Source organism: Schistocerca americana, chromosome 1, assembly GCF_021461395.2.
Source record: "Schistocerca americana isolate TAMUIC-IGC-003095 chromosome 1, iqSchAmer2.1, whole genome shotgun sequence".
Classification (NCBI taxonomy): Eukaryota; Metazoa; Arthropoda; class Insecta; order Orthoptera; family Acrididae; genus Schistocerca; species Schistocerca americana.
The window spans coordinates 638,355,197-639,229,300 of record NC_060119.1 but is presented as its reverse complement, the minus strand read 5'-3'; the positions used below and the strand labels follow the sequence as shown (position 1 = coordinate 639,229,300).

Genomic DNA, 874,104 nt, shown 5'->3' with positions numbered 1-874,104 from the left:
TCCACTATATTTTCAGGTACTTTTAGAAGGAACTCATTAAATTTAATGGCCAATTATTTGAATTTAGTATTATTTGTCTAAGAGCTATTGAAATCAAAGATGTGAATATCACTTGCCTTTCTGAGTTTTTTCATCTCATGCCTAACAATTCTCCAAATTTCCATTGTCTTGGTATTGAGATTTTGAATTTTGGTGGTTACTTCATGATTTCCCCCCTTTTGAGGATATGGTGAAGAATTTTGGGGTAATATTTTGATCCAAGTTGTTGTTCACTGTCTTCCAGGGTTCCACTAGAACTGTCGATGTCTTGTCCAGAATGTAAACTGGATCCACAGTGTTGTAAGAATATGAATAAAAATTTCTTGGTTAGCATGCTGCTTTAAATTTGGATTGTATCCAAGCTTTCAGAGATTGTCTCTATCAGTGTTGTCAGAGGCTAAGTCTTTCTGTCATGAAACTGGTAAGGCTCCCAATTTTATGCCCAGAGGATGGCATCTGACAGACTGGATTATGCCCCTGAGACAGTGCACGCTCAAGTTGCACCTTCTACATCCATAGTTTATGTTTGCACTTGCTGTCCAGTGCACTTGCAGTGTAACCACTTACATCAGGTGGCAAAACTAGGAGAAATCTTCGTTTGTGCACTTTCTTTATTGATTGGATACTTCCATGCATTGCTAAATGCACAACCATTGTCTCTATTGGTGCTTTTATCACACAGTCTAATTTCCACTGCTTTCCTAATCATAGAGACCCAATAGTATGAATGCAAGTTAGAATTTTCATATGTTTAACACGTTGTGCTCAGCCAACACTGACTTTTCAAATTCTCAGTATTTAAGGTGATGCTGAATTTCAAAACAGCACTGGCAATAGGCCATACAGACCGCTCTATGTAACTGCTGCCACACCCTTACTTTTTTCCTTTTTTTGTGTCATCAGTCTTCTGACTAGTTTGATGCAGCCCACCATGAATTCCTCTCCTGTGCCAATTTCTTCATGCCAGAGTAGCACTTCCAACCTACATCCTCAATCATTTGCTGCCTGTATTCCAATCTCTGTCATTGTCTACAGTTTTTGCCCTCTACAGCTCCCTCTAGTATGATGGAAGTCATTCCCTGATGTCTTAATAGATGTCCTATCATCTGGTTCCTTCTCCTTGTCAGTGTTTTCCACATATTCCTTTCCTCTCTGATTCGCACAGAACCTCTTCATTTCTTACCTTATCAGTCCACATTATTCAATTAATACATTATTGATTTACTAACCACAATATCAACTAAATTCATCTATGCTGATGACATCGCACTGGTAGCACAGAGCAGTAATTTTGAAGATGGTGAACGAATTCTTACAGAGGATCTGGAGAAGATGTCAACTTTCTTTAAAACCTGTAGATTGATCCCAAGCACATCAAAAACTGAAGTCTCTTGTTTCCATCTAGCGAATCGTGCTGCGAACTACAAACCAAGAGTTCTGCTCAATGGACAAACATTGAGGTACAATCCTTTCCCAAAATATCGCAGAATCACTCTAGATAGAACCCTGAGCTACAAAGAGCACATCACCAAGCTTTCTCATAAAGTTGCTGCAAGGAACAACATACTACATAAGCTCAGTGGTACCACCTGGGGAACCCCTGCTGACTGTCTGCATTTAACTGGCATCAGTCCTGTGTACTCTGCTGCCGAGTACTGTGCACCTGTCTGGTTGGAAAGTGTACATGTGAAGAAGGTAGACACAAAACTTAACAACATAATGCGCTGCCTCACTGGTTCCATCAAATCAACCCCATGCCACTGGTTACGTGTACGGAGTCACATCCCTCTACCTCACTTAAGGCAGAAACGAGCTCTACTGAGGGAGGCCAAGAAAATCTCTGCATCACCCTCTCTACCACTGCACCAGGAATCCTGCCATCTGCCACAGCAACAATTGCAGTCAAGAAGACCAGCAAGTGTTACTGCAGGACAACTCTTTGCGGATGGTTTTAATCTAAATGAAAGCTGGAAGCATGAATGGTCAACAAAAACATTGGTAACAAGAGCCCATCACCTTGATCCCACAAAGAAACCAAAAGGATTTGACCTACCAAGGAACCTTTTGTGCGGCCTCAACAGGTTAAGGACTGGACATGGTTGTTGTAGGTACATCAGGTACAATGGGGCTGGATCAGTTCACCAATGTGTGAATGTAATCAAGAAGAGCAGACAATTGAACATTTAGTCCAACGCTGTCCATTTCATTCATACCCTGGAATTCCCGATGACTTGTTCACTCTCACACCCAGCTTCATTAACTGGTTGAAAAACAGGGACTTTAAGGTTTAATCTTGTCTAATATCATATGTATATTGTATAAAATCATTTGACTTATATCAACTGTATATTGTAGAAAATCACTATACGATTAAATAAATAAATAAATAAACCTTATTTTCAACATTTGCCTGTAGACCACATCTCAAATGCTTCAATTCTCTTCTGTTCCAGTTTTCCCACAGTCCACTTTTCAGTAACATGCAATGCTGTGCTCCAGATGTACATTCTCAGAAATTTATTCCTCATATTAAGGCCTATGTTTGATACTAGTAGGCTTCTCTTGGCCAGGAATGTTCTTTTTCTGCAAGTGCTAGTCTTCTTTTGATGTCCTCCTTGCTCCGTCCATCATTGGTTATTTTGATGTCTAGGTGGCAGAACTCCTTAACTACATCTACTTTGTCACCATCAATCCTGATATTAAGTTTCTTGTTGTTCTCATTTCTGCTACTTCTCATTGCTTTCATCTTTCTTATAATTTATTCTCCATCCATGTTCTGTATCATTAGTTCATTCATTCCATTCAGCATATCACGTAATTCTTCTTCACTTTCACTCAAGATAGCAATGGCATCAGCAAATCGTATCACTGATATCATCCCCCCCCCCCCCTTTTTTTAAGTGTCTGAAGGTTGTTTTGACTGTCCTGTATGCTGAGTCAGTCTTTCTGACAATCATTTCTTTTTCAATTTCTTCACATTTTTCATGCAGCCATTTTGTTTTAGCTTCCCTGCAGTTCCTGTTTATTTCATTCCTTAGTGACTTGTATTTCTGTATTCCTGAATATATTTGTACTTGCTTTTTTCATCTATCAACTGAGGTATTTCTTCTGTTATCCATGGTTTCTTCGCAGTTACCTTCTTTGTACCCATGTTTTTCTTTCCAACTTCTCTCCTTTTTGGAGATGTCCATTCCTCTGCAACTGTACTGCCTACTGAGCTATTCCTTATTGCTGTTTCTGTAGTCTTAGAGAACTTCAAGTGTGTCTCATCATCCATTAGTACTTCTGTATCCCACTTCTTTGTGTATTGATTCCTCCTGACTAACCTCTTGATCTACAGCCTACTCTTCATCACTACTATGTTGTGATCTGAGTATGTATCTGCTCCTGGGTATGACTTATAATCAACTATCTGATTTCAGAATTTGTGTCTGACAGTGATGTAATCTAACTGAAATCTTCCTGTATCACCTGGTCTTTTCCAAGTATACCTCCTCCTCTTGTGACGCTTGAACAGAGTATTTGCTATTACTAGCTGAAACTTGTTACAGAACTCAATTAGTCTTTCTCCTTTCTCATTCTTTGTCCCAAGCTCATAGTCTCTTGTAACCTTTCCTTCTACTCCTTTCCCTACAACTGCATTTGTGTCCCCCATGACTATTAAATTTTCGTCTCCCTTTATGTACTGTATAACCGTTTCAATTTCCTCAGATACTTCCTCTATCTCTTCATCTTCAGCTTGCAATGTTGGCACATATACCTGAACTACTGTTCACACTCTTTGCCCTACCTATCTATTCATAACAAATCCTGCTCCCATTATACCAGTTTCTGTTGCTGTCAATACTACCTTATACTCATCTGATCAGAAATTCTTGTCTGCTTTCCATTTCACTTCACTGATCCGTACAATATCTAAATTGAGCCTTTACATTTCCCTTTTCAGATTTTCTAGCTTCCCTACCACATTCAAGCTTCTGACATTCCACACCCCAACTCATAGCATGTTATCCTTTCATTGATTATTCAATCTTTTTCTCATGGTCACCTCCCCCCCCCCCCCCCCCCCAAATGTTCCCTCATGGGAATCCAAATGGGGGACTATTCTGGAATCTTTTGCCAATGGAGAGATCATGGTGACACTTTTTCAATTACAGGCCACATGTGCTGTAGATACACTTAGTGTGTCTCTAAAAGAGTGGTTTCCATTGCCTTCTGCATGCTCATGCTGTTGATCATTGCTGATTCATCTTTAGTGGCAGTCTCCCACCCGAAAGGAAAAGAGAATACCCTGAAGGTCTGTCTGCTCCTCTGCCATCTTTGACAAGCCCATTTGCAGAATGATAGTGACTTCTTATGCCAAACGTTTTTGGCCACCAATGCTGACTATTAATGAAAATGTAAGTGGTGGTAGATTTCGAGCCAAGGAGTGAAGGCATTTTGATAACTAATAAAAAACATTACCCCTAGACCATGGGTAAGAATATTACAAGCTCATATCTCAGACTGAGGTTATCTTTGATACGTCGCAATATTTCTTTAACTTTCCTGAGTGGTTAGAAGAGTGCTCCGATTCCTTGCCTGTTTAGCACTCATCCTATCTTACTACTTGTTGCACCTCAGAATGGAAACTACACTGTGTTTTAGTCCTTCTAACTTGCTGGGACAGAATAACTTTTTCATTTCCTCAACAGCATTGATCAAATATCATGGACAGATTAGCTAGATTAATCGGAACTCAGGTGATCCTTTTCTGAAATAAACCTGACCCTGTGTATGAGGGTGTTCAGCGTAACTCTCTTCTGAGCTAGAGGATGAAAGATAAACCTGTTCTGTTGAGATATAGGTGCAGTTTTCAACAAGGATGACTGAGTCATCCATCTGCTTTCCATTCAACCTACACTTCTAAGAGAGCAACTTGTTATCTTTCTCCAGCTCTATTGTAAATCTCATGTCTCAAAGTATACTGCTCATATGGCCAATGAACTGCTGAAGCATCTCACTGCCACAGGGTCAGATTAAAAGTGTATCAACAATATATCTGATGAAGCAGGATGGACAGGGGGAGGGAGTGGGCGGGTGGGTGAGAGCACACACAATGTTCTACCACCATTCATCAAAATTCTCCATGACAAAATTAGCTACAGCTAGTAACAGTGGCAAACCCATGGCTATTTGATCAGTAATTTCATAATAATTTCCACCATATTTTTTGTGGAAATTGGACTATATGGCAACTTCCTTAGAGACAACAGCTATGCACTTGTCAATGCACAGTTGCATACACTTGATGCTGAATGAGCACAGAGGATGACTCCTCATAGTTTACTGGCTGATGCAAGTGGTGGCACTGCAAGCGCTGTGGGCAGTGAGCACAGATGTAAACTATAGAGGTGCCACCATCTCTATAATGTAACGTAAACAATCAGATGCCATACTCACGGTCTAAAAGTGAGAACCTTCCCAGTCTCATGACAGTCAGGCTTAGTCAATGATGGCAATGAGAGAGGTGATAATTAAAAGCTACAGATTTTATTCAAATTTGGTGCTGCAAGTTAACCAAGAACTTTTTATCCAAGGACTTCATTGCAAAAATCTTCTTAACCAAGGTCCGAATATGTTCATTAAATAATTAAATTTCTCATTTACTGTGCCATTTGATCTCACGATGCACTCACCAAATTCCTTCTGAATAGTGTCACTGTGTCAGAAATTATAATTTTTGAAATGGTCCTTTTTTTCTTTTTAGCTAAATTTATGTGGCTGCACTGCCAGCTGGCATGATGTGGTCATATATACACAGGTATGTATGTATACTCTATACCTCGAAAAAGGAATTGCCTGAAAGCTGGCAAAGTTCACAGTTTTCTGTCAGCTTAGAAGGTGAAGGGTAGCTGTACAGAGGTGTGTGTGTGTGTGTGTGTGTGTGTGTGTGTGTGTGTGTGCATATGCACCCTAGAGCTTGAAAAAGAATTTGTCAGAAAGTTCACAGTCTTGTCTCTTTGCCTCTTAATGACTCAGTGCCTCTAATATTCAGTACTTTGTTACTTTTACTTCTTAACTCACCTAATTTTCACAGTACTTTCCATACCTCCATCCTCCCTTTTCTTTTTATAAATATACATTCTCATTTATCTAGATTCTCCCTGACCCTGCTATTTTTCTTGTGATCAATTTCTTCCTCACTCATTGTAATGATCAATATTTTCTACAAATGGAAATGTTGGCAAGAAAAGAACACTCAACAGTGTGGCACACTTATCATTAACTAGGGTATTACACATTTATTTGAGCTAAGAAACAAATACTTTGGTTACCAGTCACAATATGCAATATTTGACATAAATAGAATATACATGAATATTTCTTGGTCATTTGCTAAGGATACTATACAGAAAAGGATGACAAAAATTACATCATTTACAATTTGTACAAAAAAATGCCATTAGTAAAAACCATTAACAAAATAAAAAGTATCATACCAATAATTAATTTCAGTTGTGGGCAAGAACAATGAGAAAGATGAGTCATATAGTCATCCACTCATCAAACTGTATTGAAGCAAAGAAATCAATTTTCGTCTGCCATAAAAATGCTGTATCTTGATGCAAAGCCACATTTGTTTTGACCACTGCAACAAGTTTTGTATGTTGACAACCACTTTGCATTATTCCTTACAGAATTATATGCTTGACCGCATGTAACCTTTTTTTTCACTTATGGACTGGTAAATTAGATTAGAGGTACAGAATGTATCTATTAAATCTACTTTTGCTTAAATAATACAGGAGATTCATAATCAACTTTTCACACTTTACAGCAACACATGTAGAAGTGCTTTAAGCAAATTTATCAGTGTGTAAATAAGGTACAAAAATGATGACACACAGGATGAGGACATGATAATGGAGATGAAGACGACAATAATAATAACAATAATAATAATAACAATAATAATAGTAATGACATATTAACTACATCAGGTACTTCATTGGCATACAAACACAAATGTATGCATAAACATAATTATCATACCAGTACATTTTCAGCACATTGCAACTCAGTAATGGTGCATTAGTGACAAAAAGTAAACAACATCAAAATCACATCCATACGAAACTTTACACTAACCAGTTACATATCATACAAACAAGCATAAATGTATCTTTTTCAATTTTATCTTAGCTGCGCAGCAGACCATGAGAAATAGTAATAGATACAGATTTAAGTTACTTCGTCTAAATGCTAAATATAGTAATAGCCACTGAAAGCTGATGAAAAAATTAGCTACCAACAATATTTTCTCATTAGAGAGAATCAGACCAGTCCCCTTAATACAAATCATTGACATGAATCACTGAAAGTACTGAATGATGCAATTAATGCAAATCTGTACTGCAGTACTGACTGTTAAAAAAGAACAGTGAATGCATGAAGTGACACTTCACTGTAAATTAAAAGCTAGAACTGAATAACAAAGATGCAATAATAATGCAGAGTGTGTATAAAGTTAAAGACTACAATGAAATAGTAATTCATTGTGCCTTAGACTTCCATTTACACTTAAAGTGCAAAATAAAGTAAGCTTTGAAGCATTGATAATTACCAGCTTTAAAATAGTATATTAATGTGAACACTCAAATGATGAGACTGAATACAAATAAGGATAACACAAATTTCAGTCACTGAAATATATCTCACAAACATTTCAAATGCATCATAATTTACTCCATTCTCACCAAGTGTTGGGAAAGGGGAGGAGGAACAATTACTAACAAAATCACAAGAAACAAGAACAACAAATAAGACTAATAGAGAAATAATTTTGCTATTAAAATGCCTACATTTTCAGAACAAGAACCAAAAAAGAGAAAAATGGACTTTCGTCTAAAATTACAACATTTCATCTTCCTAGGGAAAAAAAAAAAAAAAATACAAAATATGCAAGAAAGGAAAAGTTCGTACTCACTGGAAATATTTGAGATCATGTTAGAGTCAACAAATAACTCTCTAATAGATATGAAACTTATGGGCAATAAAACTTAACATGCCTCAAATGTACATATCAAGATATAGCAAATATGAATAAGTCACTGTCTATAAAATATGAATAGGAAAGCCACTGTCCATAAAGAACTAATGCACACAAAATTCACATTTGAGTTCTAGAAACCATGCTTTGTTTCTTCCTGGCTTTCTATTATGCTTGGGAGGGTTGGAATCTGTGAACCTTGAAGTTTAAAATGTGCTGTTTAGCACTGTTTTGTGTGTTGGGCTAACTGTGTTTTTCGGTGTGCTGATTTGTGTTGCTTTCTGCATATTGTAACTTATAACTGATAATCTCAAACTTGACTAAATTATTTCAGTATTATGAAAAGGACAGTTGCTACTCACCACATAGCAGAGATGTTGAGTCACAGATAGGCATAACAAAAAGACTGAAAACAAATAAACTTTTGGCCAAAAACTCCTTAATCATAATTAGACAAAACACACACACACACACACACACACACACACACACACACAATGCAGATGCAACTCACATACAAGTGACCAAAATCACTTGCTGCTAAGGCCATGTGTGTGTGAGTTGTGTTTGTGTGAATGTATGTGTGTATGTTGTCTAGTTCTGATGAAGGGCTTTTTGACTGAAAGATTACTTGTTTGACAGTCCTTTTGTTGTGTCTATCTGCGAGTCAGCATCTCCACTATATGGTGGGTAGCGGCTATCTTTTTCATAGTAATGTCATTATTTCATCTGGATTTTCCATTGTTTTACTAAATTATTTATATTAAATGAAAAACCTACAGTACAGAGCCAAGTTCACTCATGTTTCCTAGATGTTTCCACCACAGATTTATATCTGACTATTATTTATAAAAAGAGAAAAAAAACATTAGGATTCCATCATGATGGACACAAAAATCACATTTAATCTATCACTAATGCATATATTTAGAGTCTTTACCTGAACTGTTTGCCTCTTAGGAGTAACAAAAATAACCATGATCCTGTCTCAAAACATATTAGATGACAACAGAAGCTTTTTAGTACAGTCTTTTCATTTATAAGGCACGGAATTTATATTTCACAAGCTTGTCCTGAAAGGGAGATGGAATATATTTGCTGGTAGCTTATAGAGTGATTTTGACCTGTTCTAAAGTATTCATCCAGGTAACGGCACCCAGATGTTACAAAATTTCAATAAGCTGAGCTGATGGTTGAGTCATTCATTCATCAGCCTGCTGTTATATCACAAAATCTGGATGAAATTATCCAGCAGAATACATGACAGTATGTCAAAAACAACATATGGCAGGAAAACTAAACTGAGATTTCTGCGTATAGATCTCAACAATACTTCCAAAAATTTTCACTTATTTTGTTTCCTGGTAATATATTTTCTCAGATATTAAACTGTAAGCTCTTGACAGACTTCAAATACTTAGGAAGGTGTAAATGAGGCTTCCCTTTGGGCATTGAAAAGCTGACAGCAGTTACGTTGGGGAGCAAAACTATTGGTCTACTTATCCCCGAGTCAGATAACTGCAGTTGGATTTACTTTAATTATTTCAACAGCATGAACAGAAAAAGTAGATTTTATCAGTTGGAATAGACCAGTAGTCTAAGATTTATATTAATGCAGTAAGTTTGGCTGATGCTGTTGAAGCTTTTAATTGATTTGTGTGACATCCCTTCATGACAGTTAAATATCTGGGTACAAATTCTGAACGGGTACACAGAGTTAATTTGTCACACACAATTTACATAATATTTTATTTAATGCAACATTGACAGTAATAGAAAATATCTTAAAACCCTCACTCTCATTGCACATACAGAAGCCAAGCTTGTTAACACCGATACACAGGTTCTTCGCTCCAACTGTGTACCTTCTTAGTAGAATGCTTTAGATGCTCATTTCTAGCACACTTTGTTTGCAGCACATATATATTTATCACTTAGCTTTAAATGGATAGTCCTTTGAACTATTCTTACAAAATCTTGTATGAGTTTCTGAGTAATCTGACAACATTATGAGTTATTGACACCTGTGGAGTAAATAATTCCTCCTAAATTAAAGGGTCTGATGGTTCATTTTGATATGAGATCTGGATCTCCAAAGCTCATACTAGTCAACCCTTATCAGTGAAAACTACATAACCCACCATTGCAATTAAATAACCAGCATTAAATACTCTTAGAGACACTTCTGTGGAATTTGAGATTTATGTGATTACATTCAATTGTGATGAAACATGCTGTTTTGTTGTTGAAAGAGAGAATAAATTTTTCTATGTACCATAAAATGAAATACAAACATATATCATCTCAATACATGAGATGTAATTCCTAAAAAAATACATAAAACAAGGAAACATGGTTTCTCCAAAAAAAAAAAAACAAAAAAAAAACTGAGAAACCACTTTACAAAACAATATCAGTGGATAGCAACATGGTCAATTATTTCCAGTATATAAAAATGTTTTTTAATATTTGGAGATTCAGTTAAGTGGAGAATGCAATTTTATCATATTGTCCATGAAGGACATGCACTCTAATATTTGTTGGATGTTCAAGAACAGAAAATTTAATATGGCATTTCATCTGACACAAATTTATGCAGACAACATGTCAAAAGGAATAAAGATGACTTTGCAGCAAGTATCTACATCTGATGTCCTGAATTTGTAATATGTAAACTAATATAAAAAGAACATAATGTATGATAATAGTTTGCAGTTATATAATGCAACTTGTTTGTTTTAAGTCCCTTTGCACTTGACATTTATGACCCTCTGCCACTACTGTGTTATTTTAAATAAACATCTCAAGTCACATATTACAAACATATTAAAATATTTGAAACATGTGAAACATAATTCCTGTCAACACACAAAAAAAAACAATAAGTGTTTTACCTTTAAACCTGTAAAACAACTCTGTTATTCCTTTCTTATGGCTAATAAAGTTTGTTAAAGCATTTATATTACATACATTTGGTGAAACTGAAAGTTCACTGTAATAAGATGCAAACATTTCGAATGAGGAATTGTGGCGAGACTTTATAAAAGAAGGGAAATGTCACAGATAGTCTACTGCTCAGACAGTGGGACATACATTATCCACTGTGTGCACATGTAAGCTGTTTTACAACACAATCACTTGAATATAAAAAAAAGCATGTAGCACTACAAAAGATGTTGGCCTCAAAATTTTTATTATGAACTAATGTAAATGAAAACCACCTAGTGTTAGAATTAAAAAACACACATTCCTGAGCTATGTGACTCTTGAAAAGAATCAGTATATATAATCAGTAATATGTCTCAATTGTGTGGACAAAGAGAGATGAGAGACATTAAGTACAGTATTACTACAGAACTATAACTTAACCTTCTTTTATTCTTCTGATCAAGAATCTTGTCATGGATATTGGATAAAGAAGTGATCTTCATAAACATGTGACAAATAAATGTAAGGAATGTTTATAATTTGTCATGCTTCGATACATGCATGTATTTTAACCAAAAATTCAGTAGAAAATCATGGTGTGTGTTCATTTTTTGAAACCTTTTTTTCTCCAAAAGACTTTTGAAATCTTTTACATCAGTATCAGATAATCCTTACTACATAAGAGGTAAAGAGAATGAGAAGGGCAGAGGTTTTGGATTCTGTCCTCTAATTATAGACTCCGCAAGGGTTCATAAACTTAAAACTGTGAAGTGATCTAGAAACTTTTGTTGATGAATGGGAACATAAGTATATAAATAAGACTAGAGGAATAATTTGGTTACAATGGTTGGAATGAAACTGGCACTTTCTTACTTGCTCATATGCATAGGGTTTTGAACCATTTTCTCCACTGAATGTCTAAAAATAAAAAATGGTGTACTCAAAAGAATCGCCAGTTAAATTCATTAGTTGTAACAAAGAGTAATTATAAATATTTTGAAAGATCTCATTACAGCTTTCGTCTCTGATCTGCTGAGCAGCATATTTATTTAAGAGATATTGACTCTTTTTAAATTGTTTATTAAATCAACAGTTCACTAGAGTGCTTAGCACTTTTTCACTTTCTGACTGCAGGAAAAGAAATGTATAGCTACAATCAGCCAGAAAAACAAATTCCATATAGTGAAATGGAACCACATAATAATTAACATCTATTAGAGAGGTATTTCACACAGCTGATGGCTAGTTAAAATTTTCCTGCAGCTTTCTAATGCTTATATAGTGTGGCGTCATGACCATCACCATAAAACACTACTGCAGATGCAGATTTTGTATACACAGTACGCAACCAGACCACAATTTACTACTGTGGTTAACTTCACTGGTTACTGTAGGCAATAGTGCCAAATACTATAGCTACAGGAACACAATTTCTGTGGCACAGTTGGCTGGCTGTCCAGTGAGTGTATGCTGTCAAAGAATGGAGTCCACCTGCTTAATTCCACCAGGTGGGTCATGGCCACAGTATTCATCTTCAAAGTCCTCATCATCTTGATGTGCTGTGATATATTTAGAGCTCAAAAGAGGTTCACGTACACAACCATTACTTAGTTCTGAGTTGCTCTGCAACAATGAAGCTGTTAAGGAACATTTGCGAAACCTTTCTGGAAGATGCATTTCTAGTTGACCTGTATCTTCCATCTGTACTGAGGCTAATGGCATATCAAGGCATGGCGATAAGAGCCGTGGATTGTTGGCAAGAAATTCCACAATCTCAGATGCATTTGGCCTTCGCTTATAATCTTTATTCCAGCAGGATCGAATAAGAGCTTCCCTGTAAACAAATTACATAGTTCAAGAGTAATACAACTGATATTCCACAGAATGAAGGTTTGTAAATTATGACACTAAGAACACCAAATTAATAATAAGTACAGGAAGTTGTTAACTATTTGTTAATGATCTATTGCTAGGAATATCTGCCTTTATGTGAAAGCAATTTTCACATTTATTATACAAAGAAATTTGGCCACATCTTTCCTCATTCCTATTCCCCTGCATCACTGTCTGGAGCACGACAACATACTGAACACTGTTTTCATAGAATAATTTCAGTTGCGAAATCATTATACACTCTTTTGTTTCCAGTATATTAAAGGATTGGTGCTAAAATAAAATGTTTCGTACATTGTTCTTTCAGCATGTCTACAGAATTAGTTTGTTTTCAACAAAGTTGAAATTTTTACAATTATCAGTCATCTCTGAAATGTACAGTAGGCTGTCATCTTAACCAGAGTAGTGTCTAAGAACAGAACAAATGGCATATTTTTGTATACAGATATTCTGTAGAATGCACTTGACGTGATACCACATTGTACAGAGTTAAAAAATGTCAAATCATACAGAATAGGTTCCCAGAAATGAATGGCTTGAAGAGTTCCAATGCGACAGAACTCAGGACATTGTCCTTGAAGGTAAGTGTTAATCAGAGACAAGGGTATCATCAGAAGTGCCCCAGGGAAGTTTGATAGCACTGCTATTATTCTCCATATGCCTAAATGATGTGACAGATAAGGTATGCACCAATCTGTGACAGTTTATTGAAGATGTTGTAATACAGGGGAATGTACTGCCATTGAGTGACTGGAGAAGGATACAGGATGACTTAGACTGAATTTCTATTGGCGTAATGAATTGTGGCTTGCTCTAAATGCAGAAAAATGTCAGTTACTGCAGATGAATAGGAAAAAAATGCTGTAGTGTTTGAAATAGTATTAGTGGTGTGCTGCTTGACACAGTCACATCAGTTAAATGTCTAGGATTCATTGCAAAGTGATATGAAATGGAACGGATATGTAAGGACAGTATTAAGGAAGTCAAAAGACCAACTTTGGTTTATTGGGAGATTTTTAGGAAAGTATAGCTCATCTACAATAGAGGTGACATATAGAACACTTGTGTGGCCCATTCTTAAGTACTGCTGAAGTATATGTGATCTCCACCAGATTTAATTAAATGAAGATACTGAAGTTATTCAAGAGTGTGCAGCTAAATTTGTTACCTGTAGGCTATCATATGGCGATCAACAAATTAAAAGAAGTGTAATGGAATATAGTCAAATTAAATCAGATGATACTGAGGGAAACAAGACAGGAAATGAGTTTTGTTACTTGGGGAGCTAAATAACTGATATTGTCTGATGTAAACAGGATACAAAAGACAGACTTGTAATAGCAAGAAAAGCTTTCTGAAGGAGATAAATTTGTTAATAGTGAATATAAATTTAAGTCTAAGGAAGTCTTGTTGAAAGTATTAGTTCAGATAATAGTCTTCTACATTTGTGAAATGTGGGTTATAAATGGTACAGACAAGAAGAGAGTAGAGTATCTGAAATGTGATGATTCAGAAGAATGCTGAAGATTAGATAGGTAAATTGATGAAAGAATGTGGAGGCACTGAATAAAATGGCAAAAAAAGAAATTGATGGCACAAGTTAACTAAACAATTGGGCTGTGGACAGGATAAATCCTGGGGAACCAAGGAATGATTAATTATATCCTGTAACACACTGTTGCCTTTCTGTAAACTATATGTTCTCAAATACATACATTGTAAGTAATAGGTATGTTTTATAAAGTGATTGTATTAGTATATTTGGTGAGTGGGAATAGTTCCTTAATAATTTCAAGTATTATTTTGTACGAAATTTGTTTCATTTCCTCTACCCACAACATTAATGTAAGTGTCCAGCTTGCTGCTGCCCCCCCCCCCCCCCCCTTACCAGGCTAAGATATCAGATATACGTTCTCAGTAATAGGTGAACCCCCCCCCCCAAATCACCAAATCACCAGGCTAAGATATCAGATATACGTTCTCAGTAATAGGTGAAAACTGGATTTTACATTGGAAATTATTCTTGCTTTTGGTCTTGTAATTAATACTAGAACCAGTAAATAATTTATGTGCAAATGTTTATTACAGTCATAATTATTTCATCAAATTAACCTCTATGCGCATAATAGCAATTTTGGAAACTGCAAGGTACTAACAGTGACTACATAATAATGTTGAATGGATGAATTTGAAATTTTAGTGATTGAAATGCATCCAGCATAAACACTAAATGCTTTTTTCTCTCAAATAACTATGATATATCTTCTTCCTTCCTGCCTAGAGTTTTAATAATGCAATTAAAAATCTATATGTATGGACACACACATACACGCACACACGTGTGCACACACACACACACACACACACACACACACACACACACACACACAAAATGAAATAATTATGGAGTTAAAAATCTAGTAAGATAAATAATAAAACAAGAAATTAAAATTATCTACTTACAGCTGAGGTTTTACACCAGTTGGGATCTGAATAGTGTTTCCAGCTTTCACATGCTCTAACACTTGATTATTGCTCAGTCCTTGGAAGGGAAAACTTCCAAATGTAATGATCTCATACAGTAGCACTCCATAGGACCACACATCAGAGCTTGGTGTAAAAATACCCAGTTCCAAACTCTCCGGTGCCATCCATCGGACAGGAAGCATTCCTTCATAATACAGTACAAAATGAAAAACAATAGTTTATAAAAAAGCATCTACTGTATTAAAAAATAAACCCACATTAAAAATTAATCTATTTTTTCTATTCTGCTTTTAGGTTTTAATTCACTGTTTTAAAGATTTCCTACTTCACCATTGTTGCTGTTTGTCTCAGTGCAAACAGCTATGTTGCAATGTAAAAGGTAACAATGAATAGCTTCATATTTACATCTTTCTTGTCATATTATTTAATTGTGAGAACTTTTTGAACTCTTTGTCCCTCCTGCCCTACTGCAACCCCCATTCTCCTTTCTACCTCATCTTTGATTTTATTCCTGTGATCTAAAAAAAAAGATAAATCACTACTAACTTTTCAGAAACATATTGATGCATAAATGATCTAGCTTTTACTTATTTTTAACACAGAACTGGTAACACTCATCTGTTATCTTACACATCTGTATGGTGCACGTCTAGTCTCATAATATGGCATGTCTCTCCCATAAGTTGCTCACTTGCAGCAAGTTACTAAAGAATTATAAATATACACTTTTACCTATACAGGGGGGAAGGAAGGAAGGAAGGAAGGTAGGAAGGAATGTTACGACTGACATCGAGGCCACACACTAACTCAGTCATGACCTGAAGTGATTTAAGGGAAACACAAAAAATGTAAAGCTAAATGGGTCAATGGTGTTTTAAAGCCACTCAACTGTGCCATCTGTGTGTGTGGCCAGTGTACATGGTTCAACTATGCTGTGTCAGTCATAGGAACAGTTTTGCAATGAATTAGTAGATACAGGTAAACAGAGAGATTTAATCTTCCAAGATCTCCAAAAGAACTGATTATGTTATACTGAATGGTAAATGTTTAAGAAAAATGAAAGTAACATTAAGTGTGGCATATGGAAGCATATGTTCTCAGTGTATATGAGGAATGCATCAGATAAGGTCACCAGCACTTTCACAACAGCAGCTATATTTTTACAAATTTACTGGATTACAATTAGATGGGATATGTCTGAATAGCATTAATCAGCATAGTGATATTTTGTTAGGAATAATACAAACAGATTAAGTTTCTATGATGCCTGTTGTCTCATGTTAATATATATCTTGATTTGCTCCACATCCCTACCAATTAACACAAGGCCTTTTAGTCCATTGCATTTTTTTCCTTATTTCAATAGTTAACTGTAAATGCCTTGCTTTTAGTCAAGAAACAAAATTTGTAAATCATAAACTGTTTTAGCTTGACTACAGTCTTGGTCTGAAGAAAACGTGTTTGTTTACAGGGGTAACATCTTATTTTTGTTCAAGTCAATCTAGTCTTTCAAGTGAGTTTAATGACATCAAAGATTTTCACTTCAAAAGTGGAATGATAAAATGTGTGCCAAACAAAGATTTTCAGTATCCATAAATTTGGTGCAAGAAATTTTCATGTATGTCCAAAGGAACAGCTTCAATTAAAATGTCTACCCTGTACGGGAATACACATAATGGATGTACAAGCACAGGATGTTGGCACATGGTTCACGACATATGGAAGTTTGGGTCTGGCCATGATTCATGCTCGGGTACGCAAATGGTAAGGCGACCGCTCGCGATAAGCGGGAAATCCGAGTTCAAGTCCGGGGAAGGCGCAAATTATCATTGTCGTAATTCCATTATACACCTTGTGGTAGTTCATATTCGCAACTGCGAATATATTTCATGTAATAGTGTTCTAAGATGGAGAAGGAAGGCAGAAAATGTCTCCCATTACATGGCACAATTTTCAAAGAACCTATGAGAAGCCTGATACATAGTCACGGTCGAGAAATTGCACGCTTTGGAAATTATTTTTTGTGTGGAGAAATTGCTGGATGCTGTTGATGGAAGTAAAGTAGGACCAACTGAAAGCAAAAATGCACAGAACTTGTGGGATTATCTTGATGCAAAATCAATGCTTCTTATTTCGACTGGTATGAAATTTGACCAGTTGCAAACTGTTCAGTCGTGTGCTACAGCAAATGGTATGTGGAATCATCTTAAGATATTTCATGGACAGCAATCTGCAACGAATAAAGTAACATTGAAACAACAGTTCTATAATAATAAAACATTGCACTATTATGCTATTGTGCAACATATTAGTAAGGCCAAAGCATTAGAATTGTCTCTTGCAGGTGCTGGTGAGCCAGTGGGAGATGCAACAGGACTGTCCAAGTTTTAGATAGAATTCTGGCAAAATGTAGTTTTTTTGTTACAGTCTGGGTCTCCTGTGATGAAAGCAGGCAGATTTTCCACAATTTAACAGCAAAGTTACTAAAAGAAGAACAATGTTTGTCACAGCCAAGAAATGGCAACTGTATTCACTGCTATTAAATTAATCACAAAAAAGAGGAAAGTCAGAGTTTGCAAAAGAATTTAACAAAAGTTCTGTGAACAATAAATTGTATTGAGCACCAGTATTGTCACAAGAAAGGTCATTATAAGGCTGAGTACAGCAAAAGACTGTTTAAATTTTCTAGAGAAAGTCAAGAAACTAAATATCAAGCTCTGAGTGCAGATATTAGAAGCATTTTGCCTACTAATTTTATGTCGGACTTGCTGACAGTACTGCATGACTTCAAACAAAGGATGGTTTTCAATATTTAAATGTCTATAGAAGTTCAAAGTTTGTATTGCCTTCTTCTGTATGGATTTTCCTATGAATTTGGATTCACATGAACATGTTACTGCCTGAGTTAATTATGGGCAAGAACATGTTTACGAAAGACTTCACTGCGGACTATAATGAACTGTAACATTCAATAGACAAGAAATACGGCAGCAAATCACTCACCAAATAAATGTTTGTCAATAACAACCAGTGCACAGATACACCACTGAGAACCACTTCCCCACTTTGGGATACAGAAGCCACTGATATACATGTATACTTCTGGTCACTACACATCACAGGACACACCAATAAGCATGACTACTGGAATATTGTCACTGGATACTCAAAATTCAGAAAAAGGTTGCTGGGACTGATTGTTACATGTTGGTAGGGTATGAGTACAACAAGAACCACACAAGATAAAGTGTTGTTCTTGACAACAGAGCACCATTATTGGCAACTAGCTTTAAATGTGCAGAAAAGTAAAATTATGCACATCAAAAAATGAAAAAACTTAGTATCCTATGACTCTAAAATCAATGAGTCAATGTTGGCCAACTAATACAAATACCTGGGTGTAACACTTTGTAGGGATATGAAATGGAATGATCACATAGGCTCAGTTGTGGGTAAATTAGGTGGAAGACTTTGATTTATTGGTAGAACACTGGGGAAATGAAATTAGTCTACAATGGAGATTGCTTACAAACCACCCACATGACCATTCTATAATATTGTTCAAGTGTTTGGGACCCATACTAAATAGGACTAATAGGGGATATTGAATGTACACCGAGAAGGGCAGCATGAATGGTCACAGGTTTGCTTGATCTGTGGGACAGTGTCACAGAGATACTTGAAAAACTGAACTGGAAGACTCTTGAAGACAGATGTAAACTACCCCCAGAAAGTCTATTAACAAAGTTTCAAGAACTGGCTTTAAATGATGAGTCTAGGAACACACTTTAATCCCCTATGTATCACTCACATTGAGATCATGAGGATCAGATTAGAATAATTACTGCACACACATAGGCATTCAGACAATCATTCTTCCTGTGCTCCATACATGAACTGAAGAGAAAGAAACACTAATAACTGGTACGATGGGATATACCCTCTGCTAGGTGGTATGCAAAGTATAGATGTAGATGTATATTCAAGATTGCAGTGGAATCCTGTGGAAGACATTTGAATGGGGTGCTTTCTTGTATTCAGGAAGCTTATTTACTTTATGTCCAAATTTTTGGTTGCTATTCAACAAGGGGAAAGTGAAAAGTTATCAACCAGGCAATAGAAGAATGATTTCTCTCTCTCTCTCTCTCTCTCTCTTTAGGATCCTCTGTTCTATTTACGCACCGCTTCCTACTCCTTCGACCATCATTGTGTTCTATATGTAACTTTCCCTGCATGCATCAGTGATGCCCCATTCTTATAGCATTCCCTTCCCTTCCCTGGCTCCGACACTCCTCCCCCCCCCCCCCCTCCCCTCCAACCATCACCTCTCCTTATTCTTCTCATCTGCTCCATCCAATACTACTCCCATCCCCACTCCCAAAAACAAGACAATTAAAGTAGGCATGGCCTTCACCTCAACAGGAAAGGGAAGGGTAAACTGGCTGGGAAAATAGCAGGAAAGTTAAAGGGGGAGGCACTGTCATGAGTGATAAAATACCAGTGGTTATAGGGTTCATAAAAGACCCTTTTTTAGGGTAGGGAGGACAGAAAGAAACCAGGTTTTAAGAGGGGTTAGGATTGAGACAAACCTTCAGTTTGAGAAAGAACCCAAAAAAACATAATTCAATTCAGCATAAACAGCTATTAGTTAAGAATTTTCGACAATCAGTAGAAATTTCAACTCTACCCAATTTTAACTCAGTCAGTGTGAAATGTCAGCTATCTGTATTGCATCAGAATATAAGAGGTTTGAGAAATAAAGTTAAAGAATTAATTATCTGCATAGATGAATCAGAGTCCTCAAACCCAGCTGACATAATCTGCCTCTCTGTACATCATGTGACCACTGGTATTGAACTTTTAACTGTTACTGGTTGTAGGTTAGAATCTTACTTTCGTAGAGCAGAAATGGAGAAAGGAGAGTTCACAATAAAGGATGGCAGCCAAAAACAGTTGCAGGAACTTTGGCTGCCAAAGTTCCTGCAACTGTTTTTGGCTGCCATCCTTTATTGTGAAGAATTTTAACAGTTGCTGCTGCAGCCATGTTTAAAATCTTGAAAGGAGAGTTGCCACTTTCATCAGGAACTCTCATAAATTTAAGAATATAGACATTCATAAATTTTGCCTAGATCATTATACGGAAGCATGTGCAACAGAAGTAGAATTTTACAAAAAATCCTTCATAATATTAAGTGTATATCGAGCACCTGCAGGTAATTTTAATCTATTCACAAACCACCTTGAAGCTGTACTGGCCCATTTAACAACCAAAAACAAAGAAATAGTGGATGCTGGTGACTTCAATGTAGAGTTCCTTAAAGATTCTCCCAATAAGCACTTATTTGAGTTAGTAACACTATCATTCAACTTAATTCCAACTGTAAAGTTCCCCACTAGGGTAACCAATTGCTCACAAACAGCCATAGATAATATCTTTATAGAAAGGTCCAATGAACAAAATTATATTACAAAACCCATAGTTAATGGCCTCTTAGACCATGACATGCAGTTACTTCTGTGAAATGTTAATACTGAACAGGATATAAAATCTGTTAAATCTGAGCTCAAGAGGGTAATGAATAAGCCAAAAATTGATTATTTTAGGAGACTCCTCAGAGACATTCACTGGAGTTATGTTTACAGTGCTCATGGCATGAATGAAAAATATAACACTTTTGATAATAAAGTGCTTACCTTATTTGAACACTGTTTTCCCTCAAAACTGACCAATGTTAGAAAAGTCTACAAAATAGCCATAGATTATACAAGGAATAGAGGTAGCTTGTAAAACAAAAAGAAAACTGTATCTGCCAGTCCACAACAGTTCTGATGTTAATGCTATAGCACATTAGAAGAAATACTGCAAAATATTAAAGACTGTAATACGGACATCAAAGCAAATATATTACAAAGAAAAGATAGTCATATCAGATAACAAAATAAAGACAATATGGGATATAGTGAAGGAATAGACCGGTAGAACCAGATATGAAGAGGGACAAATAGCATTAAGAGTAAATGATACATTGGTGGCAGATATGTATAGTGTTGCAGAAATTTTTAACAAACATTTTATAACTGTTACTGAAAAGATGGAGTTGTCAGGTTCTGTAGATGCTGCTATGGAATACCTCAGACCAGACATTTCAAGTAACTTGCATAATATGAATTTGACCCTCACTACCCCAGCAGAAGTAATGTCCATCATAAAATCTTTAAAATCAAAAACATCTAGTGGGTATGATGAAATATCAACAATGTTAATTAAAGAATGTGATTCTGAGTTAAGTAACATATTATTCTGTCTGTGTAACCATTTGTTTATCAGTGGAATATTTCTTGAATGGTTGAAATATGCTGAAGTTAATCCACTGTTTAAGAAGGGAGATAAAGAAATAGCATCAAATTTCTGTCCATTTTCACTTTTACCAGAATTCTCAAAATTTTTTGAAAAGGTAATGTACAATCCTGCTTTATAATCATCTTATCACAAATAACATACTGTCATAGTCGCAGTTCGGATTTCTTAAGGGTTCTGATATTGAGAAGGCTATCTACACTTACAGTGAAAATGTACTTAATTCATTAGACAAAAAATTGCAGGCAACTGGTATATTTTGTGATCTGTCAAACGCATCTGACTGTGTAAATCACAATATCCTCTTAAGTAAATTAGAATATTATGGTGTAACAGGAAATGCTGCAAAATGGCTCAAATCTTATATCTCTGGCAAGAAACAAAGTGTGTTATTAGGTAAGAGACATGTATTAAGCTATTAGGTATCATCCAACTGAGAACTAATTACATGTGGGGTCCCACAAGGATCCATCTTAGGGCCCTTACTTTTTCTTGTGTATATCAATGACCTTTCATCAGTAAAATTACCAGATGCCAAGTTTGTTTTGTTTGCTGATGATATAAACATTGCAATAAATACCAAATCAAATGTAGTCTTAGAAAGAACAACTAATAAAATATTTGTGGACATAAATCACTGGTTCCTAGCCAATTCTTTGTCACTAAACTTTGAAAAAACACACTACATGCAGTTCAGAACTTGTAAAGGGTGTCCCATGTGTATATGCCTAACATGCGATGACAAGCAGATAGAAGAAGTGGACAGTGTTAAATTCTTGGGATTACAGCTTGATAATAAATTCAACTGGGAGGAGCACATGACAGAACTGCTGAAGTGTCTTAACAAATCTCTATTTGCAATGCAAATTGTGTCAGACATGGGGGATATAAAAATGAAAAAGCTGGCATACTATGCTTACTTTCATTCCATAATGTCATCTGGGATTATTTTTTGGTGTAATTCATCAAGCCAGTCTAAAGTTTTCCGGGCACAAAAATGTGCAATAAGAGTTAATATATGTGGTGTGAACTCAAGAACATCCTGCAGAAGCCTGTTTAGGGAACTAGGGATACATACTACTGCTTCCCAATATATTTAGTCCTTAATTAAATTTGTCATTAAAAATATATCACTTTTTCAAACCAACAGCTCAATTCAATTCATGGAATCAATACTAGAAATAAGACCAATCGTCACAAGGATTTAAAGTACTTACTCCTGTACAAAAAGGTTTGCGTTATTCAAGAACACACATTTTCAATAACTTGCCAGCAGCCATAAAAAGCTTAACAAACAATGAAATTCAATTTAAGAGAAGTCTAAAGGATTTATTGGTGGCCAACTCCTCCTACTCCATTGATGAATTTCTCAGTAGAACTAGCTGATTTGTGTGTATGTGTGTGTGTGTGTGTGTGTGTGTGTGTGTGTGTGTGTGTGAGTGAGTGAGGGTGAGTACAATCTAACTTCTGCATAATTTCAGTGCAGCAATGTGTACCTTGTAAATAAGTATTGTAGTAGTTCTATTACATGTTTATTACCTTATAAATAATTTTTTTTTTTTAATTCAGTGCATTACTGGGATCTTAGTAAATGAGTGTTTGTAACATGATTCTTTCGCATAGTGTTCATTAAAAAGAAAAAAATGACGATCATTCCACTTGGGACCTGTGGAAGGTACATTAGCTTATTTGTTTCTGTTGTAAATATTTATCATGTATTATCGTTTTTCTGACATGTTCTACATCCTGGAGGAACTCCTCAATACAGATCAATTGGAATGAATGTAAATCTAATCTAATCTAATCTAAGCTGTGTATGTGTGTGTGTGTGTGTGTGTGTGTGTGTGTGTGTGTGTGTAGGGGGAGGGCGGGGGGCAAGTGCACAAGCACACATGCATGCATTTATTTGCTAGAATTTTGCTGGACATAGTTTGAAAGATAGTTGAAGTTAATTGCCTTTCTATTGATCGACACTTTACAGTGGATGGTTATCTTTATACTTTCTATAGCTTGTATCTCACCCACGAATTTCCAATACTGTACATATAATTTTGAGTATAATTTTATATGATCTGGAAACTCTTAGCACTGAGACAGACATTCAAAGTTGAATCAAAAACAAAAATAGAGCTCCAGAATCAATTTTTACTCTGAAGCAGAGTGTGATGATGATGATGTTTGGTTTGTGGGGCGCTCAACTGAGTGGTCATCAGTGCCCATACAAAGTCCCAATTTTTACACTGTCCAATTTTTTACACAATCCAATCCAGCCTCTATCATGAATGATGATAATGATGAAATGATGAGGACAACACAAACACCCAGTTTTCAGGCAGAGAAAATCCCCAACCCGGCTGGGAATTGAACCCAAGATCCCATGATCCAGAGGCAGCAACGCTAGCCACTAGACCATGAGCTGTGGACTTAGCAGAGTGTGTGCTGGTCTGAATCCTAAAACTGTGGGTCAGTTTGGGACTCAAACTTGGAACCTTTGTCTTTTGCAGCCAAATTCTCTATTGAGTGAGCCACTTCATCTCCTCTCTCCCCAACTCCACAGTAATTCTCCTGCATACCTTGCATGACTAGCACTCCAGGAAGAATGGATACTGCGTAAACATGTTTTAGACAAATTGTTTCCAGATTAGATTTTTACTCTGCAGTGGACTGTATATAGATTTGAAACTTCTTGGCAAATTAAAACTGTGTGCCAGACTGGGACTCAACTTTATAAAGTTGGAGATGAGGTGCTGGTGGAAATAAAGCTGTGAGGACTGGTTGTGAGCCACGCTTTGATAGTTCTGTCAGTACAGCAACTGCCTACAGAAGGCGCAGCCCCCTGGTTTCAGTCCTGGTCTGGCACACACAGTTTTAATCTATCAGGAAGTTTCAAATGCAGAGTTTTCTTAACAGTAGTCCCATGTGCCTATCAACAATTAGCATGAAAGAAGAAGACAGTTTTTCTATTTTGAAATTTTGTGTGCTAAAAAATAAGATGATGATGCTGATGTACAAATGTTTTTATTGTGAAGGACTTGTTACTTAGATTATGAACATAAAGGGTAGTGCACGGGAATATAAACTCAAGTTTCTTTGATAGCTGAGAGATGCAGCAAGGAATAGAAGGAAGGAAGATTAGTGTTTGACATCCCATGGACAGTGAAGCAATTAGAGATGGCTCACATGCTAGGAGTGGGAAAAGAAATTAAAACCATAGCGACGAAAATTTGTGACAGGCCATTAACACAAAAGCATTACTTAATTGTTCAAATCTTATCAGGCCTTTCTAAATGAAACTAATTCTCAGTCTTTCATAGATGATAATGGGTTGCATGCATGTTCCAACTTTTCCAGAACTCAAATTTGCTATCAAAAGCTTCAAAATATATTTTTGAAAAAACTCTCAAGAGCATGGTGAAGCAATTGACAAAAAGTCCTTTAAAAACAGAATGTATTAAATGTAGTTCCAGAATTGAAATAGTAATAAAATGTATAAATAATAATAGAAATAATAATAATGTATGATGTTGATGATGATGATGATGATAAAGTAATCTACTTAAAATTCTTTATACAGGACTTGAGCACTCTCTCCTATGCAAGGTATACGTGATTTAGTAAAAGAACTGCTTGTTTTTGCTCTGCTCTCAATTGTAAATTTCTTCCATTTATAGGCATGTGACAAAAACAGATAAATCTTAATTTCTTCAGAAGTAAACTGTATGAGAAACAGAAAGCAATATTATGTATAGCTAAAAAACAGACAACACTACAATTTTCCAATTCTCAAAACAATCTCTAAAACAAATTTCAGGTTCCTGGAAGCTGAACATTTCTTATCATCCAAGAAAAGTAGATAACACTAAATTCTCATTTTATAAGTGTGAATATATCACACAGTCTTACCTTTTCTGTTGAATTTATAGTAATCATTTTCAAACATTGGCCTTGTCATTCCAAAGTCTCCAAGTTTCACCACACGAGCAGCATTGACAAGACAGTTCCGTGATGCGACATCACTAGTACAAACAAACAAATGCATTTGTTAAGCAACCATTCCAATATTTTAAAAATTACATGAAAGTTGAATACATAGTTGTTGGTTGTACACACCGATGAACGAATTTCAAATCAGCAAGGTAGCTGAGTGCTCTTGCTACATCCAGAGCCATTGAAGTCAACTTTTTGCTTGATACTTCATCTGATTCTTCAGTAAGTCTGTCATTTACTAAATGTCGCCGAGCCAGAAGAAATGTTTTCAGATCACCTGTAATGGAAATATATGTTGATAAACCTGTAATCATCTGCTTCTTGGAAATGCACAAAAGACTCAAGTGCACTCAGTATGTAGAGTAAGCATGAGCTACATCAGGGTTGCCACAAGTTACCACAAGTGAAATTCCTTGATATTTCCCCAATTTCCAGACAAGTTTTAGCATTTTTCTCTGAAAAATTTTGAGATCTCAAGGGTAAGTAAAGACATTAGTTGACAAGAAAATGTATGAACTTCTGTATTTCTAACAATGTGAGTAAAAATCTTAAGTTCTATCATCAACCTCTATTGTAATGAACTGTTTTTAGGTGGAGGAAGCAAGCCAAATTGTATGTATGTTTCATTAAAACCACTGATGTCATTTTATTTCAATAAAACGAAACATATTTGATGACAAAAATACACATTTCCTTGGAGTCACACATCAAATTTAAAATGCCTTTGCTGATTTCAGAAATATCCCCACAAAAAAGTAGGCCTCTTGAAAGAAGTGTCTAAGGTGCGGAAGAGTTGTGTAAACCAACACAGTAGGTGATCACCAATAAAATGTTGGTTTTTACTATATTTGTTATTGTCGGTTATTACTCACTGTGTTGTGTCTATTCTTTTACAGGTATTGTGTGATCTTTCTTTCAAGAAGTACAGGCTGCCAGCAACTGCCCCAATTTTCTTCTGTTTATCATCCATGCTTTCTAAAACTATTTTAAAAGTGTCAAAAATGTACTAGAATAAATGAAATTCTATAAATTTCTGCTCTGTAAAATGTACTTGTGGTGAGACAGTCGCAATTCCTGTAATCCATCACTGGTGGCCTCTGACCTAGTTAGGAGCACCACATTCCACAGATAAATCTCAAAAATCCACTGCATTACACCACACACAAACAGACTCAGCCTGTGGGCATACTGGTAAGGCTACATCTGGTGGGCAGGGCCTGCACATTAGTGGGAAATGATGGGCTTCAGATTGGCAGGCCTGATGCGTTAAGAGATACTGAAAGAAATTTCCTGCAGTTTTGGACCATCATGGAAGTCCACTTTCATCAATACCCACGGAGGCAGGTATCAACTCAATGTGAAGATGATTGCTGAGCTGCAGATGGGCGACAGGCAAAGTATTGCAAAGAAATGTATGATATACAATAAGGGGTGCCTTGTCCGGTAATAGGTAAGGCCCCAAAAGCACTCCTCTCACAATTCCAGCCCACAGATTTATGCCAAAGTGTGCCTGAAAGCAATGTTTACGGGTAACAAGTGGGTTGTGTTCCGACCAATAATGGCTGTCGTGAAGGTTGAAAACAACGAGTGAAGCTAGACTCTTCAGCCCATATCATGTTATTTATAAAATATTTGTTATCTTTCACTTGGTGAAAAAGCCATTCAAAAAACAGTTTTCATTGAATGTGGTCTTCTGGCAACTGGTGTTGATTTACCGTGTAGCGATATGGATGCAGTTCTTCAACACGAAATACTTAAACAACCAGTTTGAGATATTTGAAACTGCCGTGCAATATCAGGGGTACTTTGCTGTGGCGATTGGTGAGCATTTTAAGAATTGTGTCCTCAGTGGAGTACGTCTAGTCATTGGACATCCTCTGTCCATTAGTCATGGACGAAAGTTACCGGTTTTCCGAAGGCCTTGCTCCAGGTGACGAAAAAATTTCTTATCAGGATGGTGCCTTTGAGGGTACCATGCAGCAAATGCATGAGCATCAGCAGCAGTGGTGTCGGCTTAGTTACTGCATGCACCCAGCACCAAAAGCATATCGATATATTCATCATTTGTGTACTCCATTGGGAAGCCGCCTTCCATGAACGTGATGGGACCACTCATGGATTTGCACTGCATTTTATTGACACATGCATGCAGTTTAATGGACCCCACTGTTATGTGATAGGCTATTGTCATGTGATAAAATGCTGATGGCTGGTAAAGTAGTGTGGGGTATACGTGTTCCTCGATACATTCTGATGCTCTGCACGATGTGACAGTGTTGAAAGCTCCTCGTTTCCATACATATGTTTTCAAAATGTTCCCAATCAGTTCTGCTATAAAACTTTTCTCTTGAATCTGGATGGATCGCACACTGATTTACAAGTTTCTACATGCTATATATTACATTTGAACAAAGCAAATACCTAATTATTGATGAACTGATATTAAAATGTGTACAGCCACCTACATCTTGATCTAAAACGAAATAAATTTTTAGATACATGATATCTAATGTGTGGGAATCAAGGTCTGCAGTAAAAGACATTGCGCACACTTTTCTCTTCTTCAAAATAGTCTGTAGAATGTCCTGTACACTTCATTTAGAGACGTAATTCCATTGGGATTGGTGACACATCAACTCTGACACTACGACTCCACATCCACTACTTAACACTAACTACTTGCAACTAACTGAGGGAATGCACATTGTTGCTTGCAGTAGTTAGTTCAAGGTGTCGCAGTAGTTACTGCACTGTCATGACTTGTACGCCAAGAATAAAATTGGTCTCGGAACTTTTCGGTCGGACGGAGTAAGGATTACACATTGAGGTGACAAAAGTCATAGGATAGCTTACACAAGGTATGAAAGGGCAGTACATTGGTGGAGCTGTCATTTGTACTCAGGTGATTCATATGAAGGTGTCCGACATGATTATGGCCCCACAACGGGAACTGGCAGACTTTGAATGCAGGGTGGTAGTTGGAGCTAGACACATGGGACATTCCATTTTGGAAATCGTTAGGTAATTCGACCTTCCTAGATACACAGTGTCAAGAGTCAGTCGAGAATACCAAATTTCAGGCATTACCTCTCACCGCATAGGAAAGGCAGTCACACGGCCATGCTTTTATCAGAAAATGAGAGCACACACACATTCACACAATCACTCAGGCACATCTCATGCTCACATCACCTCCGTCTCCAGCCACTTCGTCAACCGTCTCTGAGAATCAGATCCAAACAAACCACTCCTCATGCCTCCCTGTCTCTTGCCAGCAGCTGCTAGACTAGGGACAAGAAGTGGTGGCAGCATTGGCTGCAAACTGAAGGGAGTGGTAGAAAGGGGAGAAGCAGTAAGAGTGAGGGAGTAGGGAAGCACCACATGTACTCAGCTGCACCCATCCAGTGATGATGCATGACATCTCAATAAACAAACCACTTCATCTACTGAGACAAAAACAAGACTTTTCTGGGTTTTTTCCAATTTCTATTAACATTGCCAGATTTCCATGGCACATTTGAAATTCCCTAATATTCCCTGATTCCCAGAACTTGTGGCAATCCTGTACATGCAGGAAACAACTAGTAACATGCTAGTTCATCTAGAATACAGATTTATTTCCTTCATGCTACACAACAAATTATGAATTTACATGTGTTTGCAAAAGGTAAATACAATTAGTAATCCATTCCAATACAGTCACAGCAAATATCTGACAATATAATGACAGGTTGACACTAATAAATAAGTAGATAAGATAAACTGAGATTGGGAGTTGGCAATGAAGAATATCTGATGCTGTGAATTATAACCACTGTAAAAATGTGTTAGATGTGATTTTTTTAAATGCACAATTTTAAATACATTTGTTAACAAGATAATTCTGACAGTCACTTGACACCATTGTTCTGAATACAGAAGCCCAAATAATTATAATTATCTTAATTTACTGTTTATGAAGATTTTAAAATACCAAAATTAGAAAATAAAGGGAACAAATGTGCAAGCAGACAAGGAAACCATTTCCACCATTTAGCATATTGCTGGATATTAATAAACTGTGAAGGGCAAGAGAGAGGAAAGATAGATGAATACTGTAGACTAGAATTGGAAGAAGCCAGTGTACTATTTTCTTCACCATTTGCCTATCTTTATCTTAAATGTTCATTGACCCTCATGATATATTTCAAACTGGATTTTAACTTGGGATTTAATGGATCCCTGAGACTGGAAACAAGTAGTCTGGTACTTGAATCTGATCTGCTTTAAACCACTGATACCTATGATTATTTTCTGTAACTTGTCTCTCTTTTATATGTATTTTCTTTGTCTTCCTATTACTCATTTCTCTTTCACTATAGAATAAGGAACATACTAAAAAGTTCTGTAAAGCAGAAATTAAAACCTTATCTTTTCATATGACAGAACTACTCTACTTCTTCACGCTTCAGCTGCTAGTTTTACTAATTCCCCTATAATGAGACTCTTAATTTTTTACATATATGTTTCACACCCAATGAAGGTTCCTTACACTCAAATGACAATCGTTTTTGTTAACTTAGGACCTTTCCCCCCACCCCCTTTTTTTCTCCCCCCCCCCCCCCCCGCCACTCACACACCAACACACACACACACACACACACACACACACACACACACACACACACACAGACTCACTTTTTGTATATATTTTACACCTGAAAGGCTCTCTCACAATGTTGTGTCAAGAAGGAAGTGAACCAAGAAAAAAACATTGCTGAAATAAATACAAAGAATTGCTGTAGAAAATTCTGAAATTTGTTCCAATGTGACGCAGTTGAGGTGATGACGTTTCAATTTTTTATAATTTATTTTATTATCTAGAACTACAACCTTAAGTTTGTAATATATTATGCTAATATATATCTCACCATACAGCATAAACTCCATCACAGTGTAGACAGGTTCATTTTTTGTACAGACACCCAACAGTTTTACGATGTTTTTGTGTTCAAAGCGTTTCATGACTTCAGCTTCACTTAAGAAATCCAGTTTTTCTTCTGTTGAAGAACCAACCTTCAATGTTTTGACAGCAACTGCAACCTAGGATGTCACACATACTTTTAATAGCACTGTCACAATCACTTTGAAAGAATTTGTAGCTGTAAACATACATCCAGAATACTATCCAACTTATGTAAACATGACACAACCTCTTGAAATACTAAAATGTGAACAAAATTGCATCAAACTCAAATGTTCCATGCTACATTTACATGCATCTACAGCTGCATGCATATTCTGCAAACTAGTGTGAAATGTGTGGCATAGGGTGCTTAACACTGAATTATTGAGTGCTTAATGAACAAGCTTACTACAGTCTAGATCAGACATACCCATCCTTTCTCAGCAAAGTGGGCTTCTCCTCCATACACAGTGCCAAATGCTCCTTCTCCAAGCTTTCGGTTGATGACTACTCTATCACGTGGAATCTCCCATTTGTCAAGAGTTCCCAGATTTGATGCTGATAGCAAATCAATGCCAAGATGCTCCATGTATCTTTTGGTCAGCTGAACTTTCTTCTCATACCTGTTTACATAAATATAATATTCATAAAAAAAGGTCCAAACATATTGAACTTTGATTGGATAAATCACTGTCATTAGACCATCGATCTAAGAAACTTAAAATTCAGTGGCAGGACAAGTAAAACTCTCTCTCTCTCTCCCTCTCTCTCTCTCTCTCACACACACACACACGCACACACACACACACACACACATACACACACACACACACAAAATACCCAGTGTCATTGGAAAACATTGGTTTGCTTCCTATTACAAACAAAATTATCTTTAAAGCATAATTTTACATTCCCTTAATATAGAGTTATCCCAAATTAGACTAGTAATGTCCATTCTGTCAATACATATTAATAGCAACTTCAAAAAATGATGTATAAGCAGTACACCAACAGCAACTTAGCAGTGTTGCTGCAATTCACCGCTGACTTCTTGTATTCTTCAACAGGGTATTCTCACTGAGTCAAAAACTGCCTTGAAATTGCAGTAAAAGGCTACACAAGAACCTCATTCATCCAGACTACGTGGGACCAAATGTAATCTGGATAACTGAAAGTCTGGATAATCAAAAAATATTTGATCGCAAACAAGACTAATTTATGTTTCAATGCTGTCAGATTTTCTGATTTTCATACCAACATGAGAGGGATTTTTGTGTCTTCCAAATGCACTTATACATGCCATAATTATATATTGATCTTTACACCTCCTATAACCCTTTCAAGTCATGTCATTTGGAAATCAGTGTCTTAGTGAGCATTATCTGATAAAAAATTCCAGGTTCATCTTCACTATAAATCTGGCGAGGATTTAAGTTTCTGAAGGAAATACTTCTTCAAATTCTTCATGGAAGTTTCCTACAGCCACTGCAACCCCCAAAAAACTTAAGTCACTGAAAGCTTACATGTGACATGAGGAGCTTTCCATCTTTCCAACCAACCTGGGCTGGCTGTGAAATTTAGATCATCAATGGATGGCTTCCTGCTTAAGTTTCTTGCCTTTTCCTGCACGACTGGACCAGGTATTGGAACAATGTGATCTCTTTTCTCACTGACCAATGCTCAGTGAGTAATGCTTCATACAGTATTTGATTTCTGGCTTTCTGTGCTGTATTGTTGTTCTGCAGACTGTCTTCACCCATCATTTTGAAGCCGAATCCTCAATTTCTTTTCAGTTTTTTCTCCAGTCTGACAGGTGATGTCCCTACACCATTGTCTGTAGCTATGTTTCCCAGCAGTTCTCCTCTGTCTATTCTGTTTAGTGCTTCCAACTTTTTGTGCACTGAAATGACCACTTTCTTTTGCTTTGAAGTCATTTCACTCACACACACACTGAAAACATGAAATGAAAGAACAATACCAGCACAGCTGCTGAACTCTGTAAAGAACAGAATCACACTGACCATAGCCACAGTAGCTGGAAGCATGGGACAAGTGATCTCCCTGCTATCTGCATTCCAAACCTAACAACTGTAAATACACTGCTCCGTACCAACTACACACCACACATTGTTGTGTTATAAAAGGAAACAACAAACAAATCAGGACAAACTGGAAATCTGGATAATATGAGGTTCTCACATATTACATGCATTTCTGGCATTGCCTGATGAGAATCATGTAGACAGTATTTTACAAAGTTGATTATTATGACTGTCCTTTGTTTATATTTTACTGTAACTTGGTACCTGTTAAGAGTAAAGTTCAGCAGGTTTACACAGGGTGTTACAAAAAGGTACGGCCACACTTTCAGGAAACATTCCTCCCACACAAAGAAAGAAAATATGTTATGTGGACATGTGTCTGGAAATGCTAACTTTCCATGTCAGAGCTCATTTTATTACTTCTCTTCAAATCACATTAATCATGGAATGGAAACACACAGCAACAGAACATACCAGCGTGACTTCAAACACTTTGTTACAGGAAATGTTCAAAGTGTCAATGTCCTCTGTTAGCGAGGATACATGCATCGACCCTCCATTGCATGGAATCCCTAATGCGCTGATGCAGCCCTGGAGAATGTCGTATTGTATCACAGCCATCCACAATACGAGCACAAAGAGCCTCTACATTTGGTACCGGGGTTGCATAGACAAGAGCTTTCAAACGCCCCCATAAATTTAAGTCAAGAGGGTTGAGGTCAGGAGAGCGTGGAGGCCATGGAATTGGTCTGCCTCTACCAATCCATCGGTCACCAAATCTGTTGTTGAGAAGCGTACGAACACTTCGACTGAAATGTGCAGGAGCTCCATCGTGCATGAACCACATGTTGTGTCGTACTTGTAAAGGCACATGTTCTAGCAGCACAGGTAGTGTATCCCGTATGAAATCATGATAACGTGCTCCATTGAGCGTAGGTGGAAGAACATGGGGCCCAATCAAGACATCAACAACAATGCCTGCCCAAACATTCACAGAAAATCTGTGTTGATGATGTGATTGCACAATTGGGTGCGGATTCTCATCGGCCCACACATGTTGATTGTGAAAATTTACAATTTGATCACGTTGGAATGAAGCCTTATCCGTAAAGAGAACATTTGAACATTTGCACTGAAATGAGGATTGACACATTGTTGGATGAACCATTCGCAGAAGTGTACCCGTGGAGGCCAATCAGCTGCTGATAGTGCCTGCACATGCTGTACATGGTACGGAAAGAACTGGTTCTCCCGTAGCACTCTCCACACAGTGACATGGTCAACGTTACCTTGTACAGCAGCAACTTCTCTGACGCTGACATTAGGGTTATCGTCAACTGCATGAAGAATTGCCTCGTCCATTGCAGGTGTCCTCAGCGTTCTAGGTCTTCCCCAGTCATGAGTCATAGGCTGGAATCTTCCGTGCTCCCTAAGACGCCGATCAATTGCTTTGAATGTATTCCTGTTGGGACACCTTCGTTCTGGAAATCTGTCTCGATACAAATGTACCGCGCCACAGCTATTGCCCCATGCTAATCCATACATCAAATGGGTGTCTGCCAACTCCGCATTTGTAAACATTGCACTGACTGCAAAAACACGTTCATGATGAACACTAACCTGTTGATGCTACGTACTAATGTGCTTGATGCTAGTACTGTAGAGCAATGAGTCGCATGTCAACACAAGCACCGAAGCCAACATTACCTTCAATTGGGCCAACTGGCGGTGAATCGAGGAAGTACAGTACATACTGATGAAACTAAAATGAGCTCTAACATGGAAATTAAGCGTTTCCGGACACATGTCCGCATAACATCTTTTCTTTATTTGTGTGTGAGGAATGTTTCCTGAAAGTTTGGCCGTACCTTTTGTAAAACCCTGTATATGTATAAAAATCATGATAGGGTAATCTTATTAACTCACCTTCTCTTTACAAAAATAAAGGCAATTATCAGCAATATCCCAAGAATGCTGAAGCCTATGACATTTGCCACTACAACAGCTATCTCACAAGTAACTCCAAGACCATCTGCAAGACCTTGAACATAACAGACTGATGGTGGTTCTGTACCATCACTGGGCAGCTTTCCATCAGATGAAAGCCACACTACTGCAGATTCATTGAAATGTAAACTGTCATGCAAAAAGAAAAATGGAGTGAATGAGTAAAACAGCTTTCACGTCATTATGCAAATAGCACTATATTAGATCATGCACGGTAAACAGCAGTTTTAACATAATACCATAACGAGAAACTTACATGTAAAAAGAAACTGTTAAGCAACTAAAACAACATGAAGATATGGTGGGAGAGCAGCGATATGATTGTATTTAAATAAAGGACTACAGTTACTGAGAATGGAGAAATGTTGGATAGAAAGAGCTTCAACAACAATATGAAAAGACTAGATTGCTGCTCATCACATAGAGTATGCACTGAGTTGCAGACAGGTGTAATGAAAAACACTGTTAAATATTTAAGCTTTTGGACAAAAAATTCCTTCCAAAATAGAAAAAACACACACATTCACACAAAAACTACTCTGACACACATGGGCACTGAGTCCAGGTGCTAAGGCCTGACTGCAGACTGTGACTGTCTGACCTTCTGGGGGTGGGAAGTGGTAGTAAGGAGGAGGCGAGGAGGCACAGGATGGGAAGGTGGAAGGATAGTGGGGCAGGAGTGGGAGAAGATGTTGTGCTGCCTTTGGGAGCATGCTGGGACATGGTGGGGACAGAACAGGGTTGCTAGGTGCAGAGTTGAAAATCTATGCTGAAGGACGGTGGGAGGGGTGGGGAAGAGAAGAGGAGAGAAAGGGAAAAGATTGGTAGGTGTACTGGTGGGATAGAAGGTGTGTGAACATGGAAAGGGATAGGTAGGGAGAAGACAGGGGGGTAGCAAAGGTTCACCCCAGTGTCTTTCCCCAAACCTACCCTACTAGTCAGTGCCACGTGCTTTCTTCCACCACCCATCCCAGCAGATCCCTGCTCAGATCACATGAACTCACAGTCTGTAGTCAAGCTCCAGCAACCAGACACGGTGGCCATTTGTGAGCGAATTGACCTTGTGTGGATATGTGTGTGTGTTTTCTGTTTCAGAAGATGGACTTCTACGTCCAAACACTTAAAGGTTTAGCAATGTTTTTCATTGTGCCAGTCTGCAACTCAGTGCCTCCAATATGTTGTGAGTAATTACCTGCCATTTTCATATTATTGTTATTGTATCTGGGCGTTTCCACTGTTTGACAGGAAGTGTTTCCATTTTCTGTGAAGTGAATAATAATCAATGTGCACACAGAATAGGGAAAAATGACAAACACTTTCAGTTTCATAGTTTTAAAGTAATGTGAAAGAAAAGAACTGCATGCACAATGCTCTTGTTCAAAAGTTTATTGTTGCAGAATAATGCAGTCACGGAGAAAAGATGAGACAGAAGAGTGGGGAAAGAAACACTGCATAAAAGAGTGAAGACAAAAGGATAGCAAATGGTAAATTTTGGACAAGGAGATGTATTGTTTCTTCTTATGGAAAGGAAAGAAACTGGTGACATTTAGAATGTTATTAATATTGATGATGTTCAAAAGTATGCAGTAAGAAGCTGAAAAACATATTCAACAAGGAAAGAGAAGGTAGCTTCAAATCCGCAGCAATGTAAACTTAGGTCAATAAGAAATAGAGAGCTGACCAACAAGGAACTATCTTATGTATAGCAATAATAACAATAGAGGAGGGGAGGGGGTATTTTGTCATTCTTGTATTTTCTGAGAAAGCATTGCTCAAAATATCACAACAGTTGTACAGTAAGTTTATTTACATCATGGAAGGTTAGGGGCCTGCAGATAGTGCAAGCTAGGTGATGCAGAGAATGCACAAAGAAGATTATCTACTTCTTAATGTGCAGAGATCAATAATGATTGATGGTTATTTCAATTCCCATAAAAATTAAATACTTCAGGTTTGTGTTCAAACTCTGCATTGTGATTTGCAACTTACTAATTTGTAAATTTGTTGGTAAAGTGTAATGCAAGAGTTCCCATGCTGGTAAGTTGCTCATAGCTGTTCAAGAAACTTTTAATAGGCTGAATGATTCCCAGACAGGAAAACCATCAACTGAATGGGAGTAAGTGTTTCAAATATTTCTATGTATATAACAGATAATTTTAAATAAAATATAGTGATGTATGGAATTTTTAAGGGGGGCAAGACATGGCTAGTGTTAAATTAAAACAACAGAAGTAATGGACATAAAAAATGTCAGCCAAATGACTACCCTCACAAAAGTGAAAGTATAGCCATGAACACAGGAAAACAACCCAGCAAACACTGTCACTGTATGGAAAGCACAGGAGAACATGAATATTAATTTCAAATATAAATCTGTTTCAAATAGCACAAAAATTAATAATGAACTGTACACAGTTAGTCACTCAGTTGCTTGGACAGCAGCAGTTTCTGTCCTGCCCTTCAACAGAAACATCCGATGAAGTACAACAATTAAAAAACATTGATCACAGCAACAAAACAAAGAAAGTAATACAAAGACTGAATAAACAAGTGAACTATGTATAATGAAGGTAGTGATGCGCCAGTGAAAGACAGTATTAAAGCTGAGAGTGTTACAAGAGAGAGGGTTATGGAAAGAATTCTAGTCAATTGTTACAAAAATGTCTATAATTCAGCATTGTTTTGTGGTATGAGCATGATATGAGGCAGAACAAGTGTTTTGTTTGTAGAGTACGGTCTCTAACATATTACATCTGCATCTATGTGATTACTCTGCAATTCACACTTAAGTGATTGGTACAGGGTTCTTCGAAACACTTTCAGACTATTTCTTCACTGTTCCACTCTGTAACAGTGTGTGGGGAAAATGAGCACTTAAATCTTTCTGTACAAGCTCTGATTTTGCTTATTTTATTATGATCATCATTTCTCCCTGTGTAGGATGGTGACAATATAACAATTTCATATTTAGAGAAGAAATTTGATGATTTAAATTTTGTGAAAACATTTCACCACAGCAAAAAATGCCTTTGTTGTAATGACTACCATCCCAACTTGCTTATAATTTCCATGGCACTCCCTCCCCTATTTCATGATGATAAAAATGAACTGCCCTTCACTGAACCTTTTTGATGTCCTCCTTCAATCATATTCGGTAACAATCTCATACAGCATAGCAGTACTCTAGCAGAGGATGATCAGGTGTAGTGTAGGCAGTCTTTGTAGTAGTTCTGTTGCCTCTTCTAAGTTTTACACCATTGAAAAGCAGTCTTTGGTTTGCCTTCCTCACAACATTATCTATATGATCATTCCAGCTTAACTTGTCTGTAATTATAGTTCATATGTATTTAGTCAAATTGGCAGCCTTTAAATTTGTATGATTTATTGTGTAATTGAAATTTAATGGATTTCCTTTTGTATTTGTGTGGATGACCTCTCAGTATTCCTTATTGAAAGATAGTTGGCACTTTTCATGCCATTCAGATATTTTGTGTGTCATTTTGATGTTCATTTTGATCTTCTGATGACTTTACTGCAAACAATAAAAGAGGGTTGCTCAGATTGACTCTAAATCTTTTATGTAGATTAGGAACAGCAGAGAGCCAATAACACTTCCTTGGAGAGCACCAAATATCATTTCCATTTTATTCAGTGATCTGCCATTGATTATTACACAATGAAACTGTTCTGAGAGGAAATCATGGATCCAGTTGCACAACTGAAGTGATATTGAATAGGCATACAGTTTGATTGGAAGTCTCTTGTGAGGAATGGTACCAAAAGCATATGCACACATGGCTGCCAACTCCAGCACCTTGAGCCGGAGTACATCACATGAGATGCAAGCAGCAGTCTGGAGAGGGTGAGAGGGGGGAGGGAGAGGGGGGAGGGAAAGATGGAGGGATAGTAGTGTACTGGTGAGGAGAGAGATAAACGCTGTCTGGTGAAGTGTGCAGGGACTATACTCCAGCAGGCACAGTGTCAGGATGCTGTGTGGCAGGGAGGTGGGGAAAAAGGAACAAAAAAGGAGAGGCACAGGAAAGACAGGTGGATGTGTTGGCAGAGAGCTGCAAATAAACAGTGTGCAAGATGAGAATAGGGAGGAGATGATAGGACATTGGGGGTGGAAATTGTTGGGTGGAGGGTGTGGGAACAGTATTTTACCATAGGTTGAGGCCCTGATAATTATGGGATTGGAGAATGTGTTGCAAAGATAACTCCCACCTGTGCAGTTCAGATAAGTTGGTGGTGAAGGGAAGGATCCAGATTGCTAGGATAGTGAGGCAGCCACTGAAATCAAGTACAATCAATGTTCAGCTGCATGTTGTGCCAAGGGCAGTCTACTTTGCTCTTGGCCACAGTTTGGCAGTGGCCATTCATCCTCGTGGGCAGCTGGTTGGTAGTCGTACCAAAATAAAATCCTGTGCAATGATTGCAGCAGAGCTGTTAACGAACATGGCTACTTTCACAGGTGGCTACCGTCACTTCCATCTCCCCCTCCCCTTCCCCTTCTGTACTCTCTCCAGATCGCTGCATGCATCCCATGTGATGTTGCATTCTGGCCTGAGATGCTGGAGCTGCATGTGCTTGCTTGCTTGTGTGTGTGTGTGTGTGTGTGTGTGTGTGTGTGTGTTTACTGACAAAGGATGTGGCCGAAAGCTGCGTATGAATGACTTTTAATCATGCCTTTCTGCAATCTGACATGTCTTTTTTCTTATAAGTCTCTGTTATGTGTATCTGTTGAGATCATTAAACTTGTGGACAAATGCTGTGAATTATTCACCAAGCCAATACATCTAATAGTAACAAAGGTGTTGCCACCAACTGTATTTACTCTATCCTTTCTAAACACTGTTAGGTCCTTTGTAAAAATTGTGGCTGAACTTATCTATGGCTTTAGCCAGCTTTCAGTACCTATATAAAGCTTCAACACTTTCTGTTAGCACTTGGAGCTCAGGTTCTTCTGAACAGTTTACAACTACAAAACTGATTGCTGCTATGTCTACCCTCTTCCTGGGTTCAACCAGCACCTTTCAAAACTGAAACCCTGTCTGCACCCTCTACCCTAAAAAACCACCCAGTTCATTCCACATGGCCCCTGCTACCATTTAGCCATCCCCTGCATGTAGTGGACACCTGACCTATGAACTGGAACCCAAAAGCCAGCCATTGTATGCCGCAAGTCGAGAAAACTGCAACCTACACAGTGGCAAAACCATCTGAGCTGCTGATTCAGACCCTCCACTTGGCTCTGTACCAAAGGTCCACAGTTGGTCCTGTCAGTGGTGCTACAGATGGTGAGCCCTGCCTTCATCCTGCAAGCAGGACTGGCAATCTGTACCGCTTCAGCTAGCCACTGGAAACCAGAGTCAATCTCTCCTGATCCAAAGCGACACACATTGTTAGTACTAACATGAACCACCTGCAACTGGCTGCACCCTGTGCTCTTCATGGCATCTGGAAGCATTTGGTCCACATCTGGAATGACTGCTCCCAGTATTCACACAGACTCCTTGGCAGCCATATTCCCAAGGCACATCATTATGAGTCTGACATTGGAGCTCCCAATTACCAGTAAACCTGCCCTGTGTGAATGTCCAGATCTTGCAGGCCAAGAGGCTTCCTCTGGAATATGGTGAGCGACTGCATCTGGCTCAGGGTCTTTGTCAGCAATGGATAGCACCTGAAATCTCTTCATCACATGAACTGTGGAGGCCCTTTGATCAGCCCCTGGAAAGTCTTTCCCGCCTGTCACACTTTTAAACAAACTCCCCCTTGACCACAGGTGATAGTCATCCTCAATGCTAGCAGTACCTTGGGTGGTCACAGCAGTGGACGGATCAGCGGACGTGACAGACATGCTGGATGTACCTTGCATCTCCACGTCCCCCCCCCCCTCCAGCTAAGACCACTGACAACAGATTCAAGCTATGTGACCAAAGCCAGTACCACCTGGAGCTGCACGCAAAGGGTCACCAACTCAGCTCGTATCTGAACATAGCAATCACAGTCCCTATCCATACTGAAGTCTGATGATCTATAGAATAAACTGTGATTAAAATGCAGAACTCACAAATGAAATTTTGTGCTCTGAAGTGCTGCTACGTAGAGGGAAGTTACCAATCAACTAACAGTTGTAACTGACTGCTCACATGAAAACAAACATCTGATGCAAAACAAATGGCAGAAATATACACTACATAGTAATTAAAAGTGAAATTGTACCTACTATAACACAAGTACACAAGAAATGTATGCTTTTAGAGTGAAAGGGACACAGTAAATAATACTATATGTCATTTCTTGTTATTAGAAGCTCGTTACAGCGCACAAGCAGAATGCTATGATCTGAAACGCTGCTGCTTGGACGGAAGCTGCTGGCATATTATCTATGAATAAAATCACATTCAACATCCACAGACATTCTTCCTTTCCAAGACATTCTTCCTTAGTTATCTCTATCACAAATACCAGACTTTCTCTATAGTCTTAGTATCTCCCTTTGTTTTAGTTACTTTTATGTAATCTATCTCACTGCCTCGGCCAATCTCTATATCATTTTCACTATCTCATCCTTCCTGTTCCCCTGCTCACTTGCCCCAATAATAACCTATTTCCACAGTATGCATTTGTTCCTTTTCTTTCTTCTGAACTTCAGAGGTATAGGAGATGCCCTTATTCTGCTCATCTTTATGTACATTGGCTCGTGTTAAAGTGTAACAAACGACAAAAACTAAAGTATGAATTAAAATTTTGTCCTTCACTGGCTAGACCTTTCAAATCTGAAAATTATGACTATTACCATCTATTTGTGATTCAAATACTTAAAAATCCAGAATGGCACAAAAATCAGTTACTTTTCATTCTCAGTTTATTGTAATCACATAAAATTACTTACGTTCCACCACGTGGCTTATTGTCTTCTGAGATATTAGGTTTAAATGAGCCAACAATGTATGTTGAATAATTACGCCACTGGACAATATTAACAGTTGTTATTCGAGAAGGTCTTCCCCTAAAGTTTATATGTCCTGATACACCATTAAAATCAGTCTCCCCAATGAGGTCTACAAAACGTCTGCAAAGAAACAGATTTTGTTATGTACCTGACAGGAAACACATAAAGAACATCAACAAAATATGTAACCAAAATCACAGATTACCTTGTGGTACTATCATTATGAATGTTAGAAAAATGTGACTGGTTCTCTTTCCACAGTTTGTCTAATGCAAGAGCATAGGTCCACACTGCATCATAGGCATAGCCGCCATAGTTTGACATCCTCTCTCCATTAGTTGTATTGCATGCATTTTTATACTGTTCCATCCACTGCCCAACTGTTTTATTTTCTTGCATGATACTGTCGTTAGGTGCAAAGTATGCATGACTAAGAGCTAAATGACCATTGATAGCCTAAACATGACAGATAACAATAAGATTAATCAAAGAGAACTGATGTATTGACTTGATTCATGTGTCAAAAATCTAATATATCATTAGCAGCTGTAACATAATATTTGAAACTTGGGACAAAATAAAAGTTTAATTCGCACTTTAACTCTTGTCCTTAGTTCTCATTGTCTGACATTTTATCAATAGGCTAATAAAAGAATGCATGTGGAAAGTAAACAATGAAATGATTGAAAACAGGCACTCACTGTATGATTGAAAAGTGGGTAGGCTTACAACCAAGAAACTGGGTATTGAAGCTCATCTTTCAGATTTGTGATTTTCATTACAAGCAGGTACTGTCAGACATAGTTGTCCATGCACATGCACCCCCCCCCCCCCCCCCACCCCACCCCACCCCTCCACCTTTCTCTCTCTCTCTCTCTCTCTCTCTCTCTCTCTCTCTCACACACACACACACACACACACACACACAAGGAGAGAGAGGGGTAAGGGAGGGGGAGGGGGAGGGGGAGAGAAAAAAACCTACCGAGTAAATGTGACAAACTTAATTCAAGTGAAGTGCAGAGAAAAAAGGAAAGGACTGAGGCTGAGGTTGATGCAGGCCAGGGGATGGTGAAAATTGAAGCAAAGACATCAGGACTGAAGGTGTTGGACTGACATTCACCACCCATGCAGTTCAGAGAAGCTTGAATCAAAAAGGATAGGATTTGGAAGACATGGATTGTCAAGCGACCAATGAATCAATCATATTGTACAAAGCACTATGTTCTGCAACTGGGTGGTCTAAATTTACCTTGGTGAAAATTTTGCAGTGGTTTTGTATGGGTTAACACCTACATGATGGTCAAGCCATTTAAAAACCCACACAATGTTGCAGTAAAGTTGATACATGACTAACTGTAGCATATGATAAAAGGGTACTGAAAGCCCTGGTAAATAATACATTTATCTAGTCTACTCAGAGGCAGTACTGGTAACAAAGACAACTCATGCCAGTCACACCATGAACAAAGAGAATCTCCCCCCCCCCCTCTCTCTCTCTCTCTCTCTCTCTCTCTCTCTGTGTGTGTGTGTGGGTGGGTGTGTTCGTAAGAAGAAAATAAGTTCTAAATCAGAAAAAATTTAACTACTTGTTTATGCTTCATATACACTGGTCAGTGGTTGTCTTTAACCATTACACTGACTGAGTTAATATCAATTTTGTTGTTTCAGTGATGCAGTTTCTCCACATGCTTTAAGTTCAAATAACAGAAAACTAAACACAATCTACATGTCACAAAGTTCACCAGTGACAAATCTGCAAACATAGTGCTACCTGATATCCCTAAAAATTTTGAGGTACTCACTATTTTACTGCAAGGCCAAAGCTGAAAAAAATTTAAGTATAATCAAATTCTGTGGTGGATCAAATAACTTCATGGTTTATGAGAGATCTACAAAGACAAATGAACATTTCACTTCTAATACTTGTCATGGACTGTGCGGCTGGTCCCGGCGGAGGTTCGAGTCCTCCCTAGGGCATGGGTGTGTGTGCTTGTCCTTAGAATAATTTAGGTTAAGTAGTGTGTAAGCTTAGAAACTGATGACCTTAGCAGCTAAGTCCCATAAGATTTCACACAAATTTGACATTTCTAATACTTGCTCTCAGTTCCTTGCCACATGGATCATATGCCTGTGCAAGATCCCATCACAAGACCTGTCCTAAGGAGCCACCCAGCACATACTTTGTCAGTCTCTTCAGAGACTACACTTTCAGAGACAGTACTAGTTTGTGAAAGCAACTGTCTCATTTACTAACACTGCTATAACTTTTCTACAGCCTTTTATGTTGTGATAGCCACCAACTGCCTGTCCAAATGCATGGCTACTGACAAACTGTGGACAAGAACAGAGTTTGCCACTCAGAGTCAGAATACACTGTTGAGCACTATATTCTCACCTTCAATGGCTGCTGCACAATCCATGTATCGAGATCCCCCCCCCCCCCCTCCCCCTATGCTATCTTCCTCGAACTAAGTAGATGGAAATAATCTTTGCAAAAATACTCTGATCACATGGTCCTCCTGGCTTCAACATCCACTAGTTTCTGTGCCACATAACCCCCCCCCCCCTCCCCACCAAGCCCATGTCCCTCACATCACTTATTCTTAACATGGTCACCTCTACCTCTGTTTCTATCCCTCCCTCCCAGTCTGCTCCTCAAATTCGTTGTATGATACACACAGTTCCCCTGCCTTCATCAGAGTGAGCTCACTAGTGCTACATTTCTACCCCATCACTTGATATCTCTCTTTCCATCCATCAGTTACCCTTCCTCCACTCCTCCCTCCTCATTTCTACTTCCTTCCTCCTCTTATTCACTGCACCTGATGCACTACAGTATAATTTAATATATGTTAAACAATATAATAAATTTCAATAAGATGTAACATCCTACTTACCTGAACCATTTGTTCTTTAGTGCAAGTCAGATTCTCTTTTGGGTGTCTCTCTGTATCATACCAGTCAGGATCTAGCCACAGAGGAAGAAACCAAACATATCCCTGCTTTGCTGTCATTTCTTGCCGGTAAGCTTCACACATAAGAGATCTTGCAGCATGGTCATATACGTCTCCAATTATGATGCGAACATTCTTACTTTTAAATTCCAGCAAGTACTGAAAAATAAAATTCATATTTTAACATGGTAAGCATTTGTTGGAACTATCTCATTGACTTTATTACACATACATATAATAAAAATGTAAGATATTTTTCAATATTGCTGTAAACTTAAAAGTTAGTTCATGTGTATGCCTTGAGCAAAATAAAATAAATAAATATTGGGTTGGTGTATAAGTTTGGCATGTTCTTCCACAAATACAATAAAGTGTTTCTCCATAAGTTTAATAAACACAACAGATACACGTAACAGAGACTTCAATCATCTATAACATTTTCCCATTCACTATGTACAACACTCTACCAATGCTGGGATAACTTTTTGATTCCATGACTGTAGAAATCATGTGGTTTTGAGGCAAAGAGTATGTCAAGCCATGTTTGGAGTGCATTTTTGTCCAGGAAGGAAATTCCTTGAGGGTTGTTCGATAGAGAGTGGAAAAGATGAAAATCAGAGAGCACAAATCAAGTGAATAAGATGGGCAAGGAATGACTTCCCGACCCAATTCCTGTATAGTGTTTTTTGTCAGTGTAGCAGAATGCAGATGGACATATCATGGATTACCATTACTTGATGCAGTCTTCCCAGTCATTTTTATTGGATTGCATCTGTAAGATGTGTCATTTGTTGACAATCAATGTCAGCAGTGATGGTTACACCTCGGGAAAGCAATTTGTTGTAACACACCACACCATCGCTGTTCCGCCAGGTACACAACATTATCTTTTGTGGACATGCACAGGTCTCTGTACGGGAAGTTACTGCTTTGTTTGGGCTCAAACATTCCTTTCCTTTCCTTATGTTAGCATAAAGAGATCATTTCTCATCACCATTACTGATACAGGACAGGAATGGTTGTTGCTGTTCACAACCCAATTGACAATGAGCAAGCAGAGATGCACATATGGCCATCCACTGATCTTTGTGATTTTGCCTTAGAGCATGCAGTACCCACACACCCAGTTTTTAAATGCAAATGTCGCACTACGGCAGAAAGATCACAGTTCATCAGATTTGCCAGTTCTTAAGTACACCAATGTGGATCACTACGGATCAATGCATTTCAACGATCTTCATCAAACCCACAAGGTCTCCCTGAATGTGGAGTCACTGTCAGAACAGTCCTCCTTAAAATGAGATAACCATTTTCTTGCCGTTCTGTGTCCAATGGCATTACCTCATACAAGCCGCAAATGTTTCTGGCTGCCTCTGCTGCTGTCACCCCTCCACTACACTCTAACACAAGAATATGTCAGAAACGTTCTGATTTCTCCACTTGGCACTCTATTCCCTAACATCCACAGTTGCATTCACTATCTCCAAATGACAAAAGGACAATATATAAACTCAAAGAGCAACAGCTATCTACAGATGAAAATTACAGTCGATAAATTAACCCACAGCAATTGGAATACCAACATGAAAAACAAAAATGCTATGAAATTAAGCACCAACATAATTAAAAATAAATAAATAAATAATTCTTTTCATTATGTGCCCACCTGTCTTTAATTTCATAGCAATGGCTGCCTCAATGATGATCAAATATTGACAGATATTAACTGCAATTGTAGCACAACAGTTAAAAAAAAAGCCATTAGATGAATTATTGTTAGTAGTAAACCCCTGGTGGAACACTTCATAGTTTTGTACATCTTTAATTTTTCCTCTTTTATATTTTTTAGTCAAGGTGAAGAAATATATCTACCTATTCCAATAAAAAGTTTTAAATATAGTGTAAAATAAAATCCAAGGAAAAATAATGACCATGGAAAAGCAGAACTGTATAGAGTCCTGGTCGAAAGAGTTGAGAAAATAATTACTTTATTACTGAACAGGAAAACTGAAAAAGACATTTTATCTGAACAGACAATGGAATGCACAACCTGCACCAAATAGAGAAATTTGTAAAATTTGAACTCTATTTACTGCATTGATTCTGGAGGTACTGTTTAGGTGATAACTAACAATTATTGTTAGGAGCTTTACAAGACTATGAATAAATGCATTATTGTAAAATACATCGTATTTTTGATACTTCCTGGCACATTAAAATGGTGCTTTGGACTAGTGCTTATCTAGCTTACTAGCCTTGTTGTAATAGTCCTGGGCTATTTCTCTCTTTTCCATACTGAATTGGTCAGCAACAGTCTCTGTATATATGAATTGTCTGATGCCACTTTTGGTCATTTTGCGTGATATGTGGTTTTTGCTGGGGAACTTGGTTTATCATTGTATGTATCTGTTTATTTTTTATTTTATTTTTTTTATTTATTCATCAGTGGAACAATAAATATTGTATGGATGTCGTCATGAGCACACATTTACATTTACAATGAAACAGGTTTCTCATATTTTGTGTAGTTTTTATAACTAGTCATACACACATTTATAATTATATAATATTTATTGGTGATAATGTCATATGTTGCTAATAATCTACATCTATGTTAAATATTCTTTTACAGTATAACCACTTTTACTTACTAAAAAGGTTTTAAGCTTTTGTCTGAAAGTGAGGGGCTCATTTATTTCTTTAATTTCTTGTGGTAATTTGTTATACAGTTTTATCCCATTATAAAATATACTTTTTTGCGTCTTTGCCTTGTTCTTTCTATCTAGATGGAGGTGGTGACAAGCTCTTGTTTCATGGTCATGTATTAGGCTGTTTGTGTTGTACATGTTGAGATTTTTCTTAATGAACATTATGTTCTGGAAGATATACTCACAAGAAACAGTTAGAATTCCTAGCTTTCTAAATGATTCTAGACAGTGGACCCTGTTGTCGCTGTTTGTTATTATCCTTATGGCTCTTTTTTGTACTTTGAACACAGTTTGTATGTTACTGCCACTTGTACCCCAAAACATGATCCCATAGCTGAGGACTGAGTGTAGATATCCGTAATATGTTATTTTAAGACAGGTATTATTGCATACCGGTGCAAGGATTCTAAGAGCATAGCATGTTGTGGATAATTTCTTTGCCAAAATGTTGATGTGGTTTGTCCATTTCAGTCGGCTGTCTACATTCATCCCTAAGAATTTGGTACTTGTTACACATTCTAATTCATTATTATTAACTTTTATTCTAGTGGCATTGTGTTTCTTGTTCAATTGGAAGTTAATATAGTTAGTTTTCTTTACATTTAGGGTTACTTTATTTTTTAATGACCAGTTGTGGACGTCATTGCTCTTTCTGTCAGTTGTGTTGGATTTTCACCTGTTATTACTATGTTGCTGTCATCAGCAAAAAGTATTTTTTCTCCATGTCTGATACTTTGTGGGAAGTCGTTAATATATATAAGAAACAATATTGGGCCTAATACACTTCCCTGTGGGACGCCTATATTCACATTTTCTGGGTCAGACAGGTGTTTTATAAGGGAATTGTTTGAAACTTGTGATATCTCAACTCGTTGAACTCTGTTTTCCAAGTATGATTTGAACCACTTCTTTGTCACACCTCTTATTCCTATTTGCCCTAATTTATGAAGTAAGATTTTGTGGTCAACTGTATCAAAGGCCTTGGACAAGTCTAAAAAGATACCACTTACATTTTCACCAATGTCCAGTGCTTCTAAAATTACTTTAGTGAACTGTGCCAAAGCAGACTGCGTGCCTTTTCCGGGCCTAAAACCAAATTGGTCATTGGAAAGAAGATTATATTTATTCAGGTAATTTAGCAGTCTCTTTTTGACTAGTATTTCTATTATTTTAGAAATGATAGACAGTATAGAGATCGGCCTGTAGTTCTCTACATTTTCCACATCTCCGTTTTTAAGGATAGGTATGACTTTTGCTTGTTTTAGGCACTCCGGAAAGTATCCAGATTCGAAAGATTCATTAATTATGTCTGTTAATGGGCCCTTTATGGAGTCTATACAATGTTTAATTATGCAGACTGGGATTTCATCAAGTCCTACTGAAGTTTTATTTTTTAGTTGGTGTACTACTAGTGCCACTTCCCTTTCTGTAGTTGGCAAGAACACCATTGAGTTTGTTGGCTGGTTCTGAGTAGGTAAATCATATGTATCTGGAAATTTCTGCTGTAATTTTTTGCAATACTACTGAAATATGAGTTTACAAAATCAGCTAATTTTTTAGGGTTACCTACTGGTACATCTTTGTTTTTAATATGTGAATTGAGGTCCTTTTTAGCAGAGTTAGATGTTTCCTGTTTGACAATGTTCCAGGCTGCTTTGCTCTTGTTTTCAGCTTCAAGTAATATTTTGTTGTTTGAAAGTTTTTTTGTGGCTAGCAACACCTTTCTGTATATTTTCCTGTACTTTTTGTAGAATTGCAGAACTTCTGGGTTAGATTGATTATTTATTATGGAGTTGAGATATCTAAGAGTTTCTGAGGATTTTTTGATACCTGTAGTCACCCATTGATTTCTCTTTGTAGTTTTAATTTGATAAAGAGTTTTGGGAAACATCTCTTCAAATCTGAGTTTAAAAATTGACATGAACTTGATAAATTTCTGATTTGCATTGGTTTCTGCATAGACTTCCCTCCAATCTTCATATTCTAGCGGGGATTTAAACTGATACAGGGCTGATTTGGAAAACATTCTTTTGTATGTACAAAGCTTAGGAGGAGTTTCTACATGAATGTTAGTTTTTAAGACCTAGCAGAGGTGGTCTGATAGGCCCAGGTTTTGGACAACAATATGACATTTTTTACTATCAATATCTGTAGCTACATTATCTATAGATGAGGAGGATTCTTTCGTTATTTTAGTTGGACAATTAACAAGGGAGGATATTCCATAACAGCTTAGAATATTCACATATATGTTGCTAGCCTTATCAGGCTTCATCATATTAATGTTTAAGTCACCACAGATAATTACATTTGCTTTTGGTCCAGAAACCTTGTCTAAGCTTTGATTCAGTTTTGAGAAGAATATATCAATGTCTCCACTGGGAGAGCGGTACACACAAAATATGACTAATTTTTTTGCTATGCCAGGTCCTATTATTTCAACAGCGGAAAGTTCGAAATGTTTGTCCTCACCTAGATCTAAAAGATCATATCTAACTTTAAATGACATACCTTTTTTTACATAGATACATGAACCTCCACCATTCATTGAGATTCTGCTATAGTAACATGCAAGGTCAAATGAGGCTAATGCAATGTGTTCAATTTCCTTCCCTTTGCACCAGTGATACACAAAATTTGGCTACCAAAATTTTCCAATTCTACTTCTAGCTGTTGTGTTTTGTTCTTTATGGCTTGAATGTTTTGGTGAAACACTGTTAGGCATTTGTTTTCACTTATCTTGGTGGCGCCTTTCCCTTTAGACCTGATGCTAAAAAATCCTTTAGATGAGCTGGTGGCATGGTTATTCTTCTGTTAATGACAGTGGAGGTGAGTCTGTTGCCAGTTAGACTTGGAAGTTGGTGTATCTGAAGGTATCTACCTTATGTTAGTCTTGTAACTGAGGCCAGGTACCAAAAATCCTTTTTGTAGATTCCTCTGCTTGCAAGCATTTATCTCTTTCCCTGTTATGTGCTGTTGTTCACTGCTTTGCCCCAGCAAAAATCCTGGCTTCTCAAGGGTGCCTGCCTTCTTCTGGTGTGATGACTGCTCCTATTACCACTGCTGCTGCTGTGTGCTGTTGCAGTGAATCCCAGTGATTCTGGTTGCTTGGTTATTGATGTTGGAACTACTGCTTCTGATGTTGCTGTGACTGCTAATGATTCAGGTTGGTTGGTTTTTGATGCTGTAACTATTGCTTCTGTTGTTAGTTCTGCTGCTGCTAATGTTGGTTCAGTAGAAGGTTCCTTTGTTGCTACTGTTTTTTGGATGGTCCATTTGCGTGCTGCTCCTGTTTTTGCTGGTGTTTCTGCTATTGGACATTTATACCATCCCAGTTCAGTGGCTGTCACTTTGTAATTGCATTTAATTGCTTCCCTTATTAAGTTTCCTAACCCGGCCTTTCCATTTCTGTTACGGTGAAGCCCATGTTTCATAAAACATTCTCTGTCAAGTGTGCTTGAGTCAATTAATTTCACATTGCTGAATAGCCTACAACTACTTTTAAGTTTCGCATTAATTCTGTGAATTTCCTTATTCGCACATGACCATTCAGGTAAATCATGCCTGTGGGTAAAGTTCACCAGTAAAATGTTTGTACAGGGTGTTTCAAAAATGACCGGTATATTTGAAACGGCAATAAAAACTAAACGAGCAGCGATAGAAATACACCGTTTGTTGCAATATGCTTGGGACAACAGTACATTTTCAGGCAGACAAACTTTCGAAATTACAGTAGTTACAATTTTCAACAACAGATGGCGCTGCGGTCTGGGAAACTCTATAGTACGATATTTTCCACATATCCACCATGCGTAGCAATAATATGGCGTAGTCTCTGAATGAAATTACCCGAAACCTTTGACAACGTGTCTGGCGGAATGGCTTCACATGCAGATGAGATGTACTGCTTCAGCTGTTCAATTGTTTCTGGATTCTGGCGGTACACCTGGTCTTTCAAGTGTCCCCACAGAAAGAAGTCACAGGGGTTCATGTCTGGTGAATACGGAGGCCAATCCACGCTGCCTCCTGTATGTTTCGGATAGCCCAAAGCAATCACACGATCATCGAAATATTCATTCAGGAAATTAAAGACGTCGGCCGTGCGATGTGGCCGGGCACCATCTTGCATAAACCACGAGGTGTTCGCAGTGTCATCTAAGGCCGTTTGTACCGCCACAAATTCACGAACAATGTCCAGATAGCGTGATGCAGTAATCGTTTCGGATCTGAAAAATGGGCCAATGATTCCTTTGGAAGAAATGGCGGCCCATACCAGTACTTTTTGAGGATGCAGGGACGATGGGACTGCAACATGGGGCTTTTCAGTAACCCATATGCGCCAGTTCTGTTTATTGACGAAGCCGTCCAGGTAAAAATAAGCTTCGTCAGTAAACCAAATGCTGCCCACATGCATATCGCCGTCATCAATCCTGTGCACTATATCGTTAGCGAATGTCTCTCGTGCAGCAATGGTAGCGGCGCTGAGGGGTTGCCGCATTTGAATTTTGTATGGATAGAGGTGTAAACTCTGGCGCATGAGACAATACGTGGACGTTGGTGTCATTTGGACCGCAGCTGCAACACGGCGAACGGAAACCTGAGGCCGCTGTTGGATCACCTGCTGCACTAGTTGCACGTTGCCCTCTGTGGTTGCCGTACGCGGTCGCCCAACCTTTCCAGCACGTTCATCCGTCACGTTCCCAGTTCGTTGAAATTTTTCAAACAGATCCTTTATTGTATCGCTTTTCGGTCCTTTGGTTACATTAAACCTCCGTTGAAAACTTCGTCTTGTTGCAACAACACTGTGTTCTAGGCGGTGGAATTCCAACACCAGAAAAATCCTCTGTTCTAAGGAATAAACCATGTTGTCTACAGCACACTTGCACGTTGTGAACAGCACACGCTTACAGCAGAAAGACAATGTACAGAATGGCGCACCCACAGACTGTGTTGTCTTCTATATCTTTCACATCACTTGCAGCGCCATCTGTTGTTGAAAATTGTAACTACTGTAATTTCAAAAGTTTGTCCGCCTGAAAATGTACTGTTGTCCCAAGCATATTGCAACAAACGGTGTATTTCTATCGCTGCTCGTTTAGTTTTTATTGCCGTTTCAAATATACCAGTCATTTTTGAAACACCCTGTATTTGCCAGTACTAGCAAAAGACTCAAGAGCTGTTTATGCATTTTCATAGCATTGTTTTCGTAAATGTCTTTAGCTCCTACACAGATTACAACACTGTCCTGCTTGCCATAGTTATATTTTACGATGTTTTTCGTCACTTCTTTGAAACCAGCACCTCGTTTAACCATGCCTGTGACTGTCGTTGATTTACTATTTACTTGCAGTTCTTGAGAAATTCCTTTGGCGTGACTGTCTCCAAAGACGTCGACTTTTGATTCTTTCTTCTTTGTCACACACATCAGTTTTTGTTTATTTGTATTTTCACTTTGTTGCAAAATGCCGTATTTGTTTTTATCGCAAAATGTGACAGATTTTACGGAGTTTGTTATTCTTTTAGTGGACATGGGATTACCTTTTAGCGACACTTTTATCCACTCGGACGTTGTTTCACTATCTTGCATCACCTCACTAGCATTTTGCATATCCTTATTGCAGGCATCACTCTTTGCCTTTAAATATGTCTGCTTGTGTCTGTATATGTGTGGATGGATATGTGTGTGTGTGTGCGAGTGTATACCTGTCATTTTTCCCCATAAGGTAAGTCTTTCCGCTCCCGGGATTGGAACCCACATCCTTTCATCTTTCCCTCTCCTTCCCTCTTTCCTGACGAAGCAACCATTGGTTGCAAAAGCTTGAAATTTTGTGTGTGTGTTTGTGTGGTTTTTTTTTTTTTTATTGTGCCTATCTACCAGCACTTTCTCGTTTGGTAAGTCATGGAATCTTTGTTTTTTTAATATAAATATCCAAATACGTATCTTTGGTATAAATTGTCTTTGGACATGGACATGCTTCATTATGGCATGTAATTAAACTTGATTATAAGTTGTAATAGAAGTTGGACAAATTTTAAACAGACTAGTCAAAATTATAACTGCTGGAAGTTTTTGAGAATGAGGAGTGATATTTTGTGAAAATTTTGGTTGTGAAACAATTGTTAATTTTACAAGTGTTTAAATGAAGGTTAACATAATAAACTGTCAAGTTATCAAAGAGAAAACAGTGTTTCAGTCATAAAAAATAAAAAAACTCAAGCCTGAGTAATTGAATCAAATGTTTCATTCTACCACCCCTACCATCACATATCTATATTATTGATAAAAAAAGTAGTTTTCACTTCAAGTGCAACACAGACTTTATTTCCAAGCTTATGGTAGCTGGTGAAGTTACATGGTACAACATACAGCCTGCTGACATTTTCCTACTTTCTAGACTTCAAAGCTCCCATAGATACCTTGCAGGACTTTCACTCCTGAAAGAAAGGATAAATTCTGGCCAAGAATGGCAAAGGTTCTAGATCACACCACAGTCTGGCACATGGTTTTAATCTATCAGGAATTCCTCTACACTACACATATTGCTGAAGAGTGAAAGCTTCATTCTGCCTATCTGCTTCTTGATTTAAAGTATTTTAAAACAAAAATCTCATGATTAAAGGTATTCAAGTTTAAATTCGAAGGCAATTCTGCAAGCTGCACAATGAAATCTCATGAAAGGTAAACAGATATTTGTCACCTAAAAGACACAGGTATGGCCTAAGTGAATATGTATTTTTACATTCACACTTGTCAATGCACTGAAGATGAAGATAAAACAAAGCATACCTGTAACAGCTTCAACAGCACCTGACTGCAAAAATATTACTTACTTTTGCCATTGCATCCTTGTTTCTATCACGAGGGAACTTTCTGTTTGTTACAAACTGAATGTCATTAGATTGTAACAAATCCTGTAAGTGGGATATATATTCAGTGTACTTTTGGCCATCCTCAGTCAATGCAGCAACTCTTGTCCAATTCAGTCTCTTAAATAAGCTCAGATATACATCACTGTAAAATAAATGATAATAATAATAATAATAATAATAATAATAATAATAATAATACATCAACACAAATTACATCAATGTAATAATCTATCTGGAATATAATATGTGTGCATGATGACAAGTATATTTTCAACAAATAGAAAGGATGCTGTGCAACAAACAGACCTGTAGAAATTATGCAATGTACTTAACTTTCACACAAAGTGACCTAAAAAGATCTTTCCAAACCCCTCTCAACATGTTCCTCCCTTTTTCCACTTCACACCTGTTACATTTGACTGAAACAAAAACCTGCCTAGGCAACTGCTTACGCCTTTATTCAAAGCCAACAGTAATTTCGTACATGTTTGTGTGTGGGGTGGGGACAGGGAAAGGAAGGAGGTCACAAGGATAAGGGGGAGGGGGTTGCTTGCATGTATGTTCCTAAGCTATAATAATAGACTTCATCTATAAGCTAAGCAATTTAATGTCCTTGTTCTTTTTTGTGCCTCTCTGCTACTCAGTACCTCTTCTGTTTTTGGTAATAGCACTCTGCCATCTCATATATACCTTATTTTATCTGCTAGCTCACATGGCTTTAAAGACAATCAAACATTCAAATCACAAGTGCAGGTATCTGCCCTGGTAATAGCAGACTTTCAATCTTCAACAGATCTAAGTTAACAGAAAAATGTACTATTATCTAGGAAACTTATTTTGAAATATTTTCTTGCATTACCAAATGATTATCCCCCCAAATGACCAATGATAGTTTGAAGATCTTGGAGCTACTTTACACCCTAAATTTTGAAATAAACACATTGGGCACTTGGTAAACATTCCTTCATTATTGTCACATTCTATAAGTTGTCAGTATTTCTGTGTTAAATTCAGTAATATCTGTCCATAATATTGGTATGTCACATCCTGTAATACTGTAATTCTAGTCACTGTCTGTGTTTGCAACACACAAATACATGCCAGGACGAGTGCCTGCCTGCCACTTCGCCCAGGAACAAGGCAGTGGACCAGTGTGATCACAGCCATAAAATCCCTAAAGGCTTCTGGCATTATTAAATATAAAATGCTATGTGCAACTCAAGTACCAACTTTTACTTTTTATCCTGTGCTATATGTTCTCACTGTCATCTTTACAGTACTAATTAGAATCTTAAAATAATAATATTTTCTCATGTGGACTGCCCACTTCTTGTGTCCCCCCCCAAATACAAATCACCTAACTGCACATTCAACTCAAATGTAATGTATTCAAAATATAAGCAATTAGGTATTAATGGGACGTCTGTATTTAACAAATCTAGTGGCTCTGCAGCTGTGTACTGTACTTTCAACCTCAACCAGGACCACAGCAACATGAGATATTACTAATAGTAACATACAGTATATCTTCAGTAATAATTTCTTAGTAATAAAACAACATAGCGATTTGCCAGTCATTGCTGTAAACAGTAAGTTATTAGTAATAAGAGATAAAGATAAAATGTTAGTTATAACAGAAGATATTAAATTCCCAGTAGTAACTAATTATTGTAAACTCACAGTGGTTGCAGATAATAGTGGCTTCTCAGCACTACAAGATGGTTGTAATTTCTTAGTAGTAACTGAATATAGCAAATTCTCAGTAGTAAAAGGTAATGGTAAACTCCAGTATAACAGAATCTGCTAAATGTTCCTCAGTAGTAACAAATGACAGTAAGTTCTCAGAAGGAACAAATGGTAACAACATGTTGTGGTATATGAATCTATTAACTGACCAGTGTTAATAGAATAAAGTGGCTTATAATCTATAAAACTGTCATTGTAATCAGTTTCACCACTACCAGAGTGTACCATAACTGCTTGCAGTTCCATCTGTTATGGTTCCTTTCATTTCTAATTCCTGTCACAGTTTCTACATTCTTATCTGTAGCACATTCTAAAGTACTTCCAATATCTAGTATTTGGTTTTTATTTACTGGAACACCCTGTACTGAACAAATAGTTGGTTGGTTGGTTTGGGGAAGAGACCAAACAGCGAGGTCATCAGTCTCATCGGATTAGGGAAGGACGGGGAAGGAAGTCAGCCGTGCCCTTTCAGAAGAACCATCCCGGCATTTGCCTGGAGCGATTTAGGGAAATCACGGAAAACCTAAATCAGGATGGCCAGACGCGGGATTGAACCGTCGTCCTCCCGAATGCGAGTCCAGCGTGCTAACCACTGCGCCACCTCGCTCGGTCACTGAACAAATAGTATCAGAAAGTTCAACATTGTTGTCAGTCTTTTCTTCCACTAAATCAAAACTATCATTGAACTGCTAAAACAAAACAAAAAATAGTTTTTCTGCTGTTTCTATTCTGCTATTGAAGTGAGAACCTACCTCAACTATTGTTTTATCCATGTGAGAAAATCTGTTATCTATTTTGAAAAATTTTTCGTCTACCTGAGCAACTTTGTAGTTCATTTCTGCTTTTATGTCTGTTAGCTAATTTAAAATTTCCTCTCTTAATTCTGTTGATTACTGTGTAGTCATCTGTCCAATAGTTCCTACAGCAATATTCCCATCTTTAAGAGACATTGTACTAATCTACTAATTAATATTAATGTAAAGAATCACAACTGATGTTGTAAAATGTTACTAATAATAGATTATTAAGTTTTTGTTTGCTTGTTTCTTTCATTTATGAATTAAATTCAATCAATTAGTTTTCTTTCTAAGTTTGAGCAGTGTTTGACAAACTGACTTTGTAACTGGATATTCAGATAACCACTTCAATCTATCAACTGACAAAATCAATTGCGATTAAGAAATCACTTCACAGTGCATCATATTTTCAAGTACTTCTACATCTATAAATACACTCCTCAAACCACCTTGCTGCGTGTGGTAGAGGGTAATTTGTATAATATTGTCACTTCCCCTCTTTCCTGTTTCAGTTGTGAATAATTCACAGAAAGAACAATTGGCAGTAAGCCTCTGCGTGGGCTCAAATCTCTCACATTTATGGTATGTATCCCACACCGATGAGCAATGCTAAGTAGCTGAAACCACCAAGTTTTAACACAGTGTACGCAGTTGGGATATCTTATACAAAGAGCTGACTGCATCTACTCATCTGTCAATGTCTTTCACCCCAATGCTGCTTCTCTTCTGCATTGCCAGTTCACCTCTGGCTGCTGTTGCTGTTTGCTGACTGGTCGCCGGCTTGTTGTTCATTATGTGCTTGCTACATGAAGACTGCTCTCTACACCAACTCACCGCTCCATGCAGAAGTTGCTGACAGTAAAATGCTGGATGTCAACTGGCATTAATTTAGTAAAGCAAGTCTACTGCATACTCTGCTGCTGCCTTCTACAAATAATCTTGTCACAGATTTAGTTTGTGTTCCAAGAAATTGTAGTGCAAGATAATTTTCAGTATTTGAAAGAAATAAACTGCATTGTCTGTACAATACTTTTTATTGAAAGTCATGAACAGTTTTGTGTCATTAGAAGATGCATCCTCAGATGATAAAGATTCTTTTTACTAGGTCATTGTCAAAAGGTAACTGCCTTGCCTGCTGCCGTTCAACCACCTTCCTGCTTGTGTCGCAGTTCTGCTACCCCCTTCATTTTAAATAAGGACTGCTGCTTTTAGTGTGCTATTTGTTTAAAACATGCTGTGAATGCTGGGGAGTGGCTCCAAGGCAGTTATCTTTTGGTGATGATCCAGTAAAAAGAATCTTTATCACCTGAGGATGTATCTTTTAGTGCCACGGAACTTGTCTTCTAGTGCCATGGAACTGGTTGTGGCTTTGAATAAAAAATATTCTACAGCCAATGCAGATTATTTCTTTCAATATGTGGAAGTTTGTCTGTGGTTGCCTTCAATTTAAAATTACATACTTCAGTATTTGCTTTTCACATGCAATTTTCGATTAAATGTTCCATGAAGTTGTAATGCTTAAGAATCTTCAGTATTTGCTTTTGATGTGTAATTTTTTATTAAATTCTTGTTAAAAATGCATTAAAACTGCTTCATTGTATTTAAAATCTTCTTTATGGCTGCTATTTTATGCCTAAAGTTGTTTGATAATGTGCGATGGTGAATTTGTCTTCTTGTTGATCTACTTGACAACAGCTTATTGATTAATTTTATCAACATAATTTTGCTTCTGTTTCTTCTCTGCAGATATTAATAAGCATATAAAATCATTTTAAATTCAAATACACCAAACTTAATAACTTACTGATGCAATAAGCAAACATTTATAGCACTTTCAACTATTGTTCGCTCTTCTGTGGTGTAAATTTTATATATATGTAAACCACACCATATAATCACAGTTTTTCAGTATTAATGTCAGTCTTTTTAATTCACTTCAGGTATGATATAAAGTCTAGCCTTTTATTGAGTTTTTCACTTGAAGTTATCACAAAGTACTTAGTTGGTTTTATTTCATGCATTGCCTATCCAAGTTCACTGTACTGAATTGCTCACATACAAAATAACATTGTTTGCTCTCCTTCCACAAGTAATAAAATAATCTTCAATCTTTATAAACCAATTTGTGATGAAATTGCTCTTCAGTAAGTCTCACAGCAGAACTGGAGTAACTTCTTCCTCCTTAGTCTTCAAATCTAACTACTTCACCGTAGATTTGTATTTCTCTCCTTGGCCACCACATGACAGGATATGTACTGATCAAAAATGAAGTAAAAATCTTCTTAGTAAGTTTTGTCTTGTATTTTAAATTTCAAGTCAAACTTATTTCTTTCCAGATTTGCATCTTACTCCAGGATCACCACTTGGGAGGATATATGACAATGAAAACTCAGTAAACACTTCACACAAAAATGTAGTAAATTCTTGTTGCAAAATTGATTTTAATTAGTGTTCTTGATGGCAAAATCATAAGAAATAATCTTGAAGTATATTTAGTTTATAATATTATTTGTTTAACTCTTCTTCTAAAGTTTTGAGATTATCTTCAAATTGTTTGAACATTTTTTACATGATAATGTTCAATACGTTGTCTGTGTGGAAGCAGCCTTAATGCTAAACTAAAGTAAAATTTTTCTATTATTTGCAAGAATATACTCTCCACTGATAATTTACAGCATCTCTTATTATGAGGAACCCGTTATAAAGTCTATGAGGAGTTGGAAGTGCCATGTCATACTTACTGTGATGTAAAGGCATCTTCTGGCAACATCCAACTGCCTCATGCTTCCCAAGGGGTACCTCAAATGTATAGTAACACAACCCAAACAAATACTTGTATCAACACATAATACTAAATGAATAAAAATAGAAAACGCAAGGGGGCACTGTACAATTGCATAAATTTCAACACAAACAGCAAAGTACTCATTTACATACTATGAAATCCAGATAACTTCATGTGTCTACCTCTTGAAGGAAAAATCCTGAATTTAGCTAAGCAAAAATTCTGGACCCTCACAAGTCACATTGGGAATGGTGGTCAACTAGACTATTATTTTTGATATGTAAGACTTAAGTCTAGTGAGATTTCTGCAGAATGGATCCAAAAGTGAAGAAGATTCAGTTAAATCTCAAAGAACATGAAAGGCTTGCCCGGTATAATACAAGAAAAGATATTTGGGGCACTATCACACACAGTTATGAGTAAATTCTACATAGAAGCATGTAGCACTCCCGTTTGCTCTGGAGATAGCATGATACATCATGTCATGGACTCCTCAAGACAATGATAGTACTGGAGGTGCATCCACATCTGTGACTGCTCAATTGCCATCCACAGATCATGGGTACTGGTCAGAGCTGTGTCCAAGGCATGCCTATTTTGCTTGATGGTATTCAAAATGTGCTCATTAGTGTACAACTTTCATGTTTATGAAGTGTTCCTCAGACCATCTTGTCAGAAATCTGTGGTGATGGGGTGATGCAGTGTCACATGTCACAGGTCACATGTGAGATGCTCTAAAATGAATAAACAGATTTACATGTTAGGTCCCTAGGTCTCTACTGACAGTGGGTGATAGACCTATCTGAGGCCCAGTTTCATTCTGTATAACATTACCCACGGTAGGGTGCTGTTGACAAGCACATAAACAAGACTAAATTTGTGGCTGAACTTTGAGCCTAATCACATTATACGCTGATCTGTTCCATTCATTGTGTGACAGGAGTGTTTTGTCTCCACAGCAGTAGCTGAATCTAATTCATTTACTAACAATAGTATGTAGGCTGTCTGAAATCCTAAATTTACAAAGATGATATAACATCCTAAACTGAGTACCAATAGCCAGAAATGGATATTTACTTTTTCACTGACATAAACAAGTTATACATTATAGCAACAACTTAAGCTCACTGCAACTTTACAGAGTTGCAATTGACAGTCTCAGTGCATACTAATGTACCTTCACTCATGACATATGCGATTTCGGAGAGCACATGCTCATACAACTCACAGGCCCACTTATAGGGGCCAGCTGGGTCAGCCCCCTGGTGTGCTCTGGTGAGCTGCCAAAGAAATAACATTATTTAAGAAATTGCAAATGTGTGTTCGGTCTATTCATTACATTGTATTACTGTTGTCCACTCTATGTGTTCAGTGCTATGCATGCACAACCCGTATCTTATGTGTTTCTCTATAAAGTACTACGTTCGGCACATTGTGTTTGTTCTTGCTATAACAAACTTGGTGATGAGTGAGAAATATGTTTTCTCCACATGGTCAGTGGCAGTGCTAAGTCACCTGATAAACATCTCAATGGAAGAAACACTCTATCTCATTCCCAACAGCAAGCTTTTGTGGAACAACAGCAGTCTCTCTCCACAGTTTGCAATCAAGTGGTGTCTGTGTGTTCACGGCAGGTTACGCACCCATCAGTGTGCCATCGCCCTTCCTGGCTTATGATGAACCAGCTGAAGGTTGGGACTCCTATGAATCACAGGTTTTTCATGTTGGTGATGCAAACCTGTGCAGGGCTTTCTTTCTTTCCTGGCTTCCACCATGCATGTATCAGTTATTGTGCCAACTTGTACCTTTGCAAGAATTGGCCAGCTTATCATTTGATGAACTGTGCAAGCTTCTCTCAACCTATTATTGTGACAGAATGCATGTGACTGTGACGTGTGTAGAATTTTACCATTGTCAGAAATTCCCAAACCAATCTTACAACGCCTGGACTGCAGAATTACATGGGTTGAGCCATAATTGTGAGTTTTTCACCAGTAACCATCACAAATCCTATGCTCAACACATGGTACGTGATGTTGTTATTCATGTGGCCCTGGATAACAAAGTCCATGAAAAAACACTTCAGTGTGAGAATGTGACCCTTACAGATGTGATAATATCACACAGTCCTTTGAAGTGTCACAGACTGCAGGTGAACAGATTGCTGCATGGTGGGGAGATATCAGAAGTTGCTCACCACTGTTAGGCAGCATGAGGGGGAAGCTGTTGCAGCAGTACAGCCTTCAACTCAGCATCACATGGGGCAGTGTCAGTTATGGTCACAGAAGCAATAGGCCATGTCGCAGCAACAGCCACATGCCCCCCTTATGTCTTACTCATACTCTTTCACCCAACATGATCATGGTGCATGCCATAAGCATTGGGTGGTTTGTGTTGAAAGAAAGGCCACAGTACATCAGTGTGGAACTGTCCTCTTCAAACCTGATGGGCACAGTGGTACCAATGGACATAAACTGTATCTCTACAATGGCTTTTTCCCTGAACAAATTATTTATTGACTTGCATGTTTCAAATAAACCGCTAAAAAAACAAGTGGACACAGGAACTGAAGTGACTTTAATAAACGCACAAATGTATGTAGGCTTGGGCTTCCCTCACCTAACACAGGTTTCATGGAAGTTGGTTAGCTACAATAAACAGCAGAATCCAACACTAGGTCAGTTCTCCACTCCCATCCCTAACAAATCTGTTGTTTGCCCTCCCACTTTCCTTGTGTGGATCATTCCCATATGACAGACCTGTTCAGGTTAGATGCATTTAACATTTTTGGTTTCTCCATTCCCGACGAGATAAATTCCTGTTTGGGTTAGATGCATTTAATGCTTTCGGTTTCTCTATTGCCAATAAGATGAATTTAGAGTCAGATTAAGTTCCATGTGAGCAACTGTAGTCCCTCTGCTCTGAGTTTTCACCTCTGTTTTGCCCTGCACTTGGTTAAGCTAGGGTTTCAGGCCCACATTACCATGAAAGAGTCCACCCACCTTCATTTCTTTTGGGTGCAACAGGTGCCTGTCACGTTGTGCTACTCTGTCAAAGCTGAATTACACCATTTGATGTCATGTGATGTCATTTGGCCTATTTCTTCCAGTGAATGGATTCTTACACCAAAGACCACTTTAGCAATCTCTGATCGTAATTTTATGTTTTGCAGTCGGCGGGTCTCAAGTGCAATCTTGCCTAATCTCAATTTTTTCAGTCGTCATTTGAGTATCTACATTTTCAGGTTCCTCACGCAGAGGTCAAGCTGTTGCATCATCATGTTGATGCAATTGTGGCTTTGCTGTAGCTGACCTCCATTAAGGAACTGCAAGCATTTCTAAGTAAAGTTGCATATTACCCAAGTTTTTGCTGAATGCATCCATTGTTTCTCAGCCATTGCATGGGCTTTTGTGTAAAACTGTGCAACTATTCTGGTCCTCAGCATTTGCTTTGCTTAAATCTAAGCTTCAATCTGTACTATGTCTGGCCCACTTTCCAGCTGGGTCAGCATCTTGTGTTGGCTACAGATGCCTCCCAGCATAGTCTTGGTGTGATTTTGGTGCACAAATACATGTACAGGTCTGAAGAATCCATTGCTTATGCTTGTAAGACTTTTACTCCCACGCCATAGCAGTATCCTCAGATTAAAAAGGAGTCTTTAGTGATTGGATTAGCTGTTAATAAATTTCATGTCTTCTTGTATAGTTCTAAATTCCTTTTAATCATGGACCACAAGCCATTGGTTGTTCTTTTTAACCCTTTGGCTTCCATGCCAAACAAGGCACTGCACTATTTGCTGTGGTGGGCTCTCTTCCTCTCCCGTTATCATTATCAGATCCATTACCAGTCGACAGTGCAACACACCAATGGCAATGACATATCTCACCTTCTGATCAGACCAGACAAGGTGTTCAATCAGAATGAGTCGCTTTGTTTCTATTTAGATACTGAGAACGAGAATACAGTCAATGGTTTTCCCATCACTAGTGGCACACTAGCATCGGCCATCACCATAGATACTGTACTTAGTCAGATCTGCTCTTTTGTGCAGTACAGTTGGCTGGAAAAACCTCCTGACCATGGCTCGGATTCCTTGTGTAATTACTTCTTCCTACAGCATCACCTTTCTGTATTTGATGGACTTCTCCTGTCAGCTACAGAAGACACTCCTCCCCAGCTTTTATTCCTGCTTCCTTACATCATAATGTACAGCAGCTTCTGCATGGCAATCATTGGAGGACCTCTCGCACCAAAGCTTTGGCCTGCCAGCATATGTAATGGCCGAGCATAGATGGGGATATTATGCAGCTTATCACCACTTGCATTTAATGTGTTCAGCAACAGGCACTCTGCAGGCACCTTTTCCCCTGGCTGATGATGTGGAACCTGGGTCAGTATCTACTTGTCGATTTTGCTGGAACTTGCTAAACCAGTATTGGCTCATTGTAGTGGCATGTTGTCCATCTGTGTCTGTGGCGGCCATTGTCTCAGCTCTGTCTAACATTTTTGCAACTACGGGACTTCCGTATACTGTGGTTACCGATAACAGCACCCACTTTATTTCTGGAAAAATTTGCATCTTTTTGTCAGGCTAGTGGTATTTGCCACCTCACTGCTCCCTCATTTCACCCTCAATCTAATCATGAGGCTAAATTCATGGTTCAGACATTTAAAACTCAGATGCAGAAGTATATATGTGCAGGTCCCCTAAAGCTGCTTTAGACCATTTTTTGAGTTCCTACTGTTTCATTCAAGTGGAGACAAGAGCCAGCTGGGAACTGCTATGTGGATGCCAACTATGAACTCTCCTTCACCTGCTGCATCTGACACCATACCAGCTGATGTTGCCAGCTCTATGATGGTTCTGGCTGGGTGTGTCTGTCAGGGCTTGTGACTTCAGCTGCCAAATGAACTGCCATTACTGAGCATCACCAGGGCTGGCACCTGTGTATCATCTGCACTCCTGACAGGCAGACATCCCTTCACTTCAACCAGCTGTGGCTGTGCATGGTGAGGTGTGTTCTCAAGGGCCCACTGCCTCCCCTGTCCCCACCACAGCTGATGCCTATTCTTGTGTCACAGATGGTCCAGTGGGTTGCTGCCTGTGAGATTGCTGTCTGAGGTTCCTGCCTTCACCTCCCACTCCTCAACTGCTGCTGTTGCCAGTGCAGCCCCCACTGCACCTGATGCTGCAGGTGCCGTGATCTCTGTTGCTGGATGCTGTGTGCCATTGTCTCCAACGCCCCTGCTGATGCTTCCAGCACTGACCGCTGACCTCGACAAGGACCTTACTATGGAGATGCTATCCCAGCCCTGCTCTACAGCCTTTCAAGAGAGGAGGAACAGCACACCAATCTGGTCTCTCATCACTTCTGCCCCTACTCACTGGTGCCTGCCCGCTACGTGCCGCAGAAGCCGCTGTCATTGGGTGATGACACAGATGTCAGCCCTGCTATTGGTATTTGCTGTGGCTCGTAATCTCAGTGACTTCTGAAACCAATGCTTTTTTTGGTAGAGTCTGCACAGAATACTGTGGCCAGTAGATGCACAGTTAGCAGGGCAGGGGAGAGCAATAGGGGTGGGGGATGTGGCAGATGCTGTAGGGGAAAAGCCGAGTGCTGGAGGGGAAGTGCCATTCTAAACTGAAGCCTACACTAACATTTTATTGTAAATATTTCACGAAGCCCCCTCACACCCACACTTGCATGGTGACCATTCAAAAAATCTGTCACCTCTGCTTTAGTTAGTCAACCATTTGTAACTTTCAGAGAAGCATCATGAGTTGTGAATTATGAGTAAAACCTACACATTTCTCTTGCTGTCATGTTAAAATTTGCTTCTTTTGCCAAAACACAGTGGAGTTCACAAAGTGTCACCTCACTAGCAGGTTGGCAGAAGCACTTGTGAGAGTAATCTGAAACAGTGGTTTATTTAAGTTTATTATGTGAGGACCTGAGGAAAAGTAAGGTCAGTCGCTTATGAAAAACCACATCCTTAGCACAGAATTAACATGTCATGTCTTCACTTATGTTGTTCCATACCCCACAGCATTTCTCATTTCACCAGCTATCGATGGCCTTAAAAATTACATTCTTTCATTGAAAAAGTCTGTAGTTAGTGGAATAACATGGTAGTTGCTGAAGTTTTCCATAATAGCCACATGGAAAAATACTCTCCTCTTTGTATGCTATCATTTTCCTAAATCTCGTTTTGATATCTCCAGCTGTTTATGAAATATGAGGAACAAACATTTTGGATATTTCACTCTGGCTTTATCACTGGTACGGCAAATCGCAAATGAGTGCGTTAAATCAAACTGATTTTCTCAATATTGATGACAGAGAGAGACCTCCACTCAAGTCTAAAGAAAAATTTGATATATCAGCTAAATTTCATATGCAGAAACATATTATGTAATATGCATCAAATCCAAAATCATGGTGCCCCTCATTTTGAACTTTTTCAAATTTTGCGTAGTGTGTTACTTCCATGTAAACATCACAATAACTATCACCATTAATGAAATGTTGGGTTCATCATCATGAACCTGACAAATAAAGCTATAAGTACTGAATTCCCCCTCCCCTCCCCCCCCCCCCCCCCCCCCCCCCCCCACTGTCCGACGAAAGGTAGCAAAATACTACTGTTGCTCCCCCCCTCTGAACAAACAGACGAACTCACTTAATGGTTTGGACAAAAACTGGTCACTGTGCATTGGCCACCATATCCTGCATAGACTCTATCAGTACTTTTTTGTTCAGTGCTTTTTTCTATAACATGCATTTTTCTGTGCCTCATGTGTTTGTGCATGTATGTATGTGGTTTCCCCATCCCTTAGAAGGATGAGCGATGTACCTTCACTCATGATGCATGTGATTTCAGAGAGCGCATGTCCATACAGTTCACAGGTTTTCTTATAGAGGCCTGGGTCAGCCCTCTGGCAGGCCCCAGTGAATTGCTAAAGAAACAGCATTATTTAAGCAATTGAAAATGATTGTTTGGCCTGTTGTTTATGCTGTATTACTGTTTCCAGTCAATTTGTTCAGTGCTATGTGTAACCTGTATTTTACATATTGCTCTACAAAATACTATGCTCCATAAATCGTGTTTGTTCTTGCTATAACACATGTGTTATAACACAATCAATTGATGGAAATGACTCTGGGTTCATAATCATTTGGAATCATTGGCAGTTTTATAAGATGGATGTTGCTCAATTAGTACTCTCCACACTGAATTTTCCAAAGTGTGCAAGTAATGAGCCAGCAGATTGGTGCTTAATGATGAATCATCTTAGGCACAATCTGCCACCATCTCCTCAAATTCTACTGTGTGTGCAGTTCTTTGATGATAACTTCTCTGTAGACAGAAGGCCCTGACTTCTCACATGTTTCTATCCATATCATTAGATTTCTTCCAGTTTCTTAGAATGGTGAATATATTGCAATTTTTCCCTATACATTTGTTTGGCATTACAGGTGCTACAACTTGCTGCACCATACATTAAATGAAAATCAGCTAATTTTTGTTTGAGTAAAGCTCCATCATCCACAACCAATCATGAACTGTGAACAATGATAAAGTCAATCCTAGATATATTACAGAGGGTTATGAATTGTATTTCAAGGTATTGCTGCCAATGTTGGTGCAGCAAGAGACACTCATACATATAAGTAAAAGCCAGTTATGGGGATGTTCTACAAAAACATCCAGCATTATATCCAAGTAGGTTATGAGAGTGAATGATTTTATCATGAACTATTTTCTATGTCAAGCAATGGAAAATCCAGGATGGAATGTAACAATATTATGAGCAGGAAAGGTGCTACTCACCATATAGCAGAGATGGTGAGTCACAGATAGGCACAACAAAAAGATTCTCACAATTATAGCTTTTGGTCATTAACGCCTACATCAACAATACATACACATATGCACATGCACACACACTCATACAAATACAGCTCGCTCCACAACTGCAGTCTCAGGCCAAAACTGCAGTTGTGCATGTGAGTTGCATTTGCATGAGTGTGTGTGCGTGTGCATATGTGTGTCTATTGTTAACATAGGTCTCAATGGCCAAAAGCTATAATTGTGAGAGTCTCTTTGTTGTGACTGTCTGTGCCTCAGCATCTCTACTGTATGGTGAATAACAACTTTTTCTTCTCATAATATTGTTACTGTTTTCCATGTGATATTCCAGTATTTTACAGTGAGACAAACAGTGTGAAGAGTTTAGTTTAAATGGTGTTATTGATGTACAGGGTCAGAACACTTTTCACTTTCCATTGTTGCAAAGGCATTACAGATCAATAACAATCTAAAATAAAATAAACAATAAATAAATCATAAACATATTTTTTTCCTAAGGTTAAATTCCAGAAGTAGCAAAATAAGACTTGCTATGACAATGATGAGTAATTTTACTACTGGATTTATCAGTCTGAATAATTTTTTGCAGCCACATATGAACAAAAATTGGAAACGGTGAGTGATTCCATAGCTTACAAAAATTATAAAAGAATTCCATTATCTAAAAGTGAACATTAGACTCAGCAACTTCAAATTTAAAAAGAGAGAGAGAGAGAGAGAGAAGGTTACACTAAATGTGTAACTAATTGCTTACGTATACTGCTGATTGTCACCAATTGTTCTGAAGAAATATGGATATTTAGTTCTGTCTGAAAAGCTGGAGCCTTCTGCGCTGTAGCTTATTACAACTGTTTTATAATATTTTGTGACTCCTGCCAGTGGTTCAACAGTATCAGAACATGCTGGGCCTGTAGGTAAGAGAGAAGAGAACATCACTGTTTGATCAACAAATATGTGTTTGAACAACAAATATGCTGGAAGAAACTGAAGAATCATGTTAACAAACTGCTTTTCCTCAATACATAATTTTCTTTTAAATATTACTGGAAAACCTGGTTATCTATGATTGTAAAGATGTTCCTTGTCACCAAAGGTTTATGGGTTTGATTCCCACAGTGGGCATGGTGGATTTTAAACCATATGACTTTCATCAGTGTCGTGTCATGTATTGTCTTCTGCTGGTGTCTATGGGGTATTGTGAATGCCTTATGTTCCACTGTGATAAATACCAGTCACTGTGTTTGGTCTAATGTGCTCTACAAAACAACTGTAGTTAAGCACCTCACAGGGGACAGTAATATGCTCTAAACATCCTATGTTTTTGAGAAGATTGTAACTTACATGGATGAGGTACAACTAAGCTACAACAGTAATCATGAATAACAGGAGTGATAATTAACATACAAAACCAGAAACTTTACATCCTATCCACAAGAATACATGGTGGCCAAAGTTGACATGCAGAAGATAAATTAAGTGTCAAAATTTTGTATTCAGAATTCCAATTCTTCCCTCACCTCCTCTGGAGTTTTATTACAGAAGATTATGTAAAATTTCTCAAAGAGGAGGATGATTGACTTGGTAGTCCTACCTAAATAGATAATACCAAAAACAAATAATTAGAAATCAGGCCAAATAATGAAAAAAATAATAAGTTATGTTTATAGTCCAGGCAGTTAGTGCACAAAAAAAAGACCATATCATGAAAATATTGACAACTGCCTGGACAATTAATCAAAATAAACCATCTCAGCTCATTAACATGCTTGTAACACTTCTAATCAAAAGCAAGACATTGACTTCTTCAGCCCTTTTGAAAGGGAGAGGACACCAAGTATCAGATATGAGGAGGATTGAAATATAAATGGTAATTTCGACAGTGTACTGCACGAGCAGTTCGAAGCTGATGGTGGAGTTAGGGGGTGGGGGATTAAAGACTGGTGCATTAGGGATGGGGAATCCTTATGGTTTGCTGCTGCACTCTGTTCTGACCTCAGTACAGCCATGATTGAACAAGAGAGTCTTTCGACTGTTGCACAATATGTTACAATGAAGCTTTTAATCCATGAAGGGGTGTCCCAGAACTAAGTGTTTACTTGAGCTGAAAATTTAGGGCAGCCAAGAAAGTGTAGAAAATGGTCATGCTCGACTCCCAAGGTCAAGTCTCACAAATGACAACATCTGTGTTGTTCAGGAGCTTATTGAAGGTGATTGCCTGTGCAATGTTGAAGAAATCACAGCAGAAGTGGGCATCAGCATTGGGAGTGCTAATTACATTATCAAATGACAGCTTGGATTTAGAAAAATTAGTGTTTGATTGGTTCCAAAGTTCTTAATGAAACAGCAGAAATAGGTCAGCAAGGATAACTCTGAGAGACTTAGGGATCGATTTGAGCAAGAAGGGGTGGAGTTTTTGAAGCACATCATGATCTGATGAGACAAGTGCCTTCATTATACTTCAGAATCCAAAATGGTGAGTAAGGAGTGGCAAAGAAAGGAGTAAGCCTGCCTTTTGAAAGCCAAAACCCGCCTCTCAGCTGGAAGAGTTCCTGTGACTGTCTCTTTTGACTATAGAGAAGTGTTACTCATTGACTTTCTTCACAATCAACATATGGTGGAGGCAGCTTACTACTGACACTCATTAACATAGGAAAAGCTGCCCACCAAAACAAAAGATGAGGAATGCATTTCAGAGATGTCATACTTCTCTATGACAACACTAAACCCCACACCATGTTTTCACAAGGGACAAATTGGAGGACATTTTTGAGTCATTTACAGTTTATTTTGATAGTTTTAGCACTGTAATGACACACATTATTAATATGTGTAACTACTTATTTATTTGGGCAGATTACAGCTTAAAAATTTCAAATTCTTTCAACAATCTACATTTACCAAATAACCCTTATCTTTTCTTGAATATGCTGAAAATTATGTTCAAGGAAATTGTAAAACTAATAAATTTTAATATATCCACAGTAAAAGCACCAAGACAGGCAGCTCAACAAAAAGGTCACTTAAAGACTTTTAATTGAAATGTGTAGCAGAAAAGCTAACTTTTTTAAAGCATCTCCAATCAAGAACTATAATTTTGAAATGTTCTCAGTTACTCAGCCAAGTGGCATTGTTCAGATGGCATCATACTTGAGGAAGCTGACTTGCCATCTTCTGGTAGTACTGATGACTTATCTTTTCCTCTGGGTTCAGCCTTATATATCCCCTTTCCCTCCTGCTGTCGAGCTAGAGCCAGCAGTACCAGGGTGTGGGCCCAATGGTGTGGTGGCACACAAGTTGCGGTTCTCAGTCTTCGTGCCACCACTGTTGACAGGGAGGTGTGATCTCAGTTCTTCAGTTGGCATAGTGTGACTGGATCTTCCCTCAGCCTGTAGCAGTACTTTCAATCTCCTCAAGGCTGTGTCCTATTCCTTGTTTAGTTGGAGACCACCGTCCGTTCATCATGTAGTTACCTCTACAGATTCCCTTGAAACAGAGTCCCAGAATGTGTTGGCCTATTTTAAGAACTTGGTGACATCACAATTCATGCTATATTCTTTGGAGATACAGTTCTCTATGACAGCTGGCTTCGTTGGTTGCTCCTTAACCATATGAAGCATGTACTCCACACACCTTTCCTGCACCACATGGATAACATAACCTAAATACACTTTGTGCTAAGGAAAAAGAGCTCTACATAATTCAGAGAACCAGAAGCAACCAAGATTTGAAACTCCTGTCATCATTAGTATTGTAGAATCTTCCATTCTGTCATGTACTGTGCTCAAAAAATGAAACACTCCAAGAATAGTGCAAAAACTATTTGGAACACTGTTAAACAAGACACAAACAAAATTAGTGATCAAAATGAAATAATGTCTCGTGAAAACAGCTCTAGCAGAAATGGCAACCTTTCAAACTATTGGCCACAAAATCAGTTATTTCCTCACAGTGACTGCAAACACCGCAGCCCAGTAATGAACAACCAAATAAAGATGTGTTAATTTATTTGTGCAGACACTGTATGCCCCAGTGATAGACATCAGTTTCAAAAACACAGCCCCTAAGGAGATTACAGAATTAATCATGTCACTAAAAAATATTAATTATGCTGCCTATGGTAGTCCTCCTCTTCTTTTAAAAATCATTTGAGAAAGTGGCTGGTAATAGAATACTCACCCATTTAACTGAGCAGAACTTGTTAACTGACTCTCAATTTGGCTTTATTGAAGGATTCTCTACACAGAATGAGACAAAAGATCTCATAAATGAAGTGCGCCTCTAGTGACCTCATTGTCGATGCGATGTTAAACCCTAGCCATGTCTCCTTCCTTCACAAATGAAGTGCTAAAGTGCGCGTCATTTATGTTGGCGGCCGAGTTTAGGTTCGTTCTGCGCATCTGATGTCACAAAACACAGTCAGCCAATGAACAGAGAACGACGTTGCCAGATCTCGACTGCAGTGCAGAGCATGGATGAGTGTCTTCAGATTTAGAAACATTCAGTCATAAATAAAGTAATAGAACAAAAGTAATGTCTTGATAGCAGACATTCTTTTATAGAAAGTTTGGAAAAAGCATTCTTTATACCAATTGATTCATATTCTATTAATTAATTAAACCAAACAAGCAATGAGACTCCTAATTCAGGCGATAGCAAGGAAAGGTGTTTGTATCACTCTCACAAACCGCTTTTTCGCAATAAAGAACAGTGGTAATTGTTTATTTCCTATTGTACTTCAACGAAGCGTGAGTAATTCATAGTCATACCAACAGTGTTTGTCAGTATTTTGCGTGACGTTATGTAGTGAGACGAGGTGCGTTAGCGTAACGGTTAAGGTGTTAGGCTGCTACGCGAAAGGTTATGAGTTCAAACCTGGTGCGGTGCTTAAAATTTTCATTATTTAAAAACAATATCGAAGTGCCTTACTTCACGAATTATATTTGTTTGAATGCAATTTTTTGAAATTTCTAGTGCTTTGTCTCTTTATTAACACTTTCGCTGCTGCAGACACGTGCTCGCCGCATTCTGCGCTGTGCGCGATTTTGTCATCACTGCACTGCTTGCCTGTGCAGACACATGGTGTTCCCACTGCTTTGACACACTTATCATTCGATTTCACAAAAACTATTTGGCCCAAAAATTTGATTTTTACACGTCTTCTTGACTGATACCTTCCCCCTCATAAATGACTTAATTTTGTTTCGATGTTCAACGCGGTTATTATGCAGCATTAAATATAGGAAACCATTGCATGAAATTTTGAAGAGTTTGCAGAGGTAAAAGTCCATAGAGTATACTTTCCGTATGGTCGATTTTAGTTGCCACAATGTTGAGAATGAAATGTGGACAAGATACCTAAATTTATATAAAATTTATTGTATAACAATATCTCATTTAATTTAAGTACGACATAGGTGTTGTATGAAATATTGAGAAATATTCCGTCTTTCGCGACTGTAATAAAAGTATTATTTACACCGGACGCGTTTGGCTTTATTTTAAAGCACTTCAATCAAGGAAAGGTATGGCACATACACAATGGTACTCATGTTCTCTTTCTTGTTTTTGTTCCACAGTCGCAGTTTTACCAATGGTACTGAAATATATTCCTCTTCTGCAACTGTAATAAGGGGCTTGTTTAGACCAGACGCGTTTCTCTCTTTTGAAGCATCTTCAGTGGACAGTATTTTGTCTCCTCCATTGCCAAGTCACCTTTCGTAGTTTTGTGCTGCAATAACACAATATTCAACGTTTGTGTTGGCAGATCAGTGTTTTAGCAAATAAATGATGTTTGTGTGTGCCACACACAAAAATTATATTTGACATAGCTCAGAGCACTTCACTGATAGACGGTATATTCAAGTCCTAATGTTTTTGTAAGTCCACAGTTTTGTTTAATGTATTTTGTCTACTTCCTTTTGATTGATTGAAGTGCTTTAAAATAAAGCCAAACGTGCTCAGTGTAAATAAAACTTTTGTTACAGTCGCGAAAGATGGAATATTTCTCAATATTACATATGACACCTATGTGGTACCTAAATGAGCTATTGTTATACAGTAAATTTTATATGAAATTTAGGTATCTTGTCCGCATTTCATTCTCAACATTGTGGCAACTAAAATCGACCATACGGAAAGTATACTCTATGGACTTTTACCTCTGCAAACTCTTCAAAGTTTCATGCAATGGTTTACTATATTTAATGCTGCATAATAACTGCATTGAACATCGAAACAAAATTAAGTCATTTATGGGGGGAAGGTATCAGTCAAGAAGATGTGTAAAAATCTAATTTTTGGGCCAAATAGTTTTTGTGGAATCGATTGATAAGAGTGTCAAAGCAGTGGGAACACGATGTGTCTGCACAGGCGAGCAGTGCAGTGACAAAATCGCACACAGCGTGGAATGCAGGGAGCACGTCTTTGTAGCAGCGAAAGGGTTAATGCGGCCGTGATGGCTTTACTTCATGAACTGCGCGCTCCCCCTAAATGTAAGCTTGCGAACTATGCTATACTACGGCGCTGCTTCTATTGGTGCGTGCATCATCTGCAACTGGCAACGCAGCAAAGCAACGTGTCTGGGCGGGCATGCGCGAGCCACCAAGATAAAAGAATTGAACTACAGCAGATCAAAACATGAAAAGTTATGCTGTTGTATATCCTGTGATTTTGCCAAAGGCTCTGATTGTGTGGATCACAAAATTCTATTTAGCAAACTAAAGTGTTATGGCAATAATGGCATCCTTCTTGCATGGATGGAATCTTACTTCTCTCCTTTTCCACTCTCCCCCATCTCCTCCACTACATCTCCCATAACTTCCCGACACTGCAACTGGCTGCCCTGTCCTGCCACCATCTAGAACCTGCATGCTACACACAGCAGCAATGACTTCAATCCCCCCACCCATACACTGCTATCCCTCCCCCTTCCCCACTGCACTATGGATTGCTGCTTCTGTTCGATACGGCACAGTTGAATTCTGGCCAAAGCCACAATATAGTGGCCATTTAAGGAATTTAAGGAGATGGGACCTGGATAAACTGACTAAACCAGAGGTTGTATAGAGTTTCAGGGAGAGCATAAGGGAACAATTGACAGGAATATGGGAAAGAAATACAGTAGAAGAAGAATGGGTAGCTTTGAGGGATGAAATAGTGAAGGCAGCAAAGGATCAAATAGGTAAAAAGATGAGGGCTAGTAGAAATCCATGGGTAACAGAAGAAATATTGAATTTAATTGATGAAAGGAGAAAATATAAAAATGCAGTAAGTGAAGCAGGAAAAGGGAATACACACGTCTCAAAAATGAGATCGACAGGAGGTGCAAAATGGCTAAGCAGGGATGGTTAGAGGACAAATGTAAGGATGTAGAGGCTTATTTCACTAAGGGTAAGATAGATACTGCCTACAGGAAAATTAAAGAGACTTTTGGAGAAATGAGAACCACTTGTATGAATATCAAGAGCTCAGATGGAAACCCAGTTCTAAGCAAAGAAGGGAAAGCAGGAAGGTGGAAGGAGTATATAGAGCGTCTATACAGGGGCAATGTTCTTGAGGACAATATTATGGAAATGGAAGAGGATGTAGATGAAGATGAAATGGGAGATATGATACTGTGTGAAGAGTTTGACAGAGCACTGAAAGAACAAAGTTGAAACAAGGCCCCGGGAGTAGACAACATTCCATTAGAACTACTGGCAGCCTTGGGAGAGCCAGTCCTGACAAAACTCTACCATCTGGTGAGCAAGATGCATGAGACAGGCGAAATACCCTCAGACTGCAAGAAGAATATAATAATTCCAATCCCAAAGAAAGCAGGTGTTGACAGATGTGAAAATTACCGAACTATCAGTTTAATAAGTCACAGCTGCAAAGTACTAACGCAAATTCCTTACAGACAAATGAAAAAACTGGTAGAAGCTGACCTCGGGGCAAATCAGCTTGGATTCCGTAGAAATACTGGAACACGTGAGGCAATACTGACCCTATGACTTATCTTAGAAGATAGATTAAGGAAAGGCAAACCTACGTTTCTAGCATTTGTAGACTTAGAGAAAGCTTTTGACAATGTTGACTGGAATACTCTCTTTCAAATTCTGAAGGTGTCAGGGGTAAAATACAGGGACCAAAAGGCTATTTACAGTTTGGTCAGAAACCAGATGGCAGTTATAAGTGTCAAGGGACATGAAAGGGAAGCAGTGGTTGGGAAGGGAGTGAGGCAGGGTTGTAGCCTGCCACCGATGTTATTCCATCTGTATATTGAGCAAGCAGTAAAGGAAACAAAAGAAAAATTCAGAGTAGGTATTAAAATCCATGGAGAAGAAATAAAGACTTTGAGGTTTGCTGACGACATTGTAATTCTGTCAGAGACTTTGCTGTCTCTTGGAAGAGCAGTTGAACGGAATAGACAGTGTCTTGAAAGGAGGATATAAGATGAACATCAACAAAAGCAAAATGAGGATAATGGAATGTAGTCGAATTAAGTTGGGTGATGTTGAGGGAATTGGAGTAGGAAATGAGACGCTTAAAGTAGCAAAGTAGTTTTGCTATTTGGGGAGCAAAATAACTGATGATGGTCGAAATTGAGAGGATATAAAATGTAGACTGGCATATCTGAAATGCCTTGGTTTAAAAATAATATTACTAATGATACAAAAAAATGGACACTCCAAGCAGCAAGCAGGAACACACACACACACACACACACACACACACACACACACACACAGACAGACAAGCACAAGCACACCTCACGCACACATGACCATCAACTCCAGCATCTTGGGCCAGAACACAATATCACATGGGATGCAAGCAGCAATCTAGATGGGGTGGGGGTGGGGAAGGGGAAGGAGAAGGGATAGTAGTGTATGAGTGGGGAGAGACATGAATACTGTCTGGTGCAATGTGCAGAGAATAGACTGCCAACAGGTGCAGCATCAGAAGGTTGTGGGGGAGGGAGGTGGAGAAAAAAGAAACAAAAAAGGAGAGGAGTGGGGAAAGACAGGCAGATGCATTGGCAGAGGGCTGCACTTGAACAGGGTGGGAGAATGGGGAGGAGATGATGGGACATAGGGGGTGGAAACTGTTGGGTGGCGGGTGTGGGGAAGTCTGTTGCTATAGGTTGAGGCCCAGATAATTATAGGAGTGTAGAATGTGTTGTAGGGGTAACTATAACTCCCATCTGTGCTGTGCAGAAACGCTAGTGGTGGAAGGGAGGATACAGATGGCTCAGGTAGCGTAGTAGCCATTGAAATCAAGTGTGTTATGTTCAGCTGCAAGTTGCAACACAAGGTGGTCTACTTTGCTCTTGGCCACAGTTTAGCGGTGGCTATTCATCCTGCTATACAGCTGGTTGGTAGTCATACCAATATAAAAACCTGTGCAGTGATTCCAGCAGAGCTGGTAAATTACATGGCTGCTTTTGCAAGTGGCCCGGCCCCTAATGGGGTAGGATAAACCTATGACAGGACTGGAATAGAAAGTACAGGGTGGGTGGATTGGGCAGGTTTTGCACCTGCTTCTTCCTCAGGGGTTGAAATAAGGAGTGGCATGGGGATGGACTAGCACATTGTGGAGGATGGGTGGATGATGGAATGCCACTTTAGGAGCGGCGGGAAGTATCTCGGGTAGGATTGTCCTCATTTCAAGGCATGATGATAGGCAATCAAAGCCTTGGCAAATGATGTGGTTCTGCTGTTCCAGTGATGAAGGTGACACTCCTTTGTGGCTCGTTTTTAGGGGTGGTGGGAGGACTGGGATTGTTAGGGGAAACGGTACAAGAGATCTGTTTGCAGACTAGGTCTGGGAGATAGTGCCTGTCTGTGAAGTAGAGATGGGCAAACTGAAACATGTAACTGTTTCGAAACAAATGAAACAATACAATGTAATGTTTCGATATGCTGTTTCGAAACAGTGAAACAGTTTGTGTTTTGTAATCTAATAAACCTAGACATTTTATCATCTTGAATGTCTACTGTATAGGTATGTCCATATAAACACAAATGAGGCGCGAGAGCACTAATCATATCGCAGAAAGTATGAAACTATCACTTAAGCATCTTGGCAGTTTCGTATTTCATGCAACAAATGCGCTGCTTTCGTGTCGTGTGACTTTCATACTTTTCAATTGGCTGAGGACAGCCATAGCTGAAGACAGAAGAACCACCACGAACGGAACTGGAGGTGGGAGCGAACTGCAGAAACAACGGATATGGTACTGGGATTCCCACATTCCGCTAGTATGGGAATATACCCATCCTGCTAATTCCCATGCACACAAAGGGAATCATTGTGGATAATAGGCACAGTGACTATAGACTCACAAATAATGCCAAATAATTCGAATAAATAACAAAATATAACAGAAAAATTTTTGTCTTTCAAGGTGTTTCGAACCGTTATTATAAATTCGCCATGCTTCCCAGCCCTTCCTGTTCACCATTACAGTATCAGTGATATGTCAAACAGATTGCTTGCAATTATACCTACATTAAATTTATGTATATGTATAATAACTGTCACTCTACGCCTTTTTTTTATTCAAAATGTTCTAGGCTTACTTGCGTTTCTTAATATGATTACTGTACTTGAACAGAGAAACGTATGTTATAAAAAAAAGTGTAATTTAACTGAATGATTTTCACATATTTATTATTTTGAATGTGAATAGTATGCGTTGTTTTATTGTTTGGTTAATGTTTATAAAGCAAATATTACGCCATTTCGGAATAGGACAGTCATCTAGAAACGAAGCTTTATTTTCGGATATCTAAAGCTTCATGCTATCGCTTGTCAAAACGATTTCGACGCTCTTGAAAGTGTTTCACAAAGTGGTATGTTGTGTTTCAGTACCTGTGCCGAGCCCAAATCTCATCCGACACAGCGGAATGAAACATTACTGTTTTGATACAATCAGTCCGTTCCAAGCACAGGTGGACTGAAACAGCCTTATTTTGAAACAACGATACAGTTTCTGTGTCTGGTTCAAGATTGAATCTGGTCTGGATATCCGAGACAGGGGCGGAATGAAACACCACTGTTTCGAAACAGTGAACCACAGCCATTCCGAAACACTGAAACAGTTCCACGTATCGATACACTGTATCGAAACATAGAAACAGTGGCCAAGTCTACTGTGAAGGCTTTGATGAGACCTTCAGCATAGCTGAGCAAGGGAGTTTTTGTCACTGCAGATACACAGTCCCTGGGTAGCCATGCTATGTGGGAGGGACTTTTTGGTGTGAAAGGGATGACAGCTGTCAAAATGCTGGTACTGTTGATGTTTGGTGGGTTTAATTTGGATAGAGGTGTATATGGGGCCATCAGAAAGGAGGGAGTCAAAATCTAGGAAAGTAGCACACTGAGTTGAGGAAGACCACATGAAGTGGATGGGAGAGAAGCTGTTTGGGATGTGAAGGAATGAAGATAAGGTGTCTTGTCCCTGGATCCAGATCATGAAGATATCGTCAATGAACCTGAACCAGCTAGGGGTCCATAAAAAAAGTTGCCATAGGAGCATGCCATGTGGGGGCCGTTGATTTATTTGTGTACCTACCCTCCGAATGAGAAATAGTTGAGGGTTAGGATAAAGTTAGTAAGATGTCTGAGGAATAAAGTAGTGGGCTTGGAGTCTGAAGGATGTTGGGAAAAGTAGTGTTCAATAGTGGCAGCACCACGGGCATGTGGGAAGTTGGTGAATAGTGAGACGGCATCAACAATGATGAGTAGGGATCCAGGATGTACAGGGGTGGGTATGTTGGAGAGTCGGAGAAGGAAAGGGTTGGGGTCTTTGATGTGGGAGGCTAGATTACAGGCAATTGATTGGCGGTGTTGGTCTATGAGTACCGAAATTCTTTCAGTGGGGGCACAATAACCAGCCACAATGGAATGTCCAGTATTTTTTGGTTTATGGATTTTGGGGAGCATGTAGAAGGTGGGTGTGCAGGGAGGGTGTGACGAGGGAAATGGATTCGGGGGAGATGTTCTAGGAAGGGCCTAAGGCTTTAAGTAGGGATTGGAGTTTGTGTTGGACTTCTAGGATGGGATCACTGTGGGAAAGTTTATAGGTGGAGGAGTCAGACAGTTGGCAGAGGCCTTCTGCAGGGTAGTCACTGCAATTCATAACAACAGTGGTGGAACATTTGTGTGCACGTAGGATGATTAGATCAGGATTTGTTTTGAGGTTGTCTATGGCTGTTCTTTTTTCTACTGAAAGGTTGGTGTTCTGAAGAAGGGATCTGGGGAAGAAGGGTGAGACTAAGTTGGAGGCAAAGAATTCCTGGAAGGTGACTAGCAGATGGTTAGGTGGGAGGTGATGGGGATCACAGTTGAATCATGGTGCAAACTAGAAGAGGCAGGGTTCAATGTTGGAATTAGGGTGGTTTTGGTGGGAGGGACTGGTGGCAAAGAAGTGGTTCCATTCAGGTATCAGGAGAAGGAGAGTAGGTCTTTAACAAATTCAATATGGTTAAATTTGGCTGTAGGGTTAAAGGTGAGGCCTTTGGATACAACTGCAACTTCTGTGGAGCTGAGGGTTTTGGTGGAAAGGTTAAAAACAATATTATGGAAATGTTTTGGCTCTGGATTTGGTGGAGGGTTGATAGGGAGTTTTAGGGGATGAGGCAAGTTGAGAAGATCAGCTAAACAGGGTTTAGCTGCTATCAGGGGTGGATGAGAAGGAACACTGTGGGTATGATAGGGATTGGATGGTGGTGCCCCACGGTGGCAGTAGGATGCCAGCAAGTTTATGGAGGTGGTGTCTGGAATGCTCCTCAAGGTGCTGGAGAGCAAGGGATTCAATTCAGAGAGTGTGCTGTATGGAGTAGGGATTGCAGAGTAATAATATCTTGCCCCAAAAACCAGCCACAAAGGAGTGTCCCCTTCGTCACCCAGTACCACACCAGACTGGAACAGCTGAACCACATCCTTTGCCAGGGGTTTGGTTACCTATCATTGTGCCCTGAAATGAGGGACATCCTATCCAAGATACTTCCCAATATTTCCCACCCCTGCTAAAGCGGTGCTTCATTGCCCACCCAGCCCCTAAAACTTTCTAGTCTATACCCATGCCACTCCAAATCCCAACCCCTTGACACAAGGATCATATCCCTATGGATGACCCAGGTGCAAAATCTGCCCATTGCATTCCCCCTGAACTTCCTATTCCAGTCCTGTCACATGTTTATCCTACCCCATCATGGGCTGGGCCACCTGTGAAAGCAGCCAGGTCATTTACCAGCTCTGCTGGAATCACTGCACAGTTTTTTATATTGGTATGACTACCAACCAGCTGTCCACCAGAATGAACGGCCACTGCCAAACTGTGGCCAAGAGCAAAGCAGATCACACTGTTACACAACATGCAGCTGAGCATAGCACACTTGATTTCAATGGCTCCTTTTCTACCTGAGCCGTAGGGAGCCTTCCCTCCACCACCAGCTTTTCTGAACTGCGCAAATGGGAGTTACCCTTACATCACATTCTCCACTCCCGTAATTATCCAAATCTCAACCTACAGTAATATAATGTCCCGAAACCTCCAACTAACTATTTCCATCCCCTCTGTCCTACTCTCTCCTCCCCTTCTCCTTCCTTGTTCACTTGCAGCCCTCTGCCAATGAATCTGCCAGTCATTCCCCACTCCTCTCCTCTTTTGTTCCTTTTTTCCCTAACTCCCTGCCTCACAACCTCCCGACACTGCGCCTGATGGCAGTCTAATCCCTGCACACTCCACCAGACAGCATTCGTCTCTTCTCTTGCCACCCACACACTACTATCACTCCCTTTCCCTACACCCTCTAGATTGCTGCTTGCGTGCCACATGATGTTACCATTCCGGACCAAGATGCTGGTAGTTGGGGTCGTGTGTGCATGAGGTGTGCTTGCTTTGTGTGTGTGTGTGTGTGTGTGTGTGTGTGTGTGAATTCTGTGCATGTGTGTCTCTTTACTGATGAAGGCTGTTGCCGAAAGCTATAAGTGAGTGTCTTTTAAGCTTGCCTATCTGCAATGTGTCGTGTCTTGTTATAAGCTTACCTGCGGAAAATGAGAGTAATTAGGATGTAGAGAACTTACCTAGAATTCCTGCAAGTGTATTGTAGCTTCCATACAAAATATAATCTATGAATATTTTCATCACCTTGTCAGCAGCACACTGACCATCATTAAGAAGAGGTTGTAACACATAGTCCCTTAGCACACTTTCATTGCGATTTATGGCAACAAATGCCAGCTGTACAGCTGTAACACAAAAATATTATTACTAAATTATATTATAATTTCATTGCAATGAACTTTGCATTATTTATTTCTGTTTATAAATTTCTTGTTTAGTATTGGCAAGAAACAGTGTAAAAATTACTAAACTCAGAAATTGTGTTTTCTATCTGTAGCTTTCACGACATATATATGTTCACTGAAGGAAGACAACTAAACAGATAGCCAATACTGGCTTTAAATTTGTTGTTCCATTACATTTGGGGCATGCATCCACATAAATCCTACTTCTTATTGCAATATTTCATGTGTTTATCATTCAGCCCTCTTTGGTGTGACCTCAATGAGTGGCACTACAGCACACTCTCTGTCCTTTTAACCTGGCAGACTGCACCACTACACATGCTGCCATGGATACACAGACACCAAAGACATTGATTGGTAGCAAAGAAGTACATGTATGCATGAATTACAGCTTGGGCTATGCAGTTGATCCATTCTGCGAAGTTGACATATCACTGTGAGCTGCATAGTGATGACATCTTTGCAAGTTTATTAAAGAAAGCACTGGGTTCCATGGCTTATCCAAATTAAATTCATCACCAAATAAATTTACATTGCTTCTTTCACCACCACGTCCAGAAAAGATGAAGCTGACATTATATTTTTGACATTTTGGTAGAATATTGAGTGACCAGCATCAATACAGTCCACTGCCACAGCCAATTTATTGGGCTGTAAGAGCTGGATGTACCTATCTTTCAAGGACTGTATGAGTAATTTTTCTGCTTATGAAAGGCCACACTCACAGGGGATCTTGTAATCTCGAGGCTTCCAAAAATGGAAGCATCCCTCCTTTTCAATTTCCACTGTGAACTGGATTTGTCCATGAATGGAATTCATCATATTTTAAACATCCTTGTAATTCATGTTCACCATAGGGTCACACTAAAAATGTGTCATCAACATCTCCAACTTCACAGAGCACACATCACTACTGACAAGAGCAGTCTACACTAAAAGAGAGTTTTTGAACCCATTGAGTATTGTCCACAGCAGATAAGTAAGTGTGTATCTGTAGGTGCATGTGCAATGGCATGGTCTGCAAGATTATAAGGACAGAGCAAATGCTGTAGCATCAATCATTCAGGTCACTCAGAAGATGGCTGAATAGTATATGGCCAAAAATTGCAAGAAGAAGGGGAATTTATGCAGCTGTGTTCCCTGGAAATTAATACATCAGTCATTGCACCACAAAAACATAAAGAATCACACTTTAAATTTGTTGTCTGAACATACCTCTGACAATTCCTTTGGCAGAACTAGATGATGATGAAGATATAGGAAATATTCCTCCAATATGAAGCACATTCTTATCTTCCAACCTAGGTATCCATGATTCCCAAACCTCTTCATTCTGATGCATCCAGGCACAAGCAATACTGCTTATATTATGTTTGTTGCTAGTTTTTTTGTAAATTTTAAGAAGATTCTGGTAATCCTCTCTTGAAAATGTCATCTTGAGTAGTGCCTTTGAAGATTACAATTTTTATTATTTAATAAATAAAACAAAGAGTACAGTACAACTGAGAAGATATGTTACTCTGCTTTAAAACTTGTTTACTGTATAGGCAGGCTATTAAGGGAGTCCTCAAGTGCATTTTTCACTAAACAACATGGCTCCCCAAAAGCCAATCATAACACTTTTAAATCAATCTGATAATAAAATCTCATTTTGAATAAACTTTTTCTGGATTCTGAATTACACCTATCATCAAATTTAATTGGCATATCAGCCTCTATTTCAAGGGCCACCTTGACAATGTCCTTTTCAACAGACACCAAAATGTAATGCAGATTTAACTCATGTGGAGACTGGTTTTGAAAGACTCTGTTCACAAGTTTTATTACCTCACTAAACATTTAAAGAGTACTCAAGCTTGATGAAGTGTTTATTTACACTGGAAGCAGTGCTATCAAAACAAAAGATCTAACAGTAGCCTTACACACAATTTTATTTATAAATGTATTTTGTTTGTACTTCAAAAGACTATCTGAGGCACATTTCTCAAAAAATAAAACTGAAGAGGTAGCGTGAGAAAAAATACAGAGAGAAGTTATTGAAGAGGAACAGTGACTACCATAGGATGTTGATGCTGCTAACAGTAACAGAAGGAGCTATAGGCAGAAACACTGAAAAACAAGTACGAGAAATGAAAGGAAAGGAAGAAAGGGGATTGGAAAAGAGACCACAGGCCTACAGAAAAATGCAAATAATTTCAAAAAAGATGCCTCAGAATAAGTCTTTCACTGTGGAGGAGAAATCATGCTAATTTTGAAACTTTCTGGCCAATTAAAGCTATGTGCACCCACAGAAGAAAGATACTGCAGAGAAATTGCTTTGCCAGTCTTACAGTTGTGTTCAGAATGAATCTTTCACTCTGCAACAGTGTGTGCTAATCCAGAATTGTGTTAAGGAGAGTTTCTATGAAATTTGGAAAGTAGGAGAGAGGTAATGGCAGAATTGAAACTGTGAGAGCAGGTTGTGAACCATGCATGGGTAGCTCAGTACATAGACAACTGCCTCTGGAAACCAAGCTTGTAGGTTCAACTGCTGGCTCAGGCCACAATTCGAACCCATCAGGAAGTTTCAAGGAGCTCTGAAGTAAAATTGTAGGCATGGAAAGGAAAAATTATAATAATCTAAAGCGGAGACAAGAAAGAGTTAAAAAATAGAATGAAACATTAACAGAGTAGTAATACAAAAGGATTGTTTTCACAAAGTATTATTTGTTTTAATGTTAGTGATAAGCATTTTGGCATTTATAAGAATTCCTATTCATAGACTGAATATAATTTTCTTCACAAATTGTAGAGAAGTATTTTACATTTTGGCTGCTTGTTTGCTAGGAGCTATGTTAACAGGTGAGACTTTACTTTAAATTAGAAATTAGACGATAATCAAAATGAAAAAGGATTTGTCATCGGGATTAAATTAGAAATTCTATGTGCGGCTTCCACAGGAGGAACACTGAGTTTTAACTATATGTGGTCTCTAAGAGGTGTTTCATCCATTGGAAGCATAGGGTTTTGATGTTTGAAATTAAGTCCTAAACAGCATGAGGTTTACATTATGTGAAGTCTATAAGTGGAACTACATCATAAGAAACTGAAGCAACTAAAGAAATTGAGTGTGATTCAGTTGCCTGAGACTGCAGTCATGTATACGAGTTGCATTTGCGTCAGTGTGTGTACGTGTGCCTGTTATTGACAAAGGCCTTAATGGCCAAAAGCTATAATTGTAAGAATCTTTTTGTTGTGGCTATCTCTGACTCAGCGTCTCTGCTATATGGTGAGTAGCAACTTCCCTTCTCTAATACTGTTACATCCATCCTGGATTTTCCATTGTTTGAAACTAAAGAATATATTTTAGTGATTACTGGAATAGGATCCCTCTTGTTTTCTCAGCACAGTATGTCAAATGTTTACTGATGTCATGTAGATTACTGGACACCTTTCTCCAAAAAGTATTGTGTTGCTATAGCACACAATGATTACAGAAACTAAGGAAATGGAGAGGTTGAAACACAATGTCAATAAATTACCTTGAATACCACCAGTATGTCACTGAACTGAACTACCTCTCAAGCAGCTAGATTACCTCCAGCGATGCCACCTGTGTTAACTCCATGAAGTATTGCAGGGAGTATGGGTATACCAGTTACAACATGGATGAGCAGTAGGGCACCATCAGCTAATCTCTTCCCGATTAAATGCTGGTGATGAAAATTTCCTTCACCACCAGTGTCCAAGGCAGCAGCTCTGGGCTGAGAGCCATTGCTATTTATAGAACTGATTATGTGTACCTCAGATAGTTGGAATTATTATTATTTCATTTCCCACGTTTTTAAAGTGTGACTACTTTTCCAAAATTCTGAATAAAATGAGGTGCTACCCAAAAATTCCCAGAAAACAGTGATAACTAAAATAACACTTTATCTTTATCTTATTCATCACCATCACCTTCAGAATAGTCACTTTGAGACTGTATATAATGACCAAAAGTTCCCTAGAATGCATTTTCCATTAGATACTTTAGTACCATTAGCCATTCTGCTTGAATTTCCTCAACTGTCTGAAATAATCTGCCTTTTAACTTGAGTTTCATTCCGGGGAATAAAGAAAAAGTTCACTCTGCACCAGGTTGAGAGAATAAGGTGAATGATGGACAATTGTCAGTTTGTTTTTCACCAGAAATTCCAGGATGATCAATGCAATGAGTCATAGCACACTGTCATGATGTAGAAACCAATCATCCATGTGGCAGTTTTTTGCTCATTTTCCTCTTGTGCTCTCCATCAACCACCTCAGGACATCAAAGCAGAACAGCACACTGAGGGACTGAAGAGGAGAGACAAACTCTTTATGGAAAATTGCTTCCATTTTGCAGAAACAGATGAACACAGATTTTACATTACTCTTCAATTACCATAATTTCTCAAAATGGGGTGATGGTGGACTGTTTCTTTGTGACAACTACTACTTCATTTCAGGATTATGCCCCAAAATCCAGCATTCATCACCAGTAACAGCATTCAAAGGAAAGTCTGGTTCACTCTTAAGCCTCTCTTGAAGTTCTCTCGTGCATGCACACTGATGAGAATTTTAAGGACAGACTGCAGCAAACTGTTGCATGTGCAGTTTGTCAGACAAAACTCTTTGACACAATCCATTAGACAGCTCATGATATTGTGTATCTCCTGGGTGGATGGCCTACAATCCTACAATGCCATATTCCAAATGACAATTCCAGCCATATTCCAAATGATGGCTGATGGCCATCCTGAATGAGGATCATTGTTCAAACTATGTTCTGCCATCTTGAAAATGCCATCTGTCAGTTTGACTGTGAGCTAAGGCATTTTCCTGAAATACTTGCTTCAACATGTTAAGCATTCCTGGAACTATTTTCCCAAGTCTCAAACAAATGTATACACTCACATGTTGCCCCTGGACACCTGCCATCATCAATTTCGCATGACACACAACATGCAACAATGAGAAATGTACAAAAAAAAAAAAAAAAAAAAACCATGGCCACCTAACATAAAGGCACTTGAGGCACCAACTCACAAAGGGTATATGAAGCACCACCTGGTGGAAATTCATCATATTAGGTAGATTTCATGAACTACATGTATATTCCAGGAGCTTATGAGTAACACCTTTTAGTTTGGTAGCAAACAATAGTTGAAAAAAGATTTATATAAATGAACAAGAATTGTAAATTCAAAATTTTAAATCCTGAAATGTGCTGCATTAAAATGCATATAAATTCTTAAAGTTTATCATCAATATTTGACAGGACATCTAGTCAATGGAAAACTTAATTTGAGTGTGCAGCATTATAAATTTTGAGTTAGCTTGGATTATTTTTTTAGATTTTCATACATACTTCAAAAGAAATTCTATCTTTTACCTGATAAGCAGGTGTTGCTCCATCTTTAATTTTTGACCAAGCAAATTTAGTGAGCCTGTGTAACTCATATTTGCAGCCAATTTCAGTATGGGATGAGAATGGATTGCATTCAGGAAATGTTACAAGTGTGAAATCATCATCATCAGCTGCAGTAATCAAACTCGGTGTCCAAGATAGAATAATAAGAGATTTTTTCACACCGCTTTTAACATAACTGTTTGTTAAAGTTTCAGTTACATTTTTCAAATTTGGGCCTAACCACGCTACTTTCACATATAAACGAAGTTCTCTTATATGATCCACCACAAATGCTGTTTGACCTGAAATACAATGAGAACCATGTGATACATATTTTCCACTGTACATACATTACATACATTAAGTACTCTAGTTTTTCCTTCTTGATTTACCTGGATATCCAGCCAACAAAAGAGCACAGTTTGCTGTGTTATTCTTTGTAGAGTCAGAACACCAATCAGGTGAATATATGCCATTCTCACAAAAGTCAGTTCGGCAGTAATAACTGTTAACAGTATCAACCCAACATTAGAAAGTCACTCAAGTATACATTTATCATTTTATTCCAGCATAAAGAAATAAACTAAAACAACTGTGATAACAAACCTGTGAATACTTGATCTTAATTGCCTTTCTGCTAATTAAAAATCATATTATTATTCATTATTAATGTCTTATGAAAACAATCAGAAGAACAAATATTAAAATTTCTAATAGGCCTATTAACAAAAAGAGCTTACTGATTGCAACCTGTTTTTCCAGTATTTTCATATTAAGCAGAAGAATGCTAACACTCATACAGTTCCAAACACACTTCAATTATTCTTTAGTTTCTATGGACTTTTAAACAGCATCATTTAACTGACTAACATACTTGAGAAATCTCTCACAACAGGAAACATTCTTTCACAATCTCCTGAAATGCTCAAATTCTAATCAGCACCATTTTCACTGCAACAAGTACTCTAATCCTTTCACATCTCCTAACACATAAAAACATCATTTGAAGACTGTCATTGAAGAACCAAGAAAATTGAATCCAATGTGAAAATTCATGGCTGAAAAATATACTCCACCTCAGGAACGAAATTTTTAGGCCTGTAGATCCATGATAACTTAAAATAGCAAACACACATCAGCAAAACTTACAGTAAGCTGAAGAAAGCATGCTATGCCTCACATGTTCTTGTGTACTTCACCAACCCAGAGCTGTTCACACAATACACTATACAACATTTCATATTGTAATGCAGTAAGGTATAATATTCTGGGGAAACTCTCCAAATGGGTCACACATTTTCCTCATTTGGAAAAGAGCCGTAAGGGTAATGCACAAAGCAAAGCCTACATACAACTGCAGACACCCTCTTTATTTTTACCTCTGGGAAGAATTTACATATTGGAAATACGTAAGTTGGTTAAAAGTAACATTGCTAAATTCAGCAAAAGTGTTAATTTCTGTATTCATAGTACAATATATAAAATGAAACTCCTTGTTCAAACAAATCATATCTTTCTGCCTTTAATAGTTTATTCATTTATGGAATATTTACATACTGGAAATACATAAGAGTGTTAAAAGTAATATTACTAAATTCAGCAAAACTCTGTATTCATAGTACAATGAATAAATGAAACTCCATGTTCAAAGGAAGTGTACATCTCTGCCTTTAAAAATGCACAGTTAATCAAGGTACTGAACTTTACAACTATCTGAGAAAAAAATAAAAATACATGAATTTTTCACTAGGAATGTGACAGTTTTCTTGATTGAACATTGTTTGTGTACTGTACCTAAATTTATGGTCCATATCTGTACAAATATATATGAAGCTGACAGCAGGAATTACTTTTTGTAAAATATTCATACCAATACCAATTTTGTGTGTGTGTGTGTGTGTGTGTGTGTATGTGTGTGTGTGTGTGTGTGTGTGTGTGTGAGAGAGAGAGAGAGAGAGAGAGAGAGAGAGAGAGAGAGAGAGAGGACATCATTGGCCCATAGTGTAAAGTTGGGCAATCTCTTGTTTACTGTTGAACTGTTTGGCTGACTTGTGAAATGTGTGACTTATAATAAAGCATTACTCAGTTAAAGTGGTGTTCGGATGTTATTTCACTATGAAGGCCACCCACACCCACACCAGTGACCACATGTTACACGTTTTTGGGTAATGCTGCATAAAAGTAACAGAGGACAATGTGGCCAATGACAATGACTGCTATGACACAGCAACAGACTTCATCCACCACATCATCACCCGTGTCCATTTCTCCTGCTCTGATTTGCCACTATGGAGCTTTGAATCATGTGAAATTTGAAAACTATGAACTGTTTGCTTCATTGCCGGCACAACTCATTCAACAAACAGTGTAGACACTGAACTTTACTGAACTATTTTCTACACCCAGGGACATTTCCCATGATATTTTACACATCAAGTTGCTTCACTGAGTGGCTTTTCAGTGCATTAACATTTTGTAATGTCGGGTGACCTGTTTGTTACATTTTCTCAGCCTAACCCATGACCCAGGCCACCAGCTTCCCACCACAGTACCATATTGCTGACATACACACATAACCTTGTCCAATTCAATGACAATCCATACATGTTCAATCCAGTGCAACAACAGTAGTGCACAAACAGTGGACTTTTACCAATGAACAATGTGATTTTCACTGTTTCTGCTCCATCTGGTGCTCCTACATTGAGTGTTTTTAGTGCACTTGAACCTGTAAACAATCCACAGTGCACTAAGTTGTGCATTCTGAAATTTTTGATATCCACAGACATTTCTGGCATGTCGGTTGTGTCTGCTACCATGCCTGCCATGCCAGTTTACATGCATGTACCTCAAGGACAGTATACAGTCAAGTGCCCAGGTACGGCACCGGCTTCTACAGTCTTAATACCTTCATCAGTGTTTGCTCCATCTGTTCTGCCATCTTTCATCACATTGCTTACATCTATACATGGATTAGACATCTGATCTCATACTTGCGGCACCAACAAGAGACTGCTACAGATATCCAAAATTTTCAATTCTTGAGTGACTGTCAAGATTCCCCACAAGAGGCAATTCATCACATAGTGCATGAAGTATTGCTTGGCCAGCTCACAGCATCTCAAATTTGGCAAAAAATTTGAGCATTAATACACACTTAATTTCCATCAGATGAAATGCTGTGGTCACTCTGGATTTTAACTAAAATACTAAAAGACCTCTGACTAAACTCTCTTTCCCATTCTATCAATCCACTAGAAAAACATTTAAGGCTGGCAGACAACACCTAAAAATTAATAAGACATGACCAGCTCATCTCTGTGCCAAGTTCATCGACACCACCGATGGTTGGCAAGCCTGTAAACACTTCATCATGCACATGCCCACAGGAAATCACACCAGTCGACAACCTCAATGATGGTGTTACCTGGTGGAGGCAGTAGCAAGCCTGCTGGCCCCACCACTCCTGCCTTACCCAGCCTCCAATACAGCCTCAATTGGTCCACCACTGCAATGACAGATGTCTCCTCTGGTTCACAGCCACACCCGTGTATCTTGTGTGTTGGTACCACATCAGCTATGGGGACGTGGCTCAGAAGTGGTACTCACCCTGCTCACAGGAACCAAACTTACACTGCAGGATGAATTAGGTGCATCATCTCATGGGTATTCTACAGAGTGCCTACATCAGGACCAGCCATCACATAACAAACAGCCACCTCCGAACAGAATTTACGTTCACGATCTCATTCAGCGACATGCTCTTCCCAGTCGACACTGGTGCAGATACTAGTGTTATACCCCTGGCATCATCTACTACACCACCGACATCTTCCACCATGACTCTGCAAAGTGGCTAAAAACTCATCAGTCACAGCATATGGCTCTACTAATCTCAAACTTAAATTCCACCACCATTTTGTTTTGACTGGAACTTAACGTGGCTGATATGGATGAACCTGTGTTAGGCATAGACTTTCCAAGACACTATGACTCTCTTCAGACCTTTTGATGGCCATGCTGTTACAACATTCCTCCAGCTAATGCATCAAAGGTTCTTTCATCGCAATGCCTATGCATTTGAGAGTGACAACTGCTGCTTCTCTGCCACAGTTAGCTGAACTCATATGTCTCACTTCTGACTTGGTAAATTCATTGTGCAAACTGCTCAAGCAACAACACATTGCAGCTCTGTATGCAGCAAATGTGACACTGCATCACTCATCAATAACACATCAGTGGATTTGGTACATGCATAGACAAACATCATTGCACTCACATCGAGGACACTCATTATTACAGCATATGCTGTGCAGCAAATCCCACAACTACAGTCACGGCTGTCGCTGAGAAGGTTCATGTTGAACTGGCTTCTTGCTCACATGGAGAGAAAAATTCTTCTTCCACAACAGAGAACTTCAACACACATCTACTGCAGAGGCAGACAACACCCCCTTTGCAACAGTCAGGCCAATGAGCTACGTAACTAATGCTACTGCTCTCGATGAGTCTGTACAAGCCTCTGCCACCACACCCACTGCCAATGGGGACCACACTCCCCTTGCTGAGTCACTGTGGCATATGGCAGCAGATAGAGCCTCTGCACCCACAGCTGATGCTGACCATGCACGTGCTGCACTCAACAGGAGGCAGTCTTCACAGCCTTCATGCTTCTTGTAGACATCACAAGTAGTGATTGTGGAAGATCAGAGCTCCAGATTGACAAAGCTATTCCAACAAGCACACTTTACATGGTTGTTTCCTACTGAAGACATTGCTATCCTGCTGTAATCAACAAGTTGAGTTCCAGTAATCAATCTAGATGCTCAGTTGAACTATGGAGGTTCTGTTGACTCCAAAAGCTACTCAGGCTTGCAAAAGAAATCTACATGCCCATGTTGAAATAAGCATTGCAAGTGGTCAGGGAGAATTTAGGGTCACTAACTGTCATAAGTGACAACAATTCATTTCTAAAGCTATGTAAGTACAGCAAAACCAATGCATGATGGACTACTTAGTGCCACGGATAGAGAACCATTTGTCACTTTCACTACAAACAGTGAAGAGAAGGAGGCTGCTATCAAATGGTACATAGAATCTGGCCTGACCAAGGAACCACATTGGCAATTATTAACCATTCTGTGTCCATTGTCAGATGCCTTCAAAAGAGGAGTGGAGAAGCAAAAGAACAAATGGTCCATGGTAAAATACCATACCAACACAAACTAACCAGTGCTATTATAAATGTCATCAGCTGAACAACAGAGGAAGTGGGGATTGCAATGTGACAGCATTGAAATTTCAGAATCCTTAGTCGTCTCCTATAGTCCCTGTGAAGAAGAATAGCATTTCTTCATTGACTGCTTGAAAGGAGCAATGTATTTCTTAACCATGGATATGCAAACAAGCTACTGGAAAATTAAATTTGATGAGGGTAACAAGGAAAAGACAATCTTTATAACTCCTGATGGTATCTAAGAGTTCAAAATTACACTGTTTGAACTGTCTAATGCTCCAGCCCCCTTCAAACATATGATGTACAAACTGTTGTGACACCTTAAGTGGATGACATGTCTTGGCTATTTGGATGAGATTGGTGTTTCTTTGTTGATACCTGAAGAATATCTAGGCCATCTGACAACTGTGTTGATGTGTGTTCTGCCTGCATATCTCCACCTGAAACTAAAAATGTGCCTCACATAGAAGATAAGAGCAGTCACAGATTTTTCCAACTCCTTGGTACATTCATGATGTGAGAGGTTTTCTTGGAATGTGTCCATACTACCAGAGATTCATAAAGGACTTCTGTAGAGGCACATTCCTTGCAAGAACCACTAGAGACAAGCACCAATTTTTCCTGGTATGAGATAGAGGAAAGACCTTCCCCTGTCCTTTAGGAGGCACTAATATCTAAATTTTGAGCACTGTATGATGAGGAAGCCAAACAGAACCTCACACTGATGTTAGCAGTTATGGGATAGGTAAGTTCTAGTACAAGTTCAGGAAAGTGATAGCATATGCTTGCAGAGCACTCTTCAAAGTTGAGATGACAAATTTACTGCTTGAGAAAGAGTGTCTAGTTGTTTGGGTCATCAACAAGTTCTGGTCATATTTATTTGGCAAAACATTCTCTAGGATGATTGATGAGCCTGAAGGAATCATCAGATCGATTGGCAAGGTAGGGACTGAGTCTTCAGAAGTATGACATCACAGCGGTAAACAAAAATGGACACAAAGATAAGAAAGCTGACTGGTTTTCAAGGAATCCTTTGGAGAACACAGCACTGTGGATGAAATCTCAGCCCTCACTGAATTAAATAACATTGCTGCTGAACAGAAGGAAGATCCAGCATTCGTGAAAACAATAAAAACTTTTAAGGATAAGGAACTGACAAATGGAGACGCTGTATAAGAAGGACTATGATCTGATTGGGTGGAAATAGTTGCTCATCATTCCTTCTCATTATGACCAGCTAGCCTGAAGTTTCCTGGGCTGGAAATGGTTCTCATCATTCGATCTCACCAACAGCCAATTATCCTGAAATTTTTTCAAGGCACTCCAATATCCGGTCACCTAGGATTCCCACAGACTCTAGACAGAATCAGACAAATGGTTCACTGGACAAGTCCTTAGTGAAGCATTAGATACTAAGTGAGTTGCAGTAAGGAAAGCCAGCAATAGAAGCATGTGCCACAGTTACTTCTGGGACATTTGGTACTAATTCTGCCTGCTGACACACCATTACACCCAACTTGAATCTATCTCTTAGAGAGGTTCACAAAATGAAAAAATGGGAATAGATGGATAATACTGTAAACTACTGCCTTATCCATCATGCTGACACAAAATCTATGCCAACTGCCAAAGCTTCATAAATTGTAAGATTCCTCATAGAAGACATAATTTGAAACACAGAGCACCCTGTGTGATGATTTCTTACCCCTAAATAAATAAATGTTTAATAAATATCAACAGCTATCTGAGACTTCGTCATTTGAACAAGCTTTGAGTAATAATCTGGCCATTGTTTTGGAGCAGTGTTTCTCATTACCTTTTGTACATAATTCCCTTTGAGATGAAAGTAGAAGGGGTAGTCAAATGAAAACAAGACAGACAGAGAAAGGTAGGTAAACTGTTTATTATTTAAACAGTAATTGTCATAACTATTAATACATTCATCCTACTGTAAGGTAAGACGCTCAGTGCTTTCATGGTAAAATGTTTGCTGTAGCCTACAGAATCATGATTGTACCCAGGTGAGCACTACTTCATTGAAAGCATATCAACAGCCACAAATGTTTTCTTCAGTGCATCAAAAATATGTAAATCACAGTGGGAGAGATTGAGACTGCATGAGGGATATGTAAGCACCAAAACAAACTTGGCAATATGTGAGCCCACAAACCAGAAACGTTTTTCCGTGAAGGCATTGATCATCTTGTCTCATAGTGGGATAAATGTGTTAATAGTTATGGAAATTTCCTTTGAAATAATAAACAGTTCACTTACAGAATACAGTAGCATGGAGAGCTGCATCAAACTAGTCTTCAGACTGAAGATCACAACAACAGCATACAGAAATAGATTATTTTATCTCCATATCTACAATAATGCTATTCATTTCACATCCCTGAGGCTCTGCTTGGTTGATTTGGGAGGGGCCAAACAGCAAGGTCATCGATCCCATTGGATTGGGGAAGAATTGGGAAGGAAATCAACTGTTTTCTTTCAAAGGAACCATCCCAGCATTTGCCTGAAGTGTCAGGATGTCCACATGCGGGTTTGAACCACTGTCCTCCCGAATGCAAGTTGAATGTGCTAACCACTGTGTCACCTTGCTTGGTCCTGAGCCTCTCTCATTATGAGTAGCTTTACAGAAAAGGATGTGTGAACAAGTCAACAGATTAATAGGTGTGGTTAATATTATGGAAATCTTAAAATTATTTTCATTTAAAAAAGAGCTGTAAACAATATTTACTATTTATGTTATGCACAGAAAGAAAACCTACTGATCTTAAACTTATAGTAAAAGGAAAGTAATAATAACAGAATTGCATTTTCAGTGATGTTTCATTATAGTACAGATAACAATTTACAGCAATGCAAAATGTCAAAGATAAATTCACATGCTGAAACTATGTGAAACAGAAGGATAATACCAATCCACCAACTGCAATGACAGAGGCAATCACATTAAAGCTGACACACACACACACACACACACACACACACACACCATACCTCTCTCTCTCTCTTTATATGTGTGTGTGTGTGTGTGTGTGTGTGTGTGTGTGTGTGTGTGTGTGTGTATGTGTGTGTGTGTGTGTGTGTGGGTGGGTGTGAAGATGCTAAAGATGAAAAGAGTGTAATGGATAAACAGTATCGACAAATGTAAAATAAAGCCCAGGAAAATATAACAAATCATTTTAATAACAGACAGAAAACAACGGAATGTGTGAAAGAGAAAACAATCAGGAACAAGTAGGGGGAAATGAGTGTAACAAAACTGAGAAGAGCATTTGGAAAGTAAACATACAAGTTGAGTCAATGTGGAGGACAATGAAGGCCAAGTGGTGAACTGAAAGGCCTAGAGCCTTCATTTATATCTATGTGTACTCCAAAGTGGTTGATCTTGTCTCTGCAGCTAATGACTAGACAATTTTTAATTATTTGATATCACATTAGTACAGTCTTATGGCATACACATTAAATTATGTGAAAAGTATTTATATCTATATGATGTGAAAAGCCTCTACATGGAAGAATAGGAGTGATTAATTTTATTATACCTGTTTGCTGATTTATCCTTCATATGCTTTCGGATAAAATCCATATCTTTATCACCTTTAACATCAAATATGCTAACTTCTTTAGGATTTGTGAAGAATTTCCAGTGGTCCATACCAGGTGTCATATATGAGAGCTTCGATGGAATAAACCAACCAAATCTAAAATAATTAGAAGGTAAAAAACAGGTGAGACATTTTATTGTATTTATTTTGGATATTGCAACCAAGTAAATTTAAGAATATGGGAGATACTTCCTAAATTAGTAACAAATGTGCTTATTTATTCTTACTGTATTTTGCACAGTATTAAAAACTCTACAAAATTATAGTATGATATATATTTACAGAAATACAGGTCCCATAAACTTATGAAAAAACAGAAACAAGAAATCAAAATTTGCAGTGAGTTAACTCATATGTTTAAATATTCCATCTCATAATTTAATAAAATCCATGTGTATTAATCAGATACTAGACAGATAGCCTAGCTACTATCTGCCAGCCGCAGCAGGTATAACAGAGGCAAGATAAAATTGCCGGTTCATTGGTGAAAGACTATGGACTAAGTCAAAAAAGTTGTTATATTTCAACATAGTTGACCTAGGTGATTCACATGGTATTTTTCCATTTACTATTTTATTCTTTGCAAGGTATGCAATAAGAAGAATTTCCCCTTGTGCATCCCAGAAAACAAAAGCCTTTCTTTTTGGCACACGAAACTGAGATGTAGATGTAGACTTTTCCTTTATCTAGTTTTCACATTTGCGTTTGGTCAGTGGAGAGAAAAAAAAAAAAAAAGACTGTAGCATTAATCTTGCAAAAAGTTTTCTCATTGTTAATTCTTCATGTTGAAATGTACCATAGTCTTTCAACTGATATTCCTATTATATCACCTTCTTGATATTTTCATTTCTGGTTGTAGGTTTGGGAAGTTCTTCAAATGGCTGCCCACCAAGAGAAGCACACCCTCTTTTGAATTCAGATGCACATTTCTTAAATGTTGAAAATGTATGAACAGACTCCCTACAAACCTTTGCTTACTGTAGATGAATCCTTACTGGTGATAAACTGCCCAAAACAACAAAATTTATAACTGTACCATATCCCACTTAATTCATCTACATCTACACTCTGCAACCAGTGTGAAGTGTATGGTTGCCAATTACTAGGGTCTTTTCATTTCATCAACAAGTGAAACATGGAAGAATGATTGCTTAAATGCCTCTGTGTCTGCTGTAAGTAGTCTTGCCTTTGTTCCCTACTGTAATGATACTTGGGGGAGGGAGGGGGGGCGACAATCATTGATTATTCCTAGATTTCTCACTTAACGCTGGTTCTTGAAACTTCATAAGTAGGCTTTTGAAGGATAGGTGGCATCTATCTTGAAGCGTTTGCCAGTTTAAGTTTTACAACATCTTCACAATGCCCTTCCATGTGTCAAATAAACCTAACAATTTCTGCTGTCCTTATTTGTAAATGTTCAATATCCCCATTAGTCCTATTTGGTATGAGCAATATTTTGCATGGGTGGTTTTCAGACAATCTTCTCTGAAAACAGACTAAATTTTCCTAGTATCCTATTAATGAACCAATGTCTACCACATACTTTTCCTGCGACTATGTGATTCATTTGAATGAAACAGACAACATGATCACTTTAAAATGTTGCCTAAACATAACTTTCCACAGATCAAGTTGATACTTGACTAATATTATTGTTCAATATGCACCCACCAACATAACAGAAACCACATTTCTTTGAGATCAGTGGTGCCTCTATCCTATGCCAACAATTTTTCCCCTTCTCCTGTAAGAAGCAATATTTCTTATTTGCAAACAAGACAAAAGAGCATAAAGAAATAGAACTATTATGACACTGACTGGAAACATACCTCTGGTCATGGGAGAGACGGCAGTAGGATGAGCTGGAAATCTTCAACAAAGGAACAGATTGGATACAGAAGCATAGGTGAGAAAAAGACAGAATATTAAAGAAGATAGCAGTACTTAGGAAGAAGCCAAAAGAAAGGAAAGTTAAATCCATTAAAATAAAAAAGAGGGGGAAAATCAAACAAATTTATTAGTCCGAAGGAGGGAAACACAATCACCAATCACAGAACAGACATGGGGAGGAAACGAAAATGCAAATAAGACAGACAGCTACATGAGGATTTTGTAATTTCAGTTCAGATGTGTCACAGAAGCCAAGAACCAGCTGTAGTGTACAACATGGTTTTCTCACAGCTGGTGCTTCCTTTGATAAAATAGCATGGCAGCCGGTAATGTAACAGGAAAATTATTGCTGCAAGGGTAGTCTGAGAGATGTGAACCATAGAGTGAGCAGGTGTGCTGCACAGGGACTTATTGTCTGAAAGTAATTTTATTAAAAATGAGAGGCTAACACTGGTCTTGGTAGTTTCTGGAGAATACTATGGTGTGCTGTATTTCAATGCCTATGTAAAAAAAATCTTATGGAGACATCATATGAAATATTCCAAATCATGCTAGTATCATTTTATGAAAGACATGGTCCTTTATTGTATTGTAATAGTCATCAGCTGGCTAAGTTGGCAAAGGCCCACTGTGAATCAGATGGGTTTCCAATAGAAAGAAGTAAATGAATTTGAGAGGTTGTTGTGTATTTATACTGCATCAGTGTTTGAACAGAAACATCTCCATGAGTGTAAGGTTGTGGATAAAGGAGTATTTCACATGCATATGATGGTAAATGTGAATAAAAAAATAATACTGATTGTTTGTGGAATGAACATGTTATCAAATATGGAGCTTGCTATCAGCAAGATGGATACCAACATTAGGGAAGTGGCAATGAGGCTCTGGGTAAAACCTGCTGACTATAACATTTAAAAATAAATTCAGATATCCTACAAAAATCCACAGTTCAGCTTCATCATGGGTCCAGATGGTGAAAATGGACTTACATGAGGAACTGATTATCACTCAGCTTCTTGATACACCAAAATGATTTATGGGAAGATATAAGTAAGTACTTATTTTTTATTTATTTGTCCTTTCAGATTCTGTCTTAAAGTAATTTAGGGAAACTATGTAGAGCCTTAAATTGGATGTCTGGATGGGAGCTTGAGCCCCATTACTTCCAAGTGCTGTTTTCAGTTTCTCATGTCTCCAACTATGACTTGTCCATATATCTTCCAAGAGGAAATATTTACTAATATAGAAAAATGGTTAAACTGAGAAGGAAGTGTGAGGAGGCCCTTCAATGAGGCGAACGCTCGCTCGCATGCAGGCGACCAATCAAAAGGAACACCCTTGCGCAGAAGACAGTACAGGGGGCGGCCTATGGTGGAAGCCCTGGGAATGAACCGGTGGTAATAGGCGATCTTGCCTAAAAAATCTTGTAACTCTTTCAGTGAAGTGGGCCGCAGAAGATCGATGATACCTTGGACGAAACTTCCTAGCGGCTGGACGCCATGCTGAGAATGGTGTAGCCCAAATACTCAATGGACGTTTGGAAGAAGTTTGACTTACGCAGGTTGCAACAGAGGCCCACAGACCTGAATTTGAGAAAGAGGGTTCGAAGGTTGTGCAAGTGTTCCTTTGTGCTGTAGCCTGTGACAATTATGTTGTCCAGGTAATTAATACAATGTGGGATTGTTGACGTGATGTGCTCAAGATAACGCTGAAATATCGCTGGGGCACTGGATATTCTGAAGGCCAACCACTGGTACTGGTAAAGGCCAAACAGGGTGTTGATGACTGCCAGCCGTTTGGAGTCCTCATCAAGTGGTATCTGATGATAACCCTCCGAAAGATCGATTTTTGAAAAATATTGACCGCCCGCCACGTCGGAGAACAATTCATCAGGGCAAGGCAAGGGATAGGTGTCCACCACCAATTGGGAATTAATGGTGGCCTTGAAATCGCCACAAAGACGTAATTTTCCCGAAGGTTTCCTGACAATAACGAGGGGTGAAGCCCACTCACTAGAAGAAATGGGAAGAACGACCCCGAGGGCTGTCAGCTGGTCTAGCTCTGCTTTTACCTGAGGGCAGAGAGCCAAGGGGATCTGCCTCGTGCGTAGAAAACACGGGCGAGCCAATGCCTTCAACGTCAAGTGAGCTTCAAAGTCTGAAACATGCCCCAGGCCCTCCTCAAAGGTTTCCTAAAGTCAGAGATCAAAGATTCCAATGATTGATAGGGAACGTATTTGGAGACCAACTGTATGGTGTCTGCGATAGAAAAACCGAAAGCTTGAAAGGCATCCAACCCAAAAAGGTTAGCGTAGCACGCATCACTGACAACAAGAGTAAGAGGCCGAGTGAGTGATTTTTAAGTAACGTCGGTAGTGAATTGACCCAGTAGGGGAATGAACTGGTTACCATTACCACATAGACGCCGGTAAACTGGTGCCAACAGGGGCGACCCAAGGTCGGAGTAAGTTTGTGCATTCAACAGGGAAACTGCTGCGCCCGTATCTACTTGCAGTTGTAATCAGCGTGACCGAACCGACACCTCGATAAAGAGTTTGTGTGTCAATGTGTCGGGAGCCTGGCCCAATGAAACTTCCTGAATGTCAATGTCCATGTCCTCTGTACCTGCTTCCTTCGATTCTTTCGAGGCTGAGCGGAAAACTTAAGCAACATGTCCTTTTTTGTTACATTTGTGACAAATGGCCCAACACTGGAGGCACTCTGACCGATCATGATGTACATAGCATGACGCACAGGACAGTAACAAGGGCTGGTGGCCGGAACTCTGTTTATGTGCCGTGCGTGAGCGGCCGTAACGGCTGGATTGTACCGCTCACACGTCATCCACCCCGGACGCAATGGACGCGGCCGCACCGCCCTGAACCGCCACGACGTCGCACCACGCTTCCAACTGTTGACCTGCGGCATGAGAAACTTCATACGATTGAGCAATGGACAGGTCTTTCAACTGCAGGGCCTGTTGCCGGACCTCCCTATCAGGGGCTGAACGAACAATGACGTCGCGCACCATAATGTGGGCATACGACTCTCATGACTGCTCCATGAGAAAATGACACTTTCGACTAAGACTGTGCAGGGTAGCGGTCCACGCCCAGTAAGACTGATGGGGCTGTTTCTTGCATTGATAGACCTCAACCCTAGCCGCCACAAAATGCGTGCGGCAGCGATAATGTGAAGACAGCAATGAACACAATGCGTCAAAAGACAAGGACAAGGGTTCCTGCAACGGCACTAGCTGCCGCAAATCTTGATACAGCGAGGGAGATATCCAAGACAAGAAAAGTGCACAACACACCTCCACATTGGCAACATGAAATGCCAGGAAATGCTGCCGAAGGCAATGTTCATAGGTGTCCCAATCCTCCACCGTCGCGTCATATGGGGGAAAAGGAGGAGGGAACGGCACTGGAGCAGACTGTGTGGGGAGCAATGCCGAAAGCACTTTTTTCATGGTTGCCATGAGCTCCGTCTGCTTCTCAATCAAAATCCACACTAAATCCTCCATGCCATGGATAAGCTGTGAAACCGGAACAACGACGCAACATGCGAAAGAACGACCCCACTGGTCGTCAACTGTGTAGTAACATGATTCACGCTTCCGTCGCACTTCACCTAGTGTAGACCGGAAACTGTCTGCTAGACCTGCCCGATGCAAACTGACTGGGCAAGGCCCGTGCTGCCTGAGTTGTTGTTCCGCCGGCAGAGGGTGTGGCCGAATTCTCGCATGCCCTCTGGTGGACGGGACTTTACTTGCGGCAATTACTGTCCATGACACGCCGTGCCGACGTGCGCCTCCTATGATCTTTCTGGAGGCAAACAAAGATGATGTGACTTACCAAATGAAAATGTCTGCTAGTGTCTGTGTATGCGCAGATGGATATGTGTGTGTGTGCGAGTGTATACCTGTCCTTTTTTCCCCTTAAGGTAAGTCTTTCCACTCCCAGGATTGGAATGACTCCTTACCCTCTCCCTTAAAACCCATATCGTTTCGTCTTTCCCTCTCCTTCCCTCTTTCCTGATGAAGCAACCGTTGATTGTGAAAGCTTGAATTTTGTGTGTATGTTTGAGTGTCTATCAACCTGCCAGCCCTTTCGTTTGGTAAGTCACATCATCTTTGTTTTTAGATATATTTTTCCCACGTGGAATGTTTCTCTCTATTTTTTTTTTCTTCTGAGAGCTTCTAATTTCAAAAGTTATTTGTAGTCAAAATTCTTATCTTCTAGAATGTTCCATTTCTGAAAAGTGTTTATTTTCAGAATTCAGTTTTCTAGCCCCCAATTTTTCTTATTACAAATATGCCCACTTGCGCTAGCAAAAGATGTTATTCTGACATGGAAAATTTAGTATTTTAGGCAATTTTGTCAGGAACTAGGAAGCCCCATGGAAGTATACATATTAATCACAAAATAAAACCTATAAATTTGTCAATTTTTCCAGTGCTCAATTCTTAAGTAAACATATTTGCTCTTTTGTTCATTATAATTTCATGTTCACTAATTTTGTTACCTTCCCTGTTATAAACTAAAACATAATAACTAATTTTAACTATTATTCATATGCACTTCTATATATAGTCATACAAGTAACATGGCAGTGCTTCAAATAGTTCATGACTTGCATTTATTTTGTCAGCATCTCTGTCCTGAACTTCTATGTGTAACAGTTAGGCAGTCAACACCCGGTAACCAATTTGTTAACATCTATGTACACGTATCTTTGTGAAAATCCTTTGACTGAGTCTGCATGAGCCAGTCAGTTCAATAACATCATGGAGTTACTTGCATCAGTTGGAGAGCATATTTTATGAATATCATTTAAACCAGTGGAAGAATTTGCAGGAGAGATGCTCTGTAGCTCGGTACAGGCTTTTGTTGAAGTTTCGAGAACATACCTTCACCGAGGAATCAAGCAGTATATTGCTCCCTCTTATGTACATCTCGTGAAGAGACCATGAGGATAAAATCAGAGAGATTAGAGCCCACACAGTGGCATACCAACAATCTTTCTTTCCACAACAACTCTGTGTCATTATGGATCAGTTAACTGACTAGTCTTACAATGGTGAACATTTCAATCTCAAATATTTTCTTAACATTATTCAGTCTATCGATAATGAAAATTGAACAACATTCATGTGAGTGAACATGTAAATGAATCTAGCTTCACACCGTGTTTCCATCAGGACTGTATACAGAAAGTGTACCTAAAATATGTTGCCACTGTCACATACCTTGTAGCTCAGTGTACATGCTGAACTGTATGAATGCAGGGTGATTTTTTCCACCATGTACAAACTCTAGAGATTGACTGATGAGAGGATGTTGAACAAAAAAGGTCTGGTTAACTTACATCCAGAAATTCCATGCTAAGAGACCATTTACTCAATCATACTTTGCAACAGAGACTGCTGTCTAATAAGACCACGCAGTACAGTATACAAGGCTTCCTGCTGGAGGGTGGTACTGTCCCTCATGTGCTCTAGCACCCTCTCTGCCATAGTCATTGGTAATGTTGTGTCTGATTCACTTCTCTTGCTCACTCACCACATAGTGGTTGTGATACAGCATTGCACACAATGTTTCTGTATTCAAATCGAGAGCTTGTTGACGATGTGTTTACTTGTGGGAAGGCAAATGGCAATGGGTGGTGGGCAACAAGGTTGTATCAGGAGACCTATCCCCACTGACAACAACCACAGCATTCAGTTTTTGCAACAGTATTACACCGTTTGTCTGAGACAGGGTCATTTCAGGAAGCAGGAAATCATGAAGGACATATTTGAGATGTTTGGACACCAGTTTTGGAGGAAAATGTGATTACACAGTGGAAGGTGACTGCTGTGTCAGTACCAGGCAGTTGACCTGTCAGTACAGGGTAAGCCAGACAACCGTGTGGCACATTCTCCACAACAATGTAAGTGTACAGGGTGTTCAGGGCTTACTAGTAACAGACTTTCCACATCTGGAGCAGTTTTGTCAGTGGTTTCTTCACCAGGCAGCCATGATTCTGGGAGTTGTGTCATCTATCCCATTCACAGATGAGGCCACCTATACATGAAGTGGTATATTCAACTTTTATAACAGTCACCAGTGGAATAGTTTGCAGAACCCCCATGGTATTGAAAGTGAATATTCAGCCTCAGTATTGGAATGTGTGGGCCAGGATAATTAGGGACCATATTTTGGGACCAGCCTTCCTTGCATGATGCCTAACAGGCTGGAACTATCAGCATTTCTTGTGGGTGACATTGCCTCCCCTGCTGGAAGAAGTGCCATTGATGATTTGAAGGGTTATGTGGCCGCTACATGATGGTGCTCCAGCCCACTTCACCATTAACATCTGGATGCATCTAAATTGTGTCTTCCCTGTTCGATGGATCAGATGATGGGGTCCAGTTGCATGGCCTGCTCATTCATCAGATCTCAACCAGTGCAATTTCTGGTTATGGGGCCATCTGAAAAGTATTGTGTATGCAGAGCTCATTCCAGACACTGGAGGGGCGTATTCATGCTGCCTTTGACACTGTTTGGATGCAGCCCAGCAAATGCGAATGTGTGAGACAGAACATGCTACAGCATGTACATGCATGCATTGAGGCACATGGAAACCATTTTCAACACATACCGTTACTGTGGCTGCCTAATACATTGTGTTTTAGACTGCAGTCTCTGTAACAATGTATGACTGAATAAATGGTCTCTAGCATGGAAACCATGCATTTCCATACATAGGTTCATTAGACCTTTTTTGTTCCATACCCTCTCATTGATATATTGCCAGAGTTTGTACATGTTGAAAAAATAACCTGTGTAATGTTTCAACTATATAAAAGCTGATCATCATGTCAATGTGTGTGTCAATAAATTTGTAAAGGTATCATACTCATCACTAATCCAAATTACAGCAAAATATCAGACACAAGAAGAGCAGCTACCAAGGTCCAGCAAACACAGGTTAGCCATATTACAAACTCACCTTCCAGGAGGCGCAATCAGACCACAGTCTTTCACTCCATAATATTCAGAATAATTGGCAGCATTGTATTGGGCTGGTAGCCACACTTCAACATTTATCATGGATGGTGGCAGTTGTCTGCAAGCAAATAAATGCATAATGTTGAAATAGACAATACATTAGCCATCCGCATAAAATTTGAGTCACACTGCTCATATGAACAGAAGAAAGATACAAACAATACTAGGGAAACGGCAGTTGAAACCAAATTCTTTGCCCTGTCGAAAAGTGAAATATCTGAAATGATTCACCAATCATTTATTTATTTATTTGCATGGAGCCATCACAATGATGACATCTGCAAACATAAGAAATAACAGTATGACAACAATTACACTTACAAAACATGTTACATACTACAAATGTTGCAGCTTGCATCTACTTCATGCATTTGTTGCTTTATAACTGATACACTAATGGTTCATATCACAAGCAATGTCTTAAAATTCACTGAATTGGTAGTTTAATTTTAAGTTAAAATCACTCCCCTTACATATTCTTAGCACTCCCCTTACATGGTCTTAGAGAGTTTGGTAACTTGTTCAACCAAAGAAAAGAATTGGTGTATGGGCTTTGAACTGTCATTTTTAATTTTGTTCTTTTGCCAGAAATATTATATTTTGTCCTAGTGTTGTGATCATGTACATCACTGTATATCACTGCACTTGCTAACTTCTCTTGGTATCAATCATAAATGTATAGCAAGAGAATTTATAGTTTAGATGAGTTCCTAATGAAAATTTGTGACAGATATGTAATGCAGTTATATGGAAAGCAACAGCTTGCCAAAAATTATGTGTACTATTATTAGTACAATTATAAAGTATTTGTACAAATATATGGGACTATTTCTAATTCTGAACAATATGGCAACCAGAACATTAAAATTTCTGACCGACGGAAGCTTCTTCAGCTTTAGCTATATCCAAAATCTGTAAAATGGATAAGTGTACACTGCAGTTCACTTTTATGCATTTACACTTTTATTAAGAGAAATGTACAGGGTGACACAGAAAAATAGGAACATTTCTACAATCCAATAAAACTAGAAGTGATGAAGGAAAGAAATTGCATCCATAGTAATTGAAACTTTACAATTTTGCCATTTACGAAACATTGATGGCATTTTTCATTTTTAAAAAATTACATCCTTTAGATGGCGTCCTCCTGTATGAATACATTCATAAAACCTGCTGTTGAGATCCCGCACTGATTGCTGTAGCATGTCAGCTGGTATACTGTGAATTGCATCCCAAATTCTCTGTTTTAACTCATCCAGGGTTCTCGGTCACGTTATGTAGACTTTGCTCTTGAGGTAGCCCCGCAAGAAAAATTCACAAATGGATAAATCTGGTGATCTAAGGGGCCAGGGAATGTTACCGAATTGTGAGATCACACAGTCGCCAAACAATTCTTGCACATATGCCATTGATTGCCATGCAGCGTGTGATGTCACTCAGTCCTGTTGAAGCCAGGCTTCTTGAACGTTTGGAAAGTTGTTCAATGCAGGTATAATGAAAGTTTGTAACATCTCCATGTAACAATTGGCAATGACAGTTACTGTGTTTCATTGTTCATTTGCAAAAAAATACGGTCCGATAATCCGATGTGATGAGTCACTTTACTAGCATGTAAAGTGTGCTCATGAATGTCATTAGGATTTGTGTTTGCCCAGTAACGGTGAGATGAAAATGTGCCTAATCTGACATCCACAACTTGTTTAGATATTCATTGTCATTGTTTATTTTTGTTATCATTTGTTGACAGAATCCTAATCGTAACCAGTAATTGTTGTCCTTCAATTGTTGCACCCTCTGTAGTTCGGACGATTAAATTTTAAATCAAGATGAAGAATTCTGCAAACACTCTCTCAGGACATTCCAACCACTGCTGCTTGCTTACAAATTGAACAACGTGGGTTCCGTATGACAGACTCACGTACAATATCAATGTTTGCTGGAGAACACACACTTCTTGGTCGTCCTGTTTGTTTCTTCTTGAGGGCAGATCCAGTCTCTTAAAAGTTATTAATCCAACATTTTATTGCGTGTTTCAATGGAATGGCATCATGCCATTCTAAATTGTTGGAATCCCTCTGCACCGCTACCAAACTATCATTGTTTTTGTAAAAGAATTTTATGGCTAACACATTCTGTTGTCCATTCCACTGATCCATGATTACTGAAATGGTGGACTGTTACTCACTAACTGTCATGAACCCACAGTGCTGCCACCTGCCCATGGCTGCCACTACTCATATCAAACATTCGTGTTATTCTGCGTCACCCTGTACTTCTGTCACATCCGCAGACATTCAACAGCCAATCCACATTATTTTCTATTTGTACCAGAGTGAAAAATCATTTAAGTAGCAGTGATTAACTTATCTGGAGTCACTACAAGGGAACATAAATTCATTTTAAAAGATCTTAATATGTCTGAGTAAATCACATTGTACTATAGATAACATTAGTAGGTTCCTCAGCAACGTATCAAGTATACAATTTCGACAGCCACCATTCTGTAGCTGTCGCATCTGTAGTGATGAGCAGTTCCTCTTCAAATATGCCAAAGGTCTCACTGAGTCCTTCACAGAGTGAAATTATGCCTTCCAACCTTGTCCAGAAGCAGATCTCCCATGCCTTCCCTTACCAGTCAAGTAACATCCTTCACATACTCATAGTCCAGCCACAAAAGAGCACTCCTCTTGTGACTCAGTACTAGCCAGGAGTGGAGCAACTGAATCACATTCTCCACCAGGCTTCTGACTATTTCCCATCCTGCCCTAAAATAAGAAATGTCCTCCCCACCACTCCCACAGTGGTATTCTGCCACCCATCCAACCTATGCAATATCCTTGTCCAGCTCTATTCCACCCCTAATCCCAACTCCTTGACTTCCGTATGACATCCCTGCAATAGATCCAGTTGCAAGACCTGCCACATACATCCTCTCACTACCATAAACTCCTGTCCTGATACAGGTACCCCTTTCCCATCCAAGATAGGAGCAGCTGTGAAAGCAACCAATTATTACAGACACACAAGCATTCTGCGTGGGTGAGACCACCAAATAATTCAGTCCACATGAATTTCCATTGCCAATCTGTGCCCAAGAGATAGTTGCTGATGCATCTAGCAGCCCTACCCTCTCTCCAACACATCCCTGCACCCTGCCACAGGTGACATTGGCATCTTACTCCACCCCTATCTTGCAATCCTATCCCCTCCACATGCCTCCTCCTTACTCTCATCACTGACCCCAGCAGATTGCTGTTCACTTCAGATGCAATCAGCCCTTAGTGTCTGAAGACAGTAGTCATGTGTCTGTGAGTTGTTGAATGAATGTGTGATAGTTCTACTTCTGAGGAAGGGCTTTGTCTGAAAGTTCAAATATTTCCAGTTTTCTTTTTCAATGTGCCTTTCTGTGAATCAGTGCCTTGAGTAGCATACTATCCTTCCTACGTTGTTATTCCATCCTGGGTTTTCCCTGTTTCATACAAGAGAAAAGAAATGTTCATTTTAGAGGTGACATAGCAATCTATCCTTCCTACTTTGTTATTCCATCCTGGGTTTTCCACTGTTTAATACAAGAGAAAAGAAATGTTCAGTTTAGAGGTGACATAACACGCTGAGAACATTGTGTAAAAAGTGGACATCCAAACCAAGTAAAAGGTGGAAGACTACAGTAAAGAGTAACTAGATGTAGTATATAGAATAAATACCTAAATGTATATGAAAACATGATTTCTATCTTTCAGATTAAAGAACACCATACTCCTTGCTTCAGTCAATAAAAGCACATGGCAGAAATCTTAATATTAAATTCCTGTGAGAGCATACAGGGTGTTTCAAAAATGACCGGTATATTTGAAATGGCAATAAAAACTAAACGAGCAGTGATAGAAATACACCGTTTGTTGCAATATGCTTGGGACAACAGTACATTTTCAGGCAGACAAACTTTCGAAATTACAGTAGTTACAATTTTCAACAACAGATGGCGCTGCGGTCTGGGAAACTCTATAGTATGATATTTTCCACATATCCACCATGCGTAGCAATAATATGGCGTAGTCTCTGAATGAAATTACCCGAAACCTTTGACAACGTGTCTGGCGGAATGGCTTCACATGCAGATGAGATGTACTGCTTCAGCTGTTCAATTGTTTCTGGATTCTGGTGGTATACCTGGTCTTTCAAGTGTCCCCACAGAAAGAAGTCACAGGGGTTCATGTCTGGTGAATACGGAGGCCAATCCACGCCGCCTCCTGTATGTTTCGGATAGCCCAAAGCAATCACACGATCATCGAAATATTCATTCAGGAAATTAAAGACGTCGGCCGTGCGATGTGGCCGGGCACCATCTTGCATAAACCACGAGGTGTTCGCAGTGTTGTCTAAGGCCGTTTGTACCGCCACAAATTCACGAAGAATGTCCAGATAGCGTGATGCAGTAATTGTTTCGGATCAGAAAAATGGGCCAATGATTCCTTTGGAAGAAATGGCAGCCCAGACCAGTACTTTTTGAGGATGCAGGAACGATGGGACTGCAACATGGGGCTTTTCGGTTCCCCATATGCGCCAGTTCTGATTATTGACGAAGCCGTCCAGGTAAAAATAAGCTTCGTCAGTAAACCAAATGCTGCCCACATGCATATCGCCGTCATCAATCCTGTGCACTATATCGTTAGCGAATGTCTCTCGTGCAGCAAATGGTAGCAGCGCCGAGGGGTTGCCGCGTTTGAATTTTGTATGGATAGAGGTGTAAACTCTGGCGCATGAGACGATACGTGGACGTTGGCGTCATTTGGACCACAGCTGCAACACGGCGAACGGAAACCCAAGGCCGCTGTTGGATCACCTGCTGCACTAGCTGCGCGTTGCCCTCTGTGGTTGCCGTACGCGGTCGCCCTACCTTTCCACCACGTTCATCCGTCACGTTCCCAGTCCGTTGAAATTTTTCAAACAGATCCTTTATTGTATCGCTTTTTGGTCCTTTGGTTACATTAAACCTCCGTTGAAAACTTGTCTTGTTGCAACAACACTGTGTTCTAGGCGGTGGAATTCCAACACCAGAAAAATCCTCTGTTCTAAGGAATAAACCGTGTTGTCTACAGCACACTTGCACGTTGTGAACAGCACACGCTTACAGCAGAAAGACGACGTACAGAATGGCGCACCCACAGACTGCGTTGTCTTCTATATCTTTCACATCACTTGCAGCACCATCTGTTGTTGAAAATTGTAACTACTGTAATTTCGAAAGTTTGTCCGCCTGAAAATGTACTGTTGTCCCAAGCATATTGCAACAAACGGTGTATTTCTATCGCTGCTCGTTTAGATTTTATTGCCGTTTCAAATATACCAGTCATTTTTGAAACACCCTGTATTTTTAGTTGATCAAATACTGAAGATAGTAGCATATGGCTGATTTTATAATTTGCCACAAAATAATTTCATAATTGGTATGAATTATTGCTGCATATCTAATTAAGATTTCAGATCACACTGAAGAACAATAAGTTAAATGTTATAGTTTTAGTCTTCAGTGCTCTGTGCTGTATTTTTTAAATCACTTAGTTTACAAGTTTGTGGTAGTTTACAAGATTTTTTTTATAATTTTAGTAATGCAGTAAAAGTAATTTTATCAACTTACTGAGCGGGACTGCTGCCATTCAGAGGTACAGAAAGGTGTCCTAATATCTCAGTTTCATTGCTATATTCTTTCGCTTTTACTACAGACACATAAGCATATCCAAGTACTTCTTCTAAGAATATTTTGAAGATATGACTGGCCAGTTGGTGTGTTATCCTGTCTGAAGCTTCTAAATGTATGTCTGATGTTCGTCCTTGATAATACATGAAACGTTTCGGGCTCACTTCTGAGAAAAGACATCAAATAAAAGTTAAAACAACATTAAAAGGCACATAAATGGGGTACATACAGTAAAATAGTGAGTTATAGTAAATGGACATCATAAGAGAATAAATAGAAGAATTATAAACTTTTGAAACTGGAGACACCCCTTTCCACAAGAATATGGACAAGGAAAATATACAAAAGTATAACATATGATAAGAGTAAAGAATAAGTTACACAGAGTAGAACCACAGTACGAGAATCAAATGACAAATAAATATGAAGCTGGTTAAGCAAACCACATAAATCTATTTTAGCATGAGCTACTGTGGCAGCTTTGATTAAATAAATACATAAGTGTAACCTTTCAAACAATAAATTTCAAAAGATAGGTGTGTAAGAAAAGTGATCACAGTCTTTAAAATATTTTCTGTATTTTAACATTAAAGATACAAACTGGAGCAACAGATTTGTTCAGATATGAGCCAAAAACTCACAAGCATACAGTTAGGGTTGAGAATTGCCAAAGTATCACTGTTGCTTGAATTTAGTTCATTGCAGCACTCCTGAGAGAACACATTGCAAAGACAGAGAAATATCTTTATCCAGAATGTAGACAGTCATGATAAACTGTGTTCATATAATTCACATTATACAGTTAAACAGCTACATCTAGCCAAACAGCATTCAGAAAAGCCATAGCATGATGAGACCTGTATATGTGAACAATATATTGTCTTGGGGGGCGAGGGGGGGTGGAGGGGGGGGGGGGGTGGAGATGAGTGATCTGAAATATTTCCAAGCCTACATAAAGTAAGATAGCAGAATCATACACTGATGAGCAAAAATATTAAGACCATCCTCTTAATAGCCTGTTGGTTCACTACTGGAACACAATAGAGCAGTGATTCTGCATGGCATGGATCTGACAATTCCTTGGGATGTCTCCAGAGGTTTGTGGCACCAGACATCATCACATAATTCCCGTTTGTTATGGACCAGTAGTTTGTGAAAATGGAGCTGGCCCCCAATTGAGTCCCAGATGTGTTCCATGTTCCATCGAATTCCAATCAGACAAATCTGGTGGCTAAAACATCAATGTGAGTTCACTGTATGCCCCTCAAATCAATGTAGCAATATGCTGGTCTGGTGACATGGACAGTTTTCCTACTGGAACATGCCATTGCCAGCATGAAGAGATGCAAATGGCCCACAATAATGTTCACATAGTCCACAGCTGTTGTGTTTGATTACTACCACAGGGCCTACAGAAGTGCAGATGAATGTGCCTCACTGCAAAACACTGCCCCTGCCAGCCTATTCCATGGTGTGGTGCATATTGCACCTGGACTTTGACATATACAGGTATGAGCATTAACCTGATGTAACAAGAAATCAGATTCATCTGACCAAGAAACAGGTTTCCATTGATCCAATCTCAATGATTCCATGCCCATTGTAATCCTAGCAGGCAATGTTGTTGGGAACCTGTAGGGGTTATCTGATACAGAGCCCCAAGGTCAGCAATTTATATGAAATGGTATGTTTTGAAACATTGGTGCCTGCACTAGCATTTCACTCATGTCATCATAATTGCCACAGATCACCACTTATTCTGCTTTACAGACCAGTGAAGCCTTTGATGAGGTGTGCCCATCCAAAACTGTATCGCTAACTTGTGGTTTCACTGTGCCTCAAACCCCTTTCTGTATATGCTCATGAAAGTAACCTGTGAATGGCAGGCCAGCTTCTCTGTTTCCAAGATCCTTGTTTCACATGTACTGGGCCATAACAATCTGTCCTTTGTCAAAGTCACTAAGTCTGTGGATTTCATCTTTGGCCCACATTGTTGTTACAATTATTCCTTATTCATCTCTGCTCCACTTATATACTTTCCTCACCATATCATGTGTGCACAATGCCAGCAGGCAGCATTCACTCGTGCAGTAGGCCATGGACATAAAGGTACAGCTCATTAGTGTAACACACACTTGTGTTCTAAACATTTGTTCTTTCTAATCAGCACCAGCTGCTAAACACACAGCCTAGTTCCTAACTTTCTGTAAATTATATCTTAACTCTAACTGTCCTAGGAATGGAATCTCTGACTCTTACAGAATGCATCTTAAACCACTTTGTTTTTAAGATAGTAAGAAAATTCCAATGTGGTCAAAGGCATTCTTGCAAAACAAAACCAAACAGCAGGAGAGAAAAATATTCATTCATTCAATTCTCATCTTTCACAGATCACATCACGAAAGGGAATCTTCATTGCGTGGAATCAGTAAAAGTATAAACTATTATAAAAGTAAGCAGTTCTTAGAAACTACATTAGTAATTAGCTATTATTAAACTTCTACAAATGGTCTCTAATGTAGTAAGATTATGAGACCACTGGATAAAATACACTAGCCACTTTGGAGCACTGTTCAGTGTAGAACTGAGGCCAGATGGTTGTGTGGCCCCCTGCCACTAACAGAAGTTATAGCAATGAAGTGGTGTGTATGTGCCACTCATTTGTATGGAATCAGCTCAACAAGACAGAATGGTGTGGTCATGTGAGAAAATAGCTGAAAGGAGATACCATGTTTGGATGTGCCCATTAACAACTGCCTGAATTGTTGGTGTATCAACATGGATTACCCAAAGTGTCTACAAGGAATGGTGTAGCACCTGGCCTAGCAACACAGTGTAAGAACAATGGTGATGGAAAGGTCCTAACTTAAAGGGACTGGAGACACAAGTCACACCTTGTCAATGACAGTCAGCTTCAAAACCTGACAGGAGTACCTGCTGAAAGTGAATAGAGATCCATATCATCCAGTTTCCAAGCTAATATTGTGAAGGGAACTGTATGCAATGTATATTTGGAGTCAGGTACCTTGCATAAAACCATTTCTCACAGCAGCTAATAAAACTGCACATCTTTTATGGGTCCAACAACAAGAAAACTGGGCAATATTTGACTGTAAGCATGTAGAACAGTCTGATGAGTCACAATTTTGCCTCTTTTCAATGTGAGTGCACTGACAGCCCAATGAGGGTGTATTTCAGGCCAGAGTTGATTCCCTAATGTTTTGGGGTTGAGTACACTGTGGACATTCCCCTCTTCCAAGGTGATAACAGCTGTGCTCCCAGAGCTGCAAGCATATGTTCCTGGTTGGATGAAAACTCGGGCATCCTTCCTCACCATGACTGGCCAACTAAATCATGCAATTTTAATCGTACAGAACGTGTCTGGGGTTATTTGGAACAATGGGTGTAATCAACATCGCTTGCAATCTGGCACCACTACAGGACTTAAGCATTGATGCATGGTTTCTGCTAGATACGGCATAGCTAAAGGCACTTGCAGACCCTCTTCCTCACTCAATTAAGAGGGACTGGCCCATGAATACCAGGAGAAACCTTGAAAAACTTGTCAGTTTTCTAAACAGTGTAACTCAAAGAATAAGATTTGTAAGCCCACATAATGCTTACTATCTTTTAAGAACATTTTTATGTATGAACCACAGCTTCAGCTCTCATACTTTCTTTGAATTGTATTTTTTCTTGCAAGTGAAATAAACCATGCTAATTACTTATGTACATCATCGGTGTACATTACTCAAAACGCAAACAAAGTACAAGGTTTAATTTTTTCTGTAAGTTCTTTGCACTATTATCTTTAAAGCAGACTACTGAAAACATGGTGCTGTCATAAAATTATTGTACAAAAAATATTTAAGTATCATTATCAAAATGTTTCCAAATGAATTCAGGATATTTCTTCAAAAAAGCATTTTATTTTCAAAGTTAAGCTACAAGAGCACTCTACTTTTTAGTTAAGCATGTTTTAAGATAGTATACAAAATTTCAGCTCTCAGTCTTTAACAGTTTTTAGCCAAAGTGTACCAGAAAATGAAATAATTTAACTTTCAGGAAATTCAAGTTAAAGTTAAAACTTGCTTTTGCTATTAAACTTGCATGGCACTAGTGAATCCCACATCCATATTCATCTTGTTTCCTGTGTTGGTCTTCCTCCCTTCTCCTTTTCACTTCTTCTCATTCTTGCTTCTTTGGTGGCTTCCAATAATGATTTTTCTGCTTTGAAGAGTCTCATTTGGTCAATGACTATTAGAGCTCTATGCATATTTAGAGCACCAGGCACTCCCATCAGTTCCATTACATTAAGCTTTGACACTGTGCCATCATTGATGTCTGGCACACCTATTTTCAAAGTATTTAATCCTACTAGAACAGTTTTTGGTATCCGTTCCCATATACAATTGTTGAAACTTTCATTTGGATTATCATTTAAACATTTCTCTAATAACCTCGTGTCGCTATGATCCATATGTATAGGTTTTATAACTTCCATTATAGCAAATGGAAAGGAATGTTTGTGGTTGTAGGTCTCATCTTGAGTAACAGCCCTCTGGTAGCCACACCATGAATCACTGCCAGGTGGGCAGATGCATTACATGGGTTGTCATCTGTGAAGGATTTATGAAAGCAGGTAGCCCAAATTGCCTTTTTAATTTGCTCAAGTTGATTTTTATTTTGTCTTATGGTTTTTTCATAATCATACTGCAACCTGTCTATTTCTTTGTAAGCCGACTATGTCCACTAATGCACTTTCTATCAGCTAATTTCTTTCCCTTCAAATTCCTCAATATTGTACCTAACATTTTCTGGAGATGTCCAACACATTCCATTTTGTCAATCTTTGTGTCATTCACAAACCTTTTGGTATCCTTTTGAGTCTCCATCTCCTAGGTAAGATGTATACATCATACCATATTTCTCCATTGACCTGTGAAGTATCTTTGCAACACCTTCAGATTCCATATCCCTCCGCTATAACCACTAAAATTAATCAAACATTTATGATTTTCAGTTCCACTAGTACAGCCATGACAGTACTTGGTACTACATTCCACATCAATGACTTTACCATTGTCCAAGGAGGTAGCTGCCACTACACCATTTAGTGAACTACGGCCTCTTCACTGCCAGGATTCATCCACGGCTTCAGACATACATGTATTGCTGTCATTCATATCTACACTTTCGTGAACAGCATTTTTCATATATCATCTGCTACATCTTCTAAAGTCTGTAGAATAATTTTATTGTACCTGTGAAATCTTGTAGGGGGAGGTAAGTCCATAAGGGCACAGAAAATTTGTGCACTGCTGTACACCTCATAGCATAAGCAAGTTTAATATTTGTGTTATACACACTGTTTACTTGTGTCACAAGTACAACCATAATCAGTTAAATCACAAAAATTACAAACAATTCTTAATTTTGTTGCACAACCTCTCCCTAACTACCTTCACACCACTATTGCCACAGTCCTTATTATTTATAGGTCAGATAGAGCAGACAGTTCAACAATAACACAATATGAATCAATAGTTAACATCTCTATATTATCAGCATTAATACTGTCAAGCCAACTGTCCAAATATTTCAGTTTTAGCTTCGATTCACTTGGAGTAGATTGCAGCTTGTTCAAGTGCTGAATCATATTGTATTTCAGTATTAGCAGAGTTAATCCATTTGGTGAACCAATTTCCATAAAATTTATTTCTTAATTCTTCTGATTGTTTTCAAGTGGAATAAGAAACTAACACACACAATTAGAAACTCACGTACACAATTACTTCACTGTAAACAGAATATTTGCACCAAAACAACAGCAAACAATGACTCAACACTCTGTATAAACAAAAGATAAACAACTGTAAAGCTTTCATGGGTTATCTAACTTAAGATGACTAAAAAGTCATTAAACAAATGAGAACAAATCTTTATTTTTAACAGAGCTGACTGTGTGCCATGGGGATGTCATGGTGTGTGCAGACACTTTTAAATTCCTCTAATTTTGGTACTTTCTGTGTTCCATTTTCCTGGAAGTAAAATTTTTCCTGTTCCAAAAACTATGGAGAATTTCTTAAGACAAAAATTAAACAATCGCTTTTTTGTCAGTTATTCACGTGCAAGCCCCTTAAGGCGGTTATCAAGGCTAACAGCCACATTTCATGATATTAGCAAGGTATGTCCATGAAGAGAGGGCAGGTGTCTAATTTTTTGTTCGATGCACTTACTGTTAGGTTCAGAAAAATACTGACATAAAGCTATAGCTCCTAGTTTGCAAAATCTTGAGCATGAAAGGTATTGAGATGCTTGAGACGTAGCTGTTATGAATCAATGTATTACTTTAAAAAATTAATAGTGGCCATATTAAATGATGATTGTGTGCAAGCAGGCTGATAGTTCTAAGTAGCGATACTTAGCGTACCGGTATATATTTGGTTCATGGAAGTAAATAGATAACACCTGCCGAACATTAAGGAAGTGTTCCAATTTTTGATGTTACTAGTTTACATTTAGCTGACATAGGCACAGATAATATTAAGTAGAATAATGATTATTTATTGTAAATACTGTGTACAGATTACATTTCTGTGAGTTAACTGTTGTTAATGTATACCTTGACTTGTTGCACATCTCCAAAGGTTAACCTCCTCAATGTGATCTACAGAATATGATGAATGAAAGTACATGGGTCTAGTTGCAGTTTTCAATAATTTAAGAAAACTCCGCCGACTTGTTTTGTGTAGTTTCTAACTGCCTGTAATCAGTCTTAGTCATAGCTTGGACAACTTCCTGTCAGTACCAAATGGTTTGAGTTTGAGGAATTACTGCTTGAATACCATTTCACTTTGCACATATTTGCAACATTAGGAAACTGAAGATCATGAGACCTGCCCTCTTGCATTCAGAATGCAGTTTTTCACCATTTTCTGAGCTCCTTATTTAGTTGATAGTAACACCCACCATCAGTGAATGGAAGGCAGTGAGTAAACTTCCATGTTCTGACAAATCATCATCCTCTCTGACTCACGTCCAAATCTTCTTTTTCTGGAATCTCCTTGGTACCCACATATTTCGTCTTCACTGATCGTGCTTGTTTAGTGAGGCCTTGAAAAATACTTTGTAAGAAAAGGGTTACAGCAAAATAACTTGAGAGCTGTTTAGGTCAGTTTTATCTACCATCTTATGGAATGGGTGTAAGGTAGCAGAAAGACATACAGCTCCAGGTAGGCTATCAATACATCTAATGCAGGTAGTGCTGATATGGTTTCCAGTGATTAATTTGTGTTCTATAACCTCCTAAATAGTTAGCATATGATGGATGATAATAATTTCATTCATAGAATGGATGGAAAAGATTGCAGAAGCTTTTTGAAAATACAATAAAAAATAAGAACAAATATTGGTATGGTCAAGTGAACAGCTGTATGAAAATCTTGAGAGTTTGCAATATTCTCCAACAAATCACTTTTGAGATCTTACTCTAGTATGCAGGACAATCACTCACCTTCAAAGTCCTGCCAGTAACATTTATATCAACCAAACAACAGAAATCCAGGATGGAATAATGACATTTTATGAAAAGGACAGTTGCTACTCACCACATAGTGGAGATGCTGAGTCACAGGGCACAACAGAAAGACTGTCATCAAGTAAGCTTTCAGCCAGAAAGGCCTTCATCAGAACTATACAACACACACATACACACACACACACATATACACACACAAATGTAACTCATACACATATGGCCACAGTCTCTGGTGCGGTGAGTATCAATTGTCCTTTTCATAATATGTCATTACTCCATCCTGAATTTTCACTGTTTGATTTTGTCTAACGGCTTTCCTCCCATTCTGCAACCCTGTGCTGTTTTTCTCCTTTGTTACCATTTTCTGAGACATTACTATACTCAGTGCCTGTCCTTATTCCTCTTCTTTCCTGTGTTTCACTTGTCACATTCCAAAGATGCACTGCACACTCTACTTATGAGCTATGTTGCATCAACTGCTTCGACCATGCACAACAGACAGCTGCAAGCTTCTTCCATGTGCTGCTGCCTACAGTCTGGCTGAACAGATGGAGACTGTGGTTATGTGTGTGTGTGTGTGTGTGTGTGTGTGTGTGTGTGTGTGTGTGTGTGTGTGTGTGTATTTGTTTGTTTGTTGTCAACTTCTGATGGAGGCCTTTTGGCTGAAAGCTTACTTGCTAACAGTCCTTTTGTTGTGCCTATCCGCAACTCAGCGTCTCCAGCATGTTATTTATATCAGTCATACACTTATGAGTTATCTCAAGAATGTAGGTTTTACAAGATGAAAGATCTAACATACTCCAACATATTTCAGCACTTCTGTACTTTCTGAACCAACATTTACAACAATTATACACTCTTGAGTTGCCTGAATGTACTGTGTTAGAAATATATCTCTGCACAGTTTGTTTGGTTTCTGAAATTTAATTTATTTTTGCCATAATTCATATTTTACAACAAGTGCACCTGATTGTTGAGACATGCAAAAATGATTCAATTATCAAAGAGACATATAGGGCCTATTGTAGTCAATGTGCAAAAAGGTCAAATGCCACTACACATGCAGTCTATTTCTGCCTTTATCCAAATTTATTGGTATTAATCCAGAAAGTTGGATACTTTCTGACCACTCATTAAGGTTTCAGTGCAGTAAGTAAAAAGACATTCAAATCTAATTTTAGCAACAGCATTAATTACCAACAAAATCAAAAATACCGAGGGACACTGTAGTAAATCATTTACTTACCTTTTCTGTTTGTTAGACACCAGTTGGCTTCCATGTATGGAAGCATAACAAGCAGCAAAGACAGCCTTAACAACATCATTTTGTTTGAAAAATCTGAAAAAGGAAAGCAGAAAGATTTTTTAAAAAATCTGGAAGAGCTTTATATCATGAATACTGCCATGTGGTATGATGACAATGTGTTTTTGCAGTATGGCTAAATGGAAATGAAATATAATGAACATGGGAATATAGGAATATATAAATTAGATAAAATGGTAAAGTAGTAAGCTAGTGCCTTAGATAAAGTCCCACTTGGAAAAAATTAAGAATTTACTGAAATGACAAGTGATGGAACAGAGGGAAAACTGGAGGCAGGGGAGCTGGTGGACAAGGAGAAAGAGAAGAGGAGTGGGAGATGAACATAGGATGAATATTACATCTATAAACATATAAAAATGAAAAAGCAGGTACAATCCAAATAATAGCAATGTAATACCATGTACAATAAATGTAGCGAAAGCTGTAGAAATTTTAAGAGGTTTTTTGGAAATCAGAAGAACATTTGCTACTAAAACAGCAAAACTAAACCATCATCTGAACTATGATAGTTTTTATAATCTTAGCATGCAACCCCCATACACATGCCCATACCAACAGCTACAGTTACACAGACTATTCATGAGCAGTTTCCTCAGCTCAAGGATAGGCGTTGTGTGTGTGTGGGGGGGGTGGGGGCTACTGGAAAAGGAGGAGTCAACCAGTATTAAGAGACAATAAAGAGGGAGGCAGGTGGTTCTCAGCAGCAGTGGCAAAGTCAGCATGGTAAGGAGGGAATAGGAGGTTTAGACCAGGGGAAGTGCACAACTGTAGTAAGCCAGAAGAGGGGGAGTGGGAAATTCAAATGCCATAGGTACTGACACACCTACTGAACTCACTGATGTGGTGGTCCACAGCAAGTAATCAAGTTTTCAGTAAGCTACTGTTTCATGGTGGCCAATCATGTGGACAACCAACTGGTTACTTGTTATTGCCACACAGAATGCTTCACAGTAACTGCAGAACTGCTGGTAAATAACATGGCTGTCTTTACACAGTAGCTTACATTTGACTGGAAAGGAAATCTAATGGCCATATTTCAAACAGTGATAAATGTATACTGACGTCTAAGGGCAAAGCATGACTGTTAATGAACAATGGTGAAATTTTAGGTTCGCCTTGAAGGAATAGTGAATTTCACTCACTGACAATGCATTCATCTCTTGCTCATCATATGCACACATCACTGTTCCCAATAACCTTAAGTACCAGATTGTTCACTGTAAGAGGGTGCACCAGGAACAGCACAAGAGTCTCAGTTAGCTCAAACTTAAATATTTTTGAAGTGAAATTGTGTCACTGCTTTGACCCAGACCAATGCTTCCTGGTATTGAAACACTCAAAAACCAACACTGATCAACCTCTGAATCATTGTTGATGAAATGTCAACTCACTGCATACATACAATAATACTTGTTCCATAGCTCATGAATACGACATTTCATAATGATGTGGAACGTGCTACTTTAATGTTTGTTTTCTTTACACAAAATAATTAATTATTTCATTTATTTATTTATATTTTTTTCTGCAGTTGCCATTCAGAAATTCTTTTAATTTGCTTTTAGATGTTGGTTGGCTATCTGTAAGACTTTTAATGCTATCTGGCAAATTACCAAAGATTTTTGTGGCAGCATAATTCACCTCTTTCTGTGCCAAAGTAAGATTTAATCCAGAATAGTGAAGATCATTCTTTCTTCTAGTGTTGTAGCTATGCACTTCACTTTTCAAACTGGTATGAGTTATTAATAAAAAAAATTTTAAATGAATATATGTATTGTAAAGGTACTTTGGATATCCAGAGTTCCTTAAATAAATGTTTGCAAGGTGGTATTGGGAGGGCTCCAGCTATTATTCTCATTACTCACTATTGTGCAATGAATACTTTCTCTCTTAATGATGAAGTGCCCCAAAATATAATGCCATATGAAAGCAGTGAATGAAAATAGGCATAGGTGGCTCATTTACTGATGTTTATCACCAAAATTTTCAATAATCCTCATAGCGTAAGTAGCTGAACCTAACCGTTTCAGCAGATCATCTATGTGTTTCTTCCAATTCAATTTCTCATCAGTGCACACACCCATAAATTTTGAATATTCTGCCTTAGCAAAAGATTTCTGTCCATGGTTTATATTTAAAAATGGTGTTATGCCATTTATTGGACAGAATTGGATAGACTGTGTTTTCTCAAAACTCCATACATTACTCTAGGAGTTATTAAATTAATTAAATATGTAATGTAATTATGATGTTATATTTATGATGTTGGGCATTTGAGTTCTTTCCCCCCTAGTGTCAGACTGTATATTTGTTCTTGATACCAATGTAAAAATATAATCAAAGAATAAATAACTGAAATAACAAAATACAAATAATGCAATGGAGCTATTAACTATTGGCTCAAGTAGCAGCTGGCCTTTCTCCATGGATAGAATTCATCACCTAGCCAAACAATCTGACACATACCTCAAAAGCTCAAGTTATTTTTTTTCTATGTAGGCTAGACATTGCAGTATATACTGCCTTGTTTATCTATTCATCAGTTTTTAATTCTTCTTAGGACTTCCTAATTTGCTTCATCTGAAGATATTCTGTATAAATAAAGATTGCAGATTATCTGAAACTCTGGTCATCCCATTCAAGATCTGTTCTCAATACACTATACAAAATTTAGTGCTAGGATTGGTGCTAAGACATTCAAAAATCCCCCATACCTGCCCTATGGGCAAGGATGAGTAGGTAGTAGTCCAACATGCTTCCCTTCAAGCATAGATTTTACAAACTGATATTTTTTTTAAATGTACAGAAAAGAGAAATGATCAAATATTTGATGTGACATTTGATGGGGGTGATGTGAGTGCTCTAGGTAGTTAGGGATAAGATTGATGCAGATGCTTTCCGCAGGAGGTCATGTATGTGAATGGAAAGTATCGAATGTGTAGGATTTGGTGTTAGATTGTGGGAGGGTTTGAAAAGTTTTTAGATCAATAATGCAGCTGTAATTACTAAATAAAATATGGGATATGTGGCCATGTCAAAGAGTGGACTGAGAACTCCCTGATGAACAGAAAGCAACAGGTTTTTCCGGATGTAGAAACACTCCTAGATACAAAGGAAATTTTGGATGTACCCCATAAAAGTGTGATAGTCATAAATGCTCAAATCTGTTAATGATTTAGTTGTTAGTTTCTATGTAAGACTCATATACATTATTGTCTATGAAGGAGGAGACCATGACAAAATATTAGCCAATTATTGAAACTGACCACTACATCACACACCAAAAGAATTTTGTCGAAACTGTCTTTGGCAGGGAAAACTTGCACACATATTTGTCAGAAGAAGCTATTAATCTGGTTTTCCTATTTAAACATTCAATGGACATGTAATTGGACTACTGAACTGGGCTCAACTGAAGGAGGAAACATATTGCTTGCGTATGGTAGCGTGAGTATTTTACAGTTTTTTCGATATCCACTCCACCCTCCTGCAAGACTTTACCAAGAGGTGAAAGACCTGTCAGTGGATGTAAGATTGTAGGTATCAACAGCATGCTATAAAAGATCAACTTTCTGCACAAAATATTTGTTAGATGAAAAACAGAATATGTGCAAGAGCAACTCTCACATACATGAAAGACTTCAGGGATTTAACTGTGCCAGAAAGAGTTTATCACAACAAATCTACAAAGCAGAACTGTCCTATGCATCTAGTTACTGACTCGTTAACATCATAGTGCTAACAGCATCATAGCGCTAACAATGACAAGCAGCATCAGCTGAGATTACCATTGTGACATTGTCACTAATAGTTAACAGTGGCCCTAAATCTATTTCATTTACAGTGTTTGATCTCCATAATTAATTTCTTTTGTTAATGTACATTCTTGGATCTGAATTATAAAATGAAATTACAAACAAGTGGACAACTGAACCACAAATGTGCAACCACAGTATTGACATATTCCAAATAAAACAGGTTCAAAATTTAAACTTGCATAAAACAACAGCCCTACTTGGAAGATATCAATGCTGTAGGGCACAGCTGCTGTGGAGTTAACTACATATTTGTGATTACCACATGTTATTACAAAGATCTGAGCATGTTCATCACTGAATGAAACAACTTAGGACTTTTCACAAAAAATGTAATCAAAGATTGTGAATAAAATAGTTTGAACAAGACTTTTGCTAAAAATTATAATAAGATTTAGGTAGCTTCTAAAATACTTGAAATTTAGGAGGCATTGCATCACATTATAACATTAAATCATTAGAATTTCAAAGGTGTGTAGAGGGAGGATGCACTGAACGTTGCCAATTTAAAGGCTATGTTGAACGCATATAGAATGAAAAGTTATGAAGGAACAATGATCATTCTGTATCATTGTCTTCTGCCAGCATTTAACATTGCATTGAAAGATAACTACACATAACAGATGCAAAGTTTGAGTTACAAGATGGAATCAAAGCCCCCAACTGTTGACCTTTGTGAATGCTGTCCGTCATTGAAGTTGTAGTCATTGCAAGAAGTAATTCCGTTACATATAAAAAGCTGGGTGTTACAGTTTTTAGGGATAAAAACAAACAATGGAAAATCCTTGATGGAATGTAACAATATTATGAGAAGGAAAGTTGCCACTCACCATACAGCAGAGATGCTGAGTCGCAGCTGGGCATAGCAAAAAAAAAATTTCACATTTAAAGCTTTCGCCCAATGACCTTTTTCAACAATAGACACACATATGCGTGCACACACACACACACACACACACACACACACACACACATATTCACTCACGAAAATGCAACTCACACACACGACTGCTGTCTCAAGCAACTGTGTGGTTTCAGTTGCCTGAGATTGCAGTCGTGTGTGTGAGTTGCATTTTCGTGAGTGAATGTGTGTGTGTGTGTGTGTGTGTGTGTGTGTGTGTGTGTGTGTGTGTGAGCGCATCTGTTGTTGACAAAGGCCATTGGCTGAAAGCTTGAAGTGCGAAAATCTTTTTGTTGTGCCTATCTGCGACTCAGCATCTCCACTATATGCTGAGTGGCAACTTTCCTTCTCATAATATAGTTTTTAAGAATATGATCATATAAGCTCAGTTCATTGTCAGGATACTCTGAAAATGTAGAGTACAAAGTGGTGCTAGCAAAATACTTGTGCAACTTGTCGCAGAAAAATGGATCAATGATTGGGACCCATATACTGGTGTTAACTTGGATATGACGGCTGGGGTGCCATATCTGCTGAAGAGTAATTTGGTGACAAACAAAAACAAATGAGGAAGGGCGAAAGGCAAGGGAAAGAGGAAAGGTGAGGTTTCAAGATGGGAGAGGGGTAAAAAAAAAGAAGAAGAAGAAGAAGAAGAAGATCAAGAACAAGAAGGGAATCAATTGGAGGGCACTAAACTGGGAAGGGAGCAGAGATTTATGGAAAGGAATCTTGAAGATGTTCTGAGGGTACTGTGTAAAACAACAGTTTCATGACGCCTACCTCGTTTTCAGCTACTGTATAGGACTATTCTCGTCATTCCTAGTGGCTAACACAACTAAAGTGTACACAATATATTTTCCATTTGTTAGTTTTTGTGTTACATGTCCACATTGATGCAGTGAAACAATGGAAAACGGAACGCATTATTATTGCAAGTAGTGACAGTGTGGACTGCGTGATTTTCCATGTTTTGAACTGTTTCACATAAAAAATGATAACTGAAGTGGGTACCTTTTACTTCATTATAAAATAATGTAGACCTCAATAAATGAATAAAAGTCCAAGCAGTGACAAATATTAAACAAGATATGGTGAAGTCGAAGTTACCGACATTACACCCCTGCAAGATTATTATGCCACTGGACCCAAGTCATGTAGACATAACAGGGGATATTCGATGTACACAGTCCGCAGCTCGTGGTCGTGCGGTAGCGTTCTTGCTTCCCACGCCCGGGTTCCCGGGTTCGATTCCCGGCGGGGTCAGGGATTTTCTCTGCCTCGTGATGACTGGGTGTTGTGTGATGTCCTTAGGTTAGTTAGGTTTAAGTAGTTCTAAGTTCTAGGGGACTGATGACCATAGATGTTAAGTCCATAGTGCTCAGAGCCATTTGAACCATTTGGATGTACACACCACGTGATCAAAAGTATGTGGGCACCTATTAGTGGACATTAAGACGTGGTGCTACCTCCCTTCACCTCTATGACAGCCTGAAGTCTGCTAGGGACATTTTGCATGAGGTGCCTCAACACTGTGGAGGAATAGCAGCCCACGGTTCCTCAAGAGACAAAACTAGGGAAGGTATTGGCACTGCAGTCTGGAGCAAAGTTAACGTTGCAGCTCATCCCAAATGTGTTCCATTGGGTTCTGATCGGGCCTCTGGCCAGGCCAGTTCATTTCAGTAATGTTGTTGTCCACAAACCATTGCCTCACAGACGCTGCTTTATGATACGGTGCATTGTCATGCTGATACAAACAGTCGTCCTCTCCAAACTGTTTCTCTACTGTTCGTGGTACACAATACTGTTAAATGTGGTCACATCCTATATTTGGGATTGAATTATTTCAGTCCAAATACAGCTGGCATCGGTACCTCCTTGAAATACTGTTCATATCCTTTAGCATTTACTTTTCTTAAGCACAAGGAAGAGACTACACCCTGTGACAAACAGCCCTTCACCGAACCAACTTCTCCTACATACTTCACTTGATGGCAGGTAACTTTCTGCAGGCATTTGCCAAACCCAAAACCTTCCATCAGAGTGCCTCAGACTACAGCGTGATTCAGCACTACAAATCAGTTGTTTTCAATCATTCACTTTCTAGTGGCATCGCTCCTTAAAACATCTCGAGTGTTGCTCATCACTGCCCAATGTCGGCCAGTTACCATTTGCTAATGTGCTACAGCATACTTGAGCCGTCGCACTAAAATTATGCCATTTCTCTTCGTATGCAAGCCATAAATCACACTAAAATTACACCTTTCTATGCCGTAATAACTAGAAACCAGTATCGAGTGCTGAAATGATGGTCAGCCCCACTACGATCAAATGAGAGAGGTGCTGCAGCTGTCTATTTTCGACTCCACATCTCTGATGTGACATCATCGCTACCGGCACAGGGCACCGTTGTTCACAGTACCAGTTCATCATTTTTTCTTACGAATTGCATGTGTGCAAGCTTAGAGTACATGGGGTTTATTAGGAGTGGCTGAAGTAAAGGTTCTGTGAGCAAACAGATGCCGGCATTGAAGCTCAGCGGTTCGGTCAGAGGGTTAGCGGCCCTTTGTTATACGAAGGTGGTTTGAAAAGTTCTCGGAATCACCACGAGAGGTCAGCGCTAGCGCAACGAGTTGTTCATGTGATATTCATTGGACTGTTGCCTGTAAACACGTGCCACTTCCCTGCTCCTGGAAGAGACTGTGGGGGTGATTTGGCTCTGTTATTGTTCCCGCGTAGTGATTTGCGAATATGGAAAAAAATCGATATTCGCGCAGTGATTAAGAAGTTCGTAAAGAAAGGTATGAAAGCAAAGCACATTCATGCCGATTTCCAGAATACACTGGGGGATTGTGCTCCTTCATATTCAGCTGTTGTCAAGTGGACAAATGAATTTAAATTTGGTCGGTAGAGCTCTGTGCAGTGGTCAGCCAGAAATAATTGCAAAAGTGCCCAAAATGGTCATGGTGGATCACAGATTCAAAGTGTGTTAAATTGCTCATGGTTGCCAGACGTCATCTGAAAGGGTATATCATATTTTAACTGAAGAATTGGAAATGAGAAAATTATCTGCAAGATGGGTGCCGCAGCTCTTGACGCTGGGTCAAACACGCATGAGAATGGACATACAGGAACAATGTTTGGCCTGTTTTAGTAGAAACGAATAAGATTTGTTGTGCCAGTTTGTGACCAAAGATGAAACTTGGGTGCACTATTCCCCAGGGACAAAAAAACTGTCAAAACAGTGGAAACATGCTGATTCTCCGCCATTAAAGAAAGCAAAGACAATTCCTTTGGTGGGAAAGGCCATGGCATCAATGTTCTGGGATGCGAAGGGAATTCTGTTTGTAGATTACCTTCCCACTGGGCAAACAATTTCTGGACAATACTATGCCAACCTCCTGGACAAATTGCAGCAAAAGATACACGGAAAAAGGCCAGGATTAGCAAGTAAGAAAGTCATCTTCCATCAAGACAATGCGCAACCGCACACATGTGCCGTCGCCTTGGCAAAATTACACGAACTAAGGTATGAACTGTTGCCACACCGCCGGCCGCGGTGGTCTAGCGGTTCTAGCCGCTCAGTCCAGAACCGCGCGGCTGCTACAGTTGCAGGTTCGAATCCTGCCTCGGGCATGGATGTGTGTGATGTCCTTAGGTTAGTTAGGTTTAAGTAGTTCTAAGTTCTAGGGGACTGATGACCACACATGTCAAGTCCCATAGTGCTCAGAGCCATTTGAACCTTTTTTTTTTTTTTTTGCCACACCCACCTTATTCACCTGATATGGCACTGTCAGACCTCCATCTGCAAATTTTTCTTGGTGGCCGAAGATTCACTTCAAAAGGAAAATTGATAGCCGGAGTTTACAACTATTTTGCAGGCCTGGAGGAAACTCATTTTCAAGGTGGGATCAAGGCACTGGAACATCGTTGGACCAAGTGCATTAATCTACAAGGAGACAACATTGAAAAATAAAAAAAGTTTCATGATGTAAGTACTTTTTTCTATTTCTTTCCAACAACTTTTCAAACTACCCTCGTAAGCATACTGTGTGAATGGATCAACAACGAACATCGCAGGTGTCAGGGGACATCTGCACTGAACAAATGCAACAAACAATAAGAAACGAAATGACATAAAAAAGTAGTTGGCCAAGGTGACTTGTAATGCGTTGAACCAAGCTTGAGCCCTACTGTTACCAATATTTTTTTCATCATTTTATTTTATTACTCACGATGTTAAACAATTATAAAATTGAAATATATCTAAACAGTTCAATATTTATGTGCATAAAAGTAATATATTCAGTTTCGTTACGATTATTACCCTTGTAAGTAAAAAAGCTATAGATGGTCGTAAAAAAGAGAAAGTATATGAGCAGATTTAGAATGAAAGCTTTTATCCCATAGCGATGAATGTATTAAAAGAAGGTGGTATTTTCTACTTTTACCGTATCAATTTTATTTATTCCTGTCTACCTTCAGCCTTCTAGGGCTATCTTGTACTTCTCCTGTAGCATTTGTAAATCAAAACGGATAGAAAACACAAATTTAAAGGCGCTGACAGAGCTTGAAGGCTTAGTTGTGTTCTAAACTTTGCAGTTGAGTGGTCGACTGTCTTGTTCTGCATCAGTTAAACTGCTGACTCTGTCGTAGGGGACACCGGAACACACTGGCACAGCACCACGATTTCCAGTTGCTTCTATTTCGTTAAACTGGCGTTAGACAATACCGTCGTCTTTCCACAAACGCATTTAGATCTGTGGTCGTCAAACTTGCATGCTCAAGGGCCAATATTGACATTTTGGGGCGGCACCTTGGGCTGCGTATGTATCAATCTTATTATTAACTGGTAACCTGCATAAACTACACTCCTGGAAATGGAAAAAAGAACACATTGACACCGGTGTGTCAGACCCACCATACTTGCTCCCGACACTGCGAGAGGGCTGTACAAGCAATGATCACACGCACGGCACAGCGGACACACCAGGAACTGCGGTGTTGGCCGTCGAATGGCGCTAGCTGCGCAGCATTTGTGCACCGTCGCCGTCAGTGTCAGCCAATTTGCCGTGGCATACGGAGCTCCATCGCAGTCTTTAACACTGGTAGCATGCCGCGACAGCGTGGACGTGAACCGTATGTGCAGTTGACGGACTTTGAGCGAGGGCGTATAGTGGGCATGCGGGAGGCCGGGTGGACGTACCGCCGAATTGCTCAACACGTGGGGCGTGAGGTCTCCACAGTACATCGATGTTGTCGCCAGTGGTCGGCGGAAGGTGCACGTGCCCGTCGACCTGGGACCGGACCGCAGCGACGCACGGATGCACGCCAAGATCGTAGGATCCTACGCAGTGCCGTAGGGGACCGCACCGCCACTTCCCAGCAAATTAGGGACACTGTTGCTCCTGGGGTATCGGCGAGGACCATTCGCAACCGTCTCCATGAAGCTGGGCTACGGTCCCGCACACCGTTAGGCCGTCTTCCGCTCACGCCCCAACATCGTGCAGCCCGCCTCCAGTGGTGTCGCGACAGGCGTGAATGGAGGGACGAATGGAGACGTGTCGTCTTCAGCGATGAGAGTCGCTTCTGCCTTGGTGCCAATGATGGTCGTATGCGTGTTTGGCGCCGTGCAGGTGAGCGCCACAATCAGGACTGCATACGACCGAGGCACACAGGGCCAACACCCGGCATCATGGTGTGGGGAGCGATCTCCTACACTGGCCGTACACCACTGGTGATCGTCGAGGGGACACTGAATAGTGCACGGTACATCCAAACCGTCATCGAACCCATCGTTCTACCATTCCTAGACCGGCATGGGAACTTGCTGTTCCAACAGGACAGTGCACGTCCGCATGTATCCCGTGCCACCCAACGTGCTCTAGAAGATGTAAGTCAACTACCCTGGCCAGCAAGATCTCCAGATCTGTCCCCCATTGAGCATGTTTGGGACTGGATGAAGCGGCGTCTCACGCGGTCTGCACGTCCAGCACGAACGCTGGTCCAACTGAGGCGCCAGGTGGAAATGGCATGGCAAGCCGTTCCACAGGACTACATCCAGCATCTCTACGATCGTCTCCATGGGAGAATAGCAGCCTGCATTGCTGCGAAAGGTGGATATACACTGTACTAGTGCCGACATTGTGCATGCTCTGTTGCCTGTGTCTATGTGCCTGTGGTTCTGTCAGTGTGATCATGTGATGTATGTGACCCCAGGAATGTGTCAATAAAGTTTCCCCTTCCTGGGACAATGAATTCACGGTGTTCTTATTTCAATTTCCAGGAGTGTAGTATCTTATGAGCCACCAAAAGACTAGCTGTAGTAACGGTGCAGTAAGTTGGCCTGAGGCCCCCAAGCAGTGATCATCAGAATTTGGCAGCATTCGAACACTTCGTGTCGACTGCTCTGTTGCAGATTCGTGCCGCCCTCACCAACCCCAAAGTTGTGGCACTGTATTTGTCTGACGAAGTGTTGTTCTGTTGCCTGTATGAGCGGATGAATAACTTATTAGTAACAATACTTGTAATTATCTTTAAATGCATTGTGCAGTTTGACGAGTCCCGCCCGTTCATGTGTTTTCAGCACTGGCAGACAAACAATGCAATATCCTACCTCTCACATGCTGCAGTGGCGTCGCTACTTGCCCCTAAGTAAGCAAAATCAAGCACATATTAAAATACACGGTCTAGTCACATTACTGTGACCATCGCCTGCGTTCGATGTAAAACCGCAATAACCACTCACAGACGGCAGGTAGCAGCACAAGCGGTGGAGGGTACGTAAAGTACGCCGCTCTGATTGGGGGTTTAGTTTATTCCTCGCAATGTTAAACAATTATAAAATTCAAATATATTTAAACAGTTCAATATTTATGTACATAAAAATAATATATTCAATTTAGTTACGATTACTACCCTTGTAAGTAAAAAAGCTATAGTTGGTCGTAAAAAAGAAGCAAGTATATGAGCAGATTCAGAATGAAAGTGTTTTTTCCCATACTGGGGAGCACAGTAATGAATGTATTAAAAGAAGGTGGCATTTTCTTCTTTTACCGTATTAATTTCATTTGTTCCCGTCTACCTTCAGCCTTCTAGGGCAATCTCGCGTGATCTTGTGCTTCTGCTATAGGAAACTGTATCTTGCACACACAAATGTCAGCTAATTTAAATTTGTACTTTCTATTTTTTTTTTCTCCAAAAGTTTATGAATGTCATGCTGTCAAACCGACAGGACAGTATTTGTAGATCAAACTGAATAGAAAACACACACGATCACATATATTTACTAAATGTTTTAATGCAATTTTTCTTCTACGCTTTGCGTTGTACGGCATTATAGCAGCCTAAATGTAATTTCATATCCGTTGCTACAGATATATACCGCATTTGAGATGAATATACAGGGTGGTCCACTGATCGTGACCGGGCCAAATATCTCACGAAATAAGCGTCAAACGAAAAAACTACAAAGAACGAAACTTGTCTAGCTTGAAGGGGGAAACCAGTTGTCGCTATGGTTGGCGCGCTAGATGGCGCTGCCATAGGTTAAACGGATATCAACTGCGTTTTTTTTAAATAGGAACCCCCATTTTTTATTACATATTCGTGTAGTAAGTGAAGAAATATGAATGTTTTAGTTGGACCACTTTTTCCACTTTGTGATAGATGACGCTGTAATAGTCACAAACGTATGGCTCACAATTTTAGACGAACAGTTGGTAACAGGTAGGTTTTTTAAATTGAAATACAGAACGTAGGTACGTTTGAACATTTTATTTCGGTTGTTCCAATGTGATACATGTACCTTTGTGAACTAATTATTTCTGAGAACGCATTCTGTTACAGCGTGATTACCTGTAAATACCACATTAATGCAATAATTGCTGAAAATTATGTCCGTCAACCTCAGTGCATTTGGCAATACGTGTAACGACATTCTTCTCAACAGCGAGTAGTTCGCCTTCCGTAATGTTCGCACATGCATTGACAATGCGCTGACGTATATTGTCAGGCGTTGTAGGTGGATCACGATAGCAAATATCCTTCAACTTTCCCCACAGAAAGAAATCCGGGCACGTCAGATCTGGTGAACGTGCGGGCCATGGTATGGTGCTTCGACGACCAATCCACCTGTCATGAAATATGCTATTTAATACCGCTTCAACCGCATGCGAGCTATGTGCTGGACGTCCATCATGTTGGAAGTACATCGCCATTCTGTCATGCAGTGAAACATCTTGCAGTAACATCGGTAGAACATTACGTAGGAAATCAGCACACATAGCACCATTTAGATTGCCATCGATAAAATGGGGGCCAATTATCCTTCCTGCCATAATGCCGCACCATACATTATCCCGCCAAGGTCGCTGATGTTCCACTTGTCGCAGCCATCGTGGATTTTCCGTTGCCCAATAGTGCATATTATGCTGGTTTACCTTTCCTTAATCTATTTTCTAAGGTAAGTCGTAGGGTCAGTATTGCCTCATGTGTTCCAACATTTCTACGGGATCCAAACAGATCTTCCCCGAGGTCGGCTTCTATCAGTTTTTCCATTCGTCTGTAAAGAATTCGCGTTAGTATTTTGCATCTGTGACTTATTAAACTGATAGTTCGGTAATTTTGACATCTGTCAACACCTGCTTTCTTTGGGATTGGAATTATTATATTGTTCTTTAAACCCTGGTTGATTTCGTCATTCTGAAAGGCACAATAGATCAACACAAGTACGCATCTACCCTTGGGGACCATGTCCACCCCAACATGCTATTCGTTTTTCCTCGGCACGACAGCATTTACGTACAGTACGTTGCAAATAGCTCGCAGTGTTCGTGCGTGATTCGAAGAGCGCCAGGATTAGCTCACCTTACTCCCCTGGCCACCAGAGTCCCCGGATTAAAACGTAAACGACAATATGTGGAACCACCTCGATCGGGTTGTTAGCGCTTTGAATCCTCAACCGAGAAACCACGGCGCTGGAGTCGGCATGGCTCCACATCTCTGTCGGTATCTTTCAGAACCTGACTTACTCTCCTACGGCTCGTCTCGCATCGCAAAAGGTGGTGACTATTCAGACTTCGAACAGGTGGTTACATTAATGTGACCCAACTTGGTATTACTGTCTCTTTTGTTTGTTACGGAACAGGAAGCTGCACTCCTAACAAGTTCTTAACGTTAGTTGGCGTTTTGCGATTCGACTGTTACATACTGTGTGCATATTATTATAACCTACGGCTGATAACCACGAGCCACACGAATACTTGATTCGGGCGCATGCGCTAATTTAAATTGTCGAGCGAAGATGGGCACGTATTTTATGTTTTCTTGTCAGTGAATGTAAATTTTGCTTGCTCGAGATATTTTGTTGTGTACTCCAAGGCAATGCTCTTACCAAAGAAGGATCTACAGCGACTAAAGTCCATATATTAGGGATTATTTTGACACTGTATACGCAATAAGTGTTTAAAATGGTTCAAATGGCTCTGAGCACTATGGGACTCAACTGCTGTGGTCATAAGTCCCCTAGAACTTAGAACTACTTAAACCTAACTAACCTAAGGACATCACACAACACCCAGCCATCACGAGGCAGAGAAAATCCCTGACCCCGCCGGGAATCGAACCCGGGAACCCGGGCGTGGGAAGCGAGAACGATACCGCACGACCACGAGATGCGGGCGTTTTGTAACTATATAATCTTATTAACTGTAACAGGCACAACGTAGTCAAAGTCTAGATCATGCGCAACGTTATTTTTTAATTGCGTACTGCATTGATTTTGAACCGGTAACATCAATGCGGAGTTTTCTTTTTTTCTTCCCAAACCCAAGAACTGTGTTCAAGTATTCAATTAAAACGAGCGTAATACAAATTGTGAAATTATTACTTATGGGAAACTGAATGACATATATTTTCAAGTTTCAAATCTACATGTACCTTAGATTATAGCTTTTACTCAACGACATTCTGCCGTTTCAAGTTTAGGATAGTTCGAAATTATAAAAAGAAAACTGAGAAAGGGATTGTTTTTGAAGCAACTATGAGATTAGCAGCGACAGGACGCGAATAACAAGACACCGTGGACAGAAAAGAAAACACTTGAAGAGAAAAATGGATGCTCTGCTTCAAAACCTTTTGTCTGCAGAATGGCGGTGGTCAAACTAAATGACATGATAAAACTCCTCAAATAAGCGCAGGAAGAAAGTAGGCTTACTAAGAAGACTCTTCAAGATGAGGATGAGGATGCCCTGTGTCTTACGTTTCTTAAACCATTTCCTCACAGCAATCCAGGTAATGAATGGATTCATTGCACAAGTTGTAAGCGATGGGCACATCTCTTACCTGTTAAAAATTATGTGAACTGACTTTTTTATGGTTGTCTGAACTGTGACGGTCCTATCAGGCATTCAGACGATGACTGATAAAAATTTTGGACATACTTGTCTGTCAAACACTTATTATAACATTGATAACACAGTTTATTATTGTAGTTTCTATGATAAAGCTGCAGGAATTTGTTTTAAAATAAACTTGTGAGTATTAAAGTCGATATATTTTCAGTTAAATAATCTATATCGTAAGTAAATTAAATGATAAAATCATATGGGTCAGCTTTCACCAGCTGCCCCATGGGTAGGGCAGGTTGGCCCAGGTGATATTACTGCCCTAAATATTTTTTATAAATAGGCAAACAGTGGTAAACCTTTATTACTTAGTTGGAAATGTGCTGAAACAATATAGCAACGTTTCTACATAAAGAGATCAATGGAGATTACAAGCTAGGAAAAAAAAGACAAAGAAAAAAACATTTGGCCAACGTGATCCAGTGTCCCCAACATTCAGATACGTGGGAAAACGGGGACTAGTTTTCATTCACTCCTATTTAAGCCTATACCGGACCATGTAGTTCGTAATTCTACCAAGCTTTTCTCTTAGCCCAATACTCTCTCATCCTGGAGCTATGGGGGATTTTCTGTTCCTTAACCCATTTCCCTCCAATTCCCAGACCCACGGTTACTACTGTTAGTGACCGGAAAGAACCAAAAACTCTGGTAAGCATTCTGTACTGACCTCCATCGTGTACTTCGTTAAGGTCAATTTAAAGCTGCTCAAGGTGTTTGCAAGTTACGTAGTCTTATCCACTTGACCATGGTCACTTTCCTCAAGACACAGAGCTGGAGAACCTTGCCGTAAGTCTCCAGTTGTCCAGAATGACCACAACTGTAGAAGATTAACCTCCTGTTCCTCACAGCTGTTCTAATGCTCTCTTATAAATGTTGATAGAATCCATGTTGTGTTTGACACCTCCTTTGATGGGGCCAATGATTTTTGCTCAGAATCTCTCTATCCTTTAGTTCTAGCTTCCTCAGTTCTTCTGGAGTTTTAAGTTGAGCGAAAGGGAATTATACCTGTAAACGTTCATAAAGAGATGTTAGGCTCACTCAAGTTCGGTGCACCTATAATTCGTGGTCATATCTTCCTAGATTTCCGTATTCATCGATTCTCCAAGGAAAGTGAAACAGCTTATTTTCCATATTATTGTGTTAGCTAATGGATTTGTCTGGACCAACTCTGTGATTAACGCTGTCTCGTTGTGGTGATCTCTTCAGTCTGCTTTAATTCTTATATTGTTATGAGAGGAGAAGTGGCAAATAATGTCTTCTACGATCGACGCTAAGAGTGTGAGGTCATCTGCGAAGACTAGATAACTGACTAGTAATTTGTTCTTTTAATGACCAATTATCGACAGACCGGGGTGGCCGAGCGGTTCTAGGCGCTACAGTCAGGAACTGCGCGACCGCTACGGTCGCAGGTTCGAAATCTGCCTCGGGCCTGGATGTGTGTGATGTCCTTAGGTTAGTTAGGTTTAAGTAGTTCTAAGTTCTAGGGGAGAGATGACCTCAGAATTTAAGTCCCATGGTGCACAGAGCCATTTAAGCCATTTGACCAATTGTCAGTCCAGAGTCATCTGTGTCTTCGTCCGTTCACGATTAGCTTTCTCCCCCCAGACAGTCGCAGGGAATTGGGAATAGGCTGTCTCCTCATCTAACACCAGTTCTGACACCATGTTCTCTGACAGTTCTCCTCTGCATTCACTTTGGACGTCAGATGGGTAAGCAGCGCTTTCAAAGATACAAGGCTTGTCCAGGCCCAGTTTGGTTGGTGTCTGGGAAAGACAGTATCTCTTCTGCACATGATCTTACTTCCTAAATCCGACTTGGCACTTTTATATGCCGGATTCTAGTTGACACCCTATTCTCGTGACTGACGCCTTGTAGAGGACGTTGTAGGTCACAGAAAAGAATGACCATTTTATAGTACGCTGTGTCCCGCTTTATGTAAGAAATCTTTGTCTTGATAGTTGGTGTTTGTTCCCTATAAACACGGAAGAGGGTTTCCAGTACGTACACTAACATTGTGAGCTACAGGATGGTCATCCATGAAAGCAATGCTGGGCTAGAACGAATGAAAGTACAGTAAAGAAAACAACACTTTCGTTAGTGGCACTTTAGAAAACTAAAATTTGCAGTCCGAATTTGTAATTTATTTTTCAAAACCAGTTTTAACTTGATATGTTAAGAACAGCCACTACGTACGGCCCTAATAATAGTTTGCAATTACCCGAAGACTAAGTCAATATATCTTAATTTTTAAATTAATCAGGAAACCTTAAAACATTACCAGCAGACGAACTTCCACACGTGAAATATTCATACTGAATGTGTCTCATTAACTTCAATCGGAGAACTGTAAGAGTCTAATTAAGAGCGATGTTTTTTGCTGTGAAATCTTTACGTGTGACTCACAGCAGCTATACCGTTCATGCTTATGAAACCGAATTTCAAGGTCATCTGAAGTGAAAGATCACCCACTAACATTATGTTTCATTTGGCTAACCTGTCATCTATAAACTATAAAAAATGTTTGAAAACACCTACCGTTAATGAGCGTCATCTGCAACTATTGTCCTTGACTCCTCCGTACCTGTAAACAAAAAAATAATGAGAGAACTCTGAAATAAAATGACACTTCAGGAGTTTGCTTAGGTTCCTCTGATTTCTCGTGTGAGACTTAAGTACAATTAGAATAGAATTCTTATTCTTAAATATTGTTTTATTCAGAGAAAAGAACCGTTGACGGCAGGGCGCTTGGAATATTGGTAAACGTGTTAATTTGGTTTAACTAGTTATGAGACTTATTGCACAGCAAGGGGCCGGCAAGTATGCTAATTACGTAAGGCATCCTCCACGACACCCATTTATTTACAGATTACGCCTGAGTTATCTTGCTTTGTTTTCTTTTTGTTTAACTGCCCGATGTCAGACGCACAGGCCATACGCCAGAGAGGTTATCTGCGGTTAACTGTAATTATTCAAAAGATAAAAGTTGTTGTGAACGAGAGTGATTCTCATACTCTGGTAGGTTAGAGGAACCAGAGTGTGGCAAAGCGCACGCGATCCCTGTGCTGCGTTCTGCACTGACAGCAACGTTCTTTACTCGGAACTCCAGACCGATAAAAACGCATCTGGAAGCCGACGCGATGGTACAGTGATGGGCCACCACAGTCAAGCGCCCGAATTGCGGCCAACAACACGGCAACATCAAAGAAGAGGTATCAAGACTTTTTTTTTAATTATAGGGTCGGATTTTGATGCCGTTATGATTCAGTGGAAGCAAAAGTATCCTCACGACGTTCCTCTGAATGCAAAGCACTTCGCTGTGCACCATGCTACTGGGGGTGGTACGATCTTTGTGCGTATGGGGGACTCTGTAATACTAATTTCAATACAGACAAAATGTGAGTTTACATTTGACAGGTTCAATAGGCATGTGCTAGACTAGAGGCACTGACAGTTTTATTTGGTTGGTGCAGAAGTTCGTAGCGTTTTTCCGTACCTTTAATAAACACATCAGATAAACATAACAGAGACTTGAGTCATCAATAATACAACCTCCTCCATTATTTACAACAGTCTGCCAACGCTGGGGCAACTATTCGATTCCGCGACTGCAGAAATCACATGGTTTTGAGACGAAGAACTCGTCGAGGCATGTTTGAGCGCATTTTCACCCGGAAAGGATATTCTATGAAGGTTATTCCATAGAAAATCTGAGGGCGCAAGATGAGGTGAATAAGGTGGGCGAGGAATGACTTCCCCGCTGTAGCTGAGCAGTTCGAGGCGTTTCAGTCTGGAACCGCGGTGCTGCTACACTCGCAGGTTCGAATCCTGCCTCGGGCATGGATGTGTGTGATGTCCTTAAGGTAGTTAGGTTTAAGTAGTACTAAGTTCTAGGGGCCTGATGACCTCAGATGTTAAGTCCCATAGTACTTAAAGCCATATGAACCATTTGAATGACGTCCCAACCCAACTTCTATGTCGTGCTTTTTGTCAGTCTAGCAGAATGCCGGCGGGCATTATCGTGAAGTAGTATCTTTCCACACAGTCTTCCTGGTCGTTATTCTCGCACTGCATCTGCAAGACATCTCAGTTGTTGACAATAAATGTCAGCAGCGATAGTTACACCTCGAGAAAGCAGTTCATAGCACATTACACTGTCGCTTTTCTACCACATGCATAAGATTATCTTTTGTGGACCTGCGCAGGTCTTTGTACGGACAGTTGCTACTTTGTTTGGGCTCAACCATTCTTTTCTTTTCCTTATGTTACCAAAAAAACACCCTTTCTCGTCACCAGTAACGATAAAGGATACGAATGGTCGGTGCTGTTAACGAACCACTAATGAGGAGCAAGTAGAGATGCAGATACAAGTATGGCCACTCACTGATTTTTGTGATTTTGCCTCAGAGCACGCGGTACTACACACCCAACCTTTGAAACTTCGCCACTGCATGCGAATGTCGCAATGATCACAATTCCGCCACCTTTGCCAGTTCTCGACTACACTGACCTCATTCACTGTGAATTAATGCGTTTAAATTACCCTTATCAAGCCCCGAAGGTCTTCCTGAACGTGGAGAGTCGCTGATGGAAAAACAATCCTCCTTAAAACGAGACAATTATTTTCTTGCCGTGCTCTGTCCAATGGCATTACCCCATACACGGCGCAAATGTTTTTGGCAGTCTCCACTGCTGTCACAGCTCTACTGAACTCAAACAGAAGAATGTATCAGATATGTTCTGATTTCTCCACTTGGCACTCCATTTTTTACCATCCACAGTTCCACTCACTATCTTCAAATGACAAAATAACAATATATAAACTCAAAAAGAAATAGTGAATTACAAAAAAAAGTGACAACTGATAAATAAACCACCAGCAATCGGAATACCAACATGCAGAACAAAAACGCTACGAACTTATGCACCAACAAATAATAACGGGTAATATAGTTTTTTCCTCCAGAATTGTAGAGAAGGACATCATTGTTTTTCTCAAATTGTGATGGAGTATTTATGACGAATTTCTTTTGAGAATATATGTATTGTGACGGTGCAGTTACAATGCCTGATTTCTTGAAGGAAGGACTATTTGAGTTTAAAGATCTAGGTCATTAGAGCTCGGATTGTTTCAAGGATGTGAATGGAAATCGGCCATGCCCTTTGAAAGGAGCCATCCTGGCATTTGTCTGGAGCGATTTAGGGAAATCACGGAAAATTTAAGTCTGGATGGCCACACGCGGATTTGAACCGTCGTCGTCCCGAATGTGACTTCAGTGTACTAACCACTACACCACTTCAAATGGTTAAAATGGCTCTGAGCACTATGGGACTTAACAGCTGTCCCCTAGAACTTAGAACTACTTAAACCTAACTAACCTAAGGACACCACACGCATCCATGCCCGAGGCAGGATTCGAACCTGCGACCGTAGCAGTCGCGCGGTTCCGGACTGAGCGCCTAAAACCGCTCGGTCACCACGGCCGGCTAGATCACTTCGCTCGGTAAATCCTTGAATAGGTACCTACATGACGGCAGTGGGTGAACATCACATATTATTCTTACTTCTCGTTTCTGTGCAATCAGTACTTAGTTCTAAGTGGTGAGTTAGTTCAGAAAATTTTTCTCCAAGAGATTGGCACGAAAGAAGTCGTGGCGGGCCGCATATAATCACACAGATGACTGGCAACAATGAAAATGTATAAATAAACAAAAATGTGTGGTGAGCATTGACTTACAGGAATCTCCTACTATGCAACACACCACAGAAGAGGGCAGGGAGCAGCGTTGTGGGCGAGTCTTGTGGGGCTGGTCCCCAAGGGAGCGACGATAAGGCTATTTGTGAGCGGTCACCCCTGCTATCTATAGCATACACGTGTGCCGGAGGGTGGTTGCCCAAGCCAGGCACACCACAGCCTACCCGCCACGCCCCTCTGCCTATCACACGCACGAACTGGAACCAGGCGGACTCACGAACACCCCCCTCCACCACCCTTCTCGGTTTCACTGGAATAGATACACTAATAGCCGCTGGATGCAATCTTCCTATCCCTCAAGGTCATAAATACAGCAAACTGCTAACAGAACGACGAGCACAGTGGTGGAGACTTTGGTATACCCGAAACGTGACCATAGCTTGTACGCAGTTCATTCTCCTCGAGTGGACAAATGTGTTAGAACAGCCAAAAAATTTCAAATAAAACATGTTTTGTAAAAAGGCTTCCAAAAGAGAAGTTTTATTGTCCACATCGCAGTTGATTGTTGTTGTTGTTGTTGTGGTCTTCAGTCCTGAGACTGGTTTGATGCAGCTCTCCACGCTACTCTATCCTGTGCAAGCCTCTTCATCTCCCAGTACCTACTGCAGCATACATCCTTCTGAATCTGTTTAGTGTATTCATCCCTTGGTCTCCCTCTACGATTTGTACCCTCCACGCTGCCCTCCAATACTAAATTGGTGATCCCTTGATGCCTCAGAACATGTCCTACCAACCGATCCCTTCTTCTGGTCAAGTTGTGCCACAAACTTCTCTTCTCCCCAATCCTATTCAGTACTTCCTCATTAGTAATGTGATCTACCCATCTAATCTTCAGCATTCTTCTGCAGCACCACATTTCGAAAGCTTCTATTCTCTTCTTGTCTAAACTATTTATCTATTCTCTTCTTGTCAAAACTATTTATCGTCCATGTTTCACTTCCATACATGGCTACACTCCACACAAATACTTTCAGAAATGACTTCCTGACACTTAAATCTATATTCGATGTTAACAAATTTCTCTTCTTCAGAAACGCTTTCCTTGCCATTGCCAGTCTACATTTTATATCTTCTCTACTTCGACCATCATCAGTTATTTTGCTCCCCAAATAGCAAAACTTCTTTACTACTTTAAGTGTGTCATTTCCTAATCTAATTCCCTCAGGATCACCCGACTTAATTCGACTACATTCCATTATCCTCGTTCTGCTTTTGTTGATGTTCATCTTACATCCTCCTTTCAAGACGCTATCCATTCCATTCAACTGCTCTTCCAAGTCCTTTGCTGTCTCTGACAGAATTACAATGTCACTGGTGAACCTCAAAGTTTCTATTTCTTCTCCATGGATTTTAATACCTACTCCGAAATTTTCTTTTGTTTCCTTTACTGCTTGCTCAATATACAGATTGAATAACATCGGGGAGAGGCTACACCCTGTCTTACTCCCTTCCCAACAACTGCTTCCCTTTCATGTCCCTCGACTCATATAACTGCCATCTGGTTTCTGTACAAATTGTAAATACCTTTCGCTCCCTGTATTTTACCCCTGCCACCTTTAGTATTTGAAAGAGAGTATTCCAGTCAACATTGTCAAAAGCTTTCTCTAATTCTGCAAATGCCAGAAACGTAGGTATTTTAAATCCTTAGAAAATATAAATTACATTTTGTAAGTAATAAAAAATTAGCTGCTCGCGCATCTTCTGCGCTTTCATGTAAGCAGAGAAATTGTTTCTGATGCAAAGACAGTCTACTTGCACAAACGTAAAAAATATATATAATTATTGTCGTCATTTTATCACAATAGCACGTTCTTCAAAAATGGTTCAAATGGCTCTGAGCACTACGGGACTTAACTTCGGAGGTCATCAGTCCCCTAGAACTTAGAACCATTTAAACCTAACTAACCTAAAGACAACACACACATCCATGCCCGAGGCAGTATTCGAACCTGCGACTGTAGCGGTCGCGCGGTTCCAGACTGTAGCGCCTAGAGCCGCTCGGCCACTCCGGCCGGCAACTGCACGGTCTTCATCATGATCAAAGGCAAGTATTTGCTGTTATTATTGATGAGCGTGATAGTTGTTTAGCAATAACACAAACATTTTTATATAAGCTCGGCGAGGTACTGAAGCGATGTCTAATATGTTACTTACGCGTTTTTTTTTAAATTACATTTTTTGAGGAAATTGTGTTTTCTAGCGCTGTATGATAAATCCTTTTTTTTTTTTTTTAATTTTCACTACAACAACCCTCTGTTACATGTTGAAAATCAGCAACTTTCGAACAACATGTGCATCCCAAATCTCCAATTATTTGCTGGATGTATTCCAATCCCTGTCTTCCACTACCCTTAACCGTCTAGTATTATGTGTTATTCCTAATGTATTACATTTTGCGATACTGTTCCTGCTTCTTGTCAGTGTTTTCCACATGTTCCTTTCTTCGCTGATTCTCCGATAGACCTCCCCATTCTTTATCTTTTTGTTTCACCTAATTTTCAACATCCTTCTATAGCACCACAGCTCAGACGTTTTGGTTCTGTTCCGTACAGGTTTCCTCACAGTCCATAATCTGCTACCATGCAATGCTGTGCTCCAAAAGTACAATCTCAGAAATTTCTGCTTCAGATTAAGCCAGATGTTTGATACTAACTGACTTCCCCTGGCCAGGAATGCAGCCTTCGTCTTTGCTGACCTGCTTTTTATGTCCTCCTTCCATCGTCCGTCATGTGTTGTAACGGTTCCAACATTGCAGAATTACTTAACTTCTCCTACGTCGTGGTCTCCAACTTCGATATTAAGTTTATTGCTAATCTCATTGCTGACACTCCTCATTGCTTTCATATTCTGTACTCATTACACCGAACATTGCAATCAACATGTCCTGCTATTCTTCTTCACTTTCACTGAGGACAGCAATGCCATTAGCGAATTTTCTCACTGATAACCTTTCACCCTGAATTTAATTCCACTTCTGAACCTTTTATTTTAGTCACTGTTTATTCGATGTATGGTTTGAACAGTAGGGGCGAAGAAGGCAGAAATACTACACCCCTAAGTACTTCGTTCTTGGGATTCCATTCTTATTTTTCCCTCTTGCTTCTTGTACATATCGTATATTACCCGTCTTTCCTTTACTCCTATTTTTCTCATAATTTCGGAATCTTGTACTAATTTACATTGTTGCACATTTTTTGTGGGCCAACAAATCCTATGAACTTTTCTTGATTTTTCTCAGGTCTTTCTTCCATTATCAATCGCATCGTCAGAATTGTCTCTCTGTTGCCCTCACCTTTCCGATAGCCAAAATGATCGTCATATAACAGATCCTCAGTTTTCTTTTAGATTCTTCTGTATATTATTTTTGTTTTAATTCGGAAATAAATTATATTTTCGCCATAGCATAACTGTATCAGAGATTAGCTCGCCGTTTTATACGGATGTTTCTGGCAGATGAAGCACATTATGAAAAAAAGTACCACCAATGAGCGCTATAGACTGAGAACTTTTTTGATAGCCATAGCAATTTAGAAAATTTTCAAGGATTCTACAGAAACATTTCCAAATTAAATTAAACTTTTCTATTAAGTATTAACGTTATTAATACTGATTCGAGCATGTTTGCCTAACAATAATCATGCAAGTTTTGAGCAAATATCTAAATACAGAGGGGTCCAGAAAAATATAGACACTAGGATAGTTAACATCTTCCAAATAAAATGACATATCGTTGCGATTTTGCGCGGTAGCGTAGTCCACTGTTCCCTCAACAGATCTTGGCGCGTTTTCCAGCAAATGACAGTGCAGCAATGAATGAAGCAAGATCATCGTCTGAACAACGTAAAGTACTGGAAGCACGAAAACATGATGGAGGTACAACAGCAGTGATGTAATGTGTACGAAACTCGGCTACCAAGTCATATAGCAATTTATCGTATTCGGGATGATTATCTGGTCGGACGAGGCGCAGTTCAAACTGAACGGTACTGTATACCACCACAACTGCGTGTACTGTGCTCCTGAAAATCCTTACGTTCATGTGGACAAATATGTTAATCTGCCGGGCCTTAATGTGTAGTATGGCCTATCATCGTGCGGTTTGATTGGCCCATTCTTCTTTGAAGGTACCGTAACTGGTGAGGTGTGTCTTCATCTGCTTCAAACATCGATTTTACCTGCCATCCGAGAGGTGTGGCGCTCCGCCTAACTACCACAGAGATATCAGAGCCTACTTGGATGAAAATCTGCCTGAACGAATAATAGGTCGAAGAGGAGCTGTTGACCACCCACCACGATCTCCAGTTCTTACATGTCTTGACTTCTACCTTTGGGGGACACTGAAAAATGAAGTTTATCGACGGAAACCAGCTACAGCGAACAAGCTACGAGACACCATCCGAATGTCCTGTGCGGCTGTAACACTGGCAACACTGGCAGCCGTGGTGCGGTCAACAGTTCAGCAGTATCGACATTGTTTGTCTGCTAATGAGAGTCACTTTGAACACATAAAATAACCTTGCCCCCGTGCAAGAATTTATGCTCGAAAACTATCACAGGTATTATCTATTCATCTGATAAATTAGTCTCCCGCTGTCACAAAATATGGAAACAATGTTTGAACACTCCCCATAGTGTGTCGACAGGTTCTTCAAAGTCAGTAACTGTTCACCATTTTCTTCTCGTTAAAAAAAGGGACCTTGTATTCTCAGTAAACACGCGACTTAAGATTTATAATTACGATACATGGTGCCCTTCTCCTCGTGTATCCTGTCTCAGACGTGTCTCGCAGCTTATTCAGTTGCCACTCAACAGTCACGGTTATCCTGTCGCATCTTGCCCAACTCGATTCAAGACAAGCAACAGTGTACTCGCATCCACACTTTGCAGGTTAAAGTATCTACGCTGTCCGTAACCTTTCGTTTTGTCTTCCTTCTTTTGTGACTATCAGATTGTATGTAGCATCAGACATTTCTATAAGTAGCTCCTGCTTCCATTGGGCGCATAAGTGGAAAGTTTAAACAACATATTACGTTTTGAAGAAAACTGTATCATTTCTCGACGAGCTGGCTACTTGTGGAAGTTCTCTGACGCTAGAGTTTTTCCGGCCGTTTCGGGTGTCCTTTTCCCACCTGTCAACCGCAGCCTGTCTTACCTTAGTGGTGTTTCTGCTTATTTCGCTTTAATGCACAGAATTCGGATGGCAGTCTCAGCTTGGCGTAGATTGCTCTAGAGTTGATACAAATAGCAGCGCCTTCTATGCTAATCTCGGCCTTTGTGGTGGTTTCTACACTTGTAGGTCAGTCGGGTCGGATGATTGCTCCTTTTCAGGGAAAAGTCGCAATGAGAGGAGTTATTGCGGCAGTCGGGAGGGAGGCAGTACGCCAGGTGACCTCGTCTCCTGTCGCGAAAACTGACAATGGCCTAGAAAACGTTGTGCTGACCACATGTCCCTTCATATCCGCATTCAGTGACGCATATCGGCTGAGGATGACACGGCAGTCGGTTGGTTCCGTTGGGTCTTTCGAGAGCTGTTCGGACGGAGATGGTTTCTTTTTACGGGAATCAATGAGGAGACGTGCTTAAGCATGCCTTTTACATGAACGGTCACCGTGTGGAACACTTGTGTGTTTATCCTCAGGTGCACATTTGCAGTTTGTACCCTCGGAGACCCTGTTACGAGTTGTTCATGTAATCAGTCGTAAAGCGCGGTATCGGGGAAACGATTGGTTTCCGCACCTAGGTTTATTAGGTTTATGTGCTTGTTTCATATTCTTCACTCACCCTTACGTTTGTACCCATGATAAACGCTCTGAATGAGAGGAACAAAGAATAATACGAGCAGCATGTTTGAAACATTAACAGACATAAACGATTCTGGTAAAACACAGATTGTTATTCTCTGGAGCCGGGTAGCAAGCATCTCGGACACGCGAAGCTGCTCGGCTATTAGCACGCTACTGAAGGAAGCATCTGTGGAAAGTTATTGAAGAAAGACGAAAACGCGACAAGGCGGGAATGTGGGGGACGTTTCTCGCCGTACATACCGATACCCAAAGTGAAGCGAAATTCGCGCACTCGGGCTTCGCAGCGCATCTCCTCACGTGCTAGTGATGAAAAAATGTCTCTCCCACAATTTCGTCCGGTGAATATGTAAGGTGTCAGGCAAATCCAACACCTTCCATGAAAACCCTGACATGATAAGCAAATCCAGTAGTATGTCACATAGCTCCGAATAAATCGTGACAATTAACCAAAGTAATACGAGTAACGAGTGAGCAAATGGAATACCACAGACTAGCACAAGAATGCCTAAATGCATGTCATACCTTACCACCATGAGACAGACGCAGTTCCGAGGGGAGAAATGAGAACAAAAGCCGAGAGCAGAACCGTGTTAAGCTGGAAGGCCCTATGATAAGGGACGGACACCCACGTCGCCAGCTAACCGCTAGGACCACCCCCAGGCCATGTTAAAAGCTAGAGCCCTCCAGAAGATCAGTATAGATCTTACGATAACACAAAAAGGGCTACCCCAGCCGCAAGTTTGAGCGTGAGACTTTTTCGCGTCACTGTTACGTCAGGACCACCCCCCAGCCCATGTTAAAAGATAGAGCCCTCCAGAAGAACAGTATAGATCTTACGATAACACTAAAAGGACCACACCAGCTGCAAGTTTTAGCGTGAGACTTTTTCGCGTCTCTGTTACGTTGCAAACTTTAAAAACATTGCCCCACCACGAAAAGTATAACGATTTCCATTGGATAGACAGAATTTTTGTAGGCGGAGCTCAAGGTTGACATTGAGACCGGGATTGGTCAGATGAAAACACAGCCAGATAGTTTTTTTTAAACCAACTTCGGTAAACTGCAGTAAGGAGAAGTTAGGAGAGAGTTGCTTCCGAGATGGCTAGGTGAGCGGAGCTGTGCTGCCCGCCGCCCCCTGACGAACACCGACAAGGTAATGAACGCACGCGATGCCACATAACAGCGCATAAAGCTTCACTCAGAACTGCAGAAGTCTCATCTGTTACACCCCCTTTTTGCGTAATACTAGTGTCGATCGTCAATTAAAGCTCATGGTGTTCACATTTGCCACTTGAAGTAAAAATCTGAAACGCGATGATTTTTCTGTTATATAGTTATTGAGAAGCCACATCAGCCACTGTAATTTACGAAAAGTTAGATAAGTAATTAAAGATAATTAAGGGTCACTGTAGACCATTTTGATAGTTTTCTCTCTTGTGAAACTTAATTTAAACCTAGATTATAGATGTGATATGGCATAGGTCATCCTTCGATCCATTGTAGAACTTGAAAACCCACTCAGGAATATTCGTTCACATTTTTGTTGAACGCAGTTGGTTTTTATCATCCTGTATTAAAACATTTCCTTTTATCAATAGTGCAATTTATAAACAATGTTTTGTGAGTAGAATAAAATTTCCAATGGTAAACTTAACTGCTTTTTCGACGTTATTTTACCAGCTAACTAAAAATAGGAAAGCCTTGAACCCCTTCCACTAAATTTAATTAGTATTAAGATTCTTTTACAGGGAGTGCAGTGGAGCTGACGCTGAAATCATTAAGTATTTGGTTATATCATCGCTAGTCTCACTGAACTCTTCTGAACTCTACATGTCATGTGTGGCCTGGCGTCTCCTGGCCAGCAACAGGTCCCAGGTTCAAACTAGTCAATTCCCTAAAAAACGCGCTCAGAGTGTCGTTGCGCGGAAGTGGTAGGGAGACACGATATAGAACAAACAGACACCACGCAGAATGTTAGAGGTACATCCGGCAGAAAATAGACGTTAAGGAGTGGCTATCTGGTAACACTGTAACTACATGTAAGGTAACTACTTCTGTCAGCAGACAGTCCTTGTGCTGTACAGTTGGTGCAGTGGATAGAGTTTTGGGTTAGCATGCAGCAAGTCGATGGTTCGATCGTGGGTTGACGCCTATGTTTTTTATTTGGTAAATGTAGTGCAGGGTATCTGGCATCTTAATCGTCAATAGAGATTGCAGCGGCTCCTCTAGAAAACACTTGCACTTACATTCTACAATCGTACAAATGGAAGATTGGTCAGCTTTGAAAGAAGCCCTTTTCATGTCATGGAATTTCACAATTACCTCAATCCACGAGATGCGAAACCTGTTTTCTTTGTATCCTCCCTCAATGGTCCCAGAGGTTAGTAGCAACTGTTATTCTTGCCTCGTTTAGGTCCACGCATTTCGTTAGGGCCTTACGTTACCCATAGGGCTATCAATGTGCTTTGCGAATAATGTTCAAACTCGGTTACTATTTTTATGTGTTAGCACCATGGTTCCATGCCTTTGAACACTCAGTCTGGTAAACGCAAGCTGTTTGGTACGTATTTCAATGCTTTATTATTATTACTATTATTATTATTATTATTACTATTATTATTAGTCTATCGATGGGATTGCGGAAATCGTTAGGGACACTGTGTAATTCGAAAGAGAACATTTCATAATTAGCGATGTCGGTATGAATCATGCAGAACTATATCTGCCAGAAGGGTAATGAGCATTGCATGGAACAGGTGCATCTTTAGCATCTCGAAATTGATATTGTTTTTGTACTTATTCTGTCCTATGAGAGGTCATTTGCTTCAACTGTCTATTTCTTATTTGTCTAACCACGTATTTGTTACGTTCAGAGTTACAAAATGTTGTAAATTTAGGATACATGTGACCTAAGAAACAGCGTATATTACAGTATCAAATGTCAGAATGAAATTAGCAAATAAAATCAAATGCGCCCCAACCCAAGATCGAACCCACGACCTCCTGCATGCTAACTCAAAACTCTATCGACTGTAGCAGCTGTGCAGAACAACTAACATGTGCTGACAAAGATAGTTACCATACATGTCGTTACAGTATTGCCAGATTTCCACTCTTTAACGCCCATTTTCTGCTGGATGCAGTTGCCGGACGAAATTTTGCGACAGACATTTTTGTACCGCTGGCATGTGAGCAGTCGCGCTGCGAAGCCCGAGTGCGCGAATTTCACTTCACCCTGTATACCCATGCTATGAAGCCGAACACTTGATCCGAGGCATAATGCTACCCACCATCAAACAGCAGCCGTCCACTCTAAATACTGTAGACCATAGTCAAAACTTCTCCGCCCATTTACTGCCGTTAAAGTGGGTACAGGTACTATCCTAATAGAGGCTTCCACACGCAGGAAGGTAAGCTATTCGTGTTTATTGGGGGGCGAGCTATGTGACTGCAGCAAGTCGATTGCCCTTCTAGCCCGAGAATTGTTGGTGTTTAAATCTGACATCAGTTACACACGGAGTTCTGGTTGCTCGCAGTAACGTCATTAGTGCACTCGCGAAAGAGACTAGATCATTTCTCTTTCTTGTAACCGAATTGCATGCTGTCATTTCACTTGTAGCATCCACAGCGGGGTGGACAAAAGTACGAAAATACTACAAACACAAAACATTACTGAGCCTAAAACGGTGCAGAAACGCGTTGCCATTCAAAGCAGCTTCCTGTCGTTCTGGAATGGATATATAATTGTCCTGTAAGGTTTTCAAGGGGTGTTATACAATTCCTTCTGCAAAACAGTAGCAAGTTCAGATAACGAGAATGGAGGTGGACAGAGGTCACCCACCCTCTCTCAAAGACTCAATAATAATGAGATCTGGTTGTGGTGTCACCGGCAGACACCACACTTGCTAGGTGGTAGCTTTAAATCGGCCGCGGTCCATTAGTACATGTCGGACCCGCGTGTCCCACTGTGTGATCGGAGACCGAGCGCCACCACAAGGCAGGTCTCGAGATACGGACTAGCACTCGCCCTAGTTGTACGGACGACGTAGCTAGCGACTACACTGACGAAGCCTCGCTCCTTTGCCGAGCAGATAGTTAGAATAGCCTTCAGCTCAGTCAATGGCTACGACCTAGCAAGGCGCCATTAGTAACATCGCATGTATCTAAAGAGTCTCACTTGTATCGCCACAATCTCCAGATGTACCAAAAGGATGGATTAATGTTAAGTATTGCAGAAGCTACGTACTTTTCTTTATAGCAATCATTACGTATCCTGTTTCAGACCTCACGCACCCTCTTTGGCTTAGCGCGTGCCTGTCGGCTTCCTCTCATTGTGTCTAGGCTGTCTTGTCTAGACACAACACTGGTGATTGCCGCGGCCACAGGAGATGCGGCAATTCATCCTAGTTCTCACAAAACCAGTCCTGGACGACGCGAGCTGTGTAGACAGTGATCATGTCGTCTTGGAACACAGCAACACCATTGGGGAACAAATATTGTACCATTTGACGGATCTCTTCAGTCAAAATAGTCACATAATGCTTGGCAATAACGCGACCTTGCATAGTAACCATGCGGCCCACGGGGCACGATGACATGGCTGCCCAAACCATCACCAAAACATCGCCATGCTTCACTCTTGGGTTGCGAACTCTGCCAGCTGGAAACAAAACGAAATAATAACCACCCAACCAAAATAGTTTCTTCCACAATTCCAGAGTGCATGTTTCATACACTACCGGCCATTAAAATTGATACACCACGAAGGTGACGTGCTACAGACGCTAAATTTAACCGACAGGAAGAAGATGCTGTGATATGAAAATGATTAGATTTCAGAGCATTCACACAGGGTTGGCGCCGGTGGCAACACCTACAACGTGCTGACACGAGGAAAGTATCAAACCGATTTCTCATACACAAACAGCAGTTGTCCGGTGTTGCCTGATGAAACGTTGTTGTGATGCCTCGTGTAAGGAGGAGAAATGCGTACCATCACGTTTCCGACTTTGATAAAGCTCGGATTGTAGCCTATCGCGATGGTCGAGATCCAATGACTGTTAGCAGAATATGGAATCGGTGGGTTCAGGAGGGTAATACGGAACGCTGTACTGGATCCCAACAGCCTCGTATCACTAGCAGTCGAGATGACAGCCATCTTATCCGCATGGCTGTAGCGGATCGTGCAGCCACGTCTCGATCCCTGAGTCAACAGATGGGGACGTTTGCAAGACAACAACCGTCTGTACGAACAGTTCTACGACGTTTGCGGCAGCATGGACTATCAGCTCGGAGACCATGGCTGCGGTTACCCTTGACGCTCCATCACAGACAGGAGCGCCTGCGATGGTGTACTCAACGACGAACCTAGGTGCACTAACGGCAAAACGTCATTTTTTCGGATGAATACAGGTTCTGTTTACAGCATCCGTGTTTGGTGACATTGCGGTGAACACATATTGGAAGCGTGTATTCGTCATCGCCATACTGGCGTACCACCCGGCCTGATGGTATGCCGTCCCATTGGTTACACGTCTCGGTCACCTCTTGTTCGCATTGACGATACTTTGAACAGTGGATGTTAAATTTCAGATGTGTTACGACCCGTGGCTCTATTCTTCATTCGATCCCTGCGAAACCCTACATTTCAGCAGGATAATGCACGACTGCATGTTGCAGTTCCTGTACGGGTATTTCTGGATACAGAAAATGTTCGACTGCTGCCCTGGCCAGCACATTCTCCAGATCTCTCACTAATTGAAAACGTCTGGTCAATGGTGGCCGAGCAAGTGGCTCGTCACAATACGCCAGTCACTACTCTTGTTGAACTGTGGTATCGTGTTGAAGCTGTATGGGCAGCTGTACCTGGACACGCCAGCCATGCTCTGTTTGACTCAATGCCCAGGCGTATCAAGGTCGTTATTACGGCCAGAGGTGGTTGTTCTGGGTACTGTTTTCTCAGGATCTATGCACCCAAATTATGTGAAAATGTAATCACATGTCAGTTCTAGTATAATATATTTCTCCAACGAATACCCGTTTGTCATCTGCATTTCTTATTGGTGTAGAAATTTTAATGGCCGGTAGTGTAGCTTTGGCAGCTCATTTTCCCAGTTAGGGGTATTTGCATTATTGATAAGTGGCTCTGGAATTCCAGCTAGCCCTGCAGTTCCCTGCTTATGAAGCTCCATTCGTGTTATTTTCATGCTGACAGGGTTTGCGAGTGCGATATTCAGTTCTGTAGTGACTTTTGCTGCTGTCGTCCTCTTATTTTTCGCTTCAATCCTCTTCAGTTACCATTTTTCTCGATCATTCGATACGCACTTTGGTCCGTTTTGTGACTTAGCGGATGATGTTTCCCGCTTTCCCTGTGTGTGGTATAAATCTTCGCCACAGAGCGTCGTGACACACCGAACACTCTGGCTGCCTTGGTTGCGGAAGCGCTCACCGTACGAGCATCAACAATTTGTCCACGTTCGAATTCAGTAACTCCGACATAATGGAGTCTTATCTACACACAACACTTTTCTGATCACGACTAGTTCGTGTCCAACAGCGTACCCTGCAGCCTTGGCTAGCGTCTGTTCTTATGTTCAAGTTTACATTTATCGCGGTGATTCCGTATTTTTGTCCAACTCCTGCATTTTTTCCGGTGGACATCACGAGGCGGTGGACATCACGAGGCATACGACGTAAGCTACCTGTTATAGACAATACGTCTGGGAGTAGTGTGAATCGACAGTGTTGTTGTGACGCCTCATTAGAGACATGACAACGAATGCTGATATTCCGAATGAGGACGGCACCTGGAGATTCAGTGGAGAAAGGAAATGATACTCTCGAGAGTGCCATTAACGGCGACTGTTGCAGAAAGTGTTGGAGAGTTCTTACGGCACAGGGGCAGAGGCATCCGTTGAGCGCGGCTGCGGCGACATCCTGTTTACTCGCTACGGTCAGAAAAACTCGGTAATTGGGCCTCGGGTGTGGTGAACACGGCTCTATTAATAGCCGCGACAGTCGCGGCGGCACGCGGCGGCGACCCCAGACAGTCAGCGGCCACGCCTCAGTGTCACTGAACCACGCTCAGGTGCGCCGGCGACGCAGCAGTTGTCAAAAAAAAAAAAAAATGGTTCAAATGGCTCTGAGCACTATGGGATTTAACATCTATGGTCATCAGTCCCCTAGAACTTAGAACTACTTAAACCTAACTAACCTAAGGACATCACACAACACCCAGTCATCACGAAGCAGAGAAAATCCCTGACCCCGCCGGGAATCGAACCCGGGAACCCGGGCGTGGGACAGCAGTTGTCCATCGTCTGACAGCCGGAATCTAGAGTTGCAAAACTACCGTAAGCTACCGTAAAACATCACAAGTAGAGTTGTGAAACTACCGTCAGCTACTGTAGACTGTCGTAAGTAACCGTAGACTACGGTAGTTTTCATAGTAGCTTTGTTCTGTTAAAGTCATACCCACGTTATCTGTACGTTAGGGCGTTACCTCATAACGATTGCTTTCTTTATGTGTGCGATCAGTGCCTTACTAGTTTCCCTTAAGAATCAGAAGCAGTGAACCATCCAGAAACTGAGTGGGGATAAATAAAGTGCCAGGTAACCTGTACGACATTTTTGTTCTAGTACCGTTTACTTAAAAGTAAACTATACTTACACCAAAATTGAAACTATCAACTTTCAACTCAGGTTTTATTCGAAAATCGTTGATTTGTAACGTGAAGCAGAGGGACGGTGTAGTAAAAATAAAGAAAACAATGCAGATGTATCATACAGTCCCGAAAACGTTATTTCCTTAAAAAAAAGACAAAATAATAAAAAAACGAAAATATCTTAAACAACGCTTCAGTGCTTCGTCGAACTTATATAAAACATGTTTCTGCTATTCATAAACAACTTCCGCATTTATCAATAGTAACACGAAATTCTTGCTTTTGATCATGAAGAAGAACATTCTATTGAGCACAAAATAACAATAATAATTATACACATTTTTTTTGTTTGTGCATGTATACTGCATTTGAATCAGAAGTAGCTGCTTTCATTACACTTCGCATCAAATAATTTTTATCATTCACAAAACGAAATTTATGTTGTGTAAGGAGGCTACCAATACTAGCGGTAAGTCTACCATTTTGTGTCTCATTTACGCAGTGTATCAAAACTACCGAAGCTGCATACGTTTCTGGACAATCACTCCATGAAGAAACTGGAGAAATGGCTTAGCCGCAACCGAAGGATTCACCCTCTGTCTTGGTAGCTGTGCCGTTAGCGCGACGGATCGCTCACTGAAAGAGCCCGGGTTCGATTCCGACCGGTTCGAAGATTTCCTCCGTTCGGTAACTGGCTGTTGTGTTGTTCTTACGTTCATTCATTCTGTAAATGTTATCGGCTGCTCCAGGCCATAGCCAAACCGATCCAAACATAGATGTATGAAAACCGTTAGCCACAGCAATGACTTGTTAACTAATTTCCACAATAGTTTAATATTAATATTGCCGCGTGGTGTACGTCGGCCGCTGAGGATTAGGGGCTATAGTACCTTGTTGGCTGGCGAGGTGCAGGTTTAATATTCCGATTCCCGCTTTTTCCAATTATTTATCATAAATTTGTAAATTTCTGGGACTGACTGACCCTAATAACCAGTGTGCTGGTGGCGGGAATGTGTGGATTAACTTATTTTTGTGGTAACTTTTTTACCACATTTGTTTATTAACTTTTGTTTTCTGATTATATTTCGTAATCATTCGTATAATATGGTTTTTTCTTTTTTTACTTGCTTTTAGCTATAAATTAGAAAAGTGAACCAACTTGTATAGCGTAACTTTTTAAAGACATTGTGTCGATTGAGCCCGTTTTAGATATCAAGTGAACAGTTTTAATAAACACACAAACACAAAACATTTATTTATACCTTATTTAATAGAATATAAGTCGAATTACGAGCATTCCCATACCTGCCAACTTAAAAAAAATGTGGAGTTTCCGTTTTAGAAATCTGGAGGTACCGGTGACTAGAATCCGCTCGAAACAACTGATATGAGTGTTTCCAAGTGACGCAAAGCTATACAATAGCTATAAAAAAGCAAATGAAAACACTCGAACTACCCGAAACGTTGATTCGTAAACTAAGGTAGAGACAACCATTTACATATCGTGGGTTGGCGCGTGGTGCACAGTTACACGTAATAGAAAACATTTAACCTACGTTTTACCTCATTTATAATACTTCAAAACGGTCATTTCAACTTTAACTTCTTGAAATGCCCCCCCCCCCCCACTCTAATAAGTGCCTTACTAAAGCTCCATGTTCTCTGGATAGGGTGAGCAGGAGTGGAGGGGAGAGGGGGATGTCCCATTTCGAACATTCGATTCCAGTAATTTTTACATATTCTCCACTGCCGACTTGTGCTGCCCAGCCTGGCTGTTAGGCGACCACCCATGTTTATTTACAACCGCACTGCACGATCGCGCATGTTTTCTTCGACTCGATAATGCACGGAAATTGTTCCGAATATTACTTCAACAAAAGAGCGTTACATTTTTTTTATTGTACTGAGAAACAAAACATCGAATCAAAACACTATGAATATGACGAGTAAGCTACATGTCCAATAACCGCTTACACAAAAATAAAGCCTTTCAGGGATTCGGGTGCAAAGAAAGATTCTTATCTTTAACTCCAAAGATCTATCATGATTATAAAAAAAAAAGTTGCTTAAAAAGCGACTTCACTTAAGCACGACGACAAGACACAAACACGAGTCCAAACAGGGCGCAGCACTCAGCAATACGAGTGTACATTCGACAAAATGCGCTGGAATGATCAAAATAACTACCGATGTACAGGTCGCGCTGAACTCCTTGGGTTCTATAAACTTCGATATGTACATCGATTAAAAACGAGTAACCAGCGAATAACCTCCGACGAGTGGCCAAAAACCCTGAAATCGCGGGTTTCCGAAATTATGTTTGACGATAATTAGTTAAAAATCCGGAGAAATAATGGAATAATCGGGAGGCGGGAGAAAAAACTGAAAATCAGAAGTTCGCCTCCTATGCCGGGAGAGTTGGCAGTTATACATTCCAGCTGCGTCTCTACGTTCACGTGTGCTCAATAAACATGCTTTAAATATTAGTTTTTGTTGAGTACCCTGCTATCGTAGGTGGTACTTGATCCCGAACTCTGCGTGACAGTATTTCGTTACACTGATATTACAGCGTACATTTTCGACGAAAGCATTATGCAGAGATGGTTATTTTACCTTAGAGCAATAGATACATTTCTGTTTGGACATCCAGAGGCTGTTACGAACCGTAGTACTCTAAGCATTTACATACGTTCCATTCTTCGTAAGTGCCCCTTTGCTTCAGCTCAGATCTGTCCTCGGTCAACAGAAATAGACACGGGTGCACTCCCGGCACAACAAGGCCATAATTTCCGGAAGACGTGACGAGAGCAGCGCGAGTGCAGTGGCTCGGCGCTCTCCCGTAAACGTCCCAACAGGGCCGGGCAGATGCATTATTCAGCGGCGGCCGACCTCTCGTGCTGGCCCGAGGGGCGTAAATCGCTTTGCAGGTTATTTACACCGGAGGTGTAGAGGCATCGCGCTGCGAGCGGCGATCGTCAGCTAGTGCAGGAGAACGGTCGCCGCCGGCGAGGAATGCGCGCTATTTTGGTAGAGCTGCGTGCCATTTGCCACGGGACGTCGTCCCAAGTGCGAGGTCAGCCAATAAGGGGCGAAACCAGCGCCATTTCGAATAACACTGCTGGCTATTAGTATTTTAGCGAGACCGCACGAATTAGACAGCGGTTATGACGCCTAGTTTCTGAATATATGATTACCCAGCGATTTTCTCATTCACAAACTGCATTTGAATATTAGTTGTTCGTGATATGCTTGAGTTGTGTCTCGTGTAACAAGGAGAAACGTTGAGAAGTTAGTGTTGTTCTCGACTGCCCGCGATTGTGATGTATAAACTTCGGATTATCGTTTCACGATGTTGCCTCTCGTGTTGGAATGCCATGCGAATATGGAATCGACGGGTTCAAGAGGGCCACACGCAGCGCCACGCAGGATCCCAACGGTCCCACGCGACTAGCGCCCGACGGCACTGCCATTCCTCATTCTGCCATGCAGGATCTTTCAGCCACGTCACATACTTTCAAATATGAAATGAGCTTGATTGTTGCAGTACAGGTCATATGGTTCAAATGGCTCTGAGCACTATGGGACTTAACATCTGTGGTCATCAGTGCCCTAGAACTTAGAACTACTTAAACCTAACTAACCTAAGGACATCACACACATCCATGCCCGAGGCAGGATTCGAACCTGCGACCGTAGCGGTCACGCGGTTCCAGACTGAAGCGCCTAGAACCGCACGGCCACAACGGCCGGCGGCAGTACAGGTCCATAAGGGCAGTGTGATGACCTCTGGAGCACCACAAACTGCCGGCAGGATGACCCCTATTCCTTCCCTTAATTTGGCAACAGTGAGAGGCGCGCCGACAGTAGTTCACCTAACGCATCACCACACTGGATCTCAACGGTCTAACGCGAATAATACCTGAAAGGACTGATATTGTTTGCTGTGATCCAGGAAATGGGCTTGTCTGCAGCAGTAGAAGCATCCACATGGACAGTGGGACTATGCGTGGAACACCAAAGCTGTCAGAACGGCGTCCACTGTTCCTGCCCTTAACTCGGCAACAGAGAGAGGTGCATTTACAGTAGTGCACCTGATGAAACATTGGACATGTCCTCTTTCTAGACGAGTCTCATTTCTGGAGACAGCAACGCCAAAGGGGCTCCAAGGAGAATTAAAGTTGTTGGAGTACGACCCAGCACATGGTACGAGCTGCTGTTGGATACGTATAGCATCGTCACCTCTGGTTCGCACAGCCAATAATTTAGACCAAGCGAGATGGCGCAGTGGTTAGCGCACAGGACTCGCGTTCAGTGAGACAACAGTCCAAATCCCGGGAAGTCCCCATCCGGTCATCGAAATGCAGGTTTCCGTGATTTCCCTAAATCGCATATGGCAAATTATGGGATGGTTCCTTTGAAAAGCGCACGGTCGATTTCCTTCCCCATCCTTTAGTAATCCGAGCTTGTGCTCCGTCTCTGATGACCATGCTATCGGCGGGACGTTAAACTTAGGTCTCCCTTGCTTACCGGTAATCTGGACTTCAAATGTTCCGTTTTTGATATGTTAAGGTCAGTGGCTGTTTGGGGCATGTGTAAGGGATTTCCAGCAAAAATTCTGCAGCTTAGTTAAAACATAAGGGTGGGCTCACATGTTGCTAAGATTGTTTCGATTATGCTGCAGAAGTTTCGCTGATAATCCCTTGTCCGCATCTCGTGGTCGTGCGGTAGCGTTCTCGCTTCCCACGCACGGGTTCCCGGGTTCGATTCCCGGCGGGGTCAGGGATTTTCTCTGCCTCGTGATGACTGGGTGTTGTGTGCTGTCCTTAGGTTAGTTAGGTTTAAGTAGTTCTAAGTTCTAGGGGACTGATGACCGTAGAAGTTAAGTCCCATAGTGCTCAGAGCCATTTTAACCATTTGATAATCCCTTTCACATCCTCCACACAATCCCTAATATCTCTCTACTTGTGGATTTCCTATTTTTGGAGGCCTGAAGTAATACATTCATGGCTGGCAGTTTGCTTCGGATAAAGAGGAGCACGCTTGGGTACAATCATGGTTCCGTAGGCAACTACAAATATTTTTCTATGAAGGCATTGACCGTATTGCCTCACTGTGGTGTGAATGTGTTAACACTTGCGTCGATTAATTTTGAAATAATAAACAGTTTACCTACGTTTTATGCATCCACCTCATTTCCGTTTCGCTGGCTCTTACAGTTCCCAAAGCCACCTTGACCGGCGTTGGCAGTGAAGACGGTTCCTGCGGCTTGGGACCAACGAGGCTGCGAGATCACCTGGCGCCCAGGTTGGGAAACCTGTCTTGGCGCCAGGACAGCGACCACGGAAGGAACTCATCAATATACGCGACGGCGTGTCTGCATCCGAAATTTGAACGCAGTGGATCCGCGTGTTCCTGATTTACACCATCTCGTGGCTTCCTGATTGAAGGATTACAAAAGTGATCCTTTCCCATCATCTAACGGTCCTTTACACAAGCAACGCGACAGAGGGTGTAGATGTCTGAGGAAAATTGATATTGTTGTATTAATTTGTCGATTAAGTCAGTTGACCATGCGATAGGCTCATGATCACTGGAATCGTCATTAAGTGTACAATAGTAAACTTTGGTGCGATTATGACACAGTTAAACTCTCCTTCTTTGTATGGAACCAACTGCAAAAATGCTGATGGTTCTCGACGAGTGTCATGCATCACAGAAAGATCTCTGAGTTATAATTTCTTACGTTATTTTCGATCTGCTGCTGAAGTCAACACCTTAAGCTCACCGTCAAGATTTATACACGATCGAGTTTCCAGGTATTATCTGTATTTATAACTACCGGTGTGAGGGATTTCCTGTGTGTTATATGGATTAAAAACTGTTTCGGAACTTTGTAATTACGGGAGCTAATCTGCCCCTACTACGACAACGGATTAAGTATCCTGCCATGCGCAGCGGACTCCACGGCTGCGATGCGACAATGGGGCGGCCAGCAAGGAGTCCCACTTTCCTATCGCTGGATACTTGAACATAAATTGCTTTGCACGGGGTCTTTCACCGTAAGGCATGCGCGCGACAGGGCAGAATTGTTTGATACATATTGACATGGATTTAATTCTGATTTATGATAGCCAGGAAAACAACCGCGGAACATTTGTATAAGAGGAATATACTGCTACCGATTTGCAGTATTTATCGAATTGTGGTCAACACTTTGACCTTATTGAAGTGGCTTCATTAGAGTGCTTACTTGACTGAAGTTTTACACTGAGAAGGAAAGTTCTTTATCGTATGTGAGAAAATATCTACGTGAGAGTGACAGTTGTATACTCTTACAGTGAAGTATTGGTTCTGTGAATTTGGAATTTTTAACAATCGCGGCAATCGTGCTTTCTCGCGACCCTGAGATGCGGAGTCAGATAATTCAAATATTTCAGGGCTTTGTTAACGAATATACACTGGGGTGAGAAAACTTATGGAATATCTCCTAATATCGTGTCGGACCTCCTTTCGCGCAGCGTAGTGCTGCAACTGGACGTGGCTCGGACTCAACAAGTCGTTGAAAGCCCCTGCAGAAATGCAACCATGCTGCCTCTACAGCAGTTCGTAATTGCGAAAGTGTTGCCAGTGCAGAACTTTGTGCACGAACTGCTGTTCGATGGGATTGACGTCGGGCGATCTGCGTTGCCAAAGCAATCGCTCGAAATGTCTAGAATGTCCTTTAAATCGATTGTGGCTCAAATGGCTCTGAGCACTATGGGACTTAACTGCTGAGGTCATCAGTCGCCTAGAACATCACACACATCCATGCCCGAGGCAGGATTCGAACCTGCGACCGTGGCGGTCGCGCGGTTCCAGACTATAGCGCCTAGAACCGCTCGGCCACCCCGGCCGGCCTCTCAAATCGATTGTGGCCCGGTGACATAGGACTCAATCCACTCCATATAAGCACAGCTCACGCCATTTTGGCGCCCCCATAGGCTTGCACAGTGCTTTGTTGACAACCTGGGTCCACAGCTTCGTGGGTCTGCGCCTCTCTAACCCTTCCATCATTTTTACCAACTGGAATCGGGACTCATCTGACCAGGCCACGGTTTTCCTGTCGTCTACAGTCCAAACGATATGGTAACGCGCCAAGGAGAGGCGCTGCGAGCTATGTCGTACTGTTAGCATGCGGACTCGAGTCGGTCCTCTGCTGCCACAGCCCATTAACGCAAAATTTCGCCTCTCTGACCTAACGGATACGTTCTTCGTACGTCTCACATTGATTTCTGCGGTCATTGCTTTTTTGTTAGCACTGACAGCTCTATGGAAACGCCGCTGCTCTCGGTCGTTGATTGAAAGCCGTCGGCCACTGCGTTGTCCATGGTGGGAGGCAGACGCTTGAAATTTGGTTTCCCGACACACTCTTGACGTTGTGGATCTCGGAATATTGAGTTCCCTGAAGATTTCCGAAATGGAAATCCACATGCGTCTAACGTATGGTTAATTCCCGTCGTGCGCCTGACTCCTTATCACATGAATCACCTGATTACAAATGACAGTTCCACCAATGCACCACCCCTCTAACTTGTATACACTGTACTACTGCCATCTGGAAACGTGCATATCGCCATCCCATGACTTGTCGCCTCAGTGTAGTTAGCTCTTACTAGGGAACTGAATGTTCAAATGTTCAGATGTGTGTGAAATCTTATGGGACTTAACTACTAAGGTCATCAGTCCCTAAGCTTACACACTACTTAACCTAAATTATCCTAAGGACAAACATACACACCCATGCCCGAGGGAGGACTCGAACCTCCGCCGGGACCAGCCGCACAGTCCATGACTGCAGTGCCTAAGACCGCTCGGCTAATCCCGCGCGGCTAGGGAACTGAGCTCAGGTCCCTCTTGTGTGACACCTTCTCCGATTCATGTACGCCGTTGGTGGACTAAGCTCCTAATCACCTAGAATAAGCTACAGTCACTGGACACAAGATTCCCAGATGGTTACCAGCGACACATCTATTTTATTACCAATTTCCAAATTTCTCAGCTGACTTTCAGAGACTACGAAAAAGGCAAGGATTTATAGAAAATTGCAAGCTATGTTTATCACAGGAGACTTCGATTGCTTGCTTGAGAGCTTGCCCAAGTGGATGGGCTCATTGGCAAAAGATATCATTTCGGCCTGGTACAGCGCTGATTCACAGGCTCGACATACCCGCCGCCAACATCAAATCTGACAAGATTCACGAGTCCACAGGTGGAGCTCTCACGGATAGAAAGTGATGTGTCGACAGAAGTGCCGACACAGTGTTACTTTGAGGGGGCCGATAGGCACGCTATCTAACGCAGACGGGCGTGAAGTCTGGAACAGGATAACTATTGAATGGTAGCAAGAAAAGTACGTAGCTGGAATATACTTAACTTTAATGACTCCTTGTGATACATCTCTCTTGACTATACAAATGCGACTCGTAAGATACATGCACTGTTACAATTGGCGCCTTGCTAGGTCGTAGCCATGGACTTAGCAGAAGGCTATTCTAACTGACTCTCGGCAAATGAGAGGAAGGCTTTGTCCGTATTGTCGCTAGCAATGTCGTCGTACAACTGGGCGAGTGCACGTTCGTATATCGAGACCTGCCTTGTGGTGGCGCTAGGTCTGCGATCACACAGTGGCGACACGCGGGTCCGACATGTACTAAATGGACCGCGGCCGATTTAAACTACCACCTAGCAAGTGTGGTGTCTGGCGGTGACACCACAGAAAGCTACGAGAAAAAAAAACCAGCACAATGACTAAATTTAAATGAACGTAGGCAGAGAGAAACTGCATTTTCCCCATTTACACGCTCACACAGTCGTAATCTGCAAACCTTTCTTCAGATGGTAGTGTTAATGCAAATAATGGTAATGGTGAGTGCACACTTTGATTTTATATCGTGTGGATTACTGCATTATCAAAGTTACTATTGTTACTACCGGTACTATACTTTTAAAATCAGTTGTATGTTACATGTACTGCTCAAATTTTCGGTTAACGGCTTTTCAAATTATGTAAGCCTCTGAACTGCAATTTCTCGCAAGCTGTGCTAAAGCAAGGCACTGAAATGAAATTATGGTATGGCCTCAAAGGCCGGGAGACTCCGTCTGGGTTTGTTCCGCCGCCTGATGGGAAGTCATTCCATTTGACGACAGTTCGGCGGCTTGCGCATGATGAAGATAAGGACAACAAAGACACCCAGTCCCGATGAAGAAAATCTTGATCAAGGATCGAATCCGGGAGCTCGCAACCTAGAGGTAACGACGCTATTCACCAGACCACAGATACTGCTGTAAACAAATTATTATTATATTAAAATTTTTATATATTTTATTGTTGTTACAACAACAGATTTGGTTCAACATATTCTGAGTCCAATTGACAGGAAACAGAAAACTTGCAGGCTCTTCTTGGACTTTTCTAAAGCATTTAACCGCGTGAATCATTCTAAGCTAACGGAAAAAACTTTTTTTATCGGTACGGGATTCGAGGAAAATGCTATGACATAATTAATCGTACATTACAAATAGCAGACAGCCCACAGAAATCAACCATACCACTGGTAGAAATTTAATCATAGATCTGAGTTACAAACTGTCAGACATGGTGTGCCACAAGCTTCTGTTCCCGGATCAACTCTATTTATTCTCTGTGTAAATGATTTCCCAGATTATACAAATCAGAAACTTACAATGTATGTCGATGACACAACAATTATCCGTACAGCTGAGACGAAGGAGGATTTTGAAATACAAATACGTATCTCAAACAAAATACTATTTTATATAACAGTCTAAAACAATGTGTGTAGTATATGTAAATTGAAGATGGAGAGGGGAAGAAAGGAAAGGGGAGTGAGCGGATCACTGCTGTCAGCTGCATCGAGACATTACGCGGAATCAGCGGCGACGAGTGAAAATGTGTACTGGACCGGGATTCGAACCCGGCATCTCCTACTTCCTAGGCAGCTGCGTTAACCACTGCGCCAGCCGGGACACAGCGTTATCGCAACTGCACGGACTACCCCGGCACGCCTCACGGCCAATTCACACTCCCCACATAGCGCCACCTATTCTATCACAGCTGCGGATTCTGCGTGTTGTCTGTTGTTTCCGGCATGTCCGAAAGAAAAGACACCACGCATTCATATAATGTATTATGTGGTGTTTCAAACAAAACATAGTGAAAAGTAAATATTAAAATAAATAGGGGCAATTACAGACGTAAGCGGTTTATGCTGTACATTGTATTTATGCCTTGATTTAACGTAACAAAACAGTACGTTGGTCATGAATATACCTGTTTTTCCTCCTGTACTCCATCTTGGAGCTATGGATAATGTATTTAGCAAGTTTTATATATATGACAAACTAGTGACGAGCTGTATGTTATAATTGGAGGACGTTTTCAGTATGTCGACTAGACTGAGATGCAGTTATACACTACTGGCCATTAAAATTGCTAAACCACGACGATGACGTGCTACAGACGCGAAATTTAACCGACAGGAAGAAGATGCTGTGATATGCAAATGATTAGATTTCAGAGCATTCACACAAGGTTGAAGCCGGTGGCGACACCTACAACGTGCTGACATGAGAAAAGTTTCCAACCGAGTTCTCACACACAAACAGGAGTTGACCGGCGTTGCCTGGTGAAACGTTGTTGTGATGCCTCGTGTAAGGAGGAGAAATGCGTACCATCACGTTCCCAACTTTGATAAAGGTCGGATTGTAGCCTATCGCGATTGCGGTTTATCGTATCGCGACAATGCTGCTCGCGTTGGTCGAGATCCAATGACTCTTAGCAGAATATTTGAATCTGTGATTTCAGGAGAGTAATACGGAACGCCGTGCTGGATCCCAATGGCCTCGTATCACTAGCAGTCGAGATGCCAGGATCTTATCCGCATGGCTGTAACGGATCGTGCAGCCACGTCTCGATCCCTGAGTCAACAGATGGGGACGTTTGCAAGACAACAACCATCTGCACGAACACTTCGACGACGTTTGCAGCAGCATGAACTATCAGCTGCGGTTACCCTTGACGCTGCATCACAGACAGGAGCGCTTGCGATGGTGTACTCAACAACGAAACTGGGTGCACAAATGACAAAACGTCATTTTTCGGATGAATCTAGGTTCTGTTTACAGCATCATGATGGTCGCATCTGTGTTTGGCGACATCGCGGTGAACGCACATTGGAAGCGTGTATTCGTCATCGCCATACTGGCGTATCACCCGGCGTGATGGTATGGGGTGCTATTCGTTACGCGTCTCGGTCACCTCTTGTTCGCATTGACGGCACTTTGGGCAGTGGACGTTACATTTCAGATGTGTTACGACCCATGGCTCCACCCTTCATTCGATCCCTGCGAAACCCTACATTTCAGCAGGATAATGCACGACCGCATGTTGCAGGTCCTGTACGGGCCTTTCTGGATACAGAAAATGTTCGATTGCTGCCCTGGCCAGCACATTCTCCAGATCTCTCACCAATTCAAAACGTCTGGTCGATGGTGGCCGAGCAACTGGCTCGTCACAATACGCCTGTCACTACTCTTGATGAACTGTGGTATCGTATTGAAGCTACCTGTACACGCCATCCAAGCTCTGTTTGACTCAATGCCCAGGCGTATCAAGGCCGTTATTACGGCCAGAGGTGGTTGTTCTGGGTACTAATTTCTCAGGATCTATGCACCCAAATTACGTGAAAATGTAATCACATGTCAGTTTCTTTTTTTTTTCTTTTTTTTTTTTTTTCGTCAGTCTACTGACTGGTTTGATGCGGCCCGCCACGAATTCCTTTCCTGTGCTAACCTCTTCATCTCAGAGTAGCACTTGCAACCTACGTCCTCAATTTGCTTGACGTATTCCAATCTCTGTCTTCCTCTACAGTTTTTGCCCTCTATAGCTCCCTCTAGTACCATTGAAGTCATTCCTTTATGTCTTAGCAGATGTCCTATCATCCTGTCCCTTCTCCTTATCAGTGTTTTCCACATATTCCTTTTCTCTCCGATTCTGCGTAGAACCTCCTCATTCCTTACCTTATCAGTCCACCTAATTTTCAACATTCGTCTATAGCACCACATATCAAATGCTTCGATTCTCTTCTGTTCCGGTTTTCCCACAGTCCATGTTTCACTACCATACAATGCTGTACTCCAGTCGTACATCCTCAGAAATTTCTTCCTCAAATTAAGGCCGGTATTTGATATTAGTAGACTTCTCTTGGCCAGAAATGCCTTTTTTGCCATAGCGAGTCTGCTTTTGATGTCCTCCTTGCTCCGTCCGTCATTGGTTATTTTACTGCCTAGGTAGCAGAATTCCTTAACTTCATTGACTTCGTGACCATCAATCCTGATGATAAGTTTCTCGCTGTTCTCATTTCTACTACTTCTCATTACCTTTGTCTTTCTCCGATTTACTCTCAAACCATACTGTGTACTCATTAGACTGTTCATTCCATTCAGCAGATCATTTAATTCTTCTTCACTTTCACTCAGGATAGCAATGTCATCAGCGAATCGTATCATTGATATCCTTTCACCTTGTATTTTAATTCCACTCCTGAACCTTTCTTTTATTTCCATCATTGCTTCCTCGATGTACAGATTGAAGAGTAGGGGCGAAAGGCTACAGCCTTGTCTTACACCCTTCTTAATACGAGCACTTCCTTCTTGATCGTCCACTCTTATTATTCCCTCTTGGTTGTTATACATATTGTATATGACCCGTCTCTCCCTATAGCTTACCCCTACTTTTTTCAGAATCTCGAACAGCTTGCGCCATTTTATATTGTCGAACGCTTTTTCCAGGTCGACAAATCCTATGAAAGTGTCTTGATTTTTCTTTAGCCTTGCTTCCATTACTAGCCGTAACGTCTGAATTGCCTCTCTCGTCCCTTTACTTTTCCTAAAGCCAAACTGATCGTCACCTAGCGCATTCTCAATTTTCTTTTCCATTCTTCTGTATATTATTCTTGTAAGCAGCTTCGATGCATGAGCTGTTAAGCTGATTGTGCAGTAATTCTCGCACTTGTCAGCTCTTGCCATCTTCGGAATTGTGTGGATGATGCTTTTCCGAAAGTCAGATGGTATATCGCCAGACTCATATATTCTACACACCAACGTGAATAGTCGTTTTGTTGCCACTTCCCCCAATGATTTTAGAAATTCTGATGGAATGTTATCTATCCCTTCTGCCTTATTTGACCGTAAGTCCTCCAAAGCTCTTTTAAATTCCGATTCTAATACTGGATCCCCTATCTCTTCTAAATCGACTTCTGTTTCTTCTTCTATCACATCAGACAAATCTTCACCCTTATAGAGGCTTTCAATGTATTCTTTCCACCTATCTGATCTCTCCTCTGCATTTAACAGTGGAATTCCCGTTGCACTCTTAATGTTACCACCGTTGCTTTTAATGTCACCAAAGGTTGTTTTGACTTTCCTGTATGCTGAGTCTGTCCTTCCGACAATCATATCTTTTTCGATGTCTTCACATTCACAGAACGCATGTACCTATGAATCCACCGATCTCAGAATTCGGCTGAAATATTGTGCATTTTTTTTTTATTTTTTTGTCATCAGTCTACTGATTGGTTTGATGCGGCCCGCCACGAATTCCTTTCCTGTGCTAACCAGTTCTGTCAGTCCTGTCAGTTCTAGTATAATATATTTGTCCAATGAATACCCGTTTATCATCTGTATTACTTCTTGGTGTAGCAATTTTAATGGCCAGTAATATATTTCTGGGAGACATGAGAATCTGAGAATGACAGTTACTGTCGAAAATGGTCATGAAATAAACAATTTCACATCAAGCGAGCTTGGCTTCTAATTTTATTAATTAATTTACTACGATTCGATGTACGCTACGATATTGTCAAAAACGTAGAGGATAAGGTTAACAAACATCAATCAATACGCAGAACGTACAACAAAACATTCCAGAACAAAATATGTAAGGAAACAAAGTTAAAAATTTATAAAAACATAGATGCACCTGTATTGCTATGTAGGAGTGAGTCAGGGATCCGTAAAAAACGTGACAGAAGTAAACTATAATCAGCAGAAATGACTTTTCTCAGGAAAGTGAGATGTGATGCGAGGGAACACCATAAAAGAAATTAAAATAGTAGAACCCAACTAGATATTTATAGTACTAATGAAAAGATTGATGAAAATGAAATACTGTGGAAACAGCAACTACATCAACTAGAGTGATTGAGTGAAGAGAGAATCCCATGTCAGGCCATGCTGTACTAGCCAAGAGGAAGAAGGGGCGCACGAATACCCAGAACGAAGTGACTGTGAAGACGGAACACACGCAAATGCCTAAACCTTGAAGGAGGAGAACTAAAATCCTAGGGACTTGTGACACAAAAGTAGGAGGGAGAAAATTCTATTTGGCGAGGAGCGAGGGACAAAACGAACTATGCTCTCCACCAGGACTGAACCTTGGATCCTTGCCTGGTGTACAGAATGCTTGAGATTTGTAGAGGTGCAGCAAGGGAGGCGCTACTCGACCAGTGAGTGATGCGTCCCAGCACGCCTCCGTCTGCTTGGGCTGCCAGAAGGTCGCGCCGGATTTGTAAACGGCCTTGTTGGTGGTGACTACGTGGGGAAAGCTGTGCTGGGAAGTTACTGCGCAGTTGCCACGCGGACAACGACCCCGCGCAGGAGTGGCCGTCGCCTCGTGTGCAATATCTGCACTCTGGACGGCGTGACGTCACCCTCTGCCGCCGGAAACAATTGCGATTCTGCGGGGCCCAGTATCGAAACGCTGGTGCCCATTCTGTAGAATGGTTCATGTAACTGGAAATAAGGTGCCCTGGCACCAATCTTCGCTATAAGTAAAGGGTGTTCGAAAAATCACTCCATATTTTGAAAGATGGTAACGTGGATCAAACGAAGACAAAACAGCCGGGTAAACATGGGTGGGCTTTTTAGATGGGTATGAGTACCTGCCCTTCTTTGCTACTGTGCAACATGTCTCTTCTAGTGCAAGCTCTTTGCTATTACCAGCCGCGCGGGGTAGCCGTGCCGTCTTGGGTACCTTGCCACGGTTCGCGCAGCTCCCTCCGTCGGAGGTTCGAGTCTTCCCTCGGGCATGGGTGTGTGTGTTGTCCTTCTTAGCTTAAGTTAGGTTAAATAGTGTGTAAGTCTAGGGACCGATGACTTAGCAGTTTGAAATAACATTATTCTTTTACCGTCAAACAGTAGAGCTTCTAATGTAACCTGCTCGCTATTACATACGACCCGCACTTGTGAGTCATCGTTAAAGGTAATGCTCCGCACAGTGTCCATTCGTAGTAAAGATTGCTTTCCTCATGTCGTAAGGAATCACACACGCTCTCAAAAATTCCATGTTGGCCACGAATGTGGTAACAGGCACCGATTACAGGCTCCTGTAGTGTTTGTAAATCATTAAAGCGGCTTGCATACATCACAGTGTACAAGTGCCCCCACAGCCAAAAATCCAAGGGACGATTATCGGGGGAACGAGATGGCCAACGTATTGAACATCCTCGACCAATCGATCGATCATGTTGTGTGAGGTGTTCTTACACATGTCGCAGAAAATGAGTTAGTGCTCCATGACGCATTATCTACATTTCCAGCCGTTACTGGTATGGTACTTCGTCAGGCAAGTCGTTTCAGAGGAACTGAAGGTACCTTGCACCAGCCAACCTGTTAGGTAGTGCGTAAGATAAATTACATTAGTTATCGCCAATAATTCGCGTCCATACATTAATTGAAACTCGGCGCTTCAACTGGGTTTAGATTTGCATCAGATGATTACTGCATGCTGTACAAGTGGACAATAAGAAGAGGGGAACTTCTTCACTTGTTTACTGTGTTATATAAGCCGTTCGTAATAGCAAAGAGTTTTCAGTATTTCAGTAGAAGAAATGTGTTTCACAGTAGCGAAGATAAACTTAATGCTTATAGCTGTTAGGGTATGCATTTTAGAGAGCATCTTTACTGGAAGTTTTTGTCATGTTTTGGTCCTTACCTCTCAGAATACGGAATACTGTTTTTTTGACGTCCTGTAGAAGTTTATGCGGATAAGAAATATACTATCCCCACACGCAAAAGGAACGACAAGTATTTTATCGGCATCATAGTGGAAAAAAATGTTTCTGACTACTTTAACCCATTCGGTATGCTGCAGTTCTGGGGGTTGGCTTGCACCTTGCCTCAATTTTGGTCTGCTGAAGTAATTAATACTCTGCAGGTCGGTCATAACATCACAGTCTGTAGTTCTACTGATACGTTTTTTAAAAATCTCTGTCGTAAGAACTGAAATGGATTTTGTGAAATTTTCTGTAGATTATTTCCTAACACTGTGGAGTCAAATGCTTTTACAAGGTGTCTCCACATCTTCCATGCCATGCAATTCGTTTATCAAATGTCCTTTAGTTCACCGCAATGATAAATTATGTTAACGTGCCACATTTCTCAGTGTACTAAGTCTTGAATACGTTCTAGTAAACGATTTTAAGAGAAACGTCGATGCCATTACTGATTTTACTCTGTAAATTATTTATCTCGAATATTATACACAAATAGGAGTCAGACGATGAAGCATTGCATGGAAGCGAATCATGGACTGTGTGAAACCTACGTCATGTATCTCACATACCATTATCTACTACCATTTCATTAATCTCACTCTCATCTGAAATATGGGGAAGGAAAAGCCCGTGTCCTATTCAGAGGAACAATCTATTCGCCAGGCGTGATTTAGGTACGCCACAGAGAACTGGGTGACTAGTTTTAAACCCCTCTCCTCCGAAATGCGAGTCGGTCACAGCGACACATCTTTGGGCAAAGAAGTTCTACGTACAGACACTTTACGTCTGCAAATCACATTTGTATTAACATAGACGTCACCATTAGTTTCCTCCGAAAAGAAAATTCGAATGCTCAAGAATTTCTTTTGCGTGTTACTTTTGTTAGTGAAATTACAGTAACGGCGAACGGGGTGTATTTCCCGAGCTGAGGACAGCTGTCTCAAAACACCACTGTAAGCAATACTGGTAGACGGTACCGGACACTCTCATTGGGGAAGGGTAGATATATTTTCATTGGATCAGTAACACGAGGAGAGGGCTGTAAAGTGACAGAGCAGTTGCGAAACGCGGTCAGGTGACAGGACAGGCAACGCTGGCATTTTTGCACGGGGGCCTGGTAGGGTGTGCTAGTCCGCTAGTCGGTTACGTAACTGTCTAGTTTACCGGCAACATAAGGAACCGACAAAACAGGTCGGCTACCTGTGCGCCCTGTTTCCGCAGCTCCGCCTTGAACTTATCAGATGATAAGGACGCTTTTGCTTCTATACTATTTTCTCTGTCGTATACTACGTCCGTTATCATTCACCGCTGCTATAGAATCTAAAAATCCAAAGTTCGGCCTGAAGATCGCAGTCATTTCTTAGGCATGTTGCTATGGAGGAATTACACGCTAGCCTTCCACCGATCCTCGAACTGACTAATCCAACAAGTTATAGGGTGAGCCACCGTCATTATTATGATTAAAAACGTGTGCCACACACCGCACGGATGCTAGCGGAGTATAGGATGTAGAGGACACAGACAAAACGGCGTCTTTTAGGATTCGTGTAAGGGGAAATAAGCAAGTCTGTGGCTGCAGAAAAGCGTTTTTCATGAGACTTTCTTTAATGTGTGTTCCACCTCCTTTACGTACGTAACGAATGACGGTCATAGATTGCTATTGTAGGATATTTTATCCTGGACTAGTATCGGTTATGACTGTCACTTAGTTGACTTGTGTGTAGTAGGATACTTACTTTTGAATGTTTCTTCACTAGGAGTCTACAGAAACTACTCCAGAAACAAAAGATTGTCGTAAAAGAGCCGCCTGTGGAGGTTTCGCGGCAAGCTGTCATTCATTAGTGCATTACATCTGGCATCGGTGGCCAAGATGGAGGTTAAGCAGGTACCCGTGTACTGCCAGGCGCGCCCTGTTACATTTGTATAAGCAGCGAGCTGCTCGCTTATGCAGCAGAGGGCTAAAATAACTCACCGAGGTAGTATGTTACGAAACAGATTCATGTAACATTCATATCTTTTTGGGATGGTTTGTCTTTCAGCTCATACAAAAGACCTCACTCCGGGGGCCTCTGTTTCATCCCGTTTCTCAGGACAAACTTGACGCGCATACACGTTCACATCACTCTCAAGACCACAGTTCTTAAACAGGTGTTCCTGGTGTACCGAAGAAAAGTTCTCGACAGTTATCTTCCCAAATCGTGAAGCAGATGTTAAAAATGATTAATACGGTAAAAGACACAGGCTTAGTGGTTACCTTAGTGGTAAAATCCACGGGTGTAGTTGAACAGGCCAGACTTTGATTAGAAACGGACCTAGGAATGCGTTTAGTCAACAGGTAATCAAATTAAACTTAGATAATTGTGCAGAAGTGCCCATAGCTGATATCTCTCTTTCGCAGTTTAACATCAGTTGCTCGCGAGTGCGTTACATGTTGACCAGAGTCTCGGTGTCGATACGAAAACAAGTAGTTATGCAATATGAGAAGAGACAGTAATTCAGAAAATGCAAATAATGTTCTTTATACACGTCTTATACTATTCCTTGCTATGCCCACGTGTAAGGCCCTCCATGAAAATTTTCATGCTGCTTCGATCATCCCATATTTCTTATCTGTCGTAATACTTCTTGGTTGCCTATTATTTCCATTATGTCAAGGATTGACAGTTTTTCACATACATTCTTAATTTCATCACTACAGTGGCGGAAATGGTGTGTTACGCCATGAATACTGACAAACTGAACGCTGACAAACTAATACACCACTATTTCCATGCGCGAGATTATTTACAGTACATAAAACGTCATTCCTACGGATAAACAATCGGGTGGAGATAGTAACTTAGCATGCTCAGAGAACGTCCATTTACAGCTTACCGACATCTTCCGGGCTTTGCCCCAAGATGACTGCCGTTTGCTTCCATCTCACAATGAATGCAAGAGTGTATTCGTGCCGCCGGAGGGGTGGAGGTGGCGGGGAGGGGGGAGGCATCTCATACTGATGTTCATTACGAAGATTAGTTCCGGATGGAATGAAACTTTTACTATTTAATACCCGTTACGGGATGAACATATCCCAAAGTCTGATACATATCGGACAGCTGTTTCATGGTGTAACACTTTCCACCTCCGCCAATGTGTTTCTTTTCTTACGTTGCCATGTATATTGTCCCAGAAAATGAATTTCAGTGCTTTATATAAGTGAAAAATTTGATTTTGCTAGCATTCCCGTATCACTTCCATACAAAAAATTCGTGTCACCTCCGATTTATAAAATTTCAGTAGGATTCTTTTCGGATTATTTTGCAGCGCTTTTTCTTCTCTTGACATCGATTACTTGCCATTTTAACTCCGATGAAGCTTTACTAACCCGCCAGTAAAATGTTTCTTTATTTTATGTGTAACCCAGACTTTCAGTCATAAGAGCGACACATCTGCCTCCTTTGCTCAATGAACCACAATAAATTTGTCTCATGTTGCACGCTTCTTACAGAGAGCTTGTTTGCCTATAATGAAGTGCAAATAAAAAATAAATTAGTTGAATACAAGATCTTACGAAGAATGGTCCCACATAAAACTGAAGTCGATATGCAAAAAGTTAGTTAACTGAACTTTGAACTCGGATATCTCCGTGTGTTTTTCGCTATCACAGAAAACTGATGCCACACTGGGAGCGTATTAATTACCTATCAGTTATCAAAAACCTGCTGTGCATATTTTATGTTAATGGCATTTCCTTTTCCTTGCTACTGCAAACAGTACAATAGCCGTTGCTGACACTTAACTACGGTGACCAGCAGAACAACAGTAACTAATTTTAGTCCTGCTGCATTGTTTGACGATAAATAGTTTCCTGATTTTTTTTACGACTTGAGGTGAAATAAGGATCTCACATGTCAGAGGCACAAACTACAATGATAATAAGAATTTCTAGTAACAACACCATAGCTCATTTAGCTTCCATACAGATTCAAATATGTTGTAAGTGCGGTGTTCATTCTATCTCATAAAAAGACAGTTACTTTTCCCACGGTTGTCCTCGCTTGTTTCGTAGTTTCATCAAACAACAACTTACGGCCGTAGCTGTTGGTTGAAACTGCCCCTGAATACGCTTTGCAATGTGGAAGGTAAACTCTGCAGATGCTATCCCTAGCCTCAACGTGTCAAGGAATGCGACTGGGGCCCTTTGGGAGCCAGCCATGTAACGCGGGTTGCATCAGGCTGCACTGCAGGGGACCAGACACCAAGTCGCATACGGAGTTCATATGGCATCATTTCACCGTAACGAATTGAAGGTTTTTGCTTTGCCTTATGCATGCAAATGTTGCGTTACTCTACGAGCGCAAAAAATATTATCGATCTGACGGCAACTGACTCAGTTGGGACCTAAAGGACGAAGACTGGTGGTTCAAATGCCTTATTGGTCAAATTCAACATCACTATGCCTCCAGACGTTGAGGAGAAGGTTAAACGTATCTTCAATTTTCACCCGTATGACACTACAAAAAGCTGTGTGGTCTGCTGGTTGTATAAATCTACAGGTTGACTATTAACCAGAAAACAACTGTCTCTTTTTATATCCCTCACATTCCATAAACGCAGGAAAAAAATTGGAACACAGCAACAGTGCTCCAGTGCAGTGCACGTATATATTTAACAGAAACTTCCATCCATAAACTACTGCTCAGCTGCTTTGCAAAATCATACTGCCTTCACGGACGGGCATACGTAACAGGATGGAAAATACCAATCGCGTAAAAAAGTAATCGGAAATCCTTAGAATCTCTTACCTGTTACTGACTCATCGACGACACTCTTGTGACAGCATTTCGCCTGAATTTAATAAATTCGCAGTCGATATGAAAGTCATTACTACAGTTTCAAGTGTTAACGACAGCAGTTTCAATGCTGATTATCCATAATTAAAAAAATTACAGTTCAGGCAGAAATCCACTCAAAAAGGAGTTTTCGTTTGTCCTCAGCATCAGCTGTCTGCGACGAGGTATCTATGGCCACTAAGATATGTGTTCAGAAACATATCGTCACCTGTAGCACTGCACGTTTTCGCAAAACAGGCTACAACCGAAAAATCTTCGAAAGTATATTTAATTTCTAGAAAATATTCGAGGTATAAAAAAATCATCACGCATCATAATCTCCAAAAATACCACCAATTTCTTGGAAATTTTAACGTCATCTCTGCCTCTAACGGTAAAAACGACGATAGCAAGCCCTACGCAATTAAGGCGCGTTAATTCTGAGCAAACAGTATAGTGTAGTCTTGCAACTGTTGACCGAGTGCAAGACAGAATTGGCCTCGCCGGTTACGCAAGTCCATATTATTCGCCACTCTGTGCGCGATGCTTACGTAAGGCGGACGATACTCTGCAACGATAGGCGGCGCTGTTTGTTATTTCCGTTCCTGCGCGCCTAGCAAAACGTCGCACGTCACAACTACGTCTCTGCTTTTTAATCCCGGCAACTCGTCAGAGTACGTAACGAGCATTTCGGGAAGAAAACAGGAGCTCGTACAGAAAAAAGTCATCCTTAAAATACTTACTTTTCGATGTACCACGTAACGATAAAAATAACATAATAAAAACCTTGTCGTGCTGACATCGTAAAATTAGTATTTTTTATATTCTCTACGACATATTTGCGATATCTCGCTATCAAGTGAAACACATACGTTGTTAACAAACATAATATATTTTATAGACGAATGCTGTACGTAAATGTTAGTGACCTACACGTATATCTCTGTGGACGATCAGTCTGGGTTCCAGAGAAATGTAGAACCACGAAAAGCTACACTGACACAACCACTGATCTTTCAAGATAGGTTGAGGAAAGCCAAACCTGCATTTTTAAACCTTTAATTTTAGAGAAGGCTCTTTGAAATTATGATGATAGAAGGGTTAAAATAAGGGGAGCGAAATGATACATAATGTACCGACGACAGACCGTAGTTACAAGAGTCAAAGGGAAGCTGTAATTGAAGTGGAGTGAAACACGTTTGTACCCTACCCCGATGTTACAGAGTCTATATATTGGGCAAAAGAAAAATAAGGGGATTAAAGTTTAGGAGGAAGAAAAAAAACATAAAAGACATTTGCCGATGACATTATAATACTGTCAGACAAGGGAAAGGACTAGGAAGAACAACTGAATGGAGTGAGTAGCCTCTTGAAAAGAGGTTCTAGAGCGAACATAAAACAGTACAACAATGGTACGACAATGTAGTCGGACGAAACCAGGTGATGCTGACAGAAAAACCAGTTGATAAGTTTCGTTATTAGGAGCAGAAAAATAAATGAGAAGATGCAAAATGCCGACTGGCATTAGCAAAAAACGCGTTACCGAAAAAAAAAATTAGCGTCGACAGGCGTTAGAAAGCATTTTCCGAAGGTATTAGGTTGGTACATAATTTCGTAGCGTTTGTCCATTAGTTTAATTAAACAACAGGTGCAGATAACAGAGACTTCAGTCGCCAATAGTATATTCTCCTTCACTATGTACACTAAGTCATCAAAAGTATCCGGACACGCCAGAAAACACGTTTTTCATGTTAGGTGCATTGAGCTGCCACCAACTGCCAGGTACTCCATATCAACGACCTCAGTAGTCATTAGACATCGTGAGAGAGTAGAGTGGGGCGCTCCGTGGAACTCACGGACTTCGAACGTGGTCATGTGATTGGGTGTCACTTGTGTCATTCTCTGTACGCGAGATTTCCACACTCCTCAACATCCCTAGGTCCACTGTTTCTAATGTGATAGTGAATTGGAAACGTGAAGGGACACGTACGGCACAAAAGCGTACAAGCCGACCTCGTCTGTTGACTGACAGAGACCGTCGACAGCTGAAGAGGGTCATAATGTGTAATAGGCAGACGTCTATCCAGACCATCACACAGGAATTCCAAACTGCATCAGGATCCATCGCAAGTACTACGACAGTTAGATGGGAGGTGAGAAAACTTGGATTTCATGGTCGAGCAGCTGCTCATAAGCCAAAACATCACGCCGGTAAATTCCAAACGACGCCTCACTTGGTGTAATGAGCGTAAACATTGAACGGTTGAACAGTGGAAAAAGGTTGTGTGGTGTGACGAATCACGGTACAACGTGGCGATCCGATGGCAGGGTGTGGGTATGACGAATGCCCGGTGAACGTCATCTGCCAGCGTGTGTAGTGCCAACAGTAAAATTCGGAGACGGTGGTGTCATAGTGTGGTCGTGTTTTTCATGGAGGGGGCTTGCATCCCTTGTTGTTTTGTGTGGCACTATCATAGCACAGGCCTACATTGGTGTTTTAAGCATCTTATTGCTTCCCCCTGTTGAAGAGCAATTGGGGGATGGCGATTGCACCTTTCAACACGATTGAGCACCTGTTCATAATGCACGGCGTGGGGAGTGGTTACACGACAATAACATCCCTGTAATGGACTGGCCTACCCACTGTCCTGATGAATTCTATAGAACACCTCTGGGATGTTTTGGAACACCGACTTCGTGCCAGGCCTCGCCGACCGACATTGATATCTCTCGTCTGTGCAGCACTCCGTGAAGAATGGGCTGCCATTCCCCAAGAAACCTTCCAGCATCCGATTGAACGTATGACTGCGAGAGTGTAAGCTGTCATCAAGGTTAAGGGTAGGCCAATACCATAGTGAATAGCAGAAATATCGATGGAGGGCGCAACGAACTTTTAAGTAATTTTCAGCCAGGTATTGGGATACTTTTGATCACATAGTGTACAACAGACGGCCAAGGCTGGTCAACTTTTCGATTCCGCGACTGTAGAAATCGAGTGCTTTTAAGGCGAAGAACTCGTCGTTCGGAGACCATTTTCATCCAGAATTGAAGTTCCTTGAAAGTTGTTCGATAGAGAGTGTAAAAAGGTGAAAATCTCAGGGCGCAAAGTCAGGAGAATAAGGTGGGTGAGAAATGACTTCTCAACCCAACTCCTGTACAGTGTTTTTTGTCAGTCTAGCAGAATGCGAGCGAGCGACATCGTGGAGTAGCATAACTTCACGGAGACTTTCAGGTCGTTGTTCTCGGGTTGCGTCTGCAAAACGTCTCGGTTGTTGACACCTAAGGGGTGCCCATACCGACGCGGTGTGCTAGTCAAGAAAATGGTAGTACATGAAGGGGCACGCTGGAAGAGCCGCGCGGGATGGTTCTAGCAAACGCTAACAACTACAGTGACATCCGAAAAGGGCTATTACCTCTTAACCGAGGAAGGTCTGGACCGGACGGACCGTGGGTGGCTTGCAACCTTTGTTCGATGGGAAAGACAGCTTCAATGGCGCGCTTTGCGACAAAGGAGCGCCAAAACTTTCGGGGACAGGATAGTAATGAATCAACCTAGTAGTTCTGGCGCGCACTGCGCTTTACTGCACTATTTTCATTACGCTGGACGCAGTATTCCCATTGCGTTTGTCATCAGGCTTTGTACTCCTGTACTCAGTAGAACCGGCTCGAAAAGACGCAGGGAGGTGGCATGGAAAAAACGCGGTAGCACTCCAACGGCGACGAGCGTGGGATAAGAGTTCTGGGGTTCGCGCATACCCCGTCAAAATGTGGCGGACGACGACGCGGGCCACGTGGCGTTGCGAGGGCTCTGCCGAGAGCACGGCCGGGGATGCTGCAGCGTCAGAGCGGAACAAGAGACTGGTCAACAGAGATGGAAAAATATAACGCAACTGATAGAAATAACCGCTCACTGAGGAGTAGAAATTACTATGGCAACCACCCATCCGATTCTAGCAGTTATTTCAATAACTGCCAACAATGCCTCGCGCCATCTGTTTACAGACGATCTTACTACGCTTTGGCGTCAAGTCATCTGAGATCTGGCTACGATGGAGAGGGGTAGACCATCTGGAAGGTTTGTATACGCCATGAAAATGTGAGACAGCGCGCCTTCTGTTGATGGAACTGTGTACTATTTCGTGGCTCTTACTACTTTCAGACAAACAATTAAATAAAATTAACGCCAGAATGGTGGCTAATAGGAGCGACCGTAAAGGCATTGCACTTGTACGGTCGTTCCCTGGAGTCACCGCTCTGTGGCCGGCCGGTGTGGCCGTGCGGTTCTAGGCGCTTCAGTCTGGAACCGCGTGACCGCTACGGTCGCAGGTTCGAATCCTGCGTCGGGCATGGATGTGTGTGAAGTCCTTCGGTTAGTTAGGTTTAAGTAGTTCTAAGTTCTAGGGGACTGATGACCACAGATGTTAAGTCCCATAGTGCTCTAGTGCTCAGAGCCATTTTTGAACCGACTGTGTGCCAAATTAGTTTGGACGGGTAGTACGAATAGTTACCATGAGGAATTCGAGCGACTATGGAAATAACTAAAATGGCTGTGAGCTCTATGGGATTTAACTTCTAAGGCCATCAGTCCCCTAGAACTTAGAACTACTTAAACCTAAGGACATCAAATAGTTCAAATGGCTCTGAGCACTATGGGACTTAACATCTGAGGTCATCAGTCCCCTAGAACTTAGAACTACTTAAACATAACTAACCTAATGACATCACACACATCCATGCCCGAGGCAGGATTCGAACCTGCGACCGTAGGAGTCGCGCGGTTCCGGACTGCGCGCCTAGAACCGCTAGACCACCGCGGCCGGCCCCTAAGGACATCACACACATCCATTCCCGAGGCAGGATTCGAACTTGCGACTGCAGCGGTCGCGCGGTTCCAGACTGTAGCGCATAGAACCGCTCGGCCACCCCGGCCGGCTATGGAAATAACTGTCAGAGGCCGGTATTTTTTCTGACAGTTATCGTATTCGCTCAGAGATCTTTTCCTCTGGCAGTTAACGGGCTGCCATTATAGGTAACCTGGAAGTTGATAACTTCGTTCCTGACTCCAGTTAAAGGTCTTAGAACTCTGTGGTAATTCCAGAGAGTTAGTTACTGGAGTGAACAAAATATTTTTTTTACTGCTACGGAAATAACGGCTGGCCATCGGGTGTTCCGAAGAGTTGACAAATAATGGGTTTCTATTCTCTCTATTTCTTGTTCCAAAACGGGTGTCACTCTCTTTCTGGCCTACACTCGAAAAAATTGCCTACATAACAAATTGCAGTAAACTAACAATTCCAGTGAAATAAATTTGTACTTGCCGAGATAGCTAAAGGCCGGCTTGAAGACGTATTACAATTGGAAACTGATACAGAAACAGAGTGAAAGACAGTATTTTATTTGTAACAAGGAGACATGTAGAGTACATAGGCAATCGCAATAAAACATAAATAAGTATTGGAAAATGGAGAAACAGAAAGGAACCGACAGCGTGGGAAGTAATGGAAAACTGGCACGATTAAGAGAAGCTTTGAAGAAGGGAAATACTGAGCTCTGTTTGGTCATTTAGTATTAAATCAGGACCATGGGCCAGACGTTTGCTGATTTCCATGGCTTACAATAGGCTGTGTTTTTGACATTTGTTTGCTAATTGAAGGACGTGGGACTATGACTGCTAGTTGTAAGCCTCACGAGGTACATTCTGAGAAAATGTGAAATCATAATTCTGCAACTGCGTTCTGCAACCCAGTTGCTATGTCTCTCCCTGATTGGCCGATATAATAGATCACAATCAGGATAAGTAATTTTGTATGCTCCATTGTTGGCTAGTTATTAGGTCTACATTCTCTACTGAAACGGCTGTGGAGGTCTACACATAGCAGGAAATTCTATAGCTGCAGGATTTCAGTGATGTTGCTACACTCTGTGCTAACTGTTCTATGGTATGTACACCACTTCCTGCAGGCAGTGCAAGGAACAGCAGAGGGGGCATCTGCTTTGTAATCTTCTTGCATGGAAACAGGTATGAGAGGTGCGCTGCTCACTGGAAAGCTGCATGCTTACGTGTGACTGGCTGTTATGAGCAAGAAGGTATCACTGTGTCCTCAGTGGACTTGCATTATACTAATTTATTTTATTGGGATTCTTAACTCAATGTAAATTTTAAGAAAGAAAACATTATCCACATAGGCTGTAAAATATTTATTGTCCATGCTATTAGGTAATTTGGAGTATCAGCATTTTCAAGCACTTGTTGTAAGTGCTGAAAATGACTAACAGTCGAAACTGGCTAATAGCACGAACAATAAATTAAGGACTGTTTAGACCATGTTTTCTTTCTTAAAACATAGCGAGGATGTGAACCCTCACACGAACAAAACTGCAATGCGCATTATATTATATGTACGCTCTTTTTTCGAGTTCAGTGCTAATGTTTTTCCTCGTTTGCTCCTCTTACATTCATTTAATGTTCAACTTTTTACCTTTTTAATTGCCTTACCACCGCACTGTCGCCGGCCGCGGTGGCCGTGCGGTTCTGGCGCTGCAGTCCGGAACCGTGGGACTGCTACGGTCGCAGGTTCGAATCCTGCCTCGGGCATGGATGTGTGTGATGTCCTTAGGTTAGTTAGGTTTAAGTAGTTCTAAGTTCTAGGGGACTGATGACCACAGATGTTGAGTCCCATAGTGCTCAGAGCCAGCCATTTGAACCGCACTGTCAAAGACAACCTTTACTGTGTGTATGTGCCTCAGTCTAGATGAGTAACACCTTTTCAAATGTTTACGAAGTTCCAGCATGCTGGAGTAGTTTTGGTCATTTACAGTGCATACAGAGTTATCTGTATCATCGAATGAATAAAAAGTAAAAATTTGCAATTTAGACTGGTTTTTGTTTCTACTGATTTCCAAATGTTGTTTACAAATATTGTAACTTATTTGACGACGATAGTCAGTTAAAGCCCGATGATGGCCTTGTACGCTGAAAATAGGTTAAATAAATAAATAAATTCTGTAGAAAGTGCATAACATTGTGCTGGTCATTTATTATTTGTTCAGGTATTTTCTAACCCGTTCACCTTATTTCAACCCTGTTCAGTCAATACATTGTAAACACGATGTGTATGTGATCAGAACTACCAACGTCATTTGGATGCCCTAGAATATCTGCACAATTGTCGGCAGAATAGCTTAAAGTTACATTTACACTTAATCTGAGTAGTGAGACACTCCGTAATTCTGACGCAGCGCTTGTCTGACACCATGAGAATGACGTCACTGACCACTAGATTATAAGCAGCAGCCTCAGATTAAGGAATGGCTGTTTTGGTGAGAGTACTGGCATCCTATCGACACCTATACAAGTTCAAGATGACGCTGTACTATCTTTTTTTCAGCGTGAGGTTAGTTTTTTTTTGTCATTATAAACACACTTCAATGAAAATGTAAAAGTGGATTCCTGAAATGCAGCCCTTGACAACAAAAGGGAGTTCTCAATTTGGGGATCTCCATTACTAGTGGGGGCTCGAATTGTTGTTGTTACATTACATTGTTGTATTGGGCCACTGGAAGTTGGTTGGTTGGTTGGTTGGTTTGGGGAAGGAGACCAGACAGCGTGGTCATCGGTCTCATCGGATTAGGGAAGGATGGGGAAGGAAGTCGGCCGTGCCCTTTCAGAGGAACCATCCCGGCATTTGCCTGGAGTGATTTAGGGAAATCACGGAAAACCTAAATCAGGATGGCCGGGGGCTCGAATTAATACCATGTATAATAAACTTTATGTTGATCTGATATGCAACCAGTCGATTTCTTTTTTTTAATTTTGTGTCCTACTGACTAGTTGTCGAGCCGCTGCTGGTTCATCATCAGGTGGAGGTGTTATGGGAGCATTACTTTCCCGATCACGTGCAGCTAGACGCTAGTAGCGTGTTGCTGGCGAAAATGACGGACTTTAGGCATGAGGTAACGAAATTTTACGAAACTAAGAAATCGTTGTTTCAGGGTAGTTACACTGTAGTGTCTCGTGGTATCCATGGCAAAATCTGATTAGATGGCAAATTATCGGAATGACTTTGTTGCGATACCACGAGACATTGCAGTGTAAGTATTCTAAAACGTAACGATCTTTTCGTTTCGTAAACATTTAGTTAATTTAGTATATGCCTAAATTTCGGTTATTTCCGGAAGCCCCGCGATCCCACCATTTAGCTGCACAGGGTCCAGAAAATGATGTTCCTGTAGCACCCCCTGCAGTGGCTCGAGAACTGTTCAATAGTACAATAAATCACACCAAACTCAAAAAGCGACTGGTTCATTATCATACCTGTACAAAACGCCGATTTAAATCATAGTTGCAGCTCATCTTCCGCAATTGATAAAATGTAAAAGATGCTTTCACCGTGATTGTGAGACCACGTCAAACTATAGGTTCCCCTACAACTGGCTCGGTCTGTCAGTTCATAGGTCGGGGGAAGAAAACGGCATAACCACCACTAATAGCGCCGTGCCTTATAAATCAGCGTCGTGTTCAAACCAATCTTCGGGCTGATAAGAGGTTTACTTACACTGCCTCCAGAAGGACGTACATGACAGATGCGTTCGCGGAGCAATCCTCGACAGCGAAAATTTAGGAAGACACGCCCTAAACACTGGAGGGACAAGGCCGGCGCGTGAACTGGTGGTCCATTTAGTAGCGGTGCTGCCCACTCAAGAGCGCCGAGTATTCGCGCGGCGATGTAGCGGGCGAAAGCACGGGCCGGCTGACATTTATCTGTTGTTTACCAGCGCCGGCCTGCGCATAGTTTTTGAAGGTCACTGCAAAACTCGCGATAAACAGGCTCCGCATGTCTTCGATAGGCGTCTTACTTGCACCGTAACACTGAATCCTGCTGTATTCACAGCTCAATACCCTGCGCATGGTCCTGGAAGTTTATTCCTGATCGCAGACCTCTACGAACAGAAGAGGTGCGACAAAACTGCGGTGTACAGAGTACCGAAGTCAGCGGTGCTCCGCTATAATTTATAATTACAGCTGCGTCAGACGCCACTAAAGCGAAAATTTTGTGTTGTTTAGGGTGGTTATGGACAGTCGATACACTTTCAGAGACTGCTTACAGGTGTTTCGAAGCAACGAATATATGGTCTCCAGGACTCATTGCCGGACAATCTAACAGCGATTTGTTGCACATATAATGACTAAGGCAGTGACAGAATTTTACACACAAAAAACTCTGTTATATCTGTGTCTCACTGTCATTTCAACAGTGTTCAGTCGCTGAAGAAGAGTATTTCCGAAGATGATTCCAGCAGTAAACCGGAACATCGAAGCAAACAAGATTTGATGAACATAGTGTTGTGTAACGACTGCCGCGAGAGGTCTAACGCCGTGTATATCGAACGTAAACTTGGTTTTAGTGCGGTCCGATAATTATTCTGTTATTGCCTCAAGATTTGAAAGAGTCGACCAAGGCCGCATCGTCGATGGGACGTTGACTCGTATCCTTTCCTCAGTGTGATTACAAATTATGGACTGCCCACCAAGACAGATCTTTCCTGTTTAGTGCAAAACTGCGAGATGTATGTGTCAAAATACACTACTGGCCATTAAAATTGCTACACCACGAAGATGACGTGCTACAGACGCGAAAGTTAACCGACAGGAAGAAGATGCTGTGATATGCAAATGATTAGCTTTTCAGAGCATTCACACAAGGTTGGCGCCGGCGGGGACACCTACAACGTGCTGACATGAGGAAAGTTTCCAACCGGTTTCTCATACACAAACAGCAGTTGACCGGTGTTGCCTGGTGAAACGTTGTTGTGATGCCTCGTGTAAGGAGGAGAAATGCGTACCATCACGTTCCGACTTTGATAAAGGTCGGATTGTAGCCTATCGCGATTGCGGTTTATAGTATCGCGACATTGCCGCTCGCGTTGGTGGAGATCCAATGACTGTTGGCAGAATATGGAATCGGTGGGTTCAGGAGGGTAATACGGAACGCCGTGCTGGATCCCAACGGCCTCGTATCACTAGCAGTCGAGATGACAGGCATCTTATCCGCATGGCTGTAACGGATCGTGCAGCCACGTCTCGATCGCTGAGTCAACAGATGGGGACGTTTGCAAGACAACAACCATATGCACGAACAGTTCGACGACGTTTGCAACAGCATGGATTATCAGCTCGGAGACCATGGCTGCGGTTACCCTTGACGCTGCATCACAGACGGGAGAGCCTGCGATGGTGTACTCAACGACGAACCTAGGTGCACGAATGGCAAAACGTCATTTGTTCGGATGAATCTAGGTTCTGTTTACAGCATCATGATGGTTGCATCCGTGTTTGGCGACATCACGGTGAACTCACATTGGAAGCGTGTATTCATCGCCATACTGGCGTATCACCCGGCGTGATGGTATGGGGTGCCATTGGTTACACGTCTCGGTCACCTCTTGTTCGCATTGACGGCACTTTGGACAGTGGACGTTACATTTCAGATGTGTTACAACCCGTGGCTCTACCCTTCATTCGATCCCTGCGAGACCCTACATTTCAGCAGGATAATGCACAACTGCATGTTGCAGGTCCTGTACGGGCAGTTCTGGATTCAGAAAATGTTCGACTGCTGCCCTGGCCAACACATTCTCCAGATCTCTCACGAATTGAAAACGTCTGGTCAATGGTGGCCGAGCAGCTGGCTCGTCACAATACGCCAGTCACTACTCTTGATGAACTGTGGTATCGTGTTGAAGTTGCATGGGCAGCTGTACCTGTACACGCCATCCAAACTCTGACTCAATGCCTAGGCGTATCAAGGCCTTTATTACGGCCAGAGGTGGTTGTTCTGGGTACTGATTTCTCAGGATCTATGCACCCAAATTGTGTGAAAATGTAATCACATGTCAATTCTAGTATAATATATTTGTTCAATGAATACCCGTTTATCATATGCATTTCTTCTTGGTGTGGCAATTTTAATGAACAGTAGTGTAAATTCCCTCTTTATCTGTTAATGACTTTTTATTCCATTTGATATCTTTCGGTTATTGTCGTCGCTGGATTGAAAAGTAAAAAAGCATAATGAAGCTTACAAGTTCCATGTCAAACGACTGTAACTTCCGTATCAGCCACATGTGTTAAGTCTGATGCGAAGAGTTTGCTGAGCGTGGAAAACAAAGTGCGTTTCAAGTAGCACATGTTGAAGGGGACGAAACACGTCACCCAAAAAATCATGCAAGGGAGACGACGATATTCGGCAGTACACCCGACAACCCAAGACTCAGCGAATCGCCAGGAAAGCCTGAAGAATTACAAACTGTGTCGAGACTCATCAACACTTCGTACATTTCGGAACTTATGTTAGTTCACCTTCTCTCTTAAAAATATCGAACCGAACAGTGTGCTGTAAATTTCATGTGGAATTCCATTTCTCACTGCGGATGAAAAGAACTAAAAATGTGACACACCAGACAAAATTTAACCCGTGCATTTATGAGCTGAAAAAATAGATGGAGAGGGAAATTAGTGGAATATGAAATTGCAGAGGCAAGAAAGGCATGATGAAACATGGAACCAGATTTTTTTTTTCAAGAAAATATGTTTACTTGTGTGATAGGTGGCTTAGAAATTAAGAAGAATTTCGCGAAACTGCAAATATGGAGTACAGATCTCTCTGTAGGTCAAACGTGGAGAGCGCAGAAAGAAGGAAAGTAGAAGCTGGTTCAAATGGCTCTGAGCACTAGGCTTATATGACTTAACATCTGACGTCATCAGTCCCTTAGAACTTAGAACTATTTAACCCTAACTAACCTAGGTACATCACACACATCCATGCCCGAGGCAGGATTCGAACCTGCGACCGTAGCAGTCGAGCGGTTCTGGACTGAAGCACCTAAAACTGCTCGGCCACAGCGGCCGGCAAGGAAAGTAGAAGCCAACAGTACCGAAGGAACTGTGTTTATCATATAAATAAGTAAAAAAATTACGTCTTTTGCAACTGAATGCGTTTTTCTACGTCTACCAAACATACTTCGCCTATTTATGTTATGCATTCTCAGTGGCATTCATTTTTACGTCCTTTTCATCTACCCATATGTTCTTCTGTATGTACCAGATGCACATACTATAGGTTTTCTCTTGATAGGTCACATTTGTATGTACATTTCACTGTACATGGGGTCTTGTTCACTGCTGTAGAACAGCGTGAGGAGTCATGGGAGCTGTACATGGCGAGAATGCACTAGGATGTTGCGATGGAAATGGAGGGAGGGTAGGTAGTGCTGAATTATGTATAATATGAATGAAGAGAGGGTGGGTAGTGGTGAATTCCACCCGCCCTTCACTCCCATCCCATGTGTGTGTGTGTGTGTGTGTGTGTGTGTGTGTGTGTGTGTGTGTGTGTGTGTGTGTTTTATGGTGAATCGTGAATTAATGAGAATATTGTCCTCCTGCTATGGCCTTCTTTGTCATTTAGTATATTTTCGCTTTTATTTACGGGTTTCTGTATGAAATATTCTTCCGGCAGTGTGCTAATTCCCTTCTTTTGCTGTTACACATGTGAGCAAGCCCAAGTGCAACGTGACGTGTTGGAAAATGTATAAATGTGACCTATCAAGTGGAAACTTGTACTAAGTGCGTTTGGTGGATACAGGAGTCTACACTGGTAAATGAAAAGAACATAAAAATGAATACCACCAAAGACGCCTACAACGAATCGGCGAAACATATTTGGCAGACACAAATACAACATTCAATTGCAAAAGACGAAATTTTTTCTTATCTATATGATGTACCATAACGGAAGCAGCAACTGAAGAAAATTGCCTACAAATACAAACAATATTTTGTAAGGTACATATGCTGTGCTGTGGGGGCGATCAGTATGTTCGGCAAACCTGGGAGAACCAATGTCCGGTGCCAATGTGCATGGATGATTGTATGCCTTTTACGCTCTGATGTCATGTAATATAAGGTGGCAGTTTTATAACAGGTTCCACAAGATCAAACGATGGCAGCATAAGACGTTTGAAACCGGTCATCTTCGAACAAATAAAAATGTCTACACTGCGATCTCAGTGTACGACGTGTATTTTCCATTTCCATTAACCGTATTAGTATTGAAGGATGTGAACATATATAATGTGAAGCGATCAGGTATTAGACTAAGGGAGAAGAAGAATGTGAAGAATTCTTGGTAGAAAAATAAACAGTGCGTTGAAAAATATGCACATGCATTCAGGAATGGTTAATCTAAAGATGTCGACGCAACGAAAGGGAAAGACTGTAGAGGATGGCGAAGGTTGGAATATGTAACAATGATTATTTTGTGAGCTGACAAAGAAATTGGCAAACAAAAGTAAGTAACTGTGGGCCACATGAATCCATTCGCAAGATTTATCGCTGTATAAAGAAAATTCTTCGACTGAATATTTATTGTAGTTCTCTGCTCCACTTCGTAACGGTTCATAAAGAAAGAAACTGTTGCCTTTTATCAACTGATTGAACTCCTTCGTGCCAGCGGAAAAGAAATGGTGGTATCGGTACGCCGTCGTTAGGAGGTAACCCGTCCACTGTTGGAACAGTTAGTGGCGCCATAAACATGTTGGCCGGTATCTTTTACGCTGCCGACCTGAGCGATGTCCGCATGCAAATGTGGCGACCGCGCTTAGGCCGCTGACGTACGACTATTTACCTGTTCTGCTCGGCCTGTGACCGTTAGCATTAAGGTCGCCCCGTCCTTGAACTACCATCGCGGAGAAAAACAGGCGACCGACTCGCTCACTATAGTTCGACTAGTTTCAAAGAATATCATCTCGAATCAGTATTTACGTCTCATTAACGAGCAATGAACAGAGAAGTAAACTGTACGGAAATCAAAATAAATGGAGAAACAATAGGGAAGCTGAGGTTTGCGGATGACAATCTGTGATAACTCCAGACGAAAGATTTCCGATGAAATAAGTAATGGATGTAGAAGAAATGAATATAAAATGGAAATTAACTAAAAAAAGACAAATATTCCTGTGCTCTCCGCAAAGAGAAGAAAAAACATCGAAATTATAGAAAATATATTAAATTAAACAACAAGGGAGTAAAATAACAGAAGACGAAAAAGCAAAGCAAGTATAAAACATAAAATTACAGAAGCAAATGAACTGTTCATGAATAACATAAATACGGAAGTGAGGGAAAGGTGATTACGGCTGCATTTGGAGCGTAGCATTGTATGGTTACGAAACGAGGACGATAGGTGAAAATGAAATGAAATGTCTTGAGGCTTTCGAGGCACGGTGCTGGAGAGGCCTGTTTCAGTGGACGGATAAAACCACCAACCCCAGGTAGTCCTGCAAAGAATTGGGGGAGACAGGTAATGTAAGAGAACAGCAGAACAATAGAACACGAGTGGACTGTTTACATAATATGACACAATCGATTTCTTGTACACGTCCTAAAAGGAACATTACAAAGGAAAGATAACCCGTGGAAGATCACGACTGGAACTTTTGAAACAAGTTATACAAATGCAGGTGTCGCTAATTTTGCAAAAATGAAGAAATTAGCTTCTAACAGGTCCAAGTGGAGAGCTGCCAAGTAATCGAAGGATTGATAACGAAAAATGTACAAGCACACGTTTGCAATTATTTTAATGTGTTAGTAGTAAGTGAAAGCCAAAACCAAACGCGTGATTTTCATATTTTCTCGCCCGCTACGAGCAAACTATGAGTCCTACAGAACAAATGTTCTCGGATACGATTTAGCTGGTGGCCACGGTTTTCGAGTTATTCAAGAGAAACGTTCAAAAGTGATCTTCGAAACACCCTCAGAGTCATCCCTCATCAGTCAGGATTGCTAATATGTTGTTCGAAGTATTCCCTCCTATCACTGTCCGAAGATTTCCCACTGCACGAACTATTCCCAAGGTGCGATCTTTGTTGGACTATAAAACTACCGGTATAGCAGGCTACATCATTAACATCATTAATTTAAACCTGCCTGTGAGGGTAATGAAAGAAAAACGACTTTTGTAAACGTTACGCCGAAACTAATTACGGTGGCAATTCGATCCAAACGTAACCCTTACAAGCACAGTAGTTTCGTAGTCAGAAGCTCTGTCGAATACAACGATGTAATTGTTTATTTTAAGCTGATAAAATTCAAAAAAAATTGTTAGGTAAAATATACACACACTCCAGTCTTACAATTTGTAAGTGCTCGACTAAATAGGTGGCGTAAAAAGGCTGGTCAATGAAGACCAAGAAAGGTCGGCTGTGGGAAAATAATTCGTTCAGTCGTAAATTTTTGTACAGTGGTAGGAGGGGGTGTCATGGAGAACATACTAGAAATCCTGACCGTTGGGAGCTAACTGTGGGATTGAGGGTGCGTTTGACGGCCACTTTTGTATGTTTTTCTTGAACAACTCGAAAACTACGCTCTCTATCGAAAAAGTATCGCAGTACAAAATTCCCCACTATGGGACTAATATTTGCACGCAACGAGCATGATAACATGAAAATTTTCTGCGTTGTTTTTTAAAGTCGGCTTTAATATAGTGGGTTGCATAAATGATAAATCATCCAATATATTTGAATTATCTGCTGTTTTTGTGATTTTGCTAATTCAAAGTTAAGGTGGTTATGTGTAGATCGTTTAATTGAGTCCTCGAAATTTTCAGTGAGCGTAATAAAGCATGATTGCAATTTAATGCTATGTTCACGTTGTATACGTCAGAAGCGGAGTACATGTGCAGATTTGTCTTCATCTACATTTACACTCCCAAAGCCATCGCAAATGGAAATGAGCGTTTGGCGTCATTAGCCGGGAGGTCAAGTGGATGGCGAAGCGTAGTTCCTTTGAACGTTAGAAATCCTTTGTCTTAACCTGCGAATGGGATGAAGGAAAAACACGAGCTCTAATACCTCTTGAAATTTAAAAATATACTATCAAAAGGCTGCTGTGAAACTTCATTTTGCTAGTTTTGATGCTTTCAACGAGTAGACTTTAAAGCTCAAAGTGGTATACCATATGTCCTTAACAGCAAAGTGTGTTCAGTATTTTTGGACACGTGACATTTTGAAGGTCTCCGATGACGTTGCGTAGCAGTTGTTATACAAATTCTTTTGTCAGAACTGTGGAGCACACCTTAAAGACCTAATATTTCTTCCCATTATTTACATGAACCATGTGTGAGATGTACAGCTAAAGTGCAATGTATCTCGAATACCGGTTTTCTATATTTACCCAATAGGTCGGTGGGAGAATAAGATCGCGGTTTATTCAGATATTTGAGGTCCCTGAGCAGATCACACTGCTGTAGCCTATAAGATCTGTGACGATTCTACCAGCGCTTCTCAGACTTCGATGTACTTTGTTAGCATGATACTGGCTGCAAACGAAGGTGTAGTAGTCTACCATAGATCCCACTAGCGAATTTCCTTGAGATATGCCCACCACTTGCCCAGAAGCGGAACAGCAAATCCATGTCTCCCCTTTGCCTTTCATAATACTAATTTCATATGTTTGTTTCATTTCATATCGACTGATATTATTACGCCTACGCTTGTGATAACCGCAGAGTATAGAAGCTTTGTAGTAACCTTTTGGATTACTGGCAATCTTATACACTTGATATTTAAGGAGCAATCAAAAAGTTTCCATTCAAAGGGAGTACTGTCCAGAATAGTCATGCCCATCAGACAAAATCGCCGCGAGCATTGAGCAATCATCCGCAGACACACCAGGTTGAAGAAACCCTTTTGGTAAAAGACCGTGTCCAGTTGTGAGAGGAATTCTGTAACTGCCTGCTGTACTTTTCCGTTCGACAGGAATCGTTGATCCCTCAAGACCTTTTCTTAAGGAACCGAAGGCGTGATAATCGCATGGGGAGGGATCAGGACTGTAGGGCGGGTTCTCGACTGTCACCCACTTGAGTTGGATTAACTTCTGCGTTACATCTGCGATGTGGGGCCCCGAAGTAGCAGCACCCCTTGACCACAACGGTGGTTTTCGAGAGGCATGATGCCCCATACACATTCTTCATTCTCCGATGGATGTCTACCGATGTTTGATCTTCGGCAGCCAAGGAAAGATCAACAGCACGTTGGTTCTGTATGCACGAATTACGTAATAACGTCACCATAGTTCACGTTTCCACATTTACCGCACGCACGTCTGAAGGAGACGAATACTACACTAATCCCTTGCTTACATACATACCCTCACCGGAGTTACGCTATGTAGCATACACGTTGCAGCAACGCCCTCAACCGGAAACTTTGTGATCGCCTATTGTTTTAAAGCGTTCATTTTATTGGGTCTGCAGAAGAACATCTGCTGTCGCTTGTTTAAGAAGCCGTTTGGGTATTCGCAATGAGTGATTGAAGAAAAATACAGGAAATCGAAATAAGAATAGACAGACGGAATTTCTATCCCTCATTACGCACCAATACGAATTTTATATCTCAAGACTGCGCCACTTCGGTCGTTTTGTGGTAAGTTGAGACTCGCACAAACATTAGGGTTGCCGTACAGTAAGAACACATCGCATAATGGTCTAACACACTGGGTGCAATAGTTTATGTTATCTGGTGTCATTGCTATTATATACCAAACACCTTAACCGCTTGAAAGATTAATTGAAGAAAGTAAAAACGGATAAATCATTTATACCTGTCTTGACCTGAGAGACAATTGTTCGGTTTTTCACTCTGTGCGTAGAACACTTTGTAGACTCTTCAACTCATTCACATTTGTTGCACATCTGAATCTGAAATTATTTTCCCATTTATCTCGCTCATATTGCATTAAGTTTCTGGTGTCTGTATACGACTCGCAGTAAGCTGTTGGTCTACTCGGTGTATACATGTTGTGCCCGTAAAATTGCATAATTGTTTCAAAACAGAGACAAGATTTTCGGCAAGCGACAGCACTCGAGATTGTTTTGTAGCAAGGTGAACATCTTTCATTTCAACAAAAGGACAAGCTGTGAACCATGAAATGAAAGACTATATTTTTTTTTTTTTGTAACAGGTGCACTTATTTCTCAATATATCCTGCATTAAAGTCTACATAATGTTGTCCAATATTCATCTATAGAGTTGGTTACAATTCTAAAGTACAAATTCAGCGTGAAGACGTAGCAGAAATCCTAAAAGAAGTACAGAAGGAGACTTTACGAGATTTTTTTAAAAGATAGTAAGGGCTTTTATGCCATTATCAAGTACAATGCTAAAAGTTGTTAGATCATTATTATGTGATATCTGTTAAGGCAGTTCAAAGCAGGTACTGCCTTAACAGATGTGAAATAACGATGGTCTAACAACTTTTAGCATTGTTCTTGATAAGGGCATGAAGCCGAAATCTAGATAGTACAGAAGATAAATGTAGTAATACGCAGACAAATGACGGTTTATTCTTTTCAAAAGTGTTGCATGACTACGACTCAACACCATCGAAAACTCTTTACAAGAACGGCGTTGTGCATCCCATGCAACCTTACTTACAGAATTCCAAGGGCCTATGTTCCAATACCAGTCATAAATATAATAAGGCCCTCAAAACTCTGAAATGAAGCGGTTGGTACAGAAGAGGAATTCGTGATGGGTTGCATTAAGCCAGTCACAGGACCCTCGACGAAAAAATATAATTGTTTAATGAACACGACGTGAAAGTCGGAAAAATTCTGTCTCATATGGAATAGAAAGCGGCATAACGACACAGACTATGTACCTTCCGCCGCTCACTCTTGCTAGCTGGCGGAGTACAGCTATAAACGCAGAGTGTAGAGGATCCTCAGTGTATCCATCTATTGCTGTCAATCAAAGCATCTTCGACCTAAAAATCCCTTAGTTCTCCCATTACAACGGCCAATTTCAAAGAAGGTACATGGCCATGACATATTTTCACCTGACCACAACTTTTCGGACATATGAATCTACTTCGCCTTGTGTGGTGAGGGATAAAACGGATTACTCCTACAGCATTGATTCTTGTTTCCCCTTGAGCTTGTGGGGTCCAAGTCGCAAACTCAGAACCCAATCGGCGTACAAACTCGGTTGGATTCTTTGGAAACAGCACAAACATTGCAAAAAAATTCGTTTCTGCACTTGCATTCAATCAGAAATCGGAAGATATCTAGTCAAGCTTTATCGTACTTAATTCCTACTGAAAATGAGCCGTATTCTTGTCTTATAATTCTTTTAAAGCAGTTATTTCATACACCTTCCACTGCCGATCATCCAATACCATTTCTGATTACAGTTTTGGGATATACTTCACGTGAGGCATATTTATGAGAAATATGACGCATTTGAATCCATTCTGAGCTGTAGAAAATGGAAATGAAGATTATTTATAAGAGATCATAAACTTTGGAGGAATTTTCGATTGTGATAAACCGTCCAAATAAAAGCTTCTATGGCGGGGTGACATTCCAGCGTATCAGTTTGAATGAGACACACAACACAGCAACTTTAAAAAGTCCAAACTATCTCACAGATTACATTGCCATTTAATATAGCTCAGTATTTACCAACACAGAAGAACTAAATTTTATTGATATAAAGGATATCTTTGCACCAGGCCGAGAATTGCTTCATATTGGCCTTGGGCCTATGCCTATTTTTTTCTTCTCCCTGAAACATCGTAATTTACTTTAAAAGTGAGTCAAAACAGAAATGTTATAGTAGATGTTCACGTTTAAGTTGGAAAAAGCAACAGAGCCAAACAATAGCAAAAATTAACTAACAAGAAACAACGGAAACATTACAATTAAATAGAAAAAGGGGACAGGACAGAAATAAAATCATCAGCTCCAGTGAATTAGTTAAGAAGCGAGGCGACAAACGGTTACCTGCTCGTATTGTCGACGGACACGCTCATTTATTGATTGCAAGAAACCGACGCAAGAGGAAGCCGCACAGGAGGAGTGTGCACTAATTTTAACGCCAGACTACCGTAGGCTGGCAGCGTCGTGTGAAGCCTAGATGCAGGGGCGACCGCTGTCTGGGCTGCAGGCTCCGCCCACCAGGCAGGCGTACCCCCACCACCTCCGCAGGTACCCGCGGTTCGCTATCCCACTGCGTGAACATTGATCACGGCTCTCCCGCTCTGGTAGTATGCACTAACGTTAGAGTCGCTTTACGGAGCTGCGCGTGTAAAACGGTCGCCAACCCAAAGTTTGGACATTGTTCACGCGTCGATGCAAGGGATGGGATGTATCATAGGGATTATGACCTGGCCCCCTCCCCCAAACATTTTGTTAAAACCATTGATATTTTTATTTACATTAATTACCAAGTTTTTGAACTAGCTTTCACAGAATATACTATAGTACCATGAAAACAGTGTTTCCAAACTACTAAGAGATGCTAAAAATTACAAGCCTCGTCTAAGGAGGATACTTCATGGTTGCTTTCCCGAGGGCTCGACCACTTTGATTCGTTCGGGGCCTGGCAAGATGACGAAAACATTGCAACCACTTAACGGCGCCCATTCACACAGTGACTGTTCTTGCTGCCAACAACAAATCTGAGACGGTTCAATATATGTGAATACTGACTTTCCTGTAGGTGAGTGAAAACCATAAATATTCAGAATCCTCCCAATTATATGCTGACACAGCCACAGGCTCCTGATTTGTGTCTATAATGTGAATTACTGATCGCATTGAGGGGAGATTTCGATTTTATGCCTCATACAAGGTGATTCGAAATTGCTATTGCAGGTTTCTAAGGGTTGTAGAGGGGGATTCCTACTACTAGCTTGTAGGTGTTGTAGAGGAGACGTAAAACGTGACGTTTTGATACGGGACACATGCCCGGAAATGTGCCGTTTGGATGTGAAATCAATTTGAAGATTGGATCACTTCCAAATCTCCCGCTTCAGGGTAGGTACACAAGCTGAAAAGTGGGTGCCGTCGTCAGTCCCTGTTGTAACATGACATCACCTAAAACCTTTGTCCGACTGCGACAGCGGCTGTGAGAAATTATGTCTTAAACTAGGGGGTTGGTTGTGGCACAGCACTCTCCATATGAAGACATCCTTCGCCACGTAGCAGAGAAGCCGAGGACAAGTACTGGAAACATTGCCCATGCCACGTGCTCCTGCAGCTCACAGGTCAGAGTCTATTGTCTCCGCTGCGTGCGTACCGCGAAGCGGAAGATTTGAAAGTGATCCGATCCTCAAACTGATTTCACATCCAAACGGCACACTTGCAGACATGACTTCCTTATCAAAACTTCACCTCATACGTCCCCTCTACAACCCCTAGAAGCTAGTAACAGGAATTTTGAGTCACCCTGTGTGTTATAAAGTTGATGACGTTGTGCAAGATCGTTGTTATATTTCTTACAGTGTTCTCCCCTGGATAAGCACTGACAGTGCTTCACTGTGTATAGTCCTATTGGAGGGAGTGGAAGGTGCCTGGTGACGGATATTGCCTTGCTTTGACCTGTAAACCACCTGTTATTTTTCGTGTCTACGACACTGAAATAATTTGAAAAGGCGAAGGCAGGGATAACTAGTAACGACAAAATTTAGAATCTACGGCTCTGATCTGAGTGAAAATCTAATGAACGTCAACTCAGCCATCCAGCCATCCTCTCGTAATGTGTTCGCTACAAGTAGGCATCCGTCATGATGATCACTACTCCGTAATTTTCAACTGCGTTATAAAATTCGACATACGTGAATATTTCGTCCATAAACGGCGGCATCATGAGGGCTGCGACTGTAGCTAATATAAATAAAACAGTTTACAGCGTCAGTCACTTATTCGTTTTTGGGAAAAGAAGTGGCTGACGCAGTTAAACGTCAACGAACAGAGGTACAGTACGCACAAAATAACTTGGGCTGTAACTGTGCAGACGGCTCCGTCGTGAACGACTACCGTGCTTTTTTTAAATCTCATTTTGTTCCTTATTGGTCGTCATATTTGTTCTGGGTGGATGTCCCATGACGTTTGTTCAAGTCCATCACTGATCCATTCACTCAGTTTTTTTATTATTATTACAGACGGCAGCTAACCCTCTGACCGAACACGCTGAGTTACCGTGCCGGCACAGTTAAAGCCTACGCACAAACGCTTACCTCGCGCAACTTGTAAGTTACAGCTAACAAGTCTGAAAAAGGTCGTATTAGCAGGTGCGACTAATAATTCGACAAATACAGACGTTCAAAAGTCAATAGTTTCTCAATAGAGCACCAGAAAAGAAATAGCCGCATAAAGAAAGGACAACCAAAACAAAACAAGTCCAATCACGAGCTGCCAGAAGGAAATCTCATAAGAGAAGGATACTGAAAATGTAAAATAAATAAAATGTGCCACGCGAAAATTGTGTCAGTCACCTGAAAACCTATTCAGCAATACAAGCTAAGAATAAATTTTTCTTCTTCTTCCTCGTGTTCCCGATGTAGTGAAGCCTTGGAAAGCACTGTTCTTCCCCTACTGCTTTTTTCTCTTTATTGTGCGATTGGAATAGGTAGTTTTTGATGAGATTTTTGTTTCCTCGTTTGCCTCATCCAAAAATGAAACAGCATTACATACAATAGCACCTGTATGATTATAAAGTACTTTCCATGCTCCTTTGCTGCATCTGCCTTTTATCTGACCCGGTGAGGATCCCAAACATTCGAACAGTACCTAAGAATGGGCCGCACAATTGTTCTATACGCTGTCTCCTTTATAAACGTGTTACACTTTCCTAGAATTCTCCCAGTAAACCGAAGTCGACCATTCACCTTCCCAAATACCGACTTAAAGCGGTCGTTTCACTTAATATCACTTTGCAAATGCGTCAAACAGCACACGACTAATACTGTATTCGAACATTACAGTATTGTTATTCCTACTCATCCGCATTAACTTACATTTTTCGGCATTTACAGCAAGTTGCCCTTCATCACACCACATAGGTATTCTGCAAAGTCATCCTGTAGCCTTCTACAACCACTCAACAACATTTTCCCGTACGCTACAGCGCCATCAGCAAACAGCCGCAGATTGCTCTTAGTCCTATCCGTCGGATGCTTCATGTATATAGAGAACAAGAGTGGTCCTACCACAATTCCGTGGGGAACTCCTGACGATACCCTTGTCTCTGATTGACACTGCGTGTCCAGGACAAATACTGGGTACCGATACTTTAAGAAGTCTTCACATGCCTTGGAACATAAACGGTATACTCGGACCTTCGTCAACAGTTTGCAGCAGGGCACTGCGTCGAACTCTAACCGTAAATCTACTACTACGGAGTCTGCCTCTTGCCCTTCATCCATGGTTCGGAGGATGCCGTGCGAAAAATGGACGGACTGAGTTACGCATGAGCGATGCTTTCTAAATATGTGCTGATTTGCGGAAAAATCCGTCTCTGTCTGAAGGAAATTTATTATCTTAGAAATCAGAATACGAATATGTTCAAGGATTCTGCAGCAAACTGATGTTAAGGAAACTGGTCTGTAATTTTGTGGGGCTGTCCCATTACTGTTATTACATATAGGATCCACCTGCGGTTGTTTCCAGTCGGTTGAGACATTGCGCCCGGCGAGAGATCAACGGTAAATGTAAACTTACAAGACCTGACTAAATGGAGAAGGCAACAAACCAGATGCATAACTAATTAAATTGCCGCAACTACAATTTCCATCAGTTTTGGGAGATCTTCAAACAACTGATCGTCAGACTATGCCTCAGGAAATTCGTCCTCAAGAAACTAAATTGTACGATGATACCTCTAGTTAGACTAAATCATCTTACAGCGAAATGAGTGCTGGCTGAAACGTGACAGCAAACCGGGTCTACATGTTGCTGACATATTAAGTCTTCCGGCACAACTACTTATCGTGACCGATGCTCTACGAGCAAACACAACACTCTTTTTGTATTTCCTTCCGGCGAAACTAGATCCACTCCCAATACCCTCAGCGATGCGACAGCGTTACTTCAGTAAAAAAAATGATCCGAAGTACGATTGTTGTACAGGCGATACCTGGTTCTATATTTCGTCGCAGTCTTTGAGGAATTTAGTTCCGTACCTCCTGAAGATTGATATAAAGAAAACGTGAAGACATGGTACTTCATGGACGAGGGAGAGGTCACTTCTGGCTTTAGCTTGATTCAGACGACAGTTCACACGATCAAATATCAACTATGTACAGTTGGGCGTGTCCAGATATACAGAGGAGGACTGAACTGTAGTGCAGTTGGATTCAAGAGATAATAAAATACTGCAAATATGAACACATACTCGTAAAAAGTACGTGAAAGACAACTATTAACTTCCAAGAACTACATAGAAAGGTTAGGGATCGGGTTTGCAGCGAAGTTGCAGGCTGTGGATCATGAGAGTACACTTAGAAATCTGTTTCAAACGAGAATTCGTTACTGGTAGTATTTTTGCAGCCTGAGCCGGCGCTGCAGGGTGAGTGAAACTTTGGCTGGCGTCTCCCCAGCGGCGGGTCGGTGATGCAAGCGTGGAAAATTCCTCCCCGGGAGGTCCGTATGGGTCGACCTGCGACAGCGATAAATATCGAGCGCTCGGAGACAGTGACACAGTGATAATGGTGTAAACAACGGCTCGCTCAAGCTCCTTTGTATCAACCCGCGTCCATTATCACGCCAGAAGGGCAGATTTAGATACGGCGCGACGGATGCACGAGCGGTGCGTAACGGCTCGTCGACGGGACAAATTAAGCACCCTTGCCTTCTGTGTTTTTTTCCGTTATTTACATCCGGAGACTGCCTGGCTGAATCGGGCATGATCTGGCAGCACAGGGTGCCTTCGATGCAGCAGTGGTAAGACTGACGACTCTCGCCGAACGAGAAGCCGAACACGGAAGGGCGTATGTTACGTTGCATCATTGGCTTCATCCGACAAGGATTAAATGGGGTCGACGGTACGTTTGATTACTATTTAATTGGTTGCTACCGACTGAAACAAGTTCACTGTTACAGTCGTAATTTGTTTTATTTCCTCTACGCGTTTTTGAGTTTTAAACATATATCATCAGGTGGATTTATGTGTACTAATACGACAGTGTATATTGTGTGTACCACATTGGAGTAAGCTATGGCTCTGTTTCCAGTCATCAAATTTTTCCTTTCCTGTCGTCTTGAATCACATTCGTCATAGCTTGCACCTTTGTAAACACTGAGAGAAAGCTGTGGAGTGTTGGTGGAATGTTCTTATACCACACTTGGATCCAGGCTTCGTGGAGATTAAATAAGGTTCACCAGGTTGCTAGCTGTTCTGATTGGGGGACGTCTGGGGCGTAGTCTATTGTTTATTCTGATGCTCTTTATTCGGATGTCCTTATGAATTTGTAGTTGCTCTTTGCTGAAGATTTTCTATATTTCCTCAGAAGGATATTCCTTCTTTTCAGGTCAGGTGCTGGAATGCGGCCCAGGGCAGGTAGCCAGAATAATGGAGTAGACTTAATTTTACAGTAACAATCCGCAGTGTTTAAGTTGTGCGTCTATCAGCTCCATGTAGTTACTGTTTATCCAAACAGGGCTGCAACATACCGTCGGGAGTATACAAAGCCAAGGGCAGATGATCGTAAGGTCGAACCTGCAGCAGCCTATGTTGTACCACATAATATTTGCCGAATATTACTTCTAGGCCTCAATTCAGCTACAGTCTTTGTTAGACGCTGCTTAAATAACAGAATTCTGTCAAGTATAATTCCAAAGCACCCCCGATATTTGTTAAGTGCCAGGCGATTACTCTCGAAAAAGTTTCTGACAAGAATAATGTACAGAAAAATGGAAAAGAAAATTGAGGATGTGTTAGATGACGATTAGTTTGGCTTTAGGAAAGATAAAGGCATCAGAGAGGCAGTTCTGACGTCGCGGTTGATTGTGGAAGCAAGACTAAAGAAAAGTCAAGACACATTCTTAGGATCTGTCGACAAGTAAAAAGCGTTCGATAATGTAAAATGGTACAAGATGTTCGAAATTATGAGGAAAATAGGGGTAACCTATAAGGAGAGACGGGTAATGGACAACATTTAGATGTGTAAAGAAGGAATATTAGGAGTGGAAGACCAAGAAAGGAGTGCTCGGATTAAAAAGGCTGTAAGGCAGAAATGTAGTTTTTCACCTCGAAGAAGAAATGTTGGAAATAAAAGAAAGATCGAGAGTGGAATTAAAATCAAAGGTGAAAGGATACCAGTGATAAGATTCGCCGATGACATTACTATCCTCAGTGATGGTTGGTTGGTTTGGGGGAAGAGACCAAACAGCGAAGTCATCGGTCTCATCGGGTTAGGGAAGGACGGAGAAGGAAGTCGGCCGTGCCCTTTCAAAGGAACCATCCCGGCATTTGCCTGGAGTGATTTAGGGAAATCACGGAAAACCTAAATCAGGATGGCCGGACGCAGGATTGAACCGTCGTCCTCCCGAATGCGAGTCCAGTGTGCTAGCCACTCTGTTGAATGCATTGAACGGTCTGTTGAGTCTGCAATGAACAGTCTGAGGCCTTGAGGAAGAATTTTCTGAGAATGTACGTTTGGAACACAGCATTGTATAGTAGTGAAACATGGAATTTGGGAAAACCAGAACAGAAAATAATCGAAGCATTTGAGATGGCGTGCTACAGACGAATGTTGAAAATTACGTGGACTGATAAGGTAAGGAATGAGGAGCTTCTGCGCAGAATCAGAGAGGAAAGAAATGTGTGGAAAACACCCGAAGAAGAAGGAACAAGATGATAGGATATATGTTAAGATGTCGGGGAATAAGTTCCACAGTACTAGATAAAGCTGTAGAGAGAAAAACCTGTAGAGGAAGACAGAGACTGGAATATATGCAGCAAATAATTGAGGACTTAGGTTGCAAGTGCTACTCTGAGATGAAGAGGTTGGCACAGGAGAGGAATTCGTGGCGGGCCGCATCAAACCAGTCAGAAAACTGATGACTTAGAAAAACATCGTAGCCAACCGTGAACTTGGGTGCATGAACTGTTAAGCTAATTGTACCATAATTCTCGCATTTGTCAGCTCTTGCAGTCTTGTGCGGATGATATTTTGCCGAAAGTCAGAAGGTATGTCGCGAGACTCATGTATTCTACACACCAACGTGAATGGTCGTTTGGTTTCTATTTCACCAATGATTTTAGTAATTCTGATGGAATGTTATCTATCCCTTCTGCCTTATTTGATCTTAGGTTCTCTTAAATTCTGATCCAAATCCTGGTTCCCCCATCTCTTTTAAATCTACTCCATACGAGCCCTAATTTATCTTATCTTCGTGGTCCTTACGCGAATTGTGCGTTGGTGGCAGTACAATCGTTCTGTAGTCGACTTCAAATACAGGTTCTCTCAATTTTCTCGGTAGTATTCCGCGGAAAAAACGTCGCCTTCCCTTCAGGTGTTCCCATTAGAGTTCACGAAGCATCTCCGTAATACTTGCGTGCTGATTGACCTTACGGCAAATGAATGTAGCTCGCCTCTGAAGTGTTTCGATGTCTTCCTTCTTGTCAGTGTTTTCTGTATTTTTCGTTCTTCTTTTCTGCGCTGTACCTCCTTATTTCTATATCAGTCAACCAGTCCAGTAGCTCAGCACCATGTTATTTCGTCGAAAATTGACATAATGAGGCCACCTCTTTTCAAACTGAAAATAATGACAACTAGGTGCGGTAACTATGTGGTTCATTGAAAACAGTGAAAGTTTTACCTTGAGACGTCTGTTCAAATGGTTCAAATGGCTCTGAGCACTATGGGACTTAACATCTGACGTCATCAGTCCGCTAGAACTTAGAACTACTTAAACCTAACTAACCTAGGGACATTACACACATCCATGCCCGAGGCAGGATTCGAAAATGCGACCGTAGCGGTCGCCCGGTTCCAGACTGAAGCGCCTAAAACCGAGATGTCTGTTCACATTTATATCATTTACACATTGGTGTCACGTTGGCGATGTGACGTTGGTTTCTAGCTGTGATGATAGTTTCCTAAGATGATGGTATCCTATGGCGAAGCCTGATTGTAAAACTTTTTTGTTGAAGCAGAGGTGGTAGTCTCGAACGATATAAGTGACTTATTACAAAGGCAAATGAATTATTCTGTGCTATCCACGTCTCCCGCAGAAATGACGCTGTATTTCGATGTGGTAACATGAAAAATTCATTTGCTCATAAAACTGGTTACGTTGTTACAGTTCTTCATTAGGAACGTATACAAACAAAATATTCTGTTTTAATGTACCTGTTCTTTGTGAATTCATGTGCTATTACCCTCGTTGATACATACTGTACTTGTGTGAAGTGATGAAAAGTCTGAAATTAAATCCTAAAGAGTTCTATCTCAGAGAGAGACGGTTTTCGTCGGCAAGTTATCCGGGAATCTTTCTCCTATCGAGGCCAATCACTACTGGGTTCACAAGCTGCGACACTGTCGCGAATCAAACAGTGACTTGTATATACAATAAGTTTCCTTTAATTTACGTCTATGGTCACAAATTTTTTGTTAACAGATTACAGGTTTCGGTCTACAATGACCATCATCAGATCTGTTTATAAAAAACTTTGTTTTTATAAACAGACCTGATAATGGTCACTAAAGACCAAAACCGGTAATCTGTTAACAAAAAGTTTGTGACTCAAGACGTAAATTAAAGGAAACTTACACTACCGGGTTATTAGGCCGTTAGGACCGCATAGCGCTGTTTGTCTTCTGATGGCAAAGATGGGGCACAGTGTCTCCGAGAAATTTACAGCCACACCACGAGAAAACTGTGCCGTATCATCTCAAATAATGCTCTAAGTAATATTCTGCAGATGTCTGCATGTTCAAAAATGTTCATATGTGTGTGAATTCCTAAAGGACCAAACTGCTGAGGTCATCGGTCCCTAGACTTACACACTACTTAAATTAACTTATGCTGTGAACAACATACACACCCATGCCCGAGGGAGGACTCTAACCTCCGGCGGAAGGGGCCGCGCAATCCGTGACATGGCGCCTCAAACCTCGTGGCTACTCCGCCCGGCATGTCTGCATGAAAATGCATTCCAGTAACGTCTACAGTCAGGAGTTTGTAGCTAATGTAGTAATCTCTATATTTCTTTACGGTACCAAGTTTCTATCTTTTTGAAACAAGTCAAATAAATCAGCTCTCTTTGTGCTGAAATGTGGATATTTGATACGATGGAAGACGAAGAGATGCTGAGACAACTTACATTTTATGTTCATATCTGCAGTAGCGGTTTGAAAGCATGTGGCTGAGATAAATTATTTCAGAATAAGCAAGACACCAGATAATGCCGTAGTTATTTTAGTTTCCACATACAAACAAAAGACATCTTCACTACAACTGCGTGTGTTGAATGAGCATGACGTACGCTCAGTTAAGAGGATTGTCACGAAAAGTAAGAGAACGACAGCCGTCAAAGTCACTGAAGAACTGAACGTCGCACTCACGAACCCTATCAGCACCAAAACAACATGAAGGGTGTTCCGGAAGCAGGGAATTGCACGGTGAGGTGGAATTCCAGAAATCACTCATCAGGTGTGCAATTGTGGTCGGATGAGTCTTGTTTCACACTGTTTCCAACTTCTGATCGAGTCTGAATCGCGGAGGGAGTTCAATGATGATTGCTCAGCCATATTGTGGTATTCCATCGGCCCTATGGGTACTGCCAAAGATTGTGTGACCATTTTGGCTAATCACGTTCATCCCATGGTATAATGCTGATGTTGTGTTCCAAGATGACAGGGCCCCCTTTCACACAGCTCGCTTCGTTCACGATTGGTTTTGTGAGCACGAGAATGAATTGCCGCATCTTCGCTGGCCACTAGCCACCGGATCTCCATATAACTGAACCTTTGTTGTCTACCTCGGAGAGAAAGGTGCGTGACCGCTATCTTGTAGGAAGAATGGTTTTAGATGCCCTTGTAAACCGTAGGGACCTGTATTTATCCATTCCGAGACGACTGGAAGTTGTTTTGATTGCCAACGGTTTTCCAATACCGCATTACGCATGTTAATCTGTTTATGGTGTTTCCGTGTTTTTATCCTTCCCCTGTACATACTCTAGAAACCAATGTGAAGTACATCGCATGATACCACATGTTAGGATGCCCTCCACCTCCAAACGGAGCGTGGAAAGAATGAGTGATGAAATGACTGTGCATGCTGTAAGAAGTCTACACTGAGATGGAAAAACTCATGGGATGCCTCCTAATATGGTGTCGGATCTCTTTAGCCCGGCGCAGTGCAGCAACTCAACGTGGTATGGCCTCAAAAAGCCGTTCGAAGCCCCTGCAGAAATAATGGACCATGCTGCCTCTATAACCGTCCACATTTGCGAGTGTATTGCCGGTGCATGAGGTTGTGCACGAACTGACCCATAAATGTGTTATGACTGTTGAATTGGATTCATATCGGGCGATCTGGGAGACCAAATCATTCGCTCGAATTGTCCAAAATGTTCTTCAAATCGACCGTGAACAGTTGTGGCCTAGTGACATGTCACATTTTCACCCGAAAGAGGTCCTTTGTTATTTGAGAACATGAAGTACCCGAACATACCCATTTCATACCCTGGACCAGGCGACACAGTACATTTCATGTATACGTAACCCACTTAATTATGGAGCCACAAGCTTGCGCACCGTCATATTGACAACTTCATGGCTTCATTGTGTCTGCGCCACACTAGTATCCCACCATCAGCTCTTACCAACTGAAATCTCGACTCATCTGACCAGGCCTCGGTTTTCCAATCGTCTAGGGTCCAACTAACGTGGTCACGACCCCAGAAGAGGCGCTGTGGGCGATGTCGTGCTGTTAGCAAAGGGACTCACGTCGATCGTCTGCTGCCGTAGCCCACCAACGGCAAATTTCGCTGCACTGTCCTAACGGATATATTCGTCGCACATCCCACACTGATTTCTGCGGTCATTTCATGCAGTGTTGCTAGTGTGTTAGCACTGACAACTGTATGCGAACGCCGCTGCTCTAGGTCGTTAAGTGAAGGCCATCGGCCACTGCGTTTTCCATCGTGAGAGAAATACCTAAAAATATGATATTATCGGCACACTCTTGACACTGTGGATCTCGAAATATTGAATTCCCTAACAATTTGCGAAATGGAATTTTTCATGCGTGCATCTCCAACTGCCATCCCGCGTTTAACATCTGTTAGTTCCCGTCGCCTGGCCACACGTTGGAAGCCTTCTCACATGCTCTACTAGGCACTGCCCTTTTGTACCTTGTGTACACGATTCCGCCATCCGTGTATGTGATGTGCATTTCGCTACCCTATGACTTCTATTACCTCAGTGTAATCTTGTCTTTCCTTTTCCTATGGGAGTAATACATCGATCTGAAGAATATCTCTAGATTTTTCACTTAGTGCTGAGTGTTTATATTTTGCAAAGCAGATTTTCGCGGGATAATTTGTGTCTGTCTTCAAGAGTCTGCCAGTCCATGTTTTTCGACATTTTTATGACACTCTCCCATCAGTTAAACAAATCTGTGACCAATCGTGCCGCCCTTCTTTTCATACCCTGAATGGCCCCCGTTAGTCCTATTTGGTATGTCTTTCAAGTGTTCAGTCAGCACTATTCCTCGGGCCTCCAACTTCCAACGAGTCTGGAAGGCTACTTTTACTGGAACATTAACAAGGGTATCCAAGTGGTGGATTCTACGTTAACGTAATGGCAGAAGGAGCAGTATCGTCCGTTGATAGACCTTTAGATTGTCCGGAAGAACTGAAGAAGCGGTACGGGTACTTCATAGACGATATGGCAGAAAATGGCGCGCATGCATCCTAGTAACAGAAATGTTCTGCAAGGAGAGCAGTAGCATTTTGTCACAAACGGTGACCTCGACGACTAGTTAAGTGGCGTGAAATCCATTAACGCGTATTGCGCGAAATCTTTAATCGTGCCCATTTATGTCTTAGACCATGACGTTATTTTATGAATTAATTCGACCAACGAAAGCCTTTTCGAAGAAATTCCTCAATAATTTGTCTTTGACAGTCAATAATCTGTACCATACCAATCGCAACGCGACTCATATGAAAAGAAAAAGCATTTGGCTAATGCGTGGACGTGCTTGGTACATAAAATCGTGTGCACTGAAATAGTAAAACCAAGCGAGAGACTTACCTTCTCAGCGAAAAGAGAGAGATGGTGATGCCTTGCTCCTGGAGCACTGTCAACCTGAAACAACACCCTTTGTAAGTGGCACGAAAGAAGAAAACCAAACCATTGGAGGACACGGGAGTAACAGACAAGCTGAAAAAGCATGAGCAGGCATGTTAACTACTTCTAAAGGCAAAAATTTATAGCATATGTTTTGTTATTTGTATGCCTTCTTTTTGGAACAAGTTGACACTACCAGGCTCCGTTTTCATAACCTTTAAATGGTAAAGGATAAGGATTATGAAAGGATTTAATGCTCAGTTTTCGGTGTCAATTAACTTTATAAAGGTCTGTTGCTAAAAGGTTGTAGCTACTGATTTGGAATTATTCTAAAACGACGGATATTTCCCGAAGGAAACAAAGAAATAGAACAACATTACAAAATCTAAAAACAAGTATTATTATATTATTCTACCTCTTCTTCTTATTCTTATTCTTCTACTACTATTGCGTCTACTTTATGATTTTGAATTAAAGCACTAAGCAACGCAACATGAAAATATCAATGGAGTTCATGATTTACAGGTGAAACATTAAGAGCAAGAGTGTATGATCCATAATAAGAGCGTGTATGAAGTCAACGTCGAAATTATCCTTTCATTCTCCTAAAATTATATAAGACACCGACAGCTTTGTTGTACAAAATGAAAGAATACTGCTTCACTGCACGCAAAATAACGCGCGACGCACGAAGCAAGGATGATATGAGAAGGAAGCACAGTCAACGAGAGCACTCCTAGTAAAAACAAGTCTACTGGTATCAAATATAGGACTTAATTTGCGAAATAAAGTACGTTATTGTATGGAAGTGAATCAAGGGCCACGGAAAAACTGACATGTGGGGTTACAGATGGATGCTGAAAATTGATCGTTGAGATAATAAACGAGGGGTTTCTCATCAGAATCAGCGAGGAAAGGAATAGGAGGTAAAGAATAACGGGAGGTAGGAAGAGGGTGATGGGACACGCGCCGGTCGGAGTGGCCGTGCGGTTCTAGGCGCTACAGTCTGGAACCGCGTGGCCGCTAGGTGGCAGGTTCGAATCCTGCCTCGGGCATGGATGTGTGTGATGTCCTTAGGTTGGTTAGGTTTAAGTAGTTCTAAGTTCTAGGGGACTGATGACCACAGCAGTTAAGTCCTATAGTGCTCAGAGCCATTTGAACCATAGGACACGCAAAATGGTACTTCTACGGCTCTGTATGGAGGCGCGCAGAGCAAAAACTATTAGTGAGGACAGAGGTTGAAATATAAACAACAAATAACTGAGAACGTCGAATGTAAGTCTACTCCGAGCTGAGCAGATTGTCAGAGGACTGAAAATCAGACATGTGACGGACGAAAAAACATAAACACGGCTCATTCTAAGCCGATTTATCGCAGTACGTGCAGTTTCATTAAATAGCTTCTATGTAATTTTTTTTATCTGCTTCTGACCCGTTTAATGTAGCCCGTCATGAATTTCTGTTGCGCTAAGTTCTTCGTTCCGAGTAACACCTGCACACTCCACCCTCAGTTATTTGTTGTATATTTTTCAGTGCTTGTCTTCCCTTACAGATTTTACTCTCTGCAGTTTTCTCAAGTAGTACACCCTACAGCTCCTTGAAGTACTACTGTAGTTACTCCCTCATGTCCCAACACGTATGCTGTCATCCTGTCTCTTCTTCTTCTCAAGTTTACCACATGTTTCTCTTCTCGACCACTCCGCGGAGATCCTCATTTCTTTTCAGACCAATTAATTTTCAACAACCTTCTGTAGCACCACGTCTCAAACGCTTCGATTCCCTTCTGTTCCGGTTTTCCCACAGTCCACGTTTCACTACCATACAATGCTCTGCTCCAAAAGTACAACATTAGAATTTTTTTCTCAAAATAAGGCCTATGTTTCATCCTAGTAGACTTCATTTTGGCCAGCAATGCCGTCTTTGCCTGCCGAGTCTGCTTGTTATGTCATCCTCACTTCGTCCGCCACATGTTACTTTGCTCCCAAGACAGCAGAATTCCTTCACTTTTTCTGCTTCGTAGTGTCCCAATTTTGGTGCAAACTTAATCACTACTCTCACTTGCGCTTCCCTTAGAGTATCGTCTTCTTCGGTTTACTCGCAATGCGTGGTATGTGTTCCTCAAACTGTTCATTCCATTCAACAGGCCCTGCATTTCTTCCTCACTTTCACTGAGTGTAACGATGTCATCAACGAAACTTATCGTTGATCATTTTTCACCCCGAATCTATTTTATTATTTTCAAAATTTATTATTTTCATTCCGTCACTATCACTATGCCTCAAATACGAACCATGTATCACGCACTCAAGATAATTGTTTAATTGATTTTCGAAATTTTCACTGCCATTAACTTCGTCTCCAGAAGAGCGGCCGTCCATCGAAGAAAATAAATAAATAAATAAATAAAGAATACCCACGGAGTGACATTTCTCCTGGGAGCTATATCAGACAAACATGTGGCGTAGCCACAAATTTATCGGCAGTTTGCACGCCACTCGGCAAAACACTGGCAGAGATACTGGCAAGTGTGCAAATACGAGGCGACTGCGCTGCCTGGTGAACCACTTCAGTCTCGATGTGGTCCACGTGTTAAAGCAGACACGTGGAAATGAGAGATCCATGTACTGCTCTAAGTGCAAACGCCCAGAGTAGACCAAGTAGGCGACGGCTCCCGTCAGGAACTGTGTGTATGTGTGTGTGTGTGTGTGTGTGTGTGTGTGTGTGTGTATGTGTATGTGTGTGTGTGTGTGTGTGTGTGCGTGTGTGTGCGTGCGTGCGTGTTTGTAGGTCCACCGTAATCGAGAAGCGTATTTCGTCAGCCGCGAGAACGTATATCGGCTGCGCAGCGCGTGGCACAGAAACGGCGCGAGTTAAGGCTGTTGACGCGAAGGAGAGTGGATGGAAGCGGACAGGCGGCTGCGGCAGTCGTTGCACCTCGCGGCCGGCCCACATTGTGCGGCACGTCGTACGAACAGGACAGTGCGGCAGAACGACGCCCTATACCATCTGCCCGGCGAGCAACCTCTGGATGCGTACACTGGCACTCCTTTTTCAGACACATTCATGGAATATGATTGTAGTCGTAACCGATTTCGGCCATAGATCGACCCACTTTAGACTATATACGTCACTTGACAAACAAGCCATGTCGTGACCACTTTGTTACCCAAATGCCGCCTATGACCTAGAAATGTGAATACGTTCAACGTACTCTACCCGATTAAAAGCATCCGGACATATTTATATAATGCGGATTTGAGTACTAGATGTCACGACAGGCCGATCCGCAGGCAAAAAAAAGAGCAGTAACACTAGAATGAGTCGGTTAGTAGAGCTCAGTGACTTCGAACGCGCATCCGTCACTGGATGTCACCTGAGTAACTAATCCATCAGGGACATTCCCATCCTTCTGAAGCTGTTGGTTATGTGAGGGTGAAATGGAAACGCGAAGGAACACTCAAAGCTAAAGAATACCAGGCGAACCTCATGTAGTGGCGGACAGGGACCGTCGAGTAATGCGGGTGGTCGTTGTAAGAAATCACCATGAAAATCATCGCAAGGAGTCACTCGTGGGTTCCAAAGTCACTCGTGGATTGCAAAGTGCTACCAGCAGTCCAGCAACGCAATGGCTGTGCGTAGGGACTTAGAATAATCAGGTACAGTTGTTGAACATCGAGCAGCCTCTCATAATCTGCACTGAATTCAGTGTTAAGTGACGCCTGAGGAGGTGTAAACAGTGACACCAGTGGACAGTGGATGACTGGAAACGAGTCATTTGGAGGGATGAATCACGCTGTAGCCTGTGACAAGGGGAGAGTTTGGGTTTGGAGAATGTGTCCTAACGTCTAGTGTCAACAGTGGGAGCTGGTGTTACGGTATGGATATGTTTTTGGCGGTTAAGGTGTGCTGCACTTATTGCGCTTAAAACGATGCTAAATGTAGAAGGATATGAACACATTTTACATCATTCTGTACTGTTATGTAAAGAAACAATTCGGAAACGATGATTCATTGCATCAGCATTACAACGCAGCCTGTCATAAAGCAGCATCTGTGACGCAATCGTCTGTGGCCAATAATATTCCTGGAATGGACTGGCCTGCCCAGAATCACAACCTAAACCCAATGGAACAGCTTTGGGATGAGTTATAACGTCCACTTCGCTCCCAGACTTCTCTGGTTTCGGCACCTGAGGGTGAATGGACTGCCAGACCCCTGCGTCCCATATCGCTATCTTTGGTAATCCATCAAGGAAAGTGGGACTGCAGCCGGATACAACGTACTTCAATAATGATTATAAAACCAGCTGATGTACCGTGTGATCAAAAAGTCAGTATAAATTTGAAGACTTAATAAGCCACGAAATAATGTTGATAGAGAAGTAAAAACTGACACACATGCTTGGAATGACATGGGGTTTTATTAAAACCACCCCATATTGCTAGACGCATGAAAGATCTCTTGCGAGCGTCATTTGGTGATGATAGTGTGGTCAGCCGCCACTTTCGTCATGCTTGGCCTCCCAGGTCCCCAGACCTCAGTCCGTGCGATTATTGGCTTTGGGGTTACCTGAAGTCGCAAGTATATCGTGATCGACCGACATCTCTAGGGATGCTGAAAGACAACATCCGACGCCAATGCCTCACCATAACTTCGGACATGCTTTACAGTGTTGTTCACAACATTATTCCTCGACTACAGCTATTGTTGAAGAAAAATGGTGGACACATTGAGCATTTCCTGTAAAGAACATCATTTTTGCTTTGTCTTACTTTGTTATGCTAATTATTGCTATTCTGATCAGATGAAGCGCCATCTGTCGGACATTTTTTGAACTTTTGTATTTTTTTGGTTCTAATAAAACCCCATGTCATTCCAAGCATGTGTGTCAATTTCTACCTCTCTATCTACATTATTCCGTGATTTATTCAGTTTTCAAATTTATACTGACTTTTTGATCACCCGGTATTTCCCTCCAAGTGCCTGGGGTTCCAGTTGTCGTCTGACCATGCTGGCATTATTATTGCCACGGAAAGTACGGAATCCAGTTAATTTTGGCCCTCTGCAAACGGTTCTGTTCATTGTACACGAAAATGGTTATGGATGGGAGGTTACGCTTGAGGGTGAATGGAGTGCCATTTCTCCATAGACATTTTGATGCTGCACTGAAAGTGTCCCCAGCAGAGTTCAAGCCGTCTTAAAGGCAAAACATGTCCGGATACTTGTGATCAGATAGTGTACGGCCGAAAACAGATATGATTGTGCTCAGACTGCGTCTAAAATTAAAAAATTATATATGAATAAACAAAGTCAGTCAAATGAGCATGCTATCACAATTGATTTTTGCGAATAAAGCAACTCAAATCGCTTAATATATTTTCATTTATTACTACGTCACCAGATCAAAACTTATAACTTGTGAAACAAAGTTCAGCGTCAGTTGCAATAAACCTAAGCCTAAGCGTTTGTCACACCATATTATCGGTCCTTCTGTTAGTAATATTTTACATATTCTTTTCCGTTTATTTTGTTTAAATTAACTTCTTCCAGGCTTTAGCACACCATTCGACTTTTAACATTTTTATCCAAGATCTGATGTTGGCCGAGGGTATGTCGAGCCTGTGAATCAGCGCTGTACCAGGCCGAAATGATATCTTTTGCCAATGAGCCCATCAACTTGGGCAAGCTCTCAAGCAAGCAATCGAAGTCTCCTGTGATAAACATAGCTTGCAATTTTCTATAAATCCTTGCCTTGTTCGTAGTCTCTGAAAGTCAGCTGAGAAATTTGGAAATTGGTGATAAAAGTCAATAGATGTGTCGCTGGTAACCATCTGGGAATCTTGTGTCCAGTGACTGTAGCTTATTCTAGGTGATTAGGAGCTTAGTCCACCAACGGCGTACATGAATCGGAGAAGGTATCACACAAGAGGGACCTTAGCTCAGTTCCCTAGCCGCGCGGGATTAGCCGAGCGGTCTTAGGCACTGCAGTCATGGACTGTGCGGCTGGTCCCGGCGGAGGTTCGAGTCCTCCCTCGGGCATGGGTGTGTATGTTTGTCCTTAGGATAATGTAGGTTAAGTAGTGTGTAAGCTTAGGGACTGATGACCTTAGTAGTTAAGTCCCATAAGATTTCACACACATCTGAACATTTGAACATTCAGTTCCCTAGTAACAGCTAACTACACTGAGGCGACAAGTCATGGGATGGCGATATGCACGTTTCCAGATGGCAGTAGTACAGTGTATACAAGTTAGAGGGGTGGTGCATTGGTGGAACTGTCATTTGTAATCAGGTGATTCATGTGATAAGGAGTCAGGCGCACGACGGGAATTAACATACGTTAGACGCATGTGAATTTCCATTTCGGAAATCTTCAGGGAACTCAATATTCCGAGATCCACAACGTCAAGAGTGTGTCGGGAAACCAAATTTCAAGCGTTTGCCTCCCACCATGGACAACGCAGTGTCCGACGGCTTTCAATCAACGACCGAGAGCAGCGGCGTTTCCACAGAGCTGTCAGTGCTAACAAAAAAGCAACACCACGTGAAATGACCGCAGAAATCAATGTGAGACGTACGAAGAACGTATCCGTTAGGTCAGAGAGGCGAAATTTTGCGTTAATGGGCTGTGGCAGCAGAGGACCGACTCGAGTCCGCATGCTAACAGTACGACATAGCTCGCAGCGCCTCTCCTTGGCGCGTTACCATATCGTTTGGACTGTAGACGACAGGAAAACCGTGGCCTGGTCAGATGAGTCCCGATTCCAGTTGGTAAGAATGATGGAAGGGTTAGAGAGGCGCAGACCCACGAAGCTGTGGACCCAGGTTGTCAACAAAGCACTGTGCAAGCCTATGGGGGCGCCAAAATGGCGTGAAAATGGTTCAAATGGCTCTGAGCACTATGGGACTCAACTGCTGAGGTCATTAGTCCCCTAGAACTTAGAACTAGTTAAACCTAACTAACCTAAGGACATCACAAACATCCATGCCCGAGGCAGGATTCGAACCTGCGACCGTAGCGGTCTTGCGGTTCCAGACTGCAGCGCCTTTAACCGCACGGCCACTTCGGCCGGCCAAAATGGCGTGAGCTGTGCTTATATGGAATGGATTGAGTCCTATGTCACCGGGCCACAATCGATTTAAGAGGCCGGCCGGGGTGGCCGAGCGGTTCTAGGCGCTGTAGTCTGGAACCGCACGACCGCTACGGTCGCAGGTTCGAATCCTGCCTCGGGCATGGATGTGTGTGCTGTCCTTAGGTTAGTTAGGTTTAAGTAGTTCTAAGTTCTAGGGGACTGATGACCTCAGACGTTAAGTCCCATAGTGCTCAGAGCCATTTGAACCATTTTTGTACCACAATACATGCTGTATATTATTGCCATTTATCAATGTCCCACTGGTAAAGGAAGCCTGCTACGAGTTTGCAGAATTTTTACAATTACAGCTTGCACCTGTAACTTGTGCTATCTTGAAGTTTCATTATTAATCCTCTGCACCGTAATGTCGCATCGAAAAAGTTTGCACATACAGATAGGTAAGCCCAGGAGCAGACTTGCAAAGCAGGCTGCTACTGCATGTTCCCGGACAATTTGTGTCAATGAATTGAGCGCACGTATTGATGTCTGCCGCGTCACAAAACGTGCCCATATTGAACACCTGTATTTTGAGTAAGTGATGCTCTATCCGCTGGTGTATATACGTTTTGAGTTAGTTTGCAGTTTTTGCTCAGTCATCGTTTGAAGTCTAAGAGGTACCTATGAATAATCCTGTACATGCCACCCCTCAGCGCGCTGGAAAACGAAACAGCGAGATTTTTCCTCATATTGTTTATTCTCGCTACGACATTAAATAAATAATAATACATTAATGTCGTTCACTCTAAAAAAAAAAGGATAGTCAAAGGCTTACAACATTTCAGAGATTCATCTCTGTCCCTCCGCTCATATACACCGTTTCGTCGGCCATTTATGTTACGATGCAGCCTATCAGAAAACCTCCAAAGGCGAAATAGCGTCGTTTCTTCTTTACAGCAACCGATACGACGACCTAAGCCTCCGACCATGGCAGCGGAACCGTAATTGAGCGATGAAGTGCGTTATATCAAAATACAAGCGAAAGTTCTCGTTAAATATGTTAAACCTGGACACTGTGTCTTGAGTTTGTTAACCATGCGTTTTTCGTGGAAGTGACACATCAGAAATTCGTAGAGAAATGAACCGCTGCGAGTCACAGTGGTGTAACTCAAGTTTTCCCACTTCTGAGAAAAGAAAAGTTTTGCGTTTCGTTTAATGTAAAATCATGCTTAACAATAATGCCTGATTCATTTGATGAAATGTACAAATGAAATATTATAATTACGTTTGCTAGAGACATTTTAGTTACTTGTACCTTAAATTCCTTTTTATAGCACCTAAAAGTTGGAGCACCCCTTTTCCTCACAGAAATTTACTTATAGTGAAAGGTAAAGTAGTATAAAACAAGAGTTGTATCCCTATTGTTACAAACGTTTTGGTTATGCTGAATACCTGAGAAGGCGTGCGCTGTCTTTTAATCTCCACAACTGCAGTTTATTTGTAAAACATAAACACAGTATGATACAGTAAATAGTCTGTACTTATTGCTCCCATTGTGCACTTTTCTCTCACAAATCGAGTTAAAATAATTGCATTATTGTTCTTAATTACTAGAATGCTACCAACTGGGTCGGTCTAATATTTCGGCAGTGAGTTCGTCTACGAATTATAAATAAATAGTTGTTTCTAAATCTCAAAATTTCTTAAAATGCAGTTCTTATCATGGTGATATTTGAAGAGGTTTTATAATGGAGCGTGTCTGTTTATTCGATTTCACCATCAACGTCATCTTCCTGTGTCAACATGTCCAGGTCCGGATTTCTGAGCTGAACTTGCAGTTGTCAGTTGGTTGAAGAAAGCTCCGTGCACCGGAGGGATGTATGGGAGTAGTGTCATCACGTCTTTCCTTTTTTCCTCAGTGACAGCTCGCACACTATTGTTGAAAGGGATGAGTTTTATGGTTTATGGGTTTAATGTAAGACATCACTTCCTGACTCGTGTAGGCTTTAACCCCGACTTCAACATGGGAGTGCAAACTTCCCTTAAAAAGACGATTTCTGCATTAATAACACTTGGATTTTTAACGAAAGAAAACAGTCCTAATATGTACTAGCACTATTACAATAACTTTTAGATTTTAGAGCTTAAATAAACACGCAAAACATGACAGGACAAATCGACCACGTAGCCTAGCCGCTTGGCTTATACCACTATCCCCGCGAACGCACTTCACTCTGGCGTGAGAGGAAGGATGCATTTGGAGCTCTCAAGTGGCTCCAGTGGGAGTTACCGTTATGCAACTTCTTCACAACAAATTTCCGTGCATTGAGAGTAAACTGAGTGGTATAACTTAAAACCTAATTTTCTTTCATATAGTAATGTCGAGATGGGAATAGGCTCTGATTAAACAAGCAAGGGACTAGATTAACGATCGTTACCTGTTTTTGAGGGGAACCTCCATAGCAGTAGTCTGAACTGATATACAGAAAACATCAGAACAGGTACATTTCTAAGAACACAACATGGTAATTAAGCGCAATGATTTCTATGTTTAATGATGACAACTGAGAACGCCTGCGTTCTTATGTGTGAAATAAAGGCCTTAAAAGATGTCATTCCAGTAGGGCTGCAGTTCAGTAGTAATAAAGAATATAATTAGACGTGAAACAAGCTGCTAATGAGGTTGTGCTACATTCACTGTTTTACATTAAGTTGTGCGTCAGTATGGTCTCCAATTCCATTCCGCTCTCCACAACTTTCTCCCTTTGTTCTGTAATTTATGGCGCCCATTGTTCATCTGCATTATGCGTGTTGGATGTATGGCCTAGAAACACACTGTTAGGAACACTAGCTCTTAACTAGTGTACGGAACACCCGTGTGATATCATTACAAAAAGGGTGATAATTACGTGTTTAACGACAGAAAGTGTGCGGGCCATTCGGAAAGTAGGATCCAATAGGTGCGGAATGGAGACGACAGTGAAAATCCGATGAAGCTTTGCATATATGTATTAAGCAGTGTCTGTAGTATGCCTGTCGATCGCGTCACATCGCTCTTTTCAGTTGTGAGCACACAGTGATCACGTAAAGATGCCTAGAACAATAGCGTCCCCCGCCAAGTAAGGTTGCCCAATTAGAGGTTCCACCTGACTTCATGCAACACCACATAACGTACCTGTCATGTACCTGTGTTTACTTCTTCGCGACAGTTCTCGGCCGCACACTGTAGGAGTAATGAGGACGCGTTTTCGATGGTAAGTGTTTGATCGCCCACCATGCAGGCTGGTCGTAGTTCCCTCTGGTGACAGTCTCTGCTCAGTGAACCGCTGACTACGAATACAACATTTTGGCAAGACAACGAAGTGCAGACCAGTGTGACGGATAGGCAGGAAAGCACAGGCGGCTGCCTTCTACGATGAGGCTATTGGAAAGTTGGTACAACGCTACGATGGATGTCTCACTCAGACTATGTGGAGAAGAATCTGTTGCAAATAAAACATTTATGATTTTTTACTGCGGCTTCCCTTTCCGACCGATAGGACACAAACTGGGACGGAAGATCAAGTCGAGGCGGGTCACATTGAACCAGTCGGAACTATGATTGGAAAAAATTTTTGGACGCAACGATAAACCGTAGGTATCTCAACAATTGGTTCACCAACAGCCACTTGACATTCTCCGGTAGGTAAAGATTTTCATGCACTCTATCGCAGTTTTCAGTTAAGCGCATCCATGTCGCCCACGCACGTGTTCCAATGCCATTCAGCCGCCTTCCATTAGATCGGTATATTTTGTGATCTATTTGTATCCACCCAAAAACTTCATTGGTCCATCTACTATTCAGTTGTCTGATTAGACATCCCACCCTCGTCCGCTTTATATTCATTAACGTCATAATTACCTCTTCCGTGCTGGTCTGCTATCTGCTGCATTTGTTTGCGTTCCCATCTCCCCTAGTAATTCCGAACATGTAGCTCTCCATTGCTCTCTGAATGGTTTTTGCATTAAAAGTCTGTGTGTAGAAGCTATAATTGGCTGCTTACATACGTTTACAGGTAGCAATAAGAAATGAGCACACGACCTCCACTCGTGCCATACCTAAAAAAGGTTTCTAATGCAAAGATCCACCCTTCTATTTACGACCGCTGTTCCTGTACAGTCAGCCATTGACTTTGTCCACACTTGATATAGTAATCTGCTCTGAAATAACTAAAGAACAGGAAAGGATCTTGTAATACCGGATTTCTTCATGATGTCCTTTATTTTAGAAGAAGAATTTTATATGTTGATACCTACCTGACTAAGTCATTTTCCGGAAACAACAGTTCCACGACTACGCATCATTGTTTTTATCTCATTTAAATTTGTATCTTTGCGACTCGTCCTTGAGGGCTCCTGAAGATAATACTTAAAGAATGAGTCCCAGGGTAACGATACAAATTTCGGTAAATTACTTCATAAGAGCATTATATTGGCATCAATATATGTAATTCGTAGTAATGTAGCTATCTGTAATCTAAGCTATATATAATTCCGGTAGGGTTTAAGGTCCTATTGGGTATTGCATAAGTTACTAGCAGTAGTGTTGCTGTAATTAACCATGGAAAACTACTGGTACACTACTTCAGTCAGTTTTATTTTTATTTTAACACCACCATGCATTTTGACGGACATGCCATCACCGTCAGGAGGATTATTGTTGCTTTTACGTTGTTGAATTTGTTTGTGACATATAAGTGTTATCTATTTCGTAGACAGCGCTGTGGCGGGGACGTTATGCATCGTCTTGCACTGCCGTTGTAACTACGGACAACACTGAATGGATTTATGCACTTTTCTGAATGTATGTGGCTGCTGTACTTAATATCCGGGCGAATATATTTCCAGCATACGCACCATGTGTTTGCATTTTATACTTCATAGTGCTACAATATTTACAAGTCTACAGTTCAAAGATGTTTGCTTTCACAAATAGTCTTGTCAGAAGGCAAGATTTGCTTAAAAGAATATGGAGATACGTGTATATTAAAGTTACGTAAGCTTAATTCTACGCAATAGTACTGTAATGTAAAGTCAGATATTTTAATTTAAAAAATAGAAAAATCTTGAAAATCTGCAATTTTGATCCACTGCCTTTGACAAATTCACATTATATGCATCATGAAGTTAATCTACTTATAACTTTATTTCGGGTGCATTACAAATTGAGGTGACCTATATATTCTATCTTATGACCTTTCTGTGAGTTTTGCAGCATTATTAGGTTATTTCAGTGCCTTCCAATTTATGAGCTGTAGATACAGTAATGTTACAAGTCTCTTTATTCTAACAGTGTGATAGTATGGTAATACACCTTCATCGAAACACTTAGCTGTGTAAAAATAGAAAGTGACTGAAGCAGTATATCAATAATTTGATTGTATTAGATCAGTTGCGGCCTTTAACTAGCAGTCCATTAGTCACATATTCATTCTTTTCGTATTATTTTTTATACAGGAACGCTTCTAAATGGATCTGTGACCGCGAAACTAGTAGCAAAGAAAGAAATGTAAATAAATGAAACGAAACCAACAAAAATCTAACTTTTCCCTGAAGTCATGAGAAACTATAATTGTTTGGCAGACATTTGCTCACATTGCTTTTTCAGCATGATTTGAATATGTCTATCAAATACGGTTAAATTTCACTCAACGTTACACTTTGAGGTCATTGTGAAACAACGACAAACGAAGGAATCACTCTGGCATACATCTGAATTCATTTACGGAAAATCTGGATAGCCGGATGGGAATTAAAACCGCTGTTCTAAATACGGATCCATAGCCATAAACGCAACGGGATCCACGCAGTGCAACCTTTCTCCTGCTCAGTTGGTCCTTTGAGCAGCTGTGTTTTGAGATGCTCCCCGCGATCTGGCTCTAGCCTGGCCTACCAGTTGCGCTGACGGGCGATATTTTATCGTCAGCCGGCGCCTAGGAGAGGCCTTACATAACGGCGTGCCTCGGTCGTCGTTTCGACGCACAACGATGCACGGCGGAGGGGCCGCGGATCGGGTACACAGGGGAGGCCGGCAGAATGCTGGGTGTGATTCAGAGGGCTCCGAAAATAATGTGCACTTGCGCCAGCGGGCCCCGAGCCGCGTGCCAAGCTCATTAACGGCGCGCTCCTAGCCGGGACTGCGTGAGCCGGCACACGCACCGGCCGCCGCCGCCGCCGCTGCACACAGGCTGCCGCCCACGTGCCCGCCTTCGTAAACAAGTCCTGGCCCGGTTCCAGCAGCCACTCAGCTCACTTTGCCGCTGCCGGTACTCTCAAATGAGCACTCGTGGCAGGCCAAAACATGCCGCCCAATCCGATTTCGTGCTCTTCCAACTGAGCCGCCCGAGTCCACCAAACAGACGAGATTCAGGCGCGCCACTACCTGTTCCCTTCTCTAAGTAGCTTAAAGCCTGTGCGGCTCCAGAAGGTTGAGTGGGGTAGGCTGGGGGGAGAAGCGGTTCAGACTCTTGGCTCACTCGGAAGTAACGTCAGAATGACGTGTACATGTCCGGTTTGGTGCCCAAGAAAAGTACGCCCGCCCCCCCCCCCCCCCCCCACCAATGAACTTTTAACGCCATACTAGCCGGCTTGTCCGCCGCACTTCGCGAACGCTTACGCCTTACGTGCAAGGCCCAACGAAAAACAATCTTTTTTTTTCAGTCATTAGTCTTCTCTTCCACCAACCTCTTCATCTCAGGGTAGCACTTGCAACCTACGTCCTCAGCTCTTTGCTGGATGTATTCCAATCTCTCTGCCGGCCGCCGTGGCCGAGGAGTTCTAGGCGCTTCAGTCCGGAACCGCGCGACTGCTACGGTCGCAGGTTCGAATCCTGCCTCGGGCATGGATGTGTGTGATGTCCTTAGGTTTGTTAGGTTTAAGTAGTTCTAAGTTCTAGGGGACTGATGACCTCAGATGTTAAGTCCCATAGTGCTCAGAGCCATTTGAACCTTTTTATTCCAATCTCTGACTTCCTCTAGAGTTTTTACCCTCTACGGCTCCCTCTAGTACCTTGAAACTTATTCCCTGATGTCTTAACAGATATCCTATCATTCTGTTCCTTCTTCTTGTCAGTGTTTGCCGTGTATATACCTTTCCTCTCCGATTCTGTACAGAACTTCCTCATTCCTTACCTTATCTCTTACCTTATCAGTCCATCTAATTTTCAAGTCTTCTGTAGCACCACATCTCAAGTACATCCATTCTCTCCTGTTACTATTTTATCACAGTCCCTGTTTCACTACCATACAATGCAGTGCTCTAAGGGTAAATTCTTAGAAATTTCTTCCTCAAATTAAGGTCTACGTTTGGTACTAGTAGACTTGTGTTGGAAGGAATGCCCTTTTTAGGTCCTCCTTCCTCCGTCCATCATGGATTATTTTGCTGCCTGTATAGAATTCCTTAACTTCACCTACTTCGTGACCATCAATCGTGATGTTAAGTCTCGCGCTGTTCTCGTTTCTGTTACTTTTCATTACTTACTTCTTTCAATCCAAATTCTGTACTCAACAGATTCTTCATTGCATTCAGCGGATCTTGTAATTCTTCACTTTCACTAAGGATAGCAATGTCATCAGCGAATCTTATCATTGATACCCTCTCACCTTGAATTTTAATTCCAATCTCGACCTTTCTTTTATTTCCAACATTTCTTCTACGATGTATGAACAGTAGGGGTGAAAAACAACATCCCTATCTTACACCCTTTTTAATCCGAGCACTTCGTTCTTTGTCTTCCACTCTTCTTGTTCCCTCTTGACTCTTCTACGTGTTGTATATTACCCGTCTCTCGCTATAGGTTACCTCTACTTTCCTCAGAATTTCGCACATCTTGCATCATTTTTTTCCGTGTAGAAAAGTCCTATGAACATTTAATGACTTTTCTATAGTCTTGCTTCTACTATCAGCCGCAACGTCAGAGCTGCTTCTCTGGTGCCTTTATCTTTCCTAAAGCCAAACTGATGGTCATCTAACACGTCCTCAGTTTTCTTTTTCATTCTTCTGTGTATTGTTCTTGTCAGTAACTTGGATGCATGAGCTGTTAAGCTGATTGAGCGATAATTCTCGCTCTTGTCAGCTCTTTAGTCTTCGGATTTGTGTGGATGATATTTTTCCGAAGATCGGATGGTAGGTCGCCAGACTCATACATACTACACGCCAACGTGAATAGTCGTTTGGCTGCCGCTTTCCCCAATGATTTTAGTAATTCTGATGGAATCTTATCAATCCCAACTGCCTTATTTGATCTTATGTCTTCCAAAGCTGTTTTATATTCTGATTCTAATACTGGATGACCTATCTCTTTTGTATCGACTCTGGTTTCTCCTTCTACCACATCCTCCTTCCGCTTCATAGAGGCCTTCAATGTACTCTTTCCGCCTATCCGCTCTCTCTTCTGCATGTAACCTTGGAGTTCCCTTTGCAGTACTCATGTTCCCATCCTTGCTTTTAATTTCACCGAAGATTGTTTATACTTCCTTGCTCGCCGAGTCAGTCGTTCCGACAATCATTTCTTTTCCGATTTCTTCACATTTTGTTTATTTATTTATTTACATGTCAAGTTCCATAGGACCAAATTGAGGAGCAAATCTCCACCGTCATGGAACGTGTCAGTACATGAAATTACAACATAAAAGTAATAACAGATAAAAATAAAATGTTTATGAACCCGAGAGAAGTCAGTCCATAAGTTTCAGTAAACACAATCAACAATACAACAAGAATCAGATTACTTTTTCAAGAAACTCCTCGACAGAACACAAGCAGTGACCCATGAGTAAACTCTTCAGTTTCGATTTGAAAGCGCGTGGATTATTGCTAAGATTTTTGAATTCGGGTGGTAGCTTATTGAAAATGGATGCAGCAGTACACTGCACACCTTTCTGCACAAGAGTTAAGGAAGTCCGATCCAAATGCAGGTTTGATTTCTGCAGAGTATTAACTGAGTGAAAGCTGCTTATTCTTGGGAATAAGCTAATATTGTTAACAAGAAATGACAGTAAGGAATATGTGTATTGAGAAGCCAATGTCACAATACCAAGACTCGTGAAGAGGGATCGACAAAAGGTTCGTGAACTTACACTACTTATTGCCCGAATCGCCCGTTTCTGAGCCAAAAATATCCTTTTAGAATGGGAAGAGTTACCCCAGAATACAATACCATACGACGTAAGCAAATGAAAATACGCAAAGTAGACAAATGTTATTGTCGAACGACCACTAACTTCAGATACCTTTCGAATAGTAAAAATGGCAGCATTAGGTCTTAGTACAAGATCCTGAACATGGGCTTTCCACGACAGTTTACTATCTGAACACCTAGAAATTTGAACTGTTCAGTTTCACTAATCATATGCCCATTCTGTGAAATTAAAACGTCAGGTTTTGTTGAATTGTGTGTTAGAAACTGTAAAAACTGAGTCTTACTGTGATTTAGCGCAAGTTTATTTTCTACCGGCCATGAACTTTGGTCACGAACTGCACTATTTGAAACCGTGCCAATGTTCCCACAACATCCTTTACTACCAAGCTAGTGTCGTCAGCTAACAGAAATATTTTAGAGTTACCCGAGGGCATATCATTTATATAAATAAGGAACAAGAGTGGCACCAACACTGATCCCTGGGGCACCTCCCACTTGACTGTACCCCACTCAGGCCCCACATCGAAGCCATTCTCAACATGGAATAATGACCTTTTGCTGTCTGTTGCTAAAGTAAGAGGTTAACCAATTGTGAGCTACTCCCCGTATTCCGTAATGGTCCAACTTCTGGAGCAATATTTTGTGATCAACACAATCAAACGCCTTAGTTAAATAAAAAAAAATATGCCTAGCATTCGAAACATATTGTTTAACCTATCCAGTACCTCACAGAGGAAGGAGGATATAGCATTTTCAGTTGTTAAACGACTCTAAAGCCGAACTGTACATTTGATAGCAAATCGTGTGATATAAAATGATCGATTATCCTTACATACACAGCCTTTTCAATAACTTTAACAAACACTGATGGCACAGAAATAGGTCTAAAATTGTCTACATTATCCCTTTCTCCTTTTTTAGAAAGCGGCTATGCTACTGAGTACTTCAATCGTTCAGGAAACTGACCATTGCTAAAGGAAATATGGCTAAATACAGGGCTAAGTACTTTAATATTCTGCTAGGCACTCCATCATAACCATGAGAGTCCTTAGTCTTCAGTGATTTAATAATTGACTCCCTCTCCCCCTTGTCTGTATCAAAGAGGAGTATTTCAGACATCAATCTAGGAAAGGCATTTGCCAAGAAAGTTATATGATTCCCTGTAGAAACTAAATTTTTGTCTAATTCACCAGCAATGCTCAGAAAATGATTGTTAAATACTGTACATATATCTGATTTATCAGTAACAGAAATATTTTTACTACGAACTGTCTTTATATCGCTGACCTTGTGCTGCTGACCTGTCACTTCCTTCACAACTGTCCATATGGTTTTAATTTTATCCTGTAAATTAGCTATTCTATTTGCATACCATATACTCTTTGCCTTCCTAATAACATTTTTAAGCGCCTTACAGTACCGTTTGTACTGGAGCTTGATTGTGATTACTTGTAACATTTTGATATAATTTCCGCTTTGTTCTACATTATATCCTTATCACTCTAGTAAGCCACCCGGGCTGCCTTTTACTGCTAGTATCCCGTTTAGCACGTTCTAATGGAAAGCAACTCTCAAAGAGCATGAGAAATGTGTTAAGGAAAGCATTATATTTATCATCTATATTATTGGCACTATAAACATCCTGCCACTCTTATTCCTTGACAAGGTTTAAAAAACTCTCTATTGCTGTTGGATTAACTTTCCTACATAGTTTACAGTTACATGTGACATTTGTTTGAGTACAAAAGCCTTTTAGTGCTAAAATTTGTGGATAATGGTCTGAAAGGCCATTCACCATTTTACTAACAGAATACCCATCTGGTAATGAAGAATGAATAAAAATGTTGTCTACGGCTGTGCTACTGTTCCCCTGCACCGTAGTTCGAAAAAACACAGTCTGCATCAGATCATATGAATTTAGGAGATCTACCAATATCCTTTTTCTCCACCATCATACACAAAATTTATATTGAAGTCACCCCATATAATTAATTTCTGGTACTTCCTACAAAGTGAATCAAGAACCTCCTCTAGCTTGAGCAAAACTGCTCTGAAGTCAGAGTTAGGGGTCCTACAAACAAAAACAATTAGAAGTTTGGTTTCACTAAATTCAGCTGTCCCTGCACAGCATTCAGTTATCAGTTCAGTGCAGTGCCGTGATCGGTTTATGGACTCAAATGGAATACTGTTTTTTTACGTACACAGCCACTCTCCCAACCCGCAAGGAACTCCTTGAAAAACAGCCAGCTAATCTCTATGCGGGTAAAGGAAGCCTCTGAAATATCAAATTATTTAAGTGGTGCTCCGACATACCAATAATTTCAGAGTCAACATCTGTAAGTAGGTCACTAACTTTGTCTCTAATACCTCTTATATTTTGATGAAATATGCTAATTCCTTCTCTGCTTCGAAACATAACAGCCTCTGAATGTGAGTCCTTAGTTAGGGGGAATTTCCTTTAAGCAGGTACACCTATCAGCCACCTCTAACACCAACTACTACAGCAATTTTTCCATGAATGTCCCACTACCACCCACTACACTGTCGCCTATAAGCTTTGCCAGCCTACCCTTCCCATACCTAATTGAGGTGCAGGCCATGCCTAGTAAAACTTGATCTACTGATAGACCCAACTGTCACCACTGAAATGCCACCAATGCCCTCTGTCATCAGCGCCCTCCCCAGCCCCATGTTAACGCGCCTGATAGCCACATGAAGATGAGGCCCATCATGACGCTGAAACAGTTGCACGAAATGCATATTAGTGCCACCAGTTTGAGTAACTATCTGTTTTCATGCAGCCATTTCGTCTTAGCTTCCCTGCACTTCCTATTTATTTCGTTCCAAAGCGACCTGGATTCCTAAATTTCTCTGAATATCATAGTACTTCCTTCTTTCATCCACCATCTGAAGTATTCTGTTCGTATATGAGATATGCTAGCGGCATGACACAATGCCTTTTCTGTGTGACAGCGATGGAAATATTATCAACGACAGTGCTGCGAAAGCAGAGCTACTAAACACGGACTTCCGAAATTCCTTCGCCAAAGAAGACGAAGTAAATATTCCAGAATTTGACTCAAGGACAGCTGCCAACGTGAGTACCTTTGAAGTAGATATCCTCGTAATAGTGACGCAACTTAAATCACTGAATAAAAGTAAGTTGGTTGGTTGGTTGTTTCGGGGAAGGAGACCAGACAGCGAGGTCATCGGTCTCATCGGATTAGGGAAGGAAGTCGGCCGTGCCCTTTGAAAGGAACCACCCCGGCATTTGCCTGGAGCGATTTAGGGAAATCGCGGAAAACCTAAATCAGGATGGCCGGACGCGGGATTGAGCCGTCGTCCTCCCGAATGCGAGTCCAGTGTCTAACCACTGCGCCACCTCGCTCGGTATAAAAGTAAGTCTTCTGGTCCAGACTGTATATCATTTATGTTGCTTTCAGAGTACGGTGATGCGATAGCTCAATACTTAACTATTATATACAATCACTCGCTCTACGAAAGATCAGTACCCAAAAACTGAAACGTTACGCAGGTCACACCAATATTCAAGAACGGTAGGAGTGGTACCCTACATTACAGGCCCATATCATTAACGTCGATGTGCAGCAGGATTTTGGAACACATATTGTGTTCGAACATTATGAATTACCTCGAAGAGAACTGTCTATTGACACACAGTCAATACTGATTTGGAAAGCATCGTTCTTGTGAAACACAACTAGCTCTTTACACACACGAAGTGCTGAGTGTTATTGACAAGGTATTTCAGATTGATTCCATATTTCTAGATTTCCTGGAAACCTTTTGACACTATACCATACAAGTGGCTTGAAATTGCGTGCTTATGGAATATCGTCTCAGTTACGTAACTGGATTCGTGATTTCCCGACAGAGGCGCCCAAGTTCGTAATAACTGATGGGAAGTCTTCGAGTAAAACAGAAGTGATTTCTGGCGTTCCCCAAGGTAGTGTTATAGGCCCTCTGCTGTTCCTTATCTATATAAACGATTGGGTTGTTTTCAGATGATGCTGTCGTTTATCGTCTGGTAAAATCATCAGAAGATCAAAACAAATTGCAAAGCTATTTAGAAAAGATATCTATACGGTAAAAAAAAAAAAAAATTGACAATTGACCTTAAGTAACGGAAAGTGTGAAGTCATCCACATGCGTGCTAAAAGGAATACGTTAAACTTCGTTTATACGATAAATGAGTCAAATCTAAAGGCCGTAAATTTAACTAATTACCTAGGAATTACAATTACGAACAACGTAAACTGGAAATAACACATATAAAATGTTGTGGTGAAGGCAAACCAAAGACTGTGTTTTATTGGCAGGATACTTAGAAAATGTAACAGATCTACTAAAGAGACTGTTTACACTACGCATGATCATCCTCTTTTGGAATACTGCTGCGCGGTGTGGGATATTTACCAGATAGGATTATATGGAGAAACCTCATAGAAGGGCAGCACGTTTTGTATGTCACTGACATGGTACAGGATATGGGGTGGACATCATTAAAACAAAGAATTTTTCGTTGCGGCAGAATCTTCTTACAAAATTTCAATCACCAACTTTCTCCGCGGAATGCGGAAACATTTTGTTGCCGCCGACCTAGTAGGGAGTAATAGAGAATTATTATGAAGTTGGTTCGATGAACTCTTTGCCAGGCACTTAAGTGTGATTTGCAGAGTATTCGTGTAGTGCAGATGTAGACGTGGGTGTATTTCTTATGTTACCCATGGTTTCTTCGCAGTTACCTTCTTTATGCATATGTTTACTTTTTAGAAATGTCCATTCCTTCTGCCACTGAGGTATTTCTTATCGCAGTCTCTATAGCCTTCAAGCGTGTCTCTTCATTCCTTAGCACTTTCGTATCCCACTTTTTTGCGGATTTATCTTCCTACTAATTCTTGAACTTCAGCCTGCTCTTCATCACTACTAAATTGCGGTATGAGTCTATTCGTATATCTGCTCCTGGGTAAGCCTTACAATTCAGTGTCTGATTTCGGAATCTCTGCCTGACCATCATGTAATCTAATTGAAATCTTCCCACATCTACCGACTTTTTACGAGTATATCTGCTCCTCTTGTGAGTATTGAACGGGGTATTCGCTATTACTAGCTGAAATTTATTGCGGAATTCAATTAGTCTTTCTCCTGTTCATTCATACTACCAAGCCCATATTCTCCCTTAACCCTTCCTTTTACTCCTTTCTCTACAACAGCCTTCCAGTCCCCATTACTACTAAATTTTCATCTCCCGTGACGCACCGGTACTGAATTACCCGTTCAGTATTCTCATATACTTTCTCTATCTTTTCATCTTCGTCTTGCGATGTCGGCATGTGCGCCCGAACTATCGTTGTCGGTGTTGGTTTGCTGTCAAGTCTGATGAGAACAATCCTATCACTGAACAGTAACTCATTGTCTGTCCTACCTTCCTATTCCACTTTACCATTTTCTGCTGCTTTTGATAATATGCAATACTCATCTGACCAGAAATCCTTCTTTTCTTTCCATTTCACTTCACCCACCCCTACTATATCTAGATTGAGCCTTTGCACTTCCATCTTCAGATTTTCTAGCTTCCCTACCACTTCAGGCTTTCCTCTCCCCGACTCGTAGAATGTTATCCGTTCGTCGGTTACTCAAGCTTCAATCTTTCTGTAATTGTCACCTCCCTCTTGGCAGTCCTCTCCCGGACATCAGAATGGTTTACAATTCCGGAATCTTTTACCAATGGAGGGGATATCATGACACTTTTTCTATTACAGGCCACATGTCCTGTGGATGCACGTTATGTGACTTTAATGCAATGGTTTAGATTGCCTTCTGCATCCTCGTGCCATTGATCATGCTGTCTTTAGGGACAGTTTTCCACCCCAAGGTATGTGCTTCTCCTCCAACCTCTTTGACAACGCCGTAGGTGGTGATTCTGCATGAAGCTACCAACGCGCATCTGTCAAGCGCTGCATTCTCCTGGGTATTTCGGATACCTCTAAAGCGCCCTGATTTTTTATGTTTATCTTTCATCTGGAAACTTATTCAGGCAGTAAGGGGCCAACGTTTTTCGTATGCTATCAGGAGCTTGCATGGATTTAAAAGGGCAGTCGCGAATTATCGCTGACCACTGCTTTCTCCAATCTTTTGGACAGCATACGAATCCCGCGACGGCAGAAGTGGGCTCCTTTTCAGGAGATCGATGAATCGATCCAATTTATCACTCGTGCTGGAGTAAGGTTGTAGGCTGGGAGAGCAATTGTCGTGCTGCAAGATCACTTTTTCATATCTACCGCTGTATTGTCGCCGTCTGCCTTTCAGTGATCGGCTCAAACGCTTCAGTTGCTTTCGACAACGATCTCTTGTGATTGTTTCCATCGGTTCTCTCTTCCACCGTTATGACGGTCTTCGATGTCAAAATCACCGTTATTGAAGCCTTGAAACCATTGTCTGAACGTTCTTTCACTAATAAGTGCCTCGACTTAGATCTTACCCAGCATTTTATGAGCCTCAGAGCAGATTTCTTCATGTTAAAGCAGAAATTAAAGCGTTCCGCAAATGAAGAGAACAGGATTCGTAAGTTGACGTCTTCAGCCGAAAATAGCTTTACGACACATTTACAAATTAACTAAAATATTGATCGCATTATGTTTACAAATTCCGAAGCTTATTGTATGACACTTACGTCCTACCACCTGCACCAGCACTTGCCGCTACTGCCATCTATTGCAAAACGGCGGAAGCAAAGTTTTGAACCTAATACGAGGGTTGCCCAGGAAGTAATGCATTGCATTTTTTTTCTCAGCCGAAAACAATGCTACGAATGCGAAACGTTCCGTATGTATTATTTGAAGTGTCTTGAGTGAGCGCGCCAAGTTTCCGTCACTTCCGACAGATAGCGTAGCTGTAGGACAGTTTCAAAATGGCGTCTGTAGGTGATGTACGTTACAAGCAACGCGCCGTCATTGAATCTCTCACTGCAGAGAAAGAAACTGTGGGGAATATTCACACATGCTTGTACAAAGTTCTATGGAGCATCTGCTGTCAGCAGAAGTACACTTAGTCGCTGGGCACGGAGGATGAGGTCATCAGAAGGTTCGTCGGAGCTCCACGATTTGTGCTGGTCGGGGAGAGCATCTGCGGCTATCACACCTACATGTTGCAGCGAGCTGATGTTGTCATTCATTAAAGGATGCCATTCGTGGAAGGCATTTTGAGGGCGATGAGGAGATGATTCACATAGTGAAGCACTGGCTCCGCCACCAGGACAAGGATTGCTACTGACAGGGCATACACGCCCTTGTTTTGCGCTGGAGGAAGGCCGTGGAACAGGATGGAGATTACGTGGAAAAATAGGATGTGTAGAAAAAACACCATTCTTTCGTGTGTGTAATTCTCATTATGTTCAATAAAGAATTGTCGGACAAAAAATGCGGTGCATTATTTTCTGGGCAACCCTCGTACATCAGTACAGAGAAAATGCCGGGCTTACGTTTTCATGTGTGTAATACACTGTTGGGTAAAGGCACTTCAAGAAACACAACATCAAAAGTAATATATATGGGAGAACTGTCAGAACCTTTTGAAATAAAATCAGTAGTAACTGCAGACAAAATAGGACTAAAAATATCGTTTGAAAAAACATATTTCATCAAATATCAATGATGGCCCTCCAAATCTTAAAATCGACAACAACACTATACCTAAAACAAACTGTTTTAAATAACTAGGAGAATGGATAACAAGCAGCACGAAAGAAAAGATAGCCATAGAAAACAGAGTAAATAAAATGAAGAGGGCGTTCTGAATAATAAAAAAACGTATGTAACAAAAGAACTTTGTCCTGGAATACAAAACTAAGACAGTATCAAGGAATGATAAGGCCTGAAACACTATATGCAACAGAAACACGTAAACTAACAAGATTTGGGGACCTTGAAAAATTGGAAAAAATTGAAAGAAGAATTCTAAAGAAAATACTGGGACCTAGAAGCAACAGAAAGTTCTTTTTGAAAATGGAGAAGCTAACTGATGTAATGAGGAAACAAAGACTACAGTTTTATGAGCACATATACTGAACCGATACTAACAGACTAATTAAGTAGATCTTCAATTTACTAAACAGCTATAAATCCAATTCCACATGGTTCACCAAAATTGACAAAAATACGAAAAAGACAGGAATTAGAATGGTCATAATAGATAATAGAAAACTTTTCAGAGAAGCAACACGAAAGGCAGTTTTTCAGGAAAGAAAGTGGTCTGCAAAAGGCAGAAAGTGAACTCGGGAAGAAAAGGAACGACACTCTCAAAGGGTGAAGGAAGTCTGGGAGTAAAGAAAATACAAAGAAGCAAAGTTAAAACTGATTTATCGTACCCTCCCAAAGGGTTTTCGAATAAATAAATACATCGAAGAGCCGAAGCAACTGGTACACCTGCCTAATATCGTGTAGGAGCCCCGTAAGCACGTAAAAGTGCCGCAACACGACGTGGCATGGATTCGACTAATGTCTGAAGTAGTGCTGGAGGGAACTTCCACCATGAATCCTGCAGGGCTGTCGATAAATCTATAAGAGTGCGAGGAGTTGGAAATCTCTTCTGAACAGCACGTTGCAAGGCATCCCAGATATGCTCAATAGTGTTCGTGTATGGGGAGTTTAGTGGTCAGCGGAAGTGCTTAAACTCAAAAGAGTGTTCCTGGAGCCACTCTGTAGCAGTTCTGATGTGTGGGGTGTCGCATTGTCCTGCTGAAATTACCCCGGCGGAATACATAATGGGCATGAATGGATGCAGGTGATCAAGCAGGATACTTACATATGTGTCACCTGTTTAAGTCATATCTAGACGTGTCACGGGTCCACAGCACTCCAAGAGCACGCGCCCCACACGATTACATGGTCTTCACCAGCTTGAACAGTCCCATGCTGACATGCAGGGTCGATGGGATTCATGAGGTTGTCTCCATACCTATACGCGTCCACCCGCTCGATACAATTTGAAACGAGGTTCGTCCGACCACCCAACACGTTTCCAGTCATCTACAGTCCAATGTCGGTGTTTGAAGGGCCCAGGCGAGGCGTAAAGCTTTGTGTCGTGCAGTCATCGAAGGTACACGAGTGACACTTCGGATCCGAAAGCCCATATCAATGATGTTTCGTTGAATGTTTCGCACACTGATATTTGTTGATGGCCCAGCATTGAAAACAGCAACAATTTTTCGGAAGGGTTGCACTTCTGTCACGCTGAACGAATCTCTTCAGTCGTCGTCAGTCCCGTTCTTGCAGGATCTTTTTCCGGCCGCAGCGATATCGGATATTTGATCTTTTAGCGGATTCCTGATATTCACGGTACACTCGTTAAATGGTCATACGGGAAAATCCCCACTGCGTCACTACCTCGGAGATTCTGTGTCCCATAGCTCGAGCGCCGATTATAACATCACGTTCAAACTCGCTTAAATCTTGATAGCCTGCCACTGTAGCAGCAGTAACCGATCTAAAAACTGCGCCAGACACTTGTTGTCTTGATGGTGTTGGGACAGCAACCAGCCACAAATTTACTTTCAGTTCTTTTATTCAAAGGGTACCGTTACGGGTTTGGAATCGTTGTGATTCATCTTCAGTCGGTTTACACGCTTTCCTTACGACATGTGGTGTGTTTTTTTTACAGATTAATTGTCTGAAATGTCGGTTTGGAGTGTTTGTTTTCATAACATTCGTCCAACAGATGTGAATACATTCCCACTGCATTCTTATTGTTGCACACGTAAATTTTTCTCACTGAACACTTTAGATTTAGGAAGGCGTGTAAACCGTCTGAAGATGAATCACAACGATTCGAAACCGGTAACGGTACCTTTTGAATAAAGGAACTGAAAGTAAATTTGTGGTTGGTTGCTGTCCCAACACCATCAACATTTGTCTTCAAATAACAGCCACGGTCTCCATCATGTCATCATATGACAAAACTGCACTTGTTGTCTTATACTGGCGGTGTGGCCGTGCGGTTCTAGGCGCTTCAGTCTGGAACCGCGTGACCGCTACGGTCGCAGGTTCGAATCCTGTCTCGGGCATGGATGAGTGTGATGTCCTTAGGTTAGTTAGGTTTAAGTAGTTCTAAGTTCTAGGGGACTTATGACCACAGATGTTAAGTCCCATAGTGCTCAGAGCCATTTGAGCCATCTTATACTGGCGTTGCTGAACGCAGCATGTATTCTGCCTGTTTACATATCTCTGTATTTCAATACGCAAGCCTATACCACTTTCTTTGGCGCTTCGGTGTAAATATTATCGCGTATGGTAGTAATAGCACACTTCAGAGACGCCTTCTCTTCCATAATTGCCAAAATGTGAAAGCTTCTACCGTAGTCAGCCTACGAATCACCAGCGACACTGTTGCAAAATTTCAGGGGGGAAAAATGCGCCCGAAATGGGCAGGGCCGTAGCCAGCACACAAAGCGACGAGTCGTGCCCCCTAGCGGTGAATGCCGCCATGGGTGGTTCCGCCTCCCAAGTGTTTGCGCGGCGCGGCAGCAGGTTTGCCGAAGGGTGGAGTGGGGGGCCCGGGTCTGGCGTCGCTGGCCGGCCTTGGCGGCGACCCTGGACCCTGGCGGCTGGCGCACTGGCGGCCCGGCTCATTGTCCGCTTGCAGGCCCAGCCGAGACACAAAGGACGCACCGGGCCCGTATCCGGTACGCTGCCAGTGGGGAGGGGGTCACGACCCTAGGCCTTCTGCCCCCCCCCCCCTCCTGCCGTCGACAGTCTACGACTGAGAGAAGGCAGCAACTGTATACGAGTAGAAATTTAAGATACCGTTATTCTCATTTATCATTCCGTCTCTTGTTGCACACTTTTTTAATTTGATTAAACGTTTCGATCACTCTGAATCATCTTCAGATCAAAATAGCAGCATCTGCAACCCGTCTTGCCACTCAGAACAACATTTCTGAGTGCAGTCGTAACATATCAGGGGATAGTACTCTGATGCGTCGTCACGAGCAGACAAGACGCGTTGCAGATGTACTTACTTAAACTGAAGATGATCCAGAGTGACCGAAACATGTAATCGCATTAAGAGAGTGTCAGAACAACATTTCAGAGTACCTTCGTAAAGTATCAGTGGGGTAGTACTCTGATACGTTGTTAGGAGTAGACAAGACGGGTTGCAGATGCACTTGCTTAGACTGAAGATGCTCCAGAGTGACCGAAACATGTAACAGCATTAATTGTTTACATTTCTAATTACGAACTTTCAAATTTCTCAGCTATCTTTGACCGGCCGGAGTGGCCGAGCGGTTCTAGGCGCTACAGTCTGGAACCGCGCGACCGCTACGGTCGCAGGTTCGAATCCTGCCTCGAGCATGGTTGTGTGTGATGTCCTTAGGTTAGTTGGGTTCAAGTAGTTCTAAGTTCTAGGGGACTAATGACCTCAGGAGTTTAGTCCCATAGTGCTCAGAGCCATTTGAACCATTTTTGAGTTAATTTTGAGAGGATGAAATAATGTGGAAACAAAGAGTCTCCAGAACCAAACCGTGGACCCGTGGCTGCCTATAGAAACAGCAAGACATTTTTAACATCGTGTATCTCAAATCAAAGATTGTGCCAGATGAAATAACCAGTTGAGATTTTTTTAGAGGTATTGCAGGTACACCTCTGTAAGATACGATAATAACGTTTTAGTTTTATTTATTAAACAACACGCTTTTATTAGAATATTTGCTGGCGTGACACCTTTCGGCAGCTTGCTGCCATCATCAGGTGTCCGTTATTTATGTAAAAGTTATTACGCTACACATTCCTGTGAAGCGCGAAACACATTTTTGAAGAAGATGGATCGACATACCTCCATCAATTCACTTTCTTACTTTTTTATTTTTTTATTATTATTTTTTTTAAATATAAGAAGCGATCAGAAAGTTTTCGTTGGCGTTGCTGCAGCGTATACGCATCGTAGAGCGACTCCGATGCAGGCATACAGGGTGTTCGGAAAGCTTGTAGGACTTGTAGAGGGGAGTCGGTACAAAATATTTTGAACAGGAATCCGTATCCGGAAACTACCGTTTCCGTGCAACAGCCGTTTGAAAATATGTTTGTTAGGTAGGTACACAAGAGGTTAGGCATGGTGCGGAGTCGTTACGTCGTATCGGCTGTTCTTATTTGACGCCTGTCCTACCTCTCTGGCCTGGTTCGAGCCTCACTGACGTGTCTGTGTTAGAACAACATTTCTGAGAAAACGTTTCAGAATAAACCGACATGATCCTTCTGAATGGCGAAGCTCACGGTAATGAAAGAGTTGCCCGTCGCCTGTATCAAGATAGTTCTTCATAGTGTCCGACACCACTGCATACCTTTTTCGCCACAATTACGCAACGGCACAATTACGCAACGGCTTCCAGAGAGGGTACCTTCATAGACAGCAGGCGTAACTGTGGTGCTCCACGGAGACGCCGCACACCCATTTTGGAGGAGGCCTTACTGCATCACGTTGAAGGTAACCCGTCAAGGAGTGCACGAGCGATTTCTTGGGCTATTAATAAGCGGAGTTGTAAAACAAGTGATGTATTTGGTCACGCCTAATCAGTTACTTGCAAAAGTGGCTGCAATACCAACATGTTGTCAAATGGTCGCGCACAGTTTCCAATCCAAAATATTATCTATTCACTTCCCTAGAAGTTCTAAATATTTGGAATGGGCATTTCCAAAGAGCCTGTATAAGCACCTACACGTAGGCAATGGATGAGTGTGGCGTGGTGTCCGTATCTTTCCGACGTGCGTACCGTAAATTCGGAAAGGTGAACTGTGGCGACTTTATTACCAAATGTGTCCAAACAGGACCAGCCTGCTGCTATTCTTTTCTTGGCTGGCGAAGGATAAACACCTGCAACATCCATCGTAAGAATGAAGCATATGTATGGGGCAGCATGTCTATCGAAACCCACCGGTGTGGAATGATGCGTCAAAGTGTGCTGCTGCTTCATGGCAACGCACGTCCTCATATCGCAAATGTCATTCGCTCTGTTAAAAAAGGCCTCGAAGTGTCGACGATTTCTTTCGAACGAGGATATGCAGCAGGTAGTTACAGGCTACTTGACACAGCACGATAGGGTGTTTTACGAAACTGTTATCATTAACCTGGTGCGTCGGTGGAATGATTGCCTCAACGCTGACACGATTTTGCCCGATTAGTATACCGATTCTGGACTGTACGGTCATCGAACTGAAACTTTTTGATCGCTCCTTATATATATGAGATGCTGTCGTAAGGTTTTAATTAACATATCGAAAAAATGAAGTTGTGTGATTAATGTTCTGTTTGTTTGCAGGTACAATTGAGCAGCACCGGTACACATTACAATCCACACGCGGCGCAGTATAGTAGCAGACCCAAAACAAACTAGCGTAGCACATCCGCACTTTACCAATGGGCTGCACGTGTTGTTCCAGGTTCTACAGCGGCGTGTGAACTGTAATGTCTACCCCTCGTACATACTTCACTTTGTCAATGGGCTGCTCTTTTTTCGCTCCTATAGAGACGTACTACAGAAATGTAGCGTGCGGATTTCAATATGAGCTAAGGAATGCAAGCAATTAATAAAATATTTACTGACTTTGCTTTTTTCGCGGTGACAATTAACACTTTGAGTAACCCTCGCGGTTCTTTACTCTGGAGTGACCAGAACATGCGAAAGATTCTTCCACTGTTAAGGTAATACTTTTACAAATGCCATGGGTACAGCCGGGCGGAGTGGCCGAGCGGTTCTAGGAGCTTCAGTCTGGAACCGCGTGACCGCTACGGTCGCAGGTTCGAATCCTGCCTCGGGCATGGATGTGTGTGATGTCCTTAGGTTAGTTAGGTTTAAGTAGTTCTAAGTTCTATGGGACTGATGACCTCAGAAGTTAAGTCCCGTAGTGCTCAGAGCCATTTTTTGCTATGGGTACAGATTTTCTTTTTGTACAAGCATATTTACATTATGACATAACTTGCAATGTGGTTTTCAGTATTTTTTTCATTAATACGATCTGATTTTTTACTTGGTGCACACTAACATAAATTAATCTCTTTCACTGACTTCTAACATTATTGATTTATAAAATCTACTATATCAGTCACGACCTTTTAGCCATTTTCAACTGGAATATAGAGAAATCTAAAATTAGAATGTACATACAGTATGGAATCACAAGTGCAAGTGCAATGTTCATGGGTGTTACATTATAAAACAACACATTACTCACATTTTGTAGTTTGCCCGTTTTATAACTTTAGCTGTCACGTACATTGTGCTTGCAAGTGAAGTGATTCAGTTCTCTATGTAGACTCTGTTTTTGTATTTCGCTGTTTTTCATTTGTCTCCTTGTTCCTTGATATCTATAATAAGAGAGTATTACTATGAGGGTTCAATATAATATGATACTACTCGACAGTTTTAGGGCCAGATATCTTCAATCACAATAGGGTCCAGAGCAGAAAATGTAGGCAGTGTCGTGAAAGTCAGTCTTGAAGCAACAGATACATTGAGATGGAATCTACTATTTAAATAAGCAGAATGATCACGGTTGGAAATCGTAGTCACTACTTACGTGCAGCAGAAACGAGGACTATCTCGCCAACACTCGTTGTGACAGGTGCAGGATGACATTCATTACGCATTAGCGTCCGTGGTCCGTGGTTTACTCACCAGGTACTACCGCACTTGATTATTTAGCGATATTTGGCATGCAGAAGTTTTTTTTTAACGTATCACTTACTAGTTTGTACAGTTATAACGAATAACACCTCACGTAGAACTAGGTTTGCTAGCGAGGATTTGGAACATAGTTTTATGGTTTTTAAAAAACGGAAATCGACCTATAGCAATAACGGCTGCGTATGCATAAAATGAACTATATTATCAACTCTTGTCGCTTCCACGTAGCACGAAGAGTTCTAGTTGGTTCAGTTTTTAGTAAAATTCATTATCGGTATCATGTGGCTCTTGGCCTTACTTTCGTAATCCTTGTTCTACGAAGGGTTGCTAGTCACTTCTCGTCCACACGTCTCGTTTACCTGAAGCTCCGAACAAAGTGGGATTCGTTCCGCGATACTGTGTTGGGCAGGGCGGAGCGGTGCAACTGCAAGAAAGTTGACAACGCTGCGCACAGAAACGCAGGAGGGCGAAACGGGACCGGGAATGGAAACCAGTCCTCCGACGGCGGCGGTCAGTGCTATTCTGCACAGAGCCCGGCAGGATGTGCACCGACGACCTTGGGCAACGGAATCGCTCGCCGACTGTCCCGCCTAGCCGCACGGGTTCACGGCCGAGTGGACACTGGACGGGACCATCGACGCACCAACACCCTGGAGTTCCGCGGCCGGAACTGCGAGATTGGCGGCTACATGATCCGCTGCGGTGCTGCCACCTGCCGAGCACACTGTTAGTGAATTCATCGAGCCGACAACATGATGACTCGACGAGAATCGACACATCCGCAACCTGGACTCCTGGAAGTAGCGTCACACATGTTGGTGGGATAATATGAGTATTATTCCGTGCAGCATACTACCCTAACTTTTTTCGCTTATTTCAGATCGACACCAGAGAAGATCGTCAGAAGAAAAGAAGGAAGTCCCGCATCGTACATACACGGTGAGGATGTACCGATTTTTAGGGGTTTCATGACAAGTCTAAGCGCAGATCCACGGGGAGGGACATTGGGGTCTTCACCTTCTCCAAAGTACAGTTTATTAACTTATTATTTCTGTTTCTAAACATTTTAGTCAGTTTTTGAAGAACGAAGTTAGATGAAAAGAGAGGGGGCTTGACAATGGCACGGAATTCCACTTTTTAGTTGCTTATGTGAGGGCTAGAAAACGAGAATGAACTCACAGCTTGAATGGCTACACAACACAACATAGCCAGCTAATGACGGCCATTGCTAACAATAAATTCTGCATGTTCCCGAGACCAGTAAGTGGAATAAGGAAAGACTGGGGAATACACCCACTAAGAAAATAAGAACAGAAAGGCAGACTTTTCCTAAATGTACACGGAGAAGGCTGAAAGAGTCAGCATTAACCACATTTACAGGCTAGTATATCTACAGCCTGCAGATCTGTAAATGGTAGTGTTAACCGCCTCCATAGCCGAGGTAGCAGTGGCGTTCGACTCTGAAGTATGCCAGTTCGTATCCTGGTGGTGCACGAAACTTTCAGTGTTTGGCCTTCAAGGAGTGAAGGGGTGGTAGTCATGGACTGTGCGGCTGATCCCGGCGGAGGTTCGAGTCCTCCCTCGGGCATGGGTGTGTGTGTTTGTCCTTAGGATAATTTAGGTTAAGTAGTGTGTAAGCTTAGGGACTGATGACCTTAGCAGTTAAGTCCCATAAGATTCCACACACATTTGAAAATTTGAAGGGGTGGTAGCGTCAAGTTATCACCAGTCTTTGCTTCATTGTAGTGGATGAAATTTTATACCTCTCTCCAGTGTCTGATGAAGTGAGGGCATGTGACAATGTTGATGGTGAATTGTCTATATCAGATGACGACGTTAAGCTCAGCCGAACGCTTGGTGTTATTCGAGAGGAGTACGCTACGCGACCTCAACCAGTTTCCCCGTCTTCCTACTCCTATCATCTACGTATAACTCGAACATAACAGTGCACTAAACGCTCATTCATTACGCTTACCTACACTGCACATATCCGGCAGGAAAGCAGCCAGCAGGAACAAATTTCCAGGTAGGAGGCTGAACTCATCATGTGGGATTTCTCAGCTAACAATATCGTATCAGATTTAATTTTTTAATCGTTGCGATGCTTAAAGTGCCGACAATTCTGATTGTACACTTCGATTTTATATCGTGTAAATTATGATGTTACCAAAGTTATGAAAGTTTGCTGCTATTATGGTTCTTGGATCAATTGCACAAGACATGAGTGCATCAAATGTTGTGACAAGGGCTTGTGGAATGCTGTATCTCTCTAAAGTTATGCTATAGCGATGTTCTGAAGCCAATAACTTATTATATAACACCAATTTATATAATTTACTGTTATTCTTATCAAAATAAACATTGTAGGCAGTTATGGCATCTTAGAACTTGGGACAACGGCAAGTTACACTTGAAGGGAAAGATTGAAGGATTGGGGAAGGGGTGGAGATGATGAGAGACATACGTTATGAACGTGGATAATGGTAGTAACTTACACTCTGAACAGAGGCAAAAGTAGTCTGGAGGAGGTTTAGGCATCGCTATCATCCCCCCCCCCCTCTCCAAAAAAAGAGACACCAAAGATAAAACATTCAGAAAATAGCACTGAATGACGAACAAAATGTGACCCTCACCAGAACTGATCCTTGAATCCGCGGCTGGACACGTCGCACAAACTTTACGTGAAATGCCAAATGTCCCGACTTTTAGCCATTGGTAACAATTCGAAAGTTAGGAAATATGTTTCTTAAAACGTCGATGGCGGGCCAGGAGGACGTGATCAACCGTTGAACCAAAGACACGCCTTAATGCAAGCCCGAAAACACTCAGCCACGTGGCTTCCATGTCCGTCACTTCGCTACCATCTAAACAGTATGCTTCTGCATGTCCCCCTCCCCCTTTTCGCCCCCCTTTCCCCTCCAATTGATTGGTCAGGATATGCCTTGGAGCACCAATTAATGTTTCATCCAATGCCAGTGACTGCCCTTCCTGTCCCCCCACTAGTTCGTTTCGTGCTTCCGTTTGTAATAGGCGGGTGAGTTTTAGTTGTGTGCACAGCGCCTGTCAGCCTTCGCAGTTCATTCAGTCAGTGGAAACGCAGTTGGTAAGTAATGTGTTAAATATGTATCTATTTATTATTCGTATTTTCAGTAAATACATTTTTAATGAAACCACATCTAAATTACGTATATCAAGGTTAAAGAAACTTGAATCATACAATTCTTTTCGTGTGTGTAGCACAATTATTTTCGTGTGCTTATTTCGACATACTTAACCCTTTAAAGCGTCCGCCCCTGGTAGCTGAGTGGTCAGCGCGATGGAATCTCATACGTAACGGCCCGGGTTCGATTCCCGGCTGGGTCGGAGATTTTCTCCGCTCAGGGGCTGGGTGTTGTGTTGTCCTTATCATCATCACTTCATCGCCATCGACACGCAAGTCGCCGAAGTGGCGTCAACTCCAAAGACTTGCACCGGGTGAACGCTCTACCCGACGGGAGGCCCTAGCCACACGCCATTTCCACTTACCCTCTAAAGCGAGATTTTTTTGTATCCCGGATTTTTTTGCAAACGAATTGTGAGTCACGGATGAAAAAATCAATTTTTTCTAGTTTTTTTTCCAAAATTTAAACAGTAAATCCCTTGTAGCATCTGCCACTGGCGTTTGTTGACCATCTCCGTTAGGTTCTCCCGCCGACTAAGTGATTCCGTTAACGAAACACGCCGCTCTTCGTTGGATCTTCTCTAGGTCTTCTATTAATTCAATCTGGTAAGCGTCGCAGACTGATGAGCAATACTCAAGAATCGGTCGAACAAGTGTTTCGGATGAAACACATTTCCTTACTCTCCTTACTTATGGTCAACTTATTGGTTCCTCCCACATACTGCACGCGAAATGAAAGCCACGTGAACATAAGACAAATAGTATCCCACGATAGTAGAAACGAAACACTGTTTGTACTAAAAGTCAAACTTCTCTGTTTCCAATAGGCACCGTCACTGGCCAAGAAGTGGGTTCAAATGGCTCTGAGCACTATGGGACTTAACATATTTGGTCATCACTCCCCTAGAACTTAGAACTACTTAAACCTAACTAACCTAAGGACAGCACACAACACCCACTCATCACGAGGCAGAGAAAATCCCTGACCCCGCCGGGAATCGAAACCGGGCGCGGGAAGCGAGAACGCTACCGCACGACCACGAGCTGCGGACCAAGAAGCAGGGACACAGACTACTTTGTGGGAAAGCGCACAAATGTTGTCACTAGATTGTCCTCTTAGTAGCTGTAAGAACCTAAAAAGATCTCTTTGGGAATCAGCTCCACGAATCGAACATACTGCGATTTCCTCTTGCGTTTCTGTTAACGCCAATTGGCATTTTCCTCCTCCGCTCCTAAGACAGAACATCGATTTCTGGTACCCAGAAAATTCCATCAGTAATGAAGCAGTAGACCATATAGCTAATTTCGCGCTATGATGTAGCAGCCACAAGGCAAATAAACAGGCGACTCTCGTGAAAAATTATTTTCGTGTCATTGTACAACAATCTGATGCAACAAGCCTGCTTATTTCACTATTTACGCACGCGGAAATTCTCTTGCATCTCTAGAACAGACACAAGCATGAGGTTAGGGAGGACGGGGGCAACACATCTTTATGAACGGGCATGCTTACCACGAGAAAGAAGTATCAGGACAAATACGGAATCTCGTAAATGGAGTAATTAACTCGGAGGCTACCTGTCTGAGTGAAACTACCGCTTCCAGAGAAGACGTCATTACCACCGCACTGGTCCTCAGCAAGAAAGTCGCACTATCCACCTATCTTCAGCGTTGAGACACGCCTATAGCTGCCTTCCAATTAAGCCATTGAAGTAACAGTAGTTACAGTGTTTCTAAGAAAAGGTAGCAGACGACCACTCTGATTTTAACTCAAGGGATGCCCTTCTTGTTTTGCTACCTGCATTTCAGTACAACAGGTAATTTTCCTGTTCTCTATACAACGAGGCAATTTTTATGTATGACAATAAAGCACTTGATTTTTTAACGTTGTGCTTCTAATAAGCTTGATACAGATGCCTTGCACTTTGAGGATGTATACAAGTGTCATTACACGCTTGACGCTTGCTGGAGAGCGCATAAATGAGAATCTGATAAAGTAAAATACTAGCACCACATATAACCGTTTGCGTAAGCCAAGTTCCTATAGATATTCTTTGTCAGTAGCTCAGGTAGGAGAACACGGTCGGCAAGGTCGCGGTATACCGGGATCGTTCAGAACGTTCCTTGGCATGGTTTCCCAGTGCGTCCTTACTGTGTAATCTCATCATGTAACTGGGTACGTCAGTTAAAAGAAAACAGCGTCTTCTCGGAATTCTCCTTTTGTGTAAAGCACGCTTACGCATTTAACTGTGTCACTACAGGGAAAAACAAATATGTAGTAATTAGTTGTTAAAGATATCTCCGTATACACAGCTGTGAGATATTCACAGAAAAGGGTTTTTATTTTCCATCAGCTGTACATATTGTATCTATTCTTGACCAGTTTCGGTTACTTCAATAATCATCAGCTGGAAGACTGAACAAACATAAAAATCTTTATGTAATATACGCAGACCAAAAAGTCAAAATACAAAATTTGTACTTCTGAACATCGACATCGTATGCAGTACTTATAAAATTGTAACATAGACGTTTGAGATTGCGTCAACTTGGGGGTGATCTGAAAATTATATTATTCTTGAAGAATCAAGTTAGACAAATCGCTATCACTTGTTTTTTTTTTTTTTTTTTTTTTTTTTTTTTTTTTCACGGCCAGTTTCGACAGATCTAAACTGTCATCATTGGAGCTTGAAACATTATTACTTGTACATGCTTGTTACAATACTGAAAGTCACACAGTGATGTTGCGTCAAATAAAACGTGGCAGGGAATACCTGCTTGACACAAATAAAATAACATACAATTAAAACATACAACATGTTGTGCTTATGTCCCAGCATACACCACAACAGCGAGAACTCGTTATTGTGGTGTGTGCTGGGACCTCAGCACAACATGTTGGGTTTTGTAATTGTGTGTTATTTTATTTGTGACAAGCTGACACCAAAGTAGCGAGAACTGGCTGCTGTGGTGCATGATGGGGCACCAGCACGACATGCTTTATTTGTGTCAAGCAGGTGCTCCCGGCCACGTTTTCTTTGACGCAACATCACTGTGTGACTTTCAGTATTGAAACAAGCATGTAAAACTAGCAATGTTTCAAGCTCCAATGATGACAGTTTAAATCTGTCGAAACCGGTCATAGGAATGGAATGAATTGCTATCGGTCTTGGCTACTTGATTCATCAAGATGAAAGTAAAATTGTACCATATGCTCGTTTAAAAATTTATATATCTCACAGAAGACACTTTCGCATACCCAACGTAACAATGACAAGACGTGGAATGCGACATAACCAGATTTTTTTCAATATCTTGAAATATTTCTGTAAGTTGCAGACAGCCTCCTCGCAGTTAATAGGCGACTGCCATCTCAGGTCTATGTAATCTCAGAAGACCAAAGAGTCCAATATCCCAGAGTAAAAACAGAAGAAGACCTATAGCACAATCGCTGGTAAAGAGTGCTCTGTGACGCTTCCGTATAAGTCTTTGTTATTGACCAGCTCGTCTTTCCATTTGTATACAATTTTATTCTGTAGGTGTCAGTTGTTTATATAATTGACACAATGACGTAGAAATGATATTTCTGCATCTATTATCACTTAGATACTCCTGTTGTCATCATTAATGTTATGTGGATACTGATGTTGTAATTTATGATCAGTTACATTCACTGTGTGTTACAGCTGTAGCCTGTGATCTAGGTTTTATGTTATTGGTAGCCCGAGGTCTTATTTTCACGTCAGTTGTAGCCCTATGTCTATGTTGGCTACATTCATGTCTTATTGATTTGTAATGTATGTGTCTTATTAAATATGTATTTTACTGCCTGCCCTGTTTTTACAATTGTATAGTAATTTCTTGTACTATAGATACAATAGTTTGACCTCAATATTTTTGTGCACTCGATGTCTAAGATGACAACAAATATGTTTGTAACCCAGACATCTCTTCAGTGAATAATAAGCTCGATTACCGTAATTACTACTTACAAGTGTCGTTCATGCAACGTCATTATTACACTATCATATGGCTCTTACAAAACATTATTGTCATATGACCATTTTACATGACTGACGTGTTTTGCAAGTTAGGGCAGTTTAGCCTTCGTTTTCCTGTTGCTACATTCAGAGAATGTTGTTTGTTGATAGTAACCATATTGTGCCAACATTGAAATTTGCCTTGTTAACTAATGTTCCCTCTGACTTATACTCAGTGTATAGCAATCCGGCGCATACTGATTTGTATCTAAGGGGCTAGAGTATTTATCACCCAGTCCAGGAGAGAGCTGTTTTAAATAATTGGGACACAGAGCAAAAACTGCCTCTACTGAGGACCACTTGGATTCCAAAATCAGTAATCTGAAGTGCATGCTCCGAAAGAACGGCTATTGTTCAAGTGATATGAAGTCTGTCTTCTCCAAAAAAATGAGACATGATAATGTTTAACATTCACTTGATGACCACCGGTTGTATTCTTTCCTTTGTGCGGCGTTACATCCAGCAAAATAGGCAGAGTCCTATGAAGACGAGGTATAAGACCTATTTTCCGACCTCCTAAAAAGATAAAGCAGATACTACTCCTTGTTAAGGACAGGCTAGGCCTCAGGATACCGGAATTTATAATAGCCTTTGCGAGTGCGGAAGGAATTATATCGGACAGTCCATCCTTACCGTTCCCGGCCGCTGTGCAGAACATCAACGGTATATTAAACATCTAGTACTCGAGAAATCTGCAGTCGCTGAGGACAACCTGCGAACAAACACAAAATATTGTTTGAAGAAACAAAAGTTTGGTCCCAGGCTTCTACATGTTGTGATTCTGTAATTAAGGCGGCTGTAGAAATAAAAATGAGAGGACTTCAACCGTAACAGCGGATATAATCTCAGTATTGCATGGAAGCGAGGTCTCGATGCGTAGAAGAGACAGAGATATTCGTCGCAATGTTTACGTTACTAGACGAGCGGTGGCGGTACCAGCGCAGACATTGACACCATCTGCGACAGCATTATGCAGTTACCGATCAATCAGAAAACGTTTACGGGCTATGTAAGGCCACCACCGAAACAGTTTTGAGGCCGAGCGGTTCTAGGCGCTACAGTCTGGAGCCGCGGGAGCGCTGCGGTCGCAGGTTCGAATCCTGCCTCGGGCATGGATGTGTGTGATGTCCTTAGGTTAGTTAGGTTTAAAAAATGGTTCAAATGGCTCTGAGCACTATGCGACTTAACTTCTGAGGTCATCAGTCACCTAGAACTTAGAACTAATTAAACCTAACTAACCTAAAGACATCACACACATCCATGCCCGAGGCAGGATTCGAACCTGCGACCGTAGCGGTCGCTCAGCTCCAGACTGTAGCGCCTAGAACCACACGGCCGCTCCGGCCGGCAGTTAGGTTTAAGTAGTTCTAAGTTCTAGGGGACTGATGACCTCAGAAATTAAGTCCCATAGTGCTCAGAGCCATTTGAACCATTTGAAACAGTTTTGACAGTTACGTGCTCCTGACGAAGACGATGGGGGAAATCGTCGAAAGAATTGAATTTACGCGGCAAGTGTCTTCGCCAAAAACTTGGTTATCATGGTCTTCCAATATCCATCAACTAAGCTAATGCTCTGCCTCTAATGATGTCGATGTTGGCGGGCCGTTAAACTTTAACACTGGCTCTTATCAAGAACTATCAAGCGATTGTGTAAAATGGCCGTAAACCTTCAATATCAAATTTCTCTCCGTCGGATGATGAATGAAAGGGGTAAAGTTGGTTTTCAATGTGAGCTACACTGGCGCCTTTCGGTGAGCAGTTTCTGCTGTTGGTAACATGCAGCCTACACAATTTGCCTCTAGTAACGAGTAATTCGAGGAATAACATAGCAAGATCGGGCGATGCTGCACTTGGGACTTACTACGCAGTTGGCTGGGCCGCGCGCGTCCGCTGGTGCGTCTGTCGCTGTTTGGATGCGTGAGCCACTAAGCGGCCAATGACGCGCAAGCAAATGTCCGTGTCAAGGACAATAAAGGCAATTGATTCGGCTGTTGCGAATAACATTAATGGCCGACTCAATAGAGAGCAGTGCCTCTAGCGGCCGCACCGCTGCCACACTGCCCGCGCTCGGACCTACGCGTTTCAAACACATCAGGATCGGAACACGTCTGTCATGGACTAGAGCAAAGTCGCGGAGGGAACGGGCTGCGACACGGAGAGTACATAACGAGCTACAAAGAGTAGACTTAAATCACAGTACGTGGCTCGTAGGATGTCACATGCTGCCGTCTACCGAAAGTGGACGAGTGACAACAAAATCGCTGGTCGGTACTTCAGTGTACGTGCCTCAGTCAAGAATGCGAATATCGGAGAAAAGTTTAACGTCTCATCGACGACGATACGGCGCATAAACTCAGATTTGGCAAGGACGGGGAAGGGAAATCGACCGTACCCTTTCAAAGGACCGATCCCGGTATTTGATTTACGGAAATCAAGGAAAACCGAAGTCTGATCAGTTGGGTTCCTGAATTGTACTTTCGAATAAGAGACCAGGTTCCTACATCACGCCAGCCGGGGTAGCCGAGCGGTTCTGGGCGCTACAGTCTCGAACCGCGCGACCGCTACGGTCGCAGGTTCGAATCCTGCCTCGTGCACGGATGTGTGTGATGTCCTTAGGTTAGTTAGGTTTAAGTAGTTCTAAGTTCTAGGGGACTGATGACCTCAGAAGTTAAGTCCCATAGTGCTCAGAGCCATTTGAACCATTTTTTCCTACATCGCCACACGCGACAGTTCGTGACGAAACAGTCGAGTACAATAATGCCGAAAGTAGAAGTATTTCGGGAGTGGCCACTAATTACAGGTTTTCGTATATCTCTTTGAAAAGTGGTCGGCTGTAACTATGAAAAAGATGTCAACGAAGTCATTCCATCATTTCCTACACGTTGAGTTCCACTTCGCTGTCTTTTACATTATTGTTGCGTCAGCTAGTTCATAAAGCATACGATAGGTAAGTTTTAGACTGAAAATAAAGAAACTGCCTCTCGAAACACATGTCTGCTCACGTACACTTGTTTACCAGTTCATTGAGGCATCGAGAAATAGTCAATTTTGTAACGTAGGGAAGTGTAGATAGGATTAAAACTGTAGCGGGAATCAAGGCTTGATCCCAGCAAGCAGTTTCAAATGGATGTAGTGTGCAGCAGGAATGCAGAGATGAAGAGGTTTGCACAGGGTAGACCATCGCAAAGATCGGTACCGAACTTGCATTCGGACTGAAAACCCCAACAACAATAATACAGAATCCTGGTGACATGACGTACTGGTGGAAGTATAGCTATGATCGTTCTTGGATAGCTGAGTAGCGCACTTGCTCGTGCAAGGTAAAAGTCCCAGGTTCGAGTACCAATCTGGCACAAAATTTTTATCTTCCCGGACGTTTCAACAACTGCATCCTTTCCCAATATGAGCTCGTCCTCCGTCTCTACTATCCTTGTCGACGGGAAATCCAGCGCATATTTCATCTTTTTTCGCAAATGAATGCCAAAGGCGTATGAAATAAATACGCACGGTCTCCAGTGCTAATAAATGAAACGAACGAATTTTGAAGCAAGGGTCTCCTTACGCCCGTATCATTCTGTCAGAGTTCTTTGACAAATCGTTTATAGAAGCTAGGACCGCGCTCTAACTTTTATTTCAGGACATCTTTTGTAAAAGATGTGTGATGAAGGTATTTTAAGGAGTAATGCGGGCCTTACCAGTGGGGCAGACGGGCGGTCGTTTGCGCAGCGGCTGGCTGGCCCACAGCAGTTCCATTCAGCGGTATCGCCGCCGCGTGGCGCATGGCGGCGTTTGACCTTTCTTTCGGTCTGCTGCCAGCCGTCGGCGGACGTCTTTACTGCCACCTTCCGCTTATCGGTCCACACTAGACGCAGGGTGTGCGGGCAGCGTATTGTCAACAACTGAATGTGGCAGTGAGAGCCGCCAGCGGGACACAAGCAGGATGCTCTTCTCACGTACGAAAAAGATTTCATTCATCATCTTAAGTAGTGAGCCTGGTACCGCACGTTTACGGCCAGTTTACACAACTTGTTGATAGCTCTTTGATAAGAGCCAAGGTTAAGGGTTAACGACCTCTCGATTTGACGTCATTAGAGATGGAGCATTAGCTCTGTTGGTGGAGATTGGGAGAAGCGTCTGCCATAAACCTTCTAAGTATCGGTCCCAGCATTCCCCAGTAGTGCAGAGAAAGATTTTTATATTCTCTCCGCCGCGCGGGATTAGCCGAGCGGTCAAGGCGCTCCAGTCCTAGACTGTGCGGCTGGTCCCGGCGGAGGTTCGAGTCCTCCCTCGGGCATGGGTGTGTGTCCGCAGGATAATTTAGGTTAAGTAGTATGTAAGCTTAGGGACTGATGACCTTAGCAGTTAAGTCCCATAACATTTCACACACATTTGGACATTTTTGATATTCTCTCCGTGATTATCCTTCTTAACGCAATGTAATATTTCAATCCTGGAAACAGTTTTTCGAATTAAGAATTTCTTATGATTTGTTTAGTTAGTTACTTATTCCACTGTGATAGGTAAAAAGCAGAAGCTGTCCTTTGCTAAGCGATTGGATTGCACATTGTAGTACGTTACTAGGCGAGGTCCTGTTTTAGGTGTTATACTCTCACCTTTCTCCACCGTTTGGACTTGCGTTTCCAGCAAGTTATAGTGGAACAACAGTTTTTATCCACAGACGTCTGGGACTATTTAGAATAGCGGGTAAAACGTAGCAATCACCGCCGCAGTTTGGTAGCTGTAAGGATTTCTATTCATCAACTAGTAGCTTTAATTGGATATGGTATACCTGAAGAAACTTGTGGACACTCTGCTTCGGTGAATTTAGGCTGTTAGCAAGGCCTTTTACACGGCATTAGCGTCGTGTCTCCGGGACGTGACTAATTTCTTGATCGGTGTGCTTGCAATAACCAAACACCAAATAGATATCAAGCGTTCTTGTTGGTAACCTGTAAACGCAATATATTGTTTATTGCATCTGATGAGGAGTGCAAGCTCGCAACGCTTTGAGCAGATCCAAACAACAACAACAACAACAACAATAATAATAATAATAACAATAAAAGGGTCTGACTAGTAATTTTCCTCTTGGACTCTCTTAACCGTAGATAAGGGCTTCCAGAAGCGCTATTAATGTTAAAAATGGACATAGTACTAATCAAAGTTGCACTGGGGCGGATCCACAATTTTGGTAATGGGGGCGAGGGGGAAGGGGGGGGGGGGCGGAGAGTGCTGAAGATATAAAAATATTGTATCATGGAGACGGTACTTTCTTAACCCTTTTGCTGTCTGTTATTTTATAGTGGTGCGAGCTAAAAAAGTTATATATTTTTATACTATCACCCAGAATTCTCTTTAAATTGCCAAATACCATGCCTTTTCAGCTTACAAATCTGAAAAAGTACAACTTACCCACAAAAGAATGTAGATAATTATGGTATACACACATATTTATAGTTCTTCGCTTTAAATTGAAAAGTATTTCTTAGAAAATATAGATTTAATTTCTTTTCCCTCTTCTTAATACTACACTTCTTTTCAAGAATAATCACTAATGTCCATAACATTTACGTAAACTTCTGAGTAAAATGACATAAGGAAAAATGTAATTATTGTTCCTTTTTAGAGACATAATAAACACAATACCTGGGGAGTACATTACAAACCGTCCCGAGTATACACTTCCGTGATACATAACATTTGTGCTTAAGAAAACCTTGAATCATTAAAAATATCAGAAGAACATCATTTTAACTTCCCGAACTGCTGCTGCTGCCGTTTTCATTAAGATGCTCTACTATTAAATTTTACAACAGCTCGTGAATTTTATCGTCTACGACCTCTACATGAGCTTGGATTGGACTCATTTTTAAAAAAATACATATAACGTAATTAAATTAAGCCTGTTGTGACTCTGATAACAATTCATTTGATTACTGATATTTTCAGTAGCAGTAACTACTCCGAGGTCTGCGGACTTATATACGAAAATGCTCAGAGATATTTGAAATAAAAAATACATGGTTGAAGCATTTTACACGGTGGTTAGGAAAGATAGTAAATGGGTATAACACATGAAATTAAATTAAATATAGTGTAATGCAATAAACATTATAGTGCTGTGGTTGACAGCAGTCGAAAACTCGATAACTATCGACTACCACCGATATGGAGCTGAGAAACAGTAAGGGGCAGAGCACGGCCGTCTATATTAGAGGAGACCGCGGACAGAGTATACTGCCTTGATACTTACTTAGCCTTAAGCAAATACACGCTCGGCAGATGATCAGCGATCATAAGAACTTGTCAAGTAAGAAAGCCATGTCACCACGTTACTTTTTTTTTTTAGGGGTGTGGGTCGGAGATCACGTCTCTGTCGCGAGGGGCGGGAAGGAGGCATGGGGTAGTCTGCAGCCCAACAGTTCACCCTCCCCCTTGGATATGTCACTGCAGTTGCATCAACAGAAACAAAAAGAGAGAGAGATACTGTTGTTACTAAGGCGTTTCACTGATCGCTGATATAAATGTAATTTCCCCTTCTCGTTTAATATCCGATGTGTGCGTGAAATGTAGAATCTCGAAGAACTTCCGATGAAATTAACGAACAAAATTCCGCGGTCTGTTAATCACACATTAGCAAAAGCGTGTTCTGAGCTATTTAGCACTTTCATTGCTCCCCAGAACGTGGACTGGGAAACCTGCAAGATCAAACGTTACACTGTGTACGTGAACAGTTTGATTCTTGAGGCGGCTCGTAAACAATTATGTAAAGCGCGAAGAAAAAACGCGACATTGTTTCAGTATGAGAAAGGACGCTTGCCGTAAGCAGTTTTGTTTATGGTACCACAGCGAGGAAATATTGCCTCTTGTCACTCATAGAGGTCAGGACAGGCACTCTAATGCTAATCATTCACGAAGAAATGAGATCATTTGACGTAAAAAGTCTCTGCTACAATTGAAAAGGATAGTTTCTTTTTTCCTTTTTTTAGCTGACACTAAGCGTCAGTTCTACCTGTGACAAAGTGTTGCGTGTGTGAAACTGACGTAGCCGCGCCGTGCCTGGGAAATGCAATTTGTTTGCCGATTGGGCCAGTTTCGGTTGACAGGCCGGAGAAGTTTAATGATACAGTCTTTTCATCATAACCACGCGCAATGAAGCGAGGTGTGTTGCTGGGAACCAACATTGAGGGTGATTGCTGTTTTACATTTTTAGCCCTTGTTCCAAACGATACAAAATGCCTGCATGATCTATCGGTGTGCGTTACACTAGGTCTCGAGTAGTTTCAGCTAAGAAGCGTACCTGCGGGAATAGCTGTGCTCTATGAACTATGTCCATTTCTGGATTCGAGCAGCTGTGTATACGTAGAATGGCTCCATAAAGCGCACACCAGGAATAACAATGCCCCATTAACTCTGCTCTTTTACTGTGCAGCGGTGTAAGAAATACTTCAATGAAGTTAGCAGCGAAAATATCAGCTCTGGGTGAACTGAGCGCTATTTTTATGGAATCCATAAATGGCTCATGAAAGTGACGTTCCTAGTAGAGACAGGTCTGTCTATTCAGCTGTTCTCCCACTTGCTAAGGAAATAATTCAAAATGGTTCAAATGGCTCTGAGCACTATGCGACTTAACTTCTGAGGTCATTAGTCGCCTAGAACTTGGAACTAATTAAACCTAACTAACCTAAGGACATCACACACATCCATGCCCGAGGCAGGATTCGAACCAGCGACCGTAGCGGTCGCTCGGTTGCAGACTGTAGCGCCTAGAACCGCACGGCCACTCCGACCGGCAAGGAAATAATTACGCGGTTGTTGCTGGACTAGGCTTGGTGCACATACGCTAATTGCTAAACAGCGAGACACATCTATAATTTATCTGTCAGACCACGACAGCCTTAGTGAATGTCCAAGCATTCTGTACGCATTTCTAATTGGTCGCGTATTTCTGACAGATAGGAAGGTTCGGTTACTTCGCTTAAAGAGCAATACAAACAATTTAGAAATTCGCATTTGCATCATAAAAATAATATTAAAATTATAACCAGAAATAATAATTCAGAGAATTAATTGAGGCCTTTACCGCATTAAATGTTTTGAGGGCATTGGACAGCCTTTCTCTAAATAGCAGATTTCGCACGCTAAAGACACTTGGAAATAATACTGACGTGGTGATTTGTTTGTCATCCTCCTCAGTTCAGTTGCACAGAGTTACTTGAGTCTGAAAGCAGCTGCAGCAGGCTCCATCCTGTTATGGTAACTTTTGATTTTCCTGTCCCACTCACGGACATCCACTCTAGATTGTTGTTATGTGGTAACAAAAAAAATGGCTCTGAGCACTATGGGACTCAACTGCTGTGGTCATAAGTCCCCTAGAACTTAGAACTACTTAAACCTAACTAACCTAAGGACAGCACACAACACCCAGCCATCACGAGGCAGAGAAAATCCCTGACCCCGCCGGGAATCGAACCCGGGAACCCGGGCGTGGGAAGCGAGAACGCTACCGCACGACCACGAGATGCGGGCTATGTGGTAACACTCCTGTCGGATTCATTCCCTTTTGCTGGTTTATTAAATACAGCTATACATAGTGCAAGCCTGCTAGGTTTATTAATTGTAGAAGCTTTCCTTGCGTCTTGTTCTCTTTCCAGGCGGTTGACGATTATGCGTTGAGTATGGTTCAAATGGTTCAAATGGCTCTGAGCACTATGGGACTTAACTTCTGAGGTCATCAGTCCCCTAGAACTTAGAACTACTTAAACCTAACGAACCTAAGGACATCACACACATCCACGCCCGAGGCAGAATTCGAACCTGCGACCGTAGCGGTCGCGCGGTTCCAGACTGTAGCGCCTAGAACCGCTCGGCCACTCTGGCCGGCATGCGTTGAGTATCTCTGACTATTGTTTAGCCTTGCTTTTCTCTATTTGCGGCCGCTTCTTGTTCTATACCAGAGGGTGTGATTCCAGTAAGTTGGCTACATACGAAGGGCTTCAATAAGTTTCGCGACATATTTTTTTCTCGGCCGAATTTCGTTGAAAAAATGCGGAATTTGCTGTGGGACACCGTGGAATATTTCCGCTTCAGCCCTTGTAGGTTCGTGAAGTTCCGATATGTGGCAGCGCTACACGTAGACTTCAAAATGGGGTCTCGCAAACCATTGGAAAAAGCTGGAGTGTATAGGATCCCATGCAGCTGTGGTGATGTTTATGTGGGTACCACTAAAAGAACGGTTTCTAAACGTTTGGAAGAGCACAAGGGAAATTGTAGAAGAGGAGAAACGGAACGATCAGCTGTTGCGGAGCATGCTTTCCAGCCAGGGATCCACAATATTCGTTTCGAGGAGACGCAAGTACTAGCGGCCACAAGCGGATATTACGAAAGGCTATACAGGGAGGCAATCGAAATCGCTTAACACCCAAATAATTTCAACCGAAAGGAGGAGGGCGTGAAATTAAGCGGTATATGGATGTGTACCACCAGTCCACTACTGGGTGATGGCAACGGCGATCGACGGCGACGGGCAGCGGCCAATTGCACTGACGTTTTCAAAACACGTGACGTCACGCCGCGGCGTGGGAGCGCGCGGACACGGAATTTAGCGGTAGTCAGTAGCGAGCCAGTGGGTGTGTTGGACCTTCCATCGAGCTACGGACCTCCTTGAAGAGGTCTCCCGCAGTCGGAGACGAAACGCTGGGAATCGACACAGAATGCATCAACCAACCACGGCATAACAGCCCGGATAATTATAATGGACATGATATTTCCGGCCGTGAAAGTCTACATTTTAGTATACGGCATTACAGTGTGAGAACAGTAAGGGTAACAAGTTCGTATATACAGTCGTTTACATACTTAAAGGTCTAGTCTGACAAGGATCGGACAGATAGCTGGCCGTGGCGTTAAAGTAGGAATCATTCCAGCATTCGCGCCTGAAGTAATTTAGGGGGACATCAGAAAATGTAACCGAGTATGGCTGAATGAAGACAGGAGCCTCCACCCTTCCGAACAAAAGGCCATTCTGTTTAAAACATTTTGTGTTCTTATTTACACACTTTGTCGGTATCGGAAAAACTAAATCAGTTTTCCGTTTCAGACATCTGGCTTCTCTTTGAGAAGAGAACTCAGTGCAAAAATACATCCAACTCGTCATGGAATATTTTCATTGCCTCACGAAAGCATAACAAAATTAATAAAATAAAGATGAAGAAAACGCAAAAGGGTAAAGTCCTCTACTTTAGTATGAATGAGCCTTGCGAGAATAGGTTAACAACTTATTTTAGCAAACGATGACAGTGTTCATCTCCCACATCCTCAACGTTACAACTTTCTTCGCTGACGGTCCTGTTCCTGCTCATTGACAGTCTGTGTGCAGCGATTTGAAATGTTTTAAGGAATATTTTGACGTCCCGTTCGGTTACGTGCGGATCGGCGGAAAATTCCGGCGGGGCGGTGCGAGGCCGCTAGGCCACGCCCTGGCTGCTGCCTCCGCGCCGGCCTTGCCAGCTCGCGGCAGTGCCCGGCCTCCGTGGTCCGCCTCCGCCTGCGCTACTGGAGCCGCACCGTTATACTGTTGGCCACTGGCGGGGGTTCCCCGCCTCCTGCATCAGGACTGCCAACACGTGAGTCTCTCAGATTTTTTTTCTCGTTCTCCACACCTCACGTTACGTGGTAGCCTCTTACATAATCTTCGGTCTTTCGCGTCTTCAAAAATGGTTCAAATGGCTCTGAGCACTATGGGACTTAACTTCTGAGGTCATCAGTCCCCTAGAACTTCAAGAACTACTTAAACCTAACTAACCTAAGGACATCACACACATCCATGCTCGAGGCAGGATTCGAACCTGCGACCGTAGCTGTCGAGCGGATCCAGACTGCAGCGCCTAGAACAACTTATGAACGGTTTAACGACTTTTTTCCACCAGACTGTGTATAATTTTTTTTATTTTCCCCACTACTGGTTTCGAGCACTGTCCATTCTCAAGTGTGTCTGAAAACATAGGAACACGCCGTAGCAAAAAGCAGCTGAACACAAATCATGTAATTAACTGTAGTAACATATATGGCAACATCGTCGTCATTAATTTAAAAATCGTGTTCCATGCATAACTGTGCAAAGCACAGTCGTCAAACGTCCTCATCAAAAAATATACAGGTGCATAACGTGAAAGTGCTCGTGAGAACAGAGGTATTACCACTCTATTTAACTTATTATACTAGTACTTTATTATAACTCTGGCACAGTATGTTGTTTTATACTTTAATTTTTGCACCCGTACAATTTTGTAATACTGGAAGATACAAATTTCATTTGTTACAAATTAATTGTATTCGCCAAGTGGGCAGATTTCTTACAAAATTTATGTTCATGCTGTGGTAAGGATTATCTCTTTTAATCATCTCAATTACACAATTTTTCAAATAATGGTTATACTGTAACAGACGGTTGTTCCCTGATATCAACGCCCATGAACTGTTGCACACAAGCCGACAGACACACGCTGTGCAGTAGAAGATATATTTTATGAACAACACCGCATGCATACTTACATATTAATGTTATTTGTTTTCACCTTACATCTACTGTCACTAATTTATCTTAATTATACATTGTATGGGCACGGTTATTTATGACACCTAACTAGTTTGTTTTGCCCACAATTAATTGCTAACGTCGTTTTCCTTGTTTGTCTCACGCTGTAATTGTGAACACTTTATTTTGCACTAAAGATGTGGACTTTTTTCCCTTTATTGCAGGGATGGGCTGTCAGCGGATACAATCTGCCGCTCTTCAGCCACATGAGAGGAAAATTAAAAAAAAAAAAAAGCCTTAATATAAGAACGGGGTATGGTGTTCGGAAAAAAACTGAACAATAAAAACACAGGTCGGCAATTGCGTGAGTTCAAATACATAAGGTTGATTTGGTGATTAATTAAATAGAAAATGAGTGTCGCACACGAAGATATAAAAAGAGACAGACAGTTGCATAAACTAAAACGGAAAGGCTAATGCGAAACTTATTAAAAGACTTACATGGATGAGTGAAGACATGAGTGGAAGTAGACTGTCAGGGATAAGGGTACCAGGGAAACGTAGCATTTAAAGGTGTGTGTAAGGGGGGGGGGGTGTAGGTGGATGTTTGAAGAATGGATAAGGGAAGAGTGGAGAGGGATGCGGTTCCGAACCAAGACTTAGTTGAGTGGAGAGGATTGAAGGAAAGGGAGACCTGACGAGGGGTGGGTGGTAGGGATGTCCTAGATCTGGTAGTACGGATACATATCGGGGCGGATTTCATAGTCAAGTAAGGGAAAGCGATTCAAGTTTCGTTAGGAGAGGGTGTGGAGGATATGGAGGTGCAGTGTTGGGGCAATGTAGTGGTAGAGGCGCGGCAGAGTACCAGGATCAACGAGGTGGGGAAGCTAGGGGATGGGTACTGTCGAGATTACAGGTAACGTAGGATACTCTAAAAGTGTTCAAGACGAAAGAGTAGGCTGGGGAGTTTGGTAAGTTGGTAGAGGGTGCGGGTGGGGGGAGGGTACGCCGATCCTAAAAAAGCTAGGCGTTCGAGGATCTGCAGTGCGTGATAAAAGGAGGGTAGAGGGGAAGCCCATGCCACATTGGCATAACAAAGGATGGGTCAGATTAATAGGTGTGGAGGATTATGGAAGGTTGCAATCCCCCTGTTAAGCCGATTAGTAGTTTGTTGTGGATACATTTTCACATATTTTTCTGCTTAACGTAGAAAGATACTACATTTGAGATTCGACGTTGTATTACATCGCTTAACAATACAATACTGAATATATACAATGTATAGTCTTCCTTCAGACCATGAAGTACGTCTCAACATATGTACTAAAGATTCTGTAACGGTGCTTAAGTTCGACACCGATTTATTATATAATACCTTTTCATATAATTGATACTACGGAACAGAAATATTTTTGAAAACATATTGCTAGTTGAAAGATCTTTGTATTTTTATTCTCTGACGGGCAGTTAAAAATTTCCCAAGCAAACTGCACATGTGACAGTTGGCTGAATGAATGTATACAGAGTGTTTCGTACGAAGTATTGCAAGGCTTGTTTACTTAGTGCTTCTGCCCGGATGTACGCTTAAATAGCGAGGTAATAGTTTTGTACTCATGAGCACTTTCATGTCACGCACTTGTGTTTTAGATGAGGAGGTTTGACAACTGCGTTTTGCACAGTTACGCACAGCACGGGATTTTTAAATTACTGACGACGATGTAGCCAAGTATGTTACTAGAGGTAAATATTATCATTGTGTAATAGTACGTCCAGTTACTTGATTTGTGTTCAGCTGTTATTGCTACAGTGTATTGCTATGTTTTCAGACAAACTTGAGAATGGGCAATGCTCGAAACTGGTAGTGTGAAAAAGAAACAATTCCGTCACAGTGTAGTAGAAAAATGTTGTTCTTGAAATGTATTGAGGCTGTGGGGCACACGCAGAAGAAAATAACTTATGAGGCGTAGTCATAAACTCTTTACCACATCGAAAAAATTAAGCTGCAACCATGAAGCTTGGTGTTATTTTCTTACTCACTCTTCAATGCTAGATGACCGTTCCATCAGTACGAGTTGATCTGCACTTTTATCTTAAAAGAAATTTATGATGATTAATTATTACTAATTTGACTTTCCCTCTTCTTTTTTCACACTCCGCAACTCTGATATGTAATTACATAACCTTTATATTAGAAGTGCATTCGTAAAAAGAGCTGTAGGCATTATTCACTGGAAGTAGGGGAGCATCTTGCTCACAGTTCTTGTTTAATGCAGAAAACAACCGAAAGGGTTAGATTAGTTTATAGTTATTCTTACAAAAACAAATTAACAGTTCGTGCAATATAGAATATTGACACAGCCCTTGCACGCTACATAGTATGCTGACACTGAATAGACATTCGCAGATAATTTTGTGATAGAGATACCAACTATATGAAAATTTGAGGCTGTAACAATCTACATCAACATCTACAAGGTTACTTATATTCAACGCACGATTTTGGGCAGAGGGTTCGTAGACTACTTTCAGATTATTTCTGTCCGTTCCATTCTCAAATACCACGTGGAAAAAATTTGAACTCTTCAATCTTTTCGTGCGATCTATGATTTCCCAAATGTAATAATGATGGTCAAGTCTCCTTATAAACGCGGGACCCAACAAAATTGTTGACATTCGGAGGAGAACTCTAGTGATAAAAATTCCGTCAAAAGATTTCGTCGCAACGAAATACGCCTTTGTTTTCATGATAACCACCTCAACCTGCTTATCACATCTGTGGCACTCGCTTTCCTATTGCGCTATGATGCAAATCGAGCTCCCTTCTTTGAATTTTTTCGATGTCCTCCGTCAGTGCTGTCTGGTAATAATGTCATGCAACACAGCAATACTGAGGGAAGGACAAACAAGCGTAGTACACGCAGTTTCTTTAGTATAAGGGGCATTCAAATAAAACCCGGTCACTAGTGTAAAGTAACGGTAACGATTTTATTAACTCAAAAATGTAGTTATACACAGTACACATACTCAAAAACAGTCGCCAAAACTGTTTGCACATTTATCCCATTGCGACACTAGCTGGTCGATTCCATCTCTGAAAAACCTAGTAGGCTGCTATCGGATCCAGGCCTGGGCCCAGTCACACATTTGGTCCGTTGCGAATCGATGTCCGCGAATAGTGTGTTTTAGAGGTCCAAACACATGCAAGTCACACAGTGAAAGGTTGGGAGTGTACGGTGGATGTTCCAGCTTTTACCACCGAAACTGCTGCAATGTCGTCTTCACCGCATTGGCCGTGTGTGGGCGGGCATTGTCATGCAGGAGGATAACGCCATTGGACAACATGCCTCGGCGTTTCGACTTGATGGCTCGTCTAACATTTTGTGAAGTGGGTTGATAACGCTGGGCATTGACGGTGGTTGCAAGAACTCGACAAGCAGTGGGCCCTTATGATCAAAAAAGAAGGACATCATGACCTTACCAGGACTGGTGTGTATGGCCTTTTATTCATTTGGAGGGGGTGAAGTCGTAAGTTTCCACTGTTTGCTCTGACGCTTGCTTTCCAGTCAAAATGGTGACACCATGTTTCGTCACACCATGTTTCGTCACCTGTGATAACACGCGACAGAAAGCCGTATTCCTTCTCATGCAGATGACTGAAAGACAGAGGCATTGGAGTATTGCGCTGTTCGGCGGTCAGTTAGTGGAGAACGCACTGCGCACAGATTTTTCGAAAGTTCAAGTGTTGATGCATTATGGTGTGAGCGGTGCCAACGCTAATACCCAGTAACCGATGGATCTCGTCCACGGTGATTCTGCGGTTGTCCAAGACTAAAGCATTCACTTCCGCAACCATTTCCGGTCTTCCAGTGACTCTCGCCCCTTAAGGAACCGTCTGCGCCATCCCACAACACTTGAACGACTCAGACTGTACTCACCGTACACAGCCTTCACCCTTCAATACATTTCACGGCCTCTTAACTCCCTCCGCCGCCAAAAATCGAATCACTCCTCATTGTTCCTCCTTATTCACCTGCATTTTTTTAGTGGACGGTCACTTGTGTGACTACCTTCTCTTCGACGTGACCACACCGGCGCTATGAGGCATCAAACGGTGCGTACCCGTCAGTCTGTACCAATAGATGACGCCACCATACCCGCAGTTACATGGTGCCACCTTAAGTATAAGGTAAAGGTACACGCACTGACGAGGTTTTATTTGAATGAACCTGATACATTTGTTACATCTTCTGAGTGTTCTGCCAACAAAACGCTGTCTTCGGTTAGCATTCCCCACATTATTTTCTGTGTGATGGTTCCAACTGAAGTTGTTTGTAATTGTAATTCCTAGATAATTAGTTAAATCGACAACCTTTAAATCTCACTGAAATTTAACGGAATTGTTTAAGTACTCAATGCGGAGGGCCTCACGCTTTTATTGTTTAGGGTGAACTGCCACTTTTTGCAATATGCAGATCTGTTGTCTAAATTATTGTGCAACTGGTTTTTATCTTCTGATGACTTTACTACACAGTAAACAACACTATTATCTCCTAAATCGTTTATATAGATTAAGAACAGTAAAGGGCCTACAGTACTTCTTTGGGTTCACTAGACGACTTCCCGTTAATTACTTCGACCTCTGACCTTTCTGACAGGAAATTTCAATTGCACTCGCACAACGCATAGGCATGCAATTTTCTGGAACTGGTTCTCAGTAAGAGTGTCAGAAACCTTCCGGAAATCTATAAATATGGAAGTAACTTGCGAACATAATAGTACACTGAGCTATTTTCCCACAATCTCCGGCGTTGTTGGAAAGCACTCATCTATCCTACATACGCAATGGATAAAAGGAAACTCCCAAAACGATACACCAGTAAGATTTTGAATACCTGAAATCGCGAGACGGAACTTGGATTATCCGCAGCTGGGATAGCAGTTGTCAAGAAGGGCGGGTGAGAGCGTGGGAAGGGAGGGAGCCCGCATGTATCGCTGTCCCTTTGCTGGGGCCTACCCTAACCACTCAGGCTATTATGCCAGAGCTCCCATTTCACCGGCCGCCACAAAGGAACGCCAAACGAAACGACGCAGCGCCGTGGAACAGCATCAGCTCTGAAACTGGTGCCCTAATGTCACTTCATTCGGACTCACGATCGTTGGGTAATTAATGTAGTATTAAGAGAAATTTATCCAACTAAGCCAATATCAATATCGACATACCTGTAGAGCATCGACGAGTTACTTGGCCCATGTTGGGGAGTGTTTATCTGAACGACATTGAGATGAATATCGACCTGATTTCCAGTATCGTGGCAGGGGGTATTTTCCCCATTTTCCATCTGAACGCAGCCTCTTTAATGAAATTGCATCTAAAAATAACGAGTAAGACAGCTGGCTATTGTCCCAGCGTCTCTGCTAATCAAGTCGGATTGTACTTGTGAACACTTGCTGGGCGACACCCTTGAACTCCACAATTGTAGTTGTGAACAATTGCTCGGCGACAGCTTGGAATTCTACATTTGATCCTGCTGGGACTAACTAAGGCTGCGTTCACAGTGGCACCGACATCGTTTATCAGACACCGTCGCCAGAAGTCGCTCGATAACGCTGGCCGAGAGCATGACCATAGCGCGCCCGATCTCCTTCGTCAGTTTTTGGTAGGGTCAAGGAAGTTACGTTGGGTAAGAATCTATTTTAAGTATGAAGTAGGTTAGATTTTAACCTCTTAGGGTGAGGTGGATACCACGACGCTTCTGTGTTTGGATACGAGTGCTGCATAGCGGCTTCTGCTACTAAAGAGACGCCGAATCCGTCTGAATGAGCTTTCCCGTCTCGTAAAGAACGTGGCGAGTACACTCTGTCCTCAGTTATCAGAATAACGAGACAAGTTTTACGAATATATGAGTTGATGGGAGAAACGTTCTGTTACATATTCGAGATACTTCTTGGTGACCTTAAAAAGCTGTATTTATTTTAAGTTGTACCGACGTACGTCAGTCAACCTTCAGTGACTGACATTTAGCACACGAGTGAAAGACAAGCATAAAGTGTAGCATAACGTATTCTGAAAATCAAAAGCATTAAGTGGAAATACATACTACATTTGCAAACCACTTCATATTAACAGTATCACTACCCTACTGGCATAAAACCCGCCAGTAAGCAGTAATAATAATTTGTACACAATTAATGACAACCTACTACCAAAAAGATCCAGTACAGTAGCTATAAGCATATAGATAAGCCACCTGCTTTATTTGAATAAATTAATTATTGAGGTTATAACCTATGCCCAAAGTTTCCAATAAAGTTTTTCCCTATATGAGTTTCGAGTAAACTTGTGATTTCAATCCATAGATTCCGAACTATCTAGTTTGAAAAAAATAGGCCGTCTCCGACCGATGTCGGTCGTCGGCGGAATCCACCGATATCGAAGCCACTGTGATCGCAGCCTTACGGGTCACCAGTGTTCGCAGAGTCTTGAGGCCAAACCGAATTGTCGGCAACCCGCGATGCAAGGGTGGAAATAGCGCCAACACGTCTCTACCAAATTTATACACGAGAGCCATTCGGAAAGTAAGATGGTTCAACTGGCTCTGAGCACTATGGGACTTAACTTCTGTGGTCATCAGTCCCCTAGAACTTAGAACTACTTAAACCTAACTAACCTTAGGACATCACGCACATCCATGCCCGAGGCAGGATTCGAACCTGCGACCGTAGCAGTCCCGCGGTTCCGGACTGAGCGCCTTAACCGCGAGACCACCGCAGCCGGCGGGAAAGTAAGTTCCGACCTGTCGCCAAATGGAAACCGCTGGGAAAATCAGAAATGTTTTATTTGCAATAGTTAGCTACACCATACAGGTAGTACACTTCATTGCCGCAGCTCCGACTTTGACATTTGTCGTAAAACTGAACCAACTTTTTAGTACATTCGTCGTAGACAACAACCGTCTGGGCTTTCCACCGATTCTCTATCCTCGTCTACAGCTCGTTGTCTGTAACAAAACGTTGTCTTCATAGCCAGCAGTTCATGTGAGCGGATATCAAACTTGGGACCCAATTACGGTCTCTTTTGTGGGTGATCAAACACATCTCATCGAAGACTGTGCACAAGCATCTCCATTGCCCTTTCAGAGGCGGCCGAGAACTCTCACGAAGAAGGAAGTACATGACAGGTACGTTATGTGGGTGGCACTACATGAGGCGAAATCTCTTACCAGGTCCTCATATTTGGCGGGAGACACTATTTTTCGTGCATCTTACGTGCTCACTGTGAGCTCAGAACTGAAAAGAGCGACGTGACGCGATAGACGGGCATGCTAGACACAATATCCAACACATCTGTGCAAAACCTCATCAGATTTTCACAGTGGTTTTCATTTCGCGACAGATCAGAACTTACTTTCCGAATACCCCTCGTATCTTGTGACAATCTCACGGTCCATCGCCCACCGCGTGAAGTAGTTTGTCGCAATATATAGGTATTTATACAGAGTTGTAGTTTGTTTTTGCTAGCCTTTATATATTTTCCCGTTGATATAACAACGTAACATCCTTCACGTTTGACTGTTTCCCCAGGTCAAGCCTCACGTGTATCTTGGAAATCCTGATAATGGCGCTTTTGCCCCGAAGTTCGTATCGAATATAAATACCGAAATACAGACAGTCGACGGATTTTTATTCATAAAAAAGCACTATATATCTTTTACACAAAGTGCAATTACGGAAAAGTCTTGACCGCACAATTTTTTATTAAATGTTACGCATTGCTGCACTAATAATTAATATAATATATGTTATAACTGACATCCTATGTATTTATATGAATCCCATGAAGTTAAATAGTTTTACCAACGCTGTTACTGTTATATGAAGATGAACATTTGATTGTCATTCAACTTTTATCTGTGTCATTGTTATATTTCGATGCTCATTTTATTGTCATTTAACTTCTACCCAACGAAGGCATTTAGAATATCTTCTTTCATAAAAGTTCTTACGTCTTTTGCAGAAAAAGTGATTTAGTATATTTACTCGTCGATGCGAACTGTCCTTAGTTAACGCTTACGCCATCTGTCGGTGTGGTTTACTTCTTTGATAGTTTAAACACGCTACAGCATTTTACAGCAGCAGTCATTCATCAAATTCACAATTGTACTACCGTATCCAGTCTTTATGAAATGAGAATTGTACATTACATAAATGTAAATGTCGTGTCGGATCGACCGTTCGCCGGGTGCAAGTCTTTCGATTTGACGCCACTTCGGCGACTTGCGTGTCGATGGGGATGAAATGATGATGATAAGGACAACACAACACCCAGTCCCTGAGCGGAGAAAATCTCCGCCCCAGCCGGGAATCGAATCCGGGCCCTTAGGATTGACATTCTGTCGCGCTGACCAATTTTTTTTTTTGTTCGTTGTTGATCGTTGTGTTTGGTCGTTGTGGACGTCACATGACATCCGTTCAAGTTCGTTTTTGATCCTTTCACTCAGTTTTTTACTACAGAGGCCAACCAGCTCTCTGACCGAACACGTTGAGCCACCGTGCCGGCGCTACTCAGCTACTGAGGGCAGACATTATACATTACTATACACAGTCGATGTGCTCAATTTGTTGTGGCTAAAACTAGATGTGCTTGCAAGTACTGAAATAATTCCGCATAAAGTGTTTGTCACAATCATGCATTATACTGGTAAGTGTTACTTATTTTTTATGCTGCTGCTTGTAAAGAATACGATGGACGATTTTCAAAGAACAGAGTATCAGATTCAAATGTGTTTCCATTAAATTGCATGAGACTGGTGTAGAGCAGTGAAATTTCATGTGAACGTGCAAATGAACAGAGTGTGGCTGAAGTAGAAGTCATTATTCAGACGATAGAACGAAGCAATTCAACAAGCACACACAGAATTTTTACACGTATCGGTGTTTCACATACAAGAATACGAGGGACATTGCACATGCACGGTTTCTATCGTTAACATTTACAGCGGATCCAACGACTTCGAGAAGGAGATCGAGGTAGAATTTTGGAATTTTGTCGTTTGGTAATTGCAAATCACAGAGTAATTCCATTAACGTTGTTTAGTGATGAAGCCATTTTCACTTGTAACTATATCAATAATACTCATAACTCACATTGTAAAGAGTTCATTTCATTTTGGTTTTTGTGTGTTGTCTAGAGAGAGCAAGTTACGTTACTGTTAAACAATGTTGTCGTGGCACAGTCTTTGCCTCTGCACTATCTGATACATTCTTAGTTGAAGCGTGGTAGCTGATGGACGTATTCAGTAGTGCTGCGTAAACTTGTGATGGTATCTGTTAGATGAAGAAAGATTTGTTGCAAGGACAGCAAGAATGAATAAGATGTATAAATTAGAAAGCGAAGAGATATAAATTTTGAATAATGTTATTACTTTTTTTGAAGAGAAGAAGCTTGAGGTGAGACTGGAGCACTGCGCAGCCAGTTTACCAGAATGACTGTCAGCTAGTTAACGTCGTCATGCGTTAACATACTAACTGATTACGCTGTTTGTTTTTTTTTTATAGAAATTCCCTGTTAATATTGTACCCTCTTTAAATCATTGTTCACTTTGTTAAGCATAGTATTGTTCAGACCAATGTTATGTTTGAAGATCACTCGAAGTTTTACTCTTTGATTTTTGAATACATACTTCATTCTAAAATCGTTGTCTTGGGTTCCCGGTGGGGTCAGGGATTTTCTCTGCCTCGTAGATGACTGGGTGTTGTGTGATGTCCTTAGGTTAGTTAGGTTTAAGTAGTTCTAAGTTCTAGGGGACTGATGACCATAGATGTTAAGTCCCATAGTGCTCAGAGCCGCTGTCTTGGTACCATTTCATAGGTATAGTCACTCTCCCCACCCCACCATTTATCATTACACATTACCATACGAAACAGCTTGAATGTGTATTTAGAAACAGAAATCTAGCTTAGCCGCTGCCTACTTGCTGTTTACTCTGGTGTTTTCGAGAAATCAGCAACAATTTTGTCAAGAAGCGAGGTAAGCGGAAATTTTGATTAGGGCCAGACAATTGTTTTACTTCCGTTGCGCATTTAATATAAAGACAAGCTGCATTAAAGTCAGTTAGCATTCAGTTTAAATTAGGTTTTGCTTAGTTAAACGTTTGCATGCGATTTTAAGTTGGATAACAGTTTGTGGGTACCGAGTTTTGGTAATACGTGGACTTTTACAGAGTGGGAGGCAAAGTTGGACTAAATTTCATACAGAAACAAATATAGAGGAAATTGTTGTTGTTGTCTTCAGTCCTGAGACTGGTTTGATGCAGCTCTCCATGCTACTCTATCATCTATACAGTAAAGCTGCATGCCCTCGGGAGAAATTACGGCTGTAGTTTCCACTTGCTTTCAGCCGTTCGCTGTACCAGCACAGCAAGACCGTTTTGGTTAGTGTTACAAGGCCAGATCAGTCAATCATCCAGACTGTTGCCCCTGCAACTACTGAAAAGACTGCTGCCCCTCTTCAGGAACCACATGTTTGTCTGGCCTCTCAATAGATACCCCTCCGTTGTGGTTGCACGTACGGTGCCGCCATCTGTATCGCTGAGGCACGCAAGCCTCCCCACCAACGGCAAGGTCCACGGTTCAAAGGGGGAGGATAGAGGAAGTAGTCAACGAAAACCTGCAGTGAGGAGACAAATTTTCGAGAACTCTTCTCTGTAATAGACTGGTATGGTATGACACATAGTCAGTTGATTGAACTTTCTGTGTTAGCGCATCACCTAACACGACCCCGTTTATCTAGACTTAATAGATAACTTTCCTTCGGAATTTCTTAAATCACTGTGGGAACTGGCAGTCATCCGATTATTCAGGTTGGCATGTAGAATCCATGAGACTGGCGACGTGCCGTCAGACTTTCGGAAAAATATCATTTACACAATTCAGAATAATCATACATCAGCTTAATAACTCATGCATCCAATTTGCTGACAAGAATAATATTCAAAAGAAAGGAAAATAAAACTGAGCATCTGTTACATGACGATCAGTTTGGCTTCAGGAAAGGTAAAGGAGCCGGAGAGGCAATTCTCACGTTGCGCTTGATAACGGAAGCAAATATGAAGAAAAATCAAGATAAGTTCATAGGAGGATCTGTCGACGCAGAAAAAGTGTTGGACAATGTAAAAGTGGTGTAAGGTATTCCAAATTCTGAGAAATAGGAGTAATCAAAGGGAAAGAAGACTGGCAGTATGCAGTATGTACAAGAACCAAGAAGGCACAATAAGAATGGAAGACCAAGAACGAAGTGTTCGGATTAAAAGGGGTGGGGGGGGGGGTGGAGACATAAATGTAGTCTTTTGCCCCCGCTATTCAATCTGTATGTCGAAGAAACAATGACAGAAATAAAAGAAAGCTTCAAAAATACGGTTAAAATTCTGGGTGAGAGGATATCAATGATACGATTCGCTAATGACATTGCTGAGTAAAAGTGAAGAAGATTTACGGGATATATAGAACGGAATGAATAGTCTAAGAGTAGAGAAGATGGACAGAGCGTAAATTAGAAAGACGGAAGTAATGAATAGCAGCATAAATTAGCTACAAATTTAACATCGAGGTCGGTGACCACAAAGTAAACCACGTTAAAGAATTCTGGTCCCTTGGAAGAAAAACAGCACATGAGGGACGAAGCAAGGACGACATAAAAAGCAGACTAGCACAGCAAAATGGACATTTCCGGCCACGAGAAGTCTGTTAATATCAAATATCTGAGGAAGAAATTTCTGAGAATGTACGTTTGGAGCACAGCATTGTATGGTAGTGAATCACTATGCATGTGAAAAAAAACGGAAAAAAAGGAATCGCATCGTTTAAATGTGGTGCTATAGAAGGGTATTGATAGGTGGACTGAAAAAGTAAGGAATGAGGAGGTTCTCCGCAGAATCAGCAAAGAAAGCGACTTACGGAAAACACTGATAAGAACGGAAATGATGTTAGAACGTAAGGGAATAACTTCCGTGGCACTAGAGGGAGCTGCAAAGGGCAAAAATTGTAGTGTAAGATAGAGGCTGGAATACATCCGACGTCGGCCGAAGTGGCCGAGCGGTTCTAGGCGCTACAGTCTGGAACCGCGCGGCCGCTACGGTCGCAGGTTCATGACCTCGGAAATTAAGTCCCATAGTGCTCAGAGCCATTTGACCCAATATATCCGACAAATAGCTGAGGGCGCAGGACGCACGTGCTACTGTGAGTTGGAAAGGTTGGCACAAGAAAAGGATTAGTGGTGGCCTCATAAAATCAGACAGACGGCTGATGACTAAAAAAATTCTAGACTTTCTTGAAAACAGTCTTCTAGTATCACTGGATGAGCGTGTTCTTCCAGCATCACGGGACGCGTGCAAATTCTAGTCGTCGTTTGACGCTTTATCTAATCTCAATATTCTATGGATGATGGACCGGCAGAGATTTAGAGGTTTGCCTGTAGAGATGGTTGAAATACGAAGTGTACAAGGAGTAAATAAACACAAGACATGAATGATGACGCACTCATGAAACAACTCCAAGACGACCTCAGAAGAGCTACGTTTAGTATTGTCATTAGAATTCGAAAATGGACTGAAGTGGATTGGGGTGAAATTCATGAAAATCTACTTGGAACTGAAACATTTGCCTTTGAGTATTTGTTTGGGTCTGCAGCTCGTGGTCGTGCGGTAGCGTTCTCGCTTCCCGCGCCCGAGTTCCCGGGTTCGATTCCCGGCGGGGTCAGGGATTTTCTCTCCCTCGTGATGACTGGGTGTTGTGTGATGTCCTTAGGTTAGTTAGGTTTAAGTAGTTCTAAGTTCTAGGGGACTGATGACCATAGATGTTAAGTCCCATATTGCTCAGAACCATTTTGAACCAGTATTTGTTTGGGTTACATACTAACAGCTGTGTCTCTGAAACCAGTGAGAACTGGACACATGTTATATAGAATATTTTATTCAAATTAGTCTACATTAACATCTTCTGAAATACCTGTGTAACTGGTTTACATTTTTCACCCAGAGTAGTTTTGGACATAATTGTAAAGTCGTCTCAGTTATCAGCGATCTGTACTTCACGCTGCATATATCGTCTCCTTTTCAATAACTTGTATGGACAGTACACCACTGCTGTGTCGTTCAGTTTATAAAGCTGTTCTGAAATATTTTAGTGGCAACACGTACGGGTATCTCGACCGTTTGTTCACCTTGTCTGTTTCTAGTGTTGATGTAGGTCGATGATTATTTCTGACCGAATTGCAATGAGTTTGGTTTGCCATTGCTGGTTTTATGAGCCCTACTGTGGTAAAAACCTACGTATCTATGCTCACTATTTCATTAATTTAATTTTTATTTATTTATTTTATTATTTCTGCATACCTGTTAAGGTTGCGCAAGCACAATATTCCAGAAGAACAGAGTGCCAGCTAAACCAGTAACCGCTGCTAACACTATCATGCATTTTTAAGTAACAGTGTCGGCTGCACATGCCAGAAAGGCGTTGCCGTCTTAGTCTTCATACGGTTAAGATTACTTTTGCGGATTTGGAAGGATTTTCGATATTAGTCTATTTAATCTGTAAACATCATACCGGTAGCGTATATTAGTCAGGGAAAGTAGTGTCACACACTATTATCTCTCTTTCTTTTTTTGGTCATAGTGAACTTAACATCGTTTTAATAAATTGACATGGTTAATAGTTAAGCTTAAGTAGTGTTCACCATTCAAATGCAAAACTTTGCTAATCATTATCCATATCCTGATTCAGTTCACATTATTTATTACCTATATCACAGAATTTTTGTTAACAACGAAAGCGCTATCTGCAGTCATTATGAAATCAAAAGATAGACGTATGTTGTACTTGCATGCGAAACTGTTACAGGCGTTGCTGCGATAACAATTTTTGTGTCAAGTGCTTGATGATTTTGTGAGTTACAGTTTTTTATGGCTCCCCAGTGGAGAATAAGATAAATGTTCCAGGCAATGACGGAATAGCAATCTGTCCTCTTTGAAACTACAGTAGGTGTACACTACGAAAATAACATATTATATGTAGTGCATGAGAGTTCGAGATTCATTGCAACACATTAACACTGCTTTCATTCATCGTCCCATCCTCTCCGCATGCTGCGAAGAAGCAATCAGTACAGTACGTCAAAAAGACAAAAAAGGCAACGCGTGAGTTTTTTAGCTGATAAGTTCGCAGTCTTGCCTTGCGTAAGGGTAACTGCCCATGTGGGATCACACCACAGCTTCGTCAGTATTTGGTAAATTCGGCGCGCAGCAGAAGGCACGCACGCGTGTTTGCACCCGGGAGCTTGCATCAGCGGTACAGCCAGGAGGCACTGACCCCCAGATAAAGTCAGCGAGCACGGCCGCTGTTGTTTACGAAGGAAACAGCCGTACACCGAGGAAAACCGTGGACTGCTCTAAGCCAATTGGGAGCAATGGCAAATGTCCATTACCATCGCAGTCACTGCATTCACGTTCTTCCTCCGCATGGAATGGATAGCCTGCAGGAAGGCGAAATTGGAAGATTACGACGCATTCATTCCAGCGTAAAACATTGGCTGAGTGGGGGTTCAAGGAATAGGTGAGAGTTCAGATACAGACATCCAGAAAACAATATGTGCTACCTTTTGTATCTGGTGAATACCCCCGTGTGAGAACATAAGCATAAATACGCACGCAGCTGCGAAACGAAAATAAATTAAAGCCAGATACAAAAAAACGCACAGTTATCGTTGTTAACTGAGCGTTTCTACGGATTAAGAGAACGAAAAACAACCTTACAGAAGGCAGCAGCAAATTGGCCGACATTTTCATTAGAAGCAACACCCATCATTCTCACATAGACCAAATATTGTTTTGCACACGCCGACTTCCTCAGGTCTTTAAACAGTGTAGCAGCATCTATTGAAATGCTTTGACTTCTTAGTTTCCTATGATATATTGCATACTTCGACGAAGGTGTTATTTTACTTTATGGAGAAATAATAAAAAGAAAAACGTTCTAAGTGGCTCAGTAATATTCTCCTGCTCAAGATAAATCATGCCAGTATTAATATTAAGTGAGACAGTGATTCTTTCTTACTGCATCTGACAGCTATTGCTTAAGCAGTAATGCAAATGTGGAGATGGACTAACATGCGGTCTTTCTAAAGATATGATAACAAATGAAAAAGTGTTTAGGCGAGTAACAACTGTCTAGTATTTGGTATTAAAAGCGAGTGCGAACAGCAAAGTAATCAAATCAATTATTGATGTACAAGTAGCAAAATACGCTTCCCTAAAATTCGGAACACGTCCAAATCCATCCCCAACGACACCCATTCTCTGTTTTCACGATATTACTAAATAATTCAATACAATTTCCATTCATCGTAAATTATTCTCCGGCTTCTTCCAGCTACAGATGCAATAGTTACAACTTTTCAACCGCAAAACTGGCGACACTGGCATTAAATTTCTTAAAGAAAGTTTTGGGTAAAGGACATTTCGGCATTTTGATTGTTTGGACGATTGTTGTTAAATATTCTCACTTGATCAGATGGCTGGGGAAGACACTATCCGGAATGATAATCGCTAAAAACAAAAGGTAGACACAAACACACACACACACACACACACACACACACACATTCACACATGCACGCATAAGGCACGCACACCAAGTTTCAAGAAATGGCTATTAAGAAGGGTAAACTTCCTCACATAAAAACTGAAGATTTAATAGAAGACTGGCGTAACCGTATGACAACAAACGAAAACGTTTGTAACATATTACGAAGAGATCGTACACATGTCCGAGATTCTCAGGGACAAATATCATAGTGCAGGCATTACGTTTATGCAGGTAGAACCTTCAGCCGGTCAACATTTATGTACTCGTAAAGAATTCTTATCGGGTTGCGCTAGCTAGTGTCTTTCCGTCCAGACACACGCAGGCCTTGTACTATAAAGTTGTCTGCCCAGGTTGAGTGCGCTGTGACTCATGTACATGCTTCCTCGGCCTTAATTCATTTGACAGAACTTATACGTGGTACACAAAGGAGTTATAGATATTGGCAGTAAGCAGCCATATATATACAGTATATGGTGTCTGTTCTTTCGGACAGAGTTGATGGTTGATGACACAACATCGTTGTTACAGGGAGTCTGCGAAGACTAGTTCATAGATGTTAGCGATTAAGGAATCGTGTATACGATTGAAATTAACCCCTTCAGTGTCAGTTAAGGCCTGAAGATGGTGTGCTGAAAGCACACTGGCGAAACTGGTAGCCGTATAATAGGTGCTCCATTTTATTACATAGCCAACATCTTGCCGCATCAACAGCCTCCCTATCATCCAAGTACTGCTCCCCGCGGAGCCAAACAGATGGGACAGGGAAGAATGTGCGAGATCCAGCCTGTGGGCTGGATGACGAAGCAAAGTTCAGTGAAGTTTGCGAGTTCCTGTCTGGTGGGCAAACTTGTGTGTGGCCTTGCGTTGTGGTGGAAAAGGACGACAAGCCTCGTAACGCGCAAGCAATTCCCCAAATGGTCTTTTGCTAGGTGACGAGGAACTCAGCGGACACAAACCTTTTGAGTACCCCAACTGGTGGACGAATGTGTCAGCACTACCAACAGCAGTCCAGTTGTGCAGCGAGGTGTTTGTGATTTGTCGATCATCTCGAATGAGAGCGTTCGCACGTTCCTACACTGCAGGAGTGACAGCTGTGTGCGGCCGTCTGGCACGCCAGAGATCGGACAAGTTTACGCGACCTAGTTGCAATGATGACAGATGCATCGTCCAACGACTCGCCGTGCTTTTGTTCACTGCCGGGTCTCCGTAGACATTCCGCCGGCTCAATGAATATCTGCGATGCTCTGGCTTTCCGCCAAAAGAAACGCAATTACAACTCTCTGCTTGGAACGCACTTCCGTTACAGACGCCACGCTGAAGGGTATGTTTAGCGTCGCCGCCCATTGGAACGTCATGAAGCTATAGGCGCAGAAGCGGGAATATTCCACGATATCCCACAACAAATTCTGCATTTTCTTCTGCCGAAATTGGCTCAGAGAAAAAAAGAGACGAATGGGGAATCACTCTAGGGAAATCCTTTGACATAAGCGACTTAGACAAAAGGCAGATTGCTATGGTCAGGAGCTTGGGAACGAGCACTTCCGCAGCGGCGAAGTTTGTGGTTCAGATGGTTTAAATGGCTCTGAGCACTATGCGACTTAACTTCTGAGGTCATCAGTCGCCTAGAACTTAGAACTAATTAAACCTAACTAACTTAAGGACATCACACACATCCATGCCCGAGGCAGGATTCGAACCTGCGACCGTAGCGGTCACGCGGTTCCAGACTGAAGCGCCTTTAATCACACGGCCACACCGACCGGCGCGAAGTCTGTCGGCTGTTCGCTTTATATTGTTGTGAGCATCTATAGAAGTGGTTGAAGGGCGGTGAAACACGAGTAAGCGATGTGTTGGTCGTCCACGTCTCAGAACGTGGAGGTCGGAGACTTGCAAGATAGGCGTCGATCCAAGAACAGAGTACAATGACGGTTCAGGCCCAAGTATTTCAAAACTCAATGTCCAACGAACATTCTTGAACATAGGACCCTGCAACAGACGACACCTACGAGTTCCCATTTTCACCCAACCACATCGTCAATTATGATTACAGTGGGACCATCGAGATTTGACCGTGAGTCAATGGGAACTTGTCACCTGGTCGGATGAATGGCGTATTTCGTTACACCATGTCAATGGTCCCGTCCAGACGAACTGTTGCTCGAAACATGCACCGCGCCATGGACGCAAATCGTTGAGGGAACTACTGTTCCATGTGGGAATTTACCTTCCAAGCATCTCTTCATGCTTGATGTCTTCCCCAACGGCTATGGCATCTTCGAGCAGAATAACTGTCCCTGTCACAAGGCCAGAGATCGTGCCACAGTGGCTTGAGGAGCACTACAGTCAACTCCCGTTGACATGTTGGCCACAATTTCGTCCGATCTGATCCGGATCGTACACATCTGGGACATCCGTGCCCACAAACCACCCATAATTTGCGCACACATGTAATGCGTACACATGTAATGCTACACGCCTCTGGAAACCTATCGAAGACTTGCCGAATCCGTACCACGCAAAACTGTTTTACGTACTTAAAGGTGGACTAACAGGCATTTAAGCAAGTGGTCATAATGATTTGCCTCTTAAGTGTATGGGGTCTTTCTTCATCTAGATGATTATAAAGAGGTGGCGCAATGGTTGGTACATTGGGCTCGCATTCTGGAGGCCGACGGTTCAAACCCGTATACAGCCATCCAGATTTAGGTTTTCCATGATTTCTCAAAATCGCCTCAGGATGGGTCCTTTGAATGGTCACAGCCGGCTTACTCCCTCACTCTTCCCTAATCCGATGGAACCGATGACCTCGCTGTTTGTTCCCCTCCCTCGAATCAACCAACCCATAAAAGTTCCTTAATCACTGAGATGCAGCTATTAACTTTTTTAGTCGATGTGGTATTTTTTGCACCATAATAACATATATCTATGGAAGAAATTCAGTAATATAACTCCGTTGTAGGCCTCAAAAGAAATTAGGGAGTGAAAATGCGGTGCCTAAGGGGATTTTTGTGCTGTTGTTGTGGCCATTTGAGTGGTTCGTCGTACTCTCTAGGAGAACTACTGCCAAGGACGCCTCGACGGAATAAGGCAGACACTTTTCTTCCAGACGGCGCACCACTCGCACGGCCGCACCACCAGCACAACGACTTCCGTACTAATGTATTTTTATTCCCTTGTTTCGTGTTAGACATCACTGAATTTGCGTGACGGACATCTTCCTGCTGATTCTCTTTAACTTCAACCTACTCTTAATCACTGGACTAGTATCTGGGTACGTCCTACAATTCAATATCTGACTTCGCACTCTCTGTCTCGCTATGATGTAATCCATAAGGTATGATCCCGTGTCTCCAGGCGTTTCGCAAACTCATCTCTCCGGCACGTGATTCTTGCGTACTGTTTTTGCTGTTATTAGATGAAATTTATTGCAGAATACATCTTTCTAATTCCTACTACCGAGCCCATATTCTCCCACAATCTTTTGTTCTTTTCCCTACTATTGTTCCTGGATCTCGGTAATTAAAAAAGTTGTGACAACACGTTGGTCTCTGTCTCTTAATTTTCTGCATGTGGCGGCGGCATGTATTCCCGAATTACTGTTGTTTGCGTTTGTTTTCTGTCGCCTATGATTGGAATAATCCGATTACTGCACTGTTCACAGCAATTCAATCTCTGCTCCATCTTCCTATTCGGAACGAAACTACTCGAGTTATACCATTTCCTGCTGCTTTTGATATTATCCTATATTCATCTAGATATCTTCATTTTTTTCCGTTTTGCTTCACTGACTTCTTCTATATCTACATTCAGAATTTTCATTTCCGTTTCACTGGTTTCTCAATATTTTTCTCAAAACTCCCTCCCTCTAAGCGGTCCCCTTCGGGAGATCCGAATAGGGGACTAGAGATCATCACCTTTTCAATTACTTCCACTGAATGCACAATATGTGGCTTTAATGCAGGGGTTTTCCTGGATTTTGAGGCAGTTGGCCAGCGCAAGGGCAAGAGGGTGCACTGAACCTCTACGCGCTCCTCCGCCCTCTGTGACAATGCCCTTTGATAGAATGAAAATAATTCCTTACACCGGTACTCTTCGTCCACTACGGCTGACTATTTTTATTCAAAAGCAGTGGCCTGGGGTCCAGGAGGTTTTGATTAGTAGTCAAAGTTGTTATCTGAGAACAGCAAAAGAAATTCACTTAAAAAGAAGGTAGGGCCTGGATCTCGGTGATCAAGAAACTCGCGTAAACGCGTTGGTCTTTGTTTCACGAGACTGTTGTCGTTATTCGTCTACACAAGTGGTCGACAACCTTTTTTTGCTCAAGAGCCAGTACTGCATTATGGGGAGGCACCTCGGGACGCATATGTACTGATCTTATTAATAATTGGTAACCTACATAAATCAGTATGTAATGAGCCCCCAGTAGACTAGGCATGGTAAGTTGCTCATTGGCTCCCAAGTACTTATCATTAAAAGTTTGCACCATTCGGAACACTTCGTTGCGACTCCTCTGCGTTTCAGATTGCTGCCAACCTCTGCGATCTAACAATTGTGAAATGTTGTTGGCGAAATGTTGTTGATTTTACTAAGTGTGCGAATGACATAACAGTAGTGTTTCTGCTAATATATAAATGCACTACCGAGTGTGAGGCACAATCACAAAAGTTTGATAAAAGATTTAAATACCTGTTTTTTTTTTTTACTCGCGTCTTTGTATTAGAACAGCCGTACTTAATTTAACGTTCCTGAGCCGTGGCGGAGTTGCCGGCGTCGCCTTTCGAATTCCTGGCGCCAATAGCTCGATCTGTCGTGTGATGTCCCTCTGGTTTGAGGCCACTAAGAACTTTGCATGCCGGCCGGTGTGGCCGTGCGGTTCTAGGCGCTTCAATCTGGAACCGCGCGACCGCTACGGTCGCAGGTTCGAATCCTGCCTCGGGCATGGATGTGTGTGATGTCCTTAGGTTAGTTAGGTTTAAGTAGTTCTAAGCTCTAGGGGACTGATGACCACAGATGTTAAGTCCCATAGTGCTCAGAGCCATTTGAACCAAGAACTTTGCTTTAGGTTGTTGACGGGGACGGGGCGTGTTGTTTCGTGAGAGTTGAGAAGTGGTAACGGAGCGAGGAAGTCGATGAGAAGTCCGCCCAGCGAGATGGAAGCGTGCTGCACCCATAACCCAGAGGTCCTTGAATCGAAACCACTCTCTGCTACTAGTTGGAGCCTACAGTTATGGATAAAGGAGCGTAAGGCGAAAGGTTAGGGCCCATGTACCACCATGCGTTATTTCCTGTTACCACCTGTTACCTCTGAAGCAGGTAGGCCTTTGGCAATCACGATTCCAGTTAATTTCAAAACAGATTGAGTAAGAAATCAGATCTTCAATAACAGGGCAATAAAAAGAGGTGGGCCTTGATTAATAAGATTTTCAGCTAACCCAAATTATGAAATAGCTATTAATTTAATTAAAAGGGAACAGGCAGACCTTCAATAAATACAGCTTCAATTAAGTAAAATTACCGAATAGAAAACAGGCAGGACTTCAATAACAACAGCTTCAGGTAAGTAAAATTACCAAATAGAAAACCGGCATGGCTACTTTAATAACACCTCCAATTAACAAAATTACCAAATAGAAAACAGGCAGGCCTCCTATAATAACAGCTTCAGTTAAGTGAAATTGCCAAATAGGAAACAGGCAGGTCTTCTTTAATAACAGCTTCAGTTAAGTGAAATTACCAAACAGAAAAAAGACAGGCCTTCAATGGTAAGAGATTCAGAAACTGGTTAGTATGTTAAAGGAGGGGGTCATTAGGCCGTCTACATCTCCCTACGCTTCGCCGAGTCTTCTCGTTCGTAAAGCTCAGGGTCAGGACTATAGGCCGGTGGTTGACCAAAAACTCCCTAATGATGGCTGAAGTGATCGCTATAGCAAAAATCTACTAAACCAGTACTGCTGGCCCCTGTTTTTATCAGAACCAAGGTAGAATCTTCCTACAGGTCGGTCAGGGGCCTGAAGATGGTGTAGTAAAACGCTGAAACTGGTAGCCGCCGGCCGGTGTGGCCGAGCGGTTCTAGCCGCTTCAGTCTGGAACCGCGCGACCGCTACGGTCGCAGGTTCGAATCCTGTCTCGGGCATGGATGTGTGTCATGTCCTTAGGTTAGTTAGGTTTAGGTAGTTCTAAGTTCTAGGGGACTGATGACCACAGCATTTAAGTCCCAAAGTGCTCAGAACCTTTTGAATTTGAAACTGGTAACCAAATAAAAGAAGTTTGGAAACTAGACGGCTGAAAGGTCTTTAATTTGAAACCTGAAATCGAGCAGACGAGTCGCGCAACCATCTCTAAAAAGACGGACATACAGAGTCTTAATACGAGTAAAAAGGTTACCTTACAAACTGTCTCCTTGCCGAATCTTCACAACTGCTTTATCTGGTTTTCGGGGGCTAAGTCGTTGATGGTGTTTGATTTCAATCAAGGTTATTATCAGATTCCGCTTACCGAGGAGTCTAAAGATGTTACCGCGTTCTGCACTGATTGGAACCTTTATGAGTTCCATCGGGTGCCGTTCGTCTTTCCCATTGGGGCGGCTGTTTTGTCTCGTTTGTTAGATTATATACTGGGCGACGTAAAGTTTCCTTGTGTCTTTAATTACCTTGTTGATGTTGTCATTTATAGTCAGTCGTTTGAGGATCATATTTCCCATCTTCGCGAGGTGCTCTCCAAATTTCGGGATACGGGGTTGACCGTTGCGCCGACCAAGATTACACTTGCTAGGAAACAGGTCCTTTCTGGGCCATTGATTTCCGGGGACGGCATTAGGATTGAGCAGGAACGATCTAAGTTGTTGAAGAAATTCCCTCAGCCTTGAAACACGAAGAAGATAGCCAGATTTATTGGGATGGCGAATTATTTTCGCCGTTTTGTCCCTCATTTTGCGCAGATGGCAGCCGCCCTGAGTAAACTACTTAGGAAGGGGGAGAAATTTGTCTGGGGTGAGAGCCAACAGGCGGCTTTTGAAGCTATCAAGACCACTATCAGCAACCTGCCTGCCTTAGCCATCCCAGATTTAGGCAAAAGATTTATCGTTCAAACTGATGCATCCAATGCCGGTATTGCTGCAGTGTTGTTGCAAGAGGACAAAGTATAAGACGCTTATTAGTTTTCGCGTCTAGAAGGTTGTCTGGTCAAACTACTCCGCTTATGAGTGCAAGGCGCTAACTGTGCTTTTCGCCTTAGAGAAGTTTCAGTTCTATCTTGAGTATAGGGAGTTTGATCTCGAGATGGATAACCAGGCCCTAAGTTGGGTGTCAGTTCGACCCAGGAAAACTGGTAGGATTGCCAGTTGGGCGGTCCGCGTCTCCGCGCTTCATTTCAAGGTGCGACACGTAAAAGAATCTGACAACCAAGTCGCCAGCGCCCTCAGTCGCATGTTCCAGGAGGAGGGGGCTGTCGAGAATAAAGGCATTAGTCTCACCCGGCTGTGTGTACCGTTTTAGCTGAAGATCGCCAATAGTTTGTGGACTTTAACCAAACAGGATCAAGATCCATTGTGGGATCCATTAAGAAAGCAACTCTTATTCGGTGGTGAGGTTAGAGACTACTCTATCAGGAATGACATACTACGTAAACGAGTTAACGAAGACGGGGAGCCGTGCGGTTAAAGGCGCTGCAGTCTGGAACCGCAAGACCGCTACGGTCGCAGGTTCGAATCCTGCCTCGGGCATGGATGTTTGTGATGTCCTTAGGTTAGTTAGGTTTAACTAGTTCTAAGTTCTAGGGGACTAATGACCTCAGCAGTTGAGTCCCATAGTGCTCAGAGCCATTTGAACCATTTTTGAAGACGGGGACATCAAAATTTGTTTGCCTCAGGAGCTGGTGCCTCCCGTTTTCCATTATTTTCGTAATTCTCTAGTGGGAGGACATCTGGGCCTCTATAAAACCTTGGAAAAGGTTAAGGCTCATCTCATTTGGCCCATTTTGTATAAGGATATGACACGATTAGTGGGTGAATGTAAAGCCTGTAAGAAGGCTAAACCCAGTAACAGTCCTCTGAAAGGATTGTTGCAATCCGAGCGCGAGGAGAATCGTATGTAAAAACTCTTCGTCGATTACGTAGAGCTCCTTCCTATTACCAAGAAGGAGAACCGATGTATTCTGGTGGTTGTTGACGCGTTTTCCAAATTTGTACGGTTAATTCTTAGTCGTGGGATCACAGTGGCCATTACAATTGCTCATCTGACCAACATCTTCAGCTGGTTTGGACCCCCTAAGCGTCTTATTAGCGATAACGCTCCGTCGTTTGTTTTGGAACAGTTTAAGCAGTTTTTCTTTCTTAATGCTGTTAAGCACCTAATAACCACGTCATTATCCCCAGGTATCTTTTATCGAGAGAGTTAATCGAAACCTTAAGTCAGCTTTAATCATTTACCGTCATAAGGCTCCGAGAAAGTGGGATACCACCTTGCCTTGGCCCAATTTTGCACTTAACACCTCGCAGCACGAAGCATCCAAGCCAGTTCCTGCTGCTGTCTTGTTTGCGTATCCCATCAATTCCCTTCTGTCAAACTTGTGGGGTATCAACAACCTCCTGCCTTCGTCCGTTACTCCTAAAGATCTTAGGGAACATTGGGAATGGGCCAGGAATAACATTTGGTTAGCCCTCCGCCGCCAGGTATGGCAATATAATAAGAATGGACGCCCCTATCGGGCCAAGGTAGGAAATGAGGTTTTCGTGAAGAACTGTGCCGGTAGGGTGGAGGGGTCGTGTCAAGCTCGGGAAATTTACTCCTCGTTTCATAGGCCCATGCTCTATCATCAGAATTCTGGTCCCAGTTAACTTGCTTGTCAGGCATCTGGCCACTGGTAAGGTACTCAGGGTGCACCTTAATCAACTTAAGCCCTTTAATTAACTTACCCCTTCTTTTCTGTAGGCTGGACTGGGGTCCATTAGTTTAAGGGGGGAGGTTGAACCAACGGGGTTGCTGCCGTCGCGTTTAGGATTCCTGGCGCAACTAGTGCGATCTGTTGTGTGATGTCCGTCTGGTTCAAGTGGCTCTGAGCACTATGGGACTAACATCTGAGGTCATCAGTCCCCTTGAACTTAGAACTACTTAAACCTAACTAACCTAAGGACATCACACACATCCATGCCCGAGGCAGGATTCGAACCTGTGACCGAAGCCGTCGCGCGGTTCCAGACTGAAGCGCCTAGAACCGCTTGTCCGTCTGGTTTGAGGCCGCTAAGATCTGTGCTCGAGATTGTTGAAGGGGACGGAGTGTGTTGTGAGAGTTGGGAAGTCGTAACGGAGTGAGGGAGATGGTGCGGGATCCACCCGGAGAGTAAGGCGAGCACTTGCGCAAGCCTCTTGGGCATGGAGTCCGGCGAGTGGTTGCTGGGCACATTTGTGGGCCGATTTGAATCCCTGGCTGACTTCGAGTGTCGTCTTCGTGCGTAACCTGGCCAGCCAGCTCTGCGATGTGACACATTGATGAGAGAGTGGAAGCCAGTTTTGTGGTGCTGAATTCGGGCCGCCTTTGGAACCGGCAAATTCGACTTCGATTCGTGAACTTCAGTTAAGTTTTGGATTTTGAGGTCTGTTATTTCCCTACTGATATCTACAGGTCTGATGCGATCATTGCGATTTCTTAGCTGATCTATTTCACCACCAGTTGGCTCCTTGAATTGTGGCTGTTGTTTGCTTTTCCTGAGTCGATGCTGGTCTTGGTTGTTTGTTAACAGGATATCTTAAACTGTGTTTCCTGAGACATGGTGATAACGTGTTTCTTTTACGCTCTAGCAAGCAGGACTCCCCCCCCCCCCCCCTCCCTCCGTCGTCACGCAGTACTTGGTTGGGTTTTACCCCACCTCCATACCAAATGTACCAAATGTCTTCGAACACCAGGAAGTACCTTTATCTTGTAACGCGGCCGGATGCCGGTTTCAAGGTACCTTCGGGCCTTACAGACGTCATCACGCTGTTAATTCCCTTATCGATAATTGTATGTTCCAGTTCCTTGTTAGAAATAAGTGCCGCGCTTGAAGATGGCCGTCTCTGCAATGCACATTCACGAATCCATGTCACTTCTATGTCGAAATTTAAACTATAGCACCTGGTCGGTACGAGTGGCACACATCTGTGAGTTACGCAACTTACCCGTCTGCCCCTGAGGTAGGCGACCAACTTTACTTACAAGAGAAACTCCCCACAAACTCTCTTCAGATTCAGTGGTAAGATGGCCCAGTGAATGGCCCGACAATAACTGAACGCAGATCAAGCTTGAAAACAGGAAGGTGTACTGAACTACGAAAAAATAAGCAAAAATGGAACAGTGAACGGTCCAAACTCAAGATCTGCAACATCGCCCGAAAGTGAATAGCCATGGCGGCTTGGATGTGCGGTTACTATGTTGGACTGCGAAGGGGTAGATCCGTGTTGAAACCTCCCTCGAACCTTTCTTTTTCCACAGAATTATGAACTGTCCGTTCAGTCATTGACCTGTTTGTTCGCTGTATTCGAATTTGTATCTGTGTTGTGGTGTAACGTCCGTTTGCAACAGTGAGGTGTAACAAAGAAACCTCCAGACGTACGCACGTCCTATTTGTTCTACACAAGTACCACATGTTATGACTCTTGCGTTCCGTTTTGGAACTTTGGCTCTTGAATTCCTTTGTTGCAACTCAGTTCACACCCGTTTATTTGTTGTTTTCATATCTGAGAGAGGTCTACACGGCATCTCGTCTGCCCTCACTATTCATTGCATTTACTTGCGATGGTAATATATTTATGATTCACCTTCTATAACCAGTGTATAGTATAACTTCTAAGACTACAGAAGGAGAATAGACACGTCAGTGACCGGAAGGACAGTTCATAAACTTGTGAAAAGGAAACTGGGGCAGGGGGGAGATTTGAATACGGAAATCGCGCTTTGCAATCCAACACCGTGACCACACGACCATGACGCGATGGTTCTCATAATACGCTCGGTACTGCACGTCTTAAGTTCGGACAGTTCACTGTTCCTATTTTTTCACAGTTCAAAACACCTTCTTCATACGTTCATGGTTGATCTGTGTCCAGATCCTGGACAGGGACGCCGTCGCACGGTAAGAACGCTGCAATTTGAGGAAGCTGTGTTGCAGCATGTGGAGCGGGATCCTTCAATCAGCACTCGTGCAATCGCACATAACATGGGTACGAATCAGTCCTTCGAGAGCAATTGTTACGTCCATTTCACGTACAGCGTGTCGACAACCTGGAACCTGTTGATTATCCACCCAGAGCACAGTTTTCGCAGTGGTACCTGGAACAGTGTGAAATGCATCCTACATTTCCATCCCCTTTGTTGTTTACCGATGAAGCAACGTTCGGGCGTGATGGAGTCTTCAACATGCACGATTCGCATGTTTGGAGCTAGGATGACCCACATGCCACAGTTACTAGCGCTCATCAAGTGCGGTTCTTCATTAATGTGTGGGTCAGTGTTGTTGGGGACTGTTTAATTGGGCCGTATCTGCTACCTAGGCCATTAAATGGAAGGCACTATTACAATTTTCTCGCAGAGCATTGCCAGAATTGCTGGAAGACGTCCCGCTCCCTACGAGACAACGCATGTGGTTCCAACATGACGGAGCGTCGGCATCAGTCGTCGTGTGCGTCGATTCCTGGACCGATGGTTCCCAGAAACGTGGATTGGCAGAGGTTGTCCTGTACCATGTCCTGCTCGATCCCCAGATATGCCCCCTCTGGAAATTTTTGTGTGGGAAGAGATGCGCAACCTTATTTACGCAACTCCTGTTGCATCAGAAGAGGATCTGGTTGCCCGGATAGTAGAAGCAGCAGGAACAATTCAGGATACTCCTGGGGTTTTTGCCCTTTGTTTGCGTGTCAATGGAGGCATTTTTTGAAAATCTACTGTAATTGAAACTGGGTTGTGTTAGTGTGTTAGCTCTTGGCCATAAAAAAATGGAAAAGTGTTTGTTGGTTTAATTAATTTGCCGCCAGAGGTCATGGACAGTGCGGCTGGTCCCGGTGGAGGTTCGAGTCCTCCCTCAGGCATGGATGTGTGTGTTTGTCCTTGGGATAATTTAGGTTAAGTAGTGTGTAAGCTAAGGGACTGATGACCTTAGCAGTTAAGTCGCATAAGAGTTCACACACATTTGAACATTTTTGCCGCCAGAGAAATCTTCCCCTACCGGTTTAAATTCTCCTCATAGGAAAAAATGACACTAGGGAAAAACATTTGTTTTGATGTCCCCTACAACCTCCTATAGTTTGTCGGTTTAAGTACTTTTCACCCTGTACAGCTGAGAACCGCGGGCCGGACGAATACCCGAGTCGTGTCGCAGTTTGACGACCACCGATCTGGACGAAAAGAAATTAAACATTCTTAATAAGTAAAATGTTGCCCGAGCTACAAACGTTAGGTACCATACCCTGTATCACTCTTACTGGGTTATACAAAAGTCTTTAGTAACAGTGTCGTAAGGGGCGGTGACAGGGGTGTATAAGGTGCTAGCCGCTTGTCTACAGTCGGGACGTGTCGGAACAGACGACCCGACAGCCCCTGAGGACGACGCTGGCTGTGGGGCTGCAACATTGTACGTACTGCTGCGCACATTTGTACAAACAAGCGGGCGCCACTCAGCGGCGTAACGGCGCGAGTGGGCGGCGCGTAAACATGTTCCCGCGTTGCCTCCCAGAACACAGCGGCGGCCAGCGAGTCTCGCACGGCGACAGCTGCCGTCCGTCGTCTACGGCCTCTCTCCTCTTTGTAGCTCGGCACAGTTCGCTTTTCGAAACAGACCTTGGGGAGGGTATGAACGGCGGAAGTAATACGTCTCTGATTTCGTAAACCTGTTTCTTGCTGGATCCGGTCGAAAGAAGGCTCGTAAGCACACAATATCGTGAAAGTTGAATCTCTTCTTCTTCTTCTTCTTCTTCTGACTAGGGTTGCCCCTGTTTCTCTGCCTAATTTTGTGGGTGTGCTGGACCAACTGCTATCCTATTTCTTGGGTTGTCGTCCAGGTGCTCGTTCCCCTTGTCCTCGTCCATGTTTACAAAGTTTCGCTAGTCTTGAAGGGTCCATCCTTTCTACATGATCTTTCCAATTCCTTTTCCTTGTTTTTATCCATTTATTTAAGTTTTGTATTCCACACTGTTCCCTTGTCGACGCATTTGTTCCTTTTTCCCCACGTGGTTACTCCGTGCATCTGTCTTAGAGCCTTCATTTCCACTGCCGTTAACGTATGTTTTATCTTTTTCGTTTAGTAAGTAGGCTGTTTAGGTTTTTATGTTGGTAACGCCATGTAGTGCTCTGTATGAAAATCACTGACTGTGCTGTGTGCAGTGTGTGGCTGATTTGCATTGTTGGAATACTTGCTTTTGTAGTGTTGGGCAGTTGGATGTGAAAAGCGCGTAGCGTTGCGCCGTTGGGGGTGAGCCGCCAGCAGTGGTGGATGTGGGGAGAGAGATGGCAGAATTTTGAGAGCGGACGATCTGGACGTGTGTCCGCCAAAAAAAGGAATATATACATTACGACTTTTGAACATTATTAAGGTAAATACATTGTTTGTTCTCTATCAAAATCTTTCATTTGCTGACTATGCCTATCAGTAGTTAGTGCTTTCCGTAGTTTGATTCTTCTATTTAGCCGGCAGTATTGGCGCTCGCTGTATTGCAGTAGTTCGAGAAACGAAGATTTTTGTGAGGTAAGTGATTCATGAAAGGTATAGGTTATTGTTAGCAGGGCCATTCTTTTGTAGGGATTATTGAAAGTCAGATCGCGATGTGCTAAAAATGTTGTGTGTCAGATTAGTGTTGATCAGAATAAGTAAAGAAAGAAATGTCTGAGTAGCACAGTAATTTATAATTTTCCAAAGGGGACGTTTCAGTTTCTGCTCTAGTTTCTCCTGCATATATCAAAACACACGCGCCATTCTTTTATATATTTTTATTTTCCCCTCAGTTGTCACACATTTGTTTCTCCATACAATATTTTTCATGCATTCGGCTACGCCTTTGCCACTTGATTTTTCACTTCCATGGCTACGTCTTTGTAGCTGGTGATAACAATTCCTAGATAGTTAAAGCTCATCACCTGTTCAACTGACTCATCATCTACTTCTAGTTTACATTGTACACATGCTTGTGGTACTTCCATACCCTTAATTCCTTTAGATGAGATTTCCGTGTTATATCGATTAGCTGTTTTATTAAATTGCAGAAGTATCCTTTGTAGCCGGCCGTTGGTGGTCGAGCGGTTCTAGGCGCTTCAGTCCGGAACCACGCGATTGCTACGGTCTCAAGTTCGAATCCTGCCTCGGGCATGGATGTGTGTGATGTCCTTAGGTTAGTTAGGTTTAAGTAGTTCTAAGTTCTAGGGGACTGATGACCTCAGATGTTAAGACCCATAGTGCTCAGAGCCATTTGAACCATTTTATCCTTTGTAAATTATACTTATCATTTGCTATCAGTGCAGCATCATCAGCATAACATATTTACTTTTTTATTTCTCATTTTTGGCCTGGTTTCCTTCTTATGGCATTAATGATGTGGTCCATAGTTAAGTCGAATAGGAGTGGGCTTAATGAGTCTCCTTGTCTCATTCCTTTATCTAGTTTAATATCATCTGAGAATCCTTCGTGTGTTTTAATTCTAGTTTTATCACATGTGTATACACTGAACCGCCAAGGAAACTGGTATAGGACGCGTATTCAAATACAGAGTTATGTAAATAGGCAGAATACGGCGCTGCGGTCGGCAACGCCTATATAACAAGCGTCTGGCGCAGTCGATAGATCGGTTACTTTTGGTACAATGTCAGGTTATCAAGATTTAAGTAAGTTAGAACGTGGTGTTATAGACAGCGCACGAGTGATGGGAATAGCATCTCCGAGGTAGCGTGAATATCAGGAATCCGTTAAAACATCAAATCTCTGACATCGCTGCGACAGGAAAAAGCTCCTGCAAGGACGGGACCAATGATGACTGAAGAGAATCGTTCAGCGTGACAAAGAGCAACCCTTCCACAAATTGCTGCTGATTTTAATGCTGGGCCATCAACAAATATCAGCGTGCGAACCATTCAACGAAACATCATCGATATGGGATTTTGGAGCCGAAGGCTCACTCGTGTACCCTTGATGACTGCACGACACAGAAATTTACGCCTCGCCTGGGCCCGTCAACACCGACATTGGACTGTTGATGACAGGAAACATGTTGCCTGGTCGAACGAGTCTCGTTTCAAATCGTGTCGAGCGGATGGACGTATACGGGTATGGGACAACCTCATGAATCCATGGACCCTGCATGTCAGCAGGGGACGGTTCAAGCTGGTGGAGGCTCTGTAATGGTGTGGGGCGTGTGCAGTTGGAGTGATATGGGACCCCTGATACGTCTAGATACGACTCTGACAGGCGACACGTACGTAACCATCCTGTCCCATCACCTGCATGCGTTCATGTCCAGTGTGCATTCAGATGAACTTTGGCAATTCCAGCAGAACAATGCGACACCGCGCACGTCCAGAATTGCTACAGAGTGGCTCCAGGAACACTCTTGAGTTTAAACACTTCCACTGGGCACCAAACTTCCTACACATGAGCATTACTGAACATCTCTGGGATGCCATGCAACGTGCTGTTCAGAAAATACCTCAACCTCCCTCGCACCCGCACGGATTTATGGACAGCCCTGCAGGATTCATGGTGTCAATTCTCTCCATCACTACTTCAGATATTTGTCGAGTCCATTCCACGTCCTGTTGCGGCATTTCTGGGTGTTCGCGGGGTTTCTACGCGATATTATTCAGGTGTACCAGTTTCTTTGGTTCTTCGCTGCATATCTTCTATGATTTTCATTAAAGCCACTGGTACTCTCTTGTTCAGTTTTTGGTGAAACAGGAGTCAAGCTACGTCAGCTTTCTGGAAAACTGCAAATAATCTATGCCAGAGACAGCTTATGAAATCCTTGTACGACAGCTAGAGTGCATGGAATCAGTATCAACTAGAACTAATAGGTTACGTCGAGCGTGTGGAACAATAATAATAAAAAAAGGTTTCACAGATGCTTATATTCACATCTGAATTATAGGACAGTGACACCAGATTATTATGAAATGATGGGTAGTCTAAAAATACGCAAAATATTATTCTGTGAAAAAACTAAGAAATGATTTTCTGTGAGGGATCATAAGAAAGTAAGACTAATGGTTATCGCCGTGTAGACGACGACGCTATGTTAGAGACGAGTCCCAACAGATACGGCGTGTGATCGATCGTGTCCTTTACAAAAGGAACCATTGCGGAATTCACTTTGAGCAATTTGGAAGAGCGCGTAAAACATAAATCTGAATGGCAGAAGGGGGTTTTGGACTTTGTTTCCGCCGGAAGTAAGTACAATGACGTCATTCCTAGGAATGATAAAAATAAAATAAGGCACAGCTCACACAGCGACATACAAACAACTAGTCTTCACGCTTCACTAGTAAATCTAATGGGAAAGAGTTTTATGATACCAAAAAAATACAGTGGCGGACCCATACTCGTCGATGGAGACAAGAACGGCGACGCTGGATTGTTGTGCTGGACAAGGTGCTAAATGATATGGTTCCCTGATTATTTCCGTTGTCGCTTTATGAAGTGTAAAGAGTGTATTCTATCGAATGGATTACTTGTTCTGTAGTCCGTCTATGTGGTGCTCTGGATGAGAGCAGAAAAAATGGGGAAACCCTGTACCAACACATACCCTCCTCTCCTCTGGATAGTTAAGAATGGGTCTCCTAATTTGAAGTCTCGCCCGACACACGGGTCACCACCAACACCACCCTCCGCACTGCACCAGATATTTCAATTTATTATTGCTTACGATCTCGAGACCCGCCACGTAGAGCGTAATGCGGATCGTATTTCCAAGCAGCGCACAACTGTGTTTAAACATTCGCTTACTGATCTGTAATAGCCAGCGGCCGTGCCGCAGTGGTAACACCGGTTCCCGTCAGATCACCGAAGTTAAGCGCTGTCAGGCTTGGTTACCACTTAGACAGGTGACCGTCCGGTCTGCCGAGCGCTGTTGGCAAGCAGGGTGCACTCAGCCCTTGTGAGGCAAATTGAGGAGCTCCTTGCTTGAAAAGTAGCGGCTCCGGTCACGAAAACTAACAACGGCCGGAAGAGCGGTGTGCTGACCACACGGCACATCCGTTTCGACATCTGGTGACGCCTATAAGCTAAGGATGACAAGACGGTCGGTCAGTACCGTTAGGCTCTTCCGAGACCTATTCGGACGGAGTTTTAGCAAATCACTCAGAATCCTTAAACCATAGTACTACATTTACTGATCATCTACCTTGCAGTCGCAGAAGATGGATTAGTGGTAGCTCCTGATCTTAACCACTAGGGCACCTCGGAGTTAAGGAAGTAATATTGCTCAGGAAGCTTCTTTTGCGGAATTCTACGTCTATGACCTTTGCTAACATTATTTCCGTCTGTGCGAGAAAGTTCCCGATTGTTAGGAACAAGTTACTAGCCACTAGAACCAGAATTCCAGGAAACACAAACCCACCGCGCGTCAGCCTTGACTAAGAACCGCGACTAAGTTAGTGCAGTCCCATTGAGGTTAACCAAGGGGGGGGGGGGGGTGTTTAACGAAACGTCCCGTCCCCCCTCCTGCCCCGCCACTGCATGCTCTTGCTAGGAGACCCAGATAAGTCACAAGTTGTCATTAATTCTGTAGGCTCTGCATTAGGTGCCACGTTATTGACCACATATGCACTGCTTCTGGTCGTCCTCAGAGTAGTAGTTAATTCCGGCGTCGGTGAATCTTCAAAATTGGTTCAAATGGCTCTGAGCACTATGGGACTTAACATCTGAGGTCATCAGCCCCTAGACTTAGAACTACTTAAACCTAACTAACCTAAGGACATCACACACAGCCATGCCCGATGCAGGATTCGAACCTGCGACCGTAGCAGCAGCGTGGTTCCGGACTGAAGCACCTAGAACCGCTCGGCCACAACGGCCGGCCGGTGAATCTTCGGTGACACTCACAGCACTCACAGTATTCACTTCAACACAGTCATGTACAATCGGATTTCACTTAAAGTGCCTGTATTTTCTAAATATTTTCTCATTTCTCTTCCAGATATCTTATTTGCTACTTCGTTCACCAGGTGCTATTTGTCTTTTCTCTAAAAGTGATGTTTATCTGAGTCCGCAGATCATCAAATGCAGAGCACTCTTGTGAGTTATGGTCTGGTGAATCAATGGCGTCACATGCATATACACTAACTGATCAAAGTACCGGACACCTGTCAGTGGACATTACAATGGGATGTGTCCACCCTTCGCCTTTATGACGGCTTGAATGGCGGTACAATTTCAGTGAGATGTCTGAACGTCTGTGGAGGAATAGTACCCGTTCTTCCTCACGAGTCAAAACCAAAAAAGGTACTGATGTTGGACGCTGAGGTCTGGAGTGAAGCACGAGCTACAGGTCGAGACCCTGTGCAGGTCAGTCCGTTCAGGACTCTTATTGCCCATAAAACATTGCCTCACAAATGATGCTTTATCATTGCATTGTCCTGCAAATGTAATCGTTGTCTCCGGATTGTTCATCTACTGTACGTAGTAGACGGTATCATAAACTGTGTTAATATGCTTCCGTATTTACCGTTTTCTTGAGTGTGATAAAAGAGACCACAGCCTAAGCACGGAAAGCACCACCTCCACTGTAATTGACAACACATGATAGCAAGTAACGTTAGCACTCTTTCATCGGTCACAGGTACAGCATAATAAATCATTCCAAATCACACGTTTCCACTTATCCACTGTGCACTGACGTTGCTCCTTACACCACCTTAATCGTCGCTTAACACTGACTATACAGATGCGGCCTACGAGGAGCGTATCGATGTACCTAATTGTTTTTAACTTCCTAAGTACAGTCATCGTGTTCGCTGGACTGCTGGTAGAACTTTGGAACTCATGAGTGATTCCTTTCGTTGATTTCATGCGATTCTTTCCAACTACCATCTGCAATGCTCGAAGGTCTCTGTTCGTTCAGGGGTGACATTCCCTGGCGGATTTACTGCTCTTTTTGTCATCCAGTGTCCACATTGGAGGTCGCTGAGCTCCTGAAAAAGACGCATTCTACTGTTACAGCTTCTCTATTGACAACCAAATACCCCAGGCCTCCTTTAAAATTGGTGGGCTCGCCTTTCGTAACATCTAGTGGTAATACCACATTACATAGGGTATCTAGATACTTTTGGTCACACAGTGCACAGTAATATGCTGCTCTCGGCCGCCAAATACAGCCGGCATTCGAGTCGACAATCTCAGAGGATAGCACCACTGCAGTGACGCACGTGAGGGACTAAAAACACACGGCTCAACTAGTGATATTCTCTGTGAGACACTTTCCGAACGGAGACGTTGGTAACACGAGAAGCGGGTGGTCAGTAGGCGCAAGCGGAGAGGGACTTACCTCCCGGAGCAGCAGGGTGTTGCCGGCAGCGGCGGCAGTCCTTCTGCGAGGTCGCCGGTTGGCTCGGCGCGTGTACGCGGCCGCACGTGCCGTTTACGAGCGCGCGCCGTCGGACGTGGAGTCGACGTCACAGCGGCGTGTCTTGCCAGCACTTTACGACTGCGGCCAGCGGCCGCCTACCGCAAGCCGTGACGTCGTGCTCCGCCACCGGCGCACCCACGCCCCCCCCCCCCCCCCCACCCACTCCCACAGCCGCGCCGAACGGCGCCAGCTTCTTCTAGTCTCGTCGGCTTCGGAAACTATACCGTACGAGGCACCTAGCGTGCCCCTCGGCGTGATCTGGCGCACCAGTGTGGAGTCGCTAATGAGCGATGCTTGCAATGATTATAAAGGCACAGACTAAGGTGAGGAATCGGGAAGAGTTCCAAAGTCAATCATTTTTTTAATATTAACAAGTTTTTTGCCGGTACACATTTGATTTTAAACTAACTTCCGGACGTCAGTGCAGTATTAACTACCTTTCTTGTCAATCTGTTCGGTAGGGGTGGGGGTGAGGAGTGAAAAAGGCTGGTAACGACTGGCATCTCGACTGTCCTGCAGGACCGGCGTCTCGTGTGGGTTGTAACGCAATGCGTTTCAGGCGGTTCAAATGGCTCTGAGCACTATGGGACTCAACTGTTGAGGTCATTAGTCCCCTAGAACTTAGAACTAATTAAACCTAACTAACCTAAGGATATCACACACATCCATGCCGGAGGCCGGATTTGAACCTGCGACCGTAGCGGTCGCTCGGCTCCAGACTGTAGCGCCTAGAACCGCACGGCCACTCCGGCCGGCGTACGTGGGTAAAAAGCTAGTCTATATAAGTAATTATTTAAATAAAAAATATAATCTCATCAAAATGTTTAAAATTTAAATCTCATATACACAAGACTAACAAGCACAAAATAGTTATTTCATTTGAAATAGGTTTTTTAAATGAATCAGGATTTTAAATTGGACTGAAAAGTATAAAACAATTTCTTCTAGCTCTGTACAGAATCCCAAGCCCATACAGATAGTCGGGAAATTCGTGTTTCTGAATTTTTAATAGCTACCATAAGGTTTGCAAGATTTGTGAGGAAAAGCTTGGGGCCAGTACAACAGACAATAATCAAGAGGTGAACTTCCTCATGAATCAATTGTGTATTGCATGTGCCCCACGTTTTCCGTTCTAAATCTCACAAGTATTGCGAAAGCTATAAAAAGTTCAGAAGCACAAACTTTCAGGACTATCTGCAAATATTTAAGCATCTGTATAGGGCAAGAAGAAATTACTTTATCCCTTTTAGTTCGATTTAAAAACATGTTAAGTTAAACATTTATTTTTATTTCAATAATTATTTTATTACATTTATATTCATGTAAACATTTTCTGCAACAACATCGTCCGTGACAAGCATGTAATGCTTCTAGTCGCAACTACATACATATTTGACAGGAAATTTCTTCTTGTTTTTGTTGCGACTAAAAACATTGCATGCTAGTGTACCAGTTGCCATGAGGACCCCAGCAGAAGGGACTGCGCCACGGCGGAACGAAGCAAGGCAGACGGGCGGACTAGAGGGTGTTCCTTTTCCGGCTGGAGGGCAGCGCGCCGTTCACCGTTGGCGGCCTGGCGGCTTGTGCAAGGCGCGAGTGTGGCAAGGTCGGCCTATCTGAGCGCCGCGGGTTCAGGGACAGACGGCGCGTGGGGCCGCGCCGCGCCACATGTCGCCACACTACCGCTGCTGCGGCTGCGGCTGCCGTTAGCCCACCGCTAAGCAGCCGCTCTGGCCACAGCCTGCCGGCGATTGGCTATCAATACAAGCCTGCCTGGGTAACAAATACGGATCAGATAGCTGTAAGATTTTACAGGGATTACGCAAAAGAGCAAGATTCCCTACTAGCAGCAGTTTATCGCAGATAGCTGGAGCAACGAATGGTACCTTTTCTTTTTATCAGTCTTCTGACTCGTCTGATGCGGCCACCCACGAATTCCTCTCCTGTGCTAACCCCTTCATCTCAGAGTAGCACTTGCAACCTACGTTCTCAATTATTTGCTCCATGTACTCCAATCTCTGTCTTCCTCTACAGTTTTTGCCCTCTACAGCTCCCTCTAGTACCATGAATGTCATTCCCTCTTGTCTTAACAGAAGTCCTATCATCCTGTCCCTTCTCCTTATCAGTGTTTTCCACGCGTTCCTTTCCTCTGCCATTCTGCGCAGAATCTCCTCATTCCTTACCTCATCAGTCTTTCGTCAGTAGTCCAGCGGCTGTATAAATATGCAGAGCACAGCATCCCGACGCTTCGCCTGAAGATGATGGGTGCGAAACTCAACGAAACGTTGCGACAAGACGACGCAATCACTCACCTGATCACCCCAAAAGATTTTCTTACTTCATATTTACCTATCATACAATTTGTAGGTGGCCGAGGTGACCTGGGGTGTATAGCACTCGATTCCTGCTGTGGAGGTCGCAGATTGATTCCCGAGTAGGGGCGAGGATTTTCCTCGTTCGGCGAGGATTTTCCTCGTTCTAGTCCCTGCTGGAAGGGCCCAGGTCCACTCAGATTCCTGTCAAATGAATACCGGAGATGTCTCCCAGAGGTAAGAGGCGGCCCGTGCGATGGGCTCGCTACGCTACCCCCCCCCCCCCCCCCCCCCCCCTTTTGCCACCGCGGTGAAGGAAACCAGTCTGCAGTCACGCCTCTACCCGTTGGCAGGCTGTGTACCACAGGCTTTATCTTTTCATTTGGTCATTGTTTGTGGAATCCATGTTGATCCATACCACGCAGATTTTCGATCTTCAGAAAGTTTATAATACGCCACTATAAACCGTGCGGCAGAATTCTGCAACATACACACACCAAATATACAGGTCTACAGTTCTGTGCGGCTTGTCGACGGCCCTTCTTGAAAAATGCGCTGACTTGTGGTTTTCATTGATCACCAAGAACGCTTTGCTCCTCTAGCACCCTGCGGTACACAGCTGCCAGAGCAGAAGCAAGTTCTTTTGGTTACTCTGTATAGAATCGTACTAGTATCCCAGCAGATCCAGCGGCCTTTCCTCTGTCAACGATTTCGCTTCCTTTACTATCCTGTCATCACTTATTTCTGTAACTGTCATTTTGACATTCGTGCCATGATTTAAAGGACGAGAACAGAGTCTTTCTCAGCGAAACAAACTGGAAAAAAGTAGTTTATTTCTGAAAAAAGTAGTCATTCCATGACTGACCGAAAACTTCGATCCGTTTACTGTTTTAACGTGAGACCAAAAGTTCTATTCTCTGATGGATTTTATCTTGCGGATACCGATAGCTTACATGCATTTGCAATAGTAATCCGCAAGCCGCCCGAGGGGTGAGCACCGGAGAGTATTTTCGATGCTCCTATGTACTTTCGACGCCCCTATGTTATCCTCCATTCCCTGTGCCTTTCGCGGATGGCGCGTGGGAAGAATGATTATCGGTAAACCTCTGTATTAGCTATAATTTCTCGAGAAATTCAGTAAGTGGGAAGCAATATGTTGCGCGACTCTTCCCGAAAAACGCTCTCTCGGAATTTCAGTATGAAACTAGTGCACGATGCGCAATGACTCTCTTGTAGCTTCTGCCACTGGCATTTGTTGAACATTTCTAAAACGCTCTTTCTGCGACTAAACAAGCCTGTCACGAAACGCTAAGCGTCTTCTTTCGTGGATGAGCTGCATTTCCTTGAGATTCTTCCTATGGATCTTAATCTACCATCTGCTTCTTTCTTTCTTTCTTTTGCTTGTGCTGTTTTCCCGCAATGACGCAGGGTCGGCATGATTAATCGGATATGGCAAGGTTAATTGAAGGGGTGGCCGGATGCACTAGCTGCCGCCACCCCGTACCCCCAGGGACGGAATGAGTGTACCCCAACTGCCTGTGTCTAGTGTAATCCATGGAAAAGTGTGAATGCGTTCGGATGTCTGTGTAACTGAGGCAGGACGTGGGGACCAGCCCGGTATTCACCTAGTGGGATGTGGGAAAACGTCTAAAAACCACATCCAAGCTGGCCGGCGCAGCGGCCTCCGTCGTTAATCCGCCGGGCGTATTCGATCCGGTGCCGGCGCGTCTAACCGAGTCCAGGAAGCAGCGCATTAGCGCTCTCAACTAACCTGGCGGGTAGCCCAACATCTGCTTCTCCTATTATTTATTTTACGTTGTGATTCCCCTTCAAGTTGCTTCAGATAGATACTCCTCGATATTTTACTGTAGACGTTGTTCCCAGCAATTTGTCATCAATTACGTAGTTGTGTAGCAGTGGATTTATTCTTCTGGGAGTTACATTTATGTACTTTCAGGTTCAAATGCCAGTTCCTGTAAACATTCGTCAATCCTCGACAGGATTTTTCGCAAATCGTTACCGTCTTCTTATAGACAAACGCATCATCTGCGAACAGCCTTACAGAGCTGCCGACGCTTTCTATTATATCATTTATATTCATGGTAAACAATAACGGTACTCGTAAAATTACGTTTACATTTGTCGATTTTATTCCGTTAGGATCGACGTATTGACTACTATCTTCCAGGAAGTCTTGAATCCAGACACAAGTCTTTTCACTAAACGGCAGTATCCTCATAAAAGTGTCCCTCGAGTCACATTGTTTACTGTTGATTTGCCAGGGATGTGTAAGCGGCCCATCGGTTGTGGCAGTCAGGGAAAGCAGCCCAGCGCGACAGGCGCAGCACATAAACACGGTAGCCATGTGCCGCGCTGCCCGCGACCGTGACGTAAGGTGACGGCGGCGGCGGCGGCTCGGGCAGGCGAAGCCGCCCGCTATTGTGGGCCGCGGCGGCAGTTTGGCGCTCTAAGTATAGCCCGTCCGTTGCCCAGTAGAGCCACGCCGTACGTCTGCCAGCCGCTAACCAGCGGGACGGCGTGTGTAGGAAATACCGCGGCTCGCGCTCGGCGGCGAACGTCACCCGTCCTCTGCCTCTGGTCGCGGACAGACTCCACGGCCGAGGGCCGGCATACTTCCACGATGGACGTCACCGAACGGAATGAAGCATCAAAACATACCACCTCACCTCACCTGAAAACGATTCTAGTGCCTTTATGCCCGCTCCACCGTGCACGGTGATTCCGTAACAAGAACTTCCAGCATGCTGGAGTAGCTGTGGTTCAACAATTTCTGTTAATCAGTACAGTGAAAAACCAGTCCAAAGTTGCAAATTTTTCTTTTTTTTATTCGCTCGATGTCTAGTTTCAGGCCGAGACCTATTTTCCAATCATCCTGCAGGGCAGTACACCAAATTTGCACTCATGTTTAACACAGATATTTCCAAATTTTTAATCATATGCCAAAAATAAAGAACATATTGTGTCACTTACGTAACATAGTCAAATGGTTCAAATGGCTATAAGCACTATGGGACTTAACATCTGAGGTCATCAGTCCCCTAGACTTAGAACTACTTAAACCTAACTAACCTAAGGACAGCACACACATCCATGGCCGAGGCAGGATTCGAACTTGCGACCGTAACAGCAGCGCGGTTCCAGACTGAAGCGCCTAGAACCGCTCGGCCACAACGGCCGGCCGTAACATAGTCAAAAACGATATTTCCGAAGATGTGAAAACCACGTGAAAACCATGCCAAAAATGTGAATCGAACGGTTACAGCGCATACAGATAACTGGCGTGTTTATTCCTTCTGCTGCCAAACCATGATAGAGGGAACCTTTTTTTATTTATTAAAACGTTCCCCGACCGCCAAGAATATAACAATTAATAAAAAACCATACACGTCAACAGTAAAATTAATGGTTTTTAAAATCTTTACCAGAAACAGTCAAATACTTAAAATCACTATGTTACTTAAGTCTCGAAACGATATGTTCTGTTTTTTGGCATATGATTTAAAAGTCCGCAGCTCGTGGTCTAGTGGCTAGCGTTGCTACTTCTGGATCACGGGGTCCCGGGTTCGATTCCCGGCCGGGTTGGTATTTTCCCTGCCCCGGGACTGGGTGTTTGTGTTGTCCTCATCATTCCATCATCATTCATGACAGTGGCTAGATTGGACTGTGCACAGATTAGGACTGTGTACGGGCGCTGATGACCGCGCAGTTGAGCGCCCCACAAACCAAACATCATCATCATCATATGATTAAAAATTTGGAAATACCTATATTATACATGAATGCAAATTTGGTTTTCTGCCCTGTAGGATGATTTGAAAATGGGTTTCGGCCAGAAATGTCGGCCCGAAAGTAGTCATCTAGTGAATGAAATAGGAAAAATTTGTAAATTTGGTTGGTTCTTCTTTGTACTGATTCTGCAACAGTCCGCCCAGCAAGCGTGGTGCAAAACGTTATGGTTCAAAATAACTTTCACATCATGTGTCACTCCAAGTAACATAGTAACAACGTGGCATCAGATCCTACGGGACATCAATATGTCACATTCAGAGCTAGTGATATGCGCCGACGTGACACTCACCTTTCAACGTTATTGTTACCCTGTACTCGTTCCCCATGTATGCCTTTACAGGAGTGCATTAAGCTCTGACTCTATTCTTATGGCGAAGTCTTGAAACAAGAGAATATTCGGTAAATGGACTGGCCTCCCCATTCCCACCGAGCACGTGTGGGATTCACTGTGGACACGTACTATGGCACGTCCACACGCACTAACGTGGTGTTATAATTCTAATGAGCAGCAGTATAATAAGAAACGAACTACGGTGAGTATTGTGAATTTCACATTAATTTCCCCCGGATAATATCTAATGATAAACAATAGTGTAGTCAATAAACGGTATTGTGACAGTGTTAGCTAAACGGTAACGTTTATCACATAAACAACGGCTCTGTGACAATGTAAAGTGTATTCCTCAAGATGGGTTCCGCGCATTTTTTATTGTCATTTGACCATTACCGGGTGCATGTACAATATCATTGTTAACAGATATACTACTAGACATTTCATTTGCCATATTATTTTAGTTCTAAAAGGAGAGCGAAGGAAACAGGATTCTCCGGAAATTGTTGTAGTATTCGCTTCGAGCGATTGAGAGAAACCACAAAACACGTAACTCTGGGTGATATGGCAGGGATATGAACTCCTGGCGTCCCGAACGCGGTACTTTCCAGTGTACCGCAATGTTTGTTTTCTGCGGATATGATAATAGTTATTGCAATTACTGCCTTTAGCGTTTACAGGTGCACAACGTAGAGAACCCTGACGAAGACAGTACTGTTCATCACAAGGAAAGATAAAACAACATGGTTTTGAAGGACACGATAGAGCACAACCGAAAATCATCTGTGGGACAAGAGTCTTATCTTCAAAACAGTATTTTTTATTGTTGAGTCTACACCTTTCTTAAATGCGCTACGCCATGCATAAATGTTGAAGGCAGACAAAAATCTGTTCGGATGCCAATATGTAAACCTTGCAGCACTTATTACTTAGATGAAGCGCGCTTGGAAAGTATAAAAACCAGGGAAAGCAATAAGACATCACGTTAATGCTTGTTTCTTATATCACGCCAGTAAATTTTAAACATTAATGTCGGTAAAGTTAAATATAGTTGTAATTCTGATTTAAAAATTCTCAAAAGTACTCACATTTCTGGTCCATCCACCTGGGTGGCGTCCTTCTGTGGCGCTGGCACTCCTGGAACAAGATGCCACTGGTGTTAGTCGTTTCACATATTAACAGTACAGTCTCGAGCATAATATGGGTTAAGGAGTTTGCAGTCAACGCGAGCGTCGTATCAAGCACAGCTACTACCCTGTCAGGTGAGGCAGGCCGGCAGTGTGCCTGTGGATGTCTGCAGGAGTGCTGGTTGCTGATGTGTCAGCAGGTCTTTGCCGTTAAGGCGATGTAGTGGATACCGTGTGTACATAGAAACTACTCAAGCCCAGCAGCAGACGGAGCGCGTAAACAGTCACGTCGACAGACGACAGCCGCTGGTCGAGAGGCGGGCAACGCCCCTGTGGAAGTGAAGGCCGCAACCCGCGCAACGAAGCACGCACCTATCGTAAACTGCCGCCTGCTTGCACGTTATGCTCCACGTCTGGCTTCATTGACTAGGAGGTTCATTTACATTTCTTTTATCTGAGCCACAACTCCAAATTTATACCGAAGAATCAATTTGCGGCCTTCCCAGTGGCAACAAGAAACATTCCGAATCACGTCACCAGGCTTTCGGGACAGCTGACTTGGGCAACAGAAGGTAAAATCACTACATTAAATCGCTCAGTACGATGGACAAGTTAAATAATATATTCACAAGCTCGACAAACATGTGTAGTTTTGAACGATATGTACGTAATACACGGCTTCCTATTTATTTTGACCACCCCGAATATCTTGTCCAGAACAAAGTAAAAAATACGGGCGAGTCAAAAGAAATTTTAGAACTTTGGAAAGATATAGAAATCTATTGAGATAGCTTACAGAATCGGCAGATGTGTCATTTTGTAACAAACAATCTCAAGTTTCACATAAAACTATCAAGCGTCATTTTGGTTCCATGTGACTACCACTTATGATGCGGCAAACATCCCGCCGATAACAAATTTCTTCAGAATGAGATTTTCACTCTGCAGCGCAGTGTGCGCTGATATGAAACTTCCTGGCAGATTAAAACTATGTGCCGGACTCAGAGCACTTGCCCGCGAATGGCAAAGGTCCCGAGTTCAAAAATGTTTCAAATGGCTCTGAGTACTATGGGACTTAACATCTATGGTTATCAGACCCCTAGAACTTAGAACTACTTAAACCTAACAAACCTAAGGACATCACACACATCCATGCCCGAGACAGAATTCGAACCTGCGACCGTAGCAGTCACACGGTTCCGGACTGAGCGCCTAGAACCGCGAGACCACCGCGGCCGGCGGTAAACTTTCAATTTGCTAAGGGCACAGAACACATTATCTCTGAAGCTGTCACGACTGTGGTCCTCGGTTGTATGTGGATTGTGGCTGCCCCATATTTACACAAAACTGTTGCTGAAACCGCACACACAGCGAGTACGCTCCGCGCCAGTGTAAGTAGCCAGTTTAACAGTGCACTACGCTGGTGATCCTGGTGGTGGAGTGTAGCGAGGTTGTCTGCTACAAAACGACACGTCAACCGATTCTGTTATCTCTATAAATTTATAGATCATTCCAAAGCTGTATAGCCCTTATTGGCTCACCCTGTATATCAAGCAAATGCTGTTTAGCTGCCAGTGGGATAAAAACCTATCTTCCTGACCTCCGTGCGAGTCTTGGGTTGGAATTTCCTGTTTTCTGAAGCGTCGCAAGAGGACCAGACAACTTATATCGGGAAGTTGGGTTCTTGTCAGGATTTCGCTCTCTGTTGTGTAGCATTAGGCCTAATTTCAACTATAATAAAGGAAAAATAATGATACTGCAGTTTTTTTTAATAAAGGACTGAATGCCTTTACTGTACACAATATTTCATTTAAAAGTACTACAATACTACACTACATGCACCCGCGTTGTGAACAAGAAAGCATTACTGCAATTATTGTTCTGCAAATTTACGTTTTCCATAAATGAGTAGCATTTCTACCTTCTTTTCGAACGTGTGGATTGTATTCACTCGTATCTTTAACTTAAGATGGTTGACTGAATGATTGGTGTGCATTTTGCTTGGTTTTCCGTGTGTTTACTGTCAAATACGGCACGCGAATGAATTACTGTACTCTTGCTAATACGGGAGAATCAGTTTTGTATTATGTTTTTAATAATGTAGGGATAATGAGTTTTGTGTTAAGTTTTTAATAATGTCATGTTTATGTGAATGGTACACAGTGATACTTGTCAACACATCTTGAGGAGAGGAAGTGGATTACCGAATGAAAACTAAGCTTGCTGTTTAAAAAAGACGTAATGCTGATCACATCTTCTTAACGAACAAAGAAATATAAAGGGCAATCACGCTACTGAGTGCGCCCCCCCTCCCCCCGACTACCTAAAAACTAACGTCGTGTATTTTATTTTGCTTCAGGGCAAAGAATTATTTTGTGTGGTTAAGATAGATAAGACATCTTGTGTACACCTACTGGATGATGGGCAGTGAAACGTGAATTGAAATTACACTGTAGGATTACATACAAATCGTTGGTACTGAAAGGAATTGGGACAGGAACGACATTTATGTATAAAGAGAGAAAGTGAAAATCTACAAATACAATGAACGTCAGCGGCCAATCAGATACTTCCGTTTCTTTCTTTCTCAGATATAACGCTTATCAATATGTTGAACATTTACTGCACTTTATCACGAGGAGAAAATTTCCAAGCCTAAAGACGGAGGGACCGCTAGCTCACCGGGCACGCTATGAACCGTCCAAGCATTAGCCTCAGTGGTTAACGGAGATTGGAAAATTATTATTAGGAAGGCTAAATCGGGTTTTGAACTAATTAAGGTCCAGCCCCCCCTCTCTCATAGGAATCCGTGTCGTCCATATGTAATATAGTTGCTTAATTTCGGTATTTCTGTTACGCAGCTTTACTTTCAACGACTCCCTAGTAATCACTCGTGTTTACACCGTACCTTAAAAAATAATCATTAATTTGAAAGTAGTTTATCATAATGTATAATATATTAAAATTTAACATAAAAACAATATAGATTTATTCGAGTCTGTTCACTGCATATATAGATGCTTGTTGGAAAACCTTATTGCGTTGCATCACTAGCGAAAATGTAGCGACTGAAACTAAACGATGTATGTTATTAGTACTTTGTTATAAAAAGACTGTGAATTAGTTTTTATCTCAGAGAAGCGGCTAACTTTTTTGCAGGAGAAATATCGAATCCCAGCATTGTCGTCGTTTCTCATTTCGCCATTTTTACTACACCCGACTCATCAAATAATTAACGATGGGAGTAAATTTTTTTAAAAACTGGCGTCATGTTCGTAAGCACCCGGCCATCTTCCATAGTAGATGTTACGTATTAATTATCATTATTATTATTATTATTTTATTATTATTATATCTTAAGCGTACAGCAATTTTGGAGAGTATTACGACACACGAGTTTCGGTTTCATTGTGAAAGTATCACCAGGAATGGTTAGCTTTTATTACTCCTTTTAATAGATTTTGAAATCGACAGGTTATTCCCTCGTTGTTAGCAGAGGCTGTAGTTGAAAGAGCTTGGTTTCACTATCGGTCTTCACTATTTTTCGTGTTTTAGGAAACTGCTTTTCCTGTTTGCACTTCGCTGTTGTAAAATGTCGCGTAGTCTTCAAAGAAATTTTACTATGGCTTCATCTGTTCTGCATTCATCAGACTCAAAAACAAAGTACTAAATGCAATACATGTGAAGTCACAGTAAAATTTCATTGAAGACGCCTTGCAAGAAATTTGACAAAAGTAATGTGAAGTGTATACATATGCAGCAAAACGAAAAACAGGTTCCTAACAGCCATTTTCAATTACAATCTCTGCTAGCAACGAGTGAAAAACTTGTTCACAAGGACTGCAGACACTCATCTGCAAATAGAGAAACAATTAATTACGTAATCCTATTTTTTCGAAGTGATAGTTAACGCTACCCCTTGAAAGTGAAGATGGAGTGTTTCCTGTCATACATTGTTTTTCCGTGAGCTCGGTGAAACGGCACTCATATACGAAGGAGGGGAGCTTTATCTCCCTCGGCCGGTGTGTGTGTATGTGTGTGTGTGCGCGAGCGCGCGTAACTGTCATATCGAGAGTCGTTGTGACCTACGCTAATAAACACAGCAACGACCGTCTTTCTGACGCCGCCCGCCAGTTAACGGGTATCCTGCCCGCTCCCTCTTAAGTCCAGTTTACATGACGACATTGGATTGCGCCACTTGCTGCGTGGAATGAGTTGCAAGCAAGTGGTTTCGTATATGACTGTAGACACGGCGACACCAGTATACACTTCAGTGAGTCGTGTCTGAAATCAAAGCTTTGGCAGATGCAAGTCGCACGAGTTGTGATGGAGTTAAAGCTTGTTGCGTGGAATCACTGAATAAAAAAAAAAAAAAATAAGAAACGTGTTTCGATTCGTGACTGGATGAAGAAAAGACGTCAGCTCGGTTGCTCAGCATCCTTGCTGAAATAATTAATAACGGAAGATCCAAGAAGTTCTTTTAATTATCGTAGAATGTCACCAGAACTGTTCCCATTTCTTCTAAAGAGAGTTAATTATGCGATAAGGAATAAAGGTACTGTAATGCATGAAGCACTGTCGCCAGAACCGAGATTACATATCATATTGCGTGCATTACAATCGAGAACACTCGGCATGCAATAAGATACGGTTTTAGTTTTGGTGACGACGCTATTTCATTAACACCAATAATTATTAACGGTAATAATTATTAACATTAGCAACAATAATTATTCGAAGCAGGCCGCATTAAGAAGAGAATGGTTTGCAAACTACTCTCTTGAAGATAGATCTGTACAATAGTTCAAAATTCTTACATATGTGAATGGAGAGCGCTGTAGCGACATTTTAAATAGATGAATATTGAATAAAGAATGCAGCTTCTTGAATTAGTCTAGCTTTCCCTTCTGTCAACAATATTCCTTAACAAAGAGTTGGCCAACTCGAACAGTGGGATATTAGCCTTGTAGACGAGAGCATTGCGACAGCTAGAATTACACTTGCTTGTAGTTTTCTTAATTCAGTTGTATATGTGCTCCTAACTCAATAAATCGCACATGATGCTCAGCGGCAGCAATATGTTGCTTATTTTTGTAATCAGCATCAGTGAAATCCCACAAACACATATGCAAAAAATAGACATCCAAAAAGCGAACATTATTCTCCGTTCCTCACTTCATATTTCAGTTTGTCTACACTCTACGAACACGCGTAACCTCAAAACTCATGCAACTAAGTGTCGCTAAAGTTGTAACACGCCGAAAGTGTTTTAGTTTACCCAACGAGTTGCGCAAACGCGCGGCCTGTAGCGCAGTTGCCTGCAGCCTAGTGTCGTTGTGTAAATCAGGCTTTAGCGGGTAACTTCCGCTAGCGTAGGCTGGCTCAGTGTGTGCTTTGCTAACTTATTGAAGTTTTCTTTGTTGATTTCAGTTTATGGAGCAAAAATAAACAGGATTAGGATCGAACAGAATGTAAGAGCGTCGTTCACGAAGTAAAGCAACATATTTTTTTTTTCTCGTTCAGTTTTGGTTGAAAAAATGCGGAATTTTTGTGGGAAATGGCGAAATATTTCCGTTTCAGCCCCTATAGTTTCACGAAGCTCCGATGTGTGACGGCGTTATACGTAGCCTTCGAAACGGCGTCTGTAACGGAGGCGCGTTCCAAGCAAAAATGGTTCAAATGGCTCTGAGCACTAAGGGACTTAACTTCTAAGGTCATCAGTCCCCTAGAACTTAGAACTACTTACACCTAACTAACCTAAGGACATCACACACATCCATGCCCGAGGCCGGATTCGAACCTGCGACCGTAGCGGTCGCGCGGTTCCAGACTGTAGCGCCTAGAACCGTTCGGTCACCACCGCCGGCCGTTCCAAGCAAAGAGCTGTCATTAAGTTTCTCTTGGGGGAAAACCAGAGCATCTCAGACATTCATACAGGTTTGCAGAATGTCTTCCTGTACGGGGATCTGGCGGCGAACAAAACCATGGTCAGTAGTTGGGCGAGGCGCCCGTAATTATCGGAACAAGGTCGCACCAAGCTGTCCGGCCGGCCTCACACAGCTGTGATTCCCGAAGTGTGGAAATGTGGGAACACTTTAATTCGAGATGATCGACAGACACCTCGCTGCTCAAGTGGACGCCTCTGCTGGTTATGTCGGTTCACTCCTCTACCAGTTGGGGTAACCAAAGGGGTACGCCGGCCGCGGTGGTCTAGCGGTTCAGGCGCACAGTCCGGAACCGCGGGTCTGCTACGGTCGCAGGTTCGAATCCTGCCTCGGGCATGGGTGTGTGTGATGTCCTTAGGTTAGTTAGGTTTAAGTAGTTCTAAGTTCTAGGGGACTGATGACCACAGATGTTAAGTCACATAGTGCTCAGAGCCATTTGCCAAAGGGGTACGACCGCTGGGTTCCTCGCCGCCAACGAAAGTCCATAGACAGTGACGAAGAAATATCTGTGTGGAGTTGCTTGCGGGATACGAGGCCGATCGTGATAACTTTTGTCGAACATCGTCACAGGCGGTGAAACATGCGTTACACATCGAACCGGAAACAAAACAGCAATTCATGGAGTAGCGCCACACCGCCTCTCCTCTGAAGAAAATGTTCGATGCCGCACTCTCAACCGGTAAAGTCATGGCGACGATGTTTTGCGGCTCTTGTGACGGTAAACACCCCCGTTACTAGACGGATGTTTCTAATATGCAAGGATTGCTTTGTGGAGAACGAGCTCGCTGCACGGCGCGCGATTCGCGGAAGCGCGTGGTGCGCCAGCGCGAGATTTGCAACGGTCAATCTCCGCGCCCGGCGACCACGTGGCCCGCAGCTTGGGGCATTGTTTGGGTTTTCGCGCATTACACGAAATCTATGTAACTTACGGTGAAGAGCGATGCGGCAGTGGATTGTGGTCAGCAATATGAACCTTCTGAAAGATCGATCATTATTTCAAGTCACGAGACGCAAAACCACAAAAATCGGTTAATATCACGAATACTGAAAGGTTCATAAAAACAGTAAATATCGACTTACAGGGATGAGCGAGCACTCATTAAAAACGTTTCGTCATAGCGGATCGAGTGCCGCAGTCATATATTAAGATTCATAAATAATTATGCCCGTAAAGAGCAATAAACAAAGTTTGAGGGAAAATTGTTTATAAAATTCAATAGAAATTCATGACGTAAAGAACGACACTACATAATATTTTGGGTGGCATCACACGTAATTTAAACTAGTTAAGTTATACTATACACTAGACTTGCAATAGTATTCATTGTTTGCAAATTATTATTACTATTTATCGCCCATAATTAATCAATTATTAGAGATATGAAGATTTTGAGCAGCGCAATGTGTAGATCGCTATAGATTACGTCTGAAAACTTGATTTACGGTCGATAGAATAATCCTAGAAATTAATCTAATATAGTAAATGAGATGTACTTTTTAGCGCGGTTCCAATGGTGTACTTATTTCTGTCGAGGGATGTATGTATCAAAATTTGTAACCTTAACTGGTGAGATTGGTACTTGCATAACCAGCGGGTTGACGTCCGAGCCTATAGAGACTGCGGCCATCTTGGCCAGCGGTCAGTCGTTGGTCAGTCGTTTTGGAGGGTGGGTGGCGAGCGAGCCCCACTTGAGGGTGGCCCATGTGCTCGTTCGAGAATTTCTTCTCTCACCGATTTATTTCGACAAACAGTATTCTTTAATAGTGCAATGGTGCAAGCATATATTTGGTGAAATAGAAGTGCTACGATTATTTGTGTGAGTACGATTTACGAGGTATACATCGTCGTAAGTGAACATGTGGCCAACTGTGATTTCGCGCCAAAACTGTTAGAACAAAGACAGCGGGACTTGTGGTTCTGTTCGAATTATTTGAATAATTTTCGTTTATAACAGCCTACATTACTGCTATTGGAGGCTCGGAGTCAAATTATAATTTAAGTAAACCTGTAAACCGTCTCACCAGTGCTAATTTCATTGTGTGAAAGAAAAGGACAACGCCAATAAATAGTGATTGAACTGTGTCGTGAAAAAACTAATTTTGGTATAATAATCGCCTAATTTTTGTTCCCTAGCATAAACTGTACTTATGTCTGAGTGAATAATTAATTCAAAAACTATAACAAATGGGCGTGTGTGGAAATGTGTACTAATGCACCAAGTGTGGAACTCATTCCCTGAGACTTACGTGAGAGCCAAAATTTGCAATAACATTTTTTAACCAACATTTGTATATGCACATTCGTGTGAAATCTGCAACCGCACTTCTTTAATTATTTACCGGCCCGTCGCACTCTGAAGGGGTTGTTCCTCCCTCATGGTGCGACCATCAATTCTGAGTATTGTGTTACATTCAGGAAATCAAAGAATCAACTTCAGCGTATTCGTCTCCACAAAAATGCTACCGAACTTCTCCTTCTTAATGACAACCAAGACGTCAGACAAGTCTGTGTACGCAAAAGGTGCTCACAAAACTTCACTGGATTGTTCTCCCTCATCCACCCTATAGACCGGATCTCGCATTTTCCATCTGTTTAGCCTAGTGAAGGATGGACTCCGTAGAAGCAGTAAGTTGATGATTGGGAGGTCACTGATGCAGCACGACTTTTGCTCCGAGGTGGACTTTAGAGTGATATCATGCGAGCAGACAGGTCCTTCCAGTAAGCTGGCGTAAGACCGTCGCACTGAACGGAGATAATGTAGAAAAATACAGTTTTGTAGCCAACAGACTGGGGAATAATATGGTGTATTGGACTCCTGCATAAAACTAACCTGCTTTCAGAAAAAAATTGTATTGCATAACTTATTGAACGCCCATTGTATTAACGAAGAGAATCTAATTTTATTTTCATACAATTACAGGTAGTTTTGTGTGAGAAATATCCTAAAACATGATTTCGCACAGAGAGTTTCTTCGTACTCCACACACCAATAAGAAGGCCTCTTTTCGAGCGAACTCAACACTTCCTTGTTGGTCTTTTCCCCGATGTGATTGGTCGAAATTCTGCACTCCGCGTGGCTATAAGATGAGCCGCTTTTGGTGTTCGAGGTGGACATCCAATTGACGTTGTCGTGGAGAGGATATGGTCAACTGTAACATGAGACAGCTCATGACTTCCAATCTTGTCTTGTATATTGCTATGTAAATTTGTTATTAATACACAATTGCTGCATCAGTGACGGAATACACGTTTTTTTTTTGTTTTGCCTCCAGCTTTGCTCTCGAGTCTAGTGAGACAGATACCCAATAGTCGTCCGCGTACGACACACCGTCGACATCGTCCTTCCAATATAGCAGGCCCAGCCAAGGGCTCATTGCTTAGGTTTAAAAAAAGAAAAACTAAAAAAGAGGGCGACGAATGTAGCCTTGATGGTAGTATTTGGTAATCCATTTGATGAGCTTTAGCTGTTCAGCATGCCATTTAACATTACGTCCTCTACAGTACTCCACCAGACTACTGTAGTCGCGTTTTGCAGTTTGGAGATCTCTTAAGCGGGCGAACATCGCACGGCTCCAGAAATTATCAAAGGTGCCCCTGCTATGACCACTCCGGCCGCTGTGGCCGAGCAGTTCTAGCCGCTTCATTCTGGAACCGCGCGACCGCTACGGTAGCAGGTTCGAATCCTGCCTCGGGCATGGATGTGTGTGATGCTGTAGATATCGCATTTCTTAGAGGCGCTGCCGGCAACGCTTGTGATTTCATTGACTGCGTAGTGCCCACTTATTTCGAACGCAGCTGGAGAGTTGTGCTACTCATTTTGCACCGCGGCTTTTGTGCAGCGTCACGGCGCTCCGACCCGACCTGCCTCAAAGTGTCCCGCTGCGGCAACGCGACGCTCGGCACTCGTGCGCCGCAGGCGGGCCGTTAGCACAGATTAATACACTCCTGGAAATGGAAAAAAGAACACATTGACACCGGTGTGTCAGACCTACCATACTTGCTCCGGACACTGCCAGAGGGCTGTACAAGCAATGATCACACGCACGGCACAGCGGACACACCAGGAACCGCGGTGTTGGCCGTCGAATGGCGCTAGCTGCGCAGCATTTGTGCACCGCCGCCGTCAGTGTCAGCCAGTTTGCCGTGGCATACGGAGCTCCATCGCAGTCTTTAACACTGGTAGCATGCCGCGACAGCGTGGACGTGAACCGTATGTGCAGTTGGACTTTGAGCGAGGGCGTATAGTGGGCATGCGGGAGGCCGGGTGGACGTACCGCCGAATTGCTCAACACGTGGGGCGTGAGGTCTCCACAGTACATCGATGTTGTCGCCAGTGGTCGGCGGAAGGTGCACGTGCCCGTCGACCTGGGACCGGACCGCAGCGAAGCACGCATGCACGCCAAGACCGTAGGATCCTACGCAGTGCCGTAGGGGACCGCACCGCCACTTCCCAGCAAATTAGGGACACTGTTGCTCCTGGGGTATCGGCGAGGACCATTCGCAACCGTCTCCATGAAGCTGGGCTACGGTCCCGCACACCGTTAGGCCGTCTTCCGCTCACGCCCCAACATCGTGCAGCCCGCCTCCATGTGTGTCGCGACAGGCGTGAATGGAGGGACGAATGGAGACGTGTCGTCTTCAGCGATGAGAGTCGCTTCTGCCTTGGTGCCAATTATGGTCGTATGCGTGTTTGGCGCCGTGCAGGTGAGCGCCACAATCAGGACTGCATACGACCGAGGCACACAGGGCCAACACCCGGCATCATGGTGTGGGGAGCGATCTCCTACACTGGCCGTACACCACTGGTGATCGTCGAGGGGACACTGAATAGTGCACGGTACATCCAAACCGTCATCGAACCCATCGTTCTACCATTCCTAGACCGGCAAGGGAACTTGCTGTTCCAACAGGACAATGCACGTCCGCATGTATCCCGTGCCACCCACCGTGCTCTAGAAGGTGTAAGTCAACTACCCTGGCCAGCAAGATCTCCGGATCTGTCCCCCATTGAGCATGTTTGGGACTGGATGAAGCGTCGTCTCACGCGGTCTGCACGTCCAGCACGAACGCTGGTCCAACTGAGGCGCCAGGTGGAAATGGCATGGCAAGCCGTTCCACAGGACTACATCCAGCATCTCTACGATCGTCTCCATGGGAGAATAGCAGCCTGCATTGCTGCGAAAGGTGGATATACACTGTACTAGTGCCGACATTGTGCATGCTCTGTTGCCTGTGTCTATGTGCCTGTGGTTCTGTCAGTGTGATCATGTGATGTATCTGACCCCAGGAATGTGTCAATAAAGTTTCCCCTTCCTGGGAAAATGAATTCACGGTGTTCTTATTTCAATTTCCAGGAGTGTACATTTGCTCGGCGCTGAACGCGGTACGGCCGTGCACATCGAGTGGCCGCCCACATCACAGGCGCAGGGCTTTGCACTCGCTGCCGTAGCACTGGTTTACAGTGTGTTCGAGATGATTCGAGAAAGCTGTCACCGCTATAGTGCCGTAGGCAGGGACATATTAATCATTAGATGAACGTCGGCCGAAGATCCCGAGACAGAAGCCAATAGGCAGTTTGTCAACAAGTGGCCACGAAAGCCTTAACAATTTTGAATCAAAGCATACTGCACTGCTTTGACGTGAGTCTGCAGAGCCTGCAGACTTGATTTTACACTGTTTCTCCGAGATGTTCCGTGCAGAAACACAGACAACCGCACCGATGACAGTAAATAAAACAAAGAACTTGAAACCATGGCTTCTTTACTGCAGTATGTCATCGATATCGACATTCATCCTGCTGTGCCGAGCTAACACTACCTGAACAAGCACGTTTACGACACATTGCGGAAATGATTTATTTTATCGCATCAAACTGCTTACGCAACTGTAGCTATTTGAGCCGGTAGTGACGAGAGGTTACTCACTCTACAAGTGACAGACGGTCATGCCATATGGGCAGGGAGTGTGGGATGGGAGAGCTGTGTGAGAACGGCGAGTTGTCCTTCGGCCTCGACAAAGAGTCCCCTATTCGATTTGGCGTCAAGGCGAATAACTTCTAGTATTAACATTTCATTTCGAAAATACTGAAGACTTTGTCCACACTGGTTTGTATATAATTACAGTTTAAATAACTCAAAATTGACCTTGCAAGATTAATAAGAGAATTTAATGCTGCGAATGATTGGCGAACTTAACCTAGCAATCACGTAAGCGCCCAGCGCGAGCGGGCAGAAAAAGAATAGCTCGGTACCGAATCTAAGACTAGCCTTCACGCAGGCAATATGTGTGCACTAATTAAAAGTGAGTTTAAGTTTAACTTTGCCCCGGAAAATGTTTGTACTCAGTCTAGTACTGCAATCGAGATTGTGTTTTCGTATAGGTCGCGAACGTTTATACTCACTTAAGGAAGTAGCTAACTTGAGGTTTTGTGCTGACTAGTGCGACGATTAGAACTGAAGATACATGGATACAGATAGGGTGTATTGTTTTGTGAACACTGTGGTGCTCGAAAGGTTATATTCAGACAGTCTTATCATTACAGCGATTAATGATTTCAGACTGGATCTCAGAGAGGGTTGACTGAGAAAACGCATTTTCCTCATTTTTCAAAAATGGTTCAGATGGCTTCGAGCACTATGGGACTTAACATCTGAGGTCATCAGTCCCCTAGAACATAGAATTACTTAAACCTAACTAACCTAAGGACATCACACACATCCAGGATCCGAACCTGCGACCGTAGCGGTCGCTCGGTTCCAGACTGAAGCGCCTAGAACCGCTCGGCTACAACGGCCGGCTCCTCATTTTTGTTTGAATTAATAAATGAGGTGACATCTCATGTATTCACACTTTATTGTAGCATTCCTGAAAGCCACTCCAAAATTCACCGTCCTTAGATGGCATTGCAAGCCGCAACCAACAAATATTAAATTCGATGGGGACATCGAGACAACTTTAGAAGAGAAGATCTAAGAAAGCTTCCCCACGATGATCCAGGGAAGAATCTAGTGAAATGTGCTAGAATTTACCTTCGCAGTTCATTTAACGTAGCCTTCCACACGCAATGTTTCGCAAACTACAACCTGCGCGGCTAAGCCAGGTTTTCCTAGGAGCAGGTATTTTGTGCCGCGCGAACAGGGCTGGGCGTTGTTTGTCGGCAGCGACGAAAAACTTAAATACGTTGCGCATTTGCGTTTTCCCAGAAAACGATGCCGCAAGCGCATTAACTACTCAATGTACCGTGCTGTCAGAGGGTTCGAACAAAGTATTGTTATTGTAAACAAGCTTTTAATGTACTGTACAGCGCTGATGGATGGCATAGGAGAAAAGAAAATGGAACTTTTGTGCTTCCTGATAGCAAAACATAATGGACGACAAAGAGGAGGATTATTTGCTCCACGCTTATTCGAAGCGCAGAAAAACTGCGAGAAATACGTTTTTGACAGTGAATCAATTAACAGTCAACCTTCCTCGGCACTGAATCGCACTTGTAGCGTTTTAGCACACTTCGTAGCCGTTTTGCACACGAACTTTACCTGAACTGCAGCAGCTGCTTCTTTGGAACGCAAGCAGCGTACAACGCATTAGACTCGTCCAGAAGCAGTTGGCCTGTCAAGCCTGACGTAATGCGCTGGCGCACTACGCACTGTGCACTGTCGGAAACCACCTTCTCTATTTTGTCATTGTCGAACGGACGACGCACTACACCGGGCGCATTGCGTACTACGCGGCACAAAATTTCTGCTTGGAGGAAAATCCGATTTTAGTGTGTCCGCCAACATACTAAGTCACCGCAGAACATTTCTTCTCGTTCTTTTATTGGACAGGAGAGGAAACGCTACAAAAACCGCAGTTGGAGGCATGGAGATGCTAATTATTTCGTAGTCAGTGGTAATGCACTTAGGTCAGGAACAAGTTGTTTAGGCGACGTTGAGCTGGGCTGCAGTGACTTCTGGACGCGGTTTCAAGTGGCATTGCTCTTCTCTGAGGCGCCTTGTGCCGACCGCAGCGTGGTGCCCTCTGCAACTACAGATTCCATTTTTCGTTCCAGTAGCTTCCAATTCCGTACGACAGACACTCACTGCAAAGCAGAGGGTCAGTGCTGAGGTTGAAAGAAGCCAGCTGAATTGCTTAGACAAGTAACACATTCAAGTAACGTAGTACGAGGAAGCAAGGCTTGGTTTTAAAGCTTCGTAGACAGTGAGGTCCTTACAGGCAGAGCTCAGACACTGTTTAACAAGGATGGGAAAATCAGCTGGACAAAGATGAGAAAGAAAACAGGCCTCAGCTTTGTTGAACCGCTCGTTTTGAATGCGCACAGGCTTCAAATATATTTACAACGCGTCCATGTAAGATAAATGTGGAGCCCTGGTTTTGGATCTCGGCCGAAATTTGTCATAATTATTTTTTCACTGCATTTCACCCAGTTCAGTAACAGCAAAGCACATGTGGTGAAGTCGAACTCTGAACTCTGCACTGTATCCAATGGTGTTGGACGTCCACGCCTCATCTCACAACGTGGAATTCGGAGGCTTGCCGGCTCTGTAAAGCAGGACAGCCGGCGATCTGTGGCAGACACAGTACAATGCTGGTGCGCGGAAAGGTGTTTCGGAGCATACCGTTCAGTATACATTGTTGAACAGAGGTCTCTGCTACAGATGACATCTACGTGTTGCTATGTTGACACAACGACGTAGTCAGTTATGATTGCACTGGTACCAGATCATCGAGATTGGACCGTCGATCAACTGAAATGTGTTGCCTGGTCCGATGTATCACGTTTCTAACTGCATCATGTCGTTGGTAGTGTCTGGATACGCCGTCGTCCGGACGAAGGGCTACTCGAAACATGCTCAGAGCCTCGACGTAGATAGGTGGTGGAATATTGTGCCATGGGAGACATAAAGACGAGATTTGTGGTTGTACTCGAAAGTAACATGAGACATGTGGATTACGTGAACATGTTGTGCAGTGTTCTCCAGGCCTGCACAGATGGACCTGCTATACGCCAACGGTTCTTGCGGTCATCAAAGAATGTAAGATCCGACGATGATCTTTTAGAAGATCGAAACTGGTCGTCTGAAGATAAAAATAAACAACTTAAATGTGATCACTTCTGTGTGTACTGGAATAAGCTGTAGTATTATAAAGATAGCTGTTTGTCCTATAACAATGATCAGAAATATGTTAGATGTAACATTATGCCTAGAGCAAAGAGAAAGAACGGTACAGTATATCACTGCAAGAGAAGCACTCACACTATATAATTTTGCGGGTACTACGAAGAAGCATATAAAACGGGACGATCACGTAAAATCAAAATTTTGCAAGACGAGCGCAACACATAGATTTTTTGGACATCTGTAAACAAAATCTCATACAAGGCTGCAGTGCGACCACTTCTTGCATATTTTCCAGGGTTTGGACACATCAAATAGACATGATAACAGACATGGAACGAATTCAGAGACGCGTTGCTAGGATCGTGAAAGATCGGTATAGCCCATACGTAAATGACAACAGAAGTACTCGGGAAACTTACAAGAGAATCCTTGGAAGAAAGACAACGTAATTCTCGCGGAAACATTTTGCTTGAATTTGGAAAGCGTATACTGGAAGATGTCTGTGTGACCATTATGCTGCCACCAACGTAGTTCTCGAGTAGTGGTAAAAAAAAAGTCATTTTTGCCTCACTGGGTGTGCGAATGGAATAGGAAAGAACATTGATGAAATTGGTACGGCGGATCCCGCAACATGCAGGTACAATGGCTTGCTGAATATACGTGTAGATGTAGAATACAGAATTTAATGTAATCAATACCATGAAACATTGGGATTCGTAGGATACCGACAGGCATTGATATCTACATTTACACAATGAGAAGTTCATATTACAACTGTGACAGTAAAAAATATTTATTTCATAAAATTTTGTAAATTAGTTTCTATTAAATTTTGCTAAACATGTATCAGCGCTTGACTCAGAAAAAGATGTAAACTCTTTGTTCTTCTCCATCGTGTTCAGACTTGGCGGGAAGTGGTGGTGAATGTTGTCAAGTCTTTGTGTGTGGAGTGCTCGATTTGTTAGATCCTTGTGCGAGAAGTCTCAAAACACAAATGTTTCCGAGTTCAGATACTTTACTCCGTTTTCTAATTTAAAAATTACCGTATTTTCACATTCCTTTTGTCAGTTAATTTTCTACGTACTAGACCAACCTGTCGACGTTACCACCCCTCTAAAGAAGACAACGAAGCCAGCATCAAGACAGTCAGCTAAGTAAAACCTTTATAACCTAGTATGTGAATATGCCAATCGATTTAACACACTTCAAAACAATGCATATTACGAGATGTACGAGGCGTGTGAGAAAAGTAATGAGACTGAGAACAGTGCGAGTGATCTGGCAATGCTGTCTTGTTCTACTTGTGAAGACAGGGGTGCATACCCTTTCGGATTGCTCAGTACGGGTTGCAGCTCCGTTCCGTCATCATGTGACTTTCGAGAGCTGCCAAGGCTGAGAATAATGACTCCGCCGGTGTGTAGCTGCCGAAGGGAACTACTTTGAAGGGGACAATATTGATGTTTGGAAAAAAGTTTTGATACATAAAAAAGCTAAGTCTCGTTATTTTTCTCACACAACTCGTAGGCCTGAGTCACAATTTAAGCTTGTAACAGCTGTTAATCGCAGCGTGTTCTGCTTAATGGTAGAGCTTGTCATCTCGTTCTGTGGTTGTTTTATTTGTTTGCGCTTGCTGTCTCACTAAAGAAAAGTCGACGAGAGCGCGTAGCGTGGTCTGAAACGTAACGCACCAGAGCCCAGTGACAGACAGAGGTATCGATTGCAGGGCAGAGCGCGCCTGGGCGGTCAGCGGCCTGCCTTCGGCGCCCGCCCGTCGCCTCCACGCACCACTGCCCTCCTGCGTGCAGCGGCAGCCCAGCGTCGCTGCCCCATCGCGGGAGCCCAGCGTACCACAAGGCACACGCGGCACAGATGTTAACCAAACCTGACAAGTCAACCTACTTATTTGACATGCATTTGGCGGAACTTAGCACTGACTACAATTATCCTAACAGTATCAAATTTAATCGACTGCGGCAACAAGTTTACTGTTATTAGTCACAGTATGTTTTATTTCCACTACTCGTTTCAGAGGTTTAAATCTCCATCATCAGGTGGATTTATGTCTATTAATACGACTCGTATGTGTTATGTCTACGACTTTAGGATGGCCCTTAGCGCTGTATAGTAGGAAAAGACAGCCGGCCGCAGTGGGCGAGCGGTTCTAGGCGCTTTAGTCGGAACCACGCTACCGCTACGGTCGCAGGTTCGAATCCTGCCTCGGGCATGGATGTGTGTGATGTCCTTACGTTAGTTAGGTTTAAGTAGTTCTAAGTTCTAGGGGACTGATGACCTCAGTAGTTAAGTCCCATAGTGCTCAGAGCCATTTGAACCATATGAATATCATATAAAACTCACATACACGTTTTAAACACTTAAGTAAAATATGGCAGCTAGAATCCAATACTGCAAAGAACATGTAACACAATAAAGTAACCTTTAGTAGCAAAAACGTGAAACTATTTCAGAACAAAATTTTTATGTTCAAAAATGGCTCTGAGCACCATGGGACTTAACATCTGAGGTCATAAAAAAAATGGTTCAAATGGCTCTGAGCACTATGGGACTTAACAGCTGTGGTCATCAGTCCCCTAGAACTTAGAGCTAATTAAACCTAACTAACCTAAGGACATCACACACATCCATGCCCAGGCAGGAATCGAACCTGCGATCGTAGCGGTCGCGCGGTTCCAGACTGAAGCGCCTAGAACCGCTCGGCCACACAGGCCGGCAAATTTTTATGTTTTTTATACATTTATGTAAGCACGGATGGCATATTAGAGGCTTTAAGCTTAATGAATATAAAACACAATTATGTTGCCAACAATGGAAAATTTGTATATTAATTTTACGTATTATTACTATGTTACATTGATGATTATGTGTGATGATGTGTGTGTATATGTTACGTCAACCATTTATTAGATATAACATTTACTAGAAGCAACCTTAATAACAAGAGCACTGTCATACCCAAAACTTGAGCATTTTTATTCCCCCTCCCTTGTTCCCTTTCACCCTTTTTCTCGTAACCCTCGCCCAGACGCCTCCTCCTGCATACACATTATCTGTCTTACATAACAACAAATTAAAATTCTTTTGGCCACTGTCGGCAACATAATTCCTTCATAATACGCCATGCTTGCTTGCTTAAATACAAACAAAGTATGCGATGTTTAAGCACGGTAGAAAAGTAATCTGTTATCACTGAAAATATTTAATCTTTATTTATCTTTTCTATTAAAGACCTTTACAGCGCTTTATTACAAATTAGAGTTTCGCTTTTGCCATTGTTGGCAACATTATTGTTTTATATGCATTTTGCACTTATTGCGTTCCAGACTCCATCTTTGCGTACTTCAGCTTTTATAAACCACAAGTAACGCTGTATGTGACGCAACACAGCATAAAAAGGAAAGGGCCTATGATCTTTTTTTATATTTTTCTTCATGTTTGCAACCAAAGATCTCCATAAAACTTTCAGCAGTGCACTAAAATACTGTTCTGTTTTGTCCTCTGTTAGTAGAAAGTGCCACAGGTTATCCCAGAGTCGTTCACACAACACATACATGTCGCATTAATTCACATAAATCCACCTGGTGATGGAGTGGATACAGTTCATGCAACAAACAATACTTGTATCCTTTGGGCGACTTAGTTTTTAAAAGCAGGATGTCAAAAAGCAAACACTTATCATGCTGCATTCTGCTATCATTTATCACTTACCATTTCCTTCCTATTGTGTAAACTATATTTCTTACTGAGTTTAGAATGACACAGATTTTAGAAGGTTTCACTGAGTCGTCTTGCGTTTTTAATCTGCGAGCTGCTGTTGGCAGTAGTTTTATTTCAGCATTCTGTGTTCTCATTTTATTACTTAATCACACAATTTCCAGTTTCTTACGCTTAAGTGTTCTTTTTACTGAAATTACTGCTGCGTCCGGCACTGATTCGTTATGTGCATTTTCCTCAACGGGAGAAATACTGGCACTCTTCACAACTTTTTCTGGTTTACAATATTCTGTGCTACAACTTCTCTTTTGTGGGTGTTTTACTGGTAATTTTCTTTTTCGTAGTATTTTAAATGTATGTTACGGTAAATAAGGAAATAATCGGTGAACAACTCCGGCTCTTAGAGGCAGTCCTCGTGTCCTGGAATTTCAACTTCTTTACCGCCGACAATTAACATGTCCGTTTTTGTAATAAGGTCCTCGACGAAGCTTGAGCCGTACACTGATCAATTTTGAGTCAGATCTCCGTATTTTGGAGGAACTGCTCTCAGTAATTTTAAAAATTCTTCTCCGTTTTTTGGATATCTGAAATATATTTGCCTTTACTTCTTCTGTAACCAGTTCTGTACGCTCGGAGTGTCATGTGGGCTTTCCTTTTTTTTAACTTATCATTTAAATACGAGTAAACAGCTACTAACACCACTTTATAACAGCAGACTGCAACTCTTCAACGTCTCCCATACAACACCGTAACCAAACCAACAAAATAAACACACCCAGTCGTATACAGAAACACGCCAAGCGACTGTTCTGCCCGTAGTTCGCGGGCACGCCACCTGCTCTGTAACATCTGTGCTAATGAGCGGAGAGTCAGCACACTTTCACTTCTACTCGCTACGCCACCAGAAAAAACCATAATGGACGTAGCCTAAAGGCGTTGTTTGCTTTGATTGTCGGTTACGAAGTTTGCTTATTACAGATCAGTTTTAATGAATTCTCTTATTCTTTGTATTTCGTCTATCTGTCTCTTCCAGAAAAGCTGATGGCTATTGCAGAGTGTAGGTACAGGTATATATGGAGAGGAATTTAAAAGTTACAGATAGTGTTTCTGGAAGCTGCCGAATCATGTGTTATATAGTCGTACGATGAAGTTTCGTATCTTTCACTTGTAGTCATCTCGGCGATGATTGACCTTGTCTTGGTCTTACTTGCAATGTGGACTATGTCGCAAGGTAATGAATCGTTTAAAGCTTACAAAATCTTTAATCTGTGTTCCACAACTTCGAGAAATCGTGTAAAACCCTTCTTATATTACCGGAAAGCTACTATTAAATAATTATTTTTCAACTAGTTTCGACATGACCGTCATCACCCGTTTAAGTCGGTCAGATGGTGCCGAGATTCGTTGCAGCTTTTTAGTTGCGTAAGAACTTCTTTCATACGGTCTTTTGTAGTGGTACTGCAGGGCAGACGACACGCTGGCATCAATTTCACTTATACATAGAATGAAGGTGTTGTATCTCGGTCCGCTAAAGCGAGTTTTTAAGATTCATTCGTTGTCCACATTGTGTTGCATTTCTTTACGCCATGATGTCGCTGTTATGTCCGCTGCTTTTTAGATGGTGGAGCTATGCGAAATAGACAAGGCGAACGAAAAGCAGCTGGCATTTGTTGAAGTGTCAAAACTCGAGAGGGTTAAGAAGACATCGAGTTACGGTATGCCTGAAAGACAATGACCGGTCAGGAAGCGCAGACTCCGGCGACACGTGGGGCCGGTGCCTCACGGGTGACATCAGTGTGCGTCAGGTGGCCGGTAGCACAAAGGCTGTCTATGTTTCCCTGGTCGCCGTGCCCTATCTCGCAAGCTTAAATGTCAAGCAGCGCGGTGTCACCCTCGTGTTCACCGAGATTAAAACTATGATGTCACGTAGTGACACATGGCAACGTGAACTTTCTGGCCATCCTACAAGCTGTTCGTACATTCGGAAATACAAGACCGTTACCTATAGGTCGTTATTGGTTTACTATAACGTGCAATGAAACGAAATGAAAAGGACACAAATGGAAGAAAGTAAGTAAACAGTTTATTACTTCAAATGTAACCGTCATAACTGTTAATACATTTATTCCAATGTTAGACAAGATGGTCAGTGCTTAACTCTGCATTACTACTGGTGTGTCTCCCGGACCCTGACTTGGGTGAGCGATTCGTTTTCGTTAGGTTCACAACACTGCACACGAGCAGCGTTCCTTGTAGCTTCCTACCGTACACAGCTGTGCCATTTGCTCGTCAAGTGACGGCGGAAGTCCACTGTCTAGGAGCGCTCGTAGCGTGTGTGGGTCTGCCAGACCGACCATAACAAGTAAGTAAGTACTTGTTGGGGCTATAGGACTCAGACTAGCAATGATTGTATCGTTTGTCCCAACACAAATACGTTTGTAGCACACATTCAGATTGCTCAATCAGACTATTTCTTTCAGATCTGTGTAACGATACACTGCGAAATGAAATCGCTAGTGACGAATCAGGTGACACAGGTGGAGACATAGACGTCGAACTATATAGTGAATACGATACGGAAAGCGACGAAAGTGGGGATGACAGTTCAAAATGGCTCTGAGCACTACGGGACTTAACAGCTATGGTCATCAGTCCCCTAGAACTTAGAACTACGTAAACCTAACTAACCTAAGGACAGCACACAACACCCAGCCATCACGAGGCAGAGAAAATCCCTGACCCCGCCGGGAATCGAACCCGGGAACCCGAGCGTGGGAAGCGAGAACGCTACCGCACAACCACGAGATGCGGGCGGGGATGACAGTGATAGATATCAGAACAATAAGAAATATTTTATTGGTAAGGACAAAAGTAACAAATGGATGAAACACATGCCTACTCCTCGTATCCGAACGAGGTCACACAATATTGTGTCACATATTTTGGTGTGAGGGTAATGGCAAAGAATAAAAGGAAAGATGTAGAAATATGGCGGCTGTTCTTCAGGGATGAAATAATGGATGAAGCAGTGATACATACTAATCAATGTATCGAATCCGCTAAGTCGAGATACTCTTCGTAACAGACCTTCATTCATGAGACAGATAAAGGTGAAATTGAAGCATTTCTTGGTCTCTTGTATTTGGGTGGAACCTACAAGGTTGGTAGGGTTAATTTAGAAGAACTCTGGGACAGATATGGAACAGGATTGGAATTATTCTACTCTACAACGACCCTACAGAGATTCAGGTTTCTGGCACAGTGTCTGAGGTTTTACGATACGTCAACGAGGTCCGACAGGCGAAAAGAGGATAAATTAGCTCCTATATTAAACATATTTGATTTGTTCACCAAGAACTGCATAGCACACTATTCTCTCGGAGAATATGTCATTGTAGACGATATGCTTGTCAAATTTCGAGGACAATGTAGTTTTCGAGTGTACATTCCTTCCAAACCTGGCAAATATGGAATAAAAGTGTTCAATATGGCCGATGCAAGAACGGCGTACACGTCAAATTTGAAATTTATTTAGGTGAGCGGCCAGATGGGCCGTATAAGTTGAGTAATCGTGCAGCTGATATCGTCAAAAGGTTGTGTAATCATATTTCCAAAACGTCAACGAACATAACGATGGATAACTGGTTTACGAGCTATGAACTGGCCCTGTCACTTCTGAAAGGCCATAAATTAGCACTTTTGGGAACAGTAAGAATTCGTGAACACAAGAGGTAGAAATGCTTTTACAAATATCTTTGGCTTTCTGAAGACGTGCACATTAGTGAGTTATGCACCAAAGAAAAACAGGTGCCTACCTCTAATGAGTACTATGCAGCATGACAACAAAATAGATGCAACAAATGGGAAAGAAATGAAGCCGGAGATGATAACTCTGTACGAGGCTACTAAGGGTGCTGTAGATTTAGTAGATCAGATGTGTACCACCTATGATGTAGCAAGAACAACTAGAAGATTGCCGTTGGCCTTCTTCTTTTGCTTACTGAATGTAGCAGGCATAAATAGCCTCGTCATCTTCAGAGCTAAAAACCAGGGGAGACCACGAGAAGAAACATTCTAAAATCACTTGGGAAGGCTCTTGTCAGAGACGAATTACTACACAGGGCTGGCAGTAAGGATATCAACCGACCTCTCAAAAGATCTGTCAACAGACTGGCGGGGGTCGAACAGCAAGACGATCAGTGTGTGAACCAGAGTATTGTGCCTAAGAGAGGATGGTGCTATGGGTGTGAAGATAGCAAAACGCAATATATTTGTTACAAATGCTCTAAGTCTGTGTGTCTCAAAAAACACTCAAGTTTAATTTGTAAAGACTGCATGTAGTGGCCTGGTGTGGTAAAACGACATGTGGAAACAGTACGTTCAAAAGACATTGTGGAGACTCTCCGTTTACTTACAACGTTTTCGTACTTGTTTTCTACTCATCTGTTGATACCTGAGTTTGGTTTTCGTAGCTTTCATTGTTCTACATTGTGTAACCATTTTTGTCCTGTACGGTATGTAAATGTTAGAATCACTGTCTGATAAAATAGCGGTGGCTGAGCGGTTCTAGGCGCTTCAATCAGGAACCGCGCGACTGCTACGGTGGCAGGTTCGAATCCTGCCTCGGGCATGGATGTGTGTGATGCCCTTAGGTTAGTTAGGTTTAAGTAGTTCTACGTTCTAGGGGACTGATGACCTCAGATGTTAAGTCCCATAGTGCTCAGAGCCATTTGAACCATTTTTGAACTGTCTAATTTGCTTACGTAATAATAAACGACAACAATTTCCTCAAGCCCAAATCAAAACATGTTTTCTTATTTCATCTACACTATATACGTGAATGTGAAGCCCTTTTGTGCTCTCTATCCTTAGCAAATCAGACTGATATGCAGATCGGGTCTGTGAGACCCCTCGTAGCAACGGTGGTACAAACGAACATAGTACCAACGCAGGTTTAATGGAATGTTTTCGATTGCCTACGGAACAGTGATTGTAGACAGGCGTGCACCTTTTCATCCGAACAAAACCATTATTTTACGCTGGTGTGCGCCTCTTCGTCCGAGGCAAGTCGACGGTTACGAACGTCTTTCTTCAGTACTCCAGAAATATGGTAATCGCACGGGGAGATTTCGGGACAATATGGAGGATGTGTAAGGGCTTTCCACCAAACTTCTGCAGCGCACTCGAAACAACCTTAGGAACAGGCGGATGAAATATTGAACTTTGGTTCTCCCAACTACGTATTCAGTGTCTTAACAGCTGTGCCAAATATTTCTGCGAGTGGCCCGCAGAGGACGTAAAATGTCTTCAGTCGGAAGAGTGGTTTGATGCAGCCCTCCACACTAGTATATCCCGTGCAAGGCTCTTTATATCCACATTGCTTCTGCAGCCTGCTTCCATTTGAACCTTCTTACTGTATTCAAATGTTGATCTTCGCATACAATAATTTTACCCTCCATACTTCCTCAATGCCTTAGGATGTATCCAATCAACTAATCCCTTCTTTCAATCAAAATAGTGAATGGATGTGTATTGTGCCCTGAACCTCACGGGACCTATTTTTGGCCTTCGATTATATACTGCACAGGATAAAACAAGTGCACTAGTATTCCATCGTGAGGTACAAGCAATAACTTACTGCAATTGTAAAATTATTTCGTCTCGTCACAGCATTATCAAGCAGCGGAACGCAAAACACTGTCCGACGAACGATGAAAGATGTCGGTCGCTCCAGCAGGGTCACCGAACTGCGTTCAAGGGGCATCACTATGTTATCTGCGCTGATATGTTCACCAGTGGCGAATTTTTATCAGCGAACTTTTATCGCAACAGGGACCGCATTACACGCAAGAAATCTCAAGTTGCCTCGTGATGCAAAGCTGAGACGAGTGGAGTTTCAGGAGAGGTGCAGAAGGAATAGATGTAGCCTTCTCTCATAACGCCCTATGATGCAGACGAATGGGTGCCCCAGTAACCCACCTTCGTCTGTTCTACATAAAGCATATTTACCAGTAGTGTTTCAGAAGCCCTTCATCAATTTACGCCTTATTGTCTATGATATTTGCATAAGAAACAAAAACATAGAGCATTCTCGTATAGCTCAAAAAAGGACAGATAGTTTATGCATTGACTCGAATCTGTATATGAAAACTTGACATGTTTATTCAGGCATCGTAGATTCGGTTTCTCATTCACATTTAGTCGAAAATCTGGATATACGATTAAATGATGAAGATGGCTGAATGTGGATTCATTTGTAAACTAGAATGTCTGTATTATATTAGGTGCGACATGGAGAAGAAAGTCCACACCATTGGTGTCACAGATCTGTATGTCTCACGAACAGTGTTCAAGCCCCGTTTGCCCAGTCCTTCCATACTCAAAGCAATCAAGCGTCTGGCCGCGTTTCAGTAAGTTGTAGGAAAAAGACTTACCTCATTTTCTCGCTTCTGGAGCGACTTGCTGGGACGAATTTTTTCAGCGAATAATAAGTTACAACATGATTAACCTGTCACCTGGTGCTCAGTACTTGAATGGATGATAGACAATTCGAAATCTCGGTGAGGGTTTTTACCCCATACGGGGCTTTACACCAACCTACCCGACGCTTTACGAATATGTAGTGCTTCCAATAGCAGGCTGCACCGTTCTCGCAACATCACTGCAATAGCCTCGAACGCAGAGATTGGTGGCGGATGTTGCAGCGTAGGAGACAGATCGCTCCCCCCCCCCCCCCCCCCCCCTTCACAATCCGCCTAACAGACTGCTGCTGCCCTGCGGTAACTGGCGCTTTTGTTGCGACTGCGGTTCTCCACGTGCACGACAAATGCAGCTCCAAGTCACCGCAGAGGCATTAATGTCGCAACTCATTCAGCGAGTAAATGGAGTACGCACATGTACCTCCATTGAGTCGGCGTTACGCTACGATCACGCGGGCTGCAGCGCGTAGCCGCTGCCGATTCCATTCATCTGTCAGACAATGGACCTCCGCCCACGAGCCGCTTATCTCGTCCGAGAAGTGCGCTGATGGATGTGCTGCCAGCGCGGCGTCGCGCGCCCGCCAGAATGCAAAGTGGCCGCTCCACGTCACCGATAGAAGCGACGGCAGTGGGAACGAGGCAGCCGATCTGCTCTGGCTGTGCTTGCAGGCGCTGCTAGCGGGGTGAATCGTTTGCCTCCTGCGCACTGCTGACGAAGTGGATCTTCTGCCATCCTATTGAAATTGCAACGCTTATTTCACAATGGGAATAGTTCCCACTACAGCTTGGACACAACGACGACGTTACGGACGAACGCCTCCATCGAAGGCAAAGGAAGTTAATCGAATGTTGTAATGACATGCGGCTTTTACTTACTTCCTCAGGGTTTAAAAGTAGCTTACAAATTATGTACGTCTGCCTTGGGCTACATCTACAAGCATGTTGCCATGGCTTTGCCCTCATCGAAAGTTCCTGTCAGCGATAAAGTACCTGTATTTGAGAACCAGTTGTTGTCGTGGTCTTCAGTCCGAAGACTGGTTTGATGCATCTCTTCACGCCAGTGCAAAATTTTACCCACGTGCTACGATTTATTGGCCTATAGTCATCTGACTTACAAGGGTAATAACCGTAACTACAGTGGTGGAAATCAGTATAATGGCATGGGTATGTGAAGGAAAAACAACATTGTCGACTGGAATAGCTGTGAAGAGCGTATACGCAATAGTATGAGACCCAGTACGCAGACAAATGCAGTCAGATGGTATCGCATTTGAGGTCAGTAGTACAGTATATAACGAGACATTTACGATTCGGGTGGTAGTGGATGGAACTCGGATTACAGGCAGTCGGCTCTGTGGCGTATTAGTGTGTGCGTAAATGCCTTTACTGTAGATAGAAAACAGACACCATTAGTGACAGTGTGTGTTGTGTACATAAACCATGATTGTGACAGGGCCACGCGGAAAACTATTATCACGTGACGAAAAAGTAAAAAATCGGTGCATACAAGAAAAGGTGTCTGTATGACAGTCAGATCGCCGAGAGCTTGAACCGTTTAAGTACAGTGATCGATAATTTCGCTGTATTGGGCGCACCATGTACACAGAAGGGAGAATATGCTCAAAGTAGAAAATAATCTGAGGCACCGAAACGGTCACTTTCGCGCAAAGCAAAGTCCACAAACGGTTACTCCCCTTAACTTGTTGCCAGTAACTGTCAGGCTTGTGCGACAAATTTTATCAAATGACAATCACCTTGTATTTAAGAAAAGACTGCAGAAACCTGATTTAACACTCAGACATGAACAGACTATATAGAAATTTGCGGAAAATCATATGTCATCAAATTCAGAATGGGAAAAAGTGTTCTCCAGTGACGAGAAGAAGTTTAATTTGGTTGGGGCTAGTGGATTTCAGTCTTATTAGCGTGATATGAGAACAGTCCAGCAGTTAAGAATGAGCATAAATATTGGTGGTGAAAGTGTTACGACTAAATGCTAGAGACAGAATTGGTTAGACTGTATGAGGACCTAGGGGACGAAAGTCTTAATGTTTCAACAAGATAATGCACCTGCGCATGTTTCTGCTATAACCAAAAAGTGGTTAGAAGGTAAAGATATCGACGTCTTGCCCTGCCCCCGGAAAAACTTTTGGGCATACTTGCAAGGCGTGTTTATAGGGATGGAAGGCGGTCTGGGGCCGTATGTGAGCTGAAAAGAGCGACACAGGCATCTTTAGCATTTTACCTTTTCCTGTGTCTCAATCAGGTGAAATATTATAAAATCGTGAAAGTGCCATTTACCTCTTCAGTTAACATAGTTTGAGTCAAATCGGTGAGCCTCATCCAACGCGCTCCTGTTCTTAGATTCACGTCTGGAAAAGATCTACCTAATTCTATATATCTCATTTTCTCCTCCTATGATGGAAAAGGATCTCCTTACCAGAACATCTACAGAAAACACTTTCTTACTAAAGGAATGTGGCATGTCCACTTTTGCTGTACCGGTATTAATTTTATTTGTTCACGGCTAGTTTCAGCCTTCTTGGCCATTCTCCAGTGATTCTGCAGTTCTGCGAGAGGAAACTACGCCTTACATAATGAAATGTCACATTATTTAAATTTGCTTTCTATTTGTTTTGATTCAGAGATACTGTCTTGTTGGTTTGACCTCTTGACGTTTACAAAGGCATTTCAATTTCTATGGCATGGTTTTCTACTACATAATCACAAAATCACTTGAGGATGGCCTAGAAGGCTGAAACTAGCCATGGACAAACAAAATTAATACCGGTACAGCGAAAATAGAAAATGCCACATTCTTTTAATAAATTCATTGCTGTGGCATCTGCTATGAAAAGAATAAACTTTCATACCAGATTTGCTCATACAGTCGCATGTTTTACAACCATCATAGCCTTTTGACTTACAAACGTTGTAACGGTAACTACATTTTATGTACGAAAATTGAACTATTGAAATATATTTAAATTTTATAATTAATTGATTAACATTGCTAGGAATAAAAAAAATGGAGAAAATTTAGTAGCAGCAGGAATCGAACCAGTGCCCACGAATATCAATCAGCACTGCTAAACACAGCCACGGAGCCAACACGTCAACCCCTCCGCATAGCTCTCGAATACCTTATACTTGCACAACATGTTCTACGCTATTTGAAAGAAAATTACTGACTTGCTGCTACGGGCAATGTAGCGCTCGTGGTGCAGAAAGGGATGATATTAAATCAGAGCACGTGCAGTGGAAAACAGACAACAAGGTCGCTTCTCTGAGTTGATCGCAGAGGGCTGACCGTTTCAGCGCTTCGCATCGGTTTCTACTTATCGCGGAGACAGCGTTACGAAACATGTTTTCGTCCGTTTTATTTGCAAATCGGCTCCCATTCGAAGTTCGAGTCCTCCCTCGAGCATGGGTGTGTATGTTGTCCTTAGCGTAAGCTAGTTTAAGTAGTGTGTAAGTCTAGAGACCGATGACCTAAGCATTTTGGCCCTTTAGAAATTCACATACATTTTAACATTTTGCAAACTACACGCATCAAAACAAGTTTTGCATCACCTCCGCTCCGAGAGTTCCGGAACCTGTACAGAAAATTGGAATATAGATCAACATAAACATCATTTCCGCCCTTTTTATTGCTCATGAAAACCACACATTGCATTTTGTACTTTCAGAGGTGGCGGTCCAAATTGCTGTGCACAGGTACCTCTAATGCCCAGCAGCACGTCCTCTTGCATTAATGCATGCCTGTATTCGTCGTGGCTTACTATCCACAAGTTGGTTCATATTGTCCCACCCCTCAATGGCGATTCGGCGTAGATCCCTCAGAGTGGCTGGTGGGTCACGTCGTCCATAAACAGCCCTTTTCAGTCTATGCCAGGCATGTTCGATATGGTTCATGTCTGAAGAACATGCTGGCCACTCTAGTCGAGCGATGTTGTTATACTCAAGGAAGTCATTCACTAGATGTGTATGATGGGGGGGGGGGGGGGCGGAATTGTCGTCCATGAAGACTAATGCCTCGCCGATATGCTGCCGATACGGTTGCACTATCGGTCGGCGGATGACATTCACTTCTTGTACAACCGTTACGGCGCCTTCCATGACCACCAGCGGCGTACGTCGGCCCCACATAATGCCACCCCAAAACAGCAGTGAATCTCCACCTTCCTCCACTCGCTGTACAGTGTGTCTCAGGCGTTCAGCCTGACCGTGGTACCTCCAAAAACATCTCCGACGATTGTCTGTTGAAGACCTATGCGACACCCATTGGCATGTTGTTGGGCCCATCTGCACCGCGCTGCATAGTATCGTGGTTGCGAAGATGGACCTCGTCATGGACGTCGGGAGTGAAATTGCGCATCATGTAGCCTATTGCGTATAGTATCAGTCGTAACATGACGGCCTGTGGCTGCACGAAAAGTATTATTCAACATGGTAGCGTTGCTGTCAGGGTTCCTCCGAGCCATAATCCGTAGGTAGCGGTCATCTTCTGCAGTAGTAGCCCTTGGGCGGCCTGAGAGAGGCATGTCATCGACAGTTTCTGTCTCTCTGTGTGAACATCACTTTGGTTCACTTCGAGATGGCTGGACACTTCCCTTGTTGAGAGTCCTTCCTGGCACAAAGCAACAATGCGGACGCCATCGTGCAGCGGTATTGATCGTCTAGGGATTGTTGAACTACAGACAACACGAGCCGTGTACCTACTTCCTGGTGGAATGACTGGAACTGATCGGCCATCGGAGCTCCTCTGACTAATAGGCGCTGATCATGCATGGTTGTTTACATATTTGGGCTAGTTAAGTGATATCTCTGTACAGTCAAAGGGACTGTGTCTGTGATACAATATCCACGATCAACGTCTATCTTCAGGCGTTCTGGGAATGGGGGTAACGCAAAACTTTTTTTGATGCCCGATCCTCACCACCGACGTTTCCCACAGCTACCAATTTAACCGTTCCTTGTTGCCTCTGTTTGTTTCCTTTTAACCTAACCTTTGTTTTAATCAGATTGCAGCATAAAGCTCTTTTCTCTCCAGTTTGATGCAGTACCTCTTCATTAATTATTCGGTCTTGAACAAATGCTTTACGGAGTTCTTGCTGTGTCAGATTTGTCAGCCTCGAGCTTTCGACGGATTCCTCCGTCCTGATCCTCGGAGATATTTCCGTAAACATTTTAGTTATCCGAATTATGTCGTGGAGGCGTCACGGACTCATGGAACTTCCATATGGTACAACAGATTATGTCGATGCCTGTGATTGAAGAACACTGGTAGCGATGCTGATTTCGATAGATGGTAGATGATTTCACCTGATTTCTCTGCTGCCTTTCAGCATCAAGTGCCCGTTCCATGCACCACTCAAGATGTAGTCACTGCCTCGGTTACAGTTATTGTTACGTATTCTGGTTTCAACGGCTTCTTTGATGACAGAATCCCAGTACGTAGGCGCCTTTGCCACTAAACACACAAATACACACATGCAAAAGAAGGAACTTCACAAATTCAGCAAGTCAAAAAGCGTCGGGCTATCTCTGGCCCTTTATTCAAGCAGTTATTCGTCTTGTTGAATGTCATCGTGAGGGATATCGTGCCAAATTCTATCCAATTTGCGCGTTAGATCGTCAAAATCCTGAACTGGTTGCATGGTCCTACCCATAACGCACTCAACTGGGAAGAGATCCGGCAACCTTGCCGACCATCGTAGGGTTTACCAAACACGAATACAAGTAGTACAGATTCTCAGAGTGCGGGGTGGACATTACCTTGCTGAAATGTAAGTCCAGGATGGCTTGCCGTGAACGGCAACAAAACGGGGCGTAGAAAGTCGTCGACTAACCGTTGTGCTGTGAGGGAGCCGCGGATGACAACCAAAGGGGTCCTGCTATGAGAAGAAATGGTAGCTCAGACCATCACTCCAGGTTGTCGGGTTGGATTCAAAATGGTTCAAATGGCTCTGAGCACTATGGGACTTAACATCTGAGGTCATCAGTCCCCTAGGACTTAGAACTACTTAAACCTAACCAACCTAAGGACGTCACACACATCCATGCCCGAGGCAGGATTCGAACCCGCGACCGTAGCGGTCGCGCGGTTCCAGACTTAAGCGCCTACAACCGCTCGCTGCACTGGCCGACTGTGTCGATTAGATGGAGGACAACTTCTTCGCTGGTCACTGGGGCTCACTTCAAAGCAGGACTCATCACTGAAGACAATTATACTCCAGTCGGATTCCAGACTGAAGGGAAGTCGCATAAGAGGAGCACCAGAAATTTTAATTCCGGTGGCGCGAATCGAACCTGGGAATCCCGCTTGTGTGCGAAGTACGCTAGCCTCATCTTTTTCTGACTTTCCTTTTTAACGTCTCCAACAGCTCTCCTCCTGACAATCTCCAGTTAAACACCTTTTTGGCAAACTTCATGAGCTAAAACGAAAATTGTCGCCGTTTCTAGAGATACAGATTGCCATTTCTGGAGACGCCCCGGGCGTGGCTCTCATACCAACCTGACTGTCGCCCGCCATATGGCCCGACAACCACTGCGATGGTCTGGAATGCGTTGTCATCCGCGGCACCTTAGCAGCACAGCGGTACGTCGACGATTTTCTACGCTCCGCTTCGTTGCCCTTCATGGCGAGCCATCCTGGACTTACATTTCAGCAAGATAACGCCCGCACTGCTTGTCTTCGTGCTCGCCAAACCCTACCTCGAGCAGCAACGTCGCCGAGTCTCATCCCAACTGAGAACGTTTGGAGCAGGGCACTCCACCCAGCTGGTGGTTTTGACAATATAACACGCCAATTGGACATAATTTGGCACGATATCCCTCAGGAGGACGTACAATAACTCTATCAATCAATGCCAAGCCGAATAACTGTTTGCTTAGAGGCCAGAGGTGGACGAAAGCGTTTTAATTTGCTCAATTTGTGAAGCTCGTTCTCTTGAACAACTCATCAACTTTTTATGAAACTGGAATCATTTATTTTTCTGTACACGTTTCAGCAAACATAGCTGTATGATTGTTTATGAGCCTGTATTTGGCAGCAGTAGAATGTCGAAATAGCGATATTTAATGTGGCGTCTGTGCTCCGTGCAGCTTTTTGAAGTCATTGTTGTCGATTGACCGTTCTAGCAGCTACCAACGCGATCAATCAGTAAGAAATATTTCAGAAAGCTGCACGGAGCACCGATGCCATATTAAATATCGTGATTTCCGCAAATCTACAGCTGCCGAACCCAGCCTAGTGAACAAACGTACACTTACGTTTAACGAAAGGGAAATACTATCCCATGCATCCACGTACTGATTCAAATGGTTCAAATGGCTCTGAGTACTATGCGACTTAACTTCTGAGGTCATCAGTCGCCTATAACTTAAAACTAATTAAACCTAACTAACCTAACGACATCACACGCATCCATGCCCGAGGCAGGATTCGAACCTGCGACCGTAGCGGTCGCTCAGCTTCAGACTGTAGCGCCTAGAACCACACGGCCACTCCGGCCGGCCCACGTACTGAGATTCTGTCATTAAAGAAGCTTTGAAACCATAACATGTAACAATACCTACACCTTGAGTAGCGCGTGGAAGCGGACACTTGATGCTGAGAAGCAACAGGAAATCAGCTGAATCATCCACCATCTACCGAAATCAGAATCTCTACCAATGTTCTTCAGTCACAGACACCAACATAATCTCTGGTAGCATACGGATGTTCCCTACTTCTATGACGTCTCCATTTCAGAATTTGCCCAACTAAAGTACCTAACGGTCTATCGAGGTATCTCCTGACGATGACGGCAGAAGTCGTCGAAATCTCGACACTGACAACTCCATGAAGCATTTATTCAAGACTGTCTCCGCGAAAAATTACGTTCTCAGTTATTCGAGCTACCTATCTAATCTTCAGTACTATTCCGTAACATCACATTTCAAAATCTCAAAATCTATTATTACGTTCTCAGTTATTCGAGCTACCTATCTAATCTTCAGTACTATTCCGTAACATCACATTTCAAAATCTCAAAATCTATTATTCTTTTGTTTACATTGTTTATTGTCGATATTCCACTTCCATGCAAGATCACACTCCAGGCAAAGACTTTCTGTCACTTAAATTTATATTCAATGTTAGTAAATTTCTCTTTTGCTGAAGAGCTTTTCTTGTTACTGCCAGACCGCATTTTACATCCTCTGTATTTCAGCCAGTAACTTTGCTGCCCAAACAGTAAAACTAGTTTGTTACTTCCTTAGTCTCGTTTCCTAATTTAAATCACTTCCAATCATCTGATTTTATTCGATACTCCATTACCATTGTTTGTTGATGTGCATTATTCTCTTTACGAGACACTATTCATTTCCAAGCCCACTGTATCGTACTTCATACTCTATTCTGTTTTTTTCATGCCCTTCGTCTCATAATTGGCGTCCGTTTTATTTTACCTTTTTTTATTCATTACTCCCGATTTTCAAAGAGTGTATACCAGTCAGCCAGTCACCATCCACTACACTACACTGACATGACATTCAAATGCTTTCATTATTCATTGCCATGACACGTTTCGAACATTCAGAGACCTCCTTCGGAGTCCCCGAGCTCACTCATAAGCGTATATGAGCATATTGTGCTCCATTCGGTGTTTCAGATGAAACGTTTGTAACTGTGTGCACTAGTGGGACACTACCACGAGAGGTTTTTCGTCCTTTCATTTAAGCGTTACAATCTTGCAGTTGTATTACACTGATACTTTTTCTGTACAATTACCTCAGTATAAAACGTCTTTCAGTGCATTTCGTTGTTCATAGCCCCAACCATTATTTTCATTTTTTTATTTCATTATTTAACATTTTTATGTACACCACTCAAAAGCCGCCAAATGTATTACTATGTTTCAACTAATTTCGACACTTTATGTCATAATCTGACAAACTTATAAAACCTGTGGAGCACAACCTTCATCATTTTATTCTTTGAATTTATTTTATTTTGCAGGGCACTATGACAAAATCACGTACAAGAAACGGTCAGGAATGTCGTTGCATGGTTATAAATGAGCTGCAACCATCCGAATATGATCTATAAGAAGTCTAAACCGATGTTGACAAAGAACAATAAATCATTTCAGTATTTAGTTATTACTAATCGTTCCGGATATCAAACTACGGAACTGTAGTCACTCTGAGCATGTCACCTACTGGCAAAATAGTTTATTTTATTTCGTTTTCCTTACTTTGTTCTTCGATTTCCTTAGATATTTCCTTATCAATCATGTCAATTTTAGAACGCGCTCATAAATAGTTCTTGAAATGTCTTGTGGAACCATTACTGTACTTCGGTGCCAGAGAGAGATTTCTCCAGAGAGGACGACGGCTAAACACCAGCTGAATCTGAGCACAGAAGACGTTCACTATCACTGAAATAACTGCTTCATCAACCACGACACTGGGCTGCCGTCAACAACCAGAAATGTGCGAGAAACTACGTTAAGGCTCATTTCCTCTCTTCACTGAAGGATCACGCAGCAGGCGGAGCAAGTTAGCGGGATAATGTGTTCGTGATTAGCAAGAAGCAGATTTCAAACCCCGACTTAGGTTTCCCGATGTTTTCATAAATCATCTGAGGCGAAAGCGACGATGGTCCCTACGACAAAACCACGGCAATTTTTTTTTTCATCACATTCCATGTCGAGGCAGCACTACGCTTCTAATGAAATCGACGACCACGGAGCTTTAATCCTTTCTAAAATCATGCGCTCACTAATATAAAGAAAAACTGTCGAATAATAACTCCTGCTTTCATTTATTCCGTGTTACGGTATGCTGAAAGAATCTGGCGGAACGCGTGTATGGACAATAACGATTTCTGCATGGTTTTTGTCGCTCGTATTTGTGAAAAGGGTACAGAGGTGCAAGTATCAGGGATATTATGTAGACAGTAATCTGTGTAATCTCAGGATTTGTTTTCTCAGATACTGAAGAACGTTACAGTATTTTGTTAGGCTTTGTTTCTAATCTTTGTAGAATTTTGTTTGTGCTTCTGCAACGAGAATGGCTGTAACTGTGGACAAGATGAGGGAAGAGGATATCTCTCCGCCACGTATATCGTTCATACACGTTGTCTCTGTCACTATGCCTAGTGAGCGTAAGGAATGTGGAATAGGAAGTACACTTAAAACCCAAGAGAAGAAGACACATTTCCTGCTGGTCTGTATGAGATTACGATCGTTTAGTTTCCATGACGTGGTATTCATCCATAAGAATTTGTTAGTGCAGATGTACTGTCAAGGGCGGACGACCGATTTTAAAATTATCTCACCGAGCTCAAAGCGTAGAACAGGTTTCACGATAGCTGGTATAATAGTTCATAGCTTCTCAGTATATTTTCATGCGTGTTGTGTACTATTAAATTCTACTGCAGATGGCAAGAAGCATAAGACCTTACAGCATCCACAAATTATTATTAAGCAATCGAAAATACCTGTAACCACATCTTAAAAATATAAGCAACTGCAAGAAAATCGTAAACAAAAATCAATTTGTAATTCAAATTGTAAAAGTACCAACTCACTTCTATATCGATGAGTGGCGTAACTTTAGTACAGTGTCACGGTGGAAGGTAAATGAAATTCCACAGACGTCGAATCCAGGTATTTTTCACACACGGCTGACGTCCGCCTCCTCTGCTGAACTGGAACAGAAAGTAAACGCATTTTGTAGTCGCTCAGCAGTGTAAACTATTACATTCGGTAACCACTACCTATAAAGGTAACAAACTATTGTTGGTACAACATAAATTAAATTGTGATTAAATCATTAAGCGCTCTTTTGTGTGTGTGTGTGTGTGTGTGTGTGTGTGTGTGTGTGTGTGTCTCTTTGATCGCTCCGAAAAACAAAACCTACTGTAAATGACAACTATTTATTTTTGTCTTTCAGCTCGAGTGCGCTATTTAGCCACCAACAATTACACTACTTAGATTTCAACAGTTACAAAAAAACTTATTTTTTTGAAATATATATCAGTGAACATATTACTATGTTACTTTAAAATAACTACAAAATATTTCTTCACCAGTAAAAGAAGGAAAATTTCTAAAAGACGAAGTAACAATGAAATTTTTCTCTACAAGAAATGTTTACAAAAGTTTTGAAGCCACTACTCTTTGAGATACACACAATTTTTTAATCAATCACTAAAAATGGGGCTACATCTTCTGTATAGTTCTGTGGTCAAATTTTAAAACTCCTAACTAAAATAAATCTTATCAGACAGCTAGTAACAGCATTCTGATTCTTTAATAAAAGACCAGTACTGTTTGTAAGGAGCGCTACCCCAAGCTTTCTCAATTCTGCAAGGAATTTTCCTCCATGTTACTTGAATCCCCAACAAACGATGCTGCAGTATGACCATAAATGGTCTGACAACACGAGTGCCTGAATTTCTTAATTGTAAGCGATACGAATAAGACTGAAATCCCATCCCAGTGACTGTAGAGATAGCTCTACGATGTAATTACACGTTACGAAACCAATGTGAGGTTGAATGCAACCATAATAGTTTTCTCTAGTTACGTTTGGTATTTCCCATTCTTCTTCCCAGCGGGACCCGGCTATAAATGACAACTATTCTGTCCTTTGATTACGTCGTCGTAGTAACTGATGAACTATTCACACGGACGTTTATTACCCACACTTTATGCTGTAGACCACTAACTCAGTGTAATCGGACTAATCAATCACCGTGACGGAAGTCTGCAAGTAGTTGAACGCAGTTGATGGCCTCTGTTTACAAGTTCCAATTACAGTTCCCTGAAGCGAGGGAACGTCGTAAAAGTGACATCAAAACGCGCTGATGGTGTCGGGCCGACACGCCTCTGAAACGCAAACAGAAATAAGACGTCCAAGTGGTCTGACAACTCAGGCAATAACTCTCCCAGGGTCTGCCGCGTTGCGAGAAATCACATCGTAGCGTAGCCATCTCTTATGGCTTTAATGTTAACGTTCGACCCTTCAGATCTGAGAGATTTGCTTAGCTATACGCTAGTCAAATAGCAATGCTCTTTAACGGTTTTCGAATTTCATCCTCTTAAGTCGTTCATACATTTCAGAAATACCTATTATGGCGACAAATATTCTGCTCCCTTGTGACATTCCTTCTGAAGATACGTCAATTCAGAAGACAAAAGCCCTGGTTTCTCGTAATAGAGAGGAATCTAATCCAGTGAGCCTATTTCAAGCTTTCTACGATTTTCTGTGATCATTCTAAAAAAATATGCAAATATTTTCTTTTACATTGCCGTTCTTCCATTCTTCTCGTATCTTAGTTTACCATATGGTCTGGCTCTCGAGACGATGTAGAGCCATTATAAGATGAAAAAAAGCAACGAATTTGGTATTTTCCGTAATGTGTAATTAAGTATTGATGAAAGCTCGTGAAACATCTTTCACGGTGACGTAAATTTTTAGAGCGATGTAGATGAACTGTTTCGCAAATACAAATTCTTCTATATCCATACTTTGCAAACCACTGTCAAGTACCTGGAAGAGGGTGCTTTCCTTTGTAAAACGTGCGGAACGTTGACTGTACGATCGTCAAAATGTGTGATGGCGGTTGTTGTCACATTGGTCTGTTGCACCTGTTGCACAGAATGTCCCATTTATCTTGACAATCCCAAATAATTTTTTCCCGGAAGCAAAATATATATATCAAGTAAATGTTGCTTAGCTACCAGAGGGACATTAAGCAGCGAGACTTCCTTTCTTGTAAATCACTTTTAAACAGCAGCCCATAGTTTTTACTTTCTAATCCACTTCCTCTCCTCAATCATCATCATCATCATCAGCCAATTCAATCATTAGATGATGTGGCCTCTTCGAGTCGTGGATTCAGGTAGGCTTTCAGAAGTCTTCTCCAAGTGGGACGGTCTTGGGCAGTTCTCTGCCAGGTGTTACCGGCGATCTTCTTGATGTCTTTGTCCCATCTGTCTGGTGGTCTTCCTCTAGGCCTCCGGTGCTCTCTCGGACTCCACTCCAGTACTAACTTCGTCCATCTGTTGTCTTTTCTTCTTGCGACGTGGCCAGCCCACTGCCATTTCAAGGAACCTACTCTCTCTAAGATGTCATTAACCTTCGTCACAGACCGGATGTCATCTGCCCTTTTCCTGTCCTTTCTTGTATAGCCCAGCATTGATCTCTCCATGGCTCTCTGTGCTGTCCTAAGTTTCCCTTTTGTGAATGAGTTCAGTGTCCATGTCTCGCATCCGTACGTCATCACAGGAAGAATGCATTGATCAAATACTGCTTTCTTCAGATTTACTGGCATTTTTGATCTGAATACTTTTGAATTCTTCCCAAATGCTTGCCAGCCAAGCTTGATGCGTCGATAGATTTCTGGTCTTATGTCTCCCTTCATATTTATAATCTGGCCAAGGTAGACGTATTCACTGACCTCTTCTAGTAGACTGTCCTTGACTTTCACATCTCCAGCTGGGACCCATTTGTTGGATATTACTTTTGTTTTGGAAAGGTTCATGTTCAAGCCAACCAGCTGACATTCCGATGCAAGATCTGTAACTAAGTTTTGGAGCTCTGCGAAGTCTTTGGCCAGTAAGGCAATATCATCAGCAAATCTCAAGTTGGTAAGCCTTCTTCCATTAATTCTAATTCCCTTACCTTCCCAGCTCAGCTTTGACATAGCCATTTCCAATACAGCAGAGAACAGTTTTGGGGAGATGGGATCGCCTTGCTTGACACCCCTCATGATGCGGAATTCTTGAGTTGATTCGCCGATGTTAACATAAGCTGAAGAATTCTCGTAGATTTTCCTGAGCACTTCAATGTATGCTGCTCCCACTCCTTGCTCACTCAAAGCTTGGAGGACAGCTACATGGCTAACGGAGTCAAATGCCTTTTCAAAGTCAACAAAGGCAATGCAGAGAGGCAGTTGGTATTCATTCGCTCTGCTTATCACTTCACTAACGGTCAGAATGTGGTCAATTGTGCTCTCCTCAATACCTGTTCAAAAATATGGGTCACAGGGTATCATATTTGTAAACATAAAGTTTTAACTCTCCAGTACCATTGAGGTCAATATTACCCCTTAAGCACGTTGGAAATATATATCTACCTTATTTATGGGTTCTTTCGTTACTTCTTGGTAGAAGGATTCCATATTTAAGGTTGAATAACAAGCAGAACAAAACAGTGTACTTGTTATTGAATCTTATATGTATCTGCCTTGCTTTCAAAACTATTATTTTCAAAATATATGACTTTATCCCTCTGAGTCAATTGTATCCAATTATATTTCGTTCATTTTCATATTTACAACACATTTAAACTTATTCAGGTTCTTTTTCGATAATTATTACTGGGTTCAATCGAAATTTCTCTTTGTTTCTTGAACGATATAATATGAACATAGAATCATTATTGTTGCACTGAACATGTCAGTTCATTACAATATTACTAATATGTGAAGTGTAAGTTATTTGGGGTCTATGTGACCCCAGTGGTACTTTGTGAGACAAAAAAAAAAAAAAAAAAAAAGTCCTGGCAGTAGGAAGGTTAAAGACATAACACAAAACTGAATTTCTCTTTCCTGTAATAAAACACACAGTGCAGGTGTTTCAAGTAACATAGCTCGATTTCTTGATGGCTTGCTGGAGTTGACAGCGGAAAAAAAAGGAAAATTGAAACTTACATTGTCCACAGATGGCAGCATTTTTACCTTTCCTTCGTTGCTGTGCATCGCACCCATTTAAAACTTCATTCGAAGACCGTTGACTGAATGACCGGTGTACATTTTACGAGTATTTGTCGAACACAATATTACTGCACCTGGGAACGAGGGGGATGCGGTCCGCTGATTGTGAGTCAACGCGTAATCGGCGCTGACAGTACTCGTACAACCACAACTGACCTGACTGCACTAACAGTGCCATGAGTTTTCCTTAGTCAGCACTGTATCTGTTTACCGTAACGTCACCGCGTGCTTCCGATAAAGCCCAAGTGTTATACTATTGCAGTTGAGTAGCACTTGTGTTTACTGTCAGCTTCAGCAAACAGACGAGTCACGTTACCTGCGATGTGTGTTAGTACTGGAGCGTCAGAGTCAGTTTTGTTTTGCGTTTTTAACCCTTAACAGGCGTTGCGGACACTCTGGGACAGCAGGAAAGTATGAAGTTGTAGGAACTTTCGTATTTGTCGATCAGGGAGCATGTCCTGTCCCGTACCTTGCTACAGTGCGGATACATGTCGCGTACTTAGGCGACTGCAGTCTTTCATCAAGACGAGCATTGTACACAACGAACTTACAGTCACGGGACTCTGCGACACAGTTAATGTAATGTTTTCAGATTCGTGATTATGTCTCCGAACCCACAAAAAGTTAACACTACAGATCCTAACTTCGAGGAACGTGTAGTAAGATAGATAGATGAATGTGATGCTCACTGTTCAGATCAAAATGGCGATCCCGAGAGCAACATTACTATCGAAAATTCTATTCCAAGTGATCACGAAACAGCAAGTGAACTTTTCGGGGATAAATCTGATGAAGAAGAGATGCAGGTTACTGAAAGTGAATACGGAAAGTGTTCAATGTATTGTAAATCTACTACACTCCTAAATACTACCTCTTTTTACATGCGTGTTTGGAACGTTGTCAATGCCTTACAGTTTTCCTGTAGAAGTAAATATATCTTCTTCTCTTATACTTTAGATCTTAGTAAATGTGTATTCATATATTCCTGACATTATAAAGTTCAGGGGCGATCTCGATTAATGTAGAAACAGAAGTACATCTTCAAAGATTCAAGAAGATCAAGCATTTATTGTGATAAGCCGTGTCAGCAAACTACGTTGCCACCATCAGATCTGTAAAGCATAGATCAACATATTCAAGCACCCTGGGATCAGATTAAAGAGATGTAATGCAATTTTAAATAAAGATAGAATATAACATCTGTTGTGCAGTACATTTCACTGAATCTTGATCAAATGCATATTATACCGTCTCATATCACAGACTGATACTTCATGAACATGAGAACAATAGTATACCAGCAAATCAAGCATAAATTATTACATAAAACAGAGTGAAGACTGAAATTGTTAGGTAAACATCATAGACGTTACAACCAGAAATGACTTGGCACTGTGGTAGTAATTACAAACAAGAGTACGTCGTGTCATATAAAGGCAAACGAGCATCGAAGAAGATTACACTGCTGACGTACAATAAATAAAGAATCCAATTCAGAGTACGTTACACTTATTTTGTTATAATAATTGTAATTAATACTATATAAAAGTTGAAACCATCTTAGAAAACATAACAGAAATAACTGTACCTTCAACATATTGTTTAATACACAAGTAGTGAAGCCAGTCATGTGGGATGTACGTATTATAAAAACATATGGAATAAAAAATACATGTCATAACGTTAAGGCAGCATAAGGCCTCGATAGTCACTATTGTTCGGTATCTCGGTGAAGTTAAGCAACCATAAAGGAACCACGAAAGTGAACATCCAGTGTTTCACTCATAACTACCACACACACGTCATTACAAGTATGGTAACCATACAACGAAATCACTTAGCTGGCTTTATACAAATCGTAAATAGATTAAGGAAAGGCAAACCTACGTTTCTAGCATTTGTAGACTTAGAGAAAGCTTCTGACAATGTTGACTGGAATACTATCTTTCAAATTCTGAAGGTGGCAGGGGTAAAATACAGGGAGCGAAAGGCTATTTACAATTTGTACAGAAACCAGATGGCAGCTATAAGAATCGAGGGATATGAAAGGGAAGCAGTGGTTGGGAAGGTAGAGAGACAGGGTTGTAGCCTCTCCCCGATGTTATTCAATCTGTATACTGAGCAAGCAGTAAAGGAAACAAAAGAAAAATTTGGAGTAGGAGTTAAAATCCACGGAGAAGAAATAAAAACTTTGAGGTTCGCCGATGACATTGTAATTTTGTCAAAGACAGCAAAGGACCTGGAAGAGCAGTTGAAAGGAATGGACAGTGTCTTGAAAGGAGGATATAAGATGAACATCAACAAAAGCAAAACGAGGATAATGGAATGTAGTCGAATTAAATCGGGTGATGCTGCGGGGGTTAGGAAATGAGACGCTCAAAGTAGTAAATGAGTATTGCTATTTGGGGAGCAAAATATCTGATGAGAGAGGATATAAAATATAGACTGGCAATGGCAAGGAAAGCATTTCTGAAGAGGAGAAATTTGTTAACATCGAGTATAGATTTAAGTGTCAGGAAGTCGTTTCCGAAAGTATTTGTATGGAGTGTAGCCATGTATGGAAGTGAAACAAGGACGATAAATAGTTTAGACAAGAAGAGAATAGAAGCTTTCGAAATGTGGTGCTACAGAAGAATGCTGAAGATTAGATGGGTAGATCACATAACTAATGAGGAGGTATTGAATAGAATTGGAGAGAAGAGAAATTTGTGGCACAGCTTGACTAGAAGAAGAGATCGGTTGGTAGGACATGTTCTGAGGCATCAAGGGATCATCAATTTAGTATTGGAGGGCAGCGTGGAGGGTCAAAATCGTAGAGGGAGACCAAGAGATGAATACACTAAACAGATTCAGAAGGATGTAGGTTGCAGTAGGTACTGGGAGCTGAAGAAGCTTGCACAGGATAGAGCAGCATGTAGAGCTGCATCAAACGAGTCTTTGGACTGAAGACCACAACAACAACAACAACAACAACATACAAATCGTGCAGCTCGACGTTTAGGTACTAGCACACCAAGATCCTGAGTACGAAGCGTCTAGCTCCAACTACCATTTCGCGTTCAAACTCCCATCGTGCGGCCACAATCACGTCTGAGACCTTTTTACACGAATCACCCGAGTACGAAGAACAGCTCCGCCAATGCACTGCTCTTTTATACCTTGTGTAGCGATACTACCGCCATCTGCATATTTCTGTATCGCTATCCCGTGACTTTTGTCTCCTCAGTGTGTTAGCCTGTCCAGTAGTCACGAGTAGCAGATGGATGTCTCACACGGAGAAACGCAATGGACAAGGAGAGAAACAGCTTAGTGAGTCGAAATGCGGCTGTAACGTAGGTGAAGACGCAGTGCCCGTGGCAGCGGCGCGCGCTGATGGAGACGTCCTTGAGGCCGGGCTGCGCAGTAGCGGCGGTGCCGCCGTCTGGCCCTGGTGGCGGGCCGCGTTTTGGCAGCCCGGGGGCCGCGGCGCCGCCTCCGCCCACGCGGCCGCACAGCAGGCAGGCAGCTACGGCTGGTGCCCGGGTCTGCAGTACAGTGCGTGGCGGGCCTCGCGTAAACAGATCGAGGCACCCCTCCATGTCTTACCACAATCATTAACTTATTTAGCAACGCAGCTACTCTTAACTGTACATTTCTAAGTGGTTTCATAAGTCGTAATTTTCCATGAAGAATGGGCCTTCATGGTTGGTAAGCTTCATTATTCCAAAGATCATATAAGGGTTGGATTGTTTGAGGAAGGAGACCAGAGAGCAAGGTCATCGGTCTCATCGGATTAGGGAAGGACGGGGAAGGAAGGCGGCCGTGCCCTTTCAAAGGAACCATCGTGGCATTTGCCTGGAGCGATTTAGGGAAATCACGGAAAACCTAAATCAAGATGGTCGGACGCGGGATTCAACCGTCGTCCTCCCGAATGCGAGTCCAGTGTCTAACCACTACGCCACCTCGCTCGGTCCAAAGATCATATAAGGAATTTCAACAATGCACAGGGTATAGTTCTCACAAGCTGCGACATCGTAGCGAAAAAACACAGTGACCCGTATATGTAATAAGATGGTCATTAAAGACCAAAACCGGTAATCTTGAAACCAGATGTGATGATGGTCATTAAAGACCGAAACCGGTAATCTGTTAAACCAGATCTGATGATGGTCATTAAAGACTGGAACCGGTAATCTGTTAAACAGAAAAGATTGTGACCATAGACGTAAATTAAAGGAAACTTATTAGGCTATAGCTATTTTTTGACTGCTGTCTGAATTGGTCAATGTGTCTAGTGCCGTTGCTAAACATTTTTATTTGAAGGGTTGGTCTGCCGCACAAATCGGAACAGAACTGAATTAAGTTCACGCGGACTCTGCAACATTTTTCAAGACTATTTACTATTTGATTAAGGAATTTATACGCGGTCGGACAAGCACCGAAGATGAAGCCGTCCAGTTCAGGTCACCACAAAGGAAATCATCGACAGGTTCCATGAAGCGGTAATGCAAGATCGCGGAGATTGCTGAGACCATAAGCATCTCAACGGGGCGAGTGAATATTGTCCCACACGGAGAATTGCCTAGAAAGATGCTGTGTGCGAGGTGGCTGCCGCGATTGCTCTGTCAGCAAAAGGCAAATTCCGCACAACATTCCAGCACAATGTCTGGCAGTGTTTAATCGCAATCCGCAAGACTGTTTGCGCCTACTTGTCTCTGTGATGAAACCTGGATCCATGATCACACAACAGAGTCAAAACCGGCAGACCACACAATGGACAAATGTTGGTGAAGGTGCAGTGAAGATGGCGAAAGTCATTTTGCCAGCTGGTAAGGTGATGGAATTCACAAGGAATAATGCTCTTAGATTACTTGGAAAACGGCAGAACCGTAACTAGACCCTATTGTATCGGATCGTTGGAAACATACGGTGGGTGAAAAAAAGACCAACGTTGGCACGCAACAAGTGCTCTTTCATGAGGATAATGGACTATCTCACACGTCAGCCATAACACTGACCAAAGTGCATGAACTGGGCTTTGAAATGGTTCCTAAACACCTGTTCGTTAGATTCTAATGCAAAAAGAGACAGCCAGAGTCGCAACTAAGATGGATGTTAATTTAGTCGGTGACCGGTTTCGGGCTATGTCTATTCTCAAATCAACCAATGTTTGCCAAGTAAAATATCCGCCCAAAAAAATAGCAAATAAAGTGGATAAATATGTTTTTGGTCCCATTTTATTTGTTGCTATTTTGTTATACGGCCATTTTACTTGGCAAACATTGGTTAGTTTGAGAATAGGCGTAGCTTAGTTTGAGAATAGGCGTAGCCCGAAACCTGTCACCGACTAAATGAACATCCATTTTAGTTGCAACTCACGCTGTCTCTTTTTGAATCACAATCTAAAATGACTTGCTGACTCAATACATCCAGCACGCTGGAGTTATGCTACTCATTATACTTATCCTCTAGTGACTTCTTCCTATGTCAGAAATTGAAACTCTATTTGCTGGAAAGAAATTTTCATCAAATCAGGAAGCCGCGCGGGGTACCGACGTGATCTTTGGCACCTTGCCGTGGTTCGCGCGGCTCCCACCGGTTCGAGTCTTCCCTGGGGCATTGGTGTGTGTGTTGTCCTTAGCTTAAGTTAGTTTAAGTTAGATTAAGTCGTGCGTAAGCCTAGGGACGGATGACCTCAGCAGTTTGGTCTCATAGGAACTTACCACAATTTCCAAATTTCAAATGAGGAAACGATAGTTGTGGTCAACTTGTATTTTGCAGAGTTTGACAGAACCTGTTTTTCCGATGGAATGAAAAAGCTGGAAGATCGTAGAACCAAGTGTATACCCCTCAAAGGTGACTATGTCGAGAAGTAAGGTGGGTTGTTAACGACACAACTCGTTTTTTTAATGAGAGTTATCAAACCACTCCCGTACCATACCCTCGTATATTTTACATTTGCATTAGGGTACAAAACAGAACTTTTTGTACTTAATTTGGTATGTAACATACCAATGGAGACCTAATTATTGTAATTAACTAATACGTAGCTTATAAATTATGACTTCGTTTGAATAAAATGTGGAGGAGTAAACAATGTTATATTTCCCCTTCAGTGTTCTAGCGTTAAACAGTATTGCCCGTGAAAGTGAAGAGAAGTCCTGATCATTTGACAGCTCCGTCGTGTTGAAAGACTGGACACAGGAAGGTCTGGCGGTAACAGCGCACACTCGAGTATTCATTCACGTGGAGCACTGTCTGTTTACAAACGTTCTGCACACTCCTCGCACACTATCCTTTTAACAACATTAATTCACAGTGTCATGTCTACGAATAAATCCTCATCGTTCATTCTTTTCACAAATATCTAATGCAGCTTGCCTTTTTATGGGTTCCGTAACTCAGTGGGTGAAAAAGGAACCCTTGTAGGATTACTTTGTTGTCAGTCTGTGTCCGTCTGTTAAGACCCCTTTTTCTCAGTAACGGATAGAGTATCAAATTGAAATTTATCTCAAATATTAAGGTCTATGGTCCCTTGGCGATGTAAAATCTTTAAGCTTCCAAGCTGATGGAATCAAAAGACAAGGCCATTTATGTCACATAATACATCTATAATTATACATAACTGAGTTTCTACGGTACCCTCAGAGCGCGAGTCCTGCTAGTACTTGTCCACTTTTTAAATTAGGCCGTCTCCTTCGCACATGATGACTTGTTTATTCTGGAGCCTTTTAAAATGAACTCCCATACACACAACAAAATTTCGCAAAATTTCCTCACTAATCTTAACTTTCAGTTCTATTCAACTAAAGGTGTGAAGTCTGCACAAAGCAGATGTTTCTCTGTATCGCTTATAATAAACGGAACTTGTTGCATGACAATGCATTTATCCATATTGTCTTGCGATGTTTATTACGTTCGCTTTGCTTTTTCTTTGGTTCTAGATACTTTAATCCCACTCCGCTCTGTATCGTGTCCTCCCTCCGTACTTTGTATGCCATCCCCCAACGTCAGTTTTAATATTTTGCTTGCACGTTCCGTCTGTTATTTCTTCAGCAGCGTCACTCCTTCACCTACTCGTCGTCAGTACATGTCATGACGCTGCCAGCGAGCGTGCTCGACTGACCTTGAAAGGCTTCCGCGATCGCATTTCTTATTTGCACTGCCAAGTAACAAAGTGCACTATTTTGAACTGGAACATTTGGCTGTACTTAACGTGGCGACTGGATCTATGGTTCGCTTTGTCGACTAACAGGCACTAGCAGTGCAGTATTGAAACCCTGCTCTCCTCGTTTTCCTTTATGGATGTGTCTCTGTGGATCACTGTCAGCTACCAGTCGAAAGGTTTGGAGTTCAGTGCTCAGTCGGAGCAATTACTTTGCCACTTATCTATTCTTTAGCATCTGGCAATGAATTTTTAATGTGAAATGCCCACTCTCACCGCAGTCCCCATGTAACTGGCACGACAAGTCACTTACAAGGTGTGAGAGAAGAGAAATCAAAAAGCAAAGTTCTGCCTAATAAAAACAATACGGTGTTCAGCTCAAAAAATGGTTCAAATGGCTCTGAGCACTATGGGACTCAACTGCTGAGGTCATTAGTCCCCTAGAACTGAGAACTAGTTAAACCTAACTAACCTAAGGACATCACACACATCCATGCCCGAGGCAGGATTCGAACCTGCGACCGTAGCGGTCTCGCGGTTCCAGACTGCAGCGCCAGAACCGCGCGGCCACTTCGGCCGGCTGTTCAGCTCAACCTTTGGACATGAGTCATCTTTACCTTAGTATCGTAAGGCTTTCTAGACAGTATTTATCGGATGATTAATGGGCTTCATTTTGTAGCCATACACGCTGGTTGTCGTAATTGATGGTGTAGGGGAGTAAGCGTAATGAGTATAAGGTATATTTACTTACCAGTTTCGTAATCCACTGAGGATAATAGTACCCACCCATTGGACTCCTAACTTAGGTAAAGCCCCATATTCACGTTAGGAGACAAAGAGTAGTTAATTGTCACGTGCGACAAGTTATATACATATAGTGTTCATACCAATGATAAATTTTGCGTAATAGTCCATTACTTTAAGTATGTACGAGGGAGTTGCATTAATAAACGGAATCACATTTTCAGCCGCGGGACATTGACGTTAGGTATACCATTCAGGTTCTTACTGTAGCATTATGGGTTCAACCATGAGCATAACGTGTAAAGGAATTATTCTATATTATATTTTGCGATGAATAAAGTATCTACATAGTTTGCCTCTTAATGTTGATGGACTTCCAGGTTATGCAAGGGAGGCCGACAATGTGTTTGAATTTTGTGTGCGGTATTTTTGAGGATATGACATACTGCAAGTTGCCACTATTGGCATAGGTGCTGCTTAGTTATCTGTACTGCATAGCAGTGTAATTTATCATCGGTCGACCGGTCTGTAGCTTCAAAAGTTGTGGTCCTTCGTGTGCGTAATACGACCTGCGGTGTTTTCTTTTTAATGTAAGGAATGTATGCACTCTAACGTGCCTGAGTATATTTGTATTATGTGTTGTGTCTGTACCTCAGAATGATTCAGCTACTTTTTTGCTGGGTTTTGTGCAACCCACAACGGTTTCCAAAACCAAGCACAAACTTATCATATTCTCTCGCTCGCTACATGTAAACTACTAGTCCTACAGAAAAAAATGAACAGGACCTTTTTGTAGGAAATTTTATGAAGTTAAATTTTGTACAGGGATACATTTCCGCTGGAGGCCACGGTTTCAGAGTTATTCAAGAAAAGCGCATTTACAAGTCACTTTTGTACGTTTCTCGAATAATTCGAAAATGTATCACATTACAAAATTTAAATTCACTACTTTTTTACAAAAAGATTCTGTTCATTTTTTCTTTATGACCAATAGCTTATGCATAGCGAGCGAGAGAATACGAAAATCTCGCACGTGGTTCTCGAAGGCATTGCGGGTTGCATAAAACCCAGCTGAATCACTGTGCATATAAACATGTGTTAGAGCCACCTGTGACGTAAGTAAAGGAGAAGTACCAGGTTTAACGATACTCAGAATCTGTGTCAACACAGACAGGTTTGTATAGAACGGTTTTCCATTTATTCAAGTACAATATTTGCAGTCAGGAATATCTACAGCCAGGTATGATTCTAGTCAGATTTGCCCTATTGTTTTTACCCGCATGAGAATCTGCATGACTCAATTGTTTTGCCTTTAAAATTCATATGTAATTACTATCTAATTTACCGTATCGTTCACTTTTACGTAAGAAAACGAATGTAAAGTTTGAAATACATCCAAATAATGTAATAAAACAAGAAATTCTGCGAAGGTATTAAAGCTGGTGTAGCTTAGTAAGTCGCCTGAAGTAATCCTAAATTCCACAGTTTTAGTTCGCTACACCCCCATAACCGCATTTTCATGTCACCGAGATCATTTCCCAAGCAGATCTAAATCATAGGAAAATACCGACGACAGAACGAAAAATGAAAGTGTCCCACTATGCAAATAATTACTTCATTTTTACTTCCTTCATAAGCGGCATGGTAAGGCTTTTTCGACAGTATTTCATACACACCGCATGGCGGTTAACACGTTGCCCACAACGACCACAGAGGTTTGTCGTAAACAGCAAAAGGCCTTAAAAGCAGAAGTCTTCATATTCTGTAAAGTAAAAAGCAAGCTGCGCTTGTGGTGGAGGAACTGGCTTTTCCAGGAAGAACGCCACAACTACCATACAGTTCCACCAAGGATAAGTTTCCAGTCTCTTGTGTAAAGCCTGTCCTTGATCGTCTCTTACGTTAGTTGTGTTTTAGTTACTGATATCTATTTTTCCTGTAGTATTCACGCATTTAGAGAAAAATAAACAGATTCCAGGCACGAGTGTGCATTGCGGCGCCACTGATTTGAAAGACGCACTGCGGGAGCATCGGTATAGCCTTGTAAAACAGCCTGTTGGGTCTCCTTGTGACGTAACGGGTAGAGATAACGAGGACTTGCCTGCTCATTCTTGAGTTTACAGACATTAAAAGATGTTTACAAGGTGGCTCTTTCTCTAGCAACGTATCATTGCTCGAGACGAAACTGCTCGGAGAAATAATTTTGTGAGAATTACTGCCGTCAGAACTGTTTACTATCGAAAAGACAAACAATGTCTTCAAAGAAAGCGTCTACGAATGCACAATAAAGCTGACAATTGTTACCTGCCAGAGTTTACGTGTTGAACCCAACGGCGGGATGTTCCGAGCAACTTTTCCAGTCATTTTCATTCCTTACGATGGCGCAAGCTGTTTATGTTGTTTCCCTTGCGTAGTGTTTGTGATAAGAGGGCGGCTGCTACCTCTTAGTGGTCAGACTACGAACTACCGCTATCGTCGTGTAGTCTGACGAAGTAATATAACTGGAACATGAATGCATCTTATGCCACTGGTGTTCAATTAGTAATGCAACACATTTTTTCTTGGCCGATTTCGGTTGAAAAAATGAGGAATTTTTTGTGGGGCATCATGGAATATTACCGATTCAGCTCCTACAATTTTTATAGAACTATACGGACTGAAGCGGGACTGTTCCACGACGTTCCAATATGTGACGGTGCTATACGTAACCTTCAAATTGGTGCCTGTAAGAGAGCTGAGTTTCTTTTGGCGAAAAACCAGAGCATCACAGATATTCATAGGCGCTTGCAGAATGTCTTCGGAGACCTGGCAGTGGACAAAAGACGGTAGGTCTTTGGGCGAGGCATCTGTCATCATCGCAACGAGGTCGCACAAACCTGTCCAACTCCCGCGAGCCGGCCGGCCGCACGCACTGTGAGTCTTGCAATGTCGGAACGAGCGGACATTCTCGTGCGATGTGATCAACGGATCACAATCAAAAACGATGCTGCTCATTTGTACGCGTCTGTTGATAGTGCTGACACACTCTTGCATCAGTTGGGGTGCTCAAAGGCGTGTGTCCTCTGTGTTCCTAGGTGCCTAACAGAAGATCACAAGGAGCAACAAAGGACCATCTGTGCGGAATTGCCTGCGCGTTACGACTCTGCCCGTAACAATCTTTTGTCGAACATCGTCACAGGCGATGAGACATGAGTTCATCACTTCTAACCGGAAACAAAACGGCAGTCAATGGAATGGCGCCACACCACCTCTCCTCCGAAGAAAAACTTCAAAGCCGCACCTCAAGCAGCCAAAGTTATGCCGGAAGCCTTCTGGTACTCTGAAAGGGGTATTCTATTTGACTTCCTTCCTCAGGGTGCAACGATCAACTCGTAAATGTATTGTGCTACCCTCAGGGAATTGGAGAAACAATTTCAGAGTGTTCGTCGCCACAAAAATGCAAACAGACTTCTCCTACTTCATGACAATGCTAGGCATCACACACGTCTGCACATTCGAGAGGAGCTCACAAAACTTCACTGGACTGTTCTTCCTCATCCATCCTACAGCCCTGATCTCGCACCTCCCGACTTCCATCTGTTTGGCTCAATGAAGGACGCACTCCGCGGGAAGCAGGACGTGGATAATAGGGAGTTCTTGATGCAGCAAGACTCTGACTCCGACATCGAATTGTGGATTGGTACCATGGAGCATACAGATACAGGACTCGCAGTAAGGTGGCGTAAGGCCGTCGCATTGAACGGAGATTACGTTAAAAACGGTGGAGATAATGTGGTGTACTAGAATCCTGAATAAAACTGACCTACTTTCAGAAGAAAAACGTCGCACTACTTATTGAAGGCTCCTCGTACTTTGGTAGTGGAGTATGCACTGCGCTTATGAATATTGCCTAGAAAGAGCCTCTAGGCTGTGGCTACGCCATTTCTCTGGGATTTTCTTCCTTTCAAAAGTGGTCCCACAATTTAGAAAGGTGTGGGAAGGTGGGAGGGGTTAGGGGAGAGGTGTCGACAGTACTAAAATTGTGAGGACGTGTCGTAAGAGGAAGCTGAATAACTAGGTAAGTCCTGTATTGAGGGGATATATTGGAGGGGATACTAACAAGGGAGACTGTAGACAGAACCAACCGATTCGGCTCATATTTGGCAGGTGACATAATAGACTCAAACTTAACGAGATCGATAAATGACTGAGCCTTTTTTATCATCATATGTGAGAGCTGCAGCCGCGTATTTTGTTGGCAATCGAGGACAAAAACTGTTACAACTCCCACCTATGTACTCATAACATAAATGCTGTTCAACGGAAGCGCTGCTGGAGTAGCTATCAAGAAATGGGGCTGGGGAGAAGAGGACACGTTTTCGATGCCCGAATGTATCCTGCAGTCGTGTCTCAAATGTATTTGCTACCCTATCGAAATAGAGCGTTAATAAGGTGACCAATAAGGAATAATATCAAGGTGGGCAAATAAATTTTTCAAGCGACTTTGATTAATTAAAATGTTAGTCGTGATTGCCTTACAACGGTCTTACACTCTGTTGCATGTCCTCACTTTCCTTCGACACGTGTCATATAATCATACGAAGCAAATATACTCGTGCCACTAATGAATGTAATGTTCGTGCGACTACACGGTTTGACGGAAAACAGACTTGCTTCACATTTAAAAATATTTCTTTTTCGGCAATTGCATCCTACGCAGACGATAACGTTACCCGAGGGAAAAAAAGAAAGAAAAGAACCGTGCTTAAAGCTGATCGTGAATTATGCGACGAATTGTTGTTGCATCTGCGCGGTTGTGCAATTCCCGCTGGCTTTCTAGAAGCACACTGCAATTCTTAAACATTCAAATAAACTTCTGTACTACGCCTCGCTGCATCAAGCATCGTGCGATCGGCTGTCTTCAGTCCCCTGTGACGACTTCGCAGCCATATTACCTTGAAATGTTTTCATACAACGAGGCTTAAAATTTTGATTCTTTACTCGATACGGAAAAAAACGCAAATAAAAAACACTGCAGACACATGTTATCTGCTCCCCAGCTAGATGCTTTGATCACCATGCGCAAGGCGCTTTCGTTGAAGAGCGGATGACTACATTATGGGTACACAAGAGGCACTCGAAAAACATGCGTGTGTCGACCCCATACAAGCATACACGGCGATGGAAAATGTTCACTTTTCAATAGCCCATCGATCCGATCAAACTTGATTCGACTGGAAGTCATGGACTTAAGGGGTGGTTTTCTAAAAACACGAGGGGTGTTGAGCCAAAATCTTTTAGAGTCTTTCATTTTAGGTTGTATGCAGGTGACCTCGTTTCATTACTGAGGCCATTCAGGCGCTTACGTATTAATTTTAATGTGTTGCATCCTAAGGTGTGTGCATTCTGAGACATCGATTTGTCCAAGGTTAAGTCTAAATATTTCTCTTGGTCTCTCGCAGTTATTTTTGACCCCGATGTGTGATTTGTGCTGCTTTGCAATTTGTGTTGACTGTCACCTTTTATGTCGCTGCTTGAAAAATATTAGCTATGTTTTTTTGTAGTCTTTATGATTTGGGCAATTTTAATTCATGTAACCATATTTGCAGTTTTTTTGTCCCAAGTGCAGTCTTGCATTAGTGGGCGGCGAGTGCCACCAATACAATGCCTTTCGTTCCATACCGTTGATTGCCGAATGTCTGCTATACACATACAGGAGGGGTGAGATTCACCCCTTGCGGAACTCCCTTTTGTTTTGGAGGGGTACATGTAAGACGACGCAACGTTTACATGTGCAAAGATATTTACAATTAGACTAGGAAATTTTGGTGTAACACATCTTTTGATTAGTTTATAATACACACACCTGTCGAATGCCCTTTCTATGCCCAAAAGTACGGCACCTGAGTTCTGCAATGTGAAGCGATTTCAAAATACCACTACAGACTCTTAAAATCGGGTTTACTGTTCCGTTCCTAACAGTCACTAGTGTCACAAAAGAGCTTGGCATTGCTAAATGCTCGAGTGCCCTATTTCTGGACTCAGAAAGGGAATTCGACAGGGCGTGTTGTAATGGAGAGATACTACATAAGAGTATGTCCCATATTATAAATCGGAGGGAAACAAAGTCGATGCGAGTGCCATTCCACCGTTGGCGCCAATGCAATCTCTACTCGCAGTGGTCACTGTCACATCTATGTGATCGGTACCTCTGAAATTCAGCCACTTTTCTGAGGGAGGCAATGGTGGTTTCTATCGGAAGCTCGGAATTTCATAGTGAATTAACGCAACAAGGACACTAAGAATAGTTTATAGAATTTCGGTGTACATCACAACTAAATAATACATTTACGATGAGTATCACACTTAAGACTTCCATTCACGCAAGAACAGCGTTCTCGATCAATGACGAAACAGCGAGAACACAACGATATGAAGATGAGAAGTTGGCGGCCTGACTGAGATCTTGTGTACGAGGACTGTGCATGCAAGACATCAGTCGAGGTGGTGTGGTGGCAAGACACTGGACGAGCATCCGGGCGGATGTCGTTTCAAAGCCCCGTCCAGGCCATACAGATTTACGTTTCCCGTGGTTTCCCTAAACTGCTTCCGGCAAATGATACAATAGTACGAAACGCATACTTTTGTAATAATAGTCCATCACAGGTGCTTTTTTTAATATTTCACTTATTCCCTATCTTTCCTCAGTCCCAGTTTGAGTTCTACATCTAGTTACCTAGTCCTTGTCGGCAAATTTCTTCTTTTTTTTTGAATATGGTGTTTGCAATACGAATACAAAGAAAAATAATGAATCGGATTTCTTAGTAACTTTTAATTTGAGATGATATGCAATGAAGATTGGCTTACTCGATCGCGGAAAATAACAAAAACTAATCGAATGCGTGACGTGGCGAGCATGGTGCATTTTTTGAAGTATAATTGTGATGATCAGTATTAACGCTACTAACGAGTTATTCCGAAGAGAAATTAACAATCATTTTATTTAAACTGCAGGATTTCGTTCAGTATTAGATGCACGAGTTATGTTAAGAACAAAGTTGAGCAAAACTGCAAATCAGAAAAGAAAGAGCGTCCTACGCCCACATGTGTACAGACTAAAGAGGAAGAACACCGTTGAAGAGTAAGTGCAGAATGCTGTGAAGTGTTTGCAGAGTGATACAGCTTGAAATCGCAGGGACATCCCCTGCAAGCTTGCAGCGTCATCTATGCACTCAGGTAATCAGCGATAGTATGCGAATTCTTCTAAACAGTGACTCCTGTGCTTTCGCCATCTCATTCAGTAGGCGTCCTAGCCTTCATGATGATGACATCTTTCCTCAAAATGTAATAAACGAAGCGCGATTTACGACGCAGCGTGCGTGAGTACTGTGAAAAGTTTCCGGCCTCGTCGTGAACATAACAGCACTCGTCAACAAAAGTTGAAGAATTTGTTTGCGCATGCGTAGTAAGATACACATCGAAATTTCTGCCATTTAGGACGCGCAGTTGTTCTTGATAGCCTTTTCAGTGAGCTGATGCGCGACTTTCTGCGAAAGTGGCCAAAATCGAGCATCGAGCTATCACTGGATTTTTGTTATTGAAAGATACTAGGCCTATCCAAATTAAACACGAGTTTGACACTGTTCACGGGAACTCTGTGCCATCATTTGCCACAGCGAAATTTATGGCGCTGAATTTAAATGTGGACATACAAGCTTTGGTGACGATGAACTTTCGGGACGACCAAAAACTCCTTTCACTGACAGCAACATCGCTGAAGTTCACCAAACAGTGCTAGAGAAACGTCGAATTAAGGTGAGAGAGATAGCACAGGCTATTAGCATATCTAAAGAGAGTGTTTGTCACATACTGACTGAAAATTTTGGGATGAGAAAGCTGACCACACGCTGTGTGCCACAACTGCTCATTCTGCGCCGTCTCACACCTCAGCGGTGGCCATGGCGAGAACCCACGAACTGCGGTTTCAGCTGGTTGACTCCCATTCTTACTCAACAGATCTTGCCTCAAGCGATGTTTCATTTTCTTTTTTTTCCCCTTAGGCTTAAAACTGAGCTACAAGGACAGAAACATTCGTCGAATGGAAAGGTCTTCGCATTCGAAAACGACAATTTCCCAGGGAAAGACTACCTTTTTGGAGTGGCTGGAGAAATGCTAGCATCGCTGGGAGAATTGCATAGATCTACAAGGAGACTATGTTAAAAAATTAAAATAAATTTGAAGAAAAAATGTTTAATTTATTCGCTAGATATGAAGCTTTTCAGACCACCCCTCGTGTACTTACCAGCAGGACCGAGACTCGTGATTTAATATTTCTGCCAGCACACTTTCTTTCTGAGAGTGGGAAAGGAATTAAATAACTGGTATTCAGTCGATATTCCCAACTGTTATGGCCAAGACCCAATCCGTTTCGTTAGTTCCCTTGTTTATATTTACAATATAGTTTTATTGTTTTTGCACCTAATTTATCTCGTATCTAAATATTTATGAACCATAAATAAGGATGATTTTTTTCGTTTTTACAGACCTTATCAGATAAAAAAGCAAATAAACGCTCTTGGTGATAATGAGAATAATTTACTCGAGTTGTTTAGCCTTTACGCAGCATCCAAACAAAAGTCATGCGTTAAAATTCAGTGCGTTCAGCGTATTGTAACTAAAACATTGTATCTACAAAAGGTTCTTAGAAATATGCGCACTAAATTTGTTCCTAAAGGTGATTCAATTTTTGTACGCAATAAAATCTTGCCTCTTACTTATTAATTTAAAGGTGTTTCTAAATGATCTTATTTATAGGTATTTCAACTACAAAAATAAGCTATGTAGTTCTTGTTCATTTGAACGTGTTCATCGATGACTTGAATAAGAATAATTATCTCAAAAAGAATGATTCCGTAAAACGAACGACTCTGCCCAACTCTACTACACACGTATATTACGGCTCTACAGTACTATACGTTGTTCCACCACTTACTGGCATCGTGAGCAAGTTATCCCAAATTTGAAGGTTTTGCAGACTTGGACTACCTAGGTACGCCTCTACTACTGCTTCAAGATTACATCTCTCTATCGTTCAATCGGAAGTTCTGAATTTAAATATAACAAGATAAATTCAAGCGACTCCTAAAATTTGAGTCTGACAGTACAGAACGAGACACGACAATTCGCAACGCTGGTCTACAGGAAGACCGCTTCCTTCATTGGCTGTTACGTCAGAGGAATGCAGGTTACCCCTCCCGTCCTCCATTTGCAGTCAGGTGATGCGATTTTAACGACTTACAGGTGTATGGAAAGTTGTCTTTCATTGAGTTCCCAAACGAGCGCCTTCTTGGTTCAAATGGCTCTGAGCACTACGGGACTTAACTTCTGAGGTCATCAGTCCCCTAGAACTTAGAACTACTTAAACCTAACTAACCTAAGGACATCACAAACATCCATGCCCGAGGCAGGATTCGAACCTGCGACCGTAGCGGTCGCGCGGTTCCAAACTGTAGCGCCTAGAACCGCTCGGCCACCCCGACCGGCGGCGCCTTGTTGGATATGGGTTTACGACGACCGCTTCGTAAGCGTAAGAAGCGTTTACATTTGGCAAGATATGCACAAATAAGACGCTGCTTGAACGCTGGAATGAAATTCTTCTCTCGATATGACATCACACATTCGCCAAATACGCTTCTCCAATGCTCCCTGTCCTCTAGATCTTCTAACTCTCTTAGCCTAGAGGCAACATATATGCGCCTGGAAATCATGTAATGTCATTTCAGAACGAAAGTTTCTGGAGTACTGTATTCAGCGATATAAATCATATGGACAGAACAAAATGATGGCCATATCGGGAGTACTTTCTTTTAGGGATACTCATTCAGCAGAGGACAGCCTTTCATTTTCAGTGAGAACAGTTATGTCGCCTGCGAGCATTTTCAAAAGGTATTGTTCACCTTGCATATTCATACCTGTTCTATCATTTTCTTCCCCTCCATTTAGTTTTATTGATGGCCTGTCTGTAGTCTCCCTAACACTAGAATCTGTCATCTCATGCAAGTACCGGCTATAATAGCTTTTAGGGATATGAAATGAGGAGATGACATAGATTCAGTCTAAAGTAAAGTAGTGGCACACCGGTTCACTGGTAAAATATTGATGAAATGCAGTCACTCTACAAAGGAGAACCATCCTAGCATACTGCTTAAGTGTGTGGGACCCGTACGAAATAGGAGTAGCAGGGGATTCGGAATGTACACACAGGAGGACAGTACGAATGCTCGCAGGTTTGTTTGACCCATGGGAGAATGTCATGGGGATACTGAAGAAACAACTAACTGGCAATTGCTTTTAAGATACAAGCAAGCTAACCTGAAAAAGCGTATTTACAAAGGCTCAAGAACTAGCTTTAAGTGTTGAACCTAGGCATAAACTACTTGTCGCTCTCATGGGGATCGTGAGGACAAGGTTAGACTAATTATAGCGCATACAGAGGCTTTAAGCAATCATTCGTATCGCGCTCCGTACGTGAATGGAACGGGAAAAATACCTCATAACAGCTACAATGATACACACCCTGTGCCACGCACTTGACAGCAGTTTTCAGAGTACAGATACAGGTGTAGATGTAATGTCATTCTATTCTTTAGAACTCCACTTACATGTTGTAAATTTATACGTTTCCCCAACCCTACAGAAAACTTCGGACGTCCTAATGCAGCTTATATTTTCAACGGGTTTGTAAAGCTTTTCTTATTAGCTACAAACAAAAATTTATTCAATATTTGAGTAATGTCTCTCCTACATTGCTATACGATTTATTTTGTTTCACAGCTTCACAACTACCCTTGTATCTCTTCCAAGCAGAAATTTTTGATACTTTTGACGTGTTTCATGACAGATCTGTCGTATATCATAAAAATCAATTGGAAACGGCTTTACTACTGATGACTGTTGGAGACGCAATGGCAGATTAACGCTACGACGGAACAACTTAAAGATGCCATGCATATCGACCAAACCGAGTTGTAAATAGAGACAGAGGTTTTTGCTTGAACTCTGCGTAGAATCCTGCACTCTCCCTTGTCAAGAAACAGAGGGACAGAGTTAATGCTATCTCACCCGTTGATTAGTAATTTTCACTATCCGCAGTTTCTGGCTTCGGTCATCTTTAGAATTATATTAATACCTTCATCTGCTGCTGGGCGTTGATATATATCAAAGGGGACAGGTGAAAATGTGTGCCCCGACCGGGACTCGAACCCGGGATCTCCTGCCTACATGGGAGACGCTCTATCCATCTGAGCCACCGAGGGCACAGAGGAGAGTGCGACTGTAGGGACTATCTAGTGCACGCTTCCCGCGAGACCCACATCCTCACCTTGTATGTCCACACACTACATTCGAAGTGTCCCACCCCAACACACTCATTACTCGTGGAAGACATTCTTACCAAGTCCCGTAAGAGTTCGGGGAATATGTGTGCAACCGCCCAGAAGAAGAAGGTCATGGCCGGTATTCCCAGACCTATATAGTTATATGGATATGGTGTCTGTTCTTTCGGCTCCGTGTGGTACCGGGCGCGCTGCGTCGCCTCCGTGCACTGCCCACAGCAGCAGGCAATCTCCGTCTGCTCACTCGGCTCTCGTTCCTAGCTTTACGCGTCTTGCCGTATCGGCGGAGAAAGCAAATGAAATCCCCAAGGATGTTTACAATCGTAACAAATCGTAATAAATTAATGTTTCACTTTAAGCGTAGATGATACATATGTAGATTTTGTGGCAGACACAAAGTGTTTAGGACTGAACACTGATTGTCAACTGACATGGTGTGAACATATAAAGATATTGACAAAAAGAATGTCGTCAGTATGCTATGCTCTGAAGCTGTTAGCATCAGTTTGTAACAGCCAATGTCTTGTGGTGACATACTATGCTCACATTCATAGCGATGGGATTTTTTTCTGGGGATCGAAGGCACAAATCATAGAACCAATTTTTAAACTGCAGAAAAAGAGCATAAGAATAATAACTGGAGGTAGCAGTCAGGCTAACTGTAAACAGCTATGTAGAAAATCAGGTATCTTTACTCCCCGAAGTGAGAACATACACCAATCTGTGAAGCGTATCAGAGAAGACATTATTAGCAGTGCACTAATAGTTATATTCATAAACATGGAGCAAGAGATGGTTTGGAAGTTGCGTTATCCCAGGAAAAACAAATAAATAACTCAAAACAGCAGTTTATATCGGGAGAAAGAAGTGTATAATGAATTGCCAAAGGAAGTGAAAAAGATTACTAAAACACATTTGCTTAAAAAGGCAGCTAAAACGTTCTTCACAATAAATGCATATTACACAGTTAAGACTACTTAGAGGACTCGGAGCAGTGGATAGTAATGAAAGGGGATATTATAGCACTTTTGTCACATTTCAAAAGATGTTTATAGTTTACTGCTTATACAAGGATCATGTGTCAGCATGTGTAACGCACGACAGTAATGTCGGCTGGCTTAGTTTTTCAGGTGGACAGTTGAGTGTGGAGTCCGGGACTGAGGCAATGGGCACAGCGGTATCTTCTCAGTCCAGGAGTCATCGGTGGGTGTCATAGTTTGAGAGGCAGTGAAGAATGTAACTATGTTTTACACTGCAAGTGATCGTAAACAGTCCAGGAGTCATAAACGGATATGCTCAGTGTTTGACAGTGAAGCAGGAAACTATGTTTTATTTAGAAAGTTAACTGAAACAGTTTCCATATAAGTATATCGGTCATCTTTAGTCGTGTGGTTGCGCTACTGTTTACAATGTATGTATGTATGTATGTGTGTGTGTGTGTGTGTGTGTGTGTGTGTGTGTGTGTGTGTGTTGTCTTTCCTGAATTGGTCTGCAAATATTTTTAAATTCACTTCCAGAGTGCTTAATTGCTATAGTTTTGCCTTGAAAATGACAGGGAGGTCATCTGTCGAAATATCGGCGCTTGTCGATTACGTCACCCAGCTGCAGTCCCGTAAGTTATCTGAACACCTGGCTTTGAACTGCCACACCACATCTGGTCGGTTCTTAAAAGAACAGGAATCTGCATTGGAAGGTGTGCCGACTCTTGGCACAAATGGAAGAAAATCATTTCTCTAAGGTGTAACTACGGCGCTGAAAAGCAGTGTGTCCGTCATATAACTCAAGAACGTCTTTTGAGAGCCTTCCCTGGCGATCTTATAGAGTGAGATCTGTAGTCTATAGTGGTGGCCTTGATATTAGTTTGTAGTCTGACATAATTGTAACATTATTTTTTGTGATGTAGCCATACGCTAAATAAAATAAGTGGATCTAACACCGAGACCAGAGGTATCCTCTGCAATAAAGTTCCCCGCACACACACACTATTTCACCCAGCTACAACCAGACCCACAGCCTCTTTGATGGTAAAGTAAAAAGAACTTCCTTTGCCTCTCCAGTACATTTACGCAAACATAGCTAACACCTCCCGCTATGAACCTCACGCCAGCCGGCCTACGGCTGTGATGTGCACAGCGGCGTACATAGCTGGCGCCAGCGGCGATAGCAGCGTGGAACTTTCCGAGCGGCGCGGTTTCCACACGCGGCGGGTCGCGGGGTCGCGCGCCCGCCCGAAAACAAACCTTTGGTCGTCGGCGATGCCCCTGGGCCGCCGCCGCTGCCGGAGTCTGTCGCAGCGGCCGCCGCAGCCGCCATTCACGCTGCGGTGGGCGGCGCACGTAGGGGACCGCCGACATTCCCACGGGCGCCGACCCTTGCACTTGCTCTGATTAACCTCTGACATCGGCTCCGTTTGGTACCGGGCGCGCTGCGTCGCCTCCGTGCACTGCCCACAGCAGCAGGCAATCTCCGTCTGCTCACTCGGCTCTCGTTCCTAGCTTTACGCGTCTTGCCGTATCGGCGGATGGTCCTAACACCATTGATTTGACGACGGTAGCAGATAGATTGCTGGCGATGGAACGTGAGGAGCTCCGTAGTCGAAATCAGTAAAGTATTCAGGCATAGTGTGAAGTTACAAACCAGAAGTAGCTGCTCCGAACCATAGTGCTCAGATGTAAGGTGAGGGGAGGTAGCTTTATCGACTAATAACGGGTGTTAGTGTGAGACCTTCACCAGGTTGAATAGAAGAGGTAGAGAAGATCAAACACGTCACAAAGAGAAGCGTTCTGCAGCAGGATATCATATAACTTCGTCCCACACAGTCTTACGTAATGGCCACAACGAGGAAATCAGAAAATGTGGAACTCATAATTAGGTTTAACGCCAATCTTTATTCCCAGGGACCGAGCGAGGTGGCGCAGTGGTTAGCACACTGGACTCGCATTCGGGAGGACGACGGTTCAATCCCGTCTCCAGCCATCCTGATTTAGGTTTTCCGTGATTTCCCTAAATCGTTTCAGGCAAATGCCGGGATGGTTCCTTTGAAAGGGCACGGCCGATTTCCTTCCCCATCCTTCCCTAAGCCGAGCTTGCACTCCGTCTCTAATGACCTCGTTGTCGACGGGACGTTAAACACTAACCTCCTCCTCCTTATTCCCAGGAGCTATTCGCGAACGGGAAAGGAGAGAAAAGACAGTCGTACTAGAAGTACTCTCCGACTTATACCGTAAGGTGGCTGGCAGAGTATGGTTGTAGATGCATATGTAGACACCGAAGAAGATGAAAACTTCACAGTTCTCGTCATGCTATTTCAAAGTAACTGGTTCAAAAATGGTTCAAATTGCTCTGAGCACTATGGGACTTAACTTCTGAGGTCATCAGTCCCTTAGAACTTAGAACTAGTTAAACCCAACTAACCTAAGGACATCACAAACATCCATGCCCATGGCAGGATTCGAACCTGCGACCGTAGCGGTCGCGCGGTACCAGACTGTAGCGCCTAGAATCGCTCGGCCACAACGGCCGGCCAAAATAACTGGTGAAGAGCCACTTATGTGTTCACTTCGCTTGATAATGGAAGACACGTTCACAGAATTTGTTTGCCAAGAAGAAGGATCAACGATGTAAAATACTGCAACATATTCGAAATTCTTAAGAAAATAGCTGTAGGCTATAGGGAAAAAACGAGTAATATATAATACGTACAAGAGCCAAGAGTATGTTGGAGCGAACACTAAGTGCTCCGATTGCACAGTATACAAGACAGGGATGTAGTCTTTCGCCCATAGTGATCAACTACACACCGAAGAAGGAATGACGGAAATGAAGAAAAGAAGTGGGATTAAAAGTCAGGGTGGAGGTTCAATTATAACATTCGGTGACTGCTTTGTTATCCTCTGTGAAAGTGAAGAAGAATTGCAGGACCTGCGAATGGAATCAACCGTGTAATGAGCACGCACTAAGGACTGGGAGTAGGCCGAATAAAGTAAAAAGTAATGAGTAGCACCAGAAAGAATTTTTTTTCTTATGAGTGGGCACCACAGGTATGATAAATTTGAGGAGAGGCATCAATCCACCGGGCATTATTTTAAAATGATATTTTGTTCTGCACTATCACACTGGTGTCCGAAACGTAAGGACGAAAGTAACTGTCTCGTGATGTGCCACTGCCAAGTAACATAGCTCGATGAAACTTGATACTGGGTGCATTACATGTTCCCGTCTCTCGCCACGTGATGCTACGTCCAGCATTATCCGATAAGATCGTTTTGGTGGTCCAACTGTTGTTGTGTGTAAAGGCATAATGTTGCGTGGGCGTTCTGACTTTAGATCTTTTAACACGATACACTTACCGGTCATTGTGATTGCGACGCTGTACTGCTACCCCATGTGCAACTTTTCAGGACTACATTTGACCCTGACTTTGTTATTACGGATGACAATGAGTGACAGTATACGTGGGGGAGCTCCTTCAACGAGAGAATGCCCGGCGAATGGAGTGGCCTTCGCGCTCCCCTGATTTAAATCCCATCGACCACTTATGGAATGCGGTGGGGAGATGTATTACAGAACGACCAAACGGATCAACGATCAATCAACAACTGTCAGTCACACAGCTGGAGGAACAGAATGCCCTACCACAGGAACTCCTTACCAACCCTGTGTCCGGTATGGGAGCGCGTTGATGAACATGCATTGCCGTCCGTAGTTATCACACACCCTATTACGAAACAAGTCCCGCCTTTTGCAATGTTCAGGGGGTCATCATGAATCGAGGTGACTTCACTGTAATTATTTTCTATGAATAAAAGTGTCATTTCCGTTCGTCTCGTTGCGTATTTCTTTCGGTTACCTTTCGCAGTATACGGTAGCACTCCTTTCTGCGTGTAGTCCAAGACCAGAAAAGAAGAGGCGTGTGGGACGTGGTGCTATAGAGAGACTCTGAAAATAAGGTTGACTGATAAGGAAAGGAATGAGGAGGTTTTTCTCAGAATGGATGAGGGGAGGAATATATGCAAAACATCGACAAGAAGAATGGGCGGGGTAATAGGAAACGTATTAAGGCAACAAGGGGTATCTTCCATGCAAGTAGAGGGTGATGCACACGGTAAAATCTGTAGGTCAAGAAAGAGATTGGAATATAGCAAACAAATAAATGACAAGGGTGGGCGCAAGTGCTACTCTGAAACGAAAAGGTTGGCACATGGGAGGAATTTGTGCCAAGTCGCATCAAACTAGTCAGAAGGCTGATGAACAAAAAAGTTCACTGTTTGACGTCGTATCGATGGTGAGGGAGCTCAAACAATCACAGAAAAAGAAATCTATCATGCCCTTTTTAAGGAAAAATACCGGCTTCGCCTTTAGCAGTTTAGGGAAACCACGGAAAACGTAAATCTGGATGGCCGCAAGTGGCTTATAACTCCGATCGACTAGAATGCGAGTCCATTTCCTTACCAACATTGCCCCCTTGCTTGCTCTTTTTGCTATAGTGAACAGCATCGACCAACTGAATGTTTTCCCTTCCGACGCTCGGTCTGTAAGTCAACATTGTTGCATCTCTCTGCGTTGCGGGTTGCTGTTTTTTTTTTTTTAGCTTCCATTAAACTTGTTACTTCTGCACTATTTTTATATTTGTATCAAATGTTATCACTTTACTCCGCACTTATTCGTGACCACAGCATGAAGTCTTTCTTTCCCCTTCCCGTAAGTTTTTCAAAATCTGATTTCATCTTTTTGTTTCCAGCTACATGCAGTTTCATGATCGTAGGTCTGTGTTTTTTCTATCTTTACATTTGTATTTTTTCTAATCTACATCTGTCAATCAGCATTTTTTCTGCTACGCAAATAATGGTATTCTCTATGAGAATTGCGAATGCTTTTTCCGTTACGTGGCAGTCTCACCAAAGACTGTAATCAGATTGCGAACTAGAGTGTACAGTTTCTTCTCTACTGTCATCTTTTTTTTTTTTTTTTTTCCAACAGCTTTTCACCTCCGTACTCGTTTTGAACACTAGCACTGTGGCATAGTGCGTGCTTCACAAACTGCTGGGGAGCTGATAGACAGCGATGACTTTCGTTAAAGGTCACTACGCAGTTGAAGCTGACGGTTAATATGTCTTTGAAATGAAATGTTATAAGGCAACACGTTAAGGCAACAGTCGAGTTCGAAAAGCGTCTGTTAAATTCCATCATTACTCCAGATGCTAAATTGTAGAAATATTTACTTCACGCTCGCGGGAGGTGTTTCCATTCAGCTTATATTATGTGACTGGTGCACTTAGCCATTGCGAGAGCGTTACAAATCTCATAGAAAGTTTGAAGAGGGACACACTTGCAGATAGGCGGCGCGCTAAACGGTAGGGGCTGCTGACTAAATTCCGAAGTCCGATCTTCACCGAGGATGTAGAGCGTATATTATTACCACCAAAACGAGCAATGATCACCATTCTAAGATAAGGGAAATTAGAGCTAGTCCTGAGGCGTTCAGACAGTCGTTTTTTCCTAGCGCGATCCGCGAGTGGAACAGAGGAGGGGGGAATATGACTTTGGCCCGAATTGTGACCTCCGCCACACACCGCTTGGTGGCTAGTGGAGTATATATGTAGATGTAGATGTAGGTGTAGAAGTGACAAGTTTCTGTTGCTTTTTATTCTCTGAGGTGTGTTAGTTTCAGCAGAAAAGTACCTTTGTTTCTACACTCCTGGAAATGGAAAAAAGAACACATTGACACCGGTGTGTCAGACCCACCATACTTGCTCCGGACACTGCGAGAGGGCTGTACAAGCAATGATCACACGCACGGCACAGCGGACACACCAGGAACCGCGGTGTTGGCCGTCGAATGGCGCTAGCTGCGCAGCATTTGTGCACCGCCGCCGTCAGTGTCAGCCAGTTTGCCGTGGCATACGGAGCTCCATCGCAGTCTTTAACACTGGTAGCATGCCGCGACAGCGTGGACGTGAACCGTATGTGCAGTTGACGGACTTTGAGCGAGGGCGTATAGTGGGCATGCGGGAGGCCGGGTGGACGTACCGCCGAATTGCTCAACACGTGGGGCGTGAGGTCTCCACAGTACATCGATGTTGTCGCCAGTGGTCGGCGGAAGGTGCACGTGCCCGTCGACCTGGGACCGGACCGCAGCGACGCACGGATGCACGCCAAGACCGTAGGATCCTACGCAGTGCCGTAGGGGACCGCACCGCCACTTCTCAGCAAATTAGGGACACTGTTGCTCCTGGGGTATCGGCGAGGACCATTCGCAACCGTCTCCATGAAGCTGGGCTACGGTCCCGCACACCGTTAGGCCGTCTTCCGCTCACGCCCCAACATCGTGCAGCCCGCCTCCAGTGGTGTCGCGACAGGCGTGAATGGAGGGACGAATGGAGACGTGTCGTCTTCAGCGATGAGAGTCGCTTCTGCCTTGGTGCCAATGGTAGTCGTATGCGTGTTTGGCGCCGTGCAGGTGAGCGCCACAATCAGGACTGCATACGACCGAGGCACACAGGGCCAACACCCGGCATCATGGTGTGGGGAGCGATCTCCTACACTGGCCGTACACCACTGGTAATCGTCGAGGGGACACTGAATAGTGCACGGTACATCCAAACCGTCATCGAACCCATCGTTCTACCATTCCTAGACCGGCAAGGGAACTTGCTGTTCCAACAGGACAATGCACGTCCGCATGTATCCCGTGCCACCCAACGTGCTCTAGAAGGTGTAAGTCAACTACCCTGGCCAGCAAGATCTCCGGATCTGTCCCCCATTGAGCATGTTTGGGACTGGATGAAGCGCCGTCTCACGCGGTCTGCACGTCCAGCACGAACGCTGGTCCAACTGAGGCGCCAGGTGGAAATGGCATGGCAAGCCGTTCCACAGGACTACATCCAGCATCTCTACGATCGTCTCCATGGGAGAATAGCAGCCTGCATTGCTGCGAAAGGTGGATATACACTGTACTAGTGCCGACATTGTGCATGCTCTGTTGCCTGTGTCTATGTGCCTGTGGTTCTGTCAGTGTGATCATGTGATGTATCTGACCCCAGGAATGTGTCAATAAAGTTTCCCCTTCCTGGGACAATGAATTCACGGTGTTCTTATTTCAATTTCCAGGAGTGTATATGTCAGTTTTTATGCGAACTGAGGTTTCCTCATTCTATGGTTCATGCGCAGAAGCGCATTTTGTCGAAGGAAACACTTGTAAACGTTGCGTGAGAACATATTCACGTCAACGATTTAGCCATAAGAGAACAGAAGCAACTCGTAGCGTGTAATGTCGACAGCTACGGAATACCTGCCATTCACAGAATTTTGAACTCTGACTCAATTAGTCTGCTTATTAGACTCCATTTTATATACGAAATGGAAGTAATTAATTCTGAACCGACTTTGAAACACGGGATCAAAGCCTGATTATTGTGTTGCGCACAGGAACGGGAGAGAAGCCTTACTGCGGTATCACCCATTTGAGACGCGGGGAAGCAGTCACACATCATGCCATTCATGCGCGACAGGAGCAGTCGGTGACTCAGAGTTCTGACCCATGGGGCAAAGTCCAGCGGCTAGCGGCTGTACCAGTTTAGAGATGATAAACTTTTAATGCCGAAGCACTGCTGAATTACAGCCTATTCAGTTATACGGAACTAAGTCGACATTTAAGTGGGTTGTAAGAATTTTCTTTTTTTGCTCCATTTTACGCTCACATACTTCTTGGACAGTCCTTTGAATATCATTTTGGCGCTACTGCAGATTACGGCCGTCGGGCCGTGATTTAACGATCCCAAACGCTCTACCTGGTGTCCTCGGCTACAAGAACTTTCCGACCGCGCTTTTCCGAGTCTGTTGTAGATAAATGTAGGCTGCTAAAAGCTGAATAGGTCCCTTAGCCACCATCCACTTTTGCGCCGTGGTATCTTCGACCACAGTCTCCCCCACTACTGATTTATGCCAGTCGTTCAACAGCGTTCGCCGCCAGTTATGGTGTGCCCTCGACGGCAGCCTTCGTTTCCGTGTATTTTCGTACGCTGCTGTACACTGTGAGTAATGGATATAATTACAAAGATAGGGGCGCAGTGTCTTCTGAGAGTTGGTCATCGCTAGCGGGTGCTCAGAAAATGTGATAAGTATGCGAACCGATTTTGCGTTAGTTCCTAACAGAGTCAGCGCACAGGCCGTTTAAAAATTACAAATAGCACAATCATGGTTGAACAGCAGCATTCTTGCACACCTGACGAAGCAGATGAGCATATTAAAACAGGGAACGCCTAACTGTAGGAAGACTGTCCGTGAAGAAAAGACAGCGACTGTTTCCCAAATTCCACGGTTTAGCTTCCTTGCAAATGTACCACACTCTGAGAACTCCCAAGACTACATTGTGTAGAATAAGAAGAGGATCTCGACTCAGAACCACGGTTCTAGTTCGGAGATTCAACTGAGCGAAGGCATTTTGAAATTACTATGTGCGTAGCCAGTCCTAATCCTGGATAAAGTGTAAATGGACGTTCTTAATACCAGAACGGTCGGAAAATCCAGTGCTACCATAATTGTGGTCTGAAATACCACGTCGACTTTACAGGTCGCATATGCCACGGTCGGAAAGTATACGACACCGCGTGCTCATTCTCAGAGCGAAGAATCCAGTGGGCCATGTAAATGAAGCATGTTTACTGTGTGCTGTACATTCCAAAATTTTGTTTTTAATCTTATGCGTACGGTTCCGAGGGGCTATACGAGCCAAAAGCCACACGAGTCATAATCATAGGATGTGTAGAAGCTACATTTACAAAGTTGGAGGGATGATAAGGGAAATCGGAACATACAACTTCAGATAAGAAAGTTTGGGAAGAGAAGGCTTAGTTAATCTCTAGAGGCAGTACTTCTTGGACGTTAATTGAGCCTGAAAGGAGAAGATATGACATCTGTACAGAGGTGCAGCAATTTAATCTAGGCGATTACTGTTTTAGCTGTTAAGGGCCGCCTTCAGATTCTTTAAGCTAAATTTCATTTAAGAAGCCAACTCAATCGCCGTCTATGGCTAGCTCAACATTAAAATGCAGAGACAGCGTCTTCTATTTCAGCGGCTTTTGAAATTGTCAGCCGAAAATCATCAGAGGAATTTTCTGCTGGAACGCAGAAGGTTGAAATATAAACCATTACATTTTGTAACAACCTGACTACAGTTTGGTCTGAAAATAAAATATTAGAAATTTCTGCTCCATACTTTGATGAAGAAAGAGTCTTTCACAGGATATACCAGTGTGGAGCACTGCAAGAAACCAGTCTTCGGAATGAAGACCACAATAATATCATTATCATATGTAGATCGCTTTGAGGGTTGGAGTCACTTCATGAAGTCTGTAAAAGCGGTTTTTTGCGGCATGCACACTGTTCACAGAATCCAAACACTAGTACAATTGTAGGCAAATTGGTGTGCAAAAGGAGGATTCTATCTGTGTCTTTTCTTCCACAAGCGAATACGGAAGTATTCGTGGCAGATACTGAAAATTAAGTCTAAATGTTGTGAACACTTTTTTTTGTGTCATCAGTCTCCCATCTGGTTTGATGTGGCCTGGCACGATTTCCTCTCCTTCAATTACCACACTATTTCTCTGGTGCCTTTACCTTTTTTAAAGCGAAACTGATTGTTATCTCATAGATCCTAAATTTTCTTTTCCATTTTTCTGTATTTAATTCTTGTCAGCGACTTGGTTGCATGAGACATTAAGCTGATAGTGCGACAGGCTGGAACTCATCTGCCTAGTTCTCTTCAGCATTTTATGAATGATATTCCTCCGGAAGTATGATGGTATATATTCCGACTATGGATTCTAGCGTCCAACTTGAACAGTCGTTTGGTTACCCCTTCCCCCAATACTTTAGAAATTTCGAAGAGTTGTTATCTATGCTTTTCACCTTATTTGATCGCGAACAGAGCGAGGCGGCGCAGTGGTTAACACACTGGACTCGCATTCTGGAGGACAACGATTCAAACCCACTTCCAGCCATACAGATTTAGGTTTTTCGTAATTTCCTTAAAAAGCCCCAGGAAAATGCCGAGACGGTTCCTTTGAAACGGCACTGCCGATCTCCTTCCCCATCCTTGACACAATCCCAGCTTGTGCTCAGTCTCGACCTCGATGCCGACGGGACGTTAAAATCAATCTTCCTTCCTTATTTGATCGCAAATCTTCCAACGCTCTTACTCCAGCACAGGATCCCCCACCTCTTCCATGTCGATTCCCATTACTTCCATCACTTAATGAGATAGTACCTGCCGCCCGCAGTAGCCTTCCACCTAACTGGTCTCTTCTCTGTGTTTAACAGGGGAATTTCTCTTGAACTCTTAATATTGACGCGTTTGCTTTTAATTTCTCCCAAGCTTATTTTGACGTTCTTGTATGATGAAACATCCTTCCGACGAGCATTTCTTTTTCGATCTCTTCACATTTTCCCTGCAATTCCTATTTATGTCATTAGTTCAAATGGCTCTAAACACTGTAGGACTTAACATCTGGGGTCATCAGTCGCCTGGATTTAGAACTACTTAAACCTAAGTAACCTAAGGATATCACACACATCCATGCCCGAGGCAGGATTCGAACCTGCGGCCGTAGCAGCAGCGCGGTTCCGGACTGAAGCGCCTAGAACCGCTCGGCCACAGCAGCCGGCTATTTATGTCATTCCTAAGTGGTCTATACTGCTGTATTCTTGTTATCCCGAATATTTTTGGACTTCCTTCTTTCGTCTATCAATTGAAGTATTTATACTGTTACCCAAGGTATTTTCGTACTTACCTTCCTTCTAGCCAAACTTGTCTGTCCCACTACAGCACTTGCCTCTTTAGAGATGTCCATTCCTCTTCAGCTGAACTGCCCAGTGTGGTATTTATTATCGTAGTATATAGAGCCTTAGAGAAATTAAAACGCACATCACCTTCAGTACCCCATGTCTTTCCATTCTGATTCTTCCGGACGGTTCAGTTAAATTTCAGTCTACTCTTCCTTTTAGTGGCGGGTAAGACCATCCGTGGCCCTTGGCACAAGTCTGCAACGAGCTGCAACGTCGGACTGTCACCGGTTATCTCTGTGAGACGCTACTGTGAAATACAGTTTGTATCACGGCCACGTTTCGCCACGGCTGGTGATAACAAGGCACAGCTGGCGCGCGGTATCACTGCTTAGATGGCGCTCGCGCTAGTGCTCACGCGTGTGACACCATCTTGCCAAATGTCGATCTCCTCGTCATCGTTCACTTCATTTTAGCTATTACTGAATTTCTACGCTACCGTGCGGAATTAAACTGAAAATACATTGGCGAAGCAAAAGACTATGACCACTGCCCACCGCCGGACTGAATGCTGTCTGGTGGCGCTGCGGACACTGGATGCGCTAAGGAAAGTATGCATTGAGGTGACATATATACAGATGGCGGCAATTCGCGTACACGAGATATAAAAGGGTAATGCATTGGCGGAACTCACGGCTATACTCAGGTAACTTACGTGAAAAGGCTTCCAATAGGACTATGAACGAACGACGGGAATTAAGAGACCTTGGACGCGGTATGGTAGTTGAAGTTACATGCGTGGGCATTTCTTTTCGAAAATCGTTAGGAAATTCAATATTCCGAGATCCACAGTGTCAAGAGTGTGCCGAGAGTAAAAAACCACGCAGTGGCCGAAGGCTTTCACTTACGGGCCGAGAGCAGCGGCGTTGGAGTTGTCAGTGCTAACAGGCGAGCACCACTGCGTGAAATAACAGCGGAAATCAATGTAGGACGTACGACGAACGTATCATGTGGGACAGTGCAGTGAAATGTGGCGTTAGTGGACCATGGCAGCAGATGACATACGCGAGTGCCTTTGCTAAGAGCACATGGCCTGCAGGCCCCTCCTGGGATCGTGACCATATCGGTTGGACCCTAGACGATAGGAAACCATAGCCTGGGCAGTTGAGGCCCAATTTCAGTTGGTAAGAGCTGATTGTAGTGTTCGAGTGTGGCGCAGGTTCTACGAAGCCATTGATCCAAGTTATCAAAAAGCCACTGGGCAAGCTTGTGGTGGCTCCATAACGGTATGAGCTGTGTTTACGTGGCATAGATTGGGTCCTCTGGTGCAACTGAAGCGATCGTTGACCCGAAATGGTTATGGTCGGCTGCAAGGAGACCATTCGCAGCCGTTCACGGTCTCCATGCTCCCAAACAACGATGGAATTTTTATGGATGACAATGCACCTTGTCACTGCTGATTGATTTAAAGAACATTATGAACAATTGGAGCGAATGATCTGGCCAGCCAGGTCACCTGATATGAATCCCATGGAACATTTATCGGACACAATCGATAGGTCAGTTCGTGTACAAAATCCCGCAGCGGGAACACTTTCCGGATAATGGGCGGCTGTAGAAGCGGCCTGGCTCGGTATCTCTGCAGGGGACTTCCAACGCTTTGTCGAGTCCATGTCACGTCGAGTTGCTGCGCTTGGCCGGGCAGGAGGAGCTCCGACACGATGCTGGGAGAAATCCCTTGACTTTCGTCACCTCAGTGTACAGTGTACGTGCGTATCGCTATTCCATGACTTCCACCTCAGTATAAGCGGACCAGAGACGAACGGGCAATAACTCTAGCGACGAGACGGACCAAAAATGGGGAAATCCACAGACATATGCAAATAGAACAATGGATAAGACTGTTACGACTGGGCGGCAGGGAGCAAGCATCTCGTAAACGACAAAGCTGGTCGCCTCTTCGCCTGCTACTGTCGTGTGCAACTGTAGAATGCGATTGTAAGGTGGTAGAACCACGAACAGGAATCAAGATTTTTGGTGTCCGCGCCAGAGGTCGAAGACTTTCTTGTTCTGTAAAGCATGATGGGCGGCGGTCTGTGGCAGACCTCGCAACGGAGTGCAGTGATGGTGCAGCCACGTTTCGGCGCACACCTTGCAGCGCATACTGCTGAAAATTGGGCTCTGCAGCAAACGACCTGTACGTGTTTCAATGCTGATCCAATGACATCGTCAGTTACGATTGCGGTGGGCACAGGACATCGAGAAGGGACCGCGGATCAATTGAAACGTGTTGCCCGTTCGGATCAATCACGTTTCTTGTTACACCCGGGACCTGGGTCATGCCCGGATACGCCGTCACCCAGGCGAAGGGCTTTTCGAAATACGCACCGTGCCACAGATGCAGACCCGTGGCGGCTGTGTCACTCTATGGGAGTCATTCACCTGAGATTCCGTGAGATCTGTGTCGGTAATCGAAAGCACCATGACAGATGTGGACTACATGAACATTATTGCGGACGACCTGGTTCCCTATAAGCTTGATATCTTCCCCGACGGCCATGCCATTTTCCAGCAGGATAACTGTCCGTCTTACGTGGCCAGAATCGTGTTGCAGTGAGTTGAGGGGTACAACAGTGAACTCAAGTTGTCTTAGCCACCAAATTCGCCTGATCTGATCTAAGTGAAATATAAGGGGGACGCTATCGAGCGCCAGTTCCGCGCCCCCAAATTATCGGTCCTGACCATTGCGTAAACATCTGGTTGTACATACATCCGGAACCTACCACGGACGAGTCGAATCTGTGCCACGCAGAATCTCTGTTGTATTGCGCTGTTGTATTGCGTTTCAGCCTACCCCCATGAACCATGGACCTTGCTGTTGGTGGGGAGGCTTGCGTACCTCAGCGATACAGATGGCCGTACCGTAGATGCAACCACAACGGAGGGGTATCTGTTGAAAGGCCAGACAAACGTGTGGTTCCTGAAGAGGGGCAGCAGCCTTTTCAGTAGTTGCAGGGACAACAGTCTGGATGATTGACTGACCTGGCCTTGCAACACTAACCAAAACGGCCTTTCTGTGCTGGTACTGCGAACGGCTGAAAGCAAGGGGAAACTACAGCCGTAATTTCTCCCGAGGGCATGCAGCTTTACTGTATGGTTAAAGGATGATGGCGTCCTCTTGGGTAAAATATTCCGGAGGTAAAATAGTCCCCCATTCGGATCTCCGGGCGGGGACTACTCAAGAGGACGTCGTTATCAGGAGAAAGAAAACTGGCGTTCTACGGATCGGAGCCTGGAATGTCAGATCCCTAATCGGGCAGGTAGGTTAGAAAACTTAAAAAGGGAAATGGATAGGTTAAAGTTTGATATAGTGGGAATTAGTGAAGTTCGCTGGCAGGAGGAACAAGACTTTTGGTCAGGTGAATACAGGGTTTTAAATACAAAATCAAATAGTGGTAATGCAGGAATAGGTTTAATAATGAATAAAAAATTGGAGTGCGGGTAAGCTACTACCCACAGCGTAGTGAACGCATTATTGCGGCCAAAATAGACAGGAAGCCCATGCCTACTACAGTAGTACAAGTTTATATGCCAACTAGCTCTGCAGATGATGAAGAAAGTGATGATATGTATGATGAGATAAAAGAAATTATTCAGGTAGTGAAGGGAGACGAAAATTTAATAGTCATGGGTGACTGGAATTCGAAAGTAGGAAAAGGGAGAGAAGGAAACGTAGTGGGTGAATATGGATTGGGGGAGAGAAATGAAAGAGGAAACCGTCTGGTAGAATTTTGCACAGAGCATAACTTAATTGTAGCTAACACTTGGTTCAAGAATCATAAAAGAAGGTTGTATACGCGGAAGAATCCTGGAGATACTAGCAGGTGTCAGATAGATTATATAATGGTAAGACAGAGATTTAGGAACCAGGTTTTAAATTGTACGACATTTCCAGGGGCAGATGTGGACTCTGACCACAATCTGTTGGTTATGAACTGTAGATTAAAACTGAAGAAATTGCAAAAAGGTGGGAATTTAAGTACATTGGACCTGGATAAACTGACTAAACCAGAGGTTGTACAGAGTTTCAGGGAGAGCATAAGGAAACAATTGACAGGATTGAGGGAAAGAAATACAGTAGTAGAAGAATGGGTAGCTCTGAGGGATGAAGTAGTGAAGGCAGCAGAGGATCAGGTAGGTAAAAAGATGAGGGCTAGTAGAAATCCTTGGGTAACAGAAGAAATACTGAATTTAATTGATGAAAGGAGAAAATATAAAAACACAGTAAATTAAGCAGGTAAAAGGGAATACAAACGTCTCAAAAATGAGATCGACAGGAAGTGCAAAATGGCTAAGCAGGGATGACTAGAGGACAAATGTAAGGATGTAGAGGCTTATCTCACTAGGGGTAAGATAGATACTGCCTACAGGAAAATTAAAGAGACCTTTGGTGAAAAGAGAACCACTTGTATGAATATCAAGAGCTCAAATGGAAACCCAGTTCTAAGCAATGAAGGGAAAGCAGAAAGGTGGAAGGAATACATAGAGCATCTATACAAGGGCGACGTACTTGAGGACAATATTATGGAAATGAAAGAGGATGTAGAAGAAGATGAAATGGGAGATACGATACTGCGTGAAGAGTTTGACAGAGCACTGAAAGACCTGAGTCGAAACAAGGCACCGGGAGTAGGCAACATTCCATTGGAACTACTGACGGCCTTGGGAGAGCCAGTCCTGACAAAACTCTACCATCTGATGAGCAAGATGTATGAGACAGGCGAAATACCCTCAGACTTCAAGACGAATATAATAATTCCAATCCCAAAGAAAGCAGGTGTTGACAGATGTGAAAATTACCGAACTATCAGTTTAATAAGCCACAGCTGCAAAATACTAAGCGTATTCTTTGCAGACGAATGGAAAAACTGGTAGAAGCCGACCTCGGCGAAGATCAGTTTTGATTCCGCAGAAATGTTGGAACACGTGAGGCAATACTGACCCTACGACTTGTCTTAGAAAATAGATTAAGGAAAGGCAAACCTACATTTCTAGCATTTGTAGACTTAGAGAAAGCTTTTGACAATGTTGACTGGAATACTCTCTTTCAAATTCTGAAGGTGGCAGGGGTAAAATACAGGGAGCGAAAGGCTATTTGCAATTTGTACAGAAACCAGATGGCAGTTATAAAAGTCGAGGGGCATGAAAGGGAAGCAGTGGTTGGGAAGGGAGTGAGACAGGGTTGTAGCCTGTCCCCGATGTTATTCAATCTGTATCTTGAGCAAGCAGTAAAGGAAACAAAAGAAAAATTCAGACTAGGTATTAAAGTCCATGGAGAAGAAATAAAAACTTTGAGGTTCGCCGATGACATTGTAATTCTGTCAGAGACAGCAAAGGACTTGGAAGAGCAATTAAACGGAATGGACAGTGTCTTGAAAGGAGAGAATAAGATGAACATCAACAAAAGCAAAACAAGGATAATGGAATGTACTCGAATTAAGTCGGGTGATGCTGAAGGAATTAGATTAGGAAATGAGACGCTTAAAGTAGTAAAAGAATTTTGCTATTTGGGAAGCAAAATAACTGATGATGGTCGAAGTAGGGAGGATATAAAATGTAGACTGGCAATGGCAAGGAAAGCGTTTCTGAAGAAGAGAAATTTGTTAACATCGAATATAGATTTAAGTGTCAGGAAGTCGTTCCTGAAAGTATTTGTATGGAGTGTAGCCATGTATGGAAGTGAAACACGGATGATAAATAGTTCGGACAAGAAGAGAATAGAAAGTTTCGAAATGTGGTGCTACAGAAGAATGCTGAAGATTAGATGGGTAGATCACATAACTAATGAGGAGGTATTGAATAGAATTGGGGAGAAGAGGAGTTTGTGGCACAACTTGACAAGAAGAAGGGACCGGTTGGTAGGACATGTTCTGAGGCATCAAGGGATCACAGATTTAGTATTGGAGGGCAGCGTGGAGGGTAAAAATCGTAGAGGGAGACCAAGAGATGAATACGCTAAGCAGATTCAGAAGAATGCAGGTTGCAGTAAGTACTGGGAGATAAAGAATCTTGCACAGGATAGAGTAGCATGGAGAGCTGCATCAAACCAGTCTCAGGACTGAAGACAACAACAACAACAACAACATTGCGCTTCAGAGATGAACCAACACGCTATTTAACAGTTCGCCAGTAATGTTTTGGCTCATCGGTTTACTCTCGAAACTGGACAGTGATTTTCTTTTATGTCTACGCTTAGCAACAGTCTGCACATTAATGTAGTATTCATTGACACTATTTTTTCTGCAAAATGATAGCCGCAGTATACGCCATTTGCTGCGTTATTGCTCGCATCTGCGTAGAATGAGCAAAATGTTTATTTCAAAACTTCCTTCTTTTCTGACTTTGTGTTATCGTTTCCTTTCTCTTCTAAAAGCATCCGATGTCCCGTCGGCTTCCTACTACCGTGTCTGAAACCGTCAGCATAGCGGCACATCATAATATTTTTGTGTCACAACTGTATCCCTCATTTTACCATGTATCTGCACTGTACGGTGGCCTACGGAATAAAAATGCAGTGTATAATCTAACAACTAATAAATAGATTAGGAAATTATAATCACGTCATATTGTCTAGGGAGCAGATAGTTAATCGGAAACACATGTCACGTAATTTTTATCACTCAAAAATAAGAAGTAACTGCTACTTTGACGACGAGGTCACTGGAGACAGAGCACGAACTTGGACTGGACAAGATCACGGAAGATATTGGCCATGTTCTTCTTCTTCTTTCGATTTCGGCCATCTTTGGACCACGTTCAACAATTCACTTGCCCGGCTTTTTGATCTTTTTTTCTCTCTTCCCAATATTTCCTCATCATTTTCGAGTGGTTCCTCCTCCGCTCTTCCGACCATTTCCTGTTATTATTCTTTAGTTTCGTTTCTTCTGGAAAACACTTAATTTCGTTCACTATTTGTCTAAACTTTTCCCTGTCCCTGATTGACTCACGGGTGACATTAAAATAGGCCAAATCCTTTTTCACCATCTGTATCCATTTATTGTTGGTTTTTTCGTTCCTGTTACTATGTTCAAACACTTTTCTTGTTAGTCTGTTTCCATCCATCCTCGACAGGTGACCATAAAACGTTAGTCTGCGTTTACGCATTGCCTCACTCAATTTCTCAATAGTTTTGTATATTTCCTTATTACTCTTTAGCTTGTACTCTTCTCCAATCTTTCTCGGTCCTAATATTTTTCTCAAAATTTTCCTTTCTTTCTTTTCCATGTTTTCTATTTCCCCCTTTTTGTTAAGAGTTAGGCACTCCGATGCATACAGGCATTCTGGTCTAATGACAGTTTTATAATGTCTTAATTTAGCTTGAATCGAAATGTTTTTTTTGTTATATATGTCTTTGGTTTTTTGAAAAGCAAATTCCATTTTCCTTGCTCTCGCCTGGTTTGCACTCTTGTCTAAACCATTCACTTGAATTATTTCACCTAAATACTTAAATTTTTCTACTCTCTTAATATTGCCGTATTTAGTAATAAGATTTTTCTTGTTATTTCTATGATTAGACATATACACGGTTTTTTTAAATGAAATCTGCAGTCCAGCTCTGGCCGAAACTTCTTGTAGTTTCTCCAGGTAGTTCTGAGCTATTTCTTCGTTTTCTGTAATTATTGCCAGATCGTCTGCAAAAGCTAAACAGTCCACTTCTATTTTTTCTTTTTTTGTTCCAATTCTGATGTCATTCTTGGTGCCTTTGAGTTCTTCTTTCCATATTCTCAATATCTTTTCCAGTACGCAGTTGAAGAGGATTGGGGATAAACCATCACCTTGTCTAACACCTGTTTTAATTTCGAACTTCCTTGAAATTTCACCCATAAATTTAACTTTGGCCTTACTGTTTGTTAGCGTCTGTTTGATAATTTGAATTGTTTTCGTATCGACCCCAAATTCTTCCAATACTTTCAGTAATGTTTCTCTATCTACCGAGTCGTATGCTTTTTTGAAATCTACAAATACTATTGCAAATCTCTGGCCTCTTGAGATTCTGTAACGAATTAGTGTTTTCAGGTTAAATATTTGTTCAACACAGGATCTACCTTGTCTAAAACCTGCTTGATATTCACCTATTTTTTTATCCAGAACTGGCTCCACGATTTGAAGTAATTTCCTTGACAAAATTTTGTATCCTACTGGTAGTAGCGAGATCCCTCTATAATTATTAACATTCATCTTATCCCCCTTTTTGTGTAGTGGGTGTATCAGGGCACACTGCCAGTCTTCAGGAATTCTTTCTTCGTCCCAGATCTTCTTAAACATATGTTCCAAAACTTGTGGGAGGTTGGTATCCATTATTTTTAGGATTTCTGGTACTATGGAGTCTTCACCTGGGGCTTTATTGTTTTTTAGACTGTGTATTATGTGTTGGCCATGTTCTTTTTACGACAACTACAGGGCTGTTACAAATGATTGAAGCGATTTCATAAATTCACTGTAGCTCCATTCATTGACATATGGTCACGACACACTACAGATACGTAGAAAAACTCATAAAGTTTTGTTCGGCTGAAGCCGCACTTCAGGTTTCTACCGCCAGAGCGCTCGAGACCGCAGTGAGACAAAATGGCGACAGGAGCCGAGAAAGCGTATGTCGTGCTTGAAATGCACTCACATCAGTCAGTCATAACAGTGCAACGACACTTCAGGACGAAGTTCAACAAAGATCCACCAACTGTTAACTCCATTCGGCGATGGTATGCGCAGTTTAAAGCTTCTGGATGCCTCTGTAAGGGGAAATCAACGGGTCGGCCTGCAGTGAGCGTAGAAACGGTTGAACGCGTGCGGGCAAGTTTCACGCGTAGCCCGCGGAAGTTGACGAATAAAGCAAGCAGGGAGCTAAACGTACCACAGGATGGTGCTCCACCGCACTTCCATCATGATGTTCGGCATTTCTTAAACAGGAGATTGGAAAACCGATGGATTGGTCGAGGTGGAGATCATGATCAGCAATTCATGTCATGGCCTCCACGCTCTCCCGACTTAACCCCATGCAATTTCTTTCTGTGGGGTTATGTGAAAGATTCAGTGTTTAAACCTCCTCTACCAAGAAACGTGCCAGAACTGCGAGCTCGCATCAACGAGGCTTTCGAACTCATTGATGGGGACATGCTGCACCGAGTGTGGGAGGAACTTGATTATCGGCTTGATGTCTGCCGAATCACTAAAGGGGCACATATCGAACATATGTGAATGCCTAAAAAAACTTTGAGTTTTTGTATGTGTGTGCAAAGCATTGTGAAAATATCTCAAATAATAAAGTTATTGTAGAGCTGTGAAATCGCTTCAATCATTTATAATAACCCTGTATTTTGGCATTTAGTTGTTAGTCGATTTAGGGAAACCATTGAAAAAACTAAATCTAGATGGCCAATTTGAATGCCATTCGGTCCGAATACAAGTCCAGTATGCAGTTGCGGTGCGCCGGCCGGTGTGGCCGAGCGGTTCTAGGCGTTTCAGTCTGGAACCGCGCGACAGCTACGGTCGCAGGTTCGAATCCTGCCTCGAGCATGGATGTGTGTGATGTCCTTAGGTTAGTTAGGTTTAAGTGGTTCTAAGTTCTAGGGGACTGATGACCTTAGAAGTTAAGTTCCATGGTGCTCAGAGCCATTTTGTAGTTGCGGTGGCCCTCGCTGGCAGGAGAACAATGTGTATATTGTCACAATGTACAACTTGTAATCACTTTGGTGTTCACGTGCTAAATACCGCATCATTTGCTACTACAGCTTTCCTACAACCCACAACTGAGCCATATAAAGCAGGAATTGTTGACATTTTATCTGTGTTTGCGACCCATAGTTGGCCTAAGAAACCGAACTCGGTTCGAGACCACGCAGAGAATATTTTTCTGAACATTAGCAGAGTGTTTCCTATTTAATATTGTTGTCATGTTCTGGCAAGCACCGACGGAAAATTCAGTTAATGATACAAGCTGACATTTTGAAAATATTTAATCCAAGATATCCAACCAAATATTACTCGTTTATCAAGAGCATGGAAGAGTTTCTATACTGCCTACTACCAACATATCGTATGAAACTCGTGAACACCACGACATGGAGGCGTTAGTCAGATGGTGGAAAGCCGTGAGCAAAGGAACTTCAGGTTAGAACAAAGCCAGAGGCAGCTCTTGTCGCGAGAACTGCTTGTGAAGTAGTATCCGCAGAATTAACTGCAGGGAGGCGAGCCCCGAGCACCTACACCGTCTTCTCCTGTGCTGCCTCTCGCGAACTTTAGCCGTGCAATCCACTTATGCATGAGTTCCAAGAACAATGCCAGCCCGGAATAACGACGCAGCGAATGCATGTAACAAGGACGAGTGCCCTCGGGCGCGTCCGTAAACAACTACCCACTGTGGGTGCCGCTCTCCGGACCGGTCTCCAGTGAACATCGATACGTCTCACAGTCACGTACAGAACGCGATCACGTGCTGCAAGTTTTCTCTGCAATGAACTAGCCGTGTGCGAATGCAATATGACATCTGGATAAAACCTCAGAGGTTTATGACTGAAACACCAACAAGGCACGAGCATCGTTCAACAAGGTTTATTTATATCAAACTGAGACCAGTTTCGGATTTTTTACAACTCCATCGTCAGATGGTTGTTATAAGTTTCGTTAATATCTAGCTTTGGCTTCGTTTTATATCCGTTATTAGTGTTCTGACTGTTTGGTCAAGTTTATGATAGGTTTAGTTCTTAAGACCTCTATCAAAACGTTTTGAAAAGCTTTTAAAGTTACTGAAACGTTGACTGTTGTGAAATCTTACATGCAATCATTTCTGCTTGACATTTCACGTTTCAGTAACTTTAAAACCTTTTTATAGATGCTTTCATAGAGGTCATAAGCACTAAACCTGCCGTAAACTTTACCAAATAGTGAACAAAAAACTTTCTGTCTATCCTACTGCAGTAAACCAATAATGGATACAAAACGAGGACCAAGCTAGATAACAACGAAACGTGTACAACCACCTGAAGTTGGGTTTGTGAAAAATTTGAAACTGATCGTGGTTTGATCCACATAATCTCTGTTGAACTATACTGGTTGCTGTTTCGATAATAAATCATATAGCATTACAGCCACGGTTATTAAAATGTCAATTTTCGACAAAAGAACCAAAATACTCATTGCAATTCTAGCGGTGGCACCTACCACACTATAAAATTTGACTATTCGTCGGGCTTTACTAGCCTCTCATTGAATATCGAGGAACTAAACGCGATGTTTCGAAACCTGCGACATAGAAATCCATCGCCGTCTTGACTTCACATGCAAGTCAATTATCTGAAAGTTGCCTTTCTGTAGACAGCAAAAACAGGATGTAAGAGGGACTGTTATGCACCTCAGTTTTAAAACATAACGGCTGCAGTCTTTCCTTTTTTTTTCTTCGTAGCAATATCGGTCGGTAAGTTTGAGAAAATATACGAGGTGGCACGTTCGGTTGAATGGTAATTCTGTCGCAGTAGCTGCTGAAATTACCTGCAGAATAAATTTTCTTATATGTGCTGTAACGCGATACACTTTTCGTTTTGTGAATTGTGAGCTACTGCAGTAGACTTTGTATACATTAACGTTCCTTATGTTTTAATTATACTAGTATTGGAGTGAACCTTTTCATGCAGTAGCATAGTAGGCGTTAGACGGGTCTGCATCCAGGCCGTGTGCGGATGTCCGTTTGTCCGATCAGCAGAAGTGCGGCTTACCGGAAATTTCTAGGTAAATGCTGAGTTCTTTCTCCATCTCAAGCTTGAAAGCACAATAGACAAATATTTTAAATACGATTGCACATTGAACAAATTTTACGAGATGCTCAGTGTAACTGAAGATTGTGGTGATAATTTGGATATCCTAATACCGACTAAAAAAAAAAAAAATCAATACAGCATCACTGGGCTATTTCCGACCATTAGTGTACTCTGTCATCGCAGGAAATTTCCGAGGGAAAACTGAAAAGGAATTATAGTTGAAAGAAGTACTTACACTGGTTTTTCTTCCAGTAGCTTCTACTGTTGTCTTTTTACATTTGTTCTACATCTACATTTATACTCCGCAAGCCACTCTACGTTGTGTGGCACTTTACGTGCCACTGTCGTTACCTCCCTCCTTTCCTGTTACAGTCGCGTATGGTTCGCGGGAAGAACGATTGCCGGAAAGCCTCCTTGCGCGCTCGAATCTCTCTAATTTTACATTCCTGATCTCCTCGGGAGGTATAAGTAGGGGGAAGCAATATATTCGAAACCTCATCCAGAAACGCACGCTCTCGAAACCTGGACAGCAAGCTACACCGCGATGCAGAGCGCCTCTCTTGCAGAGTCTGCCACTTGAGTTTGTTAAACATCTCTAAACGCTATCACGCTTACCAAATAACCCTGTGACGAAACGCGCCGCTATTCTTTGGATCTTCTCTATCTCCCCTGTCAACCAGACCTGGTACGGATCCCACACTGATGAGCAATACTCAAGTATAGGTCGAACGAGTGTTTTGTAAGCCACCTCCTTTGTTGATGGACTGCATTTTCTAAGGACTCTCCCAATGAATCTCAACCTGGCACCCGCCTTACCAACAATTAATTTTATATGATCATTCCACTTCAAATCGGTCCGTACGCATACTCCCAGATATTTTACAGAAGTAACTGCTACCAGCGTTTGTTCCGCTATCATATAATTATACAATAAAGGATCCTTCTTTCTATGTATTCGCAATACATTACATTTGTCTATGTTAAGGGTCAGTTGCCACTCCCTGCACCAAGTGGCTATCCGCTGCAGATCTTCCTGCATTTCGCTGCAATTTTCTAATGCTGCAACTTCACTGTATACTACAGCATCATCCGCGAAAAGCCGCATGGAACTTCCGACACTATCTACTAGATCATTTATACATATTGTGGAAAGCAATGGTCCCATAACACTCCCCTGTAGCACACCAGAGGTTACTTTAACGTCTGTAGACGTCTCTCCATTGGGAACAACATGCTGGGTTCTGTTTGCTAAAAACTCTTCAATCCAGCCACACAGCTGGTCTGATGTTCCGTAGGCTCTTACTTTGTTTATCAGGCGACAGTGCGGAATTGTATCGAACGCCTTCCGGAGGTCAAGGAAAATGGCATCTACCTGGGAGCCTATATCTAATATTTTCTGGGTCTCATGAACAAATAAAGCGAGTTGGGTCTCACACGATCGCTGTTTCCGGAATCCATATTGTTGTCGCGCCAGCGAAATTAGAAGTCGAGTTTTCATCTCGTGATAATTTATCTTGCAATTCGTGAGTCTCTTCGGTTTTCCTGTGCAAATTTGACCGAATGCTCTGGCTGCAATAGCACTGCACCTTCCACGCTGTAAATTGTAAAATTGTTCTTTCTTTCCGAACTGTTATTGTTTTTTGCATTGTTGTTGACGTTGTGTGTTGTCATTTGCGTACTGTCTGCTGGTGATGCCAACTTCATGCGTGTTTATTATTTCCACGTTTTCTCATCTCGTATGTGTTTCTTGAACTTCTTTGAATAACACATTGGATCTGTTTTTGGATCTATGGTCGTGAAATTTTTTTTTTTTTTTTGTGAAAAATGATAAGCTATTCATGTCGAAAATGAATATACGCAATCTTGAATGAAACTAATTTTCGCGTTCGCCACATTTATTTAGCCCTGGTTGCTTCAGTATGTAGTCTTGCCACCACAGAGTGAAAATTTCATCTAAAAGAAATGAAGGCAATGTAATACTACAGGCACACTGATGAGCACATCAACGCCATTTTTCTAAAGAGCTCCCAAAATTTCGTTTTCTTCTGAAATAATATTGGAAAGCAATCTTAGTAATTCTAGTGTCCTCGCTAAAGACGATCCCTCTAGTTTGTTCCATGAAAGACCTATGACACCACAACTAATTCCTGTCTAATAATATCATTCTTATGATCTAGGAGTCAGTATCCCGCTATATAGCGGAAGTAACCTCATTTCAGATGACTGAATTTGTCTTATGTGGTGAGAAGATCTTTCGCAACCACACAATAATAATGTAAAAGCTACGAACTTGTACAATTTGAGTGAAGAGTCCATTCGAAGGTCACGTTATGCCACGGAAGTGCTTAAATCTTGGAAGCTTCATTTCAGAATCACTTCATTTCATATACTTAAGATGATGAGGCTGACGGTAAACCGTCAGACTTCCGGAATAACATAATCCACACAGTTTCGAAGTATGCAAGAGCCGACAAGCTCGAGCATCATCGCACAATCACCTTAACATTTCATACATCCATGTTGCTGACACAATCATATGCAGAAGAATGGAAAAGAAAACTGAGGGTGTGTTAGACGTCGATCAGTTTGGTTTTAGGAAAGGTAAAGGCAACAGAGATGCAGTTCTCACGCTGCGGTTGATAATGGAAGCAAGACTGAAGAAAATCAAGACACTTTCATAGGATTTGTCGACCTGGATAAAACGTCAAAAGATGCAACATGTTCGAAATTCTGAGAAAAATAGTGGTAAGCTGTAGGGAAAGACAGGTGGTATACAATATTTACGGGAACAACAAGAGTGGAGGCCCAATAATGAAGTGCTCGGATGAAAAAGATCGTAAGACAGGGATGTAGTCTTTCGCCCGCACTATTCACTCTATACATCCAAGAAGCAATGATGGAAATAAAAAAATAGTGAGATTAAAATTCAAGGTGAAAGGATATCAATTATAAGATTTGTTGATGACATTGCTACCCTCAGTGAAAATGTAGAAGGATTACAAGATGTGCTGAATAGAACGAACAGTATAATGAGTTCAAGGCCTGTGATAAAATACCGATATATGTCGTCGACATCCCTATTTTCGATTCATCGATATCGAAATGGCTATTTCGAGCGCTGATGTTTTTATTTTATATTACATTTTCTTAGCAGTTTTTGGTAAATATTTGAAATTGTTGTAGAACGCAATTTTACTTTCACTGTGTGTAGGACTCTTATTACATTTTGAGCTTTCATCACGTCCAGTCTTTCTCTTTGACTGTGTGAACCAAGTATAGATGACGCTTAGAAGTCTGATTACATTGTGGGGGAGGGGGGGGGGGGGTGCTACTTCTTCACATCGACATTCTTCAAGAACAGTTGTTTGTTGAAATAATGGACGAAACTCTAAATGACAAGCTTGGTCTTTGCGGTAGGCGGAGACATATGAGGCGAAATGCTGATGTAATCGGCGCTCGGCGTTACCAACAGAAATTGTAACATTTCACTTCACTACTCAATTTTGACACTTACAACTGCTAGATCGCTGGCGCTGGTAGAATCGAAAAAAAATAAGGAAGTCGAAATAAAGTGTTTCAAACAAATCGATATGACGGACCCATCGGACACCTTTTATTGTGGCAATGTTACCATTTTAACAAAGTGGTTATCGCCGAGCGTGAACGTGCATCGCCTCCCTTCCAGTTCTTGCTGTAAGGGGGATAGACAAGCTGCTAGCTTGTTGATGTACAGAACATCTAACAATAATTCAGTACTTAAATATACAACTCTAAAGCTGGCAGTATATTTACTCTAAAACTGGCAGTATATTTACAAAGAACAGCCGATATTTTTATAGTCCGGTACGTCGATACTTTATCGGTCATACATCGAAATATCGATATGTCGATTGTGATCCTACGTATCGAGGGGCGAAAATTATGTTTCCTTAAATATCGATGTATCGGATACCCAATATTTTAAAAAAATATCAGCAATCCTAATGAGTACACAATAAAGATAAGGGCAAATAAAAGAAAGACGAAAGTAAAGAGAGGCAGCAGAAGTGAGAACAGTGAGAAACTTGAAATCAAAATGGCTCTTGACGAAGTAGATGAAGTTAAGGAATTCTGCTGTCTAGGCAGTAAATTGACCCATAATTGACGGAGCAAGGAGTATATATAAAGTAGACTAGCAGAAGCGAAGGGGCATTCCTGGCCCAGAGACGTCTACTAGCACCAAATATTACTGTGAGGAAGAAATTTCTGGGAATGTCCGTTTGAAGCAGCTTTGGATGCTAGTGAAACATGGACTGTGGTAAAAACGGAACGGAAGAGAATCCAAGCATTTGATAAGTCGTGCTACAGAAAAGCGTTGAAAATTAGATGGATTGATATGGTAAGGAATGAGGAGGTTCTCTGCAGAACAAGGGAAACACTGATAATAAGAGGAGACAGGATGTGAGGGCAAGTGTTAAGACATCAGGGAATAACCTCCTTGGTTCTAGATGGAGCTGTAGATGATAAAAACTGTAGGGGAAATCAGAGATTGGAATATATCCCGCAAATAATTGAGGACGTATGTCGAGCTAAGAGGTTGGCTCAAGAGAGGAATTCGTAGCGGGCCCCATCAAAACAGCCAAAAGACTCATTAAAAATGTTTGAATTTGATTATTGGTTCGATTATTTGTCCACTCATTACAGTTAGCGCACTTATTGGCTCTAGTCCTTGAATTGCCACTACTTCAACTTAATTCATATTTAGAAAACTTTGTACCATGTGGTCAAGCTAGTAGTATCTAGTTAGGGTTTCTGGTCAAAGTTACGCCAGAGTTACTGCAATGGTCTACGAGGCGACGTGGGGCCAATCGCTCATCAGGAGGGCAGCAAACCTCCCTGCTGCGGCTGGTATCGAGAGAGGCTGGGCCATATGTCTAAGAGGCGGCAGACCCTTCGCAGTCCTTACCTCGCGCAGCGCTAGTACCGCGGACAGAGAACGATTAATCGAGTCTCTCAAGCCACGTTTCATTTGAGATTCAATTACCCTTCAAAGAGCGGTCGATTATGGACTAAATATCTGGCGTCGGAAGCCCGGTGGACCGCCCACCGAGTTAACAGCACAGGCTGTGATGAATCACCAGGAGAAAGCGCACGGTTGCTCACCTACAGACCTGTTCTGTGGTGTCCCCTACCAGCGACTAGTGTCTCTCATAGCCGTGGTCATTGGGAGCAAATATGTGACGACTTGAAGCACGCAGTGATCCAGAAAAACCGCAGGAAGCCTGCGCAGACATCTGCACTAGCTGCTATTTCACTCTTCTGCCTCGAGTAAACCTGTAATTGCTCCACAGATATTCTCCCCTGGCGGCATAATAACAGAAAAAATTTCCCGGCTGTTAATAACTGTTTTCAGTTTCAGCTGGAAATGCTTAATATAGGGGTGGCTACAAAACTTTGAGTGCCAACCCCGTTTTTCCCCTTCAAATTGTTAGGAGACACTGATTCAGTATCATTTCTAGTGTAGGCTACTGTAACTCTTGCCGAGTGTCCAGGCGGTTTGAGTATTCATCTGCATACACAATATGCCCGTGGTCTAGGGGTAGCGTCTTTGATTCATAATCAAAACGTCTTGGGTCCCGGGTTCGATCCTCGCCACTGCATAAATTTTGATAAATAATCAGCATTGGCGGCCGAAGACTTCCGGCATAAGAAGTCAGCCTCATTCTGCCAACGGCCTTGTCAAAGAGGGCGGAGGAGCGGATACAGGTTCAGGGCACTCTCTTGTCCTAGGGGTGGGAAATTGTCCCTAAAGGCGGAAGAATCAGCAATGATCAACGACATGAGGATGCAGAAGGCAATGGAAACCACTGCATTAAAGACACGTAACGTGTATCCACAGGACATGTGGCCTGTAATTGAAGAAGTGTCATGATGATCTCTCCATTGGCAAAAGATTCCGGAATAGTTCCCCATTCGGATCTCCGGGAAGGGACTGCCAAGGGGGAGGTTACCATGAGAAAAATATTGAATAATCTACGAAAGGATAACGTTCTACGAGTCGGGGCGTGGAATGTCAGAAGCTTGAACGTGGTAGGGAAACTAGAAAATCTGAAAAGGGAAATGCAAAGGCTCAATCTAGATATAGTAGGGGTCAGTGAAGTGAAGTGGAAGGAAGACAAGGATTTCTGGTCAGATGAGTATCGGGTAATATCAACAGCAGCAGAAAATGGTATAACAGGTGTAGGATTCGTTATGAATAGGAAGGTAGAGCAGAGGGTGTGTTACTGTGAACAGTTCAGTGACCGGGTTGTTCTAATCAGAATCGACAGCACACCAACACCGACAACGATAGTTCAGGTATACAAGCCGACGTCGCAAGCTGAAGATGAACAGATAGGGAAAGTGTATGAGGATACTGAAAGGGTAATGCTGTATGTAAAGGGGGACGAAAATCTAATAGTCATGGGCGACTGGAATGCAGTTGTAGGGGAAGGAGTAGAAGAAAAGGTTACAGGAGAATATGGGCTTGGGACTAGGAATGAAACAGAAGAAAGACTAATTGAGTTCTGTAACAAGTTTCAGGTAGTAATAGCGAATACCCTGTTCAAGAACCACAAGAGGAGGAGGTATACTTGGAAAAGGCCGGGAGATACGGGAAGATTTCAATTAGATTACATCATGGTCAGACAGAGATTCCGAAATCAGATACTGGATTGTAAGGCGTACCCAGGAGCAGATATAGACTCAGATCACAATATAGTAGTGATGAAAAGTAGGCTGAAGTTCAAGACATTAGTCAGGAAGAATCAATACGCAAAGAAGTGGGATACGGAAGTACTAAGGAATGACGAGATACGTTTGAAGTTCTCTAACGCTATAGATACAGCAATAAGGAATAGCGCAGTAGGCAGTACAGTTGAAGAGGAGTAGACATCTCTAAAAAGGGCCATCACAGAAGTTGGGAAGGAAAACATAGGTACAAAGAAGGTAGCTGCGAAGAAACCATGGGTAACAGAAGAAATACTTCAGTTGATTGATGAAAGGAGGAAGTACAAACATGTTCCGGGAAAATCAGGAATACAGAAATACAAGTCGCTGAGGAATGAAATAAATAGGAAGTGCAGGGAAGCTAAGACGAAATGGCTGCAGGAAAAATGTGAAGACATCGAAAAAGATATGATTGTCGGAAGGACAACTCAGCATACAGGAAAGTCAAAACAACCTTTGGTGACGTTAAAAGCAACGGTGGTAACATTAAGAGTGCAACGGGAATTCCACTGTTAAATCCAGAGGAGAGAGAGCAGATAGGTGGAAAGAATACGTTGAAAGCCTCTATGAGGGTGAAGATTTGTCTGATGTGATAGAAGAAGAAACAGGAGTCGATTTAGAAGAGATAGGGGATCCAGTATCAGAATCGGAATTTAAAAGAGCTTTGGAGGACTTACGGTCAAATAAGGCAGAAGGGATAGATAAAATTCCATCAGAATTTCTAAAATCATTGGGGGAAGTGGCAACAAAACGACTATTCACGTTGGTGTGTAGAATATATGAGTCTGGCGATATATCATCTGACTTTCGGAAAAGCATCATCCACACAATTCCGAAGACGGCAAGAGCTGACAAGTGCGAGAATTACTGCACAATCAGCTTAACAGCTCATGCATCGAAGCTGCTTACAAGAATAATATACAGAAGAATGGAAAAGAAAATTGAGAATGCGCTAGGTGACGATCAGTTTGGCTTTAGGAAAAGTAAAGGGACGAGAGAGGCAATTCTGACGTTACGGCTAATAATGGAAGCAAGGCTAAAGAAAAATCAAGACACTTTCATAGGATTTGTCGACCTGGAAAAAGCGTTCGACAATATAAAATGGTGCAAGCTGTTCGAGATTCTGAAAAAGGTAGGGGTAAGCTATAGGGAGAGACGGGTCATATACAATATGTACAACAACCAAGAGGGAATAATAAGAGTGGAGGATCAAGAACGAAGTGCTCGTATTAAGAAGGGTGTAAGACAAGGCCTTTCGCCCCTACTCTTCAATCTGTACATCGAGGAAGCAATGATGGAAATAAAAGAAAGGTTCAGGAGTGGAATTAAAATACAAGGTGAAAGGATATCAATGATACGATTCGCTGATGACATTGCTATCCTGAGTGAAAGTGAAGAAGAATTAAATGATCTGCTGAACGGAATGAACAGTCTAATGAGTACACAATATGGTTTGAGAGTAAATCGGAGAAAGACAAAGGTAATGAGAAGTAGTAGAAATGAGAACAGCGAGAAACTTAACATCAGGATTGATGGTCACGAAGTCAATGAAGTTAAGGAATTCTGCTACCTAGGCAGTAAAATAACCAATGACGGACGGAGCAAGGAGGACATCAAAAGCAGACTCGCTATGCCAAAAAAGGCATTTCTGGCCAAGAGAAGTCTACTAATATCAAATACCGGCCTTAATTTGAGGAAGAAATTTCTGAGGATGTACGTCTGGAGTACAGCATTGTATGGTAGTGAAACATTGACTGTGGGAAAACCGGAACAGAAGAGAATCGAAGCATTTGAGATGTGGTGCTATAGACGAATGTTGAAAATTAGGTGGACTGATAAGGTAAGGAATGAGGAAATCGGAGAGGAAAGGAATATGTGGAAAACACTGATAAGGAGAAGGGACAGGATGATAGGACATCTGCTAAGACATGAGGAAATGACTTCCATGGTACTAGAGGGAGCTGTAGAGGAAAAAAAAAAAGAATACACAATATTTCAGCCGAATTCTGAGATCGGTGGATTCATAGGTACATGCGTTCTGGTCCCCAGTCAGAATATATATTTCTGCTAGAGACTGTACAAAGACTGTCGATCGCTGTGACGATGAAGACGACACGGCCGCAAGAGAGTGAGGGCAAACACTTGACTTTGTGCCACCACTAATGAAACTAACAACGATTCTCTGAAGGGTCCGATATGACACGAAATAAATTGAAAACTGTTACTTAAAAATATATACAAAAATATAAATATACTTGTGGTCCTGGCAGGAGCCCACTTAGTATGATACGTTAAAAATTTCGATAGGTTTTTGTATATATTTTACTAAATATGACCGTTATAAATCTTCAAAAATGGCCTGCAAGCAAATCTCAGATGATGACATTCTTCGGTTGCTGGATGAATGTGATCTCAGTGATCTGGAAGAGGTACTGAGCGAATCTGGTGAGGACTTTATTCCAGACCAAGATGCGTCAGAATCGAAAGATAATCCTAAAGTGAATTCCGAAGAAATGAAATTGCCAGTGAAAATTCTGATAGGGTTTCCGATGAAAGAGCTGAGTTCACTGTAAGGTCGGGACTGAAATGGACAAGCTCACTGCCCCCAGTGACTCGTTGTGGTCAGTATCACATTGGAAAAGAATCTCGCAAGCCAATGAACTCATGTGATTTTGCAACCACAATGTCCTAAATGTTCAATATTTTCCTTGATGACCAACTTCTAGATACTACATGCACGTTCACTAATGCCGATGTGTCAGATATTGTTCAGCGCTATAGTGTTAATACCTCTGTGAACAGAGTGAGAATTTGGAAAGATTTCAATATAAGGTTAAACAGCCAACCGGCATTTGGAAAAACGTAAAATCCATCGAACTAACTGTAAGAGCATTTTTTTGTGTGCTGTCGACTGCTGTACCTCTTCGATACTGAAAGTAATCAATTTTTGAAATGAGGAAAACAGAAGAAAACATTCATCGTACAGTCTTTACTTCAGTCATGGCACGAAATTCATTTGCACATATCCTTCAGTTTATCATATTTGACGACAATGCAACACATCGACAACGCTTGTTTAATTTAAATATATTTGTAGACATCCAAAGGACCTAATCTGAGTATACTTTTACACTACTATGATGAGAAATTAAGAAAAAAAATGGGGTCTCGGGGAGATCTCAGTTTGGTAAACAACGCTGGCGAGTTAGGCTTGTTATGTTAAGGATTGACATCAAATATTTAGCACATAACTCATCTGTAAAGTAATGAGAAGTTTGAATTTGTTTTGTTCAGGCGTTCGGAAATTTCTGTTGCAAACTTCTAGGACTTGTGGAGGGGAGTGAGTGCATAATATTTTGAATAGGAACCCATGTCCAGAAATGTACCGTTTGCTTTGTACGACGGTTTCAACTCAGACGTGTAACGCGTCCACTTCTGCTGAGGGAAAGAGGAAAGTAGAGCTGCTTGTCCTGCTATGCGATACGGCAAAGTGGATGATGTGCACTATGTCGGTCACCTGATGTCACTTAACGTCAGCCTTGCGCGATATTCCTGTAAAAACAGAGGAAGATCTGCTGGCCACTGAATTAGAAATTGAAGAGACATCAGGTGTGATGGAGAGAGTTTACCAGAACGTTGGTGATTGCCAGATAGAGCCGTTGCTATAATGCCTTAATACTGTACTGTACGTACAGTATGCTTGGGTTCTTCTCATTGTCTGATATAATGTTAACATGTAATGTTTATGTGCTAATATGAACAAATGTGCTTAAGTAATAAATGGATGTTTTCTTACGTGGTTGCCTACTAATTGCACTGCGTCACACATAACCCAGTTCCCCAAGCAAAAGTGGATAAATTAATGTTCTGAATTGAAACTACCGTAGAACGGAAACGGTACGTTTCTGGAAATGAGTTCCTATTCAAAATATTATTTACTCACTCCCCTCTACAAGTCCTAGAAGTTAAAACGGGAATTTCGAAACACCCTGTACATGGACGTTCGATTCATTGCAGAATCAGGGGTTGGTGGTTTATTTGTACCTTGTGATCCACAAGGCTATGTGTGTGTGCATTCTGCGTGCTGTGAAGTGTTTGCCGGGAGGGTTGGGCTGGAAGTGCGGAACGGGCAGAGCGTGGGTGCGTGTTTACCGGTGGCAGGCAGTATCAGTACTCGACGTCGGCTGCCCGGGCGTCGCGCCGCTCACTAGGCGAACCCGCGCTCGGCTTGTTTACCGTGTTGTTGTTTTTTATTTTGTGAGGAGCGGCGGGCGCTCCTGGAGTGCGTGACGGGTGTTTACAGAGACGGCGGCACGCACCGATTGTGGCCCGCGATGGCCTACTTGCGGCCACAACTGGGACAAGACGCGGCCACGTGCCCGCCGACCCTCTCATTCACACTGGATGCCGCCCATGCTCTCCGGAAGAGAGAGACCGCCGAAGAGCATGTGATTCACTAAGTAGCATACAAACTTCAAAGGTGCGACCAGACTGGATATCAAATGAAATTTGTATTGACGGATAGAGCGAGGTAGGGCACTATTTAGACACTGGACTCGTATTCGGGAGATCGGCGGTTCAAACTCCTGTTCGGACGTCCAGAATTACGTTTGAAGTGATTTTCATAAACTGCCAGAAGTTCCCTCGATAAGACACGGCCGATTTCCTCCGTGCCTGAGCTCTGTTTCCAGTGACGTCGTCGTCGACGGCAAATTAAACCCTAATATTCCTACTGTATTGGTGATCTCTTGACAGAGAGGGTGAATCATGTTAATTTTGGATGGAGAGTCGCCAAAAGACGTAGAAGTAACTTTAGGCGTGCCCCAGGAAAATGGTTCATGTATTCCACCGTCAGAGGTATCAGAACGATTTTCGCTTAAACTTCCGAGTCGCTCGTTTCCGTACCAGGGAGCCTTTGCTCAAACTGATACACTCACCTGTCTCCGGCATCCTTGAACACTGTTATATAACCAGGGAGTCACCCTGTATACTAATGATCTAGCAGACAATAGTAACCCACACACTCTTCGCAGGTGATGCTGTTTTCTACAATGAAGTATCGTCTGAAGAAAGCTACCCGTCTGAAAAAAAGCTACCCATCTCGATAAGATTTCAAAATGGAGCAAAGACTGACAATTTGCTTTACATATCCATACATGCAAAATTGCAGACTTGACAAACATAGTATACTTTGATTACAATATCACTGAGTCGCAACTCTAATCACTTATCTCACGTAAATACCAGGATGTAACAACTTGTATAGATCTCAAATGGCACGATCGCCTAGGCTCAGTCATAGGTAAAGCAGGTGGTAAGATGCGGGAAAAATACTGTTAGTCTACATTTGTGCTATCCACCTAGAATATTCCTCAAGTGCATGACATACATAACAAATAGGACTAACAGGGCATACTGAAGCATACCTTAAGTTCTAACATCGTAAATTAACTTGAGAGAGAAAAGTTTCTGTTCACATATAAGCACGGATTTAGAACGCATCAGTCATGCGAAAATCAGCTTGCCATTTTTCGGACGATATACTACGAACCATGGATAAGGCTAGTGGTAAACTGTATGTTCACATATTTCCGGAGAGCGCTTGACACAGGGCCACACTGCGGACTGTTAGCGACGGTCCGAGCGTAAGGAAAAAGTTCCCAGATATGTTAGTGGTTTGACAATTTTTACGTAATGCAACCCAGTACGTTGTCCTAGACGGCGAGTGTTCATCACAGAATAGCATTTGAAGTCTTCGGGGGAAAGGTAAGAACATCGCTCTTATTCTCTGTGTACATAAAGGATGTGTCGGATAGCCGGCCGGGTTTGTGGCCGAGCGGTTCTAGGCGCTACAGTCTGGAACCGCGCGACCGCTACGGTCGCAGGTTCGAATCCTGTCTCGGGCATGGATGTGTGTGATGTCCTTAGGTTAGTTAGGTTCAAGTAGTTCTAAGTTCTACGGGACTGATGACCTCAGAAGTTAAGTCCCATAGTGTTCAGAGCCATTTGGACCATTATTGATGTGTCGGGTAGGGTGGGCACCAATGACGCTGTAGTGCACAGGAAAGAGTCGTCGCCGACTGTAGATGAATAGGAAAAGCGATCCTGTAATGTTGAAATACAGTGTTAGTGCTGTGCTACTTGAAGCATTCACGCCGATAAATATACAGAAGCGCCACAGAAATTGGTATAGGAATACGCATTCAAATACAGAGATATGTAAACAAGCAGAATACGGCGCTGCGTTGGCGACTCCTATATAAGACAACAAGTGTCCGGTGCAGTTCTTAGATCGGTTACTGCTGCTACAATGGCAAGTTGTTAAGATATAAGTGAGTTTGAATGTGGTGTTATAGTAGGCGCACGGGTGATGGGACACAGCATCTCCGAGATAGCAATGAATTGGGGATGTTCCCGTACGACGTTTTCACGAGTGTACCGTGAATATCAGGAATCCGGTAAAACATATAAAATCTCCGACATCGCTGTGACCGGAAAAAGCTCCTGCAAGAATGAGACCAACGAAGAGAATCGTTCAATATGACAGATGTGCAAGCCTTTCGCAAATTGCTGGAGGTTTCAATGCTGAGTCATCAACAAGTGCCAGCGTGCGAGCCATTCAACGAAACGCCATTGACTTGGGCTTTCGGAGCCAAAGGCCCACTCATGTACCCTTGATGACTGCACGACATTAAACTGTTGATGACTGGAAACATGTTACGTGGTCGGACGAGCCTCATTTCTAATTGTACCGAGCAGAGGAACGTGTACGGGTATGGAGACCTCCTATGAATCCATCGACGCTGCATGTCAGCAGGGGACTGTTCAACCTGGTGGAGGTTCTGTAATGGTGTGGGGCGTGTGCAGTTGGAGTGATAAGGGACCCCTGATACTTCTAGATACGACTCTGACACGTGACACGTACGTATGCGTCCTGCCTGTTCACTTGCATCCATTCATGTCCATTGTGCATTCCGACGCACTTGGGCAATTCCAGCAGGACAATGCGACACGCCACACGTCCATAATTACTTCAGAGTGGCTCCAGGAACACTCTTCTGAGTTTAAACACCTCCGCTGGCCTCAAACTCCCCAAACACAAACATATTGCGTATGTCTTGGATGCCTTGCAACGTGCTGTTCAGAAGAGATCTCCACCCTCTCGTACTCTTACGGATTTATGGACAGCCCTGCAGAATTGATGGTGTTGGTTCCCTCCAGCACTACTTCAGACATTAATCGAGTCCATGCCACGTCGCGTTGCGGCACTTCTTCGTGCTCGCGGGGGCCGTATACGATATTACGCAGGTGTACCAGTTTCTTTGGCTCTTCAGTGTACTGGGCACAATGCTGAAAAGCGACATGAAATGGAAGGAGCACTTAGGGTCGGTAGTAAACAACGCGAATGGTTCGGTTTATTGGGGGAATTCCAGGAAAGTATAGCATAGCTATAAAGGAGATCCCGTACAGAACACTTGTGCAACCGATTTTAAAATACTGCTTCAGTCTTAGGGATCTCAAGTCGGAATAAGGGAAGACAGCAGAGGCCTCCCACTAGATTTGTTTTTTGATCAACACACGAGTATTACGAAAATGTTGCGTGAACTCAAGTGGGGATCCCTGGAGTAAGGAAGACGTTCGTTTGGCGAAACACTACTGAGCGAGAGACTGCGCTTTAAAGCCATTCAGATTTTAGCAAACACGCTCCCCAAATATCAGATGTGGGGAATTTGTTCGCCAAGCTCTACAACCTGTCTCCATCTAAAGACTGTTGGCTCTCAATTAATCCAGAATCTCCTCCACCCTATGATGTGCCTGGCAGAAAACAGCTAGTCATTTGCTTCACTAAATATTATAGTGTACCGATGAAAGTGAGTTTAGGCCTCATTTGTATAATAGTTTTTAAAAATGTATCAGTTACTAATATGGAAGTTTTACGACGTCTGATTTTTGTTTGTTTGTTATGTGCATCTATCATGTTCTATACGCGTTCCTTAATAGAGTTAATACACTGCAAGTTCAGACTTGCAGTCCAGTGAATATCACTACTGCTGTCAATACACACCAACGAGCCTCTACTGTGTATACGTGTAAGGCGACGTTAATACGGAGTAGGCCAAGAATAACTGGTTGCGCCAGATGAGATAAAGCCGCGCGCTCCGGTTTTCTGGAGTATTCCTGGTCAAGTGCGAGCACTGAACACTCGTGCCGAAGGTGCGGGAAGGCAGCGGCATAAGCCGAGTACTTGACGGTACCAAAATGGGGCACCTGCTATCCTTAACTCAGCGCACGCCCTACTAACTACTGACTGAATGCAGGATAGTGCAGTGTGCGTCCCGCGAAGATCAAACAAAAATTCTGGTTATAGTATTTTGAAGTCAAAGAGAGGCCGCCGTGCCACAGCCTGTCACAAAACGTTTCGTATCCACCAGCAGGATGCTACAAATTTTATGTCGCATGAGCATAGACTTTATCGGATTCGGACTTCCGGGGCATTGGAGAAGCAAGACAAAAGTTACCGGATGAGGCATTGTTTTATATCCTTGCAGAAATATATGTGAGGAAATCATACAAAATAGGTTATAATAACTAAGATGTCCAGGTATACAGCTGGCTCTCGATGCCCAGTAATCCATTGTGGTCTCGTAATTAAAGCGCTCAAGTCACAGGAAGTTCTCACATGTATTAAACATCTTGGAATATGCGTACGAAACGATTTGAAGTAGAGCGACCACATACAAATAATGGGAGGCAAAGTAGATGCCAGACTGATTCTTTGTAAGAATAAAACCCTCGTTTGAACAACACTTGAATATTGATCGTCAGTCTGGGATCCGTATCAGCTAAGACTGACAGGAGGAATAGAGAAGATCCAAAGAAGAGAAAAAACGTTTCGTTACAGGTTCATTTAGCGAGCGCGAAAGCGTCATGGAAATGCTCATCCAAGTCCAATTGCAGACGCTAAAAGAGAGGCGTTGTGCATTGCAAGTGTGGTTTACTGTTGAAATTCCGATACCGCACATTCCTAGAACAGCCCAGTAATACACCGTGGTCACCAAACAGTATGAAAAGGTTGCAAGGGTGTCGCAGGGGAGAGAGAATTACTTGATGAAAAAAATATTCGACACGTTGCGCAGTTTCCGAGTTATTTAGCACTCAAGTTAGCCAATGAGGTTGTCGCGCACGACCTACCATATGGAATTAGTGGCAGCGCACATGATAGCGCACGAGGCTGCTCAGCCTTTGGCTCGGGTTCGATCCTCATTATTGTCCCATGTCCAGTTTTTGCATCACTGTCTTGTTCGGCTTTAGGAAACCAAACGAAGAACACGCTTGACGACACCGTCTTTGGCGAGACGTTAAAATTTGCACGCACAACGGCCTGATTGGCAAACTTCAATGGTAATTAACTCGGAATCGGCGCAACGTATTGATTTTTTTTCTTAACAGTCATTTCTCAGCACAACCTCCCGTTCAACACACTTACGAGGTTTCCAGACTGATTCTGAGCACCTTGTAAATTGCCCCCTCCTACGTTCATCTAGCTAACACCCACGAACGTAAAATTCCTGACAAGCGAGCTCACACGGAGGCTTACCATCAATCGTTCCTGCCGCGAACCGTTCGCAATTGGAACAGAAAACTGGATAAATGCCAGTGGTACAATAGGTATCTTCAGTCACACGTCATAAGGTAACTTTGGAGTGTAGATGTAGATCAGACTGCTATTGGATTTTGTATCATCCCAACTAATGCGATTTGAACTCATGTTTTTATTTAGGTCAGCGGAATGATAACATTCCAAAATGACGAGAAATGTTCTTACGTAATGTGAGTGTAAAGTTGCGTATTTGATATATGACACCAGCTTATTGCTACTAACAAGTACTATAAATTTCTATCATATTTTCAGGGAAGGTCAAGAAACATCCATTGTTGTGACTGGGCGTAAGCTGAAAAGTGCTCTTGGTGGTATCAATCTAAGAACTCTTCAGTCTTTCCCGGCGATCCGTTGACCTTTTGAAGCGTCAAATGTTCCGCCAGATGTCAGTGTGCTAGCTTATATGCATGATTTCTTGCCTGTGAAGGTAACACAGTCATGAATCAATACTTATGGATTTTATAAAATTATGTCAATACAACAAGCCTTTCATTATTTAAATTTTGAATTAAAAGAGTAGACGAGGGTGACGCTCGATTTTGGAACCGATATTCATATTTTTTAAAAAAACAAACTAACAAATAAATTTAAAAAATTTACTTTAGACGTTTATAGCACACCCTTCAGATTGTATTTGTACTTTTTAAGTAAAAAACTTGCACCCAGAAGACACTACACGATGTATTCGCGGAGTGCGAGGGCGGTTGGTGGGAGCTCTGAACGCCACAATTTTCATCCTAGAACAAAATTTCAAAACCTGCTTTGAAATGATGATGTTGTCGATCGTAGTACTTCGGGATATTCTTAAAAAATGCTTTCTAGCAATCTGGCGACACTCTGAAATAAAAGCCAATTTTTTCGACAGTAAAATCGTTACAAAAGCGTGCACCAAAAATCGAAATTAAGATATATCGAAACAGTCCTTCGTGCTACAGTAGAAAACACGCCGTATCACACGCCACAAAAAGATGTAACGTAACTGTATGTATATTTGAAGACTTATAGCTAGCGCCAACTTGAAAAATGTTATTTTGAAAAAACAAGCGATTCAAGTTTAAACTTTTTTTTTTTAGTTTTCAAACTGTACAAGCCTCTAACCGGCAATACCAGTAACGTACAGTTGGCCTTTTTTTCGCCGATGTCGAAACATTCTCATTTTGATGAAAATAATATGGATTAACTGGCTTCCGCATACCGTTGAAGCCACTTTTTCCACAAATGAGATTACTTTTCGAAACTTTTCTACCCGTATAAAAACGTTCGTTTGTCATATTCAAGCGTTTATGTTACATAAAACAAGCGATATGACAACCAGACGCGAGACAAGCACGTGTTTTCAGACTGTTCACCATAAACGAATCATGTTACGAAGAGAAATCTCGTTGAGAATTGTATTTTAGTTGATACTAATGCCCTCTGTGATACTATCCGAAACTAACAGGATGCTATCCCGTCAGTAACTACACACATCAAAAAAAGTTTTGCATCACCTCGGTTCCGAGAGTTCCCGAACCAGTACAGAAAATTGAAATAGAGATCAACATAAACACCATTTCCGCCCTTTTTATTGCTCATGAAAACCACACATTGCATGTTGTACGACCATACAGCGAGACCTCCAGAGTTGGTGGTCCTGACGGCAGTACACACCGGTGCCTCTAATACGCAGTAGCACGTCCTCTTGCGTTGATGCATGCCTGTATTCGTCGTGGCATACTATCCACAAGTTCATCAAGGCAGTGTTGGTCGAGATTGTCCCACTCCTCAACGGCGATTCTGCGTAGATCCCTCAGAGTGGTTGGTGGGTCACGTCGTCCTTAAACAGCCTTTTTCAATTTATCCCAGGCATGTTCGATAGGGTTCATGTCTTGAGAATAAACTGGCCACTCTAATCGAGCGACGTCGTTATCCAGAAGGAAGTCATTCACAAGATCTGCACGATAGGGGCGCAAATTGTCGTCCATGATAAGACGAATGCCTCGCCAATATGCTGCCGATATAGTTGCACTATCGATCGGAGGATGGCATTCACGTGTCGTACAGCCGTTACGTCGCCTTCCATGACCACCAGTGGGGTAAGTCAGCCCCGCATAATGCCATCCCGAAACAGCAGGGAACCTGCGCCATGCTGCACTCGCTGGACAGTGTGTCTAAGGCGTTCAGCCAGACCGGGTTGCCTCCAAACACGTCTCCGACGATTGTCTGGCTGAAGGCATATGCGAGACTCTTCGGTAAAAGAGAAAGTGATGTCAATCGTGAGCAGTCCTTCGGCATGTTGTTGGACTCATCTGTTCCTCGCTGCATGTTGTCGTGGTTGCAAAGTTGGACGTCGCCATGGACGTCGGGAGTGAAGTTGCGTATCATGCAGCCTATTGTGCATAGTATCAGTCGCAACACCACGTCCTGTACCTCCACGAAAAGCGTTATTCAACATGGTGGCGTTGCTGGCAGGGATCCTCCGAGCCATAATCCGTAGGTAGCGGTCATCCACTGCAGTAGCAGCCCTTGGGCGGCCTGAGCGAGGTACGTCATCGATACTTCCTGTCTCTCTGTATCTCCTCCATGTCCGAACAACATCGTTTTGGTTCACTCCGAGACGTCTGGATACTTCCCTTGTTGAGGGCACTTCCTGGCACAAAGCAACAATGCGAACGCAATCGAACCGCGGTATTGACCCTCTAGGCATGGTTGAACTACAAACAACACGAGCCGTGTGCCTCCTTCCTGGTGGAATGACGAACTGATCGGCTGTCGGGCCCCCTCCGTCTAATAGCCGCTGCTCATGCATGGTTGTTTACATCTTTGGGCGGGTTTAGTGACATCTCTGAACAGTCAAAGGGACTGTGTCTGTAATAAAACATCCGCAGTCAACGTCTATCATCAGGAGTTCTGGGAACTGGGGTGATGCAAAACTTTTTTTGATGTGTGTATTATACATTACATCGGTTGTATTCGAGAGGTCGGATGCGCCAGACCCCTATGCAGTAAATCATCGTTGTAATATATTTAACATTTATGGGGCACTTTATACGAATGAATAGGCTCTCTGAGGGAACAATTTGAGCCAATAAAAAAAATCGGCTAAGAAAATATCTACCGTGGTCCACCACCTTAACGAGTTTCGAAACGGCTTTATGGAATCATATTACCAATCAAAAATCAGTTCGCCGGAGATTCTCGTGTATCTCCACGCTACAGACAAGTAATGTAAACCATATACTGAAACCCGTTCGGTGATTGAGCTTCAAAATCGCAATGTCATTAGTCTATTAAATCAGGTGTAAAGGACAAATAGTGCTATCAACAAATTATTTCTTTTCCCAGTGTAGTAATAGTCATGATTTGCTAGTTTTCGGTAAATATTGCAACTACTACAAGCATCCGTCTAGGGTTCTCTGTCTTACTTTTAACCAACTCTTTTCACAGTAGCCGTTTATGGAAATTTTTGTTTATTCCGTTGGTGGCATTTTTTCTCGATAGAAAATATTTTCACTCTCCAGGAAAAAAAAAAAGCATTCATTTGTGACTGCAACGCATTCAGCAGTGGCCTGGGAAGGGCCGTTGTTAATTTCATAATTTCGCTCAATAATTTGCGATTACTATCTAGGATAGATGCATCGATAAAAGACGAAAACTTACTAGAAATAGCAGAAATTTTCGTGGAAGCGTCTACGTACCGAGTATCGATAGGGCTTTGAGCTATTATTTATTCCAATAAAAGTCAGTTTCCTTAGAGCTGTGCTTTTTAATTTATTTTGATGTTTACTCTTGTATGTACAGTCGATTTCAAGACAATATTGTCACATCCTCAGATAACTGTTATGTGTACTGCAAGAATCCGATGGCGACAATTACAGTACTTACGGTATTTCTTTCATGAAGCAATCCCAACGGGTACCTGCAAACGAGAGCCTACCGTCTTGAAATCGGTTGACGTATATGAGATAAACATCAAAATAAATAAAAAATACAGCTGTAAGTAAATTGACTTTTATTGGAGTAAAGGTCGACGAGTTTCAACACATCTGTGCCGGAATCCTCGCCTTGAAGCCTGACAGTAAGTGTACATGCAGTGGCTGCGCGTCGGTTGAATCACCGAACACGAAAACGGCTTTCCAGTCACCGCAGCGCTGTTACCAGGGAAAATTAAGATTGGCTGCTCAGTAAACGGCAGCTCCCTGCATTAGCGAGCGGCAGGTGGCAGAAATGGAAGCCAGGCAGCGACCCCAGGTGGGGTCACCGGCACGCAGCTTGCATTATCGCCTTCCTCACGACTTAATCAGCTCCACACTGGAGCTGGACGATCGACTGCCAGCGTAAAATTCTCCAGGAGGCAGAATGTAGTCTCCTTTGAACACATACACTACTGTCTAAAATCTTTTGGCCGCAAGATGGTAATCATTAGTACATTCTAGAATTATACCTTCAACTTTTGTAGTCCTGTCTTCTTCAGTTGAGTGTAATATTGCGGTATATTGTTAATTTTTATTTGTTGACCATCTAACTACAACTGAATGAAACACAATTTTCGTGCCATACGCGTTTCACCTTTATTCTCTGCAAGGCATCTTCTGTTTATAACCTATGTACACATTGACCCGAAATGTAAACCAAATATTAAAAATATGTAAATATTCCAGGCCCCTGAAGATACCTTGCAGAGAATAATGGCGAAACGCATATGGCACGAAAATTGTGTTTCATTCAGTTCTAGTTAAACGGTCAAGAAATCCAGAATTATATGTTCGCGTTGATAAATACTGTATGATTTTACAGTGTAGATCAGGCAGTGCCCGCGTGGTTTGAGGCGCCATGTCACGAATTGTGCGGCGCCTCCCGCCGGAGGTTCGAGTCCTCCCTCGGGCATGGGTGTGAGTGTTGTTCTTAGCATAAGTCAGTTTAAGTAGCGTGTAGGTCCAGGGACCGATGACCTCAGCAGTTTGGTCCCTTAGGAATTCACACGCATTAGATCAGGGCAAGTGAAATATGATGCACAGTCTAGCTCGAATACTGGAATTTAACGTAGCCGGTTTAGAAACTTTACTATGATGGGAACGTCTACAAAGTAACGGCAAACCACGAGATAGAAAAAACCGACGTATGAATCGAGGCGGATTTATGTAAAAAAAATAAATGGAAAATACACAATTTTTAGTTGTGACAAACATTTTGCAGCTCACCTCCCCGGATAGCCGTTCGAATTGAAGTGCCGCTCCTGGGAGGGGGGTTGGGGGGGGGGGGGGGGGGGGAGCGGCCGCCGGCCCCTGATCGATACGCAAGTCGATTAACGATGAGAGTTGCATGCCGACCAGCCTCATGGATGTAGTTTCTAAGTGCTTCTCCACATTCCACTAGGCGAATACCGGGCTGGTTCCTATGTCACAACTTCGTTGCACGATTCGCAAACATTTCGTTCACTTTCACATGAATAACGCACTACTCGCAGTCAGTTGCGGTACATGTATTCCCTCCAGGAGGGTAAGGGGAGGCGACAGGCGACAGCGACGGGCATCAGGCTACCCCTTAAACTAAACACGCAAATCCGTTAACAACCATGCCGAACCGGCGATGACGCGGGATAAAGGCACAAGAAAAAGAAAAAAAATATTTTGCAGCTCAATAAGCAAAGACATAGTTGTAAGAGAAGGGTACGAAACATTTAAACAGGCCCATTACACAGATGAATAACGTAAAGGGCTCCTAGGTTTCTACTCAGTCACACACTGCTATGGTTCAAATGGTTCAAATGGCTCTGAGCACTATGGGACTCAACTGCTGTGGTCATAAGTCCCCTAGAACTTAGAACTACTTAAACCTAACTAACCTAAGGACAGCACACAACACCCAGCCATCACGAGGCAGAGAAAATCCCTGACCCCGCCGGGAATCGAACCCGGGAACCCGGGCGTGGGAAGCGAGAACGCTACCGCACGACCACGAGATGCGGGCACACTGCTATGTAATGCGGAATTGACCACTAGATGTCACGACCGGCGGACCCATCAGTATAACAGGAAGCGAGCAGAATTTTGTAGTGAGTAGAGGAGCAGTAACACCAGACTCGGTCAGTCATGACAGCTCAGTGACTTCGGACATGGACTAGTCATCGGATGTTACCTGATTAGCAAACGCATCAAGGATATTTCAACTCTTCTTAACGCTCCTCAAACCGACTGTTGGAGCTGTGGCTGAAGTGGAAACGCGTAGGAACAAGCACAGATAAATCAAGACCAGTCATGTCTCACGGACAAGTGGACACCGATCGTCGAGCATTGTCGAAGATAGTTCTATAAAATCACATGAAATCAGAGAAAAGAATTACTCACGAGTTCGGAACTGCCATCACCAGTCTAGATAGCGCTATGACTCTGCGTGAATACTGTACAATTGTCGAGTAGCGTATTATTTTCTCTACTAAGTTTCGTTTATCGACGTTTGGGCCGCTTCACTGGAAACCACCCGAGATTAGCGTCTACCATCTCCGTTGCAACTAGCTACTTTGTACATCCATGGAATGTCGTCTTCTGGATATCACCTATCGACACTGATAGCCATCTCTTTGCAAATCGCCCTCCTCCTACATCTTTGGAATGGCGTCCACCATTTCCATAGAAACCAACAACATCGTAATTACTTTCGCCGCATGCGGTTAGAGGGTAACCTATACACAACGAATGTGATGTTTATTTATTTTCTTTTTACAGTATTTAGTACATTTACTTCTCAACAGCCGCATTATTACAAAATTATTCTACGAAAATTTGCCTTTCTATTTACTAATGGGTACCTCTTTTTGTACATAATTCTTTTGACTTATACCTGGTTGTCCAACACTGGTATCATGCTGTCAGCCTCCAATTTTTAAGAAATAGCTGCACTGCTTTTTCCAGCAGTTACTCATCATTATTCAGCAGTTCTTAATCCATATACAACCATTGTCTATCAATTTGAGTATATCTATGCTTTGTAATTGTATTGCTAATTTTAAGTTCTTTTCATGTATCTCTCTAATTTATATGCTATATCATATACACTCCTGGAAATTGAAATAAGAACACCGTGAATTCATTGTCCCAGGAAGGGGAAACTTTATTGACACATTCCTGGGGTCAGATACATCACATGATCACACTGACAGACCCACAGGCACATAGACACAGGCAACAGAGCATGCACAATGTCGGCACTAGTACAGTGTATATCCACCTTTCGCAGCAATGCAGGCTGCTATTCTCCCATGGAGACGATCGTAGAAATGCTGGATGTAGTCCTGTGGAACGGCTTGCCATGCCATTTCCACCTGGCGCCTCAGTTGGACCAGCGTTCGTGCTGGACGTGCAGACCGCGTGAGACGACGCTTCATCCAGTCCCAAACATGCTCAATGGGGGACAGATCCGGAGATCTTGCTGGCCAGGGTAGTTGACTTACACCTTCTAGAGCACGTTGGGTGGCACGGGATACATGCGGACGTGCATTGTCCTGTTGGAACAGCAAGTTCCCTTGCCGGTCTAGGAATGGTAGAACGATGGGTTCGATGACGGTTTGGATGTACCGTGCACTATTCAGTGTCCCCTCGACGATCACCAGTGGTGTACGGCCAGTGTAGGAGATCGCTCCCCACACCATGATGCCGGGTGTTGCCCCTGTGTGCCTCGGTCGTATGCAGTCCTGATTGTGGCGCTCACCTGCACGGCGCCAAACACGCATACGACCATCATTGGCACCAAGGCAGAAGCGACTCTCATCGCTGAAGACGACACGTCTCCATTCGTCCCTCCATTCACGCCTGTCGCGACACCACTGGAGGCGGGCTGCACGATGTTGGGGCGTGAGCGGAAGACGGCCTAACGGTGTGCGGGACCGTAGCCCAGCTTCATGGAGACGGTTGCGAATCGTCCTCGCCGATACCCCAGGAGCAACAGTGTCCCTAATTTGCTGGGAAGTGGCGGTGCGGTCCCCTACGGCACTGCGTAGGATCCTACGGTCTTGGCGTGCATCCGTGCGTCGCTGCGGTCCGGTCCCAGGTCGGCGGGCACGTGCACCTTCCGCCGACCACTGGCGACAACATCGATGTACTGTGGAGACCTCACGCCCCACGTGTTGAGCAATTCGGCGGTACGTCCACCCGGCCTCCCGCATGCCCACTATACGCCCTCGCTCAAAGTCCGTCAACTGCACATACGGTTCACGTCCACGCTGTCGCGGCATGCTACCAGTGTTAAAGACTGCGATGGAGCTCCGTATGCCACGGCAAACTGGCTGACACTGACGGCGGCGGTGCACAAATGCTGCGCAGCTAGCGCCATTCGACGGCCAACACCGCGGTTCCTGGTGTGTCCGCTGTGCCGTGCGTGTGATCATTGCTTGTACAGCCCTCTCGCAGTGTCCGGAGCAAGTATGGTGGGTCTGACACACCGGTGTCAATGTGTTCTTATTTCAATTTCCAGGAGTGTACATCATATTACAGTTTTGAAGGTCTAAAGATGATCTTGTGACGATGAAAAAAGATGATTTTGTACTAAATATGCCTTTGCAATCTCCACTGTCTTATGTACATACAGAGCGTTTCAGAAGTGGTGGTCAATAAAAGTAGCTGAAAAGCTCCGATAAATATCAGTCCACAAATCATCCGTTGTCGAGATACAGTATTTTTTTGTTTTACGGTTCATCAGTGTCTAGAAACACATGGCACCGCCAAACGTTAAAGTAAGTATTCGAAATGTTGTCCATGCGTCCGAATGCAACATTGAACTCGTCTCTGAAATGAGTTGCAAACCTCTCAGGCTGTTAATTCCTCAAGAGAGTTGACCTCGGTAGCATAGACCAGGCTTTTGACATGACCCCACACATGGGATTTAAATGTGGAGACCTTGGAGGGCATGGCACAGTCTCTCCTCTACCTGTCCAATGTTGATCATACGTCCGAGTTAGAAGCAGGCGCACTCGTAAATGAAAATGTGTTGGAGCACCATCGTGCATGAACCATATGCTCAGGCTTTGGTTCAGTGGAACATCATCACGTATATCTGGAAGAAAAGTCCCCAGAAACCGCATGTCTCTGTGGTAGGAAGTGTGGTGCAATTATGCGGTCTCCGGGCTGTCCTGCCCAGACGTTCAACGAGTAATGCTGCTGACGTCGTGATACGTATGTTGCATTACGACTGACATCAGCGCAAATGTGACAGTTATGGTAGTTAAAAATACCGTCATGGGTAAATCCAGTGTCATCCGTGAACAGAATAATGCTTACAGACAGGGGACTCAGGGTACACTGTTGTTGCACCCACTGGCAGAAATTCTCTCTTGGAGGGAAGTATGCATTATTGAGAGCCTGCACTCGCTGGAGATGATATGGACGCAGTACTTGCCGATGTAAAATCTGCCACACACTGTCATGACTCAGAACAAGCTCTTGGATGTTCGTGTACAATGCATAACACGCTTTCCTCAGCATGGGGTATTATGGATCTGGGTCGTCCTTCTCGTACATGGCGTTCGAACCTCCCGGTTTCTCTAAGGCGCTGATATAACCGGCTAAATGAACGCCTGCCGGGCTGCCTGCGGAGAGGTAAAGCTTCTTCATACAATCGTGCAGCCTCAAGGGCACTGACATTCGCTTTGCCGTACATGATTGCAGGTCAGAGTAATTTTCATAGGTGAAATACCTTTGTCCATGGTGCCTTCACGTTCGTAACTGATTGTGAGGCGGGTACTGCACAATGCACAGAAGGGGAAAGGGAAGTAGTTGCGCGTGCGCAAACAGATGGTCGATGCCAAATCTTGAGATACCAACGTAAATACTGCGGTATCCAGCTTGAGGGTTACTAAAACCTTTGTTCGTGCCCTTCTGGATTAAGAGGGGATATATGAGGAGGCGAGTCGGGACAGGGTCACGGCACGTGTTGGGGGAGGGGAGGGGTGAGGGGAGAGGTTCATGACACCCCCTTCTCCAAATTATTCTAGTGGAGTCGTTTATATTTTTACATATAATAGTTTTCAAGCTTTCACAGCTGACTAAATTTAAAAAAAAAAAATTGCATGAAACCCAAGAGTCTCGGGAATGGCAAGGAGTTCTAGGACGAAGCTACGTTTAACACAGGATACTTTGCTCTTGCGGATAGTGTTGCGACTCGACGGATAACACTACAGTCAGGCACAGGCGCACATCCACAAACCGACTGCCAAGAAGAAATCTAACGCAGTTCATTAATCCACAGGTAAATCCGGCATACCGCAGCAATTAGAACAACGAAAAACAGAAGGGGGGAGGGGGGGCAGGAGCAGAATGCCCTCCACTAAGAGAAAGGAAAAGAAAACCTGATTTCTTGAACGTAGGCAGAAACAACTGTCACCACAGTACTTGATTGACAAGGGTAAGAGAGATGGTATACAGCTCTTGATCACCAGATTTGGTGCCAGTGTTCTTGATTAAATTCCAAATCACCCTGCAGTCTTTTACGGAGTGAGGACATGGGAAACTTTTGTTGGGGATCCGCAGCTCAGATGGGAACGAGCAGATCGGTGTTCCCCTTGGCGCTATTCGAGGGAAGTAGGCTATCTGCTGGCACCAGCTTTCACATTCTGCCTCCCCTCAAAGATTACGACACAAAAGCAACGCTGCACCACACTGATTTTCTTTCATCACAAGCCATACGGCGTAGGCACTATTTACAACTTGCACTTCGTATCAGTTAGAGGAAGGTCATGGCGAATTGGTCTTACCTATGATGGTCTCAAAATGGTTCAAATCGCTCTGAGCACTATGGGACTTAACATCTGAGGTCTTCAGTCCCCTACAACTCAGAACTACTTAAACCTAACTAACCTAAGGACATCACACACATCCATGCCCGACGCAGGATTCGAACCTGCGACCGTAGCGGTCGCGCGGTTCCAAATTGAAGCGCCTAGAACCGCTCGGCCACACCGACCGGCCTATAATGGCCTCACCTATGATGGCAGTGCTGAAGTCGTACATCCGCCCACACCTCTCAGTTGTCGAGCAAGGGAATTTTTTTTTTTAACAAGTGTTACGGTGAAGCGGATATGAATTTCTTTACTAGGATAATAAAATAATATTATAAACTAGTTCACATATACAGGGTGTTACAAATAGGTACGGCCAAACTTTCAGGAAACATTCCTCACACACAAATAAAGAAAAGATGTTATGTGGACATGTGTCCGGAAACACTTAATTTCCATGTTAGAGCTCATTTCAGTTTCGTCCACCTACACTCAATGGAGCACGTTATCATGAGTTCATACGGGATACTCTACCTGTGCTGCTAGAACATGTGCCTTTACAAGTACGACACAACATGTGGTTCATGTACGATGGAGCTCCTGCACATTTCAGTCGAAGTGTTCGTACGCTTCTCAACAACAGATTCGGTGACCGATGGATTGGTAGAGGCGGACCAATTCCGTGGCCTCCGCGCTCTCTTAACCTCAACCCTCTTGACTTTCATTTATGGGGGCATTTGAAAGCTCTTGTCTACGCAACCCCGGTACCAAATGTAGAGCGTGCTCGTATTGTGGACGGCTGTGATACAATACGCCATTCTCCAGGGCCGCATCAGCGCATCAGGGATTCCATGCGACGGAGGGTGGATGCATGTATCCTCGCTAACGGAGGACATTTTGAACATTTCCTGCAACAAAGTGTTTGAAGTCACGCTGGTAGGTTCTGTTGCTGTGTGTTTCCATTCCATGATTAATGTGATTTGAAGAGAAGTAATAAAATGAGCTCTAACACGGAAAGTAAGTGTTTCCGGACACATGTCCACATAACATATTTTCTTTCTTTGTGTGTGAGGAATGTTTCCTGAAAGTTTGGCCGTACTTTTTTGTAACACACTGTATACATTCGATGAAGATGGGGTTGAAAAAACTAAAATTTTTGCTGCACTTATCAGATCACTTTCACAGAGTGAAGGATCAACATTAAGATAATGTTTTTGTCATAAATGTCTTCACATCTGATCACTAATGGAAACGCCGTAAAACCGAGTAGCTTCGTGACAGGCTTTTCAAAGTTATTAGTTTTTCGGAGAGCTTGCTGACATCTACAAACGACGTTATGCTTCCGCCAGCCTATTGCGCAGAGGTGAGTGTTACGCAACAGCCGTGCGGAGGAAGGGTCATGCTGTGGATACGAGGGCACAAGCCCTCCCTTGTCTCTACGACGCACGTTCCCTAGCACGCACGTCCGCTAGTTACGCAAGCACGCACGCTCCGCAGCTGTGGCGTCTAACACAAAATTTTGAGCCCACTGCGACCGGCTGGCCTCTCTCGTTCAGGCCCCCAACATTTAAATCCATTTTTATGGACAGAAAAACATGTTGTATTCCAGAACAAACTTCCATGTGCAGCAGAATGTAAACTGTATTGAAGTTTGCCCGATAGGTTAATTTTGTCTGCCGGATGCAACTCGAGCCTGCGCTTGACCGTATGATTTTCTCGGATGAAGTTGAGTACCTGAATGTGTTGCCTGCGAGAGGCTAAAGCCCGGGTCCGAACCACCATCTGCTATTACTGTCTTGCATAGTTTCAAACTTTTGCAACGCTAGATAACAGGGAGGCCGTGACAACACTGAGATTTTGGTTGGGTTGGGTTGTTTGGGGAAGGAGACCAGACAGCGAAGTCATCGGTCCCATCGGATTAGGGAAGGACGCGAAAGAAAGTCGGCCGTGTCCTTTGAAAGGAACAATCCCGGCATTTGCCTGGAGCGATTTAGGGAAATCACGGAAAACCTAAATCAGGATGGCCGGACTCGGGGTTGAACCGTCGTCCTCCCGAATGCAAGTCCAGTGTCTAACCACTGCGCCACCTCGGTCGGTCACTGAGATTTGATTAGCTACGTCTCCTGACAGTCATTGTACGCAAAGCATTTTTACTGCTGTTAGGTGCGAATATGGCCGATGAGTCTAATAAACTAAGGTTGCAAATTAACGAAAGGAATTATTTCCAGCCGAATGGAATAAAGTCGTAGATGCCGACCTCGGGGAAGATCACTCTGGGTTTCGGATAAATGAAAGAAAATGCGAGGGAGCCCTAACCCTGCGACTTATCTTAGAACCTAGACTGAAGAAAGGCAAATTTGTAGATTCAGAGAACACTTCTGACGTGTATTTCCAACACTGTTGGCATAAAGAACTCATTGAAATAACTTTTGACAATGTTGCCTGGAATACGTTCTTTGAACTTTTGAAGGCAGCAAGATAAAAAAGAGGGAGTGAAAGGCTACTTACAACTTGTACAGCAACCAGACAGCAGATATAGAGAGTCGAAGGACATGAAATGGAAGCAGCAGTTGAGAAGTCAGTGAGGCAGGCTTGTAGTCTTTCCCCTTATATTAATCGTACATTAAGCAAGTAGTAAAGGAAATCAAGAGGGTACTTGAGAAGTGCGGCTGATCCCGGCGGGGGTTCGAGTCCTCCCTCGGGCATGGGTGTGTGTGTTTGTTCTTAGGATAATTTAGGTTAAGTAGAGTGTAAGCTTAGGGACTGATGACCTTAGCAGTTAAGTCCCATAAGATTTCACACACATTTGAACATTTTTTTGAACTTGAGAAGATGATTAAAGTACACGGAGAATAAATAAAAACTTCGCGATTTATCGACAATAAAGCATTTCTGTCAGATACCGCTAAGGACTTGGACGAGTAGCTGTACGGAATGGATTATGTCTTGAAAAAGAGACTATGTTTTCGATATGACGACTTACTGAACAATATTTCATAATTACGCTCTCGGTAAACATGTTTCACTACGGTCGATTAATCCGTACGTCTCAGGAGGCAATCCTTGATGTGTTCAGCCAACCGAGTGTTAACACTTCTTTTCGTGGTAACAGTATAAACCAGTCCACAATCGCAAGGAATTTTACATACAACCGGTGTAGCCAAAGGATATCGTATATCTTTTGCCGATCTTAAACATTCTTTTGTCTCCCTGGTGGGTCTGAAGACCGCACCATGCTTGCTCAACGCTTTCCCAATGCGATCTGTAATCTTATTAATCAACGAAAATAAAACTTTCCCCTTGGGCGGCCGGTGTTCCTTGTTGACTCTGATTCTCTCCCTAGGGCGAAGTGCTCGATCAATCTCCTAGTTAGATAGTCATTCTTCTTGAATGTCAGCCGGCCGAAGTGGCCGTGCGGTTAAAGGCACTGCAGCCTGGAACCGCAAGACCGCTACGGTCGCAGGTTCGAATCCTGCCTCGGGCATGGATGTTTGTGATGTCCTTAGGTTAGTTAGGTTTAACTAGTTCTAAGTTCTAGGGGACTAATGACCTCAGCAGTTGAGTCCCATAGTGCTCAGAGCCATTTGAACCATTCTTGAATGTCGACCGTAGATGTTCAACCTCGTCTTTTAAATAAGTTGGTTCACAAATATTGTACGCCCTGTCTACCGGGGTTTTAATGACACGTCTTGACTGGCGTGGTGGTTAGAATCTTTATGAAGGTAATGGTCAGTATGCATGGCTTTTCTACTTGAACACAAAAGCCACATAGGGATCAATGAGACGAGCATCATAACGAAAACATCGCACTATCATGTGAGTGTGTAGAACGGCTATTGCGATTAATAATAATATACCGCAATAATTTTAACAGAAAAGAGAACGGTGTTAATTCAGATAAAAAAATGTTTACCAACGTTGCACCGTAAGAATGACGATCGATTACTTTCAATCGAGAATGTTGGCATTACCAGAGATAATCTCGTAGCCGACGTCATATGATGGACTGTGGAGCCCTCTGCACCGCCCACAAATTCGGCGCTCTCTCGAGTTCTGGTTGCAGTTCGTCACTTTATCTCTGAAGATGTCTCCGTCTCCAGTGCCGGACATGAAACATTAGGAGGAAGTTTTATGCATGCAGTTCGCCACTTTATTTCTGAAGATCGCTCCCGCAGGTGGGACGTGAAACATTAGGAGAAAGTTTTATGCATCGACCACGACCTATCAGCCCAGAAGTTTCAAGTAAAGTCAGTACTGACCATGAAAGCCTACACTGTGTGGTCAGTAGTAGATGACATTTGCTATTTGGGTAGCAAAATAACAGATGATGGCCGAAGTAAAGAGACTGCCATTAGATAGAAAACCATATTTGAAAAAGAGAATTTGTTAACATCTAATAAAAATTTAAGTGTTTCGAAGTCTTTCCTGAATATTTTTGAATGGAGTTAGCATTATAAGGAAGTGAGACGTAGTTTACACAAGAAAAGAATAGAGCTTTTGAAGTAAAGTGATATTGGTCAGATGGATACATCGAGGAGCTTTGAGGAGATACTGAATCAAAATTGGGAAAAAAGAAATTTGTGGCAGAATTTGACTACATGGAGGGGTCAGTTGACAGGACAAATCCGGAGGCGTCAATGAATAGTCACTGTAGTAATGGAGGCGGGCAAACATTGTAGAGGCAGACCATTGCGTGAATATAATAGCAGGATCAAACAGATGTAGATTGCAATAGCTATTTGGAGATGAAGAGGTTTGCACAGCATGTAATGCTGCATCAAACCAGTGTTCGGAGTGAATATGTGTACTGATCCTTTCGCTGATTTAATGGGATGAAGAAGCACATTAGCACCTTGTACCAATTGCTTATTTGCTGGACGAAAATATATTGATCAGGTTTGCCTTTGGCAGACACAATTATTTGCCGTACACGGGAATCGCCTACACTGACACAGTGACCTTTAGGATGTGACACAAAGACAACCGCCACATGTGTTGACATCAAGCGATGAATATCCTAACAACTCTTTTTGGCAGAGGGCAACTAGTAATCAAAAAGCAAATTATATGCCACCTGTGGTGGTTTGCCTTCACATTAATTAACAACTATTTCGATTCAAATGCGCCATCATCATAGAGTGCTCTGAAATTTTATTCAGAAAACGTTTGTAAGACCACAATTGCTACCTCACGTCCGAAAACTGAATATTGCCAAAAGCTGAAGTACGTAATAAGGGATGCTATAACCATCTGCTTGTCAATTACAAGTCTGTAATGAGCCTATTACATCATCCAATGCCGCAAACGAACAATGTACGAACTGGCAATGCTACAGTAGGCGTTGCAGTGGTTTGAAAACTATACCGGTGTCTCAGAAGTCTTTCCCTGATACAAACATTCATAAGGCATAAAATATGACAATTAGACAAATATTTTTTATCTTGAATTCCTTGTGACATATTCAAGTTTCTGTGTACATATATACTTACTGTTGATCTGTTTGCTACATGGGCCGGCCGGTGTGGCCATGCGGTTCGAGGCGCTTCAGTCTGGAACCGCGTGACCACTACGGTCACAGGTTCGAATCCTACCTCGGGCATGGATGTGTGTGATGTCCTTAGGTTAGTTAGGTTTAAGTAGTTCTATGTTCTAGGGGACTGATGACCTCAGATGTTAAGTCCCATAGTACTCAGAGCCATTTGAACCATTTTTGCTACATGGCCCAGTGACGTAACAACAGCGGAATCGGACACCATTTGTGAACAACATGTACTCAAAGCAGGAGAAAGCCCAAGGTGTCCTCTGGTGTCACGAGATGCAGCCACCAAAAACAGTCCAGAGTAAATCCCAGACAGCATAACACAGCCAGCCGACAGAGTTAAAAGCATCAAGACGTTGAAACGTCCCCTTAGAAAAATTACTCATGAATGTGCTTAAACTGACACTCGATATTTTTAGAGCAACGCAATCTGACTTTCAAAAATCCCTACAAAAGAATGGCCCTAACTAACATTAACCTATACCTTTCACAAATCACTTACCTCACAAAAATCTTCGTTACTCGAACTACTGCAATACAGCGAGCGCCACTACTGCCAGCTAAATAAAAGATTCAAACTACTGAAGGCACTAACTACTGATAGGCACAGTTAGCAAAAGAAAGATTTTGATAGAGAACAAACAATGTATTTACCTTAATATTGTTCAAAAGTCGTATTATATATATCAGTTCATGACATCCAGTCTTACAAATGTCCAAACTCCGCCATCTCTCTCCCCACATCCACCACTGCTGGCGGCTCACCTTCAACTGCGTAACGCTACGCGCTGTTAACAACCAGCTGCCCAACACTGCAATGGCAGACAACAATGCAAACTAGCCACAGACTGCACCCAGCACAGCCAGTGATTTTCATACAGTGCGCTACGTGGCGTTACCAATATAAAAACCTAAACAGCCTACTTACAACGTGGTATGTGAAGTTCATGGAAACAGGGACGTCTATGATTTCCGGTACAACCTACAGGCTTGGACCTAGAGCAAATCAGCGAGAGACGTCCCAAGAAGTCATTCGGTAGATCCTCGGGTGATCTGGAGGTTCCGAAGACATCAGTGCACCACATCATACATAAATGACTTCTTTTCCGTGTGAACATATTCCAGACCATAGAGTCCCTCCAACCAACGCATTACAGCGTCCTTTATGACTTGGTTGTTGCCGTTCTGGCTGAGATTGAGAAGATAATGACTATCTGACACGCGTCCTTTTTTTATAAGAGGCCACATTTCACTTGAACGATGATTTTAACTGACTCAAGGATAAGATCTGGGAGTCTGAGAGCCCCCGCGCTGTGTTTGAGACAATCAAAATTGGAAATTTGTGGTAAGGTATTATGGGAGCAAACTGCTGAGGTCAACAATCCCTAAGCTTACGCACTACTTAATCTAACTTAAACTAACTTACACTAAGGACAACACACACCCATGCCCGAGAGAGGAGTCGAACCTCCGCCGGGGGCAGCCGCCCGGCCCGTGACATGACGCCTGAGACCGCGCGGCTACCCCACGTGAGACCGTCAAAGAGAGCCCTAAATTAAACACGTGGCGCGGTCTCAAGCAGAATAAAATCATAGGACATTTTTTTCTTCAATGAAACGACAATCACAGTCAACACCATCTTGATTTGTTGCAGTTCCTTGTTGTGCCATAGATTTAGGACATCCCGGTCTTAACTTTTCAACAAGATGATACGCCACCTCATCGCAGGTTAGACGTTCGTGTCTATTTCAGTACAACATCTCCGAGGGGATGGATCGAACGTGGTCGTCCCGTCAACTGGCCTCCGCGATCATCGGACATAGCACCACTTGATTTATTCATTTATAATTATGCAAGGATCAAGTTTACAGAAAACCGGTGAACGTCATCGCAGCATTACGGCGCATTATTGACGTCATACCATCCATCCCTCACGAAATGTTGACCAATAGATGTGTGTAATTGGAATATCGCCAGCATATCGAAAGGACCACACGTCGAATTTCATTAAGTGCGTGTGTGCGTGCGCACACACACACACACAAACTTGAATATGTTATCCGCGCTTTAAGATAAAAGGTTTGTGTCTATGTGTCACGTTTTCTGCTTCTTCCTAAAATTTTATTATTCCTTAATTAATAGCAAGGTCATAATTTCTTCTATCGGGGTACTTATAGGGTGTTTCAAAAAGAATGATTCTAGACGGTAATAATTACGAAAAATGGGATATGCTGGCAAGGAAATGTGTGTCGTTTGAATGGACGTGGCCTACAGTTTCAGAAAAATCGCCGTTAGATGTCAGTCATTGCGTCTTCTAAGTTTTCAGTCAGTCAGAAGTAAGATGGCGCCCGCTCAACTGAAGGCGTTTTGTGTGCTAGAGTTTGCAAAGAGTGAGTCAGTGATTTCGGTCCAGGGTGCCGTTCGTCGGCGTTTTGGCATTCAACAGCACGCAAAAACATTCGTCGTTGACATCGCCAATTTGAAGAGAGAGCATGCTTCAGCGAAGTTAAGAGTGCTGGTCAACCTCGCACAGGAAAACGCAACGACTGGAATGAATAGTCTTCAAATGCTGCAGAACTGGCGTTTTCTACTACTTCAGGAGGACCACCACACTGACACAACGACGTTCGTCTGTTTCTCAATGACACTCTGCCTCAACGTTGGATACACATGAGATCCTGAAACACCGCCCTGTATTCTTGGCCTCCAAGATCGCCAGACATGACCCCACGCGATTTTTTCTTGTGTGGATAATTGATGGAAAGTATGTTCATCTCCCCTTTACCTCATGACATAGAAGAGGTGAATAACAAATTAACACCAGGCAAAGCTTCTGTAAAAGCAGATACATTGTGTAAAGTTTATGATGAATTTACCCATCGTCTAGATGTTGTTCGTGGTCCTGTTGGTGGACACAGAGAGCATTTGTAATAGCATAGCTGAAACTTTACTATTTTGTATCTTGCAATTTGTCCCAGATTTGTAGTGCGTTTGTATCAATACACCCCTATTTCGTGGCACCTGCTGGTAAAGACAAATGCTAACTGCGCAAACGAATCGTAGAAATATGTGACATTCTACTGCCTTGTCTTTTATCGTTCAGATGTTTTAACGGCTCGCTCGAGCCTGGGGCCGTGGGACGCTGATAAACTGAGCCAAGAGCCTTACAGTTTGTTTACGAGGTTCGCAAGAGAAACACACAGGAGCGTAATGCACGCCCGTCGCCAGGAGACGGGCTCTCAGTGGAGGATAAATCTGCGATGCAAATGCGATGGTGCTGGAGACAACGGAACGGCGCGGAGCCCGCACCCGGGGACCGGGGACCGCGCTGCCCCTCCCACAGGGCGCTCCTTCACCTTCGTATAAATAGTGCGCTACTGCCGCCGACGCCCGCCAGCCGAGTTATAAACGGGCAGCGCCGGTCGCGCCCAGTATTAATAGACGACTCCGCCGATTGACCCACCGGCGCTCAACTGTGCTATTAGTCCGGACTCGGAGCAGCAGGCGAAATCCAACCATTAAGTCCACCTCTAAGTTAGGGCATCCTCAAGCGGCAACGGACAAGCACCTGTCCAATTTGGTACTATCAATCACGTAGTGGTGTGTCCGCCCCCGTTAGCTGAGTGGTCAGCGCGACAAAATGTCAATCCTAAGGGCCCGGGTTTTTCTTCTTAGTGAAATCAGTGATACAAAGTGCTTCTCACCAAACATCTGTCATGCCCGCAGCCGAAACAGTGTCAAAAGTATGCACAGTAGTACTACCAGCTTTTTTAATTAACTTTTCTTCTATTGTTTGTACTATACTGAATAGGAAACAAGCATTACTTAGTGGAAAGTGCCAACTACTTATTATTATTATTAGATTTTTTTAAAATGATTTCCTTTACTTTGTGCCTATAAAATTCTATTGATTACTCACACTATCCTTTCTGCTTCTCTTATGTAATATGACAAAATTTTCTCTCTTCTTCAATTTAGGTGTATCCTGTAGTATATGTAAAAAAAGTTTCTTCCACTTCTTCTCCACCCATCATGGTGACGTTTCCCTCCTGCTGTCCCACTTAACAGTGTAACTAGAGGAAGAGATCAAACCAGAGTACACAATGTGCCTGTGGCATCACAAGTGCATCACATACAGAAACATAAACTCATAATCAATGCATCGATGCCAAATATAAACTGTTATGCCTGTCCTGCAATGTCTACCCCCTCAAAAAAAAAAAAAAAAAAAAAAAAAAAAAAGACGACAAATGGCCATGTAAAAGGGTTTAAGGAACAACAATAAGAGAAAAACGAAAAAGGAAAATATAAAAACGAAAACATATAAAATGACAGTAATATTAACCAACACTAGGAATATAATAGATTAATAGAATAAAATTTTTTTAAAATGTATGGTTGTTAATATATTTAAATAAATATGTATGGTTACAAAAAAAAAAGGTTCGATTCCCGGCTGGGTCGGAGATTTTCTCCGCTCAGGGACTGGATGTTGTGTTGTCCTCATCATCATCATTTCATCCTCATCGACGTTCAAGTCGCTGAAGTGGCGTCAAATCGAAAGACTTGCACCCGGCGAACGGTCTACCCGACGGGAGGCCCTAGTCACACGCCGTAGTGGTGTGTAGGGTTGTGGTATACCACATATGACCAATTTCTATAGTTAATTAATGAATCGCAGCTCACACTACTTCGAAAATACAGAAAGCTGCAAGAGTCACTTTTTTAATAGTTGTTTATTCCATTCAGGCTCATCTTTAGATGGTGCACATGAGGTTACATGACAATTTCAAAGCGTAAGTAATACTGCGTGCTGGCTTACTACAGTATGAACGGCTTTGATTTAAGTATCCATCTGTCAGCTCTCATTGTGATGCATAGTCGGTAGTATATCCCTCACTTTTCACAGCACATGTATGAATATACTCTGTAGTTATGAAACTTTGCCAGCATTCAACAACTGTTGCACAATATACGCTGGATGATGGCATAGTTCGGTATATGTACATATACATCCTGTGAAAATTGAGTGATGTGTTACCAATTGTTAGTTTTAACATTTCACTATCTCAGCTCCACTCATAACAATACTCGTTCACTATGGAAGTAGAGAAAAATGGTTGCCTGCATTTCTTGGATGTTTCGCTTAAACAAAAGAATGATCGATCTCTGCAGCATTCAGGTCATCGTAAGCCCAATCCCACTGATCTGTATTTGCAAGGTCCAAGTTGTCATAGCCCGTTGCAAACTATGAGTGTGCTTAAAACACTCGTACACAGAGCTCACGCTGTCCCAGATTTAGACAGTTTACCACAGACCATACGCACTCTCTTCAACTTTTGTAGTCCTGTCTTCCTCAGTTGCGTGTAATGTTACGGTATATTGATAATTTTTACTTATGGACCGTCAGAAACCAAAACATTGCATTGAAACAAGCGTTCAGTTCATAGCGCTGTGGAACGTGGGGTAAAAAAAAACCGCAAATTGGCTTTCATAAGAAGAAGAACACCACCAAAAATGCAAAGGAGCGTAGTATGTAAGAAATTGTCCACGCAACCTGCCACTGATGATGCCTTGCAGAAAATAAAGGCGAAATGCGTGTGTCGCTAAAATTGTGTTTTATTCAGTTGCTGTCAGACGGTCCATAAGTAAAAATTATCAACATACGCACTGTGCAAGAACGTTGCGCTGAACATGACAGACCACACGCAATGTGAAAGAAAGTTGCACTGAACATCAACGTTAAACTCGTCTTTTATATCCACGGAAGTCCGCTATTTCCGAACACTGTATTTCCACTGGACATTCAACGTAGTACGATAGAACTATGATTCTGACCACAGAGACATCTTTTGGGACTCCATTATTAAAGAATCTGTAGAAATACACAGGCAAAAAAATCTGATGAAACGTGACAGTGGCTTCCAGATGGACAGTACACAGAACGCCATCATCTCCACGATTTGTTGTAATTAAAGACGAAAGAGAACGCCAAGGGCCACGGCAAGTGGTAATGTAAAGGAAACTGACTTTCGCTGTTCCATCAGCAAGGGTGCTGCCTCCGGGAAGTGTGGACCGTCTGTCAACTTGATTTTGAAGCATTCGCGGAATACTCGCAGAGCGCTATATTTTGCGGAACAGACCAGCTCTTCGTCAGTCTTCGAAGGCTCACTTTAAGATGAATGGCAGGTGCCCAATTGAAATAGAGTGTGATGAAATAAACGACTACCGACTCAACCTGAAATTTGTTTGAACATTATTACCAACTATCCGTCACAATGCAAGCTGTTAGATGGATACAAAAAACAAAGCCGCCCATACTGTCGCAAGCCAGCACCAGCATTACACTTTGAATAATCATGTAATCACTTGAACGTCATGTGATGGTGAGCTTGAAATGGTTCGAAACCCGGTTTGTGGGATAAATAACTACTTTAGAAAAGTGACGGGTTGCGGTTTTCTGTATTTATATTGAATAAACAGACGCGGGTACCTAAACATCCGTAATGGACAAGCTTACACTACTTTGTGGTGCCAGGTAGCTGCTAAGAGACGTCGGTATAGTGGTACAAGTGTGTTTTCACAACTTTATTTCTGCGTAGGACTTCGTGAGGCGCTGAGGAAACAAGTCTGAGGCTGATGGAACATATGAAAGCCTAACACACCGCTGATGTCCCGCAAGATGGAAAAGTCAAGGTAGCTATTGCATTGCTTTTTTGTGAATGTTTTGTATAAGATATATTTGATTGTATAATTTAGAGCAAATTCTATTGGCCTAAAGAGGGCCAAGTGCGTGCCCTGATTGATGAAATACTTGATGAGGAACCAACTGATTCCAACGGTGGGTATGAATAAGATGCTGTTATTGTCAATGGTTACGCTACATCAGAGATACAAGTAGATGAAAATGATGAAGGTAAGGTCAGTTACAGTCATTATCTGGGAATGATCAGACGACTAAATGGAGAAAAAAAACTGTAAGGAGAAATTAGACGATGCATCATGAAAATGTCCTTTGCATGATGAGTGTGTTGTGGTACATTATACACACAAAACATATTTGCTGGTTGTAACCTTAATTACTTCATTACAACAGCTTTGGACATAAAAACTTTAATTTCAGGATTGAACAAATCAATATTTGTAAATGTTAAGTGACTAATAATTAATAAATAAAATTCCATTTCATTATTGTCAATGTATATTAATAATATATAGTAACAATAACCCATAGTAGTAATGACTTATAGGTGATTAAACGACTAATTTCATTGTTAAAAATCCAAATATGAGAAAATCCATGTGGAGTGTACTAAACCCGACATACCACATTGCTGACATTTTGCAGCAACATTCTTGGACAGGATTTTCCATTGCCGAATTCTTGTGGAGGAGAAAAGCAGAGGTCGCTAATTAGTCCTGCTTCATCACGATTTCAGAGACTGTTCACAGCAGTGAGAAAACGGAACGATACGAAAGAGTAGATACGTATGTGACCTATGTAACAGTGAAAACATGGCAACGGAGAAAAAAATAAACGAATAAAAAATAATTCTCTCAACTCGACGCGTGGATAACTTTCCAAATGACAATTTTTAAAAACAAGAAAAAATTATTCTTGTCTTCTTCATCTCCACTTTCTTTGGACAACTTATCGCCTGTTTCAATTTCCTATTTCTCTCTTTGTGTGCTACATTCCCATTTTTCCATTTTGATTAGAAACACTTTAGCTTGCTTGGCAGTCTTCTTAGACTCAGTTCATGCACCTTATTCATACAATTCATACTAGCTTCTCTACCTTTTCGTTGCTTCTGCAACTCTTATTATTTCTTTCGTAACCCTGAGAAATTTTAATACCAACTTAGAATATCACTTTCTGGTTTTCTACTTAAAACCATGACTCTTCAGTACACAAACTGCTGACGTCGAGCCGGCCAGAGTGGCCGAGCGGTTTTTGGCACTGCAATCTGGAATCGCGCGACCACTACGGTCGCACATTCGAATCCTGCCTCGGGCATGGATGTGTGTGATGTCCTTAGGTTAGTTAGTTTGAAGTAGTTCTAAGTTCTAGGGGACTGATGAGCTCAGAAATTAAGTCCCATAGTGCTCAGAGCCCTTTTTTTTTTTTTTTTTTTTTTTTTTTTTTTTTTTTTTTTTGCTGACGTCGATCATTTAACGAACAGCAAGATTATTATAAAATTTTAAGCTTGTTATTTTCATGTATCGTTTTATATATGCCTCCCAAACATATCATGTTAGATAATGTTCACTTTCTTTTGCATCTGTCAATCGTAATCGTTGCACAATCTAGGTAATTAACATATTTAGCTTGTTGTAGTGTTTAATTATTAACAAGTACAGTTAGAGCAGTATTTTGTCTCAAAAAGCTATCATAAATGAGTAAAACTCTGTGCTTTCCAAGACAACTCACTCAATTTGTCATCGTACATAAAAAATATCATCATTGGTAGCAATGGATCTGTTATTTCTTCGAGAGGTCAATTTTTATCTCTTCCTTGCTTCCCAGAGTGCTTCTGGTGCGTTACTGTGTCTCCCGAGAAAACGTATTATCGGCGTCTCCCTCTTCTTGTTTTGCGTATCACGACGCCGATAGACAGCAATCTAGCGTCTCTGTGGACCGAAGTTCGGTTGTGGTACATTGCTGTAGGATCTAATGCCCGAGCTTTTATGTTGATGAATTATAATCAGAGTTAGATACAGCAGAGTTGCTTCTTAGATGCGACCACATTATTGAGCCGTTCTTGCAACACGGGTCATGGTTACTTTTCGCCTTCAACCTTGCCTGCTACCATTCTTCCGATTTCAGTTATCTGGGAGATAAGACTCAGCGTGGGGCAACTCAGGAAATGACGTGATTTCTTTGTGAGGCCTAATGACCTGTCAGCTGTAAAATCATTAGTGGTGAACTGATGCAACTGTAGCTGGCAGATACGTTTTTAGCAGCTCCGGTAACATAATGTAGTGTTGTGACTCGCGTCTTATATCGCGTGAATACGTAAAGTGCGACAGAACGGATAGTGGAGTGAAATGTGTAAACACCCGTTAAAGGACGGTGTAATGCAAGAAAAAGTTATTTTACGTTCTTTTTGTTTACTGCGGAGGTGCCACACCCTAACACACATATCATCAAATTAACAAGTACGGGAGTGGAATAGACAATCATATGTTATACAATTTACCAAAAATATTAAAACATTTAAATGTTGTATAGGAATACAAAAGGTAGGCAGCTACTTGATCGACAAATAGAAAGTAATCTCCCAACGTCCATCTGCCGAAAGATTATGAGATGACAACTTTTGATATGTCTTTATAGGTCTTATTTTAGTTTCGGTCTATTTTCATGTTGATAATGATGAAGTCCCATACTTCTTTACAGAGCGTAGGGGAACGACGCGAGAGACCCGCGCCGCCTTACGTAGTCAAGGTCCTAGTGAAGGTGGTTTGCCATTGCCTTCCTCCGACCGTGATGGTGATGAATGATGATGATGAAGACGACACAACAACACCCAGTCATCTCGAGGCAGGAAAAATCCCTGACCCCGCCGGGAATCGAACCCGGGACCCCGTGCTCGGGAAGCGAGAACGCTACCGCGAGACCACGAGCTGGATATACCACAATCAGCCCCCTATATGATAACAGATGACCAGGTGAATATTGGATAATCGTCATTATGCTGTTACACCTCAAAGATGCTACAAAAAGTCTGTGTTCGCTATACTGAGTACTTTTTCCTGCTTATGGTGCAAGATTTCGTTACAGTCTCGACGACAATGTGAAGGAAAATACTTGTGCTGGTTGATAGGAGATGATACTGTATGTGAAGAGAACAGGTTGATACTTTCGACAGAGCCTGAGCGACATGAAGAGGACCGATTTTAATGTAAGACGGATACTGTTTATTCTTATGCTTTAGTGGCTAACGTTCGTTAACTTCCAATACGTAACGATTTATGTACGTCTGAGTTGAGGATAGGAACCTGAATCGCGTCGCTTGGTACCCATTTCATCACTAGCTGTATCTGTAGAGGCTAAATACGCCCCCAATTATAAGGGAAAAATCAAAATGTCTGCGTAGCCGGAACATCTGGGAAGGGCACGTTACTTGGCGCGGCCGACCTCCCATTGTGGCCCCCAAGGTTTTCGGAATCTGCCCCCGCTTCCGGTTCTGCGACCGTTGCTCGCGTGGGACGCATGCGGGCGATTCGCACTGCGCGCATTCGCCAGAATTCAGCAGCGTGTGCGGGGCCTCCAGTTCGAGAATCACTTTCTGCACTAATTATATTACAAGCAACTGCTTCGTGGAATGCAAGGATTGACGCGATTCCGAAGCCTTCTTTACAACTGCTGTCTATATTCTACACGCTTACCGTGATTTTAATTTATTTTACGTTGTAAATCAAGTATTAAACATGAATGGACGTGCAGGAAGGAACACAGATGAGAACCTCGATACGTTTTACATGGAGTGGACGCGGAAAAATCTTGACTTGTTGGAGGAACTAGAAATATCTATTCACTCAGGTGGGGACCCACAGGGGAAAGGGCGGGTAGGGATCGTAGGATCATGACCAATCTCTAAAAAAATGTATATCTATTAGTTTTTAATTTCACAGCTTATTTTCAGAGACTAAACTAGCACAAAAACTAATAAGGAACTGGAAAATGACGAGGAATTCTCCACAACACAAGCTACGCTTAACACAGAACGCTTTTCAATTCTCTGTAAGTCCAATTTTTAAACAGAGCGATTGCGGGACCTCGGCTATTCAAAATAAAATTTCAAATCAAAACACCTTCAGCCGTCCAAGCTTCAAAAACGGCTCTGAGCATTATGGGACTTAACATATGAGGTCATCAGTCCCCTAGAACTTAGAACTACTTAAACCTAACTAACCTAAGGACATCACACACATCCATGCCCGAGGCAGGATTCGAACCTGCGACCGTAGCGGTCGCGCGGTTCCAGACTGAAGCGCCTAGAACCGCTCGGTCACATCGGCCGGCCGTCTAAGCTTCCAGTTTTACTTTTGTTACCAGTTTCAGCGTTACATTACGCCAACTTCAAGCTCCCCCCGTTGCATCAGACCATCCCCTCCTCTGGTTTTAGTTTATGCATCCCAACCTGGGATGTTTATTTCCCTTGCACTGGAGTAAGACTTTACATATAATTTAAATTTGTGGAGACGAACACTGAAAGTTTACTATTAATACTATTAATATGTTTGCTTATTAATTTTGAAAAAGTGTTATGTAATAGTTAAGCATTTCAAAACATTTAGAACTAAATGGCAGGACAACGTACGCCACATTTCCATAGCATGCCGCAATGTTGCAAGACGTCGCCCCAGCGTAAACGAGGCTTTAGAGCCAGGTCTGTATTGTATGGTGGGTTTGATGTGTTGCGTACGAAACTAAAACCTGCAATCAGATCCAAACGTCGTGGAAAACTGTGAAGAGGTGTCATCCTGCAGCAATATAACGCTCACCCACATTCTGCCAAACGGACAGCCGGCGCAATAAAGGAGTTGAGATTCGAGGTGCTGGAACATCCACCAAACAGTCCAGACCTGGCTCCAAGCGATTTTCACATGTTTGGACCCTTAACGGAAGCACTACAGGGAAGATGATTTGAAAGTGATGAAGACGTCATTGCTGCGGTGCAAAATTGGTTACAGATGCAACCGATAATCGTATTTTCTGATTAAATAAAAAAAACGTCGGGAAAACTGCATTGAAGTCCAGGGAGGTTATGTAGAAAAATAACGCATGTTTCAGTATTCTGTCATCAGAATAAGTACAGCTTTTCACAAATGTGCCTTTACTTTTTGAATTCCCCTCGTATACCTGTATGTAGATGATTTTGTAAATAAGCTTTACCCATAACGTACTTTTAAAGATACAACAAGGGATGGCTTTTCTGATAGTGCATACGCGTGAATAGTGAGTTTCGGCATTAACATCTATTTATAAATAACTGTTTAACCATGGGTAACGCCACGGTCGAAGCTAGTAACATATATAATTATACTAACCCCATAACACATCCCCCCCCCCCCCCACTGGTAAAAGCACAAATCGCACACTGCCCCTCACAGACGTGTAGGAAAAACCCCACCTCTTGTACAATGAAATAGGGGCCAGCTTACAGTCACTGGCATCCGGAGACTTCTTCTCAACACAGCGACGCCTTCGATCATGACTTTTTTTATCTCCTCTGCCCACGTCCCGTTCCTAATCCATTACACACGGAAACCTTTCTACACGTCTTTCTTGCATTCACAGCGCCACATTTGCACTTGGTGGCGAAAATTGGAACTAAATTTTTTCAGTGGGAAGTCGGTTCCGCATTAACGCATTAGAATAGCTGACAAGTCTGCAAGTACAAAAGGTGGGAATCTTCCCACACTTCGGCCAGGGGACTTGAAGATGTCGTAGTGTAACGTTGAAACTGTAGCAAAAATACAACAACGTGTTGTGACGTGAAATTCGATTTTTCAATTTCTTTACATGAAGGCTGGCTCACGTAGATGGACTTGTGGTCTGATGATGATGTGTATGAGTTTAAATATACGGAACATCTGTAGTCATCAGTACAAATAAATTCAACAGATGAAGCACATAAGAACTCACATGCAGCATTTGTCAATCCGTATACCTAGTACAAACATGCAGGAACTTGAAAATAAGATATTCAGAACACATCAGTCGTCAAAAAAGTGACAACTCCCATTGTACATTTGCTGGTCACTTACCAGCCCACAATCACCAGCTATACACAATAGAAATACTAAACTCGAACCACAGCCTTTACTGTAAAGCAACAATAGGAGAAAAGTTTCATAGATACAGGGAAAATACAAAAGGCAAGCCGGCCGCTGTGGCCGAGCGGTTCTAGGCGCTTTAGTCCGGAACCGCGCTGCTGCTACCGTTGCAGGTTCGAGTCCTGCCTTGAGCATGGATGTGTGTGATGTCCTTAGGTTAGTTAGGTTTAAGTAGTTCTAAGTCTAGGGGACTGATAACGTCAGATGTTAAATCCCATAGTGCTTAGAGACATTTGAACAAAAGGCAAACAGGCTATAGGCGAATGCACTACACTACACTCTGGAAAGGCACGCTATTTAACACATTAAAGAAACTTTACACAAAATACAACAAAAGCAGCTAAAAAGTGCACACACACACACACACACACATATATATATATATATATATATATATATATATATATATATATATATATGTATATATATATTTCACAGAAAGAGAAAGGCAGAAAGTAAATAAAATTCAAATTCGGCATCAAACTCACTTAAGAATAAATGAACGCCAAGTAGGTTGGGACACACAATAACAACATTTACTTTGTGTTTTGGCGACGTAAAAATTGTTCGTTATACACAAAATTCTGCGAAATATGTGTATTTTGTGTGTGTGTGGTTCTCAATAACTCACGAGAACGCAAAAGAAAATCGATATGCCAAAGCAGAAAGCCAGTAACAGCACATACATGCGCGAGGTATCTTGATACAACAAAATCACGTTTAAATATAAAGTGATGTGGTAACTCGGCAATACAGTTCACGTTAACGTCGTTTGGTTGCAGATTCCAAGTTACCATCGTAGGATAACGTGCAAATGGTCCCGCATAACAGTATTACGTAAAATTAAGGTAATGACAAAACAAATAGAAACTATCTTTAGGTCTAATTTTTTGTAGATTAGTTATCACCTAAAACACGTGCACATTTCACAGACTTGAATAAAGAAATCCCGCTGATGACGGAACGGAGTAGCTGTAACATGTTTCGGTCACAAGAAAAAACAGTGTTTTGCGTAACAGGTGGATCTTATATCCAATAATTTTAATAATAGACAACATGGCAAATGCAATAGCACCAAATCGAAATGATGAATATATGCCCTTCAGTCTCTTCTTCACTCCCACCCCATGACGGAATGTGTGTACCTAGAGATGCGCTCTGCCAAAATTATGGTTCGGTTGTTTTGGTACAGTATATAAAAAGCGTAGTAAAGGGTCGACTTACCAGTGATATTGGTAGAATTGGTAGAGGAAGAATCATAAATAAATGTGTAAGAAAGGGGCAGTGAACGGACTACGTAAACGCGTGGTTCCTGGAGAGGGGCAGCAGCCTTTTCAGGAGTTGCAAGGGAGAAAGAGTCTGGATGATTGATCTGACCTTGTAATATTAACCAAAACGGCCAAAACGGCTGAAAGCAAGGGGAAACTACAGCCATTCGGTTTCCCTGGGTGGGGACTACTCAAGAGGACGTCGTTATCAGGAGAAACAAAACTGTCGTTCTACAGATCGGAGCGTGGAATGTCAGATCCCTTAACTGGGCGGGTAGACAAGAAAATTTAAAAAGGAAAATAGATGAAGTTAAATATAGTGGGAATAAGTGAAGTTCAGTGGCAGGAGGAACTAGACATCCGGTCAGGTGAATGCAGCGTTATAAATACAAAATCAAATATGGGTAACGCAGGAGTAGCTTTAATAATGAATAAAGAATAGGAACACGGATGACCTACTACGAACAGCATAGCGAACGGGTTATTGTAACCAAGATAGACGCGAAGCCCAAGCCTGCCACAGTAGTACAAGTTTATATGCCGACTATTCCGCAGATGACGAAGAGATGTATCATGAGAGAACAGAAATTATTAAGATAGTTAAGGGAGACGAAAATTAAACAGTCATGAGGAACCGGAGTTCAATAGTAGGAAAAAGTAGAGAAGGAAAAGTAGCAGGTGAATATGGACTGGAGGTAAGGAATGACAGAGGAGCCGCCTGATAGAATTGTCTACAGAGCGTAACTTAATCACAGCTAACAATTGGCTTAAGAATTATGAAGGAAGGTTGGATAGGTGAAAGAGGCCTGAAGGCACTGGAGGGTTTCAGACAGATTATATAATGGGAAGACAGAGATTTAGGAACCAGGTTCTAAATTGTAAAGCATTTCCATGGGCAAATGTGGAATCTGATCATAATTTATTGGTTATGGACTGTACATTAAAACCGAAGAAACTGAAGAAGGTAGAAATTTTAGAAGATAGAACCTGGTTAAACTGAAAGTAACAGAGGGTGTAGAGAGTTTCAGAGAGAGCATTAAGGAGCGATTGAGAAGAACAGGGGAAATAAATACAGTATAAGAAGAATGGGGAGCTCTGAGAGATGAAATTGTGAAGACGGCAGAGGATCAACTGGGAAAACGAGGGGTAACAGAAATCTTTGGGTAACAGAAATCTTTAGGTAACAGAAGAAATACTGAATTTAATTGTTGAAGGGAGAAAATATAAAAATGCAGTAAATGAAGCAGGGGAAAAGCAATACAAACGTTTCAAAAATACGATCGACAGGAAACGCAAAAAGGCTAAGCAGGAATGACTGGAGAACAAATGTCTGGATGTAGAACCTTATGTCACTAGGCGTAAGATAGATACTGCGTACAGGAAAATTACAGAGACCTTTGGAGAAAAGAGAACCACCTGTATGAATATCAAGAGCTCACATTGAAAACTACTGTCGAGGAAAAGTAATGCTAGAGGAGGGTGTCCCGTTACAGTTTGAAGTACGATACGACATGTTGCAAGGAGAGGCTTGCTTTGGCGGAAGGTGGCTTTCATTTGTTACTATGGAGGAGGATATTAGTGTTTAACGTCCCGGCGACAACGAGGTCATTAGAGACGGAGCGCAAGCTCGGGTGGGGGAAGGATGGGAAAGGAAATCGGCCGTGCCCTTTCAAAGGAACCATCCCGGCATTTGCCTGAAGCGATTTAGGGAAATCACGGAAAACCTAAATCAGGATGGCCGGAGACGGGATTGAACCGTCGTCCTCCCGAATGCGAGTCCAGTGTGCTAACCACTGCGCCATCTCGCTCGGTATTTGTTATTATATTTTACCTAAGTTGCATAGGAAACCAATACAACAACTTTATCACAGCAATACTGTCTGTACGAGATAAAGCATCGACAATTGTTCAGCAATCAGTTCGTGGCCTATCTAATGCTCAGAAGTGGCTACTAAGATTAACATCTCTGAAAAGAGGAAAAGGTTTAAATTCGTGTTATGGTTTGAACTTAATTGCATCCATTAGGAGGATTAGAATAGTAAAAAACGAGGAAACCACTGTCCTCTATAGCTTCTGAACTTGTGATGCATACAGTGTGAACCACATCCCCACCGAGAAACTTTCTGAGATAACTTCTGAGTATTTTGGTATCGTTGCGGAGTCACTGCATATCGTTTGGTTTCTTACCGCAATTACAATAGCTTTGTATTTGTATTGAACTGAAAGTAGTGCACAACAGTGCAGATGTGTCGTGTTTTGTACGTTTTGGTTATTGCATATTTCAGGTTTCTTCACTTTTGTGACAGTATTTTCACAGGAACACGTGTGACTGTGGTGACGAACTGAATAAATCTTAGTTACATTAGTACTCTGCAACGACAGCCTGAGACTACGGGTCCGTGACACCAAAATACACAAAAGATATCCCCGCGCCACCTCTGGAAGTTTGTCTTCGGAATTAGGGTGTTGTGTTGCTACTTTGAGCTGTAAAGCATGGCAAGGGAGAGGAATTTCCGGTGGACTGCTTCAAACCAGTCAGAAGACAGATGACTGAAGGAAAACAGAATGCAAGCCAACCAGTTGCATAAAGTTTATTGTAGAAAGCCTTGACCAGGTTCTGTACATAGATACTGGTTGTCCCTCCTTTGTCACGCGGGGTAATCGCGCGGTTCAGCAGTTTGGTCCCATAAGACCTTACCACAAATTTCCAAATTTTTTGTCCCTCCTTTGATTCGCCAGGCGCATTTTCTCTGGTATTTCGACAGATACTTGCAGGTTCATCTTTTCATCTTTACAACGTGTAACTGGAGACAGTCCAAACAAAAACTGCTCGCCATGTCTTTCATGCGACGCCCAGTGTAGATAGCGCCGGTTTGTTTCCCGTTAGGAACAAAATGATTTTTAAAGCGCGATTTTACGTGCCCATCTCGTAGAGCGGTTCCGAATTAATCTAGTGCGATATTTGTTTTATGGGTATGTATTAGCGGGGACAGTAAAGCTGAAGCGAGTGAGCTGCCCTGCAGTTACCGCGGGCCAGGGCGGTGCCGTCACTGCTGGGGTACCGGTTATTCTTCCTATTGTACTGTCCCTGTTAACACATATCGCTAAAACGAATGTCGCACCAGACTGGCTTGAACCGCTCTGTCGCATGAACAAGTAAAATTCGGCTTTAAAAATAAATTTGTAAGTTACGGAAAATAAACCGGCTCTGGCCATCGACACGACGTCGTACAGAAGACGCGACAAGCAGCATTTGTTTGGCCTGACTCCAGCTACAAATTGCAAAGACGACATTGCAAATATACGCCAAAATCTCACAGAAAACTGCGCCCGACGACTCTTAGGAGAGACACGCTATAGGCTATATGCACCTGCACCATCAGAAACAGTAATGCTTCCGTTTAGTTCCGCGTGAGATTAGGATGTTTCATGATGATATTTTTCGGGTAGAATGCTATAAGCGAAAGAAGTATTACATATATTTCGAGGCGTTATTGTGCCATATTCTAAACTGTAACTTTATCTCTGAATAAATAGGTTAGTTCTTCACATAAATCCACCTTCTGCATGCTTCTGCATTTCTTAATCGAATCTCGGTATATTACTGTCGTTAAATAATTTAGAGATAAATCTCTATTATTTCTTGGTCACATCGCCATTTGGTGACGACGTTCCACAGCAAAAATAAATGTCACACTCTAAAAGATAGGAAAGAAATGTGTTGGCGCACGTAGGCAGAGACAGATACTGTGAATAAAATAAATATCTGCTACGGGGAAGTAAGAGACTTTTTAATTCTATTTTCATTCTTGCGTCACAAAAATAGTTTCATTACTGCTTTCGACTTAAAAGCAAGCGATCATAAGATCGTCTGCCCAAAAGGAAAGGAAAGAGGGTAGCAAAATAGTAATACGTACATACCAGCAGCTTTCAGTTTCAACAATCAGAGAGCAGAGACGACCACGTTCTGAGCGCTTCTCTTGACCAGTTCAGCTGACAAGTTACTATTTAAGGTATCCATGTCGCTATAGATGCGTATAGAAGTAAGTTTGACCTGTAATTTAGTTTTCTAGTGTTTCACCACATCCACTTTTCTTTCGAGATCGTCTTGTGATGAGTTGTCAAGATGTCGAAAAATGCAATGAAACTATTTGTCTCACACGAAGCTGAAAACAAAAATTACAAAATATGTTACAAATCAGTTACTAGGCCTCTCTTACGCAGTAGACATTTGTGTGTAAATCTGTTATTGCACACGTTCCATAGATAGACGGGTACTTGGAAACGTTACCTATATTCCTTCCTAGTGCTGTAATTAGAATTGAATTCCCAATTCGCATTATTTTTGCGAAACACAAACTTGCTATATAATTTATTGGAAAATCATTTGCAACTAGTTTCTCACTATAAAGCGTGCTCCTACTACATATCGTCGTTCAGCGCTTCATGACCTTCCAAACTTATCTGACCCTTACACACACAGGTGTTCTGACATTATTTCTGTATAATATACGGACAGATAAGTGTTTTGTTCAATGTACGTAACATTCCTGTTGTGTTTTCCAAGTATATCAACAATGAAGCGAAGCCTTGTATTTGTTTCTCGTATAGTTAAACATATGTGATCGTTTAATGTTTTCTTTGTCTTTATGGTTCTGTAAGTATAGGCATTAACAAAGAGAACACGGACCATTTTACACTGGTAACGGCGTTATAGAAAGACTGAATCGATATTTCACAAGTTAATGAGCTCGTGTCTTCTTTCCCAAGGTTTTCCACGGACATCAATACCAGTTGCGTGAAAAATGTCAGTTGCTCTAAAAGTAACGAATATCGAATATTGATGCAATTAGGTTGTGTAATTAATTACGAAATCCATAATTTCCTGTCTGAAATAAACTTCACACGTATTTCTTCGCCATATTCTCTACAACAAGAATAATGAATCGCCCTTTTATCTTTGATGTGCCACGTTTCCCGTTAGTACGTGTTCACTGAGGACATTACTTCTAGGCTGATCATGAACGGTAGTACGAGCTCTTAGCTTTTTCATGCAAGTACGCGATACATCTCAAGCAGCGCCTGTTTTTGCCCCATGAAGCTTGCTTCTGCAAAAGCAGCCTGCATTAATGCGCAAGATACACCGCCGAACACGTTACACAAAATGCAATTTACTTTACTGTTGAGCAATCCGTAGAAACAAAAAGCTCTCTTCCAAGTGAAAGGAGAACTTGATGGGAAAAGCTGATAACATCTTTCCTGCTTATTGAGCAGTAAGTCAGTGTCCTCAGATAATGAGTAAAATGAGCTTAGCTGACTTGGAATAAGCTTTCTTTACGAGAGAATTTACTATTCAACGCAAATTCCCAAATTCCTTCGATTCAAGGCCTCAGTCGATTTTTTCGGCCGTTATAGACCAACCTTAATGTCCAATGCACGTAATATTCTAGCCTAGCTAATGAAAGGGGTTTATCCGGCGCTCCTTATGTTTAAATGTCGAAGTATATGACTGCTTTTTTGTCGCAAGAAGACATTACAAATATGATAAAGTTTTGATACTGTAATTTAAAAAAAATCGTTAACAATACAACAGAAATGTGTAGCAATCCTTACACACATTTTTTTAGTTCAAAATCGGAAATAAGGGAATATTATTGTCTCCTATGGATTCGGAGCAGAATAGGAGCGTTCAAACTAAATATCTCCTTCGAGTTTACGAATTTTCCACAGAACATACCAGTACACCGAGGACATTAATCGCTGCGTACATTTGCAAAACCGAGGCCGCCAGGTTCCAGTAATTACGATACAGTGTAATAGCCGGGGTGTTAGTCGTGTGTACTAATATGGCCGATCAAGGCTGAACGAGCGGCTGCATAGTTAGTACTACGCAAAAATCGGTACGCAAAAGTCATATTCGTAATAGAGGGTGTAGTTGAAGTTTCATAAATCTAGACGACTATATTTAAAATAGTCCATGGTAATTTTGGATCACATTTCCCAACAGAGGAATCGAAACCACGTTATTTCTTCAAGGAAAGGTGTTTTACTAGCGCGTAGTAGCAATCTGCTTCACTCGCATGCAATAATATCGGTTTAACGCACGCTCTAATCCTGACACCTGGTGAAGAAACTACACTGACTGTCTGCACTCGATTCTCAATCGCAGAAATAACTATTTTCTCAGCAATTTTGACGGCGAAGTTGTGTTTTCACATTGAGGTGGATTGTCATGTGCTATGACAGTGAAGTGATACGTAATACTATCTCGACAGTAATCGTCCAGATTGTGTGTGTGTGTATGTCTAGGTGTTTATTCCGTTTTACTAGAAACTTAATTACGTGTTATTTACTACATTAAACAGAATGTGGATTGTAAGGGTTAACTAGTCTATCTAAATGTCAACCTCATCTCCACGTATTATACCTTGCTCTAGCCTGACAAGGCTGTGGCGAGAGAATGACTCCAGGAATATGGAGACCCCCTCTACCACGCTAACGGCTCTATAGGAAGTGCTGGAGACTTGCTACCAGCTTATCAGCTAAGGCACTTTTTTGTTTTTGGGACGCGAAACTTCCCTTAAAGGCGGATTATCCACTTACAATCAACGGCATAGAAACTTCCCAACGGCGAGAGGGCTCCAGTGACTAGGAGTCCTTCAATTGTCTTGCATCTGCTTCCCGTTGAACATAGTTCCCAGGTCATCGAGAAAAGTGCGTTTGTCGAAGTGCTGCAACACTCTCGCCCTAAAAGATCAAGTACGGCAGTCTTCCAACAATATATTGGCTCTCCTCCAAAAGCACTGTATTGATCAAGAAGTTTTGACGGGGGCAGGATTATGATGTCTGAAGTCTTTAGTGGTAGCTGGACAGGTAAGCTGTAAATGTGTAACAGGTGGCCTTCTTTAGGTTGTGTGGCTGTAGAGTAATTCGACTGATGCATATACGACTGGGCAGTTACATTTAGAGACCATTATGCTCATCTGATACAGGGCTAAAGAAGGTGCCCTTAACATAGTTAACCAATTTTTATTACCGATTGGATAACTGTGTCCAGTGGTGTCACCTCACTGCTCTCGAGCAAATAAGACATATTTTGCAACATGGAATGTAAAAATACTCAATAATTATCCTGCAAATGACAGACCCGTAATAATAATAGTCGTTCCGGGTGGAGAGTTAAGAAGACCTAACAAAGACATAGCACCACTCTAGGAAACCGTCTTGTTGAAGACGGTCAATTGAATGAACTAGGCGCGGGATACAGTTTCTTCTGTAAGGAAGAAGCTACCGATCAGCGTTTAATGTCTGGAGTAGGCTCTCCTATCAAGAACAATCTGCCCATGGACATATCGGAACTTCTGAATAGGCATAATGAACGCCTCGTGACATTAAGACTTCGATTGGCTGGGAACCTGCATGCCACAGTAATCAGCGCATCTGCCCCAACTCTAGATTCTGATGATGACGTCAAAGAAACGCTCTATTCCGATCTGGATGACGTCTTGTCAAACATCAGTCACTAAGACAAACTTATCTTAATTGGTGATTTTAAAGCTAGAGGGAGGAGACACCACGAAGTGTGGTGTGGCGTCATTGACGTGGAGGGAGCTGGCAGCGAAAACGCCAATGCTAACAGACTCAGAATACGATGAACATGAATTAATAATTAGCTGTGTCATCTTTCATCAAAAGGATCACTTCAAAATATCACGGCGGCACTCTTGATCGAAGTACTGGCCACGTAATTATCCGCAAGGAAGGTCTACAAGATGTTGATGACTGTTGGCTACATCAACGACTTACTAGATGCGTCATGCATTTGTGACTATCCGTCCAGAGGAAAAGAAACACACATTTCACACTGCGAAGGAATGTCATCGTGATGTAACACAACGCTGTGAGAGCTTGAGATCAATATACGTATCAATACTGGGGTACTTGAAAACCATTACTCTGGATGTCTGAAAAAAAGCTTTACGATACTAGAACAGGAAACGTTAAGGATGGTATGGCGAAAATGATGAAGAAACTGAAACATTTGTCTCACAGAAGAGGAGAATCTTACAAGCATGATAAAGGATCGTCAAGCGAATGTACAAAGAACTACCCGTGCGCTGAAGAATGCCAAGTTAAAGCAGAAAATTATATGCGACAGTTCCTCCAAGCCACAAAAACAATTTACGGTCCATCCACCAACTATTGATCAACGGGCATATGACGTAATAGAACAAGCACCCATCAAAGAATAACTTAGCTCCCACAAACAATAGATGAAGTTTGCTGTCAATCAATAAAGGCAACACAAGGGCACAGGCCTTGAACATATACCAACGGAATCTTTCAAATAAGGTGGTGAGGAACTCATAAGACATACATGTGAAATGATTGTTGAAAATTGGAACACTGGAAAAGTGCCTCCAGTTCCAGAAATAGTCTTGTGATTGCTGTACTTAGGAAACAGATCACATAAACTGCAGCAGCTACCGCAGGATATCATTGCTGTTTAGTCATACAATGTAGGCTTTCACGGCCGGTGTTGTTAGGTGGAAATTTTATATATCGACCACGGCCTCTCAGCCCGGAAGTTTCAACTGAAGGATTGCTGTTTAGCTTGGGAAAGTTCATTACTCGAATTTTAGCAAATCTTTCTATGCACTTAGTGGAGGAAAGGCTGCAGAAAGTCAGGGGGATACACGTGTTTTAGAACAAAAGATGTGATATTCACATCTCGCGGGTCAGGGAAAACTCGGGGAATGAAACAGGCCTCATTATACTGTCTTTATTGACTTCAGTAACACATTTGACTCGCGCAAACTTTGAAGCCTTCTGGAAGATTTTAGCTGTGTGTGGTTTTCCACAGAAATTAATTGCCACCTCGATATTACTTTACACAGATACGACAGTTCCTGCCACTGGCACACTGGACTCGCATTCGGAAGAACGACGGTTCAATCCCGCGTCCGGCCATCCTGATTTAGGTTTTCCGTGATTTCCCTAAATCACTCCAGGCAAATGCCGGGATGGTTCCTCTGAAAGGGCACGGCCGACTTCCTTCCCCATCCTTCCCTAATCCGATGAGACCGATGACCAAGCTGTCTGGTCTTCCCCAAACCAACCAACCAACCAACCTGCCACTGGCGATGACTCGGTGCTGGTGAGCCATTCCATATCAACACCGGCGTTAAGCAAGTACGTGTGATTGCCTCCACGTCATTTTCACTGAATGTTGCCACTGTCAAGCAGTTAGTCACAAATAATATCCAGGAATACAATTAACTTGCTAGATGGATGGGAAACTATTTCATCTAAGCCGTTTAAAAGCAAGTTCTCCAACGTTTTCCGTCTGTAATAATAGTTAAGATACAGTACGCTTGCGACAAAACAGTTGTAGCCTAGTTCGAAGAAAAACCAGGGTTCATCCAACTGTCTTCTCCATTGCAAACAAACTCTAACTGAATACCAGTAAAACACAGATCTTTCACGTCAGCAACAATAACGGAATATCAGTGTTACCATCTACACAGTGAGTTTCAAGTAGTTAACAGTTTTCCGTACCTTAGCAAATTCTTCTCATCAAGTGCAAATATTGATTGAGAAATTCAGTACAGAATTAACAGTGCTGGAGCATCCATCGCCAGACAAAGGCCTCGTGTATTTGTCAGGCTTAATTTCGATGTTACTGCAAATATCTTTGTTTACAATTCAGTTATAATTCTCGCCCTGCATTATAGACCTGAATCCTGGACGTGTTACAGAACATCTTAAAAAGCTGGAACAATATTAGCAGCGATGCCTCAGGAGGATTCTGTATATAATATGTGAACACAAATGCATCCTTGAAAATGCATATTGTTATTATTCTCTGAATCATCAGTATTCTGGATGGACCAATTTGGCCCGCCACGAATTCCTCTATTTGCCAATCTCTTCATCTAAGAGTAGCAGTTGCATTCAATTATTTGTTGGGTGGATACCAATCTCTGCCATTCCCTACAATTATACCTTCTACAGCTCCCTTACCTGATGTCGTAACACATGCCGTATTCTTCTGAGCCACCTTATGTCAGTTTCTTCCCTATGTGCCACTCCCGCCTACTCTGTGGCGAACTTCCTCATTGCTTATGAGTCCACCTAATTTTCAACATTCTCCTGTAGCACCTCGTCTCAAATGCTTCGATTCTCTTCTTTTCTAGCATTACCGTTGTTCGTAATTCACCAGCCATACAATGATGTGCTCCAAAAGTACATTCTCAGGCATTTCCTTATCAGATTACGGCATACATTTGATACCTGCAGATTTCTTCTCTTGGCTAGGAATGGCTTCTTTGCCTGTGCTGATCTGCTTTTTATGTCCTCTTTGGATCGTCCGCCATGGGTTATTTTGTTTCCAAGGTCGCAGAATTCCTTGACTTCATCTACTTCATGGTCACCGATTTTGATATTAACATTATTTCTGCTCCTCTTCATTATGTTGGTCTTTCTTAAGTTTACTCTCAAGCCATATTACACACATAAAAAAAGAAGTTTTGCATCATCTCGGTTCTGAGAACCTGTACAGAAAATTGGAATAGAGAACAACATAAACATCATTTCTGCCCTTTTTATTGCTCATAAAAACCACACATTGCATGTAGCACCACCATACAACGAGATCTTCAGAGGTGGTGGTCCAGGTTGCTGCACACATCGGTACCTCTAATACCCAGTAGCATGTCCTCTTGCATTGATGCATGCCTGCATTCATCTTGGCATACTATCCACAAGTTTATCAAGGCATTGTTGATCCAGATTATCCTACTCCTCAAGGCGATTCGGTGTGGTTGGTGGGTCACGTCGTCCAGAAACAGCCTTTTTCAATCTATCCCAGGCATGTTCGGTAGGGTTCATGTCCGGAGAACATGCTGGCCACACTAGTCGAGCGATGTCATTATCCTGAAGGAAGTCATTCACAAGATGCGCACGATGGGGGCGAGAATTGTCGTCCATGAAGACGAAGGTCTCGCCAATATGCTGCAGATATGGTTGCACTATCGGTCGAAGGACAGCATTCACGTATCGTACAGCCGCTACAGCGACTTCCATGACCGCCAGCTGCGTAAGTCGGCCCCACATAACGCCACCCTAAAACGGCAGGGGACCTTCACCTTGCTGCACACGTTGGACACTGTGTCTAAGGCGATCTGCCTGACCGGGTTGCCTCGAAACACGTCTCCGACGATAGTGTGGTTGAAGGCATATGCGACACTCAGCGGTGAAGAGAACGTAATGCAAATCCTGAGCGGTCTTTGGGCATGTTGTTGGGCTCGTCTGTACCGCGCTGCATAGTGTCGTGGTTGCAAAGATGGGCCTCGTCATGGATGTCGGGAGTGAAGTTGGGCATCATGCAGCCTACTGGGCACGGATTGAGTCGTAACACGACGTCCTATGGCTGCACGAAAAGCACTATTCAACATGGTGGCGTTGCTGTCAGGGTTCCTCCGAGCCATAATCCGTAGGTTGCGGTCATCCACTGCAGTAATAGCCCTTGGGCGGCCAGAGCGAGGTATGTCATCGACAGTTCCTAGCTCTCTGTATCTCCTCCATGTGCGAACAACATCGCTTTGATACATCCCGAGACACCTGGACACTTCCCTTGTTGAGAGCCCTCCCTGGCACAAAATAACAATGCAGACGTGATCGAACCGCGGTATTGACCGTCTAGGCACGTTTGAACTACAGACAACACGAGCCGTGTACCTCCTTCATGGCGGAGTGACGAACTGATCGGCTGTCGGACCCCCTCCGTCTAATAGGCGCTGCTCATGCATGGTTGTTCATATCTTTGGGCGTTTTTAGTGATATCTCTGAACACTCAAAGGGACTGTGTCTGTGATACAATATCCACAGTCTACGTCTATCTTCAGGAGTTCTGGGAACCAGGATGATGCATAACTTTTTTTTGATGTGGGTTATATACTCATTATATTGTTCATTCAGTTTAACGTGTCATGTCATCCTTCATCAATTTTGCTGAGTATGGCAGTGCCATGAGCCAATCTTATTATTGATATCTTTCACCCTGATATTTTATCGCTCTTATTTTCGTAACTGCTTCTTCGATGTAAATGTTGAGCATCTTTCTCTTACATTTTTATTGTTTCCTCTTGATTTTCGTGCAAATTATGCATTGCCCTCTTTCCCTATGGCTTCCTCTTATTTTTATAATAATTTCAAACATTATGGATCAATTTTTATTGTCTAACGCTTTTTCCGGGTTGGCGAATTCTATGAACGTGTCTTGGTACTTCTCAAGTCTTGCTTTCACTCTGAGTAACAGCACCGGAACTGCCTGTCCGCTGCCTTTAACTTCCCTGAAGGTGAAATCATTGTCAGCTAATCAACCCTAAATTTTATTTGCCATTCTCCCACGTACACCCAGTATAGAAACGATTGTTTTACGATCGCAGTTACTATGGGGCAAGCATGTATTTCTCATGCACAATAATCGCTCTGAGTTAACAGTAGGCAACAGAGGAAACAATCTAAAGCTGTTATTGAGGCTAACCTCATTATTTGTCACATTGATCTTAACGACTGGAAAACCTCAACTGTTGATTGTGCACTTGCCCACCACGGGGCACTTCGTTTTGAAGAAAGCACGCGAGAAACATCGATTGATAAGGGACAGCGTAAAAAAGGAAATGATGAGACAGAATGGAAGGATAGAACCTTTTCCATCCGGGACCAGCTGTCATCACAGCGTCAAACGGTGTACCCCTCGCATTGGACTATACAATCACCTGCAGATGATGAGAAAACAAAAAAATCAGTGACTAGGAGTGTTTACTATGATGATTAACGATCTCACTGAAATATGTGTTCTAAATTCCTGAGAAACTGTGGAAAAGATACATGAGTGCCTTGAAAGGTTTCTTTTTTTTTCTCGGGCATTTTGTTGAGAAAATGAGGAATTTGTTGTGGGACATTATGGAATATTGCCGCTTCAGTCCCTATAGTTTCATGAACTTCCGATAGGCGGCGGTGCAATATGACGCCTTCAAAATGGCGTCTGCAACGGTGCGTTCCAAGCAGAGATCTGTTGTTGAGTTTCTTTTGGCGGAAAACCAGGGCACCGCAGATATGCACAAACACTTGCAGAATGTCTAGGAAGCCAGGCCTCGAACAAAACCACGGTGAGTCGTTAGGCGAGCCGTGTACCATCATTGCGACAAAGAAATATGTCCCATCTCCCACGTGCCAGCCGACCGCACACAGGTATGTCTCTCGCAATATTGGAACGTGAGGACGTTCTCATCCGAAGTGATGAACAGAACAGAACCAAACACCTCGCTACACAACTGAACGTCTCTATTGGTAGTGCTGACACACTCGTCCACCAGTTGGGATACCGCTGAGTTCCTCGCCGTCTAACAGAAGTTTATAAAGACAACGAAGCACCATCTGTGCGGAATTGCTTGCGTGTTACGAGGATGATCGTGACAATTTACTGTCGAACATCGTCACAGCGATGAAACATGGCTTCTTTACTTCGAACCGTAAATAAAACGGCAATCCATGGAATAGCGCCACACCACCTCTTCTCAGAAGAAAACGTTCAAAGCCGCAGCCAGTCGATAGCCATGGCGATGGTCTACTGATGGGGTTATACTGTTTGAAGTCCTCCCTCACGGTGCAACCATCAGTGTTCTGTGCTACCCTCAAGACAATGAAGAAAGGACTTGAGCGTGTTCGTCGCCACAAAAATGCAAACGAACTTCTCCTTCTGCGTGACAACGCAAGGCCTCAGATAAGTCTGCGCACCCAAGATGAGTTCACAAAATTTCATTGGACTGTTCCTCCTCATCCACCCTACAGCCCGGATCACGTACCTTCCGAACTCCATCTGTTTGGGCGAATGAAGAATGCACTGCGCAGGAAGCAGTACGTGGATGATGGGGAGGTTACTGATGTAGCAAGACGTCGACCAGTAGGGTGCTACCCTGGGGGCACAGAGGCACAGGACTCCCAGTAAGGGGGCGTAAGGCTGTCGCATTGAACAGAGGTTAGGCAAAAGAGTGGGGAATAATATGGTGCGTTGGATTCCTGAATAAAACCAACCTGTTTTCACGAAAAAAATGTGTTGCATTAATTACTGAACGCCCCTCGTATTTGGAGTGGTTGTATAGGTGCACCTAGAGGCTAGTAAAAAAAAAATAAAAATGAAAAATTATTGTGGTTTTCCAAGAACGACAGTCTTCGCACTGGCATCATTTCCAGCTTCTCCGTTTGTTTGCCTCCCATATTCCGTTATAACAACATACGCTGCAGTAAAGTTACACGTGTTACAGTCACGTCTGCGATTTAGTTAAACAGATGCGCCGTATCTTAGCATCGGTAACCAACCTTCACTAGAACCACTATGTGGGGTTGATTCGTCTCTCGCCGACAAGTGTTCAACTCCACTTTAATTTTATACTGCCGTTTCGGTTCGTGCTATCGAATCCCCGACCCTTGACATAGGTACATTCCTGTGGAAGCATCCAGCCTATTACGACGTTAACCACCTAGGCATTCCCGTCTAGCGTGCCGAGCGGCATGGTGTCAATAAAGTCGTGTTTGAAAGAGACTGTGGAGGATTGCATTAACGAAAGCTGTTTCTGGTTACCCCGAGGCCGCGCGGAACGACCCGCGTTTGCAAATCGCAGAGCCTCGTTGGAACGGCAACACGTAAAGTGAGCAGCAATTCGCGGGATAAGCGCGATCGGAACCCGTTAGCGGCGTTTATGCGGAGAAAGAACTGGTTTGGCGACGCGGGGCGGCGCTTTCTCACAGAGGGCCGACTTGTTTACAATGTTGCGGCCAGCACGCGCATTCCACCGCTGTGCCCAGAGGCCCCGGCGGGGCTGCGGCGCACGCGCCAAACGGCTGCACGGCGCACGCACCGACCGACCTAAGCTGCCTATATTCGTCCCAAGAGAGGCGAGTGGTGAAAAAAGAAAATCAAAATCTGGCTGCTCCTCCCGACATCCGCGACAACCGGCGTGCTTTTTGGCTAAATCTTCTTCGTGCGACCGGCGTCTCACTTTAGCAAGGTCCGCTTTTCCGGATGCCAGAACGGCACTTCTCTCGATGTATCGCGTCCACTGGGTCCGGGTCAACGATCCTCACATTTTTGATTATGACATCCTGCCACCTCAGCGTAGGCCGCCCACGTGTTCGTCAGTCACTATTTTAAGTGCGTATGCAGTTCCGGCCACTGCTTGCTGACGCTGGATGCAATTTTCTCGAAAAAAAGAATTACAAAGTTCCCATTGAAAATTGTTGTTATTTCCGAACTATTTTAAGTGCTAACGTACCAAAAATTTCAACAAAATCGCCATTGTGATAATTGCAAGATTAAAGCAAACCCTTCCAGACATTCTCAGTATGAAGTACGTAACAAAAATATTATAGTCGAAATTTAATCTATAATAGATAGGATCTTCTTCTCATGGATGTATCAAGATCAGACACTAGACATACTGCACATCGATTTAGAGAAAGCCTTTGATAAAATCAGCTATCAGTAGGTAAGGAGTGTGCTACTACACTTCTGACCATAACCTCTGTTTTCTTATGTAAACACGTTAGATGTGAGTTTTTCTGAAGTTATTAACATCTACTTTATCAAAGGTATTATACGGAAGCACCAATATTTAACATAATGTATAATATGTGTCAAAGTGTAAAAAATCGAAATATTTTTCTAAAAATCGTGAAGAATGTAGCGCGGGAAAGATATACTGGTAGATACTCCAGCTGTATTTATCTCCAACACAGAGCATTGAAACATTAACTGAATGGAAATCTATCTGAATAGGGCACAACACTTATACCGCTCGTGCATGAAATAAAATCACCTTCTACTGTGACTGGTAGCGGTTATAATTCCTATGAAGAAACAGTCAGGGGCTCAACTGCGTGCCCCATGTATAAAATTCGCTTAATTTCAGATTTCCACATGCAACAATAGAGTTACTTGACGAAAGAGAAATTCCTACATCAGCTGCAATCCGGCACTGAAACAAATCCAATGGCGCCAAGTAAAAATTTGTCTAGGAGCGGGACTAAAACCCGGATTTCCCGCTTATCTGCGAGCGGTCACCTGTCTATTAATCACTCATTGTTCGCAGTCTCGCCTGATTCCCGTAAGAGGTCGAATGAAGAGTGCATCCGCACTGAAGGTGCCATTATTTGCCGTCAAGGGCATATATTTGTACATGTGGTGGTTGAATTTCCTTTACTTCACGTCTATGGTCACAAATTTTTGTGTTCTCAGATTACCGGTTTCAATGTATAATGACCATCTTCAGATCTGCAGCAAAATATGAGAAAAACACAAATACAACTAGCCGAGTGTCTACAGCTTAAAACAATATATAGACCACGATGCGAAGTATTACTGATACACATGTGCTTTTATGCGCTTTTAATATGATGAGGCGTACCTGTTTTATAAAAGCATGTTATATACAGGAGCCATAGTGGCATAGTCAAAAGCTAAACACCGAAAAAGCGCCAGCATCGTCAAACATACATAAATAACAGTACAAATAAGAGTCCTGTTGTCAGCCAAACTACTGTTCAAGACGAACTGCTGTACAGTAGCCACAGAATATTTGTGTTGCAAGTTCGCCAGATGTCGCTACTGCAGGCGTATACATCTTTTTCAATAATAATTGTACGATGTAAAATAAAGGGGGATACAATCAGTAAAGTTTGTAATGTAAAATGCATTACAGTAACAAAAAGCAATGAAACGAAACACGACGAAAGTTAGATTGTTAAAAAGGAAAAAGTTAAGAGACAGTAACTGTCACTCGCTCGAGTGGTGATATTTTAGATGACACAAATAATTAACAGCATTTCGAGTACACAGAATAATATAAAAATTACAAAACAAATAGCTAAAGAAGCCCAATGAATGAAAACAGACTGCCACACGTAATCAGCGCCGACTGCTAGCGCTGACGCCATAACGCCGCATAGGTGAGAAATGGTTGTAGGAGCGTGACCACCAGATGGCCCCTAGTCCCCTGTGGTACGCCGCTCCAAGAAAACAATGATCAAAACCCCGTACCAGAGCAAGAGAAGGATTATCTAGTTAATGAAGCATATCAAATAAACACAGAAGGAACAAGGAAACACTAGTGTTGCGCACACAACTTAAGAAATCGAAGTAAATAAGTAAGGTAGGTGAAACTTTCACCAATATATACGAAACAAAGGCGCTAATCCAACACTCTGACAAAGAGGGGTATCCCTTGTCAATGCACCGCTCGTCGTCTACTTAGAGCCATTAATATGTACAGTCAGAAGCTCCATCTCAGGATGACACGATAGTGCAAAACGATTCACCGTAAAAGCCTACGACGGATGTTTGTTAAGCTGTAATTACAAAGCCCTCAAGACTTCGCAAAAGAATCAGAAATAATGGACGACTGTAAAGCGGCAGCAGCCGCGGGCGTGCGTACAATCAAAGATGATCCCCGCCAGAAGTTATCTACACTGACAATTGCTAAACAATGGGTCTGTTTGTGACGAGGGAGAGAGGATTCCACGCAGAGTTTAAGCAAAAACCTTTATTTTTATTTACAAGGTTCCTCGCTACTTTAATCTCAACCGCTTCCTTAAAACATTACCCAAAGAACTGGAATTGTATGCCAAAATCTCCGTGTTGTGCTGTAACCGATTTGCTCGGCTGTTGTAAGCTTGTGTAACGCTTATGCTCAGTACATCGGTTCTCCACGACCCTAATAGTCTCACCAATATATGACATAGCTCAACCGTAGGGAATGAAATAGAGACTCCTACATTATGCAAGCCAAGATCATTCTTAGCGGAACCTAAAAGGACCCTAATCTCTGATGGAGATCGGAAAACATATTTCACTTTTCCACAAAATCCAACCAGTCTTGTTGGCGATGCTCCCTGCGTAAGGCAGAAAGCTCGTAGACCTTGGTGTCACCTCGGTATTATCATCACTCATGTGCTGCATGGTTGGTCGATAGCGCAACGCACGTTTCATCTGTCTTTCACCATATCCATTCTGTTGGAAGGTGACCTCATGATGGATTAACTCGGCTCGTCATATATTGGTCAGACTATCAGGACCGTGGAGGACCGGTATATTGAGCGGAAGCCGGCCGCGGTGGTCTCGCGGTTCTAGGCGCGCAGTCCGGAACCGCGCGACTGCTACGTCGCAGGTTCGAATCCTGCCTTGGGGATGGATGTGTGTGATGTCCTTAGGTTAGTTTGGTTTAAGTAGTTCTAAGTTCTAGGGGACTGATGACCACAGCTGTTAAGTCCCATAGTGCTCAGAGCCATTTGAACCATTTATTGAGCGGAAACGTCACACACGCCTACAACAGCCGAGCAAATCGGCTATTGCAGAAACTGTCTTGGCACCTGTCATTCTGTGGAATAGATCAACATAGAGATTCCGGCATGCACTTCAAGATATTGAAATAGCGTTATTGAGGAAGCAGTTGAGATCAAATTATTGAGTAACCTTGTAAATAGAGATGGGGGTAAATTTAAATTCTGCGTGGAATCCTGCTGTCTCCCTTGCCAAAACGAAGGTACGGAGTTAATCGTACCTCACTTATTGCTTAGTAAGTTTCACTTCTGACGTCTGTCATGTTTGGTCGTGTTGTGGCGCTAGTGTGTGTGTGTGTGTGTGTGTGTGTGTGTGTGTGTGTGTGTGTGTGTGTGTTTTATCTTTACGGAATTACTCTGCACTCTGCAAACTGAGGTTTTAAATTCACTTTCACGGAGCTTACTTGCTGCAGTTTTGCCTTGAAAATGATAGGATGGTCGCCTGTCGAAATTTCGACAATTGGCGACGATGTCACCCGGCTGCATTCCCGTAAGTTATTTGAACATTGTATACGCCGGGAGAAACTCTGGTCTCACACAAACGAGTTACTTGACGTTATTTCCTAAGGAATTGTAGAAAAAGTAAGAGGTTGTCCTGACAGCGAATAGTGCATGAAAATTAAACATCATTTATCTCACACACAAATCATACCCATAGGTATAAAATATTTCGCACAAATGCTACTTTGTTTGGAAAGGCATTTATTTTTCGGGTAGACGGGTCAGATGACGATACCGCCTAACGGCTGTGGCCTACCCATTCCAGATTGTGAGGCAAAATTTTCAGCCCGTCTAGTGTCGAATCTCATAAATACACCCAAATCATCAGTAAGTTGCTCGGACTTACTAAGCGCTGGGTAGGGTTACAGAGAATACGGGTCAGAGGAGGGCGCCAGCAAAGATAATCCCTGTCTTACCAACCGCAACACATGTTTTAGAGAAGACTCCCAGTGTTTCTAGACGACATAGCAAATAATCGAAACGATTGGGGAAAGAGCTCAATGTCCTTCAGTAAATCAGAGTAACAGAAATACTTGAACTAGAAGACAGTCTGGTCTAATTTTGCAAACAAATCCGTAAGTCCAAGGTTGCACTCAGCAGCCTACATGTTTACTAACGAGTTAATTCCGACAGCTGCGTGACGCCACAGAATAAACCTGACTGGTCATCTGTACTGCACGCACTGTGCAGTACAATACGTTGCTCCAAAATTAAAGATTTGTGAAAAAGCGTAAAATTTAAATCAGCAAGTTTCCTGTCAACGACTGTCGAAAGAAATACAGAGCAATAAAGTAATGTATATGACGTCAAAGTGTGTTTTCAACACCAAGCCAACAACACTCACATGATTTACATATTGTTCTACGAAGTACGCAGTCAACAAAGTAGGAGAGTCTATAAACGACTTTAAACAACATTGATGAAAGAAAAGAACAAATCCGTAACAATAAATGGAAAGGAAGAAAGTTTCCACCATTTATAAATTTTATTTAAATGATGTCTTTAAACTCAGTATAAACGACTTGTAATACCTCCTATTGAATAATTAAATATTTCTAGTGAAATGTGGACAGCATGGACAGCATATAAGTTTAGTAACTGCGAAGTCCCGGATTCAATTTTCGCTATTAAAATTTTTTACCTTTATTTAAATTTTATATCAAATAGAAATATTAATTAACAACGATCGATTCAAATTTTTAAATAAAAGAACATTTGTTACATTCAATTAGCAGTCACATGAATGTGCAAATAGGTATTCACAGTAAATTAAAATTTGATAAAAATTTGTGGAACGTCAAATAGAAAATACAGTGCTTTTTATTCCTGGAGACTGTACTGCATTTAATGATGAGGTATTTTGTATGCCTGATCAAATTTTAATTTACTTCCATGCCATTGGAGTGTCAGTTCTTCATTATTTATTTATTTACTGAAATTTGCGTCGCATTGTGTTAGGAAACTGATGTCCAGGCACTGCCTTCAAATCATTTAAGTACGAAGAAAATCGAAGAGACCCATATCAGTGCTGCAAAGGGCGAACGGTTGTCATGTATATCTAGACTTTGAGGTATGTTATTATTTGAAAATAAATTCTTGTGTGATTAGATGGCGTCATATTCCTCTTCAGTTTCTTCTCCAAACTTGGCGCTTCGACCCGACTGGTGGTATCTTCCGCAGGTATCTGCTGTTGCCTCTTCAGCCGACTGACGGCGCCAGAAGACTCTTGGCTAGATCCCGCCAGAAGGATATACGCGTCGAGTTTGGTAACGAAGCTGACAGGAATGTGACGCAGCCTAATCAGCGAGAAGATATTGCCTTCAATAATAACGGCCACGGAAGGCCTGCAGACTTGGTGTCCGGACAGTTGCCACGCCGGACATTTGCCACAGTTTTACCTGCTCCGAAGGGTTCGGTCCCTTGTCTCCTCCCCCTCCTCCTCCTCCTCCTCCTCCTCACCCGCCCGCCCAGTTTGCTTTCGAAGTTCCTAACGTGACCATCAGTATGCAAGTTATTACAACGAACAAGGGCAGGCCTCTCGCTCATTAGAAAGGTTACGCGTATCTTAAACAGAGAGAATGGTGTTGTTACATGGATGTGCTTACGCCGAAAAACGGATCATTGCAAGGGAAAGCTGCTATCGAGGAACGGAGAAGTGTTGAGCGTATTAGAACATCTCTGTGGACCACCTGACGATGCAGCTCTGAAAGTGAGAAAGCAAGTGGAAAGAGCGAAGTGAAGATCTCGAGAAGAAACTACACAGTTGTCAGAGATATACGCGGATGAAATGGGAAATCTACATAATAAAGTTTATGACTTTGTTACAGTGATGCTTAATTCGGAATCTATGAAGAGAACCATGCATCGTCGATGTAGTCAAGAGTGGGGGAACCAACAAGAGCCTAATAACTCTTATGAAATTGATCTTCATGGAGATCTATTAAAAATGGGAGATGGCAGTAGTTTTCTTCTGGAAGATGATAGATTAGAGGTGAGAATAATGATTTTTAGTGGAAGCAAAGAAAAAGAAAGTTTAAAAACATATTCCCATTTTATTATGGACGGAACATTTAAGAGATACAGCAAGCAGTTTGCACAGAACCACACCATACACGTAGACTTAGGAGGCCCGATTAAAGATACAAACGTTCTTCCTGCTGTATTTGCACTGCTCCCTAATAAGAAGAAAGACACATATGTTCGTCTGTTTCGTCTGATAAAACAGGCAGTCTCTGAGTGGTGTCCTAAACAAGTAAAGGTGGACTTTGAGGCAGCTGCGATACGGGCCATTCGTCAAGTTTTTCCCACAACTGAAATAAATGGATTCTATTTCCATATGAAGAAGAGTTTATGGAGAAGAATTCGAGTTCTCTGTCTAACTGAGTAGTACCGCTAGAACGAGGATTTAAGACTTCACGTCAGCATGTGTGCAGCGCTGGCAGTTGTATAACCGGAGGAAGTAACAATGGATGGATTGAGATTCATGCAAAAGCTCCTGATAACGGAAGGTTCTCTCAATTTTTTGACTACTTTGTGAATAACTGGCTAGAGAATGAGGATATCGCAATAGAAATGTGGGACTGTTACGGTAAAAGGCACCGAACGACGAATGTTGTTGAAGGGTCGCACAAGAAAATTAATTTGGAAACCCTCACCCTACAATCAACTATTTGGTGAAGTGCTTGAAAAACGTAGCAGAGCTCACAAACTGCATGTACATGAAATTGGAAATGACTCTTGAAGGTAAGAAGAGGAAGAAGAAGTACTTGAACCTGGACGACAGGATAGAGAGAATCGTAAAGAATTGTGAAGAGGCTGGCAACATTAGGCCTTGCTTGAAAGCCATTGCCCATATTCAGAAACTGGACTAAAATACGTTAAAAATAATGTATTAAAAACTATGAAGACCACTGAGTCCTCGCAGGTACGTTGTAATTGTAAATAGAGTGGCACTGTTGCTGGCACTGTTGCCGTTAGTGTGTGTGGTAGCGTTTTGTTTTGCATTATGTTCACAGGTACTCAAAACGAGAATAACTTAATGTAGGTTGTATGTAAAAGGTGTTTCTTACCAGCGAGACCTGGAGGGTAAGCTATTTGATGTTTAGAGAATTTCGGTTTTCGTACAGACGTGTTAAATATCTATTAGGATACGGCTATCGTTTATGTGACGAAAGATGCTCATCTGTCTGACCACAGTTCCTCACCTGACTGCTGCAATTCTCCTAGCCTATTCTTAATATACTACTGACCCAGTGATCGATTTCACTGTGATGTACAGATCTTTTTACAAAATCCATATCACTGTGTTTGAAAGCAGTTTATTTGCCTGGCATTTCTGTAGGACAGCAATGAAAGAAACCCAACATTCAGTCGTATTCGGATTATCAATAAATCACATGAAAGCGATCCCAACGGTCAACGATTCTTAGTGACTAGCCGCGTCTGCCTGCAACGTATATCGCGGAACACCCATTGCAAATAAATTTACTATGAAACCTAGTGGCGGAAATGAAATGATCGTGTGTAATGGTTGGCCGGGAGGCCCATCCGTGGAAGTTCGGCCGCCGAGTTGCAAGTCTTATTTCAGGTGACGCCACAATGGGCGACTTGCGTGTCGGTTATGACGAAACGTTGATAAGCACTACAGAACACGCAACCCGCGAGCGGAGAAAATCTCAACCCGGCCGGGAATCGAACCCGGGCCTGCTGCATAGTAGGCAAACACGTCACGAATCAGCTTTTTTCTTTAAAAAAATCTCATTTTGTTCATTACTGTTCGTTCCATTTGTGCAGGGCGGACGTCCCATGACGCTTGTTCAAGTTCATCATCGATTCATTAACTCAGTCTTTTTTATTACAGACGGCAGCTAACCCTCTGGCCAAACACACTGGTCTACCGTGCCGGCAATTTCACACATACTGGGATGTTCGTGCATTTCTTTCTGTTCTAGCTGCCCTGAGAGGAGACTAATTTATTGACAGGCTAAGAATTGCTTGGGCGTGGGGCGCCTGGATTAAACATTCAGTCTAGCCCCATGGAGTGTCCAGGTAGCCTCCAGGTTCGAATCCAGCATTACCCCATTCAGACTAGCCAGTGCATTATTATTCCTATCAGATTAATGATAAGTCGGAACAAACTCATACCACATCTTGCTAAGATACTGTACCAGGCAATTCCGCTAAAAGCCGCCCAGTTCACGTCTCCTTGCGACTGGATTCAAGATTTCCTTGCAGACAGAACTTAACATATCGCTCTTAACGGAACAAAACTGACAGATGTGAATATGATTTCCGAAGTACCCGACGAAAGTGTGATAGAACAGTGTGATAGAACAGTTACTGTTTACACTGTGTATAAACGATCACGACGGTAACACTTTAAGACTATTCGCAGATGAGGCAGTTGTCTCTAAGAAAGTAGCCAACGCCAGACGACGGTATCGATTTGTAGAATGAGCTGAAGAGGATTGATGAATGGTGCAGACTCTGACAACTGACCCTGAACGTAGATAAATGTAACATATTGCCCACACAAAGGAAAAAAAAACACAACTGCAGATTTACACTACTGTCGACAAACTGCTGGAAACAGTATCTACCGCAAAATATCCAGAGCGACCATAAGAGGAATGACCACAGAAAACAAACACTAGCAAAGGAGATGTCAGAATTACATTCCTAGAACAATTTTTGTAAATTGTACAGGTGAAACGTGAGCAACCAAGAGAAGCAGCTCTTAACTCAAGCGGGCGTAGATTTAGCATCGCAACAAGAGCGTCCTCTTGTTTTGAATAACTGATTATGCAGAAATGCAACTTTGTGTAACAATGATTTATGGAAATGACACTGAGGTCGGAGGAAGGTGTCACCCCGCAACACGTTCGAGTTTCTCCATTTCCAATGGAAAATGAACGCTGACAGCTAACAGCTGCGACGTGTAACAGTTGCCGTAAGCTATACGACTACACAGGACATTTATAGTGCTAAAACGTGTGGTGTCACCACCGGCAGTCTACAGAAGAGAACTGGTTTGTAGAGGAGTTCTGATAACTGAACTTGAACAAGCTCCTCCCAACACGTTGTCGTTATGGCTAAGTGCGCGACCAGGTTTCTGGGAAACCGCCTTAGTTAATTAACATCCATCAAAGCGCAAAATAGCCTTAATAAAAAATCAGATTATAAATGTATTATGCATTATCTCATACGGGTAGCAATACATGGTGAATCTGTCACGATACTGGAACATAAATTACAAAATCTTTAGCTATAATATGCCAAATGTGAATAAAACTTATTGCTTTTACCGAATTTTTAACTGTGCTAACGTAACTTTACAGCTGCATTTGTCTTATGCACCGTAGTTCTCATAGGGATACCGATGACACCCAGTTACGGCCCATTGTCGCATTAATCAGTATCGACGACTTGGTCGGGCGCAGAAAATTGGGCCGTGACATTACTGTCAATTTCTTCGCCACTCGAAGAGTCTCTTATACTGTGCTCTCCTTAGAGGGTTGCTAACAAATGAAATAAATTCCCTAAAAGAATCGGCGATCATTATGAATTTTAGGGAACAAAATTGCCTAGATCACTTAAAATATCTTCATTTATGACGATATTTCGGCCACTGCCAACATATCAAAACTTAGAACTTCTCAAACAACAAAGCTCAGTGTCAGCTCCAACAGAAACTACGCCCCTCTTAGGGGCTAAAACTGAACTTTTGTTTTAAGAGTTATGAGTATGATGATAGCGGTAGCCGAAAGTTCATAATAAATGAAAATATATTAAGTATCGAGGTGACTTTATTCGCATAAAGAATTTTCAGACGATGTTAAATCCGACTCCTGAGTTCGTTGATCCAGTCGACTTTGCCAAATCCCGATCTCTCTCACTTCACAGCTGTTTATATACAGAATATTGGGTTTTCATACAAATATAAATACAAATGGAAAAATAATACGAAAAATAAACTGATATATACATTGTTTCTTACATATATGAATGCGAATGGAAAAATAATGCGGAAAATACTTTGCATTATATAATGTTGGGGACCACATTAATAGCGTCGATCACTATAAAGGAACTAGCTGATCACGCTGCCTGGCACTGTCACTTATTTATCCCAATATATCAGATAGGTAAAAGAATGAATGGCTATAGTTTAATAGCAAACATCATTTAAATTCTTATAAAAGTACAGTATACACACACCCTAAGACAAAAACAAAAGGACGCACCACGAAAGAATTATCTGAACGAGACGTAAGTTGTAGATATGATGTTCCTGTACAGATAAAAAATGATTTCAGGTTCAGAAAAAACTGGATGATTTGTTCAAGAGAAGGAACATCACAAATTTAGCAAGTCATTAACACTTTCGCCCACCTCTGGCCCTTATGCAAGCAGTTATTCGGCGCGGCATTGACTGACAGAGTTGCTGGCTGTCCTCCTGAGGGATATTTCGCCGAGTTCTGTTCAAATGGCTCATTATATCGTCAAAACCCCGAGCTGGATGGAGGGCCCTGCCCATAATGCTCGGAACGTTCCTTACTGGGGAGAGATTCGACGACGTTGCTGGTCAAGGCAGGGTCTGGCAAGCACGAAGGCAAGCAGCAGAAACTCTCGCCATGTGCGTGTAGGCATTACCTTGTTGCCATGTAAGCCCAGGATGACTTTCCAAGAAGGACTATAAAACGGAGAGTAGAATATCGTCGACCTATCGTTGTGCTGTAAGGGTGCCGGGAATGACAGGCAAAGGGGTCCTGCTGTAGACACAAATACACACATTAAAAAAGTTTCACATCACCCCGGTTCCCAGAACTCGTGAAGATAGACGTTGACTGTGGATATTGTATCACAGACACAGTCCCTTTGAGTGTTCAGAGATGTCACTAAACCAGCGTAAAGATGTGAACAACCATGCACGAGCAGCGCCTATTGGACGGAAGGGGTCCGATAGCTGATCAGTTCCAGTTCAAATGGTTCTGAGCACTATGGGACTCAACTTCTGAGGTCCCATAGAACTTAGAACTAGTTAAACCTAACTAACCTAAGGACATCACACACATCCATGCCCGAGGCAGGATTCGAACCTGCGACCGTAGTGGTCTCGCGGTTCCAGACTGCAGCGCCTAGGACCGCACGGACACTTCGGCCGGCTCAGTTCCAGTCATTCCACCAGGAAGGAGGTACACGGCTCGTGTCGTCTGTAGTTCAACAATGCCTAGACGGTCAATACCGCGGTTCGATCGCGTCCACATTGTTACTTCCAGCCAGAAGGGCTCTCAACAAGGGAAGTGTCCAGGAGCCTCGGAGTGAACCAAAGCGATGTTGTTCGGACATGGAAGAGGTACAGAGAGAGACAGGAACTGTCGATGACATGCCTCGCTCAGGCCGCCCGAGGGCTACTACTGCAGTGGATGACCGCTACCTACGGATTGTTGCTCGGAGGAACTCTGACAGCAACGCCACCATGTTGAATAATGCTTTTCGTGGAGCCACAGGACGTCGTGTAACGACCCAGACTGTGCGCAGTAGGCTGCATGATGCGCAGCTTTACTCTCGACGCCATGTTTGCAACCACGACACCATGCAGCGCGGTACAGATGGGCCCAACAACATGCCGAATGGACCGCTCAGAATTGGCATCACGTTCTCTTCATCGATGAGTGTCGCATATGCCTTCAACCAGACAATCGTCCGAGACATGTTTGGAGGCAACCCGGTCAGGCTCAACATCTTACACACACTGTCCAGCGAGTGCAGCAAGGTGGAAGTTCCCTGCTGTTTTGGGGTGGCATTATGTAGGGCCGACGTACGCCGCTGGTAGTCATGGATGGCGACGTAACGTCTGTACGATACGTGAATGCCATTATCCGACCGATACTGCAAACATATCGGTAGCATATTGGCGAGGAATTCGTCTTCATGGACGACAATTCGCGCCCCCATCGTGCACATCTTGCGAATGACTTCCTTCAGGATAACGACATCGCTCGAATACAGTGGACAGTATGTTCTCCAGACATGAACCCTATCGAACATGCCTGGGATAGATTGAATAGGGCTGTTTATGAACGACGTGACCCACCAACCACTCTGAGGGATCTACACCGAATGGCCGTTGAGGAACGGGACAATCTGGACCAACAGTGCCTTGATGAACTTGTGGATAGTATGCCACGACGAATACAGGCATGCATCAATACAAGAGGACGTGCTACTGGGTATTAGAGGTACCGGTGTGTACAGCAATCTAGACCACCACCTTTGAAGGTCTCGCTGTATGGTGGTACATCATGCAATGTGTGGTTTTTATGAGCATTAAAAAGGGAGGAAATGATGTTTATGCTGTTCTCTATTCCAATTTTCTGTACAGGTTCCGGAACTCTCGGAACCGAGGTGATGCAAAACTTTTTTTGATGTGTGTAGCAACCCATACCATCACTCCTGGTTGTTGGGCCGTACAGCGGCCGACATTCACGCTGGTAACCCACCGCTGTCCTGGGCGTTTCCAGACACGTCTTCAGCCAAGAATCTCACTGACTTGAGTAGAATTGACTTCAATGATGAATCCCGCAGCGAATTAAGCCCTGATGATCAGTCTTACACGTATCAAGTTCGAAAGAAACGGGTACAGTCGTTCCAGAGTTATTCTCACGGGTCAAATTCTCGCACCCGCACAAGTGGGAATGCTAGGATATCTTCCCCATAGTAATTGTCTCCGGGTACTAAGTGACATGTGTATCTAATTTGCTTGAAATTTCTTTAGACGTTCCAGTGCTATGCTTGAATACGCTGACACATAAGCACGCACACTGATTCGTTTCATATTATTTAACTTGTATTGCGTGTTGTCACGCTCAATCGTTTGTTATTTAGTTTTGTACTTCGTGTTTGTACCAATTCGGGGGTATAGAATTACATTAAAGTATCAATTTTTTCAAGTAATCACCTAATCATATGTATAAAGTTGTGGTTCCAAATTTCCTTTCTCTCTTCATCCTCTCCATGAATGAGGGAGAGAGTGTGTATGTTGAATTTGTTTTTTATATGGTGGCAGTGCAGCTTATGGCTGTCTACTGTGCTAGCAACAGTGTGGACAACGTAGCTTTCTCAGACAATACAGATCTGTACCCTTTCAGTAGTCATTCGACAGTTACTTTGATGGCGAAAAGGACCCCTCTGGTCTGGGGGAAGTTCGTTGGAGGGAGAACGTGCTCTCAGCACTCGGGACCGGACCTTGGGTGAGTGAAGGCAGTAGTCGTAAGAGCGACTTGGCGCTGGTGAGAGTGTTAATGTGTTTTGGTGTGCAGCTGTTCTAACTGATGTAAACGTTTGATTTGTTACTTCATTTTTATGGTCGGTAATCGAATACTTATGTTATTCAGAGTATAGTCACCAGTATATTTTTGTATTTAGTAAGTTTTTCCGGTCCTTGTATTGCGTAACCAAAGCACGTGGTGTAGGAGGTTCATTACTCCAGCACAGGTTTAAAATTCAACTGTCTGACTTTTCTTTTAACTGTAATGTATGTGTGAACTTTTCTCATATGTATGTGTTTCATTTCGTCTGTTTTTCATTCCGTTTCAGTTTTATGACTGTGTAGCTTTGCTCATATCACGTGGTGGTAATTTCACCGTGTGTAATTTCAGTACCAACTTGAATAAGCTATATTTGAAATTGATAAAGAATATTTTATTCAAAATAATCTCTATTAGCATTTATACATTTCTCTTACCTCTCCGGCAGGCTACGAATGTCACGCCAAAAAACAGTTCGTTCTTCTTTTGAAGCGAACCAGTCACCGAGCCATTTTCGTACATTTTCATACGAATTGAAGCGTTGTTCAGCGAGAGCGTGTCCCAGCGATGCAAATACGTAGACGATAATCGAATGGAGCCAAGTCGGGAGAATAAGCCGCCTGTCCTAGTATTTCCCAACTGAACACCTCGATCGTTTCCCCGACCCGTTTTGCTGTGTGTGAGTGTGATGGCGCGTTTTCATGGAGCTATATGACTGTGTGTTGCCCTTTTTCCATATTTCCATCGTTCTCCACATAATGCTCAATTTAAAGCTGTCATTTGCTGTTGGCAGCGATCAGTGTTAACGGTTTCACAAAGTTTTAGCAGCTCATAATAGATGGCACACTTCTGATCACACCAAACACGGAGCATTGTCTTCTTTCCAAAGCGACTTGGTCTTTCAGTGTATGTCGATGGTTTGCCTGGATTCACCCATGATTTACGATGCTAAGGATTCTCAAATTATATCCATTTTTCATCACCTGTCACTATTCGATGGAAGAACGACTTTCTTTTGTATCTGGCGAGCAGCATTTCACAAGTCGTCTTTCGATTTGCTTGCTGTCTTTCGTTCAGTTCATTCGGAATCCATTTTCCCACTTTATGCACCTTTACCATAGCTTTCAACGGAAGAGAAACGGCTTTCTGCGTCACATTCAACTGGTCTCCGATTTGATATTGAGTCTGAGTATCATCTTCATCCATTACGGCCTGGAACGCATTGTCTTCGAACTTTTTCGGTGGTTTTCCGCGCTCGTGGTTTCTCACGTCAAAATCACCACTTCTGAACTTTTTAAACCACTCGAAACACTGTTTCTTTTTCCAAGATCAGTTCGGCGCAAGCTTCGGCAAGCATTCGATGCGATTCTGCAGTAGTTTTCTTCAAATGGTAGCAGAAAACCAATGCTGCCCGCAAATTGTAATTCGTAGGCACAAAACTCGACATGTTTACGGGTTTGTAACAAATACCAATGTATGGAACTTGTGTTACTGTGTGTTGACATTCGTCGTCAGCCGTTACGGGAAGCAGACGGCGCTGCAGACGCGGTCTCACGGGCCCTACACTGACGGCTAGCACCATCTATAGGGAAACTACGGTTTCAGACTCCTACACCCGGTAGTATGAAAAGCGGGAACGCGTTTTAGTGGTTCCACACCGAGTGAGGTGGCGCATTTGTAAAGCACTAGAAGCTTATTCGGGTGGACTGCGGTTCAAATTCCCGTCCATGCATCGTGATTTGGATTTTGTTTCCTGTAAATCACTTAGGCTCAAATGGTTCTGAGCACTATGGGACTTAACTTCTGAGGTCATCAGTCCCCTAGAACTTACAGCTACTTAAACCTAACTAATCTAATGACATCACACACATCCAAGCCCGAGGCAGGATTCGAACCTGCGAGCGTAGCGGTCGCGCGGTTCCAGACTGTAGCGCCTAGAACCGCTCCGCCACCTCGGCCGGCCAAATCACTTAGGTAAATGTCGGGATGGTTCGTTTGAAAGGTAACAGCCGATTGCGTTTCCTGTTTCTCCAATCCCACGTCGCGCACTTTCTCTAATGACCTTGTCGTCGATGGTGCGTTAAGCCTTAATCTTCTTTCCTTTGTTTTCTTTGTGGCTGAACGGAATCTGTTACCGAGGCAGCTCCTTTCGAGGAACTGACGCTCATAGCAGTTCCGAAGAGCATTTCGGTTTGACTCAGGGTTACGTCACTGGTTTTAAGGAACACAAAGAGCAGCTCTGCTACGCATGAAAAACACTTCCCAGAATTCTCGCTGACTTCGGATTTCGCCCAGCGTCCTCCCAACAAACAAGCAACTAGAACTTGCATGACGCGACACGCCGTGTCAACAGCAATAAAACAAAATGTGTCGAGCTGTGAGGGCTGCTCGATAGCCCACCTTCCTGCGGTGCTGAAAGAACGGAGAGGAAGCGACTTCTTATCCTGATGGCGGTTCCTATTCCGGACCCTCGCCAGGTAAGAATGGCGTCTGGCATTGACGCAAGAGGCGTGTGACGTCAGAGGCACAACCAAGGCCGGCTCGGTCCCATATCTGATTGTTTATGCAGGTAGGCTCGTTGTGTTTGCGTCGCAGCAAATTCGTCATCCTCAAGGCGGCCTCCACCGGGGCACCTACAACAACGGGGGAGCAGGCGATAGGGTAAAGAGCCCCTCAGCGCTGCAAAGCGACCAGGGGCAGCACTGTCTGAGGCGCACTTAACCACTATAAATAACTTGCAACGCTTGTGTTTAATTTCAGTCCCATGTAAACGTTGTGCTGAACTATTTAGACTGAGCATTTTCTTTCTACTTCTGAACTGCGCATTAAGTTGCGCTTGCTTCGGTTTGCATCACGTTACCTAATTTTGTTTGTTAACATATACCGTGAAGGACAGTAATATTTCAGAGTCTCCACGAACAATAAATAGAACATTAAATAAAACGACAACTAAGGGAACGCAACTGAAATTCTATAAGAGACTGGCTATTCTATTGCTACTTTACGGATCTGAGGCTTGGATGGCACACAACAATGACCTAAATCGAGTAGTGATTTCGCAAATGAAATTCTTCTGATCATTTAAAGGATGTAATGTAGAAGATAGATTAAGAAAAGAGGATATTAGAAATGAGCTTAAGATATTGGCAACAACAGGAAAAATCGATAAATTAAGTAGAAATGGAAGCAACATGTAAACAGAATGCATCACGACAGATATCCCAATAAAGTTTTGCAGCACATACCAAAAGGATGGAAAGACGTAGGTCGATCCAGCTACGAAGCTGAATCCGGAACAGATTCCTCGAACCTAATCCATCACGATTATGATCATCGTGACATATACAGTGAAGTATTAATTAGATAACAAGTAGTATGAGACTGATAAAAAATTTAGCACAAGTAAATAATAATAACAATAAAATACCTCTGCCAATTCACACAACACTTTCACACTACACGTTCGCTTCTTCTCCGTTTCTGTAAAACCTTCCTCCCAAAAGTTTTCAATTTTAAATATCAACAACAGCCTCTTCGCGAGATCAACATCTCACTCATTATGGAGAGACGCTGGCTCAATTTCTCAGCCATGCAAATGGGAAGCGGCGGCACACAAAACTGAAACCAGATATCGTCGCTTTGCCCCTGATGTCAGCTGACAGTGTGTCTAGTGTCGCACTGTGAAATACAGCGTATCCAGTGACTGGTAGCGTGGAAAGAATGGACAATGTAGCACTAGCTTTTTACATCATTAGGTAATTTCTTTTTAAAGCGCTATTGTACAGTAGGGATAAACCGAATGAGGTAGTGCTATTTTAAACATACTGACCTTGTATTCAGGAGGATGGAGCCTCCGGTCTCCATTCGGCCATGCTGATTTACATTTCTGTGTTTCCCTAAATTACTTCAGGCTAAATCCGTCCTACAGCTTGTTCCATCTTTGTCGACGTGGACGTGTAAATATGTAAATGCCTAAATAGGGTGATTCAGCTGAACCTACCGATTCATATTATGCAACCAACACTACGTCTGTGTCAGGAATGGTATCCATACAGGCGATAGCCACGTAACCGATATAAGTTCCCTCTCAGAACTTTGGGAGATTGTTAGCAAACGGAATCTTACTGCAAAAAATACAAATGAGGATTGGCCATGAGATACACGGTATTTGGACCAAGATATACCTTACTTCTGCCATGCAGATCGAAGTGTCTCCAACTTTTCTTTATGTAATTAGCGGTATAGTCATACAGGTTTTGGAGGTCTCTGTAAGTTTATTTCGTTTATAGTAGTTATCCTCCTTTATGGTCCAGACGCTATATATCATAAAATTATTACTTCCGCACTTCCCATATTGTTTTCTCCTGTTCATTTCGTTGTTTCCTATGGTAAGGTGTAAGCCAACGTTTCTGTACAATTTACGGAAGATTACGTACTTTAAACAGAATAAACTTACAGAGACATCCAAAACCTTTATGATTATAACACTAATTACACACAAAAACTGGAAGGTTTTGGATCAGATGGCGGAAGTAAGGCATATGTTGGTGCAAATATTCCGTGTAGCTCATGACCAATCCTCACTTGTATTTTTTACAGTATGATACCAATTGCTAACAGTCGCCAAAAACTCAAAGAGGAAATTATGTCGATTACGTGGCTGTCGCGTGTATGGATACCATTCCTAACAAAGACATAGTGTGTGTTGCAAACAACGAATCGTTAGGGGCTTCTGAATCACCCTGTATAATACGTGATTTATGTTTTTTCTCCTTATTAAACTGTAATACCATGAGGTATCTAATATCACTGTAAGAGTGGTTCACAGATGAATAAAACTACTACAGCTACTACCACAATGTTGGATAACAGTTAGCATCGCTCCCTTTTATTTTTTTGTAGCTGATGTACGGTATATGTACGTAATTAACACCAAGAACCTCGTCTGTTATTTAATATGTTTTTGAATATTCATTGTACTCTTAATTATTTACAATGAAACGTAGGTGAAATAGAGTACGAATGTTCATACTGAAATCAGAAACGATTGAACTTACCATGACTTTCAGGGGCAGAAGGACGCTCAGTGACACGTAAATCCTATCCTGTCAGCGAAAAGAAGAAGTAAGACATTGGCTACCAGTCACTTACAGTTTCAGTTTTATAAAGATGGAAGCCAAGTTAGAAGTTAATACGCAGCCATTAAACGTGACGATTGCGTGCCTTGAAAGAATGATTAAATAAAATGGTAATAACAATAATAATTTCGCTCTCGCTTTCGAACTAAAACTATGTAGCCACCCTCAATAGGATCACTGCGAAGATCGTCGTTGGTGGTGTAGTTTTATTAGTGGTCTGTAATGATGAGGCCTAGCACTCACAATTTTTTTATTCATCCTGGTTCATTTTCAAGATAACCTGAATGAGTGGACCCAAGTAATGGTACCGGTGCGTAAAATAATCCCAAAATATTTCAGAACCAGCTCTGGCATGAACTACGTCCTCCACAGACTGCGGGTTAAACGTCTAATTGGGCCATCGGTACACTCAAAGCCTTACATCGGTTGAAAAATGCAAAATCATGACTCTTCGGATTACATGCTTCAGTCCACTACTGTCAAGTTTCTGTGTTGTTCGGCTCATTCATGTGTACGTTTATATGCTGCCGTGAATAATGGTCTTTTGTTAGATACTGGACTCAAAAGTTCAAATGTACCTTGTTCCTTTGGCAAGGTTCGATCGGTACTTGTCTGAAATGGACCTGAATTCTTCCAGAGCAGCAATTCCTGTCGAGTTTGAAATCTTTTGTGATTGACGAGGCGTGACATTCACCTCCAGTGAGTGTCGATTACGAAGTTTTTACGATTACCGTTCCTACGTCGTGGTACTGTGTGGTTCAACTGAAGTGCAGCTACTAACAGAGATCCAGTGTGGGCTGCAGTTATCGTATGAAAGTGAAATTTGGTCGATACTCTAATGCGTTAATCCGTAACAGTTTACAGATGAACAAAATTTGTTCCAATTTTGGCCACCAGATTCAAATCAGGCTCTGTGAATGCGAGGAAGACGTACAGAAATTTTTCCATACGTAATCGATTAGGAATAGGACGTAGAGAGAAGAGGTTAAACAAGTGAGAAAGACATAATGTTGATTTTATTATAGGTCTCTGTATACAGAATATATTCAATACCAGCTACGGAGACGTCGACGAGGTGCTACACAATGTCAGATTTGCACCTGGTGGCCAAAACTGAAATTACTTTTTTCCAGCGTGAATCGGTTCCACATTAACGCACCAGCGTATCAACCAAGCCTCGCGGCCATACAACAGCCCACACTAAACACCCGTGGGTAGCTGCACTTTAATTATAAACACCTGGTACATGGCTTGCGAGAGGTACACCTCATTGGACTGTCGATACAACAACAAATTAGGTCACATAATTTCCAGTGTCGTTTCCAAACAACAGCCCCGTTCAGAAACTCTGTGACGTATCCATATCGACCCATCTTTCTGAGCTGATTCCATACAATCGACATGCACGCTCTCCACAGCCGTGACTTACGTCGGCAGTGGAGGGTCACGTGATGGCCTGATTGCAGTTCTACACCATCTACAACACTCCTAAGCGGCCAGTGTCCTCTTTCACATAGGTTTAGCGTCGAGGACGGCGCGCAGTTTGGTCAGTGGGACACGACGGGCAGCGCAGGAGGCGTCGCCGGCAACCGCCCCGTGCCGTCGGTGCCGGCCTGTGACGGCCGCGCGTTCCGCGCCGAAGGCTCTTATCGAGGCCTGCGAAACCCGATTCCCAGTTTTCGGTATCACAGGATGTGCGACGTCACACGGCTACCACCGATATCTCTCTAAGCTCCGCTCAAGAACCACTTGGATGTCGCAAATACACGGTATCCGGTCACTAATGTGGCCACCAACTACGAGGGGCGTTTGAAAAGTCCGTGCAAAAATAAAAACTACATACGTGTTTGGGGTGAACCTTTTTTATTTTTCGATATAGTCTCCTTTTAGACTCATACACTTCGTCCAACTATGTTCTAATTTGTTGATCCCTTCCCTGCGATAGGAATTGTCGAAGTCTGCAAAACAGCTATTAGTTGCTGCAATCAACGCCTCGTCTGAATAAATTCTTTGTACCGCCAGCTATTTCTTCAAATTGGGAAACAAATAGTGGTCCGAGGGAGCCAAGTCTGGAGAATTTGAAACGAATTGTAATCCTATTTCCATTCATTTTGCGACCACAACTGCTGAGGTGTGTGCTGGTGCATTGCCGTAATGGAAAAGGACATTTTTGCTGTCCAACTGCCGGAGTTTCTCTTGCATCTAGGTTTTCAATCGGTCCAATAACGATGGATAATATTCGCCAGTAATAGTTTTACCCTTTTCCAGATGGTTGATGAGGATTATCCCTTGCGAATCTCAAAAGACAGTCGTCATAACCTTTTCGGCCGAAGGAATGGTCTTCGCCTTTTTTGGTGGAGATTCTCCCTTGGTAACCCATTGTTTAGATTGTTGTTTGGTCTCGGGAGTATAGTAATGTATCCATGTTTCATCCACAGTGACGAAACGACGCTTAAAGTCCAGCGGATTCTTCCTGAATAGCTGCAAACCATCTTTGCAACGCTTCACACGATTCCGTTTTTGGTCAAGCGTGAACAATCGCGGAACCCATCTTGTGGATAGCTTTCTCATGTCCAAATGTTTATGCAAAATATTATGTACCCATTCATTCGAGATGCCCACAGCACTAGCAATCTCACGCCCCTTAACTCTTCTGTCATCCATCACCATATCATGGATTTTATCAATGATTTCTGGAGTCGTAACCTCCACAGGGCGTCCAGAACGTTAGCATCTCTTGTGCCCATATGGCCACTCCGAAAATTTTGAAACCACTTATAAACTGTTCAAATCGAAGGTGCAGAGTCACCGCAATGTTTATCAAGCTTCTCTTTAGTCTCCTCAGCTATCTTTGACCGGCCGGAGTGGCCGAGGGGTTCCAGGCGCTTCAATCTGGAACCGCGCTACCGCTACGGTCGCAGGTTCGAATCCTGTCTTTGGCATGGATGTGTGTGATGTCCTTAAGTTAGTTATGTTTAAGTAGTTCTAAGTTCTAGGGGACTGATGACCTCAGATGTTAAGTCCCGTAGTGCTCAGAGCCATTTGAACCATTTTAGTCTTCTGATGCGTTTTGCCTTTCCTAGAGTAATGTTTAATCACCACACGAAATTCTTTTTCGTCCATTTTTTGTCAATCACTCGACTACCTTCATTCACACGAATGCCGAACACAAAGAAATAGACCAATATGGCTGAAGCTTGGTGTGCGTTCTTTCCAAAGATGCTACTAACTGAACATGACCTTGATACTCGCCGGTGGTGACATCTCTCGGACTTTGCACGGAATTTTCAAACGCCCCTCATACGTTCGACGTCAACGTGCAATAACCACTCACTGACGGCAGGTGACAGCACGAGCACTGGCGGATATATAAAGCGTGCGCGGATCGCGGAAAGCAGAGTAGTCGTCGTCGTAATGTGGAAACAATGTGCCTAGCGTGGAACCATTTTCGAAACGGCTAAGTTTGTAAACTGTTCGCTCGCCGCCGTGGTTAAAGTTCATCGCGCATTGCAAAATAACTCTGTCCAAAACCGGCGCCGAGGTCACAGGTACAGTGGAGAACGACGGCTGCGGAGAGGTGTGCGGGCGAATAGACTTGCAACTGTTGAGCAACTGACTACTCAGAGAACCCTGGGGCTACCAACCGCGTCTCCACAACGACCGTTCAGCGAACGTAGCTGCGTGTATGTCTCCACACCTCGTGCCTGATTCATGCACGCATGCTGACTGCTCTTCATAGACGACGAAGGCTGGAATGTGCACGCCGATACTGCGACTGGATGCCTGCTGAGTGTCGACGGTGTGACACTAATCACTTTTAATGCTCCATCGGACAGATGGCCGTTTGCGTGCACGGTGTGAAACATCTGCAGGCAAACACCCTGCAACAATAGTCGGAAGGGTCCAGTACGGAGCGGCGAGTGTTATGGTCTGGGGAATGTTTTCTTGTCACTCCCAGGGAGGTATCATCATCCTGGAAGGCACAATGAATCAACAGAAGTATGCACCTATCCTTGGGGAGCATGTCCATTCCTACATACGGTTTTTTTTTCCTTCAGCGCTATGGCATCTACCAGCAGGACAATGCAACGTGCCACACAGCTCGCTGTGTACGTGCGTGGTTCGAAGAGTACCGGGATGACTTTATCGTACTCCCGTGACCACCAAACTCCCCGGATTATAAACCAAATCGAGAGCATGTGGCACCATCTTGATCAGGCCGTTCGCACCATGGATCCTCAACTGACAAACATAGCGCAGCTAGTCACAGCATTGTCGCTACCTCCATGTCATTGACTCTCTTCCTACACGTCTCGCATCTACATCTACATCTACATTTATACTCCGCAAGCCACCCAACGGTGTGTGGCGGAGGGCACTTTACGTGCTACTGTTATTACCTCCCTTTCCTGTTCCAGTCGCGTATGGTTCGCGGGAAGAACGACTGTCTGAAAGCCTCCGTGCGCGCTCTAATCTCTCTAATTTTACATTCGTGATCTCCTCGGGAGGTATAAGTAGGGGGAAGCAATATATTCGATACCTCATCCAGAAACGCACCCTCTCGAAACCTGGCGAGCAATCTACACCGCGATGCAGAGCGCCTCTCTTGCAGAGTCTGCCACTTGAGTTTATTAAACATCTCCGTAACGCTTTCACGGTTACCAAATAACCCTGTGACGAAACGCGCCGCTCTTCTTTGGATCTTCTCTATCTCCTCCGTCAGACCGATCTGGTACGGATCCCACACTGGTGAGCAATACTCAAGTATAGGTCGAACGAGTGTTTTGTAAGCCACCTCCTTTGTTGATGGACTACATTTTCTAAGGACTCTCCCAATGAATCTCAACCTGGTACCCGCCTTACCAACAATTAATTTTATATGATCATTCCACTTCAAATCGTTCCGCACGCATACTCCCAGATATTTTACAGAAGTAACTGCTACCAGTGTTTGTTCCGCTATCATATAATCATACAATAAAGGATCCTTCTTTCTATGTATTCGCAATACATTACATTTGTCTATGTTAAGGGACAGTTGCCACTCCCTGCACCAAGTGCCTATCCGCTGCAGATCTTCCTGCATTTCGCTACAATTTTCTAATGCTGCAACTTCTCTGTATACTACAGCATCATCCGCGAAAAGCCGCATGGAACTTCCGACACTATCTACTAGGTCATTTAGATATATTGTGAAAAGCAATGGTCCCATAACACTCCCCTGTGGCACGCCAGAGGTTACTTCAACGTCTGTAGACGTCTCTCCATTGATAACAACATGCTGTGTTCTGTTTGCTAAAAACTCTTCAATCCAGCCACACAGCTGGTCTGATATTCCGTAGGCGACAGTGCGGAACTGTATCGAACGCCTTCCGGAAGTCAAGAAAAATAGCATCTACCTGGGAGCCTGTATCTAATATTTTCTGGGTCTCATGAACAAATAAAGCGAGTTGGGTCTCACACGATCGCTGTTTCCGGAATCCATGTTGATTCCTACATAGTAGATTCTGGGTTTCCAAAAACGACATGATACTCGAGCAAAAAACATGTTCTAAAATTCTACAACAGATCGACGTCAGAGATATAGGTCTATAGTTTTGCGCATCTGCTCGACGACCCTTCTTGAAGACTGGGACTACCTGTGCTCTTTTCCAATCATTTGGAACCTTCCGTTCCTCTAGAGACTTGCGGTACACGGCTGTTAGAAGGGGGCAAGTTCTTTCGCGTACTCTGTGTAGAATCGAATTGGTATCCCGACAGGTCCAGTGGACTTTCCTCTATTGAGTGATTCCAGTTGCTTTTCTATTCCTTGGACACTTATTTCGATCTCAGCCATTTTTTCGTTTGTGCGAGGATTTAGAGAAGGAACTGCAGTGCGGTCTTCCTCTGTGAAACAGCTTTGGAAAAAGGTTTTTAGTATTTCAGCTTTACGCGTGTCATCCTCTGTTTCAATGCCATCATCATCCCGGAGTGTCTGGATATGCTGTTTCGAGCCACTTACTGATTTAACGTAAGACCAGAACTTCCTAGAATTTTCTGTCAAGTCGGTACATAGAATTTTACTTTCGAATTCACTGAACGCTTCACGCATAGCCCTCCTTACGCTAACTTTGACATCGTTTAGCTTCTGTTTGTCTGAGAGGTTTTGGCTGCGTTTAAACTTGGAGTGAAGCTCTCTTTGCTTTCGCACTAGTTTCCTAACTTTGTTGTTGAACCACGGTGGGTTTTTCCCGTCCCTCACAGTTTTACTCGGCCCGTACCTGTCTAAAACGCATTTCACGATTGCCTTGAACTTTTTCCATAAACACTCAACATTGTCAGTGTCGGAACAGAAATTTTCGTTTTGATCTGTTAGGTAGTCTGAAATCTGCCTTCTATTACTCTTGCTAAACAGATAAACCTTCCTCCCTTTTTTTATATTCCTATTAACTTCCATATTCAGGGATGCTGCAACGGCCTTATGATCACTGATTCCCTGTTCTGCTCTTAAAGAGTCGAAAAGTTCGGGTCTGTTTGTTATCAGCAGGTCCAAGGTGTTATCTCCACGAGTCGGTTCTCTGTTTAACTGCTCGAGGTAATTTTCGGATAGTGCACTCAGTATAATGTCACTCGATACTCTGTCCCTACCACCCGTCCTAAACATCTGAGTGTCCCAGTCTATGTCTGGTAAATTGAAATCTCCACCTAAGACTATAACATGCTGAGAAAATTTATGTGAAATGTATTCCAGATTTTCTCTCAGTTGTTCTGCCACTAATGCTGCTGAGTCGGGAGGTCGGTAAAAGGAGCCAATTATTAACCTAGCTCGGTTGTTGAGTGTAACCTCCACCCATAATAATTCACAGGAACTATCCACTTCTACTTCACTACAGGATAAACTACTACTTACAGCGACGAACACTCCACCACCGGTTGCATGCAATCTATCCTTTCTAAACACCGTCTGTACCTTTGTAAAAATTTCGGCAGAATTTATCTCTGGCTTAAGCCAGCTTTCTGTACCTATAACGATTTCAGCTTCGGTGCTTTCTATCAGCGCTTGAAGTTCTGGTACTTTACCAACGCAGCTTCGACAGTTGACAATTACAGTACCGATTGCTGCTTGGTCCCCGCATGTCCTGACTTTGCCCCGCACCCGTTGAGGCTGTTGCCCTTTCTGTACTTGCCCAAGGCCATCTAACCTAAAAAACCGCCCAGCCCACGCCACAAAACCCCTGCTACCCGTGTAGCCGCTTGTTGCGTGTCGCACTGGTCTGCTCTTTAAAAGGTTATTCAGGCTTTTGACAGGTGGTCACATTAATGTCACTGGACTCTGTAGTAATCACCATAAAAATTTTGCAATTGAGTAGGTAGAAGATAAAGTATAATTTTAATAGAAAACGCTACTTGCAGCTCTTTCGCCAGTAGTGCCAGTAGTGCCATACACTCTTGATTAGATAGCAAGGGAAGTGTAGTTCCATGGAAAGTGCAATAGCCGTATCTCAGTCCTTCAGAATTGTCCCGTTGTGTCACTTGAAGTGTTCGTGTATGAAAACCCAGTACAAACTGAAGAGAAACCCGATGGTGGGATCTCTGCCACCTGTCCTGTTAACTGACATGAGTATATGAGAGAGTGCGGAAAAATTTTGTATACCGCTAGAATACCTGCATTGAGACTTGCGTTCATTACTTTGAAAAGTTCGCTACGAACTTGAGTTGATGCTGTGAATACAATTTGTAAGGTGTTAGAGAAACCATGGACGTTATTCCTTGATGTGGTAACACACGTTCTGTCCTCATGTCCCTTCTTCTTGTGAATGTTAACCAAATGTTCCTTTCCTCGCCGGTTCTGTGGAGAACCTCCTCATTTATCAGTCCACTCAGTGTTCAACATCCTTCCATAGCACCACATCTTTTACGGTTCTCTCACTGTTAATGATTCATTTCCGTACAATACTGAGTTCAAAATGAAGATTTTCAGAAATTTCTTTTTCAAATTAATGCCTATGTTTGGTACTAGTAGACTTCTTTTGACCACGAGTGCTTTCTTTGCTTCTGCTAGACTGCTATTTATGTCTTCCTTGCTTCGTCCGCTATGTGTTATTTTGCTTCCAGGGTAACACAGTTCCTTCACCTATTCGTGTTTCCCAATTTTTATAAGTTTATGGCTAATCTGCTACTCCTCATCATTCTCATCTTTCTTCTATACTCATTAGACTGGTCATTCTATTCGACAGGTCCTGCCATTGTTCGTCACTTCAACTCAAGATAGGAATGTTATCACCGGATCCTACGACTGATATTTTATCCTGGATTTTAATCCCAGATGTGAGCATTTTCATTATTATTTCTTAGATGTATAGACTGAAGCGTTGTAGCGAAGTACTACATCCCTGAATTTTACCGTTTCTAATCCGAGATCTTAATTTTTCGTTTCCATTCTTAATTTCCCTTTTTGTTTCTTGTATATACCGTATATTATCCGGACTTCCTTATAGCATGCACCTATTTTGGTGAACGTATCGACCATTTTGTACCATTTTACATTGTCTACCGCACTTTCTATGGTCGATGAATCCTCTGAATGCTTTATTTTTCTTGCGACTTATTTCTATCACCAAACCCCATCTCGGAAATGCCTCTCCCCTGCAGTGCCATCTGTACACTGTGGGCCCTAAATCTATGTACATCATGTTCATTAAAGGAGAATCCAACCAGCAATACCTGAGATGATAACAAGCTAATCAGTGAAGGAATGGTGTGTAACGATCAGTTAGGAGCCTCATTTTATAACTTTCAATTCTTTCCATCCATCATGCGTTGAGCACCCACAATATCGTATATTTGTTTACTGGCTTAAAGAGACTAAGCTCTACGTATGGAAATAACGACCATAGAATGCTGTTGTTAGATATGTCAAGTGCATTCAGCTTCAGTAGGTAAAATCTATTGTATTTTAAAGTCGTATTAATAACTGGTTTCGACTTTTGATACTGCTCGCTCCAGCGGCAGACACACAATTCGCAGCTCTGTCTTCAGTTTCATAGTGAGCCCACTCAGAATACGACCAGAAGAACGCCTCTCTTTTAACAGTTTAATTAATGCGTCTATAAAAAAAGCACCGAGCGGCGTCATAACCTCCGGCCATTAACGCCTCTGTGTCTCGTTCAAGATTGTCTCTGGCAATGGAATGCGGCCAGTTAGCACTCCACGACTCGTCAGCCAACCTTCAGTGTCGCCCACAGCCTTCTTCATTACGCTGTAACTGCCAGTTCAGGGCGTTCATTCTCCGCCTAGCTGTGTGATATCCTCGTGGGTTTACCCAAAAATAACTAACCCGTTTTGAATCTTTACTGTTCCTGTCGCTCTTGTGGATTACCCCAGAAGAATTTTGGGATAATTACTCCAGCGGAGAACTGAAAATTTTCCTGAGGCATTGATGCTAAAATGAGTCTACGGCTGAATTTCTAATGGCGTTGTCTATTGACCTTATGAGCATTAAGAAAAACTCACTCGTTGTTTATGATACGGGCAATATCTCAAGTTTCTGATTGACATTAGGAATTCAAATACGTTGAACCAATACATCAAAATTCTTTAGTTTTACTTGGTGGTGGACTTAATAGCACGAAAAATGACTAGTGTGCCCACACAAAGATAGCTGGAAGGATCCACGATAGCTAAAAACCACACGACATGATTAGGCCCAATACAGCGTTAATATACCACAAAAATATAAGATGACAAATTTAAATGAAATACGAGCTAACGGAATGTAGATTAACAACACAAAAGATTCCAGCTCCAAACTAGAGAATATCGAAGATTTCTATCTCGCTCTACACTAGTGGAATGGAAAAATGAACGCTCTGAAGCAACGGTCAACGTGCCTGAAGTCTTACCCACACAGAACTCATGGTATGCACTATATGTGGTCATAGATCGGTATGCAGACTGTCTTGGAAAGCGATTTCAGTATACTGGATAGCTCCTTTCATAACAATGCAGGCTTGAATCGAGCACAGAGAATACGATGCAGGTGTCGGATGGATCTTGGAAGGTAGTGTGTCATGCTACTTCCACCTGAAAATCATACCGATCAGTGATCGTGTTGACCAGGGGATAGAAATCTAGGGATTCGTTGGGAAAAGCGAGAAACGTGCTGCAGCAAGAACGCACCTACTTGAATTTGGTGGCACAATAACAAAATGGGCAGTAGATGCTCTGGATTAGGCTTGCTGTCACTTAAATCACCGACCTTCGGAAACCCCGCACATTTGGCTCAAACCGGAGTAATCCAATACGTAAAGGGAGATGAATATCTTAATAGTCATGGCGGACTGGAATGCAGCTGTAGGGAAAGGCGTAGAAGAAAAGGTTACTGGAGAATGTGGGCCTGCGTCAAGAAATGGCAGAGGAGAAAGACTAATTGAGTTCTGTAATAAAGTTCAGCTAGTGATAGCGAATAATCTGTTCGAGAATGACAAGAGGCGGAGGTATACTTGGAAAAGGCCGAGTGATACGGGAAGATTTCAGTTAGATACATCATCGTCAGACAGAAATTCCAAACTCAGATACTGGATTGTAAGGCGTACCTACTAGCAGATATAGAATCAGATTAAAATTTAGTAGTGAAGAAGAGTAGGCTGAATTTTAAGAGATTAATCTGGAAAAATCAATACACAAAGAAGTGGGATACGGAAGCACTAAGGAATGACAAGATACGCCTGAAGTTCTCTACCGCTACGGTCGCAGGTTTGAATCCTGCCTCGGGCATGGATGTGTGTGATGTCCTTAGGTTAATTAGGTTTAAGTAGTTCTAAGATCTAGGGGACTGATGACCTCAGATGTTAAGTCTCATAATGCTCAGAGCCATTTTTATTTTATTTTATTATTATTATTATTATTTTTTTTTTTTTAAATTCAGGAGTACAGAAACACAAATCGTTGAGGAATGAAATAAACAAGAAGTGCAGGGAAGATAAGACGAAATGGCTGCATGAAAAACGAGAAGAAATCTAAAAAGAAATGGTTGTTGGAAGGATTCACTCAGCTTATGGGAAAGTCAACACGACCTTCGGTAAAACCAAAAGCAATGACGGTAACATTAAGAGTGCAACTGTCAAATATGAAGTAGAGAGCTGGGCGAAGTGACAACACAATGACTATTTACGTTGGTGTGTAGAATGTATGAGTTTGATGATATACCGTCTGACTTTCGGAAAAACATCATCCACACAATGCAAGAGCTGACAAGTGTGTGAATTATCGCACAATCAGCTTAACAGCTCATGCATCCAAGTTGCTCGCTCACAAGAATAATGTACAGAAGAATGGAAAAGAAAACTGAGGATGTGTTACACGATGATCAGTTTGGATTTAGGAAAGGTAAAGGCCTTGAGAGGCAAGTCTGACGTTGCGGCTGATAATGGAAGCAAGAATAAAGAAAAATCAAGACACGTTCATAGGATCTGTCGACCTGGAAAAAGAGTTCGACAATGCAAAACTGTGCAAGATGTTCGAAAGTCTGGTAAAAACAGGGGTAAGTTATAGGGAGGGACGGGTAATATACAATATGTACAACAGCCAAGAGAGGAAAAATAAGAGTTGACTACCAAGAACGAAGTGCTCTGATTAAAAAGGGTATAAGACAAGGATGTAGTCTTTCACCCCTACTGTTCAATCTGTACAGCGTAGAAGCAACAATGGAAATAAAAGACAGGTATTAGGAGTGGAATTAAAATTCAATGTGAAAGGATATCAATGATACGATTTGCTTATGACACTGCTGTCCTAAGTGAAAGTGATGAACAATTACTTGATCTGCCGAATGGAATCAACAGTCTAATGAATACAGACTATGGATTGAGAGTAAATCGAGGAAAGACGAAAGTAATGAGAAGTAGTAGAAATGAGAACAGCGAGAAACTTATCATCAGGATTCTGGTACCTAGGCAGCAAAACATCCAACGACAGATGGAGCAAGGAGGACATCAAAAGGAGATTAGCATTGGCAAAAAGGGCATTCCTGGCCAAGAGAAGTCTGCTAGTATCAAAAGTAGGCTTTAACTGGAGGAAGAAATTTCTGAGAATGTACGGTTGGAGAACAGCATTGTATAGTAGTGAAACATGGATTGTGGGGAAACCAGAACAGAAGAGAATTGAAGCATTTGAGAAGTGGTGCTACAGACGAACGTTGAAAATTAGGTGGAGTGGTAAGGTAAGGAATGAAGAGGTTCTGCGCAGAATCGCAGAGGAAAGGAATATGTAGAAAACAGTGACAAGGGGAAGGGACTGGATGATAGGACATTTGCTAAGACATCAGGGTATAACGTCCATGGTATTAGATGGAGCTGTAGAGGGCAAAAGCTCTAGAAGAAGACAGAGATTGGAATAAGTAATTGAGGACGTAGGTTGCAAGTGCTACACTGAGATGAAGAGGTTGGCACTGGAAATCATGGCGGGCCGCATCAAATCAGTCAGAAGACTGATGACTTAAGAAAAAAAGATAAGAAGCATTTGTGAAAGCGCCTTATAAAGACGTTCGTGTTGATAGTCGGCGGCTTTTCATTGTTCTCCTAAGTAAAGAAGTACTGAAAATTTCACTATAGGAAAGCAGCTAAGTGTGCCTGCCGCTGGCGTTTTTTAATGTAAAACGAACGATACTACCTCGGCAGTCCTTTTTAGTGAATTGATTCCAATCAATCGTATTTCTCGACAAATGTAAAATTTCTGGGATTATCCCGGGCGATTGTATAAAAAGAAATATGAGGAGCCCACGACATCGCGAAAACTAAGACAAATACGGGAAAACCCGGACGTATGGGTCCCTTACTCAGTATGTATCTTGCGGTGCTCCATTAGCAAACACCAAAGATGGCTGGTCATTGGAGGCCATTTCCCTCCACAGGATGGTGCTCGGAGTAGGTTCTGTATTGAGCTGCCTTATACAGTCCCGGTCGGCACCGCGCTTCGTTTGTCGCTCATCACTGACGTCAAAGCAGAATCTGGCTTCGTCATAAATTCTCGTTACTCCAGTGGTGCCTTTCGCTACGCCATCAGAAACGGGATGTACGGTGATGTATGATGCGCAGCCCCGGTCGAGATAGATTTCTGTAACCCAGCATGCTGCAAACGGCAAATATTTTCGTTGAACGGTTGGTTTTAATTCGAACAGGAATTCACGTGTGACCATCAATGACCACTCATCTACTGGGCGCCACAATGTGCATTTGTACGCCACTTATCAGGGCGAACATGGTGTGCACATTCCACGGATCACAGACACCAACAATCATGCAGAGACGGCACCTTACGTGCTAGCATTTTACAGATCATCGGAAAGATACTCCAGTCTCCCATAGACCAATGATGCAACCCTGCAACAATGTTTACTAAACAAGTACGGGGCCCGAAACAGCAGGTCATTATTTCAGCAAGGACCACCCAGGTGTCCTGGACTCAGGGGTGTCATGTTCGGTAAGGGGTTCTTACCATGCTTTGATCCATTGGTTATACTGTCGTCACTGTCTCATAACGAGGTGATGGAATACCAAGTTGGAGAAAGAAGGCGAATACATGCTTCAAAGGGGCTGATTTGAGTAAATGTGGCACTTAGTCGGGCGAGGAGAAGAGGTGATAAAATTTGATAAAACAATTTTAGGGATCTTAAGATACTTTTTCTCTCTTTTTCAAAGCATCAGTTTGCAGCCTCCGAAACGCTAGCAACATTGTTTTCCTTGATCGCTATAATGCTGTATCCTCTTGATATAGGCAAGTAGGCCCAATTTTGTCCTTAGGTCACTCCGCGGGGAAAACGAACTAATGAAGAAGAACCAACATTACCATTATTGATAAAAGAAGCTGGTAAAGATCGCACGTTTGAGGATGAATCAACGAAACCCAGATTCTCCTACTTGCTGGCGGAAAGCACGTTGGAGCCACACAGCCTGCTTATGCGCCGATATTCAAAAGCTTCGAACCACATACTCTGTCATTTTTCATTTTCTCCGGAACGCCCGTGAAATTACCACGAAAGCGGTTCAGTGGCGAAGTTGTCATTAATATTAGAGCAGAGTCATTTGCCGTTAGTTAGCTAGCTAGCTTGAAAGCTAGCCTATTGCTCAGAAGCTGTAATCTTTAGCTTTTTTCTGCACTCTCTGGTACTGAGTGTGCGGTATTACATCTTATATTCATAAGTAATTTATATTTTTTCTCTAGTTTTTTTCCTGAAATACTGTTTTACATGTAGCTGCCTGTAAGTATGTAAGGTTGCGAACTGATGCTACTAATTCCACTTTTGGAAAAGAAAGAAAAAGTATCTTGAGGCCCCTAAAAAATTGTTTTATCACATTTTATCACCTCTTCTCTGTTATCGTGGAACACTTGGTAGCGATATAGGCTATCAATACCTAATTTTGCTGAGTAATTGGCAATATCTCGCTGAAGGAACACCAGTGGCACTCGCCAACTCATATGACGTGATCGATATCGTGTGTGACGACAGCGGAAAGCGGAACATGGTATGCACGATCTGTCTTGGTATGCAGTTTTTCTTTCTGAAGGAGAAAGGTAATATTTGGAAGCAGAAAGAGCGATGTCATGCCTGTAAGTATCTTCGCCTGCGCTACCCCTCACGTTTGGGCTCTACCAGTAACTTGGGGAAGCTCTGATGAACACCGGCTCCAGTATATTCGTCTGTTGTGCGAATGTTTGCCGCTCTAGAAGCATCAGCTGATAACTTTACTTGGCGGACTTGGCAGTCGGACGCTGTCGCCCACAACCACGCGACCAATGGCAGCGCACTGCGTAGTAGAATTCGGAGCCCAGCCAGTTCGAAGCGTGCGTACAAAACACAAGCACACAAATAAGTCGGCCGCCAAAATGTGATACCGCGACGTGGCTGCTATAAAGGAGCGCGTGCGTTTTTAATTCGAGTACTCTTCCTCGAAGGGTTTTAGAGCATCGCAGCGTAGCAAAGTGTCTTCTTGGAAAACAAGAAACAAAGAAGAGACCGACAGAACGAAAAACCAGTCCAAGTTGCAAATATTTTATTTTTTATTCGGTGGCTAGTTTCGGGCCGAGGCCCATTTTCAAATCAACATAACAAAATCGAAAATGGCATTTCCGGAGATGTCAACAAAATGTGTAGTGTACATTCACAGTGCATACAGATAACTATTCACAAAAAATAGATACTATAGAAATCGAGGCTTCATAGTTTCGAAAATACAGTGTATTACTTCCGTACTCTTCACATAATTGTAACGAAATCTGGAAACTGTGCTCTTCAGGGGGCATTACTTAATCCCATTTCTCAATGTCAATGAATACAGGCAAACATCTTCTATAGTGAATAAAATCGTAGCAAACACATTTATCTGCTGAATTAAACAACTTCACTAGCTGTTTCGTTATAGATGAGAATCTTCTGGTACAAAAGTTAAAACTCATATATGTGTGCCAGTTCGTTTTTTTGTTTTGTTTATAAGACGCCAGTCTGTTGTTTGTTTTGATGCCGTTCTCCATTTATTCGTTTCTATCGCAAATGTCTTCACTACTACTCAGCTACATACCCAACATCCATTATCTGTAATCCGTTTTACATATTTAGTTAGTTTCTGATCCTAGAGTTTCCTCCTCTACTGGGCCTTCCAGGAGCAACTTAACTGACCCCAAAGGCCGTAGCAGATAGCCCACTAACCTGTCCCTTTTCCTAGTAAGTGTTTCTCAAAGACTTCATCATGTGTTCTTTTTACTGCCTCTTCATTACGAAGTAAGTCAGTCCCCTCAATTTTAGTTTTCGTACAGAGCGCCGCAGCCTTTCAGTTTATTCTCCACCAGATTTCTCACGGTACACATCTCATTCCCATTTGTACACTGCACTTCAGACGTACCAATTCAACAGCTTCTTCTTCAGTTGCATGTCTGTATTTGAATCCAGTGCGTTCTTTTGTAAACATTTTCTTTTCCACCATCAGTCAACTGATTTATTTTTTTCCTTCGACTGTCCTCTGCAATTTTGCTTGCTAAACTAAAGTATTCTTCACTCTGTTACCGAGTCGCTCTACTTTTGCTTCACTGGTCATCAACGGCGCTACATGCACTCACTTGAAGACGCTCTGCGGAGAGTTTTGGAATTTAATCCTGGACATCGCCGCAAAGACTGGTGATCAGGATCTTTAGGCTCTACCTCTTCTCCTCTTGCCAGTCAAGTTCTGGCGGTGAAATTTTTCCACAACCAAAATTCGAACCGAATTACCTCGCAGTCTAGACCTCGATGTCGAAGGGGCGTTATACCCTAATCATCCTTCCTTCGCTTACCTCGGTTGAGCGCTACCATGCATTCGTGCGTTAACGATCTCGCTACACAAGCGGGCAAGTACATTTAACGAATAATCAGTTGTAAATATATCGCTCACGAAGTGTAGTAGTTAATGTTATTTTGCAAAGAACCGCTGCGGCATCCGAAACACAGACGATTTGTTAACCTGTGTTAATGAATACTTAAAATGTATTACGTTAATTGATAAAGAGCAAAAGCAAGGAACACATACTGGGATCAATACAAATAAATAAGATGGTGTTGGTTGCTGTATTCCTTAAAGTAATATAATCCACAACCAAGGAGCAGTGTGACCAGTAAAATACGTAAATTAAGGTGTTGCAATACTAACACATTTCTTAACACGACTGCCTCCTACTTTCCACTTCCGTATTTCATTTGTTTTCTGCAGATGTGGCCACTCACCTGCCTGTGCAATTTGCCGCCACTCGTCTCGTGAACACCTTGTGCTGGTTTTGTCCCCGCTGTATATTCTGCCAAGGTATCTTGACCCTTTTTTTTCAGAACCCGGTGAAACGTCATTCTAACGAGTAATACTGGTGAAACACTTAAAGCCAGGAAATCACATCGAATGCAGTGCCTACTCTCAGTCTAGAAGGCAGTGATAGGAAACAAAGTGAGCGAACGTCAACCAAGCTGACAGATAATTATGAGACGTACGTAACACTGACTGGCATTGCTACATGATGGCAAGATTGGTCCACGTCTTGCAGCTCAGCGTGGGCAGCAGAGGGTTACAGCAACTGCGGCAAACTCGTGGTGTTTCCACGCAGCACTGTTTCTTCCGCGGAGAGATCGTTGACCGCGGGAGGAAGCACGCCAGCTGCTCTCCCAGCGAATTCCTCACGCGGCGCACATCAGCGTTCATTCACTTTCGTAAAGACTACAAAATGGTGAGCCGAGGAGTGCCCGCGCGGTATCAAATAATGTCTGTCGGTTATTTTGTGCTGGCGGTGCCCCACAGCCGGTAAGTATTTGGAAAATGTCATTTCTCAAACCCACTAAGAGCTTCTAATAAAATAATTCTTTATTTACTACGGGTTTCGACCTTGTGGCCACCATCAGGTATCATAAAATTGTTCACAACAGCCTACATTGCAACGTCTTTAAGGTGACAAGGTAAAAATCCTGCGTCACTTTGTCAATAGTAAAATACTTTGTACAGTCAGTGTTGCAGTAAATATTCCAAAAAATGAATCAAGAACTGCATCAAAGAAGAGTACCTTACAAGTAGATATTCTCGTGTAGCGAAGCATCGAAGCAACTCAAATCACTTTAATAAAGTCAAGTCTTCCACTCGAGACTGCACACTAATTGGGTTCCTTTCAGGGTATGCTGACGTAACAGTTTCACAGTAAATGACATACAACCGCTTGCTCGACGGAAGATACGAACCAAAAGACTGGAAAGTCGCACGGGCCACACCAATATTCAAGAAAGGAAATGAATTACAGACCCTAATCACTAACGTCGATTTGCTGTAGAATTTTGGAACATATACTGTGCTCGAACACTACGAACCACCTCGAAGGAAACGACTTATTGACAAATACCCAACACGGATACAGAAAATATTGCTCTTCTGAAACCCATCTAATTCTTTATTCTCACGAGGTGACGAGTGCTATCAACAGTAAACGTCAAATTGCTTCCGTAGTTTAGATTTTCAGAAGGTTTTTATTACCATTCCTCACAAGTTTCTTTGGCGCTTCAGTGTAAATGATTTAGGAGACAATCTGAACAGCCATCTTAGACCGCCATACCATCTAGTAAACTCATGAGCACATCAAAACAATTTTAAAATGATTTAGACAAAATATCCGTATGATGCGAAAAGTGGCAATTGACCCTAAAACATGAAAAGTGTGAGGTCATCCACATGAGTACTGAAAGGAATCCATTAAAATTAAATTGCAGTTATACAATAAATCACACAAATCTAAAGGCTGTAGATTCGATTAAATACCTGGGGATAACAATAAATTAGGAACAACTTAAACTGGAACTATAACGTCGTAATATTGTGGAGAACGCGAACCAAAGACTGCGTTTTATTGGAAGAACAATTCGAAGATGAAACACGTCTACTAAGAGACTGCCTACACTACGCTTGTCCGTCCTCTTCTTGAGTATTGCTGCGTGGTATGGGATCCGCACCACGTAGAATTGACGGAGGACACCGAAAAATTCAAAGAAGGGTAACTCGTTTCGTATTTTCGCGAAATGGGAGACAGAGTGTCACGGATAATGATTAGCTACTTGGGGTAGCAATCATTAAAACAAAGGCGTTCTTCGTTGCGGCGAGATCTTTTCACGAGATTTCAAACTCTAACTTTCCCACCGCATGCGAAAATATTTTTTTGACGTCCACCTACATACGGAGTAATGATCATCACAATAACATAAGACAAAGCAGTGCTCGCACGGGAAGATTTAACTATTCGTTTCTCCTGCGCGGTACGCGAGAGAGGAACGGTAGATAAGTAGTGTGAAAGTGATTCCATGAACCCTCTAGCGAGCTCTTAATTGGGAAATGCGAAGTAGTCATGTACACGTAGATGAGTAGTCAAATGTACTAATACCGCTAATCAATCTTCATATATTGTCAACCAGATTCCGCCTTCTCGTGTGAAGGCGCTTAGGAATTACTTTACTATTTACAATGTTAGAAGTCAAGATCGTTTGATGTGAAGTAGTTTATTGCATGACCAGTTTGGACAGTAACTAGCTGTTATCCTCAGATTCTCGGATCTCCAAGAAATATAATTACATATCAGCTTCATCGATACACTAAGAATATCCTCCAATTATATACTGGTTTGCCAAATATATAAAAATTGTTAAATAAAACATTCACAGCACAAATAACGAGTACAGGAGCAAAAACAGGTACATCAGTAAACATGATGCGTCGACGACAATTCAGGAAGACTCAAGAGAACTTCGCTTCTAATATTATAAATTACAAAGATAGATCGCCCAACAATGTGTGTAAATCATATTACTTTATCAGCAGATTTTGACTATTTTGAAATATGATCTACTTCGTGTCTCTGTTATGCCTCATAACGATTTGCAGCATCTACTAGACGTCCTCGTGACGGCCAATAAGATGCCAAATCAGTCTGTATGACATTCTTTCGGAGCAAAGTACTTATCTCACTTGCATTTTCCATCCATAAGACGAAAATAGTGCGTTTTCCGTGCAGCTTTTCGAACTGTGATGAGTAAGTGTATAGCAAGTTTAAGAGCCCTTGTCCAACGGGTGGATTCTTACCAATAATGTCTCATGCACTCCCCTATAGAGCACTACGGAGAGATTACAAATTTCATTCAGGACATCGATGTTCAGTCTGGTGATCAGGAGCTGTAATTGACGTTTCCCCTCACATCATCGTCGATTTTCAGTCAGTGAGCAACCGCCACCAGTGAAGCGTAACGGCATCACAGCGTTTCTTTTAGCACGGCGGAGAAAGTGAAAAAAAATATACGCTCACAATCGTCGCAATTCATTAACTGTGTTGCAGCTCCACAAAACAACCACTGACTTAATTAATTAGTACTGATAGGGGCAGAGACTTTGAAGCCCAGTTAGGAGAAATTCCAAAGATTATTTGCTTTGGAAGACAATTTCCGACGGGTAATGCGCGCAATAATATCATATAGCACATACGGGAAAGGGGGAAGGGGTCGAAAATGGTACAGCCAAATCAAACAAACTTTTCTTTCGATAGCATCACCTCCAGAGAATATGTGAAAGTAGACTGCCGAATAGGCGTGGAAAAGGATTCCAGGGAAAGTAATCACAGACATTCATCTAAAAGTTCGAAAGAAGACGTTTGAAATGTAATGACTCTAAGCGGACTACATGACGGAGATGAACAACAGAGAGTGGAAGTAAACATACTGTTAGTTCATCTACCCGCTGACACCGAGATTGGCATAGGCGGATGTGTCTAGTCAGCATGATAGGAATTATTCCATTAAAAAAACTACAACCGACTAAAGTCATAAACTTTTTTATCCTTTTTCTTTTTTTCTCAGAAGTGAGCAAATTATAGATTTGTTTCAGTCATCGTACACGTTATTTTAATGTTACGTGAACTCACTGTTAAATGGTTAATATGCACCTATACTTAAATAACCATTCAATTAAATACTCGGTAAACTGGTGTATAGACTAAAGCAACGTAGAGTAACGCTATATGTACAGTTTTATCTAGACAGTAAATTTGTACAAAATATCTCATTGACTCCATATCCAAATAACTGTAAGTAGAACGAGCGAAAATACAGACACATTTCCCTTGTAATGATCCTCATTATTTGAAAAGCTTTTTCAAAAATTAGCTTTAAGCTCAGATTCGTGCAACAGTTTAATAACTGTAACGTCTACAATCAAATAGGATTATATCTTCATTAAAATTCTGGGGTATGTTATTCAGAAGGAAGGCTATCCTAATACATTCCTGAACAGCCCGATTTTTTTTTCCTGTACGTGTTTTCTCTGGCTTTGATTTAATTTACATCTCACATTTGTCCATATAGTCAGAAAAAAGTTTTCTGGCATACTATCTCTTGTTCAACACCTTTTTGACTCACATACTAATATTTCTTGTTCACACCACTACGCAAAGTATCTCATTTATAATCGCATATATCATTAAAAATACAAAAAAAGGGGAATAGGGGAACAGCCGAAATTTCTTTCGAAGTCGGCGTTTGAAGTGCGAAGTACAAGTCAGACGCATGCAATGAGATATCGCGTTATCCTCCACCTACTTTCTAGCTTGACAAAGCAATCTACAACTACAACAGTTACCGTGCACTGTTATACATCCGCCCCGTCCATGACTGTAATTGTTACTTGCAATAGCCAGCAGTTTTCTAACAGTTTTAGAAATGAATCACCTGTGACACTTCTCTCAACAAAGAGGAATGGACATGAACTCGGATAATGCTCAATAAAAGTACACTTTTTCCAGGTTACTGCTGCATGATGTCATTGCATGCGCTTACTTGATTTTCCAGATACTGATATTGATCTTTTTATGAAAGATGTAGCTTCATGGAAGAAGATTAGTCTGTTCTTGAAATAGGTTTCCTCCATGTTGAACGACACTGTGGGTTGAAGTTCCCTTTTTTTCGTTTTATCTGTTCCACAAAGTGACTGCGCCGAAAGCAGCTAGTACCGTTGAAGGCAACTCCCATCACATCAGTGTTTTTGATATGTCTCATTCACTAATCACTTTAGTCACTGACGTGCCGGGGATTTCATTGGAACTCCTCAAGCACTCTTACCACGATTACAGCAGGTACACGAGGTCAACCAGGACTTTTCCTGTTACACAACTGCAGCTTTCCACAAATAGTCGATAACACCTATTGTGTTATTGTTCCCGAGCTGGTTTGTCCAACCGTTCGCGAAACTCACACATAACTGTAGCCACAGCCTGCGAAACTGGAATACACAAAAGAAAGAAATGTTTCCTGTCGCCATCTTGGTAATTAGTCCTGTAACACCAGAGTAAGCGTGAGAGGCAAGTTACTGGTAGTTTCTCAGAAACTTCGACATTTGCCGTAATGACAGTGTATGCTACAGCGATGATAGACTACAAACGTTGGACTAACTTGGGAGACAGGGAGGTGCGAAGGACCCTGCGCCGAATCCACGTGCCGGACTGACGAACGTTGATCGGGTGGCCTGGCATGATTTAATAGCGGTTTCCCACACCCACATAGATAAAGAAAAATTATGTTTTACCCTCCCGTCGAGAACAATGTCGTTGTAGGTGGAACATAACTTCGGATTTTGTCAAGGAGGGAGAGGGAATCGCTCGTGTGCTATTCCAAGAAACTATCCCGACATTCGACATAAATGGCTCAGGAAACCGCTGAAAATTTATGTTACTGAGCGGGGATTTGAAACGAGAGTGGACCCAATGTCTTAATCAAAGCTGCATCTCGTATTAGATGAATTACGGAATGGTTTATCTCTGCCTGGAAAAAAACAACACACGTACATATAAAACTTAAATACACGTAAAACAGACTGCTTTAATGCAACGTTGTGCCCTGATGACGCTCATGTAATCGCAGAAACAACTGTCTGTCAGTCCAAGAGCAAAGACTCAGCAGGTTATTGTCCTGCAATAAATAAAGGAATAATCCTTAGAAGAGAGGAAAGAAATTGTAATTTGAAACAGCACTATTCTTTTGTATATGTCCTTTAGGTGTCTTTTTTTCAGCATTACGAGAGAAAGTGCAGATTTTTCATACTAGCAGCGAAATCCATGTTTGACATGTAAAACATGCACTCATCTTTCGAAAGCAGTCCCATAGATTTTGTCCAGCATTTTTCCAACAAGTAGATTAAATCTCTAACACACTATCCGTGAAAGTCTGTAAATTTCTTTCTACGGCTGCTACAACTTCTAAACATTTCCCAGTTAGAAATTTCTTTAGATGGAATATGCGGAAGTTAAGAAATCGAGAAATATCGTAAGTGGGGTGGATACACTAACAATTCATACTCAGCAGCCCTTAATTTTTCCCAATGTCAAGCAAGTTCGTTGGTGTGATGATTTCTTATGTGGTCCAGACCGTTGGCTATAAATCGACTAAAACAAGGAAATTTGTGACAGCAGTGTACTGAAGTTTACCCATTTGAATGAAACACATCCTTTACTTAAAAAACTGTATAAATAAGGGATTTCCACAGATCAAGCCGACTCTTGACTTGTTGTGCAACATAACAAAAAAATTATAATTTAATCATAGCAGCACTATTTCTGTGCCAGGCGAATAATTTTCTCTTTGCTCTTATGGTTCAGTACTATTTTCTTCTCTTTTTTTTTATTTCATTGCAATATAAAGTAACCGTGTCGCATCTCATCAACACTGGCGACTAACCAGATTCGCACAACTGGCAAAACTCATTACTGTGATCCATGAATATTACCTTTACATACCACGGAGGACCTAATTCATTATGATATCGAGACTAGCTTTGAAACTACGGCGTTTCAGATTACAAACACCGTGACGTAGACTCGACACTTTGTCGCGCGTCAGAAACCTATATTATAACGCCTCAGTGAGACACTAGACGCAACACTATTTCCGTGGGAATCAGCTGTGTATTACGCTCTCTCTATACACGTAGTAACCTCACTGTTGAAGCACAATCATGCGCAGTTACAATACTGTTCATTCACCGCTCTGAAGTGCACTTGATACAGCGTATTCAAAAGTAAACAAGAGTCTCCAATATTCTGAGAAGTTCTCCGACAAGACTGTCGTGTTGCCTTGTACAGTGCCGCTAGACATAAGAGCAAAACACAAAAATATTGTTAAAATTACACATAATAAGCATTTGCGAAAACCTCTGTCCACAGCCTTGCTTTATTTTCTCAGTTACGTAACACACTGGAATAACTATCTCGGTTGATGTCGCAATAACCTGTACAGACGACTTCAGTTAGGAAGGACAAGTTTAGCGATTACCGCTAAAGGCAGGGCCTGTGCGATTAGTAAAACGAGACAGAGGAAAGGTCGTGTTGCTTAAATAAACGAAGCACGTTGACATGGGGATATATGGATATATGGTAACTGCAATACAGAGGAATGATAAGAACTCAAACTGCGTCAGAGGAAAATTAGCTTGGTGCTTCACCGTCCAGTATGAGAATTTCGCTACCTATCATATCTGACACTGATTCATTGTGAATCACCACTGAAGCTTCCTCAGTGATTGTCTGACAACTGTCCGTATTGTATTACAAGCAATACGAAAATTTTCCTTTCAGAAAATCGGTCGCGAAAACTGGTCGTGAAAATACATACCTTATTATTATGGAAATGCAACTTCCATGTGATCATCTGACAACAGATGAAGATACTCAGTCTTCGAGTTAAGAGTATGTTGGTCAAGTAACTGAAGTCAATATTTTCCATGATGATTTCAATACGGTACTGCTGCATCAGTTTTTATCGACGACAAATGGTGTGCAGTCGAGCGGTTACTAAAACTGGGACCTCTGACGACGTATGATATTCGCTGACTCATAATGCATATCAGAGACATTGTACAACGTAAATCACAGAATTTGGTACAGTTTTGAGGGAAGCTGAAGATCAAACGAGAAAACTTGTGAAAGCAGGTAATACATTTGCAGTTTGATATGACAGAACGATCGGCAGCTATGGGCAATACTTTATCACGTCTCCCCCCCCCCCCCCACCCCCCACCCCCTACCCGCCCCTCCTATCCTCCCTTTCTTATGTATCCTCTCTAAAGCGTAATCCTAGAATCGAATTAATTTATTGGTGCATGAGCTAGAACCATAATGTTCTCTTGAAATTAAACAACACAGACCAAGGGGTTCCTTGCACACGGGACCAATCGTCGGTTGCGTTTCCACTGTTTCATTCGATAGGCCTACCGTAGTTCAGTGCACCGCTGCCGCTCCACGTAACGTCGACTGACCGCCATTAATGTACTAATCTGACACTGGACGGCGTGAGGTTAGCACACCAACCTATGATCGCTAGTTCAGATTTCGGAACTGAAGCCTCTGATTCTGATTCGACCTCGTTCCTGCCATCCTCTAAACGAAACGTCCTTCGTAGCACCGAGTTCCTAGTGACTGGAAAAATGTGCAGATAATTTCAATTTATAAGAAGGGTTATCGGACAGGAATACGTCTTATGCTCGCCTATACCTTTCGGTAGGGATCAACATGGATTCCGCAAACAACGATCGCGTGAAACCCCGGTCGCTCTGTTCGTCCCTGAGGCTCAGAAGGTGGTTTCCAGACCAATATTGCGACTGCGGTGAAGAGTTCCCAGCACACAGAACACAGCACACAGCATGTCATTCTTGACGGGGAGAAATCTTCTTGCGTGAAAGCAACTTCGGACGTACCATAAAGGAATTATTACCGTTCACCAAAAAATGACAGAGTGGATAACACAGGAAGTTCCCTGAGGATTCTCTCAGGTAGTATTGTTGTGTATAGGAAGGATGAACTACTAGAAAATTCAATCCAAATGAAGGAAGATCTGCAGATGATCGACGCTTGTTGCAGGGATCAGCAGTTGACCCTCACCATAAACAAGTGTTTCATCATGGATAGTGCCAGGTTTAATTAGTACTGTATCTGCTTTACTACAAGATACTTTCGGCTATAGCGCCATTCTCAACTAAACATCTGGTTGGAATAGACGTCCATATTGTATCAGTGAATAAACTATCAGTGAATAAACTGTCCACTGGCTACATGTTGCCAGATTGTTCAGTAGTGTAGAATCTTTTTCGTGAAACACCTTTGACAGATAGAATAAACTGTCATTATAGCTGCCAAAAGTATTTAACGAAAATATTCTATACAAATAGGACTTACGTGACTTACAACAATCAAGCAACATACAGACAGTCGACAGTTTACTCACAGATGTACTATGGCCGTCTGTTTCAACTAGAAGTTTACTTAAGAATGGCGCTGTAGCCGAAATTAGTTTGCAATACTAATTAAACTATCTGCAACTTACTTGCAACTATTGATTGTGCAATGTCATATTGTGTTCTGCGGGCCCGGCCGCAAAGAAAATATACACAAATGTAGCACCCAGAGGATATATAGACGAAAATCCCCGTCATTGAATGACTACACGATGACCGTACAATAACCAGAAGCAGTTATATCCACTATATCTATGGAGTATGGATACGGAGCGACAGAAAGTGGAACAACCACTAACCATAGGGAAGGCGGATACCACGCTCAGATTCATTGGAAAAATCTTTGAAAAGAGTATTCTACCAACGAAGGCAGTACTTGCAAATTTCCTTTCTATCTTTATCCTTTTAAAAATGCAGAGGTTCAAACTTACACTACATGTACACGTAAAATATGCACCTGAAATACGGCGTGAGGCGAAAACTTAGTTTAGAAAGTGACATAGCACGGTGAAATATGCTGTAAAGTCTCTCTGTTATCATTACACAGTTTGTGGAAACCGCTTGAAATAGTACTGAAGCATGTGCAAAATATTTTTGCACATATAATCTGGTCTGAGGTGTAAAATTAGTTTTGAATTATTTCAGTTTCACATAAGTGAATTACCAAAATTTTGCTGATGAATAGATTTCTTTTCATACGAGTGACACGCCCCTCTGCAGCAAGGAAAACAAGGGAACCAACAGGCAAAAGCTCCTATCGAAGCACAAAAAATGCGAATATGTTCATCTTTATTTAAGAGAATCTAACTGAAAAATGGTGTAGCACTTGCCTTATTCTTCCTTTCCTAGCATCTTTAAAAATTTTCTCAAAAATGTTGGCCTGCGAATATATTCGTGGCTTTTTATGCTGAGAGGAAAGGAGACAGTGGTAGTGGGAATGGGACGGAAGAATAATAAATAGTGGTTGTGGTATAGGGAGAGCGAAGGGGATAATGGCAGTGCGAAAAAGAGAGTGACATGTGGCAGTGCAACATAGTTGATAGTGAAAGAATAGTGCTAGGAAAAGAGTGAAGGACGCATACCAGTGGTAGAGGAAAAAAGTGAAAGAGAAAATGGATGTGATCGAGAGCCAGTGACAGTGCGAAACAGTCTATGACACTGACAACGAGGAAGAGACAAGTAGTAGCAGTGGGAATGAATGAATGAGACAGTAGCAGTAAGAGAGAGCAAGAAGGAGACAGTGATGGAGGAGATAGTAGTAGTAGTAGGACAGAACGAAGGAGACTGTGGCTGTGACACAAGAGATAGTGGCGTTTAGAGACCCACATAGAGATGACAATGAACAGAGACGAGTGAGTGAGTGAGAATAGGCAGTTTGGAGTGGATGGGCAAGGAGTGGATGGGCATGAGAGGCGTGGACTTGTGGGTGTGAATAAGTAACTTAGGAGAGCTTGAGTGAGAGATGAGCTGCATATTAAAAAGAGCGCGAGTATGTTCTCATGCAGCCGGTACCCCCGTTTTCCAGTCAGAGCAGGAATATATTCCCATTTTTGTGCACCAATAGGAGCATTTTTTCCACTGGTATTGTATCCTCCTAAGCCCGTATCTCGCTGTAAGACCATGATGGTAAAGTTGGATAGACCTGTGCTCAAATGGACAGTTACCAATAATCGTTCTTCCAGCGCACTTTGCGGCTGGAGCAGGAAAGAGCGAAAGTGAGTCACACACAAACAATCCTCCGTCATAAACCATAACATGGCTGTCGAGTATGGATGCAGAGAGCGGCACCAAGCTCTACGGAGTGGCAGTTATACGCGCTGACCGCGCAGCTCTTGCTTTTCTCATCATCATCATCATCATCATCATCATCATCATCATCATTTAAGACTGATTATGTCTTTCAGCGTTCAGTCTGGAGCATAGTTCCCCTTATAAAATTCCTCCATGAATCCTTATTCAGTGCTACCATTGGTGCCTCTTCTGATGTTAAGCCTATTACTTCAAAATCATTCTTAACCGAATCCAGGTACCTTCTCCTTGGTCTACCCCAACTCCTCCTACCCTCTACTGCTGAACCCATGAGTCTCTTGGGTAACCTTGCTTCTCCCATCCGTGTAACATGACCCCACCATCCAAGCCTGTTCGCCCTGACTGCTACATCTATAGAGTTCATTCCCAGTTTTTCTTTGATTTCCTCCTTGTGGGCACCCTCCTGCCATTGTTCCCATCTACTAGTACCTGCAATCATCCTAGCTACTTTCATATCCGTAACCTCAACCTTATTGATAAGGTAACCTGAATCCACCCAGCTTTCGCTCCCATACAACAAAGTTGGTCGAAAGATTGCACGGTGCACAGATAACTTAGTCTTGGTACTGACTCCCTTCTTGCAGAAGAGAGTAGATCGTAGCTGAGCGCTCACTGCATTAGCTTTGCTACACCTCGCTTCCAGTTCTTTCACTATGTTGCCATCCTGTGAGAATATGCACCCTAAGTACTTGAAACCATCCACCTGTTCTAACTTTGTTCCCCCTATTTGGCACTCAATCCGTTTATATCTCTTTCAAACTGACATTACTTTCGTTTTGGAAATGATAATCTCCATACCATAGTCCTTACATTTCTGATCTAGCTCTGATATATTACTTTGCAAACTTTAAATCGAATCTGTCATGACAACTAAGTCATCCGCATATGCGAGACTGATTGTGTTCACATATCTTAATCTCACCCAGGCAGTCTATTCTTTTCAACGTATGATCCATAAATAATATGAACAACAGTGGAGATAGGTTGCAGCCTTGTCTTACCCTTGAACCATGAACTCAATTTACCGTCAACTCTAACTGCTGCCTGCCTTTTCTACTTAAAAGAATTCTGTACAGGGAACCGATATCGTGAACCGCAGTTCCGTCGCAACCGCTACTGCAACTTGCGCGAATTCGAATGTGGGTCAAGGCAGCGGGCCCCCGTGTCGGGCGGCGAGGACAGAGCGGGCTAGGTCGGGGAAGCCTGAAGCCGGCGCTCGCGCTGCGCCGCCTGCCGGCTTGGCCTACATTTCCCGAGCGGCCACACGCTGACAGCCGTGCGGAGACCCGCGCCCCTCCACACGCACCACCCACATCCAGTAGCCAGCTGCCGAGAGGCCTCTCAACCCGGTGGCGGCGTTCTCGGAAGCGCGAAAGCAGGCATTCCCCATTTCGCACTCACTGAATTGGCACAGCCGGTACCCGCAGCAGAAAATATACAGTGACGCAAATGCACCACGTGGCTGCTTTCACCATCGACCGGGCGCTCGCCAGGCCCTCTGGGTTTTCCGCCTGCGCCATATGCTGCCGATGGACTGGCGGCTCCTGCATCGCTGCAGTGGTCGTCGTTCACTAACTAGACGCTAGACACCACACACACACACACACACACACACACACACACAGTATATCTGTAAGAGTGACTGCCCTGATAACTAGGGCCATTGCCAGGTATTTTGCTGCCCGAAACGAGAACTGAAAAACGTCGTCCCTTTTTTTTACTACACTACTGGCCATTAAAATTGCTACACCAAGAAGAAATGCAGATGATAAACGGGGATTAATTGGACAAATATACTAGAACTGACATGTGATTACATTTTCACACAATTTGGGTGCATAGATCCTGAGAAATCAGTGCCCAGAACAACCACTTCTGGCCGTAATAACGGCCTTGATACGCCTGGGAATTGAGTCAAACAGAGCTTGGATGGCGTGTACAGATACAGCTGCCATTGCAGCTTCAACACGATAACACAGTTCATCAAGAGTAGTGCCTAGCGTATTGTCAGGAGCCAGTTTCTCGGCCACCATTGACCAGACGTTTTCAATTGGTGAGAGATCTGGAGAATGTGCTGGCCACGGCAGCAGTCGAACATTTTCTGTATCCAGAAAGGACCGTACAGGACCTGCAACATGCGGTCGTGCATTATCCTGCTCAAATGTAGGGTTTCGCAGGGATCGAATGAAGGGTGGAGCCACGAGTCGTAACACATCTGAAACGTAACGTCCACTGTTCAAAGTGCCGTCAATGCAATGCGAACAAGAGGTGACCGAGACGTGTAACCAATGGCACCCCATACCATCAAGCCGGGTGATACGCCAGTATGACGATGATGAATACAGGTCTCGAATGTGCGTTCACCGCGATGTCGCCAAAAACGGATGCGACCATCATGATGCTGTAAACGGAACCTCGATCCCTCCGAAAAAATGACGTTTTGCCATTCGTGCACCCAGGTTCGTCGGTGAGTACACCATCGCAGGCGCTCCTGTCTGAGATGCAGCGTCAAGGGTAACCGCAGCCATGGTCTCCGAGCTGATAGTCGATGCTGCTACAAACTTCGTCGAACTGTTCGTGCAGATGGTTGTTGTCTTGCAAACGTCCCCATCTGTTGACTCAGGGATCGAGACGTGGCTGCACGATCCGTTACACCCATGCGGATAAGATGCCTGTCATCTCGACTGCTAGTGATACGAGGCCGTTAGGATCCAGCACGGCGTTCCGTATTACCCTCCTGAACCCACCGATTCCATATTCTGCTAACAGTCATTGGATAACGACCAACGCGAGCAGCAATGTCGCGATACGATAAACCGCAATCGCGATAGGCTACAATCCGACCTTTATCAAAGTCTGAAACGTGATGGTACGCATTTCTCCTTCGTACACGAGGCATCACAAAAACGTTTCACCAGGCAACGCCGGTCAACTGCTGTTTGTGTATGAGAATTCGGTTGAAAACTTTCCTGATGTCAGCACGTTGTAGGTGTCGCCACCGACGCCAACCTTGTGTGAATGCTGTGAAAAGCTAATCATTTGCATATCACAGCATCTTCTTCCCGTCGGTTAAATTTCGCGTGTTTAGCACGTAATCTTCGTGGCCTAGCAATTTTAATGGCCAGTAGTGTACTATCGATCTCCCCGAACCAAGGAAGAGCATGAAAATTCTTCATTTAGAACCCAATAAATCTCCTAGTGGCACCCCTTCCCACCACTCAATGAACTTCCGTCCCAACTTTTGAGCAGGCTATCAACGTCTGCGAATATTTGTAAAAGACGTCTTATACAAACAACTCAACAAGCAACAAGCACTAACCTCTCTTCTTCCCATTTCTAGACTTCGACCGTAATGGTATTCGGCCTCGAACCTCCACTGGCATGCTCTTCCAATCAATGACATCCTTCCTAATAGCTTTCTACAACCACTACCTCATTTTCCACCTAATTACAGCCTTGCTCCAAGGCTCTGTCCTGTCACAACGCCTTTCTTCTGGTTCCAAAGCTACCTATTCCCGTGTAGCTACTACAGAACACTAAGGATACGTCCTTTCGTGCCGACCAGCCTACCGCCACTTCATCTCAGTGTTCCACACAACTTTATCTCAAAAATTACATCACTTAGTGTAATCAGTGGCACCTTTCCATCAACAGTGTGGCAAACAGTGTAAGTTCCAAGACAGACTGACACCGGCAGGGTTCGTAGTGTTTGACGGTTTTTGAGCTACAATATATAATTCTTTCCGAGAAGATATATATTACCGGAAAAAAATTAGTACACATGGAAAGACGAAGTCGAATTTGATCCGATGGCGGCATATGCCACCCGGGGCACAACAGATGTACTGATAATGGTTTCAAAGTCGTCCGCCAACAGATAGCGTAGTGGCATAGCTATCAGAGTAGCATCTGTGTCTACTCTTAATAGGGAATGCTGATAGCCAGAAGGTTTAGTGTCGCGCAAACGTATGAAGCAAGCAGCCACTTATACCACGGAGCCGCAGTCAAGCTTCCTACAGCCAACTGAGCGAGTTTGAAAGGTGTCAAATTGTGGTCCTTTCGGAGAATTGACAAACAAGTTGAGGCGCTGCATCAGTTGTGCAACAATGCTGGTATCTGTGGTCACGTGAACGTTCTCAGACCCGTAGAGGACGTTCTGGACTTCCAAACAGCACAGACACCCGCCAGGATCGTCGTATTGTAGGAGCAGCAGTGGCAGAACGTACAGCTACTGCAGCATAGGTTAGACGGGCTGTGAACCCAGATGTGTCAACACGAACTGCCCTGAACTGGTTATTAGCAATGGGAGTACTGGCACGCCCACCTCTGTCCTGTCTTCCCCCCCCCCCCCCCCCCCCCCGCCACGTCGTCGGCGTGCACGGCTGGACTGGTGGTGTCAGGGGACCACTTGGAAGACAGGATGACGCGCCGTCGTCTTCAGCGATGAAAGCAGATCTGCGTGCACGCAGGTGAAGGTCGTTTGCGCGTACGATGTAGTTCTGGTGAGCGTTGTCGTTGTAGAGTGAATTCATCCAAGACACATTGGCCTCGCACGTGGCCTAAAGGTCTGGGGAGTGATAAGCTACAACTCGCGTTCACCTTTGGTGTTTCTGGAGCGGACGCTTACCATCGCTCGGTACATGCGGAATGTTGTTAGACTCGTTCTTTTGCCTTCCTTGCAACAGGAACGCAATGTGTTGTCCCAACAGAATAATTTTCGCTCACACACTGTCCGTAAAATTCAATGTGCTCTGCAAGACGTTCAGCAACTTCCTTGAGAAACGAGATCTCCGGGCTTGTCTCCAATCGAGAATGCGTGGGAAATGATGGGACGAGAAGTGACTCATCCCTTTTTCCCAGGAAAGGGCAGAGGTATCTAGTAGAAATTTAGGTCTAATGCTGAGGCCTACGGTCCCTTGACGGTGTTAAAAATTTAAGCTTCTAAGTCAATGCAATCAGCAGATACGACAAAATATGTTACATATTTTGGTACTCGCAGACTCACTCATAAAAACCTATAGATTAATGCGATATGTAGATGAGCGCCTAGCGGTAGAGCGCATACCTGAAAACTGAGAGGCCGCGGGATCGTATCTCGGTCGGACCACGGATTTTTCAGCCTACGTTTTAACACTGCCTTGACCTCTGAACGATGTGACGGAATAGCCAGGTACAACATGTGATTCGGATTTCACGTTATACAGCATGTCCCCTTTCCCCATTTGGATAACTGGGATAGTTTAGGGACACGCAAGTCGGCGAAGTGGCGTCCAATAGAAATACCTCCACCAGGGAGTGAGGCACACGAAATTATTATTATCTGTGTGCATAATTAAGTTCGTGTAGACCCCTCACAGCGGTTTTTTTCTAATAGTTTTCATGTGGCAATACTTGCGGAGATGCTGAGATTGCACGACGTCACTTACTATTATTATTCTTATTTGCTTTTGTCAGGGATAATTGACCAAAACTGGTAATATTATTCAACATACGAATATTTAAGCGCACAGGAGAAAAAATTGTATTTTGAAATGAATCAAATTATCGGTATGTATAATGCGAGTCTGGGGCTATTTAGTTGTTATCTATGTACTACCACACAAGAATTAAGAAACTGTTAACCACAAACGCCGTCTTGAGTCATATACAGCGACGACACGAGGTATCCCATCTATTTCTCGTATTTCCGATGTCTGACCAGTCCCCAATAAGAAGATCACTCTTTTTAGCTTTTTACTAAGAACACTTCACGAAAAATTAAATATCATCAGCTATTTTTACAACAAAAATAGGAAAACCTACGACGATAACGAAAAAAGTTAAATACAATTAGCAAAAGGGAAAATCTATTAAACGACTGTAATGTAACTAACACTAACCGAATCCATCTAATCTAAGAAAACGAAGTTTCACATGTGACATTCCTGGAGTAAATAGTGCCACAAACAATTTGCGTGAGTGACTAAATGATTCATACGGTAAGCTCGCGTCCTCTGGCTAAGAAGCTACTAATATCGACATGACACTAGTCGTCGTATGTAGGCAGGAAACTAGCAGGTGATGTTTCCCCAGTCAGTAGTCTGTAGTCTGATTTGAAGATACGCCCATCTGCTTAACTCCTGGACCACTCCCAAGTATATGCAGAGTAAACAGTAGCAAGCGTCCTCAGTAATCTGTGCCACATGTTGCTAATGTAACCCTGTTCTGGTTGACCCACCACATGTCACTAACCAATTTCTGTTTTACACACATTTATATCCTCGATTATTGTATCTGACTCATCTGGGCATTTTATATGCCACGAAACTTTCAACGTTTTCCTTTAACATCACATTTCGAATGTCCTACCGTCATTTCGATCGCATTGTGTAATGGCGGTTAAGAAGGGCACGCAGCCAAGTAATTATTCTTGCAAAAAATGTCAACTTTCATCGTCTAAGACTTATTGCAGTATTATAGGTTCCATCTGGGTCATCAGGCGACTGCACTCACTGTTCTACCTGCACAAAAAAAGTTAAAATGCTTCGGATATGTGATCCCATACTTCAGTTTTATTTCGAACGAAGCACGTTTCCTCCGTGTAATAAACATCAATGCGTGCATCATCTGTAGACTGGTAACGGCGTAATAAGTAGGAGATTTTTCGAGATTTAGACCAACTGCAGCATGGTTATTTCCTCACATCACACGAGTAACAGTCGTTATCTACACCCGCCGTGAATTATGTATCGTTATTCACAAATTTAACTCAGAACAATTTCAGAACTACTCTTCATTACCGAGAAGCTCATTTAAAACACGTTTGCTGCTCCTCTAATAAAATCGGTGGAGAAATCCGTCATCGTTATACAGGGCGATTCAAAAACAAAGATCAGATTACAAACTGTGGGAGACGGAAACGCATTGCGCCTGCCACTGGATAGAGGAAGGTTCAAAGTTTTATGTTCGCACAGACACTACATCATATTCTCAACATGATCACCATGCGTTGCTCGAGGAACGTCAAAATGGAAGTCCATTTCATTCCACACACGAATCAACAGCTCCTTCTTTACTGAATCGACAGCTTCAACAATTCGGTTTCACAGTCTTGAACAGTAGTTGCCATAGTTGGGTCAAACATTCTCTCTTCTACACAACCCCCCTCCCCCCCCCCCCCCCACACACACACACACATACACAAACAAAGAAAGTCACAAGGTGAGAACTGGTGCTCTGGGAGGACAAAAACAGTGAACAAGACACTGCTGTCCACTTCTTCCAATGATGCCGCACTTCAAGGGGAAAGTGAGGCGGGGCGCTGTCATCGGTAAAAAATGAGACCACTGGAATGTTCATTGAAGTTGAGAAAATTTTGCATCAAGTCCAGGTATGACATTCCTGTCGCAGTTACCTCCGTAAAAAATAAATGTCCATTTCACTACAAACAAACAACAGCGTAGCTGCATCAAAGCTTTGAGCCTTCCTCTATCCAGTGACATGTGCAATGTATTTCTATCTTTTATAGTTCGCCTGTAATAAACAACTGAAATCTGTTCTTTCTTGAATCACCCTGTATGTAAACATATCGCTTGTTGTAACATCAAGATATCCAAATAGCTGATACCTCAGATCACTATTGGTGTATAATTTTTGTGTCAGATCTTTTATTCACTTATGATTTTTTTTTATCAACAGTCCATCTATGTTTGAGAGTAACAGACTCAGAAGTACAATACTATAAGGATAAATGATCTATATTACCGTTTAATAAACCTAACTTTGGCACAGAAAGGAATGAAATATACAGCTATAAAACTCTTTGACAATCTACCCACGTCTGACAGACAAGTGTTTTCAACTGTAAATTTTGATGTTTCTCCGCAACAACTCCTATAATATAGAGAAATTCTAGAGTAAAAGTCATTTTTAAAGAAAAGAACCTGGAAATGGTCTTTTTTTTTAATTGTATATAAGTGCTGTTGAGTTTTGTTGAGACGTTGCACATCATAACGTTAATCTTGAATTTGGTCAATGGACCAAGTAGCCAATTACAGAAAAGAAAACGTCATAATTATGAGGTTGTTGGTCGGAATATCCCAAAAGGTAGGTTAATCCACCTAATCGGAATGAGTTTCCTTTCTCCGTGCACAGCGGCCTCCTACCTCGCGATGTATGAGACTCTTTTAATTCTATCTGATGACTGCGAGTAACCGTAATGGTTGTGCGTATCGTGCTGTGACGTATTTGGATAGTATGAGAGAAGGAAGATAGCGAAACACGGTGCCGGCATATAGCAGACTCACGTTAACGTTCCATTAATGATTAAAGAAACATTTGGTAAACAAACACGTTTTCTTGTCGGAAATTTGAGGAGCCATATAACTGGTCACAGTTGTTTGGTACTCTGCCTTACTAAAATAGCATTGCGTGATAATGCGGGCACTGGCAGCAGGTGCGCCATGCTTCAGAATCCGTCGCGACCGTACGTTTGCTGCTTTTAACTTCAGCGGTCGTACGGCGTACTCCAAACACGCGAGCGTCCTCGGCGGCCCGGGCACGCTACAACGCCCCCCACTACCTCTCCGCCTTGCGTACACGCCGCCTCCCAGGCAGACCATTCATAAGCAAGGCCGGCCAGCGACGCCGACGGTAACCGGCATGCACTCTGCTGCGCATGCGCACAAGCGATGCAGGGCTGCCATCAGCCGACGTAACACCCTGACGCTTCTACCGCGGCGACCAATGAAGCGTTCTAGAAATACGAGTCAAAACTCCGCTGTAAATCATATCGCCATTCACCAGTTGAACATTATAAAGAATATACTAATTATCTGATAACCTGTCTGCTCACATCCTCTTTACGCCCGATACAGTGGTTTTTTTTTCTTTTCTTTTATTTTTTTTTTCTCGCAGCACTAGAGCTTTACAGTTATATAAACTCAATGTTTGTAACAAAAATTGGCCATAGGGTCAAAATAGGAATACGGGTTTGTGTTCTATGTTATTGATGACGCAGTGTGTTCTACCTAATGTGGGCGCTCCAAATACTACGCCCACTCTATGAAGACTAGACGAGGTACGTGTTGAGAGTAGCTGACTCGGTAGGTAATTCTTTCCAATTGTTACCAACATTGGTTACTAGGTAACTCACTGCTTAACCTATTTAAAATGTCAATAAGTATTCAAAACGTAATTAAACGTAACAAGTCGCTTCTATATTCGTTTATTTCGGGGTCAGTTAACGATGGCGGTGGCCGGAAGGATTAATACCGATCGATGCCACTCCATTTTCTCCGTTCTTAACGATTCAGCTAATCCCATCGGCCCGACAGTCTTCTTGAAGTGCGTGTATAGTGTTAAACAATCTACTCGACGTACTGAAACAAGTAAAGGAGGGAAAGGGCAAGATATTTTGCTACACGTTATTTTTGTATTTAGCGATACACTGAAACAACAATTCTGAGGGGGAAAAAAATTAAAAATTGGTTTATGTCACGACCATCCCTTGCGTCGCAACCAGCCCACTATATCGTCTACATACAAAAAAAAAAGACTGTTTTCATGCGTAGTTTACTAGCACAGTACTCTCTTAAAATATTAGTCATTGTGACTTTACTAGCAAATCTCTTTACTACCCAGAAAACTGACTTAAATACTTAGTGATACAAAGTATACATAACGAAAACAACATTAATTTTCTTGCCAACTTTATCGTCTAAGGCATACGAAAATAAGACAAATTCGGAAAACATGGGTTCACAAGACAGTGGCTTGCTCTTTGCTCTCAATAATTAGACATAAATTTTGTCCCCAACCTTTGTCAGCATACCACACCAGCACACCACGTGCGTTATTCCGCGGCACGAAACTTCTGCACACTCACGGCGACAACGTGGAGCTGTTTAATGACAATGCTTTTAGGAAAAAAGCGACAACCAGTTTCTCGTTTTCTTTGTTTGCCTGTGAGACTCGTGTCGCTTCTTTCCTCAACGCTGCGCCGACGAAGAGGAACAACACGATCTCATCAAGTAGCTGACTCAGTCTGTCTGACCAGATGCAGCCAGGCTTGGGTAAGAGCAGACATGATTACAGCAGATCCTCTGACCACATCGAGCACTAAAGAAATCTGAACCACGTGAAAAGAAAAGGCAGTTGGACAAGAACAGAAATCTATCTGACATTTTACCTACCAAGCGAGAGTCCTCTCTGCCTGTTGGATGTCACACCGGCACTATGGGCAGGAACAGCGAACTGAAAATAGAGAAATAAAATTGTGTGAGGTATGCGTGTACAAATATATTTCCGGAGTAGCAACTAGTGTACACTGAGTTGTCGCTATTGTCACACTCAACAACATACGAAAATTTGTCCTACTGATAACATTTCCATGCACTGGCAGTTATGTCACTCAAGAATTGACTGGATTTTCCATCGGTGATTGGCAAAACATGGGAACAACATTTCACTGGGAACACTTTCCTTATGTTCTACAAAATATTACTTATTTCATCACGAATCGGCGTTCGGCTTCATAGGCCGTCGTCAGGAGACAACTACATGTCACAAACACAGATAAAATGGAGTGCCAATTACGCAGATAATACTTATCCAGGAAATACAAAAGTGATGACTCACAGAAAGTTTACAAAGGAAAGTATTACGTTTTTATATCACCTTTGCGGAACAGGTTTTAACAGAAAACCACCCACACGATGTACACGTAGATCGTGAACTTTCACCGTAAAGAAAAGAAGAAAGATTACCCTCCTGAGCCGGCCGAAGTGGCCGTGCGGTTAAAGGCGCTGCAGTCTGGAACCGCAAGACCGCTACGGTCGCAGGTTCGAATCCTGCCTCGGGCATGGATGTTTGTGATGTCCTTACGTTACTTAGGTTTAACTAGTTCTAAGTTCTAGGGGACTAATGACCGCAGCAGTTGAGTCCCATAGTGCTCAGAGCCATTTGAACCATTACCCTCCTGGAAATTCTTGAAATCAATAAACACATGGTGCAAAATGTCAGCTTAGTTTTAAATGGCCAAACTCAATTTCCTTTTCCCCTCTCTGTTAAATTACGTTTCAGTTATACAGATGCTAAATTGCAATTGCAAATTCAACTTCGTTTATCATCTGTTGTTAAATGTAACGATATCCACTTAAAAGGGTCTGTTTTTTTTATTTTTATTGTATGGTAATATATCTGTTTGTGCATGATGTAAAAATCTATGTTTTTCCTTTGTAAATACTCCATATATCATAATTTCTTTGTTTTTTGTTTTCTGTGTATCGTCCGTATAAGTAATATCTATGCAAGTCGCACGTCATTCTACCTGTGTATGCGACATTCACTTGTCACTCGACGATGATCTAAGAATCCTAGAGGGATTTCGTTACGAAATAAATAATATTTTGCAGCGCATCAGGAAAAAGTTTCTCAGTTAACGTCACTTTAGAATATTAGCCAGCAAACAAATATTTCATTATGTTGGAGTGTATATACAAAACATCTACTGCATCCTTAGTTTCGCGCTGAATAACGCAATATTAATAAAGATAACAATTGCTGCAAGGTCATTGCCATTGCTCTTTCTGAGCGATTCAGTCCAATGGCTCAAAGGAAGCCCTGACTGAAGGTGAAAAAGATGCAAACAAAAATTACATATAGAGTAACATATAGGAAGCCATCTAAAAGTTACAGCCACAGTAATAGAAAGAAATAAAGATAAGAAACAAGTAGTATTACACACATTGTAAACTTAACTCGATGTTCAGAACAGATAAAAAGTTAAAGAAATGTAGAATAGATTAGCATGAAAATTCACATGTATGTTATTTTATATGTAAAGGAACACAGTAATCATCACGAGAGTAGAGTGTTACAAATAAACAAATAAATTACAGATAAATTACTTGGGCACGACTGTCGACAAGTCTTTCGCCGCCATTGCGCCCACGATCCAAACTCCACAGACTCTCGAGCCTACTTGGACCGACTATCACCCCTGGGATAAAAGATATGGCGGTAAGTGATGTAGCCATAGTCTGTGGTTTGTTTCCAGAATGAATCTTTCACTGTACAGCTAAGCGTGCGGTATTTCGATACTTTCTGACGACTGAAATTATGTGCTGGACCAAAACGCGAGCCGGCCGTGGTGTCCGTGCGGTTCTAGGCGCTTCCGTCCGGAACCGCTCTGCTGCTACGGTCGCAGGTTCGAATCCTGCCTCGGGCATAGATGTGCGTGACGTCGTTAGGTTAGTTAGGTTTAAGTAGTTCTAAGTCTAGGGGACTGATGACCTCAGATGATAAGTCCCATAGTGCTTAGAGCCATTTAAACCATTTTGAACCAAAAGGCGAACACGAAACTTATATAATAAATAGAAGCAGTGCGTGTCGCGTTTCGATAGAACATCTGCTGAGCACACCCCGTTAAATCAAGGGTCCGGATTAAAGTGACGAACGGGAACAGAGTTTTAATATACAATCATACGCGCCATTACACAGTGAAATACCTGCCACTGATGAATAAATTTATTTGCAAATTGAGATTTACAACCACATCTACACGACTGTAACAACAGTAATATCACAAATTGAGTCCGCCTTGATGCAAAACACCTCGTCATTCGTTTATTTCTTTACCATCCCAAACTAGTTTCGGCGACAAATATCACCATCATCAGCGGGGTTTTTTAATCTAAAAACATGCAGCAAATAGCATGATTATACACACAGTAAAACATTATTACATTTTTACTATTCGTCTTTTTAAATATACACTCCTGGAAATTGAAATAAGAACATCGTGAATTCATTGTCCCAGGAAGGGGAAACTTTATTGACACATTCCTGGGGTCAGATACATCACATGATCACACTGACAGAACCACAGGCACATAGACACAGGCAACAGAGCATGCACAATGTCGGCACTAGTACAGTGTATATCCACCTTTCGCAGCAATGCAGGCTGCTATTCTCCCATGGAGACGATCGTAGAGATGCTGGATGTAGTCCTGTGGAACGGCTTGCCATGCCATTTCCACCTGGCGCCTCAGTTGGACCAGCGTTCGTGCTGGACGTGCAGACCGCGTGAGACGACGCTTCATCCAGTCCCAAACATGCTCAATGGGGGACAGATACGGAGATCTTGCTGGCCAGGGTAGTTGACTTACACCTTCTAGAGCACGTTGGGTGGCACGGGATACATGCGGACGTGCATTGTCCTGTTGGAACAGCAAGTTCCCTTGCCGGTCTAGGAAGGGTAGAACGATGGGTTCGATGACGGTTTGGATGTACCGTGCACTATTCAGTGTCCCCTCGACGATCACCAGTGGTGTACGGCCAGTGTAGGAGATCGCTCCCCACACCATGATGCCGGGTGTTGGCCCTGTGTGCCTCGGTCGTATGCAGTCCTGATTGTGGCGCTCACCTGCAAGGCGCCAAACACGCATACGACCATCATTGGCACCAAGGCAGAAGCGACTCTCATCGCTGAAGACGACACGTCTCCATTCGTCCCTCCATTCACGCCTGTCGCGACGCCACTGGAGGCGGGCTGCACGATGTTGGGGCGTGAGCGGAAGACGGCCTAACGGTGTGCGGGACCGTAGCCCAGCTTCATGGAGACGGTTGCGAATGGTCCTCGCCGATACCCCAGGAGCAACAGTGTCCCTAATTTGCTGGGAAGTGGCGGTGCGGTCCCCTACGGCACTGCGTAGGATCCTACGGTCTTGGCGTGCATCCGTGCGTCGCTGCGGTCCGGTCCCAGGTCGACGGGCACGTGCACCTTCCGCCGACCACTGGCGACAACATCGATGTACCGTGGAGACCTCACGCCCCACGTGTTGAGCAATTCGGCGGTACGTCCACCCGACCTCCCGCATGCCCACTATACGCCCTCGCTCAAAGTCCGTCAACTGCACATACGGCATGCTACCAGTGTTAAAGACTGCAATGGAGCTCCGTATGCCACGGTAAACTGGGTGACACTGACGGCGGCGGTGCACAAATGCTGCGCAGCTAGCGCCATTCGACGGCCAACACCGCGGTTCCTGGTGTGTCCGCTGTGCCGTGCGTGTGATCATTGCTTGTACAGCCCTCTCGCAGTGTCCGGAGCAAGTATGGTGGGTCTGACACACCGGTGTCAATGTGTTCTTTTTTCCATTTCCAGGAGTGTAGTTTCCTATAGATACCTTCATACTGCCTTATTTATTGTATGTTACAGCATCTTTCAAGCAATTATTGGTACTGTTTGCGACATATTTTCTGTGCTCTTTTTTTCTGTTGTCGTTTTTTTCTTAGCGAACATCACGTCATCTGCAACCATGTGAGCGACTGTTAGTGAACAAAACAGTTTGGGATAATAAAGAAATAAACGAATAACAAGGTGTTTTGCATCAAGGCTGACTCAATTTTTGATATTACTGTTTTTTCTATGCAAACACGGACCAAATGGAAGAGTTCCAAGATAAAATCTTGTACACGACTTTAATTCACATCGTGCAGAGCGGGAATAGAACTGCTTTCTTTTGATTGCTTCTCTACACTCCCACTCTCGAACAGACATGGGAGAATGGAACACCTAACTCTTCCGTGAGGGCTTTGTCTTCTCTTATTTATCAAGGTTGTCATTGTTCCGGATGAGAGTGTGGTGCAAGGTTCCTGTAACAGTGTAATTAAGGTGTCGGAAAACTCAGTACACATGGACAGAAGCTTGAGTTCGAAGAAGGCTTGGGATCGAGCACTCAGTTTATTAATATCTCGCCGGTCGTCTCATCCACCACAGCTAAAAGAATGTGCGTTTCATTGGCTCTGCGTTTCACAGCGCAGTCTCTGAATAACAAAAGACCACCAAAGGGCGTAGCGGGCGCCGAAAGTTGAATTCGGGTATAAATAACAACGCGATACTGTTAATATTTCACAGTCTGCTTGGAGACCAGGAAGGAATTAGACATAATAAAGCTTGCAGCATCGGGGGGAGGCGTCAGGTGGGTTGATCGTCGAAATATTTCGCATAAAAAATGGAACCAACAGCTCATCTGTACACCCAAAAGCGTACCATTTATCAGTCACGCCGGAAAGATCCGAGATATAACAAATGTCTTCTTTATGGTTGACACAAAACGTGCAAAAGCAATGAGATCATTTCGTGGTGAGAAAAAAACTGCTGCTTTATCGACTATTCATCAATAACAGTTCAGAAGTTTCAGCAGCGTTTGCTTTTAATTTACAGACAGGGAACGAAGCAGACAGCTGTAGTAGCTCTCAGGTCAGATTACCAAGCAGTAACCTCGAGTCTGTAGCGTAGGAGTACGTTCGCGCCACCTTTACTGGCTGTAGTGTTCCATCTTACTTTTAATGAAGGCTTTTATATTTCGACACACAAAAATGGTCAGGCACGTCGGACAAATATTCCTAGATGTGCTGCAAGGAAGTGATATTGAATTGATTATGTCCGCATTAGCAAACATCAGGTTGTTAGTTACAACGTACAAAAAAGCAGGATATGAAATTTCTGCGAAGTATGTGATGATCGTGGTTCCTGACAGTAAATGAGACACAGTTCTGTCGATAAGTATGAATCAAATATGTAAGAAGTTATTCAACTGCACGTTGCAATCATCAGGTCCACCACTGCTGCTCTCTCTCTCTCTCTCTCTCTCTCTCTCTCTCTCTCTCACACACACACACACACACACACACACACACACCTCTCTGAACTTGGCATCATCTGCACAAAATGACACCCTTCATTTGAAATTAGACATCTACGATAGATGTCTTATAACTGTAAGTTTTAATTCAAATTGGTCAAATATTTGTATATTTCTTGATACACACTGAAGCCAATCTTGGCCAGCTCCTCTAGGGGATTGGATGTGGTACTTATGTTCAGATCGTAGTAACTGACAAGTAAATCGTCTCCATTACGTTACCGTATCGTCCTCCGATTACTAAAATGGCTGAATGAGCCCAACCCGAAAGCCAATAAATTGAAATTTTTTTAAAAATCGTGGTCATTAACGTTTCTCTTTGGGTCATCTTCCTTGTGGTTCTGTAGTTGCAGCGAAACATAATACACCCATTTCTTCTTCCTGCCCGCGAGAGCTGTTAGGTCTATGTGACACACCAACCCAGAGGAAGTGTTTGTTCTAATATCCGCGATTCGCCTCACTTGCGTACAAGCAACACTTAGACAAAAAATTCGAATGCCTACACAGTTTTTACAGTATTTGCTAGTGTTTGTCATCATATTGCATTTGTAGTGCAATGGTAGGTTTCGGTTCAGTTTTGTATTTTTTAACATCGAGATATTCCCAAACAAAAATATTTCGTGAAGCAACGGGTTCATGTGATGTGTAGACAAATCAGCAACCTAAATAATTGTTTACCTTTTAGAACTTGTACTGAATCGACCCATTTTCCTTCATGATCATCACGTTCTCATTTCTTACTTCCGGTCAAACGGGGAGCCGTTTAAAGAACATAGACGTACCAATGTCAGATGTCAGAGATATTATTTAGTCTACCACTTGTGACAACCTGCTGCCCTATGAAAATCTACCACGACAACTTCTTAACTCTCTGTATCTCCGACACCTAAAGTTATTACGTCACCTATTTTGCGAGTTAATAAGCTCTCGTGTCTTTGCACCCGTACCTCCTCATAACGGAGCTCTTCTGCAAAAATATTCCTCCCTTCGTTTCTGACCTGTCTAGTGTTCCGCAGCAGTACGCGTGAAATGCATCTCACGTTCCCAGAGTTCTGGAGTCACGCCGGTACGGAACGCCGTCATTCAGCCACGTTGCTACCAGACAGTGAGAAAGCAGGAGACAGCTCAGCAAATGCGTCACTGAGCCACCTGACAGCAGGTGCTGAGTCGGAAGAAAGCGTCGCCGTCTCCGATTCACGGACTCCAAGCCAGGGTCACATCCGTTCACAGTCACGACAATCTGTCCCGTAGAAGAGGCACATTTCGCTGCATATCTTACGACTCGATGAGTTGGGAAAAAATCCTCGACGAAAATGTGGAGATCGCCGTTTCGGCTCCCGGAAGCTGCGGAATTACGTTTATGAAGGGACTCCGTGAAAAAAGTCTATATTGCATGACCCCGTGTCACACTTCGTGAACGAAGTCATTGTATGCTCTGCGTAAGGGTGGTCAGCTCATCGCTCTGCTAGTAGTTGGCAGCTTTCCAACGTATCGTCATACAACCTCACGCGGCTCTTTGCACTCCATTCCATCCTCTCCTGATTTCAAAGTCCCTAGCGGCAAAGGGAATCAAAAAATGGTTCAAATGGCTCTGAGCACTATGGGACTTAACATATGAGGTCATCAGTCCCGCAGTCCGGCCTCGAGCATGGATGTGTGTGACGTCCTTAGGTTAGTTAGGTTTAAGTAGCTCTAAATCTAAGGGACTGGTGACGTCAAGTGTTATGTCCCGCCGGCCGCGGTGGCCGAGCGGTTCTAGGCGCTTCAGTCCGGAACCGCGTGACTGCTACGGTCGCAGGTTCGAATCCTGTCTCGGGCATGGATGTGTGTGCTGTCCTTAGGTTAGTTAGGTTTAAGTAGTTCTAAGCACTAGGGGACTGATGACCTCTGATGTTAAGTCCCATAATGCTCAGAGCCATTTGTTATGTCCCATAGTGCTTAGAGCCATTTGAAACATTTGAACCATGCAGGTGGCAGCAGCGTCATCTGGCGAGGAATGACTACTAGTCAGTCACACGCACAGTGCATATAGTATCAGTGATCCTGCAGTCCGTGTGTAGAACGAGAACGGCTCGCGACCTATCTCAGTTTCACACAGGGCATGAGCATTTCAGAAACTGCATGACTTGTCGGTTGTTCGAGGAGCACTGTGGCGAGTGTCTTCAGTACGGGCGAAACCAACGTGAAACTACATCCAGACATCGTGGGCTCAGGCGGACGTTGTAGGCTGAGCAGACTGGTAAAACAGGACAGGTGGCGAACTGCGGCGGAGTTAACAACAGACTGGGGAGAATACAACTATGCCTGAACACTCAGTGCATGGAATACTTCTCGTAACGATGGGCCTCCACAGCCGACGATCCAATGGTAACATCGGCAGCTACGGCTGAGAGAGCACGTCACCATCGGCACTGGACGTTGGCGCAGTGGCAGGGAGTTGCATGATCTGATGAATCCGGTACCTTCTTCATCATGCCGATGGGTCGAAGCGAATCCATCGTCTTCCAGGGGAACAGCTCCTTGACACATGTACTGTAGGACGAAGACAAGCTGGTGGTGGCTGCACTATGCTCTCGAGAAAATTCACGTCCGCATCCATAGGTCCAGTGGAGCTCGTGCAAGGCACCATGAAGTCCAAGAAATATCGTACACTGGATGCAGACTGCGCACACCCCTTTATGACGATCATGTTTTCCGACGGCAGTGGCATTTTTCAACAAGATAATGCGACATGTCACAAGGCCACGAGTATGATAGGAATGGTTTGAGGAACACAGTGGCGAGTTCTAATTGATGTTCTAGCCCCCCAACTCACCAGATCTGGGATGTGATTGAACGTGGCGCCAGAGTTCAACGCTCCCCCTCTCCGGAATTTACGGGAATTAAATGACTTTTGTGAGCGGATGTGGTGCCAACTTCCTCCAGTGAACTGCCAAGGCTTCATTGCTTCCACGCCACGCCGCGTCGCCGCTGTTGTCCGTGCCACAGGCGGACGTACCGGCTACTAGGTTGGTGGTCAACACGTTCTGCCTGATATTTGTATATCCGGAAGTGTGAGGTGAAACAGAAGCAAAGCATCGAACATAAAAAAGTGCACATCTTTCTGCGTATTTGAAATCAAAACCAGCTCCATTTCATAGACTGTAACACGCTTGGTCCTCCTTGACTTGTTGGTCCTGATGCTGCCACTCATGCATCTCTCACTCTTCGACGGCACTTCTGAATTCGCCAGGTATGTGATGGAGACTTCCTTCCTCGACGCTCTCCAAATTATGACCCGTCCCTCAGTCGCGTTCATATCAGGGAATAATGCACGCAACCACACTGAGAATGCACGTGGGAGCCCACCGAGTTTTTCTGCAATCGAAAGAGTGTTGAGAAAAATGTTTCCTTTCGGCAACATAATTTATCTAGATGTTTTTATCATTTCTTATGATGCGTATCGGTCGTAGCTTTCATCAGATCAAAATAAGAAGAGGGATAAATATATTTATCTATTCGTAGTGTGATGGGTTGACGTGGTTCATTACCCCCCTCATTACAATGATAGGTGCCAGATTATCACTTATCACTGTACTGTTGATTACATTTGTTGACGATATACATTTTATCTATCCTTTCTACATCCGAGGAACGCTATGACCATAACGCCTCGTAAGAAATAACAAATACATTGCGATCTAGACACATTTCTATCCCATGTAGAAGTTTCCGAAACATTTTTTTAAAAATAAAAACCATGTAAGTAATGGGAGAGCTAAGGTTGTGCCACGTTTCTGAAGGAAGTCACAGTTTCTCCCTCTCCCTATCCCCCCCCCCCCCCCTCCTCCCTTATCTATGCCTAAGGTTTTAAAAATAATAACGATACGTCATAATTAATATATTATAGCATTTTATATAATTTGTTTACGTCTGTGCTTGTACACCGCTTCTTCACGTCTTCCATTAAATTGCAGTTCACATAAATACTTATCCAAAAAGCGCTTGGCCATTAATTTGAGAAGTGCCTGTGTTGTGCAGTTGTTTTAAGGATTGTAACATTAAACAAGTTTTCAGGCTCTGACAAAGTCAGAATTTATACGGAAAATCGAAGTGTGGACCCGCTACTACTAGGATTTCACTTAGCTCTAGTAAGATGAACAAAGGTCTACAGTTATGCGAGCATATAACTGAGGGAATTGCTGTATCATTCTGTAGTTTACACCTACGTAAGGGGAAGTCACTCTTTCTGTTATTTTTTTCTTAGCGGAACATCTGTCCTGCGTGCTGCTTGGATGTGATGAAATATTTCGCAGCGACAGTGTATTTGTGGAAAGTCAAGCATGCCGGAAGTAGCCAGCTCCAACTCATCTCTGATTCGTCAGTGCTTACAAGAATTTTCTAATTTCTCTACAGACGAAAGAGTTATTCACTGCAATGTGTGCAACGAAGACGTAAGTAAAATGTTAACCTTTTATCTGCTATGCCCACTCAGCGAACAGTGATGCCACTGTTTTTCCAGAGTTAACTTGGACCAGACACATGCAAATGCAAAAATATTGATTCTAAACCCTTAATGTAGGTTAATTTTGCTAAGTAGATCTCTTACGTAAGTTCTCCCACAAAGTATTTATGATTTCTTCTTGTTTTTAGGTACGTTATGAACACACGTCGCATTTAAGTCAGCATGTTGCAGGCATTAAACACTAGGGAAATTTAAAAAATTTAATCAAACTTGACACAAACGTTTGTAACTAAATCAAATGCAACAAACAAAAACGAATTTCATCTTGACGAGTGTATCAAGCCATCGTTGCAGCAAACATACCATGCAGTTGAAAATAGCCAGTTCAAAAGTTTTCTAGAGAAATACTGTCACTGCAGCATTTCATCAGAATCCATACTGGGCAATAACTGTTTAGATCATCTAAAGTACCCAACAATTTCCTGCTTCACTGCATGCATAAAATCTCATTATACATATTTGGTCCCTATTATTAAAGCTCTAGAGTGTTCAGGGAAACCAATCTACACGCAACCTCGATTGACAGAAGAGGTGACAGAAAAAGTGAACTTGTTCAAAAACGTTAAATTGCGTGTGAATTCCTAAGGGACCAAACTGCTGAGGTCATCGGTCCCTAGACTCACACACTACTTAAACTAACCCATGCTGGAGGGAGGACTCGAACCTCCGGCGGGAGGGGCCGCGCAATCCGTGACACGGCGCCTCAAACTGCGCAGCCACTCAGCGCGTCGATATCAACTTAGTCCCAGTTCTATTCGTATGAAAGTTAGTCCGTTGCGCCTAATACCGTCATTTAAGTAAGCACCGGTGACATCTGTTGACGTGGAAGGCTCACTCTCAGCGTATAAGATGATACTAACAGACAAGAGGTGCATGCAGTTTCTCAACGGAAAATCTGGAGAAAAATTAGTTATTTACTGTGACTGTAATAATGGACATGGACAATAATATAATGTGGATTTTTGCCAATCTATTTATCTTTCGAGACAGCAAAATGTCAAATTTTGGTCTCCTATTTTCTGAGTTCTATAACCTATTCTTGTAAGTTATAGAACATATTTTAGGTATATAATTTAATATTTTTAGAACCTAAACGTCCGAGGTGAGTGTTCATCGGAGGTGTGGTTATCATCTGGAGTGCCCCAGGGAAGTGTGGTAGGTCCGCTGTTGTTTTCTATCTACATAAATGATCTTTTGGATAGGGTGGATAGCAATGTGCGGCTGTTTGCTAATGATGCTGTGGTGTACGGGAAGGTGTCGTCGTTGAGTGACTGTAGAAGGATACAAGATAACTTGGACAGAATTTGTGATTGGTGTAAAGAATGGCAGCTAAGTCTAAATATAGATAAATGTAAATTAGCCGGCCAGAGTGGCCGTGCGGTTCTAGGCGCTACAGTCTGTAGCCGAGCGACCGCAACGGTCGCAGGTTCGAATCCTGCCTCGGGCGCCGGCCGAAGTGGCCGTGCGGTTAAAGGAGCTGCAGTCTGGAACCGCAAGACCGCTACGGTCGCAGGTTCGAATCCTGCCTCGGGCATGGATGTTTGTGATGTCCTTAGGTTAGTTAGGTTTAACTAGTTCTAAGTTCTAGGGGACTCATGACCTCAGCAGTTGAGTCCCATAGTGCTCAGAGCCATTTGAACCATTAGCCTGCCTCGGGCATGGATGTGTGTGATGTCCTTAGGTTAGTTAGGTTTAAGTAGTTCTAAGTTCTAGGCGACTGATGACCTCAGAAGTTAAGTCGCATAGTGCTCAGAGCCATTTGAACCAATGTACATTGATGCAGATGAATAGGAAAAAGAATCCTGTAATGTTTGAATACTCCATTAGTAGTGTAGCGCTTGACACAGTCACGTAGATTAAATATTTGGGCGTAACATTGCAGAGCGATATGAAGTGGGACAAGCATGTAATGGCAGCTGTGGGGAAGCAGGATGGTCGGTTCATTGGTAGAATTTTGGGAAGATGTGGTTCATCTGTAAAGGAGACCGCTTATACAGGGTGTTACAAAAAGGTACGGCCAAACTCTCAGGAAACATTCCTCACACACAAATAAAGAAAAGATGTTACGTGCATGTGTCCGGAAACGCTTAATTTCCATGTTAGAGCTCATTTTAGTTTCGTCAGTATGTGTTGTACTTCCTCGATTCACCGCCACGTTATCATGATTTCATACGGAATACTCCACCTGTGCTGCTAGAACATGTGCCTTTACAAGTACGACACAACATGTGGTTCATGCACGATGGAGCTCCTGTACATTTCAGTCGAAGTGTTCGTACGCTTCTCAACAACAGATTCGGTGACCGACGGATTGGTAGAGGCGGACCAATTCCATGGCCTCCACGCTCTCTGACCTCAACCCTCTTGACTTTCATTTATGGGGGCATTTGAAAGCTCTTGTCTACGTAACCCCAGTGCCAAATGTAGAGACTCTTCGTGCTCGTATTGTGGACGGCTGTGATACAATACGCCATTTCCCAGGGATGCATCAGCGCATCAGGGATTCCATGCGACGGAGAGTGGATGCATGTATCCTCGCTAACGGAGGACATTTTGAACATTTCCTGTAACAAAGTGTTTGAAGTCACGCTGGTACGTTCTGTTGCTGTGTGTTTCCATTGCATGATTAATGTGATTTGAAGAGAAGTAATAAAATGAGCTCTAACATGGAAAGTAAGCGTTTCCGGACACATGTCCACATAACATATTTTCTTTCTTTGTGTGTGAGGAATGCTTCCTGAAAGTTTGGCCGTACCTTTTTGTAACACCCTGTAGAACGCTGGTGCGACCAATTCTTGAGTACTGCTCGAGCTTTTGGGATCCCTATCAGGTCGGATTGAGGGAGGACATAGATGCAATTCAGAGGCGGGCTGATAGATTTGTTACTGGTAGATTTGATCATCACGCTAGTGTTACGGAAATGCTTCAGGAACTCGGGTCGGAGTCTCTAGAGGAAAGGAGGCGTTCTTTTCGTGAATCGCTACTGAGGAAATTTAGAGAACCAGCATTTGAGGCTGATTGCAGTTTTCACTGCCGCCAACTTACATTTCGCGGAAAGACCACAAAGATAAGATAAGAGAGATTAGGGTTCGTACAGAGGCATACAGGTAGTCATTTTTCCCTCGTTCTGTTTGGGAGTGCAACAGGGAGAGAAGATGCTAGTTGTGGTACCCTCTGCCACGCACCGTATGGTGGATTGCGTAGTATGTAAGTAGATGTAGATGTAGATGTACATATCAATACGCAGAATCAGTGATGCATTTCGTTCCGAAGGCAGACAAAAATTAATGGAATTGTGTAATAGGTGGTTGACTGCCCGTCATTGGTGAGCCGTGCCAGGCTGAAGAAAAAATTAAATTAGACACGCTAGGTGAGGTAAGAGAGGCAGCGGAAGACCGTGGCGGAGGTAGACAGTGGTGAATGGACGGAGCGGTGACAGTGATGACTGCGAGGCGGTGACGAATGACGCAAAAAGAGGCGCGCCGGCTGGCAGCGAGTGCGCGCTGCCGGGGTGTCGCTGCGGCAGCCTCGCAGCGGCGCGTCACGTGTTTGGGCGGCTCCTTCCGGAGGCGGCGCCACAAAAAGCGCCCGGAATGCGGCCGTGCCCGCCGCTCCCCATTCACACGACAGCGCCGAGCGCACAGGCTGCCTCTGAGGGCCGGCCGCTCTCCGAGACGAGCCTCGGCGCAGCGCCGCGTGCCCCGTGCAGAGGCCCAGGAACTGCCTCAGCTCTCGGCTCCTTTCCAGAGTCCCGAGCGGGCGCCGGCGGCCCTGACATTCGTGGTATGCGCTCGGCACAGATCCAGCAAATTTCTTCTCCGTTGGAGGGGTGCTCTTAAAGAGGAGACACATCCCCAGTTTAACCACCTGGACACAGTAGTTCATCATGTTGTTGTTGTTGTTGTTGTCTTCAGTCCTGAGACTGGTTTGATGCAGCTCTCCATACTACTCTATCCTGTGCAAGCTTCTTCATCTCCAAGTACCTACTGCAACCTACATCCTTCTGAATCTGCTTAGTGTATTCATCTCTTGGTCTCCCTCTACGATTTTTACCCTCCACGCTGCCCTCCAATATAAATTGGTGATACCTTGCTGCCTCAGAACATGTCCTACCAACCGATCCCTTCTTCTAGTCAAGTTGTGCCACAAACTCCTCCCTAATTCTATTCAATACCTCCTCATTAGTTATGTGATCTACCCATCTAATCTTCAGCATTCTTCTGTAGCACCACATTTCGGAAGCTTCTATTCTCTTCTTGTCTAAACTATTTATCGTCCACGTTTCACTTCCATACATGGCTACGCTCCATACAAATACTTTCAGAAATGACTTCCTGACACTTAAATCTATACATGATGTTACCAAATTTCTCTTCTTCAGAAACGCTTTCCTTGCCATTGCCAGTCTACATTTTACATCCTCTCTACTTCGACCATCATCAGTTATTTTCGCCCGCATCTCGTGGTCGTGCGGTAGCGTTCTCGCTTCCCACGCCCGGGTTCCCGGGTTCGATTCCCGGCGGGGTCAGGGATTTTCTCTGCCTCGTGATGGCTGGGTGTTGTGTGCTGTCCTTAGGTTAGTTAGGTTTAAGTAGTTCTAAGTTCTAGGGGACTTATGACCACAGCAGTTGAGTCCCATAGTGCTCAGAGCCATTTGACATTTTCCAGAGCCATCAGTTATTTTGCTCCCCAAATAGCAAAACTCCTTTACTACTTTAAGTGTCTCATTCCCTAATCTAATTCCCTAAGCATCACCCGAGTTAACTCGACTACATTCCATTATCCTTGTTTTGCTTTTGTTGATGTTCATCTTATACCCTCCTTTCAAGACACTGTCCATTCCGTTCAACTGCTCTTGCAAGTCCTTTGCTGTCTGACAGAATTACAATGTCATCGGCGAACCTCAAAATTTTTATTTCTTCTCCATGGATTTTAATACCTACTCCGAATTTTTCTTTTGTTTCCTTTATTGCTTGCTCAGTATACAGATTGAATAACATCGGGGAGGGGCTACAACCCTGTCTCACACCCTTCCCAACCACTGCTTCCGTTTCATGTCCCTCGACTCTTATAACTGCTATCTGGTTTCTGTACAAATTGTAAATAGCCTTTCGCTCACTGTATTTTACCCCTGTCACCTTCAGAATTTGAAAAAAAAAAGTATTCCAGCCAACACTGTCAAAAGCTTTCTCTAAGTCTACAAATGCAGTTGAAGTGGTTAAGACTGTTGAAAATAGTCAGCGGCTGGTGCTTTTGTGGTTAGCATTGCTGGCTCTCGATCAGGGAGCCCCTGGGGCAATCGCTTAGTGTTTACATGTTTAAATGTGCTCTTTCTTTCACCATTACTGTCTCCCTCTCTTGCTCTATTACTTCCACTCTTCCTCCCTACCTTTACTAAATTTACATTTTTTTGTCTTTCGCATTTCGGTGTGATATCTCTTCGTTTTAAATGTTTAAATTAATGCGTTTCCTTTTTGCTCGCTTTTGTACAGATGTAATGTGTAATAAGTAAAGCAGTATACCACTTTTAAATTGTGAAATTTATATTACGCACCACATAGTGACAAAGCGGACACACTTTTTGCTTTCCGTGCTATTAAATATCAAATGCCAGTAATTCGTCGCTATGTTACCATTTTTTTTTTCTTTCGCTTTCTTGTGGGTCGTGAAAGGTTGCTGTGCTCAACCTGATCGTGAGTGACAGGAAAAATTTTATTTAGAACTTCTCTCGTCGTTGGTTTTCAGCGTGTGCTTTTCGTTTTTGTATGTCTGAATATAATGTGTTCTTTTTTTTGTATGGATATAATATGTAAGTAAGTAAAATACAGGGTGGCGCAGGGAAACGGGAAATTTCGAAATAACGTCATTTCCATGAATAAATTCATAAAACTAGTAATTTATTAACGAAAGTGAATGTATTCAGTATGCCATTATTCAGTATGTCTTTACAATCAAAATGTCCAAAGATGTGCTCCCATTCGGCGTTCACACTCTAACAGCCTATTATGAAAACTCTGGAATGCGCGGTGTAGCAAATCTTGGGGAATGGCAGTGATTTCGTTTTCAATGTTCTCCTTCAGTTCATGGATTGTTGCAGGACGTGTACGGTACACCTTGCCTTTAAGATATCCCCACAGGAAGACGTCGCACACACTAAGATCAGGGGATCTCGCAGGCCATGTAATGTCACCGTTACGTGAAATAATGCGTCTTCCAAACAATTGACGAACTGCTGCCATCGATTGTCGAGCAGTAGACATGGGCAAACTGAAACACATAACTATTTCGAAAGAAATGAGACAGTACAAGACAATGTTTCGAAACGCTGTTTCGAAACAGTGAAACAGTTTGTTCCTTAACTGTATAGACCTACACATTATATTATATAGAGTGTCTACTGTATAAATATTGTCATATAAACACAAATAAGGTGCGAGAGCGACAATCACACCACAGAGAGTATGAAAATTTCACTTAGGTGTCTTGGCAGTTTCGTATTTCCTGCAGCAAATGTGCTGCTTTCATATCATGTGACTTTCATATTTTCTAATTGGCTGATGTCAGAGTTTGTATGTTTGATATAACTGACTTTGCCAAACACGTTTCTCTGTATTCTAGTGCCTAATTTTAACAGGTTTTATGAACGGTGATCTGTGCGTGCTCTTGAAAGGCATATCATGGGATATAATTTATCGATATAGCATTCCGGAAGCGAGGCACTGAATTAACATTTATGAATGTGCCACTCACACTTTTCTTACTCACAGTTAAATTTTCCATTGTTTTCGGTGTGTTTCCTTGAAGTATAAAATACAGACTAAAATTTAAAGCAATTCATACAGTGTAATGCCTTTGTGATACCTATATCATGGCAGATCTGGCTCTACACCACTTACAGTTCTTGTTAAGAAAGTTTGTCTGATGTACAGGTATGTGGAGTTCCCTCAAGTACCCACAGCAAGCAGATAATATTATCATTTTATTACAAACTTCCCCAGGAAATCAGAGATAAAATTGCTACTGAAATGCAATTTCTATCATAGTATCTGAAAGCCAAAAACAAAAGTATCAAAGTACCGTTATTAATTTGCCTGAGAATTATTTATGATACACAAGTGTGTAATAACCAAACACAGCACATTTACAACACACACACATATACATACGTAAATCAGATAACTATTGTCGAACACATAAATAAATAAACATACTCAAAAAAATTAAACTCACTGAGTGGTGAGCAAAAACGTATCTTCTGTGTGCAACAAATCTGAGAAAGTTGTTCTTGTAAGGTAGCTACATGTAAGATTTAGTGGACTAAACAACATACAGTCAAATACTAATTCAGTGCACAGTGGCCAGAGAAGAACAAAATCGTCTGAAATTTTACTGTTTCATTTCTGAGTAGATCTACTGTACGTATTTTAAGTTGTAGCTTAGAAATATGATTTCTGATACTTTTTAGATTGAAAGACGGGATCGTCTGTTATTATTTGCCCCTGCATGGAACAGAGGTGGCCATAACACAAAGACATCGTTTCCCCATTTTAAACAGGGTAGGAAACAACACATGATTTTCTTTCCACCATGGCAATGGACCTTGTGATCTATGTATCTGTGGTATCTTCATATATTTATCAAGCTCGACTATAGTTGCAGCACGTGTATGTTATAAGAGATGTGTAATTTGACTGAATGTTGTTCGCACTTTTATTACTTTGAACGCGAATAGTGTGCGTTATTTTATTGTTTGTTGGTGTTTATAAAGCAGATATTACGCTATTTCTGAATACGGCAGACAATTAGAAACGAATCTTTATTTTCGGAAACCTTAAGCTTCGTGCTGTTGTGGGTCAAAAAGATTTCGACACACTTGAAAGTGTTTCATGAAGTGAGATGTTGTATGTGTTTCAATATCTGTACTGTGCTCGAATCTCGTCAGAAACAGAGCGGAATGAGAAGTCACTGTTTCGATACAATTAGTCAGTTCCAAGCATAACTGGACTGAAAAAGTGTTATTTTGAAACAGCGATACAGTTTCTGTGTCTCGCAAGAGATCGAATCTGGTCCCGGTATACGAGACACCACTGTTTCGAAACAGTGAAACATAGCTGTTTCGAAACACAGAAACAGTTCCACGTATCGATACACTGTATCGAAACATCGAAACAGTGGCCAAGTCTATCGAGCAGTGTGTGACGTGGCTCCGTCCTGCTGAAACCACATGTTTTCGACGTTAAGATTAAGCTCGTACAGTCTCGGTGTAAAGAATGTTTGAAGCATTTCAACATATCGAGCGGATGTTACTGTCACTGCACTACCATCCTCACGTTCAAAAAAATAAGGGCCGATAACACCATGACATGATACAGCACACCATATTGTGACCTTGGCGCTATGTAGTGGTCGCTGGTGAAACTCACAAGGATTGTCCTGTGACCAATAACGAAAATTATGTTTGTTCACGAATCCGTTCAGGTGCAAAATAGGCTTCTCTGATATCCATAAGTTACCAAGGAAATTCGCGTCCTCGTTGATTTTAGCCAATATCTGGCTACTAAACTCCATACGTACGCTGGGTCTCGTTCATGTAAGTGTTGCACAATCTGCAACTTATAGGGATGGAAGTCTAATTCGTGCAGTATTCTTTGTAAGCTTCGTCGCTTAATCCCTAGCGAAGATGCATGCTGTAGAACAGAGAGGCGAGGACTTCTCTCGATTGCAGCTCTAGCAGCTGCAATGTTCTCTGGGGTACGTACCGTTGGAATGCCACCTGGAGGTTTCTTTTTCAAGGCAGATCCTGTTTCTTCAAATTTACGCACCCACGTTGTAATCGTGTGCGCAGATGGGACTCGTCCATGACGTCCAAGCTGGTAATGCTGTCGAAATGTTCTTTGCGCGGCAGTCGCACTATCACCATTTTTGTAAAACGCTCTCACAGCTCGTGCGGTTAAAGGCGCTGCAGTCTGGAACCGCAAGACCGCTACGGTCGCAGGTTCGAATCCTGCCTCGGGCATGGATGTTTGTGATGTCCTCAGGTTGGTTAGGTTTAACTAGTTCTAAGTTCTAGGGGACTAATGACCTCAGCAGTTGAGTCCCTTAGTGCTCAGAGCCACTGAGATTCGCTCCACAGCTACTGCACGTTCCGCACCAGTCCAATTCTCCAAGATTACTAAATGGCAATGCGTTCACATCAATTGTGCAAAGTTTCGAACATCTGCCGGCGCTACAGTGCTGCCAACTGTAACGTTCAAAATTTCCCGTTCCCTTGCGCCACCCCGTAGCAGACCATTTTAAACTCTCATACTGACGGTAACATATAATATCAAACAGGAAATATAGTGAATCCGAGCGCTAGCAAACCTTATCACAACAATGCTAAGAAGAGAAATTCGTCCATATCACATCAGAGAAAAAAAATTGCGTTTACTTCCATGTATGCATGCTGCAAAAATAAAACATACGCGGCATAAAATGTCGCGTACTCAACGTAATCATGACAGACAATTTTTTTTTTAAATTTTGCTCTTTTCCTTGCATTTCAGTGTGTCCTTCCTCCATTCTTTTGCATGTCAGAATGTAACGTTCCTCTCTCACAAGAATTTAAAGTAATGTAGTAGATCTCAAGAGCAAGCACCAACAAACTTAGTTAGAGGACAGCTTCAAAAGAAACAGACTCTGATACCAAAAGCTGTGGATATTACATCTAAAATAATAATTTTTTTCTCAAACGTCAATTATACAAAGTGCCGGACCCCACAGAAGGGCTCTCTAGGCCCAAATTGCCATTTCATTTCATTTTTCGTGAAAACACAGCAGTTGTCAACACCTTCAACCATTTGCAAACGACCTAAGGTCGAAATTCCAATCGTGGAAATTGGAATAAATAGTACAGTCGACGGCCAATGTAGTACCATGCAAATCGAATCAACGAAATCACTGAAACTTCCTGGCAGATTAAAACTGTGTGCCGGACCGAGACTCGAACTCGGGTCCGGCACACAGTTTTAATCTGCCAGGAAGTTTCATACCAGCGCACCCTCCGCTGCGGAGTGAAAATCTCATTCTGGAAGCATCCCCCAGGCTGTGGCTAAGCCATGTCTCTGCAATATTCTTTCTTTCAGGAGTGCTAGTTCTGCAAGATTCGCAGGAGAGCTTCTGTAAAGTTTGGAAGGTAGGAGACGAGGTACTGGCAGAAGTAAAGCTGTGAGGACGGGACGTGAGTCGCGCGTGGGTAGCTCAGTAGATAGAGCACTTGTCCGCGAAAGGCAAAGGTCCCGAGTTCGAGTCTCGGTCCGGCACACGGTTTTAATCTGCCAGGAAGTTTCATATCAGCGCACACTCCGCTGCAGAATGAAAATCTCATTCTGGGAACGAAATTACTAAATCATAGTTGCACCCCCCCCCCCCCCCCCGCAAAAAAAAAAAAAAAAAAAAAAAAAAAAAAAAAAAAAAAAAAAAAAAAAAAATTAACAGGCGCGGGTCCAAGAGAGCGACCTGCATGTGGATCGTGACGGTTCTCCAACAATATTTTACTAAAACCATTTATATCTTTGCACCCGCACTAATTGAAAGAAAAGTTCCTATAACTACATGTGAGGAAGCCAATAGCGGTTGATATGCGGGCCGTATTACCTGTGTGTGATGAGGGAGGATTCCAAAAGATGTCATAGTAAATTACCGCAATACACATGCGTGGCCACATCCAAATCCTGCAGCAATCGTGGAGATGAGGTGACTGGATCTCTTCAGTTTCAGTATATGGACAGGCATTATCGATGACAGACTGATAGGCCTATACAATTAACCAAAGACATTAACAGGTGCTGTACATCAGCGATTTCAGTGCGATGAATTACCAGCACTATTGGGGAATGTTACCCTACGAAAAATACACTGTAAGCAAAAAAAAAAAGAAATTGACACCACGAAGGAATTAAACGATTGTGCGGAAATCGGCGCGTCACATTTATAGACATACAAATAGTTACAGTCTCAGAAAAATTATGTGTTTTATTAAAGAGAAAGAGCTTCAAAAATTGAGCAAGACAATAACGCGTTGGTCCAACTCTGGCCCTTCTGCAAGCAGTTATTCGGCGTGGCATTGACTGATAGAGTTGTTGCATGTCCTTAGCCGGCCATTGTGTCCGGGCGGTTCTAGGTGCTTCAGTATGGAACCGCGCGACCGCTACGGTCGCAGGTTCGAATCCTGCCTCGGGCATCGATGTGTGTGATGTCCTTAGGTTAGTTAGGTTTAAGTAGTTCTACGTCTAGGGGGACTGATGACCTCAGATGTTAAGTCCCATAGTGCTCAGAGCCATTTGAACCATTTGAACTGTTTCACATCTAGAAGTATTACATGTGAAAACAAAACTGTAATATTCCAGAAAAAAATCCACTGATGATGCCTTTAATACAAAAGGCAGAACGCATCTGGAACATAAATTGTTATACTGCTGCACGAAAAGCTCTCTAGCTTCACAGAACGAACGTTTGAATACTCCATCTCATGTGTCACAATTTCGACATTTCTAAATTATATTTCTTCCAATTTGATGTTCGTAACAAGCTAGTTAAGGTGCGAATGTTTCCTGAGGGTTAAGAGGATTCACCCAAACTAAAAATAATACAAAAAATATGAGCGTCTGCCAAGGCTTCCACTGCCAATCAGCTGAGCTGAGGTGGAGCTATATACAATACTCCCATTATAGGATGACACAATACACTTCACCACAAAGACTAAAACCACGAAGTCACTATGAAACCTCCACAAATATAAGTGGGCAATGCAAAATTAGATCTGCAACGACACACATCTCGTTTTGTTACTAACAACAGACTGTTTACAGTGACCTCACAAGACGATTTGCAACAAAGCAGAAAATAGTACTCTCAAATAAAGCAGTTCTCTGCCCACGGTTGCAGTGCAACGTACGAACCAAACTGACCAGAGAGCACGGCGCCACACATGGAACGCTAGCTCGCAAGCCAGGACGGTGGGCAGAACCGGATCGAAACCGTGCGCCAACAGTTGATCTGATATACTGGACAGCGCGGGTGCGGTTTTCCGGGAATTTTCCATGCTAAAGGTGACGGGCTGGTTGCCAATATGCAAACGCGCGAAAGAGAAATCATGTTATCCACGACAAATCGGTAGGAATTAGAGACTATCTGTGGATTGCGTGATGTATAATGACAACACATAGCCATCGATGCCGTGCGAGATACAGCGCCAAGATGTTTTACAAGTAACAACTGGACTATATCCAGAATGATACTGCTACTTTGCAGCGGTGAGTTCGTTGTTTTGAAACTTTCGGCAGATTGAAGCTGTGTGCTGGACAAGAACACTAACGAGGACCTAGGATATCGCGAGCAGTATTCTTACTGAGCCATTCTGATATATTTACATCTACATATACAGGACGTATTATAATTAAAGGCATAAACGCATACAGCTGAAAGTACGCGATACTAGAGGTAAAAAAATTCTCAGTAAACAAGGACTCTAAAAGGCGTACCATAAGAACTACGAACACTTATTCATCTTCGATACTATGAAACAAATCTCTTCTACTGCAAGCTTTTTGCTTTCTACATTTTGGGAGGAGGTAGAATGGATCAAAACAATAAAAAAATAGTCTGCTTAACATGGGCTCCAAAGTGCGTACCTTCAAACTATCATCAGTTGTTCAGTAGAAGGGAAGTCTTTCACAATAACACAAGTGAAAAAATGCTCCTGGCACTTAAGGTATACACTTTTGAGTCCATATTTACTGGAACCTTATCCCCTGTTTTCGTGCATACCACTACCTCTCAAAATATGAAAGGAAATGAGCTTGCCGTTGAAGAATTTTGTTTCACAGTATGGAAGAGATGCCCGCAGATCTTCAGGTATGCACTTTACACTCCGTGTGTACTAAGACTTTCTTGTTTCTAGTATAGTGTACTTTCAACTGTAGCCGGCTGGTGTGGCCGTGCGGTTCTAGACGCTTCAGTGTGGAACCGCGTGACCACTGCGATCGCAGGTTCGAATCCTGCCTCGGGCATGGATGTGTGTGATGTCCTTAGGTTAGTTAGGTTTAAGTAGTTCTAAGTTCTAGGGGACTGATGACCACAGATGTTAAGTCCTACAGTGCTCAGAGCTATTTCTTTCAACTGTAAGAGTTTACGCCATTAATTATGATTCACCCTGTACACTCTGATATTTCCCCGCTTACAACAGCGTCATCAACGAATAATCTTACTGTGCTTCTGAGCCGGTATGATAAAGCGTTTACGTATATTGAAAACATTATAAGTCCTATTATACCGGGTGATCAAAAAGTCAGTATAAATTTGAAAACGTAATAAACCACGGAATAATGTAGATAGAGAGGTAAAAATTGACACACATGCTTGGAATGACATGGGGGTTTTGGTGTTAGAACAAAAAAAAAGTTCACAAAATGTCCGACAGATGGTGCTGGACAGCAAAACGTCAGTGACTGCTACCGTGACTGGTGAGAGGTACGCCGATATGTTACAGAATCGCATCATCCCCAGCCTGGCTGATAAACACCTGCTGGGACGTACGATGTTTCTGCAGGAAGGCGCTCCACCCCATATAGCTAGAAGCGGGAAAGATCTCTTGCGCGCGTCGTTTGGTGGTGATCGTGTGCTCAGCCGCCACTTTTGTCATGCTTGAGCTCCCAGGTCCCCATACCTCAGTCCGTGCGATTATTGGCTTTGGGGTTACCTGAAGTCGCAAGTGTATCGTGATCGACCGACATCTCTAGGGATGCTGAAAGACAACATCCGACGCCAATGCCTCACCATAACTACGGGCATGCTTTACAGTGCTGTTCATAACATTATTCCTCGACTACAGCTATTGTTGACGAATGATGGTGGACATATTGAGCATTTCCTGTAAAGAACATCATCTTTGCTTTGTCTTACTTTGTTATGCTAATTATTGCTATTCTGATCAGATGAAGCGCCATCTGTCGGACATTTTGTGAACTTTTGTATTTTTTTGATTCTAATAAAACCCCATGTCATTCCAAGCATGTGTGTCAATTTTTACCTCTCTATCTACATTATTCCGTGATTGATTCAGTTTACAAAATTTATACTGACTTTTTGATCACCCGGTATTTCCTTGGGGCAGATACTATGTTACTCTGGTGTTTGTGGAACATTCACAGTCTAGTACAAAGTCCAGGGGGTGAACAAAAATAGGAAACAAGAAAAACACAACTCACTACCATGCCACCGATGTAGGAAAACCGTTGGCATTCAAAACAGCTTCCAGTCGTCTCGAAATGGATAAATACAGGTCCCGTATAGGTTTCAAGGGAATCTTGTAGTATACTTCCTACAAAATAGCAACAAGTTCAGGGAAGGGCGCCGCTGGTGGATAGCGGTCCCGGGACTTCCTCTCGAAAGTAGAGCACAAACATTCACTAATATTGAGATATGGTGACTATGAGAGATAATTCACGCGCAAGCTCACAAAATCAGTCATGGACGATGCAAACTGTGTGAACAGGGTCGCTGTCATCTTCGAACACAGCATCACCATTATGGAACAAACATTGTACCATGGAGTGGACGTGATCAGCCAACATGATGATCACATCATTGTTGCCAGTAATGCGACCAATGGGACCCACGGAATACCACGACAGGCCTGCAAGAATCATTTGCGAATGTCCGCCATCTTTTACTCTTGAGACGTAGTACCGCTCAGAAGCAGGAAACAATGTGGAGCAAGACTCATCCAACCAAACGTCGGTCTTCCATTCCTTGACAGTCCAGGTTTTATTGCTTCGGCACAACGTTTCCCCGTTACGGACTTTACCGTAACAGATGAGAGGTTCTAGAATTCCAGCACGCACTGCACTTGCCTGCTTACGGAGCCCCCTTCTTGTTGTTCTGTTGCTGACAGGGTTCGCGAGTGCGACACTCAGCTCTGCATTGACTTTTGCAGTTGTTGTCCTCCTACTCATTGTCACAATCTTCTTCAATGACAATCTGCCACGATCATTCAACGAGTACTTTCGTCCGCATTGTGACTTAGCGGATGATGTTTTTCAGCGTTCACTGCATGCGGTATAAATCATAGATACGGTGCCTCTGAAAGCACCAGACATTTCGGCTACCTTCTTTACGGAAGCAGCCACCATGCGGGCACCAACAGTTTGCCCACAGTCGTATTCACTTAGTTCCGATATAACGCACTCGGAACAACACAGAGTAATGTTATGACTACGACTAAGACTCACAGATATTGAGGACACTGCACAGGTGCCGTTTGTTGCCAAATACAGCAGCGCAACATGCAGGCTTGACTAGAATCTGCATTTATGCTCAGGCAGGCATTTCTGCGGTCTTTCCAAACTTTTGTCCACCTCTGTATACTACGATTCGCTCACTCTTTTCTTTCTGATTGTTAATGTGGATTTCACTTCTGGTTACTCCTCATGCAGCTGAAAAACAGTAAGTTAAACGTTAACTGATCCCCTTTAAGGCTGCAGTTACCTACATCTAGAGGACTACGCGGATAAGAGGAATGCCATAAGCGTCTGTTCCGTATCCGCAAGCGCCGTATCCGCAAGAGTCTGATCTGCATCGCTGCATATTAAAGTACAAAAACGAGCCGAAGTGCTAATTACAGAAACTAGTTCCTGTATGTTAGAAGTATTGACCCTGGCTGTTGAGACACCTGCCCCACTGTGACACAAGGCGGTGAATGGCTGTCTCATAAAATTCCAGGGGCTGCGATGTTAACCAGTTCCGCACTTACAGCTGGATGTCGACGTACAAGGTTAATCGTTTACCTCTCAAAGCCTTTTCAAGGGGGAGCGAAATTGGTGTCATCACAGGGAGAGAGTTCCGGACTGTATGGAGGGTGGCCGAGAACCTCCTATTTGAATTTCTGCAGGAGCGCCGCGACTGTGTTGGCCGTATGAGGCTTTGCATTGTCGTGGAGAATGATCCCACGAGTGAAATTGCGAGTAACGCTGGGCATACGCTGTTGACCCGCGCTGCAGGAAGTGAATCAGAAGGGGGCCATCTCGGTCCCCTTATAAGATTCTGAGGAGCAAACGATCCACCTCGGACGACGACGTCCAGCTGTGCGTGAGGAACTGATTAACATCGCAGCCGCGGGAATTTTATGAGACAGCCATTCATCGCCTTGTGTCACAGTGGGACAAGTCTTTCAACAGCCAGGGTCAATACTTCTAACATACAGGTACTGGTTTCTGTAATTATGCCTCCGGCTAGTTTTTTTTTTAACGCCCCTTATATTGTGCCCGATGTGAAAATTCAGTTTTATACCCGCAAAACAAGCAACTACATCTCTCACTTTCTTTTTGTTGTGATCGTATCTTGGTTAGTAGTCGACGATATGTTTGAAGTGTGGAACGCCTTAGGCAAATTTGGGAAGACGAAGTCTACCTGTTTTACCTGCATCTACTGTTTGCAAGATGTTGTGTATGAGTAAAGCAGGCTGTGCTTCACAAAAATGATTTTTCTTGAAACCGAGCTTGTTTTACTCTCGGAACGTCATGATGTTTGTACTTATGTATGTGAATATAGTTCAGGGTTGACGGCTCACCCTCGCAGCGTCAAACATGCCAGTATCCCTCTCCAAATGTAACTGACTTCTCATATTTTTTAAATTTTTTTCGACGCAAGGATATTATGTAACCTTCTCTTCTGAGTTGTACTAATATTTCTTGAGCATCAGCAACAGAGGGATACGTGAGTCAGTTAATATCTCCGCGTTTCTTTGGATTACGGGTGAAGACGGCACGTAATAATCTGTTCCTCACTGATATTAGGCCTAATTGATTTCTCTTTTTAGAAAAAAAGATCAATTTCTGCTCAAGCCAAAGTTTCTGAGTAGCTTCGGCTCGTGTTGTTATGTTTAACATACACCGACGGGAAAAAAATCTCAACACCAAAAAAATTAATATGGATTAATGAAATTTTGAGAATGCAGTTGTCTAGGAAACACATTTTGGTATCAACATTGCAGGATATAAGCACGAGATGTGATATTGCAAAAGTAAAATGTGGTACATTAATAACTGGTGTAAATGCCAAGATGTTAAATGCAAGCATGCCAACTTGCATGCATTGTGTCGTAGAGGTGTCGGATGCCAGTTTCTCGGATGGAGTTCCAAGCTTGTTGCACTTGGTCGGTCAGTACAGGAGCGGTTAATGCTGGTTGTGGATGACGCTGGAGTTGTCCAATGATGTCCAGTAAGTGCTCGACTGGAGGCAGATCTGGTGATCGAGCAGGCCAAGGCAATATCTCGACACTCTGCAGAGTCTGTTGGAAAACACTTCCTGAAATGCTGTTCGTGAATGGCAGCGCAGCAGATCGAATCACCAGACCGACGTACAGATTTGCAGTTAGGGAGCATGGGATAACCACGATAGTGCTCCTGCTATCATTCAAAACTGCACTCCAGACCGTAACTCCAGGTGTACGTCCATTGTGTCTAGCACGCAGACAGGTTGATTTCAGAAAACACAACAGACCTCCGCCCTGCCCTCCAATTAGCTCTCGGTTGACACTACTGAGTTCACAAACGGCGGTGGTTTGGGATCAGTGGAAGCACCCTTAAATGGCATCTGGGCCGGAGCTGTCCTTGCTGTAATCACTTTGTAACAGTTCGTTGTTCACTATGGTGCCAACTGCTGATCGTATTGCTGCTGCAGATGCAATAAGATGCGCCAGAGCCATGCGGCGAACACGATGGTCTTTTGGTAGTGGCCGTTCTGAGCCCGCTTTTCTTGGGACCGTACATTCTCGTGACCACCACTGCCAGCAGTCATGTACAATCACTGCTTCGTGCCAAGTCTTTCTGTAATGTCCAAAAGGAACATCCCCCTTCCTGTAGCCCTGTTTCACGTCCTCGTTCATAGTCAGTGTTGATAATGGCTTCATTGTCACCTTCGAGGCATTTATTACTAACATCAACTCAGAACGTCCAATCTCAAAGATAATTAACGCTCACGGTTGTTACAGTTTGTATTGAAAGCAAACCTGATTCACATCCTCATAGTGCTGCTACTAGCGACTGGCGCGAAGTTTAAACAGGAGATGTAGGAACACTCCTCCCAACTGTCCTATATGTCCTTGTCGGTGTTTAGATTTTTTTTCCCCCTTCAGTGTATATTTACTGAAAGTGATCACCACCACGTACCCTAATAAAACATCTGACTTCGCAAACTAATAAACTCTGTGCATGTTCCATTAAATGCAAGATACAAATAATGACTATTAAAATGGGGAAAAACTTCATACCGCTAGTGCACAGAGCGAGGTGGCGCAGTGGTTAGCACACTGGACTCGCATTCGGGAGGACGACGGTTCAATCCCGCGTCCGGCCATCCTGATTTAGGTTTTCCGTGATTTCCCTAAATCGCTCCAGGCAAATGCCGCGATGGTTCCATTGAAAGGGCGCGGCCGACTTCCTTCCCCATCCTTCCCTAATCCGATGAGACCGATGACCTCGTAGTTTGGTCTCTTCCCCCAAAACAACCCAATCAACTTCCGCTAGTGCGATTACAGTGGACATATATAACTTCAGGTATTGCCAGATAGTAAAGGACAGGAATTGATATAAAGAAGGTTTGCTGAATCTTTACAATAATTATGATTTCAATGAGATTTCGGGATTGCAGCCGGTTCATGTTGACTTCTTGCCACAATATTTCGGCTGGCAACTGTCCACTCATCTTCAGGTGAGTGCTCCCCCGGATCAACATGATCCGGCTGCAATCTAGAAAACCTCATAGAATATTCAGTACGCCGGAAAAACTTCAAGAATCACATTATTTCAATCAGAAGTTACACTTACATTCGTCAGAACAAAGGCGGCAATTGTACAGACTAGTATAAGATCAGATCAGATAATGGACGAATCATTGTCGTGTAATAGCATACAGTATTTAGTGAAACATGAATCATACCACACTGTATGCTTATTCTTAGACAAATATGACACTTTACACAAATTAACACTCGAAGCTACATTTATTTTCTTTAAGTATACGTAAAATGGCTTGAAAAATGAGTATCTTCCCTAAATTATTTAACAGTTCTGAAAGAGGTGCCAACGCTAATTTCCAAACTTCACAGACTGGCTTTAGCATAACTTGTGGGAGTAGCACGTCTGGATCAAATAATATCACATAGAAACTTCTTAACTAGAACAGAGTGTCGGCCCGCTGTAGAGCGAGGAGTGCGACTAGGAGAAAGCTGCTGACATAGTTCAAGTCTTTACGAAGTACGACATAATTATCGTGTGGAGGCATCAGTGTTTATCGAACTTGATCAAACACCTTTCATTTCCTGACAAACTCACGTCTACATTTTACCTTTACCGCCATAAACTCTATAAAAAACTACCGACACGGTCTTCAACGAGAATAAGACTATCGTACTGCTTTTTAAAAGATAACCGTTTGATGACACATTCATTAACGTTATGCGGCCCCTGGAAGGTCAATAATATTATGCAACATTATTGACGATTTTCAAGACTGCCCAACAATACTGCCAATAAGATTTTGGAGTAATACCGTGGTTCGGAATACTGGATGAAAAAGACGCTGCTGCTTTCATAATTGCTCTATTTTGTTGCAAGAAATGGTGGATGAAAAACTGATTCGAGGAGTGTCAAATATGACTTACGAAAACTTGTTGAGAGGACTAAAGTTGAACAAGAAAAAAGAGTATCATATCTTTTTGTGTGTTGTTGATGTAATTACTGGAAATGATTCTTCCCATACACTAGCGGATACGAGGCAGCTGCCCCCCCCCCCCCCCTCCCTCTCCTCCCTTGCCGGATAAATTTCCGTGCCCGCCTTTAATAATCGCTGTGCTACCTCACTACTGGCAACTCTATCCAAGACTTGAAATTTGTAAGTGCAGTTTCGTCTTCAGTATTTGGGATATGCCTATGGAAACATGTCATGCAATAATACGTGCACTACAGTATTATATTCAGTTACGTAATGTGTACAATGAGATAAATATCTATATATACCTTTATTTACAACTTCTCATTAATTAATTTTTTTAAACCTCTTCCTTCCTGACCGTTCCCTATATTTTCAGAGCAACAAATGATACGATTCGTCATTCTTATCACTTCTGTTTTTTGTAGTATCTGCCGTAACATCCCCCAATCCCGGGAATGAATTATACATTTTGATGCATGCTAATAATAACGCTCTTTCGTCTTGTTTTGAATTGGTTTTCCACAAAAAAACCAATATGTAACCTCCTTGGTCTGCGTAACACGCGAGACTGTCAAGAATATTTTCTGTACCTCCGACAGAGAGCACAGTATTTCTTTGGGAACGAAATGTATTTCCAAAGTTTTTGAGGTTCTCAATATTATTGCGCAGCCTCTCAGGCTCACTCCTACACGACCAAAGTATTGCGCAATATTTTTGACCGCTTAGCGGCCGTTTGAGGGGTAAGTTTATGAAATTGACTGAAAATGTTAATTTTCAATTTATTTTTTATATATTAGTAGAACTCTTGGACAAGACAAGTTCCCAAAGTTTCAAAGATCCAATCACATTCAAAGTACCTGAAAAATAGTTAAAAGTGTGATGCGACCTTCCTGCCATGCCCACTTTTTGAAGGAATCCTTAAATACTAGTTCGATGAACAACGATTCCTTGGATTACATTCACAAGTATCCTGGATGTTATCAAGCCCACTTACAGGTGTCTGGCCGATCCTGAATTTCTAAAGAAGTGTATTCATGGCAAAACCTAGGATCCAAATGAGCCTATAAATTCACGCGTATGGAAACGATGCCCTAAAACCACACTGCAATCTGCTACAGTTGTCAGAAATTTCTCTCAAGACGTTTTGAGAAAAATACATTTCTGTGCGCCTATCTGCAGTTGAGAAGTCAGTTGAAGACCTGGTAACGGAAAGAAGACAGAAAACAAAAAACCAGAAGACAAGCCTTGAAGGGAAAGATAGCCCTGAATACAAATCTGGGACCCTCTGAAGAGGTGACATAAGAAAAACATTACGTTGAACTTTAAATTGCATTCTCTGAAAATTATGTTTCTGAGAGTTTACGTAGGCCTGCCTTTTTCTCAGAATCTATGAAGGCTAGAAATAAGAAATTTTGGACACTTATTTCTATACACCGACATAAATGTTGTCCCAAGAGAAAATTACGAAATTCTGAGTGTAAGCTGAGATAAGTGGTAAAGTGCTTGGAATACTGCACGAATTTTACATTGTACTTACATCATTATAATTAAAAGATTATTAAAATTCTCCAATTCGATATGTTCAAGAAACCGAACGAGAGAAACTTACTATATGCAAAAGATTAAACAGAGGAAATTTTGTTTCAATCTCTTGAGTAGTTTCTGATATATATATATATATATATATATATATATATATATATATATATATATATATATATATATATATCTGTGTGTGTGTGTGTGTGTGTGTTTTAATTTCATGTACGTGGTCAGCGTAGCTTATTCATTTTGAGAGCTGTCTGCATATCGTCATCTAACATCACGTATAACGTCAGCGAACCAACAGCTGAATCAATACCTCGCCCGCAATATTACCACCTTATACTAATTATTCATTAATAATGACATTTCAAGCAATATCCCCCACCTTTCCAAGATTTTGACGGGAGTAGATGGAGAACCTCTTAGATGAAATACAGAACTGCGAATCGAATCTCGGCCACCTGCCCTAGTTGCATTTTGCACTGCTGAACCTGACCTGGATAAAGACATGCCGTTTCTCATGCACGTGCTTTTCTGCGGGATCCCGCATCGACCCCAAGGTCTGCAGAATGGCACACGCTACAACGAGGATATCTTTTCCGCCAGGGCTACAGAGGCCACCACTCTCAAGCGTACCAAAATTGTTCTACATCTACATCTACATTGATACTCCGCAAGCCACCCAACGGTGTGTGGCGGAGGGCACTTTACGTGCCACTGTCATTACCTCCCTTTCCTGTTCCAGTCGCGTATGGTTCGCGGGAAGAACGACTGTCTGAAAGCCTCCGTGCGCGCTCTAATCTCTCTAATTTTACATTCGTGATCTCCTCGGGAGGTATAAGTAGGGGGAAGCAATATATTCGATACCTCATCCAGAAACGCACCCTCTCGAAACCTGGACAGCAAGCTACACCGCGATGCAGAGCGCCTCTCTTGCAGAGTCTGCCACTTGAGTTTATTAAACATCTCCGTAACGCTATCACGGTTACCAAATAACCCGGTGACGAAACGCGCCGCTCTTCTTTGGATCTTTTCTATCTCCTCCGTCAACCCGACCTGGTACGGATCCCACACTGATGAGCAATACTCAAGTATAGGTCGAACGAGTGTTTTGTAAGCCACCTCCTTTGTTGATGGACTACATTTTCTAAGCACTCTCCCAATGAATCTCAACCTGGTACCCGCCTTACCAACAATTAATTTTATATGATCATTCCACTTCAAATCGTTCCGTACGCATACTCCCAGATATTTTACAGAAGTAACTGCTACCAGTGTTTGTTCCGCTATCATATAATCATACAATAAAGGATCCTTCTTTCTATGTATTCGCAATACATTACATTTGTCTATGTTAAGGGTCAGTTGCCACTCCCTGCACCAAGTGCCTATCCGCTGCAGATCTTCCTGTATTTCGCTACAATTTTCTAATGCAGCAACTTCTCTGTATACTACAGCATCATCCGCGAAAAGCCGCATGGAACTTCCGACACTATCTACTAAGTCATTTATATATATTGTGAAAAGCAATGGTCCCATAACACTCCCCTGTGGCACGCCAGAGGTTACTTTAACGTCTGTAGACGTCTCTCCATTGATAACAACATGCTGTGTTCTGTTTGCTAAAAACTCTTCAATCCAGCCACACAGCTGGTCTGATATTCCGTAGGCTCTTACTTTGTTTATCAGGCGACAGTGCGGAACTGTATCGAACGCCTTCCGGAAGTCAAGAAAAATAGCATCTACCTGGGAGCCTGTATCTAATATTTTCTGGGTCTCATGAACAAATAAGGCGAGTTGGGTCTCACACGATCGCTGTTTCCGAAATCCATGTTGATTCCTACATAGTAGATTCTGGGTTTCCAGAAATGACATGATACGCGAGCAAAAAACATGTTCTAAAATTCTACAACAGATCGACGTCAGAGATATAGGTCTATAGTTTTGCGCATCTGCTCGACGACCCTTCTTGAAGACTGGGACTATCTGTGCTCTTTTCCAATCATTTGGAACCCTCCGTTCCTCTAGAGACTTGCGGTACACGGCTGTTAGAAGGGGGGCAAGTTCTTTCGCGTACTCTGTGTAGAATCGAATTGGTATCCCGTCAGGTCCAGTGGACTTTCCTCTATTGAGTGATTCCAGTTGCTTTTCTATTCCTTGGACACTTATTTCGATGTCAGCCATTTTTTCGTTTGTGTGAGGATTTAGAGAAGGAACTGCAGTGCGGTCTTCCTCTGTGAAACAGCTTTGGAAAAAGGTGTTTAGTATTTCAGCTTTACGCGTGTCATCCTCTGTTTCAATGCCATCATCATCCCATAGTGTCTGGATATGCTGTTTCGAGCCACTTACTGATTTAACGTAAGACCAGAACTTCCTAGGATTTTCTGTCAAGTCGGTACATAGAATTTTACTTTCGAATTCACTGAACGCTTCACGCATAGCCCTCCTTACGCTAACTTTGACATCGTTTAGCTTCTGTTTGTCTGAGAGGTTTTGGCTGCGTTTAAACTTGGAGTGAAGCTCTCTTTGCTTTCGCAGTAGTTTCCTAACTTTGTTGTTGTACCACGGTGGGTTTTTCCCGTCCCTCACAGTTTTACTCGGCACGTACCTGTCTAAAACGTATTTTACGATTGCCTTGAACTTTTTCCAGAAACACTCAACATTGTCAGTGTCGGAACAGAAATTTTCGTTTTGATCTGTTAGGTAGTCTGAAATCTGCCTTCTATTACTCTTGCTAAACAGATAAACCTTCCTCCCTTTTTTTATATCCCTATTAACTTCCATATTCAGGGATGCTGCAACGGCCTTATGATCACTGATTCCCTGTTCTGTACATACAGAGTCGAAAAGTTCGGGTCTGTTTGTTATCAGTAGGTCTGTTAAAATATAGAAATTAAAGGTAAATTTTATTAGAGCTATAACAGCTGACTTGCGAGGCTTTTGTAACAGTTTTTCTCAAGGAGAAGCGACGTGGAATTATTGTTATTGTACAAACCAGTCTCTTATATCTTTTATATGGGGCAATCAAAGGAAAACGGGACAGATGGAAAAAAGTAAGCAAACTACTCATAATTTCAAATCTAATCACCATAACTGTTAAAACATTCATCTCACTGTGAGACAAGTGGGTCAATTTCTTCATGGAAAAATGTTTGCTGTTTTCGTAAATTACGTGCACTCTAGGAAATACTGCATCCACCCACAAGTTTTTTTGAAATGATTTGCTTGTACTGTTACTAGTTTCGGGCCTGACCATCCTCAGACGGCAGCGTTGACTTCTTTGCAACATTTACATTTGTGTCTTCCTGAAAAGCCTTCCTTTATAAGGCAGAGGTTTGATTTTCTTTTACAATCCATACTGATGAATGAACTGAACTAAAAACAAGATGGGGGATATATTTGCTTGCATCATATATTTAAATCGAATGTATCTGGCTTCTTGTTTTCAGTTCAGTTCATTGATCAGCATGAACTTTAAAAGAAAATAAAACCTCCGTCCTATAAAGGAGGGCTTTTCAGGAAGACACAAGTGTAAAACTTGCAAAGAAGTCAATGCTACCATCTGAGGATGGGCTCACATCCGAAACTAGTAATGGTACAATAAAATCATTTCAAAAAAACCTAGGGGTGCTTGTAGTATTTACTACAGCGTAATGTTTGTGATTATCTATGGAACCATATTGTTCCCAGGGGTGTACATTTTTGTCTGAAGCAAATCGAAGGCCAAAAATTTCTCCCTTCAGGACTCTAAAAATATGGAAATCACGTAGGGGAGAGATTGGGAATCTGTGGAGGAGTGGATACTATGCAAAAATTTAAGCGCAACATCAAATCTAAACCCCTAGAAATGTTGCCGAACGACATAATACTGTTGCAAGACAATGTCCGGCCACGTGTTGCTAATGTTGTTTCGATTGTTTGAATTTACTTCGGTAAAATCATGGTTCTATAAGCAACAGCAAACTTTTTTTCATGAAGTCACTCACCGTCTTCTCTCACGGTGGAATGACTATATTAATAGTTATGGCGACCACTTTTCAAACAATAAACATTTAATTTTTCCATCTGTCTCTTTTTCATTTGATTGCCTCTTCCATTTAAAATAATGTTGGCACCATCGGTGAGTAGACAATCATCATACAACTTTTAAGGCAGCGACCATGTGGGTTTCGGTATAAAACCGAATGGTATCAGTCACATGCAAAGCTGGCTCTAAATGTTGTCTAGTGTTCGTCTACTGAGTGAAAGTGCTATCAACATCATTAAATAAACCCGGTTGAGACTATCTTTTACAATAAACACACAGCAGTCGCTGTAACTTCTATCGGAACTGGTCAATTATTAACTTTCAATATTTAATGAACAACTCAATTCATGGGTAATTTCAAGACACGATTCAGTAAAACTAAACTGGCGATTTCACATTTCTTACAGTCTGAATGACATAAATAAAATAGCTGCGTGTGTTTATATACAGGACATCCATCTATACAGGAGTCTAACATTTATCAATTTTTCAAAAATCTGGATTATGTATGAAAGTTATGGAAAAAATGTTATCTGCCATAATTACACTAGAATTTATTGGCGCTGAAATTGTCAATTATGAGCAGAAAGTAAGAAACTAGCTTCTTGTATCAAAGGCTTTCTTTGACATATGCTTTATCTATGTCCGTTTTATGTACTCGCAAGTTGGGGGAAGTGAGTTATGGAAGCCATTCCTTTTTGCAGTGTATTGAAAATTACACTGAAGTGCCAAAGAAACTAGTATACGCATGGATATTCAAATACAGAGATATGTAAATAAATGTTGTCTGACTGGGGCCTCCCGACGGGTAGGCCGTTCGCCGGGTGCAAGTCTTTCGATTTGACGCCACTTCGGCGACTTGCGCGTCGATAAGGATGAAATGATGACGATTAGAACAACACAATACCCAGTCCCCTGAGCGGAGAAAATCTCCGACCCAGCCGGGAATCGAACCCGGGCCCTTAGGGTTGACATTCTGTCGCGCCGACCACTCAGCTACCGGGGGCGGACACAGAGATATCTAAACAGGCAGAATACGGCGCTGCGGTTGGCAACGCCTATGTAAGATATCATGTGTCTTGCGCAATTGTTAGATCGGTTACTACTGCTACAATGACAGCGCATCAAGACTTAAGTGAGTCTGAACGTTGGGGTTATACTCGGCGCACGAGCGATGATACACACCAGTTCCGAGGTAGCGATGAAGTGGGGATTTTCCCGTGCGACCATTTCACGCGTGTACCGTGAATATAAGGAATCCGGGAAAACATTAAATCTCCGACATCGCTGCGGCCGGGAAAAGAGCCTGCAAGAACGAGATCAACGACGACTGAAGAGAATCGTTCAAAGTGACAGAAGTGCAACCCTTCCGCAAATTGCTGCAGATTTCAGTGCTGGGCCTCCAACAAGTGTCACTGTGCGAACGATTCAACGAAACATCATCCATATGGGCTTTCGGAGCCGAAGGCCCACACGTGTACCCTTGATGACTGCACGACACAAAGCTTTACGCCTTGCCTGCGTCCGTCAACACCGACATTGGACTGTTGATGATTGGAAACATGTTGCCTGGTCGGACGAGTCTCGTTTAAAATTGTATCTAGCGGATAGACGTGTGTGGGTATGGAGAGAACCTCATGAATCCATGAACCCTGCATGTCAGCAGGAAACTATTCAAGCTGGTGGAGGTTCTGTAATGGTGTGGGTCGTGTGCAGTTGGAGTGATATGGGATCACTGATACATCTAGATACGACTGTCATGTATCACGTATGTAAGCATCCTGTCTGATCACCTGCATCCATTCATGTCCATTGTGCATTCCGACGGACTTGGGCAATTCCAGCAGGACAATGCGACACCCCACACTTTCAGAATTGCAACAGAGTGTCTCCAGGAACACTCTTCTGAGTTTAACACTTCCGCTGATCACCAAACTCCCCAGACATGTACATTATTGAGCACATCTGGGATGCCTTGCAACGTGCTATTCAGAAAAGATCTCCACCCCCTCGGATTTATGGACAACCCTGCAGGATTCATGGTGTCAGTTCACTCCAGCGCTACTTCACACATTAGTTGAGTTCATGCCACGTCGTGTTGAGGCACTTCTCCGTGCTCGCCGGGGCCCTACACGATGTTAGTTAGCTAAGTGTACCAGTTTCTTTGGCTCTTCAATTTACATGTCTTGCTTTTTTACTAAGGAAATTTTCTTGATCCATGTCATTGGGAATTGGGAAATAAAACTGTTGAAAGATCTATACAAACATCTGCTACTTTTCATTCCAAGTAACACATCGGCGAGAATGAATTCAACATCGTTTTGCACTACTCAGGAGTAATTTACTTCAAAATGCTGTAACGACACTGGAAAATACAACGGACATCGTCGAGCAAGATGAGTTAATATAATTATCTACAGCACTCATACTGAAATTAAAATTAAAGTTCTAGCCGTCACCCCTTTCCTTCAGTTATTCAGGCAGCTGAAGTACACTGAGTCAAACCATTTCGCTGATGGGGGAAGGGAGATTTGAAAGAAACATAATTTTCAATATTACTACATGAACATAGAGAGGTGTAATGGCAATCAGAAGTTCTATAAACATTAGGTTTAATAGACAGGTACTAGTCCCATACTCAGGGAATGAGTGTAGGTGGAGCAGGTGCACCGTCGTTCATGGCAAGGTCCTAGTGGACGTTGTCCCGTTGCGTTAAAAATGTTCAAATGTGTGTGAAATCTTATGGGTCTTAACTGCTCAGGTTATCAGTCCCTAAGCTTACACACTACTTAACCTAAATTATCCTAAGAACAAACACACACACTCATGCCCGAGGGAGGAATCGAACCTCTGCCGGAACCAGCGGCACAGTCCATGACTGCAGCTCCTGAGACCGCTCGGCTAATCCCGCGCGGCTCCGTTGCGTTCCTCCGACCTGTTATGAAGTGTTAAGTACGCACCTGTGTTACATGGATGGCTGTGATAAGTGCTTTTATAGTGCGGTGTTAGGTTTTTGTTGTTACAGATCAAGGGAAGGCAGAGGGTGAAACCCGACGCCGGCACGTGGCCTGCTCGCGCGAACAGCACCGAGGGGCCGCCGAGCGTAAAGTCCCCATCCCACAGACGGATCGCCATCAACAGTTTCACATGCTCTCACTTTACTAGCTACTGGGGACAGGTCTGCAGTTGTTTAATTGAGGACCTCTCCTCTCTTAGCCGGTTAAATACTGGCAGTGAACATTTCATCCACATCTTGGATTCGAACCAACTTACCTCCGTGTCGAGCGACACCGCTCACAGGTTTCGGTTTAAATTAATGTAGAATTATTTGTTTGCTGCCGGCCGGTGTGGCCGAGCGGTTCTAGGCGCTTCAGTCTGGAACCGCGCGACTGCTACGGTCGCAGGTTCGAATCCTGCCTCGGGCATGGATGTGTGTGGTGTCCTTAGGTTAGTTAGGTGTAAGTGGTTCTAAGTCCTAGGGAACTGATGACCTCAGCAGTTAAGTCCCATAGTGCTCAGAGCCATTTGAACCATTTGTTTGCTGCTATCTTTAGTGACTGGTTCTCAGTGTCTCATACAAATTAATATGCCACTTTTTCTGTTCCTTGACCGTTTGTCTCGCCTTTGGCAAGGTATTACGCAGAGATGTTAACGGTCTTAATTTTCTGATGTAGTAACAAGTCACAGTTTTACAGTATCAGAAGTACTAAACTAAAAGATAGTTAGGTTGCGGAATAAATTTTTATTTTTGCAAAAAAAAAAAAAAAAAAAAAAAAATTGCAACCGTATCGACCATCCGTCTTACGCAGTCTCTGCTGCATTAAATTATGGAGAAATTTCTGATCTTCATTTCCCATGTAATAAGCACAGCTCGTGTTGGGATAGCGGGATAGCAAAAAAAAGTATTTATAAAGCTTTCCTTCAGATTATCTCGAAACATTTACACAGGAATAATGCGTGTATGACCTATTCTGACAACCTGTCTTTATTTTTCTCTTTACATGATTAATGGCTCAAATGGCTCTGAGCACTATGGGACTCAACTGCTGAGGTCATTAGTCCCCTAGAACTTAGAACTAGTTAAACCTAACTAACCTAAGGACATCACAAACATCCATGCCCGAGGCAGGATTGGAACCTGCGACCGTAGCGGTCCTGCGGTTCCAGACTGCAGCGCCTTTAACCGCACGGCCACTTCGGCCGGCTTACATGATTAATATGTCTTCAATCTGTCCAGTCAGTCACCTGTAGAGGCAACTGGCACGCTCTGTATTCTTCAACGTATTCGGACTGCGCGATCACTCCCCCTCCCCCCGTTTCCCCGTAAACACATACAGACACATACACATGGTACCTAATTGTACCAAGAGACTACGCCACTCCGCCACAAGCTTTAGCTTTAGCTTTATAGAGAACGCTGACGGTTGCCATGAATCAGTTTACTCCATTATTCCTTCCTTACTCACATTCTGTTGATTCTGTCATGTCTCTATAGTTTGTCAAAACATACTCGTTAAATCTTCATGACACTCAGACGACAACGCCATTACCTCAAACGTATACACTTGTAGACATACTAGAGTTTGGCTGTATTCTGTAAAGTTAATAACTTCCATTATATGCAGGATACACATTTAACGTAGCCACATATATACGATAAATGTACACTCTGATGCTTAAATTATAGCTGGGTCGTACATAATGATATTATAACGAACTATGCTGACTCTGTCGGTGCAGTTAAGTGTTCTTGGTTTTGGTACTGCGGCAATCATATCAGAACGTCCAAACCCTTCATGTCGACGAGTGAAGCCAGTACCAGGAAGAAAAACTCAGAAAGGATGTCGAAACACGAATCGGAATATTCTTGCAGGAATTACGAATTACGCGGTACCAAAACCCATTTCGAGAGACAGTGTCTCATATTCACGGGTGGCTATTTTGATTCAGACGTCTATGCTACGAAGCTGTTTTTAGTTCTGGAGTTTGCCAGAAAATGAATCAAAGTGGTAAGAAAATTCACAGCCTGAAATTTCGAGACTATGTGACGTATGTTACTTATTTGAAATACAAGGAATTTAGGACATTTTTTGGAACATATACTGTGTTCGAACTATGAAGTACCTCGAAGAAAATGATTTATTGACACATAGCACTGATTCAGAAACTGTCGTTCTTGTGAAACACAACTACCCCATTATTTTCATGAAATAATGAGTGCTATCGACAGGGGATGTCAAATTGATTCCATATTTGTAAATTTCCAGAAGGCTTTTGACACCGTTCCTCACAAGCGTCTTCTAGCCAAACTGCGTGCCTATGGAATATCGCCTCAGTTGTGTGACTGGATTCGTGATTTCCTGCCAGAAAGGTCACAGTTCGTAGTACCAGAAGAAAAGTCATCGAGTAAAACAGAAGTAATATCCGGCGTTCCCCAAGGAAGTGTTATAGGCCCTCTATTGTACCTGATCTATATTAACGACATAGGAGACAAAGTGAGTAGCTATCTTAGATTGTTTGCAGATGATTCTGTCATTTACCGTCTTATAAAGTGATCAGATGACCAAAATGAATTGCAAAACGATTTAGATAAGATATCGGTATGCTGCGAAAATGGCAATTGACATTGAATAAAGAAAAGTGTGAAGTTATTCGCATGAGTACTAAGAGAAATCCGCTAAATTTAGATTACGCAATAAGTCACACAAATCTGCAAATTCAACTAAATACTTAGGAATTACAATCACAAATAACCTAAATTGGAACGATCACTTAGATAATGTTGTGGGTAGAGCAAACCAAAGACTGCGATTCAGTGGCAGGACACTTAGAAGGTGCAACAGGTCTACTAAATAGACTGCTTACTTCACGCTTGTCCGCCATATTCTGGAGTATTGCTGTGCGGTGTGCGATCCGCATGAGGTGGGAATGATGGATGACATCGAAAAAGTTCAAAGAAGGGCAGCTCGTTTTGTATTATCGCGAAATAGGGGAGATAGTGCCGCAAACATGACACGTGAATTGGAGTGGCAATCATTAAAACAAAGGCGTTTTTCATTGCGACGAGATCTTCTCACTAAATTTCAATCACCAGTTTTCTCCTCCGATTGCGAAAAAATTATGTTGGCACCCACCTACATAGGGAGAAATGATCATCAGGCTAAAATAACAGAAATCAGGGCTCGTAAAGAAAAATTTAAGTGCTCGTTTTGCCCGCGCGCCGTTTGATAGTGAAACGGCACAGAGACAGATTGAAGGTGTTTCACTGACCCCTCTGCCAGGCACTTTATTGTGAATAGCAGAGTAATCACGTAGATATAGATGTAGATGAACATAGCACAGATGGCCTAAAATTAAATTAAATCGTAAATAATTGTGTTTAGATACTAGTAAATGTGAACTTTGTTGCTATGGAGGTAATGTATCGTCAAACTAAAAGAATTATTCCAACCTACAGAGTTTGTACGAATGTCTATTTTGTGGAGGCAAATCACTTGGTTTAGATAATAGTGCGAACGATAGAGATAGAATAGCTGTGGTTTATTTCTTAAGCGCAAAAATTAGATGTGATGTTTGTGTCTATTGTACTTTGCGGTGCGGTGAGCTCATTTACGTTTCTCCAAGGGTCTGATGTGTGGTAAGACTGACGACGCATTAAGCGGGTAGAAATTTTTTTAGCATAATTTTTTATCGTCTTAAATTGTTCCTTACAGAGCCTGTTCTCAAGATTCAGTCAAATAAAGTGTGCCATAAATGTTAAAATGTGTTAAAACCGTAATTTACCGTATGGGGGGGTCTGGTGGATCCGAGCGCTCGAATGCAACCGACATAATAATATAACAGTTACCGACGGAATAAGGGTCCTGTTAGTATCGGATAGTATCAAAGAGGGCATTAGTATAAACTAAAATGCTATTCTCAACGAGATTTGTGCATAACATGATTCGTTTATGGTAAACAACCTGAAAGCACGTGCTCGTCTCGCTTCTGCTTAATTTGCCATTCAGCTTGTTCTTCATGTGGAGTAAAGCTTGAGTGCATGAAGATGACAAACAAACGTATTTATACGGACGTAAAATTTTCGGAAAGTAATACCAATCGTCCAAAAACGCTTCGATTGCTAAACTGGAGCCAGTTAATCGATATAATTTCGTCAAAATGAGTATGTTTCGACTTCGACGAAAAAAGGCCAAATGTATGGTGCTGCATTTCCAATTAAAGGTTTGTATGGAAAAAGACAATCTGACACTCCGAACGCTTGTTTTTTTCAAAATATCATTTTTCAAGTTGGGGGGAGCTATAACTCATGTACTATTAACTACATTATACCTTTTTGTAAATTGTGAGTCGGTGTTTTTTCAATCGTAGTACGGAGGATTTTTGCGACATATTTTAATTTCGATTTGGGATGCAAGTTTTTATGTCAATGTTTTTGTCGAGAAAATGACTTATTTCCGAGTACCACCATTTTGTTACAAAACCATTTTTAAAAAATATTCCTACGTACTACGTTAGACAATATCAATCAGTAGCTTCAAATCAGTTTTTGAAATTTTCTTCTAGGTTGAAAATTTTGGCGATCAGGGCTCCCGCTAACCGCCCTCGCACTCCGCGTGTAGTGTCCTCTGTGTGAAAGTTTTTTACTTAAACAGATACACAAAACAAACATAAGTGTGTACAATAGAGGTCTAAAGTCAGTTTGTAATTTTTTGTTATTTTGTTGAAAAAAATCATGAATATCGTTTCCAAAATAGAGCGTCACCCTGGCCTGTTGCCGTAAGGCTTTGTGAGTATAATCATTTCTGATCTAGGTACATTCGAATTCAAATGACAGGTCCCGTTGTCCAGGAAGGTTTTGGGTAAAACATTTCTAAATGTTGACAAGCTTCGTAGTCTCTACTAATACGTAACATACCATGAAGATGTATGTTTTCTTTTATGCGCTAACTCCCAGAATGCGTGAAATAATTCTCCTACGTGACGGTGAGACAAACATAACTGCTTCGTTGGTACTTTGTGTCTTCCGTGGTAGCAGTACAATGGACTGTGTTATTTCTGCCTCTCGACTAATGTACGACAGGAAAATTTGCGCAGCAGAAGCGCTGATAAATTATCACGTCTTTGTGGGAGTTTCTACTAGCCGCTGGCAAGTGCCCAGAAAGCTTCGCTGTGCCTTCTCAAGTGCACGCAGCACATTACGGGTATCGTGACACAAAGTAATTCGGCTATGAATTGTCAGAGCGGCCACCTGCAGAAGACACGACATGTTCCTAAGGGGGCCCGAATGCTTCTGTAGGTGACTTCTCGAGTCGCCTTTCTCTCGCCTTCACACAATCTAGTTTCCAGTACAGGGTGATGATGGTCTGTATTCGTCAGGATATAACCAGTGCCATGAAATGTGTAGTTATGAACAGGTAGAAGGTGTAGAGGGCTAAGTGAGACTGCTTATTATCCACTGCGCAAGCCTAGAAAGGAGCAATGTAGTATTTCTTTCGCTGGTTAGTTTTAAGTTCGCTGAACAATCAATCTTGTAAATGCAGTTCTCCATTCATTAGACTCTGTACATGTAACTTCTATATTAATTTTAATTATTATCTGACTCGCTCGTTCATTTCATTAATTCTGAATCACACGAGATTCGTTTTGTTTTTATTCATGATAAGAAAGTACAAAGATACTAAATTTGATATTTTTTGGCGTGATTATGTCCTATATAGTAGCTAGCTTCAAATTAATAATCTCAAATGTTTCCTTAATTTTGTATTTGGTTTTATAGATCATTGACTGAACCGATTAATAAGATAGAAAACACTAAGCCTGCTATTGGCAGAGTCATTAGTGAGAAACATTTTCATATAACGGGGGCTGGGGAGCGGGAAATGTTTCAGGCACCTGACCGACAATTTTCCACAGAGCATATACACATTTATATATAAATGCAATCATAATATTATAAGGTGATGATATTCACTCTGTTTCTCTCTGCCCGCACCCCTCCTATTCATAGCTAGAGCGGAATTGGTCTTAGAAGCTGAGAAACCTGGCACTGCCCGGGTATTTATTTACAGCTGTGCCCTAAACTTCGTACGCACGGAACTTAATTTTTACTTATGAAGCTTCTTTGTATACAACGTTTGAAGTAGTGTGATTTGATAAATGAGCGAAGAGCTTGTTTGCTTCACTAACACGATAGAAATCCACGTAGAGCTTTCGTGCGAAAAGCAGTTGGCGTGCAACACTCAGCACCTGGTCTTGTGCTTTGTTGATGGTCATGGCATAACTTAACCTCACCAGAATTTGTATATGTTTAAAGAGAAATGATATGTTCATAGGAACGATCGTGTTTTGAGGTACAAAACTTCGTTTGCCTGCACCGCTTCCCATCAAAATTTCCACTTCTATGGTGTTATGTAGGAGGATAGTAACTTTAATGCACTGTGAATGAAGAGATCTGAGCAGCGAGATAATGGATGACACTCTCGGTCAGAGTTACATATCGGCTCGCTTTCGGAAGGAATTTCCAAAGAGCAAATTAAAGACTGATGTTCACACATCGCAGGAAGTCTCACCTCACGAACTTCATTGGGTTCTTGAGACCACACGGTCTTCAGTCTTTTAGCCGTTCTGGTATACTCAGAAAGACTTGACTGCTTTCGAGACATTTTTAATCGTAAACAAAACGAAATCAAAATGTAATGAGTAGGCACCAAAATCAGAAAGCAAACTTAAGAAATCCGTTTATCTTAGCAAATAATGTAAATAAAACCCATCGGAAGAAGCAAAGCAAAGTCGTTAAATTTTTAATACAGAGTCATATTATTTAAATTCAGTTTTAGTTTATATTCATAAAGATAGGTTTGTGGCGCTTAATTCTGTCACTGATGTAAACTTCCGAAAATACATTTGTCTAAAACTAAAACTCCGCCCGAACAGGCCTTGGAAGGCCCAACGGTACCGACCAGCCGCCGTGTCATCCCTGCCCACAGGCTTCACTGGATGCGGATATGGAGGAGCATGTGGTCAGCACACCTCTGTCACTGAGTTAAAAAACACTATCTGCGTCTACTATTGGGTCTCTGATGTACTACAAAACTAATGGCTCTATCTATTGGTTCTTTGGTGTATTACGTAGTGATGGAGATGGAAATGCCGCGTGGCTAAGGCCTCCCGTCGGTAGACCTGATCGCCTGGTGCAAGTCTTTCGAGTTGACGCCACTTCGGCGACTTGCGTGTTGATGGGGATGAAATGTGATGAGAAGGACAACACAACACCCAGTCCCTGGGCGGAGAAAATCTCCGACCCAACCGGGAATCGAACCCAGGCCGTTAGGTATGACGTCCCGTCGCGCTGACCACGCAGCTACCAGGGGCGGACACGTAGTGATGATTAAACACATGATCTAAGCTGAGCAAACGATTTCAGATAAAACTTTGGATTAAGCAGCCGAACCACTAAGCTAAGCCATTCGGGAGGACGACGGTTCAATCCCGCGTCCGGCCATCCTGATTTAGGTTTTCCGTGATTTCCCTAAATCGCTCCAGGCAAATACCGGGATGGTTCCTTTGAAAGGGCACGGCCGACTTCCTTACCCATCCTTCCCTAATCCTACGAGGCCGATGACCTCGCTGTCTGGTCTCCTTCCCCAAACAACCCAAACCCACTAAGCTAAGCAGGAGATTTTGGATAAAACTTTAAATTAAGATATCTTTCTTTCAGTGTTCCGATTTTGATAAAATGAAGCTTAATCGTTGCCCCAAGCTAAGCTCAAGTTACCTCTAAAACTCCATGAAAATTCGTCTAGTATCTTTGGAGACTAGCGTGGTGAGACATTACGGTTTTACAGTTTTGTTATTAGATTATATATATAGAAGAACATGAGTAGAGACTGTTAGTGTAGTTTTCATTCTTCTTTTAAAGTTTACATTTCTCTACTCTTAACCAGTACATATGCATATAGTCTCTCAAATAATATTGTTACTGATACGTAACGTATTTACGAATGTCTACCTGCCATTACTTTATTATTACTATTATTATTATTATTATTATTATTATCATACTGAGACACAACTTTGTAATTAATCAGAAAATGTTGAATACACAACCTATCACGTAAAAAGAGCTAGGAGCAGGTCTAAAGGAAGCAATAAAAACAAATAAAATAAATGAATATCCGTCGCAGGAAGACACTGCGTGCTTGTTAACTCACTTCGTAGTCCGAGTGGAGGGTACTGTAGCTGGTTGTTTGCGTAATAGTTTGTCGTTAGCGAGGCAGTCAACAGGTTAATGAGAGGGGGAGGTGCAGCGAGTCACAAAGCTCGACGAATCGCAGTCAGCGAGCCTCCGTGGATCCTACGGGTAGTTTGTTGCCCATTCTGTGACAGCATCCAGCGGCATATACTCCTGTTCCGCCAGAGGCAACTACAAACTCTGCTAATCACCTAGCAGTAACCTGACTTCCCTGCTAACTGTAGCTGATAACCGACGCAGAGGATAGTTCTACAACGGTACTTCTTGAGGGCTAAAATGAATTTTTCTGAGAAGTAAAAAAAAAATTCTATTGTGTATCTGTCAGAAAACTAAATGATTTTTAAAAGATAGTTACTATTATCACAACTTCGTAAGACTGTAATACTGATTGCACAAGTTACTAATAATTATACAAATTTTTGCCAAGTACTAGTTCAAAATGGCTCTGAGCACCATGGGACTTAACTTCTGAGGTCATCAGTCCCCTCCAAGTACTAGTATTTAACGGAATAGTTACTATAACTATGTAATGGCTACTACATTACTATGAGGCCTATGTATTTTATTATTATTATTATTTTATTAGTGACTGTCTCCAGACACAAATCATTGACACCCTGAAGTCTTCCAATTTCTGTCATTTCAGAAATAATGCATTTAGTAATCAAGTGGCTTGCAAATAGTAAGTGTAGTGCACACATTTTAACTTGGTTGATTTTAAGTGGATAAATAAGGATGTGGGTAAAGCAAGGATCACTGTAGAGAGGTATGGCGCAGGGGAAGCATATTTTGTAACAGGCGTCACTATCTTTTATGAGAAGAAGTTGCAGGTAACAGTCGCGATGCATGAGAATTGCTTCAGCATTCTATAAAAGAAATTGTTGTTATAAACAGTACGAGTTGTCTTGATGGTGTAGAATAATAGCAGCTACCGGTCACAATAGAATGTAAACACGTTGGATGTTGTGATTACATGTGCTTTTGAAGTTACTAACACCTAAAGTAGCACTGCTTTATCAAAAACTTAATACGGACGCAGCAATCATTAGCGTGGTGACTAATATAAAGTCAACATATAAGAAACGAAATATCTTTGTAAAAAAATAAAATAAAATAAAATAAAATGTAATAGATGTGGTGTGAAAATGATGTGTATACAGCAGCTAGATGTAAGTACTATAATATTTTATACACTTGTGGCTTAGCCATTTCCAAAAGTTTCATTTGTGTCTATTTAGTCATCATCACATTATTTGTTTTTAATTTAAACAGTGGTCTCCAACACTGAGTATGGAAACATGTACATGAATGAAACCACCTGAAGGTGGGCACAAGCCCGAAACAGATCGTGTGTTACATAAAATAACCTTCTATTGTGATTCGTGGTGGTGGTGGTTAGAGTTTAACGTCCCGTCGACAACGAGGTCACTAGAGACGGAGCTCATGCTCGGGTTAGGGAAGGATTGGGAAGGAAGTCGGCCATGCCCTTTCAAAGGAACCATCCCGGCATTTGCCTGAAACGATTTAGGGAAATCACGGAAAACCTAAATCAGGATGGCTGGAGATGGGATTGAACCGTCGTCCTCCCGAATGCGAGTCCAGTGTGCTAACCACTGCGCCACCTCGCTCGGTTGTGATTGGTGGCGGCTGCATTAGTTCGTGGACTAATAAAACACCGACAAAAACTAAATTTCAATACTCTTACGTCATCTTAAAAGTAAAACTATTTAAGGAAAATTCTTTTTCATTCTGAAACTTAGTTAGGCACTAATGTTGGTGATGGTGCTTTGGAAGCTTACAAACAGCAAGTTTGAGAACCACTGTTCGAGAACGTCGCCCGCAACTGAAAGCTACGATATCAACACTGCCGAATATTAGGCGAAAACATTTTAGGAAGCACAGGTTTTGCGAAGATGTGTTTTGGAACCCGCGTCTTAGCCATGGAGAGAGGAAGTAATTTAGCTGAGAAGAAATAAATTGGGCAGCAGAATTGCAGGCAGGAGAAAGAGGCCGGCGTGAGGTGCCGTGCCCGGTGTTTACGTCAACCTGTTGCTGCAGCTACGGCTGCGTTTCACAACGGCGCGGCGGGCCGAACACTGCGTGACGTAACGGGCCGCCACGACACCCGGAACGCCGCCGCGTATAGTTCTCCGGCGGGGAAAAGGCCCCCAATTCGCCAAGAAACAGCGCCGTTTAGCGATGTAAACGGCTCAGTATCTGGTGGAATGCCAAATCACGAAGACTTTGTTACAAGCACCGGGGAAACGAGGACGACAATAATGCAAATTTTATCGGAAGCCACGCATCTGGTGGCTGCCACAAGAATTAAGTGAAGATCTTCATATACAACGCACAGACGACCTCACACATCGTAAGAAATCTATTTTGAATTATAACCAAAGCTGTAAACCTCGTTTCGATGTTAACTTATCACCTTGGCGGCGCATAACATTACCTTAACATTGGACCTTTTCATTCGGCGAGAATTCCGAGTGAAGAGAGGACAAAAACAAGTCAACCTCTAACTAGAGGAAAAGGTTAAGTATAAACTTTATATACACTATTTCTCCTCACATTGTGTGAATAAAGTACACCTACGTGAACGGTAAACAAGCTATCTCTCCTAAGAGTCAAAAATGGTTAAAATGTCTCTGGGCACTATGGGACTTAACTTCTGAGGTCATCAGTCCTCTAGAACTTAGAACTACTTAAACCTAATTAACCTATGGACATCACAAACATCGAGGCCCGAGGCAGGATTCGAACCTGCGACCGTATCGGTCGCGTGGTTCCAGACTGTAGCGCCTAGAACCGCTCGGCCACCCCGGCCGGCTCCTAAGAGTCGCTAGGAGCATTTTCTCTAGGGTTTCGGCAGATATTTGCCATTTGTTTTTTGAATTGTGTAACGGGAGTCAGCCCAAACAAATAGTGCTCATCAAGTCTTTCAATCGACTGCCAGTGTCGTAAAAAGAACCCGTTAGTTTCCCGTTACAAACAAAAAGATTTTTAAAATGGAATTTTACGTGTCCAAAAAAATGTTCCAATGTGTGTGAATTTCTAAGGGACCAAACTGCTGAGGTCATCAGTCCTTAGACTTACACACTACTTAAAGTAACGTAAACTAACTTATGCTAAGAACAACACACACACCCATGCCCGAGTGAGGATTTCAACCTCCGGGTGAGGGACCGCGCAATCCGTGGCATGGCGCCTCAAACCACGCGGCCATTCCGCCCGGCTTTACGTGTCCATTCGATACCGCGGTCCCCTATTAGTCTAGTACAATATTCGGTTTATCGCTCCGTATTGACAGGGACAGTAAAACACGGAGAATAATCAGCACTCTAACAGCGCCAGCACTGGCCCAGCCCGCGCTGATTGCTGCCGCCACGCAGTAGCAGCGCTGCATGATTGCTGTTTATTGTTCGTGTTGTGCAATCCCTGTTAATATGTACCGATAAAACGAATATCGGACCAGACTTATTTGGGAGTGCTCTATCGAATAGACATGCAAAGTCACGATTTAAAAATCATTTTGTTTATAATGGGAAACAAACCGACGCTTTCTGTTGACCATGGGCGTCGCATGAAAAACGTGACGAGCAGGAATTGTTTCGGCTCTCTCCAGTGACACAACGCAAAAACTCAACTGCAACCATTTGCCGAAACACGAGAGAAAGTGCGCCTGACGACTCTTAGGCAGACATCCGGCATAAGGCGTCCCCACCATCAAGTGTATACCCTGTTATTTTGTAAAACGGATCGAAATATCCGTCAGGGACAATATGCAAATGGGTAAGTATTTAGCTATGTAGCGATTGCTTGTAGATTTTTCTGTCTATATATCATAGCAGGTAAAATACATTTATAATAAAACGAAGCATTACCGGTGTAGGAGACTTCGTGGACAGTGCCGCCGATAACGCACGTCAGTGGTCACATTTCGCAGAAACAGTCAGGAAAAGAGCTAAATGACCACCCGAAGTCACCCATCACATTCCAGCTTTTACCCTGTAGAACTATATTCATACATGACTTGAAATGAAGCTGAGTTAAACTTATTTCGTCTGAGTAGGACTGTTCTAGGCGCTACAGTCTGGAACCGCGCGATCACTACAGTCGCAGGTTCGAATCCTGCCTCGGGCATGGATGTGTGTGATGTCCTTAGGTTAGTTAGGTTTAAGTAGTTCTATGTTCTAGGGGACTGATGACCTGAGAAGTTAAGTCCCATAGTGCTCAGAGCCATTTGAGTAGGACTGTTTGGAAATCCGTGACTCTTAATGATGTGAGGTAAGTAATTTGCGTCAATCACAGTTTTATTAATAGTCACGACGCATATTTGTTTTTTAGAGCAGTTAGTGGTATGATTTCATTTAACAACACAATACTATACAATACGTTCAGACACAAACTGTGAACAATAAGAACGGAAGACCAAGGGCGAAGTGCTCGGATTAGAAAGAGCGTCAAATAGGCTGCATCTTTCACCCCTACTGCTCAGTCTATACATCGAAGAAGGAATGAAGAAAATTGAAGAAAGATTTACGAAGTGCTCGGATTAGAAAGAGCGTCAAATAGGCTGCATCTTTCACCCCAACTGCTCAGTCTATACATCGAAGAAGGAATGAAGAAAATTGAAGAAAGATTTACGAGTGGAATTAAAATTCAGTTCGGAAGAATATGAATGATAAGATCTGCTGAGGACTTGGGTGTCCTCAGTGAAAGTAAAGGATTGCAGGAATTGTCGAATGGAATGGACAGTCTAATGGATACAGAATATGGATCGACAGTAAACCAAAGAAAGATGAAAGTAATGAAAAGCAGCAGAAATGAGTCAGCGATAAACTTAACACCAATATTGGAGAACAAGAGGTAGATTCTTTCGAATCATAAGAATACATGACCGACGAAACAAGGAAAACATGAAAAGCAAATCAGCACAGCCAAAGAGATCATTGCTGGTCAAGACCATGATCAAACATCGGCCTAATTTGGGGGACAAATCTGTGAGAATTTACAATTAGAATACAGGCGTGTATGGTTGTGAATCTTCGACTGTGGGAAAACTGTAAAAGAAGAGGAAGCGGTTGAGACGTGGTGCTATGAAGGGATGGGGAAGTTAAGGTGGACTGACGAGCGAGGTAAAGAATGAAGAGATTTTTCGTAGAATCGTCGAAGACAGAAATATTTGGAAAAGACTGAGTGGTACAAGGTTATAGGACATGTGTTTAAAAGATCGGGGGATAGCTTCCATGGTACTAGAGGGGGCTGTAGAGTGTAAAAACTGAAGGGGAAGACGGAGATTGGTATGTTGTTGTTGTGGTCTCTAGTTCAAAGACTGGTTTGATGCATCTCTCCTTGCTACTCTATCCCGCGCAAGCCGCTTTATCTCCCAATAACTACTGCAACTTACATCATTCGGAATATGCTTACTGTATTCATCTCTTGGTCTCCCTCTACAATTTTTACTCCCCACACTTCCCTCCAACAATAAATTGGTGATCTCTTGATGTTTCAGAATGTGTCCTACCAACCGATCCTTCCTCTTAGTCAACTTTTGCCGAAAATTTCTTTTTTCCCTAATTCAGCACCTCCTCTTTCGTTACCCGAACTACCCATCTAATCTCCAGTATTCTTGTACAGTACCACATTTCTGAAGCTTCTCTTCTTGTTGAAACTGCTTATCATCCATGTGTCTCTTACATGCATGGCTACACTCCAGACAAATACCCAGAAAAGACTTACTAACCTTTGAATTTTTATTAGATGTCTTTTCCTTTACAGAAATGCTATTTTCGGAATACATCCAAGAAATAAGTGATGACGTAGGGTGCAAGCGCTACTCTGAGTTGAAGAGATTGGTACAAGAAAGGAATTAGTGGCGGACCGCATCCAACCGATCAGAAAACCAGCGACAAAACAAGAGAGAGAGAGAGAGAGAGAGAGAGAGAGAGAGAGAGAGAGAGAGAGAGGGAGAGAGAGAAGGCGGGAGGGGGGGGGGGGGGGAGGGGAGAAGGAGAGAAAAATCAATTCCACTGGTTGTTCTAAAGTAATACACGGCATGTAAGTGTCATATAAATCCACATGACGATGGTTTGTACATTAGGAACGCCTAATAGAGGATCTGCCACCAGTCGCTACTACAGAACATTGCCAACAAACTACCCCGGTAGGAAGAGTGAAGGTGCGAGTCACGCAACGGCGTGGCAGGAAGTGTGCGCCGACCGGCCTGAATACAGTGCGTAAGGTAAACAGCGGCGTGGGACGACAACACGGGCCGTGATGACGCGAGGCGGCTCGCCTGCGGCCAGCACCTATCCGTATGCATGCCGCGCTTTCGCCGGTCGCGGCTGCGTGCGGAAGCTCAATGGCAGCGGAATTCCTCGGCCGCTGCCGCCCACGGCACCCGAGTCACACGCCGCGCCACTGCTCGTTCAGTTCTCGGTACAGATAGCCGCACTAGGTCACCGGGTCTCGCAACAGACAGTAACTACTTGCTACATTGCAAGCAGTGATCTCTTTCCATAGCTTGCTATGTTAGCCGCGCTTTTGAGGTAAATTACCGATAGCCAAAAGGTAGTGGGGTTCGACGTCTGTCACAAATATGGATATAAATGTTGCCCTTCCCTCCCACTCTCCCTCTCCCTCCACCCCCTCCCTCACCCCGACCGTTAACCGAAGGGGCCCGGACTCGATTCCCGGCGGTGTCTGAGATTTCTGCTGTCCTCACGTTCGAATGTCGTAACTGACTTTCCACTATTGCGATGGCTGTATGGACACGCTCCAAAAGCCAATAAAATAAAAAATGAATTGCCATGTCGAAACCAAACTGCAATCCAATTCCGAAGTTAGGGTCGTCGATGAAGTACAAAGCATACAACTGGAAGCAGGTTTACCACTGACACCGTGGTATAGCGAGGACCGATCTACGTGGAGAGTGAAGTTATTAATACCAACAATGAATATTTCAGAAACCAAGTACTTATACAACCACCGTCCGCTCCCGGTAGCTGAGTGGTCAGCGCGACAGACTGTCAGTCCAAAGGGCCCGGATTCGATTCCCGGCTGGGTCGGAGATTTTCTCCGCTCAGGGACTGGGTGTTGTGTTGTCCTAATCATCATCATTTCATCCCCATCGACGCGCAAGTCGCCGAAGTGGCGTCAAGTCGGAAGACTTGCACCAGGCGAACGGTCTACCCGACGGGAGGCCCTCGTCACACGACATTTCATTTCATTTTTATACAACCACCGAGTATTTGAGATATACAAACGTTAGAAACGTAAGATGTTTCATGAACCTTCCCTAACTGATAAATGTGAAGTGACAAATAATGGCTAATGGTCGAGTTGAAACCGAGGATCTGCAGCACGCTAGTCTCTCTACCACACTGATCGCACTACAGCTCATGACACTTTTCCAGAAAAGAGCGACAAGTAACGAAATCCAGTTGGGTGAAAACAACGTCGAGTGACACGAACTGAGTACTTCGCTACTACACTAAATCTATACAAAAGAAATGCATGCAAGTCATCAAGTCTTGACTACGCCTACGACGCGCAATTGCGTAGAGATAACAGCACTACAATACTCTTCAAGACGACCTTACTCGACTCGGCCTTGCAGGTTTTCCACGGTTTCCCTAAATCAATTGAGGTATTTACCGCAATAGTTCCGTCGAATCGGACACGCCAGATTTTCTTCCCAATCCTAGACCAAGCTAAGGTTGTGCTGTCTCTGAAAAGAACAAATATACAGGGTGACTGAGCTGCCCCTACCAAAAGCTTTTATGCATCCCACAATGCCTTCAAAAACCACGAGCAAGATTTCCATATTCTCTCGCTTGCTATGCGCAAACTATTATTCTTACACAAAAAGTGAAGAGGACCTTTCTGTAGGAAATTTAATATAGTTACATTTTGTGCTGAGATATCTTATGCTGAAGCCAGTTTTCGAGGGATTCAAGAAAAATGCTAATTCGAAAACTACGGCCTCTAGCGAAAATGTATCCCATCACTAACTTAAATTAGCCACAGAAATCCAGCCGGCCGGTGTGGTCGAGCGGTTCTAGGCACCTCAGTCTGGAACCGCGCGACCGCTACGGTCGCAAGTTCGAATCCTGCCTCGGGCATGGATGTGTGTGATGTCCTTAGGTTAGTTAGGTTTAAGTAGTTCTAAGTTCTAGGGGACTGATGACTTCAGATGTTAGTGCTCAGAGCCATTTGAACCATCTGAACCACAGAAATCCCAGTTCATTTTTTTTTTCGTAGGATTAATAGTTTTTGCCAACAAACGGGAGAATATGAAAGTCGTGCGCATGTTATTTGAACGTGTCGCACGTTGCATAAAACCCATGGGTAGAGGCAGCTCAGTCAGTCTGTATATGTTGCTTCTTGCCCATCCAGTCTCCATACTGTAGATCTCTGCTTAGTGCAGTTTCATCAAGCTCCTGTTTTTCCATGTTCCTACCGGTCTGTCTCTGGTTAAAATGGCTCTGAGCACTATGGGACTCAACTGATGAGGTCATTAGTCCCCTAGAAATTAGAACTAGTTAAACCTAACTAACCTAAGGACATCACACACATCCATGCCCGAGGCAGGATTCTAACCTGCGACCGTAGCGGTCTTGCGGTTCCAGACTGCAGCGCCTTTAACCGCACGGCCACTTCGGCCGGCGGTCTGTCTCTCTTTCTTCTTCTGCGACGTACCTACTGCCATTCTCGTTTCGGCCGTCTTGTACCATCCAGCCGGCCGGAGTGGCCGAGTGGTTCTAGGCACTACAGTCTGGAACCGCGCGACTGCTGCGGTCGCAGGTTCGAATCCTGCCTCGGGCATGGATGTGTGTGTGATGTCCTTACGTTAGTTACGTTTAAGTAGTTCTAAGTTCTATGGGACTGATGACCTCAGAAATTAAGTCCCATAGTGCTCAGAGCCATTTTGTACCATCCATCCTTTCAGGCTACCAATATCAAAGTAGCCTTTACATTTCAACTATGTATGTAGCATTTTTTCTCTGTATTTCCTCATATGATCGAATCTTGATATTCGGCTACACCTCCACCAGTAGTCCATTTCCATTACAAGAAGCCTCGTTTTTCTCTTTTATTAATTTCCCTGATATCTAATCAATACGTTGCAATACTTCCAACACCAGTATGGAAAATTACTTTTTTTGTTTTTATTTAATTCCACAAGGCAGAACTTAGCTGTAGTAGTGCCTTCTTGTCTTGTCCAACTTTATTTTTTTATTTCTTCTATGCTGTTTCCATTAACAGATAATGTCGCATATACTTCCTTTCATCTTGGCAACTTCGTTCGCCGGCCGGGGTGGCCGAGCGGTTCTATTGCTTCAGTCTGGAACCGCTAGACCGTTACGGTCGCAGGTTCGAATCCTGCCTCGGGCATGGATGTGTGTGATGTCCTTAGGTTATTTAGGTTTAAGTAGTTCTAAGTTCTGGGGGACTGATGACCTCAGAAATTAAGTCCCATAGTGCTCAGAGCCGTTTGAGCCAACTTCGTTTCCCAAATCCATTACCATTTTGCGTAATACGCGAAAGGTAGCACGCAATGCTGTACTGCGTAGCAATAGTGGGTCCCTGTTCCCTGTCAACATCCACTCAGTGCCAGGTAGCAGGCACCGCAGCCAGGTTCCGTACACACAGGTGTATTCACTCTGCCGCAACCACAGCTGTTGTTTCGCTGACGTCTCATTTCACACAGACGCCATGCGTTTGCCTCGCTGCAGGTGGATGTCTGCACTATAGTATCGCAGATCGCAGTGAGCCAGACATCGGCCGTCGTCTACAAGGTCCCCCCCCCCCCCTCCAGTCCCTCCCTCCCCCTCTCTCTCTCTCTCTCTCTCTCTCTCTCTCTCTCTCTCTCTCTCTCTCACGTACATCACAGTGGAATCTGCGTCCACATCACGCTATGTCTTCATGAGATAGGCACACCACAACCAGTCGTCGAGCGGAGAATACCTCAGACTCGGTGCGGAATCGAACCCGGACCCTTCGGTTAGGATTCTGCTGTTCTGACCGTGCACCTACCAAGATGGACAGGCGCCACTCCCTTTAAAATCCTCCCACTATCATCAGATTCAAAACAGCGCTGTCAGTAGGTGGCACTGCTACTATGCTACTATTAGGTCTTTCGTTGTGATTGTGAAAGAATCTCTCTCGGTTAAATGTGATTAAGACAATGCTTGTTAAATCATAGACTTTTTTTTAAAGCTTATCTTGTCAATAATTGCATTATTAACACAATGATAGAAAAACGAAAAACACAGAAGTATTCTACAATATTTTACCAACCGGTTTTCTACTGTTACGCCATCGTCGGATATAAAGATAAATATGTGTGGCTGCGAAATATTTGTGCGATCAAAAATTTTACTCTAAATGCGTTAACAGAGCATCTCAGATGGTTTTCAGAGATGACAATGTTTGATTTAGGAGTAAAACGAGAGAAATTACTTTAGTAAAATGCGATGTAAAGCTTTTTAGCTTCGTTAAATACGTGACACATTAAATAACGAACTATATCACAAATTACGACAATTTTTCTGAGAAGAAAATTCAAACAACATATAGTATAAATTGGTAACATGTCCATAGGGGGTCACTGAACAAGATAGTCATAACGTTTATAGATCCAACAAATAGGTAAGTGAAAAAAACTGTAATTATGTAAAGTAAACGTTGTAGACCGAAAACCTGTTTGTAAAATAGTAAAAATTGTAACCCGAAAACTGGATCGTAAAATAATAAATATTATAGACCGAAAACAGGTATCTAAAGTAATAGATATTGTAGAATATTAGACCAGTGTAGGTTTTTTTCCAAGAAACAACGAAACAATACAATGGGAGAAACTGCGCAATGTGTACAAGGATTGTACAGCCTTGTGTCATTTTGAGGTTCGCCTGGCATCATTATAAAGTCAATGAAACACAAATCAAACTTTGGAGCCTATATTCAAAGCAAATTCTTCCTGTTAACAGGCCAAACAAGGTCCAAAAGCAAGGAGCCAAACATCAGGGACTATTTAAAGAACACTAGTCACTTACTCTAATTGTTGTTCGAAACCCACCCAAAACGGGTCCAACTGACGCATTGATAGCAAATAATTATCTAGGTCATTTCTACCGTGACGGCAAAACGCAATTTAGCAGCGACAGACGTAAGATAGCACGCGGGTGTTTTCAGTACGATTGCGTCGGCCCCCTGCAATAAGAGAAAGTAGTAGCCGGCCAGTGCCGTGGGTTTGCTGCGCTCGCAATCAAGAGAATTGGCGGTTTCTCGCGGAGGTCACCGCGAACACTAAACACGGCCGGCGTGGCGGACACGTGGCCCGGCGATGCGTGTAGTGGCCGTCCGACGTCAGCGGAGGACCGCCCCCACCAGCTCGCTGACCGCTGTCGACGAGAGTCAGGCCGCCTCTCTCCCAAGGTCGCGGGCACTGCGGGCGAAAATCAACGCCGACGTCCTACTTTGTAAGTTCTGAAACTTTTTTTTTTTTTTTCAAGACTGGACCGGTAGTTTCAATGAACTTTTGTTAACTAGTACAAAGCGACAAAAGTGTGCATTGGCATTATCTATACTGCCCAAACCACCTTAAAATGTGTCGCGGAAGGTGTCTCCGGTTTCTCTTATTTTACTCTTAAGTGCTGCCTCCTTTGAAGGCTGGACTTCCCATTCTCAGGTCTCATAATCATTTCAGCATTTGTCGGACGTTAACAGGATGTTGGGCTCCAGCCCTGTTACCGTGTTGTGGTTTTCGCTGTTTCTTATTTCTCTTCTTTCTTGTTTCTCGTGGAACTCTTATGCGGCGCCTTCGTTTGGGATTGGCTGTTCGCGTATATTTCAGACGTTATGAACTTGGTGTAAGATTTTCAACTTTCTGAAGCAATTTCTTTGGTACGTTGTTTAATCGACTCGTCTATCATGAGTATGTTCCTTATGCAGGTCTCTGGTTCTAGTCCATCGGCGTGCGTTTAAAATGAGTTTCAAGCACGTGTTTTCAGTCACTTGAAGAATTTTTATATTTGTCTGGCACGCTGTGCCCAAGGAAGAACTTCCGTACATCATGGCTGGAATCATGAGTGTTTTATAACGTCTTACTTTTGTGTTGACGTTCATAGTGTCGCTTGATAGTAAGGGGTACAAGGCATGAATTAGTCTGAGCATCTTCTCTTTCCTCGCTTGTCTGTGTGACTTGAATGTAAGTTTATTGTCTAGTTAGACACTTCCCACACCTGATCTTTTCTGGTGAACATGGCTGGGCGTGTCTTGCTTGTGTTTGGCCGTATCATGTTACACTTTGCCCACTTTTCTGTGACTGTTAGTTGCCTCTGAAAGCGGCGTTTACTCGGCAGTTCCTGGTGAGCAGCGCAGTGCCAAAAATGCTCAAATGTGTGTGAATTCCCAAGGGACCAAACTGCTGAGGTCATCGGTCGCTACACTTACACACTACTTAAACTAACTTATGCTAAGAACAACACACACACATCCATGCCCGAGGGAGGACTCGAACCTCCGGTGGGAGGGGCCGCGCAGTCCGCACAAATTGTGCGACCGTGGCAGAGTGGGCACTTCAGCGACACATAAAATGAACTGGTTAGGCGACAGGACAGAGCCTTGTCGATTTCTTTGATAAAGGTATTTCATACTTGACCTTTGGGTATCGATTTTCACAAAAAAAAATTTCGTCAGGAAGTTAACGGTCTGTCAGTTTGATTAAGTAATCTGGGACTGCGCCAAGGACTGCCATTTTTTATTTTAATTTGGCCTTCTACACTTTCTCATATGCCTTCTCCACATCAAGGAATACTCATGCAGTGTAGTAGGCACGGTTCATACTATAGGATATGTATTTTGTCACTCTCAGTAGCTGTAGCCCCGAACGCTAGAGCGTCTCGAATGCGAACTGTTCGGGTCTTACAATGTTATTTTCCGCAAGTGGCTTCCTTAATCTATATAGTATTTTGGCAGGAGGCTGATAGGTCTGTGGTTCAGTGGCTGTCTTGGGTCTTTCCCCGGTTTGGGAATCTGTATCACCCTTGATCTCTTCCACGCATTAGGGCAATACTCATTCAGGAAGCATCTGTTGAATATTCTCGTCAATAATACGACGGTTTTCCTCGATAAGTGTTGGAACTGCTCGTTAGATATTCCGTCAGAACCTGGGGCTGAATTTATACCAAGGCTTCTGATCACTTTTCGCACCTGTGCTGGCGTTGTGATTACTCTATTGGTGATTCTGGGAGTGTGTCAGATGCATTGTGGTGCCTCTGGTATCACTGTCATTTTCCTCCTTCCTTGGCCCATATATAAATGGTGTCTGCAAAGAACGGTTGTCTATAATTTTCTCTGATTTTTGCGTCCACCTGCTTAGTTGAGTGGTAAGTGTCTGTCTAAGACGCAGCGGACCCGGCTTCGATTCCTGGCCGGCTTTGAGATTTCCTCCGCTCGTGGATTGCGTGTTGTGTTGTCCTCATTATCATTTCATCAGGACCGACAAACAAGTCACCCAATGTGGCGTCACCTGAAATAAGACCTGCGACTCGGCGGCCGAGCTTTCCCGGTTGGGACCTCTCGGCCATCAATGCCACACGATCATTTCATTTTTTCTGATTTTATCGTCGCGGTCGCTTCGCGAGACATATCTACGAGGAAATAACGGTTGATCAACTCGTCCCCGAACGTATGCTCTCGGAATTTTGGCCATAAACTCCTTTATGTTGACACAATGCCTCTCGATTGCAACAACGAGTTCACAGTTATCGGTCACAAGTTATTTTTTCTACGCGTTTCAGAGATTTAAACCTTCATCGTCAGTCGTGTGTACGACTTGGGGGTAATCTGTGGCGTTATCTCGAGTGGTCGTTGGCTCCTTTCTCTGTCGTTCCACACAACATGTATACATTGAAGTGAGTGCCAATTTCAGTGTGTACAAAATACATCTGATGTAACACGACTGGAAGGGGCCTGTGACCGCTGGTGGCAATGACACATGTTACCCCACAGTCGTACACGTTAACAGACACGTCATTTTAATCCACATAAATCCACCTGACGATGAATGTTTCGAATTCTGAAATGTGTAGTCGAATTAAAATAAATTGTGATTGGTAGCAGCATATTCGTTGTTCCAAAAATGGTTCAAATGGCTCTGAGCACTATGGGACTCAACTGCTGAGGTTATTAGTCCCCTAGAACTTAGAACTAGTTAAACCTAACTAACCTAAGGACATCACAAACATCCATGCCCGAGGCAGGATTCGAACCTGCGACCGTAGCGGTCTTGCGGTTCCAGACTGCAGCGCCTTTAACCGCACGGCCACTTCGGCCGGCATTCGTTGTTCCAGCTGATGACATAACAGTCACGGTAAAATTCTAATCCAACATGGTCGCATTTAAAACTACAATGCCTCTATTGTAGCGTCTTCCACTAGAGATCATTAATCATCATCTACGTTCACGAATTACGTTCGAGTTAACTGTTCCCTATTCAACGTCTTAGCTCCATCGTTTCCTGGGTCGAACTACATTCCTTAATCCTTGGGTATATACTGCAAAAGTATTTTTAGGGTATGTACCTTGTCGTATTCTGTCTAAATGTTGCTTCCATGTCTGCTTATAAATGTCGATTTTTTCTGTTATAGCGTACAGTTAAGCTCATTTCTAATATATTCATTTCTTATTGTATCTTCTAGTTTATATCCTTTAACTGATCTGAAGAATTTCATTTCTGACGTCACTATTCGATTTATGTCTTCCTTGTTTCCTATCCACGTCTCATATCCGCAAAGTAGCAGTTGAAGAACTACGGATTTATAAAATTTCACTTGCGCTTCTTTAATTGTCGTTTAGTTTGACGTTCACTTTATTGCTCCACAGATACGCTGAAATTTTGGTGTTATTCTTTATATCTTTATCGTAATCAAAAGAAATGTCTCAGCCCGGGGAGTAATAATGACCTACTTGTTAGATGATTTTGTTTTGTATCACTATATTTGATTGCACCTTTTATTTTCCTCGGAATGGAGTTACTTTTGTCTTTTCTACAGAGATTTTGAAATAATAATTTTGGCCAGTTTCGCTGGTCAGCTCTGTAATCCTCTAGGGCTTCCTAAAAGTATCCGTGGCGAAACGCGCTGTTCGTTGTATTTTCTCTATCTTAACCTATGCAATAGAACCAGACTGAAGAGCAATAAAGAGAAGTGGTCGAACGAGTGTTTTGTAAACCAGTTATTTCGTGGATGAGTTACATTTCCGCACGATTATTCCCATGAATAACATCTGCCCTGATGCCGAGATATCTTACTGATCTATGTGTTTAACAAGGAAGCTCTGCCATAATAAACAGTGTTACAATGTAACACAACAGTACCGCCCTGTGTAGAGTGTAGTGAATAAGCTGGTGAACAGAATTATTGTTGATACCTGTTCTGGTACCCTGCGTACATTCCCCATTCGATGATGCCACCAGTTCTCTAACATTGTACGCGGACGTTGCTGTCCCGTAAAACAAAGTAGACCTCCCGACAGACTTCTCGTGATCAGTGACTGACTCTCCGGCTACGGAACCGCGCGGGGTAGCCACGCGGTCGAAGTTAGATTACCGCAGTGTAAGTCTAACGATGACCCCAGCAGCTTGGTCCCACAGGAACTTACCACCATCACCATTACATCTACGAGCTCTCTTCATATATAAGCTAACACGCATAAGGCAAAGTTGATAAGTTGTTACAGTCAGTAACATCCTTTAAATAATTCGCCCGAACCTATTTAATTGTGACTATTCTGGAAAGACGAAGCTCCTCTTCCAGTAAATTAGCTTACAGGGAGCACATACTATCAGTACTTGGGTAGAAAAATGGTCCTCTTTTCCCAGCGTGGGTGTAGGTGAGAGCTGCGTATCTTGTGACAGGTTGTAATGGGACACTTGTTGAGGAACTACCAGCACAAAACGTTTGTCTGCTATAAGTCAACATGTCCTCATTCTTAACAGAGATTTGTATAAATTTGTATAGAACCAACTGCATCCTATTTATTGAGAAAAAGGATATTTCTGTACAAATGCATCTCGCTTTGAAAATTCGAAAGGTGTTTAATTATGTCAAATTCCAGCAGTATCGAAGATCAGTCCACAGTTTAGCGAAACTACAATAGTATTTTCCTGGAAATAGCCTGCCAGCCAGAGTGGCCGTGCGGTTCTAGGCGCTACAGTCTGGAGCCGGGCGACCGCTACGGTCGCAGGCTCGAATCCTGAGTCGGGCATGGATGTGTATGATGTCCTTAGGTTAGTTAAGTTTAAGTAATTCTAAGTTCTAGGCGACTGATGACCTCAGAAGTTAAGTCGCATAGTACTCAGAGCCATTTGAACCATTTTTTTTTAAATAGCAGGATTTTAATTTTGCAACGTGACAGAAGATACAAGTACTCCAAGAATTTTATTTGTTCGAGGCGCTATAAATTTGAATGTGTAGAAATTAAGTGAATGAGGAGAACGAATCTGTCATGAATAACAATTCCCAGATAATCTAACGCTACAAAACCGCATGATTGGTTTCTTTTAATTAGATTCAACTTGCTGTTTCCATTAGCGTTTAGCGACTGGACCGGACATGCAAAAGAATGCTGAACGTGTAGAGAACCGCTGTTTTTTTTAAGGGAACCGTCCTGATCTGCAGGTGAAGTGATTTAGGAAAACATAAATTAATACGGGCGGTCGCCTGTATCCTGACTGTTGTGTCACAGGCAATCCTTTTCTGGCAAAGTTAATACGTTCTTCAAATGATGTGCTTTCAAACGCACAGCCAGCCATAAGAAATTAACGAAAGAGATACTCCTGCAGTGCAAAATAAACACAAGAAAACGCTAAATGTAATTTGGTTGTTGTTCGAAATCGGTTGTGGCTTAAAATAAAATAAAGAATTTAATTTCTCACATCTTGTTCCAGAAGAGCCGTTGTTTGGGAATGGATTCTTTGTCTTAGTAAGAAGCTCAGATATTGTAGCTGATGATAATAATGATAATCTAAGCTTCTAAGTTCCGAAACTGTGGTCAAAATCTTGAGAGTCACGATATCTCATTGCTCAGGTTTCAGATCGGCATTCGGCTGCGCGAAGCGAGACGACAATGACACAGCTTGTTTCTGAGGCGAGATAAGTGACGTAGTTGTTGTTCGGCGTCTCGGCTTGGGTGAGGATTTCTTTACGAGTCTGGTTTGCAGGCGTCCTTGAGTTGGCTTTCGTCACTTCCGTGAAGAACTGGAAGCGCAATGCTCCAACAACTAAGCAGTTCAGGAGAATGCGATGATATAATCGCTGCTGGAGCCAAGTAATTTACGATTCATCAGCTTCTCTACATCGAAGATGAGACTGGTTTTACAAACCCTTATCTTCATCTGCACATGACTACACATCGCACTACGATTTAACGATCAGGTATGATATACTAGGCGAAACGCTGGAACATTTGCATAGGTACTCGGTCACATACACAGCGAAGAGTCATCTTATATTAGTCAAAGGACCCCAGGCATTTCATACTCAATTCAAGATATCAGTATAGTTATTTCGGTAAATAGTGACAAACAAAAGGAAGCTTATGTCAATATCTACATCTGTCCTTTTAGAAAAATAAAATTGGAGCTAACTAATGTGTGAAGACGAAGTCAGCTGAAAGAGCTTTGTCCTTTTCCGTAGCGTCCGATCTCTAAGACAAGTTCGTTTCTAATGATCTCTACGTGGCGAAACATGAAGTGAGGAATCAATATATTCGAGTGAAAGTATTTTACTTTGACAGTCACTATACTTTTTTCCTCTTTTTTGGTGGGAGTACTACTTTAGAGTGCACTCCAAGAGCATCACATACCTTTGCATTAAATCACGATCTCACGGTTGCTATAGCTATGTTTGTTCGTGTTCAGCACGCCGTTATGGATTGTTCATAGACGCGTCTTATTTAATTCCTAGGCAAAGAAATGTCACAACTTTCTTACAGGACGTTGGCAGACCAGACATTCCCCTTCTATGCGCAAGACGAAGTAAATATGCTGCAAATAAAGAACTGTTTAAGATAGAAGGATCGCCAGGATAATGGCGACAGCTGCTTGTGGCCGTTAGCGAACGGTGCTCCTGGAAAGCTATACCATAAAAAAAAAGTTAAAATGGCTCTGAGCACTATGGGACTTAACTTCTGAGGTCATCAGTCCTCTAGAACTTAGAACTACTTAAACCTAACTAACCTAAGGACATCAAACACATCCATGCCCGAGGCAGAATTCGAACCAGAGACCATAGAGGTCGCGCGGTTCCAGACTGAGGCGCCTAGAATCGCTCGGCCACCTCGGCCGGCCTATAACGTCAAAAAGATATAAAGAGCAGCAGGAGATCGATCATTGGTGGGGTGGCCGTTCGCCCTCGGCATAAATAAATGTAATACGTACGTACGGATGTAAACAGACATGAATTACTCGTTAGAGCCAAGTACAGGATCCAGGAACTAAGCTTGGTCAGGTGAAAAAGTGAAGTCACATTGGCAAGCAGTGTGGGCGCTTAAGCATAGTAAACGATAACAGAAAATGCGTTCATGGGCATGTGTGATGGCATCCTCTCGACGCTACTGATGTCTCTGCAGTGTCTCAAGGAGTGAAGGCATGTGATATTGTTGACGGCAATTTGTCTGCTGTACGGGAACATGCAGCTCGGCTACCCACTTGGGGCAGGCTATGTACCAGCCACGGATTTCATCATCTCCCAAATTTATTTCATAGACATTAAAACTCTACACGACGTACAATACACATACATTTCAATACATACATTACACAACAACACCCACACTTTGTGAAAGTAAGGTCTCAATGCACGCAAGAGACGAAAGCCTTCCTAAAAAAAGGCACTCAACAACCCTCCAGGGGACTCCCTAGCGACAACTTTCTCTCGTTCTGTCTTTGAATAGCCCGGAACGAGTTTGCGGCAGTGAATGTGACAGATGGTTATAAAAAACGGTCGCTACATACCCGCAATTTGTATGTTACCCACTATGTGTTTCTGTATGAAATTTAGCCCAAATTTACCCCCCCACTCTATAAAAGGTCTACGTATTACCAAAACTATGTATCCACAAACTGTTATCCAATTTAAACTCGTATGCTAACCTTTGACTAAACAGAACCTAATTTCAAATGAACTGTAACGGGTCTGAATACAACTTGCACTCCGTCTTCAAGCCACAAGTGGCCCATCGGGCCCATGACCGCCGTGTCATCCTCAGCTGAGCATGCGGATAGGAGGGGCGTGTGGTCAACACACCACCCTCCCGGTCGTTATGATGGTTTTCTTTGACTGGAGCCGCTACTATTCGGTCGAGTAGCTCCTCAATTGGCATCAAGAGGCTGAGTGCAACAGCGCATGGCAGCCCGGAGGGTCACCCATCCAAATACCGGCCACTCCCGACAGCGCTTAACTTCGGATATCTGACGGGAACCTGTGTATCCACTGCGCCAAGGCCGTTGCCTGAATACCACTTGTTTTTGTGTTAAATGCGCAACTGAAGTAAGGTGATTATCTGGTCCTAATCAACATTTCCACTTACCTCGCGACTTGACAATCTTGTTGCAGATTTCTCGATAACACATCAGCAAACAGCAAGCAGGTAGTGGCTACGCTAGATTACTCATAGTATTTTTACATTTCATTTCCCAACAATATTAAAACTGTTGCATACCACGGATTGCAATGTGTAATGCGTAATGATAAACCTTCTTTAAACAGTGAGATGGGGAGAGTAACTATTCCTATGAAATGATATTCAAAGCTAACGATTTTAGAATGAAGGATGTATTCAGAAAGGCAAAGTAAAACTTCGCGTGATCTTCACACATAACATTGATCTGAACAATACTATGCGTAACAAAGTGAAAAATTATTTAAAAAGGGTACAACGTTCACAGAGAATTTCTATAAAAACCAAACAGCTTAATCAGTATAAATGTTAATGCATGACTCAGGGAAGTGGGGTGATCTTCCTCTCCCCTCTTGTCCGACCTCTTTTGGCGTACTGCTGCGCGGTCAGGGATCCTTACCATATAGGATTAACGGAGTACATCGAGAAAGTTCAAAGATGAGCAGCAACGTTTTTGTATTATCGAGAAATAGGGGAGAGAGTGTCACTGAAATGATACGGGATTTGGGGTGGACATCATTAAAACAAAGGCTTTCTTGGCTGCGGCGGAATCTTCTCACGAAATTTCAATCACCAACTTTGTCCGCCTAATGCGAAAATATTTTGTTGACGCCGACCCACATAGGGTGAAACGATCATCATAATAAAATAAGGGAAATCAGAGCTCGCACGGAAAGATATAGGTTTTCGTTCCGGGTTGGAATAATAGGGAATTATTGTGAATGTGGTTCCATGAACCCTCTGCCATGCACTTCAGTGTGATTAGCAGAGTATCCACGTAGATGTAGATGAGCAAGTGAACAAAGTTAACCAGCTGAGAATAATCACGCCGATAAACTAGCTGCGCAGTGCTACAGTCTCACATTAAAAAAAAAAAAATCATTTTGCCTTTCAATGTATTCACCATATTCACCCTTGCTGTCCTTTCCAATAAACCTTTCTTCACCTAACAGATAAAATCATAAGACAGCACTTCGTCCATCTCCTACCAATCTTCCACTAAGAATGTATGAGAGTGCGCCGAAGCAAAGACTATGCCACAACAAGACCGCCGGCCGGGGTGACCGAGCGGTTCTAGGCGCTACAGTCTGCAACCCGCGACCGCTACGTCACAGGTTCGAATCCTGCCTCGGGCATGGATGTGTGTGATGTACTTAGGTTAGTTAGGTTTAAGTAGTTCTAAGTTCTATGGGATTGCTGACCACAGCAGTTAAGTCCCATAGTGCTCAGAGCCATTTGAACCATGTTTGAACAACAAGACCAAAGATTGTTTGCTCTCTCTGACATGCACATCGATAAGTTACAAAAACTAAAATGACATACCCACGTTATAAATTTAATGCAAATATCTCTAAAGATTCATGATAACGAAGTTTATACCTCGAAATAAATGAGCAATGTCATTAACATACACTGGCGAACCTTATGACCTCTGGCCGCTGCGAGACTGGAAGCCACTGTCTGGTGGCGTTGCTGGCACGTGACGTAAGGTAGCAGAGATGAGTAGCGAACCGTTCTAGCGACGAAACGGGCTGTAGATGGGGATATCCACTGACAAAAGCGACTTTTGCAAAGAGCAGATTGTTATGGTCCAGCACCTGGGAGCGGGGAGTTCGGAAACGGCCGAACCCCGTCTGTCGTTCGCTCGCCACGATAGCGAACATCTGTTGAAAGTGGCTGAAGGACGGCGAAACCACGAGCAGGTGACAACGTGCTGCACGGGTACGCCTCGGCGAAGAACGTGGAGGTCGGACACTTGAATGCCTGCAAAGCTGCGTTTTCCTAGCTGCGGTAACGTCCCGCAAAGAGCTCCCCACTCGGACAACGTAAACATGCCAGGCCGTTTTCCTAGTGTGCGAGCAACGCAGTGCCGCTGCAGGCTCTGTCTGAGGGGAACGCTTGCCTGCTTCTGGAGGAGTCTGGCCTGCCGGTCGCAGCGATTTGATAGGTTGGAAGAGTAAGAGATGTCGAACTGAGCGGCAGGAATTGCTAGGAGACAGCTGTAATATTTAACAATGAAATTCGTCAACAGCAGTGCAGTTGCGATGTTATTTTATTTTATTTTTACTGCCAGTTTCGGCATTCCAACTTCAGGTCCCATATGCATTTCTCAAAAATATACGATTTTGGCGTACTGGACCTTGTGTGTGTGTTACTGGAGTCGTGAATTCTAAATCACATCCCAAGTGCTTCTTCGAAGACCTGATTTCAATGGGCCTGGAAATTATCAACCACTACGACAGAATTGCCTCTATAGAACTGACAAGTGATAACATTTTCACGCAATTTGGGTGCATACATCCTGAGAAATCAGTACCCAGAACAACCACCTCTGGCCGTAATGACGGCCTTGATACGCCTGGACATTGAGTCAAACAGAGCTTGGATGGCGTGTACAGGTACAGCAGCCCATGCAACTTCAACACGATATTACAGTTCATCAAGAGTAGCGATTGGCATATTGTGACGAGCCAGTTGCTCTGCCACCATTGACCAGACGTTTACAATTGGTGATAGATCTGCAGAATGTGCTGGCCGGGGCAGCAGTCGAACATTTTCTGTATCCAGAATGGCCCGTACAGGACCTGCAACATGCGGTCGTGCATTATCCTGCTGAAATGTAGGGTTTCGCAGCGATCGAATGAAGGGTAGAGCCACGGGTCGTAACACATCTGAAATATAACGTCCACTGTTCAAAGTGCCGTCAATGCGAACAAGAGCTGACCGAGACGTGCAACCAATGGCACGTTATACCATCACGCCGGGTGATACGGCAGTATGGCGATGACGAATACACGCTTCAATTGTGCGTTCACCACGATGTGACCAAACACGGATACTGTAAACAGAACCTGGATTCATCATAAAAAATGACGTTTTGCTATTCGTGCACCCAGGTTCGTCGTTGAGTACACCATCGCAGGCGCTCCTGCCTGTGATGCAACGTCAAGGGTAACCGCAGCCATGGTCTCCGAGCTGATAGTCCATGCTGCTGCAAACGTTGTCGAACTGTTCGTGCAGATGGTTGTTGTCTTGTAAACGTCCCCATCTGTTCACTCAGGGACCGATACGTGGCTGCACGATTCGTTACACCCATGCGGATAAGATGCCTGTCATCTCGACTGCTAGTGATACGAGGCCGTTGGGATCTAGCACGGCGTTCCGTATTACCCTCCTGACCCCACCGATTCCATATTCTGCTAACAGTCATTGGATGTCTACCAACGCGAGCAGCAATGTCGCGATACGATAAACCGCAATCGTGACAGGCTGCAATCCGACCTTTATCGTAGTCTGAAACGTGATGATACGCATTTCTCCTCCTTACACGAGGCATCACAACAACGTTTCACCAGGCAACGCTGGTCAACAGCTGTTTGTGTGTGATAAATCGGTTGGAAACTTTCCTCATGTCAGCACGTTGTAGGTGTCGCCACCAGCGCCAACCTTGTATGAATGCTGTGAAAAGCTAATCATTTGCATATCACAGCATCTTCTTCCTGTCGGTTAAATTTCGCGTCTGTAGCACGTCATCTTCGTGGTGTAGCAATTTTAATGGCCACTAGTGTATAAAATGTGGAAAATCGCTTAGTGCGACAGGATAGACGGTGACCTGTAGAAGATCTGACGACAGAGTAAAATGCTGTTTCAAGCACTTTTCGGAACAGACGCCTTACGACTTTCCTCGTCGGCCAAATGACGTCGTCAATTAAGATTGCAGTAGCTTCGAGGGTCGTCGATATTGACCTATGGATAAATGGAAACGTCTCGTCCGTTTGGATTTATCACATTTTCCTATACCATATCGTTGCTCGTATTCGGAGAAGTTTCCATGCTGCCGAGTGTCTGCTCAAAACGTGCACCGCGCCTTTGACGCAGGCCTGTGGGATAATATGTTGTGGGGAACATTCATCATGGCACTCTTGGGGTCTGTGGTAATAATCGAGAGCTGGGGACTACATCAACATTATTACGAGCCACCTGCATCGTCTCGAAAAGTGTGATCCCAAACAAGACATGAAATGTGAAGAGGGACTGACACAGTGAAATAAATGAAAAGAGGGACTGACACAGTGAAATATTTTCATTCACTGGAATACACAGCCAGCACCTCATAGCCTATACACGAACAATGGATCCTATTCGAATGAGATAATCGAATTGCAGGTTCTAAACTGGAAACTGGCAGCAGTGTATCGTTTCACAGCGACAGAGAGCAGCAGACGGCGTGCTCCAGTTGTGGCGAGCGCGCGCGCCTCTGTGTGTGTGTGCGTGTGTGTATGTGTGTGAGCTGGCGGTCTCCCAGCCGCCGCCGCTCGCTGTAAACAAACCACCGGTCGGCCTTGCCGCGGGTCCCGGCTGCACGCTGCTCTCCGCCTGCGGCTGCTCCTCATCACTGCTCAGATGATGCACCGACTGCGGGATGGCTACTACTGACCACCGCACTTGCATAAACACCTTGTCCACGGTACCTCTTGCAACACTCGTTACTGTTCAACCGCTGTACACTCCTAGGTCTCATTTTGCTTACCACGTGTCTGCAGAAAACACTGTGGAGATTGCACGGCATCCTGACGTAAAGCGTTAATCCATCCTTATACGTTCCCGAAAAATTTTCTCTTCGTTGTTGAAAAATCTGTAGGATCTAGTAATGAGGAACAGTATTATGTGCTTAACGATCACCGTAACACTGGTATTGACCACCGAATGTACAAAGTGTAGGAATTCTCCTCCCTTGGAAGGAAGATTACGCATGATGGAATCAGTAAAGAAGATGTAAGAAGCAGAATATCGAGGGCTAAGAGAGCACTTCTTGCTATCATGCAGCTAGTAGTACCAAGTGTAGGCCTTAATCTGAGAAAGAAATTTCTGAAAATTGTGTTTGGAGCAGAGCATTGAAAATAAGTGAATCGTACAATGCAGAAAAGCTGGAAGAAAGAGAAACGAAAGGTCTAATAATTGAGGAAGTTGCCTGCAGAATTGATGAGGAGCAGAATATGTGAAAAACAGTGAGTAGGAACGTGAAAGGATGACAGGACAGGCGTTATGTCAGCCATTTAACTCCCATGGCACTAGAGAGAGATACCTGTAGTGGGGAGATGGACATTGGAATACATCCAACAAATAACTGAAGACGTTGGTGTAACTATGAGATGAAGGATTTGGCATATGAGAGGAAGTCGCATCAAACTTGTAAGGAGACTGGGAACCAAAAAAAGAAAAATGTTCTAGGACAGGCATGGCCAAGAGTTCGGCTCGCGGGCCACGTCCTGGCACGAGTGCCCAAGTGCTCAGCCTTGCTGCACATTTCCCCTACCTCCATCCCACGCTGAGTGTGAGGAGGGGGAAGAGTGAATGACTGGGAATGTGCCGTATTTCAATGGCACTGCTTATGACTTGGTTTTATCACATTTCCCAACGACATAGGTCATAAGCAAAGCAAATTTTCAGTACTATTTAATTATTTTTGGCGGGCTGGAGACAGAACACAATATTTATTCGGTACAAACTGACTGCCTAGCACAGACGCAGACAATTTCACAGAATTCCGCATTCAAGTCACCATGCAATCGTGACTTATCTAGTTTCATAATCTAAAAATAGGTTTTTCACACAAATATGTCGATCGAAATATTGTAGCGCTTTTGCAACCTCATTGTGGAGACTCAGAAACTCTACCTGAGGAAAGCTATGTAAATGTTCTGGACAGTTTTAAAATAAAAAGATTTGTCAGTGAAACTAGTATTGCCTTGCAGATCAATCAGTTACGGTCTCGAAAACAGATATAAGGTTGACAGTGTCCTCAAAACCTATGTAAAACCATCCTTGTAATTTTTTCAAGGTCACAATGAATTCTTCAAATCTCGCGTTTTCTTCAACACCAATGACCTTAGGGAACTGGACTGACTGCCAGAATGTGTCCCATCCATAAATCGATTTTGTTTTTAAATGCATCCCCATCAAATCAGAAAGTTACCTTGAAATTTATTACTGTGAGCAGGTGCGCAGTCAAGTCCACCTAAAATTTCGGACAAATGTACAAAATGCCAAAACTTCACGAGATGTAAAACTTTCCAATCCAGTCCTAGAAGCATCATGACAAACAACAGCAGCGAATGTAATCCAACCATTACCTATACTACTAGATTCAGATGATTTAGCAATAGAAAAATTCAATTTCAGACCTAAAAAGTATTTAGGACCTGACAATACAGATATACTAGCAATCTTCTTCAGATTGGATACCTTCTTACTAGTACCTGGCGCTGGAACGGAACCAAAAGTGCCAGAAATATTCAACAGATCTTTATAGACCAGCATACGTCTGCACTCCTTTTTCCTTCATAGATTTAATAATAGCAAGTTTTAAATCGAAAAATCCTTCCAGGCATGCTCATTGACTCAACCAATGCGCTATGTAGTTATATATATTAAGTCTCATCATCATCATTTTCTGTGGGCCTTTGTCCCACTGCGAAGCGGGGTCGGCCGTGTTACTATGGAGTTGGCGGTGGTAGTTGCAGAGGATGACCGGATGCCCTTTCTGTCGCCAATCCGAACCCCCCCCCCTCCCCCCCGGAATGGAATCAGTGTACCCCAACTGTCTGTGTCTAGCGTAAGCCATGAAATAGTGCGAACGTGTCTGTGAGTCGTGTAACTGAGGCGGCATTTGTGGGGACCAGCCCGGCATTCACCTCGCGGGATGTGAAAACCGCCTGAAAACCACATCCAGGCTGGCCGGCATACCGGCCCTCGTAGTTAATCCGTCGGGCGGGTTCGATCCGGTGCCGGTGCGCCTACACGTGTCCAGGAACCAGCGCATTAGCGCTCCCGGCTATATGAAGTCTCCATACTCTTTAATTCAGTTCCATTGACAACTGTTGCAACTGACAGTGAAATGATACATATGACTTCAAAAATTTTTGTTTCTGTACCACCAGTTTCATCACGTGCTCCATGCTTGCAAATTTAGCACAAAGTGCTTCTTGGTGTACTGAACAATGAATCCGGTCTATTGGTCGTTTTGCTCATTCATTGTGAACTAAATCTTTCAGTTCTTCTGCGCGGTATCGTAATGTCATTTCATAGCAAATATGAATGCCAACAGCCACTTGACCTGTGAAGTGCCTCATAACAGGAACAAATAGCGAAAGGTAAACAGCATTGACACCACGATTCTGTCGAACTCCGAGTTGTGCCAACCAAAAAAATGCCGCACCGCAATGCTAAACGAAATGTCGCGCAGTGCCGGGCGCCCACGACTGGGACCGAGCTAAGCCGAGTGACAGGCGGGGTCTTCCCCCGCCCATGGCCGTGGCCGGCCCTGTTCTGGGGCATTAGCATAACTTCTTTCACTTCTAGACTTGATTTGAAAAATACTGTGTGTCTACATCTACATGATTACTCCGCAATTCACATTTAAGTGCTTGGCAGAGGGTTCATCGAACCACAATCATACTATCTCTCTACCATTCCACTCCCGAACAGCGCCCGGGAAAAACGAACACCTAAACCTTTCTGTTCGAGCTCTGATTTCTCTTATTTTATTTTGATTATCATTCCTACCTATGTAGGTTGGGCTCAACAAAATATTTTCGCATTCGGAAGAGAAAGTTGGTGTCTGAAATTTCGTAAATAGATCTTGCCGCGACGAAAAACGCCTTTGCTTTAATGACTTCCATCCCAACTCGCGTATCATATCTGCCACACTCTCTCTCCTATTACGTGATAATACAAAACGAGCTGCCCTTTTTTGCACCCTTTCGATGTTCTCCGTCAATCCCACCTGGTAAGGATCCCACACCGCGCAGCAATATTCTAACAGAGGACGAACGAGTATAGTGTAAGCTGTCTCTTTAGTCGACTTGTTGCATCTTCTAAGTGTCCTGCCAATGAAACGCAACCTTTGGCTCACCTTCCCCACAATATTATCTCTGTGGTCTTTCCAACAGAAGTTGTTCGTAATTTTAACACCCAGGTACTTAGTTGAATTGACAGCCTCGAGAATTGTACTATTTATCCAGTAATCGAATTCCAACGAATTTCTTTTGGAACTCATGTGGATCACCTCACACTTTTCGTTATTTAGCGTCAACTGCCACCTGCCACACCATACAGCAATCTTTTCTAAATCGCTTTGCAACTGATACTGGTCTTCGGATGACCTTACTAGACGGTAAATTACAGCATCATCTGCGAACAACCTAAGAGAACTGCTCAGATTGTCACCCAGGTCATTTATGTAGATCAGGAACAGCAGAGGTCCCAGGACGCTTCACTGGGGAACACCTGATATCACTTCAGTTTTACTCGATGATTTGCCGTCTATTACTACGAACTGCGACCTTCTTGACAGGAAGTCACGAATCCAGTATGTGGGTAACACCAGTTTGCACTGTGGGTTGGAGTCTCCTGTTCGTATGTTAGCCTAAAGGGCACCTCGGTGTTCTAGTGGTTTGCACGGATTCAATTCCCAGTGGCTACCTCAGCGATTTGTATACTAGAAAGGTCTGAAATGCGGCACAGTCAAATGAGGCCAAACGAGTAGCCACTTGTTAAAGCAAGGAGCAAAGCTGACATGCATGACACCGAAGAAGCATAAAGTACATACGCTTGAATCAGGCTGGTAACCAGTGGACCCTCTCAAAAGGCACTGGGTAAGTCTTTTTTGGAAAATTGGAAATTTGTGGCAAGGTCTTACGGGACCAAACTGCAGAGGTCATCGGTCCCTAAGCCTACACACTACTTAATCTAACTTTAACCAACTTACGCTATGCACAACACGCACACCCATGCCCGAGGGAGGACTCGAACCTCCGACGGGGGGAGCTGTACGAACCGTGACAAGATGCCTCAGACCGCGTGGCGTTAAGTCTTTTAACAGACGAAAGCGACGCCTACTTGCAACAGCTCATGTGCTATAAAACACTGTGGTGTTCCAACCACATTCGATTCTGTGTAGCGTGGATTGCACAAGTCTTTGCCACCACGTATTTATGCACAGTGGTTTGTGACCGCGGCGCTGTCGGTGACAGCGCCTCATATGTGTTCAGTCGGATTCAGGTCAGGTCAGTCTGGTGGAAGTCATCAACGTGAATTCGCTGTAATGCTCTCTGGGCCACATTAGTACCATTCTGACCGTCTAACACGAACTTATCCTGCTGGATGATGCCGTTGCTGTTAGAAAGGACGTAAAGCATGAAGGTATGCATGCGGACCGTAATAATATTCACGTAATCCATAGCTGTCACGGTGCTACCACAGATCTCACGAAAGCCCAGATAAGTGTCCCTCACAGCATAATATTGCCCCCACCGCCCTGCCCCCTGGCACGGTTCATGTTTAGATCAGCCTTTCGCCTCTATGAGGGCGTATCCGGACACGACCATCGACCTGGTGTAACAAGGAACCTGATTCATCCGACCAGGGGACACGTCTCATCGATCGACGGTCCAATCTAAAACGTAAATGAAGATGTCATTTGGTCACTATAAGAATTCGTCTGCTGCGGAGTCATGTTCAACCATGTAACGATGTGTGCTGAACAGAATGGTCCTAAACATGCTTCCATACTTCTGAACGAAGGCTACCCATTCGAAATGGATGAGTGTCCTATAAAGCAAAAAAAGAAGAAACAAAACAAGGTATCAAGATATATAAAAATAAGGACGTACTGGTGGTGAGACATAGCCCTGTGTGTTGAAACATGTTGGGGCACTAAGGTTAAGATGTATTTGTGTTCTGCAAAACCAGAGGACATACAGCTGTACAGTACCAGGTGGTTCAAAAAATATTTAATCTTCTTCTTTGTCGGATAAAACAAGATAGGGCGAAAGACCTTCCATGAAAAATCTGCAAGGAAAAACCATCACAAAGGAATGCTACCAGGTATTTCGTCACTCTCCTGAAGCTTTGGGCGCAAATGATCGGATCTATGGGCAGCAAAAATTTGGCAGCTCCATCATGACAACGATCTCGCTCATTCTGTGCATCTGGATCAGACATTGCTCGCCGAACCCAACACTCCTGAGGTTAGTCAGCCTCCTTACACCCTGACACCGTTGATCATCGTTCCAAATGGCGCGTTCCAGAAGCTTCAACAGTGGCGGTAGCGTTAGGAGAATTGTGTGCATTATCATGCAGACTACTTTCAAGCGGATTAGTGTTCTATACCTCCAAATCAACAAACCAAATGTTCCATTCTTTTTAAACACGCCTCGTATACAACAGTATCTTTAATCATTTTCATTCAATAAAGAAAACCCCTTTTTAATGCAGACGTCCTTTTTTGCCTTCTGTTAGTTGGAGCTGTAGCTGATAACACTTAACACTACGTGTGTTCTGAGTCAGTCTCTATCGTTTCTTCAAAAGGATTTCCTCCATAGAATTTAGATATTTTCCACGGACGGACAGAAAAAAACCTGGAAAAATTCACTTTCTAGAGCACAGAAGAGACCCCACGTTTCTACAACGACAAAAAAATTGCTACGGTATTGCTAACCTCAGTCGCCACTGCTATCATTAAAACGTGGATCAGTGTGGAATATTGCACTTTATGGCCGTTTCAGTACTGCAGTTATTAATAAATAGCAGTTAGGAAAAGGAGATAAGTAGCAGTTTATTTTTCTTTTTCTATCTTGCTACACCGGCATCCGCACTGTGAAACACCCTGCACTTTTTTTAAAGGCAAAAAACGTCGGGCGAGGAGGTGGTCAGAAAAAAAATCAGGTAGGGGACGAGGCGGCCCTACCTGTGCCCCATGCTGGAAGCGGATCTGCCGCCGATTCCTGCAAGTAGGCTATCGCTGCACGGGATCGCTGAGGCGTCCACTCGCCACCCCGCCTCTCTCCTTTTGGGAGGGTCCGTTGGGTGCCACCGTCTCGTCAGGCGCGTCCCTCTGTTTGTTGCACGATGGTCATCCTCTGGTCCCCTTCTTTCGTATTTTGACTTTAAGACCTAGACCGGAACGCAGCCAACAAGTAACTGAGGACATAGGCTGCCATGTGATACTCTGGTATGAGGAGGTTGGCATTAGAAAGTAATTCGTATGTTCGTAGGAGCCGCATCAAGCCAGTCAGAAGACTGAGGGGAAAAGAAAAGGCTTCTTTGTAAAAAGGTAGCACCAACGGTGATACAACTACCAAGGGATATGGTTGTACCATAACCCAGAAGTAAAACAGGTAACTGTGAATTGTTAACCTCTTATAGTGTGGAGGCTACGTTTTGAGAAAAAAAAAAAAATGAAACGAGTGTATGGTATCGTTGGCCGGCAGGCCCCATTCGGGGAAGTTCGGCCGCCAAGTGCAAGTCTTATTCATTCGATGCCACATTGGGCGACTTGCGCGCCGGTGATGAGGTTGAAATGATGATGAGGACAACACAACACCCAAACCACGAGCGGGGAAAATCTCCAACCGGGCCGGGAATCGAACCCGGCCCGCTTGCATAGAAGGCAAGCAAGCTAGCACCCAGCTAATCAGCCGGGCTGATGTTTTGAGATAAAATATGCAATACCAGTTGCCGTTGTGGTGTTTAGTCATAATCTTTTTACTTCGGTTTCTGTAGGAATCTATTAATTATGATAGTACTAAAAAAGTTAAGCATACATTTTAATACTGACGGGCGTAGGCTCGAATCCTGCCTCGGCCATGGATGTGTGTGATGTCCTTAGGTTAGGTAGGTTTAAGTAGTTCTAAGTTCTAAATGGCTCTGAGCACTATGGGACTCAACATCTTAGGTCATAAGTCCCCTAGAACTACTTAAACCTAACTAACCTAAGGACATCACACACACCCATGCCCGAGGCAGGATTCGAACCTGCGACCGTAGCAGCCTCGCGGTTCCGGACTGCAGCGCCAGAACCGCACGGCCACCGCGGCCGGCTTCTAAGTTCTAGGGGACTGATGACCTCAGAAGTTAAGTCCCATAGTGCTCAGAGCCATTTGGACCATTTAATACTGACGTTCTGAGATAAAATACGCAATACCAGTAGCCGTTGTGGTGTTGAGTCATATTCTTTTTACTTCGGTTTCTGTAGGAATCTATTAATTATAATAGTACTAAAAAAAGTGAAGCATACATTTTAATACTAGGCATACCCACTGCAGTCCACTGAGTTTTGACTAAGAATACAGTCTATTGGACACGATGCATTGGTCAACAGTAGATTTCAATACAGACAGCAAAAGATTTGGAAGAGCAGTTGAAAGGAATGGAGTTTCAAATTCACTACGTATCTCGGCTACTTTTGCGAAAGATTTTAATCATCGTTCATAAGCGTTGTGTAGCTGTACTAGTCTTTTCAACAACTTTCAAACTCCATTAAACAAGCGTATTATTCCATTAAAAAAGGATAAATAATTTCAGCAGCTCGGCTGATACAACAAAATTACGTGCCTATCATATGTTGAAAACATCGATATCTTCAGCCGTTCACGAAATAAAAGGCTGTTACGCCTAATGCGACTCGTATAACTGACGAAATATCTGTATCTATGCATTACTTCAGAAGAAGTTAAGAACAAATATTCATATTTTGGGAGCTCTTTTGTGAGATGATCTCATGAACTGTGCTGAGCCTATAACTAGTCTGCTGTGACGATATGGGCTGCCGCGATGTAACAAGAATTACGCGTTTCACAATAAGGGCAAACGTCGGAGCCAGTCATGTGCTCTTTCGCGTTATGCATTCAATGACGGGTGAGCAAATGCCGCCCACGATCATTTCCATCGCGGAGGGCGTTGTGAATGCTGAGGCGGCGCACCTGGGAGGGCGACGGTGGCCGTGAACCGTGGCAGCGACCGCCTGTCTGCGAAACCACCGGCTCACTTCGGCGTTGCCAAGGCGTACGTCGCGCCAGCGGCCGGGACCACCTCGCCGCACCTCGGCAGACACGCGACTCTAAAATTACCTGCGACCGGCCCTTACTAGAGCGTGACCGTGTTTTTGTGCCTGCGTGCCGCTGCGCGCACACATTCTGTTTGGCACAGGGGCGCAGGTGCTGTCCCCCATATCGACTCGAGTGCAAAATGTCATTCTCGTCTTACGTGCTCTGCTGCCGTCTTCGGCCTTCACAGGGTGGGTCCTCGGCCTTTCTTCACTTGCAAAATTTTCGCGTCCCACTTCTCTATAACTCGCTCGACGCGAACTTTTGCACTGGATTTTGCTACTAGGTTGTCAGCATACCGGATACTGGACTACGTTTGCAACTTGATACGGGACTTCTTCGCAGACAGGACTCAACACGTCGGTGGTAATGGTACATAATCGGCAGATCTGAAGGAAATTTCAGTATTACCCCAATGAAGTGTGACGGGACCGTTACCATTTATAACACATACACTATCTGATCAGATGTATCCGGACACCTATTAGCAAACATTGATATGTTCTGTCTCCACCGCCTTTATGATGGCTTTAACTCTGCTGGGAAGGTGTCTGAATGTCTGTCAAGGAATGGCGGCCCATTCTTCCTCAACAGCCGAAACCAGAGAAAGTACTGATGTTGGACGCTGGCGTCCGGAGCGAAATCAACGTTGCAACTAGGCCCATAGGTGCTCCATTGGGATCAGCTCAAGTTTATTTAAGTAAAGTTATTCTCCATAAACCATTCCCTCCCAGATTCTGTTTTATAACAGGGTGAATGGTCATGCTGATACAATCATCGTCTACGAACAGTTCCTCTACCGTACGTAAAACGCAATGCTGTTAACTAATGTTGATTTTTTTTGTAAAATTTTTGTTAGCTAAGGTCGCATACATGAAATTTGGTAACCGGTATCGACAGTTACCGGTCATCTGTAGGTCAAAATATCCACAGCAGCGTGTAAGATTGGTTGTTACCAACGCAACTCAACTGACAAAGTGTTCTCTTACGTACTGCAGTGTATACTTCGATCTGGAGTTGTCAAATTTTTTGTACGTGGTCTTGACTAATAAAAAATTTAAAAAATAAAAAAAGTCAACATTCAGTGAAATAATAGCTTCCGTCAGGTAAATAATAGCTTCCATCAGGTAACTACAGCTGTACAGTGTGTTCATATCCTTCCGCATTTCGCGTTTTCTTAAGCGTAATAAGAGGACCGCATCCTAACCACTAAAAACACCTCCCTAAACCCATCTCCTCCATACTTTACTGTTGGCCCAACACATGATACAGCACTTACAAATTAATAATATTAATAAGAGCCGCCACAGCTGCATTAAGGTATATTTATTATGTCACAATCGGTATCGTTCAATGAACAACATCAGGTGACACATTCTTCGATACGTTTCCCCACATTATTTTGCCAAAATCACGACTCAAGAAATGTAACAGTCTCGCATAACGTTGGAGATGATCAAAATTATCTCGATTATCTCGTTAAGACTACTCATTTAATTTATGTGACAATTCTCCGTTTCAGATTTTTTTGGAGTGATAATGGTTTCCAAGTAAATGCAACTTGCTGCCACTGAGCTGTAGACAAAAACAATAATATACCCAGGTGGATGATGAAGTTTACCGAGGGAAAGCCAGGGCTTCACACACACACACACACACACACACACACACACACACACACACACACACACACACAGCTCATCGGAAAGCCGCCAACTGCGACCATATCCACAGAGGAGGGTAGATGTCTGTTCTAATCTGCTTAAGAGTTCGAAACGAATAAAGACAGTCTTCACGCATAACGATTTGTCGACATCCAGGGTGAAAGTTGATTTGAAGAAATGAATACAGTAATTTCTATTATTTTCTGTACAGAAGTCGATTTTGAACATGTAGATTTATTGTGTGCATGTAACCATTATCAGATGCTTGGTAATTTTTTTTACTTGTATCATTTTTTCGTAAATAAAAACATTCGTTCCCCTCACACCCCTACGATAGATACAAGCTGCGTTTAAAAATCTGAATGAATGGCATCGTGAACCAAATGAAACGGAAGTTACAAACAAAATAACATTGTTCACTTTCATAGTAATCTGCATTAACCACAATTAAAAAAAAAATTCATATCGTTTACAGAGCTCGTAAGAACCGAAAAAAGCATTGATCTCACACGTCACTGCCAGTAATGCAGCCAATTGTACACCGATGATTATTCAAGCAACACCAAATCGAAATGGATACTACAGGTCTCATCATGCCCTATAATGGTCTGTAGAAAAGATTGTTGTCACACGTGATACTCGAATCTCCACCAGTTGGCAACCATGTTCCTTCTGCTTCTAAGATAATTCTATGGCACAAATCTCGGAAAAACCTCCCGCTTGCGTTAGACAATGACAGACTGACAACTGCCCTTGTTAATCCCTCGTGTCTCCACGCTCAATTCCGTATATCCTCAATGATTCTGTGCCGGAATTCGTCTCACTTATTCTGTGTTATTACGGCTGTTGATAGTCGGTCTGGCCGTGAAATACCATTAAGAATTTTCTTTCCGCGGCGAAGGTCGTAAACACGTTCTCCGCTCACAGCTTCTGTACGCATCAGTACCACACGAATCTGCGTCACTGTACTTTTCGCAGCTCATAACAAATCTGAAGCAGAAACATTGTTTTCGTGGAATTTCTAAATGGGATGGACGCTCTGGATCACTAGAACTCTTCCTCCCCAAGTCCAGATCCATGGAGATTTCAAGTAAGATCATTAGAACACCCAGACTAAATAGTTTTAAGAGTCCATTACCACTGAAACTGTCTGAGGTAACTTTCGACCATGAGGCTCATATTAAGAATAAAACTGGCACAGTTTTTTAAGACAGTACCCAGATTTTGTTTGTACTGACGGCTCCGAAACCAGTGACTGTCGAAAGCGCGTGTTGCATATCATGTTTGCAGAAGTGTGAGCTATTCAGATATTACCAGCAGAGGCAACGAAGATGACCACCGAACCCGTTGCGATACTAGACGCCGTTTGTTTCTGCTCGCGGATGACAACAATTCTTGATCTGCTCAAAAATTTTAGCACCTGTTCGAATGAAAACGATACTAAATGCAGGATTATAGAAGTGTTTTGAATCGATGTGTGAAGAAGGCCATTCCGTAAATTTCGATTTGGTGGAACCAAACTTCGGGATTGACAGCTCTGAATCCGTTGACGACTTAGCCAAAGAAGATGCTGTGAGAGGATAATACTTTCTGGACTTCAGTACCATTAGGGATTACTGATATGTCCCACGCAGGAGCATGATACAAGACTGTCAACGGGATTGGGAGTAAACAACGAGATACTAGTAAGAAGTGCGCAACAATTGACCCATCGGTCCCCTATTCCAAGAAATCTCATAAAAATTCAATGCCAAGCCACCTCGTCTCTCTAACGGACAAACTCAAATTTAAGCACGGATGTTTCCGTAAATATCTTGACAGGCTGCTGTACCCAGCACTTTCTGCTCTTGTGGAGTAGAAGAGAACGCAGACATCCTTTTCTTTGGCTGCCATGAAAGAACTAAAATTGTGCCGTGGCGCGACGTTTATCGGTAGTATCTATGCCGGCCCGTTGCTTGGAGACCAGAGGAGAGGACGCTTCGCCGCAAGAATGCGCTCGTAAACAGCAGCGGAGGGGATATAAGTCCGCCACGGGCAATCAAGAGCGCTGTGGCCGTCCATATTCCGTACGCACAACCGGCGATAGAGAACACTACTGCTGTAAACAGAGTGTCGACGACCGAGGCGCTTCTGAGAGTGCTGCCTCGATGTTGTGATGAAGGCTGCCTCGACGTTGTGACGAGACAGCAGTCCGAGAAGGGCTGTTGCACTCAGGGTTCGGTAATGGGTATTTAGGGTTGCATACCCGAACCAACAAGAGGAGACCGCCGCTGTTTGCCGACGCAGGGCGAAAGACTGACAGCGCTACCGACGCCTTGCCACTGAGGAAGCTGCTGGGCTTCCCTGCGACGGCAGAAACTCCCCCGTCCGGGATGAGCCCTCACCACCAGTGCTTCAAGTGCCGGGGCGTGGGCCGTGTATCGAAGTACTGCCGCAACGCAGCGCGGTGTGTCAAGTGAGATGGCGAGCACGACACCCGCACCTGCAACCGCGGCACAGAATCTCTGCCGACCGGTGCTCGGTGCGGCGCCAACTGGAATGGCTGTCCGGCTTCTGCAAACCAAAGCCGGATAAAAGGCTGCGTGGTGGTCGCGGCCACACCGATGCACTGGAGGATAAGACGGCGACGACAACGATGATCTAAGACCGGTCCGGCGCAGCAGAGGGACGGCACGTAGGCATCCCTCCGCCAACAGCGGGGACGACCGTCCAAAGGCAGTCAGGGCGCAGCTCCCGTCTGCGACGAGAGCAGCGGTGGCAATCTTCGCGACGTCGTGAAGAAAGCAACAGCGGCCCTTAAAGCCGTCATGGCGGCAGAGAGAACGGCCTTCGCAAGGAGGATGCTAAGTTCACCCAACCTGGATATGATGTGACGTCATTATGACGTCACACGCTTTAGTCGATTAACACACCTATCGATTTTTACGAACGTTCGAGATTCTAAACTGTCGTCAGCTAGTGGTTTGTTTTGACACGTGCGATTCTGATAACAGCTCAGTGTGGCAGCGTATATGTATTTCGCAAAAATAAAAGTAAAAGAGCTGGATATTAATAGAAATATTCCTGACCGTGGCCTTGAAAACACCCCGGACAACACGTTTCGTAAAAAAGTGAAGTCTTCTTGTGTCCTGACCAGATTAGATTGTGTGATTGTTGTATTGAACGCTTACGCCGAAAATAATATTTATTTATTATCAATATTTTAGTATGGTTTCATACAATTGGTCTTGTCAGTACATATGAGATTGTAGCAGCACACTCTTGCTGACTTTTTTTTCTTAATTTATATAGCTGAAAGAGAACTCGTGCAAGTTTGTTAGCTAAGTAATTAATACGTCCATCACAAGATAGTCTTTTATCAACCATAATTCCAAGTAATTTTACACTCGGACCGCAGAGACAGGTACGTTAGTGTCCAGTAATGACTGGTGTGTAGAATGATTGAATTTCGAACTTAAAAAGAAAAATATGAGGCATTGTTGAAGAAAAATCGTCGACCGGAGATGAAATAGGAGGGGAAGTGGATTTCTCAATGTAATCTTAACGAAAGGTTAGTGTCTTGACGCATCTAAAGATTTTGGCTGCTGAGTGCTTCTTCTCTCCGAGTACAAATAACCGACGCACTTCAGCTGGGTCAGAAGTACATCAATTTCTGCTTGAGATTCACAATAACCACGCAATTGCCTGTCGTCATCGATGCTGAACTCTTTCAGATTTTCTCTCGTTAGTCTCTCGAATGCTGAACACATAATTAGAGACGAGCAAACGAAAAACAACGCACAGGACATAAACACAGTACAATACACGATTTAAACGCAAGGAACGCAAAACACATATCAACGAATGGTGCAGAGCACAGCGCTACCCTGTCACAACCTCTCGAAAGTTCACAAAAGTCGAATAGTCGATATACGGTTTCTATCGTTTTCGATGTAGCGTGTATACGTCATAATGACGTCACATCGTCCGGTGAACTTAGCATCCTCCTCTTCGCAACCGCCCTGGCTGCGGAGAGGGAGGAGGCCCTGAGGCAAGTGAGTGAAGTCTTCGCCCAAGGCCTACGATCAGCAGCAGGGGTGCAAATCCCGGCGAACGCTCCTGCTCGCACGCAGAGGAGCTTCGGCAACAACCAGAAGATTGTAAGGGTGCCTGACCCTGCAACCGCCCCAGCAGCGACGCAGGAGTGGGGCGCCAGGAAGACGTCCGTCACCCCAACGGCAACGGCGGCGGCGCCGAAAGCCACGGGGGTTACCAGCGCCAAGGCAGAAGAAAAGAAAGCAGCATTCATCGCCAAAGCGCGAGAGAAAGGCTTGCAGCTCTCCCAAGAACCAACAGCACAGTTCGTGGAGCAAGCAGACCTGCTCGAAGATCAGCTGCAGCCAAACTGCGCCATGCCGTAAGCAAGATCCATCACACAACAGGGAGCTGCCGCCGTTCAACTTCGGTCGGATGGCGGGCGGGCCAAGCCACCACCGACACGGCTCACAACAGCGCACTGCGCTGCTGCACTGGATTGCTCTCACTAGAACGACCTTTGGCTCTGATTCAGTGTCGAAGCATGATACCCAAATGGTTCAAACGGCATTATGGGACTTAACTTCTGCGGTCATCAGTCCCCTAGAACTTAGAACTACTTAAACCTAACTAACCTAAGGACATCACATACAGCCATGCCCGAGGCAGGATTCGAACCTGCGACCGTAGCGGTCGCGCGGTTCCAAACTGTAGCGCCTAGAACCACTCGGCCACCCCGGCCGACCATGATACCCACTACTAACATAGCCTACCCTTGCGTGATCTATTGCAGGCAGCAACAAATCCGCTCTTATTAACCGTCCAGACCACCACCGAGATTTTTCTCCATTGCGCTTGCCTTGGCGCCTCCCCCCCCCCCCCCCCCCCCCCACTCTCTCCCTCCCACCTACCCTTAAAACCTTTACCCTCCGTTCGCTTTTCGTCCACTATCTGAGCCGTGGTGCGCCTTTTCTGGCACACCAGCTCTTTGGCACGTCACTATCGATTACCCGGCTGTACTACGATCTTCGTCCCTGTTGTGATTTGGGGGCTGATTTGCGGTCGCGGCAGTTGGGGTCGGACTCGCTACGAGGCGGATGGACGTGCTTGCGGGGACGGAGGAGGAAAACACGCGGGCTCGGCCAGCAGCGGCGCGGTCGGTCAACCTTGCAGACGGTCGCGAGTTTGTGGTGGACCTGTCTGATGTCAACTCCGGGCGCCGCTGGGCGCATTGCCTTGGTGCCTGTTTTCCCGGAGAGACCCATCCCTCGAGACCATCTCGAACAACGCTCTCCATCGAAGGTGTAACTGATTTTAGTGCCCTAATTTCGTTGAACGATTTGCGTTGCAGCGAGTGTCCTTGTTGGTTGGTTGCCCTAACGTACGTGTTGCTGAAGTAAGAGCAGCCGGCAAGGTGTGTGACCGCATGGAGAACAACAATCACTATTTCCTTTAAAAAATCAGTGTTCCCAAATGGGGTAGTAGCTGTAAGGTATTGAAGATATTAGGTTATATAGTCTAGCTGTAATTTTCTGCATACCAAGCTTACACAATTGGCAGCTACATTGCAGACCTATGCAACCAAATTAAAGTTCACAAAACGTAGTGTCGTCGTGAAGTTGTGCATTTGAATAACGTGATATTATCTTGAAATTTTTTCCATTTGCCGGCCGCGGTGGCCGTGCAGTTCTAGGCGCTTCAGTCCGGAACCGCGGGACTGCTACGGTCGCAGGTTCGAATCCTGCCTCGGGCATGGATGTGTGTGATGTCCTTAGGTTAGTTAGGTTTAAGTAGTTCTAAGTTCTAGGGGACTGATGACCTAAGATGTTAAGTCCCATAGTGCTCAGAGCCATTTGAACCATTTTTTTTCCATTCCATCTCTGTACACACTGTCGGCCTTAATCATATGTAGAAATAATGTTTGGCAAACTATGACAGTGTAAAAATCTGATACTATATTTTCAGCATTGGACTTGTGTACAGTTCTTAGTTCAAATATTTTACAGCATTGATATTGCTGTAAAACTTGTCACTTCTATTGAAAGGATTTATTGGTTCATCATTTATATTGTTGTTTATTGATCTCCTAACTTGATGTTTGCTTGGTGTTTCCCGTGTTTCCTGCGGTCTGTTTGCGTTCGAGTTCTCTGCGAGTTCGGGTGTGTGGGATTGGCGCCACGTTCTACTTCGGTGCACAGAAGCTGTGACGTGTCGTTGTGTCCCGGCGTTTAGGTGTTGTTTTGGACGACTGGTCTGCTGCTTCTGGCATTTTAAGTTAAGTCACCTTTTGCCTAGGGCAGCCTGGCGTCACTGCCCGCTTAACTTGTGTCATGTATTTAAAAAAAGGGTTTTTTAATTTGCTTGTGAATCAATTGCATTAATTAACTTGTTGTGTTCCTTGTGTTATTTGGGTTCGTAATGAACTGGTTTGCTAGTAAATCACTTTCATATTGCATATTATTGCCTAAAAATAAAAAAAGAATCCGTGCCACCTTTTAAAATCACCTTCATATTGTGATTTATGTTTCTTAAGTATTTAAATCTCCGTGGTTAATTTTTTAAGTCATGTGATTGTATATGTTAATATTGTCTTAAACACGGCCACGCGTTGATTGCCTCTTATCTGTTTTATAAAAGCGTGATTTGAATAAATTGTCAATTATTGATTTGCTAGTTGTTGTGTTAAGGAGTGACATAATGGGGCCTTGACTTTCCATGCTAAGTGTACCCCTCATCCCGACTTCCTAAGTCTCCTCGAAGCGACCGTATTAATGGGTAATCCTACCCAGACGTACAGATAACATTACGGCTCCACATCTGTGTACTCCTCGAGAGTAACTAACGGTAGTAGATCTTTTGTGATGGTCACCAGGTTGGCGTGGGCGTGGAGAGGCTCCACCCTTTAAAATAAAATAATAAAATCTGTAGGTGACTAGTTCGCAGCACTGGCAGTTGGAGATCCGTGTTGACTGAGGAGTGTTATCGGCGCCACCACGCCTGTTGGAGACTTTAGTGTCGTCTACCGAACCACTGAAGGAAGGTTCAAAATGGTTCAAATGGCTCTGAGCACTATGGGACTTAACATCATAGGTCATCAGTCCCCTTGAACTTAGAACTACTTAAACCTAACTAACCTAAGGACATCACACACATCCATGCCCGAGGCAGGATTCGAACCTGCGACCTTAGCAGTACCGCGGTTCCGGAATGCAGCGTCTAGAACCGCACGGCCACTGCGGCCGGCACTGAAGGAAGGGAGCCTGCTTATGGAACTGTTGCCTGCCCATATCGTGGACTGGTAAGACCTTTTGTAACAGACACTAAATTTGTGCTGTGTTGCGGTATCCTGATTTCCTCTGCGCCACCTTGGTATTTGTGTCTTTACCCCGGTCGGGTATTGTGAGCTAAAGGCGCTCTTTGGTGTTTCGATACTGACTGTGGCGAACGTGCATTGACTTAAAGATTTATAAGCCATACCCCTTATTATTGAGCAGCGTGGCTGTCTTGCGATGAGCGTTAAGATGCGCTTTCCGTTAAATTATTTTGTAGATTACCTACCCTGTTCTTTTGTCTTCTTTGCAACTGTTTTTAAGGCGTTTGGTATTTTGTTAGGCATTTACTATATAGATTGGCTGTAATTTGCTTGCCTCACATATTGCCTAGTGCCTTGCATTTTATGAAAATTTATTTTACTAGTGCTTTCAGTGCTTGTTAAACTTATTTTACGCACTGGTTTTAAAACTGAATAGTGTATAATTCTGTCTATGAGTATACTTAACGCTTTATTTATCACGATCCTCGCTGTACAGTCAGCAAACAGATTTTGTAATACGTCTGTCAGAATAGAACTATTTTCATAAAACAACTGGCCAGATGAGTATATTAAATCCACATCACTTCCCATTTGCCGTTTTTTGAACTAGTCCTCTGTCTGTTTATTCTGTCATGCTGCCCATTGGTTCATACCTATCCTGCCTGTATATTTGAGCAGATAGTTTGTTTTAACGAGTGTCCTTAAACCTTTGTGTAAATCTAAGTAACATCGCCCTTTAATGTAAGTTCAGGCTACTGTTCTGCTTGGCCAGTGGGCGGCAGGAAGCTGTTATACACTTACTTATAGACATCTCGTATTTTCATCACATTTGAGGGGAAATCCTAAGGCATCTTCGCCAATTATTAGATTGCAGCCGGCCGTTAATTGTGTCCATATCTTTCTTTTAAGATATTGCTAAAGTTCCTGGTAAAAAAGATTTGGCTCTGGCTATAATTTTAGTTTCAATAATTAAGTTCCTAATATGTAATAATCCTTGGTTTCCACATTGCAACAGCTAACCTCCCTTGAATTTTTCTATTATCTACATTGTATGTGATTATGTAATTTTTTTTAAACGTATAAGTAAAGAAACCCCGCTTAGCGGCGACTGATAATATAAGTTCCGCCTATTGTTTGCTTGAGCACTGTGCGCTAATCTCATTTCGGCCACTAATGGACCCCTTGGATTTTAGGGGAATTGCAGGCGAACCTTAAGGTGCCTTCGCAAATTGTAAACGTGCTTAGAGGCCACTTGTCGTTAATTCAATACGTGTCTTTCTTTTAAGACGCTTTTAAAGTTCCCTGTAAGAGAAATTTTAAGATTTGATTCTGGCTATAATTTTAGTTTTTATTTACTTTCTTAATTTGTAATTGTTCTCGGTATTCTCACTTTCATCACTTACTTCATTGTGATAAACCGTTGGTGCACTTTCTAAGAACAATTTTGATTTTGCCTTGCACTGTTACTTTGTTAACTGCATTATACTTCGCCTACGTATAACTTAAAGTTTATAGTCTTGTCAATGAAACGTACCTCTAATCTGAGCTTAAGTCAATTTAGCAGTTGCTACATTTGTCAAACTATTGAGTAACTGTGGTTTAATTGGGCTTAATTTATAACTCATTTGTACTCAACCGTGGAAACACTTGTAATTTGAAATTAAGCTGTTTTCTTTTTATTATTCTTGACTTTCGCTTTCATGACAAGGATGTACCACAACATATTTTTTTAACTTAAACATTTTTCGTTTCTTGTCATTCCATTGTTGTTGTATTTTTCTATCGTAAATATTGTGACTGTTTTTAATTCATTGTTGTTGCACTCCGAAACCAGCTTCCTATCGCTTCAATAATACTTCTACAAGAATTTCTGAAGATTAATCATCCGTTGCCAACCTGCGTTACGGCTCTGTTAGCAACATAGGATCATAGACTTTTTCACGTGATGTGCAGATTCACCGTTGCCGCAGGTTTCCGCATCTAAGACCAACATATCACTGACGGTGGACTGCGCAAAAGTATTCCATAAAATCTGATTTTACACTGATTGTACGGAGTAGACCTATCTGTAACTATGTGTGTTCTGTGCACAACGTGTGTGTGCGGGCGAACAAACAAACATTTTAACATTAATTCTCTAACAATACCAGTGTATTTTATGTAAGTGCGAGCTGGCTGTGTGGTGTAAGCTAAAGAGCAATAAATTCAAATAAAGAAAGCCGTGGAGTGAAAGAAGAATAAATTATGACAGAGCGCAGCTAGATCGAAATATGAATTTGTTTTCACAATAAGTGGCTGCTATGCAGCTATGGAGCATGAACATAACCGATGTTGTGCGATGCTTTGTTGTAGTATGACAAACGTCCTTACACTCTTAGGATTCGGCTGGATGCATCAGACATAATTAATTGTTGCAGGATACTATGTTGGCCGCAACGTGGTTATTTTGGAAAAATCTCTTCAAGCCCACGAGCATGCAAGCATTTTAACGCATGTTTGCATTGCTTTTCTGCACGCGTTCTGTATATGTGTTAACCTACGGAATTTCTAATTCTGTGAGGTCATGTATCTCCATAATCTCGAAAACTAACTTATGATATTTTCAAAGGACTTATTTTTTGGAAATGGGGAGGTTGGAGGGTTACAGTAATTAAGTGTTGTATATCAGTGAGTATCGAACGACTTGAAATGAAAAGTGAACAATTCGGACGCACGAACAAAAAGATTAGAAAAGGGAGAGAAATAACCTGATCTTTTTGTGAAGGTATTGAAAGACACAAGTTGTATGTCTGTGGGCAGAGAAGATCAGCATTCGCAGAGAAGATGAGCATTCCCATGTGCGAGGGCGAACACACACTCCAAAGCCTCACTTAAAAAAGATGGCTTGGCAATCTTTTCGGAACATTTTAGACGAGTCAAAGCATGTGTCAACTCACTAAGGCTAGAGATCTCCATGCAAGAAACGGCACCCAGGAAGTTAAGACAACCTTGCAGTATCGTACCGACCCTGTACTTTCCGAGGATATCTTAACGCGACGGAAAAAAAATCCGGAATTCCTTTGGGTTGCAGTGGAGGAGGAGTAGGAGGTGATTAACGTCCGTCGACAACGAGGTCGTTAGAGAGGGAGCACAAGCTCGGATTAGGAAAGGATGGGGAGGGAAATCGGAGTACCCTCTCGAAGGAACCATCCTAGCATTTGCCTAAAGCGAATTAGAGAAAACACGGAAAACCTAAATCAGGATGGCCGGACGCGGGTTGGAAACGACGTTGTCCCGAACGCGAGTCCAGTGAGCTAAGCACTGCGCCATCTCGCTGGATGTAACAGTGCTGGAAGCGTCAAAGATGTGCTATTTGGAGCATCACAGCTGCAGAAGTTCCGACGCGATCAGCATCAGCTGCTGTAGCCGGACTGTGAATCAGGATGGAGCTGCTTCCTTATTCATGCAGCTTGTGCGCCGCTTCGTGGTGCTGACTGGCTCACAGCGCACCGGAAAAATCCGGCCGCTCCCTGCTCTGTTTCCAATCACAGGCAGTCAGGTGTAACTATGGCACAAGCAGCTTCTTGCGAGGAAGTTGTAACCTTCATATTCCGTTTCAGAAACTCAATACAGGATTTTTCTATTCTTTTCATGACAGATACGGGGTCTTGTGTTTTCTCAGGACGTCAGACATACAGGCGTGGATAAAAATATGGAAAAACCAAAAACACAACACATCACCGTGCCTAACAAGATGCAGGAAATCCACTGGGATTCCATGAGCTTCTAGTCGTCTCGGAATGGATGAATATAGGTCCTGTACGGTTTTTCCAAGGGAATCTGATACCATTATTTCTGCTAAACAGTCGCAAGTTTAGGTAAGACTGAATAGCGATCACGCTCCCTTCTCTTCGAAGTAGATCACAAAGGCTCGACAATAAAGAGATATAGTGAGTGTAGTGGCCAGGGCACACGCGACAGTTCGGTTTTCCACACACAAAACCAGCTCTGGACGATGTGAGATGCGAGAACAGGGGCGCTGTCGGCTTGGAACACAGCATCGCCAGTGGAGAACAAATACTGAACCATGGGATGGACTTAAACTGTTGTCTGAAAGTGCGTGCGAAGCGTTCTGCTTCTCCATTGGACTGCAGGTGGAACAGAGTACATGTCCGCTATGTGCACTAATCTGGTCGCTATGTGCTGTCTGAGACTGAGACTCTGCTTGCGACTGTCTGGGACTGCAAGTGACTCATCTCGGGGACTCACTGGGTGACTGACTGGGCCCTCCAGTCCGCGGCAGCGATCTAAACACTGGTGGTCGAGAGGGCGTTGGCGGAACGTTGCTTGCTAGTGTGTTTCTGGCCTATCACCTGGTAGGCGTTGCTCGCCCTTACTATCGATCTTCTAGCAACCTCCTTGCCGTCTGGTGTGCTGGCGACAGGTTATGCCAGCACATCTCCAGAAATATATGCTTGAATATAAATGCACAAGGTAGCCGAGCATGCAGGTTGTGCTGTTGTATTTGACCAAGAAAGGCAACTTTATGTCCTCAACACTTGCAAGCATCAGTAGTGGCCAGAACAGTGTTTTGCTTTTACTTTTTTAGTTATGAGTGCGTTATGTCGGCAGTAACTGACTTTGAACCTCTTGGTGCTCGTATAGTGGCTGCTTCTGTAACCAAGGGAACCGTAGTGTTTGATGTTTCGAGAGATCAGCACCAAACATTTATACCGCATACATGGAAAACGCCGAAACATCATCCACTGTCTCAGCACTGGGGAAACGCCGACAGACTGTCATTGAAGAAGATTGCGACGAAAAATAAGCGATTGACAGCTGCAAAAGTCGCTGCAGAATGGAATGTCACATTTGCGAACAGAGTCTGCACCAAAATAAAACGGAGAGAGCTCCATAAATAGGGAATTACAGGGCGAGCTAGAATTTGAAGACACTCATCAGTGATGCAAATGTTCGTAACAGGAAGACGTGGTACTGAAGCCGTAGAACTTGTACTAAGGAACAATGGCAGAAAGTCATTTGGTTGGATGAGTCTTGTTTCACATTGCCTCCAACTTCTGACCGAGCTTGCGTCCTAAGAGTGAAACATGGCGGGGATTCGGTCAAGATGATGATGATGTTTGGTATATGGGGCGCTCAACTCCGAATTTTTACACAGTTCAATTTTTTTACACAGTCAAATCTAGCCACTGTCACGGATGATGATGATGATGATGATGATGAAATGACGAGGACAACGGAAACATCAAGTCCCCGGGCAGAGAAAATCCCTAACCCGGCTGGTAATCGAACCTAGGACTCCATGATCCAGAGGTAGCAACGATGGCCACTTGACCACGAGCTGAGAACTGGATTCGGTCAAGAGTTGGACAATCATGGCGTCGTATTCCATGGGCCCCATGTTGGTTCTGCAAAGCCGAATTTGAGCCAAGAATTATGTAACCATTCAGTTCAGGGTGTGATTATAGCTCAAAATAACAGTGGAAAATCCCGTGTGACTATTCCCAAAGTGTTGCAAAAGGATGTGTTGCGATTGCTCCATCAAGGACATTGGGGAATTGTTTGCACTAAAGTTACCGCGACGGCACTGTACTTGGCAGGAAAGGGCACCCACATTGAACAGATGACGTCACAGTGTCGCGCATGCGCGGAGAACCAATCCGCTCCGCCACAAACAGTCCCAGCTTGGCCTAAGACTCAATCGCCATGGCAACGAGTGCACATTGACTTTGAAGGACCATTTTGGAACACTCGTTGGCTCATAATGCTAGACTCTTTTAGCAAGTTTCCATTTGCGGTGCCTATGAACCCTACCACATCACGTAACATCATTCCAGTGTTATCCCTCATTTTTCACATAGAAGATTTGCCAGAAGTGTCCGACAACGGACCACACTTCACTTCACTTGAGTGATTATGAACAGTTTTGTGAACGGAATGGCATTCGTCGTCTCACAAGTCCTCCGTTCTAACGGAGAAGCAGAACGCTTCGTGCGCACTTCTAGACAACAGATGGCCAAACTTTGCACCACCCACACTCAGGAACAGGCGCTGCAACTCCTTCTCGTTTCCTATCGCTCCCACCCACGAGACGGACCATCACCAGCGGAACTTCTGCATGGCCGCTGCCATCGGACGCTGCTACACTTGCTACACCCACCGCAGCATCCGGCACCGCCAACGGTCCGCAAGTATCACTTTGCGCTGCGCTATCCTGTTCTTTTGAGGGTTTATGGCAACCGCTGGCGCTGGGAAAGAGGCGTGATACCGGAACGCATTGGCTCTTCTATGTATTTGATTGGAGGTCCCGATGGTATGCAGCGCCGCCACCAGAACCAACTTCGCGCATCAGGTTACCTTCCATTGGGAAATTTATAAAACTTCGCGCATGTCATTTGCTCCATGATTCTGCTGCTTTTCTTCCCCCAGATTCACGGCCTCAAGGGACCACGCGGCCTTCGCAGCTGCCCGCTGGTGCCACCAGGGCACCCCCGGGAGAGCGGACGGACGATGAGCCGTCGCCTCCGCCGTCCCCGCTGGCCGACCGGATGGACCTAGACCCGCCGTCGCCGTTGCCGTCGCAGACACGCTCTCAGGCCTGGACGTGTTTTCCAGAGGATGTTCGCAAGCCAGATGGCGGGGTACGGTCGGGAGTACGCCGTCCTCCACAGTCACTGCTCCTGGCTCATCTCTACGTCCAACGTCCTGCCTCCCTCCCCGTTGTCGTTCGAGCCTCACTTCACGACAACGGTGCGGCGTTTCGGGAGGGGAAGAGGGGGGAGGGGGGAGGAGTGTGCTGGCGTAAGCTGTCGCCAGCACACCAAGAGGCAAAGTGGTTGCAAGAAGATCGACAGTAGGAGCAAGCAACGCGCCTATCAGGAGAGAGGCCAAAAACAGACTCGAAAGCAACACGCTGCCAACACCCTCTCGACCGCCAGTATTTAGAACACCGCGGCGGACCGGAGGGCCCAGTCAGTCACTCAGTGAGTCACCGAGTCGAGTCACTTGCAGTCGCAGACAGTTGCAGTCGCGATCAGGGTCTCAGTCTCAGGCAGCACATAGCGACCAGACCAGTGTACATAGCGAACTTGTACTTCACCAGCAGTGAGGCTAACGTAGACTATTACGGAAGAGCTTGTACCACAACAACTTGCCTAAGATAAATAACTTCCACTCACGTCACAGCATCCACATGCACGGGTCGACTGGTGCCGTCAGAGGATCACTTGGAAGATGGAATGACGTGCGTTGCGTACAGCTATGAAAGCAGAATCTGCTCACAAGCGACTGTCGTTTGCGCGTACGTCGCAGACCTGATGAGCGCTGTCCGGTAGAGTGCATAGTGCATTTGTCCAAGATACTCTGGCCCCAACCCAGGCCATTTAGTATGGGGTGCGATAAGGTACAACCCTCGTGCACCATTGGTGTTTCTGGAGGAGACACTAACCAGCGCTCGGTATGTGCAGAACATTGTTAGACCCGTTCGTATGCCATCCTTACATCAAGAAGGTGATACGTTGTTTCGTCAGGCTAATGCTCGCCCACATACTGCCGTGAAACTCAACGTGCTCTGCAAGACGTGCAGCAACTTAACTGCCAGCACGATCTCCTGACTTGTGTGCAATCGAGCATGTGTGGGATATGATGGGAAGAGAAGTGATTCCTGCGACTCGTCAACCACAACTCTTACAGAACTACGTGAACAGGTCGAACAGGCATGCCATAACGTACCCAAGAGGGATGTTCGCCATCTGTACAGTGGACTGGATGCCAGAATCAGCGCCTGCACTATCGCCCCTGACGGCTACGCCGCGTACTAATACGGGTGGTTCAGCGTAGGTCGATACCTGGCATCTCAGAACCGCTTATGCAATTGGCATGTAATCATTTCATGAACCACATATCCACTGTTGCAACAATGAATCTTGAGTAAATTGGAAACCTCTAAAAGGGTGTAATATTTCTTTTCCTGCAGTGTAATACTTCGTTTCCGGACCAAACAAGCAATGCAGTTTCGATTCTCTGTAATCTTGAGTTTCTGCGGCTGCATATTTCAAAAGGCGTAAGCAAAAAAAAAAATGGTTCAAATGGCTCTATGGCATTTAACATCTGAGGTTCAAAATGGTTCAAATGGCTCTGAGCACTATGGGACTTAACATCTGTGGTCATCAGTCCCCTAGAACTTAGAACTACTTAAACCTAACTAACCTAAGGACATCACACACACCCATGCCCGAGGCAGGATTCGAACCTGCGACCGTAGTGGTCACGCGGTTCCAGACTGAAGCGCCTAGAACCGCTCGGCCACACCGGCCGGCAGGCATAAGCAATTTTACGTTCAGCGAAAATGAGTTACAGAAAAGGTGCAGCTGTACCTCCAAATGGGACAGACATCAACGTCTTATGAATGAGATAACGGCATGTATCATCTGAATATATCACTTCTCGCGGCGAATGGCCGAGCCCGCATCTCGTGGTCGTGCGGTAGCGTTCTCGCTTCCCACGCCCGGGTTCCCGGGTTCGATTCCCGGCGGGGTCAGGGATTTTCTCTACTTCGTGATGGCTGGGTGTTGTGTGCTGTCCTTAGGTTAGTTAGGTTTAAGTAGTTCTAAGTTCTAGGGGACTTATGATCACAGCAGTTGAGTCCCATAGTGCTCAGAGCCATTTGAACCATTCGAATGGCCGACACGAAATTTATAGACGGGTGCCCCTCAGGAATTACTTTAGACCCAACCGTTGGCAGCTGTCGAGCTCGAACTTGCAGAAGACGGAGAGAAACGCAAAGGATCGTGTCTTGAAAAGATGGGAATTCCCAGTGGCTGGCGGCGGTCACGGAGGAGCGCGCGGGCTCACCTCCAGCGCCGCCTGCCTGCCTGAAGCACAGGTGTCCGCAGCCATTGAGAGGGAACGGACGCGGACGCGTCGCCAGGTTTCCCACAAACGTTCACCCCCCCACCCCCCCCCCCCCAAAAAAAAATAAATAAATAAATAAAATTCGTACAGAGCTACACTGTCGTGCTGATTTTGTACGAATAGGAGGCTTCTGGCGCTTTCCGGCATGCACGAAAATTTGTTTCGCCCTAGGAAAAATATGTGTACCAGGTGTCGACTGAAAAGGGGGAGGGGGAGGCAGAGAGAGGTGTCTCTCCCCCAAAAAACATTTTATTATTATGTATATCAATTTCAAAGTTTCTCAGATAATTTTAGGAAAAACAAGGTAGTACGAAAACAACAAAAATGGGAAGGAGTTCTAGAAAATTACAAGCTGTGTTTATTGCGAGACACTTTCCAGTTGATCGGATCAGCTTGCCCGAGTGACCGGCTGTAGAGAACGTTCTAGCCAGGAAAGGGCGCACATTTGCCGGCTGGCCCCGCCCGCTGTCAGAAACAAATCCGACACGTTGTGTGAGGATTGGCAGTCCAGTGGGAGTTGAATGTGGCAAGTCAGAAAGGAATAGGCTTTCCACTAAGGAAAACGTAACGGAAACACAGAATTTCCTGCCGTGGGCTGAGGTGACTGGAAAAAACAGCATTCCTCCCATTTACACGCTGGGATAGCCATGACATGCAGCGCTAACTAAGTGCTGATACTGTTGGGCGCGCACTTCGATTTTACTTCGCGTAAATTACTATGCTTGTTATGTTAAAGCGACGCACTAAGCGTTAACATAAGCAAGTTATTGTTATTACACTAAACATTTTATAGATGCTGTTATTATTGTTAAATCCTATGCTTTTTTGGTACGCTTAAAGTGAAATTGACAGCAAATCACGTTTTGGGTGAGAGGAAAGTAAGAAACTATGCCTCACTCTCCGCTCCCCACCAACCTACAACACCACCACCTAAACGTTTAGGTTGCGCTACCTACAACCCCGATGGTACCCAATCCTGTATCCTTGCTGGGGATGGTAAACCGACCGATTAAAACCGATACCGATACTCTAGTTCTGAATGATCGGTATTTTAAGGTCTTTTTTGGTCTCGATTGTAACAGATGTTTCCTTATCTTTTACTAATAACCGAGTGAAAAAACCGAAACGTTAAGTAGCCATAGCAACAGTGCTAAAAGTTTTCGTTTTTAAATAAACCGTTCCTTAAAAAAGGAGCAAATTTTATTTGTTAATTTGCGTTCGTTTGAAATAGTGCGTTAAAGCAGAAAATTGGAAAAGTGATCAGTGCTACTGTAATATCAGTGCCGACAGAAACGAGCAACAAACCCATGGCATAAGGACTGGTACAGCACTGCTGAAACAATGTTCCTATTTCCATGTCGTTGCTTAAGGTATACTTGCACGTGTAGTACTTTAGAATGGCTCCAAGCCTAGTCTGAAAATATTTTTAAGAAGTTACGTAGCAATGAAGCGCAACACTTCATTTGCTTTAGAACAGTAAAGATTTGTCTGCCATTCCTACGAAATAATAAAAGAGGAATGAAATTACGGTAACAGTAATAAATTAAAAACTTAACAATAATTCACTGATAGTACACAATAAAAACAAAAAGTAGCCGATCTGCTGCTTGTGGGCTGGCTCTGAGCACTATGGGACTTAACAGCTGTGGTCATCAGTCCCCTAGAACTTAGAACTACTTAAACCTAACTAACCTAAGGACATCACACACATCCATGCCCGAGGCCGGATTCGAACCTGCGACCGTAGCAGTCGCGCGGTTCCGGACTGCGCGCCTAGAACCGCGAGACCACCGCGGCCGGCTGCTGCTTGTGTCTATACAATGTATCTCTATTTGCTTTTAGCCATTGAAGACGGACAAATTAGCACGAAAATCACAGTTTTTCAGCCTCAGGTTTCACCCTTCAGTGCTGACTATTCGTAATGTCCGAAGAGTGGTATGATCACCGATTGCAACATGATTTTTATGCAGATTTTCGAAAAATTAGAATCAGTAGGAGAACACTGGCGATTTTTTTAGCACCTAGCTACTTATCACTTTTAAAGAAAAACAGTGAACGTTAGTCGGACTAAGTTTCTTTTATTTACCTGTTTAATATTTTGATTGACTAACAGAAGGACTGGTCTGGAAACAGAGAGAGTCGAAATTATTCACTATTTCTTCGATTTCCGCGTTTATCACAGGAAATAATATGAATAAAAAAATCGAAAAACGGTTATTTCAGAAACCAGCTATTTTGAGCGGTATTAATAGTCAGGCAAAACTGACTCGGGAAAAAAAGATATAACCGAAAACCAGTTGTTTCAGGGATAACCGCCGTCCCTAATCCGTGTTTGATATGTACATTGAGTTCTTCCTGTACAGCCGTGTTGGCAAAATTTCTAATCGGGGTGCCGCTACCAGAGTCGCTATTGTTGGGTCACGTTACATATACGCTACTTTTTCAAGTAGAATAAGGAAAAAAATCACCAGAGACCTGATGGGAGCAACTTGGGCGAGCAAGCAAATTATTGATTGCCAACTCCAAGAGAACTTACTTCTACGAGTGATGTGTTGCCTACACCACAGCAAACTACGAGGTGCCATCACACCAACTAGGTTACGGACAACGACGTTTCAAGGACAACGACAGTTCAAGCTGCTTCTGAATACACAGCCAGCTAGCTCTGAAAACAAATTTGATGCAACTCACCACGCTAATATAACCACTGCAAGACTCATCGTCTCGGCTGCAACGTACATCCCTCTGTTGGTGCTTATTGTAGTCAAGCTTTGATTTCCCCTCTACACTCCCCACACTTCCTTCCGTTACCAAATCACCTATTTTTCTATGCATCAGAATGCGCTGTCAGACCAGCCCTTCTGTTAGTCAACTTGTGGCACTCTGCTGCTTCCTCCCTGATTCGATACAGAAACTTTTCACTAGCTCTCCGCTGCACCTGTTGGATCTACAGCATTCTTCTGCAAAGTTAAAAGCTTCTACCTACTCTCTTACGACCATATATTCCTGGTATTGTCAGTCTGAGGGCGATCTGCAATGTATGATAACTGAATAAAACTTTAAAATTTTTACAGCACTGATGGACAATATGTTGCAAAAATTTTAAAGCATTCGATCCGGTGATGACAGCATAACTCTGTCGAAACCGGTAATCAATCAAATGTTTTTTTTTTTTCGTTTTTTTTTTTTGCGACCTTGGTTTGCGATGTTTTCTTCAGTTACCTTACGCAAATGTTAAACTGCTGTCGATAGAATCGGCGGTTAGCAAGATCACTGCTGGCTAGAACACGTGCCTTTGAAAGCAGTCTATAGGCATGAACTGCCTTCTAGGACTGCGTGTCTAACAACCAGGTATAACATAAGAATAATGTATGAATGCGTCCTCTCGCGCATGTCTGCCACGAGTTTAGGTTTTTCGACAGAGAAGTTTTATTCCAGAATATACGCCATGAAAAACTAAATTACCGCCACGGAAAACCTGCTCCCAATTCATCTTAATGGAACTAAAAAAACTATTCATCTTTAAAATACGCAGTGGAGCTTACAATGAAGCCCACCGAAGACAGGCGAGTTGGAAGCACAGTTCACATTCTCGTTCGGGATTAGCTTCGCCACTCTGGCCTCCTAAAGATGCCGCATTTGAAACATTTTAAGCTTCTCGTGTGAAGGACGAGTAAATCATGATTCCAGCAACGTCATTTCTCTAGGTTCTCAACGTGTTGCAAATCACTTGTTACAATAATACTCAAAAATTTATAGAATCATTGTTAAGTACGCCATTAGCCAGAAGAACTCCTTTCATCCATCAGACATTCCAATTCATGATGAGATGAAACTAATGTGGTTATCCAATTTCCTCTGTTTAATGCATTTTGACATTCAATGCACGAAGAAAAAGTCCAGGAAGTTTCTCCTCAATTCAGCCCTAATTACTTTTTGATAATATCGTACTTTATGCAGAAGCGTTTCGATTAACGTTCCGAGCGCGCTATTTATTTAGCTGTCAAGACGATAGAAAGCGCGTTCAAAATCCAAGAGGTCAACTGCAAGTGACATTTTCCTGAAGCACGAAACGTCGTTATCCGAGCAAGTGTTCCAACAAGCGGAGAACAGGTCGGCGACAGACCTTTACGTATCCGAACGAATTATGTGATCCCGTAGTTAATACTTCGCGCTTGCCGGTTTCACTTGAAAGAACCCTAATGACATTCGATCCAACATAGCGGTTAAGCGACTACTACTCAAACGAAGCCCCGGGGCAATGTAACCTATTACTCGCACTCTGCTGCTATAACATTTGTGTTCCAATGGTCACAGCGTCAACTCTCCACTAAATATAAATGTCGTTGTCTTTCTCTAAGGCACAGACAGTTCCGTAACATGCAGCTAATTGAAGCACAGACAGCAGCCTATTGTCATTAGCTGCACAAATACACTTGCAGACATGCATTTTCAGCTTTGAGAAAACTGTATGTATATTCAGGGATCAAGCTGCGGAGAAACAGCAGAAGCCGACAACATTTCAATGTCGCGCCTCATCGTCATCAACTGCGAGGCAAAAATTTGAACATCTGTGACGTATCTTGAAGCTACAAGCAATAGTATGCCGGCTGGAGTGGCCGAGCGGTTAAAGGCGCTACAGTCTGGAACCGCACGACCGCTACGGTCGCAGGTTCGAATCTTGCCTCGGGCATGGATGTGTGTGATGTCCTTAGGTTAGTTAGGTTTAAGTAGTTCTAAGTTCTAGGGGACTTATGACCACAGCAGTTGAGCCATTTCAACCATTTCCAATAGTAGTGGTACAGCTTTGCAACGCTGTGAATTCACGGTGACAGATATTGTGAGCACTAATAAATCCAATTATTACAGTAACAAGCATTCTAACATAGAAAGCAAAGGAGAATTAAACGAATATCAAACATATAGAAAACCGTATTTCCTACACGCGATACGACACAAGAAACGACAAAAAATTCCAGAGGTGTCATTAAGGTATAAAAACAATTGCTGTATGTATGTGAAAACAATTGCTGTATGTATGTGAACCTTAGAGCAGTGAAGCCGATGCTATAATCGCTCTTCTCTTTTTCCTTTGAGTAATTCCTTTTCGCAAGAACGCACGAACCTATGTGAATGTAAGTGGATGAGTTTGATAAATTTTTCACCATGTTTCACTTTCAAACTGACGACTACATGAAAGTGATGATGGTCAATGGAATTAAACTCTAAGAAATTTCTGCAGCATTTTTTCCGCAACGCGTGTATCTCATTTTATCAGAAAATTAGTTTTGGTACGAACAAGCGGGTGTGGCGCTATGACGCGGAACGTGGTCAAATTGCAACGACAAAAATTAGAGCGCACTTCGAATCTACATAGAGAAAGGAAGTAGAACAAGCTATCCCATAATTATTACCTTCAGGATTGGTTGCCGGTCCAAGCCTAACGCATTCAGCAAAGCGCTATGTGCGTGAGGCGGGAGAAGTTATTATCGTGCGAGGATACTGTGGGAGTTTCCCACGATGTAGGAAAGTGAAAATAAAAATCATTTTAGGTGTTGAGCAATAACACAGGCTGAGAAGTCTTCTGCTTGTTATTATTTTTTAAACAATAACTAATGAAAACAGGAGCGAACGGGTGAGAACTTAAAAAAAGAGAAAGAGTAGAATCGTTGGAAAAAAAAGGAACGTCGTACGTAATATCTCAAAGAAGACATAGAAACCGACGGACGACCTACGCATGGAGATTTAAACGTAGTTCTTCCGCGATGTATAGTGTAATGGGGAGCAGATATAAAAATTTTCTTGCAATTGTATAAAGGAACACACAAACGTACTGAGGTACAAACGCAGCCATACGTCAAGGAAAGACAAATCGTGTTATTTTAAAATCTAATTTTGTAGGGGCTATTTACGCTTTCTCCTAAGTACAGCATGTTGTTCGCAGAATAACAGAGAAGCATGGGACTGTTGCCAACTTTTTCGTGCGTTGACAACAAGGTCATCAGATACAGACCGTTCAGAAAGGACGAAGCACACTGAGAGATTCAGTCTCAATTCGCCTTAAGCATTGTCTTACGTAATTCATGGAAACTTCGGAGATTTGTTGTGCTTTAGTTTATCAGTGCAGTTCCACACGTTTATTCGTCTGGGGCGTTGTAAATGCGGATTTCTGAGGTGAAAATTGCACGAAGCTATGAGTAAGATGAAAGATTTTCTCCTTTTGTAAACTGTGTTGGCGGTGGATCGGTTGTGAAATTTGCTAGTACTGCGGCGAAATTTTTGAAATCAGTTTTATGGAGATAAAACGCCGATATCAGTGGAATATTTTAAAATTAAAACCGTCCTGATCGCAATAGAACATTTATCACAAATGTTCTGTTGCGATAAAAACTATTTTAATATTGATGATGTGAAAAATTTAAAAAATGAGGAGGACTCTTACGATTTACTACCCATATTTGCGAAGTCACCACGGAAGACGCATACAGTGGATACTGTTACCAAATTCAAAACGTTTTTACAATACGTGGCAAGTTAAATCCGTGTTGGACCACAACTCATACCCAGATACCTGCCTTTTCTGCACAACGCTTAATCAATTGTACGTCGCACGATCGTGTCTCACGAACAGACTCGAAGCTACAACCTGCCACAGGATTTTGTCCGTTCCTTCCAAACTCCGCTGAAGTGCTATCACAAAGATGTAACGAGCAGCAGTTGTGCGGGAATCTGGCTTCTTGGCGACCTTGGTTTTGTTTCTGTGGGAATTTTCCGCTTTCCTGCTGACTGCAGCGTATTTTCATCGAGTGTGACAGGGAAACGGAAAGAAGTCGGGGACGGAAGCTATGATTTGGTTCGTGGAGCGTTTAGGGCTAGCGCCATTGGCAGTTTGCTGTTCTCGATAGGCGTACGTTTGGCTCTTAAGAAGGGAGGAAGATTAGTTTAACATTCCGTCAACGTTGAGTTGGAACACTGGGCACAAGCTCAACAGGCCATCGGTTGCGACCTTTTAAGGTGAATCAGTGCACTGTTCTTATCAAGTGATCTACGGAAACCACGGAAAACCAAAATTTGTGTGGCGGGGCTCAGTAACTCAGAAGTGTTGTACCCCCTGACGGTAAGGATTTTTATTTGTGGTTTAGAGCCTAAAGCATGTCAACAGACTTTCGGAAAAATATCATCCACACAATCCTGGAGGTAATAAGTGAGAGAATCATCGCACAGTCAGCTTATGTGTCACAGTTGCTGGCAAGAAAATAAACAGAATAAGGGAGAAGTAAATTGAGGATCTCTTTGGTAACGATAGTTTGGCTTTAGGAAAAGTAAATACAAGAGAGTGGTAGTTCTGATATTTGTTATTTGTAATGGCAGCTATACTTAACAAAAATCAAGGTATGTACATAGGATTTCTTCACCTGGAATAAGCGATCGACAACATAATCAATAAAATAATGCAAGATGTACGAAATTCTCAGAAAAATGGTGTGAGCACTAGGGAAAGACGTGTAATATACGACTATGCACAAGATCAAGAAAGGAATAAGAAGAATGGATGACCAAGAAAGGAGTGCAAGGACTAGAAAGGTTGTACTACAGGGATACAGTCTCTTCTCCTAACATTCAATCTGTAGATCGAAGAAGCAATGACAGAAAAAATACAGATTCATTATTTCAATTGTGAGGATATCAATGATGAGAATAATGGCTGATGACAATGCTGTCTCAGTGGAAGCGAGGAAGAATTACAGTACATACTGAATGGCTTGAGCGGTCTACTGAGCACAGGACGTGGATTGAGAGACCGAAGAAAGTAATTAGGAGTACGAGAAATGAGACTGGTTGCAATTTGCATGAAAATCCTGTGAGGCGAAGCGGCCATTTGGATGCACTTTTAATAACTTTTCTTAGTCCTGGCCACACTTTATTTTTTCAACATCATCTTAAGCGTTTCGACTTTACGTCATTTTCGAAGCCTAGAAGATACAACACAAACCTGGTGTCAGAAAATATGATACACTTCACAACTGATAAGAGACATAGTACAACAACTAGAATATGGCGTCCTAGCTTACCAGTGTTATATCAGTCACATAAAATTGTTCATTCGATACACTGTATCACGTCAACATTCTCAATCACGAGACAAGTGCAAACTGGTACCAAGCGAAAATTTTTGGAAGCCAACTGCATTAAACCGAAGCCAACTGGACTAAATCGCTTGGCGGCGCTGTGTACGTGGTTCACGGAGCAATTCGTTTTGTTTACAACCACAATTTTCATCGTTACATAGTATAAAACAATTTCTCCACAAAAGGTGGAATCACTTCCAAAATTTTCCCTTGGTAGCAGTTTGCACAGACAGCGTCCGTGGCGTTAATGTTATGGGATAACGAACCGATATGAATCGCCCCACTTTGCCAACACGTCACACCAACAAATAATGCACCAAAACATGCGTTTTTGAGAGTACGTTCATTTTACATTCACCCCTTCTACCGATGTTTACATTTATTTACGCATCATAAGCATTGTGTCTATACTTACGACACTTTAAAATAGCCGCTTAAAAACTTCTGTTGCAAAATTCCGCAGCGTCTCTCTCTCTCCCCGTCAGAATTTCTGACTGAAACCAACTGCGGTTGCCTGCCAGTGCTATAGAGGATAAAAACTGCCGAAAGAAATACTGAAGTATACCCAACAAATAATTGAGGACGTTGAGTGTACTGGTGGCGGACCGCCTCAAACTAGTCAGAGGACTGATAAAAAAAACGATGTCGCTTCTTCCACCTTCGGCAATGTTTATTAATGTGAAAAATGCCAAGTTGCGACGTCGTTCGGAATCCACGTCATAACTGCACATTTCCCCTACAGCTGACTAAACTAAACTAAACTCCGTCCGAACAGGCCGTGGATGGCCCAACGGCACCGACCGGCCGCCGTGTCATCCTCAGACCATGGGCGTCACTGAATGCGTATACGGAGGGGCATGTGGTCAGCACACCGCTCTCCAGGCCGTATGTCAGTTTACGAGACCGGAGCCGCTACTTCTCAATCAAGTAGCTCCTCAGTTTGCCTCACAAGGGCTGAGTGCACCCCGTTTGCCAACAGCGCTCGACAGACCAGATGGTCACCCATCCAAGTGCTAGCCCAGCCCGACAGTGCTTTAACTTCGGTGATCTGACGGGAACTGGTGTTACTAATGCGGCAAGGCTATTGGCCTTTTTTTTTGGGGGGGGGGGGGTTAAGGGCGCTCAACTACTGAGGTCATTAGCGCCTAGTCACAATTGTTAGAGCACATAGAATCTAGTAAAACTCAAGGGGGGGGGGGGGGGGGGGACCCCAGAAAGTTCTTACAAAGATGCAGATAAAATAAGTGAAGGAGTTAGATGTCTTTGGACAAGCCAGTCAAAGTAATGAAACGAAGAACACGAGCAGCTGCTCGAGCGTCATCAGCTAAAATATCCTGTAAAGTAGATGGCAGAGACAGGACAACACGAGATTGACTAAAACGGGGACACGACAATAAAACATGGCGCATTGTTAATGCATGACCACAAGGGCACTGCGGGGCTGGGTCACCGGCAATGCCCAATCCGCAACCTGGTCAGAAGGACCTCTTCTCGCCGAGATGGTCGGGAGGAGGTTGTCCAAGCAGTTGGAAACGGTTTTACTGCCCGGAGCTTGTTTCCTTGAAGTGATGACCAAGCATCCCACCACAAAGACACAAGCCTCTTACAAACAACCCCACTAATGTCAGATGACGGGACACAATGGGAGGCTGGCCGAGGCAGGAAAACTGCAGCCTTGGCTGCAGCATCAGCAGCCTCATTCCCAGGCACTCCTACATGGCCGGGAACCCACAGAAAGCTGACAGGAGAGCCATCAGCAGCAGAAGAATGGAGGGACTGCTAGATCCGTTGCACCAAGGGATGGACCGGATATAGAGCTCCAAGGCTCTGAAGAGCACTAAGTGAATCAGAGCAGAGTACATACGATGAATGGCGGTGGCGGCGGGCATACTGAACAGCCTGATGGAGAGCAAAAAGCTCGGCCGTAAAGCTGGAACATTGGTCGAGGAGCCGGTATTTAAAGGTGCCGGCCCCGACGACAAAGGCACAGCCGACACAATCGTCAGTTTTGGAGCCATCAGTGTAAATAAAGGTGTGACTGGCAAGTCGCGCACGAAGTTCGACATACGGTGAGCAATACACTGCAGCCGGAGTACCCTCCTTCGGGAGCGAGCTGAGGTCGAGATATATATGAACCGGTGGTGTCGGGCTCTCACCCTCTCTGAAGGTGGTAGGGAGGGCAAAATCCAATTGTCAAAGCAGGCGACGAAAGCGGACTCCAGGGGGCAGCAGGGCAGACACATACAACCCATACTGACGGTCGAGAGAATCGGCGAAGGAGGACTGGTAAGAGGGGTGGTCGGGCATTGACAACAGCCGGTAGGCATACCGACAAAGCAGTACGTCGCGCCGGTAGGTCAATGGTAATTCGGCAGCTTCAGCATAAAGACTCTCGACGGGACTAGTGTAGAAAGCTCCGGTCGCAAGACGTAACCCCCAGTGGTGGATGGAGTTGAGACGGCGTAAGAGTGATGGCCGAGCAGACGAGTAGACGAGGCTCCCATAATCCAGCTTTGATCGGACTATGGACCGATACAAGCGAAGCAGGACAGTGCGATCCGCTCCCCAAGATGAACCACTAAGAACTCTGAGGACATTAAGGGAACGTGTACAACGGGCAGCCAAATAAGAGACGTGCGGAGACCAACAAAGTTTCCTGCCCAGTGTGAGCCCTAGAAACTTAGTTGTTTCCACGAATGGGAGAACAACGGGACCGAGATGTAAGGATGGCGGAAGGAACGCTTTATATCGCCAAAAGTTGATGCAAACCGTCTTCTCCTCAGAGAACCGTAAGCCATTTGCCACACTCCATGAGTATAGGCTGTCTAGACAACGCTGAAGGCAGCGCTCCAGGAGGCATGTTCTCCGGGCACTGCAGTAGATCGCGAAGTCATCGACAAAAAGAGAGCCTGAGACATTAGGTGGAATGCAATCCATAATTGGATTGATCGCTATGGCAAAAAGGGCTACGCTCAAGACGGAGCCCTGAGGCACTCCGTTCTCCTGGAGGAAGACGTCGGACAATATGGAACCCACACGTACCCTAAACATTCGATCTGTTAAAAAGGAATCAATAAAAAGGGGCAGGCGACCGCGTAGACCCCACCTGTGCATAGTGCGGAGGATACCTCCTCTCCAACAGGTATCATAAGCCTTCTCCAAATCGAAGAACACGGCTACCGTTTGGCGCTTTCGCAAAAAGTTGTTCATGATGAATGTCGACAAGGTCACAAGGTGGTCAACAGCGGAGCGGCGACGAAAGCCGCATTGAACATTGGTAAGTAGCCGTCGAGATTCAAGAATCTAAACTAACCAAGCGTTAACCACGCGCTCCATCACCTTACAGACACAGCTTGTAAGAGAAATGGGGCGTTAACTAGAAGGAAGGTGTCTATCCTTCCCGGGTTTGAGTATAGGAACAACGACGGCGTCACGCCAACGCATGGGGACTTGACCTTCGGTCCAGACGCGATTGTAGGTACGAAGAAGGAAGCTTTTGCCTGCCGGAGAAAGGTGGGCCAGCATCTGAACGTGAATGGCATCTGGCCCCGGAGTAGAGGACCGGGACAGTGCAAGTGCACGTTCGAGTTCCCGCATAGTAAAGGGGGCATTATAATTTTCCAGATTCAGCGAGTTTAAGGAAGGTCGCCGAGCCTCTTCTGCCTCTTTCCTGGGAAGGAAGGCAGGGTGGTAATGGGCGGAGCTTGAAACCTCCGTGAAAAAGCGGCCGAAGGCGTTGGAGACATCCACAGGATCAACAAGGACCTCAGTACCTGAAGTGAGGCCAGGTACCGAGGAGTGGGCCTTAATGCCCGACAGCCTGCGCAGGCCACCCCAGACGACAGAAGAGGGAGTAAGACTGTTAAAGGAGCTGGTGAAAGAGGCCCAACAAGCTTTTTTGCTGTCTTTGATGATTCTACGGCATTGCGCTCGGAGTCGTTTCTATCCAATACAATTCGCCAACGTAGGATGGCGGCGAAAGGTGCGTAAAGCACGTCGTCGAGCACGGATAGCGTCTCTACAAGCCTCATTCCACCAGGGGATGGAAACGCGACATGAAGAAGAGGTAGTACGAGGAATGGAACGTTCGGCAGCATGGATGATAACAGCCGTGAGGTATTCGACCTGACTGTCACAACTGAGAAAATCGTGGTCCGGATAGGTCGCCAGGGAGGAGTAAAGTCCCGTCAGCTTTCGGTATGTTCCAGCTCGAAGGACGTGGGGATGGGGTGTGGTGCAGGAGACGAACGATACAGGGGAAGTGGTCGCTCGAATAGGTGTCAGAAAGGACATACCACTCGAACCGACGGGCAAGAGTGGTAGAACAGATCGAGAGGTCCAAGCGGGAGTAGGTCTGAGTAGAGTCCGAGAGGAAAGTCGGGGCGCCAGTATTGAGGCAGACAAGATTGAGATGGTTGAAGACATCCGCCAAGAGGGAGCCTCTCTGACAGGATGCAGGAGAGCCCCAAAGGGGATGATGGGCATTGAAGTCACCAAACAATAAAAACGGCGGAGGAAGCTGAACAATCAGGTGCATCATGTCAGCCCGACTAACTGCAGATGACGATGGAGTGTAGACGGTACAAACGGAAAAAGTAAAGGCAGAAAGAGTAATACGGACAGCTATTGCTTGGAGTGGGGTGGTCAATGGGATGGGATGGTAATAGACATCGTCCCGAACGAGCAACATGACCCCACCATGAGCTGGAATACCGTCCACAGGGGTGAGGTCAGACCGCTCCGAGGTATAGTGGGGAAAAGCAATACGGTCAGTTGGGCGCAACTTGGTTTCCTGGAGACCAAGGACGAGCGGACAGTGCAGGCGGAGGAGCAGCTGTAATTCCTCCCGATTAGATCGAATACCTCTTATGTTCCAATGTAACAAAGCCATCACTAGTCAGAAAAAAGGGGGAACGAAACGGGTGAAGAGCTGGTCACCTCGACGGCCGCGGAGGGCCAGGTTTCGAGGGAACAACGCTACAACCGGCGGGAGGCGGATCCTGTTCCATCGAGTCGTCGCCAGCTGCGGCCGCTTTCCCGGGTTGCGTAGGAGGGGCAGCAGCAGTCGCCAACGAGAGGCCAGCTGAGCGCCTGGCAGCAGAGCGTCCTGGCGAAACTAAGGACAGCCGGGAGCAGCGACTCACAGATGGAGCGTCAGACGAAACGCGCCGGGGTGGAGAGGGGGATAAAGACTTCTTCTTGGAGGCCTTCTGGGAAGGCCGATGAGGCACGGGGATGGTGGGCTGGACCTGAAGAAGGTCCTCACGCGCGGGGTCCGTTTTGGAACGCCGGACCTCGGAAGCCTGGGTCTGGAACGTTTCCCCGATGGACGCCTGAGAAGAGGATCGCTTCTCAGGCGGCGGAGAGGGGGGAGGAGGAAGGGTGGCACCTGGGGCAGAGGGGGCAGGGGCCACGAGGGAGGAGGATTTGGAAGGGAGGGATTTGGGAGGCGGAGGCATAGACCCCAGATGGGGTGAGGAGGTGGAGGGGGGACAGGATAGGGGTGAGGAAACAGTGGAAGGAGTGGACACAACTGAGGCAAATGAAGTTGTCAACGTCACGGGATGGAGGCGGTCATACTTCTTTCTGGCCTCAGAATAAGAGAGGCGATCCAAAGTTTTTAATTGTTGAATCTTCTTCTCCATTTGATACGTGGGGCAGTCTAAAGATCTAGGCGAGTGGATGCCAGGACAATTGATGCACCGAGGTGGTGGGGTGCATGTATGTTCCTCACGAAGAGGACGTCCACATTCTCCACAAAGGGGCTCAGCCTCACACCGTGACGACTGAAAGCAGTGCATAGGAAGCGGGACGTAAGGTCGCACGTCGCACCGGTAGCACATCACCTTTACCTTCTCCAGTAGAACGTCCCCCTCAAAGGCGAGGATAAAGGCCCTGGTGTCGATGCGACGGTCTTTGGGGCCGCGCTGGACTCGCCGGACGAAATGCACGCCTCGGCGCTCCAGGTTGGCCCTGAGCTCCTCATCAGATTGCAGAAGGAGGTCCCGATGAAAAATAACCCCCTGCGTCCTATTCAGTGCCAGATGCGGGACGATGGACACTGGGATGTCCCCTTGTCGGTCGCACGCCTGGAGCGCCGCCGACTGAGTGGCGGAGGTGGTCTTTATAAGAACGGACCCCGAACGCATTTTACTGAGAGCCTCGATTTCCCTGAAGATGTCCTCGATGTGCTGGACAAAGAACATGGGCTTGGAGGTGGCGAACGTCCCCCCATCGGTCCGAGACCAGACTAAATAGCGGGGGAAGTACTTCGCCCCAAGCCGGCAGGCCTGTCCTCCCTCCCAGGGAGTGGCCAAGGGGGAAGGGCAGGAGAACCAGAACCAGAGACAGTACCTTTCTTTTTAAAAGACTCGGCCGCAGAGCGACCCGATACATGTTGACGTTTCATCTGCAAAACGTCCGCCCCGATACCACCCACTCCAACCAGGGGCTCTCCACACGGGCGCCACCCAGCCTCAGCAATTGCCACCTGGCAGGATGACCGTTGCCAGGAGTCCTGACGCCCCAAGGAGACGGGCATCTACTCCTTGGCCTACGTGGGGAGGGTGCAGCTCAGGTATCGGCAGTACGATCCCTGTGTTGTCAGGGGGCTACAACCTAGAGGGTACATGACGACCCTACCACAATGGGCTGGCTATCGTGCTGGATTTCGGGTGCCATGGTAAGTCCATCATGATCGTAGGTGCAGCTGGGGACGCACTATGGGCGTAACTTGTGCAACCCATCAGGCGTTTAGGCCCAATTTGAGGAATAGTGGTTGTGGTTACAACGCCGTTACAATGCTGAGTGCCAAGGTCTTAGTGCACTGAGGACCAGTGAGACACCACGTAAGGCGTCCTTCCCCAAAAGGCTCGTACTTCTGTAGAATTTTGAAAAATGGAGGTCAAACCCCAAAGGGGACCATCACAAGGAAGGCCGAAACGGTTGAAACTCCTTTTAGTCGCCTCTTACGACAGGCAGGAAAACCTCGGGCCTGTTCTTACCCCGGACCCGCAGGGGGACTGTTGGCCCTGTAACTGACTAGCTACGTCTATTCACAGGATGCAAGAGAGCAATGGCATACCACCTTCGACATGACCATGCCTAGTATACATTGTGGTATTCAGACACACCTTCGTGTGGATGGCAACATTACTTAAATAAAAAGTTCCGGATGGAGGCCTAGTTTCCTGACCACTGTAGGTCCGAGTACCCGTACGGCACACCGTTCTCGATTGTCGCCCCCTGATGGTCAGTGTGTTGGTTGTTTATGAGGGTATTCTACCCCTGTACAAGAATTACAAGGGGCATTCAATAAATAATGCTACACTTCCGTTGAAAAATGCGGAATTTATTGCGGTACAACCTGGAACATTCCTGCTTCAGCCCCTATAGTTCCATGAAGTTCCGATAGGCGACGGCGCTATACATAGACTTCAAAGTGGCGTCTGTAACGGAGGCGCGTTCCAAGCAGAGCTGTCGTTGAATCTTTTATAGGAGGAAAACCAGAGCATCGCAGATATTGACAGACGATTGCAGAATGTCTACGGAGACCTGGTAGTGAACAACAGCACGGTGAATCGTTGGGCGGGGCGTCTATCATCATCGCAACCAGGCCGCGCAAACCACTCCGACCTCCGCGTGGCGGCCTGTGACTCCTGCATTATTGGAACGAGCGGACACTTTCATTCGAGGTGACTGACGCATCACAATCAAATAACTCGCTACACAACTCCACGTTCCTGTTGGTAGTGTTGAAACACTCGTCCACCAGTTCGGGTACTCGAAGGTGTGTGCCCACGGGGTTCGTAGCCGCCTAACAGGAGATCACAGAGAGCAACGAAGGACCACCAGTGCTGAACTGCTTGCGCGGTACGAGGCTCATCGCGACAATTTTTTGTCGAACATCGTCACAGGCGATGAGACATGGGTTCATCACTTTGGACCGGAAACAAAACGGCAATCCATGGAGTGGTGCTACACCACCTCTCCTCCGAAGAGCTATTCCAAGCCATTTCCTTACCCGTTGAAGTAGTGACTATGGTCTTCTGGAACTCTGAAGGGGTTATTCTATTCGATTACATTCCTCATGGTGCAATGATCAACTCTGAAGTTTATTGTGCTGTCCCCAGAAAACTGAAGAAACGACTTTCGCGTGTTCGTTGCCAAATGGAAATGAACTCCTTCTCCATGACAGTGTAAGGCCTAACACAAGCCTGTGCATCCGAGAGGAGTTCACAGAACTCCATTGGACTGTTCTTCCTCATGCACCCTACAGTACCTCCCGACTTCCATCCGTTTAGCCTACTGAAGGATGCGCTCTGCGGGATGGAGAACTCGATGCATCACGACACCGCTTTGTCGTCGATCACTAGATTAGCACCATGCGAGCATCAGGCCTTCCCAGTAGGGTGGTTTAAGATCGTAGCACTGAACGGAGATTATGTTGAAAAACAGGATTTTGTAGCCAAAAGAGTGGAAAATAGTATGGAATATTGGAATCTTGAGTAAAACCAACCTGCATTACTTATTGAACGCCTCCTCATAGAAACTGTAGAACTTCGGGGACACTTTCTAACACAAGCTCGTGTGGCTAGGGCCCCGCATGCTTCAACCACGTAAGTTCGTGCAAGACTGGGTAAAGAAGCAATACCGTTACTCTTCTTTGTCAGTCCTTTTGACTCGAGACATAAACTATTTGCGAGAACTGTGCTAGACTGATAAGAAGCAAGCGTTGGTAGTAGTCGCGCAGGGCACCACAAAGCGAGAGCCAGGCGGGAGGTTGTGCTAGGCGACAAGTCTGGAGCGCGCCGACGGCGGCGGCGGCGCTGACCGCGTTATCGCCGGGTTCAAGGATGCCGGGCAGCTCCGGCTCCCCAGCACACCAGGCCGCCTAGCAAATCGCCGGGCCTGCTGCAGTCACAACATGCGTATCCTGCAGCGGTCTGCGAGAAAACCCCGTGACAGCGCTGCGGATCCCACTATCGTCGCGATTATGGTGATGAGCTCCTCTCCGTGAAAACGCTTGACATTTTCAAGGAACGAGGGCACCAAATTAGGCGAACACCCTTACATCACCATAATGACCACTGACTTAGCAAATGTCTTGGGATAGCTACCTAATACTGCGTGGGGCCTCCTCTGGTCCTTGGGACTGCAGTGCGAGGCCGTGGAAGTGAATCTACAAGTTCCTGCAAGCAGCTGACACCAAATCGTTTGCAGGTCAGCAGCCAATTCTGGTCTGTTCGCGGGTGCAGGATTCCTCACACGGAACTTGCGTTCTATGACGTTGCCGATATGCTCGAGGGACTCAAATCTGTGTTCCAGGGTGACCGTCTCGGTCTTTGGACCTCCTCTGCATGTTGCTGGAACCACTCACGGGTGACGTGAGAGCGATGTGGCGGGGCGTTATCATCTTGAAACACCGCTGAACCGTCACGGTGTTGGAAGATCAAAAATGGGTGTAAACAGGTCCCGAGCAGCTCAACATACCGCAGACCATTTAAAGTCCCTTCCAGAGCAACTAGGTGGTCCTTTCCATACCAGGAAAATGCAACCCGGGCCATAACAGAGACACAACCGCCTTTGACCACACGTTGTTGACAGGCGGGATCTATCGATTCATGTGGTCTGCGTCACACACGGCATAGGCATGGTGCAGTGAAACCGTGTTTCATCCAACCACATCAGGTTAGACATTGTTCCAGAGTCAATCCCTGGTGATTGGCGACAAATGCAAGCCGTTGTGCCGGACGACGTTGGGTTAACAGTGGCATCGGCGTGCGGCACAGCCTCCCACATCTCATGGAATCCATGTTCCTACGGATTGGCCACTGGAGACGCGTCTGGCACGTCCGTGTCGAAGTGAGCCGTGATTTGTTGCACTGTTGCCCTTCTATCACTATTGACGAACCGTCTCAGATGTCGCCGCCCACGGTCATCGAGGGTGGCTAGACGGCTGGTAGTTCGTCTGCTGCGACACCCTCACTCAGCCGCTCACAGTACACTCTGGACATGGTTGAACGAGTGAAGCCGAATTTCTGCACCACTGCCAAAATAGAAATTCCCTTCCGTCAAGCACCGACCACCCCATCCCGTTCGGACGTCATCAGCTTACGATGATGTTGCATGTTACACAAATCACTTGCACAAACGTTTCTCAGAACGTCTCCTATAGCTAGGAAGGGGCAGTGTGGTGGGCTTACAGCACGCCTGAGCCATATGTGGCCCCCTATCCCATGGTACGTCGGTGCACGTCTGTTCTGGCCATTAAAACGATAGCAATTAACAAAATTTTACTTATTGCACATATAAGCTCCCCAGCCAAAAAATTAGTCAGTACTACAGAAATCAAAACAAGCATCATTTAATGCCATGTGATTCCATCCATGCACTTGATAATCACCTGGATTCGGTTAGGAAGTGAGTCCACAAGGTTGTGCAGGCACGTCGCATACAGGTTAGACCACTCGCTGAGGATCTGATCGCGCAGTTCCACCAAATTGTGGGTTTGTTGATGTTTTACACGCTGTTCCATGTCCCAGAGATTTCCTGTGGGGTACAATTCAGGTGAATTTACAAGCCAATCGAGATGTCATAGGGTGCTGGTAAACCGGTGACATACTTTTCCAGCCCCATGAACTTTTCTGCAGTTGTTTTTATATGCCTGTGTGAGCAATCGTCTCTTGCTATGTAACCGGCTCCAAATATTCACTGGATGCGTTTCCCGTAGCAATGTACTCTCGCTAACAAACTGGGATGGATGGACCTTCATTCACTGCCTGCAGCAACCCCTGCCGGGTTTGAAGCGATTTTAATGCACTGGCCTTGAAGTACATCTCCGTTCCCCGTCAGGATCTTTTTCACCCGCAGTTCTGATGCAGGGTTTCTTGGCGGTGCCTGTTGACACGTTGAACAGTCCGCCACGAAACGCCAACAAATCCAGCTACTTCACACTTCGCACGGCCATGGGCACGGCAAAACACGATTGCCACTTTATCACGTCCTCACATTTACCCATGTCTACGCCCCGTCCTCACATTTACCCACGTTTACGTACAATGACCAGTTGAAACATAAATGTCTCACTGACCGCTGCTGCCTTATGCTTACGCTGAGGCAGTGCGCGCGCGGATGAGCACGAGACTCAATCGCACCACCATCTGTAAAGGCTTACCGTTTCATCTGTGCGTGCACACTGGGTGACTACAGACTGCTGTCGACTTTTCGACATTGGAGCCGCTACCCCTCAATCACGTAGCTCTTCTACTGGCACCACGAGGCTGAGTGCGCCCTGGCCCAGTGCTCCCTCTACGGAAAAATGCCTGGCGGTACCAGGAATCGAACTCGGATCCCCCACATAAGGGTCTGACGCGTAGCTGCGGAACTGAATTTGTATCTGATGTCCAGCAGGGTATCTGCCTTCTTAGAGGTTAGATGCGGCCCGCCACGAATTCCTCTCCTGTGGTACCGGCTCAGCTCACGCTAGTACTTGCACCCAACGTTCTTAGTTCTCTGTTGGATGCATCCCAATCCGGTCTGTTCCCCTAGTTGATTGGTCAGCGTTGAGATGGCTGCCGTGTGGCTTCGATTCCCGGTTCTGTCGAGGATTTCGCGGGGGGACTGTAAAGGGATGTACTCAGGCTCGTACTGCCAACTGAGGGCCCACTGTCTAGAAAGTCTGCAAAACACCCGTTAGAGTGGTATTCTGACCACATGCCGTTCCATACCACACAAGCACGACGCCTCAAGGGCCGGCCGGAGTGGCCGTGCGGTTCTAGGCGCTACAGTCTGGAACCGGGCGACTGCTACGGTCGCAGGTTCGAATCCTGCCTCGGGCATGGATGTGTGTGATGTCCTTACGTTAGCTAGGTTTAATTAGTTCTTAGTTCTAGGCGCCTGATGACCTCAGAAGTTATGTCGCATAGTGCTCAGAGCCATTTGACGCCTCAAGTCGGGCCGTAGATATTCTGAGTCTTGGACGGGGAGCTCGTTTTCATATATTCTAATTCTGGGCTTTCCATACAGCTCCCTTAAGCATTATGGAAGTTATTCGCTGATGTGTGTTAAAACATCTTATCATCCTGTCCCTTCTTCTCGTCAGTGCTCTTTTGCTCATTGATTCTACGGAGAATTTCCACTTGACGCTTGAGGAAGCTCATCACATAACGTCTGTTCTGTTCTCTCTCACCTTTCCATCAACTGAATGTCATGCCTAACGGCCCGGGTTCGATTCCCGGCTGGGTCGGAGATTTTCGCCGCTCAGGGACTGGGTGCTGTGTTGTTCTTATCATCATCATTTCATACCCATCGACACGCAAGTCGCCGAAGTGGCGTCAACTTGAAAGACTTGCACCAGGCGAATGGTCTACCCGACGGGAGGCCTTAGCCACGCGGCATTTACATTTCCATCAACTTTCTCTAAGAAATCGTCAGAAATGACTGAAAGTTAAGAACTGTGCCTACGCAATTGTTACAGAACGTTTACAGTATCGAAAGTTATGCTGAGGTGGCAGATTTCTACGAGGATGGTTGTACGATGCGATAAGTGTATTGGTATTGGTAGGAATTACGTAGAAAAGTGAAGCAACGTACGGTTTTCATGTAAAAATAAAATTTCTATGAAAAGTCTACACGTTTGATTTTTATTTCAAAACATTATTTACTTAAAAAAACACGCCTCATATACTTGCAGAACGATCAGTGATGCTTTGTAGATGACAGCGAAACGTTTCTGGTGGAAAACAGCCTACTGTACGCTTAAGATTAAAATTCCTCCCAAACAGGGCTTGGAAGCCCAATGGTACCGACCGACTGTCGTTTCCTCCTCAGCCGACAGGCGTCACTGGATGCGGATCTGATGTCCTGGATGTTGTAAGTTTTCGTGACTGGAGCCGCTACATCCCTGCACAATCTTGTGGACTCACTTGGCATATATCTCATTTCAGGCCCAGACGGATTGCAATGCTGACAATCAAATTCGCCACTGTCATGTGCACGGTGATCCTTCTGTATCTCTCCACGGATCCCGAGGGCTGAGTGCACTTCTGTTTGCCAAAAGCCCTCGACGTATCTGGACGGTGGCCCATCCAAGCGCTGGCCAAGCCCCACGGTGCTTAACTTCGGTTATCCGACGGGCAATAACTTTGGCTTACGCTTTAAGACGGAAAATATAAATAATAATTGGGATACTGCGGTGCTCTTTCCTTTTGCTGCATGTATTATCTAGCAGACATTTTCAGTTCAAAACAACGCTGGCAAATACGCGTACTTGGTAAATTATTCAGCTGGCACGTATTACTGACAGTGGGGAACGCTCGCATTATGTGCATAGGTGCTGCAGGTTGCTGGAATGCGAGAGACGGAGTGGGGGAGGGGGGTGGGGTCGAGGGGGGGGGGGGGGGTTGCGGTACTACGGTGATTCTAGCAACCTTGGCGCGGGTCACGCGCTCCCTTGACATTCGCTCCCTGCCTCTGCAGCGAGCCGAGGATTAAAACCTCGTCCTACAATTAAGAGGTGCCCGGCAGGCGGCGCTAAAATTAGAAGCCGGCCACGGCCGGATGCGCCTAATAGAGTCCGCAGCGTAGCGCAGCTCATCACCACACAGCAGAGCGTCGCTCCTGATTACAAGGCAGGCTTGGTGGGGCGCTACGTCAGCATGCGGCGCGGCGTACCTGGCCAATTCGCAAACCACACTGCCAGAAAAAAAATTTCAACATCAAGAAGGAATTGTGCGACACAAACGAAAGATGGTGCGCGTTTTTCTATATCTGACAGATGATGTCTATTTCAATTTCGCGCCTGTCGCCCAAGAGTGGCGCTACTATGAGGTTTGCTTCGTATACACGCAGTAACGGTCGTGAGCGTTAGTTAAGCCGTCGGCACACGGACCGTGCTGTGGAACGTCAACGTTGAGCGTGCCAAGTTCAACGTGCTGATGAACGCTCAGAAATGATGCGACTTGTGCATACGGTACGTGGGCCCCAACGTGGTATACACGATCACAACACACTCCAGCGCCAGTTGCGGGATGTTTCAAGTTCGTATATCACCATGTTTACTAAACGAGCGCGTGTAAAATTCTCACGTTAGCCCTATTAAAACGCACATTTCCTCCATCGTCCACGAAAAGGAACGTACCATGTCCAATCAATAAGGACACAGGCTTATAAAAGTTCCATTACAAACAGTGCGGTACAAATTTGGAATACTTCTCCGCACAAAATAAACATTATTTCATCATCCCCACATTTTAGTAAAACCCCAAGGTCAGTCTTACTTGATCACTGTTCCTGCCCAGAAGCAGAATCTTAAACATGTGAATTACGAAGCGTAAAAGAAAAAGGAGCAAAATATCTTTATACAAGTAGCGCAAGCTGTCCTGTAGATTAAGCCAATCGAACAGTCACCCCTCAAAAAAAGGTGAAATTATATCTACATAATATCAGTAATACAGTATATACTTATATTCAACTAATAATAAAGTATCAGAACCTAATAAAAACGCGAATGTTGGGGAAAAAATTTCTGTAATGTCGAGATGCGAACCACGGCCTTAGCAACCAACATGATACAGAGCATTGACACTACCCACTACGCTACGCCGGCCGCGGTGGCCGAGCGGTTCTAGGCGCGCAGTCCGGAACCGCGCGACTGCTACGGTCGCAGGTTCGAATCCTGCGTCGGGCATGGATGTGTGTGATGTCCTTAGGTTAGTTAGGTTTAAGTAGTTGGTTGGTTGGTTGGTTTGGGGAAGGAGACCAGACAGCGAGGTCATCGGTCTCATCGGATTAGGGAAGGACGGGGAAGGAAGTCAGCCGTGCCCTTTGAAAGGAACCATCCCGGCATTTGCCTGGAGCGATTTAGGGAAATCACGGAAAACCTAAATCAGGACGGCCGGACGCGGGATTGAACCGTCGTCCTCCCGAATGCGAGTCCAGTGTCTAACCACTGCGCCACCTCGCTCGGTTTTAAGTAGTTCTAAGTTCTAGGGGACTGATGACCACAGATGATAAGTCCCATAGTACTCAGAGCCATTTGAACCATTTTTTACCCACTACGCTAAACCAACACCACGTTTCTTGTTATTAATCAGTATGTCACCGCTTGCTGAAAACCTTAATCGCAGATATGTTACTAATTGAAATTTAATTATAACAAATCGTACCAAGAACAATGCGTTTTGGGTGGATCTTCAGTGTGTCGCTGCCTTCAAATAACCTACTCTCACAATACGCAAGTAACAATAATTCTTTTGCCACGAATATGATGTTCCTCATTATTTTATTGGAACGAATCACAAAGTTAACAACGGGTTGTCCAGCGATTCTCAATTTGAGGGTACTCAGAAACGGCATATACACATATGGGCTTGAAATGAATGCCAATATGGCGCCTCACAACTCTGTACTGAAGGGAGACGGCGTGCATGTGAAGTAGGTGGCGTTGTGCCATCTCATTGGTCAACGCTCAGACGCACGCTCAGAATATCTGAGATGCCAGATATTGCTCTGCACGTTCGGAAAGACTCCCGAACGTACTATTCCACGCTATGACGTCAGAAACTCGGCACGCTCAACGTTAGGAGGCACAGTCCGTGTGCCAACGGCTTTACAGTTGAGACTGGAAGTGATGAGTTGATGTTAGTAAGAACGTATTTAAGGCGGCAAGGATGCCATTATCAATACCGCACTCAGTTTCAAGAAGATCGTGTAATAGGTTTACGAAAGCTTGATGTTCCTTCTGCGGTATTGCAGAAAGGCTTAGCAAGAATGTAGCCACCGTACATGACTGCTGGCAGCGGTGTTCACGAGAACGTGCGGTCGCAAGAACACCGGGCTCGGGACGGCCATGTGGCACTATCGTGACGGAAGACCATCGTGTTCGGCGTATATCTCTGGCACATCGAACTGCACCTGCAGCAGGAATCTGAGCAGCAGTTGACGCCACAGGGAAACGAGGAAATGTTACAAATATACTACTTCAAGGACATCTCCGAGCCAGATGCCCTGTACCGTTCATTCCACTGACCCCCGAACCACTGCCATTTGCGCATTCAGTGGTGTCAAACGAGAGCTCATTGGAGGGCAGAGTGGACGTCTGTTGTGTTTTCTGATGAAATCTGGATCTGCCTCGGTGCCAGTTATTGCCGTGTGATGGTTAGGAGGAGGCTAGTTGAGTCTCTGCAACCAACCTGTCTGCATGCTAGACACACTGGACCTACACCTGGAGTTATAGTCTGAGATGCGATTTCGTACGACAGCAAGAGCACTCTCGTGGTTATTCCAAGCACCCAGCATTCCAGGGGGTGTTTTCCAACTGGATAACACTCGCCCACATACCGCTGTTGTAACACGAAGTGCTCTACAGAGTGTCGACATGTTTCCTTGGTCTGCATGATGATCAGATCTGTCTCCATTGGAGCACATGTGAGACATCATCGGACGAAAACTCCACCATTATCCACAAACAGCATTAACCGTCCCTGTACTGACCGACCAAGTGCAAACTACGTGGCACTTCATCCCACGAACTTACATCCGGCACCTGTACAATAAAATAAATGTATGTTTGCATGATTGTATTCAAAAATACGGCGGTTACACCGTTATCAGTGTACCAACATTTCACATTTGCGATGGCTTGTCTCGCGCTTACATTAATCTGTGATCTTGCAAAGTTAATCACTTAAATACGTATGTTACCTTCACAAATATATTCCCGAAATTTCATTACTCTAAATTAATCATTTTTTGGTGTTGCGAATTTCCGCCAGGGGTACCGCACGGCTGAAACAGCACTGTACGTCCATAAGGAATTTGGCTAACCTCACATCCGGTAGCCAGAGAGACAGACTGCTCCGACTTAGTGTGAAAAAGATTTGAATTGGCCGCTAAAACCGTATATTCCGGAAAAAGTAGGATAGGTTGTCATCTCCTACCGGTCATCTACAAAATCACTTGGTTCTTCATCATTCAACATTATATAACCGCGATGGAAACACTTGCGCCACTTACTGTAAGCAGAGCGTCGTATAATGGTGCATTGTTGCTTCGTGAAAATGAAATTAAATAAACATTGAACATCCTATACCGAACAGATTATAATTTTAATGAAGTACGAACTTCATTAACGTCTTTCGTAATCCCTTGCCACCTGTTTATCACTGTATGAACCCGTCAATAAATGTCGGTATATTCTCAAAAGCTAGCTTTGTTTTTCTCCTCTGAAATATGGCTGCTGTTATGGGATATCTTAAGACAGGCTCACAACAGCACTGGTCCACAGGAGAGACAACAGGATTCAGTATTTTCTATCGGTCACACAATTAGCAAGCGCTAAATGAATCCACGGGGAAACTTGGAATTAAAATTCAGGGACAAGAAATAAATGGACAAGTTAATAACAAATTCCGTTTACTGGCATTACTTTCGTTCGTACTACGCCAGTATGCATTTCTAAGCCACAGCTTCTTCAGGACGCTGTAATTTCTTACGTACAGGGTGCTTATAATTAAACCTTCGCTACTTGAGAGGGCCCCCACGAAAACCGAGTGATCGTAGGACAATGAAACTTGGTCGAAACATTTACAAGGAGATGCGGAAGAGAAATAAAGGATAACCACTGAAAGAAACGTTTGTTAATTGCGTACCATGTTACCGTTCCAGTGACGACATCTGCAGCCACGACAGAAGATTCTCTACTGCTGGGCGAAACATCTCAGGTCGAGTCGTGACACAGCTCGTCAACTGCTTGAAGATCGTAGCTGGCATCCAGCATTCTCAGACATGGCAGCAGCAACGTTTTCAACAAAGAGGAGCTCCCCGTACTCCTTTAACGCGTCGACATTCGCGAAGAGCAGCACCACCGTTGCCGTTTACTTTTTATTTTATTTTTTTAGACAGTTTTACGATTAAGGCCCTGCTCATCTTTTCCAGATCCACGTTGACTGTAAGCCCAACGCTACTTGTGTTTCAACCCAGCGTCGCAGTACCAGTACCGGTGCCTAGCGGCAAGCATGCCACTAACACAAATCCTGCAGCGCACGGTCTGAACATCATTCCAATAATGCTGGGTAGCCATAAGGTAAATAGTTTTTCGTCTATCTACTAGCCAAAGTTTATTTATAACCACCTTGTACATGACATCACCATGCAGCAACTCCCACATATTCTACATATAACGCGTGTGTTACAAAATAATACTTTTAAATTATTAGGCGAAATTCGCTATTTGGGCGGAAAAATAATTTTGAATGTTTGGAGAAGGTATAAAACGTAGACTGACAACAAGAAATAGACAATTTAAGTATTCTAGAATATCAAACGCAAAATGCTTACTGTTATGATCTTCGTCGAAAGCAAGTACAGGTATGAAGAAGCCCAGTCTCGTAAAAGAAGAAATTAGCCGCCACAGCAGTCCTCTTCTTCCTGAAACATAACATTAAGTTCTGCAAGTAATGGTGACACAGATAACATCCTTTTCATTGCAAGATGGCAAGTGGAAGATGGCGCTTAAGCGGAGCCTGTTTACTTTACTACGAAAATTATCTAAGTAGGTCCGCGGCTTACGAGGTACGCTTCGTTCCGGTGACCTCGACGCAGCCTCCAAGGCGGCGTGACCGCCCTGCGTAAAAGAAAAACTCGAGGGTCAATACGGCCCCTGAGCCGTCATTAAAGAGCACGCGCCGTGCCACCCTCCTGCCACAGTAATGTTGTGCAATCGCTCCTACGCACTTGTGGCTCACTGTAATCAGCTCGGAAATGCTTTTATACACTACGACTATCGGAGTCGAACCCCACTCAATGCCCCGAGTTTCACTTTGCGTTTCCCCTCCTAAAAGCTTCCCTGTTTTCCATTGTTACACTGAGAAAAAGCTGTAACTGATCACAGGCTACGCATACTGCCTACGTGGAATGAAGTGACCGTCTTCTAAAGAAATATTTTTTTTTTTTTTTTTTTTTTGTTATCTCAGCCTCGGGGTCACACAAATAGTATCGAGTCCAGTTTCGCTGCCTTAATAACTTATTTTCAAACGATTGTTGAAAAAGATAGGTAGGACAGTAGGAAATAAGAAAACTAAATTACAAATACAGAGAACCACGTTCTTGAATCTGTTACACAGTGAATCATCGACTGAACACATCTGGAGAAGCGCCTAGACTGTCAACAGATCTGCACTCTGACTGTTGGAACTGAAGGCGACAGTTAACTGCGTATTATTATTAGGATAAAACAAACACCGTCCGAACAGGCCTTTAAGGGCCAACAGAACCGACCGACCGCCGTGTCATCCTCAGCCCTTAGGCATCACCAGATGAGGATAAGGAGGGGCATGTGGTCAGCACAGTGCCCTGCCGGCTGTTGTTATTTCTCGTGACCGGTGTCGCTACAGCTCAGTCGAGTAGCTCCTCAATTGGCCTCATGTCGGCTGAGTGCACCCCGCTTGCCAACAGCACTCGGCAGACCCAGACGGTAACCACCCAAGCTTTAGCCAAGACCAACAGCGCTTAACATTTCACCGAACTGTGTCATATTATGGAACACAAAAGACATGTAGAAGTATTATTCTGAAAGCTAGAATTTAGCATATAGTTCTGTGCAGCCGTAGCTGAGCTCGTGTGTACACCGTCCATTCAAATAGTTCCGAGATTCATTTTATTCCTGGAATTCAAGCGACGTCAGTGTAGTAAATACGATGGTAGCTTGCACTAAAATTGTAAACAACATATGAGAATTCGTCAGTTGTTGTGAGCAAGCAGCATTAAGTAGAGGAGGTGCGACTGACTGTAGTGTGTCAGTCCTGTTGCGGCACAAATCGCAAGGGAGCAACATCTCCAAAGTCAGACATTCTCCAAAATGTTTCTGAGAACTAGGAAAGTGTGTGCAAAGTTTGTCCCGCACAGCTGACCTCCGGAAAAAAAAATAACGATTCGTGGACACCTCTCACGACTTCATTGAAATGCAAATCGCGCACATTTCTTTTGTATTACAAATCATCACGGGTGACGAGACTGTGTTGTCAATATGAACGTACCACAAAATGATAAAATGCAGAAATTCATTGTGTCAACCCACTGACGATATAATCGGCGTTAAAGCCGCAGTGGCGCGCGAGTTGAACATTCAGAAGAAGGATATTTCTGACAGTGCCATGCGTTTGTACAAACACTCTCTGCGTTGTACTCAAGTGGGCTGGAAGAGGGGAACTATGAAGAAAACCTTAAGTATTAATTAACATATTGCAAAGCTTTTCGAGCAAGTTCCACTCAACTTCAGGCTTTTATACATGTAGAAAAATTGTTGCTTGGAAATAAAATATCTTAAACTAAATTAACATAAGGCTTTTTGTTTATTGTTCGCTGCTGGTGTGACTGTTCTGTTATTTGGAGGGGGGGGGGGGGGGGCGGGCAGTGGTTGACCAGAAATTGATGTCCAGTGATGCCCTGTCCTCGTGTGGGGCTGTGTCTCGTTGTTTATTATGACTGACACGACAGTGATTTTGACGTCTCAAATGGCCTGCCACTGCCCTCCCCCCCCCTTTCCCTCCCTCCAAATACCCCCATAGCTACACCAGCAGCGAACAATAAACAAAAAGTCTCCTGTATGTATAAATGCCTGATGATAAGCAGAACGTGCTCGAAACGCGTTACAGTACATTAGATTAAACATAAAAACAAACAAAAGCGACTGGTAGCAAAAAATACAAATAATTAATTATTCCACGCAGCCAAGGTTCCCTAACGGAATAACTAAAGAATTAAAGCCACCGTCTTAACGTTTCTCTGTTTTTTAGTACTCCAGTCTCGAAACTTTTTGGACTGAGGAGGTATTTCGTATAAAGCAGGACCAAGAGGAAATATGTTTTTTTTCTTGGTATTAGAGGACTATCTTCTTGCTACACATCACCGATACTGGCATGAGAACACCACTTTACACTGGAACAGCTACTTTGCACTGCCTTGTCTTTCAACTTAAACTTTTATAAAAAGTTTCGATGGCAACATTGATAACAGTCATATCAAAGTCTCGTCTACACACCGTTAAAAAACATACACAGAGCTCATAACACAGTGCGAAACCGCCACTACGCCTAACTGCAGTGAGATCCTACGCATTCCGGAGTAGAAAATACTTTATGCCAGCAGCAACAGTGGCAGAGTTTTTCATGAAATACTCAGGTTGCAGAAATCGGCGAACTACTGTGCAGTTCCCACCATCGTTTCCCAGTACAACCTACCTGCTGTTTTCGAGCTACAGATATGAGAAACGCTATTCTTGCAAGGTCTTCGTTATCGCAAAATTGTTTGCCAGGAGACAATGCGTGAAAAATTTCCGTCGGTGCAGCCTTGACGAATACATTGTGCAGGGCTTTCTTTCGGCAGACAGGTCTCCGATCCACCCACGTGTACAAAAGACGGCTCTCCTTGTGTGTATATACCTGGTGGGACCCGGCTTTGTACAGAATACTTCCCAATGAGCCCTCCTCTTCCTGCCCCCCTCCCCCCCCCCCCCCCCCCCGCGCGCCAAGACGTCAACATCGTCATGTCCACTGGTTTCCACAATGAGTGCTAGCGTGGGAGGGAGGTTTCGGGTGGAGGGAGAGGGGGAGGATAGCGGAATGTCGGGGATGGGCGAGAGGAGAACTTCCATAGACAGTGGGCTCTCGTTCCTGCTCAGTAACATATACCAGACTGTCAAGGATCTCCTTCAGTCAACCGCAAACGGTTTCCGTTTCTTTTTTTGGGTAGTTACAATCGGTCCTTTCAAACCGCAAGTATCCAGTACAGTACACGGTGATTCATCTACAAGAAATGCCCATTTTATTTTTTGAACGGCGCAAGACATCGAAACGAAGTTTTCGGCAAGTGATAGTAGGGCAGTGGCACGTAATTTTGTTATTTTGATAATACTCTTAACTCTTACAACAATCGAGATATTGAAGCAACTACTTTTATTAAATGGAAAAGTATATATTTTTCAAGGGCGTATAGACGAGACTGTGATGTGACGCTTGACAATGTTGCCGTCGAAACATTTCGTAAAAGTGCTTAAGTGAAGTCAAGTGATTTATCCATTTATTGTTAGTAGTTCACCCTGGACACTGGTTTGGAGTATTTGAAATTCCATTACCCAGAAGTTGACACCATCATTGTAGAGCACAATATTGCATCCCACTAATATTCAACGCCAAAATGTATCGTTGCTAATGCGTGTTTTGCATTAAAAGAAAGTATCAGCTCTGCACTCATTATTCGAAGAGCGTTGAGACAGTGCGCATCGCACAGTTTTATAGAAACTACTATTTCATGGTATGATGCACTGAGGTGACCAAAGGTCATGGGATACCTCCTGATATCGTGTCGGGTCTCCTTTTGCTCGGCGTAGTATTGCAACTCGATGAAGCATGGACTCAACAAGTGGTTGGAAGTCCTCTGCAAAAATATTGAGCAATACTGCCTCTTAGCCGTCCATAATTGTTAAAGTGTTGCCGATTCAGGATCTCGTGCACGAACCGACCTGTCGACTATGTCACATAAATGTTCAATGGGATTCATGTTGGGCGATCTAGGTGGCCAAGTCATTCGCTCGAACTCTACAGAATATTCTTCAAAACAATCGCAAACGTTTGTGGCCCGGTGACATGGCGCATTGCCATCCATTAAAATTCCATCGTTGTTTGGGAACACGAATGGCTGCAAATGATCTCCGAGTAGACGAACATAACTATTTCCAGTCAGCGATTGGATCAGTTGGACCAGAGTACTCAGCCCACTCCACGTAAGCACATCCCTCGCTATGGAGCCACCACCAGCTTGCATATGCCTTGTGGACAACTTGGGTCCATGGCTTCGCAGTGTCTGCGCCTCATTCGAACAGAACCATCAGCTCTTACGAACTGATATCGGGACTCATCTCACCAGGCCCACGATTTTCCAGTCGTCTAAGTTCCAACCGATATTGTTACGAACCCAGGAGAGGCGCTCCAGACTATATCATTCTGTTAACAAAGACACTCCCGTCAGTAGTCTGCTGGCTAACGGATACTGTTAGCGCCGACAACTCTACGAAAACGCTGCTGCTCTCCGTCGTTAAGTGAAGGACATCGGCCACAGCTGTGTCCGTGGTGAGAGGCACTGTCTGAAACTTGGTAGTCTCGGCCCACTGTTAACACTGTGGATCTCGGAATGTTGAAATTCCTTACCATTTCCGAAAAGGAATGTCCCATGCGACTAATTCCAATTAACATTCCGCGTTCAAAGTCTGCTAATTTCCGTCGTGCGGCCATAATCACTTCGGACACATTTTCACACGAATACATGAATCACCCGAATGCAAGCTACAGTTCTACCAAAGCACTGCCCTTTTATACCTCGATTACGCGATACTACCGCCGTCTGTATATGTGGATATCGCTATCCACTGACTTTTGTCACCTCAGTATGTATTGAACGATCGTTCTCCCAGGACTGCCACCTGAGAGATCCATTGCAAGAGCCAACACGCAATAAGATGATTCCAATACTAATGACTTGTGAAATTTTGTCAAGTTAATGCGCATACAGGAATTTGTTTTGTTTTCCTTTAGGCAAAAAAATGATTTTGGGTGGTCAGTAACGAAAGACCTCTTTTTATCAGTTCTCTGACTGGTTTTATGCGTCCCGCAAGGAATTCCTCTCCTGTGCCAGCCTTTTCATCCCAGCGTAGCAACGGAAGCCTACGTTCTCAGTTATTTTCTCGGTGTATTTCAGTCTCTTCCTCTACCGTTTTTACCATCCTTCTAGTACCGTGGAAGTTATTCCCTGACGTCGTAACAGATGTCCTACCACCCTGTCCCTTCTTCTCTTTCGTATTTTCCATATATTGTTTTTCTCGTTAATTCTCCTCATTCTTTACCTTATCAGCTCGTCTAATTTTCAACATTCCTTGTAGTACCACATCTCAAAAAAAAAAAAAAAAAAAAAAAAAAAAAAAAAAAAAAAAAAAAGGTTCAAATGGCTCTGAGCACTAAGCTGTGGTCATCAGTCCCCTAGAACTTAGAACTACTTAAACCTACCTAAGCTAAGGACATCACACACATTCATGCCCGAGGCAGGACTCGGACCTGCGACCGCAGCGATCGTGCAGTTCCAGACTGTAGCGCCTCGAACCGCTCGGCCACTCCGGCTGGCACCACATCTCAAATACTTCGATTCTCTTCCTCCCGTTTTCCCACAGTTGATCTTTTACTACCATCCAATGCCGTGCTCCAAACGTGCATTCCCAGAAATTTCTTCAAGTTAAGGCCTGTGTTTGATACTAGTAGACTTCTGTTGGCCACGAATACCATTTTTGCCAGCGCTAGTCTGTTTTTTACGTCCTTCTTGCTCCGTCTGTCATTGGTTACTTTGCTGCCTAGGTAGCAGAATTCATTAACTTCGTCTACTTCATGATCTCAAATTATGATGTAAGCTTCTCCCTGATTTCTTTTCTGCTACTTCTCATTACTTCCGTCTTTCTTCGATTTATTCATTCATTTCAAAAGATCCTGTAATACTTCACTTTCACTAAGGGTAGCAATGTCTTCAACGAATCTAATCATTGATATCCTGTCACTCCGAATATTAATTCCACTCTTAAACCTTTGTTTTATTTCTATCAATCGATGTATAGAGTGAACAGTGGGGGCGGAGGACTAAATACCTATCTTACACCCTTTTTAATCCGAACACTGCATTCTTGGTTTCTTATTGTACGAGGGCTATTCGGAAAGTAAGGAACGAACGGTAACTAAACGGAAACCACAGTGAAGATCCGATGAAGCTTTGTACAGGCGTATTGGGCAGTGTCTCTATTATCCCCATACATAGGGTCGCGTCACTCTTCTTAGTTCTGAGGGCACACTGATCGCGTAAAGACGAGTAGAAAATAGTGTCTCCCGCTAAGTATGGGCCTCTACCGAGAGATTTTGCCCAATTTCATGCAACCTGACATGACAGATTTCGGCCACACACTGCAGGGGCGATGAGGAAGCTCCTCCAGCGTTTTCGACGGGAAATGTTTGACAACCCAGCATACAGCTCGGACTTGAATCCCTCTGATCTTCATCTCTTCCCACATGAACCGTTGGATATGAAAACAACATTTTGGCCCAGACAGTGAGCTGTAATCCGCGGTAGAAGTCGGTAAGCACATGAGGCTGCCTTCTGCAGTACTGGCCATTAAAATTGCTACACCACGAAGATGACGTGCTACAGACGCGAAATTTAACCGACAGGAAGAAGATGCTCTGATATGCAAATGATTAGCTTTTCAGAGCATTCACAAAAGGCTGGCGCCGGTGGCGACACGTACAACGTGCTGACATGAGAAAAGTTTCCAACCGATTTCTTATACACAAACAGCAATTGACCGGCGTTACCTGGTGAAACGTTGTTGTGATGCCTCGTGTAACGAGGAGGAATGCGTACCATCACATTTCCGCCTTTGAGAAAGGTCGAATTATAGCCTATCGCGATTGCGGCTTATCGTATCGCGACATTGCTGCTCGTGTTTGTCGAGATCCAATGACTGTTAGCAGAATATGGAATATCCGCGCAGTATTAGCCGAGCGGTCTGAGGCGCTGCAGTCATGGACTGTGCGGCTGATCCCGGCGGACGTTCGAGTCCTTCCTCGGGCATGGGTGTGTATGTTTGTCCTTAGGATAATTTAGGTTAAGTAGTGTATAAGCTTAGGCACTGATGACCTTAGCAGTCAAGTCCCATAAGATTAAAAAAAAAAAAAAGACTATGGAATCGGTGGGTTCAGGAGGGTAATACGGAACGCCGTGCTGGATCCCAACGACCTCGTATCACTAGCAGTCGAGATGACAGGCATCTTATCCGCATGGCTGTAACGGGTCGTGCAGCCACGTCTCGATCGCTGAGTCAACAGATGGGGACGTTTGCACGACAACAACCATCTTCACGAACAGTTCCATGACGTTTGTAGTAGCATGGACTATCAGCTCGGAGACCATGGCTGCAGTTACCCTTGACGCTGCACCACAGACAGGAGCGCCTGTGATGGTGTGCTCAACGACGAACCTGGGTGCACGAATGGCAAAACGTCATTTTTTCGGATGAATCCAGGTTGTGTTTACAGCATCGTGATGGTCGCATCCGTGTTTGGCGACATCGCGGTGAACGCACATTGGAAGCGTGTATTGGTCATCGCCATACTGGCGTATCACCCGGCTTGATGGTAAATCCGCGCAGTATTGGTCACACGTCTCGGTCACCTCTTTTTCGCATTGACGGCACTTTGAACAGTGGACATTACATTTCAGATGTGTTACGACCCGTAGCTGTACCCTTTATTCGATCCCTGCCAAAGCCTATATTTCAGCAGGATAATGCACGACCGCATGTTGCAGGTCCTGTACGGGCTTCTCTGGATACAGTAAATGTTCGACTGCTGCCCTGGGCAGCACATTCTCGAGATCTCTCACCAATTGAAAACGTCTGGTCAATGGTGGCTGAGCAACCGGCTCGTCGTAACACCCCAGTCACTACTCTTGATGAACTGTGGTATCGTGTTGAAGCTGCAAGGGCAGCTGTACCTGTACACGCCATCCAAGCTCTGTTTGACTCAATGCCCAGGCGTATCAAGCCCTTTTTCTTACGGCCGGAGGTGGTTGTTCTGGATACTGATTTCTCAGGATGTATGCACCCAAATTGCGTGAAAATGTAATCACATGTCAGTTCTAGTATAATATATTTGTCAATGAATACCCGTTTATCATCTTCATTTCTTCTTGGTGCAGCACTTTTAATGGCCAGTAGTGTATTATGGGGCTGTTGGAAAGTTGGTACAACGCTACGACATAAGTCTAAATAGGAGCGGCGACTATGCAGAGAAGTAGCTGAAAGGCGTAGCTATCTGTTGCAAGTAAAACAGTTTTGACTTTCACTGTGGTTTCCATTTCGCGCAATCGTTCCTTACTTTCCGAATAGCTCTAGTACATTATCCACCTTTCCCTATTGCTTACCCCTAATTTTCTCAGAATTTCGAACATCTTGCACCATTTTACACTCGCGAATGCTTTTCCAGATCGAGAAATCCTATGAACGTGATTTTTCTTCAGTGTTGCTTCAGCTACCAACCGCAGCGTCAGAACTGCCTTTCGGGTACCTTTACCTTTCCTAAAGCCAAACTGATTGTCTCCAATACATCCTCAATTTTCATTTCCTTTCTTATGTATATTATTCAAATGGTTCAAATGGCTCTGAGCACTATGGGACTTAACTTCTGAGGTCATCAGTCCCCTAGAACTTAGAACTACTTAAACCTAACTAACCTAAGGACAACACACACACACACCCAAGCCCGAGGCAGGATTCGAACCTGCGACCGTAGCGGTCGAGCGGTTCCAGACTGTAGCGCCTAGAACCGCTCGGCCACCCTGGTTGGCTGTATATTATTCGTGTCAGCGGCTGCTTGTGTGATAGTTTTCGCACTTATCTGCTCTTTATCTGTATACAAACATCGTCTCGGTCAGACCCGGCGAGACAGTTGAGAGCAAGGTAGTATTTGAGTGTGCGCTTATAAAAAAAGTCGGCTACCGGAGATAGTACCTGTCCGCTTGCTATCGCAGCATACCGTCTTTCGGAGGCAGGAGTACGAGAGGCGCCAGACTCACTTCCGGCGGCGTTGTGTTTACACGGTGCGTATCAAGCCGCAGATGTGGGGCCCGATAAAAGACGGCGACGGCGACGGCAACACAGACGGAGCGGGGGGAGCCAGTACAAGGTGGGTCCCGCTCTGAGCACGCGGTTGCCGTGACGTCACGCGTGCTGACGTGCGCACGGGCACGCCGTGCGGGGCAGCTGCCGCGAGCCGGAGGAGCGGAAAGAACGAGGGGCGTGCCGCGTCCTACATGCCCCTCTTCCACGAGACGGCGCCGCCTCAGCCGCCGATACCGAAAGTTTTACAACTACCGTGGGCTACCGTAGACTGTCATTGGTGAGCAGCGACTACGGTAGTTTTCCTAGTAGCCGCATTTCCTTCACGTTAGGTGTGTTGCATACCAATCAAGCTTTACCGCATATAGATTGCTTTCTTGACGTATGCGATCAATGTCTTACTAGAGTTCCCTAGAAACCGGAAGCGGAGAACTGTCTAGAAACTGACAGAGGATATATGTAAAGGGCCGCGTAACCTACGGAACATTTATTTTCCTACATAGTTACTCTTCTCTCTGTTACTTAAAAATAAACAGTATTTATATCAAAACTGAAGTTTTCAATTTTCAATCAAGGCTTTAAACGAAAATTGTTGAAACAAAGGGATGTTGTAAAATTAAAAAAAAATAATGCAGATTTGTCATATAGAATTAGAAAATGCCATTTCCTAAAAAAGATAAAAAAAAACGCATAACAGAAATATGTGCTACATCGCTTCAATACTTGGTCGAGCTTATACAAAACATGTTCCTGTTATTCATAAACAATTTGCAAATTTATCGACAGCAACAGGAAACTGTCGACTTTGATCGTGATGAAGAATGTTCTGTTGAGTACAAAATAATAACAATAATTATATAGATTTCTTATGTTTGTGCATGTAAACTGTACTGACATCAAAAGTTAATGTTTTACTTACATAAAAGCGCTGAAGTTACGCGATCAACCAATTTTTGTTACTTATATAATGCACTTTATATTCTGTAAGGATATAAAATACACAATAGACGAACGCGGCTCTAATTATTCCCAAAACAAACAAAAACAACAACAAAAAAGAGGAGTCGTCGTTTCCCTGTTCCCGTATTACACATTTATTTATGTAGCTTTCCCTACCAATACTACCACGGGTAGTCTCACTATTTACTACGTCATTTATGTATAGTACCAAAACTACCGAACCATAGTTTCGGTAGAAGGCTACTCCACTGATAGCTACGCACTCCACGCACTTTAATGTCTTACACTCTGTGATCTCAAGTCAGAACACGTTACAGTCCAGATACTGACGCCAACCTTTTTTTTTTTTTTTCTCTTTCTTCGAGTAACCCTATTGAGAAGACTTAGAGTACCGGCATTTGCGACAGACTTGCGGAACGATTCTGCAACCACCAACCTAACGCTCATGTAAGGGCCGCGAAAATAAGAGGAATCAGGGTTCATACGCATCACAGCGTTGTATGACAGTGAAACATGGACTATGGCAATACTGGAACAGAAGGCAATCTTAGCTTTTAAGATGTGGCGCTACAGAAGAATGTCGAAAATCAGGTGGATTGATAAAGAAAGAAATGAAGAGGTTCCCCGCAGAATCGGCGAGGAAAGGAATATATGGAAGACACTGACAAGAGGAAGGGACAGATGATAGGACACCTGTTAAGAAATCAGGGCACAACTTCCATGGTACTAGAGGCGGCTATAGGAGGTAAAAACTGTGCAGGAAGACAGAGGCTTTACATTCAGACAATAGTGGAGGACGAGGTGCGAATTCCTACTTACAATGCAAAGGTTGGAACAGGAATGGAATTCGTGGCGGGCCACATCAAAACCAGTCAGAAGACTGATGACTCATAAAAAAATAAATAAAATAAAACAGAGGAATAGAGACGGACGCTTTTACTTCGCACCATTTGCGAGTGGAACGGGATAGGAGACTAGCAATGGTGCAACGTACCCACCGCTATGCAACGTAAGGTGTCTTGCAGACTAGTATGTTTATCTACAGAAAGGACACTGGTTTGAAATTGTTCTCCACCACTGTCGGTCCTGTACGAGGCTGTTCTGTCAACTGAAGACATGAAACCTGTAAACGAATCCACGATCATTATTGGCACTTTATTCATAAATGTTCGCATTGATCGCATATAACTATATAATTCACAATGACCGGTTTCAATTTATTTCCACTAGTTCACAACGTTCTCGACAAACCTCATCTGCATTTTCCAGATTCATCCTTAGGTTACACGTGCAGACCGAATATAGTGAGAAATATCTTATAACCCTGTCTCACTCCTTTCTCAATGACTCACACTTTTATATCCTTGTACTCTAACAGCCTTCTGCTCACCAATAACATCTCGCTAACGTCCATAGAGGACCGCTTGACACGGAACAACATGAAATTTGGAAATTTGTGGGAAGTTCGTATGGGACCAAACTGCTAAGGTCATCGGTCCCTAGCCTTACACACTAGTTAATCTAACTTAGGCTAAGGACAACACACAACCATGCTCGAGGGAGGAATGTACGGACATGTATTTGCACATTGAGACAGACTGCCACTCTTTTAAACTAACTAAAAGGCCCCTGCCAACACAAAGGACCGATTGGATAGAAGCTATCACAAAAGATGCCATTTTCAAAATTCATTGTGAGAACTATACGTATACAATTTAGGCTTTTTTCTCCACATTCTGACTGTTCTTTTAAACTCTCTTTATAGTATTTGATTACTATTATGGCTAACTTAAAACTGTAGACATGAACACTTAAACAGGAGTACGAAGAGGCGTTGGTTACTGTGTGCGAGCTTTTGGTTGAATGGTAACAGAAGAAAGGTGTGATGTACGAAGTTTCGGCTCAGATGTTACTGATGTTTGCTGCCTCTTCAAGTCCACAACACAGCTGCCATTTTTTTTTTTTTTGTTAATATTTCAGTCTTTTCTCCATTTGTGCGACACCTCTGTATGTTCTGCTGCTGCTGTTACGCCAAGTCCACGTAAGAAAACCACGTTAGATCTTCAGTAATGTTGTACGCTCTTATATGAAGACATCGAATCACTGAAACTAATTCTCGCACTGCGGGACTTTATTTCTGATCAATTTAAATTCCTTATTCGTATTCATCAAAAGATCCTTACACATTGATACTACACTGACTACGTATAGTTGAAGCACGCTTAGTTTACCAAACTAACTATTTTATAATAACATCCGAAAATAGCACTATGGAACTACAACACCAGATATAGTCTATATTGCTTTCAGTAACATCGAATACTAAGTGCATTTATTTTGCTCACGTCTCGTGAAACCATGAAAGATGGCACCTACTCCAGTATTGCAAAGTACGTACTAGAAATAACCTGACCTGTATCATCAACGAAGTTACAAATTACTCTGACCCGGAAACTAAACCAATTGCTTGTATATTCTGAAGCAACGGTAGCTCCCCTATTATTATTTACTGAATCTATAGACAGTAAAATCTGCAGTCTTTGAGTTGTTACTCAGTCTCTTTAACTTGCTAGTACCTTACCTCTCCTTTTCTTCTTTCTTTCTTTCTTTCTATGTTTTCCTCTCTTTGAAAAGTTTGATGATATTACAGTCACTATATTAAAAGTAAGACAGCTAATATAACGTAAACAATTTATATACTGTCAAATATTGTCTTCAGTTTGTCGATAAAAGTAAGAAAGTTTACACCGTGAACTGTAAACCGTCTCGTCTGGAGAAGGGTGGGAGGTCTCCAGCCTAACGTAGTCTGGGTAAGCAAGAGAAGAAACAAATCAAATAATGTTACAGTCGCATGCAGATGAGAGTTGGATAGCCAGTCACGATTCACAGTAAAATTCTGGTGCCTACAAATTGCGCTGAGCCATACGAATCCGGTCAACATTTGGAAGAACGTGTCGATAAGAATTTACCAGGAATGCGAACGCGACGCCATGTTGTTTTATTGAGCAACGTTTAGCCGACTATCGCAAGTGGCTTTCATGACGGTGGAGTATTTACACGGTTCCAAGTAGCCGGAAAGCTAGTTTAGTCTCGATAACAACGCGACCACGCGCTCACATACCCGGAAATTTTTTGTCGAAGATGACAACGGCCGCGGTAGCCAACGCTCGCACATTTGCTCGCCGTGTACAGCAAACAAAATGCCTCGTCGACCATTAGCCATATGCATGCCTAGTCACGAAAGAGACGATAATTCTATTTTTGTTTCTACGCATTACGCAACACGAACTCCTGGCATTAGATAACAATAAACTCCATGTTAAGATACGTGCTACAATTAATCTAATCTCCGTATGACCAGCCTGTAGGTACATGAAGATACGTAAATTAATTTAATCTCTATGTGACTAATACGTAGGTGACTACAAAAAATGGTTCAAATGGCTCTGAGCACTATGGGACTCAACTGCTGTGGTCATAAGCCCCTAGAACTTAGAACTACTTAAACCTAACTAACCTAAGGACATCACACACATCCATGCCCGAGGCAGGATTCGAACCGTAGCGGTCGTGCGGTTCCAGACTGAAGCGCCTTTAACCGCGCGGCCACTCCGGCCGGCCAGGTGACTACAGGATATTCATTAAGTACTCACTAAACACCGAGTACCGAACTTCAGGTAGCAGAATTTTTCAAACCACAGGCGTTTTTCTTCGTGTACGTGCAAATTTACGTATTCAGCATTTCTTCAACACGCTGTCATTTCGGTGACATCTGCACAGCCATTTGTGCATACATTATATGTCTATCATTAATCCAGATTCAGACCCTCTCCGTACTCACGAGTACTATTCCTATAAGACTTACCTAATTTGTGAAGTACTCTCGGAGCAACTGGTCTTAAACAGCCTTCAACTTGCTTTAAGCTTGAGCTTCCGAAAAAAGTTACTCTTATTTCTTCTATTTGTTTGTACTGCTCTTAACCGCGCATTACTTTGCCAAGAACGTATAATCCCAAAAACTGTTATACTGTGGGTGTCACTTACACGTTTAACAGAAATTGTGTTGTATGATAGCTAATGCTAACGTTTTATCATGATGGCATAATCAAGGACAGAACAAGTCATCTTTCCTGGAAGGAGCGCGGTTTCGTAATGATATAAATTCCTGCAGTACTCTTGTTTCACGCTGGTCAGACAGTACATAGTAGAACGACGAGACAGTTGTAAAAAGAAACGTTTAAACAACTTATGAATTCGAATATAAAAACGCAGGATCAGGAGAGACAACATTGATATATCGTGTCTTGTGACTTTTCTACAACTCCTGAGATTGTAATTATGTGGGCTGAAGGTTTCTCGTGGCTGAGTACGCAAATCCAACAGGGTATCATTCTAAGAGTGAGTTACTGTTAGACACTGTTCTCTGCCAATATATTCGGTCGATATCATAAATTGTAATTCGCAAAAACAGTATCGCTCCTTTCTATCACAAATTACAGATAACTGAAATAGTATTTTGTACTAAAAATTTCAGGCTTCCGCACCTCCCACGTCGTATCACAATGAAATACTCTGAGTTGACAAAAGTAATGGTATAGTGATGTGCACATGGACAGATGGCGGTAGTATTGCTTACACAAGGTACAAAAGGGCAGCGCATTGGCGGAACTGTCATTTGTACTTCGGTGATACATGTGAAAAGGTTTGCGACGCTGGAGGTAAACGTGGGGGACATTCCATTTCGGAAATCTTTAGGGAATTCAATACTCAAGAGTCCACAGTGTCAAGAGTGTGACGAGCATACCAAATTTCAGGCATTAGCCCTCACCATGGACAACACAATGACCGACGGCCTTCACTTAACGACACCAGAGCAGAAGCGTTTGTGTAGAGTTGTCAGTGCTAACAGACAAGTAATGCAGCGTGAAATAACGGCAAAAATCAATGTGGGACGACCGACGAACGTATCCGTTAACACAGTGCGGCGACATTTGGCGTTAATAGACTACGGCAGCAAACGTCAGACGCAAGTGCCTTTGTTGACAGTACGACATCGCCTGCAGCGCATCTCCTGGGCTCATGATAATATCGGTTGGATTCTAGACGACTGAAAAATCGTAGCCTGATCAGATGAGTCCCAGTTTTAGTTGGTAAGAGCTGATGGTAGGATTCGAGTGTGGTGCAGACCGCACGAAAACATGAACCCAAGATGTCAACAAGGGGCTGTGCAAGCTGGTGGTGGCTCGATAGTCGTGTGAGCTGTGTTTACAAGGAATGGGCTAGGTTTTCTGGTCCAACTGAAACCATTATTGACTGGAAATGATTAAGTTTGACTACTTGGAGACACTTTGTTGCCATTCACGGAGTTCATGCTCCCAAACAACGATGGAATTGTAATGGATGGCAATGCGCCATGTCACCGGGCCACAAATGTTCGCGATTGGTTTGAAGAGTATTCTGGACAATTCGAACGAATGATGTGGCCACCCAGATCACCCGACATGGCTCCCATCGAACAATCATTGGACATAATCCAGAGGTCAGTTCTTGTACAAAATCCTGCACCGGCAACACTTTCGCAATTATGAATTGCTTTAGAAGCAGCATTGCTCAATATTTCTACAGTGGACTTAGAACGACTTGAGTCCATGGCACAAGGACTATGGCGGGCAAAAGAATGTCACATGACTTCTGTCACCTGTGTGTATGATATTTTTGGCTTTTCTGCGAGTTGGTTCGCTGAATAAATTATGGGTACGCAAACGTTTTTTTTACATTTAAAAATTCCTGTGCATGTTCAGCCATAAAGACGCTGATCAGTATTTTCTATAGTCCTGTCAAGGGCTCTCCGTCTGAATTACGAATCCCATTTTCGTCCTGAAGACGCGCTGGCAGGTCGTGTGGCTGGAGCACCCAATTCTCGTCTCGCAGATGCCCGGCACGTCGTCAATTCGAACATGTTGCTCGCACTGTAGTGTAAGTGTAGTACCGTTTCAACTTATTACTTACTGCTGCCCGCTTATTGTACTGCACGTGCAGTCTAGCCGCGTCGTACGCTTCCGCCTGATTCTGCATCATCTGGCGCCATCAGTTCGACGCACTGCGAGCCGTTTTATTTGTGGATTGCCCTGCTTGCAGCGACACAATGTTCCGCTTGATTACTTCATAGTTTGCCAGCATTCCTCTTCTCTCTTCTGTAGCGCGACTTAAAAAGATCTTTCTAGACGAGTTAGAAATTAAAACCACTGTTCATAGAAGAAATTTCTGATGCCATTAGTCAATTTTGCTATATACACCGAGGAACAAAATAATCTCAACGCTAAGAAGGAGCTGTGTGACATAAGCGAAAGTTGGTAGTCATGTTCCTACGCCTGAAAGGTGATGTCTGTTTAAATTTCACGCCTGTCGCATAGGAGTGGCGCTAGTAGCTACACTATGGGGGTGCGAAAGTGGTTTGCTTTAAATACACGCTGTAACGGTCGTGAGCGTCAGTTGTCTTTGAGATTGGACGTGGTGAGTTGATGTTAGTCAAGAATACCGTTAAGGCGACAAAGACGCCATTATCAGTACCTCACTGAGTTTGAAAGATATCGTGTATTAGGGCTACGAGAAGCTGTTCCTTTCTTCTGTGATACTGCAGACAGTCTTGGCAGGAATGTAGCCACTGTACATGATTGCTGGCAGCGGTGGTGACGAGAATGAACGGTTGCTAGAAGACCTGGCTCTGGAACTATAGAGAGGGAAGACCATCGTGTTCGGTGTATCGATCTGGCTTATCGTATTGCATCTGCAGAAGTAATATGAGTAGCAGATGACCCCACAGTTACACAACAAACTGTTACTTCAAGGACACCTCCGAGCCAGACGGCTTGAAGCGTGCTTTTCACTGACCGCAAACCACCACCGTTTGCGACTTCAGCTGCGTCAAGCGAGAGCTCGTTGGAGGAGAGGATGGAGGTCTGCTGTGCTTTATGATGAACGCTGGTGATGCTCGTATCTTGGTTGAAAGGAGGCGAGTTGAGGACCTGCAACCAACCTGTCTGCGTGCTAGGCACACTGGACCTACACCTGGAGTTACGGTGTGGAATGTATTTCGAATGACAGCAGGAACACTCTCTTGCTTATCCCACGCACCCTGACTACAAATCTATGCGACAGTCTCGTGTTTCGACCTGTCATGTCGCCATTCGTTAACAGCACTCCAGGGTGGTGTTTTCCAACAGGATAAAGCTCGCTCACATAACGTTGTTTTAACGCAACATGCTCTAGAGCGTGTCGACATGTTGCCTAGGCCTCTCGATCACAAGATCTGTCTTCAATCGAGCAAATATGGGACATCATCGGACAACAACCCGAGCGCCATCCACATTAACCGCTCCTGCATTGACCGACCAAGTGCAACAGGCACGGAACATCATCCTACAAACCGACATCCGACACCAGTACACACAATGCATGCACATTTGGATGCTCGCATTCAACATTCTAGAGACTACGCCGGTTGGTAATGTACCAGCGTTTCAGATTTTCAACGGCTTATCCCGCGCTTACATTAACCTTTAATCTTGCAATGTTAATCACTTAACCGTTCCAGACCCTCTGGCTACAATTGTGTACATTAAGGGTTTGCTGTGTATTAGCTGCAACAGAAATAGTTTTCCTAAATGGAAAGCTCGCATACACATTCGTGAATGTTCAGTCTTTTCACTATGCTCAAGTGGTTCCGCCTGTTGGGCATAACTATAAAGATATCAACAAGTGAATGTAGCAGTAGCTTGTGGACGTCAGAATACACGGAACTGGTTGGTTAGTTATATTCCACTGCATAGATGAATATTATTATTATTGTTATTTTGCATGGTAATTACTGCATGATCAGTTTATTTATTATAACAGTGAATATTTAAAAATTAATTATTTTAGTCCAAAAAAGAAGACAAGTGTGCAAAGTATATTTTGAAGACGATTACGTATGTGTATAAACCTTGCATCTAAAATCATTAAAAAATCACCCAAGAGCATTAGAGCAGAAAGAAAAAATTTTCCTTCCTCCAGAAAAAATTCAGGTCTGAAATGGTTAAATATGTTATCTAGACAAATGTGTTCCCAAAATTTCATTGTTGCGATTTATTTTTCGTCGTAGTATTAGACATTCAGCAGAGCCCGGGTCAACTTGTTTCGATGTTGGATTGTGTGTACCAGTAACGTCTCGTGGATTGATAACAGCTAAAAACTGATTATTGGCGATGTGTGGACCACAGTCGAATATTTTTATTGCATTCAGGTAGGTCCCAAGGCTAGTAATTACGTTCATTATTGTTACGGTCTTCAGTCCGAAGACTGGTTTGATGCAATCTTCCACGCCAGTCTATCCTGTGCAAGCCTCTTCATCTCTCCGTTACTACTGGAACCTATATCCATTTTTACCTGCCTTTTGCACTCAAGGCTTGGTCTCCGTCAAAATTTACCCCATACGCCCCTTTTTCAGTCAAAATAATCTCGACAGTTACGAGTTATTCCCAGGGATAATCACAAATGTATTGCGATAATTAAGTGACAGTGATTTCTTTGTAAACCAATCAGTTTGCATGCAGCGTAGATGAATGCTTATTAGATATTCCCTTGTCACGTTTTCAGAAGGTACACACCTAGCTCGTTTACGTAAAGGCAGCTCCTATTGCATTTGTGATCACCAGTAAATCACGTGCCCTGTAGACCGTGATATATGTCGTGAGAACGCTAGAACAATGGTTTACAGGCCCGTGTCGCCGCCGCAGCCGCCGCTTGTCGAGGGAACACTCACTATTGTGAAGCAGCGACTAGAATCGTGGAGTCGCCTGGATTAACCCCTACTGAGACCTAATGCTTCGCGATAGTATTCTCAGTCTTTTATGTAATTGCCAGAAGGTATCACTATCGTCCCCCAGAAAAATAATTTTTACTTTTGAATAATATTGTACATTTTAATGTTAGAACTGGTGATGGTAGTGACTGAAATAAGTTAACGACAAACACCGCTGAAATTCTATTAGTTTATTTCCTCACATATTCAAAGTTCGGCTGAGAAAACCAAGATAATATTCCGAGCCCGTCGATTGTTTATTCTACGCTCCGAGTGTCACAGATAAACGTGGCTTGGCGCGCAGATAAAAGCAACATTCGAGGAAACACTTGCGCGTTTGTCAAGTGGTTTACAATTTATCAACCCGAGGAGTGGAATTTGTGGTGGAATAACAAGAATGCGTATAGCGTAACTTCGTCAGTGTGCTTACTCGCTTGGAATTTGCGAGATGTGATCATGCAGAAAAATATTGCCCAAAACTGCAACTGTGCTCTTTCCATTACTCCTTACCGTTTCCTAATCTCTTTCCTACGAATAACAAAGATACAATTTTCTTGTGGAGAATAACCAGTCGGGATGCACAGTGCTGATAAATGCCAAGTGCCCGGATTAGTGGACGGACTGCACATGTTTTGGCTGCCAGAAGAGGAGGGCTTTCACACAGCTGCCGAGGGACTGTAGGCCGATTAGCAGCTACCCTAACCGGCCAGATGTTTCAGACACTCAACGTAAGAATACTAGGCGCTTTTTGTCCTTTTCGAAAGCAAGAATCTACAATAGGTGGAGCAAAGCTTACAAGATCACACGTTAATTCCCCGATCACATTCCCTCTACGACCGCAGCTTAACGATATAGCCAAACTGAAGTTAGGAATGAGTCAAACTTCGATACCCATTCCTATTTCCACTGGTTTAAAAATAAAATAAAACAGTAGTACCTCAAAATGTTACCAGACAACAGGAATGAAACTAACCAAAAGAATAAATCACCCAGCACAGTATAATTACATCAATGCATAGTTTCAGGCAAGGTATTTATGTACGAACTTCGAAGCTGTTTGCTCTACATAATAGATGTGTCGAAGTAGTACAGCATTAGTAATGTTAATGGTTATATATGATGCCGAATTATGGTGCCTGAAATCGCAGTAAGTCATACGACACGAATGTCATTCTCACTGCAAAACTGTTTCTAGGCAGGCAAGTGTCTACGAGCTTTAGGTTACAAGATCGAACATACTACTCTCGACCTGTTTTATTGGAGTGGTTGCTATTGAACGTAGTCATCAACTAGGCTAGCCAGTTTTGTCGAGCGATATTTTCTTGCACCGTGGAATGTTCGTCTACTATTTCGACGTAAAGTGGTCCATAAGCGTAGGGCGTATACCTTTTACGTGAGAAGATAGAAATGTAAACATGGAGGAATCCAGGACCACTGCTTCGTTCAATTTTCATAGCTCACTGATGGACGACAATGGGTGTCGTCTTCTCCTCGTGTCAAAGCATGTCTGCTATTACTTTAAGCGCTACATACGGATTCACGCGTGACAAAGGCTGTCTTCAAGTCTTGGATAGACCAACGTGCACTTTGGAGAGATCACTGACGAACGGTCATCCACGTGTCGACCGCTGAGGCGTAAACGGGCATACAAGTTGGCAGTTCTAGGTCGCAGGGCGCCGGCTTTGATTCTCGGCCGGGTCATACGACATTCTTCGCTCGGGACTGGATAAAAGAACATCGTGGCTGTGTCATGTATTATAGACAAAGGATTAACAGAAAAGTGTTCCTCAGCAATATAAAATATGTCGTAAGCGCAAACCGCAACTGTTCACAGATGCTGGGTGAACCTCCCGCAGGCAGAACGTATGCTTAGAAATTGTTACAGCAGTCCATTTGATGACAAAGCACGAAAATTATACTCCTGGCAACATCTGAATCTACCCTGCCTACATATGTCTGGAAGTGAAACGTGGACGATAAATAGTTTAGACAAGAAGAGAATAGAAGCTTTCGAAATGTGATGCTACAGAAGAATGCTGAAGATTGGATGGGCAGATCACTTAACTAATGAGGAGGTATTGAATAGAATTGGGAAGAAGAGGAGCTTGTGGCACAACTTGACGAGAAGAAGGGATCGGTTGGTAGGACATGTTCTGAGACATCGAGGGATCACCAATTTAGTATTGGAGGGCAGCATGGAGGGTAAAAATCGTAGAGGGAGACCAAGAGATGAATACACTAAGCAGATTCAGAAGGATGTAGGCTGCTGAAGGTACTGGGTGATGAAGAAGCTTGCACAGGATAGAGTAGCATGGCGAGCTTCATCAAACCAGTCTCAGGACTGAAGACCACAACAACAACAACAACAACAACAACAACAACATATGTCTACGGTCCTTCATCGTAGTTCATCTCGTAAATGCGTAAGTTTTCTGGCTTATTTATGATATTCAATGCAAGTGATACACTACGTCACAGAGGTTCTGAGTACAAGCAAAGTGGTCTTAAGTTTTCAGTAGTATTGTAGTTGGCGGTGGAACATTCAATGAAAAGTAAGCGAGAGAGTCGGATAATTGGCTTTATCTGCCCGAACTGTCCGCGCACCTCGGATCTTCACCGAGGTCGCAACCGCAGACTGGGTGTGAGCGGGTAGACGAAGGGAGCGGTGCATATTAATGAACTTCCTGGGACCTCCGGAAAGCACAGCACAGGACGCAGGAGACAATCAGCGGGGCGGCCGGCAGGTAAGGAACCTGCGCTCCCAGCCAGCAGATGCGGCCGCGGCAGCTGCAGTGGGCCAGCCGTTGGCCTGCAGGTGGTGGGTGCCCTATTGCTCCACCGTGCAGTGTTCACTGCTCAGTGCCCGTGACCCACACATCCAGCCGCCGCCACACTCCTGTCTCCATACTTGGGCCACCCTCATCTCCAGATCCACGTCTATCGGGTAGCAGGTATCATCGTCCGCACGTTCTGTCAGCTCCCTTTCTTGCGGATTACAATTTCAGCACTGTTGCTGATATTGTCCTCTAACATAAACGTGTAATGTGCGATTATTATTAAAGTGCAGCTATTCACAGAGGTTCAGTGTGGCCTGTAATTATAAGGTAGCGAAGCATGGCAGATATTGTAATGCATCACTGTGGAACCGATTTACGCTAGAAAAAATTAACTCAAATTCTGCCCACCAGGTGCAAATGTGGTGCTGTACAACAGCAAATGAACAAATTGTGAAAGTGGCGGCTAATAATAAAATCAACATTATGCCTTTCTCACTTGTTTTGCCTTTCCCGCTTACGTTCCGTTCCAAATCTACACTCCTGGAAATGGAAAAAAGAACACATTGACACCGGTGTGTCAGACCCACCATACTTGCTCCGGACACTGCGAGAGGGCTGTACAAGCAATGATCACACGCACGGCACAGCGGACACACCAGGAACCGCGGTGTTGGCCGTCGAATGGCGCTAGCTGCGCAGCATTTGTGCACCGCCGCCGTCAGTGTCAGCCAGTTTGCCGTGGCATACGGAGCTCCATCGCAGTGTTTAACACTGGTAGCATGCCGCGACAGCGTGGACGTGAACCGTATGTGCAGTTGACGGACCTTGAGCGAGGGCGTATAGTGGGCATGCGGGAGGCCGGGTGGACGTACCGCCGAATTGCTCAAAACGTGGGGCGTGAGGTCTCCACAGTACATCGATGTTGTCGCCAGTGGTCGGCGGAAGGTGTACGTGCCCGTCGACCTGGGACCGGACCGCAGCGACGCACGGATGCACGCCAACACCGTAGGATCCTACGCAGTGCCGTAGGGGACCGCACCGCCACTTCCCAGCAAATTAGGGACACTGTTGCTCCTGGGGTATCGGCGACGACCATTCGCAACCGTCTCCATGAAGCTGGGCTACGGTCCCGCACGCCGTTAGGCCGTCTTCCGCTCACGCCCCAACATCGTGCAGCCCGCCTCCAGTGGTGTCGCGACAGGCGTGAATGGAGGGACGAATGGAGACGTGTCGTCTTCAGCGATGAGAGTCGCTTCTGCCTTGGTGCCAATGATGGTCGTATGCGTGTTTGGCGCCGTGCAGGTGAGCGCCACAATCAGGACTGCATACGACTGAGGCACACAGGGCCAACACCCGGCATCATGGTGTGGGGAGCGATCTCCTACACTGGCCGCACACCACTGGTGATCGCCGAGGGGACACTGAATAGTGCACGGTACATCCAAACCGTCATCGAACCCATCGTTCTACCATTCCTAGACCGGCAAGGGAACTTGCTGTTCCAACAGGACAATGCACGTCCGCATGTATCCCGTGCCACCCAACGTGCTCTAGAAGGTGTAAGTCAACTACCCTGGCCAGCAAGATCTCCGGATCTGTCCCCCATTGAGCATGTTTGGGACTGGATGAAGCGTCGTCTCACGCCGTCTGCACGTCCAGCACGATCGCTGGTCCAACTGAGGCGCCAGGTGGAAATGGCATGGCAAGCCGTTCCACAGGACTACATCCAGCATCTCTACGATCGTCTCCATGGGAGAATAGCAGCCTGCATTGCTGCGAAAGGTGGATATACACTGTACTAGTGCCGACATTGTGCATGCTCTGTTGCCTGTGTCTATGTGCCTGTGGTTCTGTCAGTGTGATCATGTGATGTATGTGACCCCAGGAATGTGTCAATAAAGTTTCCCCTTCCTGGGACAATGAATTCACGGTGTTCTTATTTCAATTTCCAGGAGTGTATTACATATGGAAACATTTCTATACTTCTTTCTAGCAGTTCAAAATGGTTCAAATGGCTCTGAGCACTATGGGACTTAACTGCTGAGGTCACCAGTCCCCTAGAACTTAGAACTACTTAAACCTAACTAACCTAACGACATCACACACATCCATGCCCGAGGCAGGATTCGAACCTGCGACCTTAGCGGTTGCGGGTTCCAGACTGTAGCGCCTAGAACCGCTCGGCCACCCCGGCCGGCCTTTCTAGCAGTCACAGCGCCAGATTTGCATGTGGTGGCCAATATTGGAACTACTTTTTTAAGCGTGAATTGGTTCCGCATTAATGCATTAGAATATTTCCAACGTTTCGCTTCCGTACAATAATTACAGACCACACTGAACCTCTGTGAATAGCTGCACTTTAATAATAATCACACATTACACGTTTATATTAGAGGACAATATCAGCAACAGTGCTGAAATTGTAATCCGCAAGAAAGGGAGCTGACAGAATGTGAAGAACTACAGGCCCATTAGTGTTTTGTCAGTGGTACAAACGGTTTTAACGAGACAAAAACTAACGTGATATCCTCGGAGAAGCTCTGCAATTACTTTTTGTAAAACCGATTTTTTATTGCCCGTCTAGATTACTTAAGACTGAAACGAGGGAAAAAGAATAAGCTGACTTCGGAAAAGGGCGTAACGGAGCATCTACAGGTTGTCAACCTAGCTATCGAAAGAAGAACTGAAAATCAGTCGGCACTTTGTACAGTGTTTGTGAACTTTAAGTTAGCGTTCGATTTTCTCACAATAAAATTTGAGCTGGCAGCAGCTGACAACCAAGGCTCTGAGCGCTATGCGACTTAACTTCTGAGGTCATCAGTCGCCTAGAACTTAAACCTAATTAAATCTAACTAACCTAAGGACATCACACACATCCATGCCCGAGGCAGGATTCGAACCTGCGACCGTAGCGGTCGCTCGGCTCCAAACTGTAGCGCCTAGAACCGCACGGCCACTCCGGCTGGCTGACAACCAAGGAAATGAATCTACTCACAACAAGAGAAAGCGACGTGCAAGTGCAGTTTCACAGTGAGTATACAATGGAAACTTATAAAAAGATATACATTAAAAGAATAGTGGTATGCAAAGTACAGAATGTTACAGAGACAACAACACGTCTAACAAGAAAGCAAATACAAACCCACTGACGAAGCTGTGACTTCAGCGAAACATGTCAGAGTTAAAAAAAAAAAATGTGGACACAACCTCAAGATAACTATTTGCATCAGTTTGTTGAGGGATACATAGACTACGTCTACAGAGCGAAAAGTTCAAAACTGAGAAAACATGTGGGTAACGCGATAGCATTTCCCCAAAACTATTTTCTGCAATCCTGGAAGAGTCCACGAATTCATTAAGCTGATATGAAGGAGGAATACGCATAAACAGCTCTTATCCCAAACCCATTCAGTTTGAACATGGTATTTTCAAAGTTTCGTTTGTTTCGGATCCAGAAGAACTTCAGCAAAGGATGGAGGAATTGAACACAGAATGTACGGCAATATGACTGAAGGTTAATTATAATCAGACTTCGAAACTGTACAGTCACCATGGCCATAAATAAATATCAAAGGGTAGTAATGAATATACAGAAACAGCTGACGAATTTTTATACTTAGGACAGCTGTAAACAACAAGTGGATCTTCAGTTTAGAAATAAACAGGAGGATAAAAATGGTTTCTCGAAAAAAGCTGCAATGCCCACAACCGCTCACTTTCGTAAATGGCTGCCAAAATAAATATTTCACAGAACCAGTCTGTAGCTGCTGTCTGCTTACTCTGTTTACATTTTATTTTTACGCTGCTACGTTCTTCACCAAGAAACTAGGTGCAGTGCTTGAGCAGAGATAATGCCCAGGAACACATCGAATGAAACACTAGGGAACTGCCTACTGTATAATACAGTCTTGTTTTACGCATGTACTTGAAAATTCAGATTTAATGTGGGATGCTTTGAAATGGAAACTTTTTATAGATCTGAATCGAAGGCCGCGTTATTTCAGGATAGGACCGTGGCGCAGACTTCGGCTATGTTTGCTAGCGCTCCAGGTACGACCAAGTAATACCAGGTGCCTGATTCAGTTATCTGACACACAAGTTCTATAATCGCAGTACCTATACTAATCTTTAATTCTACGAGTTATTTAGTTTGTGTACTGGAAATTACAGAAGAAAGTATCAACTGACGAGTTTCAGAACAAATATTACAGTGAAAATAAGATATATAACATCGTCATTAACGTCCCAATTGTTTTAATTCTATCCAATAATCGCACGACTAATAGCTACGAAAGTCCACAAACTGCAAATCACTTTCGGTGCAATAATCTTTGTGTCAAGAAACAGCAGAGAAGCCTAAGTTTTGTAGAACGTATGCAGCTTGGTGCCGATTAAGGCTATTTCCGAGGTTACATCTAGCAACTACAGCACGTAACACAACGGTTAGGTTTCTTTGCTTTCGTTAAGCATACTCCGTATCATAACGAATCACTCCAATTCACGGGGGGAACAAAACAGTGAAAGAATACTGGTAAGATTATTTAGCAAACTGTGACAAGCGTCCAATCCTCATCAAGAATCTGCTCAGTATTGGATTGGACTGGCGGATTAGGGAAGGAGGGGGAAGGAAGTCGGCCGTGTCCTTTCAAAGGAAGCATCCCGGCATTTGCCTGGAGCGATTTAGGGAAATCACGGAAAACCAAATTACGATGGCCGGACGCGGGATTGAACCGTCGTCCTCCCGAATACGAGTCCAGTGTGCTAGCCACTGCGCCACCTCGTTCCGAATGCTCAGTATTAGTTTCCGCAGTAGCCCCGTGTAACATTGTAAAATAGGTCCAAAGGATAGGTCCGAAGTGTAGAATCCTCCACATATGTCTATAGACACGTCTTCGATCTGGAATATCATTGATTGGAGTGCAACAATCTTCAGTGACGAGTATCTACCGCTTAGAACTGATCACCGATAATCAGCGAAGACGTGCGTGGAGATGCTCCGGACAGCGACGGGATGCCAACCCGATTGTCGCCCGCCAAATAGGAGTGATGTTCTGGGATATGATTTCTTTCCATAGCAGTACCCCTTTGGTTGTCATCCATGACGCCCTTACAGCACAGCGATACGTCGACGATATTCTACACCCTGCTATGTTGTCGTTCTTGGGAGGCCACCCTGGGCTTACATTTCAGCAAGATAATAATGACCATTCACACACGGCGAGTTTCAACTGCTTGCCCTCGTACTTGCCATACAGTATCTTGGCCCGCGAGGTAGCTGTATCTTTCCCCAGCTGAGAACATTTCGAGCATTATGGACAGGGACTTCCAACCATCTCGGCATTTGATGATCTAACGCGCCAATTGGACGGAATATCTCTCAGAAGGACATCCGAAAACGCCATCAATCAATGCCAATCCGAATAACTGCTTGCATAAGGACCAGAGGTGGACCAACGCCTTACTGTCTTCAATTTGTGAAGCTCTTTCCCTTGAATAAATCATCCATTTTTAACTTGTAGTCATTTGTTTGTCTGTACATCATTTGTTTGTCTGTACATGTGTATCACATCTATCGATTTAAGTCCCATTCGGTTATTTCTTCGTGGTGCGCCGTTTTTTTATAAGTGTGTCTCAGAGTGCATTTTGAAGAATCGACAAGCTCGAAGTAATTCCAAATCACATTTCTCTTAGGCTTGTGTAAAAATCACTTTCAGGCTGAAGACCCACTCATAAACGGAGACTGGAGTAAATGAAATGAACACGAAAGACTACACTTAAACACTAATTTTACAGACAGCCTTTACGTGAAAGCCGTTTCTGAGATGTTTCATTTTCCTTGTCCCGAATTATCTGTTGCAGAAGCATCCTTAGGAGTGTGTCCATTCGCAAGTAACTTAGCAAGTGACATCTGCAAGTATTTGTTGACGAGTTTACATTATAACAAAAACTTGCCCGAGTTTACTTCTTCGTGTGGCTTGAGCGTACTGATTTCAGGAAGGTGCTGCAAGTACTTTGAGAGATGTTTTCGCTATAGTGGCGCATCTTGAGATAGGCAAGTAGAAGCTTTAAGTATTGGACTTAATAACTATAGCAGCTGCCGCAATCATTGCAATATCATGATTATTATTTCTTTCTTGTCTCAGACGTTATGTCTGGTTAAAAATGGAAGGTGACGCGGACCTTGATCAAGCGTGACTTCCTTTTAACTGTACGGTATATGTTACATTGCATTTAGGAACTTTCGGGTAATTGAACAAGTGTCAATAATTACAGATTTCTGTAGTTGTATATATAAGTTTGGATGTAGCTGTATTGCATTGATGTACTGGTGGATATTGTGTGGTATGACTCCTGTAGTTGATAGTATAATTGGTATAATGTCAACTTCATCCTGATGCCACATGTCCTTGACTTCCTCAGCCAGTTGGATGTATTTTTCAATTTTTTCTCCTGTTTTCTTTTGTATATTTGTTGTATTGGGTATGGATATTTCGATTAGTTGTGTTAATGTCTTCTTTTTATTGGTGAGTATGATGTCAGGTTTGTTATGTGGTGTTGTTTTATGTGTTATAATGGTTCTGTTCCAGTATAATTTGTATTCATCGTTCTCCAGTACATTTTGTGGTGCATACTTGTATGTGGGAACGTGTTGTTTTATTAGTTTATGTTGTATGGCAAATTGTTGATGTATTATTTTTGCTACATTGTCATGTCTTCTGGGGTATTCTGTATTTGCTAGTATTGTACATCCACTTGTGATGTGATCTACTGTTTCTATTTGTTGTTTGCAAAGTCTGCATTTACCTGTTGTGGTATTGGGATCTTTAATAATATGCTTGCTGTAATATCTGGTGTTTATTGTTTGATCCTGTATTGCAATCATGAATCCTTCCGTCTCACTGTATATATTGCCTTTTCTTAGCCATGTGCTGGATGCGTCTTGATCGATGTGTGGCTGTGTTAGATGATACGGGTGCTTGCAATGTAGTGTTTTCTTTTTCCAATTTACTTTCTTCGTATCTGTTAATGTTATGTGATCTAAAGGGTTGTAGAAGTGGTTATGAAATTGCAGTGGTGTAACCGATGTATTTATATGAGCGATTGCTTTGTGTATTTTGCTAGTTTCTGCTCGTTCTATAAACAATTTTCTTAAATTGTCTACCTGTCCATAATGTAGGTTTTTTATGTCGATAAATCCCCTTCCTCCTTCCTTTCTGCTTAATATGAATCTTTCAGTTGCTGAATGTATGTGATGTATTCTATATTTGTGGCATTGTGATCGTGTAAGTGTATTGAGTGCTTCTAGGTCTGTGTTACTCCATTTCACTACTCCAAATGAGTAGGTCAATATTGGTATAGCATAAGTATTTATAGCTTTTGTCTTGTTTCTTGCTGTCAATTCTGTTTTCAGTATTTTTGTTAGTCTTTGTCTATATTTTTCTTTTAGTTCTTCTTTAATATTTGTATTATCTATTCCTATTTTTTGTCTGTATCCTAGATATTTATAGGCATCTGTTTTTTCCATCGCTTCTATGCAGTCGCTGTGGTTATCCAATATGTAATTTTCTTGTTTAGTGCGTTTTCCCTTGACTATGCTATTTTTCTTACATTTGTCTGTTCCAAAAGCCATATTTATATCAGTGCTGAATACTTCTGTTATCTTTAGTAATTGGTTGAGTTGTTGATTTGTTGCTGCCAGTAGTTTTAGATCATCCATGTATAGCAGATGTGTGATTTTGTGTGGGTATGTTCCAGTAATATTGTATCCATAATTTGTATTATTTAGCATGTTGGATAGTGGGTTCAGAGCAAGGCAGAACCACAAAGGACTTAATGAGTCTCCTTGGTATATTCCACGCTTAATCTGTATTGGCTGTGATGTGATATTATTTGAATTTGTTTAGATATTAAGTGTGGTTTTCCAATTTTTCATTACTATGTTTAGGAACTGTATCAATTTAGGATCTACTTTGTATATTTCCAATATTTGTAGTAACCATGAGTGGGGTACACTATCAAAAGCTTTTTGGTAATCAATGTATGCATAGTACAGCGACCTTTGTTTAGTTTTAGCTTGATATGTCACCTCTGCATCTATTATCAGCTGCTCTTTACATCCTCGTGCTCCTTTGCAACAGCCTTTTCGTTCTTCATTTGTGATTTTGTTCTGTGTTATATGTGTCATTAATTTCTGTGTAATGACTGAAGTTCATATTTTGTATATTGTTGGTAGGCATGTTATGGGGCGATATTTAGCTGGGTTTGCTGTGTCTGCTTGATCTTTAGGTTTCAGATAAGTTATTCCATGTGTAAGTGTATCAGGGAATGTGTATGGGTCTGCAATGTAACTGTTAAATAATTTAGTTAGATGTGAATGTGTTGAGGTGAATTTCTTTAGCCAGAAATTTGCTATTTTATCTTTTCCAGGGGCTTTCCAATTGTGAGTAGAATTAATTGCTTGGGTGACGTCATGTTGCAAAATTATCACTTCAGGCATTTGTGGTATCATCTTGTACGTATCTGTTTCTGCTTGTATCCACCGTGCATGCCTGTTATGTTGTACCGGGTTTGACCATATGTTGCTCCAGAAGTGTTCCATGTCTGTTATGTTTGGTAGATTGTCTATTTTAATGTGTGTATTATCTATTGTCTGGTAAAATTTCTTTTGGTTTGTGTTGAATGTTTGGTTTTGTTTCCTTCTATTTTCACTTTTTTGTATCTTCTAAGTCGTTTGGCCAATGCTTGTAATTTCTGCTTCTTTTCATCTAATTGCTCTATCACTTCTTGTTGTGAGATTTTACCTAACCTTTTTCGTTTTTTTTTTCTGACATTTCATTTCTTATAAATTGTGTTAGCTGTCCGATGTCTTTTCTGTTTTTCTATTCTGATCTGTAGCCTGTGTTGCTATGCTGGTTTTGTGGGTTTCTTCTGTGTGTTTGTTGGTTCTGATCTCTGCCTAGTGTGTATATTTAGTGTAGTGAGTGCTCCTATATAAACCAGTAGTTGTAACTCTTCTATAGTTGTGTTTTCATTTATTTTGTTGTGTATGATTGTGTTGACAGTTTTTATTGTTGTTTCGACTTGTGGATTATTTGGTGGTCTATGCAAGAATGGTCTAATGTCTGTATTTGTGTCTTTGTATTCTATATGTGTCAGCTGAAAATTTTCTTCTATATCTAACATGTGTGTCACTTCGTGTTCTATTTGTGCTTGTTCTGGTGGCTGTCTTAAGATTTCGTTTTCCTCTGACTGTTTAATTGATGCGTGTTGTTCTTTGTTTGTTTGCTCTGGGATGTTTGAGTCCATTACTGTATTTTCTTCTTCTTCTGATTGCACATTATTTTGTTCCAGCATTTGTTGTACTTGTTGTTTGATGATTTCTAATTCTGACTGGGGTATCCTGTTATTTTTGATTATTACACGGATCTGATCAGCTAGTCGTTGTTCTGTTAAAAATTTTAATTCTGGGTATCTGGTAATAAATGTTGTGTATACTTGTGATCTGTATCCAGTTGTGTTGGTTCCTAGGTTTGTTGCTTGGTAATAACAGAACATGAGGTATCGATTAACTTCATCTGACCATCTTATCCTCTGTCTTTGTTTTCCTTCTAGGGTGGTTGCAGGAAGCATATCCTGCAAAACAGCTCTATTTGGATTTGAATCATTTTCCAGTTGGCTAGCAGTGTCGTTACCATTATGGGCGGGCATAGGGTTCAAGCGTCGTCCCCGACCATGACGGCGCTTGTCCGAGGCTTCTTTAGTTCTGTCCTGAAGCAACTAATTACACTAAAAGGGGTGTTAGCCCTATTAGTGGTTTGTTCTTTTCGTCGCCTTTTGCGACTGGCAGAACATACCGGAGGTCTATTCTTTTCCCGGGCCTCCACGGGAATGATTATTATTATTATTATTACACAAAAATCGTGAAGACAAAAGGTTAAGAAAAACAAAAAATATCCGGATGAAGAAATTGATATAGAGGCGAACAAATATGACTTTTCAAGAAATACTTTATTAATTTCTTGTCTTCAGTGAGAGGGCAGTTTGTGAATTTTTTAGTGTATGTCGGCGTATCTTATCTCAAAATATAGCGCAACATTTTCTATTGCGTCCTGCTTTATAACCCTATTGTGAAAATCGGTGTGTTTCGTGCCCTACAAAAGAGGAGAGCACTCAACTTTCTGAATTAACGATTGCGTTCTTTCACTGGACCACAAGTATTTATCTTTTCGACACTGACATTCTCGTATCGGTATTGAACACAGAAAACTTCCGGCAACTGGCAAGTAATTGCGGTAAGATGCAAAGAACTGTTAACATTAACTTGCGGAAGCTACTTCTGAAAGTCGAAATTTGCTGGGGATGTTTGCACTTGCGGACGCTACTTCTGAAACTCGAAATTTTCTGAAGTTAATTTGTTGGGGATGATTACACGTCAAATGACTTGCAGAAGTAATTTGTACATGCGGCTTGCGGAAGTTTACTCGCTAGTGGACACACGTCTTCAGGAAATTGCATTACTCTTCCTCACAGTAGATATGCTTCTCAACCACTATTGCACTTGACTCCCCAAGTGCAGTGGGGATTAAGGAAAACGCATCGCAGTGTGAATGCCTTCAGCACAGTTTGCTTATTCAGGGTGTCCTCGTGAAATATCACGATAAGCCGACAGAAGAGCCCTCACGCCCAAGTACAATAATATTTTGGTAGACTAATGTCTAAGGCGATTTGTTATGAGTAGCATCTCTTTGTTGCGGGCCGAGGCAACTCGGTAGACAACACCCCCCATCGCCCGTCAGGGGTATGCGGCAGCCAATGTTATTGCTACAGTCTGACGTTTTGTTTTTAAAGTCTGAACTTTACGTTCGGTAAAACCTCAGTTTCAGAATCACCGCAGCCAGAGTTGAAATTTCAATACGAATTTACTAGCTTCCGATGTCGGAGCCCAAGTGCGGCGTCGGTATCAGTGCCAGAAGACTGAGCCGGCGGGCGGCGAGGTCCCGGGCGTACGTGTGGCGGGCGCGCACGTGGTCCCGCGTCCGGAAGCGAGTGGCCAGCCACGTGGGGGCGACCTACTTCGCGGCGCGCGGTTCACGGGCAGCCAGTGTTTACCCGGACCGCCGCGCAGCGCGGCCATGTTAGCGGCGTTATTTTCAGGTGGCACTGCTTTCACCCGGGCCGCGCTCGAGTCCCGGCGCTGTCTCTGCCGGTCTCGAAACTTCGCCACTGGCAGAACACTTTCACAGTTCCAACTTCCAAGTGGCAGCGTGGCTTCCGAGAACGCCAGTCGATGCGAAACCTAACACACATAGCGCGGATCCAGCATTTGGTTCAAGATAGGTGGTAAAGTTTGTTGCTGTATCTCGAAACTGACCGATTTATTTAGATCTCTATAAAAGTTAGTTTTTAAAGAGTCCCTCTCCGGAAAAATTTCTGTGGACGCCCATGAATCCAGCAGAAGCTGCTACCAACTGATCAATCTCGCATACGGCGTTGAATCCCACTGATGAAAATATCATTCTGGGAAATATTTCTAAGATGCTACATCTCAAATTTCGGGAACACTTAGTAGGTATAACGTTCGAGTGCAGGCTTCGAAGTATCCATATATTTATTTTATTTATTTATTTATTTAACCTGATCAGATTAGGGCCATCAGGCCCTCTCTTACATCGGACCAGTGTTTCACACATGCAGCATTTCACACATCAGAGTTACATCATGAACATAGTTTAAATGAGAAAATTAGCTTACTCTAGTGTCAATATGAATAAAGAGTAGTGACTAAGACCTAATAAAGTAAATGCGGAAGTATTTTTACAACAGTTGCTATACTTACAGATTATGATAAAAGCAATAATAATAACAGTAAAACAAAAAATCAAATAATAATGATGAACATGAGAAAGATTGGCAATAGTAATGAAGGTTTGTGCAGATGTACATTAATATTTTGGTGTGTAAAGTAGATGTTTACTAGTATAGCGAGTTTTGGGTAAGGGAGGTTTAAGGAGGGGGAGAGAGGGAAGTAATGAGGTGAAGTGCACTCATGTATAATGTTCGGAAACTCGTGCGGAATACCTACAAGTGTGCAGAGAATCATGAGATGATAATAGGCGAAGATCATCACAATGGGCGTATCGATTGACCATGGCTTGTCACTGCTCGCACATCTGCAGTAGCACTTGTGGTCCTAACAGAGCGGTGCAATAGAGCATCGGGTGTCTGGAAGTGGGGAGCGCTTTTGACGAAACATTTCAACGACGATGCGCCCACCACGGTCCCAGACATTGCGACCCTCGAATTTTTCTTGTAGGAGAACAATAAGTCCGCATTTATATCACAGTAATGCGTAATCGCCAGTGCCTCAGAGTGTGGCTTGCTGGACAATCACTACTATCAGTCCACAGACGTCGGAGCGAATTTGAGTGGAAACTGAAGGCAGACCAAACATCCTTCCTGCAGTCAAAGGAGCTACGAAAGTAAATGTACACTTTTAGCGCCTCTGCACTGCAACGTAGTCAACTCAGAGCTCACGAATACCCCCTAATTGCGCAGAATACACAGCACATTCGAGAAGTCGATTAATAGCTTGTGCCACTCAACAGGCCTGACCGTACTGAAGTTAATGGAAAGTAGAACTCAATGCCAGAACATAAAAATCCTCCTTGTGTGGCCATGTAAATTAAAAGATTTTCTCGGAGAATAGCGAAGCATCACACGTTTAACTGTCCAGTTACATTAGCAAAATTTTGCTGTTGGTCGAATTCATATCACCATATTCCGCACGCACGCCCAGCGCACAGCCAACAAATGATAGGAATTCCAAAATGTACGCAATAAATTCCAAAACTTGATGTGGTCAATAAATGACATCAGTTCAGATTTGTTAAGCATTACGAATAAGCATTACACGTTTCTAATAGCTATTTTCCGTGACTATATTTTAAACATAAATAAATAACATAAATAAATAAAAATAAAAAAATAAATAAAAGCACGACGTAGCCAGTTGCTATATTTTATGTTTCTTTTATTTATGTTAGATTTCGAAGGCTTTGCTGCACTGTCATATGGCAGTTCTGGTGTTTAGCAATGTACCTGATGATGGAATAAAGCCTCCGAAACGCGTCGCAAAAAAAAAAAAAAAAAAAAAAAAAAAAAAAAAAAAAAAAAAAAAAAAAGTTTAAAATTTACTAACTACACCGTTATTTTTATTCACACGTAACGACTATGCGTTACACAGTAATTTATGCATGTATGAGTTTATCTCTCACCGCATTGGGTAATTTCTGAAAGATGATAATGACAGGATAATTACTGCATGTAGTACAGCTAATTTCATAGGCTTCAGCAACAGGCGCTGCACTTGTACCCTCCTGGAATCATTGCTAAAATTGTGAGGCTTGCTAAGAGTCGTCAGGTGCATTTTTTCTAATGTTTCGGAACGAACACGAAATTTCGTTTTTGCAGTGTGAGCCAAGCCAACCCTGACAAATACTGCCCATCACGTCTTTCATGCGACACCCATTGTCGATAAGCGTCGGTTTGTGTCCCATTACAAACAAAATAATTTTTAAGGCGGAATTTTAACTGGCTGTTAGGTAGAGCGGCCCCGAATTAGTTTAGTGCTGCATTCGATTTATCGATATGTGTTAACAGGGTCAGTGAAACACGAAGGAAAACTATTACTCCGGCAGCGTCAGCAGGTCCCGGACCGCGCTGAACGCTACCGCCTTTCCTCAGCGTTGCTCAATCGCTGCTAGAGTACCGGTTATTCTTCCTGTTCTACTAACGTTCTTAATACATATCGGTAAAACAGGTATCGCACTAGACAAATTCAGGACCACTTGATCGAATCGGCACGTAAAATTCCGTTTTCAAAATCATTTTGCTTGCAATGGAAAGTAAACCGACGCATTCCGTCTTGCCGTCCATCAAAGGCGTGATGAGTAGTAGTTTGGGCTAACTCCAGCTACATATAGCAAGAATGAAATTACCAATATCTGCTGAAGCATCGGTGAACGTGTGCCTGTCCACTTATGAGGGACACCCGGTACGTATGCAAGATGTTTCAAAGTTTTTGTATCAGATGTCTAGGGGCGATAGATCACGTCATGGGAAACAATGCTTCTGACAGACAAAATGTAAACTGACGCACCCCTGCGACGGTAGGCAGCCTTTTGTACTGGTCATGTCCCCTGGACACAGCAGAACATAGGCATTCTGCAGCGTGTATATGCCTTATGTGTTGTCTATAATCCAGTCATCTGCTCCACGTGAAATGGAGAATTAAAGTTCCTGACTGCTTCTAAAAGATATTTCTCCACTGAGAGACATTAATTCTTAAGGTTTTCTTGTTCAAAATCACTATGAATTTGTGGGGGCTTGGCAGTATGCAGCACATTTAGTTGGTAGACCTCGCTAATTCGGTTAAATCTCGTATCAGAGCCTCCAAATACTAAAGCACGCCTAGCGTCGTTGAAAAGCGTCAGGGAAAATTTTGTGTCTAACAATTTTTTTTCCCAAAGACGTCATCTACCACCTCCAAATGTTACCTACCGATGGTAAGCAATGAAATATTTATTGTTGTGCAATTTTAGCGATGATTTTCTGCGTGCCTACTTTCCATATACGAAAGACCATAGTAGTTGTAAAGTTTATTAATTTGGCAATTATTCCTGTTGTTTCTGTGTTGCGTTATTTTCTCCATCTTTCTGGGTTTTACCTATTTCAGATTTTTAATTTTCAGTGACAACGTTATTAATGTATTAATGAAAATATTTCTTGAATACCCTAGAATTAATCATAAAAAGTAAGTAATTTCTGATCGTTAAAACAAAATGGTGGCTTTTATATTCACATTAATATATAGAGATATATACCTTGCGTATACAAATAAATATGTTTACCTTTTTTGCTGTCAAAGTATTCCACCTAAAAGACATTGAATGGGTATCCATTAATCGTTTAAGATACAACAAATTATGTATTTCTTGTCAAATTTAGTTCTTCGGGCAATATGCATTGTCAAACAGTATGAATTATAATATAAAAAGTAGCAGTTTTAGAATATTGCCCTCCTGTGCGGACTCCTGTGGTTAATTTGTTCAAAAATGGTTCAAATGGCTCTGAGCACTATGGGACTTAACATCTATGGTCATCAGTCCCCTAGAACTCAGAACTACTTAAACCTAACTAACCTAAGGATATCACACAACACCCAGTCATCACGAGGCAGAGAAAATCCCTGACCCCGCCGGGAATCGAACCCGGGAACCCGGGCGCGGGAAGCGAGAACGCTACCGCACGACCACGAGCTGCGGACGGTTAATTAGTAATACTGCGACATTTGTGTATGTGAACTATCTTAACAATTGTACATTGATATGCAGATCGACAGTCGAGGTTCGCAACAACAGCACCAAGAGAAAACAATTCTAGTGCAGTCAAACCGAGCTGCTTTGGCTCCAATTGTGTCCATATGTGTTGATGGAGGAGATTCAGATTTTTTCATTGAATTTATAAGTGGTACATATTACTGTATTGTCGTATCTCTTATAAAAATGGAGTGAGCTGAGAGTTGACAGCGGAAGCGTACTGGTTTCTTTCATTAATTTGTGCCGTATCAATGCCAAAATATTACACAAGCTACTGTGCGGCTCCCTGTAAAACCACAATACTTTTTAGTAACCGTCGAAACTGTGTTACGTGCTGCATTATTACGAAATTTGGGAATATGCGGTCGCTAAACCCGACACCTTTCTTATATCTACTGTGTAGCTGTTTCTGTTATTTCGTCACGTAACACCCTATGAAGAAGAAGAACTTGCTCACTATGAGACCGATTTTCCTCTACTCATTCGATACGTTTGTCTCAGTGGCGCTGTTCCCACATTAAAAAGCCGAAGATATTGTACCTACTCCCTGCTAGCTTTCTGAAACTGCTCTGGCCTTTAACAAGATTTTCTAAGCGCTGTGTATGTGAGGAAATGACAGTTAGTTGCTTGCTATAATTATCACGTAAAGCTACTAATTCTCTTGCGGTTATGATGTAGATACGATTGTGCATTAGACTATTTTATCCACATAAGGTTGGCCCCGGTTGAACAGTGGCTAAATACTATACGACGGATTAAAGATATTGCGGTCGATTCCCGACGAGATTTAGGATATTTATGTGTCATTTATCGCTTCTTTCATTCATGAAAATGTTGATTAACAAGTAAAATGCCGAATTTCTCCATCGTTAGGAGCCACATTAAACTGTTGCTTCCCCTACAATTGGCTGATTGTCAGTTCAAAGATCGGAGGAAGGTTGTGGCACACCTAGTAAAGCGATGTGGTGTTCAAACACCAATCTTCAGGTAGATGACACTTTAGCTTTAAGATTTCTTCACAGCTGATGAGTTCCATACGTTAAAAATCAACTAATACTGTCTGACAGATTGTTATGACCTGATACTGATGGCAACGGTCTCGTCACCCATACTTAACTCTCCGAAAGTCACTTTCATGTCTATTATCATCTTTAGACATCTGTGTAAAATATTTTAATTTGTAACATGTTCTAGACCGGTATAAAAAGGTCATCATACATCTTGTGTCTTCATCCATCTGCTGGTTGCTTATCAAATTCGAAGCAAAAAAAAAAGAAAAAACTGCTTCAGTTCACAAATAATACACTATTTCAGTAATTAAGATGTAAGAAAAGAATTTGGGGACAAGAGTAAACCAACTGGCTCGTACGGAATAGCGCTCGCAACCAGCATCTTCAGAGTATATAATTACGCTAGAAGGTAATTACTGCCCTTTCATTGCCATATGCTGGCCGGTCCCAAGACCACGAACGCTTTATAAGGACATTTTTCGCTGTTTTTTCTCTCCTCATTAACATGTTTCAAATTGAAACGCCGCCCCCACACGTTATACCACTAACAGCCATTTTACGTGTAAGCCCACAGTCAAGGTAGAAATAAAGAGGACACTATGTTTCCCTGTCCAAGAATCACACAGTTCTGAGTGTTTCTGTCTCACTTTCAAGTAAGATCTGATTGAGTCAGATTCACTTGCACGAAGATATAGAATTTGCTGAAAAGAACGTTTTGTTTCAAATGTTCCTCACCATCTGTCTCCATGATGTGACACTTCGATAACAAGTTCTTCCCATCTTCTTTAACATAAATCTTCAGCGATGGAAGTCGTTAAACTTACTTGATGAAGAAAGAAGAATTAGACCCGAAAAAATAAAAATACCGATCAGCGAAGTGCACGCTCTCGAGAAAGAAGAAACACCAACCAAATTTCCACGGACAAAAAACACAATTCCCTGTGTGCTGCGTAGCAAGTTATCTTACTTTTAACAACAAGTATAATTTTATACATCTGTAATAGCTTTCTTTGATGGTTAGTAGGATGCTTAGGTCCACGTCAAACTATATTCAAATGGTTAAGACAATTCAAAGTTTGAAGGACGACGAGGGCATACCACATCACTACGGTGTCGGGTTGGGGAGGGCTTTACTTTCTTTCTGGCTATGCCTCTCTTCAGCCACCTAATAATGAGAAATATCGAGTCAGCGATACGCAGTTATGATTGGAACACAATTCTCGGGGCTCTGATAACATCAATGCTCCTGAGCATGTGAGGATGCCTTGGATGAGTAATTTGAAAAAAAAAAGCGAATTTGGAAGAATATTAATGATCATATAATTATTCTTCGGTGTTAAGCAGTGTAGGCACCGAAAAACAGTACGTAATAAATAAGGCGTGATTTTCTGCAGTTAAAAGCGGATAAGGAAACTAAAATATATTAGATCACTATCGAATCTCAATATCATAGGTCTGCTAACGCAATGACATAGCGCATTGACAAGACGATGAAAAACAGTTGTTACGCAATGTTTAAGTACACATATCAAGACAAATACAGCAGTAACATTCGTTTGGTGTCTGGAAACGAAATTTTGTACTGCCGAACAATATCTCAAACTTTTTGTGAAGAGAATAGTCTGTACTGATAAGTAAAAAATTTAACATCACATCACAAATGCAAAGCAGTTTTTATCATGATTGTAACCCGTAAATCGCTTATACCAGATTGACGTGCTCTACTCAACTTCGCTCAAAACAGGTCAAATTTAGTTGCAAACGACTTATTATGAATGGATCGCTGGACAGAATACTAGCAAACGATATTATGCACTTACCTACGAGATGGAGCAGTCCCCGCTTGGCGCGGACGCGACGTAAACATAAAACAGTGGCAAATCACACTGCGCACCTCTGTTAAGCGCACTCGCTGGGGAACGCGAACACACTGGCCACGTCCCGCCAGCACTCGACTTGGCCGCCGCGAGCCGCCACGGCTGCCAACGTTGCAGAGGCACACGGCACTGCCGCGCCGAACGCCGCACGGATGGTCGTCCACAGAAATGAGGGGATACGGCGTATAAATAGTAAGCTGCGATCTCGTTCTGTTTTATTCCTGCCTAATTGCTGCGGATATGGACACCTTAAGCTTATCGTGTGATTGCGGTTATCAAGAAAACACGATACTTTCTTTTCATGGCGTGGTGCTCATAGTGGTTGGTAGCAATGACACGCATCATATCTTTCCCCACCGGGAAAATGTAAAGTCAGTTCCCGTTATTTATCGGTTTCTTTGTAAAAACACAGTAGCACACATGCTTGGTTGTTTGCACGCACTAAGGGAAAACCTTTTTGGCAGGAGTTTCAATTTGCACAAGGCCATTAAACCTATGTAAATGCAGAATTTTTTTTTGGGGGGGGGGGGGGGTGAGTGAGTGCTCAGATGCACATAAAATGTGAATAATTCATAATTCAGAAAGATCTGCTGGTAACGTAATGAAGATTTACATAAGAATAAAGAAAGACATGAGATGCTCACTTGAGTTAACCCTTCAAAACCGACATCCGACATGTGATGGAACAATGACAGCGTGCCCTCTCATCGAGGCCCGTCAAATACCGGACCAATGAAAGTATGACCTCACTATGAGAGGAACAAAAACTTGAGTTTACAAACTGTAACCCAAACAATTAAAGATCACTTCCTACCTTCCATCATCAGTTATTCTTCTTCCTACGAATGGTTTGAATTAAATATTATAGAAACATACCGTTACTGAAATGAGCAATTCTCGTTATATATCTACTATTTTTGTTTTGTTTTCTTGTCGACTGTTAAATGAAACGAAATCATAAAGTCATAGATGCAATTGACCGCACAACAGAGCAGTGAAATACTGAAACTGTATACAGATAGACACATAGGAATTAATAACGTTAGATGCTAGTAGGCACTCATTTAAATCAATGGGAAAAGTCGAAAACTTGAGTTACACTTGGATATGAACCAGGTCTCTCGATTATGAGGCATATGCGCTGACTGCTGCACCATCCAGACACAAGGCTCATTGCAACTGCACGGACTACGCTAGCACGCTTCCTGTCAGACCCAAAATCTCGACTTTTCCACACACTACTCGTGTAATGCCCCTTTCCATTATCGTCATTACTAGCGGCATCCCGTAAAAGTTCGAGGCTGGTGTGCACACGCGTCCATGTGGCGCAGTGGTCAGTGCATCTGCCCAGCAAGCAGGAGACGAGGGCTCGAATCCCGGTCCAGTTTAAATTTTCAGCTTTCCCCATTAATTTAAATCAATGCCCACTGGCACCTAATGTAAATAAGTCCTTTGCGTCTTGATTCATAGTGACTGCAGGATCAAAGTGGTGTCTGTTGCTTCGGACATGTCCGAAATAACACACACCACATACATGCATACGGACAGCAGCGCAGTGAAAATGATGACTCAGCCAAATATTAGATAAAAGGGAAAAGCATTTTTTGTAGCTGAGCATAGGGGGATGTTTATTCCCAAGACAGAGATGCAGTAACACATACACGCCTCTGTTACGTAAAATTGTCTATTCCATGTGAAAAGTAAAAATATGCAATAATTTATAAGTTATAATTTATATTTTAACACTAAAGAGAAATCGGAACTTCTGACTTAGCCAGTGCCAGTCCAAAGAACCGATCCAAGATAAAGATGCACTTTAGTTGATCGCACTTGGTGTCGCGTACCCGTCACCTTAGCTGAATCGATAAGACACGCGCTTAATGCGGAGGTACGCCTGTTCGAATCCATATGGAGAAAGATTTTCACTGCCAGCATTAGGGGAGGGAAACTGGTGGTGTGAAGTTCCTGATCACCTGTATCTGCGCCAATGTCACAGATTAAATACCAAACCTCTCCCCAGTGTGTCACGAAGTGAGGTTTTCCGTTCGTCAGATGGAGACGTTATGTTCAGCTGCCGCCTTGGTGCTATGTGCCAGCACCGGGTTTCAACCTCTCCCTTCCCTTCAACTGCAAGCACTAATCACAATCATCCTTACGGCACAGATACACGACTGACAATATCGGGAAGGAAGAAGGAAGGCAACGGCAAACCACTTCCACTACGACCTTGCCTAGAACGGCGGCTGCTCAGACTAGTCTTGTGTCGCGTGACCGTCCCCTGACGCCCTACAGCGGAGCTATCTCGCGCGGGCGATTCCGTAGCACGTCAGTCGACACCGGCTATCTCTGGCGTTAAAGGGTTAAATCCACTGAAAATAAATGAGTGCAAACTGTGGGAATGAGGTCAATGAAATGAAATCAACACAGGTTGTTCAGAAGTGCTGAACCTCATTGGGAGGAATACACACGATCCAATCAAGTTAATGTGACCATCGCCTATATGCGACGTCAACGTGCAATAACCACTCACAGACTCTAGCACGAGAGAGTATGTACATGGTGATTGTAATTAAACTTTCAAACCGCTGTAGAAATAACACCACTCCTCACAATGAAGTCAAATGCAACGGAATATTATCGGAGAAGGGGAAAAACGTATCGGAGAAGAAAAATAAGGTAGTTACAAAATGTAGAAATATATGGCACTGTAAGCATCATAATTTAATAGTGGTCGATGACAAATGAATCATACACCAATGCCTAAGGTGTACGTTTGACGTTAAACAAACTGTACTACTCAGTGTGCATGTGTGTACAGGTGTGATACTGTTATTTAACGTAAGCCCATCCACCACGGCAAGGTCATAACCATCGAATGGGAAAAAACGGTTTTTAGTTGTCCTGAGGCCAAAAAACGGCACAAAAAGCATCGATCACATCGGTTTTAAATTGTCCTGATGTCAAGAACCGCAGAAAATGAATCAGCCAAAATCAAATCAGATTATTAATTTCCGTGTGACTGGCGCAAAACGAGTTCAATATGCTGTCCACCGTTTTTTGCAACAAGTTGAAATTGAGAAACAGCATGTTCCACAAACGATCGAAGTGTTTCCGGGGTTACGTTCAGAATGAGTTGCGCAATGTGTGCCTTCAATGCAGCTAAGTTTCCAATCGGAACACTGAACACAACATCTTTCAGATAGCCCGACAGCCAGAAGTCACACGGATTAAGATCAGGCGATCGGAACGGCCAGGCTGTAGAGAAATGACGGCCGATAATTCTAGCATTTCCGAAATGGCGCTTCAGCAGCTGCTTAACTGGATTTGCAATGTGCGGAAGGGCGCCGTCTTACTTATAAATGATCCCGTACACACATCCACGCTGTTAGATAGCTGGAATGAAGTGGCTGCGCAAAAGACATTCATAGCGCTTACCAGTAACAGTACAGGAAACAGGATCGGAAGCACCTGTCCCTTCCAAAAGTATGACCCTATGATAAATGATGCCGTAAACCAACAGCACACAGTGACCTCTTCAGGATGAAGCGGTACTGGTTGATTTGCGTGTGGATTTTTCGTTGCCCATATTCGACAATTCTGTATACTGACATATCCTGTTAGATGGAAGTGGGCTTCGTCTGACCACAAAATCTTCCACGGCCAATCATTGTCCACTTCAAAGCGAGCAAGAAATTCTAAAGCAAATGTCTCTCTTGCTGGCAGGTCAACGAGGTGCTACCCGTGCACATGGGTAATTTTGAGTGGATAGCAAAGAAGGATGTTTCGTAGTGTTTTACGCACCGTGCTCACGGTTATGTCCAATGTTCGGGCAATTCTCCGTGCACTACACGTTTGCACACTACCACTCGTCTCCTCCTGCACTCCTGTGGCCACTGCTTCCACTGACGTCGAATTTATTCGTTTCCTCCCTCTAGCAGCTTGCACACCACAATAACCCGTCTTTTCGAATTTCCGAATCATTTTCTCCAGACCTACGGGAATCATCGGACGAACACCTTTTTTCAAATCCTTCAGTGTCCGAAACTTCTGTATTCTTGTAATACAGCTTTACAAGCAGAGCGCGATCCTGCATTGAGCCAGTCATGGAGCAGGCGCGAAAGGAGGACAAGCCGTGTACCCGGCGTGTCTATTCCAACTTCAATGGGTCGTGCGCATGACAGGTGTTTTCATTTGTGTATTCTGACACATACAGCGCCATCTATTGATCAGTTTTCACATTTTTTCTTCTGCCATACTTTTTCCCCTTCTTCGATAATATTCCGTTGCAATTTGACGTCATTCTGACCAGTGGCGTTATTTCTGCAGCGTTCTGAAAGTTTAACTTTAATTATAATCACCCTATATATAAAGCGTGTCTACCAGAAAACCTTGCAGTCGCTATTGTAATGCACGAACGAAGCGATTAATTTGACCTCCAAAAGAGCATCATCATTATCATTGGCTTCCGTGCCAAGGAGGGAAGCACTTCCGAAAAGGCTACCCATCGTGGTTGCCAGCCGGTGTGACCGAGCGGTTCTAGTCGCTACAGCCTGTAACCGCGGGACCGCTGCGGTCGCAGGTTCTAATCCTGCCTCGGGCATGGATGTGTGTGATGTCATTAGGTTAGTTAAGTTTAAGTAGTTCTAAGTTCTAGGGGACTGATGACCTCAGAAGTTTGTCCCATGTGCTCAGAACCATTTGAACCCATCGTGCTTGCAGTATACCGTGGAAGACAAATTGGTGGCATCCAAAGCCAGAGCCGAGGCAACTTTCGTGCTCCACAGAACATAGATGACAGCAATGAACGATGGCTGCAGAGAAGTGCAACTTTTGAGCAACTAATTGCAGAGATGAACGAAGGGGCTACCGACAGATTCTCCTCAAAGACCGTTGGGCGAACGTTGCTGCGTATGGGCCTTTGGACAAGGTGTGCGGTTCATGCGTCCATGATGACTTACTCATCGGTGACGAAGGCTGGAATTTGTACGCCAATACCACAACTGGACGTCCATCGCGTGGCGACAGGTAACCTTTTCGGGTGAAATTCCTGGGTGATCTCGCCTTTCAGGAAGACACAATCTGTCCTTGGGGACTATGTCCACACCCTAGATGCAGTATGATTTTTCTCGGCACGATGGCATCTACCACCAGGGCAATGCAACAGCTTGCAGTGTATGCGCGTGGTTCATTGAGCACTAGGGTGAGTGGCCACCAAACTCCCCGGATTTAAACCCGATCGAGAATCTATAGGACCACCTCGGTCGGGCTCTTCGCGCCATGGATCCTCAACAAAGAAACCCAGCGCAGCTCGCCACGGCACTGGTGTCGGCATGGCTCCACATCCCAGTTCGTACCCTCAGAATCTCACTGCAAGTCGCTCAGCGGTCCGTACTGAAAAATGTGCCCATTCAGGCTTTAAAAACGTCGTCACTTTAATGTGGCTGGACAGTGTCTCCCGGCCAACAAAACTTGCACAGTTTCTCTCAATAAAATAAATTCATTGCCAGAAAACTTATATTCAGTATTGAAGAGATTTTATAGTGGCGTGGTACAACTCAAAGTTAGTTGCATTCGACTTCCATTTGGCGAAACATTCTCTTCGTCAGTCCCCATAGTTTCCTATTCGTATCAACCAGAAATTCTGTTCAGTTGGATGGAGGAGCAGCTTCAGGGCTATTTACCCCAAACGCCAGTTAAAACTAAAACTGTTCTATAAACTGTTAATAATTCACTATTTTAAAGTCCCATTTCTTCATGTGCTTTTCTGCGAAACTCGCAGTACACTAATTCGAAAGATTTTCCGTTATTTATTTTTCGCAATTGCAGTTCTTAAGAGGTGTAGTTGAAAGGTGGCTACACTGAGCCACAGCGCCAGAGATTGCGCCAAAGAGTATTATTCAGCCGCCTCCACTGGCAGCATTGTTGCCAATTTAGCGACTTTGTCGCTAGAAATGGTGACTTTTGCCCTCGTCTTAGCGACAAAAAGAACTTTTTAGCGACAAAAATTATTTAGCGACTTATCTGGCGACTTTTGGACTACTAACGACTTTTGAAGTACAAATCAAAACTATTCTGGGCCAGTATTTTCATTAATAAAACTAAGATTTTAACTATAGAATGAGTACTACACTGACTTTGTTCTAGATTTAAGAAGTTAAATTAAGTTCTTAGCAGATCATGTAGCACTATTCAGCATTTAGTAAACCTGAATGAGGGAATTGCCTACAGAGTAAGAAAACCTTGACTATAGAACAATACATTAATCATTACATACTAGCCTGTTATCGTCGATAGCGTATAGATCTATAGTTCTTCAACTTTTGAACTCCTTTTATTTTTCGAATTGACAAAAAACATACGTAATATTAGGTATAATAAAATACATTTCTGTCCAGCAACCTCTAATTTTTCGAAATGTTAACTAGCAGTGAAATTATTACCACGTGCACAGTGGTAACGCAAGAACAATTCGGTGGGGGTACCTCAGACATTATTACGTTTTAAACAATGAACAATAGGACTGATATCGAGTTACCGAGTGAGTAGATTGTTTCATGACTTCTAGTTCACCTGAGTTTTGATATATTTTCAGTGATTATAAATTGATGAAACTTATGTTGTGGTGGCTTACATATTGGATTTACCGCAGAAGAAGAAGCAGTACGCTCAAAAGTATCGGGATGCGTGGGAAGCAGAACCTGAATTCAATGGGTGGCTGAAACCAGAGTTGGAGACTTATCCAAGGCAAGATGTCAAGTATGTGCAACAGAGTTTTATGCTAAATTGTGTGATATTAGAAAGCATTCGAAAACTATTAAGCATAAACAAAAAATTGATTTTAAAAAAAACACAAACCACCTTACCTGTGAAAACTGTTCCGAAAACTACAGTTGGAATAGCAAGCAGAGCGGAAGGCGCCTTTTCTTTATTTATTGCTGAACATTCTTCTATTTTAGCTGTAGATCATTTAGGAATACTGTGCAAGAAGGTGTTTTTCGCTGATGAGGGCGCTAAAAACATGCAATTACATTGTACGAAGTGCACTAACATTATAACTGAAGTTTTGGCTCCATATTTTACACAATCATTGGTTGAAGATATAGGTAACCAAAAATACAGTGTACTAATAGATTATTCCACAGATGTATCAATATCTAAAATGCTAGGTATCGTTATATGGTACTATAGTGTAAACAACCAAACCATTATATCAGCATTTCTCAAACTCGCTGTAGTAGAAACTGGAGATGCAAGAAATCTGGCTGCTGTTCTTGTGAATTCTTTGAAAGATCTCAAACTTCCAATCGCTAATATGGTAGGAAATGGCACAGATAATGCAATGGTTGGAATAAACAATAGGCTTTTCGAACAACTCAAGAGAGAATATGGTTTGAAGCATTTGGTATTGATCCGTTGCATTTCTCACTCTCTTCAGCTTGCAGTTTCGCACGCCTCAGTGAACGGGAAGGCTACAATTGGTTCTCCATTTCACCCAAAAGACAAGAGGAATATGAAAAGGTTTATGAGACAATAAATTGTGGAAAACAACCACTACAAATTTTGAAGGTCTGTGCAACACGTTGGCTTTCAATTGAACCAGCAATACGAAGAATTCTGGAGCACTGGGGAGAACTAAAGCTACATTTTTCACTTGCCATGGTTCAAGACAATTGTTACACTGCCGATCTTTTGTACACGATGTATTATGACAACTCAAATCATCTTTACATGTTTTACCTTAAATATGCTTTAAAAGACGTACAAATAGCAATAAAAGCTTTTGAAGGAGAAGACAATGACCCCACTAAATTACTACATACACTTGTATTTCTCATGCAGTCGCTCGGACAAAACATAGTTTTTCCAACTGTTGATTTGTTGACAAAACCAATTCCAAGCGAATGTATGAACGCAAATCCGAACCTTGGCTTTATGTTTGAACAGAAATTGTCTGAGTCAAGTTTGTCTGAAGAAAATGAAGTTTATTTGAAGAAAAGATGCATTCAGTTTAGTCTGAAACTCACAAAACAAATTCGACAAAGACTGGCAAGTAACGTTACGATCCTGAAAAAAATGTCAATGCTGAATGTTGAAGAAACACTAAAAGTGAATAAAATAATGCTGTAGCGGATGTAGCCAAAGAATTAGGTTTTAGTGGCGATTTCATAGACGGTATGCTGCAGGAATGGCATAATATCAACTTCATTAGGTGGAATAACACTACTAACACTGTTCGATTTTGGAGTGAGGTTTTGCAGTATAAAAATGCAGGTGAGAATCCTTTTTCTTTGATTTCACAACTAGCAATGACTGTTCTGTGCCTACCGCATTCAAATGCAGAAGTGGAAAGAGTATTCAGTTCTATGAACATTATAAAATCTAAACAACGTAACAGATTATCGTTAAAGACAAGTAATGCTTTGATCATATTGAGAGAACAGCTGAAGAAACAAAATAAAGATTGTGCATCTTTTGACATACCGTCAGACGTAATGGAGCTTATTGGTGCGAACAAAAGTTACTCTTTTGCGACAAAACCAGTCGAGCTGCAACATCATCTTTTGAGCGATGTTCAACCCTCTACATCAACAACAGTTCTTTCAGAGCATGAAACAGAAGAGTTATTCGATCTTCTGAGTGACGACGATGAATAGCTCACATACCGGTATGTATATATTTTGTAACCTAATTTGAGTTCTTGCTTTCTTTTGTTACAAATATAGTTGTATATTTCCAGTGTATTTGACTTCTGTGATTGAAACAACAATTTATCTGTTGTATCAATTATGATAACATGTTTAATTAACCGTCAGTGTATTTTATGTGTATGTTGTTGCAAGCGATGCGTCATTTAATTAAGACAATATAGCAATTACGTATGAGACAATTTTTATTAAAAATTTATTACCCCCCCCCCCCCCCACTGGCTTATTGCACCATTCAAATTTTCAGTACAACTCTAGTAAAATCAGTTTTAGCGACTTTCTAGCGACTTTTGATATTGAATCTAGCGACTCAGGTTTTTTAGAGTTGGCAACACTGACTGGCAGTGCTTGGGGAGAACTCGTAGTAGTCAGTGCTTGTTGAGATGTGCTAGTGAAAAGTGCTTGCTGAGATGTCGTAGTGAAGAGTGCTTGTCGAGAGGTCGTGGTGGAGAGTTCTTGTTGAGATGTGGTAGTAGCAAGTCGGTGTGGAGATATATTGTAATGATTAGAGTGCTTTTCGTCAATATATGAAGGTAAAAGAAAAAAATTTTTCCTTTTCTTTTTATTATCCCAATGTCTTAAATAATGCACCATTACAGGTTCAGTCAACAAAGCATCTGGCTTGTGTTCTTGTATTAGAGTGTAATTCTGCTTTCCTTACGCAATTATAGTATTTCTATTTTTTAGTTACTTCAGTATAAATGGTATTTAAAATTTCTTGTCTTGTTGAAGAAGAACCGTGCCAGATGTGTACGTTGAGTCACACTCCCACACACAGAACAATTACACTTGTGCTTTGGTTTCGTAGGTTTTATAGTTGCTGGGGACTTAATTAATTAATTGTATTAACTCTTTGGAGCACGGTGGTATACATAGTATACCACCTTTTGAAAATTTTCTTGGCTCTTTGCACAGTGGTTTAACTGCACGACCACCACTCTAATATGCTCACCTAGTTCTCTACTTATCAGACAGATGGCACTCACTGCCTATAAGGAATCAGTTCCCGCCAAGAATTGCATAGATTACAACTGTGAAAGCTGCGTGCTGAGTTGTGCATGGTTTTTGCGTGTGAATAGTGGTTTATAACGAATTTCTTGTTGCGCCTGTGTTTTTTCCATATCTTGGACGTCACAGCTACGGTATGAACCCATGTATACATTCATATGCACAATCTTCCGTTATTTATATACAATTTATTTTGGTGGTATATTATTTGTACCACCGTGCATGTAGCAGTATTCTATTGCATTTCGTTTCCTAGTATAAAATTCGAAATCCTCCGCTACAAAGTTTAGTTTTTAATTGTGTTGTGACTTATTTTAGCTCTTTCTCCATTTTGTTTTGCTTACGTATTCTTTACTTGGATTCAGGCTGTTGTTTGAAAATGAAAATGTCAAGAAGAGGCTTACGAGATGAAGAAATCGAACGATTATTGTGTGAAATTCCATCAGACGAGGATTCCACTGTTGACACCACAGATGACGAATCTGATTATGAAGCAAGCATTGTTGCGGAGGCTATTGTGTCGTCTGAAGGCGAAGTTTCAGAGAGCGAGGAAGAAAGTGAGTCCACTCCGCCAAAACGCGCTGCTGACACAGCGCCAACTTGGGGACAACAATTCAATGCTACCTCAGGAATGCAGTTCGACAGTGAATCAGGACCAAGTGCTTTTATTAGGGACATTGATGATCCAGAACCTATCGATATATTCGAAAAAATATTTCCAAAAGAGCTAGTTGAGCTAATCGTTTTCCAAACAAATTTATATGCGACGCAATCTGGCAAGTCTTTCACTCCAACAACTGACAATGAAATACGAACTTTCCTGGGAATCAACATTTTGATGGGTATAAAGCGTATGCCAGCATACAGAGACTACTGGTCTAGTGCCCCAGAACTTCATGATCGTTATATTGCATCTCTGATGGCAGTAAATCGGTTTGGATGGTTACTGAGGAACATTCATCTGAATGATAACACATTGCATCCAGAAAAAGGACACCCAGGTTATGACAAACTGTACAAGCTGCGACCAGTGATCAAGATACTATCTGAATCTTTTTCCAAGTGTTACCAACCCAGCAAACACCTAGCAATTGATGAGTCAATGATCAAATTCAAAGGCCGCAACAGTATGAAACAATACATGAGAGATAAACCCATAAAGCGTGGTTACAAAGTGTGGATGCTGTGTGACAAGACCTCTTACAACTTGAAATTTGATATTTACACCGGAAAAGTAGGTGACACAGTGCAAACAGGCCTTGGGGAGCATGTAGTGCTGAGTTTGTCCTCTGAACTCGTAAATAAAGGCCATTATCTTTATTTCGACAACTATTTCAATAGCTATAACTTGTTGGCTGGTTTACAGCAGAGAAACATATATGCCTGTGGGACAGTTCAACCAACAAGGAAACATTTACCCAAATTAAAAACAGACAAAGAATTAAGCAGAGGTGAATTTGACTGGAGGGTCAGCAACTGTGGCATCCTCTACTTGAAGTGGAAAGATAAGAGAGCTGTTCATCTCCTTTCAAATTTTCACAGTCCTGAAGTTACTACAGTGACTCGCCGTGAAAGAGATGGTTCACGCATAGAGCTACCTTGTCCTCAAGCAGTGATGGATTACAATGCACACATGAACAATGTCGACAAGTTCGACCAACTGAAAAAATCATATGAAATAAGCCGGAGAAGTAAAAAGTGGTGGCACCGAATATTCTTTCACCTGCTTGATGTCAGTATCGTCAACAGCTATATAATTTGGAAGGAACTAGGCGATAGAGAAAAAATGACTGCCAAAGTCTTCAGGATGAGTATCCTGCAAAGCTTAGTAACCCAGAAAACACCATTGAGGCCATCTAGACTTCATGAGAGTCAAGTCCACGTAAAGAAAAACAAGCCATATGTTTCCTCACGCCAGCGTCTCGACAATTCATCCCACCAGCCAGAGCGTACTACCGCCAGACGTTGTGCGAAATGCAGTACAAAAAAGAAGCAAGTGCGCACTTTCTGGATGTGCGCTGAATGCAAAGTGCCTTTGTGCCTTAGCAAAACAAAAAGGTGCTTTCAAGATTTTCACAAAAAGGAATAAGAAACATATTTTATTTGTAAGGTTTGTAATTTGATTTTGTATTGTAAATGACCAATTGCCAGAAATAAAATTATTTTACATTAATTATACTAATTATTACTGCTTAGAGTAGAATTTAAAGGTGAGTTACAAGCACAAACCAAGATATCTCAAAAACTTTAGGTACGGCCCTAAGTGGCATGGTGGTATATTATATATACCACCATCTAAAACCAAAATCAATACAATAAAAAATTTTAATTCATGTTTTCCTTTATTAGCAACCCCACCAGACATAGAAAATGCATGTTTTATTAAAAAATTAATTAAACATAAAATCTGTGCATCAAAGAGTTAACGAAAATTTTCATTTTATTCTTTGTTGTTGTTCTATGCAGTCAGATTGCGTAATAATACTAGTCAGGGCCAACCGTTTACGAGACTTGCGTAATCGGACCTACAGTTACTAAAAATTTAAAAATGATTTTCAAACCTAATAATTAAGCCCCCATGCACGTGGCGACCGCTGCTTCGGATCGTCCCTTGGAATTCTTCTGATTGTAAAAATAGTAGACAGTAGTATTGTTGTAGTAATTTGTAGTTTAGTAATTGTAGTCTATTTTGCATGTGTAGATTTGGTAATTGTCATTCTTCTACTGGTATTTCAGAATTTAATTTTGTTGTCTTGTATATGCGTTTGACAATGTAGTGCAATTATTTCAATTGTTCGTTAATCGTGTTTGGAGGAAACATTTCGTGTGAATGGTATTGTTGGAGATAAAGTGTCATTGTGTGTAATTTTCATATAGTGACGAGTTTTGTATATTTTGTAAATGATTACGCGATCAATGAAAAAGGCAAAAATGATGAATAGTGAGAATGACGAAATTGTTAACATGGCGAACTCGCCAACAGAGGAAAACAGTATCATGAATAATGAAGTGGAAAACAATTTAAGAAGTCGGGAAAATAGTCCGGAACCATTTCAAAATTTTTCTCAATCAGAAAATTCACACAATCCGAGATTAACGACAGAAGATTCTGGAATAGTATCGAACACAGATAGGTTTATGGCTATGCAGAAGGAAGTTAGTTTTGCGGGAAATGTTAGGGGCGAAAAGAATTTTGAACCATTTAACATGGAGCAGTTGATGGGTGCAATATTAAATTTGGGATCTCGGTTAGACTCACAAATGGGAACAATGGAAACACGGATGGGAACAATGGAAACTCGGTTAGGATCTGAATTTAAAACAGAGATTGGAACAATTAAAACAGAGATAGGAACAATTAAAACAGAGATGGGATCTTTGGGATCTGAATTAAAAACTGATATGGGAACAATGGAAACACAGTTTAGATCTGAATTAAAAACACAGATGGGGACAATGGAAACACGGTTAGGATCTGAATTAAAAACAGTGGCAACACGTTTAGAAACAGAGATGGAAACAATGGAAACACGGTTAGACTCACGAATAGGGACATGTTTCAAAAACATGAAAGATGAATTAAAGAAAGAAATTAGAGAAGAAGTGCAACCGATTTTGAATTCTCATAATAATAGATTAGTTACAGTAGAGATTAGACAAAGGGAGCAGGATAGAGAACAGGAGGAAAGAGATCGCGTGATAGTACAGAAACTTTCAGAGTTAAATTTACAACGTGCACACGGTAAGGAGGAAATATTTGAGAGAATCGAGGAATCCGTACGAAATGACAGAATAAATAATCTAACACAACAATATGAACAGTTAACTACCAAATGTGTCAATACTGAAACCCGAGTCGCGACACTTACTGAAGACGTAAATAAACAGAAAGCAAAAATAGGTGACTTATCGGAAAGAGTTGAGGAGATTTCAGATAAATTGACAAATCTTAGTTTACATGGGGACAGAGATTCGGATGATACAGCTCCATTACCATTTGCAGAAACCGAAGAGTACCAGAACATAAATAAGCATGTTGAAAATCAGGGAAAATTTAATGAACGCGTGAAAAGGGAATTTGAGGCATTAAAAAAGCAAGTCAAACAAATTGAAGGTGAAATCGTAGGAAAAGACGGTAAAGGAAATTTAGAATCACAGATACCAGAGGGGTTTGAAGAAAATAATTTGTTTCATTTACGGGATGCAACAAGAGAACGCCAGGCGCGTGAATTTAACAATAATCAACATTGGGACTGGCACAGACGCGGTAGGTCTTTGTCGCCACGAGGAGAAAACTTTGACTATAAACACTTTTTGACTGTTCGGAAATTTAAGATCTTCCGCAATTCTAAGAATGACATACATCCATGTTCATGGTTAGATCAATTTATGTACGCACTTCCACCAAATTGGCCACTAAGTCACAAACTGGAATTTATGTGTGGATATTTAGAAAACGAACCGGCGACGCGGATGCGCGCACTCATTAGAGAGTGTAATAATCTGAATGATTTTTATCATGCATTTCTATCGGCATATTGGTCCGAAAACACACAAGACAGAGTCAAACATAGTCTGATTATGCAGCGTAATTTTAAACAGTCTGAGTTCCGCACGCCGTCAGAATACTTTGAAGACATGATTCGAAAGAATCAGTTCCTGTCCAACCCTTATAGCCCGACTGAATTAATTCGCATTTGTTTAACTAAGCTGCCACAATCCATAAGACAAATTGCTTTAGCCGGAAGATGTAAAGACGACATTGAGACTTTTAAGACTTTGTTGCAAGAACTTGAGTATGACAACGACGACGGGACTTCTTGTAACTTTTTCAGTAACAGTATTTACAATAGATTTTCAGAGAAAAGAGATAGTGATCGGAACGGGCGTTATATGGGTAACTTTGAGAATGACAGACGTAACAGACAGGACAATAAATACCAGCCTTATGACAATAACAGACGTTCTAACAGAAATTACACAGACAATTATAATAACGGTAATTCGTACCGGAATGATCAATCATACGGAAACAGTAATCGGTATCATCAAGACAGAAATTATTCAAACAGTAATATAAATTCTTACTACAGAAATAATCAGGGTAGTAGATACAAAAATAATTTCAGAAGTGACAGTCGAAATTATACAAGAAGTAGTTATGCAGACGGACAGGAAAACAGAAATTTTAATAACAGACAACACCAAGAATTTGCATCTAACAGACAGGAGGGACCTAATTGGCATCCTCCACGTGACAGAACTTCAGAGAGACAAGTGCAAATCGTAGAAATTGATCCGCGAAATGACGCGAATACTCAAAGACGTGACGCAAACAATCGACAATGACTTGTAGCTTCGGCTTCTGGCAGCAATATAGACGGTTCAGAAAGTAATGACACTACGACTTTACACTACTTACGCCTGGAAGACATGAGAGACATTTTGCTACACGAAAAGGAAAATAATGTAGACGCGTTTTTACATCCTGTTATTGAAGTATGTGTGGGTAAGAATAAGTTCACTGCAGTTTTAGATTCTGGGAGCCCATTGAATGTCATTAGTGAACCAGTTTTTCGTATATGTGTAAGAACTATTGCTTGTCCTGTGTTACCTGTTTCTAAAACTACAATTCGAGGCGCTATTTCTGGAAAAAGTGTGGAAGTTAAACAACAGACCAACTTAAATTTCATTTGTCAAGGATACGAATTTTCTGCTAATTTTATTATTGTTCCATTACTCAGTACCCAAATTATATTAGGTATGGAGTTTCTTAACGCACATAAGGCAATTTTGAACTTTAAAGAAGGAAGTGTGAATTTGCTGTTGCCGGAATGCCGAAATGTTTGAAATTTTTCGAGTGTTTAGCAAGATCTGAATCAGATACAAAATGTTTAAGGTTTCTTGCTTCTGATGTTTTCGTTGAGCATTATGACGACAATGTGTTTATTGATGACAATGACAATAGATACAGAGACGCGATGGATGATATAATTAATAGCGAAGAATTAATTAATGAAAAGGTTAAGAGAGCTGAAGTGCCAGATGACGTTGCAAGAAAAGAGCTGCACCACATTTTGACTTCACATGCTACAGTGTTTAGTCATCACACAGGAACTATACAAGGCTTACAATATTTATTTAAAGTAAAAGAACACACACCATTTCGAGGAAAAACGTACGCTATTCCTTTGGCTTACAGAGACAAGGTTAAGAATGAACTTCAATACATGTTAGATCAGGGCATTATTGAGCCTGCAGTCAGTCCTTATACTAGCCCATTACACGTTGTTCTTAAAAGGGATGGGTCAATTCGTTTGGTTCTGGATTCCAGACAGATAAATAATATCATCATTCCTGAAACTGACCGCCCACAAAATTTAGATGAACTTCTTCAACATTTCCATGGAATTGAAGTTTTATCCACGATTGATATGCGCGCAAGTTTTTGGCAAATAGAACTCCACCCTGATTGTAGAAAATATACTGCCTTTTTAGCCTTTGGTAACTGTTACCAGTTTCGGAAATTGCCGTTTGGACTTACTGTATCTTCAGCAGCATTCATTCGTAGTTTAAACGAAATCTTACCTGTTTATCTTCGTGACAATATTACTTCATATGTTGACGATATTCTTATTGCTAAACGTTCTTGGAGTGAGCACAACAAAATTTTGGATTCATTATTACGTATTTTTGCAAGAGTTGGCATTACAGTGAACTTAGAAAAATCTGAATTTGGTCGTTCTCAGGTGAAATTTCTCGGTCACATTATTTCTACAGAAGGTATCCTTCGTGATCCAGAAAAATTAGAGGCTATTCGCAATTATGCTGTTCCTACCACAAAACGTGAGGTTCGTAGTTTCCTTGGTGTCTGTAATTTTCTTAGATGCTTTGTTAAATTGGACGATTTGGCCACACTCGTTTATGTGAACTATCTGGAAAGAATTCTAATTGGTGTTGGGATGAGGAAGCTCAATCAGAATTTGAACAATTTCGTGATGCTTTAGTTGCTGCTCCATTTCTTTCACATCCGGATTTATCTAAAGATTTTTGTTTGGCGACGGACTCATCATACAAAGGCCTAGGTGCACATTTATTTCAAGAGATAGAAGAAAACGGCGTTGTAGTGCAGAAGACTATTGCATTTGGAAGTCGTGTTCTCTCTAAATCAGAAAAGAATTATTCGCTTACGGAACTTGAAGCTTTGGCTGTTGTATGGGCATTCACAAAATTTCGCACATTTTTGTTTGGCAGACATACCAAGGTTTACACCGATCATCGAGCTCTGGAATTTCTTATGTCGACAAAATTAACTCATGGCAGATTGTCACGATGGGCGTTGTACCTACAGGAATTTGATTTTAGTATTGTTTACATACAGGGTTCTTCAAATATTGTTGCTGATGCCTTATCACGTGCACCTGTGGGTTTGAAACAAAGTGTTGAAGAGGACTGCATAGAAAACAATTATTGTTTGATGTATATTCAAGGTGTTGCGTTTGAGAACTTTATTTCGTCTTCGCTCCAGGACATCGCTAAGGAGCAAAATAAGGATCCAATCTGGAAGGACATTAAGGAGAAGTGGAGGAGAAAGGAAAGCGTAGCGATTAGACAGCATTATTTAGTTCGCAATGACATTCTTTTTAAACGAAAATCGGTCGACAACTCTGTTTGGTTAGTTTGTATTCCTGATGAGTGGGTTAATAAGCTGATTTGGTATACGCATTTCAGTTATGCACACTTTGGTCCCAGAAAATGCTTTCATAAATTACGGGAAAATTGCTACTTCAGTAATATGGAAAAACGTATTCGATCTGTTCTGGCCAAATGCAAATTATGTTAAAAGGCTAAGCCGCCAACAATTTCTCACAGAGCACCGTTGTTTCCTATCATTCCAGCGAAATTAAAGGAGATGGCTGCAGTTGATTTGTTCGGTCCAGTGGTTCGTTCTACTAATGGTTTTGCGTACATTTTCGTAGCAGTGGAGTTGACGTCAAAATATGTGTGTTTTACACCTTTATGCAAAGCAACAGCTCGTTCAGTATCTAACGCTTTCATCAAACATTTTCTTAAAGAAGTTGGTCATGTTGATAAGGTTATAGCAGATAATGGATCACAGTTTCGCTCTAAAATTTGGCTTCGTACTCTACGGCGTCGTAAAATTAAACCAATTTTCATTTCACTTTTTCACCCTCAATCTAACGCTTCAGAGAGATGGATGAAGGAAATCAATAAATTGTGTCATCTTTATTGTCATCAGAATCACAGAACGTGGGATCAGTATCTTCATATTTTTCAAAACATTCTGAATGAACTTCCTAATGATTCAACTTCTTTACCGCTTATACTGATATTAAAAAACAAAGCACCGACAAATCGCATATCTGAAATCGTTCCTTTTCCGCCTTCACGGAAACTGCGGCATTCTGAAGTTGTCAACCTGGCTCTACAAAATATTGCATCTGCGGCTGCTAGAAGAGAGAAATCAGCTAAGCGTCCTGGTCGTTTAAAAACTTTTTCAGTTGGCCAAAAGGTGTTAATTAAGTCTCATCGTTTGTCTCACAAAGGAAAAGGCTTGTGTCGCAAATTTTTTCTGCTTTATAACGGTCCATATAGAATTCGCAAAATTATTCATGACAACACTGTTGAAGTAGAAACTCTTAAATCTCGACGCTCTAAGGGAATACATCATATATCAAACGTTAAAATTTTTGTGGAATGACATACTTTCGAGAAAACAACAGTTATACGCAAACATGCAGAGAATACAAGGATACCGCGCTGTGTTTTGGCGGCGGCACATACTCAAAGCAACAGTCAAGTCTGCGCGCCGCACAAGGCAGTCGTTGACCGCAAACAATTGCTTCCTACGTCACGCGCCTACAGCTGGTCGAGCGCTCAGTGCGAATGCACTGACAGCCATAAACAAATACACAGTCTAAGTTCTCCGACTAAATTCAGTATAAAGCTATAGTGACTTGATGAATTATGTTATTAATATTCAGTATTTTTCAGGATACGGTTCTATAAAATATTTAAGAACTTCAGGTAAATTCTGTGTGTCTCCGACGTTAAGAGGACTTGCTATCGAGAAAATTTCAGAAAGAATAAACTAAAAAGGTAACTACTAATTGAGTTCATTTTTCAGGTAACAAATTTCCACTTAGGTACGTACTTTAGACGTAATTTGCTGCTCGCGATTACGTGATTCATACTTTGTGCTAAATTTCATGTTTTATGAAATTACTTGTGAAGCGACGTGCTTGCGTACGTTAACTGAGTTTGACAATGATTATTAATGAACAGGGTTGTAACTTGTGTATATTATGCATCGCTTGGCTGCACTGCTTTTTCACTGATGTCATATTTTTTTTATTATGTGCCTGCTGTGCTTATTTATTTAAATTATAATTGTAACCTGATTAATTGTGCTGACTGTGATTATGTATGTAAGTTATACTTTGTGATTTATCTGCTTACGCCTTCATGTTTACTTATTAAGATTACATATGAACATTTATTTGCTTATGCTGATATGATGCTAATGACCTGTTTATTATGTTAGATTGAAAGGGTACAGTACCGCCCGACATTGAAAATCGGTACGAAATACTTCATTATTTTTGTCAGAACAACACTTTTTTTTGTAAAATAACTCAATTTCAATTAATACAGCGAAGCCGGATACCAGTGTGGGAAAGAATGACAATTTATTTATTTAATTGATCACATGTGCACTCCCACAAAGTAAATCCCTACATCCAGTTTGGTGAGATCTGTGAAATGAATGAATGTATGGTCGTCTGCTAACCGCAGATAGTGAATGTGAATATATGATCATCTTTGAGTCGATCCTTTGGCCATCTTTGGTGGAACCAAAGAGATGAAACTTACCGGAGCTTTGAGCGCCTGAAATGTGGCTGACCAATACGATAGCAAGGTGCTTCCCCCACTTCGACAGAGGTGGAGAGGACCTAGAGAACGGCCACGTTTCAGCACTCTGCCGCTGGATCTTGTGCTGTTAAGACCTGTTTTAGTTGTGCTCCGTAATGACGAAAGAGTGGAGACATGGTATGCATGTGGAATATTTAAGAGTAGTTTGAAATATTAATTTCTCTATTTCAGGAACTTTTGTGGGGAGAATTAAATGTCAGGCAGGTAATATTAAAGGGATTGTAGGAATCTTCGGAAGTGACCAACGGTCACAGTGAAACCACGTGTAGCATTAAGTTGAAATACTTCCGTGTGCTTAAGTTAAGCTGAATTACTAGCGTGTGTACAATAAGTTGAAATATTTAAGAAATAGCATGTGTACCATAAGTTGAAATATTTAAGAAATGGCGTGTGCAGGGCTTGAAATTAGAGACGAGTACTTCCACGTGGAGAGTACTGTGTGAGTCTCAATCTGTGTATGAGACAAAGGATAAAGAGAAGTACTCGTCCATGGTATCAGTTGAGGACTCGCGTGTGTGATGTTCTTAATGTTAAATTGTGTGATATGATTTCGTGTGACGCTAGATTTAAACTCTGAGAGAGAATCAAGGTGAGTCGGCCGTCTATCCAGCAACGGCACTTGGCTTGCATTGCACAGGAAGACGTGCATATATCTCCAGAGTTCACAGTAGGAAAGTAGAATTACAAAGTGGGGCAGTGTCGTGTGAAACTGGGATAAATACTAATTGAAGTGGGAAAGCTGAAAGTGAAAATGTTGTAACCATTCTTTGTGTAGTATTTCATATTGTAGTGTGGTGTATGTCATGTAATTTGGGTACGTGTGGTTTGCGTGGGAGAGTAGCGAGGTAGTTTCAAAAGATTAGTGGGTTATGCTTGTTCCTTCGGTACCGCTCGGTCTGGAGGAAAGTTTCGTGGTGATGATTGTGAGAGTCAAAGCGTGAGGTATAATAAAAGATCCACCATCCTATCCAGAAAGTGCACTGTAGCGTTAAAAATAATTACGAGACCATAATATAGAGATTCTCTATTGTAAAGCCATGCCCACTGGGCGGAATTTCTCATGTGTTATTGTTGTAGGTTGTAGAATTTGTGTGTTTAGGTTAGAGAATTTATTGGAATAAATAAGATAGTGAAAAGAAAAAGATTGGTGGACTTTTCCATTGAATTGTATGTTGTCATAATGTCCCGAATTTATAATGTGTGCGCCACTCATATTCAGTGCGGTGGCCACGTGTTGATAAAAGCCGTTAAATAAAAGACAAAAAGAAAATGTGGTATTGCCAGTGCGTAGTGAACAGTCAGAGTTCTGTAAATCACTGATAGTCAGATGTGCGTTTCCGTTGCGTATTAATTATATAGGAGGATAATTTGTAACTAAATTGTGAGTACGAGAGTTCATGTTACTCGATAAATTAAGAACGAATCCACTCGCTTGGCAGACCACTCATCTTGCAGGCCTGACTGCTTGATGCCACAGTATGAGCAAGGCATGTGGGTGCCTCTCAAGATAACATATTTGCTGCCGTGCTTATGGATTGCATATTTACACATTTCTGTTTTGTTGTCATAACTACTCTTTAATTTGGTATATAGAAATGCTGATATAAGGTGTACAAACATAGTTTAGGTCACATTATTGTATTAATTATAGATTGTTCGCTTGGCAGAGCCTCGTTGTAAGAATTGTGCTGCATCCACTTGTTGACATTCTGTTCTCTACTGGTATATTTACTCGCTATTGCATGTTTTGCTTACGCTCAGTGCCTTATATTTTTAAGATAGGAAAATGAACTGCTATAATTCGACATAAACGACATTAGTACAAGAAACTTCATAGAAGTCACATGAGCTGGAGGTTTTATGAAAGCTGCGTAAATGTATGCTAATAGGAAGGAAGCTAACGACATAACATACCAAAACTAGGTTTAGACCATTAACAGTTATTACACTGCATTTTTCGTGAGCAATTGAAATAGGAAGTGACACTTGACACAAGAAATACTCCACATGTTTGTTCTGTTTGCCATAATTCTTGAAGTGGTGTACACACTGTGAAATATTATGATCATTCACACTCCGTAATCGTACTTAATTACTGAGAGTTATTCGAACTAAGTCTGTTAGAGGTCATGTATGCATTTCTTTTGTTTATAATTCATAATGAGTAGAAGATTTGGCTCAGATGGATTACACAGAGGTTGTGTGTTGACAGTGTGTCTTCGGATTGTATGGGATGATGAGGTTTGCACTAGGATTTTATCTGTCCTTGTTCGAGGAGACTGACTAGAGGAAAGAGTTGTTATGGAAGTGAAATGATATTGGTAATAAGATTTATATGTATCGACGTATTGAAGAGGTATTATTGAGATTATGTGAAGTTGATGATTATTGGAGTTTTTGTGGACAAGAGGTAAGGTAAATGATATTGATGATAAGATTTATATGTATCGACGTAAGAGGTATTATTGAAGTATTGAGATTATGTGATGCTGATGATTATTGGAGTTTTGGTGGATAAGAGGTAATGTAAGTGAGGTGCATTTTTTTTTTTTTGGTCTATATGGAACAAGGAGGATGAAGATAGCAGACTAGAACACTAAAGTAGAAGGAAGATTGTCTACACACACTTGTTAAATCAATAAGCAGTACATATTTTTTTTGGGAGAGAGGAAGTATTTGCATATCTTGGCTCACTGACAGTTGTTCAGCAACAGTACATTTTGATTTGGCTTGGCAAACATTGGTCTTGACATGATGACTATGACGTTGACTTAACTATTATTGCCTGTTATACATTGCTGCCACTACTACTTGATACACATGATGAACATCAAATTTTGACAGAATTACATTTACACAGTTAACACTATTCAATCACACAGTAGTACTTAATGTGGGTGAAAGATGAGTGAGTGTGTTTTGTGTGTTTTCCTTTCCTAATCCTACCCACCTATCTCCTAAATATTATTTTATTTGTTTGTAGTGGCTTGCACTGACACCCATAAATATTATAGGTTTACTGATATTTGTGTATTTGTAATAGTTAATATGCAAATTATCTGACATCATTTGTGTGTTTGTTATGATTTGTATGTTTAGTGTAAAAGCATTTGTATGTGGATTCAAACTATTGTTCATGCTTGAACTGTCTGATTAGTGATGGTGAATATTATGGACTGTTACCTGCACTTTTTCAACATAATGGGTGGCACTTAGAAATGATTAATTTCTGCTGATGAACTGTGTGATTAAGATAGTGAATATTATGGACTGTTACTTGTACTTTTTCTACATGATTGGTGCCACTAGGACATGTTTAATTTCTGCTAATAAACTCTGATGAACAGTGTGATCAGCGATAGTGAATATTATGGACTACTCTCTGGACCTGCTCATCATTGCTAGGTGCAACTGATGGACTGCTTCTACTGAAATGAAGTCACTTGTTGGTGTCTGCACCTGTTCAACATTGCTAGGTGCCACTAATGAACTGCTTCTATTGACATAATGTCACTTGTTGGTGTCTGCACCTGTCAACATTACTGGGTCCCACTGATGAACTGCTTCTACTGAAATAATGTCACTTGTTGGTGTCTGCACCTGTTCAACATTACTGGGTGCCACTGATGAACTGCTTCTACTGAAATGATGTCACTTGTTGGTGTCTGCACCTGCTCAACATTACTGGGTGCCACTGATGGACTGCTTCTACTGAAATGATGTCACTTGTTGGTGTCTGCACCTGTTGACCAGTGCTGGGTGCTACTGCTGGAACTATCAACTACTTGTTTTTTTTAATCATTGAAAGCATTTTATGTGAACATTTGTATAAACTGATTTTTTGTGTATTGTGTAAACTATTATGTAAAGTCACATGTATGAAAGAATTTGTATTGCTTACTGTATTTTATATATTAGGTTATTGAAAGGTCAGTGCAAAGCCAAAATTTTAACTAATTATGTGATATTTACGTATTAATATTACCTTTTATTTTTGTTTGTATTTTTGTGGACGAATTTGGTGGTATTTTCACACCCAATGCTGGTAAAAATACCATCAAATTCATGCCCGTGGAGGAGGGGCATATGAAAGGTGGCTACACTGAGCCACAGCGCCAGAGATTGCGCCAAAGAGTATTATTCAGCCGCCTCCACTGGCAGTGCTTGGGGAGAACTCGTAGTAGTCAGTGCTTGTTGAGATGTGCTAGTGAAAAGTGCTTGCTGAGATGTCGTAGTGAAGAGTGCTTGTCGAGAGGTCGTGGTGGAGAGTTCTTGTTGAGATGTGGTAGTAGCAAGTCGGTGTGGAGATGTATTGTAATGATTAGAGTGCTTTTCGTCAATATATGAAGGTAAAAGAAAAACAATTTTCCTTTTCTTTTTATTATCTCAATGTCTTAAATAATGCACCATTACAGGTTCAGTCAACAAAGCATCTGGCTTGTGTTCTTGTATTAGAGTGTAATTCTGCTTTCCTTACGCAATTATAGTATTTCTATTTTTTAGTTACTTCAGTATAAATGGTATTTAAAATTTCTTGTCTTGTTGAAGAAGAACCGTGCCAGATGTGTACGTTGAGCCACACTCCCACACACAGAACAATTACACTTGTGCTTTGGTTTCGTAGGTTTTATAGTTGCTGGGGACTTAATTAATTGTGTTAACGAAAATTTTCATTTCATTCTTTGTTGTTGTTCTATTTAGACAGATTGCGTAATAATACTAGTCAGGGCCAACCGTTTACGAGACTTGCGTAATCGGACCTACAGTTACCAAAAATTTAAAAATGATTTTCAAATTAATAATAATTAAGCCGCCATGCATAGTATTTAACTGCCAAGACTGCGTGTAATGGCAGTGAGGTGTCGAGTAACACCTGAACAAATGAAGGGCTTATTTCGATAGTGGTACAAGTCCATTTTTGTTCAAATTGAGATACAGAGTCCTAAAGTTAAATGATCGCTGAAAATTCTACAGTTGAGATACCATAAATATTCAAGCATATGGCTTCTTGCTAGAGATGAACGTTTCGTTCTGTTTGTTTGGCTCATTATAGACAGAAAAATGGAGGTAATGTACTTGCACCAATATTGAAATAAGCCCTTCAAATATCGGTCAATTCAGCGCATAAGATTTATACTTAGCCAATTCTCTATTAAAAGTGAATAAACTTTCCTTCTGACGCAGTTGTCAACTACACATCAGACGTGTTTCGCGATGAATAGTGTAAAGCGAGAGGCAACTCGCTGTCTTTCTTATTCAAAATGAAGACTGTTTGCGCAATAAAAGGTGCTAACGTAATTCTAAATATTACAGCTTATTTAAATTTATAAATTTTGTTTTTCAAAAGCTTGACTGTTCACCCACTTACTGTATCACAGTGAACAGGTAAACAATTTTTGTACGAAACCAGAATTATTTGTGATCGAAAAAGCAACGTCACCTATAGTAATATCGTAAACGAGCGTTAGACAAAGATCGTGATATGTACAAATTTCTGATAACAATAATTAAAAATTCGAGCATCTATGAACGATCTGGTTTACATCTGCCTTATCTGACCGATACAGCTGCGGAAACATAACTCCTTAGGAGCCATTGCTGCTTAACTATGTTATGGGTCTCAGTTAACTTTCTATTACTCCTACTTAAAGACACGGTTTTCATCAACTGCAAGTGAAAAATCAGCTAGAAAAATACGTAGGTGATATGATTGAGTGCAGGAGGCGATTTATAATTTTGTACTGTAGTCTTCTTTTGAAAATCAATTCATTTACCTTGATCGCTAACCCAACACAAGTACTGGATTGATAGTTTCGGCAATATGTATTGCCATTTTCAGAACATTCTACTACTTCGATTTCTTATGATCTGAGGATAGCAATGTATATTACCGAAAGTATTAATTCAGTAACTATGTTAGCATAGCGATCTTGGTAAACAAATCGACTACAGTACAAAATGCATTTGTAATTTCTTCCACAGCTGCCATATTAAAACCTGAAGGGATTAGACGTTCATTGCTAACAGTTCCGACTCAAGTAGTACATAAGTCGTCACGTTAATGGCAGCAACTATTAGTTGACAAAGTTCTGAGACGTATGGGAGCAGCAATTTGGTTACGACGAGTCATTATCATTGTTATTAAATTGTGAACATGGATTACAGGTATGCAGTGTTTGCAAGGGCTGATGATGACAGCAGCTGAAGACAAGCATATTGAAACGTATCTGTTAAATTCGTTTCATACTATCTAACTTCTATTTCGTGCTGTCACGCTCAATCAGCTGTAATTTACTTTTGTAGTTGGTGTATACCCCATTGAGTGGTACATAGCTACATTAAAATATCAGTTTTTCCAATATGCACCTTATCCTATGTATATTATCTACAATTTGTGCTCCCAAATTTCCTTTCTCTGTTTACCATCTGTATGAATGAGTGAGTGACTGTGTATGTTGAATTTATCTGTTCTATTGTTACAGTATAGCATCTGGATGTCTGCTGTGGTAGCAACTGTGTAGCCTACGTAGCTCCTCAGTAAAGACAAAGAGATTTGTACCCTTTCGGTAGTCATCCGACAGTAGTTAAGTTGGTGGCGGAAAGGTCTCCTCTGGTCTCTTCCGGCTACCTGAGGGAAATTCATTGCAGGGAGAGCGCGCTCTCGGCACCCGGGACTGGATCCTTTGTCAGTGAAGATGGTACTCTTCCGAACGACTTGGCGCTGGTGAGTGTGTTATTCTACACGTTTGGTCTGCTAGTTCGGTAGTCGAATTCTTTTTTTTTTTAGAGTGTGGTCACGAACAGAGGCGTGCACCGAGCCTGCGCGGCCCGACCGAACAGCCGGTCGAGCCGCAACGGGGCCCCCCGGGCAATGCTTTGGCCCGCTGGAATCCGAGTCCGCCCGGCCGACTGCCGGGTATTTCACTGTCGCAGGCGCGAAACGAAATCTCTGTGGCCCATTTGCAAACAGTTTTTACTTCGCATAGTAATTAACGACGCAGTACTTCACCTTAGGCCTTATATTAAAGTAACTGAGACTGTAACATCAACAAGATGGTTTCTTAAATCTCCACTGTTGCATGTAATTATTAACCCTTTGATTGCTGTTAACGAGTTTATTCGTCATGCTGCCTGCCTCTTCCTGGGCGCTAATGACGAGTTTAGTCGCGTCCGTCGGTTTTACCCTGAGCGCTGTTGACGAGCTAAGTGGCAACCGTTTGCCGGTCTCTGAGCGCTGATGACGAGTATAGACGCGCAGCTACCTTAGTGGTGAATACGAGATACGTTGCACAGCGGACTTCCCGACACCATGTCTCTGAAGCTTTCGCAGTTCTAGCCTCTAAGTCGTCCGACTCTTTGTCTGTTGTGAGCCTAGGCTTCGCACTACAGTTCCCCGTTCCACGGAATCTACAGCAGTGTTCTTCGTGTCCTGTATTTTACAAAGAAAATGGCAAGATTTCGTAGGTGCACTGGCAGAGAAATCATAAAGATTCTTACGAGGAGTGACAGTGAAGATGCACGACTTGATTTTGACGAAAGTGATAGCTCTTCAACAGAATCGGAGAACTGTAGTCATAAAACTCCCAGGTCATCAGGGCTGTCAATGCAGTCTAATGTTTCAACAAGAGATGTAAGTTGTTCTGAATCTGAAGAATCAGAAAGTGGTAGTGAAAGGCCTACGAGGAAATCACGTCTTAGCGATAAATTTGGCTGGAAAGAAAATGATTTTCGGTCATTTTATCACGCATTTCATGATACGCTATCGGGACATGTTTCAAATAGGGAACGAGTCAAGTATTCTGTCAGTTTTCGTATTATTTTTTTCGGAAGACTTGATGAATTATATAGATGACGAAACGAATCGGTTTTATTTATTCACCAAGGAGAATACTCCAGAATGAGAGCATTCTCGAATACCAAAGTGAAAAACTACTGGGTTTGAAGGAATGTATTGTTTCATAGCTTTTTGTCTTCTGATATCTCGCGTGAAGAAATTGAAAATTAGCGGCTGCTGGACCACAAATGTTCTCCTACGTTTAGTGAATTTATGTCAAGAGACCACTTTTTGTTGCTTACGAGAATGTCACATTCCAGTGACAACTCTGTCAATACTGGAGGAGGCAGATTCTTCGAAATTAGGAACATTGTCGTACAGAATTTCTTTGTGTATTTAAACCAGATCAGAAACTGTGCACTTATGAAACTTTGCTAAGGGCGCTTATCTTTCAGACAATTTATTCCATCAAAACGGAGTAGATTCGGAATAAAAACATGTGTGTTACATGTTTTTAAGACTGGCTAAGTCTTAGACTTCATTGATTATACAGGGAAATCAACAAAAACTGAGCTCAGCAATTTGGGGAAAAGTAGTAATGTAGTGGCTACATGTATAAAGCTCTGTTTAGAACGTGGACGTAACCTCTACCTCGATAACTGGTACTCAAGCCCAGACTTATTTTCCTGGATTCACAGTCAAGCGACGAACGCATGTGGTACTGTCCGTAAAAACAGATGCAACATGCCGAAACTTCAGAAGAAACTGAAACGAGTGGATATTCAGTTTATGTTTACTAATGTAATGCTTGCTATAAAGTAGTGTGACAACATGGAAGTGTGGATGTTGAGCACTTGTAACTCCACGAAAATGGTTGACAGAAAGACTGACAATAATACTGGAGAGAAAATTAAGAAACCGCAAAGCACTGTAGATTATAACCTCAATATGGGAGCAGTTGGCCATTCTGATGTGCTACAGAGCTCCGTCGGAAGTATACGGAAAACAATGAAGTGCTGTAAGAAGTTCTTTCTTCAAGTTCTCAATCTGCGTGTTTCAAACGCCCATGTCCTACACAGGTCACTAACACATCGTAAAATGTCGATATCGGAGTTTCATCTGTCGTTGGTAAGGGAACATACGGAAACAAATTCATCAGAGCGCAAAAAAGCTGGCAGAGGAAGGTGTTCTGATGATAATCCTCTAAAGTTTGTGTGGAGGCATTTTCCAAACATTATAACAAGTGAGCATTCCAAGAAAAGTACTCTAACACGTAGACGCATTGCTTGCTGAAAACAGAAAGTGGGTCGAGAAAACAGTTAGGAATGGCAAACATGCAAGGTACCTTTGTGTGTTGTAACCTGTTCTGAAAATTAACTAAAAAAGCGAATTACTAATCGCACCACAAAACGAATACAACAATGCTATAAGAAAAAATCTTCGGAAACTAAAAAAAATTAAAAAACTAAATTGAAAATATATTTTTAACTTCACCAGTGCCGGTCCAAACCTCGGATCAAAAACAAAGATGGAAAATACACTGAAGAGCCAAAGAAAGTGGTACAGCTGCCAAATATCGTGTTGGGGCCCCCGCGACCACGCAGAAGCACCGCAACACGACATGGTACGGACTAATGTCTGATGTAGTGCTGGAAGGAACTGAGACCATGAATCCTGCAGGGCTGTCCATAAATGCGTAAGAATAGCAGGGAGTGGAGATCTCTTCTGAACAGTATGTCTCAGGGCATCCCAGATATGCTCAATAATGTTCATGTCTGGGGAGTTGGTGGCCAGCGGAAGAGTTTTAACTCGGAAGAGTGTTCCTGGAGCTACTCTGTAGCAATTTTAGACGCGTAGGGTGTCGAATTGTCCTGCTAGAATTGCCAAGACCGTCTGAATGCACAATGGACGTGAATGGATGCAGGTGATTAGACAGGATCCTTCCGCACGGGTCACCTGTCACAGTCGTACCTAGACGTATCAGGGGTCCCCCATATCACACCAACTGCGCACGCCTAACACCATCACAGAGCCACCACCAGCTTGAACAGCCCCTGCTGACATGCAGCATCCAGGGATTCATGAGGTTGTCTCCATGTCCGTACACTTCCATCTGCTCGATATGATTTGAAACGAGACTCGCCCGACCAGGCAACATGTTTCCAGCCATCAACAGTCCAATGTCGGTGGTGACGGGCCCAGGAGAGTCATAAAGCTTTGTGTCGTGCAGTCATGAGTGGGCATTCGGTTCCGAGGGCCCATATAGATGTTTCGTTGAATGGTTCTCACGCTGGCGCTTGTTGATAGCCCAGCATTGAAATCTGCAGTAGTTTGCGGAAGGATTGCACTTTTGTCACAAACGATTCTCTTCAGTCATCGTTGGTCTCGTTCTTGCAGGATCTTTTTCCGGCTGCAGCGATGTCGGAGATTTGATGTTTTACCGAATTCCTGATATTCTCAATACACTCGTGAAATGGTCGTAGGGGAAAATCCCCACTTCATCGCTGCCTCGGAGATGCTGTATCCCATCGCTCGTGCGCTGAATATAACGTCACTTTCAAACTGATGCAAGTCTTGATGACCTGCCATTGTAGCAGCAATAACTGATCTAACAATTGCACCAGACACTTGTTGTCTTATATAGGCGTTGGGGACTGCAGCGCCGTATTCTGCCTGTTTACATATCTCTGTATTTGAATACGCATGCCTATACCAGTTTCTTTGGCGCTTCAGTGTATATTCATAAAATCTGAAAGGATCTCTTTAATTTACAGTTTATGACTTTGAATCTTCTCTATATGTGAATTTACTGTGCTAACAAAAAGACAGAGACTGCACAGCTTTTAAATATTGGAAAATCTGTTGAGTACTTAATGTGCAACGATGGAAACTACAGCACAAGAAAAAAGATCTGTGGCAGACAATCAATCATTTCCAGCGATTCCAAACTGTAACAGCACTAATTACCATCTGCAAAGGACGGCTGCATCTGTGCCTCGATGGAACACTTTACACAGTGTACGTATTACAGGTAAAGAATTTGACTGCGGATGACTAAGCACTCAGTTTGCTGTATTCTGAGCAACACAGGGTAGGACATTGGAAATTTCCAAACACGTCACAAAAAAAGTTTAACGAAGTGAAGAAAAATTGTTCTTAGCATTATTCACAGTAAATTCCGATATTGTAGCGCGATATGAAAGATGATCTGTATGTCGCGTTCTCCGATAAACGATGTTATACGACGTTCTGAACAACAAAAACCAACGTACAGTAACTTTTAATCTATTCCTTATTTAATTTGTTCTTGAGTTAGAACTGTGAGGAACCCATAGAGAAATTCAGGTGTTATAAATGGCTATGCAAGAAAGAACAGTTAAATATTGAGGTAAATCTAACGAATCAAGTCGCTTTCGGAATAAGCTACAAAAATAGTGTAAAAAAGCTATAAGCAAGATGTAATTCTTAGTGGTGGAAAATATTTTTAATCATTCCGTGTTATTCTGCTGTAATTCATCTACAGAGAAACTATGTAGTGAGAGCATTTATTCTGTATCAGCCGTGAGAGGGCACAGTGCTTCGCCTGGAGTCGCAGTCACTCCAGAAATATTCAGCACAGGGTGGGTGGGGCAGCGATTCGAGGTATCGGCACTTGGCGCAGGTACCGGATAACGCCGCAGGCCGCAGCGCCCCAGCGCGCTAAGCAGATGGTGCTCCCCCAGCAGCAAAGGGCTAAATCAACTAATTGATTAGGTACATGTGAAAAACGCTGTACCTTACGATGCAGTGAAAATAGTTAATTGTATAAATGGTCAACATATTAATCAGCGAATTTTTGCAGTAATAACCTAGGTATTTTTAAAGTTTTTATTGAGTGGCACAGATATAAGATGGTTGTATCACAGCGGAACTGTTCGCATACTGTATGACGTTTATCTTTTTCTCACCAGGTAACCCTCTCCTTAGGCATAGTCTGGCTTCCGACGGACATTTTGTTAAAAAATCGACAGTTTAAATTTATTGCTTCACGGTCCAAACAAAAACTCATATAACGTGCAAGACCATACGAATCTTTCTTTAAAAGCCTTGCAGTTTGGGAAATCTGTCTAAATTCCTGTCAAACTGAGTGCTTCGATACCCTTCACGATTTCCTAGTAGAAATTCATCTTACTTCGGACGAAAATGTCAAGAATAAAATTAAGGAACATTGATGGGATTTGGAAAAATTTCAACCACGATTTTCCTGCTCTATCTAGCAACAACTGGATTCGCAATTGCTCGGAAAAGACAACAATTTTGGAATTCACATGAAGTGTGAATTGAAACTAGCAGCTAATCGAGACTTCCAGTGACTAAGTTCCAGAAAATAAATCTTTGTCCTGTCCTTGGTTAACCTTAAACACGCAGTTTCCAATGCTACAACATAAAGCGGTGACAAGTTTATTACCTGTCTTGTCCAAATATCTGTGCGAAAAGGCTTTTCCTTGTTACACGTATATAAAAACTAAATCCAAGACCCAACTTGACAGTGTAAAAAAGCTACAAGCAAGATATAATTCTTAGTGGTGGAAAATATTTTTAATCATTCCGTTTTATTCTGCTTCTGTGGTTCCTGATTTCAAAGTTATCTCACATGCAAAGTAGTTGGATCCTCCTCGACGAATTCCGAGTAAGGGTTTGAAACGTGAGACTTATGGAGGCAGGAAAGGTGTGGACGTTACCGTTACTGTTGGCTGTACAGAAAACGCAAACACGTTATTTAAAAACTCTTAACAACCATTTTTAAAAAGACTTCTCTACACTGGCTGCTGAAAGCCTTATTAGAAGAGTTGCAAGTTATTGTCGGCTGAAGGCCACAAGCAATGTTACAAACAAATAACGGCTGAATGTCGGAATTACAAGTGGGGAAGGCAATAACATGTTAAAGCATGAGGGTAAAATTTAAACAATTATTACAACTTGTCCAAATAAGACGGAGTGATTCACAGACAGTGCTACCTGGACCGACCTGAGGAAGGTGACTGCAGCTGTGTAATCGGTGAGACAGGCAGCCAAGAGTAACAGGATGGCAACTCACACAAGGGGTAGCTTAAGCGCCGACCGACCGACTAACTAATCTGCCTAACGTCCTATCACCGGTACACTGATGGAATATTTTTAGGCAAGGGCGAAGAGACTGACAGTTCTACGTCTTCAGAGACACACCCAAGGTCGAAGGAAACACTAGAACCAAGGTAGACCTCCCAAAAACATATGCACAGAACAATTCAAGAGGCTGTCGAACTACACGCCGTGCCGGACATCAGCTCGACGAGGAAAGGTACACTGCCGGAAAAGTACGCTAATCTTCATGACAGGTAACTGGGGCGTTAGCGGCCACAAGGCAGAAAATACCGCTGGTTGCACTTCACTAATAAGAATAATACTAAATCCAAACTAACATCAAGAAGTGGAAGGCGGCTAATAGCTTCCGGCAACCTCACAGACTCCACTTGTGGCGGTTGGTCTCACCGACCCTTGGAGCAGCAACACACAAACAACAGCGAGATCTCAAACAGTGGAGGTTTCAGTACTGGACACGGTTCACTCAACTTCAAAGCCCCTTGGTCCGACAGTGGCTGCCCTCGCGCTGTGGGCCTCCTCGCTGCTCCATCCGAAGCCGAACTACCGACACCAGAACACACGCAGCATTTAAGTAACTGGATGTTAAAAACCACACAAGATACACACGGACGCGCGAAGACAATTCCACAATGTCTCAAACAATACTAAAAGCAGTCACTGAGAAACAACACGGACGAATTATAAGTCGGCACAAACACAGAGAAGCGGTCGGAAAACCAAACGCACGTCGTCCGCTGCGACGAACGACCGAACGACCAACCAACGGTCGTCCCCACTCAAGTCAGGCACGGAAAAGATCCCAATATAAATCGAGCACTGACAACTTATTGCCATGAGGGCACTTCGACGGGTAGACACACACACACAGGTGAAAGTTGCACTACTCAAATATCACGGTCCATTCAACCAAAACTCGCTGAATCCGGTCCTTGACGTGGTCGTGCACTCTCGCGAACAAATCCTTCCGTCGGACAGTACATGCGTGTCGCCAGCGGTTGGGCGAATACTGGTTGTCCGGCCCCTACTGCTGCTCCGCCCCAACTCCACTCACTCGACACACGACGACCCAGAAATATCAGAGGCCGCTCCAAAGATGGTACCACAGTACGCGCTATCGATAAGCGGTAGTGCTGCTACTCACGGACAGACAAGGCGAGCAAGTGTAGTCGCGCCAGTGAAAACACTAAGCAAACGAGACGCCACTATCGCTATTACAAGATGCCAAGCTGTGAACGACATCAACGCGAGCCACACACGGCTCAGGGTTGAGTCAGTCAGTTCCATAATGAAATAATTTAGATTAACAGAAAAGTGTAAAATACTTTAATATTGCATATAAGACCTACCCATTGTGCGAAAGCTTCTTCAGCCCTTTTGATGTGGTACACGTGAAACGTAAAGCATTGTAAAAGCATTAGGACTACTAAATCATTGGTAAACACGAAAAACTGCAACCAGTCACTTTTACGATATATTTACTCATTCCATGAACCGGTTTTTGAACTTTTTCAGGCTCACATTCGGATAGTATACAGGATATTACACAGCTATTTCAGTCATAGTGCTGGGTGCTAGTTCTGTCGCAGGAAGATGGAACATACTTTAGTGAATCTTCATGAGTATTGCTTATGTGCCACTTTGCTTCTAAAATTTAGTTTTGTACATACTGCGACGGTATAGGCTGCTTTCGTAATTAATATCCATCTGCCGGCTTCCATTGTGCCGGCCACGGTGGTCGAGCAGTTCTAGGCGCTTCCGTCCGGAACCGCGCGACTCCTACGGTCGCAGGTTCGAATCCTGCCTCGGGCATCGACGTGTGTGATGTCCTTAGGTTGATTAGGCTTAAGTAGTTCTAAGCTCTAAGGGACTGATGACCTCAGATGTTAAGTCCCATAGTGCTCGGAGCCATTTAATTTTGGCTTCCATTGTAACGACCAGTTGGTACCAACAAAAGCCGCCAATACCACGGCAGTAAGTACAAAAATAAAATTTTGGAGCGAATTTGGCAGCTAAACAATACTTATGGTGATGCACTAAACCATGTTCCATCTTCCTACACAGATCCTGCACGAAGCAAAAAATGGCTCTGAGCACTATGGGACTCAACTGCTGTGGTCATAAGTCCCCTAGAACTTAGAACTACTTAAACCTACCTAACCTAAGGACATCACACACATCCATGCCCGAAGCAGGATTCGAACCTGCGACCGTAGCGGTCGTGCGGTTCCAGACTGTAGCGCCTTTAACCGCTCGGCCACTCCGGCCGGCTGCACGAAGCATTATGACTGAAATAGCTACATAACGTCCTTTACACCAACTGAAGATAAGCCTGAAAAGGTTCGAAAACCGGTTTATGTAATGAATAAGTAACTATTTCAGAAAAGTGAATGGTTACAGTTTTGTGAATTTACATTAAACAGTCACGGGTTCTCTAAGTTCCGTAATGGATTAGCTTAGTTAAACCATCTGCTTTGAATTCAATTGTATTGCATTGTAATATATGGAACTGGGGACCTAAAAAACGGCGGAGAAGCCTCGTCCCCGATGTAGCCCGCAGTGGTACACAATCCCATAACAGACTACAGCAGTCCATTCACCCCACCGCCGCCCCACACCGAACATAGGGTTACTGTGCCGCCGCGATTTGTTTATGTTGGCTGAGCGTGGACACTGCAGCAGACGCTTCGCCATAAACAGAAAGAAATCACTCTGGCTCTGACTGCAGTGAGCGGACATCACTGCCTGCAGGTTCTTATAGTAACCAACGTGAGTTTCTATATTAACCAGTGATTAAATGGCCACTCTGTTTGAATCCCAGGAAAATAGGAACCTTCTCACAAAGTAATGTGAGGTGATATCAAAATTTATCCAACACACAAAAATTAAATGCAGAGCTTTCATGCACGCAGTAGTGGCACGCAAAGAAATATTATGTCTTGGAAGCGTATACTTCATTTCCCCCTCTCATATCAACGCTCTTGTTTTAATATGAAGTGAGAAAATAAAAACTAACGTTTCTGAGCAGCATATAAGTCATTATATCTTCTCATATCATAGCTTTTGTTTTAGTATGAAGTGAAAAAATAAACAGTTTAGGGTTCTGAAGCATAATGACACCAGATTCTTATCGTAGGCCCTAATTATGCAGTGAATTGCTTGACAAATATTACTGTCAGCTATACAGCTGAAATGACTCACTACATACGTACTGTATGTTGCACTTGGTTGAGTGATCAGCTCGCTGCAATCCTGCTTCTACTGGTCGTAAATACTTGTATACTGACCATTCGTAATTTGACTAAATATGCGCTACACTCTGATTCGCATGTGTATTACCTGGGTTAGCTCCATCACGAAGCAATGACTGAGTAATGGATGCCGTTGAAGTCCCGTTACATTGATGGCAGGACAAATGTTCGCAAATCACCTGCATTGCCTCTAAAAACAATTGCATATTAAATATCGAAGGACAGACGTCCACACTGTCACAGGGCGCTGAAATAAAGCAACAGTGGCAAAGTAAAATTTGTGCCTGACCGTTTTTCTTTAATTTTTTTGAAAGGAACCTTCCTGGCCCCCGACGGGAGGTGGCGGCCAAAGTGGGCCACCCGAGGCCTGGCCACGATGTCCCACCCTCCAGAAACCAACGAAAGCGTATGGAACGTGGAGCAGAGGTACAATGAACATCCTTTATTTATTTATTTTTCTTACCGTTATTTTATTTATTTTTGGCATTAATACCACCGAGAATATCAGGAAAGCAGCATCACGCGAGGAGGACGACGTAGCAAGACGTCAGACTAAGAAGAACATGCCGATTACCAGTGAATATATCGGTTCTAAGTGTGGAAAGGCGGGGATCGACTCTTCATGACAGGAACACCCCAGCTCTTGGGTGAGTTATGGAAGACACTGCAGAGGAAATTCGAGAAAAATTGCCTGTTTTATGGATTGCGAACAACTGCACAGTGGCGCTCGTCTGTGTCCATAACATCACAGTCGACACACAGCGGGGTGTCTGCGAGGTGAATCTTGTGAAGGCGTGACCGGAATACTTGCTTCCCATTGACAGTAAGGTACCATGCAGCCTGGATGTCAGTGTTAAGATAAGGAGCGCACACCGATCGCCAAACGGCACGCCAGTCGACGTGGGGAAGCTTCCCTCAACCACATTTGGTGGCCTGTGCTGCTGAAGGAAGCCATAGATCGCCTCCGTGGATGTCAATTGCGCCGCCAGTACCACAGTACGGACGTAGCTCACAGTTCAAGGAAAAAGTGGCGGAAATAAAAGAAAGGCGGCGGAACTTCCAAAAGTTGGATAGGTGCTGCGAGAGAGTGTGGTGCAAGGGCCTCCAACAATAGGCTGGTAAGGCACGTAGGACTACGTCGCCACAACCTCATGTGAGAACCAATGAAAAGGGCTACCGCTCTGTTAGACATGTGGCTCTGTCAGACCTAAACCGCCGCTGCACCGCGAGAGGTTGAGGGTTTCGTATCTTATCTTGAATAGCAAGCCGTGGCAAACAAACGAACCCAATGCTGGTAGCATGCGACGGGCCATGGATGGCGGAATATGGAGTGTCTGTGCCACGTGGGGGACACGTGACGCCAAATATACTTTACTTATTGTGTGCGTTGCAAAAGATCGATTGCTCGTAAACGGTGATCTAAGAGCCCAGCTCGTAGTTGGGAAAGTAGACGTCTGCAGTTGAGAGAAATTGTCCGCCGCAGATCACTTGCGAAATTGAGTCCTAAGCATCGGAGAGTATCAGTTACACGCAAAGGAGCAGCACTGTCTGCAGGAAGCCCCGCACCTACAGCCATGGCGCTCGATTTGTGGACGTTAAGGCAGCTACCCATGCCAGTGAGTCCCTGACCTCAGCACCGCCACGAAGAACGATGACGAGATCGTCTGCATATGGAGTGCAGCCGAACACATGGTCGCTGAGAGCATCCCAGAGAAGCGTAGACGGAGACCGCATAGCAATGGTTCCATGGTGAACGCATACAACAGTGCACAGAGCTGGCAGCCTTGACGCACTGATAGACGGATCGAGATGAGAGGGGTACGACGGCCATTGTAGAGTATACGAGATGTAACTCCAAGAAGGACACGCATTACGATGTCGACAGTAGAATCAGGGTAGGCCACAATACGGAGCATCCCTTCCAGAAAGTCGTGATGACGCGATCGAACGCCTGGCTGAAGTCAAGAGCTGCCAAAAGTCCAGGCGTACGACGTGCGTGAGCAAGAGCAACTATGTCCCGATAGCGGCAGAGGGCAGTGCGAATGTTATTGGTACCTCCCAAACAAGTTTGATCGGGGGAGACCAAGTACCGAGCTGTCCGCTTAAGCCGCGCAGCCAACAGCCGGAAGATCTTTGTACCGCTGTTGAGTACGTCAAGGGGCGGTAATTGCATATCTTCGAGGTACCCCGAGGCTTTTGGATGGGAATGAGGCAACCATCGAGGAAACCGTCTGGATTAGGTACGATAGGTAACATAAGGCTGATAAATTTCTGTCCACACTGGCGCCAGAAGGGGACGAAATGTCCGATAAAACTCCAGTGGAAGGCCGTCAGGGCCTGGCGACCTGTTCGTAGAACACGCCTGGATAGCGTCATGGACTTCGTCGTTAGCAATCAGTTCCATAGTCGTATACAAGGGAACCGAGACAAAGGAGAGTCTGGAGACCGCCTTAATATTGGCAGGGCGGTGACATTGTTCAGAGTACAGGGTAACATAATGTGCATGAAGGGCAGCCCGGATATTCCGTTAGTTATCAAAATGCTGCCCGTCATCAGTAGTAAGACCATTAATCAAATTCCTCCGACGGTGGCTTTTCCGCTACGACATAATACATAGGTGGACGCGCTTGCACTTACCCGTCGTGTGTGCACGCCCTGACCATAGCTCCTTCAAGGTGGCGGCGAGAGAGGGAGTGAGCTGAGCCTTAGCACGATTCGCCATCGCTTGACGCTACAGCGAATATGGCATCATAGTACATTCCCGGAGAATGGTGAAATAGAATTCCCGAGTCCGTCGCCGCCACGCTGCAACCTCCCTTCCATAACCAATCAAGGCCTTGCGGAGAGCACAGAGTACCCACCATAACAGGGCAGACTGATAGGCATCGCGGCGTCGACGACAAGCTGCCAACGTGGTCTCGATGAGTTGCCGGCGGTCAGGTGAAGTATGATGGATCGTGTTCAGTTTCCATGGTCTATGGCCGCGCCACACCCTGTGGCGGCACAGATTGATGGCGCAGATATATGCGTCATGGTCAGAGAACGCAGTGGGCCATACTTCAGCGGCCTGCACCCCACTGACAATATCGCGGGGGATGTAAACACGATCGAGTCGGCTGGAAGAATGGCTAGGGAAACGTGTAAACCCCGGATGATCGCCATGAACATGTTCCCAAGAATCCACTAGTCTGAAGTTCTGGAGAATTGTCGCTAGCGCAGCGCACGGAGAGTGACTTGGTAGTTGGTCTCTGGGTGTCTGGGCGCAGTTGAGATCGCCTCCCATGATCAATGCATCCTGTCAACCCAGGCAGAGAGGCGTGACTGTCTCTGAGAAGAAGGTGGAATGCTCACGGCGGTGACCCGAACCAGATGGCTCGTAGACAATGATGACCTTACGCCACTAAACGCGAGAGCCATACCTCTGGCATCAGGGAGATAGGTAACTGCATCAGTGAGAATACCGTCACGTAAGAATGAGAGACGTGTGCTGTAAAACCATGGGGAGCACAGAAAGTTGCAACAGGATCGCCACCCCACTACCAATAGGGGAAGCATGAGAGACAAATGATGTAAAACCATCGGGAGCACAGAAAGTTGCAACATGAACCTCCTGAAGCAGGATTACGTCAACGTTCGCGGCATACAGTATGTCATGGAGTAAAGTCAGTTTGTGGCGTACGCGAATAGTGTTGACATTGACCGTGGCTATGCGATAAGTCTGGAAAGCTGCCATCCCCAGGAGGACAGGCGATTCAGACACTGGGGAAGCACAGGGTCATCGTTCTGTATACCTCCAGAATTTCCATTCTCAGCATCGACGTCGTCCGCCCAGGAGACAGACGTGTTACCGGGCCGATTCAGTGAAGCATTACCAGAGCTGCGCCCACAGGTAGCGTCAGGCACAGAAACGGAGGCAACCGCATCAGACGCAGGCGGGGGAAGATCGGTGTCCGGAGGTGGACGCTGACGAGAATGAGGCGTCGTCAGGTGGCAGGGCGTCAGAGGACAGCGCACCGTCAGTTGCAGGGTCGTCGTCCTGTGCACACATCCTATGGGTGCAGTCATCAGAAGGGGTACGGCGTTGTCTCTTCCGTTTCCTTAGTGATCGTTGCTTCCTAACCATGGGATCAGGACAGAAAGCTTGTGTCTGCTGACGGTTGTCGTTCATTTATACTGACTCCGGTAGGGGTGTAGGAGAGACAGGCGAAATGTCCATCACGTCGTCGAGAGAAGCCGACATGGGTACCGACTGATTCAGCGGAGGGGTGTAGCAGGCAGCATGGCCGCAGACGCGTACGACAAAGGTAACACAGTGGGCGCTGCAGGAGGAGCAACGTCTCCGATCGGCGTCTGAACCAGCCAGTCTACGTCGGAGGCATCCAGAACGGACATGGCCTTCCTTGCCACAACCTCAACAAGTGCGCAGCTGGACATCGCACATGACAACACCCTGCATCTGGCAATAACAAAGTAGGAAGGCGCGTGTTTCCGTAGTTCATTTTTTATCTGACGGACACGGTACGTTTCGAAAGTCTTACATGTTTAAGCCACGTGACTGACGACGTTGTCGTAAAGCTTAAAAGTGGCCACCACTGCGTCCGACGGAACTTCAAACGGGAGTTCGAAAACCCGCGAAGTTCGGAGGCCAAAACCGGCGTGATCAACCACTACAGTCCCTATACGCCCGTCAGAGTATCGAAATTTGAGATCGTTAGCGTGGCGCCGCACAACGTCAGCGCACAGCTCGTCATTCACGAGCTTTATGTACACAGTAGCACTCAGGATAGAAAAATGTATTCCGGGAACGTCTTGTGGCGGGAGACGCATTTCATCCCGTATAAAGCATTCAACTTCATACGCCTTCGGTCGTTCACGATCTAATGGAAAAGTTGATCGAATTGTGGCGTGGCGGTAAGAAAACGCCATGATGGTTGATGCAGTCGGACTCTTGAAACAAGCCGCTACGCGGAAGTAAACAGACGCGCGCTCGCTCGCAAGCAGCGCAACGGGCGAAACGCAAATAAAGCGTGTGCGCCTCACCACAGCCAAAGGCCGAATTGGTCATTGCACTATTATCGGGATACAACGTCCAGCCTGTCTGCAGGATCTGTCTACTCACGCTCCTCGTCTTTGCGCCCCACATACGCGGGGTAGCCAGCCCCCCCCCCCCTCCCCCCCCCCCCCTTTCCCGACCATTATTCCTCTCGCTCGCAGCCACACTGTATTCCCGCGACGATTCGGGCGATGACGTGCGTCTCAAAACTTTCAGTGGCCTGTCGAGGCCTGAATAATTATACAGGAAAATATTGTAGGAGATGCTAGTATAATGCCATATAACATCTGTCCGATTTTTATTGAGTACATACAGCTGGGTTCAATGCATGTTCGTTTCTTTTGTTGGTCCTTACAGGACCCCGTTGTCTCACTTCCTTGAAAATGAGCTCCCAGCTTTATTGAAATACAGTAGAGCGTCGATTATCCGAAGTAATTGGGGGACATGGGTGTTCGGAAAACTGGTTTGTTCGGATAATCGAACTGTACATGTTTATTTGCCAAAAAGAAGTACTGTACAGTAAATTTATTAATAAAAACAGGCATCTCTTTTAGTATTACAAAGTAACATACAAAGGCAATTTCAGTAGGAATATTTAGTATGTGGCACAGTTTATTAAACAAAAATATATACATATCACATACGCATTTTGCATGAACAATACACACAGTATACAAAATTAACGTTTAAAAAAATCTTAAGAGACTTTCTTCTCCATTCTCTTCTCTTTCTAACAATAACTTACGCAACAATTCTTTCCTGTAATATCGTTTGAAAGTCTCAATAACGCCAGCGGTGGTCCAGTGCGGCGACTACTGTGGGAAACTTGGTTTGGGAGTGAGGGGGATGATGGACGGTAGGGTGGGAGAGTAACACGTGCGAGCGAGTACACAGTTCGGTTAAGCGGTCGTTCGGTTGACCGACGTTCGGATAATCGACGCTCTACTGTACTTTCCTACGGCTACAAGAATGTGTACGTTCCTCCAACATGACGGGGCTCCTGCACATGTCCGAAAGAAAAGACGCCACGAATACGGCTTTGCCGGCCGGAGTGGCCGAGCGGTTCTAGGCGCTACATTCTGGAACCGCGCGACCGCTACGGTCGCAGGTTCGAATCCTGTCTCGGGCATGGATGTGTGTGATGCCTTAGGTTACTTAGGTTTAAGTAGTTCTAAGTTCTAGGGGACTGATGACCACAGATGTTAAATCCCATAGTGCTCAGAGCCATTTTTTGAACCTTAATGCCAGAGCGAGAACCTTATGGTACTGCAAAATTCGTATTGCCACTTTTTCTGCCGACATCTTTTTTATTGTCGTGAATATATAATTTCATCTATGGACTGCCACTTGAGAATGATACCGGACATGATGTAAATAGAGATCTTTTCGAAGTCAGAAGTCGGTAACATCCTACTAATTCGTGTTAAAATAGGCACACAATCGTCTTACAGACAATTAATGGTTCATTAAGAAAGACTGCCGTCGTAATGTTTCTTTAGTAAGTTGAATTTAATTTGTATTAGAACAGTGAATATTTTATTTGCGTTTTCCATTAGTTTATTGAGCACAACAGTAGTAAACAAAGAGAAATTAATCAGCAACAGTAAATTCTTTCACAATATCTAAAACAATCTGACAATGCTAAAGTAGTTTATAAATTCTACGCCTGTGGGAACCTACTGGTTCTAACGATGTCATTAAACGAGTGTAGTTTGAAGACCATTTTCGTCTAGAAGTGAATTGCCTTGACGATTGATCGTCAAGTGCGGGAAACGTAAAAGTTTACGAGAATACGACCAGACGGTGAGGTGCCCGAGAGATGACTTCCCTGACAATACAACTGCCTGAGAGATGACTTCCCTATCAATCTCATAGATAGTTTTGTTTCGCAAATCAACAGGGTGCGTTCTCATGCAGTAGCACACGTGATGTAGTTTTGCCAGTCGATTTTCTTAAATTGCGACCGAAAGGCGTCTCAGCTGTTGGCAACAAATTCCAGTTGTGATGGACACAAAAAATGATTCAAATGGCTCTGAGCACTATGGGACTTAACATATATGGTCATCAGTCCCCTAGAACTTAGCCGGCCGAAGTGGCCGTGCGGTTAAAGGCGCTGCAGTCTGGAACCGCAAGACCGCTACGGTCGCAGGTTCGAATCCTGCCTCGGGCATGGATGTTTGTGATGTCCTTAGGTTAGTTAGGTTTAACTAGTTCTAAGTTCTAGGGGACTTATGACCTCAGCAGTTGAGTCCCATAGTGCTCAGAGCCATTTGAACCCTAGAACTTAGAACTACTTAAACCTAACTAACCTAAGGACAGCACACAACACCCAGTCATCACGAGGCAGAGAATGATGGACACACTCTTGGGGAAGAATTCGTAGTGCAAAACACACTTTTGGAGCTACCAGATGGAAAATATCATGTTGACGCTACTCTTTGCTCGAGATCACGTCTTTTGGTAGGGTTCAGCCTTTCATTTCTTCTTAGGAAGTTAAGGGTAAAAGCATCATAACTCGTCACCAGTAACAGTATTGCATAGGATTGCCCAATGGGCGACCTGATGACGTTCAAGCAAAACTGTAATTATAGTCATTCCGTTTATTTTTGTTGTTTCAAATTAGAGCATCAGTACTCCTACATCAGACTTCTGAACCTTGCCTGTTGAACGCAAATGTCGCATGATGGTTAAATGATAATCCATCACTCATATATCAGCAGTCGAGACTTCCGTAATGTGGAAAACTATTCATGTTAGAACGATCTTTGTTGAAACAAGAATATCTTTTTCCGGCGTATTTTTCCCAAAAGCGCTCGCTCCATACACAGTTCAAATCCTTCGAGTTCTCTCCTCTGCAATCACCCCCCTATTATACCAAAAGTAAATATTTCCACTTGCGACCCAATTTTACAACGCTTAACTGTAGTTCATGATTTTCAAGTAAGCAAAATCCAACGCTTAACTGCAAGATATAACTAGGATTTCAAATTCGAAAACGACAGTTGATACGTACACTGACAGCGTCGCTCCGCGTTCACCTGGGCGGCGCCGGATTTCAGGCGGCGTGTGGCGTCTGGCCGGTGGCCGGTAGCCCCTGCAGCGCGAGGAAACGCTCGAGCGTAAGCTGTTCTGATCGTGACGCAATCACGAGCTGTCCTGCGGACTTGTTTCTGAAAGTATTTGCTATTACTGGTGGGTAGAATGTGAAACAAAGTCAAGGGCCGAAATGAGGTAAAAAAAGAAAAATACGGTTGGACGCGTACATGCGACTTTAAGTTTAGAATGCACGACGACTACCACAACACCACCGGCTGACGGTATACGAAAAGATCTCGGAAGTAGACAACACTTCCTCCTGATACTCCCGTATCTAACAGTGTTGCCAGATGGTGCAGATGGTCGGACTTAGCGTTGTCAGGGGCGGTCGATTTTGTCGACCAACTTAAGTGAACGACTCGGACTTTGTATCTGTGGCGGCCGGTCGGCGGTCATTTTTTATGTCTAAGACTATATAGGGCGATTGTAATTAAACTTTCAAAACGCTGTAGAAATAACACCACTGGTCAGAATGACGTCAAATTGTAACGGAATATTATCGGAGAAGGGGGAAAACGTATGGCAGAAGAAAAAAATAGTGTGAAAACTGATCAATAGATGGAGCTGGATGTGTCAGAATACGTAAATGAAAACACCTGTAATGCGCACGATCCATTACAGCTGGTACAAACACGCCGGTTACACGGCTTTTCCTCCTTTCGCGACTGCGACATTCGCCATGACTGTCTCAATGCAGCTTCGTGCTCTTCTTGTAAAGCTCTATTACAAGAATAACGACTGTGCACACGTAGCTCTGCAGAAGTTGCAGATACTGAAGGGTTTGAAAAAAGGCGTTGGTCTGATGACTGCCGTGGGTCTGGAGAAAATGACTCGGAAATTCGAAAAGACGGGTTCTTTTGATGTGCAACCTGGTAGAGTGAGGAAACGAGTTGATTCGACGTCAGTGGAAGCAGTGGCCACAGCAATGCACGAGGAGATGAGTGGTGGTGTGCAAAAGTGTAGTGCACGGAGAATTGTCCGAACATTGGACACACCCGAGAGCATGGTGCGTAAAATCCTACGAAACATCCTTCTTTGCTATCCATTCAAAATTGTCCATGTGCACGGGTTGTTCCAGCTACCTACTTTAGAATTTCTTGCTCGCATGGAAGTGGACAATGATTGGCTGTGGAAGATTTTGTGAACAGACGAAGCCCACTTCCATTTGACAGGATATGTCAATACACAGAATTGTCGAATATGGGCAATGGAAAATCCACACGCAAATCAACCAATACCAATTCATCCTGAAAAGGTCGCTGTGTGTTGTGGGTTCACGACATCATTTATCATAGGGTTACATTTTTTCGAAGAAACAGGTGCTTCTGATCCTGTTACGGGTACTGTCACTGTAAGCGATATGAGTGTATTCTGCGCAGCCACGTCATTCCAGCTCTCCAGCAGCGTGGATGTGTGGAGGGGATCATTTTTATGCAAGATGGCGCACCTCCGCACATTGCTAATCCAGTTAAGCAGCTGCTGAAGCGCCATTACGGAAATGCTAGAATTATCATTCGCCATTTCCCTACAGCCTGGCCGTCCTGATCTTAATTCGTGTTACTTCTGGCTGTCGGGCTATTTGAAAGATGTGTCCAGCGATCCGATTGCAAAATAGCTGCACTGAAGGCTAGCACTGCGCATCACATTCTGAACGTGACACCAGAAACACTTCAATCAGTTGTGGAACATACTGTTTCTCGATTTCAACTTGTTGCAGAAAATGGTGGACAGCATATTGAACATGTTTTGCGCCAGTCTCACAGAAATTAATAAACCAATTTGATTTTGATAAATGCTATTTATAAGATTTTTGGACTCAGGACAACCGAAAACATATGTGATTGATGCTTTTTATGCGGTTTTGGCTACAGGACAATTAAAACTGCCGCGCGGGATAAGCCGAGCGGTCTAGGGAGCAGCAGTCATGGACTGTGCGGCTGGTCCCGGCGGGGGTTCGAGTCCTCCCTCGGGCATGGGTGCGTGTGTTTGTCCTTAGGATAATTTAGGTTAAGTAGTGTGTAAGCTTAGGGATTGGTGACCTAAGCAGTTAAGTCCCATAAGATTTCACACACATATGAACATTTTTTGAATTAAAAACCGATTTTTCCCATCCGATGTGATATGACATTGCCATGGTTGATGGGCTTATGTAACTAACAGTATCACACCTGTACGCCATGCACGCGCAGTAGTACAGTTTGTTTAACGTCAAACGTACACCTTACGCATTGTTGTATGATTTGATTGTCATTTGTAGTCTATCACTATTAAATTATATTGCATACAACGCCATCTACTGCTACATTTTGTAACTATTTATTTTTCTTCTGCCATACGTTTTCCCCCTTCGATGATATTCCGCTGCAAATTGACGTCATTCTGACCAGTGGTGTTATTTCTACAGCGGTTTGAAAGTTTAACTTTGATTATAATCACCCTGTATATCTTTTATTTCTTCTACTTTTTATATCGTTTCAGTTTTAAGATTGTTTAGCTTCTTTCATACCACGTGGTGGTGATTTGACAGAGTTTAATTTCAGTAACATCTTGAAAATATTTTATTCTTAATTCCACATTGTCCGCAGCTCGTGGTCGTGCGGTAGCGTTCTCGCTTCCCACGCCCGCTTTCCCGGGTTCGCTTCCCGGCGGGGTCAGGGATTTTCTCTGCCTCGTGATGACTGGGTGTTGTGTGATGTCCTTGGGTTAGTTAGGTTTAAGTAGTTCTAAGTTCTAGGGGACTGATGACCATAGATGTTAAGTCCCATAGTGCTCAGAGCCATTTGAACCATTTGAATTCCACATGATATTTCATTGATGTTTGTGTCCATACGGTTTAGATGTGTGTTTTTGAACATTTCACGAGCCTTAGTACTTTTGCTTTGTTCATGGATATTCAACGGCATTTTCCGGTGTTTCACGTCAGCTTACCTTAGTTTCATGTGCAAGGTGATACAGATAAATATCTTTGTCCAAAAAAGTTCTACAGTATTCTTATTCACAATAATTCAATCATAGCGATAGGGGTGAACCTCCGAGCCTTTGACTTATTGTGATGGCAAAATTCTTTTTATCTCTACTCTTGAGTGTGTGTATCTATTATGTTTGTGTGAACTTTTCCCATGCGCGCCTAAGATTTCCTTTTCATTTATCACCGCAGTGTACATCAGGACTCAATATAATAATAACGTAAGTGAATTAATTAGCCGGCCGGTGTGGCCGAGCGGTTCTAGGCGCTTCAGTCTGGTACCGCGCAACCGCTACGGTCGCAGGTTCGAATCCTGCCTCGGGCATGGATGTGTGTGATGTCCTTAGGTTAGTTAGGTTTAAGTAGTTCTAAGTTCTAGGGGTCTGATGACCTCAGATGTTAAGTCCCATAGTGCTCACAGTCATCTGAACCATTTTTTGAATTAATTAATTAAATAACAGGCAAGGACGTAACGTAATGTGAATTTTTAATATGTTGTGTTATTCTAATAAACTATGTTAAAATGTGATGACTGTTTCTCAGACAAACCCCTCCCCGTTTGTAAGATTATTTTAAATAAATCCCACCTGGCGTTTCTGAAGCGCCAAAGATATGACTTATATTTGTAGACTTTTGCCTGGTTATCTTTCTCTATTTGCTGAGACTTAAGGTCCTGCTTGCACTGAATTATTTCATTGAACGTTTGCACTTAAATTGTTCCCATATACTCATTCCATAAATTCACTTGGACATTTTTATAGATATTAACACCTTAGTTATGCTTAGCAATTCAGAGATTAATTCTGGTCTTGTATTAAATTTTCCCTATTTTAATTAAAGTTCCTGGCGGCCCAGCAAAATTTTGTGGCACATGAAACTTACAGAAGACGGCAAAGCTAAACATTGACTAACTTCCCCCAGTTTCTGGTTGCAAATCATTTTACAAATTATCATTCACCCATTAATAACCATTTACATGGCGACCCTGCATGCGAATATAATGGAGCTTAAGAGAAACAGTCAGTAGGTAGGATGCATTAATTGCTATTTTCTTCCTTTAGCGCTCGAATAACGATTTCTGCTTATGATTATATAGAGTTGTTCTGAGCGACATTGTTCTGTTTCATATATATACTAATTCTGTAAGTTTGGGAGTTCTTTTGTTTTATTGTGTGTGGGTATATATTACTTATGTCGATTCTAAGTGTCAGTTTATGTATCATACTTGTATTTAGATTGCATGTGAAACTTATATTCTGACTGTTTGTTTTGGAAAGTAGACTTATATTATTTTTAATTTTTCTGTGGCTGTATGTTTTCGATAGTAATATTTTGCGGAAGTAGGCTTCGTATATGACGACTCGTAATTGGACCATAAGCAATAATAGGCCCGGAAAAGTTGACACGATAGAAAAGAGTAATGGTTCAGTTGCAGAGGTCGAGCAAAAGGGAAGTATAACAGGTGGGATACTGTACTCCTCTGATGTAGTGCAGGGTAATAAATAATTTTCAACTGGAAACGTTGGCAACAATTCCAGGCATCCGCTTTCGTATCGGAAAGTGCAGGAAAGATCTAAAATAATAGTATAGAAGCCCGCCCGGCTAGCTTCCGGAGCGGGAAGACGTGCCGGTCCCCGGCACGAATCCTCCCGGCGGATTAGTGTCGAGGTCCTGTGTGCCAGTCGGTCCGTGGATGGTTTTTAAGGCGGTTTTCCATCTGCTTCGGCGAATGTGGGCTGGTTCCCCTTATTCCGCCTCAGTTACATACACTATGCCGGCGATTGCTGCGCAAACACTGTCTCCACGTACGCATACACCGTAATTACTCTACCACTCAAACATTTGGGTTACACTCGTCTGGTATGATACTGGAAGCCGAACTGCACAATAACCCTGGGTTCGGTGTGAGGCGGCGGTGGGGCGAGAGGACTGCTGTGGCCTGTTGTGGGGTTGTGAACCACTGAGGGTTACGGCGGGGACGAAGCCCCTCCGTCGCTTCCAGGTCCCCGGTTCAATACACAAACAATGCTATTGAAAGTATAGCTGAGCCCCCAGTCAACCGTGTAGTAAACTATCAATCTGATATGAGAGAGCTAGTAAGAATATTGTCTGAGGAGAATCCTAAGGCGTTAGAAGAGAGTGATAAAAATTTATCTGAAGAAAATCTGAGAATATGAATCACAAGGTGGGGGTTTCGCAGTAAAGATGAAAAACGATAGAGTTGCGGAATTTACGGAGCAGGTCCTAATTTCCGTGTTTGCACTCTGGAAGAGGGGCAGCTGTACGCTAGCGAACAACTTAAGTTGCAGGAAGAGTGTGTTACGGGGATTTCCGAGTGCTATCTGAGTCGTACAGGCACGAAGACGAGGAGCTGCGGACGCTTGCGGAAAGTCCGGCGGCGCGGGAACCGCAGCGCACCAGCGGCCGGGTGGACGCTAATAGCGAAGCGATCCAGGTATTGGAAATCGAGGTCGCAAGAGTGGCCATTAAGTTTGGGGACTTATTCATTGGCGAAAATTGCGACAAGAATGCACCGATCAGTGTAGCTGAGACGGTAGGGAAGGGATCACCACTGAAAACTCAACGGGAGAGAAGCAATATATAACATAGGGACATTACAACCTAATCGCGGCAGCGGGTAGCGCCCTTAGAGAACCTTAGGTATAGTGCAGAAGCTGCCGAACGTGTCTGTAAACACAAACGGAGGAGTACAGATCGGGACTCTGGATACGGTGATGATTCGGACGAGGATTGGGGCAGAAGAAAGCGAAATGGGAGTCCTCGCGAGCTATCTCCACGGGAGAAAATGCACTGATTAGATTTTAAACATTTCCTACCGGTGAGAAAATTCGACTGGTTTCGGAACGCTCCAAACGGGATTCATCCCAGAGCTTGGCGACAATAGTTCCAGTATTCCCGTCCTCCTGACTGGCCGGACGCGCGCAAGATTCAATACATGTGTCGGTACCTCAAGATTGAGCCAGCTATAAACATGAGGGCGGTAGCACACGACTACAGCTCAGTCAAGGAGCTACAACAGATTTTTCTGTCGGCTTACTGGTCTGAGGCGGCACAGGACAGCGTTAAGCGCAGGATGATTATGATGCCAAACTTGCATCTTTCAGACTTTTCAAGCTCGGCTCAGTTACTCAAAGATATGCTATACAAAAAAACAGTTCTTTTATGACCCTTACGGATCGGCAGAACTAAGTCGCATTTTCATTATGAAGTTACCAATGAACTGGCGCCACATCATCATTGAGATGACAGATGGGTTTAGAACCACGCAAAAGGAACTGCAGTACGAAGCAGGTGACGGCGCACAGGGAATCAGCGATCATAAAGCGGTTACTGTATCGATGATTTCAGTCGTAAATAGAAATATTAAAAAAGGTAGGAAGGTTTTTCTGTTTAGCAAAAGTGACAAAAAGCAGATTTCAGAGTAGTTGACGGCTCAACACAAAAGTTTTTCTCAAGCGCAGATAGTGTTGAGGATCAGTGGACAAAGTTCAAAACCATCGTACAATATGCGTTAGATAAGTATGCGCCAAGCAAGATCGAAGGAGGTGGAAAAGAGCCACCGTGGTACAAAAACCGAGTTATAAAACTGCTGCGGAAGCAAAGGGTACTTTACAGCAAACATAAACATAGCCAAAGCCCTGTAGACAAACAAAAATTACACGAAGCGAAATGTAGCATCAGGAGGGCTATGCGAGAGGCGTTCAATGAATTCGAAAGTAAAGTTCTATGTACTGACTTGGCAGAAAATCCTAAGAAATTTTGGTCTTATGTCAAAGCGGTAGGTGGATCAAAACAAAGTGTCCAGACACTCTGACCATAATGGTACTGAAACAGAGGATGACAGACTAAAGGCCGAAATACTAAATGTCTTTTTCCAAAGCTGTTTCACAGAGGAAGACTGCACTGTGGTTCCCTCTCTAGACTGTCGCACAGATGACAAAATGGTAGATATCGAAACAGACGACAGAGGGCAGAGGGATAGAAAAACAATTAAAATCGCTCAAAAGAGGAAAGGCTGCTGGACCTGATGGGATACCAGTTCGCTTTTACACAGAGTACGCGAAGGAACTTGCCCCCCTTCTTGCAGCGGTGTACCGTAGGTCTCTAGAAGAGCGTAGCGTTCCATAGGATTGGAAAGGGGCACAGGTCATCCCCGTTTTCAAGAAGGGACGTCGACCAGATGTGCAGAACTATAGACCTATATCTCTAACGTCGATCAGTTGTAGAATTTTGGTACACGTAGTATGTTCGAGTATAATGACTTTTCTGGAGACTAGAAATCTGCTCTGTAGGAATCAGCATGGGTTTCGAAAAAGACGATCGTGTGAAATCCAGCTTGTGCTATTCGTCCACGAGACTCAGAGGGCCATAGACACGGGTTCCCAGGTAGATGCCGTGTTTCTTGACATCCGCAAGGCGTTCGATACAGTTCCCCACAGTCGTTTAATGAACAAAGTAAGAGCATGTGGACTATCAGACCAATTGTGTGATTGGATTGAAGAGTTCCTAGATAACAGAACGCAGCATGTCATTCTCAATGGAGAGAAGTCTTCCGAAGTAAGAGTGATTTCAGGTGTGCCGCAGGGGAGTGTCGTAGGACCGTTGCTATTCACAGTATACATAAACGACCTTATGGATAACATCGGAATTTCACTGAGGCTTTTTGCGGATGATGCTGTAGTATATCGAGAGGTTGTAACAATGGAAAATTGTATTGAAATTCAGGAGGATCTGCAACGAATTGACGCATGGTGCAGGGAATGGCAATTGAATCTCAATGTAGACAAGTGTAATGTGCTGCGAATACATAGAAAGAAAGATCCTTTTTCATTTAGCTACAATATAGCAGTTAATTCCATAAATTATCTGTGAGTACGCATTAGGAGTGATTTAAAGTGGAATGATCATATAAAATTAATCGTCAGTAAAGCAGATGCCAGTCTGAGAGTCATTGGAAGAATCCTAAGGAAATGCAATTCGAAAACAAAGGAAGTAGGTTACAGTAAACTTGTTCGCCCACTGCTTGAATATTGCTCACCAGTATGGGATGCGTACCAGGTGGGGTTGATGGAGGAGATAGAGAAGACCCAATGGAGAGCAGCGCGCTTCGTTACAGGATCATTTAGTAATCGTGAAAGCGTTACGGAGATGATAGATAAACTCCAGTGGAAGACTCTGCAGGAGAGACGCTCAGTGGCTCGGTACGGGCTTTTGCTGAAGTTTCGAGAACATACCTTCACCGAGGAGTCAAGCAGTATATTGCTCCCTCCTACGTATATCTCGCGAAGAGACCATGAGGATAAAATCAGAGAGATTAGAGCCCACACAGAGGCATACCGACAATCTTTCTTTCCACGAACAATACGAGACTGGAATAGAAGGGAGAACCGATAGAGGTATTCAAAGTACCCTCCGCCACACACCGTCATGTGGCTTCGGAGTATGTATGTAGATGTAGAAGTAGATAGCGGACCATATTCGCACGGACAAAGGCGTCGCGACCGTAGCCGCGGCCGCAGCGAAAACAGGAGGCAGGACCGCACGCGGAGGACGACCGATACGAGAGTGAAACACATCAGCCATTTCAGAGATGACGTAATAATAACAGGGGACGCAGGTATCGTAATATTAATCAACAAAATTACGCTAACAAACAAAATAACTGTAACAGACAGCATTACGGGATCCGAGAAAACTACGGCAACCATGACAGTCACGGAAACCGGAAGGAACGTTGTAGCCATGGGAACCGCAGTCGATGTCGGGGAGAAAGGGGTACGAACGATGGTGTACCAGGACTTCCTCCCGGAGTGGACAGCAGGCCACTAAATCCTAGACACAGTCAGGCGAGCACTAGTGTACGGACTGAGCAGTAATTATCATATAACGAGGGCGAGACACTGGAGGAGTCTGGCAAGAGCGAACGGACATGTAATCTATACAGGGTGTTACACAAAGGTACGGCCAAACTTTCAGGAAACATTCCTCGCACACAAAGAAAAAAAAAATGTTATGTGGACATGTGTCCGGAAACGCTTACTTTCCATGTTAGAGCTCATTTTATTACTTCTCTTCAAATCACATTAATCATGGAATGGAAACACACAGCAACAGAACGTACCAGCGTGACTTCAAACACTTTGTTACAGGAAATGTTCAAAATGTCCTCTGTTAGCGAGGATACATGCATCCACCCTCCGTCCCATGGAATCCCTGATGCGCTGATGCAACCCTGGAGAATGGCGTATTGTATCACAGCCGTCCACAATACGAGCACGAAGAGTCTCTACATTTGGTACCGGGGTTGCGTAGACAAGAGCTTTCAAATGCCCCCATAAATGTAAGTCAAGAGGGTTGAGGTCAGGAGAGCGTGGAGGCCATGGAATTGGTCCGTCTCTACCAATCCATCGGTCACCGAATCTGTTGTTGAGAAGTTGACTAAAATGTGCAGGAGCTCCATCGTGCACGAACGACATGTTGTGTCGTACTCGTAAAGACACATTTTCTAGCAGCACAGGTAGGGTATCCCGTATGAAATCATGATAACGTGCTCCATTGGTGGAAGAACATGGGGCCCAATCAAGACATCACCAACAATGCCTGCCCAAACGTTCACAGAAAATCTGTGTTGATGTCGTGATTGCACAATTGCGTGCGGATTCTCGTCAGCCCACACATGTTGATTGTGAAAATTTACAATTTGATCACGTTGGAATGAAGCCTCTTCCGTAAAGAGAACATTTGCACTGAAATGAGGATTGACACATTGTTGGATGAACCATTCGCAGAAGTGTACCCGTGGAGGCCAATCAGCTGCTGATAGTGCCTGCACACGCTGTACATGGTACGGAAACAACTGGTTCTCCCGTAGCACTCTCCGTACAGTGACGTGGTCAACGTTACCTCGTACAGCAGCAATTTCTCTGACGCTGATGTTAGGGTTATCGTCAACTGCACGAAGAATTGCCTCGTCCATTGCAGATGTCCTCGTCGTTCTAGGTCTTCCCCAGTCGCGAGTCATAGGCTGGAATGTTCCCTAAGACGCCGATCAATTGCTTCGAACGTTTTCCTGTCGGGACACCTTCGTTCTGGAAATCTGTCTCGATACAAACGTACCGCGCAACGGCTATTGCCCCGTGATAATCCATACATCAAATGGGTATCTGCCAACTTCGCATTTGTAAACATTGCACTGACTGCAAAACCACGTTCGTGATGAACACTAACCTGTTGATGCTACGTACTGATGTGCTTGATGCTAGTACTGTAGGGCAATGAGTCGCATGTCAGCCCAAGCACCGAAGTCAACATAACCTTCATTCAATTGGGCCAACTAGCGGTGAATCGAGGAAGTACAGTACATACTGACGAAACTAAAATGAGCTCTAACATGGAAATTAAGCGTTTCCGGACGCATGTCCACATAACATCTGTTCTTTATTAAACCTTTGAAACGTCCTGGAGGAGGTAAATAAACAGTGACTGGTAATAGTAAACTTGTTTCATTTAACATGAGGGGTTACACAAGGCTGGTGCTTGCCTCGGATGTTATTGTAGTTGATTTGATTAATTTTTGCTAGTGATTAATGAGAAAACTGTGCCTATATGAATTATCTTAGTGTGTAGATGGTTTTGGTTGCCGACCTAAAAAAATGAGGTTCGTACCCAGTATTCATGATGTTGTATCCTGTTCACATTACTAATCCACGGTGCATTGGAGAGGCGTTGGGAAAACAGGGTCGAAAATGTGTGACCTCTCCTTGATGAAGTAACTGCCTGTCCCACTTAGACTATAAGGATAATTTTATTTTATACACTTATGACTGAAAGAAGGCTAATAATACTTGATTTTCAGTTCCGCTACATATGAAATGATTTGAAGTTGACGGTATTGAAAGTTTGACACCACGAGTTAATATGTTAATTACGGAGCCCAGAATAAGGGGAGCATGTTCATTTGAAGTTTGGATATCAACTATTCCTTTATTTTGTGGGAGATATGAAGAAAAGGAGGCTGAATAGAAGAAAAGCCGCGAGAGTATGGAAAGAATTGGTCCGTGTCGCGTGAAACGCATTCCACACAGAAATAACACGCTCTGGATGCGATGGTCGAAAAGCCTGCATCACATTTCGAATGTGTAACTATTAAGGGAATGAGCAGTGCGCCGATGGACGCAGAGTATGTCAGAGTGACACTAGAATTTTGTCCGCAGTATCTGGTAGTTTTGTTTTCTTCGCTAATTTTTGTGAATTAATTTTAAGAAGTGAAGTGTCATTAATATTTTGTGATTTACTCTAAGAGCGACGTTTTAAATAGTCTTATTGTATTCTAGGTATACAGAGCAAGAAATTTTAAGTTTGTTTTGTTGTTTCAAACAATCAGCGTTTTCTTGTTGAGCTACTTTTCAAGGGAAGGTTTCTCCACTGTTTTCCGCAGACCAGCAAAAGTGTACACAACAGAGAAACTGTCAAAGAAACCGTAGTATCATCGGTGTTAGGTATCAAAACAACGGTTTTCCTCTTTGTTTATGTGTGGGTATCGTAGTGGTTACATCTGTTTGTAGTAAATTGTCCTAATTCTGTAGATCGTTGTACATGTGAATGTAGGTAGTGGTAAATAGCTCTCTGTGTTTGTAGACAGCAGTGAGAACAAATCTACTGGAGTCCTTAACAAATCTTGTACAAGATATTTCCTATCCAATTTCTCCATGTAAATAACATGTTTTATCTCTACCATGAAAGAATTAACTTTATTGCCTACATTTTGAGTCTCACTCCAAAAATGTTAAAAGAGCTCATACAGGGTGGTTTTTTCCACCGTGTACGAACTCTAGGGATTGATCGATGGAGGATGCGGAACAAAAAAGGTCTAATGAATTTATCTCCGTCCTAGATATCATTTATTCAATCATACATTGTTACAGAGACCGTGATCTAATACGTACTACACAACGCAGCCACAGTAACATTATGTGCTGAAAATGGTTTCCATGTGCCTCAACGCGCGCATGTATGCGCGATAGCGTGTTTGACTCACACGTTCACATCGGCCAGTCTGCAATTATCCCGAAACTTTTGAAAAGACCCCATAACGAAAAATCGCACGGGTTGAGGTCCGATGAACGAGCAGGCCATGCAACTGGACCCTCTCGTCCAATCCATCGACCAGGGAAGACACGACTGAGATTCGTCCGGACGTTAACGGCGATGTGGGCTGGAGCACCATCATGTAGCAGCTACATAACGCTTCAAATCATCAATGGCACTTCTTCCAGCAGGGGAGGCAAAGTCACCCACAAGAAATGCCCATAGTTCCGGCCTGTTAAGTGACGTAGAGGGAAGACTGGACCCAAAATACGGTCGCCAATTATCCCGGCCCACACATTCGGGCTGCACCGATGCCGATAATTCGCTGTCATCATACCATGAGTGTTCTGCATACTATCTTACAGATGACTGTTACGAAAGTTGAACATACCACTCCGTGTAAAGGTGGCCTCATCTGTGAATAGGATAGATGACACAATCCTGGAATCGGGACTGCCTGGTGAAGAAACCAGTGACAAAATTGCTCCCGGTGTGGAAAATGTGTCGCTAATAAGGTCTGCACACGCTGTAAGTGATAAGAGTAGTAACCATTGTCATGGAGAATGTTCCACACGGCCGTCTGTCTTACCCTATACTGGCGGGCCAACTGCCTGGTCCTGACACGGTGGTCGCCTTCCACAGTGGTAATCACATTTTCCTTCAAGTCTGGTGTCCGAACACTTCGGGTACGTCCTTAATGATTTCTTGCTTTCTGAAACGATCCTGTCTCAGACAAATGGCGAAATACTGTTGCAAACATTGATGTGGTTCTTGTCGGCGGGGATAGGTCTCCTGATATTACCGTACTGCCCGCCGCCCATTGCCACTTGCCTTTCCGTAAGTAAACACTATGTCGCTAAGCTCTCGATTCAAATATGGAACCGTTGTGTTCAACGCTGTATCACATCTAATACATGGTGAGTCACTAACTGAAGTGAATCGGACACAACATCACCGATTACTATGGCAGGAGAGGGCGCTAGGGCATGACGTACGAGGAACAGTACCACCTTCTAGGAGGAAAGCATGCATACTTTAACTGTGGCTGCATGGTACAGCGCATACATTAGACCACAGTCCCTGTAACAAAGTACGACTGAATAAATGGTTTCTGACACGGAAACCATGCATTTCCGGACATAAGTTCATTAGAACTTTCCTGTTGTATCCTCTCACTGATCAATCCCTAAAGTTTGTACACGGTGGAAAATTCACATTGCATATGAATTTCGTAAACATTTTACTCATACAAGTAACCTTCTTAGAAGTAAATTCATTTCTTTTTATCGTTGAAATATTTTCTAAAGCTTGATAATTTAGTGATTAAGTTTTCGTATTTCTTTCTCTTCATTTTATTAAGAAGGCTCACATTGTAAAACAATTTTTGGTGCAGTTCCTCATGTATTAGTGTTAGATCCGTAGCAGAAATTTCCTTTCTAAATTCTGTAATTCCTATATAATGTTATCGTGAGATGTTTCTCAGTGCAGTTTGAAATGAGCTCCGCGAGCCAGCACCATCTGCCGGAGGTTACGCAGTTAAGAGCACGGCAATTCAGCTACCGACAGATTTCCCAGGTACGCTAACAGCAAGCCCGGTCTGTCCAGTGTCAAGGAAAGCAGACCAGCAAGAGAGGGCGGCAACTTGCCGAGCCAAGACCTACGGCCGAGCCCGTGTCCGCAGGAGGGGATGTCACTCCCATCCAACTCGGCGCGCTCTGTGCCAAGGGGGTGTGCTCTTCAACGGTAGCTTACGTCATAGGGCCACTGCACCTCGATCGATGTCTCTGCTACCGAGGAAGACACACAGAAGAGCCAATTCGTGTCCCCCTTGTGCTGAAATATCGTAGGCGACCGACCGCGCATCACAATTCGACGTCACTGATGACGCATGGAGGTTTGTGCTGTTCCCAATGGTTGCCCAAAGAGGCGTGCCGGTAACGGTGGCTTATGTCAATCGGCGTCTCTGCTACAGAGAGCCAGTTCATGTTTCCCTCGCACAGAGATACCATAGACGATCGAAGACAGATTACATTTCGACGTCACTGACGACGCAAGGAGACGGAGCACCACGCGACCACGAGCTGCATGACTGATGACGGAGGCGACGGAAGCAGCGAGATCGCACACAGCAACTGAGTGTACACGTCATGAACTGCCAAAACGACGTGATCCTCTTGCTTCGGACTTCAGTACAGTGCGACGACTGAGTGTGAAAACAATGCATAAGTAAGTGTTGCTAATTTCTGTGCGACGCAAACAAAACCTACGTGCAAATTTTCGATAAAGTGATGAAGACATAGACATCAAATTTAATGACTCATCGAAACACATGTCTATTTTCCTTGTTTGTTGATCTGTTGACACTTTGTATATGGCCAAGAGATATCTTAAAACTTGCTTTCAATCTGATTTTTTTTATTATGCACCATCAAGTCAGAAATGTCTGACAAACATGTTGAGCAAAACGTGCCAATGGAGAAACATCTCAATACTACATTACATTTGCAATGTAAACATTTTTTTCCAAAGTATTATTTCTCAAGTACAATGTATTACCTACGTTGAACAATGTAACTGTGCACAAAGGCGCCGTGAAGAATTTTCTTTCTTATACATATTTTTATATTTCTCACGATAACTATACAACCGATTTGTTTATGTCTTTGCTTAGACTAAATTTTTATTCTGATATTTTTTGATGTGCTGCATTCGGTAATGACACTATACACAGGAAGCGACTACACGGGTAGCGGGGGCTGTGTGGAAGGGACTGGGCGGTTTCTTAGGTTAGAGGGTCTCAGGAAACCACAGGTACAACACAGTAAGGTAGTTGTAGAAACGATCGGTTTTGTAGTTGTATGTTGTCGTAGCTGTGTTGGAAAAGAACCGGAGCTCCAACCCGTATAGAAAGCAGTGAAGCTCAAATTGTTATAGGTACAGAAAGCTGGCTAAAGCCGGAAATAAGTTCAGCCCAATTTTTTTTCAAATGATCTAACAGTGTTCAGAAAGTATAGATTAAATACAGTTGATGGTGGAGTATTCATTACTGTCGGAAGTAGTTTAACTTGTAGTGAAATTGAAGTAGATAGTTCCTGCGAAATAGTAAGGGTAGAGGTTATAATTGACAATCGGACTAAACTATTAATTGGATAGTTTTACCGACACCCCCCGACTTAGAAGATATAGTTTCTGAACAGTTCAAAGAAAGCTTGAATGTCATTTCAAATAGGTACCCCACTCGTACAATTATAGTCGGTAGTGGCTTCAAATGGTTCAAATGGCTCTGAGCACTATAGGACATAACATCTTAGGTCATCAGTCCCCTAGGACTTAGAACTACTTAAACCTAACTAACCTAAGGACATCACACACATCCATGCCAGAGGCAGGATTCGAATCTGAGACCGTAGCAGTCCCGCGGTTCCGGACTGCAGCGCCTATAACCGCACGGCCACCGCGGCCGGCGGTAGTGGCTTCAATATTTCCTCGATATGCTGGAAAAATTATACATTTAAAGCCGGCAGCAGGCATAAAACGTCATCCGAAATTGTACTGAATGCTTTCTCAGAAAATTATTTTGAACAATTAGTTTATGAGTCCACTCGAAGCGTAAATGCCGGTCGTTGTGGCCGAGTGTTTCTAGGCTCTTCAGTCTGGAACCGCGCTGCTGCTACGCCCGCTGGTTCGAATCCAGCCTCGGGCATGGATGTGTGTGATGTCCTTGGGTTGGTTCAGTTTAAGTAGTTCTAATTCTAGGGGACTGATGACCTCAGATGTAAAGTCCCATAGTGCTCAGAGCCTTTTGAACCATTTTGAAGCGTAAATGGTTGCGAAAGCATACTTGATCTCTTAGCAACAAATAATCCTGGACAAATAGGGAGTATCGTGACGAATACAGGGATTAGCGACCACAAGGCAGTAGCTGCTAGGCTGAATACCGTAACTCCTACAACCATCAAAAAGAAACGCAAAGTACATCTATTTAAAAAAGCTGATAAAAATTCCCTTAACGCCTTTTTAAGAGACGGTCTTCACTTCTTCCGATCTGGTCATGTAAGCGTAGAAAAGATGTGGAATGATTTCAAAGAGATAGTATCGACGGAAATCGAGAGATATATACAACATAAATTAACAAGTAATGATGGTACTGATCCCCCATGGTACACAAAACGGGTCAGATCGCTGTTGCAGAAAAAAGCATGCCGAATTTAAAAGAACGCAAAATCCCCAAGATTGGCAAAGTTTCGCAGAAGTTCGAAATATAGCGCGTGCTTCAATACGAGATGCTTTTAATAATTTCCACAACGAAACTCTGCCTCGGAATCTGCCAGAAAACCAAAGAGATTATGGTCATACACACAGCACACTAGTGGCAAAAAACATCACTGCACGATAACGACGGTGAAGTCACTGATGACAGTGCCACTAAAATGGAGTTATTAAACACGGTTTTCCGAAACTCCTTCACCAAAGAAGACGAAGTACATATTCCTGAACTCCAATCAAGAATAACTGTAAAGATGAGAAACATAGAAGTAGATATCCTCGGTGTAGCAAAGTAGCTTAAATCACTAAATGATGGCAACGCCTCCGATACAGATTGTATACCAGTCAGGTTCCTCTCGGAGTATTCTGATACAATAGCTCCATATTTAGCAACTAAATACAACCCCTCGCTCTTAGAAATATCCGTACCTAAAGACCGGAAAATTGGTCAAGTCACACCAATACCCAAAAAGGGAAATAGGTGTAATCCGCTGAATTACAGGCCCATATCACTAAAGTCGATTTGCTGTAGGGTTTTGGAACATTATAAAATACCTCGAAGAAAAAGATTTATTGACACCTAGTCAGCACGGATTCAGAAAATATCATTCTTGTGAAACACAACTAGCTGTTTATACTCATGAAGCAATGAGTGCTATCGACAGGGGGTGTCAGTTTCCAGAAGGCTATCGGCACCGTTCCTCACAAGCGTCTTGTAACCAAACTGCGTGCCCATGGAATATTGCCTCAGTTGTGGGACTGGATTCAAGGTTTTCTGTTAGAAAGGTCACAGTTCGTAGTAATAGACGGAAAGTCATAAAGTAAAACAGAAGTAATATCCGGCGTTACCCAAGGAAGTGTTACAGGCCCTCTATTGTTCCTGAGCTATATTAACGACACAGGAGACAATCTGAGTAGCCATCTTAGACTGTTTGCAGGTGATGCTGTCATTTACTGTCTTGTAAAGTCATCAGAAGACCAAAAAGAATTGCAAAATGATTTAGATGAGATATCTGTATGGTCCGAAAAGTGGAAATTGACCGTGAATAAGGGAGTGTGATGTTATTCACATGAGTACTAAAAGAAATCCGCTAAATTTCGATTACGCGATACGTCACACGAATCTGAAGGCTGTAAATTCAACTAAATACTTAGGGATTACAATTACAAATAACCCAAATCGGAACGATCACATAGATAATGTTGTGTGTAGAGCAAACCAAAGACTGCGATTCATTGGCAGAATACTTAGAAGGTGCAACGGGTCTGCTAAAGAGACTGCTTACACCATGCTCGTCCACCCTATTCTGAAATATTGCTGTGCGGTGTGGGATCCGCATCAGGTGGGACTGACGGATGACATCGAAAAAGTTCAAAGACGGGCTGCTCTTTTTGTATTATCACGAAATAGGGGAGATAATGCCACAGACATTATACGTGAATTGGAGTGGCAATCATTAAAACAAAGGCGTTTTTCGTTGCGACGGGATCTTCTCACGAAATTTCAATCTCCAGTTTTGTCCTCCGATTGCGGAAACATTGTGTTGGCAGCCACCCACACATGGAGAAAAGACCACACTGCCCGTAGACGTATCACCAAAAGAAGAACTAGCTCCTGGCGCAAACCTACAGTACACTGTACGGAAGTGTCTCATCCGCCTAAGGCCGGCCGAAGTGGCCGTGCGGTTAAAGGCACTGCAGTCTGGAACCGCAAGACCGCAACGGTCGCAGGTTCGAATCCTGCCTCGGGCATGGATGTTTGTGATGTCCTTAGGTTAGTTAGGTTTAACTAGTTCTAAGTTCTAGGGGACTAATGACCTCAGCAGTTGAGTCCCATAGTGCTCAGAGCCATTTGAACCATTTTTGAGCCATCCGCCTAAGAGAGGGCGTCTCCCGATGCAAGAGCACCCTGAAGAAATGGGGGAATCCTTCCAGGGAGCTGAGACACCTCCTGCGACTGCGGCACTGAACATTATCCAAGCCACCTACTTTTATACTCCCTCCTGGAAAACCCGTTCACAATACAGGATGTTTATGAAGGAAATGCTGACCGGACACGGAAATGAATGAACATTTTGTTTCTGCAGAGTCAATAAGTTCAATGGTTTCACACGTTTTCAGAGGGCTTAAACTGTGGGACACAAGTCGATGTTCGAGATGGTTATCTCTGGTGTCTGATGTTTTCTGGAGAAACACTCAACTTTCTACATTTGGGCACGGTAAAATGTGAAACTTTCCCCTCCACTCCACTGTTTTCGCCGGGAGTTTGCGCCACAGGAGATCCCTCTGTGTTCGTTCAGAAAAAAGCTGGACGTCTCGTTGCGGCGCTTTTGCAAAGTGGCTCTAGGGATGGGGTTAATTCTATTGTTCCTGGGCATCCATATGCTTTTTCCACCGCTCAGAATTCTTTCAACGTTCTCTCACTTTTCAATTCTTGCAAAATCGAATAAAGAGTAACAGAAGAGCAAGGTTGCGTTTCTCACTTACGGAAAATCATTAATATTGCTGCTTGTGATAACCCTCGATCGTCATGTTCCGATCACATGGGTCTTTCAGTACGGATTTGCATACATTGTGTGACTGTTTCCGGAAATGCGGTCTCCTTACGTGATTCATAAGGTAAGCTGCAGATAGATTCTACGAGGGTCGGTCAAAAAGTAATGCCTCCCATTTTTTTTCTACTTAAAGAAATTAAGTTAAGTGAAAAATTTGAATTTGGCGCCATTCCTCAAACCTTCTTCTGCAATCCACTGCAGTAGTAACTTTCTGTGTCAACAGGTGGCAGCACAGCAGAAGTTTGTAAGATGGCCGACATCGATGTTCGTTTGAGACAGCGTTGTGTGATTGAATTCTTGAATGCAGAAGGTGAAACGCCCATACGCATTCATGAAAGACTGAAGAAGGTGTATGGTCTTGTGACAGTGGATGTCAGCACTGTTAGACGATGGGTTCGTCGTAAGGAAGCTGAAGGGCAAACACCGTTGACTGACAAAAAGCGGAGCGGCAGGCCGGTGAGTGCAGTGACTCCAAACAACATTCAGCAAGTTGATGACATCATTCGTGGTGACCGTCGGGTGACTGCAGATGAAGTGTGTCGCATTATTTCTCTTAGTAAAGGCAGTGTGATCACGATTATTAAACAATTGGGGTACTCAAAAGTTTGTGCACGGTGGGTTCCAAGAATGTTAACCGATCAGAATAAAGAGGCAAGGAAAACAATAGCCTCCCAACACTTGCAGCGCTTCCGTTTGGAGGGAGATGAGTTTCTGAAAAAAATTGTGACCGGGGACGAAACATGGGTGCATTTTTTTGAGCCCGAATCAAAGAGGCAGTCAATGGAGTGGCGTCACACAAGCTCGCCGAGGAAGAAAAAATTCACAACTGTGCGATCGGCAGGGAAAGTTATGGCAACAGTTTTCTGGGATACAGAGAGTGTGATTCTGGTTGATTTTTTGGAGCAGGGATGCACAATAAATTCTGTTCAATACGTCACAACCCTCAACAAACTTAAAGCACGTCTTCAGCGAGTTCGCCCAACAAAATCAATGGCAGATGTTCTTCTTTTGCATGACAATGCAAGACCACACACCAGTCGTCACACCTCTGATGAGACTGTCAAAATTGGATGGGAAGTTTTGCCTCATCCCCCATACAGCCCTGACCTGGCACCATCAGACTTCCATCTGTTCGGGCCACTAAAAGAAGCTCATCATGGGATTCATTTTGAAGATGAGGAGGCCATCAAAACATCCGTGCGTCAATGGCTTAGGAAGCAGAGCTGTGATTTTTACCGTGCTGGGATACATGCCCTTGTTCAAAGATGGACCAAAACTGTAGAGATGGGTGGAGATTACATTGAAAAATGACAAAATGATCCTCAATGTTGTGGTTTTCAACCTATGTAATTGCATTTAAATTTCCTGACAATTAAACGTAGAAAAAAAAATAGGAGGCATTACTTTTTGACTGACCCTCGTAGTGATGTGTCGGCACTGAGTGGGGCCAGCCATCGTTGCGTAAGCGGCGGCCGCGCTCTGAAGTGTGTTGGACGGCTGGCTTCTGGTGAAGCTCTGTGATAATCAGACCATCGACGGAAGGAAGATCGGTCGAACTGCCCGATATTGCTATTCTTCTAACGGTGAGACTCAATGTGTCAAGCGAAGAACTGGTTTCACATGGGAGTCACCCAAAGGATTCTGGTTCCATCTGTGTCCTTGTTCAGTTAATGTTCTCGTCTGTAATTTTGCAGGTATTTGTGCCTGGGGAATTTCTACGGGTACAAATTTTGGTTCTTGCTGTTTTGATATGCGCTCTGTCGCCTCTTGCAAGCGACAGTGATACTTTGAATACAGTTTTAGTGTTGCTAGTCAATGGAGAGATACGTTTGAAGTTCTTGGTGACATTAAAAGCAACGGTGGTAACATTAAGAGTGCGACGGGATTTCCACTGTTAAATGCAGAGGAGAGAGCAGATAGGTGGAAAGAATACATTGAAAGCCTCTATGAGGGTGAAGATTTGTCTGATGTGATAGAAGAAGAAACAGGAGCCGATTTAGAAGAGATAGGGGATCCAGTATTAGAATCGGAATTTAAAAGAGCTTTGGAGGACTTACGGTCAAATAAGGCAGAAGGGATAGATAATATTCCATCAGAATTTCTAAAATCGTTTGGGGAAGTGGCAACCAAACGACTATTCACGTTGGTGTGTAGAATATATGAGTCTGGCGATATACCATCTGACTTTCGAAAAAGCATCATCCACACAATTCCGAAGACGGCAAGAGCTGACAAGTGCGAGAATTATCGCACAATCAGCTTAACAACTCATGCATCGAAGCTGCTTACAAGAATAATATACAGAAGAATGGAAAAGAAAATTGAGAATGCGCTAGGTGACGATCAGTTTGGCTTTAGGAAAAGTAAAGGGAGGAGAGAGCCAATTCTGACGTTACGGCTAATAATGGAAGCAAGGCTAAAGAAAAATCAAGACACTTTCATAGGATTGGTCGACCTGGAAAAAGCGTTCGACTATATAGAATGGTGCAAGCTGTTCGAGATTCTGAAAAAAGTAGGGGTAAGCTATAGGGAGAGACGGGTCATATACAATATGTACAACAACCAAGAGGGAATAATAAGAGTGGACGATCAAGAACGAAGTGCTCGTATTAAGAAGGGTGTAAGACAAGGTTGTAGCCTTTCGCCCCTACTCTTCAATCTGTAAATCGAGGAAGCAATGATGGAAATAAAAGAAAGGTTCAGGAGCGAAATTAAAATACAAGGTGAAAGGATATCAATGATACGATTCGCTGATGACATTGCTATCCTGAGTGAAAGTGAAGAAGAATTAAATGATCTGCTGAACGGTATGAACAGTCTAATGAGTACAAAGTATGGTTTGAGAGTAAATCGGAGAAAGACAAAGGTAATGAGAAGTAGTAGAAATGAGAACAGCGAGAAACTTAACATCAGGATTGATGGTCACGAAGTCAATGAAGTTAAGGAATTTTGCTACCTAGGCAGTAAAATAACCAATGACGGACGGAGCAAGGAGGACATCAAAAGCAGACTCACTATGGCAAAAAAGGCATTTCTGGCCAAGAGAAGTCTACTAATATCAAATACCGGCCTACATCTGAGGATGTACGTCTGGAGTACAGCATTGTATGGTAGTGAAACATGGACTGTGGGAAAATCGGAACAGAAGAGAATCGAAGCTCAAAAATGGTTCAAATGGCTCTGAGCACTATGGGACTTAACTGCTGTGGTCATCCGTCCCCTAGAACTTAGAACTACTTAAAACTACCTAACCTAAGGACATCACACACATCCATGCCCGAGGCAGGATTCGAACCTGCATCCGTAGCGGTCGCGCGGTTCCAGACTGAAGCGCCTAGAACCGCTCGGCCACTCCGACTGGCTAGAATCGAAGCGTTTGGGATGTGGTGCTATAGACGAATGCTGAAAATTAGGTGGACTGATAAGGTAAGGAATGAGGAGGTTCTACGCAGAATCGGAGAGGAAAGGAATATGTGGAAAACACTGATAAGGAGAAGGGACAGGATGATAGGACAACTGCTAAGACATGAGGGAATGACTTCCATGGTACTAGAGGGAGCTGTAGAGGGCAAAAACTGTAGAGGAAGACAGAGATTGGAATACGTCAAGCAAATAATTGAGGACGTAGGTTGCAAGTGCTACTCTGAGATGAAGAGGTTAACACAGGAAAGGAATTCGTGGCTGGCCGCAACAAACCAGTCAGTAGACTGAGGACCAAAAAAAAAAAAAAGTCAATGGACCATGATATCAGAATAACTGCTGTTCTGTGCAAACCACAGATTTGGTCAGTTGTGATTTAAGTGCACTAATACGCCGTCTTTCTGCTAGATACCTACGCTTTGATGTACTGACATTTTTTAGTGTAAGCAATCGATGGGGTATTGTTATGTGAATAACAGCTGTTCTCAGCGAACTAATGATTCGGCCGGTTGCTATTTATTGTTTGTTGTTGTGTACTAATTCACAGTATTGCAGCCAGTGATTCAAATTAAGCTTTAAATGTGCTTAAGTAAATTTTAAACATACACGTGTGTTGCAGGCCTTAACTATTCGTTGTGACCAAGATCTTTACTTGTTCTAAAAACGAATCTGTCTAAGTTTCAAACTGTACTTTCTGTGTAACGCTGTCAACCCATCATCACTGAATCTGTGTTTAAAAAGTAACCAAGGTATCTGGGTACATTACAGTTTTATTTATTTTCTTTGCTAAGAAAGATAAATTTCTTAAAGTTGCTTAGCGATTTACGGGCCTATCCATTACATTTTGATTTCGATTAGTTTGCGTATAAAAACGCCTAAAAAACAGTCAAGTCTTTCTGAACACACCAGCATCACTAAGAGAGTGAGGACTATGCAGTGTCAAGAATTCATCGAATATCGTGAGGCGAAACTTGCTACGACACGAAACATCAGGCTTTAACTCGCTCTTTGGGAACTCCTTCTAAAAATGAGTTGCGGCGTACCTCTGATCGAAAGCATCATACATTATCTGGCTGCTCAGAGCCCTTCACTAACAGAGCCTTAAAGTTACTTCTCTCCAATGAAACATTATAGAAGCAGGAATTTTTACGAGAAGTGGCACAGGCAAGCGAGTTTTTATACCCTGAATCCCGCGTATTGCTAACAATTTACCACTTTGCTTTGGACGTGACCGATTCGCTGTGAGTTTATGTTATGCCACGACCATAAACAAAGCACAAGGCCAGACGCTTCAGTTAACAATGCACACAGCCAGCTGTGTATGGTTCTCTCTCCTGTTAGTGAAGCAAACAAGCTCTCTGTTGATGTCCCCAGTCGTACTACTTCCAACATTGTACACAAAGAAGCTTTATAAGTCAAAAATAAATTCCTCGCATGTGAAGTCTCGAAGATAGCTATGAATAAACACCCAGACAACGCCGGGCGCCTCGGTTAGTCTAATATAAATTTAAACAGAATAGAAGCTGCAGCAGAATGATGAAGATTAGATTAGACTGATGAAGAGATACGGAATCGAACACGGGAAAAAGGAATTCTAGGTGTATCTTGACTGAAGGGAGGAATTGGTTGATAGTTAAGGTGATATTGAGAAAACTGTGTGTGTGTTGCGGGGGAGGTAGTAGGAATTTTAGAGTGACACCAGGGCTTTGCAAAATTCATTAATGCTTCCAATATTTACCTTTTTATTCAGGTCGCAACAATTCAATACGTTATGATTCCACAGGCACGAAGTATAAATTTAGTAGCGTGTTGGAATTTTCTCATTTCATTACCCGTCATCCGCTTGTTCCTCTTCGAAAAACCAGACATCTCTTAGGTCAACAAAATTTCTGCTTCAACAGCAGCCCAGTCGCCTCCCACAGACCAATAACCATATTGCTTCACTCTTACTCTCATTTTCCTACACGCCACATACGTCCTTAGAACAGAATGAAAAAATGATAAGAACAGTTTTTATTTCTTCTACAGAGATATGAATGAAGAAGTTAATAATTATCTGTTTTCCAAAAGCGAAAGAGTTAATCAAGCAAAAAATTGGAAATTTGTGGTAAGTTCTATAGGACTAAGCTGCTGAGGTCATCGGTCCCTAGGCTTACACACTATTTAATCTAACTTAAACTAACCTACGCTAAGGACAACACACACACTAATGCCGACGGGAGGACTTGAAACTCCGACGGGGGAGATCCCCCGAACCGTGGCAAGGCGCCTACGACCGCACGGCTACCCCGCGCGGCGTATCAAGCAAAAAGTAACCGAGGCAGCTAAATCTAGTATATGAAACTGAGCTGATCGCAGTTCCGTGTAGTCGGAAAGCCCGCCTACGTGTGATGTCTGTCTGACAATTGTGTAAATTTTTTCTGTGTATATTCGTATTTTAAATGTTTGTGTATCGGATTTTCTGAAGCGCAAATTTGGGACCAGCCCATTGTTCGCCTGTACGAGCTGAGAAACCGCCTAATAGCACACTCAGGCTGGCCGGTGCACCAGCCACGGCCGTTATCTGCCACACGGGTCCGATCCATGTCTGGCTCACGATCCCGTCTCGCAGGCAGGCGTGCTGCGCGTTAACGTTGCACGAGCAGGTGTAAAATAAGTTTTTATGCATTTATAAGAAACTTTCCTTTCATTTCATCGGAAACTCAGAACTGTCCACCAAGTTTCAGCTTGGGTTGTTGATGGTTAATCAGTATAACATTTTCGTCTTTGCACTATTCTTGCCTTCTTGTTTCGAAAAATTTGCTTCATTAGTTCGATGGTGGAAGAGAATGAGACAGGGAGTGTTTATTAACACTTTTTTTTTATTTCAGGAAGTACGGGCTGAAAGCAATACTTGTAATCCTATTGGTTGCGTTCAGACCAAAGAGAAGCGTCACTAATATATCAAATCTTAAAGAATACAGTTTCTTCTGCTGAACAGTCACGGAAGAAGTATGATCATAGCAGGCAAGAATCACGCTCAACGAACGAAAACTGCGGCTATTTTCTAATACTGAGATATTTGTAAGCGAGAGGGGAACGAAATGCAAAGATGAAAATGGTATGATAATGAAATAACGTGTTCACTAAACGAGCCAACGGCCTTGCCATAGTATTCGCACCGGTCCCCGTCAGATCACCGAAGTTAAGCGTACTCGGGCCTGGCTGTCACTTAGATGTGTCACCGTCCGGGCCTACCGTGTGCGGCTGGCAAGCGGGTTGCACTCAGCCCTTGTGAGGCCAATTGAGGAGATAACTGATTGAGAACTAGCGGCACCGGTCACGAAAACTGACAAAGACGGGAAGAGCGGTATGCTGACCACATGCCACTCCGTATCCGAGTCCGGTGACGCCTAAGGGCGGAGGATGACGCGACGGCTGGTTCGTACCGTTGGGCCTTCGAGGCCTCTTCGGTGTTTGCTTTTTTATTCATTAAACGTGTACTTACTGTGCGTCAATTTTCACTGTAGACCATTCAGTATCACATTATGCCGATTCCCCTTCCGCTGCGGATTTGACCGAGTCGCCTCGCTTGTGAGACTTGTGTACCGGAGCCCCGAGTTCCTCGGTACTCCACTTCCGAGCAGCTACCGATGTCACGAGTATCAAGCGAGCCCGATGGGATTGGTGACCGGCTGTCAAGTCCTTTCCAAATGAACCGTCCTGGCATTTACCTCAAGCGATTTAGGGAAAGCACAAAAAATGTACATTTTAATGCCAGATAGGGACTAAACTCATCCGTATGAGAGTCCATTGCCTTACCACTGCACCACCTGCCTCGGTGCTAGGCTGAGGAGGCGTGAAGTCCCGTAAAAATGGTCGAAAATTCGGTTTCCTGGCATGTACAATGTGAGTACTAAATCACAAAAAATTATGCGTCCAAATTTAATTCACGTATACATAACACCGTGAAATAGTGGACTGTCCATACAGACGATATTTCTACACACCATGTCAGTTGCGTTGACAGGATCCGCCTAAAGGGATTCATAAAAAGCATTCTTATATTAATGTCAGCCGCATATCGCCACTGACACATTCATTATGTTCTCGTCACTCGGTGCAATCAAGTCACTAGAAAAGATGTTTTTTACGTTGCTGCTGCTGCAAGGCTGTTTTCGCTAATCGCTCAGAGATCTTACGAATTCAGGTGGCGTGCAGCCATCATTATCCAGCACAGAAGTGCACAGTATTACAAACATTGGTGCATCGTGCAAGAGTAATGTCGGACGACGATAACCTGCCCCATGAACTGAGCCACCTACGCAAGGTTTTCAGGAATAATGGCTACAGTGCTCATCAAGTGAAAGAAGTGATGTCTGGGAAATACCAAAATAAGACCACCGACGAAGAGCAAGAAAAGAAACTTGCTTTGCTGCCATTCTGTGGCTCTGTGTCGGGCAAGATAAGACGCCTGTTGAAAAGACACAAGATCAAATCAATCTTCAGGCCTCCAACGAAAATCCGTCAATTACTGAGACCAGTTAAAGACGCAGTAGGTCTCAGAACACCTGGAGTCTATGAAATACCTTGTGAGTGTGGCCAGAAGTATATCTGACAAACAGTGCGCACTGTGGAACAACACAGGAAAGAACATGAGAGGTATTATCGCCTACGCTATCCAGAGAAATCTGCGTTAGCTGAGCATGCGTTAGAAAACGGTCACCACATAAAATTTGACGATACCCCCGTCGTGACTCGCACAACGGCTTCTGGGACAGTTTAATAAAGGAAGCTATTGAAATAAAAATTACCGCAAACACTCTGAATAGAGACGGTGGCTTTCAGCTCAGCGCTGCGTGGGATCCAGCTATCGCGCGGTTGAAGAGGGCACATCAAACGCTGACATAAAACATGCCCATATATGGCAATGTCACGGGCACCAGTGACGTCACAGCCGGCAGCTCACTGGAAGTCATACCACTTGACAATGGCCAAGGAGTGCTTGGCCGAAAGCTCGTGTAGTTTTAAGCAACTGACGCGGTTGGAAACCCGAGAACATTTTATTCAAACAGTGAAAGTAATCAAATCATTAAGAAACAGTAGAGTACCTGGCGCAGATGGAATTATTGCAGAATTATGGAAATTGGACCTCAAATACGTAACACCAAAATTCACAAAATAATGTCATAAGTCTGAAAAACAGAAAAAGTCCGCAGCTCGTGGTCGTGCGGTAGCGTTCTCGCTTCCCACGCCCGGGTTCCCGGGTTCGATTCCCGGCGGGGTCAGGGATTTTCTCTGCCTCGTGATGACTGGGTGTTGGGTGATATCCTTAGGTTAGTTAGGTTTAAGTAGTTCTAAGTTCTAGGGGACTGATGACCATAGATGTTAAGTCCCATAGTGCTCAGAGCCATTTTGAACAGAAAAATTCCAAATTAATGGAAGAGCGTCTTTATATCCACTCCAGAAGAACGGAGGCAAAACAAATCCTTGCAATTACAGAATAACCTCACTTCCTCGAGTAACTTATAAAAATCCTTTCTAAAGTTTTGCCGAACCGACTTGAGCCGCAAGCGGACCCACAGATTGGTGAGTGTCAAGAGGGATCCAAGAAAGGGAGGTACTGGAATCTCATAAACATACTACTCGTCAGATGATGCTGGAACACTACAGTCACATTTGTGGGTTTCAAAAAAGCTTACTATTCTATTAATAGACAAACGCTGTTTAATGGCCTAGAAGAATTAGGTGTCGACAGAAAGACCAAAGCCATCATCCGGAAAATTTTATGAGAAACGACATCAAAAGTGAAATTTACTGGAAAATCTCAAACTCATTCGAAATTCACACGAATCCGACAAGGAGACGGCTTCTCAGCACTCTTGTTCAACACTGCACTGGAAAAATAATCAGAGAATGGGAAAAACGTGTCAAAGGTATCCAAATTGGCAAGGAGATAGGAGAAACATTCTCTGTGAAATGCCCGGCCTATGCCAATGATCTGGCTATATTAAAAAACAACAAAGAGGTAGTCAAACGAAAGGTAGATAAACTGCATGAAATCTCTTGTAAAACAGGACTCCAAGTTGCCTACAAAAAAAACATAAAATAAAATAAAAAACCTCGTTATATCGACACCAAATTATCCGGAAAACTTCCACTGAAAACACAACATGGAAAAATCTCACAGGTCACTCACTTCAAGCACTTAGAAGAAACATTCCTACCCAGAAGACTGAACACAATCTCCGACATAGAAAGAATATTCAAACTGCAAAAAACGTACAAACTGACATCACTACACAAAGGAACACTACATCATAATGCAAAACTACAGTACTAAAACACGGTTGTTTTACCAGAAGCCTTGTATGCGGTGAAAACCACAGTTATTAGAGGGATGATAAAAATTCACGACATAGAGAAATAAGAACGAAAATTCTTAGAAAAATCTAAGGCGCTGTTCTCCGAGACGGAACGTGGGTCAGACGACCTGCAAAGGAACATGATGACCAGACAGAAAACATTACAGATAAATTTAGGAAAAGACACTTACAGTCCTACTGACACCGATGTAGAATGGATGAAAACAGACTCACACAGAAAATTTATGACGTCGTTAATGCAAATAAATTAAAGACCAATTGTATAAAAGAAACACAAGAAGACCTAAAATAACTGAAAATTTCAGAAGAAATTGAGGACAGAAAACAGTTCAGAAGCAAAGTCAAAAACAAGAAACTTGAACAAGTCTGAACGGAAGAAAGAGCAGGGTAAAGTGGAGAGACGAAAGATAGAAAAAATACAGTGAAGAGGTTTTGGGAAGAAGAGGAAGCTGAATAATAATAAAGGTCCTATCACATTTTCTCGAGTACTTCTGAGTTCTATCCACTAGTAAGTTCTAAATCAAGGCGCAAAGCTGATCCGGTACTCGGAAAGCTCATGTTTTATTCAGTAACCGGCAGTACGGTACTCTATCCGGAAGTCAAGGAAAGCAGCCTCTACCTGGACGCCGTTGCAGATCTCGTGGGCGAACAGAGCAAACAGTTTCACAACATCCGTATTTGCGGGTTCGAAGATTTTTCCTATAGAGGACATTTTTTTCAGACATAAAAGTGTACGTGTGTGAGCATAAAACGTCTTCCGCAACATAACAAAACGACGTGCGCGACATTGCGTACAAATACATATAAGTTATCTGTCAACAATCCCTCTCGAAAACTGGATTGACTGGTATCTTTTCACAATCACTTGGTGCCTTTGTTACTCACACCCAAACCTCCAGATGTCAGATACTCAGATCGGTACCAAATGTTGTATGTGGATAGAGCATCAACAAACACACCGATTTAGTTCGTGCTATGTGCTGTCGTCCAGTACAATACACGTGAATTGAAATTAAAAGTAACACCAGAACTACAGAGCACAGGAAAAGCTTGTCTGTGAGAGAACACCACACCTATCTATACAAATTACCTGGCAGGCAAATGTTCTCCCATATAACCGTTTCACGCATGAACAGTTAAGAAAAGTTGTCACCAGTGGGGTTTGAATGTGGAATCTTTGGTACGATGACCTCACGCTCTACAAACTTACCAGCTCCAGATCTTCAAACCGTTACTCACAGATAAGCTTTTCCTGTGCTCCGTGGTTCTGGTGTTACATTTGATTACCGTTTAGCATCTTCTACTGGACGAGAGCACACAGCACGAATTAAATAAGTGTTTTGGTTGATACTCTACCGACATGCAACGTTTGGTACCGACCTGAGTGCCTAACATCTGGAGGACTGGATGTCAGTGACCTACGATAAGCTGGCGCTAGGAGGGCAGCAAGTTCTTTCACGTAATCACAGAGTAGCATATCTTTGCCTGTGACATAACCTAAGCTCACCAGACACCAGACGAAATACTGATCCCTTCCGTAAAAGGGCATACTGGGCGCTTTGGTGAGCCGCTGATGGTCCGGAACTGGTGCGACACTACACTACTGGCATAAGTTTTTGCCCTAAAGCGGTGTGTATCTGCCGGCCGGTTGTATGTAATCAGGACAGCAAGATGAGTCGACGGGAACAAGTGACAATATACCAGCAAGCAGCTACAGTCTTTGGACACGCACAGGACTGCACCGTGAATAACGGTGCCCGATTTGGTGTATATTCGCAGACTGTCCAACGTATCTACTGGCAACCATGGAACAAACCGTAAGAGCAATGGTGGTAAACAACTCCTTTCCGACGGGGACCAGATGAGTCACTCCTTGTCAATGACAATACAGGTCTATCTCAACCTGTTTCCCGGCGAACATTGCGAAGAGAACTGGATTTAAAGGACATTTGGAGCTAGTAAATGTAACTCCATCCTGGGTTCAGGAGCGTGGTACAGCTACTGGTCGATGAAATGTAATAATACCTTACTAGCAGCCTTTATTTTGGATTGTTTTATTAAGAAATCAGTTTCGATGTTCCAGTCACGTCATCTTCAAGACAACAGATAAACACATCATAGGATGTAACACATCGTGTAACATAAACGAAACATATGATACATATTAATGTATATATGTGAAAGAAACCAGTTATAAAGTGAAATATGCAGGTTATAATGAACGACACTAAGAACGTACAACTTAGTATGCATCCTTAAAGTAAGCACATCAGTCAACTACCAGAAATAACAATAAAACATTAGTGTCAGTCTAATGCAAACATTAGTACCATACATTCACTGTCTACAAATATATGAGGGTATAAGCGACAAGGTTCTATTTTCGTTCTTTTTTCTTTTTATTACGCAGAATATATATTAAGAATAGCGCCTGATATTTAATATAAAATTGTAAGAAACAATAAACGTGTTAGAAATAACGTGACAAATTAGGTATTGGAAAAATAGGCATGATGGCTAATAACCGACGAAGGTTGCATAGCAAGGCTGCCAGTACTACACAAAATGAATAATTCAATCAAAGAGGCATTACTGCCATAAACCATCAGAACAGAATCCGCGAAAGGAAGTGCAAAAATGTCAGTCGGCTACAAGTAGGAGCTAGGTATCTCGCAAAAGGCTATTGTTCACAGTGGCTCATCTTTTCAGTACAACATAGAAATTGGACGGGAGCTGACTGGAGGCATGTACTTTGGACCGATGATTGGTGATGTTGGCTCTTTTCAAATGATGTAAGGCGTCGACAGCAGCGACGTGACGCGTTTAACCACAGGTGTGGAAGTTGCATCTCATGCCGGAGGTGTTTCTGTGACGTTTATGCGTTTTTTTCGTATCACGACTTTTGTTCACTCATTCAGACTACCGTGAAAATGACAGGAACAGCGATAAGGCTAAGAAGAAACGACTAGAGGACAAATGTAAACATTTAGAAGCATATTATCACCGCGTGCAGGAAAATTAGAGACAAATGGAGATAAATACTGCGAACAGATTCAGAAAAATGTAGGTTGCAGTACTTATTCGCAGATGGAGAGGTTTTCACAGGATCGAGTAGCATGTAGAGATGCATCAAACCGTTCTTCTGACTGGAGATCCTAAAAACAACAACAACGACGACGACGACGACGACGACGACAGGCTATGGACACTCCCAAGATGGCAAGAGCCGTATTCAAAAAGCACTACAACAGTTCTGTTGCACCCATCGCCGTCTTACGTTCTCGCCGTTTCGCTGTACGTCGCTTCCCGAGGTGCTCAGCTCTTTCCCTTCATATCCTCATAGGATTTTATTTTATTTAACACCTTTGATTCATGCCGTCGGGATTTTATTTTCTTCGCCGTCCTTAATTCATCTTAGCTTGCTGCTCACCAGCCACTCGCTGTCCGTTCTACCTCCGTTAGTTAGATCGTACTCTGCTTCAATCTATCCACTGTCGTATTGTCGTGGACAATCCTGTCACTAAACTGCCTTTATGCCCTCTCCTCACGTCCAAGAGTTGACTCTAGCGCTTTTAGATCCCATATCCAGCATCTCCACATCGTCGCCACCGCTGCAACAGTGCCGGTCGGATCAGCTGCTTGAGGCCGTTTTTTTAGCACCATTGACATCACGGACGCCACCAGCACTGAAGCAATTAGTTTCAGCACCCGCTGTTCTACAGTCGCCACCACACTATTTTGTCACAAAAGAATAATTGCATGCCTAAGCACCGTTGCTCCCCCCATCTCAGACCGACTCCAAAAAGTAACAAAATTAGCAGTTTGTAACCATATTATTTTTACATGGTCACGACTTGTACCAGTGCAGCAGATGGAAGACTGTGAAGGTGGGTATTAAATAGCCAAAACCTTGCTATCAAGACAATTAAATAAAAAATTACGTACAGCACATGGTCGCTCATCAGTTTGTCATTTTACGACAAATTCTACTTAAAATATAAAAGACAATACTAAATATATTAATACCTCACCTTCCATTCTCAGACCCAGTTCACTATGGACAGTCCTTCCTTTTATCGCTACTGGGCGAAATCTAGAACTCTATCATTCGAAATTAAGAACTACCTTCAGTCCTTAATGTACATAAATCTCCAGTAAAGATTCTGCCTTTATCAAACCGGTCGCTCCGGAAAACCTGTTGTCCCTTTTGACTCGAGAGATTCCGTTGTCCTTCTTATGTGATCCTGTTCTAAATAAGCGACGCCTTCCTGCCTCCCCCCGATACTGCCTGTTGCTATCAAAAGGACACCTTGGAGGAATCTGATCTAGCATAATCGACAACCGTGTCACAGACAGAGTCTTGATCTTCCATCACCGTCACAGCGTCGAACCATCCAGTTCTCAACGTCGGGCACCTACGCTTCAAGTGACTAATCCATAAGGATTTGCAAATACCGAAGAAATCGGCCTTCCTCTCAATGTTGTAAAACCCACCATATACTTAAAAGTTGCTTCTTAAAATAAATAAATTCTTAATAACTACTACTTGCCTTCAGACAAGTACCTCATTCGTACAATAGGAGAAAACAAAAAACAAAAGAATGAAACTAGATAAGGACCGTTATATAAAAATATTAATGTATGCTGAAGACCAAATTGCAGTAGTCAATTCAGAAGAAGAATTACAAGTAAATATTTTCAGATTAAACCAAACTGGCCATAAGTATTTCAAAATGAATTGCATTTCGAGGAAAATAACAGGTGCGATCAAAAATGGCGATATAAAGCAAAATAATGGAGCAAATTGTAATTTTAAATATGTGGGCTGCGACCTTTTTTTTCATTATGATAAAGATACGAGCAAAGAGTAATACAGCAAAATTTCAGAGCGTCTGTGGCATAATAAAGAGAACACAAAACAAAAGGCAAGTGAAGAAACGCAACTGAAATTCTATAAAACACTAGCTGTTCCACTGTTAGTTTACGGATCTGAGGCCTCGACAGCAAACAAGGAAGACAGGAATCGAGTAGTGACGTCGGAAATGAAATTCTTAGGTCAGTTAAAGGATGCAAACTAGAAGGTGGATCAAGAAACAAATGTACTAGAGCTGACCTTAAAATATTTGAAATACCAGAAGAAGTTACACATATACACAGAAATGGAAGCAACATGGAAAGAGAATGCAACAAGGCAGATATCCTAAAAAAAAAAAAAAAAAAAAAAAAAAAAAAAAAAAAAAAAAAAAACAAAAAACACATCGCAATATGTAGATCGGTACAGGAAGCGATGGAGCTAAGAAGCTGAAGCCGGAACAGCTTTCTGGAACCTAATCCATAAATGTAGATGATCATGACATTTCCACCATCGACAGTAACTATTGTTTATTTTCCTCTGTTGGCCAATTTCTGCTATGTTGCCATTGTCAACAGGCTACTGTCGTGCATAACGACATGCCACTAAGGTGCACAGCCACCAGCATACGGCGGGCAAACATAAAAGTAATGACAAGTAGCCATGCGTAAAACTGGAGCGAAAACAGTTTGAAAGCAGCAGGCTAAACGAGAACACTGCTCTGTTAGATCAACTGTAATAAAAAAATTGCCGGTCCTATGACTACTTTATGATTTCATATTTCATAACAGTGGTTTACTGCGCAGTTAACAACTTTGCCTCAAGACAGTTTCTTCCTTTTAATCAAGTTCTGAGGATATCTAACAGAAAACAGTCAGGTCGTAATAGCCATCATACAGACCGAGATCCGGCAAAGGCCTTGCCGCAGTGATAACACCGGCGAAGTTAAGCACTGTCGGGCTTGGTCAGGTGGCCGACCGGATCTGCCGAGCGCTGTTGGCAAGCGGGGTGCACTCAGCCCTTTTTTTCTGGGTCATCAGTCTTCTGACTGGTTCATGAGACACGCCACGAATTCTTCTCCTGTGCCAATCTCTTCCACACAGAGTAGCACTTGCAACGAACGTCCTCAATTATTTGCTGGGTGTATTCCAATCTCTGTCTGCCTCTGCAGTATTTGCCCTCTACAGCTCTCTCTAGTCCCACAGAAGTTGCTCCCTGATGTCTTAACATTTTCATAATTTTTCATAATTACAATAACAAAGAAATCAAATGCACACACTTATTGATACAATGTTGGTCAAAAGCTAAAATTTTGTCACAGTCCATAAAGACAGTCCTGATCATTCATCATAATAGTAATTACAGTTTTATTTCACAAAGTCTCATTAGTAAAAGAAATTGCACACAGAAGTAGTGGATTTCCATGCAGTCTTGAAGAAGTAGTATTGTCCTTCCAACGGAAAGACAGCGCTGACTCTCGACATGCAGACAGGTAATGGGTCACAACAGAGCAAACCCACAGCGGAGTCAGTCGAAGTTTTGAAGAGTATTGGTGGGTAGGTCATCACAGAGCAGACCCACTGTAGTCCTGGTAGAGATTACGGTACTGGTGGGCCACCAGAGGTGCAGACCCACAGTAGTCCTTGTAGAAATAATGGTACTGGTGAATCATCAAAGATGCAGACCCACTGTAGTCCTTGTAGAGATGGCCAGCAGCCAACTGATGTGACTGTGCAGGTGCACAATCACCATTGAAGAGTCTTGCGGACAATATAGCAAGTCCATAACCACCACTTGTGCACTCACAAAGTTTTTGGAATTGTCCTTAGAACTAGCAATGCTGTTATCCAGTCCCTTGCTGAATTATTAACACACGTGTAAACACTAACAGTCCCTACTTCTCACATATTGTCCATCTACTATGACCAACAGAAACGTGTGCAGTGAAATGGAACTTACAAGTTAATAATATGATGAACTGGTGTCAATTACAATTATATAACATAAGAATACAATTACAAAGGTACAAAATACATCATTAAAGAACATAACAATACAGATAACATTTGTAGTAATACGGGCTTTACAAAAGAATCGAAATAACATATACATCAGTATTACAGAAATTATGACATAAGTAAATACATAAAAGATCAGAATAACTTTTGAAACATCAACTTCACACCTAAGCATTAAAACAAAACAGAATTAATAATGTCTAAGCATATTTACAAGGTAAATAACATATTATTAATGCAAATTATATTTGAGGATAACAGTATTCCTCATCATAGTGAATGTAGCTTAGAATTAGAAGAAGAAAAAATTCTATGAAACTACACAGAGACAGGAAGAAAACAAATACACAAGGGTACACAAACACATAGTGGGATAACACAAAAGGAAAGGACAGGGTTTGTTTTCAGTGCAACATTTGGTACTGCAGTCCAACCCAAAACTTCATTCCATAGATCTTTCATCTTATTTCAACCTTTGCTTCCACCAAAAAAATTCTATCCAAGCATGCTTTCTGTATTTATATGTTCACACATTTCTTACCTCATTATTTATTTTCCATTATCTTACCTCATCATTTATTTCCAAGAAAATCCTACCTAAACCTGTGGTCCCTAACCCTACTTTTTTGGTTCATATCCTCTTTCAAAATACCTTTTTTTTTTTGGCCAAACCATTTTCTTATAGCTTCTAAATGCATTTCTTCCAATTCATCATAGTTAGTTTCTTATATAGTCTACCCCCTCTTAAGCTAACTTAAATCTACTGAGCTCAGATGCTAAACTAAGGGACGAGGCAATGCAGCAGCACAAAACAATTAACACAAACAGTAATGATAAAAAAATACAGATTTGCGAAGCAAGCAGCATTATAGAAATTAGCAAAGCAATTGCAATACTACAACTAATATAAGGCAATGTGCAGCAAACAAGAAAAATAAATCAGTAGTAAACTGGCTTAACAGAGTAATACAAAGTGAAATTTAGTAGCACTATGCCTGGCAAACAGCAGCAGCAAATGAAATAATTTAAACCTAGACCTCAAGCAGAAAAAAATATTACACTAAAAATGGCCATGTCTAATACCTATGTCACATCTTAACACTAGAGTGATGCATCACGATTTATTCTACAAAAGAAATTACCAAGTACTTGAAAAGAAAACTATGATTGCAGTTCCTGTGAAGGTAAATGTCTTTTTGTGCTCCCTCATGTTTTTGAAAAAAATTATTATTTACTCGATCTGTAGACAGAAAATATTTATATTAGTACATTTTTATTTTAACCAATGCTGCAGTGCAGCTAGAAACTAGATATCAAATGAAATAAGCAACTATGTACAAGGTAAAGCATAAGAACATCATTCAGTAGTCATTAGGCATTTCATAAGTTAGTAGAAAAATCTCTCAACTAGAGAGACAGTAGTCATAATCAGGTGTATAGACATAAAAATATTTCTCGTCAATTCATTAGACTTTTCAGTAAATCATAAATTAAGAGCTCCACAGTGTAATCATATGTTATCAAGTTCGACCGTGTCGTTTTTCCGATGCTTTCTACAAAGGAACGTCAATAGCGAGGATAATGGCCTCCCTTTTTTTTTTCACCTGTGACTCTGGAAAGCACACGCTAATGGCTTTTTTTCGGGCGACTGTCGCCCAGCTGGGTGCCCATGACGCATTAGGTGCAGGTGGTCACTTAACTTTCTTACCGAAATATTTACGACACCAGTTTCCGCTACAGTGACAGTCTCATATAAAAATATTTCACAGGTCAAGAATTTGGGTTACAAATCTGTAGAAACAAAATCCTGTAAATATAACAGTGTCCAAAAAATTTTCGGCGGCATTGTGATACATTCACGCATTTACACACATTTCATAACTCTTAAAGTATGATTGTTGGTTTCCAACATCCTTTTTCACAAGTCAGAGTCCCTAACCACCATTCATTATTCCTTACCTTATTATACATATACATATTCGTCGACACTTCTTCAATATTTCATCATGAGAAACACGTAGCATAATCAAATTCCTCATATATGGTATCATCATCTTATTGATCATAAACATACCTCAACAGCATAATACACATTGTTGTCGTAAAAATAACATCATAACACCTCAGTAAAATCTCAGAAACATTGTAGCTTTCTGCAATAATGTCAAAACCTAAAGAAAATTCTCTGCTCATTTCAATAGTGTCATCTACCTCAAACGTACTTTAAAAATCATGAGCCCATACCAAATATGTCATTCAAAGCTCTCACAGTATCACAATGGTTCCAAAAAAAATATGAACAGTTCACAAAGTACAGACAAAATACAATTTCATAAGTGTGAAATTATCCAACTGTGTTATTGCGTAAACACGTGTCCCTGATGTAGTAAAAAAAATGTTTATCTCTCAGTTAAATGATCAGATAGCTGTGTATTTTGTGTGTTAGAGAAATATGGTACCGATGTGTGAAGTTGTATAAGCAAATACCATATTAGCTAGGGCTCCTTGTGCTTGCCAAACACATGATACACAAAGTAAGCGTGTACCCTCCTGAGGATTAATGTAATTATACCCTCAGGTGTTACAGATTACACCAATGGAATGAAATGTATCACGGAAAGCTTTCTTTGTAATTCAAAAGTCTTTAAAAATAAATGTTTTAAGTATAAAATTAATCACTCAAATACATGTACTGTAGCGCTAAACTGTGCGTCTTGTAACATAATCTCTGTGGAAGTGTCGTAGTTATCGTCCTCCGAAAGCTAAGTTCTGCAGAAGTCAATGTACTTACTTCATAATAAACAAAAGTGAAATGCTTTGCGTATAGATATCGTAGTTATTGTGCTTATTGGCGTGATGAAGAAAGTACTGTACAGTAACGTATTGTTGTGCCACGAAAAAGGCTGTCTCATTGTTGCTATACCACAAAAGTTACTACTAAAACATGTTTTTCTTTCCAGAAGAATTCAGAAAACTGTGCAGATATAAAACAGATACACCGCAAAAGCAACATTGTAAATTGTCACTCATTAGTAGCGTCGTGATAAAAATCGTGTAGCTGTCACATAAACTAACCTCTGTGTCATCTGGTATCTCTCAGAAAGCACTTTAAATTCAGAATGTATTTTCAAATAAACCAAAATGTTGCATTAAAATCTCATTAGGAGTACTGGTAAATGTTCTAAGTATGTGAGCCTTATAGTCGTTACGTAATCGTGCAACAAACAAGCAAGAATGCACACACACAATAACACTGTGTCGTCTGTCCACAATAACAATGCATTCGTAATTTCTGTTTAAATAAGTTCTCTTGGTTCTTGACTGGATATTTAACTTCAAACATTGTTGCATATTAACAGATTCTAAGTCTGACAAAGCATATTAGTAATGTGAAGCGAAAAATTTTATGGCAAAGACTAAGTTAAAAAGCAGATTATCTTTCAATAAACGGTTTTACATGTGAAATGTGGTGCAAACCTTTACTCTTCCTAGTACGCAGAGTTTCAACTTTAACGCAATTATCATGTGGTATATGTCGGTGAGGAGTGCTAAAATTTTTCTCAAGGTTAGCGTCAATGTTATTTTTCTCTGAGCCAGCCGGCGCACGCGGCTGCCTGCGGTGTGAGTCATTGTCTGTTCCTTTGTTGGCGCGCGTCGTTATTGGGATTAGGAGACCTAGCTTCTACAAATTCACGTTGTCGAAAGTGCCCTGCTCTGTTTGAATCCCGCCAGTTCTGATGAAATTCAGGTCTGTCGTTATGATTATCTCGTCTGTCGTCATGTCGGTAGTTCCTGTAGTTTCTTTCTTGTCGGTTAAGTGGTGGAGAATTTCTCCCTGAATCGTAACTGCGCGCTGGACCGTTGCGTCTAAAGTTATTCTGTCTCCCCTGATAGTATTTATTTTGGTTCCCATATTGTCTGTTTCTCTGATTGTCTCTGTGATAGTCATTACCGCGGAGAGGTGGTCTTTCCCTGTAATTATTACTACTCTGCCAACGGTTGTCATACGGGTGGTGTCTGTTTTGGTCACGATATGTGTTGTGAGAATAGCCTTGTCGTGTCCAGTTATTATTTCTTTCATCGCGGAATTGTGACGGATGTGACCTGTAATTGTTGTGTTCCTGTTTCCGCATTCCGTGATTGTCAGTGTCTATTTCCAATTCTTGTAACAGTCCCTGAAAAGCTTCAATGTCGTCTTTGCAACGTCCTGCCAAAATAATGTGTCGTAAATGTTCAGGCAATTTGATTAAGCAAATGCGGATGAGTTCTGAGGGGCTGTATGGGTTTGACAGGTACTGATTCTTGTGTAACATGTCTTCAAAATATTTCATAAGACTGGAAAATTCAGATTGTTCGAAACGTTTCATCATTATGATGCTATGTTTTACTCGGTCTTGTGTGGCTTGAGACCAATATGCTGAGAGGAAGGCATGGTAAAACTCTCCTTCACTGTGGCAATCGTGAATGACCGACCGCATTCTTACAGCTGGTTCATTCTCTAAGTAGCCACACATAAATTCTAATCTGTGCTCTAATGACCAGTTGGGAGGAAAACAATGAGAGCATTGATGAAGCCACGCTTGTGGATGAATGTCGTTGCCAGAATTCTTAAATGTTTTGAATTTACGTGTAGTAATGAACAGCTTATAGTCAAAATCATCATGTCGGCGAGTCGCATGTCGGTCATTATTACGTCGTTTCGGCGGTTCCATCTCAAAATTCGGTGTGCCTTGCCAATTTCTTTCATAATTTCCGAAGTGTCCTGTGTTATTATTTTGTGGTTGTTCCGTATTTCTAAGTTCCTCTTCCCGTATTGGAGCGCGAGTGGCCTCTGAAATACGTAATTCTTGTATTACCTGAGTCAGCTGATCTTGTACTTCCCGGATTTCTCTTTGGTGTTGCATATTAATTTGATTCTGATTTTGTTTGAATTTCCTAATTTGTTCGCACTCTTCTGTGTCATTAAAGACTACCGGTTTTGTGTCGTTCAGATTACCATCTACCTTCATAGATAAGTTAGTGAACTGATCCGAAAGTTCGGCTACTTTCTCCGATAGTGAACACATTTCCTCAATGTGTTTTTCTGAACCAAGTTTCAGAGTGTCCATTTGTGTTGAAATCGAATCTACTGTGCCCTTTAAGTTTTCTTGAGTTTTTGCAAGTTGCATAACCGAATCGGTAGATGCAACTGAGTCAATTTTAGCCGACAAGGTCTCATGATTTTCATGCACAATGGTTTGCAGTTCTTTTATGGCTGCTTCGTGATTCTGTAATGCATTTTCATGCCGCGAAAAAATAGGCTGAAAATGATCACAAATTTGCGTTTTTACGTCATTACAGACTTTTTGACATTTCGATTCAATGTTATGTAACTCAGTAGTTAAATCTTCACGTGTTTTTTCAAGTGTGGTGTCTAACTTTTGAAGCCTTTGCTGTGTTTGTCTCTGATTTTGTTCCATTGTGTCTAACTTTTGAAGATTTTGTCCCATTTGTTTCTGATTTTGTTCAAGTGTTGTGTCTAACTTTTGTAGCTTTTGTCCCATTTGTTGCATTAACTGTAATAACAATGCACTGGTGTCTGAAACATGTTCCTCAGTGCTTTTAGGCAGTGAAGTTGCACCGGCAACATTCACATTTTGACAAGCAGAAAATGTGTCTTGACTCATTTGAGAAAACGGTGAGAACCCAAAACCTGAGTCTACAGTATTTGCAATATTGTGCTCTGTCATTCCCGATTCCTGAGGCGAGCTGTTGCCGACCGATCGATCGATAATGCTTCCCTGTTCACTACCTGTTTCACTGTCTACACCATTATTTGACGCCCGCTCCATTTCCCTATGCACAGTTACCAAATTACTACTTTGAATCTCTGTTAATTCATTACACAGCGGTGCTGATAAGCTACGCTCGTTGTCACTATTATTTCTCAGTTTACTTTGGAGCCTAGTGTTACGTTTTTCACACGCCATTATTGTCACAATATTTCACACAACAACACAGAAAAACACAGTTGAAGAGCAAAAATAAGAGAACACATTAACATAGCACTGAAAATAATATCTCGTTAATTGCAAGCGCAGCTGCGAAATACTTGTTGCAAATCTACATGCATCCCACAACAACAATGAAAGACTGCAACTACAAAGGAGATTCTCTCTACAATTACGCGCTAGCAATAAACAAAATCTTCACTAATTACACAAACTACAAGAAAAAAAATCAGAAGATTCCAGTGAGGTATCCTATGCTAAGGGTCGACATATAAAACGTCCCCTTTGAAGAATTATACATGACTGTCCTTAAACTGACACACAATATTTTTAGCGCAACGCAATCTGACTTTCAATAATCCCTACAAAAGAATGGGCCCTGACTAACATTAAACTATACCTTTCACAAATCACTTACCACACAAAAATCTTCGCTACTCAAGCTACTGCAATACAGCGAGCGCCACTACTGCCAGCTAAATAAAAGATTCAAAGTACTGAAGGCACTAACTACTGATAGGCATAGTTAGCAAATGAAAGATTTTGATAGAGAACAACCAATGTATTCACCTCAATAGTCATAATATATATAGCAGTTCATGACAAATTTCAAAACTCCGCCATCTCTCTCCCCACATCCACCACTGCTGGCGGCTCACCTCCAACTGCGCAACGCTATGCGCTGTTCACTTCCAGTTGCCGCTGCCCAACACTACAATGGCAGACAACAATGCAAACTAGCCACAGACTGCACACAGCACAGCCAGTGATTCTCACACAGAGCGCTACGTGGCGTTACCAATAAGAAAACCTAAACAGCCTACTTACAGTAGAATTCCTTTCATCTACATCGTGACCATCAATCTAGATGTTAAGATTCTCGCTCTTCTCATTTCTGCTACTTCTCACTTCTTTCGTCTTTCCTCGATTTACTCTCAGTCCAATTTCTGTACTCATTAAATCGTTCATTCCATTCAGCAGATCATGTAATTTTCTTCACTTTCACTGAGGATAGCGATGTCATCAGGAAACCGTATCATTGAAATCCGTTCACCTTGAATATTAATTCCACTCCTGAACCTCTTTTATTTCCATCATTGCTTCTTCGATGTACAGATTGAACGGTAGTGGCAAACACTACATCCCTGTCTTACACCCTTTTTAATCCGAGCACTTCGTTCTTGGTCGTCCACGCTTATTATTCCCTCTTGGCTTCTGAACATATTGTATATTACCCATCTCTCCCTATAGCTTGTCCCTATTTTTCTCAGAATTTCGAACATCTTGCACCATTTTACACTGTCGAAAGCTTTTTCCAGGTCGACAAATCCTATGAACGTGTCTTGATTTTTCTTTAGTCTTGCTTCCATTATCAACCGCAACGTCAGAATTGCCTCTCTGATTCCTTTACCTTTCCGAAAGCCAAACTGATCATCATTTAGCACATCCTCAATTTTCTTTTCCATTCTTCTGTATTTATTCTCGTCAGCAACTTGGATTCATGAGCTGTTAAGCTGATTACGCGATAATTCTCGCAGTTGTCAGCTCTTGCAGCCTTCGGAATTGTGTGGATGATATTTTTCCGGAAGTCAGATGCTATGTCGCCGGACTTACGCATTCTAAACACCAACGTGAATAGTCGATTTGTTGCCACTTTCCCCAATGATTTAGAAACTCTTATGGTATTTTATCTCTATCTTCTGTCTTATTTGATGTTAACTCCCGCAAAGCACTCTTAAATTCTGATTCTAATAGTGGATCTCCTGTCTCTTCTAAATCGTATTTTGTTTCTTCTTCTATCACATCAGACAAATGTTCCCCCTCATAGAGGACTTCAATGTGTTCTTTCCACGTGTTTGCTCTCTCCTCTGCATTTAACAATGAGATTCCCATTGAACTATTAATGTTACCACTCTTGTTATTAATTTCACCGAAGGTTGTTTTGACTTCCCTATATGCTGAGTCAGTCCTTCCGACTATCATTTCTTTTTCGATTTCCTTACATTTTTCATGCAGCCATTTCGTCTTAGCTTCCCTACACTTCCTATTTATTTCATTCCTCAGCGACTTGTATTTCTCTATTCCTGAATTTTCCTGAACATTTTTGTACTTCTTCTATCATCGATCAACTAAAGTATTTCTTCTGTTATCCATGGTTTCTTCACCGTTACCTTCTTTGTACCTATGTTTTTCTTTCCAACTTCTGAGATGTCCATTCCTCTTCAACTGTACTGCCTACTGAGCTGTACCTTATTTCTATATTATAGCCTTAGAGAACTTCAAGCGTATGTCGTCTTTCTTTAGTACTCCCGTATCCCACTTCTTTGCGTATTGATTCTTCCTGACTAATCCATTAAACTTCAGCCTACTCTTCATCACTATTGTGATCCGAATCAGTTTCTGCTCCTGGGTACGCCTTACAATCCAGTATCTGATTTCGGGATCTCTGCCTGACCATAATGTAATCTAATAGAAGTCTTCCCTTATCACCCGGCCTTTTCCAGGTATACTTTCTCCTACTGTGGTTCTTGAACAGAGTATTCGCTATTGCTAGCTAATATTTATTACGCAACACAACTAGTCTTTCTCCCCTCTCACTCCTTGTCCCAAACCCATATTCTTCTGTAATCTTTTCTTCTACTCATTCCCCTATAACTGCATTCCAGTCCCCAATGACTATTAGATTTTCATCTGCCTTTACGTATTGTATTACCCTTTCAATAACCTTGTTTACTTTCTCTATCTCTTCATCTTCAACTTACAACGTCGGCATGTATGTATACCTGAACTATCGTTGTCGGTGCTGGTTTGCTGTCGATTGTGAACAGCCCTATCACTGCCCTATTACTGAACTGTTCACAGTAACACACTCTCTGCCCTATCTTCCTTCTCCCCGTATACGATTTGCTGTTGCTGTTGATATTTACCTATACTCATCTGACCATAAATTCTTCTCTTCTTTCCATTTCACTTCACTAACTTCCTCTGTATCTAGATTAAGCCTTAGCAGTTCTCTTTTCAGATTTTCTAGTTTCCATTCCTCGTTCAAGCTTCTGACATTCCACACCCCGACTAGTAGAATGTTATCCTTTCGTTGGGTATTCATGCTTTCTCTCATGGTCACCTCCTCCCTGGCAGTCCTCTTCCGGAAATCCGAATGGGGGCTACTCTGTAGTCTCTTGCGAATGGAGAGATCATCACGACACCTTTTCATATGTCTTGTGGAGCACATTATGTGTGTTTAATGCAATGGTTTCCATTGCCTTCGGCATCCCCGTGCCGTTGATCGTTGCTGAGCCTTCTGTCTTTAGAGAGCGCCCTCAACCTCTGTCCGCTCCCCCGCCCTCTTTGACAAGGCCGTTGACAGAATAAGGGTGACTTCTTATGTTGGAAGTCTTCGGCCGCCATTCCTGATTATAAAACACATTCTAAGCACGAGTATGTTTCGATTACCAGTCAAAGACGCTACCGTAGACCACGGGCTACTTAAAGAGAAGCAGGGGCTGCGGTGTTGAAAAGTGACAACGGCCAGGAGAGCGGTGAGCTGACCACGAGCCACTCCATATCCTCATCCAGTGACAACCGGTTGAGGACGACACGGCGGCCAACCGGTTACGTTGGGCCTTCCGAGGCCTTTTTAGACGGAGTTTAGTTTTAGCAGACAGAGATTGCGCATCTGCCTGTTCCGACTTCATTATGTCCACTGTTGGTACGTCTTCCTTCCTTTTGTATGCAAGCATACTTTTTTTTGTCCGCCTGCTTAGCTGGGTGGTAGCGTGCTCACCTCCCATGCAAGCGGGCCCGGGTTCGATTCCCGGCCAGGTTGGAGATTTTCTCCGCTCGGGGACTGGGTGTTCTGTCGTCCTCATCATCATTTCATCATCACCGGCGCGCAAGTCGTCCAATGTAGCGTCGACTGAAATAAGACTAACTTGGCGGCCGAACTTCCCCGTATGGGACCTCCCGACCAACGATGTCATACGCTCATTTCCGTTCTTTTTTAGTATTCATTCTAATTCTGTTCAAGCATTGTTTCCAGATAACTTTGAATTATTTTGGTTTTTCATGTATTCGACTCGTTAGTGATGTTCTCATTATGTTATAAGAGGCAGTAAAATGAAAACTCGAACACCCCACAACGGGACCACGGAATGGATCCATTCCAAGGTAATCACCACACAAGTTAAGATATTTATACCACTGGGAGGTTCAAATGGTTCAAATGGTTCTGAGCACTATGGGATTTAACTTCTGAGGTCATCAGTCCCCTAGAACTTAGAACTAGTTAAACCTAACTAACCTAAGGACATCACACACATCCATGCCCGAGGCAGGATTCGAACCTGCGACCGTAGCAGCAGCGCGGTTGCAGACTGTAGCGCCTAGAACCCCTCGGTCACGCAGGCCGGCCCACTGGGAGGCGAGACGATCAATTCTTGTTTCGTAGAACGCTGTCGACCGTTGACGGATTCACAACTACATCCACTTCTTCGTCCGAATGAAGCCTACGTCTAGGCATGACTTTGTTCAAGTCATCAAAGAAGTGAAAATCTCACGATGAAAGATCCGGGCCGTACGGCGGATGTTGCATTGTTTCCCAATCAAAACGATGAAACATTGCCTTCGTTCAATTGGCAGTGCAGGGACGGTTGTTATCGTGCAACAAGATTATTCTGTATGACAGAATTCCTATGCGTTTTGACATTATGGCGCGTTGTAGTTGCTGAGAAGTGTATTCTTAGTGGTGCGCAATGATTGTGGTTTCACACTCGAGGGACTCGACGATGACCCCTACTTTTGATGAAGAACAACTTGTGTACACAGCTTTGGATTTCTTTGGGGGGAACTGTGGAAGTTTCTACTGTTGACACCACGTAAGGTCATGGTCGCGTCTTCGACTGCAAGGTCTTGTGCTCGCCGAGTTCCTGGACGTAGGAATCACAATCAGTGCGAAATGCTATGTAGATACTTTCCAGGAACTGCGACACGTCATATAGTCCAAACGCCCAGGAGTGCTGTCGGACAGAATCATACTGTCGCGCGAAAGCACTCAGCGCCCACATCGCCAATCGTATGAAGGCCGCACTTCAGAGGTGTGGCTGGGAAACGCTGCAACATCCGCCGTACAGCCCGGGTCTTTCACTGAGTGATTTTTCACTTCTTGGGGGCCTGAAGAAAGACACGCGTAGAAGTCGGTTCCAGTGGGACGAGGAAGTGCAAGAGTGGTTGCGCTTGTGGAGCCGTCAGCGGCCTACCGCGTTCTACAAAACAGAAAATGATAGTCTCGTCTCCCATTGGGATAAATGCCTTAACGCGTGTAGCGATTACTTTTAAACGGAACCATTGCACGGTCCCGTTGTGGCGGGTGGTCGATTTTCATTTGACTGCCCCTCATACATCTTTCCTTCTGCATTCTTCAGTCTGCTCAATAATTTTCTCTCTGATGTTGGTATTTAAGTACCATCATCATTTATATTTATGCATCTCTGGATTCTACACAGCTTTAAAATATTTTGTGTTTTATATTTTCTGTGTATTAATCCAAATAATGTTTTAAATTTTAAATTAATGCATCTTTACATTTAACTAATTTGGAAATAAATCCTAAGGAATTGTAATCTTTAATAAAGTTGGTTTACGGATCCAAATCATCTATTCAGTCGCTCGTGACCGTAATAACACAGAACGCTAAGATAATGGAAAGAAGGGCGAAACAATGAAATCTTGTTTTCCTATATAGTTTCAATGCGGAATATAGCAATACGCTTTCTACTTTCAATAGTCGCATGAACGTCGAAATGCAGACATGAGGAAAGTGATTGGAGGACAGAACCTGAACGAAAATCATTCTGTTGGAACTGAAATACAAGCATAGCACATCACGCTAATACATGTGATACATCCTCTAGCGACATGAACGGTAAAGACAACAGAATTCCAGCGAGTGATGAGGCGGAAGCGATGAGCGCTATATGTCACCATTTTGATGACATCATGTGTGAAACCAAATGGTTGACATCGATAGGCCAATATTTTCGTGGTATCAGAGTGGAGCACTTTTCTCATCACGAAATACAGAAGTTTTGTTGAACGAATTGGCAATGGCTGTACAAATGCTTTTACCACGATAAGTTGTTTCACCAATCTTTAATTTTCGTTTAACTTATCAGACATGAACAAACTAAAAGGAGCGAGACAGTCAACTGATATAGTTTTCCTCTCAGTAGATGGTTCCGTAGTTATTGTATGTCTCTCTCTGTATGTTGTAGATGGGGCGAAGTTTGTGTCTGTTTTGATGAGGCACTGTCATACATAGTGGTTGTCCTCGCGCACAGTTCGACTAAAATTCACTTTCTTACTAATGTTTTCCCGCTACTTTACTTCCGTAGATACAGCCTGGAACCGAGCGACCGCTACGGTCGCAGGTTCGAATCCTGCCTCGGGCATGGATGTGTGTGATGTCCTTAGGTTAATTAGGTTTAAGTAGTTCTAAGTTCTAGGGGACTGATGACCTCAGATGTTAAGTCCCATAGTGCTCAGAGCCATTTGAACCATTTGAGCCACTTCCGTAGATTAAACACAAAAGTAAACACTACTCAGGGATTAGGTCTTAGGCCCATTCACACTGACCGACTGGTGCCTTCAAGGCTATGCGAGCAGCGATCTATGATCGTAGGAGATGTGACCAGCATGTCGCCAATTCCTCCAGCCGTTATTGACAGTAGATGAATGTTGATGATGCCGCTGCTTCTTTATTCAAGCAGCTTCTCATTTGGCTGTCAGTAGAGTAAATGGCTTACTTAGCGGCAAGAAAATGTCAATCATTAACGTACAGCTAAGAACAATGACATCAGCTTTTTTTTGTGAACACATTCGCTACGTTTCTACTGAGTAAATATGGTCCTAACAACAGTCAAAGTAATTTCGCCTGCGAGAGTGCTGCAAGCTAATTAATACTGAATGTCCAACTAATCTATCACTGCTTATGTTAAGGAGTTGCTCCTTTATGTCTTTATTTCGTAAGTTTTCAGTCGAGTTATTTTTCTTACACATCATTCTGCAGCACCAGACTATACGTGTTCCCAGTTTCTTCTCAGTATTCTCACCGTGCGTGTTACACTTTCATATTATAATGCAGTGACGCAGTCGTACGACTTCAGGAACTATAAGGGGCACCAAATGCAACCCAAACAGCCGACGCAACACATGACCGGTGGCCCCGTTGCTGTAACTTTTCGATACTGTCAACGCTGTAGCGCGACTTCACAGGTGAACGCAATTGTTAGGTTATTACCTTCATTGTTGGCGCACTGCTCTAGTACGGTCGTCCAGCTATCGCAGTATCGTACGGCTAACACCTACGACATGACTACCCTTCAGACAGCTGCGCAGCAGACGTGGTCTGCATTCCCCGCTCGCTCGCTACACGGAGTCCGGCGATCACAAGGAAACAAGTTCCCCCGGGCGTGGAACCACAACCGGACGAAGGTTACGCTTCAGCGATTTGCGAAACACTGCAACGTCCTCCGTACGGATCTGATTTTTCAAAGTACGACCTGAAGAAAGACATGACTGGACGTCGGTTTCATTTGGATTAGGAAGTGCAATAGTTGGTGCGGTTTTGGATCCGTTAGCGGCCGATAGCGTTCTGTGAAACAAGAATTGATCGTCTCGTCTCCCAGTGGGATAAATGTCTTAAGGCGTGTGCTGATTACTTTTGATTGGAATCATTCCATGGTCCGGTTGTGGCGAGTGTTCGGTTTTCATTTTATTGCCTCTGATACTTCCTAACACTCGCCTCAGTGTTTAATGGTAAACAATATCGTTTCATGAAGAACTTTATTTTCAGCTCCACTGGTCTATTTCTAACTTCGTCCTTGTATCATCTACCGGCGTGATTTGCTGACGAGAAACAGGACGTCTTTCACTTCTTCAACATCGCACATGATAGCTAATTTTTATATGTGGTAAACTGCAGTTCTGTTCTCCTTCCGACTGCTATTTATCATTGTCGTCCTGCCTTTTTTTTTTGTTAACGAGTTTTCTGTGCTGTATAGGCTGTTCAGGACATTTTTTAAGTGATCTTCACTTCTGACCAGAAGCATCTTACTTTGCGAATGACGACGAACGTTGCTGAAGAGTGTGCCTTATCTATTAAGGCATTTATATTAAATGTCGTGTTATGATTAGGTATTTGCATGTCGCATAACTTTATGGCATTGACTATAATTAGTTGATAATTAATTAGTAAGACGGTTACATGTTGCACATCGTTGTAATGATGTAAAACTAGCTGATTTGCACACTATTTGTACTGCATGTTGAACATATACTGATGAGTTTATGTAACAAAAATAATAGTTTTCTAACAAAAGCTAGAACATAAACCTCTATACAACAAAAACTACAAGTTTCTCAACATAAATTTCTCTACTTAACAGAAGTAATTCTGCAAAAAAAAAAAAAAAAAAAAAAAAGAAAGAAAAAAAAAAAAAGAAAAAAAAAAAAAGAAAAAAAAAAAACCTGCTTCAATTTGCTTCCAGATTTAAACAGCCACGTGCATTTTATATTATTAGGTAAATGATCAAAGATTTTATATTTTGCATGTCATTTCGAACTAAAGTAATGAAGGTTATTCTTTCTTTTAGAATGTTAATTGTGGACATTGCTCCACCTTCAGAACTGCAGTGAATTATTCATAACAAACTTCAAGAGATGAAGTAAGTGCTACGATGGTATATTTAAAACACCTGACTCCTTAGTCAGTTGGTGTATGAGAGCATTGAGAGTGATCGTAAAATATTTTGTTACGGTAGGCTTCCTTTGATAGCAAGAAGAGATCTGTAAAACGCTCAAGAATATACATATTTTGAAATTATCTTGTCCTTAGAATGTATAGTCGAGCATTTTGAATGCATAGGTGGGTTATACATAGTCTTACATATTGACCTACGAACAAAAATTTATTTTCCCTGTGTCTCTGCATCAAGTGAATAACGGTAGAAACGAATTTCATAAAATCGAGAAATATAAACAGAGTTAAAAGATTCATATGAGGAAGGAGTTTTTGCGAGCAAGTATTCCTGTGCGCCGCAAAAGTCTTGAGCGGCAAAACTGTACAACCCGTGCGCATTGTATGTAGCCTACGCTGCACGCTGTTGTGCAGGCAATACGATGTTACGGGAGAGCCTCCGCGATTATATGCTAGTTACATCATCTCTCTCTATTTTTTCTTTCTTTCTTCAGTTGGTAATGAGTGTCTATGGTAGTTGATACGCCAAAGAAAATTCAGAAGACACGACACTGTATTGAGTGTATTTATTTTCGTTGGCGTTTCAAAGAAATCGTAGAAAGACTTACAGTACAAAGCACTAGTACGGATTAACGTCTCAGTTAAGCCAAACAAGAAAGAAACTGAAGGTAGTACAGATATACGAGTGCATGGCTTTGTTCAAAATTACTATCGTGGTGCGTAGGGCAAACTTCGACACTTCACTGAAACTACTGTTGAATGTGATTCATTATACCTGTGTCCCTTTACATATTGTTATAGACTTCTTGTACTATTCGTAGCAAATCGATAATAGTCGCAATCTCCTGGCCATAAAGCGGAGATTTCTGGAGGCATCATAAAACGAAATCAAGTGGCTTAGGTTGACAATCTAGCTTGATACGCTACAGTACGTCCACTATGCGCACTACGTCCATTCAGTGCAGAGATACGTGGGTGTCCGTCAGATATGGTGTGCCGTAATTGACACGATACTGTGCCAGTGGAGCCAACGGATGCTGGTGAGTTTGAATTTGCCTGCGGTTGTGTTTAGCGACGCCGCCTGGGCCATACAGGGGGCGTGGTTGCCCCTACACTGAAGAGGCGGTAGGATACACGCCGTGGACGGCCAGTTAAAATGAATTTCGCACAAGTCAGAATTTCTAAAATCATTGGGAGAAGTGGCAACAAAACGACTATTCGCGTCGGTGTGTAGAAAGTAAGTCTGGCGAATATCCATCTGACTTTCGGAAAAACATCATCCACACAATTCCGAAGATAGCAAGGGCCGACAAGTCCAGGAATTATCACACAGTCAGCTTAACAGCTCACACATAGCAAGTTGCTGATAAGAATAATACGCAGAAGAACGGAAAAGAAAATTGATGACCTGTTAGATGCCGATCAGGAAAGGTAAAGGCAGCAGAGAGGCAGTTCTGACCTTGCGATTGATAAGGGGAGTACGACTGACGAAAAATCAAGACACAGCGCTCGACAATGTTCGAAATTGTGAGAGAAATAGGGGCCAGCTGTAGGGAAAGACGGGTAATGTACAGTATTTAACATATCCAAGAGGTAACAATAAGGCTTGAAGACCAAGAACGAAGTGCTTAGATGAAAAAGGGTGTAAGACAGGGGTGTAGTCTTTGGCCCCTACTGTTCAGCCCGTACATCGAAGAAGCAATGACGAAAAAAAAAAGGTTCAATAGCGGGATTAAAATTCAAGATTCGCTGATGACATTTCTCTCCTTAGCGAAACTGAAAAAGAATTACAGGATGTGTTGAATGGTATGAATAGTCTAAGAAGTACAGAATATGGACTGAGAATAAACCGAAGAAATGTGAAAGTAAAGAGGAATATCATAAATGAGATTTATGGTAGATCTAACATTAAAGTTGGAGACGACGACGTAGACGAAGTTAAGGAATTCCGCTAGACTCGAAGCAAAATAACCCATGACGAACGAAGCAAGGAGGACATAAGAAGCAGACTAGCACTGGAAAGAGGGTATTCCTGGCCAAGAGAAGTCTACTAGTATCAAACATAGGCCTTAATTGCAGGAATTAATTTCTGAGAGTGTGCTTTTGGATCACAGCGTCGTGTGATAGTGAAACGTGGACTGAGGGAAATCGGAACAGAAGATCATCTAAGAATCTGATATGTCGTGCTACAGAAAAACGTTGAAACTTAGGTGGACTGATAAGGTAAGAAACGACGTTGTTCTCCACAGATTCGGCGAGGAAAGAAATATATGAAAAACAGTGACAAGAAGAAGGGACAGGGCGATAGAAAATCTTTTAAAACATCAGGGAATTACTTTCATACTACTACAGAGAACTGTGTAGGGTAAAACTGCAGAGGAAGACAGCGATTGGAATACATCCAGCAAATAACTGAGGATATGGGTTTAAGTGCTGCTCTGAGATGAGGAAGTTGGCACAGGAGACGGATCGGTGGAGGGCAGAATCAAACCAGCAGAAGTTCGCGAAGACTTCACGAAATAATTAACTACAGCGACCCGACGTGAACAATGTAGTTGACTTCGTAAAGTAACCATTCCATGGCATTTTATGTGTGAACTGATATGTTCTTTGGTATTATATTATAATAAATATCTGTATGTTAGACAAACAACTTGTCGCCTGATGTGTAAGCATTTTCATAAAGGATTTTCACAACTTTTACTTTTATAATCGTTTATAATTAAGGGGGACGTTGCTGAAAAACACACACTATTTCAAAAATGCACCAAATCCACAGTTTTGGAGATATGACAATGAAATTTTGTACCACGCTTTACATGAAAGTAACACATTTACATATAGAATCCTTTGATTATATATATTCAACTTTTTTTAATGAAATTTGAAGTTTTATTCTCAAAAAATAATGTATGTTCCTTTTTCTCAGAAAATATTCAAGAGATTTCTACAAAAATTTCTCTGTTTCATCTCTTTATATGTTGTAAGCTTCTCTCATAAGGTTTTTGGAATAGGTCAAATAGGAGGATTTTCATAATTTTTTAATTATAATGTCACAAGTACAATTTTAAATTCGTGCAAAATTACCCCATATCTCAGCTTGCAATCAGAATTTCAAAATTTGCTCTTCAGACAACGTTTTTAGGTTCACAGAAATACGTGTACAAAATTTCATAATTCTAGCATTCATAGAATCTGAAGAAAAGTTACATAAACTTTAAAAAAAAAAAACTTTTCAGGAAACGCAATTTAATTTAAAGTTAAACTAACTTTTTTCCTTATGTCACTTCTTCAGAAGGCACCACATTTGTACACAGGGTCGTCTTTCCCTTCAAGGCTTCTCTTCTGGTTTCTTGTTGTCTGTCTTCTTCCTTTACCAGGTCATCAACTGACTTTTCAGCTGCAGAGACGCCCTGTAAATCTATTTTTCTCAGGATGTCTTGAGTAAAATTTCCTATCTTGAAGCCCATTCTTTCTAATACCTTCATCCTCCCGACTTTCTCATCATTAAATACAATAACTGCATCATAAGTTGCAATTCTGACAACTGTAGCAGATGCAAATGTATTTTTAGTGCATCGTTTCCATGTGAGTGAATTTAGAGACTCATTTGGATTTAGGGTTTTGCCATGAACACACTTTTTGAGAAGTGCAGGATCGGCCAAAGATGATCTATAAAACGAAAGAGTGTGTATCCCGGCCTTCTAGATGTATCCCGCACATGTTTGGTTGAAAGTAATACACAGAATCGTTGTTCACTGAGCTAGTATTGAAGTGCTGCTTCAAAACGTGGGCGTGTCAGGGAGGCCGCGTCACACTTTTAATTAATTTTCAAGATCTTCTGATGCGATTTCAACATTGAATCTTTGGGAACATATCCATGAGTTGTACTAACAAATAAAAAATAAGTCGATAATTGGCATTTTTGGTCAATTTCAGCCGGCCGCGGTGGTCTCGCTGTTCTAGGCGCGCAGTCCGGAACCGCGCGACTGCTACGGTCGCAGGTTCGAATCCTGCCTCGGGCATGGATGTGTGTGATGTCCTTAGGTTAGTTAGGTTTAAGTATTTCTAAGTTCTAGGGGACTGATGACCACAGCTGTTTAGTCCCATAGTGCTCAGAGCCATTTGAACCATTTTTTTTTTTTTTGGTCAATTTCATCAACGTCCCCCCTTAATGTACAGAACTTTATTCTGTAACGTTATTCATTAAATTTCTTGCAAAGAGTTCTAGTTATCAGGATTGTGGACCATACGTAATTTCAGGTACTTGTATGAGTGTATTCTAGTTGATTTATTTGATCAATACATTCCATGTAAGCCACGCAAAATCATGGCGCTCGACTCGCATATCTGTGTCCCAATGCCCTCTAGCGGGCAACTTGTCTTAGTGTGCAGCGCCGACAGTTCGGCTTGACATTACATTTCTACTCTTGTGGAGGTCAGTTTTTAACTGAGGAAGCTTAAACTTCAAATAACGATAGACGACTGGTAAGTCGAAGTAGTGTTGCACATATGTATTCTGTGGCATGTATCGGAGGTTTACATTTCATTACTCTTGACTGGTATTTTATTGTAAGGACCATTATGAGATTCCTGTAACATCTATCACATCTCCATCCAAGACTTATTAAAGACTACTCCCGCGCCAACTAGAACGCCTATCGGGAATCCACACAAAGTCAGACTAGACGTCACCTCCTGTCCTCCCAATAACCTGACGATATCCTGAATGCCACATCCTTCCTGCAGCAGACCTTGTCAGACGCCATATCCATCCGCATTCCTATCAAGACCATACATCCAAGCCTAACTACTTTTCCGAGAATAGTGTTGCAGGTGCCACTCCTTCTTGTAGACTCGTGACTGGGAAACACTCACACGCCACCGGAAAGTACAGAAACATAGCAGGAATTTATTAAATGCAAAAATAAAGAAGAACGCCAGGGCTGGCGCCAGAAATGCACCAGACTCAACGCTACACTTCCATTAACTCTTCTAAGTGCTGGAAGGCATTCCATAGGCTCACCGGCAATAACCTCATACCTCACAATCCGTTTCTCCTCGATAATATCCCTCTTATCTGACAACCCGAGTAAAGCTAACTATTTTGTATCATATCTATCTGACATCGTCTCCATTTGATGACCAAATACCGCTTTCCTATCCTAGGCTCCTAACTTACAGTTCTTGGACGACGTCCACAAACAGAATTAGATACACCAACTACAGCAAGCGGCATAAAACAAGTACTCCACAAAAAACACAACACTTTTCCTGGTTACGACTGTGGGGCGATCGGGCTGAAACAACGATTAAGAAACAAAAATCTATCGTATGTAAAACAAATTACGTTTATTTATCAGGTCATCAGATGATGGGATGATCCCGACACGCGTCAAGACAAGAAACAATAAAGAAATTCACAAGAAACCAGTGCATATTTTTAGCAAACTTTCAGCATTTTTAAAGTCTGTTACATACACTACTGGTCATTAAAATTGCTACACCAAGAAGAAATGCAGATGATAAACGGGTATTCATTGGACAAATATATTATACTAGAACTGACATTTGATTACATTTTCATGCAATTTGGGTGTATAATCCTGAGAAATCAGTACCCAGAACAACAACCTCTGGCCGTAATAACGGCCTTGATACGCCTGGGCATTGAGGCAAACAGAGCTTGGATGGTGTGTGCAGGTACAGCTGCCCTTGCAGATTCAACATGATCCCACAGTCCATCATGAGTAGTGACTGGCGTATTGTGATGAGCCAGTTGCTCGGCCACCATTGACCAGACGTTTTCAATTGGTGAGAGATCTGGAGAATGTGCTGGCTAGGGTAGCAGTCGAACATTTTCTGTATCCAGAAAGGTCCATACAGGACCTGCAACATGGGTTCGTGCATTATCCTGCTGAAATGTAGGGTTTCGCAGGGATCGAATGAAGGGTAGAGCCACGGGTCGTAACACATCTGAAATGTAACGTCCACTGTTCAAAGTGCCGTCAATGCAATGCGAGCCAGAGGTGACCGAGACGTGTAACGAATGGCACCCCATATCATCACGCCGGATGATACGCCAGTATGGCGATGACGAATACACGCTTCCAATGCGCGTTCACCGCGATGTCGCCAAACACGGATGCGACCGTCAGGACGCTGTAAACAGAACCTGGATTCATCCGAAAAAATGACGTTTTGCCATTCGTGCACCCAGGTTCGTCGTTGAGTACACCATCGCAGGTGCTCCTGTCTGTGATGCAGCTTCAAGGGTAACCGGAACCATGGTCTCCGAGCTGATAGTCCATGTTGCTGCAAACGTCGTCGAACTGTTCGTGCAGATGGTTGTTGTCCCCATCTGTTGACTCAGGGATCGAGACGTGGCTGCACGATCCGTTACAGCCCTGCGGATAAGATACCTGTCATCTCGACTGCTAGTGGTACGAGGCCGTTGGGATCCAGCACGGCATTCCGTATTACCCTCCGAACGCACCGACTCCATATTCTGCTAACAGTCAATGGATCTCGACCAACGCGTGCAGCAAAGTCGCGATACGATAAACCGCAATCGCGTTAGGCTACAATCCGACCTTTATCAAAGTCGGAAACGTGATGGTACGCATTTCTCCTCCTTACACGAGGCATCACAACAACGTTTCACCAGGCAACGCCCGTCAACTGCTGTTTGTGTATGAGAAATCGGTTGGAAACTTTCTTCATGTCAGCACGTTGTAAGTGTCGCCACCGGCACCAACCTAGTGTGAATGCTCTGAAAAGCTAATCATTTGCATATCGCAGCATCTTCTTCCTGTCGGTTAAATTTCGCGTCTGTAGCACGTGATCTTCGTGGTGTAGCAATTTTAATGGCCAGTAGTGTAATTAGTGTGATCATGATTGCATTCCTCTTTAGATAATGCAGTCGTTCTCGGAATGTGGAAACGGAGCGATTTATATGAAGTCCAAACGAGCACGATCATTGGCTTTCGGACGAAAGGTGGAAGCACTTCCAAAACGGCTAGCTTTGTAAAATGTTCGCGTGCCTCATGTGTACGGTGCATGGCAAAATGGTGCTGACCAGAACTGACGCTGAGGCAACTGTGGGTGCACGAGGGGCCAAGGACTCATGCACGAGGGGTGCAGGACTGAAGCTGAGATGTGTACTGGAGAACAGACGTGTAACTACTGAGCAACTGAGCGCCCAAATGAACCAAGGGGCTACCAACGGTGTGTCTTCAACAATCGTTCAGAGAACGTTGCAGCCACCTGTTTCAAGCATCCATGATGACTGTTATTCATCAGCGACGAAGGCTGGAATTTGTACGCCAATACCACAACTGGACGTCTCCTGAACGGTGACATGTGGCTTTTCAGATTAATCATGTTCTCTCCATCGGACACATGGCTGCTAGCAACTATGGCGTGAAACGTGTGAAAGCAAACACACTGCAGCCAGGAGGGAGCGTTATGGCATGAGGAATGTTTTCGTGGTATTCCATCGCTAATCCCGTCGTTCTGGAAGGCACAACACAATTATGCATCCATCCATAGGGACCATGTCCACCCTGACATGTAGTTTGCTGTTCATCGGCATGATAGCATCTTCGAGCCGTACGATGCAACGTGTCACACAGCTGATAGTGTCGTGTCAAGTTCGAGGAACACCAGGATGAGTCTTCTGTACTACCCTAGCCAGCAAATTTCCCTGATCGTTGGGATCACGTAGATGGGGCTGTTTGCACAATGGATCCACAAGAGAGAAACTTAGTGCAGTTGGCCATGTCCCTGTAGGTAACATCCACAATTTCACTGACTCTCTTCCTGCACGTTTTGCAGCGGTCCACGCTGCAAAACTCGGTTATCCATGTTTTTGACAGGTGACCGGACAGTGTATTATTACCGCCAATGCCGCTGTTCTCCCTCTCGCCCATTGTCTTCCCTTGGCGCGCCAATCAGTCCTCTCATTTCGTGACCGCCCCTCGGGTCCATTCATTTGCTCATTCTGTGTTTTCGATTGTGACACAGCCAATCAAAACGTAAAACCAGTTTTATAAACAAGTCCCAGGGAACGTGGAATGGCTAGGCAAGGTTCAGAGAAAACATTTTTCACCTCTTGTTTACACGCTTTATTTAAAGAAGACATAAATTTTTTTAATAAGAAACATTCATCATCATCATCATCATTTATCATCATCATCATCATCATTTATCATCATCATCATCATTTAAGACTGATTATGCCTTTCAGCGTTCAGTCTGGAGCATAGTCCCCCTTATACAGTTCCTCCATGATCCCCTATTCAGTGCTAACATGGGTGCCTCTTCTGATGTTAAACCTATTACTTCAAAATCATTCTTAACCGAATCCAAGTACCTTCTCCTCGGTCTGCCCCGACTCCTCCTACCCTCTACTGCTGAATGCATGAGTCTCTTGGGTAACCTTGCTTCTCCCATGCGTGTAACATGACCCCACCATCTAAGCCTGTTCGCCCTGACTGCTACATCTATAGAGTTCATTCCCAGTTTTTCTTTGATTTCCTCATTGTGGTCACCCTCCTGCCATTGTTCCCGTCTACTAGTACCTGCAATCATCCTAGCTACTTTCATATCCGTAACCTCAACCTTGTTGATAAGGTAACTTGAATCCACCCAGCTTTCGCTCCCATACAACAAAGTTGGTCGAAAGATTGAACGGTGCACAGATAACTTAGTCTTGGTACTGACTTCCTTCTTGCAGAAGAGAGTAGATCGTAGCTGAGAGCTCACTGCATTAGCTTTGCTACACCTCGCTTCCAGTTCTTTCACTATGTTGCCATCCTGTGAGAATATGCATCCTAAGCACTTGAAACCGTCCACCTGTTCTAACTTTTTTGTTCCTCCTATTTGGCACTCAATCCGTTTATATTTCTTTCCCACTGACTTTACTTTCGTTTTGGAGATGCTAATCTTCATACCATAGTCCTTACATTTCTGATCTTGCTCTGAAATATTACTTTGCAAACTTTCAATCGAATCTGCCATCACAACTAAGTCATCCGCATATGCAAGACTGCTTATTTTGTGTTCACATATCTTAATCTCACCCGGCCAGTCTATTGTTTTCAACATATGATCCATAAATAATATGAACAACAGTGGAGACAGGTTGCAGCCTTGTCTTACCCCTGAAACTACTCTGAACCATGAACTCAATTTACCGTCAACTCTAACTGCTGCCTGACTATCCATGTAAAGACCTTTATAAGAAACATTTCTAGCGTTTAAATAAATACTGTGACAGGGTTTAAAATAAAAAAAACATGTAGCGTAAATTACAGGGTTACTCAAGCGGTTCAGAAAGGTTTATAATTGCACAGTTCTTAAAGGAATTGTTAACCAATTAAGAGAAAAAAAACAATTTAAGAGACTCCGTAAAAATGTGATTTCAAATCCTATAAAATTCCCAATGAGTCCAGACTGTTTAGCGATAAATAAGCAACAGGATTTCTATTTTTTAAAAGAAAGATGTCAACCATTTAAGATAAACAACCACTTAAAGGTCACCACCAGGTATCCAATTATGTATAACTGCTTTAAAATATTAAAGTGTCTGCGATTCCACCACACTTAATAGAATCTTACAATCTCTTTAAATTGAACAAACAGGAAAATTCTTATGGTAAAAACCATTTAAGAAGAAAATTGACTATTTGAGAAACTATTTTGCAAACGTGCGTAAATTTCACCCGTAGTCTAGCGGCAGCGTCTTTGATTAGAAATCAAAAAGTCCTCGGTTCCAGCCTCGAAAACCCACCACCGCTTAAATTTTGATTAATAATCAGCATTGGCGGCATGAGGATGTAGAAGGCAATGGAAACCACTGCATTAAACACGCGTAAAGTGTATCCACAAGACATATGACCTGTAACTGAAAAATATTCCGGAATAGTCTCTGTATGCTCAGCTTTTCAGTGATGGTTGCGGGACTTAGCTGTTTGACACAGGATGTCAAATGAAACACCTTTCAGCCGCCTAGTTTCCAAACTTATTTTATTTGACTACCAGTTTCGACGATTTACTACGCCTTCTTCAGGCACCTAAGATTCCACCTCGGTTCTGGTCAAACCAGGGGCCAGCAATGCTGTTATTAGTAGATATCTGCTTGCTATAGCGATCACTTCAACCATCATCTCATGACATTTTGTTTGACATCCTCATTCCGGAATAGTCCCCAGTTCTGATCTCCGGGAGGGGACTGCCAAGGGCGAGGTGACCGTGAAAAAAATATTGAATAGCCAACGAAAGGATAACTTTCTACGAGTCGGGGGTGGAAAGTCAGAAGCTTGAACGTGGTAGGGAAGCTAGAAAATCTGAAAAGAAAAATGCGAAGGCTCAGTCTAGACATAGAGGAGGTTAGCGAAGTGAAGTGGAAAGAAGACAAGGATTTCTGGTCAGATGAGTATAGGATAGTATCAACAGCAGCAGAAAATGGTATAACGGGAGTAGAATTCGTTATGAATAAGGAGATAGGGCAGAGAGTGTGTTACTGTGAACAGCTCAGTGAGAGGGTTGTTCTTATCAGAATCGACAGCAAACCAACACCGACAATTATAGTTCAGGTATAAATACCGACGGCGCAAGTTGAAGATGAAGAGATAGAGAAAGTATATGAGGATGTTGGAAGGGTAATACAGTACGTAAAGGGAGATGGAAATCTAATAGTCATGGGGGACTGGAATGCGGTTGTAGGGGAGTAGAAGAATGGGTTACAGGAGAATATGGGCTTGGGACATGGAATGAGAGAGGAGAAAAACTAGTTGAGTTCTGTAATACATTTCGGCTAATAGTATTAGCGAATACTCTCGTGAAGAATCACAAGAGGAAGTGGTATACTTGGAAAAGGCCGGGTGGTTCGGGAAGAATTTGGTTAGATTACATCATGGTCAGGCAAAGATCCCGAAATCAGATACTAGATTGTAAGACATACCCAGGAGAAGATACAGGCACATTAAAAAACTAGTAGTAATGAGAAGTAGGCTGAAGTTTAAGAGATTAGTCAGGAAGAATCAATATGCAAAGAGGTAGGAATGACTACTAAGGAATGACGAGATGCTCTTGAAGTTTTCTAAGGCAATAAGGAACAGTACAGTTGAAGAGTGATGGACGCCTTTAAATAGGACCATCACAGAAGTTGGAAAGAAAAACATAGCTGCAAAGAAGATAGCTGCGGAGAAACCATGGATAACAAAACAAAATACTTCAGTTCATCGATAAAAGAAGGAAATATCAAAAATGTTCAGGGAAATTCAAGAATGGAGTAATACAAGTCGCTGAGGGAAGAAATAAATAGAAAGTGCAGGGAAGCTAAAACGAAATGGCTGCATGAAAATTGTGAAGAAATCGAAGAAGAAATGATTGTCGGAAGGAGTGACTTAGCATATAGGGAAGTCAAAACAACTTCGGTGAAATTAAAACCAGGGGTGGTAACACTAATACTGCAATGGGAATCTCGCTGCTACATTCAGAGGAGAGAGCGGATAGGTGAAAGAAGTACTTGAGGGCCTCCACGAGTCGCAATACTTGTCTAATGGTTTGAGTGAAGAAACAGGAGTCGGTATAGATGAGACAGTGGATCCAGTATTAAAATCAGAATTAAAAGAAACTTTAGAAGACTTACGTTCGAATAAGGCAGAAGGGATAAATAACATTCCATTAGAATTTCTAAAATCATTGGGGGAAGTGGCAACAAAACGACTATTCAGTTTGGTATGTAGAATGTATGAGTCTGGCGACATACCATCTGTCTTTCAGAAAAATATCATCCACACTTTTCCGAAGACTGCAAGGGCTGAAAACTGCGAGAATTATGGCACAATCAGCTTAACAACTCATGCATCCAAGTTGGTTACAAGAATAATATACAGAAAAATGGTTCAAATGGCTCTGAGCACTATGGGACTTAACTTCTGAGGTCATCAGTCCCCTAGAACTTAGAACTACTTAAACCTAACTAACCTAAGGACATCACACACATCCATGCCCGAGGCAGGATTCGAACCTGTGACCGTAGTGGCCGCGCGGCTCCAGACTGTAGCTCCTAGAGCCGCTTGGCCACCCCGGCCGGCAATATACAGAAGACTGGAAAATGAAACTGAGAATGTGTTAGATGACGATCAGTTTGGCTTAAAGGGTAAAGGCACCAGAGGGGCAATTCTGACGTTGCGGTTGATAACAACAGCAATCTTCACTTAAAACTTCCGGGCTGATAGACCGTGGTCGAAGTATTAAAGTCTCCCCTGACGTATCGTCTCCGACTGCGGGAGTCATCCTTCGAGGTAATCATCGAAGGATGTCTCCCGCAGTCGGAGACGAAACGTCAGGGGAGAGTTTTATACTTCGACCACGGCCTATCAGCCCGGAAGTTTTAAATGAAGACAATACCGACCGTGAAAGCCTACACTGTATGACCAATGAAAGCAATACTAACGAAAAATCAAGACGCGTTCATACGATTTGTCGATCTGGAAAAAGCGTTCGACAATGTAAAATGGTGCAAGGTGTTCGAAATTCTGAGAAAAATAGGGTCAATCTATTGGGAGAGACGGGTAATGCACAATATGTACTAGAGCTGGCAGGGAATAATAAGAATGGACGACCAAGAACGAAGTGCTCGGATTAAAAAAAGGTGTAAGGCAGGGATGTAGTCTTTTGCCCCTACTGTTCAATCTGTACATCGAAGAAGCAATGATGGAAATAAAAGAAAGGTTCAGGAGTGGGATTAATATTCGAGTTGAAAGGATGCCAGTGATACGATTCGCTGATGACATTGCTATACTGAGTGAAAGTGAAGAAGAATTACATGATCTGCAGAATGAAATGAACAATCTAATGAGTGCAGAATACGGATTGACAGTAAATCGAGGAAAGACGGAAGTAATGAGAAGTAGCAGAAACGAGAACAGCGAGGACCTAAATATCGAGACTGATGACCACAAAGTAGATCGAGTTATCTACCTAGGCACAGAAATAATCAATGACGGACGGAGCGAGGAGGACATCAAAAGCAGACTAGCACTGGCCAAGAAAAAAATAGCATTCCTGGCCGAGAGAAGTCTACTAGTCCAGGAAAAAAATTCTGTCATGAACAGTGGGAAAACCGGAACAAAAGAGAATCGAAGCGTTTGAGATATGGTACTATAGAAAAACCTTGAAAATGAGGTGGACTGATAGGGTAAGGAATGATGAGGTTCTGCGCAGAATCGGAGAGGAAAGGAATATGTGGAAACAGTGACAAGGAGAAGGGAAGGGATGATAGGACATTTGTTAAGACATCAGAGAATGACTTCCATGGTAGTATAGGGAGCAACAGACGGCAAAAACTGTAGAGGAAGACAGGGAGTGGAATACATCCAGCAAATATTTGAGAACTTAGGTTGCAAGTGCTACTCTGGGATGAAGAGGTTGGCACAGGACAGAAATTCGTGGCGGGCCTCATCAAACCAGTCAGAAGACTGATGACAAAACAAATCAGTTGCTTTTCATAACTTTTGATTCGGTCAGTCGTTTGCAGAGCCGTCGTCCCTCGATTGTCGCTAGTCCGGGCGTCCTTCCATCCCGTCAGACCGCCGCCTGTTCTGCAAAGCGTGGCTCTCGTCCTGGGAAAACTAGAACGCACTAAGGCTTGTGTTAACGTCCGGTTCCATACCACTTGGCGAGAAGTAGTCGCAATAATCACACACAAGAGGTGAATATATGTCCGGTGCGAAATAGCAGTGTCTTTGTGAAGCCGCAGTCAATATACCGGGTGATCAAAAAGTCAGTATAAATTTGAAAACTTAATAAACCACGGAATAATGTAGACAGAGAGGTAGAAATTGACACACATGCTTGGAATGACATGGGGTTTTATTAGAACCAAAAAAAAGTTCACAAAATGTCCGACAGATGGCGCTGGACAGCAAACCTGCTACCGTGACGGGTGAGAGGTACGCCGATATGTTACAGAATCGCATCATCCCCAGCCTGGCTGATAAACACCTGCTGGACGTACGATGTTTATGCAGGATGGTGCTCCACCCCATATTGCTAGATGCGTGAAAGATCTCTTGCGCGCGTCGTTTGGTGATGATCGTGTGCTCAGCCGCCACTTTTGTCATGCTTGCCTCCCAGGTCCCCAGACCTCAGTCCGTGCGATTACTGGTTTTGGGGTTACCTGAGGTCGCAAGTGTATTGTGATCGACCGACATCTCTAGGGATGCTGAAAGACAACATTCGACGCCAATGCCTCACCATAACTCTGGACATGCTTTACAGTGCTGTTCACAACATTATTTCTCGACTGCAGCTATTGTTGAGGAATGATGGTGGACATATTGAGCATTTCCTGTAAAGAACATCATCTTTGTTTTGTCTTACTTTGTTATGCTAATTACTGCTATTCTGATCAGATGAAGCGCCATCTGTCGGACATTTTTTGAACTTTTGTATTTTTTTGGATCTAATAAAATCCCATGTCATTCCAAGCATGTGTGTCAATTTGTACCTCTCAATCTACATTATTCCGTGATTTATTCGGTTTTCAAATTTATACTGACTTTTTGATCACCCGGTAGAAGCACCGAACTACGAGGGGCTCAAAAGGCAATAGGCAGAAACCGAGGCCCGCAACCCCATGCGGATGTATCGAATCAAAACACAAGAGAGACGTGACGGAGACCCAGAACAGCTCAAGAGATGTCCGTCAGACACAAAGGTTAAGTGAAACAGCCTCCCAACTTACGTCAACTCCGGAGAAGACAGCAACTTGCATAGTTCAAGGGTGGGTTTAATGATACACACCCATTACTACGAAGGTGTGAGGAAATATCTAGAATAGAACACAATGAGGACCTTCAGATTATTTTAATAAATATGAAACAACTCCCACCAAGGCACACTGTCCACGCTCATTCTTTTATGAACACACTTGAGCAAACAGCTAAGTCATCAGTCAGACTTTGTAACTAGGATCAATTTTCGTGTCCGGTATCTCAGCCCTAAGGCCACTCACCAAATAACAGAAGTTATACGACCATAGCGAACGAAGATCCCCTTCAACCCAACGCGACGCCTGTCGGCGTCTCGTACTGGAAAACGATGCGGCCTCCAGGTGTCCGTTCTGGCGAGCGTGTCCTAATTGACGCTGCCACTTGCGTCCGGCCAGAGTCGCTCCACACGACTGCCCCGCATCGATCACTCCGTCCGCCCGTTCAGCCGGTCACCCTCTCGCGACCACCATCACTGAAATCGAGCTGCAGCCGCGAGCCTAGCGTCTCCACCAGAACAAGAACATATTTGTGATGGCTAAAAAGTTTGTATGCTAGAAACCAATTAAAAAAAGAACAAGAACATCTCAGAAGCGAACAAACAAAGGACAGACAAACCCTGGCAATTCGAAGGAAGCTGAGCCGCATCGCTCAGTTTGCAGTGAGAAACAAAACGCAGGAGACAGGTAACTTTTTGGTATTTGCACAATTCCCTTCATTTCATTCACCGAGTGCAAATACGACTAGTAATTTATCCCCTCGAATATGTGTATATTCCGAAACACAGTAAATACAGGGAATTTGAATGAAGCTACGTGATAGTTATTTATATTTCATATCCATACTGAGAAGCCTAAATATCGACCAGCCTTACGCCTTAAATTTTGTTGGTGTTAAGAAACTCAGTCCGCACAGTTCTTTATCAAGCAGCCTTTCACATCTGTTTAACCCTTTAACGCCCTTTTTGTGTTGAGGATTCTTTGTAAACGAGCTTATGAGTAAGATGTCAGAACGACTAGCGAGAAACCCAATTCTATTTTTTGAAAATTATTTTTTATTATCAATGCTTAGCTGTTATTAAATGAAACAACAAGTTTACTGTTACCAGTCACCGTTTTATTTTCTCCACGATGCGTTTCGAAGGTTTAAACCTCCATCATCGAGTGGATTTACATTAGTTAGTATTATATATGTGTGTATGTTGTGTTACGACATTTGGAGGAACTTGTGGCACTGCCTAGTGGAGAAACAAGACACTATTTCAGAATATGGTTTTGGATAACTTTTGATAAAAAATTTAACTGATATTTAATGGTAAACTTTAATAAGTAAACTAGAGTACCTCCAGTGGTCACAGGTTCCTTTTTCTGTCGTAACACTTCACATGTATACTGCCACATTTGTAAACAAATATGGCGTCTAGAATCAGCTGGGTGCAAGGTTCGTACAGCAGAAGAGAAGACATAATCGCAAAGTGCAAAGAATATACATTGTAACAACATTATTACAGAATAATCATTTAAACCATTTGAAGGTGTTTGTTTTGAGGTGTCAAATATATGTGTGTGTACTTCAGGTGGTATATAAATCCAATTTTGAAAGGTTAAAACAGCTAAACATTCGTACTCGTTTATGCAATCAGGTGAAATGTTAAAACGGCTTAAACTTCATACTTGCTAATAACAATTAGGTAAAATGTTATAGGCTTGAATTACAATGATCATATTGGTTACAGCAGTAAAATCATACATGGATGACACTCTTTGAAGAAAGAGAGAGAGAGAGAGAGAGAGAGAGAGAGAGAGAGGAAGGAGCGAGTATATGAGAGCAAACATTTACATGGCAAGGAGTCTTAAGATTACATGTTGCATATATTAGCTGCCTAAAGGTTGGGGTAATACACTGGTTAATGTTATAAAATATGCAGATAGATATACATTTGTGCCAGTAGATGATGTACATACAGTTTTAAGCTGACAGGGGGTACAAGCTGTTGGTGTGATGAATTATCTGTGAATGAGGTCAATCTCTTGTACTCTTGGCGGCTGTCAATATTTATGGTAAATATTAGGATATGTGCACGTGTGTGTGTGTGTGTGTGTGTGTGTGTGTGTGTGTGTATTTTAAGAGTGTAGGCAGTTGCTGAAAACAGAGATGATACTATTGTAAATATTGTCATTTTTGTCATTTAAGATGGATTCTGGTTGTTTCATTTGGTGTTTGTATATTTGGAGTGTTTCAAGGATGTCTAGTTTTCTGCCTTTTGGTTGGATGTGTAGGATGCTAATACTTGTGTTGTTAACATGGTGTTTTGTTTCATGTAGGTGGGTAGCTATTGCTGATGTGTGGTATTTTTTGTTTTTTAGTGCTGCCATGTGTTCCTTGAACCTAATCTCAAATGATCTGCCTGTCTGGCCTATGTAGAAGCAGTCACAGTCCAAACATTCAATTTTGTACACACCTGTGTGATGAAGTGGGTTTCGTGTGCCGATGTTGTGGGGTAACTTCTGTCCTATCTTGTTGTCTGTTGTAAAGGATATGCTTATGCCTTTCCGATTGAAGACATTAGCAATCTGGTATGAAATGTTACCCAGAAAGGGGATTGTATGCAAGACATTATTTTCTTTTTGTTTTTTGTGTTGTGATTGCTTTGCCATTATTGAGTGTTTTAGAGTGTCTATTATGGATTTGTTATATCCATTTTCAATAGCTGTTTGTTTTATTATTTCAATTTCTTGATCACGTTTATCTTCTGAGAGTGGTAGTTGGATAGCTCTATTAATCATGTACCGGTATTTTTGTGAGCTGCGGGGTGGCAAGAGGAGTTGTGGATTGTAGTATGTGTTGTGGTAGGCTTCCGATAAATTTCAAACTGATGTCTGTTATTCTTTATTGTAATGGTAAGGTCTAGGAACATACACACATATGTAATACTAACTAATGTAAATCCACCCGATGATGGAGGTTTAAACCTTCGAAACGCGTCGTGGAAAAAATAAAACGGTGACTGGTAACAGTAAACTTGTTGTTTCATTTAACGTCAGTAACAGTCACGGTAAAGCCTAACCTAAAAATGTTCGCATTTAAAGTTAATGCTTAGCTGGTTCTTTTTTATCTACGGAACAATACTTTTAGTACATCTCTACCAGCGTTCCAGTTTTGTTCATGATGTAAGAAAATACACATCTAATGCTTGAAAATTTACGTTCTTTTTTTCGTTCCGAGTTTTAGGTCCTTGTCACGCCACTTTTTTTAAATCGTCAGTCCCTAAGCAGCGATTTTCTGCAAACTGGATCTGGCAACACTAACTTGAGTAACAGCAGCTGCTGTAGAAGAGACAGAAGTGCAGCACAAGAAGTCGTAGGGCTTTATTTTACAAAGAAAGCACCCTCTGTCACTAAGGAAAGCTACCAGCATTAAGGCACATCCTGCAGTTTTGCCATCTGCATTCCCAGCGTTAAATAAAAATAAACAGAACAGGGAATCCTTTACCAAACGACTAAAACAGTTCTCCGCAGCATTTAAGCTGAACGATGTGGAAAGCGGAAGATCATTCTTACTCTCTTGAAGTGCTCCGGATATACTCGTATTGTCAGTTACTGTGTATGATGGCCGCAGCAGCAGATCCCGATTCGCTGTCGTTTGAAAAAACGCGTGAATTGCTAACGGTATACTACGGAAACCAAACGAGTATCGTAGCGATATACTGCGTTTTGATCAGTCACGATAAAAGGCATATCACTTATGTAATGGCTGGTTAGTGGATCTTCACCACTTAGGTTGCAAATGCTCGTCTCAGTGCACTCACTTCACTGATTCATAGTCTAGAACGCGGCAAACAGAGAAATCCGACACAAAGCACTCATCACTGTTTTTGTGATATACAGCATTTCTTTTTTAATTGAGAGGAACCGCAGCTTCTGTTCAAAGTTTGTAGCTCGTGTAGCACTGTCCCAACTACGAAATGTTTATTCAGCCTCATTTATGAGTGATAAGTCCCTCCTCCATGAAACTGAAATAAATTTTTTCGACTAGTACCTACTCATGTCGTGTGTACACTGAAAATGAACAAGTGACCACCGTGTTCCTGACTGACTGGGAGGAATAAGGAAATCACCGTTGCAGGTTGTTTTAAATAAGTCGAATTACTACAACTAACAGTTGTCCACCGTTGTACAGACTGTCCAGAAACAGATAATAAATTATGACGGCCCACGTTAAGAAGCAAACTGCATCTTGTTTTAGCTTACTAAGTTTAGAGCTACGATAAAACAAAATTTTGCGGAACACGCCGCCGGACTGTACCACAGAGTAACACATCGCAACACAGCAATAGGCGAAGCCTGATATACGTTGTGGATGATGGAAACCTGACACTGAAACATGTGACGAAAGGCGATTGACAGACGGACGTCTCTGAATGCGTTAAACATTAAAGAATGCAGGTAATTTTACGGAAAGTAGTCGAAACATGATAGACAAATACGCTGTAAAGACACACCGTGACTGAATTTAAAATCAGTGGGAGAAAAATAAAGCTGGATCGCAGAAACATCACAGAGTGGCTACAGTATCACTAACTTACTGATACGAACAGCTGTCGGTTTTTGGGAGTATTATGGCTGCCGACTGTTTAATTTAGTGGCGTTCGTCGTTTCATGAGAGAGTTTATAAATAAACTATTTTAATAACCGTCTTGTGGTGTTGTAGCTCTTGATATGTCCGTGAATGCTACGAAAATAGGACGAGGAATTCCGCCTTATGCAAGATACCTTTTTCTGCTTTGTTTCACCTAGACATGATTCAGCATTTTTTGTGCTACCTTCAGTGGGTCATTTTCTGTTTTCTGACTGTAAAACTGTTGTTACATATTAACATTTAGCGAAACTTTTGGTACATAATATTTACAATTGTGAATGAATAATTGTTGTAAAATATTATACATCATTTGTTCACAGTTCACAGTTGAGATATGTATTAACGACCTGATACAGTGTGTGCTGTTTATAACATCATGTCAAAGTTCTATTTATAGCTTAATTGGCAAAAAAAGTCGATGTATGCAATAGTTTACATACCTTACTTACATGATGCTAATGGACATTTATTTTGGTAGCTATTCTGCTACACAATCTACAACTTCTCATCTGCAGACAACAAAACGTAATTTTTTTATTTTTCTGTTTATTATGCATTTACATGCATAATAAATAATACTCGGAACGCAAAAAAGGACGTAAATTTTCAAGCATTAGATGTATATTCTCTTATATCAAGAATAAAATTGGAACGCTGGTAGAGATGTACTAAAAGTATTTTTCCGTAGATAACAAATAACCAGCTAAGCATTGATAATAAAAAATAATGTTCAGAAAATAGAATTGGGTTTCTCGCTAGTCTTCCTGACATCTTACTCATAAGCTCGTATACAAAGAATCCTCAACACAAAAAAGGGCGTAAAAGGGTTAAACAGATGTGAAAGGCTGCTTGATAAAGAACTGTACGGACTGCGTTTCTTAACACCAACAAAATTTAAAGCGTAACACTGGTCGATGTTTATGCTTCTCAGTGTGGATATGAAATATAAATAACTATCATGTAGCTTCATTCAATGTATTTACTGTGTTTCGAAATACATACATATTCGAGGGGATACATTACTAGTCGTATTTGCGGCTCAGTTTCCTTCGAATTGCCGGAGTTTGTCTGTCTTTTGTTTGTTCGCTTCTTAGATGTTCTTATGAATAACGAGTCTCAGAAGAGAGTGGCCGGTGCTGAGTGGTGGCTCCACACGGCGGCGGCTTGGTAGCTCAAAGACTGTAGTCCCAGGGCCGGCCTATGTGGCCGAACGGTTCTAGGCGCTTCAGTCTGGAACCGCGCGACCTCTACGGTCGCAGGTTCGAATCCTGCCTCGGGCATGGATGTGTGTGATGTTCTTAGGTTAGTTAGGTTTAAGTAGTTCTAAGTTCTAGGAGACATGACTTCAGATGTTTAGTCCCATAGTGCTCAGAGCCATTTGAACCATTTTTTTGTAGTCCCGGGTGTGGCTATGTGTACGGAGCTTACCCACTAACCACCGGCGTCCGCTTCTGAACAGGCCGGGCGCATGGTTATTTCCTCCGCGCTTAGGTGAACATTAAGCAGATACACCGAAAAGCCAAAGAAACTGGTATAGGCATGCATGTTCAAATACATGGATATGTAAACAGACAGAAAACGGCGATGCGATCGGCAAAGCGTATTTAAGACAACAAGTGTCTGGTACAGTTGCTAGATCGGTTACAGCTGCTGCAATGATAACTTATCAAGATTTGAATGAGTTTGAACGTGATGTTATAGTCAGATGGAACAGTATCTTCGAGGTAGCGATGAAGTGGGGGATTTTCCCGTACGACGATTTCATGAGTGTGCCGTGAATGTCAGGAATCCGGTGAAACATCGAATCTCCGACATCGCCGCGGCCGGAAAAAGATACTGCAAGAACGGAATCAACGACGACTGAAGAGAATCGCTCAACGTAACTGCAACCCTTCCGCAAACTGCTGCACATTTCAATCCAAAGACCCATTCGTGTACCCTTGATGACTGCATGTCACAAAGCCTTACGCTTCGCCTGGGCCTGTCAACACCGACATTGGACTGTCGAGGACTGAAAACATCTTGCCTGGTCAGGCGATTCTCGTTTCAAATTGTATCAAGCGGATGGACTTGTATGGGTATGGAGACAACCTCACGAATCCATTGAACCTGTATGTTAGCAGGGGACTGTTAAAGCTGGTGGAGTCTCTGTAATGGTGTGGGGCGTGTGCAGCTGGTGTGATATGGGTTCCTTGATACTTGCAGATACGACTCTTGACAGGTGGCACGCACATAAGCCTACTGTCTGATCACCTACATCCATTCCTGTCCGTTCTGCATTCCGACGGACTTGGACCATTTCAGCAGGACAATGTGGCACCCCACACGTTCAGAATTGCTACAGAGTGACTCCAGGAACACTTTTCTGAGTTTAAACACTTCCGCTGGCCACCAAACTCCCCAGAAATGAACATTATTGCGCATATCTGGCATATCTGGGATGGTTTGCAACGTGCTGTTCAGAGGAGATCTCCCCCCCCCCCCGGCGTCTCGAACTCTCACAGATTTCTGGACGGTCCGGTGAGATTAGGGCTGTCAATTCCCTCCGGTATTACTGCAAACATTAGTCGAGTCCATGCCACGTCCTGTTGCGGTACTTCTGCGTGCTCGTGGGGGCCCTACACGATATTAGGCAGGTATACCAGTTTCTTTGACTCTTCAGTGTAGTTCTGCGACTGCAGTGCCATCTGCAGCGGTGCACACGCTGTTAGTTTCTGTGGATCCATCAGTAGGCTAGCTTGTCACCATGCTAGCGTGTGTGCTACCCGACCTTGATAATACTGCACTTGGCCTCCCGTTGCCGTTATGAAAAGCAGCCGTGACGATACAATAGGGAAGTATCGGGCGCATTAATGTTGTGGTCGGCTATGTCGGGCGAAGTGTTCGCAGAAGTGTTCCCTGACCGGTGTGTTGGTGCCTCTGGTGGACGCATGTGGTCTGCGAACCAGCCATTCTTAGCTATATTGCTGCGAAGCTGCGAACCTATGAGAGGCGTGGGTTACAGCACAGCAGACCAGAGTGGAACAAAATATGGAAATAACACTGTTGTGTCAGTCTGAACTACGTAAAACGTGGTTTAATCGAGTAAAATTAATTTGAATTTATTTTTCAAATGTTCGAGAATACTCATACGCACAAAGAGATCTATTATTTCGAAAGCTGCACAATCATGTGCATTTAATCTGAACAATACTATTATTTTCAGATCAAAATTACTAATGGTTAATTTTTCTAGAAAATACTGCTAAGTGCACACTGCACGGTCCTTAGCATGTGCTACAAGTATGTGGGTAAACCACCTCTACCAGAAAGGTGTCCATTGTTTAAAAACACTTATTTTCAATAGATTGCCAGCAACAATAAGAAAATTTAACTACTACTGATATACCGAGTAAGAGTTGCCTACAGGATTTATTGGTGGCAACTCCTATTCCATCGATGAATTTCTTTGCAGAACTATCCCATGTACTTGTTATTAATTATATGTCGTATCATTATTAGCTCTTGTTGGTCTGGCTACTGTGCCAGCCTCTCCATCTCAGAGCAGCACTTGCACTCAACATCCTCAATAAGCTGTTGGACGTTTTCCAATCTCTGGCACCTCCTACAATTTTTACCCTGTACAGTTCCCTCTAGTAACAACAAAGTTATTCCCAAGTGTCTTAATACATGGCCTATTCCCCATCATTTTTTCCATATGTCTCTAATTACACCGATTCAGCGGACAACTTCCTCATTTCTTTTCAAGTCCAACTACTTTTCAACACCCTTCTTTAGTAACAAATTTTAAACAGTGTAGTCTTTTCTCCGGTGCTCCAGAAATACATCATCGCAAATTTCTTCCTCAAATCATGGCGATACTTGATACTCGTAGAATTCCTTTGGACAGCAAAGCAATCTTGGTCTGTGTTAGTCTACGTTTTGTGTCCTTTTTGCTTTGTCCATCATATGTTACTTTGCTTCTTTCACTTCTTGGACCTCAAGTGTGATGAGTTTATCGCTATCCTCATTTCTGCTGCTCTTTGTTACTGAAGTCTTCTTTCGGTTTTTCCTCAATCCATATTCTGTACTCATAAGACTAATCACTCCATTTAACTGGTTCTGTAATTCTTCTCCACTTTCCCTGAGGGTCAAAAAGTTATGACCGAAAGTTATCAGTGATATCATTTCAACATGAATTTTAACCTCACACTTGAACCTTTCTTTTACTTATGCAATTGCTTCTTTGTTGTTGGCCTTCCATTCGAATGGTTCCCTCTCGCTATTGTAGATGTTGCACGTTACCCGTCTTTCCTTACAGTGTATACCTGTTTTTCCAGAAATTTCGAATATTTTGGATCGATTTTACATTGCCGTACGCGTTTTCCAGGTCGACAAATCCTATGAAGGTGTCCTAATTATTCTTAATTATAGTTTCTGTTTTCAAGCTCAATGTCAGAAATAGCTTTCTAGTGCCTTTTCCTAAAGGCAAATTGATCTTATACAACAATCTCCAATTTTCTTTTAAGTTCTTCTGCATATTGTTATCGTTAGCAACTTTGATGGATAATAGTTCAGCTAGTTATGCGCTAATTTTCGCTCTTATCTATCATTGCTACCTTCGGGATTGTGTGGATGATATGTTTCTGAAACTCTGATGACATGCTTCCAGTGTCATGGATTCTACGCACTAACTTGAACGTAAGTTTTGTTAACACTTTCTCCAACGACTTGAGGGACTCCGAAGGAATGTTATCTATGTTTTCCGCCTTGTTTTAACACGAGTCATTCAAAGCTCTGTTACACTGAAACACCCTCAAGGGTTGTGTGTGGCGGCACCAAGGCATCACATGTGCATACTGAGGTGTTGTAGTGTTAGTGGCTCCTCTGTCACGGTCATCGGTCATGAGATGACGCTCAGAAGGCCTGTCGGTGAACCAGAGTTTCCACTCTGCAGGCAGTACGTGCGCTGAATTTAGAGGTGAACAGTGTTTGTAACAAACCATTCTAGAGTACAACCACGCCTCACTTTCGAGTAGATACTCCTGCTGCACAGCTTCGGCCATTTGAACGCGATCACACTGAGGGTCTGTGGGAAGCTGGTTGGACGTTTTGATGGATTGCTGAACATGTTGAACATAATGTATCGACGACCTGTCGCTGCTTACAACATGATATGTCGAACATTTCCACACTTGTGAGACCTGAGTTTTTCCTGGCGTATACAGCTTTCAAATAACTTCCGGGAATTCAGCCAGGTAACACTTTCAGCGACCGCCGATATTTCGGCGGGAGAACACCCCGCCACTTTCAAGGCAAACTGCAACGGACAGGCGGCGTACATGCAAATTTAAAACCTCAGTTCTCGGACTGAAACAGAAAAGATAACACGCACACTGAACACTAGTGCCACCAAAGATGACCAAAGTCAGAGCTATCGATAGTGAGACTATGAATTCGCAGGTGAGGTAGCATTGACTCTGTCCCTCTGTTTTTTGACAAGGGAGAGAGCCGGATTCCAAACAGAGTTTAAACAGAAACCTCCATCCCTGTTAACGAGGTTGCTCACCAATTTAATCTCAACTGCCTCCCTAATAACACTGTCCCAATAGCTGGACGTGCATGCCAATATCTCCGTGTTATTACATAACATGGGGTGACCAGTATCCAAACAATGTTCGGCAATAGCAGATCTATTTGGCTGCTGTAATCGTGTGTGCCGTTTATGCCCAGTACATCGGTCCTCCACGGTCCTGATAGTTTGACCAATATATGCCATGCCGTAGGTACAAGGAATACGATATACACCCGCCTTCCTTGTAGCACACACGATTACAGCAGCCAAATAGCTCTACATCTACATCTACATCTACATCTACATTTATACTCCGCAAGCCACCCAACGGTGTGTGGCGGAGGGCACTTTACGTGCCACTGTCATTACCTCCCTTTCCTGTTCCAGTCGCGTATGGTTCGCGGGAAGAACGACTGTCTGAAAGCCTCCGTGCGCGCTCGAATCTCTCTAATTTTACATTCGTGATCTCCTCGGGAGGTATACGTAGGGGGAAGCAATATATTCGATACCTCATCCAGAAACGCACCTTCTCGAAACCTGGCGAGCAAGCTACACCGCGATGCAGAGCGCCTCTCTTGCAGAGTCTGCCACTTGAGTTTATTAAACATCTCCGTAACGCTATCACGGTTACCAAATAACCCTGTGACGAAACGCGCCGCTCTTCTTTGGATCTTCTCTATCTCCTCCGTCAAACCGAACTGGTACGGATCCCACACTGATGAGAAATACTCAAGTATAGGTCGAACGAGTGTTTTGTAAGCCACCTCCTTTGTTGATGGACTACATTTTCTAAGCACTCTCCCAATGAATCTCAACCTGGTACCCGCCTTACCAACAATTAATTTTATATGATCATTCCACTTCAAATCGTTCCGCATGCATACTCCCAGATATTTTACAGAAGTAACTGCTACCAGTGTTTGTTCCGCTATCATATAATCATACAATAAAGGATCCTTCTTTCTGCTATTGCCGAACATTGCTTGGATACTGGTCACCCCATGTTATATAATAACACGGAGATATTGTCATGCACGTCCAGCTATTGGGACAGTGTTATTAGGGAGGCAGTTGAGATTAAATTGGCGAGCAACCTCGTTAACAGGGATGGAGGTTTCTGTTTAAACTCTGTTTGGAATCCGGCTCTCTCCCTTGTCAAAATACAGAGGGACAGAGTCAATGCTGAAAAATATCGGCGGTCGCTGAAAGTGTTACCTGGCTGAATTCCCGGAAGTTATTTGAGAATTTCCACACTTGCAGACCAGTTTCTGGACGTCCGCGAAGTACAGGCGCACGTCAAGAGCGAGCAGCGGTAGCCGACCAGACAACATCCAGGGGCAAAATCCGGGCACATGTCGCACCTGTTGTGCCATCATGGACTTTTGAAGCAGGGTTAAGATCACGTGTACCTCTAGCCAGGCTGCCGCTGAAAATGGCACTGCCAGGCACGACTACTCTGGCGCCGTGAAAGGGTGAACAGGGAAGTAGAATGGCGCCCTGTTGCCTACGGTGTAGAGAGTAGGTTTAGAGAATATGTTCTCTGGAAGCCCGTCTTCACACAGATAGTTGCGCGGTCTCGGCTGTTCAAATCAAAATGTCGAATCAAACCACCTTCAGCCGTCTAGATTTCCAGTTATTATTTTGAGCAGCCAGTTGCGACGCTCATTACGCCATCTTCAGGCCCCTGTGTACAGACAACAATGGTAACCGTGTGGCATACATAACAAAAATGTCGGTGTAGGTATTATACAGGGTGTTACAAAAAGGTACGGCCAAACTTTCAGGAAACATTCCTCACACACAAAGAAAGAAAATATGTTATGTGGACATGTGACCGGAAACGCTTACTTTCCATGCTAGAGCTAATTTTATTACTTCTCTTCAAATCACATTAATCATAGAATGGAAACACACAGGAACAGAACGTACCAGCGTGACTTCAAACACTTTGTTAAAGGAAATGTTCAAAATGTCCTCCGTTAGCGAGGATACATGGGTCCACCCTCCGTCGCATGGAATCCCTGAATGGCGTTTTGTATCACAGCCGTCCACAATACGAGCACGAAGAGTCTCTATATTTGGTACCGGGGTTGCGTAGACAAGAGCTTTCAAATGCCCCCATAAATGAAAGTCAAGAGGGTTCGGGTCAGGAGAGCGTGGAGGCCATGGAATTGGTCCCCCTCTACCAATCCATCGGTCATCGAATCAGTTGTTGAGAAGCGTGCCAACACTTTGACTGAAATGTGCAGGAGCTCCATCGTGCATTACCACATGTTGTGTCGTACTTTTAAAGGCACATGTTCTAGCAGCACAGGTAGAGTATCCCGTATGAAATCATGATAACGTGCTCTATTGAGCGTAGGTGGAAAAACATGGGGCCCAATCAAGACATCACCAACAATGCCTGCCCAAACGTTCACAGAAAATCTGTGTTGATGACGTGATTGCACAATTGCGTGCGGATTCTCGTCAGCCCACACATGTTGATTGTGAAAATTTACAATTTGATCACGTTGGAATGAAGCCTCATCCGTAAAGAGAATTTTTGCACTGAAATGAGGATTGACACATTGATGGATGAACCATTCGCAGAAGTGTACCCGTGGAGGCCAATCAGCTGCTGATAGTGCCTGCACACGCTGTACATGGTACGGAAACAACTGGTTCTCCCCTAGCACTCTCCATACAGTGATGTGGTCAACGTTACCTTGTACAGCAGCAACTTCTCTGACGCTGACATTAGGGTTATCGTCAACCGCACGAAGAATTGCTTCGTCCTTTGCAGGTGTCCTCGTCGTTCTAGGTCTTCCCAAATCGCGAGTCATAGGCTGGAATGTTCGGTGCTCCCTAAGACGCCAATCAATTGCTTCGAAAGTCTTCCTGTCGGGACACCTTCGTTCTGGAAATCTGTCTCGATACAAACGTACCGCGCCACGGCTATTGCCCCGTGCTAATCCATACATCAAATGGGCATCTGCCAACTCCGTATTTGTAAACACTGCACTGACTGCAAAACCACGTTCGTGATGAACACTAACCTGTTGATGCTACGTACTGATGTGCTTGATGCTAGTACTGTAGAGCAATGAGTCGCATGTCAACACAAGCACCGAAGTCAACATTACCTTCCTTCAATTGGGCCAACTGGCGGTGAATCGAGGAAGTACAGTACATACTGATGAAACTAAAATGAGCTCTAACATGGAAATTAAGCGTTTCCGGACACATGTCCACATAACATCTTTTCTTTATTAGTGTGCGAGGAATGTTTCCTGAAAGTTTGCCCGTACCTTTTTGTAACACCCTGTATAAGTGGTAATATGTAGTAACATTTAACAATACCGCACTGTAGGGGGTAACGTCAGAGTTAAAGATAAAGTAAGGAATAAAATAAGAGAACAGCTGCACACTATATTAAAATAAACTACGAAACAAAATATATCTACCTTATAATCGTAAAAAATAACCTACTAAACGGAGGTCAATATTGCATGTTAAGCACTGATCATCACGGCGCAATGCATATGTCAATGCCCGTAAATCAGCTGGAGCAAAACAATCAATCATATACTGATGTGTGCAAACTGGAGATAAAACATTTTTTATATGTTGTCATATACATTGACAAGCCAAAACGTTATGACCGCAACGTTGGAAGCCACCTGGTGGCGTTGCGGGCACGTGACGCGGTAACAAAAGCATGTAAGCGGAGCAGACACGGACGGGGATCACCCTGGCGAAGACATGGGCTGAAAATGAGGAAATCCTTTGTGACAAGCGACGTTGTGCGTGACGCATTACCAGTGTATGTAAGCGGAGCAGACACGGACGGGGGATCACCCTACCGAAGATATGGGCTGGAAAAGGGAAAATCCATGCAGACAAGCGGCGTTTTGCTCAGTTTTCTTGCGTTGGACGTTCCTCAGTTTTGTTGTGTAACCCAAAATATAACGTCATCTTTTATTTCGTATGTTTTGACCCCCCCCCCCCCCCCCCCCGCCACCTTCCCTGTTTTACAGAGATTAATTAATCATCACTCGGGTTTCCACAGGTGTTATTGAGTTAGAATTTTTCGCCTACACAACACTGCGATGTCTTTAACACCTTAAGTGTTGATGACATGAGGCTCAACGATTTTGTTTTAACCTTTTCACACTGCTACGGTTTTTTTATTATTAGTGGTTTCTAATACGGGTATCCTGTTTATATGCTTATACGTGTTGTTCTCAATCTGATATGGATGCACATTCTTTTTCTGGTTCTTCCTCCCTCCCCCCCCCCCCCCTCCCTCTCCCCCTCCTCACATCTTCAGTTTCTGTCAGTCTGTTAAGCATTCATTCACGTAAGATGTTTCTATACTACGACCGCTGCTGATGGCTTATGGAACATGCTTCTTTCTTTTAAGATTGGTATACTTGAATCACATATGTTTGGATTCACAAATATGGTTATAGATCAATGCACAACAGATTGGAAGTTTTACGGATCTGACCCCTTAATTCATTGATAGTACAATGGGGTTCTATTCCACATTTGTATTGCCTTTATATTAGAATACATTAACACAATTTTCTGGTCATGACTCAGTGCTGGCTGCAACGGTTTCATGTGTACTGCATATAAGGGACATCACTTTGCGAGAGATACATAATTGTAAATTGTGATTGTTGTACTTCTCGCTTGCAGTTTCGTACACTAGTCGAGTAACTTCACTATGTACAGGAACATTTCTTTACAGATATTTCTTGCTTGGTTTGTAACGTCATTTTTCTAGGATGCAATACAACTGTGCAATTGCTGTTCATGAGAGAGCATTGATGTTTTTAGGTTTTAGTACCTATATGACGCAAGTTAACGTTGCCTTTGACGTAGTCACTTGCTTATCTTCACGTTGGCTGCTGTTCTACATTTGTTGACATTATGGTACCAATGTTGTGAGTTCTTCCCTCAATACATTGTGTTGATGGTACATGGCTGGTGTTCGTTTTCACGCTCCTACAACTTTTATTTGTTGACATGGGTATGTTGTTCAGATTGCACACCTGTAGCTCTCATGCGTTGATAATACCCGACATAGTGTTTTATTATATTCGTTGGCGCCCATATTCTCTATTAAACACTTACTCATGAAGGTACCAACTAACATATTACACATTGTATAATATACCCTGACACATATTTTCTGTTATTTTTCCTTGGTAGTCAACGTTCCTTTGTCTTCCCCTGCTTGAAGGCTACGTGACATATAGACGTACGTGTGTTTCGTTCTTCTAATTGAAATAAATGTCTTTCTAACATATTGCATTTGTATTGCTCTACTCTTCTTTAGACTTACTTCGTAATTTATGGTTTGCCATATCACCCAGCCACACGTCTGCTTACCAGCAGATTTTTCACTTTCTTGATAACGTTGGTTATGAACTTTTCCATAGATTTCGGTAGTTACTGCTTAATGGGAATTCGTTGCGGTATATTACAATAGATCCACAGTTTGGTTCCTTAAAAACATTTTCTTTAACAAGTGGCACTTTATGAATCTGTGATTGAAAGGATTGCATTAATATAACTTTATACACTGAAGAGCCAAACAAACTGATACACCTGCCTAATATCGTGTAGGGCCCAGCGCGCACGCAGAAGTGCCCAACACGACGTGGCATGGACTCGACTAATGTCTGAAGTAGTGCTACAGGAAACTAATACCATGAATCCTGCAAGGCTGTCCATAAATTCGTAAGAGTACGAGGGGGTAGAGATCTCTTCTGAACAGCAAGTTGCAAGGCATTCCAGATATCCTCAATAATGTCCCTGTGTGGGGCGTTTGGTGGCCAGCGGAAGTGTTTAAACTCAGAAAAGTATTCCTGGAGCCACTCTGTAGCAATGTTTATAGTTATCAACAGTCCAATGTCGGTGTTGACGGGGTCAGGCGAGATGTAAATCTTTGTGTCGTGCAGTCATCAAGGGTACACGAGTGGACCTTCGGCTCCGAAAGCTCATATCGGTGTTGTTTCGTTGAATGGTTCGCACGTTGACACTTGTTGATGACCCAGCATTGAAATCTGCAGTAATTTGCGGAAGGGTTGCACTTCTGTCGCGTTTAACGATTCTCTTCAGTCGTTGTTGGCCCCATTCTTGCAGGATCTCTTTCCGACCTCAGCGATGTCGGAGATTTGGTGTTTTACCGGATTCCTGACATTCACGGCACTCTCGTGAATTGGTCGTAAGGGAAAATCCCCACTTCATCGCTACCTCGGAGATCCTACGTCCCATCGCTAGTGCGCTGACTATAACATCACGTTCAAACTCACTTAAATCTTGATAACCTGCTATTGTAACAGCAGTAACCGATCTAACAACTGCACCAGACACTTGTTGTTTAATATAGGCGTTGCCGACCGCAACGCCGTATTATGCCTGTTTACATATCTATGTTATTTGAATACGCATGCCGATACCAGTTTCTTTGGCACTTCAGTGTGTCTTTTTTCAGTTATCATTAGTATATGGAACATCATGATACATATAGTTGAGGGGCTGTCCTGCAGTAAGTGGTTTATGTTTCTTCTTGTATATGACAGAATATAGTAAATATTTTACCTTCACTTTGAACTCATCAGAATATTTTTGACTGTTTTGCTCCAGATGTTTCACGGGCATTGATCTTAGCACTACAGCGTAATTATCTATGCCAAAGATGTAATATTGACCTCCATTTGCCGGCTTCTGTGGCCGAGCGGTTCTAGGCGCTTCAGTCCGGAACCGCGCGCCTGCTACGCCCACAGGTTAGAATCTTGCCTCATGCATGGATGTGTGTGATGTCCTTAGGTTAGTTAGGTTTAAGTAATTCTAAGTCTAGGGGACTGATGACCTCAGATGTTAAGTCCCATAGTGCTTGGAGCCATTTGAACCATTTGACCTCCAATTAGTAGGTTTTTTTTTACTATTATATCGGATATATATTTTGTTCCCTAATTTATATTAATACAGTACGCTACTATTCTCTTATTTATTCTCTAATTTATCTTTAACTTAGATCTTACTCCCTGTACAGTCTGGCATTGTTATACACCACTGTACATAATACGTACACCGCCCTTCTTATTATGTATTTCACACTGTTACCATTGTTGCTTACGCAAAGGTCTGAAGATGACGCAATACAACGCCGAAGCTGGTTGCTCAGATAAAATAACATTTGGAAATTTAGACGGCTGAAGGTGTTTTGATTCGACATTTTATAAAAGTTTTGTCTGTATGGTCCATTTGGCATGTTGCTGGGCCCATCTGTACTGCGCTGCATGGTGTCGCAGTTGCAAAGATGGACCTCGCCATGGACGTCGGGAGTGAAGTCGCGCATCATGCAGCCTATTGCTCACAGTTTGAGTCGCAACACGACGTCCTGTGGCTGCACGAAAAGCATTATTCAATATGGTGGCGTAGCTGTCAGGGTTCCTCTGAGCCATAATCTGTAGGTAGTGGTCATCCATTGCAGTAATAGCCCTTAGGCGGCCTGAGCGAGGCATGTCAGCGACATTTGCTGTCTCTCTGTATCTCCTCCATGTCTGAACAACATCGCTTTGGTTCACTGCGAGACGCCTGGACACTTCCCTTGTTGAGAGCCCTACCTGGCACAAAGTAACAATGCGGGCGCGATCGAACCGCGGTATTGGCCTTCTAGTCATGGTTGAACTACTGACAACACGAGCCGTGTACCTCCATCCTGGTGGAATGACTGGAACTGATCGGCTGTCGGACCCCCTCCGTCTAATAGGATATCTAAAGTCGTTAGTACAGGTACATTGGTATAAAGGTTTTTAATGTCAAATGAGAACATCTTTGTGTTTTCGTCGCAGTGTATGTCTTTTATTTTGTTGTTAAGGCTCTGACTGTTAGCTATAGAGTAACCATTATAACTTTCAAATCGATGACTTTTGGTGTAATATTAACGAAAGCATAGAAGTGCATAAGCAAGTCATTTATAACAGACATAAGAAAAAATTGGATAAACTTCTTCGCCTTTTACCTGTAAACAAAGCACAGTGCACTGATAATTTTGAAAAAACTGATCATAAGTTTTTAATAGGATTTTAAATAAAACTGATATAATTTTTACTAAAGATGAAATCTCTTTGTTAAGAAAAGGTTTAAAATACAATGTCAAACCAAACTTATCTGATATTAAAAACCTTTATACCAATGTGCCTGTACTAACGACTTTAGATATCGTAGAGAATAACTTACGTTTATTCAAAAAAGAACTCTCTGATGAACAGATCACTGATTTCATTAACCCAATGCAGATCGTAATAAAGTACAATTATTTCTAATTCAATGGACAGCTGTACCAACAACCTGATGGTCTTGCTGTGGGCAATCCCTTAGCTGGCATCCTAGCAGACATTTTTATCAACTCTCTAGAAAAGACATTTTTCAAAAATTTTTTCACTACCACCTTAGGAATTGTGTCATATTCTAGGTACGTCGATGACATTTTAATCGTCTATAACGGAACGAACGATGGCATTAACCACCTGTTCGAGATCTTTAACGAACTACATGAAAAAATCACCTTCACATGTGAACTTGAAAACAGCTCCCGTCAGTTAAATTATTTAGACTTAACTTTGACAATAGTGAATGTCAAAATCTCTTTCAATATTTTTCGTAAAGATTCTTTTTCTGACCAAATTGTGCCAGCCTGTTCCACACACCCACGATCTCACAAAAAAGCATTTTTTCACTCTGCTGTCCATAGAGCAATCTCTACCCCTTTGTCCTCTGAAAATTTAAAAACCGAACTGAATCTAATTAAAACCATTGCAGTTAATAATGGTTACGAACCAAATATAGTAGATGATGTCTTCAGACAGAAAACGAATAACAGAATTACCACGCTTGGGACCACTATTGACGAGCCTAGCGATTTGAAGAAATGCTTCTCTTTACCGTATGTAGGGCCAATAACCTACAGATTGCAACGTCTCCTTAAAAATAAATATGGCTGCAACATAGTTTTCTCTACCAACAACTCTCTCAAAAATAATCTTATCCATAATTTAAAACCAAGACGGTCGCCTCTGCAAAACTCAGGCGTTTATAAAATCACCTGTGACACTTGCTCAGCTCATTATATAGGACAGACTGGACGAGCATTTTCGATTAGATATAAAGAGCATCTATTAGGGAAAAAAGGTACGAACGTACATAATTCGTCATTCGCTGACCACCTTCTTATCACAGGACACAAACCTAAAGATGTTCATGATATTAGTGTGGTGTCACCGCTAGACACCACACCTGCTAGGTGGTAGCTTAAATCGGCCGCGGTCCATATAGTACATGTCGGACCCGCGTGTCGCCACTGTGTGATCGGAGACCGAGCGCCACCACAAGGCAGGTCTCGAGATACGGACTAGCACTCGCCCCAGTTGTACGACGACTTTGCTAGCGACTACACTGCCGGAGCCTTTCTCTCATTTGCCGAGAGACAGAATAGCCTTCAGCTAAGTCCATGGCTACGACCTAGCAAGGCACCATTAGCCTTACATAGTTTGATAGTTATCGTATGAAATGTCTCATCAAGAACGATGTATACAACAAGGATTAAAAGTTAAGTATAAAGCAGTGACGTACTTTTCTTGCTACCATTCATTACGTATCCTGTTTCAGACCTCTATCTAGCCTACGTGAGATTACGCGTGCCTTTCGGCTACTTCAGTGTGGCGTAGCAGTCTTGTTACGCCACAACAATTAGTATCTTACATACAGAAAAGAAAGGCTTCACACTTGATATTCTTGAACAGTTGGAAATTTTCAAACATTTTTCCCGTAACGACCATTTAAGCCTCAATGAGCAATTACAATTACGTGATAAAAATTTCTTTGATGGTGTAAAGCCCTTGCTTAAAATCACTTAACGCGGAATATTGCTATTATGCTTCCCGTACTGTAGCCTTAAATATTGTTCTCTCTCTCTGTTTTACAGTATAATATTTTGTTCAACTTTCGATCTGTTACATACTATCTGACATAATGTAATCAGCACATTACGTGCACTCCTGTTCCAATGCTTGTGACAGCTGTTGTCACTGTAAATTACAAGCATTCAATACTAGATGGCGCGATACAAGGTGCCGACTTGCTAACATCGACGGCGCGCGCGCCTGTCAGTCTGATGCTGCTTACAGTGCCGGTCACACACGCGACCCTTAGCGGCACGTCCTAATCAAGTTGCATTCCTAGGGATATTTTATAATGTACAAATATATTTTTATCTTTAACGTGAGCCCTGTTGCTCTAAACCATTTCATAACTATTTACTCTATGTAAGTATGCTTTCTTCGTCTACTGTACCGTAGCAGTTAGCTATGATGTAATTTTATTACATATGTTTAATTTAATAATTTTTATATTATTCCAAAACTGTTATAGGCAATGTAAAATTTTTTTACTTCTGATGAAGGCTGCCTTAGAGCAGTTGCAACCTAGGTAAAGTTGGAAATTTTTATCTGTGCAACCGAAGAGCTGTATTTTCAAGTAATATTATAAATTTCGTCACGGTTGCTGCATTATCGGCCATGTTCAAAATTGTAGCATTACAATGTGTTTGGTCAGACATGGTCGACGGGATCCTTGAGAAGTATACCCGCCCTTACGTTCTCGTGCAATCCAACAGGTGTTACTGACACGTCTGAATGCGCCACAAACCTGGTTATTGAATGATTCAACCAAATGGCCAAACTTCTCTCAGACACTGATATGCTGTCTCACACGTGAACGCGGCATCTCCATATTCTGTACAGTGACCACTCAAGGTCTGACACTGTCCTCGCCCCTTGTATCCCCACCAGGCTTGGTAACAATACTGAACTCGAACAGTACTAATATACTCTGGTGGTCGTTCTACACACAGAATTGTAGCCTTAACCATTTACATACCCACTACTGGTGTGTACATTTACCATGTCTTCTGGGTGGTTCACTTACTTATCCAGGTAACATTGTGGATCGTTTCTCTTGGGATCTGTGGAAGGAACTTACCAAATCAGCTCTTGTGTAAAAATGTATTACGTGTTTGTGTTTCCTGATATACTCCACATTTTTAAGGATCTGATCAGTATTGTTCACGAAATCGTTCACCTTGTCTAATCAGGTCTAACGTCGTCTCTCTGATTTAATGAGTCAAATGTGTAAGTAACAGTTTATGTCTGCAAATCACGTAATTTCTGTCCTGTCTGTTTCCATGTTTCTAATACAGCTTCTTCTGTTGTATTTTGTTGTTTTATTACCGTCACCGAGATGGAGAATCAAACTGGTATTTAAATAGGTGTATGAAACTGCTTTAAAACTGCACCTAGGCTGGGTAGTGTGCCGCACCAACAGTCGTCAGTCCAGAGTGAGTGGGAAAAATATCGTCACTTACCAGATAAATGTCCTACGAAGCGAGAAATGTTTTCTGTATTCCATTGATGCATACTATCGAAATCTTTTCGTCATTTTCGAAATATCAGTTACTGAACTTTAGTTCTGAAAGAAAATGTTCACTAACTGAAACTGTGTCCTCACTTGCTTAACGAATTGATATAAATGTGTTGTTTATTACTATCCACACATACCTCATGGAAACAGATCCAAAACTTTGTTTTTATAATCCCATTTACAACTTACCAGTACCCCATCCTGCTATACCGTCTTCCTAAACTAGGTTTCTTTTCTGTCCCCTCTTTTATTTATCTAATCTTAGGGAGAATTTTGGTAAAAAATCTTATAAGTGATCTAGGACTAATGAGTATCTAGCTTTTTATATTTACCACCAAAAAATTACACTTTTGAAGCAAATGAGCAGTTCATGACATACAAATCTAACTCTGTTAACTGGCTAGAAGTGGGAAGTCTCAACTGCAAATAGTACCGCGCAGTATCATTCTAAAGCAAAGTCGCTCTCGCTTCTGTGACTGATAGCGTGTACTGGTCTGTAATCAAGGATTGTAAGTCATTTTCAAACGTTATTGACGGGTACAATTCGAGAATTTATGCAAGTTCTCGATAGCACAGGTTTCCGTAATAGGATGCAGCCACAAATCTTCTCGCTGTCTAACAAAGTAATATACTTACATTGAGTGGCTAATTAATTTGTTTAAGAGCGAAACGTACCTTTTCTAACAAGAACTGATCCATTATAAATGACTTCTCTGAGACAGCGTCTCACGAAAGACTCTTTATATCAAAGGACTGTAAAGCATACAAGTCTTGCGTGCCGCTACAGCTGTTGCTTGCAAATATTCATTCATTCAGTAACGCCTCTGTGTTTATATCATGCAGTATTGTTTGATGACTGCGTCATGACTCGTATGACTGTATCCGACTTCAGTGACACAACATGAAAATCGTAGCACCATGGACGAAGTCCCCACAATCAGGTCCAAATCCGGAAGCAGTGTCGTCAATGAAGTACAATACTTAGCAGTGAAAGCACGTCACGAACAACAACGTACAGTCAGAACAGAACTGACCTCCTGGGCGGAGAGTGCAATTATTTATATAAACATTAAATACTACAGAATGCTGTTAATCATGTAAACATCGAATATTCCAGAACGTACAAACATTACAAACAAAAGATATTTCTAGAAACTTCCAGAAATTATAAATACTAAGTAACAAATAATTTTACAAAATGCGCAACACTGTGCTGTCTGTGATAATGTTATTTATTCTGGTGCCAGTTTCGGTCTTAAACCATCACCAACGCCAGCTGTACAACATACGAAAGTGGACAATGTGAAGATGCGAAACGAAATAAGATCTAAATAGGAAAAATCTTTAAATCAATCGAAATTCTCACAAAAATTATCGCAGATGTCTCACATGTCGTATATGCTTTGAATACGTTACCACTGAAAACCATAATTGCCAATAAAAATAAAAATTGTAGCAAGATTAAAATGTAATCGAAATTCCATTTGTCATGCGGATAAAAATTACTAAATATATTATAAAAAATGGAATTTCAATTACATTTTCTGATTGTGTAGACGTTGGATGACATAGTCTCCTAACTAATGTGTGTCAGTTAACTAATGTGTATCACAGAAATAATTTCGTTGGATTGTGGCCTACGCATAAAGTTTTAGATGTTTTACAGCTACATATTCTACATTCCTTTTGTTTTTTCCTTCACTCCTAAAAATTGTATTTTCTTACAATATATATACTTACTTTAAAGTGTATTTTCGTCAGATATGGCTTTACTAGTTGTAATTTCATCCACTGCTCTGTAAATTGTGTTTTACATGCCTACATTTTTGACTGGATTGTAAACTATTGTATATTATTACAGTCATCAGTTCTGTTATTCTTTTACTTTGTGTTTATTTTATAAATAATTTTGTGTAATATCGATCAAGTATAGCATTGTTAATACTTCAGTTTTTTAATCTGATTACCGCAGAAGTGTTTAAAGGCAACTTCTTTGGATTTGGTCAAGACTAATCTTTGACTATGAAGTTTTTTTACTTGTATTTCTATACATCACATGTTCTTTTGTCAATGGGCCATCATATTTTAATCTTGCTACAATTTTTCATTTTTATTGGCAATTAAGTTTTCAGAGGCAACGTATGTCAAAGCATGTATGACATGTGATACATCTGCGATAATTTTTGTGGGAATTTCGATTGATTTAACGATTTTTTCTAGTTTGATCTTATTTCGTATCGCATTGTCACATTGTGCACTTTTGTATATTGTGCAGCTGCCGTTGATGATGGTTTAAGACCGAAATTGGAACAGAATAAATAACACTATCACAGACAGCATAGTGTTATGCATTTTGTAAATCCGTACGTGCTTTTGACCAGTGCCTAAGAAAAAGATACCAGATAACTACTGGTGGTCGGGTTTCAACTAAAGGCCCTGGCACAACACCCAGTGGCGCTACCCACTAAGCAAAGCTGCTTACACCACAGCTCGCGGCACTGCTCACTCTCCTGGAGAAACAGCTACATGCTGTTTCAGAAGTTCTTATTGGGGCCGACTACAGCGCCCTGGATATCGATCTTGTCAATCGTCCTCTGAATGGCGGCGCTGGCAGATCATCGCGTCCTGTTCACGTTATTAACCTCTTCACTACTATGAGCATCGAAGGCATCCTCTCCCGTCGAACCTTCACGACTGTCGAGTGGGTCCCGTTTCCTTGAAATCTCATCGTCGATCTGTGCCTCTGGATTGTAGTAAGTCTTCACACAGAGTACACGGACGTCTCTGGGCGTCGGTCTTCTCGATGGTCATAATCTTAGACTTCATTTTAGATGTCCGACAAGTGACGAAGAATACGAGTGGCCCACAGTACTGCTTTAGTAACTTTTCCGATAGTCCTACTTTACCAAGTCTCCCGGGCTGTATCCTACTGACCGCTTCTTGTCGATACAGAACTCTGTCTTTCTCCTGGGCGTCCAGGGTCCATATGCGAGCTAGTTGCCTTGCTTCTTCGGTTTTGGTGATTAGGTCTTTCACGTAGTCATCCTGAATATTGTTCGCATGAAACAGGAACAGTGTACCCGTTATCGTTTCGGCCCCACGACTGTGGAGAAGAAACCATGGTGTCGTGAATGTATTGTCTTACTTTGCTGTGTAGTGTGAGAATGTCACGACAGGCAGTACCGTACACCAATCTCTCTGTTCGGCATCAACGTACATCGAGAGAGTATCTGTCATCGTCTCGTGCTCTGTGACGCCGTTCATCCATAGATGGTAGGCTCTTGTCATCCTGTGGGTGATGTCGCAAGGTGACATTATCTCTGATACTGGTCTCGACTGAAAAATTTTTCCACAATCAGACATCATCACAAGGGAAGCTCTGTGATTCAAAATGGTGACTTCTACAAGAAACATTAACATTTCCGGCGCTTCATCAGTCGACACAGCTTTGATGATATGCACTCAGTACAGAATATTCGTCGATTTCCGCTTTTCGATTTCGGGAACCAATCCAAGTGGCCGATTCCAATTCGGTGAAATGGCACCGCTGCGTGCAGGATTGGCACCAGTTGCGTAGAGGTAACTTTGGCTTGTATTTCCGTACTTGGCATTTCTTACAGCGGCCCACATATTATCTAATGGATCTGTATGGATCGGTAGAGACCTGGCCAGTGATACTTGCATCCTATTCTGTCTACAGTCTTCTGGATTCTCAGGTGACCAGATGTTGGAGCATGGAAATACTTCAGGATGAAGTGGGACGACGAAAAACCACTTCCACCCCAGTGGATCATATTTCCTCTTATACAATATTCCGTTTATTAACTGGAATTCTCCTTTGGTCGGTGTTCCTTCTTCAAGGCTTCTGTGGTTTACAGCACTGGTGAATCTTCTCTCTGTTCAGCAGCAATGTCATTTAATGAAGCAATGATTATGATTTCATCCTCACTGCTGAGTTCCGCCAAAGGATTCTTGAAAGGTAGTCGGTATCCTTGTATTTGAGTTCACTGTTGTATATCTCTTCGACGTTGCGCTCCTGAAGCCTCAGTGGCCATCTCACATGTTGACCTGATGGATGCTTCAGGCTAGTCAGCCAGCATAGCGGATGGAGGACTGCCACAACAGTGAATGGTTTGCCAAAAGAATAAGCCAGACCTTTTGGTGGTCCAAACAACTGCAAGACACTCTTTCTCACTTGTAGAGTAGTTTATCTCGGACTTGGAGAGAAGAAGGGTGTTTGATATGACATCCTGTAGCGAGCAGCCAAGTGCTGCAACCATCTCTGAAAAGATGGGTATACAGAGAACAGCATGTATTCAAAACCGCTAGCGCCAGTGTGAAGTTCTGTCTCGGAATTCTCATCACACAATGCTAGTACTGGAGAAGATGTTAGCGCCTCCTTAAGGACAAGAAAAGATCTTTCTCGCACCTCACCACGGGAAAATTTGGCATCCTCCTACTGTAGTTCTCGCAAGAGACGCGCCTTGGCCCAGAAGTCCGTTATGAATCACTAACTGTATTAGCACATTCCGCAAAAAATTCTCTCTGCAGCGGAGTGTGCGCTGATATGAAACTTCCTGGCAGATTAAAACTGTGTGCCCGACCGAGACTCGAACTCGGGACCTTTGCCTTTCGCGGGCAAGTGCTCTACCAACTGAGCTACCGAAGCACGACTCACGCCCGGTACTCACAGCTTTACTTCTGCCAGTACCTCGTCTCCTACCTTCCAAACTTTACAGAAGCTCTCCTGCGAACCTTGCAGAACTAGCACTCCTGAAAGAAAGGATATTGCGGAGACATGGCTTAGCCACAGCATGGGGGATGTTTCCAGAATGAGATTTTCACTCTGCAGCGGAGTGTGCGCTGATATGAAACTTCCTGGCAGATTAAAACTCTGTGCCCGACCGTAGACTCGAACTCGGGACCTTTGCCTTTCGCGAGCAAGTGCTCTACCAACTGAGCTACCGAAGCACGACTCACGCCCGGTACTCACAGCTTTACTTCTGCCAGTACCTCGTCTCCTACCTTCCAAACTTTACAGAAGCTCTCCTGCGAACCTTGCAGAACTAGCACTCCTGAAAGAAAGGATATTGCTGAGACATCCCCCAGGCTGTGGCTAAGCCATGTTTCCAGAATGAGATTTTCACTCTGCAGCGGAGTGTGCGCTGATATGAAACTTCCTGGCAGATTAAAACTGTGTGCCCGACCGAGGCTCGAACTCGGGACCTTTGCCTTTCGCGGGCAAGTGCTCTACCAACTGAGCTACCGAAGCACGACTCACACCCGGTACTCTGTAAAGTTTGGAAGGTAGGAGACGAGGTACTGGCAGAAGTAAAGCTGTGAGTACCGGGCGTGAGTCGTGCTTCAGTAGCTCAGTTGGTAGAGCACTTGCCCGCGAAAGGCAAAGGTCCCGAGTTCATGTCTCGGTCGGACACACAGTTTTAATCTGCCAGGAAGTTTCATTTCAACCTGGTTGCCAGGTGGCTTAGATGTTGTTCATTTGTCTTCAAAGAAACGACAACGTCATTCAGGCAGAAAAGACAGAACATCCATTTCAGGCGACGAAGCAGGTTGTCCATCATACGTTCGAAGGTTGTTGGAGACTTACATAGTCCAAAACACGTAACTTTAAACTCATAGAGGTCGTCATGAGTTATGAAGGGAGTCTTCTCCTGGTCATCCTCGTCAACCTCGATTTGTCAGTAGCCTGTCTGGTCTGCATGTCCACATTTGAGAAATACTTTGGTCCTTTCAAGGAATTTAGGGTGTCATCAGTGTTGTTGTCGTTGTTAGTCCACTAGAAAAACTATGAGCCATTCTTCTTCTTCACTAGGATCACAGGAGAGGACCAAGCTCTCTCTGAAGGTCCAATGATGTCATTTTGTAGATCTTCTCCACTTCCTTTCGGATTATACGTCGTTCAGAAAGCGACCCTCTACATGAGCGCTAGCTAATTGGTAAATGAGTCCCAGTGTTTATACCAGCCGGCCGGAGTGACCGAGCGGTTCTAGGCGCTACAGTCTGGAACCGCGCGACCGCTACGTTCGCAGGTTCGAATCCTGCCTCGGGCATGGATGTGTGTGATGTCCTTAGGTTAGTTTGGTTTAAGTAGTTCTAAGTTCTAGGGGACTGATGACCTCAGAAGTTAAGTCCCATAGTGCTCAGAGCCATTTGAACCATTTTTTTGTTGACACGTTGTTTTATTATGGACCACTTAATCTGTCTTTTCTCCACCCTGGATTTGAAAACATCGCGAAACTGACGCAAATGGCTATCACCCGCCGATGTTGATCCTCGGTCAAGTCTGATCTTATTGACAATTGGACAGCAGCTTTCTACCCGGCATTGTGTTTATTGGAAACAGAGCACGTTTCTTCGTCGATTTCATTAAGTTGCCCTTATGGGCTGGTTGCGTTATGCCTACACACATACCTTTCAAAACGAAGTGTGGCTGCCCATGATTATTAGTGACCCAAACTTCTCCTAGACAACTTATGACCATGGCTCGCATGTACATTATTTTCGTGAGTCTGAGTAGTTTTTGCAGTCGACAAAAGCTTTGCATTAACTGCATCTCGGTTGATGATGAGTGACGGTGGGATAAAAATGTCTTCATCGGCAAACAAACACTTAGAGTCGTCTTTGTTATGTGTGCATGTTGGAATAACTTCGTCAATTTGGAGATCTGATCTTCCACAGTCTATGGCTTCTTGTGATGCATGCAAGAAGCCCCATCCGAGAATAACGTTATGGTTACATTCCATTAAAGAGAAAAATTCGAATGGCTGTGTTCATTAATATGTATTCTTGCAATAGATGTTCCTGTTAGCTGACCGAATTTCCCATTTCCGAATTTCAGCATAATAGCTTTCACATCACGGAACATAGTTTCTTTAGTTACGACGCTAAGCACCTGACGTTAGAGAGAAGAAATCCACTGAGTCGACTAGCGGCCAGAAAGTTTGGCGTTCGGTGATGTCAATGAGATTTCGTGGCATCTTAAAGACTATTGTCCATGGAGGATTTGCGCCTGTGGTAGCCTGACCTCTGTAAATGGACGCCTCGCTTAGTTTTCCTCAGTTCGGCCGCTAGACGAGCAACAGGCACATCAGTACAGCGACGGGGACCAGTTATGGCATGTTGGAGAGTGATCTCGTACGGCGACGGTCTTCGTTCCACAGGTCGACTACAATCGCCTGCAGTTGACTGGTGTAAAAAGAACAGTTGTGATGGCTGACGTCTGGTGGCTTAGCAGTCGCAGAAAGCTCGTCTTGTTTCACTGCAGTTGCATACAACATGTCCGCGGCGTCCACAGTAGAACACACCAGCTTGTTGTCCTCTGTCCTTTACGGAGCGTCATACTTGGCGTAGGAGTTGGTTGTATCGGCGCCGGTCAAATGTTGAGTTGTCGTTCGATGGCTGTAGCATAAGCAAGAGTTGATCGAGTTCGGCTGGTGATTGAGACGTGCTAAATATTGATTCACCTCTCCTTCAACATTCTGTGTACCTCCTGACGTATGGGATAGAGATTCATGGCTGCTATTTCTTAGTTACTCGAGCTGACAGTTCTCATTGCTATAAAGTGCTGTAACTCTTCTCTGTTACCTGACGTATGAGGGACGCCAGGTCGTGGTGATCTTGCGTAACTGCCATAGGCATCGACTTGAGGAGTCGGTCACACTTCTTTCGTCCGATTCTTTTCTGTTGCATGCCTTCGATGTGCTGGCAACGCTTGATGAATTCCTCGGTTGTTGCGACAACCCATTACCAGAATAGCTTGGTAAATGTCTTCTACAAATCCTTTTATCAAGTGTGAGATTTTGCCAGCTTCTGTCATATTTGGATCACACTATGTCACAGGGCCAAAATATTCTTTATGTAGCACGGTATCGTTTCCCTTAAGGATGAGCCCAATTCTTCAATTGTTCTTCCACTAAACGGACTTGTTGATTGTCACCAAAGGTTATCTTCAGTTCAGTTTGGAATTTATCCCAGCTATTGTTTTCGAACATTTACTGGGCTGTCCAATTAAAAGTATGCGTTTGTAAGATGACGTTATTTTACAACTTACAAACCGCGTTTACATCCAATATGACATAAGTAAGCCGATTCAATGGTAGAAAAGAAAGGTTTGTGCTCTTTTATTAAATTTGGTTCAAATGGCTCTGAGCACTATGGGACTTAACTTCTAAGGTCATCAGTCCCCTAGATCTTAGAACTACTTAAACCTAACTAACCTAAAGACATCACACACATCATGCCCGAAGCAGGATTCGAACCTGCAACCGTAGCAGCAGCGTGGTTCCGGACTGAGGCGCCTAGAACCGTTCGGCCACAACGGCCGGCTCGTTCATTAAAAACATGTGTGTGACTGACTTGGTCTAGTACACTTAATTTATTCAATAATGTCTGCATGTTGGGTAGCTGGGGAACAAGCAGAGCTGTGAAGCTTGTGACAGAACGGAAGGACACAGGAAGCTCACACATTCCTTCGGACAAGAGGATGACACAGTCGCTTCCGGTACTAGTCCCTGGACCCGCCCGTGAGCTGGACCACCTGCGAAACGGGAACGCGTGTCCGGCGGGCAGACGTGAGAAGGCGGCCTGGTCGGCCAAAAACACATGGCAGCAGGTATTCGCGTACTTTCCTACGAACATAGAAAGAAGTTCCAGAAACTTCGATCTGGATTCTAAACTGCGATTGGTCGGCGATCAGAAACGAGCGCCTTCTGAAAAGATGATTCGCCACCCAAATTTAATGGGGAAAAAAGATTTTGAGCAGCGAAAAGAGGAGAGAAGGAAAGAGAGAGTCATTGCGGGGTCGTGGAGCAGGAGAGTCGTCGTGGAGGTCCACGGCAGTTGACGGACGTCTTCGGCTGTAATTTTGGTGAAGTACAATTTTGGTATTATCTCGCTGAGGCGAGAAGTTCTGTAGTTATAGCTTCCGATCATTATGGTGATGTTGCTTATGCACCAGCATGTGGGAAAGTGAATTTACATTGGTAATCCACGTGTTGCACTCCGCTCTGCACTGAGCTTTCACACTGCTCAGATCGTAGATCCGTCTTGCTATTTAGTCCGCGGGGGATGTCAGTCTAATCACAGATCGCGACTACATTATAGGGAAGAGCCAGACAGTTTAAGGTCCAGTATTAATACAGGGAGAACCTGAGATTTGTAATCCTTAGCCCGCATCTCGTGGTCGTGCGGTAGCGTTCTCGCTTCCCACGCCCGGGTTCCCGGGTTCGATTCCCGGCGGGGTCAGGGAATTTCTCTGCCTCGTGATGGCTGGGTGTTGTGTGCTGTCCTTAGGTTAGTTAGGTTTAAGTAGTTCTAAGTTCTAGGGGACTTATGACCACAGCAGTTGAGTCCCATAGTGCTCAGAGCCATTTGAACCATTTTTTGTAATCCTTACTTAGTTTCTTTAAATTGTTTTTATGATGAATAAATGTATTAAAATCACAGCATTTATTCTTTACTACATAGTATTTTCCAGTACCACTTAATCTTGGCTCTTGTGTACATTTTATAAATTATTCGTTGGATTTTGTCAGCTTATCCTGACATTCTATCGTGTCCACAGGGTAAGATTAGGAAACGGGTAGGTTATCACATGACAGTTTACATAATTAATGAGAATAACGTTCTCCTACTGGGGGACACATAAGTGTCAGGGCGACTTCAGTAGCGTTAAAATATCCATTGCGCAAATTATCACTTGTGTGTGCTCACGGCAAGTCTGCGGCATCAATAGCCAGTAGAAGAAGTGGAGGTACGTTAGATATGGCCGACCCTGCAAGGGTGAGTTTCTGTGAATACTGAGAAACAGTCAGCAAAAGTTGTAGATTTAGCAATTTGAAACCTCAGTGCGAATAAAATATTTGCAGATTAATTGTGATTTCAGCATGGTTGAATAATTTATGCACACGTGCGTATAGTCACGCGTTTTATTATAGATAATTTATTAATGATTATATCTGCTGCCGCGCTTGAACGTCTGCTCGCTGGCTTCAGTGTCTTAGACTAATCTGTTAAGAGTTACTGCCGCGCTTGGGCACCTGTTCGCTGGCTATAGTCGCTGAGGAGGGTTTTATATATGTGTTTGTACAGATCACTCCAATTACGACGTTGTCTTAGGAAAATGAAGTGATTATTAAATTATTTTCTTGTATGTTTCAGCTAGTAATAGCGAATACCCTGTTCAAGAATCACAAGAGGAGGAGGTATACTTGGAAAAGGCCGGGAGGTACGGGAAGATTTCAATTAGATTACATCAAGGTCAGACAGAGATTCCGAAATCAGATACTGGATTGTAAGGCATACCCAGGAGCAGATATAGACTCAGATCACAATATAGTAGTGATGAAGAGTAGGCTGAAGTTCAAGACATTAGTCAGGAAGAATCAATATGCAAAGAAGTGGGATACGGAAGTACTAAGGAATGACGAGATACGTTTGAAGTTCTCTAACGCTATAGATACACCAATAAGGAATAGCGCAGTAGGCAGTACAGTTGAAAAGGAGCGGACATCTCTAAAAAGGGCCATCACAGGAGTTGGGAAGGAAAACATCGGTACAAAGATGGTAGCTGCGAAGAAACCATGGGTAACAGAAGAAATACTTCAGCTGATTGACGAAAGGAGGAAGTACAAACATGTTCCGGGAAAATCAGGAATACAGAAATACAAGTCGCTGAGGAATGAAATAAATAGGAAGCGCAGGGAAGCTAAGACGAAATGGCTGCAGGAAAAATATGACGACATCGAAAATGATATGATTGACGGAAGGACAGACTCAGCACACAGGAAAGTCAAAACAACCTTTGGTGACATTAAAAGCAACGGTGGTAACATTAAGAGTGCAACGGGAATTCCACTGTTAAATGCAGAGGAGAGAGCAGATAGGTGGAAAGAATACATTGAAAGCCTCTATGAGGGTGAAGATTTGTCTGATGTGATAGAAGAAGAAACAGGAATCGATTTAGAAGAGATAGGGGATCCAGAATTAGAATCGGAATTTAAAAGAGCTTTGGAGGACTTACGGTCAAATAAGGCAGAAGGGATAGATAACATTCCATCAGAATTTCTAAAATCATTGGGGGAAATGGCAACAAAACGACTATTCACGTTGGTGTGTAGAATATATGAGTCTGACGATATACCATCTGACTTTCGGAAAAGCGTCATCCACACAATTCCGAAGACGGCAAGAGCTGACAAGTGCGAGAATTATCGCACAATCAGCTTAACAGCTCATGCATCGAAGCTGCTTGCAAGAATAATATACAGAAGAATGAAAAGAAAATTGAGAATGCGCTAGGTGGCGATCAGTTTGGCTTTAGGAAAAGTAAAGGGACGAGAGAGGCAATTCTGACGTTACGGCTAATAATGGAAGCAAGGCTAAAGAAAAATCAAGACACTTTCATAGGATTTGTCGACCTGCAAAAAGCGTTCGACAATATAAAATGGTGCAAGCTGTTCGAGATTTTGAAAAAAGTAGGGGTAAGCTATAGGGAGAGACGGGTCATATACAATATGTACAACAACCAAGAGGGAATAATAAGAGTGGACGATCAAGAACGAAGTGCTCGTATTAAGAAGGGTGTAAGACAAGGCTGAAGCCTTTCGCCCCTACTCTTCAATCTGTACATCGAGGAAGCAATGATGGAAATAAAAGAAAGGTTCAGGAGTGGAATTAAAATACAAGGTGAAAGGATATCAATGATACGATTCGCTGATGACATTGCTATCCTGAGTGAAAGTGAAGAAGAATTAAATGATCTGCTGAACGGAATGAACAGTCTAATGAGTACACAGTATGGTTTGAGAGTAAATCGGAGAAAGACGAAGGTAATGAGAAGACGTTAAAGTAACCTCTGGCGTGCCACAGGGGAGTGTTATGGGACCATTGCTTTTCACAATATATATAAATGACTTAGTAGATAGTGTCGGAAGTTCCATGCGGCTTTTCGCGGATGATGCTGTAGTATACAGAGAAGTTGCTGCATTAGAAAATTGTAGCGAAATACAGGAAGATCTGCAGCGGATAGGCACTTGGTGCAGGGAGTGGCAACTGACCCTTAACATAGACAAATGTAATGTATTGCGAATACATAGAAAGAAGGATCCTTTATTGTATGATTATATGATAGCGGAACAAACACTGGTAGCAGTTACTTCTGTAAAATATCTGAGAGTATGCGTACGGAACGATTTGAAGTGGAATGATCATATAAAATTAATTGTTGGTAAGGCGGGTACCAGGTTGAGATTCATTGGGAGAGTGCTTAGAAAATGTAGTCCATCAACAAAGGAGGTGGCTTACAAAACACTCGTTCGACCTATACTTGAGTATTGCTCATCAGTGTGGGATCCGTATCAGGTCGGGTTGACGGAGGAGATAGAGAAGATCCAAAGAAGAGCGGCGCGTTTCGTCACCGGGTTATTTGGTAACCGTGATAGCGTTACGGAGATGTTTAATAAACTCAAGTGGCAGACTCTGCAAGAGAGGCGCTCTGCCGCTCTGCATCGCGGTGTAGCTTGCTCGCCAGGTTTCGAGAGGGTGCGTTTCTGGATGAGGTATCGAATATATTGCTTCCCCCTACTTATAGCTCCCGAGGAGATCACGAATGTAAAATTAGAGAGATTAGAGCGCGCACGGAGGCTTTCAGACAGTCGTTCTTCCCGCGAACCATACGCGACTGGAACAGGAAAGGGAGGTAATGACAGTGGCACGTAAAGTGCCCTCCGCCACACACCGTTGGGTGGCTTGCGGAGTATCAATGTAGATGTAGATGTAGTAGAAATGAGAAAAGCGAGAAACTTAACATCAGGATTGATGGTCACGAAGTCAATGAAGTTAAGGAATTCTGCTACCTAGGCAGTAAAATAACCAATGACGGACGGAGCAAGGAGGACATCAAAAGCAGACTCGCTATGGCAAAAAGGCATTTCTGGCCAAGAGAAGTCTACTAATATCAAATACCGGCCTTAATTTGAGGAAGAAATTTCTGAGGATGTACGTCTGGAGTACAGCATTGTATGGTAATGAAACATGGACTGTGGGAAAACCGGAACAGAAGAGAATCGAAGGATTTGTGATGTGGTGCTATAGACGAAGGTTGAAAATTAGGTGGACTGATAAGGTAAGGAATGAGGAGGTTCTACGCAGAATCGGAGAGGAAAGGAATATGTGGAAAACACTGATAAGGAGAAGGGACAGGATGATAGGACATCTGCTAAGACATAAGGGAATGACTTCCATGGTACTAGAGGGAGCTGTAGAGGGCAAAAACTGTAGAGGAAGACAGAGATTGGAATACGTCAAGCAAATAATTGAGGACGTAAGTTGCAAGTGCTACTCTGAGATGAAGAGGTTAGCACAGGAAAGGAATTCGTGGCGGGCCGCGTCAAACCAGTCAGTAGACTGATGACCAAAAAAAAAAAGTGTGCTAGTGACAATTTAGTAATTGTTTGTGTGAGGGAAATTTGCACATGAGGGATAATATCGAGTAAGCCTACTTCTCATGCTAACGAGAGCTAAAGCCCGTTTAGAGAAACGAACAAATACTGTAGACAGGACTAATAGTGAAATGGCGGAAGCACATACAAATAACGAAAATCTGTAGGACGAGACAGAATTGAAAATGTTAGGTGCGCAGGGAAGCGATGAGATAAACGCGGATCACAGGGAATTTCTGGAGGAAGGTAGATCAGGCAAGCCAGGGGAGGAGAATCTGATAGACAGGAAGAAACTCGGGAACACGTGGATGCAGTAGTAAACATCAGAAACTACGGTGTATTTAGCCCACGTGGGCACAAAAGCTCCAGTAATTACTACATCCGACCACAATCGAATGCGTCGGCACGCAGTAACGCATCAGGCTATAGTAGCTTTAGTAGACACGAAGAGATCGATAGAACACAGTACCAGTATGTCGCCGCTTGTTCAGATCCAATTGTGTCAAATAACGTGTAAGGTGCTGACGCGGCAGGAATGGCAAATATACTCGCGTTTCTCAAAGAAGCTAGAAAAGCGATAGATGAGGCAATGGAAAATACGAAAAACGAAATGCAAAATAACATGACGAAAATCCAAACTAGTATGAAAACCGAAATTAAAAAGAACATGACGGGAATTCACAACAGCATGGACAACGTTAGTATGGATATTAACACAATTAAGACGGTAACCAAAGACGTCAAAGACAAGGTAGTTACATTGCAAGCCAAGCAAGCAGAGATAAAAAGAACCGCTAATGAAGTTAAATTAATAGCAAGAAATGCGAAATGTATTGCTCATGTTACTAAAGAGGAGACACTACAAACGGCAAAAGTAGGAAAAGGGGCAATATATAAATTGCAGAGTAGTATAAGGGGCATAAAAGAGACGCAATTGCGTGCGAAAGACACCGCCGAATGAAGTACCTAATGCGGAATTAGAGCAACTCCAAATAAGCATGAAAAGGGAAATGAAACAACTAGTTCAAGAGATAAAGTATCAATATAAAAGGTCAGAAAATACGGAAACCCAGAGTGATGCTAGAGTAAGAACAGCGAGAACGATAGGAACCAGACCAAATTCGGTGCGGCACAATCTTGTACAACAGAAAGTAGCGAGTCCGATTGTAGTGGATATGGTGTGGCCAACTTTGGCATGGAACATATAACCACACAAAATCCAAAAGCCCCGCATGTCCCAAACCACGCGAATAATAACGCCATATTCGACATGGACAACTGCAGCCCGTTAACTCGTACTATCGCACACCTGTCGAATAATACTGAGTACACTGTAGCGGCAGTTCCGTCTCCCGTCCTTTTAGTGAAGGACATCAACTCAGTGACCGCAGTTAGAATACTCAGTGATTGCAGTCGCCTTTGAGAAGCAAATCTCGTTCATGAGGATCGAGAATCCGACAGGAGGATACCGCAACCGTATTGGTTTTCTAAGGGCATGCCTTCCTGTCATTGAACTGTCGCACCCCCGCAAAGTTGTTTCCCACATCCAAGATATACATCTTCATTGTCTGTGGGAGGAACATGGCGTGATAACACGGAGCACGCCAATCGCCGAGTGGTTTCGTAAATCGACCTTGGGTGCTATACTGGCCCGGTTTTCCGAGATGGAGGTGAGACTGTCAGCTAAAGCACTCAGCCGAATACTACAGCTGGACATTCATACACATGTAAATGATCCGGTAAATGGAAGTTCTAACTATATCAAGCTCAGCCCCCTAAGGATAAACTGTAGCTAACGAGCATGCATGCATTAATGTCGAAAATAGAAAGGATCAGGCTTGTTTTGCATGGTCAATCCAGGCTTGCAAGAGAAATTACAATCGTAGGGATCACCCTGAGCGTCCCAGTACATACATCTAGGTGATAATATTCGTGTTATAGTTTTGATGGTATCGAGTTCCCTGTGAATATCCAGGACACACCTAAATTTGAGGTGCAGAATACAAGAATATCAGTTGATGTTTATGGTCTAGAGAAGAAAAGCAAGTCAGATGAGCAGGACAAGCATAGTGTCATCAGCTTCCTCCATTTCTCAAAATTTTCTGGTGAGGTGTGTTTCATGTAAACATGCTCCTCTTCTCTGAAAGTGACAATTATCACTGTGTTTGGATCAAACATGTCCCAACTCCTTTCATCCCAACTATCAACTGATCATTGTGTAAAGAATATTTCTTTAAGGTGCCAGAATTATTTTTCCTCAGACAAGTTATTAGCTGCACATCTACTAGATTGTGCTTCCAAGGAGCCAGTGCATGTTATTATGCTAACTGAGGAAAACAAATTCATAAAGTTTAAAAATGCTCACCACCAGAAGTGATGCTCATTATTAGTTTACACTGACTTTGAATGCCTCCTTGCTCCTGTGACCTACTGTGAAGGTGACCCACAGCCTCACACATCACCTTTACCAAAGAGCACATACCATATGCAGCAGTGCACCAGTATTGGGGCAAGGGAAGTTCTGGCCCAAAGTACCATTATCCAAGATGGCGGCGATGACGTCATCCAAGATGATGGCTTGTAGACTTGGTAACAGTGCATGACCTCAAGTAAGGTAGTGTCCATGACATCTTTCAAGATGGCGGCTTTTGGTGGGAAGTTGGCATTTTGGCAAGAAGAAGATCAGTTGGGTTACCTCCATCAACCTAACCACCCCTCCTCCCCCCCCCCCCCAGAAAAATGGCAGGAAGTTCAAATTCCAACAGGACAATGCAACACAGTCTACTAACCTAAGAAATTGCTGGAAGATAATTTACTTGGGATACCTCCACTAACCTAAGTCACGTGACCATCTCCTCATCCTAGGAACTGGCGGTAAAGAAAGGTCACTTGGGGTTTCTCTAACGACCTAAGAAAATCGTGGGAAGATAAGTCACTTGGAAAACCTCCAATAACCTAAGTCACCCGACCGCCACCTCTTCCTAGGTATTGGTGGGGGAAGTACTCAGCCTGCACTGGGCTGGTGGAGAGAAGAAGGAGTGTACTTTATTTATTTTGAAACAATTTATTTAGGGATGGAGTATATTTATCACAGTGATACAGAACACACGCTCTGACATGCCACACAGCATACAGACCTGCAAACTACTCCTAAATAACTCATGTATAATGCTCTGCACATGCTCTTTCTAATTGTAAACTCTCAAAATAACACATTGCACAGCCTACAGACCTGCAAACCACTCATTAATAATGCAATACCTTTATGTCCAGAGATCCAAACAATTCACAAATTGCCAACATAATAATCCATCTAAAAGACTCTGCAAACATGCTTTCTAATCGTCAATGGTCGAAATCATGCACCTGTCTTTATTTAAACAGTTAGAGGCAGTACCACCAACTAGTGTGTTCACCACAAGGTCTGGACTCCAACTCACCTAGTACACAGTACCACCACCAGAGCGTGCTGTTGTCTGTTCCGTGACATAATCCAAGATGGCAGCCATGACATCAGCTTATGACGCCAAGATGGCGACTAACAGTGTGTTCACTATGAGATCTGGACCTAGTACACAATACCACCACCAGAGCGTGCTGTCGTTCATTCCCTGACATAATCCAAAATTTTGAGGGGAAATGGCGGGAAAACGACTCAGCCCGTGTTGGACATAAGCATTTATTTTGAAGGCAGTGTCTCCACCATGAGACCTAGACTCCAACTGACCTAGTACACAACAGTGCTACCAGAGGGTGCTGTCATCCCTCCTATGATGTAATCCAAGATGATGGTCTGGAGGGGGAAAATGGCATGAAAACGACTCAGCCTGTGCTAGGCTGCTGGAGAGAGTAAGGAGGGAGTGTACTTTATTTATTTCATAGCTATTTATTTAGTGATGGAGTATATTTATCACACTGATACAAAACACATGCTTGGGATCACGCCACACAACCCACAGACCTATAAACTACTCCTAAATAATGCTGTGCAGACACGCAAACAACATCTAATTCACTGAAATAATTTCAGTACAGACACTCAGACTCCTATTAAATAATGCAGTATACTGATGTGTAGATATGCTCAGTACTTGTAAAATGTCCAAATAATGCATAGCACGGCCTACAGACCTCCTCACAAAATAATGCCACAGACATGTCATCAACACGCACAAGCACTGTCCGCCATCCCCTGACCAGTAGACAGGAGGCTACCTGCAGCCCTGTGAAGTGACTCAACCATCAGCTGTCAAACCACACACATATGCCCTCAAGCATGAGGCGGCAACATCCCTTTCATACTTGGTACTGAGAAATTCCTTAGGAAACACATGTTCACCTAGGCACCAATGCCGACGCGACTGGGTGGGAGCGAAGGCGGTCCTGGGGCACTTGCACAATCACAGCCATGCGCCATCACATACACGAGCCAACACCACTGTAGGTGAAAGTTGTTTCTGTTTTCGAGTATACAGTCAGTGTTATACTGACATCACAGAACTCCAAGGCACACTCATGCAGTTCCCATACACGAGACACCTCTGGGCAGCATGTGTCTTTACCTTTGATGACAGAGTAGCACAGGGCGCATTGTTCCTAGCAAGACATGAGAGATGCACCTAACCGTGCTTAACTGCCCAGCATCACTGATTCCATGCTGCGAAGTGTGTGCGCATAGCTACAAATCCTTGCAAGCGCATCTAACAAGGTTCTCAATCTTGTATTGGTGTCACATGACTATGTAAGGAATAAGAACCGAGTTAACTTTGCAGAAATTGTATAGTGTCCCAGAAATAGTTAGCGCTCGCTTTCTTGATGTCTCAGATTGTATGCACGGAAATTCTTACCCTAACAGAACCTGTTTACAAAAATAGCACAGAATAACGTCAAATGCAATCTTCCTCGCGGTCCTAGCGTGGTAGCCCGTCCATCACGTGTTATCCTTCCTGCTTTCAACACACACAAACGTCCCCTCCACTATGCAGAGGTTCAAATGATTCAAATGGCTCTTTGCACTATGGGACTTAACTTCTGAGGTCATCAGCCCCCTAGAACTTAGAACTACTTAAGCCTAACTAACCTAAGGACATCACACACATCCATGCCTGAGGCAGGATTCGAACCTGCAACCGTAGCGGTCGCGCGGTTCCAGACTATAGCGCCTAGAACCGCTCGGCCAGTACGGCCGGCACTATGTAGAGGCTCTTATATGCCAGCAAAAAGGAAAGTGAATGAATCGAGCTTTATGATTGGCTCTTTTCGAATTTACCCACCTGAATTACTGATGCCACTGGTATTGAGCCACCATCGGCCTTTTTTCCTTCTGCAGATGAGACTTTGATTGGTTATTTTACACAGATCGCCATATTGCACTGACAATTAAGTCTTACAAACTACCATACATATCGCCAAATACGGAAAGACACTTACTCATTTACACTGCTCTCCCACCGAGGACAGGAGCTTGAATATTAGTGTGTGAAACCGATATTTGACCCAGCAATATATCACTGCATACTGTATCGATGTAGTAAACATACAATTTGTATCCTGCACCAAACAAAATTATCCCCTTTACATCATTTGTACACATACCACGAAGACAGTCAGTACCATATAGACTTCTCACAGCACTAGATATTTTCCCGCAACCGACGATCACAAGTCATCCACCCAAAACGCGCAACGACAGCACCCTCAGTGGACTGAAGTCGCTCTCAGAAATGTTCTACAAATTCGGGCTCATTTCCCCTTGGCACAAACACGTTACTGTTTCTGCTCCGAACCTGCTTCCTTGCTCACTTTTCTACACACATCGGCAGACTAGGGATTACAAGAACACATGTATTTTCGCAAGGTTGACCATAATATTACACCATTTTCGCTGTACATCTCGATATCGAGCACTAGGCAACATCCTACCGATCGCTAGCACAACTTAATTCCCAAGATACAGACTGGAAATTATTTCTCTACAAACCCAAAACTTTAGCTAGGTGGGGCATGCTGTAAACCACTGACTAACTAGAAACTTGTCACGTCTGCGAAGACATTACCTCGGCAAATCGAAACACGTAGAGGAAACTGATATTTCCACTCACGAACACCGATGTCGTTTATGTAGTAGATTCCAAATCATCCCTATAATTTACAAGGTCAACTAAAGTGTTTCTCATGTCAGGAGAACGGAAAACGTGTCTTCCACACACTAGAGGCCGTAGATCAGAGTGTCTTAATGTCAGTTTAGGACCTGACATAGACATCGAAGTCGTGGCAGGAAAACAAAATGTATGACAGTGTACAAAGCGTGTTAGGGAACAATGTTTCAAACAACTACATAGGGTCACAGGGAGAGTCTATTGCGACTTACAGTATAGTCTGTGGGATATGGCTATCCTCCTATAGTACAGGTGATGAAACCTTAAACTGCACTCTGCAATGGATCAAAAGCTGTATATTTAATAGGATCGTTCTGCATCGGCAACAGCAGCAGTTTGACAAGTAAATTCGATGATGGATGGGGTGTCCCATTAGGAATGTTATTCTGGGAAGCATTGCAACAACTCTCTCTCTGCATTGGACCCATATCACAGCTGTGCGTCATTGCACTAGCAACGGCATCTAGGTGAGTTCTGTATCGTGTGAAGTTAGTGGAACTTTTATAGTTCGTAATTTGTCTCTGTTGGATGGTACAGAATAATGATGATAGCATGTTGGGGGGATAGATGTGAATGAATACGGATCTGCTCCAGACTGTAGTATCTGTATCTAGTTTGGAGGCGCACCACAAAGCCCACATTTCCACCGAATGGTCAAATAAAGCTACTGTTGCACTAACTCAGGTCTTTCTGTTTCTACACGGGTTGCAGATGGTGGTGGATATGTTTTTCTCCGACTTCTGCTCAGTTCCGACCTATATTGGAACGATCACATGTGCAAAGCTGTAGAAATGGGAGCAGTTGCAAGATGCGTGAGGGGCTGACTAAAACCAGGTTGGAATTTAATTGCAGCAGACAGGGTCGAGAAAGGTGACTCGTTTAGAGATATGAGAGTGCCAGAAATATGATTCACGTGTGGGTGTGATCCAACGCAGGTATGTGGTTGAATGGACAGACTTGATTCCAAACAGTGGACATCATTTCTAGCAGACAGTGTGACACTAGAGATCTGAAAAGCTAGTGTACATTTTCTTACGACCTCAATCAGTGATCATCTGCTACTACTGTTTGTGTTCCTTCTCAATCAGTCATCGCCTATAACTCAGTGTATATATCGTAGAACCTCTGATATGGTACCGAGTCAGAATACAAGTGCTATAGAAGTATCTAGCTGGGGCAGTGTGAGGGAGCTGCAAGGTATGGATTTGTCGTGGAGTACTGTGATAGCATGGGAAGAGTATGTCATGTCATAAGAATGGTACTGATATTTCTATTTCCAGAGTCACAGCTGTCAAGAGAGTGTATTTCCAATACTTCACTCATTGTCGAACATCATTCAACTGAGACTGCGATCGTAACATTTAGTTGTATGTACAGGGGTAAAACATACATGTGACCGATTTCTTAGGATAAACATTCTACGTGTGCATGCTCGACCTGCAGCGCCGGTGACCTGTGTGAGGGGGGATTCATGTTTCCCATTAACAGTAGGAGCTGTCAGGCTGGAGATGCCTGTTGGAGTGTAGGAATGTAGATGAATTAACCGTGTTGACCTCTAGATGGACGAATAGCAAACTAATATTTAGTATGTGTTGGATGGCTTTCGTGATTGCGTGGAAATTTGAGAAGATTGAATCTGGAGATGCGTTTGCGCTGGATCGTTATTCCCTCCCATGTAATTTGTTCGGTTGACTTCTTCTGCACTTTTCATTCCTTTATTTAGATGAGAGAAGATCGATTGTGGTGTCTGCATCTAGTGTTTGAAAGACACGTTTGCCAGATCTCTAGACATGAGAAACACTTTAGTTGCCCTAAAAAAATGATTTGGAATCTACTACATCACCACCATCGGTATTCGCGAGTGGAAATATCAGTTTTTCTCTATTTGTTTCGAGTTGCCCAGTAAATGTCTTTGTAGACGTGACAAGTTTCTAGTTAGTCAGTGGTTTACAGCACGCCCCACCTAGCTAAAGTTTTGGGTTTGTAGAGAAATAATTTCCAGTCTGTATCTTGGGAACTATGTTCTGCTAGCGATCGGTAGGATGCCGCCTAGTGCTTGATATCGAGCAGTACCGCGAAAATGGTGTAATATTATGTTCAACCTTACGAAAATACATGTGTTCTTGTAATCCCTGAGTCTGGAGATGTGTGTAGAGAAGCGAGAAAGGAAGCAGGTTCGGAGCAGAAAGAGTAACGTGTTTGTGCCAAGGGGAAACAAGCCCGATTTTGTAGAACATTTCTGAGTGCGACTTTGGTCCACAGAGGGTGCTCTGGTGGCGCATTATGGGTGGATGATTTGTGAAGGTTGGCTGCAGGAAAATATCTAATGCTGTGAGGAGTATTTATGGTACTGTCTGTCTTCGTGGTGTATGTATGAATGATGTAAAGGGGATGATTTTGTTTGGTGCAGGATACGAATTGTATGTTTACTACATCGACACAGTATGCGGTGATATATTGCTGGGTCAGATATCAGTTTCGTGCACTAATATTCAAGCTCCTGTCCTTGATGGGAGAGCAGTGTAATTTAGTAGGAGTCTTTCTGTATTTGACATTGTGTAGGGTACGCTGTGATATATTGATGGGTTGCAGGTCTGTTTCACATTCTAATATTCAAGCTCCTGTCCTCATTGGGAGATAGGTGTATATGAGTAAGAGTCTTTCCATATTTGATGATATGTATGGTAGTTTGCAAGATTTAATTGCCAGTGCAATATGGCGATCTACGTAAAATAACCGCTCAAAGTCTCGTCTGCAGTAGGGAAAAAGGCAGACGGTGCTTTGAAAAGCGGCGGCATCAGTAATTCTGGCGGGTAAATTCGATAAGACCCAATCATAATGCTCGATTCATTCACATCCTTTGTGCTGGGATATAGGGGACGTTTGTGTGTGTTGAAAGCAGGAAGGGTAACATGTGATGGATGGGGTACCACGTTAGGACCGCAGGAAGATTTCATTCGACGTTATTGTGTGCTGTTTTCGTAAACAGGTTCTGTTAGGGTAAGAATTTCCGTGCATACAAGCTGAGACATCAAGAAAGTGAGCGTTAACTATTTCTGGGACAGTATACAATTTCCACGAGGTCACGCCGGTTCTTATTTTTTACATAGTGATGTGAGATCAGTATAAGATTGAGAACTTTGTCAGATGTGCTTCTGAAGGTTTGTAGCAATGCGCGCACACTTTGCGGCATGCATCAATCACGCTGGGCAGTTGAGCATAATTAGGCGCATCTCTCATGTCATGCTCGCAACAATGCGCCCTGTGCTACTCTGTCATCAAAGGTAAAGACACGTGCCGCCTGGAGGTGTCTCGCATATGGGAGCTGCGTGAGCGTTCCTTGGAGTTCTGTGACATCAGCATAACACTGACTGTATACTCGAAAATAGAAACAATTTTCACTTACAGCGGTGGCGGCTCTTGGCTGTGATGGCGTGCGTGCCCCTGGAGCATCTGTGCTCCCACCTGGTCAAATGGCAACAGTGCCTAGGTAAACAGGTCTTTCGAGAGGAATTTCTCAGGTACCAAGTATGAAAGGGATGTCGCTGCATCGTGCTTGAGGGCACCTGTGCGTGGTTTGGCAGCTGACGGCCGAGTCACTTCACAGGGCTGCAGGTAGCCTTCTGTGCGGTCTACTGGACAGTTGGTGGCGGACAGTGCTTGTGTGTGTTGATTGTGTGTCTGTGGCACTATTTTGCGAGCAGGTCTGTAGGCTGCACTATGCATTATTTGGACATTTTACAAGTACTGAGCATATCTACACATCAATGTACTACATTTTTTAGGAGGAGTCTGAGTGTCTTTACTGAAATTATTTCAGTAAATTAGGAGTTGTTTGCGTGTCTGCACAGCGTTATTTAGGAGTCGTTTACCCCAAGGATGTGTTTTGTATCAGTGTGATAAATATACTCCATCCATAAATAAATTGCTCCAAAATAAATAAAGTACATTCCTTCCTTACTCTCTCCAGCAGCCCAGCGCAGGCTGAGTCATTTTCGCGCCCTTTTCCCCTCCAGACCATCATCTTTGATTACGTCACAGGAGAGAAACAGTATCCAGCACAGGCAGAGTCGTTTTCCCGCCATTTCCCCCCAACCATCTTGGTTATGTGACGGAATGGACGACAGAACCATCTGATGGTGGTACTTTGTACTAGGTCAGTTGGAGTCCGGACCTCATGGCGAACACACTGGATGGTGGTGCTGCCTCTAATTGTTTAAATAAAGACTGGTGCATGATTTCGAAAGTTGATGATTAGCAAGCATGTTTGCAGAGTCTTTTAGATGCATTATTATTTTGACAATCTGTGGATTGTCTGGCTCTCTGGACATAAAGGTATTGCATTATTAATGAGTGGTTTGCAGGTCTGTAGGCTGTGCAATGCGGTATTTTGGCAGTTTACAATTAGCATGAGCATGTGCAGAGCATTATACACGAGTTATTTAGGAATAGTTTACAGGTCTGTATGCTGTGTGGCATGTCAGAGCGTGTGTTCTGTATCGCTGTGATAAATATATTCCATCCATAAATAAATGCTTCAAAATAAATAAAGTACGCTCCCTCTCTCCACCAGTCCAGTGCAGGCTGGGTACTTTTCCCACCAATCCCTAGGAAGAGGTGGCGGTCGGGTGACATAGGTTAGTGGAGGTAGCCCAAGTGACTTATCTTCCGCGTTTTTCTTAGGTTAGTAGAGGCGTGTTGCATTGTCCTGTTGTAATTTGTACTTCCCACCACTTTTCTGGGGGAGGGGAGAGTAAGAGGTGGTTAGGTTAGTGTAGGTAACCCAACTGACCTTCTTGCCATCAAAATTCAAACTTCCTGTCAAAAGCCGCATCTTGAATGATGTTATGGCTACAATATTGGAAGACTTCATGTGCTGTTGCCAAGTCCACGTGCCGCCATCTTTGATGACATCATCGCCGCCATCTTTGATAATGGTACTTTGGGCCAGAGCCCCCCTTGCCCCAATGCTCACATCAAATTGTATCATCATATGGTCCCAGCCTTAACAGCTACAAAAATCATGACAGGGACAATCCTGCCATTTGGCTGGCCACCGAGCTCGGAAAACTTTGATAGGAGGTTGATAAGCTTTACAGTAGCAACGTTCCCATGACCAAATCGAAGGAGAATGTAGATTAGTATACTAACTCGGTTAACTGCCATATTTGTGGTGTGCCGTTAGATAGAAAAGTGGAACTCATGTCATTATATGGGGAAGTTTCGTCGTGTAGCTGCTATTTGAAGTGCTAGCTACCAAGACACATACCCATTTTCTTCCATAATTTAAGTGGGTATGATGCTCACTTTCGAGGTGAGCACTTGGCTGATTTCTGTTGGGGGAAAAATCAGGTCCCTGTCCTACATGAGAGCGTCCAAACACATTTCATTCTCCAAATGAATGAAGCCAAGAATTACGCTCCACTTCCTTGAAACGCTACATTTTATGCATGCGCCACTCCAGAAACTCGTTGAAACTCTACCTCGGGGATATGCATATCACTGAAACTGCGTTTCTTGATGAGGAAAATTTCAACTTGTAGGAAGGGGTGTTTCCCTATATGAGTATGTGATTAGTACGACAAAAACTCAATGAAATTAGGCTACCAGACATAACTGTATTCTCCAGCAACCATACTGGCCATGCCATAACGGATGCAGACTATGAGCATACCATGAATTTCTGGCGGGAATTCAACATCTCCACTTTAGTAGAGTATGCACAGCTTTACATGGACGTGTGCTTGTTTACGAACATTTTCGAGAAATTCTGTAGTCTATGAATGACCACATATTCTCTGGATCCCGCCTTTTATTACATGGCATCTGGTTTGCCTTAGGTCACAATGCTCAAGAAAACGAAATGCAGTATTGAATTATTGACCGATGCTGACATGCTCATTTTCTTTGAGTGAGGGATCTGTGGGGGACTTTTCTAATGTGTCCATAGGCATTTGAAGCAAATAGCCCACTGGTGGATGACAGACTCAACGCATCCCTTGATTCGAGTGACATAATGTACCTGGATGTAAATAACTTATAAGGGCAAGCCATGAAGCAATCACAGCCAATTAATGAATTTCAATGGGTGACTGAAGACGAATGCAAGGGATTAGGTGGAAAAATCATGGGGGGGGGGGGGGGCGTAGGGCAGCTGATTCTGATGTAGGGCAGGTGGTGGGCACATAACTCAGATACCCATATAGTTTGCATGACACGCATGCCAATTTGCCACTGTGTCCAGAGCAACTAGTTCTGCGAGGGGGCTTCATCCCAAAACTGTTGACAACGCTGGGGAATAAGCGGAAATACGTTATTATTATAATAATCTCCAGCTTGGGGATGGAGTTGGGTTAGAATCACCTGGGCTATCTCCTTCAAGCAGTCCGCCTGGCTGAAGGAGAATATTGATTTGAATACCACACAGAGAGCTTCCATGATGCATTGACTATGAGAAAGATTTTACAAATTAATGAATAATTCAGATTTTCGGTAAAGCAATGGAGAATTTGACAGGATCATGTGAAAATATTGGTTAGGACCGAATGGGATGGGCGCTATGGCGTAAGAAAATGCATTGACAGACCAAATTTTAAGTGACTCACCGTATTGCTGTGGAGATGGCGAAGACTGCAGTAGAGTTTACGAAACCTAGGTATATGGGCGATGTGCATACTAGACCTATTCAGTCTCTGCATGTACCACTTTCATTATGAAGTTGCGAAAATGCACTTGGCAGTTTCGAAATGTACAGTAGATGGAGTACTACATAGGACCCTATGTAGACTGCAATCCATATCAAGTAATGAGATACCAAGGTAATGAATTCCACACATCCTCGTACACTGCTGATAATCCTTATGGTATTGTTCCACAGAACAAGAAGGTTATCAGTCTTATGAAGGACGAGGGTAATGGATTACCGATTGTGGAGTTTGTATGTCTGCGATCAAAAATGTATGCCTATCACACATTGGAAGGTGCCACCCAGAGGCCAGCTAAGGGTGTGCATTGTATGGCATCGAGAGATCGAGAGCCCTCTCTATCGAAGACTATTTGCGGTGCCTGTTCAAACTGTCATGCATGGGGCATTACATTCATTTCAGGCGTATGAAATACTGATACAGATTAGTATCTATGCAGTCATTTATTATGTTCAAGAGTATTCCTCTTCACTATTTTGCAACATCCAGAGTAAATAAAAAACTATGAACGGCCTGCATCGAAACTATAACCTGCCATACCAATTTCTGTAATGAACCTCCTAATGTCACCCTATAACAATTTACTGCATCTCTCTTCAGATATATCAAAAACCAAAAAACGCCAGCATGTTGACATAGACCGTATTTGCTCCACAAAATGCTTTCATGGGCCTACATGTGTGTGTAAAGTTTTATCACCTGTGCAGGAAGGAAGACAATATACTGCAGGGTATCACTCGCAATAGATGAGTCTTGTGTTACAGTGACAGGTAACGGATATTCAGGTGTTCCGTATTAAAGAGGCTAAGAACACTGCCTCCTCATACTACAGACATGTATGCGATCACTATTCCGGTATTGACCATCCACAGAAGATGCTGCTCACAACAAACGTGGGCAGTGGAAAAAAAAGAGAAGTACCGTTATGTTATCTTATTGATAAAAAAAAGAAAAAAGATATGCCGGGCATCACAGCATACAGAAACAGGACGAGTCTGCAGCGTTAAGGAACATCTCCAAACAGCTTTCAGTGATAAGCAGCAGATATCCAGTGTTCCACAAAGGCTATCCCCATCTCAAACAAGCGGTGTCAGTCAGTCATTATGTGTTAATCAACAGCTTACCAGTAGATGGATGGAACGGAAAAGACACCATTGATATTATATGATGTGCTATAATAATCACCAAAGTTGATAGTGTGATCAGTTTTAGCAATTTTACCAGTTTTTCCATAATTTCAACGCCAGTCACTGACACAGCATACAATGCACTCTGTGGCATTGTAACGAGAAGGAAGTGACTCTGTCTTACTTCTCTGGTTCCTGTATTACTAACCTGGTGTCTTGCTGCTTCGGCAGTCCCTCATCGCAAAGTAGTAGCGCTCAGGTGCCAGGTTCAATATAGGTTTGCGGTCCTGCTGGAGTGGGGTGTGTCAGGATGACAGTTGTTAAATGTTAATAACGTTTTGTAATATACTCGTTTTCATGAATACTTTGAAACACATGTCACAGAATTTCCAAGATGGCGGCTCTTGGCTACGCCATTATATTCAACCCTTTTCAACACATTTATCGCTTTCAATACTCGTGATAGATATTGCCCACGACACGTGGCGTTCACTGGTAACTAATACCTTCACTTTAACTTTATATCTTGTTTAATAGCTGGAATATCTACTCGCAACCGTTCTTTTGGATCCGTCCCCAGTTACTCGACCGTGCGTTTTGAGTGGCGCTTCGCTACTAATTCGCCCTGTCTTCCCGACGCACAAGAGAGACCCCACCTTTCTCCCTCAGCCAGTAGAGACATCTCACTCCTCTCCTACGCATATATACATCAAAACCTTCAGCCAATGGGCGTTGAGATCGCTGTTGCCAGGCGGATTTGTCGTCACGTTTGCGGACATTGTGACGGAAGTTTGTCTCAGAACACTGTCTCAGATTGTTAGATCATAATCCCGAATTGTCCCTATTAAGGTTGCACAACATTGCCTCCTATTATATTATCGTTAATGCTCCTTGCTGACGCATAATCGTCGGATGTACATGTAGCCTGGGTGCTACTGAGCATTCCCGATCGCATAAATGTGCGTAATACTTAGCATAAACACGTGAAGGGAATGCACAGATGCATTACAAGCAGAATACTTCCCAATTTCTGTAACATCGTTAAACCGCCCCTCCACTGCTTTGCGAGTATCATATACTAGACCGCAAATGTATGTAGATGACTGAACAGTATGTCCACTCAGTCATATATACCAAAATATACCAGACAGTGTCCTATAACGATGCAGTTAGGTTATCTACATATTTGTAGCATATCGATCACAGTGCGGAATTATCGATTATGACTGGCCATCTTCCCCTACGTGGGTGAGAGTCACAGAGTATTTTCGTATTCATAGGATTAAGTCGGAGGTTGAAAGATCTCCCCATATTGTCCTTGACTAGACCTCCCTGCGACTCTGTCGACAATTTAATTTGCAACTGACCTGAAGTAGGAGGGCACTATACATGCTACATTCCATGTCTCATGAAGGAACAGAGTGAGCTGAATTCATAGTTGCTCTTCAACAAAGACTCTTCCTCACCAAAACGCTGTAAGGTCAAAGCCATATGGGTTCCAAAGTATTAGGTGTGCAGAATGCAGCGCTCTTAATAATCCAATGCAGGACATATACGTCCAACACCTGACTTACAACCACCCTACAAGTTTTCTACCCCAATCACTACAATGACAAACTTAAAGATAAAACTACTTCCTTCTACACTACTCTGGTGACCGAGCTGGTCATCACTACAAACGTATCGTCGGTGTACATCCGTCGCTTGAACTGCTTATAAACCAACTAGAACAAAGTCGAGAGACTGCTGCTCTGTCTCTTAAGAAATTGACGGATTTTACACGTATTTTTTAAGTTGGAAACATCCGTATCCTCGATACATAAGTATCCAATCGTGCTTGTTGGTAGTAGTAGCGTTTTTGACAGATGCGGCTACGCCTCACTACGAAATAGAGCAAGAAAAAACGACGTGAATACTCTCATTAGTTGGTACATTGAGCTACCACCCACGCCCAGCACCAAGAAACAATGACTTCTTATTAGGGAGTACACAACATTGATCAGTAGCCAAAGAAGATGTAACAGTCTTATTGCTGTTTACAGTAGCATCACCAAGGACCTAATAGCCTTCCTCTTGTATACAGAATTCCTGGTCTGCTGTTAGCTATTTTTTCTCACATGTACGATAATATAGCAATTTCGTCCTAACATCGTGTCTCCAAGAGTACTCCCTCCTCGCACTGTTAAGGCAGATATATTTGGCTTCAGTCCACCCTCCTACAGAACGGCTTCAGTCTCTTAACACATTGACTGCCATGATGAAATTTGGACCATGCGTTGCTATGCCACACTGAAATCACAAGTATTACTTCTGAAGCCAAATTGATTTCGTGCATCAGGTGTCTTCTTTTGAACATGTATAATCAAGTTACTTGATAAAATGTCAATTTATGACTGATCTAGACTTATAAACAGGCGTGAGCCATATATGGCTCACGTGGCCCAAAAAAACATTTTAACACAATTATAATCTGTGGCCACATGAGCCACATGTTGCTCACATGATTTAAAAGCACAAACATCTTTTTTCAAGAAATGATTCAAACATTTAGTTTATTTCACAATATTAGATTGCGTATAATACTGTATTATTTACAATTTTTTTATTTGTTCTGACAATAATGTTCATGAATAAAGATCTTAGAATATTCTACATCTTCAACACAGCATTGTGAATGTCACTAAAACACTCGTTGCACCTAAAACTGACTCATTTATTGCACACCCTCTTCACTTTCTTAGCAGTATCCTTTCTTTCTTCTGTTCTTCGCAGGCGCTTATAACAGCCCGAACATCTTCTTTGACTGCTCTGCTTTGGTCCCTCTACCGTCAAAAGGTGATGGCTGTTATCTTCGTGGAACGGTTGTAGAGTTGCTCGTTGTTATGGATCCTTGGCATTCAATAGCAGTAGAGTCAAGCGCTCACTGAAAGAAATTATTTGCATGCGAGACTTGCATCCTTTGTTTTCCAAGTTGTACAGCACTTTAGCATTTACAACTGATGTTCCAAAAACGATTTTAAGAACGATCTTTCTGTATCATTTAACTGTACGCCAAAGTGTCTTTGAGTATGAGCTCATATGATTGGGTACATCAATATATGATTTGGGGGCATTGTAGCCCATGACTGCTTTGGGTTTCAAAACTTCCATGCCATTTTTACTTTTTGCAGGCACTGTATCATCGTTATGTTTATATGTATGTCTGACGGTTGCAATTAGGAATCCCCATGACCACCAACTGCAAAAATATTGAGTGCTACGAACATGAGAGAGTTCAGTGGAGTCACCACTTTTAAACCCATAGTTGAAGCCCTATGAGGCTCACAGGCTCACAAGGCCTCTAAACACAACTCTGCATGTGAGCCATTTATGCCTCATGCGGCCCCCAGTACAATGTATACTTGAACCAAATATGGCTCACATGGCGTCACAACCCGTGTAACTGTGAGCCAACACTGGCTCACGAGGCAGTCAATGTGTTAAACAAATCGATTCTTCTCCTTAATACTTATGGAATAACATTGCTTATGAAAACCAACACTATTTACGTAATATCTATATTCGACTGCATGTGTGAAAATACTTACCTGGTTTGGGATTGATTTGTTTTACATGATTTAATACAGCGCTTCTCTGTAATACTTGTTTCGCCTTTGTTGAAGTATGTGCTACGAACAACCATGTAGTTTATAGGGGTGGGGGGGAGAGGGAATTAAAACTGAATGCAGACAGAGCCTAATTTTGAACCTTTCTTGGTCTTGAACGTTTTTTACTACCAACCTGCCTCACTTCTTTGCCTTTCATGGTTTTTTCCCTAATTTTATGTATTTTCAGTCAGTTTACGTAATTTTGCTAGATTTTCGTGATTTTAAATTGTTTCGTCGTATTTCCCTCAATTACACGTATTTCCCATCAATTTGTTGTAATTATACCAGGTTTTGCTCGAATTTTACCGATTTCATATCATTTTCATACTTTTCGATAATTTTCCATATGTATCTGGTCATATTACTGACGTACCCATGCTTTGCTTGATTTTATATGAGTATATTTGCGTGTTTAATACACTAGCCCGCTACAAAAATCCTAACACTTCTGCCCTTCCTGATGATCTACATGCATGCATTTTGGATATAGCACTCATGAAAAGTATAGTAACACTCGCTTCGTACCTAGATGGTGCTTAATGAATGGCGCAGATGATGGATACATTGGAAACTCGAAGTCTGGAAACAATTCCGCGTACTGCTACGACACATCAGGGAACTTGTCTACAGACTTGTGTAGTGAGCACCCACTGAAAATTTAAAGTCTGGAAACAGTTCTACATGTTCATTCACTTCCACTCCATTGTGTAGGAATCTACAACAAGGAGTTGACTTATGTGCAGAACTGACTTCTATTGCTGCTCAGATATTTTTCCCATAAGCATATGCTTACCAGATGAGCTTAACGTCTCGTGATTATACTATCCAACTCTGATTCATACCTATAGTCCTGTGAGAACAACTACAATCCGTAGATTTCGGGTGTATAATATATATATTATCCTAGTTATTTGTTAGTTGACAGTGTGTAGACTGTGCTTAGCATCCTGGGCTGTAACAGTTTCCCTTCTCCCTACCTACAGAGTGCATCTCCCCGGCACTGTCATTCTCACTGGCAGCGTCCTATGTAGATTAACAGTTAGCGCGTTAGGGGTTCAAACTGCAACTATCCACCACTGACAGCTCTACACATATACACACAGAGACTCTGCATGCATATTATAAATCTTGAAGTCTCGAATTCTACGGCTTGTACGTTTTACCAATGTTCCGACATGTGAACAAAGAGCATGAAAGGCTGTATTCTGTAATGTTATTTGACATGTCTGAAATAAACACATGCATGATCATTTGTTTACAGACACTAATTTTAATGCCAAGAACACTCTGAAACCACGTAATTTTGCGCATCAAACTGAAATAAACTGGTTAATGTAGATGTTTCGTTAGACTATAAGTCTTTTTTTCTTCGGAGTTTAAGTTCTCATTTTTTCTTTAATCCATTAAAAATTTCGAAATAGCAAGGACTTTCTGCAGTGATCGGTAGTTTTTGCAGCAAAATAGTGGAATTTTTTTCGATTTTACACAGGGTGGACATATATAGGAGATGTGAGATCAGTTAATACACTTATCAGCTGTATCGCTATAGACCTCTGACCTCTATACTTTGCTCATCTGTAGTCGGCGGCAGTGCTGTAAATTTCTTTTTTTTTTTTAATGTTATTGGATGTGACAGAACAATGGGAGGTGCAGAAGGAGAAAGAGAGAGAGATGTGAATTATATCCTCCAGTCGAACATAAAAGTCACTAATAGGTGCCATTCTGTATTGATAATTCAATCATCTGAAATGATTGTAATGTGCTCATGTACGAGGAATGCTCTCAAATTATTCCAATTTTGTTCATAAAACTAACAGAAAATGGACTATGTCTATTCTTGTGGAAACAGGATTGTTTTTTATCGTTGCACTTGTGTTTTTTTAATAGACGCTCGCTTATGAGGGGACCATAGACGTTAAATACACTTGTTACATTGAAATGTTTTCTCTCTCAGAATGGTGAGGCCTTGTAAAGGCGAGTGCTAATAGAGTGTGGTTCCCCTACGCGACCTCAGCTGCACTTTTAGACAAACAACACACATTCATCTTTGTGGAGGAGAGCCGATTTTTATCTCGCTTTTTTCTGTGGCCCACTGCAATTACGGCCTATTGTGCATGAGCAGCTTCTGCCTGCATCGATAGCATGGGCCTCGCAAGCTGTGTGCTCAGCTGCTGAAGCTGCCTTCGACTCCGGCTGGCCAAAGATTCTGCTCGTAGCTGGCGGGCTGGTGGCGTCAGCGGCCCGTTCCCCAACCAGCCAGGGGTAGAAAAAGCATTCTGTAGAGTTTTCTGGAATTTTGTTGTTATTCAAGAGGAGGCCAGGCTTTCCGATAAAAATGGTTAATGGCTTGCAGGAAACGTCCTTTTCTCGAATCTTATGTCGATCTGTGACTGATTTCCACATCCCAGAGACAGTATATCACTGCCACGAGATGGATCTCTTTGTGTGCCATCAGTGACAATACAGAACAGGCCAGTATCCCTGCCTATTGTGAGGAGAGGGAGGAATGACGGGTGGTGGGATGGAAGGTAAGACTAGTTCTAAGCTGATTTGTCCATGACCATAAATCAAGATGAATACATGTACTGCTGCTGCCCCATTGCAATCTTTGGAGTTTGGTTTTTGGTGTAGTTGTGCTATTATAATGATACTTCTCAATTCTCAGTATGTGTGTTGCATTATGACCCATTGTTTACGAATGCTGTTTTTTTTCACGGCATTTTTGATGTATAATTAGAACAGTGATGCATTTTCCACCAGTTGTCGTAGCGTGTATTGGCCTTCCTACACTTCAGTGATGGTTTGCCGCCCTATCCTTTCTTACCGTGTATCAGTATACAAGTTACTAAGCAACTATACCAAGGCGGCCTCTCAGGGGAAGTAGAATGGGATTAAGTTGTCGAGAAATAAAGAGAGTACCATTTATTTCAGTTTTGAGAATCAGGGCTGCAGAGTGTTTGTCAGGTACAGCATACAGCAATGCAGTGAGAGGCGTCTGCAGCGAACTCTGATGACAAACAGCTAGGCACACAAGCAGTTGGTAAAGGGGGATGGTGGTAGGCATGTGCAGTCATCTCCTGCAGTGTGGCTGACCAGCTATGGTGGAAACATGAACAGCTCCAGCGCAGGCTGTAGTTTCTATAGTTGTAAAATGCAAGTTCAGTCCATCCTACTGCATCACCATTATTTGCTGAAAAGTATTCCCCCTGCACTCATCCATTACCACCTCCTTCGATTCCTTGTGCAGTAGGCTATAAACACAGTCTCTAGCTGTACGCTTACAGGTAATCTACTTATTAAATTGCTCTCTGCCCATCGCTAACATCACATCAGCTGAATAGATTTCTCGCCAAAAATAAAGATAGTACCTTTCACTCCAGCCTTTTTCCCACCCATTCACAAGACGAGCAGATAGATTTATTTCGACTTGTAGGTAAAAGGATCATCCTGTATGGAGTCAGTGTTAATTTTGAGTACCACAGCTACTAGTTTCAAGTGGTATTGTGAATTTTTATTCAGCGGGATAACACCAATTGTATGACGTCGTGAATTTTGAACTGCATTGCGATTTTAGGCACTCGTGTGAAATAAAGTGAATAAATTAATTTATTTCATATTAAAGTAAAAACTAAAAACTGTCAGTTCAGGTTAGACAGTGGCCGCTTCCCGGCAAAACAAAGATTATTTCTTTTGAAAAGGAAATGCTTTCTTTAATTCAAAGGTTTCTTTTAATTAATTTCGCTACAGTAAAGATATCCTGCAACAAGTTTTTGATGTGATAACACGAAATATAATCACTGAGATTACGTCTAAGTTTTTGTCACTATCAACTCTTCATGCAGACAGATTCCAAAAGTGCCTCACGGAATCCTATATTAACAACGTGGTGAGCGCATGCTGTTAAATAATCAGAGCTCAGAGAACTATATCATGAAAATATAGATTCCGGTCCCCCATATTATCATCATTCTTTCTTGTGTCCGCTCCGCCATATAAGTACTCTATTCACGCTCTTGCTGGGCGTAAATATCAAAAAAATTAGGAGTTAAGATTTTCTTACACTCTTTTCGTCACATTCGTTGAGGACACCGCAAGTATACTTGAGACGGTTTCCGGACCTGGGCATTAGCGGTACAAATGGCGCCCAATTGTGGGGCCTGAAAGAAACAAATATTGCTGTTCGGTACGCAGCTTACAGGTCAGTGGGTACAAAATTTATTGAAAAATTAATAATACCAGATTATGTTTATGTATGTATAATAACAATTTTTTACGGTGTGTAATTCTCTAAATCTTCTGTTCCATGTACTTATAACAACTACAATCCATTACTGAGCACAGAAAATAAACAACTCGAGCTGTTGAACTGGGATACACTGTAGCTGCCATATTATTATTGTACAAAATAGACTTCAGGTCATTGATGTGGGGCGACGAGCAACAGAGCTTGCTTACCAAGGTAAGGAAGCGATTGCATAAGCTCTCAGGTTCAGTACTAGAATCATTAGGTAACTGTGGGGTTGTGCAGAGTGCTTACTGATTAAATAAAGTTTGATATCTAGTACTTTAATTAGTGCAACTGGCCACATAAGTATCAAAACGGTGTTTGTTTGATTATAGCGCTAAAGTTCAAGCATAGCCACATTCTTTCAAATGATGTAGATATTTTGTGTGAAAAGCTACACAATCAGCTGTGTGGCTACAGATCGTTCAAAAGTTCCATTCAAGAGTGATTTTAATTTTTCTTACCAAGGTGCTACAACTGAGTTTTTCGGTGTTATTTGATTAGGATATAGTGTATTATTGTGTATACAGTGTAGTTGTTTGTGTTAGACTAAGTGGCGTATTTTTGTATTTTTTGTGTCTTTTGGGGGTAACAGTGTTACTACAAGTACGGTTAAGACCAGCAAAGAGGGAAAATTAGGCATGGACGACACAACAGGCGTCGATGACGAATCTGTTTCAGTAATCCACAATTTGGAAACTGAACAGAGCAATGTAGAGGAAATAGTGCCTGCTGCTAGCGGTCAACAGCTGGAACAGCAGACAGGCATCAGCTCAAGTGACGACTCAAATAAAACAACATCAGTTGTAGACACAGCTGATGTGCTACCAGAGCCAGCATCGGCGAATGAATTTCTAACCATGTTTCTGGCAAATCTCGAGTTGAGAGAACGGGAAAGAGAGAAAAGCGAAAAAGAGGAGCGTCTCGAAAGAGAAAAGGCTCTAATAGCTCAAGTGGCGAGTACAATAGTTAAAATTATAGTAACCACAGATCGCTTAGAAAGAGAGGAAAGAGAAAAAGCAGAACGCTTAGAGAGCGAGGAAAGAGAAAAAGCATAACGTTTGGAAAGGGAAAGGAAGGAAGTGAAACGTGATGAACGTTTAGTCGGTCGACTAAATCAGATCTTAGATGAATGAGATAAAGTCATAGTCTCACATTTTAAAGGAGAAACAGATGGTCTGCGGGAACAAATCTCAGGGTTGGTAGTACAAAGCAAAGGTATTCAAACGAAAGTCCAGAAATTTGACGAGAGGTAGCCGAACTCGACAGAGTGCAATAAGCACTGGAGGCTAGATGAAATCGCTAGCCAAAATATAATTGCGTAGGCTTCCGCGGCCAGAGTCAGTCGAGATAATAGTTTTCTGGGTATGGTACCGCTTCATAATATATAAAACTACTGCTGCTGGACACATTAGACACAGAAGAAGGTCGCTGCAACCGTGTCCGAAACGTTGGTTTTTGTCCAGCAGCAGTAGTTTTATACATTATGACGTGTTACCATATCCATAAAATTTTTATATCGCTAGCTAAAAATCTAGATCACGTAGCTGACAGTGTAGAATCAAAAATAGAACAAGAAGTAACGAATGCGTTGCAGAGATTAAATATAAGTGTTAAGTGTGAGAGCCAGGACTCGAACATGCAGTGAAACCTTGAACTAAGTGGGATGCAGCAACGCACTTCTGCTTTAGAAAGGGAACGTTGTCGTAGGCAACATGATAGCCCACACCACACGCCAGTACCTGGTACAGGAACGCAGCTATGAATATGTCAAACAGTGAGCGATAATGCCAGTGGGCACTGCACCCCCATCTGTTGCAATGCATCGCTTCCTACATGAGCCTTTTAAATATGTTTTTAATTCAGATTGCCCTGTTTGAACACTATAATTAGGTTCGCATTATCAATCACCAGCTATCTTGGGATTCTGGAATATGTCTGGCTCCGATAAAATACATCAACAGTCATATGGCGACCAAAACAGAAATTATCGCCGAATTCGAACTTGGTTTTCCACAGCAACATTGTCAAATATGAACACTGTGTTTGGCTTTGCTTTTTACGATGGAGGGACATCACTGGTCTCACTGAATGTCGTGTATGTCACATCATCTACACTCTGAAATATCTCCTGTAATAGTATGTATTTGGGCTGAAACAGTGACTTTGAAAATACACATAGACGCTCAAAACGGACTCCATTCAGATATGTTAGCAGTGGCGTGAGAATATTTGTCGTGCTGCAGTTGGATAGACCTACAGTTACTGCATGTATGTTGTCAGGAAGGAGTACACCATTCTTCTTCTGGTCTTCTTGCACCTCATCACAGCTCCAGTCACTTACAACAAAGTCTTGCTGCTTCCCCCACTCTGCTGTGATACCTACTATATCTGGTACTGGCGTGCAATGGACTTTTACAGAGAATTTAGTTAAACGACATAATTTTCTGCTGTTGCATATTTGCAGCGAAAATACTGGTAGAAATAGCTTTAGTACATGTAATATAACAAGGAGGTAAGAAATAAAATAGATGCATCGTTATATACATTGTTATTCAGTAACTATACATGGGATGCACTACATCAACACATTCATTGTTGATCTTATCACCAATACAGAATACAAAAAATAAAAGCCTTCTTGTAAGTACAGACTTCAGCACATATTTCTCTCAAACGTATTGGTAGTACATTACCTTCCATTGGCACCATATTGAACCACTATTCCAACTTGTCTACATGCACACTGTTTGTACAGAGATACTCTGCAATGTTCCTATACACAGCTTTAACATAAGGCAGCCATCTGTTCACTCTTTCCAACACAATGGATAGCACCACCTACAGACCAAACAGAGTTGTAACAATCTAGTGCTGTAGATAAATGGATATGTCATCCAATTTCAAATGGAGTGCAATCATACACTGTTGTAATGGAGAGAGTTAGAGCAGCACGATAAATGTCAGGAGGAGTATGGCTTGGATGACACTCAGCAGTCAACTGCTGCTTGATGTAGGCTTCTGCAGGACACAGTTCATCCCATTCGACCTCTGTAAACCTCACTTAACTCATTTAGCTGCAATCTCGACCTCTATCACAAGATGCCAGTCTCTGTCTGCGGTTGCTTCCATAGCAGTATGTGAACATCTCCAAGCACTATACACTGAAGTGAACAGTAGTGGTGCACAGCATGTAATTGGTATCTTCTCATCCATTACATCCTCACTTTGTCCATGCAGTATTACTGGAATATTCTGTGATGGTGCATATGATGGGGTCCACTGCCCCCTGCGTCATGCTGATTAGGATCTCCGGTGATCTTCAGCGAGTCAAGGGCTACCTGGGTGCCTTCAGTTGACAATAATTTCTCATTGTCCTGCTCCGTCACGCTGACAGGTGAGCAACAGGATCCCAGGATGCTGCTGCTGCAGATCCCGACAGGCTGCGACAAGTTGCTGCTGCAGACTCTGACAAGGTGGAGGACATCACATTAGCAAAGAAGAAAAATCGTTACAAGCAATAATAGCACACAAAGACTTCATCTCCCTCACACGACAGTAAACACAGCCATTAAGCATGGGGTACTGACTCTTCCACAGTTCTTTCCTATTCTTCTACTGTTGCTGTGGCTAAGCAGTGCTGAACGATCTTGGCTGATGCTTTTTGTTGACTACAAGTGAGGCTGTACAGCTGCTGGGCCCACCTTATATCCCCGATGAGATCATATGGTGTGTTTCAATTTCAAGCGCCTCTGGTGGGATAATTGTGAATTAGACCAGTTGCTTGGTCCTCTGGATTGGAGGCAGACATCTCTTGTGAGGTGGAAAATGGACTCTAAACTTCGAAAAAGGCGGGCAGTTATAACAACAGCTTCAGTCTGCCTGACTTGCAGAATGCATCTTGTTATTATCCTGCTGGATAGCCATTATCTGCTGGACAGTATTCCTCTTTTTCTTCAGGCACTCATCCAATATAACTCTTCCCATTGTGCATGTAAGAGGCTATGGGTGCAGTCCTCGGCTGTTTTCTTACAGGCAACGTGGTTGTTAAACTCCTCCCTGTCAGAAACCAAAAGCTCTTTGATAGAACACATACTGCACAGCAGTGTGGATGGGTTCATGGAGGGGGAAGTGGATGGGATCAGCTGCTGAAGCTCTTCAATGGTATATATCATGAATGTGAATATACACTCCTGGAAATTGAAATAAGAACACCGTGAATTCATTGTCCCAGGAAGGGGAAACTTTATTGACACATTCCTGGGGTCAGATACATCACATGATCACACTGACAGAACCACAGGCACATAGACACAGGCAACAGAGCATGCACAATGTCGGCACTAGTACAGTGTATATCCACCTTTCGCAGCAATGCAGGCTGCTATTCTCCCATGGAGACGATCGTGGAGATGCTGGATGTAGTCCTATGGAACGGCTTGCCATGACATTTCCACCTGGCGCCTCAGTTGGACCAGCGTTCGTGCTGGACGTGCAGACCGCGTGAGACGACGCTTCATCCAGTCCCAAACATGCTCAATGGGGGACAGATCCGGAGATCTTGCTGGCCAGGGTAGTTGACTTACACCTTCTAGAGAACGTTGGGTGGCACGGGATACATGCGGACGTGCATTGTCCTGTTGGAACAGCAAGTTCCCTTGCCGGTCTAGGAATGGTAGAACGATGGGTTCGATGACGGTTTGGATGTACCGTGCACTATTCAGTGGCCCCTCGACGATCACCAGTGGTGTACGGCCAGTGTAGGAGATCGCTCCCCACACCATGATGCCAGGTGTTGGCCCTGTGTGCCTCGGTCGTATGCAGTCCTGATTGTGGCGCTCACCTGCACGGCGCCAAACACGCATACGACCATCATTGGCACCAAGGCAGAAGCGACTCTCATCGCTGAAGACGACACGCCTCCATTCCTCCCTCCATTCACGCCTGTCGCGACACCACTGGAGGCGGGCTGCACGATGCTGGGGCGTGAGCGGAAGACGGCCTAACGGTGTGCGGGACCGTAGCCCAGCTTCATGGAGACGGTTGCGAATGGTCCTCGCCGATACCCCAGTAGCAACAGTGTCCCTAATTTGCTGGGAAGTGGCGGTGCGGTCCCCTACGGCACTGCGTAGGATCCTACGGTCTTGGCGTGCATCCGTGCGTCGCTGCGGTCCGGTCCCAGGTCGACGGGCACGTGCACCTTCCGCCGACCACTGGCGACAACATCGATGTACTGTGGAGACCTCACGCCCCACGTGTTGAGCAATTCGGCGGTACGTCCACCCGGCCTCCCGCATGCCCACTATACGCCCTCGCTCAAAGTCCGTCAACTGCACATACGGTTCACGTCCACGCTGTCGCGGCATGCTACCAGTGTTAAAGACTGCGATGGAGCTCCGTATGCCACGGCAAACTGGCTGACACTGACGGCGGCGTGCACAAATGCTGCGCAGCTAGCGCCATTCGACGGCCAACACCGCGGTTCCTGGTGTGTCCGCTGTGCCGTGCGTGTGATCATTGCTTGTACAGCCTTCTCGCAGTGTCCGGAGCAAGTATGGTGGGTCTGACACACCGGTGTCAATGTGTTCTGTTTTCCATTTCCAGTAGTGTACTTCCACTGAAGCGAATTGGCATCAATTGCGTGCCTCTTCTGTTTTGGATGAGTGAATGCTTAATGTGGAGTATCTTGGCAATTTGCGCATGTGCATCAGCATGTATCAGTTGCAACAATCATCTTGGCTCCATCCCCCTGCACTGCACAATCTTCTGTACTGAATTCTTCTGCTTCTATCTCCTACACTTTTCTGTTATTGGAGTCTTCCATTCCCCGTTTAGTAAACTGTGGCTACAGTCCCTTTGAATATGTACCTGTACTAAAGCTATTGAAAGCTGCTCTATCCTTCATATTCATCTCATTCATCAAACACATCATGATCCTTCCACAATGACAGCTCAGCATAGACTGAACATCTCCTGCCAATACTGGTCACATGAGGAGAGAAAAAAAATCCACCCAAATTTGAATTTCCCATCAATTTCTTTGGGTGGGGGTATTTAATTGATCAATTTAATTAATTTTCATATCAATTTGATATAAAAATTTGGGTCGGAGCCCCATTACCCTACTACTGACATCACCTGATACCTGTCCTTGGATCCACTTTGTCGAATGTTGAGAATATGTTAATCGGATTATTTTAGGTTCTTTGTAAATGAACTATAGCACTAATATTTAGCCTTCATCAAATGAAGTGAAAAATGATGAACTACATCGAAGTATGTGTATGTATATATGTATGTATGCACATACAAAATGTAATGTGTGTGTGCATGTGTGTGTGAGTGTGTGTGGGTGGGTGTCGTCTGTGTATGTTGAATGATGCTACTTATAAATATGGGTGAACTATGACAGTAATAGACAGTGAAAATAAACGAACTCTCCTATATGAGTGTAAATGCAGAGTGATGATTCATTGAGCGCTATGTAACAGAATATTATGAAAAAGAATCCATAGCTTTCCAAGATACAAGAAGGTGTAGAAATTATAGTCTCTGTGTAATATTTTCGTTGTGTTTTTGTTGTAAAACAACTGATAGCTATAGCTCAGCTCTTCTTGTATCTATTACTTTTTGGCATATTTTATGTCTGAATGGAAAGCAGAAAGTAATGTTCTGTACAACATGGATCAATTATATAGGATTCAAAGCTGTATTACTTTTGTTTAAGATTTCTAATATTTCCTACCGTAACATTGTTTTAAATGTTTTGCAGCCTTATAATCGTGAGCGCTTAATAAAGTTGTATGTTACTAATACAGCGAGGCTACTGATCGGCCGCCATTCCTGCTGCCTTAAATGCATATTCATAATCAATAAAAGAACCTGATTCTATTCCAAATTCGTCTCTCTACGTCTGATTCTTTTAAAAGAAGCATTGGTACACAACGCAAATATTCATATTTCCTTCATGCCAATTTTAGCGCCACTCCCGACAGTAAGATAATTCCACTTTCTCTTCTTGCTAATCACATTAAAATAATAGCATTTAACCTTTCATTCAAGAGATAGAGAAATTAAGGGGCTACTGTATCTGCATAAATTTACAGGAACATTTTAATCAAACTATCCCATGACCTGCAAAAATCCCATAAGAGAGATCCAAATGAAATTGGAATGAATTAATCCAGACTGGGTAATGAAAGATGAGTTAATGTTAGTGACTGCTGAAACATAACTAATTAGGTTTTGATTTCCTGTAGGATGACAATTGTAATATGATTACATTTTGTAGAGAAAGACACTGTACACTGCTTTTTGTTGGTATGTTGGAATGGAATGGCATAGGTTGTATGATTTTTTTTAGAGAAGGATAGTTGTTAAGTGGGAATCATTCCCATTCTACAGAAAGGAGCAATTACCTTTGAACCTCTGAATAATTGTGTGTATGAGCTTAGTACCACAGTCTTAAGTTTTCTTTTCTTCTGTTTCTCTTCAGAAATCAGCCTAGCCAAGTGCACTACGCTTTCCATCGGTATTCTGTAGTACAGAGACAAGTGAGCTATGTCACATGGGGTGTTAATGACACCATGTTTACTTTATGCAGCTTGTATGGGTAGATGGACTCATTGCTGCTTTCGATGGGTAATTGTTATGTCAGTTTGCGTGCTTCCTATCAGTAACAGCACTGCACAAACATGGCACCAGTTGGCTTAGTAGTGGGGCAAGGAGAGAATGAGCACAACTTCTTAGCGCAGGTTTCCTTTATCAGGGGCAAGAAAACATTCAGGGGTAAATTTATTGTTCTCTTTTGATTGACAGGTCCTTAAGCTATTGTTCTGCTAAGAAGAGAGCCCCTGGGGATAATCCCTTCTTAATATATTGCTTGGTTGAGTGGTTTTTCATGTCACCCTGCCACCCTCTCAGAGACCCACCACCACTTCTAATACCAAATTAATTGACTACTTAATTAAACTGATGGAAAAACTTGGTGGGAAATAGCTCAATTGTACCACTTTCGGTATTCCCGAGCTGCTTCAGGTTATTCAAGTAGCCCCCCCCCCTCCCCAACTGTATTAGTTTGATTGAATTATTAATTACGTCAATATCCCTCAGCTTTCCTTGCCTCCCTCCCCCTTCTGGAAATATTTATTGATCGACTGTATTTATGGAATATTATTTAAACAATTTAGACAATGTGTAGAATATTGTTTGTTTAAGAAATTTATTGGATACAAGATGGTGTGTGGAATGCAGTTTATTTAAAAACAGAAAATCGATTGCGATATGCGGAATATTTAGAAACTGCAGCACTTTTTTCATTGTGATTGCGTAAGAACACACGTAATTAAACCATCACAGGTCGCTTAAACTTATCTGAAAAACTTTCTCACGTCTTGCCACCCATGCAGGCTGACCCAGCTGCATACCCCAGGGCCTGCATTGGCTGCTTGTCCATGCCACACTGGTGAGAAACTGAAAAGTAGCAGCGCGCTGGGGCTTATGCACCAGGCCCTTGGAACCATCGGTGTCTGTGACAGTTGCTAGAAGTAGCAGCAGGCTAAACCCTCCCATAACAAAAACAAACTTCCTGCTGCGAACAACTAACATTCTCAAGTAGTCTGTATGCACGAACCGTGCTGTCAGATACCAGCACAAACGAAGGCATCTTCAATTCACAGCAAATGCCTGACAGGGAATCGACCCAGAAATACTGCTGTAGTTAATCATCATCACCATCATCATCGTTTATTGCATTAACGGGACTTTGAGGCCAACAGCAGAAGAACAATAGGAAAAGACCATTACAAACATAAGAACTCAATAAAAGGAATGTCTGTTAATCACAATTTGCTGCAGACGGCACTCCATTTTTTCCGGTCTGTAGCATCATCCTCCAAAGCTGCTGTTTCCACTTTTTGAAGGATCGTCGTCACTCGATCCTTCCATTGCGTTCTTGGTCGTCCTCTCGGGCATTTTCCCGCGAGTTGAGAGTGGAGGACTCTCTCAGAAAGGGATCTGTATGCTCGTAAGATGTGGCCAAACCATTGTAGTCGCGTCTGTCCCAATATTCGTCCAATGTATGGCTTTACAAACCTCTGGTACAAGTCTTCTTTCTTTCTTCTTCCTCATTTACCTTCCATGTTATTGTGCTAAAGTTAATAAATAATTAATTTCCGGTCACATATCGTGATGTAGGATATAAGGCCAATGCAGAATCTGTTTCACACACACACTTTGCTTTGAGAGATGAAATAGTGATGGCAGCAGAGGATCAAATAGATAAAAAGACAGGGCCAAGTATGAGTCCTTGGATACCATGTGAGATATTGACTTAAACTGCTGAAAGGGAATATAAACGTGTAAAAATGAGATTGACAGGAAGTACAAAATTACTAAGTAGGAATGGCTAGAAGACAAATGTAAGGATTCAGAAGCATATTTCACTAGGGAAAAGACAAATACCGCCTACAGTAAAATTAAAGATTCCGTTGGGGAAAAGAGAAGCAGCTGTGTGAATATCAAGAGCTCAGATGGTAAACCAGTCTTAGGCAAAGAAGGGAAAGCTGAAAGGTGGAAGGACTGTATAGAGGGTATATTCAAGGGAGATGAATGTTATAGGGACGGAAGTGGCATAGATGAAGATGAGATGGGAGATATGATAGTATGAGAAGAATTTGATGAGCTCTGAAAGATTTAAGTCGAAACAAGGCCTCGAGGGTACACGATATTCCGCTTGAACTACTGGTAGCCTTGGGAGAGCCAGTCATCACAAAATTCTTCTATCTAGTGTGCAAGATGTGTGAGACAGGCGAAATAACCTCAGACTCAAGAAGAATGTAGTAATTCAAATTCTAAAGAAATCAGTTACTGACAGGTGTGAAAATTACCGAATAATCAGTTTAATGAATCATGTTTGCAAGATACTGACACGAATTCTTTCAGAAGAATGGAAAAACTGGTAGAAGCAGACATTGGCGCAGATCAGTTTGGATTCTGGGGAAACGTAGGAGCATGCAAGGCAATACTGACTGGACGAGTCATCTTAGAAGATAGGTTAAGGGAAGACAAACCTACGTTCATAGTACGAGGAGGAGTTGGAAAATAAGTTTCCCCTGTCGACTGTGGCAGAGTTGTGTGATACGGGTGAAAGACGACATGGCAGGTGAACATGCACGTGCAAGACACCGATACACCATTGGGTAGAGGGCGACCGCGATCAAGCAGATGGCGCTGTTGCAGTGCCTGCGCAAAGCGGAGGCCAGTCGCTCAGTCTTTTCCCAGAGCTATGGAGAGAAGGTGCGTTTTGGAGTCGTGATCAAAGGCGGAAGTGAGAGCGGTTATCCGCTATGAATGGGCACGTGGAGCATCAGGCACAGAAATTCATAAGCGCCTTGTTGAGGTGTATGGGTCAGGTGTGATGTCAAGGCAAATGGTGCAGAGATGGTGCCAGCAATTCAGTGATGGACGTCAGCACATGCAGGACATACCAAGACCTGGACAGACGCGCACGGCCACTACAGATGCAAATGTCAGGACGGTGGATGACATGATTAAAGCGAACCGGCGTATCACCATCGATGGAGTAGCGGCAGAACTTGGAACCGGACTTGAGCGAGCTCACAAGATCTTATAAAGCGGTATGACAAATGCCTCAATGTACTTGGAAATTATGAAGAAAAATAGAGATATGTCTTATCTTTAATGTCTCATTCTCTTCTTTTTCCTTTCACACACAACTCTGACCACAGTCGACAGGGGAAACTTATTTTCCAACTCCCCGTCGTATTTGTGGACGTAGAGAAAGCTTTCGACACTGTTGTCTGGAACACCCTCTTTGAAATGCTGAAGGTAGAAGGGATAAAATACAGGGACCAAAACGCTACTTGCAGCTTGGAAAGAAACCAGACGGCAGTTATGAGTCAAGGGGCGTGAAAGGGAAGTATTGGTTGAAAGGGAGAGACAGGGTCGTAGCCTCAACCCTTGTTATTCAATGTGCACACTGAACAAGCAGTAAAGGAAGCCAAAGAAAAATTGGGAGTAGTAATTAAAGTTCAAGGAGGAGAAATAAAAACTTTGAGGTTTGCAGATGACACTGTAATTCCGTCGGAGACAGCAAAGGGCTTGGGAGAGCAGATGAACAGAATGGAGTGTGTCTTGAAAGGATGATATAAGATGAACATCAACACAAGCTAAACAAGGATAGTGGAATGTAATCGAATTAAATTAAGTGATGCTAAGGGAATTAGATTATGAAACGAGAGACTTAAAGTAGCAGATGAGTTTTGTTATTTGGGCAATAAAATTATTGATGATGGCTGAAGTAGAGAAACTATAAAATGTATGCTGGCAATGACAAGAAACGCCTTTCCGAAGAAGAGAAATTTGTTAACATCGAATATACATTTAAGTGTGGGGGCAATTGTCTGGAGTGTAGCCATGTGTGGAAGTGAAACACTGACCATAAACAACTAATCAAAAAGAGAATAGAAGCTTTGGTTCAAATGGCTCTGAGCACTATGAGACTTAACATCTGAGGTCATCAGTCCCCTAGAACTTAGAACTACTTAAACCTAACAAACCTAAGGACGTCACACACATCCATGCCCGAGGCAGGAATCCAACCTGCGACCGGAGCGAATAGAAGCTTTCAAAATATGCTGAAGATTAGATGGGTCGATCACACGGCTAATGAGTAGGTACTGAACGAATTGGGGAGACATACCATGCAGAACTCATTCGAAGATAATTTATGAAATCTTTTGGCTCCATGATTATGATTTCAATCAGTATGTTAACATGTGACCTGTCGCTACCTTTTTCCAAGCAATCTCAGACTCATTTCCTCTTTTGTCGTTTTCTGTTGCTTGCAAGTTGTAGTTAATATACACTACTGGCCATTAAAATTGCTAAACCAAGCAGAAATGCAGATGATAAACGGGTATTCATTGGACAAATATATTATACTAGAACTGACATGTGATTACATTTTCACGCAATTTCGGTGCATAGATCCTGAGAAGTCGGTACCCAGAACAACCACCTCTGGCCGTAATAGCAGCCTTGATACGCCTGGGCATTGAGTCAAACAGAGCTTGGATGACGTGTACAGGTACAGCTGCCCATGCAGCTTCAACACGATACCACAGTTCATCAAGAGTAGTGACTGGCGTATTGTGACGAGCCAGTTGCTCGGCCACCATAGACGAGCCGTTTTCAATTGGTGAGAGATCTGGAGAATGCGCTGGCCAGGGCGGCAGTCGAACTTTTTCTGTATCCAGAAAGGCCCATACAGGACCTGCAACATGTGGTCGTGCATTATCCTGCTGAAATGTATGGTTTCAAAGGGAACCAAAAGAAGGGTAGAGCCACGGGTCGTAACACATCTGAAATGTAACGTCCACTGTTCAAAGTGGCGTCAATGCGAACAAGAGGTGACCGAGACGTGTAACCAATGGCACCCCATACCATCACGCCGGGTGATACGCCAGTATGGCGATGACGAATATACGCTTCCAATGTTCGTTCACCGCGATGTCGCCAAACACGGATGCGACCATCATGATGCTGTAAACAGAACCTGGATTCATCCGAAAAAATGACGTTTTGCCATTCGTGCACCCAGGTTCGTCGTTGAGAACACCATCATAGGCGCTCCTGTCTGTGATGCAGCGTCAAGGGTAACCGTAGCCATGGTCTCCGTGCTGATAGTCCATGCTACTACAAACGTCATGGAACTGTTCGTGCAGATGGTTGTTGTCTTGCAAACGCCCCCATCTGTTGACCCAGGGATCGAGACGTGACTGCACGATCCGTTACAGCCATGCGGATAAGATGCCTGTCATCTCGACTGCTAGTGATAAGAGGCCGTTGGGATCCAGCACGGCGTTCCGTATTACCCTTCTGAACCCACCGATTCCATATTCTGCTAACAGTCATTGGATCTCGACCAAGGCGAGCAGCAATGTCGCGATAGGATAAACCGCAATCGCGATAGGCTACAATCCGACCTTTTTCAAAGTCGGAAACGTGATAGTACGCATTTCTCCTCCTTATACGGGGCATCACAACAACGTTTCACCAGGCAACGGCGGTCAACTGCTGTTTGTGTATGAGAAATCGGTTGGAAACTTTCCTTACGTCAGCAAGTTGTAGGTGTCGCTACCGGCGCCAACCTTGTGTGCTCTGAAAAGCTAATCATTTGCATATCACAGCATATTCTTCCTGTCGGTTAAATTTCGCGTCTGTAGCACGTCATCTTCGTGGTGTAGCAATTTTAATGGCCAGTAGTGTAATTGCAGCGCATAATTTTCTTTGGGTGTTCGACATCTTAACCTTGTAAAATCGCGTTGTCATCCGACAATTTTTGTCACTGTTATTGATAGTGTGGAATAGCTGCAATCTTGACAACTAGTGTTGACAAGAAATATTGAACTTATGCAGGTCCCTTTAGATGGAGAGCAGTGAGACTGAAGCGCTCACACACGCACACGCGGACACGCACACGCACACATTGCCATCTTTGACACTGTGGTGTTAATGCAAATGAACAGTAAATATAAACAGAAAAAAACACTAAATTCGAAAAACAGTACTTTTATAACACGTTACATTAAATCCAGCGGTCAGAGGTGAATACGGAGAGAGAAGATTTAAGGCCAATTTACATTGGCCATCACGGCACTGTCACCTCACTGGACTGTCATTAAAAATGTATTCACACTGTCCGTTAAGTAATGACACTTCAAGTCAATTCAAGTCACATTATCTCAACTCACATGGTTGCCATCAGCTTTTTTTTTCTTTTTTTTGCGGGAATTGCGATTTTCACAAGATGATTTTCAAGTGTTTTTATGCGCGATTTGCACATACACAATATGGCAGCTTGTATGCGTGGATGTCGAAGGCCACATTTATTTATTGTGCATCAAATAGTTTGCAGGTTGCAGAGACAGCTTGTATATTAGAGAAGGAAGACAGAAGTACAAATAACGCAAAAATAGTGTGGGTCTGAAAAGTCACACTCTACAATGACCTCGAGAAAGAGGACTCTGCAATTTATAAGTATTTTAGAAAGTCAAAGCACCAGTTTTTTTCATCTGTTATGCCAAAATGCAGCCAGAATTACTGAAAGGAACAAAGTTACGAGCTGCCTTCACATCCCAAGAAACGTTGGTGTGTTTAATACTAAATTTAGTAACCAGTCATGTGCGAATTTTTGTGCAATAGTCATATTTCTGTCAATATTTCTCCCTCCAAAATTTTTAGATTTTCTTCACATCTTGCATTTGGCTTTTAATATTTCTGAGTGCTTTATTTGTAGCTAGTGAAACCACATAAATCTTAATCAGTGATGCTAGCAAAACCGTTTCTCACACAATCCAGAGAGCTAATTAACATCAGACAAGGCTTCCACAAACCCATATTTAAATAAACAGCTCTAATACCTGACTTGATGCAAACTTCACAAAGAAAGCATTTTGCTACTGTTGCAGCGTCTGAAGGTTTCAGTCCTTTTCTTACGAAACATTACAAATTCCTGACAGCTTACAAATAAAGTCCACTTACGGATCTATCTGATTCTGCTAAGAGTACTTTTTGCACTCCAAGTTGCAGTCATGTCGCAGTCCATTTCACTGTAAAGTATTAAATGTGGTTCCAGTATGTATAAAAATCCACTTTATAAACGTATTAGATGCCAAGTTATTTAGTACACTTATTTTGTACAATTCATATTGCTGCCTCACTGCTTCAACAAATCTCTCATCATTTATTCTAAAATTATAAATTTTATCTAAGTAAATAAAATAACAAAACAATTTCAACAAAAATTTAAAAAAACAACAAATCACTGACATCAACCATGAAAACTAATCAAAACAAATTATTGAGATGTGCACATGGCCACGTATCAGGAGGAAATGAGCTTGGCGATCGCGTGGCCCACAAAGGATCGATTACATCAGCCATTAAAACTTTCTTCCCAAGAACCCTTGATGGTACGTGACATGGTATAACATGACAGGGCGGCCTTTGTGGATGCCACTATTTGAAACGCATTACAGAATGTTTTGATGGGACGTGACATTAAAAACACATAAATAGACATATTATGCATTGAGGAACACACACAGCTGTGGAAGGAAAAACAGTCAGAATACAAGGAATGTCTCTAGCTGTGGAAACACAGTACTCTAAACACAGCAGTGCCATATTCGCTAGTCCTCTGTCGATAAAAACAAAAATAATGGCATTTGAATACCAACAATCAAAACTGAAAACTTCATAGTCACTTCTGTGTACAAATGCCCAGGAGAAAAATTCGATTTTTCACCGTCAAAATAGTTTAGCACTAAAATATCAAATTCATAGTAGGAGATTTCAATTGCCACAGCACCAACTGGGGCTTACAACGAAATGTCCGCCCCCTAAGGAGGGGGGGGGGGGGGGAGGTCAGCATTCTGACAGCCATGTAATGGGCCTGGGTTTGATTCACAGCCAGGCCAGAAATATTCTCTGGCCGAGGAGTGGGTTTTGTGTCGTTCTCATCATCAACGCCATAAAATCGTTTCATGCAACGAAACAAATGATAACAGACACCTGATGTACGAGTGGGCAGACACATGTTGTTCCTGTGTCCTTGCCGGCCGCTGGTGGCCGAGCGGTTCTAAGCGCTTCAGTCTGGAACCGCGCGACAGCTACGGTCGCAGGTTCGAATCCTGCCTCAGGCATGGATGTGTGTGATGTCCTCAGGTTAGTTAGGTTTAAGTAGTTCTAAGTTCTAGGGGACTGATGACCTGAGATGCTAAGTCCCATAGTGCTCAGAGCCATTTGAACCATTTGAACCTGTGTCCTTCATGACCCAGAACTTCCCTTCTCCGTCATGAGGAAAATGTGGCTATAACCCCGATAACTGTATCATCGGATCTAACATACAAGACTGCTGTGTTAAAAATGTATAGCAGTCGATTCCTCGAACCCTGCACAGATCAATTGAGACACAGGTGTATGCTGCAGTTAAGGCCACTATGGTGCCGTTCTGCAGAATATTTAACTTCAGGAAGGCCAAATGGGCATGTTTTCAGAAAGAACTTATTACATAGCCATTGTGGACCTCATCCCTGTACCTGAAAATTACCAGACATTTGTAGAAATATTACAAAGAATCTCGAGATCAACACACTAAGAGGCTGAAGATAGCAGTTCATCCCATGTCTCTCATACAGATCTAAGGAACTCTTCACTAAATATGAGAAACTACGTCACAAAGGCCCTTTCAATCAAGAAACTATAGCATAACATGCAGTACAGCAATGATGGAAATGCTAAGTGACTCAAGGTGAAATAGAGGGTTTGAGATCTTGCAGTGGATGGATTTGATATGTAGCATCAAACTAGCTTGGAATCTTATCAAAAATTTTAACAGTGATCCAAAAATTAAATGAGCGTACGGCATTGTGGTACAGGAGTCCCCCATTTGGGGGAAGTTCGGCCGCCGAGGCCAGGTACTTATTGCACTCGACACCACGTTGGGTGACTTGCGCGTCGGATAACAGTTATCCAAAAGTCTCTAGACAGCCGGCTGAAGTAATGCTCAATCAATTGGCCCATCATCTCCTCTTCAATGGGAAGTTAAATAGAAAACAGCAAAAAGTAAAAATCAATGGGGTCCTAAGATCGGAAACCTATACACTCCTAGCGCCTTTCCTATTAAAAGTGCTCGATCAGGGTCTCAGTACTATGAGAAACGATAAAGCAGCTGTGGTCGATGATATGTGCGTGGAACAGAGTAAACATTTTGGTCTGGGCATCGAAATGTGGATACTGTAGCTCTTCAGCCCTTGTTACAAAACTTATAAGCTCCCCAGGACGTACATAAAGGCAAGGATAGTGACGCTGCTGAGGACTGGAAAAGAATCAAACTTTCCAAAGGCCTACCGACCTATATCACTTCTTTATCACCTGCACAAACTGTATGAGAGACTTAATTTTCAACTACATGGTAGACCCTATCGATCTGAAATTTATTCCTCAACAAGCTGGTTTTAAACCTTGAAACGTTCCCTTTGAACAATTATACATGACTGTGCTTAAACTGACACACAATATTTTTTAGCACAACACAATCTGACTTTCAATAATCCCTACAAGAGAATGGCCCTCACTAAATTAACCTATACGTTTCACAAATCACTTACCTCACAAAAAGTCATTATATATATATATATATATATATATATATATATATATATATATATATATAATATTACAACAATGCCACACAGCCACAGACTGCACACAGCACAGCCATTGATTTTCATACAGAGCGCTACGTGGCAGTGGCGTTACCAATATAAGAACCTAAACAGCCTACTTACATAGCCCCCATGCTCCCCACAAAAAATTTTACAAATTGTTCTGGGCAGTGGCCAATACAGATTTGAAAAAATTTTCATAATTACAATAACAAAGAAATCAAATGCACACACTTATTGATACAATGTTGGTCAAAAGCTAAAATTTTCTCACAGTCCGTACAGACAGTCCTGATCATTCATCACAGTAAAATTGCAGTGTTTTTCTCAAAGTGTGAGTAGTAAAAGAAAATGCACACGGAAGTAGTGGATTTCCATGCAGTCTTGAAGAAGTAGTGTTGTCCTTCCAACGGAAAGACAGTGCTGATTCTTGACATGCAGACAGGTAATGGGCCACAACAGACCAAACCCACCGCAGAGTCAGTTGAAGTTTTGATGAACATTGGTAGGTAGGTCATCACAGAGCAGACCCACTGTAGGCCTGGTAGAGATTACGGTATTGGTGGGCCACCAGAGGTGCAGACCCACTGCAGTCCTTGTAGAAATTATGGTATTGGTGGGCTATCAAAGGTGCAGACCCACTTCAGTCCTTGTAGAGACGACCAGCAGCCATCTGTTGCGACTGTGCAGGTGCACAATCACCATCGAAGAGTCTTGTAGTATATAGCAAGTCCATAAACCACCACTTGTGCACTCACAAAGTTTTTGGAATTATCCTTAGAACCAGCAATGCTATTAACCAGTCCCTTGCTGCATTATAAACCCATGTGCAAACACTAACAGTCCCAACTTCTCACATATTGTGCATATACTATGACCAACAGAAACGTTTGCAGTGAAATGAATGCTTACAAGTTATTTAATTTGATGAACTGCTGTCAATTACAATTTTATAACATGAGAATACAATTACAAAAAAATGGTTCAAATGGCTCTGAGCACTATGGGACTTAACAGCTGTGGTCATCAGTCCCCTAGAACTTAGAACTAATTAAACCTAACTAACCTAAGGACATCACACACATCCATGTCCGAGGCAGGATTCGAACCCGCAACCGTAGCGGTCACGCGGTTCCAGACTGAAGTGCCTAGAACCACAAGGCCGCAATACAATTACAAAGGTATAGAAAACATCATTAAAAAACAAAATAATACAGATAATATTTGTAATAATACAGGCTTTACAAAAGAATAGAAATAACATATACATCAGTGTTACAGGAATTATGACATAAGCAAATACATAAAAGATCAGAATAACTTTTGAAACATCAACTTCACACGTGAGCAACAAAACAGAATAAATAATGTCTAAACATTTTTACAAAGTAAATAACATATTATTAGAAAAATTCTACAATATAACTCTTATCAGCTAAACACATAAAGACAGGAAGAATACAAATACACAAGGGTACACAAACACATAGAGGAATAATACAAAAGGAAAGGACAGGGTTTGTTTTACTGCAGTATTTTGCAAACAAAACTTTCTTTACTTCTTGGAGATCTCCTTTCATTCATCATTATTCCCAAAAGGACCTATCTATACCTGCTTTCTGTATTCTATTCATATATTCTTTCCAAATAATTATTCTTCATTGTACAGTACCTTTTCTTTTTACCAACTTTTTTCATATAACTTCTCAATGCATTCTTTCCCTATCCTCCATAGTCAGTTTCTTATGTAGTCTACCCCCTCTTAAGCTAACTTAAATCTACACAGCTCAGATGCTAAACTAAGGGATGAGGCAATGCAGCAACACACAACAAATTAACACAAATTGCGATGACAGAAAAAAAGAAATTGGCAAAGCAAGCAGCAATAAATCTAAATTAGCAAAGCAAATACAACATTATAACTAATATGAGCCAATGTGCAGCAACAAGAAAAATAAATCAGTAGTAAAACTGGCTTAACAGAATAATAGAAAGTGAAATTTAGTAGCACTATGCCTGGCAAACAGCAGCAGCAAATGCAATAACTTATACCTAAACATGGCAAAGCTCAAGCAGAAAAAATATTACACTAAAGACAACAATGCAGATAAGGGAAATGTCTATTCACATTTTAATATTTATGTCATTAAAGTGGTGCACCACAAAAAGTTATTCTACCAAAAAATTATCAAGTACGTGAAAATAAAATTATGTATGCAGTTACTGTTATTAGTCCCTTCTTATCGATCTCCCAAGTGCTCCTTTTTTTGAAGAATGTGGATCATAAAATTACTATTTAACAGACCTGTTGACAGAAAGTGTTCACATTAGCAAACGCATTTAATTTTATTTTATAAAACTAATGCTGCAACACAACTGGAAACCAGATATCAAATGAAATAAGCAACTATGAAAAGCAAAGCATAAAAATATCATTCAATAGTCATGTGACATTTCATAAGTTAGTAGAAATTCTCTCAACTCTCGTAGAAAGACACTTGTCATAGTCAGGTGTGCAGATGTAAGAATATTTCCCATCAGTTTATAAGCATTTCAGTAAGTAGCACAAAGTACGCGCTACACAATATAATCATATGTTTCCAAGTAATGAGCGTGTTGTATTTGCGATGCTTTCTACAAAGGAATGTCAATAGCGAGGTTAGTGGTCTCTCTTTTTTTCTCCACCTAATGGATTTTTCTCCAGGCAGGTGGCACAGCTGGGCGTCCACGACGCATTACGTGAAGGTCACTTAACTTTCTTACCGAAATATTTATGACAGCAGTGACAGTCTCATATAAAAAAAATTTCACAGCTCGAGAATTTGCGTTACAAGTGTGTAGAAACAAAATCCTATAAATATAATAGCGTCCAAAAAATTTTCGCCTGCATTGTGATACATTCACGCATTTACACGCATTTCATAACTCTTAAAGTACAATTCTCAGCTTATTGATCATAAACATACCTCAACAGCATAATACACATCGTCATCGTAATAATAACATCATAACAGATCAGTCACATCTCAGAATCGTCGCAGCTTCTTTCAATAATTTCAAGACCTTCAATAAAGTCATCTACCTCAAACGTACTTCAAAAATCATGATCCCTTACCAAATACATCGTTCAATGCTCTCATAGTATCACAGTGGTTCCGAAAAATATGAACAGTTCACAAAGTACAGACAAAATACAATTTCATAAATGTGAAGTTATCCAACTGTGTAATTATGTAAACATCGGTCACTGATGTAGTAAAATAAATGTTTGTCTCTCTCAGTTGAATGATCAGATAGCTGTGTAATTTATGTGTTAGAGAAATATGGTAGCGATGTGTATAAAGTTGTATAAGCAAATACCATATTAGCTAGGGCTCCTTGTGCTTGCCAGACACATGGTACACAAAGTAGGCGTGTACCCCCTGAGGATTAATGTAATTATACCCTTCAGGTGTTACAGATTACAGCAATGGAATGAAATGTATCACAGAAAACTTTCTTTGTAATTCAAAAATTTTTAAAAATAAATGTTTTAAGTACAAGATTGATCACTCAAATGAGTGTCCTGTAGCGCTAAATTGTGCATCATGTTGTAACATAGTCTCTGTCATTACTTAAGGGTAAAAAATGTGCCAAGTGTCGTAATTATCGTCGTCCGTAAGCAAAGTTCTGTGGAAGTCAATGTACTTACCTTGTAATAAACAAAAGCGAAATGCTATGCATATAGATATCGTAGTTATTACATACAGTACTGTGACCAAGGAAGTACTACACTGTAACGTATTGTTGTGCTACAAAAAAGGCAGTCTTATTGTAGCTATGCCACAAAGTTACTACTAAAACGTGTTTTAGTTTCCAGAAGAATTCAGAAAAACTGTGCAGATATAAAGCAGATATAGCACAAAAGCAACAATGTAAATTGTGTCACACATCAGTAGCGTCGTGATATAATCATGTAGCTGTCAAAGAAACCAAATGCTAAGTCATCTTTAATCCCACAGAAAGTATTTCAAATGAAGAATGTCTTTTCAAGTAAACCGAAATGTTGCATGAAAATCTCACTAGCAGTACTGGTATATGTTCTAAGTATGTGAGCCTTATAGTCATTACGTAATCGTGCAACTAACAAGCAAGAATGTACACACACAATAACACTGTGTCGTCTGTTCACTACAACAATACACTCGTAAATACTGTCTAAATATGTTCTCTAGGTTCTAGACTGTATAGTTAACTTCAAAACATTGTTGCAAGTTAACAGTTTCTCAGTGTGACAAATTGTACTAGTAGCGTGAAGTGAAAAATTTTATGGCAAAGACTAAGTTAAAAAGCAGATTATCTTTCAATAAACGGTTTTACATGTGAAATGTGGTGCAATCCTTTACTCTTCCTAGTACGCAGAGTTTCAACTTCAAAGCAACTATCATGTAGTATACGTCGGTAAGGAATGCCAAAATTTTTCTCAAGGTTAACGACTATGTTATTTTTCTCTGAGCCAGCTGGTGCATGTGGCTGCCTGCGGTGCGAGTCATTGTCTGTCTCTTTGTTGGCGCGCGTCGTTATTGGGATTAGGAGACCTAACTTCTACAAATTCTCTTGTCGAGAGGGCCCTGCCCTGTTTGAATCCCGCCAGTTTTGATGGAACTCAGGTCTGTCGTTTTGTGGGTAGTTTACATAGTTTCTTGTTTGTTGGTCATGTGGTGGAGAATTTCTCCCGGAATCATAACTGCGCGGTGGACAGTTGCGTCTGAAGTTATTCTGTCTCCCTTGATAATAATTATTTTGGTTCCCATATTGTCTGTTTCTCTGATTGTCTCTGCGATAGTCATTCCTGTGGAGAGGTGATCTTTCCCTGTAATTATTACTACTCTGCCAACGGTTATCATATGGGTGGTGTCTGTTGTGGTCACGATTTACTTTGTAAGAATAGCCTTGTCGTGTCCAGTTATTATTTCTGTCATCGCGGAATTGTGACGGATGTGACCTGTAATTGTTATGCTCCTGTTTTCGCGTTCCGCGATTGTTAGTGTCAATTTACAATTCTTGTAACAGTCCCTGAAAAGCTTCAATGTCGTCTTTGCAACGTCCTGCCAAAATAATATGTCGTAAATGTTCAAGCAATTTGATTAAGCAAATGCGGATGAGTTCTGTGGGGCTGTATGGGTTTGAAAGATACTGATTCTTATGTAACATGTCTTCGAAATATTTGACAAGACTGGAAAGTTCAGATTGTTCGAAATGTTTCATCATTATGAGGCTATGTTTTACTCGGTCTTGTGTAGCTTGAGACCAATATGCTGAGAGGAAGGCATGATAAAATTCTCCTTCACTGTGACAATCGTGAATGACAAATCACATTCTTACAGCTGGTTCATTCTCTAAATAGCCACACATAAATTCTAATCTGTGCTCTAATGACCATTTGGGAGGAAAACAATGAGAGAATTGATGAAGCCACGCTTGTGGATGAATGTCGTTGCCAGAATTCTTAAATGTTTTGAATGTACGTGTAGTAATGAACAGCTTATAGTCAAAATCATCGTGTCGGCGAGTCGCATATCGTCATTGTTACGTCGTGTCGGCGGTTCCATCTCAAAATTCGGTGCACCTTGCCAATTTCTTTCATAATTTCCGAAATGCCCTGTGTTATTATTTTGTGGCTTTTCCGTATTTCTAAGTCCCTCTTCCTGTGTTGGCGCGCGAGTCTCCCCTGAAATATGTAATTCTTGTATTACTTGTGCCAACTGATCTGGTACTTCCCGGATTTCTCTTTTGTGTTGCGTATTAATTTGATTCTGATTTTGTTTGAATTTCTTAATTTGTTCATACTCTTCTGTGTCAGTGAAGGCTACAGGTCTTGTGTCATTCAGATCATCATCCACCTTTGTAGATAAGTTAGTGAACTGATCCGAAAGTTCGGCTACTTTCTCCGATAGTGAATTTATTTCCTCAGTGTGTTTTTCTGAACCAAGTTTCACAGTGTCCATTTGCGTTGAAATCGTATCTACTGTGTCCTTTAAGTTTTCCTGAGTTTTTGCAAGTTGCGTAACCAAATTGGTAGATGCAACTGAGTCAATTTTTAGCTTGCAAGGTCTCATGATTTTCATGAACAATAGTTTGCAGTTCTTTTATGGCTGCTTCGTGATTCTGTAATGTATTTTCATGCCGCGAAAAAAAGGTTGGAAATGCTCACAAATTTGTGTTTTTACGTCATTACAGACTTTCTGACATTTAGTTCAGTAGTTAATTCTTCACGTGTTTGTTCAAGCATGGGGTGAAGATTTTGCTCCATTGCGTCTAACTGTTGCTGTGTTTGTCTCTGGTGTTGTTCCATTGTGTCTAACTTTTGAAGATTTTGTTCCATTGTGTCTAACTTTTGAAGATTTTGTCCCATTTGTTTCTGATTTTGTTCAAGCGTTCTGTCTAACTTTTGTAGCCTTTGTCCCATTTGTTGCATTAACTGTAATAACAATGCACTGGTGTCTGAAACATGTTCCTCAGTGCTATTCGGCAGTGCATTTGAAACGGCAATATTCGCATTTTGGAAAGCAGAAAATGTGTCTTGAGTTATTTGAGAAAACGGTGGGGACGCAAAACCTGAATCTACAGTATTTGCAAGATTGTGTCCTGTCATTTCGGATTCCTGAGGCGAGCTGTTGCCGACCGATCGATCGATAATGCTTCCCTGTTCACTATTTGTTTCACTGTCTACGCCATTATTTGCCGCCCGCTCCATTCCCTATGCATAATTACCAAATTACTACTTTGAATGTCTGTTAATTCGTTACACAGTGGTGCTGATATTTCTCAGTTTACTTTGGAGCCTAGTGTTACGTTCTTCACACGCCGTAATTATCACGTATTTCACACGATAACACAGAAAAGCACAATTTGAAGAGCAAAATAAGAAAACACATTAACATAGCACTGAAAATAATATCTCGTTAATTGCAAGCGCAGCTGCGAAATACTTGGTGCAAACCTACATGCATGCCACAACTGTTGTACTGTATAACAGTGAAAAACTACAGCTACAAAGGAAATTCTCTCTATAATTACGCGCTAGCAATAAACAATAGCTACACTAATTACAGAAACTACAAGAAAAAATCAGAAGATTCCAGTGAGGTATCCTCGGCTAAGGGTCGACATATGAAATGTCCCCTTTGAACAATTATACATGACTGTGCTTAAACTGACACACAATATTTTTTAGCGCAACGCGATCTGACTTCCGATAATCCCTACAGGAGAATTGCCCTGACTATATTAACCTATACGTTTCACAAATCACTTACCTCACAAAAATCTTCGTTACTAGAACTACTGCAATACAGCGAGCGCCACTACTGCCAGTTAAAGAAAAGATTCAAACTACTGAAGGCACTAACTACTGATTGGCATAGTTAGCAAAAGAAAGATTTTGATAGAGAAAAAACAATGTATTTACCTTAATAGTGTTCAAAAGTCATTATATATATATATATATATATATATATATATATATATATATATATATATATATATCAGTCCATGATATCCAATATTACAAATTTACTCTTTCTGATGGACACACGTCCAGATCGTCCGCTCTCAAAATTCGACAATCTCTCTCCCCACATCCACCACTGCTAGCGGCTCACCTCCAACTGCGCAACGCTACGCGCTGTTAACATCCAGCTGCCCAACACTACAATAGCGAATATTACAACAGTGCCACCCAGCCACAGACTGCACACAGCACAGCCAGTGATTTTCATACAGAGCGCTACGCGTTGGTGGCGTTACCAATATAAGAACCTAAACAGCCTACTTACAACCTGGCAAATTGTACATCAGACAAATTCTGTAACTCACATAACATACAGAAAAAGGCTACGAAAATAAAAATAAAATTAGCTTAGGGCTGTCATTGGTCGACCTCAACTTATAAAATAGACGATTTCACGTCATTCTCGATGGAAAAAAGAGTCGATGGAGAAACCAAAGAAATCAACTGGCCAGGGGAAATGGCCTGGTCCCCTCCCTCTATGACCTATACACTAATGGCCAGTCCACACCTAACCATATTAAATATTTCCTATTTGCAGATGACCTGGCGATCATTGCTCAAGGGAGGACTTCTGAAGACACAGAGCAGCAGTTGGAGAAAACATTCAAAGACTTGCCAGAATATTATCAAAATAACTCTCCTGAACCAAATCCTTTGAAGACTCATATAAGCACTTTCCACATTCGACCTCCTTAGGCAAAGCGAATGCTTAATGTTTCCTGGGATAATATCACATTAGAACACACAGATAACCGAACCTATCTAGATGTAACGTTGGATAGATCTCTGACATATAACCACTACTGCGTAAAGATCCATCAGAAGATGGTCTATAGAATTAATATTACACAGAAGCTCGTAAATATGACCGATATGGACCAGATCAACCTTCACAAAGAAAGTGGACGTAAGCCTTAATGAAACATATCAAATAATGATGGGGTGTATGAAACCCACTCTCCTAACAAAATTTTGGAGAGCTGCTGGGTTTGTGAGTCCCAATACCTGAAGAATATCTTACCAGTGTAGACAAACCAACAATGATCGACATCCTCTCTTGGGCACTGAACCCGAGCCTGGATGACTGAGATACGTTCTTGAACACAGCCATTGAAGAACCACCACATGACTATACACCAGCACAGGCTCCACAACAAACAGGAAAACATGGAGGACCTGAACTGCATAAGAAAATGGCTGGCCCCAGTGAAAAGAAACATGATCAGGTTAGGTTATGGTAACACCTTGTGTCCTGTCCAGACTGACCCTACAGATGCAACCTCGACCGTTTGTGGCTAGACAAGAAGGAAGCTCTGGATGTGGCCCAATACTAGGCCAAAATACTATGATTTCGTTTTCGGACATGGAAAAGTAAAATAAGTATTCCTTCATCATGGTGAATCGAAGTGCTTATTTAAAAAATAAATTTTATTCACACAGATATAATAAAAATCCCTTTATTATTCTAATTTAGCGTATTTTGACTGTTGTTAGGTGTGTAGTTTCATTTGTGCATAAGAATATTTTATTATGCAACATATAATTGTAAAACTTTCATGTACAATTATCGATGTAATTTCATCCGTGACAAATCCTTTATCTTTGCACGTGGTGAGATACAAGGATGCTACAGAAACTGAACTTATTTGCGGAAACATAACTACTCTGTCCAAATTAGACCACCCACAAAAATCAAATACATTAGTTAAGGCGGAGACTTACTAGTTATCCTGTACCAAATTTTGACGGTCACATTTATGCAAGATAACAGAAACAGAACTTTAATCGTCACTTTCGTGATTACTTCTAAGTACCCAGCAGTACATATATGTGGCGTTTAGACTTTCATGAACCAATAACACGAACTAAAGTTATTATTTGCTCATCATAGGAATGAAAAAACTCGTAACCATCAGAAATATTGTGAATCAAAGTAAAATCAAGTGCCATGCAGTTGTTGACGTACATTCTACTTTGTTGTCATAGATAATAGAATGTTATTCCACAATATTAAATGTTGATACTATTATGTAACTATTGTTTTGTATCACTGTAATACAGATAAATTACGCCATGTGTATTTTAATAAATTTTAGTATCATGCACATAAAAGAAAGAAAGCAACAATACCATTCCTAAAACTACATTCTGTTCTTCTTATAACTGTACTAAGCAGACCGCTTCAGATTGAATTTTATCCTGCTTTGGGCTAATCACTTTTCACGATATTTTCTTGTCACCCTTCGGAAACACACACATGCACACACACACCAGAAGCGACTCGCGGACCCGAAGGAATCATGACATGACGTCGTCTCTCATGCTAGCCAATATCGCTGGTAACTTTCGAACCGCGTATATGCTTTGAACCAAGCCATTCTTTGCTGATACCTTGTACGTGCATGTATAATGGCGGATTTTGTGTTTTTTGTGCGATAAAGCATTTCAATTCGGAAAAGTTTGTATCATGCACTTTTCCTGGTGTGTGCAAGTAAAGCCAAATACGGAAGGTAAGGTGAAGTGTCCACAGGACGGCTACAGTTCTTCATTCAACGTCTTGGCATATATGAGAACACATGCTGCAAAAGCACATGTTTGCAGAGGAAAGAGGGAAGTTTATATTCCAAACAATGTACGTAAGTAACTTCGTATAATAATTTGATGATGTGCATGGAAAATAAAGTGTCTGGTAAATTTACAGAACTTCGTTCTTTGTGCCTACAGTATTCTGATGCACTATATTACACTGTAAAGCTTCTTTCAGTGCATCTATGTGGATTATTTGTGGTAACAACGTGTTCGTATAAGAAATGGGTTTGGTATTTAAGCAGCAATCATCGTAACTTTTGTTGGTCAGAAACTGTATAGTAACTGTATTCATCCTTCAGTACCACTCAAATATTTGATTTCAGTATCAGGTTCCTGCACATTTGAAAGCTTCTGAATGCTCAAAATTACATTAGTGACCATAGTCAGTATTTTTTACAGTAAAATAGCTATGAATTGCATTGACAGACTCCAGATTGGTGAGTTGTGTAATCTGTTTTTGTAATTGATGTTTCAGAGTTTCTGAAGTGAAAGAGGAAGTCCAAAGAAGATAAGACAGCGAGAAGTAGCTTTTGTATGTTTCATGGTTTATAGGTCTACTCGGGAAACTCGCCAATATATATATAAAACGCTTTAAGCTTGGTACCTCGAAGGTGATGTGGAAATCCGATTGTTGTTAATAAAGAAGTTAATTCATTGTTTGCTTCTTTTGACTCCTTTATCGTATTGCCTATAGTTGACAAAATTTAATTGAAATACAGAGTTGATAATTTCAATATAAATTGTACTATGTGCATAGCTATCTCTAATGGCTCTGCTGCTTTTCACAGGTAGAGTATGAATACTCACCAGTTCTTTGGTATGTATGTTTACTAGTCAGTTGTGGCAAAAGAAATCACTGAATCAAAGCATAAATTGCTTGGTAGACATTCATGGCAACTGACTTTTTAGTTATAATTTTACGTTTTTAGGTTACAGTTTATCTTGCTTCTTTTCTTCGCCATAGTTTGGACTTTATTTAACAAGTTTACTGACATGGTTAGTGACCGAGTTTTCACAGCCAGGCCAGGCATATAGCATTAAGCGTGCTGGTCCACTGTTGCTGGTGACAGCAGCAGGATAGTCAATGTGTAAAGTAGGCTCTTGGGAACCTTGAGCATGAAATACATGCATCTATAAAAGTCTTGGCTAAAAAGATACTCCTGGAATGCTAATTACTGTTGGAGCGATTATGCTTTACACAGTTAAATATTTATGTTAAATACGTATCTAAAACTGAATTCGTGGACAACTTTCTAGTCATTTAATCGTTTGGTTTTCTAAGACATTGAAATAAAAATGCTGCAGACCAAAAATCATCTGGAAAACGTAAAGAATATCAGATATAAGTAAATACTTTTGCTCAGTAAGACAGCAGAGCTGTCTGCTGCGACTAAAAGCACTTCCATGTCCACCAACGGGTTAACACTCAAAACAGGGCAGTGCAAGACGTGGTCCCTAGTTTGCTTTGGTTGAAGCAACTAAAATTAAATTCATAAGGTACGCTGGAACTGTGTTATTGGTATATTCCCATATGATTTAAAATGTTTGCATTGAAATGGTGCTGGCAGTGCATAATATATTTTCCAACTGAGAATAGACACTTAAAAATTGATGTGGATGTATATTTCAAGAAACACTCTAGAACCAAACCTGACAATTGTATTGACACACAAGTAAACCCATCTGAATGGCACGCTGGGTTACACAAGCATTAGCTGTAGGTATAGAATAGGTAATTTACTCAGAAAACTTTCCATACAAATTTTATTGTAAAGCACACGAACGTTAAAGGGAAAAATGTAGTGCTTAGATGAGATAAACTTGGGCAGGCTGGAACTGGTTTTGCTAAGATATATGGAAAAAGAAGTGTAGTATTACAATGGCATATTTGGTACAGTTTCCTGTGATTCTGAAGTGCAAATTTCTGGAGAGGAGAGATTTCATTGAACCTGTCCTGTATGGCGCACTTTTTGTTACAGTGCTGGAATGATGTCATCCAGATTTTAAAATTAGGGGCCCAGAAATGAATATTACGTCAGTTTTAATATTTCAAAATAAACACACCTAAAAAAGGAAGCTGAATTAGGACTTTCAAATAAATTGCAAAAATTTTCTTGTTTTGCACATTTACTGCGGCTGGCACTTAAAAGCACAGGGTTAGTGGCTCTTGTTGACACTTATAAGTGTCGGCCACAGCAAACATGTTGAAAATTTCAAAGTAACAAAGTAGTTGTTGACATTTTGATGTTAATGGATAACAGTAGGAACCACAGCAATGAAATAATGTAAATTACTGAAACCAGGAATTAAACAAATGTACAGAGCTTTGAAAACAGTCATTACACACTTTTTAGTCACTTCATATTTATATGCTATAACTAATATAGCAACCTTTTGTTTCCTCGTCTTTGACCTGGGACACATGTCACATCTTACTTTTTTTGCTAGATCAATACTAGGTTTACAAGATACACATTTCAGAATTCTGGAAATTGGTAGTCCTACCTCCTGTGGAAAGTGTGGGTTGATAGCTGTCCCTTCAGATACGGTCTCATCAACTGTCATTTTAGGAACTTGAAGCAAAAATGCGATTCTTCAATTTTCTGTAGTGATGAATATGTCACTCATGTATTTACCACAGAAATATTCGTGGTGATATAGAACAGTGTGACGCCATCTTGTGGAACAACAGCTGGGTAGAGTAAATTGCGCACTTCAAATCTAGTGCATCAATTTCTTCTTAGTTAGTATCACAGTACTCTACTATCTCAGGCTTGTTTGTTGCGATTAGTGTTGCCAACCTAGCGGGTTTTCCACTAAAACTGGTGGTTTCTACCCTCCCATTGGTGGCAAAATATTGTTTCTAGTGGCTGGTGGATTTTATAGTGATTTAGTAGGATCTACATCTACATCTACATCCATACTCTGCAAGCCACCTGACGGTGTGTGGCGGAGGGTACCCTGAGTACTTCTATCGGTTCTCCCTTCTATTCCAGTCTCGTATTTTTCGTGGAAAGAAGGATTGTCGGTATGTCTCTGTGTGGGCTCTAATCTCTCTGATTTTATCCTCATGGTCTCTTCGCGAGATATACGTAGGAGGGAGCAATATACTGCTTGATTCCTCGGTGAAGGCATGTTCTCTAAACTTCAACAAAAGCTCGTGCCGAGCTACTGAGCGTCTCCCTGCAGAGTCTTCCACTGGAGTTTATCTATCATCTCCGTAATGCTTTCGCGATTACTAAATGATCCTGTAACGAAGGGCGCTGCTGTCCATTGGATCTTCTCTATCCCTTATATCAACCCCACCTGGTAGGGATCCCACATTGCTGAGCAGTATTCAAGCAGTGGGCGAACAAGCGTACTGTAACCTACTTCCTTTGTTTTCGGATTGCATTTCCTTAGGATTCTTCCAATGAATCTCAATCTGGCATCTGCTTTACGGACGATCAACATTATATGATCATTCCATTTTAAATCACTCCTAAAGCGTACTCCCAGATAATTTATGGAATTAACTGCTTCCAGTTGCTGACCTGCTATATTGTAGCTTAATGATATGGGAACTTTCTTTCTAATATTCGCAGCACATTACACTTGTCTACATTGAGATTCAATTGCCATTCCCTGCACCATGTGTCAATTCGCTACAGATCCTCCTGCATTTCAGTACAATTTTCCATTGTTAAAACCTCTCGATATACCACAGCATCATCCGCAAAAAGCCTCAGTGAACTTCCGATGTCATCCACAAGGTCATTTATGTATATTGTGAATAGCAACGGTCCTATGACACTCCCCGGCGGCACACCCGAATTCGCTCTTACTTCGGAAGACTTCTCGACATTGAGAATGACATGCTGCGTTCTGTTATCTAGGAACTCTTCAATCCAATCACACAATTGGTCTGATAGTCCATATGCTCTTACTTTGTTCATTAAACGACTGTGGGGAACTGTATCGAACGCCTTGCGGAAGCCAAGAAACACGGCATCTACCTGTGAACCCGTGTCTATGGCCCTCTGAGTCTTGTGGACGAATAGCGCGAGCTGGGTTTCACACGATCGTCTTATTCGAAACCCATGCTGATTGCTACAGAGTAGATTTCTAGTTTGCAGAAAAGTCATTATACTCGAACATAATACGTGTTCCAAAATTCTACAACTGATCGACGTTAGAGAAATAGGTCTATAGTTCTGCACATCTGTTCGACGTCCCTTCATGAAAACGGGGATGACCTGTGCCCTTTTCCAATCATTTGGAACGCTACGCTCTTCTAGAGACCTACGGTACACCGCTGCAAGAAGGAGGGCAAATTCCTTCGCGTACTCTGTGTAAAATCGAACTGGTATCCCATCAGGTCCAGCGGCCTTTCCTCTTTTGAGCGATTTTAATTGTTTCTCTATCCCTCTGTCGTCTATTTCGATATCTACCATTTTGTCATCTGTGCGACAATCTAGAGAAGGAACTACAGTGCAGTCTTCCTCTGTGAAACAGCTTTGGAAAAAGACATTTAGTATTTCGGCCTTTAGTCTGTCATCCTCTGTTTCAGTACTATTTTGGTCACAGAGTGTTTGGACATTTTGTTTTAATCCACCTACCACTTTGATATAGGACCAAAATTTCTTAGGATTTTCTGCCAAGTCACTACATAGAAATTTACTTTCGAATTCATTGAACGCCTCTCGCATGGCCCTCCTCACATCACATTTCGCTTCGCGTAATTTTTGTTTGTCTGCAAGGCGTTGGCTATGTTTATGTTTGCTGTAAAGTTCCCTTTGCTTCCACAGCAGTTTTCTAAGGCGGTTGTTGTACCACGGTGGCTCTTTTGCATCTCTTACGATCTTGCTTGGCACATACTCCTCTAACGCATATTGTACGATGGTTTTGACCTTTGTCCACTGATCCTCAACACTATCTGTACTTCAAACAAAACTTTTGTGTTGAGCCGTCAGGTACTCTGAAATCTGCTTTTTGTCACTTTTGCTAAACAGAAAAATCTTCCTACCTTTTTTTTAATATTTCTATTTACGGCTGAAATCATCGATGCAGTAACCGCTTTATGATCGCTGATTCCCTGTTCTGCGTAAACTGTTTCAAATAGTTCGGGTCTGTTTGTCACCAGAAGGTCTAATATGTTATCGCCACGAGTCGGTTCTCTGTTTAACTGCTCAAGGTATTTTTCAGATAAAGCACTTAAAAAAATTTCACTGGATTCTTTGTCCCTGCCACCCGTTTTGAACGTTTGAGTCTCCCAGTCTTAGTTACCGAAAATGCTATCTCTCAATCACCAAGCTATTTATATGTTTAGAAATATGTTATTTCTACTTTATTTGGTTTCAGGAGTATTTAACTTTTACTGCAGAGAAAAAACTGATGCATTACAATGTGACATCAAACGAACCGTCATACTCTATAACTGCATGTGGGGATTCCCTGTAGAATGAACAGGATTTAGTAGCACCTATACCCGGGCCACTGGAACCTGTTACTTCAAGTTCACTCCCCAAGCGCCGTAAAACTGTCAATTTAACTGACAAACAAGTGAGGAACGTGAGGAGCTGCATCTTCTGAACCAATAACAGCATCCCAAGAAAAGCCACTTCCGGTGTCGATGCTCCCACGTTGCCAGCTTCCGTGTAAACATGTTAGTGCGCGATCGCTTGTGTTGGTGTTGGTGTTGAGTTCGCTCTGACTATAGTCTCTGTTTATGAAACAATGTCACTAGAACGACGTCGTTCACCAAGCGAGAATCCGTTGCGCCGTGGAGTGCCATTAAATAGTCAGGCTTTGGAGTTGCTTCTGAGGACACGTGAGTTTTATGAGCCAGAAAAAAAAATTGTTTCTGTTCATGGGCATGCGTCGATTCCTGCCGATGAAGTTATAGAGCATACCTCGAAAACTCTAGGACTCAGTCAGAGCACAATTATAAGGCCGGCCGCGGTGGTCTAGCGATTCTAGGCGCTCAGTCCGGAGCCGCGCGACTGCTACGGTCGCAGGTTTAAATCCTGCATCGGGCATGGATGTGTGTGATGTCCTTCGGTTAGTTAGGTTTAAGTAGTTCTAAGTTCTAGGGGACTGATGACCATCGATGTTAAGTCCCATAGTGCTCAGAGCCACAATTATAAGGAATGATGTGCTACTTCAAGACTTACAAGATACTGAAGTAAACAGTGCGGAACAAAGCCCCTGTGTGAAAAAGAGTGTGTTTTTAAGTACTCCGGGAAAGAAAAAAAAGGAGCCCCGTCCAGTTACAGATACTGATCCGATGCAATTCGTCGGCACATATACAGACGTTATAGAAAGAAAGAATACCCCGCAATAGCGAAGTTGCTAATTTCTTTAAAAGAAAGTGAACTTTTCTCAGGCGGCAAAACGTCACTTAAGATGGTATTAAAAAGTATAGGCTTTCGTTTTAAAAGGTTAGACGGACGAAAACTCTTACTTGAAAAACCTTACGTCGTTGCAGCTCGTAACATTAGCCACATTAGCCACTAAATGAGTATCTCTGTTTTGCACAGAATAACGGCAATTTTGTGTAGGCTTCGTTACGTACATTTAGCATAATTTAATATAAACGATTTATCACCCAGTTTTAGTTGTAACTTATTTCTTAAATTACCTGGAATAGATCTTGAAATTAAACAATGGAAACTCCAGGTTGGATTATCAGCAATGTAAGGAAGAGATAGATTGAAACTTCCTGGCAGATTAAAACTGTGTGCCCGACCGAGACTCGAACTCGGGACCTTTGCTTTTCGTGGGCAAGTGGTCTACCATCTGAGGTACCGAAGCACGACTCACGTCCGGTCTCACAGCTTTATTTCTGCCAGTATCTCGTCTCCTACCTTCCAAACTTTACAGAAGCTCTCCTGCGAACTTTGCAGAACTAGCACTCCTGAAAGAAAGGATACTGCGGAGACATGGCTTAGCCACAGCCTGGGGGATGTTTCCAGAATGAGATTTTCACTCTGCCGCTGCATGGGTGATGAAGATGAAGGAGGAGATGAGGACTACCATCCAGGAGGATTCTAACATATTTTTTATGTATCAATTGGCTGTGTACTAAAATTTTTTCTTTAAACCCAATTTTGTCAAAATGACATTTTTCAGCATAAAAGCCCCTTTTTCTCAGAAACTTCTGGATCTAAATTAATTAATTATTTGCCACATAACATGATGTTGCAGCTCTACTTTAGTAATATTTACTGTAATAGTTAAAATTCAAAGAATTAAAATTCTGAAAATTGACATAAAAAAAATTATATGTTTAGGAAAAAAATCATATCTTTTTCCAGTTGTTATTTTAAAGTGATTGTACAGCAATACAGTCACAAAACATGGGAGAACATGTGATAAAAACACCACAGTTATATACTCAACACTTCCTGAGAAAACCGGCATTTATACAACCAATTTAACATTGTCGAGATTGGGTGGTATGACTCTCCTTAAACAACGTAACTGTAATGCTGTATTTCGAACATTACGCAACTGTTTTTCCTACTCCTCTGCATTACATACATTTTTCTACATTAGAGCTAGCTGCCGTTCATCACAAAAACTAGAAACTTTGTCCAAGTCATCTTGTATCCTCCTAAGGTCACTCAACTAGGACACCTTCCCATACACCACACCATCGTCAACAAGGAGCTGCAGTTTGCTGCTCATCCTGTCTGCCAGATCATTCACATATACAGAGAATAACAGCAGTCCTATCGCATTTATCTGGGCACTCCTGATGATACTCCTGTCTCTGATGAATACCTGCCATCGTTGAAAATGTACTGGGTTCTATTACTTAAGAAATCTTTGAACTACTCATATATCTGGGTACTTATTCAGAATGATATTCATTATACGATGGTCTGCCCCCAGTAGCTGAGTACTCAGCGTGACAGAATGTCAGTCCTAAGGGCCCAGATTCGATTTCCGGCTGGGTCAGAGATTTTCTCCGCTCAGGGACTGGGTGTTGCGTTGTGCTAATCATCGTCATTTCATTGCCATCGATGTGCAAGTCGCCGAAGTGGCGTCAGATCGAAAGACTCGCACCCGGCGAGCAGTCCACCTGATGGGAGGCCCTAATCACACGACATTTACATTTTTATTATCCGATATGAGTGATGGTGCTGCAAACCACGCTGGACAGCAACATAAATATAACCTATGAACGCAGAGAATGTCACCTTAGCGTATGCCATCTCCATTATGTCATCATGATATAGTTTAGCCAATCAGGTGCTGTCCACTGGGCATAAAAGTGTGAGCCTCACCAGTTTTATGACAATCAGACTTAGTCCCTGCTGATGGTGATGGAGGCTGTTCTGAAAAGCTTGAGATTTTATACAAATTTGCTGTGGAAAGCTAACAGAACTTTTTAGCCATGTGAGCAAAATTATTGTGTAAAACCAATAGCTCAGCAACTAACAAAAATCTCTTCAGGGTCCTTGGGAGTCTTACTGTTACATTACTTCATAATAGTGTTTGTTGTTCATAGCAGGGGTAAGTTTACTATGTTCAGTGAGATTAACTTGCAAAATAGTGGAAGTAAAAATAATGTCCATGTAAACTATGTATCCCCGCCTACGATTCAGAATGGAATTTTACATTCTGATTTGAAAGTCTTTAACAGGTTGCTGCTAGGCATCAGGAAGAAAACTGGAAATCCTAATATATTAAAAAAATATTTTCGTTAGCTTCTCCTTCTATAATTAATTATAATTACGCATAATGTTTCGATTCAAGGATGCATATGCTGGTTAACACTAAGGTTCATATTAAACAGAACCTCAATGTTACCATTATATCTAAGGCTGACAGTACTCTTTGTAAAATTATGAAATGCTTTGTATGAAGTATGAGAGAAAAACAGCACTTGAATAAAGAATTATTTCTAGCTTTCAGCACTATTAGTTCCTTCCTCCTGGAAGATGGATATGTTTTTCAAGATTGACAATGAGGAGAAGATCACGTAGACCACCTGTGTAGAACAGTTGTGTGACCCATTTATGAGTACTGTTCCAGTGTTTGGGATCCCCACCAGGTCAGATTAAACCAACACATTGAAGCGACTCAGAGATGGGCTGCTAGACATGTTACCAGTAGGTTCAAACAATGTGTGAGTATTATCAAGATGCTTGGCAAACTCATATGGGAATCCTTCGGGGGAAGACAATGTTATTTTTTCAGAACATTATTGAGAAAATTTAGAAGATATGAGAAATCAGGGCTCATATGGAGGCATACAGATAGCCTTTCCTCCCTCACTCTATTTGCGAGTGGAACAGGAAAGAAAATGATTTGTAGTGATACATGGTACCCTCCACCATGCATCATTTGGTTGCTTGTGTAGCATGTTTACATATTAAAATATGGAAGAAAATTGTGACCGCCTTCTACATTAAAAAATCTTAGTTGAAACTAACCTAAAACTTTGTGATTTATTTCAAATGTTTCGTTGCACATTTATCTGTAGGGGAAGAGTGGGAGAATGGGAGATTATTTAAATAATTCATTCTCATTGATTTCCAACAGACTCTACAACAAAGTTAATGACAGATAATGTTACATCCATCTTTGATGAACATAAATGCACGAAAATGTACAGCATAGTTCACCCCAACAACAATTTATGAAGTGTGCTGTAAGTTAGTACAAATGTCCCATACCTGAGGGAGGAAGGGGACAGAACTACAGAGGTATGGGACGATATCATAGCTAGTTTATCAAGATTCTGTTGAAGATAATACTTCATTGGTCTACAGCACTACTGTACATTATACATTGAAAGATTTACAGAAAATGTATACAAAGATGTTCAGTGTTTCCAGAATGTATACAAACATGTTCAGTGCTTCCAGAAGATAATGGATCTGGTAACTTCATTAAAATGTCTGTTTTTTCCACAACACACACATCTTTTTCAACTGGAAGATAGAATTTGGAAACTCTACTTTTTCCGCATAAATTTAATTTCGACTACTTCATTTGGATCACACTTAATTATTCTCCCTGCGTAATAAACCAAATTTTTTGTAGAAAACTTCACACGAATAAAGTCTTCTTCCTTAATCTTCATCAAATTGCCTTCCCAGTCTATTTCTTCCATTTCATCTTCCTCAGAGCTCAGGAACATGTCAAGATCATCATCAGTGTCTTCCTATATGACATCTTCTGATGAGTCAGAATCGTCATCAAGTGCTTTCGTTTTTGAAAGATTTCTTACAACTTTAGCCACTTTAGGTCTAAGCCTACTTGATTTTTCTGATTGCTTGGTTTTCCGTTCACATGCTAATCTTTCTGCCTCTGCCTTTTTTGGAGTGCTATTTAAAATCCAACTTTTAGTTCCCTTCCTTCCTCTTTTAGCTTCTTTCCATGCCTCTGATTCCGGAAAACGATGATCCTGTTCCGGGCTTGTTGCTTGTATCACTGAAGGACTGCCCACTGTGCATTATTTTTCAACAACAACAGAAGAAACTTGTGAAGAAACACTTGACTGAATGGATTGTTTAGATGTGATAGGTTCTTGTCCATCTGATTCTAGGGAAACTTGCAGAGATGGAAGAGGGCTATCAGTTACAGAAGACATCAAATATAAAAAATTCTGCCTCAGTGAAGGGCTCACTGTTATATGGATATATGCCAGATTTCCTAAAGCCAGAAAGAATAGTATTCTGTGTGACAGGCGAAGGGTATGCAATATATGGAAATAGCTTTTCCTGGGTGATTTAGTAACCAGTCATTACGAATTCTGTTGTAATGACTTTTAAATTGAGTAAACACTGACACTTCAAGAGGCTGGAGTCGATGGCTATAATGTGGTGGAAAAGTTAACAAAGTAACTCCATTTTCCTTTGCTGTAATGACAATATATACAGCTACATGGCTCTCATGATTATCCAGAATTAGCAGTATAGGTTGACTCTTGCTGCACTCCATATGGTCAGTTATGTGCTCTAAACACTGCTTGAAAAGTACACTGGACATCCAACCTGTCCTGCTAGTTAGTGCAAGACTTCCTGGAGCAGCACCCTTTAAAAAGAAATTTTATACATAATTCTTGGAAAAATAAAAACTGGAGGCAAAGTATTTACTGTGAATAATTCCATAATTTGCTCCCCTCTTTCTGCAGATGTTACCTGACTTACTTGTTTTTCACCACACTTTGTAGCAACCTTAGGTGGTGTATTGACTGTAGATATTCCTGTTTCATCACAATTGAATAAGCGATCTGGTGTAAGTTCATATTTCTCATAAACAGACTTGAGATTATTTAAAAAGAGATCAACATTTGGTTTGTTAAACCTGGTTGCTAGCTCTAAACTTTTTGCTTCTGGGGTCATCAACGATAGTTCCTTGTGTTGTCCCATGAAGCCTTTGAACCAATCATGTCCTACCATTTTTGTTGCTGCCCAAGATTTATGGATTTTGCAGTGTAAAGCACAAGCATACTGGTAACCAAGAATTCTCACCTGAATTGGAGTCAAGCCAAAATGCATTCTACTAGCAGTCAAAACATACTCCACTAGTGCTGACTCCTGATCTGTGGAAAATACCAAGCCACATACCAAATAACATTAAAAGACAATGCTCTCCTTATCGTCTGCTTGGGAATATTTCTGAAGATGATGGTGAAGTGCTGATCTGGAGATCCCAAATGATTTTTCCACGTGTCTTATGCTATGACCCTTGTTGACTTCCATTATAGCTTCCAAAATGAGACTCTCAGCTGCAGCCATCCTGTCAGGGAATTTCTTGATCCATTTATGGGGCATTATGTCCTGTAATATCAAACAGACAATGTATAAGAACAGTAACACAATGATTAGAGTGGGAGGAATGGGACACTGTCCCACTCCTCCCTGGACTGGAAGTCGCAGTCTTTCTTTAGGAGCACTTTCATATGTAAGAGTCAAAAACATAAACTTAAAAAATTACAAAATATTATTTGCTGATTCTGGAACATAACCAATGATCCGACATTCGAATTCACATATTCAAGTCACTCTAAACAATGAATATTTAAGAAACAGTTGAGTTGTTTTCTGTGACGAATTCTTAGCTTTTATGAGCGAAAATCGATTATGTTCTCTCCTCACCTAACAACATGAGATTCATTGAACAAGATGGAACAGGAACTACATCAGATTAACACCATCTGTTGAGGACGTACTGAACTAACAATTCAAACGAAATGGGTGGGAAATTTGAACCATCCCATTCCTCCCACTTGGATTAGATTAGTTATTCATTCCATAGACCCACAAAAGAGGGAATCCTCCTGGGTGTGGAACATGTCAGATAAAAACATTACAAAAATGTAATTAGAAAAACTTGAGTTTCATTAATTTTAATGATACTCATTCAATAAACAGTAAAATTATGTACATTAATTTAATTTAAACTTCTAATATTTACAGGTTTAATACTTACATCTGCTTTCATTAAATCCACCATTCAGACATTTCTAAGTTTCTTGGCTATTACAACCAAGTATTGTCAAAAACTAAAGTAAATTATTCATTTCAGTGATCCTCACTTAAGAGCAGTCAGATTATGTAAAAGATTTAAACTTCCACTATTTACAGACTTAAGACTTACACCTTTCCATACATCCATCATTCACACAGTAAGTATAATAAATGTTCGTGAAAATGGTCTACTGCACTTGTTGAGAAACTCGTGGATGGAATGGAAGGAGTTGGCCACCAAAAATGTTTTAAAATTATGTTTAAATTGTGCCCTAGTCTGAAACTAAACTCTTCATGGTTGCTGGTAACTTATTGAAAATATGCTTTGTTGAATACTGGACTCCTTTCTGGGCAAGAGTAAGTGATTTTAAATCTTTATGTATATTGTTCTTATTCCTAGTATTGATACTGTGTACTAAGCAGTTACTTGGAAAAAGAGATGTATTATTTACAACATACTTCGTTAAGGAATAAATATACTGAGAAGTTGCGGTTAATATGCCCAATTCTTTGAATAGGTTTCGACATGATGTTCTTGGATTTACACTACTCATTACTCTTATTGTACGCTTCTGTACTCTAAAATTTTTTTCTCTGTTTGTGGAGTTACCCCAAAATATAATACCATATGACATAATCGAGTGAAAATAAGCAAAATATGCCAGTTTCTTTATATTTATATCTCCTATGTCTGACATCATTCGCATTGCAAACACAGACTTGATTAGGTGCTTTAGCAGTTCGTTAGTATGTTGCTCCCAACTGAATTTATTTTCAAGTTGTAATCACAAGGATTTTAAACTCTCAACTTCTCCTATTCCCATGTCATCATATTTTATACACACACCAGAAGGAATTCTCTTGGAAGTTCTGAACTGCATATAGTGGGTCTTTTCAATGCTTAATGACAGTGAACTGGCTATGAACCACTTATTAATGTCAGTAAAAATTTTATTAGCTGCACTTTCTAAATTTATATTTGATTTACTATTTATTGCAATGTTTGTATCATCTGCAAATACGACAAACTTGGCATCTGGTAATGTAACAGATGACAGGTCACAAGGAAACAGTAGTGGACCTAGTATGGAACCTTGGGGAACACCACATGCAATTTCTTCCCAGTCAGGTGATGTCCGATTGCCTACTGCTGAAGTGTTACGTAATGACACCCTTTGTTTTCTATTAGTAAGATATGACTGAAACCACTTTGCAGCACTACCAGTGCCGCCATAATATTTTAATTTACTTAAAAGAATGCTGCGATTCACAGCCTTTGACAGGTCACAGAATATTTCAGTTGCCTCTAATTTGTTGTCCAATGAATTAAGGACATTTTTGCTGTAAGTGTAAATAGCTTTCTCTCAATATCAGAACCCTTAAGAAACCCAAACTCTGACTTTGACAGTATGTTATTTTCACTAAGGTGCTTAAGTAGACGCTTGAACATAACCTCTTCAAAGATTTTTGAAAAAGCTGGCAAAAGTGAGATCAGTCTGTAATTTGATGGCATTTCTTTGTCCCCTTTCTTGTGGAGAGGTATAACTTCAGCATATTTAAGCCAGTCCAGGAACGTTCCTGTGACAAGTGATTGATTACACAAATAAATTAAGATATGACTAAGCTCACATAACACTCTTATTAACTTTGTTGATATGTTATCATAATCACTAGAATTCTTTGATTTCAAGGATTTTATGATGGATTTTATTTCTTTGAGGGAAGTAAGTGTCAATTTCATTTTACTGAGATTTCTAGTGTGCAGAGGTGTCAGATATTGCGTTGCATTATTTATTGAACCTGACAACCCCATGCTGTCAGTAACAGAGACAAAATGCTTGTTTAAATCGTTTGTAACACAACATGCATTTGTTACCAGGGTTTCATTTATTTTTTAGAGCTATTTGGTCCTCCTCATTTCTGGTCCTATCTGTCTGACTTAACTGTATCCCATATTGTTTTTATTTTATTGCTGGATGTATTTATCTTCTTCTCATAATGTAGGTGTTTAGATTTTTGGATAAAATTCTTCAATATTTTTCAATAATTTTTGTAATGAGCTGTAATTCTAGTATCAAAGGTGTCCCTATGTATCAGATAGAGATTCCTCTTTGCCTCAGATGATATCTTTATCCCTTGTGTGATCCATGGTTTCTTATTAGACTTCTGCTTAATTTGAGTTACCTTCAGGGGAAAACAATTTTCAAATAAGTTGCTAACTTTATTAATGAATGTTTCATCATCTTTCGTGCGTGCACTCGTGACAGCGATAATTCTTCTTGCGATATTTCGGCTAGAAACCTCCCAGCCATTTTCAAGGCGAGTCGGAGACTGAGTTCATAGCGTTTGCGCGTGCCTATTTATACGGAGAGTCACGTGATACAAAGCTGCTGAGGATTAAAAGCGCATGCGTCAAACATATCAAAGTCGCCACTACTGCGCTAGTCATAGATAAGATGTATATAGCAAAGATAAACATATAAGCGCAGAGTGCAAACAAAATAGTGCTGCTGCGAATCCACCGGGCTTATAAATAAATAATTAATCTTTAAAAGTGGTAACATCTGTCGGAAGTGAAGATGCAGAAATTATTTCCGAACGAAGGTGTGAAATAAGCGGTTTCCAAGCATTGTCAAGATGAAATCCTTCGTCATGGTGTAGCAGGTTGTCGGCTAGTTGTATTTCTACAGCTTCCTTAACAACTGAGTCCCAGAACGATGAAGCAGTAGTTAAAATCTTAACATCTTTATAATCTATGGCATGGCCAGTAGAAATGCAATGTTTGGCAACTGCTGATTTGTTGGACTGAAGAAGACGTGTGTACGGCTGGTGTTCGACGCATCGTTCCTGTACAGTGCGCGTGGTTTGCCCTATGTAACGTTTGCCACACTCACAAGGGATTTCATAAACTCCCGCCATTCGCAAGAGCAGATCATCCATAACGGATCCCAACAAGGCTGCAGTCTTAGCTGGTGGGCGGAATATCACATCTACCTTATGTTTCTTCAAGATTCTAGCGATTTTAGAAGAAACATTACCCACGTATGGGAAAAAGGCTGTAGATTTTACTTCCCTTTCCACTTCCTCATCCTTTTCCTGTGATAAAAACTGCAGAAAAATCACAGGAAAAATTCAAGGGGCGTTCCACTACGTATCTTTAACCACATTTGATTCAATTTTCCGCATTTGTTACTGCTGGTATGGAGGCAAAGACAAATTCGTACTGCAAATGTGTCATTGGTAGTTACATTAGTAAGCTGCACTTAATACATTAAAAAACTTTTAGAGTCATTGTCCTGAATGCGTAATATGTGTTATGCTATAAATCACTCTGCCATTCTACTAATAATTCGTAATCAGTTGCCTTCAATCAATCACGTATGACTCTAATCATAACTCTACGCTGCGGATTAGTATGTCACCATAATTGACATTACTCACATACGAAAATGTTTCTACATTTAATTTTTTTAACGGAAATTCATTCAAACAATCTGGATTGACTTGACGTTCCAAAATGACAGCTTAAGACAAGTCTGTATAAAGGCTGTCGCCAACAGGTGACGTCACTTATGTCAACAGAGCTGCTTACAGGTCTAGTCACGAGGCAGCTCTGTCACTGTCAAGTTTTCGGCCTTTCTGATGACGTCTTGAAGCGATACCTCGGGGTCCACGAGACGCACGTGACTCCACCCAGAAGCAGAAGTCGAAACACCATAATCTATGGTAGGGCAAA

The 874,104-nt window shown here is 42.5% G+C and overlaps 2 protein-coding genes across 2 annotated transcripts; one reads left to right on the top strand and one right to left on the bottom strand.

Moving 5' to 3' along the window:
- Positions 1-10,496: 10,496 nt before the first annotated feature.
- LOC124607652 lies at positions 10,497-664,466 on the bottom strand. The gene is made up of 27 exons (XM_047139922.1): positions 664,365-664,466; positions 624,215-624,304; positions 500,668-500,728; positions 335,203-335,322; positions 299,309-299,357; positions 206,849-206,902; positions 137,133-137,178; positions 119,401-119,493; positions 110,555-110,780; positions 104,858-104,974; positions 95,910-96,068; positions 87,512-87,624; positions 87,102-87,421; positions 82,922-83,153; positions 81,482-81,646; positions 68,163-68,316; positions 54,170-54,350; positions 44,574-44,789; positions 41,882-42,132; positions 41,617-41,796; positions 34,638-34,847; positions 31,100-31,292; positions 30,635-30,806; positions 25,848-26,001; positions 25,641-25,753; positions 15,356-15,563; positions 10,497-12,833 (listed from the first exon to the last, which is right to left on the bottom strand). The coding sequence occupies exons 7-27, from the start codon at positions 137,146-137,148 to the stop codon at positions 12,473-12,475; spliced, it is 3,834 nt and encodes a 1,277-aa protein (XP_046995878.1). The 5' UTR covers positions 137,149-137,178; positions 206,849-206,902; positions 299,309-299,357; positions 335,203-335,322; positions 500,668-500,728; positions 624,215-624,304; positions 664,365-664,466; the 3' UTR covers positions 10,497-12,472.
- Positions 664,467-674,519: 10,053 nt separating this feature from the next.
- Positions 674,520-828,489, top strand: LOC124584037 (piggyBac transposable element-derived protein 4-like). The gene is made up of 2 exons (XM_047131346.1): positions 674,520-675,368; positions 828,346-828,489. Exons 1-2 carry the CDS (start codon positions 674,520-674,522, stop codon positions 828,487-828,489), a joined length of 993 nt encoding a protein of 330 aa, XP_046987302.1.
- Positions 828,490-874,104: the final 45,615 nt, after the last annotated feature.

Bases quoted from the DNA above. Each gene is read 5' to 3' on its own strand.
- LOC124584037 (XM_047131346.1), top strand. From the start codon at position 674,520: ATGTCAAGAAGAGGCTTACGAGATGAAGAAATCGAACGATTATTGTGT. The intron at 675,369-828,345 runs GTAGGTGACACA...GTGCATGAGCAG, and splicing joins TTGATATTTACACCGGAAAA to CTTCTGCCTGCATCGATAGC.
- LOC124607652 (XM_047139922.1), bottom strand. The intron at 68,317-81,481 runs GTAAGTTCTCTA...TCTTACCTACAG, and splicing joins TACACTTGCAGGAATTCTAG to GCCCAGCATGTTCTGATACT. The intron at 12,834-15,355 runs GTAAGTAGATAA...ATTTGTTTACAG, and splicing joins ACTGGTGTAAAACCTCAGCT to GGAAGCTCTTATTCGATCCT.